Source organism: Equus asinus, chromosome 1 (assembly GCF_041296235.1).
Source record: "Equus asinus isolate D_3611 breed Donkey chromosome 1, EquAss-T2T_v2, whole genome shotgun sequence".
Lineage (NCBI taxonomy): Eukaryota > Metazoa > Chordata > Mammalia > Perissodactyla > Equidae > Equus > Equus asinus.
The window spans coordinates 185,032,717-186,125,000 of record NC_091790.1 but is presented as its reverse complement, the minus strand read 5'-3'; the positions used below and the strand labels follow the sequence as shown (position 1 = coordinate 186,125,000).

At 42.4% G+C, this 1,092,284-nt stretch overlaps 3 protein-coding genes, 5 long non-coding RNA genes and 1 pseudogene across 33 annotated transcripts; 6 read left to right on the top strand and 3 right to left on the bottom strand.

Moving 5' to 3' along the window:
• Positions 1-35,244: 35,244 nt before the first annotated feature.
• LOC123277131 (uncharacterized) lies at positions 35,245-55,665 on the top strand. Its single transcript, XR_006513838.2, has 4 exons — positions 35,245-35,348; positions 35,475-35,636; positions 46,492-46,589; positions 47,474-55,665. It is a non-coding gene; the product is annotated as an uncharacterized lncRNA (long non-coding RNA).
• A 2,377-nt stretch (positions 55,666-58,042) lies between these two features.
• On the top strand, positions 58,043-59,676 carry LOC106830891 (large ribosomal subunit protein P1 pseudogene; annotated as a pseudogene).
• A 125,501-nt stretch (positions 59,677-185,177) lies between these two features.
• Positions 185,178-265,890, bottom strand: LOC123287854 (uncharacterized). 3 transcript variants are annotated; one of them, XR_006531231.2, is made up of 6 exons: positions 264,667-264,941; positions 262,222-262,340; positions 221,082-221,165; positions 213,034-213,128; positions 205,729-209,430; positions 185,178-188,338 (listed from the first exon to the last, which is right to left on the bottom strand). It is a non-coding gene; the product is annotated as an uncharacterized lncRNA (long non-coding RNA). The 3 variants fall into 3 exon arrangements; XR_011504596.1 differs by lacking the exons at positions 185,178-188,338; positions 264,667-264,941 and adding exons at positions 194,690-202,770; positions 265,692-265,890; XR_011504594.1 differs by lacking the exon at positions 185,178-188,338 and adding an exon at positions 194,690-202,770.
• Positions 265,891-355,118: 89,228 nt separating this feature from the next.
• Positions 355,119-363,147, bottom strand: LOC139045689 (uncharacterized). Its single transcript, XR_011504592.1, has 3 exons — positions 362,854-363,147; positions 360,346-360,572; positions 355,119-359,650 (listed from the first exon to the last, which is right to left on the bottom strand). It is a non-coding gene; the product is annotated as an uncharacterized lncRNA (long non-coding RNA).
• A 9,866-nt stretch (positions 363,148-373,013) lies between these two features.
• PODXL (podocalyxin like) lies at positions 373,014-418,522 on the top strand. The gene is made up of 10 exons (XM_014840843.3): positions 373,014-373,123; positions 373,900-374,010; positions 374,385-374,785; positions 407,686-408,462; positions 409,627-409,853; positions 410,191-410,262; positions 412,163-412,310; positions 412,580-412,641; positions 412,912-413,079; positions 414,311-418,522. The coding sequence occupies exons 2-10, from the start codon at positions 373,994-373,996 to the stop codon at positions 414,506-414,508; spliced, it is 2,070 nt and encodes a 689-aa protein (XP_014696329.2). The 5' UTR covers positions 373,014-373,123; positions 373,900-373,993; the 3' UTR covers positions 414,509-418,522.
• A 12,187-nt stretch (positions 418,523-430,709) lies between these two features.
• Positions 430,710-742,430, bottom strand: MKLN1 (muskelin 1). 21 transcript variants are annotated; one of them, XM_070513561.1, is made up of 21 exons: positions 742,251-742,430; positions 719,568-719,692; positions 717,197-717,264; positions 637,138-637,273; positions 554,696-554,765; positions 538,476-538,618; positions 537,116-537,204; positions 528,079-528,188; positions 524,746-524,938; positions 509,935-510,012; positions 504,382-504,447; positions 492,349-492,461; positions 483,437-483,649; positions 476,889-477,110; positions 473,436-473,565; positions 453,169-453,316; positions 451,525-451,639; positions 449,932-450,071; positions 444,363-444,465; positions 436,825-436,879; positions 430,710-431,051 (listed from the first exon to the last, which is right to left on the bottom strand). In XM_070513561.1, the coding sequence occupies exons 4-21, from the start codon at positions 637,143-637,145 to the stop codon at positions 430,930-430,932; spliced, it is 2,118 nt and encodes a 705-aa protein (XP_070369662.1). In that variant the 5' UTR covers positions 637,146-637,273; positions 717,197-717,264; positions 719,568-719,692; positions 742,251-742,430; the 3' UTR covers positions 430,710-430,929. The 21 variants fall into 21 exon arrangements, with proteins under 21 accessions (XP_070369662.1, XP_070369652.1, XP_070369691.1 ...); XM_070513551.1 differs by lacking the exon at positions 637,138-637,273 and adding an exon at positions 726,378-726,641 and having other exon boundaries at positions 742,251-742,421; XM_070513590.1 differs by lacking the exon at positions 717,197-717,264 and adding an exon at positions 555,783-555,956 and having other exon boundaries at positions 742,251-742,421.
• Positions 635,286-655,427, top strand: LOC106830917 (uncharacterized). The gene is made up of 3 exons (XR_001398021.3): positions 635,286-635,422; positions 636,036-636,216; positions 654,716-655,427. It is a non-coding gene; the product is annotated as an uncharacterized lncRNA (long non-coding RNA).
• A 1,936-nt stretch (positions 742,431-744,366) lies between the features above and the next one.
• LOC106824278 (uncharacterized) lies at positions 744,367-946,460 on the top strand. 4 transcript variants are annotated; one of them, XR_011504587.1, is made up of 8 exons: positions 745,612-745,747; positions 745,864-745,946; positions 796,823-796,956; positions 855,069-855,125; positions 916,721-916,920; positions 930,572-930,693; positions 940,826-940,907; positions 946,105-946,460. It is a non-coding gene; the product is annotated as an uncharacterized lncRNA (long non-coding RNA). The 4 variants fall into 4 exon arrangements; XR_011504590.1 differs by lacking the exons at positions 745,612-745,747; positions 745,864-745,946; positions 930,572-930,693; positions 940,826-940,907; positions 946,105-946,460 and adding an exon at positions 744,367-744,801; XR_011504586.1 differs by lacking the exons at positions 745,612-745,747; positions 745,864-745,946; positions 916,721-916,920; ... (1 more) ...; positions 940,826-940,907; positions 946,105-946,460 and adding exons at positions 744,367-744,801; positions 884,743-884,876.
• A 115,843-nt stretch (positions 946,461-1,062,303) lies between these two features.
• On the top strand, positions 1,062,304-1,063,544 carry KLF14 (KLF transcription factor 14). The gene has a single exon (XM_014830479.3). It carries the CDS (start codon positions 1,062,425-1,062,427, stop codon positions 1,063,406-1,063,408), a length of 984 nt encoding a protein of 327 aa, XP_014685965.2. The 5' UTR covers positions 1,062,304-1,062,424; the 3' UTR covers positions 1,063,409-1,063,544.
• Positions 1,063,545-1,092,284: the final 28,740 nt, after the last annotated feature.

The following is a 1,092,284-nucleotide window of genomic DNA, read 5'->3' as shown; positions in this document are numbered from 1 at the left end:
CCCCACACTCTGGCTTTGAGTTCCTGCCTCATTACTGACCCTGGGAAGCTCTCTCTCTTTCTTTGGAGCCCTGTGTGCATTTGAATTTATTTTTGTTATATTATATGCAGATTTATATGTGGGTGGATGGAAGGAACACCTTTCTATAGTCCCTCAGTCTGCCATATTGACTGGAAGTCCTCAGTGAAATTATAACTAAGAGCAGGAACCATGTCTCATCCTTCTGTGTATTCCTCCACCATAGATCCTGCCCCAGAATCATACACAAAATAGGAGCTCAAAAGAACTTGTAATACTCTCAGGGTCTAATGATAGGGCTTTGTTAACTGGACCATGGTATAATGGTGCAGTGAAGTGTGGTACAGCCATTTTAAGATATATTATAAGAAATTTGTAAGTGATATGGGAAAATATTGTCAACATCATTTTTAAGTGTAAAAAACAAATTAGAAGATAGTATATACTGTCCTATTGTATGGAAAACAGACTGGAAGAAAACATACCAAAATGTTAACACCTTTCAATCCCTGGACAATGAGAATATGGGTCATTTTTTCCTTATTTTGATTTATATTGCCTATAGTTAACATTTGCTTCTTATATAATAAGTGTGACAAATATGAACTTAAATTAAAACCTGGTAAAACCCCAAATGTCAAATAAGTAGAAGATCTGAGATGTTCTCTTGAGTTCCTCTCTCCCTAGAACTTTTGCAGGCTTACACTGTCTCAAAGGAGCATCCATCTGACATCCACACCTGGATGGGGAGGTTGCTGCCTTCTGAGCAGTTCACAAGGGCCCCACTTCTCCCTGCCACTGGAGGATATTCTTGAACACTGGGCTTCCCCAGGCTGCCAGCTGCCCATTGGTCCTTTGTCATGATGCCTCCTCGGCCCATGTTCTCACAGTAGTCCTCGAGGGAGGATGATCCAAGGACACTCCATCCCTGGAGTCCCTATTTTCTTTCCATTCTCACTCTGGATACACACCCTACATGCTCCCTGGGGGCACAAGTGCTGTGCTAGGCTGCCAGGTCCAGCAGGGCTACTGACAACAGCCAGGTACTGGACACAAACATCCTCCTCCACCACCCTGGGCTCTTCCTCATTAACCTATGTTCTGTCTTTCTTCAGGTTTTATTGCACTCTCATTGTTCTTCCCTTCCACCAGGCCTTGATGGGAAGCTCTCTATTCTATCCTTAACAGGTCTCGCTAGCTTTAATTTCGGGGGTCTATCCTCCCTACCCAGAAGACCTTCTGTGCCCCTTTGGAAAACTACGTCAGCTTCTCCAGTGACTAACTTTTCTAATTCCAATACAGCCATCTTGCTTGGGTCACAGCAGGTGTTTTTTATATGTTGACTGCAGAAAGATGGCTTCCTACCATCCACAATTGCTCATTTTAGAAGGTAACTCAGGTAGCCCTATGCTAGATAAAGAAGGACAGCATTTCTCACATATATAATAAGTTAGTGAAATAATAAAGGATTGTAAATTGGCTAAGCAGCATAAGGAAGTATTTGTACAGCACCCCGCAGATGAGGGTGGAATAGCAGAATGCAAGACCCATTACCCAGAAAAAAAGCCTGGTGGTGCTGAGGTTCTGCCCTGAAATCTCCCCGCCCTCCCCGCCACCCCCAGCCTTCAGCATCACCTGCTTATTTAGTGGAGGCTAACAAGCTACGTGGAAATTGGTGGTTTAGATTCTCCCTGTGGCAATGTCCTTCTTTTCCTAGCTCCATTTTTGGCTGTTTTTGTTCCCTGAAGCATCCTCCAAGCAGAGATCAATTAAAAGAAGGGATGAGGACCACAGGAAGGATTAGGGGACGAGGTCCATGGGAGACCCTGGAGTCCCTTTGTCTGAGGAATCATTTTTTCCCCTACGTCTCTCCACTTCACTCTCCTCCCACACCAACTCTTGCCTCTGGAAGTCAGGGAGGGCCAGACACTGAGCAGGTGGCCCTGGCTGGTGCCTGGGCTGGTGGCAGGTTGGGAGGGAAGATGCTTATCAGCATATGGGCCAAGGGAACACATGGCCCTGAGTTCCTGGGGACAGGAGGGGAACAGGGAGGCGCAGATGAACTGCTAAGCAACAGGGTTGGTAATTTCAGCCAGGGAACTTTCCAGCGATAAGAAATCAGGGAAGACAGCCAGTGGGGGAGCATGGAAGGGAGGCTGAGGGACTCAATTGGTCGCCCATCTCTGCACAGTGATATCTCTGTTTATTTTCTTTCCAAAGTAAATGCCATTTTCTGTAGGAAGCTTTTGCTTTTCCCAACTTGCAGAGCTGAAAACAGTAGAAAACCATTAACACACGTCTTCACCCTCCCTAGAGGATAAAGTTCCTCACACTCATGTTTCAATTATTTCTGAGCTGCAGGAGGTACGATGGCTGAACGTAAACTTGGATCAACATACAGGGAATGGAGCTGTTTCAGGGTTTTCGAAATGGCACAGAAGGAAGTATATCGGAGTGTATAATCACACTGACAAATTTTTAAATGGAAAAATGAAGTATTGGGGTATAGCCCCAATTTTTTTAAAAAGAAGGAAATGTACACCACTCCTCATGTGCCATTTGTCCCGAGAGGGTGGATTTACTTTTTTGGTAAAGGAACAAGCTGCTGATCTTGACCAGGAGTTCATATATCATTGTTATTACAGAAGAATAATTAATTGTTACTACTACTCACATCTTTTAAAAAATCTATTAAACGTTATTAAACTTGATCAGGATGGGCCAATGAAGTTTTATGGGAACATTAAAAAAAAAAACCCTGTTAAGTGGTTGCCTCCAGGTGATGGGATTATAAGTGATAATTTTTTCCTCCTTCTTCATACTCCTCTATCCTTTTCATGTTTTTATGATGTTCATGGGGGGTTTTTAAACAATTTTTAAAAAGCTATTAAAAACATAGACAAAGGCAATGTAAACTAATAAAAGAGGAACACCTGTGGACTGATGTTTCCAGAGCCTACCAAGTGGCTGTATCAAGGGTCGATCTTTATGTCTGTTATTCCATTTGACCATCACAAGCATCCTGCAATGTTGATGGTACCCTCTGTACAGATGAGGAAACTGAGATTTGGGGAAGTTAATGAGCTAGTGCAAAGTGACACAAATGGTGACTGGCAAGGTGAGGTTTCGACCGAGCCCTGTCAGACGCCAGGCTGTGTACGGGAGTGGCGGATAGTGTCCCTGTAAGTCTTAATGCCGGGTGCCCCTTCACGTACAGCTAACTTCCCGTTAAAAAGGCCAGGGGAAAGAATGAAAGCACCAAGGCGCTGAGTGGGAACGTGCCTGGTATGTTTGAGGAAGACCCAGGAGACTAGGGCAGCTGGAGCAGAGGTGAATGACGGAGAGCAAAACCAGAGGCAGTGGGGCCCGATCCAGCAGAGCCTTGTGGGCATCAGAAAGGGTTTTGGCAAAACTTAGTCTATGCTCCCGCTGATGCGCCCATGGCTCAGCATGGTTGCTTCAACTCCTAGGTTTTCACCATCTTTCAACACAAATACCCACCAACCAGGAAGTTCTTCTACTTCTCTTAGTTCAAATCCCCAAGAGAGGGAGCCTACTTGGCCATGCCCAGCCTGGACAAGCTTCATTAATCAGGTCCTTGTCCCCTCAGCCAGGGGCTTGGAGTGGGCCAGTTGCCCCATCCTTGGCTGGGACTCTGCCAGGCAGTAACAGATATCCTGTGAAGAAAAACTTTGAATGGGACCTGGATTGCTAATGGGATCCAGACAGTCAATTCAGAGATAGAATCAAGTCAATGAGAGAAAGAATTTCCTTCTGTTCTCCATTCTGCTGTTGTTCCTCGAAATTATCAGGTAGGTGGGGCATTGGAAAGAGGCAGAAAGTCCTCTGTACATCATTTTGGGCTGTTTGATCCTAACAGAGGATGATAATAGGCAGGGAGATAATATCTGCATTTGTTGATCTACTTGAAATTACAATAAAGATGAAAACATACCTTGATTAATGTGAAAGATTCAGAATCTAGATTTGCTGAGTTTCTCCAACAACAAAACCAAAAATATGTTTTTCACCTTCTTACTCTCTGGTCTCTAGAAAACCTGGTCTGAATTTCCTCATGTAGCACATGATTATTTTCTAAGAATCAAGGAAAAGCTTTTGAGACCCCCTAGGACTGAGTTCTCACCCTAATTTTCTCACCTAGGAGATGGCACAGCATCTTCCTGCCTCTCTTGCCACACTAACTGACCCTCTGAAACCTCTACTGGCTGAAAATAAGAGACGATTTCCCAGCACAGAGAAAGGGGCATAGGAAGGTCGTGATCCAGGCTCAGTTTCCTGCCATCCCTGGGTCCAGGCCCTGATGGGGTGTCCCTATCCTGGGCCCCCACAGAGACACAGAGAGAGAGATGAGTGGGCCAGGCTGGCAACAGGGCAATTGCCTCATCTGTTCTACTCCCTTCCTGGAGCCCCCCACAGCCAGGCTGTCCTTGATTTCCCTCCAGCAGTCCATAAATCCATCACTTGCCACTCTGGTCTTTACTGGATCTCAACTTCCAAGTGTAAGGAAGTTTCACGTTATCTACGATCAAGTTCATGTCTCCTTTTGTGGAGGGAGAAGGGATCACACCTCAGAAGCAGCATTCCTCATTCCTCTCTTTTCTACAATGGCCAATGTCTGTTTCTGCTTTCTCCCTTTCCCAAGCACAGAGCCAAGATTAATAATCATGGAAATGAAGAGCAATATGCAATAACCCTGGCAAAGCCCTCCTATCTGGTTTGAGTACAAGCTGTGCTGCCCAGCTCATTTCCCCACCCACTCAGCCCATGAACCTAACCCACTGCTCTCTCCTCACTGACCTCTTAGAGTGAAACCCAGAAAGCAGACCCCCAGCTGCTGGACGAGGAGCACAGTTATAGAATAGGAGCTGGAGTATGAAGCTGCCCACAAGATGGGGCAGACCTTTTGGGGGCAGTGCCCTGGGTGGGATAGGCCCAACCCCAGCCAAATGGAAGGACATTTCCCTCCCAAGTCTCTAAACTTCCTCTCTTGCACTTTTTCTGGCCTCCTCCTCAGGACGACAAGGAATGTTCTGATGTCTTCTGTGACATGCAGCCCTCACTAACTCATCCTCATGTAGTACACAGCCCTCCTGGCTGTTTGCATTTTCAAGACATTATTAATTGAGTAGGGAAAGACCCGCTTTGTCTCGTGTTAAAGGAACTGCAAGAGAAATTAGGCAGAGGAACCACTTTCAAGGAAACAGCTTTCTCCACAGTGAGAGTACTGGGTGGTCCACAAGGGACCACACAGAGGACAGAGGAGGGTGTTGGGATAACGTGAAATTGAGCTGGAATAGTAGGACCCTGTCGCTGGGGAGGAGAAGGAAGGAGGGGGAGAGGGTGCCCAGTTCTCAGCAAGTAGGAGTCTGATTTCTTGTTTTAACAATCCTTCAGGGTTTTGATAATGAGGAGGTGGTTGTCAAAAATTGTGAAGGGTATGAGGTGTAACTCTACTTACAAGCTAGCAGGGTAGCCTGCCACCGCTTCATGGGTGCCCGCAGAAGACGCAAGACTCCTGAGCGAAGGACAAAGAACTTTATTACTCACAGCAATAGCAACAGTCAGAATGTCAGCACCAAGTCCTCAAGCCCGTTTCACGGACAACATGAAGAGGGCTATGTGACACCTGCACACTCACGGGGCCGAGCTACAGGAGAAGAACCCTGAAGCTTAGGGAACTCAGATCTAATGGGCAGTAAGCCTGCTGGCCCTTCGTCCTGGAGGGAGACGTAATCTTTGTTATACTGGACAGTAAAAATAAAACCTGCCCTCTGCTCTGGAAGGAAAAACTATCTCTATCTTCCAAAGAGGTTTGCTATACGCAGATCATGAAAAAGAGAGCCTAGAACAAAAGCATCGCTGCTTCTGCTCACAAGATGCATAGAAACACGAGACTCATTGAGAACTGTCTCTCAAATGGTTGCACAGTGCCCAGTTTCAGGGAAAATTGCTACCACTGATGTTAATAAATAGTGTTAGAGAACTGTCAGTCTGAACTGATAGAAGCTGAAATGTAACCTGGATATGTAAATATAAAGCATAATATTGACGTGTAGGTGCAGTGTTTACCAATTTTTTCTGATAACCAGGCAGTACAGTCACAATTACTACCATAAAAAGGATGGGTCAGATAAACCTCGCAAGGGCTGGATTTGATCACAGGGCATATACGCTGGCTCACTTGATAAGGTCCCACAGATCACTGAGGCTCTGTTCATTTTTTCTCTCTATTCTTCAGATTAGATGATTTCTATTGATTTATCTTCAAGTTCACTAACCCTTTCTTCTCCAACTCCAGTCTACTGGTAAGCCCATCCAGTGAATTCTCTGAATCAGAACTATACTTTTTAGTTCTTACATTTCCATTTGGTTCTTTTTCTTCTTTTCTTTTTCATTTCTCTTCAGAGATCCCCTATCTGTTCATTTTAACGATATTTTACTTTAAGTTCTTACACATTTTGATAACAGCTGTGTTCAAATCCTTGTGGCTAAGTCCAGCATCTGGGTCATCTTCAGCTATTTTTCTATGAACTGCTGTTTCTCTTCACCATGGGTCATATTTTCCTGTTTCTTCCATGTCTAATAGTTTTTATTCTACACTGGGCATTGTGGATGACGTGTTGTAGAGACTCTGGATTCTTCTTTCTTCCTCGGAGGAGTGTTGATTTTTACTCCAGCAGGCAGTTAATTTGACGAGACTCAGACTCCACATTTTGCCTCTCCCATGGTGGGCAGCCCCTGAAGTCTCTGCTTAGTCCTTTCAACCGTCCAGCTTTGCTTTCTGCTGGGCTCCTCAAGTCTCCCGACACGTGCCTGAGTAAGGGGTCCCCTGAGGATTTGGTCAAAGTTTACATGTAAATTTGGGAGCTCATCTCCAGGCTCCTCCTTTTGGAGATTTCCACGCTCACTTTCTAGGTGTTCTGGCTACCCCAAACTCTGCGTCATGACTCTGGCACCCACTAGTTCCCCAGCTTTCTGCTTGAGTTCTAGCTGTCCCAGATGGAGTGCTTGGGAGTGGCTCCAGGACAAAAGCATACGAATGTGAATCTTACCCAGGTGCAATTCCCTGCTTTCAAGGATCAGCTCCCCACTATAAACACCTGCCTTTGGGCCCTCCTCGGGGCCTTAAAATTCTTGTGTTTCATACTTTGCGTGGAATTTATGATAATAATCTGTGGGAAGCTTATTCTACTATAAGCTACTTTACCATTACAGGGAATTGGAACACCTACATAAATTGTTTTATAATCGGCTTATTCTACACTGTACTTTTAAAATGCTATACATTATTCCATCGTATTGACCCTCGCAGTAAACACAACTTACATAACACTTGACTGTTTGTGGACATTTAAGATGTTTCCACCTTCTGATATAATAAAACCAGTGTTCCCCAGGGTCAAGAGTTCCCACCACAGGAGTTGTACAAGATAATTCATTTCATTTGCAGGGAGAAATCTATATTAGTACTTCTTTTTGTTGACTCATCCTTTAATATATCTATTTCATATGTTTTCTAATGTATATACTATATTATTATGATACTACAAGTAAATAATTTATGAAAGGTGTACAGATATATTAGGGTATGTGCTCAATGTTACTTAGTTAATATATATATTATATATATTTTTTACACATATATATATTATATACATATATACATTTAGGCACAATACTGATTATTTGCTGAAGATGATTACCCGGAGGTGGACTTGCTGGGTCAGGTGGTATGCACGTATCTCTTTTTTTAAGTTTTTGTCAATATTATCCAATAGTCCACCAGAAGAATTGTACCATTTCACCCTCAAAGCAGCAGACTATGAGAGTGTACTTTCCCCCATAGCCCGCTAACACTGACTACAGTTAGTGGAGTTTTTTTCGCTTGTTTTTAAAAAGCTTTATTGATGAATAACAATATTTGTTTAATGAGAATGTCTTCTTTTACTTGTAGAGTTGAACATTTTTCATATATTTACTATATTAAATCTCTTTTTAAATTGCCTGCGCATTTATTTTGCTTTTTCTATTAACATGATTCTTTTATTTAAAAATTAATTTTGAGATCATTTCGTTGTAAATGTATTCATCCTTCGATATGCATGTTACGAAAATATTTTTCAGTTTATCATTTGCCTCTTTATTTTTTGATGATATTTTCACATACATGATACATTTATGCCATCAAATTTATTAGTCATTTTCGTCATGGTTTCTGCCTTTAGAATTATACCTAGAAAGTCATCGCACACCCTTACATTATATAACCACACCAATGTTTTCTCTTAGGACATTTACTTGACATTGAACTCTTTACTACATCTGGAATTTATGATGACAAATTATGCAAGACAGAAATCTTACCATACACTAAAGTCTTGTACACATATTTGGAACTGTTTCTGGGTTTACACTGAAATCCATTGATCTGTTGAACTACCAATCTGTTGGTATTACAATCCTCTGATTTTTACAGGTGAATAATACATTTTGACATGAGGCTTTGCATTTCAAGAATGACATTGACAAACCAGAAACACTTGAAAGTGGAGTTAGCAAACCACTTCTTATAATAAATATTTTAAAAACTAAGAATATTTAACTTTGAGAAGAGAGGATTCAATTCCTGTCAAAAGTAGGAATTCAATAAGTAACCCAAGGGGGTTACACCATAGTTATTTTTCAGATAGTTAAAGATCTGGTATATGGAGTGGAATAAATCTCGTTGACTCTAGAGGAAAAAAACAGGTCTACTGGGTGGAAGTTACTAGAGGAAAATTTTGGTTCAACAAGGGACTTTCCTAACACACACAGTTGTTCAGCATGAGAACAGGATGTTTCAAAGGAGGGTGAGGTCAGACGAGTCAGCTCTCCTTCACTGAAAAAGTTAAAAAATAGGTAAGTAATTTTTCTAGGATGCAATGAAAGGGACATTTAGAGTGACTGAGGAACTGGGCTACTTGAAGGACGTTCAAACTCTAAAATCCTGGTGCCTGCGATCTTATTATCCTAAAAAACCGAAGTCATAACTTTACTGACATCAAGCCTGAACCACCAAGGATCAGCATGGAGTGATCCCTAAGGCAATACAGCTGAGCCACTGGTTTCCAAAACCTTAGAAACTATGGTCGGCTTTTTCTTTGTCTACGAGGAGGTGGGTGCAGGTCTGGGGCTGGGTTACAGGCTATAAAGCAAAGAGAAGTTGAATAGGTCCCCACACAGCCCTCTTTTTTGTTTATACATCTAGGCATGACTCGGGGTTTCCTGGGGTTCAAAGGGGCATTTCCCCAGACAAGAAGAAAAATGTGGCCCCAGAATCCTGAGGTCTCGTGTTAATCCTGCTTCTGCAGACACCAAAGGCCTGAGCACAGGTATGTTCCATCCTCTCTTCACCTCCGTGGGCTGTGGAGAAGAGAACTTTCCTCTAATGCCTCAGTAAGATATTCTGAGATCCCGAGAGCTGTCCTATTCAAATGCAGTGATTTTATCTATTATTCATCCCGTGGTTTTGTGAGAGGAGGTGCAAAGAAGAGAGGCAGAGCTTTGAAGAAGCCCTCTTTGGGCTGGTTTCCCCTGTAAGTAAGCAGTAGCCAGAACAGGAGAGCAGGGGTGTCGTCCCTCTAGGGCTAGCATCCCTGTATAGGAGATCTGATAGCTGAGGACATTGGCTCAGTGTCACCTAAGCACTCTGGCTGTCATCTCCTGAAGACCCACAGTTCTGACTTCATTGAGGCAGGAGTAGATTGGGAAAGCACCATAGTCCACCACAGTCACCATAGTCCATCAGCTGTCTAGCCTTCTAGGGTAAAGATAAACACTTTGTTGGCACAAGACACGAGGCAGAAAGTGGGCAGTACAAGATGCTGCAAGTCATTAAGGTGGGCATAGTTAAGCATTAAAATATAAACAGAAAAGTATTGGGCCTTTTAAACATAATGTTGAGTGAAAAAACCCAAACACAAAAGAATTTTGTATTGATCCATTTATACAACATTTTTAAACAAGCAAACTAATTTATGAAGTCAAGATAATGGTTATCCTTTAGGGAGGGGTGATGGTAAGCACCTGGAAGGGCACCTGGGGGCTTCTGGGATGCTGGTAATGGTCTGTTTCTTAATCTAAGTGCCTGTTACTTGGGTGTGCTCAATTTGTGAAATTTCATTGAGGTGTATGTTTATGATTTGTGCATTCTTCTGCATGTGTTATACTTCGATAAAAAATTCAAAACAAGAGGAAAGTGCTAACTTGGCAATTCTTAGCCCTCTTCCAAGGGCTGCTGTAGGTTTACGCCATTTAATTCGGGTAACAACCGTGTGTGAAGTACGTGATGTCTTCGTCATCTTTTCAGTGCATTTGTCAGGGTACAGAATCGCCGAGAGACTATGTCATAGAGTCACATGGCTGGCGAGTCTGATCAAATCTCCGTCTTCTGGACCCAAATCCCAGGCTCAGTTTTCACTAAGTATTCACGAAATTATACCCCCAAAACCCAGGAAGGAAAGGAGGCTTAAGATTCAGATCCTCTTCCAGCTTAGAAACTGGAATCCACGACCCCAAGGAGACTTTGCAAGCTGGGAAGGAGGCCAGGTACTCCCAGGGCCCTAGTGGGTCCTGTGTTACTCAGGGACCAATGCCTTGCAGGCTTTTTGCAACACTGGAAATTCATTTTGGGGTCTTCTGTCATCAGACCATAGGGATCCCTCCTGCTAGAGCCACCGCTGAGTCACGATGCCTCACAGACTACTTCCAAGGCCGAGCAGGAGAAGGGAGTGGGGGGAGAAAGGCAGAAAACGCAGGTGGCCTGTCCCAATTCAGACACTTAATCAGATCAGTTAAGCAGAAACATGGCCTCAGACAGAATTAAATTATGGTTCCTTCATGCCCTAGTGGAAAGTTCACTGCCCCAGGCTTCAGGAAATGTTCCAGTTACTGGCTCTGCCATTAAGTATCTGTTCTAACCTCTCTGGGTTTCGTTTGCTTCATCTGTAAGATGACAAATTTGAAACAGATTTTCTCTCCAGCCCTTTCAGCCCAGACTTATGACCTAAAATACTGGGGATCAAATTTCTGCTGGGGAAAGGATTCTAACCCCATTGTGAGCACAGGACGTAGAGGCAGGAACCTGGGTTTGAGTCTTGACTCAAAATGTGGTACTTTGTAATTAGATCCTCAGTTCCTATTCTGTAATATGGGAAGAAGAGCGCCCTTAGAGGATTGTTACCAGGATTCAATGAGCTAATGAGTGGTCCTCAAACTTCACCTTGCTACTGAATCCCCGGGGGGGGGGGGGGGAAGCGGGGGCAGAGGGGAGGAGGCTTCTCAAAACACTGGTTTCTGGGCCCTACTCGCAGTCTTTTTGACTTATTAGGCCTGGAATAGAGGTCAAGAATTTGCATTTCTATCATGTTCCCAGGAGATAATGATGCTGCCAGTCCCAGGATCACACTTTGAGGATCCCTGAGTTAATGAATCTAAAAGCTCATCATAGAGTATGAATCTAAAATGTTTTAACTCAATCTAAATGGGAAATGGTTCTTCAGTGTGAAAACACAGCCATATAGATGATTCATGTCCTTATCTGACAAGCAGTGGAGGTGTAAAGCATGCATCCATGGATTCTGTTGGGGCAGTATCAACAGTGATGACCAAATTTACTGCCTCATAGGCCCCAGCCTGCAAATTCCGGGCCAGAGATTCAGGGGACTCTCTATATGTTTACACACGGGTCTCACGTTCTTCTACAAGCTTCTCTCCTTGTGGATGTGGTTCACCCCTACACCCCAACCACTTGTCACAGCTGTTGCTGCTGGTGTATTCCATATTCTGGGAAAAGTTGCTTTCTTGGCCAGCGGCCTGTCTCTCCATGGTCCCACAGCTTCAAAACCCTGAAGGTGCCAAACAGGTCTGCATTGCCTCCAGCCCTCACAGAGACATGCTTTCCTCACAGAAAGGCAAGAATGGCCCTCTCTTCAACCCTGCTACCCTTGTCACTCGAGCCTTCATGGAAATATTTCATTGCAGAGACCATGTTCAGTGCTCACCAAGTCCCCTTTCATGTCACATGAATTCATTTCCAAGCCTCTCTTCCAATTAAGTTGGGGCTATGTGACTAGTTCTGGCCATTGGTTTATAAGGGAAATTGGTGTATAAGGGAAAACTTCTGGGCCAAATCATCAAAGAAGGGCTGTGAGTTCTCCAACCCTTTCCAGGGATGGGGGTGCTATATGTTCCAGAGGCATAGCACGATGCAAGAGACATGGATTCCCAAGTTACCTTTTAGAGGGGAGCAACCTTGCAACAGGCAACCAACACTGACATAATGAGAAATAAACTTTTGTGTGTGAAACCACTGAGATGTCTCCTCACAGCATAATTTAGCCCAACCCAATCCAAAATTCCTTTAGCTTTGCTTATAGTCCACCCCCTGTAGGGTGCAGCCAAAATCCTGGAGAGAGGCCAGAGAGCAGATACCCTAAAGTCCTTCCCATCTCCACATCTTCCCCATTTTTCCCCTTAGTATGTTTCCCTCCCATTCCATATAAATATCACCTGCAGATAGTCCCAGGAGAACAGTGTCATAAGACTACTGCTCAGGAGACCAATCAGATTTTAAGTCTCATTTGGAGATGGTGGGTGGTGGTGGTGGTGGTGGTGGTGGTGATGGTGGTGGTGGTGGTGGTGGTGGTGGGTGGTGGTGGTGGTGATGGTGGTGGTGGTGGTGGTGATGGTGGTGGTGGTGGTGGTGGTAGTGTGTGTCTGTGTGACAGTGGGTATTTGTTATTGGGGCAAAGGGGGGTAATAGTACAGCACCGACTCACAAACCACTCCCCAGAATATGATGCTGCTGGGCAGACCTTGGAATGGTCTATGTAGCAGGAATTCACCCTTCCTGGAGGGTAACTGTATAGCTTTCTTCTGGGGACAATGTTGATTCCCCTCAATCTGCAGTAACAAGGCAAGAAGGGACAATGGGACTTCTCATGTGCCTAATTTCAACATCCTCCAACACAAATGTCCTTAGCATCTTGCTGAGATTCTGGGAAATGTACATGGATCTTATTCTGGTTTTCCTCCTAGTTGCTGGGCAAAAAATATATCCAGTTTGACATGTCTTTAGCCAGATGGTCATACCAGCCACGAACGGTTTTCAACGTAAAGAGAGAAAGAAGTGCCATCTTAACCAAAGAAGCCATAGCTAGCCTGGACAGCCATGACTTAACAGAAGTGGTGGGACCAGGCAGATGAGTTGGAAGGGAGTACAGGTTTCCAGAGTTTGGGCCTAACTATAGGTGGGCAAATTCAGAATTTCTGGAAGACAGTGATAGACAGACCCATCACAGTTGGGTCACATTTCTGCTCATTCTTTCCTCAGGTCAAGGAAGGCAGCAGATTCCATACGACAGAGAAACTAAAATTGCTGACAAGTTCCGCCTTGGGAGTAAAACTACTCATCACTTAGTAATGCTTTGCTTTCTAAAATAGCTTTCTTCCTTCCGTTCAAAAAATTTTTCCACATCCTTGTTATATCTTATCCTTACAACTATGCTATCTGGCAGATCTAGTAAAGATGAGGGGCAAAATGGGAACTAAAATTTACCTGGTCTCCAATATTGCCAGGTACTGTGCATAGGACAAACGATCTCATTTAATCTTCACTTTATTTTTTTAAATTAATTTGTTTGTTTATTTTTGAGGAAGATTAGCCCTGAGCTAGCATCTGCCACCAATCCTCCTCCTTTTGCTGAGGAAGACTGACCCTGAGCTAACATCTGTGTCCATCTTTATATGTGGAACGGCGTCTCAGGAAGGCTTGCCAAGTGGTGCATAGGTCTGCACCTGGGATCCGAACCAGCGAACCCAGACTGCCAAAGCAGAACATGCGAACTTAACTGCTATGCCACCGGGCTGGCTCCCTCACTTTATTTTTGTGAGAAATAATTATCTCCAGTTGTAAATTAAGAAACCGGGGCTCAGAGAAGATAATTTGCCCACTGTCAAGTAGGTAGTAATGGCAGACCCCAGATTCCAGCCCAAGGATGCGTGACCTCAAAGCTCAGCCTCTTTCCATGGACGTTATTATATTCGTTGACCAATGTCATAGAGCAAAGTAACAGTGGAATCAGGCCCAGGAGCAGTTTCCGCTAACCCCCCAACACCGAAGTCTCTGCTCTATTTGGCAAGCCAGAGTGCAAAACAGTCAGCATCTTACTGTAAACATAACAGCCCATCGACGCCACCCAGATAACACCCCCACGCCTGACAGCCCAGGAGAGGCCCCGCCCACCTCCCACGCTTTCCCACCCGCACCACACCCACTCCCAGCGCCTAACAAGCTCCAAGGTCCAGAGGGAAGACGTTTTAAGAGCAGTAACGTAAAACTGCATGCCAGGACCCAAATTTTAAGATTACACCAATGACTCCTTCCTATTATACTACTCAAGTTTAGAAATAATAGAATTAGAGAGTAAAGGTTTTTTTTTAACTTAAAGGTTTGTACCCTTTATTTCCCAAGTTCATTTGAGGTGGCTTGTGGAATGAAATAGTATATGAAATAGGACAATGAAAAAAAGGCACTCGAAAGGATCGGGTACTCAGAGGTCATCAAGCACTTGAGGTGAGGTAACTATCACCACTGACCCTGAAATTCAGCTGATCTCCCGGCAGGTAACGCAGAAAAAGGAAACACAGTTCTCATTATCTAAGGATAACTATTTTAAAATAATTTAATAGTTTTTAAAAACTGTGTGTGTGTATGTCACTGATTTGAAGGAAAAATGTTCCCTGTGATTATTTATATGTAAGAGACAATAAGAATCATGAGTACTATTTTTTCTTCTTTCTTATCATTTTTTCTTTCTTCTTTTTTTTTTTGGAGGAAGATGAGCCCTGAGCTAACATCTGCAGCCAATCTTCCTCTTTTTGCTGAGGACATCTGTGCCCATCTTCCTCTGCTTTCTATGTGGGACGCCTACCACAGCACGGCTTTTGTCAAGTGGTGCCATGTCTGCACCCGGGATCCGAACCAGTGAACCCTGGGCCGTCAAAGCAGAACATGCAAACCGAACTGCTGCGCCACTGGGCCGGGCTTTTCTTCCCTTTCTTCCTGCCTGCCTGCCTGCCTTCCTTTCCTCCCTACCTCCCTCCTTCCTTTTCTTTCTTTCTTTCTCTGTCTTTTTCTTTCTTTCTTTCTCTCTCTCTCTTTCTTTTCTTTCTTTCTTTCCTTTCTTTCTTCCTCTTTCCTTCTTTCCTTCTTTGCTTCTTTCCTTCTTTCTTCCTTTCTTTCTCTCTTTCTCTCTTTCTTCTTTCCTTCCTCCCTCCCTCCCTCTCTTTCTGTCTTTCTTTCTTTCTTCTTTCCTTCCTCCCTCCCTCCCTCTCTTTCTTTCTCTTTCTGTCTTTCTTTCTTTCTTCTTTTCTTTCTCCCTTTCTCCTTCCTCCTCTGCCACCCCCTCCTCTTCCTCCTCTTTCTTCATTGGGTTAAGAAACATAGAAAAGTACAAAGAATAATAAATACCATGCACTCAACACGCAGAAGTAATTTATGCTTTATTTTCTAAAATAAGATAAATGGAACAATTTTAGAAAAAAATGGAAGCTGCTTCTCTTATCACGTTCAGTTCCATTTCCCGTCCTCCCTCCCCAGGCGCAGCCACTCTCATTTAGGGTATATTTTTCCAATCTTGTTTTTACGTTTTATATATGAATAAAAATAAATGGGTATATAATATGTATATGCATATAATAGTATTGAGCTTTATGTAAATGGTATCACTGAACACGGTATTCTGCAACTTAACATTTTTCACTCAATATTATGCAATTGATACCTGTCCATGTTGATACACGCAGAGCTATGTTACTTGCTCACTTCATTTTACTTGCTGAATAAGATTCCATCATATGACTGTATCACAATTTATTTATCCCTTCATCTACTGGATATGTTGTTTGTTTCCAATTTGTCAGCATTACAGTCAAATTTACAATGGACACTCTTGTCTGTGACTGCTTAAACACATGTCGGAGGGTTTTTCCTTAGGATATATACCTGGACGTGAAATCATATGTTTATTTCAAATTTTCCTTGGTTGCAGACAACAGAATTACTATAGTTTGTTTAAACAAAAAGTGGCTTAATGGAATGATATTAGATGGCCTATAAAAATTCTAGCAAGGCCAGAGAAGTAGGCTGGAACAATTGCCAGGGATGTCCCTAATTGGAAAAATACTTCAATACACCAAAGGTTTGTTCTAGTAGAAACACCAAGTTGCTGCTTAGAGTGCATGACTCTGAGACCTGGATACCAGAAATGTGAGTTCGGTTGCCCTAGAAGAACCAGAGGCCTTTCTTCCCTACCATTTTGCCAAGTATCAAGGACCTATATATGCTTGCATCTGTGTTTGAAGTTTATTATCTTCTACTGATCTATTTGATCTATATTGATATTATTCCTATATCAGTACTACACTGATTTAATTACTATGTCTTTATATTTAGTAAGACAAATCCTCTCTTCTTTCTCAGAATTATTTTGACTGTTTTTGTACATTTATTTTGTATGAATTTTAGAATCAATTTGTCAAGTGTGAAGATAAATCATGTTGAAATTTTTGTTATACGTGCATTGAATTTATAGCCTACTTTTGGGAGAATCAATACCTTTATAACAAAGTCTTCTGATCCACAAACGTGGTCTATCTCTCAATTTACCCAATTCTTCTTATATTACTTGAATTCTAATAATATTTATTTTATTATAATTATTCACAAGTACTTCTTAGATTTTCTTGCTATTATAAATTGCATCTTTTAAAATTGAATTTTCTAATGTGGGTAATACTAACATATGGAAGGCTATAAGTCTGGATATGTTGATCTTCTATCCAGCAAACCTGAACTTAAAAAAATATTGATGAGTTTTACATGAGTCATTTGGGTGTTTTGCAGAAACAATGGAACAATGTGTAAACAATGATTACGTCTTCAATTTTCCATTTCTTAACCTCTCAGTTTATTTTGTGTTTAATTGCATTTGTTAGAAACTTAAGCACAATGTTGACACTAGTGGTGACTGATAGTGGACATTCTTGCCTTCCTCTTTCCTCTAATGGGAATGTTTTTGATTTTTTATAATTATTTATAATATTTGCTGTAAGTAGTACCTGCTATTATTGGGTTAAGAGACTACTCTTAATTTGCTAAGAGATCTTTTTTAAATCATGAATGATTGTTGAGTTTTATTAAATCCTTTTTCTGCATCTATTAAGATGATCAAATTTTTTTCTCATTTCATCTTTGAAGAAAATAAACTGATTGTTGTAGCCAGAACAGAATCATGCAGTGTGAGATTATTAGCACTGGAAGGATCCTGAGATATCATCCAGTGTTCTCAATGGGACTCCACTGGCATTTGGGGCTGGAGAAAATCGTTATTGTTCGGGATGGTCCCACATATTACAGGGGAGCCAGCAAGCCTGGCCTCAGCTTGTTAGAAGTCAGATGCACCCTCCAAGTCATCTGGAAATCAAAAACTGTCCCCACATATTTCCAAAGGTCACTGGAGGCGCCACCATGTAACTTTGACACCACAGGGACCCAGAGACACTCAGAGATCTGTAGGGCTAGTCCTAAACCCGAGAATTACCATATTCTTCCTTCAGATTCACTTCAGAGCTATTAGACTCTACCCTCCTGTGAACTCTCCACTCCCATCTCCCATACCCCCTACCCTTGCTAAAGAGTTGTTGAATTATTCTGATTCCTTCAGTCCCACCTGAGGAGAAGTCTTCTCAGAAACAGCAGATCTCAGCAGTGAGAGAGGAAAGAAGCTGACTTCACAAGTTTGAAGAGACCAAGTGCTGCTTACATTCTGTCGCCTCTCACTTAGCCGTGAGCCTTCCTGGAAGAGCAGAGCGTCCAAGAGCTCCGAGCTCTCTCTGTCTCGGGCACACATCTTGGGCTGTAAGACACAGGGTCAGCAGGTAAACAGGGCGGCTCTGCGCACTCTCCTTCAAGCCTGACCTCTTGTTGGTGTTGGGGGAGCAGCCTGCAGCCTCTTGGGAAGAACACGTCAAAGGAGAGTCCTTATCATATGTCCTTTCTTTCTTTTTCTTTTTTTTGAGGAAGATCAGCCCTGTGCTAACTACTGCCAATCCTCCTCTTTTTGCTGAGGAAGACTGGCCCTGAGCTAAAATCTGTGCCCATCTTCCTCTACTTTATATGTGGGATGCCTACCACAGCATGGCTTTGCCAAGCGGTGCCATGTCCACACCCGGGATCCGAACCAGTGAGCCCTGGGCCACCGAAGCGGAATGCGCGAACTTAACTGCTGCACCACCGGGCCGGCCCTGTCCTGACTTTCTAAACCACCTCAGCAGGGGAAGTGGAGGCTCTGGGCTGGGTGTGTGCATTGGGTCAGGGAGACGGTGGTGGCGGAAGGGGTGGGTGGACAATGTTCTATCCAGAGGATAGACTTTATTGCCTTCCCCTTGGAAAGGAAAGTCAAAGAAGCCAGTTCCATTCAGGACCTGGAAATTCACCAGGAGCTCTGTTAAGTCATTTTGTCCAGTCCTCCCGACCAAACCATCACATGTAAATCAGAAGCTTATTCTGGTCTTACTGTACTTACTCTCCTGCCAGTCATTCTGTTATTCATATACTCAAACATTTCTTGAGTGTCTACTTTGTATTCAAAGGTAGATAAATCAGTTGCCACACTCAAGTGCTTCCCAGCCAGCTGGGGAGAAAAACGTGAACATGGTTTCAGGAGAGGGTGCCCAGCGCCCCAGCAGAGGTATGTAGGAGAGGCTACAGGAGAAGGGAGTGACCCTCACCAAGGTCACTGAGCGGGGGCGCTGCTCTGTCCCTCTGTCTGAGGCTCGTTTTGGGGACTGGGCAGGCAGGGACACTCCATCCCAGCAGACATGTGGGTGGCCAGCAGCCATTCTACAGCTCCTCCATTCCCACCTTTTCCTGCCCCTCAGGAAGTGTTCTGCTCCAGCCACAGTGAGGCTCTCAACTCCATCCTTCAGTCAAGAAGCATCGGAGGAAGTTGGGGGAGGGAGCATCGTGATACAACCCCAGCCGCCTGCACTGGGGAAAGAGGGTATGTGCACAAACTTGGCTGGCTGGCTCAGCAACGGGGAGCTGAAGGGAGATGGATTCTGAGTCCAATACGGGCTTCTTTTGGTTCTCAAAGGATGTGCATTTCAATCACAGATGCAATCCACTGGAGGACATTCTAGAAATAATTATTCCAATACTTTCTCGATATAAAATCTGCCGTAACAATTTCCTAAGTTTCAACGGTCTAATTTTTTGATAGTCATGAAATAAATAAGGATTATCAATAAGGAAGAAAGAAAAAAATAGAATTTCTAAACCCCTTAATAATTTACCTTGACACACCTTGACACCACGACACAGAGGCATGTCACTTCTCCTATCACTTGCTAGTTGTATGACCCGGTACAAGTCAACCAACTTCCCTGAGCCCTCTACTCATTTGTAAAATGAGGACAAAGATATATGCCACGTATGGTTGTGCTGAGGACAAAAACAATGTGCATTTGGCAGGTGTTTGATAAATAATAGCCAGTATTATTATTCTTAGGAACTCAGGAGCATGAGGATAGCTCCCATGTCTACCATTTCTAAGAATAATTTCTAAGTCAGAGACGGAGTACAGACTAAGTTTAGCAAGGATTACATTCCAGAATGAATAAAAATGGGGCTGAAGTTAATGGAAGACTTGCCAGGTCAATAAGGCAGAGGGGATAGATACTCTCAGTTTTCTTGTTAAACACCTCACAGGGGAAACTCTAGGAAATGCAGTCCATTCATTCATCCTTCATTCATCCATCCATCCATTCCAGGAAGGGAGTGGGAACAAGAACACGTGAATGCCACGAGTTCCTGGATGTCAAAACCATGCCTTATCCCAAAAGACATGGACAGGAAAGTCAACAAAAAGAAATATGTGTGGCTTATCAACAAATTTAAAACGCTTATTTGGCCTTATTAGCAATTTAAAATTTGTAAATGAAAATCATACCATTTTTTCCACCTAACAATGTGGCACTGGTTTTTAAAATGAGAATTCTCAGTATATAGGGTGCTGGGAAATGCTACTCGCAAGATTGGCGCTAGAAATCCAAGTTGATTGGTCTTTCCAGTGGGCAGGAGGAGAGGAGCTGAGGAAGACGGGGAGCGACAGAGCAGGTACTGCCTCGCCCACGTGCCCGTGGATCAGCTCTGCCCGTGGGCGGTCTGTTCACGCCCCCAACCAATCCTCTAATCCATAAAATCTTTATCCTCTTTGACGTCGCTGCTTCATTTCTAGAAATTTATCCTTGAAAATAACAATGGCGTGTGCAAAACATATAGCTATAAAGATGTTCTTCACAGCTCTGTTAGTAATATTTAAAAGCTGGAAACAATCTAAATGCCCGCCATGGGAGCTGGGCTAAGGTGGAGTGCGGTGTGGGAGCTCGTGGACTCGGGAGACGGAAGCAGGGGAGTGAGGCTCAGACTCCAGCTCTCTGCTCACACCCGGTGCGACCTTGGGCAAAATACTGCCTCCAACCCTGTTTCCTTATTTATAAAAGGCGCATGGTAATAGTATTTACCTCCTAGATCTATGGTGAGGAATAAATTAGATGCTGCGTGTAAAGCATCGCCCATAGGAAGCATTTTGTAAGTGTTTGCTATTCTTAAATAAATTATGCTATAACCTTATGATGAAATTCATTGCAAACATAAAAAAGATGCTGGGAAAACTATCTAATGATGCTGGGAAAGGTTTATGGATATTGTTAAGTGCAAGAAGCAGGTTATATTACTGTATGATGTCTAATTTTACTAAAAATGTATTTTTCAGAGGGAAAAAGAGTGAAATAATTTACATCAGAATGCTAACCAGAGTTATTTCTGAATGATGGGATGACAGGAGATTTTTGTTTTCTTATTTGGGCTTTTCTATATTTATCAACTTTTCCTCAAAAGGGAAGTGGAAGGAGGGTGTCATTAGTAATGTGACTTTGCTTGCTGTTCATTTTTTTGTGATAAAGATGGAACAATAATTGTTCTTGTCTGTAAAGAGACTCTAGAGAATGAGGGTAGAGAGTGTGTTCTACAAAGTTCCCAGCACAGTGTCCCCACTGCATGCCCTTCATGGGAGGAGACAGCCTAAGAAACCCTGGCCCCAGAGGACAGCAGCTCCCGTCCCCAGGGGCCTCATCTGACCACCCCACCCCCAGTCCACTTACAGCATGACTTCAGGCAAAGAAAAGAGGGGAAAGGGGACTGGGAGCAGGTGGAGAGCGGGGGTGGGATGGGGGCAGAGAGGCCTGGGAATATGTTCCTTCAGTTCCTCCCACCCTCTTTCCTCGGGACGTTGGCACTTTCTTTGACTGCTGCTGGTTTTTATCCAATTTGCCAGGGTCCACCATTTTCCCACTGGGTAAAGTTTTCATGTGTTTTTCTTGACCATTGTATCTCCCAGGGCAAAACAAAGACCCCAGAATTCCGCCATAGCCAACTCGGCCCCAGTACACAGGTCAGATGCCCCTTCTGGGTTAGGCCAGCGCAAGGCAAGAGAGGGGAAAAGGGGGAAAAAGGCGAGAAGAGGAATGGTGGGCACATCCTTTCTGTTGGGCAAAGGAAGGAGAAGGTGGGTTTGGGGCCCCTCTGAAACGAAGTCAACTGGCCTCCGCCCCTCTTCCCAAATCCATCCCCAGCCTCCCCCAAGTAAACAATGTTTTTCCAAGAGCACAGAGAGACAGGGCCACCTGGATATGGATCGCATACAGAAGCAGCTTTAGGGTTTTGTTTTTTGAGGCTGGAAGCTATGGGTAGGCGGAGAGTCCTGCCCATTTCCATGGGCTCCGTCGTCATTACTTAGCATTTACATTGCGCGGCTACATGCACAGTGCGCCTTCCAACCACATTTAAAAAGTATTCGTGGAGCTGCAGCAGCTGTCCAGCTACCTGCAATTACTCTCCAGCTCTCTCCTGGGTATTTGCACACTTTGGGATGGGTTTCTGACGAGGTTTTTCTAGACGGTTAACCCTTAACTGGGTGTAGCTAACAACTGTGATGTGGGGTGATGCTAATAGGGTTAGAGAAAGCTTTTCTCCCCTGTCTAGAAAACGAAAATGATAGAGATGTTAACTGATTTGCCAAAACCACAGGACTATTGGTGATGAATGAATGGGATTGTCACAGAAAGACTTGAAAGTTCCCTGGAAAAGAGGTATTTTAACACATAGAGAGGTTTGAGGCCCAATTCTGTCTGACTGCAAAGCCCTGCTCTTAGCTACTACATTCTACCATCTTGGGAATAAATGTGATTTGCAGATTGAGCTGACTGACGCATCCCAGGGGACCCCATTAGAATGACCGCATTATAGCCGTGGCCTTGCCTTTTCAGCTTTGAATACCTTGAAAGGCCAAAGTGTCCCTTTCTGTACAATCCCCACTCAGACCTTTGCCTCTCACCTGCCTGATCCTTGTCATTTCTTGATTTCAGGGGAAAAGTGGCAAGGGATGCTGTTGGGGATAAAGATGGAAAAGGAGAAAGACGTCTGACCAGGGGCACGTGGGGGCTGGCAGCAGCCATTCCCTCCGTATGAAAGCCTCCATTGTTCTTCCCCGGCTGGCCCCTCCTCCCTTCCAGCATTGGCTGGAAAGCAAAGCAGACGCTATCACACTACTGAATCCCATCCTTGACTTATAAAAGACTCCTTCCTCTCTGTGAGAGCTGTGTCTTTTGTTCCTGGGAGCTTAAGGCATTTGGGATGCCAAATAGTAATGACAGGACTCTGAATGGCCCTACCTGGGGCACCTCAGGAGTGAGTCATAAGCTGGGTTTGCCTAATTGAGTTAGGACCTGTCAGTCACCAGCCGTGCTATAAATACACTGAAAGCTGGAAGAAACTCTTCTGAAATAGGAAAATAATGGGCTGTGCCAAGTGGGTCTGGGGTTTTGGGACAGAAGACGTAAAGAAAGAATGCACTTAGAGGGACAGGTACGTGTGTGACCTCCAGGGAGGCAGACACATCCACCCACCATCACAGGAGTCTCTCTCTCCTTGGCCGAGACTTTTTCAGAAATCAGAGTACAGCTCCCTTAAACACTGTGATGAGGTAACAGAGTGTGCATGGACTGATGCAGCCTGGGGGGAGGGCAGGATGGGTAGAGGGGCAAGGACCTGTTCTTGGGCATGTTTGATTCAAGATATTGGCAGATATGACTCTAGAGCAAGCTCCCCTCCCTCAGGTTTCCCCTAACAGATTTCCTGTTGCCAGGAGAGGAATTTCCCATCATCCTCCCTTCCTCATGTCAACTGCTGGCACTGTCTGAGCTAGAAGGCAGGCTGACAAGGTTAAGGGGAAAGAAGATCTGATATGCTATCATGCTTCTCAGGTCCATGACAGGCAGGCCTGTGTGGAGTGGGCCCATGGCTTCCCTTTGCTCCCCTCCCCCAATAACCCTCTAGTGTGCCAATCAGAGACGAAGATAAGAAGCTGACTCTGAGTCCTCCTCCCAGAACCTAAACCTTGAGGCAATTATTTATGGGAGCTCCTGTCAACCTCAAGCCTGGGGCCTCCTTTCCACGTGGTACTGCCATAGAGCCACGTGGAACCTGCCATGGCAGCGTGGACTGCATTCTGCAGGCGACAGGACGTGGCTCCTACACATACCCTTTGCACCATGCCGGTCACCATCACTTGACAGTGACAGCCATTGGAAGGGCCATGTCCATCACTGAAACTGCTGGCAGTGAGACAGACCTGCCACCTGTGGATGCGAGGCCCTCAAGCCCTTCAGGCTGGAGGCCTCCCACTTCCCCTCCAGGTCATGTAGACCAGGGCTACCCAAAGCGCATGTCACGATTGAGCTGCAAATTGTTTGTTACTGGTCCGCAGTGAGGTGAGTTCAGAAATTGAAAGTAAGCATTTGAAACTTTTATAGCAATCTGGCAGAGAAATTTAAAGAGTTTTCTCTCATAATAAAAAAAAGAGCTTGTATTTTTATATCTTTTTATTGCATTTTCTCAGAAATGTAGTCCAAAGAATACACTTTTTAGAAAAATATATATTTTATAAAAATACCATTCTGCAAGAAACTGTCAAAGACAAACCCTGTTCCTTCATCCCAAATAGTCTGAGAAGCACAGATCGAGTCACAGTCCACTGCTCCAAGTATGTGGCATCAAAGCCTGCAGGCTGCTGACTAGGTGTTCTTTCCATAGGAATTCTGAGAGAGCGCAAGAGTGAGAGCCTGAGAGAGAGAAAGAGAGCGAGAGATAGAGAGAGAGAGAGAGAGTGCACGAGAGGAAAAGAAGCAGCAGGATGGCAGACAGAGAGAAAGTGCATCCCTCCACTGCAGCCTGCTCCAGCTGAAATGGGACAACCTGCATTCCAACAAACTGACCCAGTAAATCCAGTCCTTTCTGGTGCTCTTTCCTGAGATTGTGGCTACAGAGCAAGTCAAAATGAAGGCAGTGCACCATAGACGTGGCCTTTCTGGGCGGCTTGCTCAGAAAGCCCAAAGCAAGGCAATGCACCAACACTGTCTCAGAATACACGGCCTCAGCAGCAGTCACTCTCCTTGCATGGCCTGGCTGCCCCAGTGCCCTCTCGACTCTACCCTTCCAGGCTGGAGGTTCTCGCCTCTTAAAGAACATGGAGAGACCGGAACTCATTCAGTTATCATTCAGTAGAGCAAGAGTTCCTGAGGGGATTTTTCAGCTCAGGCAGGATACCCAGTGATTAAGAACAAAAGCATTGTACTCAAACACACTTGAGCTTGAGTTGTGGCTCCTCTGCTCCCTACCTATATGACTGGGCACACCACTTATTCTATTGAGGCCCCAGTGCCAGCATCTACAAAATGGACATAACAAGACCAATATTTACTGAATATTTACTGCATGTTATACTAATTGCTAGATATTGGCTATTTGCTTTATCTGGACTATCTCAGAATAACCCTATGAGATAGATATGTTTATTCCCATTTTTCAGGTGAGGAAACTGAGGCTTACAGAGATTAAGAACTCACCAAGTCCACACAGTGAGTAAAAGTCAGGCCTCAGTCTTCTGCACTGCTCTCCCCAGAGTTATTGCACTTAATCATTATAGGACACCACCATAGCATCATTGCCTAACTCACAGGATTGCTGTGAAGATAAAATAAGATAATGCATTCATCCCGGTGGCTCTCTAAATATCAGTTATTATTGCTTTCAACATTGTTTTCCCAGAGCCGTCCTGGGGCCTCCAAAGGTCCCCTGGCTTCAAGGCTACCACCTAAGGCAGCAAAAGCTTGACGAGCTCCAGAAGGAACGAAGCCAGGGTTTCCTTGGCAAGTGGCCCAGCCTGCACATCCTTTAACAGTCCAGGGTCTCCTATAAATATGCCAACAGCAAATCGAAGGCTCTGGAGCAAATCTCAATAGTTACTCAATTTCAGGCTCTAAAGCATTTTCAGTCTTGCACCTTTCACATCAGCTAAAGTTCTTCCAAGTTCCCAGTTCCTGGATCCCTCCATCTCATCTTCTTAAATGCTGAGCCCCTCTCTGCAGAATACTGTCAACTATAAAAAGAAGAGAGCAGGGCCAGAGGGTAGGGAAGAAATTTGGTGAGGTTGCCTGATTCTCAATAAATATTTATGTCGACTCAATGAGTCAGTGTTGGAGCCAGGACTCTCCCCTGGGCTGCCCATGGGAGATTTTTAGTGCAGGATTAGGGGAAAGCTGAATGCTGACTTCTTTCCAGGCATGCCCTTGAAAACCTCAGACCCGTGCTAATGGGTACCTTCTGTTGAGAGTAGGCTCTGTGTCGAGCAAGGTGTCCTTGGTATCTCTAATCCGTACAACACACTGCAGCATAGGTATTAGTATTCACACTTTACAGAGAAAGAAACTGAGGCTGGAGAAGATGAATAGCTGGCCTAAGGTGATACCGTCAGTACGTGGAGGAGCTAGGATTCGACCCAGCTGTTTGGCACTAGCATCGGAGCTCTTCCCCTTCAGGAGGCCGTATGTGTTCTCCCTCTGGGATGGGACCCTGGACCTTCACTAGGTCTTAGTTGCTTCTCCTCCCCTCTTCCTTGAGATCCAGGAAGGGCTGCACTCCACTACCAGCATCCCCAGTGGTCCCTCATGAATTCTAACCTCCATACCCCTTTGCCCGGGGGTGGGTGTGTGTCCTCTTTACCTGTTCTTCTTTGGTTTCGTTTGTTTTACTTCCAAGGTGGTGATATGAAGAGGAAAAGATAATCTCATTTATTGGGCTGATGTGGGGTAATCGGAGCCCGTGCTTATCTGTGCTTAATCGCCTCCCATTTTATAAGAGGGACTCATGCAAAGGCCCCTATTGGAGGTACCCTCTGTGCAGTTTTGTTCAGGCTTATAGGTTTCCGTAAACACAAAGCAGAAACATGTCATATCCCTTGTCCTCTAAGGGGCAGTGATGGCATGTCAGAGACACAGTCAGTCTAAGCCTCTGGGTAACTGTGTCCCATGTCGATGCTGGCACAGCACCCATAGTGCCACCTGTCTCAGAATCCCATTGGTGCTTGCTTGTTAAAACACAGACTCTTGGGGGTCCATCCCAGTGGCCAAGTGGTTGGGTTCTCGCGCTCTGCTTCGGCGGCCCAGGGTTTCACCGGTTCCGATCCTGGGTGCAGACATGGCACCACTCGTCAGGCCATGCTGAGGCGGCGTCCCGCATGCCACAGCTAGAAGGACCCACACCTAGAAATACACAACTATGTACCAGGGGGCTTTGGGAGAAAAAGGAAAAATAAAATCTTTAAAAAAAAAAAACAAACACAGACTCTTGGGCCCCAGCCCACCCTCTAAATCACAACACAACCTGCAGTGGAGGCCAGGATATTCCCAGACCCCCAGGTGATTCTGATGGTTATAGAAATTGTGCACTCTGACTTAGAGCATGGGTTTTGGAAACAGAACCATCTGAATCCAAATCCTAACTTTGGGCAGGTTGCCTGACCTCCTTGAGCTTCAGTTCTCTTCTACTTTAAAATCAGAAGAATAGTAATACCTGCCTCCAAAGACACTGGGAAGAGACAGAGAGAAGGTACTTAGCTTGTGACAGTTAAAGAAGTCTTCCAAGTGTCCCTGCTTCAGGGTCTTTCCATCCGAAATTTGAATATAGTGCCTAGACGTGGTGAGTATTCAGAAAATGACTTGGATTTGCTCTTATAAACCAGGGAAAATTGAGAAAACTCACTGATGAGATGATTACAGGTGAAGGAGAGTGATGAGAGGGCCAAGCTCTTCCTAATTCTAAGCAACGAACAGATCTGTAGTGAGCATCTGCTGTGAGTCCAGCATCACAGAGCAGCCAAAGGTCTCACCTACAGCAATGCAAATTTTAGTGGAGGAGATGAGGCAAAACCATACAAGTTTAAGTAAAATAAAAATTAGTTAGAAGAACAAGACAATGTCAAAAGATGCTCCATGTTCATTTACTCATTCAGCCTAGATATCATTGATCCCCTATGGTGTGCCATGGACGGTACCAGAAACCAAAGATACAAGGTTGAATAATATGGTCTCTCCCTCAAGAGATTTAAAGTCTAAGGAAGGAGACAGACAAGCAAATCATTGTTCATGATTCATTCACTTTCTTCTGGCTCTGAGTATTGAAAAAGGCTAAGTTTCACGTGATGTGCAATAGTTCATTCAGGGCCTGGGAGATCAGCTCTAATACTGGGAGCAGGGGGTGTTCAAGATCTGGTTTCCTATCTCAAAGCGTTCAGAGCTTTAGACCCCAATATACTACATAGACTCCTATCAAAGCAGTCACAGCCAACAGTTTTGAAACTCTTGTCTAAAGGTAGCTGTGAAGCGTGAAAACATGAGTAAATCTGTTCTAAATGGTTAGCCACAATCAAAGGGAAGGGAAGATACGGAGAACTCCCCTCCCCCTTTAATAATCCCAATAGGGTGAGGAGGGGGAGGCAAAACTCGAGATGAGGCAATCTGGTCACATCCACGCTTTCTGCAAAGCTCACGGCTTCGTTCCTTGAGGGGAAGAATAGCATCTGTTGGTTCACCGCTGTATAGCCAGCACCTAGCAGAGTTCCTACACAGTCACTCATGTCCAATGAACAATCATTGAATGAATGAATGAACGATGCAATTGTCCAGTCCGAGAATGCAAACTGCCCAGTATGTAGCCAACAGTCAGACCAGTGGATTGGCAGCAGACAGCTTTTTTTAGAGAGACCGAACTTCTCTGAGTTCTAGAGCTGTGTATCCAGCTGGCTATTTGTCAGCTCCTTTGAGATGTCTCAAAGTCACCTCAGACTCAGAAGGGGTGAACTTGTGATCTTTCCTGTGCACGCTTTCCTACGGCTCCATATCTCAGTGAATGCCACGACTCTGTCTACCTACGTAAGCCAGAAATTAAGGACACATCATTTCACAGCCCTCTTCGCACTCCTTACAGCAACCCATCCCTCAGTGCTATCTCTTTACTTCCTAAAATTCCCTCAAATTCATGCCCTGACATTACTCTAATCCAAGCAAGCATCTTTCTCCTGGGCTAATACAGTTGCCTCCTCACTCATCTGTCCATGTCTTCCCTCCCTAGCATCTCTCCATCTTGCTCTTCCCTCTACCCGCATGCAACTTCTTTTCTTCCCATCAGCACATTGTTAACTCGTTCTCATCCAGAGATCTCAGAGGCACCTGCCTGGTCCTTCTGGACTAGGACAGAGCCCTTTGCTATGAGCTCTAACATACTACTCTCTTGCGACATTTGTCATAGTGACAATTTTACAGTCCATTGTCCAGAGGTCAGTGCCTGGCTTCCTAACCTAGAATGGCCAACTATACTCACGTACCTGGTAACAAGCAAGATGGTAGAAGGGAGACAGTTCCCATAGTAGGAACTCAGTTTAAGCAAAAGTCTTTTGCAAGGAGAGGGGCAGAGAAAACAGTCATTTTGTGCTGCAAAAGTCTTTGAAGTTAAGAAAGGAGTGAGCCCCTGGCCCCCGGCCAGCTTGGCTTATGGGAGGTGACTTAACTGAGACGTTGCAAGTTCAGATGCTCACAGCGCCCAGGTGGGTACCATCAGTGAGCACAGCAGGCTCGGGCCAGGCAAGAGGAGAGGAGGCTGGTGCGAGGTGGAAAGCACAGCCCTCCAGTCTCCAAGGCAGCTCCAGCTGATGGTTGCCCTGTGGGAGTACCAGCCCCTGAGCTCAGGTCTTGTTTTATTTTTTCAAGGGCAGTCCGAAATCAAAATTTTACTTAAAGTCTCCTGATTTTTAAATGCTGCCAACTAATTCAGAAATTATAAAAACACTGTGAGAGCCAAACCAAACGTATCTGTGTTGTGGTTTCTGCAGGCAGCCTCTAATTTGCCACCTCTGCGGTAGAGTATTTCTCTGTCTTCCCTGCCCCAGCCCTACACAGCCTCATCACTCATTCCTCTTCCACCCCTCCGAGGACTCCACAGAAACCAGACCTGCTCTGGCTGCTGGTTAGCGCTGTGTTCAGCTCCTTAACTCAGTCCTCAGCGGATTCTCCCCAGTGTGCCCCTCCCTCCCCGACCCCACCCTCAAACTTCATGCGGGCTTCCTTACCAGGATATGAAGAGCTCTTGGATCTCAGCTGCCCATTTATCCACAAATGAGTTTTCCTTCAAAACGACTTTTTAAAAGAGCCTTTACAGGATTGCTCAGAGGGGCAGGAGCCCACCCTGAGTCTCCACTTGGCCTCGCCCTCTCTCCTCCCCTGCCCACCCTCTCCAGCCTTAGTCCTCCACTTAGTAGTTCCTGAGGCCAGAAACCTAGGCTCTAAGGAACACAGTTTGAAAACCACTGTCTCGTTTATCCCCCAAGGATTAGCACTCAAAATGAGCTCTCAAAGACCAAGCCAGTAGAATGAAGACCTCTTATACCGTGAAATTGGATACCCTCAAACGCCACCACCCAGCCATCCTGGGAACCCACTAGTCAGGGTGCTACTGTTTGGAACAAGCATGGGTAGAGCCCCACATGGAAGCCTCAGGTGGGACCCAGATGGTGCCCACTTCAAGAGGTGGGAGTTAACAGCAAAACAGAAAGGGATGTGACTCCAAGCCGCCTGGTATCTGGATGTCTTATAGGCACAGCAACACTCCAGGTCTCGATCTGTCCCCTCTGTGCATCCTAAGCCCTCTTTGCCCTCCTCTCCTCCCCCTCTCCTAGGATGGCACCCCAAGTCTGACTCTTTTGACACACCACATTGAAATAGTCACCCAATCACCAAGTCTGAGGGTTCCATCCCTTGATATCTGAACCCTTGATATCTCCCAGCTCCCTCTCCTTTCCTCCATCCACACCTCCAGAGCCTCAGTTCAGGCCACAACCCCTTTACCTGGGTGACCGCCATCATCTTGCAGAAGATCTTGCTTCCTCCGGTCTTAACCCCAGCCCACCCCCGAGATGCTAAATGAGCAACCTTCCAAAACATAAATCCGATCATGTCATTCTCCTGCTGAAAACTCTCCAGGGACTCCCCATCATCTTTCAAAATATAATCCAACTGCTCAGCATAGCCTGGCCCCAGCCTGCCCCAGAGGTCTCGCCTCAGGCACCTCCCCAGACGCACACCATGCCACAGCCTTATAGGACTGCTGGCACTGCCCCAAAGCACACCCAGGCTCCCTCTTGCTTCCATGTCATCACACTCGCTATTCCCATGCCTCCAAAGTCCCTTCCTCCCCTCCTGGTCAGCACAATGATGCCTGTTGGTCCTTCCAGGCTCAGTTAAGGAAGATTCTGCTCTGACTCTGAGGAACATCTTTTCTAACTCCCAATCCCGATCCACCTTCCCCTACTTCCTTCATACAGGGTGCCATTGGGTATTGTCCTCAGATTACCCATCCTGTGATCCAGCAACACTCTCCTTGTGCATCTCCCACGTTAGACTGAGTGGCTCTAAGGCAGGGACCATGTCTCAGACACTCAGGAAGCCCAGTGCCTAGCAGAAAGTAAGACTTGCTGTAGATGTGTTGAACGAATGACTGAAAGAAACATTCAGACCTCCCCTGTCTCTCCTAATCAGGGCAGGCTGATTCCAGCCCCTTTCTCAGCACACACGGCTTATTTTTAGCATTAGTAGTTTATCTCCCAGGGAAATTTGGTGCCAGCTGTGGTCACCTGTTTGACTGCTCTCTGAGCTCTGCCTTTAACTAGAAATTAATTTGGATTACTTAAGCTTTCCTTGCCCAGCGGAGAAACTCCGGCTGGGTAAATCCAAAGCTTCTGGCGATTTTTCTTTTTCTGTTTAATCTCTTTCACTCATACGCCAACTCTAATTTTGTGCTTTCTGGCTTCCTCTGTCTTCAGTGCCCATTTTTAATCTGCCATCTCTGACCCTTCGTGGATGTTGACTCACCTTGGATCTTTACCTTCCCGCCTGCCCGTTTCAGGCCAGCCCTGCCAAGGGCCTCCGCCACATCACTTGGGAAGTCAGGAGCAGCTCTGAGAATGGAAACCAGACGTGAAAAAGTCCTAAACTCCACGCTGCTACCCTCTCAGCCTCAGACCAAACCTTGATGCTTAGAAAGGTCAGGGATTTTAACGGTCAACTCTTAGGCTACCAGTTCTGACCATCAGCAATGGGGCACAGAGCATGGTAAAGCAGGCGTGCATGGCACAGAGCCTGGCACTCACCAAGTCCTATTTTTGGTAAGACCATATCCGTCTCTCTTACCGCCCTCCAACCCCACCACCCTGGGCTCTCCTAATGGTCTGTGCCTGACAGGGAGTCCTTCTGCTTCCCAGCTGGCCCGAGGACCCCACTTTATACCCAACTGTCTTACCGTTAATGCCTCCTCGACCCCACCTCCCACCACCCTCAGCCTCCTGTCTTGTTCACTTAACAAGAGTCCATTCACACCTCACACAGGCTCCAAAAGCATGATTGGCATGTCTCTGCTGAGAAAGTTTGCAAAAACCTAAGGAAGGGCTAGAGTGGGGGTCACCTTCTGCTCCCACATGGGACGGAGTACCTGCCAGGAACTTAGGGAAAGCAAGGACAAAATGCATGGTGAGTTGTTCAGGGCCCTGGAAAGTTAGGGAGCTTGCCCAAAGGCACACAGGAACTAAGCAGAAGAGCCACCAACGGCAGGTTTTGTACGAACGGCAAATGGTTTTCTCCACAAAGTCCATGGCCTCTGCTACGTCATCCTGAAGAAAGTTCCTATAAAATGAATGTTCTTCTTTGGGGAGCAGGTTCTGCCATGTCAGATCAGGTGAGAACGCCCTGCCTTGAGCGCCTGCAGCTGTAAGACTTTCAGAGGAAATCACCTCTGGGCTTAGGGATTTGACAAAGGTCCCCTGCACCTGCCAGAGCACCATGCTCCAGCACATAGTAAGGCTGCTCTCGAGGAGCTCACAGTCTTGTGAGGAAGATGGCAGAGGCCCAAAGAGAGAGTGAACTTTGATATTAATGTAAAAGCTTGATCAGTTAAGACAAGTTTCTGAGTGTACGATTATATAATCCTTTGGAGGTCATAAAAAGGAACAATCAGACAAATCGGCCACCTTGTCACCTAGTACTAAAGTTCCTAGGCCAGTTTCAACTCTGAAAGTAGAGAAATTCTAGCTTCATGCTCTTCTGCAAGAGTGCAAGGCAGTGTGCAATTTACCTGTGGTAGAATGAGCAGCAACAGTCAAGATTTGCAAATTCTCCTTTCATTTATATTTGAAAGAGAGAAATCCAATTTACTCCGAATTCATTATCCACAAGTAGAGAGAATTTGCCCCTTGCTCCAATCTAGTCTTAAAGGTTATAGTAAATCATAGAGGAGATATGTAAACTGTACTGACCATGGGCTCGTATGTAGCAGGAAAAGGGAGAGAAAGGGGTCCCTTCTTGCTGATAGAAATTCACCATCATTGTGTACAAACCAACGATAAGGCAGGGTTCTCATCAGCCCCCACCCCCACCCCCAAAGCTCAGGAACACCAGATATGCCTCTCCAGCAAACTGTGCCAGGAGTAAACCTAAGTGATAAAAACGCTAACTTGAATTTGCCCCTGTCGTGTAGTCCCTTACAATGTCTTCTTAAAATGCTCTTCCTCCTGGGCCCCTGTGTTCCTGCTCCTCATCCCTTTTCATCTCTAGCATCTAACTCTTCCGAGAGAAAAAAGCATTTCTACCAATGTGACAGAGCAGTGGACCCAAAAGGGGGTGAGAGTTAGCGGCCTCAATTTAGCAACACCTGTTAAATGTTTAAAATGTTCACACCTGTTGACACCAAAATAATACTTTTAGCAATTTACCCAAAGGAAATAGTCAACAATGAGTATAAGTATGTATCTGCAAATATGGTTCAAAATAATTTAAAAAGTGAAGATAGCTTAAATCTTCATAAATTTTGGCTTTAAGTAAACTATGCTGCATCTCTTCATTGAATTGAAAATAATATAGGAGCTATACAAGAAAAGATTAATAGATATGAACATTTTATATGGCAAGAAATAACATTTACAATGTCAAAAGACAAAGGGATAAATTATTTGCAACATATATGAGAGGAAGCTAATTTACTTGATATGAAAAAGAACTCTTTAAAATCACTAAGAATAGAAGAGCAACCTAATTTTTAAAAAAAAGCTGATAATCCTGTGAAAAGATATTCAAGCTCACACAATTAAAGAAATGTAAACTGTATTAATAGTGAGGTTCCATTTTTCATCTATAATATAGGCAAAGTCCAAGAATCACCAGGATTTAGAAAAAATTTGTTCTCTCTCTTTTTTTTTTTTGGTGAGGAATATTGTCTCTGAGCTAATATCTGTGGCCAATCTTCCTCCTTTTGCTTGAGGAAGATTGCCACTGAGCCAACACCTGTGCCACCACAGCATATGGGATGCCACCACAGCATGGCATGATGAGCAGTGTGTAGGTCCACACCTGGGATCTGAACCCACGAACCCCAGGCCACCAAAGCAGAGTGCACCACCACGACACCACCTGAACCACTACACCACCAGGCTGGCCCCTGTTCTCATTCATTTTTGATGGAAGTGTAAATTTGAAGGACAATTTGATAATCTACCAAATTTTAAATTCTTAAGTATTTCCACCACAGGAATTTATCTTTCTATACATATTTGTACAGGCACATAAAAATATATACATAAGAGTATTTTTAGCAGTGTTGTTTGTAATATCAAAAACCTAGACCAAAATAAATAAATTATGGTACATCCATAATGTAGCACACAATGGAATGCCATGCTGTTGTTAGGCAGAATGAAATAACTATATATACTGACATGGGAAACAATACCCAAAACATACTGATGTACTGATTAATAATGAATACAGAAAGTTGAAGAATATTAAATATAAATGATCTCACTTGTGATATACACATATATTTTTTCACATAAGCATAGAGAATTTCTTGAAAGATATGAAAGAAATATAAATAGTGGCAACTTCCAAAGGATAGAACTTGAAGGGAAGGGAGATTTTCTGCTTTATTTCATCTCATTCAGAACTGTTTTATTTTTTCTTTCGGTGAGTTTATTCTTGTAATTTTAAAAAACTAGCTTGAACCATTAATTAAATTAAAAGAATTGTTAGTCACCTAGTCTGCTACAGGAATGGTTTAGACACTGGGGACACAGTGGTGAGTAGATGTGTCTAGTCAAGAGATAGTCAACTGATCAGATTATCTCTTCTCAAATAGTACATATAGCATGAAAGGAAAGGGACTGGCAGTAGGGAAGGGAGACGTGGTAGTAGGAAGAATGCTGTGACGTCAAGATCTGTAAGATCCTGAGATCTAGAAGTCAAGCAGAGAAGGGGTTTGCTTTCACAGGGAGGAGTAAACAAGAATGGGGTACGGGGGGAATGGGATGGAGGACACGATCAGACAGTTGATGATGGAGGGCCTGTTTTGCTTTGTGGTCAGCCTATTTTCAGGAGGGGCTGTGTCCACATTCCAGCGCTGGCTCAGGCTGATCATGGGTCAAAGTTGAGGGGGTGGGGTGGCAAAGGTAGCCTAACCAAAGTTTGATGTAGACAAGTCAGCGAGTACTTTTTCCAGATTTGTCAATAGGAATAAAGTGTTCAGTTAATCATTTATGAGGCAAAGAATGGGAATTTGGAGTGTCTGTGTCTGCCCTTGTCATGGGAAAACAAGGGGTTACACCTGAGCCTTAGCTAGGTCATCCTGGGTAGGGCAGATCTCTGCAGTCAGCCATTTCCTGGAACACAAAAGAGGGGGGCATTCCTTGACCGTTGCTGTTTTCCAGAATAGGGCTTGGGTAAGATTTAACCTTGTCAAGGACAATCACAGACCTCAAACAGCTTTAATGGTTGGGGATTTAAGAATTAAGCAATTAAATAAGTAAATAAATAAAAGTTACGTAACTGCCGTCATCTGCTTTCAGAGAGAAAGTGACTCCTGGTCCCTGAGGAGGCCATATCAAGTCTACAGCTAGCTCCTTAGCTCTGCAGTTTCAAAAATTCATCTGCATCTGCCCAGGACCAGCCTGAGAGATCCCTGTAACAGAACAGATGGCACTGAAATGGACTCGATTATGTACAAGGAGGTAAGATTCATTATAGCTCATTGAGGGAAAGAAAGGATTACCCAGTAAATGGCGTTGAGACAATTAACTAGCAACTTGGAGAAACAGTAATTTTAGAATCTTACTGTATGTTGTGCACTAAAATAAATCCCAATTGAGTGGAAGAGTCAGATGTGGGTTTTTTTCAACATACAAATCTCGGAAAAACAGAATTGAATATTTTCAAAACCTCTAGAGGAAAAATAACCTTAGAGGCTTAGAAGCAATATAAGAAATTTTAAAAAAGAGCAAGATCTATAACCTTGACTACAAAAAATATAAAGTATAAAAGCAAACGGCAAACAAAAAATATTACATCAAGTGTAACAAAGAGGCACTATATTTAGTATTTAAGACCTCATATGTATTGGTCAGAAAAAAATTAAGACTAAAAGATAGAAGGGCAAAAGATACAAAAAAGCAATGTAACTAGCAAACAAAGATTTGAGATGTTCAGGTCCCAGAGAATAAAAAAATGTAAATTAAAATACCAAGTTACCATTTTCCTCTGTTATATTAGCATAAATTTAAAAATAATACCTCTGGGGCTTCTGTTTCTGGTTAGGATGTAGAAAGCCACAAGTGACTCTTGAAACTGCCCTAGAAATAAGAACTAGCTGAGTAAGCCACAAAATCATGGTTTTTAAAACCCTTAGAGTGCTCAGGATGCAAAGAAATCTAAATAAGCTAAATTCCAGATGTGACAAGCTCTTCTTAGAATAGAAGAGATTCATAGCTGCTTTTATCCGTGAAGAAGAGGCAAGAAGCGGAGGAATCTGCCATAAAGTCAGGTAAAGAGATATCAGTCAAATTTGTAATTATATCTAATGCCTGTATGTGAGCTCATGTGACAGATCAGAATCCCAAAAAGCCCCAGCCACAGAGCAAGCCTACACCCACCCATAGGGGGATGCTTTCATCTAGGTCTTCAACTAGGACACAGGAATAATAGCCTGAAGCCTAAGGGCAGGGAAGGAGAACTGAGAGAATTCCCTTGAGGCATGCAGGATCCTCCCTAAGTGCAAGACTGGGAACAGGACAGAGAGCTGCAAGAAATCTCTTCAAGGGAGGCAAGGTCTCCATCAACTGCAGCATGGGCGCCCTCCTCAGACTTGGAGCAGGGCAGAGGGTGTAGAGAGGTCTCCCAAGTTGCAGAAACTTGGGGGCAGGACCCAAAACCCAACACTGGTAGCTGGCTGCAAAGCAGAAAAAGAGACACTGTCTATGGTTCAGAAAGCTGGCAACAGGGCTGTGAAGCATGATAAGACCCCTTGAGTCTCACTGATGCTCAGAGCCGAGCCCTGAAGAAGGGAGAATCCTGATAGCATCATCAGAACATTTGAAGCCCGCGGTGAACTGGATCAAACTGAAGCTGTAACAGAGCCCATACCCTCCCCAAATTTGGTTTTAATTGTCTCAGCCCCTCACATTAGCAGTCTAATAGAAGGGACACAACCTTTGCTGTGGATAAATATTATTTACTTCAATCTCTACTGAGTTTTACACACAATACCCAACATAAATAAAGAATTAAGAGACCGTAAGATGGCAAGAAAATGTGAGATTGGGTCAAAAGAGGAAGAGTAAATAGAAGAAGACCCAGAGATGTCCCAGATGTTAGAATTATCTAAACAGTGACTGTAAAATAAACAGAATAAGTGTGTATGAACAAATGGGGAATTTGGGCAGAGATGGAAACTATAAAGAAAGAACCAAAGGGGTACGTTATTAACTCTTAAAAGACCACTAATTTTGTTTAAAACAGGAATTATAACAATGAAGTTTAGAGTTTAGAGCATATGTAGCAGCGAAATATGTGTCAACAGGAGCAGAGAGGATGGGAGTGGGGTAAATGCAGGTACTGTTGCAGAGCTCTTACATTGTTCATGAAATAGTATATTGTTTTTTGAAAGTATTTATTGATAAATAAATGATTCATAGAGAAATTACTAAAAGTAACAAAATAGGTCTAGTTAAAAAGTCAACAGAGGAGATAAAATGATACGTTAAAAATATTTAATTCACCTAAAGAAATGCAGTAAAGGAGAAACAGAGGAAAAACAAATAGATGGGAGGTATGGAAAACAAATACCATGATGATGGACCAAAACCCAATCATATCAATAATTGTATTAAACATAAATGAAATAACTGCTCTAATTTATAAAGCAGAGATTGTCAGATTGTACAAGAAATCAAAACTTCACGATAGCCATTCATAAGAAAGATACTTTAAACAAAAAGACGTGAACTAGTTAAAAATAAAAAGAGTGGGAAACAATATACCAAGCAAATACTAAACATAATGCAGCTATATCAATAAGAGAGGAGGTAGTGTTCGAGACAAAGAGCATTACTGAAGCTAAAAGAAACATTTCACAACGATAAAAGGTAAATTCAACAAGATAACAAAACAATCATGAATATCCATACAACTTATAATGGAGCATCAATATACATGAAGCAAAAATGACAGAACTAAAGGGAGAAATAGAGAAATCCAGTCATACTTGGGGACTTTAACATCTCTGTCAGTAATTTGTAGAATAAGTACCCCAAAAAATCCGTAAGAACGCAGTATATTCAAAAAACAACTTGATATTTATAGAACACTGAACCCAGACATTTCGAAAGCTCTTTTGCAAATGCACATGAAACAAACACATAAATAGACCATATGCTCGGCCACAAAATAACTCTCAATACACTTCAATGGGTTGAAATCATACAAAGTATGTTACATGACTAAAATAATATTGTTTAAAATCAATCACACTAGGGTATTTAGAAAATCGCCAAATCTTTTGTAGTTAAACAACACAAATCTGAAAAACCCATGCACAGGTAAGAGATCACAATGGAAATTAGATATCTTTTTAACTGAATGGTAATGAAAACACAAAACATCAAAATTTGTGGAATGCAGTTAAAGCAACGTTTAGCTAGAAATGTATAGCTTTCAATACCTATATTAGAAAAGAAGAAAGATATAAAGTCAATAATCTAAGCTTCTACTTTGAGAATTTTGAGGAAGAAAAGCAAAATAAATACAAAGTAGAAAAAAAGTAAATGTTGAAAATAAGAGTGGAAATCAAGGAAGGAGAAAATGGCCATCAACAGAGAAAATTAACCATTTTAACTAGGCTCTTTGAAAAGATTAATAAAATCAATAAACCTCTAGCAAATCTGATCAAGGAAAAAAGATCACAAATGATCAGAAACGAAAGAAGTGTGACCACTACAGATCCTTTCAATTTTGAAAATAGGAATATTATAAACACTTTAATGTCAGTAAATTTGACAACTGGTAGGAAAGGGACAATCCTTTGAAAAAATACAATTTTTCAAAATTGACACAAGTCAAAAAGGAAATCTAAGTAGCTCTAAATCTGTTTTAAAAATTGAATGAGTAATTTAAAGAGCACATACACCAAAGAAAACTCCACTCTACATGGCTTCACTGGTAAATTACGTCAATCATTTAAGGAATCATAATGCCAATCTTACACACTTTGAGAAATGTTGAGGAAGAGGAAACATTCCCTTATTTGTTTTATAAGGAAAGCAGAACCCTGATACTGTATCCTGAAAAAGACAGTATAAGAAAAGAACATAGAACAAGATCCTTCATGAGCATAAACAAAAAAAATCCTTAACAAAATATCAGGAAATCCGATCCAGCAATGTATAAAAGAATAAGATATCATGACCAAGTGAGATTTGTCCCAGGAATGCAAGGTTTGTTTACTATTCAAAAAATAATCAATATAATTCCCCAAATTAACACCATATAAGAGAAAAATTATATGATCCTTTCAATAGATGAAGAAAAACTATTTGATGAAGTTCAATACCCTGGCATAATTAAAAAATACATAATCTTTAGGATTTTTTTAAAGCTAGGAATGTAAGGTCTTCCTCAGTCTGATAAAAAAAACATTTATAAAAGCTACAAATAATATCTTACTTACTGGTGAAATAAAGTTAGCAACAAGACAACAATGTCCACTTTCACCGCTATGAAATGCTGTATGGGGGTCCTAACCAATGCAATAAGGTAAGAAAAAGAAAGAAAATTTATATAAATTGGAAAGGAAGAAGTAAAACTATCTTTCACAGATTACATGATTTGTATGGAGAAAACCTTAAAAAATCTATAGAGACATTACCAAAAATGATTAGTAAATTTATTAAGGTTGCAAGATATAGGCTCAATATACAAAAATCAGTCTACACTCTCAGTGAATACTCTGGATGAATAATTGGAAAATAAAATTTTAAATATTATTTACAACAGTATCAAAATTATCAAAAGACTGGGAATAAGTCTAATGAAAGATAGGCCAGACTCTATGCTGAAACTACAAAATATTGCTAAAGGAAATCAAAGAAAATCTAACTAAATAGAGAGATATATCATGTTCATTGATTAAAGGACGCAATATTGTTAAAATGCTTATTCTCCCAAAATTTACTGATAATTCAAAGCAGTCCTAATCAAAACAACAGCAGGCTTTTTTTTTGTAGAAACTGATAAGGTGATTCTTATATTTATTTGGATGTGCAAAGAGTCTAGAATAACAGAACAATATTGACAAAGAAAAGCAAAGTAGGAGGAAATAAACTATCTTATTTCCAGCCTTAACTATAAAGCTAAAATAATTAAGACTGTGTAGTATTGTTATAAAAGTAGACAGATCAACTAAACAGAACAGAAAGTTCAAAAATAAACCCACATGAATATGGTGAACTAATTTTCAAGAGTTACCAAGTCAATTCAATGGGGAAAGAATTGCCTTTTTAAGAAATAGTGCTGTATCAACTGGATATTCATAAGGAAAACAATGATCTTAATGCCTCCCTCACTCTCTACACAAAAACTAATTTGAAATGTGTCAAATACCTAAATACAAAGCTAGAAACATAAAGTCTCTAGAAGAAAGCAAAGAAAAATATCTTCCCAACTTTACAGTAGCAAAGATTTCTTAAGACACAAAAAAGATTAATCTTAAAATTTAAACCTTGATAAATTGAACTTCATCAAAATTAAAACTTGCTGCTCATCATAGAAACTACTAATAAAATGAATAGAAAAGTCACAGGCTGGGAAATAATAGTAAATATAAATATATTTATATATACATACACATAAATATATACATATATGTGATAAATAAATTGTTCTGGAATATACACACTTTATAAATAAATAATTTATAATTTATATTTTATTTATATAAATTTTTACTTTATATATACATTTCATTTTATTTGTATCTTTTTATATAAATTTATAGTTTAATATATAAACTTTATGTGTTTACATATAAATATATATAAGTATATACAAACTATAAATTAATAATAAAAAGACATACAACTCAATGAAAAAGTACATTTCACAATAGAAAAAAAGGAATGGCCTGTAAGTACATGGAAAGTATGTTGAAAAGTTACTCAACATAGGTCAACAGGAAAATATATATTAGATAGCATTTCATTCCCACTAGAACGGCTAAAATAAAATAGATTGACAATTTCAAATTTTGGCAAGGATATAGAGCAACTGGAATTCTCACACATTTCTGATTGACACGTAAAATGCACAATTGCTCTAGAAATTCATATAAAATTAACATAGATCTACTCTCTGTCCAAGAAATTCCACTGCTAGGTACTTACCCAAGAGAAATGAAAATGTTATGTCCACAAAAAGATTTTTATGTTTGTTCATAACAACTTTCTTCTTGATAGCCCAAAATTTTAAAAAATCACTTTGTTTTGATTGACATGTAAACGTGGTACAAATTTAATGTACACAATTCAATAAGTTTGGAAATAAATATCCACCTGTAAAACCATCACCACAATCAATGCCATAAACATATCTATCACCTCCAAAAGTTTCCTCCTGTCCTCTTTATTATTTATTTATTTAGTCATAAGAACACAGCATAAGATCTACTCTCTTAGTAAATTTTTAAGTACACAATACAATGCTGTTAAATATAGGTACTATCCTGGTAGATCTCTAGGACTTCCTCATCTAGCATATATGAAACTTTGTACCCCTTGACCAACACTTCCCTATTTCCCCATCCCCCAGTCCCTGGCACTACCATTCTACTCTCTGCCTCTGTGAATTTGGTTTTAGATTTCTCATAGAAGTAGGATCACGCAGTATTTGTCCTTTTGTGCCTGGCTTGTTTCACTTAGCATAGATATCCTCCAGATTCACCTGTGTTGTTGCAAACAGCAGGATTTTCTTCTTTTTAAGGCTGAAAAATGTTCCGTTGTATGTTAATCCTGTATTTTCTTTATCCATTCATCTGTTGATGGTTGCTTCCACGTCTTGGCTCTTGTGAATAAGGGGGCAGTAAATGTAGGAATGCAGGTATCTTCAAGATCCTGATTTCAATTCCTTTGGATAAATACCTAAAAGTAGGATTGCTGGTCATATGGTTGTTCTATTTTTAATTTTTTCAGCCATCTCCATACTGTTTTCCATACTGACTGCACCAATTTACATTCCCACCAACAGTGGACAAGGGTTCCCTTTTCTCCCTTTTCTCTACATCCTCACCAACACTTGTTCTCTTTTGTTTTTTTGTGGGGTCTTTTTTTAAAGATTGGCACCTGAGCTAACAACTGTTGCCAATTGTTTTCTCCCCAAATGCCCCCAGTACATAGTTGTCTATTTTAGTTGTGGGTCCTTCTAGTTGTGCTATGTGGGACATGCCATGCCATGTCCGCACCCAGGATCTGAACCAGCCACCTGGGCCACCAAAGCAGAGCCACGTGAACTTAATCACCTAGCCACGGGCCTCACCCCCTTTTGTTTTTTTGATAACAGCCATTCTAAAAAGTGTGAGGTGATATCTCATGCTGGTTTGACTTGCATTTCCCTGATGATTCGTGACTGATTGATTGATTTGTAAGGAAGATTTGGCCCTTAGTTAAAATCTGTTGCCTTCTTCCTCTTTTTGCTTGAGGAAGATTGTCACTGAGCTAACATCTATGCCAGTCTTCCTCTATTTTATGTGGGCTGCCTCCACAGTATGACTTGACGAGCTGTGCTGTGTCCGTGCCTGGGATCCGAACCTGTGAAGCCTGGGCCACTGAAGCAGAGCATGTGAACTTAATGGTTATGCCACCAGGCCAGCCCAAGATACATGATTTTGAGCATTTTTTCACATACCTGTTAGCCATTTGTATGTCTTCTCTGGAGAAAAGTCTTTTCAGGTCTTTCGTGCATTTTTTCATTGAGTCGTGTCGAAAGTTTAGCTAAGCTACAAGTCTTTCACTTCCTAGTTTAAGCTTACCCCTAAGTATTTTATTCTTTTTGATGATAATGTAAATGAGCTTGTTTTTTTAATTTCCTTTTCAGATAGTTCATTGTTAGTGTATTAAAACGTAACTGATTTTTGTATTCTACAACTTTACTGAATTGATTTATTAGGTCTAATAAGATGTTTTGTGTGGAGTCATCAGGATTTTCTACAAATAAGATCATGTCACCTGCCAACAGAGATAATTTTTCTTCTTTATTTCCATTTTAGATGCTTTTATTTATTTTTCTAGCTTAATTGCTCTGGCTAGGATTTTGAGTACTGTGCTGAATAGAGGTGGCAAGAGTGGGCATCCTTGCCTTGTTCTGGATCTTAGAGGAAAAGCTTTCAGGTTTTCACCATTGAGTATAATGTTTGCTTTGGGCTTTTCATATGTGATCTTTATTGTGTTGAGGTAAATTCTGTCTGCATCTAATTTGTTGAAAGTTTTTATCATGAAAAGGTGATAAATATCATCCAAAACTTTTTCTGCATCTATTGAGATTATCGTGTGATTTTTATCCTTCATTCTGTTAATATGGTATATCACATTGCTTGATTTGCATATGTTGAACCATCCTTGAATCCCAGGAATTAATCCCATTTGTTCATGGTGTATGATCTTTCCAATGTACTGTTGAATTTGGTCTGCTGATATTTGGTTGAAGGTTTTGTATCCATTTTCATCAGAGATATTGGCCTGTAGTTTTTGTCTCTTGTAGTGTCTGTCTGGCTTTGGTATCAGGGTGATGCTGGCCTCATAAAATGAGTTGGTAAATATTCCTTCTTCTATTTTTTAGGAGAGTTTAAGAAGGATTGGCATTAATCCTTCTTTAAATATTTGTTAGAATTCACCTGTGAAGCCATCTGCTCTTGGGGATAGCAGCCTAAAACTTTAAACAACTCAACTGTTCATCAACTAGAGAATGGATAAACGATCTGCATACTCACTCAATAGGACACTACTCAGACGTAGCAAGGAGTGAACCACCAATACATACAAAAACATGGATGGATCTCAACAATGTTGTGTTGGAAAACAACAAAAGCTGGATGAAAAGAACATATTTGTTAATTCAACTTATATGAAGCCCAGGAATAGGCAAAAGAATTCTCTTGGGTGATGAAAATATTCTATTTCTTACTTTTGGTGGTAGTTTTAAAGGTGTATATAATTGTTAAAACTTATCAAATTACATTCTTAAATATGGGCATTTCATTTCCCACAGCTTACACCTCAATAAAAAAATTTAATAATAGTATATTTAGCTGGTGAAAGTGTAGTAAAACCAATACTCCTTCAAATTAGACAATCATTTTAGAAAGCAGTTTTGGCAATGTTAATCAAGAATTACAAAACGTCAAACATTTTAACTCACCAATTTTGTTTAGGAAAATCTACTCTTAGGAGATAATTCAAAATAACAAAAAGTGACATGCACAAAAATGTTAACCATAGAATTCTTGTAATAATGTAATCTGAAGCATTCAAAACCCAACATTGGGTAATAATTTAACAAAGTGCAATAAATATACTTTGTAGAATATATTTTAGCCATTAAAAGTTATATTTATCATGACAACTTAACAAGCTGAAGACATATTTATGCTGTAATTCTTTACATTCTTGTAAAAATATACATATGAAATACTCCAAAAGGAAATAAACCATAATGATAAATTGTTGTGTTGGGCTTGTGGGAGTTTTTTCCTTTTCAGCTTAGTTATCTGAATTTTGGTATTTTTCTTTCCTATAAAAATATCTTCAATTTTTTTTTGGTTTTTCTTTTTTCTTGATATTTTTACAATATTGTGTTTCTCTATCCAAGAACATGGTATTTTTCTCCAGTTATTCACATATCATTTATGTCCTTCCATCATTTTCTTCGTTTAACTGGTTTTTTATTACACAAGAAAACCATGGTAAGATTTTCATTATTTTTCATATATATATATATATAAAAAGATCTCAATTTTACCCAATAGTTTTTAATTTATAGGGAATAAATTTTTAAACTGGACTTTAATTTGTGAGTATAAGAAATCAGATAGACCTTTCAAATGACCCAAACACTCATGCCCACCAGATAGAATCGTGACATATGTGTTTATAATGATATAAACATTAAACATATTTACTTTGAAAGCATCTGGAAATATTAGCAGTGGTTAGTCTCTGAGGAGTGAGATAAAGTTAAACTGCTTTTTCCTTGTCTGCTTTTCCTAAAGTGAACATGTATTATTTTGTGATAAGAAGAAATAGTAAATTGAAATCCCCATTTCAGTCTCAAGCCCTCCCAAAGCCCTGGGCCCAATCCTGATCTGAGTCACGGTCAGGGAAATGCAGCACCCCCAGGCCAGAAGCTTCCCCTCTCGCATTTCATCTTGCTGTTAATGCTCCACTTCCGGTCACTTGACCTTGCACTTCCCTTCCTGTGCTACTCTTTTGACCGGGTAACCTGATGCTCTGGGGCTTCCTTCTCTGGCCTTCAGCCATGCTCCTACCAGTCCTGCTGTCCAGACACTCCCTCTGGGCTCAGTAAACCTGTTGAGTAAGTGCAGGAAGCAGGGACCCTCAGTCTGGTTTCTCCTTCTTGGTTCCTGGGCATCTGTGTGTCACACAGGCAGCTGGAGCAATAGCTACACCTACCTTCTCTCCCCAAATCCCCAGCACCAGAGCCTGCTCAGCCATCCTGGCTCCTGTTCCTGCCAGACCTTTATTAACCGTGACAAGGGTTTGGAACACCTGCGAAACATCATAATCTCCCCTTGTCCCTGTAGAAGCAAATACAGTAAAAGGAGGCTGTGGAGGGTGGAGCGGTGGCAGGCGCACTCCTGGAGATCCCAGCTCCAGCCTTCCTCGCCTGTCTGTGTCTCCCCCTCTCTGCTCAGATCTTCTCTCAGGAGTCTGGCCAAAACTGCTAAAGGAGAGCTAAAGAGGTGACTGCAAATTGAAATGAACATCCTGCTGAAAAGAATTCAGAGTGATGATAAATAGTTTTATGGGGCCCTAGCGTATTGCAAACGGCAGAGGACTCTCTCTCCCCATCCGCCCCTGGGTATAAATTAGGGAGAGAGATGAGTGCCTCGTCCCTCCTTCCTGCTAACCCCTCCAGTACTTAGAAAAAGGAAGAGTGGCCACGCCCAACAAGGAGGGCCAAGGAACAGCTCAAATGAGAGGGAGCCTCATTAAAATGTCTCCTCACTACTATTCAATCACTAATTGACTTTTCCTCCTCACTTTAATTTTGACACTGGTGTCTTGATTAATTAACTCTGTCACCAAAGCCCCAGGGTGCCACAGAAGGACTCACCAGGAGTTTATCTCTCTATGTTCCAGCCAGTTTGACAGGTAGATTCTCCCTGGCCAGTTCCATGGGTAATGGCTGGAGCTGTCTTAGTCCCTTGAGGAAGCGGAGACACGTTGTAATTCTCTAACAATTGGTGGCAGGGCCCAGCCAGCAGGAGGAGAAGCAGAAAGGCTAACGTGTTGCTCTCCTCTCTGGCAGCATCACAAATTCTTTCTCTCTCTCTGCACTTTTGTATGCCAAGTTCATCACAGAAACTGTGGCCAGTGGGAAAGATGGATCACAAGAGTTGTTTCTGGGTAAGCCTCGTGGGAAATGATTTGTTCACTCACTCGTTCATTTATACAAATATTTAATTTGTTTTTGACTGGCCTGTGCTAGTCTTGGGGAGGGGCCAAAAGAAGTATAAATTATAACATTTATAATTTTAGTTAAAGAGATATGACATTCTCTTACAAAAATAGAAGCCAAGATTTGGTGTTCAAAGAAAATCTCTGGGTGGGCCAAGTCAACTGTCCTGGGTATTTTCGTCATGTGTTCCCTCCTCACCTCTGGGACCATGTGGCTTATTTCAACATGTAGTGAAGAATCACAATGAAGCCACCACCAGGTGGAGCTTGGTCAAGACCTGTGGAAAAGTCAAAGTTCTTTCCCCCTGCCTGGCTTTCTCCATTCTCTCTCCTGGAATGGAGGGATAAGGTAGCAGTGGAAGTCATAGAAGAGAAGGGAAGTTTCCATTTCACCCCCTCCTTACCCCACCCCACGGAGGAGGAAGATGGGTAGTTTGCACTGGGCTACCTGTGAATGGAGCCACTTTGGCCTAAAGGTGGATGGGGGGATCTGCTCTCTGGTCTACACTACACTGGGAACTCCCAGACCTGTTGCTTTTTCTTCCTCTTTTCTCTTCATCTTAGTGGCAGAAGTGGCACATTGCCCCAGGGACCCACTCTCCTTGGGCGCTGCAGCCATCTTGTCCTCTTCTCTCTCTCCCCTCCGTGTAGGAAAGAAAAAAGACTCACGGCCAGGGATTGATTTTTTTATGTATGATAGTTGATGTGGGTAGGGGGAGAAAACAGAAGCCGTAGCCGCTGCTGCTTCTAGCCTGACTTACAAAAGCCCTCTGAGTTGGGATTTAGGGTCCACCCTCACTAGCAATGATGTGCTATTTATTTTCCTTTTACAGTTTTCATCATATACGTCTTTCTGTAGAAGACTCATAGAGACGAATGCTGTGATCTTGGGCAGAATACTGGTAATTCCAGGGTCCCTTGTCCAAACACCATCAAAGAGTGCCTGACAGCTGCTCTACGAATGGAAAGCCGAGGAGGCCAGGCTAGGCCGAGTCATTCCCCCAGTGCGCCTCCTGCAGAGGGTCTGTCCTGGTATTATTTTTAGGGCTCCAACCTAATGGAACCCCCTTACCATATGCTTAGTATCTGAGACATACTTTTCTAGATGACCCTACTTCTTGTATCTCCTAATTTCATTCTTGATCTATTTTTTAACTTACCTTGGCAACCAACATGAACACCCCTTTGTTTAAAAAAAAAAAATCATAACGGCTTCCTATAGCCCTTAGAATAAAACCTATCCTCAGCATAGCCTAGGCGATAGGTTGTATTGTTGATCTCAACAGCTGCTGCTCCTCCCTATGGGAGGAGTGGTCATCCCCACCCCCAAAGACATCACATTTGGCCATGCAATTTGCTTTGGCCAATTAAACTGGCACATCTACTTCTACGCAGAAGCTCTAAGCCATCACATGGTCCTCCACCTTCTCGTTTCCTTCCGCTAAGGAACCAGAAGTGTCCCAGTTAGGAGTTGTCCATCTGCCTGGGTCCTGGAGTGAAGAAGATGTGCAACCAATCCACCATGGACAGGGAGCACGAGTGATAAGTCAACCAACTTCTTTATCGTACACTACTGAGATGTGAGGGTCATTTATTACCATGCAGTTTGGCCTAATCTGACTGACACATTCTACAATGTGATCTGACTCCTGACCACTTCTCTGATCTCATATCCTACCTTCCATCCCCTTGCCCACCACACTCCAAACATCCTGGCTTTCTTTCTCTTCTTTGAACATGCCAAGCTTGTTCTGACCTCAAAGGCTTTGCTGTTCCCTCTGCCTGAATTGCTTTTCCCTGAGGTGTTCACATGGCTGGCTCCTCTTCATTATTCGGATCTAGGTTCGAATGCTACCTTCTTAAGAAATGCCTTCCCTGAGCCCCTGTCTAACATAGCCGCCAGTCCTCTCTATCACCTTATCCGGTTTTATTTTGCATAAGTTTATTATTTGTGTTCCCTCCTTGGAACGAACCTTGAAGATAGAGACCTCATCCATCGCAGTTACTTCTGTATCTCCAGACACTAGAAGATCACCTGACATGTAGGAGACACTTAGTGTTTGTGTCACAAATAAAGGAACGTCTCTCCTAAACTTTAAACCTGTTTTCAACAGACAACTGGAAACCTCTTTTGGGAAACCCTGAAACTCCCCACAGATCCAAAGCAGAATTTGTGATTCTGTCGTCTCTTCCTCTCCCCAACCTCCTCCTCCTCCTCCATTCCCTGATTACTGACACCTTCAATCACCTCCGTCCCCAGAAACCTGAAACCTCAGAGGACTCTTCCACCCTCCCTCTTGGTCACCTCCCCAACTCCCAATCAGTCACCAAGCTGATTCCCTTTTTAAATCTCTCTCTGATCCACTTGGTCCTCATGCCCACGCGCCTGCCCTCGCTCAGGCCCTCATCATCCTTTCCCTGGATTATCACAATCTTTGCAGAACAGGGTTCCCTGTTTCCAATTTTCTCCCCTCCCATCTGTGCTGCGCACTGCCACCAGAATTATCTTTCTCAAATCTGATAATGTCACTCCCCTGTTTAGAAGGATTTCGGAGGAGCTACAGGATAAAGCTTAACTCCTTAGAGGCCGTGCCATACCTTTGCGTCTGGCACCAGCCAGGTGTCCAGGGTGTCTCCTACAGCTCGCTGTTGGACCCCTGACCCCGTCTAGCCACAACGAATCAGGCAGTGGCTCCAACATGGGTCTGTACTCGCTGATCCCTCTTCCTGGAACGCGCTTCCCCCTGCAACCCCTTGCCCCCTGAACACACACACACTCCCACACTCACACACACTCCCATCAGCATGCCTCCACCTACTGGGAGCTTTCTCTGCTGCTCTTTCTCAGCCATCTCTGTTATCAGCACTCTTTCTGTGTAGCTTTCCCAACTCCTCCTTCCCCTCCTCCTGTAAAAATGAAAATAGCTCTAATTATGAGCTCCATCCTTTCTCATCCTTTAGCACTTTATGCAAACCTCTATTATAAGCCATCACATGGCATCGTGTGCTTTCTGGGGACAGGTTTGTCTCCCCCACAAATCTGTGTGTTCCTAAGAGCTCAACAGGAAACTTTTCTTGTTTGAGTCCCCAGTACTTCACACAGTGCCTGATAGACACAGTATGTGCCCAGTAAATCTTGTTCCAGTGAATAGATGGTGTTAAGTGTAAGGAGCGAGACTAATAGATGGACTAATTACGTTTCAGGCTAGAGCACTCATTTGCGTGATATGACCAGGGAAAAGAATGCAGATAATAGTGTATCCACTCTCAGTCTCAGTTTTGCCCTAATAAAGCCACCCTACAAAATGAAGACTCCTCTGGGATAGTAGGACAAGGACCAGGGATGTGCACTTGTTCCAGCTCCAGACCTCACTAGTCCTTGGACCTCAGTCGTAGCTCTTAAACTCTCATTTACTATTTACATAGCTTTCTCCTACAGGTAGACTGCAAGAAAGGGCTTTACTGACGCTGCTCCCATTTTACAGATTCTAAGGGTGGAATTAGCGATGTTCCCAAACCACACAATTAGTAACCAGCAAAGTTAGAACTCGAACTCAGGGTCTCTATCTGTAAACTCTGCGCCCTCCTCTCCCAGCGGGGCTGTCTTCCCCTCAAAGGAGAGCATTAGTAAGCGGATTATCTCCCGTTCCCATTGCCTCTAAAACGCTCAATTGCAAGACTCTCTTCCCCCCGGGCTGTCTTGAGTCACTCATTCCACCTAACCTCTCACAATCCTGGGCACCTAGCAGGGCCGAGCCTCCAGGCAGTCGGCCAAGACCCACAGCTCCCCACCCAGGCAGTGGAGGCTCCCCTCCAACGGGGAGCTCAGGGCCAGTCAGCAGCCCAGCTGTCAGGTTAAGAGATTCAGATTCCAACTGAACACTCTCTGAGGCTCAAAATAACCCCTCCAGTCTTCCCGCTTATTTCTTAAATGCAGTTCTTAGCAGTAATGATGGCACCTGTGGGGGAGGAAAAAGAAGAGAATTAGGCTGGGAGTTGGTTTCATGTCACCTAAAAGGATTACTTTATACCATCAGAAAGCTAATTCCCCTCCTACAGGGGGAGGATGGATCAGGTCTTCACTTCAGATGGTACTTTATGAAAAGATTATTTAAAGATTATAGGACAAAATGGATACATCTGACAACATCTGCTAGGGCTGGGGCTTTGGCTGCCTGAGAAATAATCATTATTTATGCAATTAGTAGATTGCTTGCATCGGTGCTAATCTCGAATCTGCACGCAACTGTCCACACACTCCCGTTGTCCAGTTGTTGAGCTTCCTTCCCCATCTCCTCCCATTTTTGACTAAGAGAGCCACAAAATGCCACCACCTCCATGAAGTCTTCCCTGGTCTCTCCACCCAGAAGTGGACTCCCTCTCCTCCTCCAAGGACTGTATTAGTACACCCTGCTTTGTGCAGGCGCTCTACCTGCCTGTGCCTTCTCTCCAGGGCCCTGAGCATCTTCCACACCGACTCCTCAGGCCCCACAAGGCTGTGCATAAAATAGGCAGTGAGAAAGTAAAAGCTTCTCTGTGCTCCAGGGGTCTCAGCTGTCGACCCAGGCAGGGTAGGGAAGGAGGGCTTCAGAGAGCACGGATGTTGCTTGGGGTGAGTCCTGCCCATGTGAATCTCGCCATATTATTACCCACTCAGGGGCTCTGGGGCTAGGGGCACATGGTGTGATCTGCCATCCTGAGAGGCCCCTAGGAACCATCGTTATCCAGAGCATCTTCGTCAGACACCCTGGACTCACGCTGCTCACTATTTTATGGTGGAGCAGTTTTGAGAAAAGTATGGAGGAATGATACTGGATTACTTTTCTGAAAAGTCCTTGGGCGTGGTACAACAGAAGCGAGTCTGGATTCACTCAGAGTTGAGGAAGGCTAGCTCGTGAATCCCCAGAAATCTGTGAATGGCACCTATATTCATCCATAGCATTGTGTCCCCAGTGACTATGGACTCTTCCAGCCTCTCCCCCATCACTGCCCTTGGGCCCACACTGAACTAACACCGGCCTTCATGCCTCATACTCTTCCCTGCATCCCAGAAGCACACAGTTTCTTCTGCCTGGACTGCCCTCCCCTCAGCCCTTCTCCATCCCATGAATTCCTCCCCTACTCCTTTAGACTCCGCTCACATGTTGCCTCCTCCCTGAAGCCTTCCCTGATGCCTCTGGTAGATTCAGGGCATCCTTATTTTCCTACTATTCATTATCTGAGATAGAGAGAGGCAAAAATCAGCACATCTGAAAACATCCACTAATAAATGGCCACTCATAATAAATAATCAACAACTGTGTATCGAACGCCCACCCCGTGCCAGGCACTAATCTCTCCACTTGGAATTTAGCAATGAGCAAAAGAGACGAATTGCCCCACCCCTGTGCAGGGGCAGGACAGCAATACACAGTAAACACGATAATAAGTAAATTACATAACATGTTAGAGGTTGACAGATGTGTGCAAAAGGGAAAAAGTAGAGAGAGTAAGGAGGATGGAGAACGTCGAAGGCGACAAGAGAGGGTGGGGCAGGGCTAGACGGGCGGTCTGCGCAGGCCTCCTGGAGCAGGTGGTGTTCATCGAAGACTAAAGAGAGAAAGGAATGGTCAAGCAGATTCCCGTCGGAAGAACATTCCTTGAAAACTGCGGCCCAGGGCCCAAATCCAACCTGCCACTTGTTTTTAGATGGCCCACCAGCTAAGAATGTTTCTTACATTTTTAAAGTGTTGGAAAAAATCAAAAGAAAAGTTGTATTTCATGACACATGAAAACTACATGAAATGCAGATTTCAGGGTCCAAAAATAAAGTTGTATTGGAACATGACCGCCCTCATTCGTTACGCACTGTCTACGGCTGCTTTCGCACTGCAGCGGCTGAGTTGAGTAGCTGTGATGGAGACGTTCAAAGAATAAAATATTTACTATCTGGCTCTTTGCAGAAAAAGTGTGTTGACTCCTGAGTTAAAGCAAAGACCCTGGGGCAGAGGCAGGAATAGGCAGGAGAAGAGCACGGCTGGAGTGAGCCAGCGGGGTGACGAACACGGAGGAGGGGGTGGTGGAACAGGCTGGGGAAGGAGTGCGGATCATGTAAGGTCTTTCGGGCCACGTGGTTTCAACTCAGGCAATAGGGAGCCATCGCAGGATTCTGACTAGAGGAGGCACGGAGTCTGACTGATGTTTCAGGATGTCTTCGGCGGCTCTGTTGAGAGTAGACTGTTATTGTAGGGGATTATGGATGTTATTTATATGAGAAAGGACAGTGGCCCAGACCAGGGTCGTGGCACTCAGTGTAGGTGACAAGAAGTGGTCTAATTCTGGGTGTGTTTCAGACATAGAGCCAACCAGATTTCCTGATAGATTGGACGTGGGATGTGAGAAAGAGAGAGAGAGCAAAGAGGACTCGAAGGTTTTGGTGTGAGCACTTGGAAGGTGAAACAAGTTTGTGGGGAAATGTTACGGATTCCCTGTAGCCGTGCTGGCTTTAAAACATCTGTTGGACAAGCCACTGGTGATTGGGAGTGTCGGTTGGATTGATGAGCCTGGAGTTCAGAAGAAAGCAGTGGATTGAGGTATACTTTTGGGAGTTGAAGGCATATAAGCGGTATTTTAAATCATGGGACTTCATCTAGACCTCATCTGGTCTCCAAGGAAGTGCCTATCGAAAGAGAAGAGGACTGAGGATCAATCCTCGGACGGGCTGGCATTAAGGATCAGAGAAGAAGGGAGGCAAGCAGCAGAGACTAAAAGGAGTGTCTGTGTCCAATGAAGCAGGTAGAGACGAGGCCAGAGCAGAGGCCAGGTGGGGAGGGTGTGTCAAGGAGGAGCAGAGATCATCCCAGTACAGAGCCGCCGCTGTGTAAGCAAGATAAGGGCTACAGGGCATCACCGACTCAGCAACGTGGAGGGCACAGGTGGGCTCTACAGGAACAGCTTTGGGGGAGAGACGGGTGAGAACTGACTGAGTGAATTTGAGAGAGAGTGGGGAAATAGAGAAATCAGAGAAAGTGAGTACAGACAGCAATTTTAAGGAGATTTGCTGCAAAGCGGAGCAAGGAAATGGGACATCGGCTGGAGAGGAAGGGCACGTTTATGAGAATAATTGAAGAGGGAGCAAAACTGATGCCATAGGAGAGGGGGAATTTTTGCTAGAGCAGGAGAGACTGGCCAGACCTAGTGCATGCATGGATTGACCACGGGAGGTCCTCACTGCCCACAGAGCTCTAGCACCCAACCGTACTCACCATGTTAGGGACTTTGTATTCTGCTCAAACTTAGTCGTTTATTTGTTCTTCACCAGATTTTCGCTGAATGCCCTCAACCTGCCTGGTTTGATTCCGGGCACTGGGGGTACACAGCATAGGCAAGTCTGATGACCTCTGCTCTCTTGCAGGTTCCATGCTGGTTGGGGAGCTTGTGGAGGGACTTAAAAGCCTGAGTTCAATTGACTCAAAGGGCAAGGACCTTTGATATCTCCTATAATGGAAGTCCATAAAAATGTTCACAGTCATGCCATCATTACAGCCTTAAGCAACACAGTCGTGCCCTTATTAGAGCCTGAATCAGAAGGCATCACCTTTGTTTACCTATCTACCCCCTACACTGACAGTGATTTTCTTCAAAGGGATAACATTTATAACCCTGGCACCTAATGCAGCTTCTGACACAGGGAAGGAACTTTTAAAATGTTTGCTGAGTGAATCCAAAAATCCTGAGAGTTGGGGAAAAATCCTTTTAAAATTTCTCCATAATATTCACCCTTGTGAGTTATCAAGCTACACTTTTCAAAGCAAAACATCCCTATGGCGTCTAACACCTTTATGCCAGCAGTTGTCCACACTGAAGTATGAATTAGTTTTCTCAGATACTTTTCTTTTAACAACCAGCTGAGGTCGACTGTCCCTTATCAACTGGATTTTTCCATGGAGTGAGATGAAATGGACATCTGGGAGGCGTAATTTGGAAACTGAGGCACTACCAGGAAACATAAGACTAGATGTTCTGACCCAGTGGTTGTCCTGGTGACAGCATGAGGACACGAAATACCATTGCAGGGGACGTGGTGGGAGAGACATGAGAAGGGGTACAGAGGGAGAAAGGAAGTGAAAGGGCTCATTCTACCTGAGGCATTGTCACTGGGACCCCCTTGGTGGATTGTCCTGACCTGCATCCCAAGCCACTAGGAGGGTTACTGACACAAGTCAGAGCCCGATTTCCAGGTTTCAGGAAACAAAGCTTCCAATTTTAAATGAGTCTTTCCAATTATTTTAATTAGTAGGTTGTCTATCTCTGATTAATTTTCTGCTCTTCTAAACTTTCCTTCAGTACGTATATTTGGGGATAAGAGACATCTTGTTTTCACTGGGCAATCCTAGCCACTCCCACAGTTTCAACTAATGAGGGGTGAACGCTGATGATCCCTCTTGCGGGTGTTTCCAGCTGTTGATGGGGGCTCTCACCTGAATGTTACCCACCTCCCTTAGTTGCTGTTCTGATGCTACAGAGTAGAGTTGGGTTTGAAAGATTTTGCCATTTTTTCCAGGCACCCCTGTGTGTGGATTTGACCTTGTGGTTTTAGATGTCTCAAACCACCATTATCGATCCAACTCTGGCCATATCATCTGAGAATTTTGAATTCTGACTTGTGAGGTCGGTCACAGGAACAGTAACGATTCAGACTTCACTGACTAGAGCTTATACTGCAGCTCAGAACTCTGTCAAATGCCCGCGGACAAGTGTTCCTAGAAATTCAGACACACAAGATTCATCCTGCCAGGTGCCCCATGCCCCAGAGCCCTCCTGGCACTTTGATTGAAGTAAAAGTGAGGACAGTGTCCCTCTCCTCCATTCTGGATACCTGGGGACCCAAGCAGGGCAGTGAGCACCCCGACCTCACAGAGCCCTTCAGGAGAACTGCCCCGTGGGCTTCCGTCCACACCTCCATTTCCCATGGACCCCAGTCTGTGGGTCAGGAGGGACACACACAGCTGTCTGTCTACAGCCCCATCTCCCTCCTTCTCTGGCTTCTCACCCCCATCCCTGTTCTGCTCTGCCCCCCTCCATTCTGCACTGACCAGTCAGGGGTACTTCAGTGCAATACAGGAACCAAAGTCACAGGATCTGGAGTCAAGACAACCTGGGCTTCAGTGACAACTGCAGTCATTACAAACAGTACAACTTTGGCCACAGGCTCTAACCTTTGTAAGCTTCCATTTCCCAAACGTGAACTGGGGAAAAGGATTCCTTATTATTATTATTTTTTTTTTTTTGAGGAAAATTAGCCCTGAACTAACTACTGCCAATCCTCCTCTTTTTGCTGAGGAAGACTGGCCCTGAGCTAACATCCATGCCCATCTTCCTCTACTTTATACGTGGGACGCCTACCACAGCATAGCTTTTGCCAAGCAGTGCCATGTCCGCACCTGGGATCCAAACCAGCAAACGCTGGGCCGCTGAGAAGCAGAATGTGCAAACCTAACTGCTGTGCCACTGGGCCGACCCCAAGGATTCCTTCTTTCCAGAGTCATTGTGAGAATTAAAGGAGATTATGCATGGAAAGTGTTTAGGATAGCAACAGGCATATGGCATGGCTCAATAAATGTTAACTAATTGTATTTTTATATGTTTTTTCTTACATTTGCTCCGTGCCTAAATTTGACCAATTTGCATCACTTTCACCATTAAATCTCTGTCTAAGTCCTCCCCCTCTCCCAATGGATTACTCTAACACCCTCCGTATGTTTGTTCCTGCCTCCCTGTGGTGAACCTGCACAGAGCAGATAGCATGTGCCTTTCCAAAGTTAAATCAGATCACGTGTATCCCCCACTTAAAACTCCCACCACATTAGAATAAAGCCTGCCTGCCGTCCATGGCCCTGCCTGTCCCACCCCGTCTCCCCCTCCGCATCTCCACCCTCTCAACATCTGCCCAGCCTCCACTGCCATCTTGTTTTTCCCAGGCACGCTATTACCTGTCCTCCCTCCCGGCCTTTACACTCAGTATTCCTGCTGCCTGCACAGATCTCCAGATCACTTCAGTCTCTGCTCAGATGTCACCCTTTTGTCCTTCCTTGCCCACCTTGCCTATAATAGACATCCCTCCTCCAGTGGCACTCTCTATCCCCCTGCCCTGCTTTAATTTCTTCATAGCACTTACTATCCTCTGAATGTTTGTGTCCCCCCCCCAAATTCATGTATTGAAATCCTGACCCCCAAGGTGACGGTATTAGGAGGCGGGGCCTTTGGGAGGTGATGAAGTCTTGAGGATGGAGCCCTCATGAATAGGATCGGTGTTCCTATAGAAGACCCCAGAGAGCTCCCTTGCCCCTTCCATCATGTGGGGACAGGTCCTCAGTCTACAACTCAGAAAAGAACCGTCACCAGCCCCCGACCGTGCTGGTGCCGTGATCTTGAACTTCCAGCCTCCAGAATCGTGAGAAATAAACTTCTGTTGTTTATAAGCCACACAGTCTGTGATATTTTGTTACAGTAGCCCAAACAGACTAAGAAAGTACTTATCACTATATAAAATTATACCACTTATACATTTATTTAATCCACACTATTTATTTTGTACAGCATTAATATAATATTTGTTTTATGCAATATTAATAATCTAATGCATAAAATAATACCCTCCCAACAGCTCCTATCTCTTTATTGTGCTTTATTTGTCTGGATAGCACTTATGACCACCTGACATGTTATTCATTTACAATTTTTTACTAACTCGCAGGCTGTCTGACTCCATTAGGAAGCAAGCTCCCCAAACGGCAGCAACCTTGTTGGTGCCTGAAACAGTGCTCGGTACGTAGCCGGCCTTCAATAGACATTTGTTGAATCGACGAATAAGTTCTGGCCCATTTACAGTTTTCTTCCTGAAACACAAATTGCCTCTCCACGTCCCTGTCCCCCACATCCTGGCTCTCCCACGTCCACCTCGGTGTTGGAAAGGTCCCTGTCACCTGTGGGCACCAGCAAGGAAGGTTTACTCCAAGTAGACACAGACCACTACGGGGCAGCTGGTGAGGAAATTCACTGCTTGTTCAGTGCTCAGAGTTCAGAGAGTGAAGTCATGGTCATCAGACATGGGCCAGCATGTGGACGTGCAGTGTCCCCCCCCCCAGAGGCCTCTGAGGAGAGAGCAGCCCCAGGCCAGTGTCCTTTCCTGGCATCAGGACAGCAGACTGTGGTGAGAAGGGCAGGAGCCACGATAAGGTGGCCTGTTACCTCCGTGGGCTGGAAACCAAAATGCCCAGTGTCCCTGTCTGTCCTGCTGCTTCTCGTGAAGTGGCTGCAGATTCTCCTCTTCAAGTTTCCCCAGGACAGTGGCCTTAACTTCAGGTCACTCAGGCCCCTCATTTTGAGCTATCAACACAACACACTGTCATCTAGCCTAAGTCATGCAGATTGGTACGTGTGTGTGTGTGTGTGTGTGTGTGTGTTAAAATATATATCATAAAATGTACCAGTTTAACCATTTTGAGTGTGCAGGTCAGTGGCATTAAGTGCATTCACATTGTTGTACAACCATCGTCACTACCCATCTCAAGACTTTTTCATCTTTCCCAACTAAGACTCTGTGCCCATTCAATAAGAACTGCCCCCAGCTCCTGGCAGCCTCCATTCTGCTTTCCGTCCCTGTGAGTTAGACTACTGTAGGTACTTCATATTAGTGGAATCATAGAATAGTTGTCCTTTTGTGTCTGGCCTATGTCACTTAGCATAATGTTTTCAAGGTTCACCTATGTTGTAACATGTATCAGAATTTCTTACTTTTAAGGGTAAATAATACTTACTTTTAAGGGTAAATAATACTTCATTGTATGTATATGCCACACTTTCTTTATCTATTCATCCATCGATGGATATTTGGGTTGTTTCCACCTTTTGGCTATTGTGAATGATGCTACTATAAACATTGGTGTACAGATATCTGTTCAAGTCCCTGCGTCCAATTCTTCGGGGTATACACTCAGAAGTGGAATTGCTGGATCACATTCTGTGATGCTGTATTTAATTTTTTGAGGAACCGACACACTGTTTTCCTTAGTGGCTGCACCATTTTACGTCCCCACCAGCAATGCACATTGTTCCAATTTCTCCACATCCTCACCAACACTTACTATATTCTATTTTTGGATAGTAGCCATCCTAATGGATGTGAGGTGGCATCTCATTGTGGTTTGACTTACATTCCCTAATGATTAGTGGTGGTGAACATCTTCTCGTGTGTTTATTGGCTATACGAATTGTTACTTCACTTTTATAATTGTGTATAACAAATAAAACAAACAAAAAAATAAAATAAAAATGGTGTATAACAAAACTGCTCACAATCTAAAAAATTACAGAAATATCAAAGACTTAACAGTCTAACTTAGCCCCATTTCAGACATCTGAATTGATTTTGTTCTCCCAACTTCACAAATTTCACTCTTTTTTAACCTAAAAGGGTTTTTATAATCGGTAATCCAGGAAACCTTGTTTCCTCATGCCATAGGCAGCCTCCCAGCACCTGGCTTGGTTTTCACTTCCTTCTTGGTTCCTGTAACATAGCCCCAGATCTCTTCAAATGTCTTCCTCTAGGCATCTTGTCAAGATCAACAGATTCACGTTCTTCCCTCAGCTTCTGCTGAGCTGCTCAGACCTTCTGACAAAGCTAAGGCCCCATCGGGGTGAGGCCTCGCTTCCAGCAGCTGCTTGCCCAGCGCTCGCCCACACCATCAGTCTCTGAGCTTCGCTGAATCTACTTGGCTCTCAGCCTGCAGGGTGATGAGCTGACACTGACAGAGGATAAGATCAATGCCCTTGTCAAAGTAGCTGGTATAGACGTGCAACCTTTCTAGCCTGGCTTGTTTGCAAAGGCCCTGGCCAAGGTCCACAATGGGAGCCTCACTGCAGTCGGAGCTGTGGCCCTGCCCCAGTGGGGGTGTGGAATGGGAGTCCTGCCTCCTCCAGCACTGCTGCCCCGGAGAAGAAAGTGGAGGCAAAGAAAGAAGAATCTGAGGGGTCCGATGATGACATGGGCTTTTAGTCTTTTTGACGAGACCTCTTTGTAACACGTTCAATAAAAGCTGAACTCCTAGAAACAAAAAAAAGGGAAAGTCCGTCCAACCTGCCTCTCTCTTCTAGATCCACTTGCTTCCTCCTCATTATCTTCAGCTGCTATGGCCATTCACCTCTTTCATCAATGCCTTTATCGCAGTGTCCACTTCCTTGCTTCCCATTTCCTCTCTTCAAACCAGATCAATCTGGTTGGCTTCCCTTCCCAGTCCCTCTGCTCTTGTCCAGTTTCTTTGACTGTGTGTCCAGATCCAATGTCTGCCTCTTTTCCCTTGGTCCTTCGGCCCCATCTGGCTCAGGTAACGTCTTCTTTATTGACACAAGTCTGCCTTTCCCTAGGCGTCCTCCCTCTACTGTGGCCACTTCTTAATCTTTGCAAGTATCTCTTCTTCGCCTGGTGTCCAATGTTCGCATTCCACAGGGCTTAGCCCATCCCTCTTCTCACACTCTCCTTGGGTGGTTCTGTACAGCCCCACTGCTTTAAGTACCATCTATAACTTTATGACCCCCAGAGTTAGATCTGCAATCGCCATCATTCCTCTGAGTTCCAGACTCACATATACAACCGTCTCCTTGAAATGCCCACTTGAGTATCGCATAGATATCTCATAGTTAATAAAGCCAATACTAAATCCTTGATTTTTCCCCCCTCAAGTCCTCAGTTTTCTTCACCTCTACAAATGGTACCATCCACACAATTGCTTAAATAAGAAAACTAGGCCACCTTCTTAATTCCAATCTCTGCCTCTGCCTCCAATTCAATCCATTATTAAGTGCTATTGTCTCTATCTCCAAAATATTTCTCGATTCCATCCACTTCTCTTCTATTCCCTTCAAATATTTTGATCCACACTGTCACCATCTTTCACCTGGATGGCTACAATGGCCTCCTCACTGGATGTCCTTGCTTCCGGTCTAGCACAAGTCCGGTCTATTATCTCTGCAGAAATCAGATAATGAGACACCCCTCTCTTAAACCCTATGATGGCTTCTCATTATCCCTCAGATAAAACACAAGTATCTTACCACGGTCAATGAATCCTCAATGCTCTGAGCCTTGTCTGTTGCTCCAAACTCATCTTGTGGCTGTCTCCTCCTCTCTATCCTCCAGCCACGGCCTCCTTTTTCCTTGACCTTCCAGAACTCTTTCCCACTTCACAGTCTTTGCTCGTACTCATCCCTTAGCCTAAGACACATTCACTCACCTTTCCCATGGCTGCCTCATTTTCATCCTTCAGAACTCAGTTAAATGTTACTTCTTTAGAGAGGCTGTCTTGACCACACTAATTAGCTATATTTTCTATCTGTGCACTCCAGTCGTTTCTTTCATAGCATGTACTACAGTTTGTGCTCAGTTGATCATTTAAAAATATTTTTTACACCTTCTTAGTGTCAGACATTATGCTGGCCCTAGGGGATACAATTGTGAACAAAATCTGATAGAGCCCATACTCTCACAGAGCTTTTGCTAGAATGGAGAAAATATATACTAATTTCTTTAAAAATTACAACCATGAGAGTATGTGTAACGTGACACGAATACTATGTGGCATGAATACTAAGTGACACAAGTACTATGAGGACATTTCTATTTCAAAATATAGCTAGGAAGTGAGCCCTGGGTGAGGCTTCCCAGAGAAGGGATGCTTCAGCCTGTGTCTGAGGATTAGTAGGGTTTTTAATCAGCCAAAGCGAGGAAAGCAGCTTTCCAGCAGAAGGAAGAACATATGCAAAGACGTTTGAGCAACATGGAGCAAAGTGCTGGCAAGGTCAGGGTGGCAGCTGTGCAGAGAATGAAATGGAGAGTGGTGCATGAGGTGAGTGGGAGCTAGTCAAGGAATGCCTTGCAAGGCCTTGGAGACCATGTTGAAGAACTTGGGTTGATCCCGGGAGGAGAAGGAAGCTGTCCAAGAGTTGTAAGTAAGAGGTGGGTTAGAGGTTGGGAGTCACGTCATCATGTCTGCTTTTGTAGGAGATCACCCTAACTACGGTGTGGAAAACAGTTGGGGGAGGCTGTAGAAGCGCTGATACCAGCAGGTCGGCTTCATGGTGGCCTCAGGAGAAATGATGCAGTGGATTGGGGAGGTGGCAGTAGTGACAGGGAGAAGCAGGCAGGTTGGGAAGGTATTTAGAAATCAAGTCAATAGGAGTTTGCAATGGATTAGATACAGATACTGAAGGAGAAGGACGTTTCAGGGAAAACTCCTAGATTTCTGACGTAAGAAACTGAATGGATTGTGGTGCCACTCACTGGAACTGGGAAAACTAAAAAAGAAAAACAGGTAATTAGATGTGAACCAGGCAAAGTCTTCCAGAGGAAGAAGGCTCATGAGTCTGGCCTTAGACTTATTGAGTCTGAGGGGCCTTTGAGAATGCAAGTGGAGATATAGTAGGATTCAGAGAAGCAGTGGTATAGCGCAGGTGGGTCAAGAACTTGGTAGAGAGGTATGAGCTGAAGACCTAGCTTAGGGGTTCGTTGATATATATGCAGAAGACTGGATGTTTGCACCCCCCAAACTCATATGTTGCAATCCTAACTCCCCTGTGATGGTATTAGGAGTTGAGGCCTTTAGGAGGTAATTAGTTCATAGGGTGAGTTAATCCCATGAATGGGATTAATGCCCTTATAATCAAGGTTAAATCCATGGTTTTGAGTCTGAGGAACAGAAAGGATAGGACGTATCTTTAGCTGAGATGGGAGAGTCTGTGGGAATGCTAAGTTTTTGGGTGAAGATCACTAGCTCAGTTCTAGCCAGTTAAGTTGGAGGTGGCTGTAAGAGCCATTAAGAAGCTATTGGCGGGGCCAGCCTGTGGCCGAGTGGTCAAGCTCGCACACTCCGCTTTGCTGGCCCAGGGTTTCGACGGTTTGGATCCTGGGCGCCGACATGGCACTGCTTATCAGGCCACGCTGAGGCGGTGTCCCACACAGCACAACTAGAGGCACTCACAACAAAAATACACAACTATGAACTGGGAGTGCTTTGGGGAGAAGAAGAAGAATTAAACAAAAGAAGATTGGCAATAGTTGTTAGCTCAGGCGCCACTCTTTAAAAAAAATAAAAAAGAGGCTGTTGGAGTGAGGAGCTCTGAGGAGTCAGGGCTGGAGATAGAAAATGTTGAGTCGCAGACAGTATTGAGAGCCAGTGGGATGGGATGAGATCACCATGAGAATGAGAAGTGTTAAAAAGAGAAGCGGTCTCAGCCCTAGGCCTGCACGCACCCCAAGCTTTAGCAGGAAGATGGGAGAAGCCAACACAGGACATTGGGAAGGAGAGACCAGTGAGGAAGAAGGAGAGCCAGAAGAAAGGGCTGTTCTAGAGGACGGGAGAAGAAACCACTTCAAGGAAGAAAGAGTGACCCACTGAGTTAAATACAGCCAGTGGGTCCAGTCAGATGAGAGCTAGGGAACAACCACAGGAATGGCAGGGTGGACATCATTGATGACCTTGAAAAGATTTGTTTCCACAGTCTGGAAAAGGCTCAGGAGAGAGCTCAGGAGAGAATGGGAGGAGAAATATTGGCACCAGTGAGGATAAACAACTTTACTAGGAGTTTTACTGTAAAGCGAAGAGAGAAATAGGATGGCAGCTGGAAGGGAGAGTGAGGCCAAAAATGGATTTGAGTTTTTTAAAATGGAAGAAATAGCAACATATTTGAATGCTGAAGGGAATGGTCAGCATAATACAGGAATAAAATAAATAGAACAAATAAAAATGAATAATTCAGAAGAGAACAGTGACAATTGCTGTAGCAATGCCCGGGAGTAGGAAAGAGGGGATGGGAGCAAATCCTCCACGGAAGGGTTGGTCTAAGACTGAAGCAGGGACCGCACGTCTGCGGTGGCAGGAAAGAAGACAGCCATGTGGGTAGGTGGATCCATATGCTGGTGGGAGCTTTTGAAGTTCTCTGCTGATGGTGTTAATTTTCACAGTAAAATAGGAAGAAATATCTTCGGTGGAAAGTGAAGAGAGGGATGGGGAGTTGGAGGGTTGAGAAGAGAAGAGGAAACACAAAATGGTTATCCGGAGAGGAGAGAGCAAGTAGACCAGGCAAGTATAGGATAGTTGCCGGGCAGTATTATCGCTCCACATAAGCCTAGTGATCAAATATTTAAAGTGACTTTGAAGACTAGGAGTTTAAAATTAGCGATCTTGAAGGTGGAGCAGGTTCAGATGATGCCAGTGTCCAGACTGTACTTGTAGGAGGGGGTGGTTGAGATGGAATGGAGGAGGTCATTCCATATTATGGCTTTGCTTACTGCTTAGTCTCCAGGGCAGAGAGTGCGTCCCTTATTTACCACTGGGTACAGTGCCTGCAGGGAGTACCTGTCCCAAAGTAGGTGTTCAAGAAATAAATGTTTAATAAAATGCAAACGTATTATAAATTGCAAAATATTTATTATTTTCTGCCCTCTCCTCCTCCCCATATCTCTCTGTTCTTAACCTTCTCCATTGACTCTTCAGAGTTACTCACAATTTCAACATCTCTTAAAATACAGCTGCATTTATGGCTAATAACGGAAGTTTCTCAGAGAAGAAGCCCAAAGACCTACATTATGTGTAAAGTTAGGAAAGAGGCTGTTTATTCATCCTGGTCACTTCTTTTATGATAGCACAGACCTTTTCTTACAGTGCCTTTATTGATTCAAGTGTGTTTACAACTATCACCTCCTCTCACCTTCAGAATAATCCTGAGAGGCAGTACAATGGCACCACCAGCCTCAGTCACTGGCGAGGGTATGGAGGCAGTGATTTTCCTGGTCACACGGTGGGTTAGAGGCAGAGCAGGGATCAACTTGGCCTTGTCCGGCTCCCACCCCGGCTGCACAAGCTGTCCACCTGGGGAGCTCATGAGATTTTGCTCCTTCGTATGACCCCATTGCCCTTAAATTTCTGACCTCCCTCTAGTACCTGCCCGCACAGTCTCTTTTTCTCCTCTTTCCAGCCTCCCCCTCAATGAACGATATGTCTCAGGCTTGGGAGTGGGGGTTGGAAAATGTCCATTTCTCACTCCATATCTCAGGAACAGGGTTGAAGACAAATTGGCTGACATGTCACCATGTGACAACATGGTCCAAACCCAGCCAATCACACTTCAAGGTTCTTTATGAGAAGCCAAGCTTCCAAGATTGCACCCTGGGTCGCCTGCCCCAACGCCCCTCCCCTCCACTGGTGTGGGTGGTCACCAACATCCGTTCCTTTCCTGGAATCACATTCTCAATATTTCCGACCATTTATTGTGTGGTCATGTGTGGGACATTGTGTTAGGCACCACATGTATTACAACTTCCATTCTTGTACAAGTGAAAACGCTGCAAAACTTTCTACCTCAATCTTACACATGAAGAAACTAGTACATGAGGAGCCTATAACTTGCCCAAGGTCACACAGCCAGTAACTGGCAGGGCTGAGACTGGAACCCAAATTCCTTGTTTCAACTGCTCTTATACCATCTCTCAATTTCTTGCTGAAGAGCAGAACTGGAGCAACTTCAGTTACAAAAACAAGCCTCATATTAATTATCATCTCCCCTCACTGAAGTAACTCAGAGCCAGTTTTCTCTAAGGTGACATCTCAATCCAGCCTTGACAGGAGAAAGACTTGCATATGAATAGCAGGTCCAGGATGGAGATAACCAGTTAAGCGCCAATGCCTGCAGCTGAAGGGGAAGTGGGAAGAGAGGTGAGGCAGAAGAGAGGTTAGGGACCATCGCTGCCATCCAGGTGCTTTGTCCAGGACCACGGTGAGGGTGGTGGAAAACAGGAACCAGAATCTCTGAGAGGAAAGGGCCACTCCCATCATCTCTTCCTCCAATGAGTTCCCATGACTTTATGTGTTTCCCCAAATGTCTGATGTTTGCTACCTATGGTAGTAATTTATCTACTGTTTGCAATGCCAGCTAAGATCATGGTCATTACCATTCTGACAAACCATTCCACTTCTTCCAGCTGGTCCTGTCATGGCATGACAGCCGCCCAGATCATTCTTCTCAGAATAGCCACAATTAAAATTGAACCCTGAGTGAGCAGGACCCTGGTGTACCAGGACAGAGGAGGGGAAAGCTTCATTGGCAGGACTGTGGACAATCCCTGTGGGATGCCACGAAGGCAGTTCCAGGCTGTCCCAGGAACCAAGGCAGGGAGGACAAGGAATATTGAAATCAGATTTTCTTACTTTCTCTCAATATACATTTCCATAAAAAAAAGAGATCACACCATCTTTTAAGTAAACACAAACTTTTGCTTCCTTTTCCTATTAAACTTAAGCCACAGGACCTCAAATTGTATTTTATTTTCCACAATTTTCTATATTTCTGGAAATTTCTGCAATAAGCATGTATGACCTTTATAATGGGTTGGGGGGAATTAAACCTTCATTTGTTTTTAAGGGACAAGCTGGAAATAAGATGCCTGAGAAGGTAATGAAATGGTTGGTGTGCAGTAAGAAAGACGTCAGCTCTGGCAGAAATGCCTCTCCGAGGTTGGAGTCCCTCTAGCCAGTGAGTCTGAAAGTTGTAAGAGTAGATGCTGCGGTAGCCGTTTAGATCATTAGTCGAATGTGCCGGCGGACTGCACTATGCTCAGAGCTTGCAGGAGATATATTGGGCTGGTCCTGGGCTGCCGGGAAGAGCAATTCCACTCATCTCAGAACACTTAGCCAGGAAAGAATTAACCCACACAGGGAGCCAGCACACGAATGAGTTAGTCCTTTTCTGGCTCTCAAGGCTCTCTGAGAATTAGCTTTTCCTTTCAACGGGAGCTTTCAAGGGAAAGCTCCAAGCATCACAAGAGAATTTTACTGTATTTAAAGAACATATATGTTCCCAAGAAGTTGTTTTTTGTAAATTAAATTTTCATATAACAAATCTTACTTTCCCATACTATTTTAATTATCAAATTAAGGAACTTTCTTGAGAGAATACAGTCCATTCACTCTTGGGAATATGACATAAGCAAAAGTCAGTGCACTTTTAATTGTTTTGTTTTGTTTTTGTTGAGGAAGATTAGCCCTGAGCTAATATCTGTTGCCAATCCCCCTCTATTTTTTTTTTTGCTTGAGGAAGCTTCACCCTTGAGCTAACATCTGTGCCAGTCTTCCTCTATTCTGTATGTGGGATGCTGCCACAGCATGGCTGATGAGTGGTGTAGGTCTGCGCCCAGGATCTGAACCTGTGAACCCGGGCCACTGAAGCAGGGCACACCGAGCTTAACCACTACACCACGGGGCCGGCCCCAGTGCACTTTCTTTACCATGCATTTTTTTTACAAAAACTGGTAAGACTCACAAAATAAGGTACAAGTGGCAAGTCTCTCAAAATAATTTACAAAATGTGAATGTAAGCAGACAGAAATATCTGTCTCCTTGACTAGCAGCTTCATGATCCAGAGGAAACCTCATAATGATAGCTGGGTTGAACAAAAGAGATGGAAAGCTCTCTAGAATAGTCTTCTAAAACAATCCAGCGTGTTTGGATATGAAGCTATTGTCTCTCAGCTGCAAACTTGCCCTTCTACTCTACTTTTTGTCACAGGAGGGCTGGGGCTGGGGAAACCACCTCTTGGCTTTGCCAGCTAGACCTCCACTGGGCTAGATGGTAGGGGGCGCTAGAGGGAGACAAGGTGGCTGGAGGAGCAAGTAGGGACTTGATCCTCCCCGTTTGCTTCTTGTTCCTGTCATGGTCACCCCAGCAATGCTTTTCCATTCTGGAAGTGGCAGCTCATTCCGATCTCCATTTTTTCCATGCTCCCAGGACTAGCTTCATTGTGCCCCCTCACTTGCGATGGTGTGTTGGAGCAAACCTGCTCAAGAGAATTTCAGGAATTTTGTGAGCTAATTTTAAGTGCAGTTACCATTACAAATTATATTATATAAATTACCGTATTAGTTTGCTAAGGCTGCAGTAACAAAGCACCCCAAACTGAGTGGCTTAGGCAACAGAAGTATATTGTCTCCCAGTTCTAGAGGCTAGCAGTCCCAGATCAAGGTGCAGAGCTGGTTCCTTCTGAGGGCAGTGAGAGAGCATCTGTCCAAGGAGGGTTGTCCTCGCCTAGCTCTGGTGGCTGCTGACAATCTGGTGTTCCTTGGCTTGTGACACATCACCCCAATCTCTGCCTTCATGTTCACATGCTGTCCTCCCTGTGGTCATGTCTATCTCCAAATCTCTGCTTTTATAAGGACACCAGCCATACTGGACTAGGGCCCCCACCCTAATGACCTCATTTTAACTTGATTATCTCTGTAGAGACCCTATCTCCAAATAAGGTCGCATTCCAAGATACTGGTGGTAAGGACTCCAGCATCTCTTTTCGGGGGGAACACTTTAATCCATAGCACTTACAATTAAACAAATTATATTTAAAAATTATAGACAGGGAGAACAGACAATGGTTGTGAAGGATTTCAAAAGGGGAAGGCAGGCCTGACTGTAAAGGCCAGCAGGAGGGTCCTTTGTGGTGGTGGGACAGTTTTGGTTCTAGATAGTGGTGGTGATGGTTATTCAGATCTATATGTGATAAAATGTCACAGAATTATACACAAAGACACAAAAAGTGAGTAAACACTAAAACTGGTAAGATCCGGGTCTGTAATCAAGTTGATTGTATTGTGCCCATCTATTTCCTGGTTTTGATGATGTACAGATGTCTCTATTGGAGGAACCTGCGTGATGGGTACAGGGGTACTGTTTTTGCAACTCCTCGTAAGTCTATAATTATTTCAAAATAAAAAAGTATTTTAAAAAAACCCCACAAAGGTAATTAATACCCCAAACTCATTACTTCCTAATTATTTGCATTTTACTCTCATCTATGCTCCTGAGGTCCCAGCTCTGCAGGTCCCTTCTTCCAAGCTTCCAACTTCTTCCGTTGCTCCCCCAGCCCTAGAGATGGCAGATGTCCCCTGCAGTTATTCTCTCTGTGCTGCCTCAATGTTCCCTTTTTGCTTTTGCGGTTCTCTAACACCTTGTACGAAATTCTCTCTCCTAATTTTGTCTCTGTTTTCCTGACTAATAGAACCAGTCAACGCAAGTGTTCTTCAAAGGATACAAATGGCTCACATGGTGGCAGAAGAGAAAGCATTTTCATTTCCCAAAACTACAAAAGGCCCAGAGCTACCCAGCTCTTCTGAATGTCCCAGGATTTTATTTTGGAAAATTGGCATTCCCAAAGGGTGCTGGGAAGCGGAGCTCGCACTGGCCCGGAAAGCAGCGCAGAGAGCTGACTAAGGAGCCTAGATATGCGACGACACAACAATCTCGGAGAATAGTGCTTTGTTTGAAAATATGAGTAATGATTTCTTTTCCGATTACAAAGGTAATCCATGCTTGCATAGTACATTACAAAGAGTTTAAACAAGTAGACACATAATCCCAACATCCGGAGAGACATCTCTTAATATTTTGATGTATTTTCTCCCGTAATTCTTGTGCTATGGAACATAAACAATTCGTATGTGTCTATATATGTATGCTTTTAAATATGTATAGTTAAACTGGGTTCATTTATAGATACTGCTACATTTTTGAAGATAATTATCAATCACTCTTCTTTCCTTTGATGAATAAACATAGGCTTTAGAAAAGGATTCTGGCAGAGGAAGCTCGGAGAACACGGCTGGGGCTTGTTGCCAAGCAGACTTTCTAATTCTCTTCCCTTTCCCACCGCACTCTTCAGAATGGGGTTCTCAAGGCAGACACTTCCCCAGTCAGCAGCAAGTGGGAGGGTTTGCTGCTGCACTCTCCCACCCCCGGAGCAGGGCCAGAGCAGACCTCAGGAGGCTGGCCTGGCACTGTCTTCTGTGCACACAGCAGAGCACTTCCCGCCTGCGGGGCCGACCTCTCCCCAGCTTACAGGTCTGTCCACTGGGGAGCAGCCACTGTGCACTTAAATTCCCCCAAGAGGAGGCATGAGGAGCAGTGGGAATCCAAGCTCATTATCTCACCAGCTAAGAAAATCATTCCTTCTCTTTTGCAGAGAAGCAAGTGAGAAAAAATGGAAAGAAAAGTTGAATGTGTTTTCTTGCTAAAATTCTTTCTTGGAAACATCACGTCCAAGGAACAGGGAAACCCTCACGCACTGAATCTTGCCTTTTTTTCAGATAATGCTGTACTGTGAGCATCTATCTGTCATCAAAAACATGATTTTCTATTTTTTAGTTTTTTCTATGTATATAACAATACAGAGTCATTATAGAAATCTGAGAAATAAAGCAAGCTACAAAAAGAAAATGAGAAGCACGGTAGTCCTCCAAAACAACCACTGCTAGCATTTTGGCAGAAACCCTTCTAATCTTTGTTCTACGCATATGTATAGATTATTTTTTAAAGTGAATTACACAGTATATATTGTTTTGTAACACGTTTTTCATTTAACGTATCTAAAACATCTTCATACATTTTCCCTCTTAGTTGATGTGTAGCAAACTACATCAAAACAGTGATTTAAAATGATAATTTTATTTTGCTCATGATTTTGTGGATCAGGGCCCAATCACATTCCAGGAGATGGAGAAACAGTCTCTAATCTCCAAGGGAAGCTGCAACGTCACACTGCAGAAGAACACGTAGGATGGAAGGCATTTTTATAGCCATCTTTGGAAGATACAATATGTTACATATGATAGTAAAGATTCTTCTTCATGACTGTAATGGTTGATAGTATCTATTTAAAAATGTGTCATCGTTGATTTAATGAACTTCGATTTTTGCAAATTTTAGAATCAGTATTATAAACACCTCCATGATGAACAATCCTGTACATAACACTTTATCTGCATCTCTGATAATTTTTCTTAGGATAAGCTATTAGAGGCGAAATTACTGGGTGATAGAATTAAGGCTGCTTGATATAAATGGCCAAATTCATTTCCAGAAAAACCCTAATTAAGATCCACTTCACTTTAAAATATTTTACCTTGAAAGAAAAATATTCCCATCAATACACTTCTTTAAAAATACAATTGACCCTTTTCATCTGTTATTTTTCCAGGTTTTTTTTCAGATGTGAAAGTAATTCCCACTGAAATTTTTATTGGAGCTTAATGAAACCCTAAATGAAGCTGGGATGAACTAGCCTCTCTTCAATATTCAGTCTTCTGGTCTGAAAGTCTTCCACTCTGGTCTTCCTTTATGTCTCATCAAGAGACATTTATACCGTTCCTTATTGAATGATTCCTAGCACATTACCCTTTGTAATTGTTTTAATTAGGATTGTTTTCCCCATTATATATTTAAACTGATTCTTGACGTTAAACTGGGAAAGTGCTTATCTTCTATATTTATTCATATTCCACCATTTTTCTAATTTTTTATTAGTTCTTATAGTTTGTCAATTGATGCTCTTAGGTTTTCTGGGTAGACAATCATATTAACTGCAAGCAGTGGTACTTTTGATTTTCATTTCCAGTAGCCTGTCATATTTCTGTTTCCTGTCTTTTTGAATCAGCTAGGATATCCAGGACAGTATTAATTAATATAGTGAGACCAGGCATTTTTATCTTCTTCCTGATTTTAACTAAAATATATCTGGTGTTTTCCCTTTAAATATGATAAATGATATAATTTAATATAAATATCTCTTATCATTTAAAAATTCTCTGTCTCTAATTTAATGAATTTTGTTTATTCAGAATTGGTACAGAACTTCTCTGAAATGCCTTCTAGACATCTACTGAGACCATGCGGATTTTCTCTTTAGACTTACTGATACAATATTATATTTCATAGCATTAAATAATTCTTATATTCCCAGAAAAGCCCAATAGAATCATCCTAGATTGTTTTTCTTATATACTGCTAAAATTGATTTTTCAGCACTTTATTTAGAAATTTTGCATCTATATATATGCAGTAAGAATGGTTTGTAATTTTGCATTTTATGTCATTTCTCTCAAAGTCTGTTTCAGGATTATGCTTGTTTTATAAAGTGAATTGGAAAGGTTTTAATATTTTCCCTACTCTGAAACAGTGTATGTGGCATAGGAATTATCTGCTGCTTCTAAAATTAAAAGAAAAATCATCTAAATATGAAGCATGTTTGTGTCAATTCTTTTTCTTCTTCCTTGTTAAGCTAATCTATCGTCTATCTAACTTTTCTTGAATAGGTTTTATTGGTTTCAGGTAACTTTTAAAATATATTAGCATAAAGTCATTTTTGTTTAATTATCATTTGAAACTATTGTTATCTGTTAATACATTTCCTTTCTCATGTGTATTTTTATCTCTGCTTTTTCTCCTGCCATGATAATATTAGCCATAAATTGTCATTTTATGGCTTATTTATAAAAACCCATTCTTAGATTTATTTGTCTATGCTACTATTTTTGTTTAAAAGTGAACTAGCTTTTAAATAATTTCCTAAATACTAGTTTCATTATTTTTGATTTACTATTATTTTTCTAGCCTCTTGAAATTATTACTTAATTCATTTATTTTACTTTTTCTTGTTTAATTAAAAAAAGCATTTTAAAGCTATTTGCCCTCAATTAACAGCTTTGGCTACATCCCACAAATTAAGACAGTGTTTTTATTTTTGAGGGTTTTTTTCATCTTTGGTAGGTGTTTTTGCTGAGGAAGAGTCACCCTAAGCTAACATCTGCTGCCACTCTTCTTCTTTTTCTGTGTGAGCTGCCACCACAGCATGGCCAACTGACAGGTGAATGGTGTAGGTCCATACCCGGGAACCAACCCAGTTAGCCAAAGCAGAGAGCACCAAACTTAACCACTAGGCCATCGGAGCTTATTTTTAAGTTTTATTTTTGAGTTTTTGAATACTGAAAATGTCCTCTTTTACTTAGTATTTTTAAATTTTCAAGTGCTTGAAGGGTTGTTATGATCTCTGAGCTTATTTCATTGTGGTAAAAGCATATGGCCTATATGATGTCTACTTTTATCAATTTATTAATGTTTATTCTATGATCTAATGTTATATACATTTTAAATGTCCTCAGCACACCTCCAGAGGTCAGGAGAAGGCTAAGAATGCTCCCTCCCATGAAAGCTATGAGGTGACTTAAGTCCATCCCCATCTGTCCACTCCTGTACCCTCTTCAGTGCCCATCTTAGAAAGGAAAGCAGAAGCACAGGAATAAATGTGAAAGAGAAAGCATCCTAAATATCTTGGGTTAAGTTATTAGGTAAGACTTACATTATTATTATTAAAACAATGCCATATACTCTTGTCACCCTTTTCTACTCCACTCTTCTGGATGGCCTCCACTCTCTGAGGAAATGATAAGGACAGAGAGAGCAACAGGCTCTCTAGGATCCATCTGAACACTGAACAGAGCACCAGGAAGTGAGCTTATGGCTCTTCCTTGTCCTGGGTTCCTGCGTGTCTGGGCTTGCCATCCAAGTGGAAATACAGTAGGGTTATACACTTGATCCATGTCAAGAACAATAACTTCTACCAAATACAGAAGAAAGACGGCAGCATTACTCAAAACACTATCTGGACTCTGTGGATTCTTATAACATTTTTATACCTGGCCCATATGTCTGCATGACCCAAACGTCTGCATGCCATTTTGTTGTTGTTGTTGCCTCACACAGACTCTTCACTAGACCATTCTCCAAGGTGGAGCTAAGTGGACCACACAGAATCTACTGCTGCTTAGTGTTTAATTCATTGACCTGTGTTTTTCTCATCGTAATGTCATTTGGTAAAGGCCAGGACAACCGTCCATGGACATACATAGTATAGTTTGAAGATGGTGCATGAACTTCTTTTGTAAGATAGTGCACACTCTTGACAAATAGAAATGGCAAGCAATAGGATATATTGGAGTATAGGAGGAAGCCATTTGGTGTAAACCTAATTCGGCACGACTTTGTTTTTCCAAAAGGCCTGACATGGCCACTGAGCATGCATTGTATATCTGCTTTAAACATTTGCTGTGTCCCAAAGACAAGAACAAATGTGCTTAAGATAAAGGTGCAACTTTCCCCAACTTTGGCATTTCCCGAAGGACAAGCATCTTTCCTTAGGCTAGGAACTGATTGCTGCACTCACCTGTGACCGGTCACCCAGCTTGAGACAACAGAACTGCTACCCTGTTGTGTCCACTGAGACAGCAGACCTACTACCTGCTGTGTCACTGTACTGACAGGGCAATCTTGTGACTGTTGTAAAAGGGACATTTCAATCATATATGAAACATCCTCTTTGAAGGTATATAACCACTCTGTACACCCCACTTCTTTGGTGCCCTTCCTTCCTTTGGGAAGGAAGGACTCTGCCCATGGTCCTCACATTTTGGCTCAGAATAAACTCACCCAAATTTTCATTTATAGATTGGTTATGGATTATTTTTGTTGACACTCTCTTCAGGATTTGCACCCAGTATCCCTTCTGGCCACCAGACCAATATCTAGAGACAAGCACAACATAGCGAATGCTGTCAGTAAAGTGTCTGTTGAACGAAGGGAAGAAAGGAGCTATGTCTCACAAGAGCTGCAGGATCTGATAAAAAGATGGCCTGTGTAATATTCCTCTGAGGCCCAGCTTGGAGATGTTACCACGCGAGGATGGAGCACCATCCTTCAGGATATAGTATGTACCTTAAATCAATGATTGCTGTATGGGGTATGAGTGAGGGCTATGGCCCTCAGTGGGTGCAATACATGACAGTTATTGCTAGCATTCTTATCACTTTTATGGAGAAGCAGATTTGTGGAAGTCAAAATTTTCTCCATCTCTTCCTCTGCATTGTTTGATGGAGATAATTTGAGGCTTCTGATGATGCTGTCTTCTGCAGAGAGAATTTACATTTGCTTCTGGTGGGAGACATGGGGCACTAGCAGTCCCAGACCCCATCAATCCAATGAGGGAGTGAGGTGACTCAAACCTGCCTTCACTTCCTTTCAGGGACTGACTATTCCTGGTTCACCTTATTCCCGCGATGTGACCATTCACGGTCTTGACCCAATCATGGGGTTTTATCAGAGCCGCCCATCCTTGACAGGCTCCCAGCTCCCTAAGTCTGTTGAAAGTTCTGCTCAGCTTCTTAGCTTGTCAGCTACATCTTCTGGAATTGTCAGACACTCCTAGGAGAAACTGGCCAGAAAATCCAGGCTCACCTCTCTGGGTTTCCCTCCTCTCACTGAACTTGGCCCAGTAATTCTTCACTGATTTGTGATTTCTCTGATCCTCTCAAACAGATTTTTGAAGATAAGTTTCGTCCAGCTTTTCAAGTCTTTCTCAGCAGGAGAATGAGTCTGAACTGCTAATTCAGCTACTACTGGAAACAGCGCTGTGTCAGGCATCACATCTGCAGGAAGCATGAAGCAAGAGAGGAGACAGAGCAGAGTGCACCTCCCAGCTGAGTCAGATGCTTTAGGTGAACCTTCTCGGATGGTCCACATAACAGCTCTGCTTCTGTCTCGTCAGCCTGAAGTTAGTCACACGGCCACACCAGGCTTCAAGGGAAGATGGAAACTATAGAGCATTAGCATGACATATTGCCACCCTAAATAAAATTGGAGCTTTATTACTATAAAAATGAGAAGAATGGATATTGGGTAGGTAACATGGTCTATGCCACATTCCTCATCTGCAAAACGGAAATAATATCAATACCTAACTTATGAAGGTGACGTGAGGATTAAAGGATACAATGAAGGTAAACCGTTCAGCACAGTGCCTGGTATATGGTGAACAGTCAATAAATGCTAGCAATAATTCTATTTATTATAGTATAGTAACTTGACTATGATAGATTATTATATGATAAACAGGGAAAGGAACCAATCCTTTGAACTTCCTTTCTCTAGCTTCCCATAGTCACCAAAAGCCTCTTATAAATTCGGTCAGATAAACTTAGGGAGAAAATTCCCACTACCCTTGCTTTGTTTCCAATAGTAGAGTTTTGCTTGATTTATAAATCATAAATCTAGCTCATACTAGGTATGAAAACACGTGTAAGTTTCCCTTATAATTACACTCTGGATTTTCTTGTACGGTCCACATTTTTATATGGTTCAATTCTTTTCAATTTACTAAATGTATAAATAAATATGATTACTTTTCACACCTTTGTAAGACCCATCATATTAAACAACAATACAACCCACACTTCAGAACAAATCCTCTTGTCAGATAAAGGTCCTGATTTTTAGCTGCACATATGTGGGTCCTCACTATGCTCATAATAGCTTCTGTATGATATTTGGGGATATTTTGACAATCCTCTGCTCTTATTTCTACTTCTTATGGCAACTACACCCAGACTGTTTTATACTTACGGTAATGGATAAATTATGGGGGGTCACAGAACTTTTCATTCCAACAGCCACAACAAAACAACAGAAACTACAGCATCCACCTTCTCCCAGGGATCTGACGTGAGTGAGTGTGTGTGTCTGTGTGTGCGTGTGTGTGTTGGAACCCCAGCATGGCAACAGTGTCACTGTTGGTGATTATGAGGAGAAAAATTACCGGAGTGACACAAATTACTAATTACTTTATTATGCAGTGAGAAGAATAAGAAGCTGGAAGTTGTTTCAGCAAATTCTATTTTTAAGCAAATAATTGTTGGGTTTGCAACGCTCCAAATTAAGCAATTCTCCTCAGGACCTTCCTTAAGTCTCTCTCTTTGAACTCCAGCGGCTGGCAGAGGATTGCAGCTGGCTCTGGGTTGGGCCTCAGATTTCCTTTGTAATTACTCTCTTTTCAAACACGCTGTACCCAACATGAGATCTCCTCAGAGGTGTTTTCTTCCCCCAGTGATTAGGAGCGGTTTACTGAGTCATGCACGGCTTTTCTTCCCATTCTATGGGAGGTGGTGTTGAGTAATCTAAAGATATTTTTTAAAAAAGAACTTGGAACCACGTTTAAGACCAGGCGTTGCCCCCTCCCCGACTTTGTGACCTCGGGCATGTCCCACAAACTTCCCCCGTGCTGAAGGAGTAGGTGAGACAGTGTAGGAGAAGTTTTTAAACTGAGAAGCACTGTACATACTCATTTATTATTATTAAAATGGACAGGCATAGCAATAGCAACTTGGCTGCTCAGTAAGAATTATGATACCAGCTCACCGTGTTTAGGAGGTTTTGAGGATTTATCATGTGCCTGGTCGAAGTGCTTTATATGCATTAACTCATTCAGCCCTCACAATGATCCTTTGAAGGAGGCGCTAGCCTGTCCTCATTTTACTCATCAGCTACAGAGAGGGTGGGTAACTTGCCCAAGATCACAAAGCTAGGGAACGGCAGAGCCTGGGTTCAAAACCAGACATCCCAGATCTGGGCTTCACATCGCCGCCTGCCTAGAGCTGAAGGTGACACCTGGCCCACAGGCCTGAACACATCGGCTCAAGTCTCTGGTCCTTTGCTTTTCAACCATAGTGTCAGGCACCCCTTCAGGGCATCACAAAGATGTTCTTATGTGGTGACAGTTACAAAATGCCACTTTTAACTAGAAGTAAACAAGGAGAGAGTGTTGAGGGAGTTGTGTGAATAAGCGTTGGGGTGCAGGATGGAACAGTTAGGCACTGGGCTGGCGACTGCCTATGCAGGAGCCCAGGGCTGCTCATTACCACCCCCAACCCAACCCCCCCCAGGACAGTCATTCAGGATAATTTGCTTCTAATTCTTAGATCTGAGATGATGGAGGAATCGGGTTAGTAAGATTTGGTTGGGGTGAGCAGGGACGGGAAGGTCTGAATGGAGGGACAGACACTCGGTGGCCCAGGCAGGTGTGCCTGTCAGTGGGCAGCTCTGTGGTCTAGAGAAGGACTGTATGAAACGAGATGAGTTCAGGGGACGGCCGTGGGCAGAGCAGGAAGAGTGAGACAGGCTGTGTCCCCTTTGGCATCTTGTCTCCAATAGATCCTAGAAACAGGATCTACGTGATTCGTTAACAAGCATTGGTAGACAGCACAGAGCCTGGTGGGGTGCGTCCAGGGAGCTAGGGGAAGGAAGCACAGAGGAGAGAGCCCGGGCCTGGGCAGAGGGCCTGGGTTAGACTTGTGGCTGGCCTTCGCAAGTTGGGTGTCTCATTGAACTGCAATTTCCCCCTCAACAAGCTAGAGATGATAATCCCCAACTGGTTCAACTCATTCAGTAGTCACCAGCAACAACTGAGACAACGTACTACGTCAGCAACATCCGGGAGCCCACTGAAGATGCTGATTGAAAGGGACGCTCTGTCCCCAGTGCCTAGGTCCTGGGGCATAGCATTTCTGCCTTGCTGGATCTTACCTTAGCTGGTGACTTTTAAGCTGGAAAGACAGACTAGAGGAGGATCCAAGTGAGCAAAGCCTGGCACACGTGGGAGATCGCCTCGCTTGGATCCCAAAGTCCAGGGAGCTGAACACACACCAGGGAGCCTCTGCAACCTCTGGAGATGGGGTCTCACTCAAGGATGGTGTTAAACAGAAGAAGTGTTCCTGGGCCTCTGGCAGCTCAAAACCTTGGCCAGATTGGCAAACATTTCAACAAGAGGTTAACAAAACTGATGCCAACTTAAATGAACCTCCTTTGTGGCTGCGCCGGGGTCCGTGTTTGCTCTGCAATACTTTCCATGCTATGGAGAGAAAAGAGGGGGTTCCAGCGCACCATCAGTGTAGGCATCCTGAGCTTGTGTTTCTGCAGTCAGTTAAGTAACCTCAGCAGAGCAGCAACACTGCTGGGAATACGAGCTGGGAGGTTCAAATCCCAGACCGCCACGATTTGTGGGACCCCGGCAAAGTCATCTCACCTCTCTGGGCCTCCATTGCCTCGTGTATGAAATTAATATCGTTAACCTAATCCTGACCCTAACCCAGATCCCAGCCTTCCTCTGGATGGAGAACAGACATCCAGACTATGTGATGACTGAGTGGAGTGATGCGTGTGCTACAGCCCAGGACATGGGACACAGGCGTTCCTGGTAGCTGTGCCTGCCCCTGCCCAGACCTTGAGCTCTGATAGAGGTGATTTCTGACCAGTCACTGACAGTCTCACTCTATCGAGGTAGCGACACTCTGGAGGGAGAGGGTGTGCTTCCACACTGGCTTCCTCGGCAAGCCTCAGCCTGAGGGGAGAGTCATTGGGTTGCAGCGTGCAGGGGACTGAGCCCAGGAAGTCCTGAGCATCTTTCTCTGGGCCCTCAACTCTTTTCCTTAGTCTCGGGAATGAGGCCTGAGGGAGAAGTGGAGGACAAGAAGGGTAAGGAGTCGGTGGGCCACCAGAGATTGGCATCAAGGGGCTTCTCTCAGAGACGCTGTCCTGAGCGCCCGCAGGGTGCACGCAGCCCCAGCTGGGGTCATGGAGGGGAGTCAGTGGGCAAGCGCCCGAAGGCCAGCGGAGGGAGACCAAGGGAAGGAGTACCACCTGTCAGCATTTCAAGGACTGCCCCCATGTCTCGTGGCACCTTCGCCTCACATGGCACAGCGAACCGTGTTTGTAAATTAGCCTGTTAGAGAAAACTGGCGAATCGTTGGGAGTAGGAAGAGAGAGGGTGAAGGTAGGGGCAAAGGACTAGAGCTCAGGTGCAGAACAACAGAGCCTCTCTCAGTGACAGAGCACAGGTGAAACAGCCATCAGGCTGCTGAGTGTGCTCATGCAGTGTCCTCAGTCCCAGAGATCTTCGGGGGCAGGGCTCTTCCCTTATTCCTCTCTGCAGTCCCAGCCGCCACCATAGGAACTGGAACATAGGAGGTATCAGTGGAAAATTTTCTGAAAGAATGAGCGAACAAATGAAAGAAGCTCCTATAGTCCATTTATGGGCCATATCCAAGCTAGGAAGCACTGGAAAGAGGTTAGAGGTGGAGAAAGGTCGAACGAAAGGCAGCCCCCCTTGCCTCCTGGCCACCCTCTCTGATTCTGGCCTCTCTCCTCCCCTTCTCCCAGGTCTCAGTCTTTTCTTGCCACCACTTCCCAGCACCCATATGCCCAAAAGACAACTTCGTCCTGTTTCTCCCTACTTGAGAACCTTCCACGGCTCCCAATTTCTCGCAACATCTAAATCCTCTCCTGGCTGTTAAGCCTTTGCATTCTCCCAGCCTGCACCCCTGTCCACTGTTCCACTGTCACTCATTCCAGCCAGCACCTCCGGCTCGCCACCATCGCTCCAGCCCCTCCCTCCTCACTTCCTAACCCAACCCATACAGTGTCCAAGACTCTACTCGTCTTATGGCTCCAGCTGCTGTGAACTGGCCTCGCCTCTGAGACCTGCAGGCATCAGTGGTCTGGGTGGCACGGTTTACCCTGGGAGATCGTCAGTCCTTATTCTCTGGGTTAATCCTACCTCACCCTGGAGACTAGATTCCCAGAGGAGAGGGAAGTACATCACACATCCTTCTATATTGCTCCCCCAAAACCCAGTTTGCAATTGACTAATAAATCAGGTTTGAGATTATAAAATCATTGATTAAATTCAATTTAACAAGCACCTACTGGGTTCCAGCCACTGGGGATTTGCAGATGTGGAAGACACAGGCTCCCTGGGAAAGCAGAAGGGCTACTAGTGGCCATTTCTAAAGCAGAGTGGTCAGTGCTGAGGTGGGGTGGGCACTGAGGAGAGACCCCCACGGAGCTTGAAGAGAATGCTCTCCCCAAGGAGGTGAACTGAGGGACCAAGCAGGAGTCAGCAAGTCAGGACATCTATAAGCAGGGGCACTGCTTTTATAAAGCTCAGGGTTGGGGCTGGAAACTGCAAATGGAGCATGTGGGCAGCTGATGCTGCAGTCAGAGCCACGCGTGTCCCACCTCAGAGTTTGAACTTTATCCTGAAGCTTTTGGGATATTAATAAGGGAAATGATCTCCTTGGCAGACATTTGATTTGCCCACAATTTTTTTGTGTGTATGTGAGGAAGATTGGCCCTGAGATGACATCTGTGCCAATCTTCCTCTACTTTATGTGGGATGCCACCACAGCATGGCTTGACCAACGGTGCTAGGTCTGCACCCAGGATTTGAACCTGCTAATCCCGGGCCACCAAAGCAGAGCATGCAAACTTAACCACTACTCCACCTGGCCGGCCCCTGCCCACAACTTTTAAAGGAACCCACCATCTCTTGGGGTTAACGGGATAAGTAACAGGTTTGTGGAAGAATATCCAGAGAAGTGTCTCTGAGGGGCCGGTCCCATGACCAAGTGGTTAAGTTTACGTGCTCCGCTGCAGCAGCCCAGGGTTTCGCCAGTTCGGATCCTGGGTGCAGACATGGCACCACTCATCAGGCCACGTCCCACACGCCACTACTAGAAGGACCTGCAACTAAGATATACAACTATGTACTGGGAGGATTTGGGGAGAAAAAGCAGAAAAAAAAAAAAGATTGGCAACAGTTGTTAGCTCAGGTGCCAATCTTAAAAAAAAAAAAAAAAAAAGTGTCTCTTAGCATCCTGTGCTCAAAGAAAGGATTTTTGCCCCTCTCTACCTGAGATTAATTTTTAATCTCATAGAACAAGCTTCATGAAAGGCAATCAGTTTTTATACCGAGACTGGCCCCCACCAGAACCGGGAAGTGGCCGCCTGCTCTTTCAGACCTTCTGGACCCCTCACACCCCTGCCCTCCAGCTCAGCCCCATCTCTGCCTCCCTCCCTGACCCAGCTCTTCCTCCCACTGGGTCACTCCCCTAGTGTTCCCAACTCTCATCTCCCCTGCCGGCTTTGGGCAAGCTGCTCATGTCTCCGGCCTCTACAACCTCATTTGTGAACCGATTATAACAAACCAAATCCTAATCCAAACCCTTCCCCCACTCTAGCCCTGACTTTGTGCTGGACGGATGATGAACCAGGACGAGAACGATGTGCTGATTAAGCCATAGGACACACACGCCACACTCGGGACATAGAAGTGTCCATCGCTTTTGATTTCCCTTTGAACTTCCCTGCTCAGAGGGCAGACCTGAAGTGTGGGGACCCAGGCTTGTTTGTCTCGGGTCTGTGCTCAGTGTTTGCGGAATAAGATGTCCTGAAAGCAATTTCTCAGTTAAGCAAATGTTCAAGTAAACTGAGGGAGGTCCGCTTATGGACTACAATGCCTTAGAATCCACTTAAAAATACATGTCCATAAAGGAGAGAAAATGTAAGGCACACCTGCAAAAGAGTCAAGGACTTTATGTAAAATTTTTGTCTAATCCTCCTAAGAATCATGAAGTGTTTATTACCCTCGTTTAACAGATGAGGAAACTGAGGTTTATAGAGGTCAAATGTGTCTCATTCAAGGTCACTACCTCTAGCCAGGCCCGCTTAGGAGTGACAGTGTGTGTAGGGTGTGTGTACGTGTGTATTCGTATCCTAGTGGCCTTCTAGTGACCCTCAGTTCACATACAGGAAGTCACCATCAATTCTGTCATTTCACCGGTTGGTTGTAAGGCTTTAGACAAATTATCTCCCCTCTCTGTGGACCTCGGGGTTGTTCATTTTTGTGTGTTTGTTTTTTAAACCCGTAAAATGATGGAGGTGGAGGTAGATGGGGTGGAGCTTGGTCATAGAGGGGCGCTATAGGATAACTAGTGTCCACATCAGCACCAACTTTACAGGATTCCCTAGAAGACCTCCCCTAATTTTAATGCAAATTGCATTTCTCATCCAGAAACCATTTCTCGAAAGCCATTATCCAAATCAAGCCCTGAGCAGTATCTCCTGGCTTTGCAGTCCTTGCCTTCATCTACAGCCTGTGCTGCCAACATTCATCTAGCAGTTTGCTGGTCAGGGCTCACTGCCTTCCCACCCTGAAGACAGTCATAAACGTTGGGAAAGGAAACACAAAAGAGAATCAGGGCACGTTCGAGTGGGAGGCACCTCAGGGACCATCTACAGCCTCCTCATTTTACAGGTGAGGAGTCTAGGCCCTGGAGGACCTGAGAGACTCGCCATGGCTCCACCAGCAAAGATGCCACCCTCACTCTTGCTTCTGGGCATTTACAGACTAACTGTGGATCGTGATTCCGAGGAAATTAGATGGATCAACAGGCAGTGGGAATTGAATATAGTAGGCTACAGGCATAGGGACTATAAGGAAAAGAGGTGCTCAGGGGATTGAAGAATGCTTCCTGAAATAAATGTGTTGTGAAGCCGGTGTTGCAGTGTGTGACGAACATGGAGAAGAATTTTGCTTGCAGACTTTGAAGCAGAAATACGTCTCAGAGGTTGTGGTGTGCGTTGTTTGTGGCTAATTGTTTCTGCCGATATCCAAGCTCCTCCTCTTCCTTAGAAATAGATTTCCTGATTTTTTGCTGGGTACATGAACGCCCAGAATAAAAACTACATTTCCCAGCCTCCCTTGCAGGCAGGTATGGCCAAGTGACTAGGTTTCGGCCAATGAGATATAAGATAGAAGTGTTGTGTACAACTTCCAGGAAGTATCTGTAAAGGAATGACCATGCCCTTCTCTCCTCCTTCCTCCTTCTGCAAACTCTAGTGCAGATACGATGGTTGGATCCTGAGCAAATGTCCTGGACCATGAGGTGCATACTGGTGCATATTAACAATGGCAAAGCAGCTAGTTTGGGACTGCCTAACCCCAACTTCTTCACGTAAGAACTTCTATCTTAAGTCAATTATATTTGTCCTTTTTTTCCCCAATCCAATCTAATTCTACCTAATACGGAGGTGGAAGAGGAATAAATTCAGAAGCCCCTACTAAAATCCAGAGACCTAGAAAGGGAAGCTGGCCTCGCGGAGAGTTAACGTGAATTGAGAGGAATTCTGACGCTGACATTCTGGTGGCCCTAATGGATGTTGTAGATAGACCAGCAGTTCTCAAAACTGACTGTGCGTCAGAATCACCTGGAGAGCTTCTTAAACCACAGCTTGCTGGACCCCACCCCCAGTTTCTGATTCAACTAGTCGGGAGGTAAGGCCGGGACATTTGCATGTCTAATGAGTTGTCAGGAAGCTGATGCTGCTGGTTCAGGGGACCAGACTTTGAGAACCATTGTTCTAGACTTTTTGAAGACACTTCCCCAAACTCGGTTTTCTGTGGTGGGTCTCAGCTTCGTGTCTCTAACTAGGAGATGGGATGATTTTCAGCTGCTTTCAAAGACCAGGGAATGTGGGGAGGCAGGAGAGGGTCTGAGCAACAGCTTGGGCGAGCTGAGCATCCAGCAAAGAGGAGATTTGTGATGCAAATGATTTACTGGTGTTCAGCAGGGAGCAGAAGGGATTTCAATATGGTGAGCCAAATCGAATTCATTACCTGACAATTAGCTCTAAATTAATGCAAGACTGCGCCGCCCGAATGTGCTCTAAGGAAGAAGGTCCCTGACAGCTTGAGACAGGCAGGATCTGAGGCATCAATTTTGGCTGGACGTAGACAGGGCTTTTTCCCAGTTTGCCAGTGTATTCTGAGCTCAGAGAAAGGCCAGCACCCCGCTCAGAGCCCTCTCCCATTTCACTTCCTCCAGATTTAGTCCTGATTGACCCAACTCAACTCCATCTGGAAGGGACTCGATCTCCTAAATCCCTTGCTCCTCCAGGTTTGTTCCTCAGGAAACTGCCTTGGGCACACAGGCTGGCTGCTGATTCTCCAGCAATGCTATGCTGCAGGATGAAGCTCATTATGTTCTAGAGGAGCAAACTGTTAGCATTGTGTGAGTATGTTTGACCTCCTCAGTGGAAGTTGCAAATCCCTAGAGGATAGGAATTATTTTTTTTTCTATTTCTTTAGTTAATTATCTCCCCATTCCTTCCCCACCTTCCCTCCCCTTCCCACTCTTCCTCTGCTGCTTCCTCACAGGGCCTCTGATACAGTGCACACGGGAATATGACCATAATAAACGCCGCCCAGTGGATTGAGCATCGTTGGACTTTGTTTATTCATTAAACATTATGTGCCAGGATACAGGTCATGACGGCCTATGAACACATAAAACTCACAGCCTAGTCTAAGAAATAGGCAAGCAAGGAGTTAAAAAACAGAAAGACATGGTCCTAAAGACCCGTATATAGAGGAGTGAGGCATGGGGCCCTTTGCAGACCACTGTTTGTCCGTTGAAAAATCCTGTAAGACTCCAGCTTACCACATGGACCCCCCCCTTCCTCCCAGCACAGTCCCCAGCCCTGCCCTGTTCCAAATCCTCAGGATCATTGGCTCTGAAACGTCAAAGGAAAGTGAAGCAAGTGGGGCAGGAGTGCCATGGAGCTAGTTCTGTCCGTCTCCCTTTAACTGCCCAGTCCGAATGCCCAACAGAAGCCCCTCCCGGTGGGCTCTTTCCTTCCCAATGTCGCCTCGTGATGAGTTCAGGAACCTCATATTTGCATCCCTGAGAGACCTCATTTAAAGTATTTAATTGGTTTTGACAAATGACCCCCAATTTTTTCTCTTCCTGTTTGAACCGCGCTGAGCTGTCATTCAGAGGAAGGAGAAGCAAGCCCACTGCCCCCACCGTCATTCTCTCCCCCGAAAACAAACATCTTAGATAATTTGTGGACTGAATCTCAGTTTAAAACAAATTAAGAGATACCATATTACATGTGTAGATAGTTTTACAAAATGCTTTAATTTCCATCACGATGATTTCCCTTTGTAAAATTTTTTAATTTTTTAACTTTATTGAGGAATAACTGACAAGTATAATTGTATGTATTTAAAGGGTACAACATGATGATTTGATATATATATATATATACATTGTGGAATGATTACCAAAAGATCAGGATAACTAACACATCCATCCCCTCACATAGATAACTGGTGTGTGTGTGTGTGCGCACATGTGAGTGGTAAGAATGCTTAAGATCTCTCAGCAACTTTCCAGTGCCCGATACTATATTACCTCCTACAGTCACCATGCTGCACATTCGCTCCCAGAACTTACTCTTCTTATAACTGAAAGCGTGTACCCTTTGACCTACATCACCCCATTTCCCCTTCCGCCCCCAGCCCCTGCTAACCACCACTCTATTCTCTGCGTCTATGAAATCAGCCTTTTTTTAAGATTCCACATGTAAGTGATGCCATACAGGATTTGTCTTGCTCTGTCCATGACTTATGTGATGACCCTAATCATTCTCGGGCTTCTCCTCATGTTACAGAAGGGCAGTGGTCATAGAACCAAGGCCTCAGTGCTGGCCTTTGACTCTCGATCCAGTGCTCTTCCCATAAGACCACACCCTTCTCACTATCAGCAGCAGGTGGTGTACACACGACCTGGGCTCATAAAACACGTGTGTGCATTTGTGTGTCAACCTCACCTTCCACCCACCTCCACCACCACTGTCAGCATGCCTGTGTGAACCCCTGGAGCAAGGAGTGTCAAGGAGAATAAAAAACATCAGGACAACATGACCTACTCAGGATAGCATCTGTATCAGGCCGTGGTCTCCAGAGAAACAGGACCAAAAGGCAATGCATGTGTGTAGACATGTATGTATTTTTTAAGGATTGGCTCATGCAATTGCAGGACAGATAAGTCTGAAATCTGTAGGGCAGGCTGGAAACCCAGGCAAGATTTGACGCTGCAGTCTTCAGGCAGAATTTCTTCTTTTCCAGGAAACCTTAGCTTTTACACTTAAGGCCTTCAAGTGTTTGGACAAGGCCCACCCACATTATTGAGGGCAATCTCTTTTCCCTAAAATCAACTGACTGTAGATCTTAACCACATTTAGAAAATGCCTCCACAGCAACACCCTGGTCGGTGTTTTATTAAGTAACTGGGTACGTTGGTCTCATCAAGATGAGACGTAAAACTATCGCAGCATCTCAATGCTGTTTCTCTCATCTAGGAGGTGTGAGCCAGAAGAGCTGAGGAGAGACCAAAGTGCCTCTTCTCACTTGAAACCCAAGCTGGATATAAAAGAGAAGAATCCCCATTTCCGTGACTCAAGGGGAGGGTGACCACTTCTGCCCCGTCCTGCCTCCCAGGCACTTGACAAGCGGGTTCCTGCCAGAGGGGGAGGCCTGGATGAAACTCCCTCCCACAGCCCTGGCACCCATGCTTCTTCCCTCGTGGCTGCATCTCTGGTGTGGGTTCCAGCCAGCTCTGCTAGCAAAGAGGTGGGGCCACGTGTCATAGGACCACCTCTCAAATGCCTTCAGGAGCCAGGGATGCGCTGTGCGAAGGGCTGTGAGGTGGGGGCTGAGGACACTGGGGGGCATGCTTGGTCCACAGACACCTAATCATATTTGAAGTCACAACAGCAACCATGCACTTGAGCACCTGAGTCAGGCTTGGGGCCCTGTCGGCCCCCTCGCTCAACGAAGGCCGCAGCCTGAGTGCCAGCCGTGCTGGGCGTCCTGAAGATCTAGACAAGACGGACAAACACCAGCTACCAAACAGGCTCAAAGACCCCAAGAGCAGCTCACGGTCTAGTCGCCTTCAAGTCCCGGAGCACCCCGGGGCTAAGTGCCCACACTTCCACCCACCCTCCGGTAAAGTAGTCACCCCAGGATTGATGCTCTCGATTAACTTATTTCCCACATCTGACAAATAACACCTGACCTATTCTAGCGCTTTCCTGTGACTCTGTTTATTAACAATGTTCGAGACTTTTCTTCTCCCGTGACGAGTACTAAAGGCACAAAATTCAAACCAATCATGCCACGGGGAGGTCTCCAGCCATCCGTGGCTTTGCGCCTGGCGCTGACGTGTTATTTGTCACTGGCTGACCGAGGAAGCACAGCCCTGATGGAAAGAGTTCTGGTTCTGGATTCAGACCAGGGGTCAGCCCGGCCTCAGAAGGGCGCTGAGCAAGTACACATCCTCCATGAGCCCCGGCAAGAAGACCATCTGAAAAGAGGGTTTTCCTACCTGTAAAACGAGAGTTGTGGAGAAGCCGATAGTACACAGAAGCGCCTTTAAAGTGCAGAGTGCTACACGACCCTAGGGGTTGAGCCACTTGCCCTCCTCGCTGTCCCAAATCCCTCTGAGCCTTGTCACTCACACAGCCTCAGGCAGCCCTGCTCTGGGCCCTGTTCTCATCGTTATTGCTGTGCACATACCACCACAAATGCATTGGCCTTAAAAGCAAGCATTGTAGGGCCAGCCCCAGTGGCCTAGTGGTTAAGCTCCGCTTCTGTGGCCCAGGTTCAGTTCCTGGGTGCAGACTTGCACCACTCATCTGTCAGTGGCCATGCTGTGGTGGCCCACATACAAAAAGAGGAAGATTGGCAACAGATGTTAGTTCAGGGAAAATCTTCCTCAGCAAAAACAAAACCAAAAAACAACCAACCACTGGATTATGCTTAAGGATCTGCAGGTCAGGAATGCAGAAAGGGCACAGCAAAATGGCTTTCTGTGTTCCACAATGTCTAAGGCATCAGCTGGAAAGAGTCAAAGACTGGAGGGACTCAACGACTGGGCACTGGAGCCATCTGAAGACCTGTCACTCACATATCTGCTACTGGCCGGGTGGGCCTCACCTAGCCAGTTGGCCAGAACCCCTCCATGGGGCCTCTCCACAGGGCTGCTTGGGCTTCCTCACAGCATGGTGGCTGGGTTCCAACAGCAAATGTCTCAAAGGAGCCAGGTGGAAGATGTGTGGCCTTTTATGACCCAGCCTCGGGAGTCACATGACAGCACCTCGACTATAGACACACGCCCCACTCAGATGGATGGGAAGGAATAGAGGCCGTCAGCTCTGGACAGAAAGCCCCACTGCAAGAACAGTGTGTGACATGAAAGATGTTGTTGCAGCCATTTTTGGAAAATTCAATCTGCCAGAGGGTCTGAGTCACTAGATGCATGAACAAGCCGGCAAGTTAGAATTCTGGACCAGGATGGAATTGGCAGACATCGTACCCCTCTACTCCTGCTCATTCCTGGTGCCAGGTGTCCACTGAGACCAGCACAAATTGTCCCCATGTCAGGAAGCCTGGCCAGCAAAGCTCAAACCAAGAAGTGTCTTGAGGAGAGGGCAGGCAGACTGCACAGCTGCCCTTTCCTCCCACTCTTGACCTCTCTGCCTACGCCGGGGCCTGAGCTAGGCTTGGGATTCACATCGCCCCATTTTCCAGAATGATCTCAGCCTCGTGTGCTGTGGGCAGTGCTCCCAGGGTTGACTCCTTTGAAGGATTTGTGGCACACACTCACTAGCATTGGCATTACCTGGGAACTCCAGAAATACGGAATCTCTGGCCCCACTCTAGACCTAGAGAACCAAAACCTACATTTTAACAAGATCCCCAAGGGATTCGAAAGCTTATTCAAGTGACAACAGCACCAGAGTAGGGAAAAGAGAACCTGATTTGAAAAACACATGCTACTCTGTTTTAATTCTGTCTTTGCCCATTTATTAGCTGGGTAAACTGGCAAGTTATTTAACCTCTCTGAGCCTGGCTTTTCCTAATATGTAAATTAGGTATCATAGCTCCCTCAGAGGCTTGTGGGGGAGGGGGCAGGGGGTGGGTAAGTGTGCCTATGTCTCCCAGGGCTGGCAGCCAATAAAGTTCAACTCTGAGGACCAAGCACAGCCAGCAGCTCCCCCTGTTTGGCTGAGGCCTCTCCTGAAGTCTGCCCTCTGGGGTGGGGTCTCTGAGGAGACAGCAGGCAGTGTCCAGGAGCGTGACCAGCACTGCAGCGAGGCAGCAAGGCAGACATCCCCCCGGGGGCCACCGAAGCACAAGGCTCAGGGAGCCCTCCGACGATGGGAGAAGCTGTCTCCTTGAGAGGTGGGAGGGGCTCCAGGAGCCTGCTCTCCTTTGGAGATGTTATTTATTTTTTCTAAAAGATGCTGTTTATCTCCCACTTACAGGTGTTCTGACTGAGGCTTTTGTCGCCCTTTAGACTCTGGAAATGAGGTCAACCCTCTCCAGAATTTACTTGCTCTGGGAACCCTGCCCCACCGAGGCATCAATGGGGCCTTGTCAGGGACGGGGACTCAGTGAGGATCTACAGAACGGTGGTCCCTGCACCCAGTGGCCGTCACCGAGGTCACTGAGCTTCCCCACTGGCGCCCAGGCCAGCCAGGCTCCAGGTTTGTGTGTTTGGGGGTGCAGGGGGTCCTCCCATAAAAAACCATACAGTAGTATGATCCCGGAAAGCAGAAGAAAGGCTGGTAAAAAACGTGAACAAAGTATTGAAATATTCAGTACCTCTAAGTCTTTATTTAAAATGTGCACCAAAATGACGCCATCCTTTCCCTACACTGCAAGATTTCAAGTGAAGTAAAAAAAAAAATCGTAAGTAGAGATGAGGAGAAAGCTCAATTCGCACTGTGTCGGTGGTGACAGCTGCAAGTCCTTCCTTCAATCTAACTGGATGTCTTGCTGCTTTAAGTATCGTGCAACTAGCTGCCCCGGCACCGTGGACACAGTAACTTCTCAGCAAGGACTCAGCGGACTGTCATTCTAGAAGACTGTGCCCCAAGAGGGCAGGAAAAACTCCCCCTCTCTGTCCTGCATTCCCAGGAGGTCTCCTTTCTTTAGGATCAGATGGTCCAGGTACGTTCAGGGTCTTGCTAAGCCCAGCCAAGCTCCTCCCCAGCCGAGCATCTAGACAGATCACCAGTGCTCAGGCTGACCTGCAACGGTGCCCACGATGCTCTGGGGACATTTGATTTTTTTTTTTCCCATAGGAAATTGGCATTGAGGTTACCTAGTGCAGTGGAAATAAAAACCAGGGAAATTCTGAAGCCCAGGGATGAGGGACTTTCTGGAAGGACCATGTTTTGGGGAGTGAGGCTGCTGCTGATCGGCAGGCTGGCCGAGCTGTACTCTCTCTTCTGGACGTTGGCCTTTGTGTCGACATCTAACGGGCCTGTCTGTTAGGGGCCCTCTGTAGTTTGGAAGGTCAAATCGACGCGATTCTGCAGCCACTGTCCTCCACAGTCGTTAATTAAAATATTTGAAAACATTTCGATTGAATGTGCAGGCACTACATAGATGTTAATAATAATAATTCTCTCACAGCACAGCCTCCAGAACTGAGCATCCTGGGAGGTCCCCCCGGAGGGTCCTTGGGGCAGGGACACAGAGGTCCAAGCTGGGCCTTCTCTGACTCACGATGAGGCTGCGGGCTGAGTCCCTTCCCCAGCACAGGCCGTGAGAGGAACCAACCCTCCCCGCCTCCCACCTGATGGAGACGCGCCAGAGACACTGATACAAGGAGCTTCGGGTGCTGGAAGCAGGGAGATGCTAACAGCCATCACACCTCGGCACGGCAGATGCCCCGCGCGGGAGCCAGGCCTCCTCCACTCCATCTGGCTGAGCCACAGCCGCCTAATCTGGTTAATACAGATGAGTTCTGAGAATTGAGTCCCCACGGAGCTGTGCAAGGGCCAGGCCTCCAGCCAGACTTGGGGAAGCCCTTCCCCACGGGAAAGGGTTTGCTCTCAGCCCTCACAGATCTGGGCCTGGATTGGAGGCAAAGGCAAAAGTGGAAGGGTCTCTGATGGGGCATGGGAGCCTTCAGGTCCCCTCGGACTTGCTAAACTTTCATCCCAGACCGTGGGCTGCTTCTGGGCCACAATGTGAATGGGACAAATTGACTGGCTGAGGGGGTCAGTATCTGTGACCGTGGCTGACCAGGTCCCCCTCCTGCTTCACCTAGACTGCCTCCACTTTCCAGAAAATTCTTCCCCACTCTCTGATCATAACTTCACTGCTCGGCATCTCAGTTCCTCTGGGGAGTGTTAACTTCCAACATGCCAGCAGTCATCAAATACATCTCTTCACATGAATATGCCAAGAAGAGAGCCTCTTCTCCCTCCTAGGAGCTTCTGTCAGAAGCAGAGCAGGATGGAGGAAAGGACGGGAAGGAAAGCTTGCACTTTTAGGGGCCCAGCGTCGGGGTGGTTGGGAGAAGAGAGGAGAGGGATTCATGACAGACCCAAGGAGGTGGTGCTTAGAACAGACGGGGCCTTGCAAGGTGACACCTGTTCCTCACAGATGCCAGAGAGTCCGATAGTTTGGGTATCTGCAAAAGGCCCCAGTTCCTGGGAGCCACCCTAAGAGGTGCTATAAATCCTTGTGTGTCATTTCACATGATCGAACATGAGGGTTGGCCAGTTGGGGCAATGTAAGAGGAAGAACGTTCACACCGCCCGCTACAAGAATTCTATCCAGGATGTGCCCATGGACGTTTCCAGAACCGCAACCTTCCCGCCTGGCCTGCCCCACTCTCCCCAGTGCTGAGCTCTCCCAACCTCCCAATCAAAATGGCAATATCTTGTCCAGCTCTAAGCTCTCCGGCTCGGTTTTCTCCGGTAGCCCTCCTGGGGGACGTCCTTCCGGCAGGCCCTGTTAGAGCAAGCTTACGTATACGACAAATGGAGTCACTCAGCAGCAGCTGGCAAATGTTTTCAATGAGTTGGAAAATCAGGTTGAATGTATCATGAAATATGGTGTTTACACCGCAGCCCAGACGTGTGGGCTAAGTGCTCTGCGATCAGGCCTGCATTTACCCACTGCCCCAGCCCCCTCCTCACCCTCCGTCTCGCCTTCTCCAGAGTTTTTAAAGTTAGAATCCGCCTAAGTGTTTTATTCATATCGCGTAAAAGATGTTTCTTCAAGCAAACGGTTCTTTGCCTTAGGGGTCAATGTGATCTTTTGTGTATAGCACGGTATGTTGACTTGTGCATGTGCATGAGTTTATGAGTGTGTCCCTGTGTGTGTATATGCCGAATAAGTATTTATTGATGATGCCTATCCATTCAAGTGCCGTGTGCCTGTATTTCTGCCCCATGTGTTATTTGTCCATTACACACACACACACACACACAGCCTGGCCTCCAGAGCTATATGTGCTCTATTGGCAGTTTCTGAATGTCTTGAGCGGCTATGTTCTGTCTAATGGGTGGACAGAGAGAACACTCAGATTGTTACCAAGATGTTTTTTCCTAACTGATCAGAACCGCCACCCCCACCCACAGCCTCAGGACTGGCAGTACAGAGAGGTCAAGTTCTCAGAGATCAGCTGCCCCACTTCGAAGCAGGTGCTAAGTAATCCAGCGCATCCTTCCTTCTTTCCTTCCGCTCCTTCCTCTTCTGCCCTCCTCCTCGACTGTGTCTCTTCCTCCCAGCCTCCTCCTCCTTCATTTTCCCTTTGCCAAAGAGCCACACGTTAGGCATGTTTGACAAGGATGCAAAGAGAGCAGACATCAATGGGAAGGGCCATAGAAACCCCCTCTATCCTTTCATTTCACGGATGAGCAAACTGAGGCCTGGAGATGCTGCAAGATTTCTCCCATGTGCCAAAGGAGGTCACAGGAGAGCCAACGCCAAACGCTAGCTGTTCCCAGCCTTTTCCACAACTCTGCCCTTGGTGGAGGAAAACCAGTTATTTCACTGGCTCTTCCCCCTGCTCAAGGCCCACCCACGTCACAGGGTCAGGATAAAGTGAGTGTGACCAACGAACATTACCAGTAGTGAACTGAGTCTGACATCTTGCCCCGGCTAACAGTCAATCTGCTGCTCTCTAGGGTGAAAGGACTTCATAGGGAGTCTTTTTCCAGCGAGCAGGCAGGAGGGGAGCTGGGACACAGGAGCAACAATCCTGCTGCTCTTGGACCTCTTGTGGATTTAACAGGGGCAATCTTGGTCCCTACTCACCCCCAGTTCGGGGATGGCCATCAGAGAGCTGGTGCCAACAGAAAGAAATAATGAGAAGATGCAGGCATGGAATCCCAGCCTTTGACCCTGGAAGAGGTTGAAGAGAGAATCCTCTAATTGAGTCCCTCGTGTTGCGCAGGAACTCAGCACACAGAGGCTCAGTGACTTGCCCCAGGTCACACAGACAGGTCCAATTCTTTGTCTTCCTAGGGCACCCTGTTTACAAACCCTTCCATCCTCTCTCCCACTTGGAGTTGGTCCTGATGACACTCCTACGAGAACAATGCTGGGTGAGGCAGGTGGGTTGACCTGCCCTCAGGTGAGGATGCTAATTCGAGATGACTCACCCATGTGGCTAGTAGTGTCCCCACATGCCCAGCTCAGCTGTCTCTCCTCTTTCTACCACACCCTGCTGGTCCTCTGCTTCACTGGAGATAGAGCGGATGACAGAGGCACATGGAGGGAGCAAGCAGGGACTGGGGACACACAGGTGCGCCGGGGTTCTTCAGTCTTCCTGGGACTCGCTGTCAAAAGCACTGCCCTTCCCTGCCTGCCGCCCTGCCCCCAAGAAGCCAGACGGACTCCGGCACGAAGGAAGAGGCTGCCCTGGCACGATTCCTTCTCCAAAGTCAGGAGCGCCCTCTGCTGTTAGAATGGTGAATTGCGGGGCCCCAGCCCGAGCTCCCAGATTGTCCCTTGAATCAGGCGGCCAGCCTGCGTGCGGCAAGAGGAAGGACCTAAAGAAAAGGATCAAAGAAGCCGTTCCTTTTCCGGGCGGTGGGGCTAGAGCTGAGTCTCTCCTCTGAGGACTCAGATCCGGCAGGGTGTGGGAATCCGGGAGGAGAAAGGAGAGGGGCTGTCTTAATTCTTTGGGAAGAGGGATCCTTTCATCTTGGATTTAGGGCGAAGGTCAAGTCCCCACACCCTTCCCACCTTTGTCCTCTCCATGCATTTCCAGAGGCTCCCCTCACTTGAAAGAGCACGCTGTGCTAATGGAGCGAATGGCCCAGTGAGGAGCCCACAGGAGCCACAACATCTGTAAAGATTGTACTCAGTCACCCGCCAGCCTGAAAGTGACTGGATGTTCCCTCGGGCCACTTTGAGCCTGGGTCAAAGTGGAGTGTAGCCGCAGGCAGAGCACACGACTAGGAAACCTGGGATCCAGTTCTATTCCAGCACTGATGACTTATGTTTGACTAAGCTATTTCTCTCTGTGCCTCAATTTCCTCAGCTTCAAAACAGGCCTTATAATACTTTGCCTTACAGCTCAGAGATGTGTCCTGGAAGATTCATTTAGAATCTCGGTTTTCTTTCTCACGAAATGGGCAGTCATAGTGGGAAAGTGGGGACAGAACCAAGGCCATCTTCCCTATGCTTCTTCCCTGCCTGGACTCCAACTTTGAAATGTCGCTGGACAGTTCCATCTTAGCTCTTGATGATGTCACCATCCTCCCGTCTGAAGGCAAGGCATTCCCAAGGTTGTATAAATAAACTTGCCATGGGGGCAACACAGTTGGCGAAAATCAGGCTGTCCCCTTAGCAGTCAGCCTCCTGGCAAGCAGAGCTGTGAGACAGGGACACCGCCCAAGCTGGCTCCAAAGGACCTAGAAGGACTGGGGGAGGGGAATGCTGCTCAAGGAAGGCAGGAAGGAGCAAGGTTGAGGTCCTAGGAACAGCATGAGGGCCCTAGGCAAGGGGCATGCAGGGAGATAGGGAAAAGTCAGCTTTCTCTGAGTCTAGAATTTTCCGGACCAGCCCTGAATTGACTTTACCTGGCGGAAAGGTCAAGAGCATGGGCTTTGCTGAGAACCAGCTATAAAGTGGAGCTTGCTCTGTCCCTTGTGCCTAGGACAGCTGCTGAACCGCGTTGACCTTATCCATCCACTGGAGCCATCACTCCTACCCCAATAAAGGTAAACTGCTTCACCGGCAAGCAGCATCTGGTAAATGCACAAAAGATATTAGTGTTATTATTATTGTTGTGATCATCAGTGTCATATCACTCCTGGCCCTCTCATTTTCAGCATGATCTTCTCTTTTCTGAATTTCACTTTCCTCATCAACAAAAATGAGAATGATCTTTGTCCTAAGGTTGTGGCAGGGAGAGAGATATCCCAGGTGCATCTGCAGAGGAAGGTTCCAGAGGGACCCAAAATGCTATTATTGAAGGCTAAATGTTCCGTGGCAAAGAGCTGCTGTAGCAATCTTTGCATGCACTTGATCTGAATGGGCACATTACTGTGATGTCCCAGCGCTGCAGTCAGCACGGGGAAGGGTGAGCTATTTGTAACCACGAGACGCATGAGCAGCATAAAGATCAAATGGTGGAGGGAAGCTCGCCTGGCTTACCTGAGAAAACAGGGCCATTTGCTTGAACACGACTGGAATTGATCCATGGCCACCTGCCTCAGACACCGCTGCCCCGGGCTTCCTGTGGGGGGGGCCAGAGACAGGAGTGGGCGGTCGGGGAGGGACTGAGGCAAGCAGAGCAGGCCTCCCGGTTGGGCTCCATGAGAGAGAGAGAGAATCCAGCCATAGTTCCAGCTCCAGTGCCATGATGGATGCTAAAGGTCCTGTCTTCTACCTGTTGCTCCAAGAACACTGTCAGCCCTCTGCAAAACTTCCTAGACCCCCTCAGATGCGGACGGAGCCCCTCATCCTTGGTTTCAAGTTGTGCCGGTGAACAGCTCCAGGCTATTTCTCTCCCTACTCTCTCATCCAGAGGAACAGAGGACCCCAAGGCAGCAGGTCTCCAAGGTTCAACTTGGAGTGGAGATGGGAGTGGGGAGTGATGCCCTGGACTGGACGTGAGAGGTGACAGGAGATGGGAACAAGATAGGCGGGCCAGAAACACAGCAAGGCTCTCGTAAATGTCCCCTTAAGGCCAGGGCTGCCTTTTAGCCACATTGAGCCTCTCCCACCACATAGTCCCTTTGCGGTCTAGTAGGTCCTCCCAACTTTCGCCACCAATGCCTCCTTTGATCCTCAGTTAGAACAGTTTCCAGTAGGGAGGGGGCTGGGGGGGGATGTCATGTGGCCTACATCCAATTCCCCACAAGATGACCAGACACTCATCCCCCTTTTTATTTTCCTTCCAGACCCTGGGAAAAATCTCTGGGCCTCGGTTTTGTCATCTGTAAAATAAGAATAGTTGATGCTCTCCGAGGACCCGACTCCCTCCTAACGTCCTAGCCTTCTCCACTACACGTTCTCTCCCAGCACCCCACGCAGCACGCGTCCGCACTCACACTAGCTCTCGGCTGCGTTTCTCAGCCGTCTCTCTAAACTGAGTAGCCCTTTGCCCTCCTGGCTAACAAGGCCTGTGCCCTTCAGCGTTGAGATTCTGACCGTAACCTCCTCTTCCCGCCCCTCTCCCCTCACACTGTGAATTTCCTCCCAACCCAGCCTCGCCATACTTGCTGCATCATCTCTCTCTTTCCTTTTATTGTGGCAAAATATACATAACATAATATTTATCATTTTAACTATTAGTAAGTATAGAATTCAGTGGCATTAAGTACATTCTTAATGTTTTATACTATCACTACTATCTATAGCCAAAAATTTGTCATCGTCCCCAACATAAACTCTATACCTATTAAACAATAACTCCCCACCACTGCAACCACTATTCTACTTTCTATCTCTATGTATTTATCTACTCTGGGTGCCTCATGTAAGTGGAATCATACAATATTTGTCCTTCTGTGTCAGGCTTGTTTCTTAGCATAATATTTGCAAGGTCCATCCACGTTGTAGCATATATCAAAATTTTATTCCTTTTTATGGCTAACTAATATTCCATTGTATGTATATACCACATTTTCTTTATTTATCACCTGTCGATGGAGATTAGGTTGTTTTTACCTCTTGGCTATTGTGAATAGTGCTACTACGAACATGGGTGTACAAATATCTGTTTTCAGTTCTCTTGGGTATATACCTAGGAGTGGAACTGCTGGGTCATATGGTAGTTCTTTATTTAACTGTTTGACAAACTGTGAAACTGTTTTCCCCAGGGGCTGAACATTTTACAATCCCACCAGCGATGCATGAGGGTTCTAATTCCTCCACGTCCTCACCAACACTTGTTATTTTCAGGGTTTTTTGTTATAACTATCCTAGTAGGTGTTAAGTGGTTTCATTTCACTCTTAACTCCCCTCTACACCCACTCGTAGTTTCGTCTGATAATGGTCCTAATCTTATAGCACATTAAGTATAAAAGTGTAGTTTAAGACTGAAAACTCCTAGAGGACAGACACTGTGTGTGGTTCCCTCAAGACCGCCATTTTCACTTCCATACAGCGCTAGGCAGTGAGCAAGGGTGGCATGTGGTGGGAATGGCTGTTTCGGTCATTCCGTCTGCCTTAGGTCCCAGAGCCCAGCTGTGTCAGTCCTTCCTGTTGACAGCAGTTGGCATGCCAGAGGAGTTCAGGACAGTTCTCAATGGACAAGGAGAAAAAGAAATAAAAGAGGATTAAACAAAAACAGGTTGGACGACCCTGAGACTAAAAGGGCAGGGCCCAAGAGTGAAAACAGGGAGAGGAGAAGAGAATTTGAAGGAGGGACTAGTCACAGAATCACATCTCCAGAGAGGCCGATTCTGGAGCTCCTTCCTGCACCTGATTCGTATGCCTCGCAGACCTGAGCTGGGAAATCTTAGAGATTCTGCTGCCGAACTCCCTGCCACCCCAAATCAGCTTCAGTAGACTGAGGGGCTACAGCTTCCCCCGGGGCTCCCGCTGGGGCCAGAGGCAGCCTCAGGTGCCCTCAAGAACTCCAATTGCAGCCCCAGCAAACTGGAGAATACAGCTGTCGTCAATACAGCTGTTGCTCTGGGCATTGCCGAGGGAGCGTGTCATTGCGGACCGTTTGAGGGCGGAGGGAGGGGCATGAGGAGGAGCTGCAGTGGAAGCTGTGGGGTCCAGTTAACTAGTCAGTGGCTACATCCCTGCTTCTTCTTGTCCAGATAGCCATGGGAAAGGCAGAAGAGATGCTCAGCAGCTCACTCCCCCAAAGGGCGGGATAAGGGAGATGTGTGGAAAGAGATGTGAAGAATGCCAGGAAGGACACAAGAGAGGACTGAGAGCAGGCACACGCTGGGGGCAGAGGGAGGAATGGAACACATTGATCAAATGTAAATCGCCTGTGTAGGTCTAAATTGCAACACTTTCCCCTCTCCGGCTCCCTCTCTCTTTCTCTCTCCCCCCACCCCCGTCTCTCTCTCCCAGTTACTATCAAAGCAAAATTTATGAAGGGCTCGAGGCATTGGATATTCCTTGTATTTCAATCTAACTTTTTGCAATCTCAAGTGAACAGCTTGGCTGCTTCTGCCTGTCAGGGAATTTAAATTGCAGATGGGATGGGGAGCCAGCCGCCCAGTGCAGGAGCAGCCCCTCTGGTGCGCACCATCATTGCCTAGCAACTAGGCGGGGATGAACTTTATGAAGCAGCAGAAAGTTCCACTCTGGAAAGTGCCCTTGACCCAGCGTGTCTCACGGGAGAGGAAAGGGAGTTTCCCAGGGAGGGGAGACAGCCAGGTAAGAGATCTACCTATGTCACCCCAGGGTCAAGGCATGCAGCCAGGGACGGCCATCAACATTCCCCCCCAACACTGTCATTAGTGTCCTTCTTCAACATACAGAATTCCCACCGGCTCCCACATGGTTTTGACATTCCATTGTTTTGGAGACTGTTTTCAACTAAAGATGCCTCCCTTCTTCTCTGTGTGCCCCTCACACCTCAAACACCAACAATGAGTGGAGAGAGATGAGAATGAATCATGCCAATACACTAATGCTCACACACACACACACACACACACACAATCACAGGCACAGACAGGTAGGCACATGTGCTGCTAAGAAACAGAACCCCAGCAAATACCCCCCACAGGTTAAAAGGAAGCACAAATCCATCCCACCTGCTCCTCTTTGGACCTTGATTCTCCAGGATGGAATGTGTATGATTATGGCCTTCAGCCTTGATCAGGGTTGGTATTATCTCAAGAAAGCATTTGCCACACTTAGCATTCTAGTCTGAAAGGGAAAAAACGCTCCAAATATTCTTAAAGCCATAATCAAGGCATAGGCTTTTACTCAAATAATTGACTTTGAGAATAAAAGTGTAAATAGTCGCCCAATGTGCCTGTTTGGCAAAGTCTGCACAAATTGGTGTTCCGTCAACTTTGGGGCATAACAGCCTTCCACACACACTCAAGGAAAGACACTCTACATCAGACACACCCATCTCTAGCCTGTGTCCAGGAGATAGCTAATGTAGTTTCTGGGTTCCTGTTATGGGTTGAATCGTGCCCAGTTCCCCCCCCGCCACCCCCAGATAAAAGATATGTTGAGGCCCTAACCCGCAATACCTCAGATTGTGACCTTATTTGGAAATAGGGTCATTGCAGATGTAATTAGTTAAGATGAGGTCATACTGGAGTAAGGTGTCCCACGTGACTGGTGTCCTTTTAAGAAGACAGGATAGCCACGAGAAGACAGAGACCCCAGGAAAAAGCCCTGTGGAGGTGAAGGCAGAGATTGGAGTGATGCAGCTGCAAGCCAGGGGACACCGAGGACTGCCGGCTGCTCAGCAGAAGCTAGAAGAGGCAAGAGGGGCTCTCCCCTATGGGTTTCTGAGGGAGCCTGGCCCTGCGGATTCCTCAATGTTGGACTTTCAGCCTCCAGAACTGGGAGACAATCCATTCCTGTTGTTTAAGCCACTCAATTCGCAGCCACAGGAAGTAATACACTTTGCCTCTTGTCGTTGTGTTGACGGGGACGAGGAAGCCCGTTTGCTGACAGTAACGGCTTGGTGTGAGATAGAGATGAGTCTGAGCAGGACAGCGTTGGGACCTTCTGGAGGCAGATGCTGGCATGGAGTTCAAGGCTGAAAATCTTTGTGACTTGGGGCAGACACGTGGATTTTGACTTTTTTGGCGAAACTCTTATTTTTATTAAAAGTTTGTTCGGAGAAGATCCGTGGCCCTTGAGTGTACTGTGAAGAGCAGAGCCTTTCAGGGGGCTGAGGCTGGTGGAAGGCCCGGCGCCCTTGTCCTCATCTTCCTCAGACCTGTCTGACCCACTACTGGGCACTTCTCAGATGCTGCCTGGTCCTCTGATTTAGCTTGTCCTGCTCCTGGGGAGGGAACATCTTCCAGGGCCAGCACCGTGGTGTATCTTTTACTGGGTCCGCCAGAGTGTTGTGCACTTAAAAGGTTCCATCCATGTGTGGTAAGTTGATGCCTGAGGCATAAACATAGAAAAATCATGATTTGCACAAAGACTCCTGGTGAGTTGCCAGCAGAATTTGCACTCCAGTCCATTTGTTTCTGAATTGTTATTACTGCTGTATTATCAGTACCCCATTCGACGTGGGAATAATCGTATTTTTTTTTCTAACTAATTCAGGGTATGTTCACATCAGGTACCTAACTTTATCTTCCTGGAAATTCTATGAGGTAGGTGTAATGGGTGATCACCCATTAGGTCAGAGACCGAGACAAAGATGAGATCTGAGCACTAGACCAGTGAGAACACTGGAAGTGGAGCGGGCCAAGAGTTGGAAGAAGATGGTTCTAGACCAGCTCACTGATAGAGCAAGTTACTTCACCTCCCCTGACTGTCAGTGTCACCAACCTGTTGCATGAAGGTATTTACACCTTAAACATTCTGCATATGACTCTTTGACCTCCAACTGGGGTAGACACAGAAGAGTGTCACCCAGGTCCCCCTTCTCTGGTCATCAGAGCCCCTTGAAGGAGATGGCTTCTTCAAGGTCAGCTTCAGCTGAGGGGACTGAGCCCACAACATGGGGGGACTGAGCGAGGCACGGGTATCAAAGGCCAGGTCACTTTGTCCAGATGAGCAATTCTCACTCCAGAGCCCACAAGGCCCCTTGGGCTCACGTCACAGATTCAGCTCAACTTCTCTCTCTTCCCAACCCTACTTCCTCCCCCTTCATCCAAAGGTATTGATCCCTAAACATCATCTTGCAGCCTAATCTCCACCCTAGCATCTGCGTCCAGGGGGCCTGACCTGCAGCACCAACTCACTTCTCTGCAGACTTTTTTTTTTTGAGGAAGATTGGCCCTGAGCCAACATCTGTGCCCATCCTCCTCTATTTTATATGTGGGATGCTGCCACAGCACGGCTTGATAAGTGGTGCTTAGGTCCACACCCAGGATCTGAATCGGCAAACCCCAGGCCACTGAAGTGGAGCACGTGAACTTCACCGCTACACCACCAGGCTGACCCTGCAGACTTTTTTTAAATTGTGGCAAAATACACATAAAATAAAATTTACCATTTTTAAGTGTACAGTTCAGTGGCATTAAGCACATTCACAGTGTTGTGCAAGCATCACCACCATCCATCTCCAGAACTTTTTCGTCTTCCCCAGCTGAAGTTCTGTACCCACTAAATAGTAATTCCCCATTTTCCCTCCCCCCGGAAACCACCATTCTACTTTGTGTCTCCCTGAATTTGACTACTCTGGATACCTCATATAAGTGGAATCACACAGTATTTGTCCTTTTGTGTCTGGCTTATGTCGCTTAGCATAATGTCCCCAAGCTTCATCCTTGTTGTAGCATGTGTCAGAATTTCATTCCTTTTTAAGGCTGAATAATATTCCATTGCATGTATATACCACATTTTGTTCATCCATTCATCCATTGATGGACACTTGGCTTGCTTCCACCTTTGGCTATTGTGCATAATGCTGTGCAGATATATTTTTAGATACATTTTTATCTCACACCAATTACCCCATATACAAGTGGGCCTTCGTAACCCCCTTCAGGATGATTAAGAGCTAAGAGAAATGGCAGACATATTCGGAATTTCCCAATCAAAGCGTCAAAAGGGGCAATTGCTCCAGCCTCCCACTGCCTCAAGGATGGCTACCTGGGCAGTGTCCTGGGCAGGGGCACAGATGTAGACAAACAGACAAGTCATGACTTATTTTCCAAGGTGCAAAAAGTGCACCAGGTGCAGAAGCGGGGAGTGACGGAAAAGCCCTGGGGAGCCCAGAAAGTGTTCGTGTCTTCCGTCCTCTCTGGGCCCTCGTCCCCTATAACACTGTCTGCGACATTCCTTGCAGAGGCGACAGGAAGTGAAGAAGGGCTCCCCACTCTGCAGTTTGCCTTGCCCAGCACCCCTACTCACAGGCAGGGAGAGCCCCAGGAAGACTGATATATTAAGACTAATAATCCCTAACCTAAAAAAAATGATTGAAAGCATTAATTCAACAACAACTTTTTGATGCCTCCTGTGTGCCAGGCACAGTGCTAGGCATGTGCCACTTAGCCATCGAGACCGCCCTTCCAAGAGCAGGGAACCCCCCTAATTGGGTCTCCAATTATAATAGGCACAGGATAGGCTAACCCAGCACAGGAAAATGCCCTAGTACGCTGTCCTCTCGGGGAGGCAGCCTCTGTCCCTGGTCTGGAGACTTAGCCTCCTCGACTTTCGAGGCAGTGCCCAATTCCTCTGCCCCAGCCATCATCCATCCAGTCACAGCATAATTTTCTTTTCATCCGCCAGGTCCCACGTTAGGGGAACGACTGCCCCAGTGGGTAATAGGAACCCTCCCCCATGCACACTGGGAGAAATACTGCTCAGTGATGAAGATATGCTCTCCTCTCAAAATGAAAATAGAGCCTCTGCCCCAACCCGCGCCCCCCCCCCCCCCACAACATGAGGTCAGCATCAGCAGATGTGGGAGTGCCATCTCTGGCTGCTCTCTCTGTCAGAGACCTCGGGCTGATCAGCATTATTCAGCCGCCAACAGAGTCGTGGGCCAGCCCCCTACCTTCAGAGAGCCCCTCTCCTGTGGCCCTAATACCCATCTCAGCACCAAGCAGCCCCTGATGATGCTTCGGGGACCACCCATCTTGGCTGCTAGTTGTCACCTCAGGAAGGAAGGAAAAACCCAAACTAAAGGCACGTGAGCTTCCCCTCTGTGCCAGAAATCCCGCTGCCTGTCACAAGCCAGACATGATGTACAGGAATAATAAGCCCCTTGAATTACCCATTAAGTGCTGTCAGCAAATCACATGATTTCTTTTTTAATATTGCACATATCTGGCCCCTGGAAAATGATGATGATGCTATCTCTGCTTGGCTGGATGATAAGCAGAGCTTCCTCCGGTGCCAGGGAGGCACAGCCCCTCCTCCAGAGCCCTCTCTGAGCAAAGGCAGGAAAGGGGGAGGGAGAGGCTCCAACAGGCTCCCATGTGTGTTCCTGCATCTTGGGCTTCCCGCCTGCGCCTGCGCTCTTCTGGCTGCAGCAGACAAGGGAGGGTCCAGAAACTGCCCTACCTTGTACCTCCCTCCAGCCAACTTTCATGCTTCCTTGAGAGCATAGCTCCTGCATAAATGTCTCTTCCTCAGAGTAGCCTTCCCTGATTTCCCCATCCAAACCAGGCACCCTCCGTGATCCCCCCTCCAAGCCCCTGCATTTTCATTCCTAGCATCCCACCTGTTTGCTTGGTTAATGCACCATTCACGAGACAACGTGCCCCGTGAGGGCAGGAACCATGCTGCCTTGTTCATAAGTCAACCCTCAGGGCCTAGCACATTGCCTGGCACCCAGGAGGACCTCAGGAACCATTCCTGAGTAACTTAGTAATAAATGCCCAGTAAACCCTGCTCAACTGAATCCAGCCACATTTCCCAGAGCAATCAGCACATCCTGAATGTGGGAATCACCTGGAGAGTTTGTTAAACCACAGACCGCTGGGCTCCACCCCAGCTTCTGCTTCAGTAGGCCTGGGGCAGGGGAGGCGGGGGACCTGTGGATTTGCATATCCAAACAGCTCCCAGGTGATGGCTAGGCTGCTGGTCCGGGGACCCCACTTTGAGAATCACATCTTGAGAGACTTGGTCATAAATGTAGACATCCACTTTCTGCCCTCTAGTCAAATTTATCAGAGCTGTCCACGTGAGGCCAAGCGACAAAGGCAGAAAATCAGGCTCTGCAGATCCAGTTATCCAAACTGAATAAATTATTCTTATCCCTAGTAATAGGAAGGTAAATTGAGGCCAAGAGATGCAAAGCGAGGTGAGTTGTTCAGCCAGTTTTGACAGAAACGGCTTAGAACCCTACGCACCAGATACACAGTTTCCCGTTCCGATCACTGAGCTGCACTCTTCTGACACCAACTGTATAAATGAGTTGGCTTCCAAGTGGCTTATTAGAGAACAAATTATTCCCTGTTTTGCTACTCTTTCCATTTGAGTTAATCTGCAAGTCTAAAGTCCAAGCAGGTGCCAGAGTTATTCCTGCAACTGGCACCAAATTGCATTCAGAAAGCACAATTAGCACTTCGTTAATGTGCCTCAGAATGGGATAATCTACATATTACCCAAAGGCTGCCTTGGTCCCCACTGCACTTTACCTTCACGTGCCAGCGTGCAGGTTGCCCTGCTCACCGGCCTTTGCAAATCCCAGCACTTGCCAGCCAGTGGTCCCGACCTCCTCACTGGAACAGAGCAGCAAGGACCCCCTGGTGATAGTGGTTAAGAATCCAAGATGCACTCTCTCTTGTTCCTTCTTATTCTTTCTCTTCCTGCACTGTTCAGTCCACAAATCATTTTGGGGGGCCAAGAAAAGTAGGCACCTGTGCCAGGCAGAGGGAGATGCAGTGGCCCAGAATGCAGTGTTGGAGCCCACGTGGGGAGAGGAGGGCTCCCACCGAGGGACGGTTCAGCTCTGGAGCCTGAGCACTGTGAGAGGTTTCTGCACGAGATAGGGGCTGCAAAGGGAGCCTGGCATGGAGTGTTGGAGCTCCATCGGAGTGAGGAGGAAGACCATGCAGGGGGCTAGGAGCGGGGGCCCCTGAGGGGATTGGGAGGGGCTTCCACACCAGGCTGGAGGGTACAGCCCAGCACAGCCTGAGAGACCAAGTTGGAAAAGAAGGACATCCCTGCCAGGAAGGGGTGGTGGTAGCAATGGAAGGTCGATTACATAAGAGGAGACTGATCGAACAAGAAAATACGTTAAAGATAACAGGAGCCAGATTTCCCACTGTCAGAGATGGAAGTCACAAATATAAAAAGGAAAAAAACTAAAGGGAATCTTGAGGTGTTATATTGGAATTTGGGTATCTATGTGAACTCATGGTTTTTAATATAGATAAACAAATAGAGAAATACAGATGCAGCTGTATGTGTACACATACCTGTATGTAAACACACATGCAGATATTTCTCTACTCTGCCCAATAGGGCCTGGGAACCACCTCAATACCAATGAGCACACCTCGCCCCCAGATCTTGGTCTCTAAATATCGTTCTGCGCTGAAAGGAACCAGGCTCCTTGGAAAATGGGCTGGTTCCAGACAGGGGCAAGGAAAGTACAAGATGGACCTGGGATCACTTCTACACCAGACAAAGGAAGTACCCAGAGAATGGTGGGGATGTGTGAAAAGGACACAGAAACCAGCTTGAAGGGACTCCCACTGGGGAACTCTGAGATAATTTGAGCATCAAAATAAATGACAATAATAATAAGTTACAATCCATTGACTAAAATATGAAGCCACAAGTTTATATTGGTATAGATAAACGAACAAATTGAAGTTTGATAAGGAATGAGATATTTACCCAATTTCAAAGTATCTCCACACACAGTTATTTACAAAGACGGGAAAGAGCAACTCTGTGGTAGAGAAGGCTAGCAGACACCACCTTAAACAAGCGATCAAAGTTATTATCACTAGGACTGGGACAAATCAGAATCACGTGCCACCTGATAAGATGCAATGAGAAAAACACAACGTCACTTCTCTGAAACTTCTGCCAAAGACGCATAGTTTGAAACTAATCATGAGGAAACCTCAGACAAGCCCAAATTGAGGGACATTAATCCAAATAGTTGGCCTGGAGACTTCAAAAGTGTCAAGTCTTGCAAGTTAAGAAAAGACTGGGGATCTGTTCCAGATTGAAGACTATGGAGAGATGACAACTAAATGCACTGTGATGCTAGATTGGATCCCTTGCTATAAAGGTTATCACGGGGGCAGCTGCCAAAACCAGACCAGAGTCTGAGGATTAGATGGATCAGTTCATTTCCTGCCTTTGATGATTGCTTATGGTCCTCTAAGAGCACGTCCTCGTTTGTAGGTTATATAAACTAAAGTATTTATGGGTGATGGGCATCATGTCAATAATGTACTCTGAAATAGTCCAGGAAAAAGAAAGGTTTTTGCACTGTACTTGCAGCTTTTCTGTATGATTGAGATTGTTTCCAATAAACCATTTAAAAAGCTGTAGCGATGATGACAGCAAAAGATTTGAGTCTCCTTCAGCCAACATTGTCTGGCCGTGCTCTCCATGAGCTCAGTCTGCCTGGGGACACTGAATGAGAATGAGTCAGCCTCACACGACTGTGGGGAAGTCGTCATAGTCCGTGCCTACCATTTTAAATACCCTCAGAGGAAGAGTGGGTTGAGGCGAGATCTGTGGGCTCTGTGCCCTCCTGGAGCCCTGCATCGATTGAGGAAGGATTCAGGCCACTTGGATTGGGAAGATGGAAGTCTCCGTCACTGACATGAGCACTGGGTCCTTGGGCACAGAGCAGTGTCCTGGTTTCCAGGCCCGTGTCTGGTCCTCCTGGGTGCCCTGCTCCCTAGGGTCTACTTCTCCTCCTGCTCCTGAGGGAGGCTGGCAGGGCAAGCATCTGTGCTGGAGCATATACTAGGAAGCCAACGTGCTCCTCTCAGGGGACTGGCCTCCTGCACGCCAAGGATGAGCCTCTTTCAGTGTAGACTTGAGGTCACACCTGCGTGCCACAGGGTAGACAGAGCAAAAACTAATTAACGATTCACAACAGCACAGGGTGACCAGGTAGCAAGGGGTCTGAAAACCATGTTGTGAGAAGAGAAGACACAAATGAGACCGTGGCATCTGCCTTTAAATACTTGAGAAGGTGGCCCATGGAAGGAACTAGATTTATCTTCCACAGCTCTGGATTAAGAACTAGAGCCAACTGTGGATAATGAAAGGAAGTGGAGTTCAGCTCCACATCAGGAAGGAACTTTCTAACACTGGGTCTATCCAAAACGGCTCAGGTCCCTTCTGTAGGCTGAGACCCGGGAAGTGTCAAGCAGACCCTGAAAGCCTGTCTGTGAAAGGGGCTGCAGCAATGCGCTCTTCAATTCATGACTCCAGGAAAGACCAGATTATCCCAGCATGACTCAGACTAGGAGAAGGAGCCCGTGATTCAGTGAGCAGAGTGAAGATGGACATTCCTGGGCTTTGCTTAGGCAAGCAGGACAGTCCCACCAAGCCACAGCACCTCTCTCCCCGGCAGCACATCCTCTGCCACTCGGCCCCAACATTTCCAGCAGCCAAGGTGAGCAGACATAACATAAATGCTGAGGTCAGGGTTTTTGAGAAAGGACCAGGACTTCACGGCACCTTGATGCGTTGTGTCTGGGACTCTGCGGCCTCCCAGATGTGTAACTTCCCCACCATCACCCTGACTTTGTCCCATAAGTCCAGCTTAGACCATAGTCCCACCTGTTCCCTAAGATCCATGGCCTCTCCAAAAGGCAAGACGGGTCGCCTGCCTGTTGAACCCTTGGCCACATCCTTCAGTTACCAGTTTCTCTAACTTTGACCCTTGACCCACAGTCCCTTCACATTACACAGGTGAACAAGTCTCAGGTTTCAGGTGATAACTCCTATGTGGAACAGAAGAGCTGTGCTCTTCCTCCCACCTCACCAAGAGAAGACAAAAGGTCATCTGAGCCCCTGAAAGACACAGTAGGGTGCTGTAAGTTTCCTCCTCATCATGGTTCACTTGGAAAGAAAGATTCAGCCAGGTGGAGAGTTTCCATGGGAAAAGCTGTCATCCATGGACAAGTCCAGCACACACGCGTATACGGTGTGGGTTCAAATTTGTATTCGTTACTCTGGTCGAATTTATTAAAAGAAGGAGACAGCAATTTTAAGAAGGCAGAGGAAGGGGCTTTTCAATAGCACTTGGAGACGATGTTAGAGCTCCTTGGGCTGTCACACTGGACACATTATTCCCCAGGGGCCTGAGTAAAGAATTGCAGCAGCAAGATCTTATTTGACATTTGATGTTTCAATTTCCCAAGAAACATTACACCTGTTGAGTTTTCAGCTCGGATGCAATACCAAGCCGGCCCAGTGGCCAGCCCCTCCCTTCTAACACCCCCACTACAAGTTTTGAGGGAGATCAGTTCAGATTTGTTAGACATTTTTATTATTCCACTTATACCCCACCCAGATCCATTGGCACAAATCACTTTTACATAACCCACATATTCACCACACATATAGTTAGCAACTTTGTTTATGTCTCAGAGTTTATCCAGCAGCAAAGCCCAAAGTTGAGAATAACTGACAGCCAGACATTTTTTAATTCTGGAAACTATGTTTAATCTATTTACGTGCTATTTCTGCAATACTGCATGCTGCATGGTCTTGCTAACTGATAGCCCCTCTCCGTGGTGTCATCTGCCCAAGGTGGAAATGCCAGTGAACGTGCCCTGGGCAAGAGTGGACGGTGGGCTGGACTGGCAGACCCGAGACCTGCTGGCCTCCACATTGGCTCACTGCTAACTCCCCACTAACTTCTGGAAAATTCCCTTGAACCTCCCTCTCTCTGTGATCACACCTGTTCTCTTTACTTCCCAGAGCAACAGGGAAGAGACAAGGAGATCATGGATATGAAAGTGCTCAAGTTAGGGGTTGTGTAGTTAGGATCAGGTTTAGAAAATGGGGTCTGAACACAGGGCTGTTAAGCACACAGAGGTCTGAGCCATGCTTTGGCCCCATTCCTCACTTTATAGGTAAGGAAGTGGGCACGTGGCTGTCACAGCTACTCACAGAACAGTGGTGGGGCCAGTCAGATTTAAATGAGACAATAAAGACCCACCCCATACTTGAATGCCCACCCAATGGCCATCTAGCCTCTGCTCGATTATCTGCCTTGATGGAGAGTTCACTTCTTCAAAAGCAGCTCCTTCTACCTTTGAAAGACTTAGGAGACTTTTCAGAAGTATGAGGAAGGGGAAGAAATTTCTGTGGGCTTTTCTCTCCCCACCATTGGTCTGAGTGATACTAAAGATGCCCCATAGACGGCACCTGCTCCCTTTTCCATACGAAGTTTGGTCAGTGAGGTTGTTCTCTGTGACACAACTTCCCCAGTCTATGCATCCCTAGTTTCTTTGTTCACCCTTCATATGTCTCTTTGTCATCCTGGTTACCCTGCAATCAATATGCTCTAATTGTCCAGAACTAGCTCCAAGCTCATCTCTTCAGCATGGCCACCTGTCCTTGGCAGCTGACAGCCTGGACATTCAAAACCTCTTCAGTCACCTTCAGTCTCAACAGCTACTGTCAGCAGCTCTTTAAATTTAACAGTAAGCTGGGGGTCGGGCCCGGACAAGTAGAACCTCACGTGCTCTTAGTCCACTGTTGATACCTGGAAAAAACACGTAAGGCCTTGAGACAACGCAGGGAGGCAGACACAGAGCCTGCGCTTGGCTGGGTGCTGGTCAGGGGCTGACACTCCGGCAAGGAAGCACCCTGCACTTGTAGAAGATGGAAAGAGAGACCCGTTGCCATGGTGACTGTCGGGCAGCCTAGACTGCCTGCAGCCTGTGAGGAAAAGGCACTGGGAAGTATCATAGTGAGATGCAGGAATTCACCCACGACCAGTACCCAACCCGCCATGGGCATTTACCAAGTCAGGCACCGCCTGGGCTGTTTCCATCAAGTCCAGGGAGGAAGAGGGGGCAGGGCTGACATTAGCCAGCCTACAGGAGGGTGGGAGGCCTTCAGGTGTCTATGTGTGATGTGTGTATGTGTGATGTGTATTGTCTGTGTATGATGTGTGATGAGTGTGTGTCTACATGAGTGATACACGTTGAACAACACAGCATCAATGCCTCCTTGGGCAAAGCCTCTTTCTTTGTAGGTACAACAGTGACATTAACTTAGAGCAGCTGGAGGATGATGACTTGAGGCTGAGCTACTCACTCCTCCTCCGTGCCCTGAGCACTTTGCAAGCACCTCTATTAGCACTAATTACATTGTGCTCTAATCATTTGTTTACACACCTGGCTCCCCTACTGGAGCAGCTTGAACCCTGGGGCTGCGTCTTGTTTTATGTCCCTGATTCCCAGCACTCCTGTGAGTCCCTGGCACATAGTAGGTGTCCAGTAAGTGTTGCCTGACTGAACGAATCCCTGCCAAGGACAAGATCAGAGAGTTTGGACTTAAAACAGCAGCGTGCAAGATCAAGGCTCAACTGGAGCAGCATCTGAGAGGCTCTTGTTATATTGGGGCACACTGCTGTAAAGCAGCCTTATCGTCACGGAGCTCACGTTGAGCGGGAGGACGGAGCAGACGGCAGTCCTCCTTCCCCTGTGGCAGGGACCCAGCAGCAGAGGCAGGCATGATGTGTGCCAGTCGGTGACAGCACCGTGAGAGGAGCCCAGAAGACCTCACCACGAGGCCGGCCACCTGGCAGGTTACCAAGGGAAGGACTGGTCTCATTTTCACATTTATTCAGTTATTTTTAATCTACATACAGTTCAACCACCCTTTTTGATACACAGGTTTATGCATTTTTGACAAATGCATAGAGTTGTGTAACTATAGCAAAAATACAGAACTGTTCCATAACCGTTTTGTTTGATTTTATTTTTCTAAATAACCACCCATATTTTATCTGGGCCCATTTTTGTATCATATCCACCTTCAGTGGAGACGTGTAACTGAAAACCGAGACAGTTCTTTCCAGCAGCCTAATCAGATTTGCCCCTCCTTTGAGTCCTATTTCACGTTTTGAAGCAGGAGAGGGCAACACAGGAAAGAGAAGTAAGGTGGGATATGCACCAGCTCACCCTCAGAAAGGTGTTTTCTTCTAGATTCTCCCTTTAACTGGAAGGATCTACTGGCCAGAGAAGGAATGCTGTGAGGATGGACCTTGCCATACAACCACAGGCGCACCCTGAAAAGTTATTCCTAATTCCAATTTTATAAAACCACCCATCAATCTTTGTTTCTGCTGGTCACCACTCCTCAGCCCCATTTCCTTTATCTTCCCCACCCACCCACGCACCCCCTTGGGCTTTCGGGGAAGCAGAAACTTGAAAAAATCATTTGCAAATAAACTTAAATGTAACAGAGAAATTGCTATTATTTAGGAGCCTTTAAAAATATTTTTATGGGAAAAAATATTTTCCTTGGAGAATGAGCACATGTGACCATTTTTAAAACCAGAAAAGGTTGGAATTTGAGCATTCACGTGATGCTGCTCTTCCAAACAGTTCTGTGGGATGTTGTTGACTCGGTGCTATTCCCTGAACTCTGTTGGAACTTCGCCTCGGAAATGGCCGTCAGAGCCAGTCTATGAGCCGTGTGAGAAAACCAGCCTCATTTTTCAAGTCACATATGTTTTTGTCAAATATATTTCTCCCTCCTCAATACTTGAGGTCTGGTTGGCATTGATTTTCATTAACCTAATGTCCAACCTCAAGGTCAGGAATAGAGCAGTCAAGCATCATTAATTTGGGACCCACTGTTTGGGAATAAGAAATAATTCAGACAAGTAAACTTCAGCCATATAACTTCTCTCTCTGGAGGGAGAATTAAGAAATTAATCAGACATGTAAATCAGAAGAATTTACTGATCTGCTTAAAAGAATAAACTTCTCAAGCATTCTCGAGTACACCTTAGATTAAAGCACCCTTTAGCCAACATATTTGTAGGTTCATTAGAAATTGCCTTTATTAACCAAGGACATCCTTCCACGGACTTGTAGGGGGCCTTCGTCTGTTGACCTATTTCCTGTTACCGTCAGCACTTGAATCTAATAAAGTTGCATCTCTTTAAAATGATGTCATAATTCAGACTTTTTTGCCACACTCCAGCAAACTCACACCATGCTTCCTCAAATTAGTCTAAATTAATGAGGTTTCATTGTACTAGATTGAACCATATGAAATCAGCAATATTCAACTACTTTTGACCTTTAAAAGTGGCGATTTTATGTGGTTCAATCGAATAGTTTTTTTCCTGATGCTCCTTTCCAAGGAGCCAAAAGAGTTCCAACTTTCCATGCTTTCTTCATATATTTTAAAGATACAAGTAGGAGAGTGGGGTTGAAGCCCCAGCCCCCAGCCCCTGCCCTCAGTTCACGAGTCCAGAAACTGAGAGATTTCACAGAAGAGAGTCATTCAAAACACACCTGCTGCAAACTGCGATGCAAAGAGTACTAGAACAGAAATAAATAGAGCTTAAAGAAATTATCACCGCTCTACCATCATGCCAACTCGTGCCCTCTCCCTTAGACAAGTCTCCCCTGAGCAGTTGGTTGGGCAATCTAGAAATCACTTTTAGGGACCAAATATATCTTGCCTGCCCCTAAGTTAATCCATCAGAACCCAAGAGACTCCAACTGTGTGAAAAAACTCCAACGTAAGACTTCTAAAAGCCTGGGGATGAGAGGGGAGCAAATTAAAATTTAATAGAATGGAACCTCAGGAAATGGACAAATGTAAATTAGGACAGAGAAACAGAAATTATTCTCATTTTTACAAGGCTCCTCATTAACTTATTTGATAGCATTCTGAGAATTTGTTTAAGAAATGCAGGCATGTGTGGACTCAAGAGTGCAAGAATGACTGGTCTCTGCTTCGGGGCAAGGAAATGGATTCGCACTGCAGCAAGAAGGGTTTCTGATGAGTATATAGAACTTCCTGGGTTGTGAAGGTTAGGAGAAACTGAGGAGGGGTTGGTGGCAGACTCTGAAGTGTCTTGTCTGGAGGTATCATGTAGAAGGAGCACTACTTTGAGAGATCGGGGTCGATTCTCCCCCTTCCACCAGAGATCCTGATGTCTGGATGACAGACCAGTCCCCTCAGCCACGGGGCACCTCTCAGAGTAGCTGTGACACCGAGAAGCAGGCAGACATGCATCACAGAGTGGTTTCCTCCAGAGGGCTGGGGAGCTCAGCCAGCCTCAGGGGAGCTCTTCCAAGACCACCCTTTCCTCAGAAGACCCTGTTTGCAGGAGCCATAGGTTCTGCTGCCATCAACTTCGCTCAACGCCATACTTCCTGAAGCAGAGAGGGAGAAGGAGCACCTGAGGCGGGGTCTCCTCTGCATTGTGAGGCAGAGGAGTAGGGGGAGCCATTTATGTTTACTTTATTTTCAACCAAGCGACACACAGACAGAGAGCATGGAAATGCAAGATAGGCTTGAAGCTACAATTTTTACCCAGGGGAGCTGCTACGAGAGATGCTCTCCATGGCCAGCTCGGTTTCTTACACCCCTGTTACAGAGAAGGAGCCCTTCCCACTCCTGTAAAGCCAAACAAACCTGCCCCTGGAGTCCCCATCTCCTGGTGACTTGGGCACACAGCAGTGGTTTATGGAAACAGAATTAAGGTGGCTCTAAAGGTAATTTGAAAATGCAGAGAGTAGCGAATTATCACATGAAAATGCAAATTGTTCCTTATCTGGGCTGTTCCACAGATGCTATGATTCATCATGGACTGTTCAGCTGTGTTTCCAAGTCAGATCTCACTGAGAAGGGGAGAAAGGCAGGGCCCAGCCACATTCTGCCTGGAAAGATTTGTAGCTACCTTTATACAGATGTAAAGCACACGGTGGTGGGAGGGAACATTAAACCTATAAAATCTTGATCTATCACATAGTCCTGAATTGAGGAGGGCCAAAGGACACACAAGCAAAGACTTGCATCCTCCAAAATTTCCTCTCTCCAGACATGTACACACCTTTCATGCAATTCCTCCTCACTTTACCTTCTTACCTGGATCAAAAGAAACTCTTATATCCATCCATTCATCCATCCTTCCATCCATCCATCTGTCCATCCATCCATCCATCCATCCATCCAGAGTTTCTATCATTTACTTACTTATTTTTAGTGGGTGTAGTGAGGAATCCATCCAGCCTTTATTACCAGCCACATACACGGCTTCTGACTAGGAAAAGGGGTCCAAGTGGGTTTCCATACTTTCTCTTTGGCTAGCCTCCATCCGTTGAGGGTGCTTGTTAAGGAGGGGACATCAAACTTGAGAACTGGACCAAGGCTCCATGTGTGAACAGAAAGCAATCATGTAAAAGCTAGAACTCAAGAGAAGCCATCCCTTAGATGGGTCAACACTTCTATAGCCGTCTCTATGTGCTGGCCAGTTCTGAGGGATTTGTGAATGTTAACTCCTTCACCGAGCCCAGGAGATGAGTGTCACTCTGAGTGAGAGTCACTGACCCATCACACTCTTCTTCTGGAAACTACCATGAAGAAAAATCACTTAAGATCAGGGTGCTCCCTGAGGAGGCCACCATGGGGGCCTCTGTGGAGCCTCTACACATGCTAGGATGGGACAAATAGGACACAGGTGATGGGCTGCCAAATGGGTGGTTTTCCCAGCCTCCCCACATTCCCAGATGCTCCGTGTGTCTCTTGAGAGCAATCTGAGAACCTGGCCAATAGACAACCATGCAACAGGTTATTCCACAAATAACTGCCTGGGCACCAGTGTTGTGGAGCACGAGTTCCTGCAGGGGAGGGGTGGGCAATAGTACTGGAAAGGGAGGCTGGGGCCAGAGCTGAGCTGTGTTGGTTCACAAGGGCTGCCATAACAAACTGGGTGACTTAGAACAACAAAAATACGTTGTTTCACAGTTCTGGAGGCCAGAAGTCTGAAATCAAGGTGTCGGCGGGGGCATGCCTGCCCTGAAAGCACCAGGGAAGGGTCTTTCCCGGGTCTCTCTCCCAGCTTCTGGTCATTCGTTGGCTTGTAGCAGCGTCACTCCAATCATCATAGAGCCTTCTCCCTGTGTGTGTCTGTGTCCACATTTCCCCTTTGTGTAAGGACACCAGTCATATTGGGTCAGAGGCTCACTCTACTCCAGTATGATCTCACCTTAACTACTTACATCTGCAACTACCCTATGTCCATGTAACGTCACATGCTGGGGGTTAGGACTTCAACACAAGAGATTTAGGGGCACACAGCTCAATCCATGACACAAGGTAAGGGGGTTGGGCTTTATAAGAGACTGTCTTGGGACTGCAGCCTCTAATTATGGGTCCCTGCATTTGAAATTTGGCCTTACAAAGTCTTCTGCCACTAGCTTTTCAGATGTCCAGAAACAGCAATGAGGGACGATGTTAGAGGCATCCTTCCCCAGCTATCTGTGAACATTTCAGCAGGAAAGATGGCCATGACTGACATTCCAGAGCTCAAGTGCAGCTGGCAGAGCTGCCTCATGCCTCCCAGATGCAGCTGGGACTTTTAGATCCTTACAGACTTTTTCTCCAGTTGTTCTCTAAAATTTGAGAAACGGTTATTGAAGCCTCCAACTGTAATTGTGGGGTTTTCTATTTCTTCTTTCAGTTCTCTCATCTTTGCTTCATATATTTTGAAGCTGTATTTTTAGGAGTAGATGCATTGAGGGTTTTTATGTTTTCTTGGTGAATTGCTCTTCTTTTTCCAGTTTCATTATGTAATTTTGGATCATTTTTATTCTTCAAGTTCACTAATCTTTACTTCTATAACATCTTACTCACTGTAATTCCATCCAGTATATCTTTCATTTCAGATATTGTGTTTTTCATCTCTAGATGAGTCATTCCATTTGCCAGCTTCTTCTTTCCCATCCACAATTTGCCGCCATATGTAAACACATGTTCCATATCCCTGCTAACTCCAACCCTGACAAATGCCATCTTCACTCCCCTCCCCAAACGCCATAGAGTGGAGGATCTTTCCTTCCCCACTCCATATGTTCCTACCTTGATAACCGCCCACTGGGTGCTGCAACAGTCGCTCAAAACAGCTCAGGGCCCAGCCCAGGGAGTAGAGGAATAGGGTGGGAGCCAGCACGAGGTTGTTAAGATTGCTATAAAATAATCATCCCAATAGCAAATGTTCCTGCGGTCTGGCAATCAAGCCCTGAGAACACATGCCATTCCCAGTGGAAATCTACCACAGGAACTCTTAGGAAGCAGACCATCATCTTTTGCTCTGGGAACTCCGTCCCTGGGTGACCCTGGGCAGGCCTGGGACCCTGGTTCCCTCCTACCTAGAAGGGTGCACCATTTCTGGACCCTCTATGAACTCAGGATTATTGATAGGACCGATAAGATCACAATCGAAAGGACAGAATTTGCTGAATGCAAGGTGGTGGCGACAGCGCTGAGATAATTAGCTTTTCTGTACCGATGAGCCGCAGATACACATACACAGGAACTTGCTTTTCAGGCTTTCAGGCTGTTAGAAGATACTGTGATTTCCCAGTTCACCCCTAGAGTTTCTTTGTGTTGTCCTGAAGAAAAAGGGAGGGGAAGGAGGTGGAGGGGGCAGACTTACTCCACAGTTGCTATTTTGGTATCCAGAGGAGCCAGGCTCGTTGATTGCAGAGAGATTGTTATCTCTCTTAGGGCTCGATGAAGGTCACCTTCAAATCTTTTGCTAAACCAGATGCTCCTTTTCCCCTACTGCTCAGTCCAGGAAGAACCTGGAACCGGAACATGGAGGGTACAGAGGGGGCCGGGGGGATGCAGAAGGCACCCCAAGAGCTAAGAGAAGAACCTAGTCCCAGTGGCGGAGGGAGAGAGGAGGAAAAGGAATTAGGGTGAGAGGGATTTTGATGTACTAGATGTCTGAGAGGAATCTAGCTGAGAAGTTGTTTTTAATACTGATACTCTGATGTGCATTGGCTCTCCCCAGGGAGACAGTGGACTAACTGGGAGGGAGAGCTTACAGATGGAAGTCATGAGTCCTCCATTGGACACAGCCACTGCCTCAGAGGCAGAGGCTAAGGAAAGGAGGAGAGCCATTGGAAGAATTCCCAGACATGCGTTGTTAGCTGCAGAACAGAGAAGAGAGAGGCAATTCAAACACTGACCCCGGCCCCTCACAGCTTCAGGAGGGAGGAGTGGAGGATGCAACGCATGAGGGAGTGAGGGGCCCACAGAGAAAAGGCTTCCTGGGACAGGAGTCACCATCACCCACTCTAGAATCCAGACCCGCGTGCCAAAACTTCTGTGAAGGAAGAGACCAAGGTCGTGTCATCCCTGAGGGGCCATCCAGGCCAGGCTGCTCCTTATTATCCAGCCTTGTCCCTGCCCTTCTCCCCCTCCGCACATGTCCCTCTGTTCTGCCGTCTCAAGGTTCCCTGGGTGCCCCCCCACCACACCCCTCAGCTAAGGCAAATCGCGGAGTGCCATGCTGTCCTGAGCAGGCCTCCATGCTCCCTAGGAAGCTGCGTCTCTGCATAGAGCCATCAGCGTGCAGGGAGTCCCTGGAGAGAGGCCTTTGAGACGGGATCATTTTTTTACCAAAAGCAATGAGGTGCTTTCTCAAGACTCTATTTCTTCCTTAGAGTCTGAGGAACTCCATCTCTGAAGCTCCCAGTGGGCCCAGGGATAAATCGGGTTGGGGTGGGGAGGGTAGTAGTAAGAGTCAAATGTAGTACGCTGGGCCTTCATTCACCTCCACTCCACCCAGTGTCTCTGGGCCTGGCCTCTGGGAGCTAAGGGAGAAGCTCAGATTTGTTTGTGGTGGTAGTGATGGTGTAGGGGTGTGTGTGTGTGATGGCAAGTATCCATGTGTGACCTCAAATTTATGTACTCACCTTGCCCCTTGGGGTATCACTGGCCTTCAAGGGAAGCCTTGGATGGCTGAGTCCTCTCCCAGACTCTCAATCAAACTTTACTCTTGGTGCAGTAATCTGTCTTTAACAACTCCCACTGCAAGTCAATAAAATGTCAATTTAGTTCTCCTTTTGTTAAATCTTACCTCTGTGCAATACCTTGCCTTTCCTTGGCTTGTTAAATCAAGCTTGTGTCGACCTTCCGCACCCCCCTCCTTTTGCCCACCTCCTTCGCAGGGCCAGCTGCCCTTGAGCAGAGGAACAGAGATGCTCAAGTGGAGGTTGACAGTAGGGCCCTTGGGGATTGGGAGACCAGAATGGTGGGATTGCTAGGCATCTTCAGTTTTCTTCTACTCTTGGAAACCCTAAGCAAACCAGCCTTCTTTTATACTACGAAATTCCTTGATTCTCCCAAGCTTGTGTTTCAGGTGAGCAGCAGCAAAGTGGGCAGCATCCCACAGGCACTAAGAACCAGACTCTGATTCAAATCCCAGCCCCACCACTCACCAGCCAGATGATTTCCCTTCTCTGCATCTCAGTTTGCTTATCTGTCCAATGGGCATGCTAATACCCTCATCGCCTATCTAGGAGGATTAAAGGAGTTAATACATGTAATGCACTTCGAACAGTGGCTAGCACGTTCTAAACGCTAGAAGCCTATTTGTCATGATTTGTATTTTCTGGCTTCCTACTATCTGCTTTCTCTTCAGCTCAGTTCCTGGACTGGAATTACCTCTTCTCCGTTGGGTACAGCCTGGGGGCTAGGTCATTAGAAGCTCCATCCTTTCCAGACAACGAAAGAGCATGTAATGCAAACTATGCTGTAGGATGCACCTCTCTGGAATTTGGATCTTGAGCATCGGAACAAAGAGACTGAAAACAATTGGCTGCAGTTGCATCTTGACCACATGGTGGCTGCTTCCGTGCCTCTGGGCACTGCCTTGATTCTCACCTATCCCCAAGCCCAGTTCTCCATCCTCCCTTCCATGCTGGGAGCTCCCTTTAGGGGAATTAACTAATTTGTTTCCTTTGCTTGCAGTCAAAGAATCTTGACCCGTAAGAGGGGAATTCAGGGTTCAGATGCCTCTTCAAGACAAGAGCTTCTATCCTCCCACCTCCCACAGCTGTTATCTTCACCTTCTGCCTCCATCTGCTACCTGTCCCTTTCTCTTTTGTTCTGCAGTGAAAAGAGAGGTTAGAGGAGAAGAGGAGAGCGACCCAAGGGGCCTGGAGACAAACACCAGGAATATCAAACAGTCTTTCTTTCCCAGAGACTTGGTGTGCCAGTCCAACTGGCTCAATTTCCCCGTCAGCAGCCACGCTCCTCTCAGTCAAGAACCTCTTCTTGGTGACGGCCACAGTCGTGGCCAAAGCAGAAAGAGGAAAAGATGGCTTGGATGTCAGCTGCAGACTGCAGGGCTCAACTTCCCACATCGAATGCTGAAAGCACACCTTCCCGCTGCTGAGCTGAGGACTCATTGAACTTGCATCCGGAGCAGCCCAGTCCACCTAGAGAATCCCTCTGGGAGGCTGGCTCACTTGCCAAAAGCAATTTCCCCAAGACCCAGTTGATGGGAAGCCAAATTGCCATTTGGCAAAACGAAAGTGATGAGTTGTCATTTCATGAATTGATTTTTGATGAATTTTCTCAGGGCCTCTGTGGCCAGAAGCATACTCAGAGAATCTCCACTCCAAAGAAAAAAATTCAAGGAGTCCCAAGAGTCTAGTCTAAGGGGAAGGCTGAGAAGGTGGATAGGAAGTCACCACACATTGAGAGATCACCTACCATGTTCCTGGAGCTTTAGGTACGCTATCTCATTTTATCCTTCACAACAACCCCATGGGCTAGGAATCATTAGTTTCATGTGTGGGAAAACTGAAGCTAGCGAGATAAATAACTTGTCCCCAGTTTCCAACTCCAGAGCCCCAGATCTCTCCTTTATGCCATGCAACCTCCTTGTCAGTCCACCTCTTCCCAGCTCAGGCCGGGGCCAGGGGAGAGAAATCTAGCTGGAGAGAACAGCTCTAGCAGGCCACAGGCATGCAGGAGCCACATTAGGTCTGTAATCCTGCAGACTCACTCATCTCCAGCCCAGGCCCCCATTTCTTCCTTTTGGCAATGAAACAGTAAATTAAAAAAGTGATGTTCTGTGAGGTCTCCTATGTGCCAGGTGTTGTCATAGATGTTCATTTACATAATCCCCCATCTATAAGGTCAAGACCACTAGCAGTCAGGGGACCCAGACTCCCCGCAGTTCATGACTCATTCAAGCTCACACAAGTCCCAAGTGGTGGTGCCAGGTTGCCTAGCCGTGATGTCACTTGCTTTCTTTGCCGCAGCATTTTTGCCCAGGCTTTAAGACTCATCTAGTTCTACACTTTCATGTTACAAGTATGAAAATAAGCCTCAGCGAGGAGGAGCAGGTGGTTGACTTGGTGTCCCAACAAGGCAAGCCTTTCTTTTCCCTGAGGGAGCATGTGATTTTCTAGCCCAAAATACTTCAAGCCTTCCCCTAACATATGGTCTTCTTCCCCCAAATCCTAAGGCTTGAGAACTTTCCTATTGCCAAATTACCTTCTAGGACCGTGGTTCCTCTAAACCCACTCAAGAATCCATCAGAAGCTCTCAATTAAAAGTCAGCCTGTGGAAAGATCCAAGATAATTGATGGATGGGCTGCTGTCAGAGGAGGCAGAACAGACATGTTGAGAGGCAGCTGTATCGTGCTTCCCTGAAATGCAAACCCCACCCCCAAGCCACACCAGCCTCCAGATTTCAGCAGCATCAGTACCCATCAAAGGCTGCCTGATTTCCCTTCAACATCTGAGGGCTGTCAGCAGGGAGGGCACCACCAATTAGTCCATCTGTGAGTGAGAAGCACATATAAGGTTGTAATTGCCCTGGGACCCATATAAAGGTGTCAACGTTCTGTAGGACAATGACAGGCTGAGGAGTTTAGAGCAAATCGAGATTCTGGCGCCAAGAGAAATGGCAGTTGCTGGTGGAGAATACATAGTTCTTTACCTCCCAGATGTTCTGCTGTTATGGAAACGAAGTCCTATCAACTGCTTCTCTTAAATACCTCTCCAATTCCTTGACTCTTTCCCTTTCCCAAGGCCACCCTGGAGGCTCTTGTCCTCTCTGACTGGAAGTATATCAACAGCCTCTTAAAAGCTCAAGAGAATAGCAGACGTCCACATGCCAACTGGGTGATCCATCTAAAATGACAGTTGGTTTAAAATTCCATTTGCTTAGGGCAGAGGCACGTATACACCCCAGGGAATACACAAGATGCATGGCGGTGTAGGAAGAAAAAAATTAAACTTCCATTTGTATTTATTTTTCTAAAAACAAATTTAAAAGAAATTAAGCTTTACTAATATACACTATTCTTCTTGACACTGGCACCCCTGCTTGGTTCAGGGGTGACGCAAGCAGGGGAGAATAGGGGCCCCACAACAAAGGGGTTGACAGTGGTGTCCTCACTCAATCCTTCATTTTCAGCCTTTTTTGTATAATTTGTCTAAACTGTACTGAATTAGATTAATCTTAATCCTTGATCCATATGACATTTCTTCACCAGTCATTCATTCATTTATGTCTTGATACATCTTTAACAATGCAATAAGCGCCCATAAATCCACCACCCAAAGGGAAAGCTAGGACTTTGACAATAACTTCCACCTAGCTATGCAACCATTCCCCTCCCATCCTCCTGTTGGCCCCACCTAAGGGAGCCACCATCCTGAATCACAGGTCCATTGTTCCTTACCTCCTTTTAATATTGTGTTAATTCATCTGTATGTATTCCCTAAAAGTACAGATTTTTATCTTAGTTGCTTTTACCCTTATGAAAAAGGATGCTGTGCTGTATCTAATTTTCTGAGCCTTTCTTCCCCCACTTAATATTACTTTACTAAGATTCATCCATATTGCTTCGTATCACAGAGGTGTGTTCATTTCGATTGCTGTGTAATATTCCTTTGTGTAAGCTATACCACAGTTTTTTCATCTATTCTCCTGTTCATGGGCTTTTGGTTTGTTTTTTCATTAATAAATATAATTAAATTTTATTTAAAAAATTAAACAAAATACAAAGATCCAAGAATAGCCAGGACAACCCTGACTATATTCTCCAAAAGGACTCATATACAAAATATATAAAGAACATCAAAATTGAATAAGATCATGACAAATTAGTTAAAAAAATGAACAAAAGATTCAAACATTCATGAAGAAAGATAACCAAGTGATCAACAAATATATGAAAAGATGCTCATCCTCATTAATCTTCAAAGAAATGCAAAATAAAACAATAGTGAGATACAACCTCACCTCCATCACGATGAGGAAAATTTGAATGATTGACGACACTAAGTGTTGGTGAGTTTAACTGGTGATTTGGTGGCAGTTGTGGATGTAAATTCTGACCCAATGGCATACATACTTTATACATCCTTCAGCATACCTACAACAGTTGTAAGAGAGACTGCAACTCGCTTCTCCCCAAAAGGATGTGTGACAAGCGTATTTCTGGGCACAGTGGGCTGTAGAAAGGCACCCCCACTCCCCTTAGAAAACAGTTATTGTCTTTCTGCAATATCAACTTGGGGATGCAACGCCAAATATCCACTCAATATCAGACTCTTCTTTAAGTGAAAAAAAAATTGTACTCTAGGTACAATTTTGGACTCTAGGTACTCAACTTGGACTAATCAGAATCCTTGCTTATGACCCAATGTCAACATTCTCCCATGCATGACCTGCTTGTTCAGTCGTGCATTCATTCACGCATTCATTCATTTTTGTTCACCATCCAACTGCAAGTCTAGAACATGAATAACATGTCTGTGTGTTCCTTCCCTGGCATGGCCCCCTCCTTCTCCTCTGCCAGAGGTAGCCAGTTTACTAACGCATGTGCTTATCATTTCTTTGCTTTATTTTCTAGTTGTATCACCTATATATGTATGCCTTATATAGTCTTTAGTTTTAATTTTGCAGTTTAGAAAACGGGCATTGTACTGTATATAGCCTTTGAGAACTTGCTTTTTTCCATTCATTATGTTACTAAGATTCACCTGTGCCGTTATGTGTAGTTCATTCATTTTCACTGCTGTAAAAAATTCCATTTGTGAAGATATCATAATTTATTTCTCCATTCTTCATTCTGTGGGCTTTTGGGTTGTTTCCAAACACTGCTGCAATGAACACTCTTATTCATGTCCCAACACCCGTCATTTCTCACGGCTATTGTTAAGGCTATGTTATGTTTCTGGACATGTATTTCTGGAAGGGTGATAATGATAGTAATAATAATAATGCGATGGTGCGAGCTGACATTTGTCTGACGTGTTACCTGTTACAGACCACTTTTATCAACATGATCTAATCCAACAGCTCAAGGCACAGGCCACCTCTCACAGGATTGGGAAGTGGCCAAATCCATGGCCTCTAGATCTTGTTTAGTGAGTTATTCTGATCCACTCTCAGGCCTCAGGACTTAATTACCATTTATGTCACTGTAAAGACTAGATTCGTTGCAATATGCCATTATAAAATGGATGGGACATTTTATGTCAGTGGGCATTTGAGCAAACTGCGGCATAGACAAAGGTCATCTGAGAGCGGCCTGGCCTGGTACCAGGCCCTTTTCTTTTCCCATTCTCCAGCTAAAGGTTCCAGGGCCTGTAAGAGGCCCCAGGGCTGCCTGCAAGGTAGGATTTCTCCTAGTACCCTCCACCAGGCACCCTTTCTCCCAGGATGAGATGGGTCACCCTTGACCCTTTCCCGGCTGTCTGCCTCTCCCAGTTCCCACGTCGCCTCCTCTCTTGGGAGGCCAGGCTTGGTGGCAGAATGCCAGCCCTTCCCTGCTCCCCACCCCATCACTGAATAATGAATACCAGCTAAGTGATGGGCTGGTGCCAGCGACCTCCTAGCAAATCTTCCCTCTGGAGCTGAGATCAATAACACTTAGCTGCTCCTTTTCAGCTTGGAAGGCATCAGAAGGAAACCTAGCCTCGGCCTTCCCCTCAGGGAGACGCTGCTCTGATAACCCCCAAGCCCACCCTCACAGGCCCTTGCTGAGCCCCAGCCCTCCATGGGGTGTGGGTTCAGGAGTGAAGCAGCATGTCCACAAAAGACTGATGACCCCTCCACCCATAGCTCAAAGCCCCCAGCTCCTGTCAGAATGTCGTTGTTCAGCTCCATCTCCAAGAAGGACTCTCGTCCTGAGCTCTGGCTCGGAGCTCTGCCCTGGGCAGCCCACAGTGCCAAGGGGAGCCTGTGTTCTGGATCCGTTTGGAGCCATCAGCCTCTCAAAAACTTGAGCTGCTTGGTTTGGGATTAGAGAGGAAGAGAGGGAAAGAGGACACGTTTACACATAAACAGTCAATTCAGCAACGTTGGTTGTGTACCATGTCCAGTCCAGGCCTGTCATGTCCAGCCTGCTTCTGAGAATCACATCCTTTTTCCCTTGAAACCAGAGGAGGTCATTTTGCAGAGTTGAAGGAACAATAACGGCCAACACTCACAAAGCACTTGGCTTATAACTCCTTGAATCCTCACAGCAACCCATGAGGTCCATACTGTCATCTCCACTTCAGAGCTGAGGAGACTGAAGCAGAGAGGCTAAGTGACTTTCCCAGGGTCACAAAGTAGTAAGCAGTGGAGCCAGGAATTGAACGCAGGCAGTCTGGTTCTGAAGCACGTTGTCTGGACCCCTGCACCAAGCTGCCTTCCATCACTCCACCCTCTGGGAACGGCAGGGGCTCTGGAGGCCAATGTTCCTGATTCTGAATCCAGCAGTTATTTACCACTGACGTGATGGGCAAGTTGCTCAATCTCTCCTTCTCTGAGTCTCCCTTTCCTTACGTGAAAAGTAGAGATAACACTTATCTCAAGGGGCTGTTGTAAAAATAAAATGAAGTAAAGTACAGAGGAGCTGTTCTCCAGTAGGTGTTGGTCTCCTGATTGAGGGGCCGGAGGCCTTTAATTCTCCCTGCAGAGGGAGGTGTCTGGTCTGGGGCAGGAAAGCCCCGGCCCACATATGGGGTCCTGGGATCACCTCCCTGGCCTGCTATCACGGCATCTCTTTCTTCTCTGGTCGCTGTTTCCAGGCTCCTCTTCCTGGCGCCTTCCCTTGTCCCAGTCCTCTTCAAGAGCAGGGGACTTTAGCCACTCCCCTCCTCTGGCCCCTGCTGGTCCCTGCCCCCTTGCCAACCTCTCTGGCCACCGCCCACACCTGTCTGTGTGGACTGCTGAGGCCACTCTCCTTAGCTTATGCCCTTCTCAGGGAAGGCTTGGCCACGTCATCTGGGACACACTCCCCTGCTGATGCACAGCTTAGATCTGTGGCCACATGAGGTCCCGAAAATGGCCTTCCCCCTGACCCCTGAGTTAACTGTCTCACTCAGTCACAGCCCATCTGTGCGTTGGTTAAATAATGCTACACAACAAATCACCCCAAACTTAACAGCTTCATGCAACAGTAATCACATATCATCTCATGGTTCTGGTGAGACACAAATTTAAATAGCAGAGGGCAGGAAGCCTGCTCTCTGCTCCATAGTGTCTGGAGCCTCAGCTGGAGATTTAAGGCTGGGAGGCTGGAATCATCTGAAGGCTTAACTGAGGCAGGAGGATCTGCTCTCAAGGTGGCTCACGTACATGACTCACAAGTTGGTGCCTCTCCACGTGGACCTCTCACAGGGCTGCTTGAGTGTTGCATTAGTTAGCTCAGGCTGCCAAAACAAAGTACCAAAGACTGGGGACTTAACCAAAAATTAATTTTCTCATAATTCTGGAAGCCAGAAGTCTGAGATCAATGTGTCCACAGGATTAGTTTCTTCTGAGGTGTCTCTCCTTGGCTGTAGATGGCATCTTCTCTCTGTGTCTTCACATGATCTTCCCTCTGTGCAGCTGTGTCCTTATCTCCTCTTTTCATAAGGACACCAGTCGAATTGGCTCAGGGCCCCCCTGATGACCTCATTTTACCTTAATTATCTTTTTAAAGACACTGTCTCCAAATCCAGTCACATTATGAGGTGCTGGGGGTTAGAATTTCAACATGTTAATTGGGAGGGGGATGCAACTGAGCCCCGTACTAGTGTCCTTGTGAAATGGCAGCTGTCGTCCCCCAGAATGAGTCATCCCAGAGACTAAGGCAGAAACTGCAATGTCTTCTGTGACCTGGGCTCAGAAGCCACACAACATCACTCCTGCCCTCTCCTATTGGTCACACATGTCAGCTTTGTTCCATATGGGAAGATGGTACCTAGAAGATGTGAATTCCAGGACGCAGGAGCTGTGGGGCCAGTCTGGAGGCTACGCCAGGCAACAAAGGCCTGAGCCCACATTTGGCCCCTAGCAGAGAAAGAATGCATGCCTAAGAACCCCTTTTAAGGGAGAAACCCAGGAGGCTCAGAGTCACTCTGCCCAAAGGCTCCTCACCCTCAGCAGTCAGGAAAGTGGTTCCAGAGAAGGAGCATGGGGAAAGGGCTGGAAGCATTCCTCTCAAACTATTATGTCTTGGGGAGTAAAAGTTTTATTCCCTATGGAAACCTGGGGCTAACATTCCATTTGTGAAGAGAGGTTCAAGTCTGGTCCCTGGTTCTCCCCACCTGCTGTGTTGTGAGTGTGCCGTGAGCAGCACCAGCCACGTTTCTGGGCAGAGGGGACACTGCAAGTGGACACAGATGGATAAGATGCACGCTGTTTGCAAGGAGCTTGTAACATAGCACATGGTGTAGGACAAGTGACAAAACAATAACTCACAAGGTAAACCGTGATCGTTCATTTCCACAGCATGTTAGACTCCATCATGGCTGGGTAGGGGGATGTTTCATTTCTTTGTCCTGGGTTGATGTGACTTAAAGGCAGAATCATGTTATTCTTTCCTCACTTATCTGGTTAATCTGCAGAAAAACAGAATTACTGACATCTAGCATCTGCTACTGTTGACCATAGGGTCCAAGATCTGTGTCTGGGACCCCAGATGATCTGTAATTCATTTACTGAGTCCTCACTGGTTGTGTGTCCATGGAGCAATGGAATAAGCTTGAGATGGAGTCCCAGCACAACCCTGACTTAGATGGAGCCGCTCAGCTCTGCTGACTGCCAGCCTTCTCCAAGTGGGTGTGGGCCTGTAACTGACCCGGTGCTGGAGTCATACAACGCAGTTCTCAGTCCCGCCTTGGATTCAGTCCTCCACAGGGCTGCCAGCCTTCCCCTCCTCCCTCACCGTGTATTCCCAGGGCTTCACACCACAGGAGCCAGTCCTCCCACACGGCCTCCCCTTCACCTTCCTTCTAAGCTAAAATCACTTAGCCCAAGTTCTCGGGGAGAAGGGCTCATCCTGTGATGCTGCCTACCCCTATTTGGAATCTTTGGGTCTGATTTAAAGTTCCCACAGCCCCCACCCATACTAGAGAAGGGGAGGATTCCTCCAGCCCCAGCTGGCCACATCTCTCATTCACCTCATCCATCATCTCGACAGGTGGGCCCAAGAGAGAAGCCACAAGCAGGACAGGAGTAATTAGGATCCATTAAGGAAATGAGGCTGAACCGCAGGGGGAACCATTCATTCCCCAGCCCCCTCTTCTAAATGGGGCCATCAGCCATGCTGAGTTTGCTCCCCCCACCCCTCGAGTTCCTGGGGAGGCCAAGGCAGCAGCAGAGTAAATGAGCCTCTTGAGGACAGAGAGGCCTGGACTTGAGGCAGGGACCACGGGCCATGTTCCAGCAGAGAAGGTAGAAAGCAGAGAAGAGGAAACAGGACCCCAACAGGATCCAGTGTAGGGGCTTGTTCCTGAGCCAAGGCCTCAGCTTATGAATCCAAACTCGCAATCAAGGCTGCTTTTGGTGGCCTCCCCACATGGCCCAGCCCAGGACCAGCTTTTGCAGCAGTAGAGAAGGCAGCCCCCGGGGACCTGGACAGCTCTGGTGGCACTGCCTCCAGAAGGCCCCTGTCAGAAAACAAATGTGTTCCCTGAGAGACAGTTACAAATTAACCTCCCAGGAGTCTCATCAAGCACCTTCTTCCTGATTAATTTGTCAGACCGGTGGCCTCCCTGAGAGAATGGGAATGCTCAAGAGCCAGACTTTGATTTTTTTTCTATTTTGATCAGATCAGAAAAATTAGGGAGCGGGGAACAATGGCAGATGGTGATGGGGTGGAGTGTAGACAAAGGGGTAAAGTGTGAGAAGTACCAACTGGAGTGGAACCAAGATTGATGCTTCCCTTTCTCCTAAAGTCAGGCATGACTCAGCTGGAGAAAGGGTAGGAGCAGTTGTCCCAGGATATTGGGCCAACCTGGAGAGGACCCATGGCCCGCACATGCTCACACACACCCTCTGTGCACAAGGTCATGACTGGAGGGTGGGGCTCCCAATCTTCAGACAGTGCCAATCTCCCGAAGCCCTCAGAACCCTCAGCAATAGACTGGCTGTCTTGTCATGGCAGCCCTTCCCTCTGGGGTAGTGAAGATGGACAGGAGAGCATCCATAGTCCAATGCAGGTGCATGGAGAAGATGAGACCAATGATTCCTAAACTGAGGTGTGGGGCTTTGCCATCCTTGACTAGCTCCCTCCTCGAGGAGGTGGTAGCAACATTTATCTCCATCTTCCAAGCAGGAGACAGGTTCAGAATGCTGAGTGGCACTCTCAAGGACACACAGCTAGTAAGTAGCAGAGCCTGGACCAAGTCAACCCCTATTTTCAGCAGAAAGCTCAGTTCTTTAATACATGAGACCTTTCATATCATCTAAACGCCAGCTAGTCATCTATGTCTGTAACTTGGTCCCTCCTTATGAGTCTGAACTCTTTACTCATTCACTCAGAAAATATTTCAGAGCTGAAAAGAAACCGACCCTGTGATCTTGACACCTACATGCCATGCCCTCGGTGGAAGCACTCACCCAGTGATGGGACAGCTCACTGCTGAGCACTGATTGAAGCCAGGCCATGGAGAGACACGAGCACAGAGTTGCTGAGGTGAAGTCTGGTTGGTCAGAGCCCCAGAGCAACACATTTTGTGGCTTGAATTCCCCAAGAAGAGGCCAGAAACAAAACTTTATCCCTTTGGTGGTTTAGTTGATCTACCCCTTTTGTAAAAAAGCAAGATGTATTTTGAATATAATTCACTGTTCTTGACATAGGCACACATGCTGTGTGGAATGTGGTTGTTGGGTCTTTAGTTCTTTGTTTGCTTGCTTGCTTGCTTGCTTGCTTGTTTGGGGCACTGCATTCCGTAATGTCCGACTAGGTCATGTCTGAAAGGAGGCAGTAGCATCATGGTTCAGGACCACGGACAGCAGCCCAGCCCTCCTCCACTCTGCCCTGAATCTCACCGCCCAGGATCCTCCGGAAGGCACTTCCTAGCCTCTTCTTTCCTGAGGACCTTAGAGAACAGAACTGGGTCAACCCTGAATCTTGGGTGCCTTTGTCAGCTGAGCCTCCTGAGGGGCTGAGCCCACTTTGCCTTCCTTTGCTGGTTTCAGTCCAGCAGCAGTTGAGCCCACATGAGACCAGGAGACGGGAAAGGCCAATTACTAATGTGCTGAGAAAAAAAACATAAATAATTATACTGAGGCTTGATATAAAGTATAAGAGGGACTAATAATTCAGACAGGCAGAAACTTCTGAACCCACCACAAGGCTCCCCAAGGCAGAATGGCAGTGGATGGCCGCATATTTGCATAATAGCTTTCTTGTTGTTCCCTTTGTTCTTTTGTTGCTTCAACTAATTGCTTTTAAGCACCCTGTTATTTCCCTCATTCCTCTGAAAGAATGAGCCCCGTGATCTGTAAAATGGTAACTTTCACCAGCACAATGCTGTTATACATTTATAAATTTGGGAATATGAAAGGAGATAAAGCTCTTGATCAAGAGAGCACCAAGAACCTCTCCTTCTGCTCTTTCAGGGAATGTGTTGTGGCAGCTTTTCTCCAGGCCTGGCTTCGCAGGGCTGCCAATTGTGCGGCTGTCCCACGCTTAGCTGGCCCATGGTTGGAAAGGCCCTATGCTTAGTTTAAAGCTTGCGGTCACTGTTTAGAATTTCCCAATAGTTTTTTAACAAGGGGCCCCACATTTTCATTTAGCACTTGGCCCTGCAAATCGTGTACGAGTCTCTCTCTGTGTCAGATTTGGTCGGGATATGGCTTAACTCCAATGGCAAGTCCTCTCATAGTCAATCCATCACACCATCTCTGCCTCCTCTGGCATTCACATAGCTCCCTAGCACCCTCAATGGCAGCAACTCATAGAAGAGGGATAAACTCTATCAGCCAGGACACACTCTGATGCCAAACTTCTTGAGTTCAGCTGACAACCCTAGCCTGGCTCATTCACGAAGAGATGGAACAAAAAGAAGCATAAAGATTTTTGTCTGGATGGGGCCCTTAATAGTTGAAGTCACTTCCTTTGTGCAGAGCCCTGAGTGAGCTGAGAGAGTTCCCTCATCCTAGGGACACTAATGGTCCCATTAAAGAAGCGTAGAACCGCCCTACCTATGCTGTTCATTCCTTCTCCCTCCTCACTTCTATATTCTTCCAGATAAACATCATTAATCTATTCTTACAACAAGCATTACAGATTACTCCAGGCTGTTCTAGGCATTGGGAATCCGGTGTAAACAGAGAGACTTGGTCTACATCTTCAGGAATCTTACATTCTCATCACAAGAAGACCCAAATGCCACTTCCATCCATACACACACGCATGTGGAAAGGCCTAATACCCACATTCCTGCCTCGGAGCCCATTGTTATCCTGCTCAGAATGTCTGCCCCTCTTTTCTTCAACCCATGCCTGGTTAACTTGATCTCCAGAATCCAGTTCAGAATATGTTTCTACCAGGAGTCCTTCCCTGGCTAAGTCCATGCTGATCACCACTCTGTGCTGCTCCACTCAGCTGCCTCCACAATGCATCCACCCGGGCACTCACGTGTACCTGTGACTCTCTGTGTTCTTCAGTTCTTACAGAATTGTAGGTTTCCTGCCTTGAAAGGAAATTCAAATAGAGACTTGTGGTCTGTGTTCCCCCGTACCCTCATTGCCTGATGTAGCAGGTACTATTTTTTCCACACAGATCCATCGCTCTCTTCTTCTTTGCCAGTGGATCTCAATTTTGTTTCCATGCTCACACTCTTCTCTGGGGCCATCTCCTTGGGAAAGGTGACCTTATCTCTGTCCTCCATCCCCAGGAGGGCGAGGCATGGATCTTGATTGGTCTATGTGATCCCATTCTTTGTCTAACATTGGGTTGACGATCATGAGGCCACATTTTGGCCAATGAGATGTGAGTGGAATAATGAGGTGGCTTCTATAAAATAAGATTTTCAACTGATCAAAGGAGACTCCTGGGAGGAAACTGTCCCTTTTCTTCAGTTGGATCATGTCATGTCTGCATGGTATGCCTGGAACCATGGCAGCTATCTTGTGACCATGGGGAACAAGACCAGCAGGTTGAGGATGACAGTGAACAATGATGGAGAGACCTTGAGTCCTTGATGACAAAGTCTAATAGATATTAACTAATCTGGAACCACCCATACTTCCAGGATTCTTGCCATTGAATTTAAAACATTTCTTTATCACTAATACACACTTGTTTAGTCTGAAAGCATCCTACATGATAAACAAGGTTTTGCCTATAATAGGTGTGCCTATAGGTTTTCTCTGACCAAATGTTGGGCACAGGGCAAGCAGGCGGGCAGATGCCCTTGGAATTGAGCTAACTGGACTGCTTGTAAGGAAGATGAGTGGCCCAACAGAAAAAGAATATAGGCATCCTGGTGTTTCTGAGGCCTAGTTCTCATTCTGTCCCTGACTGTGACTTTGACAGGATGGAATACAGGAAACTAAGGCATTCAGGAGGAAAGTCTTGACCTTGGTTGCATCACAAACTAAAGAAACTGAATCTAGACTATCTACTTGGAACCAATCCCAAATAAAACTGGGACATAAGAAAAGTTTGTCTTTGGTGAACCAAGATTCTTCTGTACAAATCTGTTCAACTCTTTGATGACAAGTTCGTCCCAGGTAATTGTTCTCTGCCCCATTTTCCATACCCTATTTTACGCTCAAGAAAAGGGCCTACCCATGAATAGAGATGGCTTCATTTTAATTCTTTTTAAAGGCAATTGTATAGGCAAAAGAGTGACTCATTTATGGTGGACTTTTAGACCTTATCATTTCTAGATGGTATACTTTTAGACAGAATGATGGTCCTAAAATGCCACTGTATCAGTAGCCACCAATTTCTCCTGCTTGAAGGCAGGCCTCACTCCTGCCTTACTCTGCTGTGACAGCTAAGCTTATCTCAGCTGTCATGACTCTTTGCCCACGCTTTGCCCTACGGAAGGCTTTGGCTGACCCCACTGTCCAGTGGATATTTTTGTTTGCCCCAATCAAAAAGGTCTGAGCTGGTGACGGGGAAAGAAAGGGGGCAAGGAAGCCTGCAGGTGTGGATCTGACAGTGACTCATCGACTCATCCTCTCTCTACCTCCTGGAAGCAGGAAGAAACAACCACCACAAAATATCACTTTAGCTAATGCAATGGAGTGGCCCAAACAGCCCGGGCTGCCACCAGCTGGGTAGATAAGCTCACAGATGCAGCAGCCTTCTTCAGCATTCCCCTCAGGAAAGAAGGAGGCCTCTGGCTGCAGGTCCTATTTCTTCTGCATTTCCATGTCTCACTTATGGCCCTGCTGAGAAAGCCCAGCCTTGAAAAGACCTGGGAGCCCTCTCCCTCACCAAAGGGGCATAACAGTTGCCAAGGAGACAAGAGAATGGTGAGGGGGAGACACAGGCTCCTCTAAGCACTGTTAAGGCTTCAGAAGGGAAGGAAGGCAGGGAGGCGGGGAGGGAGAGAGAGCTCAGGTAAGAGAGACAGGGCATCACCTTCTAAGCGAGAGTCCCTGCCAAGAGGCTTCTCCCATGCAAGTATCTGCCGTTCACCTCAGTGGCCTTTCCCCAAAGCAGCACTATGCTCTTCAGCCTGCATCTAGATGCAGTTCAGCTTCTGAAGTGCCTTTTTAAAAGATGGGGAAACTGTGGCCTCAGGTAGCAATTCTCCCAGAGCAGGTCAGACCTTCAGAGGGGAGTTGGGCTTCCCAGTACGCTGGCAGGGCCACCCTCATGCTGTGCGCCTTGCCCTGCCCGTCGGCGGTTTTTAGAGACCATGGAGCAGATGGGAAGGACTTGGCAAGCAGGTGCCCAATGCCAAGAGGCCAGCCACCATCAGTGGTCACCTTGTCAACATACAGATAAGAGGAAGACAGTGTCAAAACTGAGCCTGTTCCCAGTGTCCTACAGGGCCCTCTCTCCGGATCTGATGTCCCCGTGGAACAGGGGCAGGGAGGTGAGGTCAGGGCGTGGTCGAGGGCATGCCATGAGCAAATCCACCTGTGCACCCCCTTTCTCCCCACCCTCCGCCCACTGCTGCGGGACATCCTGCCTTGGAGCTACAGCCACTGGAATGCAGAGTCTCATTCCTATTTCAGCTCCACTGGACTGGGTGCCCTAGGCTCCATTCTCCATCCGCTGGTATCCATGAGGCCTCTGAGGACTGTGGTCTTGCTGTCCCTACTAACTTAAGTTGCCTAGCCATTCCCAGTCTCTAAGAAGCACCATTTTGAAGTGGAAAGATCGTAGGTCACGCACGTCTGGTCCTATAGCTTCCAAGCAACACCTGGACATGTTGGAAGAAAACTGCACTGCACAGTAGACCTTTCTGTGATGTGGAAACGTTCCACATCTGCGCTGTTCCATACACATTCACCAGCTACAGGCAGCTACAGGGGGCTGGTGCAACTGAAGAGCTGAATTTTTAGCTTTATATAATTTGAATGAATTAAAATTTAAATTCCCAGAGCCACATGTGGCCCATGGCTGCCGTATTGGACACAGCAGGAAGAGTTAAGGCCTCCACAGCCAGCACCAGTGGATACCAAGGAATGGGGGAATACTGTGCCACCCCCCCCCACCCAGGCCCTCCCCAAGAGGACAACGCTGAGGGAAGACAGCTAATAGGGAAACCAAAAGTCCCTCTCCACTAAGTGTCCTTTTCCTATGCAAAGTTCCAAGCACACAGTGGGCTACACAAACCCAGAAATATGTAGAGAAAGAAACGTCTACCCATACACGTCAGCTCCACATGCAGGAAGACGGGCACAGGGCTGGGGACACATACTCGCAGTTTGCAGAACAGAGAGCCTGGACCCCTGTCATTTTCCACTTAAGTGCTGCAGAGATTTGATGCTGTGAAAGGGACAAGGGGAACGATCAAACCCCAGGGTATACAGACTTAGGGGTGTGTGATGAATTGGAACCTTGCTTGCCTTCTTTTTGGGGGAGGGGTCCCTGCTATGGTGCCATCTCATAGGTTGTAACTTCATTGTAATGAGATCCTTCTGGTTTTTCAAAGTGCCTGGCTGGGATCCAAGACAGACTTCTTCTGTCGCACCCCGTCAAGGTAAAGCAAGGTCCCAGCATGCTGGTGTCAGGCAGTTCTGTGGTCATGTGAGAGTACATAGAGTTCTCAGCCGCTCATCTGCACTCAGCTCAGGTCATCGCTACGATTTCTGGACACGGTTCCAGGAGGAAAGGCTGGGTATCTGGCAGACGATGAGTGTGAGGCAGGCATTCTGGGCAGACAGAGCTGAGAGAAGGTACCATGATCACTGGGGGAGCCAGACAGCGTGGAGGACTCCCATTTCTCCACCCTAAACCTGTCCTCATCTTGTGTCCCCATCTCAAGAGGACAACCGAGCACCTACTCACACTCCCCAGAGAGAAATCTGGTGAGAATCATCTCAGATGCTCCCCTGGACACTTCCTTTTCCCTCACCCCACATCAAATCGGTCATCAAGCCCTGTTGGTTATACCCCAGAGATGTCTCCAAACGCCCCTCCTCCTGGCCTTCACTGCCTCCTTGGGGCCTCTGGCCAGAACTGGGCCTGTATCTGATCCCCATCTCGCTCTTTCAGTCGATCCTCCCTCACATGCCAGAGGCACCAGACTGAAAATCAAACCGCATGGTGTTATCATGCACTTGCTCAGCTGGGGTTCCGTTTTGCCTAAAGGACAAGGCCAAGACTCCTCTGGCAGGCACAACTTCTAAGGAGCTGGCCATGGTGTTTCTCTCCGGTCTCACCTCACACAGATCTGCCCGCATGACCCACACTCCAGTCCGTCATACTTCTCACCATCCACTCTATGTGCCTGTGTCTTTGCATGTGCCATCCCCTTTATGTAGATGCCTTTCTCTTCCTAATGAACTCCTATTCATCCTTCAACAACCAGCTCTACCATCCCCTCCTCTGTGAAGCATTTTTGGATGCTTCCCTCCTCTGTGCTCCCACAAACCTCTAGTGCAGATTGTGTTTATTTGTTCCAAGGTCTGTCTTCCCTTTAGAAAGTGAGCTCTGAGCTCCTCAATGCCTGGGATCATGGTTCTGAGTCATTTCTATTTCCCTCTTGCCCTGCACGTGCCTGGGATGTAATGAGTACTTGATAAATGAAAGAATGAAAAGTACGTTCATCAGACTAAAACCATAGGGCCTGCCTTGTGCTTCTCAAGCCTTAAAGTGCACATGAATCACCTGGGGGTCGTATTAAAATGCACATGCTGACTCGGTGGGTCTGAGTGAGGCCTGAGAGTCTGCATTTCTATCAAGCTCCCAGAGGACGTGGATGCACTGCCCAAGAATCCTGTTGACCACACTTTCAGTAGCAAAGACACAGAGCTCCCGTGGGTGGGGAAAAACAAACAAACCAAAAAACCTTGCCATCATTCAGCCATAGAACAGAACACATTTCACTTATTCAAAATGAGGCTTGTATTGACATGGAAATATGCTAAGAGAACAGATGTAGAAAAGGTGTAAAATGGAATCCAATATTGTTTAAATATAACTAAATATATAGAATGGTAGAATCTATCAGATAGATGAAAGGAAGGAAGGAAGGAAGAAAGGGAGAGAGAAGAGAGAGGAGAAAGAAAAAGGCATATATTTAAGTGCTGTTAGGTAATCTCTAAGAGATGAAACTACGAGCATTTAATTTTTTTTCTTTATAAGTATTTGAATTTTCCCAGTTTCTACAGTAATCATGCATTCTTTTATAATATTAAAGTTATTTTTATCTTTAAATGAACTCTCCGATTTTCCTAAGAATACACTTACTCATTTACTGCACTCCCTAAAAACAAGGTGACAGCTCAGTTGGGGGGTCCTGGGTCCCCCATAGGGGGTTGGTCCTTAGCCCTTTGAGAAGGGATGTTACAAGGTCAGGCAACAACTGTGAGAAGCCCCAGGCCAGGTGGCTGCTACTTCCCAAAAAAGATGCTCTGAGCATTCTGGACCACATGAGCCGTCCATCCTTGCCAGTGACTGTACAACTGCAGGGTACCAGTGACAAGACAAGAGGTGACCCTGGGCCCTGGGATGGGGCCAACACTGTCGCTAAAATGATCTTGTAGGTTTATGGAGGGAAAAGTCCCTGTTGGCATCCCTGAGTGACAGGCCCATTAGATTTGCATTCCTGTCATGTCCTCTGGCTTCTCCCCAGGGCTCCTTCTTTCTGCACCACATTGTCTCACTCTCTCTCCCTTTCAATAGTTTATTTTAAGTCCCTAAGATGCTGTCCTTAAAAAGTCCTTCCTTCTTATACCACAGGGACACAGATCACCCTGATTATTTTAGTTTTTCAAGTGGGAAAACAGGCAGAGCAGAGTAAAGACCAAGGGAGAGACAGCCACTAGTGTCATGTTCTAACCCTAAACTTGGGAGATCTGTTTTCTGGAAGAAAATCCTCTAACTTTACTTCTCTCTATGCCTTTCTCTTAATTCCTTGGGAACCAGAACACAGCACCTCCTGTAAGGGTCTTATAAACAGAGGTCTAAAGGAGAGGAATGTGCATTCAAGAGCAAATGGGCTTTCCTGCCCAATGTAGCACCGTGGACTCCATGAGCACACAGCCTTTCCCTGTGAGTTGGGGCCAGATGCTGATAAACAAGGCCCATGGTCACATGGCGAGTATTAGTTAAGGGAGGCCAAGTTGTAGTAACAGATAGACTTAAAACATTCAGTGTCTCGAAGAATAAGCAGGCTATTTCTCTCTCATCTAACCCGCCCAGGGTGGGTTTTCAGGTTGAAGGCGCAGCTCTGCTCCACATGGTCCCCTCAGGACCCAGGCCAGCAGCTGTTCTACTATCCTCAATGTCTGGCTTTCAAGGTCCTTGGGTATTTTCATTCCAGTCAGCCAGAAGGGAGAAAGGGCACGGAGGAGCAGTGGGAGGTTGTGAAAGGCCAGGTCTGGAAGGGGCACTCATTGTTTCTGTTCACATTCCATCACTAGATCTCAGCTCTGTGTCCAACTCTTACAGTATGGGAGGGAAATTATTCTAGCTATGTGCCAGGGAGAAGAGGAGGATGCATATTGATGGATAGATAGTAGTCTCCAGCACATTTTATCACCTGGAGTCAAACTCCAAACTTTGGGTTCGTAAACAATATTGATCACCTACTATGTGCCAGGCACCACACCAGGCACTAGAGACTCAAAGATGAATAAGACACAGGCCCCATCCTTGAGGGTCCCTACACAGGGGAGTTCTTCACTGTAGACAGTAACCCAAACCTCCAGCACAGGGTTCGGGAATGAGGAAACACAGCCAACCTAGGCCCTTGTATGCTCAGCAGTGGCAACCCAGATAATAAGAAAGGGGATTTGTGCTCCACAGTGTGCAAGAAGGGACTTACGAAAATCCCTTATGAAAATATTTGGGCACAGATCTGTGAGCAGAGTGCCCCAGACTAGTTGTGTGTTTGCTTGAAAGTGCGTGTGTGTGCATGTGTGCATGTGCTCACACAGATGTGCATGTCCTTGAGCGTATGGGCATGTGAGAGAGAAAGAGAGTAGACTGTTCAATATCCAGGATAACTTGACATCCTCAACTCACATGTGCATTCCTCTCTATTCTGAAGTCCAAAGGGCTCCATTATCTTGATCTGGAAGTCTAAGTAGTTGAAAATGAACTTTATTTCTCCCTTTAATATTCTTTCTTGTTCTTAGAATTCTACCTGGAATGACTCAGTTCCATGTTACAGAGTTTCATAAAATCCACTCCCATAATCCTCTAGCCTAATGTCTTAGCTTCTCATCATCCCTCAATTCTCCACACAACGGTGAGAAAATGGCAGCCATGACTGAGTGGGGCACAGTGACCATTGGCCCAGGTACAAGAAGAAACGTCCAGGCCCCACCAGGGAGCTGAAAGGAAAGCCCCAAGGCCTCCCTGGCAGAAGGCTGGCAGCCCGCAGCAGAACTGACGTGGCCTGAGCCATTTCCCACAGAGCAGGCAAGCGGACAGTGCTGGGTGATTTCTGTACAGAAACAGAAGTTGCTAAAGTGTAGGATAAATAGGAAAGAAAGCCCCAAGCAGATGGAGGATATTGCAGAGCTTAACAGAGTCAGGGAGAGTCAAGAATCCTCACAGGAGGCTGGAGACAACAGGCTTGGGCTGAAGGAGTAGCCAACAGGGGCAACAAAGGCATACTTGTAAGCTGTGGGGTCTGTGAGCTTGTAGGCAAAGAGCAAGGATCCAAGGCATTTGGTTCCAAGATGGGAGTGCAAGCTACTGCGAGACAAGATGAGCGCTTCCCAACTGCAGTCCCCTCAGAGAGATGCTAAGGTGACCAATAGGTGATCCCAATCTGTCCCCAGGAGAAGAGGATCATTGCGTGGGCTCCAGCTTGCAAAATCTAAAGTCTTACCACTTTTCCTTCTGCAGAGGAAAACCCCACTGGGCAGCTCTCACCAACACAGAGGCCAGCCTCCTCCTGCATCCAGGCTGAGGGTTGGAGAAGTGATAGGGGCCCAGCCACTCCTTGGGATCAGCCAGGTGGGGCCAACTTCACCTTGAGTCTAATCTGTTGGGGGAGGAGGGAAACCCATAGTCATATTAACTATAATAATAAAAGCAATCACAATGATTCTCTCCACCTGCCCAGAGCTGTTTAGAGAGCAAGACCCTTTCATTTCTATTGTCACCCACCATGTCCCTGGATAGCTGGCCAAGGAAGGGAGGAAGATCCCCATGCCCCATCTCCTACCTCCTCAGACTCAGGACCATGAGGGGCCATCCTCTCTGACAGAGGAAGACAGGCCACACAGGGTGGCCCTTATTTCCACCACTGGCACTTGCGGCCCTCACTTGGCTGCACCCTTCCTGTTTGCCTGTGTGCGGCGTGCTCCTGTGACAGCCCCTCCCTAGAAGGAGGCCCTGTCAAAGCTCCCCAGGGCTAGAGGGAACCTCAGAGGACTTTCAACAACTGCTCCTGCCTCTGGGAAGGACAGGCAGCTCCTGAGTCATTGCGGGCAGATGGGAGCCTGTCCTATTTTTTCAAAATATCCACAAGAAACGCCACCATCTGCTTAAGTAGTCAAATGTGTCTGATGATCTGACAAGGCCATATAGGAAAATGCGACAGCACCATTTACTGCTGGGCCCAGCAGCCTGATGGAATGCAAAGAACCCCTTTTATCAGAAGAGCACTTTCCAGTTTGCAAGGCACTTTCTAGAGAGCTTTACAGTTTTCAAGGGACTCTCCTGTGGAGCTTTTAAAAGAAGCACTACTCTGTAAATGTGGGCCCATCCTCAGACTCTGAATAAGTAGGTCTGGATGTGACCTGGGCTTCTGTAGTTTTGAAAAGGTCCACAGATGAGTTTGATGCACAGACAGAATTGAGAGCCCTGGTCTCCATCATCTCATTACTTCCTTGAAGAATGAAAGATTTCCCTAAAAGACAGAAGACACGTACTGTTATTCCCAATTTGTAGATGAGAAAACTAAGGCTCAAGACACCTGTATGGCTTATCCAGGCTAACACATTTACCCAAGCTTAGATCTAAGAGCAAAATCCAGGTCTTCAGTCCACTGGTCTGTGCTCCCCCATCACACCACACTGCCCATCAGAAGGATGATGGGGAGGACGCTGGACTCCCCTTATTCAAAAATGTACCTCCCAGGAGGGTGGGACCCATGAGTCACTCGCACCTTTATTAATTAACACGTTCTTACAGTGTTCAGTCATGTCAAACTTCTACATCACTGTGGGGAAGAAGGCAAACCAAAGAAATGGAAGTTATCTTTCCAAACCATGAGCAGTGTCAATGGAAGACCAGCCCCACCCGAGAGTGGTATGTGCATGTCAAAGCTGTTTAAGGCAGTTTCCAAACTTTCCTGATGATAAAAATCACCTGAGATGCTTATTCAAACTGCAAATTCTTAAAAAAAAAATAAATAAGAAAAAGGAAAATAATGGAGTCAGAATCTTCAGGAGAGGGGAGAGAGAAATGACAGCTTCAGCAAGTGCCTTGGTGATTCTTGACATCACAGAGGTCACAGAAGTTTGGGGGAACTTGCTCCAGGGCAGTGGTTCTCCTCAGGGCAGGGTGGTAATTCAAGAATGACAGGACTCCGCTCAGTACTTTCCCCTTTAAGTTGTGCTTGAGGCCTCTCCGGGAGCAAGAAGTTCCATCTAGGGCAGGGTTTCTCAATCTCGGCATCATTCACATTTTGGGACAGATCATCCTTTATTGTTGGGGCTGCCCTGTGCATTGTAGGATGTTTAGCAGCATCCCATCCCTGGCTTCTACCCACTAGATGCCAGGAGCACCCCCTTCCAGATGTGACAACCGAAAATGTCTCCAGACATTGCTGAGTGCCCTGGAGGACAAAGTCTGCCTGAGTTGAGAAGCACTGGTCTAGTGGAAAGGGTAGAGGCCTGGGTGTGGAGAGCCCTGCTGGTCACTGGCCAGCTCTGGTACTGACACACTGTGTGCACTGACGTCATACTTATAACTTCTTGAGGCCTCAGTTCCTCCATCCACGAAGTAGGGATGATGTCTGCCTTGGAGCAATATTGTGAAGAAGGATTCTGATCCAGATTATAAGGGTTCTGATTTACTTAGTTAAAGGCATCCAAAGGGGGAGGGAATTAGCTATGGGTCCCCCAAATCATCTAGGATTAATCCAACAACAACCTCGTAAAGTCCTCTTTATGGACTGAACTGTGTCCTCCCCGAAATTCATATGTTGAAGACCTAACCCCCAGTACCTCAGACCGTGACTATATTTGGAGAGAGAGCCTTTAAAGAGGTAATTAAGTTAAAACAAGGCCGTTGGGGTGGACCTGAATCCAATCTGATGGATGTCCTTATAAGACAAGGATGTGTGGACACGCAAAGGGAAACGAGGGATGTGTGCTCACAGAGGAAAGACCATGTGAAGACACAGTGAGAAAATGGCCATCTGCAAAGCAAGGAGAGAGGCCTCAGGAAACACCAACCCTGCTGACACCTTGATCGTGGACTTCCAGACTCCAGAACCATGAGATAATAAATTTCTGTTGTTGAAGCCACCCAGTGTGTGGCGTTTTGTTATGGCAGCCCCAGCAGACTAACGGGGCCTCTGCCTTGATTCTGCCACAGAGCAGACACTTGCCTGAGCAACGATTCCGGATCCTGCTCTTGGCATTGATCGTCTACACCACTTTGCAGGCCATCTCTGCTGGACCTCAATTCCCTCTTCTCTTCCCTGGGAAGGGGCAGGGGGGTCGGGAGGGAAACACACAGCCCCTCGCGAGCAAATCCCTGGGCGTGTAGGTAATCTTCCGTGACCAATACATTCCCTCGCTCTCCCCTCTGAAGCCCCTTCAGGGGAGCTTAAGAACAGGGCTAAGCCGCCAGCACAAACTCTTTGCTAAACATAGGTTTTCAGCTCAGGGTAATAATACCCTCCATGCCTGTACTACAGTGATAAAAAGCCATCTAGATGAAGGTGTGTTTTCCCAGTGTTTAATAATCAGCATTTCAGTAGAACCTGGTTAGAAATGTGATTTTCTGTAGAGGGCACCTGGGGACCAGGCTTTTCTTAATAGATTAAGAGCCATATACCACACCGGTGACCCTCAATTGACACAAGACATGTAAAGATACAGAGCGTGTCCTAATAATAGCTTTAACCTACACTGATCACGCTGTGGGTCCTACACGCTGTGGACCAGGCACAGTTATACATGCTGCACCCACATGCAACTCTATGAAATTGGTACTATTGTGATCTCCATTGCAGATGAGGAAACTGAGGCACAGAGCAGTTATGCAACTTGTCCAAGATCCACAGGTAATGAGTGATCAGACAAGGAGTCAAAGCCAAGGAGTGTGGACATCTTGGGGAGAGGAACTGAGCCCTCTTCATTTGAGCTGCAGCCCCTCCCTACCCTTGCAAGGCTGAGCACACGCACGTAGAGCTCACGCCACCCACGCGTTCCCCAGATGACAAGCACTATGGGGTCGTGGAAAGAGCAAGAGCTTTGAAGTCAGATGGACTTCAGTGGGAATCCCGGCTCCTCCCCCAACCAGCTGTGTGATCCTGGGTAAGAGACTTACTCCTCTAACCCTTAGTGTCTTTGACTGTGAAAATGTGGACACACCTCACACAACTATTTTAAGGGAAAAATGGGAGAGTATCTGTCATAAAACACCTAGCGTAGCACCAGGCAGCTGCAGTTCCTCAGTAAATGTTAGTTCTCTTCCCTCTTCCTCAGTTGAAGACCCTCATCCCTGACTCCTTAATAGAGAGAAATCTTCCTCTCATGTCAGAAGTCATCCCCCAGGCCAGCTGCTTAGGAAGAGACAACTGGTGTCCCCAGTGGCTCAGACTCAGGCTGACTGGTAAACATAATAAGGAGCTTATGATTCCCTGCATTGGATTTGGCCCCACGACCTTTCTTCAACCCATATGAGTGTCTGCCACGTGCCCGACTATCCTAAGCTGCCAGATCCACCAATGAACAAGACAAAGACGGGCTGCCACCCTTGCAGAGTGTACTTTCTAAACTTATAGCAAACTGTGTTTGTCTGGTCGCTTAACTCCTGATGACTGTCTACAGGGTCTTATTCCCATGGGTTCTCCCTTAAGGACTGTTCGGGTCACTAGAGGATTTGAGGGGACTTGATAATCACCCTCCAAATATTCTACCTTGAAGTCATTCTGTCTTGTATGGCCTTGAGGAAAGCTCTTATCAGTCATTAATACCAGGGAGTGAAAGAATTTATCCAAGTGCACAGCCCCACACCGTCTCCCCATCCCCCAGCCCGAGTCCTACAATGGGGCTCAGGAGCAATAGGGAGCCCACTATGCCATTTCTGTCACATGGGGGCAGGGGGAGAGGGAACAGGAGAGGAGACAGAAACCAGAGCTTTCTGAGTCTCTACTCTGAAGTGAGTCTGTGGCTGTCACTCTGGGTTCAGCCTCGCTCCCTTTTCCCAGCCCGTGGGAGAGTCTGGGAGCATGAGCCTTTTTATTGCCGTGAAGCAGACATTCAAGTTTTAGAAACCAGCCTCCTTTGGAAAATGCAGTGCCTCGCCCTGCTGTCTCTGGATGTCATGGATACAGAGAGGAGTCGTTCCTTGCCTTGGGGAGCGAGAGAAATTGAATCTAGAGACATCACATGGATCATCTTAGCAGCATCTCCTATATTAAAAAAGAAAGAAAGAAAGAAAAAAACACCCCATCAAAGAGGCAGGGGCCAAATTAATTGTTTTCCTGATTAACAAAACACAATTAAGCCCCAAATGCTGCCGCTCGGGGGAAGGTTATCCACGGTTTTTTCTGGGGACCATTCAGGCCATGGAGCGATGACAGCTTCATTCTGACCCCTGTGAGAGCAGCCGAGAGAGAAATAACGCCACGGACTCATTACAGCGACGCTGTCTAATTTCTCTCCAGGGGAGTCAGACCCAGCCTCAGCCAGAGGGACACAAAAGCAGAGGGGAGCACTGTCACTGGGCAGCAGAGAGAGCAGTCAAGGGGCAGCCAGCGAGTGGCATCCCCAGGAGGGGATGAGGTTGGTGATTCTTGGAGGACAGGAATCCTGAAAGTCAAATGGCCTAGAACTGCTTCCATGGAAACTAGCCTCTCAGTGAACACTTGCTCAATAGGGAAGGATAGGAGGAAGGGAGAGAGCAAGGGAGGAAGCGATGGGTGAGCCCTTGTGAAAATGCACAGTGGGGACGCTGAAGCATAATTTCCAGTTTTGAAGGTAGTAATCATCATCATCATAATACTTCTCATTTCTTGAGCACCTACTATGTGCCAGGCCCTCTGTTCGGCATCCATTGCCTCATTTCACCTTCCCAACAATCCTGCTCATTCTAAATGTAAGGAAACCTAAGTTCACAGAAGTTGAGACAACTTCTCCAAGGTAACATCTAGCAAGTAGATTTGCACCCAAATCTCTCAGACTCCAATTCCCATGTTGCTGGCCAGAGTGTTGGTGGCCATTTTCTCTGAGGCTCCCAGCCTGGGGCAGCACTACCACTCATAGGGGCAGGGCTGAGGGCAGCAGATGAGGACTGCACCAGTCTCACCAGTCCCTTTCTGCTGGCCCAGGGTGTCCGCGGAGCTAAAGCACAGTGGCTGTGGAACTCCTTAGGGGACATGTCCTAAAGACACTCTCCACCCTCGTGCTGGTTTCTAATGCTGAAGGTGCCTCTCTCCCTATCGAAGTGGAGCTGGTGGGATGAGAGGCAGGATGAAAGGGGGAGGTGACAGCCAAGGGCAGAGGAAAGCAAAGAAGCAATGTGAGCCAGACAGCAGACAGAGGGTGGGTTTTTTCATCGGCAGGCCCAGAACATGCCACCCAATCCTGCCACACCACATCCCCTCCAGCCTGGGCTCCAATCCCTTTGGTAGGAGGACCCAGTGGACAATATTGTCCCCGTGTGCTCCTCACCAATCCGGGGCTCACGTATCCAAAGTCCTCAGCCACACAGTGAACCTCTGAGAGCCAGATTTGGAGCAGGAAAAGCCTCAGGGAGGGAACTATGGAGGTTGAAATAGGCGATGACATGAAGCTAAGAGCTCCAGACTCCCAGCTGGAGCCGCATTTCAACAGTGAAGAAGCATCTTAAGCCACTTGACTTCATCTTAGTTCTTCAGATATTTTATGTATTAAATAACAGCTAGATCTTAATGAAAGCTAGTTACATAAATTTGGGGAAAACAGCAACAAAAGCACTTCTTATAACACAAGACATCGGCTCCTTTATTGTTTCATTGCTGTTGGCAGGAAAGCAAGTTACTGAGAGGAGGTACTTCAGAGGGATACATAAATTTGGTATTTTTCACCTCACTGTCAGGGGCCCTGACTACAAAGATCATTTACCACCAGCAAAGAACAATCTATTTCCGATAACCCTTTTCTCCCCAGTCTCCTTTTTCACTGATTCAACACCCATCAGCTGCCAGGACGCATTTCTCACCTCTGTCCACAGTTCTGGAAAACACACGCGCTACGAAAATTCCTTGGGCCAACAGACTCTAGACTCATGAAAGTACCACTTAGAAAGTCATACGAGGCTTTGTACAAATTCCATCATAATGAAGTCCAAAAAGATGCACTAACATGTGGGGGTGGGGGGAGCAGTACAGCGTTATGACTAAAATCCATGATCTGGAATTGGACTGCTGGGCCTCAAACCCTGGTTCTGTCACTTACTGGTTGAGTTTGAACAGTAAAAAGCTTCTTAAGCCACTTGACTTCATCCCAGCTCTTCAGATATTTTATGCATCAGGGAGCAGCCAGGTCTTAATGAGAGCTGTGAACCTGGGGCAAGCATCTTAACCCAAGCCTCAGTTTCCTCATCCACAAAGTGGGGAGAGTGACGGGATCTACCTGAAGGAAGTGCACGGACATTAAATGAACCAACCACGGTGAAGTACTAGGCACAGACACCACTTGATTAAAGCAAGTCATCATCACTAGATTTTGTTACAATAAAGACATTGAAAATAATTGGGATAATCAGTTAGGATTGCGCATGTTTCTTGTTACAATGAAATTTATGGCCGTGGTCAGTGTATAGGCATTGTCAAGAAGGTTGTAAAACTGACTTCTGCACCTAAGCCTCCCGTGACATCACCCAGAGTTGCCTCAATCACTCTCTCACTCCGGGCCCAGCTCTGTCCCTCCTCTGTGAGTGGATTAGACCACACGCTCTCGGAGGTCCCTTCCAGCTCTGACACTTCATCCACATGGGGGGAAGGATGACTCAGGGAGGATCTACGCCGTCTGCACTTTCTTGGGAGAGGGGAAAAGCTCTGCTCGTGCTTGGTCATCTTGCCCCTGCCTGGCCAGTTTTGCTCTGACTCACATTCTTCCCTCCTGCATGAGGCTGCTCAGCTCTCCTTGGTGGGATGTGAGGAGCTGGGATGATGGGGTGGGGACCCCATTGCCCCTTCACACACATGCACACACACATGTGCACAATGCACACACCTCCTCTTGTGCCCAATGCCTCCGTTGCCCAGGGCAGGATGATTTAAGTCTCCTCTGGGGGCAGGGTCTGCACCAGCTGGTGCATCCAGTGGAAGATGCTGTTAACTCTCCCGCAAATTGCCTGGAAATGGAGAACAGCTGGATTCCTGGCAGGACGAAGAAGAAGAAGGAGGAAAGAGAAAGCAGATCTACTCCACCCCACCCCCACCCCAGTGGACCAGTTCTCTTCTCAGCTTCCCCTCACCCAGGCACTCAGGCCAAATTCAGGCTGATGCTTGGGCCCAGCTGAATGGAGGCAGGTAGTGTGGGGCACAAGGGCCTCTGACCTCGGAAGCCCTATTCAGCCTTGTTGCCCTGAAGCAGAAGAAAATCCAAGAAGAGCTGCTCATTCAGGAAGGCAGGGAGAGTTGAGGGAATGTGCTTGGTGGCTGAGTCTTGACCTTGGGCTCACTATCATTTCAGCCAGCCTCTCTGAGCCTCGGTTTCCCTGGTTGGGCTTCACCCTGGCTGCTCAGGCCCTCCCACTGGGTGGTCAGGATTGAGATAACATCTGTGAAGTGTAAAGACGGTTTAGAGAACCAATCCCAAACCTCAAGATGAGATCGGGACCTGCCATTTCAGAACAGTAGCACTGGGGCTAATCCACCACATTCCGTTACAGGATTGGAAGGCAGATGCCTCCCCAGGGGACTCTGCTGGCCCTTCACTCCTCTGAGCTCCCTCAGATGGAACTTCAGAACTTCTCCACAAAGCCTGCCAAGCAGCTAATGAGCATCTCCTTCTATTACAGACCTCCCAGGCCTGCATTTGCTGAATCCCCGCCCTCCCACTCCCCAACTCCCCAGGCGCTCAGCGGAGACTCAGGGGAGGGGCCTCTCCTACACAAGGTGACAAATCGCCTGGTTCTCTTCCCTCGCCTGATAAACAAGTATGGTTGGTTTGTCTCTCCGTGTCTACCGCAGCCTCTGGGAGCCCAGGGCGCTCAGAATCTCCCCCAGTCTCCAGCAACAGTGGAAGTCCGGAGCCCAGGGTTCCTGACTCTCAGGCCGCCATGTGATCTGGGGCCGATCAATTAATTCCTCTCTGCTTCAGTTTCCGCATCTGTAAACATGGACAATAATCTCTGTCCTGCCTAATTTCAAGGGGTGTTTTGAGAAGCAAAATGAAGGCACTTTGGATGGAAAGTCTTATTTAAATGTTAGCTATTTATAAAGGTTTTATAATTCTTTTCTCTTGCATTACTTTGTGCGTGATTTTTTTGGAGTGAGGAGAAGACCCCTTTGGGAGGGTCCCACTATCCTATTGGTGGAAGTTAATGAGCCAGAGAAAAGAAGTAGTAAGACTGGGGAAAACACAAAGAAAACAACAAAAGCCCCCTGGAATCCAGGGACCCAGAGTCTTCCTGCCTCCTCTTCTCTCAAATGTTACCTTCATCATAGGAGAGATGAGAAGGTATGAAGGGGAACATGCTGCCCAAATAACCCCCATAGGATCTGGCCCCACCCTGTTGTGGGACTCTGCCCACAGGTCTAGAACTTGAATAAAAAGCCAAGAAAATAAGAATGTATAAAGTCAAGTCTATCTCCTCAGGTCGTAAGCATCCGACAAGAGCGCATGGTCCCAGTTGTTGTTACAATCCTACACTCTTCTGAGTTGTGAGTCTCTCAGTCTCAAAGGTCCTTTCAGGGAAGACATGATGGTGATGATGATGATGAGCCACTCTCACGACCATCACTTATTGAGCAGCTCATGTGTGCTGCAAACTTGACCTGTGTCAATGACAAGCTCTACAACATCCTCATAAGGCTGCTGGTGTTATTGGTTAGAGCAGCACTTCTCAGACTTAAGAATGAGCCAGAGGCACCCTGGGGGGCTTCTGAAACTCAGATTGCTGGGACCCACCTCCTGAGTTTATAATTCAGTCCATCTAGGGTAGGGCCCACGACTTTGTATTTCTAACAAATTACTAGATGGTGCTGATGTTGCTGCTCAGGAAACCACACTCAGAGAGCCACTGAGTTAATGTTCAGAAGAGATTCCATTCAAATGAAGTCATCTACCCAGGGTCATCTACCCACAGCCACACAATTTCAAAATGCGCGCGCTGAGATGCAAACCGAAGTCTGCTGATGCCAAATGTTGCATCAGTTCCTTAGAGTCCCATTGTCTCTTGGGGCTGAAGCCAGTGTGGGTGAAGTGTGCAGTGCTGGCCCTGAAGTTATCCAGTGTCTAAAGCTTTTTGAAGAAGGTCTGACGATAGAGCAAGGAAGGGAGGCAGGGCCAGAGGGGTGAAGATTGGAAGAGGCCTGGGGACCACTTGGGCCAAATTCTACAGGCAGGGAAGGTTTACAGAAGTCATCCTGGGTGCTTTATTTCCGTGCCCTGTACCACCGCTAGCTGGATGTGGTCCTCATGGACACCGTGTCTAAGATCCCAAGTTAAGCAGTCAACCAATAAATTTGCCATCAGGTCGACCTCTAAAACCCACGCCAATACTATGTGCCTGAATCCAAGCTTTAATGATGTCAGTCCAGCTGGTTGCTGTGACTCACTTTCCTTGTTTATTAAAAAAGAGAATGATTTCTGTCACCTCAAAGTCCCAGCACCAGTGGGTAAACAAGTGACACTTAAAAATAAATACCCAGCACCAACAGCTCTTTCACTATGGGTGTTGTATAAATACCGACCGATATCACCATGTTAGTGATGGGGCGCACTCTGTGAACTGGAAGGTCTGCAAAGCACTTTCCAAATGTGCTCCTCGTTGATATTGGCAAGCGCTTTAAAAGATTCTTGGAGGGAAGCATTTCCTGTAGATGTTAACTCAATCCTCTCTCCTAAAAATTTGATTAAAAGAAAATAAAACAACAATTTTGCTTAGTGGTTCTCCCATTTCAATTGCTCCATCTCCTGGCCCCAGCACCCCTGTGCTGGCCACCACCAAATGCCATGTCAAGCATTCATTAAAAGCAAATTGGGTTTTTAAAAATAGTGAGACATCTGCATATAAGGTTGTTACATTGTTACAATTAGGCAAACTGGCTTCTAAAGCAAATGAAAAATCATTTCAGGAGGATTTACATTCAGCGTCAGAGAAACAGGGCAAAGCAGGCCCTTGGACAGGTCCGCGCCCCCTGGCCCATCGTCCAGGAGGGCTATTGGAAAGGGAAGAGGGGGAGAACGTGACTCTGGGTGGGGTAATCCCTGGCTCTTAGAACCCAGCCTGCAGGAGATAAGATCCTTCCATCCGTATCCTTCCTGGGACCCTTCAAATCTCCCCCAACAGGGAGGCATCTATTTATCCACCTGTGGGAGGCACCAGCCCACTACCAAATCCGGGGAGGCAGGTGTCTCTCTTCATCCTGCCCCAGAGAAGCTTTCAAAACTCCAAAGGCAGTTTTCAGAGCCAATCACAGAGAAATAAGGGGAAAAGCCAGTATGCCCCTCAGTGATCCTGGTCTATAAGCACCTGATCAATGTCTCTCACACATATTGCTCCCTTAAACAGTTAATATGCCCTTACAAAGAGGCATCCTTCTTAAATCAGACAGTGGGATCTGTGTCATCCGTTCTATTCCCCTTTTTCACCATGGCTGCCAGTCATCTCAAAACTAAATCTAACATTCAATTGCAGTCACTTAAGTAGCCTAGATTTTCAGTACAATTATCTCTGCTTCTCCTTCTATGTGGTTTTGAGCTTTTATTTTCTGTCTTATTGAACACATGCCAGGCTCAGAGCTAACAGTAACCCCCCATTTAAGCAGGGGTGGAAAGGATCTTACGATGTTTTAGGGAGCTGGAAGTGGCCCGAGTTCATTAATGACTAAACCATAGACCAATATTCCTAATCAGGGTTCTTGTGTGTTAGAACTATCCTGAAAGGGGCATGAAAGAGAACTCTGATCCTGTTTACCGAGTGCCTTGTCTGTCCCAGCCACCTTAAGTATCTCATTTCATTTAACCCTCACGTGACCCTATGAAAGCGGCTCGCTCAGTCCCTATAACCCTCAGTTGCTCTTCTGTAATCTGAGAACAGATTTCTTAGGCAAGTTCCCATGGTTAATTAGGGGAGCTGAGATTAGACACGAAACGTCTCTGACTTCAGAGCATACAGCAGGCCACCACTAGCCTGCACAGTGCTTTTGTGTAAAACTGAGCAAGGCATACCCCCCGGGAGGAGACACCCCTATAGCGACAGGGACAGAGGCCTCATGTAACCCATGCATAAGCCATAGCAAGGGCACAGTTACAAGCCCATCTACTCCCTTCTCAGAAACAGCCCCAAGACAGGCAGAGGCTGCTAATTCTCACCCAGATCCTTCTCCTTCTCTGTCTGGGCCACAACTCAGGGCCAGACTCCCCAGTCCTCAGGCATCTAGTGGGGTCAAGTGACCGCTCCTGTTGAACGGAAGGAGGGCAGGCATTCCATACGTCACTTCCCGGCTTGGCCTATGAACTCCTAACTGGGCTCTCTCCCCACCCACTGGAGGAATGGAAATGGAACACTTGGAGGGCAAGCGAAGGATGGAATCATGAGCGGCACAGAGTCTTGAGGCCCTGAAAGACTTTGTGGAGCTGAGCCCATTGCATCTCCTTCAAACTGCCTTGGGCTGGGATATGAATATAAAATAGAATTTTATTGTGTTTAGCCCCCTAAAATTTGGGGTTATTTGTTATGGAACTTGATTTACCCTAACGCAAGCCCAAACTATCTTGTTTCCTTTTAACAGGCTTGCCTGGAAAGAGTCAAATGACCTATGGTTGAAAGCAATGAGGTTCAGACTCAAGAGGGTAGAGGCTGTGGGAAGATGACTCCATGTCCTCATTCCTCCAAGTACAATTCTCCATAAATCACCCCTCCTTAAAGCCCAATCTTCGAGGACATTTCAAGTTAATCTCACTTTCTGTTCAGAGCTTCAGTCCTCCTTATGAGTCATTGAACTGCAGGCTGTTCGAGCTGAAAGGTGCCTCTGAGATCATTATTACAAATTTTGGAGATGAGAAAACTAGGACCAAGATGTGCGGCTTGCCTGGGGTCTCGGAGCTCAGGTTAAAACCCAAGGCTGGTGGCTCCAGGGTTCTTTGCTCTCCCTGAGCGGATGGAAGCCATGCTCAAACCTCTGAACAGATGAAGGCAGCGCAGCCCTGCCCGCCTGTGAACACTCGCTAGGACAGCAGGGAGGGCCACTGTTCACGCGGGGGCTGCTCCGGGGATGGAGGCCACTGGCGCCCTCCACCGGCTGGACAGGCTATGTCCTCTGCTGCCAGCCACGTCCAAATTGCAGGACTCCAAATAAAGAGTGATGGCGCTATGGCAACACTCTCCAGGTGCCCATGGCCACAATCAGCGCCTGTGTTAACACCCCTTTGAGATTGTGAGTTATTCCCTGGCACGTCCCCATGCTTTCCAGTCAATGGATCCTGCTTCCCATACAAATGTAATGTCACTTTGGGCAGGGACACGAGTCTACTTCTCTTTCTTGCCAAGAGTGGGGAGCACAGCTTCCCGAATCACAGCACTCGCTCTTCCTTCTTCCGGTTCACTGATGCTATGAAAATAAGGAATGTCCTCCCTCTAAGGTCTCTATCTCCTCTTTCAAAAATTTAGTCTCCAGTTCTCCATGAAATTAGCATTTGTCCTCTCTAATTGTCTTTGCAGCAGCAGCAGAATAGGAAAGAAAGGAATCCAATAGAAAAAGAGATAATAAAAGCTTCCATCTAAATGACACCAGCGTGGAAAATGAGGAGCGGGACCGAGAGGCCAGTGGGCTTGTTCTGGCCTCCCTGCGTGCTGCTGGGAACAAAAGCTTGCTGGGAACGGAGTATGGTCTGGCGGTGGCCAGCACGCCGCACAGGGAACCAGACAGCAATTGTCATTCCATTCTCTATTCAAAAAGCAATTTTCTCCGAGACAGTGAGAAGCTTGTGCCTGACACTGAGCCTCAATTTCTCCAGCTCTATAAAGCAAATGACTAAATAATCACGGAAAGTCAGAAATGACATTTCATCTCACCAGTTCACTTTGCAGAGGAGCAAACCCAGGCCCAGAGAGGCACAGAACTGGCCTAAAATCACCCAGCTAAGAAGTGTCAGGGGTAGGCTGGAGACTGGATCTCTGACCCTCCTTTTCCTTGAATAAGACATGCATCTCTGCACCTGCCTATGTGTGGTCCTGCCCATCAACAGAGGAACAGAACAAGTGACAGTTTGGAGTACTTTAGCCACAAGGTTTTAGGAATCAGGAGTTTGCGTGTGCATTGGACACGGAGTACGAGGCTGATTCTAGATGTCTTGGCTGGGCCTGGGGCTGTGGGTCAGGGAACTTTGGATTCTAGACAACTCTACAATCAGTGCCCTTTGTGGATAATGAGCCTGGCCCACTGGCTTCATAAGATCATAATGAAGATTTGATGATATAATATCATCCAAATTTTTATTTTACTTTATTTCCGGAGAAAGAGACTCATAGAGTTAATCTCATTCAACTCCTTTATTTTGTTTCAGAACAATTTTGGAAGTCAGAACTCAGAGAAGGTAAATGAGACGAACTTCAGAACTTGCTCCCTAAGCCAGCGCCACCCCAAGTGTGGGGGTCACACAGGAAGAGAAACCCCACAGACTCCCCCCGACCTTGTCAGAGCAGAAAGGGGTCTCAGAGCCGAGCCAAAGGAGAGCTGGGGTAGGGGATGCTGCCGAGAGCCACAGTTCTCCCTGTCTGCCCTTCAGCCAGGTATCTTGCACTGATTCCAACTCTAAACGGCAGACATTTGGCTGAAGCCCTCGTGGTGGCCTCGCTAAGCCCTGCCACCAAGAATGGTTCCCAGACTTCCTGCTCCAGAAACACCTGGGGAGAGTTTTGCAGATTCCAAGGCTTTATACCTGACTCGCTGAATCAAATGTTCAGGAGGGAGGCCCAAGAAGTTACACATATTTATTTGTCCCAAACCAATAGCTTCCTATGCATTTAAAATAAAATCCAAATACCTTTGCACCACCTGCTGGGCCCCACGGGAGCTCCCCTCCCTCACTTCTCACCACCACCTCCGACTGCCATTGTGGACACACTGGACTGCTTTGTTTTCCTCGTGCCAAACTTGTTCCTGCCTCAGGGCCTTTGCACTTATTTTTCCCTCTGCTTGGAGTAATTCTCTTCCTGATCTTCTCATGGCTGCCTCCTCTTCATGATTTATAAAACAATTATTCATTTGAGTATGATCGTCCTCATTATCTAGGTCCCAGGCAGCTCCTTTCTGGATGCCTGCCTCGATCAGCCTATCTAGTTCTGCACCCTGCCCGCCTGGTCCTCTTCTATCTTCAGAATGTCCTGGAAGACAGGATCTTTGTTTGGTTCCCTTCTGTGTCGTCAGCAATGAGAACAATGTCTAACATGTCACAGGTCCTCAATCATATCTATTGAATGACTGATGGAAGGACTTTACCCTGTTTTGTTCGAAAATTCTCTTGTTCATCTGTTTACCTGTTTATTACCTATCTCCTCCACTAGAGTGAGAGCTCCTGAGAGCAGACCCCTATCTGTCTTTTTCCCACCATGCCCTCAGTGCCTGGAATAGTATCTGACCCGTAGTAGGTGCTCAGTGAAGAGTTGTTGCATGAATGGATGAGTGAGCTAAGTTTGAGAATCCTTGAGCTGGGATCCCCATTTGGGCTGGGACAAGGTGACTATTTCACTCCACAAACATATCTCCAGTCACGTGCAAGGAGCTGGGAAAATTTTTAAAAGGCATAAGACGTGTACCTTCCCTCCAAATTGTCCAGATTGATGGAGGAGATAGAGGCATGAGCACACTATTGCAAGTGCCTCGATCAGGTGTGAGCAAGCTGTTTTAGAGGTACAAAGCAAGAAGCCACCTCTCATTCGGGCAACCAGGAAGTCTTCAGAGAGAACGTGATGCTTGAATCTGTCCTTAAAGCAAAGATGAAGTAAAACCAGAGGGTGGAGAAGTGGAAAGAGATGTCCAAAGAAGGAATGGTTTGAAGGCAGATGGCACGTCCAGGAAAGAGCTCAATGTGGGAAGTGGGGAGGTGAGATGCTAGACTTGCTGGTTGAGGCAGGTCATGTTGAGAAGCGTAGTTCTGATCTATAGGCCAAGAGTTCTCAAACTGTTCAAGTGGGAACCATCTCTACTCCTTTCAAAGGCTCTTTATAAAGGAGCTGTATGAAGATCAAATATTCATTCACACAGAATAAATAAAACTTTAAAGTCCAAAACAGGGGCCAGCCCCAGTGGCCTAGTGGTTAAGTTTGGTGCTCTCTGCTTCAGCAGCCCGGGTTCAGTTCCCTTCCGGGGCATGGCCCTACACCACTCATCTGTTAGTGGCCATGCTGTGACAGTGGCTCACATACAAAACAAAAGGGGGAAGATTGGCAGCGGATGTTAGCTCAGGACAAATCTTCCTCAGCAAAAAATAAAATAAAATAAAAATGAAGTCCAAAAAAATATGAAGTCTACGTCTTCACTCCAGAAACATGTAACAAAGATCAGCAATCACAATTTAAGAAGCAAATAATTTTTCTATGTTTCACTGGCCATCATTTGGTAAGTATATTTTTTAAGTTACTTGATTAGAAAACATAAGAAACATGCAATTATACTACACACGCAAAGCTTTTAAACAAATTTATTTTGCGTTTTATTGATGGCAACAGCACTTGCCTGTGTTTAAAAATGACACACAAGTCAACCGGATGTACTGACAGTGCATGCAACACTTGTGGGCCACCAAGCCCAGTTCTCTGGGACGTCCTCTACAGAGTGGGAACCACTGCTAAAGGTACTGGGCAGCTACAGAAGAATGGTGAGCAGGAGCTTATTTTGGTGGAATTTGGGTGTTAAGAAGTTAGCCAGCAGTTAACCTGTAGAGTGGAGAAGATGGAGACTAGAGTAGAGGGATCAGCAAGGAGGCCAAGTCATGTACGGGTGCCCCATGGTCCAGGGACAGAGATGTCCTCAGCTGTGGGAGACATGATTTTATGAACAGAGGCACAGAGCTCAGCCCCGTTCTACCGCCACACCCTGCAGGTAACAGGTAATGCCCCCTAGGTGAGGGTGATGCCCCATAAATGAAGGTGAACCGAACTTCACTCTTTCATGCTGATTTTCAGCCATCAAGGCCTGACCATCAGAAAGGGAGAAATTCTTAAATGAATTACGTGCAGTCCTGCAGGCTGGACCCCACCCTCTTCCAAGCCCCTAACATTTCCTTCTAGACTTTTCCTTGGTTGTATTAGGATCACACTGCCGTGTATCTTTTTTTTACCCCTCTCTACGTTATTCATACCGTTGAGTGATAAAACATTTTTCTAAAAACACGATTTTTAGTTGTCATGTAATATTCCGCTCTGAGAATGTCCCATAATTTACCATTCTCCCTTTGTTGGGCACTTAGAGAGTTTCCAATATTTCACTATTATAAATAGCGCTGTGATGTACCTCCTTGCACATAAATCTCTGTGCACATCTCTGATTATTTCCTTGGGGCAGATTTCTAGAAGTGTGATTGCTGGAATGTTTGCCATTTTGATGGATTTCATGTCGCACTGTCCGCCTGCCTGGTGTCCTAGTGGCAAAAGATAAATACCCGTGAAGAGATGCGTGTGAAAAAAGCCGCTCTAAATGAGCACTAGCTGATGAATCCCGGTGAGAACACACGCCTCCCAGGGGCCAATGTGGGTGAGAGGCCAGGCTATTTATTTATTCATGACATTTACCTGGCCCCTTCTGTCCAAAGGAGGCTGACCCAGAACAAGAAGAACTAATACATCATATGAAAATGTCAGAGGGAGTCAGGAAGAGGGTGCTGCCAACAGTGCAAACACTTAGCCGCCCAGGACCCAAGGAGAATGAAAACAGGGAGAGCAAGGGGGCCTTCCCTTGTAAGTTCCCCGCCACCAGGATTGCCAGACCAAATACAAGATGCCCGGTCAAATTTGAATTTCTAATAAACAACAAATACTTATTTTAGTACAAGTGTGTGCCGTGAAATATCTGGGACATATTACACTAAAAAAATCATTGCTCTAAAATTCTCGCTTAACAGGCATGCTGGATTTTTATTTAGTAAGTTTGGTAACCTTACCCGCTGCACCATTATTGCAGAGCAGCTCTTAAGAAAAGGGCAGCAAGCACACAGTTTGAGGGGCAAGCGTGAGTTGAGAGGCCTAAACGCGGTGCCCAGGGACTTGAGAACACTGAGGAAAGGAGGCGCAGCTGCGGCTTCTTGCTAACAAGGGGATTTATTTAGATTCTCAAGGATTCCAACCCTGGAGAAAGCCACAGAGAGATCCAGAGATGCTGAGGCGGCTCTGATCACAGCCTCTTCATCACCAGACGAAGAGATGGACGGAGCACACAGGCCTGTGTGAGGGAGGGCTGTTCCCCCCGCTGCAGTTTTTCCAGGTGCAACGTGAGCGGGACACCTGAAAACAGCTGATGCTACAGACTCTGAAAAATGGTTCTCTCCCTGACCTCGCTTCTGCCAGCAGACTGCTTTATTTAAAGAAGGAGAAGGAAAAGAAGGTTCTCTTTACACACACACACACACACACACACACACACGCAGCATCTTGCTGTGGTCGTGCCTCAGCAGTCCCTCGCACAATATGCTCTAAATTAATAGCTTCGGGGAGATAATGGTTTATAAAGCAGGAGTTTGTATGCAACCAGGGAAAATGTTCTGCTTCTTATTATATAGCTATATATTTTTTTGCAGTCAGATTATGAGCAAACAAGGTTAAATGCACACCCAGACACACGCACGCTCAAGCAAATAGGCCTCAATTTTCTCCTCCATGACCCCCTGCCCCAAACTCCCTTCTCTGGCTTTGTTTTGACTGTTTCTCTTGCTTTTCTTTTGCTCCCTGTCCTATCTTCCTCCTCTCTTTCTCCTACTCATTATGCTTCACCCTTGTTTATTTTCTCTTCCCTTTTTTCTATTTCTGTGCTGTCTGGTTTTCCTATTATGCATTCTTTGTCTTTCTCTTTGAGGAAGGAGAATGGCCCAATCAAAGATAAATTTAAAATTGGGCCGGCCCAGTGGTGTAGTGGTTAAGTTCACATGCTCTGCTTCGGCAGCGCGGGGTTCATGGGTTCAGATCCCAGGTACAGACCTAGCGCGGCTCACCAAGCCACGCTGTGGTGACATCCCACATGCAAAATAAAGGGAGACTGGCACAGATGTTAGCTCAGGGACAATCTTCCTCGCTGAAAAATAAAATAAAACAAAATAAAATAAATTTAAAATCATAAAATGTTAGAACTGGAAGGTGCCTCAGAAATCATTTTGCAAATAAAGAGGCTGAGGCACATACAGATGAGAGAACCTGTCAAGATAACACAGTTTCCAGCACAGTTTCCAGCACCACTCCCAGTTGGGATTAGGGTCCAATTTCCTCTCTCCAAATTCAGTTCCCTTTCCACTGTTTCAAACTCCTTCTCATAAGATATGGCAGCATTTGACAGGCTGACTCACCTTCTGTTGTGGGGTGAATTGTGTCCCCCACAATGATTTGTCCATGTCCTAACTCTCCTCTGGTACCTATGAATGTGACCTTATTTGGAAATAGGGTTTTGGCAGATGTAATCAAGTTAAGAGGAGGTCATCTTGGAGTAGGGAGCGGCCTAAATCCAATGACTGGTGCCCTTATAGGAAGGCCATGTGAAGATACAGAGACACAAGAAGAAAGTGATGTGACAATGGAGGCAGAGACTGGAGCGAGGCAGCTGCAAGCCAAGCATTGCCAGCAGCCGCAGAAGCTGGGAGAGAGGCAGGGAACAGGTTCCCCTCAGAGCCTCCAGGAGGAGCCAACACTGCCCACACCTCAATGTCAGACTCCTAGATTCCAGGGCTAGCAAAGAATACATTCCTGTTGTTTTCAGTCCCCCCGTTTGTGGTACTTTGTCACAGCAGGTGCAGGAAACTAACAGCCCCCTTCTCACACTCACACGCTGGACCCGGCTGGAGCCTACAGTGCAGATCTGCAGATGGTCGGCTCCAGCTCGCTCCCCTCCCCCACGCAGCCTTGATCACCTAGAGACAAAGTACTGAATGGACATCCCACGTGGGTAAGAGCTTGGGCCTGAGATTTTCAAGATACAAAGCAGTAGAGAAACGGTCCCCAACTTCAAGGTGTTTCTGTAAGATTAAACTAAGGAAAGTCATGCTAAGAGATGGCTGCAGGGGTTCCAAAGAGGGGCGAGGCTGCCATTGCCCAAAATCAAAGGACTTCTCAAACTGAAGCTCCATCCAGAGGAAAAAAAGGGCAGCTCCAGAGTACAGACGCCCCTCTGACTCTGCCTCTGAAGCGAAGCCGACTCTGCAGGGGTCGGCAGAGCACATTCCCTGTAGCCCACCATTCGGACATTTCTCCCAGCCGGCAGCAGCCCGACACCTGAAAATGCTGGCTCAGGGCTGTGTGTCCAAAGGCCCGAGGCCTGCCTTACCACCCACCCTAGGTGCCCCTGAGGAACCTGAACGCTCCCCAGAGGTGGCCTTTGCTTGACCTTGAGCAAGTGAGGAGGGTGGGAAGGGGCTTCGGGAGCCTTGAGGAAGGAGTCTCCGGGCTGGCTGAGACCCCCTCCTTGAACGTCTCACACCCGAGCCCTGCATTTCGGCCCAGCCTCTGAGCCTTCTGGAGGTTGCTATCGGCCCCCAGAACTACCTCATGGGGGGTCTGCCTGACCTGAGCAGCGCCAAGTGGCTCCCCCAGGGCCCAGAGGGGAGCTCTCCTTCCTGGTGGGGGGAGGGGGCTCCTCCAACACTGACCATCGTGTCCCCAGAGCAGCAGAAAACAGGTGGCAGGGCCTGGAGTTCTGGAGTCCTGTTCAATTTTGACTCTGGATGATTTGCCTGTTCTTGGCTCCCAGAAAATTAAAATGTCCTTTATATTTATAACAGGGACAATAATCCGCCTTAGGTTTTGAAACCAAGGCAGAATAGCGTCAATTCTGCTCTCTCGCCAGATGCTAATCTGACTCACTGATAATGAAAAAAGGAGAAGGGAATCAGAGGGGAAAACCAGGTTGGTCTCGTAGTCAGAGGATTTGCAAGGGAAGGGGGGCTTTGAATTAAAATTAAATGTTAGGAGGTGGAGAAATCAAATGTGGAAAGACTGGCCTAAAACTGATACAGGAGTTAATGTAAAGAGAGACAGAGACAGAAGAAAATGACAGCTGGGCCGGCTTAGGCAGGAAAAGATTGGAAGGAACAGAATAATAATGGTGGGAGTACCTCTGAAATCAGATTATAGCTTCCCCTCCTGAGTTAACTCTGGGAAAAGTGCTAAGCGGGTGGAGGCTGGTGATAACAGTGGGTTTTCCACCACCATTTATTTTTTGTTTTAGTTTCTCCTAGTTTGGTTCATGAGTTTGGGGTCTTCTGGGGGATAAGGGTAGGGGGGACATTGACAGCCTTTAGAGTTAAAAGGGAAAAGCAAGAGAAAGAATGGAAAAAAGGAAAGTTCTGCGTGTGGCTCAAGAGAAAGTTCAGAATCAGATTAGGTTACTTTGGCCTCATTTCTTGAATTAAAAGCTTAAACAAAAAAATAGTGTCTTGTTTTTCTTTTCATCCAGAAAATAAAGAGTACAAGAAAATGGCTAATTCCTGAAGTTTGAGTTTATCATCGCACGCCTCTCCCAATCAGTCCCATGGGTGTCTCTCTGTTCCTCAGGTTGGGGACGGTGCAAGTTCTTTGAGATGCTCTGGAGATTCCCCCAAAGTGAGAACCGAGGATGTCACCTCATCTACTTTAGGCAGACCATCCCAAACATGTCCTCCAAATTCAGTGAAAACTCATCTAGCTGTTTTCACATGATGTGGGGGACAAAAGAAGCTATTTATATGTATATAAAACTTGTGCCATTGTCAAATGATTCTAAATGTAAGAAAGTGATTCCTTCTGTCCACTGAACCTCAGCCAGCAGCCCTGTAACTTCCACCTGTTGAGTGTCTACTCCACCTTCGGAACAATAGCTGCTCCCAACTGGAAGGCAGCTGTCTTGCCTTATATTTTTCTGCACATTAAATGAAAATGAGTTCATTGACTCTTTGTCACTGTCCTAGTCAGCTTGGGCTGCTATAACAAACTACCATAAACTGCGTGGCTTATAAATAACAGAGATTTATTTTTCTTAGTTCTGGAGGCTGGAAGCTCAAGATCAGGGCGTCAGTGTGGTCGAGTTTGGGTGAACGCCTTCTTCCAAGCTGCAAACTGACATCTTGCTGTGTCTTCACATGATGGAAAGGGGGCAAGAGAGATCTCTGGGGTCCCTTTTATAAGGGCACTAATCCCATTCCTGTGGGCTCATGAACTAATTATTTCCCAAAGGCTCCATCTACTAACACCCTCACATTGGGGGTTAGGATTTCAACATATGAATTGGGAGGGGACACAAACATTCAGTCCATTGCACTCATATAATGTGTTTCCCAGAGTTCTGGTCATCCTGGTCAGCTACAGTTTGTCCGGGTCCTCTTTAAAATATGGCCTCTATGACTTAATGAGAAATTAGTCTTCCTCCTTCCTTCTTCCCATCCTCCAATCCATCCTCCACTCTGCTACCAGATCAATCGTTACAAAATACACCCCATCAAGCTACTCCCCCACTGGTCAAAATCCTTCAAGGGCTCCCCACTGCCTACAAGACAAATACTGCTTAGCACACCCTAGCACCCCTACCATATCTCTGATTACTCCAGTAGCCTCCTAGCTGGGGTCCCTGGTTCCATTCTTGTCCCTCGTATTCCATGATCCATTCTCCACAACCAGGACAATAATTGTATAACCTCAATTAAGTGACACCCCCTGGTTATAACTCACTAGTGAATTCGCATTGTACCTGGAATAAAATCCAAATTCCCCCCTAGATCCTACAAGTCCTGCACAGTCCGGGCCGTGCTGCCTCTTCGTCTCCTGCATCCCTCCTCCCACCCTCAGCTCCTCTTTCAGGTCCTCACACAGGTTGACCTTTTCGTTGCGCAAACTCTTCTCACTTACTGTTCCTCTGCCTGGAAGATCATCCCTCACTCCTCACGTGGCCAGCTCCTTCTCCTTGTTCAAGCATCAGATTGGAGGCCATCTCCTCAGAGAGGACTTCCTTGACCACTAGATGGAAAGCAGTGCTCCACCCAACACACACCTACCCACATACATCCACACAGAGAGCCCTCTTTCAATCCACCGTCATTTTTCATTATAGTACGGTATCCAATTTGTAATTTGGGGGTTGGCTTCTTTCTTTGTCTATTTGTTGATTGTCTGACTCTCCCACTAGAATGTAACCTCCATGAGAATGGAAATCTTGATGGTTTGCTGATCACAGTATACCCAATGTCTACGTAATGTCTTATACATAGAATACACCTGATAAATATTTGTTGAATCAGTAAAGGTCTCAAATATTCTTAACTCCTGTCCTCCCCCTGCTCCTACTCATTCTCTAAGATCCACATCAAGAAGTCAATAAAGGTCATCCCTGACTTCGATGAACAAATGCTATCATCTCCCCATGCCTTCAGGAAACAGTGAGTGGACACACCCTGTGCCAAGCATGATGACAGGCACTGAGAACCCAAGGATAAATCTATATACATCCCTTGACCTCCAGGAGTCCAGAGCCTAGTGGAAGAGACGTGCACCTAAAGAGATCATTACAACAAAATGTTGAAGAGATGTGGATGACACGGAGATGTATGGGATATCCAACAGAGCAAGACAAGGTGAGCATGCACAAGGTTTAGATAAATGAGAGCAGAGGACCAGGCAGCGGGTGCTTCCTGTCCCTCCTGCACCTTGCCAACATCACCCAGTATTAGCATTATTCATCTGCCTCTTGGTGTTCCCAGCTAGAGAGTGAGCCTCTGAGGACAGAGATGCTGTCAGGTATAGCCTTGGGTCCCCAGGACCTTCCATCACGTCCACTCCAAAGGCAGGAGTACTGTGGGAACACTCCCAGAACCTGCACTCCGCCTTAGGCTGCTTTCTGCCCTGCTGCTCTCTGACGTTTGCATACCCCTCATTCAAAAAGAAAGTCCTCCCTGGAGATAGCCTGGCTGTTTATTGAGTGCCACCTGCCACATGGGTTAACCCAGCCCTAGATTTTTCCTTTACGGCCAATCCCATTTCAACCACAGCTGATGTCCTATCGGATTCTTCAGAATTGTAGAGAACCGAGGGGCAATAAATTGCTATCCCCTCGCTCAGCCCTGGCTCGCTGCCACCGCCACCGCCTCTGCCTCCACACCTCAGAAGACTTACAGGAGCCGCAGATGATGCCGAACTTCAATTAGGCCCTGCTGGCAAATTAGTCACGCAGGGTGACATTTTCCAATCACGGAACATTAGCATCCTCCCTAATTATGAAATTGTGGAACTAACACGTTTGGGAGCAAACAAGACCGGGGCCCTTAGCATCTTGAGTGTGTGTGTGCACACTCACACACACACGCACGCACGTGGGGCCACGGGACAGTGGGATTTACTTCTCCTCTAATGTTTAAAAGTTGACTTTGCATTTTGCTTAGAAGGAGAGAGGAAATCCCTAAATCTCGGGGAGCATTTCTAAGAATTTCACGGCTGAAGAGAATTGCAGAAAACAATGGCTGTAATGCCAAGAGGATTACACCAGTTTGAGACAGAACTGTCTGCTCTTTCGATTCAGGCCTGGTAGCCGAGGGCACTCACTTGGTGGTGAGACACAGTGGAGTCACTTTACCACTCACGTCCTCTGTGACTTTGTGGGACTCATTGACCTGAACTTCTCTCCCTCACCTATAATTCAGAAACACCTATTTCTCCTCGTGCCTTCATTCATTCAGCAAAGACGTGGTGAGTGTCTACTCCACGCCAGGCACGGCTTGAAGGCCTGAAGACCGTGGTGAACACGCAAGTGTAAATGCATCTGCCACTTTTGTCCATGGCTGACGCTCTCACAACTTTAACACAAGGATGCCCCTCATGGTGACAGGAACATTTGTTACCCAGTGACCAGCAGGTGGAGCTGCCAAAGGACCCAGGCTTGGGGTCTTCCCTGGTTGAAGAGGGAGCTCTCCCTAGGTCGAGAGTCTGTTCTTCGCAGCTCTCCCTGCTAGAACCTCCCAACAGTGGAATATTAGATACATTTTGTGTCACTAGAAAGGAATGAAGGTTTAGAGAGTGTAAAAAAATTTTTAAGTGTATAAATGAGTATATATAGGGGTTTCCATATAAAAAGGAAGGGAAATAGAGTATAAATTATTTGCATGTTGTCTTATGTTATATATATAAATGTGTGTATGTACATATATATATGTGTGTGTTTATATAAATATGCGTATGTGTGTTCATGTATTTCTATATCCACTTTCATATTCTGTTTGTCTCAGAGTCACTTTGAGGGATAAATCTGTATGTAAATTCCCTAGCAAAGGGTCTAGCAACACAGTGGACATCCAATAAGTATTATCTATCATTCCTCTGGCTGCCTTTCCTTTGTGACATTCTGAGTTGATGACAAGCCTGACTCTTCCATGCTGTATCACCAGTATTGCATCTTTGAAGAACACATGTGCACTTATAGTTCTACTAAAATAAAGCCCCACCCCCACCCCACTTCTTCATAACACCACCGCCTGCTTCAGCCTGGAGATGCTACCTGTCTCTTTCACAGCAGGACCCATCATATCCCATCCTGGGGGTGCCGTGGCCGGGTCTCCATCAACAGGGCAGAAACATCCACCATCTTGCCAGCAAGCCCGGCACTGCCTTGTACCAAGCACATAAAATGTAGGTACTCATTTGGATTTACTCTGTCATGTCCGCCTTCCTCCTGTCTGACGTCACCGCTCTACGCACACTGCATCAGGGCACAAACAATTATAGGAGCTCTGCATGCTATGGAGCTGGCTCAGGCTGGGGAGCTATGTGGCATTAATCTCCTGTCTGCCCGCTCTCCATTGCTCCAAGCATGCTGGCCCTGGTTAGCAGCCAGAGGCGGGACTTCTAGGTCAGTGTTTGTTTGACTTATCACTCTCTCCCCTTCTGAGCAGCATCAGAACAAAGTATCCCAGACAGGGCTGGGCTCCCTCCCCGGGATGTGCTGCCAGTCATGAAGACATCAGTGGAATGTCTTGTCTTTTTTTTTTTTTTAATGCCACTCCTTGTCGCCATAGATTGATTCGCCAGTTAAATATTTAGACATGCTCATCCGCCTTTGTCATAAAACACCGCTTGACTTTGAGCGATGAGCAAGGAGGCACCGAGGCTGTAGCTATTCCCTGCCTGGGACACGGGGAGAGATGGAGGCAGTGACAAGAGGAGAACGCCACCTCCTGGGTCTGCATATCTTTGCCAAAATCCAACCAACTCAGCTTTAGCAGGTTCAGCACACCCAACCTCCAGAGCTTGAGGAGAGCTGGACAGGAGGAGCCAGTTTCTATCCTTGGATCGCCAAGTTCATGGGCTCTGCTCAGTCAGACACACTGGCCTTTCCCAGCCAGTCTAGTCCTGCCCAGCCTTCCCAATTCTCAAATGGCTTTCACGTCAGTTAGCTCAAGTTATCTTCACGGTATTCCTCTAAAAGCTCAAAGCGCCAGCAACATGGCGTGACACACATTATCTCATTTAATTGTTGCAATAATCCCTCGTGAGATGGGGATTATTGTCCCAATTTCCTAGTGAGGAAGCTGAGACTCACAGAGGTTAAATGAACAGTTGACCCAAGGTCACTTAGGAGAGAAGGAGGGGTCTGTGACTAGAACTCAGCTATCTCTACTCCCAAGAATGTGCTCTTTTCACCAGATATCCACAGAAGGTCCCCACCAACACAGACCCTCTGAACTCATGTTTGAACATCTCAGCCAAAAAACCTCTTTATTCCTCTGCTACTTCTGCAGAGGCTCAAGATCTTTCCTGGGACATGTGGCTTGCTTCCTGATCACAGGAAGAAGTCAAAGGCCAAAGAGACTGAGCCACTCAACTCCCAGCTTGAAGGTTTAAGCTAGAAGATACTTTACAGAGCAGTGGCCATCAAAGCCCTGGGACCCTGCTCTATGTGGACTGCAGTAAAGTGAAGTTCAGAAGAGGGAGGGTCATTAGTAACGCTTCCAGGGCAGTCCGGAGGGGCCTCGGGCAAGGTGGTCCCTCGGTGGGCCACAGAGAACAGCATGGTATGCAGGCTACTGAACGCCCCCAAGCCCACAGTACCTCCAGGCCAGGATTTGCTCTGATGGCAAAAAAAGTTCGCAAAGAAACCCTTCCCTTCATTCCCCGGTTTCAGAAACAAGCAGGTGCTCTCTCATCTAAGCAGTTGGCAGGGAAGTGGCGGGCTGGGGAGGGAGGTTGGAACTATCGGAAAAGAAGGCTCAGGTGAGTACTGCCTGGGACCAAAGACTCCAAGAAGAGAAGCAGCCACTGCTGAGGGTGTTCACAGGCTCTGCCGTGGGTAGCCAGAGGGGAGGGAATGGTTACTGAATCATTCTCACTCTCACTGCTATCTCACTCTCCAGAAGGGGAAACTGAGGCTTCCAGAGACTTGTTAGTGCCTTACAGAGGGTCACACGCTTGTCAGTAGTAAGAACTCAGATTTTTTTTTTTAAAGATTGGCACCTAAGCTAACAGCTGTTGCCAATCTTTTTTTTTTCCTCTTCCTTCTTCTTCTCCCCAAAGCCCCCCAGTACATAGTTGTATATTCTAGTTGTAGGTCCTCCTGGCTGTGCTATGTGAGACGCCGCCTCGGCATGGCCTGATGAGCGGTGCCATGTCCATGCCCAGGATCTGAACTGCTGAAACCCTGAGCCACTGAAGCAGAGCGCGCGAACTTAACTACTCGGCCACGGGCCAGCCCAGAACTCAGATTTTCTAACTCTAATCCAGCTCACTTGCTCACTCACTCTCTCTCTCTCTGCCATCCTTTCATTTCTCAGCTCTGCCTCTCTTTGGGTTGACTTCTTTTTTCCTACTGCCTATGATCTTCTTCCACGGGCTGGCTAGGGGCCTCAGATGACTGCACAGTTAAATAACATCCACTGGTGACACTCAAGAAGGAGGAAGACATCCCTCTCCAGGCCGCAGATCAGCCTTGCTTGAGCCGCATCCACATTCATTGGCCCAATCACTGCATCCATGGTGGGGGAGGGATGCAGACACAGTAAGGAGCAGCCTCCACCAGAAAGGCAAGAAATGGAACAGAGGCAGTTTCCTAAAAGAAACGCAGTGCCACTTCCAGAAAGAAATAGAAGCAAATACAATAGATGCCCGCATATGAAGACAGCCTAGCCATCCTTATTTCATGAGACTGGTTTCAAAAAGTGAACTTAGAAGTTTCTACAGAATATTTTACATTCTAGATTCAAGGAATAGGGGATAGGAAGGCAGACCTGGGCCTCTTGTCCTAATTATTTTTCAATCATTTTTCCTAAATATTTTCTAAACGAGATTTTTCCAGAGAAGGCCCACCGTTGGAGTAATCAGGAGCTTGCCAAGCCAGTAATGAAGTGGAGCTTTCCAAGTTGACTACTGCTCGTTGTGAACAGCCTTCCTGAGTCAGGAAGCTTGGAGAAGAGCGATGGTGAAGAATAGGATTCAGAGACAACCTTCCATCCAAATCCCCGACATTCCCTCAACCCTGCATGCCTCGCCGCCTGACAACAGCCAGTCAGCTCACTCCCCCCTGAACCAGCGTTTGTAAAGTTCAAATGGAAGAGATCAAGGAGGAAACAGGGGAGAGAGAATAAAGCAGGATTGAGGCTGGCACAGCGGCGTAGTGGTTAAGTTTGTGCACTCTGCTTCGGCAGCCTGGGCTTCATGGGTTCAGATCCCAGGCGTGGACCTACGCATGGCTCATCAAGCCACGCTGTGGCAGCATCCCCTATACGAAATAGAGGAAGATTGGCACAGATGTTAGCTCAAGGCCAATCTTCCTCACCAAATAAATAAATAAATAAATGGAAAAATAATAAAGCAGGATGTGCAGTAAGAGAGGTTGGCACCTGCTGCCGCCTGGGAGGCAGATTTCAAAAGATGCTGATCAGAGCATTAGAGCTCTTCTCCACTGCACCTGCCTCCACGTTAGCTCTTTGGGAAGCTCCGTATGGGAGATTCTCATAGACCACGGCTGATGATGTTCATGATAAGGGACAGCAGTGTCAGACCAATTGAGGCAACTGTTCATTCCATGACTTACCAGCTGAGTGACCTTGGGCAGGTTACTTAAGACCTGTGATCCTCAGTTTCCTCATCAATAAAACAGAAATAGTGATCGTTACCTGTCTTACAGAGCTGTCTTGAGGAATGAATGAGATAATGTCTTTAAAATGCTTAGAACACAGTAGCCGAGATATGGCAAGCGCTCAAAAAGTGTTAGGTGTGTCATTGTCATTAGCAGCCAGGTATATGCTGAGTCTATAAACTGAAGGAAAAGTATGACTCAATCGTATATGCACTATTTTTCAAGTATGCTGTTTTAATGTGTTAACTACAAACTCGTTGAAAGCTGTTACTGAACACAGGGCACCTCATAGTAATTGTATATTTTCTCAGTCAGTGAGCACTCTGAGTACAGTCACTCCCATGTTGAGTTTCTTTCTTTTTTCAATTAAAAGAATTCGCATACTCAAAAGAGATTGAGAAGCACAAATACGTATCACAGTGTTGCTTTTACAGTGATTTAGATTCTGTAGCACTTATAACTCAAATCCAAAGTTTAGTCCTTGATCTCTAGCATTTTCGAAGAATGATGCTCTTTCTCTATTGTCCTTTGCCACTGTTACTTATAAAGAAATTAGGTAGAATTCACGGCATCAGCAAGCAGTAAATATCCCCATCTGTCCTGCTTACCGGAGGAGTTTTGCTCCCATGGATTTTTCTCTCCTGCCCCTGATGGATGGCCAGGAGCCACACTGTCAGATTGACTTCCAATCCATAAATAGCTCTGCCATTTAGATGCCATGGGGATAACATTAATACCAAACACAAAGACTAAATAAAAAGCCTTTAGAAACTGAATGGCCCTTAGATTTCAGAGTTATCGATCCAGTGGAGCCTGCTAAGTTATTATGGCTACAGTTCTGCTCAGAGAACTCTGTGATCCTGAGAAAAGTTAGCAGAAGTCACAGTCACCTTTAACTACAAAGTACAGCACAAGGGCTGTGGGGGCCAGGCAGCTGTCCCAACTATACTGCTGTATTCCAAGGGTGCATTCAGTCCTCCACATTCAGAGTTTGCCTGGGAATAGCTCTGTGGCTCAGTTTCTCAGACCGACAAGAGCTTGAAATTTACAGCGCATCTAACTTTTGTTTTTCATCTCACAAAAACTCTCTAGGATGGGGTAGATATTATTACACTTCTGTATAATAATGAAGACAGTAAGGTCGCGTGATCTGCCCAAGATTGGGCACTAAGTGACTGCTAGAGTTCAGGCATGAATGGCAGTCTCCCCCCAGCTGCAGAAGTCCCCAAAGTGGCTCTTGGAGCCTGCATCCCTTCCTTTGCATCATCTCCTAATCCTGCCCGGATTGAGGGCCCAGACTCCACTTGGCATCGAGAGTTGCTGTCACCTAGAATTATTTATGCCCCTTTCCCTTAATAATCCCCTCACACTCCAAGGTTTGGACCAACTTTATCATACATACTACCCTAGCAAAAGGGTAGAGCAAAAGGCTTGGGATGAGTACCTGCAAGCATTGATGGTGCCAGCTGGAGCTCATGGGCAGAAGGGGCTGAATTTGCACCCGTCCTCCATTCTCTATGCATCTTGCACAGAGGCATGCTGGGGTGAGGTTGCAGATTAATACAGGGAGGGATTGTGTATCAGCAGAGGGACCCCTACACCCTGGGGCTCTCCTTTTATGGGGCAAGCATGACAGTAGCCTTGAAAGTAAGGCAAAAGCCACCTGAGTTTGAGTGTCGAATGCTCGCATCTTGGGTACCAGCTATTTCCAGGAGTCTCTAGGAATGCTGGCTGTCCAGCACATGGAGAATATGGAGGCCAAGGAAGTTGAGTGCACACAGCTCCTCCTGCTGGATGAGGGTAGGGAGGCTTGGTACCAAGCTCCCTGAAGACACCTCGGGAACATTCAGTGGCCAATACTGCTTGCTCTCCACACTTGAGTTTTTGGACTGTTGGGCTCTCCCTCTGGTAGGGGGTAGTATATAGAGAAAAAAGACATGAAAAGCTTTCTAGGACTCCAGTGAGCTTCTCTAACTGTCTCTTCTTCCCAGGAAAAGGTCTCCATTAGGTTGTGTGTTCCAGGGCATGCAATTCACCATCTAGGAAATGTAGAGAAATCACAATGGGGCAACACGCAAGGGAATGGTGACTCGCTCACAATGATTCTCCCTTCCATGGGAGCAGTCCTGAAACACGACAACTTGACCCTGCACCCTGGCCACGGCTGATGGATTTTCTTCCATCAGTCAACTGGAGATATCTTGTGGGGTAGTCAGATCCCAAGTTGGGAAATGGAGAACTGAGTTGCACAGTGGCAGTGACCAGGAGTGGAGGTCCAGGTCCCCCCGCTGTGGGGTCTCCAGACAGTCCCCAGTTTTTCCCCCTCTCTCGATCTTGGTTGTTTAACACGTTTCTTTGAGCCCATGAAATTCCCCAGTATCCCTCCCAGAAATTCCCCTTTTGCTTAAACCAGCCAGAATTGGTTTCTGCTATTTGAAAACAAACAAACAAACAAATTTCTTAATTACTGTGCATAGAATAACTGTTTTCAAACTCTTCTGTATTATTCTTAGATGTAAACTATTCTGGAGAACTAAAAAATTGGTTCCTTTCATAAGTCTCCGGGACAAACATTTTTTTAAAAAATCAAAGATCATTTTTACAATTTTCAGAGAGCCATGATTTTCTGTAATTTCCATTCATGTCAAAGATATGTTGGTAAAGAAGGTGAAGAAGATGGGGCTCGAGTGATTAAGTCTGCACGCTCTGCTTTGGCGGCCCCGGGTTTGCCGGTTCAGATCCTGGGCACAGACCTACACACTGCTCATCAGGCCATGCTGTGGTGGCGTCCCACATAGAAGAACTAGAATGACCTACAACTAGGATATACAACCACGTGCTGGGGCTTCAGGGAGAAAAAGAAAAAAGAAGAAGATTGGCAACAGATGTTAGCTCAGGGCCAATCTTCCTCACCAAAAAGCATACCTTAAAAAAAAAAAAAGAGAAGAAGAGTTGCTCCAGAAAAGTTGTCATAAGCTCAACGACTCAGCTCAAAAACTCAGCCTTTGAGGGATTTTTCTCTCCGTTTGCAATAAGAGTGGAAGCAACCAAGTGAAGGTTAGAGTAGAGCTCAGGAACAGAGCCCGTGGTTGCAGGCTGGGAGAGCAGGACTCGAATGCAAGCATCTCCCACCTCGCTTGACCTACGGGAGGCTGTGTGGGGCATGGCTCGGTCGACACTTCTCAGCTATAAGGTTCTGGGTGTCCTCACTGGCTGGCTAGAACACATTCTGTATTTGTGCCTGCATGCCTGCACAGTGCCTGACATCGTCACCTGGTTAAGGACAGGTGCTGAGCCACACTGCCCACATGTGAATCCTGGCTCCGCGAGGACCTTGAGCCAGCTACTTAAACCGCCTTAGCCTCAGTACCCTCATCTTTAAAAAGGGAGTAACGGCAACATACCTTATGCGGGGTTCGTAATAATGAAATAAGATTAAGAATATAAAGTGCTTAGAAAAGTACCTGCCAATAAGTAAGTGCTCAAAAAAAATGTCGGCTGCTATTGTTACTACATTACATTCTAGCACCGCTCTCAGTTAGATAATTAGAGATAGGAGAGGCATTCTAGAAGCAAAACTTCTAGAATTTTTTTTGAAAAATGGTTTATTTTTGTGAAGGAGCTGTTATTATCCTCTAGAACTAATTAGAAAAGTGATGAAACACTTAACACTTTGTCTCCTCTGATAAATCCTAAGTAGGATTATTAGATGGATCAGCAGGAGAAGTTAGAAGTGATTTTCTGAAAAAACTGCATACCAGGCTAAGGGCATTTTTGACACTTGAACCACCAAAAGAAAGTTAAGTATTCTCCTTGGAGTTGAGTAGGGAGACCAAGATGAGGTTAAAGTGGTAATTAATGGTCTAAGAGGATGAGATGAAAAGGTACTTAATTTGTAGACAGACATTTTTATTTCTCTTAATACTGTCTTAGATTGTTCCCCCTTGTTTTATCTCTTAATTAAAAACTGGTAGTTATATTGACAAAGAGTTATCCTTTCGTAGGAAAAAGTTTAAGAACCTTGATCAAACCGTACATTTCTATTTCTATAATTCACATGTGCATGATGCCAACTCTTTGGGGCGAGCTGCGCCATTCGCCTAGTGAAGGCTGATAACTTGAGATATTTTATCATTTATTTCATTTCATGCCTTATTTCACTTCATTAGTTCATTTAATATAAACAACGCTATATGGCAGGTATTGCTGTCCTCATTTTACAAGAAGTGGAGCTGCAAGAACTTGTTTCAATTTATACCAGTAGAGCAGTACTGATAATAAAAGTTAACATTTTATCGAGAGCTTTCCATGTGCTAAGCACTGTAGAAAGCATTTTTTCAAATATAATCTCTTTTCATCTTTAAAACAACATATTATTCTTATTCTTATGTTTTTCACAGAAGAGCAAACTAAGGATTAGAGAGATTCTGTAATTTATCAACTTCACACAGAGACGCAGGGGCTGGATTGGAACGTGCCTCTTGCGTGACCTGATGCATCAGAGCGAGATCTGAGCCCAGGTCTTTAGAAAGGGACCCTGCTCCCCAGTTCCTCTGTGACTTTTAGGTCCCAACAGGAACAATCTGCCTGCATACTCTTGGTATTCAGAATGCTATTCTCCAAGTAATGGAAAACAAAGCTGTTTTCAAAACATAGAAGCTTTCAGAAAGTTTTTTAAGTAGCTCATTCTGTTGCTTAGAGGACCTTGCGGGGCCCGGAGCAGAGCCTGGACAGCGACTGCACAAGGTCAGGGTACCGAGCATGAAGCCCAGGGTTTCCATAGCCATTGACTCCATGTATACACCCCTTGGAGTTTGCACCCCATTTGCACCCCACTCACCTCGCCTGTCCAACAGCTGCAGATGGAGCCAATCAGAGAACTCGTGTAGATGTGGGCCTTAAGGAAAAGAGCTGAGACCTATCTTTTCAGTTAACAAAAGTCTTCAAAGGAGGAATGTTGAGGCATAAGATTTATCACACTTTGAAGCTAAGACCACAGCAATACTGATGCTGATAAGGCCAGTCTAAAAGCTCAGGCTCGAGCAGAGCATTGAGTAGGGTCTCCCACCAGAGACCCCCATCCCTTCATTCGTATTTTCTCTTAACCTTGCTCATTATTCTGTCCCCTTATTGACTCTATGCCTAAACTAGCTTTATGTGACCTTCAACAAAGGAAATACGTTTTATTATCTTAATAGCATACAAATGTAAATAGAGAATTTGGAAATTGGGAGGAGGAAGCGAGCATATATTACCATGACAGCTAATGTAGGTGCTATTGGTATGCACTGGTGTGGGCTCTGAGCCTCTGAGAGCTAGAGAAGAGCCAACCTGTCACTCTGGCTGCCTCAAGCTGGAAACAGACACCCCTGAGAACTGGCTGCATGGACGGGAAGGGAAGGACCCGAGCTCCGAGCTGGCTCCAAAGAGAGGCTCTCATGTTGGGGACCTCATTCCTGCAAGGTCCTGAATGCTGGGTCCATAGCAATAGTCGTACCTCCTGGGTGGGATGGAGAGGGAGTTTTTTAAAACTTCTCACCTATCTGGCAGAAAAGTCTTTTGGCCTAAAGACCAAGGGCCAATTGTCGACTGCAACTGAGGCTACCACCTACGTCCCAATAGAGCACTCAGAGCAAGAAAAACACGCCACCAAAGCTGAACAGAACTTTACGGCGCTTCCTCCATCCTTATGCAAAAAGGCATAGGCCAATTAGTGCATCTGAAAAGGGAACTGAGCAGGGGAAGCTTGATTTTCTGGACTGGGCACTGTGTAGGTTCAGAGGACACTGAGGTGCAGAGTCAGAATTTCTCCAAGATCCTGAAAAGCCACCACTTGCAAACACAGCCTGCCCCAAAGCAAAAGCAACACATCATAGATTAGAGGGGGTGCTGACAGGTTAATGGCAGAGCTCTCCCCAGCACTCGAAATATATACACCCACTCACTCTCGTCCCCTCCCCCCAGGGCCTCTTGCTAATGAGAACAGATTTATAAGGCTGCTCCTAGAAGAGAGCTGCTCAGCTGTCAACCTGGCTTTCCCCCAGGTTCTCAATGGGGCCTCCAGTTTCCAGGGCCAAGAAGCAGAGTTTGACTCACTTAACACACAAGAAGTGCTGACAATGGCCAGATGCTGTGCAAAATTCCCGGGACACAAAGAAGGATTAGATCCAGCCCCTGGGGAGCTCACAGCCAGTGAGGAGTCAGACCTGCACATGAATAATCTTCTTACAAGTCACAGTTGACTTGCCTGCCCCAGGCAGGTCAGACTTTCCCAGGAGGCAAAGGCTATAGGTCCAAGTTCCAGGAAGGAGTGCCTCAAGATGGTACCACGTAAGCTAGCTCCACTCAACCCTTCTCTTAGCCCCACTCAGATATGAACAATTTGTCCAGCAAGAAACTGGGAGCGCAATGTTTTATATCCGTCCCCAAAGCACGGCTTTTCAAGTTGACACTAAAGCAAAAATTATGTATCAAATAGAGACCTGGTGTAAATCATTTCAATCAATTTGAGCTAATTCAGATGGATGAGCCTCTGCTGGCCTGAAAAATGGGAGGCCTGTGTGAATGATGAAGTCAAAGCAGACTGGTTTCCATATGATTCTCCCCAGTTCTTAGACAGGAAACAAAGGATCAGTACTGGACCATCCCTGCTTATCCCTGCTCCCCTCTCACAAACTACATTCCCCAAAGGATCTGCCCTTAGCCAGCTTCTGCTTCAGCTCCAGACTCACACTTAGTGTTGAGAGCACAAAGATTGTTCTGAGGATGGAGCCTGTGGCTTTGAGGAGAATGGAAAGAAAGGGATGATTGATGGGCGGTGTCTACATTTCCGTGGGAGGTAGGGGGAAGGCACCCTGGAGCCCTCCCCGGGGCAGAGGTGGCAGGTAGAGCAGAGCGTTCAGGAAAGGCAAGCCATCGACAGAACTGACAGACAGGCCACCTGCCCGTTGGAAGGCAGATCCTCCTCCCCCGACTTCGAGCCCCACCTCGCCCAGGCCTCCCTCTACCTGTCGTGAAACCTCATCTATTCCCTGGAGACTTGTCATGCCACCCGGATCACTCACCTGCCACAGCCTTCTTCCAAATTAGGCCAATTAGTCTTCTACCCCATTATCAACTTCACAATGACTTTGCTTACACGAGCTTGTCAGGGAAGGACCACTTTCCTGAGGACATAGGTTATCTCATTTTATGGTTGCAGCCAACCTGGGAAATGGTGGGCCATGGGTAGGTTATTGTCCTCATCTGGCCGAAGGGGAAATTGAGGCACAAGGAGGTTTAAAAATAAAGCAAACAAAACAAAACAACAAAATAAAATAAAAACAACTTCATAGATGCAGGACTGGAACCTAGGTCTCCAGACTCCTAGCTTTTGTGCTGCCCGTGGCCAGCCATGCATGGCCCCTGCATGGAGATTATCTCCATTCCTTTGCCTCTGTCTTCCCCTTGCAGAACCCCAAAGACAGCTGGAGATGTGCTCCATACACCCCTGTGCCAGTGCCCAGCTGTGTACGAAGACCTCCCGCTTTGTTCAAGCTTTTCATGTGGACTTGCTGATGCACGGTGGGCTATTCTGTGGGGTGAACAGACCAGAACAGAAACTAGCAGTAGAAATAGGACTCTGGGGAGAAGCCCAGATCCCAGAGGGCAGGACAGGCAAGGTCCTGAAAATGGGGCTGGGAGGGGTGTTCAACGGCACATGTACGCCTCCAGACACACTTAGCCCTCCTGGCCAGAAGGACAGTGGACAGCGGCCTGGAGGAGAGCAGTTGAGGTGGTGCGAGAGGAAGTCAGTGGTCCAGGACAGGCCCTGCCTCTTGAGTGTGTTTGTCTGCGAGCTGGGAAGCCTTTTGCCCAGAAGGGTCTCTCTTCTCTCCTGGGCTGATTTCTAGAAATATTTAGTTTAAACCCTCCTCTTCGATTTTAGTACCCTATTCTCCAAAAATCCTTAAATGGCCAAGCTCCCCAAGTGGGTGGATGTCATCTGTGTTGGGGGCAGAGACAGTCACTATGCGGGAGAAAAGACAGGAGAGGGAGGAGGGAGATAGACCTCATGGTGGCAACTGGCTGAGAGACCATCCTGTTCCGGCTCAAGAAGATGCCCCAGCTGGGCAGGACCAGGGTGGGATAGTAGTTTTATCTGACACTCTGGGACCAGGGATTGGGGACAGGACTGCTGTTCCCAGGAAGAAGAAGCAGGAGTCCAGGCAGGACCCCTAGCCTGAAAAGCCAGGATATCCATCAGGAGAACAGGCAGAAACTCAGCCCAGAGGCCAATGGTGGCGCTGGAAACTAGGTACAGGGAATAAGGAAAGGGTCCACTCCTGCCAGCAGAACAGAAAGTCACGTCAGGTGGACATGCTTAAATCTCTAAATTTCTGGCCCAGGCTTCTTTGGTCTCCTGGTGAGCAGCCCTGCCAATGCCGTCTCTGCACACGTCCCTCTGACCTGCCTGGGGCTCCTGGAGCCAGCTCCTGGACAGCTGCGTCCCCCTACATCTCCCTGCTGGGATCATCCTCTGGCTGCACATGCTTCTGCAACTCCTGTTGAGGCAGAAGAAGGACCAAGATTTCACGCTTTCCGAGTGACCCTCATCTGGGGGATAAACACCCCCGCACCCTTGCCCTTGGGGACACAATTCCAAGGCAAGCTCCCACAGCCTCTTAGAGGGTTCCAGAGGGATAAAGCCCCAGTGGCCCACAGTGATTTTGTTGTTAGCGCTGTCGAGCTGATTGCGACTCCTAGTGACCTTGTGGACAGCAGAGCAGAACCCTGTCCAGTCTCTGTGCCATCCTCTCACCTTCCGGTGCTGTATAAGTGATATTCACCCTTCACTGTCCCCTCTCCTTCACCATTTTGGGGATCACCTCCCAAACAAACTAGTGGCACTGAGCTACTTGTCTCAGGGTGGATTTTGGACGGAATCCAAACTAAGACACCCGTTATGGATTGAATTGTGTCCCCAAAAGGGATCTGTTGAAGTCCCAACCCCCAGGAACTCAGAATGCGACATTATTTGAAAATATTGCAGATATTTTCATTGCATTGTCATTGCAGATGTAACTAGATAAGATGCGGTCATAATGGAGTAGAGCGGTCCTTCGTCCAATATGAGTGGCATCCTTATAAGAAGAGGAGAGACACATACAGAGAAACAGTCATGTGACGACGGAAGAGAGATTGGAGAGAGGCGTCTGCAAACCAAGGAACACTGACAAGCAGGGGATGCTAGAAGAGGCAAGGAATGGTTCTCCCCAACAGGTTTCAGAGTGAGTGTGGCCCTGCCGACACCTTGATTTTGGATGTCTGGCCTCCAGAACTGTGAGGCAAGAAATTTCTGTTGTGTGAGCCACCCAGTTTGTGGTCCTTTGTCACAGCAGACCTAGGTCATTCACACGGCACCTGATGACAGAGTTTAAGGGGAGGATCAACCTGAGTAAGGGGGTCTGTGGCTCTCACTGTGAAAGCTCAGAAGGGCATGTGAGTCCCTGAGATGGTCACCCAATCTCAGCAGCATGAGGCCAGAAGCTACATGGGCCAGCAACGAGCACCAAGAAGCAAACACAGCTGCTGCCATGGGCGGGGGGCTCTGCGGACTGTCTGCACCCCCTCCCCGCTCCCACTTTCATCCCCCTTAAACCTAATACCACAATCCCTTACTGATATTAAAAACTGACAAGGAATTTTGCCACTGGCACTAGCATTTTAATATTGAAAGGTTGTGAAATCTAATAAGAGCTACAAGGAGGTTGATGGGGGTGGCGTTATTTTTTCCCCCTTCCGAGCTTCAATAGAACTGGGATTCAATAAGCAAATGTGACAGAATGTGTAATTTCCCCTTGATCCGCCACGGCCGGGCATTTCCTGTTTAATAACCTTAAACCGGCTTTCCCCCCTTCCCGGAGCGACCCCCTCCCCTGAGCATCGCTGCTCTCCATCTTATCAGACTAATCCTTCATTTGAACGCAGCTCAGACTGGCACTTTGGTGGCACCTTATCACCGCTTGAAGACACAAAGGGAACACGCTGAAATATTATTTTTCCCCTTTGTGGAAAGGTGTTAATGAGATCTTCCTGCCGTCGCCCCTGCCTGAGACGGCAGGAGATCCCTGATCCCAGCCCTTTCTGGTCAAACCTCAGCTTTAAAACCTGTCCATGAAAGGGGGTGTTCCTGGCCCATACCCTGCCCAGACGAGGGGAGGCCGACACAGAAAACTTCCAGGGAGAAAGTGACAAGCAGTGGGAGGAGCCCACCCCTGACCTGGGAGGCTGGGTGCTGAGCGTCAGTGTCAGATACACACGTGACAGTGACAACAAGCGCTCCCGCCTGAGCAGGAGAGGGCAGCAGAGAACTCAGGGGAGGCGTCCGGGCCGGCCGACAAGCACAGAGCGACAGACCCCAGGGGGGTGTCCAGCCTGCTGTGGCCACCTGCCCCCAGCCTCTGAGCGGGGCTCCAGCTCAGGAGAGCTGAGACGGGTGCTTTCCAAGAAGCTGAGTTTGCAGGGACGAAATGAGATCCTTGATTCCTGTTCCCGTTTTCTCTGGAGTGAGCCAGAGAGAGCTTTGCTAGTCCTCAGAAAAGAGATTTGCAGTCTGCAGAGTGAAGAGTCACTAAGGGTCTGTTATGGGCTGAATTGTGTCCCCCTCAAAATTCACGTGTTGGAACCCTAACCCCCAATGTGACGGTCTTTGGAGACAGGGCCTCAAGAAGGTAACTAAGATTAGATGAGGTCATAAGGATGGGACCCTAATCCAATACGGCTGGTGTCTTTATATGAATAGGAAGGGACACCAGGATGCACACAGAGAAGAAAGGCCACGTGAGGACACAGTGAGAAGGCAGCCATCTGCAAGCCCAGAGAGAGGCTACAGAGAAAACGAAACCTGCCAATACCTTGACATTTGACTTCCAACCTCCGGAACTTCAAGAAAATAAAATCCTGTTGCTCAAGTCACCCAGTGTGTGATGTTTTGCTATGGCAGCCCTAGCAAACTAATACACCATCCTTCATTCTGACCCAAATCCCCTCACTAAAGCCCAGAGAGGGTACATTACTTGTCCAAAGTCACACAGCTTGCTCATGGTAGAACCAGAATTAAAATCCAGGGCGCTGTTCTCGGTTTCATGCTAATTCTGCTACACTAGCTTCTCCACAAAAGAACAAAGAACTTGCACCCAAAAGTCAGCACTACCCATCAAATATGAATACACACACTCAAAAGCACCTTAATTTTTAATGAAGGAGTAAAACTTCCCGGATCTCCACTGCCCTGAGTTCTTTTAGGCGGGAATGACAGAGCTTCTTCATTCCCTGCTGCTCGAGCCACCGTCGTGAGGACTTGGCATTTACTCAGATGCACGGTAATCTCCCCAGAATGGCAGCCAGCCTCTGAGGGTCACCTGACTGAGAACAGTTGCAGTTGCTGTGTTACTCCAGCTCCTAATTTGCCATCATTTGTTACTCGGAGTTTCCAGAATTCCCTCCAAAGCTAACGGAGGCTGACCGAGAACCACGCTGGCACTACTGGATTCCCAGCCAGTTAAGTGAGCGTCCGAACCAGGGTCCCCAGTGCTGATGGACAGCAAACTTCCCCTAGACTTTCCTTGCTGGGTCCCTTCTCCTTGGGTCACAGGGAAAAGGACGGTAACAGGGGTTGGCGAGCCACGGAGACTACCCAGGTACGTGGAACAAGGAGGGAGGCAGACCAGCAGGCGCTCATTAAGGGTCATTAATGTTTACCATCTGTGCCAGAAATCATAGACCACGTGGCGTCGCGGAAAAGAGCACTAGATTTGGAGCTGAAAGACCCGGGTTTGAATGTCCGGCTGTTTGCCTTGGGGAACTGTTGAGGCCTCTCAGAGCTCTGGTTTCCTCACCTATCAGGAGGATATGGAAGGCTGTAGGCCCAAGTGAGCTCTGAGCAGCACCTGGGGCCTGGTGGCGCAGTAGAAACACTTGGTCCCTCTTTGGTCCTCTCTGCAGGTGTGCCTTGGATGAGGGTTTGGCCTTCAGCTCGCAGAAGGCTGGGAGTGAAAAGCTAGGAAGACAGTAACAACAGGCGAAAGCAAGAGAGAGAACCACACTGGAGTCAAGTAAAGAGAAAACAGCAGGCCACATCCTGGGAACCCCAGGCCCTGGACACTCTGCTCCATTAAGTCATGGAAGACTCTTTTGGGGAAAAGAGTGCTCAGATAAGAGAGTAACTGCTGGCAGATACAATGACAAATCTAAGTGTGGGAGGTTGATAGAAAAGTGGCAAGGGACAAGCTGGGAGGGGCAGGGGCATGCTCAGTTCCCTTGGGCACTTTAACTCCATGCCAGGTGAAATCTCAGTAGTGGCTCCTCTGGCCATGTCTTCCTCATCCATCCTCTTCTGAAAACAGCCCCAAGAAGCGAGGGGGGGCTCTAAGAGCAAGGTTGGGGATTGGCAGGGAGAACCTTCTTGATCCTATCCCGCACCTCTATAGACCAAAACTTGTACCAATGATATAAACTGGCCCAAAAAGGCTCTGTGCAATTCTGATAAAGTTGATTACACAGAGCTTTCTGGTAGGAGTCTCTATATATCCACACTCTTCTACAGAGCCTGTGGAACTTCTGGTTGTGTACGTCTGTCACGATATTTGGGAGCAAGTTCAAGGAAAAGACTCTCCTCCAAGAAGAGTGTTACATTGTTTATGAGGTTATTTACTTTAAATACTTCAGTATAAATGAGATGGGATGTCTGTAAAATGATCTTTTACACACACTTTAGACATAATTAGCATTTGAGATGCCCTAAAATTAACACTCCAGGGTGGTCAACCAGCACAGAGAGGCCCTAATCAGAAACCCTCCCTTCAGAGGTGATCATCGGCATTTAAAACTTACAGTTTCTCAAAAATCCACTAGGTCATTTTGCCCCATGAAGATCGGCATAAATTGGATGAGCCTAACCATCAGCGTTAGAACAATGGCCTGGACACAGGGGAACAGCCAGGTCTGCTCAAGGCGACCAGAGCAAGCCTCAGGATGCGGATGTGGCTGAGGCTGACGAAGGCTTCAGTCTAATCAACAGCTTAGCAGAACAACTCCATGATGAAGCCATGCTCCCTCTTCGAGATTCTCCATGCAGGACCACATTTCTGTGGCCACATCCCTCCTTCAAGGCTTCTGCCAGCACTCCCCAGGGAAGAGGGGTTCTGACCACCCCCAGGTCTTCTGGTTCGTGTGGTGGGAAGACTTGGGTAGCTGGAGATGCCATAGAGCGTGGTTGTTAGGGGCAAACCTGGCAATCGGATTGGCTGCTTTAAATTCCACCCTCCTTGTTTACTAGCTGTGGGCCCTGGGCATGTTGCTTAACCTCTCTGTGCCTCAGTTAGTACAGGTAAATGGCTAGAATCCTGCTCAGCCAATAGTAAGTGCGTTATTAGTCAGCATTATTATCACGCCATAAAGGACAGTTGAGCACCAGGCCATCAGAGCTCCGAGACACCAGGTTTTATCATGATAATGAAAACTACCTTTTAATGAGAACTTCATCACCACAAGCACACTCTACAGCTCCTTTCCACGCATTAGCTGCCTGAATCCTCACAACTCTTTGGGCGTAGTTATTATTATCCGTATTTTGTGGATGACGAAGGTGAAGCTTGGAAAGGTGAAGTACCTTGCTCCCTGCCATGTAGCTTAAAGCAAGGGAACCAGGACATAAACTGAGGCCCGTGTGACCGCAGAGCCTGGGATCCTAACCACAGGCAAACCCACCTCTCCCTAGATTGCCACGCCACTTTCTGGGAGTGGTTGGCGCTCCATGCTGACTTTGCTACCAGAGAGAGACCTCACGGACATTGGAATGGCTCGACCCCTTGGCAATTCTACTTCTCACTTTGTATTAATAAACCAAAGTTTGGTTTATGTGTCAGTCTCTTATGACCTGGCTTGGGGCCTTGGCGGCCCATTAGATTCACCTTTAAAATTCCCAGCGCCAAGGCCACACTGGACCAATTAAATCCCAATCTGAAGGACTGTGACCCAAGCATCTGTATTTTTTACAGCTCCCCAAGCGATGACAAAGCTCCCCAAGGTTACGAACCACCCGATAAGGGTGAACCAGCAAGGCTGCACTGAACAGACCCCTGCAACGTTCACACCTGATTCTACAACCTCCAGGGCTCCGAGTCCCATCATCACAGCCAGGCACACTCCCAGTGACAACAGCATCACCCTCCCAATTCTCAGAGGGGCGAAACTGGGATGAAATGAACACTGGGCTCAAAACCAAGGCTTTGTCTCCCTCCCAGCAGAGAAAAGAAGGGTCAGTGGGAGCCTGGGCTCTCTCTTCATAGCCCTCACATCCTCCCCAGCGCCAGTGCAAGTGCTGCTCCTCCAGGCGGCTCATAATCAGCCTCCCCAGCTCGGCCTCAGACAACACATTTGAATCTGGACATTTGGTTATTATTCTCAACATGAAAGATCAGCCTTTGCCTGGGACATAATGAGTTGAATAAAATTTTACGCGTCTCTCTGGGAAGACTGGGTGGGGGGCTGGGGGCAGTAGGGGAGAGGACAGGGGAGGGCAGATGGGTAACTGCTCCCGGGTCTCTCTCTAGGGGCAGATAGGAAGGCTAAAGCAGCATCCTCAGAAGACGCAGGCAATCAGCGACATTAGCATACAAACTGCCTGCTCCAGACATCAGCTCCTGGCAGCCAAAGACCCATCAGGGGCAGCAGGCTCTTATCCTGCAATAAATACTCGTGAAAGCTTGCTGTGCCAAACCTCTTGGGAGGCCAGTGAGGAGGAGAGAGCTGCCCCGAGCTGGGGGCTCAAGCTTTGGAAATGGTCAGAGAAGGGGTGATGGGCTGAGGGTAGAGGGTAGATGGATGGTCATGGGGGAGCTCAGGCAGATACAGGAACCACTTTAGCACCAGAGAGAACCTGGGCAAGAAGTGAAGGCACCAGCTCCCCGACTGGCATGCAGTGGGACACGGAGCCTGGTGCTATCTATATCTCTCAGGGCAGCATCTGCTCTACAGAGTCGGGGGAGAAAAGCCACTTCCCAAAAGATGCTGTAGCCATGCTCAGTGGAGTCCTCACCTCCAATAGCACATGACCAAGACAGCCTTAACGTTCCTCAACATTCCCTCAGCTGGACTAAACTTCAGACAGGTTTTTTCCTGACCGTAGCCCCGAGCTCCCTTCTCTCTCTCTCCTTTTTTTTTTTTAGCTAACATCTGTTGCCAATCTTCCTATTTTTCTTTTTTTGCTTGAGGAAGATTAGCCCTAAGCTAACATCTGTGCCAATCTTCTTCCACTTTATATGTCAGTCGCCACCACAGCATGGCTGACAAGTGGAGTAGGTCCACACGTGGATCAGAACCCACAAACCCAGGCATACGGAAGCAGAGTGCACTGAACTTAACCACTGTGCCCCAGGATGAGCTCCCTTCTCTTAAAGCAGTTACACTAGAAAACTTGCCATTGTCAATTCCTTCTCTGCCTCTTTGAAATGTAAATCTCTCAGCCTCTTGCCAGTTTTACAACCAAGTATGTCTTTCTTGTGGGCCTGGGAGGCACCCCTTTGAAATGTAATCACTGAAGGAGAGAGCACCCCCTCTCCCCCTGTCTGTGGAAGCGGGGAACCCACCTTCCACAAGTGACAATTCGCAAACACAGAGGCCTAACCACATTGACCCATCTCCCCGCTAACGTCCTCCAGTTCTTCTCCACTAGTTCACTCCAGCGCTTAGAATCTCTCCTCCTGTCATCTCAGCAGAGTTGAGTTCCATCTCTCTCCTCTATTGCAATAGTCATGAATAAGGTCTTCCTTGCCTGTTTAACTCCGTCTGGTGCAGTTTTTCTTTGAGGTGAAGCAAGGACTACCAAAATAGACCAAGGCCTCCAAGGTCTGGCCAGTTAACCTCTACAGATGACCATTGGGGAAATGTGATAGGACTTGGATGTCCCTTCAGCAGGGGGATGAGTGCCAGAATATGAGCCCTGGAAGGCACCTCAGGCACCATCTGATTCAAACCCCACCTTGTTACAAAGGAGAAAGCTGGAGTTCAGAGACAGACCAGTGACGTGATTTGCAGGGCCCAGGGCAAAATGAAAATATGGGTCCCCTTGTTCAAAAAGCAGGAAAAAGAATCATTTTCCTTTGTTCTACAGTCTCTTTCTCAATCTATCTTGCTGTTTTTATGTGCTATTTAATGTCACACTCCCTTGGGCATGAGACACTCACTGGATGAGCATACACACCCCCAGTGTGTGGGGTGTACACACCCAATGACAACTCTTACTGCACCTGCCAGGAGGAGAGGGCAGCAGAGGTCACTGGGCTGGAGGGGGAGCAGCCACTGAGACCCCATCCAAGGGAGGAAGTGAGAAGGTGGCAAGAGGTGGGCCTATGCATGAGCAAAGGCTCCCAGCCACCAGTGCACACTCCATTGTCCACGGATTTCACTTAGAAAACACAAATTCAAAGAGAAAATTCTTAAGGATTTCAAGAGAGTGGCCACAGAGCATTAAACTCCAAACACAGAGCCCCCTTCTGAGCATAGGGCCCTATGCTGCTACACTTGTCACTCATCCATGCAGCCAGTCCTGCAGGGACCTTCAGTAGTCCACTCATGGTCACAAAGCTGCTTGTCAACAGAGCAAAGACTAGAACCAGGTCCCTGACTTCCAGTTCATCACTGCCAGATCCTTCCCACTGTAGCAGGCAGTGCCTCACATAGTCCTGGGCAAACAGGAGCCCTTTCCCAAGACCACATGCCCAGGGAACCCCCACTTTGAAGTGACTTCCTCAACATTTTCTAAGTACCTGCCTGGTGCCTAGGACTAGTCAAGCCACCAGTGCAGCTGGCCAGGACACCCCAAGCCCAAACCAGGACCCATGTGGGCTCCCTTCCCCACTGGAGCCCTGGGACTCATGCCTATGGGTTGTCCTCTGACCAGGCCCCGGTTCCAGGAACCTACCATGAGGAAGGGCTGGCAAGTGGACCACTCCTGCTGACAGGGTTGGCAATTCTTTCACATGATTGTGCGAGATTAGGAAGCCAGAATGGCACTGATTTTGAGTGGACTGTCCCTCATATCACCACACAATGAGTTCAGGACTCAGGGCTACCCAGAATCTACCACCAAGCTTTGGGCTTGAGCTGCGCGTGGGGTCTGTGCATCTCCAGTCTGCCCCAGTGGGATGGGGTGGCAGCATGCATCCTTTACCCTGTGCACCCCCCGACACTGGTGAAGTCGATGGGGGACCCAGTCTGGTCCCTCCCCCTCTGCAAGCTCCACATCATGCGTCAGGCAGTCCTCAGGCAATGGCTGTGCTTATCCCCTCCCAGGGTTTTCAAGAACCCTACTTTGCAATACCAACAGGCCCTTCCTAATGGAAGTACTGATATCATGCTCTGCCTGGTCAGCATTAAGCCACACCAAAGCAAGGATGGACATTCTTTGCACGAATGGGAATATGGCTAGAGGCAAACTAGGGATGGTCATGAGAAATAGGGGTTACCACGACACCAGAGCCTCAGCTTCAGCCACACAAATCCTACCACGTGGACTTAACTCTCTGCTCTTGTCAACTCTAATTTAATGAAATTGATTCTGGGTTCAGCTTACAGATTTGATCATATGACTTCATTAGCATAAATCTCTCAGGCGATTATCGTAGACTATCTTTGTCCTTGTTGAGCTTGGAGTTTTACATATCCAGGAGTTCAATATTTTATTTAAAAAATAAATACCTAGTTAGTTAAGATATTTAAAGAGAAGTTGAGAGACCAATAATGATTAAAATAACAAAGTTTATTTAGCCCTTTCTATGTTCCAGTCACTGTGCTAAACACCTTACATGGATTGTCTCATTTAGTGTTTTCAACAACCCTCTGAGGAAAGTACTAACAAAATGTCTCTATTATGGAAAAGAGGACCGAGAGAAGTTGAACAATTTGCCCAAGATCACACAATTCGGTGCTGAAGTCTAGACATGAACTCAGATAGCCTGAACACATAATCAGTATGCCCTCCCACCTCCTCACTACAATGCTTTAACGTTCCTTTCCCCTAGATTTTTGTTGGTGTTCTTTATTTTCCAGTTTTATTGAGAAATAATTGATATACATCACTGTATAATTTTAAGGCGTATAGCATGATGGTTTGATTTATATATATTGTGAAATGTGATAACCACAATAGGTTCAGCTATATCCATCTTCTCATGTAGATACAATAACAAGAAAAGAAATAAAAAAGGAAGAAGGTTTTGATGAGAACTCATAGGACTTACTCTCTTAACCTTCCTGTACATCATACAGCAGTGTGAGCTGTAGGCTTCACGTGGTACATTACTCTCCTAGTACTTATTTATCTTATAACTAGAAGTTTATATCTTTTGATCACCTTCCTCCAGTTCCTGCTCTCCCCACCCTCCACCTCTGGTTACCACAGTCTGATCTCTTTTTCTATGAGTTAGGTTCATTGTTGTCGTTTTCAGATTCCACGTATAAGTGAGATGACGCAGTATTTGTCTTTCTCTGTCTCACTTATTTCACTTAGCATCATGCTTTCAAGGTCCATCCATGTTGTTGTAAATGGTAGGATTTCCTCTTTTTTATAGCTGGATAACACTTCATTTTATATCTCACAACTTCTTCATCCATTCATCCATTGATGGGCACTTAGGTTGTTTCCATGTCTTAACTATTGTAAATACTACTGCTATCAACAGGAGGTGCGGACATCTTTTCAAGTTAGTGTTTTCGTTTCTTTTGGATATATTCCCAGAAGTGGAAATGCCGGATCATATGGTAGTTCCACATTTAATTTTTTGAGGATCCTCCATACTATTTTCCATTGTGACTGCACCAATTTACAATCCCACCAACAGTGCACAAGGGCTCCCTTTTCTCCAGGTCCATGCCAACATCTTTTATCTCTTGTCTTTTTGATGATGGCCATTTTAAAAGGCGTGATGTGACATCTCATCGTGGTTTTGATTTGCATTTCCCTAATGACTAGTGATGTTGCACATCTTTTCATGTGCCTGTTGGTCTTTCACATATCTTCTCTGGAGAAACGTCTGTTTAGGTCCTTTGCCCACTTTTTAATTGGGTTATTTGTTTTTTTGCTATTGAGTTGTATGAGTTCTTTATATATTTTGAATATTAACCCCTTATCAGATATACAGTTTGCAAATTTTTCCCATTCTGTAGGTTGTCTTTTCACTTTGTTGATGGTTTCTTTTGCTGTGAGAAACGTTTTAGTTTGATGTAGCCCCACTTGTTTATTTTTTATTGTGTTGCTTGTGTTTTAGGTGTCATATCCAAAAGATCATTACCAAGACCCACGTCAAGGAGATTTTTTCCTATGTTTTATTCTAGGAATTTCATGGTTTCAGGTCTTACAGTTAAGTCTTTAATCCATTTCGAGTTAATTTTTGTGAGTGGTGTACGATGGGGGTCCAGTTTCATTCTTTTACGTGTGAATATCCAGTTGTCCCAGCACCATTTAGTGAAGATGCTGTCTCTTCTCCATTGAGTGTTCTTGGCTCCCTTGTGAAATATTAGTTGACCATTTATGCTTGAATTTATTTCTGGGCTCTTGACGTTGTTCCATTGGTCTATTTGTCTGTTTTTATGCCAGTACCATACTGTTTTGATGACCATAGCTTTATAATACAGCTCAAAATCAGGAAGTGTGATGCCTCCTGCTTTTTTCTTCTTTCTCAGGATTTCTTTGGCAATTCAGGGTCTTTTGTGGTTCCATATAAATTTTAAGAATGTTTTTCCTACTTCTGTAAAAAATGCCATTGGAACCTTGATAGGGATTGCATTGAATCTATAGATGGCTTGTGACAGTGTTGACATTTTAACAATATTAATTCTTCCAATCCATGAACATGGGATACTTTTCCATTTATTTGTGCCTTGTTTGATTTCTTTCACTAACGTCTTGTAGTTTTCAGAGTAGAGATCTTTCACCTCCTTAGTCAAATATATTCCTAAGTGTTTTAGTGTTTTTGATGCTACTGCAAGTGAGATCAATTTCTCTATTTCTTTTTCAGGAAATTTGTTATTAGTGTCCCCTAGATTTAATTCATCTCTCCCATCAGAGTCAAAACATATCTTCTTGGGATGTTTCTGCTGAGAGAATCAGCAACATCAAAAAAATCCATTGTTTAACTGGACTCATCAAACAGCAGATCATTGGTCTGTTGCTGGCATTTTATTGATATATTATTACCACTCTAACCCAAAACATCTTTTTTTTTTTTTTAATTTTTATTTTTTCCTTTTTCTCCCCAAAGCCCCCCAGTACATAGTTGTGTATTCTTCGTTGTGGGTTCTTCTAGTTGTGGCATGTGGGACGCTGCCTCAGCGTGGTCTGATGAGCAGTGCCATGTCCGCGCCCAGGACTCGAACCAACGAAACACTGGGCCGCCTGCAGCGGAGCGCGCGAACTTAACCACTCGGCCACGGGGCCAGCCCCCCAAAACATCTTATATCAACTGTTTTACAGTACTATAGTGCCCACACGTCCTAATTTTCTGAAGTAATCTTGATTTCAATATTGTGATCTATTTTTTACATCCGTCACAATCTTTAGAGAAATTACAGTACTTTCACATCCAAAATAGATTCCCCACTTTGTTTCTTGCATCCAAAAGGATCCCAAATTCCTTTGTCAGATTTCCTTTGTCCAAATTCCTTGGGCTCTGAAAATGCAGTCATGGTATCATATTGATGAAGGACTTTAGCTCACTTCCCACTCAAGGCTGAGGCTAATTTACACTGTAGCAAAGCCATTGTGCCACATGGTGTAATCACCACAGCTGATTCAGAGCAGCTCCCAGTCACAGGCTCTGGTGTTTAATTAGCCTCCTTATACCTATTGACTGTAACCATCATCACTGAGCCAATACTTATTCACATGGACTTCTGGTAGTAGTGCTCCTATTTTCCGGTAGCCTGATTTTCTCCCCTAGAGAACAGACAGCAGATTGTCATAAAGCACTGAAGCAAGTCCATACTACTCCCCATGTCATGCTGCTGTGTCATGGCACCAAGCCCTGTACAAACCTAGCCAGGTCACACAGACTGGAGGCCTAATTGGTGCCAGGAACACATGTGGCCAGGCATTCTGTTGGTCCTGGAGTTTATAGACTGCACACAGCCTCACTCACCCACCCATGCCATACACATATGTTCACACAACCCTCCTCTGTGTCATGTCCCAGAAACATGGAAAATATCTTTGGCCAAGAGCTACAGAGACCAGTGGTTCCAAATGATTTATTCTCAATTGAAGGCAGGTGGGAAGGCAGATATTTGCATCTTCTAACTATCAATATCTGCCCTCCAGGTAACTTCTTGGCCATTGAGCCTGTAATTGATGTCACCAGCTTCCTGAAAGCTGTCTAACTCTGTTGGATGGAGCATGGTGTTCACGGCCCAAGGGTCATGGGATGTGTGCCCTTGGAGTACCAGGCTCTCTCACCACCTCTCCAATAACTCATATGTAATTTGAAATATATGAAATTACTTAGCTCTTTGCTTTTGAAGTAAAAGAAAGTTTATATTAAAATATATCAGCACATGTCAAGGTATCAAAATTCAAAGGCTGTCTGTGTTGGAGTTAGAGGAAAAGAAAAGACAAACAGGGTTCTTGCCCTCCAGAGCAAGAGCTTCAAACCTGGGGAGAGCAGGTGCAGAGCAGACAAACGGTCTGGGGAGACAACAGATTGAGGCAAACATGACTTTATTTGGCCACTGCTGATCCATCATACAATTTCAAGCAGGTCCATCTTCTACACATCAGTTGACCTGTATGGCCGTGTAGTGGAGCAAGACCACAACAAGCTGTCAGCAAAGAGCTGGGAGTAATGAAGGAAAGACCAGAAGGTGAGCAGTGTGGTCAGAAACTCAGAAAGCAATAGCAAGATGTCAAAGCCAAGTCTGTGTGGCAGAGTGGAGTTGGGGACATGACCATGGTTAGACACCCAGGGAGCAAAACAAGAGATGATAAACCCAGTAAGGGTATAAGAGTCAAAGCTAGCACTTCTAAGATCAGATTGTCAGGAGCCGGGAGGAAGGCAAGGTATTGAGAATGAATAAAAAGGCAGTCCAAGTAAACTCACTTAGAGTCACTATTTTGGGGGGTAGTCTCTCTCACTCCCCCATAAGCAACTACTCTAATGTGTTAACATGCCTCCTTTAATTTGCATATGTTCCTGAAAAATGCATATCGTGGTTCTGTGTGCATGCATTTTTCATTTACATAAGCATTATTGTGCTATAGATCTCATTCTCCTTTTCTTAACTCTCTTCAATCAGTACTCTGTTTTTAAGATCCTCCTGCATTACTGTGTGTATATCCAGTCCTCTCTTTCTAACCACTGCACCGTAGTCCACGGCAAGCACCCGCCATCCTGTGTTATGCACTTCCTTGGTGATGGTAACCCAGATTGCCTCCAACTCTCCCCCACCATGAAACGATGGAGTTACGAGCACCCTCACACATGCCACTATGGTCCTGTGAAAGAATTTCTTTGGAGTATGTGCCCAGGAGTGAAATTGCTGGGTCGTATGGAAAAAAATGCATTGCTTTTTTTAAAAATATTTTTTTTGAGAGGAAGATTCTCCCTGAGCTAACATCTGTGCCAATCTTCCTCTATTTTGTATGTGGGATGCCTCCACAGCACTCACAGCTGATGAGTGGAGTAAGTCCACACCTGGATCCAAACCTGTGAACCCGGTCCCTGCAGTGGAGCGCATGGAACTTTAACCACTCGGCCACGGGGGCCGGCCCCTGGAAAATGCATTCTTAATTCAATTAGATAGTGTGAGATGGCTCTCTAGAACGGTTGCATGCACCCACCAGGTTTATATACAGGGTGGGTATTTGCATATCTGGGCAAAGCAAGGCAAGGCGTTTCCACATCTGAGGGTTCTCTTTTGAAGGTCTGGGGTTCTGGCTCCCTCAACTCATCTCTTTCTGTACCAGGCACCTAGCATCAGGCAGACAGAAACCCCAGAAGAGAGTAGCTCTCAACTTCTTCCAAGAGACAAGGCACGTTTGCCCACCGCTGTGAGATTCTTCTAACTCCTACCTAAATATTTCCTTTTTATTATCAGGACTTCAAAGCACTAAGTAGCCAATGTATATTTTTAGGCAGTGTGTTTCTAACCTGTCCCAAGCCCCTTGACCTATTGGCTCCAATTGCCAATATTAATAGACACCCATAGTAAAGTGACTGATCAAAAATCTATACTGCATTATATAGAGTTCTTAGTCCAATAAGATTCTGTGCCAAACACTGTGCTTTATATTGGCGTTTCACTCAGCATATGTTGTTGTCTCTCTTACAGTGAATTATCTTCTCCTGTCTCTCCTATTCTGCCTCTGATACTTTCCTCTTATTATTTTACTCTTCTAACTAAACATATGTCTATATGTATATGAATAATTGCAATATACATAGATTTGGCTGCAGGCCTTAAGGTATAAAACTGTCTTGAATCTCTAGTCCTGGGGCTCCCAGCTCTTTTCCTGAGCTCTTTTTATTGTACCTCTCTCTGATTGCATTCCTTCCTGCCTAAAAGTGACCACCATCCTGCTAAAGATGGAGAACCAGTCAATGTTCCTTTTCATGTCTTTACTACAAATAAGCTTATTGCCGAAGCCTCTGGTTGTTCCCCAACAGCCATTCTTCCCACCCTCACAGTAATAGGACTGTTAGCGAGCACATCATAGCCCAGGTGAAGTGTCTATTTCCTAGCTTTCTTGAGGGTGGGCATAGCCCTGTGAAAAAATTCTTACCAGTGGGACGTGGATAACTTCTAGGTCACATGCTCAAAATGAAGATGCCTGTTACTGCCCTCACACTGCCTGGAAGGGGGATGTGACGATGAGAGATGGGCACCATCGTGGATCATGAGATGCACATGGCATACTGAGGGCGACAATAACCCACAGGGAAGGATCTTGGGTCTCTGATGATTGTTGAGCTAGCCTAAAAGCCCTGAAACGTTTACCTAGCCTTTCAAACAGGAAAAGTAAACTTTTCTCTTATGTAAGCCACTAATGTTACATATTAGGCTAACCAATACACATATGTGCCGGGCGCCAGCAAACTTTTTCTGTAGAGGGCCAGATAGTAAATATTTTAGACTTTGCAAGCCATCCTACCTCTGTTGCAACTGTTCACCTCTGCCTTTGTAGCACAAAAGCAGCCAGAGATAACAAATGCATGTGGCTGTGCTCCAATAAAATTTGACAAAAATAGGCATTCTTTACCCCAGATTTGGCCCACAGGCTACGGTTTGCCACCCCTGATATATAGTATCATTTACATGATTTTAGACTTTATGTAAATAGCATCACACTGTATCTACCTTTCTGCTACGTGCTCTCTTTGCTTAACATTATGTTTTTGAGATGTATCCGTTATACATGTAGATTTAGTTCAATCATTTCCATCGCCAGAAACTACAGCATTGAACGAATGTTTCATAATTTATTCATTCATTCTTCTGTTGATGGTCATTCAGGTTGTTTCTATTTATATCATCTCACTAAAAATGTTACAACCCATGCTCACGTAAATGCCTCCTAACGTATATGTGAGTTTCTCTAGAATTCACACCAGGGAATGAAATTACTGTGTCCACAAGGTATGTGCGTCTTCAGCTCTTCAGCTTTACTAGATGTTTCCAAACTTTCTCTCCATGACAGTGCCAGTGAAACCCTCCATCAGTGTATGATGGTTCCCCTTGCTCCACATTCTTACTGTTACTTGCTCCTATCAGACTTTCTAAATTTTGTCAATCTGGTCAGTCCAAAATGTATCTCACTGTGATTTTAATTTGCATTTGCCTGCTTACTAATGAGGTTGAGAATTTTTTCATATATTCACTGGTCATTTAGACTTCCTTTCTATAAAACTCCCTGGTCACACCCTTTGTCTCTTTTTCTGTTACATTGTTCGTATTTTTCATATTAGTTTGAAAGAAATTTTCTCATTCTGGTTACTAATTACTTATCTATTTTAAGCTTTACAAACATCTTCTCCACGTCTATAACTTGATTTTTAACTTGTATTTTGATACATGAATATTTTTAATTTTAATATAGTCAAATCTATCAAACTTCTCATTTTGCTTATGCTTTCGTCATCTTGTTTAAAAAACCCTTCTTACTTCCAAGGTCATGAAGATATGTCCTTACACCCAATATTTTGAAGTTTTCCCTTTCACATTTAGGTCTTTAAACATCCTGGAATCTATTTTAGTAGAGGTTTGAAATAGAGATAGAACTTTCTTCCGTTATGAATTACCAAGTATTCCAGTATCATTTTTAAAGTAGCCTGTGCATTGCTAACAGATTTGTAGTGTACCTTGTCACATATCAAATTCCCATATATTTTTTATTTTATCTCTGGGATTTCTTTTCTGTTCCTTTGATCTCTTTTTCTTTTTCCGTGCCAATATCAAACTGCCCTAATCATTATAGCTTTATAATAAGCCTTGATTTCTGGTAGGTCAATTCTCCCAATTCTTGTCCTTTTTCCTCAAAATTATCTCATCTGTTCCTGGTCTTTCCTTTACTCTCCCAAATAAATCTTAGAATCAGCTTACCAGGTTCTATGGAAAACGTTGTGGTGATTTTATCTTGAACTGCATTCAATTTGTGGATTCATCTGGAGATAATTGACATCTTTACAATACTGAGTCTTCCTAACCACTCTATCTCTTGCACTCCCACAGCATCAGATGGTAATAATTTGAGGCAGATTTATGGCCAATTGAACTGCTGTAACCAAAGATTGCTGATTAATGGTTCCGTGTCAATCCAGAGAAACATTTTCATTGCCTTTGCCTTGCTACAGGCTTCTGTCCTTGGCCCCGTCCTTTTGAAAATATGCCAGTCAGTTATTCAGACGACACTAACCTGGTGGGGAGAGTACATGCCACAGAAGACAGAATCAAAATTCAGAATGATCTCAATTCTAGAATGTATGGTGGAAGCCAAGAAGATAAAATTTAACAAGTATAAATGCACAGCCCAGCAGCAATCTCTGAAATTCACTCGCACAAATGCAGAACGGCTGCAGAGGGAGTAGTGATTTGACAGCAATTTATGTGAAAAGGATTTTGTGGCACAAGAGAGGCAGTTAGGCGGTCATTGATCACAAACCTAATATGAGGCAATAATATGATGTGGCCATTTAAGAGCTAATGCAAACTTATTAAGGTACAATTTCCAGTTCCCATGAATTACAGACTCCCTGTGCTCTGATGTAATCTGATCACATCCTCTGCACGTGCTTCACCCTCGGACGCCGCACAGCCCCATCTCAGAGCATCTAAAGAAGGATAAACAAAATGGTGAGAGGTTCTCCCTCCTCATCCAGGGTCTGGACAAAGAGGCATCCATGCTATTATCCCTCTAATGGCGAAGGAACAGCTAGCCAGCCTACATGGGAGAGAACTCTCTAGCTTCCCCTGAAGATGTCCCCGACAATGGAATAGGTGTGCAGGAAGTAGTGACTGTTCTGCTGCTAGAGTCATTCTGGCAGATGCCTTGTGGCTATCTCCTAGCCAAGGTGGAGACAGGAATCCTGCGCTGGGTCCCTTTTCGCTTCATGGTCACTGACCGTGGCTTCTAGATCACGCTCTCTCTGCCTGGCCCAAAACAAGCTTCTTCCATCACATATTTGAGGAAGAGACAACACACGTGTAAGCAAGTGCAGGAACAGAGAGTAACTACAAAATCCAGTTCTTCCTAGATTAAGAGGGATTTCATTATCTTTTTTATTTAAAATAATGCGTTTATGAAATATTTCAAACATACGAAAGGCACAGGAATAATAAAACAAATACCCATGTAGCCACCACAGAGAATGAACAAGTGTTAAACTTTTCCAAGTTGCTTAAGATTTTTTTAAGAGAAGTAAAACATGACAGGTCTGGTTAAAGTCCTCACTCCTGCCCTCCCCCGCTTCCTGAAAGAGACAATGCTCCTGCAGTCGGTGTTCATCCTTATCCTCTGCGGATTTGAGTCTTACCACACATGTTTCCATAAAACTATATAGTATTGTTTTACATGTTTTTTAAATTTATAGAAATTGTTTCATGCTATTTGTAACATTCTGCGACTATGAACCCGGCTGCAATAATCATCTTTGCAACATCTCCTTGCCTATACGTGGCTGTCTCTAGAATCTATATACCTAGAGTGGAATTGCTGCATCACAGAGTCTGCGAATCTTAAATTTTAGTGGATATTGCCGAATCGGCTGTACTCATGAGCGTTATAAGAGAGTTCCCACATTCTCGCTGCTACTTGATATTATCAAACTTGAAAATTTTGCTAACCTGATAGATAAAAAAAGGCATCTCATCTTGGAATTTTTCGTGTTTTCTGGATCCTAGTATGTCTGAACGTTTTTCATATATTTATTGGCTATTCAGGATTCCTCATCTGTGAATTGCTTCATCTTTATCCTTTGACCATTTTTAGGGGCTTGTTTATCTTTTCGTATTAATTTGTGGAATTCTTCATATGTTCTGGGTATCTATCCTTGATGGGTTATATACAGGCAAATATCTTCTCCCCCCTATGACTTTGTTTTTGTTCCAGCTCTGCTCTGATGCTATTCTAACTCCAAACTGAGCCACTCTTCCAAAGTCACCTGTAACATTTGCTGTCACTTATAAGGCATAGTTTTACCAAGCAAGTCTTCTGGTGGTTGCTTGTTTTTATCTTTTGCGTGAATCTTGCAATTCTGGTAACTTATAGGGGGTGGCTTTGCTTATGGTGTGGACATTCAACAATTAAATCATTGAGGGGTTTTTTTCCCCATGCCAACCAATTCTGACTCTTCGACACCAACTGGGTGTCCTACAATTCAGTTCACTTCTGGCATTAACTGCGTCGGACTCCACAGGTTTAGGGACTCAGTCCCACAAGACTGTCCCCGCTTCAGACACCAGTCGTAAGTATCGGGTCCCCAGGATACCCACACTTCTGTCTGACTTGGCTACAAATTCAAGGGTCCCACAAAACCCCTCTCAGATTCCGTAATTTGCTAGAACAACTCACAGAACTCAGGAAAGCACTTTACTTACTATTACCAGTTTATTATAAGGGACATAACTGAGGAAAAGCCAAATGGACATGATGCACAGGGCGCAGCATGGCAGGGGGAGAGGAGCAGGGAGCTTCCTCGCCCTCTCTGGGCACATCGTCCTCCCAGCATCTCAATGTGCTCATCAACCCAGAAGTTCCCCAAACGCTGTTATTTAGGGTTTTATGGAGGCTCCATTGTGTAGGCATGATTAATTAAATCATTGGCAATTGGTGATTGAAAATTTCCAGCTCCCCTCCCCTGGAAGCCAGGTCAGGCAACCGAATGGCATGGGGGACTTAGGAATGTGCTCCCTATTCCTCCCAGGACTGGGGAATGTTGGGCCGGGCCAGCCTCATCCACGTGGCTGGTTGGCTAAGCCCATAAGGCTCTGAGTTAAATGTTTTATAAGCATTACTTGAATCTGCACAATGGAAATAAGCCATTGTTTCTCAAAGGCCAGACTACAAAGGAAACTTTTCACCACCACGCTCTGTTCTCCAGCTCCTGACCCTCTCTTGAGCCAGGGCAACTGCTGCTCCCTTCTCTGTGTCCCCAACTCCTACTGTCTCTCACTCCTGGAGACCCACTCTTCGGGTCTCCAGGTGTTCACCACTCTTCGGTGCCATTTGTTTAGGAATTGCTGTCCAGGTTCTAGCGAATATAACTATTTAGCCTGACCCAGATGCTGTCTTTCAGGAATGCTTGGTCCTAAGATGCAGAGCCAGGCCCAGGGGGCGCAGGGGGCTCCTGGAATCATGAGGAATGGTCCCTTCTCTACTTCTCTATTGTTATGCATTGGATGCCTTGTGTGACAGGCAGCTTTGTAATTTTTCATGGCTCTGCATATGTGTTGTTTTTACATTATTCAGACATTTTAAAAAGGTCTATGTCCTTGGAATCTTATTCAGCCTTAAAAAGGAAGGGAATTCTGGTACCTGCTCCAACATGGATGAACCTTGAGGACATTATGCTAGCGAAATAAGTCAGACACAAACCGACAAATATGGTATGATTCACGTACATGAGGTGAGTCGTTGGATTTCCAAAGACAGAAAGTAGAAGGGTGGTGGCCAAGGGCTGGGGGAGGGAGCAGAGGGGAGTCATCTGATGGGTGCAGAGTTTCAGATTTGTAAGATAAAAAAGGTCTGGAGATTGGCTGCACAACAACATGGATATACTTAACATTACTGAATGGTACACTTAAAAATGGTTAAGACAGCAAATTTTATGTTGTTTGTGTTTTGCTACAATTTAAAAATAAAAGGTCCATGTCTTCTATTACTTTTGTAGATTCGCAGTAATGCCTGGCACCACGCACACAAATGGCACCCCAAGTCTTCCTCAAGACATTTTTATCGGTCATTATAGACATTTCCACAACCATTACCTTACTTAATGTCACTTAATCCTCACAGTAACCTTATGAGATAAGCATTTTAGCCCAATAAATAGATGAGGACAAGGAGGCTCACTGGCAGGAGGTGACTTGCCCACAGCTAGTTGGAAACAAAACCGGGGGAACCCAGGTCTCCAGCTCTAAGTAAGTGCTATTTTCACACTTGTACCTCAGTTTCTTTATTAACCTGGAGATCCAGAATTGGAGATCCAGAATTCCTTAGGCTCAGACTCCCAGGAGGTGTTCCAGAAGCTCCTCCAACAGCTGAGAATACATATTCATGTGTTTGGGAAGTGACTGCTTGTGTGTTCGTGGGTGTGTGTGTGCGTGTGTGTGAATATTGCCAGAAAAGAAAATGACCACTTCATGTGCAAGGAAGGAAAACCGACAAACCCTTAAACCCCAAAGAAAGTGCAAGAGTTCTCAAACACAGTCGTGACCAAGCCAGAGGATAGCCGGCCTCAGAGTCGGTTGCCATGGGCAACATAATGCAATTGTCTCCGTGTCCTTGGCGCAGATGCAGCTTGCTGTCCTCAGGCCTCCCAGCTGGAAGAATCTGAGCAAGGACCAGGGACTCAGGAAGGGAGGACAATCCCTCCTCAGGGAGCGCAGTCACCTCCTTCCTTTGAGCTCCAGGACGCAGCTGACTCTGAAGAGAAAGCTCTGGGCAGAGCCCTTCTCCAGGAAAGCAGAGGGGAGGGGTTGGGAGGTGAGAGGAAAACGGTGGACGTGGGCCATCAGAACGTGCCAGGCTGGAGCAGAGGTAGAAGGGATTCTTCTATGGCAGACAATCGGGATGGGAACCCTGAGCTACTGTTGCTGACACAGAGGGTCACACAGTCATGCTCTGGGGCTCAGGTAGGAAATCCCAAAATTCTTCATGAATGATCTCTATTTTAGCATCTTAGTTTTCTCTAAACAGACAATATGACTCACTGCCCTCCCCCTTTCTCCTGGGCTCTCCTCCTCACCTCCCCACTCTGACCTTCTCTCCTGTCTGCTTCCCTGACCTCCTGTTCCCTGAGAAGAAACCATGGGTGTGAGCTGCAGAGGGGAAAGGATATGGGCCCCATAGAATGACAGAAGAATGAGGTTCAACTTGTCCTGGAATCTTCTAGACCTTCTCCAGAGCCTTTTTTAGATGGGAAAAAGTCAAGCAAAATCTCAAGCTTTTCAGTTTCCAGTAAAACTCGCTAACTTTATAACCCAATGCGTGTCTTCTGCTCTCTCGTTCTATAGATAAACATATAAAATTAGGAAAATGTAAGAGAATAGCAAAGCTTGAATATTCAATCAATAAGCAAGTATCTTTGAAGCCCCTAGTCCAGCCATGAGGTACTTACACCAAACTTGGGTAGACAGGGCTGATGCACAGGAAATATACATTGTCTTGGTAAGCATATTATTAATGAGTTGTATCAGTCAGGATCCAACTGGTGACCTTAGGTAAGTCCCTTGACCTCTATAAGCCTCAGTTTCCCCATATATAAAATTGGAAGGGGTGTGGAAGAGGAAGAGAACACCTCTCCTCCCTCCCAGGGTCATACAAGATCACAGGCCTCTGCAAAAGCCATTGGAAAGGGCAAACGGAGACCTGTCACTTGTTTCTAAGCCCCGTTTCATCCCCATCCCACCCTCCAGGATCCCAGAACAGTGTGTGCGGGGTTAGTGTTAGATGGAGAGCAGAGGGAAGGGAGGCAGGGTGGAGGGAGCCAACTAAAATGATGACAGCAACCACAGAGCAGACACCAATGAGCTCTGCGGATGCTCGAGCATGTTCTGGGTTTGTGATGAGTGCAGGGGACGTGCCATGTGTGTGTGCACCTGCCTCCTTCGGATACCAGCTCCCACCCGGTGCCTTCTGCTGCCTGCATTACATGCCTGTTCCCCTCGGCTTCCTGTCCTGCACAGGACGTCCTGGGTGCCTGGCAGACAATAATAACATCATCTTTGAAGCTGATTGGGACAGACCTCAGAGGGCAGCTTTGGAGCCACGGGGCCAGCTTTGAAAAGGGCAAGCAGAAGCCTGGCTGGTGGTCCTTTGAGTTCCACAGGGGCAGTTTAGGAAGCCCCGTTTCACTGCAGACACACCTGGGGGCTATAATTTGTCCCTTCTGCTTCATCACGCTTTATTAAGGAGACTTCGACTGAACCCTCAAAAATGGCTCTAAGGCTATTATTCCATCCAGAGGCCTTGGGCTGTGTCATAAAGGGCCACCCCAAGCAATTGCAAGCCGCCTGCAATCCCATGGAGCTGTCTGGGGCTAATCTGCAGGGGGTCCTTGTAATTCAGGCCAACAGTGTGTCATTTCTGTTCATCTGTCGGATAAGACTCCTATGCAAGCCCACGTTACCATGTTAGGTACTCTTTTGTAGACGACAGGGACGTCGGAGTCCCTCCCTCCTAGGGAAGGAAGGGTGTTATTTAATCGCCCCTTCTCCCTGCACTTAGCTCCTTTATCATCAGAACGGCTTGGGAACTGTGGGCCTCGGCTGTCTACCTGGTGGTTTAGCAATGATCTAGAAGAAAAGCAGGTAATGCCCATTCCCCAAAAAAGATATCCACTTGTTACCTTACCTGGTGATAATGACACCGACAGCAACTAACCCTTACACAGGCCTTTACTCCGTAACCCGCTTTCCTCCAGCTGCCTTTCTTTTTGCATATTAACTACTTCATCCTCACCCTGGTCTTAATGAGGGTCATTTTAGAGGTGAGGAACAGCTCAGGCATATTGATATTTTAGATTTTCAGAGAGGATTCTGTGATCGAGAAGCCCATGAGAGCCAAAGGAGTAAGCAGCCAAGGGCAGGGTTCCAAGCTCCTTGCTAGGTGGCTGGGCTGACATGTTTGAGGAGGGGTGGATGCAGATGCTGGGGATGAGGTTATTCCTGGGCCCTGGCTGTATACTGTGTCGGTCCTGCCCATCCCAGGGCAACAGGACTGCAGTGCCTCCAGGAGCACGGGTTCAAGGACATTTGTGGGTCCTGTGGCAGAACCAGCCTAAATCACCCCAGACTAGTAGCTGCCTACCTATGAAGAACCCGCTTCCAGGCCTGCGCATGACCCAAGTGAATGTATTGCTTCCTCACGTTGACCTGGAACCCAGCTCTTTGGGTTGCCATTGTTCTGTGCCCATTCAGCTAAAACAGCTAGCTACCACCTGTCTCATACAGCATACTGTACATCCAGGAGGGTGTTGCCAGCTCTAACCTACTGGCCTGTGGGTTGGCTGGAGGTGGCTGGGTCAGTGAGGTGGTTGGGCAGACAGGACAGTCACCATGAATCCAAAGAGGGAAGGAGAGTTATATTTCTAGCCGCAGGGCCCAAGGTGTGTGGACAGGACAGTATCCTGGACTAGGAGATTAATACAGCTCTGCTCCCTGCAGCCTGTGGACATAGCAAGATGTGGTTCTTAGCTGGAGATGCGCTGACAGCAGCCTGAGGACCTCTGCTGCTGGTTTCTTTTTTTAAGCTACAACACCAAAGCCCTGCTGTCCTGACCCTGCCTGACACAGCTGGCTGGCTGGCCAGCCCTGAGGGTTGAAAGCAGCTTGCTGGGAGAAGACCAGGAGCCATCAGGACGAGGCCCCTCAGAGGATCAGGCCCTTTGGGAACACAGGTTCTCAAACTTCCTAGGACATTTAAACAATCCCCTTTGGTGTTTGCACTGCCCAATCCCATCCTCAGAGATTAGCATTCAGTAGGTCTGGAGAGGAGCCCAGGAATTTGCATGTTGATAAACATCCCAGGGGATTCTGAGGAAGGGAGCTGGGGACTCTGGAGGCAGCCTGGCAGTGGAGCGGAGCTCCCTCGCTCCTCAGATGTCACCGATGCACAGGAAGCATCTGCATCACCAATTCAAAAGCTCCAGCCCCACCCCAGACCTACAGAATCAGTGTCTACATTTTAGAAGGATCCCTGGGTGATTCGTAGGCACACTACAGTTTGAGAAGCTCTGCTCTGGAGTTCTCAAATGAGCATGAACCAGAATCACCTGCAGAGCCTGCTAACATACAGACTGCTTGGTCCCACCCCAGAGTTGCTGAGTCAGAAGAGTGGGGGGCAGGGGGAGGGAGAATTTGCATTTCTCATAAGTTCCCAGGGGATGCTGGTGCTGCTGGTTCAGGGACTACCCTCTGAGGACCACTGCTCTAGCCTAGAGAAGTTTCTCTCTGCCTTGCTACACATTGTCATCACCTGGGGAACTTTAAAAGCTACTGCTGCTTGGGTCCCACCCCCAGAGGCTCTGGTTTAATTGGGCTGGGACCCAGCCTGGGCATCTGGTCATTTAGAAGCTCCCCAGGTGACTTTCATGTGCAGATGATGTTGAGAACCAATGTCCTGGAGTCAGACAACCTGGATACAAATTCCAGCTCCACCACCTACCAGCTGGTGACCTGGGAAAGTTACGTAGCCTCTTCTGCTGCCCAATCGCCCCACTCACTGGTCTGCCTGGAGAAGAGCCTCAATACTCTGTCCTTGAACCTAGTGGATGGGGATGCCACGGAGATTTAATTCACCTGCTTCAACGGGTGTCAAACAAGATGTCAGCAGGTGAGCCCTTCTCCACATCCGTGGTTTATAAATATTTGCCACCCTGCCTTCTAAGTAGAATTACCCACTTCTGTTTCTCTCACCATATTTTAACTCTGCAGATCAAGATGAGAAAAATGGCCCTTAATTAAGTGCTCATCATGTGGCAAGTGCCTTAAGTACATCTCCATCATCTCATTTAATCTTCACAACAACTGTATAGGGTAGATATTATTATGCCCATTTTCCTGGTGAGGAAATCGAAGCTCAAAGAGGTCAAGTGACTTGCCCAAGCTAACACATCTAGAAAGTGGGGAGTCAGAACTGGAATTTCAGACAGACTCTAGAATTGTCTCTGCTAACCATTTACCACACTGCCTCCTTCTCCTGGTGGGTTTGTCCCTTCTCCACCTAGAAGCTTCTGCAAGGTGGTGTGCCTAGGGAGGTGGAGCTCACCCCAAGGGCACATCCTCCCCTCCCAGGTGAACTTGACGACGTTTTGAGCACTGCCAGTCTGCTTGAAACTTGAGTTGATTTATCATCATTACCAGCCCAGAGACACAGCTCCAGACGCAAATAAGCTTCCATTTCCCGACAGATACAAATGGATTTTTTTCAAAGACATCAGAACAAAGCTGCTCGGCTGGCCCTCTACGAAGGTGCAAATTGCTAATCTGATCTGAATGTGTCACTGTTTTGCTTGGGCTTCGTCAAAAGGTTTTGATGCAAGAGTCTAGAATAATAAATAAGTTTCCGATATGAGTTCTACTCATATTTGAGCCTGAAATGAATTGTTAGTTGTCTGTTGTGGGAGCCAATTTCTGTATTTTAAAATGGTGTTGGCAAGGAAGACAAGGACGAGACAGAAATGAACCAATAGAATCAAGAGCAGGGATTAATTAAGGTCCTGGAGTTTGCCGCAGAACAGGACAAAGGAAAGATGGGAATAGCACTTCCTCCAAGAAAGACAAGTTGAATTTTTTTATATATATATAAGTTTCTGGAGAAATAATTTAATTTTGACACCATCTCCACAAATTGACTGGGCTTATCTTTCTCCCACGGAGAGTGAAGATTGCCCTTTTTCTGGCCGGAGGGGAATCTCATTTCCCCTCTCCTTATCATTTATTAGAAATCAAAATATTGTTTCAAATAGATGAGTTCAATATTTCAGACTATATAATGTGTCCAGCACAAAAGGGCAACATCAGTAGGCAGATGACTAAGGGTAGACAGGAGATGAAAAGGGATCCCGAATCGCACGACCAAAGATTTCTCTCCAATCCACCCTCCTTGTTCTCCGAGGCCTGGCTTACTGGCCATCTCCTCATTCTTGAAGTTCCTCAATCCTGAAGATGGAGAATAATAGCATGAGGATCCCCTGCCTATCTTCAGCATCCCCCGTATAAAGCAAATTCCTTTTTCCAAGTGATTTTGTTCAGATAGAAACTAAGATATTTTCCACTGAAAACACCATTCCATAAAACAGGTTGAAAATTTTGACGACAAAAACTCAATGACCTTAGTCATGTCTATTAGCAATATGGTCCAAATTAGTGGCTTATTTTTCCTTTGTGGCCTTTTCTATATCTCAGAGGTCGCCTTTACCCTTGGCTGCCACCTTCTCTCCTGGCTAAAGCTCTGACGGCACGCCACCTAGGCCTCAGCTCCCCCGTCTGTTCCTTCTGGGCATTTAAAATGCCTGACGGAGCAAACCTGCAATATTGTGCTTCACAGGCAGCTATCTCCATCGCACACCTGATGAACCCCAGTCCCCAAATACCTTTCACTCTAGACCCTGAGATAAGTAAAATGTAATTCCTCCGTGTCAGCAATTTGGCGAGTTTAAAACTTGTGTGTCAAGTTTACCTATAATGAGGGACACCTCTACTAACACGTATGACGGGATCAACATGAGGAATAGTGACAATGCCGCTAACTCAATTACCAAGTGTTCTGAGCGTGTGAAGCGCTATGTGAATGCTAAGTAATAATGTTATGGTTTCGTCTGAAAGATGTGTGTGTCACCCAGGAGCGTCAGTAAGTCAGTAACATAATTTGCAATAAGTCATCATTAATTAACACTAAATTACTAGGCCCTTCCTGGGGAAGCAGCATATTAAACTGACATCAGTATGTGAAGAGTTCATTATGGTTAGTGTTATGAGAACACAAACTGAAGGACTTAATAGTGGATTAGAAGGTGTTTATGTCCAAACACCTCAACATGGGCTCCATGGCTGCCACACACCAGCAAAGATATTGGCTTGTTGCTAAGGAGGATGATGGGAGACTTGAAAACTTAAGAAGGGCTCTCCCAGCATGGGATAATGAGGTATTTGGAAGCACTAAAAAAAGAACAGGAGAGGGAGAGAGCTCACCCACCCCTCCTCCTCATTCTTCCTCTCTTTCACACGATTTCTACCAGAGCGTGAGAAAAAGGGATGGAAGCAATGAGCAAAGAGATGGAAGTGGCAGTTGTCACATAGGGGACAGGGAAGGATCAGATTCCCCTGGGGAACAAGGTAGGAATGGCTACAGGTGAAGGTGGGAGATGGGATATTTGGAAAGCTCCTCGGGTGAATCAGTTTTGCCCCTTACATTCTACCCTCTCCCCCGCCCCCACCTACTGTCATACAGTGTGCCTGCCATGTTTAGTTATTGCTACAAATTTAAATGCAAAATGATCCTAACTAACGTAAATTTGTGAGGCAGATGATCCTAAATCAACATTGCCTTATCTAATATAATCACTAGTCTATACATACATTATCAGAAAATAAAACAAGGGGCCAGCCTGGTGGCATAGTGGCTAAATGCATGTGCTCCGCTTCAGTGGCCTGGGGTTTGTGGGTTTGGATCCCAGGTGCGGACCTAGAACCACTCATCAAGCCATGCTGTGGCAGCATCCCACATAGAAAACAGAGGAAGATGGGCACAGATGTTAGTTCAGGGACAATTTTCCTTGGGCAAAAAGAGGAGGTTTGGCAACAGATGTTAGCTTAGGGAAATCTTCCTCTGCAGAAAAAAGAAAGAAAGAAAGAAAAGAAAATGAAAGGTTGTACACAGTGTAAATGCTGCTTCTCCACCACCTGCACTTCAGTAGCCATAAGACTGGTTGCAGGAGAAGAGCAAGACCTCCCGAAGCACACACGGGGAATACTGTAGACTGCAGCGGCAGCCCCATGTGCCCCCTTCAGTTCCTCGAAGTGGAAGGACCTAGTGACAAGTGCACTTTATTCCCAAGTCTCTTGACTCAGTCAAGATCAGTGCTTCTTAAAAAGCAGGATCGTTTCTTCTGTTGCTAACAGAATATTTGTGTAAAGACAAGACGTTGCAAAGGCTTTGTTTGATGAGATCTATTGTTCCTCATACATTCATTCACTCAGCAGATTTTCTGGGCACTATGCTAGCTTTCAAGATACAAAAACAAGGTAGACCAAAAGCCTTGCCCTCTCATGCCAGTTCACGGAGTCAAGGACACAAATAGGCAAATAGTGACAAGATAATGGAGGAGTAGGGGGATTAATAGGTTGTGCAGAGTGGGTTGGAGAGAAAAGGAAGGTGGCTGGGGATGGGCTCTCAGAGAAAGACACATGTGGGCTGAGGATCCTCTGGGGAATCAAGGCTAAGCCCATTCCAAATAAAGGGAGAAACCTCAGTGGAGACACAAAGGCACAAATCCTTCTACACCCTGGAGGAAGAAGCCCTTCCTGCTGCCAGGCCTGCCCCTCCACCAGAAATAACTGGACCAGAAGTGGACACCAGTCTAAGCAATAAGCTGAGCCAATTGGTTTCCTCTTATTGGATAACCAGACTAAATGAAGTGCCCACCCTGAGCCTGAAACTCAAGTGTCAAGGCTGCCATTTGGGGCCATAGATCAGAGAGGCAAGCAGAGAAAGGCGTTTCTAGAGAGAAGCAATAGAAGGAAATCAGTACACAGAAAGAGGCAGCCCCAGGAAACTGAATGATCCCAAAGCAAAAAGGAGAGAAAGAATGATGGCTTTCCAGCACCCAGTTCTAGACCTTCATAAGGCTCAGCTATTCCTATGAGTCTTGAATTGGGTAAATACTCTCAATTTCTTTGAATCAAGTATCCTGAATTTCAGACTGCTGGAGTGGGATTCTGGCCACAGTGTTCGTGAACAAGAGATACTGAAGAGTCCTTGGCAGAACTGGGCTATCCTGCTCTGGACCCACTCATGTCAATCATCATAATCAGAAGGAAGGCAGGGGACTGGAGACAAAGCGATTGGATTAGGGACAGAGGGGCTGAGATCACCAGAAGGTCTTCACACCTACTCACCTGCTTTTCATAAAGATAAAATCTCTGAAGCACTTGCAGCTTCTCTGGAGAAAGACGTGAGAGAAATACAAGGTATTACAAAAGGGTCTTTATTCTTTATTATAAAGCTATCGCTATAGGAAAGGAATTGCTTTCCCAGGCCACAAGGGAGCTGCAGTCCTATCTCAAGAGGTAACCTTGAAAATCAGACGCAATGGCTGTCCCTCTTCTTCCCTTGCCCACCATGCCTCCGAAAGCACCCTTCTCCATTACTCGCCTCTTTTCACACCTCCTCCTCTGCATACGGAGCATCACGCCTGCTGGCGAGGCTGGACCCTGCCCTGCTGTCAGCTCAGCCGCCATCACGGCTTGTCCCCAGACGCTGCTGAATTCTGGGTGGGAGCATGTGTCTCAGAGAAAGGGAGATTTCTTACCTTCTCTTCCAAAAGGACCAGCCCCCCAAGCTAAAGTTTACATACAACAGCTTAAGAAATTCCACTTTTGAAAGAACAAAGGAAGAGTCCCCTCCTGTGTTGTGTGATTTCTTCACAATTCTCTCTGTGGAGACAGGATGTTTGTGTCAATAAAACTATACTTAAATATTTCAAATGCATATTGTCATTGGAATGCAACCTGTAGACCTACAAAAGGACACGGATGAAGAATAGGGAAACTTCTGGTGTAAGGCAGATGAGGGTGCCCAAGAGGAAAGAGATACATTGGTTTCGTAGAAGCTGAGGCCAAGAAGACTAGGAGGCTGGGGGTGAGAACTGAAGAGCCCAGCTTGCATTTTCTTGGTATTCAAGGATGCTTAAGGAAAACCTGCCCTGGGGACAGAACCAGAAAGAAACTCTTTTCTCTGAACACATTCTCTGACCGTGAGCTTCCTCTCCAACAAAAGAACGTCCTAACAGGTCTATGGAATCTATTGGAGGATACAGGATTTTGAGTAGTCCTTTCCTGGAGACCTCCTGAAATGCCCTCTCTGTGAAATCATTTGTCAGAGTGGCGGACTGCTTGAGCACTCTCCATGATACCAGCTCAACACAAGGTTGACATAAGGGAAGCCATATTGTAGAAAAGAGACCATATTGTAACTTTGAATGACTTCTGATTAACTAACCCTGACCACCAGCCCCTTTGAATCCTTGCTTTAGTTTGCCTAAATAAGTAAGGGTCTGTCTCTGGGGGATTTGCAGGCTCTGTAGATGTTGTGGCCCCTCCCAGCTGTGACAAGATGATAACTTTGTTCTTTTGAATTTTTTAGGACTGTGATGACCCCGGGGCAGAGAGTCTATGCTGATAGCCATCATCAATGACAACTGAAGGATCAGGGTACAGGGCCTTCGTTCTGGTCTCTGATGCATATCCAGTAAAATTAAAAACTATCAGGAACTAAGACTAGATGTCTGGCCCCACCCAGAGACCAGCCCCCTATATACTGGCCTGTAATCTTTGTTCTGTAAGATGGTTCTTTTGGACATTAGTCAGCCGTCTTCCCCCTTGCTAACAAGCTGTCATAAAAAAACCTTTTTCTCCTACCACCTTGCCTCTTGACTATTGGCGTGTCTTGTGGTGGGCAGATAACCCCCCTTGGGCCCACTGAGCCCACTCATGCCTGCAGAGAGACTCTGAGATGTAAAAGTTTCCATGTCTGACCTTCCATCTCAGGGATGTTCCAGAAGACTGAGGCTTCTCATATGGTCCACACCAACCATATGGGCACTGGCCATAGGCGCTTGGCATCCACAGGCACATTATTCAGATTCATTGTCATTTGGAATTGAAAAAGACACTAGAATTCACCAAGCGCAACCCTTTACACATCTCAAATATTACAGCACAGGTTGAAACATTTGGCTGTCACCAGGTTCTCTAAAATGAAATCCTTCCAGTTTGCATTTTATACTTCTATGTTGTCACTGTTAGAACATAACTTCTCTCCAGCTGGTCACATGGGAGACATGGCACGGCTGTACTTGAACTTGCCCACCGTGCTGGAGGAGACTGGTACTTTGGTCTAAACAAGTTCTCCAGAAGAGCTCCTTCGGTCACATCACCTCTTACAATTTGTTCTGAGGTGAGCCTGGGTCCTGTGCTCCAAAAACAGCATTATTTAGGGGACCATGTGTTCGTTATCTATTGCTGTATAACAAATTACCCCAAAACTTTGCTGCTTAAAACAGTATTTCACAGTTTCTGTGGATCAGGAATCCAGGCGTGGCTTAGCTGGATGTGTCCCACAGTCCACAGTCAAGCTGTCGCCAGGACTGCAGCCATCACAAGGCACAGGTGAGGAGTGTCCCCAGCTTCCGGTGTGGCTGTGGTGGGACTCACTTCCTCCAGGCTGTTGGCCGAGGCCAGTTCCTTGACTCAAAGTCCTCACCACAGGACAGCTCACAACATGGCATTTTTTTCCATTAAAGCAAACAAGTGAGAGAGTAAGAGAGGGCCCAAAAGATGGAAACCACAGTCTCTTGGTAACCTAACTGGGGAGTGACATTTCAGTGAATCCTAAATCCAGCACACACTCACTGGGAGGGGATTACACATAGACATAAATTCCAGGAGATGGGATCATTGTGCAGCCATTGTAGAGGCTGCCTACCACCGACTACTTTACTTATTAGCTTCTTCATTTACATGTCTCTATCGTGGGGATTGGCAAAAACAACAACCTCCTCTGTCTAGATTCTGTCTGTCCTTGCAGTAGTCAACCACCTCCTTAAGTTTGTGCTAAAGGGGCCCAGGGGGCCATGTTTTTGTATTAGACCTCCCTTCACACCACGTCTGCTAGCAAATCTGACCAGAGCTGGGCCAATCAGATCCCTCTCCAGGGAATGAGTTGTTTAGACATACAAAGTGAAACTAAATGGTCATGCAAAAGCAAGGCCAGAGCTATCACGATGTACTGAGCAAAGTCATGCTCAAGCTGGAATGACGAGAGCAGAAACCACCTGTAAGCAGAAGGAACCAACCTTCAGAGAAGAGCCTGGGAGAGGTGTGAACAGAGAGATACAAGGACAAGCGATCCTAAGGCCTGAGACAGAGAGACAGAAACAGAAGCTGCCTCCAGCCTCGCCTCTTGTTATTTTTCCTGCTTATTCAGTCCTTTCAGTGCCCCTTCCCCCCTCTATCTGAGCTAGCCTTAGTGGGTTTTGTTCCTTTGCAGCTAATCTCTGAGTCAGCCAAGTCCTCCCCAATCTGTTTCTTCTTCAGGAAAATGGTTAATATCAGTTCAATTTCACCCAGAAAGTGACCTACAAGCTGCGAAATACTTTGCAGACTCCAAGCAAAGCACATTTCTGTTCAAAGCCCAGATGTGATGCAATTCATTTCCATAGGCCTATATGGAGATAGGGTTTTTCTTGCCTCCATGAGCCAAGGGGGAAATGTAATTAAAGGAATAAGAATTTGACTTATCCTAAATCAAACTGCAGGATGGTCATTAAACTAGAACTAGAGGGCCAGTACACTTAGTCCTGTACACCCACAGTAGCTTACAACATACAAATAGATATTACCTACTCATACAAATGTGCATTCACATACTCACATACATACGTGGCCCCAAACACACTTCACAAACTGGAAAAAGGAGGTTCCAAGCAAAGAGCAACCTCTCTTCATTTCTCTTGATGTATCACAAGACAACGTGTCCCCTTTGAGTCGACTTCCTTATGGAGTTGGTTTCCAGAGCACATTTTCTGAGCACTGATCAGTCTGTCAATAGAGAAACCAACACATAGAGCAGTTTACAAGATTCCTCCAGGCGGTTCACGTAAATATTGCAAACAGCAAGTGTATACTGCCAGCTCACTGCACAAACTCAGAAGAATCAAATTTTACAAGTTCTCTTCCCAAAGGAAATCAGACTGAAAACACAGAGCAGTAGTAGCTGGGATGGTGCTGCCCCCTCAATAGAAGCAGCCTGAAGAAATGTCTTTTTTTTCATACAAATAATGATTATTTTTAATTACACGGGTGATATGTGTTCACTGTGGAGAATTTTGAAATTCCAAAAAGTACAGAGGAGAAAATAAAGCCACTTATAAATGCTACCACCAAGAGAACACTGAGGTTTGTGTTTGACATAGTTCCTTCTAATCTTTTTTCCTTATATAGCTATGTTTGGAATAATACTTTTTGTTTTGCTTTTTTTAACCTAATATTATATTGCATGGGAGTCACGGAGAGAAACTGCTAATGGGCACAAGATTTCTTCTGGTGACATATAAATATTCTAAAGTTAGATTATGTTGATGGTTGCACAAGTCTCTAAGTATTCTAAAACTCATCGAACTACAGTCATGCGCCACAGAACAATGTTTCAGTTAATGACAGACCACATATATGACGGTGGTCCCATAGGATTAGAACCATATAGACTAGGTGTGCAGTAGGCTGTACCATCTAGGTTTGTGTAAGTGCGCTCTGTGATGTTCACACAATGGCGAAATTGCCTAACAATGCGTTTCTCAGAACGTATCCCTGTCATTGGACCATGCACGACTATACACACTTTAAACAGGTGAACTTTATGGTATGTAAATGTTACATCAATAAAGCTGTTTTTTAAAAAATGTAATGAGATACCGCTACATACCTATTAGAATAACTAAAATTGAAAACAAAAACAAAACAACCTGATTAAAAAGAATCTGACAATTCTAAATGCTAACAAAGCTGTGAAGTAACTGGAATTGTGATGGGAATATAAACTGGTGCAGCCATTTTGGAAAAGAGTTTGGCAATTTCTTACAAAGTTAAACATACACCTACCATACAACCCTACTCCCAGGTATTCACCCAGGAGAAGCAAAACCCAACGTCCATATAAAAACCCATTCAAAACAGCTTCGTTTGTGTTAACCCAACACCAATAACAGCACAAATCTCCATCAACAGGAGAATGGATGAACAAATTGGGGATATTTATTCAATGGAACACTATGTGGCAATATAAAAGAGCTACCAATCCAGGCAACAATATAGATGAATCTTAAAACCATTATGTTGAGTGAAAAAACCTGTACAGAAAAGACAAAATACTGTATTGTTCCATTTATATGACGTCCTAGAAAAGACAAATCTAATCTGTTGAAACAGTGGTTGCCTGGGGCAAAGAGTGGAGAAAAGCAATGGAGAACAATGGAGTACAATGGAGAAAGTGGGGAGAAAAAACAAGTGGGGAAAATAAAGTGGGGAAAAGCAATGGAGGACAATGGAGTACGATGGAGCAGGAGGGCATTTTGGGGAGCATAGAAATATTCTCCGTTGTGATTGTGGTGGTGGTTACGTGATTGTATACATTTTTCCAAACTCATCAAATTGTACACTTAAAATTGTTAAACTTTACTGTACTCTACAAATTATACCTCAATAACATGTATTTTAAAAAGTAAAGAGATAACTCATCAAACTGTACACTTAAAGTGGATGCATTTTTCTATGTAAATTGTACCTCAATAAAGTTGAGTTTTTAAAATGGAAAAAATATATATTGTGCTCATTTTCACGGGCCATTAAATACTTTTCAAAAGTACCTTAATTTGAATATTATGCAGTTCTACTATTCAATGTTATAGATGTGCCACAACTTAATTAGCCAGTCCATTATAGCAGAATACTTAGGTTATTTTCTTTTCTTTTTGCCACTGAAAATAACATTGCAATGAATATCTGTGCATATGAAACTTTGTCTACGTCTTAGATTCTAGAGAGGGAACAATTGGGTCAAAGTGTAGGAATATTTTCAAGGTTCTCAGTGTATGTGGAACAACCTCTTAAAGTTGACTCCTTTTAACTGTGGGGACAGGAAGTCGCAGTGATGGAAAGAGGATGGTTGCTTTTTCTACAGCACCCCTATAATGAAGGGAACTGTGTGGATTCTCCGTGCCCTTGTTAGAATTCATCATCAGAAGTGCTATATTCATAACTCTGTTATGTGTGTGTAATTCCTGACCTTGAGCAACAGGTATTTGCATCTGTGTATGTTTGTCTCCTCCAGTAGACTTGCTTCCTGTGACCAGAGACCAGATCCTGTTTCCTACTGTATCCCTCCTGCCTGCCACAGTCCCTGGCAGAGAGTCAGTGCTGAATAACTGGGTGTGGAATTAATTTTCTGAAATGCCATGGAAAAAAATGAAAATGGGAGAGGAGGAATGTGGGCAGAGGGGACACAGACACCGAGGGAATGAAAGAACAAAGAGCAGAGGGAGAAAATCGTTAGGAACTGGATCTCTCCTCCAGGACAATTTTATGATCAAAAGGGACAAATGCTTCCCAACTAATCTAGCTCCACCTGGCACTGGTACTACTGGGAGATGGAACAAGGTGCAGATGCCAGGGCTGAAACCCAGAGGATGGAAGCAAAGCAAGGGACACCTGTTTCCCTGAGCCTGGCTCAGAAGCACCAGCGCCCTGTGGCTAGAAGCACGACCTAGGCTGCTAGCTGTCCCGAGGGACTGGTTCACTCTCCTACGCTCAGGGCCACATCAACCAGCGCTTTTCAAAATTAGCAGAAGAAAGCAGAAAGACAAATCGTTCCATGGTGTTGCCACCCCTGGCAGAGAAATGATGGAGATAAAAGAAAGAAAAATGGGATGGTGAAGCCAATCTGAATCTCGATAAAATGCCCACGAGCTCTACGATTTCCAGGTGATGGAGAGTCAGCCAGCGTGGCACCAATCTCCCTGGGAAAGGGGGTTACAAAGTGAGAGTAAGGAGGGGAGGGAATCGCATAGCTTTTTATAGCCCCTAATATCTGTTCTGACAGCAGCTTGCACGGCTTCCACGTGCCAGGGTGCTGGGGAGATGAATAGATTTGCCTTTCTTCTAACTATCAGTACCCAGAACACTGGGGAGAATGAAGAATGGGTTGCAGACCCACATCCCAGCTTCCATCTCTTTTCTCCTAGTTAAGAAGAAAGCTAAATAACAACTCTCATATGTCCTAACCAACCCATCCCAACCATGGACAACATATATAACCTCAGGGGCAATAGGTAGCCCACTGAGCTATGGCGTTCACCTCCCAGCACCAATGCCCAGCACACAGCCAGTCCTGAGGAGCTGCGGTTCAAATCCAGCCCATCAGCACGGTCAGGTCCACACTAGGTCAATAACATACTTCCAGATCCATTAAGTCCCTTGCCTCTCATCTAAAGCCCGATAGCACTTTCCATTAAGAGGAATCACAGGCTCGCTCTTTGCCACAGGTGCAGATGATTCCGCTTGTTGCTGGGACTCGCAGGTGCTTGAGCGAGCTGAACCGTCCACACACATTGCAACAAAGGAAGAAGAAAATACAGTGAATGGTCCCACCTCCAGCAGAGTTTACGATCAGAGTCTTGAGGTCAGTGGTTCTCAGCCTTGACTACACAATCGGACCACCTCAAGAGCTTAAGAAATCCTGGTGCCTGAGAAAAAAAAACAGTTGGAAAATGAAATGATGCAAACAGATCATCCACAGCAGCACCTCCAAAGAAGAAAAAAACACTTAAGGATAAATTTAAAATAGGTGCAAGATCTGTACATTGAAAACTATAAACACTGCCGTGAGAAACGTAGAGATGTCTCACGTCAAGTAATGGAACTGATATGTGAACTTAGCAAGGCCATTAAATGCAAGGTTAATAGACAGAAACGAACGGTACTCTTTTACATCAGCAGCAACCAATTGGAAAATGAAATTTAAATTTCCATTGGAAATGAAAAATAATCCCATGTAAGTAGCACCAAAATCAAAATATTAGGAATAAATCTAGTAGAAGTTGTCTAATCACCCCCCTGCACTGAAAATTACAAAACATTGATGAAATAAATAAGACCTAAATAAATGGAGATGACCCATGTTCAGTTTGGAACGCTTAGTGTTGTTAAGATATCAATTCTCCCCAAACTAATCTGTAACATCAATACAATTTCAATCAAAATCCCGGCGGCCTTATTTTGTGGAAATTGACAAGCTGATTTTAAAGTCCACATGGAAATGCAAAGGATCTAAAATAGCCAAAACAATTGTGAAAAAGAAGAAGAAAGGCAGAGATTTTATGCTGACTGATTTCAAGATTTCCCAGAAGGCTCCAATAATCAAAGCAATGTTTATTAGTGTAAAGATAGATATGTGGATCGATGGACCAGAATAGCAAGTCCAGAAATAGATCCACAGCTATACAGTCAATATATTTTTTACAAAGGTAACAATATAATTCAATAGAGAAAGGGTACTCTTTTCATACGTGGTTTTGGGATAATTGGATATCCATATGAAAAAAAATAAACCTTGAACTGTCCTTCACACCATACACAAACATTGACCTGAAATTGATTATAGACCTAAACATAAAAGTTAAACTATAAAACATCTAGAAGAAAATTTAGGATAAAATCTTTGTGGTTTGGGATAGGCAAAAATTTCTTCAGTCACAAAAAAATATGAATTTCAAAAGAAAAAAAATTGATAAATTGAACATCATCAAGATGTTTAACTTCTGCTCTTTGTTTTTTTTTTTATTAATGTTATGATAGATTACAAGCTTGTGAAATTTCAGTTGTACATTTTTGTTAGTCATGTTGTGGGTACACCACTTCCCCCTCCGTACCCTCCCCCCACCCCCCCTTTTCCCTGGTAACCACCGATCAGATCTCCTTCTCAATATACTAATTTCCACCTATGAGTGGAGTCATATAGAGTTCGTCTTTCTCTGACTGACTTATTTCGCTTAACATAATGCCCTCGAGGTCCATCCACGTTGTTGTGATTGGGCCAATTTCGTCTTTTTTTATGGCTGAGTAGTATTCCATTGTGTATATATACCACATCTTCTTTATCCAATCATCAGTTTCTGGGCATGTAGGCTGGTTCCACGTCTTGGCTATTGTAAATAATGCTGAGATGAACATAGGGGTGCAACGGACTCTTGAGATATCTGATATCAGGTTCTTAGGATAGATACCCAGTAATGGGATGGCTGGGTCATAGGGTATTTCTATTTTTAACTTTTTGAGAAATCTCCATACTGTTTTCCATAGTGGCTGTACCAGTTTGCATTCCCACCAACAGTGTATGAGGGTTCCTCTTTCTCCACAACCTCTCCAACATTTGTCGTTCTTGGTTTTGGATGTTTTTGCCAATCTAACGGGGGTAAGGTGATATCTTAGTGTAGTTTTGATTTGCATTTCCCTGATGATTAGCGATGATGAACATCTTTTCATGTGTCTATTGGCCATATTCATATCTTCTTTTGAGAAATGTCTGTTCATGTCCTCTGCCCATTTTTTGATCGGGTTGTTTGTTTTTTTGTTGTGAAGCAGTGTGAGTTCTTTGTATATTATGGAGATTAACCCTTTGTCGGATAAGTGGCTTGTAAATATTTTTTCCCAATTAGTGAGCTGTTTTTTTGTTTCAATTCTGTTTTCCCTTGCCTTGAAGAAGCTCTTTAGTCTGATGAAGTCCCATTTGTTTATTCTTTCTATTGTTTCCCTCAACTGAGGAGTTACAGTGTCCGAAAAGATTCTTTTGAAACTGATGTCAAAGAGTGTACTGCCTATATTCTCTTCCAAAAGACTTATTGTCTCAGGCCTAATCTTTAGGTCTTTGATCCATTTTGAGTTTATTTTGGTGTGTGGTGAAAAAGAATGGTCAATTTTCAATCTTTTGCATGTGGCTGTCCAGTTTTCCCAGCACCATTTGTTGAAGAGACTTTCTTTTCTCCCTTGTAGGCCCTCTGCTCCTTTGTCGAAGATTAGCTGTCCATAGATGTGTGGTTTTATCTCTGGGCTTTCAATTCTGTTCCATTGATCTGTGGACCTGTTTTTGTACCAGTACCATGCTGTTTTGATCACTGTAGCTTTGTAGTATGTTTTGAAATCGGGGATTGTGATTCCGCCGGCTTTGTTTTTCTTGCTCAGGATTGCTTTAGCAATTCGCGGTCTTTTGTTCCCCCATATGAATTTTAGGATTGTTTGTTCAATTTCTGTGAAGAATGTTCTTGGGATTCTGATTGGGATAGCATTGAATCTGTATATTGCTTTAGGTAGTATGGACATTTTAACTATGTTTATTCTTCCAATCCATGTGCAAGGAATGTTTTTCCATCTCTTTATGTCATCGCCTATTTCTTTCAAGAAAGTCTTGTAGTTTTCATTGTATAGATCCTTCACTTCCTTGGTTAAGTTTATCCCAAGGTATTTTATTCTTTTCGTTGCGATTGTGAATGGGATAGAGTTCTTGAGTTCTTTTTCTGTTAGTTTATTGTTAGTGTATAGAAATGCTACTGATTTATGACTTTACCACATTCAGTACATTCATGTGATTTCTCTCCAGTATGCATTTTCTTATGCTCTATGAGGTTTTGCTTCAGGCTAAACATTTTTCCACATTCCTTACATTCAAAAGGTTTCTCTCTAGTATGAATTTGATCATGCTGAAGGAGATCTGATTCAGGCTGAAGGCTTTCCAACATTCTTATCATGCAGATATTTTCTCCCACACAAATTCCTTAGTATCTCTTGACATGTAACATGGATGAAAGCTTTTCCATATTACTAAATTCATATGGTTTCTCTCCAAAATTAATTCACTCCAAAATTAATGAAGCTGAATTTATGATGAAAGACTTTCACCTTGGTTATCCTGAGATTAGGTGATTACAAAATGGGGTGAAATATAGCATCCTCATTATATTCCTAATGGTTCTTTCTTAAACAGCTTCTACCATATTTAAGTATAAATTATGTTCCAAACTCTTTTAAACTCAGTCCCATACATAGAGGTGTAGTCTTAAAGAATTAATATCTGTGCTCAAAGGAAATACTTTTCTATTTCATAGGTTTTCTGAGTTTTTCCTTGGCTGTATTTTCACAGAGAAAGACAAGACTTAAATCATAAGTCTTTCATGTTGTGTCTTTATCTATTTATAAATTTCCCAGGTCTTTTCTGCCGTTTGGCCGTCCGTGGCTTCAGTTACCTGTGGTCAATCGCAGTCCGAACTGAAACCACAGATAAGGGGGGACTACTGGAACAGTACCATTCTCGGTTTCAAGTATACGCTGGGGGTCTTGAAAACTATTACCCGTGGATTGGGGTAGGGCCCTGTATTTTGCTCAATCCTATGCAAACAAATTTGAAAACCTGGCAAATATAACCTATGAAAAATGAGACTAGAAAACCTGGAGAACACCGCCTTTACAGTTCTTCCTCAACCATCCATTGCTCTTCTTGTTTGAACTGGTGACTTTAAACTTCTAAATAGCGACACAGACTTGGACTTTCCTGTCGACGGTCAAAGCAGCATTCCAGAACTCAGGCTAAAAGCTCAGAAGTTTTGAAGGATCAGGAAAGTGCAGCTCCTGGGCATGCACAAGGAAACCGGCCAGAAGACAAAGACGATGATGCTCTTAACTTCTGGTCTTTGAAAGACATTGTTCAGAAAATGAAAATACAGGCCACAGGAGAAAACACGTGGGGGGGGGGGGGGTGTAAGTGTAAATATAAACATGTACCAGACAAAGAATCACCAGGGATATGAAAAGAACTCTTAGAACTCAATAATAACAAAACAATTCAACTAAAAGAAAGACATGCCATAAAGGAAGATGTATAAATAGGCAATAAGCACATTAAAAGATGCTCAGTATCGTTAGTCATCAGACAAACGCAAATTAAAACCAAAATGAGATACCACTACACATCCACTAGAATGGCTAAAATTAAAAAGCCTGAAAATATCAACTGTTGACAAAAATGTGGAGTAACCGGTACTCTCAGACATGACCAGTGAGAATGTAAAATGGATTGGCCACTTTGGAAAATAATTAGGCAGTTTCTTACACAGTTAAACATACAATTTACTATATGACCTATCAATTCCATTCCAAAATATTTACCCAAGAAAATGAAAATCTATGTTTCCACAAAGTCTACAGAAATGTTTATAGGAGTATATTCATAATAGCTAAAAACTGGGGAAAGCCCCAAATGTCCAACAACGGGTAACTAGCAAACACATTGTAATATCCCATACAGTGAATACTACTCAGCAATAAAAAGCAATGAACACGGATGAATCTCAAAAACATTTTTCTGTGCAAAAGAAATCAAAGTAAGATTTAATTTGTGTGGAATTGTAGCAAAGGCAAAACCTATCTAAGTGACAGAAAGCAGATCAGTGGCTTCCTGGGAGACGAAGAAGAGGCTGCAAAGGGGCACAAAGGAATTTTCTGGGGTGATGGAAATCTTCTTCTTCTTCTTTTTTTTTTTTTTTTTTTTGCTGAGGAAGATTGGCCATGAGCTAACATCTGCGCCAATCTTCCTCTTTTTTTTTTCTCCCCAAAGCCCCAGTACACATCATAGTTGTAAGTCCTTGTAGTTCTTCTATGTGGGATGCTGCCTCAGCGTGGCTTGATGAGTGGTGCATAGGTCTGTGCCCAGGATCCAAACCGGTGAACCCCAGGCTGCCTAAGTAGAGCCTGCAAACTTAATCACTCAGCCATGGAGCTGGCCCCAGAAATGTTCTTTCTTGACTACAGCAGCAATGGTTTCACAGATGTATATATTTGTCAAGACTCATCAAATCATACACTTAAAAGGGTACATTATATTGTATATAAATTATACCTCAATGAATTACATATTTAAAAATACTGCTTTGTGAATGCCAGCCCCATAGATACTATTTAATGGGCCTGAGATGTGTCTTAGGCAACCAAGATTTCTGAAACTTTTCCCAAAGATTCTAACATATAACCAAAGTTGAGAACCACTACTCTCGGGGTTAAGGAGAAAAATGAATGACCCAGTGTCCTGGGACACCATAGAGGGCTACGGGCTCTCTTGGTGTGAACACAAGCCAATACTGGAAGTCACCTCTCTTTCTGTCTGTGTTTCTCTCTCTCTCTCTCTCTGTCTCTGCCATGTGAGAACACGGTGACAAGGTGGCCGTCTGCAAGCCGGAAGTGGAGAGCTCTCACTAGAAACTGAATCAGCCAGTACCTTAATCTTGTACTTCCCACGCTCCAGAAGTGTGAGAAATAAATGCCTGTGGTTAAAGTCACCCTGTCCGTGGTATTTCGTTCCGGAGGCCATGGCTGACTAAGACGGGCCCTAAGATGAAAGAAGGAAGAAGCTCCATCAATGGGAGGATGGCAGAAGATTGCATCAGAGGTTTGAAAATTTGACGTGATTTCACAAGTGACACACTGTTGAGTGGCAGGGCCAGGGCTCAAATCCTGGTGTGCCTGACTCATCTCTTCCTTCCAAACTGTGGGGCTGAGGTGTGGGTCAGGGGTCGGGTCAGAGCTGCAGCTGGCAGACGTAACACAAGCCCCGAGCTGGGCTCTGTCCACGGAGGTTTGAAGGTCATGAGGCCAGAGCAACCCCTTGAGAGCTGTGGGAGGCCTTGCTTACCTGGGACTCCCATGAGACCTTCAGAGCATCACACCTGGTAGCCAGGGACCCACATCCCTTGGGTAACATCCTCCAGCAGGACGGGTATCCCGAGGGAGGCCTGGACCTCAACCAGGGAGGCCCAAGCAGCAGCAGGTGGGCATCAGGCAGGCAGAGCAAGGCCCCTGGGGGGGGAGGGCATTCAGGAACAGACCTACTCAGATCAACACAGGCCACCAGACAGGCACCATCAGGGAGTTCTGTCACTGAGGGGCCAGTCCCCAGCCTCAGAGGTGGGTGGGTGACCAGGAGCCAGGCAGGACCTCAGTCTGGAGGGCTCAGAGTTCCTGGACCACTTAAGAACACTCAGACCCAAAGAATAAGCCAGAACAGGATACACAGCGGGAACTGGGTTCCAGGGCAAGGCCGAAGCCCACCTGTTAGAACTGCCCAGTGTTGACGACTCCTACCTGCAGACAGACCATGTCAAAGCTGGAGGGGAGGCTGGCCTCCTGCAGCCCTGGTGGAGGGAGAAGGGGCCTGTGAGGAAGCACCCGGCCAGACGTGCCACACGAGTCGCAATGCTGCTCTGACCCATGTTCTCTCAGGGCACTGCCAGCCACACTGGGGGCCAGTTAGAACCCAGAACATCAGACCGGCCTGCCCCAGACCTACTGAAGCAGAATCTGCATTGGAGCCAGACCCCTGAATGATTCCAGGAAAATCTGAGCAGCACTGCCCCCTTGGTTACTAATTAAGACCCTCCTATGGCTTGTTAGGACCAGCACCACAGGAAGTGCTCAGTTAAAAAATCACTGAATTGGGGCCAGCTGGGTGGTGTAGTGGTTAAGTTTGTGTGCTCCGCTTCTGCGGCCTGGGGTTTGCAGGTTTGGATCCCGGGTGTGGACGTAGCACCGCTCATCAAGCCATGCTGTGGCAGCATCCCTCATAAAATAGAGGAAGACTGGCACAGATGTTAGCTCAGTGACAATCTTCCTCAAGCAAAAAGAGGAAGACTGGCAACAGATGTTAGCTCAGAGCCAATCTTCCTCACATACACATACAAAAATCACTGAATAAATTGGGAGAAAAAAAGGAAAACTGTTTCCTTTCAGAGAAGTTATTACTCACCATCTTCAATGAACCAAAAACTCAAGTAGCATATCACCGTCTGAGTTTCAAGTATTTCCTCTCTGGGTGAATGGTGGTGGCTTATTCTCCCTGTCTTTTATCATCAGATAGAAACGTGTATACTGACTCGAAGTTGTTTTTCAAACCTTTCATTCCCAAAGATCATTATAACCAAGGAGACAGGAAATTTCCAGAAGACTCCATAAAAGGATGAATTGATGGGAAGAAACCGAACACGGCTGCCACACATGAAGACCTACAGCTCCCGCATTTCCCCAGCAAGGAGAGGCCGTAGGAGCCTGCAGCCCCTTCCCCCACTCTCCAGATCACAGAAGGTGTGGCCCGGACTGCTCCGCCCCTGCCCCTGGGATTGGTGCTCGCCCTGCCACCACCCTGGGAGAACTCCATCCCCTCCCCCATCTCCCGGAGGATTAGCTGATGCAAAGGCTTTGATAAGCATTTGTTGATTGCAGTCACTTTAATTAATTCCTCAACAAATGAAAGGACGAGAATAAGCCTGAGATCCAGGTCATGAAGAAAAGTGTTCTTTTACCCATGTAGGGAGGAAAGGACCAAGAAGAGGGGTCGCGGGACCACAGGCTCCCAGAGGGAGGCAGGAGGGACAGGGAGGAGCGAGCGGGGCTTCCAGCCCCCAGACCCCTAACACCAAAGAAAGAAAGACCAGGTGAGGGTTGCAGCAGGCAGTGCAGAGAGTGGGCAGAGCACAGGCCTGAGTGCAGCACAGGTCAGCACTGGGTGACAGCAAAACTGAGCTAGCCGCTTGCCCTATCCCATCTCTGTTCAAAGTCAGAATGGAACCGTGGTTAAGGGACAGCATCAGCAATCACATTACCTGGGCACAGATCCACCTTTGCCATCTGCAAGCTGTGTGATCTTAGGAATGTCACTTAACCTCTCTGTTGCCCAGTCGTCTCATCTGTGAAATGAGGATAAAATAATGTTACCTCATGGGATCATCATGAGGAATAAATAAGTCAATATACGCAAAGTACTTAGGTCAGTGCCCAGGGTAAAGAAGTGCTCATTAGTTCCTCTTATCTGTGACATGCAAATAAAATGTACCTAGCAGAGTCGTTTCAAAAATATTTTAATGCAAGTACTATGCTAAGATATCACCTTACACCCATTAGAATGGCAAAAATAACCAAAACAAAAAGTAGCAAATGTTGGCGAGGTTGTGGAGAAAAAGGAGCCCTCATACACTGCAGGTAGGAATGCAAACTGGTGCAGCCACTATGGAAAATAGTATGGAGATTTCTCAAAAAATTAAAAATAGAAATACCATATGATCCAGCTATCCCACTACTGGGTATCTATCCAAAGAACTTGAAATCAGCAATTCCAAAAGACCCAAGCACCCCTACGTTCGTTGCAGCATTATTTACAATAGCCAAGATGTGGAAGCAACCTAAGTGCCCATCAACTGATGATTGGATAAAGAAGATATGTGTTTTATATATATATATACACACACACGCACACATACACACACACACAAACACAAACACACACACACACAATGGAATACTACTCAGCCATAAAAAAGGATAAAATCGTCCCATTCACAACAACATGGATGGACCTCGAGGGTATTATGTTAAGTGAAATGAGCCAGATAGAGAAAGACAATCACTGTATGACTCCACTCATATGTGTAAGTTAAACATGCAAAAAATAGAACAGATTAGTGGTTACCAGGGGAAGGGGGGGTGGGCACGAAGGGTGAAGTGGTGCACCGACAACACTACTGACAATAATGTACAACAGAAATTTCAGAAGGTTATAAACTATCATAATCTCAATAAAAAGTTAAAAAAAATGTTTTCAAATAACAGTGATGCCATCATGTATTTTGTTAGCTGAAAATATTGTCATATTAATATCTCATTTGATCTTCCCAGTAAACATATGAGCTAGACATAGCAGGTCCCCCCAGGGAACACGGTGAAACTTTAGGCATAGGAATTGTAGGACATTTGGAATTGTAGGAAACTTGTCAAGTCACTTCTGAGGAAAACTGGTTGAGACCTGCCTGTGGCGGCCACTGAGGGAGGGAGCGTTATACCACCTGAGCCCACCCCCACCTCCCACGGATGACCCAGCGACAGCCAATCCATAGGCTGCACAGTGGTCTTCATAGCAGCCTGGAGAAAAAAAATCTATTCAATAGAGTCACACTAGGTTTATCATAACCTCAAGTCTTAGATATCTGAATTAAAAAATGAAGACTGAGGGGTGGCCCAGTGGCATAGTGATTAAGTTCACCCTCTCCCCCTCAGTGGCCCAGGATTCATGGGTTCGGATCCCAGGTGCGACCTTACACAACACTCATCAAGCCATACTATGGCAGCATCCCACATACAAAACAGAGGAAGACTGGCACAGATGTTAGCTCAGAGACAATATTCTTCAGCAAAAAAAAAAAAAATCAAAAACAAAATGAAGACTGACATCATAAACTGGTACAACCACAAGAGCAATTTGGCAACATCTAATCAAATTCTAAAATGTACATAATCTGTGACCCAACAATATTCTCCTTGATATGTACTCTAAAGAAACATAGATCACAAAAAGACTTATCCAAGGATGTTTATTGCTTACCATAACAAAAATTTGGAATCTGGAAATAACCTAAATATCCATTGGTAAATGGCCAAATGAAATGTGACATATCATTCAATAGAATGCTAAACAGCAGTTAAAAGGGTTAAATTAGAACTATATGCATCAAGATGGGTGTATTTTAAAACTTACTATGAATGAAAAGACAAGTTTCAGAATCATACATAAAGAATTTTAATATTTCTGTATAAAGAATATAATAGGGGACTTCCATTTCTGACAGTATGGCAATTTAGGTGTCCTGGCCAACTGTCCCACTAGAAACAACTGAAAATTCCTGACGAATATTTTTAAATGTCTTTTTAAGCACACCAGTGAGCTGACAGGGCTAGAAAGGAACCCTAGGTTGTAAGTAAAAGCAGAGTCCAGAGATGCTGGGGGAGCCCGGAACCTGGCTCAGGCTGGAGAACCTCTGCCTCATCAAGTGAACCTGAGCCTCAATCCCCATGGCTCCACAGGGCAGGAGAGAAGACAAAGCCAGGGACCATACTTTACTGAAAAATATTGGTCCTCTAGGTGACAAATTCTCTCTGGACTCTCTATTCAAGTCCATTGATACATATGTCTAGATTTCACCCATAAAGTTTTTTTAATGAGTCTCAAAATCAGGCACTATAATGCCTCCAACGTTTTTCTTTTTTTCAAAATGTTTTGGCTGTTATAAGTTCTTTGCATTTCCACATAAACTTGAGAGTCAGAAACAGGATCAAGTCAGACTGTCGATGACCCAGGAAGACGAGAGCTGGGAACACAAGGCTGAGTGGCAGCATGGAGGGAGGTGAGTGATGGGGCCACCATCTTAGTCAACCCCAGTCCGTGGCATGATGTGCTGGCTCCCCGGCTGTTATAGAGCAGAAAATGGAGCACGAGTTGGCCTAGAAAAGGAAACATAAGATATCTCTTGCGTGAGAGAAGGATGCACCCAGGAGCAGGTGCTCAGGGCCCTTTTCCCAGTAAGTTCCCATAGCCCTCCACCTGGATCTCCCTGGGAACAGTGATCCCCATTCCACATCCCAGAATTTCAGAGGGCGCACAGGCCTGAGAGATCATCCAGCCCAGTTCCTTCCTCTCGTAGATGAGAATCTTGAGGCACAGAGCTGATGGAAAGCAAAGCCTGTACTTAAACACATGGCTCCTAAATTCTGGTCCCTTACTGTTCCACCAGAACACATGGCTTCTTTTTTTTCCTTTTTAACATTTTTTTAATCATGGTAAAATATACACAGCATAAAATTTACCACCTTAACAGTTTTTTTTTTTTTTTGAGGCAGATTGGCCCAGAGCTAATGTCTGTTGCCGATCTTCCTCTTTTTTTTTCTCTCCCCCAAGCCCCAACACATACTTGTATACCCTAGTCATAAGTCATTCTAATTCTTCTATGTGGGATGCTGCCACAGCATGGCTTGATGAGCGATTTGTAGGTCCACGCCCAAAATCCAAACCAGCAAACCCCAGGCCGCCACAGTGGAGCACGTGAACTTAACCACTCAGCCATGGAGCCAGGCCCATATCTTAACCATTTTTAAGTGTACAGCTCAGCAGTATTACGTACGTTCATATTGTTGTGCAACCATCACCACCATCCATCTCCAGAACTCTTTTTGTTTCACAAAATCGAAACTCTGTACCCATTAAACAACAACTTCTCATTCCTCCCTACCTCTGGTCCCTGGAAACCATCATTCTACTCTCTGTTTCTATGATTTTGACTACTCTAGATACTTCATATAAATGCAATCGTACAGTATTTACCTTTTTGTGACTGGCTTATTTTGCTTACCATAATGTCCTCAAAGTTGAGGATATGTTGTAGCATGTGTCAGAATTGCCTTTCTTTTTAGGGCTGAATAATATTCCATTGTTTGTATGCACCACATTTTGTTTATCCACTCATCAATTAATGGACACTTGGGTTGCTTCCACCTTTGGCTATTGTAAATCATGCTGCTATGAATATGGGTACCAAAAATTAAAAATAGAATTACCGTATGATCCAGGAATTCCACTTCTGGGTACTTTTGAGCAACTTCATACTGTTTTCTACAGTGGCTGCAGCATTTTACATTCCCACCAACAGCATACAAGGGTTCCAATGTCTCCACATTCTCACCAACACTTGTTTTCTGTTGTTTTTTTTTTTAATAGTAGCCATCCTAATGTATGTGCGGTAGTATCTGATTGCAGTTTTGAGTTGCACTTTCCTAATGATTAGTGATGCTGAGCATCTTTTCATGTGTTTATTATCCATTTGTATATCTTCCCTGGAGAAATGTCTGTTCAAGTCCTTTGCCCATTCTTTAATCAAGCTGTTTTCATTGTTGTTGCTGTTATTGCTGTTGAGTTATAGGAGTTCTTTATATAGTCTAGATATTAACCCCCTATCAGATATATGCTTCACAAATATTTTCTCCGCTTTCATATATTGCCTTTGCACTCTGTTGATTGTGTCCCTTGATGCACAAAATAGAAAACGTGGCTTCTTTTGTGAGAAGATTTCATGGAATTTTGGGAGGTGGGGGAGTCAGTGGCTGTATAACAGAGGATTTTTACTATGCAGAGCTAAACGGCACACATGCATATCAAGTAGAATTCTGCTTTTGATACTGAGGTCACAGTGAGGGTGAAAGTATCAGGGAACTAGCACCATGGACAGCACCCAGAGACTTCTGTCCTGGTTTTTTGTGCTAAACCCTTTGATTGTTGAGCATTTGTTTACTGCGCACTCTGTACTGAAATCTGAGTTGTGCAGGCGGCATAACACAGAGTCTCTGTCCTCAGGGATCTTGTGGTCAAGTTGGAAATACAGGAAACAAAGGCCACAACACTGAGGGACTACACCTAAAGATGCCATGGAACTCTTAAAGCACATGATCAGATAGATGATCAGGTTGGTCCTAAAAAAATCTTAAACAGAATGCACTGAGGAGGAGAGGGGGTGACAGCAAGACTTGTAAAGGGGTGGTGGATGTGATGCTATTACAAGAGTCCAAGTAAGAAATTCCAGGCGCTTGATCTCTTCCAAGAGCAGTAGAGAAGATAGAAAAGAAGATTTGAGAGAAATCAACATGATTTCATAATTGAATAGGATAGAGTAATGGGACATAACTCCCATTTTTCTGGCTAAGTTTATTTACTAGTTGCCACAAACCAAGGCCATGAATGTAGGAAGTGGAGCTGATGTAAAAGGAAAGATGGTGAGTCTGATTTTAGATGTTTAGAGTCTGAGGTGCCTTTAAGACATTCAGAGGGAGATACGCAATAGGCGATTAGAAGTATGGGTCTGGAGCTAAGGAAGAAAAATAAATTAGAAAAATTAACACGATTGTAAAAGATATGGGAGCAGATAAGCTCACTCAAAGGGACTTGTTTGAATGAGAAGGAAGAAAAGCTAAGAGAAGAGCCTACATTTAAAAGGGGAAGGGGAGAGGAGGAAGAGGCCTCACTCAAGAAGGAAGATTTTCAATTTTTTTTTAAAAGATTAGCACCTGAGCTAACACTTGCTGCCAATCTTCTTTTTTCTTCTTCTTCTTCTTCTCCCCAAAGCCCCCCAGTACATTGTTGTATATTCTAGTTGTAGGTCCTTCTGGTTGTGCTACATGGGACACCACCTCAGCATAGCCTGTGGAGCAGTGCCACGTCCACGCCCGGGACCCAAACCAGTGAAACTCTGGGCCGCCGAATTGGAGCATGCAAACTCAACCACTCAGCCACAGGGCATGCCCCGAGACTGAATTTTTTATGGCTAGAGGTTTACCCAAAGTATGCCAGCATTTAGTTGAAATGATCAGACAGGGATTGACCTTGGGGTCCAAGCCTTTCAGGAGAACACTAAACTAGAATTTCCTTTACACTTTCTGTAAAGGTAGAAGATTCAGGAGTTTCAATTCTTCAGCTCCTGGGGATTTTGTGAACATGAAGCAAGTCTCATGAAGCTCTTTAGAGAAGGATCAATATGCAATAGAGATGGGTGATCCCAGGAGACGCGAGTCGAGAGGACCCCCACTGTCTACATTTGAATACAAGACCTAGGAGACTTCTTAAACACAGAAATATTCCCCCTCTGATTCAGGATCAATACTCACTTTTCTCCCATGGGCCAAATTTCTGTGTATTTTTATTAAAAGGGAAGAAAATTCAGCCCTGAGAGTCGTTGATTCACCTAAGCGTGAGCTTGGAAGCTTCAGAACCATGATGAGGAAGTTACCACCTCACACGTCTTCAGCTTTGATTATTGGGGCCTCACAGAGTCACTTTTACTGTGACAACTGAGGACCCCTGATGGCCTCTAAGGTGTTATATGAATCAAAGTGCACTCCACAGTCTGTTATTTTATCTCCTGAATTGAGGGGTAACACGGTTAAAGTTTCTAGGAAAGGGTAAGCAGGCCATTTTTCAAATGAATGACAGAGCTTCTCTTCTGAACAACTCAATTAAGGGGATCAGAAAAAGTGGATGGGAAGGACAATGAGCAACAACCCCTCACTGGTCCTGATCCAGGCCCTTGAAGGTATTGATAAATCCTGCCATGCACACATCACCAACGACCCATCTGTCAGAAACACCAGAAGCTGAAATGAGGCAGAACAGATGGGCTTCCAAATAAATAAATAAATAATAATAAACATCTCACACTTTATGGATCTGTAGTTATGCTTTCAAGGAACAATGTATGGAGGTGATTATTTCACTGAAAAAAATGCACATGGCAAATAGCTGGCCAGACCAGCATTGACATGGAAGTGAGGTAGGCTTACATATTTATTTGCAAAGCACAATGTAATAGAAATGGACATCATACTTTGCATTTATATAGCAACTATTTCTCCAAGGACCTCAAAGGATTCTGCAGCCATTACTGGATTCATCCTAGTTACAAGCTTATAAAATGAAGGAGAGGCAAGGATTACTCATCCCATTTTATTAAGGAGGAAGCAGACGCCCCAAGAGGATACGTGGATTGGCCAAGGGCGTATTGTGAGCCATTTATTTGCTCAAAATCATGTAGGGACTGAAATTAGTCCCAAATTGTCCTTATACTTGCTGATTTCTACCTACAGATTTCTGAAAAGGAAATGATTCTCTTTCTCAGCCATGTGTTTGTGATTCAGACCACCAGATGGACAGTGTCCAGGGTGGGGTACGAACTGGGAAAGGGAAGAGGTTAGCAAGCGTCTGCATTTCACTTTTCCTTCATTGGGCTGCTGCTGCCCATGTTCCTGTGGACAGACATGGCATTCTTGACAACAAAGATGGGAAAATCGTCCTGCCGCCATTGCACCAGAACCAAAAGACAGGGCTCTATGTTAACAACTGACGTTTAATGACTTCCCACAATGCATATTTTCAACGTACACATCAATACACTTCATCATTTCTCTTACAATTACTATATGAGCTAGGTATTATTTCTCTGTAAAGATAAGGAGAAGCAGGCTTGAAGAGACTGGATGACTTGCCCATGGTCATATAACTAACGAGTTTAGGCTCAGGATCTAAGTGCCTTTTTGCTGATTTGAATAGCTGTGCACATCTACCATGTTTTGCCAACATGACTTCACTCCCCCACATGACGGGGAACCCAAAGTCACAGCCTAGAGAACTTTAAGAAAGGTAGAGGGTGGTCCAGTCCATTGGCATAGTGGTTAGGTTCGCATGCTTCATTTCAGCAGCCCACAGTTCACCGGTTCAGATCCTGGGCACAGACCTACATACTACTCATCAAGCCAGGTTGTGGTGGTGTCCCACATACAAAGTAGAGGAAGATTGACACAGATGTTAGCTCAAGGCCAATCTTTTTAGTTTTTTATTTTTTTAAAGATTGGCACCTGGGCTAACATCTGTTGCCAACCTTCTTCTTCTTTCTCTTCCCCTTCTTTTTCTTCTTCTTCTTATTCTCCTTCTCCTTCTTCTTCTTTTTCTCCCCATATCGCCCCAGTATATGTTTGTATATTCTAGTTGTAGGTCCTTCTGTTTGTGCTATGTGGGATGCCACCTCAGCACAGCCTGAGGAGGAGTGCCATGTCCGAACCAGTGAAACCCTGGGCTGCCGAAGCAGAGTGCATGAACTTAACCACTCAGCCATGGGGCTGACCTCAAGGCCAATCTTCCTCACCAAGAAAAAAACACCCAACCTGGGCCTCCACCCCCTCACACAAATATTTCAAATGATGGCCCAGGGTGAGTGCTAATTCACTCCATTCTCCCTGAGCAGATCCATTGGATATGGCTCTACCTCAGGACACCCTGAGCCCCAGGATAGTTTGAGCCTTCTTGGTCCCGGATTCACACCGTGTGTGTGACCCAGGACAGAGCCCGTGGCAGAGCCAGTTGGGTTCCAGGAGCAGAGAAGGATGGGAAGATGATAACCCAGAAGCTGCCCCAGTGCACTCCACTCCCACACACTCTGAGCACCACTAGCTGGCATCTGAGTGCCAACTATCACTGGGCAGCATGGGCAGGGTCTGTCTTCCAGGGGCCTCACGTTCCTTATAGACAGAGAAACTGAGATGCAGGCTTGTCCCAAGGAAATCAGAGTACGAAAAAGCAGCAGGGACTATATTCCCTGGTGTTTTCTCTAGTTTAGATTTTGGTCACCAGGACGTGACGTTGCAAATGGTAGAGAAAGCCATCTTCCGAAAATGGGGTTTGGAAGGGAGAGGACCAGTGTCTTTAGGAGGACCTCACTCTGCTTTCAGTGCTGCATGTACAACATCCCATTTATCTCTACAACTCAGAGGTGTACGTATTATTAGTCCCATTCTCCAGATAAGGAAGTGAAGCTCAGGGTTTAAATAGCAGAGCTAATATGAAATAAAGCCAGGATTCAAACATAGATCTGTGGGGCTCATGCCCTTTCCATTAAGCCTCATTAACCTCCACTGAAGAGTTTGCCACTGTGCCCTCCTCCTGAAGACATCATCCCAGTGAGGGCAGGAAGGTTTCCAGCTCATCATCAGAGCAGAGATGTAGTCACAGGTGCAGACAAGGCAAGTGCAGGTGAGATGCCCTCTTTGCGAGGCCCTGTAGTCACCGGGGCTGTGACTGAGATGCAACCTCAACAGCACTGGGACTCCCAGGTTTTGCTTTCCATCAGCAACCAATGGGATGGCAGAGTGCTGTCCACAAATGCAAGTCACATAATAATGTTAAACGTAATGTGAGGCACAGAAGCAAGCCACATAGATCATCTTCAAATGTCTAGCAGTTACAGAAAATAAAAAGAAACAGGTAAAATTAATTATAATAATGCATTTTATTTTAACCAAAACATCCAATAGATTATCATTTCAACATGTAATCAATATAAAAAATATTAATGAGGTATCTTTTTTTGGTGCCGAGTCTTTGAAACCCAGAGAGTGTTTTATACTTACGATGCATCTCTATTCAGACAAGTTACCTTTCAAGTGCTCAATAGCCACATGTGGCTGGTAGCTACCATATTGGATGGTGTGGATCTAGAAGAAGAATACACGGATGGAGGTTTGGAAAGCTTGGATTGTGGGTCCTGACTCAGACCAGTTGACAAGGTGACTTAGCGTGGTGGTTGAGAAGCTGGACCCTGGAGCCAGCCTCGCCTGCCTTTGGATTCCAGTTCTACCATGTGCCCACTCGGGCAAGGTACTCAGCCTCTGCTGCCTCAATTCCTCATCTGTAAAACGGAGATAATAGCAATACCTGCTTTGTGGGGTTTTGTGAGGATGAAATGAGGCAGTGCTTCGAACAGTCGTGGGCACACAGTAGGCAACATAAAGGCATTTGCTATTATTATTATCATCATTCCCACTGGGACTCAGTTTCCTTATCTGTAAAATAAGGATGCTGAAAACAGATGATTATCGAGATCCCTTCTTGCTCTGCTGTTTAATGGAAAACTGGAATGGGAATCTAATTCTAGTGCTATGTCTTATCTCTGAGCATTAGTTCTGAAGGGCGCGCTGAGCAGGGCCACTGAGCCCTCCTGTTTCTATAGAGGAAGCTTGTGAGATGCTCCTGTGGCTGGCGTGGGTCGGAGTGAATCGAAGGACTCGCGGCCTCATTTGTCATCAGTGTTAGAAACTTGTTCCCTCCATCCTGGGCTCATGGTGCCTTGTTCCCTGGACAGCCTCCACACTCTCCTGGTTGTCCTCCACAGACACTCACAGAGGCCCTGGTTATGAGCCCTCAGCTATTTGAAACTCTGAGCTAGAAGAAACCCAAGCTGGGCTGGCAGTTTGGAGCAAAACCCATCCTTTTCCAAGTGCCTCCAGCAGCAGCTAATAGAAAAACATCCCCTCAGGGCTGATGACCCTGCAGCTTTGCCCCCCAGCTGTCCTGAGGGCTGAGAGATGAACGGGAAGCTGGGTGATCAAAAGCCCAACGCTTGAAAAGCTGTGAATGAAGATGCCAACATTGTAGCAATAGCTATCCCAGGGGCCGCAGCGCAGAGAATCCTAGCTGTCTGGCTTCCTTCCCCTAGAGACCAAACTGACGAGTTGTAGAAATTCAAGGTGGAAACAGCCCAGTGGGTCAGGCACCTCATCTCCAGGGAGGCTGGCGGGGAAAGCACATCTCTGCTCATCCCCGGGGATTGCTCCAGTCCCTCTTTGAACGACTCGAAAGCTGAAGCTTCTGCTACTTCTCGTGGAGGGCAGGAATCTGCAGTTGAATATGTCTCCGCACCAGAAATTCTTCCTCCCCAGGATACCAAACAGAAGGATGACGGGGCTGCCCATCTCAGAAAAGAGCGCAGCAGCCAAACCACGGCCCCTCCTGCAGCGCAGCAGTTTCCTCCCAGCTGTTCATGTAGATTTGCTGAGAGCTATGCTCTCCCGCATCAGCAAGCCCTGACCCAGAGCCCACCCCAGAAACAGAGAGGCCAAAGAACTGGGAGTCCCAGGCCCACGCATGAGAAAGGACTCAAGCCCAATTACTGGACAATGAAAGGAGAATGAGGCACCAGCCTCAGCCCTGGAGGAGGCAGAAATAACTCAGAGACCCTCACACTCCAGCATATTGGGAACACCAGGTCCTGAGTCCTCTTCTTTCTCTAGGCTGAACCAGAGGGATGTTTTTGCACCTGCCAGAAACTTTGACTGAACCTGAAATATTTCAATATTCTGGCTTGGTCGAGTGCCCTCAACGCCCATTGCTAAGGGGCTGCATTCTCCCTTTGTGACTCACTGAGTGCCCCTTGGCAGCTGAGCTGCACCCATCAAGAACTCCAGAATCCCATCTAAATCTAAGGGGCTGGTTCTGAGTGAATAGAGGGGCGTTGCCACCCCACCTGCACTGTTGGCACCACCACCTCACACCCATCTGCTTCACCCCACCCACAGCCCCCACAGCACCTCCCAGATGAGCCAGAGGCACAGGTCTTCCTAATTGCAGCAGCCAAACAATGTCCCCCCAACCCAGGCAAGCCCCAAAGGGAGTTTCCCGTTTGCCCCATGAAGGGAAATGAGGGTCCTACAAGACCTGGACCAAGGAGAACTGGAACGTGGAGAAAGAGGGCAGAACTTGTCCACACTGCAAACAGAGCAAGAGTTTCCCGCTCTGAGGCCCCTTGTGGTCCCCGTTTCAGTGCCTTTCCCGGCCTGTGCCTTCTGCTCATTAGGTAAATGTGCCAACGCAAGGAAAGAAATCAAGGTCTGCTTAGCTTCCCCACCGGCCCTGTCAATCGTTCCGAGGAAGACAGTGCCTGCCACACAGCTCAGGAAATGGACCCCAGAGGGCCACGGAACAGCTCCATCCCATAAATGTATTTACACAGCGCAGAGGTTGCTCTTCACGTTTTGCCAGCAGCCCACCTCTCCCAAGTGCCCCCGGGAAGTTTTATCACCTGGGAGGGCTCTCGACTGCTGCTCTCACCAAGTCCCTCCTTGATCATCAGAACAGACAGACTGTCTGGCTGTGAGGAGATGCGGCTCCCCCAGTGAGCCGGCTCAGTGGCTGACAGAAGGTTCTCCAGCCGGCTGGAGCAGGCTGGGGCAGGCGGCCCCTGCAGAACATCCTCTGAACACCCGCTGCGCTCCCCGGCTGGGGCCGCTTTCTCGGGCTGTCTAATGAGACGCTCTTCTCAAGATGGAGGAAGCAGACAAAGCTTAGATTCCAGCATCTCTGACAAAGGGACCATTTGGAAATGTAGGGAATGGAGAGAGGTACTAGGGACATCAAGGTCAAGCTCAGATGGCAAGACTGAACAAAAAGGACTAGATATATTCCAGGGAGTTCCTGGGCTGAAAAGGGAGTTCAAACACCCTCCAGTCCTACTACCCATTGTGCAGATGAGAAAACTGAGGTCCAAAGAAAATGAATAGGAGTATTACACAGTAGTTAAGGACCAGGCTTTGGACTTGCTTGTAACCCAGCTCTACAACTTGCTTGCTCTATAGTCTTTGACCTAATCTCCACGAATCTCTCTTTCCATCTTTAAAATGCATGTAATAAAACCTATCCCATCTCGTGGTTTGTGAGGCTCACATGGGATAATGAATTAAAGGCGGCACTCAGCATAGTAAGTAATTGCACAATTAATGCTAACTGTTATCACTATTATTAAGTAATTTGGCCAAAATCATCCAGAGAATTCACCTGAAACATAAGACTCAAATTCAGTTCCTTATATTTCTGCATCCATGTTCATCTTCAGGTGATCAAAAGGACTTCAAAGCTAAGTCACTTTCTCTGTCAGTTAGGACTTCCATTCCTCTACTAATAACAGTGGTTTAAAGAAATTAGGGGTGTATTCTCTCATATAAGTAAGACCAAGTGTGAGAAGCACGGTGCTGATAAGGGGGCCCCATGAACCCAGACCCCTATTTTTCTGCCATCTTGAGCTCTTGGCTTTCATCCTCAAGATCACAAGATAGCTGTAGGGGCTCCAGTCATCAGAGTAAATGAAGTGGGAACAAGGAGCAACAAGGCACTCCTTCCAGCAGAGTCAGCCCTCTTTCAAAAGATTTCCTGGAAGCCCCATTCTGTGACTTTTGCTTATAATCGGATATGCCCCTGGCTGCAAGGGAAGTTGGACAACACCTGAAAAAACCAAGGTTTTGTTTACAAAGAAGGGGAGAGTGGACATTGCAAGGGTGAGGAGCAGTCTCAGTCTTTCAGCTACACTCTTTGAGACAGCAAATTAAGTCACCCCTCACCCCTGCTTCCCATCCAGGAGCCCTGAGAGCATCTCCAGATGCTCCCCATCTATGGCTGCGCTGCCCCAGGGCCCAGCCCGGTCCAGCATGGGTATCTTCCCACCCCTCAGCGCTTGGCCCATGCCTTGCTGCTAAGAGCTGACAAAGACTTTGTGGAAGGAAAGAGAGGGTGAAGGAGGAGCTGCTCTGGGAGGGCCCCACATTGCCTGCAGCCTCCCTCAGTGCCTGTGGGTTTAGGTTGAATTCCTTTTCCTCTCTGATTAGAGCAGATCTGAGCAACACTGAGATGGGCACCTTTGTAAATCAATGCGTAAGTCAAATTGTGTCTCTTCTGCTCCAAACCCTCCAAAGATGCCCCATTTCTTTCATAGTAAAAGCCAAAGTCCTTCACATTGACCTGCTGGGCCCTACACAATCACCCTTTAGCTTGACTTCCCCTCGCCCTTTCCCCCTTGCTCAATTCTGCTCCTACCACAACAGCCTCCTTGCAGCTCCTCAAACAGGCCAGCTACATTTCAACCTCAGGGCCTTTGCACTTGCTGTTCTCTTGCCTGAAATGCTCTTTCCCAAATATCCAAATGGTTCCTCCCTCATCTCCTACAAGGCTTTGTTTAAATACCACCTTCTCAATGAGGCCTACTTTTACCACCCTATTTAAAATTGTATCCACCTTGGCACTCCCAACCTTGTCACCTCCTCTGACTTCCCACAGCACTTGTCACCTTCTTGCTTACCATGCACTCTATTTATTTATTATGTTTGTCAGTCGCCAGGCTATTTATTCATTTCTTGTGTTTATTTATTTACATGTCATGAGGGCAGGAATTCAAGTTTGTTTTTGTTCACAGCTGTACCCTCAGCACCTAGAACGGAGCCTGACACACACAGCAAATGCTTCATAAATATTTGTTGAATCAACTACATATTAATGTCGCTCTGTCTCATGGAAAATTAGAATTGCTAATTAGGAAAAGCAGTTGACAGAAAGGCATAGAGAAGAGTCTGAAGTAACCAGGAATAAAGACAGAAGCATCCATATAAAGTCAGAACTAGAAAACGGGCATTCTGAGAGAAGACACAGAAAATCACTGCTCTCAATTCATCCTAGACCTTTCCCAGCCAGAAGAGAAGCTCATTCTCGAGCTGTTCTACAGACAAGAGTTATCACACCCATCAGGGGGTGAGGGAACTAATTCCCAGCACTTGTGAGTCCACCACCTCATACGGTCCTAGTGAATGACCCCAGTCTTACCCCTGGCTCAAGGTCCCGTAGCCTGAAAGAACGCAGGCTCGTCTTCCAAACCAGCCGCCACTGGAGTAATTATTCATTTTCTTCATCTTACAACTTTCTGCTGACCATGACCCTCCCCATGAGCTGCTCTTTCATTGTGTGGATCTCAAAGCACCGCTCCATCTATGGGTGTGCACTTTTCAAAATAAGACCACTGTGCTGTTGAAAGCAAAAGAAAGGACTTAATCTGAAAGTGAACAGACAGTCGGGTCCAGGTGATGTTCCCTTCCATTTATATGCCTCAACATCACACTCAGGGGATGGCTGGGTGACAACAGAATCAATTCTCTGTCCCTAAATCACTGGAAATGTTTTTCCTCTCCTGCTGAATAATGTGGAAGTGATTTTGAAAATGCAATGCAAAAAGAGCAGTCTTTTTTCTTTCTTTCAGCCATGAAAATACACACTGCTTCCCAGAGGCTGATGAATGTTAAATATGACCTTTTGCAAAGTTTCTTGGCAGGTTAATTTATGGTACCTCCAGATTCTAATGTATCAGGCTGTGGCTGTTTATGTGTTTGATGAAGTATTCTTTGTCCAGAGTTGATATGTTTTACCAGAACTTCTCCAGCTCACTCCCCGTTTCTCTCTCTTGCTCTTTCAATCTCTCTTTTACTAGAACTTTGTGCTTGGGTATTTAATCAATCTTACTGGGAAGAAAACATGAATATATTTACAAACGCTCGGTCCCTAAGTTGTCATGCACGCTGCATTATCTTATTACTGTATCTCCAAGATAATTCTTCCCTCTCATCTGTCGACACCTGTGCTCTTGAGTCCAGGGAGATCTCAGCTCAACCAAAATTACTTTCAATGTTTGGTTTGCTACAAGAGCTGCTTTGAGGGTCTCTGTCTTGAGCAGGTGTATCTTCTCCTTGCATCCTTATTGCCTTTGCCTTTGTTCTTCCTTGTCTCAGAAAGAGAAATTTAGTGAACTAGACTTGAGCCCCAAGAGCTTGTTTCAGCCCAAGAATATAAGTAAGCTTAATGAGCATGTGGATACATTGATGCAAGAAAGGCCAACAAATACATATCAGGGATGTAGGGGACCCGGGAGGGACCCTAAGAAGGGATGTTGCAGAAGTCAACTATTACTTACATGGAAGTTCCAGGCTATCAATGACTTTAGCTTTCCTTCTACAGAGGCTAGAACAGTGTTTGACACACAGTAGGCGCTTGATTCCCATTGAAAGAAAGAAGGAAGATGAGATAGCAAGGAAAGGATGGAGGCAAGAAGACGATACTCTCGACACAATGACCCTCAAATCCTTTATCAGAGTCATAGGTACAGGAGTTTGAGTCCACAGGGTGAGTTTTAGGTTTTTATAATGCAGGCCTGGGGAGCTGCCAGCACCTCCTTGACTGTCACTACCTGTTAGAGAGAAGCTGTTACAAGGGCTGAGAAACCTTTCCCCAGACCTACAGCTCCCTCTGTGCTGTCCAACCAGGCATGTGCATTTGGGTGGGTATTGGGGAATGCATCACGGATGGCTCCACTACAACAGGGAGGATGGGAAGGAGCTGGTGACCACAGCAGAGCAAAAGGATTGCTGAGCTGCAGGGAGGGCCCACTGAGGCAAGAGAACACGAATTGTGTCAAGGCCAGTCAGGAGAACTATGGGGTTCCTCCAGAAATATTCTGCTGCCTGGAGAAAGAGCAAGAGAAAGGAGATGGTTGAGTTTGTCCAAGGTCAGGAGGCAGCCAAGTAAGTGCAGCACCAGCCCCAGAGGACAGAGAGTGGGTGGAGCTAGGACAAACAGGGGTGAACAGATGGGGGACGAACCAGGGGCTCATGAGCTCTGTTATTACTCAGTCCACGAGTTCTGCATCTGGGAATGTATAAATCATTGACACGATAGTTTATTTTCTAGCCATTTGGGCATCAGTTACATTTATCCCAACTTTCTTTGTCCTCTCACGGAGAAAAGAGAGTGGAGCTGAGCAGACAAAGAGAGAGATGTCACCTCTCTAGTGTGATTTGAAGGGCAAAGGGAAAGCCTCATAGCCTCCTTACCCCATGCCTTCTGTCAGCCTTCCCTAGTGCCTGAAATTTCCCTCTTATTCACTGCTTAGGGTTACTGTACAGAAGTACTAATAAACAGCAAATGCTGTCTGAAGGGGGGCAGGCAGCTGAGGTGGTACAAAACATTTGAAAGTCAGACCAAGCTGGTTCAGATCCCAACTCTTGCTCTGGAGCACTGTGATACCTGGCAAGTTACTTAGAACCCCAAAGACTCTGTATCCTTGTTTATACAACTGTGAATTCTATCAGCCTTGTAGGGTTATCATAAGGATAGACTGACTGATATGTAGAGAGTAACTAGCATGGAGATTGACACATAGTGTGGACTCAAGAAATTCTCATTATTCTTACCTATATTGTTACAAAGGTATGGTAGGAAAAGCACTGAACAAGAGTCAAGAGCTACAGGTTCCAGCCCTTGCCCTTCCATTAATGAACTATGTGACCTTTTTAAGGTAACTTTAAATCTCTGGGCTTCAGTTTCCAGAGGGACTTGAACTGGATTCATTCATTCAACAAAAGTTATTGATTTCCTGATATGTGCAAGGTGGTATTCCTCTGCTTGCATGATCAATAAGTTCATAAACACATATATGAAATGAGCAGATAAAGTGTATGTAGTCTTATGATGGAGAGGTACTGGGTGGCCACTTTAGATTGAGTACTCAGGGAAGACCTATATGAGGAGGTGACCTTTATACTGAGGCCTCCAACAAGAAGAAGAAGCCAGCCATAGAAAGATCAAGGGGAGATGCTGTACAAGCAGAAGAAACAGAAAAGTGCAAAGGCTCCCCCAAAGAAGCAAGTTTGGATGTCTTCTAAAGTTCTTTCTAGGTCCAACAGTTTTCACCTTATCTTCTCTATGACTTTTGTGTATGACCCTGGAATAAGTCAAATGACAGTTCCTCGATGGGCTGGTAACTGTCACTAAGAGGCAGAAAGTCATATAGTTAGACTAGTTCTGCTAGGGACCAATTGAGCAATGGGAAACTCAGAACCAAGACTGGAAAAAGAAAACTATAGCTAAAAAGGCAAAGAAATAATTGGGTAGTGGGCTAAAAGGGGGAATTTTGGAGACTGGGGCCAGCTTCCTTCCAAAGCAGCCAGCAGGTCCTTATCCTAAGACCTGGAGAAACAATGACATAAGCTGGTTTCTTGGACAGTTGCAAGCTTTTTTTTTTTTTGTAGCCCCTTCACGAAAGCTGAAGAAAGGTAGAACTGAGTCAGGAAGAAAATCCTTGGATGAACATAGAAGGAAGGGTCTAGGCTAGGAAAATTCCGGTCTCAGTTGACAGAATAAAGAGATTCCTTCATTCACCTGCTCATTCACTCACTCAACAAATATTTACTGTGGGCTCACTCTTCTGGGCCTTGTTCTAGTTGTGGGGCTATCTCCTTGAACAAAGCAAACAAAAATCCCTAGCTTACATTCCATAGGGGGAGATAGATGGGTACTGAGAGGCTAAGGTCTTTAACCTGGACAAATTTAGATGTTTTATCTGCTAAATATTGAGTGACCAACATGTGCCTAGTCCTGGGTTCATTGCTGGGCTCTTGACTTCCCATATCTGAACACACAAACACATAATAACATACGTTTATGGAGAGTTTTAGAGCTTTCAAAGCCCTGGTCTCCTTTCATCCTCATGCTACCCTACAAGCTCACAAAGGTAAAGAGACCTGCTCAGGCTCACCTCGCTGAGAGTCTGAACTCTATCCCTAGTCATCTTGTAGCCTAGTGGTCTTCCAGTTACATCCCTGTAACAAAGTGCAGCAGACGCTGTCATTTGGTTGAACTACCCTACATGAACCCTCTCAGACTTTATATTAGAAGCAAGACTGTGAAGAGGGAGGAGCTGAGAGAACCCATTCTGTCCATGTGTGGCAGCACCTACTTTCAGTTTCCCAAGGCAGCATCCAGTGCTGGCAGTTGGCTGGTGCAGAGCAACCTGCAGTGTTAGTGCCCCGTGGCAGCAACAGTGATGTCTTTGCTGCCTTAGTTTTGTTGCATGATTTGGAAGACTGTTGTCAGGTGGGTAGCCTACAATCCAGGTACTCCAGGTCTCCTGAAGTTATTTTGAACTACCCAATATTCCTTTTAATAAATTCCCTTTCTGCTTAAATTAACCAGATTTGATCTCTGTAGCTGAAAATTAAGAACCATAACTGCTACACTCACAAAATCCTTTGTCCCCATTTACCAATAGGATAGGCTAGTTTTTCCACAGTTATAAACATCGTTAGTGGCTTAAAGCAACAATGATTCTCTCTTGCTCATGCTTCATGTCCATGCCAGGATGGTTACCTTTTCCTCACTGGGGACAGCCTGGTTGATGGAACCTCCCCATCTTGAATATCACCTGGTACCATGCCAGAAATAATGTAGAAAACCATGCCGTAGTCCTTAAAGCTTTCTCCCAGAATGAGTGCATTACTTCTGCTCTCATTTCACTGTGAGCAAGTCATTCAGCCACACAAACCTTTAAGGAGGTAGGTAATGAACTCTTACCATGTGCCCAGAAAAGAAATCAGAATACCAGTCATTACTTCTAATGACTACCACTCCTTGCTTCCTAGTTCCTCCCCCCGGCCCAACATCATCACAAGGATACAGGGCAAGACGGTTGTGCACAGGGAACTTCAGGGCCAGTGTGTAAGGAAACACTGCTGCTCTGAGACAGAGGCTCTGTGAGTGGCATGGCTCTACCTCCAGCAAGCCCCATCTACTTAATTGCTTCCTCACTCTGAAATCCCTCCTGAAAAACTTAGCTCTTTTATGAAGATCTCCCTTGGCTTCATACCCTCAGTATCAATTTACAAGAGGGAAATAGTCCAAAGCGAGACAGAAGGAATGCTGAGAGAAGTGTGTATTTCAAAAAGCCTCTGTAGGTAAGGAGATCAAGGACCTCAGTAGCAGATTTCACTCCATTGAGTATTGCTCAGCAAGCTGCTTGACCTGTCTCTTCACCTGCCGCCACCAAAGCAGATGGCAGGCTACAAAAGGACACGTTCCTTGTAAAGAATTATAAAGTTTTATTCTGTTCAGGGTGGCCAAGAATGCCTTAAGCATCCTAAAGCTGAGTTAAGTGGAAGAAAAGGTATTCCTAAGGACCACTTCATGTGCGTGTGAGAAAATTTAACTCCAACCAGCTTAAACCAAAAAAAAAAAAAGAATGAGCTGATCTGTATAACCAGGAAGTCCAAAGGGCGGGGCACGTTTCAGAAATGTCTAGATTCAGGGATTGATTTGAACAATGTCATCAGATGTCTCTCTCTCTGTCTCTGTCTATTGACTTTGCTTTTCAATGTTGACTTAATTCTCAGGTAATTTTCCCTCACATGCTACAAAATTGACCACCTGCACCTGTAAACATAGTGAGTTCAACCCATCTCAGATAGTTAGTTCTTGCAGGAAAAGAGAGTGACAGAGACACAGAGAATACTTCTGCCACTGGTTCTAGCAAAAGTACAAAAGGATGCTGATTGATCCAGCCTAGGTTACATGGAAATCCTTGAACAAATCACCATGATCACTGTATTCTGATCTCACTGGATCGACATGAAATAAGCTTGTTGTTAGAAAAGGGATTTATGTTTCCATAGGAGAGAAGAAGGGGAAGAGACTAATGCTACACCTACCAGAGCCTACCGTGGTGGGGAGATAGGCTCAAGCAACACACAAACACATGCATGCACATGCCCATTCAGATAGCCCTTCCATCCTCAAACTGCCCATCTTGAAAATGGGTTACGGCTCCAAGATCATCTAAGGCTGAAGAAGATAGAATCGCTCCTCCAGTGTACAGCTCTTCTCCTATCCTCCAGGAAGGGGAGACTTGCTGAGGACATTCAGCCTCTCCTTGGTTGAACACCTTTGTAATATGCATACCCACCCCATTCTCCACCAAGAGTCCATGAGTATCTTGAGGAAAATGCTGGTCTGTGCTTTTTTTTTTTGCATTCCATCATGTGGCTCAGGAATAGTCATTCAACCATTGGTGAATGGATGCCTGGATCTAATGATCCATGGACAGACATAATAAGGAATCTTTAAGAAAGTAGAAGACACAGTCTCTGACTCCAGGATCTTTTTACTTTGTCAAGGACAATCAGAATGCCTTTTAAAACAACAGAACAGATTTACAAATAAAAGCAGCAATAAGTGTGAATTAACTCCATATGATTTGAATCCGATTGTGATCAGACGATGCCAAGTAACCAAGTAAACAAAGTCAGGTTTCCACAGTTATGGAGTTCACTTAGAGACAGCTTTTGCTTCTTGTCATTTGTGCTCAAATCTTAATCACCATCAGTAACGTGATCCTCAAATGAGAGGGACACATGGCAGAGGCGGAGAGCAGCTTGGATTGGAAGGGCCCATGGTGCTTTGTTTAGTACCGAGGAACAAGCCCTGGGGCTCTAATTCCTGTGCAGGTCTAGAAAAGTCTATGGCTGCCTCCCTTCCCTGGCCACCAGTGCCCCTCTCATCTCAACCGTCTTCCATCTGTGAATAGGGAATTTCTCCAACTGCAGAGAGGAAAAGTCCCTCCAATCCTTCCTCCTCTGACATATGCAGACTGCACATTAGCACTGTAATGTCTCGTGCCATTAGTGAGTAACGTGCTGAATAATTAGGCTATGAAAACCTAACGGCAGGGATTTTTGTTTTATTAGCAATTTTCCATCCTATTGTGTTAATGTCTTCTCATGTCAGCCGGCTTTCTAAGTAAACAATGATCACAGGCGGACATCATTTCCCAGCACATTGTGGTGCCGCGGGTGACTTAACAGACCAGAAAATGGCTTAAGTTGTCTTTTGTCTTGCAGTCTCTGCCTTCTGTTGATGTCACAATATCTGTAGTCCTTGGTTTCCTTTGGCCCTGGAATATTCATTTCCTTTTTGTCTGTGTATGTCTGCCTCTGCCTGTCTGTTCTCAGTCTATCTCCACGTCCATCCTTGTTTTTCTTCTTTCTCCACTCTTTCTGCCGTCCCCTCTCCCATACCTCTGTACGCCTACCTGTAACGATACTGCATGTGTCCAGAACCTTATTCTATTCAAAGAATTTTCACATCTATCTTGCATTCTCTCCCAACCCCCTTCATTTTTCATACACTTCTTTCATTTCTTTCACATTCCTCTCCAATTCATCTGCTTCTCTTCCCACTCGGCTATCTTCTCATCATTCCTTCCTCCTCCCTTGCCTTCTACGCCTCATTCTACCTAGCTCCTGAAGTGCTCTCTCTCAGCCTCTCACTCCACCCCCTACTCATCTCTCCTTCCTGCTCACTGAGATTCCTGGCTGACAGATGATTAATATTTGGCCCAGCCATGCTGGAAAGTTTAATGATTTTTCTGTGATATTCCCACAGTCATCAAACATCTGCAAGTTTCTCCCAGAGCTGAGAAAAACTTCTGTTACTTAGGACATCGATGCTGTCCAAGTTACAAAAGGAGCTGCCAAGTCCCTGAGAAAGATGGTGGAGGAAGAGATTAGCAGCATTTACCTGGGTCACCATGTGGGACAGCTGTGGTGGGGGAGGGGTCACGCTGATCAGTCACCTTTTTCCATTCTGCTCCTTTCTCTCTGGCTCCAAGAGAGTATAAATCTGGATTCTTCCAAGGCAGGATAGTGCTTGCAGGCTCTACTCAAATATCCAGGCCAAAGAACTACAAGAATGAGGTAGTATCCACTTTAAAAAAAGATATGGCCAAATGCCAATAACTCAAGTGATTGATCTATGCATCATAGAAGACCAATAACCTGGCAGGCTGCCATCTGGGGCAGCAGTTTGAAACAAGCCAAAGCAATCCATAGTTTTCGTAATTATCCCACAAAAGGCAGCATATTACTCTCCTTGCTAAGAAGCATAAATACTCTCTCTTTTATTTTACTCACCGTTGACTCTGCATCATTCAGCCACATTTCTCTACCCCTCCTCTACAATATATGGCTATCTGACTTCTTAAAAAATAAACTGGCTTAACAGATGAGATTTTAGCCCTACAAAGCCGGGCACGACTCTTGTGCAAAAGAGATCCAGGAAAGGTACAAGGAGATTTTGAAATGCACTGAGACCCAAAAGGGTCTGATATTTTTGTGAATCTATCATATATTCAGAACTGTGCAGTGGAAAGTACAAAAGGAGGAAAGAATAACTTCTGTGACCTCAAGAAAATATTGATTAGACGATAGAATAAGAATAGGTGACTGTTAGGTTGTGTGAAATAAGCTACATATACAATTGTTCTTCAAAAGAAAACTAGTTAATATGATTTCAAGAAGTCAATGGCAATTTATATCAGGTATGGAACATTTTTAGATAGAGAAACAAAACTGAAGCACACAGGTGGAAATGTACGTGGTCTGGGATCACAGAAAAGGCAGCCTTGCTTATACAAACAGTAATCACCACTGGGCAGTAGGAGGCTCGTGGGTGCTCCCAGCTGCCATCCTGGGGCAGCCACCTAGCAAGCATCACCCCAGGATTGGACCACTAAGACCATTATGTATAGTTCACCATGGACCAATCTTGGAATCAGAAATGGGCTAGCCAACCCTCACTTCTGCCACACATTCTTTCTTTCAGCTCTCATCACCTGTCCACATCAATATCCTGCATGAGGCACACAAACACCTCCCATGCTGACTGCTGCACTAGCTAAAATCACCAGCCACAGATGACTTCTCTCCGCATTCGGTGTATCAGCATTCAGCACCACGGCCAGCGCCCGAGGCTGCAGAAGGGAGAGAAACCCAGGAGGGGCAGACGGGAAAATATAATCATTCTCTCCATACTCAGCCGTGGGGCCCCTGGTTCTTTCTCTTGTCTCTAATGCTTCTTCCCTAAGGTCCACTGAGGACCACCGTGTCTGGGTGTCCATAAAGATTGACTGTATTATACTAACATATTCACTGATGAGCCAGTAGAGAAAGAGAAGGGAAAGCACCCCATCCCTCCACTACACGTCTACACAGCTCCCTGCCCTCTCTAAGAAGCTGATTGCATTTGGCAACAACTGCAAACTCTTCCCAGCCTCTGCCATTTGATGACTAAGAGAGCAGGCCCTGAAGTCAAGCAGTCTGTGCTAAGCTCCCCCACATAGTAGCCGTATAACCTTGGGCAAGTTATGTAACCTTCCTAAACTTCAGATCCCTCATCTGAAAAAAAAAAAGATGATAATAGTATCTACCTCATTGTATTAGTGAGGACTGAAAAATAGGACATCTACAAACCACTTAGCACAGCACTAGGAACATAGAAAGTAGCCCATAAATGGTTTGGTTGTTATTATTGTTGCTCTCATTACTATTATCTGACCACACTGGCATCTTTGCTTTGGTGAGCATACTCATGCCTCAGGGCTGCTTCATTTGCTATTTCCTAACCTTGGAAGCTTTCTCCCAGATAACCGCATGGCTGGCTTCCTCACTCTCTTCAGGTTACCAAGGAGGCCTTCCCTGACCACAATCTATGAAATAGCACCTCCCTCTCTGCTATGCCCTACCTCCATTCCTGCTTCATTTCTCTTCCTAAAATAGATCACGTTCTGATGCACTAAATATTATTTCTATGTTTTTATTTTCTCTTTCTCTTTTTAGAATATAAGCTCCGTGAGGACAAGATTTTGTTCACTTCTACATCCCTAGAGCCATTAAACAGTACCTGGCATGTCATCGGTGCTCACAACTACTTGTTGGATGCATTATTGTTATTATTATTATTATTATCATCAGGATAATTATTCAGGGATGGTTTTTTCCTATTTTATACAGGAGCAAACTGAGACATAAAAAAATGTGGCCCACCTATAAAATGCAAGTCAGTAGACATCCATAAAATAATGAATTGAGAGCCAACCCTTCAATCTGTTTCATTAGAACAACACGCAAGCTGATGGGTTCAGACACAGCCTGAGAGGGAGGTCCTCAGACCTCAGGGAGAATCCTTGGGTAACAGTCCTTCAACTTCTCCACTCCCACCCAGAGGCCAGCCCACAGCTCTGGGGAGATTGCTGAAGGCTGGCAAAGCTCTAAGGCTTCCTTGTCCAGTGGATATCCCAGAGGGCACACTTAAGAATCCTGCCTCCCGTGGACCTGCCTGGCTTCAGACCTGTGACATGAGGTCTTGGCTAATGCTAAACAAGGCTCAGCACTGAGAAGGCTGCCGCCAAGGTCCTGATACGTCAGGGTTCATCTCAGCTTTGTCTCCTATAGCAAACAGTGTCTCCACAAACCACCCTGCCCATGAATCTCGTGTTGCCCTTCTGCCCGCTGAGGGAGGGACAGTGGACATAAGACCCATGCTCTTCCCTCAGCCAGCAGGTCATCAATGTGAAGGGCATAGGGTATGGATCATTCTGAATCTCCTCCAAAGGAATTTGCTTCCCAAATGGCCAGTCTCCAATCTAACCTGTTTATGAATGCCCTTGTCTCAGAGCCAACATGAGGGAGGAGATGGGCCCGACCTCCTCACAAGGGGAAAGGGTGAGCTCTCATGAAAACCTCCTGTGCTGTGACTGTCCTAGTGGAGAAGGGGCTCACTAGGGACAGAAAACTCCAAACTTTGGCTGCTACAGCCAACCCGAGCAGTTATTCTTTCCAAATACTGAGCCTGGGGGGTGAGATACTTAGGACAGGACAGGTTAGGGAATAGATGAGTGACAGGAGGCCCTGGTTCCGCTACAGGAGAGCCTTTAAAATCAGGCTCAGTCCAGTACAATGGAGTCCCGGGAGAAGCGGGAAGACAGAGTCACAACCCAGGTCCCTACTCTCATGCCAGGCATGCAGGAGCACCTTCCACTAATGAATAAGTTAGAGGAGAATCTCCATGGTCCAAAAGTCATGGCTTCCATATCACACAAAAGAATGGCATGCTATGATTTGTATGGAACCAACTGGAAAGCTTGTTAAAAATGTGGAATCTCTGGGTCCCACTCCAGATGTGCTGGATCACAATCTCTGTGGATGGGGCCAGGAATGTGCATTTTAACACCCTGCCCAGATGATTCTCATGCCCACTAAATTTTGGAAGCATTGCCATAAATGATTTGCCCTGTTGAGGCAGAGCAATTCAAATCATTCTGGCAAACCTTTTGTGAGGTCTTCCATGCTCTGGACTCTGTGCTAGCAGCTGACCTCGTGGGCATATGCAGTTCTGGAGGGCAGAGGGATGACTCATGTGGCCTTCTATCTATATAATGGTGGAGAGCAGACCCAAGGGGAGGTTGGCTGCATCCGCTGAGAAGCTTCAGGGATTAGGGCGAAAGAAGAGAGGAACTGTTGCTTGGTCTGCAGAGCTGCCTCCAGAGTTGGAAACTGGTAAGGTATCTGGCCTTGGCCTTTGCATCAAACTGGAGCTGATCCTCAGTGCACTGTTGGGGGGGCAGGCAGGTGAGATGGAGAAGCCAGGTCACCCTGGGAAATTGGTACTGGCCCACTTCTACATCTCCCCACACACATCACTTTCATATTTATCTCTTTTTTCCTTTCTACTCAATTATTTACAGAAGCACAGACACTCATGTGTGGAAGGAACTTTAGAGGTTGTCCAGCTCAGGCCCCACCCAATACAGTCCTGTTGTTCATTTTTCTGTTGTCTTCTTCTCCCCAGCTAAATGTGAGGTCTGCCCAGGATCATCCAAAAAAGGCTGGCTCTTGTCTGCATTATTTAGGAGCAAAAGGTTGTTGATCCATATTCTAGAGCCACTAAAACCCACAGTAAGGATCTGGTATATCCAAAGTCTGACACCTAAATATCTAGTAGAGCTGCCTCCACTTCCCCAGGAAGGACTTAAAGACTATTTGGAAGTCAAGCCTCCCCCAGAGAATATTGGGGGCATGTTGTATTCCCTTATACTATTTTGATGTCCTTCAATCTTTCCTCCAAACTTTGCTTCCCAAAAGGCAGTAATACCAGAAGTGGAGTCACTTCTGATTTTAGCTCATCACTCTCAGGAACCACCATCTCCTAGAAAAGTCACTGCTCATATGCTTGTTGAGGGGAGGGGCATAGAAAGGGAGTGGTCAAAGAGCAAATCTCTTCAACCTTGGCCTTCATCACTGCAGATATGTCTGATGTCCAAGTCGTGTGTTCTTTTATTCAGAATACCCACTCATCAAGGGCAGGGCCATGACTGTTTAGATGTATCAACCATGTCTGTTTAGGCCATAGTTAGATCCTTTACAAATACTCGGTGAAAACAATATGCAAGAGCCTAAGAGGCAGGACTTGGCAGTCAAGCTTGGCAAACAGTGTAGAGGCCATAGCTTACACAAATTTCCCATCTGAGCCATGGAGGAAAGACTGTGGGCCACCAGAGTTGCCTCAACCACCCTCACAGAAAACATCAACTGCCACAGCCAGCAGTTTAGCCACCATGAATAACCATCTGTTGAGCATGCCAAGCAATCCTGGACACAGGGCCTCTTAAAGGAGGTTTAAATTCAAGATCCTATTGAGTTAAAGAATTTTAATGAAGGAGCAATGGCTAGGGACTGTAAACCTGATTTTTTTTTTCTTAAAAAATTTTTTTTTATTAAGATTGCTTTTTTAGAGCAGTTTTAGATTCACAGCAAAATTGAGGGGAAAGTACAGAGATTTCCCATATACCTTTCTGTCCCCACATGTGCATAGCCTCCCCATTATCAACATTCCCCCCCAGTGTGGTATATTTGTTACAATTGATTAACCTACATTGCCATATCATGATCACCCAAAGTCCATAGTTTATGTTATGGTTCACTCTTAGTGGTGTCAGAAACCTGATTTAGCCATTAACGTAACATTAGCTGTGATCTTCCTGGGCTCTGTATCTGAATCTGGAAAATAGGGGTGTGTAGCAGTGAGAATAAATGAAATCATGCCTTTGCTACTCTCAGAGCTCCCTGAAGAAAGTATGATATGCACACAAGGTTGTGTCACCAATGACATACTTGGATGCTTTCTAAAGTTTGGAACTCGTGTTAAAGGGTAGTGCTTAACTGTTTTATCTCCTCAAGACTACATCAAGCAGAATGTTCTGGCATTAAAGGAATGATCTGCTCTCATCTTTATCTGAATTTTCACTATTTGCCTTGGCTTCCTGATGGCAGGACATATTGCTAAGTTAGTTGGACCCAAGGATATAAATTGACTTCCCTGTTTGGTGATGCTCACTTGCTCTTCTCTGTCTCTCTCTCTGTCTGTCTGTCTGTCTGTCTGTCTCTCTCTGTCTCTCTCTCTCTCCGCCCTTCCTCTTTGTGGGGTTGATACAGGCAACACTTCAACAGCTGTTGCCCCAAGAGCCAGAGCAGCAACAGGCAGCAGCAGCAGCAGCAGAAGAGACAGCAGTGAGCACAGCATCAGAAGCTTTCCCTTCTCTTCATTTCAGGAAATGAGAGAAGCTACGCCAAGTGATGGGGAGGGGACTGGCTGCTCTAGAAGCTCAGCTCTCCTCCAGGAGCCTGGCTTTGGGAACAGACGTTGTCATGAGCACACGCACTAACAGGGCAGCTTCCAGCTGGCGCAGGGAGTGGCACCCTGAACACTGTTGGGAGGAGCTGGGAAGGAAGGGGCCAGAGCCACCTTCTGGCTAGAGCTGAGAAGCAGCCACAACAAGAGCAGGGGATCTCAAAGCCATAAGGTAGCACCATGGAGTTGGACACAGTCTCTAGTAAGGAAATCCATCTGTCCTCGAGACTCAGGGAGGGAGAATCCTTTCCTGAAGGTCACATCGTGATGGAAAGGAAAGGCCAAACTTTTCCAAGGGACTCGGGCTCTGCTTCAGAGAGCTAGAAAGGGAGACAGTCGGTGAACAAACACGGGACACAAGGGAAACAGACTCTCTCAGCCCTCTGGGCACTGCCAACCTGAGCCCTGCTTCTTCACGAAGCACCACACCAACGTTACGTGTCCTGGTAGGACGCGACATTAAGATAATGCATTAGATTTGGAAAAGCCTCCTAGAAAGTCTTTAAGTGTTGGTACCTTGGCCCAAGATTGCAGATCCAGCTCCCCACTAAAGCATCTCCTATTGGTGCAAGCCCTGGCATATCTTTGGATCAGGCTGCTCTTCCACACCTTTCCCCAACACCACATCCCCAGGGACTTTGGGCTCCAGGAGAGGGGTCCCAACCCCTCCCCTAACCCAGACCTGACCAAGACACCCCCTCCCCTCTCCTCTGCTAAAACATCTGAGAGGCAAGCACCCAGAGCAAGGTGCAGGAAGCAGAACAGTGAAAGTGTCTCTGAGGAATGAGCATGGAGACCAAGGCAGGCAGGGGTTAACAGTGAGCTCTGGGACCAGACAGCCTGGGTTCAAGAGCTGGCTCCATTGCTACCAGCTGTGCATTCTTGCATAGGCCATTTAACCTCTGTGCCTCAACTTCCCCATCCAGAAAACAAAGATGATGACAGCAGCCCTGATGCCCTGGGAATGCTGAGGGGCTCAAGTGAGAAAGGGCAGGGCAGTACTTAGTGGACACACAACCCCCACTGACTTGGGGCTCCCACTCTCTCACTGAAATGCCCCTTCTTCCTCTGGTCACCTCTTTAAAAGTCCCCGAATCCCAGGCCAGAGGGGCCCTCGGTGTTCCCATAACCCCTCGGCTCCTTGGTGAAATCAGACTCTAAGAAGAGCAGGCAGGAGAGGCAGGTGGGTCTCCCCTTTCCCTCACCCCTCCTTCTCCTGCCCTGTGACTCTAAGCAGAGCCAGGCGTCTTCCTCCCCCAGGTCCCCGACACCTGTTGGGGTGAGTGCCAAGTCTTCTCCCACGCCCGCCCCTCCCTCCATCCTGGGATTCCCCCTCCCGCGTCCCGCACCTGTATTTGTTAATCAAGCCGCAGAGGATTCAGTAATTGCCCAGCAGAAAACACGGGTGCAGATGTTAGGGAGCGCCGGGGCAAAAGCACTAAATGAGATTCTTGTTTTCCAAACAGAGCCCGAGATTTAATTACAGCCTTTCCAAGTGCTTATTAAAAACCCTTATTTTTTTCCTTATTGTTTTCCTGCATGGCGCATATTGAATCAGCCACTGCTGTTGTCTTGTTTGTGGAGCGTTCATAAAAAGAACCGATGTGGAAAATTGCAAACACAGATTGTACCCAAACAATATCTTTTCCCGTTGCTTTTCTTTCTGGTCCTTCTTGCTGCTGAATAACAACATCGGAGATTGTATTCAGTGCACATCCGGGCTGTTTCCCAACAGCCAAAGGGGGTCTTTTTGACACGCAGGGACCGCCCCTCCACCTGCCTGACAAAAGAGCGTGCAGGTGACTGAGCTTTGCTCTCAGGCCAGGAGGAGCAGCAACACACTCCCTGTGAGAAAGGGGAGGGGACAGGTGAGCAGGAGAGCTGGAACCACGGAGCCCAGGGGCCCTCAGCAGGCCTGGCCATTACCTCCCGTGACAGGTGAGGAAATCGCTGGCCCAAAGGGGTGAAGTGATGGAGCCAAGACAAGTCCCAACTGGACTGGAGAACTTTCCACTAAAATACACAGCACCCGCTTGATGCTGAGGGCACTTGTACCCAGAAAGACCCATGGGCTCTTCTTTGTAGCCCAGAAAGTTCCTCCTCATAAACGGAAGCTGGTCTCAGGTTGCCTTCTCGAGTGGAATATCTCGTGTTGATAACCGTCTGTGCTCCCTGCAAGTTGCATTCTTGTTCCAAGGGGACCAGGGCCAGGTCACCACCAGGTATGGCGCTCAAAATTTTAATTGTCCACTTCGCTTTGAATGGTGCTACCTTTTAAGAAACTAACCAGTTTCCCTGGTCTTTCTCAGGCAGTTTCCATGGAACAAAGTCCTAAGGAGGCATCGGAGGGAAGAGATTAGACCCCTCCGTGTGTCCCCAGGTCTCCACAGAGCCACCTCTGCCACCCTCTCCTGCTTTCCCCACTCACTGCCACCGCTGTGCCACTTGGATCTGGCGCCCAGCTTTTGAAGGAGAGGCATCTCTTCACTCCATGGCATCTTCCCTCCCCGTTGCTCTGCTGACAGGAATCGGGGGCGTGCAATTAGTGTCAGTTTAGAGGTGCGATGCAGGCACAGGGGAAGTTTCTCATCAAACAATGTGTAAAATTCTATTCCTTCTTTCTGTCCTCTGCTCCTGGTAGTCCACCGCCAGCAGCCAGCCTCCCACCCTCCATCCTGCTCATTATCCGAAGTTGGCTTGTCAAGAAAGCAGGGGAGAGGAGAGAAATGGAGATGGTTCCCTCTGTCTCTGTTTCACATCGGAACCCCACTGAGCTCAGACTCTGCCACACTCTGCCCAGCGCCCTCCTGTCTGAGGAGGGGGCCATCTGTGCTTAGATAAGGGGACCCAGGCCTTGGTCATGTGACTCCAGAGAATTCATGGTTTTCTCCTGAAGTTTCTCCCGAACTTCTCTATCCTCCACACTCTATTTTTCAACCTCACATGAGGACAGGAGTTGGGGTGAGAGGGACCATGGGAAGAGGAGGTGTGACAGCTACATCTTAAGTTAGCATGAGGGAAGCCATCTTAGGGAAAAGAAGCCATATTGTAACTCTGACCCTCACTCGCTAGTCTCTGTGAAGACGTTCCAGCCTGCACACAGCCTAGATGACTAAGCACTGCTCGCTTTTACAAAATACATGATCTGCTAGTTCTATGACTCTTGCTGACATATATCTCCCAGCTGTGACAAAACAACTTTGTCCTCTGAGTTCTCCAGGAACATGACGACCTCCAGAAAGAAAAATTCTGCATTGTACCCATCACGAATGACAGAAGAAAGAGGTAATGTGGCGCCTTGAAGTTTATCACACGGGATAGTCAACATCCCTAAACCCCCTCCTTCCCGGCCCATTTCCCCTATAAAACTGCCCCAAGGTTCTGTGGGATTTGAAGATGGTTCTTCAGGACGCTAGTGCACCATCTTCCGATTATGCTGGCTCATCGTGTAAACTTTCCTTTCTCAACCACCGACTCATTTGCAACTGATTAGCACCGGATTGCAGCAAGCAGAACCAGCCCCTTTTCGCTCAGTTACAAAGGCAATTGGCAGATTCCTTCATGACCCTCCCACCCCCACAGAGAGCAGAGGTTAGAAGTGGACTTGAGGGCCATCTACACCCACTGCACCAGCATGCGGGGCACCCCATCTCTTGGGGGATGTGGGCCACTCAGGAACCTGAGTGAAGTGTGCCGAGACCAACAACAACTTTGAAAATCTGGTGTTTCTGCGGAAACTTCCCAGCGCCGATCTCCCCAGCAGAATCATGGAACTTTGGAGCAAAAAGACTGTGCCAGATGCTCAGATTGATTCTCCATTTCCATTTCACCCTTATATCTCCAGCGCTTGCAAAGCTAAAAGTGACACTTCCCATGCCGTTTCGTAGCTCAGCTCATGTTCTGCCTACTAGATGCATTTCTGCCAGATTTAGAGAGTGGAGCCCCAGGGGACACCACGTCTCTGCACAGGTGTGATCAGACAAGCAGGGGGAGGTAGACACAAGTGTTGGTGGTGGCTGGACCCCAGGGTCCACAGTCACATCACCAGCTTCAAGGGTGTGGGGGCAGCTGTGATGGTGACAGTAGAGGCATCCCTGATCTAGCTGTTTCCTGACCCGGTGACCTTCAACATCATCCTTCTAGCTCATCCAATGATTTTGTTAGGTCCTAATTCTCTGTATAAAACCGCTATATGCTTCAAATACCTAGAGTGGTTTCTGCTCCCTGCCTCAAATGCTGACTGATACAGGGTCTCTGGAGGTCTTCATATCCCTTTTGCAGATGAAGCTCAGAGAAGTGAAGTAACTTCCCTGAGGTCCCACAGCAACTTAGAGGCAGTGCTGGGACCAGACTCAACCTTCCTCACTCTAACCCAGAGCTCATTTCAATGGCGGATGATGAGGAAAGTAGCTGCCCCTTTAATGCTCCCTTCCCTTTCTCCCTCAAGCCCTGCCCTCCTGGCCCTGCCCAGCGGGAGATGTGTGCCTATGAGTGAGTGTGTAAATACAAGGTCATAGCCATGTGTGTGCCCTGGCACACATCAACGCAGGACATGCCAACATCAAGGTGTTTTGTCCCTGGCGCCACCAAAAGTCCGAGTGGCTCAGCTGCAACCTTTGTGCTGTGGTTCTGTTCAAGTTCTCTTTCCAGGGAACAAGCTTTCATTTCATGGACAATTCAGAATCTCCGTTCAGAGGAAATTGATGTTTTGCTAGACATTTCCCACTTGAGGGATGGTCAGAACTCACAGTAAGAGCAGATAAAGACAATGTAAGTCAGCAGCTTCAAAGAACAAATAAAAAAGCTGAACCGATGAGAAAAGTGTCTGAAGGTGATGCACTTAAAACCTGTGTCTCCCCGGGGAAGCTGCTGACAGCCTGTCACCTGGGCCCAGGGGAGACCGTCAGCCAAGACAAACTCACAGACAGGGTTCACATCCAGCAGGTCCCCAGGGGCTCTGGACGTGGGTTCTCCTCTGGGCTCCTCTTGGACTTTAGGAAATTGTGGCCAAGCCTTGGCTTGGGCAGAGCTTCCTTCCAAGAATGGAAAACTCAGTCCACCTTAGGGAGGTGACAATGGCCATTGGAACACCAAACATGGGAAGGGGATGTGGAGGAGAAGGGGGAATGAAAGAGACCCCATGGGGCAGCGGTGTATTTGAACTTCAGAGGGTCCATTGTTATTTTCCCCTCCACCAGTTCTCCTCTTCTGGGTCTGAGATGTGTTGCACTACAAGAATCAGCCTGGTCTGCTTCCAGAAGATTCTCCAGCTCCATCCAGCAGACCCTGGGGCCGGGGCAGGCTGAAGGGTGCCTTCCTGTTTGAGCCCTCCCCAATCCTTCTCCACCCCACAGGTGAGCCCCAGGGTGACCTGTCCCTAAGGCCCATCCACAGAGCAGTCTCATCCACCGGAATGTTTTCATGAGGCTTTATCAAGATGAAAGAATAAAAATCAGGACAAGGCAGGATGTGTGTGTGTGTGTGTGTGTGTGTGCGCGCGTATGTAAGGTCACCAAGTGTCCTTTCTTGGGAAGAACTATCCTTTATTCTGAGATTATTCCCTTCCTGGGAATAGTCCCTTTTTCGTGTTAAAATACCCTTTCTGTTATGAATTGGTAATACTATTAAGTGGGGTTTTGCTGTTGTTGTTTTAAGGTGAGGAGCAGAATTATTTCTTTTCTTTTTCTTTTTAACGTTCTTAGTTGACAAAAGAATCAGCTCCCTCAGGTTAGGCCCAGTTGGTTAGTTGGTTTTTATTTTTTCCTGGTCTGTTCAGCATAGAGCCCAACAACTGGCCCTCCCCGCCCCCATCCCCGTCAGCTTTGCAAGACTGACGCAGAGCCCAGGGTGGGTTCCACTGGCAGGAACCTGAGACCCAGCACATTCAGGGAGAGCCCCACCTTCCTGCCCGTGTATGCCACCTCCTTCCAGACTAAACCAGCAGTTTTGACAGAGCCCCTTAAAAATACATCAGTCACGGCCCCAGGGAAGCTTCACATTATTGCAAAGGGCTATTGGTGAGTGTGTGGGAGTTGAGTTCCATCTCAAAACCAAACTTGTCCTCCCTTAGGAAGCCTCTGGGCTGTAAGTGAGTGGGCACCAGCCCGCAGACAAAACATACGTATGGCTGGCCTCACTGTTGCCTCCACCCAAGCTCCCCAGTGCCTGCAGGCTTGCCTCCGCTCCTCCCATCTGCCTCCAGCTTTATCCCTGCTTGTGATTCAAATGCAAAGTCAGCCAAGGAGAGGACCACTCTGAGAGCTGCTCTCCCTGAGGACCACCTCTGCCCCAGAAAAGCCCAGAGTCCTCACTGCTGCCCCGTCATGTACAAGCTGCGGCCCCAATCCCCGCAGCCCTCTCCTCCAAGACTGAGCTCCTCCATCACCCCAGAGCCCCAGCCCCAGGCAACTCAAGTTACAGAAATGGGCTCCCCGTGTATGAAAGCCCTGATAACTGAGGGAGTTTTTCCCACCCTCTCCCTGCAGCCAACCATACCAGTAAGCTGCAGGGCCAACCACCATATTCTTTTGTGCTTTCCCAGGGGGTGAATTGGACTACTAGGTCTTCTGACCCCAATTTTTTTATGTTGATTACATATTAACTCATTTAATGAATGCTATTATTATTCTCTCTGTTTCTCTCTCTCTCTTTTTTTTTTGCTGAGGAAGATTGGCCCTGAGGTAACATCCATTGCCAATCTTCCTCTTTTTGCTTGAGGAAGATTGTCACTGAGCTAACATCTGTGCTAATCTTCCTCTATTTTGTATGTCGGACGCCACCACAGCATGGCCTGATGAGCAGCGTGTAGGTCCGTGCCCGGGATCTGAACTGGCGAAGCCTGGGCTTCTGAAGTGGAGCACATGACCTTAACCACTATGCCACCAGGCTGGCCCCCATTCCCATTTTTTTAGCTAGGAAACTGGCACAGAGATATAGGTAGCTTGTCCAAGGTAGATAGAGAAGGCTGAATTTGAACCCAGGAGTTTGGCTCAAGAGTCCATGGTCTTAGCCTCACAGTGGCACCTCTGTCCTTGGCACACAAGGAGCCTTCAGGAACCCAGAGGCTTGGAGAAAGGGAGGACTGAGGAAAGACAGATCAAGGACCTATTTCATGCGAAGCTCTATGCAGCTTTTGCCAAGGGACCACTGAGATTCTCAGTATGTGGAAGTGACTCTGAAGCTCTATGAAAGCTGTTAACCTCCTCCAGGAAGCACGTGATGGAGCCCTGTTCATTTAACCCCTCTGTAGACAGTGAGCACTCCAGGGGACGCCAGGAAAACCTCCAAAGGCACTGCGAAGTTTCCAGCAGATCTCGGCAGGATCCACACCCCTCTCTACTGTCCAGGCCCCCTTTCCAGACCCACCCCAGCCTTTACTCACTATCTAGGGCATCCACATGTCTCTGACGCCCCCCGAGTTTAGGGGACCACTGACAGCCAGTGGCCCCTAGCAAGACTCTGCAAATTAGAAAACAGAGCCCCTGAGAGTGGATCAAGCCCTGTGGGGGCCCCCCAAGCAGAACGTAGGATGTGTTTCAGCCCCCACGTGCACCCCCAAGACAGGTTCCCTTGTGCAGTAAACAACTACACACTTATTCAGGGGAAGAACATTGCAGGTGGAGGGAACGCCAAGAGCAAAGGCCCTGAAGAGGGGAGATGCTGGACACATCCGAGCAGCAGCAGCCAGCGAGCTGGGGAGAGCAGGAAACGGTAAGGTCCAAGGGGTGCAGGGCCCAATCGCAATGACCTTGGAGGCCACCGTGGAGGTGTCAGCTTTTACCTGAGTGAGATGGGCCCCTGGGAGGTTCTGAACCGAGAAATAATGTGACCTGAGTTATGTGTAAAATGATCGCTCAGGCTCCTGTGTTGGAAATAGATGCTGGGAAGGTGGGAACGCTGGAGAGATCTACCTAATCAGATGTGGAGAATGAGAAAAGGAGTCAAGGAAGACAATGATTTCTGCCATTTCTTGTGATGAGGAAATTGCAGGAGGAGCTGATTTGGAATGGAAGATGCAGAATTTGAGTTTGTCACGTTAACTTTGGGATGCCTATTAGATATCTAAGTGGAGGTGTCAAAGAGTCCATTGGATAAAAGCATACACCCAGTGAAATATGGGAGCGGTCAGCGCAAAGATGGTACTTAAAATCATGAGACTAAACTAGGTCACCAAGTCAGTGAGCACAGGGAGAGAAGAGAACAAGAACTGAGCCTTCAATGGCTGGAGGTCAGAAAGATAAGGAGAAACCATCAAGAGAGTCTGAAGAGGAGCAGCCAGCAAGCTAGGAGGTGTCCAGAAGCCAAGCCAAGTGTTTCAAAGAGGAAGAGCGGTCAGCAGTACCAATGCTGCTGACCAGTCAGGATGCAGAGGAAGTCCTGGCCATCGGACCAGCCAGTGCTCTGCCACTGACTCACTGGCTGGTCTTGGATGAGTTCCCTTAACTCTCTAGGCGCCATTTGACCAACAAGGATAATGGAGTACCTACCTCATTGGGTGCTTGTGATGAGTTATTCTGTTGAAAATAGAAAAGAATTTAAAGTGCCCCTCATGGTGCCTAGCACATGGCATACACTATGAGTAGCCCTTCAATTCTTCAGATGTCCAAAGGAGGAACCAAGGAAGGAGGTAGGTTCCCTGTGGGTAGGAAGTGAGAAGAAGATGCGGAGGCCTTTTGAGGGTTCTAGCCACGTCTGCTTCTTTTTCTCAGGCTTTGACACGTTGCTTGGGATCCTTCCAACCAGGATGGCACCAAAGCCCTACAAAGAGCTGACCATCACGGGGACGAGGGGAGAATTCCAGCAATGCCCTGGAGCCTCAGGCATTGAGGCATTGAGCAGAGCGGAGTCGTGAGTAAGAATAAAGGGAGATATGGAGGGTGTGGAGGGATGAAGCTCCCCGGACTCTGTCCTGGAAGTTCACTACAGAAGCAGATGATGCAAAAAGACCTCACAGAGCCAAGGCCCAGTGTATTACAATGACAGTGTCAGTGGACAGTAGTGGGGTGCCCCTCACAAACTCCCCAGCCCCTCCTAGAAAACTCTCTCCTGGTCTGTCATCTGCCTGCTGCCCACCCCTCTGCACCTTCAGTACCTTCCTTGCCCATCAGACCTCAGATCACAGGCCTCTGTATAGATCCCACAGGGCTGGCAGGGCCCAGGCCCATTCTCCATGCTGTCACCACACTTCTGGTTTCCATAGTCACTGCAACCCCTTCCAATGGCTCCCATCAGGTGGGAACTCAGGCCTGCCTTCTCCTAGGGCTGCCTGTCGCCCTGCCCAGCCCAGGGGGATGCTGCTAGGCATCCAGGAACAACCACCTTTCCTCAGCCCAGGGGTTAGGGCAGACTGAGAGCCAAACTCCTTTGCTCCTCACAACATTTTTGCCTCTACCGCCTCCAATCTGCCAGGCCAAACCCGAACTTGCTCTGGGTTGTCATGGTAACTCATCTCGCAATCGCAAATGCCTTGACCTTAGAGCTAAGGGACTAGGGTCTGTGCTTTTAAATCTTTGGGGTGGCCATTGATGAGGCTGTGGATGTGCTGGACACTGAGGTGAGAGCACAGATGGAGGGGAGTTGCCCTGTCAGGGACTTCTTCACTATTTCTACAATGAAGAGTCAGCATAAGCAAAGAAGCAGCAAGACGTTTCTCAAATCTGCCTGCTTTTCTCTGGTCCCCTGTCTGGCACTAGCCTAGTCCAGGCCACCAACTTCTCTCCCCTGGACCAGGCTAGTGGCAGAGAGGACAAGAAAAATATGGGAGCAGGCTCATGCCTAGTCTCCCCGATCCAGGAGTGGCCCTGCCATCCATTCTCCACCACAGCCAAGGGCTGCTTTGTAACCAGACACAGGTTCTATCAACCCCTGCTGGACATTCTCCAGGAACTGCCTTTGGCCCTTAGGATAAAGTCACCTCCTGGGGCCAGGCCCTTCCTGATTAGGCTCCAGCCACCGCTCCGGTCTCAGCTATCCCTTCATCCCTGACCCCTTGAACCCTGCCCTGCTCTCTGTGATCCAGTCACCCTGGACTTGCTGTAATTCCCTAAATTCACCTTTCTTTGTGCTCTGGGCCTTTGCACATGCTGTTCCCTTTGTCTAGAATTCTCATCCCCTTTGTCTAGCTGATCTCTAGTCAGCCTTCAGGGCTCAGCTTAGTTACCACTTACTCCAGAAAGTCCTCCATGATACCCCCCACCAACTAGGCTGGGCACCCCTGCGTGCTCTCCCACGGCCCTTTATCCTTCCCCTCTTTGAGGATGTATCACATGTACGAGCTGGTCTACCTCCCCGCCTGACTGTAAGCTCCCTGGAGGCGGGGATGATGCCTTTATTCACATCTGTGTCCTCAACACTAAGCCCCTTGCAGGACACAACAGCCAAGGAATTCAATATGTGAATGAATGAATGAATGAATGAACAAATGAATGACAATACATGAAAATGGAAGAGGAATCACTGCATGTGTGACTGTCAGTATATACATCATTTCTATTACAGGAAGTTCATGTAAGAGTTTGATGAATGATCCTTCTCCCATTGCCTCAGCTTGCAGAATTGCAGCTAAGGCGTCAAACCTGAAAATAACAGGCATGAAGTGCCCCCTCCATTCTTACAGAAGCTTCCAGGAACTGATGAGAAGGCCCTATGTCCACTTCTATCACATCCCCATCCCTAAACCCAGTTTCTGTAAGCAGAAGACAAGAGAGAGGGCAACACCATTTTCAGAAATAGAGTTATAGGGCTGGGCGGGGAGAGAACACTGTCGATTTCCCCTCCCTTCCCCGTAGGCAGCCTTGAATCTGAGTCCAGTGAAGGGGGCTCCAGCAGAATCGATGCAGAGACTGGAAGTGCCTGCAAGAAGGAGCTGCTGGAGCTCATTCACCCCCAGCAGGAGGAGAGGAGTTGGGTCTGCCTCTGGTCTGTTTGGACATCTCCTACTGCTCTCCCCCTCCGCCCTAGGCACACACAGCCGAGAGCACGCCCACAGCACCACTAAGTAAAAAGTGTCCAGCAGGGGCTCATATACCCTGTGTCCCAGTTACAAAACAGCCTTTGGCTGTGGTGGAGAATGGATGACAGGGCCACCTGGATCAAGGAGACCAGTTAGGAGCCTAGTCCCATGTTTTTCTGGTCCTCTCTGCCACTAGCCTGGTCCAGGAGACAGAAGTTGGTGGTCTGTATGAGGCTAGTGCCAGATAGGACCAGAGAAAAGTAGGCAGACTTTGGAAATGTCTTGTTTCTCGTTTGCTTATGCTGATTCATGCCCAGCACCACTGCAGCAAGGCGCTCTGAGAGGAGGGCGTGCGGAGCGCTGACCTGGACGGGTCAAGGAGATGTGAGCTGTGCACCGGACTAGACCAGGCTGCCTTTTAATTCCTCAAGGGGGCTGGAAGCCAGGGCTCTGTCTGAGATGTCATTAGGGGATGGGAGAGGAGACTGGTCCTGGTTTCTGTGTATCCCTCTCAGTTCAGACTGTTCAATAAACCAGATCCAGCAGGAGAGAGGGTACTCTGTGCACGTTCAGGTCTGGAGAAGCAAGGGTGTTGGGAAGCATAACCAAGGAAAAGTTCTTCCTGAAGGCTGGAGATGAGCTTCTGGGCTCCTCCCCTCCTCTCTCTGCCCCATTGCGCACCCTCCCCATGTTATTTCAATTATATAATATTCAGTATCTGGATGAAGATTCAGCATTAAGGCCACTCATGCAAATACTGGATCTACACCAATGCCGCTTCCAGATAACCAAAGAAGAAGATAGAATGCATGCAACATCTGGCTGGGACGTTTTCCTCCATTATTCATTAAAATGTGGCTTTGGCATCCTGAAGGCACAGCATGCACTCGAATGCAAAACAAGTCTGACTTAGCCAGCACACCCAGCCCCCAGCTCTACTCTGCTTTGGACAAGAATGCAGCTCACAGCTTTGAATCTTGAAATCGTATTTCTGCCCAACTAGCCCCAATCCAAGACGAAAATTTCATTCCCCTTTGGTTCCTAAAATGATCTGTTTCTCTATCTCTCCCTTCTTTCCTCTTCCCAGCCTCCAGCCTTCATTCTAAATATTTATGACGTCATGACTCATTAACATTCCTCCCAGGACATCTTTAATAAATATGCTGAGGGAGGAAAGCCTCTGCTTGAATATTAAATATTAAATTTATAAGATGTATAATCCTCCTAATTAAGTCAAATTTCGTCTTGTGCATTAGATTAAGAGAAAGAGAAAGAGCGGAAGAGGGAGCAGTGGCCACCAAAAAGCCCAGGGACCCAGCAGCAGAGCTTGGCCATTTTAAAATTCCAGCAGTTCCGTCCTCTGCTCCTTGGGACATACAGCCCAACAGCATCTCTGGGGCCAAAGCCAGGTAACCAGTCAGGGCTCAGAAAGGATTCCCTCTTCCACGTTATCCAGGTTCCCTGCACACAGGCCAGACTCCCATGCTTGATGTCCAGCCAGGGAAATAGGACCTCCAACATTGAGAACGTTCTAGCGGGCCTGACCTTGCAACTTCCAGCCCAAAGGTGATGCTCCCAGCCCCTGGGCGAAGTCATGCTATCCCAGAGACCCCCTCCAGGACACTCATTCTCCATGCCTCCTTCCCACAGGGATACCCAGTGCCCTGGAGTTTTCATCATTCTGGGTTGCAGCATTTCATGAAGGAATTTGTCCAAAGCATTTTCACTGTTGTTAAGGCCTGCTCCTCCCTGGCCTGTTTATTATCCTCTAGAGGAATATCCTTCCCATGGTACCCTTCCCGCCCCTCACACACACCTCCTGGGACAGTCTGTGCCACCTACTCTTCCCCATAGAGTCTTGCCTTGTGTCATCAGTCTCTTATTTATTCATCCAGTGTTCACTAAGGCCTCACTACATGCCCAGTCATCTTTCCAATGCTCCGAGGAATGCCAGAATAAAATGGGCCCTGCCCTTTGAGAGCCGGTGTCCACAGGCTGCCTCTGGAGGTGAGAAAGGGGTGGCCAGTTACACCAGGACTATGCACTACTGTGCCCTTTGGGAACAATCACAGCGGGAGGAGGGCCAGAGAGAAGGCTGTTAAAGCTCAGGCCCAGAGCAGGGGCCCTGGCTGGCCGGCTCCCAGGGTGGTGCTGATGGGGACAGTATGTGTGGAAGGAGTTCTGAGCAAAGGGCCAGGAGGAGTTCGAAGAAGGCTTCCAGGTGGAGGGAGAATTGAGCGAGGCGTGCATGGGTGGGTAGGACCTGCAGAGACAGAGACATTCCAAACGGGCTCAGCTGGTACAAAGGGAGCAAGCTTAAGCAGGCCTGACACAATGGGCTCGCTCAGGGGTAAGGTCATGTCCCCTGTGAGCAAGGCTCGTGGGGCCAAGCAGTAGGGCCGTAAGGACAGGAGCAGGCTTCCATCTTGCATCTTCAAATGCTCCAGTCACTGCCGGAGAACAGACTCTGACTTTATAAAGAAAAACCCTTGCCTACCTGTACCCTGGTGTGACATTGCCGGTCTGGCGGCTGCCTTCGTGGTAATCGATGGGAAGCGGCTGCTTGCTTATGCTAGCTTTCACTGGTAATGGAGAGTAAACAGCCTCTGGCTCTTTCTGCAAAGGAGAAAAGCCGAAAAGTGCTCTGAATTCCAAATGGAAAAACAGATCAAAAAAAGGATGGGGCATCCGTGAGACAGAGAAGGGGTGGTCAGCTGCCTCAGCTCCCCGGGACCTGGGATCCAGGAGGTCCCTGTTGCTCAAAGGCAGGTCAGGGGGCAACGCTGCTGTGCTTGGAATAAAACCAAGGAACTGAGGAACTACTGCCCTCTCAGGGAGCAAGTGAGTGCGGGGAGAGCTCAGTTTCAGTGAGGGCTTGAAGCAGATGAAATCCAAAGAAAATATAGATTTCTCAGAGCTGCAGAGTAAGCAGGATCTGGTCTGGGATCAGACTGGCCTTGGATAGCTGGACCAATGCTCCGGGATCTGAGGCTCCTCCACAGAAGGCTTACAGAACGATGCCTCTTTTTCACGCACCTGCAATGCCCACCCAGAAGAAGACTGGCGAAAAGTGGAACCCACAGTGGGACCACAGCAATGCTTTATCAATATGCCTGAGAAAAACCGGAGGGAAACATACCTCAGTGTCTACCGTGGTTCTCTCTAGGTCATGGAATCGTGGGTGATTTTTATGTGTCTTCCCCATCAGCTCTCCCCCTTAATTACTTTATTGTTCTTAAGAGTCTGTGTGCTATAAATCCTTAAGCCTGCAGGCTCTTGTTGCATTTTAAATGACCAGTCTGAAAGCATGTTGTCAGTTACTTCCTACGAGACAGACACAGGCTGTGACCACAGGAAGCAGCTCCAGACAGACCCGCAGGAGACAGCAGGCTGGTTGTTGGACTCAGGGGCAGCTGGTCAATACCCTTGGAGCTGGGCCCAGCACTCTACACCTGGAAGACTGCGGGTGGAAGTCAAACCAAGACAGGAAGCTTTTGCTGAGAACAGGGAAGAGCCAAAAAGACCGAGAAAGCAAACCACCCATCTCAAGAGATTCCACAGAGGAGCTGATGCCCTGTCTAGGAAGGGAATCTGATATATATGGGGGAGGGAAGCAGGAGGGTTCAGAATTAAAGGGGCACATGCAGAAGAGTGGGATATGCCTGAGTCTAGTGGAGGACACAGCCATTAGCCCTTGGAAAGGAGATCAGAATATGGGGGTGGGAAGCCCTGAGGCAGAGCTGAGCCTTTCCCGGTTCATCCATCAGGGATGTGCTCATTTGAACCAGGCTCCACGGGGAGCTGGCGAAGACACCCAAGGCCTTCTGGCATTTCCTCTGACGTCTACATCCATTATGTTTGCCGATGTTCTCCGGGAATCGGATTTTAGACTCCTGGGCGGGAAAGGACAGGGATAACAGGATTACAGCATTTCCTGTGCCTTCAGACACACACATACAGAGAATCACAGCAGGAAGATGAGCTCCTGAAGGAGCCATCTCTGAGCAGCAGCAGGGTCCTCTTCCCCTACAGCCACTCCACGGGGGACATTGAGCAGCCACTCACACGTGGCCTCTGCAGTCATCCTACAGGGCTTCTGGCTCCTCTAAGCAGCCCCTCCCTCAACTTCCTACCCTCAAGAAGCAGCTTCAAGGGACAATGGAGAGCGGCAGGAATGGGGGGACGCCAGAGCTCTCCCCCACCACCTATGCCAACTTGTGACCCTAGAGGTGACTTGGCTTGAATCAGTGGCACCCAAGCAGACAAGCTTGCCAACATCCCCCCTTCACCATCGGAGATCACGTGGGTTGTATAAAGCTTTGCATTCATTCATCTTACAGGTTTTTATTGAGTAGCCAGAGCTGGGCCACAGACATAAAATGTCACTGCCCTCGCCGGGCTTACACTCTAGTAGGAGTCAGAAAAAACAAAATAAGTACAGAAATGAACAAAATCTTATCTCCCCGACCTCTCAAGGTTAGGATGTCCCAGGCTGCCCTTGGACTTCTTCTGTCCTCTCCTCTCCTGTCCTGTCCTCTTCTCCATCTATACCCACTGACAATTCTCATATGTTCATCTCTAGCCTCCGTATCTCCTCTGAACTCAGACTTACATCCCAATGTCTACTCAATATCTCCACTTGGATATATATATAAGTAATCTTAAGTTTAATATTTTCAAAACTGAACTCCTTATCTTCCCCTCCCCAAGCCCAAACTGGCTCCCCACATAAACTCCCCATCCCAGTTCATAACAACACAATCCTTCCGGTTGCCCAGGCCTAGAACCTTGAAGCCATCCTTGACTACTCTCTTTTTCTCACACCCTGTATACAGTTTGTCAAGAAATCTCGTCAGCTCTACCTACAGAATGTCGTCAGAATCCAGCCACTTCTCCCCACTCCCCCACTATGATTCTGAGATGAGCCACCACCTTGTCTCACCTGGATCATTGCAGTGGACTCCCAGATGGCTTCTCTGCTTCCAGCCCTGCCCCTAGAGTCAGCTCTCAACTCAGCAGCCAGAGGGATCCTAGATGGTCGGTGTCACATCTCAGGAATTGCCCAGGCACAGAGAGTCATTTGCAGATAGGCAGGCAAACTGGGAGGGCCCAGGATTTAAGACTAAATTCGTCTAATGGGGCAGAATAGGCCTTGGAGAAAGTGCTCCTGCTTTAGGCACCAGCAGAAAGAGCCCTGTCCAGAGGGCACGATCCATATCTCAGGGACACAACAGTCCCTGGCAGAAGTCCAAATACCAGTAAGCCTAGGAGAGTCTGAGGCAGAGGAAAGGGATGTTCTAGGGAAATGAAGGGCACAGCAGTGGGACACTCCCCCAGCTGACTCTCAGCAAGCAGGAAAGCAACACGGAGAGGAAAGGGGTCTTAGAGAAAATCGTTAGCCCACCTGAGGTTGGAGGTCCTAAGGAAATTCTCCGGGTCTCCTCAATATTGACTTACTCCAACCTGGAAGGGAACCAAGGCTCCCCTTCTGCCTCTGCCTCAAGGAGCCATAAGCTAGACTGAGCCCAAAGATACTATCAGGCCGAGGGGCTGGGGGAAGGATGTGAGGCGGGAGGAGGTAAAGACTGACACCTGAAATTCTGACACTCATTTCTAGAGAATGCGAGGGCCTGGGCCTCTTGGCCTTTCCTTGAAGATGGTTCTCTGCACCCTCTCATCTCCCAGCCCTAGTTTTCTCTGGGCCTGGTGGAGAAGGGGTCTACAGTCTCTTATTGTCTGACAGTCAAGGCCACGTCCATTTGCATTGGTTTAAACTCCCCTCTGAAGCACCAAATGCAAATATACAGACACTGGAAACCACAGCTCCCAGGAGTCTATCTCTGAGTGAGAAGTAGCTTCCCCATGTCCATTCCCAACCCTGTCCACACCAAGACACTATGTCACTCTGCTCTGACTCTCTGCTCTAAGGTTCCCCCCCACCTCCCAGCCCTCCCCTTCCCATCTCACCATCCTCCACATTGACATCATCTCATCCAGAAGCTGCCTTAAAATCTTCGTCTCTTGAGCATCCTGGAGAGGACATATGGGTAGGGGATTTGTCTGGCGGCTGCTCGCTCTGTTTTCTCCCAAATCTCCACTCTAGCTGCCTTGGAAATCTCTGATATACTCCCACATTGGTTGGTAATTAATCAGGGAGGCCTGGCAGAGCCTGAGTACTGGAAGCTCTGGGAAATAGCCTCCTCTGCTCGGCAGGGATGGGAACCCAATAGGAGGGGCTGCAAGAGGGCAGGAAATTACTCAAGTGCCCACTTCCCAAGGTCTGTGTACCCAGCAATGCCTTCCTTTTGAGCATGCAAATTTTTAAAAATAGCCATAATTATTTACCCAGAGGAGTAGTGCACTTCTAATATACCGTGTGTGTGTGTGCACGCGCGTGCGTGTGTGTGTGTTTCTGCATGTGGACATTCTATAGGGGTGTGGGGATGCAGAACTGTTATCAATATCATCTGATGTAATCATGCCGCATTGGAGGTATCCAATCTACAAACAATTGTGGGATAAAAATATCCACATTGCAGATTTAGCCCAGGACGTAAGTCACCAAAAAAGAGGAAAACAGCCTTGCTAGCCACCTGATTTTTATCATCTATGCCAACATTAGTTTGGATGTAGGGAAAGCCTTAATACTCACAAAGTCAGAAAAAAACTTTCTCTGGAGAAACAAAGCCACTCTAATCAGATGTCTGCTTGAGAACAATTTTCAGATTGGGTGAGACATTTTATTTATCGTTGTTTAGAAGTGAGTGCAGTCTTGAGAGAATAGCAAATGACATGCTCTAGAAAAACTTCCTATTTCCTCATTTTTTTAAACAATTATTGGTACTTTGTATCCAGGTATGAGAAATACAAAGATAAATATGGTAAGGTCCTTGCCTTCACCATTTTCAATCTTCAAACACATCAGTCAAAACTTTTTTAAAGGAGTATTTGAATCAGATATTGGACACCATTTGGATGCTCCCTAAAAAATAAATGAAATGACATCAATTTTCACCAAAGAAGCAGATGAGATAGCTAAAAAACCTTCTGTTAACCAAACATTTAGAGATGCTGGATAAAATAAAACAAACATCCTTTAAATGCTTGGCTGATCTCATAAGGAAGCAAGGAACCTCTCTGGAGATGCGAAGAAGAAGAGGGGGAGGGGGAGGAAGAGGAAGAGGAAGCTGAAAACCAGAGTCATAAGTGGTGCTGAGGCTGTGGCCGCACCTGGAGCATTTGCTGGTCTTGATCAAAAGAAAAATGAAGAAGCTTGGGTCTGAATAACCATCTAGGGAGAAGAGACAAAGCTCTCCTGGATGAAATGGTGAATCACATCTGAAAAATCATGAGCCTTGGAGGGCTATGGGTTCCATGCAGGGTGGACTAGAAAAAATATCTATGCACTGGCAAAGGGAGGTGGCACAGAAGCCCATCTATCAGGGTCTGGGTTCTAGGTAGCCAAAATGTGTCATCTTAAGATTCATAACCACAGGCCCACTCTGCACTGTCTGCATAGCCTCAGAACCTCCCTACTGAGAAAGTCACAGAGAAGTGGCCCCTTCTGGTAAGGCCCTGAGCACATGACCGAAACTAATATAAACTATCTCTAGGAGGCTACACTCTAACATGTTGCACAGAATCCCAATGATAAAGCTCTATTAAATAAAGCTGATCGGCCCAAATTGTAAAACACATGAGGAAACAAGACAGAGCAAGCAGGAATGATCAGAAACAACAAACAGCAGAATCTGACCCACAGGAGTTTTAGTTCATAGAATTATTTGATACAAACTATAAAATCAAAAATTAAAATTCATTTATAATATAAAAGAAAGTCCCAAACAAGAAAGGAACAAGATGAGAAAGATTGGTGTGGAATTTCTATGAATAACTAAATAACACAGTCATTAAATTTTAAAACTTAATGAAGTCTACTGCTTCCAGTACAAGAAATTGCAAGATAGTTGGATAGATTTTCCTTAAAAAAAGAAACAAATTAAATGCTAGATAAAATTTTTTTTAATTTTCTTTAAAAATCTTGAAGAGCTGACAACTCAGAAATTATCAGGTCAAAATCTACACGACGGAGGAAATCAGGAATCCTGAAGTTACATTTGCTCTGAGGGCATTTGCTGAAGTAAGAACTTGGGACCTTAAGTTGACTCAGCCTCATGGGGTTTGGGAGATAAAAGAGGAAGTCCAGGACTAGCCCAACATGAGGCATCCAGCAGTGGACCTCTTCCCATAAGGTTGGGAACCCAAAAAGCTATACCCTCAAGATAAATATTCAATGGACATGGCACAGCGCATCCTCACACACCCAGGGACCACATGCAAAGCTGCGTTGGCACAGAGGAGAACAGGAGGAAAAAACCAACTCTATCACTAAAAAATGGTAATGGGTCAGATTTGCAGCCCACTTGGATGGTCCAAATAACCTCAAATGATTAATTCAGCTTAAAGAGGTTATTACCAGGAGTGTCCCCAAGCATGTGGAAGAAGTAACAAAATTGTCTCTGGAAGAACAGACCTTTATCGTAGGCCTCAAAGAAATACCACAAATTATTACCCTAAAAAAATGGGCAGTTTATAGCCAAAAACAACCAGCCATGTATCATGAATAAAAATAAGCAGAAACAACAAGCAGCAGAAACAGCCCTGCAAAGGCACCATATGTCGAAATTATAGTGTTAAAGAATAATGTCTTAAATTATTTTTAATTATTATTTAATTAAATTCAATATATTTAATATAATTAGATTAATTACATTATATTATATAAATATATTATATAAATAAATATTTAATATAGTTTAATTAAATTATTTAAATAATTAAAGCATAATGTTAGATAAAAGAAATGTATATTCTTTAAATAAATAAAAGCCAGCTTGAAAAAAATCTGAAGGCTAACAAAAAGCTATTTTCCAATGACAGAGCAGTTTGAAAAAGAACCAAATTGGAATTCAAAAATTAAATATAAATTAGAACTGAAAACCCAGTGGATGGATTTAAACAGCAGTTTAGACAATCTGAAGAGAGAATGAGTAAAGTAGAAGATATATTAGAAGAAAGCAACTCCATGGAAAAATGGGATAGAGACACGAACGGTTTACAGAAAAAGAAATGGAAGGACTTCAGGCTTCTGCTTAGGATACAGGAAGGTGGAAAGCACATCATTCCCACACTTACAATAAAAAATCAGCAAGCAATCTGAAAACTGACTATTTTTGTTGAGTGCATCAAAGAGGTGAGGTCACAAGGCACTGGAGGCTGGGGGAAAGGGAGGGAGCCTGGGAAAAGGGTGCAGCTTTCAGTTATAAGATGAATCTTATATAAGTCTGAGGATCTAAGGCATACCATGGTGACTTTAATTGGTATCACTATATGGCATAATTGAAATTTGCTAAGAGAGTAGAACTGAGGTGTTCTCACCAAAAAAAAGTATGTGAGGTGATGGATGTGTTAATTGACCCAAATGTGGGGATCTTTTCACAATGTAGACATATATCAAATTGTTACACTGTACACTTTAAATATATTACAATTTTACTTGTCAATTATACGTCAATAAAGCTGAAAAAAAGAAAATGTTTTTAAATAAAATAATTTTAAATGAAAAAATTTTGACAACCAGAACACTATAAATGCCCAAGGAACATTTCTAGTCTTAAGTGCATGTATTGGGTAAGAAGAAAGGATGAAAACTTTGTAACCACAAAATTGAAAGCCTAAATAAAATGGACAATTTTCTAGCAAAAATTGACCCAAGTAATATAAAATATACAATCATGTACTACATAATAACGTTTCTGTCAACGATGGACCATATACATGATGGTGGTCTCATAAAATTAGTACCATAGAGCCTGGGTGTGTAGGCGGGTATATCACCTAGGGTTGTGTAAGTACAATTTACGATGTTCACACAACGACGAAATCACCTAATGACGCATTTCTCAGAACGTGTCCCCATCGTTAGGCAGCATATGGCTGTTTGCTAATCATTAAAATAATTGAATCACTGGTTGAAACTCATTTTGGGGGTGGGTGAATCCCTGGTCCAGGTTGTTTTATAAGCATATTCTACCAAACCCTCAAGAAATAAATAACTTCAGTCTTATTCAAATTGTTCAAAGAGGAGAAAAAGGAATAAAACTCATCAACTTATGAAGCTTCCAAAATTTTGATTCCAAAATCAAACAAGGGTAATATTAAGAAGGAAACATCTCAAGCCAAACTCATTCATGAAAAGAGATGAAAAAACATTAAATAAAATTTTAACAGGCTGAATCAAATAATGTTTAAAATCATAACACATCACAACCATGTAAGATTTTTATCTCATGAGGGCAAGGAAAGTTTAATACTAGAATATCTACCAACATAAAAAGTCACATTAAGAGAAGAAAGTAGAAAAACCACATAATCAGCTCAATAGACACAGAAAATCTTTTGATTAAAAAAGCATTAGGGACTTTACAAATCTGACCAAGCTAGAAATAGAAGGGATCTTCTTAATAGCTATCAAAAACTTTATCATATGTTGTACTTACGGTGAAATAGAAGTATTTTTTTCTAAAATCAGAAACAAGAACATCACTTTCATTGTCTCTATTGAGCATTTTACCAGAAGTATAAAATTGCAATGATTCACAAATAATATGATTTCCATATGAAGTCCCAAGACTAAATTAAAATAATTAAAATTGATAGAATTCAGCAAAGTTGTGGGATATAAAATTATTATACAAAAATCATTCATAATCCTATGCATCAACATCAAACAGAACATTTAATTCTAAAAATACAACCTATGATAGCAAATAAAACTATAAAGTATCTAAGAATAAATCTAATAGGTGCACAAGATGTTTATAGATAAATTATAAAACACCGCTTAAGTCCGTTAAAGATGACCTAAAAAATCTGAAAAATATTCAGTGTTAAAGGATAGGAAGACTAAATACTACAAAGATATCGATTTTCCCCAAGCAAAAGTATAATTTAGCGAAATTCCAATAGAAGTCCAAAAGGGTTTTTTTTTCATAGAAATTGATAACTTCTATAGAAAAGCAAACGGCCAACAATAGCCAAGACAATTTGACAAAGAGGAGTCAGGTGGGTGTACTTGCCCCCCGAATTCAAGACCCCCAGTAAGGGTATAGTAATCAAGACGCTGTGGTATTGTCATCAGGAGAAACATTAGCTTAATTAGGGAGAATCAACAGTCCAAAAGGAGACCCAGGCATATAAAAATAACTTATATGAGAGAGGCAGCATCGTAGATCAGTGGGGGGAAGGACGGAACAGTCAATAAATAGTGCTGGGACAATTATCTATATAGAAATATAATTGATTTGCTCCCTACCACACACCATGTACAAAAAATCAATTGCAAGTGAATTAAGATCTATATGTAAAAAGCAAAACTTCAAAACTTTTAGAAATATTTAAACTATAGGAAAACATCTTATAACTTTAGGCAAGAAAGAAATTTCTTAGCAAGACACAAAAAGCACAGACTAAAAGAAAGGACTGATAAATTCACCCAGATTAAAATTAAAACTTTTGGGGCATCAAAAGGCATGATAAATATGGTGAACATACAAGTTACAGTCTTAGAGAAATTACTTGCAATGCGTATAATCAATACAGAAATTATGTCTATAATATATAAGGAACTCCTACAGACAAGAAAAGACAAACCACTCAACAGACAAATGGACAAAGAATATGAATAGAGATTCATTAACGAATATACCAGAATGCTCAAAAAGCATATTTTTTAGAAGCTCAAGAACAGCAGAAGACAAGGAATCCAAATTCAAACCACGATATAATCCTATTTCATGCCCAATAGATTGGCAAAAATTATGACACTACTGGATGCTGGCAATGATGTTACAATATAAATTCTCTTATGGTGTTCGGAAGATCACTTTGAAGAGTAATTGGACAATACCTAGAAGTGCTGACGATGCATACAAACATGACCCAACAATTCCACTGCAAAATATACCCCCTAAAACTCTCCTGCATATGGTCAAGAAGATGTTTATAAAAGTGATTATTGCAGCATTGTTTATAATAAGGAAAAATTGGAAATACTCTAAATTTCCGTCAAAGAAATCGATAATTGCGGCAGGTTAATTCAGTGGGATACTAAACCATTGAAAATTGTTAAACAAAAGCTATGTGCATCAATTTGACAAATCTCAAAAGCATAATTTTGAGTGAAAAAAGATAAGTTACAGAAGGATAAGCACAATTTGATAGCATGATACCATTTATATAGTTTTAAAATATGCAGAACAATACTATACAATATTTAAGGAAACATACATTTATAGTGGAGGTGTAAATATGAGGATGATGAACACGAAAATTTAGGGTAGTGGTGACTTTCATGGAACGAGTGGAGGAAGGGCAAAGTGATCTAGGGGTGGAGGGTGTCCACAGGGAGCTTTGTAATATGTTTTTTTCTCTTATGGTGGGTAGTAGACACACAGTGTTTTCTGTATTATTCTCTATATCTTTTGGTATGGCTGAAATATTGTTTAGCTTTGCTTTTCTTTAACTTTCAATTTTTGCAATCCTCCCAGATTCACAGGAAGCTGCAAACATAGCACAGATTGGTCCCCATATTCTACACCCAGTTTCCCCCAATGGTTACATGTTACATAATTATAGTATAATATGAAAATAAGGATATTGACATTGGTACACGTGTGTTACAGTTCTATGTCAATCTAGCACTTGTAGATTCACGTAACCACCACCACAATCAAGATACAGAACTATTCCATAATCACAAAGATCTCCCTCGTGCTACCCCTTTAGAATCACACCTTCTCTCTCCCCTGGTCCCCACCATCCCTAACCCTGGAAACACTAATTTGTTCTCCAACTCTATATTTTGTCACTTTGAAACGTGATATAAACATAACATGTGACCTTTTGAGATTAGCTTTTTTCACTCAGAATAATGCCCTTGAGATCCACCCAAGTTGTTGCACGTATGAATTGTTCCTTTTCATTTCTGAGTACTATGCCATGGTATACGTGTACCACAATTAATTTAACCATTAGCTTATTGTAGCACATTTTGGTTGTTTTCAGTTTGGGGCTATTACAAACAAAGCTGATATGAGCAATCATGTAGAGGGTGTGTGTGGACAGAAGTTTTTCATTTCTCTGGGATAAATGCCTAGGAACGTAATTGCTGGGTTATATGGTAAGTGTATATTTATTTTTTTAAAACAATTGCCAAATTATAACCCAGAGTGGCTGTGCCATTTTCCTTTCCCATTAGCAATGTACGAGAGATCCAGTTTCTCCACATCCTCACCAGCATTTGGCATTGCCATTATTTGTTATTTTAGCTGTTCTGGTGGGTGTGTAGTGACATCTCATCATGGTTGTAATTGCTTTTCCCTGACAACTATTGATGGTGAACATTTTTTCATGTGCTTACTTGCCATCTATGCTCTTTGGTGAAATGTCACTCCATGTCTTTTGTCCATTTACTGATTAGATTGTTCTTTTTCTTAGTGTTGATTTTTGAGAGTTCTGTATAAAGAACTAGTCTAGATATGAGTTCTTTGTCAGATATGTGATTTGCAAATATTTTCTCCCAGTCTATAGCTTTCATCTCTTAACAGGGTCTTATAGAGAGCAAAAGATTTTAATTTTGATGAAGTTCCATTTATCAGTTTTTCTCTTTTTACTTTTGGTGCCATGTCTAAGAACTCTCCACCAACTCCTATATTTTCTTCTAAACATTTTATAGTTTTATATTTTACATTTAAACCTGTAGTCCATTTTTAGTCAATTTTTCTATAGGTGCAAAGTTAAGTTAATGTTCTCTTTTTTTTTTTTTTTTTGCCTATGGACATCCAGTTGCCCAGCACCATTTGTTGAAAAGACCATACTTGCTCCATTTAATGATTTTCCCACCTTTGTCAAAAGTCAGTTGGCCAGGAGCCGGCCCCGTGGCCGAGTGGTTAAGTCTGCTCACTCTGCTTTGGCAGCACAGGGTTCGGATCCTGGGTGCGGACATGGCACCGCTCATTAGGCCACATTGAGGCGGCATCCCACATGCCACAACTAGAAGAACCCACAACTAAAATATACAACTATGTACTTGGGGGCTTTGGGGAGAAAAAAGCAGGGGGGAAAAAAAGAACATTGGCAACAGTTCTTAGCTCAGGTGCCAATCTTTAAAAAGTCAGTTGGCCATATTTACGTAGGACTATTTCTTGGTTCTCTATTCTATTCCATTGATCTACATGTCTGTTCCTCTACCAAACCACACCACCTTGGTTACTGTAGCTGCACAGTAAGTCTCAATATTTGTAAGACTGGTTCAATACTTAAAAATCAATCTATGTGATCCACACACCACAAGCTAAAGAAGAAAAACCACACGATCATTTGATAAATTGATTCAGAAACAGCATTTGACAAATTCAACACTCGTTTATGATTAAAAACTTTCAGAAGGGGCCAGACCAGTGGCGTGGTTGTTAAGTTCATGCACTCCACTTTGGTGGCCCACTGTTCATAGGTTTGGATCCCAGGCGCAGACCTAGCACCACTCGTCAAGCCACGGTGGCGGCATCCCACATAAAGTGGAGGAAGATTGGCAAGGATGTTAACTCAGTGACAATCTCCTCAAGCAAAAAGAGGAAGATTGACAGCAAATATTAGCTCAGAGGCAGTCTTCCTCACCAAAAAAACAAAAATTTTCAGAAAATTAGGAATAGAGGAGAATTTCCTCAATTTAATAAGTGACATCTACAAAAAAGATACAACTAACATCATACTTAATAGTAAAAGATTAAATACTTTCGCCCTGAGATCAGGAGCAAAGCAAGGCTGTCCCCTCTCCCCACTGCTAGTCCACATAATACTGGAAGTTTTAGCCAGCACACAAAGGCAAGAAAAGAACGTAAAAGGCATTTAGATCAGAAAGAAAGAAATTAACCTGTCCCTGTTTGCAGATAACATGATCATCTGGGCAGAATCTACACAAAGAAAAAAAATCCTCCTAGAACGAATGGGTGAGTTCAACAAGGTCAGAGGATACAAGATCAACATACGAAAAATCAGTTGCATTTCTATACGCGAGCAGGGAACACATGGAAACCCAAGTTAAAGTTACAATGCCATTTACAATCACTCAAAAAGAAATGAAATACTTAGGTATAAATCTTTGTTAAAACATACAGAACTAGTATGCTGAAAACTACAGAACACTAGTAAAAGAAATTAAAGAAGATCTAATTAAGTGGAGAGACAGACTGTGTTCACCGACTGGAAGACTCAACATCGTCAAGACGTCAACTCTCTCCCAACTGACAGCAGGTTTAACACAACTCCTAGCAAAATCCCAGCAAGACTTTCATCAATGTTTTATAATTTTAAAAAATTTCTTAGATCAACCAGTTTTAACAGATTTCAACTGAAAGCATGAATGTCTGTGTGCATGTGTGTGTACATATGTGTATGTGTGTAGGATTGGTCCTTAATGCGATTCAGTGAAATGCAACCCATTGTCGTGCTTGGCTATTCGTAGAGGGGAAGGTTGAAAACCTCCACCTCTGCAATTAAGTTCAGTTTCTATGAAAGACAAAAGAGAAGCACAGGGGGAACAAAGTGTGTGGACCACCACGTGTTACATCTTGCTCCCAGAAACACTTCTACTTTGCCTTGTCTTGCTTCACCCTCATCTGAGGCCAACGTGAGAGATATTCCTCTCCCTCATGGCCGCCTCTCAGCGCAAAGCCGAGCATGATGAGGTCCTCAATAAATTCAAGAATTGACTCTTCATCTGGTCACTTTACCACATCACTTTCCTCTTGGCCTCTGCGGAGGTGAGAAAGATCCAATATCTACTTGAGTCATTTTAGATCCACGCAGACCGCTTCCCTGCATCTCACCCATCCAGGAATGCCATTTATTCTTTTATCTTCCTCAAACAGTTGTTCTCTGCCTCTGCTCTCCCACTGGCACACAGGTGTCCTGGTCTTATTATGGAACACTCATTAATATTCACCATGGGTACCCTTGTGGGTGTCCTCTCTACCCACAGATATGTCTAGACTTCCATGAACACCAGCACTGAGCAAAGCAGATTAAAAATCCGTGGTAAATCAACAGGGAGGGCACAGAGCTCTGAGGTGGGGCCCAGAGTGATGGGGCTCAGGGAGGCATCTGGTGTGGTTTGTCTGTGATGCCGCTCACAAATCAGTTTGACAGAAGATCCTATGGGAAAGTCAAACTCCATTCAACCACAGCTCTTGGTGGTGCACAGGAATTTGGTTGGTTGATAATCCAAATACAATTCAGTAGACTTTATTGCTCACACTTCAAGCCAGAGGTCTTGACGCTGTGTAAATATAGCCATGATTGGACCCCACTGAGTTCTATGACTCTGCTAAATTCAGGGCAACTTGAAATGCTCTACATTGTTCACACGGTAGTCATGGCCGAAACACTGGCTTCTGACTGCCAGTGGCAGATACCATGAACTGTAATTAACGAATCAATGAGTATGTACCACCTGAGCACCCTCTGAGTGCCAGGTGCCATACCAAGCACATTAGTAGGTAAAATATCAAACAAGTTATGGCCTCTGCTCTCCAAGATCTTACAATCTAATGACAAGGAAGAGGAGCCATCACATAAAAAACAGCTGAGAACTCTTCAATACTGTACTGATGTCTACATTTGCAGGTAAGTTAAAAGGGAAGTGATCAGGGGGCTGGCCCCATGGCCGAGTGGTTAGGTTTGCGCCCTCCGCTGCAGGCAGCCCAGTGTTTCGTTGGTTCGAATCCTGGGCACAGACATGGCACTGCTCACCAAGCCACGCTGAGGCAGCATCCCACATGCCACAACTAGAAGAACTCACAACAAAGAATATACAACTATGTGCTGGGGGGCTTTGGGGAGAAAAAGGAAAAAATAAAATCTTTGAAAAAATGAAAAAGGGAAGTGATTAGAATAAATGGAAATGTCAAGAAAGACATCATGGCCAGGGAAAGGTTTTTTCTGGATCTTGCAGGATGGCTAGTGATTCAGTAGGTGGAGAGAACAGAAGCTATTTGAAGAAGGAACTCACCAGCTGCACAGACTGAGGAAGCAGTCCAACTCCAACCAGCCGCTGTGCCCACATCCACAGCTACTTTGGGTTACTCTTCCACCGTGAGTGGGAAGCACATGGAAATGACAGCCACCCCAGCTGACCCAGATGGATCCCCACCTCACCAGTTCTGCCTGGAACTTAAGGAGACTAGCCTCTGACACTTGAGAAAAGCACAACTACCTAGTAAGAGAAACACAGACTTGGCACTAAGACCAACTCAAGTTCACTCCTTAGGTGATCTCAGTCAAGCTACGTTTACTCTCTAAGCCTCGGTTTCCTTGTATTCCAAATGGGACTAATAATGATACCAAACTCCGGATTGTTGTGAAGAATAAATAAAATAACGATGCGCATTGCCTGGAACATAATACAGACTTAATAAAAAGTAACGCTTGTTATTGTTTTATACAATCAATATTCGTGGAGGTTTATCCACATAGTCACCCTCACTCTTCATTTCGTCCTGCATCCTTGTGCTTCCATCTGTGATGCTTTTCCTTCTGTCTGAAGAATTAGATAGGTCTGCTGGTGAAGAATTCTGTTTTTATTTGCCCAAAAATGCTTTATTTCATCTTTACTTTTGAAGGATATCTTCACTGGGTCTAGAATTCTAGATTAGCAATATTTTCTTTTAGCTTTTTGAAGGTATCATTACATGTCTTCTGGCTACCATCATTTCTGCTGAGAAGCCAGCTGTTGATTTTATTGTTGTTGGTTTGAAAATAATATATTTTCCCCCATTTGGCTGCTTTTAAGACTTTTTCTCTTTGTCTTTTGTTTCTGGCCATTTGACTATGATGAGCCTAGATATACGATTTTCTTTATGTTTATCCTGCCTAAGGCTCATGGTGTTTCTTGAACACAAAGCTTGATGTCTTTCAACTCCTTTGTAAAATTCTTGGTTATTAGTTCCTCAGTTATTGTTTCTGCCCCACTGTCTCTCTCCTCTCTTTCTGGGAATCCCATTGCCTACACGTCAGACCTTTTCATCATGTCCTTTCTACCTCTTGTACTCTTGTCTGAATTTCGCATTTTTTTCTTTAGTCTGGATATTTTATCCTATCCTCCAGACCACTATTCTCTTCAGCTGTGTCAAACCTACCGTTAGGCCCATTTTGTGTTACATTTTTCAGTTCTAGAATTTTCTTCTTTTTTGTTTATAGATTCCAGTTCTCTGTTGAAATTCTCCATCTTCTCACAGAACTTCCTGAATATGCAAATTTTGTTTTAAAATCCATTTCTGCTCATTCTAAGATCTCTATCTTCTATGGGTTTATTTCTATGATCTGTTTTTTCTCCATATTTTTGGCCATATGGTCTTGTTTCTTGAGACAACTTACATACATGAAGCCCAATAACAATGCAATTATTTTCCAAACTAGATCCTTAACTCCACCCACCTCTCTGAATTTAGTTATCTTAAACTCTCTCATTCCCTACCAAGTGATGCTTTTCCAGAATTCTAACAAGTTTATATCCTGATCCGTTAAACATAGAAAAACATTGCTATATTTATTTCCTCATAGCATCCAAAATGGCAGTGGAGGACCTTATGAGTGGAATTCAACCTTTCCACCCTTCCCCTCACACATCCCACAATCCAGTGAAGCTGAACTAGTTACCATTGCTTATTACTCTCTTTTTCTACCCCACGCACATTTCAGAGTTACCTCCCACATGTGGGATGCCCCTTCTCTCATATCTACCTGTCTAAATCCTATTATCTCAGTCCCAGATTTCACTTGAATCCTCAGAATTTTTATTAATCCCACCCTTCTCTGAGCTCCCAGAGCTTTTTATTGGCATGTTATTTATGTCCAGGTCCTATTTCCACCGCCAGCTGGTTGAGGATGGTGGTGGACAGCCACTGTTCCACTGTTCCTGTCTTCCAAGGGTCCATTCTCCCTTCTAGTGGCATGGTCCCATGCTCATCCGACTCCTTTCAGGACCCACCTCTCCCATTCTCGACAAGGTGGTTCTAGGAGAACTGACTCCCGGCCCTGGCTCACAGAACTGAGAGCCTCAGTGTGGAACTTACGTGGAATTTGGGGGGTGGCTAAGCTTTGAAGGATGTCACATTATGTCATTTCTCTACCTAAAATCCTGAAAAGGCCCCCATTTCACTTAGAGGAGAAGCCTCTAAGGAGGCTCTAGATAGATCTTGCCCTCCCCCCTCTTCCTCTTTGATCTTTTCTCCTGTTATTCATCTCCTCGTGTCCACTTCAGCCACACTGGCTGCTGTGATATTCCTCAGACATGCCGGCACAATCCTGCCTTAATGGCTTTGCTCTGTCTGGTCCCTCTGCCGGACACCCTTCCCTGAGACATCCATCTGACTGACTCCCGATGGAGACCTGAGGAGTCTGTGCAAATCTCACCTTCTCAGCAAGGCTCTCCTCTGAGCGCCCATTTACTCCTGGCACCCAACACCACCCGCCACTTCTCATGCCCCTCACGTGGCTCAACTCACTCCTTTTTCCAAACCATTTCTTTCCTTCTAATAGACTCCATAATTTGCTTATTCATACTTTACTCAAGTTTACATCTAGCATACATATACACTGGAGTCTAAGCTCCCAAGGGCAAGAATCTGTCTGCTGGGCTCACTGACATCTCTCAAGCCCTAGGACAGTCCCTGGCTCAGGGCAGGCACAGCATCAATTCCCACTGACTGTTGCATCAACTGGGAACTAGCTCTTGTTTCTATAAGCAGCATCCCTGCATCGCACCCTTCTTTTGGGTACTTGAAAGATGCCGATGCTCAGGGAGGGTGAGGGTTCTGTGAAAGTTCCAACTTTAGGGCTGCCACGGCCCCAGCGCGTGTCTGCTGTCATGGGTGGGGACATCCCCTTGCCCTTAGTCACTCACGCCCGCTTCCTCACTTGAAGGGAAATTCTATTAATCAGGCGGAGAGATCAAGTCAGGGAAACACAGGCTTCAATAGGACCCTGGGAAATCGAGGTTGAGCTAGAGAAACTCTATGTAAAATAAATGTGTGCAAATGCAGTAAAATAAATCTGGGGCCATAGTAAATCAGAAGCTCAGTGTGGGTCAAATGGCCTCCTGATGTCAGACGCACCTGTGAACCAAAAATCTCATGTGTTTGCACTTCGAAGACCCTTTCATGTCTATTATTTCAGGTTATTTTCAAAACAACTCCAAGAAACAAATCATTCGCATCTTAGAAGATGAGAACTCGTGCTCCAGGAAAGAAAAGATGCACACAAAGCCCACAGCTACGTGGTGACGATGGACAGACAGATCTCATGACTCACAGAACAGAAATTGTCCCCCTTGGATGTCTGAAGCCCAGGGGTGTGCGGGGTGTGCCCAGGGGACCTGAGGCCACAGTGTAGACACGGCATGTCTCCCCAGAGCATCAACTTATCCCCAGCTTCATAGAAATAAAAGCTACATTCTTATATTAAAACAAATGTGGGTTCTGTGTAAAGCACAGTGCAAGAAATATTTGCGTAGATTATTAATATTTAAAAAATTAGGCTCAAACAAATTTGCATATTTACAGAAGTCAGTTTAGTGCTCTGTAGCAACCCTTCCCCCTACCCCCCACCCGCCGACCCTACTTGGTTCTTACGTTAACTAGCCTGTGACTTAGGACAAATTACTTAACTTCTCTGAGCCTGATTTTTCTCACCTGCAAAATGGATAATAATGCCTTCCTGATAGGCTTGTTGTTACGAAGATTAAATTAAGATACATAACAGAAGCCCCGAAAACAGAACCTGACACACAAAAAAGAAAGAAAACATTTATTTCTTATCATTACTATGTTGAAATATTAAAAAACACATGGGAACGACAAAGCAATCATCCCATTAACTCCCAGTGTGTCCAATTTAAAGTTTCACTTGAAAAGCAAGAACTGGAAAAGATTTAGAGGATAGAAATTTCAAAAATGATTAGGGATTAAAGAGCAAGTTGCTTGAGGAAAGGCCAAAGGAACGGGATTTTCTTTGAACTTGAGGAAGAAAGCTGAAAGAGAGACTTACGAAGAAGCTTCAGGGGCCAGTCTGGTGGCATAGTGGTTAAGTTTGCATGCTCTGCTTTGGCAGCCTGGGGTTTGTTTGCGGGTTCGGATTCTGGGCACAGACCTACACATCACTCATTAGCCATGCTGTGGCAGCATCCCACATACCAAAAAGAGGAAGACTGGCACAGAAGTTAGCTCAGGGACAATCTTCCTCACCAAAAAAATAAAAGAAAGAACCTTCACAAGATAAAGAAAAGGGCTTGGCTGTTGTCCACCTCCACCAGGGCTGGAAGGAGACACCACCCTGACCTCAGCTGGGGAGGGTGAGGGTCAACGGGGCGTAAGGGCATCTGTGTGACTATCAGGAATCTGAAAACCAATGAGAGGGGAGTGGAACCCATTCCTCTGGAGATTTCCTCCAAGATCCTAGAAAAAGGATACCAATGCATGAATGAGGAGGAGCTGGCCTTCTAAGCAGAAAGCTTGGCCAACTACAAGGTGGGGATTGACACACCATGAATCCAAATTTCCACATTCCCTTCTCCAATGGCCGTGCCTGGCTGCCCCACGGTCCTGTTTTACTTATTATGTAGTGTTAAGCTATTTGCGGTTCCAGAGGACAAACATCACCTGGAAGATGTTATCTGCTGAGTCATTAGGAGTCTTTAACACTGTAACTCATTCAACGAGCTCCTGTCAACCAGTGGAACACTCAGGAAATGGACACAGAACAGGCACGTCTTGAAACTTAGACAAGAAAAGGGCCAAGTGGGACACTGATCAGCTGAGGACCACCAGGGGAGGGGCTGGCGACATTGGAGGGGCCAGAAGACAAACCTCATTTCCTCCCCCATCCTCCACTCTTTCTGCATTTGGCGGCTCTGTCCACTCAAGGGGGAGCTCCCTGAAGGCAGGGACGTAGCCTTGTTGATGACTATACTCCCAGGACCTGAAAGAGCGCCAGGTCACCCGCCCCCAGACACCAATAAACCAATGAGTGAACCAACAAATGCCACTGAATGAATAATTTAATATCAGAGACACTGGAAGGCTTAAGAATGGGGAGAATGAGACACCCCGACATCCTCCTCACGGAATATTCTGCAGCATAGAGTACTTCCCGGGTATGAGTAAACACTGTGTGTGATTCTTGCTTTCCGGGAAGAAGGATCCTGTGAGAAAGATCCTGCCATAACCCGTGGGAAAGCAGAGTGATTGCCAAGGTTCAGTATGTGACTGGCTGTTGTTTCAATGGCGGAGAGAATGACAACACTGAGGGGCTCCACATGCCTTAAGGTGCCCCGCACCCCCAAAAACTTCCTCTGAGTAAAACACAACAGAAATGCAAGATCCTGTTAGTCCATCTTCCTCAGGGGGCTGTAAGTCCCTAGACACCCTGGGCCAGTGCCTGTGGTCCATAAGCTTCATCCTGCACCATCATCCTGCATCACGCCCAGAGGTCAGGCCAGGGGGGAGTAACCGTTGTGAAGGGAACCTGCTTCAGTCTCAATCCAATGGCACCCAGGAATCCAGAGAAGGGGACATGGCTAAGTGCTGGTAGCTGAGGCTTCCAGAAGCTGGGCCAGGAGGGGGCTTGGGTTCATGTCAGGAGTGGAGATTGAGGGCAGGGTTCTGTGCAAGAGTCAGGGGTCCAGGCTAGGGAACCTGCCTCAAGGCTGCTGGGGTGGGTGCATCCTTGCTGTTGTCACCACCTGGCCTCACCAGGGTACCCTGGAGGGCCTGGCCAGGTGAGATCCACCTGCCTGCCCTCCATCCCCATCTTCAGTGCTCATCTGAGCCGCTTCCATGGGTCTCTCCCTCTGGGTGGGAGGCTCTCGGGACACAAGCAGCCCCTGAGTGTGTCATCAGGGGCCTCACCATTAGTCAGCGTCATCTAGGACATCTCCCCCCTCAATCCCCACTCCCCAAAGAAAATCAGCACTTGTTGCCAGACCTGGCTCCCAAGGTGGCCCTGCCACATCAGGCCCTCGGCTAATCCATCCACGCAGCCCAGGTCATTAAGACATTCTCGACCTGCCTGGTGCATGCACACCTGCTCACTGAGGTGGCCTTCTGGTCATGGCAGGAAGCACAGGGGAAGGGTTGAGCTGTGGGGTGCTACTGCCCCCTGCTGGCATCTTCCAGAATATTCCAGGCTGATGTCAAAGAGAAGACAGAACAGGCTGGAAGGGCATCCTCCTTCCTTCACTCATCCTTACATGGGGGAACACACAGGGTCGGTGGCTCTCACTGGGGCCGCGGAACTGACCGTACCCAGGAGAGTGGGCCAGCTTGCAAAGAGGGCACAGGCAGCACAGAAAACGGGAGGGGGGAAAGGAGAGCAGAGAGAATGGAGCTCACCAAGCTCCCCATAGCATAACCATAACAACCACTTCCACTTACCCTGTCCTTCACAGGACACGGAGAGCACTTACATACAATGAACGTCACGTTGAATCCAGACAACCCCAAAAAGCATGAGTTCCTTCCATTTTGCAGGTGAGAAAGATGGAGACCCAAACGGTTTATATCCCTCACATGCAGTCACACAGCTGGGTAGGGAATGAAGCCCACAACACAGGGGCTGCCTCCCTTGTCCAGGGCTCTGACGTAGAATGCTGAACAAGTGTGTCTGTGCCCCTGTGACAGTCCCAGAACATCCACAGTCATGAGACCTTGTCCTGACAAAAGCATATGCCCCACCACCACCGTGAGACCCCACTTGTCATCTGGGACAGCCAGGTGTAGACTGGGAGAGGCTGGTCTGGCCACTGTCTGTTTTCTGTATTAGGCTAAAAAGTACATTAAACAGAGATGAGCAAAGGTCTGAAAAGACAGAAGCATCTTAGAGCATGGAGTCCACCTCCCAATGTAGCAGGTAGACAGCCCCTAGGGTGATCACATGCCAAGCTAAGCACCACAAGGCTGCAGTTCGAACGGTTTACTGCTTAACATCATGCTCTTGTTGCTTCTAACAAGTGACCAGCATGGTCCTCACTAAGGAGGAGCCCAGGTCCTTAGACAAAGGCCGCCAGCGGCTCTGGGTTCACCGAGTGCCCGCATCCTCTTCGGTTTGGGAGCCTTCTTCCTTTTCTCCCCTGCTCATCCTCGATCCTCTCTGTTTTTGTGTGGTCTCCTACGGCCCCTGCCTGAGCCACTGCCCAATGCTGCCCTCCTCCTTCTCCCGCCCTGCCCCCAGGCTGTGGCCAGGCCAGCGTCAAGGGCAGGCCTGGCCCTTCCAAACGGGATTAAACTGATCGGAAAGAAGCGAGCACATCCCTCACCCCTGCTTCTCCCAGTCGGCCACAAGCAACAGCAAAATGCATCCCTGCTCCGGACCAAGGAGCAGGTGACAAATGGGCAACTTGTTCTTCCTCCGGATTTTTTTAATGCTTAGAGAGGAGAGGAGGAATATTTATTAGTAAGGAAATGGGACTTGTCGGAGCCTATGAACGCCCCCACACACGTCTGCTCTCAAGGAAGAAGAAAGACAAGTTAAGGAATCCAAGACCCTTGTGAGCTATGGAGTAGTCTCGCTGGAAATAAAATGTGCACCCAAGCAGGGGCTCCAATCAAACGCCTTCACCAGCGCGAAAGGGGAGCTACCGGAGGAGAAAATGAAGCCCAGCTCCCACCACTGCCCTCAGCCCCGGCTGCACCAGACTCATTTCCAGCCCTAGTCTTTGCCCACCTGACCAAGTTCCGCCAGTCCTGACCCCTCCCTGCCGCCCTGGGCCAATTTGGCTATGTCGGCCTGCAAATGGGCCAGATCTGCCCCTGGGAAAGCTTCCTGCAGGAGGCACCACCTCTATGGGGATGCTGGGATCTTTATCCTTGCTCTGGGAACATCTATGGACTCAGGACAAGTCAGGCCTGCACAGCTTGGATGCTCATGACCTCATCCACGGGCTGCCCTGTCCTGCAAGGAGTCAGTGCTGACCCAGATGGCACTCCCTCAGGGACCACTCTCCATCCAAAACAGTGCTCAGCCCCCCGGGGGCAGAGGGAGGAGTAAGACCTCATCCTTGCCCTCACAGAACCTTCATGCCTGAAAGGGATCATCAATGACCAAAAGTCACATTTCTGTCTCACTCAACCATTCAGAAGAGCGTTTATGCACTGATCTCATTTTAGATTCCTGTCAGCCCTGGGTAAGAGCTGGTTTTCAAATCTCTGCATCACGGAAGAGGAAACTGAGGCTCAGAGATGAGTGGAGGTGCTAGCTGGAATCTGACCCAAGTCTTCCACTCAAATCTCTTCCACTCTACTCACAACTGGACAGCAAGGCAGGGCCGTTTCCAGGACGGGGGAGGGTTTTATTGATCCCCGAGACGGAGACATGACCGCAGGTTGGGGTCCCCAGATCTGAGGGTGTGGGGTGGAACCACGGGGTGTGGGACTCTGTCCCTACACAAGCTCCTCACAAACCTGATGTCCTCTCGGAAGAGAATCTCAGACCAGGGAGAAGGAACAGAGGAGCCCTGTTCCTAATGACGGGCTGGAAGAGAGCGGAGAAGTAAGGTGGCCAGAACAAGAAGTCCAGAACTGGGTCCTCCCTGGTGCTGCCCAGATCACCTTCTAAATGCCACCCTCTGCAAGGGCAACCCCGTGCCACGACTTCCACGGTGCTCTGTATAACCCAGTGGCAAGGAAATGTCTGTCTAGAGAGTCTTTCTAGGGGAAAATAAGAAGACTGGAGCCTAGCTTTTCCTCCCCGATCCTCTTGGCATCTTCCTGACCACCCAGCCCCCTCAGTCAAGGCCGGTGACCTTCCCGGAAGCGCTGCAGCTGGTGCTGAGCCTCATGTGTGGGTCTCTCCTGCCCTCTGGTGGACGACCACAGCAGTGCAACTGCATCCCTGCACAACCCAAACACAGAAATCTCCCTTCCTCCCACCACCTCTCCAATCTTTGCTCTTTGCCCCATAGGATGATGGATCTGGGCCCTTAGGCTAGAGCCAGACTGATGCAGGGGAGGAGGCTTGCTCTCTGCTCCCTCGCTCCCTCTCCTTTACTGCCTTCCGTGGATGAGGACCCCTCCTCTCTGACCCCAGCACTCAGGGACTGCCTGGCTTAGTTTCTAGTTCCTTCCTCATGGCTGGCACCCTGCCCCCATGCTAGCAGGCCTCCCCTGCACCATGACCCCTTATCCCAGGGTCTCCTTGCCCATATTTCATCTCTGCCATCTGCCTGACACTCAGGTCTCCTTGCCCACTAAAGTCTCCCATCTCAGTAAGGGCCAACCTGCCGCAGTCGCCCAGGGGTGACCACCAGCTTCAAGGCCCTGGGATGCTCGTCTCGGAGCCTCTGCTCCTCTGGGTCTGCTTGACTTGCTTCTTGGCCCCGGCTCAACCCACTTCAGTTTAGCCAACACTGACCTCTGCTTTCACAGGCTCTGCACTAGAAGCAGTGGGAACCACAGACGTGAGTCTACCAGGGAAGGTGGACGAGGGTAAAATTCATCTCAGTAGAGTGCCCTGGGCACTGAACCCAGACCTCACGAGGATGGCGACCTGGGAGTTCCTAGAGGGACGCATCATGGGGACAGCGAGCAGAGTCAGACACTGATGGGCGAGCAGTTTCACCCCAGGGGGACAGTGCAAAGAGCTGGCTGTAATGGCTGCCGTCCATCAAGCACCGTCTCCCCTACGTTATCTTCTACCCTCGCCCTAGCCCTGGGGTTAAATTATTTTCCAGATTTGACAGATGCTAGAGCCAGAACGTTAAAGCAGGCAGCTTGCCTCAGATGCCATAGCCAGAGAGCTATCTGAACCTGTCCTCGGGTTCCCTGAGCCACATTCTGTTGCTTCTCCAGCAGCAGAAGGCAGAGCATGAGCAAGCGGTGGAGGCAGGGCGGTGTCGGCACACTCGGGAACGGTGGGTGTCTCCAGACAGCCTGAGACGGAGCCGTGTGAGCATGGCTCTACAGTGAGGGGACGGGGATGGCAGGAGCCACACTTTGAGAGCTTTGTGGATGGTGGATGAAGAGGGTAAGAGTAAGAGTGGGTGACCAGACGTCCCTCAGTCACCCTTCTCTCCTTCTGTGCTAAAAGAACCCTTGGTTTTTATCTTAGTTCTTGGTCACTCTAAATAAAAACTGTACTCCCCAGCCCTCCTTGCTGACGGCTGCGACCATATGGCTGGGGGATGGGAGCAGAGCCGATGTAAACAACTTCTAGGGGATGCTTTTGAAGAAAGGAGCTTCCTCTTCCCACCGACTGGACTGCAGAGGCGCTGGCAGGATGTGCGGGATCATGGGAACGTAGGAGCTGCAGAGCGGCAGCACAGAAGACGCCTGTGTCCTGGCCACCACGGAGCTGGTGTGCCATCTCTAACACTGCTTATAGCCGAACTGCTGCTTGGGAAAGAGAAGTGCACTTCTCGCATGTTTAAGCCGTGTATTGGTGATCTCTCTATTGGTGGGGTCTTGGCCAGAGAGGATGAAGACTGAGACCACAGCAGTGAGGATGAAGGGGAGGTGTGGGGATGGGTTCCAAGGACATTGTGGAGGTAACTCCAACAGGACTTGGAATCTCACTGGACGTAGGGTGAGGATGTAGGACCAGGATGGCATTAAGCTGACAGAATGAAGGTATCAGAGACAGGCTGGCCTTTTCCATTTCTTTGTCATTTCACACATCTAACTTCCTCCTCGTTCATCTCCTCTTCAGGACCTCTCCTTTCTCTGAATCCAAAGTCACTTAGCCAAGCCCTCTCCTGCCTCTCTGCCTCACACACGCTTCTCCCCTTGCTGGAGCACCGCCCTCACCTGGCTAACTCACAGCACCTTTCATAGAGTCACTGCAAACAGCACCTGCCCTCGGGAGCTTCCCTGACTCCCCTGGGATGGATGAGGTCCCCATCCTCTGCACTTTTGCTGTGTCCAGTACTCCCTTCTGGCTCAGCATGGACCTCTCTGTGCTGCGAGCATCTGCTTCCTGGTCCATTTCTCTCTCTTAACCAGGAGCCCCTTGGGGACAGAGACCGAATTCATCTTTGGATCCCCACTGCTTGGTATAGCGTCTGGCACATGGTGGGTATCCAAGAAATATTGTGCAGGATTTTCCTTTATCCTTGCTCTTCAAAACCACCCTGTGGCTCGCCACTACTGTTGCCCTCACCAGGTTCCACTGTCTGAGTTGCATCACTTACATGAAACAAAAGCAGTGCCCGGCCACCGCCTGCAGCCGTCCTCGCCACGCTCTGACTCAGAACTGCCATTATCTAAAGGGAACAGGTTTCTATAGTCTTACTCCCCATTTGGGCAGAAAAACATGTGGCAAGCTTTCTCAAGGATGTTTAACTTGAAATGTTCCATGCCTTAAAATTTAGGTCTCCATTTCAGAAATGATTCAGCCTTTAGATGGAAAAAGACAAGTATCGCTATTTTATGGGGAGAAAGTTATGAAACAGCACGCACATCAAATCTCCATATACCTTTTCCTCCTAATGCAGCAAAATGATACCTTTATCGCCTTTCCATCAAAGGCTCACCAAGCCCGTGCAGGGAGATGGGCTGTCGCAGTAATCATCAGATGTTTCTGGCAACCCCTCGCACCAATCTATTGCACAGCATCACTGTTATAAACACATGGAAGGCTTCCTCAATTTCATTCCCCTTCATCGTCAGCCACAACAGATATTTATTGACTGCCTGTTATATGCAGGACAGTTCTTACGTGCAAGAAAGGAAAACCTGAAGAGAAATTTCCCAAGGATTTTTAAAAGAGGACCATCTGTACTTTAGGAGTAAGTTATCTGCCTCTGAAATGAGTCATATGTAAAAGGAGACAAATGCAGTGGCATTTATAAAGAAAAACGGTCTAGACCAAGGTCATTGTCAGACCGCTCTGTGCAATTTCTGCAGAATGCAGGAAAGTGATGCCATCATAATTATTCAACTGCATGGGAACTGAGTTGATACGGGAGGACCACACTTTCAGGAGCGAGCATCTGAGTCCCTGGGGCAGCACTTCTGCCCCCAGCACTGCCCATACGACGGACGGACGGGCAACATGTTCCCACATCCTGTTCTTCATTTGGTCATGAAAATGCAAAGACTGGATCTACATGTTTGCAAGACAAGAAGGTCTGCACTTTTGAAAAGAGCTCCCTATCCCCAAAATTAGTCACAAGGAGAATTAAAACAAACGCAGTGGTTTTAGGGAGAAAAAAAGAACTCTATGAGCACGAAATTTTTGCATGCTTTCTTTAAAGAGTTCAGGAAAATGATAGAAACATCATTGTCCCACAGATGCTCACTGAGTCACTCAGCGGTGTGGGGCCTTTTCAGTGCTTCCTGAGTGTTTCTTAAAATCTTTTTCCACGGTCAAATCACTGGGCATCGTTATTAGCAAAATATGAAAATTTACGGGATTTTACTCATTCGCGCAAGAAAACTCAAAGGAAAATTTCTCAATATTTTGAATCTTAGAGTTTTACATATTTGACATAGATTATTTCTATGTCAAGTGTCTGTCTGTGTCCCTGCTTTTGTGCAAAGTGGGGGAAGTGGGTCTCTATCCCTGTTTAGAACGTGGAGCTGGAAAGAGACGAAAAGCCAGTTTCTTCACTCAAAGAGATGAGAAGACTGAGACCCAGAAAGGGGCATGGCCTTCACAGTCACAAAATGTGAAGTAAGGCACAGGATTGTGTGAAAGTGACCCTAAGTGCTTGCTCAGTTTCCTGGACTGGCAGGGAAGAGCCCCCAGGCCCCCATGCCGCCAGATTTCTCCGAGTGCCCAACTTCTCATGGGACCGGTGGGTGTCCTCCTCTCCCTCCCCCGCCCCTCTGCAGAGAGCTGCAACTTCGCACGGGCCCCAGGTCTCCAGGAGCTGAGCAGCTGGTGAGCCCAGAAAACTCTCAGTAACAGCCGGTGCTGGACCCCAGACTGCCCTGTGCCAGACAGTGAGGGCCCCCTTCCCTGTTATCAGGTTGCTCTTACCCTTGCCCCCACAAAGAGGCAGACCCCACATGGTAAGTTCCTTCCATTTGAATGCAAAGCCACACTGTGCATCCCGCCCTGGTATGTCTGTTTGGAGGGATAATGGAGGAGGGAGTTCTGTGCATTTTCTTTCTGCTGACTCTGCCTTGTAAATTCCCTTAATCTATCACCACGCCCAAGAGAAGTCTATTTCTTAATCTGCACCATGTGACACTGTGGAATAGATCCTGAGACCCCCCCGAGATGGGACCTTCCTGTGTGACCGTGGTAACCCTTATAGGACCACTTTGTGCCATACAAAGCCAGTTGGTAGCAATAGTTGGGAAGAAAACCAAGGTCCCCCAACTCCCAAGCTGCTACATTGTTATAACTTCCTTCACAACACTTCCACATAGATGGTAATACCCAAATCACTGTATTAGTCAGGGGTCTCCAGAGAAACAGAACCAGCAGGAGATATATACATAGATGTAGCTATAGATATAGATATAAAGATGAAGAGATTTATTACAAGGAATTGGCCCACATGATTACGGAGTCTGACCAGTCCCGAGACCTGCAGTCAGCAAACCATAGACCCAGGAGAGCCAATGGTATAAGTTCCAGTCCAAAAGCTAGCAAGCTCAAGATCCCAGGAGAGCCAATTTTTCAGTTCCATTCAGAAGGCAGGAAAAGAGCAATGTCCCAGATCAATAGTCAGGCAGGGGAGTTCCCTCTTACTCAGCCTTGTTGTTCTATTCAGATCTTCAACTGATTGGATGAGGCCCACCCATCTTAGGGAGAGCAATCTGCTTTACCCTGTCTACCAATTCAAGTGTTCATCTCATCCAGAAAAACCCTCAGAGACATACCCAGAAATAATGTTTAACCAAATATGTGAGCCCTGTGGCCCAGCCAAGTTGACACATAAAATTACCACCACAATAACATATATCACAGTTAACCATGGATAGCCCAAGGGAGGTTATTTCACATCTGAAGTTCCCTCATGAGGAATACACTCTCCAGGGACTGGCAGTTAGCATCTGGAATACTCTCACGAAAACCCCACACTCAATAAGCAATGGCTTACAAGCATTCCAACCAACTTCATTTCTGAACAAGACTACCACTTTTGTTAATTAGTTTAATGGATGTTAGAACATATTTTCATTGCTGAAATGAATGCTGCTCAAGATGCACAGATTGGTCACACCTATCTCACAGGCATTCTCATCCATGTGTGCGTAGGGTCTATGAGTCCAATAAGCCCATGGACCGCGCCATTGGGAGCAGCGTCTGAGGCCTTAGGATGCCATCCAGTGCTTGTGGAGGATTGCCACCTGATCCCAACTGGAAAATTCGCTGAATCCTCTGCTCAAGCATTACTTCATCTACCCCCGTATGCAAAGTGCTTAGAAGAATGCCCAAGGGACAGGTAGCTGGGACTCAAGGAGTTTACCAGAGTGGGTTTCATGACACTTTTGTGCCTATTGGATAATAAAAACACATGCATGTGACAGAATTCAGTCTGAGACTGACTTTCACTGACACATACCACCAGGTACAAGGTTTAGTAGGAGGAAAAACAAAACCCTTATCCTTCACCTATCTCCAAATAATAGAAGTGACTGCTATCAACCAAAAACCTAACCTAATTGGCTTGGGTACGTTTGCAACACTGTTCATTTACTGCTCTTTCTCCTAAGCCCTCCTGTCCATCACACACTATCATGCATTGCGCTCTCCACCCTAAGGAACAGAATTGGGATTCAAAATCACTTTGACAAGCTACAGCATGGACTGGGGTCATGAAGATGAAATTTCAGAGGTAAATGTGAAGTCCCTTGATTAAGTTTAGAAACTGTCCCTTGCAAAATTATAGGATGGGATGGGAGGTCCGGTTTGTAGCAGAGTTGCGTCATACTCTGTGGATGGTGGCTCAGCAGAAGTTTACAGAGTCAACAGTGAGGATGCTCAGGGAAGACTATTAAGTGTTTAGATGACATCTAAAGATCGAGGGAAAGAGCAATTTCACAGCATTCTGCCCTGGTCAAACCACATCTGGAATATGGTGATAAAATCTGGGTACCATATTTTAAAAGTCATTTTGACAAATGAGAATATATCCAGAGGAGAGTGACCAGGAGGATAAGGAGTCTGAAAATTATAAATCCCATTTAAACAAAGAATTTATGAGATTTATCCTGGAGAAGAGACAACAAAGGGAAGAGGTATTTAAACATCAAATAGCTGAAGGCTTGTTATGAAGAGAGTGTTTTGTAGATGAGAGGATTGAAGACAGATTTTGCCTAAACAGAAGAGAGAGCTACAAGTGGCAAGCAATGGAAAGGACTGGCTCTGAGATAACTGCTCCCTTACGTAGTAGGTATTGTCGCCACCATCATTATTATCATTATTGTCATCCCCATTCCCATTTTACACATGAAGTTAGTAGGACTGAGACAAGCTAACTCACCCACAGCATGGTGCTCATTTTAAAAGGCCATTTCCAGCACTATCATTCTATTATTTTTAATTATCCAAGAAGCAATCTCTTTTCTCCTCTCTCCCTGACTGGAGTGAAGGGAAGGGGGGTTGGGGGCCTGCCCTGAGGCCTCTCTTTGCCACTTGTCCCTCACAGCAATTGTTATGATCATGGGCTTTGCTATTAGACAGACTCTTTTGGGTAAGTTCTATAACTCAGCGCTCATGCAACCTACACAAGGTCTTTAGCCCCTTGATTCTTAGCATCTCACCCATAAGATGGAGTTAATGAGAATAAACTCCTTGTGGAGCTCACTTGCAGATCCACTGAGCTAAGGCTCCTACACCACCAGTAAGGTGCCCATGCACAGCAAACACAAAAGATGTTAGCTGATTACTCTTCACCTTGAACTTGCTGAGCACTGCTCTCACCGCTCTGAGGACGCAGAGCAAAATGCAGTCCCAACCACAGGGCTGACCATCCAGCTGCAAATCCTTCTTCTTCCAGGAAGCCCACCTCAAGAAAGCGACTGAGAGTCCAGAAAACTTTCCAGGGGGTGCTCAGGACTGGCAGTCTCAAGGGGAATCCATTCACGGTTCCAGATGCTCAATTTCCACACATCCTCTGCCCTGAAACTGATCTACCTGGGGACGCCTGCAGCACGGGCTGTTCTGGCATGACTTCCCTTCTCCCACTCCGCAGTCGGGAGTTCCAGCTCGCACCACCGGAATCTCACTGTGCTGCTTTACTCCCTGGGTGAAAACCTCCAGGACACCAAACTAAAGAGCAGTTTTGAAACATTGGTTTGCATGGTGAGAAAATAAGTGACTCCACCCACTTTTTGCAAGTCATGTGATTTTTCAGTGGTTTGTTTTCTACAAAATCACAGGAGAGCCTCATCAAGTTAACAGATAGATGGCTCAAAATAATCTAATGATAGATGATAGTGCAATTTTTGGCTTAAAAAACCTGAAGACAGTTAAAGAATTAAATAATGGGTAGAGCAAAGCTCCTTCTTTTTCCCATCCTCTTATTATTGCTTACATCTACAAAAATAAAAAGTAAGAGCGAAAAATGTACAAACTTTGTCTCATTCAAGCAAAGCAGTATTTGCTCACCGACGCTTGACTTAATGTGTCCATGCCGTCCACTTCATGAATATTTCCATTTTTTAAGTATTTAATTGTTCATTTATCAAATTTTGTCATATACTTATGCCATTTTGATCAATAACATATTAATAATAATTGCAAAAATAACTTGATCCAGAAGAAATATGTTCAACAAATTTAGGGACTTAGGATCCCAGGAAATAAAATTTAATTTTATAAACACATTTGTGTTGCTGAGAAGTATGAGATAATGATCAATAAAATGCATTTAAAGGCAAAACATTCCAACAGGATAAAATTATTTAGGAGGACGTGGTATAGAAAAATGAATTCAAAGAGAAAAATGATATAAAGTTTCAAACATTTAAAAGAGAAGTTATGAGTGCTTTTGTAATGAACAATGGTAGGTATCAAATCACTAACAGTTTTAAAAGCAATGTAACAGTTTTATTTTTAAATGAAAACATTTCAAATAGGCTAGATATTATACCTTTTGCAATTATTTAAACATATTTTGAAAATGCTCATAAGTGAATTTTAAAATGTGCTACAAGACGTATCATTTTTCGAAATTCTTTTAAGTAAAAGAGGATGAAGGGGCCGGCCCAGTGGCACAGCGGTTAAGTATGCACGCTCCCCTTCGGCTGCCTAGGGTTCGCTGGTTCAGATCCCAGGTGCAGACATGGCACCACTTGTCAAGCCGTGCTTGGCAGGCGTCCCACGTATAAAGTAGAGGAAGATGGGCATGGATGTCAGCTCAGGGCCTATCTTCCTCAGCAAAAAGAGGGGAATTGGAAGCAGATGTTAGCTCAGGGCTAATCTTCCTCAAAGAAAAAAAAAAAAGAGGATGAAGACTGCTGAGGTGGATGATACCCACCTGTTCCCAAGGGGCTAGCTACAGGTTTACACAACTAATTCTGGCCCTCTCTTCCCTTCCCCCTCTTATGCAAGAAGCATGATTCCTATTGAGTAGAAAGGAGAACCTGGGAGATTCCAATTCCAGCAAGATGAGGAATAAAATTACCTAAAAATATAACCAAAAAATATTTTTAGTTTAGCTGATCGCATAAGAAAAAGTAAGAGAGAATTCCCCACCGCCAGAAACCCAGTGCGAACTGCAATCCGTGGCAGTAAAAGTTTGAGCTGATGCTACTGCTGCCCCCAGTCAGTTGGAGGCAGTTAATCTGCCCCAGTTAAGTCTGAACAGTTCATCTCAGGAAGCAGGAGCTTCCTTTATCCAAGAATAGGAAATGAGACCTCATATGGCACCAGGTGGGGAGTTGGAACTAAGATCCCTACATAAAGTTGGAATTCTCAAAGAGATGCAACCTCAATAAACTGGTGGATGAGACAAATTCATTCACTGGTACAGGGAGACTGCAAGGAAACTTATCTGTTCCTTCCTAGTTTATTAGAAGTCTCCCCTGAGAATTCTAGATCCCAGGGCTATGACTCACAAGGGTTTGAGATTTGAAATCACACTGCCCGTGGATCTAGGAACCCCCAACAGAGAAATTAACATGAAATTGCTTCCATGGCAAGAGATAACCCAGGAAGCCCTGCAGAAGCAATTGCAAGACTACCCTGAAGGGTCATGCCCTTAAGCCACAGATCAAGATCCCTGAAGAGGAGAGCTCACAACCCCAAATTACCATTCCAAATTAGAAAGAAATGCCCATGGTGAGCAAGAGCCAGCAGACAAAGCCAACAAGAGTACTAGAAACCCAAAAATTTCAGATAAAGGGAAAGTCGATAGAGATAACAAAATCAGAATATTTAAAATGATGAGACACAAAAGAAATAATTAAAAGTATAAAGGTAACACACACCATGAAAGAAGAATGAGGTATTTTGGAAAAGATTCCAAAGACAACTCAGGCTCCAGTGATAAGTGCCTTTATGCTGCCTTCTGCCTGGCGACTGGTAGGCCCCCCGTCGACAGGACCCCCACAGGGTCCAGACAGTGTCTATCCAGACCAGGGGAGAGCCCCATTGCTGCAGCCTGTTCTTGCAGTGCAGATACTGAGGGGCATTGAAGGCTGCCCCAGGAGTGCGCCCGTCCCCCTGCACCTTGGATCAAAGCCCAGTTCCATCAAATGAGCCGTGAGCAGTCCCTTCCCAGATTGCCTCTGTTGTTCGCAGAATTAATAAGAAAAGTAGTTGGTGGTTGTTTTGCCTTGTTTTTAAGATCAATTGTGGGGTACAGATGAGTCTTCAGCAGAGAGAGCCACAGCGCCGAGCCAGCAAGACACTGAGGCTCAGAGAACGGTTCTGCGGGGTAGAATCTGCAGAGGAAATTGCAGACTTGCCACCTGGTCAGGAAGGGGTCCGGGGGATCACCTTCTTCAACCTCTGTTTTCCATGAAAGGAAACAGAGGCCCAGAAAGAAGTAGCTTTCTCCATCCTCTGACCAAGTCTGTGAATGATGTGTGTCTCAGACTTGGGCTTTCTGGCTACGAGGCCAGAGTGGAGCTTGTGGAGACCAGGCCCGGGAGGACGGCCCAGCTTGCCCTTTCTGCTGTCTCCCCCTGGTGCAGCCCCTCCTTGACCTCTCTCAACTCAGAGTCCTGATGCTCCGTTCCTCCGTCAGGGCAGCTGTCTAAGACCATGAGGATGAGATGGGCAGGAGGCAAGAGGATTTGGCCTTATTAGTTGACATAATCACCCTACCTAGTAGTAGAATTATGTGAGAATTCTATTTGTGTCTGTTTTTCAAATATACTGTCTTCAGGGAAAAATCCGATAAATTTTGCTGATAAGACTTTACTTTGAGTTGCATTCTAGTGAAAGAATTACTCTCTAATGGTAAAACTTCCCAGGGACAGGAAGACAGGGAGAAATCTGAGTACCCCCCTCCATCCCTCAGTCCACATTTAGGCCAACAGATCTAGCCTCTCAGCAAGCCGGCTTTAGTGACAGACCTAAGAGGGAGGACTGGAAACAGGGGAAAGGGACAAAACAATGCCTAGGAGATGAGCCAGCCAGCAGCCTGCAGCCAGCCCACAGAGGATCTGGAAAAGAACAAGGCTAATTTCAGCTCCGAACGTGACTGGGAGCCACCAGGACCAGCTGTTATTCCTGCCCTGCCCCCTCCTCCTCTCCTGTCTTGCCTATCACTCACGCCCCCAGGGCCCTCAAAACACTTCTGCCTGCGCGACAGGACCTGCTGGCTCCCGAGTGAAGGAGCAGCTCCTCTTCCCTTGGTGACACTTCTGTGTGGGCTCACTGATCATGTATTTAAACACGCCGTGCAGTATTGGGAAAAAAGAGGGTAAGGCTTGTTCCTGGGGGACTTTGGTGACAACGAGGGTGGGTCTTCCCACCTAAGGGAGCAGGCGAACTGTGAACCGGACCAGAGGCAGGTCCCGCCCTAGGCCAGTGATCAAGGGACTCCAGAGGGGACGTCAAGGACAACGACATGGGAGTGAAGGATGGTTGTTCCACTAACAAGAACAGATGCAGTGCGGAGGTTCAGAGCCAGACAGTCAGAGAGGCTGTCTGCTCGCATGACCTCAGGTAAATTACTCACCTCTCCAAGCCCCAAGTTCCTCACTGTGGTGTATTCATAAAATGAAATATTTTTCCACAATTTAAATGAAAAATTTGAACTACAAGCGTCAGCCTGGATAAACCTCAAAAATAGCTATATTTGAGTGAAAGGGGCAATTTGCAGAATATAAGGTGATGCTATTTGTGCACATTTTTAAACATATTCAGCATTACTAGATACTGTTTACAGAAGTAGATGGAACTGCTGGGTTGAACAAGCAGGATTCATGGGTATAATCAGACGGGAACTCTATTGCTGTCTGTTAACGTTCCTTTAAATTTGTTTGGCTAAGCGTGTTCTTCCCCCACCCAGAATGAAATTTAGGCAGTTCTAGTCAATAAATAATGTCTATCTTAGGATAATCAGCACAATTTTCAACTTCGTTTGGTTACTCCTTTTATCAGTCAGTTATTGCCATTGTTCTCGTTATTAATGCCATATCATAAACCACCCCAAAGCCCAGACACATGGAAGCAAGCATCTTTTTCTAGCTTGCAGGTCTGGGGTGGCTCTGCTGATCTCACCTGGGCTTGGCTCCAGGCTATGAGCTCTGTTCCGGAGGGTTCTGTGTCTTTCATTCTTTAGGAACCATACTCTACCTGGGGCATGTTCTCCTGATGATGGCAGAAGGACAAGCATATCACGAGCTTTATTCATGTGACATCTGCTAACATCCCATTGGCAAGTCGCTCGGCCAAGCCCAACACCAATGGGATGGTGAAATACACTCTACCGCTGTGGGTCATGGTAGGAGGAGTGTTTACAGAACCAAGAGCCACTCTATCACCATGCAGCTCAGGCCAGCTGCAGTCGAACCAGACCCGGCAGTGGGGAATGAGGCAGCTTCTGCCCTCCTCCTCTCCCTGTGCTTTTGCCCCTCCCCCACACACACCTTGTCAACCTGATTCTTGACCTCTCCAGGCCTGAGAAGAAGGGGAGGAGAAGAAAGGGGCTGAAGAGTTGTTACTTGACTAGCGCTGGCATCGCAGTCTCTGGGCTAGGAGCTGTTTCAAGGTGACTTTTATGAACATTCTTATGGTTTCTGCAGTCTTTAGGGATCTTCAGAGTTCTGGGGCTCCTAATGACAGTCACTAACTCCTTCCTCAGCACTTGGGCATCTGGAGATGTCCCAAGCTTCTATCTGTGGAAGATGCTTTACCCACTACGTCCCCAAGCCACCATCCTGGCAGGCTCTAAGAGGATCCCATGCACTTGAGGCCCCAAGTGGTCATATATACTTTACTCCAAAAAACTCTGGGGGTGCAGGGAGCCCCAGTGAAGCCACCTCTCCTTTGCCCCACCCTCAAAGCAGCTGGTCAGCCAATCACCACCCTTCAGATTTCTCAAGTAAGAGTCTGACACCAGTGCGCTGAGTGCCTCAAAGTGCAGAGGACACCAGTGAAGGCTTGAGGAGAGAGCCGGGCACCTCCCACCCACCCCCGGCCTTTGGGGCGGGGGAATGGAGCAGGCAGCTCGGAGCTCTCTAACAACAGCTGACTCCGTAAATCCTCCTCGAATCTCGAATCCCTGACTCATTTGTACGCTCATGGCAGATGAGAGTCGAGGGTTCTGCAGCCCATTTTCCTTTGTAAATCCTTCAACTCGGCCTCACACCTCATCTGTTGTCTGGGTACCTCAACTGAATCTTCCACTTTACCTGCCATGTTGGTACACAAACCTATGTCGTAATAGTATAAAGACATGCGCAAGAAGGAAACACAATGACTTGAGGATGGTTGCTACACCCCTGGACAGGGGTGGCGGGGAGGAGACAGGGGGTGTAGAGAGAGACAGAGGGGGACTATGATGGTGAATTTTATGCGAACATAAATACCCAGATAGTGCATCAAATATTATTCTAGATGTTTCTGTGAGATATCTTTAGATGAGATTAACATTTAAATCAATATCCTTTGAGGAAAGCAGATTACCCTCCATAATGCGGGTGGGCCTCATCCGATCAGTTAACGACTTTAATGGAAAAAGCCTGACCTCCCCAAAGAAGAGGAAACTCTGCCAGCGAACTGCCTTTAGACTCAAACTGCAACCTCAGCTCTTCCACCGGCAGCAGATTTTTGCCAAACCTCCGCAATTGCATGAGCAAATTCCTTAAATTAAGTAGATAAACTCATACATGCGCATCCTGTTTTTTCCGTTTCTCTGGAGAACTCGGACTAACACAAGGAATTCTCTGCAGACGGGGCAAGATGAGCATCCTGGCTGGGCAAAGTTTCCGTTTTCTTTTCTTTTTCTTTTCAAACCTGCCCGGGCAGTTCCTGCCTTTTGCCACAATGAATTTTATCCTTGGGTCAGGTGATGTTGCTTTTGGCGGAAGACTGCTTTGAGATAAACGCATTCCTGGAAACTATGTTGTAAATGCAATTGTCATAAAGCAAATTGTGCTTTCCCATGGAAACAATGTGACATTGATAGTAACAGTAGGAATAACACCCTGTGCTGGTGTAGACCTTTGCAGTCCAAAAAGGACTTTCACAAACCCTGTGGCATTTACTCCTGGAAGGCAGGCAGCAAGTTCTCTTCATTGCACAGACGAAGAAACTGAGGCTCAGAGAAGCGTTTTGCTCAGGGACACAGCTAATAAGGACTGAGCCAGGATTCCATCCTAGTTAGCAGCCTATCTAACATCTCCTTAACCAAATAAGGTCTCAGCTTCATCTGAATCGTACACACAACGAAAAGTTCACCCAAATGCACATTCCAGAACTCTAAGCCTCCACAATTGTGTGAAATTTTCTAAGTCACATAAAACAGACAAAAAAGCACATTGATTACTCAAGAAACCCCTGAACCACAAAGCGGACATGTAACACGTAACAATCATCACTGCCACCACACAGCTACTTACCCAAAACCACTGCCCCTCCCCATCCGCATGAACACCCCGTGAGCAATCATTCACGCCACTGAACGGACTGCAAAACCGCACAGGGACCACCTGTATCTGCGTATTTTTCTGGTCCCTTTTTAATGCCCTTTTCATTACTTTGTTCTTCCTGAAAACAAAATTAAATGCATAAATGGTGTGGCTTATGTCTGTCCAGATTGGGGTAGAGGCCAGCAGAGGCCAGCTTGATGGACAAGGGCTGAGCTAGGGGCCCGTGAAGCAGAGGCAGAGAAGGGGTCAGGGGTGGCGCTGGGAGCGGGGGAAGGTCAGGCAGACAGGCGCCTCCCAGCTGGGGCTGCGGGTGCTCCCTGGAGGAGTTCCACCTCTCCTCCCTCCGGCTCCCGGTGCCTCCCCCTCCAGTACCGCTTTCAGCACTGCCAGGATCCATCACTGAGGCCTCACTCTGCTCTGCCCCTGTCTTGGCAGGGCTGCTTTGCTGACAATAGGACCTGCCTGGCTTCCTCCTCTGTCAGCTCTCCTTGGCCCCTCGCCATCTCTACAGATTCAGCCAGGCCCCAAGCTCTAGGGTGACCCTGTCCCTGGTGGCTGGAAATAAAGGAGACCCTCTGGGGGCACAGCATCCTTCAGCCTTGCCAGCTGTCTTATTTGGCCTTGTTCCACTTACCCCTCTCCCTCTGCAGGCTTCACTCCCAATTATAGTTCCTCCTCTTTCTCCACATGTAAGAAATGGCTGTGGTAATCAGCTGGACCCGCTGGTCCTCCTAGACTTGGGGTTTGGGGTTCTCATTACCTACCTGAGCCTGCAGTGGCCCTTAGCATGCCAGTTCCTGGACAGACCACCTGCCAACAGGACCAGGACTCCAACTCATGCACGTTCCTGCGCCCTGGGGCTGCGCAGGCTCTCTGCATCCCCAGCTCTGGACAGCCTTTCTGAAGCTACCTGCCCATGGGCAATAACCCAAAGGCACCGCCTTAGGCGGCTGGGCTCACCTTAATGGGCTTCCCTCCATCCCCAATTCCCTGGGACACCGAGAGACTGCCAGCATAGTCCCAGGGGACAGGCGGAGCCTTCTGCCCCACACATCATGCTCTGAGAGCACCTCAGATCCAAAACATCCGAGCAGTGACTCGGGAAGGAGTGAGAAGAGAGGAAGAAGGGACTCCACCGCTGGAGCCACAGAACTCTGGAAAGTGTGCACAGGAAAATCAGATTAAACCACTAGCCCCCAACCCAAGACCAATAGCCAAAGGAACACAACTGCCTGGTCTCTCAAACAGCCTCAGATTTTTATCCCTGAGGTCCACGTGAATTTCACACATGGTGAAATAGGGAAGGGCAAAGTCAGTCCCTGGTGAAGATCGCAGTGTGATTTCCTTTAGCCCCTGAGCTGTGAGGCGTCATTTCAGCAGATCTGATCTGTCCTGACCCTGGTCCTGGCAGGAGGCACGCTGATTAATAGTGTTGCAATGTAACCACGCCCCCCGGGAGTCTGGGGTGGTCTGTGCCCACTTGTCAGCACTGCGCTCTGGCAGCAATGAGACTGATGACTTGTGCCTGGTCTCAGAGAGCCCCCAGAGGCTCTGCTGTTGGGGGTGGCTGTGCAGTGAGATCACGCCTACTTGACAGCAGGTTTAAGAAACCTGGGCCGAGACTCCATCTGGGTCTCAGAGGTGTTCTCCACACACACATCCGTGGTTTCTTATTTGGGAGAGAGCGCGTCCTGGCACGGCCGCTAACAGAAGGAGGCACTAGTTGCTGAGGCCCGGCTTCTCCAGACCCGCCAGGGCAAGTGGCCTTTGGCTGTGATGGTGTCTCTACTTTGATGTTGTTGCTATATCGTAATAAACTGTAGGTTGTGAGCACCACCATTTTGGACCTCAGAGCCTTCTTTAGTAATTGAACTGGTTTAGCTGCTACTGTCAGTGCATCCCCATTGTTATAGGTTGAATTATGTGACCCCAAAGTTCATGGGCTAAAGTCCTAACTCCCAGGACCTCAGAATGTGCCCTAATTTGGAAATAAGGTTGTTGCAGATGTAATTAGTTAAAATAAGTCATTACTGGAGTAGACTGGGCCCTAACCCAATGTGTCTGATCTCCTTATAAAAATGGGAGATTTGAGGGGCTGGCCCAGTGGCACAGTGGTTAAGTTTGCACATTCTGCTTCTCGGCGGCCCGGGGTTCACCAGTTCGGATCCCGGGGTGGACATGGCACCGCTCAGCAAGCCATGCTGTGACAGGCGTCCCCCATATAAAGTAGAGGACGATGGGCATGGATGTTAGCTCAGGGCTAATCTTCCTCAAAAAAAAGAGGGCAGAGGGGAGACTTGAACACAGGGAGAGCTCCATGAGAAGACTGGAGTTACGCTCCACCAACCAAGGAATCCCCAGGAGCTGGGAGAGAGGCGTGGAACAGATCCCCCCCTAGCGCCTTCAGAGGGAGCACGGCCCCACCAACACTTTGATCTCAGACTTCTAGCCTCCGAATGAATTCCTGTTGGGAGGAACAGTCAGTTCTGTGATACGCTGGGCAGCAGCCTGAGCAAGCGAATGCACCCGCTGAAAGGCTTTGTTCTGTCCCTCGCTTGTCTGCAACAAATGATGGAGCCAACGAGGTTTCCCCCTCCACAGGGGACCCTGTGACTTCAGCTCACTTCTCCCCACTCAAATGTGCTCTCTTTTCAGTCAAAAGTGTGGCTGCCTACTCACAGGCCACGAGAAGTCTGTCAGCACGGGGGAGGGTTTGCACCAAGCCCTCCTTACTCCGCTCTTCCAGCAAGACACACCGGCCACAGTCAGAATCACGGAGGCTCAGGTGAAGCACGGGCCTTAGAAGTCAGGCCACCCAAGCCTTGCAATTCACAAATAAAGAAGATGAGGACAAGGAAAAGGGGACCATTTTCCAGGCTCGCACGCACAGCTCATTAATATAAGGGTTGTGATGACAGCCCAGGAATTCTGACACTCAATCCAGTGCTGTTCATCCATTCAATCCTAGATTTCTTCCCCAGGGATGACTTTTGTCACCAGCTGCCCTAAAGTGTATCTGTCTTGCTCATTAGAATTTAATAGTGTTTAGAAAGAGGGACCTTGATTGAGTCATCTTTGTAATTCTTTTGATGCGGGCTTGGCGAGCCAAGGAGTCAAAAGAAAGATTTCTTGGATTCTCAAGGTCTGGTAGTAGTGCTCCTTTATTCAGAGAATAGCATGGGGACAGGACCCATGGGCAGCGAAGAGCTGGAACATGAGGACGGACCCATGGGCAGAGAAGAGTTGCAAGCACAGGGACAGGACCCAGGGGCAGTGAAGAGCTGCAGCATGCGGACAAGACCCATGGGCAGTGAAGAGCTGCAGGCATGGGGAGAGGACCCATGGGCAGTGAAGAGCTACGATGGGTTGAGGGTAAGGCTAAATCTATAAGGCATAGGTATGTGAGTTATTTCTTTACAAGACAAAGGAAAGATCATGTAAAAAAGTCCTTAAAATGGGGGCTGGCCCCGTGGCCGAGTGGTTAAGTTTGCGCGCTCCGCTGCAGGCGACCCAGTGTTTCGTTGGTTCGAATCCTGGGCGCGGACATGACACTGCTCATCAAACCACGCTGAGGCAGCATCCCACATGCCACAACTAGAAGGACCCACAACAAAGAATATACAACTATGTACGGGGGGGCTTTGGGGAGAAAAAGGAAAAAAATAAAATCTTTAAAAAAAAAAGAAAGTCCTTAAAATGGTGTCAGTGCAGGTGGGGTCTGGCTATCAGGTGGTCCTATAACTTTGGTTACAAATCAGATCAGGACGCCCTATACTTCCCGGAGTATGATATAGGTGGGCATGTAGGCCAGGACGCCTTGGGCGTCTCTCCCTGGGGCAGCCTTGATCCACGTCACCTTCAATCCTTCAGTGTGTAGGTGCTCAATGAAGGTTTTGACTGAATTGAGCAGAACATCCCTTTCTGTTCAAAGCCAGCAGATCCACGACGGAATAAGACCGGAGGCCAGTGTTCCTCAAAGTGTGCCCCCGGGAACCCTTGCATGGGCATCACTGCTGATTTAGTTTGGCATGAAATGTCTCCAGTCTCGGCTGCAGAATCTCTGAGAGTGAGGCCCAGGTGATGCTGAATTCACGGTAAAGCCTCCGGTCTCAGCCATGGCTGCACGCAGGAACCACCCACCCAGAGAGCTTGAAACGATACAGCTTCCAGGGTCCCAGCCGAGAGTCTAATTTAATTGGTCTGAGTGCAGCCCAGGCCTGGGGAGTTTCATTACCTCCCCCAGGGGACGCTCTGCGCAGGCAGCGCTGCACCTGCTGCACCAAGCTTTGGGACACTTGAGCATCCTGTGTCAGGAACGGGGGAAGCGACTTCTCAGTTTGCCCAGGACTGCCCTGGTTTTAAACTCAAAGTTCCACGTCCAGTGTACCCCTCCAGTCCCCGGAATACCAGGACTGTGGGTCACCCTAGTGAAGACTTGCATCTCCGTGCAATTAAAGATCAAGGGGGCACAGATATGCTGTGTTAGGACAGAGCCTGATACTTTCCCAGTTAGGACCCCCTACCTGCCCCACCCCAACATGGCGTCCTCCAGTCCCTTCCCTGGGGAGGGCTCACAGGGAACCCCCGTTTTGCTGCACAGGGTGGCTGCCCCCACAGCTCTAGGCCTGATTTCCTGATAATTCAGAAAGCATTTCCATGTTGGCCTTAAGTTTCTGTTTCCTGTTCCCTGCCCGGCTATTTTTAGGAGCAGTGGACATTTCCTGCCTTGGCCTGTCCCGCCCGCCTCGGTGTCTACCCCAGCCCCAGCATCTATCTGGCAGGGTGGGCCTGCAAGATGAAGACTCTGATCCCCAGGGCAGATGCCTGCTGTCCAGGGGAGCCCGGTAGCACCCAGTACTGCAGCTCCCACCACCCCCATGGCCAGCTCTTAATTGGTATTATCCCCCAAGGCTAAATTACTTTTCTGTTTATCTTACAAGCTTTAAAATAGTATTCTCCCATTTGCATTTCCTTAGGGCTGGCGTCCCAACTTCCATGTATCTTTATGGTAGAAAAGCCCAACATGAGGGCATAGGGGCCAACTCTGCTGCACCCAGGGTGGACAGCAAAGTTTCAGGCCGAAAGATCTGTCCATGTTTCAAACCCCTCCTGTGTGTTAGGCACTGTGCTTACTTCATTAGAGCTTACAGCCATCACCTGAGGTGGTGAGGATCTCTATTTCCCAGGTGAAGAACCTGAAGCTCAGAGAGGCATATAACTTACCCCAAGGTCACACAGCAGTGGAGCAGTCACCAGTCTCAGGTTGACTGGCTGGAAGCTGTCTGCCAGCATTTCTCAACCTTTTTCCATTATTGCCCTTCTAAGGAGCCTTTTTAGCCATTTTTTTCCCTAATCACGCCCTCCCTCATGAAATTTTAATACCACGGATATACTGTATATCTATTTATGTACTATATGGATATCTGTGCATTATACATAAAAAAGAGTAAGATTTTTTTTCACTCTTCAAGAACCAATTTCCTCCCCTTGCAGATGATGTCGCTCCTGTCTAGAATGCCAGCTGGGTTTGCAGTCTGGGTGGTTTGTTCTCTTTGCATTGGCAGCAGGTGGAGGGGAAGAAGGGTAAAGCCATAAAGAAGTTTCTTCTAAACTAATGTTCCCCACAACTCCAGCGTGAGGACAATGGGTGGTTCACAAAGACAGCGCTATGGCCAAACACACCTGGGCAATGCTGAATGCAAGACCACCGGCTCTTTAATTATTTTTTTCACCAACGTATCTTCATTTAAGTTGACCATGAATCCGTGTCTCTTCTTTTGTCTTTATCTTTTTCTCCCTGCATTTGAAATTAATGTTTATGCATTAATATTCATAAATTGCTTTGAATTCATGTTTCTAGAACATTTGGAAATCCTTCCAGAGATACAGAGTTGCTTTCTTTCCTGAATTGAGTCTTTCTGGTGATGTTCGGCCAAGAAGGTGAATCAACAGCTTTTTCTGTGACTCGATCAAGCTAGGCCAGCTGGTCCACAGAGCTCTAAACGTCGGTCCAGAGACCACACAGCGCAGACCCAGACTCCATGCCACCGTATTCCAGCGGCGCACAGGTAGAAAGACATTATGATAAGGTCATTAACCCTCACGTATTTAACACAAATGTATGGCCCACTCACTTTGTGCCAGAGAATGGAGCTGCCACTGGCAGTGGCCCCACTGTCTGTGTAGTGGCTGCTGCCGTCTGGTGGCGCGGTGGTTGGCACATGGCGTGTGCAGACTGAGCCTCCCAGCCCTGGACCACGAGCAGAGGGACTCCGAGAGGCAGGTGCCGGCTCTGTGCATCACTGAACTACCAAATCTTGAATGTCAGCCCCCATGGGAACCCTTCAGGGACCACAGCTTTGGCAAGCGTAGAGACCTCTGCTGTAGCCTCATCGGAGGATTTATCCTGAAGAGGCCTCTCAGCTTGCTGGTCAAGACCCTTGAGCCCAGGGGTGTGTTTTATTCATCTTTTTATCCCCCGAGTCTCGCACAGCGCCAGGGGCATGCGGAGCAGTTAGTAACACTGGTTGCATCAGTCACAGGAGTGAATGAGTCATAACAGGAGCAGGGCAGAGACACCGACCCATCCGCCGGGTCTGAAGGACCGGGGCCAGCTCCTGAGGGAGCGGGGGGCAGCAGTTAAAACCAGAGCAACACCTGCCTTTAGTCACGGTGTTTACTTGAACTGTGCAGTAAATCAGCACAGTGCAATTTCATTAGTCCCAAATAATCCCTTTGTTTTTAAAACTCTGATTAGGAAAAATAAGGCAGTTGGGTATTGGATGGGATAGGAATACCTGAACTCAGTGACGCCCCTGTCACCCACTCACCACACCAAAGTCCTGGCAAGGATGGAAATTCTGCCGGGATCCTGGAGGGACTATTCCACAAATGGTCACCTGATTAGGAACGGGTTGCACACTGGTGTCACACTAATAATGTCATTCACGAGGGACCCTCCATCTACAAAGTCCCTTTACAGCCCACACGTATCATCCGTTTCATCCTCATGCCGCCCTGGGAGGCGGGCAGCCTCGGAGTTATCACCCCATTTGTGCTTGAGAAGTTTGGGGGAACCCAGGGAGAAACCCACCCTCCTTGAGTACAGAGGAGAGAAGAGGGAGGGAAGGAGGCGGAGAAAGGAGGCTGAGGACAAGAAGAAGAGGGGAGAACGACAGGCGCTGGAAGAGGATGAGCCCAAACCACAGCCTTGGTGAGATGCCCAGTCACCTGCCAGTCTTGGCCACCAGGTGGCGGGCCCAGGCCGGCTGACCTGACCACAGAGGCCAGGAGCGGCCTGAGGCAGAGACAGCGCTAAAAGGGTGGAAAAGGGGGCAGAGAGGACACACCACAAACACACACACACACACCCTACAAGCACACACACCACACACACTACACATCCCACATGCACACATACCCCACACATACACCCATACACACACCGTCTCTCACACCATTTTGGGAGATGCTAACATCTCCTCTTTCAGCTTCTCTGCCCTCTTCCCCCTCCCCTTTCTCCTCAGTATCTACAAATTCCAAACGTCTCTTCATCATCTTTTCCCAAATACTCCTGTCCCGTGCCTTTCTCTCCCACCATCCTCTCCCCAAATACCAGCATTTTTCTTCCCTCCACCAGCCATTCCTCAGAGGTGAAAATAACACCTCCCACCAGCGGGACATTTTCTGCTTTGTCAAGTGCTTTCTCACCCAACTGTCTCAACAATCCCAGGGGGCAGTACTGTCACTGCCATTTTATGAATGAGGAAACAGCCTCACGTCCCTGGCCCATTCACAGTGGACAGGACCAGAGGCCAGCTCTTCAGGCTCCCAGGGTGTGCGTTTGTCTCTGTGGTGCCCACATGCCCCAGCACCTGACCCTCCCCACAGCTGACTCCCCACATTCTCATTCTCTGCCCCCTCTCCTGACACGTGGAACACCTGCCCTCTGCCCTGGGTGTGATGTGAGGGGGAGGGGAGGAGATCGAGGGTCTCGGTCCCCCGCCCCAGGCACGCATGGGAGAGGGGGCTCTATTGAGAGGGGTAGATAGCTCATCTGCTTCTCCAGATGTCTCTGCCCCCAGAAAGGTGCTGTGGCCACAGCCACATGCTCTGTGCTGTCATGGATAGAAGTAGGGAAAACTGAGGAAGTCACCGGAAACTTAACGAATGGCATTCTGTTGAAATGGGTCATGTGTTACAACTCAGAACAGAGGCCCCGGAAAACAGAGGTTGGGGCGCACCCAGGCCACACAGTGGGGAGGCAGCTCGAAAGAGGGCTCTGTGGCCAAGAGACCTCCACCCGGAATTCCTGGCTGCTGGTTGTTTTAAATGCACCAGAGGGGCTCAGCCTCCTTTTGGAGCCATGAGGCATCTGCATAGGCCCTGTGTGGATGCGGGTTGCTTTGTCTGCATCCATAACGCCTTCAGGTGCCTCCTCGTGGGGACAACGGAGAAGCAGAAACCAGGACTGAACACCTGAGACAAGGGAGAAGCATGGGAGGGGGACCACAGGTAACTCAGACACTGTGCAGGTCCCAGGGTCCTGCTGTTCTCAGGCCAAATCCTGCTTTCCAGGAGCTCAGCCCCCAAGGGCCTCCCTGACTCCCCACCCCAAGCCCTTTAGACGCTGAGCCCACCTCTGGGTGGTTCTCAGACCCGAGGGCTGTGGCAGCTGCTCCTGGCCGTGGGGAGGCACCTTTCAGGCTCAGCTTCCAGCTGAGGGCTGGGACTGGGGTAGGGCAAGTAAGGCCCAGGGCACAAGATGTGGGGGCCGCCCTCTCCAGGCAGGCACTCACCCTAGGCACCTCTCTTATTTCGCCCTGATCCCTGAGCTCCATCCCCTCGGCCGCCCTTTCACCTTGCCAGCTCTTCTCCTGCCTTCATCCTCCTGCTTCCCCAGGATCATCATACTTCTATCTCCTCATCTGAAAAACGGGGGTTGCAAATTTCACACAATTGGTACAGTGACCAAATGAGATAAAGCTGAAGTTTCCAAACCTTTTTTAGCTACAAAATCCATTGTTTATTCTTTTTATTTTTTGAAATGCTTATCAAAGCAGTACAGATTCATAGCTGAATCCTCTGAGAGGCTGCTCTGGTGAGACAACAGGGTTCTTAGGGGGTCAGGAAGTAGGAGAGAACAAAGACCCTGCTTGTGTCCACCTACACGTTCCTGAAAGTGTGAGTACGTCTTAATAATGGGTATGTAAGATGCTAAAATAGTCCTCAGCATTCAGTGGGCACTCGATAATGGGCCGGGTAGCTCAGAATCAGAACCCAAGCTGAACACTCCATCAACAGATGAATGGATAAGCGAAATGTAGTATATCCATATGATGGAATATTATTCAGCCTTAAAAAAGAAGGGCATCTAGGCATACGCAGCAGCAAGGACCCAACTGAAGGACATTATTCTAAGTAAAAGAAGCCAGTCACAAAAAGACAAATACTGCATGATTTCACTTAATAAGAGGTACCTAAAGTAGTCAAATTCGTAGAGACAGAAAGCAGAATGCTGGGTGCCAACGGGCAGAGGGAACAGGGAGCTGCTGTTTAAGGGGTACAGTTTCAGTTCTGCAAGATGAAGAAGCTCTGGAGATTGGTTGCACAACAATGTGAATATACCTAACACTACTGAACTGGACTCTTAAAAATTGTTAAAATGGTAAATTTTAGGTTATGTGTTTTTTTTTTTAAAGATTGGCACCTGAGCTAACAACTGTTGCCAATCGTCTTTTTTTTTTTTCTTGCTTTATCTTCCCAAACCCCCCCGAACATAGTTGTATATCTTAGTTGCAGGTCCTTCTAGTTGTGGGATGTGGGACGCAGCCTCAACGTAGCCTGACGAGTGGTGCCATGTCAGCGCCCAGGATCCGAACCCTGGGCTGCCGCAGCACAGCGTGCAAACTTAACCACTCGGCCACGGAGCCTGCCCATAGGTTATGTGTTTTTGTCATAAATAAAAATAAAAGAATATGAGCCAAACGGTGGCCCAAGAGAGTGCCAGTTTCTGAGACAGTGCAGCCAGGAGCATCTCTCCCTCCCCGTCCCCACCGTCTCACCTAGCTGCGACCAGCTTTCTACACCCAGCTTCAAAGGGGAAAGGAAGTCACAGGGAGCACCATGGAGGAGGTGGAAGGGAGTTTGCTCAGTGGTCCTTGGGAGAATTGATGAGTTAACGGTCTGTCATGAGCTGAAGGCCATTTCAAGCATCAGCTGAGCAAGTCTCTCCTCCCCAGGCATCCCACACACAATCCAGCCCCCAAACTGGCACCAGCTCCGTGCTGGATATACCCCCGTCTAATGATTGTCTGCATCCCAGCACAAGCCTGGGGTGCACAGCCAGGGCTCCCCAATACACTTTCAGTTCTAGAGTCACCCCCCACCCCTACAGCAGCTCCCTAGGGAGCGCCAGACTGTTGGCAGCCAGAGGACACCCCCAGGTGACTGCACGGTTCCTGCCTATGCCCACCTGAAGCTACTCCACACGACTGAGAGCATCCTTACCCGGCCTTTGGGAGAGCAAGTGCCCTGGCAAGGTGGGAGCAGGGTGGACCTATGGGTAAGACAAGTGGCGAGAACATCTCTGATCCCTTGGGCAAAGAGCCTGAGCATGAACTTGGAGAGGCAAGCCCATGGTGGTAGTCACGGGTGGGAGATGGAGACCAAGCCCTGGTTCCACCACTTAAGAAGGAAATACTTCCAGAGCTTATGACATATGGCTGACACTGTACACAGTTTATCTTACTTAGTCCTCACAATACCTCTAAAAGTGGGTGCTAATGCTCCATCTCGTAGAACTGGAGACAAAGGCTCCAAGATGTTAACATACAGGCAAGGGGAGGTGGAGGAGGGATGGGAAGTCAAGTCTGTCTCGAGCCCCCAGCGCTGTCCTTCACTCCCTGCCTCCTCCTTGGGTAATCAGCCTCGGAGGTCCAGGGCCTCACATGTTGACCTCACCAATTTGACTTCCCGACCAGTTCAGGCTCAGCTTGTGAAGAACATCCTCCGACAGACCGCTGGGCCATTGAAAGTGTTCATGTGAGAGGGTCACGGCTGGGCTCCATAACACCTGCCCCCAACTCTGTGTTACCCAAAGGTGGGGCGGGTCCCAAACCTCCTCCTCCTGCCTTTCTAGCCTCTGATCCCCCTAGTCTTACGGGAAAACTGAGCCCACGCCTGTGGCCTTGCCTGTTGGCCTGTTTCTTCTGCTCCTGCCCCGAGTTTTCTCCATCTTCCCTCTTTTCTTCCTTTCCCTAGCCTCTCTTCACCAACCTCCAGGACTATTTTGTAATCCCGCTCAGAGTTTTCCTACTAGGAACGTATTCAGCTCTCATTTTCACAGGAGAAAAACACAAAACAAAACAGCACAAGCACCACAAACAGAGATAGGGGATCCCTGAGCTTGGGAGCAGCCCTCAGGGAGGTGGCGGGAGGAGACATTCCTGGGCTGGGAGCAGGGAGTCTAGGGTTATCTCAAGCTGATTGCACTTAAAAGTGGTTGCTTCACTTCAAAGGGGTTTTTAGGGCTAGCTGTGGGTTCTGGCAATCAGAGCCTGTCCCCTGAGTAGGCAGTAAACTCGTGAGAAGGAACAGAGCCAGAGGCCCCGCCCCCCCACTCTGGGGCCCCGCGCACAGTACCCAGGCTTCCAGGAGAGATTTAGAGCTATTTACAGTCTTTACTGTGAATCTTGCCCCTTCCCAGGGTGGTCTCTTTTGTGACAAAGGGAGAAACTGAGGCAGAGGACAGGTGGTGCCCAGCCCTCATGGAGCAACGGGGAGACCTCTGGGACAACCTGGGCCCATCTCTCTGCGCTGACCCCCAACCACCAGCACGGTTCTTGCCTCATTTAGAGGTCCTCACACCTCCCAGGCTGCCGGGTACAAAGCTGATAGAAGGGGGTTCCAGGGAGACCAGCATCCAACAGGGAGAACCAGTGTCACCCACAGTCCACATGTGCCTCCACAGGACCTGGGCTTTAGGCCAATTCCCTAGGATAAATTAGAAAAAACACTAATCGATGTCCTTTACTGAGGACTCACCCAAGGATTTTGCATGCAGTTTTCTCCCTTCAGCCTCCTAACGGCCCTGTGAGGTAGATGTGACACCCATTTTAAAAGGAGGAAAGTGTCTCAGCATCACGAGCTGTTAGGGAAATGCCACTCAAAACCACAAGGAGATACCACTTCACACCCATTAGGATGGCTACTATCAAGAAAATAAATAAAACAGAAAAGAACAAGTGTTGACAAAGATGTGGAGAAATGGGAACCCTGAGGACCTCTTGGTGGAATGTGAAATGGTGCAGCCACTATAGAAAACAGTATGGAGGTTCCTCAAAAAACTAAAAATAGAATATGATCCAGCAATCCCACTTCTGGGTATATTCCCAAAAGAATTAAAAGCAGGGCCTCACAGAAATGTTTGTATACCCGTGTTCATAGCAGCATGATTCACAATAGCTAAACGACAGAAGCAATCCCAATGTCCATGGACAGATGAATGGATAAACAAAATAAGGTCCATACAAACAATGGAATATTATTCAGCCATCAAAAGGAAGGAAATTCTGCCACCTGTTACAACATGGATCAACTTTGAAGACGTTATGCTAAGTGAAATAAGGCAGTCACAAAAAGATACATACTGTATGATTCCATTTCTATGAAGTACTTAGAGTAGTCGGATTCACAGAAACAGAAAGTAGAATGGCGTTGGTCAGAGGCTGGGGGAGGAGGGAATAGGCAGTTGCTGTTTAATGAGTATTGCGTTTCAGTTTTGCAAGATGAAAGGAATTCTGGAGATTGGTTGCACAACAATGTGAACGTACTTAACACCACTGAACCATACATAGAAACAATTAAGAGAGTAAATTCTATGTTAGTGTATTTTACCACAATTAAAAATTTAAAAATGATGTGGCCGGCCCCGTGGCCAAGTGGTTAAGTTCACGCACTCCGCTTCGGCAGCCCAGGGTTTTTTGAGTTCAGATCCTGGGCACGGACATGGCACCCCTCATCAGGCCATGTTGAGGTGGCGTCCCATATGAAGGACTTACAACTAAAAAAATATACAACTATGTACTGGGGGGATTTGGGGAGAAAAAGCATTTAAAAAAAAGAAGAAGATTGGCAACAGTTGTTAGCTCAGGTGCCAATCTTTAAAAAAAAAAAATTTAAAAATGAGGAAAGTTAAGTATCCAGAATTAAAAACTCTCCCCAGGGGCAGAACTGAGATTTAAGCTCACGTCCACCTGGGGCCAAAACTTGTGCTTTTAGCCACCCAACCTCCCAACAGCCAAAGGTCACTGTAGCATCAGCCACACCCCTTGCTTGTGCCCTTGGAAACCACAGCGCTCTTGTCCTACATGACTCTCTGGGCTCACAGCAGTCAGTGTGGGGCACGTCCACCCACTGTCCCGCACATCTTAGCTGAGCACCTGTGCTCCAGGCTCTGTGCTAGGCACCAGGGCTTAATGCTGAATAGGACAGTCCCTGTCCTCGTGGCACTTACATCCTAGTGAGATGAGCCAGATAATAGGTCCATACACAAATAAATACCCGAGAAAACGACAGAGACTGATAAGAACTATTAAAGAAATCAGCATGAATGCACAGGGAATGATTGCGGGGAGGAGCAAGGGCAGTCGGCTTTAGCTGGACTTGTCAGGGCAGGGCTCTCTGAGGTCCCACAGGTTGACCTGGGGGAGGGTATTCCAACCAGAGGATACAGTTCCTACAAAGACCAGAGCCGGGGTGGCCGGCACAGAGGGAAAGAGGGCCAGGAGAGGGGGGAGGAAGGTGGAGAGGGCAGGGCGGGCCACGGGGGCCTTGCAGGTTTCGCTGCACAGCCTGGACTTTCTAAGGCAAGGGAAAGCAATTGGAGGGTGGCAAGCAGGAGGTGACTTGGTTTGATTTTTGCTTTAGAAATAACTCACGAGGGGCCGGCCCCATGGCCGAGTGGTTAACTTCGCTCACTCCGCTTCGGCGGCCCAGGTTTCGCCCGGACGCCGACATGGTACCGCTCATCAGGCCATGCTGAGATGGCGTCCCACATACCACAACTAGAAGGACCCACAACTAGAATGGCAACAGTTGTTAGCTCAGGTGCCAATCTTTAAAAAAAAGAAAAGAAATACTCACGAGTGTGGGGTTTCCTGTGTGAAGTTCATTTTTCCTTTGGGTGTCATCAAACCTCTTCTCTGTCACTGGAGCTCAGGACTCAGACCAGGCCTCTCAGAGTGACCTGGCCCAAGGGGTCAAACAGACATTTCCTGAGGGCCACTCTTGGAAAGAAGCCGGGCTTGGAGCCAGCACTCCTCCTCCCCCCCCCACCCCCCGACCTGCCCCCAACTCCACCCCCTGGAGCATCTGAGAAACGCTCCAAGCCAGCACAGCAGGGCTGGGGTCCGGATTCTGTCTTCTCTGAGCCTCGGCTTCCTCCATCGGTAATATGGAGTCCATATGGATGAGCTCTCAGACGGCTCATCGCCAATAAATTGTGATGTACGGAGGGACACAAACATTGATTTCCCTAAGTTACCAGCCGTTCTTTCTCTGAAACGTAGTGTTTTTAGCACCATCAGCTTCAGCCTCCTAAGAAGCTCAAGAGAGTCAAGAGCTGTTTACACACGAGACAGTGAGGGGCAGAGATGAGCGTTCTGAGGATCCCAATCACTGAGAACCACAATGAGAACCCAGGCATCCCACTCCCCCGGGTGTCACCCCAGGGTCCCCTGTGCCTGCCTCATCGGTGAGCAGGAGGCTGTACTCCCGGGATCTGAACTCGTGGTTTATACAGCAGCTGTCATCTGAGGCCCATCTGGGACCTTCTGACTCTTTATCAGCTCCTAGCTCTGACACAACACCTCTGTCATCTGCCCCAAATGTCAGAACTCAATGGAGAGGAGTGATGTTTTCCTTGACCACCATGATGGTTTACATAAAAATGACCCAATTTCAGTCAGGGGACACTGAACAAGCTCCCTGTGTGTTCAAACTCTGGGCTGAAAATTCACTCTTCTCTGAGCTTCAGTGGCCCCCATCTGGGCTCTCCTTTCTGACCCCTAGCCCTCCTGCCACCCCCATTCTCTGGTTCCCACAACAATTATCCCTTAAAAGCTGGGGTACTGAAGGCTCCATCTTCAGCCCATTGGTCTTCTCGCTCTATATTCCCCCCGCTTGAAACACTCACTCCTCTGCTAACAGAACCCAGAACTACCCCTCTAGTCCTAACTAGCTCCAGGTCAGGGAATGTCCTAGAGACACCTCAAGCACAGCTTGACTGACATGAAAGTAATTATTTCCTTCCCCACACTGGCTCCTTCTCCTGGACTCCCCATCTCCCTTAAAAGCCACATCAGTTGGCAGCCAGCCATCCATCATCTTCGACTTCACCTATGCTCACTTCCCGTGATAGGTCACGAGATGTTATCAGTTCTTCTTTCAACATGCCTCTCACCTCTACCCTCTCCTCACGTCCCCATGACCCTGACTCTCCCTCGGGTTTTTGTCATCTGCCACCTGGATTGCTACAGTGTATCTCAACTGGCCCCTAAATTTCCAGGCTCCCCTCGCAACTACCACCAGAGGCATTTTTCCAAAACATGGATCTGGTCACGTTACTCTCTCAGTCCACAGTCTTCCGTGGTTCACCACAGCCCTCAGGCGCTTCTGAAGCCAACTTCAACCACCTTTCCGTGTCTCTCCTCGCCACTCTCCAAAAGCATCCTGCAGCAAGTCCATTCATCTTTCCCTAAACATGCCATGCGTTTTTTAGGCATTATTTTCATGCTGTACCTCTGCCTAGACTGCTGTTCCATCCTTCCTCCACTGGGCAAAATCCAGACTCCATTCAGACGCCATCTCCTCTGAGGTACTTTCTCTGACCCTCCCAGCCCCACTGTGAGGTAGTCACCCTCTCCTCTGGACTTTCATCACCTGTCCCTGCCTTTGAGGAGACCCGGTTGTGGTCCCTTTGTGGCGGCCTGCTCCACCTGCCTGGGAGCTCCTTCATAAGGCAGGTCCCACCTCTGTACCACCAGCCCCTCTCACAGTGTTGAACACATCGGACATTCAAACATGGACAGAATTAGATTCATTTATACATTTATTCAGTCAAAAATATTCATTCAGACTTAGCTCTATGCAAAGCATAGTTTTAGGCGCTGGGGGTGCAAGGATGTTTGACTCAGAATCTCCTAGGAAGCTAAGATGTGTACGCTGGACCTGTGCAAACTGATAACAGGTGAGGAGGACCATGTGAACGTTGCAAAGAACACCGGGGCTGCCTCGAGAGAAACGTCCCAGCACAGCTGCTGCCTTCACCCTCACAATCCGAGTGGCCCACTGGGACCCAGGCTGGGAAGGGGTTGGCAGCTCCTGCTGAACACCAAGCATCATCAAGCATTCCAGTTCAGTTGTGTCCAATTCTTTGAGCGCTGTGCTAGGAGCCTCCCAGAGTCATCTCAGTTCCCACCACCCTTCAAGGTCCCAGATCCCACGACCTTTGTGAAGTCCTCCCTGCCGACCCCAGGCCACTTGAACTTTCCATTGAACTTTCACTCCCCTAGACTCTTGTAGCACTCACTCCTCTGCTGTGTGTACAATCTGCTCCGTTGGTTATTTTCTCTCTCTTGGTCCAGCTGTTTGTATCAGTCAGCAAGCATCCAGGCAGGAAACAAATAGCACACTCTCCCTAGGATAATGGTAGGAGAGTTTTTAAAATAAAGAGTCTGTTTACAAAGGTGTGGGAAGGTTAGAGAGGAACCAGAAGAGGTGGGGCTATATCCCAGGCTGGGAACAGTACGGCTGTCACAGCCCTAGGACTGAAGGGGTGAGGGCAAGGACCATCACTGGATCCTAGAAGGAGAAGTTCAACCAGGATCCCAGCAGGCAGAGCCGGCTTTCTTAGCCAGGACCCAGGTTCTATTCCCACAATCTTCTCCTCATCTTCCATCCCCATAGCATCTGTCAGTCCAATGTCCTGCACCTCCAGGGCTGGAGAGGTGACCTGGAGCTGCAGCTGCTTCCTGCAAATGTCAATGCTGATACAGACCCTGACGGTGATGGAGAGGGGCCAGCCTACCCAATGCCAAAACCCTTGCCGGCCATGCAGATGTATTTGCCTTTATAGTCTTCATCCCTCTACTCACACTGGCATGCTGGGCTTTCCCCCTACAATGGCCCCAAAGCATGGTTGTAGGATACTGGGGCCATGTTGTCCCCATTCTAGGGGTGCCCATGTTTCTCTTTCCAAGAGAGCACATCACGTGGCTTATCTGGAGAGGGAGGCTGGGGGAAAGAGGCAGCTGGAATTCCAGGGCTCCCGACCAACACCATTTGACATCACTCCCCAAGTGGTACCAGGAACGGGGGGAGCCCATAAGTCTCCTTGAAGTTTCTCTAAACAGCAGAGTCCTGGAGACGAGGAAGCTCCAGCCGCAGCCCACGTGGGAGCTTGCAAGGGGCGTGGGTCTTGGCCCTTCATCGTGTCAGGCCGACCGGGAGCCCAACTCCATCAGCACCATAAACAGGGCCCTAGAAGGAGGGGGTGGAGGCGGAGGGGATGATGGACGGCTTTTTCTGCAGCACAGTCGATTAATAAGGAAGTTAAAAGGGCCATTGTGTTATTCCACTTATGAGAAGAATGTGACCTGGGGCCACGGTTCCAGGTACCCACTCTCAGCAGCTCTGCTGTTGCTCTGTGTGCTGTTGCTCTGGGCGATAAGGATGGCTCTGGAGGACTGAGGACCTGTCTGGCCTCCTGGGAATGCTTATGCGGAGCGGCCCACGAGGCCCACGGCAAGGAAACCGTGATCAGCATAGTCATCTGAGGCTCTCCCCAAACCCTCTGCCATTCCCACAAGCCCCTCCAGCAGGATTCCCAGGCCTCTGTGGCACGTCTCCTCCTGTCTGCTCCGTGTCTTGTTCCCTGTCCGCTAAGATGCAACAAAGCCAATCTGATTCCCAGCCTGTGTAGATGTGGCCATGTTAGTCATGAGATTTGAATGGATGATGGGCTACACTACATCTGCATCAGGGCCCATACCAGCATCAGTGCTGAAGCCCGGGACTGGGAAGATGCTTGAAGGCCCCAGAGAAAGAACATTCTCACATACTGGCAGATGCCCAAAATTCCACCCTTATACATTCATTCCTTTAACTTAAAACACTGAATCTTCAGGAATTCTCTGTTCTAGGAGAGAGAAGTGACCTGCCACTCCTTCCCTCTTGGTGGTTACATGTTCATTCCAATGGCAGCTTTCCAGAGCAATGGCATCAATGGCCTTGCCTTTGCCTGCAGTACCTGGATCCTGGCACAGAAGGGGTCATGGCCTGCTAGTGAGGAGATGCTGTGGTGGGCTAGCCCCATTGAGACCAAATGATTCAATTGAAAGAGCAGCAGCTGAAGGATCAGCAGCTGTGGATCCTAGGCTGTGTGAGCTTGAGAAAGTCACTTCCCCTCTCTGGGTCTCGGTTCTCCCAGCTCTAAAATGAGGAGGTAGATGAGTGGTCTCTAGGCTTCCTCCCAGCCCAGAAACACCCAGCTGCACGTGGGCCCCACCCTCCAGCACCAGGGAGAGGCCCGGCCTGGCAGGCCCGGCGGCAGGCTGTAGGCAGCTCCCCTGCACAGCTCAAGTCGGAAGTAGCCAACAGCTGCTCCGGGCCTCTCTCGCAACACTTTCCTAGGTCCTCAGGCCCCAGCCCCAGCCTTGGGTTCCATTCCCCCTGCTGGACCACGTTCACCTGGCCTTTACCCCAAGCGAAAGATCTTCCAGCCTTCTGAGTTCATACAGGAGCAAGGCCTTTTGCCACCAGGGTCTGTCCTTTGACTTGAAGGTGGACACAACCTCTCCAGGAGCTACTGCTAATGCCCGTGTAGAGCCGAGCCCTGAGCGGTACCCCAGAGCGGGGCTTCCAGGGTCACCGCTGCTCCTCCCCCAGCCTGCCTCTCTTGCCTTGTCTGCAGCAGCCGCTCCTGCGTGGATCCTGAGGCCTCCCCACAGCCCCTCCTCATGCTCTCATGTGCTGTACCACCAGCGCTCAGAACTCCATGCCCTGGGGTCGTCAGACCACTGCCTCCTCTGGGCGGGGTAGCCCCACTTCCCACATGCTCCTTGGTGATCACCATCCCCCCTTCCAATAGTTCAGGGTCACATCAGTCAGGACAGAGGCCAAGACCAAACTATGCCAAGTTTATTTCCTCGTTCTGGTCAACAGCTTTGACAGCACCGGATCCCCATCCCACACCCACGTCAGCTCCTGACTTACAGGAAAGATGCCAACCCAAAACCACCCTACCCTTTCTGTGTGACAAGGCTTTCTGTGTGAGAGTCCTCAGGCAGAAGAACATGCAAGTCCTCAAGGCACTCCACTCCAGAGGCAGCTGGCACCGACCTCAAACCCAGGACAGCCCAAGAAAACACTTAAAAGCCAACCTTCACCCTTTCTCAGGCACATCTCACCCTGGCCTGGGGCACCATAATCATCAGCAAAGGGGAGGTCAGAGGGTTCTTTTTCCATGAAGACTCCTTGGTCTTGCCATGTCCCGGTGGGTGTCCTGTCCCTTTACCACACGTCGGGGTGGTGGGAGGAGACGAGGATCATCCAAGGGAGAGAAGCATGAGCCAGGCTGACATCTGTGAGCCACGTTTGCAGCTGTGTCCCCGACAGAAACCACCATGTGTGCAGGTGTACCACCGAGAGAAAACAGCTGTGACTTTGTGCATTTGCTGGGGACTCATAACTCAGCATAAATTTAGCTTTTCTAAAGGACTTAACACCTAAAAAACATTACTTCTCCCACTCCACCTCAGCTAGAACACTCTCCCGGGATGAAGGGAAGCAGCTTGACCCCGAGTGTAAAGTATCCAAATTTAAAACACCGACGCAACATCTCTTAATCAAATATGTATATATATACATATATATGTATATTTATATTTTTTTTCTTTTCTTTCTTCCTTTCTTTCTTTCATTTAACCTGTTCAGACAAGAATAGCTATGGTCAACACTATGGCCAGCTGTTTCTCCAAATGCCAGGGCACCAGTAGAAAGCTTCAGAAGAGGTCAGAACAAGGAAAGAAAACACCACTTGAGTAATCAGTCCTCGGAAGAGACCGTTCAGGAGGCTCTGTAAGTGGGTATCAGAGGTTCAGGATGAAGTCCAGATCGTCCATCCACAGTGGGATACAGAGAACACAGCGGAGTCTGGAAGATAAGCCCTGATCTTCAGGGTGACGCCAGGGACAAGGGTCACCCACACGGTCCCTCAGCTCAGCAGGCCACAGATCGAAGCCAGAGGGGGCATTTCCGGTACCATCCTGGACACACAGACGCCCCACAGCCTGATGCAGCCAGAAGTCCCTCTTCCAGGCAACTTGACATCTGCCAAACGCCTTCCCCTGTGTCTGACGGTCAAAGCGCAGAGGGCGGTATTTTTTAATTTTGCTGCCTTTCTGTCTCTTTGTACTTCCTTGTGCCTCATTATCTTGAGATGTCTTTAATAACCAAGCAGGCCTGGAACTTTCCTCCTCCTCATCTCCCACATGGGCCGTTGCCATCCCCCTCAGTGGAGGAGGGCTGCTCGAGTTGCTAGCTGGCCTGCGTGACTCCTACCGGGGCAGCTGGCTTGCAGCCCTGGAGCAGGAACCAGGAAGGGAGGTTTCTGGAATCTCCACAGAATCAGCAGCCACAAAAAATGAGCTTTTAGCAGAAAAGAAGGAGGTCTGTCTGCCAACACCTCTGCCCTGCTGTGTGCATGCAAGTGCACACACGTGCACACACACACACAAACACACATCCCTGTACACCGTGAATGCGCCACCCAGCAATGCCTGAGTCATTGTGCCCCACTAGTTGGTTAGAGGGGTTTTGAGGGAGGTGTTTCAGGTTGGAACACGCCAAATCGGGTGTTTTCCTACAACTCAGGATGGTGCTAGGAACACACTCCCATGGACAGGATATTACTTATACGAACAGTGAATCCCCAGCTGGTCAACACTCAAGTGGCAACTACGGAACATTCTAGATCTCCCAAATGCTTCTCAAACCCTCAGATTTCCCCTCAGTCCAGGTGTAAGGAAGAGAGGTTGGTATAGTCAAGTCCACAGATGGAGCACTGCTCTGGGATGGAGGCACAGAGGGAAAGCCAGTCTCCCACCCCGAGGGGCCCCCAGGCTTTCAGAGGAGGCATGGCCACACACAGCAGGCCGTCAGCAGGGCCCTAAGAAACTGAATTCTGTGAGACCACCAACAACGTGCCAGGGAGGTATCCCAAAGGAGGTGGCACCGGAAATGAGCCTTCAGCTCTGGGTGGTGTCTGAGCCATCTTCTACGATGGCACCTGAGAGAGGGCCCAGGGTACCACAGGACTGTCTGGAGCAGGCCAGGGCAGCTACAGCACATGCCGCTTGAGAGCTGATAAGCCCAGAAAAAAAGCAGGGCCAGGTCACAGAGGACTTGAATGTTGTTTCTTTGCTCTAGGCAATGGGTTTCCAGGAAAGGCTTTCTCATAAAGCACAGAGTCCAGAGGCTGCCTGCCTGGGTTCACACCAGCTACATGGTCACTGACAGCTATGTGGCCTCGGGAAATATGGTTAACCTCTCTGCTCTTCAGTTTTCTCAACTGTTAAGTGGGATAATGTATTTCATCAATTGCAAAATGAACCTTTTTTTTCACACTTTAAAATGTTTAAAATCAACTTAGAATCATTGGCTACTTGGCAATGATTACATAGTCATCATCAGCTGGACACGCCTATCAAATATCGCAGAATTGAAGTCAGCCATTTGAAAGAAAATCCACACTTTTAAGAAATACTGTATCACTCTTGATGGCACAGAGAATATTATGTGGTAAAAATCATAGATCTTGATGACTCTGAGTTTAAAAACAACTCGGAAAGGTGGAAGTCCAAAGATGAGGAAGATGTAAGAATACGCAGAATAATTTATTTCATTTCTAGAGTTCTTCTTAAGTATGCACAAGATAGATCTATGATACTGAAAATCCTATGTCCAAACAAGTCTAAAAGAACTCTTTCATTAAATATACAATAAAAACTTGAAGTGATGAGAAAGCATTGTGTCCTAATTTTTCTTTTTTAGTGCTACAAAAATAAAGTGCACCTTACAATTGATGGCACCTTCAAGTCCAGGAGATGTGGTTATAATCATACATACTTCGTAAGATTGTTAGGAGGATTCAATGAATTAATATTTCTATTAACCACTTAGAATAGTGCCTGGCACCTAATGATTCCAATCTACACGCTATCAAATAAATACTGCGATTGTGTTTTAGAAATGTTCCTGGCAGGGCTGGGCATTGAAGGAGCAATGGGCAATGCGGGCAAGGGCAGGCAATCCCTGCAGTGGTCTGAGAGAGAGACGGTGAGAGCCCACGTTTGTCATGGCCATGTGGACAGACAGAAGTGAGGGGTGGACTGGAAAGAGTTGAGGAGGTGGGTCCTCACACATCTGTCACTGGATGTGTGTATACTGGGAAGAGGGACGAGGCAGGAACAACACCAGAGGTTTCTGGCTGGGGCCACAGAGCAGTGCTTTCCCCTGAGATGAGAAATCCAGAGAAGCAGGGATGAGGAGGAAACGAATGACATGTGTGGGACGTGTTAAGTGGGGACGTCTGTGGGACACTCAGGTGGAAATATGTGGCAAGAAGCTGGAAATTATGGTTCGGTGTTCAACATCCAAGACTAGAGGGAATGAAGGAAAGGAGAGAGAGAAGGAAGGAAGCAAAAAGGAAGGGGAGCTGAGCCAATTCCTGCCCAGCACACATTGCTCACACCACGCCTGGAGCACTCACCCCATTCTCTTCAATACTTGAGTTATTTGTGTATTTGTCAGTCTCCCTCATGAAACAGCGAGCTGAGGGCAGGAACCATGTCTCCCTCATATTTGTAACTCAATGCCTAGCCCAGAACCCAGCAAGTGCCAGCTGTTCCATGAAGATTTGTGGGTATCACCCCGTTCAAGGGTAGAAGCCTTGAAGCCTTCTCTCGATTCATATGCCCTTCACTCTGCTTCCTCAATCCATGCTTGGCAACTGCAAAACCAAGCTGATTGGGAACCAAAATGGATCAGGAGGAAAGATGCAGCCTCCTTGCCAGCATCACCACTCAACCCAACGAGGAGTGAGAAGAGAGACGACAAGAGAGGAGACCAGAAAAGATAACACAGACAAGATAGGAGAACACAGAAGACGAGAGGAGAGAGAAATGAGAACATTCCAAGGTTGGCCTTTAGCTCTGCCATGAGTCTCTGACTGCTGTCCCCTGCTGTGACCTCAGTGCTCCCGGACCAGGAAAGCTCACCTCTCGGCTTTCCCAGTTCAAGCTCTTCACACCCCCGGGCAGTGTCTGAAGGGAGGTAGAAGGAGCCCTGACCCCAGGAGCTGAGCTGCAGAGCCGTAGGCCTCTCTGCGGCTGGGCAATGGGGAGCCGAGCCCTCAGCTTGCTGAGCGGTCCTCAGTTTCCTTGTCAGTGCCATGAGAGGTGGTAGAGAGTGTGGATGCTGGCCCCTTGGTGTCTCAGAGCCTCTGATTCTCCCTCCCCTCCCCTGTATCTCCCTTCAGCATACAGGGAGAGCGGGCTGCACGAGGCGGATTTGCCTCCAGGGTACCTTACAAGCACTTTCCACTGGCCCCTGTTGTTCAGACTCACCATCCTCCCCTACCCACTGTGTCTCTATTTCTTCTGTAACCAGCGCCCTCATCCACACTCTGCTCTGCACCACACGGTGGGTCTCAGTCATCAGGGTCAACCCTCTGAGTGTCTTTCCTGATTGTCCCAGAGCCCCCCACACCCCATGACACAGAGGCCTGGCTGTCAGCCCCATGCATGCTCCTGTGATCACGTAATTGTGTGTCTGGGTGAGTCACTGTCCAGCTCAGAAGAAAGTCTGAAAGGGAAGCTTGGGCCCACCACCTGGTACACACCCTCCACCAGGATACGCTTTCTGAGGAGGCCCTACTCTTAGGGGACAGTCCTGTCCTAGCCCACCTGCCCCCAGGGCTCAGGTTGAGAAAGTGGACAGGGAAAAGGGCAGCCCACAGCTGTCCGGGGGAAGCTGAGCCCTGATAAACGGCGGCCCTACACCAGGGGAGGCAGAGGAAAACAGACGCTGCATGAGATCAGAGGATGCCGTCCCACCCTGCTCCACGCCACACTTTCCATGGATGCCCCGGAGTGAGTCCAGGCTCTATTTTTGGTCACTGTCCACCTGCCTCCCACCCCAGGCCCAGCACAGAAATGCTGGATCTGCCCCACCCTTGCCTGCCTGGCCTGGGGGTTATCACGGGTGCACCCCACCCACCCCTGGAACAGGAGTCTTTCCCAAACCTCATGGCAGGTGCCACTGCCCCACTTCGCTCTTTCCTTGCCCCAAGCAGCTTGAAGGGCAGAAAATCACCCTACTTCATCAGACCTGAAAAGGGGGCGTTGAGACACTGAACAGGGAGGAGATACCGGGAGGTCATTGGGGGCCCACGGAAGGCTGGGCCCTGAGAAGCATGGGGCCATGTCTGAAGATGGTGGCCATTGGTGGCTGTGACAGTCCCCAGAGACAAAAGGGCTTCACAAGTAGACCCTGGGGTAGAACTCACATGGGAAAGGCAGGGGGAGGGCCATACACAGGAGGGGGGAGGAGGCCCTGGGCGGTTCCACAGAGGGGTGCAGGAAGCCAAATTTGTGACACAAAGTTTTGTAGGGAGGTGCAGGGGAGCCGTATAAATGGGGGGGTCGGAGGAATGAAAACCCCAAAAGGCTCTGAGATATATGTAAGAAGGGGTCCTGGAGGGCAAAGGTTGGCAGGCCAGCCCAAGCACTAATTATTCAGAGATGAAAACCTTGGGGAAGACCCAGAAGAAATGAAAAAAAAAAACAGTACAGCCTTTGGAAATGGGTTTTCCTGGGTGACGAGGGGCAGAGCAGGTAGGCAACGTGTGGTTTTAGCTCAGGGAGGTAAATATTGGGCCAAGTAGATTTTTTGATGCACTTATGTCCTGGGGCTTGGTTTATCCAGTTGTCGAAACCCTTCCTTCACCCAGCACCTCAGACAATCAGCCGAGTGGTACGACAAGGTGTGTGCTTCTTGCCGGCAGAGAAAATCTTTTGTTCATCCTTGTTTCTAGCAGTGTGCTAACTTAAAATATGTAAAAACTCATCAGAACAGCTGTCAGCCAGCACACCATACCCACGACTACCAGCTGGGTTTGTATCCTACGCCGTGCTTAGCCCCAAGAAATGTTTGTGGCTTCGAAATTATTTGATTAAGTATCAATTTAATGAGGGGAATACCAGCTAATTTAGTCAAGCAATGGGTTTGACTTGGGGACGGAGGTAGCTTTCTCCTCCCCAAATTATGGTCCTGATGAGGGCTCCAGGCTGGCACACAGAGCTTGGAGCAGCATCACGTGGAGGCGATGCCCCTGGCCGCCTGCTGTCTCCCATGCACTGGTGAGCTGGTCGTAAATGGGGGCGGCCCAAGGGGAGCAGCTGGGCCCTGCTGTGTTTTCAGAACTCAAGATTGCCTCTGGCGTCAGCAAATAGCACCAGAAAGTTTCATCAGGAACCAGGGACAAAATAAATAAGTAAAAAGAAACCAGTGACAGCTGCCTGCCGTCTCCGTAATTAAAAAAAACACACAGTCCACCATGGTCAGCTTTCCGCTCCTCCCTGACGTCCCCTACACACACACACACACACACACACACACACACGCACGCATGCACGCACGCAGGCAACAGGCCACCTGTGGAGGGACGGAGGTCACAGCCTGGGGCCAGAGAGAGGCTCCTCAGCCCCCAGTGTGCTCCCAGCTCTGAGCTCCTTCACCCCCTCTCCCTTCACCCCCTCTGCACCCATCGTCACGCTCTTCTAGAACCTGCCTCGCTGGGTGTCTACCTCAGGGCTTCCAAACTTGCTGTCCTCAATGTCTGGAAACTCTCCCACCAAGTGTTCTGACCTCTCGCTCTTTTGCTGTATTCAAATGGTCCTCAAAGTTGACCTCCTTAGACAGGCCTTCCCCGCGTGCCCTATCTAAACCAGCACGGCTGCAGCTGCCGCCATCTAACTTTATTCTATGCTCATTTTCTTCAAAGCACCCCTCTGTAGGTAAAGTTATCCTATAGTCTTATGCTTTGCTGGTTGGTTATCTGTTCCCATCCCATCCTCATCCCCCAGGCCTGCGCATTCCTACACTCTAAGAACAGGGACCATCCTGTTCATTGTTGTCTCCCAAGCTGCTGGAACAGTGCCTGGTACATAGTAAGCTTTCAATAAATAGACACTTATTGAAGGAATGAAGTGTTACTCCTTCTGTGCCAAGATGATCCATCTCACCCACCAACAGAATCTGAGCTACTGTTTCCAGGAAAAGGTGAGGTGGAGAGAGTTCCTAGGCACTCTCGTCGCCAGGCCACCTGCCACACGGCAGCACAGGAATGACCATCATGCTAGCTTCCTTGTGCCAGGCCCTCTGCTGGGGTCTCTACACGCATTAGATCTTTTATTCCTTATGATAACTGTATGCATTCCGCATTTTTATCCCCACTTAACAGATGAGAAAACCAGGGCGCGGAGAAGGAACTTGAAGTTTCCTAAGCTCACGGAGCTAATCCGGCTTAGAGTCTGGACTTAAACTCAGATCTGTGACTCCAAGCTCAGTCACAAGGAAGCTTTTTTCCTAGGACAAAACTTGAGCAATCGAACCACCCTTACCAAAACCTCTCTCCCCCTGCGTCATGGCCATCAGCCTGCCAGGGCGGGGGGAGTCCTTCCTGCCCTCAGCACGGACACGGTGTGCCCAGCCTCACACCAAGCTTCCCAACAACTCATCAAAGCCCTTGGGGGCGCTGAGGGAAGGAGAAGAGGAGGGGAAAGGAAAGGAGGAAGCGGCAGGCTCGGGCGGTGAGGCTAGATGATCTCCTCTCTAAGTGTGGCCTGCCAGATATTGCAGGGCAGCAAGGGGCTTGCTCAGACCCTCCACCCTTTCCCTGAACCCGATAGCCATCTCCCCCAGTTATCTCAGCCAGAGAAGGAAACCATCAGCCCTGCGCAGCCAGGACTCTGGGCCTCCCAGGACAATGGGGCGGGGTTTCCGGCAGTCGACTGCGGTAAGATGGGAGGCAGGGTCCCAGGCTGGCCAGCGGAAGGGACAAACTCAGCATTAGCAGGGAGACCCGCCTGCCTGCTCCGGGACCCCTGAGTTGTTGAGTCATTGTTCTAGGAATAAGTCACTTCCCCTGGGGGCACCTTTGCCTCAAAGGGACAGAGCCATCCCACACCCACCCTCAAGGGCTCCAAGATGGGCAAGGGGAAAGGGAGAAGGAAGTCTGGCTCAGCTGAGGAGGCTTTAGGAAAAAGGGGGCTTCCTCAGCCTTATGAAGCTTCCTGTCCTCAGTGCTCTCCCGGCGCTTTGTAAATGTCATCTCAGCTTAACCTTCAGCACACCCTATGAAGTAGGTACTCTTAACTGGTCCCAATTTACAAGTGAGGAAACTAAATCTCAGAGGGGTTAAGTAATTCGCTCCGGTCACTTTCAAGCCACATTTCTCATTTTAAAGGAAAACGAATTCAGTTCTGCCATCTGACATCCCTTCCCTTTACTGTCAACACAAGCAGGGGCCTCGAGCCCTCCAGGAAACTTCCCCTGGGGAATGAGGACGGCTTGCTGTTGACAAGGACCAAGTCTGGCCTGCCTCGGCCACAGGGTGCATGGGCACACCAACAAACGTATGGAGATGGGGAGACACGTTGTCCTCTCCAACCCTGACTATCTGCTTCCTGCTTTATGCAATCTCCAGTTTCTGGAGTCTCTGGGCACCCCCATCTCATTGCCCACAGCTCACTCCCTGGCAGAGGACGGCTGGAGATCCAGAGACTCAAATTTCAGGCTCAGCTCTGCTGCTCACCAGCAACATGGCCCCTCTCTCCACTTAGGGGGTCCTTGAAAGTCCCAAGTACATCGGAAACCGCCTCCTGCCACTGTAAAGCAGCTGGTGCGGAGTTCTCAAAAGGGAAGTGAAAAAGAGAATGCTTCCCAGAGTGAGGAAGGATACATGTGATGTCAACACAGTTTAGCATCACCTTGCTGGGGATATTGAGGCAGAACACATCCCCCCAGGCTGCCCTGTCCCGCAGCATGAGCTTACACAGGACACAGACACCTGAGATAGGATCCAGAGTTGAAAGTGGGCAGAATAAATCACACCAGGATCCAGCCCATCCAAACATGAGTTATATCATTCAGTTCCTTTCCTCCTCGGGGTACAATCTCCCTGACCACACAGATAGTTTATCAGAATCTCATAAACTCTGAAATCTTGTACTAAGCACGGTTCCAGCTTCTTAGCCAAAGACACTCAGTAAACACACAGAAAGCTCTAGAACTGTTAACAGCAGAAGGAACAAAACTGCCTTCTTGTAAGACAACATCACCTTTAGAGCAGCATCTCTGAAGAACCTGTATGGACAGATTCCAGAGGTAATTGTTGATGCTAAAAGTTCAGCTTTGAAATGCTTTGAGCGTCTGACGGCATCCAGACCCAAGATCCAATAGATTTTTCTAGGTGTGACCCTGGTATCCCAGCAGACCCTTTGAGGTTCCTGTCAACTCTATTTTTGTCCCCATGTCTGGGAAAACTGACTAAATTTCCTTTTATTTGGAACCAAGCCCAACTCTGAAGTTGGGTGGATGTAGCCACATTTCCGGAGGTTTGAAAACAACGCTGGGTGTTGCAGGGAACAGCTGTGCTAACAAGCACGGTCCTTATCTGCCTGAACCTAGTCCTGTCGGGGTGTCCTGGAGAGCCGGGCAGGGACTGAAGAGTGGCCAGCCACACCCACTGGGGGCCAGAGTTACCAAAAGCCTGGATCATCAGATAAGGAGTCTCGGAGAAAACCCTTAGGATCAGAAGAGTCCGTTCCCCAGTGTGAGGGACTCTTTCCCCAAAACCACCTCCAGAACTTCTTCCAGAAAGACTGACCTGATTATTCCCCTGTCCCCTGAATTGCCTCCTTCCCCAGCACTTTCGACCCTCATGTCTGAATTGGCCCAGACTGGATTCAGTGGGGCTCACATAGAACGTTCCTGTCTCTCTGTGCAAAAGCTCTAGCCTCTCATCCACTTGCTCATCAACAACACGCCTCCAGAGGGCAGGAACCTATGTGTGCAGGCATCTATGCATCCTCCTCCATAGTGTCTAGTGCAGGGCAAGCAAATCCACGCTGGCCCTTTTGTCAGTGCTAGGGCCCTTCTGCATCTCCCGGCTGGCTGCCTCAGTGGTCCTCAACCCTGGTTGCCCATCAGAGGCATCCTGGAAGCCTTAGAAAATACCCATCCCGTGGGCTCCCCCAGAGGTTCTGATTTAACTGGTCTGGGATGCAACTCAGGCCTTGGCGTTTTAAATATGCAGCAGGGCTGAGGACGTCTCTGCTCTAGCGTGTTGACACCAACCTGGAGCCGGAGACTGTGAACTGTAAGGGCTGGGAGGTTGAAACAGGGAAGCCAAGAGGGAGGTGGCAGAGTGCCCTCCTGCAACCGTCTTAGAGAAGCAAAGAGACCAACACAGGACGTCATCAGACGGGGGCTGCTGGCTTGGGAAAGGGAACTGGCCCCAGATTAGAATCTTCCCTCCAAAGAAGAGATTATGCCTTCTGGTCAGGGGAGATATTAAAATATTTATCAGTGGGTGTGGCACAGGCACTGGTCAGTCAAAACAAGTCACCAACCATCACGATGGATGTCTGCTGAACGCAGCTCCTGGGGCTTCTGTGTTCATCCTTTAACACTTACCGCAACGGTCACCACTCCACAAAGTGCTCAGCAAACATTCGACTTGGTTACGTCTAATTTCCCTTTGAGAGTGAAAAAGCAACGCTTGCTCAGGGTAAGAAATGCAAGAAAGCCAAGTTTTCAGGATCCATCACCCAGAGTCGACCACCGTGAACACACACACCCTCCCGCTCAGAGAGCCCACTTTTGTCTTCCCCAGCTCGTCTCTGGCAGGTGCCTTCCTGGATGGGCAAAGTGTCCACCTGCAGTCAGAGGAAGAAAGTCCCAATGACCCTAAAGCCTCTCCAGGTCACTTTCCATCACTTTCTATTGCCCTAAAGGAGGAAGAAAGGGCAGGAAATCTTAGCCCTATTTGAAGAGAAAGGGAAAGTGAGTAATCAGAATGGGATGGGACCTCCCAAGGACAGACTGAGTCAATCAGCAAACATCCCGAGAGTGCAAAGAATTTGGAGGATACAGACATGGCACCCCAGTCTCCACCCTTAAGGACTCCACTATATAGTTTAAAAAGTCAGACAGACGCCTCCCACCCCCCGCCACCCAACTACTCAGGTTGAGTTAATAACTATAAAGTGCTTGGAATAGTACCTGGAACAGAGTAAGTGCTAAGTGTTTGGTGATAGTCTTATTTTTATTACTTATGACACTTGGCATGTATGTTCCAAGAGGGAGATAAACATCAAAAGGGCCTTTTTTTTTGAGGGAGGAAAGATTGTTGGAAGTTTGGGGGAGCGAGGATGGGTTCCTGGATCCTGGGTATGGACAAAGATCCTAGCCCTGAGCTTTGGAAATGCCCCACCATGGTGCATTGACAGAAACTTGGGCAGATCACCCACCCAGCAGGGCCCTGCGCCCTGCAATCGGACTGCACCCCCCACAATTAAACTCCTCTCTTCTTTAGGAGTGGGGGGATGAAGCAAGGGGATGCACCTGGGCAGACGTAAGAACCTGCATGTAGGGGCCGGCCCCATGGCCGAGTGGTTAAGTTCGCACGCTCTGCTTGGGCAGCCCAGGGTTTCAGATCCTGGGTGCAGACATGGCACCGCTCATCAGGCCATGCTGAGGCGGCATCCCACATACCACAACCAGAGGGACTCACAACTAGAATATACAACTATGTATTGCGGGGCTTTGGGGAAAAGAAGAAGGAAAAAAAAAAAAAAAAAGCTTGGCAACAGTTGTTAGCTCAAGTGCCAATCTTTTTGAAAAAAAGAACCTGCTGGCAGTCACAGCGCAGCTACTGACACAGCTCAGCCCGCTCTGGTTGGTGGCTGGTGAAGACTGCAGTCTGCAGGCTGAAGGGAAACCCCGAGGAGGCCTGAGGGGAGGATCTGGGAAAGGCCCCACTGCTTTGGAGAGCAGAGGGATTTTTAGAGTCTGAATAAGGAGCAGAAAGGAAAAAGGGGGCTGGACAGCTTGGTGCCGAGGAACAGGGCTGCAGAGAGGGCCAGGATGTCGACTGGGCAGGGAAGTCTGGGTAACTGCTCTCAGTGCCTTCTCTTCCTGACCTCCACTAAACCTCCAGGGAAGTCCACACTTCTCCCAGGGCATAGGGGCTGTTGACCCCAAGCCTGGCATGGGCAGGCACAGAGGCCCCCAGTGGGTCTTAAGGAGACTCACAGAAGCTGCTCTTGATGTTGATTTCAAGCCAACCTGGGCTCCAAGGGATAAACCAGCTCCAAGGGATAAGCCAGAGGGGGCAGAACCAGCCTTATGGGAGGACCTGGGGGCTGGGGGAGTAAGACCCAACACCAGAGGGGTTGGAGGCTGACCAGCTGAGGTACACGGGCTGGTTCACACACAAGACATTTGAGCAAAGCGCTTCCAAAGGAAATACAAAATCCTTTCCATCTATGTATATGTCGTCTGTCTTGTCACTCCAGCCACTCAGAGGTGGATCCTGGAAATAGTGGTGTATGTGGGGTGAGCCCACAAGCAGTTCCCTCTGATCCGTCCTTATCTACCCTTAGAAGGGCGTCAGGCCCAGGGCTCCCAGCTCAGCCCCCTCACCGAGCTGGGCAAGGTCTATAATTCATACACTCTGGCCTCCTGGCTTCAGAGGGGCTTTGCTGGTGAAACCACAGTCTTAGCTGGTACCAGCCGCACCCTCCCCCCAGACTACTGCATTCCTGCAGACCACCTCACCTCCAATCCCCGCCCTGTGGGGGCCTCTCAGGCTTCTGTGAGCCAGGCCCAGGGGCTCTAATGGCCCCCAAGGAAGGTCGTGCAGCACTTCAGCTGGAAAAATGAGGAAGTGAGATTGTTTCTCCCCAGGAACCTCGGGCCTTCCTCTGAGACAAGCCCTTTCCCATGGCATCCGCCTCACACTGCCCGTGAGTCAACCCCAGAGCCTGGAGCCAGGAAGCGCCCTCCTCAGCGCCAGGCAGACCTGCCTCTGCAGCTCCAGGAGAGAAAGAGCCAGCCAGCTGCAATAGGACAGGGCCACCACCCACTGCCCCGTCCCCAGCAAGCCTCAGGCTTCATTGCTCCCTGACAAGGCTGGGTCCTCCCCATGATAAGAGCATTTATTCTACCCTCCTGTTCAACCCCAAGCTCTTTGAGGGCAGAGCCTTTAGTCCCTATGTCCCAGGGCTTGGCACAGGTCACTGCAGGGAAGGGACATGGACATTTCCAGAAAGGTTCTCTCTGCTCAGGGCCTATCTCTTTCATTTATCCTTGGCAGAATGAAAGCCCATCCGGGATGAGAGTTTATCTGGGAATCAGAATTCCTGGGTCTAGCCTGTTCCCCTCTCTGCATCAGCTGCCCCATGTGTGAACGCCACGGTGGGAGTGGTGGAGGAAGACGGGCTGGCCCCTCAGCTGGCCAGCACACCCCACCCCTGCTGAGGATCCCTCCCCAACAGCCTTCAGAAGCCTTGGAGATGTGGGCAGCTCCACAGTCAAAGAGCTGTCTCCCTTGAAGTGCTTCCAGTTAACATTTCCTCTCTGAAGGAGATAACAGGGCTGGTGACATCAGTGTGGCCACCAGCCAGTGTGGCCACCTAGGGCTTAAAGCCAAGAGGACTGTTCAGGGGCTCCTCCGAATTTGGGTTTCGCTATCGGTAACATCAACTCTCGCCTCCGCAACAGCCTTGAGAGGTGTGGGGGCAGAGAGTTTATCCATGAGAAGACGGAGACTGAGAAAGTTTACGCGGCTTGCCCAAGATTGCATAGCCATTCCCTGAGAGCCAAACTAAGCCGCAAGCTCCTGGCTCTTTTCTGTGAAGGGCACACACTAGGGAAGGGTTGCCCAGCACAGTTCTCTTCTCTGCCTCTCTGAGACTCCAGAGGCAGGAGGGAGGGGATAGTTGCTAATGTGAACCTCAGGAATGGAGATGCACCCCGACATGCCACATCTCCCCACGTCAATCAGCCATTCATTCACTCATCAAATATTTGTTAAGTACCTACCTTCTACCGAGTACTGTGCTGGGAGCTGGCGATAGAGATGCATGCAGTTACTTTCGAGTGGGGAATGTGAAACGATTTCAATCTAAAATGGAACCAGAGCATGTGAAATGGAGAATCTCACACAAGTGCCCTCAGAAGAACAGAACTTACGAACCGAGAGACTGATTTCCCTAAAGCCTGATTTACAGAGAACTGAGTCTTATCTCCTGACCAATGAACGTCCGCCAAGAATCTCTCCCCATCCTCAAGCCAATGAACTTACTGCTTGGACTCTGGCTGGTCTTCCCCCTCTTTGAGCTCCTTGTCCATAAATACAGCCCAGCCCCAAACTCTGAACGGACTCACCTGTAGCTTGCAACAGCATGCATTTCTGAATTGCAATTCCTCTGCTATTTTCAAATAAACTCAATTTCTAGTAATTCGAGCTTGCCTCAGTCTAACTCTTTATTTAGGTTGACAGAAGAGATGTTCGTTGAACAGCTAATGACAGTAAAGCCTGAGCTATGGGAGGCTAGTCTAGGAGCCAGGGAAGGATTCTTGGGAGAAATCCATCTCGGGTGAGATCGGAAGGGTGAGTAAGAGTTACCCAGGCCCTGAGGAAAAGAGGATAGGCACCTCATCCTCCAGGTGGAGATCTCTAGCAGGCAATCGGGTATGAGAGGGGCCAAGACCACATATAGAGACTTGAAAATTGTTAGCCTAGGGATAGAGAACATTAGCCTTTCTGTGCCCAATATCTTACAGTCTCCCCAAAGAAACAGACCCTAAGAGCAGCGTGCAAACAGTTTCTAAACTAGTTCCCTACGTTCAGTGCCAATCAGCTAGCCCTACTAGCTATTAGAGTGTGGAAATTCTAGATCCACTGGCCCCTCTCTCCAAGGACAACATTCTGCCTGGAGCCTACCATGTCCCCCTTCTGCTCTTATCCCCACCCAGACTGGGTTTGTCTCTGCCTTCCTCTACTCTGCCCGCCTCCCTCACACCAATAGAAGATCCTCCCATGATGAGCAGCCTCTTCTCATCCCTGTGGCTCCCTTGAGCCGACATCCTGATTCTCTCCTTCCTGTTCTGAGCCGGGCATGTGCCTATTGCTCTCAGATCCATGCATGGCCCTTCCCTGCTCTCTGCTCTGTGTTGCAGGAGCACTGACTCCCGCAAGCTATGTTCCCCAAGGTCTCTTGAGAACTAGTTTCCAGACAGGGTTGTCCATTGAAATTGGAGGACAGGAGAAGAAAGAAACCAGGACATTTCTCCCCCCTGCTTTTATCAGTCATTCTTTCAAGAAAAAAAAAATGAGATTCCATACAGAAAGCAGCTCGTTCAACTTACAACTCAAAAAAAATCACACATGCTTTTTCTTTAAGACAACTATCATACTTCAGTATGCATTAGAAGCGCTTTATGCAAACTTCCTATTTCATCACATAGAAAAACATTTTTAAATCATGGGTTAAGATTTAATAAAGTTAGTACTTTTCACACCTTCATCGAAAACATTCTTAAGTGAAACTAGCTTTTCTTTCCCCAACAGTAAAGAATATAGTGATTCCTCCTACCGTTTGGAGCCACTGCCTTGATTGATGCTGAGGCACCAGCCGGATACGGCAGCTGACGTTTTGTAAACTTCTTTACAAAACTTTCTTCTCCACTAATGGGCTGGGTATTTCCCATCTACCCCTCCAATCCACTCTCCACCCTGAACCCCGGGAGGCTGACATGTAGGGACTGCGTGAATGCATTTACCTCTGTCTTCCAGATGGGTTCAGCTAGTGGGAAACACCAACGAGAGATGGGAAGGTGGGAAGAGAGTGAGACAAGCATATTTGTCCCTCTGCCTCCCCCCTCCTCCTCTCTCAGGTCACCTTCCTGTCAGGGAGGCCTCTCCCCGTTCCCTTGAGCCAAGGAGCAGCAATGGCTCCCAGCTGTTGCTAGCTGAGGGGTGCTGTGCCATCTCTTGTTGGTTTCTCTTAACCCTGCCCGCCTGTTGTAAATAATCCTTTTATGAAACTCTCTTTAACAATCCTCTTTGTGCGTGGCATCGTTTTCCTGCAGAGACCCTGACTTACCATCAATTCCCCAAACTCATGGCCCAGGCTGTCATCATGCCTCTCTGGCAATCCTTCCCTCTCTGTCAATGGCTTTCTTTCTCACCTACCTGCACGGCCACCGGCTTTATAAATGGTCCACTCCTCTCTTCTTCACTCCTTTCCTCAGACACTCCTCCTCCTTCACCATTTTATATGGGCCATATACACAGAATGAGAAAAGGGATAGATAGATAGATAGACAGATAGACAAATGATAACATATAAAACACCATCATGTCTTTTAAATTTTTATTGTGTATTATTTCTACAACAATAACACATAAAAATAACATAATGAAAACCGTATATAAATGACCCATACCAATAAAGACAGTGTTACCAATGCATTTGAATCAGCCCCTTTTGTGCCCTCTTAATCACGCCCTTCTCCATCCTCCACCTGAGGGAAAAATAGCCTTCTGGATTTTTTGTTTGTTTATTTTTAGTCTTGCTTTTCAGTATATTTTTAATACATACATATGCATTCCTAAATGACTGCTTTTAGGTTTAGTATGTTTTCGAAGTTGGTACCTTTTTTCTATTTGTTAGCTTTCTTGTCCAGATTATGTAGGTCATACCAAACCATTAGTACCAATCCCAGCCGATGAGCATCAGGCGGTCCTACCTGGCAGTTCTAGGCTACTTCCAACTTATGAGGCTGTCACCTTAAATGTATGATTGGAGGGGAAGGAGCGTGGACAACACCCCATCACTTCTGCCCACATGCCATTGGTCAGGACTCCTGTCATCCAAACCTAGCTGCAAAGGAGTCTGGGAAATGTAATCTTGCTATGTGCCTAGGAAGAGAAAAATGAAGCTGGATTTGGCAAACATATCACATTGTGTCTACCCCTCCAAGGCATCTATATTCCCAGTGAGGACTAGGTTATCTGCTCCTTAAAGATATGGATCCTGCATAGTATAATTCTGTGCCTCTCCTAGAAAGCTCTCAATGCATTTTAATCAACTATGATTCTGGTGGTCTAGTGGTTAAGTTTCAGTGCTCTCACTGTTGCTGCCCAGGTTTGTTTCCTAGTCAGGGAACCACACCAACCATCTGTGGGCTGTCATACTGTGGCGGCTCCATGTTGCTGTGATGATGAAAGCTATGCCACCTGATATTTCAAATACCAGGAGGGTCACCCACGGTGGACAGGTTTCACTGGAGCTTCCGGACTCAGACAGACTAGGAAGAAGAAACTAGCCAACCACTTCCAAAAAATTGGCCATGAAAACCCTATGAATAGCTTTGGAGCAATGTCTGATACAGCACCAGAAGACGAGAGGATGGCGCAAAAGACCAGGCAGGGTTCCGCTCTGCTGTCCACAGGGTTGCTAGGAGTCAGAATTGACTTGACAGCACTAACAACAACAGTAAATTCGATTCTGGACCCAGAGAGGAAAAGACCATTCTCCGTTACTTCATGCTTTAGTGTGACTAGAGATTGGGGATTATCTTTCTTTCTCTATTGCCTCTGTAATTTTGTAATATCTTTCCTAGACCCTAGGAAACGGTTGGGTCTTCTACTGACTTCAGACTTTATATGAAGATACAAACTTTGACCTTTAAATAGCAGATGCTCTTCAGATAAAGAATGAAGCTAAGGGGAAGTCTGAAAGACAGACTAGAAGAAGTCTGAAAGACTGAAAGAAGTCTGAAAGGGCAGAAAGAGTCCTGGACTGGGAGTCAAGACCAAAGTGTCATAATTTAGGAGGTTGAGATGTATCACAGAAACCATAAACACAGGGCATGAAGTCAGGTCATTAGCTGAGTGGTCTTCCTCTGAAAATGAGGACTTAATTTGTAGGTTTGCTGTAAGGATTACATGAAATAGTATAAACAGAGCACTTAGCACAACACTTGTATCACAAAAGACTGACAAGGCATAGTTATTTCAGTTGGTAATTCTGTTATACTGTTATATTGATGTTATTGTCCTATTGTTTTGTATAGTGATGTATCTCAAGTGACTTGGAAAGTGCTGGCACATTGTAGGGACTCAAACATATGTCCCATGAATGAAAAACTAAATGAATTTTCAGCTTTGCCAAGGACAGGTAACGTGATCTTGAGCCAAGGACCTCACCTGTCTGGGTCTAGGCTCTTCTGCTATAAGTAAGAGCATGGGCACAGGGGCTTCCCTGTCCCTCCCAGTACCTGTCACCATGTCAGCAAAGGAGTGCTGGCCACAAAACAGGCAGAGCTGGGGGAGAGCAGGAGAAATGAGCTCAGTGCTCTGGACCAAAGGAGGCCGGGCACTGGGGGAGTGGGACTCACATGAGAAAATGCCAAGAGCACAGCAAGAGGCTCTGCTTGCAGAAGGCAAGGCAAGCAATTAGAGCTGTCACGGCTCCTGTGCCCTGAAACCTCCTTCTGCCTTCTGAGGCTCCCCTGGGGTTCAAAGAAGTGACTGTAGAACTGCAGGGGGGTTTCCCCAGACCTCGCCCTCATCCCAGGAATCTTCCAAACACAGAGCCCGGCCACTGCCCGGGGCTAAGTCGCCGCAGCCTGGGGTATGAGGCTGACTATTTGGCCTCATTCATTCACTCATTAGTTATGATGTACCAGTTGCTGTTCTAAGTTGCGGCATAGTTAGGTGAAGAAACTAGTCTCTGCCTTCGTTCCATCCAAGTGGAGGAGGAAAGCACAAAACAAGTGATCAATTTCAGGGTGGTTAAGGAAGACTCGTTCATCCATGTCATCCTCCCCTGGGCTAAGATGCAGAGACTGCCAGCTAGGAAAGAAAGGGGTGAGGTACAGACAGGGGAGGGTTGGGAGAAAAGACAAGAAAGGGAAAAAGGAAGAGAGAAAGGGTTGAGGGAGTGGGGTGGGGTGGTGTGGGGGAAAGCCATGGGGTCCTGGCACAGGCAGCCTGGGCCTCCCCTGGTTAGGGACCAAAAGCTACTGGGGCAAGGACCCTGGCTTTCCTGGTGCTCACCTTGAGTTCATTCCTTCTGCCCCCAGGCTTTCTCCAGGAGGCCCCCTGGGCACTGGCCCTGCCCCAAGCTTGTGAGAGTCTGCAGGCTGCCTCAGAGGCCTGGGCTGCACCCTGGGAAGGCCTCTGAAGGAGAGAGATTGATGAACAGGAACCCACCAGTGTTCTGAGATGACCTGATTGGGATCACTGTTTTCTGATGGAACAGTGAAAACAGCAGCATTTTCCCTGAAAATCAAGTTGTCCTCCCCGAGGCAGCTGTCATTTTGAGAGGGCTGGACAGGCAAGGCCTCCAGGACAGCTCCCCAGCTCTCCTGGGCCTGCCTGTCAATACACTCAGGGGGAAAAAAAAGCCCCAGGGAGCGGTGAGTCACCAGTGTGTGACAGCGTGACACCGACACCCGCCCAGCCTGGGAGAACAGATACCAAAGCGGGCTGACTGACACAGGGCTGTTCCCGAGACAGAGGGGGCAGGGGTAGGGGGTGGCCGGTCAGAAGGGAACTCAGGCCTTGGCTCTACCTGGTGTCACACAGCTCCATCCCAGAAGGCCCCCGCTCCATCTCTACATTGCAATATCCCGTGAACCTTTTAGGCCCCCTGGTCCGTGAAGTCGTCCCTAATTCTCTCACCTGGACCGGAATAATGTGCTCATTCATTCATTTATCAGCAAACATTCGCTGACCCTTCCATGTAGCAGCAAATACAGAAAAATAAAAGAAAACAACCCTTCCTTTAAAGAGATCACAGTCTACTGGAGCAGATGAAAAAGAAATGAGCACGAAAAGTGCTGTGCATATACGTACGTGTGAGTATACGTATGTACGCATGCATGTATCTCTGCACATGAGTGCATGTGTGTGCACCTCTCACATGTGGCATTGGGAGCACGTGGGAGGCCACCTGACCCAGCCTGAGCTGTTTTGAAGGATGGGTGGGGCCTGCCAGGCGAAGTGCAAGAGCCCTTAAAAAGGAACAAAGAGACAGGATCCGCATGCACACAGGAATGAAAATGGAGACAGCACGGCCACCTCCTCAGTCTACTTGTACTAAATAAGCCAGAACCTGCTTCCCCACTGTATCTTCAATGAGGGCTTCAACGTCTGCACCATATCCACATCCAATACACCATTAACCTCCTCGCAAGGGGCACAACAGAGGCCTACCCTGTTTTGTTCTCACTGTCCATCTCATTATCAAATTTTTGGTGGGGGAGGCGTGGGAGATAAGCATAAGTAGTTTCAAATGCAGTAAAAAATATCAAAGATAGAAGCAAGGTGACCAACTATCCTAGTTTTAGCATCACAAGTTCTGCGTCCCTGGAACCCCTTTGGTCCCAAGCGAACCAGGAGAGTTGGTCGCCCTGGAAAAGAAGACAGTGTGAGAAGAGAGAGGAAGCCAGGAGTCTGGCTAATTGATGGATCAACCAACCAATCAGCTCGGAGAGGTGAGCGTGGGCTGTGGGTGGACAGGGAGCATGTGTCTACACACGAGGGAGGAATACTTCTTTCCTGTGAAAGCATTAAACCCACCACGCTCCACCCCTGTCCTGACTGCCCCTGGGCAGTTGTCATCCATCCCCGGCTTGCAGCCTCTGCACAGGCCCCAGCAGTTCTTCCTCAGCTCTCAATGACCCCTTAGGGGGTCCGGCTGGGATTTGATCCCCCTTCGCAGAAAGACTGCTTCTGGCAGCCTCCCTTTTCTTGTAGCATAGGCCCCAAAGAAGTGGTGTTTGGCAATGGCTCCAAGCAGCTGTCTTTAACCCATTCCTGTCCAGCACACCAGCTTACTCCCTGTGCACATCGACCCTTTCGCTCACATTCTGCCCCCCTGCTATGACCTTGAATACTGATGAGGGGTCAGGGTGGCTTAAGCTACGGACAATACGACTCTCTCCTCTCCGCCTCTCCGGATCTTCCTCTCTGAGAGGAGATGTTTAAGCTCCCTCCCCGGTCGAGGCAGGGTCAGAAGGAGCAGCAATGTTGTTCTACCGATGCCACGCGTCGGCCAGACCCCACGTCTACCCGCGAGCCACCAGTCGCACTCAATGCTGCCTCTGTTTCGAGATTGCTCCTGAAAAGCCCCTGTGTTGTGGCTCCCGGCTCCAGTAAGGTCTTTGATACAAGGTCTCCATTCATGCCAGACTGGCTGTCCTTGGCCACACAGGCAGCCCCCGCTCCCTGAGGAAGCTGCCTGGGGTGTGGGGTGATCTTCCCCTGGCTTTCCCCAAAGGCCGAGCGCACACTGCCTGGACCCCCTCCCTCCACCCAGCACTGCCTTTTGTCCGTCTTCTGGGAAACCCCACCACGGGCTCAGAGCAGCACGGCCCAGGAGCCCACACCAGCCAGAAGGGATTTGGGGAGCTTACACCTCTCTGCCAACAGCCGTCCAAGCTCCTGGCTGCCGTGAAATGTCAGTGAGAACAAACAAAGCACAGAGAAGAAACTTTCTTTTTCCCTCTGCCAATGAGCTGAGGGAAGAAAGAGCTATCTGAAAGTCACCTATCTCTAGGACGGAATGGAGAGTCAGTTCTGAGGGAGGGAGCTGCTGGCAGGGTCCTTATCAGTTAGAGAGCTAACTGACTGGTGTTTCTGAAGCTCAGGCAGCCTGGTGAGTCCCACACTATTCTGCACAGGGTTCAGGCTCCCAGCAATGGAATAGAGCAGGAGCTCTCAAACTTGAGTGTGCATCAGAACCAATCCATTACAACACAGATTGCTGGGCCCACCCCCAGAGTCAGTGCCTCATCAGGGCTGGGGTGGGGCCCAGGAATTTGCATTCCTACCAAGCTCCCAGGAGAAGCCGATGCCGTGGGGAGCGGACCTCACTTTGAGAACCATTAGAATAGGATCTCCCCTGACCTTAAGAAGACTAGCAAAGCATTTGAGGCCACCAATATACACTTGAGTTTGCAAAGATAGTTCCAAAGCAAAAACTACCTGTGAATGCAATGCAGACTGAATACATCAGAATCAAAGGGATTCAGGGAAAAAAAAAAAAAAAAGAGGAGGCGTTCCTTGAGTGTTTACTACGATGATCTTATCATCTCACGTGATTGTCATGAAGGCCTATGAGGTAGGTAATCATTTCCCCACTTCACAGATGAGGAAAAAAGAGGCTCAAAGGTTCATCAGTTCCCCAAGGGTAAGCAACTAACAGAGCAGCAGGCTACACTGCACTCTGAGGCCAGGCCTGCATGACACCAAGGAGGGGAGGTGGGGTTTGTCAGAGAAGCTTCCTAGAGGGAAAGCGACTCCAGCTAGGTGGTAAATGGGGTACGAGTGAAGAGGAGTAGGGGGTTGTGATAGGCCATATTGAAAGGGGGAGAAGGGAAGAAGGGAGGTGTCCTCCATGGTGGATGGGATAAGAGTCAAGGAGTGAGGACAGACTATCTGGGAGGCGGAATGGAATAAATGAGAAGCATGGCGAGGAAGGGCGGCCATGTTGAAGAGCAGTGACAGGAGAGTTGGCCACAGGGTGTTATGGCTGGTTCTAAAGTTGGCAATGGCGTGACAAGCCAGTGCTTGAGGAAAATTATTCTGGCAGCTGGTAGGAAGCAAAGAAAGCCAGAGGCAGGTCTACCAGATTGGTAGGTCAAGGCAGTCAATGAATGAGGTAAATCCCCTAATATTGTCATGGATGACTGGAGCAGCCCTACAGTTAACAGTTGGGTTGTGTAATCCAATTTTTATACTAGCGACCCCTCTTCCAAAGATTATCTACAGGTTATCATCTTTTCTGGTTTTTCTCATCCTCTGAGGCGTCATAGCCTCCCCCAAAGAACCCAGCATCCTGCAAGGGTAGGAGAGGAGGTTAGTATTAAACAAATGGGCACAGTGAGGGCTGGCAGACATTTACCCAGACTGCCAAGGGCGCCAGTACATCGAGTGTCACTCTGCCTCTCAAAGATGTCTTAAAGTGAGATTCCATGGGCTCTTTCTCAGTCTCTTTCTTTGCTCCTTATGATGTCCTGGAAGTTAATTCCCTTTTGTTCACCCTCCAAGAGGAGAAGAACAAAAGAATGCTGAGCCAAACGAGGGCCCTCTTAAAGGCCACCGTCAGAAAGTGAACCATTCCCACTGCCCTGGAGTGGTGGCTGCATCTGTCTCCTCAATCCGCCATCAGGGTGGCTGCATAGACGGGGGGCAAGTGAGGGAGAGTGTGGACTGCCCGGTGGGGGCCCGCTCACCAGCCGCACCCACTCATTCAGGTTCACAGAAGTATCTTCTTACACGAGCACAACAGCATGAGGCTGGGCAGCGAGAGTCCTAATTTCACTTGTACTCAGATACAAGCTTTTAGTGAGTGGGCAGCAGGCCAGGCCAGGCCCGGAGAAGAAAGCCCCCATTCCCATCCGAAGCTCCCGTGGAGCTGAGCCAGAGGATGGGGGAGATGCCGTTTGGAGGAGGCACTTTGGAAATTCCTCACATTTTTTGGCCTTTGTCTCTGGGCATTGAGATGGAGATCCACGTTTGACTCTGCGGAGAGCTCCCAGTCTCTCCTTTGCATTCAAAAGGAGGATCCTAGCAGAGAGCAGAAAGAATTTGTGGCCGTTTTTTCATCTCAATGACCAACTGAGTCATTTGAGGGTGGGGGGTACAGCCAAGGAGGTGGGTTTTCTTTTGCGTCTTCTTTACTGCATTTCCCTCTGCACCTCCTGGCCCTGGATCAGTGATGTAAATGTGACGCCCCTTTCTGAGAAGAGCTGCCCTCTTGCATTCTCTGGGTTCCAGGGGAACGTCAAAGACAGACACCTGTGTGCTGCAGATGTGACTGTGGGCCAAGATGCCTGGACCCTGATGGCTCTACAAGACCTCAAGCAAATCCCCACCAACTTGGATGGCTCATTCCTACCGCCTCCCAAAGTGGAGAAGAGTTTGGCGTTGTCCTCCCCCGTCCCATCCAGGGACGGGGGAGGACACCAAAGGTGACAGGGAATGTTCGATGTAAGAACAACATTAGGAAGGGACAGGGACACCATGGCGAGGCCCCTCAAGAGAATAGCCAGAAGCTCCCTTTGGCCAGCAATTTCAGACTTCCGCATACCTCTGTCCAGCAAGGCTTTCACCATTGTTGTGAACAAGGATCCTTCCGTTACCAATTTGAGATCCATATCCTTTTGTGGTCACTCCCCTTCCCCATTGCTCACCCTTCTCCCCCCAGACGGCACTTTGCACCCAAACGAACTGACTCACAAGCAGCTGGGGGAGGGGAGGGAGCAGGGAGCCCCCATGCTGTGACTAACGTCGCTGCTGGCCCCTCAACATCATCAGTTGACTTTCTCCACTCACTCCCTTCCTGATTCTGTCCAGATCACATTTGTTCTGAAGGACTTGAGTCACCTCACCACATCCCTTTTGTGACCACAGTGAAGTCTTCATAAAGGGACAGCTGGCCCAAAGGAGGGGAGATCCTACAGATAAAATGAAGAGGAAACTTCTTTGACGGTTCCACGGTAACTTTCTCAACCAACCCCTCTCAGAGACCCTTGTACCAAGTGTCAGGGTTTGTCCCCCCCACCCCTCCACCACAGACCTGATCTTCCAAGAGGTAAAAAGAAAACTGATCTAAGTTAAGGGGTACTAGCTGCTGATAAATGAGTTTGCCAGGCCACCATTAGGCCATTGCGTGACCTCAGGTAAATCACTTAACCTCTGAGAAAACCTCCAGTTTTCTCCTCTGAGAAATGAAAGGGTTGGGTGAGAAGACCTCCAAGGTCCCTTCCAGACATGACAGCCTAAGGCTTAATTGTAAGCTCTACATCTTACCGCAGGAACAACTCATCCATTTCCTTCTTCATCTCTTCAGGTGCTGGCCCTGCCCCATGGGACTGGCTGTGGCTGGAATGCAGTATCCAATTCCCACGTGGTCTCAACCCCCGTGTGGGTGGCTGTGTGGTGAGAACCACAGGCAGACGACAGCTGTCCTTCTGTGCAGAGTGGCTCCCCAACCAGACTCTGCGGGGTGTTACAGTGTTCCCTGAGGGAGGTCGCTTCTGAGTGCTGGGGCCACAGACTAAACAGACAATTAAAACTCATCTGAGTTTTGGCAGTTTCTCCAAAAGCATTTCTACTCCTGCTTTTTTGTTTTTTGGTTATGCTTTTCAACTTCAAGGAACACACTTTCCTCTGCAAAGGAATTATACTGAATCGCCTAGCCATTGCACGCAGGCCTCCCCTCTCCTGAAGATGAACTTGGCAACTGCTTCACCATGACATCCTGCACATCCAGAGAGATGGCCCTTTTCTTCTTCTTGTGCTACACAGGCTCGCTCTCCTGTATGAAGGGACGATGCAGTGTTCACTTCCACCAGACCAGCTCCACTCGAGCCACAGGCTCTCCTCACATTTCTGCTTGTTTGGGTGGGTATGAGTATGCCTCTGTGTGTGTTTGTGTCTCTGTCTCCCCAATACCTGTGTGTATCTCTCTGGGTGTGTGTCTCTTGGAGCTCTCTCTGTCTCTCACAGTGCCTGTCCAGGTGTGTGTGTGTGTGGGTATGTATGCGTGTCTCTCTCTCTCACCCTGATATCTCTGCACAGCTCTCTCTGGGTTGATAGACAGGTGATCCTGCTACTCCAGCAGAGTCATCGTATTTTCTTCTTCCATTTGCTGCCAAACTTCTTAAGTTTTTTCTGTAGGTAACTCATTGTGGATGGGCCCCCAGGGGCAGCTTCTATTCTGAACCTGTGTCCTCCTGGAGGCCAGAGTCAGCACAGCCAGCCTGCCTCCAAAAATACAAGTCCAAGGCCAAAAGTATTGGTGAGTGATACACATTTTACCAATGTCTCCACGATGATGAGGAGAGATTATATCACACACCAGATCATACCACGAAATTCAGACAAGCTTCCTCATTAGACATTTTGCTGTCTCCCCAGAATCCTTCTGAAAGCCTCACTTCATCAGGTTTGCACTGGACGGAGGAACCGGCCTTGGAAGACCTGCCATATCTGCAGCCCCATTTAAGGACCGGTGCTATTCCGGTGGAGCTGTGGCACATGGGCCAGAGCTGATTGGATCAAGTGACACCCGACCCGAGGGCTGCCCTTCTGTAGGTCAGCCAGCATCCTATGAGGTAGCCCGGCCCAGGAGCCAGTGCTGCCTGAACCAATCAAATTCTTCTGCTTAGGGAGTTTGGATGCAACATAGAGGGGCAGCCAAGTGTTTGTTAGTGAGAGAAGCAGAATGATAAAGAAAAGCAAGGACAGAGAGACGATCAGTCTGTGGCGGCAGAGGGAAGTAGGGTCAATGCACAGCTCCTGGAGAGAAGCTGCAGATCCAGGGCAATGTAAAACCCAGAGGCCCCATCACGGTGACCCCCACATCCCCAGTACCTACCTCACCACGCTGGGTTCCTGATAAAGCTAGTTAAATGGGCCCGGTGTGCATTCTCGAAACGCCTCCTTGCCCTGAACCACCTGCCATGTGTTTTCATACAGGTGAGTTAGGTGTGCCGCTCAGTGGGGGCTCTGGCACCCTTCCTAGAGTTACAATCTGTGAAACTGAGGCCCTGCGGGAAGGGTGGATTGATGCACATTTCCAGATTTGAGGCTGGGAGGAGCCACCACTGCGAGACTTTCCTCCCCAATCATGTCCTTCTCAGACCCTCAGTGAGGACAGTTGTCCCTGCAGTGCCCCGGCAAGAGAAATCCCAGACCTCTCTGTCTTTGAGTGGTAAGGACCACTCGCAAGCACCCACTATTTCGTTGGGTCCCATGAGCCCCCTCCCCTCAACGTCGTACTCTGCTCTGGCCGGGCCATACAGTTCGAGGGGAGTGAAACTGGAGAAGAATGTGTGGAAGTTTGTGGCTTTCATCTCTTAAACAAATAGCAAATTCCTCTGGGCTGCGGCTGCTGGAATTGAACAATGATGTGTTCCGGGAGGCGCTAAGGCGTTACCTTGGCAACACCCAGGCTGTTTTCAGGCAAGATCTAGTTAAATGGGAAAGAGAACAAAAATAATAAAGGGAAGAGTCTGGATGGGGTCCAGGAATGGGGGTCTTTGGGCTGAATGTGTGTGTTTTGTGTTCTGATGTGTTTGCAGCCTGCCTTTCAGCTGAGTTTCCTCCCGGCTCCCCCAAGCGCGTCCCACGTCTGTGAAATCGTCTACTAGAATACTAATTGGAGGCTAAGAACAGGCAGCGTGCTATGTGGGGGATGGGTTAGAAAGCGAAAGGCGTCACCACTGTGACCACCTAATCAGGAAGCGATGTGCATGAAGCCTGCCAGGTTGGCTTTTGAAATCGTGAAGGTCACGGGAGTTACTTCAAACATGACCCAGATGCTTGCACCTTAGGCAGTCGGCGGCGTGTACCGTGGCAGTCCATCAGACCCTTGCCCCTCACAGTGTGGTCCGGGGGCCAGCCACAGAGCATCACCTGGGAGCTTGAGGAGATGCAGACGATCAGGTTGCCCCAGGCCTACGGACCAGGTCTGCATTTTGACAAGACCCCCAGGTGACTCACAGCACCTACCTTTGTCACGTCAAGGTGGATTCCTAAAATAAGGTGGCAGTCCAGCACAAAAACAGGCATACCTGGTTTGCTGGCAACGCATTTTGGTGTGTTTGTTTTTTAACATCGATTCTTTGTGGTGATGATGACAATGATGGTGCTGATGATGAAGATGACATCAGGTACTGTTATGAGTGTCCCCGCAAAAGGATGTGTTCAAGCCCTACTAACCCTTGGTACCTGCGAATGTAACCTAATTTGGATATAAGGTCTTTGCAGATGCAAGTTAAGTTGAGGTCATCAGGGTGGACCCTAATCCAATGACTGGTGTCCTTATAAAGGAGAGGGAAATTTGGATACAGACACCCAGAGAGAATACCGTGTGATGACACAGGCAGAGATTGGAATGACCCTGTCACAAGCCAAGGAACGCCAAGGACTGTGCCAAGGACATCAGCCAGAAACTAGGAGAGAAGCCTGGATCAGATTCTCCCGCTGAGAACGTAAGAAGGAACCAACAAGTTGATACCTCCGTTTTGGACCTCCCGCCTCCAGAACTGTCAGAATATAAATTTCTGTGGTTTCAAGCCACACAGTTTGTGGTACTTTGTTACAGCAGCCCTAGGTCACTCATACAGAAACTTTCCTCTCTTAAAGCACTTTCATATACATTATCTTGTGAAAGCAGAGGCAGAATAGGCATGGTATTCAGTTTTACAAGTAAGAAAGTCTCTCCATTACTTCGAGAGGTCCCGAGAGTGAGGAAGCACTGGACCTGGGCCCGGCCTGGTGCTCCGTGCCGCCCGCTGGGCCTGCGGAAAGGGGCTCATGCACAGGGCATGTGGGCCTGCTGACCAGCCTGTGCACCTGCCCCTAATAGCCACCCTGGGCCTGCTGCCACTGCACCTGAGGACATCAAATAAGAGGGTAGACTGGGTCACAGGGCTCACCCCATCTCCATCTCTACCGTCTACACCATATGGGCTCAAAGGTGCCACCAGCAGTGTGTGTCTTAGCCCAAAACTAGAGAGAGCCAAGTATGCATCCTTTTTGTTATCCAGAAGTTTGTATTTGAGTTGTCAAATGTCACCTCCATAGTGACACTTTCCCCGAACCCCCCAGTTTTATTTTCTTGATAACACTTAATATCATCCATGATGCCCCCACTTGTTTATTTAATTAGTTATATATTTCCTGTCTCCCTTACTCCAATGTAAATTCTGGCCCCCAGAATAGAGCCTTGCCCATGACAGTTTCTCAGTAAATAACAGGAAGAGAATCTGTTCAAAATATTATGGTAGGTGCATGTACTAAAATGTTAAGCAGCCATTACAAAGAATGAGTTGGGTCCACATGCAGTCCATGGAAAGATGGCCATGGGGCCAGCCCAGTGGCGTAGTGGTTAAGTTCATGCACTCCTCTTCAGCGGCCCAGGATTTGCAGGTTCAGATCCCAGGTGCGGACCTAAACACCACTCATCAAGCCATGCTGTGGTGGTGTCCCACATACAAAATAGAGGAAGATTGGCATGAGTGTTAGCTCAGCAATAATCTTCCTCAAGCAAAAAGAGGAAGATTGGCAACAAATGTTAGCTAGGAGATAATCTTCCTCACCAAAAAAAAAAAAAGAGGTCGTGATGTTATTGAGGTGGAGGAGCAATCTGAACAGTGATACACATTGTATGATCCTGTTTTGAATATGTATCACAAATATACACAGCCAACTGTTGGCAATGGCTGCTTCTTGGAGGTGGGATTGGAGGAGAGCGTTGTGTGAGCCAGGAGCCAGGGACCAGGGCCAGGCTGAAAGAAGCAGGGCATAGGCCAGTTGTTTGCAGAGACAGAGAATTTGCTGAAGTCAGAGGAAGGACAAATCCGACTTCTATCACCAAGGGCCAAACGCCAACCAGGCCACAGGCCCAGGGACTCTCTTGTCCCTTCTTCCATTCCTGCTGCCATTGAATTGTGCAAGTCTGGGGAGGGTGGCAGCTGGTGGGAGTCTACAGAGGGAGCAACCCTTCTGTTCCTACCTGATGGAATGGAGGAGTCCCCAAGGACTGTTGGGTTCTTTGCTGAAAACCGGTAACACAAGTGACAAGTGGGTGGAGCCGCCCCCTCAGCTGCGGGCTGGGAGGGAGGGCCAGCGGCTGGGTTAGGATAGGAGGGAGAGCGTAACCAAGGGGATAGGCTGAGGCCAGCTGGGAGCCGCCAGCACCCAGGCTTATCTTTCCACCCTCCACGTCCGTGACGAAGGGCACCACACACCCATACACACAGCACACATGGGATGAGGAGCAAGTCTCTCTACTTCTCTCACACGAAGAAGAAGCCGGATTTCCTGCCCTCAAGCAGACGGCAATGTGACGAGGGCTTTTCAAAGTCCAACACAAGCTCCCCCACCCCTTGCTGACTAAGTCGTAGAAGGAGAAATCCCCTCTGCTGCCACCTCCCCGCCTCCAGCCCACCCCCAAGCAACAGCTCTCTTAGGAGTGCCTCTCACAAATTCCCTACACTTGGCCAAACTGCTCTTCCTTACACAAGCCCGGCTCTCCTGCCTCTGGGCCTTTGTTAAGCTTCTAGCTCTTTCCTCTGAGTACAGGGCTCCTCCCTCCCCATCCCCACTGGTCTCCCTGGTCCAGGCAGGAGAAGCTGGGGGCTGCCCCTTCAGCCAGCCCTGCAGGCGCTCTGGGTGCGTGTTTGGCACCAGCCTGGATTCCGACTTCAGTTCTGCTGCGTCAAGCCCCTCCACCTCTTAGCCTCGACGTCCCCATGTGTAAAGCAGTGAAAGCAGGGCTCTCACTAGGATGGAGGGCAACGGTTCATGTAGAGAACCCCTCTCGTGCCGGGAGCAGAAGTCAGTGAAAGGCGTGGTTGTTATATCAGAGCGTGCTCTGTGCCCAGCGCCACACCAGCCATCGTGGCGGCAATAAAGACCAGTGAGCCAACATTCGTACCCACCGACCAGAAGCCAGCTCTCTGCTTGGAGAAATGAGACAGGCTTGCAGGAAGAAAAATTTCTGGGCAATAGGAGGGAAGTGCCAAGTAGAAATAACTCCGGGCAGCAAAAAAAAAAAAAAGGGCCGGCCCAGTGGCACAGCAGTTAAGTTCGCACATTCCACTTCGGTGGCCCGGGGTTTGCCGGTTTGGATCCCGGGTGTGGACATGGCACCATTTGGCAAGCCATGCTGTGGTGGGTGTCCCACATATAAAGTAGAGGAAGATGGGCAAGGATGTTACCTCAGGGCCAGTCTTCCTCAGCAAAAAAGAGGAGGATTGGTCGCAGATGTTAGCTCAGGGCTAATCTTCCTAAAAAAAAAAGAAAGAAAGAAAAGAAATAACTCCGGGCAGCACCTTGGCCTCACAAGCTCTTGGCTGCCCCCAGCCTTGGCTGCAGCACCCAGCTTTACCCAGGTGTCATCTGACGGTACCTGTGAGGTGCACCTGTGACCAATCTTCCCCAGGGCTCCTCTGTGATTAGGACAGGCACTCTGGACACTCACGCATATGATGGAATAACCCTTGGCCAATGGGGCTGGGAACTGCTATACAAATGCTGTCCCATTCTTCCTGGGGACGATTCTGAGACCCATTCCACATACTCCTCCAAGGCTCCAAGCAGGATGGAGCTCTGGCTGCCAGAGCAGCAACAAGCCTCAAGATGCATTCTTGGATTGGTTTGCCCTCCTTCCCCATTCTCTCTCTCCAATCCCACACTCCTGTTCTTTGGTTCATTTCCCAAAATGAACCACCTGGATCCAGGTCCTGGGTCCAGGTCTCAGACTTGCCCAGAGGGAGCTGAGGTTACAACAAGAGCGCAGTGGCTCAGGGCACAGGCTGTGGGCACAGACTGCCTCTGCCACTTGCCTGGGCTATGAGCTGGGACAATGTGCTCCCCCCTCCCTAGGAGTAGTACCTGTTCCTCTACTCAAAGTATATTAGTCAGGGATCTCCAGAGACACAGAACCAATAGGATATATATAGATATACATGAGAGGAGATTCATTATAGGAATTGGCTGATGCCATGATGGAGGCCAAGCCCCACAATCTTCCATCCGCAAGCTGGAGAACCAGGAAAGCTGGTGGGATAGTTTAGTCTGAGGCTGAAGGCCAGAGAATGGGGTGGGGAGTAGAGATGGCAAAAGTCCTGGTCTGAGTTTGAAGGTCTGAGAATCAGGAGCACCAGTGTCTGGTGTCCAAGGGCAGGAGAAAATGGATGTTCCAGCTCAAGCAGAGACAGTAAATCCATCCTTCCTCTGCCTTTTTTCCTGTTCAGGCCCTCGAATGGATGGGATGATGTCCCCCCACACTGGGGAGGGCATTTTCTTCACTCCATCTACTGATTCAAATACCAATCTGTCAATTTCTTCCAGAGACACCCTCACGGACACACCCAGAAATAATGCTTTCCCAGCTCTCTGGGCATCCCTTAGTCCAGTCAAGTTGGCACATAAAATTAACCTTCACACTAGGGGTTGCTATAAAGGTCACCTGAGAGATGGTTTAACATAGAGCATGAGGACACAGTCTCTGGAGCCAGGCTCCCAGATTCTTCAACTTGTGACCCTGGAAAACTTACTTAACCTCTCTGTGCCTCAGTTTCCTCAACTGTAACATGGGGATGATGATAATAGTACCCACCTCCTAGGATTGTTTTGAGGATTAAACAAGTTAATATGTGTAAAATATCTAAAGCAGTCTCTGCCTATTAAGACAGTGTCTGCAAAACTCTTTGCAGAGTACCTGTCACTTTGTAAAATACTAGATAAAGATAAGTATAAGGTTAGTACAAGAAACTGTACCAACCTCGTAAGGTTAGTACAATAAAACCTAGGAAAATATTTTTTTTTTATTGCGTTAATGATAGGTTACAATCTTGTGTGATTTCAGTTGTACATTAATGTTTGTCATTCGTGTTGTAGGTGCACCATTTCACCCTTTGTACCCACCCCCCACCCCACCTTTCCCCTGGTAGCCACTAATCTGTTCTCTTTGTCCACATTTTTAAATTCCTCATATGAGTGGAGTCATACAGAGATTAACCTTCTCTAACTGGCTTATTTCACTTAACATAATTCCCTCAAGGTCCAACCATGTTGTTGCAAATGGGATGATTTTGTTCTGTTTTGCAGCTGAGTAGTATTCCATTGTATATATGTACCACATCTTCTTTATCCATTCGTCTGTTGATGGGCACTTAGGTTGCTTCCATGTCTTGGCTATTGTAAATAATGCTGCAATGAACATTGGGGTGCATAGGACTTTTGGAATAGCTGACTTCAAGCTCTTTGGATAGATACCCAGTAGTGGAATGGCTGGATCGTATGGTAGTTCTATTTTTAATTTTTTGAGGAATCGCCATACTCCTAGGAAAATTTTTTTGTGACTTAGAAACTGGAAAGGACATCTTGAAACTTCAAAAGCACACGCCAAAATTTAGACAATTGATTTCAATACATCAAAATGAAGGATTTATTGTCATTGAAGGCGAGTAGGAAGAAAATCAATAGATGGATGACAGAATGGCAGAAGCCATTACCAGGTCTAAAACCAACACAGGTTTTACTCTAATTCTAGGTATACTCTAATATCTAGAATATACAAAGGACTCCTAGAAATCATGGAAATTAGTAAAAGAAGCCTCAACTAAATTGGAGTCAGGAAGGCCTGTAAGGGGGAGCTCTCATGTCCTATCACACATCATCAATTACACCAAACAGGCAGAGACCTACACTTGCATCTTTGACAGGAAGTAACACTGCTTTCCTACTAAAGGCAGATTTCTCTCCCACCTGGTAACAGCCCAGCCAATGAGAAATGCTGCAGCCCAGCCAATGAGAAACACTGCAGCCCAGCCAATGACAAATGCTGCAGCCCAGCCAATGAGAAACACTGCAGCCCAGCCAATGACAAATGCTGCAGCCCAGCCAATGAGAAACACTGCAGCCCAGCCAATGACAAATGCTGCAGCCCAGCCAATGAGAAATGCTGCAGCCCAGCCAATGAGAAACACTGCAGCCCAGCCAATGAGAAACACTGCAGCCCAGCCAATGAGAAATGCTGCAGCCCAGCCAATGAGAAACGCTGCAGCCCAGCCAATGAGAAGCCTGTTGCCACCCTGAACTGTTACTTTCTCCCAATGGACTTTCCTTTAGAACAGCCCCTCCCTATGCCCCTTTTTTCTCTATAAAAAGCAGCTCCTCTCCTTTGTTTTCCAAATTTGCCTATGGTTCACCACAGCAGGCACCTCCCAAATTGCAATTCTTTTGGCTATTCCCGAATAAACTTGTTTCGAGGATCAAATAACAGGCGAATTTGCTTTTCAGTTGACAAAATCAAAGAGGAGAGCCACAATCTCAGCAGAAAACAGGCAAAAGATGTGACCAGCCGGTACAGAGAGAGGACCCCCTGGATTTCTAATGAGCACGTGAAGCGCTCGGTGGGTGGGCAGGCGAGTGGTCCTGTTCCGGAGAGCAGTGGGACAGTGCCCAGCAGGACTCCAGCTCGGGCTGCTGGGTATCCAGCCCAAAGAAGTGCTCGCCCAGGTCCGTGAATGGCCACACACTGGATGCTCGCTACAGCGTTCTCTCTGAGGGGTGACTGTGAAGGAGCTGGGGGGTCGCATTGATGCCATTTCTGACTGTGAGTCTAAAAAACGTTTCATCCACGTTTACTCGTACTATTGCAGTCTACTCATGGGGAAATAAAAACCGAGGTGGGGAGGGACAGGAAGAAGAGATGTTGTGACAAGGAAGAAGGAGCAGAACAAAGGAGGTCAGTGACTGGACTCAGGCTTGCGGGACAGGGCAGTGGGAGGAGGCCTCGTTTTGAAGCCGGGGTGCAGGTGGGATAGCAGTGCCCACGGGAAAGTTGAGAGCTAGGGTGGGGAACTGGGTGTGACCGTGAGGGTGTACGGTCCTGCAAAGACAGCTGTGGGACACTGTGCCTGCAGCAGCACAGACAGGCGGTGGGGCCCCTGCAGGATGGAGCAAAACCTTCTCAGTAAGCCCAGAGAGGACTTCTAGGGTGAGGGGTGCAAAGCCCGGGCCTGGGGCTCCCCGTGCTCGTCCTTGGGCGTCTCAGGGCAGTGGTGGCAGCACGCAGCCACACCTGCGCCCATCCTTGATAAGCCTGTGAGGGGTGTCCGCACACACGTGGGAGGCTCTGAAGTGTGAGCTGGCAGAGGCAGGGAGCAGAGGGTGGGGCGAGGCAAGCGCCAGTGAAGGTGTCCCAGCCTGAGTGTCCGGGAGCTGAGCCTTCAAGGACAAAGATGCCTTCTGAGGTGGAGAGGATGGGCAGGGCCTTCATGGAGAGGAAACTGCGTAAACGGGGCCCAGAGACAGGAAAACCACACTGCCTGCCAGAGGAGACAGAAGGCCCCTGGGAGGGCAAGGTGGGCAAGGTGGCTGAAAATGCTTGGAACCCAATCCCGAAGGCCTCCTGTCCTGGCTCGAGGCTTCTGGACCGTGTTCTGAAGTAAGGGAGAGCCACTGCCACCACAGGGCAGTGACGGCTCCCCTCTGTTTTCAAGAGGATCTGGGTGCAAGCTGGGCCGGGAGCCTGTCCTCCTGGTCATTCTGTTCCACTCCTACCAGGAGCACACACATGCACTACACACATGGATACATAGTGCACCCACACACCACACATACATACACAATACACACCACCCACATGCACACATGCTGCACTCACACTGCACACGTACCCTCACACACCACCCCCACACTGCACACTCACACCCACCACATATGTACACACACCGCACAGACACTACCCACATGGACATATACTGCACACACACACACACCAGACGCACACCACACACAATGCACCACCCCCATACACACATCCACAACCACACACACATACACTGTACCCACACACCAACCTCACACACCACATACAGCACACCCATGCACTACGCTCACATATCACACACATACACACTCAACCGCCACAACCGCGAGCCCCTCACACCCACTGCACCCGCACATGCACGCACCCCCCCACACACACACACCCACACACTGCACAACTCTGGGGCTGTGTCTCCAGTAAATGCAGGCAGGAAACTGACTCCTGAACAACCTGAAAGATCCAATGTAAAAAGCCCGCCATCTCTGGGGCTGCTGTTGAGCATTCAGACCCCAAATAAGTTTGGGAGCCCCCGGATTTGTCTCCATTTCCCATCAGAATCACAGGGACTCCTGCCGGCCACCCAGGGAGTGAGTGGACTGGGCGATGACTGCCCCCTCCCCAGCTGGAGCCACAGCCCCCTGGTCAGCTCCCACCCCGCCTACTCTCCCTCTGACGCACTTTGGCACCTTCCTGTCTCCCAGGACCCTGTCCCCCGAGGGCCCTCTCTTGCCTTTCCTCGGGATAAGCACAGGTTATCTGCCCATCTGCTGGCCGCTGGCCTGTTTATCTTCTTAGGGCTCTCTTCCTGAAATAGCTCAGGGTTATCTAAGCTGCCAGAGCAGGCAGGCCAGCCTACCGGACGGCCCTCCCTCCCAGAGAGAGTGGCCACTCATCACTGGCAGCTTTAAACTCCTTTAATCCAGGCCCGAATTCCACACATTATTAGGCCAAGCTGGAGACCTTCCTGGAAAGGACCAGCGCCTCCACCAACCTCGGGTCCCCCAACTGCAGCCATGCCCACAAGAGCACAGGGTGGCCTCTCCTGCTCTCCTCCCTTGGTCAGGTGGTCTAGGGTAGTGAGCTGGTCGTGTTGCTCCTCTGGCTTCTCATCCCAGCACCGTGCAGCCGGCCACTTCTACTTGTAAATCCACACATCTCCTCCAAGTTGGCTGACCCGAAGCCAATCTCAACCTCTGCCTTATTCCAAACCTCCTGCCCCTTCCTTGTTTCCACCGTTCAGGCATGTCAAAACTTTCCTAGACTCCTGGATTGAAGTCTCAGTCACACTCCTGCAGCCTTCTCAGCCTGGTGGTACCCTCACCAGCACCATGACCTTCCAGGTTGGAATCCTCTGACAGCTCCCCCTGGGCCCTGGATTCCAAGCCTCCAACACACAGCTGCCAGAGTAATAATCTCCAACTAGCAGTTCATCCTGGCACCTCCCTGTTCAAGAACCTTCCATGGCTCCCTGTTAGTGGGTGCATCAAATCTAAGCATATTTGCCTGGTTCTCAAGATGCACCTCCCCTTGTGTAACATCATATTCCACCAGTCCAACAAGAACCGCCTCTGCTCCAGTCAGCCTGGCCCCCTCGCAGCCCCCACACAAGCAGGCTCTTTGGGGCCTCCATGCTTCTGCTCAAGCTGGCCCAAGGACCAGCAACACCCTTCGCTATCTCCTCCCCCTCGCCAAGACCTCCTCTCCCTCCAAGTCCTAATTTTGTTAAGTCTTCAGGGCTTTCCAGTCATTCGTTTCATCAGCCAGTGTTAACTGAGCACTTACTATGGCCAGCCCGTCACTGACCAGCCTCCTCTCTGAGCTCCAATAGCACAACTACCTTCCGCCCCACTCTTTTGCATAGTCCCTTGAGGTCTTGCAATGTGTCACCATTACAGGTGTGAGGCCCTCTACCCATGTCATAAGGTCCTTGAGAGCCACAGCTGGGTCTCCTGCTTCTTCCGTGTGCCCCATGGCCATGGCTCCTTGACTTGCCTCAGGTAGTGGCTGTTTTGTTTTTGTTTAGAGAACTAACAGAGTTGTCAGCTTTTTGTTTTATCAAATAAAAACATTTTTCAGTTACCATGATGTCATAAACAAAAGCACATTTTTAACACTGAGAAAGAAACACCAGGAAAGTAGGAAGAACATAATCTTAAAATAAAGGACAAGCCTTGAAATTGAATAAGCTTAGCAGTCAGGAAAAATTCACCCCATTTTTCTTATTTCTTCATTTCAGAACATAATCTCAGAATACAAAGTTCTTTCAGCGGAATAAATTTAACAAGCTGGAACATTCATCACATCTCTTTTTCTTCTGTTCACAAGGGGACGAGGGACCACTTTATCATCGTCCATCCCAGTGTTTGGGAGCCACTGTCTGCATCCCTTGCCAGGTGAGCACAGCTCAAGTGAGCAGAGCAGTTGGTGACGTCTTCGATTGGCTGTTGGCTGGAGAAGCCAACCTGAGTCTCCTCTCTCTCAGAAGATCCCACCTGGGAGCCAGGGACACAGCTGGCCGGGCAGAGGTGACCTCACGCCCAGACTTCCATCCCTTTAGACTCTCAGAGACATGGCCTGACGTTTTGCTCCTCTGTAGGCGCACAGGTATTCTTGACAGTGACTGTGTCCCGCTCCTGGGCAGCAGAATCCTGCAGCCTTAGGGGAAGCAGGTGGGATGCGGGCATCTGGAATGCTGGGCAGGAGCAGAAAGCAAATGGGTCATAGTAGCAGACACCCCATCCCGTGGCCTCAGGGCTCCAAGCCAGTCCGGAGTAGAGCCTCAGTCCCTCACCTGTGGGATTCTGTCCTCTCCCTGCCCCGTCTGAGCTGGGCTTCTTCAGAAAAGAAATACACCCAAAACTTTCCACCGCTCAGCCCTGGACCCCCCACCCCCCGCACCCCCCAGCACTTCCATAAAAAGCCATTGCTGCCTGGACAGGAGGGGGAGAGAACTTTTCCAAAGGATGTATGTGTGTATTGTTGGGAGCAGCAAGCATTTCGGTGAACTCTGGGTCATGGCTCAGCCTGACAAATGGCAGGAAGTTTGGGACTTGGGCCTGACATTTTTTGCACAAAAGCCCCACAGCCCAGCCAGGTGAGCTGGGGCCTGGGGACAGACACGGGGCCACCGCCCGGCACTTCCTGGCCTTTGTTGGCCCATGTGACAGCCTTCCCGGCGCTCTAAATGGCCTTTCTTTTGTGCCTGACTCCTGTTCTTTATTTATGGAGGGGAGCTCCTCAATATAGAAACGGGTGGGCCTGGAGCCGGCAGCAGGATGTGAGATGCAGACTGGAAGGGTGCCCACCGCTGGGGGCAGGACTGCCAAATTAAAATAATGTGGCCGTGTATACCCAATAATAAGCCTGCGGGTATTTATATAGCTGATGAGATGTTCCACACGGCCCCCTGGCACGTTTCAGGAGATGACAAGCCTGCCTATGCATCAGTTCTCATGCCTTTGCCTGACTGTGACTCAGGTCTGCCTGGCCAGACCCTCCAAGTCACTGTGGCTCCTGCAAGGAAGGGCCCCTTTCTTTCTACCACAGGAAGGCCTTTGTGGTCAGCTTCCTTGGGGTAAGGCTCTGCGTGTAGGTAGCTGGTGTGTGTGTCTGTGGGCAACGGTGCACACAGGAGCTCTTTAAGTTCCAGATCTTTTCTTCATCATCTTTTACTGTGGAATTCTTTCTAAAGTGAATCACACACATTCCTGATGCCTCAGATAGAAGACGGAGAACAGAATTTCAGTTTTTCTTGGGAACATGGGGTCTCAGTCAGAAGCCTGTGGGAGCAGTAGAAAGGATCCTGGGTCAGGTAGACCAGGTGATGTGGGCACCATTCCTCACTCTGCCTGGCTAGCTGTGCAGCCTTGAGCAAGTTCCTTCACCTCTCTGGCTCTCGGTTGGCGTGATGACACGAAGCGTTCATCTTAATTCTCACGTTCTGTGGTTCCATGATTTGTTTTGGACCACGTGGTCACACAGTGATGTCAACACAAAAGTTATGGAGGTACCGAAGGCCGTTTGTCTCACACAATAAATCAGCTGATTTTGAGTTCTCATAACCATGAGAGAAGGTAGATTTCCTTCTCTCCTACCTGGTTTTTAGGCTAATTTTAGACCACAGTTTATGGACCCATCCATAGTACCAACTCTCTCTTTTTCAAGTTTGTGATTTCTTCTTCTTTTTTTTATTGTGAGGAAGATTGGCCCTGAGCTAACATCTGTTGCCAATCTTCCTCTATTTTATGTGGGATGCCACCTCAGCATGTCTTGATGAGTGGTGCTAGGTCTTTGCCCAGGATCCAAACCTGTGGACCCCGGGCCACTGAAGCAGAGAGCATGAACTTAAGAACTACACCACTGGGCTGGCCCCTAGTTTGTGATTTCTTAATCAGCTGGAACCATGTGCAAATGAAGAGTTAATAGGTCCAGAGTAAATATACAGAAGCATGTGCTTATATTTGTGCTTTATGGCATATTCCTGACTAATCAATACCTTTTTTTTCCCTTCCTGGTTCTTGAGTTTATTCCAGATGGATGAAGTTATCAGAAAGGTGAGATCTGGAACAGTGAGGCACTGCTGTACCTTTTCCACATATCCCCATGATGCGTTCAGGGAACATAGTAAAGATTTCATAAATTATTGTTGAACCAGATAACCTCCCTTCTACTCAAAATTCACCTAGAATAAGAGTCTGCCTCATCCAAGTGTCCTTCTGAGCTCAGGAGCTGGGTGCAAACTGGCCGGGCCTGCATCTGTGTCTGACAAAATCCTGCTCCCAATGAAACATAGTGTCCTCTGCCTTCCTCACGGGCTCTGTCCCCCTCTTACATGGAGCCCATCCCATCACTCTTCTGCAAGGAAAAGGACGAGGCATTACTTAGATTTCCCCCCTCCTCAGAGTGAGATTAGGAAGACCTGGACATTTCTAGAGGCCACACTGTGGCATTCCAGGGAGGCAGAGCTCAAAAGATGATAACGGACATTTGTGTAGACTTTGAAATTTACAGAGCGCTTCCACATCCCATATTTCCTGTCCGTATTCAACCTTCCAGTCCTGAGATGGTATTGCCCACACATGGCAGAGTAACCAAGACCAGGTACAGCTGGGTTCTTTTCCAGGATGAATTCAGAAGCCCAGGCCTTTCCCCAGCACATCCAACCATCTCAGCTGGATGGTGACGGTGGGCATTGGGGGTCACCTTCCTCCAAGGGGGTAAAGACAGTTATCTCTGAGTAAAGGGGAAAGCGAGGAGGAGAGAGGGAGCGCGCACAAGGTCTGAAGTAGGATATGAGCGTCCTCATTAGAATAAGGCTGTTTTTTGTGGCTCTGCGCCCCTCTTTGCCCTCAGGGTGCGCTGGGGAAGAACCTGGCATTTGCGATGGGAAGATCAGAAGACTGGCTGGCCCTTGAAGTCTCCTGACTTCAAGGAAAATTCATCTCTCTGAGCTCCCCACCGATTCTCTCATCTGCAAAAGAAGAATGATAATACAAACAACAGTAACAGTCATACAGCAGCAGAAGCAAGAATATCTGCTCTCGGCCCTCCTCACAAGGCCGGTGTGAGGAGCAGTGAGCCCGGAGCGGGGGGCATGTTGTGCTCTTACAACAGAAACCCTAACATCCTGGCGGCTTGCTGTTTTCATTCATTCCACAGATGTTCACTGAACACCTACTGTATCCCGGGTGCCGAGGGAGGCCCTGAGGATTCAAAGATGGAAAACACAGCGTGCTCATGATGCGTGTCCTCGTGGATTAGTCTACTGGATCCCTCCACGCTCCTCCACTTCGTCTCCCTAGGCTAGGGGGCCGCGCAGGCCACCTCTTTAGGCATCAGCGTCCTAATCTGTATAAGGTTTGTTGTACGAATTCAGTGACTTCATTTATATGAAACATGTACAGCTAACACAGTGCCTGTCACAGAAGGAACAAACACTGTAATCCTTGACCTTTTCTCCAAAAGCACCCTTCAATGTCACACCTTTCTCTGAACAAGATTTGGAATTTTGTGCCCTGAGCTTAGTCACTGGCTAAAAGGCTTCCCCAACCGCCCACCCCCCCCCGCCCCCCCGCCAAAACCCCATCAATGCAGATGAGCGTAGGCCTCTGAACTCGGTTGTGTATGCGTGTCTGTGCGTATGTGTGTGTGTTCTTCGTGCCTTACCTCTCCAAAGAGACCACAGGCTCCTGGAAGGTAGGGGCTCACCCAGTCAGCCCAGTTGTCCTCTGGGGTGGGCGCCGGAAGGGACAGTCAAGCTTGTCTGGTCTTTTCAAGTCATCGGCGAGCAATCCCTCGCAGCTCCAGGTCCATCGATTTCCTTTCTGGCTCACCACTGAAGTGTGAAGTGTTCTGACAGCACGGCAAGGAAGTGTCAGGAAGTGCCTGTGACACTTAAAGTAAAGGAAGGGTAATTTAATAATCTGAGGAACATTCGCTACTCTGTTTGCTCAGACAGAACCAGTCCGGGGCTAAACAAGGGCCACAAAGACTGTAAACTGGACAGTATTTTCCTGGCTCCCTGCTCCCCAGGCTCCGCCCTCCTCGAGTCCCAGCCTGTGACTAGGGAGGGTGCCATGTAAGGACACAGCTCTCCAGACTGTCCACCAACATCCTGCTGTGGCTCCGGTCCAGAGAGCCTCTTTGTGCTAATTAGGAAAGGGGACCCCATGTTCTGGGCAGGCCATGCCCACACCAGAGCTTACCCTCACCAGCTGCACCGTCACCCTCCAGGGTCCTGCAGGGATGGCTGCTCCTTGATGCTGTGGAGGCTGCCACCTGCAGTGCCACTCTGCCCATGATGGAACTTCTGGCCATGGCCGCCTGGGCCACTGATGCCCCGTGCCCCCTCGGTGCCCCGCAGACGTGTTACTCAGTGTCTCTTTTTGGTTTTGTTTTCCTTGCGGTTCAGCCCCCTCTGTATAGGAGCTGGACCACAGCACAGCCTTGGAAACAGACACTTGATGGCCTCAGAATTGAAGCTCCTCTCTGACTTTGGCCCATTGTTCTAGAACATAAGCGATATCCGTGATTCTCGCCTTTCTTCAGAGGAGTTCCCTGCCAGGAGCCTCCTGGACTCTCATGCAGGTAAGGAGATCAGACAGACCTGATCCTAGTGGAGACGCAGTCTGGCTTCATGGCAGGACCCCACTCTACCCAGAGCCACGCTCAGAGTCTCCAGGGTTTTAGTCTAATTGCCTTCCACGCCTGAAGGCCCACCTGTAGCACGTCTGGGGACCCTTCAGTGGGTGGGCCCTCTTGGGGCCACTCATTTTATTTTAAATTGCCTTCACTGCTGGAAAGTTCTGACTGTGTTCATTCAACAGATCTTTATGAAGCCATTTCTAAGTCCCAGACACAACCCTTAACTCTGAGGACAAGCCAGATCGAGGCTCTGCTCTTGTGGAGCTTAAGTTTAAGTGTGCATGTGGGGGTGGGGGTGGGAGGCAGAAACAAAGAGTATACAAATGATAGTGAGATGGTTTCAACTAAGAAAAAGCACCAGGAAGAGAACAGGGCAACGTGCTAATGAGGAAGCATCTGGGAGGCCAGACCTGAGGCCTGGAGGGATCAGGCAAGGGTATGGCGAGGACAGAGGCTCCAAGGGCAGGAGCCAGGACTAAGAAGGCTGGTGGGGCAGGAGCAGGCACTCGGAATGGACCTCAGGCTCAATGACACAAGGAGACAGGAGAGAGGGAAGAGAACAAATGGGGACTTAGTCATCACTTTACAAGGAATTCTTTATAGGGCAACATAAATTTCCTGTCATCACCCAGACTCCCTCATGTACAGCCACTCTTCACCTCCCACATGCTGATCCTTCTACCCAGCATGCCCTTCCACCCCCACCCTTCTGGTCCTGGCAAACTCCTACTTAACCATTGAGAGCCAGCTCAAAATTTCCCTCCTCTGAGAAGCCTTCCCAGACACCTGCCTGCAGGCAGAGGGGGTTGAACCTCCCCGTCCTCCACAGAGCCTTTGCCCCTGCGCCAGACACTCTTCTCACCCTTCAAGGTGGCATTTAAGAGAGTGGCCTCAAGAGGCCACTCCAGCATGGCTTCACCTTCCCAGCTGTGTGACTTGGGGTACTCGTGTCCTAGGGCTGCTCTGACAAAGTGCCACAGACTGGCTGGCTTCAAACAGCAGACATTTATCACACAGATCTGGAGGCTGGAGCTCTGAAATCGGGCTGTTGGCCATGTCAGTTCTTTCTCAGGGCTTTGGGGGAACCTGTTCCATGCCTCTCTCCTCGTTTCTGGTGATGGCAGATGTCCTTGGTTTTTCTTGGTTTCTGGACACCTCGCTCCGATCTCTGCCTCCATGTGCACACTGCCATCTTCTGCCTGTGCCTCTGCCTTCCCATGGCGGTCTCCTCTCTCCCTCCTCTTCTTACAAGGGCTCCAGTCACATGGGATGAAGTGCCTCCCTGACTCCAGTGTGACCTCATCTCAACATAACTAATCACATCTGCAGCAATCCTATTTCCAAATAATGTTGCATTCTCAGATACTGGGGTCAGGACTTCAACATTTTTGGGGGGGGGGGGCGGGACACAATTCAACCCATAACACCTGGGTCAGTTTAAACTATTTCCTCCTCTCTAAAATGCATACGAGAAAGGATCCTCGTCCCAACATTGATGATAAGATCTGCTCACGGGTATCCAATGCTTACCTTGGTACCTAATAAACCTTCAACGAGGCAGCTCCATCATTGCTGGCGGTAACAGCTGGCCAGCCCACTGTGGGTCCTCCAGGTAGGGACCACTTCTTATTCCTCTTTCTTTTTAATCCCCAGGGTCCACCACTAAGTTTGTGCTCAAAGATTTTTGCAGGCTGAAGGAGCAGCTGCCATTGTGATGTCAAGATCATCTCTGAACGTCTCTGTTTCCATCAAAAAGAATTTATTGGGAGAAGAATTAGGCAATGTTTCAAAGTTTCTTGGATAAGTTTCTAGTGAGCTCTGGATGCTTAAAAGGTATCTCAAAACTTATTAAATTAGTAAATCAAAAAGTGTCTCCAAATTATCTCAAAGTATCTTTAAATTATTTTTAAAAAGCCTTTCTAAATTCTATGGAGGGCAGGGAGAATTATTGCTCATTAATCTTCTAATTAATGCTTATCATAAGCAATATATCAGACCCAGGGAAAATTTATGAGGCAGCAATGCTGTATTTTTTATGTGCTACGTGTAGATTTTATGGTTCATTGGGACCCTTTGCATAATCATTATGATTGGTACATTTATGTACATTTGTAAAAAGCTTTGGGGCATGGTTTTATTATTTTAAGTGATTATGAAGGTTTATAGTTCTTTGCTCTGTGGCAGCTCCAGTCACATCTGTATTTTCTGATGCCAAGGCCTTACTTCAGAATGTGACCTCTGACTGCAGCATTATTTTTATGGAGAAAATATTATCTGCTTTACAATGACTCACTTTATGATTAGCTTCTAGGGACACAAAGCAGCGAAAGTGATTAATTCTCCTTTAAAACTTAATTCCACCCTACCTCCTCTCTCTTACCTTCGTAGTCCCCATCCCTGCTTCTGCCCATCACTGCAGGTGGAATTAACTGAAATAGGACCTGTCTCAACCCATCGACGTGGGAGCTCTTTTCAGACAGGGTTAAAATTTTCTCTTTTATTCTTCTTGGGGTCTACTTTCTAACAAAGCCTGCACACGTAGCAGGTTTATCAAATGTGGATTCTAATTGATGGCCTGTTACATTATTGAATATCCCAGCCAAAGTCAATCCATAGAAATGCATATATAGGGGGGCCACCCCCATGGCCGAGTGGTTAAGTTAATGCGCTCCGCTTTGGCGGCCCAGGGTTTCGCTGGTTCGGATCCTGGGCACAGACATGGCACTGCTCATCAGGCCACGCTGAGGCGGTGCCCCACATAGCTGAGCCAGACGACACACAACTAGAATATACAACTACGTACTGGGGGGGCTTTGGGGAGAAGAAGAAGAAAAGAAAAAAAAGAAGATTGGCAACAGATGTTAGCTCAGGTGCAATCTTTAAAAAAAGCATATATAATATATATTACATATGTGTTATAATAAATGTAGCTAATACTTTTGTATAACTAATATATATGTTATATATACACTTACGTAATATATATTTTAGCTCACACGCGTTATCTTTTCTGGCACAGGCATAAAGTGTCTCTGGAAGAACACAATCGAAAGGAACAGCACTGGTTGCCGGTGCAGAGGGGTGTGAGCATCTGGGGTATGGTGAGGACAGCAGCGTTATATTGCATTTAGACGTTTTGAATCATGTGAATTGCTACCTATTCCAAAAAATGTTTTAAGATGATCTATGCCCATAATCAATATCTAGATGTATTTTTTACGCTTGCTGGTATGTCGCTTCATAAAACTATAGGCTATGTTTTCAAGGGTACACATATAACTTCCTAGTTAGACCGTGAACTTCTAAAAGTCCTGGATTGTCCCTTTCACTCATTCTCTAACCTCCAGGATCCCAACCAAGCGGGATACTTACCCTGGTCTCCAGAATTGCTTGTGACAGAATCCACCACTTTAGTGTTCATCATTTTTTCAATCAGCAAACCTTGGTGGAGCTTATTCTAGGAGCTGGGGAGCAGTGGATAGAAGGTCACCTCCTCCCTCTAAAGTAAGGGCAGGGGTGGGAGCAGGGGTAGGGCAGACTCGGGTGTCACCATTTATCATAGTATGGCAACAGCTCCCCAGGTGACATGAATAAAGTACCACAAGGGAGAAAAACTCAGAACACGGGCTTCACAGATGGGGCGTTTTTGAGCTGAGACTGAAGAATAGAGGCTTCTCAGGTGGGAAAGGGCTTGCCCTTGAAGGGGAGGTTTCTTCCAAAGAGCTACGGCAGAATGGTTCAGGGCATGCACAGTTGACTGAGTGGGCTTTGCAGCCCAGCTCCGCCACTTACAGGCTGTCTGCCTCTGGCAAGTTATTTAGGCTGTTTTCTTATCCATAAAATAGGAAGACAATAGTTCCTTCCTTACAGGTTTGTTGTGGAAATGAAATAAGTTAATGCTTGCAAAGCACGTCAGACAGGGCCTGGAATGAAGCAGGTGCTCAGCAAAACGTAGCTGTGATTTCTCTGATGCCGGAAGAAGAAAACGTCAAGGACTGAGTCCCAGTTAGAAACCTGGGCTGCTCGAGGCTGCTGACTTTCCGCAGCCCAAGGAGCACCTGCCGTGTTCAGGGCACTACAGATGCCAAGGAAAACCTTGCTGCCTCAGGTGGATTTTTGGTTTCAAAAGTGGAAAGGAAAACACTGCTGAGTCACTGGAGGAAAATGAGCTTGGGGTGGTCCTCAGTGCTGAGACTAGGGGTCTGGGGATGTGGGTGCCCCAGGCAGGAGTGGCCCAGGAGCCCATGTCTGTGTGTACAGTAACGTCAGAAGGCAGCACGCCACAGCTACAGAGACAATGCGGTCCTTTGATCCTTAGAAGGTGGGTACTGTTCGAAAGGCCCCTTCACTCATCAAAAGGTGAAGGGAGGTGCCCTTTGTGAGGGATGGTCCCCAGGGAGGTGTTCTGACTAACCTCGGGCCCAGGTTTTCTTCTAAAGCGTCTGCACTATTTTACCCAATAAGCTCACGGTCTAGATAGAAGAATTTGATGCAAGAACTCCTTGGACGCAAGGACTGTTAGATCCTTCCTGAGAGGTGGAGAAAGCTGGGAAATTCACTCTCTGGTACTGCCTAGGAAAGGGAGGGACAAAGGCTGCCTCCTTCAGAATGAACCAGGTGCAGTCTCGCCTTAGGACAGAGGAACAAACCTCTGGGTCTTGACCCTCACGCCCTCCTACATCCGTCACTATCTCTGTGTCTAGGGGGTGGTTACAGGGCACTGCTCAAAATAGCACAGAGAAGACATCTGTAAATTGTCCCCCATTCAGGGGGTTAAAAAAGCAACAATCCCAAGGCCCTCCATGATATAACATGGGATGTTCATTCCTGGAGTTAAAATGATTTGCCATGGCCAGTATTAGATATCAACCCTGTGAAGTCCAAGACAGACTGAGATAATTAATAATAACAATAACAAGTAATAGCCACAAAGAGCATTGTATTTTTCAAACCTCTTCAACAGTTTTTGCCTCCAGAGTTTCGAATCATCTCTGGAAAGGAGTTAGGGTAGATATTTTCCCCCCTGTTTTGCAGATGAGGAAATTGACACTTCGAGAGTTTCCTGACATTATAAGCTAGCTTATGATAGAACAAAGATGAGAAATACAAAGTTTTGCTTTTTAAATGATCTCTGGAGATGCATTCCTTTATTCAACCAGTATTTATTGAGCACCTGCTACGGCCAGGCGTGGTGCTGGGCCCCGGGGATGTAAGCGTGAACACAGAGATGTGCCAGTGGTCACGTGGGGCTCTGTGTAGTGTGGGAGGCCAGAACTGCACACACAGAGAAAAAACTAGAATGCAGGAACCAGCCCTGCCATGAAGGAAGAGAAGGAGTCAGGAGAGAACTCCTTAAGCTCTAGGATTCTCTGAACCTGGGACTTTATTCAAGCCTCTGAGCTACACGATTGTCAGGATTCTTTCCAATCTGAGGAGTCAGGAATCGCCACGTGACTGTGGGAGGCGAGCAGGTTGGGTTTCGTCTGCCGCCCCTGCCGCAGGCTCGTCCTCCCTGAGCTGTGGGCTCTGCGCTGCCTCCCTGCTGTGCAGAGGCAGATCATACAACCCCAGCTGTGCACCGAGTGTGTAAATGTTATCAAAATGCCCTGGTGACGGGGAGGAACAATGCTTCAGAGGTTAATGAAGTCATGGGAACCTCTAGGGCTGCATCCCAGCGCCGGCCTGTGGCTGCCGTTCGTCCATATCTGGGCTAGCTTGTTTACTTTGCTGGTCTGCAGCCCTGTTCCCGTGGGTCCCGGCGGAGCTGCAGTAGTTTTACTCATTCTGGAGCGAGCAAGAAGGACACCTGGGCTAGATGCCCTCCCCACAGACCTAAGGCCCCAAAATGGAGTGTGTCCCCCAAGAGCAGAGGTAATAATGAGGTTAGATAAACCTGGGTTTTGTGAATCAAGCTACCAGGTAGAGTGAATAAAAACCCTTAAAAATACCAACAATTAAGGCAGTTTGGAAAATCCTCGGGAATGTGAAAGGGAGAGCTGGGGAGCAGTGAGGTGGCAGCACCGGGGGTGGTAGAGCGATTCTGATTTTTGCAGATGGAACAAGCAGCCCAGAGATGTGAAGGATCCGGTGATTAAATGAAAAGTCCTTGTGTGTGTTTGACTTACACGCAGGGCATCGTCTACAGCTCGTGTGTATAGGGTTGTGAAGTTTCAGTAACCGAAAACAGTAAGACTAAGTCCATGTCAATTCTTATCTGAGATGGGTGGGCTTCTTGGGGACACAGGGAAGTGTGGGTTTTGACAAGTGTTGGAGGGGGTGTGTCGGTGAACCAGTCATTTCTTGAATCGAGACAAACACTAGCAGACTGCTCCATCCGCCTTGTATGTTTTAGATTGCTCCTGGGGGCAGACATTTCATCTTAACCATGTTTATAAGATACAGCGGGCGAAATTACAGTACGGTGAATATTGCTATTCATTCATGCCTTTATTCACTCTCTGAAGAGTGTAGTGATTCTAAGAATCCGGCTGCCAGGTTTGAATCCCAACTCTACTACTTAATAGCTGTGGGATCTTATGCCAGTTACTTAATTTCCATAAACACCTCAGTTTCTTTATCAAGAAAATGGGATTAATAACTGCACCTCATGAAGTGGTGGAACAGACTGACATCTAGCTCAGGGCTAGCACACGCGGCAAGCTTGCATCAAAGAACTCCAGATATTATTCACATTGTTTTTATTATCAACTGCCAACTTTCAGCCATGCTAAGTATGGACTGGACACACAAACAGACAACGTGAGGTTCTTGCCTCAAAGAAAGAACTCTCGGTCTGTGTGTGTATATAACTAACAAAAAACATGCAAAGTCAGACAGTGAATTAAGGCATTAACCCGAGGCTGGGGGAGTCCAGAGGAGGAAGTGGTTATGGCCTGAGTGGTGGGGGCGGGGTCAGAATAGCCTGCACCATATTGAGCCTTTGAACGCCACGACAGGTGGAAAGTAGATTAATTCCAGGCACAAGGAGACGCAAAGGCAAAGACTTGTGGGCTAAAAGGAGTGTCATAGTTGATCTAAAGGGCCTTGTCCCTCTCAGTGGGAGAAGATGGAAAGGTTAGTTGGGGCCAGAATTTGGAGACCTTGAATGCCATGTTCAGGACTTTGGGCAACAGGGAAGCACACAAGAGACGGAGCAGGTGACAGGATCACATCTGATTCTGAGGACCACACTCTGGTGGCAGGCGGAGGGAAGGCAGGAGAGCAGGGAGGTGAGGATGCAGGAGGCAGAGCCAGGGGCTGCCCAGGGTGCAGAGGAGAACCAGACACAGCTCTTTCCTCGAGGAGCTCCGAGCTCGTGGGGAAATTAGACACACGCGCATCAACATCCAGGGAGAAGGGCCACATAAGGAAGCTATGTCCACCTTCAGGTAGATGTCAAGGAAATAAGACTTTCGTTTCCTCATCTGCAAAATGGATTAACCCTAACATATTTACCTCTCTGGGTTGTAGAAGGATTAAATCATTTGAGGACAGTAAAGTGTTTAACATAGGCCCAGAATACAGGCAAAGACCCAAGCAATACTCCTCAGGCATACATTCTGGCCCCGGTCAGCCTCCAGGGTGGAAGAAGCCGACTCCATGCTGCTCTATTGAACCGGGCAGAGGGATGGTGGGATAGTCAAGGGCTAAGTGAGAGATGAGACTGGAAAGCAGGTTGGGGAGTACAGATCATGAAGACTGAGCCAAAGCCGATGCCTTGGCCTTCTTTTATTTCAACTTGATTAGGAATTGACTCATATCTCCCTCCCCCAGTTCCATCTCCACAGCACATCGTCTACTGTTCCTGTCATGCGACCTGTGGCTTTTTGAGTTGGGACACCAGCAGCCTGGAACACAGAGGCATGAATGTGGATAAGCTTGATAGGGAGGGAGTTAACCAATACTGTTTACAAGCTGCGTGAGCAAGGACAAGTCAGCTCCACTCTCCAGGGCTCAGTTTTCCTCCCATGTGATGAGGGCACCTCATGAGAGCCAATGATCTCTAACATCCACTGAGCCCCAGGCTGTCTCTGAATCTAAGGTTTGGGGAATTTCAAGGATTGGGGTTATGTGCTGGGTCATGTTCTGAGGGCCCTCTACAAGCATTTCTATTGCATTGGATGCGGAGGGACCATCTGATTTTGCAAACCACAGCCCTCACCTGCAGTGGATGCAGCCATCATGGAAAAAACCTCTCCACCTGCTCCCCTGGGGCATAACCTGCTCCTCTGACCCAGAATACAGGGCTTCAAGAGAGAAAATGCCTGCTGAAGAGCAGCAACGACAAAGACCACAGAGTATCTTCTCTGTTGCCCATGGCTCCTCAGCGAAGTGAAAGCACTAGGAAAGATGTGGGCAGCAGTAACAAGAATGTTACCTTCCATTTATTGAACATCACCTAGGCCTCATGCACTCCTTTTCATTCTCACAGTGATTCTGCAAACGTGAAGTTATTATTTTGTAGAGGAAGAGACTGCAGCTCAGAGAAGTTAAGTAAGAGCCCAAAGTTGCAGGGCTACTAAATCGAAGAGCAAGGATTCAAATTCTGGCTGACTCACTCCAGGGCCATTTCTCATGTGCCATACATATAGTGCCTCAGTACTATACCTTTAGTGATGACGTTCCTTTTGCCTGAGATTAATCCTTCTATCTTGGCTTCACATCCCTCTCCTGTAACTTCTCCCTTTCAATTGGCCTCTTCCTCCTGGCCCATGATTGTGGATGCTTCTCCAATTTTAAAACAAACCAATACACACAAACCTTCCCCTCCTTGCTTTCAGCCAGACTCAGTGCCTCCATTTCCTCATCTCCCGGGTTATTGGACGTCACTACAGGTATGCTCTGGGGGAAGTCCCCAAAGACCTTTCATTGCCAGACTCAATCAGTAGATTTCGGCCCTGGCAGCAGGTGACACTCTTGACCACCTTCTTACTAAAACATCCCTCCCCATTTCCATGGCACCTTTCTCTCTAGGTTAGCTCCCATGTAGCTCCTCGTTCTCCATCTCCCCTTCCTCAGCCTGTTCCGTTAGTTCGAAGGGCTCTGCGTCCAGCCTCTTCTCCACCGTAGAGCATCCCGGGCTGCAGCCCCCGCCTGCACATGGATGGCACTCCAGTCTCTATGTCCAGTCCTGACCTCAGGTCTGAGCTTCAGTGTCACAGACATAACTTCTAGACATGGTCCCTGAGTGCCCCACGGATCTTCAGAGTCAATATGTTCTCAGGGACTCAGAGTCAACATGGACTTATCAGTTTCTTTGTTGAAACTTGCTCACTTCTTAAGTTCTCCAGCTCAGTTGATGACATTCAGTCCTGGCACTCAGAGAATCCACGCAGTCACCCACGTGGGAAACCTAGACTCCTAGACTCCTGCCATGCCTTCACACCCTCCACACACCACACGCACCACCCCACACACCACCCCCACATCCATTGGGTTACTAAGTCCTATCAATTCTGCTCCCCAAATTCTGCCTGCATCAGGCTCTTCCTCTTCATTCCATTGCCACTGAGCTCAGGCCCTTTGGGGACATGGCCATTAGCCTCCCAAAGTGCTGTGCTCACCTCCAGTCTTGAATCTGCCAACCATCCTTCAGTCCACTGCAGCTAGAATGATCTTGCTCACGTGGAAAGCTGGTCTTGTCTCTTCCAGCTTATGACCCTCAGGGATTCTGCTCTGCCTAAGGATTCTCCCCCCTCTACCTCTCCAGCCTCATCTTCCATCACCCCCTACAAACCCCGCACTCTGCTTAGGGCAAACACTGCAGTTCTCAGCTCCCCTCTTTCACTTTCACACATTGCTCCACCTGTCTGAAATGCCTCTCCTTTTGCTCTTCCCCCATGAAGTCCGCTTCCTCCAAGACCCTGTTCCCTCCTCAGGAGCCCTCCCTGGCCTCCCCAGGCTAAGCTGAGCCTGTCCTGCTCTCTGCTTCCCACATGCCTGCCCACAGCACGTTACAGCCCCTACTGCACTTTAGCTGTTTGTGTACAAGTGGTGCTTCTCCCAAGAGGGCAGGGGCTGTGCCATCCGCGTCTGCATTCTCAGCCCTGTGCTCAGACCTGGCATGCTAGGCCTGTTAGAGGAGATATTGTTGAATAATAATACGTAAGTGCATGACTTTGAGGAGAGGTGCTCAACCTGAACCCCAGCTGCTAGTCATCGAACTGTCCAACTTGGCAGTCAGAGGTAAAGCCCAACCTTATAGATGAAATCCAACCACTTCTTTATCTATTCCGCCTTTGTGTTTTGAGCACCTTCTTCACGTCAGGCACCACTGCACTGGGCACTGAGATTCCAAGATGAATGAAATATGGCTCAGCAGCCCCAAGGAACTTGGAGGTCAGGGGTTAGAAAACCTTGGCACCTTATGAACAGGTGCTGTGGCCTCAGGATGGATAAATGTGAGCTTTTGTCTTTTATTGGGGGGTGTGGTGGCTGGAGGCTCTGGTCCATCCCTCAATGCAGATGTTGTGACTGGAGATTAAAGTTATTTAGGATGAGGATCAAGGGGAATTTACCAAAACCTGCACTTAGGGATGTGGTCAGCAACATCACTGAATTGCACAGGGGGCAGGGAATCCTGACCCCACACTTTGACAGGGACCATGGGAAAAACTGTTTTAAAACTTGTGCCATAGGTTTTGTGTAATATCTCCCAGTTGGCATTCATCTTTGCATTCAACATCCATATCTATATATCTCTTTCTATACCTATGATGTGATGTTCTCTTCTGGGTGGTCTAAGGAAGTAGAAGATGAATAAGAAAGACCCCACATTAAGAAGTTTAAAGTCTTCTGTGGGAGCTAACTCACATATACTTATAATCAAAATGTAATAAAATCCTAGAAAGATTGTGCAAGAGCATCTATAAAGTGCTTTGAGTTTCGACTATAAGCTCAGGTGTTCTGGGCCAGCCAGTTTGCTCGTGGGAGCACAATGGTAAACAGGGCCAAGGATACAGGCCACTTACCTGTGGACAGATCTGTTCACTGACGAGGGGTGACCTCCCTAAGCCCAGCCAGCCTCAGGCTTCATTCCTCAAAGCCCCATTGTGCATAAGGTGCGGGGGGCCTGTTGGATGCTGGGGAGGGTCCAGAGCAATTCTAATTTTGCTGAGTCTTCAGCTACAAAGAGCAGCTGGTTTCCTAAGCCCGGATGTCTGCTCTCATTTTAATTTTGCATGATCTGGTAATGGGACCAATCCCAAATAGTGTGAATTTAAAATGCCTTAAGTTTTGCAATATACATTCTCCCTTTAAAAACTTAACACATTCATTTCTAGGTTTTTAGAGAAATTGATTCATGGAGTGCAAAAACACCGTGTAAATCAGAAAGCATAAAATTTTTTAAATTCCCAGCTGTTTAAGAGTATTGCTTGGTTTCAGACAGAGAAACAAGCCTTTTGTTGACAGGGATATTAAGGGAACAGTCCTCAAAAACATCCAGGATAGGCGCGCACACACACACACCTCACAGCACTGATATGGAACGCTCTCTGTCTTTCCCATATGCGGTGTGGAAAACGGGGCCAAAATGATCCTGCAGAAACTTCCTGATGAAAACAGTGCCGTCAGCCGTTCCCAAGCTTGAGGCCGGCGGCCGCGGAACCCCAGCCAGGGCTCCAGCGCTTGCTTCGCTGCTCCAAAGATGCTGTGCCGTGCGGGCGGCTCCTCCGTGCAGTTGACTTGAAGGGCTCAAGGACTCCACGGTCCCTAGCAGGAGGCTAGGTCCTGGGGACACCCCTCTTCCCTCCCAGACCCACCTGGCAGAAAGACTTCAGATTATCAACCCAGTTGTCACGTGAGCCAAATCCATGCCCTCCCCCCATGGTTAATCACGCTCCCCCTCTAGGTCCGCTTCCCCCTATTTCTCCTCAGTTCTCGCCTGCCCCAGTGTCACCCCAGCGGGGGGCTATGGGATCTGCATCCCCTCAAGCAACTTTTGCAAAAAAAAAAAAAAAAGGAGGGGTGCTTCTTTGTTCTTTTGCCAGGTTAACTCGGTTTATGGAATTCAACTCCCACCGCCATCCCAAGGCTGCAAATTTCTCGCCCCACCACATCGAGTGCTGGCCGCTTCATTCATTGTGATTTTCTATGTTCCTGCCCTGGACTAACAGCCCTTCCCGTATATCTTAGCTAAGTCTTATAACAACCCTCCGAGGTAGGTGTGGTCATCCCCATATTACAGATGCAAAGTAACTTGCCCGGTCTTACAGCTTATAGATGGGCACTGCTGGGTTTGGAGCCCAAGTCCATTTTGACCCCAGAGCCCTAAATCTTTATTGCTGTTCTTTACATAACAAGAATAAGAATAGCTAATACTTATTGACCAATTACTACCTGCCAGGCACTGGGCAAAGTATTTCTCCAAACTACTCTCACAGGCAGCTCTGCCACTTACCACTCAAGCAAGTTTCTTAACCTCTTTTTGACTCAATTCCCTGTCTGCAAAATGAGGCTAAAAATGCGGCTGTTGTGTAGAGTAAATGAATTAACATATATAAAACACTTAGAACACAGACTGGCACATATATAATCCCTCAAAATTTTCTCTTTTTTTTTTTTCACCATCACAAGTTTCTCACCCAGGCTTGGAGAGGGTAAGCAACTAAGGAGTCCGGACGGCCCAGGGCTCACCCTGCAGCACAGACCTGCTCAGGAGTCGTGCGGGATGCGGGCCTGCCGCAGGTGAGTCGCATCGGGCAGGTGGCAGACGTGCTTTTCGGGCTTTGCTGCAGAGCGCGCCGCAGCCCGGAGGCCTCGAAGGGTCCCTCGCGGACATGCAAGTCTGGGGGCCGCCTCGCTCCGCATTTGGGTGTGCAAGGGCCCCGGCGGTGTGGGGGGTGCCGCTGGAGCCCCTCAAAAGCACTGCGGGCGACACCAGTGCGCCGGGGCGGGCTGCCCTGCGGGCGGGGAGCCGTGGGGCGCGGGGGCACCCTGCCGCCCTGCGCTCTCCCCCTCGCACCCCCGCCCGGGGCCCGCTGCCCGCCGCTCCCCCGCTCCCCCGCCCGCGCGCTGCTCCAGGGCGGAGTTTCCTCCTCTGCTCATTGTTCGCGGCCCAGCGCCCGCCCACCCCGCCGCCGGCGCACTCTTGGAGGAGGAGGCCGGCGCGGACGGGACGGGAGTCGCGGGAGCCGACGGCCGGGCCGCAGCGCGCAGACACCGCCCGCGACACAGCCGCTCGCGGCTCCTCTGCGGCCTCGCTCCCCGCCTCGGCCCGCCTCTGCCGCAGCGGCCGCCAGGAGGGACCGCCGGAGCGCGACTCTTAGAGCCCCAGGTCACCGCCCGGCCGCCGCAGCCACCGCCAGGCCTCCCTCCGCGGCGCCCACGCGCCCGCCACCCGGACGCCCGGACCCTCCGCCAGCCCGCAGCCACCTGCTCGGGGCCCAAAGCCAGGGCACGATGCTCTCCGCGCTGGCGCTCTTGCTGCTGCTGCTGCCGCCGGCGTCGCTCTCTGTGCAGGGTGAGTGGTGCCCCGGCCTCGCTGGGCCCCCTCCCGTGCCCGTGCGCCCCCGACCGGGCCGGGCTGCAGTGGAGTCCGCCGGGCCTCGTGGCTGGACCCAGGGCAGTCCCTCCGCGCACCTCTGGCTGGGGCCACACGCGGAGTCCTGACCTTGCACCATCCACTCCCCTTCCAAACCCGAGAACGCCGCAGGTGCCGGGCCCGAGCGTGGATTGTCCCCGGCCTCCTTTGGGGTGGAGCGGGCGGTGGATTCTGCAGCGGCAAACGGCGCGCTGGCGCGGAATGGGTTTCGGGCAAAGAGAGCGCGGACTTGAGCACCGCGGGCTCCACGCTTCCGCGGGACCCCCAGGGTCTGATCACTCCTTTTCTCCGTGTTCGAGGGTATGAGGGACGGTATTGTGTAGTCCTTGATTCCAGGCAAAGCGGCAGGCTGGAAGCTCACGAGGAAGTCCCTGAAGCAGGTGACAAGCCTCCAGTAACGGCCTACGCGGGCGGTGCGTTACTCTTTCGCAGAGAGGTTTTTCCAAGCAGTGTGTGCATCTCAGCCCACTTGAGCCCGTGCTGGGGCAGGTGGAGGGGGAGTAAGTGGGCCTTCCACAGTCCCAGAGTCACTCGTCTGAATGGGGTCCCTGCCTTCATGTCACCAAAGGAACAGATCCCTTCTTAGTACATGGCCAGAACAGTGAGACCCCCTCCAACCCCTTTGTATAACCAGGAACTTTTTCTCACGCCGCTTGGTCTACACCTTAGAAACACCCTCCCATGTTCCTTCTAAAGGTGAAATGTTACCCTTTTAGGGGACAGATGGTGGCTGCAAATCCAATCAGAGCAGGTGGCCCAAAGCCCCTAGGAACAGCTGGAGTCTCAGCCCAGGAGAGAGGTGCCTTTATTTCTTGCCTACCTGAGCACGTGTCGGCAGAGAGAAAGAGTTATGTTCCCAGCCTAGGGTCAGGAGGACCGGGGTGAGAGCCCACACAGGGAGAGACCCTGCTGCTGGCAGGTGCTGGAGTTTGGGACTAAACTCTCAGGGGAGGGTGGGATGGAATGGCAGTACAGTCTCTGCTCTGCACCACAGGGAACCTTTGGGGGGAAGGGGCTGGTGTGCAGAGAGCAAGCAGGCTTGAGCATCCTTCGGTGGGATGCTCAAGACTCCACCAGCCTGGCTTGAAAGGGAAGGGCACTCTCAGTGGGTGAAGGGTGTGCACCCCTGGAGGAGGGGGTGCGGGTGAGGAATGGTCAGAACAGTTCTGGGATGGCGGTCACTGAAGATTTGCACAACCTGCAGGGCTGAGAAGATGCTGGAGTCAGGCCGCCATGCTCTCAGGGCAGCTGGACTTCAGTGTGGGCTCTGACAGGCACCCTTTCTGCCGGGAGCCTTGAAGCACCACCTAGAAGGGAGATGGGCTGTGTCAGGAAGCTGGGCTGGTTCTCAGTGCTTCTGAGCTTAAAGAGGTGGAGCTTTGAGGGGGCGAGGGGCTGTGGGATGAGGCCACCCGTGGGGCCACCCATGGGACCATGTGACTCACGGCTGGCTTCAGGGCTGGACTGTCTCCCCACCTGGGTGCTGCCCAGAAACCCTGTCTCTTCCAGGAAGCCCTCCTCAAGCCTAGCACAGGGCCGTGGCACATGGTAGGCGCTTGATACGCAGGAAACGAATGTGGCAAAGGACCATAACCCCGCCCCTGCCCCACCAGCAAGTCATCTGGCCTTTCAGGCCCCAGTGCTCAATCCTTAACTGTGCTGTTATTAGAGTATGCAATGATAAAGGGAAGTGCTTTGAAAAGTGTAAAGTGGCAAGGGGGTATTATTATTATTATTATTATTACTACTACTATTATTATTATTTGCATGCATTGAAGCCAGAAAAGGCTGAGCGGTGCCAGCCAGTGTTGAGTGGCTGCGGTGGATTTTGTGTCCTCCTGTGGGCACTCAGTGAGGATGGCGCCATCTCTCCCCTTCAGAAGGTGTGGCTGCCTGATAGCATAACCCCCAGCCTGCTGGGGTGCTGTGATTCAATTCTAAACAACCTAGGTTTACAGCGCGAGTCTCCTTAACAGAGGAATTATTCCAGCACAGGCTCCTTCGCGGCTTCCCTCGTACAGGCTGGCCACGCAGCTACGCAGCTACGGTGTAAACATAAACTCAGGGCCTGACCGACCGTTAGCCCCCTTTTCAGTGCTTTTGGGCTTGATATCCATCTGCTTCACCCACATGACAAGTCGCACCTGTGAACCTCAGTTTTGTTCTCTTTAAGATAGAATGAAGGAGCAGAAGGCACCTCTATTTTCACTGTTAGATTTCTGGGTTTCTGTGTTCCCTCAGCTGCCGAAAAGGACAAGCTGACTTGGACTGTCACTCTGATGAAGTCACTCGATGGATGAGTCCTAGGCAAGGGAACGGCAGCAGGGGCTGATGGAACACACTCAGATTCCGGGTCAGGCAGCCCCGCAAGACTGCGGACAAGATAGTGGCCTTGTTGAGCCTCGTGTCCTCATCTGTAAAATGGTAACAAATCTCTAACCTGCAGGTTGCTCTGAAGATGAGAGAGAACTTATGTAATGAGCTTGACCTTGTGCCCAACTCGTGGTCAGAGCTCTGTAAATCCTGGCTATCGTGGTTAATAAAGCGTGTGTGTTGAGCACTGGGTCGGTTTAAGGCGCCCTCAGCATCAGGATGCTGCTAATGTTTGTTGGTGTCAATTGATATGTAATAATGAAAACTGAAACCTAAGTGCCCCAAGATTTGGGAAGAGGTGATCTGGGCAAAGCTTTCTGATGGAGGTGGGGGTGTATACAGGGATTTTAAAATAAAAAAAGGTGATCGGAGGGTGGGAGACCATTTCCTAGGGGTGACCGAGGCTGAGTGAATTGCAGGGTGTAGGGGGAGACACAGATGAGAGGCTGGGGGTCGTGATGGGGCTTCTTGAGGTGGGGTCAGTGAGCTGCAGGAAGAGTTTGGTGAGAAGATGGGCTTTCAGAGCCCCGAGAGAGTGCCACGGGACATGGGGTGAGGGGATGCTGGGTGTTCCCAGCATGGCACTGCTTGTGCATGGCTCTGAGGCAAGAGAGAGAAGACGTGGTGGGGGGGGGCAGACTGATCTCAGCAGACCTGAGAAGAAGAGGGGGAGGAGACAGGCTGGGGAGGGATGAGAGAAGACTGAGGGACACAGAGGCACCAGGTGGCAGCTTGGCCAGAGCTGCGGGGTGTGGCCACCCAGGAAGGGGCAGAGGAAGGGAGCTTGGCATGCCCAGGAAGGTCCTCTGGGGGTCGCAATGGGGCTGGAGAAGGCAGGGCACAGAGGTTGGGGCAAGGTGGACAACATGGAGGCGCACGCATCTGCCTTTCCTCGGGAATCCATGTTGGAAGGGAGAGGAGGGGCTCCTGCTGAGCAGGGTTTTGATACCTCTGCCCTTTGGGAGCTGAGAGAGGAAGGGGACTCCACATTGTTGAACTCTCCTGGGTGGGGAGAGCTGGAGAGTTGTCTCCTGTCCATCCTCAGGTATCATCTCCCCTGAGAAGCCTTCGCTGGTTTCCTAGGTGGAACCAAGTTATGTTCTGTGGTCTGTTTGGGTGCCTCCCCCACCAGGCGGTGAGCCCCTCAGGGGCCAACAGCACATTCATCTCTGCCTCCAGGCCCCAGCACAGCATCGGGCACTGAGCAGCTGCTCGAAATGTTATCTGGACTGTTAACCTGAAGAGAACTGGTCCCAGCCCCTGGCTTCAGGCCCTCTGGAAGGGGCGCCCCGGGCCAGCTCACATGTTGGGCAGTGATGCTGGCCAGTGGGCTCTTTCCACCGCAGCTGGAGCTGGTGGGAGAAAGTGCTGAGGGTCGGGGCTTCTGGGCTTGGCATCCTTTAGTGCTTAGCTCCTAAGGGAAGTGGGAGCAACCTTCTGGACAGCTCACTTCACTTCTTAGGAGGAGGGTTGAGATTTAGATGGTCCCTACCCTGGGAAGGACCACTTTTTCACACCCTTCACACCCAAAGGCGTCCTGCAGGTCTGTCGAATGCAAGCTCTTGCTGAAGCCGGAATGGACACCCCTCCCATGTAACTGGAGAAGAGGAATCACCTTCCTCTGCCCACCAGCCTGAACCCCAGCATGCCTGGAAACTTCCTCAGACCTAGAGGCCTGGGTCTCTTTCCTCAGCTCTGGGCTCACTTCCTATTTGTGCCCACGGGGTATGATGCAGGGCAGGGAGCTCAGCTGGGGGGGTTTCCTGTCACGTCCTGTTCCCAAGAACATGGGTGAATTTGCACGGGTCTCTCCTTGTCGTTTGTCCGGTCCACTTTGTGGGGCTGTTAGAAGATCACGAGACGTGGCAGATCTGGGATTGTGACTCTTCGGGCCGCACAGTCCTAAAAGCTGTAGGTATCCTCTTTAAGGAAAGCCTTCAGGAAAATCTACACAAAAGGTGCATTGTAAGGAGGCTCTTCATATCCGCAGTAGCATTTACCACAAGATTCCTTCAAGTAAGCAGCCCGCTGGGTGTCCAAAATAGAATTTTATTGGCAAAGGGTAGTTTCCACACCACTTCGAAATAACACAGAAAATTGTAGCACACAGAATTCTAGAGCTGGGGAACCCCCTGGAAATCATCTTCCACACCCACTCATTTTTCCGATGAGGGAATGCAGGCCAGGCTGTGGGTTCACTTGCCCAGGTTCCTAGTGACCCCTGGTGACGGCTTCCGGGGAGATGTGTGTGCAGGTGTGTGCAGCCGCGGACGCTGGAACTGGACTCGGCCCCTTCTGTGTTAATTTCCTCCTGGGCATTGGAGAAACTCTTTTCAAATGGTTTCATGATGGTGACACCTCTGTGTCGCGCACACACTCTCCCCACTCCTCCACCATCAAGGGAAGCTGAGGCTTGAGACCACTTGGTTGCTCACCAGTTAGGCTCTCCAAGGGCTTCCTGAGTACCATGTCACAGTGCTGGCCACCATGTGTTGTGACTGTTTACGCCTGTCTCCCACTGCCTATGAGCCCCCTGGGTGTCCACAGCATCCAGCCAGAATCTGGAACAAATGGGTGGTTATAAATGTTTGTTAGATGCCTGGTGTACAGATGCTGCGATCAACTGCATATTTGGGAGCAGCGCCTCCCCACATCCCGCTGCCCCGAGTTCTTGTATTGGCTCTGAGCCTGGCCCCCCAGACCACCATAGCAGTGGCCGGCACTGACCCCCGGCTTAGCCTGGCCTCCCGGCCACCCATCCTCCCTCCATCCCCAGCCCTTTCCCCAACACACACCACCGCCACCCTCTCTTCCTTTCTAGCTATATCCCCCTCAGGTCAGCCACCTCGAACTTCCCTAGGGCCAGGGTGCAGGGTGGCACCCCGTCCGCCAATTGTCATGGCCGGAAGGCTGTGCCTCAGCCCAGGGGGAAGAGAATTCTGAGGAATGGCTGAGCGAGGTTTGCCATGTGGCTCTGGGTCAAGGTGCAGGGGGACCTCCCAGAGCCAGGCCCCTGGAGACGCTTAGGCTGACCAGGAGTCCACAGCCATCTGATCTCTAACCTTCCAGATCCCTGACCCAGGTCAGCGTAGACAGCACAGCATGGAAGGAAGTGAGGACTCTGTAATTCTTAAACTAAGTGTGAGCTAGAGGTGAGGCCGTAGCCATGCCCCCTTCTTACCAGAAATTCGTGGAGTTCTGTCCAGGGGCCACTCTGTCCCCATCCAGTCTGATTTCCCTGCTAACCTGCTCTGGACGCGCTGACTGGAGCCTCAGGGTCTCCAGCAGGGTGGCACGAGTTTGCCTTTGGACAGCCTCTATCTCTCAGACCATTCTAGAGAGGGGAAACTGAGGCCCGGGCACTAAGGACTCACAGTAGATCACACAATCAGCTCTTCTCCCAAGCATCCACACTCCCTCATTTCCATCAGCCCTCTGCTGGAATGTCCCCTTCTCAGAGAGGCCTTCCGGGCCATCTTGGGGAACACACACCCTCGTCTCCTTACTCTGTGTTTTCTCTCTGTCGTGCTCATCACTGGACGTGTACTCATTTCTTTGTCCCTCCCCTGAGTAGACTGCCAGTTCCATGAGGGCCGGGAATTCTGTTCAGTGCTGTAGCCACAGCACCTGGAACAGGACCTGGCACATGGTAGATGTTCAATAAATATTTGCTGAATGAATGAATGAGGGAGTGAATGAGTGAGGGGCAGAGCAGTTTAGAACCCAAAGGCTTGTCTGCCAGTTCCGAGGTCTCCAGCTGAGAGGCTCCTGACCTGATTCTAGAGGAAGAGAGGCAGGTGGCAAGCGGGCCTGAGAGGGAGCAGGGACTCCTGGCAGGAGAGGGGGTGGGAAGTGCTGCTGCCTGGCATCTCCTTCTGTGTCTCCCCGACCCAAAGGGTCCTCCAGGGGAAGATCAGCACTTCCGTCTGTTAGAACTTGATTTGGCTGCTCATAGCAACTAAAAAGAAATAGTGGATTAAACAAGACAGAAGTTACACCTCTCTCATCTAATAGGAGTTAAGAGGGCTGGTGTGGTGCTCCTGTCTCCATTAGCTGCTGCCTCATGGTCCAAGATGGCTGCTTGGGCTCCAGCTGTTGGGAAAAAGGAACAAGAAGGCTGCAGCTCATCTTTTGAGGGTTCCTGCCAGAAACCACACACAACACTTCCAGTTACATTTTGTTGGACAGAACTTAGTCCTGTGGCCACACCTAGCTGCAAGGGAAGCAGGGAAGAGTTTCCTTAGGGAAGAGTGATTTTTGTTTCAGATACCCATATGCCTCAAAAAATCAGTGGTTTGGTTATAAGGAAGAAGTGAAGAATGGATATTGGAGTAGGTCACTGGCAAATGCTACTGTAAACTCAGTCCTCGCAAACCTTGGGTTTCTCTGCAGTTGCCCTGTCTTCATGTTGCTGATCAGGTCAGCTTTGCATCTGCAGGAGTGAAAAGCAAGCAGTTGTCCTCCATGGCCTGGGGCTCTGCCACCCTCTGGCTGAGTCAGCTCCAGCTTAGCCCTCGTTTACTGTGGCTCCAGCCTTTTGGTACTGATGGAGCAGTTCCTTGTAATGCACAGGGACCCCTGGCTGCCTCCCATTCAGGTTCCCCAGCCTTGACCTGTACCTGTGGGCCGAGGTGCCCTGGGGACCACCCATGAGCAGGGCCTCCAACAGGGCAGGCACAGGGGGGACCTCTTTTCCCCCACTGGCCCCTGGATGGGAAAGAAGTATTTCTACACCCCATCCTCTCCTTCCTGCCTCATTGGGGCCAAGTGCAGGGTGGAGGAAGATAACTGTCTTAAGAGTTTGGTCCATGGACACTGGTGGGAAAAGCAGCTGGAGGCCAGTGGCTTTCAAACCTGGTGGAGGTATTGTGTGAAGCTGCCTTGGGGCCACGGAGAGCTGGGGCTGCACACCTGGAGGGGAAAACTACGAGCAGGCCAATTTGGGGGGACTTCATGTCCCACCCCTTCATACAGCTCTGCTTTCATCTGTTCTGTATGGTGGGTCTCCACGTAAGAATTCCTTTGAGAAAAACTTCTACTGTCAAAGAGATGAAAAATTGAAATCTCCTGCCATGAGGCCCCCAGCTTTGAAGTTAGACACTTGGATTTTAGTCTCAGCTTTGGCACCTACTAGCCTTGTGATTTCAGACTTGTCCCTTGGCCTCTGTTTCCCCAGCTGTAGAATGGGTACAATGCCTCCTTCACAGTGAGGGGTAAATAAAATCATGTAGGTGGTGTGTCTGACACATAGCGTCAGTACATTTGGGGTTTATTTCTTTTATTTTTATTTATTTATTTTTGAGGAAGATTAGCCCTGAGCTAACCACCGCCAATCCTCTTTTTTTTTTTTTTTTTTAAGGATTGGCACCTGGGCTAACAACTGTTGCCAATCTTTTTTTTTTTTTTTCCTGCTTTATTTCCCAACCCCCCCGGTACATAGTTGTATATCTTAGTTGCAGGTCCTTCTAGTTGTGGGATGTGGGATGCTGCCTCAACGTGGCCTGATGAGCAGTGCCATGTCCGCGCCCAGGATCCGAACCCTGGGCTGCCACAGCAGAGCATGCGAACTTAACCACTCGGCCATGGAGCCCAATCCTCCTCTTTTTGCTAGGAAAGACTGGCCCTGAGCTAACATCCATGCCCAACTTCCTCTACTTTTATACATGGGACGCCTACCACAGCATGGCTTTTGCTAAGCAGTGCCATGTCCGCATCCAGGATCCGATACCAGCAAACCCCGAGCCACCGAGAAGCAGAATGTGCGCACTTAACCACTGCGCCGTCTGGCCGGCCCTATTTCTTTTATTGGCTTCAGCTCTAGCCCCATGTGAGGTGTGATGAAACAGACCTGCAACTGCCCCCTCCCGAGCTGGAGCATCCACTGTGACCTCGGCCTTGCTGGGCCCAGCTTTCTCCTCTGTGGCCCTTCCCCAGGCACCTGGCCCTGTCCCATTTAGTCACTGCCCACAGCCAGGTTGCTCAGGATGGGGGCCCCAGTTCTGGGGGGTTTAGCTGTAGACCACAGTCACAGATGAGGTGGCCAGGGTGGGCTTTGCTCAGAAGGGGCTCTGATGGCCAGCCCCCCACCTTCCTGGTTCCCACCCAGGTGCCTGTCCCCCCAGCCCTAGGGGGCGCTTTGGTGCTTCAAGTCAAAACAGCCTTTCCTGAAGCCACCCAGGCCGTGATCCTGGCAGCCCTGCAGGGTCTGCCCATCACACTGTGAAATGGAGTCTCCCATCCCACAGCTCCTTCCTACCTGGATAAATGCTCCTCTGGCCGCCCCTGGTACCCCAGCCACCACTGCTACACTGCCTGGTCCAGCTGCGGATCCGAGTCTCCCCGTCTACAGGGCTTCCTTTCTCCTCATCCACCTTACCCTGACTTGCACCAAATTCCCAGTGACATCATCCACACCAGGCAGCGAAGCATGACGTTTGTCTTTCTACAGCCATCTCTACGCTTTCCTTCTCAGGGAGGGGAGGCACATGGCGTTAGAACCCAGCAGCTAATATAAACCAGGGAACCGAGCATTGCCTCACAAAGCGAGGCATGGGAGGAAGCTAGCAACTAATCACCCAGCTGCATTTAGCTTTCTGCATGATAAAGCCCAGTGGGGCGTTGCTCTGTGACTCAGTTTACCCAAATGGTAAATCAGGGCTAGCACCATATGGGTTTTTTTTTTCTTTTACAACTCCATAAAAAAAGCTGTGTCCCTGTGTCCGAAGAGAACACTAGTAGTCCTCAAGATATTCATAGTTAGGCTCTCAGTAAATGTTTGATAAATGAATAAAACACTTATGAATAAGAGAGAACCATGATCCCAAAAGTTTAGGAAATGCTGCCTGCTCTGTTCCCCTTCTTGGGAAGTCGGTACATCCCAGGGTCTTCAGTGCTCCAAGTCATTCTATAAGTGGGCTTACATACCAGCTTTGCTTATGTCAGCCTTCCCCAGTGTACTTCAACTGTGAACTTTTTCCTTCTCTCCTTCCTCTTTAGTTAACATCTTGTGGGGAAAGACTGATGCAAAGGTAGAGTGACCAACTGTTCCAGTTTGCCCGGGACTAAGAGGTATCCAGGGATGTGTGACCGTCAGTGCTCAGACCCAGAGAGCCCTGTGTCAAGACCTGGGCCAGACTGAGAGAGCATCGCATATAACAGCACTGTGTGCGTCTGGGGCATTGCTAAGCAAGACCTCTGCGGGCCCGCCTTCCTTAGGGGCTTTATGGGAAACCACGTGGAAGGTTGTGGCCAGAACGAAGCCTGCTTGTACCAGTCTTCCCAGGAACAAGGTACATTCAAGGCTGGTGGCCCGTCATGGGTGCTTAATAATGGTGGTGTTTGTCAGATAGGAGCTGGAGGCATTATTAAGAGAATTGTGGATGTGTGTGTTTTTGATGCTTCATCTTTCCGCTCAGATGGGGCCAAACACGGTTTGCTGGTTGCTTCCAGCTGCTTCTTTCCTGTTGTGCCTCTGCCCCGTGGCTTTGAGTCCCTGATCCTGAGAGCATCACATTTCTGTTTTAAATTCAGTCTGAGTCTGTCATCCTGTCATCCTGCCCCAGAGGCTTGGAGAAGGGGATTCCAGAGGATGTCCTGTCGGCCAGCACTGCCACAGCGACACACCACATGCAGAGCTTGGGGCTTTCTCCTCGGCACTGATTGAACAGGGCTTGCTGAGGTGTGTGGATCTCAGCCACCTTCAGGCTGTCATTTTTCTGGGATTCGGGGAGCCAAATGGCCGAAAGGGGGTGCATCTTGTTTGCTGAGTCACCAGCTGGTACCCTTCCCAGGTGCGTCCTACAGCACAAGGTCCCCTTGCTCAGGTGGATGTAGTCCTGCACCTCAGCCCTAGGGGGCGCTGCTGAGTAGCCTGTGGGCTGGGTCTCGGCCTGCCCGTGTGTGCAGCAGCCTGGCTGCTTCCTCCTCCAGGCCCGGTGCTGGCAGCCCACTCCCCAACACGCCCCCTCTCCCAGCCGGGCCACATGCATCTGGAGACCCCCGGAGCACCACGCAGCGTTGCTTCTTCCCCTGAAGTCATCCTGGTTTCAGCTCAGCAGCACCGTGGGCCAGGGCGCTACAGAGCTTGTGCTGTAGACAGCTGGCTCCCGGGGAGAGGAGGGCGGGAGCTTGTCAGTGGGCTCATTGTCCCCTCGGCATCCTGGGAGGTTGCACTTCCGGTGGAAAAACACTTTGGCTTTACTCTCGGGCCCAGGGAGAATCTGAAGTCTGGTCCTGACCACACGATATCGCATCTCTGAATTCCATGGGCAGTTTCGGGCAACTGTGTCAACACACCAGTTCTAACTGCCCCTGGGGCCTCCTGTTAATTAAGCTTTGGGTGTTTAGGTGTATGTGTGTATGGGGGTGGTGGCAAGCATGGAGCAGATACCCAGGAGGATCCATCTGAGTTGGGTGTTGAGGAAAGAGTAGGAAGAAAAAGAAAAGGGCTTTGCAAGAGGAAGATGCTCCACCCACTCAGGGCCAGCCGTCCTCCCTGTGGGCCTCAGTTTTCTCATCCGTGAATGAGGGGCTGGCCCAGGAGATCTCGAGGACCCTCCTATGTAGTATTTCCCAGTGGTCTGAAAGGCCTGACCTGCCTGATGATTTTGGCCCCAGAACTGCTGGCATAAAGGGACTGGGGTCAAGTGTGTGGATGTATCCAGGAGAGCTGGGGGGAGAGGGGAGCAAGGGGGGGAAGCTAGACGCATGGCACTGATGCTTTGAGTCATTGAGGATGGCGGGAGGCAGGGGGAAGCTGTTCTCATCACAGTTGGCTGCTGGGGACAGCCAGTCTTGAATTCCTGGATAATGTAAGGAAGGGCATGTGCCCATGTCCCATGGGGAGCTCTCGTGGTCTTGATGGCCTAGGCCGTCTCTCCTCTTCATCTTCGCCGCAGGTCAGATGTCTCCCTTGTCCTGTCCAATGGCCGTGAGGGGAAGCAGGAGGTGGAACAGAAGCATATGGGCATATATGCCCCAGAGGATAGAGAGCCTGCACTGGGAGTTGGGCCACAGGGTTCTAGAAGCCAAAGAAGATGTGACCTGGTGCCCAGTACTCTGACCGTCTGTTTGCCCACCTCTCCTTGTTGGGGTAGGATAAAGTGATGTCTAGGATCCCTCAAGTTCTGACGTTATGACCCAGGGATGCAGAGGCAAGTGATGTCTGCACGGCTTCTAGAGCGGGGACATGCCCAGCCACTGGTCATGGAGGGTGGTGTACTCAGCCACAACTTGGCCCTGGCTGCTCAGTAGCTCACTGCCTCTCTGGCCCCTGCTTCCCCGGCCCGAGGGGTGGGCGTTTAGGCCTGATGTCAACACTGTAAAAGGAAAGACCGGTCTGCAAGGGAAGGTGAGAAAGGCAGCGGCCCTGGGACCAGTGTCTCTGAAATCCTGTGGCGCCAGGTTGTGCCACACTCCGGAGCATGGTGCCCACTTTCCAGATGGGAAATCTGAGGCGGGAGGATGGTGGTAATTTACCCAGAGTCTTGAGGTTCCAAGTAGCCCCTTCCACGTGAGGGACAACACCTTACTGCTCCGGGCATGGGAGTGGCCAAATAAACTTGACCTAGACATCCGGGCTTCTGCACCCACCTTGCCGGGTAGCAAGCCTGGAAATGCAATGCAGAGAGTGGAAAGAGAAGGGCAGGATGAGCGTGTGGGCCGTGGGGCAGAGATGGTGCCTCCCCGCCCCCACCCCTTTTGGAGCCCGTCTGACTTCAGTATCAGTCAAACCTGACCCCCTTCCTGACCTGCATGATTTCAGAGGGAAACATTTCATCTTGCTCCCAGTTTCTTCTGAAAAGAAGGCTGTGAAGTCACCCTGTGTGTGTGTGTTCACACTTTCCGGTCCCCCTCTCTGGTGTCATTAAGCCTCTTCGACTACTTTTCGGGGGTGAATTTTCAGCTGTTTGGACACCTGGCTCCAGCTGGGGCTGGCGCTGGGCTTCTTGATTCACTTCCCTAGGCGGAGCCCAGAGGAAACCGAGCTTCCTTGACTAGCTCGAACGTCTCCAACACAGGGGACGACTTGGCTTTGTTTGAAAGGAACATGGCTTTTAACTTTCCCCTAGGGCCTTGGCAGGGCACAGGGGAGCCAGCCCTCAATTGTTTAGCCATAATCATTTAGGAGGTTTGTTTGTTCTTTTTAAGCAACACCGCCATGGGACCCCCACTCCCTACCGGCAAGCTAAGAGCCCTCCCATCTTCACACACCAAAGATCCAGATTTCGTGCTCCATGGCGGGTAGTCATGCTTTCCATCTGCCTCTGGGGGCCAAGCAGAGTCTGGACTGTATTGAACCCATTATGCAGAATAAGTGGGATCTCGAAGGAGGAGCCCGCTGAGTCTTAGTTCCACCCCCCCCCCAGCCCAGCACGCACACATTTACTCTGGGGAATGTGGACTAACGTGGATTATTCTACAGCGAGAAGGATGCAGGTGTTATTCCTGGAAGGGAAGAATTCTCTCCAGGACAGAAAAAAAAAAAAGCTTGGAAATTCGGAAAGCTACACCTGCTGCCTTAACCTCTGGCTTCCACTGGGCGGAAACTGCCCATTCCCTGGGAAACTCACAGGCCCTGTTTCACAGAACTTTCTCACTCAGCTCCCAGAGGCGACCATCCCACTGGCTATGCAGGACTTCCCTCTGGCTTCTGGCCCTTGTTTGTTTTCGGCTGGAGTGCAGACTGGTCCCTGGCAGAGGTTTCCAGCGGCAGCTGAGAAACCCGTGCACATCTGGTTATTTTCATGGCTGTGGGAGGCGGCAGGTGGCGTGGGAATGACAATGTGCTCCCTCGGAAAAATGTTTACCAAGGTTGTTTCTGAACTGATTGTAAGGGTGGAGTTGAATGCCAAACGTGCGCATGCTCTGGCTGTGGACAGATGCGTGTGCCCAAGGGTCAGAGTGCAGCAGGCGTGCCTGGGGGAAGAGATGGGCCAGGTGACAGTGGTGCAGGCTTGGGCAAACCCTGTGTGATGGCTCCTTGTGGGAGGGAGGGAGGGGGGGAGCACTCACCTCCACAGTCAGCCTGGACTAGAATCCCGCTCCCCGCCCATCGCCAGGCCTGCCTCCCCAGTCTGCCTCTGTCTCCTGTACAAGGAGCATAATGAGGGGCCTCCTGAGAGAGTGCGGGAACCGCAAAGGGGGTCACATGCAAAGCTCTCAGCTCAGCATCTGGCCCACATGATAAGGCCTCAGTAAGTGCCAGTTACAAGCTTAAGAGTAATGATGGTAAACTATTTTTAATGGGTGGGTTTGTAGAAAATTCCAGCATGTAAAGAGAGTAGGCACCTCAACACCTGTGCCCCACGGTCTGACACAAGCAGGACACATGGCCCCCTGCCCTCCTTTCCCAGAACTCTTGGCACAGACACTTATGTCTCCAGCACACAGGAGGGCGTTGGCAGAGTTGTCAGCCCATCTTCCTATCCAGCCTGACCTGCCTGTCTGTAGATTTGGAGTATTTTGACATTTTCCCTGAAAGTTTATACATTTTTTTAGTGTTCATTTTGTTCCAAGATAGATATTTCTCTCTCCCTTGACAGAAAAGGAGACCGAGGCCCCAGGAGGCCTGAGGCTCACACAGGACCCGGGTCTCCCATCCCCAGAGCTCGCTCTTCCTGTGGGAGTTTTATGGACATCACATGTGTGGTCCTTGAAATCGATCTTAAAGACGAACTGCAGGGCACGCTTTCTCCTCCCCAGGGTGCTGCCCTGTTGTCCTGACCTTTGTACGGAGCCCTTCCTGGCAGGCAAGGTGAGCACAGTGCTGGCCATCGCCCCCGCCCGCCCGCAGGCTGGTGGGTTGGCCGCTCCTGGGCACACTGCCCGGTCAAACAGATCAGGATTCACATGGTTTGCAGCAGGCGAAGGGATTAGGAGGCCCTGGGAGGGGTATTGTTTTAAGGAAGTTGGGCCATCTTTCCAGCTCAGTAAGCACTCCAGCCCCTTCCCTGGGCAGGCTGGTGATCCCCACACGAGGGTCCCAAACCTCCAGGGGTCAGCATGTGCACACCCCTCTTGTTAGGAACAGCCAGGACAGGCGGCGCAGAGGTTGCCCCAGGCCTGGGCCGGGGAACCTCCACATGGGTGGGAGAGGAGCCAGAGCAGGGGCAGCAGGGGCTCGGCCACAGGGAGGGCAGGTCTGCAATCTTGGGTGACACAGTTGATTGAATTCCAAACTCTCCTCCTACCACTCTGCCTTCAGCAACAGAATTATGATAATGAGCAATCCTAAGAATGTATTTAGAAACTTCCTGTTGAGGAGCCTAGTCCCTTACAGAGTGGGGGTAGGGTGCTGCCCTTTGACCCCTATCTGGGGAGCTTCTGATGGGGGAATGGGGGCATGCAGCCAACTCTGGCCTCTGATTGTCATTAGGAGGGATGGCAGAGGTCACTGAAGCCACCCCTCTGAATTGTGTGGAAACCAAGGCCCCCTGAGTGGCTTGCGAGGCAGGGAGTTGAGAGCAGAGCCTCTAGAGCGGGCCTCCTGGCTCCCTCGGCTGCACCTGCCACTCCACCTCTTCCGGGCCACCAGCACTGAAAGGTGCATCTGGGTGCCAACTGGCCGGTCAGGGAGTGGGTCTGGGATGCAGAGCTGAATGGAGTGGCCCATGCAGGGAGGGCCTGAGATTCTGTCTGGGTGTGGGATCTGGGCGATGAGGGAGGAGCTCAGGCGATGGGGCCTGGAGCTGTGTCCTCACCTTGCCACGGAGCCAGCCCTCCTGGTTCATCTACCTCCCTACGCCCTGCAGGACCAGCAACAACAGGCCCTGTCTACACAGCTCAGCCTTGACATGGGCCTGCTTGAAGTGTAGACACATGTTCTCCAAAGGCAGGGGCTGCAATATTCATGGCAGCCCCATGCATATGGCCCTGAGCTAGAAGCCACTGGATGCCCATTAGGAGCAGAAGGGATACACGCATGGTGGCATGTTGGCACATTAGGATACTCCACCACAATGAGAATGAACAGTCTGCAGCGGCATCCCACCAGGGGGATGAGTCGAACAAATAAAATGCCGAGGGAATGAAGCCAGACCCCAAAGAATCGATGCTGTGTGATGCTGTTGAAATAAAATTCAAAACCAGTGATAGTCTAAGTGAGAAGAGAGGTTACCGTTGGGGATGGAGAGCAAGCGGAAAGGAACACAGGGAGGGCTCCTGGGATAGTATGTCCCGTTCCGTGATCTGGGTGCTGGTTACGTGGGTGCGCTCATCGACATTTGTGTGTGCAGTTCTCTAAATGTATGTAATTCTTCAGTGAGACACTGTTAAAGTAAAAGGGAAGGGGCTGTCCTCTGAAGACCTCCTGACCCAACACAGCCGGAGCTCCCGTGAACCCACGGCAGCAGACATTCAGCTGCTAAAACCCAGGCTCCAGGCAGACGATTCAGGTGGGCGGCCCGGGGAGAGAGGCTCTGTGGCCCAGGGTAGTCAGTCCCCTAGGAGAAGAGGAAGGGAACCATGTTAGGGGCACTGACCTGCCATGTCTGCTGGCCAACTTGCACCCCAGCTGTCACTGGCCCTTCCCGTGAGGGTCAGAGGGAGTGCAGCACCAGGCGGCCCCATCCCTGGGAACATGCTTAGCAAGCGTCCACTGGGAATGGGTGCTGTGCAGGTTCCCAGGTCCAACGGGAATGGCCATGGTCCTTCCCACGACATCTAGCCATACAGAGAGAGGAGGGCACCTCTGTAAGGACCATCACCCACACTCACCCCTCTGGTGTCTGTTATTGGACTGTGGTGCTTTTAGATTTCTTTAACTTATTTTTCCTGTTTTTTGAATAGGTAACACTTGAGGTGTTTCCCTTCGTGACATGAGTTGCAAATACTTTTTCTCAGTTTGCCATCACATGGCTCAGTTTCTAGTAGGAGGCTAGTACAAGTGGTTCTTGTTGGGCTCTTCACGGACCTCACAGAATACGGCCCACAGCTGGATGAAAACCTAAGCTTCTAGGGGCTGACCTTATGGTGTCGTGGTTGAGTTCAGCACGCTCTGCTTTGGCAGCCCAGGTTTGTGGGTTTGGATCCCGGGCATAAACCTACACCACTCATCAGCCATGCAATGGAAGGGACCCAAATATAAAGTAGAGGAAGACTGGCACAGATGTTAGCTCAGGGCTAATCTTCCTCAGCAGAAAAAAACAAAACCAAAAAAAAAACCTAGGCTTCTGGCCCCAGACCCTGGAGGTCTCAGCTGCCTGCATTTGTAAATAAAAGTTTTATTGGAACGCAGCCATGCTCGTTTATTTACACGCTGCCTGTGGTTGCTTTCAGCGACAATGAAGTTGAGTAGTTGAGACAGAGACCACAGGGCCTGCAAGGTCTAAAATATTTACTCTCTGGCCCTTTACAGAAAAAGTTTGCCAGCCCCTGTTATACGTTATTGTGTCATGTCGTTATTCTACAAATGGGAGGCAAGGCCCAGGAAGCGTAAGTGGCTTGCCCTGGTAGTAGCCCCCAGGCTCCCAGCCTGCTGCTCTCCCTCAGCGCCAAGGGTGCCCTGGCGGGAAAGCCGCCCCTCAGTCAGATTGGCGCCCGCAGCCACCTGCCCACTCATCTGTGGTGTTGGACAGGTCAGTGACCTTTGTTCGCCTGAGTTTCTTAATAACGGCAACTTCCGGCGCTTTTCAGCATTGAGATCTCACATGAGAGCCCTGGCCGTCCGTTTTGGTCAGTACATTTTAATCCGTGTCGGTTCCCCTCCTCCTCCTTCCAGCGGGACATGCTTGTCGGCCTCTGTCGTCTCCACCCACGCCCCGCAGGGTGGGAAGGAAGGAAGCAGAAGTGAGGAGGCTTTGTTTCACTGAGGAGGAAGCCCGGGAACCCTCCTGAGACGGAGCCGCCCCACATCTCCCCCTACCCTCTGCCAGGTGGCCCCTGACACCCGGTGCTGGTCCCCGGCCCCACCGGCCTTCAGCAGTGTCATGGGAGTAGGCTTGGGCTGTCCAGCCTCTCCCTGTGAGACTGAGGTCCGAGATGGCTGTCGGGCCCTGCCCTGCTCTGCTCCCGGCCGGCCCTGACTTCCCTGACACCCTCAGCCTCTCGGGGTCCGTGGGGAAGCACTACCTGCAGCCGGGCCCCACCTAGGCTGCAGCTTCCTCCTTCTTCCCCAGGAAGATTCCAGCTTACCCTCTTGTCTGGGAATTCTCTTGACCACAGACCCCCTGGTGCTCTCATCTACCCCTCCGCACACCCCTCCATGGGCAAGCCTCACTGGGGGACCTGGGAAGAGCCCTGTGGGTCTGGGGCCGCCTGTGTCCCCCCTCCCCTGTGTCAGGACCGTGCAGGCGTTCGCAGCCCCGGAGGAGGAGGCGTGTTCCCACGTGGCTCTGTACCAAGGGAGGTGCCGCAGGGGCATGGCTCAGGCTGGCACGTGGAGGAGCCTTTCCTCTCTGCCTTGGGACAGCAAGGCAGGAATAGAATCATTGTTAGGGCCATCGAGTCAGTTCCAACTCCTAGTGACCCTGTGCACAGCAGAGTGGAGTCTTGCCTGGTCTTTTTGTGCCATCCTCCCACCTTCCTGCGCTGTATCAGAAAACACTCGGCTGCTATTCACGGGGTTTTCATGGCCAGTTTTTTCCTAAGTGAGTGGCCACGTGCTTCTTCCTAGTCTGTCTGAGTCCAGAAGCTCTGCTGAACCCTGTCCACCATGGGTGACCCTGCTGGTATCTGAAATCCCCGTGGCATAGCTTTCAGCATCACAGCAGCACGCAGCTGCCACAGTGTGACAATCGACAGATGGGTGGTGTGGGTCCCTGGCGGGGAAGGAAGCTGGGGCAGGGCTGGCAGCTAGGAATATAGTCATAGCTAACATGGACGGAGCACTTTCGATGTGCAGACACTGCTCTGAGTACTTAAAGGTGAGTTAGTTACTGTTATTACCCTCCTCTTCACTTCTCCCAAGTTGGGGAAACTGAGGAACCGAGCGTTAAACACTTGCCTCTAAACAGCCAGCGTGCAGTGGAATGGGGACTTGCACCCAGGTGGTCAGGCTCCTAAATGTGTGCTCTTCACCACCGCCTATCCTGCTGTCATGGAAGGGGAGGGGAAGAGTGAGAAGGGGTCCCCCACTGGGCTGGGCAGGGATGTGTGCAGATTGGAGCCAGGTACCCTCAGGCCCTGGGCCACACTCCCAGGTGTAGGGGACAGGAATGAAGGAAGGAGTGCTGACCTGGGGGAGAAGAGTGGTGTGCCCTCCCCTGCAGGGGGGAAAGTACCCAAGTGAAGCCTGCCTTTCTCCACTGCTGGGAGACATCCCCGCTGGACAGTGGCAGCCCTCCTTGCCCAGGGAAACAGCCAGAGCAGGCCCCGCCCTGGGAGCAAGTGTTGGGCAGGCCAGCTGAAACAAGCTGATAAGGGCAGAACAATTCCAGATTGAAGAATGCCCGGAATTATCTTCCCCGAGGGGGCAGCTCTGGGCTCCTCTGAGAGAGGCGATGCTGAGGAGCAGGCCTGATAACCCTCTGGGGTGCTGTCCAGAGGCACCAAGAGGGCAGACTCATAGTAGAACAAGCAGAGCTGCCAGGGTCCTGAGGAATGCACAGGGAGGGTGGAACGTGACCAGTGCCCACACCTGTCTGTCTGACCACTCAGCCTGACTGGGCGTGACAAGGGGGGTTGGGGCCCTGCCCTTCCCTAGACAGTTGGAGCAGTCTTTCCTGCTCTTTCTATTCTCGTTATTAACGTCCACCTAGTCCCTTGTTGCAGTCCGCCTGGGCTGCCACCACCAAATACCACAGCCCGGGTGGCCTGAACAACAGACGTTTATTCCTCATGGTCCTGGAGGCCGGGAGTTCCGAATGAGGGTGGCAGCGGGGTCAGGTGTTAGTGAGGTCCCTCTCCTTGGCTGGTAGACAGCTGCCTTCTTGGGTGTCCTCACATGGCTGAGGGACAAGAAACTCTGGTGGCTCCTCCTCTTCTTCTGAGGACACTCATCTCATCATGGGGGCTCCACTCATGACCCCATCCAAACCTAATCACCTCCCAAAGACCCCAGCTCCTAATACCATCACCCCCAGGGGTAGGGCTTCAACTTACAAATCTGAGGGGATGCAAATGTTCAGTCCAGAGCATCCCTTATGCCAGGGAAGTAGAGCAGGCCCATGTTTGGGGCCCTCAGCCCAAGAAGGGAGCCGTTTGGAGGGGTATAGAGAGCAGCCCCAGAAGTCATTACCCCCATTGTCCAGATGGAGACCTGTGGCTGGCCAGAAGATGTCCCCCTGCCCCCCACAAGAAAAAAGATGTGCCCGTCAAATTCCTGAAACCTCTAATTATCACCTTATTTGGACAAAGGGTCTTTGCAGATGCAATTAACCTCAGGATCTTGGGATGAGATCATCCTGGATTATCTGGGTGGGCCCTAAATCCAATGACAAATTTCCTTATAAAAGGCCCAGAGAGGAGGAGGCAGCAGTGTGACCACGGTGGCCAAGACCAAGTGACGCTGCTGCAAGCCAAGGAGTGCCAACAGCTGCAAGGAGCTCCAAGAGGCAGAGAGGATTTCCCCCCAGAGCCTCCGGAGTGAGCACAGGGCTGCCCACACCTTGATCTCGGGCTCCTGGCCCCTAGACCCACGAGAGAGGACGTTTCTGCTGTAAGCCATTCAGGCTGTGGGAGTTTGTTCTGGCAGCCAGAGGACACTGATACAGGACCGGGGCATAGAGAGGGTCCAGGCTTCACTCACCACGCCCGGTGCAGGCCTGGGAGAGACCACAGTTGGCAGAGGTGAGGCAGGTCAGCCCCTCTGTGCCCCTCTCCAGGCTCCCAGCCCTGAGATCTGTCCTCCTTTCCTAGGGGCAGCCCTCTGTCCACAAGCCCCTTGCTGATGCTGTTCACATGAGTCCAGGATCCCCCAGCCTCACAGCCCCTCACCATCACCTGGTTAGGACCTTTTGTGGGGAGGGGGCTGTCTTTCTTAAAGCCACAGGGGACAAGCATTTTTAAGGGTGGGAATGGAACTAATGAGATACCTGGAGCAGAACACCAGAGCAGACAGCCTCCAAGAAGAGGAGCCACATTAGGGCAGAGGGAGAACCCAGAAGGGCCTCTCGGTGGAAGGCAGTGAGTGCTCAGCTCAGCAAGAGGGAAGTAGTGGGGAAGGATGACCAGGGGACTTGTAAAGACCCACCTGGAATGAGGGGTGCTGACTTAATGAGTAAAACCAGAGAAGCACAGAGGTAGGGACATAACAAGCGGGGAGCATCAAGTCTTTCAAAATGAGGGAAGGGGAGGGGGAGCGGGGCTGAGTGCAGTGTAAAGAGAGGGCATCTGAGACACTAGCGCTGGGGGAAAGCCCTGGCCAGGCCAGCAGTGGGCCTGGGGCCCCTCTCAGCAACTAGGGCAGCCCAGGTCCCTTCCTGACCCAGGAGTTTGGGGCCTGCATCTTTCCAAAGCACCCCCATCCTGTCCCGCCCCATTGTAATTCCCGGCTATCACCCAGAAGCCTGGCAATAAATGGGCCAATTTGAGATGGGCAGCAGGGTTAGGGGTCAGCTCCTGGAAAGGGAGGCCCAGATCAAGGCCTCTGGAGTGGCTGGTTAAGATAGCTCTGTTGTCACTGCAAAAGCAGACTCACCTGCGTTCACAGCGTCATGCTTAGGAAAGTGCCTACGCACCCTCAGGGACCTTAGAAATCCTCTGGCCATTTCACAGATGTGTTTCAAGAGGGCCGAAGACTTGCCCGAGCCCTTGGGGGATCAAAGGCAGAATCAGGACTAGAAGGCTCAGATCCGTGGATCTTCAGTCTGTGGGCTTTCCTTTATCACCCCAATCCAGGAAGACAGCAGCTCATCCTGCCTGGTCTCTGCCCTTTCACTGTTCTCTCTGGGAGCTTTCTGGTTTTATTTCCCTGGAGATAACAGCGGTTGTGGGTGATGAGCTGGGGGTAACAAAGGAAGGAGAAGTGGATGCTGGTGTCCAGGCCTGGAGCCTCCGGCTCCTTGCCTTCCTGCCTCCCTTCCACACGCCCTCTTCCTGGGGCATTCTTTCGAGTTTCCTTTCCTGCTATTAATAGTGGCAAGTCAATCCCAGGTCTGTCACTGGCCAGGAACAGGAGGAAGCAGTCCTCACTGAAGGCTGAGAGCAGTGCTCTCCTCGCCCCAGGGCAGAAGACTGAAGGCAGCCCCACTCCCCCCAGAGACAAGCATGTGGGGGAACTGGCACCTCGTCAGTGCGGCCCCTGGCACCGTGCTCATTTCAACACAGCCATCCCGACCAGCTCCAGTGTCATCTCCCATTGCTGTTATCTTACTGACCTCTGGGTCACTGCCCGTCACTCACACAAGGCCTTCACTCCTTCCTCTCCATCTCATTTTATGTCGTCATTCGCAGTGACCTCAGTGCCCACTTGGATAAACAATTGAATACCCTGGCCTCCTATTTTCTTGATTTTGCTTTTATTGTTTGGTATTATTTTTTAGATTAATTCATATTAATTAGTGTTAATACATGTATTATAATACATAACATGTACATAATATATACAAAATATATAACCATATATAACATAGAACACACATTTACTGATTTTCAGTGCTGTGTGGTATTCCAGGATTTGAATATACTATAGCTTATTTATCCATACTGCTGTTGACAAACATTTGCTTTTACCTCTATGGGGCTAATATAAAAATCCTGTTAGGGGCATTCTTATGACTGACTGCATCTTGATGCATACGTGTTTGCATCTCCCTAGGGTAAATGCCTCGTGGTACCATAGAAAGTTGCAGATTGAAAGACAGGTGCATGTTTCCTTGTACATGGTCATGCCGTAGTATTTTCCGATGTGTTTGTACCAATTCACACCAATCCATGACCAGCATATATTCCTGCTGCCATTGTTATTGTCTGGCTGAGAAAATTTTGTCAATCTGGTGGCTATGAAATAATTCTTATTTGATTTTGCATTTCCCTAATTACTAACATGTTTTCAGATGTTCATGGGCTATTCGTGCTACTTTTTCTGTGAAACACCTGTTCTTCTATTTTTCTGTTGGGTTATTGTTTTCTTAAATATAGAAGTTTTTAAAAGATATATTTTAGATACTATTTTTTTATGATTATATATGTTGCAAGTGTCTTCTCCTGATTATTTTCCTTTCCCTTTTGTTTTTTTTTTAAAAAAAAACATTTTATTTTTAAATAGTTTTAGATTTAGGGAAAAGTTAAGAAGACATTGCAGAGTTCCGTATCCCTTTCCTTCAGCTTCCCCCGATATTAAGCCCGCTCATAACCATGGTACATTTGTCACACGGTGCAATACTATTAACTAAGCTGCAGACTTTGTTCCTATTTTCCCAGTATTTCCACTAATGGTCTCTTTTTTGTTCCAGAATATGACATTGCGTTTAATCATCATATCTGACTATTCTCTTCCCATCCGTGGCAGTTTCTCAGCCTTATTGTTCACAACCATGATGGTTTTTAAGAGTACTAGCCAGATAGTTCATAGAATGTCCTTCGATTTGGGTGTGTCTGATATTTTCTCATGATTAGACTGGGGTTATGTATTTTTAGAAAGAAAACAACAGAGGTGAAGTGCCCTTCTCATCACATCTTATCAGGGGACATGATGACTTATTGCTGGTCATGGGTTATCATTGGGGATGTGAACCTTGATCATTGGTTAAGATGATGTGTCTCCCAGGTTTCTCCACTATAACGTTCCTATTCTTTCCTTTCCATCCTCTGTTAGAAGAGAGTCACTAAACCCAGCCCACTCTCAGATGGGGGTTGGGGAGAATACCTTCCTCCCGGAGGTGGGAAGAGTATCTACAACATTTTTGAATTCTTCTCTAAGGATGATTTCCTCCTTCTCCCCCATTTATTTATATAGTATACATTCAATTGTTTACCGGCATTGACTCATGGATATTTATGTTATTCTTTGACTTCCAATCCAATATTTTTTATTTTGTCTTCAAGTTGTTCTACGTTTGGCCACTGGGAGCTCCTTCAGGTTGGTTCCTATGTATTTTGGACTTGACCACTTTTTGTTTTTTAAACTTCCTTACTTTCTAGCATTACAAGATGTTGCAGGCTCATCTTGCATTTTCTCTACGTCAGCACTAGAAGCAAGCCATTTCTCCAAGGATCCCTCATTCATTCTTTTGGAGAATGTCTGGGTATACTTGATGCTACTGTCTTGTCACTGCTTCTGGACCCTTTCAGTGGATGGAGCTAGGAAATATGTTTGTGTGCTAACCCATGTATGCACACAAATCTTTATCTGTATATGTGTGTGTGTGTGTATATATATATATTATAACATAAGTTCATATTGACATCTCTGTCCCTAATTGCATCACAGGGTTCATTTAACCTCCTCCCCACCAGCCTTGCTTGCTTGTCACTTCTTTCTTCAACAGTGAGAAACCTAGCTCATGTTATTTATCATTTATTTATTTTCTTACCAACCCTGGTATAGATGTAGATTTAAAATTGACAACCCATACTCCTGTAAGAAACAAATCTACCACTTAGAGTATACTGTTTATATATAGATCTTTTTGTCTTTAGCTTTACAGTATCCAGGCAAAAAACTATTTTCAGTTGCTTTGGTCACTTTTTTTTCCCCCATCCTTCAGTGAGGTTATGTTATATATACATTTGTAATATAGTTAAATTTATTTTCATAGTCTCGATTGCATCCTGGGATTTCCTAAACATCTCAGTTGATTTTTTCCCCTAAATTTGCACTAAGTAAAGTTAATTCTTTGGAGTGTACAATTCTGTGGGTTTCAGTAAATGCAGGAATGTTGTATCCTTCATCCCAGTGCTAGAGATAACAGTTCCATTGTCCTAAAAGTCAGCTCCTCCTCTTCCCCTCAACCCCTGGCAACCACTGGTCTGGATTTGCCTTTTCCGTAATATCATATAAATGGAATCAAACGCTATGTAGTCTTCCAGCTTCTTTCACTTAAAATGTCTTTCCGCTTCGTCCATCTTACATGAATCAACAGTTCATCCCTTTTTATTGCTGAGTAGTCATTGTATGGAGGACTTTGTTTATCCATCCACTTGTTGAGGGGCATCTTGGTTTTCAGTTTTTGGTGATTATGAATAAAGCTGCTATAAACATTCGCATATAGGTTTTTGTGTGACCACATGTTTTCAGTTCTTTTGGGTAAAAAAGGTAAGAATGGACTTGCTGGGTCAGATGGTAATTATATGCTTAATTTTCAAAGAAACTGCTAAACTCTTTCCCAGAGTGGCAGTGCTATTTGGCATTCCTACTAGCAATGTGTGCAAGTTCCTGTGTAACATTTGGTGTTGTCTGTTGTAGCCATTCTAATAGGTGTGTAATGGTATTGCATTTAGCTTTAATTTGCATTTGCCTAATGACTAACGATGTTGAACATCTTGTCATATGCTTATTTGCCATCTGTATATCTTCTGTGGCAATTTTTCCTTGTAGATTTGTTGCCCATTTAAAAACATTGGGTTATCTTTTTATTGTTGAGTCCCTCCCTTATTGAACTGGCTAGGACTTCTAGGACAATGTTCGATAGCAGTGATGAGAGAGGGCATCCTTGCTTTCTTCCCCAATTTAAGGGCAAAACATCCAGTCTGTCCCCATTAAGTATGATAGCTGTAGGTTTATTTGGAGATACCATTTATTAGGTTAGGAAAGTTCCCTTCTAGTCCTAGTTTGCTGAGTGTTGTTTTTTTTTTAAATCATGAATGAATGATGAATTTTGTCAAATGATTTTTCTGCATATATTTGAGATGATCGTATGGTTTTTCTTATTTCGTTGTTAATATGGTGAATTGCCCTGATTGATTTTCAAATAGTGAACTAGCCATGAGATGAACCTTGCTTGGTCATGATGTATAGTCCTTTTTATATATTGCTGGATTTGATTAATCATTAGGAAATTGCAAATTAAAACCACAATGAGATACCACTTCTTGTCCACTAAAATGGCTATAATGGAAAAAGACAGATGATCAGAATTGTTGGTGAGGACATGTAATATGATGCAGCCACTTTGGAAAACAGTTTGGCAATTCCTCAAAATGCTAAATAGAGTTACCAAATGACCCAGAAATTCCACTCCTAGGTATATACCCAAAAGAAATGAAAACATATGTCCACACAGAAACTTGTACACAAATTTCATAGCAGCATTATCCACAATAGCGAAAAAGTTGAAACAACCAAAATCTTTGTCAACGATGAATGGATTAGCAAAATGTGGTATATCCATACAGTGGAATATCATTCAGCAATAAAAAGAAATAAAGAACTGACACATGCTGCAACATGGATGAGCCTTAAAAGCACTATACTAAGTGACAGAAGCCAGTCATGAAAGACCACTCTTTGAATGATTCCGTTTATGTGAAAAGTCCAGAACAGGCAAATCCATAGAGACAGAGATCAGTGGTTGCCTACCACACACGTGGCTTTTCTTCTGCTGTGTCTTCAGTGTGAGGGTTTGTGTTAATCTGGTTAGGAGTTGGGCTGGGTTTAAAACTTGTTGCACCAAGGCTGCAGATTCCTCAGGAAATACCTCTGTTTGTCTCCCTGCTTGGCTGTAGGTCTTGCCTTTTCGCTGCTCCCTAGAGAGCCTGTCTTTCACAGCTGTATTCCACTTATTTTTACTCCACACTTCCTAGCAGTTGGAGTTAATGGCAGGGCAGAAGGACATTCTCTGGTGCTTTGATTAAACGTCCGTCTTGCCCAGGCCCTGGAACCTGGAGCTGGAGGGTGTGGCCTTCAGTAGTGTTCCTGCCTCTTCTCTAGAAATTATGCTGGATTTAGCCCATAGTCCTGCCCTTCCCCAGGGGCAAAGAGCTTTTTCATTTTTCCTGTTCCCTTTCCCAGCTGCAATGGGTTTCCACCACTGTCTTCAGGCTGTAATTTTTGCCTTTCTCCAGCAGTTGAATGCTTTTGTTTCCCAGCAGAAATGGGGAGATGAATCTGGGCAGTGTTTCATGGGTAGCTGTCATTTTCCTTCCCCAGCTGTGGTGGGTTTCCAGCAGCACCCTCAGGCTATAGATTGTGTTGACTTGCACTGAAAAGTAAGGCTTTTTTTCCATAGGGGATACGGGGCTATATGGAGTTTCAGAAGTGACCACTGTTTTCTTCCCCTAGCCAGCCCCATGGGGAACTCTCTCAAGGTTCTCCTCAGTCTTCCTCATGAGTCCCTGCTGGGGTTCCTGGGGGGAAAATCCTGCACAAGGGTGCGAACCTTTCAATATCTGTGGCTCCCAGGGCTTCACGTTCACACTAGCCCGTACTCAGCCTTTAGCGATCATTAAAAATGTTGGGGTTAATCTTCTTACTGAACGCTGTCCCGGGGAAACAAATGCTGGGGTCCACTTTCTCCCCGCGCTTCTCTGTCTCCATTTTCCAGGAAGGTTTTGCCCTGGCCTCAGTCTCCCATGGGTTCAAGCAAAGTCATTAATTTTTCGTTTCTCCAGTTTTCCTCTTGTTGTAAGGGTAGGAGCGATGTTCTTTCCAGTTCTCTATTCTCATTAGCTGAAATGGAAGCCGTGTGGTTTCTTTTGATGAACATAGATTCTTCATTTTGATGAAGCCAAATTATTAATCCTTTTCTTTGGTTTGTACTTTTCATGTCTTGCTGATTGACAATTGCATATGAACTAATTCTTTTTACAGACACACACATTAAGGCAGAACAGACTATGCTATAAGCAAAGTTCATGGAAGGCTAGAATTATTTGATCCTCAAATTTAGGCTTGGAGTTTGTTTATGAGAAAAGTATTAACTATCAATTCAGTTTCTTTATGAGCATAGGACAAATCATTGTTTCTGTTTTTTTCTGGAGTCCCTCTGGTAAGTTGTATTCTTAGGAACCTGTCCGTCTCATCTGCTTCAAACTTATCAGCATTTGCTCATCATGGCCTCTACTATAAATATCTGTTATTATTTTTATACCCCATATTTTGTATTTATGTCTTCTGGGTTATTTTCTCTTTGATCAACCTCACCAAAGTCTTTACTATTTTATTAGCCTTTGTAAAAAATCAATTTTTGAATTTGTTGACATTTGCTATTGTCTTTGGTTTCTGTTTCATTGATTTCTGCTTTTATCTTTATTATTTCATTCCTCCTATTTTTCTTTGGGTTTATTTTACAGCTTTCCATGATCAGATTGAAGAGTATATACAGGAGCAGACCTGAGCAAGTCCTCAAGAAACATGCGTGTAATTGCAGTGTGGCTCACACCCACAGTGTGCCTGTTCCTGCCACACTGTCACCTTCCCCTTAACTTGTACCTGAAGGTCTCAGAGGGAATTAGTTCCCTGTGGTTAGTTGTCTGAGGAGTGAAAAAGCCCAGTTTGTTTATGTATGATTTGGGGTAGTATGCTGGAGCCAACCAAGAGTGGACTGCTGTGGGATAATGGCCGAATTTAGGGGAGACCCTGAAGGATAGAGCGGAAAGAAAGTTCTTCAAATGGGTGGGGCTTTTTATTTATTTATTTATTTCGCTGAGGAAGATTTACCCTGAGCTAACATCCGTTGCCAGTCTTTTTCTACTTTGTATGTGGAGGATGCCTCCACAGCATGGCTGATGGGTGGAGCAGGTCTGCACCTGTGAATCCAAATCTGCGAACCCTGGGCCCCAAAGTGGAGCATGTGGAACTCCAATCACTTGGCCACGAGCAGCCCCTGGGTAGGACTTTTAATAGTACATTTCATGGTCTTTTATTTATTTATTTCTTTGCTGAGGAAGATTCACCCTGCGCTAACATCTGTTGCCAATCTTGCCCTTTTTCTTTTTGCTTGCAGAAGATTAGTCCTGGGCTAACATCTGTGCCAGTCTTCCTCCATTTTGTATGTGGGTTGCCACCACAGCATGGCTGACAAGCAGTGTAGGTCCACGCCCAGGATCCAAACAGGTGAACCCAGGTTGCCGAAACAGAGCACACCGAACTTAACCACTAGCCCATGTGGCCGGCCCCATCATTTATTTTTTTGAAGATGAGCTACACTGAAGTGAGGATCTGACCAGATTCATAAGTAGTAGCTAAGGACTTTAGGAACTTAGAACAGGAATGGAGAATCAGTGCAAGGAAGTTTATGGAAGAGGCAAGTGGATGGACTTCTTGGGGTAGGTCTGGAGTGCAAGGATCTTTGTCTCACTCTTGACAATCAGATGGACAAGGTGACCCATTGTGCCTATCCCTTTCTTTCTTTGTTCATCTAATGATTGCTCTATGAGCTAATGAACAAGTGGCCATGGTACAGGGAGGCAGTTAAAACAGGCACATGCTGGATCTGAATGTGTTTTCTCAGCTGCCGTATTCAGTCAGCAACACTATTCATGGACTTATAGAATGCCTTATTCACCATCATGATACTCCACAGAGCACAGGGCTTCACCAGGGAACTCAGTTGAAGGCAAAACAAGGAGAGCGTGAACCTCATAAGATGTACTCATCTTATTGCGAATCCTCCATGCTGCTACCGAATAAAGCAGGCAGGAACACGGATGGAAGCCAGGAGATTCCCTGTGCTGCCTCCTGGTGCTCTTACGTCCCGTCATAAAAGTAAATGGAAAGACCTGTTATTGACAGCATCCCTAAAGACTCAGCTCTCTCAGAAATGAAATCCTGTCTCCAGTGCTAATGGTGTCGGTGGTGCAAACTGAAGCAACCTGTGCTCAGTAGTGGTAGAAGTGATGTCTTCACCAGACAAGTTCAGGAGAAGAGTTCTGGGTACTGTTTCTGACTTAAGCCTGATTCTTTAGCCATTTCTAGTGATTTTATTAGCTAATGGATTATCTTTTTAATAAATTCACTATCTGCTTAAAGCACACAGAGTTGATTTCTAATATTTGAAACTAAGAACCCTGGTTTTTAAAGTAGAGTAAGCAGGGGTGGGGAGCAAATTAGAAGGTTGAATTGTATCGTCCCCAAAAGATGTGTTCAAGTCCTAATCCCCAGGACCTGGTGTCTGTGAATGTGACCTTATTTGGAAATGGGGTCTTTGCAGATGTAATCAAGTTAGATGAGGTCATACTGGATCAGGGTGGGCCTTAAATCCAATGACTAGTGGAGCCAGAGATTGGACTGATATGAGTGTAAACCAAGGAAAACTGAAGATTGCTAGGAAGAAGCAGGAAAAGGTTCTCCCCTCGTGCCTTCAGAGGGAGCATGGCCCCGCTGATTCAGATTTCCGGCCTCCAGGAGATGAGGGAACACGTTTATGTCATTTTAAGCCACCCAGTTGTGGTCATCTGTCACAGCAGCCTTGGGAACGTAATACACCCTCAACTCAAGGTACCCTGAGTCCGTGAAAGCTTCAGTTCTGGGAACTGGATGAGTGGCTGGCTGTGTTCTCTGTTGGAGTGACTGCACACAGGTCTCAGTTCGCTGGGCCTACAGGTAGGACGTCAGTGGGCTGCTCATTCATTTTGATCTTAAAGAACACGTGATTATTAGCTGCTGTCCCAAATCCCCTTCGTTAGACTATTCTGATTACCATGCTGGTCTTGCTGCCCATTATGGTATCATACCCACCTTTTCCCCTGGAAATGAAATTCTGCTCTTGCCTCTACCACCCAACGAACGTGGTGTCCGTCCGCACTGAATCAGCTGCATCTCCTACCAGCATACCTGGCTGATGAAGAGCAGCCGCAACAGTCCTTAGAATATGCTGTTACTCCCTCAATAATATTCCAAAGATAGTGAAATCCTAGACACCATCAATGATAAGATGCCCTATTATTTTATAAACCACTCGGGAAAAACACAGTCAAAGTGTGACCTACAGTAATTTATAATACATCCTCAATTCAGAGACATAAAAGATGTGCATATTAGAACTCATGAAATATAGTATTTCTCAAAGCCTTGGCAAAGAGTGTCATTTGAGGTCTCTTAAGGAACAAAGTTAGAGTGTGAATGAGCAGATCATATATGACAAGCCACTCGAACACTTGTAGCTCTCTAAGAATTTGGATTTCTTCTTATTCGTTATTCCAGGGAACTTCTGGTGACTTAACTTTTATTTCATGTGGACTGCCATTGGGTCCAGGTTTCCGTCAACCAACTAAGCAAATAACTAGAACTATTTCTAGCTGCTTCAGTCAGCATATTGAATCCAAAATCTCTGGTATGCATACCCATATAGATAAATTCAGCCTGCTGTCCAATTATGGGTATCCCTGCTTGGTCTAGCACCCTCCTAGAACCATACAGATTTGCTCGAGTTTTCGCCGATGTTCTCTAGTGTGTAAGCCTTCTCCTGGGTCAGACTCTGTATCGTCTTTCTGGAGCACACTGGAGTCTGTTGTTATAGGTTGGGGAAAATGAAGAGCGGTGGAGATGTTGAGGAGATATGGTTTGTGTGTCAGTGAGCTCAGGTGAGGTTATTAAGAGTTTTCAAGCAAGGTGGGAACTGCCCCAGAGAGGAGGACAGTGGTTGAGTGTACTGGCAAGTGAGTGCCATTGCAGATTGAGTCTTATGGGTACTCTGCTTCACCTGCCTCCCCTCATATGTCACCGTTCCAATTCTCAAGGTCCTCTTTTCACATAAGAGACCTGGTAAGGTTATGAATTCAATGAACGCTGCAACTTGGCAACTCATGGGATCAAACTTTTAAGTTTGTTTTTTGGTCTTCTCAGCTCTCCAGCTGTAAGCCGTGAGAGATTTCTTTACTGTAGCCTCAGAAGACCTCTGGTTTTCAGTCTGTGCTTTGATAGGAGGATTTAGGAATCCAAATTTGTTATTCTCTTTCTTTAAGCCAGTAGTTTTCACTGGTAGTGATTTTTGTCCTCCCCCCCCCCCCCCCCCCCTGCCCCGGGGACATTTGGCAATATCTGGAGAAATTTTTGGTTGTCACCTCCGGGGGGGGATTTGTCTGTGTGTTACTAGCATCTAGTGGATAGAGACCAGGGATGTTGTTCAACGTTCTACAACGCATAAGACAACTTCCCCTAAGGAAGAAGTTTCCAGCCCCAAAGTCAATAGTTCTGGGGTTGAGAAACCCTGTTTTAAGCTATTCGCCATTGTGGGAAGTAACCATCGCCCTCCACATCACTTCATTCCTCAAATATGCTGATATTCCCCTCAGCAATCTCATATCTTTTGCCAAAAAGATACTATGATACAATCAGTTAGTTACTGTCGCTTTACCTATAAGGCCCTGAGTTTTCTGAGCCCTGTTTCCTCCTGGCTCACTCACTAAACTCCGTTCACACTTGTCTTTTCTGAGCTGTCTTCTCTACTTTGGGGCCTTCCCAGATTCTATTCCTTCTGCCTGGTACACTTTTCCTCCCATTCTTCACACAGCTTTCTCCTTCCTATCCTTCAAGTCTTAGCTTAATAGTCACCTCTGAGATGCCTTTCTTGAGCTCTCTATCTAAACGGCCCCGGCCCGGTGGCATAGCCGTTAAGTTCGCATGCTCTGCTTTGGGAGCCCGGGGTTCGGTGGTTCAGATCCCGGGCATGGACCTGCGTACCGCCTGTCAAGCCATGCTGTGGCAGGCATCCCACATATAAAGTAGAGGAAAATGGGCATGGATGTTAGCTCAGGGCCAGTCTTCCTCAGCAAAAAGAGGAGGACTGGCAGCAGATGTTAGCTCAGGGCTAATCTTCCTCAAAAGAAAAAAAAAACTCGCTCCCCTCCCCCATTCTCTGTATCATTTCCTTGTTCATTTTCTCCATATAGTCACAAGAATTTGATGTTTCATTGTTCTGTCTACTTGTTTAATCTCTGTCTCACCCACTGGAATGTAAGCTCCCTGAGGGTGAGGATTATGTTTTATTCACCATTGTATCCTATGTCCTGACCTGTCACTTAAAGTTTCCCTCAGTGAATAATTTGTTAAACAAATGAATAAAAGGCCTTCCTCTCTGTCCCTCTGACAAGGTTAAACTACTGTGATAAACATAGTCAGAGCTCTCTGTGCTTTTCTGCCTTCGCCTGTCTCACGATTGTATTTAATAGTAATTTGTGTAATGCCACTTTGTTGTCAGTTTCTCCTTCTGGATTATACTTCCATGAGAACAGAGGCATGACTCTCTTGCCACCCTCAGAACAGGGCAATTCACTAAGCATGCATCTGTTGAGTCTTCTGTGGGATCCCGTGCGTGGGAGCTGGGGAGAAGGAGGCAGAGATGGTCTTGGCGGCCTGGTTCTATGGTGGCGTATGGAAAACGTGAAGGGCGTGTGCAGGGGCTGGATGGGGTGGGCTGGGTGCTCGCTGCAGGCTCCCCATGCAGCAGCATCAGCTGGTCCTTCTCTTCAGCACGATGTCCCTTGACTTCCTCTGCTTCATACTCAGTCTCCCTCTTAGAGAGGTTTCTTGAACCCTCAAGAAACCTGGGCACATCAAGGACGCAGAACTTCAGCCAAGGCAAATGGCAGGGAGGGGAGCAAGGCCCCTGGATCCTGGAGGAGAGTTGGTGGAGAGGAAAATGTCCAGCTAATAACCTAATTTGATTCTGTGTTGTCTTTGTAAACAGCAGGCCAGTCCGCTCCTAAAACAACTAACACAGCAACTACAGTCTCAGACAAGTCAAACCCAACTTCAACATCCAGCAGTAAAGGGGAGGTTTCAACCACAGTCAAACAAAGCACAGCTCCAGCATCCACTGTCATAATGGTGACTACAGCCACACGCAAACAAAGCACAACTACAGCATCCACTGCCATAACGGTGACTACAGCCACAGGCAAACAAAGCACAGCTGCAACATCCACTGATACAAAGGTGTCTGTAGCTGGGGTCAGTGGAAGCACATCGACAGCATCCAGCAGCCCCACGGTGACTCCCCCCCAAGCCCAGCAGAGCACAACTGCAGCAGCCAGTGGCAAAGAAAGGATACCAGCCACAGACAGCTCGACTACAACTACTCATGGCCAGAAGGATGACAAGACCACACTTGGACCAACCACTACCCCAGAAAAGCCGAAAACTACAAGCAGACAGGATGAAACTGAAGATAAAACTGGAGCTGGAACCCAAAGCAACCGCAGAAGTGCCACAGACAACCTGACCACCAAGGGAGGAAGTCAGACGATGACTCCATCTCCCAATCAGGTTACCACCTCACACACCACTCCTGCCCTTCCTGCCTCGACCGCCCCAACAAGCACTCACCAACCGACTACGGGCTCTGTTGCTTCAAAGCTCCCAGGGAACTCTTCCGAGGGACCAGACAAAACTACTGTAGCTTCAAATAGTGCAGGCACGATGGAAAGTCCCTCCTCCACATTTCAGGGGCTAACGACCACACAAAGTAAGTAATAAACTTTTAAATGTTTATATTCTATACAGTTGCCCAGCTGGAAGATGGAGAGTCACGAGGGTTAAATATTGTGAATACAGTCCGCCTTCATTCAGCCCCCATCTCCCATTTCACTGATGAGCAGAGGCCAACAGTGCTGTGCATTCTGATGAGCTCGGTGTTTGGCCTCCCAGTCGAGCACATAAACAAGCCAACAGTCTATCCACGGGTAAGACTTTGGTGGTTGCCATGGTATTAGAAGTACTCCAGAACAGTGTTTCTTAAACATGTTTGATGGCAGTCTACAATAAGGAATACATTTGAGTTTTAGACCACGATCCAGGACACATACATATAGTCTATATGCACACACATAAGTGATACAGAAGTTTCACTAACCTGGGCTTATCTTTATAATATGTGATACACCCTGATATTTTCTATTCCATTCTGTTTCCTTTTTTTTCTTTTTTAAGTGCTGGTCTTAACCCAGTAAATTAATTTCAGAACTCACTGGTGGATCATGAGCCTCAAGATCATGACCCATGTCAGATGTATTAAGTTGGGATTTCTGGGTGTGAACCTGGGAATCTGCATTTTCAGGAACTCCCCAGGTAGTGTGGATGCAGCCTGAAGTTAACAGACTGTGGCACCAGAAGAGAGTGATTGCATCCTGCCATAAGAGCAAAGGCTCTGAGTTGGATAAACCTGGATTCCAATCCCTGCTCTGTCACTTGTTAGCATGTGACCCTGGGCAAATCGTCAAGCCCCCGCTGAGCCTAATTTTCTTGTTTATAAAATAGGGATAATTAGGGTACCTTCCTCATAGGGTTGTTGTGAGAATTAAATAAGGAAGTGCCTCTGAAGCACTTATTACAGTCCCTCGCATGAAGTAAGTGCTCAATTAATGTTAGCTGTTGCTGCTGACATCATTGTCATTGTTCCTTTTTTTATCAGGTTCTTACACTGGCTCATCCAGTCTGACCCATCCTGTAATATGGTACAGGAATTGACTTCATCTGTTTGCCTCCTCCTCATAGCCTGCTTCCTCCAGCTGGTAGTCTAGGTGGAGGATAAGACCAAAGCAACTCAGGAAACTCTGGACAAGAAAGACTATCCTTTTTTCTTAGCAGTACCACTCGTCTTTTCTCATAACCTTTGTTTTCCCAATTACAGCACCATTATCAGATCAGCAGACCTCCAGCAAGATGCCAGCCACCACTGGGACCGAGTCTCCCCCCATCACTGGGACCTCTGCACCTGGGGCTCTGCAGCCTGCACACCCTTCACCGGGATCCGTGGCCACGTCTCCTGTCACGGGACGCACAAGCTCCAGCAGTCAGATGGATTCAACGGCCTCCCAAGGCTCCCCAAGCCATTCTTGGAACTCTTGGAATAACACGGTAATCCCAGCAGAGGTGGGCAGATAAGAGAGCCCAGACTCGGACAGAAGGGGCTCCAAGAAGAGCATTTCTACTCTTGCCTCCAGCCCAGGGCACCTGGCTGGGGCTGTGAGCAGCACTCATCCATTTGCACCACTCTCCCTGTCCTTCCAGATTCTAGCTTAGATAGCTGGACAGCCCATAACACCGCTGGCTCTGACACCCTGGCCAGTCACACCCCCAGCTTGCCTTGAGCTCCTTCCTTTGTGTCACCCACTCGGGGTGGGAGGAAGGGAGGAGTCAAAGATGAGATCCTGGCAGGCTCAGACTGAACTTTAATCCCAGTGGCTTCTTCCAGGTAACCTGTGAACCTCCCCAAAAGCTGAATAACACGATGCTCATCCTGAACTTGACGAAAACCAACTTGTGTGTGAGTACCTCCTCAGCCGAGCCCCACCCTCATCTACACCCCCAAAATGTCGTTTAGCAGTGGAGTTTAGGAAGGTAGAAGGGAATGAAATGTTCCATCTAAAAGGGACTGAGAGGTATTTCCTGCCCCTATTTTTTCCCCATTAGGAAGTGGCCCTTTCCCACCTTAGAAGGGACAGACCCCATCCGTGTTCCTGTTTGCCTCGAGCCCAGGGCACGACTTGGTTAAGTCCATCTCTGGGCTTCAGAGGCGTCGATTGAAAATGAGGCTTAATCTGCCTAAGTCTCCTCGTTCTGATAGTCTGTGGTTTTATATTTCCTGGTCCACATATTATCTGATGGCCTCCCTGTCACCTGAGGAGTCAGCTCCTGAGCATCAGGGAGCCATTGCCAACAGTTGTTCTTCTACTCAGGGTGGTGCATGTGTGTGTGTGTGTGTGTGTGTGTGTGTGTACTGGGGTGGGGGTGTCAGCACGTGTGTGAGAGTACATTTGCATGAAAGAGAGTGTAGCAGTGTGTGCCCCCCCCCCCCATGCCTTCAGATGGCCAGTCTCCCAAGGATTAAGGGCTGTTAGTCTGGGGATGTCAGCAGGGTGCTTACTCGGTAAGTAGCTGAGAGCAGGTCATGGGTGGCTCACTGCTGCCGTCTCCTGGTCAGTGCCTGTTTTCGCAAACACCCCTAGGAACTAGAACAGAATGTGGTTTCCAAAGGATGGAGAACTTGGGTTTACAACACTTTGATGCTGCTTGTATTTTCTGCACTTGTTTTCTTTTGGGTGTCTATTTTGCTGGAATTTTCCAAGGGAGCTTTATAAAAGCATACACTTGGACTGAAGTTTTAAAGGGGAGCGTGTCCCCTTGGGGTCAAGCTTCTTGGACAGGGCAAGAATCACGTCGGTGCTTGCCCAGCCTTTCCTCAGGCCTTCTTTTTGGCTAAAACTTAGCAGGTTGTGAGAAGCGTTTTTTTCCTTTGCTATGAAAGGAAAGCCCTGGATCCCTACCTGGTGTCAGGCTGGGGAATTAGGAAGCCTAAGGAAATCCCAGATAGAAAGCCCAGGGATGGTGTGTGGGAATCCAGAGGTAAGCCACACCACAAATCCTTTTCTTTGTCTCAGTCCCTTATTCCAAAATCAGGTTAGAGAAACACCAGCTCGGGGTGCCTCCAGATGACATGGCAGGAGTGGGTCAAAGCTGCCCATGCTTTGCTTGCTCACCCTCAGCCCTAAGGCCATGCTAGCCATGCTCTTTCTGCTTAGAAATGTAGAGGATTCCCCTCCAAGATGTGCCCACGTGCATCTTCAAGATACTCCCACGTTCCCCTGTTCAGTGATGGCCTTGCCTTTCTCCCTGTCAGCCTGTTTATGGGTTCATAGAGTCTCAGCCTAGGGGAGGGGCACACGTGTTTCAACTTCGAGCTGAGAGCTGGGGCTTCCCTTCCTGAGGTCCTTGAACTGGGCATCAAGGACTGGCGAATGGCAGGTTCAGAGAGAACTGGAGTCTTCCCCATTGGCAGTGGGGTGGGGTTGCTGAGCGGTGCTTCCTCTAGCCCCTTATAGGGAAAGAGGTGCTAAAGGGCATTAAGTTGTGGTCCTTTAAGAGCTTTGAGGGAGACGGGGACACTAGGGTGAAAGCTACTGTTCACCCTTAGACAAGATGAGCAGGGGAAGGGGACTAGGGGAAGGGGTAGACATGAGGCAGAGAGGGCAGGGACTGGCCAAGGAGAACAGCACATAACTCGTGACTCCTGGCAGGCCTGGGAATGGCACCGGTCAAGGCTGGAGAGGGGAATAGGTTCAAGCCAGGCAACAGCATTCTCCTGACCTTAGCTCCTGAGGACAGCTCCACAAGTCTAGGCTGCTGTTATGATCCCTGAGGAATCACCTGTGCTCTCCTCACAATAGGAGCAGAGCTCTCCGGATGACAAACTCATCACAATTCTGTGTCAAGCAGCAAAAGCCACCTACAACTCAGCTCGAGATCAGTGCCATGTACAGCTCATACCAATTCAAGAAATGCAGGCAGTGGCAATCAAGGAAATCACTATACAGAGTGAGTTGAGGGCAAGGGGGGCTGAGGCCTGTGTGGGGTGGGAATGGGGCAGGAGGTGACGGTTCAGGAGCCACAAGGATGGGTCAGGGCTGGTGCTCCCTCAGTTCCCTAAGAATTATTAAGCCACTCTCCATCCCAGGGCCACCCGAGAGAAACACACTCAGTAGACTGAGATATGGGATATCCTCCTCTTGGGGCCCAGTCTCCACCTCCTACCATAGCACTCTGAGCCAGCCCACTGAAGCAGCCTCTGTCCTCCTCTCCCACAGCAATCCTCCCTCCCAGCGACGTGTATGAACTTCTGAAGGGCAAATGGGATGACCTAAAAGAGGTAAGTGGGCTCCTCCCATGTGTTGGGACAGATTGGGGCAGGAGCCTGTCCCGCTGAAGTCCACAGTTACTTTGCTCCACAGTGTCTCTCTCATTAGGAACCTCTAGTTTGCAAGCATCTAGAAGATAGGAGGATAAGAGAGGGCACAGTAGGGTGGTGGAGCAGGCCCCATCAAACCCCAAGCAGAAGAGTTCCTAAATGAATGGGAGTTCAGAGAGAGGGTGACCCAGAACCTGTTTCCTGCCACAAAACTGTCTCCATCCTGGCCAGGCGGGAGTCAGTGGCATGAAGCTTGGGAATCAAGGACCACCAGAAGAGACTGAGGACCGGTTCAGCATGCCCCTGATCATCACTATTGTCTGCATGGCATCTTTCCTGCTCCTCGTCGCGGCCCTCTATGGTTGTTGCCACCAGCGTCTTGCCCAGAGGAAGGACCAGGTGAGGACCTCACTCCCCTGGCCAGGGAAGCAGTCTAATTCAGCAGGTGACTTCCACCCTATTATTCCCCGATTAGAAGAAAGTGAGTGGGCCATGGATCCTTTCTGACAGGAAATGGAAACTTCCATGGCAAATGAAAGAGGCAACATGGCGGAGAGGAAGGACATGGGCTTTGGAGTCAGAAAGACTTGGTTTAAGCCTTAGATGTGCCTTGTGTTATCGGTGACTTTGAGCAAGTCATCTCCTCCCTGAGCTTCAGGTTTCTCATCTGCATAGTGGGGAGGATATCCACCTTCAGAGCTGCTCTGAGGATTCATTGATACAAATGGGCCCAGGCATGCCTGTTAACCAGAAGTTCTTTCACCCACCTTCCTAGAATTCCCAACAGCTCTAAAAAAATCCCCATGCCTGGCTTCCTCACACACCAGCTGAAACAGAATCTCTGGATCAGTATGTCTGTGAAAAGCTTCCCAGGTGACACTACTGTGCAGGCTGTCTCAGATAAAGACGGAGAGGAAGCACTGTCTCCACATGGCTCCTGTCTGCAAGAGAGATGGCTACACGCAGTACAGAGATGCTGTGCCCATCTTGCTCAGGCTTAGAGAGGTCACCAGCCTGATGAAAGTAATTTTCGCACAGTCCTTCCCAGTTCATTACAGTGGGGTGAGGCAGGGCCCAGGGAGTAAGGTTTGGGAGGAAGGAATGGAGGAAAGAGATGGGAGGAATCTGGAAAACAAAGTCCATTGCCACTGACTTCACAGATTTGCCACTGGGGCGAAGGTGAGGTGAGCTGGGAATTTTAGCCTGCTGGGCCCTGAGGCAGCCCGGTAGCCAGGATAGTCTCCAGGAGCACTTATTACTCATGTTAGCCAAACTGGGGTCCCTGGATTGTAGGGATACCTGTGTTATATTAAGGCTATATTAAGGCTAATAGCCCTCAAAAATTACCCTTTTGGGGCCACCTGGTGGCATAGTGTTTAAGTTCGCGTGTTCTGCTTCACTGGGCCAGGGTTCGCAGGCTCGGATCCTGGGTGTGGACCTGGCGCTGCTCGTCAAGCCATGCTGTGGTGGCTTCCCACATAGAATGGAGGAAGACTGGCACAGATGTTGGCTCAGTGACAATCTTCCTCAAGCAAAAGGAGGAAGATTGGCAACAGATGTTAGCTCAGGGCCAATCTTCCTCAAAAAAAAAAAATTACCCTTTCTTCTTGGGTCATCTTCTCCACTCTAGCAACGACTAACAGAGGAGCTACAGACAGTGGAGAATGGTTACCATGACAATCCAACACTGGAAGTGATGGAGACCTCATCAGAGATGCAGGAGAAAAAGGTGGTCAACCTTAATGGGGAGCTGGGGGACAGCTGGATCGTCCCTCTGGACAACCTGACCAAGGATGACCTAGATGAGGAGGAAGACACACACCTCTAATCAGGTCTGCTGGCAGCCTCCAACAGTGCCACAGAGCTCTGGACTGAACCACCTCAAGTGCCATTTGGACAGGGGAGGAATATCCTTCCCAGCTGAGGGAAAGACTGGGGAGCGAGAGCAGACTCAGAAGGTTCCCTTCTCCCAATTCCCACCAGGCCTTAATTTTTCCCTTTTCAAGCTGAACCAATCACATTCTGTCTAGATTCCCCCCGAAAAATAACCCACTAGTGCCTGAGCTCAGTGCTGCTGGAAGATGAGAGGAAGGGACATCAAGAAAGAGCCATATAAGGGACTTACGTGATCATCTAGTAGAATCCCTTCATTTCACAGATGAGATGACCGAGGCCTAAAGAGCGTAAGGTCAAGGTCACACAGCCATTTGGTGACAGAGTCAGGATGAAAGCAGACTACTTCATTCAGGCCAGTGCTCATTTCCACCCTGCCACACTGCTGGGATCACCTGTGCCTCCCGCCAGGGCTGCCCTGGGCTGGGGGTGGAGTCAACGGATGGGATGGAAGGAAGAGCAGGGCCAGATCCTATCTCAGCGAGATCTGATCACTTGAAAGTACAGGTCCTAAGTTTTCTATCTCCTACCACAGCCTCGCCTGCCAGTGTTCCTGCCCCACTTTGTTTTTCCTCCTTTCCTTCACTCAATTTTTATTCCCGCCCTGTCCCAGGGCCCCTGGAACTAACACAGGTTATTCATGACCTTGAACCTCTTGTTCTGGATTCTGATTTCCTTGGATTTACTTCGTGAGACTGGGACTTTAACCCACACAAGACTCCTAGTGTGAAACAGGTCTGCTTAAGCGATCCATCTCCAAGTGAAGAGAGAAGGGGAGGCCTTTCCTTCCAGGACAGGTCCTGGCCCATCACCCAAGGTGCTCCTTGAAGAGGTTCCCCAAGAGCTCCTTTGGCCTCCTCTTCCCACCGGGGCCTAAAATCTGCAGCAGCTACTGAAGGCCAAGTGTTCCTATTTTGTCGTTCACTGCTGAGCCAATGGGGGTGAAGACTCTAGCTGGGGAATGGCCCCCGAGCTCCAGCATGAAAGAGCAGCTTTAGGACAGACCTCCCCCAGACCCCAGTCAGCAGAGAGGTATCTTAATAGACAATCAATTGAAACAGACAAGAAGGATAGGCTTTACTCTCAATTTCATAGGAAACTCAGGGACTTCTCAAGTTGCTGAGAGTTTTGTTATATTTGTTTTCTAATCCAGCCCTCTACGGCCAAAGGCCAAAGCTCAAATTGGTGGGAGACTTTCGGTTAGCTGATCGCATGGATTCTGATTCTCCTGGGCCAGAGTGTAAGAAAGGCTAGAACGTGCGATGCATTTTAAGGGGCATAAGGGGCAGCCCAGGGGACTGGCTGTTCCCAGTAACCTTCCACTGTTCTGGCCTGTCCTCTTTTCTGTATTCCTAGTGGGGCTGCCTGGTTCTCCTGCAGTTTCTGGTGGCATCTCAGGGAAACAATACTGTAGAGGGGTCTTGAGGGAGCTCAGCAGTTAGCTGCTAAGTAGAAGGCACCTGAGCACTGGGCCTCTGATTTTCTGGGAAGAGGGAGTCCTGTGTGGAATTCTGAACTTGGCCCACGGTCTCCATTGCTTCTGGGCATAAATTTCCTGGAACCAACTAGGAAGATGGGCAGAACTGCTTCGGAGAATGAACATTGTCATTTCAGGGCAAAAAGCCAGAACCCCAGAACCGAGAGGCCCAGGCTGTGATGATTCTGATGAAATAAGCTATCTGCTCTGGAATAGCTTGGTTTTAAAAGGGGAGGAGTTTAGGGGGAAGATCTATGTCCTTCCCTGGCTGCCTGATGCCTTCTTCATAGCCTTTGAACTTTGATATCCTAGGGTAAAAGGAAGGCCAGGGGTTCAAGTAGGGCCCCCAGTGAGTTTCCCGTTAGATGCTAGGCTAACAAGGATCCAAACGTATGTGCTCTGATTCTCTAGCATTTGGAGGTTGACAGTATAGAGAACAATGCCAGTTTGGGGGGGAAATAGAGGAAATCTTGTTACGGCGGGAGATGTTTGCCTCCTTCCTGCCCAGCATTTGTTTCTACCCAGTGAGTTTCTATCATGACCTCTGTGGGAGAGGCCAGACTGGATAACTCACTCCTTTGCGGATTCTGGGTCACATCTCGTTCACCAGCCGGGCCTTTAGACAGAGACTGCAAATATGCTTCTGCAAATGGATCAAAGGCTGCACCCCTAAGGCCTGTTGGGGAGAGAGATGATGACTGGCAAGGACTAGAGGGTAAAAATTCTGCTTGGTCAGAAGGAATGACTGTGGCTCTGTCCAAGGAGAACCTTGAGAAGCTTTGGGCCAGTTCAGAGGTTCGTTCTTCTGGTGCATCCAAACTGTGTTACTCTAGCCTTGTAGGGCAACTTCAGAATCACGTACCTTGCCTTGGCTTGTTCCTGACACTAGACATCTATGTCAAAGGCCATACAGCTATGCTTTGGGAAAGGTCATGTTCTTCCCACATCTTTACTGGGTTCTAAATGCTATCTGGTAATAAAGATTCTGGGGCTGCGAGGAGAGAAGAGGGACACCAGGAACTCAGCATGACTTTAAAAAAGTCGTGCCAAAGAGAGATTATAAACTCTTTAATTCAAGGGCACACTGGTTTCCCTAAGCTGCATACAAGGCCAGAAACCATGATTCTGATGACTGGACAAAATCCAGCGGGAAGCATGCGGTCATGTGAGTAGGGAGAGAAGCAGCAGTGCTTATGAAGGAGGTACAGAATATTCTCTGCATCGTAAGACAGGATACGGGGTTAATCTAGTCTAGACACAAGATTCTTTTTTCCCCTCTTGATAAGGAAAGCTAGCAGAAAGTTTATTTAAACCACTTCTTGAGCTTTATCCTTTTTGACAATATACTGGAGAAACTTTGAAAAACAAGTTCAAGCTGATACATATAGACATATTTTTTGATAATGTAAATATAATGGCCACATGTTAGTCCACCCTGCACTGATTTAAGTAAATATACTTTGAAAAAATGTTTGTTAGCTAAGGGAGATGGCTTTTTTTTTTTTCCCTGAACAGGAATGTAAATGTCTATTTTACTAGAAATGACAGGTTTTTGTTTGATTTTTCTTTAATGAAAAATGTAATATAAGACAGGCTGATGACAAAGTATTTTTCTTGCAGACCGGGCATTTTTATTTTTAAATATGGTCCTTGCCCCCTCCCCAGCAAAGCCCGAGCCTGTTACAGTAGGGTTGGAGTCAATATGTATTGGCTGAAAATGACACTCTACTCATAGGGAGAGGGTTTTAGAGACCGAGTCCAATCTTTTTTTATTTTTACAGAAAAAGAACATGAAACCCCAGAAAGATAAAATGACCAAAATCACATGGTTAGTGACAGAAACGTGATTAAAACCTGGGTTGGAAGACTGTCCAGTGCTGTGTGCCTTAGAAGGAATCAATAAAGTAAGGACTGCTAATTAAGGACAGGCACCAGAAAACACAAAGGACAGGATTCCCTTCTCAGATCTTATCCTGCAGCCAGGCTAGGGAAGGCATGAAGACAAAACCAGGAACCTTACTGCTCTAATACACTTGCTCTCATTTGTTTAGGTCTAAGACTTAAACAAACAGTTCTTTTCTGCCAAGAAAGTTTTGAATGAGCTTTTACATATGGCTCTTCTACTAGCAGGACTAAGGATCAAAGGGAACAAGATAGGGGAAGGCAGAGGGGGCAAGAGGAAAGCAGTGGCATCTTTCATCACTGTGCCTGCTGATTCACTCAGGTTTGGTGAGAGCCCAGCACTGAGTGAGGAGGAGCTTACTCTTTGATGTGGGTCTTTTTGTTATTAGTGAATGTTAAACAGTTTGCCCAGGAAACTGGGGGAGTATGTGTCTTAGTGGACAGGGGTCTGAAGTACACTGGAATTTACTGAGAAACTTGTTTGTAAAGACTATACTTAATTATTGCCATTTTCTTACAAAAATATATTTTGGAAAATTGTATACTGTCAATTAAAGTGCTTTTGTGTAAGCTGGTTCAAGTCTGAGTATTTTGCCCTGACTGGTGTATGTCCTTCCCTCGTGCTCAAGGCTCATCACCGAAGCACCTGAGGTTGTCAGACCTTCCAGTGAGTGCAGCCACCTCTGCTCTTAGCCTGCCTAACTGGGCAGGTCCAGAGAGTAGAAGAGGAGGGAAGCTCAAAGAAAGGAAAAAGGGGATCTTGGAGCTGATGATTCTCCACATCATCTCAGGCTGTTGTAGTGATCGCAACTGAAAGGACCTCATTTTCCCTCACATTGTTTTATCAGTGTTTTTCCCTGTTCCTTCCCTCAACTCTTGCCTCAGATGCAATTGTGAATCGCCCACCAACAAAGATCCAGGAGGGCTGCTGAACCCTATCAGGTAGGAAAACACTGGTGTGGAGACAAAACAAATAAAAATAGAAAAAATAAACAAAGAGGTGCTCTTCTGGCCCTGTTCCTGCCCATAAAAGGATTCATTTGCTTGTCACAAGAAGCCTCTCTGCCTGTCCCTTATCTAGAGATGTAGTGAAGACGGAGAAGGTCCAGGAAAGGAATCACTCGAAGATGATTCTGCTTCTCTTCATCTCCTATGGTGGTGTTATCCATGTACATGCTTCCTCATTGCAAGGGGGAATGTAATCACTCCCAACTCGGAGAAGGGAAACTGCCAGGTGAATGTGGTCCACAATCATAGTCGCTATACATCAATCTCTTGTATTTGCCTGGCATCTCATGGTTTACGAAACATTCCCACATCTTACTCAGGAATTGTCACCACTCTACCAATAGGGAAATTAGGTACAAAGATTAAAGATTCTCTGAGATTACACAGCTATTTATTTATTTTATTTTTCCTGCTTTATCTCCCCAATCCCCCCGGTACATAGTTGTATATCTTAGCTGCAGGTCCTTCTAGTTGTGGCATGTGGGACGCCGCCTCAACGTGGCCTGACGAGCGGTGCTACGTCCGTGCCCAGGATCCGAACCAGCGAAACCCTGGGCCGCCGCAGCGCAGCACGCGAACTTAACCACTCAGCCACAGGGCCGGCCCCAACACACAGCTACTTAAATGGTAGTACCGGGCCTTACATCTACATCTTTTCTCTCTTCAGTCTTACATTCTTTTCTCAACACCACATTAATGCTTGAGTTCTAACAACAATAAAGTACACGTCTAGAATGCAACTACTGTTAGAATATGATTTTTCTTTTATATGGGAGTTTTGAAAGGCAGTTAACACCCTGAAGGGTGGGCCAGGGGTATTTTGAGGTTAACTTCAAGAGTGTGCCAAGGATACAGAAAGGAGTACAAGTACCAGGAACCCAGCAGGCCCCCGGCCATGCTCAAGGCACACTGTTCTAAGAAGAGGATGACTCACAGTTTATCGCTGGCCACAAAGTAGACCTAAGACTCCATTCTCTTCCTGAATAGGTCATTCACCCTGCTCCCTGCCCTGCCAACCAAGAGGCTCTCTCAGTTGTCAGTTTTAATTTCTTATGCCTCTTTGTCACTCACAACCTCCCCCATCCTACAAGCTCCCTCCCAAGCCACATATTTCTTCTGTACCCCAAGGGAAAAAAGTAAATAAAGAATAGGACTGGCTACTATAATTAACACTGATAAATACTGAGCTCATATTTTTCAAAGACCTTGGCATTTTATGGATTAAAAATCAGTGGGATCCTAACAAATAGGATCTGCTGCCAATATCTACTTAAAAGATGGAGAAGGTGAGGCAGAGAAGTTGAGACTGTGCCCAATACTACACAGAAGTCACTGGTGGATCTGGAAATAAAAACTAGCATTCCTGCCTCCTGCCCTGGGCTACCCATCCTATGGTGCAAGCTCAGAGGGCAGCTGGACAGGATGTGCTACAACACTGCCAAGTGTCCTAATCTCCCCTCTCGGGATTTGCCAACCAGCAAAACTTAGTAGCACCTCAGTGGACAGGCCACTTCTACCTATAGCTTTCCTCTCTTCTCTGTAATAAGAAGGTTTCTGGAAAGAATGTAAGTGCCTTTGCTTTTCCCAGGTCAGAGAGCAGCAGGGGGAAAGTCCCTGCGGACGTTAGAGAAGATTCAGACTAAGAATAATAGGACTGTTCCAAGCATCATCCTCTGCTGCCTCACCTCCCCTGTGCCAGAAAGCCCCACAGCTCTACTCTCCTCTTCCTTTTCTCCTTCCAAGATGTGGAAAAGGCAAAGGGAGATTTGGCATAATATGTAGTGCTAAAGGAAAGAAGAAACACAATCAGCTAGTATCTAAGCTTACACCAGGCCTGCCGTAGGCTTAGGGAGAGCCATCCATTAAGCCTTTCCACTCAGACCTTCAGAATCTGAAGGGTTAGTGGTAAAGAATGTGGCCTTCATTTACGGGGAAATATTTTTTTTCAATTTCTATGAAATCTATGCTTGTCTTTTAATAAGTATGTGAGTATGGGCACACATGGCCATTTCCCTATTAGATGCTGGGCCATCTCCTTGGGCAAATAGAAGTTCCTAAGGTACCACTTCCAATCCCTGTAGGTCTCCACATTCACTTGATGTGGGGACAGCTGGCATCTCAACTGTGTTCAACACAAAGCCCTCTGCTTATTGCCATCTTCCCGCCAGAAGACAAATACATCAAGGGAGAGGAGGCGGTGTCCCACATTTCAAACCTTTTGAGTTAATTCTCTGGAGGATTAACCAAGGAAAGGCCAATTCTTTATTTTATCACCACACCTCATGCTTTCCTGTTTTGCAAACAAATGTTACTTATGAGCCACGCTCAAAGCACACTCTAGAAATGAAAGCTATGTAGTAAAATGGATTATTTGACTTGAAAATTAAGAGAACATCATAAAATCAGTTACAGCTAACTCACTGCAGAATGCAGGACAACACACAAAGCCCAGAGAATGTAAACCAGGTCAGGAGATGGAATGGGCAGAGGAGCTCCTGCTACTGAGGGTCTATCTGGAGAGCTCACGCAACCCAATCCTAACAATCCACTACCTTTATTTGGCATATTTCTGAGTTCTATTTTTTTCAAGGTTCAGCCCTTAAAATTTCTTTCCCCTTCATTAGGGACAGGGATCCAGAATTTTTCCAAATATTGCAACACCTCCAGGTTCTCTCTCTTTACATCTTTTCTACAATTTTCTATTTCAGTTCAGTTTTTTACTTCCAGTTCCCAACCTGTACAAGAATGTCCACTTTAAATAAGCCTGAGAAACACAAGTCCAAATTTACAAAACAGAAAATAGGGCTGGTCATTAACAGCAGATAAAAAAATATAATTTTTATGAAATAATTTACCAGTTTACTTTAAAAACGGAAACCTCCCCAGAAACTTTGTGAGATCTACCAGAACTTATTTCTGCACTGTCTCAAAGGAGAACACTCAAAGGCTCTTCTACAGTATGTATCATTTTCGGTCTTTGGAAGCCTGAATAAAACTCACCTTTTTGAGAGAAAAGTAGAACAAGTGCAAAGTATGGAAATATTTTAAAAGTTGACTTAAAAAGTAATTTTAGCCAACACAGGAGACATCTTGTAGTGTCCATATATAACTTTTTATTAAGAAAATGAACAAAATACATTCTTTCTCCATATATACATTACATACAACATAATTCTACAATTGCAATTGCTCAGCAGATCACTCATTTATTTATTCACAAAGCAGTGTTAACACATTCACCAAACCTGGGATCAGAAAATTACTTGTACTAAACAAAGAAACAAACCACCTAAAAAGCTCATACAGATTGGACAAAAGTAAGAAACCAGAGAGGGTCATGAGGGGAATAGGGAAGATTGCAGAACACACTCAACATAACCCAACAATGACATAGAACAGTAATGACATTAAGATTTGATGTCCAAAAAGCACTTCTGTTCAATAGCTCCAATGAGCTCGGTGGTTCCAGACTTCCCTCATGATTTCCATTTCTGATTTAGGTACTTTGGGATACAGTCCTAACCCCATGTTGCCACAGAAGAGGAGGGTAAAGGAAAGAGCAGAACCCTGAAAGGTTGCAGTTTTCTCCTTCACACACAAAAGGAGTCTCATATGAAATAAAAAACTTCTGAATCTTAGCTGGTGAGCAGAGAAATACATTTTTGGAGAGACACTTGCTTAAGCACAATAAGGAACTTTTGTTTCAAGGACTCCTCATTTACATTTATGTTCATTTGTTTTTCTTTTGCTTTGCTTTTTCTCTGCTTTTCCTTTGGCCTTTGAAAAGTACCTCATCCTTTTTGGGTGTGGGTTTAATTATGGTCATATTTAAAAGTCCATCTAAACAGAAAGCTCTTCATGGTATGAATATGCTCCAAGTGTCCACAAAGATGCATAAGGGGCTTAAAAATTCAAATGAATCTTAGAGATGAAATTGCTGACAACCTGAACAAGGAAGCTCCCTATAGCTTCTGGGTAATATCTTACTTCCATAGTTCAGACTTAAGAGTTATATATCCACAGCATTATTTTCAGACTGTCTGTCTAGAAAAGGGCAATGGTTAAAGGACTATAAGTACAGGTAGGGACAAATGCACCCCAGTCCTCTACACATGTGGTAAAAGACAATGAGAATGGCTGTGTCAATTTTTTTGTTTTCTTTTTCTGGCCTTTACTATGCTGGGTAACAGAAGGAAGTCAGGAAAAATGAAATGAGTAAGTTTCATCAGTTAGTTAATAGTGGTTTTCCTTCTTTACATTCAGTAATTTCTATGACAACTATATTTTTATAATCACAAAAATCAATAAATGTTATTATTCAGAGGTCCTATAAAAGATATTTAACACTTTCCAACTTTCAGATGAACTGGTTGCTGTAACACCATGTTTCCGGTAAAGCAGACGTTCTAATAAAGAGAAGGAGCTATCCACAGCATTAATAAGCAGATGTGCAAGGACAGATTCTACTGACTACGGATGGAGCTGTATCTTATCAATCTAATTTCCAGTCCAACTTTGCTTTTTGAGGATTTATCTCTATCTGAAGGGATCCTAAATTCTGGCCACTGAGTAATTTTAATTTATAAAAGAAGTAAAAGAGTTTATTTAAAAAAATTCCAACATCTTTCCCAAGCTGCATATCTATAAATATGCTACTTTGGAAAGTAGGAATAATGTTTGTTACCAAGACCAAGACAAGAAAAGGAAGTCCTCATCTTAGCTTTCCTGTCCTCTTCTTCTGAGGCTGCAGACTCAACTGTGCATAGCTTTTGAAGTGGTGACAAGGGAAGGAATCTCTTTAAAAAGAAAAACACATATATCCATAAAGGAATCTGCTCATTGAAAAATGTCACATTAATTCTGCAATTTCTAAATTGAGCCAAAGACTATACATAAGGGAAAAATTAATATTATACTTTCTGACATTCATTTCAAAAGACATTTTACACAAGCCAAAAAAGCAAGTTGGCTTAAAGAATAACACAATCACAGCATCTCTTGGCCAGGCTAAATGTAATGCTTAAGAGAAGAAGTTCACTTATTTCTCTAAATTGGTAGTTTACAATTGAGGGAGAAAATAGTTTACAACTAGTCAGTCACCAAAAACATTTTTCTGGGAAAGGAAAAAAATCTCAAGGAGACCAAATGTATAACTTTTTAAAACATATCTTTCTCACAGAAGACTACTCATATTTAAACTTGGACTTTAATATTCTACTATCAGATTTTGGGTTGGGTAGACAATTAACTTTAGTACGTTTTATAATTTTGTAGTCAGTGCTTTTATAAGTATAACTGATGTGTATATGTAAAATTAAGCTAAGTCTTTACAAGGGTGGAAGTACCCTAGGACTTCTTAAGGAAGCAATTAAAAAAACGTAATGCCATGCATCTGTCCTCAGTTTTCCCCCCTTTCATCTCAAGAAGGTAAACACGGCAACTACAAGGCAACATGCTAAAAAACTAACTTGCAAACATCTGATGGCATGGCCCTGATGGTAAAAGATCTCCTTTGTTGCAAAATTAATCTATAAAGCTCTGCCAGCTGCAGTGGAATTGGACTTATTCTAGATACCTTCTCTAATTTACTTAATTACTTTACAGATGTGGAGGAAACCTGAAAATAAACAAAAATTATTAAATACTTCTAATGCCAAGCCCAGAATTCATGTATTTCTTGGCAAAGCAGAATAAACAGAGACCCTCAGGATTATGTATAATTAACTTATTTTAAAACACAGAAACTAAATTGATGTCAGTTCAATTCTTTATGGGTTATAAGTTAAACATGAAATGACAATTTTCTTCTTATTTTAAAGGGCTAGAAAATGACCACCAACCAAATGACACTAGCTAAACTGTAACCAAGGCTTTCTTGAGATTTGTTACCAAGGGAGAGAAATAAAGCTCAAAATTGGCTAATTGAGCAACTCCTTAATCATGCACATAAGCCTGTTCACTATATCACACAGTGTTTTTCCTTTTTGCCAATTAATTTGGCATTCATTAAGCACTGAATGAAACTGAAGAATGATGATCTCCTCAGGCTGGTATTCGTGTGGCAGACAGCTCAGACATCCAAACTCACTGCTGTGAATGCTAGCATCCCACACAGTGCAGAGCTGTGTTGCTGCAAGAGCTTAAACTCGAAAAGAAAGCAAGTCCCATGGGAGGCCCAGAACTGTATGTTAAAAATTTATGGCTGGTTTTCCCTCTGGACCCTTATTAAGCAAATGGCTGAATATAAGAAGCCGCTCACCTATTTTAAGATCTAGAGCCCATTACACTGAGACTCTATAATAAATGGCATATTCTTGAAGCCGGCTTTTCTGTTTCAAGATCTCTAATGGCTATTTGAGAGCAGGTGAGAAAAGCAACAAACCAAGAAATGCTGCTTTCCAAAGACTATTCAGAATAACTGAGCTCTGATCCCTTTTGCAAGTCTTCATCGCAGCACTGCATTAATAAAATTAATTTAGGGTTAGAAACGAAGAGCTTTCTTTTTTATTTAGATTTGTGAACCTTCAAATCCACGAGCAAAAAAGCTCCTATTTTTCCTTTTCTAACATATCCTCATTCTCTTCTTTAGCTCTTTTCCTGAGGTTCAATACTTCCAAGTAGAAATGTCACAGACAGGCAAAATAGGACACTGCACACAAATGTTTAATAGTTCACTGAGACTGAACAGCAGATAAAGACGAAGACACAATTTCATAATTATAAGTGATATCTTACAACTGGTCTACTTCTCTACTAAACATCCCCCCCTTTTTTGTTGCTGACCCTATTGCTCCTGGATAACATCCACATAACATTCTGTTTTCAATCCAGCTAGGCAGTGCTTGAGGACATGATAGCATATTTGCAAATCTTATTTCCAAATAACGACTCTAATGTGAAAGGAAAACTAGAACTACCCTTTGACTTTTGTGTTTTTAAGTTTTGAACTGGGATTCGGTTCAAGATCAGTAACTTTCGAGTTCTACCTAACAGACAAAGACATATAGTGATATGGTTTCCCACAAGGGCCCCTCTGTCTGCACCCCTGGAAAATCTGATTTACTCTAACCTCTAACGACTCCTCAGGTTAAAGGCCACAGCATCTACTCTCAGTGGCTATGACTGGGAATAAGATTTAGCCATTTGGAACTTGAGCTAAATTCACATTCTCAGGGGAAGAGACATTTATAAGGCTGCATTATTTTTATTTAAGAAAAAAATGAATGAATACTAATCATTTCATAGCAATCAAAGCTATTCCTAATACTAAATTATACCACAAATTGAAAGGCAATTCTTAACACAAATTCCAACTTCAGCGGAAAATCAATGTTACTCAAAGGTGGGAGTAGGGGAAAAAAAGGCTAACACATATGAAGAAAAGAAAGTACAACAGGCAAAAGGAAATTCTGGCAATTTGCTGAATTCCATGAGCTCTGCTATGAAACTTGTACCTTATCAATAGTTTTATGACTAGACTTCCCAGTGCCAAGAAAAGCAGCCAACACTGGCTCCTTCCCTAAAGCTGCCATAGGCATATTACTGTCTCCCAAATGAGAATGACTCAAGTATGTCTACAGCAATATCTGAAAATTATTAATTCTTTAATAACGTACAATTTTTAATTTCACTATTCTGTTGTCATAAACAAAGATAAAAGAGCATGTTTGCCTCAGAATGATTTTGACCTTTTTTTCTCAAGCAGTACAACACCTGTAAGTAACGCCACAGAAAACCTAGGAAGTCCAGGCTAAAAAAGCCAAGAATAAAGTCAGATTAGCTAAGAAAAATAATGGAAACAATTCACAATATATGGTGGACAGGAGGAAACTAGGGTTAAAAAACTATGTATAAATAAAATCTCTAAGATAGCATTTTTTGAGAAAAATAAAAAGAGCACTTGGCAAAGAAATCAATAAACTGCAATAATGAGCCCCCCTCCCCAAGACGCACACTGGCAACATCATTCAGCTGATTTAGTTGGCTCCTAAGTAATAATTTCAGCAAACTTAGAAAGTTCCACCTTCAAGTGTAGGACCTCTAGACTAGTTTTGGACAGCCAAGTCACTTCAGCATTATTACTAATCAGAGGGGAGTACAGAGCACCATCAAAAATCACAAAAGAATAATGCTATTTGACTAAGAAGGAATACAAAAACCTTTGAGTGAAAGAGCCCAAAGATGTAATCTATAAACACTGTCATACGCAGACCCTCTATGTAACTCCTCCAAAAACTATCAACTTTTTCTGAGAGAGCCTGCGTATCCCAGATCAAGGACTATTTCAAGAATTTAAAAACTTAACAAAAATTCAAGCCAGAACTTCTGCAAAAGGATGAGATTGCAGATGAACAGGGATTTTTAAGAAAAGAGGGGTTACAAAGCGTCTATTTTTTATAGCTCGATGACTTCATTTAGAGTACCCATTGTAATGATCCCCTCCCACAGAAATCACTCAAACCATAATTCTCAACTGCTTTGCAACATTCAACCAGTTGAAGAGTTAACTCAACATTCACTCAGGAAATAAATGACCCACAGTTACCCAATGAATGTCATATAGTGTTAAGAATAATTATAGGGAAACTTCTTCATGTAATTACCATGAAACTGAGTATAATTCAGATAATAAAATCAGGAATATACTTCTTTCTAAGTGCTTTCTGATCCATTAAGCATCAATCTCAATCTCTCACTAAATGATTAAGTGCCTCAAACTAGTTTTGTTTGTAGGTTAGATTTTTAAAACTCTGTTTTATTATATGAAACTCTATTAATGTATCTCTAAATAGCACTTTTAAGGCAGATGTGAAGAGATCCACTGGAAGGATAAGCTGGCAACCATTTATATTCAACATAAATATTTCACCCAAGGACGTAGCTTTACAATCGTAAACTAATCACTGAGGTCTAAACCCAACAAGCGTTTCTATGATAAACCAGTGAATTAACTTTCTAATGTTTTCTATCAATTTTTACTTATTAGACATGGACAGGTCAGTTTTAGAATAAACGGAAACCAGGGATAAAAGGATGATCTTGCTAAAGGTTAAAACTGTCTGTCAGCTTTAGCACACAGTTAGGCACCCAAGTCTGAATTCCTTTGCTTGGATAAGAGATTGATATATTTGAATTAATCAAGCTGGCCACATGAGGTCTCTGTTATTTCACAAAATGCAAATATATTTTAGAAGTGTCTTGAAATAGATAATTTCTCATGAAGTACAAGCACTGAAAATAATGTTAGAGATCTAATTTACTTCTAGTTAAAATTATCTATTATATCTATTTCTAGTTTTTTATTCTGGAATAATATATTCCACTGGGAAATGAGAAATGGGAACGAAGATCAAGGTAGGGATAATGAAACTGAGCAAGTTGTACCTCACTAACTAATGCATCTAAGCATCAGCCAGCTGTTTCAATCTGGAACTCACTAAACTAGAATGAAAAGATTTTTAAGTCGTAAAGCATAGACAGTTGGCTACCTAAACAATGTACCTAAATACCAAGTTAGATTATTTAAATTATAATATACTGCTAGAATTCTTGGAAATATATGTACCTCCTCCTCACTAAATGTATAAACAAGTTTTAAATCAGCGTTCTGATGTGAAATGAGAGCAATGTGCCAATCGTGGTCATATATAATGAAGCCCTAACATTCTCCTGCAATCATTCAACAGTGCCCCAATAAAGCCCATGGTACAAATTCTGACTTAGCTAGTGAATAACCTGCCCAGTACAGTCTATCTCACTTAAGCAACACAAAATGGTTCACTATGATTCAACCCCATTTAAACATGTTATTGAAAAAAAACCCCAGAAATGAAGGGGAAAGGTTTTACCTAAATAAAGTGAGGAAAGACGAAATTAAAACAAGCATATGTTAAAAAAACAACTAGTACAGAGTCAGTTAGGGAAAAACAAAATCACTGAGGTTGGAAACTGAGTTTCCTCCATATAGGGAGTCTAAGGAACTAATGAAAAAAATGATAAAGAAAGTATTATAAAAATAAATGGTAGAGGGCAGCAGAATTTCATTTGGTTAATGTTTTTAAAGTGCCAGAATTCAGAGTCAGCAAAACTAGAGCTTTTAAATTTAGAAACTCTTGTCAAGTTCAAGTTCCTCCCTATCAACTCTGATTTGTACCTGTTTCCACAAATTGAGATTCAATAGGCTACAATATTAGTGATAGTAATATTTTATGTTCTTGACTGTTTATGCTCTTGAGCAAATTCTATCTGCTCACTTGTAAAGTCAACTGGTTATTCTGTAGCTACACAATTTGGTACTTAGTGAATTATATACTAGTCCTTTCACAAGGTAAGGAGATCTAACTGTTTAATAAATCACTACTGATTGCTTTTGGGATGCTCGGAGAGCCAAGGAGCCTAAGATTCAAGCCTAGAACTAGGAAAAATATATTTCTGTCCATCCCTAAAAGAAGTGAAACCATGCAATAAAGACAGAGGGAAGAGGGATCTCAAGGTCTCATTCCTATACATTAGACTTTCTGAAAGTGCAGGTCAATCTTTTCTCTCTTTCTTTGGTGAGGCCTGATCTTGCTACTCAGGGATATACTCAATTCTGTGCAGTCATTCACTTTTAACAGCCACTGGACTGATGGACATTTATTATACTGAGTCTGCTTTAAGCATGGTGGCTATCAGTTGCATGCAGCACACTTGAGCACTGGCTAGGCACAAGTTTCCTACATTGCATTCCGCAGTACCTCACGGGAAGATACATACCTCCACCTCACTCCCACCCCAAAAGAACCAGAACAGTGGAAAAGCCCATCTGCCATACCTTTCTTTTAGTTCAATGAAAAAATATTTGCACCATTATTTTTTTCTCCATTAAAAAAAAGCCTAGTGTGTGTGCTTAATGAAATGCCTTTTAGCTGTTATTCCCTTAGACAACTACAAACCATTATTATTAAAACATATCAGTACACAGAGGCAGATGCAGGGAGCCAATGTGTATGGAAATAAAAGCATAGCTCTGGAAACTCACCCTCCCAAAGGAAAATACCACAGAGATAGCACAAGGAGAAATGGAAGCCCTAGTTCTGCACAGCTCTACCAGAGGAAAGAGACATTTTCTTCCAAAACTGCTATGAAGATGTAAGTGAACATATTAATTACTATTAGAATCCTCTTGCTGGTAATTTTTAGAATGGCTCTTAAAGGTTCTGAACTATACTCTCCTCAGTTTAAGGTTTCTGTGACTCAAAGCTACTGTAATTTCCACTATAAAATATATCATCATAGAAATACTACATACCAATCTCAGATAAGTGCCTAGATCAACCTTGGGGTTCAGTTTTTAGTTCTACAATAAGGAGTGCAAATTTGAGCCCTCTGTTCCTCCTATTGTTCAATGTTTAAAGTACTAAGACTCTAGTCAACAGAGACACATACATCACCTTAACATACATCAGCTGTCCTATAGAACTATATACTGTTAAGAACGAAGTGAAGAGGTAAACAAGTAACACCACTTACAAGCAGTCATGTGAAGCAAGATAAAGTGAAATGGGAAGGGAGGAGAAAGAAGAAAGGCCAAGCAACCCAACAACAACAAAATCCCAGTTCTTGTAGCGCTGAGTCTAATAGTGCTTACTCGTCCCAATTTTTAAAAAATGAAATAAAAATCAGAAAAGGGTAACCTGCCTGATTTTTTTATACTCATTAATTCTTAAAAGTTAAAGTAAGAAAAAATATATATATATTTAAATGGAAAGTATATCAATTTCACTTTATTAGCCTAATTTAGGAATGGGATGAGGAGAATGGGGTTGAGGTCAGGTATGAAGGAAGAGGGTTAAAACTTGTGACAAAGATCCCTTCAGAACTCTGGTGCAGTCCTCAATCACTGCAGCCTAACGGTCGGTCAACAGAGTTGAAATCCACAATACTGAAAGCAGACTCCCGGTCTCCAGTACCGTCCAGGGCCTCTTCAGTTACAGTGTGATGAGGTCTACCAGGTTGCCTTTAGGAGGAGTCATGCTGTCAGGAAAGAAGTTCACTAAGGTGTCAAAGAGCTGAGTTCTTTGAGCATAGGTGTGATCCACATCTGAAAAGCCTGGTAAGGAGAGATACAAAGAAACTCATCCATTGTGTTTAAAATTCAACATGTAACAGAAAAGGTAGTTGAGAAAAGCAGCAATGTATAATGGAAAAATTAAAACCAAATCAGGCTTTAAAACCAGATAGACAAGGGTCTGGATCCAAGTTCTACTAGCTGTGAACTTAGGTGAGTTAATCAGCCTTTCTGCAACTGTTTTCCCAGCTGTAAATCTGTGATAACCCTGTTTACTTCAGAGTTATTGTGCAGATTCAATGCAATTATGTGAAAAGCACCTAGCCAAAAGACTGGCACTTTAGTAACTGATAATGATTTCTCTCTTTTCCTTACAAGCATTTTCTTTTCTAGTCCACTGAGGAAATTTCACTCTTCTTTTCTGACTTTATAAACACTTCTGAACCACTAAAACTTTTTTGATAATAAAAATATAATAAAATCAAAATGAAAGGGGTCTTTAGAAAGTCGTCTAAAATCATTCAAACCTTCGGAGCTGGAAGTAGTCTCAGAGAACTGAGGTGAAAATATAGACGGCTGAGGGAAAGAAATGCATGTCCCATATGTAGAATGGCACTGGCACACAGCAAATACCATATTTTTATCGTATTATGTACCAGGCTCTATGCTAGGCACACATTACGTAGAAAACAGAGCAATGAACTACTTTTATCCAGATGAATATTAGAAAGTGGATGACATTCTTAAAAGGTGGGGGTCATTGAACTAAAGGATTTTTTCCCTTTAACCTCTAGTAAATGTTTAATTTTCAAGTTTGCTCCAGCCAAAGGAATATGCAGTGAGATTACCTCTTTCCTTTAGTCAGCCAGTGTATTGCTCCTAGCTGCTTCAATTTTTTAATGCACATATGAAGTATGTAAATAACAAACAAACTAGTCCTTTGACATTGACAAATTAGTCGTTAGCCATTCCTGACACGGCTAACTGACACATGAGAACCCTACTGAGTGCCACTGGAAACAAAAATAAAGCCAGAGTTATACATGCCATGATACTTAGTGAAAACTATTTCAAATCGGACCAATTTTCTTCAACTTAGAATACAGTTTTAGGTGCAATCTGTTTTTTAATCTCATAAAGAACATGAATAGAATGTAATATTGCCAAGGATACCAGTTTCCTGGAAGGAAAATAAACAATGCCTCCAGAAAGGTACATTCCTTTTTATTTAAAAAAATTTTATTATTATTTTAAGTTTGAGGGCAAATGTTTATTCCTTTGAGCCAAGTTTAAGCTTTAACAAAGCCTACTATCTATCATATCATAGAAATGAATGGAAGGAAATACTCTAAAAAGTTAACAAAGGTTATATCTGAATGGTGAGATATTCTTTTTTTCTATTTTATGCTTTTCTGTTTTCTAAATTTTTTTCAACTTATTTTGAAAAATTTCAAACTCATAGATAAGTTTCAAGAATAGTACAACACACACTCATATACCCTTCACCTAGATTCATCAATTAACATTTTCCCTCTTACGTTCTCAATCTCTCTCTACGTGTGTGTGTGTGTACCCCATTCAAACTTCTTTTTGTGAAATAATTTGGAAGAAAACTGTAGACATCTTCACCCCTAAATACTTGAGTTCATTTCACCTAACAAGAACATTCACTTAAATAACCACTAAATTTAAAAAACCAATAAATTTATATTAAATTTAGAAAATTTAACATTTATATCTCAATAATCTTCTTTAGTCATTTTCCCCACTAATCTAAAACTCAATGCAAGATCAAACATTGTATTTAGATTTAGTTTGCAAGTCTCTTTAGTCTGGAATAGTCCTCAGCCTCTGTTTTTTATGACATCAATAGTTATGAAGTACACAGACCAGTTATGTAGCAGAATGTGTTAAATTTGAGTTGTCTGATTGCTTCCTCATGATCAGATTCAGTTTATGCTGTTTTTGCAAGAAGACTACATAAGTGATACTGTGTCCTTCTCAGTGCATCACCTCAGGAAGCACAGGTTATCAGTTTTTCCCAATACTGATGATGTTAACTTTGATCACCTGGTTAAGCTTGTGCATGCCAGATTTCTCCAATGTAAAGGTGTTCTTTTCTACCTTTGCAATTAATAAGATATTGATGAGAATATAGTGTTAGACTGTGCAAATATCCTGTTCCCCAACAAATGCACCCAATGACTTTAGCATTCACTGATGATTCTTGCTACAACAATTATTTATATGATGGTGATTTTCTAACTACAATTCCTTTAGATTTATTGATTGACATTAATTGTAAAGAAGAGCTTTTCCTCCCTCCATTTCATTTCTTTGCATTAGTATATACTCATGGATCCTTTTCTTGTTCAGTATGTTATGTCCATTACTATCATTATTCATTTTAATACTCATATTGTCCCAGATTTAGCCAGTAAGAGTTCTTTTGAGCTGGCTTCTATGTCTTTTTGAAATTTCTCCATTAATTTTTGAGTACTTCCTTACTTTCTGGTGCAGCAAGATATGCAAGCTCACTTTACACAGCTCTGGAGTCAGACATTTATCCAAGGAGCCCTAATTCCTTTTAGTGGTGAATGATATTTAGAAACCAAAATCAGCTGTGCTAATTGCCAAAGCTGCTGTTGTCGTAGGCCTATTCATATATGTCCACACATATTATATATACACTTTTTTAAATAAAATCATTAGTACATGCTTTTATTGCTAATTCCAATTTTTTAAGAACCACATAGGATTCTTCCTCTCCCTTAGCCTATTCCATATTTACATCTCCTTTCTTCCACTAAGAAAACCTCCCCCCAGCAACATCATATTTACTCATTTGCTCAACCTAAAATACACACAAGTTCTAGAATTACTTTACCCATACCACTACCAGCAAAAACTCAAGATTTCTTTGCTTTTTTGGTCTTTAGAATCTATTTCCTGAAAGTATATAGTCTAAGCACTATACTTTGGTTTAATTTTCTTTTTTTCCCTTCTGTGTGGTAATGTTACCAATTTGATAAATAAGTTTGTTTGGTTTTGTTCATATTCAAGTGTCTTTTACACAGTCTATTTAGTGCCATGTTCTTCACATTTCTGTACTTTTTGTTGGTGACTTCACTGCTTAAAATGGCCCCCAAGTATACTGCTGAAGGGCTATCTAGTATTCCTCAAGGGCGAGAAGGTTGTGATATGCCTTATGGAGAAAATACATGTGTTAGATAAGCTTTGTTCAGGAATGAGATATAGTGCTGTTGGCTGTGAGTTCAATGTTAATGAATCAACAATATAAATTAGGAAAATAGACCTCTGAGTTCAAGCTTAAAAGTACCCACAGCCACCAAAAACTCTATGCTAAAGACCCCCAGAGGTCATTTTTCTCTAAAGTTAGTCATTTCCCAAAACTAAGATAATGCCAGCTGTTTGTAAATCACTTTCCAGCTTTAATTCTTTAAATTACATATAACATTAGTAAATACTTTTAATTCTCACCAAGAAGTTAAGATAAACTGGATTAATTCTGAAGGCAGATAGGAAATTTGGCTGAGGCAAAATTTTGGGGGGAGAATTCAGAAAATGAAATATTCATTTTATCTATAGATGTAAGATGTATACATCTACACATAAAATAACCCATTTGATTTCAATTCTAAGTAGAGTAAAGGTAAAAAAATCTGATAGAAAATGAATGAGAACAAGAACCAGGAACTCTAAATAGCCATGAAAAGATCTTTTTGTTTATAAATAATATATCAAATTTTTCCTTGTTAAAATTAGCATACAACCTGAATTTGCATCTCATCCAAATTTACCAATGTTACAAAGAAGATTATATTTTTGAGGGAGGTGATAATAACAATACCCTGAATGGAGCACTTACTAAGTGTTTTATTGTGCTGTTTTCCATAATTATTGCATTTAATTCTCTCAACAACTTGAGGTAGTACTCTCACTACTTTAATGATCAAAAAGGTGACTTGCTCAAAGTCACTTTTAAAATTTGCAAGTGGCAGAGCTGGTATCTGAACCTAGATTCTGAGTCTTAACCACTACACCACACTCTGATCTCTTAACTGCTAAACATACTGCCTCCCTTCAAGGTAGGAAATAAGACCCAATAGGAATTTTCCCTTTTTGTATTTTTTTCTATTGTTTTCTAGAATCCAAGTAAAACAAATCACTTCCAACAAAATATGTTAGCTTACAGTGAATAGGGCAGAGACAGAAGAAAGGAGTTAAGCTAAAGGTAGAATATTTGCTCACATTAGCCTAACATATTTAAATAACTGCCATGAAATTCTTGCTCTAAAGGTTAAATATAAGTCAGCCAGAGACATTTTAGTGCTGCCTACCAAAGAAATAAAAATAATGGCTCTGGGCTGTGGTGTCCATACACAACAAGGCACACATTCATTCACACTGAACATCTATGTGCCAGGCTCCCAATTCATGTATCACTGGATCTTTGTTTCAAATGATAAAATTCAAAAGGGTATAAACTTTCTAAAATAATGCTTACATCTAAATTCTACATCACCAGGTTGAGATTTTTAACAGCCTAAAAATATTCTTTAAAAGCCCTTGAGTGCACGGAATAGTGGTAAACAATTCTCTAAATTTTTAGGAGAACCTATTGGAGTTATGTTTTATAGTAGTCCATTCTGTCTTGCCCTGTGGAATCCCACATATTCTGGAATTAGAACTCAGGATTGGAGCTGCTTTGATCAGTAGAGAAATCTCAATTACTTGTTATGGAAAAAGAAAGGGCAAGACCCCAAAGAACATTGCTATTTTTTCCCATCCCAGTGAAAACCACCAGAATTATATATCTCTTTTTTCCTTTGAGGTATGGTTCAAAGACAAAGACCTTTAAAAAGACAAAAGGACAAAGAAGAAGAAATTAAACTGACATCCCAAAGTGTTATTTTATTCCAAAGATAAAAAGTAGGATTTATATTACATACACTGGAAAATTTCATTACTATTGCTCAATTCTAAGGCAAATAACAGCACTAACATCAATGGGATAAATATGTATCCACCGTGTGACATTTTATAATGATAAGAGGAAATTCTCATACTTTAAAAGGCAACTATCTTGTTGAAATACTGAAGCTATAATAATGATTTATGCTAACAAAAAGATCCTTGAAAATTCACCTGACTAAAGCTCTGGGTTCTGGAACTTCTACAGACTCCTCACTTTACCATAGCCTAGTTTAACCACTTTAACAACTCATTAATACTCAATGAGAGTATTCCTAAACAAAGACTGATGGCCATATCTGGGGTGTTTGAGAAACACTTAAAACAATGAAGATACCAACATAGAAAAAATTACCATTTTCAGGAAGGAGCTAATTTATCTTCTCTGCTCCTAAACATTTATTTCATTACTATCCCATCACCATTCTGTTGACACCTCACAATTCCACAAAGAACACACTGAGAGGAAAAACCATTCAACCAACAAATGCTATCTCATAGTAAGTATATCAGTAATACAGCCTGAACTCCAAAACAATGCTATATAAATTAATTAATTTTGATCATGCTTCTATTGCCACCTGTTTGCAGAGTAGCTCAGTAACTGGTGTAACAGAAACTGCAAACTGATCCATGAACTGGTGACTGATGGTTGGAAAATAACCTTGTAACAGGTTATTAGAAATTTTGCATGCTATCTTGAAACCTGCTTCATTTGTTTGGATGAACATCTCACCTAATGTTTCATTTAAAATAAATCAAAATCCAACCTCCCAATTGCCAGGGCATCTGGCTGGATAAACTATATTGGAATACTTACCCAGAGCTGTAAAATCTGAACCAGATTTGAACAGAGCTGAAGCTAGGAGCTGAAACTGTCAAAGAAAAATAGAAGCAAATTAGCTGGCTAAGCACGTTGGAGAAAAATAACATGTAATTTTGACCATTTATTAGCCACTGGAAGTCTCAGTTCATGTTGCTGCATAAGTCCAAATAGTGGCAATAAGAACACCACATTTAGATTAAAGAATACGCTGACTTTTCTACTGGCCTGCTATTATCATTTTCCAAAATACTGGACCAAGTCCTTCAATTATTTAATTTTTAAAATCTATTAAAGTATGTATTTATTAAGGAACAACAGGTCAACTGAAATAAAAAAGAAAATTACTCATTTGGGAATCTATCAAATATAGATAGATTGGTGTCCTGCACACAGTTATTGAATTTTACTTTTTTTGAGGAAGATAAGTCCTGAGGTAACATCTGCTGCCAATCCTCTTTTTGCTGAGGAAGAGTGGCCCTGAGCTAACATCCGTGCCCATCTTCCTCTACTTTATTTGTGGGACACCTGCCACAGCATGGCCTGACGAGCAGTGTGTAGGTCCACTCCTGGGATCCAAACCAGCGAATCCCAGGCCATGGGAGCGGAATGTGAGAACTTAACTGCTGTGCCACCAGGCCAGCCCTCTTGAATTTTTAGTATATATGCGTTCTCACTTAAAAAATAAATACATGCTGGGGCCTGCCCGGTGGCGCAGTGGTTAAGTTCACATGTTCCACTTTGGCAGCCCAGGGTTCACCAATTCAGATGCTGGGTGTGGACCTACACACAGCTTGGCAAGCCATGCTGTGGTTGGCATCTCACATATAAAGTAGAGGAAGATGGGCACAGATGTTAGCTCACAGCCAGTCTTCCTCAGCAAAAAGAGGAGGATTGGCGGCAGATGTTAGCTTAGGACTAATCTTCCTCAAAAAAAAAGTAAATAAATAAAATTAAATAAATACATGCTACTGTAAAATACCTGATCTCTCTGCTGTGTAAATTAAATTCTGAGGAAAAAGCATGGTTATTATGTATAGGCCATTCCTAAATTACAACTTAGATTGGGATTCCACAGTCATGTATAATTATACTGTTATATAATTATAAAGATTCATAGGCCTTTATACACTGAAGTAATGTTACAAACGTTGATTAGATTCCTAGGCTAGCCAATTACTTTAAAACAGACCATGTAACTCAACAACAATGAAACAAAATAAGAAAACTATTTCAACACAGGTAATTTAACAAATTGGTAAAAAGTAAAACTGTAGAACTATTTATATTTATCTTGATGAGGATGCTGGCAAATAGGCAAGTTAAAGGAAGGAATAAGAGTAGACAAATGAGGAGACTCTCAGTGGAGTTACTTGGCACTTGGCAAGGCCTGAGCAGCTGATACCACCGATTCCTCAGCTGTATTTCACACCTATGCTTGCAGACTTTAAAACTTCAGGTATCAATCACACTAATATTTGTGAGCCCTGATTAGAAGTCTTTTGAAGGTCAGAAATTTGACAAATATTCCAGAAGTAGCTATCTAAGAAAGAGTTAGGGAAAAAGGGGGTGAAAGGAAGAGTTTAAAATATAGAAAGTTCTTTACATATCCTGTGTATCAGTCCTCTGTCAGATAAATCTACAGCAAATATTATTTAGTCTGTGGCTTGCCTATTTTTTTAATATGTCTTGTAATGAGTAGAAATTTTAATTTTTTTATAGTCCAATTTATAAAGTTTTTTCTTTTATGATTAGTGCCATTTGTCAAGTCTAAGAAATCTTTTCCTATCCCAAGGTTGTGAAGATAATCTGTTTTCTTCTTGAAGTTTTATTGTTCTGGGTTTTATATTTAGATCCATAATCCATCTTAATTTTGTGTTAAGAGTGAGATATAGGTTGGGATATCCAGTTATTTAGCACCATCTGTTAAGAACACTTTCTTTTTCCCAGTGGACTTGGCACCCTGCTCAAAAAGTCAACTGACCACATATATGTGGGTCAACTTCTGAATTCTATTCTGTTCTATTATCTATTTGTCTATCCTTAAGCCACAGTGCCTTGATTACTGTGGCTTTATATAGAATCCTATAATTAGGTAGTATGAGACTTCCAACTTTGCTTTTCTTTTTTCAAGATTGTTTCTGCTAGTCCAGAAACAACAAAAAAGAAACCTAAACTTGCCTGAATATTGATAGAAACTGTATTAAAATAAAAACCAATTTGAGGAGAATGGGCATCTTAACAATTTTTAGTCTTTCAATCCATAAATGTGATTTATCCCTCTATTTATTTAGGTATTCTTTAATTTCTTTCAATAGACATTATGTATTTGATTATTTTTTGTTATTAATACAAACAGGTTTTAAAATTTCATCTTTTAACTGTCCACTGCTAGCACAAAAATAATTGGGTTTTTTCCTATTGACCTTTTATTCTGTAACCTTGCTAAATTCACTTATCTTAGCATACTGTGTTGTAGATTGCATGAGGTTTTCCATGTACACAATAATGGCATCTACAAATGCAAACACTTTTTCCTCCTCCTTTCCAACTTATATGCTGTTTATTTCTTTTTCTTACCTTCTTGCACTAGCTAGGACTTGGTACAATGCTGAATAGAGGCGCTGACAGCAGATGTTCTTTCCTCATCATAATCTTAGGGAAAAGGGTGTAATGTTTTACAATTAAGTATAGTGCTACCTGTATTTTTTTCATAGATGCCCTTTATGAGATTTAGGATATATCTTTTTTTTATTCCTAGTTTGCTAAGAATTTTTATCACGAATGGGTTTTGAATTCTGTCAATTGCTTTTCTTCACTTATTGAGATGATCTATGGTTTTTCTTCTCCGTTCTGTCAATGTGGTAAATTACACTGATAGATTCTCAAATGTTAAACCAACCTGGTATTCCTAGGATAAACCCCAACTCAGTCACTGTGCATTAACCTTTTTATATATTGCTGGATTCAATCAGCTAACATTTTCTTAGGAATTTTGCATCTACAGTCACAAGAATTGGTCTGTATTTTCTTTGCTTGTAAAATGTCTTTTTTGGGTTTTTACATCAGCATTAAGCTGCTTCATAAAAGGATTTAGAAAGTATTTTGTCTTCCTCTGATTTCTGACAGTTTATATAGAATTGGCATTTTTTCTTTCCTAAATGGTTGAGAATTTACTGATATAGCCATTCAGGCCTAGCATTTAATCTGTTGAAAAGTTTTTAATTACAAATTCAATCTCTGTCTGTAACTGATATGGAGTTCCTTAAGATTTTCTAATTCTTCTTGTGTCAGTTTTGGTAAGTTTTGTCTTTCAAAGAATTTGTCCATTTCATCAAGTCACTGAATTTGCTGACAAAGTTGTTCATAATATCTCCTTATTATCCTTTTAATATCTGTAGGGTCTGTAATGATTTCTCCTTTTCATTTGTAATGTTGATAATTCATGTTTTCACTATTTTGTTTCTTGATAAATCTTGCTAGGGGTTTACCAATTTTATTCACCTTTTCAAAGAACCAACTTTTCACTTTTATTTTTTCTACTGTTAGTTTCCTATTTCACTAATTTCCTATCTTCTACTTACTTGGGGGTTAATTCATTTCTCTTTTCTAACTTCTAAGGTGAAAGATAAACTTTATTGACTCTACATACAGAAGGATGGGGAGAAAACTGTTATTTTGGCAATCTGATTAAATAAGTGGAACTGATATGTACTGGTCTAGAATTTTACTAGGTACCAAGTAATAGTACATAATCTGAATAAAGCCAGACCTCTCCCCCAAACTCCAGACTTCAATATCCAACTATCGCCTCAACATCTCAAGTTGGCTGTTTCATAGGCATCTCAAACTGAACAAATCCAAAATTAAAATTTTGATTCCAGTCATGAGTCCCCAACAACCGCCAGATACCAGCTCCACCCAGAGCTTTCTCATTTCAGTTAACAGTAACTCCATCCTTCTAGTTTCCCAGGCCCAAAAACTTTGAAGTCATTTCTTTCTAAAACCTACATCCAATCCATCATAAAATTCTGTTGGTTTTACCTTTAAAATATATTGAGAATCTGATCTATTTTACTTCTCACCATTTCTACTCCTACTACTTTAGTCTGAACTACAATTCCTTGCTTCGATTTCTACAACCTCCCTCATAGGTCTCTCTGCTTCCATCCTTGTTCCCCTTTAGTCTATTCTCAATACAGTAGTCAGAGTGATCTAATTAAAACATAAAGGAGACCATATCATTTCTCTGCACACACAATACTCTGAACTGGCTCCTTATTCCTTTCGACTAAAAGTCAAAGTCCCAACAACGACTTACAAAGTTATTCACAATCTATTCTCCCAATCCCTGCTCTTACCTCTTTGACCTCATCTCTGACTATTCTCACCCTCCTTACCTCTACTCCAGCCACACAGGCCTCCTTGCTGTTCTCAAAAACAAAGCCAGAATTCCCCCATCCTAGGTTCTTTTGTTCTACCCCTCCCTTTGCCAGAAATTATCTTCCCCAAATTATCTAGTTAGATCACTCCCTCACATCCTTCAAGTCTTTGTGCAAATCTCATTTCTAAATGAGGCCTATTATGATCATCCTATTTAATACTGCACTTGCCTAATTCTCACCTCTTATACTTCTGATCTCCCTTTACTCTTTTTATCCCTTTTTAATTTTTCCATAATACTTATCAAATTCTAATGTACTCTATAATTTGCTAATTTAATATGTTATTGTTTCCCTCCACTGGTATGTCTAAGTACTTCCTGGGCAGGGATGTTGTTTGGTTCACTGATGTATCTCCTGTGCCTACATGCCTGGCATATTGTAGGGACTCAATACACATCTATTAAATGAATGACACCAGTACCTTGGAAGCTCAGCAGAAGTATAATTAATATAAAATGAGCAACATTGGCTGAAAACTTGTTTTACCTATTCCTTCTCTATTATAGAATCCTCTCTGAAAATGGTAGAATTAATTTAGGCCTTCTTTTCTTTGCCTTTTTCTGGAAAAAAAATATCATTTTCATAACGTTTATTAGAAGCTCATCACCAATTTAGAACTCATGCTCTGGAGACTGGAGGAAAGCAAAGAACCACTATTTGGTATATAGTTGGTGGTCCACCATCATTTCCCCAAAAACAGGCACAGTGATGATGATCATCATGGTAACTGCTCCCTAAAAAAAAGAGAAAAATCTAAAAACTACTTTTAGTTCCTGATATAATCATTTAATGTAGTGAAAATTTTGTAAAACATACATACAGAACAAAAACAAGCTAGTAAAGAAAATGAATAGCAGTGAGGCCTTTTTAGAGACATGGAATGATTTCTTATCAGTCAAGATCTATATGCTTAACAAATTTTCTTTTTTTTTCTTTTGAGGAAGATTAGCCCTGAGCTAACTGCTGCCAATCCTCCTCTTTTTGCTGAGGAAGACTGGCCCTGAGCTAACATCCATGCCCATCTTCCTATATTTTATATGTGGGATGCCTGCCACAGCATGGCATGCCACGCGGTGCCATGTCTGCACCCGAGATCCGAACTGGCAAACCCTGGGCCATAGAAGCGGAGCGTGTGAACTTAACCACTGCACCACCGGGCTGGCCCCTAAATTTTCTAAGTATATATACTGGAACTGTCACCAAGGGATTTTTCTTTTCCCTCAAAACAAAAGCTATTAACACAATTTAAAACAAAATAACCTTATAGGCCAGTAATTCTCAATGTCAGGTGTGTGTTCAGTTTCCTGTTACATAAGAGCAGACAGAAGAGAATCTTAGAGCGAAGGTATTGTTTTGAAAAACTTTCTGAAGTGATTCTGATGCTGACACACACCTGCACAACACCATTTTTACTAACTTCTCTACTGGGGCTAAACAACTCTTGATAGATGAATCTTTTAAGAAATGGAATGGAAGTCTGTGGCATCCAAATCATAATTTGATATTACTCAGAAAAGAGGAAAAAGAGAAACCTAGTACCAAAATTTTTTAAATGGTTCTGTTTGAACTTGAGATACCTCCCTGTCCTGGTTTTTCCTATTAGCTTAGTTTTAAGAACAAACTGTCTGTTTTCTTTGGCTTACTTGCAGCTCACACAGCTGAAATTATTTACTTTGCAATATTTTGGTTTGGTTTGGTTTTAAAAAATCAGAGAAAAATAACGTTCCCAGACTATAGCCATTTTAGATAGAGTATGGCAAAAACACAAGGAAATCTATAACTCTCAAATGCGTGGTCTAACAAAATGAACATTAAGGGTCTTTTCACAACTTATTCAGTTATAAGCCATAACAGATTAAACCAAATACATTCTGTTACATGGCAAAACTATGATAATTTCCACTATTTTAAATAGTATTATGAATTGACTGAAGATTCAAGGAAAGACAACTAACTGTCCTCCTTCAGGGGGGTTCTATAGTGCATTCTGTTGAGCCTCCATTTGGTGAAGGGCTGTAACCAATACTGAGTAAGAGAAATAAGACTTATTTTCACAGTGGGCGACTATGAAAGAGTATCTCTTTGTTTTGGTGCCAAGGACATGCAGGCTCTACTACTTGAAAGTACAATGAACCTGGTGCCTGAAAGTGATTCAACATTAAGTCTGAAACCTGTGTCAATGCTGAGCAGAGAAAAGCACTGCTTGATGTTGCTATTAAAAAGCCAAAACAAAGCAAGAGCTAAAAGGGGAAAAGATGTAAGGGACAGAACTACATATAATTAGCACCAATTCTGTGAGTTAGAGGTAAAATGAATTGCAATTCAGATGATACTAGATGAACTATGGACAAGGATGGCTGGCAAAAGGAAAAAGTGACAAAAGTAATCTCAGAAGTTAGTGGGATGAGAGGCTATAAGACCATGAAACTCTCCGTAAGTATATTCACACACTGTGAATAAGCAAATATGCCCTAAGAATATTAAATATTCAGAAACAATTGCTTCCATCCCATGTTATGTAACAAAAAAACTGAAAAGTAACGATCTGTTACTAATTTCTCAAGCTTAGGGACTACAGATGAATGAAGTTAGTAGCCTATAGTCAAATTACACTGCTATGACATTCATAAAACTAACTATCAAGGTAGCAAGGATTCTACTTCCATTAACCTCTTCACTTTTTCCCTACAAAAAAGGAGAGCTTTTCTTCACTTAGGGGATTATGGAGTATCAACAGAAAAGTTTATATTGAAGCATTATGTAATCCTTAAATAAAGGCGGCATGGGACTAAAGAAGTAGTAAAAATTTCTATTTCCTTCCCAATACACAAAACTAATGTCTAAGTTAAAACTTTATACCCGAGAATCCTTTTCTGAATGGATCAAGAATTTTTTGTGCGACTTGAATCTTATATTAACACATGAAAATATGCCTATTCAATTTTTATTTCATCTGCTCTGTACCATTTTTAAGATTATCAGTGTCATCATACTTTCCTTAAAACATCCGAGAGCAAAATCAGCAAATGTAAGTCAGGAAGACATTTTATTTTAAAATGTTCAATTTCTGAAGTTTATTACGCCCTTTACCTCTTTTGTTTCTTCTGGGTCTGAATGATCCACAGTTATATAAAGATCATTTTGTAAATATTTCAGAGCACTAAGGGGATCCATTTGGGCCTTTTCTTCAAACCTAGAAATGTAAACAAGAACAATAATTGTCTGGAGTTATGAGAAAAAATCAGAAATGTCTTTCAGACCTGGAGTGGACTACTCTGTGTATGAGGAAACACTGCGGACACCTACAAAACCTGTGTTTGGGAATCCGAATGCTGCCATGTAGACAGTGTGGATGTGGAGTCTCTGTGGATGCAACGGCAATACGAGGCAGTCACAGGCAATGGTGCTGGAGACTGGGTAACAGCACTTCCTACCCTCCTCTTAAAACTACAAGCTAAGATTAAATCAACTACAAAACATAGCGAGTAAGTAAAATATTTTCCATAACAGAACTACAAAAGAGCCAAACGTGTTTCATAAAAGACAAGCAGAGATAAAATAAAAATACTTGGTTAGCTTTGTGCAGTATACTTTCCACTGGAAGTGGACTTAACAGATACTTTAGAAACAGAAATGAGTATAGTTTCTTTTAATGAGTATCATTAACACTGATTAGGTATTTTTAATGAGACTATTTCCATGTCTTAGTAATAATAACAAAAAAAATTGGAGCAACTACTTATCAAGCATTTGTTATGTGCTGGACTCTTATCAAATATTTTACATATATCACTTCATTTATCCTCATAATAACTCTATGACAACAGTAAGTTTTATCATTTTTTTAAAAAACAGATGAGAAACTGAGGCCCAGAGAATGAATTTGGCCAAGATAAGAGATATAAGTGGCAGAAGTAGAACCAAACACAGGTCTATGTGACTCCAAAGCTGAAAAGGAAACAATGATTTCTCCTAAATTAAAAAAGTCTGTTTGGGACTATTTATTTAAATAAGATAAGGTCCTTTTGTTACAGCATAACTATATAGGGATTCATTTCTGATAAATTGGCATGCTTTTCAAAATATTATATAGAGAGAAAGTTAAGAAGACATTTAATTTGGGAAAGGAAAATAGTGAAGAGCCTTTCACAATGGTGTTTATTCTTATGGCATCAATAATTTCCCGTCTTTTAGGGTACCTGTTTTCAGGCAGGGGCAAAGACTAGCAAAATATTACAGTTCTCTTATACCAGACAGTATCCTGATTGTCAGCCAACCCTACAACCCTCAGATGAGAGTCCCTCAGGCAGAGGTCATGTTACTCTATCATCTTGCCCACAATGGATTAGATCAGAGTTTTGGCACCTGAGACAAAAGCAATCATCTCAAGCTTGATTAGCAGTTTATAAAATGGCCTGGTAGAATTAGGTGTCTAATTTAATATGAAATTTGAATTAAAAAGGTAATTTTTCTGTTCTACTCAATTCACAGAAACAACCTTCTATCTCTGCAATGTAGCAATGTCCCTCAAACTCTTGAATTCATCTAAGAGTTGGCAGGAAAAAGGTCCACATTTTTCAAATGCCCATTTTAGGACCTTTTATTGTCAGCCGGAATTAGTAGCAGACCAGATTCTCAAGATGATCTAGCAGTCATCCTTGACTGCTCTCTTTTCTCATACCCCTATCAAATCCATCAAGAACTTCTGTTAGTGCAACCTTCAAAGTTTATCCAGAATCTTACTGTGCTTTCTTGATCTCTTTCATGGAGTGTCTCTTCCTCTGCATTCCCTCAAATGGTGGTGGTCCTCAGATAACACTCATCATCCCTCTACTCTTCTTACTCTCCCTGAGCAAGCTCCTTGTCCTTGTTGGTGACTCACAAACGTAGTATCAGCTGAACCCTTTCCTCAGAGCGCTCACAGATGATCTCTAAAACCTAAAGTGCACCCCAAACTGAACTCATCTTGCCCAACGTGTAAACCTGCTGTTTCTGAAGAACTCCCCATGTGAGTGAAAACGGCACGACCTTTTGCCCAGTCCTTCTGGAAGAAAATCCAGCATGGGTTTTATTAAAAGATAAATCTGAATGTGTCATTCTTCTACTTAAAATCTTTCAATGCTCCCTTTTCACTCAGAGTAAAAGCCAAAGGCCCTTCATAATCTGTCCCCTTCTAATCTCTCTGACCTCATCTCCTACCACAATCACTTTGCTCATTCCAGTTCAACCACACTGAACTCCTCAATTTATTCCGCAAATAATCCAGGCACATTTTTAACCTCAGAGCCTTGTCTATTACCTATCTGGAATACCTTTCCCCTTAAGTATCTACGTGATTCATTCCCACATATTCTTTAGGTCTCTACTCAAATGTCATCTCTGCAGTGAGGTCTACCCTAATACCCTTATTTAAAATCATATTCCCAGCTAACCTGCACAAAAATAGTTCTTAACCGGTTTTAGTTTTTTTCATAATACTTACTGTAACATATAAATTCCTTATTATGTTTATTGTTAGTCTCCCTTCATAAGAATGGGAACTTAGGGCAGGAATTTTTGTTTGTTTTCTTTGTTGACATATCCACAAAGCCCACGACAGTATCTAGCACACTGCAGATGCTCAACAAATATTTCTTAAATAAATGAATATAGTTTTATTGATGTTTATAAAGATCCTTAGGTGGTTGCTTTGGCCATTTTACACATGAGCAAACTGATGTCCAGAAAGATTAAGTTAGAAGGCTGAATATCAGTCCAAGATCCAGGTCTAATACTTTTCCCAATATAATAAGACATTAGCTATCAGAACTAAAGGCAAAAAGTATCACAATCAGAAAAGTATTATGTTGCATATTTTTATGCTATTATTACTCTAATTGAAAATAATTTACACAAATGAATAGGGTCTTTAAACATTCTTAAATTGTCCTTCAAGGGCTTTTCTGGTTTAAGTTCTAGATGAACTAAGCATACTTCTCTACCCACATTAGCAAATTTCAAAGGTTGACTATTTGCCCAATCACATAAACTTGGTGCTTTTCAACTTCAGTCACTTTATTTTATGAATCATTCTCATAACTCACAAGATTTGCTAGAGTCTTTCATCATATACTTAAAAATTTAAACGATTGTTACTGATTATTCTTTTATTCTTTATCCACTTTCATTCCTCACTTTATGCCTTTTACTGGCACAAGTCACTAACAATGTTTGTACTTGAAACCTAAAACACACCATAATATAGAATATTTCAAATTCCCCCAAATTGTTATTTCACCTGCAAACTGATATATTTTTAAAGAAGAAAAACAACTGCCAAATATCAAAAAGAACAATACTTCTCAGGATAGCTTGGCTGTGGATAAATGAATTAATTCTACTTATTTTTAGAAGGAATGAAAATTAACTTTCTGTAGGGCAATTTATAATTCACCAATTCTACCACTACCCTACAGAATTTTTGGATAGGGATGCATATAGAAGCATATAATAATATTAACATATTGTTTATAATAGAAAATAAGCTGGAAATACTCTAAATATTCTACAAAAGGAGACTAGTTAAGTAAATTACACATAAAGTAGAACACTATGCAGTCATTATAATTGTGATTTGTACTTGTATCTATTAACATGCTAATAAGATGTCTATAAGACATCATTCATTGGAAAAAATCAGATTCAAAGCAATATGATCTTTATTTTTCAGTTAAACTAACAAAAATCTACGTGTGCACATAAAGCTTGAAGGATATACACTGAAATATTAAGTTATTTTTTCTGAATGGGGGGATGATGAGTGATTCAATTCTTTTGGTGGATAGAGAGAACTTATGGTTTTTCTTCTTTTTCTTTTTTTTTAAAGATTGGCCCTGAGCTAACCTCTGCTGCCAAGCTTTTTTTTTTTTTTCTTTCTTCTCCCCAAAGCCCTCCAGTACATAGTTGTACATTCTAGTTGTAGGTCCTTCTGGCTGTGCTGTGTGGGACACTGCCTCAGCATGGCCTGACGAGCAGTGCTAGGTCCGCACCCAGGATCTGAACCAGTGAAACCCTGGGCCACACAAGCAGAGTGTGCGAACTTAACCACTCGGCCACAGGGCTGGCCCCTGTTTTTTCTTTATTAACCATGCATTACTTTTTCAATTAAAAGCCAGAGGAAAATGTTTAAAAGTGAGTTCCAATTCTTCACATATTGCACTAGATGATCTCCTTTAATCTCTAATGAGCTTTCAGTGAGGAAATTTTTAAAAAGAGCTCAACTTAACATTCCAACCGCCAGTTGTTAGATCTGAAGTAGAAAAAGAACACTATAACTTCCCCAAATTTGTCTTATCCTTTTAAAACCAAAGTTTAACATTAAGTAAAGTATTAAGGAATGAAATTTTAGCAATGTAAATGGTTGAAGATACCTCAAGCTTAAATCTTGTTAATAAAACAGAATTTATCTCTTGCCACCCAGCCAACATGAAGATTCAGACCCTTTCTCCTGTAGATTCTATAGGAAATACACTGATTAGTCACAATAATGCCAAAGCAACATAAGTAACTAGGTTCAGCTATTAACTTATGTCTCAAGCACAACTTGTAAAAGCAGAGAAAGGAACAATAAGTAAACATGATATAAAAAACCACAAATCTAACTTATACCTACAAGAGATTTTTATGTACTTATATTCTATAATACATAAACATATAAACACACATATAAACACACATATGTATGCATGTATGTATATACACATATACATGTGTGCTTGTATGTATGTGGGGGTGGGTGGGGGTGTGAGTGTGGGTTAAGCGGTGAACTCTGGAGTCAGAATACTCAGGATCAAATCCTGGCTCTGTCACTTATGGTTGAGTGACCTTAGATGAGTTATATAACCTATTTAAAAATGCCTCCATTTCTTCTTTTATAAAATAGTGATAATGACAGTACTTATTCCATTGGCTTACTGTGATTATTAATATGCAGGATCTAGCACACAAAAATTGCTCAATAATGGCTAACCTTCTCCTTCCAAACTATAAATTTTTATTACCATCTAACACTATCAGTAACCAAAAGGACAGATATACTTTTCTACATTTTTTTGTAGCTTATTACCTGCTAAGGCTAAAAGGCAAACATGACTCAGGAGATATAGGTAAAAATGTTTGATTACATGATTTTGCAATTAAATGGCAAAGGTAATGATGTAAAACTATAATCATATCTGAAGGTGTAATCTGAAACATCAAATTGGAAAGGTATTTAGTAAACTATACCATCATGTACACTGTTAAGAGAGTCGTCAATAGGTCAGGCACATGCCAATAATCCAGAACTGATGCAATTTGTAGTGTTTAGGCCTTGAGTTACCTGAAGGTAGGTTCATCACCTTCATAGAAATTGTTTCCATTATTTTAACAGTTGCAAAATTTCCTTGTTCTATATTTAGAAATTTTTAGCATCAATATCTATCTTCACTTTGTATCTTCCTTTGAAAGAAGAAAGCAAAATAAGGAGAATAACAGGGCACTCACAAAAGTCATGATCTTCACAGTATTTACACTGTCACGTCACTAAATTTTCAAAGACAGTCACATTTCCAAAGCTTAGGTAATACCAACAAGAGCTGATAATGTTAAATAAAAGTTTTCAGTGAATTATTTTTTATACCTGTGTTTTCTTATGAGGTACTTGCAATGCCTCAGTAAGTAATCTTTTGAAGGCCTACACAACTTTAGTGACCAGAAGTCATCTAATCTCATCTTTGGGGAACAAGATTTTCCTGGATTCCCACCAAATAAATAATGAACCTGTAATAAACAAAACAAATCAGATTTTTAAAAACGCATGCATACTCAAAAAACTACAGAAGTCACAGTAAAATGTCTTCATTTTAGTAGTAGTGTATAACAGGTAACTTCCTTAGCCTTACTATTAAAAAAAAATTAAAACATTGCATTTCTACCAAACGTTTCTCTTGATTCTTCTCAAGTTTCCTTTTTATTTTAAAGTACTATGCCTACTTCTTTAAATTACATTTTACATTAAAGTGAATTGTATTACCAGAATTATATCGACAATGGAAGACATGAAACAAAAGCAATGATAGAAGCTAATCCAAAATACTGAGTTTGCTTAGAGCAAAGAATAATGGAGAATATCAAGTTAATCAAGTGTTGATCATAATAGCAAACAATATCTTTAAAAAAACTCTGACACACACGTTGAATCCCTGAAGGTTAACAGTAACTAGAAACGTTTTAAGTTTTAAATTTAATTTAAGGATCTTAATCTTGCTTTAGCCTTAATGGCACACACGATTTGTGAAGTAACTTTTAAAATATTACTCCATTATTCAATTAAGACCAAAAAAGAAATGTAAAAGGAATGCAATATGATTTTACTATTATATTAATTACAGTTTTAGTGATATTCTTTACTTACACAAAGTGTTAAAGCATTTCCTGAAATTTTTAAAACATTTATATTCAACAGTGTTATACAGTAGCAATATTATTTGTATCCTACAGATGGAAATTCACTTACTCTTTAATTTTGGAAACTCTAAGAGAAAAGGCTTTTATTCACTCCCATGGTAACTTTTACCTAAAGGTCTCAAATGACATAAAATTTAAATAATCATCTATGGCCTGAACAGAAAGAATACAGGTTCTGTCAGTAACTTACTGTATAACTGAGGCCAATCACCAAACCATATGTAAAGTTTCAGGGAGAAATAGTTAAGGAAACCATTTTGAACACTGAGTGACACTAAAACTTCAGAATGCAGGACTGCTTTCACAAGGCTGATGAAAAAGATATGTCACACAAACATAGGAAAAATAAAGATAAAAAGACTTCTTACACAATGGAAAAATCTAAAATCAGGAAGTTATACACACCTTTTCATGATATAGGACAAGGTACTCTAATGCTGAAAACTATACATTTTTACTTGGATATTCATATTGCAGAAACAATAGGCCATGCTATGTATCTGATCTATGCAGCTAAGCAGCATCCACTGACCATTGTCAAAAGAGGAAAAGTACTGGGAATTATGGACTATGCAAAAACATTTACTCTCTTATGGAATTTTAGGGAGAAATGAGATTGAATGTCTGCTAACATATTCTGTTGAATGCCTGCTATGTATTGTAACTTTTTATTCAAATCCACTTAAAAAAATAAGAAACAGATATATTTTGGCATTTTTTCAGATTGTAGGTCTGGAAAGTTTATAGGTCAATGTAGTTAGGATACCTTGTGTAACTCATCATATACAAGCTGATGGGCGAACCTTGGACATGGTTCCTCCTCCTGAAGACTTTTACTTGGATTATCCTTTGCAGCTTGATCATTCTTATAGACGCAAGACCTGCAAGATATTGCTTTTAAGGCATTCTCTCCTAGAAAATTAGCAGCACTAATGTAACTGTTAATGCAACTATAGGAAGCAAATTAATTGCATGTCTAATTACCAAAAAAAAAATTATAAATTTGTTCACAAAAAATCTTAAAGTTCTGGTCACTCTCATAAAATAATCTGAATTTGTTAGAACTGAGTTCTGAAGTTCTTTTAATGCTCATCAAAAACCTCATGTAAGAACAACGTACCTTGTGTTATAAAACAGAAACAGTATATATGAAAGCTTGAAACTGGGGGCCAAGTTGCTTTAACTATACTCAGTTAGTTGTCTGTTTGCAATCGTAGTTAGACAATGCAGTACTAAAGCCCACCCTACGGATAAAACCTCTGATGAACGGGTCACGGTAACAGGTAACAGGTGCTTAAGTTTTTCAGGAACTGAGAGTTGCTCCTTGTCCAGTTCAGACCACCAACTCATCAACTGGGCCTATATGGATGACGGATAGGTGACTCTTTGATGTCAGGGGGCTGAAAACTCCACCTTCAGATCATGCTAATGCCACCATGTTGTGGATATGTGTCCTATGAAAAGCCATGAAGCTTGACCATGCTAATGCAGACCATACATTACCTCACTTGTCCTTACCTCTAACCATCTATCCCCACATTTCAAACCACCCTGCCCCTCTATCCCATAAACATCCCTCCTCATTTTCAGGGAGACAGATCTGAGCCTTGTTCTCCTGTCTCCTTGCTTGGGTGCCTTGTGAATAAACCCTTTCTCTGCTTCAAAGTCATTGTCTTGGTGACTGGCATATTGTGTGGCAGGCAAAACGAACCTGGCTCAATAAGAGGCTCAAACTAGAAGTTGAAAGATGATATACTATCTATTCACAATAAAAAAAAACACAATAGACTGCTTTCATTTTTACTGTAAATAAATGTTCTATTTAGAAAATAATAAATTCCTTGGTTGCTGAAAACCACCCTCCATTACTGAGTGGAGGAAGTTCTCCAAAGCACTTCTGTTCTGTAGAATATTCACTTATGCAGTAACCACAGAATGTTAGAGCTGGATCCTCAAGGCTGGTGTTTTCCAAAGCAAAAGGTGCACCAGTTCTGTGAGATGCTCTGTGACAAAGGGGTCATGGTCTGAAAATCTAAATAATAATGCCTCCCGACCCTGATCTAGTGAAACCACTTCATTTTTATAAAAATTATGACCTGGGAACACTAAAAAAAGACACTGTTCTCAAGTTTACACATCTACTTGGTAATAAAACCTAGACTAAAATACAATTCTCTTGACTCCCAGACCAGGGACCATCTACTACTAACTGAACAATTCAGAGACAAAAATCCATTCACTAAATATCACTGTACACATAGGCACTGATAATGACTTTTTCCCTCAATACTTAAACTTACATGTATGACATCACAAATTAACATAAGCCTTCTATTTCTCTCTTTGGAATAAACCAACAACCTCAAATAAATGTGACCTTGGGATTGCAGTACAGACAAGAGCTCCTTACCAACTATTCCTCACGATGTCATAAATCCAGAATGAATTTCTAACATTCTCTTCCCTCTTTTCCTTGTCTTTGCTGAGTCCAGATAAGACATGTATTTCATTCAGTTCTGGATCAATGGTTGCTCTCTGTGTGAATCCTGTCATTGGAACTATAAATTGAAAATGAAAATAAGATGACAATATCCACATTAGATAACAGATTAGCACTACTCTATAAAAGATTAATACATCCTTACCCTTCCCTGTCTGTGTCCACAGCACTTGTCTTCTAACATACTACATAACTTTTATATTAAACAATAAACAATCATTTATTATCTCTCTTCTCCCCACTCTAGAATATAAGTTCTACAAGGGCAGAGATCATTTGCTTCAAGATTTTGTTTCCAATGCCTAAAATAGTGCCTCACATATAATAGTTATCCAATTATTTGTTGAAAGAATAATGAATGCTAATTACCAGAATGGAGCTAGAAAGAGGAAAGAGGTAGAAAGAGTTATGGAATGAAATCATTTTTATTGAGGGAAAGGGCAATGTTTTAATTAACTGATGTATTATTTGGGTCAGCTCTAATTTAATAGGAGAGATAAAATATTCAAATCTTGACCTGGAAAAACAAAAATTTGACAAAAAGTAAAATACACATTTGTTTAATAAAGTCAGAGTTGTTTAAAATACTTGTTCATGACATACAATGAAATGACATCATTTTCAAGGAAAAAATAAAACACTTTGGCGTTTAATATACTATTTTGTTTTCCTGAGTAGCTCAAATTCCCCAGAGTTAATAATGTTTTATTTTCCTAAGAAATGCATTAAATGAGTGATGGTCATTCTGCACTGTCCAGTAATTTGTAAAACATGATATGGCAAATGCAAATTTTTCTCCTTATCATTGTTATTTGGAAATATTAGTTGAAATATAATTTTATGATTTACAACATAATTGCCATGGATCTAAAACAATGTCATTGTTTCAACACCACATTTCTTTTAATACATGAACAACTATCATATGTTCAAAAAGCTAAACAAACATTAAACTGAAAAAAAATATTTCAATCAACCCAGAATACAACGGGAGGAAATGTTAGCCACACTGATCTTCATTTACTTTTGTCTACTTCAGCAGGGCCAAATAATCCAGTATTTATTTTTTCCTAGTTTACCTTAAATTCATGTGTCTTTTTACATTTCTATTCAATAATTTTGTTTGTGATATTTTAGAGACTATCCAAATGCATCCCACAGAAGTATGTTAAAAAGTTACACAAACACACATCTCACAATAAATTTGTACATATGCATACACAAATATATTTATATTTATACATACACATACATCGACCTAATCTTAATAATAACCTCAATCCTCGTGTCATAGTCGTTAGTGGTTATTTAAAGTCTGGTATTTTCTTAATAAGGCGTGGGAAACTTTCAAAAGTGCCAAGGTTCTGACCTCTGTTCCTCAGAAAACCTTGGAAGAAAGATAGAACTGTAAAGAAATGAAATCACTTTCATTAGTGGTGAAAGTGGAAGACATAAATGCCTAAATTTATCGCACTTAAATTTCTTCATCTCATTTTGTCTTAATACTGAGCCGTTAAATTAAGAATTCTATAACATGGTTGGGGCCGGCCCAGTGGCATAGTGGTTTAATTTCCCTTGCTCCGCTTCAGAGGCCCAGGGTTCACAGGTTCGGATCCCAGGTGCAGACCCCAGGTGCGGACATAGTGCCACTTGTCAGGTCACTCTATGGCAGTGTTCCACATAAAATAGAGGAAGATTGGCACAGATGTTAGCTCAAGGTCAATCTTCCTCTCACACATACACAAAAGGAATTCTATAACATAAGTTGGCAAACTATGGCTTGATCTGGCCTACCTAGGGTCCAATCAGGCCTTGTCCACTCATTTACATTTTGTCTGTGGCTGTTTTCACCCTACAACAGCAAGCTTGAATAGTTGCAGCAGCAAATTTATGGCCTGAAAAACCGAAAATATTTACACTTGGCTCTTCAAACATTTGCTGACTCCTGTTCTATAATCTTTTAAAATGCAAATATCAGAGATGGATGACTTATTATAAACTAATCTAACAAACCTCTTACATTAAATAAGGACCCACTGAAGAAATGGAAATTTTGGGGTGGAATGAATATCAGCAAAGAGGGAAAGAAATTTTGAATTCTATGAAATGGGAGTGGAGTCATCAAAGAGAGGGTTAAAAGAGTATTGGGCTGGGGGAGGCATGTGAGAATGTGGAAGAATGTAAAAGCAAATTTTAAATGCTTTTTTCCCCATACTGTCACATTTTCCCTAGAAGCAGCTTAGTAGCAGAAAAGAAAAATGGCAACAGTTGCTTCTCACAAACAGAAGCAGTGAGCAGGTTTACAATACTCAGGGAGGTAAGACTACCAAATTTATAAAATCTGAACATATAATCTGAAATTATAATTTTATATTTATATATAAAATTTATATATATATAAAATTTATATATATATAAAATATATATATTTATATATAATTATATATTCATATTTATACATAAAATTATAATTTTATAATCTGAAATTATAAAATCTAAAAAATTACTTTGATTACGAAGCATACTAGAAACTATATACTTCCCATTTCTTTGATCTTTCATATCCAATATGCCTTTTAGTCTGCATAATACTGATTTTGCCTCCCAGTTATACATTCAAAATCTATTATTGCTTTTTTCAACAGCTTTACAGAAATATAATTCACATACCATAAAATTCACCCATTTAAAGTGTGCAGTTTAGTGTTTTTTAGTATATTCACTGTAAAACCACCATCACAACCTAATTTTAGAACGTTTTCATTACTCCAAAAAGAAACCCTGTACCCATTAGCAGTCATTCCTAATCCCTCCCTCCACATCTCCCCATGGGGTGACTGCATCATTTGACACTGTCCACCAACAAGTTAAGAAGATTCTAATTTCTCCACGTCCTCATCAACACTTGCTATTGTCCATCTTTTTTATTATAGTCATCTTAGTGAGTGTGAAGTGGTATCTTATCGTGGTTTTGATTTGCATTTCCAGAATGACTAATGACATTAAACATCTTTTCATGTACTTATTAGCCATTTTTATATCTTCTCTGGAGAAATATCTATTCAAATCCTTTGCCCATTTTAAAATTGGGTTGTTTCTTTATTATTGAGTTTTAAGAGTTCTTTATATACTCTGGATACAAGTCCCTTATCAGATATATGATTTGCAAAATTCTCTCCCATTCTGTGGGCTGTCTTTACACTTTCTTTCATCTTTATTTTTTGGTAAGAAAGATTAGCCCTGAGCTAACATCTGTTGCCAATCTTTATCTTTTGCTTGAGGAAGACTGTCCATGAGAATCTTCCTCTATTTTGTATGTGGGACACCACCACAGCATGGCTTGATGAGCAGTGTATAGGTCTGCACCTGGGATCCGAACCAGTGAACCCCGGGGCTGCCAAGGCAGAGCACACGAACTTAACTACTGCATTACTGGGCCAGCCCCTACACTTTTGATGGTATCCTTTGAAGCACAAAACTTTCTCATTTTGATAGAGTCCAATTTATCTATTTTTTTCTTTTGTTTTTTGTTCTAGGAGTGATTTTGTGCTAGCTAAAGTCAGACCAACATAGTAACTCATCATAAGGCACAGCCAATTAATACACTAAGTGCCTAAACAAAGACATTGTTCTTCAAAGCAAATAAAGAAAAAGTGCAGCCAAATGAAGATATTAAACCACTGGGTTCATATTGGTTTCACATTCTCAAGAGATATCTTTACAAATGTTAATAAAATTCTGTAGGGTGTAAAAGAAATTGTTAATTATCTTGAAAGAATGTTCTTTCTTTTTTTTAAACAGTGTTAGCATCAAAGCTCTTAAAATATTTTTGTAACATTATCCTTATTTATAAGATATAAGTAATTTCCAACTTACAAACATCCGTTTGGAGTTACCTTGCTTATAATACAGAAATTAAGTTCCCAGCCTAGGAACTTAAATACTAGTAAGTAGTGGAAACAAAAGGTAATGAAAGTAGAAAATTTTGTTTTAGTCTAGACTTTCCCAATTAACTATGTGATTTCATGCAAGAAACTTTTTTAGATCTCAGTTTTCTCATCTAAAAATTGAAAGTAGAGCTAGATAATGAATTGAAATTTCTGTTAAGATAAGGCTCAGGAGGCTGACAGCAGTAACAGGATTAAAACCTTCAGTAATATTAAACTGGTATTAGTGTGCAGCATGGACAGGCAGAGTGAGAGACTCTTGAGATGCAGAGATCAATTAGAGGCTGTTATGACTAATGGAGTGAACTGGAAGAAGGCAATAAGGAAATATCAATAAAGCAGCAGTGTGTCCACAAAATGGATATCATCAGCACGAGAAGGGTAGATGTTGTCATATATACAAGAAATCTCTAGACTGACATAACAGAGATCAAGCTTGGAACAGAAACTTGTGAAAAATAAGAGTAAAAATGTTTCACTGAATTATTTTGGAAGTATCCAAATATTTCACTCTAAGAATACTCAAAGGCAAATCTCTAAAGGACAAAATTCCTATTAATCCCAAAGTTTACAGACCCTTACAAACATAATTCTTATGGCATACTAAAGACAGGAAAAATGTTTATATATAAAATGTATGTCTGTATGTGAATAAATATGAAAGAATGTACATCAAACTATAAATAATAGTTATGAAGGCAAGGTAGGACACTTTCACTTCCTTTGATAGAATATGGATTTTTTCAATATAGACTGCTTTTACAGCAGTAAGAAAAGGAAAAAAGAAAAATCCCAACCAAAATACAGAAAAAATATACCTAGGTATAAATACTGTAGACTTTTAGTAATAAGTGAAAAATTCTCACACATCCTCCCAAATTCCTCATGAACAAACTTTTACATTAATATTTGGAATGCTGTTATTTAGATGGAAAGGCAATTCAAGTTTCAAAAGACAGTTATGCTGACACTAAAAAAGATGTTTTAAAATTATCTTGCTAGCATGATAGGTGCAAAACTAAAACTAGGTATTACTTTATAAGAATTAAAGTATTTTGCTGGCTGGATAGTTACAGAACTAAAACTAGTTAATACTTTATAAGAATTAAAGTATTTTAGATTTTTCTCTAAGAAATGAAAACTTAGATCTGAGGAGTTCCTAAAGATCAGGGGGTTAATTCAACTTACACTGAATGTATCTATGTTAATGGCCTTTTGCGTAAGTTTTACAAATTGTGCTTAGGCTTAATTCCTACTTCTATTCCATTCCACACAAAGTAACAATTCAAAAAACATTTCAATAAAAACCCAACAAAAACAAAGTTTTCCATATCTACCTTCAAAAGCAGTTTAAATTTCTCTAAGAAACTATTAAAAATGTCCATTTCTGTAATATTCTAATTTGTTACTTCCTTTGTAAGCAGAAGGAAAAAAACCCTATTTTTCATTTTAAATGGAGAGTTTATGCATTCTTATTAAAGAAAATTAAAACTTAAAATTATATATGTGTTTTGTGTGTATATATATATGTCTGCGTGTATATATATATATATACACACACATATATATAAAAGATTAAGATCTAGCACCAGTAAGTATTTTAGACTCTTGATTTTTTACTACTAACAGAAGCTACTTATGAAATATAAAGGTTGGGCCTTTTGGTTTCAGAGAGCAAACTAAACACTAACTACATTATCCCTCTTTCCCACTATCCCACTGAATTGGTAGAAAATATATTCCAGCAAAAAGGAAAAAAAAAAACACTAGAAAAGAAGCAACTACATCATCAAGAGGTAAGAAATTTTGAGAAATCTTGAAAGACAGCAGTTGGGTTTATACTGACAGAGAAATCATAGGCAAGAAAAAGAGAGCGCAACTCACCATCAAGAAAAGATGGAAAACTTCCAAATAAGTCATCAAATACAAAAAGCACGAGTAGACTGTAAGGGGCATTACTGTGGAGAGCTTCTAAGGACATAGGGGTCTGAATAAGGAGAGCAGAGCTTAAAGTATCTCCAAATCCTAACAACAGACCTTAGGAGAAGATGGGGGAGGGGACAAGGGAATTTACTTTAATGATCTCTATGTCTCAACCTGCCTGCCTGTTCTCAGTTTATGTATCCCATAAGGAAACCTAGGGGACACTATGTGCCATGCACTTACATGAAACCCCTGGTCAGTGTCTTAATTAAGGGAGAAGGCTACTGGGAAAACAGACCAATACAATGCACAGGAAACCACTGTCAATTGCCTTTCTTAAGTGACATAGTCCTTTATTCATAAATTTTCATGTTCAGACAGGAATCACAAGACATATGAGAAAAAACTCAACAGTGTAAAGAGAGGGACCTAGATGAACAAATAGAACAACGGGAAAATGTAAATCACAGAAAGGAAAAGAACTTCGAAAAAACCCAAAAACTCATTATCCTTGTAGAGTGTAAAGAGAATATTACCTGTGTAAAACAAGAATAAGCTTCCATAAAAAGCAGAAAACATGAAAAGATATTAAAAAGTAAAACTATGATCAAAAAAATTAAACAATATAATGAAAACAAAATGGGCATAGTTAAAAACGGCAGTGGTCTCAAGATAAAATTGATAAATTACCAGAATATATAGCAAAAAGATATAGAAATTATGATAGAAAAGTTAAGAGTCACAGAGGATAAAGCCATTGAAGTAAAAAATCTGTCTGAAAAGAACACTAGAAAGAGAGGTGAAATAACGCAGAAGGAAAACATAATTAAAGAAAATTCCCCTGAACAGAAGAAAGAAGCGGGTGTCCTGTTTGAAAGAGTCCTAGATGCTAAGCATGTTTTACTAAAAAAAGATGATATCATATCTCTCCTGGTGAAACTTCAAAACTCTGGGAATCAAAAGAAAAATTCTAAAAGATTGTAGATAGGGAAAAAGCAGGTTATTACATACAGAGGAATAAGTATCAAACTAACATGAGACCTTTTACCAGTAACAATGAATGCTAGAATACAATGGAGTAATAACTTCAAAATTCTGAGGGATATAAAAGATATGGAACTAAAATTCTATTTCCAGTTAAACTAGCAACCCCAACAATGAGGGCAAAATAAAGGAATTTTTGGATCAGCAGAAATATGAAAGTTCATATTGATGACTGCTTATGAAAAAATTATTTGAGGAGCTATTCCAACAAAACAAAAAAGGAATCCAAGGAAAACAATGAGATGGGATAAAGAAATAGTAGCAGTGATATATGACAGAGGAAAAGAAAACGAAGCTTGAAAGAAAGTAAAGATCATCAGATCTTGAGCCTTATATAAGACATTTTGGAATGAAAAACTTTTCATAACACAGAATATTTTCTTCTCTGTAAGTCCAATCACAATGTCTGATTTTATATGGTGCCCCATCTCCTCTCCTCTATCATCTTTTTATTGCTTAGAATTTTGGTCCTAGTGTTTTTCTTCAGGCAATGATAAATTTTCTCTAGATAATTTGATCACCACTTATCAGATACATCTAACGTCACCTAGATTTATTTTTCATTGAGTCTTATTTCCAAAAGGGTTTCCAATATGAGTCTTTGTATGGCAAACTTTCTGAGACAAATACAACTGAGAATATTTTATTTCACCCTCACATACGATAGTTAGAAGGATATAAATTTCTTGGTTCAAAGTCATTTTCCTTGAGTACTTTTTAATTTTACTGTTTTCCTCTATTCACTATTGCTGTTGAGCTGTCTGATATCTATCTTCCTGTTCTCTTATAAGTCATCTGCTCTTTCTCTCTGAAATCTTCCAGAATTTTCCCTATGTCTTTGATATTCTTATTTTTACTTTAAATATGTCTAGGTATATGTTTTCCCTTATTTTTCCTGTTAGGTACACTATAAGCCCTTTCACCAATCTGAGGCCTTTCATCTTTTCTGAATTCTAGGAAATTTATCTCCATTTCTTCAATTATTTCACCTTCTTAAATTTTTATTTTTCTCTCCTTTTGTAACTGCCATTAAGATGTTGGTGCCTGTACAACTTTTCTCTATAACCTTTGATTTTTCTTTTATATTTTATCTCTTTTTTCTTTCCTGTTTCTTCCTAGAAGAGTGTTCATTCTAATCTTTCAACTAATTAATCCATTCATAACCATTCTAATATTTGTTGCATTCATTTGAAATATATTTTTCACATCTAATATTTCCACTTAGTTTTGTTTTTATGATTTTTAGATTTTATTCATATTACTAATACATTCCCTTATATCTTTAACTGTATTGATCATGCTTGTTTTAAGTTCTTGGTTCACCTAGTGTAGTAATTCTGCTTTAGCTCATCTATGTTGTCAGTTTACTGATTTATTTTGACACAGTAGTGGTTCTTAACTGTCTAGATATATTGGTTCAAAAGGTAACATTTTTCAGAGTACCAGCTATTCTTTCTGTTGAGATATGTCAGGGGGAACCAAAGGCCATGCCTTTACTAGCATCAGCACCAGTGAGTTCAGAGAAAATGGAGGGGAACAGCTATAGGGTCGTGAAGCCTAGGCATGAAGAACCAGTTTATCACTTCCGTTTACTATCACCCCCCTAAGCAAGAGTTTCATATCTTTAAACCCTTTGGGGAAAGTAGAAGGCAGTCTCCCTGGACTTGAAGGATAAGTGGAGGAAGAAATGAATTACTGAGAGTGGGATGGTCAGTCTACATCTATTTTCATCGTCTTAACTCCAGTAGGGTTTCTGCAATCATAATGTTGTTCTTTGGATTCTGGCACTTAGTGGTATTAGCTACTGCTGCTAGTTTCAATAGCGAAGGCACAAGAATGAACTCAAGATACATTAGCTCTCTAGACAGCTTTCTGTTTCATTTAAAGAGCTCCTGGAAACCAGCTGCCTCTCATTTTATTTTTCCAGAGTTGACTTTGGGGAAGGGAATCAGCAGCCTGTTAATTTGCTACTTTGGCAGAAACACTTTTCATTTTATATTGTTTGAATTCTACTTTATTAATTATGCACATTGCATTACTTCTATAATAATTTTATAAAAATAAAAATTGGTTGAACAAAAATGGAGTTATCAAAAACTAAAAAGACCTAAAGGTCAAAACCAAGAAAGCACCTTGCATTCTAACATGTCATAACTATTAATACAATCTGCATTAATTTTCTTCCCAAGAAGAAAACAAGGCTATCTTTTCAATTTAATAGTTTCTAATGGGTAGTAAAGGAGGTGGGGGAAAGGATAGGAGATTTGCAACATACAATATTCTTAAAGCTTTTAGATTCAACTGCCAAAAACCTTGACTGAATGCCAGGAATCTTAACCAGTCTTTATAAACTGACTCACAAAGAAAAATTAATCAAACAGATCAGTAAATAAGATCATATGTTAATCATGAACACATTTTGAAAGGACATTTGTCTGAGAAAATAGAGAATAAGAATTATACAACAAACAACTATTACGGCCAACCGATTTTTTTGATAATCCTTCAACTCTCCTATTTTTTCTTTAGCATCTTTAAAACTTGAAATAGGATAGCTAAGGAGGAAATCAAATAAAATATTTTATCTGACAGTATGAATCACATTTTTTCTTTTCTGTTTCTTTGGTTTACCCAATAAGGGGAGATTACTAGAATTTGTAACATAAGGAAATCCTATAGGGAGGATAAAAAGGAATATTTTTGAAGTCATTTTAGTTCTTGAGGAAGATATATTATTGTATTAATTCATGAACTAATCTCAACTCTATTTTTGTTTCATGATCCAATGCACATATTATTAATTACTTTAGTTAAGACATAGGGAAAAACAATTTTCAGAACTGTCACAGAAATATAAAATTTACTAACAGCATTCCAAAAATTCTGTTAGGATATTTTCAGCTTCAAGTAAGAGAAAACCTGAGTAACAGTGGACTAAGTAGCTCATATAACAAAATTTTGCAAGTAGACAGTTCCAGGATTGTTTCAGCAATTCAGCCAAATCGTAGTGCTAGGTTAATACCCCTATAATTCCATTGGCCTTCCTCTTGTGTTTGAAAGTTGCCAGTACCAGCTCTAAGTATCACATCTTTTTATAGAGTATCCAAAGCAGGGAGAAAAAGGACACTTCCAGCATACATTTTCTTAGGGAGGATATTTTCCTGAAATGTCCTCCAGAAGACCCTCCTATGTCTCATTGGCCAGAACCGTGTCACATGGGAGGCAGGGCAAGTGAAATAATTTGGCAAAGGATAACAATGAGACAAAGGATAGGTGCTTTAGACTAATCATGATTCATTCCCTGGGGCTGAGCAACCTGCCATCAAACAAAATCATCGTCTAGTTAAGAGAAAAAGGCCAATGGCTATAGGGTAGGCAACCAACAGTCTCTGCCACATTCTTATCTTCTAAATTTGGGACATCTTAAATGCTAGATGAGACTCTATTAAGCTCTAGCAATAACTTCAGTTTAGAACTTCTTCTATTTTACCTGAACCTGGATTTCTACCACTCATTATTTACTTTTTGTAAAATTCCTAGTAGCTTTCAACACTCAACAATATAGTATTTATTGATCTATCTCAGTTGTATTAAGCTACAATTACTCATCTCATTGAATAGATCAGTCATTATTTGGTTACCTACTGGTAGACAATTAAAGTTGTTTCCAGATTTTTAATTCTTGCAAACAATACTGCAATAAACATCTCTATACAACTTATTTTTATGCATCTGTACAAGTATGTGACTAGGATAAATTCTTGGGGAAAAAATGCTTAGAGTATTTGTATTTTATATTTTAGTAGATACCAACATTCAGTGAGTGATCTTTTAGTTTACATTTAAAAAGTTATGCATGAAGCTGAGCATCTTTATAAGTAAACGTATCGGCTATTTGAATTATTTTTTTCTTTGAACTATCTATTCGTGTAAGAGTCTTTTGTTTATAGCAGGATATTAACCTTTGTCTTAGTTGCTAATCTGTTATTATTTGATATTTAAGTATTTTTCCATACATAATTTTTTAACTTGCAAAAAATCAAACAATCTCTTCCTTTATAACTTCTGGGTTTTGCGTCATGTTTAGAGCGGTTTTTTCCCAATCCTAAATTATTTTAAAAAATTAGACTTATAATTTTATTTCTTAAGTATAAAACTTGAGTTTACTTAGCATTTTTTTTGTGAGATTATGGACATCAGTGAAAGACCCAGATTTTACTTTATTTTTTTTGCCAACTCTTACGTGACATCTCAACGTCATGCATTGCACATACTATTTTCCTTCTTTGATTGGAAATGCCACTTTAGCATTACTAAATTCTCGTATGTATTTGGGAATATTTTATACTATCTGTTATATTCCATTAATCGTACAAAACTGTAGCTTTATAAATATCTGGTAGTGTTCATACGACTTCATTACCTTTCATTTTCAAAACTGTCTTTAGTGTTATCCTGCATGTTTGTTTTTATAGGTAAACTTTAATTCACATTCACTATCAAATGACCTAAGTTTTATTTTAAAAATATGAAATACTTTTATAAGCTTATAAGTAGCAAAAACATCCCTGGGAGAGTGGAAAGGGGTAACTATGGAAAGTCATTTATTATTATTAATAATGTTGAGAGGAAAAAAAGTACATAATTCAGTTTTATCAGAATAATGGCACACCAAAAATAAAAGATACTAAATGGAAAGCAATATAGCCTAGTTACATTGAAAATAAACACTACCATTTCCTAGCTCAGTAACTAATCTATGTTAATGACAACAAATCATTTGCTTCAGAATCTTCTCTGTACTGTTGAATTGGCCTTAGTTAGTTAACTGGTAAAAGTCTAAAAGGGTCAAAAACATTACAACTTATCAAACACACACACACACACTTGATTTTTTTTAAAAAAATAAGACAACGTCAATAAGCACATTCCCAGGGCCAATCAGAATTTTCTTTTAAGGTTTTCATGAAAATATTGTTTATAGATAAACTGGATCTTACAGACATAACTAACACAGCCCTCACATGTTAGTTTCATAGCCTGATAACAACAGAAGGGAGGGAAAGAAATTTAAGTGTCAAAATTTTGGAGCTAGATGAGGTCTTAAAATCAACTGGTCCAATCCCTTCATTTGTAGATGAATAATCAGGTCCAGAGAAGTCATATAATTTGCCAAAGTTGCAGAGGGATGAGTGGCAGATCCAGATGAAGAGAGATCAAGTCTTTTGATTCTCAACTCACTATTCTTTCAATTATACCAATCTGCCACTATGGTTAAAACAGAATGGAACAAAGAGTGGCAGATGTGGGAAAACAGTCAACAGAATTTAAGGAACAAAACAAGTAAACACGTAACTAACAAGAACAGGTATTAGGTTGTAAGAGCTCTGTAGCACCAATGCTTGACTCAGCATTTGGCAAATGGTGACTACTCAATATATGTTTGTTACCTTGAATAATACAGATAGGAGAAAGTAATCTTATTATAATAGACTGAATTTCTACAGCAAACCATAAAGCTCTGGTGGTGTGACAGTCTATCTTCTAAACATAATTTTCAATTAGTGTTAAATACAGAGCTTACATATGGGGAGTCTGCTAAACCCCTTGTGTTCACAGACTTATTGCCAAAAGTTATTCAGAAATAAACCCAAATTTTAGATGTGCTGAATTTTGATGTAATTATGTATGCGTTAGACACAATACTAATAAATCCTTTCTTTCTAAGTAGCTGCCAATCCACTGATTTTCATTATAATTTCATTCTGAGGGGAGCATAAAATTGTTATACTCTAGTTAAAAAACAAGAGTTGAGGTTCCTTCAGATCTTCAGACGTTAAATCTAAGATAATTCATTTAAATTATAAAGAGCAATGATTTAAGATTTTATAGTGTCTGACAAAATAAAAAATTATAACAAAAAGCAGCAATTTTACAATTAGATATACCATCTCTAATTGGTGATCTCAATAGTTCAAAAAATTTCTTCTATGATTTCAAACAATCCAATTTGAAACTCACATCATAAATGCAGTTTTAATCAAATAACTCACATTACTGAGTCACAGATAAACACAGTAATTATATGTTAAGTCCATTCCTAATTATAGTAATTAACTGTAGTAAAAAAGCTTTAGAAGAACAGTTAATAAATAGAATGTTTAAATAGGCTACAGAGCATCCATGTAATGGAATAGAATTGGTGTTTTCTAAGAATATTAAATAATGTGGAAATTTAAATAGTACCCTACCTTGTCCTTAAAAGGATTCTTCTTGGCTTACAAAATAAGTAATAATCTACTAAGATAAAATAAAATTTAAGTGGACTTTTTAAAATCAGGAAAAAGTAATTCTATGGGAGGACAATGCAATATATCATAGTTGTGATGTGAGGTTTTCCAATTGGTCTAACTTAATTAAGTGCAAGATTTTTTAGGAGATCTAGAGTACTGAAAAGACTGAATGCTCTTTAAGAAATCCTGAATGAAGTCTATGTATTTCAGCTGAGCTTTTCACAGGTTTTGAAAAGTAGAGTCAAGATTATACTGCCAGATGAATACTTAGAATTGTGTTAATAATTAAGGTTAGAACCATATGCTTTAATTCCTACCCTGAGCTCGAGGAGTTAGAGAATTTCAGGAGACAATGATCTATAAACTAAGATCTGAAAGACGAGCACAAGGAGCACAAGTTAGCTACATTTTGGAGGTAGCTAACTTGGGAGGGACGGGTGATTCAGGTAGAAAAAACAGCACGGACAAAAACCCAAAGGCAAGGAGAAGTATTCTATCCATAAAGAACTGATATTCAGTGGTCATGAAACAAAGAATTGGTGGCAAGGTGAGGGTGGATACCAAGAATGGGGCGGGAGAACTAACTAAGCGGGGGCATATCATAAAAGCTTCTGGAAGTCAGGCTGAGTTTAGACTTAATCCTGAGGGCAAAGAGAAACAAAAGATTTTAAGGAAGGAAGAAAAACCATCCGGTTTATATTTTTTGAAGACATTTTCTTATCTTACTAGCACTAACCAAAAGGTAAGGTTGTCAATCTACTCCTTTTTCCTCCCTCTGTGCAACTATAAGCTCCACGAAAGACAGAGCCCTTACTCACAGTTGTATCCCTAGTGCTCACCTTATTATCTGGCACCTAGTAGGTGACTAAAAAGGACCTGTTGAATAAATGTTAGAGCTTCTACACTTAATTGGTAACCCAGAACAGCTATATTCTGCTTGTAGCATGGAGAATGGGCTGGGGGGAAGGGTGGAGTACACAGGAAGAGGAAGACTAGAAACAGAGGCCAAATAGGTGATGACAGCCTAAACTAGTGAAGTGGCAATGGGAATAGAAGATGGAGGTAAAACTGACATGACTTGCTTACTAAATAGATCAGTGAACCTGTAGGTAGTATGGACATAGTCTTGTGAAAATATGAGGTACCCAACAATAACACCAGCCCAAACTAGAGGATCAATCCATATCTGCTCTTATAGTAGCCATGAGCAGGACACTATTTTCCTTAAAATATAATTTTGGTCACTTACAGACATGCAAGCTAAGGCTGAGACATCAGGTAACTTGCCCAAAGTTACGTAGACTAAGGACTGAGATAGGCTTTAGAGAGCTAGAACAGTGGTTTGCAATCCTGGCCACATACCAGAAACCCTTTGTGGGGGATGGAGAGAGACAAAGAGAGAGAGAAAGCGGGACATGGGAAGAGGAGTAGAAAAGAGAAGAATGGGAAGGAAGAGAGGGAAAGGAGGAGAGGGAGAGACAGGCAGGAGAGGAGCGAGGAAGATGGAAAAAAATAAGAAAGAAAAATGAAAAGAAATAATGTGTTTCCCTCTAATATGCCAACAGAGCCACTGAAGTTCCACAATTCCAAGCATAACTGCAACAGTTTTAGGAGGGAAAATTTCCCAAGTAGTTCTAACCAGATGCTCAACTTTGCCATAAAAATCCTCAGTTAAAGCACCCATTGTACATACAGCCTTTGGACAATGCAACTTACAGGCATATCATCAAAATTAACCACTTGGAAAATGTGTATCTAGACAAAAGAGTGGTATTTTAAAAACTTAGATCAAGACCTGGCATTAAACCTTTCAATAACCTCTTATTTAAAAGAAAAAAAAAATTCAAACTTCTTACATTTGCACAAGGCACTGAATAATAACTCAACTATTTCTCTAACCTCATTTCCTACCAACTTTCCCCACCCTCGATTTGCACTAGTCCCATCTGTTTCTGGAACACACTGAGTTCTTTCCTGCTTTAGGACATTTGTACTTGCTTTTCTCTCAATTTTTAACATGGGTCTTCCTAATTTTCTGCTTCTTGTCTTAAATCTTAAAGATTACCTCCTCAGAGATGGTTTGCCAACCTATTCTATCTAAAGGGGACCTCCTACGTTACTCATTATTATAGCATCCGAATTTCTTTTTCTTTACAGTACTTAGAAGGCAACTGCAGGTCTCTTTCCACTAGAATAAGAGTCCTTTCAGAGAAGAGATCTTATCCCCCAGATCCATAGCTATATCCCAAGTGCCTAAAACACACTTAGCATACAGAAGGCATTGAAATACATTGGGAGGAAGGGAGAGGGTCAAACTTAGATGCTGGTAGGTGATCAACAAATATTACTAATGAATGAACTTATTTGCAGTGTGGGATAATTCAGCATAAATCAATGAAAAATTAAAGAACACATAGCAAAATTGATTCCGATTTTACAAAAGTTGATCAGCAGTAATTAGGGAATGAATCCACTTGTCTTTTCTACTAATACCTCTAGTCCATGGCAATAAAACCATAATGATAAAAAAAAATTACCACAATTTAATGAAAATTTTTAAATAGCAGAATACAAAATTGTGCTAAATTTTATACAATGAATAAGTGTAAAAAGACTAGAAGGAAATACATCAAAATGTTAACAGATATGTCTGGGTGTTTTGATACATTTCCTTTTTTGCATCTTTCTATATTTTCCAAATTCTCTACAATGTGCATATTATTATTTGTATAATCAAAACTGAACCAAAAGAACAATTATCCTACTTTGCTGGCTCTAAAGCTAGCCATAACCATGAATGAAACATTATACTAATCAATTTTGCAAATTACTACATAATAATAACTTATTTTCTAAAATCTTCAAATGATAGTCATTAAAGCCTACTTATAGTGAATTTTTTACTAAGTTTTTTGCCACTATCACTTTTTACCATTTATTTTTTAATCTTGGGAAGTGGTTTAGTATGGTGGAAAAAATACCTTTTTTGCATTAAAACTTCTAAATCCAAGCTTTATTATTATCTAGTTGTGTAATGCTGAATATATTACTTCACTGAGTTCAATTTTTCTCATCTGGTAAATGAGAATAATACCACCAATTAGAGATATTTATAAAGCTCTGCTTAGTGACTGACATACGGTAGGGTCTAAATAAAAGAGTAGCTACTATAAGCCATCAGAATATCATCTACTAGCTAGATTATCAGTTATCAGCACTCTGAGAGACCATGATCATCCTGTTCTACCATATCACTAGTCTAGCACTGAGCCTGCAGGTAGCAATTTTCAACATGTTATTTGTCAAATCAATTACCATCTTCACTACCTTTTTCAGGTAGAGCTACATTAGGATTGTAGGGAAGCATTATCTCTCTCCTTCTAGTTATTTTAATGGAAAGTTAGAATAACTCAAAAGCTAGAGGAAGTCAAAGATTAAATCATATACCTCCACACTATGCTATGGAAGCAGAAAATAAATGAGTAAACAAGACAGACAATTTTAAATAGGATAAATGTTATTAGTCATTTCCTATTATATTTCTTTTTATTTTTTATTTTATTTTATTTTGTTGAGGAAGATTAGCCCTGAGCTAACATCCATGCCCATCTTCCTCTACTTTATATGTGGGATGCCTACCACAGCATGGCTTGCCAAGCGGTGCCATGTCCGCACCCGGGATCCGAACCGGCAAACCCCGGGCTGCTAGAGTGGAGCATGCGCACTTAACCGCTGCGCCACCGGGCCGGCCCCCAAATTTCTAAATAAAATGCTTAAGCTTCTATTTTGGACATCATCTACCGAGTTCCTGTCACAACAGATGAAGATTTTTACTACAATGACACCATCCCTCTACTCCTCTTACCTTATTCTTCCACTAAATGTTATCCCAATTTCTGGTTAAATTGATTGTAGATTTTGCATTACTATGATTCAGGAAATACTGCTTACTGTAGAGCCAAGAAATATACTGTGATGATGTCTCCTTTCTTATACAAATTTTTTCTTTTCTTATTACGTTCCTAGCCTTAATCTTTTACAAGAGATGTTACTTACCTATTAATAGCTTTTTATTACAAATGCTCAAACATATCTATTGAGTCTATTTTTATCTGGAAACCTCACTTTTGGTGAGGAAGAGAGGTCTACTCTCCTGTGTCCTGCTCTGATTCGAACTGGATGCTCACAGGTTTGCTGTGCAGGTTACCATCTTGGGATGTCCCCTCATTGCTCTCCTATGTTAGATCCTCTTTTTCCCAGCTCCTATATTTTCTTTCTAACTTTTACTCCCTTTTGTTAGTGTATATGATGTAGTAATAAGAAAGAGTGCATAAAAGATCTTTCATTTTTTAAATTTTGTATGGCAGACACTGTTGCCTAAATGATCCAACAGCCATTTCCAAACCCCTTCCCCCGTGTACTATACAAAGGCTGGAAAAGCTAAATACTTGCTTTCCCAAAGTCTAGAAGTTAAGTTTCACAGTTCTAGCCAATGAAATCTAAGTAAGGCGCTTTCTGGGCAAGTTGTGCTTTCCTTTCTTTTTTCCTGTCTGGAATGAAGGCATGATGTTTGAGGTGCTTCAGCCAGCCTGCCACCATAAGCCTACAGCCGTTGTTAAAGACGGAAAAACAGAAAGATTAAAAAAACACCTAGGACAACCAGAGGCACTCACAACTAGAACATACAACTATGTACTGGGGGGGGCGGGGGGGGGGGGGCGGGCTTTGGGTAGAAGAAGAAGAAGGAAAAGAAGACTGGCAGCAGATATTAGCTCAGGTGCCAATCTTTAAAAAAAAAACCCAAACCTAAGGACCTTCATGACATTGCTCAAGTCACTACATCAGTCCCAGATTATCTACCTCTGGATTTCTTATTCTGTGAGAGAAAAGAGTCCCCATTTGTCTAAGCCATTGTTCTCTGGGTTTTCTATTACTTGCAGGCAAACACATTCCACTGATAAACCTTGTATATCTGAAAACAGTATTTCTTCCCTCTTGTTTCATTGGTGTTTTGGCTAGGAATAGAATTCTAGGTTGATGACAATTTTCCCTCAGCATTTTTAAGATCTTGTTCCGCCTTATCTTACAGCTTCCAACATTGCTGACAATTTCTGTATCATTCTAAGTCCTGTCCCTTTGAATGTGACCTCATTTTACACTAGAAGCTTTTAAGATATTCTCTTTATAACTGATATGGGAAATTCCACAATGCACAATGATGTGTCTTCAGAGTGAGAAAGCTTTTGTTTTTTTTTTCTAAATTCAAAGTATTGACTTCTGTAGGGGGACATTTATAATCTGGAGATCAATGCTTTTCAGTTCAGTTTGGGGAAATTTTCTGGATTTATTTTATAATCTAGTCTCCTTCATTTTCCTTGTTCTCTATAGTTGGAGAAACTCTTATTAGTTCAATACTGGACACCTCCTGGGTTGATTTTCTAAGATTTTTATTTTCTCCAATTTCCATTTCTGTCTCCCATCTATTTTTCAGGAGATTTTTTACAACTCTTGTACTTTTTTATTCTAACAAAATTTATTTTCCAAGCAGCTCTTTCCTAGTCTCTGATCTTTCATTGCATCCTACTATCATTTTATGGATGTGGTATCCTTTCCTCTAAGAAAACTGATCTGGATTATTATTATTTTAACTTACTTGTGTTCAGTGCATTACTCCAAATTTCTATTTTCAGGTTTGCTTTGTTTTTATCTCTCTCTTTCATGGTGAAGGCCCTAACACAGAAGATATTCAACTGACAGTGCATCACGGGTGAAGAAAGAAAAAGTTAATTGGAAACAGTATGTATACAGTGGGCAACACTGTAGGAGGACTGAGCTGTGAAACTGGTCACTGATTTGGGGACCAGACAGCAAGATTAGCCATTTTATTATGGGGTGGAGAATGCCCACATGATAGTATCTGGAAATCTTTTCTCCGAGGCCATACATTTCCTCCAGAGAAGGTGATTCTAATCCTATGCTAGGAGACATAGGCCTGGCATCATGGAACAGGGAAGTGGTTAGAAGTTCCAGCATTCAGTTTAGAGGTTTAATTCTCCTATTTTCTACCCTCTCTCTCTGTCCACAGAGCCTCTATCATTTCATTTCCCCCAGAAAATAAAGCTCTAGCCTCTGCCTAGTAGGCAGTACAGGAGAAGGGTCCTGAGGGTCAAACTACTTTTTTACTATTGTGCCATCTTTTGTAAAAAGAAAAAAAAAGTTTTCCTCCCAAATATGAATAACTATTTTAACAAAAAGATTTATTTCTACAAATAACAGCTAAACGGAAAAGAAAGCTGACATAATTTCTCACCCTTTTGCTCAAATTAGGTATCTTAAACCATTGAGTCTTAAACACCATTCTTCTGTGTATACTAATCACAGGCAAAGCGACTACTATGGAGGGTAACTATGTAAATTGTTATCCAGAATAAGATACTTTTGAGAGTGAATGGTGCACTATTAGTAATTATGCCAGGGCAATATGCATAAAACTGAGAGTATCTCAGGCAAACCAGTCACCCTATTACTACTAGAAGAATAACTTTCTTGAATGCCAAGCTTGTAACCTTAAAAGGCTTTACCAACTATGTGAAATTCTCCCTCAGAACAAAGACATACTCTACTGTGCTAGTGCCTAATATATGTCACATAGTGAAAACAGAAGGCAATATAGAATAATACAGCTTTTAAGATATTACAAAGTCTCCCTTCCAACAAGCACACAAATAAAACACTACTTTAGAAATTCACATATTGTCTTTTTGCTTAAAGGAAATAATAAGAATTCATATGTTTCAAATAGACAGAATTGGATAATTTAGCTGGTAGAGTTTTCTTCTTCTTACTTGGAATTACTTCAATTAAAGAAATGAGGAAAGGGTGAAGAATGATTAGAAAGAAAAGAAAACGGGCTATAGTTTTCTACCTAAAGTAGTTAAGACATGAGAGAAGAATCACTAAACGCCTTTACCCATTCCAGAGTCTTTCTTGGTGCCATCTGATATTATGTCTACATGATCAGAGTCCACATCATAACTAAAGAAATCATTCAAATAGGTCTTCGACCGCTGGCCACCAAATACATATAAGCAACGATTTTTCTGAAAAATAAGAAAAAAAGGGCACAGAAGAGAGAAAGCAGTCACTTTCATAGGAATTCATCATGATCCTTTTAAAATGTAAACACCTATAACAGTAATTTTATGACAGATCCCATGCATTGGAATACTATGCAGATATAAAGAGGAATGAGGAAGCTCTCTATATACTGCTAAGAGGTGATCTCTAGGATATTCTATTAAAGTAAAAAAGCAAGGTGCAGAATAATGTATACAGGATGCTGCCTTTGTGTAAGAAAAGAGAAAAAGGAATGCATGAGTGTTTGGTTTTTTCCTTCAGAAAGAAAGGAAGGAAGGAAATTAATAAAAGACAGTTACCTATAGGGGAAGGGACAGAGCAGGAAGACAGGGATAAACACCAGATCTCCCTGAAAGTGCCTTCACTTATGTTTTTGCCTTTAGAACCATGAATATGTTTTTATTTAATTAGAAAATAAAATTAACTCAGTCGAAAAATATCTCCGAAATTTGAAAAAGAAATGAAAGAAACCTATCTGTATATAAAGACATACAGAGGCATGATCACACAGAGAAGTAGCATTTCTAGAGATTTTAATTGATGTTTTTTTTACTACCCATCCCTAGTAGGCTATATCCTAAAACAGAAAAATAATCAGAAAACAATCTTATACAGTATTCAGTGATTTTGCTGTTAGTTTCATTATTCTGTAAACTAGTATAGAAAGACAGAGCACATAATATAATATCGTCATTAGGAAGTAGGATTTTACCCTTAGAAGATACACAAATACAAAATCAAAGATATTAAATTTAAAAAACTATAGTCTTTCACTTGAATTGGACGTAGCAGTATGAATTCATGATTTAATTTTTCTCTTAAAAAGATAGATACACATTCATATATATATAAACATATATGTGTGTACAACTGTGTATCACTTAGCGACGGGGATACATTCTGAGAAATGTGTCATTAGTCGATTTCGTCATTGCGCAAACATCACAGAGTGTACTTACACAAACCTAGACAGTATAGCCTACTACACACCTAGGCTATATGGTACTAATCTTATGGGACCATCGTATATTTGGTCTGTCATTGACTAAAACATTGTTATGCAGCTGCATGACTCTGTGTGTATATACACACAAATGGAAATGCATGGGTATGCTGGGAGGGGGGCACTCCTACTGGACAAAGAGAGAAAAACTGGGGCATCAAAAGAATAATGACAGCATTGGATTAAACAAAATAAATATTTAAAAATCCACGAGTTCCTAACAATACTTAAAAAAAATTCATTGGTTAACTCTGGAGCACAACTCATTAATATGAAAAAGTGATAAAAGAAAAGAATCAAACATTTATATTACCTCTTCTGTGTGGTTTACATATCAGGGTAGCCAAGTAGTTAATGAGGGTAAGTTGTGTTTGTTTGTTTGTTTTTGGTGAGGAATATCAGCCCTAAGCTAATATCTGTTGCCAATCCTCCTCTTTTTGCTTGAAGAAGACTGTCCCTGAGCTAACGTTCGTGCCAATCTTTCTCTATTTTGTATGTGGGACACTGTCACAGCATGGCTTGATGAGTGGTGTGTAGGTCTGCACCCAGGATCCAAACCTGTGAACCCTGGACTGCCAAAGCAAAGTGCACAAACTTAACCACTACACCACCAGGTCAGCCCCAACGAAAGTTAAGTTTTTTCTAGTACAATCACAGTTAATAAATGCAGAAGAAATGACATAATTAGAAAAATCACCATTTTACAAAACCTAATGAAATCTAGGCAATGACTATCAATGGCTGCTAAAACCATTAGGTAAAAAGTTGACAGGATACTTTATAAATGACACCTGAATCCAGTGAACAATTTTAACATCACCAAAAGCATGACAATTACACATTAAATGCCTCTTGATATTTTGCAATCAGACCATCTATGAAGTATTCTTGCACCTCCCCTTTTGGCTTCCACCCCTCCCACCCAAAAAAGAAGAGTGAATCGAAAATCAAGCCTCTGACTCTAACTACCAGCTTACAGGAAATACAGGGGATAGGGGTCATGTTAAATGACACAATGAGGATAAAATCAGCCAAATCGAAAATACAGGAAATTCTAAAACACACATGATTCAGTTTCTTTAATAAATACATAAGTGGTAGGTGGGCGGAAGAAACAGGAGGGGGGAGTAGTGTTCTGGATAAAAAGAAATTTAAGAGCCATAACAACCAAATGCAATGCAGAGACCTTTTTTGGATCCTAACTTGAATAAACCAACTATGAAAAGGTATTTTTCAGTATTTCAGGGGAAAAAAAATTAATGCAGGCTATCTGTTAAATGATAGTAAGAAAGTACTTTTATTTTGGTTGGGTTTTATAATGGTACTGCAATTATGTTTTTTAAAAGTCCCTATCTGGACTTAATCTGGACCTAAATACACTATAGTATTCACAGGTATAATGACACAATGCCTGGGATTTGCTTTAAAATACTCCAGCACAATAAAATTTAAGAATAAACATAAAAATCAAAGAACTATTAAAAAAGAAGAAATGTAAATGAGGTAGATATATGAAAAATGAACAGTGGAATATTGGTAACTATTGAAACTGATAAATGAATACACAGAAATTTATTATATTCTTCTCTCTACTTTGGTTATGTTTAAAATATTCCACAATAAGAACCAGAAGAACCCAAAACTAGGCTATACAACTATATACTGGGGGGCTTTGGGGAGAAAAAAAAAAAGAAGATTGGCAACAGATGTGAGCTCAGGGCCAATCTTCCAAAAAAAGAAAAATTTAAAATATTCCACAAGGTATTTTTAAAGTTATGTTCACAGAAGGAAGCCTAAGTTTTCACCATAACATTTGAAAAGGTTTAAGAAATGTCTGTATGTTGGTTTTGCTGATAAGTTTTAATTCTAATTCTATAAAGTCAATTCTTAATTATTTGCACTTAACGGAGAACAGCAGAGGGGGAAAAAAGAACATAAGAAAATTGATCTTCTAGTTACTAAGAGAAATCAATAAGTAGAAAGGTACAAGAAAGAGAAATAGCTACAATTTCTACATAAGCAGTGAAGTTAGTCATAAAAGTGCCTAAACTTGCATTTGGGCAATAACTATTTAGGAATTACTAGGTTGATGGGAAGAGTCTCATAATTAGCAAACAGTTCATTGTTAAAGGAAGTTTTATTTTTGTCTATCATTGCTGACACTAATCATTTTTTTCTAGTGACAAGTTTTGATCTTTACTCAAGAATCAGATTTTACCACTTCCTTTCCTACGGAGATATACATGACAGTATGACAAAATACACTGTACAGAGTATTCTTACTGAATGGAATAGCATGCAGTGTCCTATCCGAGACTGGATATCCTCAGGCCCAGCATTACAGGAGTCCTCTCGAAGAAGTTTCCAGGTTTGACATTGACAGTTGAAAGCAAATAATCCACTGAATTGTGGTTCACTGGCTCTGCTGTCATCCACGCTGCCATTACATGTCAAAATTCTACCACCAAAGGTGTAGATCATATGTTTTTCTGAGTCCATACACATCTACCAAAACAAAGCAACAGATAGAATCATTTTAGATTATTCCTGTCACATGTGCTAAAAGGAAACCAATGTGTGCAGTTTTAGATTCTTAAAAAAGCTGAACTTTGTCTTAATAACACTAAATACCATCCATCCCTGATTATCATACGCACTTTTTGCCATTCTGCTCACCACCTGGCAGAGATTCAGGATGGACTTCTAAATACTTAGAAGTTTTCCATTCTTCCCAGTGAGAGTAAAATATGTTCAGTTAAAGAGTTTTATGCTTTCTTGAAACTGCATAATTTTTTACCAAGTCAACCAACATTACATGAGGCACTGATTTATACTTTAGAGTGAACACTGATCATACTCTATGGGTAGAGTGATCACATCCTCTTTATAAAAATTCCTTTTTTTCAATTCTAGGCAAGCATCCAATTAATCTTGCTACCATTTAGTAAGAGAGTAGATATGTGAATAAGAGTGATGTAGCTAAATTCTTCTCTCTGCATTTATTTTATGAAAGTCTTCAAATCATGTTGTTATAAAACAGTAAAACAAACAAAAGACACATGCAGCAATCAGTCTTCAGACTGTCTTCTATGGTGTGTTGAATCTTGCCTCCTTTTACACAATACTATAAATTTAATTTTCTTTGAGGTATGTTATGTAATTCATGTTCAAAAGCCAACCTTGATTCTCTCATTCTTTCACCTCAAGGAGATTGTGGCTTTTCATAAAATATGTCTGAGAAAATAGCCATTTGTCACAAGACAGTAAGTATCAAATTCTATTTCAAAGAATATCCAAGCCCAAGTTGGGAATTAGATGTTGAACACAAGTGGCATCTACATTTAAACAATAATTGTGTACACAAAACATCTAATTTTTGCTAAAGCACAATTACTAACCATTTTATATTCAATTCTCTTCTCCTATCAAATTATTTTTCTATTATCTATTTTTGTAGTTTTTAATAAAAAGCTATTTTCATAACTGTAAAGATTGTTTTTTTAAATTAGTATCGAAAAGATTCTAGCATCTCCTCATCTTTATCTACCACTAAAAAGATCCACTCCCTTGCCATTTCCCAGGTTTCTGGCAGATTCCATAAATTATGATGAAAATCTACTCTTCCTCAAGGGTGAAATCTTGATGAATATGGTTTAAAAATTGAGATGTCAAAGTTTTCATGTCTCTGGCACTCCAAAGAAAGTGTTCCCATTCTTTAATCTTAAGTGATCATAACATTAAAAACAATCCATACATTGTTGAGGACAACTCAGTACGGTCCCATTCAACTGCTATCTCACTGTCTAGGGCTTTGCTGGCTAGATCACATTACCCTGTCCTAAGCACTTAAGGTGCACATCTCTCCAAACGTCCGGGGATCACGCTGAAAATCCTGAGGGACCCACATTACAAGTGCCTATTTATACTTTCATAAACTCACAGATTCATACTAATTCTGGGCAATCTCTGTTATCAGGACCCTATAGTTCTACTTCATATGGCTACAAAGGGAGTTTCTCTTTCCTTTGGGGGATATTTAAGTTTCATTTTGATTCTCATTTGTTATCAGGGGTTAAGCATAAACATCTTTATCTTGGTAGCTCTTTCCAGCATACCTGATCAAACCAACTCAAAAAAGGAGAAAGATATTATAGCAGTTTGATGATTCTTTCCCACATCTTAGAACAAACTGGACAAACAGTTTACAAACAGTAACCAGTTGTCTCTCTGTGGCTTTCAGGATTTTCTCTTAATCCTTGGTTTTGAAATTTCATGAAGGAAGTATCTAGGATATTCTTTTTTCATTCATCTTGAACTGCACCCACTGTTCCTCTCATTCTGAAAACTGTCTTTCTTCAGCTCTGGGAGTTTTCTTCATTTTTACCTTGAGTCTTTTTTTTGCCTCCATTCTCTTTTTCTAGGACTCCTATTAGGTAGATCCTGGAACCTTAGGACCTTTTCTCTGTTTCTTAACTTTTCTCTCATAATTTCAGCTCACTAATCTAGTAACCACATAGAGGTGAGTGTGCCCATTCTGCTTTTAAATCAATTTATTGAGATTTTTGTTTTGTTATTAACTCTTTATAAGTTTTCTAGATATTTCTTTTTCATGGATGTAATAGCCTCCTGAATTGCTCTGAAAATATCACCTAAACTTATCTTAAAGGCTTCTTCAGTTTACACTACTAGCTGTTTTTCTTTGTTCATTCTTAACTTGTTGAGTTCAGTACCCCTGTCTCATGGTATTGATTATCCTCAAATATTTAGATTTTTTTGGTCATTGTTCTAGTCCTCTTTGTATCTGAGAATCCCTATTCATCTGCCTGTTGCATATACAGCAGCCTGCCTCAAGGGACTGGATGGAGAGAAATAGGACATGATGCTGTGAGGAGTTCCTCAGTGCTTCTTGGGAGTATTGCTCTATCTTTCCAGCTCCAATGCCCACATTCAACACTTGACTTGTCAACAACTTTTACATTTAAGTGCTACTCAGTCAAACTGGAGAATGCCCTGCTGTTCAGTCTCCAACTGATCATCTAACATTCGCCCCAGCTATACAGACTTTGAGACTCAAGTTGCTGTAATCTTATAGGTTCTGGTTTCTTCTGGTTGGATCCGATCCTATCTGCATTCTACATTACAGGAATTCTCCCAAAGTTTTTGAAGTTCCTCAAGGGCATTCTTTCTTGTTTTTCAATACTAAGGTATTCTCTTCTCATATCATAGGATGTGGGGCAGAAGGACAGTATAGGTTCAGTCTGTCAATAATCCACACTAACCCAGGGAGAATGTCAATGAGCTGAGATCTCCAATCCTTTGACTGAAGTTTCTCCTGCCATTTTTTGGCTAGCTCATATTCCATTTTCTAGTAATTTCCTCAAACAGTGTTTATACTTGAAGGACAGTTTGGCTAGATATAAAATCCTTGGCTCATACTGTCTTTTCTTGAATACCTCCGAGAATGTCGCTGTTTTATTTCTTGGTATCGAATGCAGCTGTAGAGAAATCTGTTACAGTCTCATCTTGTTTCTTTCATAGGTGACTTGATCATTTGGCTAGTTCCCCCAAAATGGCCTCTTTATCTTTGAAATTCAATGTTACTAATATATGTCTTAGAGTTAAATGCCTAGGTCAATCTTCCCTGAATATAGCATGCCCTATGAGATGTGGAATAGTCTTCTTTCTTCAGGAAAGTCTTCTTGAATTTTATTTATAAATATTTGTTCTGTTCCACAGTTTCAGTTTTCTTCTTTAATGTCTCCAATTATGTGTGTGTTGACACTCTTTTGCCTGTCTTCGCTATCTACAATTTTCTGGCTAATCCTTTTTATATCTTTATTTCCGTTTTATCTGCTCTTATTTCTATGCTATATGATCCTCACCTATTCTTCTTTATGCTCCTTGCAGATTAGTCTTCATTTCTGAAAGTGTTACTACATTTTTCTTCAATTTCTTTCCTGAGTTTTACCACGTCCAGTTTCACCTGATCCTAATATTTGACCCTCTCATCTGCATTCTTGAATTTATGCTTTGTAGTTTTCTTCATGGTTTCAAGCTTCATTAAGATCATTTAATTGATGTTAGAATACTGGAATATAATTTTCATCTGCTGTTGTTTGAAGGAAAGTTTTGCTGTTTTCTTTTTATTGTTTTTCTTTAGAGTATCTCTCTAAAGATTCGGTGTGTATTGCTTTTTAGTTTTTCATATTTAAATGAGTTGAAGTTTCCTGGACCAGATAACAGAAGGTTCCTATGGCGGGGTGATGTTCTTGCTCATGGATTCCCTCCTCTGTTGCTACTGAATTGAATATTCTTCAAAATATGATGCTTCTGTGAAGCCACATCTTCTCTAACTCTATGAACCTCATCTAATCAGGGGGGTTCTATCTCAAGCCTTGGGCTCTCCCAGTTCCTTCAATGGTCATTGCAAAAGGAGCCACTGTCCTCACTTTTCATGGTGTTTCCGTTACTTTTAGAAGATGGTGTTTTCTGTCATCTTCCACCTCTGGGCCTTTCTGGGCACTTTCCATATGTTACTTCACTGACTACCCCAGTGGCTGCCCTGGGTTAAATTTTTGCCCTGTTCATGATACTTCCCACGGTGATGTACCTCTGCTATGCTCCCTCTGCATTCCCAGTTCTCCCTTATTAGACTGTTGCGCACTTCCATACAGGTTCTGGGTATTTCAGTGGTTTTTGGCTAAACTTAAAGGAACTAGGAGTTGTAGGTTTTCTTTGGCTCCTGATTTTGCTGAATATATGACTTTTTTTTAATCTTTTTATTTGGTTCCCCTTGTTCCTGAAGATCACACAAAGCAACAACATGGAAACTTCAGAACTAAGCTGTCATTATGTTCCTAAGAAATCCAAAGTCTTTGAATTTTATTTCTTTTAATATGTTAAATTCAAAATGGCAGAGTAACTTTTAAACATGTCTTCATGCCTCTAGCTCTCATGTTCTTCTCAAATTTGAATATTAAGTGTTAAAGTGTCATGAACAAGCCCAAGTAATTTTTGGAGTACGTTCCAACTGACAGCTTTATTCACATGAAATAGAATAGAAAATGGAGGCTTATACAGATTGTGTAATTAATTGTGCAAGGTCACAGAGATAGCTGTTAGCTGAATTAGTACTGAAATCCTGGTTTCTTCATTCCTAGTCTTCTGCTGTAACATTTAATCAGTTGAAAACCAAACATTATTTAACAGAACTTAGCTTCCAAGGAATATTCTATTTAACCAAAGTCAAGAGAAACAAAGGCCACACACAAGGACAATATATGTGCTGGAGTCAGACTATCCCTAAGCTATTCTTTTTTTCCCTGTAAAAATACAGACATAAGCATCTTTTGTCAAAGAAATCTGTAACCAGTTGGAAGCAAGAAAATAAACTGTTTCCCTAACAATGTTATCTGCTGATGTTCTATTTTAAAAGATCAGAACGAGCCTAACTTTTTTTGAGGTTGTTATTTTCAAGATGAACAACACTGAGTATGTTAGCAGGGAAGTGCAACACTTTGCAAAGCTCAGTTATGTAGAGCCAGCAGAAGTTCCAAATTCAATCTGAGGAGTACTTTGAAGACTAATGTTTTTGATTTTCCTCCCACCACTTACTTGATAGGCATATAACCCACTCATCTTTTCCTCACCATTCTCCTATAACAACTACTTGTTAATATAAATATGGCAGTAGGATAGCTTTAAAGCAAAGAATTAACAAAAATCTCTAAAGAAAAAAGAAATAAAGACTTGGGTTTTAACTCCTAGATATTGGGTCTAAGCTAGATTCTGTCATAATTCTAGCACTACCTCCCTCTTCTCAAGTACTAGATGATGCTATGTTCATCAAAACAGTGCTCTCCCCTACACTCCAAAAAAGCTTTGGACATGAGTTGAGCCAAGTAAAACCGCCTATAAAATTCAAAGTGGTTACTGTTTTGTTTGAAGTACTGACCTACAGTGAACTGATATGGAATAAGTATTCAAAGACAGATTGTGATAATGACACTGCCGGGGATAATGAGAGTTAAATGCACACTAATATTAAAGTGGCTTACATTACCGCTACACATACTCTTCTTGTCTACAACATCACTCTATGACTCCTATTGGTGCTGAGTCTAAACTTCATCTAGGAAATATCAAAATCCTTTCTGTTTTATAACAAATTTGTGATTATATACAAAAGAAAATATATTTCACTCAAATTGGAAGAAAAGCTGTAGATGTCAAATTCTTAGTCTCATTAAAAAGCAATTTCAAAGTTCTGCCAGGAATGTAGAATAAAAAGTTTAAAAAGGAAAAGTTGCTATTATTATGATTTATGGATATTTATCATAAACGAAATTTGTTTTTCCTAATATGTATTGCTCCATCTACTCTCTAAAGTTTTATAAATTAACAATTGTGTTCTGAGATCTTAATTTTTTGCTGTTTGTTTGTTTGTTGTCGAGGAAGATTCGCCCTGAGCTAACATCTGTCACCAATCTTCCTCTATTTTGTATGTGGGCTGATGCCACATGGCCACTGATGCGTGCTGTAGGTCCGCACCCGGAATGGAACCCAGGCTACCAAAGCAGAGCACACTGAACTTAACCATTAGACCACAGGAGCTAGCCCTGAGATTTTAGTATTTTATCCTGCACCAGACAAGAGAAAAATATTTTAAGAGAATAACTTTATACCTACTAAAACAATAGTTATTTTTATTATTTGTCACAGGTAGTGGAAATCACAAATAGACAACTCAGCATAACATGTTAAATAAACTCTAAGAGCTAGAGTTGTTAAGCACTAATTAATTCCACCATATATTTATCTGTGCACCAAACCTGATGATCAAACACCAATTTCGGCCCTCCATCAGCAGCAGTATCCTCACTGAGTAACATCCATGTGTTTGTGTCAATGTCATAACGATAGAAGTCACTTTTCAGAGATTTGCTGTTCCTCACAGAGGAATCCAAATAACGCCCCAATGTGTAGATTTGCCTTCGCTGAATGTCAATGCACATTTTATGACATGATCTGGCACTAGGACCACTCTGTGGAGAGCAAAATAAAAGAAAAAAAATTCAAAGAATAAATAACAGAAAATAAAATTGAATGCCGTTTTTTGTTGACTCTTTCATTAAAAGGTTTGCTCAGAAGCTCACAGCAAGTCAAGTAATATAAGTCTAACACCAGGCTTAAATCTCTAAAGGAAAGCAAAGAAGTGGTAGGAGACACAAATCTTACCTCAGAAATGCTTAAAATCTACCAGCAAAGACGAGATGAACTATTCTGAACCCCACAGCACTCTGTTTATAACACTTATATGGCTTCTATTATATACTCCACTGCATTTTAGTTATTTGTGCATAGAGCTTAATGCTCTAGTACATATCAATCTACTTAAACATACTTTTGGTCTTTTTAAAAATATTTCTCATCAGAATCTAGCACAAAACATGTACTCCAAGAATAGTTAGAATTACTGAATTTCATAACTGAAAGGAACCTTAATAAAATCTATAACAATTATTTCCTTTTAAAGATGAGGAAATAGAAGTCCAAGGAGGAAGAGTATCCTCCTGAAAGCTAGTAAGCTAGTGACAGAAGCAGAATGAGAATCCAAGTCTTTAACTTCTTCATCCAGCCTTTACAGTATATAAAACTGACTCTCTTGACTGAATAAATAACACAATTAGGGAATAATATGAAGAACGGTATATTATTGACAAAAAAATTATTTAGTTGAGATTACTTGTATCACAGGACTGAATAAAAGGTAAAAAGAAAATTGTACCATAAACAAAAAATAGAGTTCAAAAAAAGAAAGAACTTCAACTGGGCAGGATTGGATTAGAAGAGGGAAAAGAAAAGAGAACTAATATTTGTTAAATATCTTCTAAATTCTGCCTATATTATTATTACATGTGTGTGTGTGTATATTTCATATAATCCATATAACAACTCTATAAGGAAATATTATCAGCATTTCAGAGAGTCACAAAACTAGGAAGTAAGATAGAGAAGTGTTACCAGGGCCAAAACTTGTGTTCTTTCCACTATTCCAGAAGAGAAGAGAAATAAAAGCAAAAATACACTCAATACAATGTGTGTGGTTATCACTGAGCCGAAGAATCCCTGCTGCAGAAATAACAGGGCTGAAGTATAAGGTAGAAACAGGAAGCCTGGGGAATGACCGGCAGAAGAGACTGAATGTAATACTGTAAGCAGTAAAGAACGACTATAAGTTTCTAGAGCAGGATATAACATAAAAAGATCAGTATTACAGGAAAAGTAATCTAGCACTATCATTAGATTAAATGAAGGAATAAAGATAGTAGGTAGGAAGAACAGTTTGGCAATAGCGTTATTAATGCAGATAAGTTGATTTGAATCTGCACTTCAGTATTCATACTAATTACTATTTTAAAATTTATTTTTAAAAGATTTTGTCAAGGAAAATCTTCAGCAGGTAAAATGAAAATGTTATTTGAGAAAGAATTTCCTTCATAATTAAATAATTTCAAAAACAAAGATAAGATACTATATAATAATCAATGCTATATTTCCTAGAGTGTGAAATTTGAAATTTTAATAGGAAAATAACAGAACTTCTTGCTTCAGCTTAATTACCACTAGTGGTATTAAAATGACACCCTAGCAAATTACACCCTAGGTAAGAAGAAAAACAAAAATAAAGATAAGAATAGAAATCAATAGATTAGAAAACAGACAAAAAGTAGAAAAAAATCAACAAAGTTCGTTCTTGGAAAGATTGATAGAATTATAAGCCACGAGCAAGATTAATCTTTTAAAAAGGAAGAGAAAATACAAATTGCCAATATCAGAAATGAAGGCAGAAAAATCACTACAGCCTTGCTGGAAGTGAAAAGAAAAGAAGGGACTATTACAAAAACATAGGTAAAATCTGACAATACAGGTAAAAAGGTCATATTCTTTGAAAAAATTTAACTTACCAAAATTGACATGAGATGAAAGAGAAAATCTAAAGTCATTATATCTATTGAAAAATTAAATTCATAATTTAAAATCTTCCCACAAAAAGAACGCCAGTCCTAAACACTTAAGGAAGAAATAATATTAATTTTACGCAAAATTTTTCAGAAAACAGAAGACAAAAAAACCTTCCATTTTTAATCTGTATACTATTTCATTCCTAACTTATTCTATGAGGGAAACATAGTACTAAAACCAGTAACAACTATCACAAAGGAGGAGGAGGAGAAATAATGTAGAGGCAGTTAGTACACCTCATGAACAGAGATGAAACTAATCTTTATCACAGCATTATCAAATAGAATACGGTGACATATAAAAAGGGTATTTCATAACTAAAGGGGGTATTATCTCAGGAATGCAAAGTTGATTTTACATTTGAAAATCAATCAAGACAATTTGCCACACTAACAGAATTAAAGGGAAAAAATATGATCTTTTCAATATATATGTAGAAAAAGTATCTGATAAAATTCAATACATATTCATGAGGAAAAACTCACAGCAAACTAGGAACGGAAAGGCACTTCCTCAATCTGATCAAGAATGTATGAAAATCCTAAATCTAATTTTTCACTTAATGGTGACATATTCAATGCTTTCCTGCTAGGATCTGAAACAAGATAAGGACGTATATTCTCACCTCCTTTATTTAACACTGTACTGGAGTCTAAGTTACCGAGATAAGACATTAAAAAAAAAGTTTTAACAGAAAAAAAGAATGGAAAGAAAGAAGTAAAATTGACTCTATTCATGAATGACACGACTATTTGTTGAAAGCACCCTAACAAACCAACAAAGAAACTATCAGAAATAATAACTGGATTTAGAAAAGTGACATGATACAAAGGCAATATTAAAAAAAAAACTTTACTTCTCTGTATTACCAGTAAACAAATGGAAAATAAAAACTTTAAATTCCATTTACAATAGCATTAAAAAACAAAATATCCTGGGATCCATTTAATAAAAACATCTAAGACCTCTAACCTGAAAATTCCAAAAGTGCTGAGAAATAATGAAAAAGACTGAAATAAATGGAGATTTAACTACGTTCATGGATTAGAAGACTCAATATTATTAACACATCGATTCTCTCCAAATTAATTTATAGATTCATTACATTTCCAATCATAATCACAACAGTTTTAGAAATTGACAATATTATTCTAAAATTTATATGAAAATGTAAAGGACCTAGAAGAGTCAAAATAATTTTTAAAAAGAATAAAGAGGTCTTACATTACCTGACCTCAAGGCATGTCATATTAGTATAGGAACAGATCGAAAGATAATGGAGCAGAATAGAGTATCCAAAAATAAACATATAATTACACAATCAATTGATTACTGACAAAGGTGCCAAAGCAATTCAACAGATAAAGAAGACAGGGAACAACCAGCAACCAGAACTCTCATACATTTCTGGCAGGAATATAAAATGATACAATCTCTTTGGAAAAAGCTTTTATCAATGGATGCCAAAAGGGTGAAAGTTTGATGAGTAACAGGATATTTTCATAATCTCAAAATGTCTCCCCACAAATTACTTATTAATTATAGAGTGGAAAAAACCTGGTGGGTACCCTCCTTAACCAAGTGATTAAGGCTAACATTAGACAAACTGATATAATGTACCTTTTGATATGATATACTAAGGAGGACCCAATGTCAGCCACATGGTATTCCTGCTAAAAATGCTTAACCTAAATCAATTCTAAGGAAACATCAGACAAACCCAACTGAGAAATATTCTACAAAATAACTGCTCTGGATTCTTCAAAAATGTCAACATCAAAAACGACAAGAAGGGGCCAGTCCCATGGCTGAGTGGTTAAAGTTCCACACACTCCACTTCAGCAGCCCAGGTTCACAGGTTCAGATCCCAGGCACAGACCTACTCCACTCATCAGCCACACTGTGGAGGCATCCCACATACAAAAAAAAATACAGGAAGATTGGCACAGATGTTAGCTCAGGGCACATCTGTTTCATGGAAAAAAAAAAAAAAAAACAAAGACAAGAAAAGACTGAGGAACTACTCCAGACTAAAGGAGACTAAACAAACATGACATTGAAATGCAATGCATGATCATAAACGGAGTCTTGGGTCAGGGATGCAGATTGGGGGTGACAGTGGATCTTTGAAAGGACATTACTAAGGCATTATTGGGTATTGTCTCTATCTGAATAGGAACTGTATATTAAAATTAAAACAGCAGTTCTCAGTGCAGTCGAGGATTTCCAAGACATTTCAGGGAGTCCATAAAGTCAAAGTTATTTTCATAATATTAACTAAGATAAAAATTTGTCTTTTCACTTATTCTAAGCATACGTCGAATTTTCCAGAGGCTACCCGACTTTTGATATAGCAACAGAATGAAGGCAGAAGCAGACATGAGACCAGCTGCCTTCTATCACACCAAACATTAGCTTTAGAAAGCTATAAAACAATGCTACTTGATGTATGATGGCTATCTCGAGGAAAAGTACCTATTTAATTGTTTGAGTTGCAAGCTGGCCTCACTGCTTTTTCCATGGAACACTACATTACTTGAAAGAAAACTAACAATCCAAGTATAGTATGGTTATTCAGACATTACGGTTATGGCACACATTTTCTGAAAAATGAATGAAGTAAGGATGTCATTTTGAAGGAAAATAACTGACAAAATTTGTTGCCAATGATAAAATGCACGTTTTTAAGCAATAATTAGAATTTTAGAAAACTTCTGCCTGCCACTGTGATCTTGACACCTTTCCAATACTTAAAAGACTTTTCCAATGAAATTGACAGTGATATTAACAAATGTGAAGTTTTTTGGATATTGAATAATAAAACATGTCAACATTTGGAAGATGTGTATAACTCAGGGAACCAACATTTTTCAAGTGACCAACACATGGATAAAAAAACCATGCATAGGTAAAAGAATCTGTTCAAAGAGCAAGATAAACCAATGGCTTTTTTTTTAAATATGCTTTTTTTTGAAGAAGATGGGGCCTGAGCAAGCATCTGTTGCTAATCTTCCTTTTTTTTCCTCCCTAAAGCTCCAGCACATGGCTGTATATCCTACTTGTAGGTCCTTCTAGTTCCTCTATGTGGGATGCTGCCACAGCATGGCTTGACGAGCAGTGCTAGGTCCGTGTCCAGGATCCACAACAGTGAAGCCCAGGCTGCCAAAGCGGAGCACACGAACTCAACCACTCGGCCACAGGGCTGGCCCCACAATGGATTTTAACGTAACAGAATACAAAATATTAGATGATATGGTTTCAGAGTCTATAATGCAATTACTTTTAAGAAACAACCACTTGTCAATTTGGAATATGAGATCGAAAAAGAACGTGCAATTATCTGAAAAGACTATTAAAATACTACTCTCCCTTCCAAAAACATATCTATGTGAGGTCCAATTTTGTTCATATATTTCACATAAAACAACATGTCACAAGAGATTAAATGCAGAAGCAGATATGAGAATCTAGCTGTCTTCCACTAAGCTACACACTAAAGAGATTTATAAAAATGCAAAACTAAAGAAAAATACATTTGTTCTGAACCTAAAAAAACTTGCATATCTAAATAATTATTCTCTTTAAGAGCTGAGCTATTCTATTATCTTTCAATCTCCTAAATGTGTTATTAGACACATATTTAAGTGAATTAAATTAAATTTGCTTTTTTAATTGAATATCATACTTTTAAAACACATGCCCTGGGGTGTCATCAAACAGTAATTCGTACTCACTGGTATAGAAAATAAAATTAGATATATGAAATCCTAACTGTTCAATTTTGGAAGGAATGAGCATTTATGCTAGAGCTATATATACATTACCATTATATATACTAGCCAATATATATTACCATTCAATTCATAGATAGACCAACAAAAGGTTTTTAGGTAGCTATATGAAGAAAGTATTAATAAACTACAATAAATCTGAACTCCAGTATTCAGGCACCACTTTACTTATCTCTATTGACTTCAAAATAACAGAAACAAAGTGCTCTCATCAAAATAATCTCTATATTTTTCCAGCATTAGTTTTAAGTAATAACTAACTGCATTCAAAATATTACTTATAACTCTATGTAAATGACATAAAAAATAATACCCATACTCAGCTTCAAAAGTAGAACATTAATATTATCTTTGAGGCCCCCTGTAAACCACCACCCCCTGCCCCTGCTCCCTTGAAAGCAGTCACTCTCTTGAATTTGGTATTTATCATTCCCTTGCTTTTTCCAGTACCCTTAACCTATCTCATCTATTTACTCACTGAAGAGTAAGCATGTGATTCATACCTTAAGGAATTCAGAGTCTAGGTAGGGAAATAGGAATGCAAATCATTCATTACAGTAACCAATTCAGGGAATATAAGGGGTTAAATGAGTACACCAAAGGAAGCTTCTAATTCTGTGTGGGGAAGTCAAAAAAGGCTTCACAGAGGAAGTGAAGTTTGAACTGAGTTTTAAAGAATAAGTAGGTGTTTACTAGGTAAAAGCTGGGTGCATAGGAGGAAGACCCTCTTTTAATTCCAAACGGGGAAAACACTATTGCCAAAGGATGTAGTGAGAAAGTTGAATAATTCCAGCAACTACGGGTATGGCTGGCATACAAAGTTGGGAAATGGCTAGAAAGGTAAATAGGGACCAAATCATCACGAAAAATTTAAAGTTTTTACTCTAAGCAAAAGGAACTAAGGTAGATAAACTGCTTTATCATTATGATTATTGTTGTTACTGTTATTCACACTTCCCTGTATCTATGCCCTTTGACAGTGCCCCTCACCATACAGTGACTTCGGACTTGGTCACATGACTTCCTTTGGCCAATAGGATAGTAACAAACTTGGTGGAGTGCTCATATCCACTTTATCCCCCTTGCAACCCTGCCTCTGACATGAGAACCAGACCCAGATAGCCATGAGGAAGTTGAGCAACTACAAAGAACAGAGCCAAGTAGTCTCAGCTGAAGCTACCCTAGACTAGCTGACAGCCAGCTGACTTGCGACACAAGTGAGCCCAGCCAAAACCAAAAGAATGACCCAGCCAATCTGTAGACTTGTAAGCAAAATAAATGCTTACTAGTATATGCCACTGAAGTTTTGTGGGTGCTTGTAATGTAACAGATAGAGTATAATAAATAACTGAAAAGGGACTGAAGCTAAGCATAGGGTTTAAGCAGGTATCACACGGCCAAATAGGCTTTTTAAAGACTGTGCTAATGAATGGAAAATAGATCTGGGGATCAACAATGGAGGCAAAAAAGTTTATGAAAGCCATAAAGGTGGAAGCAGTGCCAAAAGGAATAGATAGGACAAGACATGTGAAATAACATTGGGTGCTAGAATTGTTGAAACTTAGGCACTAATTAGACACACTGTATAAAGAAGAGGGAGAATTTCAGGATGAATCCTAAACTTACTGCAAGAATAATCACAGATGCAATCAACCTAGATTTAAAATAGTTGAAGAGAAATAAGTTAGGGGTTTTTTTTTAGATCTGTCTTTATTTTTGTTGAGGACAGAAATAATCATTTCAGGAAATGGTACTTTAATACTGAAAGGCAAAGGCCATTTTTACATACTTTTACATGGCTAATAAATAGAAATTAGAACTTTAAGATATCTTTGAAAAGATAAAAACTACCCAAATGATTAATCACTAGAAGACACTGAGTAATCAAGAATCTAGTTTCCTAGGATTAAAGATATAGGACCAGATCTTTTTGAAATGGCATGCCCAGATTAAAATCAGTGGGGGTTGGGGGGCGACCCAGTGGCATAGTGGTTAAGTTTACACATGCCGCTTTGGTGGGCCGGGGTTCACGGGTTTGGATCCTCACTGTGGACCTACACATCATTCATCAAGCCATGCTGAGGCAGCGTCCCACATACAAAACAGAGCACAGATGTTAGCTCAGCAACCATCTTCATCAAGTAAAAAGGGGAGCACTGGCAACAGATGTTAGCTCAGGTACAATCTTCCTCACCAAAAAAAGAAAAATCAGTGAGGTTTAGAATCTTTTTCTCCCACTTTTCATTTGCAGCTCCTACTGTTTGGTTATAGTTTATTTTTCACCTACTAATCTGAAACAGCTTAGATGAAAGGTATGATAAAAAATTCTATAAAGATTTTGGGGAAAAAATTAATGAACTAATATTTGCTTTATACCAGTATATAATTATGCACTTATTTAATTGAAAGCCAAAAATGCAAGCTGTCTTACTCACTATGGAAATGCTTTATATATACATGTATCAACAGATAGGCACACATATGATTACATACATACAATTTTAGTTAAAAACAATATGTGTATTACTTGTGAAAACTGATATATAGTCAAACAGTAAGGGATCAAAATAGTGAGATAGTGAGGACATCAAAAGCACATTGTTCCAGAGGAAATCAAAATAAGATGAATGGTCAAAATAAGAGTAGAGGTGACAGGGACATGAGAACAAAGAGAGTCACACAGTTACTTATCCAGGCTAAAGCAGTTAAAAACTAAGTATTTAAAATAGATTTGTTCATGTACCAGTAGTTGAAGAACCAGGTACAGAAGCTGGAATGCAATAGTACTTAAACCAAATTTGTTCACTACAAATTCTTCTGCTACCACTGCTGACAGACATTAGAAAAGAATATAAATCATCCAGCAAAAAAAGTGCACACCCATAGCCTCATCAAAATACAGATGGATGAAAAGTCTGAGAACTTGCCTCTTTCTCAGTGTCTCTAGAGATACACGTCCACTGGTTCTCCTTCACGCTGTATGCCCAGAAGTCAGCCAGATCTTGTGTTCCATCCCAGCCACCAAACAAATAAACAGTCTCTAGGAAAATCAGAAAAAATACGTGTAAAACAATAAACTTAAGGACAAAATGTAAGTATAGGCATCCATACACAGCCAGTTGTTTCTAAGATCATTTAACAAGGTACATCCAAAATAAACTTAAAAATGAAATTTTTAAACTGCTAACATCCCAAAATATATACTAGACTAGTATTTCCTAAACATTAGTATACGGAAAGGCTGCTGCAGAACCACTGTTTTGAGAGATTTATAAAAATACAGAAAACTAGGAGGCATTCCCTGAGATTCCTAATTCCATAGGTCTTCCGTGGGTAAAAAGAGTTTGTATTTTTAAAGTATCCAAGGTGAATCTGATGTGCAGCCAGTTCAGGAGTTCCTGTGTTAGGCTACGAAAAGTTTATATTTACCACCTTCTTAACAATGCAGCTTGAGATTGTAAAAAACAGAAATCCCAGAGAAATACACAGTGCAAATATAACATAAAGACATCTAGCTATTTCTGAAAAAACTTCACATTAAAATTGTTTTCTCTCTATTGCAATACCAAAAACAATGGTTAAAACTAACTGTGAGTTCAAAGTAGACAGCTTAAGAATAAAGTGACAGATAGCCTTGGTATTCCTATGGAAACCAGGGGAAATTCTTCAAAATATACTATCGTGTGTTTAACTCCTCTGAAATCAACCTTTAAGCCATTCTAGGCATCTTGAGGATTTGATTTCTGCTAACTGTGAAATGTCTATTGTATCTATGGACTTTATCACTGTGACAAAACTGACTTGTTGCTCAGTGAATAGTGAAAATCTTTATACATAACACCGTGTACCATCCATCCTTCTTTATACTATAATAATAATGCCTTTCCTTTCCTCAAACATTTTCCCCCTTTGTAAATGTCTTATGTCAACCGGATTAAACAAAACCACCAACTATTGTTTTAAAAGTGAAATAAGACATTACAGGAAAACTGTAAAGCCTTCTACCCTCTAACTGACACACCTTAGTCTTATATATGTGGAGACTGTCATCTAAGTTGTATTCCACCACGAAGGGTTACAATTCAAACTGCACATGGAAATACACTAACACTATTTAACAAATCGATGCCATTCACAGAGTTGGGCTGTCTTCTAAGAGATTTTTGTCATATTTTCATATACTTCAAACTCTAAGTGAAATGTCCCATTCTATGCCCCAAGAACCTAGGGAACTCAAAACAATGCTTCCGGATAAGAACTAAGTTCTAGTGTTAAGTGGGTAAGCAAGTACAGGTCACAACCTCCCTGGGTCTTAGTTTTTTCATTTACAAAATTCTCAGTGTTGTGATGAAGTTCTTCAGATATAAGTTAGATGAAAACATTCTGGGGGCTGGCCCCATGGCCCAGTGGTCAAGTCCAGTATGCTCCACTTCAGCGGCCTGGGTTCGCAGGTTCGGATCCCAGGCACAGACCCACACCATTTGTCAGCCATACTGCAGCAGTGACCCAAATATAAAGTAGAGGAAGATCAGCACAGATGTTAGCTCAGGGCTGATCTTCTTCAAGCAAAAAACGAGGAAAACTGGCAATAGATGTTGGCTCAGGGCCAATCTTCCTCAGGAAAAAAGAAAATTCTGAAGGCTGTCAAGCATGAACAGCATTTCTACCTTTCAAACATCCATAAAATAAAAAATTCTTTGTAGTTACTAAGTACCACAGATGCAATAAAAACAATATTACTGTATATGATTCCATGTCTAACACCATACCTAAAAAACCTTTTGCTCTGTACAAATGTGAAATAATGGTAATTATTTTAAACCATTAAAAAACTGTCATATCTCAGAACTATCAAACAATCCATTATCATTAGTTAACATTTTGTTTCCCAAATGGCACACAGTAATGCCCAGATACTTAGAATTTTACAGGAACAAAACAAACTAAAGAATTTTCATCTGGCTTGAAAATTACTTGCCAAGGCTTCACTGTAAAGGCAATTAAACCTATTAAATTCTGAAGCCTGGAGAGGGAGGAGGTATATAACTAAAATAGCAATAGCGATTGACCTTTTGTTTTATAGTGTTTCTGGGTACCCTCTGGATAAGGTTACCCTAGTTCATTAACTTTAATAACCCTTCCTCTTGGGCTCTGGGTTCTCAATGTTCTTTCTGAAAAGCAGGTCTCTTTGTACGCATAAATTCTCACAGCAAAGAAAACCCACATTTCCACAACAGCCTCATTGATAGCTGAGCAAAATAAAATCTGGCAAAGAGCAAGCATCCCAGTGGAATTAACCCAAGATGTCATTCTTGTTTGTGAATGCTTTGTGGTCCTAGTTGAAGTTTAACAGTAAAAGTGAATGAATTGGATAGAAACAAGACCTTTTGACACACCTGAATGAAATGCATAACAAAATTTTAATTAAATCATATAATCATTTAAGTTAAATCTTTCAGAGATGAAATATTATCTATAAACAAACACCAGCAAAAGTATTATTTAATGCCTAATGTATATAAAAAACTTTTAAACATTATAAAAATAATTGGAGAGAACTGTAGTGAGAAGTAAGAAAGTAGAAAAAAGAAAACATTATTTGCAACAGGGTGGTGGCTTGGTTTACTCAATGTCCATTCTCATGCTTATAGGTTATATAACTATTCCTGTACATCCGTGGGGCAGTACAATCCTCCCTAAACAGCAGCCCTTTCTCTACATTTTTCTTCTTAAAGGAGCATAGGCTAGAGAGGCTATCCATTTCTCCTAGCACTCAGAAGAATGTTCAGTCAATATTTTTTGAGTACTAATCGTAATTGGCAAGGCACTTTAAAGAATAAAAAGACATAATCCCTATCCTCAAGCAGCTTACAATCTAGTCAAGAATATAAAACAAGTACATAAATCACCATGATGCAGGATAGACTAAGTGCCATAAGAAGGATAAAAAAGCACCATGAGAATTCAAAAGAGGGCAGAGGGTATATTTGGTTGAGGGGACTCAGGAAAGGTTTCACTGTGACAGTGATATCAGAAGGGTGGCTTTGTTGGCAGAATGGGGGACAAAGAGGACATTTCAAGCAGAGTAAAAACTATAACAAACGTATAGGGACAGAAAAACACAACAAAAGTGTTTTAAAAGGCATGGCCTGTAAAGTCAGGCGGATCTTGGATACAATTTCTGCTCTGCTACCACGGCTGTGTGACCACCCCACAACCAAGTTCCTTAACCATTGCTTTCCTCATGTCTACAATGGCACACAGTACTTATCACACAAAGCTACTGTGAGAAATAATGCATGCAAAGTGGTGCAAACTGTATGATGAATAAATGCACTGTTCAATTTAAAAGGACACAAAAGGCAGCAGGTAAAGGTGAGGTTAAAAAGACAAATAGCGGCCAGAACATGGAAGGGGTTAAATGACACTATAAAGGTTTTGAACTCAACTGCACAGACAGTGGAGTAGATACAGAAATCTTAAGCAGAAACGTGACATGGTCAGATCTGAACTCGGCAGCATATAGGACCGACTGAAAAGGAGGAGCCAGGGAAAGAGAGGGAATGGAAGTAAAGTGACCAATAACAGCCTATGTTCAAAATGTCAAACCAATTTCATTCCATGAGACTAAATGAATCAATAATCAACTAATCAATCAGTCATTATTCAGGCCACAAAAACTAAAACTCAACCATATTCTTTGGTACAGGTCTTTTTAGTATCAGTATTAAATAAACCCTACAGCTACTTACTACCAGTAGTACTAATCAACACATCTCATATATGCTAAAAATAAGGTAGAAATTTTAACACATCAGTGTCTTCATACCATTTTGCACAAAGAAGCAGGCTTTTTATTTTATAAGCCCAACTGCAATATCTATCCTTCTACTCAGATTCTTACGGGTAAATCACACTGTGCTTATTGCATAATCTTCCACAAGATGGCACACTATTTTCATAATTAAATCCATTTTTCCACTTTGAAACAGTATAGAACGCATATAATATACACTGACAGCATGGGCCCAATCTTGGGTAAAATTCTTGTGTCAAAAGGAAGAGGTAAGAGAAGGGTTAACAGGCTAGGGAAAGAAGTTAATTATTACACCACCAAGAGAAAAACAAATGAAACGGAAAAAAAAGTTTTAAGAAACACAAATTTATACTCAAAATAAAAACAAAACTCTGTCAAGACACTTAGTTTAAGAGTTTAATCCTTCTGAAAGTGCAGCTAGTAAGATCTTAAATTGACATGAGAATTTTTGAAGAGAGGAACAAATTAGAAGGGGAAAGATATTTTATATGTTCTTTAGCCTTACCTTCTTTAGCCACTTCCTTGAATTTTCATGACCCAGCAGATTATCAATTGGACTCATGTGCCTCCCTTTTTAAATAGAGCTATATTCTTACATAAAGCTACGATTACAAAACTATCTAGAGACTGATCTTTTGGGTGAATTCAATATATAGATACTTTCCCTGATAAAAGGTTGTACTTTCTGCCTATGACAATATGCTTTGTATTCTTAATTAGGGCTGTATTTCAGAATTCCTTTCTGGATAACTGTATGAAAGAAAAAGATCTATGTCATATACAGCTACAGAAATATAGCCATATGAATACATTCATGTGTAAAAAAGAAAGAGTATTTTCATCTAATTGGTATGGAATAGTCAAAGGTTCATACTTCCATAGAAGGGCTCTTCCAAGTGACAAGCAACACCCCCTCAATTTCTTTTGTAGATAACAAATACTGGGGTTTTGCCTGAGTCTTACTACCTATTTTGATTGAGAGAGGGGGAAAAGTCTGGTACTGTAGGTTCTCAAAATTCAACAAAGAGTTACACAGAAAAAACTGCCTGGTACAGTGGATATGTAAATTTTCATCTGAATAGACTTCCACATCAAAACAAAACAGACATGCATTTTCTTTCTATTTGCCTTATTTTACCCAGAGATGAAACCTAATTCAGAGTTGAAGAATCCACGTGAAGAGGCACCAGGTACAGGAATTATAATCAATAAAACTGATATACATGTTCAGTAGGACAACATACTACATTCCTTCACCACCATGAACGACAGCATTCACTTAGGATGTAAGAAAGCTTTGAAAACGAAATAGTAAAATTTATGCCCTCATGTACTTTTTTTTTAATGGTTACTCTATCCTTAGAGCTGTAGCGAAATGAAAAAAACTATAGACTGAACAAAGAAAATAAAATTTAGGTATTACTAAATTTTTATCACTTGAGAACAAGACACATGAAAAACAGGGAAGCAATAATTGCTTTGAAATATAAGCCACTTTAAAGACACTGAAATGAACTTCTAAATTTTACTCTAGTGAAGGTGTTCTTAACTTTTTGGGTTGAGTCCCTTTGATGATCTGAACTCATTGATTCCCTTCCCAGAAAGATGTAAATACAGACAAAATTTTGTATATAACTTCAACAGATGAAGAGCCTTTGCTCTCAAAATGCAAATAATGCAAATAATGACTGGGCTTCTCGACACTGTATTTCACTACTTAGGTACCAGCTTTATGAAGATGAAACTTCTAGGTTCATCTTCAAATTCTACTAAACCTACCTAATCTTTATCAATAAAATTCTTAAATGGGTTTTAAATTTTTTCTCTAAAAATCTTAAAAGTATATTTATGGTTTCTCTTCCTTTCTAAAACATCAATTAGGACAATATATGTAAATATACTGAAATAATATCGGTTAGTTAGAATGTGTGATTATGAATGAGTTATTTTTTCCCTCAACAGTGCTTTTCAAGTTGTTTTAAATTATTTTTCAAAAATTTTTAAACTGTTTTAAAATATTTCCACTGTGAGATTCTGTAAAAAACACACGCAAAAAAAGAAAGGTCTTTAGACATAAATAAAATTCTCTCAGCAGATCAGTATATACTGTATATTAATGTTGCATATAAAAATATTATATACATACATTTATATATAAAATTATTTCACTTAACTCTCACAATAACTTCTTATTCTCATTTTTATCATCATTATAACTCATTCAAGATCAAACAAAAAGTGAGTGGTAAAGTTAGGATTCAAACTCAGGTATGTCTAATACACACATGTTTAACATTCCCGCTTCCCACAAACACAAGCCCCAACCACGATATTTGGTTGTTATATCAGTAAGACTGGACTAGAAAAGTTCTTTCAAAGACTTATGATAAACACAAGCTTTTTGAAGATGATTAAGATCAACCTGATGGGAGCAGTTATAAGAGGGCTCTGGTACATAAATGATGAAATAAATACCTGAAGTGTATGAAAGCACCTTGGTAAGTCATGCTATTAATAGTTTTATAATAGAAATAGGATTTCTAGAGAAAAAATTCCAAGGATATCCCAGATTCTGCCCTTGTACCCAAATTAAATTCAAAAAGCACCAAATGTTACCTTAACGAATGCAAAGCTCAATTTAACATTTAATTTTTCTACCTAGATCCCAAGGTAATGATAACTATAGCTTTAAGGAAGCATAGTCGATACACTAGGAAAGAGAAAGTAGAATCATCAGAAGATTTACATTTATTAGAATATAACCAACAATTACCAGTTATATTCACCTCAGAAAAATATCAGCATATTACAATAAATGACATCACGACATAATCGATTCATCAAGGTTTACAGCAATATCAGATGCAGTTTCCAAGTAAATATTTTTCTTTCCACTTGAAGAAAAATGGATTTTAAAATTTTGATTCAATTCAATAAATCTTTAGTGCACACCTACTCCCTACCGGGCTCTGTGGCTATCAGAATAAGTAAGACAAGATCCTTATCCTTCCCCCCTCAGTAAGACACCTGGGCTAGGGGGCAGAGAGGGGAAAGCTGAGAGTGAGGAATGGGATACATAACACCTATACAAGGAACTCTAAAACAATATGGAAATCACTGTAGTAAAAATAGTATGAACAAAGTGCTATGTAAATATAGAGAGGGAAATGATTATCCTGCCTGGACCTGGCTCCTGAACTCCAAACTAATGTATCCAAGTGCTTACTTCACATACCTGCTTGGACATCTAACTGGTATCTCAAACTTAATCTATCTCAAAATCAAGTTGCTAAACAACCTACCACATTTGATCCTCTTGTTTTATCCATTTTAGGGAATGGCTACACTATTTTTCCAATTGCTCAGGTCAAAATCTTGAGTCATCCTTCACTTCTTTCTCTCTCGCCTCACATCTGAGCCATGAGCAAATCTGGTCAACTCTATAGGACATCTTCAAAAAACATCCAAAATCTGACTAACTCCCAGGACTGTCTACTACCACTCTAGAATATCATCACTGCTCAGGGTGCTTCCTGAAAGGTTTCTCTGCTTCTGTCCTTCACCCAATTTGTTTTGTTAAAATGCAAAGTCAGTTCACAGGACTTCTGAAAATCCAAAAATGTCTTCCTATCTCACGCTGAATAAAGGCTAAAGTTCTTACAAAGGCCTAAAAGACTTACAATCTGGCCCCCCACTACCTCTCTGACTTTATCGCCTACTGCTATCCTTCCTCACACACCTCAGATTTAGCAACAAATAATCTGGAAAAAAGCCAAGAGTAGGAGAAAGGTGGGCAACAGCTTACTTTTTAACACTATTTCAATAATGAATACCTCCTATGCAGAATAAAGAGTTTTATTTGAAATTTTATTTGAATACTTAGCTCAGCAGTATTTACCATGGAATGTCAAAAATTAACAGAGATATTTAACCCTTTAAAAAATATATAGTAACGAATCTTCCCAGGAAACACTACAAAGGCAGACAAATAAAAATACTGCACACCATCTTCAAGAGTATCGCGGGCCCTCTTAAAGCCCAATCATGAAGCCTCATCTAAGACAATACGAAAATACTAAAAGGATAGAGAATGGTGACAAAGGGAATATAGACAGTAATGGCTAGCAGAAACAAAAGATTTGGAATGTCAAGGTGTAAAATTTACGAGACTTTTGAATAACGTTTTTTTAATTTCTTTCGTTTTTCTCTTGATCATAGTAGATTCTTGGATTACCCACCCTCACAACCAGACACCTGTTTAAGCTTAACCTAAACCAAAATTCCAGAGTCTTGTGAAAGTTCAAAGCTTTTTCTATGACTTGTCCTATGGCATCTTTCCTTACATTTCTCTCTGCTTCCAGACACTTGAATCCTCAGAAGCTGCACTCCTTCACCAGTTCATACTGGTGATATGTATATCGACTCCCAACTCAATTTTACTAGAGAAAACTTCTAAGATTTGGTGAGGAAAGAGAGAGTCATGTCACAAAGTGTGGCATTCTGCCATTCGCTGGCTCCACTACCACATCTCTTTATGTTTCTTGTTCCCTTTCTCTGGTCCTGACAAGTAAGTTCTTCTCCTTAGTATTGCAAAGAATAGTTCCTTCTAAAATCAGGTCTCCTTAGCATTTTACTGTGTACCCTAAAGCATCTTCCAAAATAAATACACTTCCCTTCCTAAAAGGAATGCTGGTGAATAAAATCTTCTCCAACTTATAATACATATTAACCACAAAAAATTTTAATATTACATTTTAGAGAAGAAAATTTAAAACCATTGGTAGTTGTACCACCCAGACATAACCAAAGTCAATATTTTGGTATGTGTCCTTCTAGTTTTCCCCTCTACGGTCAACAATAAATTTTAAAAGAATCATCAATTCTGTCCCAATTCCCATTTCAAGATATGAAAATGGAGATGAGAGGTCTCAAGTAACATCTTCTTTGAAACATAGTTTAATGTTTTTTAAAAAGCAAAAGGAAAACTTCCACACCAGTATGTTTTACATACCATCCCTATTACTCACATAAAGGATCACTAGTATCTGTTAAACCCTTTCAACCTCAACGTTCATGTATAGTTAGCACTGTTTCTATACTATAAGCAGTAATGGTAACATACTGACCATCAAGCCCATTTGAGTTATGGGCAACTTTATATTAATTGTCCATCCATGATTATTTAGTTATACTAGACTTTAACATTTTGGTTCCTTTTAAAGACAGAAAATCTAGTTTCACCATCATCCACAGGCCTAAATAAAGCTTGATCCAGCATTCAGAAAGTTTAAAAAAAAAAAAGACACTGAAACAGACACAAAATGGCTCTAAATGAAAATCCTACTGATAGAATAAGTCCCTACATTTTATATGGTAGAAATATTTGCTTAAAAATCTATTTCCAGGGGGGCTGGCCCCGTGGCCGAGTGGTTGAGTTTGCGCGCTCCACTGCAGGCGGCCCAGTGTTTCGTTGGTTCGAATCCTGGGCGCGGACACGGCACTGCTCGTCAAACCACGCTGAGGCGGCATCCCACATGCCACAACTAGAAGGACCCACAACGAAGAATATACAACTATGTACTGGGGGGCTTTGGGGAGAAAAAGGAAAAAAATAAAATCTTTAAAAAAAAAAAAAAATCTATTTCCAGGGGCCGGCCCCATGGCCTAGTAGTTAAGTTCACACACTCCACTTCAGCAGCCTGGGTTCAGTTCCCAGGTGCAAATCTATACCACTTGTTGGCAGCTGTGCTTGGCGGTAACCCACATACAAAACAGAGGAAGACTGGCACAGATGTTAGCTCAGGGCGAATCTTCCTCAGCAAAAAAATATATACATATATTTCCAAAGTACTTCTACTACTTTTTACAAACTTGTACCAACAGTAGAAGTATGGATACAGGTCAATTTTTCTTTGTAGACCTTTGTTAAGCTATATAAATCCTCAAAAGGTAGCAAAAAGAGATTCTCCTTTAAAGATCCCATCTAGAGTAAAATCTCATAACTATAATGGTCATTTTTAGTATGTTTTCTTATAATTACTGTTTCTAAAGCAAATCAAGTAAATACTCAATTCTTCCCCTCTTTGAAATATTTTTTTAAAGAGAGTGGGGATAAGGACCTTAACCATCTACAGTCTGCTGAAATCCTACCCTTAGTGCACAAAACAAAGATATTATAGAGAAATATTTGGACCTTTATCACTCTACTGTAATTATTTTACTTCAAGGATCTCCTGACCTGGAAAACTAGCTTTTAATCCTCAATGACTCTGCTCATACTAAGTTCTGTCAGGACATTTGCCTATCATTCGAAGCTTTTTATTTTCCATTTTCAAATCTCATGGATTATTAAAAAAGGGGGGGGGACTATTTTCTATTTTCTTACACATGTACTTTACCTATTGTATATGGGCTAGCTCCCATAATAATCAATACAGTAAGCATTATGAAAATTCCTTCTGCTCCCTGATAAGGTTGAACGTTAAAGGTTAAAGTAAAACATATTACTTTCACATTTAAGCAGCATTTTGTTTCAAAAATGCAAGAAGGTTTTCAAGTAAACACACTTCTTTAGTATATTACTAGGAAATTTTTTAAAAAGAGTTTAAAAATATTTTCATTATGACTGAGGAAAAAAAAGAAAGGCATCATAAATTCCATTGTATGTTCAAAATGAGGGAAAAAGGTACTGGAGACAATCTAAACACAAATTTTCATCTCTATTTTCATAAAGTATTAAACTTTTCTGGATTAAAAAAACCCATTTGTATATAAATCTGGTTCTTTAATAAATAAGCCTATGTATATTTATTGGACTCCCAGGTGAAAAAAGAAGCCTAAGACTCTACAGCTGAGTCAAACCTATTTCTGTGGGAGGAAAAGGGTTTGGGGGGAGGGATCAAGAATAGGAAACCAAATTCCTATGCCTTAAAATAAACCTTTTCCATGGGGCCGGCCCTGTGGCTGAGTGGTTAAGTTCTCGAGCTCCACTTCGGCGGCCCAGGGTTTCACCGGTTCAGATCCTGGGCGTAGACGTGACACCGCTCATTTGGCTATGCTGAGGCGGCATCCCACATACCACAACTAGAAGGACCCATAACTAAAATATACAACTATGTACTGGGGGGATTTGGGGAGAAAAAGCGGGAAAAAAAAAAAGAAAGACTGGCAACAGTTGTTAGCTCAGGTGCCAATCTTTAAAATAAAAAAAGAGACTTTAATAATACTCTTACACCATCTCACAGGTTACTATAAAAATTTAGCAGTTAAACATTTGTGAAAATACATTAATCCCAAGAAGATTATCTACATTGTAAATTTTTTATTCTTAATTATTTTAGAATGTGAGTCAATAAAAACTATTCCTGACGCACTATCAATCAGTATAACACAATAATAAAACAATATTTATTACATTTGGAAAAAGTAAAATAATTCTTGGATGGATACTAGCACTCTATGCAGTAAAGTTTTGTCAAATCAAATCATAAAGTAAAATTATGCTAAATTTTGGTATTATTTGCTTTTCAGGACGGTAATTTGAAATCTATTTAATTTTAGCATTAACCTCTAAATCTAACAGTATTTAAGCTGTCTAAGGCTGTAGAAACCTAAGGAAAATTTTTGGTATCAAGTTACAGAATAAAATTTAAAAGGTAGCAAAGAAGAATAACTAAAGCAAATTATTTATAGGCTTGTTAACAGTGTTTAGCAATTAATGGATCTACCAACACTTAAGCTACCTAATTTGATATTCTCTCCTTTGAAAAATATATCTTAATTCTCTTTTACTGCAAAAATTCCCATACGATGGCATTAAAATATAAATGCATTGAAAATCACAGTTTACTATGAAAATCAAATACATAATAAAACTACACACACACACAGCTATAAAGGCCTGCACATTACATTTCTTTTTAGGTTATCTTACTTCATTTGTGCAGCAGCCTTCCCTCCCTCACGTCCCATTGCCTAGTTTGGGTTATATCTGTGGCTAATGCCTACTTTCATTGCCACTTGATTATGGCCAATAACATTTAACCTTTGCAATAAATGGAAAGAAATATATTCATGTTTCCCTGTTATTTTTAAAATATATAATTTTTAAAAGAATTTGCTTTCCACTCAAAGTAATCCTCACCTGTTTGAACATCAATAACCATCTGATGGCCCCCTCTCATTCCTGGTCGGTTATCTTCTCCATCACCTAAAGTAGAAACAATATTTTCTTTTAAAGGACTAACAGAACAACTGCAAATCCAGAGTAACTTCATTCATAAGTCTGTAATGAGTAGCAAAAATAACACACACTTATTCTTTCAATATTAAAAATAAGGACTCAAAAGAAATAATATGACTTATAACCATGTTTATGATAATCTTATTCTTTTTTCCAATTGTTTTCAGGCTCTTAGTACAATTGGAAGCTATCTTCAATGTATTTATGACCAATGCCATAAATCAGTAGACACAGGATATCCACAAAAACCTAAGTCAAAAATCTCCAAACTACTGGAGTGACAAAGTGAAGATGGAAAACAATTACAGAATTAGATCTCAGGTCTGTATTCCAGGCACAGTTTATCTGTATAATGAACAGTTTTAACATAAAACTAGATACTAAAAACTAAGATGTTATCGTTTCCTATTAATGATAATTTCCTTACTGTATTAATTTTGTGCCAGTATTTCAGAAATCAGTTCCCACACAATTTACCAACTATTTTATTTGAGTACTAACTGAGAAAATGTAAGATTTGCTTCCATTTGATTCTTATTTCCATCACAGACCTTAACAGGTAGGTTTAAATATAATCAGTGAAACTTTTAAACTTCTGTAGAAGAAAGTATTGTTCAACTTATACCCAATCCACTTTATACCAAATCTTATATAAATGAAGATATAACTTCATTTCAATGGTTCAATAGGTTACAGGATTCTAATGTCTTACTTGATATAAACCAGAAAATCTAAGGTGTTCTTTATAACTCTCCCATCATTTGAAACACAGTCATCCACCATATAATGATGTTTTGGTCAACAATGGACCACATGTATGACAGCAGTCCCATAAGATTAGCACCATACAGCCTAGGAGTGTAGTAGGTTATACCATGTAGGTGCATTCTACGATGTTCGCACAACGATGAAATTGCCTAACAACACATTTCTCAGAACATATCCCCGTCATTAAGTGAGGCAAGACTGTATATTACCTTGGCTAATAACTTTCCCTGTCTCAGCTTTCTCCTATATAAAATAGAGAATATCCAATTTTTTTACTAATTTCACAGGGGTACTATGAAAAAGACCGAAATGTCAGTTCTTTTATACAGAAAATAAGATGTAAAACTGAAGCTTTTCATTACTACTGTATTCAAGGGCTAACCATTCAGAAGTTCTCTGCAAATTCTTTTTCTAATAGTTAGGTTTATATTTTGCAGCTCATTATCACTGAAGTTTTGCCCTTGTCTTCCTTCTTCCCCTCAGTCAGTATTGCCACTTTCAAGAACTCATATGGGACACAGCAAAAGCTGTATTAAGAGGAAAATTCATCGCAATACAGGCACATCTTAACAAACAAGAAAAATTCCAAATAAGCAATCTTAAACTACACCGAACTGAATTAGAGAAAGAAGAACAAATAAAGCCCAAAGTCAGCAGAAGGAGAGAAATAATAAAAATCAGAGCAGAAATAAGTGCTATTGAAACGAAAAAGGCAGTAGAAAGGATCAATGAAACAAAGAGCTGGTTCTTTGAGAAGATAAATAAAATTGACAAACCCCTAGCCAGACTTACAAAGAAAAAAAGGGAGAAAGCTCAAATAAACAAAATCAGAAATGAAAGAGGAGAAATAACAACAGACTCTGCAGAAATACAACGGATTATAAGAGAATACTACAAAAAACTATATGCCAACAAAATGGATAACCTAGAGGAAATGGATAAGTTCTTGGACTCCTACAATCTCCCAAAGCTCACTTAAGAAGAAGCAGACAATTTGAACAGACCAACCACAAGGAAAGAGATTGAAACAGCAATCAAAAACATCCGTAAGAATAAAACCCCAGGACCAGATAGCTTTCCTGGGGAATTCTACCAAACTTTCAGAGAGGATTTAATACCTATCCTTTTCAAGCTATTCCAAAAAATTAGGGAGGATGGAACACTTCCTAACACATTCTATGAGGCCAACATCACGCTGATACCAAAGCCTGACAAGGACACCACGAAAAAAGAGAACTACAGGCCAGTATCACTGATGAACATAGATGCGAAAATTCTAAACAAAATTTTGGCAACCAGAATTCAGCAATTCATCAAAAGGATCATATATCATGATCAGGTGGGATTCATACCAGGGGCATAGGGATGGTTCAACATCCGCAAATCAATCAACGTGATACACCACATCAACAAACTGAGGAATAAAAACCACATGATCATCTCAATAGATGCAGAGAAGGCATTTGACAAGATCCAACAGCCATTTATGATAAAAACTCTGAACAAAATGGGGATAGAAGGGAACTACCTCAACATAATAAAGGCCATATATGACAAACCCACAGCCAACATCACACTCAATGGGCAAAAACTGAGTGCCATCCCCCTGAAAACAGGAAAGAGACAAGGATGCCCTCTATCACCACTCTTATTTAACATAGTACTGGAGGTCCTGGCCAGAGCAATCAGGCAAGAAAAAGGAATAAAAGGAATCCAAATAGGGAAGGAAGAAGTGAAACTCTCGCTGTTTGCAGACGACATGATCTTATATATAGAAAACCCCAAAGAATCCATCGGAAAACTCTTAGAAGTAATCAACAACTACAGCAAAGTTGCAGGGTATAAAATCAATTTGCGTAGATCAGTAGCATTTCTATATTCTAATAACGAGCTAACAGAAAAAGAACTCAAGAACACGATACCATTCACAATCGCAAGAAAAAGAATAAAATAACTCGGGGTAAATTTAACTAAGGAAGTGAAGGACCTATATAATGAAAATTACAAGGCCCTTCTGAGAGAATTGGATGACGACATAAGGAGATGGAAAGACATTCCATGTACATGGATTGGAAGAATAAACATAGTTAAAATGTCCGTTCTACCTAAAGCAATCTACAGATTCAACGCTATCCCAATCAGAATCCCAATGACATTCTTTACAGAATTAGAACAAAGAATCCTAAAATTCATATGGGGCAACAAAAGACTCCAAATTGCTAAAGCAATCCAGAGAAAAAAAGAATAAAACGGGAGGCATCACAATCCCTGACTTCAAAACATACTACAAAGCTACAGTAATCAAAACAGCATGGGACTGGTACAAAAACAGGTGCACAGATCAAAAAGCCCAGAAATAAAACCACACATCTATGGACAGCTTATCTTTGACAAAGGAGCTGAGGGCATACAACGGAGAAAAGAAAGTCTTTTCAACAAATGGTGCTGGGAAAACTGGAAAGCCACAGGTAAAAGAATGAAAAGTGACCATTCTTTTTCACCATTCACCAAAATAAACTCAAAATGGATCAAAGACCTAAAGCCGAGACCTGAAACCATAAGCCTTCTAGAAGAAAATGTAGGCAGTACACTCTTTAACATCAGTATTAAAAGGATCTTTTCGGACACCATGTCTTCTCAGAGAAGGGAAACAACAGAAAGAATAAACAAATGGGACTTCATCAGACTAAAGAGCTTCTTCAAGGCAAATGAAAACTGGATTGAAACAAAAAAACAACCCACTAACTGGGAAAAAATATTTGCAAGTCATATATCTGACAAAGGCTTAATATCCGTAATACATAAAAAACTCTCACAACTCAACAACAAAAAATCAAACAACTTGATCAAAAAATGGGCTGGCGACATGAACAGACATTTCTCCAAAGAAGATATACGGATGGCCAACAGGCACACGAAAAGATGTTCATCATCGCTGAGCATCAGGGAAAGGCAAATCAAAACTACATTAAGATATCACCTCACACCCATTAGAATGACAAAAATAACTAAAACTAATAGTAACAAATGTTGGAGAGGTTGTGGAGAAAAAGGAACCCTCATACACTGCTGGTGGGAATGCAAACTTGTGCAGCCACTATGGAAAACAGTATGGAGATTCCTCAAAAAATTAAAAATACAACTACCATACGACCCAGCTATTCCACTACTGGGTATCTATCCAAAGAGCTTGAAGTCAGCAATCCCAAAAGTCCTATGCACCCCAATGTTCACTGCAGCATTATTTACAACAGCCAAGACATGGAAGCAACCTAAGTGCCCATCAACAGATGAATGGATAAAGAAGGTGTGGTATATATATACAATGGAATACTACTCAGCTGTAAAACAGAACAAAATCATTCCATTTGCAATAACATGGATGGACCTTGAGGGAATTATCTTAAGTGAAATAAGCCAGTTAGAGAAGGATAATCTCCGTATGACTCCACTCATATGAGGAATTTAAAAATGTGGATAAAGAGAACAGATTAGTGGCTACCAGGGGAAAGGGGGGGGTGGGGAGTAGGCACAAAGGGTGAAGTAGTGTACCTACAACATGACTGACAAATATTAATGTACAACTGAAATTTCACAAGATTGTAACCTATCATTAACTCAATAAAAAAAATAAAAATAAAAACAAAAAAATACTAAAATCAATTACTGTCAGTATGTTTGCATTCTATATATTTAATCCATTAGTTTTCAAATACACAGTTACAGCCTTTTAGCTACAACACGTTTTCTTTTTAAGAAAATCACCTCATATATGACTGATAAAATAGGAGAATGATGATCATATAATGCAGAAATTAGGGAGGTTTATAGCAATTTTCTCCAGTATATTACTGTTTAACACCATCAGGGGATAGCTTTCTCACAATTAAAGAGAAGACCTTAGCAACACATGAAGACCATGGGAAAAAAGCTGAACATCCAGAGAACTGCCCTCCTTTAACACAAGTAGTTGCATTAAAAAACTGCTACACTTTCCACTATGTTAACCATCTGGCAAAGCAGTGAGTACAGACGAAGAAGTGACAAAAACCTCCCCCATATGAAAAAAATGGATTAATGAAGAAGACTACATCCTGGATCAGATTTTAAGCTTTGATAAAAATAGTCTTTATTAGAGACATATGCCCTCTGGGGTTTATAGCTCAAAGAAGGAAGTATGAGCCCCAGGGTTTAAGGTTCCAATCTCAGTGTGATGCTCAATATAAATGCCTGTAAAGATTTAACTATACTAGTATTTATTTTTATTAGGATTACTAGACTAGTTTTTATTAGTATCTGGTTATAAAATTCCATAGATTTAGAATGGTATACCCCATTTCTACTTTTCTCATAAACCCTGTGAGTTTTAGTGAGCAATTTTGCAGAACTTAAGGTTTTTTAGGAACACATGTTTGGCATTACAACACAATAGGCTAAAATTTTACAGTGTCTCTATAAAAGCACTTTATGATGGTATTCTTTGTATGATGGTATTCTGTTACAGCAGTAAAACAAAAGGTTAAAGGGAAAACATGACTACCTCTGCCATCTAGTTAAGGAACCTATGTCTTGTTTTAAACACCTGCTTTTCATTAACAAGAGTACTGTGAAACTTGACCTACCTTGGGAAAAATGAAACTGAGACATGAAAGCAAAAGTACCCACCACCTAGAAGGCAGAGCTTACCTTTGGTGCTTTTGGGAATGATTTGACTCCATCGTGGCTTATATTCTTGTTGACTGATATACTGATTGAACAAGCCATCTGCAAATAAAGAATGAGAGAGAATTACATCTTAACCAGCTTACATTTTTTGTCATAGTAAAAAAGACAAAAATGTAGAAGCCTACATTAAGGGAAATTACCAATAATGTCATTGACACAATAGCACATTTTCATAAACTATGTGTCACTTCAGTTTTCAAGCTACCTCTGATATAAATAGTAAAGTATTAATTGACACAACAACCACGTAAACAAATTGTTTCAGTGGCAGCTCATATTAAACTTACTATGTTTTCCCCATTTTTCACTATTATACAAGAAAACTAGAGAAAGAAATGGGAGCTCCAACAACTTCGGTCTAGACTCTTATACCTTCAGGAAAAAACAAAATTAATCCTTTAAAGTAAAAACTCCAGTTTTACATAGTTTCTTTGAGTACAAAACTACATAGAGATAAAAGTACCAGTAATAGTAATAGAAATAGTAATATAGTTATTGAATACTTACCAAATGTTAGAATCTGTGCTGTCTTACTTATCTGATTTAACTCTGAAAACAACCTTATGAACCAGGCATTGTCATTTCCATATTTTGGATGGGGAAATGCGTATTTAGAGAAATTAAGGAACTTAACCAAAATCCCACAGTTCTTCTTCAGTGGTGGGCCTGGGACTCATGTTTCACTATGCTTTACTTACTTCTCAATCTGTTTCATTAACAAATTCTTAATCTATTTAAGAGGTGGTGTTACACTAGTTACTATAATGGTCATGGAGATTGAACTCCCCACACACATCCATTCTACCCCAAATACTTATCAAGCCCTAATCCCATGGCTCTCAACAAAGATGTGTTTAAGAATGGTATGGAACCCAATTCTGGCTAATGAAACATGAGGATCTTCTGGGGGGACTTCCAGGAAATGTTTCCTTACTTCTAAACAGACATACAGAGAAGGAAAATCTACTTTTATTCCTCTGGAAATTTTCATATCTGTCTGCAATGTACACAACTGTTACAGCCAATTTGTAGAGGTATGAGAATGAAGTCAATTCTATAATGATGAGAGAACAAAGAGCGATAAAGTACATTACTGAATCGACCAACCATGAAATCTACCTTACCTCTGGATTTCTTGTTATGTGATATATTTCCTTACTTTTTAAACTAGGGTTTTCTTTTACATGAGCCCCAATAGATTATAATTTATAAAGTTGCCTTTACTGTAAATTCTGTCATTTGACTCTGAGTTCAATCTGAATAAAGGTTTTCCCTTTTGCTTCCTTTAGTCACTAAACGCAAATACTTCTCCAAAAAATTTATAAGTAAAACTGTCTGTTCTCCATGACTTGTATGCTCACCAGAGACTGTAATTTACAGAAATCTCCCTAATGTCCTTCTTTTCTGGGTAATTACAAAGCTCAACTGTAACCACACCCTTCAGCTTTCAGGTCTTTTGAGATGGTTTTAAGTGGAAATTCCCATCCCATACAGTCATCTAGTTTCTTTTTGTCTTCGAAACTTCAAAATTCCTGCAAAAAAAAGTTCTAATATTCATTTCTCCTTTTTAAAGTAGCACTCATAAATGAGCGTTTATATTTTAATTGTTAAAGTAAGGGGAACTAGTAGATTCACAGCTTATCTTAGAGAGAGTGTTTCTATCACATAATCTACTCCCCAATGGGCTTTACTGACAATTCTTGCCCCATCCAGCCTATTCTGATCAATACTCTTCTCCCATTACAAGAGTTGGAAATGCATTTTTTCAGATAGACTGTTGCAGGGCTCCTATTAATAGTAATGATAAGATGATAGTAAAAATACTAATTGTAAATTTAGAATTACACAGAAATGATATAGTAATTAAAGTTTATTCAGTTTTGAGAAAGACACAAAAGTTAAATAATCCTCTTTAAAAAATCTTAAATAGAGAAGATAAAACTATTCAATAAAGACAAGATTTTAAAATATATATTAATTCTACATAATGGCTAACTGAAGAGGAGAGAGAAAGAAAAAGTAAAGATGGGAATATGTAGAGATGAGTAGAAAACTGAGAGAGAAGGAAACTGCAGACATGACAGATACACAGCAAAAACAGAGAAAATTAGGAAAGTAACATATTTCACATTTTTTTATAGTAACCAACTGCCACATTACCTAAGTCTCCCATACTAATTAGCTACACGACTTTTGATAAGTAAGTTCCTTATCTGTAAAACATGTTTAAGAGTTGGGCAGAGCCTAAGGTTCCTTTCAAATTCTGGCATACTAGGATTCCACCACTGTTAGAACCAAAATGTTTACTGGAACTATGTGTGTCTGGCTAATTCCACTTTATGTTCATCCTAGAAAAGTCTCCAACTTCTTTTTCCTCTTAAGTTGTCTGTGACTATTCTCAAAGAGAAACCACAACCCACTGTGGAGAAATTTTTCAAAGACCTCCTAAGGCAGTGATCATAGCCACAGTTCTAATCAGATGAAAGACTCCTTCCCTGATCTTTAAAGTCACTCTAAACGTTGCAGGTAAAATTAAAGTCTCTAATTGCTTCTTCAACCAATCCTTCTATCCCCACTATTAGTAACCTGAAAAGCTTATAAATACTCTACTGATCAAGATCTTCATACTATTTCTCTTCTATCAAACACAAGTGGCTTAAGAAAATATTGTCAGTAATTTTCAAAGTTAAAAAAGCAAACTCTCAAATGTGATGCAATTCTTGTAAAATAATTTTGTAAATACACACACAGATGGAAAAAATATAAGTGACATACATCAAAAAGTAAAAAGTGATTTTCTTCGGTTGGCAGGATTGGGATGATTTTGGTTTTTGATTTGGGTTTTTTTTCCTTTGTACTTTTCTGTTTTCCCAATTATCTGCATTGAGCATTACCAGAAGAAAAGCTATAAAACAACCAAATATGTGGAACTATTTTCTAAACTTGGGAAGAACTTTGTAACATATTGTTACCACCAATATAAGCCACTTTCACACACTTTGCTACCCTTTGCAGCTCACTAGACACAGCCACTTTTCTATAAGCAGTACTTTGTACACTGACATCAGCTTGTTTTAACAAGGACAGGGAGCCAAACGTGCCCAAAGGGTTTATAATCATGCTTGCAGAGGATATTACTTCCAAAATTTAAAATATTAAGTACTCCAGGGGCCAGCCCCGTGGCCAAGTGGTTAAGTTTGGGCACTCTGCTTTGGCAGCCCAGGGTTTCACTGGTTCAGATCCTGGGTGTGGACATGGCACCATTCATCAAGCCATGATGAGGCGGCAGCCCACATGCCACAACTAGAAGGACCCGCAACTAAAACTACACAACAATGTACCAGGGGCTTTGGGAAGCAAAAGGAAAAGAAAATAAAATCTTTAAAAAAATATTAAGTACTCCAAACTTAAAATATTAAGAAATTATGATGATCTTACATTAGATAGAAAAAACTAATCTTCTCCTGAGTAATGACAGTTAAGAGCATAACATCAGATATTCAGTATATAATAAATGCACAGAATAGAAAAAAAGCATGGGGTGGGGGACTCTCCTAGTCACATGGTTGGCATTTCTTTTGAGTCATCTTAATGTGACTAAGTTCTTTCCATTAAAACAAACTGCTCATAAAACTCCTAGTTCCAATAAAGCAGATTCCTAGTACCTAATGGTACCCTGACAAGTTACACTATCTTGCAGAGTAGTGAAATAAACATTTAAAAAAAAATTGGTCTGGAAACTTTTTAATTTGCCTCTTTCTCTCTCTAATAAACTCCTTTTCTCTTCACTAGTCTAAAGGTCACACAATTCTCTTTGGTATCTCTTACTCTTCGGTGGAGATCATTAGAAAACCTGAAGAAAATTATTTAGATACAGCATTATCAAATCTGGAAGTAACGTTTTAAAAAGATCTTACCAAAGAAAAAAGAATTGACTTTTATTGTGTACTTACTGTGTGCAGGACACCACAAAGGGTAACTCATTTACTCCTTAAAATAAACCTATGCAATGGTCATTATTAATTAGGAAATCAAGGTTCAGAGAAGTTAAATAACATGCCTAAAGACTCTAAACAAAAGGTATAAAAGCCCAATTCCAAAGTTCAACATCCTTTCAATTCTTCATAGACTGCATGTAAATACAGATACACACATAAAAAAGAATAATACACTTATAATAGACTAGTTTTTAAATTAAAATCTAAGATAAAATACTATAATAACAGACATGGCAAAATTTACCTATTCAATAACACTTGAGAAAAAGCAAGACTTTGCGAAACAAAACTCACCATACCAGCTCATTCTACTATAATATTAAACAAATCTAATATAATAAAAGAGGAATAAAACTAAAGAGTTGAAATATATCATTTATAATTTAAATGAAAAAATGTAATCCTTCTCTTAAATAAAGACCTACTGGCTACCGTGGCTAAAATTTAGTTAAGTTTTATTTCTTCTCTGGAACATTGGTTTGCCACTACTCCAGATCACTTACTTACCACAGGCATTCCTAGCAGCTGGAAGTTGTATCATATAAGCAATGGCTAGTTTGAGAAGCTAGCTGCTCTACCAAAAAACAAAACCAAAACAAAACATCTGTTCTTTTGGAGAAATCATAGCTTAATAGAAGACACAAAAGCTAGAAATATAAATTCCAGCCCTCTCACAACCCTGTAACACGTTAACTATCCAATTCTATTATTAACTTCTTGACTTCTTTCATTTTATAATATTAAACATCTAACCACTCCAAACAAAAAATATTATAACTTAAAAACTAGGTTGTGCTTTGCAGAGAAACATGATAAATTAAAGACTACCCTCATTTAATCTATTCTAATACATATCATCACCTCTTGCCAGAGAAACTGGGTTATCAATAAATAGTCCAGATCAGACTAGAGGTTACACTTAGTAGCTTTTCAACGAAATAACATGCTTTAGAATCTTCTTTTATGCCTTGCAAAAGAATAGTAGGGGCCAGCCCAGCGTTCACCAGTGGAGATCCCAGGTGCAGACCTACACAGTGCTCACCAAGTCATGCTGTGGAGGCGTCCCACATACAAAAGAGAGGAAGACTGGCAACAGATGTTAGCTCAGGGCCAACCTTCCTCACCAAAAAAAGAAAAGAAAGAAAGAAAGAAAGAAGGAAAGAAAGAAAAGTAGTAATAAAAATGTTTATTAGGGGCTTCGTAAACAGTAAGTTCTGTTTCAAGTCTGTTAACAGACACATTAAGGAAGTTTACTTTTTAAGAGAACAAGTTTAAGTTCTAGGAATCAGTCATAAGTCTGAAATCTTTGAAGCAATCAATAAAAACGACGCAAATATTAAAGCAGGGTAAAGATATTTCCAAAATACATTGCTTTCAGTACCTTGTTTTAATGTTAAAGAACTCTCTTTCAAGACCTAAAAGCAAATGAAAAGTTGACACCCCTATCCCACATAATCTCACCATGTTCCCTACAGTTCTAATTCTTGACAGGTCTTGCTAATAAGCCTTTTATTTTTGGTATACTTACTTACTTATAGATGTTCTTATGATTCAGCAAAAACATTTAGGCTCTCTATTGAAACAATGACATTCTCATCTACAAAAGTATGAACACCCAATAGACTGTTTTGAAAGTGTCAAAAATAAATTAAAAAGTGACTCATTTACGGAGCCGGCCCGGTGGTGCAGCGGTAAAGTGCGCCCGTTCCGCTCCGGTGGCCTGGGGTTTGCTGATTCAGATCCTGGGTGCGGACATGGCACCACTTGGCAAGCCATGCTGTGGCAGGTATCCCACATATAAAGTAGAGGAAGATGGGCACAGATGTTAGCTCAGAGCCAGTCTTCCTCAGCAAAAACAGGAGGACTGGCAGCAGATGTTAGCTCAGGGCTAATCTTCCTCAAAAAGAAAAAGTGACTCCTTCAAACATGCCTGTGAACTTTCTATGTTAAAAAACTACTGGGGCCAGCCCCATAGCCAAGTGGTTAAGTTCACACGCTCCGCTACAACAGCCCAAGGTTTCACTGGTTCAGATCCTGGGCACGGACCTAACACCACTGATCAAGCCATGCTGAGGCGGTGTCCCACATAGCAGAACCAGAAGGACCTACAACTAGAATATAGAACTAGGTACTGGGGGGCTTTGGGGAGAAGAAGAAGAAGAAAAGCATTAAGACTGGCAACAGATATTAGCCTGAGTGTTAAATCTTTAAAAAAAAAAAAAAAAAAAAACCTACTTCTGTGTTTTAAGAGAAAGTCAGGCAGCTGCGAATATTTCTGTCTTTTGTATGCGTGTGTGTGTGAGGAAGACTGGCCCTGAGCTAACATCTGCTGCCAATCTTCCTCTTTTGGCTTGAGGAAGATTGTCACTGAGCTAATATCTGCGCCCATCTTCTTCTACTTTATGTGGGATGCTGCCACAGCGTGGCTTGATGAGCAGTGGTAGGTCTGCGCCCAGGATCCGAACCTGTAAACCCCAGGCTGCAGAGGCAGAGTGCGCGAACTCAACCACTATGCCAATGGACCGGTCCCATTCTATGTCTATTTTTGACAAAAATCTAAAGCAGGAAATCAGAAGGGTCTAATAAAAGTAAAATTTTCCAAAAGAAATGAAAATATCACTTAGGAGAATGCACACTAAGAGCTAGCAGCTAACAATTTTCAAACTATTTAAAGTCTCTAGGTCCATTATCACCTTATTTTTCTCCTAAAATTATGACTATAATAAGTAAATACATTTCATACAGTCCTAACTAGGCACAAGCTGTCCTTGTCTCCAACAGTGAATACTCTCTTAAAAAGTACATGATTTAAAAAATGAAACTTAGGAAGGAAGCTTTTACCAAAAGAAAAAAATAATGTTCGAACCTCATCCAAGATCACACACACACGAAAAAAGGCACAGATAACAGCACTGCTGCCTATACCCACACTTCTATCAAACTGATTTCTCACTAAAACAGAGACTACATTCAAAAGAAAGGATTAAAAATTCACTTATAGAGCATAAAAGTCTTTTTGATAATTCAAGAATAATGGCTAGGTAACACAAATTTTTTATAAATTACACATTTCAGCAGTTTGTTCAAATTCTGAAAAGAGAAATACAAGAATTATAGCAGTTTATACTCAATAACAAATATTGGGGAAACTGAACTAGTACATATTTACTAGGATAGTGAAGCATAACTGGTAAAGAGTAGGACTCAAATCTTAGCTCTGACACTTACTAGCTACACTATCTTAGGCAAATTACTTAATCATTCTCATTTATTAAATGGAGATAACAATACCTACTCTAAAGGGAGATATGAGATTTAATAAAATAATTTATGTGGAGGGCTTAGAAGAGTAGATGGCACATTGTAAAGCCCTCAAATACATGTTAGTTATGACAATGACATAATATTTGGAACTATACTTGGCAGAAAACTAACACTCTTCTATGCACAAAATGAGAAATATGACACAACGGCTAAAAGGAGTTAAGAGAAGGGGGAGCAAGTGAGGTGCAGGAATAATAAAAGAAGCTATCTTGAAAGAGCTGGCCTTGAAGAATGAGATGGAAATGAATAGTGATGAAAAGGAAAAGTAATCAGGGAAGAGAATACAGCATAATCAAAGGCACAAAGGCATGAATGAGCATGAATTATGGGAAGAAGCCATGTTTCAGGAAGATGTCTGGCAATCAGGTGGGAAAAAATGAGAAAGAATTTACAGTATGAGCACTGCTGAAAAGAAACAGTATCCTAAGGGAAAAGCAATATCATAAGGAAAAATCTTGCTATCCTGGAACACAGGCCAAGAACTCTCTTAAAATAGTCAGGAAAAACTCATCTCATTCAAAAATGAATACTACTGAAAAAGAATAAACTCAGGATTTATACAAAGATTAAAAGAAAGGAAAAGGAAAAAAAGAAATTTTAAAAAGTGGCAAAAGGGGGCCAGCCAAGAACTCCACTTCAGTGGCCTGGGGTTCAAGAGTTCAGATTCTCGGTGCAGACCTACACACTGCTCATCGAGCCATGCTGTGGAGGCATCCCACATACAAAATGGAGGAAGTCTGGCACAGATGTTAGCTCAGGGCCAATCTTCCTCACCAAAAAAAATGTAGTCATGTAATAGATGAAAATGGCCAAATGCTTTTCCATGAATATAAAAAATTTAGGTAAGCAATTCTCTTTACAAAACATGAGTGCAAATTAACAATATAAACAGTTGGAAAGTAGAGCTATAAATAGTTGAAAAAGATATGGCAAGACAACAGAAGGAAATAAAACATGAATTGTCAGTTAAAGGAAAAGAAGGAGGAAAAAAATGAAAACATTACAGAAAAGACAACCAAAACGTAAGCAGAGAACATACTATCAATATAGTAATGGAAATGAGATAAAGGATTTAGAAAAGCTTGAAAAATTAAACATAAATGTGTAGTTAAAAAAGATAAATCAGGGGCCAGCCCAGTGGTGCAGCAGTTACGTTCACATGTTCCACTTCAGCGGCCCGGGGTTTGCCGGTTCAGATCCCGGGTGCGGACACGGCACCACATGGCAAGCCACGCTGTGGTAGGCGTCCCACATATAAAGTAGAGGAAGATGGGCACAGATGTTAGCTCAGAGCCAGTCTTCCTCAGCAAAATGAGGAGGATTGCCAGCAGATGTTAGCTCAGGGCTAATCTTCCTCAGAAAAAAGAGATTGAAAGAAAACCAAAATACATAATAGTTAGCATGTCCCACAGCTGCCACATTGGAGATGCCCTGTAATATAACTATATAATAATCTAAAACAAAGATAAAATATTTAAACAGCTTCCGGAAAAAGAGAGATTACATTCAAAGAAGCAACAGTTGAATGATATCCAAAATGTATTTGAAGAAAATAATTGTCAACCTAGAATTCTATATCCAGCAAAAATATCCAAGAAAAGAGAGAAAATTTTCAAGCAAACAAAAACTGAGTTAATCTGCATTAAAATAAATTCTAAAGGATGTGCTTGAGGCAGAAGGAACATGACCCTAGATAAAAGATCAAAGATGCAAACAGTAATGAAGAGTAAAAAATATTAGTGAATATTTAGATAAAATTAATGGGCACTGCACAAAACAAGAATAGGAATATTTTATAGGGCCCTTGAATATGGTATCAAAATAAAAGACAACAATAGCATATGTGGAAGGTGAGCAGATGGGAGTTCAAAGTCCACTAAGTCCTTATATGGGAAGAGGAAAAACGCACCGATAAATTTTGTTAAGTATGTATACTTGTTGTAATTTCTAGACTAATCGTAAATAAAATAGTAGCAGAGTGAGTTACTTCCAAAAAAAGAGGAAAAAAACAAAAATATTATGAGGAAAAAAGAAAGACAAGAGACAACAACCAAAAAGAAATAAAGAAGAGAGACAACAAAGTATATAAAGTAAAATGGTAGGTTTAAACTCATGTATTTACCAGTAATTCAATCATATAAGTGAAATAAACGTTCAAATCAAAAGAAGGCAGATTTTTTAAAATATCCAACAAAATTTAAAGGAGATACTTCTTTGAAAAAAGGATACAGAAAGTTTGAAAATAAAAGATGGAAAAAGATATGCTATGCAAATACTTACCAAATGAAAGCAAACGTCTTACTGTAAGACAATTTATACCTTAAGGAAAAACATTACTAGAGATAAAAACATACTGCATAATGATAAAACTTTCACTCAAAATGAAAGAATTTAAAATTTGTATGCATCTAGAAACATAGCTTCAAAATACACAAAGCAAAAATTGACTGAACTATAAGAAGAGTGAGACAATTCCATAATCATAGTTGGACGTGTTAACATATTTTTCTTAGTTAAGTGAGAGAATCAGCCAGAAAACCATTACTGGTAAAGCAGATTTATGCGACATGATTAGCCAAGTGGACCAACTAGACATATACAGAACATTGCCCCAACATTAAAGAACTCACACTCTGTCCAAGAATATATTTATAAAAACTGAACAAAGTGGGCCAAATAGTAAGTCTCATCAAATTTCAAAGGATTGGAATCAGTACAGAGTATGTAATCTGACCACTATGCATTTATGCTAGAAATCTGTAACAAAGAAAATAATCAGAAAACCTTTATGTATTTGGAAATTTAAAACTACATTCCTATATAACTATGGCTCACACATATCATTTCATAATGAAATTACTGAACTGGACAAAAATGAAAATACTCACAGTACAACTAAAAAATAAGTACAGGGAAATTTATATCCTTAAAGGAATATATAGGAGAATAACAAACTCTGAAAATTAATAAGCTAAGCATCCATCTCAATAAGTATAAAAAGACAGCAAATTAGGGGCTGGCCTATGTAGTACAGTGGGTAAGTTCGTGCTCTCTGCTTCGGTGGCCCAGGGTTCACGGGTTCAGATCCCGGACACAGAGCTACACACCGCTCATCAAGTCATGCAGCAGCAGCGTCCCACATACAAAATAGAGAAAGACTGGCAACAGATGTTAGCTCAGGGCCAATCTTAGTCTAACGATGATACTAAACATGAAGAGAAACGTAGGAGAAAAAAAAATTACAAGGACAATCTAACTAATGAAAATAGTTGGAGGAACTCTAACAAAACATTAGTCAATCTAAACCCAAAATAGACCAGAAAATATATGACAAAGTTAAGTATATCTGAAGTTTAACATTAGAAAATCAATCACTATGATTTTACATATTAATATGGTAGAAAAAGCATATCACAAAAGGTAGAGAAAAAGTATAAAATTTAATATCCATTTATAACATAAAATCTTATCAATCTAGGAATCTGATACAGGATCTCCAAAAACTCCACATCAAAATCACATTTAACAATGATATGCTGAAATCATTTCCTTTGACATGAACTACACAAGGAAATCCACTACCATTATGCCACAGCAACCTTGCACCAAATATCCTGGCCAAAAGACAAAATGTAAGTGCGAAAAAAGGCCTAAGGGTTGGAAAGAAAAATGTGTCATTATGCATAAGCATTCTAAACTGAATGAAAATGAAAACACAACATAGCAAAACTTGTGAGATACAACTAAAGTAGTCCTTAGTAGGAAATTCTTAACACGAAATGCCTAGATTAGAAAAGAGAGATCTCTAATGGTCTCAGCTTTCATGTTAAGGAATTAGAAAAAAGAAGAACAAATTAAAACAAAAGAATGTAGAAGAAAGGAAATAATAAAGGCAGACATCAATGAAACATAAAAAGAGAGAGAGAAAAGACGAGAAAATACAAAGAAACCAATAGCTGGTTTTCTTAAAATAAAATTGATAGGTCTCCAGCCAGACTGCTGAGGAAAAAAGACAAAAATTACCAATATCAAGAATAAGATATGATATAAAGGTATCATTAGGATAATAACGGAATATTATGAACAACTTTACACCAATAAATTCACCAAGTTAAATGAAATGGGCATATTCCTCAAAAGACACAAACCGACAATGCTCACTCAAGAAGAAATACAGAACATAGGTAGCCCAATATCAACTAACAATACTAAATTTGGAGTTAAAAATCTTGCCACAAAGGTAACTCCAACAAGAATTGAGATCTCATTTTTAAAAATTCTAAGGAGAGGGAAACAGACCTACCACATCATTAACAACTACTGCATAAACCAAGGGGTGAGAAGGGAGAGAGAAACTTTAGGACCACTGTATTAAACTTTACCCCTCCCTTATCTCACAAAAGCAAACGTTTATTATAACAGTAAACTAGACAAATACTGCAAAGGCAGGTTTTCTTTGAGTATTTCCTGTTCCTAGGTGATTACTTTTGCCTTCCATCAGTGGATTTTACCTTTTTTCCCTGGCATTGTCAGAGAGGAAGTAGCAATTATTGGTTCAGAAATCACCTCAAATGAAATTAAACGTAAATGTAGGGATATTTGCAGGCAAATAGGAAGCCTGAAATAAATACAGCCCAACACTTCCTTAAAATACAGACCATACTTCAAAAGTGTATGGCAAGTATACTTGAAAAGTATACTAATATACTAATATACTAAAACTAGTTTTTGTTTCCTCTGTCATAGGAAACTTGATAAAAGATGCTTTTGATTCCTTAGACTTTAGCATGCCCTTCTCTACTGTTTTCAGCGGAGCAGAAGCCAAAAAGGTCTGCGGTGTTTACTTCCTTATTTGTCCAACAAATCATCATCAGTGAAGTCAGCAGCAAGCTGAACAACCCTGGAAGGAATGTTTATTAAGTAAACACTGTTCCAACCCAGTTGAGGAGTAGAAAACATATGACTTGGCTCTAAGTCTCAAGAATAGAGTTACTACCAATTTTCCCTAAACTTGGTTCCTTCCTAGAGCCAGAAGGATAAATTAAGTGTCTTATAGCAGCAGAGCTGCATAATTTTAACAGCTTCTCTTAAATGAGTATATTGCTAAAGAGACAGTTTTAAAACCTATTTTTAGCCTAAAAATTACATAAAGTTGCCAGTGGTTTTTGTTGTTGCTGTTTACTTTACCTTAACAAAATATTAAATGCCTTAAAAATAAAGATTTGAAACAAAATTAAAAACCCATAAAATTACTTGTGCCTTCCTCATCCTATAAAGTTAAAAATATACAGAATTCATTCTTAGAAATGCCATACAAACAGACAAATATACTTTCACCAGTGGCATTTTAAGGGTTTGGTAAGAGATTAATAATCACATATATTCTATGTGTTTATACTCCAAAGTATACTCTATTTAAAACCCAGTAATCATTTATTTGCATGTAACATCATCAACTAAACAAGTAGTAACAATGTACAAGTCTAACAATTTAACTTAACTTTAAATTTATAAACTCAAAGAAGGCAGTACTGGTTCTGCTTTCTTCCGTTGTAAAATATTTCACCAATATCTGATAAATGAGCACCTGTAATAATGGATGATAACAGCAATAAGATTAAAATATATGAAAGCAGAGCAGTGAGAAGGTCTATTATTCTTTATTTCTTTCTACAAAAAGATGTGCCAGATTTCATTCTACAAGTTTTATATTAAGTACTAAGCTGTTTTTACTCACAATGCTTCTGACACCAAATATATGAGTTTTTTTCTTACACCAACCATTTCTCCAATTATCTGACACCAACTAGGTGTGCAACAATTCAATTTAATTCTGACACTATCTACCCAGATTCCACAAGTTAAAAGGGCTCAGTCCCACAAGATAACCCCCACTTGAGATGCCAATCACAAGTCCCAGCCCACCGGTACTTCTGATCTACTGGCTATAAATCAGAGGTTCCCACAATCCCCCTCAAGTTCAATAATTCACTAGAGTGACCAGAGAATTCAGGAAAGCACTTTACTTACTGTTACTGATTTATTATAAAGGATACAACTCAAGAACCACCAAATGAAAAAAGGCAAACGGCAAGAGCACGCCACCCTCCCAGCACCTCAATGTGTTCACCAAACTGCAAGCTCTCTGAATCACGTCGTATAGGGCTTTTTATTGAAGGCTCCACTACATAGGCATGATTAATTAAACATTGGCCATTGGGGACTGAATTCAATCTTTGACCCCCCCCCTCCTCCCCAGAGGTCAGGGGTGGGACTGAAAGTTCCAGCCCTCTAATCACATGGTTTGGTCTTTCTAAAGATCTGAAGCTATCTAGAGACCCCAGCCACCAGTCATCTCAGCAGACAAGACACTTAGCAGTCCACAGATTCCAAGGGTTTTAGGAGCTGTGTGCCAGGAACAGCGAAAGACCAAATATGTATTTTTTTTATTATACCACAAGTACCTATTCTGTTCTTTGTCACCATGAAAGTCACTGTGGGAGATTTTTTAAAAGAATGCCATTCTACAAAGAAACAACAATGTCCTTTTTTTCAAATAATAAAACATGCCAGACCTTAAATATTCAATTGGTGTCATCCTCCAAAACAATTACCTTGGGAGATTATATTACATTCTAACATTCACGTTTCTTTCAAAACCAGATTATAAGCCACCCAAGAAAATCAGCAATTATGTAGCATCCACACCTCACAGAAGATGTTTCCAATACAAACCTCCTCATTCACTATAACTGTGTACTAATAACATTTTTTGGCTTATCCACCCACCCACCAAATTACACCATTAAAAAAACGACAATTTGCTACCAACAAAAATACATAAAGGAATAGGGCACTAATACTGAAGGTAACATTAAAGCCTTTTTCTAGGGCTGGCCTGGTGGCGCAGCAGTTAAGTTCGCATGTTCTGCTTCTCAGAGGCCCGGGGTTCACCGGTTTGGATCCCGGGTGCGGACATGGCACTGCTTGGCACACCATGCTGTGGTAGGCGTCCCATGTATAAAGTAGAGGAAGATGGGCACGATGTTAGCTCAGGGCCAGGCTTCCTCAGCAAAAAAGAGGAGGACTGGTAGTAGTTAGCTCAGGGCTAATCCTCCAAAAAAAAAAAGCCTTTTGCTAACATGGTTTAGTGTTAGTCAATGCTTGCATGTGTAAGCGCATGGTTTCCCAAGATGACAACCTAGATTTAGGTATGTGATTTCAAGTATGTTTCTTTTTTGATTTTCAAGTCTCACTACACTATGGACCTATCTTAAGTAAAAGAAGTCCCTAATGCAAGGAGCTAACAATCTTTACAGAGTATAAAGGAACAAAACCAAAAAACAAACATTAACAACTGGCTATAAGCCTATATTTTTAAAAAACTATTTCTTGTATATACTTGAAATCACCCTAATAACCAATCTAACTTATGATGTTTATAACATACCATTTACAGCTTTTTCAATCAATTCCTCACAAGCATCAAAATCACCCTTCAACACCAATTTATCATGCAGGTCTGTTAACATGGGATGTTCCAGGGCAATCTTGGTTTTCTTTTGCAGAGATTCGAAGGCCTCTGTATAGTTGTGTTGTCTGAAGTGTTTGAGGCAAAGGCGAATGGCTTCCTGTTCACGGTACTACTGGAACACAAGAGAGAGTATGAAAAGAAGAGATTTGCTTAGTTATTACTATAGGAAATAGTAAATGACAATTAACTAACCTAAAGCGAGCAATTACTATGTGCTAAACATTGTACAACTCTATTCATTACTATCATTATTATTTCCACTTCTAAATGGCTAAACTGAAGCTAGCCAATTGTAATAACTTGCCAAAGGTCACAAAGTATGTAACAGAAAGATATGAAAGAGATGAAGATATACAGATATATACACAGGTATATATTTCATGAAGATGAAAGATATAAAAAGATGAAACCAGATCTAATTCTAGTGCCTGTTGAACTTTCATGAAAAGAAGCAGAAAGACTATTTCTCAAAGCCCATTTAAGATTGTAAAAATCATAACTTCCATGGCTTTTACTAACCAGATTACAATGTTGGTACTGAAAGCAAAGAAACCATTGAATAATACACATAAATTATATGTTTTTTGTTTTTGGCTCTTAGTAACAAGTTATTACCTGAATGACAAACATTATAAAATGTTCGTGCATTTCAAATTCACAAAGAGGTTTTATGACTCAAAATCACAGAAAGAGACTTTAAATTTTATAATTTTTTTTCTAAACCTGGGCTACCTCATCTACTGAACATCTATTAAGCCTCAATTAACTAGAATCCAAAAAGAGGAATGCTCAGTTTACTCAACCTCTCCCCTAATAGGATGAATGCCAAGAAAACAAGCTTATATAAATAATCTTTATAAAAAACAGTAACTTCAAGAATGTTATGAGATTTCTACAAATTTCCAAGTAAGAATTAATAAAATAAACTGATGACATAGAAGCAATGTATGATAACCAAACAAAAACATGATTTACTAAATAAGCATTATCTTTTAATAAGGCAAAAAAATAAAATACTATCTGCAGAAGATTTACAAGACTTGAAACACAAATCAGTTTATAGTTGATTTATTAATAAAAGGTTATCAAAACACTTTTCCTTAAGCACTATAGCTAACCAAGATTTTCCCTCATCAAATAACAAAAGAATGATTCTATATCCAAGAATCCAAGGAAGCTCTTGCCTCCTCTCCACTCTAATAGCAGCAGCTCCAAGACCCCGAGCAATTCCTTTAACTCCTTTGGGCCTCAGGGTCCTTATGTATAAATGTAAGGGCCTGAATTAAGTGGACTATGAGGCCCTAGTCTAACTCTAATTGCATCTATGAGAAGATGCTAAAAGTCATATCCCTCCCTAATTCACGCGTGCCATAACGAAAGGCCCATGTCTGTTTTACTTACCATCATATCCCCAGCACCTCCAGGATGCCTGGCCCATAGAAAATGCTAGCGAATGAATGAATGGGTGAATGAATGAATGAAATCTTTACAACAAGGAAGGTGGCCCATATTCGCCTGGAATTGGCCTCTAAATAGGGATTTATCATAACTATCTAGAACCATATTAAACAGTAATACCTTTTTATCACGTTGACTTTAGGAGCCTGAATCATATCCACATTTTAAATTTTTCATCAAGCTAATTACAAATACATAGTAGGAGAGGATTTATGAGAAGACAGAATTTTACTGCTTCAAAAAGAATTGAAACTCAAAGAGAGTGAAGACCTTATCTAATTTCTAGAGGTTCACAATAAATATCGAAAACTTGAAAAGTGAATGAGGCTGCACAATTTCAAGTTCTCAAATATAACATTTCCACAATGTTGGGGAAAGAGGTGAAATTTGCAATTTCCTACAAGAGACTTCTGTGAGTATATTAAGGAAAACACAAGCACACATCATAGGCTAAAGAGAAAATTTTATTCAAGTTTCAGAAAATTATTATTTTTATAATATAATACTATAAATTATACTATATTATATATTATAATTATATACCATAATAATTATATGATATATATGATAATTATATATCATATATTTATAATATATAATATAGTATTATTATATAATACATATTTTATATATATAATATAAAATATATTTTTTTAAAAGAATCAATAGAATTTCAAAGATTTAAGTAAATACAAAGCATCTATTATAACACTGAAAAGGTGATTTTTAATTTTTAAAAATATTGTCTCTACCTTGAAAGAACTTAACAATATTACAGGAAATCCAAGAATATACAGACAATACTAAGTCAGCATCTATTTTAAACTGATTAACCAAATGCCAAAAATTAGTCAAACAAAAAGTTCCTCAATAAAGCTGAACAGAAAAGAGCTGAAATTCCATACAAAAAAAAAAACCTCAAAAACAAACTGTATTGCTTCCCAGTCTTCTTGGAGTAGATCAGTTCACCCAAACTTGCACATAAAGACATCAGAAGTGGTGATTAGACTAAAGCCTTATTATCTCCTTGACAAGGAAGAGTCCCCCACCCTCCAACCCCCTAAAATATAGCCAAAAGGGTCAAATAAATATACATTGGAAACAAAGATGAAGCATAAAAGGTGTTCAAAAACCCCTATTTCTCAATAATTTAAATTCACATTTTTCAGGCTACATCTATTATATAAAATGACCTATGAATAAAATTGTTAAATATCATTTTATACTTCCTATAAGCACAAGATCATAATATTTATAGAAACTATTTCAAACTCTAGATCTTTAAAAGGAAAAGTAAATATTGCTCTTTTATTCAACACAAACACAATGGAGGAATGTACTATAAAAGCAATTCAGGACCAAAACTACCCCACTAAAAATTATGTTTAAATATTTCTATCAATATAGGTTAAAAACAAAATTCAGAGTCAGATAGGTATAATAATATAATGGCAGACTCTGGAGCCAGACTATCTGAGTTCATATACTGCCTTCAGCACTCTACAACCATGTGGCCTTAAGCAAAATATTTAACCTCTCTGTACTCCACTTCATCATCTGTAAAATATGGATAATAAGTGTACCTATCTCGTAGAATGTTAATGAGTAAGTTATAAAGATTGCTTAGAAGCTCAGAAATATAAATGCTTAATGAATGTTCATTGATTAATCATTATAATTATTACTATTCTCAATATTTTAAATTACTCTCAATGAAGACAAGAGACTGACACAATTCTCCCTTTATAGGCATTAGAAACATAAAATCAGGATTTTAAAATACAGTCCTACCTTGCTATACCAGTTGAGACATGGTTGTACTACATCAGGATCATCAATGCCACTAAGTTCAACATACCAGATGCTAAAGTTAAAGCTGGGTCCCCAAGATAAGAGTGGAACTTTGAGGAGAAAAAAGAAAAACACAAAATTAATATAGTTCAAATAAAACTCTGGCAGAGTAAAATCACTATTCAAGCCTATTAGGGTCCATTCCACAAATTTTCTGAATACCTTCTATATGTCTAGCACTGTACTATTAGGAGCTGGGGCTACCGCAGCAAAAAGAAACTTATAATCCAGGCCATCATGGGATTTCTTTAATTACAAAAGCACTGTTAACACCCCTGAAAATGACCAACTTGTGTCAGTTATAGAACACAAGGCCTGGTGCTGTCAATGGGGAAGAGAAATGTAAATTACAGCACACTGAACTCCAGTGAATTAGCTGTTAAGTGGGACAATGGGCTAAAAGATGTTGTTTAGAGCACCTCATTAATAAAATTCAAAATTGTTTTCTGCCAAAAAAAAAAAAAGTACTGTAAGATAAAATCAAAGTGGTCATTTATCTACCCTCCAAAACACAAGACCAGGACTAGACGATTTAGCAGGCAAATTTTACCAAATCCACATGAAGCAAATAACTGCTGTATAATTTAAATGATATCAGAACAGAAAAAGAGATGGAAAGTTCGATCACTTATCAAAGTGGCACAACCCTGAAAACAAAACTGGAATAAAAAGGATTTAAGACCAATCTCAGCTATAAATATATATTCAAAGTTTTTTTTAAAAGTTGCAAAAAGATTCTAACCAAAAGAGCTAATTCCAAGAATGGAAGGATAATTCAATAATAGGAGCTATGTTAATATAATTCACCACATTCAAAAAGGAAAAGAGAAATATATTTGATTACTTCAATATGCTAAAAGTAAGCTAATAAAATTTACTTTCTACTCATTAAAAAAAAACCTTTTATAAGTTTGCACACTCCGCTCTGGTGGCCTAGAGTCCAAAGGTTTGGATCCCAGGTGCAGACCTACATGCCACTCATCAAGCCATGCTGTGGTAGAGACCCACATACAAAATAGAGGAAGAACGGCATGGATGCTAGCTCAGGGCAAATCTTCCTCAAACAAAAAGAGGAAGATTGGCAACAGATGTTAACTCAGGGCCAATCCTCCTCAACAAAAAAACCACCCAACTTTTTAATACATAAGAAATAGGAGCCTAGCAAAAGAAAACTTCCTTTCCTAGATTTTTTTTTAAGTATCAAAAATTAAACCAAATAGAGAAATATTAAGTATTCCCACTCAAGTCAGGAACATGACAAAGAGGTCCAATATCTCTACTATTCAACACTATATGGGAGATCTTAGCCAACGCAATAAGGAAAAAATCCACAAATTAAGAAAAAATATCATTTGAAGACATAGCTTATCTACCTAAAAAATTCATGAGAATTAACCAAAAAACTTTTTTAAAGTTTGTATGCAAGGTAAATATACGAAAATCAACTTTCTCTATGCCTATAACAATCAGAAAACATAATGGAAAAAGTCCCCTTTATAATAGTAAAAAAATTTTTAATATCTCAGAATAAACTTTAAAATATGCAAGATCTCTTTAAGAAAATAGAAAATTTTACTTCAGAAGTGAATAAATGAAAGGACATACTGAGTTCCTAGAAGGGAAAACTCAATGTTGCAAACACGTCGATTCCCCTCAAATTAATTTTAAATTTAATGTAATCTCAAAATCCCAAATGGGATATATGCATTTTTTCTTGACATAACTGAACAAGCTGATCTGAAAAAAATTAGTTACACAAGAACATCCAAAATAAAAATAAGAAAATAAACATACCAAAAAGATATAGTAATTATAAGTTTGATATTAGTGAAGACAAAGGAAGGTAAATCATTGGAGAAGAGTGTATCCAAAAATCTCTCCAGGATTCAGAGGAATTAACATAGTATGAAGACAACATTTCATATCAGTAATGATAAGACAGAGTAGAGGTTTTTAATGTGTGATCCATGGGCTCCTGGGGAGCCCCACAACCCTCTCAGGAGATCCCGTGAGGTCAAAACTATTTTTCATAATAAGACTAAGACTTTAACAGCCTTTTTGTAAAAAACTGTACTGGCGTTTGCACTCATGGTACAAAGGCAATGGTGAATAAAACTGCTGGCACCTTGGGAGGGCCATAAAAAGTGGTAGCATAAAAGTGTACTAGTACTCCTTAATATAGTACAAATTGCACTGTATTCTTCATCATCACACATGTGCAGTTAGAAAAAAAGAGACAATTCATTTCAGAATGTCCCTAATTATGCAGTAAAAATTAATTTTAATAAGTACACATTATTATTAAGTACACATCTTTTTAATATTCTATGTGACACAGTAGGAAGAACACATAAAAGACTCTTGCTGCATACCAAATCTCAAGGAAAAGGACCTGGACAGTTGTTTGAGTTGCAAGCTAAAACAGCCATTCATTTCCCCTACTCCCCCTAACAGGATACCACTTCTTAAAAGAAAAGCTGACAGACATCTATGATTATTTAGATTTGGGTATTTGCCAGACATTTACCTGTCATTTCAAGGAAAACAACTGACAGTATTTGTTGCCAAGGATAAAATCAAGCTTTCAAGGGAAAATTAGGATTTTAGAAAATTGGTATCCACCACTATGAGCTGAACTACTTTCCAATATTTAAGACTTTTCTGATGAGATTGGTAGCGATATTAATGAGCGTGATTTTTTTAATATTATATAATGAAATGTTTCGGCATTTGGAAGATCTGCATAACTCAGTGAACCATATTTTCTAAATGACCAACGAATGATGTTACAAAACTATGCATGGATAAAGATTAATTCAAAGTGCAGGACAGCCCAATGGATTTTAATGTAACACTGATACAGTTCAGAGTGAATAATATAACTACCTTGAAGAAACTAACACTTGTCAAGTTTTGAATAAGTATCAAAACAGACTATCAACAATATCTGACACCAGGTCTAATGCTTTCTAAGTCCACTGCTCTTTTTTAGCATACCAGACTCAATGAGGAGCTAAGATGTACTAGGTCAGATGCTTTCCTGTACTGTCATCTAAAGGTGGTTGTGTGAGTGAAGAATAGACACAGGCAGTGTGAATCAGTATTTGGATATATGAAGGACTGTTGGGATGTTTAACATGGCTTTCAGTTTGTATGTGCAAACAAGAAAAATTTCAAAAAGTCTTATACCAACAAATACTAAATTATCATCATCTGGTGTTCATTTCTTTATGTAGCAGTACCATTTAAAAAGTTTATCTACCATATCACAGCAATAATCATCAAGCAGTATAAGTCAGAATAAAATAGGATTCTAAACCCAAGGCCCCAAGAACATAGTCTATAAGTATAACAAGACAAGTAATATTAGAGATCTGAAATTCATTCTCAATTTCCAGGCCCAAGTTCAATAAAATTAGGAGGAAAAAACACTTATTATATCTATTCAAGTCCCATTAAAATGTTCATTTATTAAAACCCTTTTTTTTTCTTTTTTTGGTGAGGAAGATTGGCCCTGAGCTAAGATCTGCTGCCAATCCTCCTCTTTCTGCTTGAGGGAGATTGTCAGTGAGCTAACATCTATGCTAATCTTCTTCTATTTTGTATGTGGGATGCCACCACAGCATGGTTTGATGAGCAATGTGTAGGTCCGTACCCAGGATCTGAACCCATGAACCCCAGGCTGCCAAAGCGGAGCACGTGAACTTAACCACTACGCCACTGGGCTGTCCCCTATTAAAACCTTTTAAGCAACTCTGTTTTAGTGAGATTTCTTCTATAAACCTGACAACCCAAGAGAAATATTTCTACAATAAAATTAGTTCTAATTCTTAACACCCTTCAAAGAACACTGCTGGGAGAAAGGTTAATTAGGAAGTCATCTCACAAGAACATAATCTATATTGCAGATGAAAGAAGAGTATAGTTTTTAACAAACTGAAAGGATATATACAGAATGAGCAGAATGATATACATGCATTTCAAATTTTACCAATGATTTTTGCATTAACAACACTAGTAATGCATATTAGACATACTACGTATTATATGTCAAAAATCTAAATGTGAATTAGAACTCCAAGCACACATTCTTCATTGCCTAACGAAAGATGCCTTTGCTCCCACCTCAAAAAAAAAGATTAGCAACTCCTAATACACATCCCAAGGCTGAGAGTTTGTATCCTAGGATTCAACCGCCAGTTTTCCCCATGGGATAATCAGATACAGATATGATCGGATCAGTGTTTTTCACCCTTTTTCATAAAACGGCAGGCATAGAAAATGACAATATTTTTGTGGCACACAAAGGTACTAGGCTGCAGGCTCCTGCCATTCTAGGATTGACAGAGTCAACATCTCAACACAAAGAAACACATCTGTGGCACATTCAATATGCTTTGGCAGTATCACTTGAGAAGCTCTTTTCTAGATAGCTCAACAGCTAGCTCTTAGAAGATGCTAGTAATTTTAAGGTCAGTTTCTGGGAGAGCCTAAAAATTCAAGATTAACCACTCAGAAAGGGTGCATCTATTCTACTACAGAATTAATGAGCTAAGTACACAAAGCACTTAGCACAGTAACTGGCACATAGTAAGTGCTCAATAAATGTTAGCTATTCTTATTAGCCATTATTACATTATTAATTTTCCTCTTACTAGTGTAGTTTTAAATGTCACCTTTCCATATGCTCTCATGAAGGTCCACCATCGGGGCACTCCCCCAGCCTTGGTACTCAGCTTAGACTTTTAAATACTTCTGAGGATCCAGAATGCAAGCTGAAGCCAGTCAGAGCTAAAGCTTCTCCCTGAAGCTCCCACAATCACCCAGGCTGCAAAAATCCAAAAAGTCCATAGAAGTCCAAGTCATCCCATCTACTAAAAACCAGGACTCCCCCACACTTCTTCCAGGACTCACCTGCCGCCACCTCACCTTGCTAGTTTCCTCATATATCTGTTATCTTGGCTATGAATCAAGATGTAAACTCTTCTAGTCATCTGTAACCAACACCCACATCCCATTCCACTTTATGTTTTCTCTCATCTGATGGAATTTCCCACTAAGGAGTTTTTCCCTTCCAAACCTTTACCTTGCTCTCTCGAATCTGATCTTCCAATTAACTCTCCTTTCTTACTAAATTTCCCTTTTACTTATAGGTGTTACCTGAAACCAGATTTCTTCCTAAGGCCAACTCACAACTTCCACACCAATTCCTGTCAAAGACATCACTCCAACATAGGCTCTTTGCCTTTTTTGCGCCATGAACCCCCTTTGGCTGTTCAGTGAACCCTGTGATCCAATCCCCCTCAGATTTAAATGCATAAAGGAAAATACATAGGATTACAATTGTATTGAAATATAGTGAGAAAAATAATGAAAAAATAATTATGACATAGAAATATATATGCTTTTTTTAGACAAATTAGATAACAAGATCTCGTGGCAGGTCTAATAATTATGATAATTTCAAAGTTATGGTAATATTTTTCACATTGTAATGTGATGGGAAAAATTTATAACTTCTATCTGTGATAAGTAACAAGTACTGCTAATACTACTATGAGTTATTGCCTATATTCATAATTGAAGGAAATGCTAAATACATTTGTTAGAGGTTGAAGAACTCCATCAAGTTCATGATGCCACTTATTAATTCCTATAAATTCCTGTACAACAAACTCAAAAAGTACATATACAAGATCTCTAATGAGGCAAGCAGTTTCCTTGGTGCTTTTGAAATCTGAGGAAACAGAAGACGGTCGCCATCCCCAAGGATTTCACAATCTACCTGAGGAAACAAAACTTACACATTTCACATATTAACAGAGCTCAACATTTGCATGTAGACAGACAAGTTTGTATCCCACCTCTACATTTTACTACCTGTATGGTCTTGGCCCGGTCATTTAACCTCTGGACTTCAGTTTCCTCACGTGTAAAGTGAGTATAATAACATCTACCTTACAGAGTGTTAGGCAGATGCTTCATAAATGATACCTACTGTTATTACTGCTTTAAAGCAAGACAAGCACATACCCAAAAGCATATACCGAACGCTGTATCTTTGACCCATCACTTACTTAGCTATGTAGCCTGGGATACATCACTTGACTTCTACCCTCAGTTTCCTCAACTAAAAAAAGAAAGATTTTATCTGCCAGTATAATCTTCAAATGAGATACCACATGTGAAAGCAGTTACAAACTATCAAAAACAATAAGAACATAAGAAGCTGTAAATAATGATTGTTGAAATAACATGATGATTAAAAATATATTTGTGCATACTCTTTTTCTACAGTACCTAAAATACTACATGTAATAAGACATATAAATGCACAGAGACATTCAAAATAAAATAATTTCCTTCATAAATATGATCTTAAACTAAAATTCAAAAGACTACCACAGATCCACAAACTAGAACAGAACTCGAGAAAATCTCCAATATAGCCACCTACCCTACCATTAGACAGAGAAGGTATTATCATACTCATTTTACACAAAAAGTAACTTAAGAAAGGAAAGTAAGATTTACCTCACGGTCAGTTCAACTATGCTGACACTCTGGATTATCCACAACAGATTTTAAAACCTAACCCTTGCCATACAGTAAAAATGAAAGCTTATTTTCCTTGTTAACAATTTGTGTACAAACTTACTCAAATTTGGTTTAGGCCAAATTTAATGAACAAGCTATATTCATTATAGTGGAAATTATATTTAGATGTCAGTGCATGATTTGGAGATTACCTGCCATTGAGTTAGTCTTGCTTCTGTTTCCCTCCATTACTGTGATAATTGAAGACTGACTATAGAAATTGTTAAGGATAAACTTGTTTTTTAAACAAAGCAAGATCTTTCAAACATATCATTGTAGAACATAAGTGTGAAGTATTCAAACACATTTTTTCTTTTAAGAAAATGCTATCAATTTATCCCACCCAGGTAAACAAATACCTGTGCTAACTCGCCACCAAGAGAGCTACACATCACTCAAGTGCTTTATCAGAATGACTTTTAAAGAAAATATGGTGACAAACTAAAAATACCAACCCAACATACAGACTTTTAGTTTCACATTTTCCTTATATTATTTTCAAAAAAAAACCTTATCAAGAAAATATTGGGAAACAGATGGAAAGCAACCACTGCAGACCACTATTAACATCTTTTTAACAGAAAACTAAGACATATGAAGTTATCTAAATATGAAAAGCCCAAATATCAAGTAAGTTAGTGACAGTTATGTAGAAAGCTCTAGTTAACATTTTGCCTGAATACTGTAAAACTAACCCACCAGGGTCAAGTAAAAGACACTATTTTGCCCTATAATTAAAAGGCCGATAGAAAGGGCTGGAAAGAGGTCCAGTTTCTTGTCTTCAGAGAGCTGAATGTCTAACCGATCCATAAGAGATCTTTGTTCTCTTCTTACAAATTTTTAAGAGAAGGAACTAGGCAACTTCTCTAAACAGACTTTCACTCATACTTCTTCTAAAGAATAATACTAGACGATAGAGAACTATAGAAGCAGTAGTAGATACTTTCCTTCAAAGGAAACTAATGACTGTAGGAAATGAACAAAAAAGCACAAATTAAAGAAATTTTAAAAGAAGAGAGAGAATATTTCATTTTGCATGAATAAGCAAAACAGAAGTTGAATAAGTACTTTAAAACTGTAAGACCTAAATTTATTATATGAAAATATAAGATTTTTCACTGCTTGTACATTTGAAATATAAGACCAGTGAATTTTTAAAGCTAAGCAAGGGTCTGTAAGAACTGGGTGGTCTGCATACTGAGGAAAGAATTATTCATTACTGCAAAAGAAGAAACAACCAAGAGTTAAATTCATTCAAAAAATGTGCTTCATAAATTCTCACAGGAAAACAGGACACAGGTTTTTATTTACAATTATTTATTATAAGAACAGAAACTATAGTTACAAAAGAAAGTAACAGACTGGACAGCCAACTATTCTATAAATAGTTTTCCCTCTATAAGTAGTCTTTATTAAGACTTCAGATACTCTTTTTGCCCAATAGAACTATCTGACTCAATGAAATGAACAGGCCAATTCTTGATATATCAGCAAACAATGACTGTGAAGTACACTGCTTGTTCTAAAAGAGGAGCATTTCTCCCAAGTCAAAACATGGCTTCTGGCTTTTATTATTATTTTTTAAGGGATCTGATTCACTTTCACCTCAATTTTAACATAATATTTTCAAAGGTATGCAACACAGACGGAAGTTAAAGGATTCAAGTCCTCAATTTTCTTACCTTCTAAATAACAAATCTTAAAGGAAAACAAAATAACTGTAAAAATACTAATTTTGAGGAGGCATTACAAATACTTTAAGCTAAAATACTGGGTTAATAAATACAGGCCTTAGGTAGTATTTTTCAAACATTATTTTGCAACTTATTAGAGGGTCATGAAATTAGTTTTATGTGTTTGACCAACATTTCACTAAAAAAAAAAAAGGAATACAAAAGAATAGAATAGAAAATAACCATACTACACTGTATTAAGGAATTCATCAGTATTTGGTTTTAGAATGTTATAATTTTACAACAACTGATAAACCTTTCATAAAACAATCAAGGCAATCAAATCACTTCATCTCATAAAACTCAAGAAATTTTCAAAATGAGAAAATACTTAGGAAAGGTTTCACTTGAAATAACTGTCACTTAGCTACAAATTTATAAAGCAGGGGTTGGCAAACTTTTCTGTAAAGATCCAAACAGTAAATATTCCAGACTTTCTTGGCTATATGGTCTCTTGCAACTGCTCAACTTTGCCTTTGTAGCACAAAAGTAGACACAGACATTTTGTGACCAACCACCATGGCAATGTTCTCATAAAATTTTATTTAAAAAAAACAAGTGGCCTGCACAATTCGGCTCACAAGCTGTAGTTTGCTGACTAATGATATAAAGAATTTATTTCTATCCCAGAATGCTAAAAACCTTACCTATTTTAATGAATCGACAAGGAAACATCTGTTCATCAATTTTATGCTTCAAGGTGAATGTTTCTTTGTTATAATCATTCTTTAGGCCACTGTGAAAAAAAAAAGGTTATCAAATCTGATTTTGTAATTTAGCAAACACACTAAAACACAGATTAATATCATACTCAGATTTTAAGTTTAAACCAATGCTCAAAATACATGACCAATCCAATGTAAAGAAGTAGTTGAACATGAGAATATAGGTCAAAACTTGTACATTCACATCAACTCCATTATAACTGTATTCTCTTAATTATATGAGGGCTAAGGAAAAATGTTCAGTGTTAATTAAAGAACGTGGCTACAGTACATGGAAATGTGTGATAGGACCCAGTGTCCTTAATGTACAACTGAGTATTTCACATAAAATATTCACGCAGTAAGAAAATTAAAACACAATTCACACACATATCTTACAACTTAGAGCCAAGTATTAGAATTTGTCAAAGAATTAAGTTATTTAATTCTCATTGAGAAGCCAATGTTTCTTTTAAAGATCATCAAATTTTCAAAGACAATCTTACTCTGTTAGTTTAATAGCATCCACCTTATCCTAAATAAAAATAAATCCTATCACCTCTCTACTTAAACAACTGAAAGTGACACACACACTTATGGAAAAGCCACTTACCCTCAAGTTGCCTTATGTCCTGAAATACTTTCATGACTTAAATCAAATGCAAATAATATTTATATATTTAAGTATTGTTCTAATGGGACACACCATGTCATAAATAGATTCTAAAATTCCATAGCTTTATTTGTCCATTCCTTTGGCTATCTGATTTTTCACTATGTAGGGGACAAACTAACACCTTCATTCCTGGTGGTCTATGTTGTTAAAACTCAAATTTACTGAGCTGCTTCCAAGTGGTAAGCACTGAGCTAGGTGCAATCATTTACTTTTTCTTTTTTTAGTCTACAATTTATAAACTCCCAGAATATTACTTCTGGATTAGGGCAATCAATCTTAATGTTTTAGATAGAGTCTATATTTTTATAGCAAAGATTCTGATTAAGGCTTTTAATTAAACTATTTCTAAAGTCATTAACAGTTCAAAAACAAGACTGAAAAATAAGAAGTAAGAAAAAAACAAAACATTTTATCCTTTCTTCTTTGGTAACAATATTTAACTAGTATCTGGTGGTTAAAAAAAAAAGCTGACTCAAGCCACAATATTAAAATAAGGCACTAGAAATAGAATAGTAGAAATATTCTTTTCTCCCCTGAAAAACTAAATCATGTACATTTAGCTACAAAAAGACTAAGACTGCAGCTTGTTTAGAAAACAACTCTTTCCTCCTCATAATCATAACTCACCTGGACAATAGTTCTGTCATATTTTCTTCATTCATTCCACCAAAGACTTTAAATTTCTTCAAATTGCAGACATGAGTTTTTTCATATTTTCCAAATGTGATATTCTGGACTATAGCAGGCCTTTCAAGCTTCAGAATCAAGTACTACAAAAAGGAACAACCAAATTATATCCCCCTCCATTTAAAACAGATAGTCTGACAACTTTAAAAGTTAAAATTTTGGACAGTTACACATAAGGTCCATCCTGTCCATCCTGCACTGAGAAGTTTCTCTTTTTTCCTAATGCTAAAGAATAGTACACAACAGCCTTATATAGGCTACCACAACACCAGCACTTTTTCCCAGGAAACTACATCACCCTGAACACTGTAGACGAGGAGGGAAAAAAAGGCTAGAAAGATAACGTCTAATCCAGGAACAGCATTCAATAAAAGACATAACAGACGATGAATAAACTGCTGAATAACAGAAGATTCAAATGCAAAAGAAACAATTACATATTCCGACTGACTACACTTCAATAGCAAATTCAATGGTCAAAATCAGTGGAAAATTTTAAACCTAGAAACAGAGATTTACTAATCACTCCTGCCAATTTTACAAATTAAAAAACCCAGACCTACTATAGATATGTCTAATGGAGCTCAAGTTTTTCTATTATACACAGGATAAAATGGGATCAGCTAATTAGGGAACACATTTTACATTTTGCAGAATGTTTTCAATTATAAAAATTAAGAAGGAAACTACCACTGGTTGAATTCATGGGGAAAAAGGTATTTAGAAAAACAATTCAGAAGTTTTGTTTGAGTGACTTCATGCTTCATAATAATGGGTAATACAGGTGATAACAGTGATTAGAATGAAGTTCGTGGCCCTAACTTCATATTATACATAAAATTAACTCAAAATGGATCAAAACTCATCCAAAATCAATCCCTTAAGATCAAAGACAAACATAAGAGCTAAAACTATAAAATTCTTAGACAAAAATAGGAATAAATCTTCATGACTTTGGATCTGGTAATGGAATCTCAGATATGCTTGCACCAAAAGTACAAGCAATAAAATACAAAATAATTCAAACTCAATCGAAATTAAAGTTTTGTGCATCAAAGGACAGTATCAAGAAAGTAAAAAGACAACCTACAGAATGGGAAAAAATATTTGCAAATAATATATCTGATAAGGGTTTAGTATCCAGAATAAATAAAGAATTCTTACAACTTAACAAAAAAAAGACAAACAACCTGATTTTAAAATGAGTGAAGGATCTTAATAGCTCTTTCTCCAAAAGAGATAAACAAATGGCCAACAGGCACATGAAAAGATGTTCAACATCATTAGTCATTAGGGAAATGCAAACTAAAACCAAATGAAATAGAACTTCATATCCACTAGGATGGCTACAATCAAAAAAACAGAAAATAGCAAGTGTTGACAAGGATGCAAAGAAACTGGAACTCTCATACATTGCTGGTGGGAACGTAAAATGGTGCAGACAATGCAAATCATAGTTTGGCAACTCCTCAAAAAGTTAAACACTGAATTACTATATGATCCAGACATTCTATTCCTAGGTATATAATAAAAAGAAGCGAAAAAAGGTATTTAAACAAATACTTTAGCATGAATGTTCAGAGCAGCACTATTCACAATGGCCAAAAGGTGGAAACAACCCAAATGCCCATCAACTGATCAATGAACAAAGAAAAAGGGAATATTTCTATAGAAATGGAATATTATTCAGCCATAAAAAGGAATGGAGCACTGATACATGCTACAACATGGATGAATCTCAAAAACAAGCTAAATGAAAGAAGTCAGACACAAAAGGTGATATATTGCATAATTCTATTTACACAAAATATTCAGAAGGGGTAAATCCATGCAGGCAGAAAGCAGATTAGTGGTTGCCAGGAGCTTGGTTAAGGGGAGCAAGTAGAGACTTCTTAATTGGTACCAAGTTTCCTTATGGGGTGATGAAAATATTCTGGAGCTAGACAGAAGTGGTAGTTGCACAACAGTGTGAATGTACTAAATGCCACTGAACTGTGCACTTTAAAATGGTTAGCTATATGTTATGTTACGTGAATTTTACCTCAATAAAATGAAAGAATGAAGCCGGTGGTGACATGGAAGATGATGATGATATAACTACAGCTAATATTTTGTGAGCACCAATTCCCTTGTCTGGCACATTGCTCAGATTTCTACATGCACTGTCTCATTTTAGTAGGAGTAGGAGGAATAGGAGTAGTATTTTAATAACAATAATCATCTTCTTCATCCTCACTTTAGAGATAAAGAAATTCTGGCTTAGAAAGGCTAAATAACTTGACTATAACACAGCTAATAAATGGCAGAGCTGAGATTAAAAATCAGTCACTCAGACTCTGGTTGACACTGTTGACTGGTTGACCCAAACTCCATTCCCAGCCCAGTTCTTCCTAGCCACCTTCCAGCCAAGGGTAGATATGACAAAATTCTGGTCAATGAGACGCAAGCAGAGGTTTGCTGTGGGCTAACTTTTGCTTTCTGAAACAAATGCTACCTCTTTGCTATTTTTAACAGTTACAGCTCCACAACCACTGTGCAACAACGAAAAAAAAAGATCAAGAGAATCTCAGAGATAGCCATCTGTGAGCCACTCAACTTCCACCAGCAGCTGCCTAACTTGTTTTCATGGGGGTCGGGGGATGATGCTATTTGTTTAACCCACTGTAATAGGACTTTCTGTTATTTGGAGCTAAAAGCATTCTTACTGACTCACTAATCCCAAAGCCAAAGCTTTAACCACTACATGATAAAAACTGTTTAGGTTTATATACTGTTTACACTCTTACGCAGCTATCAAAACATCTTTATTATAGAAATTGCCACAAGAAAATTGAGATTGCTATTCTTAAACCATTAATGCTTTTTATCCATATCAAATTAATAGCTGTGGTAATATGATTTTTGGTAATTCAAAATTTCTTAAGAATACAACTGTATATTAGAGAACAAACTATACAGCTAGGCAAGGGAGTATTCACATCTTTATCTTTCTCATTAACTCACACTCCCTCCCAACCCCTTCTCCTCCTTTCTTTCTTTAGTAATCCTTTAAGGTCTCAGTTTAGATGTCAACTTTCCCTGACAAGTGGTTATTTAGGTACAGTGTTATAACTAGTAAAAACAGGTCTTCATATAATCTGTTGTACACCATCCATCACCCCATACACACCTCTAAATCCAACAGAAAGTATCTGTGTATATACACATTAATTTTATCAGTAACCAAATAGGATTTTTATTATTAAAAAGTTACATAAGTAAAATGTAAAATCTCTAATCTAACGGTCTGATAGAAATACATCTTAGGCAAAAATTTTAATGTTTAAAATGTTTAATGTTTATGACTTTATTGATAAGTTTTATAATTTCCATTTTTCCAACTCTTGAGCATTGATGCTGAGCAGTGTTACTATTAAACACTGTTTTCCCATAGTTAAATAGGTTTCCCTTTATTTTTAATTTGGAGAAATAACTGCTATAGATTTAGTAATAGAAACTATAAAGAAATAAATAAAACATTAAGAATGAACATTTTAGAAAAACTATTTTGGAAACTACATATCAACCTTTAAACTCTGGATATGTGGGTATTAATATATTAATTTTAAAATAAAACATAATGAACCACAATCTCTTTACCAAGGGAAGGCACGAATAGAAGATCAAAGAACTATTCCAATGGTTCTTAATTTAGCCACAGAATTAGAGGAATGAAAAAAAAAAAAACAATGTTCAAAACGTCTTCACAATTTTAGCCTAGAGAGATTTTTTCAACGTGAGAATATAATTTTAAATATCATTTTTAATCATTTAAATAATTACAATTTATAGGAATAAGGAAGATATAAAGAAGGAAAACATGATGGGGGAGCTAGTAGTAGTAGGACTTCCTTTAGAGCTTTAGATGCATCTCCGAGTAAAAGTGTCTCCAAGGAGCTGAGTCTTAAAAGATGAGACAGAGTACATTAGCTTCCTCAGGCTGCCATAACATATTCCCAAAAACTTGATGGCTTACAACAAGACAAATTTATTCTCTTACAGTTCCAGAGGCCAGAAGTCCAAAATCAAGCTGTCAGCAGGACTATGTTCCCTCCAAGGGCTCTAGGAGAGGATTCTTCTTTGTCTCTGCCAGCATCTGCCAGTGTTCATTGGCTTGTGGCAGCATAATTCTACTCTTTACCTCCATCTTCATATGACCTTCTTCCGTGTGTCTCTCTGTGTCCTCTGTCTTTCTGTGTCTAACAAAGACACTTTCATTGGATTTAGGGCCCAGGCTAATCAAGGATGATCTCACCTTAAGATTCTTAACTTAATTACATCTGCTAAGACCTTTATTTCAAATAAGGTCACATTCTGAGTGTCTACTTATCTTTTTCAGGGGGGACACTTTTCAACCTACTACACAGAACTAGTCGGGCAAAAAAGCTTAGGAGAAAACGAGTTCTAGGAACTGTTAAAAGGCCAGCATGGTTGAAGCCTAGTAACGGGGAGAACGGTATATGTTGAGACTTAAGAGACAGGCAGTCACCAGATCATGCAGGGTATTCTATGCCATTATGGAGTGTGAATTATAAATGTGATGGGATCTATTAAGCACAATGAAAACCAAAATCTGCTTAACACACACACACATACAGTCTGCTTTGTAGAGAATGGATTAGAGAAACTGGCAGACTAGTTAGAATGCTGTTAGAATAATTCAGGCAAGAGATGAGATGAAGGAGACTTAGATTAGGATGGTATGGAGATGGAGAGAATTAGACAGTTTTGACATAAAATTTGGGGAAAGAATGGATGGGATTTAGTGATAGGTGGATGTAGGGAGGGGAGAGAAAGGTATCAAGGATGATGACCTAGTTTCTAACTCAAATAACAGGGTAATTGGGAACATCACTTACTCTGATGGGAAGGACTGGTAAAGAAATAGGCAGCATGAAAATGAGACTAGAAAAGTCCAGATGGTAAAGAAATAGGCAGCATGAAAATGAGACTAGAAGAGTCCAGATCATATATCTCTGTATGTCTCAGACTGTGTAATAAATCATCCCAGTGTCTTAAAACAACAGTGATTTATGACTTCTCAAGATTCTGTGGGTTCAATGGACAATTCTTTCAATGGTATCTCCTGGACTCACTGTAGCTGTTTCAGCTGGTAGGTTGGCTGGGGGGCTATACTTATTTGGGGTGGTGGGTGGGGAAGCTAGACTTAGTTGAAATCATTGGGCCTCTCCATTTAGGCTTTTATTCTCAAGGAGGCTAGATGGGCTTTCTGCAGAGCACAGTGGTCTCAGAGTTCCAAGATAGAGGGAGCAGAGGCTACAAGGCCTCTTGAGGCCTTGATTAGAAGTTGCAATAATACTTCCATAGAATCTTCTACTGGTTAACTCAAGTCATAAGGCCAGCTAAGATTCAAAGGGTAGAAGAATAGACTGTACCTCTTGCTGGAAGGAGTTGCAATGTATGACCATATTAAGAAATTTGGACTCTATTATAGGAGGAGCAGAGAAACATAAAAGGGTTTTAAGGTGTGGAGCAATAACAACAAAAAAATTCAATACTCTTCGGGACTAGAAACTCTCAGAAAACTACAACTAGAAGGAAATGCTCTCAAACTGATACAGGAGAGCTATGAAATATCCATAGCCAACATCATACTTAATGAAGACTCCTCCTAATATTAGGACAGAAGGAAAGATGGGGCTAGGGGGAGTCACAGAAGGGGAGAAAATACTTGCAAATCATACATCTGATTAAAAAAACTTATAAACATATAAAGACTCACAAAATTCAATAATGAGAAAACAAATTTTTAAATGGACAAACCTTTTGAATAGACACTCCACCAAAGAACATTTAGAGAGGTAAACAAGCATATGAAAAGCGAGTCAACATCACTAATCATTTTTAAAATGCAAATTAAAACCATAAAGACTTGCACATTAATTTTCAATGTCTCTTTAATTGTAATTGCCAAAAACTGGAAAACAATCCAATGTCCCTCAACAGGTAAGTGGATAAACAAACGGTTATGTCCATACAAGAGAATTCAGCTAGGCAACAAAAATGGATGAAGTTTTGATGCAAACTACAACATGGATGAACGTCAAAATAATCACTTTGGAATTCTTAGACTCTTATAACCTCCCAAAGCTGAATCAAGAAGAAATAGAGAATCTGAACAGACCAATCACAAGGAAAGAGATTGAAACAGTAATCAAAAGCATCCCAAAGAATAAAAGCCCAGGACCAGATGGCTCCCCTGGGGAATTCTACCAAACTTTCAGAAAGGATTTAATACCTATCCTTCTCAAGCTATTCCAAAAGATTAGGGAAGACGGAACGCTTCCTAACACATTCTATGAGGCCAACATCACTCTGATACTAAAGCCTGACAAGGACAACACAAAACAGTAAAACTACAGGCCAATATCGCTAATGAACATAGATGCAAAAATCCTCAACAAAATATTGGCAACCGGAATACAGCAATACATCAAAAAGATCATACATCACGATCAAGCAGGATTCATACCAGGGACATAGGGATGGTTCAACATCCACAAATCGATCAATGTGATACACTATATTAACAAAATGAGGAATAAAAACCACGTGATCATCTCAATAGACACAGAGAAAGCATCAGACAAGATCCAACATCCATTTACGATAAAAACTCTTAACAAAATGGGTATAGAAGGAAATTACCTCAACATAATAAAGGCCATATACAACAAACCCACAGCTAACATCACACTCAATGGGGAAAAACTGAATGCCATCCCTCTGAGAACAGAAACAAGACAAGGATGCCCACTATCACCACTCTTGTTCAAGATAATAGTGGAGGTTTTGGCCAGAGCAATTAGGCAAGAGAAAGGAATAAAAGGAATCCAAATAGGGAGTGAAGAAGTGAAACTCTCACTGTTTGCAGATAACATGATCTTATATATAGAAAACCCTACAGAACCCATCAGAAAACTATGAGAAATAATTAACAACTACAGTAAAGTTGCAGGGTACAAAGTCAACTTACAAAAATCAGTTGGATTTCTGTACTCTAATAATGAACTTACAGAAAGAGAACTCAAGAATACAATTCCATTTACAATCGTAACAAAAAGAATAAAGTACCTAGGAATAAATTTAACTAAGGAGGCGAAGGACTTAAACAATGAAAACCATAAGACATTATTGAAAGAAATAGATGATGACATAAAGAGATGGAAAGACATTCCATGCACGTGGATTGGAAGAATAAATATAGTTAGAATGTCCATACTACCCAAAGCAATCTACAGATTCAGTGCAATCCCAATCAGAATCCCAATGACATTCTTCACGGAAATAGAACAAAGAATCCTAAAATTCATATGGGGCAACCAAAGACACCGAATTGCTAAAGCAATCCTGAGAAAAAAGAACAAAGCTGGAAGCATCACAATCTCTAACTTCAAAATGTACTACAAAGTCATAGTGATCAAAGCAGCATGGTACTTGTACAAAAACAGACATATAGATCAATGGAACAGAACTGAAAGCCCAGAAATAACACTGCACATCTACAGACAGCTAATCTTCAACAAAGGTGCCAAGAACATACGATGGAGAAAAGATAGTCTCTTCAATAAATGGTGTTGGGAAAACTGGACAGCCACATACAAAAGAATGAAAGTAGACCATTATCTCACACCACACACAAAAATAAACTCAAATTGGATCAATGACTTGAAGATAAGTCCTGCAACCATAAAACTCCTGGAAGATAATATAGGTAGTACACTCTTTAACATCGAACATATAAAGGATCTTTTCGAATATCATGTCTTCTCAGACAAGGGAAACAAAAGAAAAAATAAACAAGAGGGAGTTCATCAGACTAAAGAGCTTCTGCAAGGCAAAAGAAACTAGGATCAAAACAACAAGCCAACCCACCAACTAGGAAAAAATATTTGTAAATCATATGTCTGACAAGGGGTTAATCTCCATAATATATAAGGAACTCACAGAACAATAAAAAAAAAAAACAGCCAGATAAAAGAATGGGCAGAGGATATGAACAGACATTTTTCAAAGAAGGATATACAGGTGGCCAATAAACACATGAAAAGCTGTTCAACATTACTAATCACCAGGGAAATGCAAATTAAAACTAGACTAAGGGGCCGGCCCCATAGTCGAGTGATTAAGTTCCCATGCTCCGGTAGCCCAGGGTTTCGCCAGTTTGGATCCTGGGCGTGGACATGGCACCGCTCACTAGGCCATGCTGAGATGGCATCCCACATAGCACAACCAGAGGCACTCACAACCAGAATATACAACCATGTACCAGGGGATTGGGGGAGAAGGAAAAAAGAAAACTAGACTAAGATACCACCCTACGCTTGTTAAAATGGCTATAACCACTAAGACTAAAAATAACAAATATTGGAGAGGGTGTAGAGAAAAGGGAATCTCATACACTGCTGGCGGGAATGCAAACTGGTGCAGCCACTATGGAAAACAGTACGGAGAGTCCTCAAAAAACTAAAAACAGAAATACCATATGACCCAGCTATCCCACTACTTGGTATCTACCCAAACAACTTGAAATCAAAAATCCAAAGTAACAAATGTACCCCTGTTGTGTTCATTGCAGCACTATTCACAATAGCCAGGACATGGAAACAATCCAAGTGCCCATCAACTGATGACTGGATAAAGAAGATGTGGTATATATATATACAATGGAATACTACTCAGCCATAAAAAAAGACAAAATCATCCCATTTACACCAACATGAATGGACCGGGAGGGAATTATGCTAAGCGAAATAAGCTGGAGTGAGAAAGAGAAACACCAGATGATTTCACTCATACGTGGAATATGAACAAACACATGGACAAAGGAAACAGTTCAGTGGTTACCAGAGGAAGAGGGGTGGAAGGTGGGCACAGGGGCTGAAGGGGAGCACTTATGTAGCAACAGACAAGAAATAATGTACAACTGAAATTTCACAACGATGTAAACTATTATGAACTCAAATAAGAAAAAATAAAATAATCACTTTGGGTGAAATAAGTCAGGCAAAAAAATGCATATTATATTTCTTCATTTATATAAATTCCTAGAAAATGCAAATGAATCTATAGTGAAAGAACAGTGGTTGCCTAGAGATGAAGGATGGAGGCAGGTGGGAGGGATTAAAAGGAGACATAGGAAACTTTTGGGATAACAGATGTTTAGTTTTTTTTTTTAAAGATTTTATTTTTTTCCTTTTTCTCCCCAAAGCCCCCCAGTACATAGTTGTATATTCTTCGTTGTGGGTCCTTCTAGTTGTGGCATGTGGGACGCAGCCTCAGCGTGGTTTGATGAGCAGTGCCATGTCCGCACCCAGGATTCGAACCAACGAAACACTGGGCCGCCTGCAGCGGAGTGCGCAAACTTAACCACTCGGCCACAGGGCCAGCCCCCAGATGTTTAGTATTTTAAGTGCGGTGGTATTTTCAAGGGTGAACACATATGTCAAAACTTATCAGAGGATGGCCCCACGGCCAAGAGGTTAAGTTCGTGTGCTCCACTTCAGCGACCCGGGGGTTCACAAGTTCAGATCCGTGGCGCGGACCTACACACCGCTCATCAGGCCATGCTGTGGTGGCATTCCACACAGAAGAACTAGAATGACCTACAACTAGGATATACAACTATGTACTGGGGCTTTGAGAGGAAAAAAAAAAGAGGATGACTGACAACTCTCACCAAAAAAGCATACTTTAAAAAAAAAGTATCAAATTGCACACTAAAAATGTTAAGTTTATTGTATGTCAATTACATCTTAATAGCTGTTTAAAAAATAACAGAAGTTAGTGTTAAGAAAATGAATAAACAAGTCACAGACTGCGAGTAAATATTTTCTATACATAACTAACAAAGAATCCAGAATATATATAAACAACTACAACTTAGTAATAAAAAAGCAAACAACCCTATTTTTTTTATTGAGTCAAAGAATTCACAAAAAAGATAAATGAACAGCCAATAAGCAAATGGAAAAAAGTACTTAATATCATCAGTCATCAGGGAATTATAAATTTAAACCACTTCACACCAACAATAATCACTAAAATTAAAATGGGTGTCAATACCAAATGTTGGTGAGGCTGTGAAGCAACTAGCAGTCTGATAATTTCAAATAAAGTAATATATTTCTACCTTCTAATGCAGCAATTCTACTTCTAGATAGTTACCCAAAATAATCGAAAATATGTATTATTTTAAAAATCTTATAAAAGAATGTTTATATAAGCTTTACTCATAATCAGCAAAAACTGAAACAATGCCAATGTCCATAAACAGGAGAATGGATAAACAAAGTGTGGTATATCCACAGAACAGAATGGTATTCTGTAATGAAAAGAAATGAAATATTGATGCATGCAACAACATGGATAAACAGCAAAAACACTCTGAGCATAACAAGCCATATACAAAACAGTATATATATACACACACACACTATATGACTCCATTTATATTAAATTTTAGAATTGACAAAACTAATCTATGGCAAAAGAAATCTAAAGCCTCTGGATGGAGGGTGAGAGTTAAGGATTCACTAGTGAGGGAGAGAAAGGATCTTTCTGAGGTGATGGAAACATTTTATAATCTTGATGGGGTGTGAATTATATTGGTGTATGCATTTTTCAAAATGGATACTGTACACTTAAGGTCCATGCATTTCACTATATGTAAATTATATTAATTAAAAATGTATTATACAATGCTCTTTTCACAAACTTGGACAAAATACAATAAGGAAACTTCATAAGTTTACTGGTATCCTGGTTTCACAGATAGAAATTACATTGAAATCCATATATTTTCTCTCTCTCTTTTTTTTGCTGAGGAAGATTTGCCCTGAGCTAACACTGCTGCCAATCTTCCTCTTTTTGTATGTGAGCCACCACCACAGCATGGTCACTGACAGATGAGTGGCGTAGGACAGTGCCCAGGAACTGAACGTGGGCCATCAAAGCAGAGTGCATCAAACTTAACCACTAGGCCACCAGGGCTGGCCCAAACTGCATATATTTTCTATTTCCTTCCCCACTTGGCAAGTAACTCTTATTCCTATGATATTCTTGCCATGGTTCATCAGAGAGAGAACAACTTGAGTGTATTACAAAAGCTAAAACACACCCCCATGCATACACACCAATTATATTAAATAATCACTAAAGTTTCTTTGACCTGCTTAGATTATACAAAAGCAGAATGCTTGCTGTTTGTTAAAAAACTTTGCCCTCTCTGGACCCAGAAAGCAAAGAATATTACCTAATGCCATACTTCTACTTAAATTATCTCGGAAGGAGCTTATAATTGTAGAAAAGTTATGATCTAATCTTTCTTAAAGCAATAATCAAGACATTTGTCACGCCTGTACATTTTAACAAACCCTAGCGTATTTGCCAGTCACCTTGAAAGACGTGGATAATTGTCCATGGCAGTTATTAATAACTCCTATAAAACATATTTGAGGAAGAATAACAGTGAAATTCTTATCTTAGAGTATTTATGGGGTTTTCATTCATGCTACTTTTACTCCCTACCAGTACAGATGATCCAGAATTAACAGCAATGTTTTCTCATTAGGTATCAAAATATCTGCTCCCTACCACAATGAAAATGGCTTTAAGTTTTTTCTGTTTATACATATTATAAATACTAATTGAAAATGAAAATCAAAAAAGAGATTAAAAATGTAGAACTTAAAAATCACCTGAATTTCATCATCCTGATATAACCACCACCACCATTTTGATGATAATTCAGTTTAACTCTCTATGCACACACTCACATAGACACATATTTTATGTGAGCAGAATATCATACATGTTGTTTTCTAATGGGAATAACTTTTAAAAATAATTGTTTTCTCTTTTTCCTCCTGCATCTCTTCTCTTAAATAACCAATGCCAACAACCAGATGTATATCCTTTCGAACCTTTATCTGGGCTCACTGCGTCAAATACAAATATACATATGCACATACATACATATTGGTGAGGGAGGGAGAGTCATTATTCAGGTAACAATAGTAGGATCTTATTGTAGATGCTACTCTGCATCTTTTCTCATTTTACAGTGGAAATCCCTCCAAGTCAACTGGTATGAAACAAGTTCATTTTATTTAAATGGCTGACAATATTCTATGAAAAATATATTCTAGCATTCCCCTGTAGATAGATATTCCTTTTATTTCCTGAGCCAGAACCACCCAGCTGAGGCACTCTCAGATTCTTAACCCTCAGTAACAGTGTGAAATAATAAATGCTTGTTGTTTTTACCCTCTAAGTTTTGGGGTAATTTGTTACATAGCAATAGATGACTAATACAGTATTCAAGGCCAAAAGAAATATTAACAGTACCATTTATTAAGTAGTTAGGTCCAAGTATGTCCTGACAATTTAGTAGTCATTTGAAAAAATAACAGACATATATTAAAAGAAAAATATTTGTATTTCTACCTACCCTACTCATAACCCAACATGAGCTTTAAAGAGAAGTGTTTAGGGTTCATTCACTCTGGGGTGCCAGTCTCAAAACATGCTATATACATCCTAGCACCCGTGCATACACTTATAGTCCTTCCTCATTCTGGGAAAGGCAAGCAGTAGCTGTGAGGCTTCAAGTTTGATTTCCACTCCTCTCTAGATAAACTGTACCATTACCTTCCTTATCTGCTTAAACTGCATATACTAAACATAATTAAAATTTCTTACTGACAGAGGGCAAGCACTGTGAGCATCAAACAGTATCCTAACAACAGTGACACCTTAGATCTGCGGAGTCTAATACATAGCCACTAGCCACCTGGGGCTATTTAATCTAACTTAATTAAAATTAAATAAAATTAACAATTGCATTCCTCATTTACACTAGCTTCATTTCAAGTGTTCAATAGTCAGCTGTGGCTAGCAGTCACCGTATCATACAGTGCAGATTACAGAATATTTTCATCACTAAAGAAAGTTTATTAGACGACACTATCCTAGAGGGTATTGAAATACTAAAAACCCCCTAAATGTCATACTTTTGTTTTTCTATTTGTTACTTAGATTTTTCTGTCTTCTCCCTCATGACACTTTGTCAGTTGTCAGCTTGCTGTTACTGTGCCTATCTTTTACAGCTATGCCCTGCCATGCACAAAGCTGCTTCCAGTTGCTAAAACCTGAAGAAATAATTAGAAGAAATAATTAACCAAATAGAATAACATTATATCCAAAGTAGATTCTAGGAAAGGCGCTTGGGATCTAAAATTTCATCACAATGATTTTGATTTTTCAGAGTCTTCTTGTCCTTTCTTTCTGATTCTCAGACCTGTGCAAGACATGGTAAACGAATTGTTAGTTATGGTACAGTCACTCCTCATTATTCATGGATTCCGTATTTGCAAATTCACCTATTTACTAAAACTTACTTGTGACACCAAAATCAATACTTGCAGTCATTCCCAGACACGTACAGAGCAGCAAAAAGTTTGAGTTGCCTGATGCACACTCTCTCAGCTGAGGTCAAACAAGGGACACCATGCCTTCTTGTTTTACTTCTTATATTATAAATAAGTTATCCTTTTCATGGTCTATGTGGTGCCACATTTTTTATATTTCTGCGCTTTCTGCTGGTGATTTTGCTGTCTAAAATGGTCCCCAAGTATAGTGCTGAAGTGCTGTTTAGTGTTTCTAAATGCAAGAAGGCCATGTGCCTTATGGAGAAAATAGAGGTGTTAGCTAATCTTTGCTCAGGCATAACTTATAGTGCTATTGGCTACGAGTTCAATGCTAATGAATAAACAATACATATAAAATAAGTTGTCTTTAAACAGAAACACACACAAAACAAGGTTATTTACTGATTGGTTAACAAAAATGTTGTGACCAGACCCTCACTGGAACCTAACTAACTCTGTGAGTTACAGTGAAAGATCCACCAGACTGGCAAAATCTAAAAATCAACCAGAGAGGTGATGAGGAGAATAAAATGCACAGCAACTTTCATATACTGCCAGTGAGACAATAAAGTCTACAGTCATTTTGTAAAACAGTTTGCAATACCAGATATAAGTTGAACATACATATAGCTTATGATCCAGTAATTCTATTCCAAGGTATATACCCTGAAGAAACTCTTATACATGTGTATCAGGATACAAGATACAAGAATGTTCATAGCACCCTGTTCATAATTAGCAAAAAAATACAAAAGCCTATCAACTGTAAAATGGATAAATCCATTTTGGCATACTCATACAGTGAAATACTAAACAGCAGTGAAAATTAAACTACAATTATACTGAGCCACATTAACAAATACCATGTTAAGCAAAAAAAAAAAAGAAAGTCATAGAAGATTTATAATGAGTGATTCAATCAGTATTATATTTATATAAAGTCAAAGCCAGACAAAACTTAAATCACAGGATATTTATAAATATATACATACATAATACTGTGAGAAAATGCTTAACAAAATATGAAATAATAGTTACTGGGGTGAAGATAGAGGATCAGACGTAAGATGGGGACCACAGGAGGCTTCAAAAGGTTGAGATTGTTTTCCATTTCTAAAGATGATTGATGAGGAAACAGGTATTTGTTTTATTATTTTTTATATTGTACAGTAGTACCCCCTTATCCACAAGGGGATAAGTTCCAAGACCCCCCCCAGTGGATGCCTGAAACCACAGAGAGTACCAAACCCTAAATATACTGTGTTTTTTTCCTACACATACATATTCAAGGTGCAAGAGCAAACTAAGCACAAATTTCTTTTTCCTTCTTCACAATTTCACAGATAGAAGATTTGTTCTTACCACAGATCTTAGTCACCACAGCTATGATTTTTTTCTTTCCTTATTACGTCTAAAACTTTCACCTTTTCATTTACAGGAAGCACTTTACAGCTTCTCTTTGGCATATCCGAATTGCCAGCATCACCATTCTTGCACTTTAGGGCCGTTATTAAGTGAAATGAGGGTTACTTGAACACAAGCACTGTGATACTGTGACAGTCAATCAATGTGAAAACCAAGAGGGCTACTAAATAACTAAGGGGCAGTAGGATACACAATGTAGATATGCTGGACAAAGGGATAATTCATGTCCTTGGCAGGATGGTGTGAGATTTCATCATGCTACTCAAAATGGTGTACAATTTAAAACTTACGGGTTATTTACTTCTAGAATTTTTCCATATAATATTTCTGGACTGCAGTTGACCATGGGTAACTGAAACCATGGAAAGCAAAACCGTGGATTAGGGGCAACTACTGTATACGTAAGTGGTGAATATATATTCTTTGGATGTATATTTTGCAATGAAACATTTACACACCAAGTGATCCAAAAAGGTATGCAAACAGTAAAAAACCAATATAAAAGTCAAAATAAGTACAGAGACTAGGTTTCCAAGAATCACACTAGAATAAAAACTAAAACTTTCTTTACCCACCTGCTTTACCTATCAGAGCATTCATTTTATGAAGGATAAGCGTTAATGCTGAAAGTGTATAACTGAAAAAATGATTTTTTAATTCAGATGACCTGAGACACAACTTGTCAAGAAAAGATTTTAGCTACTGGTCCTGACATCATCTAAATATATTACTTTAGTAAAATAACAAAATATATTAAGTTTATTTTCCCTAAAAGGCAGTCATTGAGTCACTGAGTCAAAGTTCAATTTACAAACATTTCCTTAAACATTTACAGAATGACTTGAAGTGCAGAAGTCACAAACTCTGCTCAGATCAGTACTCAGATAAGTTACTGCTTAGAACAGTAACAGCACCGTAACCAGTTCTTTTTAGTTAACATTTTCCTCAAAAGGTGTCAAAACATTTACTTTTGCATCATTAGTAATCCAGAGAAAATATAAAGTAGATTTTAAATGTTCTGGTAGACAAGTAAAAAGTCTACGTTTCATCAAATTCGACACTGCATTTGCCTATGAAATAAAAAATCTTCCAAAATTTGAACCAAAAAAGAACAAGAAATGAAAATTTACCTCACAATTTCAAAGACTGAATAAACTATTAACGGATTCCAGATAAGCAGTATCAATTAAGTGCCTATTTAAATTTTGACTTCTAAATGGTATCAGGCGCTATACACAATCTCACCTGGGGAGGATAGTTGCTCTCTGAAGACCACCTTGAAGATTGGTCATTTGGTTTATCCACTAAAATGTTCCTGAAATAAAGAAGAGGAAATTATAACAATTAATTTAAAGAATATATGAACATGAATAAACAAAAAGAGGAATAATCTAGCAGATGATGAAACTATAAAGTTATATAATATCTGGAACTTGAACAAGAGAAAATGAAACAGAATAAGAAACACAGGAAATATCTAGTACATATAAGATTTTAAAATATGATAAAGGTAGCATTTCAAACAATTGAGAAAAGCAAGAAAAATATAGTTCTACTTCACACCAAGTGACAAAATGAATTATAAATGTATTTAGGAATTTAAGGTAAAAACAAAGCTATAAAATACCTAATAATAAAATAAAATAACATATGTATATAATACATCCAATTATATTATATTGTTATATATCACATATATATGTATTTTATATAACATTACATATATACATTCATATATAATTATATTATTATTAATAATAATAATTTATATATATATATATATATATATATAAAAAATCAAGCTTTGGATCAAGAAAGTTTTTTAAATTCAGCACCAAAAGCAGAACTGTGGGTGAAAAAAGGAACAGATATAAGTAACTTTGGAAGATGATGCTTTCACTGGAAACTCTAAAGGTAAAGACAAACGAAACCATACATAAACCCTGTACTTTATTTGATAAAGCTGTTTTTCATAGGGATATGGGTTAATTCTGAAACAATTTACATGTACACTGGGGTTGAACCATAAGTAAATGGATGGTAAATGGTGGAAGCCAAGCTTCTCAATTTGGAGTGGAAACTTACAGAAAATCAAGGGGAAGGAGGTTAGAATGAACCCAGTGGTACTGGACTAGAGTCAGAGCCATCAGTGTGAACTGATATTTAACTTAATATAGACATAGATAAATGGATTCAGAAGTAATTATAGAGATGTGTGTGTGCATTCACACACACACATAGTATTCCTAGCTGTGTTCACTAACGGACTAAAAGCAGTGACACTCCAGTAGCAATGAGCACACCCAGAACCCAGATCTTGGTTTCTACATACCACAGTCCAACAAAAGGAAACAGGGATTCTTGGGGAAGTAGCTGATTCTAGGGTTGGGGCAGGGAATTCAGAAGATAAGACTGGAGCATCTTGTAGTACTCAAAAAAACCACAGAAGAATAGCAGCATGTCAAAGGGACAGAGGAGCCAACATGAAAGAACTGAATGGCCAAAGCTGAAATAATTTAAACAAAATAAATAATGTAATATTAGATTATAACCCAAAGTATAAAATAAATATCCATGAGTCCATACTATAAAAGCCCCAGTCTAACTGTAATAAATATCAGACAAACTCAAATTGAGGAACATTCAACAAAAAAATATGACCAGTACTCCTCAAAACTCTCAAAATAAAGAAAAACGAGACTGAAAGACTTGTCACAGACCAGTGAGACATGACAACTACATGTGATGGTATCTTGGATGGGATCCTGGATCAGAAAGAGGACATTAATGGGAAAACTACTGAAATCCAAATAAAATGTGGAGTTTATGTAACAGTAATGTATCAGTGTTGGTATTTTAGTTGTGACAAATGTACCATGGTAATGCAATAGAAGAAATTAGGTGAGGGGCATATGGGAACTCTGTACTATCTCTGTAACTTTTCTGTAAGTCTAAAATCATTCTAAAATAAAAAGATATTTTTAAACAGTTAGATCTATACCTGGCACAGAGAAGGTACTTAATAAATGTCAAATAGATGTGTGAATGAATTATTTTTTAAAAAGCAGAACTATAAGGAAAAGAATTGCCTTTACATACACGTCTCACAAAGGTAAAACATCCATATATAAAATGACCTCAAACAAAATTAAAAGGCAAACAGCCAACTAGAAAAATAAAGGCAATGTAAAACATAAAAGGTTAATTGAAATTTGAATATTTAAAGAGCACTTAAACACAAATATTCCATATGAAATGGACAAAACCCAAATGTTCAAAATTAATAATAACCAAAAACTGGATATTAAAACAAAGATATATGTTATCCCTATAAAAGTGGGCCCACACCCTCAAAAACATGTTTTAATCATAACCTCAGTTGTTGGCCAGAGCTGGTAAAAGGGCACTCTCATATTTTGCTGGAGGAATGCACATTGATACAACTTTTCAAGAGAGAATTTTAATATAATACCTATCAAAAACATTTCAAATGTGCATATTAAGCAAAAATGATGATGATGACAACCAGGACAAGAGCAATGACAATGCTAGCATCTAACATTTCTGAGCTTTTATGACATTCCAGACACTGTTCTAAGTGCTTTCCATATATAAACTATTACCTTCAATGTACAGATTAAGAAACTGAGAGAGATAAGTTAATTTGCCTGAAAGTACACAACTAAAAAGTAAGGATATAAACCTTAGGCAATCTGACTCCAAAACCAACACTCTTCATCACCACATGAAAAAGCCTCAGAATTCTCCTACTTCTTGAAACTTAACCTAAAAAATGCTTACAATTCATATGACTAATAAAGAATTCATATCTAAAACATGTAAAATATTGTTTCTAATTGAGAATAAGATGAACAGTAAAATGGAGAATGAGGAGAATGCATCTCACTGAAGATCCTTAAAACAGGCAGTAAACAAGAACAACAAAAATTTCTCTAAATCCAGCGCTGGCCCCATGGCTGAGTGGTTAAGTTCGTGTGCTCCCCTTTGGCGCACCAGGTTTCAGGGGTTCGGATCCTGGGCGCTGACATGGCACCACTCCTCAGGCCATGCTGAGGTGGCGTCCCACATAGCACAACCAGAGGCACACACACCTAGAATATACAGCTATGTATTGGAGGGCTTTAGGGAGAAGAAGGAAAAAAAAAAAAGGAAGATTGGCAACAGTTGTTAGCTCAGGCGCCAATCTTAAAAAAAAAACAAAAAAAGTTGCAAAATAAATACCTTAAAAAAAAATTTCTCTAAATCCCTGTGTATTGTTTGTGTCAGGGAAAACAAATTAACATAAGAAGATATCCTTTTTCAAATTTTAAATATATAGATTCTTCCCCCGAGCACTCTCAGAATCTATCTCATAAAAATAAAATCATCAGTACATAAGGATATATGAGCCTATTTAATCCAGCATTTTTTGTAGTAGCAGGGAAATGATTAGCCAAATTACAGAACATATATATCATGGAACATCATACTGCCATTATAAAGAATACTTCAGATCTAAACCAGCTAACTTGAACAAATTTCTGCAATGTGAGATATAAAGAAGCATATATGATTCTATTGTAAAAAAAAAAACCAAACTATTATTGATATATATATTTGTATACAATTAAATTAACAAGCATATATGGTATGATCTAATTTGTACCAAATTATAGAGAACAAGCACAAATAATCCTAAAATGAAGCATAAGTACCATTAACGGCTTTTACTTATTTTCTTATATTTGTCACATTGTTCAGATTTTTATAATAAACATTATTTATGTAAACAGTAAATTACTGTAAAAAATACTATGGTTGAGATGACAAACTTTCCATGTTTATGGTAAACTGACTACATTATCATCGGATGATCAAATCAGGCTCAACTTTTCCTTCTTTTTAAAGACATGGGAGGAGACAAAGAAGCAAGTAATACAGGCTGACTGCCTCTTAAAATTTTTGAGTGACACATCATCTCCCAAAACTTAAAGTCAACAGACTTACTTATTTTGTGTGTGTGAGGAGGACTGGTCCTGAGCTAACATCTGCTGCCAATCTTCCTCTTTTTGCTTGAGGAAGATTGTCACTGGGCTAACACCTGTGCCAATCTTCCTCTATTTTATATGTGGGACATCACCACAGCATGGCTTGATGAGCAGTGTGCAGAGATGGAGCACACGAACTTAATCACTACGCCACCAGGCCGACCCCAACAGTAGATTATTTTTAATTCTCCCTCCTACATGTTCCTTCCATCAATCCATCTCCACTCTCTCCTGCAAGGCAAATGAAGAACTAGTTTCTAGCAGTGATATAAACACCAGCCCTTCATCAATGGGAACAGAGCCACTAAGGTAGCATTCCATAAAACATGTTCTTTTTATTATCCTTCCTCATATACTTCCCAAAGACCTATAAAACCTACCATCACTACTGGTATAGCTTTTCCTTCTTCTAACTCTCAGGACTAAACAACAGACATTAACCTCTCATACCAAATATGTCAGTCACGACATCAGTTCACTATCTCCTGCTTCTAAAAGAAGAAATATCTCATTCACAGCCTCCACTGAAGGGGCAATCACAGGCAGTAGTGTTTTGTACCAGTCAGTTTCCCTTACAATTACCTCAATGACAGCCGATCTAGGCTGGCTAGTGACCTATGGCAGGAGATGGGATGGGCCAGTATGAAAATAAAATTATAAAGACAAAAAACGTATAAGGAAACAGAACCAATGAAACACAAATGATTCACAGAGTAAGAATAACAGATTGAACAGAAAGAATATCCAGTCAGTAGTAAGATAAGAATGTAGCAGACATAAAATAGAAAAGACTCCAGGGAACAACAGAGAATAGAAACTGATGGCTTTTTAATTCCAGTTGCCTGAAGGCTCTGTTTCTGGTAACCAAAAGAATATCACCACAACACCCTTCTAGGTGTTCCATGACTAATTTTAACATTTTTACTATTGTCTGGAAAAACAAATAAATAGCAAGCAAAGAAGAAAGTTATAGAAGTGTATTCTATACACAATTCAGTATAGAAACTGTATGATTTAAATAATAAAGAAGATCAATCTACTAAGGTTAAGTTAAATATCTGCCATTCTAAAATATATTTAAAATGCAAATAATAACTAACAGAGAACTGGTCAAGAAGACTGATAAGGGAGATGAGTTGAGGAGTAAAATGGCTTCCTATTTTCATCAGGGTTAATTTAATTTCAAAACGTACATTTTCATTCCTACCAATGTGGGATGAAAACTGAAGGTACTAAAAATGAGCTACATGAAGTCTGTTAGACACAGACTATAAAGGCAAAGCTATGAATAACTAAATTCTTCTATTAGGACTATAAAAATTTATAGTGAAACACATGGGTAACTGAAATATGGAATACAGTGTTAACATTTTCCAAGTTATATGCCTCTTATTTTGCTTATTTTTAAAGGTACTATATCTATACATACAATCAATTAAGTGTCAGGAACAAACTTAAAAATTCATCATGAGAATATAATTTATTAGACATGTTGGATTCAATTCATCAAGTTAAAAATCTTTTTCTGATTAAACATGCTCAAACCCTAAGCTTGCTTGGCAATATATTTCAAATTGTTGCTCTTAAGAATACTTAAAATAAATATAAAAAGCAGCATTTGGGGGGAAAAAAATGGAGCATTTAACATTTTTTTCTGCTAATGGATGCTCAGGATACTTATCAGTAAATCCAGTTGATTTTAAATTGAGAGTTTTGGATACTCAAAAGCTCTCTCGAATTTTGATGTGAAGAAGTCAGTTGAGCAGAATATTTAAAAGAATGTAGAAAGATTCAACTCTGAAAGATTTTCCTTTTCACAGTTTAAAAACACCCTACAACGGACCGGTCAGTGATCAAGTGGTTAAGTTCTCGAGCTCCACTTCAGTGGCCCAGGGTTTCGCTGGTTCGGATCCTGGGCGTGGACATAGCACCGCTCCTCAGGCCATGCTGAGGTGGCATCCCACACAGCAAAACCAGAAGGACCTACAACTAGAATATACAACTATGTACTGGGGGGGCTTTGGGGAGAAGAATTAAAAAAAAAAACACCCTACTAAAACCTGTTCCCTTTTGTTAAATGATGTGAAAAAATAGATCTAGAAGAAATCAACTTCAACTAGGAATCCTAAGACCACGGAGTGTGGCCACTAATTGGATAGATAACCTCAAGCACATCACATTCTCAGGGGTTTAATACCTTTATCTACATTGTAAAGGGAAAGGTTGAAATCCTTGGTCTCAAGTTTCTTCCAGCTCTAATCAGGGCAGTTGCATTGCACAATTCTAGGAAATGCCATTCATGAGGCCATGTTAACACTCTACAATTCTATGAAAAGGCTTCACATCCCTCATTTAAGGTATCATATATAATCCTCCTCCTACAACACAGTCAATAAGAACATACAACTCAATGATTATAACAGAGCTTCCATTATGTGTGAACACTCTGCTGCGGTAACACTGTAACGGTACAAGAATGGGTACCTGTGGCCAAGGGGATTATAATCTATTTTTTAATAAATAATAAATGTATACAGCATACAACGTAGGAGACATAAAAAAGTACGCAATAAAAAACTGTAATTCAAAATGCAAAAGAGATATCAACTCAAATCAATTTTGAATATCCACAGCTCTAGAGACTTAAAGAGTACACTATAAAAATTATAGCTTTTCTAAAAATCACTTATACATACTGTAGAGGTTTAGACTCACTTCCAAATACTTCCCAATTTTCACACCAAATACTCCCCAGTTATCACACAGGAGCATGGTGAGGAGGGGGCCTATACCATAAGCTAAAGGTAATATTTAGCAAATATTTCCTGAGTCCTATATGCCCGACATTGTGCTAGGCTGTAGGAATACAGTGGTATAGAAGATAGGATCCCCACTTGTAATGCTAATGTTCAATTGAGACGTAGTAGAAAACAGTACAGTTGTAAACAAGATAATTATAGACTGATAAATGCTATAAAAGAAATAAACAGGGAGCTGAGATAGGACAGGGGAGTTCTTTTATTTGGGATAGTCAAAAAAAATCTCTGAAAAAATGCAAATTATGCTAATCAGAAGGAGACACTCACGGAAAAATGAAGAAAAAGTCAATTCTTCACAAAAGAACCAAGAAGCTCAAAATCCTAGCAATAGGAAATAATTTGACCAAGGAAATCTGAGAAGTGGGTGAAGTCAGATAATGTTCTCACAGGCTCCAAGATGAGGCAAACGCAAAGGCAAGAAATCTCTAAGGGTGCCTGAGACCATTCCAAAAAATGGTGATTTCAGACTCTAAAAGGATTTCAGAACTATGCTACAAATATTCTCTTACTTTTAGAAAGTGAGAGACCCACCCTGAAGAGAAACTGCAGGAAAAAGAAAATAAATTAAGCAAAACATAAAGAATGACAACCCCCAAAGGGGGTGGGGGAAGGGCAAAAGGGATAAAGGGGCACAGATGTATGGTGACGGATAAAAATTAGACAATTGGTGGTGAGCACGATGCAGTCTATACAGAAACTGATAAATAATAATGTATACCTCAAATTGCACCATGTTATAAACCATTATGACCTCAATAAAACAATTGGGAAAAAAACAAAAAAGAATGACAACCCCCAGGAGAGATAAGATTCAAATTCTGGATAGGGAGAGGTTTAAGTAACAGCCCTCAAAACGTACAGCAAAAGCTAAATACATTTAAAGGTGTCTCTTCGAAAAGCAAAATACCTGGAAAACAAAAACATACAAAGGCAAAAAGCTTTATTACATCTCAAAAGTCCAAATTTTTTAAATACTTCACAAAGGACAGAGGCCTTGAGCCACAAAGCTGAAAAACTACACTTGCTCATCTCTTCTGCCTACAGAAATTCTTCCTTCTAAAACTACTGGAAAACTGAACTTCAACACTAGAATGTAAAATGAAAGCCCATGCTAAGATATTGCAGGAAAAATATTAAATGTGAAACAAATAACATTGTAACAGATAATAAAAGCACATGAGAAAAATAGGGCCACAAAAAAGATGAACATTATTAATCATTATTTCAAAATGACCTAAAATAAAGAAAATAGTTAAAGCTTTATTAAGCAGCACTAAATCAAAATTACAACAGCTCAGAAATATTATCACTAGACAACAGGAAGAGCCATTAAGACAGAAATGAGAGAGACTATTCTTCAGAAACAAAGACTAAATTAGAAAGATCTAATTAGACTGTTAACTAGACTTGTGGTGATTACTTTGCAATATATACAAATATTGAATCATTATGTTGTACATCTGAAATAACATAATGTTGTATGTTAATTATACCTCAATAAAAACAAAGAAAGAACACAAAAAGAATAGACTCCTCCCCAAAAAGCCCAATTAAAAAGAAGATTAGAAAGTGAGTGAAAACAATGAAACCGATACAAAAGAGAGCAACAATAAGTATGTGATCCAATAAATGTATAACTGGAATCAGATAGGTATTTCAAACTGTGCTGCAAGCAAATCTTCCTAAATAAGACCTGAATCTACTCACAGAAAGGATACATGGTATGTAGGGAAATTCAACCCAGAATATTCCTACTACAAACTATTAGACTTTAAAGACTTTTTTTTTAAGTTATTTAAGCATTCAGGTAAAATGACCAAGTCACTTATAAGAAAAAGAAAATTACAGTGTCAAGAAACTTCACAACAGCTATGTTTTATACCCAAATACAATGAAATGAAAATATTAAGATATTCAAACACAAAAAAAGTAAGCCTAGGAGTCAAACTGTCCTTCAAGTTTAGAGGCATAGATAGTTAACAACATGTAAAAGTTTCTTGAGCCCTTCCTGAGAAACCTACTAAAAAGTAAACCATACATATCTAAAAAATGACTTAAAAAGCTTCAAGATAAAACCTGGTCATATCAACTAAAGACACAACTACAGAACTAAAACTAACCATGAAGATAAGGATGATATAATAGTATGTAAATACATTCTGAAACAATGTAGAAAGGATCGACCAACAAAAAAAGGGAGAATAATGAAGAGAACCATGCAGAAGTCAGAACAGACTTATTAACAGCCTCACAAATACTAACTCCTAGAAGGAAAAGATCACTTAAAATTAGATGCTGAGAGAGAGGGTGGAAAGAAGAACAGATTCCTAGCTTACTTCCTCAGGAAGACTTAAGAGTATTACATTAAAGAGACTGGATTGAAGGGAACTAGGAAAAAAAGAAACAAAGAAACTAAAATACAAGTCATCCCAAATGCCAAAAGAAACATTTTAATAAGAAAAAGACCAAAGAAAAAACATGACATAGTCAGTTTGTGTGTGCGTGTAAAATATGCCACAAAACGTTAGAGTAGAACTGAGATCAAACTTATCAATAAACCTAAATGGCCTTAACACAACTTTTTTTAAAAAAATTGTAGATCACTTAACAGTCCAGAGTGTTCTTCACAACGAAAGCCAAGCTTCTAAAGGCAACTAAACTTTACCAGAGCCTTATCCCACCTGGGGAAGGGCAATTAGCCAGCTCCAGCTCCCTCTAGCCCTCCTTTCTCACATGAGGGGAGGGAAAAAAAAGCTAAGAAACACTTTGGAAAGAGTCCAGAGACTCGAACCCAGCAAATACTGGGAGTTAATCCTAAGATTAGGGAATGCCTTCCCTCCCTCACACCTAACCACTATAAAGGGGTGATGTATAATAACAGCAGATCACAACTGAGAGAGCTACAAGACACAAACTCTAATCAAGAAGAAATTCTGAGGGAAACTCTCCCCCCGCCCCCCAAAAACACAGGGGGAGAAAAAAATGATGATGCTAAAGGAAAATGAAGCCTCTAGCATCTAGGGCTACATCAAACATTAAACAGCCCAGCCCAACTTCTGGGGCCAGCCATGGCATAACAGTTGAGTCCAGCGTGCTCTGCTTCAGTGGCCCAGGTTTGCAGGTTCGGATCCTGGGCAGAGACCTACACCACTCATCAAGCCATGCTGTGGCAGCCACCCACATACAAAATAGAGGAAGACTGGCACAGATGTAAGCTCAGAGCTAGTTGTCCTCAAACAAAAAAAAGAGGAAGATTGGCAACAGATCTTAGCTCAATGCAAGTCTTCCTCACCAAAAAAAAAAAAAAACAAAAACAAAAAAGAAACCAGCCAAACTTCTAACCTGATAAACATAAAACCTCAAACTAAAAGGCCTAATTACCTCAGTTCCTATTACCCAATACATCCTAGCTGGCTTCCAACAAAAACTTGAAAAGTATCCTGAAAGGCAAGAAAAAGCATAATCTGAAGAGACAAATCAAGCATCAGAACCAAACTCAAATATGACTCAGATTTTGGAGTTATCAGATAAGAAACTTAAAATAACTATGATTAATACCTTAAGGGCATTTATGGAAAAAGCAGACAACATGTAAGACAGATGGGAAATGTACTGAAGATAGAATCAATGAGTTTGCAGATATGTCCACAGAAAGTTCCCAAACTGAAAGAGAAAAAAAAATTTTAAAGAAAGAATATCAAAGAACTGTGAAAAATTACAACTGTAGTTTACAACTGCAACATATGCATAATTGCAATAACAGAAGAAGAAGGAAAGTAAGGAACAGAAGTATTTGCAGTAATAACAACTGGAAATTTCTCCAAAATTAACAGGAGACACCAAACCACTGATCAGGAAGCTAAGAGAAAACCAAGCAGGATAAATACCAAAAAACCTACACAAAGGTATTATCATATTCAAATTGCAGAAAAATAAAGAAAACGAGAAAATCTTGAAGAAAGCCATTGGGGAAAACTCCTTACCTATACAAGAACAAGAATAAGAATTACTTCAGATTTTCTCACCAGAAATCATACAATCGAGAAGAGCAGAATGAGGGATAAGCCTGGTGGCATAGTGGTTAAGTTCACACACTCCATTTTGGCAGCCTGGGGTTTGCCAGTTTGAATCCCAGGCACAGACCTACACACCACCTGTCAAGCCATGTGGCACGTGTCCCACATATAAAGTGGAGGAAGATGCGCACAGATGTGGGCTCAGGGCTAATCTTCCTCAAAAAAAAAAAAAAGAAGAAGAGTAGAATGAAATACTTAAAAGTGTTGAAAGAAGAAAACCACCAACCTAAAATTCTGTACGTAGTGAAATTATCCTTCAAAAGTGAAGGAAAAATGAATACTTCCTAAAACAAAAACTGAGGAAATCTGTCACCAGTAGACCTGCCTTGCTTAATGTTAAAAGAAGTTATTTGAAGGAGGGTGATATAGGTCAGAAATTTGGATCTACAGAAAGAGGGCAGAGAAGGATTAAGTGAAGATAAAACTTGTATTTTCTTATTCTTAACTGAGCTAAGAGATAACTTATCAAAGTTATTATCAAAGTGATAACAGCAACAGTATATTAGGTGATTATAACATATGGAAAATTGAAATGAACAGAGCAATGTTATAAGGGATGGGAGGGAGGAATTCAAAATACTCTGGTATAAAGTACCTGAACCCATGAAGCAGTCAACTGTCATTTAAAGCTAGAGTAGATTAACTGTAAACGTATATTGAAAACTCTGAGACAACCACTAAAAACATGTTTAAAAGAAGTATCATTGATATGTTAAGAGAAGAGAGAAAATGAAATCATATTGAATGTTCATTTCAAGGAAGTTCATCAGAGAGGTCAGAAAAAGAGGAGAAAATAAGAAAAGAACCAGACAAGTGCAATGAATAGAAAATAGTTACAAATATGGTAGATATCAATCCAACTGTATGGAAAAGCAATTTAAATGTGAATGGTCTAAATAAACTAATTGGAAGACAGAGACTGCCAGAGTAGATAAAAAAGCAAGACCCAAATATGTTATCCACAAGAAACCCACCATAAATATAAAGACATAGATAGATGAAAATTAAAGAAATAGAGAAAGATATACCATGCTTTCAAAAGAAAGCAGGAGTAGTTACATTACTATCAGGCAAAAGACCTAAGAACAAGGAAAATCATCAGAGATAAGGAAGGGCATTACATAATGGAAAAAGTGTCAGTTCTCCAAGAAGACTTAACAATCTTTAATGTGTCCACACCCCCAAAAAAGAGTGTCAAAATACTTGAGGGAAAAATTGACAGAACTGTAAGAAGAAACAGACAAATTCACTATTACAATTGAAGACATCAACATCCTCATATCAGTAACTGACAGATCCAGCAGGCAGAAACTCAGTAAGGATACAGTTGAACTCAACAGCTACCATCAATCAACTGGATCTAATTAACATTTATAGGATATTTTATCCAACACAGCAGAATACACATTGTTCTCAAGCTAACACAGAAACGTTCATCAGAACAGACCATAAAACACATGTTAATAAATGTAAAAGAATAGAAAATCATAAAGTATGCTCTCAGACCACAATGGAATTAAACTAGAAATCAGTAACAGAAAAGATAGGTGGAAAATCCCAAAATATTTGGAATAAACAATACACTTCTAAATAATACAAGGTCAAGCCTCAATGCAAATTTTAAAATATACCAAACTAAATGAAAATGGAAACAAAACATCAAAATTTGTATGATGTAGCCAAAGCAAAGATTACAAGGAAATTTATAGCAGTGAATGCATGTATCAGAAAAGAAGAAAGATCTAAAATCAATCACCTAAGCTTCTATTAGGAAAATAGAGAAAGAAGAACAATTTAAGCATAAAGCAAGTAGACAAAATAAATAAGAAGTAAAAATCAATGAAACTGAAAACAGGAAATGAAAAGAGAAAATCAATGAAACCAAAAGCTGGCTGTTCGAAAAGACCAATAAAACTGACAAACTTCTGGCTATGCACTAAAAAAACAAAAACAAAAAACAGAAAAGACACAGATTACTAATAGCAGAAATGAAAGATGAAAGAGAGGTCATCACTACTTATCACTTGGATATTGAAAGGTTAACAAAATAAATACTATAAACAACTCTATTTCCACAAAATTGTAAGAGATGAAATGGACCAATTCCTTGAAAGACACAAACTACCAACACTCAAGGAGAAACAGATCTTCTGAATAGGCCAATAACTATTAACGAAATTAAATGAACAATTAATAATCTTCCAAAAAAGAAAGCACCAGGCCCAGATGGTTTCACTGGTGAATACTACCAAACATTTAAGGAAAATAGTGATACCAATTTTCTACAATTTCTTCCAGAAACTAAAAGCAGAGGAAAAACTTCCTAATTCTTTCTATGAGGCCAGCATTACTCAAATACCAAAACCAGATAAAGACATTAGAAGAAAGAAAAACTCCAGCCCACTATCTCTTATGAATATAGATGCAAAAATTCAATAGAATATTAGCAAATCAAATCTAACAATGTATAAAAATAATTACCACAATCAAATGGGAGTTATCCCACTTATGCGAGGCTAGTTCAATGTTCAAAAATCTATTAATGAAATCCATCACATCAACAGGCTAAAGAAGAAAAGTCATATGATATCAATAGATGCAGAGAAAGCATTTTGCAAAATCCAACACATATTCATGATTAAAAATCTCAGGAATTCTGGGGCCAGTCCAGGGGCATAGTAGTTAAGTTCATGTGCTCCACTTCAGCAGTCCATGGTTCATGGGTTCAGATCCTGGGCACAGACCCAAACACCACTTATTAAACCATGCTGTGGTGGCACCCCACATACAAAAAGTAGAGGAAGACTGGCACAGATGTTAGCTCAGGGCCAATCTTCCTCACACACACACACACACAAAAATCTCAGCAAACTAGAAGGAGAAAGGAGCTTCCTCAAATTGATAAAGAACAGATACAAGACACCTACAGCTAACATAATAGTGAGAAATTAGATGCTTTCCCCCTTATATCAGGAACAAAGCATTCCTATTTAACATCATATTGGAGGTCCTAGCTAATACAATCAGACTAAGAAAAGAAATAGAAGGTATACAGATTGAAAAGAAAGAAATAAAACTGGCATTTTTCACAGAAGACAATGATTGTCTATATAGAAAATCCCAAAGAATCAACCAAAAAACTCCTGGGATGAATAAGAAATTATAGCAAGATTGCAGGACACAAGGTTAATATACAAAAGTCAACTGCTTTCCTATATACCAGCAATGAATAATTGAAATTTGAAAGTAAAAACACAGTACAATCTATATTAGCATCTAAAAAAATGACATCTAACAAAATATCTACAAGAAGTATATAAGGGAAATTACAACTTCTAATGAAAGAAATCAAAGAAAATCTAAATAAATAATGGAGAAATATTCCATGCTCATGAATATAGGGCTCAATATTAAGATACTTGATGTATACATCCAACCCAATCCCAAACAAATCACAGCAAGCTATTTTGTGGATATCAACAAACTGATTCTAAAGCTTATATGAAAAGACAAAAGACCCAGAATAAGCAACACAATACTGAAGAAGCACAAAGTTGGAGCACTGACATTACCTGTCTTCAAGACTTACTAACAGCTATAGTGACCAAGACAGTGTGGCAATGGCAAAAGAAGACACATAGATCAATGGAACAGAATATAGAGTTCAGAAACAGACCCAAACAGTCAACTGATCTTGACAAATGAACAAGGGCAATTCAATGGAGAAAAGACAATCCTTTCAACAAAGGTGCTGTAACCACAGGGCATCCACATGGTAAAAACAAATAAAGTTATAATTTTATACTTTTTACAAAAATTAACTCAAAATGGCTCTTAGACCTAAATGTAAAACACAAAACTGTAAAACTCCTAGAAGATAACATAGGACAAAATCTAGGTGACTTGAGTTTGACAAAATCACTTTTTAAATATAACACCAAAAGTGCAATCCATGAAAGAAAAAACTGATAAGGTGGACTTTATTAAAATTAAAAACTTCTGCTCTGCAAAAGACACTGTTAAGAGAAAGAAACGACAAGCCACAGATGGTGAGAAAATATGTGCAAAACACTATAGGATAAAGGCCCGTATCCAAAATATACAAAGAATTCTTAAAACAACAATAAGAAAACAAACAACCCAATTTAAAAACAGACAACAGATATGAACAGATACCCAACCTAAGAAGATATATACATGGAAAATAAACACATGAGAAGATGCCCAACATCATATGTCATTAGGGAACTGCAAATTAAAACAGCAATGAGATACCACTACATACCAATTTGAATGGCTAAAATCCAAAACTCTGACAGCACCAACAGAATTGAAGATGCAAAACCACAGGAACTCTCTCATTGCTGGTGGGAATGCCAAATAGCATAGTGACTTTGGAAGACAATTTGGCAGTTTCTCACAAAGCTAAACATAATCTTACCATACAATCCAGCAATTACACTCCTGGGTATTTACCCAATTGAGCTGAAAAGTTATGTACAACCCAAACCTTCACATGAATGTTTATAACAGCTTTTACTCATAACTGCCAGAAACTGAAAGCAATTAACATATCCTTCAATAGGGGAATAGATAAACAAACAGTGGTATATCCATACAATGGAATATTATTCAGAGGTAAAATGAAAAGAGCCATCAAGCCATGAAAAGAACGACAAAAGAAACCATCAGCAAAACGAAAAGACAATCTATCAACTGGGAGAAGATATTTGCAAATCCTATATCTAATAAGGGGTTAATAACCAAAACATAAAAAGAACTCATACAACTCAACAACAAAAAAACAAATAATCCAATTAAAAAGTGGGCAGAGGATCTGAACAGACATTTTTCCAAAGAAGATATACAGATGGCCAATAGGGACATGAAAAGATGTTCAACATCACTAATTATTAGGGAAATGTAAATCAAAATCACAATGAGATATCACCTCATAACTATCAGAATGGCTATTATTAAAAAAACAAGATATAAGTGTTGGGGAGGATGTGGAGAAAAGGAATCCTCGTACACTGCTGGGAATGTAAACTGGTATAGCCACTATGAAAAACAGTACAGAGATTCCCAACAAATTAAAAATAGAACTACCACACAATCCAGGTATTCTACTTCCAAGTATTTATCCAAAGAAAATGAAAACATCAATTTGAAAAGATACATGCACCTGTATGTTCATTCCAGCATTACTCACAATAGCCAAGACTTGGAAACAACCTAAATGCCCACCAATGGAAGAACAGATAAAGAAAATGTGATACATACATACTCACATACAAACACACACACAACGGAATACTACTCAGCCAAAAGAAAAGAGGAAATCTTGCCATATGTGACAATACGGATGGACCTTGAGTGTATTACACTAAGCGAAACAAGTCAGACAGAGAAAGCCAAATACCATTATGATTTCACTCACATGTAGAAGATAAAACAACAAAAAACAAACACATAGATACAGAGAATAGACTGGTAATTAGCAGAGGGGAAGAGGGTGGAAAGCGGGCAAAAGCGGTAAAGGGGCACATTTGCACAGTGATGGATGGGAACTAGACTTTTGGTGGTGAACATGACGTAGTCTATATAGAAGTTGAAATAAAACAATGTACACCTGAAATTTATATGTTATAAACCAAGGTTTCCTCAATAAAAAAAAGAAAAAAGAAAAGACACAGAGGACTCTTAAATGTTGTTCAATGAAAAAATTATATGACAATCTAGAAAAGACAAAACTACAGACAGTAAAAAGATCAATGTTTGCCAAGAATTCAGGGGGAAGGGAGGGGATGAATGGGTGAAGCACAGAGACTTTTTACGGTAGTGAAACTATTCTGTATGGTTCTGTAACGGTGGATATATAACATAACACATCTGTCAAAACCTATGGAATTTATATTTAGAACACAGAGTAAATATTAATGCATGCAAATTTAAAAAAAAAAACATTTAGAAAGTAAGAGGATTCCGGGAAAGAATGCAAACTGTGACAAGAAAATCTAACTGTATTACAAATGTATGAAACAATCCCACTGATCCTACCAAAGGCAACAGGCAGTGGGGGACCTAAGTAACTCTGTAAATGAATGGAGTATGTAAGACTGAAGGCAAAAGGAGCTGTACATGAATACTGTATGCTAGTCGATAATGTTGAGTCCTACAAGGTACAGATTAACAATTCTAATGCTCCTATACATGTATACTAGAATTGAACAATTAAGTAAATTGAACAAACTGAACAATGTGACACTTGCCAAAGACTTAAAGCCAGGTTTCTCACTACTGGAGTAGAAATTTACAGATTAGCAAGGGGAGGAGCCTAGAATTATCCAGGTGGTAATAGATCAGAGTATGAGACATTGGTAGGAACTCACCTTAAACTTAATATAGATACAGATGGTTATATAAAGAAATATTTACAGATATGTGTCTATACACAAGTTGCTATACACATACATATATTTCTTTACTTTGTCAACTGAGAGATACTGAAAGAAACAATACCCCAGAAGCAAGAAGCATGCCTAACATAGGAGATCTTGGTTTCTGATGCCAAAAAGAGGAACCAGAGCTCCATGCAGATATGGGACAGGAAATATACAAGATAAATCTGGAGCATCTTGTAGTACCAGAAAGTAAAGAAGTGTTTAAAAAAAAAAAATCCATTGAAGGGGTTATGTCAAAGGGGCATAGGAGCCAAATGAAAGAGCTTCCAATAGCCAAAGCTGAAACAATTTGAGCTACTAAATAAACTAGTATTGAATTATAACCCAAAGAATAAAATGTGTCCATGAGTCCAAACTGATATAAATTATTGAATGAATTAATGAACAGAGGAAGAGACAAAACTCCCATGTAGAAGAACTCTGCATAAATTATGTAGATATTCCACCCTAAAGGAGGAGAGGATAATTCCCCCGCTCTGTGTGTGAGCTCTATGTATGGGCTGGACATAGTAACTTCCTTCCAAAGAGTACCACATTGAAAGAAGGAAAAGGAACGACTTTACTGTGGAGAAACCTGACACACACCACCTCAGCCAGGCGGACAAGGTCAAAATCAACAGTGAAAAATCATGCTAATACTATGTATCCTTGACATAATGTGACGAAATGGCACTTTACCTATCTGATCTTCCTCTCAACCCCTGTCTCAATCATAAGGGAAAAAAAAAAAAAAACTCACAAATTCCAAGAGAGCAGCACTCTGCAATATACCTGACCAGTAACTCCTCAAACTACCAAAATCATCAAAAACAAAGTCTGAGAAATTGTCACAGCCAACAGCAGCCTAGGAGACACGACAATTAAATGTAATATGGTATCCCAAATGAGATTCTGAGACAGAAAAAGGATATTAGGTAAAAACTAAGGAAATCTGAATAAACCATGACCTATAGTTAATAATAATGTATCAATGTTGGTTCATTAATTGCAACAAATGTATCATACCAATATGTTAATAATAGGATAAACTATTGGGGAGTATATGGAACTCTCTGTACTATCTGCTCAATATTTCTATAAACCTAAAACTTTTACAAAATATCCTATAATTTTAAAAAAGGGAGAGAGAAAACAACTACAGTATACACATTAACAAGGAAAATGAAAAATTATCTGTTTGCGGATAATAAGATTACATACCTAGAAATCACCAAAGTATCAATGGAAAAAAATACTACAAAGAGGAGAATTTAGTTTGAAAAACATTTATCAGGTTACAATACAGAAATGAGAGCCTTTAAACATAAAAACAAAAGCAGAAGATATAATAGTAGAAAAGAACCCATTTACTACAGCAACAAAATAAAATATATATATTATATTTAAAATATATTTAATAATATATATTTTATATATTATTATAATATATATATATTAGGTAAAAAATTTAAAAAGAAACATGCAAAACCTATGAGGAGAGCTTTAAAACAATCCTGAAAGGCACATAAGTAAGCCTGAAAAAAATGTAAAGGCACTCTATGTCCCTACATAGAAAGACTCACCATCATAAAGACGTCAATTCTCTCCACATTAACTTATAAATTTAATTACACTCAAAAATAAGAACAAGTTTTTTCCTGAAACTAGACAATAAAGTTGACATCATTCACATAGATAATATATATGTTAAAAAAAATAAATAAACCCAGTCTAAAAACCCTGAAAAAGAGCAAAAGAGCAATAAGGGAGGACTAGATCCTATCACACATTAAAGTATATTATAAAGTCTCTATGGTTAAAATAGTGGGAGATTTATACATAAATAGACATTTGGGAACAAAACAGAAAGTGTCAAAATTCATAAAATTAATAAATGATCAAGGATCACAAATCACTGAAGGGTAACATGAAATTTATAATAAACGATGTTGAAACAACGGGATAGCCATTTAGAAACAACATGATTAGATTTGTACCTCACACTGTATATGAGGTTAAACTCCAAATGGATCAGAAAACTAAATATAAAACATGAAAACATACAAGTACTAAAAGAAAACATGTAAATCCTTTACAACTTGACACTGAGAACACATCCATTAAATATAATTCAAAATCCAGAAAAAAAACAGAAGTAAAACCTGACATATTCAACTAAATAAAAATACAACTTTCAAAAAGGAAAAAACGAAACTGTCCCTATTTGCAGATGGCATGATCTGTCTACACGGAAAATCCCAAGGAATTTACCAAAAAAAACTAAAAAAACCTCCTAGAACCAGGAAATGAGTTCAGCAATGTCACAGGATAGAAGATCAACACATTAACAGACACTTTCATTTCTATATGCTAACAATGAACAAGTGGAACTCAAAATTAAAAACAGAAAACCATTCACAATTGCTTCAAAGGAAATGAAATAAATATAAATATAACAAAACATGTACAGGAGGATCTCTATCCTAAAAATTAGAAAACCTGACAAAAGAAATCAAAGATGATCTAAATAAAAGGAAAGACATATTGTGTTCATGGATTAAAAGATTCAGCATAATAAAGATGGTATAAGAAACAATATTATAAACCAATGTTATCTCAATAAAAAAAATTAATAGAATTGTAAAATCATAGAAGTTACAATCCCATAAATCAAATGTGAACTGGAAATAGCAGTATGAACTCAAGACTTTTTTTCTCTTAAAAAAAATTTATTTCCTAGCTATGCCCCCTAAAAGGGCCTAAAAGAAATGACAACCCAGTAGCAATAAGCATTCCTAGTTTCCAAGTGTGAACTCTAAAAATCATTCCTCATCAGGGCATGATAAATAAAGGACATCTTTCTGTGCCAAAAAGCAAGAAAACAAAGACTAATGAGGTCATGTCAAAGGAACACAGGAGCAAGCGTGAAGGGGCTCCCATTTGCAAAAATGGAACAATCTGACATCAAAAAGAATGACAACTGAAATTTTTAAAAACACAACAAATACATAAAAAGCCTAAAGTTCATAAATGCTTTTCTGTTCAAAAAGAAAAAGGTATATATCAACTCATTACTCTAAAAATTGGTCATTAAAAGAAAAGAATTAAGAATTTATCTTGCTTTTCCAGTAAAACTGTATTTCAGAGTAACCAGAAAGCTCTAATGGATGGGGAGAATTTTACACAGAAAAATTCCAGCTAATAAATTTGAAAGGAATGATAGAATTAGAAAAATCCAATTTTGATACCTTCAATGAAATAGCTTATTTTAACGATGGTTATCTTTGGATATTCTCATTAACAAAAGGTAGATGGGAAACAATAAAGGGATCAAGTTTGTCACTCCCAGACTTTGTGTCTTGTTAAGTGATACAATACAAAGTACATGGCACCACCTGGCAGAAGTCTTTTAAAACAATTTGATACAAAATCTAAATAAGTCTTTCCATCTAATTCCCAATCTATACAAAGTATGTCAGAGGAACTAGTCAAATGCTACTGCAAAGAAGCAACCAGACATATCCAGAATGTAGGAGCCTCTTCAGAGACAAATGATCTGGTTTCTTCAGCAAATCAGTGGATGAAAGAAAAACAGCAGGAGGATAGCAAGACTGGTCTTGATGAAAAGAATTTTAAAGGGACATAAGTACAATGAGTGTTTGGATCCTGATTCAAACAAACTATAAAAAGACATTTTTTAACAGAGAAAACTGAATATGGACTAGGTATTAGATATTATTAAGGAATTAGTGTTCGATCCGTTAAGTAAAATAATGGCATTATGCTTGTAAGAGAAAATGTCTCTGGTAGGGAAATTCGAAGATGGCCCTAAATGGTCACTACCTCACGGTATTCATGCCCTTGTGTGGTCTCCAGTAATTTGCTTCTAACCAACAGAATATGGTAAAGGCAACAGGATGTCATTTCTGGGACCAGGCTGCATAAAACTGTGACTTTCATCTGCTACCATACTCTCTCCCTGCTCTCTCTGTTGCTGGCTTTGATGAAGCAAACATTATGTTGGAGAGGCCCAAACGACAAGGAACTGAGGGCAGCCTCCGGCCAACAGCTTTCAAGAAACTGAATCATGCCAATAACCACATGAGCTTGGAAGCAGATTCTTCCCTACTCAAGACTACAAATTAAAACCCAACTCTGGCCAACACCTTGACTGTAGCCTTAGAAGAGACCTGAAGCAGAGGTTCTGTCTAAGCTATGCCCAAAATTATGACCTTCATAAACTGTGAAATAATAAATGCGTACTGTTTGAAGCTGCTAGGTTTGTGGTAATTTGCTATGGAGCAATCGATAACTAACACAATGTCGTCTTCTTAATGCATACTGAAATATTTAAAAATGACATGACATAACCTATATTTATCTTAAAATACACCAGAAGAAAGAAAAAGAGGTAGGTACAAATAGATTTTTTTTTTTTTAATGTTAGGCAAAATGTTGACAGTTGTTGAACATGGGAACATTAGTATTCATTCTTCTCTATTGCTAGGTACACTTGGAAAATGTTCATTAAAAGGTTTTTTTAAAGAATAAATGAGTGAAACAGTGGTGACAGCAAATAAACAGAATTCTTGGGAGCACAGCTGTGTAGGGAAGCAGATAAATGGGCCATGTGAGGTTAAGGCAAAGTTTTTTTAAAGACTAGTGAAAGTTGAACTGATGGGCACTGAATGGGGGGCAAGGGTAGGAATCGAGTGGTTGATAAGGTAGGAAAAAAGAGATAAATAAATGAACAACATCAGAGTAGGATCCAAAGTAAGAGTAAAAGAACTAATCTAAAACGATCGCTCTCATCTTAACAGACAAAAAGATGGAGAAAATGAACGGTAAATTTCATAATGCTTAAGTGTAACCTGGACATACAACAATTATCACTTTCACTGACAAAAAAAATTATATTAAGTCTAAATGAAATATAAAATTGTTTCACATTGTCAATATACTCTAGCCATGTAGAGAATAAGACTGGATTTATAAAGATGTGAATTCTAAATTCAGCTCTACTATTTACTTCATAAATGACCATTATTAAGCTGTTATACTCTTATTGGCATCAGTTTCCGCATTTGTAAATTAATACCTACACTACACTTCAAAGAGTCGTTTTTGAGAATTACAGGATGTCAATGGCCTAGCAAAGAGCAGGCCATCTGCTTACCATCACCCAGAGGAAAACTCAAATCAGCTTATTATTACCAAGCACTTGAAAATGTTTGACCCTATAGCAATTATCTCTAAGGACTCAAAGCACTTTGGGAACACATATCTATGTACACACTGCACACAAATAATGCAGCAACAACTGGGAAAAGAGAATGGCAACAAAATAAACAAACATTCCCATAAAGAAGAATGGTAAGACAGGAAACTCTCACTAGCAAAAAATCAAACTGGAAAGCTAGCTAATGCAGTTTGGTACCTCCAAAAAACAGAAAAACCTGCCAAGACATTCATATAAAAACAGTCCTCATTTGCTGAATATCTCAGAAGGCTTAAATCATCAATCTTTTCTGAAATTAAACAACTGATCCTTCAGAATATATTTCAAAACTAAGAACTGCCCCTTTCTACCTAACGCAAAGACCATTAAAGTTGCATGTGATCTAGGAAAGGTTTGCTGCTGCTTAACACACACGTTCGTCAAATCTCAGACAAAATAACAACACATCCACAGAGGAATTAAAAGATCTGAGATACCAAACTGTTTCCGAGCACCCTCGGAATTATATGTAAATAATTTTATGGAGAGAATCACTATCATCTTCTGATTAAGTCAAGTTTTAAAAACATCTTTGCTGGGCAACAATTTAGTTTAATTTGAGTTACCATATGTGTGACGGTGGGCAAAGGGACATATTTATTTTAAAAACTATTCTGTAATATCAACTCACTGTTACCCTGTGCCAAAAAGACCTGAAGCATCTAATCCTCTCATTTTGCATGAAAATAAATAAAAAGCTAGAGAAACTAAATGACTGATCCAAAATTACCAATTAATTGGCAGCAGAACCAGGATCAGAGCTCAAGTCACCTGTCTTTGTTCAGTGTTCTCTCTATACTACATTGTTTCAATTTCTTCATGTTTTCCTTTGTACTGGATCTAACTCCCTCCCCCCTCCCCCCCAGCTTCATGAAGTAATTCAAATTGTACTAATGGTGAGAGGTCAAACCAACATTAATTAATCAAACCCGGTTCATTTTGTGAGAATTCTCCCCTTATCCTTATAACAGGTATCTTTGACCAAGGCCTTAAGTCCTATGGCACAGCAGTTTTCAAACTCTGTTCCCAAGAGACACTCCAGAAGATCTACAAGCACTTAAAAAATACCTTTAACTATTCTTAAAACTATTAAAAAAAATTCAAGGGGCCAGCCCGATGGCCTAGTGATTAAGTTCGGCATGCTCCACTTCAGCAGCCCGGGTTTGGTTCCTGGGTGCAGACCTACACCACTTGTCAGTTGCATGCTGTGGTGACAATCCACACACAAAAGAGAGGAAGACTGGCATAGATGTTAGTTCAGGGCAAATCTTCCTCAAGCAAAAAGAGGAAGACCAGTAACAGATGTTAGCTCAAGGTGGATTCTTCCTCAGTGAAAAAAAAAAAAAAAAAGTACTACAGATCAAATATTACCACAACGGATACCACCCTCCATAAAAACTTGTCTACCTTGTTTTTGTGCTAGCTTTGGAGTAAAATTTCTCCTGACACTTCTGTATCTATGTGAGCTTTTCAAAGTATGTCACTGATTAATATGGCTGGAATTGTATACTGGTCTTTAAAAATTCACGTCTACATGTCTGTTCATATAAAATTCACAAATATAACAAAATCAATAGTTGGACAAGGCTCAGGACTGTGGTTTTAATGTTCTCCTCAAAGATTAATAAGACATCACACAGGCAAGTCACATTATAGAACACTGTAGCACAGAATACAAACGTGAAATGCTTTTCTGACTTTTTAAATTATCATATGGAATGTGAGCAGTTTAATGATATCACTTTGAAAACAAGTCTAGTACAGGTGATAATCAGCTTTCTTCATTCAACTTTCAGACAACTCACACTTATGTATCTTACACACTTAGAGCTCTCAGTCCTTCCTTATCAAATTCAGAATGTTCATCAGTTGATAAACCAAGTTCAAGCTACTGTGACAGCCAACACGCCCCACATGTCAGCCAACATTTGTTTCCAAAGCACTGCCATCTTTATAGTTCAGGGTTTGTTTGTTTTGGTTTTGGGTTGTTGTGTTGTTTTTTATACAATTTTTACCATTTTTTAAATATATTATTGCATTTCTCCTATTATTTCATAAGAATGAATGGAAAGTGAAAATTCAAATGCCTACTAGCAATATTAATTCAACTGAAACAGTAATGGGCACCAACAGGTGATGCAGAAGAAGAAAACTTTAAATGCTAAATAAACTTAACCAGCTTAAATATAAATGAAATGCCGAGCAAACAGTTAAAAGATCACATCAAAAGCTAAAGTAGAGGTGTGTCAATTATGGATTTATTCAGTCTCACCTCTAAATTCACCCTTTTTGCCTACTCTTTGAAAATGAATTTGGGCCCTTTAAGTATTTTCCCTTTGCCAGCTGGCACAAAATTAATCTTTGTCAGTAGAGGGAGCAGGAGAGTCACCTCAGGAAGTAAGGCGTTTTTGCTTTCTCTTTCAAGTATGCTTGCCCAGAAGATTCCCAAAGCATATGCACCTTCTCCAGCTCTTAGCTCCTACAATACAGACTCTTCAGCATTCCGCTCCTGCAGCATATGTGGCTTCCCCAAAGACCAGCCCAAGTTTTCATACCTGCTTCTCTAGCACCAAGCTCCTACATCAGAATGTACACCATTTGTGGGTATTTTTTCAGTCTCTTGACATTTAGCAGGACTTTTCCAACTAATGACCTGAATCTTTCTTCAGCTCAGAGAAAATTTTCCTCTATGCTTTTTTATTTCTTCCTTCTCTACCTTTTCTGATATCTTTCTAGACCTACTATTAGATAGAAGGTACAGGGCTACTATATACTGTTGCACAAGTTGTACCTTGCACAAGACGACCCTACTGAGGAGTAAAAGCTGAAATCCAGCCTGTGTCCCACTTACCAAGTCCTGCACCCTGGTCAAAATCACCATCTGCTCATTAAGCCATATGTCATGAAAATAAGAAAGTGGACCTTCTGGATAAAAGCTAGCTTCCTTCCTTATCTTTTTCTTTTTGTTCTAGATTTCACATCTTTTTCTAGGTGTACGTATGTAACTACAGGAAAAATAGATGTGTATGTACATAACTAGAGAAAAATTATCATTTAGGTAGAAGCTTCATCCTAAGTCTAGTATTTTGGGCCTAGGCCCAAAAGCACAGATTATTTTATGACCTGAGGGCATCAAGATTTTTAAAAGCTCCCTAAGTAATCTGAATGTTCAAATGAGATTGAGACCTACTGCCATCAGTTACTGGTGCTCAAGCTCTTTTGCTCAAACACTCCCTAAAATAATTCTGAAAATCTGTGCATATCCTCACCATTTTAAAATTGGCAAGCAAAATTTTCAGTAGGTTATAATAACTACACAAGTTTAATTTCCAGTTTAGTCTAAATATTGTCATTTTTAATAAAGCTGTTGTATTTGTTCTTTCAAAACTATCAAGAGAATAAAAATAACCATCATCTACTGATAAAAACATAAGCTCTTCCTACATAGTCAAAAATTTATATTATTCTCGTTTTTCCTTAAACTTCCCCCACAGAATGTTAACTAACGTAATATTTTCTATGCTAGAAGATCTTTTATCTTTCACCCCATATGACTTCTCTGAAAAAAAAAAGAGTGTAAAATAAAATTAAACTTTTCTGATCTTAATGAGATTCTAAGTAATCAAAAAGATTTCTTCTGGGGGCCAGCCCAGTGGCATAGTGGTTAAGTTTGCACACTCTGCTTCGGTGGCCCAGGGTTTGCAGGTTGGGATCCCTAGTGGTTAAGTTAGGTGTGCGTCACTTCAGTGGCCCAAGTTAGGTTCCCGGGTGTAACCTACACCACTCGTTTGTCAGTGGCCATGTTGTGGTGGCAGCTCACACACAAAAACAGGAAGACTGGCAACAGACATTAGCTCAGGGAGAATCTTCCTCAGCAAAAAAAAAATAAATTAATTAAAAAATTAAATTTCTTTAGGATATTATTATCAATATTATAAGTACACTATTGACCAAAATAATATAAATACATTACAAACTTTGACAGATAATGATTAAATATAGAGTAAGATGGTATTAGAAGTGATTCCCAAAGATATGGGAAGGACTTTTTTCACAATTATTTCACATATATATGTATGAATATTGCTGCTAGAATAAAATGGGATTCAGCATCAAGTCCACCTATTTCATTTTTATAGGTGTATGCACTGAAAACCTTGGTCACATAAATACATGGGAAGAGAAGGAATTCCTGTTAGTACTGTTACATAATTTTTTGACCCACCTTCTGAATTATAAGTCAAAAACACATAATGAGCTATCACTAAAAATTATTTTTTACGATCTATCAACAGATATGTTGATCAGGTCCTCCTTTTAATTTCTTTAAAGAAAGAACTAAGAGCCACCTATTTTGCAAGAGCATTTTTCTCTTTTTTAGTCATTCATTTTCTTACCTTCAATGCCAACTTGTAGAACTGTCCCTTTGTTTGGCACCCTGGAGGTTTTTATACTCCCTAGGAATAGATGAGAGGCACATCTCTTTTGCAATCGTGACACACAAGGTAGGATGGTTAGAAGCCTTCAAAGTGCAGGTAAATCTTCTGGGTTCGTGTTAAAAACGCAGATTATGACTCAATAGATCTGGAATGGGGTCTGAGTTGCTGCATTTCTAACAAGCACCTAGTCCATACTGACAATGCTGCTGGTAAGCGGATCACACTTCTGAGCAGCAAGGGCCTAAACCAAAGGCAAGTCCTCAGGCAGATCAATTTTTAAGAGAGAATACACAAGAATAAGACTCAGGAAACTGAACCCTTTGTAACTATTTTTGCCTATGTATTTCTTGGAAAGTCTACATGTACTCCCAAGAATAAGCATGCCCCAATTTGAAGACTGCTGCTCAAAACTAGTAACCAAAAATCAAAACTGTTGGATCTCAAGAGTTTATTTTATTTATTTTTTTTGAGGAAGATTAGCCCTGAGCTAACATCTGCCATCAATCCTCCTCTTTTTGCTGAAGATTGGCCCTGAGCTAACATCTGTGCCCATCTTCCTCTATTTTACATGTGGGACACCTGCCACAGCATGGCTTCATAAGCTGTGCCTAGGTCCACACCCGAGATCAAAATCGGCAAACCCCAGGCCACCAAGGCGGAGCACACAAATTTAACCACTACACCACTGGGGTGGCCCCATCAAGTATTTAAAATTTTAAGTTCTAAACTATAGACTTTATTCACATCACTTTTCTACTTTAAATTCTTTGATGGCTCCTCACTTCCAAAAAAATAAAATTCAAATGCACTAACATGAGATGTAAGATCATTTATAATCTGTGTTTAATCAAACAAGGAAATCAGATACACACACACAACCTCTATTTTTTCTTGTTTAAAAGTAGTATTTATTTGTTAAAATGAAATAAAATTTAAAACTCTGGGCAATGCCCAAAGAAAGGGGATTAAAAAAAAAAAATTAATCCAATTACTGCACCTCAGAGATAATTGCTGTTAAGACTTTGGTTAATTTCCTTGCAGTCTTTTCCATATGCATAAGCATACAAATAGATGTGTGTGTGTGTGTGTGTGTGTGTATTTTTAAATATGAACTGGATCAAACCATTTTAATCAGGGGTTTTTTTTGTCCTGTGTTTTTTTAATCTGTCATTTTATCTGAAGCATTTTCTCTACAGCATTTAAAAACACTCTAAAATGTACATTTTTAATTTTTTTCTAAAACTTACATTTTAATGGTAGCCTAACAGCCCATCATAATTCAAAGATATCTCAAAAAACAGTTCCAGTAAATCTCAGGGCAATACATCTCTATCAATAACATTAGGGGCTGGCCCAGAGGCACAGTAGTTAAGTTCAGCGCGCTCGACTTCGGCAGCCCAGGTTTGCAGGTTAGAATCCCAGGCGCAGACCTACACGACTAGTCAGCCATGCTGTCGCAGCAACCCACATACAAAACAGAGGAAGACTGGCACAGATGTTAGCTCAGGGCTAATCTTCCTCAAGCAAAAAAAACAGGAAGACTGGCAACAGATGTTAGCTCAGGGTGAATCTTCCTCAGCAAAAATAAATAAATTAATTAATAATAATAACAGATTTTTGTCGGGATTAATTTGCAATCCATGCATTATATTTTAGATAAATATAAAAATAAGCACTGCCCTAAATGCCCTGGAAAAGTAGGTTAGAGTATACCATTAAAAATTCAAAATATCTTACTTACCGTCCCTAAAAGAATGAAATAAAATTCAAAGTTTTGTTTTCATTATACTTAAATTTTTTGCATAGAGAGTGGCAAGTCTCCTAAATGCATTTGTGATAAGTAAATGCTTATTTCTTCTAAAATGCAGAACCACAAAGGAAATATAAATAAACAGAAGTTCACTGAAAAATATGCGTAGAATAAATGCTAATTGGGTAGAAGGGGAAATGGTAAGTGACTTTGGAACACTATCAGCCAAGCTGCCTTCAGTAAATAGCATCTTTTGTAACACTGTAACTATGAAATTAATCTAAACAAAACTTTAAGACTTACTTAAAGCATTCAAAAGTGGTGAATTTGGAGAGAAATATGGGTAGGGACACCAGGCCACATATGTAATGTCTAAGGAAGAAGTACCTGACCAAAGACACAGGTGTATCAAGTGCCCTGTTTAACTGTCTGGAAAAAGTCTACTTCCAAGCATTTCCCCGGTTCTAATACGCTACACTAACCGAACAAGTTCCAAATGTTAACCTAATTTCCTAAACAGGAATTGCTGAACATGCACAAGGGTAAGGATAAATTCTTGCATTCAAGAAATTTGAAGAATGGTAAAAAATAAATAAAAATCATCTGTACACAAAAGAAGGCATATAGTTCTTTTACCTCTTCCAAGAAGTCTCCCCTCACGCCCTGGCCACCAGTAAAAGCTTCATCCTCTGAATCTCACTCCTAATTTCTGTCGCATTTACTACTTTTATCACTTATCTGAACTTAGCCTTTGCTACCTACTGTTGCACTTTGTATGTATCAACAGTTCATCACCAGAGATTGTCTCTCATACCCTCAAACAGGCCTGGCTATTAGTCAGGAATTAGTTACTAGGCATCGAATAATTTGTTTATGGTAAAGATAGCCCAAAATGTGAAAAGACATTAATTGCAACTTCAATACCACAATGTAGCAGTAAAAATATAAGTAAAAAACAAAGTTTTTCTTTAACCTGTCACCTATAGTATAGGTTGTAGAAAGTAGAGATAGTGATAGATGTCAAAGACTTAAACTTTCAGATGTAGATTTATGAATTTTCCAATCATCTGAAGCTCTGAAAGAAACTGTTCTGTCAGAAAAGAAGTTATTGGGGCCGGCCTGGTGGTATAGCAGTTAAGTGCGCACGTTCCGCTTCAGCGGCTCGGGATTCGCCGGTTCAGATACCAGGTGCGGACATGGCACCGCTTGGCATGCCATGCTGTGGTAGGCGTCCCACATAGAAAGTAGAGGAAGGTGGGCACGGATGTTAGCTCAGGGCCAGGCTTCGTCAGCAAAAAGAGGAGGACTGGCAGTAGTTAGCTCAGGGCTAATCTTCCTCAAAAAAAAAAAAAAAAAAAAGAAAGAAAGAAAAGAAAAAGAAGTTATTTTCAGCTCTTTCAAAATCTATGCCCCAGTCTGTTTAAGGAAAGAATTCATAAACAACTTAAGTTTCATAAATATCTCTCTCATTCAATATTTCACAAACCATATAAATTTTAGAAAACAAATATCAACTTTCAACTACCATCCCCACTAGAACTGCTTAGCAATGTATGTATGAACATATGTATGTATGCCTCCATGTAAGCATATACACTGATAGGTAGGTAGACATCTTAAAAGATGAAGACATGGAGCCAATCCATATACATTTCTTTTCTTTTCTTTCTTTTTTTTTTTTTTGAGGAAGATTAGCCCTGAGCTAACATCTGCCACCAATCCTCCTCTTTTTGCCGTGAAAGACTGGCCTTGAGCTAATATCTGTGCCCATCTTCCTCTACTTTATATGGGGGACGCCTACCACAGCATGGCTTGACAAGCGGTGCCATGTCCGCACCCGGGATCCGAACCGGCGACCCCCAGGCTGCTAAAGCAGAATGTACAAACTTAACCGCTGCACCACCGAGCTGGCCTGAGACATTTATTTTTAACAAAAATAAAGGAAGATAAAAGACTAGCTAAACTGTCACAGAAAGTTCTCCGAGCAGTAGACTTGAAGTCAAGCAATCTGCCATCTAATTCCAGATGCTCATTTTCTTTACAGGGCTTCAATTCATATGCATTAATCATTTTCTTGACACTACATCAATAAGAGAAAAAAATTAATTAACAACAGCCTGGCAGTTCCTCAAACAGTTAAACATAGAGTCACTTTATGACCTAGAAATTCCACTCCTAGGCATTTACCCAAGCAAAATGAAAACCACACAAAAACTTGTACACAAATGTTTATAGTAGTATTATTCATAACAGACAAAAAGTGAATATAACCTAAATGTCCATCTACTAACGAATGGATAAACAAAACGTGGTATATACATACAATGGAATATTATCAGCCATAAAAAGGATGTAGTACATAAAAAGGACTGTAGTACCATGCTACAACATGGATGAGCCTTGAAAACAGTAGACTAAGTGAAAGAAGCCAATCACAAAAGACTACGTATTGTATGATTTCATTTATATGACACGCCTGGAATAGGCAAATATATAGAGACAGAAAGTATATTAGTGGTTGCTTAGCGATGGGAGAGTAAGCAGGTAATACCTAAAGGATACAGTTTTCTTTCTGAGATTACGAAAATGTTTTAAAATTTACTAAAGTGACGGTCACATATATCTGTGAACCATTAAAAACCATTGAATTGTACACTTTAAATAGTCTAATTGTATGGTATGTGAATTACCAAACCAAAAATGTTGTTATGTAAAAAAATCAACTAACAAATACTTAAGTTCAAGGATTGGAGGCAGTGATCCCTATTCTAAAATTAATCAAAATATTGGTAATATACTCTAAAACTTTCAAAAGCTGTTAGGCAAATCAGATTCTGTAATGGTAATATACTCTAAAACTATCAAAAGTTATTAGACAAATCAGATTCTATAATAAATTGACCTTTAAAGTTCTCAGTCTCATTAGAAATACTGCCTATAAGAATTATGAATAAGTTTGTAATAAAAACTTTCTAAAATTCCAAGATAGATAAAAAGGTTTCTATTGTTCCAAGTACTTCCAAATACAACACTTCACCCTGGGATAACCAATTTCACTTAAAATATTCTCAGAAAATACTGAAAACTATGAAATCATGAAAGTTTACAGCATGGATTTTAAACTAATTATCTGATATTTTGAACATGGCCAGTATGTGACTCCCTCTAGCCTCAAACCAAAATTGCATTAAAAAGAGAAAAGTAGTCAAAAAGCCGAGTTAATTCACTCATTTATTCATTTAATAAACAGTAAGCTAGACTACAATGATGGGGGTAGGGGGACTCCATAGTCCCTATGGAGCTTGTGGTCTACTTGGGGGGATAGTTATTACTCAAGTAATCATACAAATAAATGCATAATTACAAACCATATAAAGTGGTATATGAGGAAAGGTATACATTTGTATGAAAGCATTTAACTGCTGGGGCAGGGGAAGGAGTGCCAGACTCATTGTGGGGACAGGGTAAGATAAGGCTTCCTGAGAAAGTGACATTTTACCTGACAGCTGAAGAATAAGTAGGAGTTAGGTTTTATGGTTCTTCTGATCAAATTACTTAAATCAAAAGGGTAAAGGGAAGAAAGGGGACAATGAGAGGAAGGGGAAAGGAGACATAGCCAAGGATGCTTAAAATAATTTAACATTTCTATTTATACAAAACTACAAGCCTTCACAACAAATACATATAGTGATGACTATAATAAGAATCAGTCATATTAGGGAACACAAGGATATTTAAAAAGTATTAAATACCAACAATATTTACAAATCAAAAGTTTACATTAGACCCGTATCTTCCTTCTAAACAATATCTTCACATAAAGATAATATTCCCATGAAAGTTCTAATAAAAAGGTAGATAATATAAAAATCACATTACAGGAAGGGAAAATAACTATATAGTTATGGCAAAGATTAAATTCTCAATTTCTGGACCTCATAAACAAGTCAGTCTCAAGAGAGACTGACAACTCATCAACCAAACCAATAATAAAATTTCATTTTAACTCTTAGTCATAAGTATTTAAAACAAGTGCTAAGAAATGTTATTTGTAATCCATAATTTTTCCCATCAGATATAGGAATAAGCTAGTTAAGGTGTCAAAAAGCAAAATGAAGAACACTGAGCAAAAAAATCTGGGGCTCAAATGTTACATTACTACATTAAAATAACCAAGAGAAATTCATAAGCCTACAAGATATAACAGTCTATTCCATGAGAACTAAACACAGAAAGATTTCTGCTTCTGGATACGACAAAATAGCCTGTAGCAGACCAACATTCGCCCTTAGAATCGGGAAAGCTGTATAAAATAGGAAGGGGAAGTTCTTAAGGTATCAGAGACTTTCTGAGGCAGCTAGGACTTGAGATGTCGAAAACCTTATTAAAGGAAGCTCCACATTCTGCACAGCTTTCCCTCTCAAGACATTTCACCTATTTCTTTAATGCACAGGGAAAGGGGCTGAAAAGCCAGGAAACAAAAGCCACTAAGGGGCAGAAAAGTCAGCAGAGTTTTTGGCAATTTCATGGGGCTAGGAAGACAAAATTTGGTAGTTGGGTCTTGCCATGACACCCAGGACTTGAGGGGTCAAGATCCCATAGTGAAGGGAGGCACAGAAGAACAAATCTGACACTGTGTACTGATTTCATCTTGAGGCATTTATCGATTCTTAAACTGAAAGAGCAAGAGGCTATCTAGAGAAATATATCATTAGGTACGTAACTGTATTTGTCATTGTATCTACAATTCTGCATATCATGTCTGGCATTCAATCAAAAGTTACCAAAAATAAATAAATAATGGTAATAATAATTACCAGACACACCAAAATACTTAACCAACAGGAAAAAGACAATGGAAACAGACCTACAGATGATCCAGACAGTGGCGTTTTCAGACAGATTTTAAAGTAACTTGATTGATATGTTCAAAAAAATAGATGACAATATCGAGATTTTCACCAGAGAATTAGAATCTATTTTTAAAAAGAGAGAGAGAATCAAAATTCTAGCACTAAAAAATACTACAGGTGAAATCAAGAAAAAAATAGATGGGGTTAAAAGCAGACTGGAGGGGGCCAGCCCAGTGGCGCAGTGGTTAAGTTCGCCTGTTCCGCTTCTCAGCGGCCAGGGGTTCGCCAGTTTGGATCCCAGGTGCAGACATGGCACCGCTTGGCAAAAGCCATGCTGTGGTAGGTGTCCCACATATAAAGTAGAGGAAGATGGGCACAGATGATAGCTCAGGGCCAGTCTTCCTCAGCAAAAAGAGGAACACTGGCAGTAGTTAGCTCAGGGCTAATCTTCCTCAAAAAAAAAAAAAGCAGACTGGACACAGCTGAACAGAGCATTTGTGAACTGGAACACAGGCAAATAAAACCTATCCAGAATGGAATAAGGGGAGGAAAAAAATGATTTTAAAAAAAAACAGAGAAAAGCAATAAAGGACATATGGGACATGACAAAGGTAAAGTATATTTAACTGGAGTCACAGAAGGAAGAACAAAAAGAATGGGGCAGAAACAATATTTGAAGGATACCAAAATTTTTTCAGAACTGATAAAAGAGTCATGCTACACATTCAAGAGGTACCAGAAACCCCAAAAAGAGTAAATACAAAGAAAACTATTCTTAGGTGCTAATAGGTACATCTCTGTAATTAAAATCTAGAAAATCTCCCATTTCAAAGATGATTTTTGAATGACTGAAATACAGCAAAATCAGATTGCCACAAACAGCTGAAATGTAGCTTATCTATACGTAAAACATCACAAATTTCCTGCATCAAGCCCAAAAGTCATTTATTAAAAATTTAGTACATTTACCTAAAAGTTAAAGCAAATAAAGAGATCTGCCTATCCGAAAAAAAAAAAATTAACATAATATAAAAGCTCCCAGCATTTGATCAAGACAAAAGTACCTCTACATAAAAGGAAACTGATGATGCCCAGAGAGGAATCACAACTTGCTAAAAGTCACAAAGATCCAATTCTAGAAGCCAGCGCTGCAGATTCAATCTCTAGTCCTCCATCCACCTCATGAGACTTTTCTCCTATCCTGGGTATCTTTATTTTTCTAAAGTTCTAAGATTACTAGACTGAAAATATCAGAACTTTCAGCGTCCAGTAAAGTTCCCAAGCCAAGCCAGTGTCTAATCTCAGTTTAGGGAAAGGGAAAGAGTGAGAGGGAAAGGAAGAGCATGATAGTACTGTCCCCAGGGGACTGAATATGTCCAAACTAGCGATTCACAGCTTGTGGGTTGCAGGAGCCTATGGGATTGTAATTGAATCCTCAAATTCATATGCACGACAGTCATTGTCTATAGACCAAATAAATAAATCATCTCACAAATGTGTTCCATTTTTCAAATGTATGTAATTAATAAAATCAAAATTCATTTAGAAGCCAAAATAAAGGGAGAGGGGAGGAAGGAAAAGAAATTAATTGGAGCAATGTCACTTTTGAATTATACAGGCATTCTCTAGACATCTCTAAGGACCTGTCTGACCAAAACCACATTCTTGCCAATCTTCTTTGTTTCTGCTTTTTCTCCCCAAATCCCCCCAGTACACAGCTGTATATTTTAGCTGCGGGTCCTTCTAGTTGTGGCACGTGGGGCACCGCCTCAACATGGCCTAAGGAGCGGTGCCATGTCCGTGCCCAGGATCCAAACTGGGAAACCCTGGGCCGCAGAAGGGAAGCACGCGAACTTAACTACTCAGCCATGGGGCCGGCCCCCAAAACCACATTCTTAATGCCAAATTACTAAGAATAATGCCAAAATAAACCCAGGATACACAGAAACAGAAAGTTTCCTACACAGACAGTAGGAAAATAAACTGATACTTTTAATCTAACAATTCAACATCTAAGAACTCATCCTAAATGAGTTCAACATTTGTTTCTGTAAGGAAAACTGTTTCATTACTCCTAATGGCCAAAGGAAAATGACAAAAACAAACAAACAAAACCAAAACAAACCCACAAAGCCTAACTATCCAATGATGGGGGACTAATTAAATCAAATGCCATATAATCATTACACAGATTATAATGTATCCATAACAAATGACAATATAAAGAACATTTAATAACACGAGGAAATATTTATTATATACTAAGGAAGAAAAAGAATACAGGACAGCAAACCGAAAACAAAATCAAATGGGAAAATACATATAGACACAACAAAACATCTGGAATGATATATGTCAAAGGGTGATCGGTTATCTTTGGGTGGTGGTATTAAAGGTAATTTATATATTGTTTCTGTGGGTCTATATTTATAAATATCCCAGAATAAACTTAAGGGGATTTTTCAATCAGAAAAAATATATATCCATTTTTAAGTGAAATTTTGAAATAGGTGAAACAGCTTCACCTCCTATCCAAAGGGTCAAATCATATCACTTTTACTCTGAACCACAAATCACATGTTAACACAAGGTACAATTTTAATTAATGTTTGATTTTTACATAATAAAAAAGACTAACAGAAAAAAAGGTAAACACACTTAAAAATGCATCAAATTTTATTACCTAAACTATTTAAGTCTTTCAATAATATGTAAACAAGATAAGAATCATTCCACATCCACAAAATCACCTAATGTGTAAAAAAACACTTTCAAACGTCCGCCCAGTTTTCGTATTATACATTAAAATCTTAAATTTAAACATAAAATATATCTAAATATCACTCCCTCTCTCTGTCCTAACATTATAGCACTTCTTATTTATATTCCCAATTAGGCACATTATAGTCACATGAAATACCGAAGTAGCTTTGGTAACAGAAGTCAGAAGGCCCAAGATCAGAATCCTATCTCCTACCCTTTCAACTCTTGGACCTGGACAAGTTAACTTACCTCTCTAAACCTCAGTTTCTCTAGGTGTAAAATAGAATGATAATATTTAACATAGAGTTTTTGTGAAGACTAACAAAAAACACAGGCTAAATACTAGTGGTGGTTGTTACTAGAGGCACATCCACTAGTTCTGAACTCGGAGAACTTGCCAAGACTCTTGAAAACTATATGACCTTGGAAAACTTACTTAACCTGTAAGGACTGGCTTCAGTGTCCTCATCTGTAAAACAAATCTAATACCTATCTTGCAGGTTTGTGTTCAGGATTAGGCAAAACCATATAACAAAAATCATCTCGCAGACAAATTGCAGTTAGTATCACTATTAGCTACAGCAATAAACATTTGAATACACAAACTAGCAGTTTATAAAATATTTTGACATATAAGAGTACATGTAATTCTAAGAATTAATCATCATTTAAATAAATGTATTTCTCTTAACTCCCAACTTAGTTGTAAATTTCAGAAAAAGTAAAATACAGGGAAACTATTTTAAGCACACTGAAAAATAAAAGGCCACTATGTTAGTTTCAAAGTAAAATACGTTATCTATAACCAGATCTGCTTTAACATTTTTAAAGTCCAAATAAATCTAAAAGGGTTAGAAGGAAAAAAAATTCTAAGTCCTTGGAAAGAAAATAGAGACTTCACATCTTTACAAAACTAAAATCTAAGTGCCTTTAATACAAGAACGCTTTCCAATCTCTGAATTCGTCTCTCTACCTTTGTGCAGAAGCAGAACGGCACTACAGAAGACCACGGAAAGTGGAGCCAGACTGCCTAGGTTTGAATCCCAGCTCCATCTAACAGTGTGACCTTAGGTAAGTTTTAATTTCTCAATGCTTGTTTCCACCACCAAAAAATGGAGATTCCTGGCCCTGGCCTGGTGGCGTAGTGGTTAAGTTCGCAGGCTCCAATTCGGCAGCCCAGGGTCTGCCTTAGGTAAGTTTTAATTTCTCAATGCTTGTTTCCACCACCAAAAAATGGAGATTCCTGGCCCTGGCCTGGTGGCGTAGTGGTTAAGTTCGCAGGCTCCAATTCGGCAGCCCAGGGTCTGTAGGTTAGGATCCCAGGTGCAGACCCACACACCACTCATCAAGTCATGCTGTGGTGGTGTCCCACATACAAAACAGAGGAAGACTGGCACAGATGTTAGCTCAGGGACAATCTTCCTCCCCAAAAGACAAAAAAGGGGATTCCTCATACAATTGTTGTGGGGATTAAATGAGTTAATACACTTAAAGTGTTCATAAGAGCACCTAGCATATGGAAGGCACACTATTACAAGTGTTTCCTACTCTTGTTATCCCCTCAAAATGCCTACCTCTGTGACTTGTAATCAGTAAACTTCTAATCAATAACTACTTGCTTCTCTGTAAACAATTTCAACAAATGGCTTTACTTAAAATTAGACCTGCTTAGGAAGTACCTTAACATGACTGTCACTGCCAGTTAAAGATACAGCAATTGTTATTAGAGAGGATTTTAGGGCACAGGTAAATAAAGTCAATCCCTTTCTCACACTTCCTATCATACAAACATATAACATCCTTACTTGCTAATGGAAGTTCAGTACCAAAACGGTTTTACAATTGAGGCATGGCACACACCAACCTGGCAGACAGAAAACTCTCAAACTCAAGCTCCATAATACTCAACTACACTCCTTCAAAGAAAAAAGTTCAGACTACCCTTCTATTATAATAGTTTAGTCCTTTAAAATAAAAACTATACTGCATAAATCAACAGAATATCATAAGGATTAAATAAGACTGCAAATGGAAGAGTCTGAAAGTTAAATATGCATTAAATACAAGTTTATGAACACATTTAAGAAAATTATAACAAATTTCTCCAATTAAACAGCTGCCTTCTAACTCCAAAACTAGTGCTCTGTCCACTTCAAATCAGGGGCCGGGATAGTAAGACAAACGTCAGAGTAAAGTTGCCATCGCACTAAATCATTCCCTGCTTGAAATGTACCATTCCTTTTTTATTCATAACTCAGACAGAACTAGTGATACCCGAGTCTCATCCCTACACTAGAAGTTTAAGCAGTGAAATCCTAGAAACAGCCTAACTCAAGAGGAGGAAAATGTCTCCAGTCATTAGATCAAAAATGCCACCCCAATTCCTGTCTGTCTGTGATCCTAACCTGGCTAGAGAAAAACGCTGATTATCCTCAGATTCAAGAATTTGTTAGCCCTGAAAACCCAAAGGCAAGTACCTACGACCACATTTCAACTCCAGCTGAGGGCTAGAATGTTTACCTGGCTCACTCCCAAATTAAAAGTTGGATTCCGGCATCAATCAGGGACACAGCCATCCAGCAGCCATCAACAGGCCACACCGCCCAGATCAGACCACACAGCACTTGGCACCCTTGACTAGACCGGATCCTACTGAAGGCCTGATTGCCAACCCTTGATCTAGCCAATAGGACAAGGGGCTGGCAGTGAAGACAGAGTCTTCTAGTCACAGCTTCATTTTGAGATTGACTGATATGACTGGAGAAATCAAATTTGAGAATTTCTGAAATATGGTTGGAAAACTTCCTTGAACATGCTTCACAGATTTAGTCACTTTATTTTTTCAGTAACATAAAAATACACTATTTGTAACTTGTTTGGTTCATAAAGTCATTCCTGGGCTTGTGAGATGATGGTCCAGGGGGAAAACCAGCTCTTGTCTTCAGGGTCTGCACAGATCTTAAAACTTTACTAAGCCAGTTTCTCTATCTGTATGCAAAACTCGAGTTAGATCTCCTCCTTCTCTCAAGATAAGCGAAAGGTAAGTAAATACTGTATGAAAGTACTTTCAGCATTTCTGAAGGAATCTGCTACAGAAAACATACGGCAGTAATGCAATGGAACTCTTTTTCACACCTAAATCGGGAATCCAGACCAAGCCGGCGCTGGAAGTCAAATTTATTCAAGACAAACTTTTCTGTCTATACTTGAGTTTCTGGGTTGGGAAACGGGTCTGTATCTATACAAATCCACTTCACAGCCATCATATAATGGAACTCTTCTGTAGCGTCCCTCCTTCCCGCTATCTCTTCCAAGAACTGCCAGCCGGAAAAGACACCCTGTGTAAATCCTACGACGTCTCCCGCCTTGCAAGGATTCAGATGGATTCCACAACTTTCCAGCCTTCCGTGACTTTGACCCCTCCTCCAGAGCGAATCACTTTTAACGACCCTACCACCACCACCACCACCTTCTCGGGAACAGTCGCTCCTTTTCTCAGCGTTACACTTTGTCCCGGCAGCAATCGACTGAACGGTCCCCGGTCTCCGGCCGCCTGGGATGACCTCAGACATCTTCACCAGCCGGCCCGCCGCCGGGACCCCGAAAGCTCCGACTCCTGCCCCACCTCCCCGAGCCGCCCGCCCCCCGAGCCCTCCTCAACCCCCAAGTCCCCGGCGCAGCATCACCCGGTTCCCCGCCGTCCTACGCGCTCCGGACCAGCCACCCACCTCGCCTCTTGCCCCCGACCTCGCTCTCCGGACCCTCAGCCCTTCCTGAGGCGGCGGCGGGAAACGCTCTCGGCCGCTGGACCGAGACTCCGGAGGCCGCGCGTCCCCCTCACCAGGCCCCGCCTGGGCCTCTCGGCTCGGCCGCCCTCCACCGCCCCCTGGCCCAGCCGTGCTGACGCCGAAGAGTAGGCAGCACGAGCCCGGAGCCCAGCACTTACTCGGGAAGGTAGGTGGAGGAGAAGGAGCTCCACTTGTGTAGCGCGTAGGGGAGAAGCCGGCACTCGGGCGCCGCAGCGACAGCCCCGCCAGCCGCCATCTTGTCAGCACCGTAGCGGCCGCCACCGACCGCCGGCCGCGCCGGGAGGAGGGAGGGGCGGGGCCTGCTCTTAAAGGGGCAGCGGCCCGCCGGGGCCGTCCGCTCGCCGGGACTCGCCTCCTTACCCCCGCGGGGAGGGGTGAGGCGGCCGAGCGTCCGCGATTTTCTCCTGGGGTCTCCGACGCCCGACCCTCCTTAATGACTTGCCCAAACTAGCACTGGAGTGTGGGCACCTGAGGGGCTCTCCGGCGGCGCTCGGCAGGGAGTGGCTAAAGGACTTTTCTCCCAAGCTGAAGTAAGGAAAAAGGCAAGAAGAATGTTATGAAAAGAAAGAAATTGTAGTGTGGGGCCAGGAAGGGGAAACTAGAAGACGAACTTGGACAGAGGACGCCTTTGCGAGTTTGGAAGCCGCTGCCCTCTCCAGTTTATAAATCCTTTAGGGAACCAGCCTCGAGGGGAATTGGAGTGGAACAGCCAATGTCCTTTCCCTCTGGAGTTGTCCTGGTTTTAAATGTCTTGTCCCGTGTTTCAGAGTCACATGGAGACTGGAAAAGGAAATGCTCGGCGTCCTCTCACCCTGTTCTGTTTTGGGTCCGCGATGCCCTTCTCACTGTAAACATTGGTTGTGAGCCATCTGGTCCTAATCCTGTGGAATTGGTCTGCTCAGTAATGACATTCCCCCACAGACCAGAAAAATCCTCACGGAGCTGGGAAGCTGTGTGTCGTCATGTTTCCAGGTGGTAAAGCTGCCCGCTTTTAACTCTGTCAGAAATTTGGCCCAAAATTTCAGAAAGAGCCAGAGAGAGGGAGAGTTTCTCGAAAAAGACCACGGGGAGAATAACAGGCTTCTGCTCTGAATGCCCTATGAGCGTTAAGCCAGCTTCTCATTGAAAAAGGTCACTTGATCTCAGTATCTGGCAACTTTAGAAAGCGCTCCCATCAAGTACCTGTTTGTCAAGGTTGGCATGTTTACTCCTTGGCTTGGCCACTGCAATTGCCAAAGTCCTCACAACTCACTGTCTAAGAGATTCTACCCCTGAAAGCCCGGACACTGTCTTCATCTGCACCTGAGGATGGAAGAAATGTAAAGGGTTCCTCAGTGATGACCAAGTAAGTCGAAAGGCCTGAGTAATTGTATTCTTTTGCCGTTCTAATCATTCTCCTGCCCAGGTTTCCTCAAATCCTTTCCTGACTTCCCGTTTCCACAGGGGAAAACATATTAGTGTTCTGCACTGGCATATCAGGTCAAGAATGCCAAATAGAAAAGCCACGATATGTTAGCCTTTAAAATCACATGTGCTTTGGTGTGTTACAGCATGTCGGAAAAGGATTTGCTGCTGGAGGGAATGCTATAACCCCAGTGACTCGAGCCAGGAGTCCAGAGACAGTGGGAGAGGCCAGAGAAGGTTAGTCCCAAAGATGAGTACTGGTTATCTTCGGGGGAAAGAGATACTTTTAAGGGGTGAAGATTAAGATGGTGACTCAGTTCAATTAGTTTGGGGCCCTGAATTTGCTAATTCTTACCCTAATGTAAGTAGAGTCCTTGTTCTTTTCCAGAAATAGAGGTATGGTTCCTGTGTGATCTTTTTAAAAAACACATTTAAGCTAGTTTTTCCTAAGAAGACTTTCTGTGCCTTTCAATGACTTTCCATGCCTTTGGGTAACATCAAAAGTCCTCAGCAGAGGCCTTTCCTATCCTGCCTTGATTACCTCTCCAGCCTTCTCTCTCTCTCCTTTTTCCTTTACATTCTTGACTCTAGCCACACTAAACTAACACACTGAATTGTCTCCTTTAACTTCTGTGCTCTCTCTGGCCTCCAGGGCTTAGTCTAAGCCAAGCCAGGAATACTCTCCCCCATTCTTCACCTGGCTAACTCCTGCTCGTTTTTCAGATTATTTCTTCCTGGAAAAATCATTCCTCATCACCTATTTTGGGGGTATGTGCTATTTTCTATATTTCCCTGGACACCCTGAGTTTCCCTCCTTATCTTAGCAAAAATCACAATATATTTTAATTTCCTCTTTATTTCTCATTCTCCCTCCCTAAAGTATAACTCCCGTGAAGGTAGGAGTCATGTATATCTTGTTCACAGTTGTATCCTCAGTCCTGATAGAGTGTCTAGCACATAGTAGATGTTCAATAAATATTTACTGAAGAATAAATGAATTGTGCTGAAAGAGAACTTGGGTTGCAAAGAAAAAGAATGCCAGAGCTCCTCAGACTGCAAACATCTATCCCTGAGGTATGATTGCCACAGAGTATGTAAAGACCCAGGACAGCATGGCTTTCCTACAGCACAGATTTTACAAATGGTAAAATAATTTAAAACATTCATATGTTAACATAAACACAGATAAATATATTATGATACTGAACCCAAATTTATGTAAATGTTAAAATAAAATAGAGGACTAAGGGGCCAGGCGTGAAGGCTCAGTGGTTAAAGTTTGGCACGCTCTGCTTCAGCAGCACGTGGTCAGCTCCTGGTGTGGAACCCCACCACTCATCTGTCAGTAGCCATGCTGTGACAGCAGCTCACACAGAATAACTAGAAGGGCTTACAACTATGTACTGGGGCTTTTGGGAAGGGAAAAGAAGAAAAAAGGAGAAAAATTGGCAACAGGTATTAGCTCAGGGTGAACATTTCCTAGCAAAAAAAAAAAATAGAAGACTAAAGAAATGTTAAAATCTGCAGGAGTCTGCTCAGAGCTCAGATCTCCTAGGGATATACCTTTACCTCCTCTCCCTTTGGCGCATTGCCTTAGGTGGTGGGGTTTATTGTAAGGATACTTGGGGAAGGCCTGGAAACTATCACGGCCATTTAGTCCCTCTAGTTCCCCCACACTTCAAAAATTGGGACACATTGATGGCCTCCTCGAGAACTGGACAATGGATCATCATTTTTCAGGGACCAACAGATCTAGTGACCCAGTCACCTTGTCATCCCCTAAAAGCAATCATCTTTTACTCTCTGATGACTTCTCGGTAGGCTTCTCATAGTAAATACTTCCCAGAGAGACAACATTGTATTTGGTTTGTCAACATTCACTATAATTTTCCTGCAAAAAAAAAAAGGCTTTATTGAAAGGCTGTGATATGCCAGGCCCTGTCCTAGATACAAGGGAGACAGGGATAAACAGAGAAGTCAGACAAGGGCCCCATTTTCCTGGAGCTTACATTCTAGTAGGGCCACATATAATAAATATAATAAATACGTCAACTAGATAATTTTAGTCTGTGTGTTTTAAGTCCTAAGAAAAAACTACATCAGAGTAATATTTAGATTGGATGGTAAAGGAAAGCTTCTCTAAGAAGGTAATATTTGAGCTAATACCTATACAATGAGAAAGTACCAGCCATGCAAAGGCTAGATAAAAAACATTCTAGGCAGAGAGAATAAACAAGTACAATGGGCCCGAGTCAGGAAAGGGGTTGGTGTGTTCAAAGAATAGAAAGTGTGGCTGGAGCATAGTGACAGGGGGAGAGAGGAATCAGAACAAGGAGGGCCCTGACAGTCATGGTAAGGAGTCATGACATGGAATTGTGAAGAGGAGACCTGCACAGGGATTCAAGACAAGGAGTAGCATGATCCACTTTACATTTTATAAAGATCGCTCAGCACAACATAAAATGGGTTGAAAAGAGGCAAGAGTTGAAGTGAGGAGACTTGACAGGAGGTTATAATAGGAGCCAGGCAAGAAATGATGGTGGCTTGGACTAGCAGAGGAGATGGAGAGGAGTGGTTGAATTGGGACATATCTTAGAAGTAAAGCCAACTAGACTTGCTAATGAGGGAAGGAAGGCAGGAGGCAAAGGAAAGAATCAAGAATAACTCCTGGGGGCCGGCCCCATGGCCAAGTGGTTAAATTCACGCGCTCCACTTGCACAGCCCAGGGTTTCACCGATTCAGATCTTGGGCGTGCACATGGCACTGCTCATCAAGCCATGCTGAGGTGGCATCCCACGTGTCACAACTAGAAGGCCCCACAACTAAAAATACACAACTATGTACCAAGGGGCTTTGGGGAGAAAAAGGAAAAATAAAAAAATCTTTTTAAAAAAAAAAGAAGAACTCCTGAGTTTTGGGTTTGCATCACTGGGTAGACAGTGAGAGGGGAGAATTTGGCGTTGGAACAGTTTCAAGTAGAAGGAATCAAGAATTCTGACCTCAATGTACCGTATAGGGGATGCCTAATAGGTATCCAAGAGGAATTGCCAAGTATCTAACATGGGGACCTAAATTGGTCAGTCTTATATCAAGCCACCTCATAGGCATTTGGACTTCTTCATATCTAATGAATCAGTGGTTGCTTTTTTTGGCTTAGGCACTGATCCCTGGGTCAGTTTTTCTCTAAGTAGCAGAGTCACCATAGCTCCAGGTATATAGCAGCTCTAGATACAAGAAACCGTCTGTGGAAGCCTTCTGCAGAAGGGGATAGAGGGCCACAAGAATAGTCTAGGGAAAGAAACTAAAAGTATACATTCAAAATCTTAGTTTCAGTCCCAGTTCTGCTACTTTTCTAGCTATGAGACCTTAGGAAGGTCACTTAACTTCTCTGAGTCTCATTTTCCACCACTATAACGTGAATTTAATAAAATCTATTCTGGGGCCAGTCCCAGTGGCCTAGTGGTTAAATTCGGCACACTCCACTTTGGCAGCCCGGGTTCAGTTCGTGGGTGCAGACCTCCACCACTCATCTGTCAGCGGCCATGCTGTGGTGGCGGCTCACATACAAAAAGAGGAAGATTGACAGCAGATGTTAGCTCAGGGTGAATCTTCCTCAGCAAAAAAAATCCATCCTATTTTCTTCACAAGAGGGTTCTGAAGATCAAGTGAAGAAAGAGTGCCTAACTTGTCTGCTGTGATATAACCTAAGTTCTCATTTAATTCTTACAGAAACTCTGAGAGATAAATACTATTATTCCCCTTTTCACAAATGAGAAAAATGAGACTCAGAAAAGTTAAAATAATTGTTTGTTATCTTGCCCCTCCAGATGTGCGGGAGAGAAGAGAATGAGGTTGGGGTATTCCCTCCCCTGACTCCCTCTCTGTAAGGTCACTCTCGGTCAACCAAAGGTCACAAGTCCTCCTCCCAAGTGGCCTCTCCATATAGCTGTCTTTCATTCTGGATTCCAGTAACCACTCCCTCCCCTTGCTCCCTGTGGTTTCCCGGTATGTTCTTAGATTTTTGTAAATAGTCTGTTTATTAAACCTCTCAAATTGCCCAATTTGAGAATGTCATCTGTTTCCAGCTGGGACGCTAACTGATACAGTAATGTATCCAAGGAAATATAGCTAGTCAGTGATAGAGCCAGAATCTCTTTGGTTCAAAGGCCCCTCCTGTTTGAATCCCATTCTTCTAAAGTGGGAAGAGACTTGGTAAACTGTAAAGTACTACTTGAATATAAGATATCGTCAAATAATAAAGAACACCAGAGTTGAAAAGCAAAAGTGATACAGCTAGTTTTATTATTTCAAGGCACAGGAACACACCAATTGGCTGAGGGGGAAAAGAAGATGTTTTTAATTGTTAGGCAGGGGTTTCATGGTTGTTACATTAATTAAAGATTGAAACAAATACTCTAAATAGGCTGGAATAAATCTGCAGTTCTGTACATGATTGGTTAAAACAAGTGCCATACTTCCTTGGTCAGGAAAAAAGATCTTCAGCTAGGTCCTGTAAGGGTCTTACTTTTTAGCTTACCAGGGTCATTCAAAGTTCACTGTTTATTTAACGGCTTTAGCTGGTCAGGAGAGTTGAAGCACAACACACTATTCAATGTGTTATCTCCTAGGCAAGCTCTGCTGTAAATGGAAGAATTTCCCTTTACAATATTGTCACGCAACAGATGAAGAAACTAATACCCAAATATGTTAGATGTCATGTCTAAGGTCATTTACACAACTGGGCTGTTTGCAGATCTGAATGTAGAACCCAAGTACCTAATTCTCAATTACTTTTTCCTGATATAATTAATGGGAACTTTTTAGATCTACACCTGCATTATTCTTCTTCAAATCCTCTATAACTATCACACAGTGGATATTCAAGAAATATTTCCTGAATTGAATCTCTTGGTTCCTGCTGAATTTCTTCTTACTAATTATCTTAGTTTAGGCTGTTATAACAAAAATATCATAGATTGGGTGGCTTAAACAACAAATAATTATTTCTCACAGTTCTGGAGGCTGGGAAGCCCAAGATCAAGACACCAATAGATTCAGTATCTGGTGAGGGCTCTCTTCCTAGTTTGCAGACAGACACCTTCTTGCTTCCACCTCCAGACCCCCGAAATGCATATCCTCACATACAAAATACATTCATTCCATCCCAACAACTCCAAAAGTCTTAGCTCACTCCAGCATCAACTCCAAAGTCCAAAGTCTCATCTAAATACCATCTAAATCAGATATGGGTGAGACTTATCCTGATTCAAAATTCCTCTCCAGCTGTGAACCTCTAAAACCAAACAGACATCAGATAGACATTCCCATTCCAAAAGGGAGAAAGAGGAAAGAAGGAAGGGATGATGAGTCCCAAGCAAGTCTAAAGGCTAGCAAGGCAAACTCCGTAAGATCTTAAGGCTAGAGAATAATCCCCTTTAGCACCATGCTCCGCCTTCTGGACTCCCCTGGGGTGGTAGTCCTGCCCTGGCAGCTCTGCCAGGCCAGGGCTCTCCCAGGTGGTGGCCACACCTCCAAGGCTCCAGGCTTCTCTGCCCCCACAGCTCCTGGCAGCTTCACCCCCAGGGCTTTGGGTGGGAGCCATCTGGCCCGTTGAAACTGAGGCAATGCCCTGCCTCCTCATCTTTTGAAACAGTGGAGGCAGCCCTGATCTCTGAATTGCCTTCATGATCATTCTTCCCTTGTCTTGAAGAATAACTTATGTCCCAACCTACATAGCTCTATGGTCTCAGTCTTGTAAAATCCAAGAAGTCCAACAGCCTTCCTTTATTCCATCTCATCTCTGTCTCCTTCAGTTCAAACCTGCTGTGTTCCCGCTGGGGTGGCTGATTAGGTCTGTGGTGCACATCCACACTGATCTCCTTATCAAATGATCAGTCAGCCACACTCTTATTCTTCTCTTCCAAACATGCTTTCTCATTTTTTGTAATATGGACAGGCTGAGAATTTTCCAAATCTTTAAGTTCTGGTTCCTTTTTGCTCAACAGTTCCACTGTCAACTCATTTCCCTCTTCTTGCATTTTGCTATAGGCAGTCAGGAGGAACCAAATGGCTCCTTCAACACTTGGCTTAGAAATCTCCTCACCTAGATATCCAGTTTCATCACTTGCCAGTCCAACCTTCTACAAAACACTAGAACACAAATACAATTCAACCAAGTTCTTTGCCACTTTATAACAAGGATCACCTTGCCTCTAGTTTCCAATAACATGTTACTCATTTCTGTTTGAGCCAGAATGGCCTTTACTATCCATATTTCTACCAACATTCTGTTTGTGATTATTTATATATTCTCTAAGAAGATGGAAACATTCTCTCCAGCTTTCCTCTTCTCTTTCTGAGCTCTCACCGGAATCGCCTTCAGGTCCCTTAATGGCAGTATTGACTTTTTCTGGCACGCACCTCAAAAATCTTCCAGCCTCTGCCACTTACCCAGTTCCAAAGCTGCTTCTACATTTTTAGGTATTTGTTACAGCAGCACCCTCATTTCTGTGTACTAGTTTCTATCTTAGTCAGCTTAGGCTGCTATAACAAAAATGTCATAGACAGGAAGGCTCAAACAACAAACATTTATTTCTCACACCTGGAGGCTGGGAAGTCCAAGGTCAAGGCACCAGTAGATTTGGTGTCTGGTGAAAGCCCTATTCCTAGATGGCTGCCTTCTTGCTGTATCCTCACATGGCAGAGAGAGAAGAGCTCCGGTCTCTTCATCCCCTTATAAGGGCACTAATCCCATCAGAGGGGCTCTACCCTCATGACCTCATCTAACCCTAATTACCTCCCAAAGGCCCCATCTCCAAATACCATCACATTGGGGATTAAGGCTTCAACATATGAATGGGGGAGGGGGCACAAGCAGTCCATGGCACTAATTTATGATTATATTTTTTTAAAAAATAAAAGGAATTAGCTGAGGGATCATCTATAGATCAGAAGACTGGAAAGAATTAAATGCTTGGGGGCTGCCAATCCGTCTTTGGTCAGTAAATGAAGAAAATCACCATGGGGATTAGAGGAGTGAACTTGCCCCAATATAATTCCCATTAAACGTTTCTTGCACACCAGGAACTTACATCCATTATCTCAATTAATCCTCACAACAGCCCTACAAGTAAACTCAGATTCTTGGAGGTTAAGATTTGCCAAACTCATGTGTGCCCTCTCTATTATACAATTCTCAAATATATGCATTCCTATCACTCTGGGATTCAGGATTCAGAATTCAGCAGGCCAAGAGAAAAAAATCCGATGTATTCCTAAGGCTCTGCCTCAATCTTCTGTTCTCTCATAGTTTTCATTTTAACTCATTTCAACTTTGTTATTGTTGTTGGAAATCATTTATTTGAGCACAACACTGCCGAAAGGAGCAGATGAAAAGCAAATAGCAATGTTTTGTTTGTTAAGTAAGGGGATATCCCTTTTATTTTCTATGACAAAGGAACTTCCCCCAGCCCAGTCAGTGGGGTTTTTGCCCAAGTCACAGGTGAACATTAAAACTAGTTTCAGGTATGAAGCTCGGGTCTGTCTTCTCCCAGGAGGTGGCAGCAGCAGCAGCAGCCACAGCCTCAGCCTGCTGGAGAATTAGACAATTCATCCTTTTGCCTGTTGGCATCCAAACCTAGAAATTCCTGCTTCCAGAGACCACTTTATCCCTTCCTTGGTTTGCTGAGCTTGGTTGGAGCCGGGGCAGAGGGAGTGCAGGAACTGGCAATGATTCCTCTCATTAAGTGCCTAGTTTTTTGTAAACACTTTGGTCTGAGCTGTGACCTTGAAGCATGTGTGAAGGAGGATCAGGAAGTCTCTGGCCAGGAAAAAGAGCTTCAAAAAGAAACACCTAGTAGCTTAAACACTTACCTCCACACAGGCATAAATCCAGAGAACCCCAGCTTATGGTTTGGTGCCATACAAAGAATATAGATTCTAGACCTGGCCTCCCAGCTACCAGCCAGCTGACCTGTCATTGAATCTGTCAGAGCTGCAATTTCCTCTTCCACCCAGTGTGGACGAGATGATCTTTAAGCACCTGCTAAATCTTAAATTATGAGTTACTGCACTTTTATTTTCTGGATTAGGTAGGGTTTGGCCTTCACCCTTTCAGAATTTTAAAAATCCCAGACACAACAAAGCACTCCTGGTTCCAAGTTAATCCCAGGTGAGCACGTATCCTGGCGAACACTGCTAGCTGCCTAGGAGGTGGGCAGGAATCCCAGGAAATGTCTGAACACCACACAGCTATGGATGAACTGTCAACTGCTGGGGGTTGCTTTGCAAATTACTACATCTACACGAAGCTGACAAAATAATATTCCAAAAAGCAATTAACACTGATTTCTAGTGTATTTGGAACAAAAAGCCCTTTTGGGAAAAGTGAAAGTATTTTAGAAAAAAGTATCGCAGACCTCTGGGTATGTTTAAGGTTAAGGGGATCCTTAAATCGGGATCTGTCAGTGCTTTTGTCCCATTACCATAGTCGGGGCTCAACCTGGTCTTTGTGATGGAAAAAACAGAACTAGCTCTTCTCATTTCCCCCCTACTTCGTCCTGCTTGCTCTTACCTTCACTGCCTGGACTGCTTAAACTTTCATCCATTCATTCAGTAAACATTTATTGGGCAACTACTATGTGCCAGGTGCTTGGCATACACCTAGCAATTTAGGAGTTCACAATCAAATAGATATTAAACAGTTTAATACACAAAGCATTCAGAAAGGGTTAGCATATAAAATATAAGGTAATAATAGTGGTGGTTAGCAGTAGCAATAGCAGGCCAAAGGCCAAATATCATATTTCCTAATTAAATCTATCCCAAGAACATAGTAGAATCATCTAGAGATAACCCCATAGTCCTATCGGTGTTGGCCCCTGTGGGTCTGTCAAGGCAACCCTTTCTTCCTTTTTCACATGAAAGTCATCATATTAGAATCCCTTCTGGATTAGGAAGCTTTGTATCCAGGCCACTATAAATGGGAATATATATATGTTATGTGCCATGAAAGGATCAGGCTGACTGGGGATAGCTTCTTCGTCTACCTTTTCCCCTTCAGGATATTAGTACAGGTAATGGGCAGGTTAAACAAGTTTCAGTGTTGCTGAAACAGAGGGAACTAGATAGAGGGAACTGGGGAATGACAGAAATAGAAGAGCATGATGATAGCAAATTCTAGATGGCTCCACACTAGAAAAGAGAACTAGATTCAGCTTGGAGAGCAGGTCAGAGAATAAGGGAACACAGGGATGTCCAGTGGGACAAAGGACTGACCTGAGCTATACAGTACAATAAACAAGCAGGAAAGAAGCAAACCGTCTCTCCTGGTTCCCCATCTCCCATCAGTCTGAGGAGGTCAACTGAAGTTTGTCTTCAAAGAGTCACCAGATGCCCTCAGAATGTTGGAATCAGGTCAAATCATTTCTCAAACGCAAATTTTTATAGAGACCTTTCTTATCATGCTGATATTTTTTATTTATTTCTTCCCATATATTTCCAAGTAAGCTCAAAATGATCTTCTCCCCTCACCTCTATAACCAATTTTCAGCAATGCCAGCTACTAAATATATAACGCAAAAGTTGAGAACCTCTGGCCTTGGGCCTGATTTTATGCAATTTAATGTTTGGGTCACTGCTCTCACTGCCCAAAAACATAACCAGCATTATAATAGGATGCTCTGATGAGCACATTGAGAGGGAAGCCTCTAAGCAGTGATCCTCACTCTTGGCTGCATATTGCAATTACATGGGGAACTTTTAAAAATCCCCACACCACATCCCAAACCAATTACATATTAGGGGTGAGACCTAGGCATCAATGTATTTTTTAAGTTCCTCAAAAGATTTCTGTGTGCTGCCAAGGTTGAGAACTTTTTTCCCTTAAGTCTCAGAATAGTGGCAGGCAGGAAGCTGCCAGCAATTGACAGCTGTGCTCTCCTCCTCCCTTTGGAATTTCTCCTGAGAAGTCAGCATCCAGAAACCAGATACTGCAAAGGCAGCTAGCTTGGACACCCACTTTGTAAGGTTTCCATTTTGACTTTCCCATCTTATCCACCAGATCTACAATTAAAATCATTTGAATACTTGGAGTTGTGAACAGGGGTTAATCAGTATTTCAAAAAGAATTGGTAACAGGTGATGGTGGTGTAAATGCCACACTCGAGAGATCCCACATTCATCTTAAAAACAAACGTAAATGCTTTTGTTTAAATCTCCCACACTATCCCCTCTTTCCTCTCCTTCTTTATCCATTTTTCTCCTCTGCCTCTCGCTTCCTACCTAGCTGTCTCCTTCACCTGTTCTCCCACCCTATCACTCTTCCTTATTCCTCTTACCCCTTGTTTATCTATTTCCCTCTTCACCTCCCTATTCCTTGTGCATCTGACTCCATTTCGTTTACTCTCTATTCTCTCCATCGTCCCCACACACACACATTTCTCTCCTCTTTTATCATCTTTCCCATTTGCAGTTCCTTAATTGATAATGCTATAGAGCAAAACGATTGTCAGATATTTATAATTATTAAAGAAGATATTTTATTGTTAATTTTAAAAGCAGATAAGTTCTGAAAATGCTATATTTCTCTCTCCAAGGAGGAAAAAAAAACCTTGCTCATAGTTAGCTCTCCTTAAATACTAAATATAATCATTTTCTTATAACTTCCTGTATTGGTCCCAGATTACTTTTTTTCACGTAGTTTGATCCTCAATAGAAGAATGGTTCTCTATTCTTCCATAATCCTGACAACAGCAGCTGATGTCGATGTAAAAAAGAGAAACAAGCTAAAAACAGTAGTTGAGTGTATGCACCCCGAATTGCATATTCAGTTGCAAAATCCTCCTCATCATTATTATTGCAATTGCAGAGGGGAGGTATTCAAATAATTGTTCAAAGTGTCTTCTTGAGGAAATAACTAAATCAGGGCCAGCTGTCACAAACCAACCTATAATAATAATCCCGTATGTGCATCTTGAGTATTCATAGCAACTCTACAATAACAAATTTGCGCATTCATCTAATGTCCTTAAACACCCTAAAAAATAACAAACAAACCTTGATCAGAGCCAGTATCTCACTTGGTAGTTGACCTGTGTTTTTAAGCAGTTCTGGAACAACCTCAGAATCATAAACCAGCAAACAGAAATCGCATCATCGATTCAATGACAAATCGGAGTGGGTGGTCCAGCATCTACCGCCTATGTTATGGCAACAAATCTAGGTACATGAGTAGACTGGAAACCAAGTAGGTAGATCAGCAGACAACTGAAAAATTTAGGAGAAATATCCACAAAGATGGGCATGTTTTATTGACTTGAAATTTGTAAACAAATGAGCACTGTGAGAAAAGAAGGAAAGTCTTGTTTTTAGTTTACTTGTGAGACCAGCCAAAAGTATTTGAGATTTTTCTCTTCGCAAGATACAGCTGTGAAATGACTAACAGGAATTAAGTAAGCCTGCACCAGGAACTGAATGTGCCACTCCACTGGGAACAGAAAATGTTCCCCTGATAGAGGCTGTCCTCTCAGATTAGTACCTTGGATGTTTTAAAGAGGATCAGCCAGACACAAATATAGTGCATTTATTAAGAACAAGAACCATCCAAAGGCCTTTGCAAAATTTCCCCATATCTCAGCACTTTTGAATCATGTTTCTGTCTCTTTTTTTTTTTTTTTTGCAATTAGGATAGATTTTTTATTACGAGCTTCTAGAAACCAGCATTTTTCTTTTTTCTTTTTTTTTGAGGAAGATTAGCCCTGAGCTAACTACTACCAGTCCTCCTCTTTTTTGCTGAGGAAGACTGGCCCTGAGCTAACATCCGTGCCCATCTTCCTCTACTTTATATGTGGGACGCCTACCACAGCATGGCTTGCCAAGGGGCGCCATGTCCGCACGCGGGATCCGAACCAGTGAACCCCCCCCCCCCCCCCCCCCCCCCCCCCCCCCCCCCGGCCGCCGTGAAGCGGAGCATGCGCACTTAACCGCTGCGCCCCCGGGCTGGCCCGTCATGTTTCTATCTTAACCTCCATGTTCCTGAAGAAATGCAAGAAAGAGGGAAAGGGAGAAAGAAAATTTCCTACCTCACTGGTTTTTCCTTGCTGGGCTACTGTGGCTTTCCAATAGGAGTCTCGCCAAAGGCTTGGCCTGAGCAATTTAAGAAGAGTGAATGACCCCGGACTGCTTAAGAAGGTTGGTGCCTGCTCTGATTCAGCCCTCTTAGGTTCTAAAAATCATACACCTAGTTGCAGTGGCTCAATATTATTTGCATATTTGCATCCCCAGATAAAATCAATTTGCCCACACATAGCCTCATCCTGTTTCAGTAATTACACTATTTTCTACAAAAGGATCAGAAGCGGCACCGATTGACATTTTGAAAGTTGTTTCAAGGCACAGTCTATGCACTTTTTTTAATTTGTAAAAGGAAGATACCAACATAAAAATAAATTCAAACTTCAAAAAAGTTTAAAACGGAAAGAAAAATCGCGTTCCCACTCTTATCCCATGGTAAGCACTGTTAACTATTTCTTGTGTATTCTTTCCACATAAGCATGTATAATGTATGCACCATCTTTACACAAAGCAGATCATATAATATACAGCGTCCTATTGTGAGATCATAGAAAAAATATATTTTCGTTTATGCCCTCAATTCCAGGAACAGAACTTCCAAAACTCTTGTAAATTCCTAAGTAATAAGAGCACTAGGATCATCTTTTGTTCTAATATTTGGTCTTTGACCCCACTTCTTGGCACAGAGTTCCTAAATCCCTTTGAATTTCCTGGGTGATAGGAGTGTCTTTTGTTCTCTTGAGGTGGGCTCCTGGATGGGGCCTGGTCCCCAGAAAGACCAAGCCGTGATTAGAAGCTTGGAATTCTCAGCACCGCCCCCCCTCAATTCTCCAGAGAGGGGAGAAGGGCTGGAAATGGAGTTAATAATTGATCGTGCCTAAGTGATGAAGCCTCCATAAAAATCCCAATAGTATGGGATTCGAAGAGCTTCCAGATTGGTGAACACAAACACACCGGGGGAGTGAAGCAGCCCAACTCCACAGGAAGAGAAGTTCCTGGCTCAGGACCCTCCAGACCTCACCCTAGTTCTTCATTTGTTCATCTGTATCCTTTACATTATCCTTTATTATATAATAAACTGGTAAAAGTAAGTAAGTGTTTCCCTGAGTTCTGTGAGCAGTTCCAGCAAATAATCAAATCCAAGGGGTGGGAGGTCATGGGAACCTCTGCTTGGTAGCCAAGTCAGATGGATGTTGTGGGTAACCGACAGATCTGCTACTTGAGATTGGCACCTGAAGTTGGGTGTGATCTCATGGGACTGAGCCCCTAGCCTGTGGGATCTAACTCTATCTCCAGGTACATTGTGCCAAAATTGAATTAAATTGTAGGACACCCAGCTAGTGTCACAGAGAATTGCTTGGTGTGAGAAAAACTCCCTCACATCTTGTGTCAGAAGTGTTGTGAGTGTGGTAGTAGTGTGAGAGTAAAGGAGAGACACACAGGAGGAAGATTGAGCTTTTCCTAAACACCTATACTTTACTTTATTCACTTAATAACATACAGATATTTCCATGTTGGCACATATAGATCTTCCAAGATCTTTGAATTGTTGGATGTACTATTTATTCAGTTGTTGCCCCATTGAAGAACATTTAAATTATTTCCACTTATTCTTATTATAAACAATGTTTCCATGAATATTCTTATACATTTGTCATTGGGAACTTGTATGACTCTGCAGTATAAATTCCTTTAAATGTAATTGCTAGGTCAAAATATATGTACATTAAAATTGGGTTAGCTGTTCCCAGATCATAATCCCAAAATAGTTCCAATCTCCATTTCCATCCACAGTTTAAGTTCACTTATACCCTTTCTAAAACTGAGTTTTATCAAACTTTTAACTTTTTGTCAATCTGGCAGGTAAAAATGGTATCCCATTGTTGTAATTTGCACTTTTCTAAGCACTGATGAAATTAAATGCTTTTTCTAAGTAGTTTTCACCATTCTTTTCTTTATGAAATATTTGTTCATATTCTTTGCCTATTTTTCTGTTCATTTTTTTTCTCATAAAACTGTAAGATCTCTTTATATAATAAAGAAATAAGCACTTTTTCTCTTGGGTTGCAAATAATTTTTTCTATTGTGCCATTTGTCTTTTGTCTCTACAGTGTTTTCTTGTTGTTGTTGTCATATTTGCTTTTACCATATAAAAGTTTTAAATATTTTACACCAAAGCATTTATCAGCATTTTCCTTTTTGGTTTCTGAGTTTTGTCTATGTTTTAAATATCAGCTCTCTTGCAAGATGGGTCTCTTTACAGCTGCCACTTTAATTCACCAGGGCTTGATTTGAATTCCACTACATCATATGGGACAGATTAAAAAATTAGGTTTTACTGTGGGAAGAGGAAACCTGCAAAGTCAAGGTCATTAAGAGAAGGGAGGGCACAGAGACCCCATCCTCTTATTGTCCCTGGCTGACATGCTGGCCTCAGAATGGTTTGTGTTCCCGGGAAGGGAACTCTGTCGCTGTTTTGATCTCCTTTTTGTACAGAGCAAGTGTGAGAGTAGCCTTATCAGTGAAAGGAATAATCAGACTATCTTGGCACCAAGCAGCCTGGATTCTGGTGCCAGCTGTTTACCAGAGTTGTCTAGGAAACACACACACGCTGCCCAGCACCTAGACTTTTGGTGCCTTGGGATGTTACACAAGAGAAAGGAAGCCAGAGGTCCCATGGGAAGCTGAGCTTGTGTACAATTCCTCAGGCTGGGAAATGCCCCCTTCCTCAGCCCCAACCCCCCATACCTGGTTTGAGCTAGCTCATTGTCCAGGCAACACAGAATTAGCACCCAGATTCGTTTAGAACAAGCCTGCTCTTTGCATCACATTAAATTGGTAAGAAGTCAGGTGGTAGAGATGAGATTAATTCTTTTTTACTCCTAACTTTTTATTTTGAAAATTTTCAAACCCACAAAGGTCAAAAGAATGATATGATGAATGCCCCTATACTCTTCATCTAGATTCACCAATTGTTAAAATTTTGTCAACTTTGCTTTATCTCTTTCTATAAATATACATTTTTATCCACTGAAGCATTTGAAAGTAAGTTGAATACTTTATGACAGTTCACTCAAAATAATTCAGCATACATTTCCTAAAAATACAGGCATTCTCCTACATAACGCAGTACGATTTCAGACCTAGGGAAGTTAATGATTCAATGTCTTTAATTCCATATTCTAATTTTTCTAATGGCATTTGACTCTCTCTCTCTAGGCTAGTGCCTCAAGGTGGACATTTAGCAATGCTGGAGATACTTTTGATTATCACAACGAGGGGTGCTTCTGGCATCTAGTGGATAGAGACCAAGGATGCCTGCCAAATATCCTACAATACACAGGCCAACCCCCAACAACCAAGAATTATCTGGTCCAAAATGTCAGTTAGTGCTGAGATGGAAAAACCTTGTTCCAGTCCATCTAGAATAGTCTCCTCACTTTTTTGTTGTTGCTGTTTCTCATGAGACTGACTCGCAGTCTCCAGACCATTTGTAATGTAGAATATCCCACACTCTGGATTTTTCTCATTGTTTCCTCATAATTAGTTTCCACTTAAACGTATTTGGCAAGCATATTACCTAGAGTATTCTAACAGCTATTACTGCATAACAACCCACCCCAAAACTCAGTGGCAAACTATTAACAACGTTTGGCTAGGTAGTTCTGTTGATCTGAGCTGGGCTCAGCTGATTTTGGCTAGGCTCATTCATAGATCTACAATCATTTGGCAGATTGACTGGGGGCTGGCTGGTCTAGGATGACCTCAGCTAGGATGACTGGGCTCAGCTCCTTTGTCTATCACACTTAGCAGGCTAGCCCTGGCCCATTCTCATGTAGGAGGCAGGAGACTGAAATAGAGTGGAAGCATGCAAGGTCTGTTGAAGCCTAGGCTTAGAATTGGCGCTCTATCACTTCAATTGCATTGTGTTGGCCAAAGAAGGTAACAAAGCCAGCCTAGATTCAAGTAGTAGAGAAATGAACTCTTACCTCTTGATGGGCATTGCTACAAAGTCACATTGCAAGAGGTGTGGTTAAGGGAGAATCTGGGCTTATTGCAGTCTATCAAAGTGATATTGTAACCTCTTATTGTATGATATCAGGAGGTATATAATGTCAGGTTATCCCCTATTCATGATGTTAAGTTTGATACTTGATTAAGTGGTAACTGACAGAGCTCTCCTTTGGAAAACTCTATCTTTCATATCTGCAGAATGACACTTTGAGGTACTGTGTCTATCCTGTTTTCCATTGTATTAGTTTCCTAGGGCTGCTATAACAAAGTACCCATAAATTGGATTGCTTAAAACAACAAATGTATTATCTCACAGTGCTGGAGGCTAGAAGTATGAAAGCATTGAGTTGGCAGTTCCTCTGAAACCTTAGAGGAAAATTCCTTGCCTCTTCCAGTTTCTAGTAGCCCCAGACATTCCTTGGCTTACAGCTGGAGCGCTTCACTTCAGCCTCCATCTTCACATGGCATTCTCCCTGTGTCTTCACATGACCATCTTCTTATAAGGACACTCGTCATATTGGATTAGGGTCCCATCCTACTCCAGTATGACATCATCTTAACTAATTACATCTGCAGTGACCATACTTCCAAAGAAGATCACATTCTGGGGTTGTGGGGGTTAGGACTTCAACATATCCTTTTTGGGAAACATAATTCAACAGTTAACACTCATCAACCCTTCACTCAAAGATTTTGTCATCCACTGATAGTCCTTGATTGAATCAGTTATTACGTTGGGAATTGCATAAGTGTTTTTCTTAAGCCTCATCATTTCTTCGACATTTATTAGCTGGCATTCTTCTGAGAGGAAGAAGATTTTGTTTTCATATTCCTTCCCCATCTCTTCTTTCCTCCCTCCTCCCACTTTTTAATCACTTTCAATGTGTGGCTGTTTTCTTTTTATACAACTATCATTTTTATACAACTATACAAACAAAATTTTGGTGATCAAATTGTCTCAAATTTGGCTAGTGAGAGCCCATAAAGTCAACTCTTGATGAAGAAAAGTACAATAAGTATTTAAACTTCTATTAAATTTAAAATTCTTCTTTTTAAAATGTGGCTACTCCCACTAATCTATCCCATAGGACCTACTTTTACTATCCAGTTAAGTCAGGGCTCATATTTTTTCTCCCTGGGGCAGCTCTGTGACTGTTCCCCACGGGAGAGGTGTCACCATCATTCCTAAAGTATAGCCATAAAAAAGCTGTCATTTATTGAGTATTCTGCTTACGTATGTTATTTTAATTATCACAATAACTATGCCTAAGTAATTTTACTATATATCACAAATGAGAAATCTGAGGCTTAAAGCGAGATTCTGGAAAGAATATAGATTTTCCCAACTGATGGTTTGAATCCTGGCTCTATCACCTATTTGTATGTGATTTGGGGCCTCTGTAGGCCTTGGTTTGTTCATCTGTACTACGGCAAGGATGGTATTTGCCTCAGAGGTTTGAGCTCAGCAGCTCACCTAACCTAGAGTAGGTGTTTATTGGTTCCCTTCTTTCCATATTCTGATGACAGGCCATGACTTCTAGGTCATGTTGGATGAATGACAGTGCCACAGAGTCCACTAGCAATTAATCAGGAGTTGACCCATCTCATTAATTCAGAGTACGCTCATTAGGAATTAAAGATAGCTTGACCTAAGTTTCAGCTAAAGTTTAGCTTTAAATATCTTTGGGGGGCAGAGTGGAAAAGAGTTTGCTAATCAATGTCTTAAAATACACAATATTTGTGGAAAGAGATCCTATCTATTGAACTCCAGAGAACAACTTTTGGGGAGATCTTTTGCATTTTACATGCACATTAGAAAGCTCATTTACAAATCAGTCTTCAAAATAGACTCAACTCTGATCACCTGAAAATAGTGCATCCATTCATTCCACAAAAAGTATTGAGCACCTACTGAGTCCCATGAAATGTTTTAGGCACTTGGGATACATCAGAGAATGAAACAGTTATTCCTGCCTTTGTTTGCCTTCTAGTTGAGAGAAATAGGTGAAAAACAAATAAATTTGCAAATTGTATAGAGTATTAGAAGTAGTTAAGTGCTTATGAGAAAAATTAATGAAGCAGGGGTGTACAGGAGGGGATTACAGTTTTAAATAGAGTTGTCATCTTTTAAAAGGTGATATTTGAGCACAGACTTGAAGGAGGTGAGGAAATTGGCCATCTGGGAGAACAATAAATACAAAGGCCCTTGGGCAGGAGTGCGCTTGGCCTGCTGGAGGCACAGCAAGGAGGTCAGTGTGGCTGGAGTGCAATGAATGAGGGGAAGTATTTTATTTATCTAACAAACTCTTAAATAGCCCTTACTAGTAGCATGATTTTAAGCACTTAAAGAATATTAACTAATCCCCCCAACAAGTATGTGAAGTGGATACTGTTTTTCTCTTTTCCAGATGGGGAAACTGAGGCACAGGAAGGTTAAATAACTGCCCCTAGATCACATAACTATCAAGTGATAGAGCTAGGACTGGAGTTCAGGTAGGCTGTCTCTAGAGACTTTTGGTGCTTTCAAGCACCAAAATACGCTGTACTGCCTGCTTGTAATAGGAGATGAGGTCCCATAACTGGGTATTAGATCCCATAGGTCATTAAAGGCCATTGGTAAGGATTTGGGTTTTTATTCTGAGTGATATGGATGTTGAAGAGAAGAGGGATATGTATTTGTTTTTGTTGTTCCAGAAATTTCCAAAGCATTTACATACTTTTGGTATGTATTACTCTTGGCATTTAATATGCTTATGTATATTCAAAAGGATTTCAATTTATGGGAACAAAGAAAATTTGATATGTATGATTTAGAGATGACATCCCATCAAATACCATTTGTGTAAGAATAATCTCTTCTTTTTTTAAAGTCTGACAAGAACCTCTTTACTGTGTAGATCTAGCAACACTTAGGTACTTGGCTGTGTTTTCTTGGGGCACCAAGGCAAAGGTTTGACAAAAAAACTTTGTTTTCCTATTTTGAAGGGGAAAAAAAATTTATAGGACCAAATAGGCTATTTAAGATGCGCCCTATTGGGGCCAGCCCCGTGGTGCAGCGGTTAAGTGTGCACGTTCCACTTTGGCAGCCCGAGGTTTGCCAGTTTGGATCCCGGATGCGGACATGTCACCACTTGGCAAGCCACGCTGTGGTAGTCATCCCATGTATAAAAAGTAGAGGAAGATGGGCACGGATGTTAGCTCAAGGCCAGTCTTCCCCAGCAAAAAAGAGGAGGATTGGCAGCAGATGTTAGCTCAGGGCTAATCTTCCTCAAAAAAAAAAAGATACATCCTATCTACAGACCAAAGATGATGGATTGGTGGTGCTGCCTTCTTGGGGCTTAATGTGTCAGTACCCTGTAGTGGGCTACCCACCTTCACTGGGGCTCCATGACCTCGGACGCAGAATGATCCAGAGGCAACTGCCCTTAAGAGTAATTTAAGACTCAGGCTCACGCCACCCACCCTGCTCATGGAACATTTAGGAGCAGCACAGGCAGAGTCAGTCTGGAGAAAAGAAAGCATTGGGAAGATTACACAGTCATCCAAGAGCAACATTAATTATCATAATAATTGCCACAATTATTTAGCATTTATTGTATGCCCAGCATCATGCCAAATGCTTTACAAGCATGAGCTATATAGTGTCATTATCCCCATGTTATGGGTAAAGAAACAGGCTTAAAGAGATTAAGTAAATTGCCCAAGATCACATACACCTGTGACTTAAGCATGCTCTGCCTGTCTCCAAAACCCGTGTTCCTATTCATTTATTCTATGCTATCTAGGAATATAATTCTCTATGGTTATTCCTTCTGTAACCCTCAAAACACTGTCTTTCTGGAGGTTGTTCCAGTTCTGAATTTCCAAGAACCTGTTGGACACAACCACAAGTTTCAGCCTTTGTGTTTCTTCTACTGTTCAGTATGTCAGACACATCTTATGTGCCTCATCAGATTCTCTTGTCATCATCTCTCAAATCCTAGAGTTGCTTATTCTGTCTCAGCCACTACTGCAGGTGACTTGCTTTGTTTGGGCCCGCATAGTCCTGCTACCTACCCAGATAAGCTGAAGCTTATCTGCCACTTTCCCAACCTGGCCCTCCCCGTTGACTGCCACTGAGCAACCAGGCTGACCAGCTACAGGCCGTGAATTTCTGGTTTCTCTCTCTGCTCCGCAAGGAGGATTAAAGGACATACCGTAGAGCATTGGCTTAGTCAACAATGGGAACATATGACATAACCTAGAAGTATGAGGAAAGTAACTCCTGGTGTGGTAAATTTTGACCAGTGTGATGTAAGAGATTGGAGAGAACCACGAAGATGGATTCCTTTTCCTTTCTCCCTCCCAAGAACTCACCTGAGCATGTTTTCGCCATATAGCATGTCTGGAGATATTCTGCATGGACATGCAGGCATACCTACTGTCTCTGAAGACTATCAAGCATTATCTTGCATTGCTTCCCATCTTTCTCTGTCTCTTTTCCCTTTTCTCTCTTACTGCCCTGGGATTACATCTCCTAAATAAAACATTAGCATTAATTCTTGGTTTGAGTTCTATTTTTCTAGAAAACATAGGCAAAGATATTCAGACTCAATTTCTCTCAATAGAACCATGACTTCTGAAATTCTCTTGGCTCAAAGCCAACCTTCCAAGAGTGTATTCCAAAAGATAATAATAGCTGATGATAATATTCTCAATATTATCAGTATACCTGATGGAATTCATATATTCCTCCAAAAAGGTGCCGTTTATTTGGAAGAAAATAAAAATAATTAAAAAGATCCTTGGTTGGGGGCCAGCCTTACGGCTGAGTGGTTAAGTTCCTGCACTCCACTTTGGCAGCCCAGGGTTTCACTGGTTCGGATCCTGGGTGCAGACATGGCACCGCTCATCAGGCCATGCTGAGGTGGCATCCCACATACCACAACTAGAAGGACCCAGAACTAAAATATATGCAACTATGTACTGGGGGGATTGGGGGAGAAAAGCAGAAAAAGAGAAAAAAAAAGATTGGCAACAGTTGTTAGCTCAGGTGCCAATCTTTAAGGAAAAAAAAGATCCTTGGTGGTAAAAATCTTCTGAACCAGTAGCTCAAAACTAGCATCAATCCTAAGTCTACTCATGCCCCAAGTATCTCACAACTAACTTTTCGCTTCCTTTCCAGTCCTTCTGTGGTTTGGGTCTCCATTATTCTCACTTAGACTATTTTAACACCTTCCTAACTTGTCTTTCTTTTTCCACATTCTCCTACTTCTGATTCATTCTGAATACCATTACCATCATCTGAATACCATTACCATAGAATAATGCCTGAAGTTCCTTCTAAAACTAATCTTCACAAACTGTTGTGACTACGTTTCCAACTTTAATACCAACTATGGTGTTTCTCAATTTGAACTCCACCACCAGCTATTCTGGGCTGCTTGCTTTTCCCAAACATATGTTGTGCTTTTCTGAGACCACCATGCGTCTACTGTTGAACTGGGTAACAGAATTACTTGTGGGTTTTGATAACCCTGCTGGGAAGTTTCAGAATGCCTGGCATACCCATAACCACCTCCCAGGGATTTATACTAGGCAGGATACCAAATCATGTAACAATTTATTTGCCATTCCAAACAAAAACATTTAGTTCAGGAGCAGGTGCCTAACCTAGGGCAATAAACCTATGCTGATGTGATGGCTTGTCAAGGAAGCTCTACCTAACAGCCTGTACTTAATGGTGAGTAGCCAAACCAGTCAGGTCCATTGGGTGAGCTGAATATGAAATTACTACAGAGAAAGAGTCAGCAGTTAGCAGTGGGGAGAAGCTAAAAGATGCACAGAGGGAAGAAAGAAAGCTGAAGTCATGTGGTAACAGAAACTGTGAAGCAACAGAAGCTGTGAGATAGAGAAAAGAATAGAAAGTACTTAGTAGCAAGGGCAGCAGAAGCAGAGAGTCACATTAATAGCAGATAATTAGAGTACAAAGCAAAAGATATTTACTGCTGAAGAGCCCACAAGATAACTCAGCTGCTGTGGCTGTATTGTGTGCTGAATCACCTTCTAGTTCCCACTAGTCATTACTTAAACTTAGATTGAGGCAACCTGAGTCTATCTCTATTCTGGAAATTAAATTTTGCCTCTCGGTGTCTGTATCAGTCAAGATCACGGCAGGAAACTGAAGGCACACTCAGCTGGGGTTTTGAAAATAATTTGATGAAGACACTATTTACAAGAATGTAGGCAGGCTTGTGGGAACTTAGGAATATTAAGGCACCCAAGGACCAGCAAGAGTGGAAGCCTAGGGCTGAGGAGACAAGGGAAAGAAATAGTGTTATGGGAGAGTCCAGAAAGAGATAGAGCTGTGATGGGGCATAGCTGCTGCGAGAACCATGGTGCCAAAGCAGAGAGGAAAGAAGAAGAAATACTTCAACCTCTTTTTCCTCCTACCCTCTGGTACTTGCTGACCCTCCCATTGACCAAACCCAGAGGGCCATGGAGCTGATATCATCTGTGGTGAACAGCCTCATGGGGCAGCAAGGCAGAGAAGGGTAGGAGGTTGTCGTGGGCTAACCAGTGGCCCCTCCAAAAACTATGTCCATGCCCTAATACCTAGAACCTGAGAATATTACAATATATGGAAAAAGATATGATTAAGTTCAGGATCCTGTGCAGAGGAGTTTTTCCTAGTTTACTCGGGTGGGCCCTAAATGCAATCCATGCATCCTAATGAAAGAGAAGCAGGGGTGGTTTCGAAAAAGAGGAGGAGGAGGCAGTGTGACAACAGAATCAGAAATTGGAGTGAAGTGGCCACAAACCAAGGGAAGCCTGGAGCCATCAGAAACCAGAATCGATGGGGATCAGACTCTCCCCTAGAGCCTTTGGAGGGAGTGTGGCAATGCCAAATTCTTGATTTTGGACTTCTGGCCTCCAGAAGTGTGAGAAAATAAAATACTGTTTTAAGCCACCCAGTCTGTGGTAATTTGTTATGGCAGTCACAGGAAACTAATACGAGGGCCAGATGGAGAATAGCACAAAATCTATTCATCTCAAACACCACGATGACCACGATGATATCCCTCATCACCTTGTCTAGAAACTCTTTTGCCTACTTTCTGTATTCCCTTTGGTACTTCTTTTTGGACCACTTGTGATTCAAATTATATGCTCCCAAATTATAGTTACTTCGGCATACAAATATCTTTTCATCCTAACCAGATTATAACATTCTTCTTTAGAATGAGAACTTCATCTTGTACATCCTTGTAGTCCATGAAAATCCTAGCACAGTACTTTGAACAGAGTGGACATTCTGTAATTGGTAAATGAGAAAGAAAGCTTCCATTCGTCCATCTGTAAATGGAAAATAACAATTTCTACTGACTTGCCTTTCAGAGATAATAATGGCAGTGTTTCCTGGAAACAATTTCTGTACCTGTAACAGAATGATATATCTGAAACACCCATTGCTGCGGGGGCAATTCCTCAGAAAAAAATTACATTTAGTTTGAGCATGTCTTCCATTCCATGTGAAGCTGAAACTGCTTGCGGTTTACCCCAAGGAGGAAAAGGCAGGGGATAATTAAGAAAATCTAAGAGCCGAGTATTGGCGTTTTCTCAGGAACTTTGATTCATCCAATAAATATTTATCAAAGGACTATTATGTTAAAGTACAGTCCCTAAATGGTGGGAAAACACACACATGCAGAATAAGGCGTGATCTCAAATAAGTAATTGTCGCACAATATGATGACTGCTTTTTATAAGAACAAAATGCTATGGGACCAGAAAGAAGGGAATGATTAACTCTATTGATGGGAGTTTCACCAAAAAAAGTCACATTCAAGCTGATTTTTTAGGACTTCGTCAGGCAAAGGGAAAGTAAAGAGCATGGGGACCAAGAGAAATAACTTTGCCTGAGCTGTTGCCAAGCAAACCACACCCTAAGCTCAGCCCTATTGTATCCACAAAGACCTATTTTTATTCGTTATCCTCATAGCTACTTTTTAAGAGAGGAAAAAATTGCTGACTACTTCCCTACTTTGCGTCTAGGTATTTTGTATGCCAAAGAAGGGAGATTATCAGGAGGAAAAGCAGAGATTGACTTCTGACAAGCCCAATACTGAGGAGTCCAAATAGCCATCCAAGAGTTAATGAACACTCTTACCTTTCCTGAGCGTCTGCCTCCTCTCTGAAAGCTGAGGCAGGCTATCCTGTGAGAGTGTGTAGTCCTAGGGCACGAATAAGTCAGAGGAAAGCAGATGAGGAAGGAAAGCACCCCCTGGTGTCACTGCCCCAAACCAGGAGGCACTTTGTGGCAAAGCCCCCTTGAATAGGAATGATTGCTGAAGCCCCTTTTCCTCTCCTAGGCTGACCTTCAGATCACTCCTTGGGGAACAGCTCTGTCTGGGGCACCGCCCAGCTTCCCTCCCCGGCCAGCCCTTTTAGGCCTCTGAGACCAGAGCTGCGCTGCTTATGAGCAGGAGGAGAAAACTCTTGGGAAAGCAGCCAGGAGAGAGGGAAAGACCGGCCTGAACCCACCAAGTGCAGAGGGTTCCCCATCCTCTCCCTGTAGCTTCCACTGGAAAATGGGGAAGTCGGAAAACAAGATTCCAGTCTCAAAGTACTTATGCTTGTTTTCTCAAGAAGCCTCTACCTTCTAGACCTTGCCAGGAAGCCGGCGGCATTTTCTAGAAGCAGTAATAACAAGGACAGAGCGTTCTAGCCTGCTGGAGCCTGCTGGCTGGTCACTCTTTCCACTGCCTTTTGTTTTCATGCATCATTCCCTCACTTGCTTCTCAGATTCCTCAGGGCTTTGAAAAAGCCACAAATGCTCCACACAGTGACACCACCCAGCGGGCTGGCAGACATCGCTGACACGCACACTGCTCTAAGCAATGGCAAGACCTAACAACTGACACCCAGTCATATACCTAGTAAGAGGCAAGACAGCTTACAGAACGCGACCCCCACCCACACCCCCACCCATCAGCCTCACTGACAAAGGTGGGACTTTAGATTAAGTATCACCCTGGACTGATAAATCACATACCCCTGTTTGATTCAAAATGCACCTGCAAGGTAAGTTGGACAGTGGTACTTCTCTACTCTTTCCTCAAGTGCTAGAGCACGTTCACTGTGCCAGTTCACATCAATATATTAGATTGTGTATACATACATACACGGAGCATAGCCTCTCAACTCTATTTGTGTTGCAGTATCGCCCATGGTCTGTTTCAAACCACACTCCAGGGCTAGCCTACCAGAATCTGAAAATAGGACCCAGATACGTGTATTTTTAAAAACTTGACAGTGTTGGTTAGAATGTGGGACAAGAGAAACTCTCATATATCATTGATGACAATAAAAATTAGTTCAGCTACTTTGGAAAATAATCTAGAGAGCAATCTAGTAAGTTTGAGAATGTGTATCTTCTATTCCCTAGCAATTTCCATTCCAGATATATTCCCTAAAAGAACTCTCACACATGAGCCCAACGAGGTGTATACCAGGACATTAATTACATCATGAATTGAAATAGCAAAAAACTAGATATAACAAATATCAATCCACAGAACAGATTCTAGAATATTTATAAAATGCAATTATATTGCAGTACTACATACATAATATGACCAAATTATAAAGAATGGACTAGCTCTCTAAGTATCACATGGATAAATCTCAAAAACATGATGTTGAAAAAAATAAGTTTCAGAAAAATATGTATACTAATTATATACATGTTTAAACACCCAAAACATATATATTGTGTAGTAAAAATATAAAAATATGTGGGAAGGATTCCCACCATCTTCAAGAGATTGGTTACCTCTGGGAAGAGATGGGATGGAAGAGCCTTCTTTTGTAACTAAAATGTTTTATTTATTTTTTTAAAAATCTTAAGCAAATATGGCAAGCTGTTGTAATTTATTAAATCTGGATAGTGGTTATATATCCCACTGATGACTCTGAGGGTCATCCATAGCAGAAGGATCTTTTGAGATTTTTAGGATTCTCAAATACTGAAAATAAAAGTTTGTTTATGGGGATCAGCCATCCCCATAAACACAGATGACACTACTGAGCCCTCTTAGTAATGTATGCACTTTGAGATGTTTTCCATTAATGGAGAAGTATTTGCACAGATTCGCACACAGTCTCTTACTCAGTGTGCTTGTGACCTCCTAGATTCGTGAGCTTCCTTGATAGAGTCAGGGTGCAATGAAATGAAGCTAGGGATTGGTCCACATGTAGATATATTTTATATATTATAATTATATATCATTATAATTATTATAATCATGCCCAGAGAGTCCCAAACCTGGCTGAAAATCAGAATCACTTGATAAAATTTTTAATGCACTTGTCCATGCCCCAGCTTCTGAGAATATGACACAACAGTTCTGAGGTGAGACCCTGGAATCTATATTTTTAAGAGTCTTGTGAAGAGATTCTGATGACCAAACAGATTTGAGAAATGATGATAACTAACCATGTTCTACTAATGTTTTTAAAGAACTTGGGTAAGGCGAGAGATGGCAGAAAAAGAAGCAAGAAAATTAAAGGAAGGGCTGGCCTGATGGCATAGTGGTTAAGTTCGCACACTCTGCTTTGGCGGCCTGTTCGCCTGTTCAGATCCCAAGTGCTGATCTATGCACCGCTTATGAAGCTATGCTGTGGCAGGCATCCCACGTGTAAAATAGAGGAGGATAGGCACGGATGTTAGCTCAGGGCCAATCTTCCTCAACAAAAAAAAAGAGAGAGAAGAAAAGAAAAGAAAATTAAAGGAGGAAAGGGAGGAAGACAGAAGAGGGACAGAGTAAGCCTTCAAATCCTTCTTGCTCTATTCTTTCCAGATGTCTCCAACCTTGAATTGTTTCCCCATGCCCTGAACTTTGCCATTGTTCTAATTATCTGTAATGTTCATTTGGCAATTCTGTACTTCCTTGTACATTGCTGTAATGGGCTATTATTTACTCAATAGATGTATGTCTTATTTCTTGAATTACACTGTAAGTTTCTTCAGGATAGGGACCATATCTTCTTCATCTTTGTATTTTCTATCATATCTAACACAATGCCTTGCAGAGAGTAAGCAGTAGAGCATCACAATTAAGAATTAAAGATAAAACGAGTTCAGAAATGTGGCCGGATACAAGATCAAGACACAAAAATCAGTTGTATTTCTATATACCAGCAATGAAAAATCTGAATGTGAAATTCAATGCAATCTCTATCCAAATCCAACTTTTTTAATGCAGAAATTGACAAGCTGATCCTACAATTCATATGAAAATGCAACCCAGAATCACCAAAACACTTCTGAAGAGGAAGAATAAAGTTGGACGATGAACATTTCCCAATTTCAAAACCTACGACAACAAAACTACAAAACTCAAGACATAAGACATAAGGATACACAGGTAGATCAATGCAATAGAATTGAGTGTCCAGAAATAAACCCTCACATTTCTGGTCAATTGATTTTTTGACAAGGGTGCCAAGACAACTCAATAGGGAAAGAATAGTTTTTTCAATAAATAGTGCTGAGACAACTGGATATTCCAGGAAAAGAATGAAGTTAGACCTATACCTGACACCATACAAATAAATTAATTCAAAATGGATCATAGACCTAAATGTAAAACTATAAAACTCCTAGAAGAAAACTTAGGAATAAATCTTTATGACCTTGAATTTGGCAATGGTTTCTTAGATATGTCACCAAAAGCAGAAGTGACAAAAGAAAAAAATAGACAAATTGGACTTCAAAATTAAAAACTTTTGTGCTTTACAGGACACCATCAAGAAAGTTAGGAGCCGGCCCTGTGGCCAAGTGCTTAAGTTCGCGTGCTCCATTTTGGCGGCTCAGGGTTTCGCCAGTTCAGATCCTGGGCACTTACCTAGCACCACTCATCAAGCCATGCTGAGGTGGCGTCCCACAGAGCAGAACTAGAGTGACTTACAACGGGAATATACAACTATGTACTGAGGGGCTTTGTGAAGAAGAAGAAGAAAAAAAGAAAGTTAAATAGCAACCCACAGAATGGGAGAAAAACATTTGCAAATCATATATTTGACAAGGAGCTTATATCCAGAGTATATAAAAAGCTATTACAACTCAATAATAAAAAGATAAATAACCCAGTTAAAACATGGGCAGGAAATTTGAATAGAGGTCAGTCCAATGGCGTAGTAAGTAAGTATGCATGCTCCGTTCCAGCAGCCCGGGGTTCGCTGGTTCAGATCCTGTGTGCCAACCTATGTGCTGCTTATCAAGCCATGCTGTGGCAGGCATCCCACATATAAAATAGAGGAAGAGGGGCTCAAATGTTAGCTCAGGGCTAATCTTCCTCAAAAAAAAAAAAGAAAGAAATTTGAATAAACATTCCTCCAAAGAATATATACAAATTGCCAATATGCACAAAAAGAGATACTCAACATCATTAGTCATTAGAGAAATGCAAGTCAAAACCACAATGAGATACCTCTTCACACACACAAGGATGGCTATAATAAAAACAGAGAATAACAAGTGTTGGTGAGGATATAGAGAAATTGGAACCCTCATATATTGCTGGTGGGCATGTAAAATGATGCAGGCACTTTGGAAAACAGTTTGGCAGTTCCTCAAAATGCTATACATGCAGTTACCAAATTACTCAGCAATTCCACTCCTAGGCATATACTCAAAAAAAATGAAAACATATCTCCACACAAAAACTTATACATGAATATTCATAGCAGCATTATTTATAATGGCTAAAAAGTAGAGACAACCTATGTCCATAAACTGATGAATTAATAAACAAAATGGGATATATCCATGCAATGGAATATTTTCAGCCATAACAAAGAATGAAGTACTGATACATGCTACAACATGGATGAACCTTGAAAACATTATGCTACGTGACAGGAGTCATTCACAAAAGACCACACGTTGTAGGTAAGGTCTTTAAATAGATAATTAAATTAAAGTGAAGATGGGCCCTAATCTAGTATGGCTGGTGGCCTGATAAGAGGGGAAAATTTGGATGCACAGAGATACACCAGGCCTGCCTGTGTACAGAGAAAAGACCGTGTGAAGACATAGCAAGAAGGTGGCCATGTGCAAGCCAAGGAGAGAGGCCTCAAACTTGCCAACACCTTGATCTTGGACTTCTAGCCTCCAGCACTGTGAGAAAATAAATTTCTGTTATTGAAGTCACCCAATCTGTGGTATTTTGTTATGGCAGCCGTAGCAAACTAATACCGTGGTTCTCTTGAGTATGTAACAATAATGTGGTGCATAAGAAAGGCCTATGCTTTGAATTATTGCATTTTGCAGGGGGGCATCTTCTGATCACTCATATCATCAATTGTTAGAAATGTGAGAACTCTCCAGAAGATCAAGTACTGTGCAGTAGTTACCAGGAACAGGACTTTAGAGCCCTGGCCTTTAAGAATGCCCTGTTCACCAACCCGAAAGAAGGTAAAATACTTAAAAAAAGATCTCTCCAGACTCTCAGGATTTTCATAAATTGTTAGAGACTGATCCAGATGTACTTAAAACCTGGGAAAATGTCATTTAAAATGATGTTTAATTACTGAGAACTTTTAATAACATGAGGAAATGATTATATTATAATACTAAGTAAAAAATTCAGAATGCAAATTTAATATGTATAGATAGAATCACCTTATCTGTGTAATGATATGCATAGAAGAAAGACTGAATAGAAACATAGTCAAAGTTAACATTAGTTTTTCTTTGTGGTGAGATTACGGTTAATTTTTGCTTTTTTCTTTGTACCTCTCTGTATTTCTGAATTTTCCATAGTGAGCATATATTAGTTTTATAATCACCAAATATGCTTATATTTTAAAGATTAAAAATTGGGGCAAAGGGTATATAGCCCAATCCTGGGACTGAGTCATCTCCAGGAGACACAGTACCAGGACTCATAGATGAGATGTGAGTGCTGGTGGAACCATGATGCCCACCTGTCCTCTGGGATTTGGCCATAGGGTGTCTCCTCACGCCTGGAAATTCAAACTATGCTCCTGAAGTGCTCTCCTGTCTACAACAGGTCTCTGAACACATCCTCCCTTCAGACCTCTAAGCCCTGACTCGGAACTTAGGCTCTTCTTTCTGGATTCAGGTGCCCACCCCTCTTTCTCCACCAAGGACTCAACCCAACCTCTCCCTTCCTCCCTCACACCTTTCTCCCAACATTTTGTACTCTGAAGCTACCCACAGTGACACACTGACACCTGTGTCCTTCATGTGCAGAGAGGCTGAAGTGTAGCAGGCACAAGATGAGAGGAGGGGGACAGGAGAAGAGAAATACTGAGGAAAATGTTTCTGAGATTTCCGTCCCTGTGGAGGTTTGACACTCCTGGTCTCTGTCTTCTCCTTCTCTTGTTCCTCCTCCTTAGATGAGGGGCTTAATCTGATTAGTGAACTGTAAAGTACACAGGGCGTGCTCAGCTCAGTTTCTCCTTTCCTCCTCTTAGGTATCCGTCTGCCCACAGTGAGGATATCAACTTGCTCTGCTCCTCTGGGGGCAGAGTCCCCTTCCTACCCTGACACCCAGTGTGAGGAGGCCTGTCCTGGTCACAAGTTACTTGTGACTGGGTGAATGAATCTACCTAATTCTAAAACTCACTCAGTATTTAGTATCCCATTATCTCTCACAATAAACAGCCTTTATCAGCAATCGAGGTCTCCATCTGCTCACTCTTTCCTCTCATTTCTCATCTTGACCAGAACCCAGGGTGGGGACTGGGGAAAAGAAAGCTATCAGTGGGAACTTCTGAGAGACCTGAGAAGGAAATAACACATGCCGGGTCAACTATGTGCCCAGCATAAAGAGAGGAGCTTTACATATGTTCGTTTATTTAATCCCTACAACCACCCACAGTAGTTTACATTATTTTCTCATTTCACATAAAAGGAAACTGGGGCTCAGAGAGGTTAAGAAACTTGCCTAAGGTTTCACAGCTAGTGAGTGGCAGACGTCTCTCTGACTTCAAAGTCCAAGCACTTTCCACTGCATAAGACATTGACTTTGGGTGCCACCAAGACACTCCTCAGGGACTGAGGCAGCAGTCTTGTCTTTGTTAATACTTCATCCTAACAAACTGAGCTATCAATTAAGCAACATGCAAGGGAGGCAGAGTTGATACAACCAAAAGACAAGGAACAAGGTGGTTATAAAACTGTAGACTGAAAAACATCAAGAAATTAATTTTTCCCCAGATTTCTTGGAGACTTTTGGACAAATGACCTCTCCCAACCCCCAACTTGTGCTCTGGCTTCCTCAGTTGTAAAGTAATTCAATAATACTGAGTGCTCCTCAAGTTAGACTGCATGTCATGCTTCCCTGAGACTGGCCTCAGCACAGTTGTCCCTTTGTCCCCACTTGCCATTAAAAAACAAATATATGTCATATTGCCATGGGTAGCACATGGAGTAAAAATAATTATAATGAATAATGAGTCAGCTTAACAATATATGAAAACCAGAAGTAGTGAACCGATGAGCAGAATATGATATTAAAGTGCCAGCTATAGGGACTGACCCTTTAAACAGACAAACTGAAAAAGATGTTTTGATCTGACCCCTGAAGGACAGTCAGCTGGCAGGCTGAAGCAGAGTCACTGAGAGGGCCAACAACTCCCCAGATGCCAGGGGACCAGGCAGCATTTCCAAGAGCTCAAACCACTGCTACTTTCTTCTCATCTTCCCAAGAAAAGCTCAGAAAGTGCAAGGGCACCCCACAGGCCACTAAGCACATTCCCAGTCGGCCTCCAGGGAAATCTGATGCTGAAAAATAGACCTTTTCCAAAATAGTGGTTCAAGCCAGATGAGGAATTGCAGAGAAGACAGCCTTCCATGGAAAATACCCTGCCTCCAAATCCCCAACGTCTTCATTAGGGAACTGAAAACACAGGCACACCAGCTGGTCTCAACTGCTTTGAAGCACTGTGGTACAGTAGAAGGAGCAATGCTGTAGGGCTGGCAACAGGAGACTAGCCTTCTAGTCCCCAGCTCTGCCAAGTTTTAGCTGGGTGACCTTGGCAAAGGTACTTAACTTCTCTGGGCCTTGCTTTCCTCATTTGTTAAATGAGGTTTTACTAGACAATGGTGTCTTCCGGTTCTGAAATCCTATCTTTTATCTTTAGGTTAGCACCTTACATTTAAAAAAAATTAAAGCAAGCTCTTGGGTGTTGTGTTTCTCAGAGGTCCTGTTATTCCAGTGATCATGCCTCTCACCTTTTCAGTATTCTTCATTGGCTTCCCTTCCTCTACAAGATTAAACCTAAATTCTTCAGCATGGCATCCAAAGTTCTTTGTGATCAACCCATGCCTATCTATCCAGCCATCCTCCCCTTACTGCCACCTATCACGTATTTTGTACTTTGGTGATACTGGACTGTTTGGACCGTCCCCCCCCACCCCCACCCCGCCCCAATACTCTTACTGCAATATCAAACATTTATTGAGCATGTACTCTGTGTTAGACACTCATGCCAGTAAGCCTTTATACATACTCTTCTCTTTGCTTGGACTGCCTTGTATTAATTAAGGTAGAACCCACTGCTGTAACATATAAGCTGTAAAATATCAGTAGATTAACACAATAGAAGACTACTTCTTAGTCATGTAACAGTTCAGTGTGGCAAGCAGCCTTCTACCCGGGTCCTTCTATTTTGCAGCTCTGCCATCCTCTAAGCTTTGGAGTCCTTTACTTCCAGAGCTAACAGCTGGAAAAGAAAAGGAAGAAAAGGCACACCTACTTCTTAACCTAAGCCCAGATATGATGCACATCATTTCTGCTCACATCCCATTAATGAAAACAGGTCACCTGGCCCCTCCTAGATGTATAAGGGATTGGAAATTGGTTAGGCCTCTTCCCTGAAAAATTTCACACTGAAGAAGGAGAGCACAAGTCTTTGATTGTCAACCAGTCTCATGCCCTTCCTTTGACTTGTCTACTTAGCAAAGGCTTATTCACCTTTCAAACCTCAATCCAAATGCTACCTCCTTTGTGAAGTCTTCCCTGACCTACATAGGCAAATTTAGGTCCTCCTTTTCCTATGCCTCACTGCACTTTTCACATTTCTCCATTATGACAATTATCGCAATGTACCGTATGGTTTGCATGCCAGTCTACTCAACTGGACTATGACCCTTGAGGGCAGGAATCTTGTCTTTAAATTTTTGTATTTGGAAAGCTTAGCATAGTGCCTGGTAAATAGTAGTTTTACAATGATATTTAATGAATATTATCAGTGAGTGAAAGAATGAATGAATGATTACCCTAAGGAAAAGAAGCTGTTTTTTACAGAGGAACAAAGACATCAGTTAAAAACAAAACAAAACTATTGGTGATTCAGGATTCTTCAAAATGCTAAAAAGAAAATAAGCTTCCCATACAAATGTTACAATTATAATTAATATTTTGCATTGATTTTTATTTAGAATTTGTCTCTCCCATAAGCTCCATCAGGGTAGGGATCTTATATGTATTCTTCTTTGCTCTGACCCTAGCATCTAGCATACTGTCTGACACATTGTACATATTCAATAAAAATTTCAGAATGAATGAATAGATTAAGAAATAAATGAAGACTGCACCCTTAATCCCATGAGTCATATAATAAATGCATGGCTTGGATTATAAGAGGAAAGTGTGGATGGGGCAGTAAAAACTTACTACCACAACTTAAAAAAACATAACAGAGTTCACATCAGGACCTTACCATCATTATCTTGTACAGTCCATGTCATCATCCTCTTTATATAAGAAGAACAAACATTGGAGGAAGCTAAAACTCAATGGGAATAGTAGCCTGTGAGTAAATGAGGACAAATGGATGTCTCTAAAATGGTTGCACAATGAAATAGCCTTTGTAAATTGGTTAATGAGAGAAGCAGGAAGCAAGAGTGCAGACAATTACAGAGCTGTGACAACTGTGAAAAATACATTGATTGAGAAAAGACAAAAACATGTTTTTCATAGTTTTTAAAGAGATATAGAGACAGTTCTTTAAATGTTTATAATACATTTATTCTCCTCATAGGTCTCATGTGACAAAGTTTGGTTAAGATATTACATATAGCTTCTGGTGCATCACTTGCCAGGCTTTGTCATGGGAACCATCTGACGAGAAGGGCGATGTGCAAGTGCATCAGCAACTTCCAATCAGAACCTCTGCATGAGCTTGGTCCAGGTATCTTGGAACTCTGGGAAGTCCTAAATATAAACAAGTGAGTTCACAGTGTGGACTGATTTGTGGTGGTAACTAGATTGATGCTGATGTTGGCAGATAGACTTTTTTCCAAAAACTGACCAAGACGTTAATGGTAGGTCTAGGCATTAAGTGACCTGAAAATAGGACAGTACATTTATTTTGCATACCTTTGATGATACACAAGAACAAAACAATTGGCCTACCCTGAGGAACTATCTGTCTCCCTTTACGCATAGCAGAAACTGCTATGAGCTGTGCACACAGCTAGACTATAATTCCTAGCCTCTCTTGAAGCTGAGCAGAGCCTTGTGACTCAGTTTCGGTCAATAGAATGTGGATGGAAGTGATGGGTACCAGTTCCAGGTCTGGCCCATAAAAACCTTGTGCAGTGTTAATCAGGCTCTTTTCCCACCCACTGGCTAGAGAGGATTCTGAGAACCCAGAAGAAGATAGAGCCACAAGTTGGAAGAAGCCTATGTCATTGAGTTACTGCGTAGGATTGATCACCACGTTCCACACCTCTCCACCGCTACCAATCCACACTGGACTATGACAAGAACAATACATTTTTACTGGATCAAACCATTGAGATTTTGAAGTCACCATTGATAACAATTAGCCTGTCTTGAGTAATACAACCCTGTTTCCCAACTTTCCTCCTGGTCACGAGTAGGAAGAGAGACTAGGTTAAATTTCTGGAGCCTCAATGCACAGCTTTAGAGGATCAAGATAAAAGAAGGTATCAGAGACCAAACTCAACAGCAGGGAATATTGCATTGAGTAGGATTCTGGAGTTAATTTTAAAGACTTTCCCACAGAGCTGAAGCCATGCATACTAGCCTCTGCTTATCTAACCAGTCCCTGCTGGACATTTTCATACTCTTGGGAGAACAGTGAATAACCACCTCCAAACTAGTTCATATGAACCTCCAGTGCAGCCTGTTTGGTTTAATATGCTTAGAGTCTAGTCAGATAATACCACATTTAAAACCTGTCTTGTGTTGCTTTTTTTTTTTTTTTTGCTATGCATGGTGATTAAGAAGAAGAAGAAAAAAGAAATTAGTAAGTAATTTTATGTTTGGAGATACATTTTTTAAATGATTATATAAGGTTAGGTTGAGCACAGTACTAATGGATCATTATGGGGGAGCCAAGCACTGTGGCAAAAATGAGGTCTTTGGGTGCTTGCCTGAAGATGTTATTGGGAAACTTCTGTTTACTTACAAGACTTTGAAAATTAAATCCTCCTTCAAGTAGCCTCCGGGTGTTAAGGACAATAAATAAAGACCTGCTGATTGAAAACGCTTTAAAAACAACTTGTTATAGCCTTTAAAATAACAAGGGATAAATTCAGCTTAAAATAGAATATTCCAAATTCAGTTAGCTTGCCCAACAGAAACACCAAGATTAAACCAGATTCTACATGTCTCTAAAGATGCTCCACCAAAGGAGGTTTAGCAGTGGCTTGAGACAAGGGCTCTAGAAAATGCTAGATAGCTTCCGGCTGTTAGTTGTAAACCTGAGCCCATTAATGGAAAGGGGGCAATTGATCTCCCTATCTTGGGAGTGCCTAGAGAAACGGATGAACTGGAAGATAGTCACAGACCAGGGGGAAGAGGAGGTGAGAGGTTTAGGAGAAAGTCTCTTTTCTTAGAAGAGTCCCTCTGGAGCTGAAATGGAAGAAGCCGACTTGGGACAGTACTTTTCTCTTCAGAGAAATAAATCCTATTGCCCCATTTTTAAGGGGTGCATGCTAAGCTATGATGATCCTCTAAATTTCCTAATTTCTTCCACAAACTTTATCTTCCATCTCTTTTACCAAGACTCTCCATTCCTTTTTCTTCCCTAAAATCCAAGTCTCCATAAACAGCCAGGTAGCCAGGAAGAGACTTGGTACTTCTTGAGGCTCATCACCAGAGCTGTGTCAGAATCACATGGATCAGAGGAACAGGTGGGCTCAAGGAAATGGTGCTCAGGTAGGGTTAGGAAGCCGAACATCCCCCTCAAGATAGGATCCGTTCATCAACACAAAGGATGCGTGACTTCCTTGTACATCTGCTCAGGGGATGAGCCCTCAGGACTTGACAGGAGTTCTTAAGGGGGCCTGGTGTGGCCATGCAGCACCACGTTATGTGAGTGCTTCCCAATCTCTGCTCTCAATGATCAAATTCATTTTTTCTCCAAGAGCTAAATGCTTTGAAGGATTTTTATCTACTAAATAAATTACATTTGTAAAGAAAAGTTATTATTTATTAGGTATCAGGTATTATATTAATGAGTGCTTTACACACATTATCTAAAATCTTCACAGTAGTCTGAAAAATAGAAATTATTGGCCCCTTTTTACAGATGAGTAAACTGAGGTTCAGAGATGTTAAGTAAATTGCCCAAGTCTTATTGATAGAAACTAAATTCTGGTTAACTTCACCTCCACACCTGCATACTTTCCCATATACTCTCTCTATCCTATAGACAACACACACAACCAACCAGAACTTTTCTTAGTTTGAAGAAACAATCTTCACAATGAGTTGCTGTGGCATAATCTCCCCCACCTTCCAGCCCTCACACCCTCCAAAAAGGAAAGAAGCTTTCCATTATCCTGGCCTGATTCCCTGACTCCTCCTACTTCTACTACCCTCCAAAAAGAAAGAATCTTTCCATTATTTTAGTCAACGTGTTCAGGCTTTATTGTGGGTAAATAGACAATATCTTGTAGGGTTTTTGAAGTACTGGACATGGTTCAAATAATTCCATTATTATCCTTATAGAACTTTGAGAGCCCAGAGAGCCCAGACTGGACACTGGAGCTGGCAGTTCAAATCAAAGGGAAGTCAGGCAGAGGAGAGTTCAGAGAACAGACCCAGGCACAGACCTCCTCCTCTGAGATTCTCCCACTCTTGATTGAGTATTCAGTATTGACTGAGTATTGAGTATTCAGTGACGTACCATGGGTTGATGTGAGGCAGGGAATCCTGTGGGAACACAAGATTTGGTAGTGGGAGTAGGAGGAGTCAGGGAATCAGGCCAGGATAATGAGTGAAAAGAAAGTAAGGAAAAAGAAGAATGAGTGGGAAGGGAGAGGGATGAGGAGAGAGACAGAAGAAGAGGGAAGGAAGAGAAAAGAAGATAAGAACAGGTATATATAAAAAGGAACAAGAAAAGAAGAGAAAAGGAAAAGGATGGATGACCCTTTACGTTGTTTGGTCTTGTAAACTACTGTTGGGGTCTTCATCACCAAACGTAGTAACCCCCAATGGAGGGGATAAGCATGTGTTTCTGGGTCTGCTGAGCAGAGCTTTTGTTGAAGAACTATTTCCTCGAAGGGACTTTCACCACTTCCCCTCCCCAACTGGAAACTATGAAGCCAGAATCTTTAAAATTTACAGAATAAATGGAGAAAAAGGATATTACTAATTCCAGTTGTAAAATGGAAATTGTTACTTCTGTACCCTAAGGTTAAGTACTGTCCTGCTATGCAGAAAATTCACAACTCCCCTATCTTTGTGCTAGCTGAAAAACAAAATGACAAAGCAAACACAAAAAAACAAACAAGCAATAATAACCAAAAACTCCCTCTGGGTCTCCAGAAATAACAGGGCAACCTTGAGCAGAGTTTAACTGACTTGGGTATTTAATCGCTGTAAAATAAAAGGGTTTGTTTGGAAATTAAAAATAACTTATTTTCCTTAGAACCCCAAATTCTTAGTTTTAATAATGAAATCCTTTAACCTAGTTGCTTATATTTCAATGGATCTGTTAGTTTATAGTAGCTAAAAGACAAGAGGTAAATATCAAACAAAGAGAACAGACATATAGTTTTTCCTTACTCTAAAATTTAAACAATACTCAAAAAACATGTAAAGATCTATCTATTCTGCATCCAAAGAAAGTGCTCTTCCTTAATTTTTTATTCTAGAGTCTAAAGTGGTTTGGGGTAGGGGAGAAGAGTGGAGGGCGGAGGGGAAGTTATTTTTAAATACCATAAAAGATTCTTCAGTATCTGAATTCCCAAAGTGTTCTGACTGTTTTTAATAAGTGTTAGCAAAAAGATCTATTTATCCATGGTTAAATTTTGGCTAATGACCAATTTCAGAGTACCTTCTTCTGGGCCCAGAGAAAAAGTAGTCTCTGCTAGACTTCATATTCTAGAAATTTCTGCCCTAATTGACAACCCTCAGATATAAATTTGAACTCCTGTGTCTACTCCACAAAGAGGTTAAAGCCTCAGTCTTAATCCTCTTATCCTTTATACAAGATAAAGACTGTATCCGAGGTGCCAAGCTACTCCTCAGAGCCCCTTTTTCTAAACATTCAAAGTGGGGATAATCATTTTAAAATTGTGCAAGTCAAGTCCCCATTTTTAATTTTTTTTTAATTTTTTTCTTTCTTTTTTTTTTGAGGAAGATTAGCCCCCTGAGCTAACATTTGCCACCAATCCTCCTGTTTTTGCTGAGGAAGACTGGCCCTGAGCTAACATCTGTGCCCATCTTGCTCTATTTCATATGTGGGACACCAGCCACAGCATGGCTTGATAAGCAGTTCGTAGGTTTGCACCCGGGATTTGAACCAGTGAACCCCAGGCAGCTGAGGTGGAATATGCGAACTTAACTGCTGTGCCACCGGGCTGGCCCCCAAGTCCCCATTTTTAAAAAACATTTTTTAACAGGCTGTCCTCATCTTAACCCAGTGATCAATAGTAGCCTTATCAATAGTGAGACAACCAGACATTATGTACAGCCTAATACAATGCAGTAGGAAGTACACAGCATTATCTGTGAAGAATTCTTACCAAAATGTTTAACCTGATCTTATCAAGCCTTTATATCTAACTTTCAGCTTACAAGAAATACAGAGGACAGAAGAACAAGTTTAACAACACCATGAGAAAACAATAGACAAATCCAGAAGGTGGGACATTCTACAGAACAATTAGCCCAGAATCAAGAAGTCAATGTCATGAAACTAAAATGCATGTGAGTGTGAAGAGAGGAAACAGTTCTAGATTAGGAGCCTTAAGAAACATATCAACAGAATGAAATATGTGGATCTCATTTGAATTAACTGTCTTTCAAACAAGTTTAGGGGGAGGACAAAATGGGGAGTTATTCTGGAACAGTATAGAGTTTGTTTGGGATAATAAAGTTCTGGAAATAGTGGTAGCGGTTGCACAACATTGTGGATGCACTTAATGACACCAAATTGTACACTTAAAAATAGTAAAAATGGTAAATTTTACATTATGTATATTTTCCACACAATTTTAAAAAAGACATTTTGGGGACAAATGGGGAAAATTTGAATGTGGATGGGTATTACATGCTATTGGAAAATCATGTGAATCTTAAGTGTGATCATGGAATTGTGCCTACCTAAGAAAGATGTGTTTATTATTTATAGATGAATGCTGAAGTATTTAGGGGTGAAATACACATATTTCTATAACTTGCCTTAAATTACTTCAGCAAAAAAAAAAAGACAAAAAAGAAAGATGAAAAATATACGGCAAAATTTTAGCAATTGTTTGATCTGGGTGATAGATATCGGATGTTCATTATACTGTTCTAACTTCTTTTCTGTATGTACCAGAATTTTGCAAAGGAGAGGGTAACCATGGACAAATCACCTCTCTGTACAACAACACAAGCTACAAATGGAGTTCTGAGCTGGAAGCATGAGTCACCCTGAGGTGCGATGATCTCTGGAAAGCCAAACTTCCCAGAGAGAAGAAGCTGGGGAGCACAGGATGCGTATTGGTGGTCACAATCATGTAAGTCTAACAGAGGTGTTACATATAAAAAAGCAGTCAAAAAGAAAGTTCCAAAGGGTGAAGAAAAAGTTTCAACCCAAAACCGGAATGCAGGAAGTCTGCACAGAGAATCATTGCTCTCGGCTATAACTGGCTTCCCAGCTACCCCACATCCTCCCTCTGGATTTGGGCTGCTTAATCACACTGAAAGGTCAGACCGTTTCAGTTCTGGGAGCTAAACAGAGAGGAAAAGGACTGTTGTCCCCAAAGGCATCCTGTAGATCAATTCCCTTTTACAAATCAATGCACCAGAAAGCACGTCACTAGGTTGTCTCTCTTCTAGATCGTTAAGAAGTTCATCTCCATCTTATTCTTCTTGGAGAGGAGAACTTCAGCGTACCCTGACTAGAAGTGCACTCCAGCAGAGAAGGGACGACGACTTTGAAAAAAATAATCACATAAGGCACTAATAAAAGCTCTGGGAATGTGGGGCTCGCCCTGTGGCCGAGTGGTTAAGTTCGCGCACTCCGCTGCAGGTGGCCCAGTGTTTTGTTGGTTCGAGTCCTGGGCGCGGACATGGCACTGCTCATCAACCCACGCTGAGGCAGCATCCCACATGCCACAACTAGCAGGACCTACAGCACAGAATATACAACTATGTACTGGGGGGCTTTGGGGAGAAAAAGGAAAAAATTAAAAAAAAATCTTAAAAAAAAAAAAGCTCTGGGAGTGTAAAGGGATGGCTCTCCCTGCCCAAAATATCTGATAACATCTGCAAAGCACCTCATTTATTCAACAGTTGTAACCTTGCTATGAAACACAAATCACTTTAATAATTCTGCAATTTCCTTCCGGGTAAAATCTTACTCGGAAATCTTGAAATGAGCAGCTTCCTCTAATGGGTCTTTGATTTGCAGGGAAAAGTAAAGCATTCTTACTTACCAAGGCATTCTGCTCAGGTTTGGTTTGACCCTATCATCTCTACCTGCATCTCTGTATCTCTGTCAGGAATCTTCCTCCAACTGAAGAGCATCTAGGAGAGGGCCATCAACCTTCTCTCTCTCTTCTCCTTCCTATTCTGCAAGAAGAGACAGAACTATCTGATTGTAGGCATAGGGCTACATTTACAGTGGGTAGGGTCCCTGGGCCTCCCCTGCCCTTCCCTCCCCTCTTCCCTTCCCTCTCTTTTCTTCTGTTTCCTCCATCTAGGTGGCCTCAGTGTTAGGAGGGCATTTCTCTCTCATGCGATGAAGTTCAGCCATTTGGTTCTCCTCTATTCTCCCAAATGCTCTTAATTGTTCTTATCATCACACCCAGTGGAGGGTAATAAAATTGCAAGATTCAGATTTGGGCTTAGGACAAGAAAAAATGCCCTCTAAATTGTCTATCTTGGCTCTGAGATCTAGGCCAGTTTACCAGAGAGCTCTGTATTAGCATTTTAGGAGCAACCTGATTAACGAAATGTTACGTTACTATTGGCTCTGTACTGTCAGGGGTAAGGGTACAAACATAACCACAATCAATTTTGGAATACTTTATCACTCCCAAAAGAAACCTTGTACCCATTAGCAGTCACTCCCCATTTCCTCCTAACCTCCTCCATCAGACCTCAGCAATTAGAGAATTGCTACTCCATTTTCTGTCTCTATAGATGTGCTTTTCCAAACATTTCATATAAATGTAATCAGTCTTTTGTGACTGGCTTCTTTCGTGTAGCATGATGTTTTTAAGGTTTACCCATGTTGTAGTACTTCATTCCTTTTTATTGCCAAATAATATCCATTGTATGGATATATCATATTTTATTCAACCATGCATTAACTGGTAGACCTTTGGGTTGCTTCTAATTTTAGGCTATTATGAATACTGCTGCTATGACCATTCATGTACAGTTTTTGTGTGGACATGTTTTCATTTCTATTGGTTGTGTATCTAAGAGTAGAATTGCTGGATTATATTGTGGCTCTATGTTTAATCTTTTGAGGAACAGCCGGACAGATTTCCAAAGTGGTATACAGTTTTACATTCCCACCAGCAATGTATGAAGATTGCAGTTTCTCCTCATCCCCACCAACTATCTGTCTTTTTGATTGTAGCCATCCTAGGGTGTATGAAGAGGTATCTCATTTGGATTTGACTTGCATTTCTCTGATGGCTAATGATGTTGAGCATCTTTTCATGTGCTTATTGGCCTTTCATGTATCTTCCTTAAAGGAATGTCTGTTCAAATTCTCTGTCCATTTTAAAATTGAGTTATTTGTCTTTTTATTATTGAGTTGTAAGAGTTCTTCATATATTCTAGATTCAAGTTTCTTATCAGATATAGGATTTGCAAATATTTTCTCCCATTCTGTAGATTGTCTTTCACTTTCTTAGTAGTATCCTTTGAAGCATAAAAGTTTAAATTTTGGTGAATTTTAATAGTTATACCTCATATTTAGGTCAATGGTCCATCTTGAGTTAATTTTTGTGTATGGTATGGGGAGGGAGTCTATTTTTATTGTTTTGCATGTGAATATCTAATTGACTCAGCAAGACTAGAAAGACTATTCTTTCCCCCATTGAATTGTCTTGGCACCTTTGTCAAAAATCAATTGACCATAAATGTGAGGATTTATTTCTGGACTCTCTATTCCATTCTACTGCTTTATATATATATATCCTTATGCCAGTATCTCACGATCTTGATTATTGTCCTCCAATTTTGTTTTTTCAAGATTTTTCATGCTATTTTGGCTTCCATTTCCATTTGAATTTTAGGATGAGCTTGTCAATTTCTGCAAAAAAATATAAAACAATCCAGCTGGAATTTTGATAGGAATTATGTTGGATCTGTAAATCAATTTTGGCAGTATTGCCATCTTAACAATATTAAGTCTTCTGATCCATGAATGTGGGATGTCTTTCCTATTTCTTGAGGTCTTCTATAATTACTTTCAAAAGTGATTTGTAGTTTTCAGAGTAAAAGTTTTGCACTCCTTTAATTAAATGTATTCCTAAGTATTTTATTTTTTTTTAAAGATTTTATTTTTTTCCTTTTTCTCCCCAAAGCCCCCCGGTACATAGATGTATATTCTTAGTTGTGGGTCCTTCTAGTTGTGGCATGTGGGATGCTGCCTCAGCACAGCTTGATGAGCGGTGCCATGTCCGTGCCGAGGATTCAAACCTATGAAACACTGGGCCACCACAGTGGAGCGCACGAACTTAACCACTTGATCATGGGGCTGGCCCCCAGTATTTTATTTTTTATGATGCTATTTCAATGGACTTGTTTTCTTAGTATTGGGAGGAGATTGTTCATAGCTAGTGAATAGAGATACGATTGATTTTTATATATTGGTCTTGTACCCTGAAACCTTGCTGAACTTTTTTATTAGTCCTCATAGTTTTTTAGTGGATTCTTTAGGATTTTTTATATACAAGATCATGTCATCTACAAATAGATACTTTTTCTTCTTTTCCAATCTGGATGCCTTTTATTTCAATTTCTTGCCTAATTACTCTGGATAGAATCTCCAGTACAATGTTGAATGGAAGTGGCAAGAGCAGACGTCCCTGTCTTGCTCCTGATTTAGGGGGAAAGCGTTTGATCTTTCACTGTTAAGTGTGACATTAGCTGTGAGTTTTTATAGATGCCCTTTATCAGGTTAAGGAAGTTCTGTTTTATTCCCAGTTTGTTGAGTGTTTTAATCATGAACAGATGTTGATTTTTTTTTCAGATTTTTTTTTCCTGCAACTACTGAGATGATCATGTGGTTTTTGTCCTTTATTCTATTGATATGGTGTATTATATTAATTGGTTTTGGAATGTAAAACCAACTTTGCATTCCTGGGATAATTCTCATATGGTCATTGTATATAGTCATTTTTTTTCAATTTTTAAAAATTGTAGTAAAATACACATAACATAAAATTTATTATCTTAAACATTTTTAAGTCTATAGTTCAGTGGTACTAAATATATTCATAATATTGTACAAACATCACCACTATCTATCTCCATAACTCTTTTCACCTTGTAAAATTGATACTTTATATCCATTGAGCAATAAATTCCCATCCCACCCCCTGCCCTAGCAACCCACCATTCTACTTTCTGTCTCTATGATCTTTACTTCTCTGGAGTCTTCCCTCATATAAGTGGAATCATACAGTATTTGCTTTTTTGTTACCGGTTTATTTCACTTAGCATAATATGCTGAAGGTTCATCCATATTGCAGCATATTGCAGAATTTCCTTCTTTTTTAAGGCTGAGTGATATTCCATTGTATGTATATACCTCATTTTGCTTATCCATTCATTTCTTGATGGACACTTGGGTTGCTTCCATGTTTTAGCTATTGTGAAAAATGCTGCTATGAACATGATGTACAAATACCTCTTCAATACCTTGCTTTCAATTCTTTTGGGTATATTTGCTGGATCATATGGTAATTCTATATTATTTTTTTTTCTGCTTTATCTCCCCAAATCCCCCCTGGTACATAGTTGTATATCTTAGTTGCAGGTCCTTCTAGTTGTGGCATATGGGACGCTGCCTCAACATGGCCTCAGGAGCGGTGCCATGTCCGTGCCCAGGATCCAAACCCTGGGCCGCCGCAGCAGAGCGTGCGAACTTAACCACTCAGCCACGGGGCCGGCCCCCATATATATTTAATTTTTTGAGGAACCTCCATACTGTTTTCCACAGTGGCTGTAGCATTTCACATTCCCACCAACAGAGTACAAGGGTTTCAATTTTGCCATATCCTTGCCACACTTGTTTTCTATTTTTTTGATGATAGCCATTCTAATGGGTATGAAGTAGTATCTCATTGCAGTTTTGATTTGCATTTCCCTAATGATTAGGGATGTTGAGCATCTTTTCATGTGCTTATTGGCCATTGGTAGTTTTTGCCTTTCAAAGAATTGGTCTATTTTATCTAAATTATCTACATAATTTATTGGCATACAGTTTTTCATAGTATTCCCTTTTTTAGTATAATCCTTTCTTTATTCTTTTTTCTTTTTTTAAAGATTTTATTTTTCCTTTTTCTCCCAAAGCCCCCCAGTACATAATCATATATTTCTAGTTTTGGGTCCTTCTAGTTGTGGCTTGTGGGACGCCGCCTCAGCATGGCTTGATGAGCAGTGCCATGTCTGCACCCAGGATCTGACCAGCAAAATTAACCACTGGAGCAGAGCGCAGGAACTTAACCACTCGGCCATGGAGCCGGCCCCATAGTATAATGCTTTTCTTTCTTTCTTTCTTTTTTTTTTTTGTTGAGGAAGTTTGCCCCATAATCCTTTTCATTTTTTTCAGATCAGTAGTAATGTCTCCTCTTTTGTTTTTGATTTTAGGAATTTGAGTCTTCTCTCTTTTGTTTCTTGATCAATCTAGCTAAAGTTTTGTCAATTTTGTTGATCTTTTAAAGAAGCAACTTTTCATTTTGTTCATTTTCTCTATTGTTTTTCTGATCCTTTGTTTAATTAATTTCCACTCTAATCTACTATTTCCTTCCATCTGCTTGATTTGAGTTTAGTTTGCCTTCCTTTTTCTAGTTTCTTAAACTGGAAGGATAGGTTATTGATGTGAGATCTTTCTTTCTTTTTGTTTCAATATAGGCATCTAACAATAAATTTCCCTCTAAGCACTGCTTTGATACATTCCATAAATTTTGGTATGTTTTGCTTCTATTTTCATTCATCTTAAAGTATTTTCTAATTTCCCTTGTAATTTCTTCTTTTACCTATTGGTTATTTAGGAGTGAATTGTTTAATATCCACATATTTGTGAATTTATCAAATTTCCTTGTCTTATTGATTCTAATTTCTTTCCATTGTGGTCAGAAGTCACGTTTTGTATAATTTCAAATCTTTTAAATTTATTGGGACTTGTTTTATGACCTAGAATATAGTCTGTCCTGGAGAATAGTCCATATTCCTGAGAAGAATATGTATTCTGCTGGTGGTGGTTGGAGCATTTTATAGATGTTTGTTAGGCCTAGTTTGTTTATGGTTTTATTACAAAATGAATAACACGTTGTTATAATTATTACTTAATATGATTTTATGTCTTTTTAGAAAGTTGAGAAAAGAAAGGAAAGCAAGTTATATTTAGAGTTTATGTCACCCTCCTTACTTACCATTTCTGGTTCTCTTCATTGGTTTCTGTGGATTTGAGTTACCATCTTATAACTCATTTCTTACTCTAATACAGCTTTGTTCCCACCAACCTCCTTTGTGCTGTCATTGTCAAATATATTCTTTTATATAATTGCTTTTTATATCATTTAAGAGAATAAAAGAAAAGAAATATGAATTGATACATGGTCTTTTATAATTACGTAATTAGATTTAGTGAGTGCTCTTTGTTTTTTTGTGTGGATTTGAATTACTGACTGGGGCCACTTGTGTTCAGCCTGAGGAATTTTCTTGTTTTTTGTAACTCTAGCCAGCTAGCAATGAATTCTTTCAGATTTTGTTTATCCGGGAACATCTTTATTTCACTTTCATTTTTGAGAGAGAGTTTTACTGAACAAAAGATTCTTAGTTGACATGGTTTTTCCTCCCCAGCACTTTGAATATGCCGTCTCATTGCCTTCTGGCCCCCATTGTTTCTGGTGAAAAGTCAGTTGTTAATCTTATTTGGATTCCCTTGTATGTGATAAGTTGGTTTTTTTCCTGCTGTTTTCAAGATTTTCTCTTTAACTTTCTCTTTCAACATTTTTACTATGATATGTCTAGATGTGGATGTCTTTGTGTTTATTCTACTTGGAGTTAGATGAGCTTCTTGGATGTATAGATTAATATTTTTCATTACATTTCAGAAGTTTTCAGCCATTATTTCTTCAAATGTTTTTTCTGCTCCTCACTCTCTCTCCTCTTCTTCTGGTAATCCCATTATGCATATGTTGATGTACTTGATGGTATCCCATATTTCCCTGATTTTCTGTTTATATTTCTTTATTCTTCTTTCTCTCTGTTCTTGAGATCAAATAATATCTATCTATTTATTTTCAAGTTTGCTGATTCTTTCTCTTTCTTATACTATTGAGCCCCTCTAGTGAATTTTTTTCTGTTATTGTATTTTTCAATTTCAGAAAATCCATCAGGTTCTTTTTAAAAAATAATTTCTATCTGTTTGTTGATTATCTTATGAGACATTGTCATCATACCTTCTTTTGCTTCTTTAAGCATGGCTTCCTTTAGTTATTTGAACATGTGATAATAGCTGCTTTGAAGTCTTTGCTAAATTGGATATCTGGGCCCTCTCACAAGGAGTTTCCATTGACTGCTTTCTTCCTCCTTTCTATGGGTCACATCACACTTCCTGTTTCTTTGCATGTCTCATAATTTTTTTGTTTAAAACTAGACATTTTAGATAATATACTGTAGCAACTCTGGATACTGATCCCCTCAACCTTATCATTTATTTTTAAGTTTATGAGGTCATTGTTGTAGTTTGCTTTTTTATTTCCTTAGTGACTTAGCTAGATTATTTTAGTAAAGTCTCTTTCCTTGAAGTGTGAAACTTCTGATGATGCTCCTCAGAAGGTGCATGCTTGGTCATATGCACAGTCATTCTGGGATGAGAGTGATTTTAACACAGGTCTCTTTGACTGTCTCTATTCCTGATCTCTCTGTTAAGTTGTCTGTCCCTGCTGGTCTCATGCCTAGTTATTAGGCTCCATTAGTTGATAGCCAATCACTCTATTGTTTTCAACAATGCCCTGTAGCATAAATTGCTCCACAGTCTGATCCAATTAAATGTAAGCCCCTCTGCAGAGATAGATTTCAAGGCCACTCCTTGAGATTTTTTCTGACCCCTAGAGGGCTCTTCTAAGCTGTCTTTTTTCCTGGTTCTCTCTGGTAAACTAGCTGGCCTACAGTCTAGCTTGTTGCTCTCATGGAGCTACCAGCTTCCTCTTAATTGCTTATCACCAAAATCTCTATTGTTTTCCACAACTCCTTTCAGCTTGAATTTCCCCATACTCTGTTCCAAATAAAGTCAGTTCCCTTGTGGAGATCTTCAGAGTTCTCTGTTCTTATCATCTGTCTCTTCCCCTGGGCAAAATCTCTAAGGTTCTGCTCTTGAAGTGGGGGCAGGGACAGTGACCCACTTCTCTTGGAGTGATACCCCTTCTTAACAAGCATGCCACTGACTGGGGGTAGTAGCCTTGATCTTCTTGGTTTTCATCTCCCTTTGTGGAACAATAACTTTAAATGGTTGTTTTAAAAATAATTTCACCAAGTATGATTGTTTTGTTGAGGAGTGGGTCTGTGGAACTCCTCAAACCACCATTCTGGAAATCGTCCCCTAACAAGATCTTAATAGCAGTAAACCTTTTCTTGACTGCTAACAATATGAACTTCTTCTGAACTTCTGCTAGAATTTGGGTTCTGATGGAAAATAATTGCAACACAAAGACTAAATTGCAGGTGAATTTGGAGATAAAGGTACTGATTGATCCCCCTTGAGCAAAATGAAAACTTTATAGAAAGACTCTGACAACCCACCACACTTGTGCATTCCAAGCATGGAATACCAGTAGATACTGATAAAAATAAACCACTAAACCAGGTATCAGGAGACAAAGGTACTAATTCTTAGCTCTCTCCCTGGTTTTCTAGGTGAACTTGAGTAAGCCAGTCAACTTCCTCTGGGCTCTGGTTCCAGTATTTGTGTTAAAGTATTTGTCTCACTACTGATCCCCCAAACAGAGCATGTGGTTTAAATTGTGTTTATGATGCAGTAATTTCCACTAAATCTTCCCCATTCCTTTGTCATCCTGCCATCTCTTGTGACTGACATCATTCATCTGGGAAGTATCTGTCTGGGCTTTGAGAGTTATTCCTGCTTTTGATCTGTGAACTCCAGACTGAGCCTTGGCCTATAAGCACCATGTTCTAAACACCCTGAACTTGTTGGATGGGGAAACAAAGTCACAAAGGCTTATCCCTACTCTCACTAATGTTTTAATTTGTGAAAGAAAAGGAAGTAAGAAGCTTAGAATTTCCAGCTCTGATCTTTTGGTCATAGTCTACTGTTCTAAGTGAGAATTATTTCTTATCCTCCCCAACCACTATCGTTTTTGGTTACTTAAAATGTAGTTGGTTCCTAAACAATTCATCTCCGAACTATCTTTGGAACAAAGTTTGCCTCCAGTTGGATCTTTATGAGGGCCTGTGGCCCTGACTTAATTTTTACTGACTTCTTAATAAGCACTGCCACAAGCCATTTGAATACCCTGGAGATCAAGGTTAATAAGTCCCATCAGTCATTAAGGCTGTTAAAATCAGTCTTCCTCCCGAGATTAGGTCTAACAAGCTCACCCACAGGACCAGGATTCTTGGCCAAAAAAGTCCAGGTCTGAACTGAGAGCAACTGACCAAAGCAGGAGTAACCCAGTTGTTTTACTGGTAGCAACCAAACCATTGTGCTGCCTTGTAGCCAGTTTTCACAGCACAGTAAAGTTGTTTAAAAATTTGGAGCCCAATGGGGAGTTACTGCTTGATAGTTCTAGAGTTTTTGTTTTGGATGATGGTAAAGTTTTAGAAATAGATAGCGGTGATGGTTACATAAGATTATGAATATACCTAATGCCACTGAATTGTACATTTACAATGTAAATTTAAAAATGGCCAAAATGGTAAACTTCATGTTATGTATATTTTACTGCACACACACACACACACAAAACCCAAAACCCACTTGGGGCCCCACTGCTGCTGGCTCTCTGTGCAGAATGTTCCTCAGATTGTTTAATAATGCCATCTAATCTGGGGCTTTGACAGCACCTGAGTTTCCCAAAGAGTCCCAAAGGTTTCCTGAGTATTACTGCCATCAGCATGGCAAATGAAAAAAAAAAATTTAACTTCCCGTGTCTTCCTGTTTCTCCAGGAACTTGGAAATAATATGCAGCTACTTAGAGTCCAGGGATGCAGGAGGGCTTAAGATGGGTGTATGTACATTTACAGTTAGCCTGAGTTGGCATCCACTTTCTTGTGCCCTCATTAAGTGGTACCTGAAATAACTAGGAGGATCATTAAGTGGCTTACCATAATCCTTCTAAATTGTTAGACTTAATCTAGAATTATGACGGTACAACCCCAATTAACTGCCAATAGTTTTGAACATCCTTTTCTGATTGACTATGTCTTTTCCCTGTTTATCTGTTAGCCTGCCACAGCCTTGTGACCCAAGGCTCTGCGATGGATCAGCCTTCCTACTCACTCCCTCCTTCGCACACCATGTCTCCATGGAAACAGCTTGTCAGGCCCTGCTTGGCTGCAGGTTCTGAAGACCTCTCATCTGCAGCCTCAGTCCTGCACAGATTCAGACTTAATAAGCCAGGCTTCTTAGTAGGAGCTTGTGTTAGGAGCCCCATGCTCTCTAGCCAGTGGGGTCTGGAATTATCCTTAAGCTTCTTTTGGGGTACACCTGGGGAGTCCCTAGCACCACTGAGTTGCCCTGACCTTCCACCACTGATATTCAGGCCAGCGGCAGGGTTTCTGCCCTGGGTTCCTGCTTCAACCTGAACTCATCATCTGCTTCCAGCAAGCCGTTTCCTCCCATCATCTCCCCCCACCCACAAAGGTGAGAGCCATTCTGAGCTCTTCAGACCCCACCTGTGGTTGATCACCAGGGACAGTTGGTGCAACCGCCTTTGTATCTCTCAAACTCATCTTTCTCTGCATCCCTATTACCTCTGCTATGGTTCAGGACACATCATTTCCTTTTTCAATTACCGCAAGATCCTCCAACCTGGTCCTCCTACTTCCAGGCTTGCTTTCCGTGCAGCCACTCTCCACATGACAACTAGTGAGAAAACTTTCTAAAACAGCAGACCCGACATGTCCTTCTCCCACAGAAAGTCAGTTAGCATTTCCCGTTGTTCTCAGGATTGATTTCAGCCTGCTCACATGACACATAAGATTACACCTTCATAATCTGATCCCTGCTCACCTCTCCAGGATTATCTCTTGCCACTTTTCCTGCATGTTCTGACCTCAGCCACACCAAACCACTTTACTGCTCCAATGAGCCGCCTGTTCTCTCTCGCTACTGGGACTTTGCATTGCTGCCTCCTCCACCTGCAGTGTCCTTCTTCCCCTCCTTCTGTATAAGCCTTTCACACGTTCCTGGGAAAGCTTTCCCAACTCCCGAATCTTAAGCTCCTCCTCTGAATTCTAGAGCTCCTGTGTTTACTCCCTTTCTGCCTTTCTGCTGAACTGTCAACTCCCCAAGGGCAGAGTGGGCCAACTCTAGCTCAGTGCCTAGCACATTCACTCAAATGTCTGTTGTATAAGTGAAAGAATGAAGAATAAGCCTCTGGAATAAAAATGTCACCATATGCTGATTATAAGTATATCCTTTTCCAGAGTCTTCTCTTGTCAGGCACCATTTATCCACCAGATTGGACCAGCTATGAGTTTGCTACACCGCCAGGACACTGCAACTTGGACTGCTGGCCATTGTCCTTAGGGGCACTTCTACAAATGGGTCAGTTGCCCCAGCTCAGCTCTGGCTAGTTCTGGTTGCCTCCTTTTTGTTAGTCTCTGGGGAGGTCCCTGCTGGCCTGTGGCTGAACCCGTGTGGCCTCTGTCAGCAGCTGGAGAGCCATTCCTAAGAGCTGAGATAGTGAGTCAGCCCTCCTCTCATTGCCCAGGAAAGATTCCTTCCTCACTGATTATACAGTGTCACCCAGGCTATGTTTTTCTTAGTGGAACCCAAGATTTGGAATCGTTGTAAGAGGAGAAAATGGCAGATAATCTCAGGAATACACAAGATCTGTCATGTTTCTCCAGGAGAAGTATTTTGGTGGGGGGTGGGGGGAGTGACGGAAGTGGTAAGAGATCTGTGTTCATAGACAAAGAAATAAATCAAAGGAGGAGTTGAGTGTATATGGACCTTTTTCCCCAGAGATTTCAATGGATTATCTGGGAAAGAAGCCAGAAAAAGAGACCTCTCACCAGAGGTGGGTGTCCACCCACGTGGGTACGTAGTGTTAAAGAGCACCCAGCCTTCAATGCTGTCCCATTCACTTTTTCCTAAATTAACACACCTCTCACCTTCCCAAAATGAGAAACCAACCAACTTTTTGCTGGGGACCTGGATAAGACAAAAAAACCATGGCTTTTGCCTCAAACTGAGTTCCCTTGCTACCAGTGTTAGGCTTTCAAAGACAGGGAGGAGTAAGGACTCTAGAAGAGGCGGTAACAAAGCACAGGCACAATCTCACTTTCTTCCTTGCAGTAAGAAAGCAAAAGATCCATTAAATGAGAAAGTGTATGTGAAAGCACTTAGCACAGTGCTTGGCAAATGGATGGAATTCAATAATATTGACTTTTTTTTGTTTTATCTACACTCAGTGTAGGGACCCATAAGGCAGTTTTATGTGTTGGAAGAATAACAGGGCAACTGGTGAGAGTGGCGGAGTATTCTCTACCTGGATGATAGCTAAAATTTTGCCATTAGAGGTTCTTTCCTTTGACTATTAAAAAACAAATACCAATTAGAGGCAAAACACATTGTCTTCAGACATTTCAAGTTTACTATTAATGGTTGGTTATATTCTTTTCTTTTTACAGGCAGTAGTGGAAAGAACTTAAAGGCATTAAACATCATCATAGATGAGGGGAAAGTACAAATTTTTTATTTCTCAAAGCTAAACCAAAACCTATCTGTCTAAATTGGAATACTATTACTCCTATAACTTCTACTATATAAATAAATAGTTTTAACAAGTATAAGGTTCTAGTAGAAACGAGACAGCAAATGTAGAGACCAAGCAACAACTGGGTCATCTCCCTCGGTACTGAGACAGTGTCTTAGTTGGACAGCTTAGGACTGGCAGATCTTGTCTGTTGACAACTTAGAAAGTGGTAGTCGGGAGGCACAAGGAGAACAGAAATCACAAGCACTTGTACACACAGAAAGTTCTTAATAGGCAGCTTCTAACTCTACTTTATGTTTTAATACTGCCAAAACCTGGGACAGCACTCACAGTGCTTGAGGTACTCAACCAATCTTTGTTTAACCAAAACCAAACTCAAAACAAAACACAACTGGTACTTGTTAACACCAGTGAGCTATGTCCCACACTGAGTTCCATAATACTGTCAGCTTAACGTAAGCTCTGTAAACAAGCACCCACGTCTATATTTGCACAGCACTGCCCCCCATGTACTTTCTCTTTTACACACTCAGCCATTTCCTGAGATACGTTGTCTTTACTGCCCCCATTTATAGGTGAAGGAACCATGGCATGACAGGTCGTGAGGCTTGCTCAGATTAGCAGAAAATCAATGTTAGCCTAGAGTATAAGATTCCTAACTCCAAAATTAAAAGACTGAAAAATAGACTTTATTGGGGGGAAAGAGATTCCCCTTAATATTTCAATAAAGAGCTATTACAACTCAATAATTAAAAGACAGACACCTCAATGGAAAAGTTGGAAAAGGATACAAACTAACAAGTCATAAAAGGAGATCTCTGTAGCCATCAAAGAAAGGCTCTGCCTAAAATGTGAGTTCAGAGTTCTCTGATAAGATGGTCTAGGCTAAGCCTCCTAGCTGAGGATGAAGAAAAATGGGCTTTCTTCCTTGCCCTAATCCCAAACCTGAATCTTGCAATTTTAACACCCTCCACTGTGAATGAAGATGTGAGAAAGCCAAGAGCACTGGGAAGAACAGAGTCGCATGGCATTGTCTGGGCCTCTGGAAACAGCAGCAACTGAGGAGGAGGAATGCAAAGGGTAGCATCACAGGGCCTGTGGGCCCTCTGATGTTCCTCAAGAATGGAGTCAAGCCTTGTCTGGCCCCGTGCAGAGCCCCTATAGTCTTGTTACTCAAAGTGTTGTCTGCAGTCGGCAGCATTACAGAAATGCAGAACCTCGAGCCCCACTCCAGGCCTCTTGAACCAGAATCGGCATTTAGCAAGCTTTCCAGGAGACATATAGGCACAGTGGAGCTTGAGAAACGCTGCCCTAGGGGGCCTGGCTCAGGGTTTGCTCATTGTAGGAGCTTGGTCAATGTCTGCTGACTGAATGAAAGCCTGGACAGGATGAGCTCTGGGGTCCCTTTCAAAAGTAAATCATTGGACTTACTGAAAACTAGTCACTATTCACCTGAGTAAAATATCAACCATTTTATAAAGGGCTTTAAGTAAGATTAATGAATTAATAATGCCGTTTGATATTGACACTTTCTACAGTGAATTTAGAGTTTCTTATAAATATTATTTCACTAGGCTTCTTTATATACCCAGGAGGCACCTGCAAGGCGTAAATCCTTCTCTTTGTCCTTTCTGGTCTACCTTTCACAAAAGGGAAAATACTGGGAATGTAAAAGCAAATGAGTGAAAATGAGAATAACAAATCTGAAAAGGCTGAAGAAGAAAGTGCCCACCAACGTATGGACATTGCTCTATCACCTGCCTTTCTAGACAGCAGAGTCCGTAAGCTTTCAGCTTGTACCATATGGGCATGTGTTTGAAGGGGGTGATGGTGAAGAGGGAAAGAAGAAACAAGGAAGAGAAAGAAGGGACCGAGAATTAAGGACCCTGTGCTGTCCTATGAACTGACACAGGCAGAGGCTCCAAATCGGGCCATTAAATTAATTCTGAAGCAACAATATGCACCATCATCATCAATGTCATTATCATTTTAATTCTACTTGCTGTCTGCCAGCCTCTTTACTGAGCAGACCATCTTAGTAGCAACCCAGCCCCTAGCTTCAATTGGCCACAGACCTTAGGCTGCCAGGAAACCAGTTACAAGAAGGGAGACAAAAGGGATCCAGAGGATGGAGAAGCATTCTGAGTTCCGCTAATGAGTGAGGTGACTCATGGCTGACTCAGACAGACGAAGTACAAGCCTGGGAGAGAGGAGGCAGTTGGGGGCAGACCTCAAAGGAGCCCTGCTGCAAACGTTCAAATGGAGCTAGGCGGCCGGGGATGCAGTGTTATTTAGAGAAATGCCTGCAGCTCTGGCGTTGGAGGGAGGAGCGTATCCTGAAAACAGAGGGAGAAAATTGTGTTTGAGGCCAGAAACTGAGTTGTGAATCCATAGCCTTCTATGCTTAGACAAATGTGTAACATTCTCTAGTGACATTGACTTGCTATTTGGCAAATCTCAGAATACTAACTCAATAGGAATTAATTGTCATCGTGTCCCTGGGAGTAGAGGTAAATCAGGTGCCACCCTCTATTTTTCTAATGATTTCAATTAGAAAAATGAGCCTCTTTTGACTTTCCTTAGTATTTTACATTTGGAGACCATTGTGATCCAACCTGTGCTTATAGATAGATTTTTTAAAAATTTGAACATATGGCTAAGGTGTCTTCTGTCATATTAATGGCTAGTTGAGGTTTTTAGTTTGAAGATTCCAGGGTCACACATTGTTCTGAGGGTTGGTAACTGCATTGTCCTACATGGACTGTACTGAAATGAGATGACTGTCCCAACAAATACTCTATCTGGGCCCCTGAAGAGTGTGCATTTATGAGATGGCTGGATATAGGTATAGACTACCTGAGTGACACAGTTTTTCTCCGTGTGTTAAATAACCCACAGAGAGGTCACACCCGTGACCTCAGCCACATTAAGACAACCCAAACCAACTGAGCTATCTAAAAATAGTTTTGGTTGACTACATATTTATATGTGATTTGAAGACTATTGTCACAAATGTACTTCACCAAAATAGCACCATGGTGGTTGAAAAGGCAAGGATTCTTCGGCAGTTTGGCCACCTGTGAACTTTCATTGAGATGAAAAATAATTTGCTCCAAAAGCAAAAGTGTTTCAGCTTTGCCTGCCCCCAACAGACAGCAACAGCAGTTGGATGTGGTTGTTTTAGCCTTCGCCAACTAGTTTTCTGTCACCAGCAGGTTTGCTGTATTTAATTGGGGGTGTTTTGCAACATTATTAATCCCAGTATGTCTGATAATTGCAAAAGCAATGAGAATGTTGAATGTGCTATTGAGAAGACGCTTATGATTATGATGAAAATAAAGGAGATTAACAAATTGAATGTGGTAAGAAAAATCACCAGTGTTGTACGTGGGTAAGAGATGGAGCATTAGTCAATAGGGGTGATTCTGAAAGACAAAGAGAGATTCAAAACGTGTGAAAAATGCTGGCTGGGTCTAAGCAATGAACAGCAAGAAATGAGGAAAAGTAATCCAAGAAATGGAAATAATTTGGAGTGTGTGATTAGAGAACTGGCATCAACTTTGAATGACTACAACGCAAATATTCATTCAGGTAAGGGCTAAAAATGTGTTCAAGCATGTAAAAGCCAGGTGTGGTAAAAGTTCCCATTCTGAAACCTTTGCTGAACACTAGTGATAGTTCCATAGATTCGCGATCTGCTAGGTCTACGCACATCAAATTCCTTATGGAAGCTCCTAAGGAGTTCTTTACGACACTTGGCAAAGCCCACTAAAGGCCACCTTGACCAATTTTCAATTTACATGAACTGGTCTACTTTGGATAAAGAAGTCCAGTAAGAATGGGTATCAGCAAGGAGATGAGAATGCTACCTACTTTTAAAGCTTTGAAGAACCATCAAACCCCTTTTTGGTGGAAATGTGTCTTTCTAAGCTTAAATTACTCTTAGCTAGCTTTGTCTTACTAACAGTCTTTCAGAATTCACCTGTTTGTAAGATGTATGAGTGTGTATATTTCTCTGTATTTTTTTTTTGAATCATGCTTTTTAATTTTATATTGGGTAGTGGGATTTTCTTTCTGCTTTCAGCTAATTCTTTAACTTGGTTTTTTAATGGCAGCTTATTCCATTTCCTTATATGTCATTTGAGCCACCTTTTGCTGAACTCATAAAAATGCTGATATTAATATCATTTGGCATAAATTGTTATGTTTCTCTGAATATTAAATATAAATATAAATTATTAGAATGAAGTTACTAGGTCATAGTATTATGAACATATTTAAAGTTTTAATATATTTCCAAATTTTCCTTCAGAAAGGTTTTTCCAACTGACATCCCTTCCAGAAAAATATCAATGTTTCTATTTCCATGTATCTTTGTCAGTACTAGATATTATTTTTCTTTTATCTCTATTCATTTTGAGGAGAAAAAATATTTTAAAATCTTTATTTGATTGTTATTGAGATCTTTTTATTTTTTTAATGCATGTCTTTTGCCAATTTTTCTATTGAAATGTTTACCTTTTAATTATTGGTTTGTAATAGCTCTTTGTATATTAAGGAGAGTCTCCCACCTCCCCATTTTTCATTAGCCTTTTAACTTTATCTATAGTGGCCACTCCTGTTTTTCATCTCTAAAGATAATATCCATCCCAATTAATTCACATGGCTGATGGGAATACTAAATAAGAAAATATTTGTGAAAATGCTATAAAACATAAAAGATTTTTATCACATACTTCCAATGTTGATGCTACCCAGAAATCAAGAGGGTTGGCCTACAAATCTAACATGAATTTGTAGACAATTAAATTCTTATTCTTGGCTCTGACAGTATCTTACAAAACAAGAAATTAATTTAAACCTTTTGTATCATAGTTATTAGGAATGTTATGAAAATAAACAAAGATGTCAGATATAAAAGCACTCTGAGACTTTTAGATGATTCCTTATAAAACCAAACTGTTGCACTATTTTTCCTTTACTTTTTTTGAAAAATCTAATTAACCCAGTACAGGCTCATTACAACAGAAGAGGCACCATATTCATCACTATTGTTACCTCAGGCTCATAAGCTATACCTGCTCACCTTCCCAAATACTCCTTTTCTCAAGCTTTTCTTTACTTGAAAACAAAAAGAAATCAGTCAGTGAAAAACTCTTCTCCAACAGAAAGAAATGCTTTTAAAAATTGTATAGTTTTATAATTACTTAATTAACCAATATCTAAAGGCGTACATGGAGAAGTCTTGCATCCAATGATGTCTCCATCTTTCTTGTGTATCCTTCCAGTGTTTCTTCATATATATGCAAGTGAATACAAATAAATATTATCATTATCATTTGTCTCTTTTTTTCTTTTTTGAGGAAGATTAGCCATGAGCTAACTACTGCCAGTCCTCCTCTTTTTGCTGAGGAAGACTGGCCCTGAGCTAACATCCGTGCCCATCTTCCTCTACTTTATATGTGGGACACCTGCCACAGCATGGCTTTTGCCAAGCGGTGCCATGTCCGCACCTGGGATCCAAACTGGCGAACTACTGGCCGCTGAGAAGCGGAACGTAGGAACTTAACCACTGAACCACCAGGCTGGCCCTATCATTTCTCTTTATATTCACAAAAGTGGCGTATTCTATACATTGTTTTCTACCTTACTTTTTTAACTTAACAATATATCTTGAATAGGAGACCTTCAATAGGAAGCCATTTAACGTAAACATGAGGCATGATGACATGGGCATTAAACAAGAAAAGTTTTAAATTCCTGTCTCAGTTCTGTCACCATAATTCTAGAAGCTCATAGTTGGATAGTGTGTTAAAAGATTTACTAGTCAGTCATGAAACCTATTTCCTCTTTTTCCTAGGCACAGGACTGCATTTGAAGCCTCCCTTGCAGTTAGATGTGGCCATGTGACTGAATTCTACTGGACGGAAAGAATGTGAGCAAGGCTTATGTGCACCACTTCTAAGTCCAGCCCATAAAAATCTCCCCACACAATCCTCCATGTTTTTTCCCTATCTGTCAGCAGGATATCATAAGCCACTTGTTGAAGATGGCAGAATTGCAAGATGGAAGGGCCTGGTTCCTTGAATTACCATTTGGAAGAGAGCCACTTACCATCAGGAAAACGCCCCTTTTTTTATTTAAAAGATTTTATTTTTCCTTTTTCTCCCCAAAGCCCCCAGGTACATAGTTGTGCATTTTTAGTTGTGGGTCTTTCTAGTTGTGGCATGTGGGACGCCCCCTCAGCACGGCCTGATGGGCTGCGCCATGTCTGCGCCCAGGATCCGACCCGCAGAACTCTGGGCTGCCGAAGCGGAGCGTGCGAACTTAACCACTCAGCCATGGGGCCGGCCCCGAAAACATCTTTTTTGATGTTATATGAGCGAGAAATAAATTTCTTATCATGTCTGAGCCATGAGACAGTTTTAGGTTTGATATACAGATTTAATATGGCAGCTAATATTGCCTTAATTAACGCAGACAACAAACTGGAAGTCCCTCCAGCCCAATGATTGGCATATGGCAGGTGCTTGATAAATGTGTTTGGATGAATGAATAAATACTTGAACATCTCTGGAGATAAAGAATTAATTCACTACCCCATTGGTCAATTTAGTACATTTCAATCGGCTTGAATTACTGGTAAATTACTTATATGTAGCTAAACTTGTACCAATTTGTGACTGCCTTTTGCAGTCACACAAAATAATTCTGAGCCCTCTTCAAGACAGCCTTTTAATTATTTAACAGACCCTCCCCCACCCCCTCCATGACAATCCTCTGGTCTGCAAGCTAAATAGTATAATGCTTTTAATTGTTCTTCTTCAGTTATAGTTACTAAAACTCTTAGCGCCATCTTTACCCTCCTCTGGGCACATTTGGGTTTGTCATTGTTCTCCATAGAGTGGGTACTAAGGACAGAATGTCTTATTCTTGGCAACACTGACCAGCCCGGAGGTTACCAAGTGCCCCTCTTAGTCAGGACTCCATACGTCAATTAACACAGCTTAATATTTTAACAGTCTTTGAGGTGCCATATCTCTTGTTGACTCATTTTGAACTTGTGGTCAAGCTTCCTACCTCTTTTTTCTCCTCTCCCTCGTCCCCAACATACACACTAATCTTCTATATGACCTTAGACAAATCACTTCTTTGGGACTCATTTCTCATGTGAAAAATGAGGTGGTTGGACCAGATGATTTCTGAGTTGTTTTGTTTTTTGATGTTCTAATATTCTTTGAGTCTAAAACAGGAAGTTCTGGGAGAACTCACATTGTACCTTTACATAGAATCTTTCACCATAGTGCTATGAGAGTATAAATCTGCCTGGAAACATTAAGCTCAGCAAACAACATGAAACTGTGCAGCTAATTTTTCTCAGCTGTATTAAGCTTATATTCACAGACATGTGGATAGTGTGTGGTAAATTGTATATATACATTAAGGCCAATGGACTATGCTGAACTATAGTAGTCGAGGGGGGAGAAAATAAGGCACAGGCAGAAAAAAACAGTAAAAGCATGAGGGGAATCTGGGTGTGGTTTTTTCTGAAAGAATTCTCTCTCCATCACTTTTTTTTTTTTTTTTTTTGGTGAGGAAGATTGGCCCTGAGCTAACATCTGTGCCAATCTTCCTCTATTTTGTATGTGGGATGCTGCCACAGCATGGCTTGATGAGTGGTGTGTAGGTCCACGCCCGGGATCCAGGCCTGTGAACCCCGGGCCACTGAAGCAGGACATGCGAACTTAACCACTATACCACTGGGCCAGCCCCTCCATGGCTTTTTTAACCCAGGGGTGAGTGACCATGAACAAGGGGCTATACATTTCACTCAGCAGAAAGCCTGGTTTGATGTCTTGTCAATTTCCTCATCTCACTTCACACACTGTCCAAACAAACAAAAAATATATACCCTCAGCCAATGGGCAAATAAATGCGTTTGCAGTCTGGGGGAATCAAACTGTATCTCCATACCCCTTGCCTTTGGTCAATTTCCTGTAAAGCAGATATCTTACATGATTTGGGCTGATTACTTTCTCCTGGTATTTCTGCTTGACAGTCCTCCATCCGTGCCTAAAGAGGCTGGATCCACTTCTCACCCTAGACAGAGATTCTACGCATTATTATTTGACCTCTTTTGGAAAACTCATTGCCAGCTTTATAACCCGATCTGGGCACGGTCCCCATTGGGGCCTGCATTTCCTCTGGATGATGCATTGGTTTCCTAGGTGACGGCGGGAAGGAATAGACCTGTTAGCTTGTGGCTTCTGACTCACTCACTGCAATGGACGTCACAGAATCGTGGCTGAACAAGTGAATGCTGATAAAAGCATGTGCTTGAGGGAGCAGTGGGGCACTGATGGTTAAAACCATGCCATTGTACCAGCTCTCCCTCCTGCTAAGCTAGCCAAGAGACCGACATAAATACCATATCTGAAGAAAGGAGCAACAGATTTGAACTCCCAGTCGTAGAGAAGTGCAGAGTGGAGTCCTGTTTACAACCCCAATATTTTATTCCCTTCCCTGTTTATTTCTTTCCCTGTTTAGAATTTCCTTTTTTTTTTTTTCTGAAACGTGGAAGTACCAAGATTCTCCAATGAAATGTTAGATGGAAGCTGAAGAGGAGGAGGTGGAGACAAGCCAAAAACTCACCAAAAGCCTGTTTACTAGGTGACAGCTCCTTTTGATCTTTTGCATTTGTTCCCTGAGAGGGAAAAGTAAACTCACAGTGGACTAACCAATTATCAGAGCCTACAATGAAAAATACATTCTGTTGAGCAATTAATCTTCAGAAAAGCTGGATTTTGTGAAGCCTAGAGACAAAGAGACTGTCACACACACGCACACAGAGAGAAAGAGCGATTAACTTTCTAGCTACCTCTTTTGCTATCGACAGATCCCAGCAACGTACAAGTCAAAGAAGACTGCCTGGAATAAAAAAGCTCGAAGAGTTCCTTTGTCCTTCACATCTGGACTGCTGAAGACTGAATGGATTCTTTAGATTCTGGAATTCCTTAAATGACTAACAAACCTGAAGCTTCCCGACTGGAGATAATGCATCTTTTCCAGGAGCCTTGAGGATGCTTTAAATAGCATCAGCAAGCATCCGAATGAATTAGACAGCAAATGTAGGTTAGCTTTATTTAGACAGATAAAGACAAGCAGAGAAAGTTGTCTGGTTCAAGGGCAGTGCAGCCTGACACACAGCCTTTCTCAGAGGAGGGGAAATTGCTTCGGGAGAGAGAGGCATTTTGGACAAAGAGCAAAGCTCCTCAGATCACCAGGGGGGACGTGATGCTAAGTTCTTCAGTACAGAAGAGCAGGAATTAAGAATGGCCTGCCACTCGTTGAAGGAAAAATCTATAGATTTAAAACTTAGAACTTAGCATCCCTAAGGTCACACACGCCTCCTCTTCTCTCTTTCTCGTTCCTTGGGAACACCGTCAGAAAGGACAGGCTTCCCAGAACACAAGCTGGGGAAGGGAGTTTATGAGACATCTCCGGAGTGGGACTCAAGATCCTTAGTAAGTTCTGTATCAGGAAATATGTCCAGATGGAGAGCCCCCAGAGATGGGGAAGCCCAGAAAGCAGGGAAACGGGCAAATTTGGGGGCAGTCACTCATTAAACAAAAATGTAGATGCTTGGAAAAAAGTTGCAGGCAATGAGTTTGGCTTATTTTTTTCTCTCTTTCCCTCCAACCGTTTGATTCTTTTCTGAAAACAAACGACTTATGGAAGGCAGTGAGTCTAGAAAAAAATAGAACTTTCTGGTTTTGTTTGTTTTTACTCTGATGTTTATGGTTTCTTCTCTTTCTTTTTGCTGATTTCTTAATTGGCAAAAGCCAAGTGATAATTGATGCCAGCTTGTAGCCCCATTAGTAATTATTTCTCAAAAGAAAAAACAATTTCAATTAGTAAATTTATATTATTTGAATAAATTACGTTTAAAATATGTAATGGTTTTGTGAGTAAATCAGTTTATACCTAACACATTTCTACGTTCCTAAAGTTCCTAAACACTGAATTTGGACTTAAAAAAAAATCTTTAAAAAAGTCTAAATACTTAGATTTGCATAGATTTCCATTTTCCCCCAAAACTAATTTTTTAGATGTTTTCTTCTTTAAGGGTCTCACAACTTCTGAAAATTTTACATCTTTATGTATTGCCAAGGCACACATCACAGGGGAAATATAATAACTCTGTCATGACGCAGAATTTAATCTTCATTTTGAATTACGCGTTTATGCCACTTTCTTTGTACTTATATTCATTCATTCATTCCTTCAACAACTATTCACTGAGTATCCGCTGTATGCAAACAGTGTGAGCCTCAGACTTATTTGCTCCCCTGCTTCATTACTGGGTGCTTTTCTCTCCCTAGTCAGTTCCTCTTCACTCTGTCCCCCCCAAGCCCATTCAGTAGTTACCTGGTAAACTGGCACTGGACTAACAATTTATTCAGTTGAGAAGTACTGTTCTGCACTTTAACTAAAACACACAAAACTTCCCTAGTTCACTGCCCAAAATTCAATATACTTTTAACTATTTGTGAGACTGGCAAGTCAGTTAATCATCTGAAGCCATTATAATTCCAGGAAGGTGATGGAAAGTCAATTCCTATGACTATATTTATAAAGTAATAGATTCAAAAGACTCATACGAGACCCGACTCCAGGCTTATTCCAGTGTTTTATTAACCTTTTATAAAACCCCCTCACCTAAAGCCAGTCCTATAAATTTTTCATTTGTGTAGTTACGAGAATCTAATCAAAAGGAAAACACCTCTTTTACTTCTTTTGGTAAAGGGACTAACATTTCTACATGAACTGAAGTGAAAAAACGGAATAACATTCCTGGGATCTGTATTTCTTGCTCTGACGTCTTCAGTCACTTCACTATTATTAGAATATCTTTATTAAAATTTCTTGATTTGTACTAATAATGAGACCTTTTAAATGTTCTTCAGTAAGTCAATCTCAGAACTTGTTTTTAATATTTTTTAAGTGCTGGATAAAAAAACTTGTATATGGAGGTAGAAGGCAATGTTATAATCAACCATGGTTCCAAATAAATAAGATATGATGGATGTAACTTTTAAAAATTATATCAGGGCTGGCCCGGTGGCCGAGTGGTTAAGTTCTCACGCTCCACTGCAGGCGGCCCAGCGTTTCGTCGGTTCAAATCCTGGGCGCGGACATGGCACTGCTCATCAAACCATGCTGAGGTGGGTCCCACATGCCACAACTAGAAGGACCCACAACTAAGGATATACAACTGTGTGCCAGGGGGCTTTGGGGAGAAAAAGGAAAAAATTTTTAAAAAATCTTTAAAAAAAATAATAAATAAATAAATAGAATTATATCAACTTTTGTTCTTGTTCTTCTGTGTTCTCCATGTTTCCTGCACTAAATATTATTGTTTCAGTAATTTTAATAATACTGTAAAGAAAAAAATATTGTAATAGTATTTGTCTTGGTAAAATTAGAGTCGCACATTTTATTTTTATTTTGTGACATTTGTGGCTCTTCAGCATGACATTGGCAGTCTTTCTCTTCTGATGCAACTTCCTTTTCTATTTCGTTTTGTTTTTGTCGGGGTTGTTTCAGCCTCCCCCTTCTCTGAGCAGTCTTTAAGCTTGTCTGTGAGATGTCGAGCTATCACTTTGTTTTCTCAATATCCACTTCTGTTTTCTGTGGCAGCACCTAGAGATAAACATCTAGGCAGCTACCCAAATGGACACATCCCCACATACTCTCAAACTCATACACACAGACACACAGGTATGCTTGCACGCACATGCTCAACTCCTCCATCCCTCCCCCCCAGGGAGCTCAAACCACTCCAGCTGTTTTCTGGTTTTGGCAACAAAAGAACAGCAGAGCTTCCAATGTCAGATCTCTGATCAGAACCAGCATTAACAGCCCTGCTGCTGCCAACTAGAATTTAAGTTGCCTGGACCAAGGAGAAGATGGCTGGACAGGTAAAGATGGTAGAGTCAGAAGCTTCAGGTTGTGTGTAGTGATCACAGGGGAAGGAACAGGAGTTGGGGTTCCTCTGCCTGAAATGCTTTGCCCCCATTGTCTGTTGACAGACACATTTCAGGACTCAGCTCAAGTATCACCTCTTTCTGAAGCTTTTCCTGACACGCTGACTGTCCCCTCCTCTGTACCCATACCATCCTTGTTTAGTTAGATGCTTATCTTCGCCCCAAACCCATTAGATTGATTAAAGGCACAGACCTTGGCTGATTCATCTTTTATCTCAGTAGCTGGTACACAGCAGGCAGTCAATAAATGTTGGATGGACGAGTGGAATCCACTGCTCCCCTCCCATGGGTGAAAGTAGCAATTGACTTTTAGTGGAGGGGGAAGGAGAATGGTGTCCTAATGGGTATCTCTTCTCCTCTTTAAAGTTAACGGTCGAGGTGAAGAGGCCGGTGTGATGGTGTGAGGACTGCTCTCCACATATGGAAATAACGCAGCACCAAACAGAGCAGCTGCCTCATCATCATCTCCATCACTGGGATTTCTTCAGGTGACATATAGATAAGTCCAATCCTACTTACAAGATAAGCCTTTGAAAAACTCGCAAGTGCAAATGAGAAGAAATTATTGCAGGAAGGAAGGCTGCATTAGCAATGGGAAAATGTCGCATGAATCTATTAAATTAATATGATTCATGTCCCAGAGTAAAATGTTTCAACATTTAAAATGCTTTAACATCAAGGGAGGGTAAGGATAAGACAGAACTGTGCTAGGTTCTTTACTTGCGTGGTCTCATTTTTTTTTTCCTGTTGGCTTACTCATTTAGTTATTTATTACCTTTTAAATTATTTTGTTGAAATCACATTGATTTATAATATTGTGTAAATTTCAGATGTACATTATTAAATTTCAGCTTCTGTATAGACCACATTGTGTTCACCACCAAAAGTCTAGTTTTCATCCGTCACCATACACCTGTGCCTCTTTATACCTTTCACCCTCCCCCACCCTCTTCCCCTCTGGTAACCACCTATCTGTTCTCCTTATCTAAGTGGTTGTTTGTTTATCCTCCACGTATGAGTGAAATCATACAGTATTTGTCTCTGTCTAACTTACTATGCTTAGCATAGTACCCTCAAGCTTCATCCATATTGTCGAAAATGGCATGATTTTTTTTATGGTTGAGTAGTATTCCATTGTGTGTGTGTGTGTATACCACAGCTTTTTTTTGGAGGAAGATTAGCCCTGAGCTAACATCTGCCACCAATTCTCCTCTTTTTGCTGAGGAAGGTTGGCCCTGAGCTAACATCCATACCCATCTTCCTCTGTTTTATGTGGGACATCTGCCACAGCATGGCTTGATAAGCATGTGTAGGTCTGCACCCAGGATCTGAATCAGTGAACTCTGGGCTTCCAAAGTGGAACGTGTGAACTTAATCACTGCACCACCAGGCCGGCCCCACATCTTCTTTATCCATTCATCCATTGAAGGGCACTTGTGTTGCTTCCAAGTCTTGGCTATTGTGAATAATGCTGTGATGAACATAGGAGTGCACATATCTTTTCAAATTAGTGTTTTCATGGTCTTTGGATAAATACCCAGAAGTGGAATAGCTGGATCATATGGTATTTTTATTTTTAGTTTTTTGAGAAATCTCCGTAATATTTTCCATAGTGGCTGCACCAGTTTGCATTCCCACCAGCAGTGCATGATCTCATTTTATCTCTCACAAAAACCCATGAAAGAGATTTTGTCTTCATTTTACAAATGAAGCCAGTGAGGCATGGAAAGGATAAGAATTAGGAAGTCATCCTAGTACTCAGCAGAGCTTAGATTTGAACCCAAATCTGTCTGTCTCCAAAATCCTTTCTTCACTCCTCTTGGTTCCTCTCAAGAGCTATTTTAAAAATATTGACATGAACTTTTCAGAGAGGTTGAAAAATAAAAATCGAATATTTATTGAGCAGTGATGATGAGCCACTCATGAGGCAAGACACACGGGAGGATATAATAAACCATCCTCTACTCAGAGAGCTAGCTACTCCCGTAGCTAGTGCGGGAAGTAGACACATAAACATATGTTGAACAATAGACAATGAAATGAGGGCAACCGAAGGGGATCGACACAGGCTGCTTGAGGACTGAGGGAAGGAGTGGTTGGTTCTGGTTGAACAGGGAGAGCAAGAAATGTTTCACAGAACACAGGAAGATGGCATTCTGAGGAGGCCAGGGGAGAGGTCAGCAGGCGTTGGGGCACTGAAGCATAGGGGAACACGTTACAGGAGCTGGGTGGAAAGTTCAGTGAGGTTGGAGTATGGTTGCAATAGTGGACGGTGAAGGTAGGTCGGAGTCAGACCATGGAAGGCTTTGAATAGGCCTGAACTTGAAATGGGGAATTATTAAAGGTTTTTGAGCAGGAAGGCAAGGATCCAATCAAATCCTTGACTAAAACATCCGAAATTATTGCTGAATCCATCCTGACACCAGATCACAAGTACACAAAGCAGAAAAATATAGAAAATCAATATTCTTAGTCAAGACTCCAAAAAGGATGTCCTACTTACTTTTGAGGAAACACAGCAAAGGAAGGGATATATGCCTCAATCACCAGCTCAAACCCACCCTGCCCTCTTCCTTCTGCATTGGCCAAGAATGGTCCCGCTCTCATGACCGGTAAAACAAGCTCATCAACCAAAAAACCTGGGGCAATAAATACAATCTCCTCCTCCCCTCAAAGGAAAAATTCCAGCAGGGAAATGACAATCCGTTTCACTTCCTTCCTTCCTTTCTTCAGAAGCCAGCCTGTGAAGATTGCTTAACTGTTCTCTCACCTCAATCCATCAGACAAACATCCTAGAATAGGAACTGGATTCTGATGGCTTAATTGAGTTAAAAGGAAAACTGTAGATTATCTAAAAGCCTCTCAATGGTTTTGGAGTGGCTCTCGGGTCTCTGAAAGTGCGGTGGTGTTTCTCGGTTCCTTGGTTAGGGAGGAGCTGAATGAATTTCCTAGCAGAGAATTCAGAAGCACTGGAAGTCAGCAATTCTGAAAGACTGCAGAAAAGGCTTGTTTACATTTTTCTCTTGGGCTGAAACCCATCTATTTAAACTTTAACCAGAGGCAATTATAAAACCATGGTGAGCCAGAGATGGCAGCCTGCACAAGACAGGGGGACAGATGCCAACAGTCTGGCATTAAAGGAGGAAAGAGAGGATATTTTGAGAAAAGGGTCAAAGAAGAACTACAAAGAAAGTTTTGGAAGCAAAAGGTGTCACCTAGGCAGCTGGTCTTCATGAGAATAGGGAGGGAAGTGCTGAGGGCAGGGAGGGAAGGCAGGTGGGGTAGGCAGGGAAGACGGTGGCCTCTGATGGAGTAGGTGGGTCTGGGGCTGTCACCATCCCACCAGTTCAAAAGTCCCACCCAGTAAGAGCAGACTACTGTAGCTCTGCTGTTTACGCCTTTTTTTCCTCTTGGGTCAAAAGTGCATTAACTCAGGGAGTCAGTGGCTCGGAGAACCTGCTTGGAGCAGACACACCCGGCCTGCCAGGACACAAGCCCTTTTCCCCGAAGGCCAAGCCTCCTCTTCAATTCAGGTTTTCCTGGCAAAGACCCACCTTGGAACTGATGAGCAGTCCAGTGACGTCAGAGGAAATACCCCACTTGACAAAGGACCTTGCTCCAGTTGCCAATAAACCAAACTCATTAGCATGCCCTGACCTGGGTCCTAGGATTTGATAAGTTCTAAGAACAAACTCAGAGAGAGTTGCTCCAAAGTGAATAATTTTTTTCTGGATTTGAGGACATCTGTGGACCTGATACCGACATTAGGCCAGTTTTAAATGTATATATAAATGTGGGAGATCTACAGAACATCAGGCTCCCAAATCTCTCTCAGGTAAAGGAGACCTGCTGTCTACTTCTAGATATTCATTCCTTTGAATTTTTAAACTTTTTGGTTTTGAATGTCCCTGTTAAGATGCAAAAACATATACAGAAGAGAGCCCATGCCTCAGATGTTATCAGCTAATTTCTTAGCAGGAATTCACTTTCTACCAGTTCCAGCCATCTTAGAACTGTGGGAGGATGACCCAAGACAAGCATTTTGGAGGTGGAGAATGGGCAGAGGCTACGGGAATCATGAGTGGGAAACCAGCAGGAGTCATGGAAGAGGCCAGACACGTCCCTCTCTGCACAACAACAAGGCCCAGTCCCTCAACACAAGCCAGAGTTCGTGTGGGCAACGGGAAGCCGAGCTCATGCTAACTTCCTGTGAGGCTACTCTGCTAACCCAGCTCCTACCAGGGAAAGCCATCTGGGGCACAGCCAGAGGGAGAGAGGGAACGTCAGAGGATCTGCAGACATTCAGGGTCATGGCCAGACTTCCAGGGCAAACAGGCCAAGGTCGTGGGCTTTTCTCCAGACCAGTTTGCTGCTCTCACCAGAAGATCTGTCCTACAGCTCTGAACTGCACTCCCAGTCCAGCCAACCATCTAAAAAATTCATAATGCTGTTCCTATGGGCCTGCGTGGGGAACGTAGGGACCGCTCCCTGCAAACTCACCCTGATTGGGAACCGATTCTGGAGTAACATCTTCGCTTATGTGGGAGTGGGGCACTTCATATGCAGAAGATAACACAGTGTGACATTTTATTTTTATTAAACATACGCTGAAATTTTATTTCTTAAAGTTTGTATGAATAGAAATTACTTTCTTGTGCCCTGATCCCCAGAGAGAGAGAAAGTCTGATTCTGATGTCTTCTACAGGATGGAGCCTGTGAATACACAACTGCTAGCAGATATCTCCAGAGCTGCACAGAAATTTCAGAGGGACACACACATTGGCCAGCACCTAACAGAGGGTGTTAGACCTTGGAGAAGATATTTTGTAAAATCAGACTTGAAAGCTCCAAAGGAAATCCTGGGGGGCTGTACATAAACCAGAGGCAACATCGCCTAGTGGTTAAAAAAGCCTGAATTCAGGAGACAAGCTGTCTGGGTTCAGATCCTGGAGCTACCACTTGTTAGCTGTGTGACCTTGAGCAAGTCACCTAACCTCTTTGGGCCTCAGTTTCCTCATCCATAAAATTCAGACAATATTCAGACAATAGAGTTCCAAGTTCATAGAGCTGTTGTAAGGATTAAATGTGCTAATATTTTAAGGATTAAATGAGTTAATATTTTAAAACACTTAGCACAGAGTCTATCGCAGCAAGAACTATTTAAGTTTAACATTTAAAAAGTAACATAAGCAAATCCCCAGGCCTGAAAACCTGGATAGGTTCTATGATTGACCCTGTCTCCAAGAAGGCCTTCGGTTGGCTCTGGTCTGCACTTAACCCTCCCACTGTAACAGCTTGAGGAGACAGAAGAAAGACACTCTGATACCTTCTGATACCTTTCTCCTCCCTTCGAGCACTTCTGTTCCACTCTGAAGCCTAGCAACGTGCACGCTCAGAGCCAAGACCAAGCCAGAACCAACAACAGGGAACACCGTCTGGTGCCTGGACCAGGAATGGGAATTACTCAACACAAACCCGGCAGGGCTTTGGGGGGCTCCATGCTTGTGCCGTCACTAGACGCTGCACTTTCCTGTCCTTCATGGACACCAGGTACCAACCCAGGGTTGCAGAACACAAGGAAAAGCCCCAGTTGAGAAAGGTGGGAAAAGCAGAAAGACCAGCAGGTAGCAGGAGGAAGAATCATGGCAAGAGGAAACCAAACACCCAAGGAAAAAAGTAGAAAAGCTGAAATAAGTTCAAGGAAAGTTTTTTGGTCTCTCTATTTTTGACAAAGTGAAAAACACAAACTCAAGACAATAAACGGAGCATCTAGAATCAGATTGGGCCAGTGAAGGGAGGGACCAGGCCCCAGAACTGCAAATACATGCCCATTACCTCACCCTTCCCCCTGTGCCCTGCAAGCGCGGCCCCGGAGCCATTTGTCCCGTGGCCTAATAATGATTTCATTTCACAGACTTCCTTCCACTTTTTTTTTTCTTGACAAAGTCCATCACAACTCTGTTTGGGGAAGTAGAAACAGTATCTATCTTTAGGAAATTTAAATGCCAAAAAAGCTCAGATAAGCATAATTGAGAAGCAAAGAACAGTTGGTGTGACCAAGACAAATATCAAATCACAAATATTTGAAATTCTTCCCCTTCCGGGCCCTAAGTAGAGAAGGGCCTTTGTTAGCTGAATTGGCTCACAGAGGACTCGGCCTTTTTCATGTTGCGTAGGATGTCGGATGGGGAGGAAAAGCCAGAGGAAGGTCAAGTATTTGTCAATGGCCTACTATGTATCAGGCATTCTGCTGGATACTAGAAATTCAAGAGAACAAAACGGATAGGCCCTACCCTCATGAAGCTAACACTTTTTTTTTTTTTACTTAAAAAAAATTGTGGCAAATTATACATAACATAAAATTTACCATCTAATCATTTTTAAGTGTATAGTTCAATAGTGTTAAGTATGTTTACACTGTTGTGCATCCAACTTCTAGAACTTTTCCATCTTGCAGAACTGAAACTTTATGCCCATTAAGGAACCCTCATTTTCCCCCTCGCCCCGGGCCCAGGCAACCACTGTTCTACTTTCCATTTCTATGAATTTGATTACTCTAGATTCCTTGTATAAGTGGAATCATACAGTATTTGTCTTTTTGTGATGGCTTATTTCACTTAGTATATCCTCAAGGTTCATCCAGGTCGTAGCATGTGTCAGAACTTTCTTCCTTTTTAAAGCTGAATAATATTCCATCATATATATGCACTGTATTCATTTATTCATTCATTTATTCATTCATTTATTTATTCGTTTATCCATTCATCGGCTGATGGACACTTGGGTTGCTTCTACCTCTCGGCTTTTGTGAATAATGCTGCTATGAACATGCATGTACAAATATCTCTTTGAACTAACACTCTATTAAGGAGCTTATCCCGTCACACTTGGATCATTTATTTGCCCCTCAGTTGGCTCAACTAGATGGTTAGATGCACATGGACCTGTGTTATTTATCTGTGTACCCCAACTTCCTGTACAGTGCTAGCACATAGTAGGAACTCAATAAATATTTGTTGAACAAAATAATTTATTTTTACACTTCTTAGTCACTACTGCTGCAGCTGGCTGTTTTACATATTTTAATAAATAAGTTTTGCAATTTTAATGAATGCCATTTTGATTATATTTACATACTAAGCTAGTTTATATAAGGGGATTAGTATAAAAAAATCTAAATCTCAATCAAAATTCACTTTCTAGATAAAATGCCATTGACAATTCCTTCCCACTCACCTTGCTCAAAATCGGCTCTTGCTACTCTTGTTCCTCCCCTTCCTTTCCTTTCTTTTTCTCAGGTCATAGCACGGGATAGATCTTGAGGACCTCACCAGGAGTCTCCTCAGTTCATGGAACATCCTGCTGAATAAAGCTAAGCATGGGCCTAGAGTTTGGCTTGCTCAGATCAAAAACTTTCATTGAGGGTCATTTTGTGCAATGCATAGGATGAATAAGGCACAGCCCTACCTCTGGAGAACTCACAGTCTTGTAGTTCTGTCTGGTTATTCTTGGCTATGATTAGGCAAGAGGCCTCGGTTTTCTTGGGTGTAGAAAATAGTATTTACTTCCATTCCTTATTACTCAGATGACAAACACAGACTCTATAGCATTTACAAAGCACGAGGAGCTGAAAGACATTGTGAGGATTCTGAGCAGCACTGTATTTGATGATAACTACTACATATAGTATCAGCAGTCGTAGAAGCTAGTTCTGTAATCCTTTACAAAATAGACGGTGAAATTATGATTTCTGGTCAAGGAAGAATTGTTGTACATAAATCTTTGAAGCACTTGCTCAGCTCCAAACATAAAGCAATGGTTTTTAATATAAAGGAGAAAAATTAAAAGACAAAACTGGCCCAAAATATACACTTTTCTATGGACCAGGAACGCAAAGCAATGAATTGGACTGAAGACGTGGACCTGATGGGCTCCAAGTCTGAAAGGAAGCCAAGGTTGCCGGAATGGGGCTTCTGCAGGGTGAGGGAGACTAACGGTGGTCTGCATGGGGGAAGGGAAGTCAGTGGGAACCAGGATCAGGTTCACCGATTGAAACTATGTGCTATACTGAGAACGCCCAACCTCATTCCCACAAACTGGCTTATTAAAGAGGTTTAAAAAAAGTTCTCCACTGCCTGATGATGGGCCTTACATGAGGGAATGATGAGGCAGGAAGAAAAGGGCACATGACAGGCCTCCATGACTGACTCTATGGCATCTCCATTATCACAGTAAAGGAAAAGAAAAGATAAACTCTCTTCAGTCAGATCCCATGATTGTCTATAAAGAAAATCAAACAGATTATACTGAAAAAAATATTACAACTAAAAAGACAACTCAGCAAGGTTGTTGAGTATAAGATCACCAAACGAAATTCAATTGTAATCCTCTCAATATTTATCACATAAAATATTGAATAACAAAACTAAAGACAACATAGATAATCAAGTGCCTAGGAATAAACATAATATAAAATGTGGATTTTTATGTATAAGTAAAATGTGGATTTTATGTATAAAATATTTTTATGGAAAAGGTTAACTAAGACTTGAATAAATGAAGACATATACCATATTCATGAATTAGAGTATTTGTTATAAAGAAGATGTCACTTCTCCTAAAGTTAAGGTTTAATTTCAATGCAAACCCAATTTTTAAAATCCCAACCTAATTATATAACATGGAACAACAATCACAGAATTCATGTAGAAGAGGAAAGGGTCAAAACTAATTCTAGTAGCTGGGGATGCCTTTGGCTGTAAGTGAAAGAATATACAACTTAAAGTGGCTTAAACATTAACAGATTATTTCACATCACAGGATATCCAGTGGTGGGTGGTTTCAATATTGGTTAATTCAGCAGCACAATGATGTCATGGGAACTTGGGACCTTTTCATCTGTCTGCTTAGCCATTCTCAGTGTCCCCTCAGGATGGCAAGATGGCTCCCAGTTTTAGGGATCACATTTTCCTCCAACTCTGTACAAAAATAGGAAGGGCAAATCTTTTTCTTGTGTAGCTTTTTTTGTTTTTTGGGGAAGATTAGCCCTGAGCTAATATCTGCCACAAATCCTCCTCTTTTTTCTGAGGAAGACTGGCCCCGAGCTAACATCCGTGCCAATCTTCCTCTACTTTATATGTGGGATGCCTGCCACAGCATGGCTTGATAAGTGGTATGATATGAATAGGCAATTCACAGAGGAGAAAGCCTAATGGCCAATAGACATACAAGAAGATGCTATATCTCCCTAGAATTTAAGGGAAAACAAAATAAAATAATAAAAAGTTACCACTTCATAACCATAAATAGGTAAACATTTTAAAATCTGAAAATACCAAAAGTTAGCAAGAGATGGTGAAACAGGACTCAGAAAGCAAAATGAGGATACATATGAATACAAATCCTAAGACACAGCGATTCCCCTCTTAGGTCAGCTTAGATCAGCTGTTCCCGACCAGGAGTGATTTTGCCCCCCAGGAAACACTTGGCAATGTTTGAAGACATTTCTGGTTGTCACACCTGAGTGTGGGCATTGCTACTGGTATCTAGTGCATAGAGGAGAGGGATGCTGCTAAACATCCTACCCACAACAAAGAGTTATCCACTCCAAATGTCAGTAACACCACAGTTGAGAAACTCTGGCCTAGAAAAACCTCACATGGTGTAGTCCAGGAGCCTGAGATCTAAATGCTAATTGAAGTATTGTTTGTTGTAGCAAACAACAACAACAAACTAAAAACAACCTAAATGTCCATAATGCAGGAGAATGGATAAGTAACCTGTGTATATTCATGCAACAGAATAATATACAACAGGTATAATTAATGAGTTAGTTCTTCAGATTGCAACATGAATAAATCTAAAAAATAATGACTAAAAAAGCATTGCAGAATGTTATGTACAGTGTAATAGAGTATTCCTTTATACTTTACAAATACAAAGCAATACTATATTTGTTTATGAATATATATAATATAAAAATAAAAAAATGCATGGGAATGATTTATAGGAACTTTAAGACAGTGATTAATTTTGGGAAAAGAGGAAAGGAAAGGAGAAAAGTAGAGAAATGAATCAGATCAGGGGTAGACAATGGGTTTCAACTGTACTTCAACTGTAAAAAGCAAGTCAGTCAAATATTAAGATTTGTTGAATGTTTTATACATAAATGTTTGTTATACTATTTTCTGTATTTTTCTGCTTGTTTGAAATATTTTGTAATAAAAATATTTTTAAATATTTTAAGAGCTGCATTTGCAAGAATGAGTATTCTTTGTGTGTTTCAGGAGCATAGAGTTGATGGAAGGAGTCAGTATTTCCGGAAGAAACTGTGAAATTAGAGAATTAGAGAAAGAGAAAGTAGAGAAGGGGAAGTGACCCCTGAATAAAGAAGAGTATATTCACTTAAAGACCCTCTCCCAGGGATTCTTGGCAGGCAGAGTTGGCTTTCCTGCTGTGCCAGTGATTGGCAGGCTATACCTCTGTCCATGGTCCTATTCCTCTGCCTCAAACAACCTCAGAAGAATACGGAGGGAGGTTCAAATTTGCCTTGTAGGAAAGCATTGAAGTGTTCTAGATAGGGCTGAGAAGCTGAGAGAAGAGAAAGTATTGTGGGCATAGCAGGTCTTGAGTATTTGGAAAGAAGTTCTGACTGTTTGCAGTAGATGCCACCAGCAGAAGGGGATCCTGCTGGACAGCCATTCTTTGTAATAATGATGAACAGCATCTGTGGGTGAAGTGAGCTCCACTCACGCTGAGGCCTGCTTGATAAGAATGATATTATCAACTCTCTAACACTTTGTATTTTTAACAGAAGTCTTCTCATTTCTAATGCTTCTGGTTGTTTTCTTTCCAACACTCCTGTAAGACCAGTCAATATTCACCTCCGCTTTTATGGAGATGAGGAGAGGCTAACAAAGCTTCTCCAAAGACTTAGGTTCTTCTATTATCCAATATTTTTACCTAAGCTACTGGGGATAAATAGTGAGAGTAACTAAAATGAGAAAGATATTTTATGGGCATCCCAGAGTAATCACCTATCTTTTAAAAAGAAACAACATTTCTTGAGATCCCAGGAGGTGTCTGGCACTACACAAAGTGATATGAGCATGAGAGAGCAGAACATAATGTTTGGGAACGTAGTGTTCCTCCAGGGACCTAAAAATTAATGCAGATCCAAAACTGTTAAAAAAATACAAGGGTTGGTTGTAATAAATTATGGGAAAACAAAGTGAAAGATGTAGGGGTGAAAATCCCAAGCATAGTGATAAACTAGGAAACATGAAAGCAGAATATGATGAGCCAATTAACCTCCAGAGAACACAGACTCTCAGTAGGAGCAGAGTATGAGATACTGACCCTGTGAAGTCAATTTTGCAGACTCAGTTACTCATCTACACACACACACACAATCAATAGTTGTTTCTGATGGGCCACAGGGAAAAAAAATATTTACTGTTGTTTTCCATAGATGGAGTTCAAACCATTAGTATACGATAAAGTATTTAGGGGAAAAAATATGTGGATTGGCAAACTTTTAATCTATAAAACTGGAAATCTAGTTCTGGGTGATAGCGCTAATGGAAACAGGTGCAGTTGGGTTTGTAGATGCTGATTTTTATCTACAACCAGAAATTGTGCTAAAAGCTCAATTTGGCCTACTTTAGGTTCCTTGGGTAAGGTAGTGGGGGAATTTTCATTAGGCTATTTGTTATACGTCAGAAGAGGAAATAAAGCAATAAATGAACACTGTGATATAGAGGAAAGGAGATATCTTAACAGAAATATGTACTCTAGTCTAGGACAACGTTTCCCCGCCAAGGTTATGGAAAGTACTTGGAAACGTTGTGTTCACTGCTGTATTCCTAGCACCTAGATCAAAGCACGTGGTAGGTTCTCATCAAATATTTCTGAGTGAGTGGATAAATGAAGGAAAAGATTTTTAAGTGGAAACTTTAGCAATAAAAATAACATTTGTAACATCATCAGTATCCTTAGAGTTGTCCTTTACAGAGCAAAATCACTTTGTTAAAGAATAAAAAATCTGTCATGTTTTAAAAGATATTACAATTAAAAAGCAAGATTAGGGGCTGGCCCTGGCCTGAGTGGTTAAGTTCATGCGCTCCAGGGTTTTGCCAGTTCGGATCCTGGGCGCCAACATGGCACCGCTCATCAGGCCATGTTGAGGCAGCGCCCCACACACCACAACTAGAGTGACCCACAACTAAAATATACAACTATGTACTGGGGGGATTTGGGGAAGAAAAAGCAGGAAAAAAAAGCAACATTAATTTCTTACCCCCAGCCTCTTTCTCCTGTGTTGTCCTTTCCAAAGTTAAACAGGCCGAATGGACTCTTAATCCTACTGCTTTACTGAGGCAGTTGTTGAAGGCCTTCACTGACTTCTTTCTGTTTGCCTAATAATATGATCACCTCTTCTCACCATTTTCTGAAGATTGGGGACAATTTAAACGAAACATTTGGGGAACGTCCTCCTCTTCTCCATTTTTGGCCAGGATTTCAAGAAGGGGAAAACCCAAATGTTCTTGGAAGAAGAGAGAAATACTCAGTATCTGAAATTTCCTGCTTTTTTCTGAGGTTTTCACATTTCTGTATATGTTCTTTCTAAAGGCTAAAACCATTTCCACTCCCTTCATCAGGAAACCGGATTTTTCATCAGGATGTCCTCCAGATAAAATGCTAAAATCAGAGAAAACAATATGCAATCTCCCTTCATCACCCTTTCTGTGACCCGCTCAGCCCTTTCCCCACCTCCTCAATCCCTAGGTGACCCTTTGTAGGCCCCGGCTTCTGGATTAGCAGCCAGCTGGGCCCGAGGGCTCAGCCAGCATCCTAGACCTCCCGTGCACCTGACAGGCCATGACACACTGAAATTTTGTAACAAAAACTTTGGGAAGTTTATATCCACGCTAGGAATATGGCATCCTGGTGATGCTGATCAAGCATATTCCAAAATGCCACTATGTTTAGAAACATCCCCAAATACTGCTCATAAATTATACACAAAGAACCTCTGGATTTTTGAACTTCTGGACTTGCCAACAGAAAATAACAAAGCATTCTCATCTTCAAAGGTCTTCAGTGAGTGTATTAAAAACAGAAATAAACTGTTTGTACTCACCACAATCTCAGCCCCTCCCCCTTCCTCACCTGCCGTCACCATCCTCCCCACATACACCCACGTCTAGCTCCACGCGCCCACATCCCTCTTGGATATTCTCAGACCCTTGAAACACAACATGTCCCAAAACAGCTTTGGCAACATGACCTTTTCGATCATGCGTCAGTAAAAAATGTAGGGATGTGCACCCCCAAAATAAGTATATTAAAAAATAAACCATATTTTACATATATTTTTTAATAAACAAAGGAATAAAATAAAAAATTAAATTATTTGATTCAATACTGTGGTGAAGCTATTTCGAAATCATAGCTCAGGTTAACCGGGTACCTCAATTTCCTTATGGTAGACAGAATTCTAAAGATAGCTTCCCAAGATTTTCATCTTTTGGTTATTATTCAGTCAAACACTAATCTAGGTACTACTTCAGTCACTAATCTAGATACTGCTGTAAAGGGATTTTGCAGATGTCATCAAAATCCCGAGTCAGGTTACTTTAAGATACAGAGATTATCCAGATGGGCCTGGCCCAATCAGGTGAGCCCATTAAGAGAATAGTTTTCTTCAGTTGGTAGCAGAAGAGGATGTCAAAGAGATTCCAAATGGGAGAAAGATTCAAAGGTGATTCCTGGCTCTGAAGATAGAGAAGACCAGTGAGAAGGAATGTGTTTGGCCTCCAGGAGCAGAGAATGGTTCTCGGCTAACAGCTGGGAAGAAAACAGGGAGTCAGTGCTCCAGTCACGAGGGACTGGGTTCTGCCAGCAATCTGAATGAGTCTGGAAGCCAGTTCTTCCCCAGAGCTTCCAGATAAGAGACCAGACTCACTAATACCTTGATTTCCGCCTTATGGGACCGTAAACAGAGATCCCAGCCAAATCCACCCAGACTTCTCACCTCCAGAACCGTGAGCTGATAATGAGATGTTGTTCCAACCCCCTAAGTTTGTGGTAATTTGCTACACAGCAGTAAAAAACTAATCCATCCCTTCAGTTTTCACATCTCTAAATAAAGGTAGTAATGTCTGGCTATGTCCAAGAAGCACTCAGAAAACAAATATTAGTAAGATTTAATTAATATGTTCTAAGTTCAACAGCAAAGAAATAAATTATTTCCAAGATGCTGTGATTTTTGAATTAATTATAATACCCAGTGAGTTTCAATCCAGGGCAGTTAGGCTCTTTAGTCCTAGTTAGGTCTGTTTGCTCATATCCGCTGCAGTTGCAGGACAGGGCTGACTTCAGAAGCCACGTCGTATGGCTCTGGAGCATGGAGCTGCTGCTTCCGAGGGACATGATCGAACCTGCAATTGTTTCATTTCACAAAACAACGTGCTACATTTTATAGATGCTCTACCGGATACCACATCTACGTGTCAAATATAGGGATTTTTTTTCTTAGCTATATTTCCCTTTCTAAATACTTGACTTTTACCTTAGCAAATACGTTGAAATTCAGCAAGGTATGTTCTGATCTTGAGAAAATTATGAGAGAAGAGGCAAAAGATGACCATACCTGTTTTAATAAAATGGATCACCGAGGGGCCGGCCCCATGACCTAGTGGTTAAGTTCGGTGCAGTCTGCTTCAGTGGCCCAGGTTTGGTTCCCGGGTGCAGACCAATACCATTCGTTGGTGGCCATGCTGTGGTGGCGAGCCACACACAACACAGAGGCAGACTGGCAACAGATGTTAGCTTAGGGCGAAACTTCCTCAGGAAAAAGAAATTCATCACTGAGATAAAAGAAAATCAAATCGTGGAGCAAGAATGTTCTAACCACTTAATCATTCCTTAAGTAAACAGAGACATGAATGGTGCTGAGCCTGCCGGCCCAGATTTCTCCTATTGAGAATGATAGGGAACTGTGGAGTTCTCTGATGCACATGACCCCAGACCAGATCTAGTTTAAACAAAGCGATCTAGGGAAGAGGAAGAGGAAGGGAGTAGTTAAGTAAGTGAGAGGTTGTATACAGGGTGAAAACATTCCAATTCAGGGAGTAAACTTTGTATACAGGATGAGGAGACCGAAAAAGTATCGTTTGGTAGTTAAAAACTGTATGACTCTAGACTACTTATTTAAATTGCCTGAGCCTCAGTTTCTTCTTGTCTAAGTCAGGATAGCTTTTCAATGTTCTTAGCACAGGGCCTAAGACAAAGAGTTCTCAATAAATGATGGCCGCATTAAGATGATGCAAGCTCATCCTTCTGCCCTTGTCCAAGAATCCTCTATTCTAATGGAGGCTAATAGCTCTGCTGGCTAGTCCGAAGTATCATGTTCAAAGCAAAAGACTACAGGCCATTGTCCAGGCCAGAAGTCTAACGCAAACACTCCCTTAGGGTAGGGAGGAACAGAGAGAGTGGGTCTGGCTATGGAAAACTGACTCCCCAGGCAAGGGCAGGGTACTTATTAGATCCACAGAAGGAAGGACATGTAGGCAAATATCCACAAATAAAAGTCTCTTTCTAAAACAATCCAATTTTCTGGACCAATCAGTTGACAATGAGTTGGCCATTGAAGATCATATTTTTCCAACATGGTTCATTTTCTTGGTTTTCCTAAGTCATTAATTATGACCATGTTTTCCCAAATGTGGAAATTCCCCTTGCGCAGATGCCACTGCTGGCCAACCCTCCTTTCCTGAGAAGTCTCCACAGCACAAAAATATTTTTGTTTTCCCCAATTGCCCACAGGGAAAATTTCCTCACTCTTTTTTTCCCCCCTCCCTTAAAGCTGTCTGGCAATTTCCAGGAATCTAAGTAAACCAGAATCTCTTAGATCACTGGAGAACCTTTTGGATGTCCTACTTTTAACATGGCAAAAAAGAATCCTGAACTTTAAATTTAACATTATTAAACTAATCTTAAGAGTTCCTTTTAATAACCGAAGGCAATGGCACTGAAATCGAAATACTTCCCGCGCCTGCCCGAGAATGTGGCTCTGCGACTCGGGAGCTTAAATTATAAACAGAGGTGGCCAAAGTGATTATCCTTGTATCAGAATCAAATGCCATAATGTGAAATGTGCTTCCTACACATTAAAGCCCTATACAAGTGTAGGCATTTGGCAGCAAAGTGGGTATATGATACGAACAGGGAGTGATTATTCAAATCATAAAAAATTGTTAGGCAATTTACCCCAGTTACCTTATTCAGCTTCTGGGTTACCAAAGCACGTTGCTGAGGGCTGCTGACAGTATAGGTACTCTGGAGATATTTTGTTAGTTTCAGAACATTCATCAAGAAGCATTTCTGTGCCAGAAACTAAATCTAGCTGGTGGGGAGAGGGCGGTAGAGCGATGAATCAGACTGAGTCTCTGCCCTCGAGGTCGTTATAATCTAGTAAAGAAGGTATGATGTACATGCTAGCTCAGTGGTTCTTAACCAGGGACAATTTTGCCTCCCGACTCTCCGCCCCTCTCCCGGGACATTCAGCAATGTCTGGAGACATTTTTGATTATCAGAACTAGAAGTGGGGGTGCTACTGGCATCTAATGGAAAGAGGCAAAGGATGCTGCTAAACATCTTACAATACACAGAACAGCTCCCCACAAGGTTTATCCAGTCCAAAATGTCAAGAGCACCAGGGTTGAGAAACCCTGAACTAGTTAGATTACCTAGAAAAAAAGGACTTGTGGATTGATTGATTAATTGATTGATTGGTGTTGATCCATATGGTAAATGACTTTCACCCTAAGACCCCAGTCACTTTGAATTTGTGCCTATCCCTACCCTACTATAGCTGTTAAATGTCTTTTGAATAAAAGAGTGAATTTAGACAGGTGCTGAATAAACATGAGTGTTACTAGGGAAAACGAACGAAAATTTCTAGTGAATTGTCAGCTCAAGAGGACAAAATTTTTCTAGCATCATGCCAAACATATAGGAACTGCTCAGTGAAAGTGAAGTGAGCATGTTCAGATAATTTAGCAACATTCATTTGCTTAACACTTAAAGCGCACAATGTTGAAGCGTCTTAACGGTTAAAGCAGTCCGAGAGTAGCTGTTCTTCCCGGAAATACTTCACTGTAGACTGTTTGAGTGGCATACTGTACCATAAAGCGATAAAACGATGTATTTTTATAATACAGCATTCAAAATTTCCACTAATTCAAATTGGTCCTTTCTCTAATGTACCTAAGTAGTGAATGTTAACGAAGTAGGAAATTTCAAACACTGAAACATTGAGGTGGCCACTTACTGAACTTAGGGAAGGAGGAAGAAGTGTGGCCTTAACTCCTGTGCATAGAATGTGGCTCCTGTTCTTCACCTACAATAAAAGTAAAAACAAGCCAAGCCACAGAGGCACGGACGTGGTGCCTATGGCTTGATATGCAAAAGTATCGATAGTAAGAGAATGGTTAAGTGCTGCTCTCAATTAAAATGAAATTATACTTTTAAATTAGAACATGTCAGTAAAGAAATATGATTTCATTTACTAAAATTATTTACACTTTTTTTTCCAGAAAAATGATCAGGTGGTCTAATGTTCTAGTGTTTATGAGACAAACAGAGACATTACTGCATGGAAAATCTGTACTTTTGATTAAGCATTTACCTTTAATTGTGATATGCAGGTTACCAAGGAAATATTGGCTTTCTTCTTCCACCTATTCGACCTGCATTTTCTCAATGTAAGTTGATGAGTAAGTCAGGAAATGGCATCTGATTTTGTGTTACCATTAGCCAAATGTAAGTAGGAGGGGAGAGCTACTGTGAAAATTGTAAATAGAAATAACTAGGATAATCTGCCATGTGGATAATCAGTATCAATGTTCCCTGAATTTAAACACAGATAATGGAGATCACAATGTCCCCAATTTTTGTAATATAAAGGAGAAAAATTTCCTCTGAGTTTGAAAATTTCCAGTGAAGTCTTTGCCCAAACGTGAATGTAACGAGGTGTGTATAGGAGCAGGGGAGAGGGCATTTTACTCTTTCCTTTTCAGAAAGAAACAATCAAATAAATAAAAATTACTTCATTTCTGCAAGAGAGGAATCTTGTGGGATAAGTTCACTAATAAATGAATGGGGTTAAGAGTGACACATTTTTTAAAAAACATCAAAGATTAGAAATTTAGCAGAATAAACCTTGGCTCAGGGAAATATTTAGTATGCTCAGAAGAGGCATAACCAGTAAAAACAAATGTATAATAATTGGTATAGTGCTAACACTGACCAATCAAAACAGATGTCCCACTAAGCCGAATGGACACTTGGCCGTAAATAACTGGAATGGTCAGACTAATATGTGCCATCTAAATATCAACCCTGATTATTTTACATGGTCAGGAGAGTCAGCATAAAGTTGATTCATAAACTGAAAAGCATTATGGGAGCACATCTTATTGTGATATGTTTTAGGCGCAGTTAAACTGAGGGTCACAGCATGGACATGTAGATGAAAATAAAAATATCTGCTAATTTCTATGAACTCACGTTCTTATAATTGCTTATGAACTGAGAATTCTTCCTCTCTTCACTTTTCAGACGAAATAGACATTTCAAAAAGTCAAGTTTTGGGTCTCTTTAGACCATCATCAACAAGACCATGCTTAGTTGCCTGAGTGCAAGTCGCTTTTTAAAATTCTAAAATATCTCTTATTTCCATGTCTGGAATGATATTGCCTTAAAATCTACAATGGTTATTTTTAGGTGGTGGAAGGTGGGGTTTTAAAAAATTTTCTGCCTTATTTTCTTTCGTATTTGAATTTTTCCATAGTTTTTTAAATAACTCATTAAAAAAATAATCATTAAGAAAAACCTCTCCCTTCTATTTACTTAGTCACAACTGTAGTTCACAGTCTTTTATCCACTCTATTGGCTGATTGATCTTTTTGAATTTGCTTCCCCAAAACTCAACACCACTTTCATTTTAAAGTCATCGTAAAAGAATCTCTCAGCGAGCGATGTGAAAAGGCAGAATGCCTAACCGTTTCCAGAGGGCGCACTGTCTTTGAAGGGTTTTCTTTTGTTACTTTTGTTCTTCGTGTTGTCACATCTAGTTGTTTCAGAAAGCTGCTGAACTCTCCAATTTCCTTTGAAAGAAATACCATCACATGGACAATTTAGGTAACCTGGGAACACACTGCTCAGCTTAGATAGTATTTGTAAATGTTGGAAAGAACTCCGGATAAGATAATCTCAGAAATGTTCTCTTGCTGTCTGGTGTCAGAGTGACAAAAGGGATGAGTTAGGAAGAGACTTGGGAAATACTGTGGTACTGAGGCTTACAAATTCTTTACACAATTTTCCTTTTCAGGGTCTGACTCTCATGGTGTGATGAGCACCACGGGCCAATAAAATCTCCCAAGTGTCTTTTAAGCCAAATGGTTCAGTCTCTTGATATTCCTCATGGGCCCTAAAAGGTTATATTTACTTGAGACTGGGAGATCCTGGATCAGTCACAGAAATTAAAAAATAGTTGGTTTTTTTAAGGGTGGCAGGATTAGGAATAATTCATTTTTTTTCTTTTTGCCATTATAGTTGTAATGCTATTTGTGCTCTATCTACACTTCTATCAGCATCTAAGTGAAAAACAGTAGGAGAGTGTTCGTCACTGGAAAATTTCAAGGTCAGCCTGGATGACTATCAGGTATGCTCTAGAAGAGACACATACATTTAAAGAAAACTTGACTGAGGTGACCTCTCAAGTTCCTTTCACATTTAAATTCTGCGCTGTACAGTTTACTCTCTAATCTCATGGTGGTAATGCTTCATACCGGAAGGACAGGAGTTTCTTCTGGCCACCTTCCTCCCTTTGTCTTGAATCTGTAGCTTCTGAGAGGGTGGCAGCTCTGAGAATTAAACAAGAGTTGGAGTGGGTGGGAAAGTATTCCTAGGAGACTCAGAGCAGTCCAGCAGTGGAAGGAACTGCCTGCACTCTATACGAGTCACAAGTAATGAGACTCATGGCACTTGGAGCAAGGACTCAGCTAGGCCACTCTTGACTAGGAAAGGGGCATGTATGCACATGTGTACTCAGAAGTATTTGCTTATCTAACCCCATCTCAAGGAGATCTTTCCTGCTTTATATATTGCTTTTCCTTTTAAATGTGGTCAATTGTCTTTTCAATTGTGTAGGAAAAAAGAGAAAGTAATAGTGCACAGGGTGAGACAGAAGAAGAGTTGAAGAGGAAGGAAGGCAAAAACAGGACTATTACACCACACAAGCAGCTTGTTAATTTCAAGCTATTTAGGCGAACACACACACACACACACACACATTCTCTATGTAAAGATGCCCTCAGGTAGATGGGTTCAAGTCTACAGCAGCTTCATTATTTATATTTTTCTTTTCTTTTTTTGGTGAGGGTGATTTGCCCTGAGCGAACATCTGTTGCCAATCTTCCTCTTGTTTTGCTTGAGGAAGATTAACCCTGAGCTAACATCTGTGCCAATCTTCCTTTATTTTGTCTGTGGGTCATTTCCTCAGCATGGCTGACAAGTGGTGTAGGTCCGAGCCCAGGAACCAAACCCGTGAACCCAGGCTGCCAAAGCAGAGCACGCTGAACTTAGCCCCTATGCCATGGGGCCAGCCCCATTATTTTACATTTTTCACTCAGTGATACAGTCATTGTACCATACCATTTGAAAAAATGAATGTGTCAAGCATTAGCTTACAAGGCTTCCCAAAGCGTATAACCAAAAAAATTTAAAATAAAGTTAATTTGGTTTTAAAAGGTTGCTCAGCCTTTTTCCCTTTGCAAATGGCAGATGCATTCACTTTGATAAAGGCCCACTTGATTGAGGTGCTGAAGAATAATATAAAAATCTTTAAGCATGTTTATAATTTTTTTATAAGTGGCTGGATACCTAGCCTTCTTTTTCTTGTATTTTCTTCTGAAAGGAGGAGTTGATGTTTCCACAGACATCCTAGATTTGAGAAGAAGGAAGGACTTTGGGGAAACGTCTCAGCCAGCTCCGGTGTGCTAGGCAATTAAGTAGTAACCCAATTTGATAGTTAAAACAACTGAAGGCGGAGAGGCTAATTACTCCATAATAATTTTTAAATTTACAGAGTAATACATATTCATTGTAGGAAATTTGAGAAATACAAAAATACACAAAAAAGAAAACCAAAATCATCCTGGAGTAACTACTGTTAACATTCTGATGTATGGCCACCTAAATACGTATGTACAATCACATACAGATGTCATGCTCAATATTTCTTCGAGAAAAAAAAAAAAGAAAAGGCAAAGTGAAAGAGCTGCTGGATGCAAACCAGGAATCATTGTCCACGTATTTTAACCATCTTCTTTAATGTGTCTTCTCTACCCTTGGGCCCAAGCTGACAATAGATTGTAAATAAGGTGTCAGATTTCCTATTTAGAAAATAACATTAGGGTTGTAGGCAATTCCTTACCTTTCCTTTCCTGAATAGAGACCCAAGAAATTGTAAAGGAAATATGATACTGCAAAACGGCTTTATTTTTGTGAGGTAACGTTGGAAGTCCCCATGTTGACAGCTGCAAAGGCAGTCACGTGCTTAACAGAGCAAGGAGCCCTACAAAGGAAGAAGTTAACTTTAGCTTTGAAAATCCTTTTATCCTCCATGATTTTGATGGCTTTAAATTTGTCACCTGAATGCGATATTAACATAATCGTCTGCATTTCAGCTAATGAATGCACCTGCTTCTAAGACTTTATTTTAGCAGTTTTAATGAGCTCTTCAAAAGAGTTTGCCTGGACTTGGTGCTCTGCTAGAGAAATAGCAGCTGTAAGCAACTGACAACACATTCAGTATTTGAATCAAGCTCTGTGAGGTTGTTGAACTTGAGAAGGAGCGTCTATCCATCTGTCTGTGATAAGGGAGGTGAAGCTGAGATGGAGCTGAGGCATTTGCAAAAAGCACTCTAGTAAGTGAGGCTGGTCAAAAAAGGTTATTCCCTGCTTTGCCATAATGTATGGATTCCAAGCAATTCATTTAGGCTCTCTAAATCCCAGTTTCTCATCTATGTAATAATGGCACCCATCTTGTAAGCTTGCTGTAAAGATTAAATGCCTCACCTGTTCTAAGCACTCCAAAATGTTACATTTTATTATAATTATTATGTTTATTATTAAGAAATGTGACTTCAGATAGATCAAGCAAATTCTATTTGATTGGCTGTAGGTTGTAGGGTTCTTCAGTGAACAATTGCTATTGAGACCTACAGTAAGAAAAAACACAGGCCGATCTCTTTTACTTAAGTGATCAGGTAGTCTATTTCAATGCCGAATCATACCTTGACCCCACAGTGAAGATTTTTGAAAGGGAAGACGCTAACCAATCTCCAGAAGTCCAAATCCCTAACAATCCTATAAACCATTTAGAATTTAGAAACATTATGCAGGAGTTAAGATACTAGCATAATATTTACTTTTAATATATATTTTGATACTTTTTATTATCTTATCAAATTCACGTCATGCTTGTTTCACTCTGATTTCAACAGCGCATTTTCATGATGATAATCTCCCTCCTCCTTTTTTTCCATGTGCTCCTGGGTACTTTAATTTGAAAAGTAAGTAGTAATAACCCATCCAAAACTCAGCTGAATGGAAAATGAAAAATAGGACAAATGTTTCCTTAAAGATACGCACAGCAGATTCTTACAGATCAACTGGAGGTAACACCCTGGAATAAGGTGCCACAGATTTTGATCTCTCTCTCTCAATCTCAGTAATATAGGTAGCACAAAGGCGAGACAACTGTTAAGAAAATGGAATATTCTCCTATTCTCCTTTTATTTCAATAAAAGACAATTATTCTGGCTGAGATTGAAGTAATTTATTTTCCAGATTCCTTTTCCCCTTCCAAATTCTGGCCAACAGTCTTCCCTCAATAACTGGAGCTGGTTCATTGGTGTTTCACCCTACATGCACAATGCTGGAGAGTCACTCAGGAGACAGGACCAGTTTACGAATCTTCACCAACTTGTTATAGGGGTTTCTCTGGAAGGGCATTGCATTCTAGAAACCACCAACTTGAATCTGCTGGAGCAGGCAGGCTTCTGGTAACTGCTTGCATCTCCACATTTCAAAAGATCCACTTTATCCAGACTTGCATGAAACATCTTTCCAGAAGACATTCAGTTCTACCCTTAGACTTTAGCTTTGTAGTCTGAGAAAACGACCCCAAGGGAGCTTACCTCCAGCCGCCCTTTGACTGTGTTTTGCTACTGAAGGCGAACTGACCTCATACTGATGAGGACCTGTTGTCTACAGCCTGGCTACTCACAGTGTGGTCCTCAGAAGGGCAGCATCAGCATCAATTGCGAGCCAGTTAGAAACAGAGAGTCTCAGGCCCTTTCCAAGACCTACTGAATTAGCATCTACAGCTTCACGAGATTCCCAGTTGATCCATATGCACATTTAGGTTTAAGAAGCAGCAGTCTAACGGATCTGCCTGAGATTGTTTTTTTCCAGCAACAGAACTCACCATCTCCTGTTCCAAAGTTGTATCCATTCACTTTCCATTTCCAGTCTCTACACAGATTTCTCTGCAGTGCTGCAGGGCAAACTATCTCTATTTTGGATGAGTTCCCAAGCAGTGGGTCTTGTAGTGATTTGCATTTCTACGGTTCAGGTGGTCAAATGTGTATATACACAGCCTCCCACTAGCCAAACCATACCCAATCCCCTCCAAGTCATCTTGCCCTCCCTATTCCCGCAGCTGTAGTGTTACCATGTTCATAAATTATTGTTAAAGAAGGAAATTGCCAAAAGAAAAAAAAATAGTCTTTATAAACCTGCATAGTTTAGAGCTAAAGAATATGTTAAAATTTTCCATCGTGGAAATTTCCCAGCTACTGGGCTCTTTAGATTTTTTTTTTTTCAGAGCTGCAAGCAAAGAATGGAAATTTCCAATTGCAGCATCAAGGGCTGCTGTTCTGCTGACTGTCTTGCTCAGCCGGGGTCATCTGCTTCTCTAAGACATCAAGGAATGCCAAGGTAGGTCTGAGAGAACACTCACTTCCTCTACAGGAAGGAAGGAAGGAATGTCTTTATGCTGCCTCCAAGCTGTGATGAGGAGAGGGACAGGAGAGGGGACGTGCCCTACTCTATCCACCTGAAGTGTGCATTTTGTTGATTGTTACCACCTATCAACAGCTTATCCTATCTGACATCTTTCCAATGGTTGCTGGCTGGCAGGTATTTCATTTTTAAGAAATCTCTAAAGTGAGGGGGAGAGGCAGAGACAGGAAAGGAACCAATATTTGTTGAGGTCTACTCTTCTAAGTACTCCACCAGGTATTTTATATGTGTTATATCATTTAACATTTATGTGACCTGCCGAGGTTAACTTCTGATTTTCTGTACCCAAGCTTCATTTGGAAGCTTCATTTGTCCTCCCTGAGACAGCCCTACCTCCCCTCGACCATCCCAGAAACTGGTCATCTTCAAGCATCCCGAGGGTTTCATCCCCACCTCTTCAATGTCAACAGCTCAGTTCCTTTTCACTGTATCTAAGTTGAAATATATTTCCCTTCACAGCTGGTCCTAATGCCTGAGTCAACAGGCGTCTAATAGTTCCCTAAATCCTGTCATGTTCCCCCCATGCACTACTGCTGATACTACAGAAGTCTGATGGTGGCAGCTCCATGGAAAGCCAAGTGTAAAGACGTCAGCTTATTGCAAACAAGGCCACACACCCTGACTGGCTCTAGGCCAGAAACAATGTTCTCAGACCTAGGTTGTGTGACTTTGTCTGGGCAGTTTGGGAGTTTTGGGTTTTTTTAGTGTTTTGCTTTGTTTTTTTAGATTTTGGGGGGATTCTGAATGACTCTAGGGAGCAAAAGCTACTCTCTTCTTACTGACAGGTCATGTTTCCAGGAAAAGAACAGTTAAGGAGGATTTCTGACATCACTGCTGCTATTTATACTTAACATTATTTATTGAGGTATGTTTGGTAATAATGAAGATATTCCAGCAATAAATTTTTAAAAAATCATTACGTGGCTAGTGAGTTTTAAAAAGAATGTTTATTCCCTATCTGCCTTTTCAATCACATCTATATCCATAGATATCAGTGTTGTCTTTGAATACAGTGACCAGTTTTAATGCCACCCATAATGAAGTGGAGGGCAGTGGGAGTGGTCAGTAAGAATATCGTACGTCCATTTAGGCTTTAGTCTCAAAGGTTAATATTCAATTTAGTCATTGGTTCCTTCTGTAATAACGATTTTCCTTATCACCTTAACTCATTAAAACTGAGTCTGATTTCCTAGTGAAATTCATCAAGATAGCATTTTAATATGGGTCTGGGTCTCATATGACATGTACCACACTTGTGACAGGTTTCTTTCTACTCCCCCTCTGCATCTGTCATTAGCTAGAGGATATTGGTCCCCTTAGTTGAAGACAATGATGATTCATCTCTGTGGGTGGGGCTGAATAGACTGATATGCAACGAATATTCCTTTCCACTTTAGACCACAGAGATGACTTTTTAAAAAATTTATAGCTGGAAAACATGCTGATTTAGATGCTGATTGGTTAATTTGAACCATGGCCCCAATTTTCTCCCTCCTGCCCCTGCCCCTTGCAATGTCACTTTGCAGCCCCTTCCGTCAAGAGTTAGAATCTATTTCCCCACCTAGGCCACTGAATCCAGGCTGGCCTTTTGACTTGCTTTAGCCACTAGAATGCAACAGAGGTAACAGTGTGCCAGGTCCAAGCCTAAGCCTCAGGTGTGTGCTTCCACTTTCTTTCTTGGAACCTGCCACTGCTATGTGAACAAGGCGAGGCAAGCCTGCCGGAGGATGAGGGACCATGTGGAGTAGAGATGAGCCATCCTAGCTGAGGCCATCCCAGACCAGCCAGCCCACAGCTAATACGCCAGCTGACCACAAATGCACGAGCAAGCTCACCAGGATCAACTGGATCCCGCCTAGATCAGCAGAACCACTCAGCCAACACCGTCTCAAGAGGAGTAGTAAAGGCATTAAGTTTTAAGGTGGTTTGTTATGAAGCAACAGGTCACTAATACAGACGATCGATTCCCTTCTTTTCTTTTTTCTGACTGCCAGGAAGTTCAGCATCAAACTTGAAGGCCAATCACAGTATCTATGTTCATTCATTTATTCACGTTTATTGCACGCTTCATGGTGAACATATTTGCAATCTTCTCTCCTTGGTAGTGAACTCAAAAAACTTAATAACCTATTGTTTGCATGTTGGTTCTAAACCAACTCAATCCTCTGTTTTAAATATTTAGGTGGTTTTTACTTATCATCTGGTTGGAAGAGATGACTCTAGAGCAGGATTGGCAAACATTTTCTGGAAAGAGCCAGCTTGTAAATATTTGAGGCTTTGCAGGCCATACAGTCTCTGTCACAACTACTCAAGTCTGCGGTGGTAGTGTGAAAGGAGCCCTAGACTACATGTAAACAAATGAGTGTGGCTGTGTTCCAAGAAAACTTAATTACAAAAACAGGCAGTGGGCAGGATTCGGCCCTCAGGCCATAGTTTGCTAACCCCTGATGTAGACAAACCTACTTTACTGTGCAAAAACATCTTCGTCTGTACTATGATCCCATCGCCTTTATTGTAATTCATCTCAATTACCTTGAGAAAACAGGTAAATCAGGTGAATTTCCTTCCTCTATCCAAAGACCAAAAGGGGCTGATTATAGAGCAATGCTGTATAGAGACTAACAGCATTTGTCCCAGGGCGAGTAATTAAACTGAACGACTTAAGATTCCCTAGCCACTTAGTCCATGACTGGTTATTTAGTTAATGCTAAAGGCCAGGGCAACACAAGCGATGTCTCATTTGTTTTGTTTCATTTCACAGCCTCTAATCTCAAATACTCATTTAACAAATGCACGCTGTATGTCACAATGAGGATGGGGCTCCGGTCTACTCGGAGCTCCCTGAATGTATTGTGCTATTTCACGCCTCTCTAGCTCTGCACACAATGTTCCTTCTGCCTGGAACACACTTAGCCCTCTTCTCTTACTGGCTAACACCCACTCGCTGATCAAAACTAAGCTCAGTGATACTGTCTCTTGGAAGACTTCCCTGAGTGCACCTACCTCCTCACCCTCAACCTCCAGTCCACACACTCAGTCTCAGCATTTATTCTACTAAGTTAATAATTAAAATAGCTAATTGTGTTTATATGGTCCCAGGCTCTTACTATATGCCAGGCATTGTTAACTATAGTTGTTTAACTGAAATTATCAGTATACTTGCCCATTTCCCCAGTCCAATCATATATTCAAAAACATTTATTGAGTACCTCCCAACTGTTGTGCTAGATAAAGACAAAGAAAACACAAGCCTATAATAGAGTGTAAACCCACTGAGGGCACCTACTGTGTCTTTTTGCTTTTACTTCTCGACACCTAGCAGTGTCCAGAGCAGAGATTTTAGATTAATATTAGAGGAATGAATGAATGAAAATAGCTAACACTTACACAGTACATAATATGTGCCAGGCAATGTTCTAAGCTCTTCACATGTCTGAACTCATTTACTCCTCGTAACAGCTTTATGGAATAGCTGGTATAATTATCACCATTTCATATATGAGAAATCAAAGGCATGGAGAATCTCTAAGTAACCGTCCCAAGGTCACCCAGATAGTACGTGACAGAGCTGATTCCAGAGTCCATGTTCGCAACCACTGGATGAAATAAAAGCTTGAGTGACTCAGCATAAATCCATTGCCACTCTGGGAAAGGTAATTGAAAGGATGCATCCTTGAAGACATGGCTGATCCAGTGGTAGTGGTTATCTGCTTGGGTTTCGGAGTCAGAACTGTGATCATATTTGCACTTGAGTGCTCAGTGTAAGTGAGCACTGTTGTTGGTGCTGTTGACAGTGCCTCCAAAGTGCACCCTCACATTTACTCACAGACCTTCATGGTTGCATTCTGAACTCCCACCCGATTTCTCCCACCGCCCTCTCCTCTTCTCAAGTAGGCATGCACTGATGCTCAAGGAGCGACTCCAGCATGACTGCCAGCCTGTGACTGCTGTCTTGACTCTTCTCTGGTGGCAAGCAAGATTAAACCATAGATTCACACATGCTGGCCTATTCCAATGGGCACTTGAGCAAATTAGTATTTTGAAGAAGACTACACAGGAATGTCCATAATTCTGGTGAACCTGGCCGGCCATGTGCATTTGTTTTAAGAGATTGCTGCCAGTCACTCATTGATGGTTTTGGAAGTCCCCATGGGTCTTCCCAGGCAATATGCCACTCAGCGGGGAAGACACAGAGAAGAAGAAATAGTGACTGGTCTGCAACTGTCTCTGAGGACAGGCTTGCTCTGATGAAAAAGAAAGAACAGGTATTTTAAACAGAATTTTGCTTCTGAAACAAATATGGGTTTGGAAAGTTTTAGGTTTGAGCATTAGGACATCAGAGAATAAAAGTGATCACAGAGTCCCTGCAGACCCTTGAAGTCCACAGTCCCTCTGAGTGTAGAACAAATGTGTCCATTCTCCTGTCCTCAGGAAGTTTTCTTTAAAAAATTGGACTCCTCCCCTTTTTTCCCTTTGCAATTAGGTAAATAGAAGGAGGCAAGAAGGTGATTGGGTTGGTGGCCTCCGTCGATGGCCTAGAGGACCTAATAAAGATGTGCAGGGCCAGGACTAGCTCCCACAAGCTTCCACTTCTCAGTCTGAGGCACAGCAGAGATCAATAAGAATTCAACAGTTCAAGAATTGGCTCTTGCAAGCAACCATGTGTCACTGCAGAGCTGTGCAAGATTGTACCTGCGAGTACATGATAAGGTATAAGATGATGTTGTCTTTCCCTTTCTCCTTGACAAGCTTTCCTCCGTCAATAATTAATCATGGGACTTCTCCAGGAAAACACTGCCTGGCCGAAAGACTTGAGAAAAATATTCAGTTGACCAATATTCTTGTGCACCTGCAAACATTTTTCAGGGCTTGGGTAGAATTTACAGCACCTTATTTTCCAATTAAAATAATCCAGGTTTTATTGTATTTGTAGCCCCTTTCATATAGTTTACCACTGAATAATTCTCTGCTTGTTTCATTACGTAAAACTTGCGTTTTCTCGTCTAGATCACAGACCCACTGAGGGCAGATGTCATGTCCATACTCCTTTTGAATCCTCCCCAGCACTAACACAGAATGGAGGAGCACAATACTGAGTGGTCAGCAGGGAATGGCCACAAGATGGTGTCTGGAGACCTGGTAGTTTCTGTGCCCCCTGCCCCATTCAGCTGGGGATTAGACCTTTAGAAAGCACTTAAGTCTCTGAGATGCAATTTCCTCATTTTAGGATTGCCCCATTGACCTCACTGGCTTGTTGGAAGGATCAAATAAGATAATGTATGTGAAAGCACTTTGTAAACCAAGATTTGCTAGCTACTGAAATGTAAAAAATCAGCAGAAGAGGCATTTAGTAAATATCTGGTTGATTTTGAATGATAAGGTATTATCTTCCCTTCTCCCCTATATTCAATTCCTTTAGGAGTTTTATTTCTCAGGATTTAATTTCAACTGAGTAGCAAACCACCCCACAACTTCCTGATACTGTGTGAAATGTCCCTTAGTGCCTTTTACCCCATAGTTACCTTAAAAATTGAATGAAATCTAAACAAACCAATAAAAAACGTCGCAAAGCATGCCATGGTCACATCTACTACTCAGGGCTCCCGGAGGCCAATGCCTTTGTAACCCACAGAGTTCGGAGCCTTTCTTGTGCTACATCAGCGCACTCAAATTGTACCCTGGACAAGGATTATGCATATTTCTGCATTCTAGCACATACTTGATACATGAGAGTGGCAGATCATTGCTCTAAGCCCAGGCCAGCTGAGAAGAAAGTGGAAAACATGGCACCTTATATGAGAAATTTTACAAAGAGATGACACTATGAACCAGACTTTTAGTATGATTCATTTATTCGTCTTTATTTTCTACTTGTTCTTAGCGAAGAAGACAATCTCTGTGTAGTAACAAAATTCTATATGATACATTAGAAAAATCTTCTTTCCAACATGGTTATCCCTCAAATGTTCTGGAAGATATAAAGTTTGGTCACAGGGTTTTTTCTCACTTAGCTGGAGGAAAAAAATGGAGACACTAAGACATAAAGTAAGTTGTATTACTCTAGGAATTAGCTTTTAGAGATTTCTGATTTCCTGTTTAATACTCTGGGTCTGAATAACATGAAAGTAAAAATAACTAGAGAACTGATGACTTGTTTCTGGTAAGTATTGTCATGTCTTACTGAAAATTTTAAATTTCGGTATTTTCAATTAATTCATGAAAGCTATGCAAGCCTATTTTTTTCCAAATTCAATCATAGAGTGTCAACTGCAGGAGTTATATACAGGGTATATATTGAAGTGTTTTGTTGACAGAACGAATCCAGACCAGTTTTGAACTCCATTGATGAACAAATTTATGACACTCTTTTCAAGGGGCATAAAAAGAGGAATCTCTTTGTCAGAATTCCAATCCAGAACAGTTTTCTTTCAAAAACTGTTTTAAATTCATTTTCTTTTTAAAACTTTTTGTTATGGGAGGTTTAAATATACCAAAAGGTAGAAAGAATAATAAAAATGTACCCAACTTCCACCTTTATGAACTGTCATCCAGCTTCAACATATGGCCAATCTTGTAAAGCCTCATTTTTAATCGATATTAGTAGCCAGTAAAATTAAACTCACATTATACGCCAAAAAACTTCAATGTTCAAATCTAGCATGTTTCTTTACATATTTTTTCCTAAAATAATTTTATTTTCATCAGACACTTTTCTTTCTCACTCTTAAATCTCTCCCACTTCTCCTCTGAGGCCAGCCCCTTTCATGGTCAATGCTGGAGGAAAAGTACTTAAGAAGAAGAGGAAGAGGCAGATTTTAAATTTATTAATTTATTAATTTTTCTCTTCCTATGACACCATGCCTCCCGCCCTTTGCCTAAAATGCGGCAGGAAAATAGTGGTATTGAGAAGCAAGGCGTTTCCAACAACAGAACTGAATCTTTGTCCATTTGCCCCAACAATACAGCAAGTGGCAGAATGAGAGAATGACCCACTCTATTCTTGATAAGAAAGGGAGAGAGAGCCCCAGTGACAAATATTACAACCCAAATGTTTCAAGGTGGGGAGTTTCTTGTATGTAATTGGTTATTTATTCAATTTATTTTCTATATATACAAATTAAAAATTTTTCAGAGTACAAATAGTTTGCTGTATAGAATGATTACTTTAAGGTTTATCAATACCAGTTTGTAGCCAAATCATACCCATAGGTGACCTAAAATAATAATAATTTTTTAAAAAGTAATAAATTAGATTGGTGTGGTTGAGTAGAAGTTATATGGCTTTAACAAAACTTTGGTTTTTTCTTTCTTATTGTTCTCCATGGTAAAAACAGCAAAATTCCTACCTAGATGGTAACACTTGTACCATTCGCTTAATTTCAGGATCCTTGATTGCTCTTGGGAACAAGTATACTGCTGTGGCATGAAGTGGAAGGTATAATTTGGAGCCAGATGAGAGAAAAAAGGCTCCTTTCAGAAGTAATATATTCATATAAATTCTAAAGTATCAAAAAAAGCTTAATAATTTCACCAAGTAATCTAAAGCTAAATTTCATATGCAAGTTCCTCACAGAACTATAACAAACTTTGTGGAACTCAAGCCCACCATGGAAAAAGGTTTCAAAACTTCTTTTAAAACAAGTGCGTTAGGGATAGCAAGCCACAAAGGGTAACAGAGTGTTACTCCTTGTCGTATTTGCTTTATCACCCGTGATAACTTGTTTTGCATTCAGAAAAGACTTAGAGAAATGTAAGGACGAATACTTATCATGATTCATTCCCATGTGGACTTTTAGAGTCCAAGATGATAGCCTTCCTTTTTCCTTCAACAGCCAGACTCTGAAAGGAATCTAGAGAGCGCAGCACACAGGAGTGGCCCTCAGTCAAAACGGGGCTCATTTCCAGCTCCGCATAAGTGCGTCTACACGTGATGTTGAAGGGAGTGAGCAAAATAAATCTCCTTAAATATTATGTGGTGCCAATGACCCTACCTCACTATTGAAGAAATAAACTGCATTTCTTCCTCAGCGTATTCACAAGGAATCTCTGAGATACAGGGATATGGTTATTCAGTCAGAAAAAGCATTTGTTTATTTAAGAGAAGTGAGCGCTTCATAGGAAAACTTTCAACTTAACAGAGGGGGAAAATAACTTTTAAAAAGAATCAAGCCAGTCAACCTAAGGAAAAGGGGGGAAGGAAACAACAATGAAGCATAATAGGTAATAAAATAAAAAGGAAAGAATAAAAATAAATATATCAGCTACTGCTAAAAAGTTGAATGAGTCCAATTTCCCTTTCAAAGGACAAACTTTCAGATGGGGCTTAAAAAAACAAAATTAAGCTATGTATAAGAAACTCACTTCAAATAAAGTGACAAAGAAAGGTTGAAAATAAGTGGTTGGGCAGATATATGTCAGGCAAATCCAAAAGCAGGAGTGGCAATACTAATATCGAATTCAAGGCCAGAAGCATAAAATAGGAAGAGGGTGCAATGATTAAAGGCACTGTGGCAGAGACTGCTGATACCTATGTAATGTCTATTCCTCCTCACCCTTGCTAACAAAACCTCAATTTAATTTGGCACAGCAATGTGTCCAGATAAAAACAATTTTCCCTTCCTCTTTTACAATTGGAGGTAGAGTATAAGTTGTAAGCAGAGGTTAGTGGGTGGGGCTTGTTGAAGTCTAATTCATCTGGAAGCTACTCCTTTCTGGACGTGTTTTTCCTCCTTCTTGACTGGAATATGTATGTGGTGGCTGGAGCTGCAGGAGCCATCTTGCAACCACGACTTGTAGAATGGGCAACACATACTAAATTTGGCAGAGCAGAAAGACAAACGGACCTTGCATTCCAGATGACCATGGAGCCACTATATCAGCCCTGAACTTCTCACCATCAGGTATCTTTTATGTTTGAGAAAAATACATTTTTATTTAAGCCATTATTATTTGGGTATCATTTTATATGCAGCCAGCTCAATTTCCTGTGGTATAGATACAAACACAAAAAAATATAATAGTCAGCTAGTATGCACTAAAAAACATAGCACAAAATTTTAAAAAACCAAAACCACTAGAAAGACAAGCAGAATTTGATGAAATGATAACCACAGTAGTAGATTTTAATATACCTCTTTCAGAATTTGATAAAATATGAAATTAAAAATGAGCAAGAATATAAAAGACTATAATGATACCCATAAGCTTATTATACGCGCATGCATATATGAGTATATGTGTGTAATTAGTATATAGCATAAAAAACATAAATTTATACCTTACGTAAAAAGAATATACAATCTTTTTATACGTGTATGGAATATTTACAAAATCAATGGTGTACTTGGCCATAAAAGATAAAAGCATATTGTGGTGTATGGTATAGACGAAAAGTGCTAGAACCAGACAGCCTGTTCTACAGCTTGCTGGCAGCGTGACCTTGGGCAAGTTACTTAACCTTCCTGAGCTTTGTTTATCTACAGAGTAGGGATCATAACAGCTGGAAATTTTATCTGTTATTATAATTATTATCCCTCCCAGCCTAGCATTCTCCAGCTTGATGTCCATTCACCTACACAAAGCTGCGAGCGCCACATGGAACTAACTTTAGGTAGAGGTGCCAAGCCATTGGTTGGCCATCACTGTTTCACATTGGGAGGGTCAGGCCAGGATAGAAGGTTAACATTTCTCTGATTGGCCTCAACTGAACAGTGAACACAACACTGTCTAGCACAGAATTCAAGAACGCCAAAAGAATGTTAAATGGATGAATTGTTACTTGCAGGAAAAGAAACCGGCACCATGTTTCCAGTTATTCTTCATTTCACACAACAACTAGCTGTTTCCGTTGGCTGGCACAGTGGATGGGGAACACTATTGAGTAAACTCTGCTGAAGAAGGATGAAAGTGGGCCAGCGAATTTTTTTGACACAGTCCAAGCTTTATTTTTGCTTATTTCTGGCGAGCTAATATGAGGGATGTTAGGAAACAATTGACAAAAACTTTTAATAAGGCTTAAAGGACAAGAAATCTCTATAGCCCCTCAAAATATAAACTTTTTGTACAAACAAGGATCATCTGTGACCTAAGACAGAACCTCTAAATTTAGTTGTTGGTTAGAAAAAGAAAAAAACACATAAATCTTTTTTTTTTTCCTGAAGAAAATTCAGCCTGGGGTAACATCTGTGCCAGTCTTCCTCTATTTTGTATGTGGGTTGCCACCTCAGCATGGCCACCAATGAGTGGTGTAGGTCCGCCCACAGGAAGCAAACCAGGCCTGCCAAAGAGGGGTGTGCCAAACTTAACCACAATGCCATGGGGCTGGCCTCCTATGTAAAGCTTTTTTTAAAAAAATTCATAAAATAAAACATTTTTAATAACACAAAAGCAAAATATTAAAGTATTTTAAAACAGTTAATGAAAAGATAGTATTTTCATGAGCAAGTACTTTAATAAATGAAAATGTATGACTATTTAAGAAAACTATTAATTATATATTTTAATAATTATCTCATATAAGTAGATTATAAATATATAGGCTGTAAGTATCCACAATATTTATATAGTTTAATAAAATTAAATTTAATAAAAATATTAGATATATAAAAACTTAAATGTTTATTCTCGAACTTGGGCGAAAAACAGAAGTGAATTAAAGACAGTAAGTTCTCCAAGTCATTTTAGGTCACAAACCATAGAGAAACTGATGTCAACTTGGAATGAATGGGGTATTTGTTCCTTTGCTTTCGGGAATCTGTAATAGCATCAGCAGAGTGATATTTATGTTTTTGCATAGTTTTGTAAGATTCATCTCAAAAACACTGATGAACAAATAGATAAACTAAGGGTGGTTATTATTATTATTATGTTCCAAAATATTTCCTCTCTAGCTATTCCTAATTTCTCTCAGAATTATCTTAGTGTATCAATTCTTCACCAATTTCTATTCCTTCCTCTCTTTAAAAAGTTTTGTGTCATTGCAAAATCAGCTCCCAACTTTCTGCTGAGAATGATCCTCTCGCTCTCCTCTGCAGTCATAAATATCCTTTCTCAGCCTTTGCTTAAGCTGTTGTCATTCATAGAAGCTCCCCCTTCTTTCCATGTGTAGGAGAACATCAAGCTCAGGAAGAAGTGTTTCCCAGCTTTGAGATTTCAGACTTCCTCAGATGAAATTAAAACAATGTACTGTTTCCCAGATGAAGATTCATATAGGGTACCCACTTATCAGGGAGAAAGGCAGACTGGGAACAAGAGACAAAGAGAGACTGAAACAGAGAGGAGAGAGGCAGAGACCACATTTCCCCTGTCTGAATTGTACCAGAAGCCGAGATTCTGTACTTCTTCTGTAACTGTTGATTAGCAATGCTATCAGGACTATGTGAATTATTTTAATTTAATTTGGCAGATAGTAGTACATATTTACTAGATTGAGTTGATAGAATCAGTGTTAAGAACTACATTAAACTGATTAGAAGATTTTTTTTTTCTGATCTAGAAGATTATTTTTTTAAGGATCATTTTTTTATTCCAAAGACTGCCTTCCTAAAATTTGTATGAGTCTATCTAACCACGTAAGGCACAGGATCATCTTGCATTCTGCTTTCTCCCAACACGTGGAGGTCAGTTGCCTCATGCTGCCCTCATCCTTGTGATGGGAAGAGGTGCCACAAAGTAAATTGTAAAGAATAAAGAAGGATTAAGAACAGAGCAGGGGTTCTGAGGAAAACGCAACACATGAAATCAGGAATCTTTCTTTCCACGGAATTTGTACAGCTTTTTTGAATCTTTCTTGTCCCCTGCTATTTGTTTTCCCCTCACCAGGCAGGGAAATTCAGTTTTGCCTCTTAAGAATTCCATCTGCCTCTCTGAAAAAGGACAGACAGAGTGGAGGGGGCTGGTGGGGGGAAAGATGGAGATTAAAAGTCTCCAAAGTCTGAGGAAGAAGGAAAGTGAAAACTGAAAACTAAATGCCATTGTCGGTTTCTTCCGCAGACATCACTTCTCGTTATAAGATAATTTGCAGTAGATGAAGACCATGTTTGTCAGAATCTAACTCACATCGTCATTCTGGGATTCTGATGTGACCCTTTTCCACTTTTTGGTCAATAAAGAAATTCATCTCACCCAGAATCCAATCATTTAAAATGAGTCACAATGCATGACTCAAGATTCAACCAGCTACAGTATTTTTCCTCATATTAGATTTAATGTTTCCTGCAAGATTGCTTGTAGGAGTGTTACTTCTCCAGTCCCAGGTAGTTATAGATTTTTGTTACACTGTGTCTGTTGTGTGAATGTGTGTGTATATGAATAAAATATGATGTGTACACATATAGTCTTTGAATAATGCTATAATTATAAACGTAAGTTTAAAGAAAATATTGATTTCTCCAATTCAACCAAGGAAAGGACAAATTAAAACAAATACCATATTAAGAATATATCTGATTTTCACTTTTAAAATCAAGTAATTTTTACCCAAATTTTGCAAACTTGACTCAGTCATTTCTGATATGCTGGGGATCGAAATCTCCCTCCTACATTTGAATTATTCATCATAGATGTCAAACGTTACACAAAGATTTACGGGGAGTGTGATACTGTGGATCAAGTATGTGTGGCTGCTCCCCAACTGCGTTTGACAGCAGTTCTGTCTTTCAGTGGTTCCTGAAAAGTCTAACCACATGTTTGCATAAGTCAGAGGCTTTCTTGCTGGAGTTCCTATAGGAGACATTTCCATGGGCTTTCATGGTATGCAAGATAGGTCAATTTGAAATCATATCATCCAACTTTGCTGGGTCTTCAAGTATGCTCACTAATAAATTAATCCTTGTGCAGCTAGATTAACCAACCCTGAACCAAATCCTTCAAAGGCTCTTCATTGCTTCTGCTCAAAGAAGAAAGGCTCACACTCCGAGGTCTTGCATTCACAGCCTTTCTCCACCAACCCCAATCTACACTCCTACTATATCCTTTCTGTGCTGGTCCACTCATCCACTCCCTGTTCCCCAAACACACCCTGTACCTTTGGCCTTCGGGTATTGCCTCAAGCTGTTCTCACCTAGAATGTCTTCTTTTTGCCCGACAAACCCAAGCCTACTCATTCTTTTTGTAAATTTTGTATTTTTTAATTATACAAAATAATGCATGACTACATTCTCTTTGGAAAAATATTCAAACAATATAGAAGATATTCAGTAAAAACTGAAAGTCCCTATGAATTCTAGCCCTTCGCTCCCCTCTTCCACCACCTGTTGACTGCATTCACCTTCTCCCAGTTTACTAGGTACCTTCCAGCTCTTTCTTTCTGCATTTAATATACACATACAGTTTTTGTTTATTTCGTTTTTAGGTTAAACTATACACTTTGTTCCATGGCTAGTTTCCTCCTCTTCAAGGCCTATGTGAAATTTCCTCTCTCCCCTGAATCCCCCCTCACTACTTTAGCATCCTTCCTCCTCCTGCATTACCCTGTCTTAGACTTCTAACTCTTGACGTCCATGGCACTCTATTGGCTTCTCGTCCATCTCTTTATGACCCTGGGTTCTTGGACTCTTAGGACTGGAATGTAAAGTCTTTGAGGGAAGGAACTTATCTTTATCTTTTTGTGCTGTTTAGAACTGTATTATGCACAAAGTAGATATTCAAAACTATTTTACCAAGTAAGTGAACTCCAGGTTCCCCATTTCCTGATCTAAAGTGGGAAAGCTCCTCTTAAATGGTGAGAAAAATTTAAATGTACTCTAATGAAGTATTTAGAGTTTTCATAGCCTCTCCTAAGAATTCTCCCAATCTCTTCTACATAACAGGCTGGCAGATTTCTACAAATCAAGGGAGAAGTGCAGCAACTTTGTGAGAAATCAGAGACCCCAGGCGAAGCTGTTCTTCTCTGACCTCTCAGACCAAGGACAGCTCCACCAGTTAAATACTCTCAGGGCTGAAAATATTCTTACAGTGAAGGGACGATTACAGCACAGGCTGATGGGGAAAAGGGTTGTGAGGGAAGCACAGACTATTCCAAGAAAAACATACTCTCTCAGACTTTCTAGATCTAAAATTTCAACTCTCACTGAACGACTTTGCCAGTGGAATTGATCACTGGCATAACAGCCACAGCAATTCAAAAACCTTTCACTTTTCCTTTTAACATAAAAATTATAAAGTCGAACTTGACATTCCCTTTAAAAAAGTTATTTTCTCAGATCACAGAGAAGGCAAAACAACCAATGTTACATATCTTGTGTTTAATTTTAAATGCTGTCTCTTGAATAATTTACTTACTACTTCTTTGCCTCAGTTTATCTATCTATAAAATGAGTGTAACAATAGTGCCTATTTTTTTGGATTCTGAACATTAAATTGAAATAATCAAGTGCGGTATGTAGCAAAGTCTGACTCACAGCAAGTTTCCAAAAATGTTAGCTATGATGAGGACGATCATGTTATGGCTTCTCATGTCTATGTCAGGAGCTGAAAGAGTTTTCTTTCTTTTTTTTTTTTTTACAAACATATCTTTTTTTTAAAGATTGGCACCTGAGCTAACAACTGTTGCCAATCTTCATTTTTTTTCATTCTTCTCCCCAAAGCCCCCAGTACATAGTTGTATATTCTAGTTGTGAGTGCCTCTGGTTGTGCTATGTGGGAAGCCGCCTCAGTGTGGCCTGACAAGTGGTACCATGTCCACGCCCAGGATCCGAACTGGGGAAACTCTGGGACGCAGAAGCAGAGCATGCGAACTTAACCACTCGGCTACAGGGCTGGCCCCTGAAAGGGTTTTCTACAAAGGACTTTAGCCAAAGAAGGCAGACAAGAAAGAACACTGTTGAGCTGTTATAGTGGTGAACACTATGAGCAACATTTCTTGGAAAATTCTATTCAATTCCTTCAATCTCATTACAACGAATTTGCTTAGAATCTTTATTAAGCTATTGCTTGAAATAAATGGGCTATTAAATGGAAAAATCTCTTTTTGTTAGAAATTTCCTCCAAATTAGTATTAGTCATAACTGGATTTTATATTCCTTTTGACATCTTACATGTCTTCTATTAATAGTCTCAATTATTAAGTGCAAATAACCGATGGAAAGGACCTAACTTAATATTTAATAAGTAAGGGTTTTGTTTTATAAAAAAAGTTGCTGTTGGACCTAAGGGGGAGCTTTTAAATTCTTCAATTAGACCATTAATCAAAACAGATAAAATTAGGGGCTGGCCCTGTGGCTGAGTGGTTAAGTTCTCACGCTCCACTTTGGTGGCCTGGGGTTCGCCAGTTTGGATCCTGGGCGTGGAGCTATGCACCGCTCATCAAGCTGTGCTGTGGCGGTGTCCCACATAGAGGAACCAGAATGACCTACAACTAGGATACACAACTATGTACTGGGGCTTTGGGGAGAAAAAAAAGAGGAAGATTGGCAACAGATGTCAGCTCAGGGCCAATCTTCCTCACACACACACAACATTATTTTAGTTAATAACTACATACTTAGCTACTGCAGATAATCAAAATGGTTAAAATACTTCGAATTGCTAATTTTAGGGTCTCAAATAGTTATTGAAACACTCTAGACATACACAGGAAAAATCCAAAGCAATGAGCTAGTAAATTCTGATGCAAAGACAAGTGGTATCAATTGAGAATTTCAGGTCAAATTATTTGGTATTCAACTATTTACTTCACTTGAGCAACATCTATATAATAAATCAGCTTAGGTTATCTTAATAGTTACTGTGTGTTCGTGAATGTACAGGCTCAGGGCATAGGATCTGAGGTCAGAAAGATAAGGGTTTAAATTCCAACTTGGTAACCTCCCTGGTAAGTGAACTTGGGCAAATTGTTTAACCTCCCCAAGCCTCAGTTTCCTCATCCCTAAAATGTGGGTAACACCTATTTTGCTGGCTTGTACGGATAAAATGAGGTACTATATAGAACGAGCTTAACTGACACTTAGTAGATAGACATTGGATTCTTTCTTTTTTTTTTAACCACTTCAGTTTCTAAGCTGTGATAATAAACAAGTAAATACATAATATATCAGATGGTGATAAGCACAGTGGAAAACAGCAAAGTGGGAACCCTAAGGGTCTACCAATGGGGGAAGAGGTAGCTAAAATAAGAGAAAATGAAAAAATAGGGGGACACATGGACAAGGTGGCTTAGCCTCAGTCCATGCTTGTAAATATTTTAAGACCCATGGGGCAAGCTGTGCTCTTTCCGCCTTCCTCGTTTCATGATTGTGACCATCATAATCAGGACACAGCCTGAATTTATGCAGGCAAGTAGAGAAGAGGAAGGAGTCAGGAACGAGGAGGTGGGGGAGCTGAGGCTTGGGGGACTAATGGAGGACTAAAGTGCTGTAGGACCAGCCACGGCTATCGGGTGGCCCTCTGTCCTGAAGGGGGGGTTCCACTGGCCTGGCTACTTCCACTTCCCATTGGTACCCACAATGCAGTCTAGAGGGTAAGTGGAGTTGTAGAAGCAGTTTCTTTTGATTATTAAAAATATATATTATTTTAAACATAAAATAACCACATTACAGAAAGCAGATAACCTAAATACAGAAAATTTGAAGGATTTAGAAAAAATAAGCCACCTATAATCCCATTAGCCTAATGCATTTAACATCAGCATTTGGGTTAATTTCCTCCTAGTCTTTTCTCCTATGCATATTTAAAGATAACTGAAATCATACTGTCCACACAATTGTGGATCCTGTGCTTTTAAATACGACATGGTCTCAAAAGCATTTCCCTTGTTGCTAACCAGTTTTTCATAATTAACCTTTCAACATGTGAACAGTATATCATTGTGTAAATGAACAATAATTTACTTAACTATCTCCTTATATTGTTAGATGTTTAGAATCTTTCCAAATTTTTATTATAAATATCACATCAATATACCTTTTCCTGCATATTTTAGATTATCTTCTTAGAATTGATTTTCACAATTTTCAAAATATAAAATGTTCCAGTTCATCAACATTTTATGACTCTTCGTGTTTACTGCCAAATTGCTTTTCAAAGGGATTATATCAATGTACAGTCCCAAGAATGGTGTGTGAGAGTGACAAACCTCACTGCACCCTTGAAAACACTGGATCATTACATTATTACTTTTTTTTTACAGCTTCAATTTCCAGGCTGTGATAATAAACAAGTAAATACATAGTATGTCAGATGATGAAAAGATGTTCACAATGGCGGACAGTAAAGTGGGGAGAGGGGAAAGTGACACGGGGGGTTGGTGGTTGCTGTTTTTACGTAGGATGACCAGGAAAGGCCCTTCTTAAAAGGTGGCACTTCAGTAAGAGCTGAAGAAAGTGAGGCAGTAAGGTGTGAGCATTGTCTGAGGAAAGAGGGTTTCAGGCAGAAAAAACACCAAGATAGACCCTGAGGCAGATTCAAGATGGGCAGTCTTTGAGAAACAGCGAGGGGGCCAGGTTGCTCCCATCCATTGGGAAGATGGGGGCATGGAAGGAGATAAGATCAAAGGGAAAGCAGGCAGCCAGGACATGGAAGGCTTTATCGGTCATTGTAAGGATTTTTCTTTTATTTTGAGTAGGACGGGAAGGCATTAAAGGGTTTTGGAAAGAGAAGAGTCAAGAACTGATTGTGTTTCATGTGATTAGCTGATGTGTTCAGAACAGACTAAATATGCTCAAAACCAAACTCAGTGTCTTTCCTGGCAAACCTCCTACCTTCTCAGCATCTCCATTCTCTGAATCATCAGTATTCAAAATCTCAGTCATCTTTTGCATCTCAGAACTAATCATCACCAAACCCTGTCAATTCTCCCTCCAAAATGTCTCTTGTATCTGCCTTGTCTATCCATTCCCATTGCCCAAACCTTACCATAACGATTTTCTAAATGATCTCCCAGCCTTCTATCTTTCTGCTCTCCACTCATACCACTCAGTGCTGTCAGCAGTCATCCAAGCAAAGTGGATTATTCATGGGTCTGCTCTTTATCTTTGCTGCCTCCACCCCAACAATAAGGTCAAAATTCTTTGGAATGAAATTCAAGCTCTACCACAATCTGATTCTAATCTAGGGGTCAAAACTTATCTCCCATTATTACTTAGAATTAACTGTGCCTTCCTGTCTAACAAGTTTCCTGAACCAGCTCTGCACTTTCTTACCGTATACCTTTGCTCACATTGTCTCCCCTTCCTTGAACCTTCTGTTGAAAACACTCTTCAGCCCCACCCAGAAATCCTGCCCATACTTCTCGGACCACCCCAAACATCACTTTCTTCACGAAGTCATCCTCAAGCTCCCTGGCTGGAGTTAAGCTCATTTCCTTTTGTGCACCCATAAATTCTACTCCATTACCCACACATTCTGTACCATATTACACCATGGTTTTGTGAATATGTTCTTTTGTTACTAAGCGATAAGTTCCTTAAGGATCCATATCTTATTTGTCTTTGTATCTCCGACATCACTTACTATAATGCCTTGAACATAGTAGGTGTCTAATAAATGTTTGTGGAACTTAAATTCCCCAAGGCTTTGTTGCTAATTTATTGTTGAAACACAACTAGAATTCGGGTCATCTGATTCCCAGCTCCATATACCTTTCCCAATACCATCCTATCTTTCTGACTTCTTCTTTCTATGGTTCATTGTCTTCTCATCTGAAGAACATTTGAAACCACTAAGGAAGGATGACTAAACAAAAAACAAATGCTGGAATTTATTTTCCATGTAGCTATTTAAACCAAAGTGAACCTAATTTAAGGGCACTAAAATTTTGACTCTGAATTAAAAAATAAGAATAAAAAAACATCGTGCATACACACCTAGAGACTTTTTAGCTTCTTATATTTTGATTTTTGAGCAGCACTTAAACTTTTAGGAGTCAGGTTGCCATGTTTCTTGGTATGCTGTAAATTTGTAGTGGGGGGGAAAGAAAAAAGTGTGTGTGATTTTGCTTAACAACTGTCAGCAGCATTTCTAGCCCCTAAGAATATGAGAGGGTTTAAAATTTGGGATGAGAGCCTGAGGCAAACAATAATTCCCAATTATCTCAATCCTTCCTATCTTGGAAAAACAGCTCAAGGAACTAGTGTCCTAACCTGGGCGTCCCCTTTGGTCGTTGAAATTAAATCGGTCAATTATACACATGACACATGTTATACATAAGTACATGTAAAATGAGAATAAAATTAAGTTATAGTATTTAAAATATAGTAATAGCTAGGATTAATATGCACATATGAGAATTCTTTTAGAGTGATGAACACTGATGTCTCAGGAAAAGAAAGACATGACTGAGTCAAAACATGTATTTTAGAGAATGGTTTAAGAAAGTAAGGAGAAAAAAAGAAGTGGAATGACTCTTTTTCTCCTAAACAGTTCTGCCTTCTTCTCCCTGTTGCAACTTAAAAGAGGGCAGCATTGCTATGAAGAATGTCCCATTGAGGTTTTCACAAACTCAAATGAAATGGGATGAAATTAAAGCCTTACATTTTACAGGAAAAAAGGACAAAACCGAAGCACTAATTCCTCTCACTCTCCTCGCTCCCCCTCTGAGTGTTACAGCAGCGACTGACCTGTGAATCTGAAGTGAATCGTAGGACAGGATCACAGGCGTGAAAGTGACTTCTGAAGTAGTTTTGTCTACTTTCTATCCCTGGCGAGTGAGCTCCAAACCGTTACAAACAATGAGTTAGTATTTAAGAAACTCCCCCATAGGCAATTTTCCCCAACTACAACCTAAATTCTACCTTACAGAATGACATGGACAATTTTTCCTATACTCTACAATGAAGACGTGAAAGCAGCTTTTTGCCATAGCTAATGATCGTAACCATTTCTGCATCACGTGGGTTATATTTCCGGACTATGGGAAGACAGTATGGAATAAGGGGTAAGAATTTGGGCTTGGAGACAGATCTGTGCTTAAGCCACAGCTGTAGGATCATAGGCAATTTACTTAAGTTCTCTAAGCCTCAATTTCCTCACCCATAATGTGGGGATGATAATACCATCCAGCTGATCAAATTACTCGAAGAATAGTCTAGAACAAGTGCTGTCCAATGGAAATATAATGCAAGCTGCAAATGTGAGTCAAATATATAATTTAAAATTTTCTAGTAATCACATTAAGAAAAGCATAAAGAAACAGGTGAAATGAATTTTAGTAATATGTTTTACTTATATTGAAAATATCATTTCAACATATAAAAAATATTAATGAGATATTTTACATTCTCTTTTTTTGTACTAAGCCTTTGAAATCCCATGTGTGTTTTATACATATGGCTTATCTCGACTCAAAGTAACCACATTTCAAGCATGGGTGGCTGGTGGCTAGCAGATTGAAGAGTACAGGTCTAGAAAAAAGGCTGTAAAGCATTTAGCATTTTGCTAGGCATGTAATGAATGCTAAAAAGTTGGGGTTTCCATTATCAGTAATATTATTCTTAGAGAACTGTGTAATCTTCTCAAAGCCTTCGATTCCCCAGACTGGCTCTGTCTGTGGTACTCTTAGGGGTACCTGGAGAGACTGGGTTGCTCAAGCCAAAGCCCTCCAGTTACTTCAAGGTCAACTTCCTCATGGTCACTCTCCATCTAACTGATAGAGGGGGTCACAAAAAGTAGGATCTGCACAGATGATATATCCATTTAGTGCCAATGACCTTCAGGTACTGACACATTAAACCCAAAGAAGTAGGCACCATCACTAATCTGCCACATTCTCAAATAAATAGGACAGCACAGGGCATTTGCTAAAACAACCGCTTGTTCCTATATTTTTCCCCTTAGAAGTAGCAAGGTGCTATGCAATACACTGTGCTCAAAAGATGATTTGATAAGTTAAACATAGTCACCGTAAGACCCAGCAATTCCACTAGGTGTGCACAAGAGAATTATAAAACATGTGTTCACGCAAAAACCTGTACACAAATGTACACAGCAGCATTATTCATAATAGCCAAGAAGGTGAAACAGCCTAAATGTTCATCAACTGATGAATGGATAAACAAAATATTCATACAATGGAATATTATTCAGCCATAAACAGGAATAAAAGCCTAATACATGCTACAACCACAGGTGAACCTTGAAAACATTATGCTAGGCAAAAGAAGCTAGTCATAAAAGGCCACATATTGTATAAACTCCACTTATATGAAATGTCCGCAATGGGCAAGTCCATAGATAGAGAAAATAGATTAATGGCTTCCAGAGGGTGGGGGGAGGGGAAGAATTGAGAGTGACTGCTAACAGGTGTGGAATTTCTTTCTGGGGTGATGGGAATGTTCTGGAATTAGACAATGGTTGTAAAATGTTGTGAATATACTAAAAACCACTGGATTGTAAAAAAAAACAACACACAAAACTCGATTTGTTGTCCTAGGGCAGCACGATCAGAAACAAGTACTGCCAGAGTCCCAGAATGGAGAAGTATATGTAAGCTTTTAAAAATAGAAGAGATCACCCATGCCCAAAATATTATTTGATAGGCTATCATTAACTAAAGCATACATAATATCAAATCTTTGTCTCCTTCCCATAAATTACAACTGATTTACATTTTAACATTAAGCATATTATCTACTAAGAGGGCACGAACCTGAAGGACACACACACATACACATATACATAAACATAAATGCATGCAAATGAGTTTGAAGTTTCTGAAAGAAACCCATCGTTGCTCTGTTCAAGGCCCTCCAGGCTCCCATCCCTCTCTTGGGATGGCCCCACATCTCAAGTGCCTCCTGCCTACTGTGTGGCAGCAGAGTGCAGCAGGTAAGGCGTGCGCTCTGGAGCCAGACAGCCTGTGTTAAAGCCCAGGTCTCACTACTCACTAACTTTGCTCTTTGGGCAACTTTCCTAACTCTTCTGTGCCTCAGTTTCCCTTTACAACGGGGACAATAAGAGTGCCTGGGCTTGTTGCAAGGATTAACAGAATTAGTGTATATAAGGTGCTCAGAGGAATGCCTGGCCTGTGGTGGATACTTTATAAGCGTTTTATAAATAAATATTTAAAACCCTGTCCCCACAGCAGGCCAACCTTGCTTGCACATGCTTTCCCTCTGTCTGGGACGCTCTTTCCCCACAGTGTCTCCTCCCTCTCTTCCTCCGGCACTTTGTTCAAATATCATCTCAGCGATCCTGATCACTCTACCTCCCTCCCTTGCTTGTTTCTGTTCCTAGCATTTATCACTTTCTAATATGCTAGGGGATAATTTGCTTATGGATCTTGTTTGTGGCCCACAACTCCTGTTAGAAGGCGGGGATCTTATCTGTCTCTTTGCCATTACCCCTAAGCTCCCAGGACAGTGGCTGCCGCAGAAAACACACTCCACCATGTTTTCTGAAGGAATGAAGAGACAGTGGTTACTTCTGGGCAGTGGCACTGGGGATTGGGACAAGAGTTTACCTTTCACTGAATAACATTTTGTACCATTTTATATTTGACCATGTGCTTATGTGCTTTTCATAACAACGAAAAGTGAGAAATAAGACACTGGAAACACAGGAGTACGTGGACCTGAAGGAGAAGCTGGTAGCATAAAACAATAAGACTTCGGGCATGCATGACCAGTGGAGAATTCTAGAGGAAAGTGGGAGGATGCTCCTGCAGGCCACCTTTAGACTTTACCCCTGAGAAAAGGTGGAATGATACCTCAGAAATGGCACACAGCCCAAGCCTTGAAGCACACCATGTACACAAGTTAGCAAAAAGTCTTAATAGGATCCTTCAGATTGTGCAATAGGTGTCCTGTACCTATGAGTACAACGAGAAATTTTTCCATGGCAAAAGGCCTGTTTCCAGGCACAGTAAACAGAAGCATTTGCTGAGGGCCATTTGCCCACTTCCGCCACTGCAGCATGGCCAGGCAGGTGGCCATGGCGCACGGGATGCCTTAGGCAGGGACAGACGGTCTGTGTCCACGGCCTGCGAATAGGGGCCTTCCTCATTCCCTAACAGGCCCTCTGGAAACCTCATAAAGACTACACAATCCCACGTGAGAGCACTGGACTTCAAACGACTTGTTCTGTAAGCTTATCCCATCTAGTCTGGGGGTAAAACTCTGCTATAAGTTGTCTTTGGGGTCCCCCCACCTCTCTTTTCCACGTCACCCTGTCCTCCCCCATGCTTTGCTGCCCCTGCTCTCTCCTGTCAGGAGCAAAGCAGCTGATGAGTCGCCAGCCCCTTGGATAATGTATTACCCCCTTCCACGAGCTTTTGCATTTAAAAAGAGGTCAACAGGAAAGACAGAATGATGACGTTGTTGATAACAAAATAAATAATATTGAAGATGATGACAAGGATAGCTGATGATAGCATTTATTTACTGAACATTTACTGGGTGCCAGGTTTCTAAAAATGGATACAATTTATCTTATTTAATCCTCCAACAATCCAATGAAGTAGATATCATTATATCCACGTCACAGATGAGGAATGAAAAGTCACATAATTAGTAAGGGGCAGATGAGGGTTTAGAAGAACCATTTCTACAAATTTTTGCTCTAAGGAATTCCGTCATGTTCAAATGAATGGATTTCTAAGGTGGAATCTTTGACCCTGGAGGGAGAGAGCTGGGGAGAGTCAGACCACCAGCAACCCTCAAGAGCAATGGAATAGACCATCAAGACTTGAAACTTCAAACAATCCACTGTGTCTCTAACTGCCTAGTTTCAAACCCTGACTCCGACACTCATGATATTACCTGGGGGAAGTCACATAACTTGTCTGTGCTTGAAACTATTAGAATTCAGTGAGATAATGCCAACAAAGTGCTTGCAATAAGATGCGTGTATGGGGGCCGGCTCTGTGGCTGAGTGGTTAAGTTCACGCGCTCCCCTGCGGCTGCCCAGGGTTCGGATCCTGGGCGTGGACACGGCACCACTCATCAGGCCACGTTGAGGCTGCGTCCCATATCCCACAACTAGAAGGACCTGCAACTAAGATATACAACTGTGTATGGGGGGGTTTGGGGAGATAAAGCAGAAAAAATAAATAAATAAAAAATAAAAAAATAAAAAAAAGATGCGTGTATGTAAGCGTGTACGTATGTGTGTGTATGTATACATATACAGCATATTATAATTGCTATCAATCCCTACTAATCATCAGAACAATTTATTTCTAGATTCCAAATAACAGAGGTACTCTTTTACCTGATTTTATAATGTAGTTGCTGATCCATTTTCTATGGATTTTTTTAATTGAGAAGGTAGCATAACAATAGAATTTTGAAGAAAGACACCCCAAATCCTATTTCCCTAACACAACAATTATTTTTGCTGTTGCAAATTGCCTCCAAGTTTTGCTAAGTCTGAGAAGCCACCTGGAGAGGACACTATATTGAATCAGAGTTGGAGTTTTCTCTCACTCTGTCACTAACTAGCTGTGGGATCTCAAAGAAGTGACACATCTACCCTTTGCCTTAGTTTCGGTGAATATAAAGTGAGGGGGTTAGACCAGATGATCTTTAAGAACCTCTAGCTCTAACAGTCTCTGATTTTGATCTATAATCTACTTTTTTTAAACTTTCTTGCATATTCATATGGAACGGTATATATAAAGTACATGTAAGCATTGTTTGCAAAGTTAGCTAGCTTTCTAGACTATGCCTGGAAATAAAATTTCACATATAATGAGTTCTGCAAAGGTAGAAATCCCAGGAATTTCAGAAGTAGCTACCAAATTACCAAAAAGCTACAAAAATTAATATCTTAATACATTCACAATATATATGTTTGCAACTAAAGTGTTAGCAATTCCAAGCACTAATTATAAGTAATACATTTAGTTTGATAAGGTCATTCTAATCTTTGTTGATATATAGTTATTCACTCATGATGTAAATATGAAAATGTTACATCAATGTAGTTTTTTCATGTGGTATTCCTAATTTTTAATGTTTCTCTACAAGAAAATCAAAGAGAAAAAAAAAGGAACGACTCTACCCGACTTCGATAAAATTGGCAGAAACATGTCAATGTAAATGTCTAAAATATCTATAAAAATTAGATGAAGCGGTCACTCTCCTTTGTAAGCTGGTGTAACCTTTCTGGAGTCTATTTGACAATACTAATCAAGATCTTAACTACATTCCTACCCTCTGGCTGGGTAATTCCACTTACAGGAATTTGTACTAAAGAAATAATAAGGGGGCTGGCCCTGCGGCTGAGTGGTTACGTTCACGCACTCTGCTTTGGCGGCCCAGCGTTTCACTGGTTTGATTCCTGAGCACAGACATTGCACCACTCATCAGGCCACGCTCAGGCGGTGTCCCACACAGCAGAGCCAGAAGGACATACAACTAGAATGTACAACTATGTACTGGGGGCTTTGGAGAGGAGAAGAAGGGAAAAAAAAAAAAAAAGAAAAGGAAATTGGCAACAGATATTAGCTCAGGTGCCAATCTCTAAAAAAATAAAATAATAAGAAAAAGTACACAAATGCTTAGTTGCAGTATTATATATAACTGTAAAGAATTAGAAACAATTTAAATGTCCAGAAATAGAAGAATGGCTAAATAACTGATATTACACATGTATCAAATATATGTATGTGTGTGGACATTCTTTCTGCCTCAGCCAGATCATACTATAAATACCAAGGGTGCTTGTTGCTACTGGCTTAATCACTGTTTCTGGGTCTTTTCAGAGAACAAGGAGCTAGGAAATATGTCTATACATATGCATCATACGTTTCTATCACTAACTTCCAATTCAAATTCAGAATTACAGGGTTTTTACCTAACTTCTTCTCTTTTATATCAATGTTAGTTTCCTCTCATGCTGAGAATCCTGATTCTCAAGGACACGGATCACAATAGAATTAGAGTATCCCATAATTAATATTTGCTTGGCCCCTGTGACCCAGAAGAGCACTACCCACACCACCACCACCAGGACAGTTACCAAGAACTGTTAAAAAAGGTTTTTGCAGTTCTTTTTGTCCTTAGGGTATGTCCCACCAGGGATATGTAGTCAAATGACTGTGTGTTAAAGTTATTTAAAATAGTTCTCCGTATCCCACGAATTGGAAATACGGTTAGGCTTTAAAAAAAATTAGAAATTGCATTTTTTAAAATTAATATTTTTATAATTCTGTAAAATATTTACATGAGTCCAAAGTCAAATCTACAAAATGAAATAAGTTCAAAGAAGTCTAGTTTCTAGCACCATCCCTCCTACTTCATTCCTTTCCTCCTTTTACAGGTAGCTATTATTTTGTGATATTTACCCTTCCATTGTTTGTGCTTTAATATACGCAAACATTTATAAATATATACAGACATGTGTATGTGTGTACGCATGTATACATGTGTGTCTATATATGTAAATGCACATTTATATCCGTTATACGTACATGTTGGCATCCTAGACTCAGTTTTCTCCCTCTTGCTTTTTTAGTTATAAGTATATCCTATTGATCAATGCATACAAGTATATCTAGAGAGTCCTAACTCCATCTCATAACTGCACAGAACTCCATTGTGTGGATGTACCATAGTTTGTCCAACCAGTCCTCTATTAATGGACATTTGGGTTGTTTCTAGTCTTTTGCTATTATAAATACTTTCTGTCCTATGGTTTTATATTATATTTATGTGTATTCAAGTCTTAAATGTAAATAGATTTTTTACCATGTGGAAATATACAAGATGAGACTAGACCATCTTATCATACCAAATAATAGGGACTACTAAGGTCGTGTCAGAAGTAGAGCCAACTTGGAGACGCTACCACAGGCCAAATAGGGATAACTTCAGCATTAATCAGAATAATAAATAAGACGTATTGAAACACACTGAATATGTTTCAATTAACGAGTCCAAATGATAGTTAAAAAACAAAAATAGAATACAGAAGCAAAATAACAAAACACCTATTTGGTCACCATTGGCACATGCTAGAAAATCAGCTCAAGGAATAACAGGATTAAAATATCACTATTTTGTGATGTTTATTAAACCCATGAGGCTAGGTAACACAAAAAGAGATTGCACAGGGGCTGGTCCTGTGGTGTAGTAAAGTCCAGCATGCTCTGTTTCAGCGGCCTGGGTTCACAGGTTTGGATCCCAGGTGCACACTTACACCACTTGTCAAGCCATGCTGCGGTGGCGACCCATGTATAAAATAGTGGAAGACTGGCGCAAATGTTAGCTCAGGGCTAATCTTCCACAGCAAAAAAAGAAGATTGGCAACGGGTGTTAGCTCAGAGCAAATCTTCCTCACCAAAAGAAAAAGAGAGAGAGAGATTATTACACATTATGGACCTGCGGATGGCAAAACACACCACTACCTATGAAGCAGTCTTGCAAAGAAAAATATCTGAATGTGGTAAAGCCTGTAGACAGCTGTAAGAAATACAGAAGACAGAGGAACATGTGAAAGTATACCATGGAGATGCAATGAGAAAAACCCCAGCTGTGACAAGTTTCTACAGGACAAACAACTTGGTTTCTTCAATACATAAATTGCAAGGAAAAAAATATTAGGGTGGGAACCCATATATATTTGAAAAGATTTAACAGACAATCAACCAACTTCAGTATGTGAACTTTATTTGGATCCTGCTTCAAACAAACCATAAAAATAAATTATAATATTTATGAGACAATTGGAAATTTGAACACTGAGTATTTCATATTATTAAAGTATTATTGTTAATTAGCTTAGATGTGATAATGGTTATGTTAAAAATGTCCTTATCTTTCAAAGATCCATATTGAAATACTTAGGGATGAAAGGATACAATTTTTGCAATTTGCTTTATTTTACTTTTTGTTTTTTGAGGAAGATTAGCCCTGAGCTAACATCTGCCACCAATCCTCCTCTTTTTGCTGAGGAAGCCTGGCCCTGAGCTAACATCCTTGCCCATCTTCCTCTGCTTTATATGTGGGATGCCTACCACAGCATGGCGAGCCAAGCGATGCCATGTCTGCACCCAGCGTCTGAACCAGCAAACCCTGGGCTGCTGAAGCAGAACATGTGAACTTACCCACTGTGCCACTGGGGCCAGCCCATGGAATTTGCTTTAAAATAAAATGAGTGGGAAAGAGGAAGAGGACTTATGGGTTGGCCATCATGGGTTGTTGGGTACATGGGGTTCATTATACTCTCTGTCTACTTTTGTTTACATTTTACATTTTCTGTAATAAAACATTAATATGCAATTATATATAATGGGTTCTTTGGTGTGTGTGTTATGTGTGTATAACCATCCATTATAAGGAAATAGAACAAAATGTTAATAGTGATTATCTCTAGATGACAGAATTATGAGTGATTTGGTGATTTTTATTTTCTTGTTTTTACTGCATATTCTATGGTTTTCATACTGCACTAATTAGGAAAATGTTATTCAAAAAGAAAAATCTTTAATTATTTAACAATACCATTTCCACAATTCAGCTAGAATTCACTTCTGACGCAGTGAATAAAATAACTTTGTATGTTTGAAATATAATTGGCAAGGCGAATTATTTAATATTTAATTATATTCAGTTTTGAGAGGGTACATATAATAGTCCATGAAAATATACCTCTAAAGCAAAGTTTGAGGTTTGGAAATTCCGTCATTTGGTGTAATAAGATAATCTTAAATTTAAAGCTTAGGCATAAACAGTTAATTTTTTTTTCTCCTTCTTACGTAACACGAAAACAACTGATCCAGTTTGGCACCAATTTCCTCCACCAAAGTCACCTTTGTGCTGAAGTTCAGCACCTCAGGTTTCAGTCAAATAACTTGCAGATAAGAAAAGGTTTCTTAAAATTTTCTCATAATTTTCCTACAGTGTTAGTTCCTGGCAAAGGGGGAAAGTCCTGTCTCCGTAGTTAAGTCAGCTGGGGGACTGCTTCTCGCTCCTGCTTTCTCACATGCAGAGAGAGCGAGCTGTGTACATCACTCCTTTTGTATTGCTGGAATAAACGTAAGGCCACGACAGTAGATAGAATTAAAGAAAAAGACAGTTGATGGGCATTTTTAGTATATTCATAGATAATATGAGATAATGCAGGGTTTGTCATTCAATTATTAGAAAATTAGTCCTTTAAGATCAGAAACAAATTTTAAACCAGCTTAGAAAAAACAAGTATGTTTTGTAACTATACTATCATCTGAATGTTCTATAATCAGGTAACTGTCCTGTCTTCATTTATTTTGAAATACTTTTCATTTATCTAACTTTCCTTCTTCCTTCGGTTCTCCAAACGAGACATAGTCAGCTCCTGTTAGGAAATACTTAACAGATTATCCCTGAAGTAACATTTTGTTCTGAACGTAGACTTTAAAGCGAAGTCTTTGATAGATGTAGTTATTCATTTGGAAATGAAATTTTCTGAGTTAACAGCTGGAGGCAGATAATGTTGATTTGGGTCCATTTCTTCATTTGAGGTTCCAGGGATTATTATATGCTTCACGTGTCTACACTTGCAACTATGTGCCAGGCTTTGTGCTAAGTATTTTCATATATGATCTCAATTATTTATTACAGTAGCCCTGTGAAATAGTTATTTTGGAGAGAGGTTAATTTGCTAGCTCAAGGTCATACCGGAATCTAGCTGATTGCAAATCTTGTGTTACCACTTTTAAGTTCTGAACGATGGTGATTGAGAGCACTGGGAGCAGTTCTTGGTGTCTAGTACGGAGGCTGGTACTAGAAAATTATGTCAGGTCAGTTCAAAGACTGATATTCATCTGCCTCCTTGTAAAAAGAGGGTTCTCTGCCTCCTTCACAACTGGAAGACGTGCAGGAGTCGCAACATGCTTCGTATCGCAGCGAAGCGGGGGGCAGCTGAGATGGAGCGTCTCTTATGAAGAAACCAACTAAGACGCGCCGAGGAGAAGGGAGAGGGCCATCTGCCTTCACAGCAGAAGGCAGTGCAGCTTTCTGCCTCGATGTTTGAACAGATTGAAGACGGGCAGACATTTTTAAGCCTGGGAATAAACATTGTTTTGACTTAGTGGCCAACAAACTAAAGGTCAACCTGAGAAAGTTGATTCTTGACATATTTCCAACAAGGGTCACTTGTTTCAACAGAATGGACTCAAAGTTAAGAATTAAAAACCTCAATTTTGGTAAATTATATGTTTGAAATACTGAGGGTTCTAATTACATGTACATCCCAAATGCCAGTAGAGCCCCCTCTATTCATTTACTCATAACTTCATGTAAAACTGTTTGGGAAACGGTTTTTTAAAGCAATTTACCTTCAGGCTTAGTTAAAGAATGGAATATGTGAAAGAAGGACTTTCCAGCTTCTGTTGACTCAGTGATGCAAAAGGAAAAATATGTTTATAAGAATTTGACTGCTTGGTAACTCAAAAATAATTGATTTAAGAAACTTGAAATTCCACTTGTTAAATGCTGAATCCGATTAGGAATATCAAACGTAATTTTCCAAAGCTTCTGCTTGTGCCAGCTACTAATACTACAGAATCATTCTGATGGGCATCAAATTATTAACTATTCCCATAAGGTTGCACTAGAAGTCCCTACTAGGAATATTTTATTTGTGGAGACATAAATACAGGTTACACAACACCTTGTAAGTGGACTTGAACTAAAGGATCTTAAAAATAAATAGGAACAACAAAAATAAAACATGACTAACTCTCCTGCCACCATCAAAACAAATGTTTCCAAGGACGTGAAGCCAAGAAAACAGAAATCCATAAACACAAAGGCCAAGAGAATCACTTCAATCTACTAAGCCGCTCTAAATGACAAAACAAAACGAAAACCCAACAAAAGCAAAAAACCCCACCTGCTTTGAAGGAAAGAATGCTGAAGAACATTGACCTTTCCTGCCCCTTGGCCTACCACGGAAATCCAGCCTGCAGCTGATATTAAAGTGACTGAATCTCCCAAAATTATGGGAGATGGGTGTCTTAAAAATGCAGCAGGTTTGATCACATAGGTCACATCCACATTAGCCGAAGCAGTAATTAACAAGGAAGGGTAATCTACTTCATTCATTTTAATAACCAATTCTTTTGCCACGGAGCCAATCCAACTTGATTATTAAGACACAATGATATTGGAATGAACTATTTTTCAATCCAAGAATTTTTATTATGGAGAGAGCACTTGGACAATTTAAGCAATTATGTGCTTCATTTCTCCTTTTCTGTATCTCCATTCTTGCTTCTACATAAAGTATTGAATTTAACTCGTTTCCTTCTTAGTGTTTTAGTCTTCTTTTAGAAAATTTAAACTAGCTTTTAAAAGGCTGCAGGGTAAGTGTTGATGGTTAGCCTCTATGAGAAATGATCTTAGTCCCTAGAGCCCAGACTGCTAGCCTGGAGGGCAACAGGCCAAATTCTGGCCGCTCTGAAAAACCCAGCATACCTAGAACATAGAAAATCTAAGGTTTGTACCAAGATGCTTGTCAGTAGTTGTGTTAATACGCATTCTAGATTTTACCATACTTCTCCCAAAACACTTCCACGGATGCCTGACCCACACAATCTCTCCTTACATCCACACACACATTCTTTCTTTTCATTTGGATACAATGTTGCTAAAGAGCAAGGTCACTTGAAAGAAAGCTGAACTTGGAGTCAGAATCCAAGGGTGAGTTCCAGTTCTTCAGGAGACCAGTTAAAGGCAATTGAGTGCAGTAGGTAAATGTGTGCTGCGAAAGCCAGAATGTGTGGGTGCAAATCCTGTTTTTTCCGCTTTCCAGCTATGTGACTCCAGGCAAGTTATTTAAATCTTGTGCCTCAGTTTTCTCATTTGTAAAATGGTGATGATATCAATAACGACCTCACAGAGCTAAACATCCTAATTAGAATTAAACGTCCTAATTAGGCTTAGAACAGAGCCTCAGGTAATCTAAGCATTCAGTAAATGTCAGGAATCATTATTACCAGTTGCATGACCTTGTGGACCTCACCTAACTTCTCTGAAACTCTTTCATCTTCTGTCCAACCTCACATGGTCCTTCCGAAGACCAAATAAATTCATGCAACGTAAGCAGCAGTCACTTTAAAAACATAATCCAGTATTAAACAACTCCTTCTACCAACTAGAATTAGGTCCTTTCTGCTCTGTGCTTTTGTAATACTTAAAACACACGCATACATACATAACACACACATGCACAGACACCCCTGTTATAGGACTTGTCACATTGGATCATAAGAATTTGCTTACCTGTCCATCTCCCCCACTAACAGAGCATCCTCTGATTCACCTCTGCACCCTCAGCACGTTGGACATACCTGGCACAAACAGGTACTCAATAAATATTTGTTTAAATGAATATTGTCCAAACAACTGAGCAGGAATTCTCAAGGCCTTTGCCAGGAATGATGGATTGTCACTTTTTGCCAAGTGTCCTCAGTAGACCACCCAGAAATGTGCTTGTTTCTCCTCAGGCACAATATATTGAGATTCTGTCATTTTGAACACAGTCGATCTTGTGTAGGTGCATTCACTCATTCTTTCAACTTAATAAATAATTATTGAGCACCTGTTGTGTGCAGGGTCCTATGCTGGCCTCCATATAGTGCACCACAAGTGGCAAATGCCCCAGTTAATTCAGTCCCCACCCCGCATACTGAAAGAACCTATTTACTATAGGATCGTTTACGACTGGAGATAATAAGCTGCTTGGTTTGATTACTTCATTCAAGTTATAGAATCTCAAGGTGGGAAAGAATGATTTTCTAGAAGTGGAAATCCTTCTAGAATAATAGCTAAGGTCAGGGATCTAACTGCCTAAGTTCAGATCCTTGCTCTGCTTTGTACACAGTGTAAGACCTCGTGCAAGTTACTTAACCCCTCTAAGGCTCCTTTTTCTCACCTGTAAGATGGAGCTAGTAGGATCGATGTGAGTATTAAAAATAACAACTCACATTAATCCTTTATTATGGTACCTGCCATATAGGAAGCACTCGATGTGTGTTTGCTGTTGTGATTAACCAAATGCCTCACCCCTGTGTCTGAACTTCCCTCACAAATATATTCAGCAAATGGGGCATGAATGCCCAGCTTCTGCTTGCACACCACCGGGATCACGGAACCGACAACCTCCAGCAGTTGTCCCCTTGATTGCTAGGCAAATCTAACTGTTGATAAATTCTAGTGGGTTGTAATATACAAGCTTACATCTGCTCACGAGTCGTCGATCTGCCATTTGGGATTACCCAGAAGAAATCAAATCTCTCCTCTGCAGGACAGCCCTCCTAACTTTGGAAGGCGGCCACGTATGCTAGTATCACCCTCCTTCTCACGCATCCACGTACAATCTCAGAGCCTGTCATCATTTCTGATATGACACTGATGACCATATCCCTTCTTATCCTTGTTACTCTTCTTGAATAATCTTTTGTTTATCAATGTCTCTTTTAAAGGCTAGAGATCAGAATTCATACAACAGAACAAAGGTGGTCTGATAGCCAGTGAGTACAAGAGAACTACTTCCCCACTCGAACACTATATTTCTATTAATACAACAAAAGATTGATGTTTTTTGGACGTTACATCACACTGTGTTGACTCATCATCTATTCACAATCAACAGGACACTCTCAATCTTCCTACGTGAGCAATTGTAAGCCATCTCGCCCCCAACCTGTACTTGTATAATTGAATTTTGGGATCTTTGAGTACTTTATATTTGTCCCCATTAAAGTTTATATTGTTAGATATGATTCATTATTACATTTTGTCAAGATTGGGGGGGGATACTGATTGTACCATTCAACTTGTTATTCTTTCTAGTGGTGTGTCATCTGTAAATTTGTTCAGCATGCTGTCAAATGTTATCATCTTAGTCATCAATGAAAGTGTTAAGGGGACAAGGCTACAAACCAGACTTGCATTAGATCCCCAGAGCCCTGGATGTGTATCAACCTCTTAAAAACTTTTCTTAAAGACATCATTCATTCAACCAACAAACATTTACTGAATGCCCACCATGTACCAGTTACTATTCCAAGCACGGAACCCGTAGTGGAAACAAAACAAAACCCCTGCCCTCACATCCTAGTAGAGGAGAGAGAGAATAAACAAAGAAGAAGGTAAGTAAATAATACTAAGTTTTTTAATGAAAAACTAAAGCAAGTAAGGGGTTAGAGAAGGTTGGCAGTGGGGATGGAGTGGGGGCTTGTTCATAGGCAGTATGGCTAAGCAGAGTCATCATTGAAGTTTGATTGCACTGCTCATGTCCTGGCCCAAAAGGAGTCCCAGAGAGGGCAAGTCTTTCTGATTTCTCAAAACTTGCTTTTCTCTATGTGGAGTCATATTAGGAAAAAATCGATACAACAACGATGAAAAGTTTAAATAGTCATGAAACAAAAAAGAAAATTTGAAAAGACATATTTCCTCAAGAGACTTCACAACATTTCTTCATTGTCATAGGATATGCAAACATTGTGAGACCACCTGGACCAGCGGGGAAGCCAGTCACACTTCGCCATGAAGACTCCAGAGAGGGGAATTTAAAAATGATTGCTCTAAAAGTATGGTATCTGGTTGAAAACTAAATAATAGAGGAAAAGGCAGAAAAGCTCACACTTACCTTACTCCAATCCCCATGTTCTCAGGTCTGGTGCAGGTTATGAATCCAAGAGTTCATGGGAAATCAGGAAGATGGAACGCTTGGGTGAGCCTACACCACGGCTCAGAGAGTCTGGATATTGAACGCTGGAAAAGAAGTCCGTGAGGGACAGGTTTGAAATCTACCTCTATTAACTGCTCTCTGCTCATGATTCCAACGTTGACAAATTCTTCTAAATAGTTTTAAATACTCTTTAAATCCCCTTGATGTTAGAGGGGCTTGATAAATCTTTGTTTACTAAAATTCTAATTGCATCCTCTGATTGGAAATTTATTGTATATTTTCACAATGATACTTTCAACATTTATATTCATTTATTCATTTACTGAGCATCTATTTTGGAACAAATACTTTGTTGGTGCTGGGAATACAAAGGCGAGTAGGATAAATATGATCCCTGATTACAGGGACTTTACAGTAGACCTCACAGCAGAGGGCAAGATCGAAACAAGAAAGGCAGCTCTGATAAAGCAGTGCGTTATGAAGAAGAAGGTACCAAGAGCCCTAGCAGGTCACCTAACCCTCACTTTGGGAGAAGTGGAAGTTAGCGACTTCCACAGGGAGACTTACAAGGTATGAAAGAATTAGTCAAATGAGGAGGTGGGGCAAGTCTGCTTCAGGTGGAGGGCAGAGCGGATGCAAGATTTGGAGGTAACACAAATGACTGGGCATGCTGAGCAGTTGAGCAAGGAAAATAGTTCAGCATAGCTGAGGCAGAGTGGTCAGAGATGAGACTGGAAAGATAAGTAGGACCGAATTGTTCAGAACCTTCTAGGCTATGTCATAGAGGAGGTACAGTCTACTGGAATGTGTGATCACTTGAATGTTGGAGGTTTGAAGGGGGAGGAGTCAAGACTGTTGCTCAGATTTTTGGCTTGAACAACTGGGTAGACAGTGATATCATTCACGAAGACAGCAAAAATACAAATGCAGCATAAAGGAGACTGCGGAGAAGAGGGCGAGTCCAGCCTTGGTCGTGTTCTGTGTGTGATGCCTGGGGAGCATCCAGGGCAGCAGGAGGCAGTTTGATCCAGAAGTCTGAGGATACAGTTCAGTCATCAGAACACAACAGACAGCAATCGAATCCACAGGGATGAGAGAGATATCCTGGGAGAGTGTTGGGGAAGAGAAAAGGGCCCAGGAGAGAACCCAGAGGAACAGCTTCAAGGATGGGCAGAGAAAGGATGTCTGAAAAAGAGAGTGAGAAGGTGCAGGAGGAATAGGAGGGGAAACAAGGAGTGTGAGGCATCGTGGAGGACGAGGGAAAAGCACGTGTCCACACATAGGTTGAAATGCTGTCAAGAGGTCAAGTAAGAAGAGGACTGTGAGAAGCTCCCATGGGGTGGGCACCAAGGGCATGCTGCAGCAGGTGGCATGAGCAGCAGCGGGGTCAGCGGGGGCAGAAGCCAGGTGACTGTGAGTTGAGGAATAAAGGGAACATGAAGACAACTGTTTCAAAAAGTTTGCCTTAAAAGTGGAAGCTACAATCCCTACGTTTTCTTCCCAAAGGTAGGAAAATGGGGCCACGAGGAAGGCTCCCCCGGTGTCTTTATATTAGCTCAGCAGACTGCACGGCAATGCTTGTGGTAGGCACGGCCTGCGAGTTGGACAGCAGTCCCACCACCAGTGCTGGTTGTGGCTGAAACAGTAGAGTAAACCAAGTCTGCCTTTTGTGTTCTCCTCCTAACTCTTCTTCTGCGCGAGGCCTCTGGTGAAGGGGCTTCCTGGACCCAAGGCCCCCTGTGGTGCATGAATGCACACCTGAGCAGCCCACCTCTCTGAGGAGCCTAACAGCAAAATGACCTTCACAGGTAAAAATCTGGTCGGAGAGAATTGTCACACTGTCATTACTGCTCACCTATTGCCATAACTCATGTATTGGGACCAGTCAGTGGGAGGAGAGAGGAGTTTGGTCACCTTGGAGTCTGGAGCAGGCAGCTGGCCCCACAGCTGGCCAGGCAGTTATCCATGCAGGGATCCTCTCTGAGAGCAAAATCCAGAAGCCAGAATAAATGGGTCAGGTGGAAAACAGATGACCACAACCACAAGCAATGCTGAAGGTGGGTCCTAGGGAGTGAAGGTGAGCCAGGACACAATGGGTGAAGACTGTAAGGGGTTTGGATGAGAGGGGAGGCGCTCAGAACTAGAAATGGACTGAAGCTGTTATGCACACAAGGGCCAGGCACCATTATGCCAGACAGGTGGTGTATCAGCTCTGTGATCTGAATCCTTCCTCTGTGCCATTTCACTTCTCCTCCCTTCATGACACCAAGTGAAGTTTCCGACATTCACAACAATTCCCAAAACCTTATTTCCACAACCCCTCTCCTGCCATTGTCACTCTGTATTCCAGGAAGAAGATAGGAAAGCTCCGGCCTGCATCGTGCTAATGGGGGGCCCTGGAGCGATCGGCAGTCACTAACCTGAAGAGGTTGTGCTGGTAACTATGTTCAGCCTGAGACCCGGGAGATGAAGTAAAGGCCTGACACGTTCATTTCGGCCCTAAATCAATAGCAAAACTAGCTGCACGGCTTGATTACTTGAAACATTATTTCTAAATTGTAATCATTCCAGGGTATTTATGTTCTCTAAAATGCACACTATGACTGAACTCAAAGGCTTAACTGTCTTCAGTTTGTGATTGCAGCACAGAGAGGAGATGAAGAACAGTGGGAAACATCACAGAGAAATACAATATTTTTGCCTTGTGCACAGACTAGCTAAGTTTTCAGCTGAAGATTTTTTTTTTCATTTCACTCAAGTCAATAATCATTTACCCACTGGATATTGCTTAAAGCAGAGTTTTCATCTAATTCTCATATAACAAGATTGAAAAGGAAAAACTAAATAATAATACCTCATTTGTGTATAGGACTTGTCTTTCAAAGAAGACATCATAACCCACTTTATACTATCTAATTTACAGTGGCAACACTTTTATAATGTAAATACTAGTAAGGGCTATTATCATGTTACAAATTATGCACAAAGGAAACTGAGGTAGTATGTGGGAAAGAAATGACTGGTTCAATGTAACTCCCATTTGAGAGGTGTAATACCTAGCTTGTTCTTTTTTTTTTTTTACCATGAAGCTATGCTTTAGATAAACATGTTTATTAAGGTGTACCTTGCCCTTAAATTTTAAAATGAAAAATACTTTGCTTAAAAGAAATTACAAAGACCAAAATGTTGATGTATTCTGCAGATCAAATCTCTCTTCCAAATCTAGATCAAAACCAATCAGCTTCCTACTTCCCAACTCTGATTTTAATCAGCACAGTTCTCACTATCCTGTGCCGCACATTTTAGGAGGCGAAAGTGGGTATCATTCTCCTCTTCCTGTGCATTCTGCTGCAATCATCTCGTCATCTCCACTGGATTTGGAAAGTACCATTGCATGCACAAATTCTGCATATATGTGAAGCCACTGCCACTTTCATGCTTATACTAGCTTCCATTTAGGGGGTAACATTTTTCTGATCTTTTCGTGTAATTCATTCATTCATCCATTCACACTCTCAAGCATTCATGCATCCACTCAACAAACATTAATGGCGTGCCCAAAATAAACAAAAATTATTCTGGATGCAAAAGATAAAAACAGGAAGAAGACAAAATCACTGACTTCAGGAAACTCACAGCCCAGTGAGGGAGCCAGAAGAGTTGACAACTGGAGTTCAGTGTGTTGGTGTGGAGAGGGAGTGACATGGGAAAATGGTTTGAGCAGCACAGAGAGGGGTCCGTCCCTGCCTGAGATAGTGAGAAAGGCCTCCTAGAGAAGGCGCGCCTAGATCTGAGCATGCCAGGAAGAAGGGGATTTGGGTATCCAGGCAGAGGGCACGGCCCAGGCAAAGGCACAGCCAGATGAGTAAGGGCACCCAATGCATTTGGGGAACCACAGGAAATATCTTGTGACAGGAGATTCTTCAGTATTCGATGGCTGGCTCTATTTTATAATCCAGACCCTGGATGTCACCATAGTTAATTCTATAAATGGAAATGTGTGGTTTCTGGGTTATCTTCCTCAGTCATGTAAGTGAAAACACATTCTACATGGGATCTGTACCAAAGTGCTTGTTGACAGTCTGACTATTTGAGGAATGTCACAGAGGGAATGGCATGAAATCAAAGCCTGGGGCTGGTCTACCTAAGGTCTCTATTCTCCATATTTCGTGACTGTTACACTCCCGGGGGGTGACAGGTAAGAACAGCCTATCTATTTATCAAATACAGGTGATCGCTTAGCCCATCCCCTTTGTTATTTCAGCATAGTTTTTTTTTTTAACAGAAATACTTTCAAATGCAGCATTTTCAAATGCACTGCGTTAGATGGGTCGGGGTTTTCCTGTTCACCTCTTCCCAACCATTCAGACTAGGTGCTGCCCAGCCTCCAAAATGATGAGAGCCAGACTTGCAGGCTTCTTGTCAGCACTGCACACACTAGCAAGAGGTGTTTGGAAACGGTCTCTGAAAATCCTACACCCAAGTCCCTGCAGGGACATCTCTTCCCAGAAGCCTCTGAGAAGTCCTGCATGAAAGCCTTTATGAACTGAGTCAGCAGTAGATAAAATGCAACCACTACCGAACTCATACCGAACCTTCCCTAGACTAAGCCTACTGCCTCAGTGATCCCATCTGAATTCTCTTGTCACTCAAGAAAACCTTTGCACCACCAAATCACATCCCTGTTTCTACTTGGAAATTTTTCAGAGGCTCTAAGAGTTCAAAATAACTCATCTATTTTGGTGCCTGATCAATTATCGAATCCTCTCTAAGACATCATTTCTTCATTCATCCAATACTTCACCCATTCAACGAACGTCAGCTACCTCATTTGTGACTATCTCATGAAGTGAATCCAATCAGCCTTTTGTCCCCCATTATTCTACTGAAAACACACACAGTGAAGGTTGCAATGACCTCTGTGTTGTCCAATCCAGTGGCCAGTTGTCCGTCTTCAACTTCCTGCCCTCTGAGCATCTTCTTGGCACCCAGGATCACTCCCTTCCTGTTGAAACATTTCCCTCACTTGGGTTCCATCACACCACACTGACTTTCCTCCTACCTCATTGTTTGTTCCTTCTCAGTTTCATTTTCTGGGTCCTTCCTGATTTCTGAGTGCTGAGACTCCTCCCCCCCTGACCCCCCCCCCCCCCGACCCTTGGGCTTGATCCTCCGTAATTGCCCATCCAGTTTATTGCTTTAAATACTATATCTCTTGCCTTGACGTCTGACTTGGAAGCTGAAGAGGGTTTCTTTTCCTAGAGGTGCTGAAGTTTAGGTTGGGCACTAAGGGAGGAGATGATTTGGCCCAGGGGAGAAGATCCTTAGGGGAGCAGGATGAGAAGAGGCACAAAGGCATGAAAAGGCAAATTGTGTTCAGAGAAAAGAGGGAAGTCTGGTGCGGGGTGAAAAGGATTGGTAAGGTAGATTGTAGCCATATTGAGAAGAACCTTGATTTACAGCTAAGGAATTTGGATTTCATACTGAAGACAGCAAGTAATTATCAGATCTTAAAATAGAGAAGAGATGTGATCATTCATATTAAAAAAATAAATAAAACTTCAGTGGCCGGATGAAGGCTGAGCTAGAGTAAGGGGAGACTGGAGCCAGGAAAGCCAATTAGAAGGTCACTGTAATAGTCTAAGGGATTAAGGTCTGAGTCACCATAGCAGCAGTGGGATGAAAAGTAGTGACAAATCCCAGGGAGATTTAGAAGTAGCAATAAGGACATAATTATTGATTAGATAGAGGTTTGGGAGTAGGGGAGAGAGGCCAAGGTTGAAGTGTGATGATATTAACCAAGCTAAACAGGGGCCGGAGAGCAAGTGTGCAGGGGATGATGAGCAGCTTGCTAAGTTTGCAGTGATGGTAGGCTATCCAGTGACGAATGAAAGATGAGGCCACCGATCAGGAGAGAAGCTTGGACTAGATATATAGGTTCAGAAGTCAGTGCCCAGTGACTTTTAAGTCCTCAGAATGGATGGGATATCCTGAAGAGGGCAAACAGTGAGAAGAGTGTCAAGAACAGGATCTCAAAAAAAAAAAAAAAGCATGCAGGCAACTCTCAGAGGAGGAGACGACAGGGGAGAGGCAGCATGAGAACGGGACAGAGTGAGGTCTGCAAGGTAAGGAAGAAGAGACCTTCAAAGAGGGAATGATCAAGAGTTCTCCCTGGGGTAGGATGAGCGATACGAGTGGCTTCGGTAACTAGATCTGATGACCACAGTTTCTAGAGAGTTAAAAGTCAGCCTGGAATGGGTTGAGTGAAGACTCCTCTTAAAGTTTGGCTATGAGGGAAGCAGGTAATGGCTGGGAAGACGGCAGCATTGGGCAAGGGGTAGGAATTTTTTTTATGGGATGGAAGTCTTTATTTACAACAGGTGGCCAGCTAGCTTCTGCTCAAACATCTCTCATGAGCTTCCTACCCCACAAGACAACCGGATTGTGTCTTTGAACAAGAATTGAACATCTAATTCACTTTGACATGTGTTTGTTGAACGTCTGCTACATCTAAAGCATTGGGCTTGGCATTTCAGTGCCTAAAAAGATATGCAAGATGTGGTCATGTTTTGGTTTTTCATTTATTGGCCAAAATATGCCTCCTTCCAACTACAGCTCTCTTTTCTCTGGAGCCACATGCAATATGAGAAGAATTTCTTCCATTCAGCAGTGCTTCAGCTAACCGAGGATGGTTTTCAGCTCCCTCCCAGGTTTCCTCACTTGTTTAACTTTTTTGACATAATCCACTCTTCATGTTGGTGTACATACATGTATGCCTGTATGCGTGTAGATATTTTGTTAGCAGCTGGCTGCTGTCCTCCGGACATCCAGAGCCTAGTCTGCCTCTTTTAAAATGTGGCACTCAGAATGAATCACAGCTCTCTTCATCTGGTAGAAGCAGTGCACAAACCAGTTGGAGCCTTCTGTCCATTTTCCAGACACGGTTCTTCTGTTAATGCCATGTGCGACTGACTGTCACTCTGCTGACTCGGGGTACTTCACAAGCAATCCAAATCCTGAGATCTTTTGCACCTGAAATGTTGATAAATTAGGTCTCCTAAATCTTATATTTATACACTTTTTAAAGCCAATTGCAGGGTTTTACATTTTTTTCCCACTAAATACTTTTACATTTGGTTTTTTATTAGCCAGTAGTGAAAAAAGAAGCTAGGGCTTGCAAGTCAGACAGATCCAGATTTGAATTCCGGTGTGGTTATGTAGCCCAGTGACCTTGGTTGTGTCTGATCTCTCTCAGTCTCAAGCTTATCAGCGAAAATAGGGGTAATCATATCTACATTGCAAAGCAGTTCTGAGGGCAGTACCATACCTAATATATTATAAGAGCTCAATAAATGTTAGTTTTCTTGCCTTCTTTTTCTTTTGTTTTCTCAGCTTTGTACTCTTAGCAGAAGTATGCCTTTTAAATTGTAACTCAAGATTAATACATCTTCTTTTTAATTAAAAAAAAAAGTTGAGCAGAACAGGAGCCAAGGACCAAAAGAACACATTTCAGTATGACAGTTAAGCCTACGGGCTCTGAAAGCAGACTTTCTGTGACTGATCCCAGCTCCTCTACTTAGTAGCTGCCAGTTCAGAAGCGAGTTCTTTAACCATGCTGAACCCAGGTTTCCTCATCTGCAAAATAGGAATGACAACAGTTCCTGTCTCTCTGGCTGTTGAGGAAGATTAACTGACATGATAGATGGAAAGTCTTTTTGCACAGAAACTTGCACATAATAAGTGGTAAGTATTATTATTACCACCTAGAAATCTCCAGCTAAATAATGTCCTATTAATCCACACTTTTGGGTATAATCATTTCATCTACTAAGAATATTGTATAATATTCTGTCCCATGTTCCATTATATTGTACACCAGGATCCCATGAAAACCTCTTCAATGCCAGGAAGAACAAGTATGTCTCTAATATTCCAGATTAGTAACCTTATTTACAAAAAAACCTAACTGGCTACAGGATCTTGGGCAATCACTTGACATCTCTGACCTCAGGCTTGAATTCTGTGTAATGGGAAAAATAATAATACCTCCTTCTGAGATCATGATGCACAGTGCATGGGGGACCAGGAAAACAAGAGTGGTCTGGAAGGACCTAAGTGAACCTGTGCTGGCTCCTGTAAATGGCAATTTTCTTCTTCTAGGCAAACTCGACTTACCGGTCTGTAGATTCTGGAACCCACGTTTCCCTTTCTAAAAGTTGGGATATTTGCCTATCTCCAGCCATATGGTACTTTTCCCATCTTCAGTGGTTCGTGATAGCATGTCTGTAATCATATCTGGAAGTTCTTTTTGTATCCTGGGATGTGGTTTATATGGATCAGAAGGTTTGAATCTCATTTAAAGATCTGAGGTTCTCTTTTACTCTCTCACCATTCAGTCATTCTCATCATTCATGGGCTCCTACTTCATCTTAAATTTCTTTTTTATCCTAACTAAAAGAGCATACATGTTTATTGAGGTGGATTTAGAATGTACAGAAATCACAAAAAAGAAAATCAGTTGGAATTCCACTACCAAGATATCACCACTATTAATATTTTCCTGTGTAACTGTCTACGCTTTTCTTCTGAGGAAACATATTTAAAACTAAATGACCAACATTTTCTGATGTTATGACATCTTCCATAATCTGCTTTTTACTGGATGCATAGATTTTATCATGGGGATACATTACAATTTATGCAATATATCTTTTTGGACACTTAGATTATCTCCAAGTGTTCAGTATAAAGAATGCTGTACTAAATATTCTTCCACATTAAATTTTGTGAGTGTCTCTGGTTATTTTCTTAGGATAAAGTCTTAAAAACAAAATTACTACGTGAAATGGTTTGCCTATGTTAAGTTTTTTATACACAATGCCAAATTGCTTTCTAAAATGCTTAAACCAATTTATATTCCCGATATTGTACAAGGCTGCTTATTTCTCTGCATCTTTATCCATGCAAGATATCATTTTAAAGTTCCTGACAATTTACTAAGCACAAGACATCTGGTTTTCCTTTAATTTGCATTTCTTGAATTACTAGTAAGACTGGACCTTTTTCACTTTAATTGAGCAGTTAAATTTCTTTTTTTCTTTTTGCCTTTTCATGTTCTTTACCCGTTTTCTCTTGAGATGTCTTTTTAAAATAAATTTGTAAGAGTTCTTTATACATTAAGGACACTAACCTTTGTCCTGTGTGTGTGTGTATACATATATATGCAAAAGTTCTAGAATCTCTCATTTATCCTTTGCTTGTGGTACTGTTTTATCTCCATAAATCAAAAACTTTTAAGTAGTCAGATCTATAAATGTTTTTCTTTCCTAAACCATAAACCCTTACTTTTTGCTCATAAAGGTCCCTTACTGCCCTAAGATCAAGAAATGCTTATCCCACTCTCATCTTTTCAACAATATCACTTCTCTTGTATGGGCTATTTTTCACATAGAACTCTAATTTATCTGAAATGCATTCCATTCCTTCTTAACCATGTTTGTTCTATCCTTTTGAATCAGAAAGGAAGCTTTGGTTTCAAGAAAATCTAATTCAGGGGCCGGCTCCATGGCCGAATGGTTAAGTTCGCGTGCTCCGCTGCAGCGGCCCAGGGTTTGGATCCTGGGCGCGGACATGGCACCGATCGTCAGGCCACATTGAGGCAGCGTCCCACATCCCACAACTAGAAGGACATGCAACTAAGATATATAACCGTGTACAAGCCAGGGTTTGGGGAGATAAAGCAGAAAAAAAAAAAAAAAAAGATTGGCAACAGTTGTTAGCCCGGGTGCCAATCTTTAAAAAAAAAAAAAGAAAGAAAAAAGAAAATCTAATTCAAATGGCTAAAACAAAAAATAGAATTTATTGGCTCCTGTAAGTGAAAAGTTCAAAAGCTTCAGGGCCAGGTTTGGTCACGCAGTTCATACAATGTGTACAGGACCTGATGGCTCTCTCTTCATTTCTTTGCTTTATTCTTTGGTGACAGCTCCATTCTCAATAGACTCAGCCCTTGTGGTCCCAAGATGATGGCCAAGAACTCCCAAGGTTACATGTTTCTGCATTCACTTCCGGAAGGAAAGTTTCTTGTCCTGGCATTCCCAGAAAAAGTCCTGACGTTCTCTTTGATTGGAATGATTTAGGTCACATGCCCATACCTGAATCAGTCACTGGGGACAGGGGATGAAATTCACTGATTGGTGTAGTCTGAACCCCATGCCCTACCTCCTGGAGATAAAGGTGGAGTCAGCTTTCCCAGAACTACATGGGTGGCCCACAGGAAGGAGCAGCTGGGAAGAGGGACACATGCGAGAAGACAGCAAAGGTAGGGCCTATATCTTTAACTATAAAGATCATTGTTTTTAACAGAAAATGACAAATTCTCTGCCGCTTGCAAACTCACTTGTTTGATCACTATTAATGTGGTAGAAGCTAGAGGTAAATCATGAAAGGCCATGGTCCCTTCCCTCGGTGCTAAACTCTTTCCATTCAAGCTGCGTAGAGACCACCTGGGTGCATCACAGTTTCTAAAGGTCTGACCATATGTGGTTCAAACAATTTCCTCCACGGTCAATTGATCTATAGGTTCTCTGATTTTCTTCTTTAATATGGATTCCATAGAGCCAGTAGAAACAGGCCACAGCTCCAGCTTCCTTGAATTTATTATGGTAAAGTCTTTGTCTCTTAGCTACTTCGTTCTCTGGTTACTTATATGGACCATTCTTTGTGGTTTTTTTTGTTGTTGTTGACTCAGGGTCTTACTTATACCACTCTCTAATGTCTTTTCCTGGTTTGTGACCCCAGACCTATATCTTGATCTAAACATTGCCTCAGAGGAGCCCTCCAAGGGGACAACTGGAGCTAAGTTGGACCCCGGGGCACTGGGCTTTAAGTGGATCATAGCAGTGATTCAGAAGAGACAGGACACAGCAGAACCCACATACCATGCACCAGACATAGTTCAAAATGTCCTGTCCTGGGCAAGCCATTATCCATCTGACCCCATCTTAGACATTGTTCCTGAGTAGCTTCATAGCCATTCTTTTCTTTTCTTTTCTTTTCTTTTAGCCTTCCTGCATTTTGACCATGCTTTGTCTTTTCAACACACATCCCCTCTCTCCATCTGCTATAGACTGAATGTTTGTGCTTCACTCCACTCCCCTCACCCCACCCCGGTTCATATGTTGAAGCCTTAATCCCCAATGTGATGATATTTGGAGGTGAGGCCTTTGGGAGGTAATTAGGTCATGAGGTGGAGTCACCATGAATGGGATTAGTGTCCTTATAAGAAGAGATGAAAGAGAGATGACCTCTCTCTCCATGGGGGATACGGCAAGAAGGTGGTTGTCTGAAAACTAGGAAGTGGTCTCTCACCAGACACCGAATCTGCTGGCACCTGATCTTGGACTTCTTAGCCTCTAAAACTGTGAGAAATAAATGGTTTTTGTTTAAGTTAGTCTATGGTATTTGTTATGGCAGCTCAAACCAACTAAGACACCATCCCTCCCCGCTCTGTGACATAGCTGCACAATGACTTGACTTCTGAGGGTCTCTTTTTACTCCTTCTTAGAGATTTCGACCTGTTTTCCTTTCCTGTCTCTAGTATTCGCTATTCTTCTGTTCTTCAATAGTGCTCATCCACCTTCCTCTGCTCCCTCCATGGGGCAACACACTTCTGAATGTGGCCTCCAAGCGGCTCTCTGACTCTTTCCTACTTTGGTGGCCACTGGCAGCACTGCCACTTTTGGGACACAAAGTGGACCCCTCGTCTGCTGAGTGTGATTGACACCGACAGAGCTAAGTGAATAAAATTCTGTATTTCCCCTATTCTAAGACCAATTTATTGTATGATGCACCACCACTTCATTACTGCTTTTAGAGTCCTCCCCAAAAAGCACTGCCACGTTAAACATGTCTATTGCAGACACATTCTGACTTTAGAAATATTAAAAATGTGAGGGAAAAAAGCTTGTACCTTAGAATCTAGGAAATGCTATAGCTGAATGATTCTGTTTTTCAGGTAACTACTAACATTAGACAGTCTGCTCCATTCAACAGCCCTACTCTTCTTCATTATTATTCTTACTATAAACATAAGCAAAAACCAAACAAAAAACCATTAATTGTCTTCAGTACTTTCCCCAGACCCTAGTTGTCTCTGGATATTAGCTCTCTGGCATTATTTTCACAGGTCTGAGCCCTTCTTTCGAATGAGATCTTGTTATATACCCCTACTCTGACCTTTTGTACATGTTCTTTAAAAATATGAGCTTATCAGAACACTTTTTGAGCAGCCACACTGATCTTTATTAGTTGCTCCCTTTTCTTCAATGAAATCACTGGTTTTATAAGAATTTAAATTTCAAGTCATTTTACTCCTCTGGAGCTTTCTTTCCTACTTCCTGGCCAGAGAGAGCCTCGCGTCCATATATCCTCTTAACATGCTCAAGTCTTCCATGTGTCAGGTTAGCAAGTGCAGAATTACCTTCTCTGGCTATTACAAATTCAAGGATGCCGTGGTCACTTATTTTAAGTTGTGTGTCACTTCCACTTCACCAACACATTCTTCTTAGCTGGTTAGAATTAAGCATAGAATAGTACCTCTTCAATAAGCAATTAGTTTAAATTTAAGTCATGCCAACTTTATCTGATGCTCACTTTTCAGCAGAATGAGCTTGTCAGTAGATGTTGAAGTTCTCCATTGCCCCTATATCATGCCCCTGTGCAATAATTGTGTCATTTGTATTGGGAAAGCATTATTGATGTTGCCATAACAGAATCACAAAGCATACTAGGAGCAGTTGACAACACATGGCCAGCGGAGAGAGAGCGTGAGGCAAGACTGGAGCGGGCAGTACTCCTCAGGGCATGGACTGTGAATGCAGAAGCTGGCTTGGATTAGGGCCGCTGGGCTGTGCATGACCTGGTGTCTCCTACCAAGGTGAAGTTCAGGAAGCTATTAATACTAAGCAGGTCAGCATGAAGGGTAAGGCACATGTAGTTGAAGGGGATCACAGAAGGGTGAGGGCAGCAGAGGACAGCCTTCTGAGGAAGAGGACTGGTCAGAGATAAACGGTACAAAATTACAGAGTCATGGTAAAGTAGGCCAGGGTTCAGGACAGGACCTCAAATCTACAGGGAGACCGGGATACAAGGCAGAATGACCAGAGACTGAAGGTGTGGAGGTCAAGGAGGAAGCACAGAATAGAACTAACATAGGAGTGGGAGGCATAACAGGAGGGACCTACAGGTGTCTGAGGCTCACAGGTGGCCTGACTGGAAGGAGCAAGAAGCTGGGGCTGATACTGATGATCCACTTTCTCCCCAGACAGAACTGGCATTGAAGTACTGGGAGATTGGAGAGCAGGACCTACAGGTGGAGCCCCTTAGACAATCCAGCAGCTGGTTACTAGGGAAGGCAAGGGCAATGTCACTTCTGCTTTTATTTTCACCCAAATGTTCGCTACCAGGCATCAACCCTCAGTTTGTAGATTTCCATTTGCGTACAGAAGTTCTTGACTTACAGAGTCACTCCGCTTTGCCTTTGACTGTGTGCTTCTTCTGAACAACTTACAGCCCTTCATATCGGCATAAGACAACAGCCACCGTTTACTGATTACTTACCACATACAGGCACCAGGCTAGCTGACTTACATACATTGTCTTATTTAACTCTCTTGACAGGTAGGTATTATTATCCCATTTTAAAAAGAGGAAACTGAAGCTTGTATGGTTTATGTGATCAGCCCAAGGTCACAGAACTGGGACACAAAACAGCCCAGATTTAAACTTAGTTTTTTCTAACCACCTCTCTGTTCCTTTAAACAACTACAGTTATACTGTGATAAGTCCAAACAATTCTCACTGCCCCTGTCAGCCACGAGATTTTTCATCTACCTACGTATCTATCTATCGTCTATCCTCTTTTATCTCTAACTCCATAACACTCAGTACCACACTATGTAAGAAGTAGATTACTAAGTACTTACTGAATGAATTAACGTAGTTTTAAAATGTGATTAGAATTACTGTGTCCTCTCTTGGTTTGGGTATTTATCAAGTCGGCAGTCAGAATTCTTCAATTTGCTCTATAAAAATACTACATTCCTGCACATTCATTCATTACAAGGAAGAGAGGGGCAAAGTGTTAAATGAATACAGAATTGAGGAGACATACTTTATTCCCAAATAAGTCAGATGTAGGCAAATGTGTTTATAGGTTCAAATAAATTTGAGACGTTAAAATAAAGGGGCATATATGAAACAGATTATTTTCTTTAGAAGTCCGAATCTGAAAATCTTTCTCATGACGTGATCTTCATGTTTGTCTAAATCAGAGGTTGCCAAACTACTGTGCATGGGCCAAATCTGGCCCGGTCCCTGTTTCTGTATGGCCTAGAAAGTAGCTGAAAAAGATCGAGAAAAGAATAATGTTTCATGACATGTAAAAATTATACGAAATCCAAATCTCAGTATTCACACATAAAGTTTAATTGGAACACAGCTGCAGTCATTCAATTACTTATTGCCTATGACTGCTTGTGCACTGCAATGGCAGAGCTGAGTAGCTGGGACAGAGACCGTATGACCCACAAAGCTTAAAATATTTCCTATACGGCCCTTTACAAAAAATTTGCTGATTCCTGGTCTGACTAAATAGAACAGGATGTCATAACACTTTAAGTGTCGTTTAAACTACATCTATTATTTTAGTTTCTAATTCAAGGACACCGGACCAACAGGTCATGACAACTCTTTTGCTATGTAGAAGGTTTCCATGTTCTCAAAACAAAATCAAAACCTTTTCTGCTTTGCTGTTCTCTACATTCTCTCCTGACAGCATTACCACCTTTCTGCAGAAACAATAACAGACTGAGAAGCTGGTGGTTTCTCTAACAGGTGACAAGTCTCCTCCTGCCAACTCATCTTTCTCTTTGATGGGACACTGGGGCTGGGCATCCTTATGAGTGGTCACAGTGTATTACAGAACCGTAGTGGCACCAGAATGGATTCTCCAGACTCCATCAACAGATTCAAGGTGGTGTGATGGAGTCAGATAGACGAGGAAAAGCAAACTGCTCTTTTTGTCATCACCCAGGACCTAAATGACAAGACAGAAATGACTCAGAATGACCAGACACAGGTAAATAGTACTTATCAAAATGTTTTGGGGAGGCACTTAACATCTCAACAGTGTGGCACTGTGAGCGCTCAAGCAACGTGTTAGCTCGAGAGTAAAACAAAGGGAGCAGGACCTCCTTATTTTTCCTAAGGTCGAGTTTGGGTTGCAGTAAAGTTCAAGGGAATATGTCTTATTTACTTATTTTTTGAGACCCAAAGATACATTCTATTGGCTTTCTGTATCTCTGTCTCTGTCTCTCTCTCCAATTTAACAAGTTTACTGATCATTTATTAAGTATGAGGCACAGGGCAAGCCCTGAAGATACAAAATAAATAGAATAATCCTAACTCTCAAGGAGTTCACAGCTTATGAGAGAAGCAAGTTTTAATGATCTACCTGGACCTTTGGACAGCATTTCATGTGAGTTGATCCTCCTCAACATATTCTCCTCCTGGCTTCTTTGGCCCCATAATCTCCCGGTTTCATTTTTCTGGTTTCTGATTCTCGGTCTTCATTGCCAGCTCCTTCTTTTCTATCCAATCTTTAAACGATTAGCCTTTAGTCCTGGACCTGCTTTTCTTTGATTCTAACTACCGTCTTTTTTTTTTTTTTTGAGGAAGATTAGCCCTGAGCTAACATCTGCCGCCAATCCTCCTCTTTTTGTTGAGGAAGATTGGCCCTGAGCTAACATCTGTGCCCATCCTCCTCTGTTTTGTATATGAGATGCCTGTCACAGCATGGCTTCATGAGCAGTATGTAGGTCCACGCCGGATCTGAACCAGGGAACCGTGGGCCACTGAAGTGGAGTGCGTGAACTTGACCACCATGCCACTGGGCCGGCCCTTCCATCTACCCTCTTTAGGCAATCTTCTCCCAAATTTATAAATCCAGTTCCAGCAACTCTTCTGAGCTTCAGACCCGTATCACAAGTCTGCAGTAGACATCTCCACTTAGACAAAACTTTTGATCTTCCCCTGCAATTCTGTTACTGCCCCAGGATTCTCCATCTTGGTAATTGACACTTTTGCTCATGCAGCATGACTCTCAAGTCAACTATGACACTACTTCCCTCTGCTTAACCCACAATTTCCATTCAATCGTCAAGTGCTTTAAAATAACTCTTGACACTGATCATTTCTCTTACTGTGCAAGCCACCATCCTGGTCAGGGAAACCATCATCCCTCACATAAATCTGAAATGCCGTCCCATCTGGTCTCTCCAGTCCTGCTCTTGCCCTGCTCTACTTCACCTTCTCACAGATAAAGTTTTCCAGAGGGGGGGAAAAAAAAGGTGAGTAGTCTTTAAAAAGAAAACACAATACTAGCAAAATACACACGTTGTTCTTCATCTTAATTTTTTTTTTTTTACTGAGTAACGTATCATGAAGATCTTTTCATATCAGTCTACCTAGAACTGTTCGCAATTTTTAACAGCTGCCTACCATTCACTTGTATAACTGTATCATAATTTATTTAACCACTTCTCTGTTGATGGACACGTAGGCTGTTTTCGGTCTTTATTATAAAATAGTGCTTGGTTGAAAATCCTAGAAGAGTCATTCTTCAATACATGTCTGAGTATATCTACTGGATAAATATATAAAAGGAAAATTGCTAGGTTAAAGGCTTTGTACATTTAAAAATTTGATAAATACTACCGTGTTGCCATCCACAGAGGTTGTACCAACTTTTACTCCTACTGACAATGTAAAAATGTGCCTGCTTCTCAGCCTGGCCAACCAAGCACACTATTAAATTTTTAGTTTTTGTCAACCTGATATGTCAAAACTACACCTGATTGCAGTTGTAATTTGCACGTCTCCTGTTATGGGAAAGGGTGACTATTTTTACGGATTTTTGTATTTCCTTGATTGTAATCTGTCATACTCTTTGCCCAATTTTCTGGAGTTTTCAATGTTTTTCTTATTGATTTATAGGAGTGCTTTTATTTCTTCTTAAATAATCTAATTTCCAGGTTCTTTCAGGTATCCTAGTATTTTTTAAAAGTCACAATTTAGCTAGTTTTTCCCCCTAATAATAAGTAATCATCAAATGTTAACTTCATTATAGGGGAGCCTACGTGAGATTGCCTGAAGTACTGACTTCCTGACAGTAGCTTGACAAGACTGCCTCATACCTATCCCTATACTATTTCATTTCATTTTCCTAGGAGCCCTGTGAGGCATGTGTTATTATTAACCACAAAGTGAAACTCAGAGAAGGTGAATGTCCAGAGTCACAGCTGGTAACTCTTCCACTTCTGGAATCTTAAAAGCTTAGTAATCCGTAATCACTGGCCATTTTTTCAACCACACCAGGCTCTGATGTTTGATGCCTCTAATTTCTAATAATCTATTGCTCCTCTCTTTTTCCTTCTATAAACATCCAACGAACATTTTTAGGTGCCTACTATGTGCCAGGAATCCTCATGGGGTTTACATTTTAGAGGCGTTCTCACCTACAAGCAATATAAATAAATAGTAATAAAGTTTTATTACTATGAAAAAAATACATAGGATGGTTGGGAAAGTGGACAGAGAAGAATACTTTAGGCAAAATGGTCAGGAAGGACCCCTTTGAGGAGCTGACATTTAAACTGAGATCAGAATAACCAAAAGAGTATTCCAGGAAAAGCAAATATCTAGGATAAGTCCTTTAAAACAAGAGCAAATCCAATGTGTTTGAAGGATTGAAAGAAGGCCAGTGTGATTGGAGAGTGATGGGAGAGGAGACTGACGAGGTGGTCTGGGATGCTGCAGAGGCTTTGCAGGCCAGCAAAGGAGTCTGGACTTTAGTCCAAGTGCAATCCCAAGGCGTGGAAAGACTCTAAGATGAGAAGCACCATGATCTGATTTCTGTTTCATGATTTATGTCACTCTAGCTGTGCTGTGGAGAATGGGGGCGAGAGAGGAAGCAGGAAAACAATTAGAAAGCTATTACAGGAGCCCAGAAGATGCTGTTTGTATTAGGGTGGTAGCAGTGGGAACAGAAAGAGACAGATCTTGGAAGTGTTTTGGAGGTACAGTTGACCTGAATTCCTCACTGATTGGATGTGAGAACTGAGGAAAAGTGCAGATTGTCTTGAAATATCTATGTGCTTTTTGACTCGAGAATTGGGAGATGGTGATGCCATTTAATCTGAAGGAGAAGACTGAAAGAATCAAGACTTTTGTATTACTGTATTATTTTCTTCTTTCCCTACGCAGCCTTAAGCTCACAGACATTGATTTTACTCTCTTCCCAATACCTTCCTGTTCCTTGCCTACTTGCCCTTTAGTCCTTCTTATCCAAAAGAACTTCCTCTGTCTACCTCCTCTGCCCCCATCCACTCCTCAATCCACTGCAATCTGGTTACTGTCCCCATTATCCCAATAAACTCTTTCTTGGCCAAACACAATGACCCTCTTGTTGCTAAATCCAAGGACTTTCAGTCCTCACTTTTCATGACCTTTCTCTAGTATTTAACACTGCTGACAGTTGCTCTCTGTTTCTCGGACACTGCTTGCTCCTGGTCTGCCCACCTTCTGCATGTTCCTCCCCTGTATCTGCGTCTCGTCGTCTTTCAAATGTTGGCATTCTCATGAGGTTCCAGAGTAGGTCCTCTTCTCTTCTTACTCTATGCTTTTTCTCTTGGGGATTTTATCTACTTCTATGAACTATCACTTAACCTGATGATTCCAGCATAGACCTCTCTCTTGAGTTCTAGATTCTCTTGTTCAATCATGTAGTAGACAGCTGCACTTTGATAGCCCACGAACACTTCAAATTCAACATGTTTCAGTTGAGTTTGAAACTAATCACCTTTCCTCCTACTTAGGTTTCCTCCTGAAGTTCTCATCTTGGTGAATGGTACCACCATCCTCCCATTTATCTGAACCATAAATCTCCTCCTATTCCTCAATCCTGAAAATATAATCAATAATAAAATTCAGTTGGTTCTATGTCCTTAATATCTCTTGAATCCTTCTCCTCTCTTCATCTCCATTCTTGCTGCCTTAGTTTAGACATGCGTCACTTCTTTCCTATAATGCTAAAACAACCTCCCAGCTAGTCTCCCTGCTCACAGCATTACTCACACCAATAAATTCTCCAAGCTGCAGTGATCTTTCTAAAATGGACATTTGATCACCTCACTATGCTCTTTAAAATTTATCACTGATTCTCTACTGGCCTTAGGATAAGTTGAAACTTCTTAGGAAAACATACAAGACCTTGAGACTGGCCCCGTGGCCAAGTGGTTAAGTTCACGCACTCTGCTTCGGTTGCCCAGGGTTTCACTGGTTTGGATCCTGGGCACGGACATGGCACTGCTCATCAGGCCATGCTGAGGTGGCATCCCACATGCCACAACTAGAAGGACCCACACTAGAATATACAACTATGTACTGGGGGGCTTTGGGGAGAAGAAGAAAAAAAAAAGATTGGCAACAGATGTTAACTCAGGGCTAATCTTAAAAAAAAAAAAAAGACATACAAGACCTTTCACATACAGGACTTTGCTGATCTTTCCAGGTGCATCCTTCAGAACTTCTGCCATGCCATTCATACAATGTATTTACTAAGAATCTACCACTTGCTGGGTACTGTCCTTCACCTTCAACTCTCTAGGCACCCCTTTCTACCTCCAGGACTTTACACATAGTATTTTCTTTGCCTGGAATACATTTCTCTTTAACCTGCCCACTTGTCTGGATTACTTCTACTCGTCCTTCAGAACTCCTCTCCAAATTCATCTTATGTGGTTAGGGACCCGTCCAAAGACCTGCCTGTTGATATTATCTCACTGTCTCATGATCAACTGTGCACACATCTGTCGTCAACTGTGTACTCATCTGTCTCCTCAATGTACTATAAGGTCCTTCGGAGCAGACTGTTTTATTTATCTTTGTATTCCCAGTGCCTAGCACAGTACCTGACACATAGCAGGCACTCAATAATGAATAAAGTGGTAGAGTTGGCTTTCAAAGTCAAGTCCTTTCTCTCTGGCACAAATCTCACATTTCTCCATGCTACTTCTTTACATTTTGAATTTGAAAATTTCAAAAATCTGTACCAGGCATATTTTTGCCTATCAGTAAATAAAATACAGGCAAACAGATTATTGGTTGAATGAAGATTCAGTTGATTATTTCTTGTACAGCCCTTCCTCATCATTCCACTGTTTTGCTCATCAAAGTACTTTGGGCTAACTAAATCTAAAATTACTGAAAGACCTTTCTATACACTTTTATATCCTTTCTACCTCTTCTCCTGCTGCTTCCACAATACCACCAAGCAAGCAGAGAGTAAGTACATTGGGAATAAGGTCGATTTTATTTGATTGTCTGGCAACTGACACTAAAAAATGATATATCAACAGCAAATCATTTCCTCCAAGATCTCTATGGATAGATGTTAATGTTTCAGCATCAAAATTTAACATGGCAAAATCCAGCTAAAATTGAAATTTTTATGTAGTGAGTTCATATAATCACAGAATTTTGTAACTGAAAGGAAACTTAGAGATCCTTTAGTTCAGCACTTTTGTTAAGCTTCCATGAGGAAACCTGCGATGGCTCATGCAAGGTCATTCAGTCTATAGGAGAAGTGGGAGCAAACTCCCTAAGTATCATCAGCTAGCATTCCTCAATGCCATATATACCCTATTACTTTCCATCTAAACAACTTATCTAAATCAGAACCCACCTAAGTATTTACATAGTGTTTATCTTTATGATATTGCCTTTGTGATATCCTCTTTTAAAAGAGGAAGGAACTGAAAAAAAGAAAAGCATGGCTGTTTTGTCCAGGGATATAGGGGAACTGGTAAAAGAGACAATTAGTGCACAAAATGGTGGGCTCCCATTTGCAGCATAGCCTTGTAATCACACTCTGTTCTCTGAGCGCCCCAGTGCTAACCCAAGCTTATTTGTGCTCCTGGGGCCTGGATGCCATTCAATTCTACGCCTTATTTAGTCTAAATTATTTCCCCAGCTTCAGTGTGCATTTCTCGAGCTTCATTTTAGAAATATCATACTTAAGTCTACTCTCTCCCTGAGTTTGTTTCCGTTCGAATGCTGAGGAATGAAGATTCTGGGTAAAAGAAATAAAGATGCTGGGTTTTTCTCGGTTTTACCTTTCAAGAATGGTTTTCTCAAATGGCAACTGGCAGTCTACTTTCTTCCCCAAATGACAATGTTTTCCATGGGAATTAGAATTTAATTGGAATAATTTGTTTTCATGGAAAGCACAGATTTCTTTGCAAGAGGATCAGTTTGATAATGTTTTACCAGCCAGCGCTACGAGACCAAATATAAACCAGTTCTGAGAAACAGGAAGTGAACCTGACTGGTCTAGCCTGCATGTCCCAGGCAGTGACGCAAATACAGAAATCAAATTAGGAAAACAAGATACGTGGGTGTGAGGCGATCGATAACAATCCAGTATGCTGCAACAGAAGCAAGAACGCCTGTGACCAAATGCCATTCATTTTAATAACACCCGGAGAAGTTTGATTTCCACCTAAGACGCCAGTGATCAGAAAGAGCAGGATGAGCTGGAGTTCCCTAGCAACCGCATGGGCTTCTGAGACAGTCATCAGCTTTTCAGTTAATCTTGCCAACCCCTCACTTCTAAATGTATGACTGACATAAAAAAAAAAAAAAGATGTTTCAGAAATTGCTTTGAAATTCCCAGGAACGAAATGGAAAGGACTAACAATAATAAAAGAAAACTTGTCCTGAGAAGTGCACGCAGGTAAAAGAAGTAACGTTTGCATGTGCCCAGCCTGTCCCCACATTCACTGCTCTCACTTCTGTTTCTGAACCCCTGGGGGTAAAGGGCAGCGGAGGTGAAGTTGTTCAGAGTGGAAGGCAGTCCCCTTATCCAACAGGAATCACAGCCTGAAAGTGGGGTGGGCCGTTCATGTAAGGCAGGAGGCTGCCGAGGGTGTAGGGCGGGAGGGAATATAAGGCATAGTTGTCTTTCTCCTTTAAGAATCAATTACCCTGATTGAAGGAGCTTGGGGAAGGAGGGTGGTGAAGGGAATGAAGCTATTTTTCCTATTGATTCTTTAATTGCGCCAGAGGCTGTTTGTCCGAGGCCACTGGCCAAGAGCATTATTTTCGTGGCCAAAGTGAGGTTGGGCAGGTTTCCATCCCCTTCCCTAGTTTTAAACAAGACGACCCATAAGGCGCCGCCAGGCTATAGGATTATGGTGTATGTTGACAGCTACTAGCTGTATACCTTAAAGCGCCAGAGCTGACAGGGTGATGGTTCCCAAAAGCTGAATCTTTGCCTCTGGCTCTGTCCTGGGTTCGGGATGCACAACTCCTCTGTGTAGTCTGGGTCAACGGCGGGGCGTTATTCGCATTGTAATTATTGCTGCGTTTGGCCGGTCATCCTTATTATGGCCTGGGTCGCTCCCTTTCAGCTGGACACTGGGCTCCTTCAGTTTGGCTGGGGTGACTCCCAGTTTTTCCCGCCTCCCCATCTAACCCCCCTGCGCGCTCCCTTCCCAAGGCGACCACCTGCGCCGCCCCACTTACCATCTGCCCCGCGGGGAGGGCCCCCCGGGGTAGCGGAGCCCTCCCTGCTCCCGGGCGGTTCTGGGGGAGCTCGGTGTTTGCCTCCAGCCCTTCGCTACCGGAGAGATCAGGTTCCTCCCCTCCTCCCCCTCCAGCTCCGGCCGCCGCCGCCGCCTCCTTCTTGCATGACACAGCAGAACCGCAGCTGCTGCAGCAGGTCCCAACCATGCGCCCAGGAAGCGCCGCAACCCTGGCTCGGGAGGGGCGGAGGGGGGCGAGGCAGGGGTCACCGCCGAGGGGCATTCTTGCCCCCACTTTGCACCACACACTCCTTTCCCAGCCCAGGGGCACGGGAACAAAATCAGGCTAAAGCCGACCAGGCCAAGCCGTTGAGGAATGCTGGGGTTTGGCGTCAGAAGGGATGGGACCAGAGAGAAGGGTGTGAAGGAGACCCCAGTAGGGGCAGGACATTGCAGGTAAAGAAGGGGAAGAAGAGGCCGAGAAGTCAAGGGCCAGACTGTGAAGGAGACTAAAGGAGGTCAAAGAGAGGTAAGGAGGTAGAGTTGCTGAGAAGGGAGACCGAGCTGGGGGGGGGGGGGGGGGTGGGCAGCTGCAGGGGAAGGAGGACTGGGAGGAAGGAGGACTGGGAGGGAGTACTTGGGGAGGCCTGGGCTAAGTACCCAGGCAGCACGGGAGCTGAATTGGGAGGCAAAGACAGAAAAGGGGAAAGGGATGGAAGAATTAGGTATTAGATAGGAGGGTAAATATTGGGGGACATATTATGGGATCAGAAGGGATGTATGGAGATCATTCATCATGGCTGATGAGGTAAACTGATGAGATGGAAAGAGATGCAGTCAAGGCAAAGCCAGAAGAAAGGATGATCTTCCATCCCATTTTTCAGTTTCCTGCGAAGTTTTTCATAATTCCGCCAATCCAAACAGGGAGTTTTCCTCCTAGATGGAAAAGCATGAAGTAAAACACAGAAATAACTATTTAGCTTAGATTTACAGGATAAAATCTCCACGGTCCACACAAACTTTAAGGCAGATATTTGGAGTTTAAGGCATAACCCCATGAAAGGGTTGTGATTCAGTAATACGGAAGGCACTCAAAACTGATGGTATGGTTTCTACACATCACTAGACTTGAATGTCTTTCAAAGTGTTTAACTGTTTCAGTAAAATGCTAGAAATGATGACAAAATTATTGGTTCAAAATATCATAAAAATGCACATGCTTTTCTCTCTCTCTCTCCACACACATATACGTATGTATACATTTACATATATAATTTCTAGTGTCTAGCATGTACAGTAGGATTAAGGGGAAAATGTATTTTTCTCATTATTTTTTCACCCACCAAACACATTCTACGCATTTTACAGCAGATCAGCTGCTTCTCACCATTTGAAAGAATGTGGTCAGAAAAGTAATGCAAAAACTGCCACTTTGGTTTTGTCTGTACCTTCCAGGTCATATCTTCGTACCTCACTTCCTGACACAAACAAGTTTTCACTGTTGTCAGCAACAAAGCCCTAATATAGCTGCGGAAGAGAAAAACTGCATTGCCTCTTGCCTCCTGCAAGCATCATCCACAGAGTTACCGGAGGAATGCAATTCCAGAAAGCTTTAAAGCTGGTGGTGATGGTAATTATGTATCAAATGCCTGATTCTATTTCTGTTATTATTGTTTTGTCATTTCTGTTCTACCCAAGAAGCTGACTGAACTCGCAGAGGGATAAATCCGGTTTTTCTTTTTGACTTGGTAGAATTGAATCAGACCCGATAGAAAACTCATTGCTCTTAGGAAAAAAAAAAGTAGGAGCCACGAAATGTCATTTTAACAGAGCGTGGGTTTTGTAACTGTAGGAAAGGATTTAAGGACGCTCCTTCTGTTCGGTTTTCTATGTAATAAGCAAAGGCTACACGCACGCACAGACGCCACAGCTCCCGGATGCTGTGGCTCCCTTATCTGGGCTTCTGCAGCGCCAGGAGCCCCTCCGGGATTCTGCGAGGGGCTCTCGGTGGGTGGTGGTACGAACGCTGCGGCCGCCGCCGCCAGTCCTGCTGCTGCTGTTGTTGCTGCTGCAGTCACGTGGGAGCCCCTTTAAGTTTCCATAGAGAGGCCTCTCCGGTGTCACATGATGGACATGATATAATGAAACAACATTGTGGAGAGGAAAGCATTAGGGGAGCCCACGGCTACAAAAACAAGTGAGTGAGAAGAGGTGGGAGGAAGAGAAACTACGCCACCTCCCCTGCAGCCGAGCCGCACGCAGCAGCAGCCCGTGAGGAGAAGTGGGCGACGCCGGGGGGCAGGGAGACGGGGTCCTCAGCCCCAGCCGGGGGGACCCCGCCGCCCACCGCGGAGAGAACAACTTTTAGCCGGCAGCCTCGGCCAGCACTGCACCTGTCTCCGGAGCCTCCATCGCTCCTCGCGATGATCAAAGGGAAATTCTAGAAGAATTTGCTCTACAAATATACATGCGCATCATTTTCCCCCTTGCGTCTCGCTCTGGAGGAAAGAAAGAGAAAGGGATTTAAGCAGCAGCGCGTGTTCAGCCCCAAGGTAAGTTCTGGAGGGTGGGGAAAGCCGGTTCAGTTGGACTTTGGGGTGGGAATTCTCTTCTCCGTTTAGACCTCTCGAGGTGAACGAGGCGTCCCCTCGCTGCTGGCGAGGCGGATGGGTTCGCTGGTCCAGCAGAAACGTTTCCACTGTGGACTCTGTTATTTCCTCTTTCGCACGCCCCGCGGTCCCACCCTGGGACTCCCCGGGGCCCCTCGCCTCCCCCCGGAAGGGGGCCGCAGGTCACAGCCGGGATGTTCGGGAGCCGGGCGAGGGAAGGTAGGGCTCGTGCCGCTACCCGGGAATGCCGAGGCGATTTCGCCATGTTTGTGTTGCGAAGAGCACTTTTTTCCCCTTTGAGGTGGCTTGATGCCACATGGCTCCTCCGGAGCTGCTGCCGGGCTGAGAGTGTGTGCTTTTTTTTTTTTCAATGTCCGCATTCCAGCTAATGTTGCGCAGATAAAATTCAAACTTGAGGTAAACAGAAGAGGAGGAGGAGGAGGAGGAGGGGAGGGAGGGAGGGGGGAGACTGTTTCCATTTCGAGATCCCACCTCTTCACTCCGCGGAGACCAACATCCCGAACCTGGCGAGCACTCGCTCGTTTCTCCCACCTACCCCACCTTTGCTGTCCACAAGAAATAAGGCGGCGGGGAGTGGGGGTGCTTAGAGAGGACGCCTGGGTTCTAAAAGGGGAAAACCGCCCTCGGCACTCAGGCCTTTGGCCACCTCCCTCGTTCCTTCGGGAGGGACCAAGGATGCCTTGGATTGCTCTGGAGCTGGGGGACGGGAGGACAGCGCTCCCGGGCGGGGCGAGGGGCTGCCTGTTCCCTCTCACTCCCTCTTACTTTAGGGTACCGGATGGTATCGCTCCCACCCCAACCCAGGCGCAGGTTCCAGAAGGCGGGCTGGGTGGGTCTCCAGGTTTCCAGAGGGCAGGTTGCGTAGCAGGTGTGTGGTGGGCATTTCTATTTTCTAAGTCTTGCATTTGGTGGGACGACGTGGGTAGTCTTAAAGTGATTGGATGTTCAGAGCTGCGTCTTAATTTGCTTTTTTTTGCGAATTAGGGAGAAAAATCAAGACCTTACCTCCCCCCCTTCCCCCCGTTCCGCTGTAAAATATCTGATTCAGCTCGAAGCTAAGCAGAAGGGTGAGTGGGGATATGTAAGGGTGAGGGTGAGCTTCGTCATGTGGAAAACAAAGCTTCTGACAGCTTGTGGCCATCCCCTGGTCCCCCCACCCCGGCGGAATAGGTGGGTCGGGTGGCCGGAGAGGGGTGACATGCCATGGGGTGGGAGCGGCTCGGGAACCCTAAGTGCGCGAGGGTCCGCAGCCCTTGTCAGTGCAGCGAGGAGGCGGCCACGTGAGGGTGGTCTGCGGAAGCGCTGGAGCCAAAGGATGGGGGTGAAGTGCGTAGCAGAGTCGTGACGGGCGCTGACACGAAGCCGCCGTGGGCGCTGGGCCGAGGAGGAGCGGACACTGGCGGCCGGACCCCAGAACCGTGGCGACGTTTTCTTCCGATCGGCAGCCGGAGCCGGGCGCCTCCCACGCAGGGCCGGCGTCCCGGCCGCGGGTGGGTGCGCACTCCCGGGCCCTCTCCCGGGAGACCGTTTCCGGGCGGGGTCCCCGGCCGGGAGCAAGGGCTGTAAACAGGGTGGCGCCCTCTGCCCTCCCGCCCCCGACCGGCCGGGGCGCGCGGCCGCGGCGCTGGGCAGTGGCGGCGGGGGCGCGCCCGCTCCCGCCACCCCCGCGCGCCCCGCCGCCGCCGCCGCCCGGCAGGCCGGCCTGCTCTGTTTTTGTTTTGATTGAGCCCGCGTGCAGCTGGCGCGTGTCGAGTCACGTGCCGTGGGCGGGAGGGGGCTGGGGCGCGGGAGCGGGGGCGCTGTGACGCACGCGTCCGGAGGGCCCGGCGCCCGCGGGGGCCGGGGAAGAGGGGCGAGGGGGCGTGTGCCCCAGACGATCCCGGGCGCGCCCGTGTCAAGGCGCGTCCGGCGGGGTCCAAGGGAGGTGATGCCGGTGAGCAGGGCTCGGACGTGGGTGTAAATCCCCGCGCTTGGAGTCCGTGGTCACAGCGTCTGGGCGAGCCTCCTGCGCCCGGGCCGGCCTGCGCTGATTCGGTCGGAGGTCTCTCAGACCTCACCGGCGCGGCGCTCTCTTTGGCTGGCAGAGAACTACGCGTGGTTCTTAATCCTGTTTATACATACAAGCAACTGAATAGCTTCAGAAAGAACTCCGATGCCCGGCCCCGTTCCAGACCAGTGGAACCCCAATCTACCCCGGGCCTGGACATGGTGCATTAGAAAAAAGACCCTCCCTAAGTATTTCTGATGCACAGGGAGGGGGTCAGAACTTATCGAAGTAACCAGCTTGATGGAATAGATAGTTGTGAAACCACCCATCTTTAGAGACGAAATAGTAAAAATAGCTAACACGTATTGATTGTCATTTTACAATTGGGGAAATTGAGGCTTAGGAGGTAAGTAAGAATTGGTCAGTGACGATCTCTGACTAGTACTCGGGGAGGCTGACTCCAGAACCCATACTTTCAGCCATGCTGTCTTGGAAATAGGTCTTTACGTAAGGGCCACATGTTTGCGTGAATAGCAATAGTTATATGTTTGCCTGCAGGCTAGCGAGTCTGTATACAGTATTTACCTATGTATTTATGTATTTTCATCTGGAAAGTTGTGCTTGTACTAAAGCGGGGAGAATCACTTGGTGAATTTGTTAAGGTATGTAGGCTACTAACGTTTTCAGGAAGTTTATAGTGAAGAGAAGAGAGGGGACCCCAGTAATTTGAAAAGAACACATTCCATGGGAGTTTTTTGTTTTGTTTTTAGACGTAAACATGTGCAAAGTGAAGGGAAGAGTCGAGAAGATTCAGGTATTTTCCAAGGATTTGCATACGCAGCCGCAGAAGTCCTTTCGGTTGCTGGCACGATACAATCTTGTGGTCATAGGCTGGGTGTAGCCCAAAGTGGGGGGCAGTCTACAGAGGAGCAGAAGCTCTGCCGTGAACATTTGGGAGCAAAATAACTATTACTCTGGTGTAGAGTACAGAAGTTCTGCTTCTACATTCCTCTTCTCCCTTTGCTTTATTTCATTTGTCTCCTGGTCAGATGAACTCTTACAGGGACTATTTAGATGTGAGGGTAACCCATCTGTTCTGAACATGTGTTTATTGATATATTCTCTAAAGATATTCCAAATAAAACTCACAGGAAACAGGTCTTTCCCTGAAAACAAAGGGCTCCTATTACCGTGTTTTTGCAACCAATACGTATTATTAGATGATACTGTGTCACAAAGAAATGTCTTTGTATTCCTACTAATGGTTGCTGTCTAATAGTGTTAGTTGTGTGGCAGACATAGGCATGTTACTTGGGAAATTTAAGGATTGGTTTTACGGTGCTTGCAGTTTGGGTGAGCAAAGTTTGTAGACCCACCAGGGCAAGCCTGACGTAAGCATGAGTGTTGGCAGTCTGGCATGGAAACAGCTCTCCAACCCCGTCTCCTTCCCTCCCTTGTCATCCGCGTCCCTCTTGACCACCAAAGCCACATTTCTCCGGCATTGCCAAACCACCCGTATTTCCTTTGCACAGCTCTGCCTAGGTTGCTCGTGGGCACCTCCTTCAGGAAATTTTCCCTGATTTCTCCTCAGAAAACATTGAAAAATCCCTTCCCTGTGTCACCTCTGTGTCCTGTGCATGTTTGTCTCACTGCATTTATCACGACCTGTCATATTGTTTTTGTTGACACGTTGGATACCCCTACTAACTGAGCTCATCAAAATTGGAAATGGGGATTATTTATCTGTGTGTGTCTGACACACAGTAGGTTCTTAAGTTCATTGCGTCGGTCTGAACTGAATTTGAGTTGCATTATTTGTGTTGATATTTGCCTGTGTCACCCGTCTTCGTTAACCGTCTTCACCTCCTCTGCTACTAGCTACTAGGCTGAAAACCCACATCCTTGCACAGAGAACGCAGAATACCACCAACACATTCTTGTAAAAGGAGTAGGAGGGAGAGGGCAAAATGGAATCAGTTTTTCACTTGTGTCCCAATTTTGTTCTTGACTGACCACTTGGGTGGCATGAATTTTCTTGGTTACTCATGCACACTGGAAGAGATACTTAATATTGTCACGTTCAACTTATTTAGGAAGGAAGAAATGGCGCTGCGTTACCGATGGACAGACGTCTGTGTGCAGTGGCAGAATACAGACTCTTCGTCACATTTCATTACCCCATAATATTCAGGTTTGGTGTTACAGAGCTATTTGTACTGTCCCATTAGAGCTTTCTGAGATGATAGAAATGATTTATAATGAGGTGTTTGTAATGACTTAGAAGTGATAGCCACTAGTCACTTGAGGCTGTTGAGTACTTTAAATGTAACTAGTGTGACATAGGAACTGAATTTCTAATTGATTTAAATGGAAATAGCCACAAATGGCTAGTGGATACTGTACTGGACAGCACAATTAGAGAGGACTGATTATGTTTCAGTTTAGTATTTGACAGGTAAATGTTTAGGCCAAGGTCTTCTGCCTTTAAAAGAAAATCTTGGTTCATTTTCTGGGGCTTAACACTGTGTGTCTGGTTCATAGATTATAAGGTGTTTACTGGGTGCTATTTTGACCTGTGTGAGGCCTTCATATTACAGAGCGTTTGTCTGTGTGTTCTGTGAGCTTTTCATGTAGTTCATGTGGTCTCCCTTTTTTAGGAGCAGAGTGGAGTGATGACGAGTAATTATGATTATGAATAATTATTTACAAATCAAATGGAGTTGAGCCCTTGGCGTGTAAACTGAATGGAAGTCCCGTAAGTTCAGTCAACGCTTCTCTAAGATGTCTTGTGAGGAGCATGAGCTGTGTTTGTCTTGCTGGCTGTTGTCTCCCTCGTGCCTCATAGACTGCCTGATGCCTGGCGAGTGCTCAGAAATGTTTGTTGAATGAAAGAATGTTGAAATAATTTTAACCCCTCTAATTTAACTTCAGAGGGTATATTGTGGAGCTGAAGAGGAGGCTGAGGACCAGGAACTTCACTGAATTTACAGTCCTTCCAAGGAAGGCCATCTCTCCAGGGCATTATTGTTAATTCAGTGACTCTCATTTCTTTCCTGTAAAGTATGTAGCAGGGATTATTACCCTTCTTTGACGACGAATTGAAAAATAAAGGTACAAAATTTGGTCATAGAGGTCATCCACAGAGAGTTGGAAGTGTAAGTCAGAATGAAGTAGTTGTTTCTGTGGCCTTGTGTGCTCATCCCTGGTTCTTCCGAGAAATAAAATCACACGCTGAACTGTATTAGTTAGAAAATTTGGTTTGTAAAGTCAAAGGTGACTAAATATGTTAGTGGGGTTGGAAAACAGGGTTGAAAACATCCCTAGTCTGGCATGACATTGAGAAAACAGCTTCAGTATGAGAAACAGGAATGGAAACGTTTATTTCTGAAACCTCTAAATCTCAATCTGTGGTAATCCTGACACCCAAGTTATAAACTTCTCAAAGAGGATATTTAAAGTGTAAATAGAAACAGATGTGTAGTCGGGGAGATAACCACTACTAGACTTTGAAATATTTATATAAAAAGGTACGAGATACATCAAACATCTGTTTAGAACGAGAGCCCTAGGGCCGAAAATTGTAGATGTCGTTTCATGTGGTCGATGTTGCATTGGTGGGTTGATGACGCAGCCGAGTATGTGGTCTTGTCCTTGTAGGAGATGATGCATAGTGTACCCTCCATGCTGTGCGTCAGAGGCACCTACTTCGTGGTGTTGTGTGTGGCTTGATTCTAGGCCTGTCCTCGTTCCTGGGACACAGTCTAGCTTCCTATCATTCTGCCACTATGTGTTCCACAAATGAAAACTAATTTTATACAAGAGAAAATAAAAATCTGTTGACTTAAAAAAAAGTCATAGGATACATTCCAAGATAAAATCTGAAGGTTTTTTTTGGGGGGGGGAGGGTTACTTTGTTTAATCAATTTTTGGCCTATTAGTCCTTTATGATTGCTTTTCAAAGCCTTTAATGTGAACTCTTTGGTGGAGGGGGGAAAAGCCCCCAAAACCGAAAGCAGACTGTCAGCTATGTCCCGTAAATTCTTGCTGTTGCCCGCAAAACCAAACCGAAACAGCCATAACAAGACAAAACCCACTACTGCTATCAGCAACAGAAGTTAACCCAACCAGCCAAACAAACAGAGAAGCCTGTGAGCCCTGACTTGTTGCTTTTGTGGGGAGGTCAATAATGTGAAGTCTTTTTTAGGTACTACATGTAAATTACTCACAACAAGAAAATTTGTATCTGCCTGTCTGTCTAACTGTGATTTAAGAAGTAATACTGCAGTAGAACAAGATGTTTCCAGCCTGGGAAATCCTGAGGGCCTGCTTGGATTCAGGTGTACTGTTTAAGAATTATTTTGAAGGTTTATTGAGAACTATCTCTGGTGACCTTGGTCACTAACTTGATCTAAGAGTTGCAGTTTCTGGCTTCATTTCTTTCTCATCAATGAGTGGCTGGATTGATCGGTGGTTCTCAGACTTTAGTGTGTATGCGAATCACCCAGGGCTTGTTAAAACCCAGATTGCTGGACCCCCCCTGCAGTTTCTGACTCAGTAGGTCTGGGGCAAGTCTCATCATCTGCATTTCTTACAAGTTTCCAGGTGATGCTGATGCAGCTGGTCAGGGGACCACATTTTGAGAACCGCTGGATTAGATAATCTCTTCTAAAGGGGTATGATTCTGTGCCTGTTTTTCCTTCTTTTCCAGTTGCAGCACCTGTTGTTTGATTTCTGCACTGTTCCATCGTTTAAGGATTGCTGTATGGCAAACTGAGTTTTAAAAGTATCAGATGGATACAGAGTTTCTTGAGAATTCCATATATTTTGCAAAAACCTCTGGTCTGTTAAAACTCAGGTTGGGTCTTCTTACTTAAGTAGAGTAGATGTCTCCAGTTAAAATATATTGACGTATTTCTGTTGTTATTAAATGACAGACTATTTGCCGCTCCTTAAACCTAAGTGTTGTATCAAAACGAACCAAGGACCTTTTAAGAGACAGCTCCAGAGTATGATGCGGTACCTTACATAATTGTGGGCTCACTAAATAAATGGTTTTTATGAGACATAGTTTTTTTCCTAGTTAAAACTCACTGGATTTGGATGCATAATAGACTCCGATAGCGTTAACCTAGACAGTCTCGGAAGCTAACTGCCTCACAGAAGATTCGTGGTTGCAGGAAAGAGATGTCAGTCGAGAGATGAAGAGTAAGTCAGGGCATAACCATTCCCTGTTTTGGGGACTTTGGGGAACACTGGAAGCTCTGCATTTTCTAAATAAAGGGGCTCTGGGGCTGGAGTCTGGAAGGAAAGCGATGAGAGACCAGGAGACGTCTTCAAGCAGCCCTTGGAGAGCCAGCACACTGTTCTTACCCAGAGGGCGTGTTTATTTGGGGGAAAGGGTTCGGCTTTGGGAGGGGTTCATGGAGAGTCCGAGGCGTTCTAACAGGTGGTGCTCTGGAGGCATTCCAGATCACACCAGACTCCCAGGTGCCAAGAGTCCGATGGACTCAAGGTTTGAGGTGAGTTGAAGTGAGGTTTGACAATACATTCTCAAGTGAGTTAATTTTTTGAAGAGGAAAGAATAGTAAGATTTTGGAGGGAAAAAAAAATCTCATCTAAGAAGAAGGAAATAAAAAAGAAGAGTAGGGAATGGGAGGGTAAAAATGAAAAATTTTACATTTTGAGGTGTTCTAAAACTCTGTGTATGTCAAGACTAGTCACTAGCATAGGCTTCTTTGTTAGAAAATAAGTTAAGGAGTTTTCCTATTCATTTCCGGTGAATACTTCAGGATATCACCAGATACTATTATTTGACTTACATCAAATGGCTTTTCAAAGTTAGGCCCAGAGTTCATGCAGTGCTTACTTTTTTAGGTGGCTTTATGATGGCTAACCAGTTTAGATCAAATTCCTGGCAGGCACGTGCCGTACTTATGGCCCGGCGGGTTTATGGATTAGGGAGCAAGTCATTTGTGTAGCGTAGGCCACAGAGCTGGGCTGAGACCATGGGGTCTCATTGCTTTTCACATTTGCCCATGGTAGTTTTGTCTTGAAAGTCTCTGTTTTCTAACTGCTCTTATAAAATGTTTGAACTTTAAATCTTGGAGTTGATTTAGCATCTGTATAATTGATTGTAGATTATATTTCGTGGATATGGCCCTGAGATTTTGACCTGTTTATTTCTTTGAAAAGAACTACATGTGATTTGCTACTCAGATGTGCAGGCATTTCTTGACTCAAATATCTGTGACATAATCTTCGTAACTAAATCTGTGAAGCTGTTTTGAATTCTTTGGACTTGACAGTTTGAGGCTGGGGTTGGCAGTCTGTATGACAAGAGTGCTGGGGGTGGCCCACAGGCCAGTTATCCTGGAACAGCCAGGGGGAGGGAGGTGTTGCTGTCTGATCCCCTCCCCCAACTTTCTTAGAGTTTGCCACCCCACCCCCCCCAATCCTTCCTCCCCTCCTCCTCAGGACGTTTAAAAAGCTTCCTGTGCTTTAAAGAATTAAGACACTTAGTGTTTTTCTTGTGTAATCACACTAGCACTTGGCGACATCAGTCTTTGCTCTCCCACGTCTCTCCGGGTTCCTTTCTTCCAACTTCGGTTATTTCTCTTTCTCTCACAGCTGCGCATCTAGCTTCTCCTGCTGACTCCTGATTGACCATAGCCCCCATGTGGATTTCCTTTATCGTCCTTCCTCCACATTTTCCTCTTCTTCCTTTGCTGGTTAGAGGTTCTGTTTCTGTGCTGTGGCAGATCTTACTTAGTTTGATAGGAAGAGTATTGAGGTAGGATAGTTTTAATAACTGTGATAATGATGAGTGGGTGCCTATCTCTTTGGATACTGAGCTTGGTGCTTATATTCTTTCCACTGAATTCTAGTTCCCACTAGCTATAGAACCTTAGGAGAGTGTCCAAGTCTGTGCCATAGGCTGCTCATCTGTAAAATGAGGGGTTGGGGGAGCAAGGTGTTTCTCGCCCTAAAATGCCATGGTTGAGTTTATTCACATTGTGGTCTGGTTGTAAACTCTCATGAGAATACTTGTGGAGCTTTTTGAAAGACACCTGTTAAACAAGACTGGTCTCAGTGCATCAGGACATCCAGGACTCCCTAAATTAGGTCATCTGCAGTATGGCTGGCCATCTTTTTCCTTTAGGAGTTAGGGATGGCTCTCAAGGGCACCCTTCTCCATACTTGTGCTGTCTGCATCAGAAGACCCAAAATTGAACCAGAACTGGAAAGGCTGTTGACCGTGATTTGGAAGACCCTGCTGCTCTCATCTCCACGCTGGAGGCCCTGGGCTTCTAGAGACGTCCTTTCATTGATGGTATTCAGACCACTAGGGGAGTTTCTGGGAACCTGCTTAATACTTGTATTAATTCTTGTACAACTCAGGAAAACAGTCCTACCTCAGATCTTTCTCTTGCAAAATTGTGTGTGGTCTGTGACCTTGAGTGCTTGTTTCCTGTTTCTAGGGGAATTTTTGTTAGTATTGAGTCTTTTTGTAATGTTCACAACTACCTCCAGCTACTTATCTGTACCTTGTCAAGGCCACTGACGATTGTTTTGCTTTCTGCTTTTATATTGATGTATCATGCATTCATTACACCTATTGTCCGTTTTCTAAAAAATCTACAATTATCTTCTTTTGTTTTTTTATGTTCCCAGCAAGGTTAATCGTTGCTATGCTAAGAACACTCACTTCATCAGCTTTGTCCTTAGTGTCACTCGTATTCCTTCAGCTTTTCCTATTGTTTAGCTTTTCAAAATCGTGTAATACCTACTTTTTATAGGCCCTGTCTATTGTGATGGCTCTTCAGTCTTCAGTGATTATTGCCTGAAAGTGCAGGTACGTGATAGCAATAAGTGAAAAGTATTTTTAAATAAATTGACATTCATATCCTTTCTTTGGCTTTTATCTTTGACATCTGTGTCTATGTTATGCCGTTTAGTTAGTTGGTGAAAAGATACTATGCTTGCAGGCTTCTCCTATATTCGTGGGAAAAGATATCAAAATCTTTCTCTGCGCCCTCTCTTAAAGTGTCGAAGCTAAGTCGTCTTCTACTAATTTAATTCTTCTGAAAGGAGCATAGGAGTTTGCTCTTTGCCATCTATCTTTGTTACTGCCTAACTAGCAGTTTGGAGCAAAGACTTTATAAGCTTAATGAATCAGTACCCTACTTAGTCATTTCACATCGTCTGCAGAATATTTTCAATATTTTTCAATAATAGAAGATCATTTGAGAGTCTAAAAAAACAGAAATATTCTGGCAGCAGATTTGCTTTAAAAAGATTTTTTTAAGTGCTTATCCATATAAGAAATCAAGCCTCGTAATGGCTGAAGAGCATTTGCTCCTGTATGGTGGACGTGATGGTGCCATGATATCCTGCGCTCATTCTGTGTCCGATGGTCCCAGCCCCTTGACGGAGGAAGGGGCCCATGTTGTTGAGGGACAGCTGCAGTGGCATCTCGAGGGTCTCACTGGAAATGCCCTCCTTCTGACTGTATTTTGTAGTTTTTGAAGAGTACCAGTTTTTGAAAGCATTGAATTGCATTTGTATAAATATGCATATTATTTGCTAAAACATCTTTTTTGGATCATTATGCTCTTTTGGAGTTATGAGATCCAAACTGTGGAAAGATGACTCCTCGGGAACATGTGAGGGCCTGGACGTCCCAGGTCAACAGTCCAGTGTATTTTGGATTGTAGCTGTTTCTGTGTTACTTTTCATGCCTTGGCATCTTCCTAATCCTCGACGTGAAGTCTAGGACCAGGCACAAGTAAACATGTCCTCTCTGGGCAAACTTTCTGTCCGAAAACAAACAAACAAAAATGCTTAAAGGTGTCTGGACTCTGAGGGAGGTTGGTGGGATGCTGGCACACCATGGCCCTGGGATGCTGGCACACCACGGCCCTGGGATGCTGACAAGCCATTGTTGGCAATTCCTCTCCTCCTTGTATATTCTCTTTTCTTTCCATTTGCTTTACTCTCTCAATTTCCTTCCTTTTTTTCTTTTTGGGTCCTGTTTCTTCTATTCCTCTTCCTTTCCCTGTTGCTTTTTTCTCGTTCCTGGATCAGATAGCCTAGTAACATCCTACAGCTGGCACAGGCATTTTTTTTTTAGCTTGACTAATGGCAGACCAGATCTAAAGACAAGTTTTATTCTGATAGTTAACGTTACTGTAGTCAGTAAAATTCCATGCTGCTGCACACTGTTTCTGAAGAGTTTTATATGTTTCTATAGCATATTTCATGTTGAAAGGAAAATGAAGTGAAATGTAGAACTTCCCAGATCCTTTGAGATAGTTAAATAGATGTTCAAGTAGGTTTCAGACTGAAGTTTAAATTTTGTGCTAAGACACATTCTGCCAAAATGTAAGTAATAATAATCATGTAGATGATGAATTTCAGGATTCTTTCTGTTTATGAAGTTTTTGGTAAAGTTGTTGTTTGGGTTAAAATAATGTTTTTAAACTGTTTAAGCTGTAACAAAGTTTGGTATGAGAAATGTGACAGAGTCAGATTTATAAGTACACACCTGTTGCTTATGCCAGTGTCAAGGATGAGAGCACATTCTAGCTCTAAGGGACTTCAGAGTTCATTATAATTCAATTCTCTTATTTTACAGATGACACAATTTACTTAATTTTACACGCCTGGTTATTGGCATCGTTGACCACAATTAGGACTTCTGCTTCCCGAGGCACTCTGCTTTTTATGGGCCGAGAGTTAAATCTATCAAATTTAGAGGTAAAGGGGGCAGAGAAGCCTGAGAAGAGCATATGAATTCTAAACCTAGCTTGATTTGCTTAGTTACGAGAGATTGGATGAGGTGTTGAACCTCTTTGGATCTCAGTTTTTGGAGGGTTGAACTGTAATTGCACGTTTGTGCAGTTTCCATTTGTGTCTTATTTCATGTAGATCTTATTCCTATTTTTCAGTAGATATCGTTTGTCTTTTTCCTTGTTAGTGAATCAGCTTTTCCACAGTGTATTGTTGTTAGACACAGGTTGTTGTCTTCATCAACATGACAGTGTCTCCGTGTTCAAGTGTCGTTAGTGTAATTCTGATTGACCGAAGCACACCTTCAGAGGCGGGTCTCCCCTAGTTTCAAACTGGTGAAAGGGTACCGTGCAGGAATGCTCCGCAGACAGGTATTGAGAGGTGCTTTTTTCAAATTGTTACAGTTTATTACAGTGTTAGAGAGTAATGTTATGTAAATAAAATTTAAGAGAATTTGGCCATTCTAACTTCTCGAGTTGCTTTATTTGGGATTATGGAACAGGTTTTTCCCTTTTCAGTGGGATAATCTGTCATTGTTTGTGTCAGAGAGAAGATGGTTGTGACAGTCTGGAGGGGTAGGCAGGATGAGATGAGTTGCAAGTGTTGGAGGAGAAGCTGAGGAGACTGGAGTTGCTTCTCGAGCAGACTGCGGCGGTGGGCTTTGAGACCTCTCTCCCACTGCTTAGCAGTGGTTCCCATGCCCTTCTTTGTTTAAAGAACCCTTTTCTTTCAGTAAACACTGAATACCTGTCATGTGCATCACATTGACCTGAGTGCTGTGGGAATTACGAAATGACTCATCGAGAGCTGCTTCCTCTGGGTATTTAGTCTCTAGCTGGGTTTCCAGTATATATGCCACAAAACAGTGAGATCCAGTAAATGTCTGAATTCCCCAGAGAATGGTCTAGACAAGGAGGGAGAAGGGAGGACTGAAGCAGTAGGGGAAGACCCCAGGGGCCGTGATGTTTGAGCAGTTTGAAGGACCAATAGTTGAAAATAACTGAAGAAGTCATTTTAACTTTCTTTCGGGAGAGGGTGTGAGGGATGAGGTTGGACTAGGTTAGGACATAGGCATGGGAGCTGGGAAATGACCATTGTATGTTTTAAGGTAGCAAAGGAAGGGACCCTATGGAAGTACCAGAACCCTTTTGCCCCATCTTTTTATTTTGAAAACTTCAAATCTTTAGAAAAATAGCACTTTGAACATTTATATACCCTTCTAGATTAATCACTTGTTAATATTTTGCCGTACTGCCTGCTTGCTCTGTCTGTATGGGTTTGGAATCAAATGTGGTGTGTATCTTTTGCTTAACCACTTGAATATAGGTTGCAAATGCTCATCACACTTCATCTCTAAATTCCTGCCAAAGAGGACTTTCTTCCATGTAACCACAATACAATTATAACACCCAACAAGTTTGGCATTGACATAATAACATGGTCTAATATATAGGAAATATTCAGGTTTGGAGCTAGAATGTGTTTTTCTTTTTCTTTTTTAAAAGCAGGCAGACATGTCCGGCACAATGTATATTGAAAGGATGGATGGAACAAGAGACTAGAGCCATGGAAACTGGTTTATGTATATTTAAAGTCACATATAGCCTTGAAAATAGAAAGAGGAAGCTCGTTGTATTCTGTGATGCTATATTCTTGGAGATACAATCTTAGGTTAAGAGCAAGGCATAGAAGAGTGTAAAAAGAATTTATAAGCATCTGTGCGTGTGTAGATGTAGATGTATAGATAATATCTCTGGAAGGACGGAAGATGGGCTGTAACATTTCACGCCTCTAAGAGAAGGAAGCAGGTGGCTGGAGGACACGGAGACGTTTCCCTGAATACCCTTTTTTACTTTTTGAATTTTTAACTACTTGAAAATATTTCTTACTCAAAAATAAATAGTAAATAAGCAAGCACAGACTTATGTGGAGACACGATGATTAGCTTTGCAGCATGGAGGATAACACTTTATGTTCTAAAGAAATTTGGAGAATGAGAGCTGAAACAAAGAAGGTGGAGGACAATTTTTGTCTTTTAAATTTTGAAGGGAAATGTGCTGTTTGTGCCACTTATTAGGAAAGGATGTCCAGGAGGTAAGTAGGTCTGTTTTTTGGGAGCTGCTAGTGTGGGGAGGAGGGACCTGATGGGGGTCTGATATCCAAGATTTCACAAAGGAAAACACAAGGAAAGATGCGGTAGGAGTTTGTATATTCCTCTTGGAGTAAAGGAGAATTTTTTCATCCTCGAAGAGTGGGAAACAAGAAGAGAAGTTTGTGGTTTGTTTCAGTAGAAAAGTATAGAAGACGGCAAATGGGACTTAGAATTTACAGTGAGTATGTTCACATTACCTTCGATGAGAAAAGATAGTAAGTAAGTTAAAAAAGCTGCTAAGAGAAAATGAACATTTAGGAATAACGTCTGGCTATTTTCTTGATTTTAGTGAAGACAGATTCTTGGGTTTTACTGAAGATTACGAAGGTTAAAAGAAGACCTTATTGAGTAAAATGTAGAAATCTGTTATTAGTAAATTATTTCTACTTGATAGCAATTTGATTATTTTGTGTGATAGCTTTTGTATAATTATATGGTGAACTTGCTTGGTATTTATCCTTAAAAACTGCTATTTTGTGGGCCGTCCCAGTGGTGTAGTGGTTAAGTTCATGTGCTCTGCTTCGGCGGGCTGGGGTTCACAGGATCGGATCCCAGGCACAGATCTACACACAGCTCATCAAGCCATGCTGTGGCAGCATCCCACATACAAAATAGAGGAAGATTGGGATGATGTTAGCTGAGGGACACTTTTCCTCAAGCAAAAAGAGGAAGATTGGCAAAAGATGTTAGCTCAGGGCCAATCTTGCACACCAAAAAAATAAATAAATAAGTAAGTAAATTGCTATTTCACAGTGTTTTGAAATATGTCATCTGAAAGGTTAATTTCAGAATTAACTCACCCACACTTTATGTTCTGTTTTTGTATGATTAACACAGAGTTATTGATTGGTACTTAGTGCCTTTTCTTCAAGGCCAGTGTTTATTAATCAGCAAATGTTGAATTGCTCCCAGTGTCCATTAGGCATCCTGTGGTTAATGGAGACAGATGATCTGCCCTTGATAGATGCTTCTGGGAAGTTGACATTTCACCATTGGTAGTTAAATTCCTGTCGAGGAGGGAAGCCGCTGATTGCTTAGGCAGGTCTTCAAGAGGAGCAGAACTCTGCACTGTTTGATCAGGCGTCTAGGGTGTGACTTTGGAGGTGAAGAAATTTGATTTTATCAGTTCATTCAGAGTCGATGGGGATTGTGAGATTGAATGAAGCTAACTAAACTAAGCAAGGTTGCAGAAGATGGAATGTTAATTTGCAGTGGGAGAGGTTCTGTGGCCAGCTGTGGGTTTGTGGAAAGGATAAAATTTGGATCATAACTTTACTTGGTGATCATAGAAATAAGATGGGGAAGAATTGGGTATTTTCAATTGCTGTTTCCAACAATTCATGGGAATTTGATAGAGAACTTGTTTTTTTTTACTCCAGGGGCTATTCTGTCTAAAAAACTGGGGCCTAAAATCAGAGCATCTTTACTAGAGTGTGGTGCTGATAAACGTGAGGAATTCTTCTCGAGTTTCCTTTGTAATGAGCTACCAAAGGCCTCGTTATCCTATGTCAGACATGTTCCAATACAATGGAGAAATAATAGTAATAACAATAATAATGGATGCTTACTCTGTGTTGGGCACTTTGCTAAGATGTTGTTCTTCTCTTGTTTCATTAATCCCACAACAGCGCTAGGAGATGGTACTGTTATCATTCCCACTTTATAAAGTTATAGGGTTTAGCGCAGCTTAGGGCTTGGAACCCAAATTCAGAGCCAGGTAGCCTACTCTCCAGGCTCTTGTGGTCATATCCACATGTGATAGAATTTCTTGTGCACATTTCAGCTTCTTTCCAGTTGTGTTTCCCTTTGGCTATTGCTTGGTCGTTTTGAGACACTTTCTCTCTCAAATGAACACTTAGAAAATGCAGTTATTGTTAAAATATTTAAACACTAACTCTTAAGGTAGTTTCTTTTTGAAGATTGCTGATCTGAATCTATTTTATGATAATTCAGAATCATTTCATTTAGAGGATGGACCATTAAAAAGGTTGCAAAAAACCCAAGGATAATGCAAAGAACATCTATTTTTACTTAGATTCACCTGTTGTTAACATTTTCCCCCATTTACTTTATCATTTGTGCATATTTTCCTATTCTGTATTTTGTATGTATATGTGTGTATACGTATTCCTTTTTCTGAATCATTTGAGGATGTTACATATCTCATGGCCCTTTACCTCTAGTTATTTCAGTGTGTATTTCCTAAGAATAGGGGTTTTCTCTATTTGGATAATATTTGGGCTTACAGTAATAGTTACTGTTTCATAAATTTATATTGTTAAAATGTTTTAATCTAATCTGCTATTCATATGATGATTTTGTCAGTTGACTTAATCAAGTTTTTTATAACATTTTTTTCCCTGTGGTATGAGATCCAGTCTAGGGTCATAGATCACATTTAGTTGACATATCTGTTTAATATTCTTTAATCTGAAAAACAAAGTTTTTCTTTGTCTTTTATCAGAGTGACATTTTTGAAGAATATAGTACCTGTCCTTTTTTTTTTTGGAATAATAGAAAGTTCCTCATTTTATGTTTATCTGCTGTTTTCTCATTGTTAAATCCAGGCTGTGCATTCTTGGCCAGAACCTACTTTTTCCCTTCCTTACTAAATAAGTTTATTCTTTTTCAAAGTCAGGAAATTAACTGATACAATACTATCTAAGTACAGACCTTAGTCAGATTCCGCCAATTATTCCCAAAATGTCTTTATGGTAAGAAAACCCTGGGTCATACGTTGCGTATGGTCTCGTTTTATCTGGAACAGTTTCTCAGTCTTTCTCTGTGTGACACTTGTGAAGAGTACTAGCCAGTTACTACTAGCAAGTCCTTCCACTGTGGTTTGTTTGAAGTTTCCACGCAGGTGGAGTCAGGTTTTGCACTTGCGGCAGAAATGCTGTGCAAGGGGCATTGCGTTCTTCTCAGTGCATCATACTCAGGGGCACATGGTGTCTGTCTGTCCCACTGCTGGTGAGTTTAACTTTGACCATTCAGTTAAGCCCTGGTCTGCCAGGGTTGTCAGGTGTAAAGTTACTCTTTCTCCTTTTTCAAACGATAACTGTCGTCTGGAGTTACGTTTTTAGTTAATACCCTGTTATTCCTCAAACATTTCCTCATAGGCTTTAGAATCCATGGATGATTCTTGCCTGAAGCAGTTATTCTTAGGATGGTGATTTAAATTTCCATCATTCCCTCCTCGTTTATTTGTTGACTTTCTTCCACAAAGAGCATTCTGTTCTGTCTCATTTATTTATTTACCTCAGTGTAGACTCGTGGGTTCTTATTTTATTCTTATTTCATTATCCTTACTTATTTTGACGCTCAGATTGTCCTAGATTCGGCCAGTGGGAGCCCCTTTGAGCTGACTCCTGTTACCTTTTGACACATTCCCATTATTCTTTGACACATCCTTACCTTCTGGCATAGAATGGCCCTCCCCTCGTGTCCTTTCTCTGCCTCAGCCCTGGAAGTGGCGATTTCTCCAAGGAGCTCTGTGTGAGAATGCCTTTTCTCCACAGCCTGGCCAAGAGTGCCTTTTTATACAGTTTAATTTTTGCCAATCTGATAGGTGAGAAACAGCATTTCAGTGTAGTTTTAGTTTGCATTTCTCTTATGAGTGAAATTGAACATTTTTTCTTTAAGGGGTGTATGCATGTATATATGTATATGTGTGTGTATGTGTGTGTCCTTTGGCCATTTTTCTGTCAAGTTACTAGTCTTTACTTACTCAATTTTAAGAGTTTTTTATGTATTATGGATATAAGCCCTTTATCTGTGGTACGATGCAGATATTTCCTCCCGTTTTATCTATTGTCTTTGGTTAATGATGGTGGTTTTTTCTTTTGCCTTGCAAAAAAATTTTGTTCACAAATTTTATGTAATCGAATGATCATCTTTTCTTTTATTTTTCCTGATTCTGAGTCATGGTTAGCACGCGTTTCCTTATATCCAGGTTAGAGAAGAATTTCCCGTTTTTTCCCGTCTAACACTTGTATGGCTTCAGGGTTTTACATTTAGATCCCTGATTCATTTGGAGTCTCTTCTTGTCTACGGTATGAAGTACGGATCTAATTTTATTGTCTTCCAAATGACTAATCAATTGCTTTAGCCATTTATTAAAAAGTCACTTTTTGCCCCAGTGATTTTTTTTGGGTGCCCCCTTTGTTACCTATAGTCCTGAAGTTCCGTCTGTACTTGGGTCTGTTTTTGGACTTTCTGTATTACTCCACTGGTTCGTCTGTCTGTTCATGGACAGTAGCACACTTTTCATTATATGGCTTTCTCGTGTAATTTAATGTCTCGGAGGACTAGTCCTCCTCTCCAGCGTTTCAGTGTTTTCCTGGCTGTTCTTGCGTGTATATTTTTAGTATGAAGTTCTGTATCAGTTGTCTAGCTTCTTTAAAAAGAATTGTTGGTATATTTATGGGGATTGCATTAAATTTATAAATTAATTTATGTCAAACTGACATTTTTATGATGTTGACTTGTTCTATCCCAAAATAAGAAATGTCCTTCTATTTGTTAAAGTCTTCATTTGTGCCTTTTTAGGAATGTTTTATGTTTTCCTCAGATGGGTTTTTCACATTTGTTATATTTATTCTTAAATATTTTATTTTCTTCATAAAACTGTCTTTTTTCCGCTTATATCATGGAGGTCTGAACATGTCAGTACATGTAGGCTTACTCGATTTTTAAAATGGATCCATGGTAGTCTGTTACACCCTAATTTAATTTAATTTTTCCTCTTTGATGTATTTTATGTTGCTTGTGGCTTTTCCCTGTTATAAACAATGCTGTGGAGAATGTCCTTGTACCTGTGTTTTGCTGACTTGTGTTATTATACCTGTAAAGTAGACTCCTGGAAATGGAATTGCTTATTCATAGGTCCTGTAGATTATTTTGGTAATATATTCTACCAAATTATACTCTTAAACTATCTGACACCTTTTAAAGCCAAGTACCCTTTATTGTATATGTCCATCGTTAAAAGACATTCAAAACTTTTTTTGAAAGAAGCCTCATAAAACATAATTCTAAACAAAAAGTTATATCTGTGTGTCCGTTAATATGGGGAATATAAAGATAGCAAAGCCATGATGTCTACCTTAAATAACTTAAATACAGTTTTGGAAATGAGATAGATGTTTATTTGTATGCATTAGAAAAATTTCTTTGACAAGGAGACTTTGCATTGAGCCTTAACAAAGTGTTGAATTTAGTCGAGTAGAGAGAATCAAGGAGGACCTTTCGTGTGAAAATAGCCGAGGCTAAAGTCGAGCTGGAATTTTTTCCGCAGCAGTCAGTACGGTGGCTGGCCATAGACTGAAGCAGTGTGTTGCTGTTCAGAGACACAGGAAGGGCAGTCAGTGGAAGACCCTGAGTGGCCAGAATTTGCATTTGATCCATTCGGCAGCAGAGAGCCCTTCTGAAGGAGTGATCTGTTGCCCTCTAACAGATTACCCCCAAATGTAGTGGCTCAGAACACCCGTCAGCACTGATTATCTCTGACCGTTTCTGCAGGTCGGGGATTCGGGAGCAGGGAGCTCTCTTGCCACTTTTCTTCCTTAGAAGCAGAAGCAAGCCAGTAAGTTCAGCTCGCGTTCAAGGGGAACGGATTAGAGCGCAGCTTGTAAGCAGGGGAGTGTCAGAGAATCTGGGAACGTATTTTAAAGCCAGCCCACTATTTGTGTTCTGAAGAAGAGGGGTGATGATGTGACTGTGAAGGGGGAAGATACCACAGTGTCTAGCGAGGGGTTAATCTGATATTAAAGGAGAAGTGAAGGGAGGGAGAAATAGGAGGTAGACCCTGGTAAAGCCCTCCAGCAGTCAAGTTCACTAATGATGGATTTAGTCAGGGGAGATGAGAGAGGAGAGGTAGGACCCAGGTGAGGGATGCCCCAGAGTGAGGAGAGAGAGGAAGAGGAGAGTGAAAAAATGGTCTTGAGGTTTTCAGGTCTGCAGAACGATCAGGCATGTAATAACTGGAAAAAGAAACCAGTTTTGAGGGGATATGGCTGCTTGCTTGGTTTTAGACATTCAAGGGGAAATTCCTAAGCAGCTGAAACTATAGACCCAGGGCTCATGTTGAAATGTCTAGCCAAGGAGGGAAGTTTCAGATTTGTCGTCCCGGCAGTGATGGTTCGATTCTTCAAGGGGTGAGCACGCGGAGAGGCCTGAGCACTGAGGACCAAGGCCTTGAGGGAAGCTGTGGTTTGGAGTCTGATCGGGAGGAGGCGTTAGATCTGTAGCATTAGGGAGAAGGAAGGGCCAGCAGTGTTCTGGCAGGGACGAACAAAGTGGCGTGATCCAGGGCTTCAGATGTTGCAGAATCCGAAGAGAACGATGTTCGAAATGAATGCATCTGCCTGTAAGATTATTAGAGGTGACAGCAGTTTAAGTGAGGGAGAACAATTTTGGAAATTGGATTATAACGTTTAATTCGATGATTAACTTTTTAAAAAGTGCTCGAGGTGGGAGGATGAGTGGCTGGCATGCCTTTCATCACTTAGGTTTTGAGATCCTACATCCTTCTTGCCTCCTTTTAGCACCACCAAGCCTCCCTGGAATGGTACTTCTACTCAGTTCTTGGACTGAGGGATGAAATGGGATTTTACCTCACTTGTTTTCAGGAAATCTTTTCACTGTAAGTGAAATCAACTTACTGTATAATTTTTTTACTTCGAATATTGCTTTTAACTATACTTATCTGTGCTCTTCCCCTCCTCCCTTCCTTTCCTTGACCTTCCCTTCCCCCTGGTTAGTGTGGCTTCAAGATCAGATCCCAGACTAGGGATCACCTCTTTTTTGTCTCCCCTACCTCCCAGCGTCAAGCACGGTTCTGTTATTCATGTGGTTTTTTAATTGAACTTGCCAGGATGCAATTAATTCATAGTAAATATGATGAAAGTAGTAACTGACAAATGTAAATACTAAGTTGAAAGATGACTTTCTATACTTTTATGTTATGTGTCTGTACATATATTTAATCAGTTTTCAAATCAGTAAAATAATTGTCAATAATAGGGAGCAAAAACATGAAAATATTTAAAAAATTACTCTATGTGACATGGCATATTTAAAGATTTCTATAAGGATTTGAGATTAAATGGACCAAGGATTTGTGTAGTAAAACACTGATGAAGCCAGAAATTAAATCTGAATTTTCTCTGCTACGTGGTGTGATGATTATTATTTTAATTTTTTTTCTTATAAGGTTATTTTTCTTTTAAGAAAAAGCCAGGTCTACTAAAGATTTAGAGAAACTAAACCAGAATAGCAGTAATAACTGTGGTTCTAAATGAAAGGGTAGACTTTATACTGTGAAAAAAGAACTATTGTTAATAAGTTCTTCTTAGCACAGAAGGATATGATTGTCCTCAGTAATATCATCTTGAATAAATAGGGCAGCGTAGCCTAGTTCTGCTGTGTGCATAGATGGTGAGCACGGCAGGAGATGGCGGGTCAGGGCCCTGAGAAGGAGTAGCAGGAGGGAGAGAACGAGGTCAGAGAGACGTTGGGGGGATAGCACAGATAGTAAGTGACCACTGCCGGAGGCTTCAAAGAGAAGCACGGGCTCTAAACGTGTCAGGACTGCCATGAAGGATGCGACGTGTGTTTTTCATTACACGTATAAAGATTTTCCTGTTGGTGGGTGTGAGAGAGAGGGAGAGAAAAAAGGGAGTGAGAAGGGGTGTCTCCAGAGATGGCAGATTGTGTTATTTGTTTTTAAATTAGAGATGTAGATATATTTGCAAAGATTATATCATGACTTTGACTTCTTGTACTTGAGCAGCTGACAAAAAGTTAATGTGGTTAACTGAGATATGTCCCTTGTCCTGTCTCCCGCCTGTCCTGTCTCCTCCTCTTTCCCTTATGTTCTCTGAGACTCACTTGGGGCGCCATCGGTCCTAGAAGGTCCCTCCAGTGTCCTCTTCTTTTCCCAGCGCCCCACACTTGCTGGGTTAATTGTCGTCATCCAAGCCCCTCTGTCTCCAGAATGTCCTGGGAATCACTCTGTCACGGGGCTTCTAGCACATGCTATATAAACGTCTGTTTATGTGTTTGTTTTCCCTACTAGACTGTGAACTCCTTAGTGGGCAGGGTCAAGTCTTACTCGCCTGTGTATCCCCACATCTAATAAATGTTAGTTGAATGAACAAATGAATGATTTTCTCACGCCCTGTAGTAGACACACTCGCCACAGTCTGTCAGTGTGGCGGTGAAGTCACTGAGCTTTGATGGTTGGGAAATCCATGACTAGAGGGAGAGACCACGTGAGCCTTACAGAATCTGGGGTGGACTGAGAAGTGAGTAAGGCAGAATTCCTGATCTTGAGGTGCTCCACCGAGTAGGTTTCAGTGATGGCTTGGGAGCAAGAAACAAGTAAGTGCTTGCTGTGTGATAAGGTTGCAGCAGAGGGCTCACGTACAAACTGCTCCGAAAGCATGTGATTAATTCGGCCTGGGGAGGCCTGGGAAGACTGGCCCTTGAGTCTTTGAGAGTGTGTAGTTGCGTGCCACGTGGAGAGGAACAAGGAGCACGCACCAAGCTGGAGAGGTTTGAGGATCAGTTTTTGAGAAGTCAAGAAGGAGCTTGAGGGTCATGGGAGTTGGGGAATGGGAAAGTGGCGAGAAATGAGGTCGGAAGGAGCTGTGTGTGTAATGCCAATAGCTGGCCTCTGCCCTGTTGGCTGCAGAGAGCCACTGGAGGTTTTAAAATCAGAGGAGTTGTGTCGACTGACATTTAGAAAAATGCCTGGCAGCAGTGTGAAAATTGGACTGAAGGGGAAAAACTAAAGAGAATAGACTAGTTAGGAGACTCATGCAGCCGTCCTCGTGAGTGAGAGGAGGGCCTGTGTGAAGGTGTTGGCCGTGGAGACGGTGGAGGAGAAGACAGTATGGAGGATGATTTGGGAGGTAGAATATGTGAGACTTACTGACTGGAGTTACATATAGCAGTTGTGAGAGAGATGGAAGAATGGAAAATGGTCGTAGATTTTTTAATCCTCTAACGATCAGATGGGAGTGTAGAAAGGAAGCATTGGTTTTGGTTTTGCACATTTGAGAATGGGGCGTCTAAATGGTGATAACTAGCAGACAGTTGGAAGTGTGACTCTGAACTTTAGGAGAGAAAGATACAGAGTGTGGAGTCACACGTGTGTGGATGGGTGAGAATCCCAAAGAAGAGCTAGCTGAGCAGAATGAGGGAGGGCCAAGCAAAGGACTCCAGTATGCTCCAGCATCTCAAGGGCATACTCAGGAAAAGACCATCGAAGAACAATTCAGAAAGGGAAGTAATCAATATCAGATGCCGCTAAGAGGTCCAGTTGGGATGAGAAGTAAAATGAGGCCATTGGAGTTGACCAAGTCAGAGGCCCTCAGTGAGGAAAATTATAATACCGGTGTCAGAAACTTCATTTTAATGACTAAGTGCAGTGGGCGTTAATGAGTAGGGACAATGAGTATAGACTACCTTTTTTTAAAAAAGCAATCTAAAATAGGAGGTAGATGACAGATAAAGGGTAGAAGGGAGGTCTTTATTTTAGTATAAGGTAAGTATAAGTATCCTGTGATGGTCTGAAGGTGTCTGTGCGTGCTTGGAACGGCGCATTGTCGGAAGTGAGAAAGGGAGCTGCCTGGGGACGAGTCATGCAGCATTGCCCAGCAGCAAGGACCTGGCTGAAGGGAAAGCAAGTTATTCTACCAAATCGTGGAGTTACCTGGTTTTTCTCCCATCGTGCTCTCTTTAGCCTGGAAGCTGGAACAAGTAAACTACAACATAATTATTTATTTTACTAAATAATTCTCTTTTCAAAACAGTTTATTACAAGGTTCGTTTAAATAACAAGTACTTTTCGGTATTCTTTTGGTGTGTGATAAAATATACGTAACAAAAACTTAAGCATTTTAACCATTGTTAAGTATACAGTTCTCTGGCGTTAAGTATATTCACATTGTTGTGCAGCGGTCACCCCATCCGTCTCCAGAACCTTTTCATCTTCCCCAAATGTATCCCCGTTAAACACCAACTCCCCATTTCCTCGCCCCCCAGTCCCTGGCAACCACCGTTCTACTTTCTCTCTCTGAATTTGACTACTCTAGGGACCTGATATAAAAGGAATCACACAATATTTGTCCTTTTGTGACTGGCTTATTTCACTTAACATCGTGTCTTCAAGCTTCATCCATGTTGTAGCATGTGTCAAAATTTCCTTCAGTGTTCTTAAAATATGATCTGAACACACTGTTTTCTTCAAGAACATAACTATTCCATGACCATGATAAATTCTCAAAACCTGCCACATGAGTTTTATATAGGGAAGGGAGGTAGAAGAAAGGAATTCACATTTATTACACACGTTTACCATGTATCAGGTGTTGCCTTGGTTGCAAATGCTTCATTGACTCATTCCGTCTTCACAACAACTCTGTGAGGTGGATATTACTGTTATTCTCATTCTACAGTGGAAGAAACTGAATTTCAGAGAGCCTGCGTAGCTTCTGCAAGGTAACTGAGCCAGGATTCAAATCCTGGTCATCCCAATACCAGATTCTATCTTCTTTTTACAACCATTCAGTTCTCTATGTAGTCACAGCTCTAATTGTATTGTTCTAAAGGAGTCAAATCTCTTTGCTTTGAACTTAATGAAGATGTGCTTTTTCTTTTTCTTTTTTTTTTGGTGAGGAAGATTGGCCCTGAGCTAACATCTATTGCCAATCCTCCTCTTTTTGTTTGAGAAAGTTTGGCCCTGCGGTAACATCTCTGCTGGTCTTCCTGTATGTTGTATGTGGGATGCTCCCACAGCATGGCTTGATGAGTGGTGTAGGTCCATGTCTAGGATCCAAACCCATGGACCTGGGCCACCAAAGCAGAGCACGTGGAACTTAACTATTACGCCACCAGGCTGACCCCACGATGTGCTTTTTGAGGTTTTCCTGGTGTTCAGCAAATGTCCTAGGCTCTTCATGACATTAAACTGTTTCCATTTTGTATTTAAGCTTTTAAGAACAGAATCAAACACTTGCCAAAAGTGGAGAATTACTTGTGTAATTAATTGAATTCTCATAGTTATTTAATGTTGTCTAGTATGTTTGCCCAACTTAGAATTTGTCTGAGGTAGTTAACAGAACTAACTTGATAGATTTATAGTGTAGATTTCTGAAGGAAAATACTGCCTTTGACTGAATTTATAGTTTCAATCCTAATTGCAAATAGGAAAGGAGAAAATTTTTTTAAATGAAAAATATATAGCCTTTTTTTGTGTGTGTGAGGAGGATTTAGCCCTGAGCTAACAACTGTTGCCAATCTTCCTCTTTTTGCTTGAGGAAAATTGTTGCTGAGTCAACATCTGTGCCAGTCTTCCTCTATTTTCGTGGGATGCTACCACAGTGTGGCCTGACGAGTGGTGCTAGGTCCGTGCCCGGGATCTGAACCAGCAAACCCTGGACTGTCGAAGCAGAGTGCAAGAACTTAACCTCTATACCACTGGGCCAGCCTCAATATATAACCATTTTTAAGGATCTCACAAAACAAAATATTATTTGAATAATCTGATGACAGTATTTGAAGCCAAAAGCCACAGTCTGATATCTGCCTTGCTGAAGATTTCTTTTTTTAACCTATATATGTTTCTCTGAATTCTTGAATCTTCTATCTTGTGCCAGTGAAAGACATTTTTCTTTAAAGATCTGAGCAATGACAGTGACATATCAAGGTTGTTTGAGGTGAATGATCCTGATAAAGTAAAAAAGGTCATTTACAGAACGGTTATTTCTAGAATTCGGGACCTTCGTGGAAGTAAGCCAGTGGGCTTTGTTGTTGTTCGAAGGCTGTGCTTTATCTCTGCATCTTTGTTCACTGTATTGCTTTGGAAGCTTTGAGAGCACAACTGAGTTTTTGTTTCATCTGCATTCTGTGACCAGTCATTAGAGAGACCCAAAGTCTGAGGTTTGTGTTGACTATAGAAAGTCATTCTCTGAAGCCCGTGTTTGGAATGAGTTTAAAGAAAGAAGAGTTCCAAAAGCCAGGTTCAGTCTTAGAGTGAAGGCTTGGAAAAGGATAAGTGGTTCTCTGGGACCATTAGAGTGGATCAGATTACCTTCTAAAGTAGTGATGAAAACAAAGAATAAATCAGAGGGACTGTAAAACGTCCTAAATTCTACCTTCAGGCAAATAATACCAAGTCATCGAGGATGGATAATTGTTTGCTCTCCATTTTATTTTTTCTTGAAGATTCACAGAATTAGAAATTTTACAACCCCCATTAGTGGTACATTTAAGTGTTTTAGTATCCAGGTGATGAGGAAGCAAGGAATCTCTTCTGCTTTATTTCAAGGCTCTTCTCTTGTTCTGACGACATCAATTTAAAAGCAACTAATTAACGTCTGTGGTGGAAAATGCCTCATCGTAAAAGTCATGGACAACGGAGCCATTTACCCACTGAGAGTCAGGGACTTAAACTGTAATCAAATGTTTATGCCTTGTTGCTTCACGCAGATATAAAGGAAGGAACAATGCTCAAGATACAGCAAAGGTATTTTTAAAGTATGAATTTGTGTGGCTCTTGCTGAGTCAGGTGAAGGAGTGATGCTGGGGAGAGTTGTAGACAAAGCTGACTTCTAGCAAGGAATGGAAACCCATGGTAAACAGAACAGGAGTGGGGCTGAGAATATGCTCAAGGAGAAAGAAGTCTCTGGAAGGGACACATCCAAGTGGTTAGGTGGTGGGTCCAGTGGCTGAAGAGGAAGCTTTTGACCTGAAAGGGCTAGATCTGGGGCCCAGAGAGAAAATCTGGGGCTAGATCTGGGGCGCTCTTTACCTCAGGATTTCAGAGAAGGGCTCAGCCTGCCTCTGGGAGTGGAGGTAGAGTGGCCTACCAGAAAGGACTGACTCCAAGAAATTGCCAGCCCCGAGGGAAAGTAAAATCACAGAAGGCCTAGGAGAGTCCCTTTATTGTTCTAGACCTACCATTGAAATTGCATACTGTGAGACTATTGTGCTGAAAACTTAGTCCAAATGGATAGCATTTGTATTCCCAAGGTGCATGGTGGTCAATGTTTTGGTGTATTTGAACAAACTCTCGGTCTGTTATTCACTAAGGAGTACCAAGTAGAGGATTCTTGTTAGATGAGAGAGAGGATACGATATCTTCGCAGAACAAAATCCTAATGCATTTAATTCAGGTAGGGTGACAAAACACAAATGTTAAATCTCTGGGGGGGCTGGCAGAAAAGTACCTTTTTTTATGGCATTTGATCGTTAAAGTTATTCTGTAGTTGTCATCTCTGAGAACTTGGCTGGATTTGGCCCTCTTAACTGCAATAGGTCCGGGAGGGGCAGAAACTTGCAGTTTATTCATTCCTTTGGGAAGGAAGCCCAGTAGAGTCAATAGGATGTAGTATGTGAGATATGATAATATTACATGAATCCTCAAGACTGGGATATGTTTGAGGTATAGAGGTCACATGACTCTAGTTTAATTATCCTCTAGTTTTTGTCTTCATCGTTTGCACTGTTAAGTTTTATGAAACTTAGTAGGGTGTTCTCTAGTTTAAACTGGAGCAGGAATTACTCTTTGATATCAGGCAATACCTCAGCTAACTTTCTCACTGAGAATATACTTAGTCAACAGGTAACTGTTGACACACAGCAAATACGAATGCATTGCGTGCTTTGGGCGGATGCTAAGATGAGTCAGAGGCAGACATTATTCTCAAGTTGCCTCATCTAATGGGAGAGGAGGGTGGACTGTCGAATGAGGGTGGGGAACTTGGGTTCTGCGTCAGACCCGGCCCGGGTTCAGATCCTGGTGTCAACATGTACCGGATATATGATCTTGGAAAAAGCTGCTCAATCCCTCTCTGCCTGCCAAGGTTATACATCTAGTGCATGTCAACACCGAATCTGTATAATAGTGCTTATCTCATAGGAGTGCTGGAGGCCTAAACAGGGAATGTGTCTAATAATAAGGGATTTAGAATATAGGAAGTCCTCTGTAAACATTGGCAACACACAGATGAATAGAATGCTGCCCTCTGGGCCCAGGGCCTTATGACTTTGCTGGAAATTCAGTGTTAGACATACAGCTTGGGAAGTTATCTGTAGGGAGGCAGTCACCCAAACTTATGGTGCTGCTAGAGGCAAACACAAGAAATAACAGGGCAGAACACAATCTTATTTTTTTATCTACAGAAATGGACTAGCAATTATATTTCTTATTTTCTTTGGTGTTTTGTTTGTATGGCTTTGTGGTAACTCAGATGTCAACTGAGATAGTTGAACTGGACTGATACCAATATGAAGGTAAGCCGTCAATTCTTTTAATACAGAATTATTGAGCCTGTTATGTACACTTGTCATAAATTCCAGCACTGGATCTAGTTTATCAGTAAATACTGAAAATAAAACAGACTAAGGAGCCATCTTGCTGGTTGGCTCTCAGACTCAGGAGTTTGGCTGTTAAAGATAGTAGCTATAAATGTTTGAGAGTTTTTAGGCAAAGTGAATGAAACTGCTAAATAATTAGGTAAATAAAGAAGTGGTGAGTTTGGATTGCTTAACTTATTTTTGCTCATTGTGGTCTCAACTTATTTAAATATCTCTAAATATTTAATATCACTGCCCTCTGATGTGCTTTATTCTTAAAAAAAGTTATGTGACATTTGATACATGGAAAACGTTATATAATTCTATAAATTAATAGAACATTATCAATGTATTGAAGCTACTGTGTGAAGAGGAGCTTAAATCATTTGCTGCATTAGTGTAGCTTACTAAATGCATTTAGTCATTTGATTCGTTAAATATTTCTTGAATCCCACCTCTATGTCTCCTGCCAAGCCTCTGGTGATGGGCTTGGGGCTGTTTTTGGTCAGTAGGTCCAATATTTGGGAAAAAGAGACCAGAGCAGTATGAGGAAGTGTGGAACCTGCCAGCATCCGCTTCTGTCTAACCAAGAAAAGGGTAATGACTTCAGAGAGCAATGACTGCTTCTGTGGTTCCTCCTTCCAGATCTCAAGTAAATTCCTCTTTTGGCCAACTCTGACCTAGAACCATTGACGGAAGGGGATTCTGGGAAATGTAGTTCCACCTTAACCAAGTTACTACGGTACCACCCACCACACATTCCTGTACTTAGTTGTATGGTAAACAAGAGAGACATTCAGAATTATTTCTGCTTAAAAGATATCAGAAAAGTTATTTAAGGTATCAGAATAGTCATTTAAGATATCAAAATAGTTTAAAAATAAAATGTAACGTGGTTATATCGTTTTCTTTTCCATTAAATCGTATCTTTATTTTTAAAGCCACTTAAAATAGAAGTAATATAGTCTTATCTTCTTCTGTTGAAAGAACGTATTCTTTTAATTTGGTAAGTTGGATCTCATGCTAAAAAAATTTTATTTATTGAAAAAATTATCCAGTACAGTGCCGTGTAGTGATAGATAATTTACTTTCTGGTTATTGAAAATAGTTCACTACTACATTTTACTTCTTACTAAATCAAGAACTTCACTTTTAATGCCACCTAATTCGTAAGACATATTATGGGGGACTATTTCTAAATAAATCAAATATTTGTAAATAATTAAAAATAAGTGGAAAACAAACAAGAGCTAGAAGAGTTTACTGTTAGATTTTATTCTCTGTCTCCATCTGCGTCCATAATGAGTCACAAGTTTTCCATTTACTGGAAACCATTTGGATCTAGGAGGAAAATAAATTTTTTGTTATGGAAGGAATAGGGTTGTTTAAGAAATGTGATGTGGAGGAATGAGCATGGACATTTAAAATCGGGCAGGCAAGGGTTTGTCCTTTTGGCCTTATTTTTCTTATGATCTGGCAGGCAGTGTTCCAAGAACCTTACGTGTACTGAATCATTAAATATTCACAAAAACCCGATGAGGCATTTTACAAATGAGGAACCAAGGCTCCCAGAAGAGTGAAGTGTTAGGCTGCTTACCTCCCTGCTTTTTCAGTTCTTCGTGTGTTCGTCTGTTTCTCCAATGTGCAGGGACCCTTTGCGGGAAATGTCTTACTCTCTGTGTTTACCCAACCCCCAGTACAGGTTCATACTTCTCCAGTTCAGCTGGTGAATATTTGATTTTTTTTTCCTTCCGTGAAATGAAAACACAACAGCAACAATAAGAACAATAGAAAATTAAATTGTTGAGATAAAATATCACTGTTTTCTCTGTATTTTCTTTGAGTAAAAAAAATATATATATAATTTTACAAAGTATTATAGAGCCAGAAACCCTAGGTTCTAGTCTCTACTTGCCCACTTTTTAAGTTAATTTTAATTTCACTTATACGTGTACATAGTTCAAAGAGTCCAGGAATAGTTCAAGGCTTGTTACAAAACCCAGCAGTCTTCTGGTTCTCAGCCCCACCTCAGCCCCTGCTCTCAGGAGTTCAACTCTGGGACCTGACTGTTCTGTTGTTTATCTCCAAATCTCTAAATAGCATGTTGCTCTTCCCAATTTTTCAGTCTTAGGCATTACCTTTGACTTCTCACGATAGAAGAAGAGGATTTGTCCTTCTCATGCACCCCCACCATACGTACAGAGCCCTCCTCCCTTCTCATAATGATAATTAAATTTTGAGTAATAATTAGTGTTTACATTATCATGACGATGATGTTATTGACAGCTGAGGCATGTACTCCATGGTTACTTTTTCTTTCCAACACAATTTTGTTTTCCCTTGTGTTAATAATTGTCTTTTTTTGGAGAGGAGGGTGTAGTTTTTTTTGCTTAGATTTTATGTATTTATCACTTATTCATCCTTAAACTCTTCCCCAGATGTCCAAATATAGTTAGGATATGTGACCTTGAGCTGGTTGTTTAGCTCTTCTGATAAAGTATTTCATCATTTATAGAGTGAAGGGTCCAGATGACATGAAGACTTACACTACCTGTATCTCTAAAATTTTATGGTTCCGTGAAACAGACATCTGGATGTTTTGTACTGATCACATCATCAGGGGACAGCATTGCCAGCCAGCACACAGCCTTCCTCCGTGACCTGGTAGTCTTTTCTCCTGTTGGCTGGAGCATCTCTGCTGCCTCCCAGAGGGCCCATGGGACTCAGGGTCTGGCTGGAAGAAGAGCCCCGTTTGTGTGTGACCAAGACTGCTTGTCAGCAAGACAAGCTTGTCAGGTGTGCCTAATAAGCTTAGAAATACCCTCATTCCAAGAAGATCAGAGGTCTTGTGATTAGGGAGACTTACTTGAGTCTTTTGACAGGTACAAGCACTGGTTATCTTTTGTGGCAAGAGTCATGGAGAAGCAGAGTGGATACATAAAGTGGATACATAAAGTTACCAGGGATGAAATAAAGACTAAATGGGATATAAGATATGAGCAGACAATAATTAAAAATCTTGTTTGAAGCAAACAAAAGTAAAACAGAACCCTTGGCAGCAGCTTCTCGCAGGTTGTTATATAACGTTGGCGGCATAAGCACAAATGTGGTGATTCTTAGCTTCGTTGGTATTTTGTTTAGCTCAGTCATAGACTTGGTATGGTTGTGAATAGTGTTGAGATGTTATTTTGGGGGATGTCATTATTACTTTATACGTTATGTGGAAGGAAAACTAGCGGATGGAATGAGTTTATACTGATTTAATAGAGAATTTGCCACAGAAGCTGTCATTCTAGACAGCCAGCACTAGGAGGCCACAGAGACCAGGATTCTGATGGACTCAGATTTAGTCAAGCATCTTTCCTGTCGGAGTTGAGAAAGAAACCTAGGGTAAAAAGCCCAGTTGAAACGCTGTAAAAACTTCTTAAAATTCGGATCAGATAAACTAGGGTAAACAGGAGTTATCCTATTTTTCGTACTGTAGTAATAAATGTATCTCAAATATGCAACACTACTTCTTTATATTCTTGTAACGTTGCTTGTAAATAGAACAAGCAAAGTATGTATACTTATGTATGACCACCACTTTTTAAAATTGTATTTCCTTTTTTTAGTCCTTGAACCTTGGATCCAGGCCCTGATCACCTCACGCCCGGATGAGTTCAATAGCTTCCTAATTGATCACACTTTTGTCTTGTTTTCTTTCATTTTATTCTAGTTATTGAAAACAAGAGTTTTCATCAGAAATCGTTTTGATCACGTGTCCTCTGATTAGAAACCTTTGGTAGTTTCCGGTCAAATAGTATTTCAAATCCAAGCCTATTTATTCACTCACTCATTTCTTCCTGCAGCAAATGTGAGTGAGCGCCTGTAGACAACAAGACAGACAGATGCTGGGGCATTCTGTCCTCTCGGGCTTCTTATTTGCCCCTGCGTTTTCTCAGGATTCGCCCCTGAGTCTCTTACAGCTAAACACACACTCTCCTCCCCCGCTAAATATTTACCTTTGTGCTTTTAAATGTCAGTCAACCTCTCTGTCATTTCGTAATTCTCTTCTTTCAGAATTGCCTCTGGTTTGTTCACAACCCGCTCTCTGTCCATTATTCTGTGATCTCCCAGCCCGGAAATACTTAGTTCCTACTACCTTAGTTTCATTTAATTTTAGTTTTTCTCTATTAAAATTTACAAATTTAAATATGTGTATGAAGTTGCGTAAGAACAAGGTGGTCTCTTATTTCTTTGTTTTTCCTGTTGGTCCAACATAGTATCTTACAAAAGGGAAATATTACCTTAATGACCGTGGCACACCCTCCCGGCTGCTTTCCCTGTGACCTTTCACCATTCCTTCTTTTCTAATAGAACTTCAATTTTGTTCAAAAATCCAGTCTTCTTTGCATGTTCATGTGTTTTGGGGGAAAGCAGGCTTGGGCCTCAGCCTCTGACTGTCTTGAAGGTTCCGTTCTTCATGACATTGCACTAGTTTGAGCAAGAGCATGAGACCCAGTTCTGGCCCGTGGGACATAAACAGGAGTCTGCTGGGGGGGCTTGGAGAAAGGTTTTTCTCCTTGAGGAAAAAGAGTTACATGGGTAGTTCCGGCCACTGTGAGCCAAGCTCCAGCCGTCGTGCAGGCAGGCATGAAGGGAGGTTGTCCAAGCGCCAGTCGCCACGCTTGAAAGAGTAGAAAGACAGATGGGACTTGTGCCCTGGCTGGCATAATTGAGCCGTCTTCCTTGGGATTTCTTGTTAAGTGAAGATAACGAAGCTTGGTTGGTTTGGGATTTTCTCTTACTTGCAGACAAAGGCATCTGGCTAGCTCCTCATCCTTCCAGTCTCGGTTTAGATTCTCCGATCTCTCACGGGTCCCTGTGCATCTTCTGTCGTGGACTTGCCTTAGCGTGTTGTAATAGGTTATTACTTGTCAGCACCACGATTGACTACAAGAGCTTTCTCTTGTTCACAGTTGTGTCCTTAGACACTAACATAGTACCTGATGACCGATTAGTTTTTAATATCTGTATTTAGTCATACTATCCTGAAAGTACACCCAGGTTTCTGGGGCAGGGCGATTGTTACTTACAGCAATAACCTAAGACGAGAGACTCTGAGTTTATAACCCTTGGAATATCTCCACGGCCCCGGTTTCATCACACTTCGGAAACATAAACACATACCTCTGGGGAGATAAATCTCTTACTATCTATTCACTTATCTTTTAAGTTTTAAGGCTTGCCCTCTAACCCAGGTCCCAGTAAAATTTGCCCAAAAGCTCCAACTGTGCAGAAGACTAAAAATATTCACTTGCTGATAGTGACATAGTAGGTACTCAGTAAGCTATTTGTTAAATGTTTAACAAACTAAAAAAAAGAATAACTCTAACTCACTGATCTCAGCTGGGGCAGGGATCGGGGGCTTTGGCTGTGGGGTGGGGGAAAGTGTAGCAGAATCATCGGGGGGAATTTGTTTTATCAACGATGTCCTTCCCACCCCAAGATTCTCACACGCTCCTGTTGTTACTGTCATATTCCTTAGGGGAATCTTTCTGTGTGTGTATGTGGCCAAAAAAGATGAGAACCCCAACATAGCCCGTCCAGTGATGGAATCCCCTCTGTAGCTTTTCCCATTTAAGTAAATAATGGGACCGGTTCTCTTGACACCTGATCCCAGGGCTGCTGTATCCGTGTTTATGCTTATTTCAGCTGATTCTTCTATTTTGTGTTTACTTACATGGATTTGGGATTTGTTTGTTAAAAGATGTTTCTTTCTTTTGCTGATAGTTTGCCTTTTTTCAGAGAGGGTTTGAGGCAACTCTACAGCAAAAATATGTAAAACAAAATGGCACAGAAACAGGAAATCAGAACTGAGAAAAAGATTAAAATGTGTCGATAGATTTTAATTCAGATTTGGTTCTGGTTTTTTATTGTCACCTAAGGCAAAATGGCAAATATCATCAGTTATGTTCACGGTTCTTAACATTTTCATGTAAGTCACAAACCCCTCTGATGAAATCTATGGATCTTCTTCTGGAAGAGTGGACACACACACAAAGTCAATTTTGCTAGAATTTGGGGCCCGTCCTTCCCCCACTGAGGATTGATGGAAACTTTTGTTATCAGAGAAGATGAAACACACCCCTTTGTTAGGAAGGGAAAAAATAGTGTTAGTATTAGGTTCTGAAAAATTTATTTCTGTAATAAAATACGTCGGACATAAAGAAAAATAGACTAAACTATCAAAAACTCACCATCAGTTTTATATTATTTCCTTTCATTTTTTTTTTAAGTAATAAAATGTCGTAGACAAAAGAGAAGCTTCCTGTTTAGCGTTTTTGGATCTCTTTCGCCCCTCTTGGTCCTTAGTAGAAACCACTATCCTGAATTTAGTGTTTACAATTCCACACACATTTTATACTTTTACTGCCTTTGTATACACCTGTCGCATTGTGTATATAACATTATTTTATGATCTCAAACTTTATATAAATATGTTCCTGTCTGTAGTCTTCTTCAACTTTTTTCACCTGTTTTTTTCTTTATTGTGGTAAAAAACACATAACATGATATCTTCCTCCTTAACAAATTTCTACATGTACAGTACATTATTGATAACTATATGCACAGTTTTGCACAGCAGATCTCTAGTACTTTTTATTTTCTTTGAACAGGGTTTTTTTAAAGTTTTATTTCATGCATTATTCACAACTCTGCAGTGGTTTCAGAAAGCTGATGTATATCCTGGACGCAAAGAAATGAAAAACCACAAAAACAAAGACATGGTTTTCGTATTGTTGATTGGGAGTTTAATACTATTGTGCATGGATTTCATCTTTTTTTTTTAAATTGAGGTAACATTGGTTTATAACTATATAAATTTCAGGTGCACATCATTATATTTCGATTTCTATGTAGATTACGTCACGTTCACCACCGAGAGACTGATCGTCTCATCACCGTACACATGTGCCCTGTTGCCTCTTTCGCCCTCCTCCCTCCCACCTTCCCCTCTGGCAACCACCAATCCATTCTCTGTCTCTGTGTGATTGTTTGTTGTTTTTACCTTCTATTTATGAGTGACATCATATAGTAGTTAATTCTGACAATTTCGCTTAGCATAATACCCTCAGGGTCCATCCATGTTGTCACAAATGGCCAGATTTCATTGTTTTTTATGAATGAGTAGTAGTCCATTGTGTATATAACCACAGCTTCTTTATCCATTCATCCCTTGATGGACACCTAGGTTGCTTCCAAGTCTTGGCTATTGTGAATAATGCTGCGATGAACATAGGGGTGCATGTATCTTTATGCGTTCATGTTCTCATGTTCTTTGGATAAATGCCCAGCAGTGGAATAGCTGGATCATATGGTAGTTGTATTCTTAACATTTTGAGGAATCTCCATACTGTTTTCCTGTCATAGTGGCTACCCCAGTTTGTACTCCCACCAGCAGTGTATAAGAGTTCCCTTCTCTCCACATCCTCTCCAACACTTATTTCCTCTCTTGTTAGGTACAGCCATTCTGACGGGAGTGAGGTGATATCTCGTTGTAGAGTTTCGATTTGCATTTCCCTGATAGTTAGTGATGTTGAACATCCTTTCATATGCCTCTTGACCATCTGTATATCTTCTTTGGAGAAATGTCTGTTCAGATCTTTTGCCTGTTTTTTAATTGGGTGATTAGTTTTTTTGTTGTTGAGATGTATGACTTCTTTATATATTTTGGGTATTAACCCCTTATCAGATATATAGTTTGCAAATATTTTCTCCAAATTGTTAGGTTGTCTTTTTGTTTTATTGATGTTTCCTTTGCTGTGCAGAAGCTTTTTAGTTTGATGTAGTCCCATTTGTTTATTTTTTCTATTGTTTCCCTTGCCCAGTCAGACATGGTACTTGAAAATATGCTGCTAAGACCGGTATCTAAGAGTGTACTGCCTATGTTTTCTTCTAGAATTTTTATGGTTTCGGGTCTTACACTCAAGTCTTTAATCCATTTTGAGTTAATTTTTGTGTATGGTGAAAGATAACTGTCTACTTTCATTCTTGTGCATGTGGCTGTCCAGTTTTCCCAACACCATTTATTGAAGAGACTTTCCTTTCTCCATTGTATATTCTTGGCTCCTTTGTCAAAAATTAGCTGTCCACAGATGTGTGGGTTTATTTGTGGCCTCTCAGTTCTGTTCCATTGATCTGTGTATCTGTTTTTGTGCCAGTACCATGCTGTTTTGGTTACTGTTGCTTTGTTGTATATTTTGAAATCAGGGAGTGTAATACCTCCAGCTTTGTTCTTTTTTCTCAAGATTCCTTTGGTTGTTTGGGGTCTTTTGTTGTTCTATATAAATTTTAGGATTCTTTGTTCTATTTCTGTGGAAAACGTTGGAGCTTTCATAGGGATTGCATTGAATCTGTAGATTGCTTTAGGGAGTATGGACTCTTTATGTTAATTCTTACAATCCAAGAGCATGGGATATCTTTCCATTTCTTTGCATCTTCCTCAATTTATTTCAACAATGTTTTATAGTTTTCAGTGTATGGATCTTTCACCTCTTTGGTTAAGTTTATTCCTAGATATTTTTTCTTTTTGTTCTAATTGTAAATGGGATTGCATTCTTAATTTCTCTTTCTACTACTTTGTTGTTAGTGTATAGAAATGTAACCGATTTTTGTATGTTGATTTTGTATTCTGCAACTGTATTGTATTCATTATTATTTCTTAAATTTTTTTGGTGGATTCTTTTGGGGTTTTCTACATGTAAAATCATGTCATCTTCAAATAGTGACAGTTTCACTTCTTCCTTTCCAGTTTGGATCCCTTTTATTCCTTTTTCTTGCCTGATTGCTTTGGGTGAAGGCTTCCAATATGTGTTAAATAAGAGTGGTGAAAGTGGGCATCCTCGTCTGGTTCTTGTTTTTAGAAGGATAGCTTTCAGTTTTTCTCTGTTGATATTAGCTGTGGGTTTGTCATATATGGCCTTTATTATGTTGAGGTACTTTCCTTCTATACCCATTTTAGTCAGAATTATCATCATAAATGGATACTATATCTTGTCAGATGCTTTCTCTGCATCTATTGAGATGATCATGTCATTTTTATTCTTCATTATGTTAATGTAGTATATCACATTGATTGATTTGCGGATATTGAACCATCCCTGCATCCCTGAAATAAATCCCACTTGATCATGGTGTATGATCTCTTTAATGTATTGTATTCAATTTGCTAGTATTCTATTGAGGATTTTTGCATCAATGTTTATCAGTGATATTGGCCTGTAGTTTTCTCTTTTTGTATTGTTGTCTGGTTTTGGTATCAGGGTAATGTTGGCTTCATAGAATGAGTTAGGAAGCTTCCTCTCCTCTTCACTTTTTTGGAAGAGTTTGAGAAGGACAGGTTTTAAGTCTTCTTTGAATGTTTTGTAGAATACACCAGGGAAGCCACCTGGTCCTGGACTTTTATTTTTTTGGGAAGTTTTTGATTACTGTTTCAATCTCCTTACTGGTGAGTGGTCTATTCAAATTCTGTTATTTCTTCTTGATTCAGTTTTAGAAGTTGTATGATTCTAAGAATTTATCCATTTCTTCTAGATTATCTAGTTTGTTGGCGTATAGCTTTTCATAGTATTCTCTTATAATCTTTTGTATTTCTGAGGTGTCCAGTGTAATTTCTCCTCTTTGATATGTGATTTTATTTATTTGAGTCTTCTCTCTTTTTTTCTTGGTGACAAACTAAGGGTTTGTCAATTTTGTTTATCTTTTCAAAGAACCAGCTCTCTGTTTCATTGATTTTTTTTCCTATTGTTTTTATAGTCTCTATTCCACTTATTTCTGCTCTGGTTTTTATTATTTCCTTCCTTCTACTGATTTGGGGCTTTGTTCTTCTTTTCTCAGTTCCTTTAGGTACACTGTTAGATTGTTTATTTGAGATTTTTCTTGTTTGTTGAGGTAGGCCTGTATTGCTATAAACTTACCTCTTAGAACCACTTTTGCTACATCCCATAAATTTTGGCATGTCTTATTTTCATTTTCATTTATCTCCAGGTATTTTTTGACTTCTCCTTTGATTTCTTCATTGACTCAGTCGTTGTTCAGTAGCATTTTGTTTAATCTCCACATGTTTGTGGCTTTTCTGATTTCCTTTCTGTAGTTGATTTCTAGTTGCATACCATCGTGGTCAGAAAAGATGCCTGGTATTATTTCAGTCTTCTTAAATTTCTTGAGACTTGTTTGGTAGCCTAATATGTGATCTCTCCTGGAGAGTGCTCCATGTGCATTTGAAATGAATGTGCATTCTGTGGTTTTTGAGTGGAATGTTCTATAATATATCTATTAGGCCCATCTGGTCTAATGTGTCGTTTAAGGCTGCTGTTTCCTTATTAATCTTCTGTCTGGATGATCTGTCCATGGGTGTAAGTGGAGTGTTAAAGTCCCCTACTATTATTGTGTCACTGTCTATTTCTCCTTTTATGTCTGTTAATAATTGCTTTATATGTTTAGGTGCTTCTGTGTTGGGTGCATAGATATTTACAAGTGTAATAGCCTCTTGTTGGATTTTTCCCTTTCTCATTATGTGGTGCCCTTCTTTGTCTATTGTTACAGTTTTTGTTTTAAAGTCTATTTTGTCTGATATAAGTATTACTCCCACAGCTTTCTTTTCATTGCCGTTTACACGGAGTATCTTTTTCCATCCCTTCACTTTCAGTTTGCGAGTGTCTTTAGGTCTGAAATGTGTCTCTTGTATGCAGTGTATATATAGATCTTGGTTTTTTATCCAATTTGCCACTCTGTCCCTTTTGATTGGAACATTTAGTCCATTGACATTTAAAGTAGCTATTGGTAAGTATGTATTTATTGCCATTTTGTTGCTTTTTTTCTGGGTGTTTTAGTAGTTCTTCTCTGTTCCTTTATTCTCTTGCTCTCTTCCCTTGTGACTTATAGCTTTCTTTAGTATTATATTTGGATTCCTTTCTCTTAATTTTTTATGTGTTTATTATAGGTTTATGGTTTGTGATCACCATGAGCTTCATATATAATACCTACACATATAGCAGTCTCTGTTAAGTTGATGGTCTCTTTAGTTTGATTTCTTGTTAAAAGCTCTACTCTTTTACTCCCCTCCTCACACATTTTATGTTTTTGAGATCATATCCAACCTCCTTTTTTGTTTGTGTGTATCTGTTACCCTCTTATCCTGGAAATAGATAATTTTAGTACTTTTGTCTTTTATCTTCATAAGTAGTTGATCTGCTACTTTTCCTGTATATATGTCTTTACCAGTGATTTTATTGTGCTTTTTTCTTTTTTGATAAGTATCTTATTCCTATCTGTGGTCTTCTCTTTTGCACTTAAATAAGTCCCTTTAGCATTTCATGTAAGGCTGATTTCTTGGTGATAAACTCCTTTAGTTTTTGCTTGTCTGGGAAACTCTTTATCTCTCCTTCTATTCTGAATGATAACGTTGCCAAGTAGAGTATTCTTGGCTGTAGGTTTTTTCCTTTCAGCACTTTAAATATAACATGCTTATAAGGTTTCTGATGAGAAGTCAGCTGATAGCCTTATGGGGTTTCCTTTGTATGTCACTTGTTGCCTTTGTCTTGCGGCTTTTAGGGTTCTCTCTTTTATCTTTAATTCTAGACACTTTAATTATAATGTGTCTTGGTGTGGGCCTCTTTGGGTTTATCTTGTTTGGTGATCTCTGTACTTCCTCTACTTGGATGTCTGTTTCCTTCCTTAGGTTAGGAAAGTTTTCAGCTATTATTTCGTCAAATAGAGTCCCTGCCCCTTTGTCTGTCTTCTTCTGGGACTCCTATAATACCGATGTTAGTGTGTTTGATGTCCCAGAGGTCGCTTAGAATGTCCTTTTTCTTTTTCTTTTCTTTTACCTTTCTTTTGTGTGTGAGGAAGATTGGCCCTGAGCTAACATCTGTTGCCAGTCTTCCTCTTTTTGCTCCAGGAAGATTGTTGCTGAGCTAACATCTTTTCCAGTTTTCCTCTATTTTATGTGGGATGTCACCAAAGCATGGCTTGATGAGTGGTGCTAGGTCCATGCCCGGATCCAAACCTGTGAACCCCAGGCCACGGAAGTGGAGTGCACGAACTAAACCACTACACCACAAGGCTGGCCCCTGTCCTCATTCTTTTTAATTTTTTTTCTTTTATCTGATCAGCTTGGGTGATTTCCTCTAGTCTTTCTTCCAGCGTGCTCATCTTTTCCTCTGTATCATCTACTCTGCTATTGAGTTTCTCTAGTGAATTTTTCATTTCCAGTACTAGAGTTTTCATTTCTGGTTGGTTCTTTTTTATATTTTCCAGTCATTGGTTGAAGTCCTCACTGAGTTCATCCCTTGTTCTCCCAAGATCAGTGAGCATCATTATTACTTTTTGTTTGAACTCTTTGTCAGTAGATTGTTTATTTCTGTTTTGCTTAGTTCTTTTTCTGGGATTTTGTCCTGTTCTGTTACTTGGAATGTATTCCTGTCTCCTCATTTTGCCTCTTTCTCTGTGCTTATATCTGTGTATTAGGTAGGACAGCTACATATCCAGATCTTGGAGAGGTGGCCTTATGTAAGAGATGCCTTATGAAGCCCAGCAGTGTGCTTCCCTCTTGTCACCAGTTCCTAATGTTCCAGAAGTGACCCCTGTGTGGCTACATGTGTCCTTCTGTTGTGGCAGGGTTGCTCTTGCTGCAGGTGCCCAGGGAGGCTAGGCTGTCCCCCTGGCTGGCCGGTTGTAATGCTGAGCTGCACATGGCTGCTATGGACCCTTCAGTCACTTTATGGGGCGTGGGGAGCCCCAGCACAGTTGACTGCAAGATCTAATAGCACATTACTGTTGTAGCTTTTCTGTTAAGTGAGTAGGCCTCCAGCATGGCTGGTTGCTAGGCTCAGGGGCTTACAATTGCTGTAGGTCTCTAGCCTGCAAGGCTGTTGTCAGCTCTCTCAGGATTGCAGCTGAGTGGGGCCAGCCCCAGGCATGGGAGCACCCTGTAGTTTCAGGCATTGGAAGGTGGGGCTGATCCCCTATGTGGCTGTTTGAGAAGCATAAGTCTGCTGCAGCTGACAAACCCCACTGTCCACAGGGCCACACATCCTGTCAACACAGTCCTGCCCCGTGTACACACCCTGACCCACTGAAGTGGACCTAGTTGCCCCACTGCAGAGGCCCCATGGACTCCACCAATACCCCACACACTCCACATGCTTCTTGCACATGCCCTGCCCCACAGAGGGGGACCCACTCACCTGGCTGCAGAAGTTCCAGGTACCCTGCCTGTACGGACCAACAAGTTGCCTGAGGGCTTGCTGTTGAGTGAGGCCAATCCCTAGGGCAGGCTGCCTGCCCTGGCTGGGTTGGATTAACTCAGTGGATGGGGCAGACCCTGGGCTAACAGGCCAGGGGAAGAAGTACAGTGTCATCTGCCGGTGTCTGGGTCAGCATACCTGTACTGGGTCACAGTAATGGCTGCCGCCAAGGTGTCAGTCCCTAGAGAGGTCTCACCTCTCACTGAGGTGCACCCAGAGCCTATCAGGTGAGTCTCTTTTCACCAAAGGACACTGCACCTTTCTTTCTGGTGATTTTAGGTTGCTTTCTGAAACAAGTGAATTTGCATGGGCTCTTTAAGAATAGGCTTTTTCCCCTTGCATCCGATAGCTTTTTTGAGGGTATTCCCTGTTGTAGTTAATAGCCAGCAAAGCCAGATATTATGACACTCGTCTTGGTTGTGCTGAGTCCGAAAGCTGCTTACAGTGGTAACTCTCCAACACTCAGATCCCCCACTCCTCCAGGGAAGGCTTCATACGTTGGGATTGCTCCCTGCTGGTCGTGAAGCACCACAGCTTGCAAGGGTGGCTTTTTTTCCTCTCCAGAGAGGAATTTCTGCCTCTTCTACCTCGGTGAGCACTGTCCCTTGTTGTGGGGGTTCTTTTTATCGAGTTTTCAGTTCTCTCTCAGGGGTAATTGTTCCAAGAAGTTTGTAAATTTGTTGTGTCTGCGGGAGGAGGTGAGTTCAGAGTCCACCTATGCTGCCATCTTGACTGAACCCCTGTACTTTTTCATCTTACATGACTGAAACTTCTATACCCATTGAACAGCAACTCCCCGTTTCCCCTCCTCCCAGCCTCTGGCCATTGCCATTCTGCTCTCTGCTTCTGTGAGTTTGACTTCTCTAGCTACTTCTCATAAATGGAGCCATGCAGTATTTGTACTTCTGTGATTGGCTTATTTTATTTAGTGTAATGTTCTCAAGGGTTCATCCTTGTTATCGCATGTGACAGGGTTTCCTTCTTTTTGTGGCTGAATAATATTCCACTGTATGTATGTACCACATTTTCTTTATCCATTCATCTGTACATGGACATTTAGGTTGTTTCCACCTCTTGGCTATTGTGAATAATGCTGCAATGAACATGGGAGTGCAGATGTCTCTACGAGATCTTGATTTCAATTCTTTTAAATAAATAGCCAGAGGTGAAATTCCTGGGTCATTCAGTAGTTCTATTTTTAATCTTTTGAGGAGCTGCTGTACTGTTCTCCACAACAGCTATACCATTTTACATTCCCACCAACAGTGCACGAGGATTCCAGTTTTTCCACATACTTGCCAACACTTTCCTTTTTTTTTTTCTTAAAATAATGGCCATCTCAACAGGTATGAGGTAATACTTCATTGTGGTTTTGATTTACATTTGCCTCATGGTTAGTGATGTTCAGCATCTTTTCATATACTTGTTGGCCATTTATATGTCTTCTTTGGGCAAAAGTCTATTCAGATCCTTTGCCCATTTTTTAATTGAGGGTTACTTGATTTTTGCTATTGAGTTGTAGAATTTCCTTATATATTTTGGCTATTAACCTCTGATCAGATATATATATATTTGCAAATATTTCCTCCCATTCTGTGGGTTGCCTTTTTCACTCTGTTGATTATTTCTTTGATGCTGTGCAGAAGTTAACATTGTGGGTGATGGTTTTTTTTTTTTTTAACATTTATCCATCTTTGATATTTGTAGTTGCCCCTGATTCTTTTAAATATAATAGTATAGTATTTCATTATAAGACTATAGTATCACCATATGTTTATCCATTCTCCTGTTGCTTCATGTTTGAGTTGTTGCCACTTTTTTGCTATTTAAGCAGTGCTAACAAACATTCTTATATATGCCTCCTTATGTACGTGTGCCAGTTTCTCTAGTGTACATATTTGGGAGTGAAACTGCTTGGCTGTAGATATGAGCATCTTCACCTTTATTAGATATTGTCAAATTACTCTCCATAGTGGTTGTATCAGTTCAACTCTCTTTCATTACTGTATCGTATTTTACCAGTCTGATGTGAAATGGTACCTCATTGTGGTGTTAAATTGCAGTTGTATTGAGTTTGAAAATCTTATGTTTATTTTCCACTGAGATTTCCTTTTCTACTAATTGGCTGCCCACAATTTTTTTCTTTCTTTCAATTCACTTGTTTCTGTTTACTTATTGATTTTTAGGAGTTCTTCATGTATTCTGTAAATTAGCACTTTGTTGGTTATTAATACCTTCTCCCAGTCCATGGATTGGCTTTTCATTTTGTTTAAAGAATCTTCTGTTATTTATAATTTATAAAAATTTTAACATAATATTTACCAGTCTTTTACTTTATAATTTCTACTTTTTACATCTTATTTTTAAAATCCTTCACTACCCCAAGGATGTTTTTCCCCTAAAAGTTTTATTTTCACAATTAAGTCTTACTATTAGCCTAAAAATGTTTCTCATGGTGTGAAACATGGATTTAACCTTATTTTCTTACAGCTAACCTATGTCTCAGAACTGTTGATCAATTTTCCATCCTTTCCCCACTGATTTGTAGTATTCCTGCTAGTTTATATCACAATTTCCAAACATACATGAGTCTTTTTTTTTCTGGGTGCTCTGTTGCTTTTCATTCATCTGTACCATTTTATTTACTATGATTTAAAAGAAGTCTTCACATTTTGGAGGGCAAGTTGCCTAACTGTTTTGTTACTCAAATTTGTCAAAGCTATTCTTGGCTCTTTTTTCTTATGAATTATAGGATCAACTTACCATGGTCCATAAAAGACCCTATAAGGGAGTTTTATTAGAATCATGTTGAATTCCATTTCAATTTAGGCATATTTGTTAGGTCGTCCTTCCACAAACATGGTATATTTTTCCATTTACTCAGCTCTGTAATTTTTTCCATAAAGCTCTTGAAGATTTTTTGTTGGATTTATTGCTTGAAAGCTTATAGCTTTCAGTTGACATTTTGAATGGTAGGTTTTCCTATTAAAATTACGAAGTCGTGTTTTTTGGCTTATAGGAATTATACTAACTTTTGTATATTGATCTTATATTTATCGACATTGATGTACTTATTAGCATGATAGCTTTCCTTCATAATTCTCTATATAAATAATTATCACTTGGAGATAAGGACAGTTTTGTCACTTCATTTAAATTTTTATCTTATTTCTATATTTGTATTACATTGACTAGGACTTCTATGTTATTGAGTGGAAGTGATGATCCTAGTCATCTTGGTCTCATTTCCTGGCTTTTAAATGAAATACTTCCATTATTTAATCATTAAATATGATTTTGTTATAGGTTTTTTGATGAAGTTAAGGAAGTTCTTTTCTATACTTGATATGCTAGGATTGTTATTTTTTTAATCATGAAGGTGGGTAAAGAATTCACAAAACCATTTCGTATTCTCTAAGGACAAATATGACCTTGGATGAACTTTCTACTCAATTCCTCTGATTCCTGATAAAAGTGGAAAGTCAGCCATGTTACGAGGCAATATTGCCTTTGGTAAAAGTGCTCTTTATTTGGTAAACGTATTTGGACTGGGAAGAACGACAGATGAACTCTAAATTCTTGGTTAGAAGCAGTAGCTCTGAACTTGGCTGGGAGCACTTTTCAGAGAGGAGTATGAGCTTCATGGGGTCCTGGAAGCCGTGGCTGGGACCATCATATGAGATCTTGGTTTCTATTTGGGACATAAGGCTTCTTCTGAACGAGAATGACTCTGCACCCACCCTGTGATTCTCATTTCCCTGCACCTGAGCTGTCATCTGAGTGCCAAGGAGAATAGCTCCTGGATGGCCATGGGGACTCCTGGGAATGCTCTTCCCACGAAGAGAAACACCTGAAACTGCTCTGCCGGCATGCTGTGTTTTCTTCTGCTGCTTTCTGAGTAGATGGCTGCTGTGTGTGGCCTTTGGTAATTAGGTAGCTCAGAACATGTAGTTGGAAGTCTCACGTGGGCATTGCACAGTGCATCCAAACAAAATACAGAAATAAAGGGTTTCCTGGGACCAATCTAAGTTTATAACTTTCATTTATAACCTTCAATTTCTAATTTTTACCTATTGGAAAACTCATATTCTCATTGACTATAATATTACAAGTTTGAACTTATAAAATAAATATATGCAATACACTTTTTATTTTTTTATGTGTTAGATTCCATATATGTTTGCCAACCCAAAAATGGTTCTGCTACTAAAAAAAAAGTTTTATAACTAATGTTTTAGACCTTTGTGGTCCGATGGGTAGATACTTGCTCTGTTCATGTGGCTATCAAAGTTATATATGTCTTGTACGTTTTACATTTTACAGCTTTTCTTGCTTCTGAAAACACTTAATCTTAGACATTTCAGGCCAAAAGGTAAAATAACTTTATAAAAAATAAAACCAACTTCACCTAAAAGAGGTTGAAGGATTGAGTACTCCCCATGTGTCGGTGTGGAGCAGATTCGGGTGATATATTTGATTTTATGTTTTCTACTTGCTCAAGTGAGAAAAAGAAACAGAATTGTATCGTTTTCATGTACTGACAACCGGAAGCATATAAACATCTGCAGAAACCAAACATTTCCTGGAACTAAAGTCGAGCAGAAATTTATCACGTGAATCTTTGTTTAAAGAACCTAGCGAAAAATATCTTTAACCACAGTTATGTAAAGGGTCCGGGAGCGCAGCGCGTGCGGATCAGGGTCTGCAGGGGGCGGCGTCTCCGGAGGCTGCGGGACCGCGCTGGGAGGTGCGTGCGCCGGCGCGGGGGCTGGGATGTGGGGCCGAGGGCGCGGGGGCCGGGATGCCGGGGCGGGGGCGCGGGGACCGGGATGCCGGGGCGGGGGCGCGGGGCGCCCCGCGCTTCTGTTCTGAAGTCGTGACAGAGACGCTATGCTTAGAAACTCACGGTCGTCAGGAGGACCATTAGATGGTTGTTTTCTCTAAAATATTAGGCGTCGCCAGTCTGGTTTTTGCTTAGGTGCGGATTTTATTCTGTTCGTCTTCAAGTCCTCTTAGCCTGCCCTAGAGATATTTTATTTTGTAGGTTAATGCGAATCTTTTAAACGTTGAAGGAAGCAAACAACATTTTCCATGGAATTTTAAGAGCCGGCCTTGTATTTTTGCCCATTTGGAAATCTAGTTCACTTCAGAGTGAAGGACAACAATGGAATCTTTTTTTTCCCCAAGGAACTTGTGCTCATTAATATGTTTTCATAACATAGTTATTTAAGACTTCACGACTTACCTGATGTGGAGGAAACAGCCTTTGCCTGAAATATTTGAGGGTCAAATATAATGAATTATCCATCTTTTCCGTGCAAAACTTCAGTATGATCATCATAATGTAATTTCTTTTAAGAATGAGTGTGTCCCTTGGGCCTACTAAGGTGAGTTAACTGAAAAATTTAAAAACACTTTAGCCTGTCCTGTAGATTTCAGATTGATCTTTACATATTTCCCAGATACAAAAGTTTTAATATAGCTGTTAATTATTAGCTGCTCATTTTGGTAAAAACTGACCCAGAATTTCTTCCTCTTAAGGCTCTGTCACACCTAGCTAGCTTGCAAGAGGATGTGGTACTGGGATTTTGGAGGTATCTTGGGGGTTTTGAAGTCTGGTGCTGTATAGCTACCCTACAAGGCTGTTACAGGGATTACATATGATTGTGTGGATAAAATGCCTGGCACGTAGTAGGTATTTTCTAAATGTTAGTTCCTCATCCTCCCATGTTATTGATGAAGGCCATATGTACAGTCCTTGTGGAATTTTTATACTAGGTTATATATATATGTTTTAGGCATGTTGGGATCTATCCTGATTTGAGCAGTGTTGTTTTATATTGAAACTTAAGAAAAGCACTAATAATGTATGCTGAAAGTGTATAGTTTCTCATTAAATTATAGGTTGATGATAATTCAGGAAATAATGCAAACGGTTTTGAATTTCTTGGTGAAATGAGACAAGGTTTAACAGTGTCCAAGAGTAGAATAATGGTATCAGAATTCAACTTCCTCCAGTTTTGTCTGTGAAATTTAGTTCAGCACACAAAGATATTGCGTTGATAAAATGTTTTCATGTTGAGTCCACTAAGAGCTCCACAAGTGAAGGCTTGGAGTCCGGGGGTGAGAGATGGAAGTGTTGCAGGCCGGTGCCGCCCGGGAGAGCTGGGAAGTCTTGGAAGACAGGCTGACTTGTGAAAAGGATCTTGAAAGCATTTGGCTGTAGGCTGAGAAATGCCTTTGGGAGAGTTAAAGCAATTCATAGATAAATGCCAGAGAAGTTGGAGAAGAACCGTGTAACCTTATAAAAGAAAGCAGCCTCAACTAGACTGGCAGTCACTCTTCTTAATCCTGTTTCAGCACCTGCGTGCCTGCAAGGTCTTCCTACAGATAGCGCAGCAGATAACGCACTAGTGAGAGATGCAGGCTGCCTCTGTCATGACTGTGCTCACAGGCAAAGCATTCGTAAATAAACACATACCTCCCCAAGGGATGACGCAGTTGGGGAGTTGCGGTATTAATTGAGGGAGTTTGGTATTGATAATTGAGACCCATTGTCATATTTCAAAATGTTCTACTTAACTCTTAAAGTTAGTAACGTTCATATAATATAGGAAAACTAAAATTTCAGTGGAAGACATGATCATCAACGATGTAATTCTATTAAGATGGTGTGTGCAAGTTCCTGGGCGAAATCTAACTGTAGCTGCATGGCCCGTGCTCTCCAAGCGCTTTGTGTTAAGAATAGTAGGGTCTGGAGATTTAGTAAATTGCCTACCCGTGATATTATTTTCAACCTTTTATTTATTCAGTAAATATATATTGGGGACCAGGCGTTTTTCTTGCCACCAAAGGGATACAGTATTGAACAACACAAAAATTTCTTCCCTTAAGGAACTTAAATTCTACAGGAGGAAGAGAATAAAGCGGGAGGGAGGTACCTGGTGAGGGTAATATGAATGAATATAAACAAATAAAAGTAAATCAGGGTCAGTGGAGTAGAAAGGGGAATGGTGGTGATGAGGTGTGGTATGAAATAGAGTGGCCAGGGAGGCCTCCCTGATGGGGACACTTGAGTAAAGGTCTGAAGTAGACGAGGGAGCGTGCCATGAAAATGTCCGTGAAGAAGCACATTCTGTGCAGAGGGAACAGCAAGTGTGAAGACCCGGGCATGAGTGTGTCCACATCCTCAGGGAGCAGCAAAGAGGGACAGTGGGACGAGAGTGCGGTGAGCAAGGGAGAGACAGGGAGCAGATGAAGCAAGAGAGGTTACCTGGGGCTGCTATGGATCTTGTAGTTCATTGTGGTGGCTTTTACTCTGAATGAGAAAGGAGACAATTAGTAGGTTTTGAGCAGAGAAGTGGCATGATCTGATTTTTTTTGTTTTAATCACTATGACTCTGGCCTTTTGTTTTGAAAGCTGTGTGGCGAGACAAGGGAAGAAGCAGCTGGGAGGCTGTTGCAGGAATGCAGATGGAGGGGCTGGAGGCTCAGATGGCAGTAGTGGTGGTGGCAGTAGTGAGAAGTACAGTCGGCCATCTGCATCTGTGGGTCCCACCAGCCGCGGACCATGTGGTTGGTGGAATCTGCGGATGCGCCTAAGGGGCTTGAGCCATCCACAGATTTGGGTATCCATGGGGGTCCTGGAACGAATACCCCGTGGATATTGAGGGACGACTCTAGGCAGAATTGAGATATGTCTTTAAGATAGAGCCAGCAGGATTTGCTGATGGATTGCATATGAGGTGTGAGGGAAAGAGAAAAGTCAGGGACGGCTTGGAGGACTGACCTATCATTCACTGAGCTGGAGAATTCTGTAGTAGCATCACTCATGGGGGCGGGAAGCCAAGAGCTTGGCATGGGGTGACGTTATGTGTGAAATGTCTGTTAAACATCTAAGGGGGAGACGTCAAGTAGGCAGCTGAAAATATGATCCTTGAGTTCAGGGAAGAGGTTCAGGCTCTGATCAGGTTCAGGGTCTTATCAGTGGTGTTTAAAGTAATGAGACGCATTGAGATGACCCAGGGGAGGGAGATAGAGAACCAGATTGAGAACTGAGAGCCCTGGGTGGTTGGGATAACGAGGAGAGCCCTAGGAAGGAATGTCCAGTGAAGTAGGGGGAGAGTTAGGGGAATGTGGTGTCCTGGAAACCAAGCAAAGACAGTGTTTAAAGGAGGAGGGAAGTGATCAGCTCTGTGAAATACCACTGAGAGGTCCTTAAGTCAGATGAGGTACAGCAAGGTGGAAATTGACTGTTAGAAATGGTCTCTGCTGCTCTTTTACTCAAGTGCCCTTGAATGAATTCAGCTAACCCTTCTCTGGGGATGACAGTAGTACCTGCCTCATAGGGTGGGTGTGATGAGCTGTTTAAATGAATGAGACAGTTCGTTTAAAGTACCTACCTCGGTACCTGGCTATTGGATAGTTCAACATGGAAGTCGTCGGTGGCTTTAACAAGCTCAGTTGCAGTGGAGCAGTGAGGACAAAAGTCTGATTAGAATGGGGTCAGGTGAGAGTGGGAGGAAAGAACTGGAGAGAGCCGACAGAGACAGCTCTTTTGAGTATTCTTATAAAATTGGATTAGAGAAATGGGGAGTTTATTTACAGAATGTGGAGGTCAAGAGAAAGGTCCTTCTTTTTCTCTCATTCTCCCCCTTTTTTTCTTCTCTTTTTCTTTTTCTTTCTCTCTCTTTCCTTCTCTCTTCCAGGTTGGGAGAAGGTACAGATTGTTTATAGGCTGATGAGAACCATCCTGTATAGAAGGGAAAATGGCCGATGTAGTTGGATTTTGGATTGTGAGATGTTGGGTCACAGAGAACAAGTTGATTGAAATGACTAGATTGTCCTTTGACTCATCCTCTCCTTCTCAGGCCTTCATTCATTCATTTATTTGCCAAATATTTATTGAAGGTTCACAAGGTGCCAAGGACCGAGCTAGGTGCTGGGTAAAGAATGATGAGGGAGGGGAGAATCCAGCAAGAATGATCCTACATGCGCACGAAGGGTTTACTGTCTGGAGAAGATAGTCTTTCTTAGGAGACGCGAATAAGTAAATATAGATTTGGATGAATGCTTCACTGGAAAAGTGCAGAGTACTTTGAGAGAGAGAAGACCATGCTGTACTTTAGATTGGGGGCGTTAGAAAACCTCTCAGAAACCAAAGGTGCCCATGACTGAGAGGAAGAGTGTCTGAGCATAGGAAACCCAGCGTGCAGAGGCCAGAACCGGGGAAAACCTCATACCTTTGAGGATTTGAGATGTGACCAGTGTAGCCTGAGAGGGAGGAAGGGGCCTGTGGTGCATAGCTTTGGAGCCATGCTAAGATTTGGGGTTATATCCTAGGAGCAGTGGGAAGCCACGGGAAAGTTTTAGGAAGTGACATGATGGGGTTTGCATCAGGGAAAAAAACTACGTGTGCTGCAGTGTGTCGTGGTGAGTGGATGGGAGGGGGCATGAGTGGGAAAAAAGAACACCAATTCAGGCAAAAAGATAGTATCTGTGAAAATATTTAGACCGAAATATTTACATTTTTGGTAGGAGAAAAATAGAATTGAGAATATCCTCTATTTAGCAGAATTTGCTTGAGCATACCAGGCTTCTCAGCAGCTGTTGAAAAGAGCATTTTCTTGTTAAAAATAATATTGATACAGAAGAGTCACATGAAGATGTCAGTGACTTCAGATTATTTAACATAAAAGGAAACTTTGAAAGTGATTGTGGCAACTTTGTGAAAAATTAAAAATAAGACCATATCAACCTTTTTTTTCCAGAAAAAATACCAGTGACACCATATTAGAAACAGAATCTCTTTTAAAAACAAATGAAAGTACACGAACAAGAATAATCAATCTGCTTATGACATTTTAAGTGTTTATAGGCCATTAGTAAACCTTCAAATTTTTTCTTGAATGTAGTGGATGTACATTAATTTTATTTCTTTAGAACAGAAACTAATATAATGAAAGCAGTTTATTGGTTAATATATATTTTGAAAGTTCCCCTTATCACTTTCAGAAGTGTCTTAGTTCATAGGATAAATGATAAGGTTAGAGATGGAGGATTTCTATCTGTTGAAGGGTCAGTCTGGTAAAAAGGGATCAAATTTAGCACAAGATGTGTATTTTATTGTGCTATATAAGCTTCTTCCCAAAGAGATTTCTTAAAACAGAAGGGCAATTTTAATACCAAGTATTGTCATCTCAGGTCACCCACAACTCCAGGGCCATGAATTAACTTGTTCTGAGCCCTCACTTAAACAAAAAAAGAAAGAAAAGAAGAAACTAAAGTTATTCCCTATCTGGACAGTCCACTGGTGGGAGTCCTGTCTTGGTTGTAACGCCAGTTTTCTTTCTCACACAGGCACCTTATTCACGCTGTTCAGGGTTAGAAGAGATGGCGTACTTTACCATCTGGAGTTTCTCTGCCTCGTTGATGATGGAAGCGCAAACCTGCCGGTTTATAGGAGATGATAGATAACACCTTGTAACGTCTGAGTAAGTAGATGCTGCTGTGAGCTTTGTTTTACTGCTTTAAAAAAAGAGTAACATGTTATATAACTTGAAAGTTTTAAAATATTATGCATTTTAACTGGGTTCTTTAAATTTTTTTGTTGAATAATGATGACAGTTACCATCATTCCAGTAAGTGAATATTTATAATAATGGCATTCTGGAAGAAATTAATACCTTGATTAAAAAAAACTTAATGAAAACATTTTCCATGCATAATACTTTAGCTTTTAAGAAACATAGTGAAGACTTAAATTTATGTATTAAAAATTTAAAAGCATTTTCCTTGTTGCTTTATTTCACTTTTATAATATGAAATGAAAATTATTGGTAAGGCAATTGTTATGAATTTTTTAAATGCGACCATATCTATACAAAAAAATTGTCTTTTAACACAGAATGTGTTTTGGTTAACTTGAAATAAATACTGGTTTGTTTAGTGGAAACAGAATTTTAATAGTTCTTTCTATTTGTAAGTGATGATTTTTTCCTGCTAATACAGATAAGAACACAGACTCTGCGTGGATTTAACTTTGTTTCTTAATTGAAGAGACTGGGAAAGAAGGGCATTCCTTCTTTCTAATCAAAACATCTCAGTGAAATTTAAAGAGTTCAGCCAGTTATCTTGATGTAAATTGTTTCTCAGAATGAAAGCTATTATTCTTGTTACATCCATTGAAACTGTTTTGACAAAACTCAGAAGCCACGAGATTGTACAAGGGCCTTGTTTTAGAATGCTAAGTTAAAAACAAGTAATGAATATACGAGAAGTTTCCCAGTACATTGGGGTTATTTAATTTTGGACTGTGTCTGTGCTGTCCAGTATGATAGCCGCTGGCCATATATGACTGATGACAATTGAAATGTGGCTCGTCTCAGTTGAGATGAGCTGTGCATAAAATACACACCACCTCTCAGCGACTTAGTGTGAAAAAAAGACTGTAAAATATTTTATTAACTTTTGTATGAGTCACATGAAATAATATTTTAGATGTATTGGGTTAAATTAAATTAAAATTAATTTCACTTGTTTTCTTTTACATTTTTATGTGACTAATAGACAATTTTAAATTACTTTTGGCTTGTATTTCTAATGGATAGAACTGGGCCATATTATCATATATGATCAGTATTCTTAGTCATCCATTACTCAGCGTTCTGTAGGCCTTGAACCTTCTGGTCTGTGTATGGATGAATTAATATAATTCTGTATTGTTTTAAGAGTATGGTTTTTGGATTCATCAAATATTTATTGAGTGCCTACCGTGTTCTAGGCGATGGTGATACAGTAGTGTGCAGAATAAAACTTCCTGCTGTCGGGGAGTTGACATTCTATTGGAGAGACAGACTAAAAACAAATAAATAAGTAAAATATACAATCTATTAGAGGACAGTAAGCACTTTGGAGAAAATGCAAGAGAGGGGTTCAGCTGTAAATAGAACGTTCAGAGAAGGCCTCACTGAAAATGTGGTATTTGAGCAAAGATTTGAAGAAGGTGAGAGAAAGAGCCCCATAGATATTGGGGGGAAGAGTGTTCTAAGCAGAGGGAATAGCAAATGCAGAGGCCGTGAGGCAGGAGCATCCTTGACTGGTTTGACTGGTAGAAGGAGGTAGGTGATTGGGTGGAGTGGAGTGAGTGATGGGGAGAGAAGGAGAAAGGTAATGGATGGTCACATCGTGTGAGCGTCGATTATTGTAAGGATTTAGCTTTGAGTGAGATGAAAAGGAATTGGTGGGCTTTGAGAAGAGAAGTGACATGATCTTTCTCTTGAAACTGCTGAGATTAGAATGCTCTGGGGTGAGGGTGGGATCTTTGCAAGGGTGGAAGCAGAGAGACCCAATTTAAGGCTACTGCAGAGGCTCGGGTGGGGGATGATGGTGCCTGAGCTCATAAACAAGGGAAGTGATGAGCAGTGATGGAATTCTATTATATGTTGTTGTGAAATTGGATATGGAGTCAGAGAGCAAGAGACATGTCAAGGATGGCTCAGCTTTCTGCCTGAATAACTGGAGAATGGATATGCCTTTTGCTGAGATGGACAGGATGTGGGAGGGATAGATTTGGGGCAGCACAAGGAGCCCAGTTTTGGACACATTAAGTTTGAGACGCCTCTTCAGACATCTAAATGGAAAGGTCAAGTAGGCAGAGTCTGGAGTTCCGTGCTCCGTTCTGAAGAGGCAAATTTGAAGTCATTAGCATTTAGTTGTTATTTAAAGCCCTAAGAAGAGTAGATAGAAAAGACGAGAGGGCTAGGACCTGAGCCATGGGCCACTGCAACATTTGGAGGTTGGGAGATGAGATGGATTTAGCAAGAGGGACTGAGGAATGGACTGTGAGGTGGAAAGTGGAGTATTCTAGTCACCAAGGGAAGAAACTGTTTGAGAGAAGCAGGAGTAAGGAGCCTTGTCACATGCTGCTGATGGGTTAGGTAAGATGTGAGCTGAAAATCCATCCCTGGATTTAGCAACCAGGAGGTTCCATTGGTGCCCTTGACAAGAGTGTTTCAGTGAAGCGCTGGAGACAAAAGCCTGAGTGGAACAGATCCAAGGGCGGATTGAAGGAAATGAACTGAAAAGAATGAGTGTAGACCTTCTTTTGAGGAACTGTGGAATCAAGAGGGCTCAAGGAAGTTTTTGGTTTTAGGTTTCTAGATGACAGAGATTACAACATTATTTCTCCCAATGCATGTGGTGAAGAGATTTCGAGTTATTCTTCTGAAATGACCCAACAGATTTGTGACATGTGGCAAGACCACCCCCTTGTGCGTGTGTATGTAGGGAGGGTTCGTGTTTCCCTCCTAGGAGGATTTCATAGAATGGTGTTCTGTAAAGTGTGTGTTTGTGTGTGCGCACACGAGCGCGGGCACATGTGCACCCCGAGAGCTTGGCATCGATTATGTTAAAGGTTGCTTTTGCGATTGTTATGAAATGGAGCTTCATTTCTTCTTGTTGAGGCTCTGCATTCACTTTCCAATAACTAAAATTTTTAAGGAAACAAATGTTAGACAAGTTCTCCTCAACTGAAAGTGTTGAGAAAGCTAGTATTTGAGGGTAATTTCTTTTCCTTACCTTTAAGGAGGTTACCAAAGCACTGGAAGAAATTGAGGCAGAGACATGCCCAAGGTCACAAGATGAAACATTGCCAGGATAACTGGATCCGAGATCTGATCTAGTAACTACGTGAAACACTTAATCCCTCTGTATATCCGTTCCAACAGGTATAAAAAGAGGATAATATTTGCTCTACTTGCTATGTGAGATTTTTGTGAAGATCAAATGAGACAGTAGGTGAAAGAGTTTTCAGCAACTATAAAGCATTCTATCAATATTAAGCAATAATGTTCAAAGCAAGTTAGGCTTGAGGATTTTGTGACAGTATTTGGAATAAGTGGAGAAAAAAATGGAATGTGACAAACTCTTGAGTTGCGAATAATACATAGTAGTATTAATAGAATCTTCAAGAATTTGCTTTTTTGCTTATGTCGAGCTTTGTTAATAACAGCACGGAATCTATCCTATTTGGGCCATCAGAGGGTTTTGTGGTCAAGAGCCATGGCTGAGAGCCAATCAGTCAATCAGTTTATCCCCTAGGAACCTCAACATTCCTGAACATTTGACTATTTTGGTACTTTAATATTATGTTAGTTTGCTGATGCTCTGTGGAGCAGGCACTCTCTTAATGGAAAATATTCAAGTTATGACGGTAAATTTTATATCAGACTTGAGAGCATTTGTATAGTTGATACTTGGAGTGGAATCATAGTCATACTTTATTTTTGTAAGAGATTATGTTATGGGAAATCGAGAAATTAAAAATGGGTAGCCAAGATCACTCCCGTTCATGATGAGGTAAAATGGATGAGTGATTCTCCTTCTCAGTAAAACAAGTGTAAAACTAGACAAGATTGACAAAAACAATAATTTCGAGCACTGGAAATTGGCCAAGAAGGCAGATGATAAAGATGGTGGAGCTGTGGGTAGGAAGAGTGGGAGTTGGCGGCCTTCTTGCCTGGGGCCTCCATTCTGTCCTCCCACTCCCTATCTTGGTTGGTGAGAGCTGCAGTGTTACCAGCTTATGGTTTTTTCTAGAACTGATGGACTCATTTTGGTGTGGAGGTCAGGGTTAGGGGTAAAAAACCCACAGCTTTGCTGGCTAAAAGTGGCATACTCAGTTCATACAGGGCAAGGAAAACCTACATCTTTGCTACCCAGTGTGCAGCCCTGGTTTGGGGCCATCAGCCAGAAATTTAACGGGGAGATCCTGGAAAGGAGAGAGGCGTAGAAGGGCCAAGGCAGCTCTCCACATGTCTGTGGCTGACTGCTGATCTCTGCAACCCAGGGGCCAGATACTCAAGAGAGCCCAGCCAAAAGTAAAAGCCAAGGCAGACTCCTCGAGAGCTGGGTGCGACTTGGAATGTCCTTAAGCCCACATGCAGCTGCATCAGGGGAGGGTGGAAGGCTTACAGGTGCAAGGTGTTAGGGTACCACCTCTGCCCAAGTCACTGGCTGACTATGAAGACACAGAAGTAACCACTAGGGACCGGGACAGAAAACAGAAATAAGAATTTTTAAAAGAAAGCAAAGACATCAGGGGCTGCACTTCATGGGAGAAACAGAGTCTACAAATTAAATTCAAGCAAATTACTAAAAGAACGATCATCTCTTAGAAAACTGAGGTCTTTCAACTGATGAGTGGATGCGAAATGTGATATGTCCGTATAATGGAATATGATTTGGCAATAAAAAGGAATGAAGTACCGATGGAGGCTACAAAATGGATGAACCTTGAAAACATTATGCTAAGTGAAAGAAGATAATTACAAAAGACCACATAGTATATGATTCCATCTATGTGAAATGTCGAGAATAGACAAATCCATTCATAGTAGCGTCAAAAAGACCAAAATACTTAGGAATAAGTTTAACAAGAGAAGTGTAAGTCCTGTACACTGAAAACTACAAAATTTTGCTGAGAGAAATTAAAATATACCTAATAAGTGGGAATATTTACCATGTTTACAGATTGGAAGATGTAATATTGTTAATGTGTCGGTTTTCCCCAAACTGATCTATAGATTCAACAGAGTCATTGTCAAAATCTCAGAAGTACCATTCTGTCTGATTCCGTTCAGGTGAAATTCCAGAAAATGCAAATTAATCTATGGTGACAGAGAGAGCAGATCATTAGTTGCCTGAGCATGGCTGGGAGGATGGATGGGAGGGAGAAAAGAATTCCAAAGAGAGGGGCACATTGAAACACTGGGGGTGATATATACATTCATTATCTTGATTATACATGATAGTTTCATGGGTGTATACATATGTCAAAATTCATCAAATTGTACACTTTATATGCATGCAATTTATTGTATATCAATTACACCTCAGTGAGGTTATTTGTAAAATTTGTGCTCATTCAAAACCCAAACAAATGGTCTTAGCAGCATTATTCACGATTGATAAAAAACTAGAAATAATCCAAATTCAAGTGGTGAATGAATAAACAAAATGGAATATTATTCAGCCATGAAAAAGAAAGAAGTACTAATTTGTGGTACTGATACATACAACAACATGGGTGAACCTCAAGAACATTATGCCAAAGGAAAGAAGCCAGAAACCAAGGACTATATATTGTATGATACTGTTTACATGAAATTTTTAGAAAAGGCAAAACCATAGATCAGATCAGTAGTTGCCTGGGGCCAGAGGTGGGAGCAGAGATTGGCTGTAAACAGGTAACAAGGGAACTGTCCAGGTGATGGAAGTGGTCTTGGTAATAGTTGTGCAATTGTATAAATTTACTAAAACGCACCTAAATGTACACTTAAAATGGATGACTTCCATGGCATGTAAATTATACTTCAATAAAGCTGTTGAAAAATAGATAGCCGCTCAAAACTTTAAATTCTCCATAAGATGACCGTTCAAGAAATTGGACTATATTGCTGATTTCACTGTAGTATATTGCTTTGGAATACTTTGGGGAGACCTACTGAATTACTGTTTTATGTCAAATGCTCTTTTATGAATTGTCTTTCCCAGAATTTAGTGACTAGTAACAGCTGTTTTTCCCTGGCATGTGAACATTGGTTTAGAATATTGGTTTTACATTTAATAACTATTAACACTCCCCCGCCCCCCCCCCCGCCAAAGAAATGGTAGTTTCCTAGATGAGTATTCTACTTGTGTAAAGTAGTTCAAGCATGCGGTGGTAAGTTTTCTTCCACCTCAGTTCTTCAGGAAGGAAACTGACGATGGCTTTTAACATCTTTGCGTTTTTTAGATATAGAAAAGCACACCTTTCTAGGGCTTGGGCCTCTACCCACCTGTCCCCAGCCCTGTATGCGTGGAGACATTAGGTAGTCTGGCTGTGAGATCCTTTGGGGCCGAAATAGAGTGCAACCAGGAGAAGCTCTTCTGGAGCACTTTCCAGCTGGGTCTGGCCATGTCCTGCCTCAGGCTAGGCGTCAGGACCTCTGGGGTTAGTGACTTCCCGCCTTTGCTCCTGCATGTCCTCCTGTGTAAAACAGGAGATTGAATTTTACTTCCTTAGATAAAAGTGGGTGTCTTTCAGGTAGAAAATTACCTAATTTTAATGACAAATCAACAACCCTAGAATATTTTGCCCATGATTCTTCCTAAGTGTATGCAAATAGAAAAAAATTATTTTGGAAACAGCCAGTTCTTGGAGTGAAATTCTTTGTCATTTTTCCAAATAAAGTGCCAGCTATTTAACCAGATTCCGCTTTTTCTCCTTTTCCCTTCCCCCAAAGCAGTTCCTTTATTCAGCTAAGATCTGTGGGACCACTCCTATTTGTCAGGCACTCTGAAACTGACATACCTACAAGAATAAAAGAAATGTTGTGTTGGCGGGGGGATGTAGGGGTGTGGGGTGGGGGGTGGGCTGTACCTAAGCTGCCTCAGTAGGGACGGGGGCCTGTAAGAGGGGATGGAAGGAGAGAATGGAAGAGAGCTGAGTTTTGAAGGTTGAATAGGACTTGGCTGTTATCCAGGTTGGGGGGAAGTTGATGAAGACTTTAAAGCTGTGGCTTTGGGTTTAAAGAACAGAGAATAGAGTCAAGAGATGCAGTGAGTGGGAGTGACGTGACTGGCAGAATATGAAGAATATGGGAGAAAAAGAGTCAAGGAACTAGTTCACCTTTCACCATGGGCACCTCAGCAAGTGGTGGTATCATGCATGGAGGTGGGACTGCCAGACACTCAGGGGTTTTATTTATTTTGCTTGTTGATTTGGAAAACAGAGAATTCATTTTGGAGGTTTTATCAGGGGAGTACAGCTATTCGCATACACTTGACTGAGTTTTAAAGATGATCCTCTTTGACCTATTGTCCGGCTTTGGGAGGACACACATGGAGCATTAGGGAGCAGAGTGACAGCTGGCGCGGTCTTGGCATTCTGTGCTTGTGCGCCATCATGGGCTACAGTCTTTCTCACATTTACAGGTACAGAGGCTGTTGGAAACTTCAGGGCAGTTCCAGAGTGGAAAAATTCTTGCACATGAAACCCTATCACATTTAAGAATTTCATAGTCCCTTTTGATTATTTTTTCCTACTTGACCTCTTTTTCTCCGTATTTTTATCATTTATAGAGTATGTTCTTTGTACTTAGATACAAAGAAGGTAAAGCGAGTACATTTTAGAAAAGACTGCTCAATCTTTTATAGTGTATTAGCTCATTTAACTTTTAAAACAACCCTGTAAAGGAAGTACGGTTAGCCATATTAATTCTCGATAAAGACTCATAATCAAGGTGTTTGGAAATCAACAGGTTTTCAAATTTATTGACATGCCACTAACACAAAACATAAATTCTTATTCATTTCCATTGACATAAGCATCTTAATGAGGATGACGATTTATTATTTTGGAAATTCCAGTTATTTCTGCCTTGCCCTTCTTTCGAAAGAAGTACTTTGATAACCAGTAGATCCATGATACAAAACATAATATCCTATTTTTATCCTATTTTTGAGAATATTGAAAATAATTTGGAAAATAATCCTCTTTCTTATGAGAACTTTTCCCTGTTACTCACTTTCCTGTTTTGTTAATGATCATGAATATATTATATTAAACGTAAAACACTAAACAGTTGCTTTGAAACTACATCAAACAGAAGTTAAAGTTAGGTTCTAATTTTTTAGATTTATCTTTTAGCAATATGTGGTCCGATCCTGCTTTAAATGTATTCTTGGTTGGGATACGTTGAGGAAGTCGGTAAGTTGCTTGACCTCAGTTGGGCTGTTTCCTTGTCTGTGAAGTGAAGACAACCCGGCGCCCGCTCTAGTGCTGTCATCCCAGAAATCACTTTCTCGGGCGTGAATGCTGGTGTCAGCAGGCAGTTCCCTGATGGACCACAAGAGGGAGTGACTGTGTTGTTGCTAACCTGAGCTGAGGTCTGAATTCCTTTCTAGGATGTGGCTGAAAAGTTCCGAACGAGCGGATTGCTGGGAAAATGTGAAAGAAACAGATTTTTTGATAGTGTCGAGAGAAAGAGTTACTTGAAACAAGGGGTGATGAAAAGGAAGGGGTTGTGAATAAAATTCTTTAAGATAAAAGCTTTTGCTGACATAGATTGGTACCAATTTCATTCCCAGTCAATAGCCCTTTTTTGGGTCTATATCTTAGAATTTTGATTTGTTTTGTTTTCCTCCCTCTTTGCAACTGTGTCTATAAACCCTTTATATCAAACAAATATGGAACCCGAAGTTTAGTTTCACAAGAGTGGTCCTGAATAATTAATATTGATTAAAGATAAATTGGGTTGTTTGCTTAGATATGGACAAAATCTGTTTGTCCCAGATTAGTATGTTAGGAAAATGGGATTTTTTTTCATCCTACCTCCTTCCATACACTTTTCTTCCCTTGGTTTGAGTTTCTCCATTCTTTTATGTGGTATTTTGTTGTCATACATAGCTCAGAAGGTTGAGTAGGGACAAGGACAAACATTGTTCTGTGGACCAACTCTAGGACGTGGAATTCATTTCAGTATACAGTGAATTTTAAAAATTTGAAACTAAAATCAGAGCTAAGCAAATAAAGTGAAGTAGGCAGTGGTGGCATTATTCCAATAAATTTAGGGAAGTATTCAGTTTTATCTCAGCTGTGTGAATATTTCATGTTGAATGTATTCTTTGACTGAAATTATCCAGGTAATCCTTTGATTTTGCTAGTATGTGTATTATAAATAGAAAAATCACGAGCATGTTGTTTTTTGCATAATTATGATACATTCACACTCTTTGTTGGAAAATGTTGAAAGAACAATCCTAGGCATCTCCTTTTACTCTGAATCCTGCTTTTAGAAGTTTTCTCTGAGGTTTGTTCCTGGTAATAAACACTGTCCAAGTTCAGCGTCAGACTGCCCTGGTTCAAATTATGGCCCCACTATGTTTGAAACTTGACAAAAGCCAAGTTATCCCTATAATTTCACTTTCCCACACTTGAAATCTGATGATTTCTTGTGCAGCAGAAAGAAAAGTGGAATTACTAAAGAAATGAGGCATGATTTTATCTGTGTAGCAGCCAATTTAAAATAATCATTGCTGGTATACATCATAAGGAGTTACAAACTTGTAAATACTTTTGAGATTGCAACATCAAAAAAAGAAAGAATATGAAAGAAAAGAGAACTCTGTGACTCTTTCTTTACTTCCACCATGAAATTTGTTCTTGTTTCAAATGTGGGACACCCATCATAATCTGTGGTCCTCATAAATGTCATCCATCTTGTTTATTTTGGTAAAAAGAAGGTAGAGAATTGTTGATACTGGGGCAAACTGGTCCTTTTCTTTCAAGTTACTTTTAAAAATTATAGAATGTTTCAGATATACAAAGAAAGCATAGGAATGTTACAGAATTAAAGTGTTATGTAGCTATTAAAATGTTATGTGTATTCTTCCATAAGCCTGTCCCCTTTCTGCCTTACGGAGGTAACTATGCTGAATTTGATGTTTGTCATTCTCATGCATGTTTTTGTACTTTTACTAAATACAGATGTGTTCCTAAACATAAATAGAATTGTGGTACATGGGTTTTTTTTAACTCTCCTAACAAATTTCTAAGTGTACACTACATTATTGATAACAGTAAGCACCGTGTCGTACAGCAGATCTCTAGAACGTTTTCCTCTTGCACAACTGAAACTTCACACACGGTGAACAGCAACTAACTCTTCCTTTCCCCTGACAACCCTCATTCTACTTGGAGCTTCTATGAGTTTGACTACTTTAGATACCTCATATAAATAGAAATCATGCAGTTTTTGTCCTTCTGTGATTGGCTTATTTCACTTAACATAATGTCCTCAAAGTCCATCCATGTTGTCACATTTGACAGGATTTCTTTCTTTTTAGAGCTGATTAATATTCTTTTGTATGTATATACCACATTTTCTTTATCCATTCATCTGTCAATGGACATTTAGGCTGTTTCTACCTTTTAGCTATTGTGAATAATGCTGCAAGGAACGTGATAGTGCAAATATCTCTTTGAGATCCTAATTTCAGTTGTTTTGGGTAAATACCCAGAAGTGAAATTGCTGGATGATATGGTAGTTCTATTTTTAATATTTTAAGGAACCTCCATACTGTTTTCCGTAGCAGCTGCACCATTATACATTCCCACCAACAGTGCACAAGGGTTCTAATTTCTTCATATCTTTGCCAACCCTTGTTTTTTGTTTTTTTGATAATAGCCATTTCAACAGGTGTGAGATGATATCTCTTTGTGGTTTTGATTTGCATTTCTCTGATGATTAGTGATGTTGAACATCTTTTCATATACCTGTCGACCATTTGTATGTCGTCTTTGGAGAAATGTCTATTCAAGTCCTTTGCCCATTTTATAATCGTGTTGTTTATTTATTTATTTTTGCTATTGCATGTTAGGGGTCTTTATATTTTATGGATATTAGCCCCTTAAGAGGTTCACAAATATTTTCTCCAGTTCTGTAAGTTTCCTTTTCACTCTGTTGATTGTTTCCTTTGCTGTGGAAAAGCTTTTTGGGTTGATGTAGTCCCACTTTCTTATTTTTGCTTTTGTTGCAAGACGAATGTCATGATGCTTTTCCCCTGTATTTTCTTCTAGGAGTTTTATAGTTTCAGGTCTTAACGCTTAAGTCTTTAATCCATTTTGAGTTGACTTTTGTGTATGAGGTAAGATAGGGTCCAGTTTCATTCTTTCGCATGTGGATATTCAGTTTTCCCAGCATCATTTATTAAAGAGATTGTTCTTTCCCTTTTGTGTGTTCTTGGTGCCCTTATTGAAGACCGTGTATGTGTTGATTTATTTCTCGGCTTTCTCTTTGGTTCCATTGGTCTACACGTCTGTCTTTATGCCAGTACCAGTTTGAGAGGAATTAGCTTTAATACTTCTTGAAATATTTGATGGAATTCACCAGTGAAGCCATTGGTCCTGCACTTTTCTTTGTTGAAAGTTCTTGGTTACTGATGCAACCTCCTTCCTAGTTACACATCTGTTCAAATTTTCTATTTCTTCATGATTCAGTCTTGGTAGCTTGTATGTTTCTAGGAATTTTTCTGTTTCTTCTAGGCTATCCAATTTGTTGGTATATAATTGTTTATAGTAGTCTCTTATGATCCTTTTTGTTTCTGTGGCATCACTTCTTATTTCTCCTCTTTCATTTCTGATTTTATTTGTCTTTTTTTCTTAGTCTAGCTAAAAGTTTGTTAATTTTATCTTTTCAAAATCAACTCTTAGTTCTGTTGATTTTGTTTGTTTTTCTACTCTTTGTTTACTCTATTTTATTTCTGCTCTAACCTTATTATTCCTTACTTCTGCTAACTTTGGGCTTAGTTTGTTCTTTTTCTAGTTCCTTGAGATGTAAAGTTAGCTTGCTTGTTTGGGGTCTGTCTTCTATTTTAATGTAGGGGTTTACCTCTGTAAACTTACCTTTGAGTATTGCTTTTGTTGCATCCCATAAGTTTTGGAATGTTACGTTTTTGTTTGTCTCAAGATATTTTCTAATTTCCCTTTTGATTTCTTCTATGACCTACTGGTTGTTCAAGAGTATATTGTTTAATTTCCACATGCTTGTGAATTTTTCAGTTTTCCTTCTGCTGTTAATTACCAGTTTTGTTCCACTGTGGTCAGAAAAGATACTTGGCTTGATTGCAGTTTTCTTAAATTTGTATGGTATATGTGTATGGTATTTTTGAGATTTAAAACAATATATAACTTGTATCAGTTGAAAGTGCAGTTCCAAGGAAAGCAGCCTCTGAGAAGGAGATTAACACGCAGGAAGTTTATTAAGGAGATAATAGGATTAACACCTGTGAGAGAGGGAAGTGGAATTGGGCAGAGAGAGAAATTGGGCTGCAGTGCAGTCACAAGAAAGGCCTCAGCTGATCCCAAAGGGAGCAGTGAAGATGGGATGGCCCTTCAGAGTTGTCCCGAGTTGGGGTGATGGACCAAGCATTTGTAGCCTCCCACTGACCAGCTATTGGATGCAGGCTGTCCCTGGGGAAGGGGCGTGACTTTGACAAGACAACTCTTTTCAGCAGAGGGCTGTCAGCCTGCAGCACTCCAGTAGCTGGGGAATAAGCCTTTCAGTATTAAAGAAGGACTTAAGCCGTACGTCTCGGCCTTTACTATAGTGCATCTTGTATGCGTCATCAGAGCTCGCCTTTTTTGGCCCAATATTATGTTTTGGAGATTTATTCATCTTAATATTTGTAGCTGTAGTCACTCATTTTAATTATTTTATAGTATTATTCAGTTTTACAAGTGTCGCAATTTTTAAAAATATTTTCCTACCAACGGACATTTGTTTTGCAATTTTTCAATATTGAAGAAAATGTGGCTATAAGCACTTTTTTTTTTTTTTTTTTTTTAAAGATTTTATTTTTTCCTTTTTCTCCCCAAAGCCCCCCGGTACATAGTTGTGTATTCTTCGTTGTGGGTTCTTCTAGTTGTGGCATGTGGGACGCTGCCTCAACGTGGTCTGATGAGCAGTGCCATGTCCGCGCCCAGGATTCGAACTAACGAAACACTGGGCTGCCTGCAGCGGAGCGCGCGAACTTAACCACTCGGCCACGGGGCCAGCCCCTGGCTATAAGCACTTTTAATAAATCTCCTTAGTGCATGTACTTAGTTCATCTGGGGTACATGACCAGAAAATTTGTGGGTCTTAGGATATGCACACCTTCATATTTAATAACTGTGGTGAAATTTCTTCCTTAAGTGGTTGTACTTTGCTCCGTATCCTCACAAAGCCTTGTCATTGGCAGACTTGAATTTTGACAATTTGATGGATATGAGATGATATATCATTGTAGTTTTAATTCGAATTTTGTTGATTACTAGTGAGATCAAGAATTTGTGTCTATTAACTCCCTGAGTTTCTTCTGTGATGTGTGTATTCCAGTCGTGTGCCCATTTTCCTATTGGTTTCTTTTTCCTATTAATTTGTACGCAATCTTTATATATTTTTCTTGCCCATTCTTTGTCGTCTGCATGTGTACAGTGATCTTCTCCGGGTTTGGGGCTCGACTGTGTGCTTTTTAAGTAGTGTCTTTTGTTGAGTGGCGTTTCTTTCATGTGTCTTTATTTCCTCCTGGTGTCTTGTTGTCTGTCTGGTGGGGTGAGTCTCCCGTTCCCCTTGTTGTTCTTTAAAATGGTCCCTACATTTTGCCTTGCGCTTTTCCATATGCATTTTAGAATTACAGTCCATGAAAAACTGTCCTTTGATTGAGTTCATGCATTAACTTTATAGATTAATTCGAGGAGAATTGATACTGTTGCAGAATAGATGTTTCCTGTATATATTTTCTTTAATATCTATATTTAGGTCTTTTTACTGTACACATAGGTTTTATAACTTACCTTCTTACTAAATACTGACATCTTGCTTGTTAATAAATAAATTTCCTCATCAACAATTGAATAACTACGTAACCGTCCATTACTTGGCTAGACAGTGATTTATTTAACCGTGCCCCTACTGACGTTTAGATTAACAATGATTTTCCTTGAACCCACATCTTTGCCATCACAAAACTATATATAAACATCCCATATGTTTTATTCTAGGTCTGCCAGGATATTTTATATAATTAAACATATATCTAGAATGTATCCAGGTGTAACATGTGAGAAAAATATCTGACTTGTTTTCTTCCCATATAGTTAGCCTGTTTTTGTCTACTTTGTCCTTTTGGTTTGACTTAATTTGCCTTTTTTTGTTTCACCATCAAGTAACCATCAACAGTGCCCATACATAGCAGGCACTCAATAAATACTTGAAAAAATGAATCAATTTTTAATATTTGTTTTATTTTCAATTGTGTTATTCTTTTCCATTGATAGATCTGTCTATTCTAGATTTCCAAAACCACGCTGTTTAATTATTAGAGCTGGTAGAAAAAGACCCCGTTCATCATCGTCATTACTATTATTGTTTTTTCAGATTTTTCTGGGCTATTTCTGCATCATTTTTCTTTCAGATGAACTTTAAATAATTGGTGACTTTTCCGCTACAACCGTTATAATTTTGATTGGCAGTGTGTTAGTTTTCTGAAAAAATTTAAAGGCATTTATATTTTCATTTTCTGGCCTAATGAGCACTGCATATTCATCTTGTTTATAAATTCTGGAACTTTTTGGTTAGGGAAGATAAATCCCCAGATTTCTTTTTCGATTAAAATTCAGGGCAATTAAAGAAACGCATTGCAGCAAACAGAGCTGCGCCACGTGCTTATTCTGTAAAGACAAAATGTTTTTCTCTCTGGAGCAGTGCTTCAAAGGCGTTGCCTCCTTCTTACAAATCCTGGTTCTCATAGTACCACGTGTTCCCTGACTGGACGGACTCTTGAAGATAGATAATGAATTTGTGTGCTCTTCCGTCAGAGAAGTGTTTTTTTATATGGTCCTTCTCCCACAGATCCTTAAAGGAATTCTGTGGCCTTTCTTCATCTCTGATTTACCTTTTGATGCTAAGGAAATAGGATACAATCCTGTGGGGTATCTGGGGAAGTCTGCGTCCCTCTTGTTCACACCTGCTTGGATCCTGGCGGTGGTCTTTGTAAGTGAAGTCTGAAGGCTGGATTGTCATGCGTTTTCACAGAGCGCTGATGGCTCCAGGCCAACCTGTTTAGCCTTTGTCTTTTTCTTGCATAAAATTGCCTATTTTTCACTTCAAATGGGGGTGTTAGGCGCTTCAGAGATGTTTGTTCTTGTCACATGCACGCCATCTGTGGTCTCCTGGCATCTTAGATAGGTTCCCAAATTGGCCGAAGTGTCTCTTGGTCAGCGTACAGAACGGTCAGGATCCTAGCCTGTGTTTGCCGGTGTCGCCAATGCTGCAGCAACACCTGAGGTCCCATCCGTCGGTGCTGTGGACTCAGTTTTTAAAAGTTTAAATAAACTCTTCATTTAGAATGATTTGAGATTTGAAGGAAACTTGTCAGTATAGTAGAGAGAGTTCCCATATGTCCCTCATCCAGTTACCCCACATGCTCTTACATTATTATGTTACATTTGTCACAACTAACGAACAAACATTGGTATATCACTGTTAACTAAAATCCACACTTGATTCCGATTTCACTAGTTTTTCTCTAGCGTCCTTTTTTTGTTCCAAGATCCACCCAGGATATCGCATTACATTTTGTTATCATGTCTCCTTAATTTCCTTGTTTTTGATGACGTTGTCAGTTTTGAGGAATACTGGCCAGATATTTTGCAGAATGTCCCTCTGTTTGGATTCTTCTCATGCTTTTCTGGTTCTTAAGCTGGGGTGAGGGGGTTTTGAGAGGAAGACCACAGAAGTGAGTGACACTGTCAGCACTTGGTACGAAGGGAACATGCTCTCATCATGGCTGTTCCCTGAAAATGCTGACCTCGCTCACCTGGCCAGGACAGGGGCTCCCTTTCTCCACTGTCCATTTATTTCTCCCCCTTCCCACACTCAGCTCTTTGGAAGCAAGTTGCTAAGCACAGGGTCAGCTCAATTTAAGAGTTTTGTTAATTGTCTTATCTATCTGTACCCTGTTATATTTAGACCACGCCTGTGTTTTCTTTTTTTTTTTGTATTCCGAATGTGTATATTTTGTATTTAAAGCCTTAAGAATAAACAGAAATTGCCTAGGCCTGAGAAGGATTTGCAGTAGTTAGTAGCTGTGTTGAATCTTTCTTGCAGTCCTCACGTGTTCGGTTTACTGGTTTTGTGTTAACATCTTCCTACCTTGTCCACTGCATCCCTGTACCACGTGGGCGCCCTGTTCTGCTCATATGGTGTACAGCTTGCACTTCATTCTTCGAGCATAAGGAAGCCTCACTTCTCTCTTACTGTTGGGGGAGAATTTTAGCATAAGAATATTTTATCCGTCCTGAAGCTTATCTAGTAAACACCAAAATATATTTATTCTAATTAAGTTAATGATAATCTTTCTGTGTGTAAAATTGTCTTAAAGATTCATGAGTTTTACTTCTGACACCTATTCTGACATCATAACAGGTTAACCTACCACACACCTCTGTTATGTGTAAAGCTGCTGAACTTCAGGAGTCCAGATCACAGATGGCTTGTTGTTGTGTTGTTTGTGGGGCGAAATTCTCAATGAATTTGATTTTTTTTTTGTCTGAATACTCTTTTGCACTCAACTCAAATGACTCCACATTTTCACTCCAAGTCCATTTCCAAATAAGAATGAAAGAGGAATAATAGACTGTTGTTTTAGCATATAATAGGAACGTTCTTGAACTGATATATGTTATGTTTTTGTTCATTGAAGCATCATTGTCTGTGTTCTGGGGAACTTAACTGTTTCAAAAAACCTTGTGATAAACTCTGTGATGCTGAAAATGACCAAATTTCCAAGATTTCATTTCATCCATAGGTGCAGAATGTTTCGTCAAGGCGGACTGATTAACGTATATTCTCAGAACATTAGAGCTTCATGTTCCTTCTTCTTGTAAACTTACTTAAGAAATTGTTTTGAGTGTGTTAGAGTATTTTTTGCCTTTAAAGTCAGTCTTAGAATCCAGTACTAGGGGAAAAAGTTCAAAAAATATATTTTAAGAAAAGGACTTCTGCTCACTTTCCTGGTCACTTGGTATGACAACTCAGAAACAGAAGAATGTTTTTAATCAACCACAGGGGAAATCCTTTCCCTGGCCCCTCGATTCTACTTTCAGTCAGTCGAAAGATTGTTAAATTCGTGTGGGGGATTCCCACGTGTTCTATAATAAGTCTCTGTCAGAGTTTTCACATGTGCGTAGAATGTAGGGTACTGCTGCACAGGTTTTGTGTCTCGGTTGTGCGAGGGCTGCTCCGTGTACCGTTACTTTGTTGTGTTATTAGTCATTCTCTCTTCTAAGTATGGATGTGCAAGAATGAGAAAGGCTGAGCATTATAAAACGAAATACAAGGAACTCATCAACTTGTTCTCAGGTAGGTTAAATATAAGATCTTTGGAAAGATGCTGGCTCTTTTTTCTGCAGTGAGTGAAGAAAATTCTACAGAGCTCTGGGTGCGGGAGTCCCCATTCGTTCCATCTCCCGCACTGACTGTGCCCTTTCTCAGAGCCCAGGCTCCCCGGGCTGCTGTTCTCAGGGTCAGGCCGATTTTTACTGCTCACATCTGGCACATATGCTTCCTGCAATCACTGTTCAGGTCAGATCCTAAGGTCTTGAAGTCATCTTCAAAAAGATGATAAATGTTGAGCCAGTTTTGGGAGAACATAGCGGGATGCAGAGTCGTGACATCTTGTGTGTAATCGGTAGACTATGAGAAAGTCAGTCAAAAAATGTCTGTGTGGACCACCTGTGCTGGGCCCTGTACTTTCCTGAGCTTGCGGGAGAGAACACCATGGCTTCTGTAGGGACGGGGTTGTATTTACGTTCCTGTCCCCTCAGGAACGTTTGGAAAACCCCCACGGTGGACAGGAGCCTGCCATCACCTCTGCCACTCTGCAAGACACTTGAGAAGTTTAGTACCGAATGGAAGTTTGCTTAAATGAGAGGAAAACTTGGAGCTGGTGCACAGAAGGCAGAGTCCCCCCTGGGTGTCCTCTGCCTTGTCCTCCAGCATCGCTCTAGAGATGGGAAAGATCAGAGTAAAAGGGGGCCACTGAGGCTCTTCCTCTGAGGCGTTTAGAAGTCTTCCCACCTCCATTCACGAGCCAACAAACAATAAAAAAGAGTTTCCCCTGAATTTTCCTGGTTCATCCTCAAGCCTTTCCATCCCCAAAACTTACCGAACGTATTTTCATGAAAATGTTTTTATTCTTGTGCCAGGAAGATTTGGATCTGTAAGGCTGCTTTCAAATTGTTATCCGTCTTTTATTTCTCCCTTTTAAATTTTGCTTCTCCTCTAAAATCCCCTGTATTTTTCTTCTGGCTGTAAAATTGCAGGAAATTTTACGTTAACCTCCTACCCCCACCGCCTATCTGCTTTTCAGTGGACTTGAGTCGGTCACGTGAGGACCTGCTCTTTGCCGGTCTGCAGGGGGCGCTGCATGGGCTCCGGGTCCCCCTCATGACCAGACCTCATCTCAGGGATGGGTTCTAAGCCGCACAGTGATTACCTCTTTCAGTACATTTTTTTTTTCCGGCTTTGTCTCTCTCCTTAACACTCAGATGCAGGAACACCAATCTTATCATCAAGTTATCTCAGCTGATATTTGACTTGATCCAAACTTACAGCATCTACAAATGGGTTGCACAAGGGGATGCATGCTTTTGCCTGGAAGGTTGACTCCTGCCCTAGGCTGTTAACATTCTTTCATTCAACAGACATTTATTACGTGCTCATTGTGAGCCAGGCTCTTGATAAGGTGAGGGTGCAGAAATAAAAAGGCCCAGTGCTGTCTTCAGTAAGCTTCCAGTGTAGTGAGAGAAACCAGTGCGGTGCTGAAACAGCCCTGATTATGGAAGCACCTGGCAGGGCCTGCAGTCCAGACACTCAAGGCAAATCACTCTGGAGGAAAGAACCTAAGACCTAGGTTTGGGAGGATGGATACACGTAAACTGAGAGAGGATGGAGGTTGGGATAAGCGGAGTTTGGGGGGAGACAGAGAGCCAGGGGAAATGTCAGGCTCTCGGGGTGCACCTGGGGGAGTTTGCTGTGTATTCAAAGGCCTAAAGAGGCTCGAGACCAAGGAGCGTGCTAGAAACTGCAAGGCGTTCGGACCTGCATGAGGTTAGGGTTTGTTAAAAAAAACTTCTCGGTTTAGTTATGAGCACGTGCCTATGTTTTATTAGTTTTGCAGCACAAGAGAAGAGGCCCCTGGTGGGTGCATTCAAAGGTTCGCTCTTGTAGGTGCATGTTACAGGAAGAAAGAATGATTAAATCATCATTGAAAAGAACGTCCAGCTAAAATCTTCAGCCTCTGATACTTGACAGTAATGGGGTGAAGGGTGAAGGCAATGATTTCTCCGGAACAAGCTTTAATCTTCTTAAAGTTCGTTAGAAAATTGCATCAGAAAAATGCATTTTATCTGGAAGGCTGTTGATTTCTTCCCACTAGGATGTTGTGAATTATAGAATCAGCAACATGGTTCTGTTCCAGACCAGATTTGGGGCAGGTTTTCTTTTATAGGTTCCAGGTCACGATGGCGCGCAGTCGAATTTTCAGCAATCTGTGGTGAAGAGCTTTGTAAGCCAAGCTAGGAGTTTGGATTTTTATCCTGAGGGCAGAAGGGAGCCACTGAGGGAATTTTAAACCCCAGCCATCAGTGCGGGGAGTGGACTAGCTCCTGTGTGAGGCTGGAACAGCAGGGAGAGAAGTTCGCAGAATATTTTAATTATCCAGGGAAAAAATAATGAGGGCCTTGAGTTCAGGTCTGTCTCTTCCTTCGCCCCCCTCCTCCCCAGACCCCTCCACCTGGAGCGCCTCTGGTGGATGCTGCTTTTCCCCCAGAAGAGTCAGTTTTGACTTTTCAAATTTAAGGGGTGATTGTTGTTACCACAATAAAAGAAATGGTGATGATGTTAAGATGATGATGAAAAGGTGTTAGCAGAAGCCGCTGGTCTGAAATAAGGGCTCAGAGAAAAGGTCAAGGCCCTTCGGTGGGCTTCCTGGGCCTCTAGCCCCAGCCCAGGCGCCACTGCCCCTCCTCCCCAGGCCTGGTCCCATCTCTCTCCTGAGGCACCAGAAGCATTTTCAGAACCGTGTATCTTCTGGCCTCAGCCTTGGCCTTGAGGCTGTTCTCAGTATTCCTCCTCTGATTTGCTGTAATTACATAAGATTCTGCTCTTCCTCAGAAGTCTGTGGGCTGAACCCACTTCAGCCTCCGTCAGAGCATCTGCTGTGGTGAAAATAGAACCTTCAGAGATGCCTTTGCCCCAAGTTGCATACCTGTTGGCATGTGGTGATCTGTGCCGTGTTTTCTTATCACTGTTGAACGATGTCGTGGTGTCATTCTGGACAGAGGTGTAGCCAGGTTGCAGGAAACGTCAGGGAATCTGACTTCAGGGTACGTCTCTACTGGTTTGGGGTGGGGGGGGGCAGGTCACACCTCTCTGACTGTATTCTCCTTTGGAGTATCCATGGTCTAACTGTTCCAATGTCTTCTCTCTTCTCTTTTATTACAGTGTTTAATCATTGTCATGTCAACATATTGCCGTGAAAATAACACTCCCCAATTACCTGATATAGATAGGGCATATTTGAGAATTTGCATTTCTCTTCTAAACTTGATGCAAACAGGGGCTGTCCTTCAGTTATTCTTGTTAGAAACCTATATTCAAAATAAATAATTATTCTCCTTTTGCTTTTTTAAATATCATTCAGGTTGCAAAAATATCTGCCTCTAAGAACTCAGGAGGACCTACTTTGTGGGAGCAAAGATAGTGAGTCAAAGCCGCAGGCTTGGAGAGGAGCGTTCGTTTGAGCCTCTTCACTCAGTTGGGAGATTTCCTAGGCAACCATTTATGTGGTCGTTAAAGGATGGGGAACTCAGAGGTATGCACTTGGAAATTTTAATCCTCAGATGCAATCCCTATCAGATCGAGACCTCAGTTTTCATTTTTTCGTTTAAAATAAGTAAATTAAAAAGCTTAACACTTATATGGGAAAAATCACTATTATTAAGACGTGTGTGCATTGCGCTTTATCCTTCTCTCTTTAACACGCTCTGATGGGAATGTTTATATGTATTTGTGCTGGCTTATTTGGGAAAGCGGAAGAGAGTTACTGCTTGAGGTGGTTTTGTTTAGCTGTGAAGTTATTGGAAAAGCAGGTAATCTTTGCACGTGCCTGTATCTGAGTTGGTTATCATTGGTAGAATTTCCAGCATGTGGGAAAGAGAAGTTTATTAATCGTTCGTTTCTTCTTTGAGTGTTTATGCTTGAGTTTGTCTTTGTCCCAGTGCTTTGATGGTGTCAGTCTGCCTTAGGTTGCACTGAAACGGACTGCTCTGGGGCTTGAGGGGAAGTGTGGAACAGCAGTCAGTGAATCGGAATCGATCTTGATCTGCTGAAGACTTTCCGCTGACCCTTCCCTCTCATCCATTTGCTCTAGGTCTCTTGGATGGCTGGAAGGATACGGGAAATGTTTCTCTTCCTCTGTGACCCACTAACACTCCCAGACGTTCTGTAGCACGGACTTTGATTACATTCTATTTCAATGAATAAGGTGGCTTTTTTCATGCACCAGTGAAAGAGGAAAGTCCTACAGGTTATGTGACAGATTCATTTTCGCTAGTGTTAGCAATAATCTGAAAAGAACCAAAATATTAAAATATTGGCAGTGCTGATTTTAAATAGGGTTATGTTATGATCCTGGCTCAGGTGTTGTGTGGAACTGTTAAACGTAAGATGAAATATAGAAAATGGCCTTTTTCTCCCAGAGACTGAGAGGGCCCACCCCTGACCCTGAGCACCTGTGGGCGTTATACGAACGTTTGGAGCTTCTGGCCTCAATAAAGCAGATTTTTTCTTTGGATGCTCCTGTTGATTCCCTTCTACCACCAACGACTGTGAGACTCTCCTGCTTTAGAGATGTGGTGGCTTAAGTTAGGTGAACTTTGTTGTTACGGTTTTTCCCTCTTCCCTAGGTTCCTAGATCTGTGCAAGAAATTGTGGTGGCAAATCCTGGTCCAGAGCCAGGACTTGGCACTCTCTTTTTTCCCCTATAGCAAAGGTGAAAATTTTCTGATTCTTGGAGTGAAAATGCATGAAAGTGTATTTAATTCTTAAGAAGTCCATTTTGACAGTGACTCTTTAGTGGTATTGACGATGCGCTTCTACCCTTAATTTGAATTTGTTTCATTTAATTACATATTTGAAATACCGGACTGTAGTTTATGAACTACCTTAAGTTATTTTTAAACAAGGTGGGTTATAAATAAGGTAATGCTTAGATTTGTTCTTTATAATATCTCCATTTTCACTTTTTTGTGTGAGATAAAAACTGACTTGTTGATCGATTCATGCATTCATTCACTGAATGTCTCCTGTTTGCAATCACTGTACTAGGCACTATGCTTTGGGGATAGAGATTAAGACCTAGTCTCTATTTTAAAGGTGCTGACAAGTCCAAAAGGAGAGACATGCAAATAAGTACTGTTAAAGCGCCTCAGAACAGTCCCTTGGAGGAGAAGAGCCATGAAATAGTTCTTTAGTAACGTCAAAGGCTGCGTCATAAATGAGTTCATCTTTGAACCTGTGACAAAATGTCGGAAGATGGAAAGATTGTAAACATATACCAGATGCCCACATCTTCAATATAAGTGACGTGGAAATGGATTTCCAATTTGGCGGCAAACCTTTGTTTCTAATTGGTATAAGACCTGATAAAACTTGACATTTAAAAAAGTCTAATAGAAATATTAATTTGCTTATACTCTGTCAGGATGTGGGTAAATGTGTGACCCCTTTGAACGTTCTAATACGGATTTCCCAATCGCTGAAGGTTTTATCCTAGGTAGCCTGTAGTAACCTTTAAAAATAGTTTACTAGGGGCCGGCCCCGTGGCCAAGTGGCTAAGTTTGTGTGTGCCGCTTCACTGGCCCAGGGTTTCGCCTGCTTGGGTCCTGGGCGCAGACATGTCACCACTCATCAGGCCATGCTGAGGTGGTATCCCACATGCCACAACTACAAGGACCCACAACTGGAATATACAACTATGTACTGGGGGGGCTTTGGGGAGAAGGAAAAAAAAGGAAATAGTTTACTAGTATTTATTTTTGCAACGGAAAGATTGATTTCTTTAGAATTAAATATTGGCAGGAACTACCTGATTCGGTAGATTAGTTTTATCATTACAAAGATAGAAAATTATTCCGAAGGTGGGGCTGGTGGTGCCCATGCTGGGCACGGCTGCACTAGATCTTTCTTCTCCACCTTCCTGTAACAAACAACCCGTGCTCTTTTGGGCATCAGCCATGTGCATAGCCATCCTTCTACCCACTTTGTGACCATTATCTGCTGGCTTTCTCATTACCCTCACTCACCATTGATGACTGCCTCATTGTTCTCCACCAGCCCCACCTTCATTGGATGACCCATGTATTTCCCTGACTACATGGATTTTGGGGCTCGTATCACCAGCAGTCTTCTCCCCAACTTGCTACAGCTCCCCCCCCGATCTGCTCCTGGCTCAGGTCAGTAAATCAGAAATTCCCTGTCTGACCACACTGTCCTGTCCATCCACCTTGTCCCACAGAGTCCCACCTCTCCTTTGATCTCACTGCGACCTCTAGTCTACTGACTCCTTTGCTCTGTACCTTTCTGTTTTTATTCCCCTCCTGATCCAACGTAGCATCCGTGGTCCAGGTTTTAAATCACTCTCTTTCCCTACACTTCTTGATGGTTTTGTCCTTTGGCTTGCACCTGGGCTACTGCGCAATGCTGGAGAAAGTCATCCAGCTGGGCAGATGGGTGCCTGTTGGCATAAATTCAGGTGCACCCAGCACTGCACAGCACTTGCGCCATGTTATTCTGGTTCGCTGTCATCCTGATTCTTCATGGTGACCCTTGCTACACTAGCCCACTCTCGGAACTTAGGCTGCTTCTCCTTCCCCCTTCCTCTTGTCAGATGATACTCTCCTGCCAGTAGTGTCCTCTATCCCACCTACCACTGAGCTTTCTCTGTCCCTTGGCATCCATGACCTGATGACCTCCTGGTCTTTTTTCTACCTTTTGGACTGTGTTAGTCATCTTTGTTGGTTTCATCTCCGTCAAACTGACTTCTGTCAAAGGGCAAGTACAGATGTCTGTTTTCTCTTTTAAGTACAGCAGAACATTTTTGTGCTTCTGTCCTTTGCCTTCTGCTGGAGGAATATTGGAATGTATTGTAGAGTGCAGGCCCCTGACTCTCCTGCTGTGTGTATGAGTCCTTGCGGGGGCCATGGGACTTCACTCTGTGCTCTTTATGCCAAGCCATATGCAGTAACCGTCTCCCTGGGCTGCTGGATAGTTCTACACTCTGCTGAAAGAGTCCCTGAGGGTTTACTCTGCGTCTGTGCGGGGGAAAGTTTGATTGGCATCTTTCAGATTCGAAATGGGCAGGAATTTCCCGGGTAGATCGGTTTTATTATTACAGTGTTCTAAAAGTGTTGTCTTCAGCGGGGCTTGCCAGTGCCTTTGCAGATTATTGAGGTGCAGTGAGGTGAGAGTCTGGGCCCCCTCTTCGTCCAAGTAAACCTCAGATCTGTGCAGTTCTACAGCTCCGTGTGCGGATTCTCTGACCCGCTGTTGGGGGCTTGCTGCCCGCTTTCCTGTTGCGCTGGTGAATGCTGCCACCCCGCCTGCTGCCTCTGCGCAGCACCTTACTCCTCGCATCTTTTTTCCCATCTTCTTTTGTCTCATCTCTTTGGTTGGCTTCCACATGGAAATATGAACATTTAGTAGACAGTATCCATTGATTTGTTAGTTATTTAGTTCCAGAGCTGGGCATTTGGGGATGCAAAGATTATGAGAATGACACAGCACTGCCCTCCTGGTGATCAGAAGGGAGGAACATCTAAATGTGTAACTCCAGTATATTATAATAAAGTTTTTGCTGAGCATTTTACTTACATAATTTCATATAATCTTAAAAAATAAACCCTGTAAGATTGCTGCTACTATCCTTATTGTACGGAGGAGGAAACCGAGGCTCCAAGGAAGTAAAATCATTTGCTCAGGGTCGCTTAAAGAGCAAGTTCACACAGTGGGAATACTGTCTGAGTTTGGGCTGCAAAGCTCCTGCTCTTAGCTACTGTGAATACAGTTTTTCTCCTCCCCTGCATTGCCTCTTTGAAAGGGTCGGCCATAAGCAGTAGAATTCAAGATATAATAATGCAGCATTTACATATTGACTATTACCTTTAAGTTTATCGTGAGAGTTGGAGAACTAACCAGCTAACAGGCCTGTGTGCTGGTATTTTATTCCTGCACTGGTTTCAGTATGACTGATGGATGGCAGGATCCTCACTCTGCTTGAACATTGTACTGCCTTTATTCAGTTAAGAGGGCATTTGTTATCACTATGATTCTCATATGCAACGTATTCCCACCAAAATATTTTATTTGCCCCTCTGTTACCTTCTTAAGAGCCAGCTTCAAACTTATGCCTTAAAATACTTCACGGCTTTGAAATTAAGTGCCTTACGTCAGAAAGGGAAAAAAAGATAAGGTTATCTATCATAGAGGGTATAGGAACGACTTCATAGATCCCTGAAGATAATAATTTAATTGTAATAGTCCGGTTCAACCGTTACACTTGGCTGGAAACTAGCACCTCTTCCTTCGGAGGAACCTGAGCTGCCTGTGTCCTGGCTGGGCCTGGAATGCTGCTGTGGACCAGGCTCCACTTCTCTTTGGATTTCCTGTGTTCTGATCCCAATAGTTCCTGCCCTCTCTCCCACTTCGACTCCTTTTGTTTTTATTGTTCACTCTAGACAAGCAGTTCGCAGATTATCCTGAGAGACTGTTCTGTGAGAACTATTTGTTAATTTATTCAGTAAATAGTCATTGACCTTGACTGTGAGCCGGCACCATGCTGAGGGCTGGGGATCAAATAGGGCACAAAACAGCCCCTCTGCCCACTGTGAGCCTTGCTCTGGGGTGGGAGGCGCCCAATATACCAAGAAACACGAGATACGGTGCCCGGTGATGGTAAATGATGTGAGGAAAGGTCAGAATGAGTAAGGGGACAGGGAGAGCTCAGCGTGGAAGGGCCTGCTGCTGGTTTAGCTGAGTCATCAGATCTTTTGAGGAGGTGACATTTAACCCAAGACCTGAGTGTCTTGGTCAGTTTGGGCTGCCGTAACAAAAATACTGTAGACTGGGCGGCTTAACAACAGACATTTCTTTCTCACCGTTCCGGAGGCTGGAAGTCTGACATCAGGATGCCAGCCTGGGCCGGCTCTTGGCGAGGGCTCTCTTCCTCCCTTCAGATGGCTGCCTTCTTGCTGTGTCCTCACATGGCAGAGAGAGAGATCGTTTCTCTTGTGTTTCTTCTTATAAGGGCACTGATCTCAATCAGGAGGGCTCCACCCTCGTGACCTAATCACGTCCCAAAGGCCCCACCTCCAAATACCAACACCTTGGGGGTTACGGCTTCAAAATCTAATTTCTGGGGGACACAAACATTCCGTCCATAGCCGAGTGAAGTGAGGAAGAGCATTCCAGGCACAGGGCATTGCCAGTTGAGACTGTGCTTGGCAAGTCAGAGCAACAGCTCTGTCAGCCCCGGCGTCGTGGCTGGAGGAGAATGGGCCACAAAGGGAAGAGCGTTGGGAAATGAAGTTGGAGAGGTACAGGGGGCCAGTCCGTGTAAGGCCAGGGAGGCTGTGATGGGCAGTTTAGGTTTGATTCCCAGGGGCATGGGGAGCCTTCCTGAACAGGGAAAGGTGTGTTAGGACTTTCAATTTTAAAACATCACTTTGGATGCTGTGGGGCTGGGATGTGGGGGCCAAGAGTGGAAGCAGGATGTGGTCTAGAAGAGGTGATGGTGGCCTTTGGGAGGTAATTAGGTTTGGATGAGGTCATGAGAGAGGGGTCCTCATGATGGGATTAGTGTCCTTGTGAGAAGAGGAAGAGAGGCTAGACCTCCCCCACCCCCAGCCCCAGCCATGTGAGGACACAAGCCGGGAAGAGAAGGAAGAGAGCTCTCACCAGAATCTGACCATGCTGGCACCCTCATCTTGGACTTAAAGCCTCTGGAACTGTAAGAAATAAATTTCTGTGTTTTAAGCCACTCAGTCTGTGGTAATTTGTTATAGCAGCCCAGGCAAAGATATCTTCCTTTCCTATTTATTTGTTTAATAAGTTGTACATGCCAGTTGGTACATGTACAAAGCTAAATAAATCCAACACTACAGTGGGATGTGTAAAGTTGAAGTAAAAGTTTATCTTCCTCCTTCCCAATTGCAATCCCTTTGAGAGAGCCATTTACCAGTTTGAGGGTTATTCTTCCAGACCTGTGCCATCTAATGAGGTAGCCATCGTCACCTGTGGCTATTTAAATTTAAATTAAGTCAAATTAAATTAAGTAAAGTTAAATTAATTAAAATTAAACATTCACTTCCTCAGTCATACTGGCCATATTTCAAGTGCTCAGTAGCCGTGGATAACTAGTTAACACCATGTGGGACAGTATAGATAGAGAACATTTCCATCATCACAGAATGTGCGATTGAACACTGTTTTAGATGAATTCTATTCATATACAAACATGTATATATATGCATATATAGGCACAGTTGGCATAATATTGTACATAAGCTTCTGCAATTTGTTTTTTCCACTTAACAGAGAAACTGTTAATTTAGTGTGATCCACACGTAACGTCATGCCAGGAAAATTTTAAAACAGTGCATAATCAAACATAGAGTTTTAGTAAATTTAAACCTTTTTTAATTTCAGATTTTAGAGGTCATTGCAACATATCCTTAATGCTTGTTCCAGCTTTAACTAAACAAATTATTTTTGGAAATAGTCCACTCAGCCTTGGGTGTGTAAGGAAAGAAGATTCAAGAGATCTGACTTGAGCTTGATGTACTGTGGTTACCGTACGTATTCACACACACATATATTTCCTCTTGTTCCTGTTTTTTAACAGGAATTGTAATCTTTCTGTTTACTCACTGTCTGGTCGACCAGCATTGTCCAAAATGGTGGCCACTAGGCACATGTGGTTGTTTAAGTTAACATTAAATTAAATTAAAAATTCAGTTCCTCAGTCATACTAGCCAAATTTCAAGTGTTCGAGTATGGCTGGTGGATGTGGAGAGTTGCCATTTTGCACAAGGTTCTATTGAACAACACTGCACTAGAAGCTTTCTTCAAAAACATTTCTCATTAAATACAGTGATTTTTCCACAAGTGAGGGATGGGAGGCTCTGCCCAGGAGGACATGCCGGAGTTTCTGGGAGCAGGTGGAGAACCTGCACTTTTCTGCCCTTCCCACTCAAGATTTTGATCCGTCCCTCTGAAGATGCAGGTCCTCCAACTCTGTTGAGGATTGGTGTTCCATAGTAAGTTAATTGTGGGAAAGAAAGTTGGTACCAGTAGCTTTTCAAGGTTAGAATGTTACTTTAAGTGACGATCGGTGGTGTACACACACTATTAACTAGCACCTGTATATACAGTAAATGTCACTGCTCAATTTAGAGGAGAAAGTGTTTAGTAACTTTAGTTACCGTGAGTGCTGAGAAAAAGTTACGTTTAAGCTTTTTAAAATGAAGAAAGAATAGAATATTGGAAATGTGTCCTTTTGTGCAAAACAGGATATATTTATGTTAGAAAATATGTAATCTGGACGAATTAACTGGTAACAGTAAGAATAGTTCCCTCTGGGAAGGGAAATAGTACAAGAAGGACACAGAGGTAGAACGGAGCATGACTTTTTCACTATATGCCTTTTTCTTTATGCATCTTGTAACTATGTGCTTGTGTTAGTAAAAAAAACCCAATCAGTAGACTAGTGAAGGAAAAAATAAAACAGATCCTTCAAATGTGCAGGATGCAGAATAGATTGTTTAGTAGGTAAGGGTCACTTAGGACAGAAAGAATTATTCAGTTGAGTAAAAGCAGAGGACTGGCCAGAGGTTGCATGTGACCATCAGATGAACTTCACAAGGCCTCCTGGCACACCAAGACCTAGGGCTGGCACAACATTTCTTACAAGCTGGTTATTTTGCAGCAATTAAAGCCATTTAAAACTGTTTTTATGAACATAATTTGATACGTTTTAGAAGAAAAAATATTCCTAATACTGAATTATTTTTTTCATGCAATTTCTATTGACACTTGTGGAACACAGCTTAGGAAATGTTGATTTCAACTCTTGTAAATAATTAGCCCAGAAAGATGAGGTTGAAAAGAAATTGTCTTAGGTCTGGAACACCCTGCTTCCGCTCTAGTCTTTCAAGAAGATGAATACTGGTGTTAATTGAGTTTAATTTGAATAGTGAGGCACCCTAGCTTATTCAGCACATACTGCCTACACAGGAGTCACATATGCACTGAGTACTTAATAGTCCACACTGCCCTGCCCGTTCTCCTGCCCCATCCTTTGCTTCCAACTACTATTGGTGACCAAGAGATGGGAACGTCCAGCAATGTGGGGGCATGGGCGGTGGGGACAGAGCTGCTGTCTTCCATCCTCAAGTCTCTGTATTTCAGCTTCCAGAAGATGACAATATGAAAAATGGAGTGCCTGTAAAGTAAAAATGAAGTGTTAATTTTTGAAAACTGAACCCTGTAATTCAGCAAAGTTGACTTTTTTCTATTAAAGCAAGTTGCTAGGATCTGTACTTTTTCAAGAAAGAAAACTAAGGGAAAACTAATGAGTTTGGTAAGTTATGTCCTAGCTGCGTGCATTACAAAGGAAATCTGGTTTGTTAGGAAAGTTTAAGGCAGGACTTCCCAAAGCAAGGGTAATTTTTCAGAATATTTAACAACCTGTACAGCATAGGAATCCAGACATTTAGAGTCGATGCCAGCCTTCAGTAACTGGTGTGGCTGTACCAGTGTATACAGACTGAATGTTACTCCTGCCAAAAGGTAAAGCCATTTGAGATGGGAGATGAGCCGTTACTGGCTTTGTGGCAGAGCCTGCTGGTTGTCCCCCAGTGTCCGTAAATGCCTGTCTTTATAGAGTCCCTGGAGCTCTACTTCATAGCAGCTTTATGGCCATGTGACTAAATTCTGGTTAATGGCAGGTACCTTATGATGTGGTCCTTTCCAGAACCTTCCTTAAAGGACAATATGTGTCCCCCCTTGCCCTTTATCTTTGTGTTTCCTAGTCTGCTGCCTGGAACGTGGATGCCACCATCTTGGACCATGAAGTGGAGGTCAACATGTGTTGGAGCAGCAGAACAAATGGGATATCACACTTGCCTTCCCCGACTTTTTCCTGAGAAGGACAGACGCTTCTCTTGGTTAAGCCGCTGATACTTTGGGCTTCCTTTCACTCTCAGCCAAACCTGATTCTAACTAATGTAGGTCCCTAATCTGCTAGGCAGATTCAGTTCTGTCTTGTTTAGAACTCCCAACCGTCCTGTGAGCTAGGTAGGTATTCCGGTTCTCATTTAATGGATTGGGCGACTGAGGTTAAATAAAAGTTAAGTACCTTGCCCACACACAGCCAGCCGGAGCCAGCATTTGAATCCATATTTGATCTTTCTGACTTCAGATCGCCAAAAGCTTAATCCTCGCTTTAGTAATTAATACGAAATGTAAAGGAGGGCATGTGCCACATGGTTTTGTAACATTCAGGCTTTGGCAGAGCCCCAAATTTGTGGATTTTTAAAAAAGACTTTGGGTTTTTCAGAGAAACTCATTTGTGGCTTTTTGAAAGTGACAAACATGTTAACTGTTTTTCAGTCAATAATACTTATCAGAAAAACTTTTTTTTTTAATTTCAGGGAAACCTGTGTTGTTCCTCTGATTTCCAGTATTTGCTTAATTGTCGTTTGCTAATTAGGACATTTCTATGAAAAGAGAGTAGTTTGAGGAGAGATTTTATGGTTCATTTTCTTTAGCTACTAGTCTCCGCTGAAGAAAGTTTCAAGAAAATTTGGGATTTTTTAGAATTCTGCTTACCACTCTCACATTCCCCATGTGCATTATGTGATAATGTAGAAATTAGGATGAAGGTTATAAGTTATTTGGATTGTCACATGGAGGCAACCCCTGCAGCCAGCATTTCCGCAAAATTTAGACATAGAACAGAGACTTGAGATGGCTGTGTGCCTCACTGCTCAGGGCTTGGGAGGAGTGGGCAGGCTGGCAGCTGATGCCTGGAGGGCAGGTGGGGCCCAGCGGATCTGGGGCGGCTGGTAAACTGGGTCCAGTGCAAACAGCTACTTGGCAGCACAACCTGCAGAAAAGACAGGGATCTTGACTTGCTGCCAAGGTTCCTGGTGGTGCCCCGGGTAATGGTTCAAGTCCATTCATTTTTGTCATCTCAGAGTGGACATTTAATTGGGTAGAACAGCAATCTCTGCGTGTATTCCTGGGAACACTGGACTGCAGGATTTGCTGTATAAAAAAGGATTCTGTGGCAAATAAGTTTGGAAAACTGCTGTGTTGTAAAATCTCTCTTGAAAATTCACAGTGCACGCTTAGCATTTTAAAAGCCTAAGATGTTAAGAAATCTATTTAAATTTGTTTAACTCAGTTTCTAAAACTTATTTGAAAATGGAAATTGTCTTTTTTTATTTAATGTCCTCTGGACCGACTTCATGATTCTTTTATTAAGCAGTTAATAATGGTCTTGGAAATTGCTGTCGAGGAGGCTGACTTCCTGAGAAGATGCAAGATTTGAATCTGACAACATGGGGCTTTTCTTGGTGTCCCGTAGCTCGCATTTGCTGGGCCATATTCTCTAAAGTTCAGGGCATGCCTGCTTCTGTATATTTCGTAGAAGCAAAACTTGAATGTTCAAAAGGCCCTTGGACATCATCTAATTCTGTTGCCTCATTAGTTGGTTGATGCAACTAGGACTTGGACTTAAGTCTCTTGCCAAAGGCCAAACAGCTAAGAAGTGAGGACGCTGGGGCCAAGGTCTCTTAAAGTGCCTCTAGTAGGTTCTTAGTGGAAATTACTTACTTTCAAGACATTTTAGTGATCTCTCCAGATTGGAATGGGATAAGAGCAAAAGAGTTGATGTTTGACTTCCTGCCAAGGTTTGGGATAGGTAAAATGAGCGAAAGAGGGAGTACCCGAGGAGGCATAGATGGTGCTCAATAAAAGGGGAGCTGCGGAGGAAAGCAGGAACCCAGAACAGGATTGTTCTGAAAATTCATTTTGTTTTTGTGGCTAAGAATGAGTTATAGTAAGCTGTCTTGGCAAGAGAATGCAGAAACTGGGTTACCTCTGCATGGCACCTATGCAGTGAACAGATTAACACCTCAACAGACAATATGGCAGTTTTTGCCATATTTTGTAGGCTGGAAGCTGCCTTGAACGCATCAGGAAGTGCTCATTAGCTGCCACAGGTAACGCTTGGCTGTTTTTTATGGAGTTACGAGTTTGGAAAGAATGATTTTTGGAATTTTTTTTTTACAAAGCCCCAGAGTATTGACATCATTAGGGTCCAAATTATTTTGCTTTAATTTAGATTTTCTTTGTTTCGTGGTGAAGTTAGCAGACCTTTGCTCATTGATTGCTAAATGCAATTGGATCCTTTTATTGTTGTGAGTTCTTTTTCTGTTTTATTTATTAAGTGTCAGAATGTCACCTATCATAAATTTTTGTGGAGTTAATCTTGAGTGTTTCTCTTACGTTTTTATGAAATACTGTCTACAGTCTTAGAATGAAACAGTGCTGTTCATCTCTTCCATGCGGAGCTTTCTGTCTCCGCGTCTGCTTTTGAAGGTGTTACTTTCAGAATGAAAGCTGTGCATCTGACCTCGGAATGTAAGGATATTAAGTTTGCTTCCTGACAGCCAAGAAGATAAAAACCATGAGGCTGCAGCATCACTGTGTTTCTATTAAATAAGTCAAGAAAATTCCTATAATGCCAAACTCTGGGACCCGATTTCCAAAGGCTCTAGTCCTATTGCAGCCTCTCATCTCCTGTAAAGAGTTAAAAAGAGAAGATTTGCCTCGGTAAACAGGCAGTAGCATCACTGTCCGTTGGAACTCTGAGAATAAGCTTAAATTAAACCGAAAATGCCAAAGATGACAGAGTAAGTCTAATTTCTAAAAGTAGGGAGGTTTTTTTCCCATGGCTTACCTGAGGGCTTTTAACAAGTAATAAGGAACATTTATGATAAACATATATATATATAAATTTACTTTTTAGAGCAGTGTTAGGTTCACAGTAAAATTGAGAGGAAGATAAAGAGATTTCCCATATACCTCCCATATCAACATCCCCCCTAAAGTGGTACATTTGTTAGAATTAATGAACTGCATTGGCACAGCATAATTATCCAAAGTCTTGGTGTTATACATTCTGTGGGTTTGGACAAATGTATAATGACATGTATCTATTGTTATAGTATCATAAGGAGTATTTTAACTGCCCTAAAAATCTCCTGTGCTCCCCATATTCATCCCCCTGCACCCCCCCAGCCTTGGCAACCACTGATCTTTTAACTGTATCCATAGTTTTGCCTTTTCCAGAATGTCATAAAGTTGGAGTCATATGGTATGTAGCCAGTAACTATATTTTGAGTCAGATGATTTTCCTCTTATTTATGTCTCAAGGGTAATACATGAGCGCCTAGTATTTTACAGGCTTTATCTGATGCAAGAAATTTCTCTAATTTTTTTCAAGTAATTGTGAGGATTTTACAATTTGGAGAAAAAGATGGTTTGGGTTTTTTTTGCATATGACTGTTAATTTTTTTTCTATTGAACTGGAGCCAGGGGTGGATGCACACACAGCTGCTTTCTCACAGGCTGGTCCCTCTACCTGTATGCTCTCTCTCACTCCTGGAATGACTAATCAGCTCTCCTGGGCCTTGTTCAGACAACACCTGCTTGTGACATCTTATTTGACCCTTCTCCTCTAGCGTCTTTGTCCACAGTTTAATCATCGTACTTCTTGTCCTCTGATGTAATTATTGACTTATGTGTCTGTCTCCTTTCTAGACAGTGACTTCCTTAGAGACAGGGCCTGAGTTGTCTTCATCTTGTATTCCAGGTGGGGCAGAGCCCAATATCTGGAACATAGTAGGTCTTCAGGAATTGTTTGTGGGACTGAACTACCCCATGTAGTAAAATTGTGCTTTAGAATTTTTGTCATTATATCAAAGTGATTTTTGTCTTTTTGACTTAGAAATAACTCACTCCCTATCAGAATTGAAAAAAATTCCTGCAAGTGCTCTTCTTAATTACTTTTATGAGTCTAGTGGGCTCTTTAATCTTTACAAAAATAGCGCTGACGTTTTATCTCAATATTTTATTGTATAAATATCTGTATATGGTATGCTGTTAATCCTGTGATAAAACTGAGAATCTGAAGTTTATTTATCAGTAGAAGATTTAAGAAGAAACTGAGACAAGAATCTTTGGTGCTTTGTAATACATGTATATATCTTTAGGTTGTCAGAATATGAGGTGTTTTCCTGGATTGAATTCCCCTGAGAGAAACATGGATGCTAGTGCACATAGTTTATTTAGAAGGTGAAAGAAACACCCTGAGGCAAGTGAGAAGTGAGCAGGGAAGCACCAGTAGTGTGCCATCGAGCAGGTCGCCACTGTGGGCACTTGGAGCCCACCATTGCTGGAGGCTCTGGGAGCCGGTGTAAAGAACATCCCTCAGCGTGTCCCGTCAGAGGGATGTAGAAACTGTGTTGTTTACCCAGCACCTCTGGTCAGCCCCTATGGAGGGCTGCAGGAGGGTACTGGCATTAATTTCTGATACTCTCCCTGCCGTGTGAGCCCCGTGGCCGCGTGCATGGCACAGCCCCCCAGCAGAGAGATGCAGCGCCAGGCCGACAGTGGAAAGTCTGCAGCCAGCCCAGAAATGAGGTGGGGGCGGAGCTCTGCTGCAGGCATCGCTGTGTGATGGCTTGTTTGACAGTTCAGCCTTAGTCCTTTGAATCAGGAGACATCTGGAGAGATTTTTGAACAGATTTAAAATTTAGAGAAATAAGTAAGTGCAGTATTTTCTCCTATTTGAACTAGGGTAATTCTTCCTATAGAAGACAGAAGGTTTGTGAAAGAGCATTGACTGAGTGGCCTTACAACCCCCTGCTTGAACTTGGATAACTGACTGCTCCTTCTGTCTTTGAGTTGCTCTAATTATTATAACACTTTTCCTTATGTTGAGGGACATCTGCCTTATGGTGACTTTGACCTGTGTTTCTTCCTGGTTTTGTCCTCTTAAGCCCTCTGCAAGGAGCCCTATCCAAGACCCCAGTGCATATGAACATTTTGCACATTCTCATTTAATCTTCATAAAAACCTGGCAGGTAGGTATCGCTTCCTTCCCATTTACAGATAAAGTAACTAAGAGTCAGAGACTGAAGATTCTAGATGGTTTTAGAAACTAAACGATTTGCCAGGGTCATGATGTAACAAGTAGCGGCCGACTGTGTGTGTCTATAGTGGCCCTGCAGCATGAGAAGGGTGACACTTAATAGAACCAGATCCAGCATCCTCACTGCTCTGTGGGAAATCTCTTCATCTCCCTAAATCCAAAATATGCCTTGAAACAGGGTGGGAGGTGGGGACAGGAAGGCTGCCTACTCGTCATATGCGTGCCTGCTCCCTTTCTCCTCTCATCTGGAAATGTCACCTAACTTCAGATGGGGGTTTCTCATGGCAGCTGGCTAATTGCAGTCTGGAAATTGAGGCCTCTTGGTGGGTAGCACTCATTGAGACTAAATAGGGAAATCAAATGATACTCAGACTCTGCAAAAAATATGTTAGGTCTGTGCATTGCACAGAGTAAAGACTCCACAAATGTTTGTTGACTTTTGAAGCATCGAGGGGCGACCTTTGAAATTTGGAGATGTGGGTATCTGTGGGTGTGCCATCCACACACTGTGCACAGCCTGCATCTGGCTAAAGTGGTCCCAAGGCTGGGTTTGATTGAGACGGCATAGCTAGAGTAGAACCTAATGATCCCTAGTCAAAACGAGAGGCAGAGTCATATGGTAAAAGCTGAGTTGAGTGTTAACTATGAAGAACAAAACTACAAGTGGATCAGAAACCAACAGGAATTGGAATTAAGAGTAGATTCCAACACAAGAAGCTGTTCTGGGCAAGAGATGTGGGATTGAGGCTCTGTAGTAGGGTTTAATATGATCAAACCCTACATCTAGCCTTTCAGCTTCCAGGCATATGTCTCCTGAGAGACTTGAAACATGTGCATAAAGAGACAAGAGCATGAAGACACCACCATTTAACTCCTATGGATGCAGGAATACATAGCAAAAATATGAAGACATCCATGGAATTGATAAAGAAAATTCAGCATAGTGGTTTGAACTGAGCCTATTTTTTCTCATTAATGCATGATTCAATAGTCGTAAGTCACATTGACGCTGTCTAGAATCCTATTCTCAATTAATAGATATGGGTTTTCTGTGTGTTTGTTTTATTGGCTCCTACGACTGATAGAAATACAGGGCCGGAAGGACTTAGAGAGAACATCAGACCTCTCCCTTTGTAGAGGAGGAAGCCGGGATGCTGGGATGAAAATTCCAGGTTAGTAGTGTTAGGACTGGGAATAAGAATCAGGTTTTTCTGACTTCTAATCCAGTCCTCTTAGCAGCACACCGTGTGTCCTCTCCTAATGAAGGATCTTTTCTGTAAATTTATGTCACCAGTACCTTGCCCTTAACCTTTTTGTGGCCCTCCATTTGAGCACTTCAGAGGACCCCGGTGCTTGAATGTTATAATTTCTAAAGCGTGGCAATTGCATAGATCACCAAGCCCTGAGTGCATTTTTCTTCTGTGAAAATATAGTAGGGTCTATCCACATTTCTTTTTTTCCCTCCAAAATGTTTTATAAGTGAGCCCCCATTTTATATGGATTATTTGTTCTGAAAATCCTTTGTGTAGGACAAATTTTTTAAAGTTGTCCATAATTAAATAATTTCAATGGGAAAAAACTGAGTGATCCTGAGCCCTCAAGCTGACATCTATTTATACTAACACAATGCTCAGTTCAATTAGGAATTGTCATAATTGCTTCAAGGAGTGCCTGAGTCACCACAGCGTGATCTGAGAAGGCATTCTGTTTTCTGTCCCACGGCTCCTCATTCGCTTTCCTTGAGCTGTTTTGTAGCTGTGGCACAGGGAGAGTTTAAGACCACAGTCAAAAACAAAGCGTCATAATTGGGTAACAGAGTATCAGCCTTTCTTTAATGCTGTTAAATGCAAAACAATAGAAAGCAACATAGACCTAATAAATCACTGAAAACAATGTATTTTTGGAGGTTAAATGCCTGAAAATATCAGTGTTGTGAACTAACAAACCTCAGATACTGTGAAAGGAGAACATACAACAGGCTAAAACCACAGTGATGGGTAGCTGCTCTTCAGGTGCTGCATGTACAAATAGTTCTTCTTAAGTTAAATGCTAAGAAATGCCACATACTGAAAATAGGGATATTGAAAGACACTGCCTGGAAAGCTGAGATCTTTTAACTCAAGTGGGACTTTGGGTGTATTTGAAATGGAAACGTGTGTGTGTGTGTGTGTGTGTGTGTGTGTGTGAGAGAGAGAGAGAGAGAGACAGAGAGATGGGGTTGGGGTGGGGGTGGGAGAGACCAAGTTAATGGGAAAAAGAGAAAAGAAAACCAATGTGTTACAATTTCTTAAAGATGTATATGCAAATAAATCCCTCTGTCCCTTTCTCCTGCCTTTCTTTTCAGCTCTAGACTTAGTTTGATTTCATTCACAGCCACTGAGCTTTTACTTCTTATAAGCTTATATGCCTTTTTGTAACATAGAATGAGTAATTGATATATTGCTTGGATAGCTTGTAATCCGTGGTGGCTAATGTCCAGAATTCTATTTGTAGATAATAAAAAATCTTACTAATCAAGGGCACAGTGTTTTGGAGAAGATCAAAAAAAGCAACAAAATTTTGATTATGAAAGATCATCCTTTAGTAATTCTATAGTCTTCCTCTGTCCCAAGTTTGCTTAAAACTTAGATAACTGCTTGCAGCCATAGAAATCATCCCTTAGCTGGCTCTGCCTGGATAAGCTGACCTATGTTACTGGGATATTTCTGTTACATTCAGTGTTATACTACTATGATGCACAAAATAGTTTTGAGTGTAATTCTGTCAGCATTTGGGGAATGGTAGTCTTTATAATTTGATTTAGTAGTAATAGTAATTTTCAGAATGTGAAATAGACAAAAGTAAAAAAAATCGTATTCCACATATTTTCATAGTAAGATGTTCTATTTCATGAGGATGAAGGAAAAGCTGATTTGTTGTGTTTCCTCAAACACTGGTCTGAAGGTGGTGCTCTCAGATTTCTCTTTTTTCTCCCTTTTGTCGGCAGATGGCGTCTGACTGTTTCCTCTCTCTTCTCTGCTTTCTTTGCCTTTTTATTCCTTTCCTCCCCCCCCCCCCCAACACCCTTGGCAAACATTTGTCACAAGAATGGATGCTGTTATTAAAAAAAGTCTCACTGTGACATGTTGTCTTTTCAAAAGGACAAGAAGGAAAGGAGGAAACAGGTTTTCATTGCTTTAGGCATAATGCAGCTGGCTAATTTTCTCTGCGAACACATTTATTAGAGGAACGTTCATTTTCCTTCAGAAACGGATCTGACATTTTATTCTAACAGTTACATTTGCCTTTCTATTTCTATTTCTGTTTGCGTGTAGATGTCTCCTCTTTTCTCTTTTAAGTAGTTGCGTACCTTTTGTTAATTTTGCCTTTTTTTTTTTTTTTTAACACGGCTGTTTCCCGAAGGAAAATCCTTTGATGGACAGATAAATAGATTAAAATGCATTTATACTTAGTTCTGGGAGTAAAACCGGTATGATTGTGATTTGGGCTAGTCGTTGTGAATACGAAGTAGACATAAAGACTTGTGATTGGGTGGAGAACACACACAACTTAAGGAAAGATTGTTAATGACTGGAAGAGGATTTAATTAACATGTATTGTAAAACCAGACTGCATGTGGAACAGTGTGTTTGAGCTAATTAAATATGCTAAGGAATACTATAAACCTCATACCCCTTTTCCTCCTTTCCTATCCTTTCTCTGTCAGTAAATATTTATTGAATATTTCCAAAATGAATGTTGTTGCGTGAAAAACAGGTCTGTTAAGTTGTCTTTACTATCAAGGATACAGTCTTATTGAATGTAATTTGTCAGTCCACTTTCCTGCCTTAGGAAGAATTCTAGGGTGAGCCCAGTTTCATCTCTAGCATATTATTACCTCTCATCTCTGCTTGTCCAAACGCAGGCAGCGGCTCAGCTCCATCTTTTTCATGATGGTCTTAATTCTGTTCCCACCCCTCTCTGGTCGCTCATGCCATCTCCAAAAAAAGTGATGTGACACTCCTCTGAACATCCTTAGCATTGATGTGAACTCTTCTCTTGGCCTTCTCTCTGTCTACTTTGTAGGATAGTTACTCACAGTTGCTGAACTTAAAGCATCTTAATTCCCAGTAGTTCTCAGCACTGTGCCGTTCGTACAGATGCCACTCACAAAATGATTTATTGAGTACTTAGTGGATGTTAACTTTGTAAGTGCGCTGGCTCTTAGAATCAGTCAGACCTGGGTTTGAAACTCAGCTCTGCCATTTACGAGCTCTGATTTTGGCAAAGCCCTAACCTCTCTGAATTTCCAGTTTTTCTTTCTTTTTTTTTTTCATAAGATAAACCTTGTATTTATTTATTTTTCAGGAAGATTAGCCCTGAGCTAACATCTGCTGCCAATCCTCCTCTTTTTGCTGAGGAAGACTGGCCCTGAGCTAACATCCATGCCCATCTTCCTCTGCTTTATATGTAGGATGCCTACCACAGCATGGCATGCCAAGCAGTGCTTAGGTCTGCACCTGGGATCCGAACCGGCGAACTCCGGGCTGCCAAAGTGGAACATGCAAACTTAACTGCTGTGCCACCAGGCCGGCCCCATGACTTTTCAGTTTTTCTAAAATCTGCAAAATGGGAGTGATAATGACTATTTCCTAGAGATGTTTGAAAGATAAAAAGCAACAGTGTAGGTAAAACCCAGTGCCTGGGTCATGAGAGGTGCTCAGTAAATCTTGGTGTGTATCCACATGCCCTCCCAGGACACACACACATATGTATACACACACAGTGTAGGTGCAAGATGCTAGGCACTAGAGGAAGAGAAAACCCACAGGTCGTATGCTCATGTTGCTTCAAAAAGAAGTAAAACCATACAAGGTAGAAAACAAGATACGAGGGGGCCATAGAGACCGAATGCCAGTGGGCGTTCACTTCTTTCTCCCAGAGGTTACTCCTAGGGAGGGTAAGGTTTCTGGGAAGTTCTAATGCCAAAAGTGGCAATTGTGCAGAAAGTAGAAGGACGGATAGGGCTTGAACGGGTGGAGTTGGAGGCTAGAGAGGCAGATAAATATTTTGAAAGATTTATCTTTTCAAAAACTATTTTATTGTTGTACAGTAGAGCATTCTGCTCCAGGACTGAGATTGGAGATCCATATCCCTGCTGACGGTCCAGGAGTTTTCTTGGGAACTTGTCACGTGTGTTCTCAGTCGGCTCGCTCTTTTTGGTCCAAGTGTGTGAGTTTAGGGACACTGGAAATGGTAAAAATCTTGGCGGCAACTTCACCAGTCTGCTAACTTAGGTCGTTCATAGCGCTGTGTTGGGTGTGTTTCCCATGGCTATGGGAAAGGAGAAAGTTAACTTGGTAATTGTCCCTAAAGATATGTCGGCAAGAAGCTTTTTAGTTTAATGGCAAAATAATCAAATAGAATACAGAATGGCTCCCTAGTCCTTTCTGTGTACAGATTTTCCTAAATGCTTTGAAGTAGATCAGACATCAGAGAGGCAAGTAATACTAAACCGTCCAAAAAAAAATGAAATTTTTATGCTTGTTGGGCATTGTATTATCCAAATTCAAGTGTGGGCCTTCATCTCCAGTCTGCGATCTATAAAAGTTAACGTTAGTGATCCCATTTCGCACAAAGATCTACTGCTCGGGCTAGTGAATCAGTAAGTGATGGAATAAGGCTTATAGTCTCCACTCATATCTTGAAAATCTTCACGATGAAGAAAGCCACTAATACCCACAAACAGTGATAGATGAGAGTTCTTAAGTAAGGGCCTCTGTGACTGCAGAGTCTGCTCAGAGGAAGTCTGAGAGTGGTTTGAGCACAGCTGTGTCCTTCATCCCGCCTTTCCTCAACCACAGCTTAGCTCTGCTGCTCCAAGGAGAACCTGGGGGGCTGCAGAGGGCTGCTGAACTGCCAGTGGGGGTACCAGGGAGGATGCTAACCCGTCTACTCTAGAGCTATCCATTAAAATAGGTGATGATGTTCTATGTAGAAATGTGTCCGGCAGAAACTGCATTCGAGGACAGGCATTTCTTTGGAATTGGGGGGTGTCTGGTAGATTTTATAGTCGTGAGGTTCCACTGACCTCATTACTGGTGCTGTAGCCAGGAAGGGGCTGGTCTCTCCTGGCCATTCACCTTTATTTCCCCCACCCTTAGATGCCTCTCCACTTCTTGGACTGTTTAAATAGGAAATTGGAAAGAATTTATTTCTCCTCAGGCTCAGCAGTCCTGTTTTGGTTATAAACCAAAGTCAGAAACAAAGGACTTTAGGGGTATCACCTTGGAGGCGATATTGCTGGTCCTATAGATCACTAGCTGGATGATCTTAGGTAACTCATTTTCTGAATACTCATCAGTGAAATGAGGCTAATAATACCTATTTCACTAGAGAATGTAGATTCGTAACCTGGAATCCATAGATGCTCTTCCTTAAAATTATGTCTGTAGTTATATGTGTCTGGGGCCCTTACCTTTTTCTAATAGCTGCAAAATGGTTTAATAATGCAAAAAGCAGCGTTGCTTCGAGTGGATTAGTCATTCCTTTCGTATACTTTGTCTACTTTTTGGAATGCCCTGGTAACCATACCTCTCTGTTTTTGTAACACCTCCCTTCCTCCCTCCATCTTCCCATCTCCTCCTTCTTTCCAGCTGCCGAAGATCCAGAATAGAAACCTGAGCACGTTTCCTAGGCTTAAATAGGTATCAAACCTTCAGTTCCATTCCAGGTTTGAGTTCCCTGATTGTGGTATGTTTCTAACTTCTACTAATGCTTTGGCATTTAAAACTGACTTTAGGTCTTTGATTTCCACAGTATTCCTCTGATTGCTTTTATCTGAGTGATATTTCAGCCCCACTTCTATATTTATAGAGAAAAGATTAATTTTCTTTTATCACTAAGACTCATTATTTTTCCAGTCCTTCGAAAGAGACACTGTCAACTATTTACCCCCTATTCGAACTTACTAAATGTTCTTTTAAGTATGAGCTTATCTTTTGTAGGTCAGAAACAAAGTAGAAAAAAAGTCACCCTAGATTTCTTTTTTTTTTTTTTTAACATTTTATTTTTCCTTTTTCTCCCCAAAACCCCCTGGTACATAGTTGTGTATTTTTAGTTGTGGGTCCTTCTAGTTGTGGCATGTGGGAGGCCACCTCAGCATGGCCTGACGAGCGGTGCCATGTCCATGGCCAGGATTCGAACTGGCAAAACCCTGGGCCGCCAAAGCAGAGCTCGTGAACTTAACTACTTGGCCACGGGGCTGGCCCCTCACCCTGGATTTCTTTCATAAGCCTCTTGCATCCTAAACCGGATACAGTTCCTAGTTCTTTGAGGTGTCTATTACTCTAAACCATCCCCAAACTTAGTGGATTAGTACAACTACCATTTTATTTGCTCATGAGTCTCTGGGTTGGCTGGGGCTCAGCTGGGTGGTTCTTCTGCTGGTCTCTCTGATTATCTAGAGTGGTTGCAGCAAGATGGTGGCTGGGGCTGGAATAGCCAAGATAGCTTCACTCACATATTCAGCACCTTGATGCGGTTGTATGGAAGGTTTTGATCTCTCTTTCTACCTGGCTTGTTTGGTCTTCTATATATGGCTGCTGAATATCAGTAGATATTCTCACAGGACACGCCCCAATATGCAAGTACTTATCAAGCTTCTGCTCGCATCGTGCTTGCTCACACCCCATCAGTCCAGCCCAGAATTGGTGTGAGAGGGCATGACACAGGATGTGAATACCAGAAGGCATGGTTCTTTGGGGACCACTTCAACAACACACTGTACTCATATAGGAATAACTCATTTAATATTTTTGTCGAATGAATGATTTAAGTTGTCAGTGCAGGATAGTTTACAACTTTTCTCTTTTTTAAGATTAATTTGCATTCAAATGATCCCCTTACTGTTTTTGTAATCTATTTATTTACTTTTTATGAATTTATTTACGTTGATAATTCATTTCTTTTCTGGTCTCCCCAACTCATACACACCCAATCATAACTTAAAATTTGTTGGAAACTCGGAAGTACAGAATTTTCCTGTAATTCAGTCTTTTTAAGCTTTTATTTGGATAAGGTATGCTGATTATTTTTTGCCAATATGTTTATGTCATAAGTCTTGCCTAAATGGTAAACCATAAGTATTCTTCTCCTTTACTTGTAGCCACTCTGGGTGTGCGACATTAGAGGAAATAAAGTTTGTCCTTTGCTCTGTGAAAGTTCAGGCTTAGAAATCTAAATTAAACAACAGATGAATTGAAAGAAACTTGAGGCAGTTGCGTGTAGGATGTGATTTTGTTATAAAAGTATGTTTCTCTTTTGCAAATTGTATTCATCTATAACCCCCCTGTTAATATATTTAAGAATTCATTAATATACCATTAATGACTTGATACAGAATGAGAAAGAGTGCTAGAGGTGAAAAGGAGTTTTAATTTTTCTTTTTTTTTTTAGTTAGATTTTTTTTAAGGTTCTAGGAGTTGCTGTCGTTTAAGGACAGTCAGAAACAAAAGGTAAAAACAAAGCACCTGTGGTGTTAAAATATATCAAGGAAAACTTTCGATGTGACACAGCTCATCTGGAGTCAGTCTTTTAGAGATTGATGACTATCAGGTCATTTTCCCAGGGAGAGTAACAGCCTTTCTCCTCCTCTGAAATATCTAAAGAACATTTTAATTTGTAAGAAAGATCTGACAGACGATTCCAGTTACAGAACAGAACACTGTACTTAAGTGTAGTAGCACTTCTCAAACCTTGATGTGCGTGCAGATCTTGGGGATCTTATTAAAATGCAGATTCGGATTTATCAGAGCTGGGATGGAGCTCTTCATTTCTGATGAGCTCCCAGGTACTGTGGTGCTGGTCTGCCAACAAGGCTTTAGTATACGCAGCCCTTCTGAAATCTCTCTCCTAGCCAAGCCTTTGAGATAAACTTGCTTAATTCCCACATGGGTAGGTGGCCTTTTGCTTTTGTCATAGACCTCCAGCAGGACAAACAGAAATCCTTTTAGCATCTTTTCGCACGTGCTCAAGCCGTATATTTCACAGCTAGGAAATCCGTATTCATTTAATTGTTTCCTTTGGTATATGGCATTAAGTCATTTGTATAAATCTGGCCTTTGTTAATGGCTGTAGCTTGGAAACAAAGCCCTTCTTTGGTTTAAGTGGAATTGATTAGTCCCTTAGGGATTTCTTACCGAAACCTTGTATCTGGCTATCAACATCAACAAGACTTCTGCTTGTATCAGATTGTGCCTCAAAGCCAAGGTATATAGAGGGCCAAACACTCTGGTCGGCCAACTCTGGCCAAGTGCCAGCTGATGGAGATGGGCTCATCTGTGTTCACCAACATAACTGAATGGCTACCTGAGTCACCCCCAGGACTCCATCTGGACCCGGGAACCTGGAGGTGTGGCCACCCTTCTTCACCCTGATGCAGTCATTTCTCCAGGACTCTGTTTCTTGTGTTGGGTTTACACGTATCTCTGGAGGTGCTGAAGTCCAGCCCGCATTTTTCTATGGAAAGTTGTCACAGTATATATTCTTTCTGCCAACCTTCCTCTCTACACAGGGAAGCACAGTAAATGCAGCCTCATGGATCCAGCCCATCCAAATAGTCTTATAATCTCCACCTAAGGAGACACTGCCAGTGGAACTCATGCTGTGAGCAAAGGCAGTGTGGTTAATAGGAGTGAGGGCTTTAGAATCAGACAGACTTAAATTTGAATCCTAGCTCAGCTGTTACTAGCTGTGTGACCTTAGGCTGAACCTGATCTAAGTCATTTTTCTAAATCAAATTATGTCTGGTGAGGATTCCCACTTTTCAGAGTGTGTGGGAAATCCACTCTCAGTCATTATTGGGACCACTCACTTCCCAGAAGGGAAGAGGGACTTCTGGTCCTCATCCGTGCGTGGTTGTTGCTGTTCATGCAGCTGGCCCAGTGCCCTGGGGTCAACTCACAAGGGAGGCTCTGATAGTAAGTCGGCTTCCCGCATGGCCAGATCACCAAAAGGGTTATGCAGAAACCCCAAACCATGTGTTCACTACGATCTTCACAAGAACTCTGCCAGCCATCTTCCTTGGAAATCCTGCCTCCAGCGGGTATGTGAACGGCTCAGGGCTTTGCCATTCTTGGGACCCTAACCCTTGCCCCTCCCTTTTGGGGAAATCAGCCCCAGGGTAACATCCTTTTTCACAACCTTCGTACCCATAGCTCATTAACTATCTTCATTTTAATTTAGATAAAACCCTGTGAAAATGGTATTATTCCCATTTTTAGATATAAGGAAATTGTGGCTTATGGGGTTTGACCAAGAGCCTGCAGCTAGTGAGTGGAAGACTCTGAATGTGAACTTAGCTCTCTTTCATTACTAAACCCTGGAAACGTGGTTGCTGAGTTCTCACTTTGCCAATGACTATTTCGTCTTGAGTATGTTTCTTAAAAGTATTTTCCCTTATCTGAAAAAATCAGTGTAGAGTAGTTGCATTCTGAAACATCGTTCCATCTAAAAAATCTGTGATTCTACTCAACTGTTGTCTTACTTCCAATCTTTTTTAGCAAGAAAGATGATATTTAAACTGTACAGAGTACAGAATCCGTCCCCTGGTAAGTGTAGCTCAGTGTAGGGGAGATATCCGATGATTACTGTTACAAATTAATGGTTCTCGAACTCCCTACTCTGCTGAAGGGGCTTGCAAATATCTCAAAAGACCCTAATGTTGACTACCTTTGAAAAATCATGCGGAATTTAAAAAGGGTCAAATACAAGAGAAGGATAACCTTTGCCCAAATTTTAAATAAAGCAAGAGATTCTGGGAGCCAAACGGACGCCCTGGCTGGCTGTTGATCACCAGTGAAACATACAGTTAAATAGATGCTTTGTGGAACTTTTAGAAAAGTATGTGGTATTAGTATGTCCAAAATGAGTTGGGTAAAGGACAAATAATATAAAACTAACTTTATTGCCTTTTGTGAAAGAAGTCACATATTAAGGATATGTTACTGACGTATTTTATCTTGATTTTACTAATGCAATTGACCAAGAATTCTATGAAGATGGTGATGTGTTGACTAGATCAGTGGTTTCCCTCCCTCTCTCCCCTCAAGACAACATTCTCACCTCTACTCCATACCTTTTGGAAGGGGATTACTGAGAACAGGACCGGGAATCTACACATTAAAAAAGCTCATCCAAGGGGCTGGCCCCGTGGCCGAGTGGTTAAGTCCCTGCGCTCCACTGCAGGCGGCCCAGTCTTTTGTTGGTTCGAATCCTGGGCACGGACATGGCACTGCTCATCAAACCACGCTGAGGCAGCATCCCACATGCCACAACTAGAAGGACCCACAACGAAGAATATACAACTATGTACCGGGGGGCTTTGGAAAGAAAAAGGAAAAAATAAAATCTTTAAAAAAAAAAAAAAAAGCTCATCCATGGCTGGCCCCCTGGCCCGAGTGGTTAAGTTCGACCGCTCTGCTTCAGCAGCCCAGGGTTTCACCGGTTCGGCTCCTGGGCACGGACATGGCACCGCTCGTCAGGCCACGCTGAGGCGGCGTCCCACGTGCCACAACTAGAAGGACCCACAACTAAAATATGGAACTCAGTGCTCGGGGGATTTGGGGAGAGAGAGCAGAAAACAAAAAAGATTGGCAACAGTTGTTAGCTTAGGTGCCAAGCTTTAAAAAAAAAAAAAGAAATACTTCATCCTGGTCTCTACTGTAGCCCCTCTGAGGACTGGTATTTGAGAAACATTAACAGAAGTTTTCAGACTTTTGTGGGGGGCAAGGAATCCTTTATTCAAATGAAATCTTATATGAAACTCTACTGTAACAAACAAGTAAAGTGACATTTTGCTAGTCTACATTGTTTGAAGTTTACATTTATAATCTTTACTGAAGAGTCAGTAAGAACAATGAGGCTGGTAGGAAAGAATTTTAAATCAGGTGTTGATAATAACTGTGTAATAGCTGTATTCAAATATCAGCTTCTGTGTTTAATAAAATTGTATACTTTGCTTTAAATGCAGAATATTTACAAAATCTATTCTTACAGGTAATTACTTGCGAATTATAACAGGGGTTTTTTGTTTCTGTTTTGTTTTTAAATAACTTGCCTTGGAATCCCGGGATGTTTTTCAATTCAACCAATCTAAGGTAGGGAATATTTGTTGCAACACTGTAACCCTGTAACTAAACCTCGGGAAACAATTGCTCACATTCCTTATCATAAATCTAAAGTCATACAGGAAACATCTAATTCTCAGAATAAATATTTACCTGCTCTCAAGTAGGATATTATCACAAAGAACTTTTTACTGTGATGAAAGCAAGGCCATACAGATGCCCCTGAGCCTCGCCTGGCATTAATGGGTGTGGTTGTGTAATCGTGTGCTTACTTGAACAACTTCATGTGAGCAGTCTGTGCTCACTGGCATTTTTCGTGAGACTGAGGCAGGGCTACAGCTTCCCCTACTAGAGTCACATTTACAAGGAGTCCACGAGTGCACATGGAGGTGGCGGAGGAGCTTGCTGTGGGGCTGTCTAGATCTCCCAGACAGGGTCGTTGGCACACGAACTGTGTATCTGCAGTGGCTACACAGGTGGTGCCTGTAGTGGGTGAAAGGTTTGTATAGAAACCAGTTTGGTGTCATTTAAAAAATATATAGTTTTTTAAAATACCTAAAATATATTTAGACATTAGAAACAAGTGGTGGTGGTATCCTTGGAGCACTTCCATAGGAGTCTTTTTAAAAACATTAGACTAATATTAACTGGATGCCTGATTTATGTTAGGAAAAATGTTTGGTTTTCTGTGGAATACAGAGATAAAGTTGGGGACAACTAGGTCATAGAGTTGAGAAAAATACTACAGTTCAGAAGGTGAGTTTGTATACACAAAGAAAGAACAAAGTACCTTTGAGTACAAATCGGGGAGTGACCACTTCTCGCCAGAAAATCAAGGAAGGCTTCCTGGAAGAGAACGCATTTTGGGAGCCCTTTGAGGACGTACAAGACTTGCATATGAGACTATTAGGGAGAAGAAATTATGTTCTAGGGCGCTTTACCTTTTGGGAGAGTACAATCTTAGGGGAAAGTAATGTAGATAAACTACATTAACCATTACTTTCTTCATTAATAAATTAGTTCTGGATGCATTTTAAAATAGAATCCATTCTTAATAAGCTCAAAAAAAAAAGAGATCATTTTCCTATATTTAAATAAGCCTGAGATTTCTTTCAAAGTTATTGCCGTCAGTGATTTACTTGTTCCCATTTAGACCTTCCCAGTGATGCCTTGCCAAACTTGACTGCCCCTTTAATACCTGCGTCATAAATTTGCCGTAAACCTGGCCTCTGTAGGAATTGCAGCCATTCATTCATCTGTCTGTTCCCCGTGCTGGTGGACTGAGCACCTGTTTATGTGCCAGGTCCTGGAGAGTTCTAGGCACTCAGCAGTGAACAAGTCAGAACCGGACAGGTGGATTGGATGCCTGGAAACCACCTCAAGTTCTTATCATTAAACCGTATTTAAAAAGGTAACAAGGCAACTTTCCCTGCAAACTGATAACAGCATAAAGCGTACACCTCCCAGGGCTTTGACGTTTTAACAGGGATCAAAGCTTTGCCTGGAACTACTTCTAATCAGGCAGTGTGGGAGGAGAATTGTGGTTTGAGCCTTGGGACTTTTCCAGCTTATATGGCTTTTCAAGCGTCAAGGTTGGACAATCCTATCTCTACTCTAAGGTGGGGACTGTGTTCTGAGAATATTCCTCCCAGGAAAGTAGCTTAAAGAAAACTCTACTGCATGGGGAAAGCAATGACACGTACTGTAATGGAGAAGAGCTCTTGTTACGATTGTGCCTTGTTGAGGGGCAGGAGAGCAGAGCACAGAGAGGGCGTAGAGCAGCGGGCAGGTGCCTAGACCACTGGGTGCTGTTTATTGTTGGGCAAGTCACTTAACCTCTCTACGCGTCTACAAATAGAGATGATGATGATGATGGTACCCACCTCAAAGAATTGTTGAGAGTCCAATAAGTTAACATATACGGAGCATTTAGAATTGTGCCTGCCATACAGCTAAGCATTATATTAAAATTTGCTATTATTTCTTTTAGCTACGCAATCATTTTCTAGTTTGTCGATTTTCTGAGAATATATGCTGGGTGTAAAGTAAGAAGCTAAATCAAATGAGGATGGTTAATTCCTTTTCTTTCCCCTCTTCGCACTTCCCACTCTCCTACCCCACGGAGTTATTTGTTTCGTAAGGCTGTAACATCGTATTTGAATGTATGACCTTGAAAAATTCTGATTAAGTAGTTCTGGGCAAAGCTCTAATGGCTGGAAAATAAATCAGGCCTCCCACACATACCTGCTCAGCCAAGAATTTGTTTGCCCCAGGAATCGTGGGTGGGCGGGAATGGAAGCAAGGACACACCCAGGCTTATGCGAACTCCCTGTTCTTGCTTGAGACTGTGGTGTCGCCCTTCTCCCTCCGCCAGTGCTTTCTGCTCATTTCTTTGCATTCTCCATTCGAGAGAAACAATTTCATTTTTTACAAAATGCTTTTCTTCTCTCCTTTCCTGGACTCCAGTTTTCTAAAGTTTGGCTCTTTATCTGTCCCATGGTATTGCACCTGTGCGACTTTCTCCCAAGCCCAGGAAGGCAGCATACAGTGTACGGCGATGAGCTCTAAGAGGGCTCCCTGCCTGGATCCCCAGTTTCCAGGTCTGCGTGAGGCAAGGCTCTCTGGAAATGTTCTAGAATTTTCCATTGATTCTTGTAGCCAGGGATAGAGAGCCCCTGCGTTTGCCCTGGGGTGTATCACAGGTGCTCTTGCAGGCCAGGATTGACTGCAGAGCGTCTCCTGTCCGCCCTCGGCCTGGGGATATGGGTGAGGGTGGTTCCGTACAGCACTGCAGAGAGGGGCTTGTTTTCCTGTGAAACATGCCACGTCAGGACATGTGGTCTGTGTGACCTTCAGTTATTGGTTCCTGGCTTGTTTCACGTTTTATTTTTTTAGCCTGTTGACCATTTAATCCCACTGTCCTACGTCAGTCCTCTCATCAGAGCAGGCCTGTTCTTTTTCTGAGTGCGAGAACTCCCTCTCCTGTGGGAGGCAGTCTGGGATAAGCTGGAAAGAGGGCTTCCCAGGCCCCGGGAGAGGGCCTCCGTCAGACCTAGGCTCAGAAAGTTATTGAAGCTCTCGGAGCCCACGTCATCACCACCCACCCCCCATCAGTTTAAATGTCCCCCATGGGCTGCCTACGTGGCGGATGTGAAACTGTGTGTGGCGTAGTGGGCTCTCAGTAACGACTCCTTTTCCTCTGTTTCTTCCTCAGCTTATGGAACCCAGGCTTACTGTAGGAAGAGTAGGTTTTGGGTAAATTCTTTTAATAAGCTGACCAGGCTTCAAGATGGTGGACTACTGTTTGGGGGAGCTTTGCCCTATGGTCAGCATCCAGATGAGTCTTTCCAAGAAGATGCGTCCTTCTCCCTCGTGGCCGGCTGAGGGATTTTGGAGGCAGCAAAAACCGACTTTGGATTTTGCCACTTTGTTTCCCTTCTCATGTACTCAAATATAAGGAAGAACTGGGAAAATTAAAAATGAAAAAGATTTTGTTTTGAAAATTATACCGTATCTATAAACAGCCTCAAATCAAGAGTAACCACCAGACATCCTGTTCCTCAGCACGTTGCTGGCTGCTCTGGAGGCAGCCGCCCCACTCGGGTGTTGCTTTGCACTGGCATTTGTCACCTTGAAGCCGATCCGTGTTCTCTGTCGCTCAGCTCAGGCCATCTCCTGCTGCCACAGTAAAACCCGTAGGACGAAAAGAAATCGACATGATAAAACCTGCATCTGGCCAGTTGGCTGTACCATCCTGCCCCTTTCCATTTTACACATTTAGCATTTTTTTGTAAAAAGATATGCTAAAGTAAGTTTATCCAATTGTGTGACTTGGTGTTAGGCCAGAAAACTTCTGCTAATGCCTCAGAAATATAGATGTTAAAGCTATTTTTTAAGGCTCATAAAGTGAAATAAAGCCTCTCATTAACTGCTAGACTCAAAGGAAGAAAGTCCACTGTGCTGTTCTCTATGATAAGGAAACGGGGTGGCAGTTCATATGCAAATGGCCGCGCCACTCACGGCAAGAAACCCATGGCCTCTTTGTCAGACCTTGCCCCAAGTGGCCTGGGTTGGCTGGGGTGCCACCCGCACAGCCCAGAAACCATTCTGTTGCCACCCAAGGCAAACGTTTGAAAACACAGTTCACTTTCTGGTATGCAGACTTTTAACATAAAGGCTTACAAAGTATTCTGGGGTGTTTTGCCAGTAATGGTGCCTATACTTGTTTTAATGATATACTTCAAACTTTAGGGAAATGCTGTGGGCACATTTTCTGCAGGCTTCCCAGTAACTATGAATGATTGGTTTTTATGTGCAAACTTATAGGGAAAATTATTTGTATTATTAAATGACATATATATGTGTATTTATATGCATGAGTAAAAGCAGTATGTTGGGACTATTTCTGAACATCAGTTTGATGTTAATAATGATTACATTAAAACATACGTAAAATGTTAAACCTTAACAGAAGCTACAGTAACTCGTGTCTTTGATGTGGAAGTTCATTCAAACTAACTTCCCTCCCAGTCTCAGAATTCCTTCTGGAGTGTCCATAACAGATGATAATTTGGGCATCGTCTTCTCTCTCTGCACGTCCCTGCTGTCCTCTCCCCTCCTTCACTTTTCACCTAGTGCGTGCTGTGACACTGCAGATACACAGATAAGTACCCCATGATCCTGCCCTTGAGGCCTCACAGTCTAAGAGGATGTACAGCAGAGTGAGGTTGGCGGGGAAGAGGTTTGTGAAGTTACCTGGACGAGGAGCAGACTTTCAGCCTGCTCAGAGGAAGAGAGAGACAGCAGAGGATTCACGGAGGAGGTTATGTGGAAGCAGAGATTTTAAGGCTGAAGCGGTGGCCTGGAAATGCAAGAGCATTCTAGGCGCAGATGCATGGCGTCCTGAAACCGCGTTTGGAGAATGGTGCACAGCCGAGCATCGTTGCAGTGGAGGATGCTGGCGAGGCGCAGGGTGGCAGGACGAGGCCGTCCAGTAGTAATGAGAAATCGCTACTTCGCAAAAAAAAACAAAAAATAGTTCTGTGGCTGAGAAGTGTATTTTTTTAGAAAGCATTTCCCTTTTTTTGTGCCGAGTCCCTCTCCTTTCCTATTTCACCTTTGGGTTCAAGCCGCAGGAGCAGCAGGGAGTGAGTCTGTCTGCTCTTTGCCTGCACGCCTTTAAATGTAGGTGGTGTTTTGCCTCTTTAAATCTTGCCCCAAGCTGTGTATACCTTTGTTTATCCATCATAATAGGTTTTGGTTAATAGTTTATTTCCGTAGTGTAACCCAATGATAATTCCAGTGGGTCCTTTCAGAGTCTACAAACAATTGATTGTGATCTCCTAGATTGATCTCACTGATCTCCCAGGCAGTCACTACCTGTACCTCTTGTCTGCTGGCTTCCTTTCTGCCAGGTTCCTCCCTCTGTGGTTTTAAGGATCCCAGAGGGCAGGAAGCAATCAGCGGTGTTGGTCCAGCCCCTCCTTTGCCTTCTTACAATCACACTATCTCCTTTTGGTCATCTTAGGGCTTTAGGGAAACAAAAAGTAGCCCTTTCTCACACATGTGCTGGGAATCCTTGTCCTAGAGAAACAGTATGGTTTTTACAATCTCACCACGATTATCTTATACTTTGGAAGCAAACTAAGAAAGAAATACATACCTGTGAAATGTTAATAAAAGGGAATTAGGATGAACTAAAATAATTTAGAAGACGAAGGTTGAGAGAGGCATGTCATAGCTCATGCTGGTTTTCACTTGAGTTATCTGTGATTAGAAAACATTGGTTATATTCTGAAGGAGAGATCTGGCTGTGTGTGTAATAGGAGACCCCTCTGCCTGAAAGTGGAGGCACTGGGTGCTGGAGAAAGCGGCTCAAAGGCTAATTGTTGATGGAAGCCGTGAGTGCCGGTGCTTAAAAGCAGTCATTAGTCACCCACTGTTCCCCCTTGATGGAAATTCTGTCCTTTCCCAGCCCGTGCTATGGTTGTGTATGGATGAGATAGAAGATGTTTGGTAATTTTGGTTCTCACCTCATGCTGTAGCCGGGAGCTTACCTACAGCAATGGTCCTTTGCAGGGGCCAGTCAGAGGGGCTGAGTGATAGAAAGGGAGAAGAAAAAGAGAACCTTATGTGACTGCTAAAGCAGAAATTTCAGATCTGATCTGTTAGTTAAGGATGCCCCCGAAAAGACTGTTTGCTTATTGCTAGGATTTAATTAACCACGGAGGGCAAATTCTTATTTTCAATATAAGAGTAAAACAGTTAGTCTTTAAATGCAGTTATTTCAGTCTCTATCAGTGGCACTTAGAAAGGGAACAGAGGGGAGAGGGGACGAAGGGAGGATAAATACTCTACCACTGTGTACTCAAATTGTGGTCCGCAGACCACAGCATCAGTATCTCCACAGAGCCTCCTGGTGAGGCAGACCCTCAGGCTCCAGCCCAGAGCCACGGAATGAGAGTCTGCATTTCAGCAGACCCCCAGGCAATTCCTGCACACGCCGAAGTTTGACAAGCGCTGCCGTAGTGGGTGATGACAGCCGAGTCTCCATGAGCGGTTTACTCGTCCGAGCGCACTTTGAGGAAGGCAAGTGAGGCATGTCAGCTGCAAGTATTAAATGTTGAGAATCAGAGTTTAATTTCGGTTGCGGCGAGAGACCAGGCCAACTGACCATGTTTGACTAAACAGCAACGTTTTGTTTAGGAGAGGCCGGGTTTGTTTACTGCGCAGATGACTTGCTCCGTGGCTTGCTGAGAGCAAGTCAAGAGCTGCAGCCCTGTCCTGGCGAGGAATGGTTTCCATGATGACAGTTATGCGCTGTGATCTCCTCTTACCTCTCTTTTCTCCCTACGAACCAACGGAGAAGAGAATAAAAAGAGTACTTTAATTTTTTTTTTAAGAATTCTTCATACCCATTTTTTACTTTATATCATGTTATCATCGTGGATTTCTCAGGGAAAAAGTCTGTGCAGAAAAGTGTGACTTCCTTAGTGATGTGCCAGGCCTTCCTTCTGGGCTCAACTCAAACTGACACAGCGGACAGGTGTCAGGGTTACATCATATTGACCTCAGCCTGGTTTGAAGAAGAGTCCCTCTGTTTGGTGTTTATCCTGTTTTACATCAATAGATCTTCAAGTGGAAAACCTTGGTGTTAAATAGAGTCATCAGCTATCATGGTAACGTGTAGAATGACCTTTCTCCTTAGAGAAGCCTTTTATTTTCAGAGGAAATGAAAAATGCTCATAGATAGTGGTGACTACTGTATGGCAAGTTCTTGTAGGTTCAATTCTTTTATAATGTGATGCAAAGATGTTTTTGTCTGTTTAATCCTTCCCATTATCTGTGATGGTCATATATGACTTCTACATAGGTAAAAATCCACTAACCTGACTTTTGTAAAAATAATAAAACAAAAAGCCTGCTATAAAATGGCCATTTTCGCTATAAAAGGATTACGACTACGAAAATCAGCTGTTAAGGGAGTTAGAGTTAATCCCACGGCGTTTCCTTCAAGTGCCACAAAAAATCTGTCAACTTTTTAGAGGCACTGCCTCTGTTACACTCCAGTCCAAGCCACTGGAATCTCTTTCCTGGATTGTTTCAGTAGCTGGATAACTAGTCTTGCTGTTTCTTCCCTTGCTCTCTCTTCAGTCTGTTCTCAACACAGCAACCAGATCATGTTTGTCTCTGCCCAAAATATTTCAGTTGCATTCCAGGGCTTTCAGAATAAAAGCCAAAGGCCTTCTCATGCCCTCAGAAGACCATTACTTACCTCTCTGACCCCACATCCTGCTACGTCTCCCTTGCACATCCCAGGTCAGACAGGCCACACTTCTGCCTCAGGGCCTTTGCACTTGCTGATGCCTCTGTCTGGAACTATCTTTCCCAAGGTATCTGCATGACTCTTCCCCAAACTTACTTCAGGTCTTTGCTCATATGTCAATTTCTCAGTGAAGCTTTCCTTGACCACCTTATTTAAAATTTAACTCCTCCCTCCACACACCTGACGTTTTATATTTTAGTTAATATACGGTCATTGTTTGTCTCCTCCTAGAATGTTACCTCCTTGAGAAGAAGGGGTTTTGTCTTGTTCATTGTGGGTCCAAGTGCCTAGAATAATGCTTGGCTTATTCAAGGTGCGTACTGTTTGTCGAACAGCTGAGTGAAGTTGGCCTTCTCCAACCCCATGACTCGATATGAATTTAGAGCCTTGGGCATTGTGGGACTTCTTCCTCCCAGTTTTGTTTTCATTCTTATCACATAAGAGGACTGAAATGTTAGGAGAACATCTTTAAAATATTAACCACAGCTGTGAGCCATTTAAAAACATTCTACGCAGTGAGTTAGGAAGTGCCAATTAATTGTTGACTTGTAAGGCAAATGGGAGAGTAACACAGTCGGTACACATCAGGTCTCCCGTGAGCCAAGCGTGCAGAGTCAGGCCCCGGGGAGATGAGGAGGAGCAGGATGTGGGCCTCCTTCAGGGATCTTCACACTTTCTTGCTCTCAGCCCCTTAGTTGTGGCAGCACCCACAGTGAACTCAAAGTCTTTGATGCCCCCTCCTCTGCGGACTGCTGCTGTGGGTGTGTGCGCATGCATGTGTATTTGTCTGCCAGTGTTGTCTCATCAAGGGCTTCCTTTGGCCGCAGTTTATGTTTTCCTTTTGTTTATAGTGTTTCTTAGTAACACACTGCCACAAGTCCTCTCCTCAGAGTTGCTACCCAAATGTATCTTGAACTTTGCGCTGTTTGTCTTTTAGTATCTTAAGACTTATTTTGGCCACTAGGAAACAATGAAGTTACAAAAGTCCATGGAGTCAGTGCCCAGCCAGTTATTGGCACCCCTGGGATGGGACGACACTGGGGAGGATGGAGCCCAGTCAGAGAAGCCTTATGATCTACCTGGCAGAGTTAGCCCTGTTGCTGATGGAGGCAACAGGTTCTAACAGGCCAGAGGTACCATTCAGTCAATAAGATAGCTCTTGAATGTCCACTGTTGTGGAACATGCTAGTAAAATGAGCACAGTATCCACCCTTATGGAGCTTAGTCTGGCGAGAGAAATAAACGTAAATTAAATAATCACATAAATGCGTAACTATGAACTGTGAGAGGTGCTGCAAAGGAGAAGATCAAGGTGCTCTGGGAGCTTAAAGTAGGGGATTTGTCTTGGGGTCTTGTGACAGTTGAGCTAGGATCTGCCGCTCACTAGGCATGTGTGTGCTTTGGGGGGAAGGGGCAGAGTTTGTGCATTAATTTCTAGGCAGAGGAGACGAGGTGTGCAAAATCTCTGAGGCGTTAAGGGATCTCGTGCATTCAGTGGAGGAGAAGGAGCCCAGTGTTACTGAGGCGTGAGGACAACAGGGGAGTGGTGCATGGGGCAGACCAGGGAGGTGAGCCCGGCCGAGCAAGGCCTGAGAGTCAACTTTCAGATGTTTATCCTAAGACGGATGAAGAGCGTTAAAGGGGTTTGAGTACAGCTGAGCCATGTTCTCTTTTCTATTTTAAAGTGTTTACTCTGGACACATTGTGGATAATGGACTGGAAGGGAGAAAGAGTGGGAGCTGGGAAAATAGCTAGAAGAGTTTTTTATTTGTCCGGGAGAAGGATGATAGCAGCTTGGATGAGGATGGTGGTCCTAGAGGAGACAGGAGAGCTCTGTCTGGAGAGAGAATATGGGAGGCTGTTGGCGTTTGCACTGTGATTGCACTGAGCGATCTTCTGGTAGTTTGGCTTGATCTTTAACCTGCCTATAAAGGTGCCTATACCTGGGATTTCATATTGCTTGACTAAAGAAATGTGAATACATTGGTCAAGTGGAATGGAACAAGAGTCCAGGCTGTTGGATAATTACAGTATTTTCATTGTGAGTGAATCCACAGGCATCCTGGCTTCGTATGTCTCTTATGAGCTTTGTTAGCACGAATCAGTATTGATAAACATGATTGTTTCTGGAACCTTAGACAGACTTTTGGAGCCGGTAGAGTTGGGGGACAGAACCTCGAGAATGATGAATTCCCAAGGTAAATGTCACCTGGTGGGGACTCTGGACAGCTGCCTTTCCTGGGAAAATCCTCTTTTTCGATGAATGCTTTTCCATTATCATTTTTAAAAATAGTTTAGGTAAATCTATAATAGCTATATCCACCAATTGTTCCTGTCTTTAGAACAGCAATGATTTCAGCCAGTGAGGAGAGGTGCTGCCCAGCTATAAAAGCTCTTCAGAGGGAATGTAGTCTGAAAAGGCGTATTCTACGTAGAAGCGTTCAGAGTCCAGGAGAATCTTATTCTGAATTCTTTCCCTGTGCACCAAACTTTTTCCTACGGCCTGTTGATTTTGTTTGAAACCATAAGGTGTTTGTTTTTCAAATCTCCTATCATCTATACATCTGATGATCTTGTCTTAAGGGTTCAATTTAGGAACTCAGTAAAGTTAGGCAGCTGAAGTAATTTACTAAAGTTTAATGCAGCCCTTTTGATACTCTGAAGTTCAGAGGATATCAAACAATGATATAAAATATGTGTGTGTATTTGTGACTACTCACTAACAATATTTTCCTCATTTTTTCAGGAGAAAAATGGAAGAAACAGAAGAACTTTTAATGAAACAGAATAAAGCACTGAACAGGTAACTAACCTTAGCGGGGGTTGTGTATACATTAATTAAGTGAGTTCATATTTGTGAAGTCCTTAGAAGAGTACCAGGCACATAGTAAATGTATAAGTTTTTGGTATCATTCTTTTACATATACCTGAATCCAAAACAAACCAGTCATACAACCAAAAACTACCCAACAAAAACAAACCCTTTGCTCCTAAAGCAAGTGTGAACATCATTGGTAAGTTCTGATGTTGTCTCTGTGTGACCTGATATAGTGGCCTGAGAAACCTAATTTCTTAATCTTTGAGCACCCTGACTATTTGAACACACATTCATTTTTGTTTTTGAGCACTCATTCATGATGACCTTATAAGTGTCAGATCAGTTTCAATTTTGAAACAAAACAAGTCTCTTTAAAACTCTTGGCGAGATGGTTCTTCATTGCTTGGGGAAGTGGAACATAGCTTAGTTTACGGGTAGCCACTGAAATGGCTAATGGAGGGTTAGTAAAGACAGAGAGAAGGGCATTGAGAACAGCACTCCTGTTTTCTGATGATGGCAGGTGATGACTTGAAATAAGAGGTTTCAAACTGTTGACCCTGCTTAGTGTCAAGACCTACTGACACATTCCACAGACATTGGTAAGGGGCATGTTAGGTGCCTCATGCTCTGCTGGGGGTTGGGATTGCAGAGTTGAACACATCGCCTTTCTCCTCTCCCACCCCATCTCTCTGGATCTACTCCGGTTCCTGTCTTTTTCACCTTGCTGTGGGGAGACCAGGGTCACTTGGCCACAGCGATGCTCTAGATGCCACCTTCCCTCTCATCTTCATCTCTTCTGTCTCCCCTGCTCCTCCCTCTCAACATACCACATGATTTATTCAGGATGGGGAGAAAAACACCGGTTTATTTATTTATTTATTGAGGTGTAGGGCTCACACTCCAATTTGATAGATGGAGACCTTTCTCCAGATGTCACTCATATTGTACCTTCCTTCGCCCTGACTTCTCTTTCACAATTTATGTAGTTTATCTTAAATGCTCTGTCGTGTTGTATTTTGCCATCTTTCCCTTCTGGGATATTATCTTTGGAAGTTACTTTTCTGTTTGGAGGTGTTACAGATGACGCTATTAACTTGAGCGAGGCCGGCACTGCTAGTGCATGCAACGTGTTACTGGCTTTCAAACCTTGTTATTGGAACCCACAGAAAGAAATATGTGTTACGTTAGGACCCAGTGCCTGCATCTGTACATGTAGCTGTATGGTTTCCTGAAAACTTTACTATATGTGAGTTGTGATAGAATTTTCTAGTCTATTGTATTCTGTCGCTTATTTTTTTTCTTTTTTTCTCTCTTCTTTTTAATGCTCCTCATAACCTTCAGAATGGGTTTCATAATCTACTAGTCAGTTGTACTTTGACAAACTTGCAATAGCTTTATGCTATGGTAGCGTCACATGCTTTCTTGCCTTTTTCTCCCTTTTCTGTGGTAATGTGCACAAGTCTCTTTTATCCCTAAAAACCCCCTCAAACTTGCCTTAATTCTTTATGTGCAAAACTCTCTCCTTCGTTTTGTAGCTAAGCTTCTGTTTCTGTTTTCTCACATACCATTCACTCCTCAACTTTATTTCTGTTTGAACTTTGACATTCCTTTCCTGACCAATAGCAAAGAATCATTTTATTTACCATTTTGAATGAAATAGATTCCTCTGTATTGTTAGCTCTTGTGTATTAAATATAATTTTCAAAAAAGTAGCACCTTTATTTTTCATTAATTCCTATACTTGTTTAGATCCCCATATTTAATTTCTCAGAAACATAACTATTCTGATGGTCTAATCTCACAATCTTTGTCCTTACATGGTCCGGGAATCATAGAATTATAGCAATGATGAGGGTTTTTAAAACCTTGTTATCATTTTGGTTGCTGTCATGGGCTGCAGAGAGACACCTGCTGGCCCAAATGTAGTAGTGCATTGATTTTCTGTCCTGAAGTCCATCATATTGTCACTTTTAGGACCTTAAACTTTCGTGGTATGCACGTAAGCTTGTATATTGGAATGCGTTGACATCCACTCTCAAGTGTTTTTAGGGTTTCCAGCTTAGTATCTAATGAACTGAAACATTCGTACCATATCACCCCGTCAAGGAGCTGATCTTTAATGGGGAAGAAGGATTTCATGGTAAAACTTGATTCCTTACCTTTGTGTGTTCTTAATGGGACTAGAAACGGATGGTTTAGTAAACCACCCAGAGCCAGCATCCATTTAAGACTTTGGGAAATGATCATTCACTCTTCCAAGATAGTTAAGAACTGGAGTTTTAAATGGTGTGGGTTTGCAGCTTGACTTGTTATATGAGGCATACATTTGGTCTTAGTTATAGGTCTAGTGCTGGAAAAACAAGAATCTAAAAGCTACTGCCTATTTTGAGCCCCTAACTAGAAGATCCCAGTGACTTTTGTGTACTGCTTATTTTAGCAAAATTCTCATTGATTTCAGAAGTTTATTTATGAAGAATCATAATTATGCACATCTCTAAGATTATACAGCGCATTCAACAAATGTTAAAGATTATAATGTACAAAGTGATTCTTTTTAAAAAAACTGAGCCAGTATTCACTGGTCTTTAAGGACTATTTCCAAGGTTTATAGGCAATAAATGAGGCAGCATACCCCAGTTTTCTGTGTTGAAAAGATCTCATTTGAGAAGTCATAGAAGTTTCTAAATATTTTTTTATTGAAGCCAAGGCAAAGTTTAGGGTTTGGTTTAGGGTTATAGTTTGGTTCTTTGAGTACGTTCTAATTTCAGTCATAATTAATGAAGCCTTTCCATGTCATTATGAATGTAGCAGGTTTGCTGAAAACTTATTTTACAATTATTTTAAGTGCCATATAGCACAATTTGGGTTACTTCTTTTGTAGTATCTAGAGTATGAAAATACTCTGAGAATTAAGCAGCAGACTTTAATAGCTAAATGTTAAGGTGTATTTATCAAAATCTTTTGAAAAAATCATCTAGGATTCTGTTTTGATTTTCCCTTTTTTTACTTTCTAACACAAATTTTAATGAATCATAAAGTGTTTCTTCTATTAAATAAGTAGAACACATACAATATTAAAAATTTCTGATGTTTTCTTCTTAACCTCGAGTTAAGGGGCACTAAGTTCTTCCTGGACATCCACTCCTCTGATATATTCTTCCTTCTTTTGCCCAGTAATCATGTTGAAGATTAATTAAATCAGTCCAGTATTCTATGGCCTTGTGCATTTCTCTCTCTTGAGTTAGGACACAGTTAGGACCATCTCTGCATGGAAGAGGGCCTGGACAGGTCCAGGGGATGCAGTGGCACTTTCCTGGCAGTTGTATCATTTCAAGATAGTTGAGGCCAGTCCTAGGAAAAGGCCAAAAGGGCTAGACTGATAGGTGGTCCTGAGCTCTCTCTAACCTGAGAAGAAACAAAAGGGAATAACACCGAGCTAATGGAAAATCCAGTCTCGGAAAAACTGAATAAGCAGCTCCTGTAGAAAAGCCATGAAGACACATCCTTGCTGCCTTTCCCAAGATAGCAATGGACTGCAGCGCCCACATCACCGTCATTGCTGCAACTGCTCGAACGCTCATCTCGTGTTTACTGTTACAGGGAATTCTTTTCATTCTCTTTCCTCTTAGCTTTGAGACACCCTACTACTTGTTCTCATTCCTCTCTGATTATTTCTTCCAAGTAGCTTTATAAGCCACCATAAAACCTTGGTGTTATCGCTCCGTCTTCCCTTTGTCCGTTCCATTCCTGGTTGGTGAACTCACAGGATTAGCACGGCATAGCAGAGTCAGGTGCGTAGAAAGTAATGTGAGAGAGGCTGCAAATAAATACTTCCAGAGCCCTACATTTGAATCCCAACTTTTCAAAAAAACGAAGAAATCATAAAAAGAGCCTTTAACTAGAAATTTTGTTGTCGTTATTTGGAAGGAATTCTAAGAGTGAATTCCAGCCTGTTTCCTAACCTGTCCTTGTTTATTCAGAGTACCCGCAACATGCCTGGAAGCCAATAGAAAAACAGCAGACTGTTTATGTTATTCCCTTTAACCAACAGCTTTGAGAGTATACAGAAGAGGGAGCTAAATGCTTGCCCCCCGCCGTGCCTCCAGTTCATAAGCGCTTGTCTCTTCTCCCCTCCTTTTCGAAGTTGAACTAAGCACCATAGGCCAAGACGATACTGGCTTCAGAGAGGAGCCGAACTGAAAAGGATATTATTGATAGTTCCAGGGGACAAATTATGGCAGAAATGTGAACAGTATTTGGGGACAAAAATACTGTGTTTGAGTTTAATAACCCCAAACAAGAAGAACAACATGTCTTTAAAAAGTATTTCTTAATTCAGGCAGTTTTTCTGGCTGTTTTCCTCTGTTCATTTTCTGAGAGGGAAACTGAAGTGAAAATAGAGGCTGTTCCTCCTTTCTCAGGGAGCCTAGATTGATCATGGAAAGTGTGAGCTGCCACGTTAGGTAGCCAAGCACTTCTTTTAAAAGTGTGAATGAAAGAAAAAGAAGATGGTAAACAACAAGATACGAAACAGTACGTGTGTTATGGGTTACTAGTTTTGAACTTCAGTGCTTAACAATGGTAAAGTCTAGGTATTCATGTTGTTGTCATGAAATAAGGTAAGTGAAATGCTTGATTCATTGTAAGTGCTCAAAACATAGCAGCCACTATTGTTACCATGGACAAAGGTACTCAGTGACACTCTCAGTAAATTCTTTTGGTTGTGTTTCTTATCGTTAGGGATTAATTTGTTTTGGTTTGTCCTATATTTCTTTGTGATTATTGTTTTCTTTGCCATACAAATTATGTTGATAACATTTATTATTTCCTATGCGCTAAGCATTGGGTGAAGAGCATGAGGGTGGATACTGCTGTCATCCCAGTTTTCTAGAACGGTCATGGTATCAGAAGGCTTACTGAGGTTGGTGCGTGAAAGAATAGTCACCTAACCCCTGATGGGAATCAGCGATAACCATAGTCTCATGAGAACCATATGCTAGTTGGCTCCAAATAATGTTGCAGCAATATTTAAAGCTTTTGGTTTTAACACTGTTGATTAGCTGTGATAGCCACACAAGGAAAGTATACTCCTTGTTAAAACAGAGGAGGTTTTAACAGAATAAAAAATAACTCAGATTTTCCTAAGTTTGGAGCATTACTTTAATAATCTTGAGGTTAAAGATTTTTAAGTAAATATTTGCAAATTTATAGTCTACTCTGTAGTCCTCAGGGATAGGATAGCGTAATATTAAAAAAAAATTGAAAGGAGCATTCCCTTTTAAAATGTATGTAATCAACATGATTCGTATATTTCCTGAAATTTGGTATTTTCAGTTGTACCGTACATCTTGCTATTTCAGTAGGAAGTGGACCCTTCGGGCAGACAAATTCCAAAAGATTTCAGTATTTTGGCTATGTCTAAGTGAATAATTGGAAGAAAATATATCCAGTACCTCTGATTGAAGGGGCAAATATATCTAGAATCAGAGTTCAGCTTACCACTTTAATGGAAGGGAACGTTAACGTGGGTGATCAAAAGTTTTCGGGGCCGGCCCGGTGGCGCAGCGGTTAAGTGCGCACGTTCCACTTCGGTGGCCCAGGGTTCACTGGTTCGGATCCTGGATGCGGATATGGTACCACGTGGCAAGCCATGCTGTGGTAGGAAGATGGGCATGGATGTTAGCTCAGGGCCAGTCTTCCTCAGAAAAAAGAGGAGGATTGATAGATGTTAGCTCAGGGCTAATCTTCCTCAGAAAAAAAACTATCAGTGTCAGAGCAAAGCAGGTGGTTAACACTTGAGTCTGTCTTGATAAGGCTCCTGTCTCTCCTCCCCCTCCATTCCCATCTTTTTTTCTTTTTTTAAGGTAAAATTATGGTAGGATTAAGATTAAAGACATTTGAAGGAGAAAATAAGTCACAAAATACTTTGAATTGAAGCATCTGAATTTGGAATTGGAGGAAAGGTTAGAGGACATTCGCCTTAACCTTTTCAGTTTACAGAGAAGGAAACTGGATTTCTGAGAGCTGATGGGACTTGCCATAGAGCTGTTACAGGCAGGACTGCTGCTGACAGGGGAATAGCACTTCTTTAATCGCAAGTTTTAATGATTCTTTTTCAGCCTTATTGAGGTATAATTGACAAATAATCGTGTAAGATATTTAAAATGTACAACGTGACGATTTGATAAGCCCATGCATTCTGAAAGGGTTCCCGTCACCTTCATAATTTTCAAATAGGAATATGAAACCTCAGTCTCGTTTTTCTTCTGTTTTTTTAACACACTACTTGGAAAGTGTGTGTCTTAGCAAAATGTAGTGGAAAGCAGAGCCTACTCATAGCCAGGTCACTGTGTTTTCCACTCCGCTAGTTGGGAGGCAGCCTGACATGTGCACAGATAGCAAAGGAAGAGAGAAGCACCATCTTTGCCTCAATGACAGTCAAAGTTTTATGGGATAATTTTTAAACCTGGAACCACTTGCTTTTCTGACAACAGTTGCTCCCTGAGAAGTTCCATGTCTTTCTCAGCTGTGTGTACCCCTATTCAACCCAGAAAACAATACTCCCAATTCGTATATTCTAGAGAGGCCTCTGGCAGATCCCCTCAATAAACAAAATGCTCCTGTTGAGAAGGTTCTTATCCATATTATTTTCTCCTGGAAGAGAAGCGGCTTTAGCGTTGGCCATTGGCTTATTATTACTGCAGTGTGCTTGCTGAGGCTGCGGTTTGACATTGACTCTCCTCCCCTGCCCCGTAAATCATTCAGCTTCTCAATTAAAAAAAGTCAAATTCCCACAACCAGCTACTGCTCTCGCCTGGATGGCTGCCTCGAAAATGAATGCTCTTGGTTCCAAGTACAGTTCATGAAACAGGGTACATGGGGCAGGAAAATGAACATCATCACCAAAAAAAGTCCCAATATGTAATACCACTAGTAAAAAGTGTCATATTCGTAAAGTGCAGACATTACTACTCTTTTATCCAAAAGCTGTATCTTTCTTAGAAGCTGATTGACTAGATTGGTACATACTTGAATCATCCTTTTTTTAAAAAAAAAACAAAAAACTACAGGAAATGTACCCTAACCCATGTGAAAAGTATTGGTTTTAGACATAATGAGTACCTGGTAGAAGTAAACGGTTTAATCTGACCTGGAAAAGATGTAACCTAAATATACCTAAAAATAACCTCAAAATTATTATAGTGATAAATAGCCAAATCATATTTTTGGCTTCTGGTATGACATTGACACTGGTATGTAGACAGTTATTATTCAATTAGAAATTTTATTTTGACAGCATTCTGCCTTACATATATTTTTAAAAAGGAGTGTTAAACCATTGCCTTCCTTGTAACAGACCGCCGAGAATGTATATATAGCAGTGTGATTAAAGCATTGCCACAACATACTTAAACCTCAGACTTTGTCTGTTATCTGAGTATTTCATTGTATTCTGAAAGAATCCTGAATTATTCTAATAATTTAATCCTCCATATCACAATGTACATTATGCATAATACATCAGTATACCTTATTTTTTTTAACAATTTTTTAAAAGTTTTTTAATAATTTTTTTTTAAGTTTGGAAGATATTATGTTTGGCCACAAGGCGCTTTCATTGAGAAAAGTTTCAAATTATGTGGCCAAGTGAATAGTGGTCAAAGACCTAAATATTATTTCTCTTTTGTTCCAGGATCTGTTTGCACTGGCCATTCTAATTCAGATGATAGAAGAGGAGGAACAGAGCCTCCTTCTTTGAATTTGTGGGAGCACATAGTATTTGCCCTGCTTTAAACACACGGACCTGGTAGCTAGGAGAAGTAACCATGCTACCCAGAACAATGTTGATTTTTACTTATTTTAGTGTCTGTATAGGCCCTATCCACAGGGGTATATAACTGGAAGACAAAGGTGGGTAGATTGGAGGAAAGAGAAGTCTTTGGTACCTAATTCTTTCGTATTTTTCTGAAACCTGGTGGTGCACTCGTCACAGTGTATATTATCACTGCGATTTCTTTGGATCCTATTTGAAACTAATGAGGAGGGTAACATAAGTGGGTGCAAAGAAAGAAATGCCCCTCCGAGCTCTGAATCAGCTAGACTGGCAGTAACCCCCATGGCTACAGGATTCACTGGCTGAGGAGATGAGACATGGAAGATGTGTCAGACGTGATGGGCTAATATAAAAGTTGATGTACCAGCACCTAAGAATGAATTCTCTGTAACTTTTAAGTAAGTAAGAGTTAGATTCATTAGGGAAAAGTGGGTCCCCACTCAGCCACAGTCTCACATGCTTTCTAGGGAGGGAAGAAGGAGATGAAGTCTGAGCTAATTTGCTGGGAAGCATGTTCAGGATGCACCAGGGCATCAAAGTGAAACAGAAGCTCCTCATCTCTCCGGGGTTCCAGCTTCCCTCTGTGTTTGTTCCCTCCTTTCTCCCACCGTCGCAGCCTCACTCCCAGTTATGGCTGGTTAAGGATACGAGACATTACGAGTGAGGGCTCTGGATCCAGCCTTTCCGGGTTCAGATACTGGCTCCGCCATTTAGGCAACTGCCTTAATTTCTTAGATTCCTCCTCTGTAAAACATGGAAGATATCAATGTTGATAAATGTGGGGTTATTGTAAAGTGCTCAGAACTCCATCAGGCACACTCAGCACTCAGTATGTGTCAGCTTTTATTAAAATATATGACCTATTTAATTTTTTAAAATTTCATCATCTCTTCCTAACTCCCATGTAGGGAGAATAGACAGTAAACTTAGGGTGAATGAGAGAAAAGTGACTTGCTCGGTATCTTTAGAATTGTTGATTATTAATGTAAATGCATCCTTTTTTTGGTGGGTTAGTTTCCAAGATAAGGCCATGTAGGCATAGCACCGATTAAATTAAATCCACACATGACCCTCCCACATCATTTCAAACGTGATCTTTAATCTTCTTTCCTGAGAAACCATTTTCTTTCCTGGGATTCACAGAAAGATTATGTTTTACATCATGAATGAGTACATGCAACATACACACATAATGAAACAACCTTTTTATGAAACAGTAGTTACCCTAAGTGTGATGAAATCTTAATTTCTATTTTTTTCTATTCTGTTGCATTTTTGTAAAAATGCTGCTTGCAATACATTAAATTTATTTTACAACTCACTAATGGGTCATCCTGAAGTTTGAAAAACACTGCGTTAGACCAGTTTGACTCTTACCCAGAGCCAAGGCTGAGGGCTGGGGGGAAACACCATTGGTTATAACCTATATTCCCTTCCTTTTCATGTTCTTTCCTAACTTCCCTGATACTGGAACTGGAATTCACCAGCTTTAAACACACGTAACAGTTAAATGCCACCAATCTATTTAGTAAGGCCACAGTTATGTTGTCATTTAAAAGGCCTTTAAATATTGCTATACATTAGATTCACTTATAGCACATTTGGAACATTAAAAAATGCATAAAACTGATATCACTATAAGATAGGGTCCAGTTTAAGATTAGGTATGATAATAACACCCAGTTTTTTCAATTGTGATACCTAACTTCTGCTGTGTCCGCACCTCTCCCATTAAATAAAGGATTAAGAGTGTCATGCAGAAATGATTCTACTCGGGGCCGGCCCGGCGGCGCAGCGGTTAAGTGGGCACATTCCACTTCGGCAGCCCAGGGTTCGCTGGTTCAGATCCTGGGTGCAGACATGGCGCCGCTTGGCAAGCCATGCTGTGGCAGGCGTCCCACATATAAAGTAGAGGAAGATGGGCACGGATGTTAGCTCAGGGCCAGTCTTCCTCAGCAAAAAGAGGAGGATTGGCAGCAGATGTCAGCTCAGGGCTAATCTTCCTTAAAAAAAAAATAAAAGAAAGAAAGAAATGATTCTACTGTTAGCACAGAGCTCTGGAGAGCTGGTGCTTTGTCCTGAGCTGTCCACAGACTTTGATTGTTCCTTCTTTGGCCAGCACCATTGGTGTGGGAGCTTACTGCTTAGAGCTGTTCGTGCTTTGTGACCATGAAGCTGAACACACACCACTACCCCATACTGAGCCCTGATTCCCTATTCTCTTCAACTGAGTCACCTGCGAGACCAAATAACTGCTTCTTTGAAAGACTGACAAGAAAATTTTTACCAACTTCACCACACAAGGCCTTCCCAGATTATAGACATTTGCTGTGCACGTGTTCTGGTCACGCGCATGACCAGTGGCACGTTGCCTTTGGTCAGCGTCTCGTCCCCTTGTGCTCCACACAGCACCATGCTCTCCTGGCTCAGGGAGTATGATGTCTAACCCAACACTTTTCCCATCAAACTTGGCGGAACTCGGATTGTTACATTCTCTTCCTTGCCCGCCCCTTTTCAGGTCATAGTCTTTGCTAATTCCACACATCTTCCTTTATCCCATTTCTTCTATATTTCAAGTAAATCTCTCTCTTTCTACACTTTTTTTCTTTCTTATCTATTTGTTCAATTTTGGAGAGTTCCCCAATGGTGCTCGTCATAGCTGATAAGCTTGTATAGGGGTTTAATTGTTATCAAAGGAAAAGAAGGCAGTATATTTGTTTGTTTATTTATGTTTCTTTTGAGGAAGATTAGCCCTGAGCTAATATCTGCCGCCAATCCTCCTCTTTTTGCTGAGGAAGATTGGCCCTGAGCTAATGTTCATGCCCATCTTCCTCTACTTTATATGTGGGATGCCTGCCACAGTGTGGCTTGATAAGCAGTGCGTAGGTCCACGCCTGGGATCCGAACCTGCAAACCCTGGGTGGCAGAAGCAGAGTGTGTGAACTTAACCGCCGCGTCCCTGGGCCAGCCTCAAGAATGCAGTATAACTGGAGGTAAAGTAAGGCATGATAACTAGCATCGTCAACTTTCAGCTCTCTTAAGTGTCTCAATCTGGTTCATCCTCTTCTGATTAAACCTGCTTATACATTTGCATACAAAAAAATAAAAATCATTCTTAGTTCTATTATTTTATTTTATTCTTTTTGAAGATTGGCACCTGAAATAACATCTGTTGCCAATCTTTTTTCCTTCTTTTTCTCCCCAAAGCCCCGCAGTACATAGTTGTCTGTTCCTAGTTGTGAGTGCCTCTGGTTGTGGTATGTGGGACGCTGCCTCAGCATGGCCTGATGAGCGGTGCCATGTCCGCACCCGGGATCCAAATCAATGAAACCCTGGGCCACCCAAGCGCAGCTTGCAAACTTAACCACTCAGCCACTGGGCCGGCCCCATTAGTTCTATTATTTTATTCCTAATATGATTACACATTTACAGTATACATTTCATTTCAGAAATACAGTATTACAGATACGTTATAAGTGAAATAAATTTTTGTGGAATGACCTGGGTTCTAACTATTATTAACAGGATCATTCCTAAGGGAAAAGTAGTTCCAGTCCTAAACCACCAACATAGACGCATTTTGGGAGCATACCAGGTGTTTGAGGACTGCTTAATGTCATTATTTCTCTTAACCGTGCTTCTGTTCCTGGAAAGAGATTGACTATTTAAGTACTACTTGAGTGCTTCCATAATTATTTTCAATAATAGATTAAAATGGAAATCATAGGAGAATTCAGAGTCTTCTGAAAAGAAGAATGTGGTGAAGCATGGATTTTGAAATGACAAGTAAATCACTTTAACCCTTTTATGTATGTGAGTGTTTGTGACACTGTCTTGGACATAAAGTTTGCTACTTTACTGTGAGAGAGAGTTGATTACAGAACACTGGGGCCTTTCCCTGATTCAGGTTGGTGGTCATAGGTGACTCAGGACAGCCCCTTCACTCTGGTCGTTCTCTCACATGTCCGCTCGAAATGTGATGGCTTTGCCTGATAAGACATACTACCTTTTTTTGAGACTGGGAAACAGCAGTCAGAAAATGTTTAAAAAGAAAAGCTATTACATTTTCCAGAATTTACATATTACGTATTACATATCTGCTATTACATATTAGCAGAATTCTAGAAGTATTAGCTCTTCATGAAGGCATTTCAATCTTTGTTCTCTGTGCTAAGCTGGTATTAATACATTTGTTGATAAGGATTACCTAGCAGCGCTTTAAATTCATTCCTCATTTTAAATCTCAGGGTAATATCTTTTTTCTTTTGTCTTGAGTTCTGGTTATATAGTCTGAAACTTATTGTACCATATGTAGCAAGCTAATGGCCACTGATGAAAATGAAGTCATGGCAAGGAGTCTCATATATTGCGAAGATGTTCTCATTCATTTAAAATGCATTATCCTAACAAAATTTTGTGTTTATAAACTCAGCTTGAACTTGCAAATATACTAAGGGTATTGTTGCCAAAGAGATACAAATAGAGATGATAATTTTTACGTTAGGGTCCACACAAACATATTAAGAGTCCTTTAGGGCCGACCCCGTGGCCTTGTAATTAAGTTCAGCACATTCTGCTTGGTGGCCTCGACCTATGTTCACGGTTTGGATTTTGGGTGCAGACCTACGCCACTTGCTAATCTGTGCTGTGGTGGCAGCCCACATACAAAATAGAGGAAGACTGGCACAGATCTTCCTCAGGGCAAATCTTCCTCAAGCAAAAGAAGAGAGGGAGATTGGCACCAGATGTTAGCTCAGGGTGAATCTTCTTCAGCAAAAAAAAAGAAGAATCCCTAAGCTTAATGTAGTAAGCAGCATTTGAAATATGACTTGACATGGCTTTTTAAAAATTATCTGTATGCCCAGCTTTGAAACACAAAGGCATACAGAGAATAAAATGTACAAATTTTTAAAAATCATCAAGATCTGAAACAAGATAAAATAGATCCTTTGGGGTTTGGCAGTGTTGCATCAGTAGCCACCCTAGGGGGTGAGATGAGTAAGCAGACCCAAAGAAGGAAGGACTCTGCATCCTCTAGCCCACCACATCAACCGAGGATGCGCTGCTTTCATCTAGTGTGCATGTTGGGCTTTCATCTAAGATTTCATTTGGGGGATAAAAAGGGGTCCCAGTGGGGGCTGGCCCCATGGCCGAGTGGTTAAGTTCGCGCGCTCCACTACAGGCGGCCCAGAGTGTCGTTGGTTCGAATCCTGGGCGCAGACATGGCACTGCTCATCAAACCACACTGAGGCAGCGTCCCACATGCCACAACTAGAAGGACCCACATGAGGAATATACAACTATGTATGGGGGCGGGGGGCTTTGGGGAGAAAAAGGGAAAAAATAAAAATCTTAAAAAAAAAAAAGGGGTCCCAGTGCTCACATGCAGTTTGAGAACCACTGCCCTGACAGACCCAGAGTTTACCTATTAGGCAAAATACTTGGAACACCAAATACACTAGATCAGCACGTAGTAAAAAGTTAAAGGTATAAGGTCAGCTTCCTTATTGTCCTGTCTGTCAGGATGTCAGAGTGCACAGTCATCCTCAAACACGGAGGGGAGCGCTTGGAAGAGCTTGTTCCCGAATACACTGTGTTCTCAGTTGGGCTCCCCTCCTCCAGAAAGTTTCCCAAGGAACTTTATGCATATTGGAGGAAAAGTTAAAACCCTTTTTATTAAAGCAAAACATAATTTTCATAGTTGTTGGTGATGTTCAAATAACATTTTTCTATTCATATTAGAATAATGGGGCTCTGCCCCAGCACTTCGGAGTGAAGTAAATTGACTGGTTAAATGGAGAAGAGACGGTGGACTCTGAATTTTCTGAAAGTTCACACAGTCTTAGGTTGGATAAAGAAGGAACCAAGAACAGGAAATATGGAAGGATGATATCATTGTAAATACATTTCTGACAGTGTTACTCAATTTCCTTTTTCCAAATCATTTATGTTCAGAGGGTGATGGGGGTGGAGGTGGCACGTCGAGTCAACTCAGAGTCTTAGAGAATGCATGCTGGTGTGTCCCGTGTGTCAGATGTTGACTCCTGAGTCTGTGTGTTCATACACTTCTGAAGAAGTTATTTTTTGGTGAGACTTGTATGGCACAGGAAACTCTATATAAAGTTCTTGATGTGGTGCCTGGAATATACTAAGCAGTCAGTAAACATCAGGGTCCTTTCTCCCTCATCTTCCTCCTCTTGTTTTGAGCAGCATATTTTTTTGTTTTCCAGTGGTAGCATCTTTTCATGTAATGTTCATACTCAACCTCACGTACTGCATTTCTCAGGATCTGCACCTTGAGCTTTTCTCTGTCAGTGGAGTAGTAGAGGTGAATGGGGAGGGGAGGTCAGACAAACCCAGACTGGCCCTCTTTTTCCTGGAGTTAAAGCCACAGATTGTCCTGAGGAGGTGTTCGTGTTCTTACTGCTTTTAATTTCAGCGGTAATCAAAAACAAAATAAATGAATAAACAAGGAAGGTGGGAGCAGCTATAATCAGCTGTTCACTTCCATTGACAGGAAGAGTAGTCCTCAAACTTTAAAGAATATAAGAATAACCTAGAATGCTGATTACCGTGCACATTCCTGGGCTCCATCCCAGAGATTCTGAGTCCCAGTCTTAGATCATTCTAATGCACTTGGTCCAAAGACTGCATGTTGAAAGCCTCTAATTCTAGAAAGATCAGTTACACCATTGCTCCATTATTCCTGGTTTTAATTTCTAAGTCAATCATCAGTGTAGCACAAAGATTAAATTTCTCTTGACAGTTTTTACCATTCCAAAACCACAGCTCAGGATTCTTCTCTTAAAAATACGTGTACCATGCCTATACCTATGTATTATTCTTGGGCAGTCATATAGCACAAAAAAACTTTGGCAACGGTGTGAAATTTATTTGTAAGTTGCCAGTGTCGGCGTAGTAATTCTTTTTTCATTGGCATTGCCTGTGAAGGAGTCAGACCTCACTGTGGTTTGTTCTCCCTGTGGTTTCCTTAGCGTTAGGGAGAATGCTACAGAAAAACGAACCCTTTCTAGTTTTGACTCACTCAGGAGTGGTGTGTCTTTCGTCTTTCTGAGATGGGATGTAATAGGCATGCCCCGAAGGTGGCAAATCAGACTTCCACACGCGTTGCCTTCACTTAGCCAATAGCTTGCTCAGAACGCATATATTACGAAGTGCAGTTTCATTCATCAAGGGGATTTCGGGCTCCACCGGCAATCAGCGCTGAGTCTTGGGTGACCGCTGGGCTTTGGGTTTTGCACTGACTCCTCCGTAGAAACAAGGAGGTGCATCTGGCTGATGGAAGAGTTAATGGTAATCCAGGTAAGGATAAATTGGAGAAACCGTTCCTTTTTTTTCTTTTGGGTGGATTTGAGATTTTAGAAAAATTAGTCCTCTCTTTGAAAAGAGCTCAGAACTGTTCAAGTTTTTCAGTCTGAGTTGCTTTATAGTGTTACCCAGTATATCATCCTTTTGATGTGAAATCCACCCTCTTCAAAATGTAGTTTCATTTTCGGGTGTTAAAGTAGAGGATCCCATTTTTCTTTTTATGTGTGAAATTTTTTAAATGAAATAACTATAGTTGCTAAGATACTAATTACGCTTAGGTTCCTGGTTTAGAACTGGTCTTATATTTTTAGGAAGTATGCTTTAAAAGTCGGGCAGAGGGGAAATCGATGTTTGCCTTTGATTTATAAAACAACCATGTTACATCTGTGTCAGACTTTCCCCTGAATTAGAGGCCACATTTTGGGATGTAATGCTTAATCTGTTCTGACATGACCTCCCCCCTCTCCCCCCGACTCCTCTCTCTCTCTGTTTTCTAGTGGTGGGATCAGCTCCGCTTGTCTTTAGGCATGTGGTTTAGTCTGTGTATATTCTGTGCAGTGGCATTTTTCTTGAAGAAGTGACTAAGGCTTCTTGGATGAATTCTCTCTTTGAAAGAGGAGGTAGAATTGCATCAGAAAGACATTTACAGTAAATGGCTCCCCCTCCTTCCTGTAATGACCACATGTAAAAGAATGCATTAATTCTTGTTTTGAGGAAATGAGAGTTGTAGAGTTCTATGAAAAACTCCCTTTTTATCATTAATTAACCAGATTTGAATGTTAAAAATTCTAAAATCAGAAGCACTTTGTGCCGTTTAAATACATGTCACAAGATACAGCTTTTCACTCCATATTCTGTATGGAGTAGTAACCAATTATCTTGAATTGAGAGAGAAGGAATAATGTTGAATACGGCTATAGTCAATGGTGTAAGCTTAAACTAAATCAACTTCTTCATAGTCATTTTCCATGGTGAGTTAATCTATTTCTTAGATATGTTGCTGATCTGTCCTTCAGGATTTGATTGTCAGTGTGATAGCATATGAAGGCTAGAAGGAAACTCCCGTTAGGTAATCTAGCCAGGGGTTCTTATGGGAACAGTACCGCCCCCTAGGGGACACAGTAGAAATTAGGGAGCGTGTTTGGTTCTATAATGAATGGCGTTTAATGGGTGGGAGTCAGAGATTTTAGATCTCCTACAGGAGAAAAGACAGAAAGAATTCCCCTGTATCCTGCATAACTTTCAACTGTCCTACTGGATATTCGTGCAGTGAAAATCAGTTTATAATTATCCGAGCCTAGACCCAGCTCCATTTTACATAAAAACACAAGATAACTTTTGCATACTTTTAATACACACAGAATATATACTCATTTTCATTCTCTTGTCCACCTATACCGCTCCTCTTTTATTTTCCTTTACTTTTAATATGAAAGGCTTCTAATTTGACTTCACGCATTCCAAGCGTATACTTTATAAGTCAGTTATAAGCATCTATTTCATTACATAGTTACTTGGACCTGAAAATCATTTATATATTGGAATATGTCGTATTTTTATTGTAAATGATTTTTCTTTTAGTTTCTCTTTCACATTAAATTTAGGGTATTGAAGTTTAAAAAATTGTATGTATACTACTTAATAGTTATCAATGAATTTTGTTTCAGAATAATAGGGCATTGCAGAATTTTTGGTTCTCTGAAAAGAGGGCTTTGGGAGGAGTAGGGTTTTGAACCAATGATCCAGTCCCTCTCTCTGCTGTCTGGAGGGGCAGTATGGAAATCACCCAGATGGGAGGGATGGTTTGCCTTTCTTGTGAAGTTCTCCAGGTTTTAGTATCTTGAAGTCTTCACATTAAGCTAGTTCTTCCTTATTAATACTTTCCGGGCGTCTTCATTATGTCACCCTAAAAACATGGGCTTTCGTTACTCTCTTCCTGTCGGAAGGGACAGATATTGGGAGAAACTTGTAGGTCATCCTGCAGGCTCGCAGAGCAGTTAAAATCAGACTGAGGTTTTCATGAACGGGGGATCGTGTCCCTGTCTCCTTGCCATGAACACATTCTGCGTGTGCCGTTTTGAACCGCTGACTGTGCTGTAGGTAGAGCGCATCTTAGCTAAGGTGTTGTCTGTGTTGTGGAATTAAGTCATGAGCATCACAGCTGTGAGGCTGAGGAACGCAGGCACATGGAGGTGGTAGTCACTAATACTTGTTGTTTGGGGCTCGCATTTTTAATGCCGTAGACCTTTTTCTTGGATTGTTATTTCTTGTGGGTTTGTTGTTGTAGCTGTTGTTCTTGTCACGTGAATGTGATTATTGCTTCTCAGATAGTCCTGGGGACACTAATAAAACTTGTTTTTTGGATTCTTTATAGAATATCTTCCCTTCCTTGAATTTTCCGTTTCTTCCAAGGTCTTTGTATTGTTTATCTTGGTTTTCCACTTTCATGTGGCAGGCTTTTTTTAAATGTATATTTATCCTTGACTGTTATGCATATAAAGATGAGGTGGCGTTAAGGCTGGCGGGGGCTCTGTGTGGGTGCATCTTGCCATTGGCAGGCTTCCCTCTGGTGGCGCGGAGCCAGCCCTCCTGTTGGGGAGCCAGTAAGTGTCAGAGTAAAGGGGGCTTGACTTTGGGGTTCTCAGAACCACACTCACTGTTTAGTCTTCACCAGATATTTTGTTTAATTTCTTTAGAGAATCATCTCCCTTTTTTAATTTCTAGTTTTTGCCTGGGGGCCTGTAAAGTGTGTTGTTTCTTATAAAGACAGGAATTAGGCATGGAAGGAACAATTGTTGATACTTAAACTTTTCAGTTAATCTTCTCCGTTCTACCATTCTTGTCATTTCTGTCTTGTGTTATACTTGCTTTTTCTGAGCGTAGAGCCTCTTCGGGGTTTCTCTGGGTAAGTCAGTAACCTCCCTCTTCAGAGGCAGCAACTCTCTCCGAGAACCTCTTGGGCTGTAAGCTCCCTCTGCTCAGCTTCATCAGTCAGAACTTCTTTATTTTCTGGCTTCCAGACATTTGTTTCGATCTCTCAGGCCGCTAATAGTCTTTTGATTGTGCTGGATGTATATACTTTTTTACAACTTTACTGAGATCTTTCGTGTACCCCGACCACCATTTTGAAATGGCGTCTTAGTCAGTTCAGGCTGCTGTAACAAAGTACCATCAGCTGGGTGGCCTATAAACAACAGAAATGTATTCCGCACAGTTCTGGAGGCTGCTTCATAGATGGCTGTCTTCTTGCTGTGTCCTCACATGGCTGAAGGGACAAGGGGGTCCTCTGGGGTCGGTCTCCCTTTTTTTTTTTTTTTTTTTGAGGAAGATTAGCCCTGAGCTAACATCTGCAGCCAATCCTCCTTTTTTTGCTGAAGAAGACTGGCCCTGAGCTAACATCCATGCCCATCTTCCTCTACTTTATATGTTGGATGCCTACCACAGCATGGCTTGCCAAGTAGTGCCATGTCCGCACCCAGGATCCGTACGGATGAACCCCAGGCTGCCGAGAAGTGGAACGTTCACACTTAACTGCTGCGCCACCAGGCCGGCCCCTCCGAGGTCTCTTTTATGAGGGCACTAATCTCATTCATGAGGACTCTTCCCTCATGACCTAATCACCTCCCAAAGGCCCCACCTTCTAATACCATCATATTGGGAGTTAGGATTTCAACATATGAATTTTGGGAGGACACAAACATTCAGTCCATAATAAACAGGAAGTCCTTTCATTTGTTGATTTGGCACAAGTATATCTGAAGAATTATATCAGAAATGCCTTTAGCCAGGCATTTAGCCAGAGAAAAGACTAGATGGGGGCACAATAGCTGCAGTGGGTATTGGGGTTGGGGCAAACTAACTCTCAAAATAACTTGGCTAGGAAGAAACAACGAGCTGTCGTTACTATACAATGGTACGCTTTCCAGCCATGGAGGCTGTAGTTGTTGATCGTTGAGTCCTTCAGAGCCTCCTCTAGCTTTGTCGCTAGAAGAAAAGATGTATCTTGTAAAACATCCAACTTAGTCATTAAAAAAAATCTATAAAAGTAGTGGTCGTTGTTCCTGATCTTAACACAAATATAAATGTGGATATGCTTACTTTTTAATTTCTTCACTGCCTCTTGGCATAAGAGTTTGGGAGAGGGGGCTGGCCCCATGGCCGAGTGGTTAAGTTCATGCGCTCTGCTGCAGGCGGCCCAGTGTTTCGTCGGTTCAAATCCTGGGTGCGGACATGGCACTGCTCACCAAACCACGCTGAGGCAGCATCCCACATGCCACAACTAGAAGGACCCACAACTAAGAATATACAACTATGTACCAGGGTCTTTGGGGAGAAAAAGGAAAAAAAAAAATCTTTAAAAAAAAAAAAAGAGTTTGGGAGAATCTCCTGTTCCTTCATTTCTGTAACTTTTATTCCGTAGGGAATAGACCCTGATACTTCTTCACCCCTTTCTTGTAAGAAGCATTTCATCTTCTCCCTTCCCATTTCCTTTGTGGAAAAAACTCCAAATTCTTATTGAGCATCCCTTTCTCGTATTTGTTGCGTAGTTCCTGAAAATGTGTGGTAAGTACTTCAAAGATGGGAAAAATTAGTTGTTAACTAATTACTCCTTTAACTTCCCTGACACAAGTGGTATCCATTTGTGCCTCAGAAGAAGCTCTGAATTAGTGTTTCCTATCTTTTCGTTCCTTTATTTACTTGGGAAAAAAATAGCTGTTTCTCTGGGAAAAATCCCTGGAGATCTTCCCCAGAGATCCGCCACAGTTAGAGCCAGTTGCCCCAACACGTTTGAACCTAAAACAGAATCTTCTCAGGTATAGTCTCAGCTCTAGGATAATACTAGGAGCCCCAAACCGATCTCTAGAATTTGTAAAGTAGTACTGGCGGATATGAATTCTTCCTTGTGTGGTGGCTTAGAGGCGATTAAAGATAGTGAATGTATGCTGTAAATTGTTTTCCAGCTTAGAGACTTCTAGACAGTTCTGGATCCAGGAGCAGGCCCTCTGAGTCCATGTCCTGGAAGCAAATGTGGAGGGCACTAAAGTGTCCTGGGCTTCAAGGAGGCGAGCTGCCAGGCATACAGCACATGCTTGTAATTTTCTTTCTGGTGTTGGCCAGAACGAATGTCATCAGCCTGTTCCAGGTACCTTTCTTCCCAAACCCGCTTTCTCCCGTCTCTCCCCGTAACGTGCTGGAGGTGAGGAATGTGTTGAGTGCAGGTGGTCAGCTGTCTATTGAAAAATGGTGAGCCTAAAAAGGACACTCTGTGGCTGTGAGAATTTAGAAAGCCCCTATGCTGTTTCTGGGACCTGGCATATTGTTTTGCTATTCCTGTTGGATGACAGGAAAACCAGCAAACTGTGTCTTTTCCTCTGGAGGGAAATACCTTGTATGGATGTTCCCAAAGAAATGAGACAGCCATGGTAGTTGTCAAACTGAAAGTAATTCAGATACGGTCCTCATTTGGTGAGGTCGAAGAGTGCCAATCAAATTACGTTCTTCAGGAGCACCTGGGGATATCAAGACAATTAGGGAGCCCTGCCAGCCCTGCTTTTTACTTTTTAATTGATGGAAAATTTTCATGTGGTGAAATGCACTGATGTCAAGTATATTCATGTAACCAAACCCAGTTAAGATGGAGAACATTTTTATCATCCAGACTTTCTCATGCCCCATCCGATTAATCTCTGCCCCCACTAGCAGACACTTTCTGATTTCTGTCACTGTAGAGTATCTTTTTTCTGTTCTTGAACTTCATATAAATTGAATCATAGAGTATATATATACTCTTTCCGTCTCCGGCTTCTTTCTCCCCATGGTTTTATGTTGCTGTGTGTATGGGTCCTTCATTCTTCCTTTTTTGCTGGGAAGTATTCTGTCACGTGAATACACCCAATTTCCTGTTGACAGGCATTTGGAGTGTTTTCACCTCTTTGCCTGTTATGGATGTTAGGCTGCTGTGAATGAGTTCTCTCTCACTCTCATTCCTTTTAGGCTTAAAAGCTGGGCCATACAGTAGGTGTATGTTTATCTTTATAGGAAACTTCCAAGCAGTTTTCGAAAGCAGCTTTACCCTTTACACTCAAGCCAGCATCGATGAGCATTCTAGGTGCTCCACCTCCTTCTCAACATTTGTATATTGTTGGTTTTTCTAATTTTAGCCATTCTACTGGATATGAAGTGATTTTTAATTTGCATTTCCTTGATGACTAACATGTTCTTATTGGCTGTTTGTCTCTCTTCCTTTTTGAAGTCTCTGTTCAATTTACCCTTTTTATTTTTTCTCTTGGCCATTTTTAAATTGGATTGTTTGTCTTATTATTATTATTGATGGGTAGGAGTTACATATATATATATATATGAGGTTGCCTGCAGGCAACTCAGCTCCTGGCCCCTGTTCTTGCTTTCTCCAGCAATTTCCTGGCCAGACCAGAAACAGGAGCTGAGTTTGGGAATATATATATATATATATATAATTTTTTTTTCTGGATAAAATTCTTTTCTCAGAAATTTGTAATGCAGATGTATTCTCCTAGTTTGTGGCTTGCTATTCATTTTCTTAAAAATGTCTTTTGCTAAGCAGAGGTTGTAATTCTGAAGTAATTTAATCAAAATTTCCCCCTATATCATCAGTACTTTTTGTTTCCTAAGTAATCTGCCTCCCCAAGGTCTCCCGAGCTTCTCCTTCTGTGTCCTTCTGTGTTCTCTTTTAGAAGCCTTATAGTTTTGGCTTTTGTGCTTTGGTCTGTGATCCATCTCGAATTAATTTTTGTGTATCAGGTAAGGTGGAGGTCAAGGTTCATTTTTTTGCATGTTTTCCCAGTTGTTCCAGCATGATTTGTTGGAAAGACTTTCCTTTCCTCATTGAATTGCTTTGGTGCCTTTGTTGAAAGTCAGTTGTCCGTATCTGTGTGGGTCTATTTCAGAGGAACCTAAAGAACGTTTGTATAGACCACATGTGGCATGTACTTAATCTAGGAAATAACAGTTCACATTGGTCAACCTTCATAAGTCTCGAGAGACTGGCCGTCTTGAACTTGTATATCAGGGAACATTTGCGTCACAGGTCACTGATAGAAGCTGGATGAGGCCATTTTTTGCTTATTTTATAAAGCTAACCCACAGGAGGCCTACAGAAGTTTCAGCTTTCCCACGTTAAGTGAAATGTTCTTATCTACACAGAAATACACCATCAAATCTGTGAGATCCAGCCTGAGCCTGCGGGCAACTTCAAGAGAACTAAATATTTGAACTTCAGTTTTCTTATTTGAAAACTTGAACAGCATGGAATTCAAAATGACTGATTTGGAACTCATTGTAATTAAATGTGGGTCAGACCAAAAAAATATTACTCTTAAGGAAGTTTTTCTTGATGCGAAGAAGCTTGTGAAGAAAGAATTGTTTTAATAACTTGTGCCTGTTGTATACAAAATATTGTATACAAAAATAGATCACTGACTTTAAACAAGTCTTACCTGTGAGTAGAATCTCTACATGGCAAGGTTCTTGTAAAGTTTTACTTAGCGTTTTTACTTAAATATAATGAAAAACCATTTTCTTGTAAAAGATTTCTTGATTTGAAAACCGAAGGATGAATTTGAGTAGGAAACACGCCAAAATTATTCTCTTAGGGGAGTAGAATAAATGGTGATGATCTCCTTTTGACACCCTAAATTTTAGAATTTGTGTTTTCACCGTGTGGCAGTGCCATGAAGTGGCTGGGCACGCTGCTCTGTCTGATGCTGGACTGCCCGGGTTCGGACACCGACTCTGCTGGTCCCCACAGGGACAGAAGTGAGCCCCTCTGTGCGTCCCCCTACACCCGGGAGAATCAGAGTGCCTGCCTCAAGTTTAAAGGAGGCGAAAGGCATAGACCATGCCTGGGTGATCATGGTGAGCACTGTGCAACTGTTGGCCCATCGGAATATTATATTGCTTTTACAGTAAGAACACACACAAAAAAGAAATTTTTTTTAAAACAAGAAATTAAAAAGCAAACGTATGTTACAATATCCTATGAGACAAATCCCTTCACTGTTCATAGTAGACTCCCCAGTTGGTTGAATTGGTCAAGTTTGACTGTTGATTCCCATTCTCTCCCAAAAGGATGAAGAATTAAAGCCTTTTCTTTTGCGCTCCTCTCAGGAGATGCATGCCCTGAGGATACAAGATGTGCTTCATATTCACTACTAGAATTACTTCTGTCTCTAGAAAAGATTTTACAAGGAAAGGTATTCCCAAAGCTCACATCCTCCTCTCCTCCCACTTTGCTCACTTAGCTCAAGTGGAACACAACAGCCTCTCACTGGAAATACCACCTTCCCTCGCCTGTGTTTGGACTTGCACGGTTGCGCTCAGCTCCTGGCCCCTGTTTTTGCTTTCTCCAGCAGTTTCCTGGCCAGAGCAGGAACAGGAGCCGAGTTTGGGAGATGTGACTGTGACAGGCCTTTTTCCCCCACCCGTGCTTCCCCGCATGGCTTCGGAAGGAGGGGAGTGTCTGACCCTCTGTGGTCCTGCGTGCCCGGTGAGCAGGCTTGACTATACCAGAAAGCAAAATCCAGCTCAGACCTAACATGAAGGTTGTTAATGCACTATGAATGAGGTAATTCCAGTTGAAATACAGTGTTTTGGTTACACATGCAACGTGGGTTTGACTACAGAATAAAGAGTGAGCTTTCTACACATTCTCACCAGCTGGCTATCGTAGTCTCTGTGAAGCGTTTTTCTTTGTTGTACGTACGTGGTTAAGGCCTAAGGAAAATTGATAGTGTTACAGCTGGCTTACCTGATCTTGCTGTATTGAAGATGAGGCTGCTCGTGAGGTCTGCTGAGTGCTGTGGAGTTTTTGTTAATGTTCTCAGTGTTGTGTGGTTAAAGCCACAGATGCACGGAGTGCTGGCATGTGGCTCTGATGCTTTGGCGAATGGGAGAAACACATTTCACAGGGTAACTTTCTACTGTGGGGTGGTTGCTCCCTGCCATCCCTCACTTCTCATTTTCTGTAGCTGGCCACCCCTCCTGTGTCACAGAGAAAACAGAAGCCAAAATGTGAACTCACTTAGGTTCTTGCCCCAAATCAACACACTTCATCTGCACCTGTCTTGTTTTCCTTGCCTCCTGTTTCAGTGGAAGAGGAGTCCTTCCTTGTGTTCACAGCTCTGGATCCTGTTCCCATCCTCTCTCACCTTCTCAGAGACTTTCTCTCTCTGACCTTATATCCATCTTTTGCTACTGACTCTTTCCTAGGAGCATTTAAACCTACTCAAGTCATAACAATTAAAAAAAAAACAAACCCACAGGCCTTCAGTATTACCTTGCCTTTCTGTTACTTCTCCATTCAATTCTCCTGCCAGGGCCAAAGTTCTTGGGAAAATTGTCTCTATTTGCTGCCTCCGTTTCCTCACTCCTGCCTCCTTCTTGGGCTACACCAGTCTGGCTGTTGCACATGTGACCAAACGGATGCTGTTCTGGCCAAACAGAGCTGGTGTTGCCTTCTTGTCCTTCTGTTACCACATTTGTCAGATGTATTTGGATTCTTATCTTCCATGACCTCTCAGCAGTGACAGTGTTTGATGTACTGTCCTCTCTGGCCTCCAAGACCGCGTCCCGCCCCTCTGGGTTTTCTCCTTGTTGCTCTTTGCAGGTTCTGTCCGTCCATCTCTAAGCTCCACGCTTTGTATTCAGATGCCAGCTGGACATTTCCACTTTGATGTCTTGCTGGCATCCCAGATCCAGCTGATTCCAAACTGATCCAAGTTACCTAAGCTTGAAACCTGTCACTTACTGGCCCTTATCTCTCCTCATCTTCTGCATCCGGAAGAAACCAAATCTGGTCAAAACTCTACACATCAGGACCCACAACGAAGAATATACAACTATGTACTGGGGGGCTTTGGGGAGAAAAAGGAAAAAAATAAAATCTTTAAAACTCTCCACATCAACAGTTCTCAAATCCATTGACTTTGTCTGTCTCCAGTGTGTTCTTTTTGGTTACCCTCACTTTTCACCTAGACTGTTGCTTCGCAGCCCTCTCTCTGCTATTGATATTCTTCCCCAGTCCATTCTCCTGCCTGCGTTCACAGTGATGCTTCTAGAAAGCATCCTGATCCTGTCACTCCTCTGCTTAAACTCTTATCCGTTTCTGCTCCTGTACCCACATTGACAGGGGCCTCTGCAGAGTATGTGTTCTCACCCTGGCCATAAACAAGTCATCAAAGCACTAGAATTCACGGAGAGACGGGGAAGAGAATTGTTTTCCCACTCCACACAGCAGAGCTTAATGAAGATCCTGACTGGACATCGGTCCCTTCCAAAAGTTCCTGATCATGGTCTTCCCGTCCCTGCCATCCTTCCATTCTCCCCCACTCACCTGTTGCTGCTTCCCTGCCCCTCCCACCTGTACTACTCCTGCTCTCTCTGCCCTCCTTTTCTTATTCAGAGCAGCTCAGCTCTTTCCTGAGTGTTCTGATCCTTAAACTTCATCCCTGTCTTGTCTCACTGTGGGTTCCCCTCGAGGCAGATTCTGAACAAGGATGCCATCTGGTCTGACTCTCCTATGTGAGAGCCATACAATCTCTCTGTGCCTCAGTTTTCTCATCTTTAAAATCCTACTTTATAAGATTGTAGAGAAAATTAAATTAATTTGTGCATGGAGAGTGCTTAAAACTCTGTCTGACCCAAAGTAGTAGTCAATCAAGGTGGCTACAATGATAATAATAACTACTATTATTATTAAGAAGGTGACTTCTTACAGGTTTCCAACCTCAACCTATCTGGACCAGATTTGAGCCCCCTCTTATGGGTACCAGTAGCTCCTTGTGCTTCCTTTAAATTGTAGTTGCTAGTTTGATGACAGAAGGATGATGACCTCCCGTTCACTATTCAGTGCCTCGCCCAGTGCCTGGTATGTAGTATATAGTATGTACTATATACTCAATAAATATATATTTTTTATTTTTATTTATTTATTTTTTTTGCTGAGGAAGATTCATCCTGAGCTAACATCCATTACCAATCTTCCTCTTTTTTTGCTTGAGGAAGGTTAACTCTGAGCTAAGATCTGTACCAATCTTCCTTTATTTTGGATGTGAGATGCCACCACAGCATGGTTGATGAGTGGTATATGTCAGTGTCTGTGATCCGAACCCACGAACCTGAGCCGCCAAAGCGGAGCACACAGACCTTAACCACAGGGCTGGCCTCGCAATATATTTTTTTAATGGAATTAATCAAATGACTTGTAGAAAGAACATTCTAATTATGCTGTGCTTCTTACCTTTAATAAGCTTCCCGTTTAAAAAAATAAAACATAATAAATAAAACATTAGTATGGTCCAGGATTTGTCTTTAAATCCAGCAGGACTGGAGGGAGCCAGACACACTTCTGTGTCCCCAGAGCAGCTCTACCTGAGAGCCTTTGTCCAGCTCCAAAATTCTTCAGTTCTAGGATAATAGTGTGCAATAGGATAGAGTCCGTTTTTAGGACACCCAGGGTTCCCCTTGTAGCTATGTTTTTCCTGTTTGCTGATGAGAAAAATGTTCTCATGTTGCTTGGACTTGCAGGTTCTTTCCTACTTGTGGGGAATTTTCCAAGCTGGCTATAATAAGAGGGTCTCAGAAAACCACAGAGAGGTCTGGTATGTTCTCTTCAAGTTAACATAACGTCCCTTCTTATTTTCCCTTTTGGTCTTCTGTGTTTCTAAGCTGACTTCTATAATTTTACTGGAGAATCTTAGTATCAGAAATAAAGTCTATTTTATTTTTATGCCTGCATCCTTGACATCCTTTAAACTTTCTTTTGTGCCAAATGGTAAGCCTTCTTTAGGACTTCTAATTCTAATGACTTATTTCCTCCCTTCCTTCCTCCCTCCCTCCCTTCTTCCCTCCCTCCCTTCTTCCTCCCTCCCTTCTTTCCTCCCTCCCTCTCTCCTTCCCTCCCTCTCTCCCTCCCTTCTTTCCTCCCTCCCTCTCTCCTTCCCTCCCTCTCTCCTTCCCTCCCTCTCTCCCTCCCTTCTTTCCTCCCTCCCTCTCTCCTTCCCTCCCTCTCTCCCTCCCTTCTTTCCTCCCTCCCTCTCTCCTTCCCTCCTTCCCTTCCTTCCTCCCTCCCTCCTTTCCTTCCTTTCTTTGTTTCTTTCAGTGTATATGTAATTTTTAGTTGTGGTAAAATACATACAATATAAAGTTTACAATCTTAGCCATTTGTAGTGTACAGTTCGTGGCCTTAGTACGTTGACATTCTTGAGCAGCCACCACCATCATCTAGATCTCCAGAACTCTTTCATCTTGCAAAACTGAAACTCCATTCCTCTTAAACACTAACTCCTCTTTCCCCCTTCTCTCCAGCCCCTGGCAACCACCATTATACTTTCTGTCTCTCTGAATTTGACTACTCCAGGAACCGCATGTAAGTGGGCTTGTACCATATTTGTCTTTTTGTGACTGGCTTATTTCACTTAGCACAGTGTCTTCAAGATGCAACCATGTTGTAGCATGTGTCAGAATTTCCTTCCTTTTTAAGGCTGAATAACATTCCATTGTATTTTTATACCATGTTTTGTTTATCCATTCACCTGTTGGTGGACACTTGGGTTGCTTCTGCCTTTTAGCTATTATGAATAATGCTGCTATGAATATAGGTATACAAATATCTCTTTAAGACCCTTCTTGCAAATATTTCGGATCTCATGATTTCTTGAACCTTCTCTCTTGATGCTTCTGTTGTTTTCATGGACTCCTGTCTTCCTCTTTTGGCCATTCACTACCTCTCCCCCATTGACCTTCTTTGCCATTTTCCTAATAATGTCCTGCGGTCAAGATCCTCATGCTTCAGTATGATCCTCACAGACCTGCCACATGGAGAAAACAGTTTGACAACTAAGAAATAGGATTTGTTCTCACCTCCTACACACCCATTAACTTCTACTGTTTTCTGAAGGCATACCAGTGGTTCCTAAATTAAAAAAAAAAAAATCTCTTAGTAATAGGGCATATTTTTGTGGCTATTGACCTTCTGTATTTTGAAATTTAACTGTTAATAGTACCATCTTCTTAATGTAGCAGTCCTATAATTACGATATTGATATTTATGCATTTATTCTCATGAAAACAATATATGACAATCATTGAAAACTTGTAAGATATAGAAAAAAATATGACACACAATAGCACTACCTAAAGGCAACCACTGTTAACATCTTGATGTATAGTCTTCTGGTCTTTTTTTCGTAATTTATTTTATTTTATATTTTTAGAGATTGGCACCTGAACTAACATCTGTTGCCAATCTTCTTTTTTTTTTTCTTTTTCTTCTTCTTCTGTCCAAAGCCCCCAGTACATAGCTGTATATTCTAGTTGTAGGTCCCTCTGGTTGCGCTATGTGGGGTGTCACCTCAGCATGGCCTGATGAGTGATGCCATGTCCACGCCCAGGATCCAAACTGGTGAAACCCGGGGCCACTGAAACAGAGCGCGTGAACTTAACCACTTGGCCACAGGGCCAGCCCCTCTTCTGGACTTTTTCATGTGAATTTTTTACATGTTTAAGATCATATTGTTTTGCACTTCTTTTTTGTACTTAATAGTAAAGTATAAGCATTCTCTTGTTTAAAAAGTCTTTGTAAATGTTTTAATTAGTTTATATGACTGAGAAATATTTATAGAGTGTTCATTAGCTTAAATAACATTTTTTCCAATTATCAAAATAATGTTTCTTATAGAAAATGTCAAAATATCTCAATATTGGAGAGAAGTACCGAAAAATCTAAATTCTCTGTCTGCCCCTTAAGCTTTATAAATGTATTCTTTTCCAGTCTCTTTCTGAGATTGGCTTCTGTACCCCTACCATTTGTCAGTCCCTCCTTCCCTCTCTCCTTGCTAACTTCCTTTCTCACCTAGCAACATTGATATCATATTTATATGCAATTTTATATCCAGCGTTTCTACCTAACATTATATTTTGTGATTTCCAATATCATTAAGTATTCTCCAAAACCATTATCGAAGCATGTGAATTAACTATAGTTTATGTAGTCACATGCTCCCCTTCACTTTTGGATATTTAAGTTGTTCCCAATTTTATTATTGTAAGTGTTATCCTCATACAGTTATCTTCCTGAGTATCTGTGATTGTTTCTTGAGGAGGTATTTATAGACATGATATGAGTCAGAACAGTTTTAAGGCTTATAAAAAGCTACTGCTGATTTCCTGAAATGATTGTCTCACCTCACTTCACTGGCTTTACTCTCTTTGTTGTCCATCCTTGTGAATTTTATTGGTGAAAAAAATCTTGATGTTTGCTAGTGAAATTCAAGACTTTCTTGTTAATTGACCTTTTATATTTTGAGGTGAATAGTCTGTTAATATTTTTTTTCTTTTACATTTATAGATAATATAAACTGTATTATCCTGTTGCAAGCATTTTGTCTTTTGTTTATCTTTCAGCTTTGTCTGTTGCTTTGGGACACACAGGGGTCTTGTGTTTTAATGTAGTCAGATGGATATGGAGCACCTTGCCTTTTGTTACTTTTTTCATTGCTTTTATAAAGGTAAGAGTTGTTTTCTTATCTCAAATTCAGAAATATTTTCTTCTAATTGTTTTCTTTTTTCCCTTTTCCATTTAACTCTTTAAGCTCCATAGACTTAGTTTTGGTGATGATTGTAAGGTAGGAGCTGATTTTATTTTTTCTAGAATATTATCTTGTTCCCATGTTTGTCCAAAATCCCAGTAAAGCTGTGATGCAAGCCAAAACACATGATTTTTCTTATTTTAGTGCCTCGATTTTCCAACTGGAAAAATTGAGGAGACTGTGATATATCTGTGGAAGGGAGGAGCCGAGAAGGCGGACTGGTACCAGCTCAGAAGCTTCACCCCTCAGCCTCCAACTTGCCCCCTCTCTTCCCAGCTCAGAAAGTGTGATGCTCAGCACAGGCTGCTGGGGCACAGAGACAGCAGCCATGAGGGTCAGAGGGCCTCTGAGTTAGGGACTAGATGGTCCAGAGTGAGCCTCTCCGAGTCTTGACCTTATTTACTTGTCCACAGCTAAGATAAGCAACCAAGGATTGGCTGAGTGGAGACTTACTTGCACTCAGGTTATAGATGTATGCCTGCCCCAGCCTGGGAAAGTCAGCAATGTTGAGTCCGGTTTCAGCTGTCAGTCAGCTAATCTGTGTAACACGGCAAAGTCTCAACTTCTGTAATTTCCTAATTTATAGAATTAGGGAGTTGAGATGGATACTCTTTTGAGATTTATTCTCAGTAAATTATGGTCTAGGCCAGCGGCAGAACTCGGTTGTGCTGTGAATCTGTTGGCAGATATTTCTTGGTAACTAGTTCATCCTTCTTTAATTCAGTCAACCAGTATGATCCCAAGTTTAGTAAGATGATCACAGTGTCCTTTAATACTCGACCTTGGAGAATTTCTGCTTCTTGCCTTTCCTAACTGTTCTTAGTCTACCTCAAGCTTCCCTTCAGAAAGACTTCTGTTTTTCCCCATAGTTTCTCCTTCTGCCCAGCTACCTCTCATGTTTAAGAATTAAAGAAAGATGTTAGTAATCAAGAAATACCCCAAACTTATTCCTGTCCTGTCAAAAGGCTGAAATAAAAATATGAAAATCATTTTGAAAAACGTGAAGCATCAAAGGGATAAAAGTATTACCCGTGAGATACAAATACCTGCTCTCAGTCATATTAATTGTTTATTATTAGTATTAATAAATTATTATTTATTGACATATCAATACAGAAATTGCATTTAGAAATAAAACACCCACAGGCCAAACCTTTTGAATTTCAAATGTTTTATTAACATACTCTATTTTAGAAAAGTAGCACAGAGAATGTTTTTTAAGTAGTTTTTATATAATGAAGACATCTTATCAGTCAATCCATTATACTTATTAAAGTCTTTTTAACATTCATCTCCGACTTTTTTTTTTTCTAAAAATTGGCCCTGAGTTAATATCTGCCACCAAGCTTCCTCTTTTTTCCTTCCCGCCAAAGCCCCCCAGAACACAGTTGTATATTCTAGTTCTGAGTGCCTCTGGCTCTGCTATGTGGGACCCCACCTCAGCATGGCCTGATGAGCAGTGCTAGGTCCACGCCCAGGATCCAAACCCACGAAACCCTGGGCTGTTGAAGCAGAGCGCGCAAACTTAACCACTCAGCCACAGGGCCAGCCCCTCATCTCCTACTTTTTGATTTCCAGAGTGAGTGAACATGGTCTGATATCTGTGGCACGACTAATATAACACGCAAGGATAATTCAGATACTATTTAATGAGGACCCTATTATAAGCTTAGATACCTCAGATGAAAATTCCTATGATATTGACATTTTCCTCTTGAGAATCTATTTGCTGTAGTAAAATACAATGACCACTTGAAATCTGTAGAACTTATGTAGAGTCTGGGTAAATCTAAACAGTGTTCTTCTTGATGCTCCAGGAACAGACAGCACTATATATTAAAGTATAAGTATTTATACATAGCTGCAACCGATGTTTTATTGATTACAATTATGTATTGCCTGATCTTCAAATAGCTTTGAAAAATAGCCTTTAAACCTTGAATGGATATGATCTCGGAGAAACAGTTCCTTTATTAATTAAACTTTCATTTCTTGCTGTGCATCGCTTTGATCTCATAATATTTTTTAAAACGTCCTGAGGGCTTATTTTCAAGGCTTCCAAACGAATTTTTATTTCTCAAAAGCCATAACATATTCATGGCTCGGTGAATCACAAAGACAGTATCTTTAAACCCCTGTTAAGTTTATTTTTCTTAGTTGGCTAGCCTACTGCATAATTTTCTTTCCTTTGGGTCACATGACTCCTCCCGTCCATAGCACACGCACTTAAAATTTTCACTTCCTGATTGAGCCATCAAGATTACGTAAAATGTAAATCAGTCTAAATACCTAAGAGCAGGAATTTTAAAGGAAAAATGCTGTCTTCTTTTTCTGTTTCATTATTGATGCCTGAAAAATAAGAGTGAGTGTGTGCTTGCCTGTTTGTGTTTGCAAACGAGAGACCGTTAGGGATTTTTTTTGTCCCTTCCCTTTCAAATTGAATCAGACTTTGCTTTCATTATAAAAATAATGTACCAACTAGATAGGCCGTGGGAGTGGTAGAGTTGCAGGACCGAAATCAAAATGGTTCCGATGGCTGAGAGAGCTGTTCATTTACTTATGATTCTTTTCATGAGGTGAATGAAGAATACAGCATCTCTCCAAAGGTAACGATTTGAAACTTCAGAATTGTAAATGGCCGTTTAGGCTTTCTGCTGCCTGGTATAAATGAAAGTAATTTCTAGCAGGCTGGATGACACTTGCTTTCTCATGGATCTTAAACTCCCTCACTTTTCCTCAAAGCAATTTTGAAGTTGTCATAGTAACAGCATGATATTTGAAGGGTCTTTTTAGCAGTTCTTTAGCTAGAGTTAATTAATTTTATTAATTCTGGATGTTTTTCTTTTTACTCCTCTCTGACAAACAGGGGCCATAATTGCTCAAATGTGTATTTCATGTTCTTTATTTCTTGGCGGCTGTAGTTCAAGGACTTGTTCCGTCAGTTGTTTCAGGAAAGGAACAAGAAGATTATAAATTGATTTCATGTAGGTTAAACTGGGTTTTTAATTACTTGTCTGTAAAATTGCCCTACCATTGTAGAACCAGAATTTAGTTTTATTTAAAGAGGGGGGGGTTATGGGAGATGTTCCCCGAAATTTAATTGTGACTTGCGTCCGGAAGTTACGGCTATCCTTTGCTTCGACTCTGCTCTATCCAGAAAAAGAATTGAGGAACACAGAAGGGAAATGTGTCAGACTTACAAGAAAATATTATTTCTTTAAAAATGCGACACTCAGCTGCAACACCAAAAGCAGGTTCCACAAAAGAAAAAAATGGATAAACCTGACTTTATCAAAATTTAAAAATGCAGTACTCTTTGAAACTCTAATATGTACTAATATAAATTATCTTCTAGGAAAGATCGTGGGAAGTTTTTATTAGGAGAAAGTAGGTCGGAATCTTCTATTAGTAAAGCTCTGTGGCAGGAATTCTTGCCAATATGGCGATGGGTGAGAAAGGAGGCCCTTCTCTTGGGCAGGGACAGGGTCAGAAGAAAGAACGGTCTGTACTAGGTCTGGAGGCTGGGAATTAAAAAAGTATCAGATGTTTGATGCTTTTGTTTTCTTGTAAAAGTGATCAGAGCGGTGTGGCACTTAGAAAAGGCATCACGTGAGTTCTGTGGGTTTAATGCTCGCACTGATATCCTTACTGTTCTGTGGAGGATTTGTTCAGCCGGGGCGACTGAAGACCGTCCGGGTAGCGGCGTGTGCAGCCAACAGCAGTAAAGGTGCTAATACACATCCAGTGATGTCAGGAGTTACAAGGCAGCGGTTTCAAAACACTGCAGTAAACAAGGTCAAAGTGTCCCATTTTGCTGGAAGAAGGTTTGTTTTTATGAGCTGGACAGTACATGGATGAAGTAATTTTTGAAAACAAGCATCAAATTTGTATTTTTTTTAAAAAAATTTATTAAGTTTTAAAAAATTAACCGGATGAGATTTTTGTCAGGGTTACATTTTTTTTGCAGAATTGTACATTTTCCATGTTATTTTTTTATTGATTTTCTGTAGTTTTCACAGAGTAAATGAAAATACTTCTGATATAGGATTCTTAAATGCTGTTTGAGAGCACAAAGTATGACCCAGTACACGGCAAATGCCAATCACAGTCACCAGTAAACTGTTCCTTCTAATCTGGTACCTTTCGCTCTCATTTAGACAGGCATTTTAAGTACGAGCAAGTTAATGGCGCAGAATACTGCTGACTGAGTGGTTCTCGTCTAAATGCGTTTTCCAACCTTGAACCTGAGAATGCCAGAGGCTCGAGTCTCTGGACGCTCATCTGAGCAGTTATCTGCTGGTGGCCTGGTTCCTGAGGTAACAAGTGGGTGTCCCGGGTGCGTGTGTGTGTGTGGTAACAACAGCAGTGGTGCCACGTGGCGCCCAGAGGTCGCCTCAGTCTGTCCTGGGAATTCCTGGTCCCCGGTGCTTGCGAGATGAGCTGTGAACTTGGGGCGTCCGGAGAAGTGCAGGCATTTTGGAGTTCCACAGCAAACCTGGATGTAAGCATAAACACAGCTTTTAAAGTGAAAGCAGGGGCCCTGAGGAAGGAATTACCCTCATCTCATTCCCGACCTGCTTACTGTGCCGGAAAACAAAGTAAGTTTTGTTTGTTTCTTTGTTAGTCAGTCTCTCCTACATGTTTTTTCTTGCTAACATTATTAGACACTCAATATCTGGCAAATGCCAAGTTTTTTTCCCCTTCATTGGAAAGGAGGATATGAAGTTTGTTAAATAGCTAATTGCTTCTTTTATCTTTTCTATCTCTCTTCCTACATCTGGCGTGCTGGCTTGCTTGTTAGAGATAGAGATTGAAATTTACTATCAATGAGAAAACAGAAAGTTCTTTTTTTTTTTTTAAATGGACCACGAACTTTGCCATTAATTAAACAACAATGACACCGACAAGGCTTTTTATGTGGTGTGGCCAGGAGTGCCTATAGCCAGACAGCCCCAGTGCAGTGCCCTTATTCCCATTGGGGAGCAGGAGGGTGCATGTACAAGACAAGTATGGGGACAGTGTCCCCATGTGGGACCTGCAGAAACTAGATGGGAATGGCTCCTGGATAAGAGGCTGTAATTTAAAAATCTTGTCGGGAAATTGAAAGGAGCTGAAGAATACAAATTATTTAATGATGTTGAAAAAAACAGATTTAATATAAAAATGGGGTGAAATGCATAAAGACCTAATCTTGTCAACAGAAACTGAACTTTTCCTTCATATTAGAAAGTTTCCTGTCTCTATAGCTTTATAGAAAATGTGCGTAATAGCTTTTATAAAATAATTAAGAGGCTTTATCACCTCTGCAGAACATTGTGACACCAGCCTAATGTTGACACTTGGCCCCTGTCTTCCGTTTCTGTTTGTTTTTTATGCTGATCTTGTCTCCAGAGATGTTGCATGCCTTGATAAAACCTTTAATACAGAGCTGTGTGGTTTTGAAAATGCAAAACAAATAGAAATGCGGAGTGGTTTGTGATTTGCTATTAATTAAATTATCCTTCCTCATAAAATGAATTGTTTTTACCGTGAAATCTTCTTGACTTTTCTCAACTTAAACAGTAACACTGCGAAGGTAGAAGGAGTCACTGTGACTGTCGTGTGGCATTGAAAAGATCAGGGATCTTATTTTTAAATCTAGTATAGACTACTGTATGAATTTAAGTTAGGGCTTCTGTGCCATGGGAATTCATGTTTTATCTCAAAAGTGGTGATAATAGGACTATGGAGTGTCTGTATTTTATTTGAAACATACCAGGCTCCCTATGTGAATGTATGTGAATTATTAATTCAGCAAACATCAGGAAGGACTTTTTTATGTATAGTGTTGTGCTCAGAGCTATAGATTTTCACAATTAAATTTACAGAGATTCAGTTTGTAAATTAAAGATTGAGAATAGTTTGAAACAAGTGTGAATGAACAGAGCATTACCATCGAAACGGTTTGTTAAAGGTGCCAAGTGAGCAGGGCTGTCCCCTTCTGAGCTGCCCCTCCTAATTAAAGGGGAAGGTGCTGCCGTCTGTCTTCTTTCATTCAAGGCAGTAGGGGGCCTGGGGTGGAAGGAAGCAACCCCCCCTTTATTTTTCTCCCAGTCTTTTTTATAGTCTGCTTTCTCCCTAGCCAGTGACCCAGAAGGTCATTGATGATCTGTCTATCTCAGAATGAATAGTAACATAAGCATGCAAGGCGCTTGCAAAAAAAAAGTTTATAACACGCATTTATCCATTTAGAATTCTGCTTGAATTATGTCCGAGAGTATTGTAATCTCTGTGTTGTTGTCTTTGCCCTTTTTGTTACTGAGGGCACTACTGGCAGGAAAAGTGGGGAGTTTCACTTTTATTGATTTTGCTTTTTCATGAAAACCTGTTTACGCTCCACTGGGCATAATCAGAAGATGGCAGCATGTAGCTATCCAGTGGGGATGTACAGGAATATTATTCTTCTCAAATCAAGGACACCTGTTAATTATGATATATACACATCATCTCAAGGGAAGTCATGGCAAGGATATTAACAGATGTCCAAGTTAGTCGGCGGCCTACTGCAGCTTCTTGGACCACTCATTGAAATAATTCACATTGTTTATCCTTCAGTTAAGCAATAAGTCTTTTTGCCCCTTTCTCATGAGAGTAGGTTATGGGAGAATTTAGTGAGTTTGGGGTCATGGCTTAATTGCTTTTGAAATGGAGAGTACTTAACAAAATGATTCAGCTTTGTGTCCTCAGTTTCCACCTCTTTAAATGCAAGAAATATGTGCTACTTTTAGAAGTATTAAAGAGAATTTGAAATAATATTTTGTCTTTGATAAAACCCTTATTATAACTGAAAAATTCTAAAATCTTTGGTTATTTTGTTTTCAGTTTTCATGTACTTAAGCAAAGTGTCAATAGTCATCTAAAAAAATCGGGTCCTTTAACGCTCTGTTTAGTCCACCAGGCAGTAGGTATGGACTTCCCAGAAGATGCCGGTTTTTAGAACTCTTTGTGACATGGAAATGTGGTGTTTCTTAAAGCCATAACAATATGTTTGGAAAGCCCAAATATGAGAGTCCTGTCTGTAGTTTTATTTAGAGTTTTTCTCAGATTTGTCTTCCACTTTGTAAAGAGCTTTCTTGGCAACATAGCTGTGCCTATGCTGTAGGATCTGGGACGAGCGAGCCATGTGTAGGTTCTGGAGACGCTGATGTCGGTCTGTCTGATTGGATGATACCTGAAAAGTGGATCACTTCCTAATCACTGATGGTACCCAGTGCCAAACAGGCAGGTCTTTTTGGTTTTTTCTGTAACAAATTTAGGTATTCCGTAAGATGCTCGGCTAACTATCCTTTTTACAGTGTGATTTATACTAACTCAGTTTTACCCATCAGTGTTTGTTTCAGGGGGACTAAATAAATGAGTGAAATGAGGCACATCTACAGAGTGTGACTCTGAAGTAATGTGATGAATATTTTAACTCACATAGCAGAAGACACACAGACATGTAAGTGAATGTTGCCACCTTCAAGTACCGTGTTAGCTAGGAGGAATTTAAACTTCTACGACAGTGACGCCATCTTTGCCAGGGACACATTTAGAACTGCTTGCCATTGGCTTAAGAGCCTTCCATCTTTTTTTATTATCCCTAGAGGTGGAAACTCTCTGACCTTTGAGGGTGGGAAGGAGGCAGGAGTTAGGTGTGGTGAATCAGTTTGTGGTCAAATAACTGGTTTGAGTCATTGATTCATGCGAACATTTGCTGAGCCACCTGCTGCATTCCAGGAGTAAGTACTGCAGGTTCGAAAGGGAGCACCTCATGCACCTGGCCCTCCAGGAAGACGCAGTTTAGTGGGATAAATGACATAGAAAGAGATAACATTATAGCCTGAGAAGTACTGTAACAAGGTACACATGGTGTTGCTAGAGCCCAAGGGGGGCTAAAATAAAATTTGGTGGAAAAATGAGAATTGTTGTATGTATGATTTGTAAAGTGGCTTACGTAATAGAATTTTGGAAAGGAAAGCCCTGAAAAATCTCTTCTATTTTAAGGATGAGGAGACGGGAATTTATTTCTGAAATTCTTTAATTCTCAGCCAGTTGAAAGCCTTAGGAGAAAAGGTGTTCATTCTATAATAGATATCTTTCTTCTTCTTCCTTTTTTACGGAAAGAAGTTGTGGCTATCTAAAAGGTGAGTCTTTAAAAGGTTGTGGACATTGTTGGAATAACTCTGTATTCTCCAAATGAGGCTATTTGAAGAATGATTCTTATTTACATGTTAAAATTGAGCAGTTTGACATAATGTACTAAAGCATTACATGCCATATTTATTGCTGAGAATAGCTGTAGAGTCTGTGGGAGGTAATGAACTTGGAGCTTGCCTGCATCTCCAAGTATATAATGGGAGAGAAAAGGCTTCTTCACATCTCTTTCGTGTTTTATTCCACGGGGTCAGACTTTCTAGCCTATAGCCAATAGCTGATGGCCCTCGTGGAGAAGTTCATTGAACAGTGATGTGTGGAGTGTTGCTCTGCGCCAGGCACTGTTCTCGGAGCTGATCAGAAGCTAACCTGCTTGATTGCAGACCCTGAAGGCTGACTTCCTCTGTAGCTCTCTACAGTCAGCTTCCGTTTCCTGCGTGCTTTTTTTTGAGCATGACAGTGTGGGCCGGGATATGATGCTGCCCTCAGAGAGCTTGGAGCTAAGTTCTGTGTGCAGATAAAATTAGGGTAAACAGAAGAGAGAGAAGTGTATAAAAGTAGAGAGATATGTAAATTAAACACACCACATGTTTGTAGAAAAGAGAGATTATCTATGGCTGGGGTGATCGAGAAGTGCATCAAAGACTAAGGAGCATTTGAGCTGGACATTGACCCAAAGTCAGTGTTGGACTTGAGGACTTGGAGGGAGAGTGTTGGAGTTAAGGAAGCAGGAACAAAGGCGTAGAGAGGGATGGGAAATACCGGTGTACGGAGCGGGCAGTAACTGATTTGTCGTTGCTGGGCAACAGTGTGTGTAAAAGTGACTAATGAGAAGATAAGGCAGCAAAGGTCTGTTGAGGCCAGGTCCAGGAGGGCTCTGAATGTCGTATGACTAAATGATTTAAACTTTATACTGAGTCATTAGGGAGCAGCTGAAGAGTTTTGGTCGGGAGAGTGACGATAGGGTGTGTCCTGTAAGATGCCTAGTCTGGTATCAGTGGGTGGGGTGGTTTGGGCAGTGAGAAAACCAGAGCTGGCGAAGCCGTTAGAGCTACTCTGATAGTCCAGGAAGGAGGTGAAGAGGGCCCACATGAGGGGGGCAATGGGAATGGAGAACACTAGATAGAGTCAAGAGAGGGGACGCAGGAACTGCCTGCATGATGGGGGTTGGCTGCTGAGGAGCAAAAATAACTCCAGACTTTTGAACTCAGGGGCCATTTATTACTTCTGTGCCATTTGCCAGGCATTTCACATAGAGTACCTCATTCAATTTTATCCTAATCCTGTCAGGTTGGTACTTTTGTCCTTATTTCAGAGATGAGAACACTAAGGCTCAGGGAAAGATTTGTCTACAGCTGTATAGCTGATAGGGTATGTACCAGGGCATTGCAGCCATCTGCTCCCACACCTCTGTTCTTTCTACTCTACTAGGTTTGGAAGAGAGTCGATGCGAGAAAGAAGATGATCTCTGTCCATTTTGTACATACTCAGTTTAGGTGCTGATAAGATGTCCATCAGGTGACTGGAGTTGTGGAACTGAATCTTGAGGACAAAGTTAGGAGGATCCGAGATGGGAGTTTAAGAATCAACTGCATGTTCATTTATTCAACAGATACTCATTGACTGTCACTGTGGACCAGCACTGCATGGCCATGAGAACATAGTGATGAACAAGCGAGCTGTAGTCTTGCTTCACAGAACTACAGGCTAGTGAGGGGAGAGTCCATACTGGGTTGAGTGTAATGCAGGGGGAAGTACAGATTGGCTCTGGAAACACCTACCAGGGGGACATTACCAAGTCTGGGAACAGGGAAAATCTCTCAAGGAAGTTGTAGTACTTAACCTGACACTCAAATAACAAGTGCCAAGTCAAAAAGTGAGGAAAGGGCATATTCTAGGCAGGGAAACTACAGTGGACTAAGACCCAGAGGCAAGAGAGAAACACGGTAGATCTGAAGAACTGGAAATGATGTGTGGCTGGAATGAAGAGAACAGTTGCAAGGAGGTAAGGCTGGAGAGGTAGGCAGCAGCTAGATCAAGAAATGCCTCGGAAGCTGTGCTAGGGAATCTGGTCTTTTCTTGAGGACATAGAAGTATTAGTGAATTTTAAGCACTGGGGTGACGTGATCAGACTCGTGGCCTAGAAAGACCATTCTGTCAGCTGGAGAACAGATTTTAAGGCAGCAAGAACTAGAAGCAGGAAAACTGACTAGGAGACCATTGGAGAGAGGAGTAGGAATCCTGGGTAAGATCTGATGATGATTTGGATAGAGAAGAGAGTCTGGTTGATATCTGAAGATGGTAGACATGTTGAAATTTGGGGATTTGTTGGATAAGGAAGATGAGGGAGAGAGAAGAATAAAAGTTAACACCTAAGTTTCTGCCTGGGACAGCTGGCTTACTGCTGGTACTTTCCTAGGGGACACAGTGGGAGGGTGAGATTTGGGGTTTAGGATTATTAGGTTTGGTTATCCTAAGTAACTAACTTGTATCTTAAGTAATTGGTAAAGGGAGCTGAAGGATGGGAGGTTCTGATCAGAGAGAAGGACATCAGGATCTATTGTTTCAGAAGGGAATCAGTTCAAATGATGATAAAAGAACAAGGTCATGAGAGTAGGTGAGTAAAGTGGAGGGAAGAGGCTGGCTGTGGGAGATGAAGAGGTTAAAGAACTAAGTGACCTGGTGCTGGATGGGTTTTTCATGTGGAGGTTGAAGTCACAGAGGTTATTGGCAGGGCTTGGAGCAGAGGGTCAGCGTGTAGGTTGGTTTCTACCTGTTAAGTTAGGTATAGAGGTTGGGCACTGAGGTGGGCATTGAAAATCTGATTTCCACAGACTGTGTGCACCGGGTTCGAGAGAGAAGAGAAACAAGAGAACAAGGGAGAGAATGACTGATCCTCTAAGAGGTGGTAATGGTGGGAGGAGACCAGGGAGGTGTTTCCAAAGAGGAAAACAGGAAAGTTCAGCGTCCTAGAGGGCCAGAGGAGGTCAGTGCAGAAGGAGGTGTTCATCAGCGCCCTGCCGAAGCGAGGCCAAGGAGCATAGGAGCCCTGAGAGGGCCTTCGGGTTGGTGAGCCCAGAGGCATAGTGCCTTTAAGAGGGCAGTTCCTTGGCGTGATAGAGGTACAAGGGCAGGCAAGAAATTTAGGAGTGAGTGGAAGTCAGTAAGCACAGGCAGCAAGTATAACCTACACTTGCAACAAATTTTGGGTTGAAAGAAAAGACAAAGAGGCTTGTGTAGCTTGAAGAATGTGAATCTATTTGTAGCATCTAATTGTGAGTCTTACTGTTTTATATTTTTTGACAGTCTTCTAGTATTCTCCGCTGTGTGTTCTTGGTCAAATTATTTACCCTTTCTGTGCTTCATTTGTCCAATGAGAACCTGCCTCATAGGGTTGTTGTGAGGATTAAATGAGTCATAAAGCAGCACCTTGCACATAGTAAGTGCTATTATAAATGATTATTAATGAAAGCCGAGAAGGAAACGTATCAACTGTCACAATTTAGGCACTTTTCCCTGAGTATACACAATAATTCTGGAGTGTAAGTGATGACCACCTCATTCTACAAATGAAACAGAGGCCTGGAGAGTTTTAAGTAACTTATTCTGGGTCATGCTTCCAATAAATGATAGAATTGGGAGGTGGGGCCCCTTCTGCCTGACTTGAGGTCGATGGTCCTCCCACTGAACCATGCGCATCCTTGGGCTGTTGCAGAAAGAACACTGGACTCGGAGCCTTCCACGGCAAGAAGCTGAGGAGCAGCTCTTTAAGATGGGGTGGACACTGCGCACTCTGTGTGGCCCCCACCCTGTTTGTGTCACTCATTTGTCTTAGATAGGGCCTTTATAGGATTGAGTTTGCAACCCTTGTTCTAAAGTCTTGTCCTTTCTGTGGACTGCAGTGCATTCTCCCGACTCATCCTACTGTTCAGATGCCCGCTTCTTCTGTATCTGCTGTAGTGGTTTTCTTTAGACTTAGAACTCACCTCTAAAGAAATGCATGCATCATCTGAGTTTCTTGCTCTTAATCTGATCTCAGAAACTGAAGTTGCTGTGTAGTCCAGAGGCTTTTCTTGCAACAAAAAACCTCTGAGCACCGTCTCTTTTGAAAAGATAGTGTGATGGTTAAATTTTTTTTTTAATTTTTTTTTAAAGATTTTATTTTTTCCTTTTTCTCCCCAAAGCCCCCTGGTACCTAGTTGTGTATTCTTCGTTGTGGGTTCTTCTAGTTGTGTCATGTGGGATGCTGCCTCAGCGTGGTCTGATGAGCAGTGCCATGTCCGCGCCCAGGATTCGAACTAACGAAACGCTGGTCCACCTGCAGCGGAGCACGCGAACTTAACCACTCGGCCACGGGGCCAGCCCCCAGTGTGATGGTTAATTTTATGTGTCAACTTGGCTTGGTCACAGTACCCAGATATTTGGTGAAACACCAGTCTAGATGTCGCTATGAAGGTGTTTTTAGATGAGGTTAACATTTACATCGGTAGACATTGAGTAAAGCAAATTATCCTCCATAATGTATGTGGGCCTCATCCAATCAGTTGACGGCCTTAAGAGAAAAGATTGATGTCCCCCAAGGAAGAAGGAATTCCGCCTCCAGATTGCCTTCTAGCTCGAGACTACAGCATCAGCTCTTCCCTGCGTCACAGCCTGCCCTGCAGATTTTGGATTTGCCAACTCTCATAGGCGCCTGAGCCAATTCCTTAAAATGAATCTCGTCCTCATTCTCCTCCCCTCTCCCCACACATCCTCTTGGTTCTGTTTCTTGAAGAACCCTGACTAATACAGATAAGAAGATACAGAAACTTAAGTTGTTCATCTGCTGTTGGTATTAGCAAAAATCTGCATCAGGCCTCTCTAGGTGTCCTTGGTGTCCGTGTATATTGCTTGTTGTACAGATGAGGAAAGTGAAGTACAGAAGGGATGCGGTGTACCTGCTGGGATGCACAAATTTGATGGGAGAGCCAAAGAGAGAACTCAGTTTCCTCTCGTTGGTTCAGTCGCTTTCTTGCTATTTGGCTCTCATGTTTTTACTAGCAAGATAATAAAGTTACTGCGTTTGCCACGCATAATTGTTGCTAACATTTGTGGAATATTTTCTCTATGTCATGTCCTATTCTAACTGCTTTACACATGTTGTGATTTTACTCCTTACAACTACCCAATGAGATAGGGACTAACATTAACCCTTTTTACAGATTTTAAGCACTGAGTCCCAGTGAGCAACATGGTCATTGCTGCGCAGCTAGTGAGTGAGAGGGCCGGACTTGAGGCCTGGGCAGCCAGACTCCGGAGGTTGTGCTCTTTAACCTTTCCACTCTACTCCTGCTCAGCTTAAGATGTCCTGAACATAGCTCTTCATCTCTCCCTCTGGAGCCGTCATCCAGAACATTCATTATGGTAGAGGCGCTTTTGGTAGAGCTTGTTGTAATAGAGAAGACGCTTATAAGTTATTTTTCAAGAGGTCATCCAGTAACACTTGCTTGCTACCTCCTTGTGAGGGAGAAAACATTCCCTTGCAGCAACAATATGGGCCTCTTGCCGGGGTATATTTTTAGCGACTTGACTTTCCTGTCTAGCCTAGTGGCACTCGTGGCCATCTGATTTGCCAAAAATCCTACAGAAATGTGATAACGTGGTGATGTGGGTTAGTTCCTTGTCCAGCAGTTAGAGTGTGTTCTGGGGAAGAAGATAGCAAACTTCTGTGTGTGTGTCCCTTGGTTCTCTGAGTTACGACACTGTCATAACTGCCGTTTACTGGGCTATCTGTATGCCAAGGACTGTTTTAAGTGCTATTCACACACAGTCTCATCAAGTCTTCTCGACGGCCTCATTCCATTTTTCTATAAAGAAAGCAATGATTAGAGAGTTAAACAATATTTCCAAGGTAGATAGCAGACCAGGATTTACCCTTCATCTTAATGCCGCCAGCCAGGGCTCTCAGTCACTCTGCTGGGCCTATGCTGGGTGCCTCCTTGGTGCCCACCACTCTTCTCTGCTAGACTCTAAGATTCATGAGGGCAGGAGCTTTTTTTCATTGGGCTCATCACCATATTTCAGCGTCTGCCAAGTGCGGTACCTGACACATGGTAGGTGCTTAATGCATGTATCTTGAATGACTAACAGACTCACTCTGTTCTCTGATCACTACCAAATAGAGTGGGGCCAGGAAGAGAGCACCGACCTGTGAGGGTGTTATGGACTCATGTGGATTTAGGCCCTGGACACCTATTTGAAGATACATTCTCTCTCTGTGCTTCAAGATGAGCATATCAGCCTGGGCTTCAGTCAGCTACTACATGGCCCTATCATGGCTCTCTCTTTCCCAAAAGAAACTAGATATTGTGTACATCCCCATCGTTAGTGTTCAGGACTGGTCTTTTATAGCTTGTTCTCCACATTGGTCTAGGACAACATCTAGGTAATGCTGGTACTTTTAAGAAATCATATAATTACGGATTTTTAAAACATTGCTAAACTTCTGTTTCCTCCATTATTCCAGATTCCTGTCTGTCTCTCTTTTTCTCTGTCTTTCTCTCATTTTCTTTCTCTGTGCATACACACTCACACACACCTTAGTTTGTTACCTCTCTCATAAACATATCTCCTTTCTTTTTAAATAAACTGCATGGTAATACCTGGAAAACCATTTTGTAAACCAGAACTGTATTATTTATATTTACATTTTTTCTCAGTTTATTTCCTTTACTTCTTATAACTGGAAACTAGATACTATATTCAGCACCATTATGTCAGCTTATTTTTCCTCTTGGAAATAATAAATTATGATGAGTTTGACCAAAAAAATATAAATCAGAATTAGGTGGCATTCAATACTTAGCCTTATATTCTGCCTTTAACTGTGCAAGTATATGATGATTTCTGCAGACTCATAGTAAATGATGTGAATTTTCTTTTTTTTCCTCTGGAAAACAGATGGTATAGTCTAAAAGAGTGAGCTCTGAGCTTGTATGTTTCATGAAATACACAGGTCTGTGTACATAGTTACTCTGTGAGCCAAGGTTTATGCCTTTTGTACTTTTTTTCACCTAAAAGAAACCTGGACAGCTAGAAACTCCATTAGTGTTAGTGTGAGCAGCCTTAGAACTTATATCCAAATCCAGGCCAGGCAAGAATGCAGATTCACTCAGTAAAAATTCATTAACAGCTCGCCTTGTACCAGAGTGCCCCTCCTCTTGGCTTTGGAAAGCTTCAAAGTAGGGCAGTGTGTGTTTGGGAATAACCAGTCAAAATAACAAGACTGATATAGGTAAGAATGTAATTTTTAAAAATGTAAATGGGGGGGTGGTGGAGCATACATCAAAACAGAACACAGTCTTGTCCTATTGGAGCTATAAAATTAACAAACACATTTGCAAAATGTACCTTCAACCTTCTCAAACTCAGAATTTTTGCTGGCACTCCTCTTTTTGAATCTCTATGCTGAATTGTTTATTCTTCTTTTAGTAAGGAGAAGAAAACATTCTCCTTCAGAATTCATTGGAAATTAAAATTAATCTCAGCATTTCATATTCTTTAGAGTATGGTAAAGGCTGATGCAAGGGCAGTGCTTAATTTGATCAGCCATGGAAAAGGAGGACAGGCAGTCGTCCTGGCCCGCACATCTTCGCCATGTTGCAGAAATGGCGTTGTTTTAATTGTAATTCTTTCATTCCATTCCTTGCCAAGCCCAGTGGCTTCTGTTATAACATGTGGCGACTTCTCCCTTGGAGACAACTCCGTCCAAGTTACCATAATATTAGGACTGGCTGCAAAGACATTTCTTCCCCTAAACCCATGCCAAATCTAAATCAAACTATCTTCTCCTCCCTGGCCATTCAAATAGATCCAGCTCTTATTTGAAAAAGACAAGAAATGCACAGGCATCTTTCTTTTATGCCTGTTGGAACAGATAAATAAACAAGGCACATCACGCCTACTGTTGCTTTGAGCTTGGTCACTTCCTTCTAAAATAGACTCTGATACTGTGCTCATTTTAAGAATTGCAACTTAGATGTTCTAGAAAGAAGAAAGCGTATTTTAAGTCTAGCTACAACAAACTGTCTGCTCTCAGTGCTGATGGAGGAAAGAAAGGTAAACTAAAATCACATGCCTCCAGCAGGTGCGGCTCCACTGCTCCTGGACGAGCTTCAGCCTTGAGAGGCCCAGGACCGGGCAGGGCAGGGCAAAGTTCTCCTCCTTAGTGGCTTTGGACCATCCACCAGCTAAACAGTTAATACTAAACAGCAACATCAATACGTTCTGGTTTTTGTTTTTTTGTTTTTTGTTTTTGCTAAGGAGGATTCACCCTGAGCTAACATCTGTTGCCAATCTTCCTCTTTTATTTGCTTGAGGAAAGCTAGCCCTGAGGTAACATCTGTGCCAATCTTCCTTTTATTTTTTATGTGGGTCACCACCACAGTATGGCTGACGAGTGGTATCGGTCTGCGCTTGGGATCTGAACCCATGAACCCCAGTCACCAAAGCAGAGCGTGGCAAACTTAACCACTACCGCATGGGGCTGGCCCCGCCTTCTGTTTTAAGAAGGAAAGCCTAACACAATAGAAGAAAGAGTCCTGATAAATAAATTTGTTCTGACCTGTAAACCTGGTCTTTTTTCCTTTGGCATGTGACCCATGTTTTTACATGCATGTTTTATTCATCCTTGTTAAAGTAATTATATTCCATAAGCAAATTTATTAGTATACATCAGTTTCTTCATATTTTTGGCAAGATTTAATTTCCTTCACTGCTTAGTTTATTGTTTTGAAGTGTGAGTAACTTTTAACACAGCTTATTTTCATGGGTCATATTTCTGTCTTTTTAATTTGTTGATTATTTGGTATATACAAAAGATTATATGTAACATACAAGGAAGCTCTAAATTAAAAACTGCACTCCAGTGAACCACCACCCAATTTGCGAATTAGAACATTACAGATACTTTTGGCTCTCTCTGTGTACTTCATTCCTATTGTTCTCCGGCTTCCTCACAATTCTGAAATTTGTGTTTTTAATTCTCTTGATTGTTTAACAAATATATATATTTTATCACACATGTGCATTGCTGAAGGCATTTTGAGCCACGTAAAAAATGGTGACACACTGAGTGTGGTTTTTTGCAGCTTATGTTTTCCCCCCCATATTGTTGGTAAAACTGATTCATGTTGTTGTGGGGGAATAGCTCCAATTCCTTCATGTATGTGTTATAATATTCCAGTGTGTGCAAATATGTCACAGTTTACCCATTATCTTGTTTATGGGAGAGCAGAGAAAAACGAGGAATCGCGTTTTAGACGTGTCGACTTCGAGATGTCAGTTCCAGTGGAGATGTCGAGTAGACAGGTGGATATTCAACTCTGTCATTTAGGAGAGACATCTGAGACGGGGAGTTCAGTGTGGAGATGGCATGGAAAGTGTTACCTCTCCAGCAGTTTCTAGAATGCTGTTTGACCTATCAATTGAGATTTTTATTTTAAAAATTATTATTGTTTATTTCTTAAAGTTCTGTCTTTTTGTTTTTCCAATGCCAGGTCACTTGGCTGAGTTGTGACTTGCAAAAGAACAAATGAGGAGAGTATGAGCTTCAAAGAAAATAGGAGGAAATGTTTTACAGGCTGTATAAAGGTTAGGAATTATTATTACCGCTCTCATGGACTTTCATGAGGTCCAAATGAAACTATATATATAAATTTGCTTTGTAAACTGGAAGAATAGACACTTAATTCTTATATTTGATTTTAGTACCTTGTTAACTTTTAGCTAATGTTCACCTGGTGCTTACTTTACATGTATGAGCTCATCTGATCTTCACAACAACCTGTTACAAGTAGATTCTATTTATTCATATTTTACAGATGAGAAAACTAAGCTTAAATAGTAGACCCAGGATTTGAATCTGTGGAGTTGGCTCCTAAAAGCTGTGGTCTTAGCTACTATGTGGGACTGCCCTGCCCCTCTTTTAAATGACAGATTTCACCCAGTTCCTTCAGCTTCAAGATATCAAAAATTTTAGGATAACGTTTCAGCGTGGCCACCTTGAGCCCGGCTACAAGACAGCACTGCAGGCAACGGGCTCCTAACAAAGGCCTTTGTCTGTACTGACTTAGTTTCCCCACAGAACCCGGCCTCACACTTCACAAGAGCACTGCCTGCTTACCCAGTGCCCACCCTGTGCCCATTAAAAGTCATGTCTGCTTATTTGCCCCAAGCCTCCCAGTGAGTCAGTATGGGCCAGGGACTAGAACCCGGATCTCCTGCCTTTCAAGCATCACATTTGTTCGGTGTTAATAAACCATATTTCTCCAGGGGATCTGGCAGAAATTTGAAAGTGCTTAATTTTACTGCAGTAAATACTAAGAATCCTTTTTAAAGCAAGGAAGCCAAGTCCCAGCCAGGGAAAACACAATTTGCTCTGAGGGCCTTTGACAAACTCACATGGGCACTAGGATTAGATCATAGTTCATTGGCCCTGATTCCATCTCTCCCCGGGGCTTGCTGAAGGAGGTGAGACCTCAGCTGGACCTGAGAATGCTCTTGCAGATCATGCTAGAGAGCACAATGTCCCACGCACAGAGTCCGCGGGTCACAGCTTATTGCCAACAGGAGGGTGTGATGGAGAAGGTTGCTTTCCCGAGACACTGGTGATAGAGGTCGGGACCCAGATGAATTAGCCCCACTGTCAGAATTGACGCTTCTCTGCTTTTCTTGCTGTGTGATGGGTGCCGTGCTGTTAGCTTCCTATGTTTGTGAATGCGCTCTATTTTCCAAATCCACATCAGTCAAGAAAAGGATGTAGGCATTTAGGAGAAGGAAGAAGGAAATCTGAATTATAAACTACTCGAGTGCAGAGACCAAAGGGAGTAAGTTATTACTTTTGTCATCAGAAGAATGCTAGATATATTGTAGACCCTCAGTGAATCACACATTTTGATAAACTGATTAAGAAACAACTGAGAGAAAGGTTTCAGCAAGATGAGAGCTGAATTTCCAAGGTTGGTGTGATTGTGTTCAGATCGGAACTGAGTTTGAATGTATTTTTCGGATGGAAAGTTATCACAGGGGACCCACCATATTAAGGTGTACAAGGACTTGCTTTCTTCCTTTTGATTCTCAGGATTCCCAGGGCAGCCGCAGGTGACAGAAGCTTATGTCCATCTCTGCCTTGACAGAGGGCGTTAGGCAGTTGTGGCAGAAACAGACCAGATTCGGGCTGCGCTCAGCTCAGCAAGTTGTTTCCGTCAGTGACTGTTTGTGGACAAGATGTTTCGAAGCTATAATGGTCTGTTGGACTTTTCTTTCCCTTAGACAAAGTCTGTGTTCACAACTTTCTCTGCCGGGCACGTGACTGCGTTGCCACTTCCTGCAGCCCGTGTCGCTGTGGAGACTGAGCACGAGGCTCTGAGCCCCGGGCCTGGCTCCCGGGCGGGGTCGGCCCTTCTCTGTCCTGTGTCGATGATAATGCCCATCAGAGGACACGTATGAGGAAGAACACCTGGATGTTCCCCCAGAGCCGGGTGATGGGAGGGTGCACCAGAATCCTCTTAGTGACACAACCTGCCTTCCTAGCTGTCAGGTCTGAGGTTGTCCTCAGTCCCCAGCGACCCTGCTTATTATCAGTAAATGATTTCCTCATCAGTCCTTTTCCCAGAAGCTACATTTTTATGTGGGTGGTAAAAAGGAGAATTGCTTGAGAGCTAGTTCTTCCTTTACAGAAATACATCCAAAGTTAAAATTGGGGCTTTGTGTTTCCAAGACACATTGAATGAATAGAAGGGGAAGAGATACTGGAGCTTTATCACGATTCTTAAGCTATCCACCTAGATAGCGAGACACAGCTGTGTATTGACACACAGATAACTTGGAAGGTCAGTAAGGAGAACTGCCTGCTTTAGTGGCTGTTATACAGATAAAACATGAAAGATCTAGGTGCCAATTATGCCTCATTTCTATGCCTCTGTGTCATAAGTAATAATGTTAAAAGATCACTTGGAGTTATGTGATTTGGTGAGATGATAGTTACAAAGAATTTTAGGTAGGTTCTTTGAATGAAAAATCTGATGAAACTGGGAATGTCCTCCTTCTGTTTAGTAAAACCAGCGTAGCTAGCGTTGCACTGTTTCTTTCCTTCCTTCCTCCTTCTCTTACTACTTCTCTCTTCTTCCCGTCCTTCCCCTCCCCTCCCCCTTTCCTTCTCTTCCCTCCTTCCACCCACAGTGTTTATACAAGGATAGCACAGGCGTTAATCCCGCCTTCATGGAATTTACAGACTGTGGAAGAAGGAGGCAGCATACAAGCAGACAAAGGCTGTTACAGGTCCTGATGTGCTGTGAAGGGAGAGAACATGTAAGGAGATAAACCCCGGTGTGTGTCACTTCTCTGCGTACATATTCAGAAACTAAGGATGATGACAGAGCTGCTGTGTTGTTACCTGTTAGAGGGTAGATTTATAAGCATGAAGACTTTGGTTTTATAAAGCTTTCTAATACAGAATCACTCTTGAAAGTTAGTGTTATGAGTTTGTTTTCACGTTAGTAAAGGATGGATGGATGGAGGGATAGATAGATAGGTAGGTAGGTAGGTAGATAGATAGATAGACAGGAAGAACTGTCTTTTTATCTAACTATTTATCTTTCTAACAAGCGGAAATGACAATCTGTGAAAACTGATTTCTCACCTGTGCTTTATAAGATTGGATGATGACTGTTGGTTGAGTTGTGATAAACCAGAGGAGAAAACTTTTTTCAGTTGTATTTTTTGACAAATAAGGTTAGACCTAGGCTATACATATTCTCTACCATTTTCAGCAGAGGAATTGGAAAAGGGAGAGCTCATTTCTGTGGTGTTTGCACTAGCGTCTGTTCCTAAAGAAAATTCATGAAAAGCCCCATAATGTCCTCAGATTGAAAACAAGGATCAGAACTGCTGTCCAGGCAAGACTCAGGGGGCAGGAGAGAGTGGGTGTAAGGAAAGCTGCCCTCCCTGCAAAGGGTGGCCGCCCTGGCTGGCGAGTCAGCTCGCGCCAGCTCAACCTCTGAACATGGATACCTCTGCGTGTGCTGGGAGCTGCTTGGCACAGCCCATTTCCTATTTCCCGTCACTTGAAAAGAGGGCCCTGGAACTCTGGTTCTTGCCAGTCCTCACCACTAAAGCAAGCAAAAACAATGCCTTCCGTGCGGGTACCATGTCCAGTGTGTAGATTCTCAGGGTCTGTTCTTGAGTCCCTTGGGGACAAATCTTGTCTTGTGTTCTTTGGCGCTTCTGACTAAAAGCAGCCTGGGTTTCTAAACACTGATTTTTTTAAAGATTTCCAAACAGAGACAAAAATTAGAGCAGAAACCTATGAAAGCTGAAAATTCTCTTTAAAATTACCTTTTCTCATTAGGAGTAGAACACTAACTAGACCATTGAAAGTTTGTTCATGTTTGTGATTGATTCTTTATTTAAATAATTTTGAAGTAAATACCTCATCTTAATGTTAACAGTTCGCTGTCCGTCTCACCACCATCGTTTCCATGAGGTTCTAGGTCTTTTGTGAAGGAATCAGATGCGGTGCTTTCTTTATGAGATGAACTAACTCTAGGTCCCAGCGATAGTTGGCACCTTCTAAATACCCAGATGGGCACAGCATTTGCCTTGAAGGGAAGACGTGCGGAGGGTTTTAATCACATCATGTTTTATTTTTTCTCTTTTAAATATTGCCTTTTCAATAGTTGTTTTTCAATGAATGCCTGATTGTTTACTGTCTTTTATAACTAGTAATTTGAACATTAAAAAATTGTAGTCAAGGTGCAGATGGAAAAAATATTTTACCTCTCATTCTCTCCTCCCTTGCATTAGAATAAAAATAAATTGTCTTCCTTTTGGAAACTTAATAGTTTGAGAAGTGCCATCATTCTCTTCTTGAAAACTTGAGTTTAATAAATCAGTTCAGAGGGAATTTAATTATAGTTCTTAAACTATAAAAAGCTCTTCTAAAATAAAAACAAGGGTAGGGCTAGAATAAATTTCACCTCTTGACTATAACTGCCATTTGAAAGAAAATTCACTTAAAAAATAATTTTTGCTGTATCCTCTCCATTGTTTAATCACTGAACATGCTTGAATTTTTTTAACAGCAGGAACAAGGCACAGAGTTTCTTTTCTACCCAGGTGAGGTCATTTGAGTCCAAAGACCAGATTCCAGAACAGGCCCCAGATACCTGTAGGACAACCCGAAGGCAGAAAGAGTGTATTCTGTTGTAGAAGTCTTAAATGAGAGTTTTGGGTCAGAATTTTACCCTTTTATCTTTGAAAGTGAGTAAATCTTCGTAGCAGATAATTCTCGTGAAACAAGATTGACCCAGTGACCACAGGGAAGGCATGCTTTGGAAGTGCTTATTTAGTCAAGAGAAGAAAGAGCTGGTAAAAGGGACGGAGTACCTTGGAAGCGTTGTTCTTTCTGCTGAACTTCTTTTCCAAATACGAGCACAGAAAGTCCTAGGAGCAGGTGTTCCCACTGGCCGCACACCCCCGACACACATGCACACACACACGCCTCAGCCCCTGGTTTTCCAGCATCAGCCGTCCCAAAGGACCCAAGCGATGTTGGGTTCGGGCTAGGGTTTGGCGTTCGTGAAAGTTGTCAGTGCTCCCAAGGCGGAGGACTGAACTTCAGGCAACCATGTGGCAAAAGAAGGCAGTGGGATGAGGCTTTCTGATCCTGTCTGCAGGTGGCCCAGTATGTCTGCACTTAGCATTGCATTTCTAATGGAAATAAATGATCTGGCACTCACGCAGCTAAATATAATTTATAATTTTGCTATAAGGTGGAAACATGGAAGATCATGCTTTTCAAACTGCTCTGATGCCTTCTATAGACAACTCATTTTAGATGATGGTGCGTTAAGCCCGCTAGCATCTGACCATTTTTCACCCATTTATTCAGACACCTGCAGTTGGGTGCTAATGCGCATGTTTAATTGCTTGAACTTAAATTATAAAATCCCTCAAAGGATGATTTTATCCTAGAAAATAAGACACATCTCTTGCAAAGACTGTCTGCCCGCTCTCATGAGCTTCTTGTATTTCCCCGGACTTCTGTGCCAGCCCCTCTTAGAAGAGGTCTGCTTTGAAATACAAAAAGTTTAGCTCTTCAGGGCAAGTGCAGACGTCTGAGCCATCAGCAGAATCATTGCAAGCGTTCCCTGGGAAGTCTGTTGTGCCCGAAATAAGTTTAATTCAGGAGCCGAAGTTTATCCAGGTTTCCTGAAGGCAATCATTAGCACTGGTCAAAGGTCTGTTTTATAACCTCACAGACTGCCTTTATTTTTAAGCTCTAGTCATCCTCCTCTGCTCATGCTGATTCCCTGCAGCCACAGAAGATACCAGAACGAGATGAAAACAGCTCTGCAACAGAGCAGGGCGCTCTTGGCTTGCCCCTTATTTGTCCCTTCAGTGGTTCCTAGCTGTTGTGACGTCAAGGCTGCCATTCAAAGCAGAGAAAAAGAAACCGTGGCCTCTCTTCGCATCAGTAGCCTGGACAAGCTGTTGTTTCTCAGGCATCCAAAACGCTCTCTGTCTGGCAGAGCTGTGCATTCCATGCCTGGGTGACCTGGTTAAATGGAGGAAACCAAATGCTCTCCGCTGAACGCTCTCCAAAACAAGCATTCCACCCCGAGCTTCTGAAGCACAGGCTTCACTGCTTCTGAGGGCTGTAAACGGAACTGCCGCCTGCCTCTACCTCATCTGCTTGCATATTCAGCTTGTGTGTCGAGTCTTACGAGAGAGCATGTCATTATCAGTGGCCTTCATTAATATACACTGCGACGACATCATTATGCTGCCTTTGGGCTCGGTGCTGCAAAAGCCTTTCTGGAAAACCAGCGCTGTGTTAAAAATCTTTTGGAATCCTAGTCAGGAGTTCGTAACCACTAAACTGCCCCCTCTTCCTTCCTGTCCACTTCTGCTCAACCCATTCCCCAGTTTCAGATTTCTGAATTCTAGAAAGGCTCTTGTATATATTTACATATTAATTTTGCACTGTGCATTATTGAGCTTATATATCCTTTCTGTATATATGAAAAAGAATCTCTAGTATAATGTGTAGGTTATAGGCTCAGGATTTTTCTTAATGAAGAGTAACTCCTTTTGCTTTTCAGAGAGAAGGAGCTATTTCAGAGTATCACAGAACTGCTATCTCTTTAGGAACATGCCAATCTCCACAAGGCAAACAACAATCTTGCAAGGCCAAAAGCTCATGAATAATGTTCTGATTGCTTACAGTGAATGCCCCAGAATTTGCCAATTTAAGACTCAATCCTCTGAGGGTGTGCCTTCTTGGGTTTCTTTCTGGCATTGGAGACAACATTATTTTATTAGATTCTTGGAGGTGGACATTGTCGTCACCAGAAAAAGCACAACAAACACACTTTGTATTCCAGAGTTGTCTTGCTTAAGTCAACATGCATCTGAGGTTTTATGTTACAAATCCCATTAAATCTTTCTCAAAATAGCCCTTCTCTGAACCTTTGATTGAAGGATATTTGCAGAAACCAAAGCCATTTAATTTTATTCACAAGTGTATATACATACTTTATGTTAGAAAGGATCTTGATACAGTGGGGCGTTTTTAAAGTGAATTATTATAAGGCAAAATTCTTCCAGATTATAAACTCTTGTCTTACGGAAAAGATGTAGAGATCTTCAGGTAGCTGGATGAAGATGGAGTGGATGGAGTGAATCTTATAAAGTTAGGATTTACACTGAGAGTTTGCTAGACTGCAGCCTGGTTTTGCCTAGATACTCAGACTTGCCCAAGGCCTAGCCTGATGCCGTGTAAGTGCCGTATCTGTGCCACCATAGATGGAGTGGCAGGACTGGGGCATGGGGCTGATGAGCTTGGTTTCTTCTTGGGAGCCTTTGAACTAGGTGAGACTGAGAATCTTGAAATTCAAGGAAAACTAGGATATTACTTTCCATTTGTAGGTCGAGAACTAGTCCTTTTTTATTGACTACTATTTGCATATCAGTAATCCTTTTATTCTTCCATTTTCTATTACTGCTATTTCAAGAGATCCTTACATCTGAAGATAACTGGTACCAGAAAACCACTACTTTAAGAGAATCGACTTAAAACTGAATCAGACATTTAAAACAAACAGTAAAACTTTTTAAAAAGATTTTATTGGGACTAAGTCTTAAAAAGTTAAAAAGGAAAGTTGAATCTAAGTTTGTATTACGTTATGTAACAGAAATTTGGGATATGATGCAGCACTATGTTGTCTCTTAGAACAAAGATTGAAGGTTGGCTTCTGTGGCAGAATCATAAAGTGGGTGATCTTTGTACAAGCGTCAAATTCTCCCAAGGGCCTCTCTTAATCTTCTGATACACAAACCATTCTCTTGAAGAGTCTGCCTCTCATGTAATCATCTCTGTTGACTTTTTCTTCCTTAGTTGTCACCCATTCAGCTCTTTGATCCATATTTGTCAGTGACTGCGTGTGACTGAAGCAGTTCTCCAGTGTCGTTTTTATCAACTTTATGTAAAACCTGCAGGTTCACGTTACAAGTGAACCACATTGTATTTGCATTCTTACTCTGTGATACTAACCAACCAAGAAAGTAAGCAGGAACAGATGCTGATGTTCATGAGGACTAAACGCTAAGTGATCGCTTTGTCAGTGTTTTTATATTATGACGACCTGTTGTTCCTTATGCCTCCTGGTAGCTACAGGGACTCAAAGATCGATTGCTAAAGTAGTTAGGGACACCCCCGCCCCCCATATTATGTTACCTTCAGAGCACTCAGTAGGGCTTAGTGGGCTTTGCAATCAACCACATGTAGACTTGTATGTCATTCCTGGCACTTAACTAGGTTATATAACCTCGGGTGAGTTATTCACAGAACTTCAGATTCTTAATTTGTGATGGGGAGTAATGAAAGCAACCTTGCCGAGTGGTCATGGGGATTAGAGCCCATGTATGTAAAACTCCTGAGGAGTACATAGTGCATGCAGATCAAGAAATGATCCCTATTAGGGTTGCTGTTCTGTTTATGTGGTGCCTTACGTTTTATATGAGTCTTTCAGATTTAATTCAGGTGGAAGAACTTAAATTTTGGCCAAGTCACTGAAGATTTTTAAGGTGTGCAGTGACTTGAGCTAAATTTCAGAAGATTCTATTTGGTGACTGGTATGTCCTGGATTAGACCGTATAATTTGATAGCCATTTTCTTCAGGCCATGGATGAGAACACTGAGGCCCAAGGAAATCACGTAACTTTATGAGGATCACGTGGTTTATATCTGGCAGAGCCAAAGCCAGAACCCAATCTTCCTTCTCTTTACTGTATTTTCCCACCACATAGTCGCTCATTGGCAAGTGAAACAATTAAAAAGGCCATCATAACTTGTTCAGGAACAAAGTGATAAAGATCTGACATGCTGAATGAAAGTGGGAACGGGAGGGAGTGGACAAAGGCAGCAGTCACTGAAAACAAGGGCAGATTAGATTTGGCCACTGATTGGCTCAGCTCTGCTCCTCACGAAGGGAAGCAAGGGTCTAAACTTTAAAGCCTGGTCAGATGACCATACAGTTAATTAAACTAAAATAAGTAAAGTTTGTTGGTTTTGTTGTTTCCTGATGAATTTAAAGGGACCGCCTTGTCCACAAGGAAATATGTAGGATTAAAGGTAGAAGACGATGCCAGTGCAAAAGAAAGAAATTTGAGACTCTAATGCCAAAGGAGGAGCATTGAAACCACTGTACGGTCTATAAGTCTGTGCACCTCTGTGTGTGTGTGTGTGTGTGTGTTAAACTGGACTCTGTGGCATATTCCCAATTCAAGACTGAGCCACATTGTGATATTATATAACTTACTGCCCAGTTATAATCACAAACTGTCACACCTTCTTCAGAAAGAAGAGCGGTTCCCATAGATTCTTCTGTGTTTGTGTGTTTGTTTTGTTGGATGGATCCTGCTGTGGCACTGAGAGACAGACTTTGCTGGGCCCTGCTTTGTAAACAAATCTGCTCGTGCACACTTTCTTCTATCATTGTATGTGTACACTGGCTCTGCTTTTCCCACCAGACACAAGGAAGCCTAGGAATTTAGAAGCTTGTTTTCTTTTAGAAGTATGCAGGCATCAACGAAAAATGTGCACATGCATTTAAAATGTGCACATCCTACCCTAGGTAAGGTTGTGAATTTTCACAGTTTTAACTCCAGGCCATGAACTCTGCAAATACATTGCAGCCCAATACACACACATTTCCCTTGGGAGGCATCCTGAGAGCCACCACGAAATATTGATTGAGCTCAGTGAATAAGGAAAGCTCTTTTTACCCTTAAAGTTCATTCTATGGCCCATAAGTGGGACTAGTCACCCAAAATGATATAGCATAAAACTGCTTTTTCCAAGAAGGGAAGATTCGTCCCTTTCTTAGATTAGAATGTGAACTTATAATAATATATATCCATATAACCACTTCCTACCTATAATTTTTCGAGTGTTTAATATTCCAACCAAGTTCACGTTTTTATGACAGGAAGTATGTGAATGATTATGACGGGAGTAAATAACATTTGATTTTATGATTACAGTACGGGAAGTAACTTTTCACGCCAAATAAATCTTGGGGGGGAAAAAAGTGCCGGCTTATAAATTTAACGTACATAAATTTCCCAGAATCTTTGCTGTCTTAAGTGGAAATAAAACCAGAATGTGGCCTTGTTTCTTTCTCTTAACTTTTCTTGTCAACAAATGTCTTTGTTTTAGGAAGAGGCATTTTCAGGTATTTTGGCGTGACCCAACATGATATGGAACCATCAAAAAAATTTTGAGTGAAAATAATAAGGCCAAACTTTGTAAATAGCATGAAAAGCTTGAAGACCCTAAGTAGGAAGTTACCTTTTCCTCGAAAAGTAAATGGCCAAGTCATCATCCACCGTCGAGCCAAAGAGTTCCCCCCATTTCCAGTTACGCTTGTAGCCAAGTTCAGTCAGTATGTGGGAGAGACAGTTTGTTAGACGTCAAAGAGTCTGCCTATGAGCAAGTTTAAAGAGAAAAGAAAGAATTGGGTGGAACTTCAGTTACGTTCATCATAGGCAGAACTTTAATAGAGGCTTCATTTTTCCCTGACTTTAAAAAATAAGGTGAAGAAAGGATTTCTTTCCTCATCTTTCTCTTTTCTTCTTAAAGCATGAGGAGCTTGTAGTGAGAAGAGAATTTATAACTGACGCTCATTTCGGAGGAAATATTACATGTCCATGCATCACGTGAATGAATGGACGCCTGACGTTCAGGTTGACATACCCGGGAAGGGTGTCACAGTTCAGGTGCACTTATAGACCCCGTGGGGCTGTGACGCAGTGGGTGGCACAGTGTTGCTCTGGGGCATACAGGATGGAGGTTCAAACTTTAACTCTGAGACTGTGAGCCTCACGTAACCACACGGATTGAAAACACGATCATCTCTAAACCCTTTCTCCCTCTGAAACTCAGCATCGCAGATTACGCAAAGAAGTAGTCTGCAAATTATACAAAGCTGTTCTCAGAGAACAAACTAATGTGTTAGAATTACTGATACTTAGTTGTCATTAATTTTTTGAAATTCTGCAGAGAATACATTTGCATGTGGCATGATTAAAATTCTGCCTTGTGTTGTAGTTTTCAAGGAAGTTTCATAAGTGCTGTTTTAGACTGGAGGATGTGCCGGTGGAAAGCTCTGGAACAGAGTGGTCAAGATCAAGCTCCCCGGCTTTGGGTCCTGACTCCACCACCTACTGATGGTGTGATCCTGGTCAAGTCCTTCAACTCCCTGGGCCTCAGTTTACTTATCTGTAGGATGGGGATAATAACAGGACTTAGTTTGTAGGGTTATCATGAGGATTAAATGTGTAGATAGGTATGTGTTGGGCTATTGATAGCACCCAGACCAACCGTGTACATGAGTATGCTGTTATCACTGGTGATTAAACTGGCTTAAGGAGGTTGCGTGATCTGAACCAGAGCAAAGTAGAGCCAAAGGAAGAGCTGGAACTCGAACACAAGGCCTTCTGACTTCCCGTGCTCTGGTGTCCCTTCCCGTCTGAGGCCACTCCCTCTCTTTTCTGTAAAAGTGCCACTAAAGAGTGCACTTTTTTTCATTGTTTAAAAAGAAACTTTGCGTAAACGTTAAACATGAAGAATATTTGTCGCAGGGTTTTATTTTGTTGGGGGCAGAGAACAGTGGGCCCAGAGATCTGGAGAGCAAATACTGATTCTGTAAATTTTCCATATATTCTTCATGTTTGTCTTGAGTGTTCAAAAATGAGAAATAGAGCAGTTGGGGTGTACATCGCAAAGTGTCACCAGGTTAGAAACTAAGGGCTTCGCGGTGCGGGGTAACAAATACGTGGATGCATTTGGTTTATTTGTTTTTATTCTTCAGTTCTCATTAAGTGGAAGCCAGGAGTGTGCTCCTCCCACCTTCGTGAGCTCCCTCTCCCCACCCTTCCCGCCCAAGATAGAAGCACATGAACAGCCTGAAAATAAAGCACAGGCTTTTTTTAAGCTCCTCTCTAAGCAAAATATCTACTAGTCCCTTCAGAAAATGAGTTCCATCCCCACTGGTACTCCTTAAGGTGGGATAAAAGCAATTTTTCTTGCTCCATTTGTTCAGTTGTCATGAAATTCTACTCTTCTCTGGTATAAATGATCAGATTTGGCTAAAGCCAAGAGAAATACAAAAGGTCATATTTCAGCCCCTCGTGGCCAGTTTTCAAAGGGCGCTTTGGTGTGAAAGCCACGTGGCCACTGTGTTAATGTGACGGCGTCTTATAAATAAATGTTTTTCTGGCCCTGTCTCAGACAAATCTGAAAAAGTTCTTTCTTTTCCAAACCCCAGGGATGGCACTCAGAGGCTGTGTCTTCAGTGTCTCAGTGCCCCGTAGAGAAGATGATTTCCATATTTGAAATTTGGGGACAAATGAAAATAACTCCCATTCTTTCTTGGAAGGGTTAATGCTCTAACCAGCCTCAGATTGGTTCACTTGTATCTTAAAATTACTTTTCTGGTCACGCACACTGAAGGTCCAAGCATTTGTGAAATGTCTTTTTTTCCTTTCTCCTGATGCTGTTCCCTGTTGGCTCTCTTAATTACACAGGGGTTGAGAAACCAAATTAAAATTAGGCGTGGCTGGTAAACAGTGATCACGTTGCATGCTTTTCGCTTTGCTTGTTGGATTTCCTTCTCCTCCCTGTGCTGTTTGCCTCCCCACTTTTCCTTTCAAAGGAAATATCATAAGCTCTTTTAGAAATACTCACAGGAAGTGAGTATCCGTATGCTGGTTGCTCGCCAGCAACCAAGCATTGACAGGTGGAGAATGCGGCTGCAGCCTTCGCAGATTTATTTGAACATTTCCACCCGAGCAGAGGATTAAATTCAGGGTGTACAGACCAAAGGGTTTTTGTATACTGAGGGAGTTCTAAGGGGAAATTGGTCATCGAGTGTCATCTTGAGGGACAGTGATTCAGGGAACCGTAATAGGGGTCAGCAAGGCACGTGGCTGCCGTCCCTGAGGTTTCTGCTCACTTCTCAGAGGGCAGGCTCCCTTCTAAAAATTAATGCTCCCTCCACCGCCAACAACGATTCTTTTGCAGTGAATCACTTCCAGAAATGAATAGCCACAGTTTTTTGGAATGAACGTTGTGAAACCCCTCGTTTATAATGGCAGGTTTTCAGTTGGTGGTTTTATCAGAGACAATTTCTCAAGATCAAAACGAAACCTCCTCTTTAAAAAGAAAGAAAGTACTCTCGATACAGAAAGCAAAAGTATTTCCAGTCTCCTACTGAAGAACTGTCCCGGAAGGTCTCGGTACCTATATTTAGAGACGCATGTCCATCTATTTGCCGGAATGTGTGAGTTCTTGGAATTGTGGATTCATTGCCGGTGGCTGGTGATTTCCTATGCCGAAGGTCGCTGAGTCGAAGCAGTGTTGTATGTGGTGAGTAGGTGGTAGATTCCGAAGATTAATGCTAAACCAGTGTTTATCGTCTTTGAGTCGTGGATTCACAGACTGCTAGCACGCTCTTAAATACTTCTGCTTTATATGATTTAATGCGTGGAACTGCAGGACTCAGAGAAGCCTGTAAAGGGTCTTTCAGAACATGGATTAATTGAGTAATCCTCGAATCTTTTGAATATCCTAGTTCTTTTCGGGAGGAAAGGATGTTTTACAGAAGGAAGCCGTTCGTAGGGGGCTTTTAGATGTTCAGTTACTGCTCTTCTATATATTTTTTAAGGATCACTTTATCCTCTTGTGTGAAAGAAAGAAATTACTACATGGTCTCCACGGAGAAAAAGTTCTAACTCTTTAAGTGAAGAAACTTCATCCACACGTTACTCCTAACTGGATTTTTTTTTTCCTCTTAAACATTCACAAGGGGAAACTAGCCTGTGAAGAAGACTAACCTTCTGGCGGGACCTACGATGGGTCTCGTTCGGACCCTCTGGGCTCTCCGTAGGTTGTCGGCAGCACGTTTATCAGAGGGCAGAGAGGGGGAATACGGTTACTGGAAACAGTGAGTGCAGTTTAAGGAATTGTTGTCTTTCGAGAGTGGATAAGTCGTTTGACCTACTGACTCATTTCACAGGAATTGGGAAAACAACGTAGTGTGGTTTTCATTGTTAGTCCTGGAGGATTCCAAAATCTGTGTCTGCAAATAAGATGAGCTGGAGCGACGTGCTGTGCCACTTGCTGTTTCTACTTGCCTGTTCTCCTAATCGAAGTGAACCCCTTGCTTCCAGGACAAGCCCAGCCCGTGCTCGGGGACCCTCGTGTGACTGTTCCGTGGTGAGTGTGCATGATGGCGATTTCTGATTTTCACAAGTTCTTATTTCTAAATGGCATTTCATCAAAGGAAAAGCTTTAAAGAGCATTTTTTCCTGGCCACGTTTATACTGTCTTTCATATTTACCTGTAGAAAACACTCTGGGTGTGGTGATAATTATAAACAATAACATAACCTGTAGACAACAATGAAAATTAAGAGTTAAGATATATTTTGATAGATTTTTGCAGCATATTGACATGAAGGCAGTTTTGATTTTGACATATTTATGTTAAGTGATTTTTTTGTAATGTTATTTAAAACACAGATATGGAAGATAACAGTATATTCTAGCAAAAAAATATAATTACTCATAGTTAATGAAAGGGATATGTTTGGGGCTGGTAAAATACTATTTATGTGCAGAGAAACTTTGGATTCATGATGTTTTGGTTTTAAACCAATAAGCTAAAGGTATCAAGAGAAGATAAAGCAAGTATATTGAACTTGGATAAAAGTAGAAACAGAGATGTTTGAAGAGACTGATATTTAAAGTGTTAGATTATTGCCTCGTATAATTTCATGTATGCTGGATCCCCCAAATCACACCCTCACATTATATTCTTCATTAAGGTAAAAGATGCTTGCTGTATAATTATTATGGAATTTCTCATCCTCTCTGGAGATGGCTGAGTAGAAATTGAGTCAGTCATGTTGGTGCTGTTTATTCAGTTTACTGCTTCATGTCTGAATGCCTTACAATTGGAGTTCTTAACCTTTTCAGGGTGTCAGGCCCCTTTGAGATTCTGATGAAAGCCATGAATCCTTTTACCAGGCTCATGCACAAGCATCTGCCTGCATTTTTGGGGCATTGCCCCAGGGAAGCCCATCCTCGGCCACCAGGTTCAGGGCGCCGGCCTAGAGCAAGACCCTACCGCGATTCTGCCATTCTCTAACCTCCCAGTAAACGCTGTGATTTAAAAAAGGAGACATCCCAAGTCAAAAAGAAGTCACTCTCTGTGGTTGCTAGGTGGGGGTGCAAGGCCTGAGAGGAGGAGGAAGGGTGGAGAAAATACTTGACTACTATTAAATAAATAAAGGGAATGGTTAATATGACCAGAACCTCCAAACAGATAGCCCAGCATCCCTAAACATTTAGCCACATGTATGTGTAAAGTACATTGCGAATTCCAGTAGACACTTAAAGATTCAATGTTAAACACTTGGGGAGAGTTTTCCTCATATATAATGAAATCTTGTTTCTTTTCCATTGTGTATGTTACCAAATTAGGTAGGACTGCAAATCCTCTGAACTCCAGAAATATAACAAACTGGAAAAATGATTCTCCATGAGCAGAAGAAATTTGGTGGCAATAGATATAAGGTAGTTTAGTTGAGTACAAAGGCATCCCATTTGCCCATCAACTAAATTTGTCAGTACTGTAAGGCTGTTGTGGAAAAAATAGACATGATTCTTGGCTGTACTGAAAGGAGTATGACATAAAAGGGTAAGAAAATCAGACTCATTATTGTGTCCAATTTGAGTCACATTTGAAAAAAGATTTTGGGTAATTGTGAAGAGCTGATACACAAGCAACAGAAGTTATACACCGTTCTAGCAAAGATAAAGTACCTGAGGATCTTAGTCCGAAAAAGGCTAAAGGATTTCTTGCTAATGGTCTGTGAGTAGTAAGGATCTGATTTAGCCTTATATCCTTGGGGCCTAACACACTGCCTGTTTTTAGTAAGGTGTAGAGCTTTAAATGACTGTCCTGTGTAGGGACGTTAGTAACACTTCTCTGGTGTACTTGGCAGGAACAATAGATTCAAATAAAACAAGGAGGTATGTCAGAACGTAAGGTATGAAATAAATAAATTTGTTGGCTGATGAATAAGTAAGACCATTTCGATTGCCAAGATAATAACACAGGTTAGTGGCTAGCTGATGGAAGTGACAAAATCTTTGGTTGAGATCTCTTTCAAGATGAGAATAGGTAACTCCGTTTTAGATAGTGGAAACGTTTATTAATTCATTCAACAAACACCGAGGGCCTATTTTGCTAGGTGCTCACCATCTGGTAGAGGAGGCAGAGATACAAAAACAAATGCACAAGGCATGCTTAGTGCTACAGTCACATAAAAACAGCATGCTGTGGGACCTTGTAACACTTAACCGCCATCCGTGAGGCTTCCTTACAGAGGCAATGTCTGAACTGACTCTTAAAGGACAGCCTTCAAGGAATTAGCTAGACGAGGGGGCAGACATCATAGTGAGGGCTTCAGGCAGAAGGAACAGCCTATGCAGAGGCTCAGAGCTATGAGATGTGACAGGGGGTGGGGAAAGGAGTGATGAGAGAAGATGAAGCTGGAGGAGTCATTGATGAGAGAGGTAACTCACGCTCTAGGCCGTGCTTGCCTGAAGGTTTCCATCTGGAAGAGGAACGTGGCCGGATGTTCTCTTTAGAAAGATCACACAGGCTGCAGAGAAGAGAATGAGTTAGGGGGAGAGGGAGAAGAGTGGACAGGTCAGGCAAGACAGGGGGATCCGGTGGAAAGCAAGCTGCACTCAACATCCATGGGAGAAATGATGAGGGCACCAGTGGCGGTGGATTCAAGGGAGCTTAGTGGGATTGAAACAAGGGAAAAGGTGAAGTGAGGATGGAGGCTTTGGTTATGACGCCGTCTCATTCACCGCAGAATGAAATCCGAGAGGAAAAACAGGTCTGAGGGGAAGATGAGTTGGCGTGTGGACGTGTGGGAGTGCACCCTGAGCAGGCGGGACTGCAAGACGGAGTGGGTGGGGGCGGCGAGTGTGGATGTGGGCCTTGAAATTTGATGAGCGACAGCAATTCAAAGTCATTACCTGATTGGTAGTCTTGACCTCTGTGAAGAGGGGTTTCTAATGCAATGGATCACTCTTCCAGATTTTTAACAGCGTATTTTTAATACTTTTCTAACTAATCTGTAATACAACTTCTTTTAAAACGTAGAATAGTGTAAAGAATAAAAATTTTCTCTGATCCCATCACCCAATGCTCTGTTAATACTTGCTAATATATTTCCTTCTAGTATTTTCACACACACACACACACACACACACACACACACACACACACGAGTTTGCAGCATCAGGATTGTTCTGTGTTGGCACTTTTGTATCCCACTTTTTAAATGAGCATTTTTCTCCATGTGCTTACAAGTGATTTAAAAATCACTGTTAAGGGTGCATTATATTCTTGAATTTCAGACTGTTTACTTCAATTTTTTAAAAGCTACTTTTACATTACAATAATTATCCTTTTAAATATAAACCTTGGACATATTTTTAATGATTTCCCAAGGATAGATTTCTTGCAGTGAATTTAAGACAAAGGAGCGAAACTTTTTAAACATCATTGATACGTACTCTTTGCCAAATTGTTTTCTCGAAAACTTGTGCCAAGTTAATACACGTTGCAGCAATGTATGAAATGCCTGTCTCACCATTTCTTCATTAGTACTCAGTATTGCCTTTTAAAAAAATCTTTAGACAAAAACATTACATTATTTTTGGTTCATTTATTCAACAGCTATTTAATGAATACCCACACTGTGCCAGGCAGGTGGCATTTTTTAATTGCTACCAGTAAAGTTTAACATTTTCCTGTGTTTATTAGTCCATTATTTCCTTTTATAAATGTTCTGTTCTTGTCCACCATCAACTTTTCTATTGAGAGGTGACTGTGACTATAATTTATTTGAGGTCTCTGTGTGTCTTTGTGATATTTGGGCAAATACTTTTCTCATCTTTGATTTTTAATTTTGCTTATGATTTTTTTGAGATACAGAAACTTTATATTTTTTCTTAGTTGGCTAAATGATTTTTGTCTATTTTTTTCCTTTATGACTTCTTTTATTACCTTGGGCTTAGGAATTCCTTCCCACCCAGAAACTAGAAAATATTCTTCTAATTTTTTTTAATTTCATTTTTTACATTAGACTCACCAAATTAGAAGGATTTACACAGTAAATCCCTCAACATTGTGTATGGAGTCATTTCTCTTTCCCCAGTTAATTTTTGGTGCTTTCTTTATTTTATATTTCAAGACCTTTCACTCTTACATCCAGCTATAGGAGTCCATGAATTCTGGGAATATTAGCACTTGAGTTGGAGGTAATGATAATACGTTCTTCCAACATTTTATTATGAAAAATCTCAAGCATACAGCAAAGTTAAAAGAATTTTACAGCAAACCTCCCACATATGCTACACCAGCTAAATTCTACAGTTAGGTCTTACCACGTTTTCCTTAATTACCTATCTATTCACGTGATAATTTTTAAACCTCTTGAATCATTATTTGAATTCAAAAGTGGAATACCAGACATTTTCTCTCGTTCTCAAACCTAATTTGTAGGTTTGATTTCTAGGATACCTTTAGCAATTTATCTTAGTACAGTAGAATAGTGAACATCATAATACATACCAAGAGAAACTGCTTTCCAAAATATGTTTTCGTCATTAAATTTTATGAATATGGTTTGATGTTTAAGGGTTATGATTGTTATTCACATACAGTGAATTTGTTTTTCCAACATAAGTCCCTCTTAAGGGGTCTGTCCTCCCATACAGGACCCTTGCTTTTTGCCCTTTTGGCTGGAACTGAAGAGTACATTTAAGAAAGGAATGGCAAGTCCCCACAGGAGGCACCGAGATGCTGTAGAATTCTGTGGTGGGTGGTCCCTGTCAGGGCTAGCGAGTGGGCTGCCTGGGTCACACTGGGCTTTGAAAGAAGACTTTTGCCAGAGTCAGGCCGATTTCCCGAGTGGCCACCGTCACTTTCTGCCACGGGAGCCCTTAGCGTAAAGGCTGCTTTGACCAGGGTGGCCTGTCACCCCAGACCAGCCCTGCTGACGTTCAGCACTGAGTGTCCCTGGTTCACAGTGCGTGATAGGTCAAATAAACCTTAGCTCAAGGAGCTTAATCACCTCTTCCCAGCCTAAATGATGAGCTCCCTAAATTCCTGTGAGTTTTTGAGGCCTGTTAGCATCCCAGCTTAGAGATGGGTTTGCAACTGTGTCTTAACATAACCTGACCTCCTGCGTCTGCCTGTTAGCATGGCCCACAGTGAGCCGAATCTGAAAATGCAAAACCTGCCATAAGAGATCCACCTCTGGTCACCACTAGAAATGACCCATAATTTCATTTTTGTGCTGTTTTTTTCCCATCCAAGCTTCCATTTCCTGTCTGTAAAATAAGTTGATTTCATTAGATTACATAGAAGATTTTTTTCTTGATACCAGATCTATGATTTTAATCTAGAACATTGAATGTAGGTCAATATCCGCCCCTTTCTCAAATCTGGGAAGACAATTTATTTTTCAGCTTCTCTGAATAATACTTTCCAGGGTGTTGTGACCAGTGATAAAGTTCCTCAGACTCTGGAGCTAGGGCTAGAATTTTAAAACCGTTAGCTTCTGTGAAAGGAATGAGAGGGCATTCCTGAGATCATTCAGGGGGAAAAGCCTTACTCACAGGAAGCGTATTAGCTGACTAGCTACTTAGTGAGCAAGTTCCCACCTCGACCTCCGGGAGGCTCAGTCTGTGGTCCAGTGTCACCTTTGTTCTAAATTCTGTGCTCTTGGTGAAGAATGCTGTCATATTTTAGAAGTCTAGCCAGCAAATGCTTTGAAATTCAAGGATAGTGATACTGAAAAAAATTTACCATAACCTAAATTGATATTCTGGGGACATCAGTATTCAGAAGAGGCATCCATCCTATTAGAGTGAATGATTTTCAGGAAAAAAAAAAAAGAGCCAGAGTTTTTCTCCTGCCACTGTCCCCTCTCACTTTTAAGCTCCTGCAGGAGTCAGCTTGTTGCTTTCCAAACCTGCTGTGCTGTTTCCTGTTCCCCTGCCTTTGAGAACGCAGTCTGCCACCCATCTCCACCGTCCCCCCATCTTACTCCACTGTCCACCTCTGCAACAGCATCACGCCCCTGGGAAGCTGACTGAGAGGTGCTCCATCATGTTAACCTCTCCCAGCCCTGGTGCTGCCCTCCGCTCTACCGAAACGCGGATGTTGCAGTGTTGAGTTCACATGGCTTTCATTAATTAGCCAGGAGCGAGGGAGGGTGGTCATAAAGCGCAACTGTAACCTGTTATTTTCCTTCCTGTTCACATGTCGAGAAGACTCATGTAAGAATCCACTCCTGCCACCAGTCATCTCCATGGTGTGCGGAGGGTTTATGAATCATCTTCTAAATCCACAGCTAGTTTTAAAATTTAGCTTCCAGGCCAGCTCTGCAGGAGATAAGATTGCGAGATCATAAACGCTGTGGAGTAAGTATGAAGTTATTTACCAGATCCCATAACGTTAGCAGTGGGAATCCTGAGGAGGGTGACATTAAGAAAGCTGCTTTATCAGCTGAGTCATACCTGGATAGACCCTGGTGTCTCCAAAGGTGTTAACATGCCAAGAATATAAAGAGCTTTAAAGTGAGTTTAAATTAAAGCATAAAATAAAGTTTGGATGTATTCCTAGTCAGGGGGGGTAAATAACAAGTTAGCAAGGAAAAGAAGAGAGATTTGAGGTACATCCGTAACTTTTAAGATACATGTCTTGAAGAGAAAGCTTTGATGAAATATACCATGGTGTTACCCTCAAGGATTAAAAAGAGGGCACAGAAACCGCCTTTCTGAGGGATCAGGGCTGGTTTCCAGTGTGGCATTTTTAATGTGCCAGTTTACCTGAGAGTCCTCTCATATGAAACTGGAGTATCACCACCGTGAAGATAAAGTGTCAGTTAGCTGTGACCTCGTGTGTACCAATAGTGACTAACCCAGGACTCCAGGTCACCGTGGTTGTTGTTTCCCGTGGCCTCAGAGTCCTGGGGTCAGGGTTAACAGAGGTCGTTCATTTCTGTGTTCAAGTCTCTAATTTTTCATTCGTGTAAACGAAGGTGAGGGCAGACCTGATCTAACACAGGTGCAAGCGATTAGTAACAATGACAACAGCAGCAGGAGCTCACACTGTTAGCTGAGCGCCGTGTGCCAGGCGCTGTGCCAACGACTTTAATTGGTCATCTGTTGTAGTAAACAATACTAAGCGGCAGCTACTGTTATAATACCCATTTTACAGATAGAAAACTAAGGTTCAGAGAAGGTAAACCATTTCCCCCAAGATGACAGAACTAGAAAGTGGAGGAGCCAGGATTCAAATCAAATTTGGCTCCTAAGCGCAAGCTTTTCATTTGTATCCTATTCAGTTTTCATAAGTGACTCATATTTTGGAGGTATTTTTATCCTTTGGGGCCCCTCAATTTCATCCAGTCAGTTCTCTCTTGCAGTGGTTTTAATGTTTAGAGAAAGATGGATGCATCCCCCACAGCTGGGCATTTTCATGCCATACCTTGTTCTGGTCACCTGGTGACAGCATGTTATTAATGGTGCATGTTACCACAACCCGCCCCCGTGACTCCAGCAGCCGTGCTGGTGGTTCTAAGAAGTGTATGTCCAAAAAAGGTCATTAGCAAAGCAACTATCCCAACTACTAAAAAAACAGCTTGGTGTGGCCCATGTTGGAATCCCCTTTCTTTTGTTACTGGAAATGAGTAGAAGTTCATTAACGCCGTGTCTTGCGGTAAGTTCAGGCCCATAATTTAAGTGTGCTGTCAGGACCCAGAAATCTGGTGTTTTGTGATGTGTTGCTTGGCTGACTCCATCTGCCTCAGTCGGGGATGCTGGTTTTCCATTGATAGGGCAAAAAGGCTCCTCGGCCAGTGTCATCTCTTGGCAGTCTTACCCCTATTCGATAGTCTCTGGTCCAGCCAGATGAAGCTGGTTGTGCTTGCCCTCTGCATGGAAGCTCTTTCCTTCCCTCTCTTTCTAGCCAACCACTACTGTTCCCTTCAGATGAAACCTGCCCCAGACAGTCTTCCGTGATTGCTCAGGACCAGGTCAGGTGCCCTTGTGTGCTTCCACAGCACACTCTCCTTACCCCTTTGTGCACACATCATACAAGGTTCTAATTTCTTATTTCTTGTCTATCTTCCCTGATGCACATTGGCCCCATAATAGCCAGGATTGGCAGTGTTTACATTTGGATAAACACTCTGACGCACAAGACAGTGCCTGACACGTGGCAGACACTCAACAAATGTTTGAATGAGTGAGGGTAGAAATGACATACTTGGTGACAATGGAAACCAGTATGTAAAATGTCTAGCATTACATTTTATAAGGTGCTTTCATATACATCATGTCACAGCAATTCTGGGAAATCGAGGTCTTGATCCCATTGTACCGGCCTGGAAACATCAGCTCGCCCCAGTGCGTATACATGGTTAGTCAGTGGGAAAGCCAGCATTTGAGCTTGTCTCCTGACCCCAGATCTGTGCTCTAACATGCCATGTGACCATTCCAAGGCCGGTCTGTAAAAACAGGTATTAGAGGATGGAGCAAAAGCAGTGCGTCATTCTTGTCCTAACCAACTAGATCCACAGGGAGAATCGGCCGATTTTCATTTCTCTTCCTTTCCTCCTTAGCATCCTCCTCCACCCCCCACGGATTTTCAGTGAAAGCTTTACACTGACGTGTGATGAATCCTATCCAAGTTTCAAGGTGCTGACAGTGAATCTTCTGTATTCAGAGCAGGCTGCCTGCCGTCCTTCTTTTCCTGGGGGTAGAGCTTTTGGAACAGTGGAGAACTGGGGGGTTCAGGTAAAGTCCTTGAGCAAATCGAATAAGTAGGATCATAGTATGTGAGGGAGTGAGAAATGAGCCGAGCGGGAGGTGTGTGTGTGCAGGCACTGAGAAAGTGAGCAGAGGACGTGTGCGGAGGGCTGGTCTGGCTGGCAAGGAAGAGGTTGGAGAGAGGTGGCTGGCTGGGATGGGCTGTGCAGTTACATAGCTGAGCAGATCTTAATAACAGATGGGGGTGTGGTCCACAGACCTGCAGGGGAGCAGGCTGGAGGCAAGGGGACTGGCAGCGTCTTTGGACACACAGAGCTAGAATGAATGACCCACCTGGAGTGCAGAGCCTGGGCTGTTTCCACGAACAGGTAGCCCAGGGAATCCAGCATAATCAGAGGAGGGGGAGAGAGATTTGGGGTAGCATTTCCTAAACTTTAAAAATTACAGAATTTAATACTCAGCCCTGCTCTGCTTTAGGTACTCCTGGCAGTGTTGTAGAGAAATTAATTTTGCCACCACAGTAGAACATTAGACCAAGTTCATAAATCCGCTCAGCGATGGCTTGGAGTTACAAACGTCTCCTTTTATCCCTGGTTATTTGCAGTAAGAAGATAAACTAGCCTTTATTATCGTTCTATTAGGTGGGGGGCAAGGTCAGAAAGAGATGGAGATGCGGTGAGAGGTACCTTCTACAGGACATTTGGAGGTCAGAGCGGCTCAGGGAGGTCAGGGTTGGCTAATATCGTTGTTCCTTGATTCGTTCAACAAAAATTTCTTGAGCACCTACTGTGTGCTAAGCACTGATTAGCACTGAGATGATGATGATGGTAGTGATGGAAAAAACAGGCATGATCTCTGTCATCATGGAACCTGAGTAAATGCACAGAAAAGCAGTCCAGTAAAACTCAGGTTACATGCATGAGGGGAAAGTGCTCAAAGAGGAACAGGGCCTCCTTTCAGTGGTTCTCTGAGAGGTGATGTCTAAGCTTGAGAGGAAAGGTGTCGGCGGAGGAGCTGGGGTGAGGGTTCCACATGGAGAGAACAGCTCGTGTAAAGGCTCTGCAGGGGGAATGAGGTTGGCCTTTGAGGGTCCAGAAGAAGGCAGGGGTGGCCCGGGGTGAGGGTGGGAGGGGTGTGGCCCCTTCAGTGTGGTCTGTCTCTGCTCTGGATGGCTTCCGTTTCCGGAGTCTCACGGAAGTTCCTGATAACCCATGAGGTATCTCAGCCCAGGGCACGCCAGGCTCTTAGGTGACTCATCCCTCAGAGGCTGCCTGCCTCTTCCCTCTTCCTGTTATCGTCACTTGTTGAGGGAAATAAACAAGGATATACAATGAAAGCAGATTTTAGTGGACTTGAAACCAGAAGTCATCTCAGGTGCCGAAAAGCATGAAAATCTGCCCCAGGGACTCTACGATGACTTTAAATGGAACTGGTTTTACAGCAGATGATCTGGCTTGTCCTGCTGTGGGTCTCACAGGCAAGGCTTGCGAGCTGAAGAGCTGGAGGTGAATGCAGCAAGGTGGTAGCATTCAAAACGGAAAGCCTGGTTAATTCTGGAAAGTGAAACCCACGTCACTGGCTGCCGGAAGTTCTGGGGAAGTTTGTCCACTGGATTAAATGGAACTGTGTCCCCGGGGGCTGTCATCGGGCTCTCTTTCTCATGTGGAACCTCAGGTTTGGGAATGCTGAGCGAATGGCAAGGTGGCCTCAGGCCAGTGCTGTCGTCCGAGCCCCGAGCCCCCTCTCCTGCTGCAGTGCCCGCATGCCCAGGTCTCTGTTCTGCCTGCGACATTCAGGCGGCCTGGTGGCAAGCAGGTCTGCCTGTCTGTGTGCTCTTTTAACTACCTCTCCCTTCATTTTAGAAGAAATGAACTTTGAACTTGGGTTGGGTGGGGGCTAGAAGGAAGAGCGTGCTAAAAAGTGTTGTGTAAACACTGCGGCTCTGATCCTTCTAATCTCTTACTACCTGTATGGACAGGTGGACGCGGAGAAGCTGCTGGCCGGAAAGGCGGAATTTTTCCAGGCCGTGTGTTATGCAATAGAGGAGCATATCTTTGAAGCTGCAGGAGGAGGTCAGGGCAGCTTGTCCACTCGGCATATTATGCAGAAGTTTCCCTTTAGAAGCTCTTATTTGCTTGAGGATCATTAGAAATTTCTGCGCCAATGTTTAGCTGGATCTCCGGGGTGAGTTATCACCAGTCTGTAGTTAAAGCGAGCAATTTTTTTTTAGAGGACTCTCCTCTTAAAGTTTTCCTGAGATGTTAGTCTGAAACAGTTACCTTCAACAGTTGTTTTTGAATAGAATGTTGTTCTATCCCAGTCTGTAACCTTGTACTCAGGTCTGCGAGGGAGAAGAAAATGAGAATGTTGTCTCTTCATCCAGTTACAACGTGGAGGTAGACAGCGATTTCACAGGTCTGTGGACCAGGCCGTGCTGAGCTTGCGTCTGGGACAGTGACCAGACAGATAAAAGGAGAAGTGAGAGATATTTTTAGCCTGTCAGAGCTGCTTGGAAGCATTGGTTTCTCCCCCACCCAGCAATTCCAGCAAGGAGGGTCAGGAGTCAGAGCCTTTGCCCTGACTCGGTGTGTAGAACATTGGCTTCTATGTGGCACTTTAGAACATTTGTCACGACTGGTGAGTTACCCACCAGATTTGATGGTGTAGCTTTGAAACCCACACAGTTCAGCCCAAATATTTGACGTCACTGTGGAGGGCCTCCGAGGGGGCTCAAGGGGGCTCGTGTGTCCCACCGTGGTCCAGGGACCAGGCCCTCCCTTGGTGCAGTTTTCCTGGGCAGTTGGGGCTTGAGGACATAGACTCTTTTTCTCTTCTCCTATGTTGAGGGGATTCAAGCGTGCGTTGAAGTTCGGACCTCGAGGACCACGTGACCCTACAGTTAGGTTCTTATAATTTTGGGAGCTCCAATTTAAACCACTAGCAATGTTAAATCAACCGAAAACTTCAGTGAGGTTGTCAATGGAGTGCAAATTCAGAGACGTGATGAAAGGAAGGGATCCTGTCAGGGACAGACTGGCTGTTAGAACCACTTGTGCAGACTATAGGGCTTTTGTATATGATAAGAAATATGTCAGTCAGTTTCCATACAAGGGTGTTTACCCCTCTGTGCTGAACTTCTGCTTGGCTGGTCATTGCTTCAACCGAGGGCCGACCTCTCCTCCTGGCCATCTGAGCAGGCGGTGCCAAGAAGAGCACAGGAGAAAGCAGTCGGTGTTGGGAAGAAGCATTGGGGTGGGATCAGGAAGCCGGCTGGGTTCTTGTCTCTTTCCTCCAACGCCCCCTCCCCGCCACATCCATCCCATGTCCCCATGCCTCAGTTTCCTCATCCGTAAAATGAGAATGGTGAAGTACCCAGCTCAGAGGGCTGATGTGAGGCCTGAATGGGTTAATGTGTGTGAAGTGCCTGCAAGATGGTTTGCCTTTCCTACAATGAATCACAGGCACTACCTTCCAGGTGAGAGGCTGGGCTCTTTCTCCCCCTCTCCAGGCTGCTTTGCCTCCAAGTGGCAAATGGTAAATGGCCGACGTGTTCACGAGAGAGCCAGTCAGAGGGAATAGACGGATCGAGGAAGCCACCACGGCAGGGTGGGCTCTCAAGGCCCTTCCGACCAGAGTGGGGTCAGGTTGCCACCTCCTTCTCCTGATGCTTACACAGTGGTCCTTACCTCACCAGAAAAAGCCACCACCCTTGGCCCCACCTGGAACCCGTGCTCCAGCATCTCCCCCAGATGACCCGTGCAGTGGAGACAAGGGGCCTCCGGTAGGCAATGTAGCTGACCCGGAGACAGTGCCCCCACAGGCTTGCCGCAGTGCCCGGCAGCATTCACCAGTTTTCCTCCACTTTGGAGGGTCATCGTCAGACTCAGTCGTCGGGGCTGAGCTCTTTACTAGCTGGTTCTCCTTGATGGAAACTCTCTCACTGAAACTTTCCATTCTCAGCCTACGTCGTTTCAAACCCTCGGTGCACTTCTCTGAGGGCTCAGCTGGCTACCCCTAAAATAGCCTGGTGAAGCTAGGCGCTCTGGTTTTCATGCTGCTCCCCCGAAACAGCTGACACGTCAGGGCTTCTGCAGAGGTTTTCAGTGGGAGAAAGATATGTTTTGGGGCCAGCTCAGAGAGCTCGTGGCTCCTTTTCAGAATTTACTTCGTGGTTTGGCCCCACGTGGTGGAGAACCTTGTCCTCTTAGGTTTGGGTGGTTCCATCCAGTCTTCCACTGAGAATTACATCTTTAAAGGCCGCCTCTGGGCATCAGAGTGGCACCTCCCTGCTAGAGACCTGGGGACTCATGAGGGGCATCTGCAAAGCTGACGGGGGCCAGCAGGTGAGCACTCCAGGAACAGAAAGCCAGGGTGAGGGCCGGGGAAGTTCTGCTGATTATCTAGCAAGTCACAGACCTGAAACTCTGTCAGATCCCTGGGTAGAGAGAGAACCACCCGGAATAGATAATGAAGTCTGAAATCAACTTCGCAGTGAACCAGACTGTGAGAATGGCCACTGTTCTTTATCACTCAAAATTGTTAGTCCAAAAAGCTAGGAAAGGCCAGCCACTTCTGGTGGTCAAAACGAAGCCTTCCTAGTTTTCTGCAAACAAACCTGGCAATGCTCTCCCCTCCCCACCAGGGGCTGGCCGCTAGAACGGCTGTCTGAGGCTGCCCCCTTGCGGCCAGCACCTGACAGTGCATGTGTGACCTGTTGCTGGATCCTCTTTGTGAAATATGTTGATTTTAAAGATCTTCTACCATGAGTTTTCTCAGTCCCACTCTCACTGCACGTATCATTCCATCTCCAGGGCTTAAGGGCTTAACCACTCTGCTCTGGCATCCGTCTAATCTGCTCTTTGCTCCATTTCGACTCCAGAGTCACTACGTTCCAGTAAGCTTTTCTTCTGAGCCTCCAGGCTGATCTTTCTAAAACGTGGATCTGATCGTCTTTCCCTGACTTACAGCCCTTCAATGTGTCCTCCTTTTCCCTGTTCCAGCCCATCTCTCAGAAGACTCCAAGCTCAGCTCCTCTGCCTGGGATGGCATCTCTGCACATGCCCTTCTCTCTCCCTCGTCTGTCTACCTGCCAACACCTGCTCCTCCCTAAGATTCATCTCAGGTATGGCCTCCTCCGGGAAACCCTCTGCATTATATTAGATAATGCAGTATAACAGGGGAGGGAAGGAGGGAGGAAATAGGAGGGAACTTGACACGCCGCATTATAACCAGACATTTTCCATCCTCTCCGACAAGACAGAAGCTACTGGAGAGTGGAGGCCTGTATCTCTGCATCACAGCGTCTGGCATAGAACTGTTGCTCACTAATTTTTCAGAGGAATAAAGGGACGGAGAATAAAAGCAGCAAAGACCCACATCACCAAGTGTTCCTCCTAGGGGTGATGGAGCTCAGGCAAGAGCCCGGTTAAGCTCCAGGGCCCTTGAGTAAAGATGCTGCATGTCAGTACAGACACTGGGCAACTCTATCACCCCAATAACAACACTTACTCCCCTCGCCTTTGTGCTGTTCCCTGTCTCCAGTCAGCCCATCCTACTGCCGAATTAATCTTTTTCAAGCATGTGTCGATCACTTCCTTACTCAAAACTCTTCAGTAGAAGGGCCCCCCACCTTCTTTAGCCTGGCCGTCCAGGACTTCCACAGCTTGACCCCAACCCGCCTCTATTTCACACCACTTACAGGTGCCGTGAGTACCATCCGTGTTCTAGGACTCCAAAAGTATTTGCTGGTGGATTTCATTACTTATTTGACAGGCAGTGTGGAAAAGCGCATCCTAACATTTCAGCTAAGACGTGTGTTACTGAACATCTGTGGGTATAAGGTGCTGTGCTGGTCACTGAACCATCAGAGAGGCAGGTGGCGGCCTGTGCCGGCCGGGAGCTGACAGTCAGCTGAGGAGCAGACGAGAAAATGCACGCGGCGTGAATGGCAGAAACGAACGTGTCACAAGGCGGCATGTGATTGATTCCAAATAAATGGCTCAGGACTGTGGTGTTGGTTAAACAAGATAACGTGTGTGAAAGAACCTCTACCCTATAAAACCCTATAAGGCCTGTGAAAGTCCCCTTGCAGGCTGCCTTGCAGTCTGCCTCTCTCTCATGCACAGAACTCTTGTTACACTTCACAAGTCGTAGGTACTCACCAGTCTTGCAAAGCCCTGGTCCACCTCCCCAGCCTCCTATGCCCCTACCCTCGAACCCCAAGCTGCAGAGATGCTGAAGAGAAGGCCCCGTGTTTTTTATTTGGTACAATGTCCCCAGAAACATTCTTTCCTGCCCATCTCCCTTCTTTGTCTAACCTAGTCTTCCTTTCAAACTCTGCTCTTCCTTTAGAATTCAGCCTAGAGTCCTCCAGAAAGCCGTGTCTGACATTTCAGAGCCGCCACTCCCTCCTCACTCCTCACAGGTGCCGCCGCCTCTGGGGGACGTGCGCCTCTGCCACAGGGACCGTGTCTTTCTGCTCTTCACTGCCAGCACCTGACACAGTATGTGACATGGAGTACCTGTCCCTTAAGTGTCGTTGATTGAAAGAACTGAACGTATTACAGGGACTCAGTACACATCCATTGATTTGTTGAGACGTAGATGCTGTGAGTGCAGAGGAGGGTGACGTGCCGGAGCAGTCCAGGGAGGCTCCGCGGAGCAGGTGGGAAATACTAAGCTGAACATTCAAGGTTTCGCACGTTGAAAACGGGCAAAGAACAAAAATACCCGAGGTGGAGGAGCTCAGTGTGTGCGACTGCTGGCAACTCCACCGCTCTGTCCACACGGCCCGGAGGCAGGGAGCCCTGGAGCCGGGGTGGAGGTGGCCTGCTAGTTGGAGCAGAGGGTTTATTGAAAGGAGGTAGAGAGAAGGCCCTGAGGGTGGGTTGGATTTAAGTGGTGGGAAGGCCTCAAAGGCACGTGGGTTCTTGCAGGCGGTGAGTGTCATTATTTTTGAAAGCTAGTGACTTGCTCAAAGTGGTGTTGAAAGTGGGAGCTGCCTTGTGGCCCTGCCTTCATCTTCCATCCCGGCTTTGAGGCTCCTCTGGTGACCCCAGATGTGAAGCCCCCTCCTATCAAATGCCTCACCTTTAAGGGCTGGATCTTTTGTAAATAAAGGCTTTCCTTCTGGCGCTGCCCTTGACCTGGCTCTGAGCTGTTGGTCCTTTGGGCCCATTCAGCTCTGTCCCATCCCTCTCCCCTCGTGACTGGTAATGACCCGGAAGGTGGCAGCACCCACGCAGCAGGTGGCCTCAGAGCTGAGTCACCGCCCTGGGAACTGTGCCCTGGTGAGGCCGGCTCAGGCAAACTGGGGAACTCTCCACCTCACCCCGGCTCTGTGAGGCCTCTCAGTGCAACAGCCAGAGCAAAGGAAAATGGATTCTTTTATGCATCGAGCTGATGAGAAAGTGAAATAAAGCTAATTGAAGAACCTAAAGGAAGTTATCCTAATGGCAGTCTCTAGCTGGTGTCTTTGGCAAGCACAGAGTTTTTCCTCACAATTATAGTTATGGCCATGATTGTTTTATCTAAACACATGAAAATCATCCCTTTACACTTATCTTTAAAAAATGGGACGAAGAAGATTTTAAAATGATGGTTTACGATTCTGTATGACCTTATGAATTCAGAGAGCCTAAGAAATAAAATGATGTGGAGAGATATCTAAGCTGTCAATGTTCTAGGAAATGTGCAAATGAGGTTTAGGGTTTTTTTTTTAAGTGTTTTATTATTCATAAATACTCTGAGGGAGGTTGTTTTTAAAAATTATGATGCTTTTATTTCATTCCCAGAGAAGATAAAAATGTAGTGTTGCTTCTGAAAGAGGGTTTTAGAAAAAAAGGTCTGGCTTGTTTACTACACCAATGAATAGAGATGACCTCAGTCCGAAAAAACAAGTTAACCATAATATCGCTCCTTTGCCTGGCAAAATAAGCCTTTATCACATAGCAAAAGAAGTGCAAGTCTGACCACCTAGTCATCATTTCAGCTGATCAGGATTTTCCAAAAGACAAAACAAAAAGCTCTCTCCATTTTCACAACTGAACAATAGCTCTTAGGAAATACTACCAGCTTGCTCAGTTCCTATAAGGCTGTAAAAAAAGTCTGGTGACAATTACTCACTCAGTCGCCTGAATGCAATGCTGTACGTGGTTAACTCTGCTGTCGCCACTGTGAGCTTTCGAAGTTGGAAAAAAGGGGTCATGTCTGTTGCTTTTTGAGTATGGAGTTTTTTGACTTAAAAAGAAATTTAATCTTTTTTGCTTTATACATCCTGTGCCCAGTAAGCTCTGTACAGCTGAAGGGTCCCTACAGATGGAAGCCTGTTCTCTTGAGCAGATTTTCCTGAGCTCTGGGTACGTGCACGTGCTCTCTGACCACCGTGGGGCCCAGATGAGACGCGTTGAGCCAGTCCATGGAACTCCACTGCTTAGCTGGCAGATATGCTGTGACCCGGAAGTTGAGTTTTCTCCTTTATTTTCCTGTTTACTTTGCATATGCGTAAAAAAATGAGCCACACAAAAATATAGACGGTCAAAAGGCTTCCTAATTTTTCTAAGGCAGAGGAGTTGAGGCAGATTCTGCTAGAAAGCAGCACCCATATCCTAATTCCTACAGCCTCTGTGATTTCAGATCAGCAAAGGCGGAATCGAAACACACTGGGAAGTTAGAGGTCAGTTGATTCTAGGATCCATTCCAGTCAAAAGAATCTGTAGACTCACTGGATTTGGGAATGGGGTTTGGGGAAAGAGGGTTTTTTTAAAAAGAGGGAAGCTTTGTTCCTTATTTCTTGACCTGTGTTGGGTGGGAGAACGAACCTGCTTTGAATAGAAGTTGCAAAAAAGCCAATCCTGGTGACCATACAAGAAGATTAATGAGGACTCGGCACCAAATTAAATATGCCCAGCCTTTAAGAAAACTGCGTTAATAGTGCCACTGTGACGGCGTTAACGATGGGAGCCATGGGAAGATGCTTGGGGAGGCTCAGGCGCTGATGAGTTAAAAAGGCAGAGACATCCAGTAAGTGAGATCCCGCCCGGGCACGGGTTTGTTTATCCTGCCCTTCTGAAGTCAGAGCCAACATTCTTAATGGTTTTGAATGATTCAGAATGTTTCTCTTTTGGCAGGGCCACTTTCCACACATGGGCTTATGACTAAAACCCCTTAGGTGAGGTCCAAAGCAGAAACTGACCTTACACTTAATGTCGAATTTTAGAATCGTCTTATTTTAGAGCAACAGGAAAACTGTCAATACAGCGTGCTTGTTTCAGAGATGAAGAGCTGGACCAGGGGGTTTGGTCCGCCAGAGGTCACCCAACGGGAGGGCGAGGCCAGTCTGGGCCGGGCCGCCTTCCTCCAACCACACGGGCCCTGGTCCCAGCCTCGGGAGGAGGCTCCCGCCTGTCCTTGGCCTCCCAGCTGGGAGAGGCCAATGCCCTTTGAGGAATGTTCAGAAAATTGCTTAGGTCGGAAAGGAGAACTTCATTTTTACAAAATGAAACAAATCGGTTGTTTATTTGTCACGGGCAGCTTTTTCAAAATCTTCTTTGTCAGTATTTTGAATTTATTAGCTCCCAGGCAGAAGGAAGCATAATAACATTTCTATCCATACGCCAAAGTAAGAGACTTGATATACCCTTCGCTCGCTCACTCTTCTTTTTCTTTTTTTTGGATGAAAATTAACTGTGCCACGCTAGTTCTTAATAAAACAAACTTTGAATTCTTCCCACAGGAGACAGAATTGAGCAATGTTCTAAGAACATGTTGTACTCTTTTGGGCACTGAGTAAATGTAATACTGAGAAGATGCTCTAGAAGCTTGAAAGTGCCTCTTGGTAATAGAGTCACCGGGAGAAGTGGCAGAAAGAACAGGGTAGAGAAGCTGGTCCTCGTGGAGGAGGGCTCAGCAGGAGCTGCTGGCTCAGCCTCTTCCTGCCTGGCTGAGGACCTGAGGGCATCACGGAGCCCACAGGAAAGGACTCATTTCCCCGTAAGCCAGGGCGTGAACCACTGACCCCTGCTGGGCGCACCCGACGCGGTCAGAACCCGGTCCTCCTCTGGACTCGGCGCTGAACTGCACGTCCACCAGCGCCAGAGACAGCATCTCCAGGAAAGGACACGCACCACAGGTCGCTGCACCCACTGCGCTGGCCCTCTCCCAGCGGCTCCCAAACCCCGGGGACGACCGTGTGGCCTTCATTTGTTTAAGGACGACAACCTGAATTAAGAGATGAAGCGATTTATCCCAGGAGGAAAAGCCATTCGAAGAAAGGGGATTTGCACCAGATTCCTGCCGAGACCCGCCCCCCAAGCCCTCCCCCCCCCCCCCGTAGCAAATTGTGCCCTCTTCCTTCCGGGTGGCACTTAAGCAACTGTCACTTATCGCGTCCTTATATTAATTACACAATTATTACAAACGTGTTCCCCCGAAAGAATGTAAACTAAATATGTCATGAGTATCAAGTTAAGCATCTCCAACAGGATCTTTTCATAGGAAGAACGGTTCCTTAGTCCTAGTAACAACAAGTGCTATTTTTTTCCCTCTTCCCAGCCCGTGGAAACAATGCCGAGGAAAAATTATCTTGTGTTTAGCTTCCAGCGTGATATTGGAGATAAGTAACAGTGTCTTTTTTTCCCCCCATCACCCATGCTGTCTTCATTTTTAAGGTAGACAGTTTATTTTAGGAAGAGCAGGAAGGAGAAGCTTTTGGCTGTCTCCAGGTGCCACGTGGCCCTGATGGCCTTTCCTGGGGTCATCTTCCAGGCAAGTGGAGCCGTCCTCACCTGCTACACGGAAGCCAGCGCAGCGTTGGCTCTGCCTGAGCGAACCAGGGAAGTGTTGGGGGGAGGAGAGCGGGGGTGTGGATTTGAATCTCCCTTGGATTATTTTAAATTCTTGTGTCGTTATATTTGTGTGTACTTGAAAAATTATAATCTAGCAAATGTTTCAGATTTAAGCCGTGGGTAAAATTTTCCTAACAGAAAATGACACAGTCAGCTGGAAAAATGGAATAGAAAGCAGCACATGCTGTTTCCTTCTTAGGGTTTTTCTATTCGTGTTGGAGCAGAAAGCCCCTCGCCCGCCCTCACTGCCCCTTTCTTGGAGTGGGTGCCATCTTGATAGCCTTCCTGTGTGAGGTGAGGGGACTGGGGGAGCGGGTTTGAGAACCCCCGCCTCCCCTGCTGTCCGCTGTCAGTCATGCTAACTTCCCTGAGCGCTGGCAGTCATATGAGAATGTCTTAGCTGCGTGTGTGAAAGTCACGCCTGTGTTTCACCTCCAGTGTGAGTGCAATTCAGTGTCCCGGGACATGGTCATCCCCTTTGGTCCTCTAAAGGAGTTGGGGTCTGCGAATAGGACTCGTGCTGAGCTGGAGGGCATTTTATGGGCATCATTTCATCTGTTCTCTCCGTCTCCAGCCAGAACTGCATTCCAGACACATGGGTACATGTATACCCTATTCGAATATTCAGGCGTCCTGAGAAGGGGCTCCCAGCCTGTCTGGGAAACCCAGAAGGAGCTGACCACCCCCATTTCTTCCTGCCCATACCTCTGGAGATGGAGACTAGGAGGCCCTTGGGAAAGCTTATCCTGAGCCCAAAGCTTGGTGCCTCACCTATGGGACCATGGCCCCTGAAGTTTCCCCATCCTAATACCTATCCCATTGTCGTAATAACTGCCATTTATTTGTCTGCACCCCCTGCCGGCTTGCAGACTCCATGAGGACTGGTGCCCGTGTGGGTCCACGTTGCGTCTCCAGCACAGTGCTTCCCACATGCTAGATATTCAACATCTGTTTCTTCTGCGCTTCATAAATTTTGTTTTTTGTCGTCTCCTGCCATCCCTGATCTCAGTTAACCTTCCCATTGTGTGTGTGTGTGTGTGTGCACGTGTGCAGGAAGAAATGCCTTCATGAGCTCACTCGCTCGCTCTTACCTTCTGCATCCTGTGTTATCGCACAGCCATCGCAGTCTCACTTCCCAAAGGTCTTGTTTGCCGAATGCGGTGGCTTTCCCCATTCCCATTGAGCTTCACCTCCTGCTACAGTTCACATGATGTTACCTCCCCTCCCTGACACCCTCCCCTTTTTCCACCTGCCCAGACCACCCCTGTGGAGCCCGGCTCAGGCCCCTTTCCTCTGCAGACACCCCCCCCCCCGCCCCCTAGTCAGCCTGCCCCAAGCTCATCGAATCCTGAATGACTGTTGTCCCTCTCTGTCAGCATGGCACACTTAAGCCTTACTCGTCCCTATATACTCAACTTCATTCCACATTAGGTTCCAAGGTCACGTGCAAGTGTATCCATGTCATCTGTTTAGGCACTTTTCCAGTTCAGCGCGGGGCTCTTAGGAGGCAATCAGTGAACGCCTAGCGATGGATTCTAACAGATCTGTCTTTACCCGTCGTGTTGAGAAGTGACTTGTGGTTCTGCAGCATTGTTGTTGGTTAATCCCTCCCTGACAGACGTGACCGTCCCTATGTGCACCCCCCCATGTGCCTACACTGGACTCTTCTAGGAGCCTCATCTGCCTCATGTCCTCTGAGCCTCATACGGCACCTGGGACATGGTAAACTCAGTGAATCAGTGGTTCTGAGACCAGATAGATGGAAATGCTGGAACATCCTCATCCCTGTTGCGGATCGTATCTGTCCTTTCACAGACTCGCGACTCCTTGTTTTGACGTCCCATGACCTACCCTTTTTCCGTCAGAGAGCCTCAGACCCAGTCTCTGTGTACTGATGCTCGATGGTATTTTAGTCTTTCACACCAATTTTAACATATTGATTGTATATACCTTCTGGAAAATTTATCCAAAATGTTAAATGTGCTGTCCCCTCACAGGGGAATGTGGTGATGGTTCTTTTTCAGGGGGGAGGTTAATATTTATTGAAAAATCTCTGGACCATGGATTTTACTTGAGTTAGTTATATTTTCACAAGTCTGAGAATTAACATTATCATTTCCACTTTACAGTTGAAAAAAATAAAGCTCAAAAAGGGTTAAATAGCTTGTCCCAGGCTAACAAGTGACAGAGGGAAAATTTGAAACCAGGTCTTTCTGATCCCAAAGCTTATGCTGCTTGTCTCTCTGTTCCCCGCTTAAATGTGCCATTAAATGGGAGTTCCCTTAATGGCGCTCAACGTTGAATAGGCAGTGTCTAAGCACGTTAACTCAGATAAGCTGGTGCTCATGTGGAAAGGCACAGACAAGGACAAGATGTGTATTGGTACTTTTGGTTCTAAGCAGAGATTCAGAGATCAGCTTCTAAGAGCCTCAAGCTTCAAGAGGATGACGGTTGAGCACCTAGGAAGATCCTTTGGGGGGCCCACTGTGACACAGGGCTGCCCTGTTGAAGGTGTAAGTTGACCCTTGACTCCTCCTGAGAAAACACAGGAATCCCGTTAGGGAAGCATCCTCGTGGGCTGGGCTGCTCCACGCTCTCCCCTCTGGTGATGGGTTTGGTACAAGCCTCAGCCCTGTGTTTAGATTAGAGCCACCAAGAGCTACCGTGGGAGGCACAGATGCCAGTGCTCAAAAGGGGAGGCACGGATGTTAGTGGGAAGCTGAAAATGCAGCTGTCAAACTCATATCCTCATAGTTAAGAAACCTTATCACTAACTCATATACGGTGTTCTTGACCGAACCTTTCTGTGCTCTGGTTTCCCCATCTACCAAGAATGCACATGCACCTAGATCTTAGGAGGCTGCAGGTGCAGTGGTCACAAGGTGCTCCTGAGTTCTTTAGAGGAGTGACAGAGAGGATGGAAGAGGCACGCTACAGAATTAGGCTTTATCATACGCTTTTACAGGAAAAAGTTAATTGTAGGAAGACTTTGCAGCAGCTTAAATGAACTCTTGCAAATACTGCAGAACTCCCGGAACACAGCCGACGGGCGTTCCTTGCAGCTGACACCCATCTCAGTCACCGTTGACAAGGGGAAGAGCTCCTCACTGACTCTGGGTCCTGTCGTCATTTTTATGATCAGACAATTTCGGAAACATGCTATTATTTTAAATTAGTATTTAAATATTCCAAAGCCGTGTGATTTAATAGCTCCATGTCAGTTTCAATTTTATGTTTACCCTGATAGATCCTCCTTCCTTTTCCTCTCAGCTTGAATATTTTAGATTTATCTTTCTGTCATAAGACAGTGTTGAATATAACAATGGCTTTTCTCAGCCATTTCTCTTCCTGGTCAAGATCTTCTTGAATTTTAATCCCAACTTTCAAGAATCTTCCGAACATATTACGTCCGTGTTTTGATAGCGTCTTGAAGTGTGTGAGCATAGTCGCTAAAGAACATGTCCTCCAACGCTCAGCTTAAAGATCACACCTGTGAACCACAGTGCGTTGTCTTCCCCAGTCTGTCTGATGCACGTGTCTAGACCATATCACCCCATCCACTGGCCTCGGCCGTGTTTCTGTTCCTCCATGGGGTTGTAATTGTTCACTTGGAAATTGCAATAGATAGTAATCTGACAGGACAGACTTTTCTTCCTCACACTGCTGAGTCACGCCGCCCCTTGCTGGGTGAAATGTGAGCTTTTGGGACTTGAGCCCCTTCTAAGGAAGCCTCCTTGGGGCTGTTATGAAGGCACTCCCAGTGGCTGTGGCAGGTCACGTGCACGGAAGACTGAAGTACTCCTTGAACGATGAGTTTTCAAAAACGAAGACCTCTACAACACGGGCCTCCTTTCCTATAATGTGGCAAAAGGTGCGCTCCAGCTTTAAACTTAGACCACGCAGGAGAGAACATCATGGGGTTTCTGTTCTGTATTTCCTCCGCTTGACCGCAGAGCAGTGAGAGAAGGTTGCACTTTCAGACAGTTGCTGCCCTCTGCTGGCCTCTGCAGTCTGTGCTGCTGCAGCCTGAGGTTGCGAAACCAATTTTGAAAATAGAAACCTCTCCCTGTCTTCTGTGCGGGCTGCTTTCATGTCTTTCTTCCGTGACTGGAGCTATAGGTCTATACCATGTTTTATTTCATAAGACCTCTTGCTGAGCAAACCTTGATGATCTGCGAAACGCACAGCCTCGTGTCGGTGGACGCACCAGTGAGGAGCGTGTCCACCGCTCACTGTGCAGGAACTTTCCCAACCTATGCAGCAGGAAGGAGAAGGTGCTCCTTATTTCTTGTTTTTAAAAATTCATCTCTTTATGACATTGGCGGAGGAACAAGAGAAAACAACTGACTTTTACTTCCTCTGTTGCTCTGGGAGATTTCCTAAGGGCTCATACTGTCGTTTAAATTCCAGGTGCTGATCTTCTGAGCAGTTGCCTCCTGAGGATTTCTGTGCCTGGAAAATATCTGTCAACAGATTGCTCTCACACTCCTGTGTAAGTAGAGGCTTGTGCTCGTAAAATCAACCTCAAGCGAGTTTCGTTTTATTTTGTTCCTGGATGATTCCCCATAAATTTTTTTAAATGGTCATCAGGGTTCGATCTCTATTCCTTTTCTCTTAAACCCTCAACTCCTAACTTAGCATTGGGAAAAGTCTATAACGTGAACTCCTGCTTAAAAGGAAGGGTACAGATCCCGTATTCAGGTCTTAGAATGGGAAGAGGAGAAGAAGGTAAAAAATATTAAAGATACTCATTTCAGTTAATTCAGTTGGAGATGCCATTTGTAGATCTGAGGGCGTCTTCCGATTTTAGTATTTGTCGGATTCCTCTGCAGTCAGCTGGGCTGACATGTATCCATGTACGATGAAATGGACGGAAGCAGGATCTGTGAGCTTTTTCCATTTACAAGCTGTGGCAGATCTCTTAGCCACCTCTCTGCTTATAATGTGCTAAGGGAAAAATGATTTATTATTTCTGTCATCGTGGCTATCATTTATTGAGTATTTACATTGTGTCATTGCTAGTTCGAATTGCTGTACCTGATTTATTTAATTGTCACAGCAACCTTAGGTGTGGTGGGTACTATCATCATCCTTATTTTAAACAGCTGAGGAGACTGAGACACTGAGAGTTAACGTAAGTTACCCAGGGTTGTGCAGGGAGCGAATTGCAGAGCTTGACATTCTGCCTCCAGAAGTCTACATGTGACCATGTCGCCATACTGCCTCTTAGAAACGGGGAACTTAGGAGGATAAACTGCTGGGCTGTATTTTAGAGACATTATTTTAGCACTGTCATAATCATGTGAATGAGTGTTGGGCTAGTCACTATGCTCTTTTGACTTGAGCCTCCTTTAGATTAGCGGGAAGCCAGGCTTTAGAGATGTGGCTTGCTTAAGGGCACACTGCAAATCACGTGTGTGGCTGAGCATCCAGGTCTCCAACCGTTCAGTGCTAGCCAAATCCTACTAATTTCCAAGTTGTCGCCGTCCTCTTGGTGGGTTGTTGGGTGCTGCTTCTGCTGATCAGAACCAAAGCTGGTTTTAATGGTTTGCTCATGTGCTTATTGGTGAAACCCTGAAATCGGAGCCAGTTTACATTCAAAGTTCCATCCGGCCACGTGGAGAATAGCCATTACAGTCTCTATAATGCGCTGAGCCAGCAGAGACTCACGGCTAAAAGCCTGGGCCTGGATTCGGGCAAATCCCGCTTTGCACCCTCGTCTTGCCCTCCACAAGCTTTGTGACCAAGGGCAAGTCATGTCCCCGTTCTAAATCTCTGTTCCCTCACCTGGGAAATGGAGATGACACCACCAACCTTGTCAGGTGATTTTGAACGTTGAGAAAATGCATATTAAAGCATGCAGCAGTATCTGGCGCAGAGTGTTCCAAAAATGGAAGCTGTCCCTATTTTTCAGAGTACCTTCCCGTCCACTTCTCAGTTCATTTTGTACTTCACCCTGAAAAGGCGCTCCGGGGTGCTGATCCATCTAATAAAATAAATGTTTGTGTAGTGCTTTAAAAATTATAGAATGTTTCCATATACTGAATTACGTATAACCCTAACAACCACTGCAGTCTAGGAATTTATGTCTCCATTCTCTAGATCAGGATAATCAACCTCAGAAAAATTAAATGATTGCCCAGGATCACATAGCTAGTAAATAGCATAGCCAGGACTTCAACTCAGAAGCGCGGCTCCGGGTCTTGCGCTCCTTGTTCATCTGCTTCCTGCAGGAAAGCTTTCACTAAAGGCATGTAAGTCGAGAGAGGACTTACAGCTAGGTGATCCAGCTCCACAGCAGTAACAGTTGCATCTCTATTCTGGTCTACTTTCTCCAGTCAGGACTGTTGGAGCCTGATGTCCGTAACATTTTGAAACTACGTTCTTAAAGAAGTCTTGTAGTCAGATACAGTCTCCTTGTGAAATCCTGAAGCCCCAAGGGAAGTTATCTTAATCCAGTTTGCTCATGCAAGAACAGACTGGCATTTCACTTCAATGAAAACAATGTATTTCCACTGTTCCGCTTTTGCCACACGAGAGTTACTGGTGTAGTTTATGGATTCACATTTCAGGCTCCAACTTTCCTATCAGATTTGGAAGAAAAAAATCCAAAGAAGGGCAACCTGCTCAAAAAGCATCATATAAAGTACGACAGTGAAGACTGGATTTTGAAATGGAAACATTCTCATGGCTTGTGGGCTGAGAGACAATTAGGAAGGATGTTCCTGAAAGGTGATGATTTTAATGCTGGGGATGGAGAGTTTTGCAATTTTAAGTGTGTTCTCTGTGTGAGAAAGAGTTGTTAAAAAATAACATTCCTTTCAAATGATGCAATACCTAAAAATTGTTGATGATTAAAATAGAAATACCCTGAGTTACAGAAATTCAGCCCTACAGTATCCTGGCCTAAAAAATGCAGAACAGTCAGGTTGATTGTTGGAGCTGGAGGATAAGGAGGCATGGAAACATGGTAATGTTCACTGAGTAAAATCTTTCCTCGCGGTTGAATGTCACGGAAAGACTCAGCAGAGCCAGCAGATAGCAGCTGCTGCCATCCTGTTTCCTTGTGCATGTCCTGGAAGGAGAATGAATGAGCCCCTATTAATTTACCAACTGGTTTTTTTTTTCGTTTCCCTGCTAGCGAACAATGAGATTTTTTTCCCCTATGTTAATTTGGTAGCCAGTCTCTGCATGCAGATCTATTTTCAGGAAACTGGCCTCTTGCTTTAGAAGATTACGTGAAAACAGAAGCCCAAGCTCAACTAAGTAACTCACTTTCCCCCCAAGGGGCTTAAAATCCGAAGGGAAGTTTTGACTGATCTCTGTGTTTATTATGTTTTATCTGCTGAAAATGGCCTGTCAAACTGGGCTCACCTGAAGAGACATAGATGCAAAAGAATATATCCATCTTTGTTCTTCTGCTGAATTCTGTAGAAAGCGTACTCAAACGATAATACAGAAAACTTACCATATCTATTTGTTTCTGCTAAGGGAGCAAAACAGTGTGGTTGTGTCTATAGTATGGATACATGTGTGTGTGGATGTACCTATAGGGGTGTGACATATATTTGATGTATGAGATATGTATGCTCTTATCAGACATAAGTAAAAGGAAGAAATCTGTTTTTTAGGAAAATTTTCCCCATAACCGAAGTGTCAAAATCATTTGGAAAAAACTTCTAAGTGGCAGTAGGCAAAAGGTATGACTAGTCATTAGTAAAAAATAAACGGACCTTTTTGTTCTGGATTTGGGATTTTTTAACTGATGAGAATAATCTGGCTGCATCTGACAAGTTCAGTTACTGATATTACGAATTAGAATAGCATATACAGAAGGATGCCGTGGACCCTAAATCAATCACAAAGTTAGTGAAATCGCTATTTGAGACTTCCAGTGATTCTTCTATCTTGGCAGTCTTTCAAGTTAAAATGCTTGAATTGACTATCCAGTTGAAATATTTAATTGCCAGTTGCTTCACAAAGTATGTGCCTTTCTTTGCAGTCTATGAGCTGTTGCATCTTGGATGAAGTGCTTGTGACACATCTCTCTAGACCATAGTGTTCTGTTCCCTTTTTTCAGAGATGAAAAAACTAGTCTGGTAGTAGTAGGCGTGTGCAGTGGATGCTTCTCCATTATGAATGATGAGTTTGTGTTGGGATCTCCTATGAAGAGATAAGCGGTCAAGGCTATAAGGAGTAAGAACGTTCAAGTGAAACACCCTGCCCCTCCTGGCTTGTTAGCATCCTGCTGAGCCCATTTGAAATCATCAGCCACAGGCACTTTGTAATTAGAGGTTCTTCCCGTAAGCATTGTAAATGAGGAAAGTCAAAAGAGAAACTAAAGTTCAGTTAATTGATTTCAGCCAAGAGAACAGACTAAGTGAATGGTACAGCCAGGATTAGAACCTACTTTTCACCAGGTGACGCTATCATGATAAAACCCAAAAAAGATGGGAGAGTGTTTTAAGTTAAAAAAGACTAAAGAATCTTAGTGAGTGAACCTGGATGGAATCTGGGTTTGAAAACAAACAAAAATTATAAAAGACTTTCTTGGAGAAAGTAGGAAAAGTTAAATACGGACTGGATATTAGATGATACTAAGGGAATTGCTCATTTTCTTAGGAATGATAAAGATATTATAACTGTATGAAGAATGGCCTCATTTTTTGGGGGGTCACCTCAATTTTTTAGACATGCTCAAGAAGTTAGGAGCAGAGTGTTGGAATGGTTGTCAATTTACTTTCAAATGATTCAGCAAAAAATACATATATCTTACATAGAGATAACATAGCTAAAGCAAAAAATGGCAAAATGAATAATTGTTGAATGTAGGCGGTATGAATTTAGGAATTCATTTTTTTGTCATTCAAATTTAATGTAAGTCTGAAAGTTTTCATAACAGTTATAAAAAAGAACGCACATCTCTTTAGTTAAGTAGCCCTGGTTACATCAAGTATTTTCTTGGATCCCTGGGACACTAAAGGGAATGACAGTAGACTTCCTAAGAAAATGATATCGAGAACCATAGTGGGAGGAGAAAAGACCGTGGCCAAAAATGATTTGTTAAGGAGAGCTGAGAGTACAAAGCCTTACTTTTGGAGGTGGGAGAGGAGAATCTTAAGTAAAGCTAACAAAAATCCTTAACTCATAGATGCATCTAAGGAATTCCATTCTGGAAAAAAAAAATTAGAATCTCATTAGCGTCAATGTATTACTTACCTCTGAACTATTTCCAATGAGCTGTCCTCCTTGGGCCCTGAAGTCATAGTACTCTTTAGAATCAAACAAAATTATCTCCCAAGTGAAAGGACTAGGTGTGGGAAAGGGTTTCCCTCAGCTTCTCCCAGAGCACCTGCTTACTTTGTACCATTTGTATGTATGTTGTGAGGTTCACACCACCTTCTAGTTAGCGTACGCCTGGGTCCTTTGACCCCAGGATGAGCTCTGCCTCTTCACCTGAGTCAGGGTTTCCCGTGACTTCCCACTGGGAGTAAATGGGTTCACATGTGCCCTTCCCTCTAAATGATAAAACTGAACCTTTGTCTGGGAAGCTCAGGAATTGAGTCCAGGCTTGTCCCCCAACACCAGATTTGGTGACATCAGTACATATATGTATGCGATTTGCTAAAGCTCTATTTAGACCACAAAGTAAATAGCTCATAACCAGGTTTCAACTTTTTCCTTTCTAGGTTGTCTTGAGTTGACGCTAAGAGAGCATCCTCAAAGAGAAAAAACAAACAGATCATAAAGCTTCTTCAGGAAGCTGGTTTCATATGGTGGTTTAGATTTAAATAGTGATTGTCTAGCACCATTTGAAATCAGTGTTCTTGGGGGAGACCAGCTGCGCTACCAGTGGCAAAAGGAGCGAATGGGACAGCCCTGAAGAATTTGAAAGCAGAGACCAGACGGTTGTGAGAAGTTGCCTGATGTTGTAGCTGAGCCATTCCAACAGCCTATTATAAATAACAAGTTAATTGTGCGGGACGTCTCATTATTAGTACTTTATACTCGTTTGTGTAATAAACTTTCTGGGGTACTTTTTCTGGAATTCAGACTTCATCGTGCTTGGGTGAAAGGGCCGAATATGTGGGGGATTTCTTCATCTTCGGGCCCTCCCAACCCACAAGTCCTCCTGTGACCCCTTAGAGGATGACTGATTTCTTTTGGTGTTCAGAGTCAATATAATTTTCTAGCACCATCTGAAATCGGTTATAATGATGGGGGAAGAGCACCGTGCAGCCGATGAACAGGAGAAGATATATCGGTGACCTTTGGGGCTGTGAATAAGAGACGAGAAAACAGAAATACAAAGTGGAAATACCAAGGTGGTTTTTCTTCTTTCAGTTTTAAGTTTTTCATTGCCTTGAATTACATATGTTATGCTAATAAATGGTTAACTATTAACATATTACTAATGGTTATATTTTAGAGAAGTTCCACAGAATTTGTGGGGATTTTTGTTTTGATGCAAGATACCTAGAAAAAAAATGGGTGAAACCCACGACTGCCTTGGACCACGTGAAAGGAGCAGAGAGGGAGTCGCTTGTGTTGGCAGTGAGATGCTGCGTGACCGCATCCGTGGACACTCCCACCTGGTCATTTTCTTAAAAGGCAGCGCCAGGCTCAAGCCGGCTAGAAGTTCAACCTAATAAGGCACATGAGGAAAAATGGTACAGATGATGAGGTTTCTGTGTCTGGGACAAAACTTAGTGAATATGTTTCAGTTCAGTTTAGAAAGCAAGGTGAAGAAAGCCACAGGTTGTACTGGAACTGTTTTCCTAAATTATACTTTCTTACTATGGGAGGGAAGTTGTTAGACTGAGAACAACAGAGTTTTCTAGGTCCAAGCAAAGGGGAGAAAAGGCTTAAGAGTGAGCTGTCTCAGCCACTGCACCTCCCAGGGGCATTATGCTCTTCTGCCCCCAGGTACCAATTCAGCAAAGGTCAGCCTGCTGCCAACACCGGCTGTCTCCCTGCGGCATCCTGGAGAACAGGAGGGGCACCTGGGGGAGTGTCAGGCCTTGTGCTTCTGTTTTCTCTTGGATCTAGAGAAGCTAGATGGCCTCACAGTCAACTGATACCTACCCTGCTGACCGCAGCTCAGCTCCACCTTTCCCGCCCTCCCACACCCACCTCCCTCCCACACCCACCTCTGCCTTTGATGCTCCTACCTCTGATTTGTCTGGGATGCCCTTTCCCCTCAGGGCTAAGACTCAGAATTTGTAGCTAAAACATTGTGTCCACCACACAAATCAGATGAGATCATTTCCTTCGTCGTTTTCTGTCCTCTGGTTATTTCCCCAAAACTCCGTCTTTTGCATTCTCGCCTGCTCTGTTTTCCCTGACTAATCTTACTTACATCCCCCGGTTCCAAATACACCCACCATGTGCTGATTCCCCAGAACTAGAGTTCTAGCCACAGATATTTTTCCAGAACTCAGTATTTCCAGATTTTCAGTGGCTCCTGGATAGTTGAACCTGCCATTTTAGACCTGTCTCAATTTAATAAGCCAAAGCCATGGTTGTTGTCTTTTCAGGAAACCAGTTCTCCCTGCTCTGCCCTATGGTTAAAGCTGACCCCCCCTGCAATCAGATGACGTTTCCTGCCGCCCCACCCCACCTCCCCCGCCACCCCCGCCACATCCACACTCACCAGGTCTGGTTGCTGCTTTTTCTCAACTCGCTAAAATCCACCCCTTTCTCTGTACTCTCATTAGCCTCCTAAGTGACTTTCTTGCCCCACTGCTCCCCTTCCGTCCACCGTTTATGTTGCCACCAGTTATCTTTCTAAAACACACATGTGACTTTCTTCCTTCTCCATCCTTCAGGATCCTCTCCCCTGTCTATACCACCACCCCCGTCCCCAGCCACCCCTTCTCAGGGCCTCCTGCTGCTGCTGACCCTCCAGGTCCCTTCACATTTCCAAACCTACATGTTTACTGCTTCCTCTGTCCAGGTCTTCCCGCTCCTCCTCCTCTTCCTCCTTCTCAGCCTGGGAGCTCCAGCTAATTCTTCAACCCCTGACTCAATTGTGTGCTTATCTTCAACGTTAAGACCTTGAGCACGGATCGTAGCTTTCTTCTCTGTCCTCCTTAAGAACCTTATAACGCTTTCTTATTGCCCTGTGATTACTTGCTTACTCACCAGTCTTCTCTGCGGGGCTGTAAGATCCATGATTTAGGAGGGGCAGGAGATAACAGCAGCACATGCTGTGACAGTCATGTGTCGCTTAACCACGGGGATACATTCTGAGAAATATGTTACTAGGCGATTTGGTCGTTGTGTGAACATCATAGCGTGTACTTAGCCAAACCTAGCCTACTGCACACCTAGACTGTATGGTGCCAATCTTATGGGACCCCCTTGGTCTATGTGGTCTGTCGTTGACTGAAACGTCGTTATGCGGCACATGACTGTACGTACATTCAATTCTTACTCACACATAACAACACACATATACAATATCCTCTGTGTAGATGTCTGTGGCAAACTTTCCTTCTGCGCTACTGCTTCCATTTTTTAGCCAATTCATAGTTTCTCTACATTTTCATTTGCCACATGCATGGGGGATGAAAACTACTTACAACAGTGACCTAAGTTAAATAGAAGAACATAAATTTGCTTCAAAGAGCATATATCCCTCTCTAAAACTTTAAATATGATTTTGATGTATCTTCCATTATGGATTATTCATGTGTTTCTTTAGTCTATATGCATAAATAATTAGAAATTGGATATGTTTAATGAGTTAGGGAGTCATGTGTCTTTTCAGCTGAAGACACAAAAACAGACGTGCCCCAATTTAAAAAGGTAATAAATGTATGCTAAGCAGACTGAAGCCATTAAAAATAATAATTTACAGCTACTGAGTGCCAACCACACAATTACCGCCCGGCCCTGCAGACAGCCCTGTGAGGTGGGTAGTATATCTCCCATGTTATGGATGGGAAATAGAAGCACAGAAAAGTTAAGGAACTTGCCTGTGATTTCACAGCCTGTCAGTATTAGATTTGAATTCTAAATCAGATAATAAGTGGATGATGATGATGATAGCAGCTAATGCTGAGCCTTGTTTTGTGCTAGCTACTTGCTAAGCACTTTACATGAATTATTTCATGTCAAAATAGTCGTATGAAGTATTATTATCATCATCATTCCCATTTTGTAGATGAGAAAACAAACTGAGAAGAATTAAATAATTTGTCCGAGGTCATGTAACTATCAAGTGTTTATGCAAGAGCGCAAACCCAGATCTCTCTGATTCTGGTGCCTACGTTCTTCATCAGTCGTGTTCTCTTCATAGTGGTAGATGTAATAATGTTGGGCGTGCTCATTTGGTAGGCAGTCTCTGAAATGGCCCGCATTGATCCCCACCTACTGCATTCATGCCCTGTGTGATTTCCTCCCCTTGAGTGTGGGCTGGACCCAGTGACTTGCCTCTTAGGGACAGAACACGGCAAAAGTGATGGGATGTCACTTCCGAGATGAGATTACAATAGACTGTGATTAAGTCGTGCTTGTGTTTGCTCGCTCGCTCGCTTTCTCTCTCTCTCTCTAAGGAAAACTACCTGCCATATTAGGAACTGGCCAGTGGAGAGGCCCACATGTCAAGGAACTGAGGTCTTAAGGCAACAGCTCACTGGGACTGGGACCTGAGGCCTGCCAAGAGCCACATGAGCTCGAAGATGAATCCTCCTGCAACGAGTCTGGAGATGCCTGCAGTTCCAGCCAACACCTTGATTGCAGCCTGTGAGAGACCCCGAGCCAGAAGACCCAGTTACAATGTGCCCAGACTCCTGGCCCACAGAAGTTGTGACATAATAAATGTTTGTTGTTTTAAGCCACAAAATTTTGGGGTTCTTTCTTATGCAGCAATAGATAATTAATACAGCTCATAGTACCCGTATCTAGACTCAAACTTTCTGCTTATGGTACCTTATTTTTTTAGATAAACTTTCTTTGGAATAACTTTAGATTTACAGAAAAGTTGCCAAGATAGATAGTACAGAAAGTTCTCTCCCTCACCCAGTTTCTTCCATTGTTAATATCATATAACCATGGTGCATTTGTCAATGCTAAGAAACCAGCATTGGTACGTCACTCTTGAGTAAATTTCAGACTTGACTTACATCTCACTAGTTTTCCACTAATGTCCTTTTTCTATTCCAGGATTGGTGTCATATTTTTAATAGCCTAATGATATCAAGCTCCATAACTCTGTGTGTGTGTGTGTGTGTGTGTGTGTGTGTGTATAGAAAGAGAGAAGAAATATATATATATGTTTGCTAAAATTTTGGAGATTTATCCATAGATAATAAAGGGATATTAACAAAGTCTTTTAATGAGGAGTCTTGTTTATAATTATTTGGAAAAATAAGCATTATGTTAGCAACTGAAAATGTCCATTATGTGAAATTACTGATGGGGAGGTGGGAGTGGTGACAAATAAAGAATGATAAGACCCTAACAAGTCAAAAATACTTTTAAAAAGTCAAGTATACCTTACTAAAAAGGAATAATGTTTTAATAAACTAAAACTTTTTTGATTTTCATTTCTTAATAACTGTATCAAATATTACCAGATTCAAAAATGGTTATTTTGTATTACAAGTTGATACAAATTGATTTTTATTTATATAATATGGAAGTACTTAATTTTCTTGTAACTATTTATATCCAAACTATTCAACTAAAAGTAATAATTCCCTTTTTTCTTAATTCCTATGCCGTGTGATCCTGGCCATTCACTTAGTCTTTCTGGATTTTTCTTTAGTATCGATTTATATTGCTAGAATTTTCCAGTGACTTCATAATGTACTACAACCACTTGATAGTTAGGAACATTTTGCAAACAAAACTGTGAAAAAGGATAATAAACTTCCTATTCCCAATTGCTTAAACATTTAGCTGCATTATTTTGCAACATTTCCAGGTGACTCTTAAAGAACAATCTACATAAAAGTAAAATCTTTCAGGAAAGAGAGTGATGTTGCTTAAAGGAGAAAGGGCTTCCTACTTCTGCATATACCCTCTTGGTTGAATTTTTAAAATATGGTGTATAAATGATAAAATCAGTTGACAGGAGAAAATAATAAGCAGCTAAGATTTGAATAAATCCTAAAAAGTCATAAACAAGACAAGATTTTAAAAATCTTCTTGGCGACCTACTAAAAAACCCAAATAAGCCATAAAAAATGAAAATAATGACAGAAACAAACTTAAACTGAAAATAATGCGCACGTGAGCCCTCGAATCTTAGCAACTGAGGTTTGCTGCTTAGCTTGACCCTGAGGGGTTCAGCTCTTCTTTGTAGCTAGAATGACTCTCCTGATTTTCAGAAATTGACTACTGAAAACAAACAGACAGTGAAAGATGTTGCAGAAGGAGGGGATGCCAAAGGAGGTAGAAATGAAGTGTAATTGGAGAAAAAGGAGCAAAACACAGTGTAACCTCACTCACAACACATTGCTTCCCAGAACTCTGAATTCATTCTTTTCTGCATGTCTCAACTTTGAAATGAAAGTGTCACATGACAAGAAAGCAAGCTGTTAAGTTTACTGAAGAATTAATACTGTAATATTTGAAATATTCATTTAGCCAAAAAATAGGGATTGAATACTGTATAGACAGAATCCATTATATTGTGTTCTTTACAGTTTTTTGTTGAGGTAAAATTCACATAACATAAAATTCACCATTTTAAGCATTTTAAAGTGTGCACTTCAGTGGCTTTTAGTACATTCCTGACATTGTGCAGCAATCTCCACTAATTCCAGAACATTTTCATCACCCTGCAGCCATTACGTAGGCCCTCCTCGTTCCCCATCTCCCTGGAACCACTCATCTGCTCTCTGTGGATTTGCCTGTTCTGGACATTCATACAAACAGGATCACACAATGTGTGGCCTTTTGTGACCGGCTTCTTTCACTTGGCACGTGTGTTTAAGGTCTACCCATGTCGTAGCACATATCTGTACTTCATTCCCTTTTGTGGCTGAGTCAAATTCCCTTGTTTGAGTAGACCACGTTTTGTTTATCCATTCATTGGTTTGATGGGCATTTGGCTGGTTGTTCTTTACATTCACGTTATTTCTCTCAGTGTCATACATGTCCAAAGACTAACAAGTCGGACATCACTGAGTCCTACAATGACAAAGGGCTGTCCTCTGCCCTCCCACAAGGAGCCACTGTCAGCCCATTTATCTGTTCTGACATTTCCCTCCATTTAAAATGCTCCTATTGCTAGTTTTTCATTTTGACTTTACTTTTTTACTTGGTGTATTATGGGAAATGAGGGTTTAGCTCTGACACCAACACTCATATATGTACTACTCCATTGACCCTCACAGCTTGATGAGAGCACGATTTTTGGTTCAATCAAGAATTAGTGTTGATAATTATATAAATACTGTTGATAGCATAGCCACGTAGTTTTACATTTCCTTTTAAAACTTTCTAAATTCTGAAATCAATAATTTCATAATTTTTTATTTGCTTAATTTTCCATATACTTATTTAATTCCCGGTCTTTACTACAGAACTTTAACACCCATCTCAGCGTTCTCAGGCCCCGCCCACAATCATTCAGGTGCATTTTTTTCTCGGAGCCGTGCATCCTCCTGTGGCGAGCTGGACTGGCTGCTCTCTGGGCCCATTTCCCAGCCATCCTCCGGGGCTTAACCTCATTACCATCCTGGAAATAGCCTTTATTCTTTCCTGGGTTGGATTCCCCACCCTGGATCCCAGGATCTTTCTGGCTTTACTTTTAATTCTCATCCTCTCCTCTTACCGCTTTTTGTGCACACCCTTCAGTAGTGTCCTAAGAAAGGATTGCCGGGAGGTAATTTTTTGAGGCTTTTCATTTTATTCTTGTATTTTATTGATAATTTGACTAGTTACGGAATTCCTGACTGCAAAAACATTTTGTCTCCATTACTTGTTGTCTAGTTCTCAGTGTTGTTGAGAGGCCTGAGGCTGAGACAATGCTGACTTCTGGCCCTTGTTCTCTGGAAGTTTTAGAGATTCTGTTTATCCCCTGTGTTGTTTGAATTTCATAATTTTGCGCCATGACAGAGGTCTTTTTCATTTATTGGCCAGGCATTTAGTGTCCATTTCAACCTGAAGGTTTATGTCTCAACCCTAGGAAACATTCCTTTGTTATTTCTTAGAGAATTTCCTCTGCTTATTTGCACTGTTCTTTTTCTCTAGAACTATTATTCTTCATGTGTTGGATCTCCTGGACTACCTCTGTGGTTTTTCTTATTTTTTCCTTTCCCGTTTTCCATCTTTTTGATCTTGTCCTACTTTCTGGGAAAATTCCCACCTGTGTTTCCAAAACTTAACACTGAATCCTGATTTCTGCTGATGTATTTTTGCTATCTGAAAGTTTTGGTTTTGTTTTTGTTTGTTTTAGCATTTGTTCCTGTTTTGAGGGTTCACATATGTTTCTGAGGATGTTAAATAGGTATTTTGTTTCTTTTTAAAGTTTTCTGCTCCCTACATTGTCTCTGTTTCTTCCAGGTTCTTCGTGTTTCCGGTTTTGGTGGTGTCTTTCGTGTTAGAGGTTTGCTCCGATGTCTGATGATCCTTGACTATCCATTCGTATTTAAGGATGGGGCCTTAAAACTGTTGGAAGCTCTCTATACCTTATCAGGACTTATCAACTGGTCGGCCTCATTTTAGGGTGTGTGGTAGGCAGAATAATGACCCCCCCAAAGATGTCTACATCCTAATCCCCAGAATCTGTGAAAATGTTCCCTTATGTGGCAGAAGGGACTTTGCACAGGTGATTCAGGTTAAGGCCCATGAGATGGGAGGGTAGCCTGCATTAGCCAGGGGGGATCCATCTAATCACAGGAGTGCTTAAAAGCGGAGAACCTTTGCCAGCTGTGGTCAGAGGGAGTCGTGACTGTGGAAGAAAGGCACAGAGAGACTCAACGCTGCTGGCTTTGAAGATGGAGGAAGAGGGCCCTGAGCCAAGAAATGCAGTGGGCCTGTAGAAGCTGGAAAAGGTAAGAAAACAGAATCTCCCCGAGAGCTCTGAGAAGGGAGCACAGCCCTGCCAACACGTGGATTTACCCCATAAGACCTGTGTCAGACTTCCGGCCTCCAGAATGGGAAGACAATAAATCTGTGTTGTTGCGAGCTGCTCAGCTTGTAGGAATTCGTCACAGCAGCAATAGAAAACTAGGAGAGGGTGCTCGGATGGAGATTCAGCTGTTTCCTTGAGGACTCCCAATATCATCATTTATAGGTTTGTTTGCTTTCTCTCTCTCGGTCTGGTCAGTTTCCTCAGAGATGAATCCCTGAGTCTCCTGCTGGGGGTTTGATCAGTGAGGCTCAGTCAAACAGAATCGCTACTGATTTTACCAGAAGAAAGTGTTTAATACAGGTATCATGGCCTCCACATTGTGGGAGTTGCTGAGGGAGGGAAGGTCTTTAAAGGTGCACCTAGGGAATTAGTGAAATTCTGGATACACTGGAGACTTGAGCCACAGCGCTGGAGCAGGAGAAGCTGGAGGTCTCAGTAAAATCTGAGAAGACACAGCACCTACCCACCAAAGGGGGCTGCAAAGTGGGAGCTCTGTGGGGAGATCCATGAACCCAGCGCATCTGACCACTGGAATGATGGAGTTCACTTATGCGTCCCAAATCTGAGGCACAATCCTCTCACTGGCAACTGGAACCCGGAACCATACAGGGAAAGGGGTTCTGGGAAACATGGTTCCCAGCCTTAGACGGGCATGGTGATTGGCCATGAGTTGACTGAGTTGTCCAGCACAGAGGTACAAGCCTGGCTGCCAGATTCTGGAAGCTGAACTGAGGAAAGAGTCTGGGAGTCTCACTGTTCAGAATATGGACTTAAATTTAACCCCTCTTTTTACTAAGGCACCTAATTCTTCCTTGGCTGTGCCTAATATCCCTAAGTCCAGAGCTGCTCCAGTACAAGCTCTCCAGAGTGTGGAACTTGTGTTGGGGAGGACGGGAGAGAAGACCAAAATTTAACAGAGGCCTTCTACAGACTCCCAGTCAGTCCTCTGTTTTCAGTCCCATCCCCTGAGCCTTTCCGCCATTCTGTACAGCTACCAGATGGCTGCTGGGAGCTTTCTTCTCTGGGGTCTTAGGTTCTGCCTTTTTCTGCTATGCTAAGGTCATTTCCACTTATTTGTCCATTCTCTAAGATTTCGTTGACAGCTCTCACCTGCTGCTGTCTACTCTTGCATTCTCTTTGTCCTTACTGGGTCATACTTATTTCATTCCTTTATCATCATATTAGTGGCATTTCAGAAAGAAATCAACAAAGCCATGTGTTCACCATGTTTAACTGAAGTCTAATAAGATTTTTCAGATAAATAGTATGTAGTGCAAAGAGCTCAAAGTCAGGTGACCCAGCCTGTTCCAGCCATCTTACCCTTTTACGTTTAAGGAGCCCAGTTTTCTCATCTCTAAAACAAGTTGGTCCCTTGGAGTCCTTTTTAAAGACTCTAATGAAAGCTGTGGCCCCCTCCCTTAAAAAAATAGTATAAGTACACATACACACAAAATTGAGTATGTTTTAAAAGATTCACAGGTCCCCGAAGGCCTTCCATGAACCCTTCAAAGGTATTCACCCCCAAGTTCAGAGCGCCTGGCTTAGATCATCTCTGATGTTGCTTTTAGATCTGACATTCTGATTCTCAATGCTCTAAGATTTAAATGCAATAGATTTCAATGATGACATTTCAAGCTGGCCTTTTTAAAAGTTAATGAAAGAGTTTTCAAAGTACTATTTATCAGGAAACCAAGCAAGCTTGAGTCCAAAAGTTACTCTGACTTCAGTTCAGAGAGGTCAAGGGGCTTAGAAGTTCAAGTGGCTTGTGGACTTCTAGATGGCTGATCAGCATGGCTAGTGGAAGGAGTGCCCAGAGATCAAAGAAACCCTCTGTTGTTTGCTCACCATGACCAATGCCATGGAATCGTTGCAAGAAATCTAGGCAGAGGCTTGACCAGCAGCATCTAGTGGCATCCAGGTGACATTAGCAGTGGCCTCCCTGACAGTGCACTTTCATGCTGTGTAATTTTGAATAATGGTGTCTAGAAAACAAGCTAAACTGAGCTATGGAGTAGGGAATAGCATCCCTATGTACCCAAGAGACCTTACATTATTTTTGGTCTTTATTTCCAGCTCTTCAGAACCTGAAAGGCAGCATAGCTCCTGGGACTGTGTGTGTGTTATACACCGGCTAAGGAGGAAGATGATTTGTTTCGGGCTGTGCGTAAGTAGCTGACAAACGGAACTGTTTTCTATATTGCTGAAAAAGATGAGAGGAATGAGGAGGACTCAATTTTGGCCCAGACCAGGAAGAACTCTTAAGGGAGTGGTCTCTACTAGCCAATCTCCAAGAAATTGGAGCAATAGTGCAGTTACAGTTCTCCACCTCTAGCCTCGAAGCGAGCTGAGTTCAGTCTGTGATGCTCATTGTCTTCCTTAGATCTCTGGTTGACGCTACTTGGAACCCAGGTGTACTGCTACAGTGGGATTATTGAGTGGATGGATGCCACACACCTGTAACCTTTGTGCCGTCTTCCTTTGCCTTAGTAATTTTGTCCATCCTCTTCTTTCTTTTTCATGCTATAAATTTCTTTAGAGAGTTGAGTCTGCTGGCTAAAAGTTATGTTTGATTATTTCATATATAGTTAAAGCAGCAGCTCCACCAGCCAATCATTCCTTTAAAAAAAAAAAAAGATTTGAAATGGGCTTTAACAGTAGTTACCACATTCTACATCTGGAAAAGAGATATCAGAAGGAAGAACCGTGTCTCAGTACCCATATGGTGGGTCAATAAAAGTTGAGGAGAGGCTCTAGCATCTTCTATTTTATCCCATCTAGGCATAATGGCCACCCATCACTGTGGGTTTTGATTTTTCTGAGAATGGAGCTTAGAACTCTATAGAAATGGTGTTTTGTTACTAATTGACTGAAAGATTTTTTGGCATTGATTTTTAATTGCCATGATCTTCTTCTAGAGAAGTTCTGGGCTCCACACCCCTGATTTACTCTCTCTAAGGGCCAGCAAACAAACTTTAGCCAAGTGCTTTGGAGCCACCCTGCTTTGAAGAGGCTTGTTCCACCCAGGTGGCCTTAGTGCCCAATGGCCAACCCTGCCCACTGTGTGGAAACAATAGATCACTGCCTTAGCTGGCACTGTGCTGGTATGTGGGTGCGGTCAGGAAGCTCTGGGCCAAACTGTGCAGACATGTTGTCTCAGGATTAACATTTTCTAAAGCCAGAGAAGAGGTGAGGGTTCAGTAGGCACATAACTCTTCTTCTGGGAGGTGAAAGGGGTCTGTATGTGGACAGGGAGCTTGTTCATCAGAAGTCACATGAGAAAGTCAAAGAGAAGGAGGGAAGAAGGATGGCAATGCTTCTATTGCTCCTACAAATCCTGCCTCCATGGAAGAAAAAGTTGTCCACACAGTTATGGCCCCGTCCCAATCTGTATCAACCCTGAACATGTTGGACACCACCCACGATGGGTTGGGCAGAGATGGTGCAGGCCTGGCAGAGATTGAGTAGCCAGTACTGTGCCAAAGCCTTGATGTGGCAGGAGGTGACAGGACAAAGGTATTGGACTGTGCCAGTTGGGCCCCAGCCTTCTTAGCTGTCAGAACTGGTCTCAGAAAAAAAGCACAGCCCTTGGGTATAGTTCTGTAGGAGGCATTTTTACTCTATGAAAACAGTTGCCTCTCCCTTCAGGCTTCCTTCCTGTGACTGAACAGGCCAGAAGGGAAGGTCAAGGGCAGGCATGAGAACAAGGACAAAGGAATGAGGTGTGGATGGTACATAGAGCCATGTTCTAATCCTAGCTCCCTTACTGACTTTCTGCATATGCAAAACAAACCAAAAAAAAAATAGAGTTGGGTAGAAAAATGGCTGGGAGAAATGTAAATGAATAGAGCTTTAACAACAAAACAACGAATAGATATGAGATTCCTGGGGGGACCTTACCCATGAATGACTTTGTGAATGACTTTTTTCACTGACTGTCCGTGAAAAAACAGTAGACCAGGAGTGACATCAGCATCACGGTGGAGTGAGTTCCCGTTGCTGCTCCCCTCTAAGTTACAACCAACTGGACACCCATTGGCCAATAGAGGATTCCCTACACAGCACAACAGGACACCTAAGAGATCCATGCACCTGTACATCTGAAGATGGGTGGACTAGACCCTGGGAAGCAGTGGAACTAGAGGAGCAGCCCCCCAACCCCCAGCATTAGCAATCTAGGGCTCAGATCTTCACACTGGCCCACATGCCTGTGAGTTATCACGGGGGCAGAAAACAAAAAAGAAAAAGAAAAAACAGGCACAGCTTTCTCCCTGCACATCTCCCAGCCAATCTACCTGCCTTCCACCCCCCATGTCTGCAAGCGGTTGTGGCAGGAATGGAGAAGGCAGACATGGCTTGCTCCCTGACTGTCTCCCAGCAGATCTAACGCAAATGCCCCTCCCCCTCCTCTAGCAATGGCCGGGTCTTTCTCACGGTAGGGAAAGTATACAAAACTCAAATTTTGGGGCCCACCCAGTGGTGTAGTGGTTAAGTTCATGTGCTCCACTTCAGCAGCCCAGGGTTCACTGGTTCAGATCTTGGGCACTGACCTATATGCCACTCATCAAGCTATGCTCTGGCAGCATCCCACATAGAAGAACTAGAAGAACTTACAACTAGGATATACAACTGTGTACTGGGGCTTTGGGGAGAAAAAATAGAAAAGAGGAGGGTCGGCAATAGGTGTTAGCTTAGGGCCAATCTTCCTCACCAAAAAAAATGCATACCTTTAAAAAAAAAAAAAAAAAAAGCTTGAATTTTCCCAGCTGGAGCAGGGTGCCCTGACCTGAGTTCTCAAAACATGCCAGCTAGCGACAGAGACCGGAGGCTACACAGTGAGCTTGAACAAAAACCTCTCCCTACTTAGCCCCTGCTCCCCCCTAGTGGTGGCAGGTGGAAAATACAATCAGAACTTCAGGAACCACAGCAGAACTGATGACCCAGCCCCCAGTGGTGGCATCCCCGACACCAGCTCCACCAGCAGCAGGGGCTGCATATGAGTCCCCAGGTCCCTCAGACCCCGACAGCAACACCTGTGAACCCAGCACCCCTAGTAATAGTGCAGCCAGCATCCCCAGACAACCCAGGAGCAGCAGCACAGGTGGTGCATGGGACAGCAGCATCCAAGCCCTGGAGAGTCAGTGGAAGAACATGAAACCTAGGTGACCCAGGAAGCAGCAGAAGTGCTCACAGCCTGGTGACGGCAGTGGTGTCACCTGAGACTGCAGCAATATCATAAGCAGCAAGGCATGAACAACTTCAGAAGCACAAACAGCACAAGGAGGGCATTGATGATGCCTCTGGCAGAGGCGGTGAAGGGCGGAAAGTGCAGGTTCTCAAATATAACCAGAAGCAGCTCAGAATCAAAGTAAACAAAGCTTTCCCCAAATAAGAAAGGTGGTTACTACCACAAATGCACCAGCAGAGGATCAATTCATCAAACATCTTGAAGAACTACAGTAACATGGCAGAACAGAAGGAGAATGACAGCTCTCCAGAAACCAAACTTGAAGTCACAGAAGATTACAATCTAAGTAACAGAGAATTCAAAATAAGTGTCATAAGGAAACTCAATGAGTTATGAGAAAACCCTGAAAGATAGTTCAATGAGCTCAGAAGTAAAATTAATGAACAGAAGGAGTACTTCACCAAAGAGATTGAAACTAAAAAAAAAACCCAGAAATTTTGGAGATGAAGAACACAATTAATGAGATGAAAATTAATTCAGAAAACATTAAAAGTAGAGCAGACCACATGGAGGAGAGAATTAGTAACCTTGAAGATAGAAAGCTAGGAATGATTCCGGTGGAGGAGGAGAGAGAATTAACTTTTTTTTTAAATGAAGAATTTCTTTGAGAAATATCTGACTCAATTAGGAAAAGTAACATAAGGACTATAGGTATCCAAGATGGAGAAGAAAGGGAGAAAGGAGAAGAGAGCTTATTGAAAGAAGTAATAGCTGAGAACTTCCCAAACCTGGGTAAGGAACTGGACATGCAAATACAAGAAGCTAACAGAACTCCTAATTACTTCAATGCAAAAAGACCTTCTCCAAGGCATATAATATTAAAACTGTCAAAAGTCAATGACAAAGAAAAAATATTAAGGGCAGCAGGACAGAAGAAAATCTAAAAAGGAACTCCCATCAGGCTTTCAGTAGATTTCTCAGCAGAAATCCTACAGGCTAGGGGAGAGTGGAGTGATATATTAAAAATACTGAAAGACAAAAAACTTTCAGCCACGAATACCCTATCCAGTGAAATTATCTTTCATATATTTTGGAGAAATAAAAGCTTTCCCAGACAAACAAATGCTGAGGGAGTTCATTGCCACTAGATGTGCCTTGCAAGAAATGTTGAAAGGAGCCCTCCTGCCTGAAACAAAAAAGCAAAGGTTTACAAAGATTTGAGCAAGGAGATAAGTAGACAGAATCAGAAAATTGCAGCTCTATATCAGAATAGGTTAGTAAACACTCAATTATAACATAAAGGATAAAGAGAAAGAAAGGATCAAAAATAACCACTTCAATTTGGTCACAAACTCACAACACAAAAAGGAATAATCTGTGACAACAGAAACATAGAAGGGAAAGAGGAAAGGGACAGAACCCACATAGGTTAATGGAGATAAGAGGCTATCAGATAAAGGACTATCTCATCTAAAATCTTTTCTACAAACCTCATGGTAACCACAAAACAAAAAAATCAGAGTAGAGTCGCTAATCATAAATAAAGAGAAAATTGAGAAAAACGTAACAGAAAACCACAAAACTGAAATGGCAGAAAGAAATACAAGGAAAAATAAACAATGGAAATATAGAACAATTGGAAAACAAAAGATAAAATGGCAATATTAAGCTCTCATATATCAATAATCACTTTAAATGGATTGAATTCACCAATCAAAAGACATAGAGTGGCTTGATGAGTTAAAAGACAGGACCCAGCAATATGCTGCCTCTGGGAAACACATCTCAGCTCTAAAGACAAACATAGACTCAGAGTGAAGAGCTAGAAGATAACACTCCAAGGAAATAGCAAGCAAAAGAAAGTGGGTATAGCCATACTTATATCAGACAAAACAGACTTCAAGATAACAAGAGACTAAGATGGGGATTATATAATGATAAAAGGGACACTCTACCAAGAAAATATAAGACATTAATATATATACACTTAACACAAGAGCAACAAAGTATATAAAGCAACAAAAGTCAATAAGGAAACAGTGGCCATAAATGAAACATTAGACCAGATGGACTTAATAGATATATATAGAACATTCCATCCAAATAGCAGAATACACATTCTTCTCAAGTGTGCATGAAACATTCTTGAAGATAGATCATCTGTTGGGAAACAAAGCAAGCCTCAATAAATTTAAGAAGATTGAAGTTATGCCGAGCATCTTGTCTAACAATGCCATGAAACTATAAATCAACTGTAAGAAAAAAGCTGAGAAGGTCAGAAATATGTGCAGCCTAAAGAACATGTTTCTGAACAACTATTGGATCAATGAAGAAATCAAAGGAGAAATAAAAAAATACGTGGAGACAAATGAAAATGAAAATACAACATACCAAAACTTATGGGATGCAGCACAAGCAATCCTAAGAGGGAAATTTATAGCAATACAAACCTACCTCAAGAAACAAGAAAAATCTCAATCTTACACTATCCCTAAGAAAACTAGGAAAAAAGGAGGACAAACAAACTTCAAAGTCAGTATAAGGAAGGAAATAATAAAAATCAGAGCAGAAATAAACAAAGTAGAGACTGAAAAAACAATAGAAAGCATCAATGAAACTAAGAGCTGGTTCTTTGAGAAGATAAACAAAATTGACAAACCCTTAGCCAGACTCACTAAGAAAAGAAGAGAGAAGGCTCAAATAAATAAAATCAGAAATGAAAGAGGAGAAATTACAGTGGACCCTACAGAAATACAACGTATTATAAGAAAATACTATGAAAAGCAATACACCAACCAATTGGATAACCTAGAAGAAATGGATCAGTTCTTAGAATCATACAACCTCTCAAAACTGAATCAAGAAGAGAGAGAACCTGAATAGACCAATCACAAGTAAGAGATTGAAACAGTAATCAAAACTCTCCCCCAAAACAAAAGTTCAGGACCAGACAGCTTCTCTGGTGAATTCTACCAAATGTTCAAAGATTTAATTCCTATCCTTCTCAAACTATTTTGAAAAATTGAAGAGGATGGAAAACTTCCTAACTCCTTTTATGAGGCCAACATTACCCTGATACCAAAACTAGACAAGAACAACAACAAAAAAAAGGGAAAATTACAGGCCAATGTTGCTGATGAACATAGATGCAAAAATCCTCAACAAAATTTTAGCAAATTGAATACAACAATACATGCAAAGGATCATACACCACGATCAAGTGGGATTTATTCCAGGGATGCAGGGATGGTTCAATACCCACAAATCAATCAATGTGATACACCACATTAACAAAATGAGGAATGAAAACCACGTGACCATCCCAAAAAATTCAGAGACAGTATTTGATAAGAGCCAACATACATTTATGATAAAAACTCTCAATGAAATGGGTATAAAAGGAAATTTCCTCAACATAATAAAGGCCATATATGACAGCATCATACTTAATGGTGAAAGACTGAAAGCTGTTCCTCTGAGAACAGGAACAAGACAAGGAGACCCACTCTTTCCACTGTTATCAACATAGTGCCAAAGGTTTTAGCCAGAGCAATTAGACAAGAAAAAAACTTATCCAAATTGGAAAAGGAAAAGTAGGAGTGTTACTATTTGTGGACGATGTGATTCCATGTGTAGAAAACCCTGAAGAATTCACCCAAAAACTATTAGAAAATAATCAATGAATACAGTAAAGTTGCAGGGTATAAAATCAACATACAAAAATCAGTTGCATTTCTATACACTAACAATGAACTAGCAGAAAGAGAGATCAAGAATACAATCCCATTTACAATAGCAACAAAAAGAAGAAAATACCTGGGAGTAAATTTAACCAAGGAGGTGAGAGACCTATACACTGAAAACCCTAAGACATTATTGAAAGAAATTGAAGAAGACATAAAGAAATGAAAAGATATTCCATGCTAATGGATTGGAAGAGTAAACATAGTTAAAATGTTCATATTACCTAATGCAATCTACAGATTCAATGCCATCCCTATCAGAATCCCAATGACATTCTTCACAGAAATAGAATAAAGAATCCTAAAATCTATATGGAACAAAAAAAGACCCCGAATAGCCAAAACAATCCCAAGAAAAAAGAACAAAGTTGGAAGTATCATGCTCCCTGAATTCAAAATATACTACAAAGCTTTAGCAATCAAGACAGCATGGTATTGGCAGAAAAACAGACACACAGATCAATGGGACAGAATTGAGAGCCCAGAAATAAGACCACACATCTATGGACATCTGATCTTTGACAAAGGAGCCAAGAACATACAATGGAGACAGGAAAGTCTCTTCAATAAATGGTGTTGGGAAAACTGGACAGCCACATGCAAAAGAATGAAAGTAGACCACCACTATCTCACACCCTACACAAAAATTAACTCAAAATGGATTAAAGACTTGACTGTAAGACCTGAAACCATAAAACTCTTAGAAGAAAATATAGACAGTACACTCTTTGACATTGGTCTTAGTAGCATCTTTTCGAATACCATGTCTACTCAGGCAAGGGCAACAGAAGAAAAAATAAACAAATGGGGCTACATCAGACTAAAAAGCTTCTGCAAGTCAGAGGAAACCATGAAAATAATGAAAAGACAACCCATCAACTTAGAGAAAGTATTTTCAAATCATATATCTGACAAGGGTTAATTTCCAAAATATATGAACAACTCGATTAAAAAATGGGCAAAGGATATGAACAGACATTTTTCCAAAGAAGATATACAGATGGCCAACAGACACATGAAAAGATGTTCAACATCACTAATTTTTAGGGAAATGCAAATCAAAACTACAACAAGATATCACCTCACACCCATCAGAATGGCTGTAATTAACAAGACAAGAAATAACAAGTGTTGGAGAGGATGTAGAGAAAAGGCAACTCTCAAACACTGTTGCTGGGAATGAAAACTGTTGCAGCCACTATGGAAAACAGTATGGAGGTTTCTCAAAAAGTTAAAAATACCATATGATCCAGCTATTCCACTACTGGGTATTTATCCAAAGAACATGAAATCAATAATTCAAAAAGACATATGCACCCCTATGTTCATTGCAGCATTATTCACAATAGCCAAGATGTGGAAGCAACCCAACTGCCCATCAACAAATGAATGGATAAAGAAGATGTAGTATATACATATATATATATATATATACACACACAGTGGAATAGTACTCAGCCATAAAAAAGGCAAAATCAAACCTTTTGTGACAACATGGATGGACCCTGAGGGTGTTATGCTAAGTAAAATAAGTCAGACAGAGAAAGAAAAACACTATATGATTTCACTCATATATGGAAGATAAACACATGGATAAGGAGAACAGATCAGTGGTTCCTAGAGGGGAAAAGGGTGGGAGGGGGAAGGTGAAAGGGGTAAAAGGGCACATATGTATGGTGACAGATAGAAACTGGACTGTTGGTGGTGAATATGATGCAATCTATACAGAAACTGATATATAATGATGTACACCTGAAATTTACACAATTTTATAAGCCGATATGACCTCAATAAAATAATGGGTTTTTTTAAAGTCATCACCAACCCCCACCCCTACAAAAAACCCCAATAGCCTCGTTTTTCCTGTCTAGAAGATAAGGTCAATAGCGATACCTCATTGAAATTTCTTGAAAGTGAAAGTGGCAATGTCCATAAAGAGAAAAAGAGGGATTGTGACATGTATTTTGGCCTTTTTTAACTGAAGATGATATAGCCAGCAGAGGTGGGCTAGATTCTGGGTCCCCGAGTGAGCTTTTCCTGAGCTCATGCCTCTCCTCCCAGCAGTAAGAGTTCCTCAATGCTATGGAATGTGAGGATTGTGGTCTGCTGAGTTTTAGGAGTGTCCCAAAGGACCAGAATGTGTGATTTGTTCCTCTTTGCCTTCTGGAGTACAGCACTCACCCTGGGAAGCAGCTGTCTCCCAATTCCTTTACTATCTTAGCAATAATTCATTTGAACAAAGATTTATTGAGCTCCTGCAATGTTGCAGGCATGAGCCAGGCACTTAGAGGGGGATTCCCCTGTAACATGCCCAGCACTGTGCTCCTCAGGCCATTTCCACCTCCAGATCTTGGGAAACTGATTGCCGGTGCCATCTTTTCATGCTATTAAAAATCCAGGTGGTTCTCTTGGACAATGTTGATGCCACAACTTTCTCTCTGAAGTACATTAAATTCTGAGAAAGGGATTCTAGAAGGGGAAGGGGGGAAATCTGTTGTTTAATTAGATGAGAGATACTCTGATCCTTTTGCTGACCAGTGTCCTCCCAAGTCAGCCGAGGAAAGGCTGATTGTATGGTTTGTCCTTCCTAAACAAATTCCTGTGTGTCCATTTGTTTACACCACCTCCACATGAGAATCTCTGCTTTGTTTGTTTGCAGAGAGTGAGTGAAGATGGAGCTGCAGTTAGTGTCCATGGAACAGATGCAACACTATCTGCCTCACCCTAACTGTGACTATCCTCTCACTGGTTGGCAGGGCTTGAAGGAAGAAACGTAATCCACCCAAGCTCCCAGCAAGCAGCAAGCAGGAGTCCCAAGAGTCAGGACCAGGATCTCATAGCAAAGTGGAATTCATCTCTAAAAAGAGGTTTATGGCTGACCAGACTTCATCAGTTCAGATATGTCTGCCCCCATAGGGAAGGTGAGTGTATGGTCAAGACCAGAGCTCAGTATTTCAGAGAACTCTCTGGTTAGATTCCACATCAGAGTGAATTACTGTCCTGTCACAATTCTTGTAACACATGGTATCTCTGTTAAAGCACATAATACATTCTACCTTGGATTAGAGTCACTCGTGTTCATGTTTTTCTCACTTAATGGACTGTAAGCTTCTTGGTCAGGGTCCACATTCCCAGCACATGCCTAGCATAATGCAGGCATTCTGTGTTCAATTGAATTGGCATGAAGAGTGCTATATCCTCTTTAGAGGATTAACCTAGGATAAAGCTTTATATAAACACAAGTTTCCTGAATGTCAGCAGTGAAGCAGCACCACACTGAAGTCAGGAACCTCCACTCAGAGAAGCAGAAGGCTCTTTGTGGTCATCGTCTTGGGAACTATGGCCTCCTTATTGTTATTTCCTAGAAATTGAGGGAAAAAATATTGTGCTTAATATGCATTCAATTTACTTTGGTGCCAGTTGGTTTTCTATTTAGAAATTTTCTACTGATATTCACATGGAACTCAGAAACTGGGAGCATCTTAATCCATAAATTTCAGCCAGAAATTCTCCCAAACCTTATTCCTCAAAAAGATCTCAAGGGAACAGATAAACTCTATAGCTTAAATACGTGGTTAGTAGAGTTACTGAATGTAAGATGGGCAAGCACTCTTCCCCATATCACCTTTAACACGTCCCATAACTGAGAGAGGTTGAATTTACTGCCTTTGTAGGAGGTAAATTTTCAAGATCAGGGGATTCAGCACCATGGTCAGAGCCACGGAGATTAAATCGGGGCCTGAAGGAATTCCTCTGTGTAGGAGGAAAACAAAGCGGATCTTTAGCTGAAGAATTCTACTTCCAAACAACGAGATACCACTGCATACCTACTAGCATGGCCAAAATTCAGAACACTGACAACATCAAATGCTGGCAAGGATGTGGAGCAAGACAAATTCTCATTTATTGCTGGTGGGAATGCAAAATGGTACATGCAGCCACTTAGGAAGACAGTTTGGCAGTTTTTTACAAAACTAAACATATTCTTACCACCATGATCCAGCAGTCATGTTCCTTGATATTTACCCAAAGGAGCTGAAAACTTACGTCCACACAAAGACTTGCACATGGATGTGTATAGCAACTTTATTCATAATTGCCAAAACTTGGAGGCAACCAGGATGTCCTTCAGTAGATGAATGGGTAAATAAGCTGTGGTACATCCAGACAATGGAATATTATTTAATGCTAAAAAATGAGCTATCAAGTCATGAAAAGACATGGAGAAAACTTAGATGCATATTAGTAAATGGAAGAAACCCATCTGAAAAGGATACGTGCTATATAATTCCAACTGTATGACATTCTGGAAAAGGCAAAACTATGGAGTCAGTAAAAAGATCAGGGGTTGCTAAGGGGAGGGAGAGATGAATAGGCAGAGCACAGAAGATTTTTAGGGCAGTGAAAATATTCTGCATGATACTATAATGGTAAATACATGTCATTATACACTTGTCCGAACTGATAGAATGTATAACACCAAAAGTGAACCCTAATGTAAACTCTGGATTCTGTGTGATAATGATGTGTCAGTGTAGGTTCATCAGTTGTAACAAATATACCACTCTGGTGGGGGATATGGAAAGGCTAGGCGTGTGTGAGGGCAAGGGACTTATGGGACGTCTCTGAGCCTTCCTCAATTTTGCTGTAAATCTAAAACTGCTCTTAAAAAAATCTTAAAAAATTCTCCTTCTTACCCCACTCTAGTGGTCTTCAAGCCAATGGTTAGGTCACCCAGAGAAAAGACCCTAGAACCCCCAGCTCCATGCTATGATAGGCACCTCTCTTCTGTCTTCAGGTGTTGCCTGGACCAGGACCCGGATCCACAACCATAGGTCTCAATCTGAACTTAGCCCATTAAGGATCTTTCTGACTTTGGAAGTAAATGCTTTACCCACATTGATTTTTGGTGTCTGCTAATCTGTGAAATGAAAAGAGCTATCATATCTCTGAGTGTGTTAATCCAAATGTCTGAGAGCTCCTCCAAGACAAAGAAGATGGGAGGCTGGCTTCAACGGCCCTGGAGGAAGATCTCTTGGTCCCAGAATCATATCTTTGCCCCTCTTCATGGCTCTTCTAAGGGAAAAGTTAAACTGATGCAAGTCCAGATGGCACTGCAGAGGAAAGAGATAACATCTGTTGAGCATCCCCTGTGTACCAGGTGTGACATGGAGATTGCCTTGTTGCGACCTCACAGCAGCCTGATGCAAGTTAGAATCCCTCTCCAGCTCCCTTTCACAGGAGCATGCGCACAAATGTGGATGCAGTGCACGGCCGGGTGGAGGAAACCATTCTTGTTAATATCTGTGTGCCTCACATAATACATACCTTTCTAAAGAGATACAGGAGTTAAGCTTCACATATACATTCTATTGTCTTAGATCAGAGAGCACATCATTCAAGTGTTTTTTTTCTTATTTCAAAAAGTTTAGAATCCAGCAAAGTTAGAGGTGGAACCCTTCCTCTGGGAATATAAAATGTTAAATGAAACACTTGGTAGTAGATGACCAACTGCTTCTCTGATATATACTGGGATGTATAAAATTGGAGAAGACAGAATGTATAAAATTGAAACTGCAGTATGAATATTGCAAAGTGACACAGGACACACACTTTGTGTCCTCACAGTGCTTGACTGCAGCTGCAGACGCAGTGACGGGGTTGCTGGGCGGCAGATCAAGGATTACATTCCGCAGCTCAGGCTTTCTTCACAGGTTTTATGAGTTAATGACTGACTATTAGTTGAGTGCCTAGAGTGCTTCAAGATCTCCCCAAATTCTCCCTTTTTATTCTTCTTGCAAGTTCTAAAACCAGATGCTTCTTTTATGGAAAAGTCTAATTGCTGTGGAATCTAATGTATGTCCTACTTTCATATCCAAATATCCTCCTTCCTGTTTAATTTACAACATTCCCATGACTCACCTTTCAGTTATGGTCCACAAGGCACCACACCTTTTTGGGTCCCGCCTGCACATATTGCTAAGTGTCTTCAACTTTGGAACGAAGCATCCATGAGTCATGTTAATAATATGAGATGCTAAAAGAGACTTGTCTTACAAACACAACAATAAATGACAAATTAGATTTTTTAAAGCCCCATCTGCTTCTCTCCCATGCCCCACAGCCTATACTTATAAAACTTTCTGTAATTTCATGGCATGAGGCGTGCCTGGAAAACTCATCATAAGATAACATGTGCCTAGTTAAATATTTGTTGGTTCTAACATCTTAAATTATTTTTTAATTAGTAAAAAGGGACAAACAGAATTGAAGCCTAGATACTTAATGGGTAATATAAAATGAACAAAGCAGTGATGAATAAAGCAACGAAAAGTGAAAGCTGTGTGTTCTGTGTTTTTCTGGATAATTTCCCAGTGTTCACTCAATTTGATGCTAGTATAAAAAAATACTGTACATAAAATCCACATTTCAAATAACTCTTGTGGCAGATATCTCCCTTCTTCTCTTTTCCCATCCTAAAAGAATACCAGTTTTGTCCAGAGGATGAGAGAAAATGTATCCCCCACTAAAAATACTTGCCTAACACATGAGGTGGCCTTGTGACAGGTCTGGTCAGTGATGCTAACAAGTCTTCTAGGTATTTGTGTGAAAGCTCTTGTGTTCCTGATCTGGGTACTGTGTGCTTTTCCTGCCTTGAGTGCTAATGTGAAGACTGGCCCTGCAGCAGCCCTCTTGCAACCATGAGGTGATGAGCATGAGAATAACAGCTGAAGGATGGCAGAGAAATAGGATGGGAACCTGTGTCCAGGATGGCGCTAGTGATGTCTTTACCAGCCTTGGACTTCTTATTGCCTGAAATAAACACCCACCAGACTTGGTTAAGCCACTGTTAATGTGGTTCTTTGGTGCTTGCTACCAAATGCAACAGTAACCAATACAACCTTGCACATATCTTAGTTTCTGTTTCTAAATCCCCAAATTAAAGTTATACATTTCTCTCAAATTCAGAGAGAAACTAAGTAGCCATGTTACCTAATTTTGGATCTGGACTTTGAAGCTCTACAATAACCTGCTGAATTCATTACAATCAACTAGAGATAATAAATACCAGAGTGAAATATAAAAAAAAGAACTGATAAGTGTATAAGTAATTACATATGAAGAGTTGCTGGATCTCAGGATGAAGGACAACGACTTATAAAAGCAATGGACTTATACTCTTTAGATTGGCAAAAATCATCACCTGACAACTCCAGCATTGGCAAGGGTCTGGGGAAGTGGGATCTTGCGTACTCACTGGTGAGTCGGTGAACTGGTGCAACTACTTTGGAGAGCAATTTTCCACATTTAGTAAAGTTGAGGAACCTGCCCAATGCCCCAGAAAGTCTTACACATGTGCACGAGAGATGTAGAAGAATGTTTGCTGTAGCACTGTTTTATAACAATGAAAACCTGGAGATAATCTAGGTGTCCATCAATAAGTGTATGGATAAAAGCATTGTGATACAATCATAAGACAGTAAAATGAAAAACAAAGGCAAAGCCCAGATCTACACACTGATGTGCAGAGATTTATTGGTAAGCTGCAGCCAGCTCACCAGAACCAGTTGTTAAAATTTCAGGAATTTTGTGAGCTGGTTGATATTATATCAGTAGCTTGAGATCACCCATGTTAGGAGTGTTTACAACATGGAAATTAGAAAAAGCTACAAATTACCTCCTTGCCCCCCGCAAGAACTGGTAAGTATTTGCCAGCACGTCACTGGATAGATGTCAAAAGACATTATTCTAGAAGGCAAGTTGCAGAATGATAGCAGTATAGTAGCACATATTTAGAGCTGAAAAACATAAAGAAGTGTTATATATTTGTAATATCAGTAGAAATAAAGTATAGTCTAGAAGGATAAATGCCAAATTGGTGCTAAATAGTTGTTTCTGGAGAAGGAGGGTCGTGTAATAGGTGTGGTGAAGGGGGAAAGGGGGCTTGAACTTCTTATCTGTTATGTTTCTTTCTTTTATTTTTAAATACCTAAAGCCAAAAAAGAAAAATGTTAATTATGAATGGTAAGTATAAAAATGTTTATTATTCTCTGTGCTTATCTTCATTATTTAAATTTTAAGATAAAGGCAAAAAAATGAAATAGGAATAAAAAAATATGCATATCATATTTCATTGACTTCAAGACATCATTGAGGGGCCGGCCCCGTGGCTGAGTGGTTAAGTTCACGTACTCGGCTTGGGCGTCCCAGGGTTTCGCCAGTTTGGATCCTCGGTGCAGACATGGCACCGCTCATCAAGCCATGCTGAGGCGGCATCCCACACAGCACAACTAGAAGGACCCACAACTAAAATATACAACTATGTACTGGGGGGATTTGGGGAGAAGAAGAAGGGGGGAAAAAAAGAAGATTGGCAACAGATGTTAGCTCAGGTGCCAATCTTAAAAAAAAAAAAGCCATCATTGACTGTAAGATGCACTATTATTTTATATACCACTAAGAAAGAACTTTGAAATTTTCCATTTAAAATCTGTTGATGAGGGTGTGCAGAATCATACATTGCTGGTATGAATGTAAAATGGTGCAACCACTATAAAAAGCAGCTTGACAGTTCTTCAAAAATTTACACATAGAATTACATAAGACCCAGAAATTCTGCTCCTAGGTAAGTGTCCAAGAGAATTGAGAATATGTGTTCAAGCAAACACTTGTACACAAATGTTCATTGTAGTATTACTCATAATAGTAAAAAGATGGAAACAGCCCCAATATCCATCAACTGGGGAATGAATAAATAAAATGTGGTTCACACCCCCTAGGATGGCTAGAATCACAAGACATAATAAGTATTGATGAGGATGTGAAGAAATTGGAACCCTGGTACATTGCTGGTGGGAATGTAAAATGGTACATCTGCTTTGGAAAATAATTTAGCAGTCCCTCAAAAAGTTAAACATAAAGTGACCATATGACCAAGAAATTCCACTCACCAGTATATATTCAAGAGAAATGAGAACACATCCTCAAAATAAATTGTGCATGAATATTCATATAGCCCCGAAGTGGAAACAACCCAAACATGCATCAGTTGGTGAATGGATAAACAAAATGTTGTATAGCCATATAATGCAATATCATTCATCATAAAAAGAAGTGAAGAACCAATACATACTACAGCATGGATGAACCTTGACAACATTGTGCTAAGCAAAATAAGCCAGACACAAAAGGCCACATGTTGTATAATTTCATTTATATGAAATGTCCGGAACAGCAAATCTACAGAGACAGAACGCAAGTGAGTGGTTGCCAAAGGCTGGGAGGAGGAGGATGGGACGTGACTACTTCAGCAGGGACAAGGTTTCCTGGTCTGGAATTAGATAGTGGTGGTAGTCGTGCAACATTGTGAATGTACTAAAAACCACTGTATCATATACGTTAAAATGGTGAATTTTATGGTACGTGAATTTTTCCTCAAAAAAGTCATTTAAAGTATGTCATATCGATTTTAAGATGATACTGATTTCAGAGACACTGCAGTGTAGATAAAATGTGTCTTAGAGTTGATGAAATGTGATATATTTTATTACAGAGAAATTTGAAGCTTCCGTACAAATAGCATTTTATCAATTAGGAAATGAGTTTGCTGCATATAGCAGAAAAACCTGTAATAACAATGGCTTAAACAAGTTAGAAGTTTATTTATTTATTTATTTATTTATTTATTTATTTTAAAGATTGGCACCTGAGCTAACAACTATTGCCAATCTTCTTTTTTTTCCTGCTTTTTCTCCCCAAATTCCCCCAGTACATGGTTGTATATTTCAGTTGTGGGTCCTTCTAGTTGTGGCATGGGGGATGCTGCCTCAGTGTGGCCTGATGAGCAGTGCCATGTCCATGCCCAGGATCTGAACCAGCAAAATCCTGTGCCGCGAAGTGGAGCACACGAACTTAACTACTCGGCCATGGGACCAGCCCCAGAAGTTTATTTTTGTTTCACATAGAAGAAGTTCTGATGTAGACAGTCAAGAGCCTGTGAACTATCTCCATGGTTTGTTCAGGGACCCAGTTCTGATATGTCTTATAGTCAATATTAGGCTTCCATCCTCAAAGTTACTTTATGCTCCAATAAGGCTGCTGGAGTGCCAGGCATCACTTCACATTCCAAGTGTGCAGCAGGTAGAGGAAAAGGACAAAATGCCTTCCTCCCAGCTAAGTCAGCTGTCTTTGAGTAGACTAAAGGTATTGTTAAATAAATGTTCATATATCCATAAAACAGGAAAAGTTCTATGAAGGCAAGACCCGTGTCTGTTTTGTTTATCAGTGCATCCTCAAGAGCTAGTACAAGGCAGAGTACTTTCAAGGCACTAAAGAAGTATGAAATGAATGGATACATGCATGGAAATGGATAGATGCCTCATACAACCACTTAGATATTTTCAAAAATAAGAAACAGGGAAATGTTCATTACAATATAATGTGTGAAAGCAGATTAAACTGTATTTAGTGTAATCCTAATTGTATTGAAAACATATTTGTGTGCCTAGAAAAAAGGATTAGAAAGAAATATACTAATCTAGTAAGTGATTTTCTAAATATGTAGTGAAATAGCTCTGATTTTTAAATATTTCCTCATACTTTTATACATTTTCCAAATTTCTGAAATGAGCCAGAGTATTATTTTTCTAATTGGAAAACAAATAAATAAGCTTAAAAATCAACTAGAGGACGATTACTTCCATCTTAGTATTAAAACTAAGTAGTGAGCTTATCAACCAAAGAGAGTAACCAACAGCCACATATGCTGTGTGCAGGCCAATAACCCTGCTTTAGAGCCTCCTAAATCCAACGCGTTGTTTTACAAAGGGGGCAAGGGGATGTAGACAGCTGCAGGTGATGCCCACATGGAATCAGGCCTATCCCTATATTTTGGGGTAACAAATTGATTCCATACCCCATATCTTAGTTTTTTGAACCTAATAGTTGGGCCTATAAACACTCATTCTTTAAATGTGAAGGCAGTTTTAAAGCTTATCTCAGTGAGAGTCGTCCATCTATTAAAGTGGACTGATTATCTGCTTCCAGATCTGCCCTGTATCGCTTGGAAATGATTAAATTGAACTCAGCACTTCTCAGCTCAGTGCAATCACCACCACCCCAGAATTGTCTCGTGTTTTCCCACTGTTATGGGCTAAATCGTGTTGCACCTGGCCCCGTAAATTCACATGCTGAAGCCCTAGATGCCAATACCCCAGAAGGTGCCCATTTGTAGATAGGGTCTTTCAGGAGGTCATTAAGTTAAGATGAGGTCATAGGGTGGGCCCTCATCCAATAAGACAGGTGCCCTTATAAGACAGCTTATAAGGAGATTAGGACACAGACAGACACAGAGGGAAGACCATGGTGAGACACAGAAGGTGGCCATCGACAGGTGAAGGAGAGAAGCCTCGGAAGAAGTCAGCCCTACTGGCACCTGATCTCGGACTTTCCAGCCTCCAGAACGGTGAGAAGTAAATTTCTGTTGTTTAAGCTACTAAATCTGTGGTACTTAGTTATGGCAGCCGTAGCAAATACGCCCACTCCTCGTGTTAATTAGATGTTTGGGGACTGTGATGGTTAATTTTTTTGTGGCGACTTGGCAAGGCTATGGAGCCTAGTTGTTCGATCCAACCTCAGTCTAGATGTTGCTTTGAAGGTATTTCCTAGATGTGATTAACATTGAAATCAGTAGACTTTGAGTAGAGCAGATTACCCTCGTCGTGGGTGGGCTTCATCCCATCGGTTGAAGGCCTTAAATAAAGACTGAAGTCCCCTGAAGAGGAAGGAATTCGGACTCCAGACTGCCTTGCCTCAAGACTGAGACAGCAACTCTCGCTGGAATTCCCAGCCTGCCTGCCCTCAGGTGTCAGACTTGATGGTCCCCATAATCACATGAGCCAACTCCTTCAAATGAATCTTCTCCCCCCAACCCTGCCCCACACATACACATAGACAGCTCCTATTTGGAGTCTCAGAACCCTGACTAATAGAGTGACTAAGGACTGATATTCCATGTTCCTAACTCTGTGCCCTTGTACTTGTTTTATGTAAAGTATCTATTTACTTATTTCCCCATTTGTGAGTCAAAGAACTGGTCAAATACTTGCATCCAAGCAAATTAATTCATCAGTGTGCTGTTTGTTCTTATGTTTTAATGATGACATTGAGCTTTGCTAGCGGATGTCATCAGAGAGCCTGGAGGAATGAAGAGAGATCATTCATCCAGACGCCTTACAATTTACACCCACAGTGTGCTGACAGCCAGTAAATTCCAACAGAATGAACAATTATGGTTATAATTTTAAAACTGGCTTTGTTATGAGCATCCTGCTCTTGCCTTTTGATCGTGCCTAATCTTGTTCTACCCTGTACATTTACTGCCTCACTTCTTTCTTCAGAAATGGCAAGTTTTCTTTCTGCTCTGTTAAGTACATAACTGAGCTGCTAATCTGGAGAGAAGTCAGCTACAGATGCAGAGGGTTTGGCCAGGAGCAGAAGCAGAGATGTGAGACCTGAGAGTCAGGCAGATGTGGGGAATGCAAGGAGCATGGCATGCTTAGAGGGCAGGGCATGGGAGCAGGGGGCTGAGGAAGGCCCCCATGCTCACCTGTAACCAGGAGCATTTATTTGTGAGACCAGGTGACAGAAGATAGCTGGGTGACCTGATGAAGGGTCAACAGCTAAATTAAGCCAACAGAACTACATGGATTGCACTTATGACATGGCTTTCTTGTCACTTTGCTCTAAAGGTCACTATCCAAAAGCTTTCCTTCCCTAATACACCTGCAAATTTATTTCTAAATTTGAAAAGGCTTTCTTTGGGGGAAGGTGTTGACAAACAAGAGACACCTCGGTCCTGATGAAGAGTGACACATGTGGGGTAGAGCAACGAGGGGCTGGGCTCTGAAATAGAGAGGTGAGGCAGCCCCCAAGGCAGACACCAAATCTATTTGAGAAGTCTTTTTTTTTTTTTAAAGATTTTATTTTTTCCTTTTTCTCCCCAAAGCCCCTCGGTACATAGTTGTATATTTTTAGCTGTGGGTCCTTCTAGTTGTGGCATGTGGGATGCCGCCTCAGCATGGCTTGATGAGTGGTGCCATGTCTGCACCAAGGATCTGAACCGGCGAAACCCTGGACTGCCAAAGCAGAGCAAGTGAACTTAACCACTTGGCCACAGGGCCGGCCCCTATTTGAGAAGTCTTGCTCACTAGAGCACTAAGAAACAACACCATCCAATAGGGATATTTTACATCTGCACTATCCAATATGGTGGCCTCTAGCCACAGGTGGCTACTGAGCACTTGAAATGTTGCTGGTGAGACTGAGTGACTGAGTTTTAAATTTTAAATAAGTAAAACGTAAGTGGCCACATGTGCTAGTGGCTACCATATTGGACAACAAGCCATGCATTCTTCATAACACACTGATTGATGTGTCTCACAACATACAGTTTGTGGAGGGCATGCTGCAAACGAATGAACTCATGGATCCTCTTGCTACTGAGTGACCTATATTTTAATTATTAGCAATCTGTAGAGTTGGGTGGGGCCAATGAGAATGATGGCGCCTCCTGAAGACCCTAAAACACTGGGGGGTGAGCTTACCCACCTAGCAAGATCTAATCTGGGAAGTAGCGAATTGAAGCATCTTTTGCAGGAAACTCTATTATTTACGTTCGTCAAATGTGCATAATATAAACCCTTGTCTGGTAGGCATTCACAAGTCAAGAAACAGAGTTAAAACTTCTTCCCCATGGTCTCTTTCCAAAGGTGGGATTTTTTTTCGCTATTTACTTCAATTTTTGGTAGATTCAGAAGAAAATTCCTCTAGCTGTTGGGGAGCTTTCTAAATAGGAGAAAATAATATTTGTCATGCTTGTTTTGGGAGAATTTTTGTTCAAGTGATTAGAAGTGAGATGAACTTGGAATGTAGAAATATCTTGTATTTGAAATGATGGCAGAAGAATATTGAACAAGAAAATAAGTTAGTATCTGGTCCCCAGAGTGACTGTGTACACACAACCTGGTTAGTTCGTAGAGGAAGGAAATGTGCTTCGCTGGGAAATGTGCTGGGCTAAGCCAGAGATTCAGAAGTTCTGGGGCAACAACTCTGCTTCCCCTCTTTAAGGAAGGGGAGCCACTCAGTTAGCATCAATGGGCTGCCTGGGTTTCACCTATACAGCTGGGAAAAAAGCCTTCTCAGAGTTTCTTTGAGGAAAAAAACTAGAATCATTATAAACATTATAAAGCACTTGAACAAATGCAAAGTACCCCTCAACATAAATTATAACAAAGGTGTTAGTTTTTTTTATTTCCCTTTTTGGAGGGGAAATGGAGCATTATTTGAGTAGAACATAGAAGTGGTTCAATAGCGCCATTACAACTGAGTCCCTAAAATATTAGGGGACTTCACAACATGATCCCAAGGTAGGAAAAGTACTGCTTGGTTCCACATGCCAGTTTCTAAAGGAATTATTGTAGATTGAGAAGGAAGTGAATGGTTTCAGTATACACTGTGACCGGCTTTCAAATCATGATTGTGACCTGAGTTATTTCTGAGCAATTGCTAAACACATTCTTTCACTTTGAGTGCTGGGGTATGTTGATTAAGTTCATCTGCTTGTACCCGCTAGAAGGCACCATCTCACATTGTTCTGGAACTGGTCACTGAGTCAGACTGAGTAATCGTAGTTCATACATTTGGTTTCCATCTCGTTTATTTTTCACTCCATCCTCTGTATCACCCCAATTTCTTCTTCTTCCCTCAGAGCCACTTGAGCATCATCCTTAAACCTAAAGAGCAAGAAAGAAATTTCCATGTTAGTAGAGGAACTCCCCCAAGAATAGGGGGCTACGTAATTTATTGTCCAAACCGAGGCACGTAGGGAATAAAAAGGAAGCCTTTTTAATAATTGTCCTGGGGCAGCAAGTATGAACTGATCACCCTAACTAAAGAAACAAAAAACATCTGTAAAGACGGTCACCCTCATCAGTTATCAAAAAAAATAAAGTGAGTCCACCATATACCTACCAGATAAGCAAAATCGAAAAAGTACAATACTAAATGTTAGCAAAGACACAGAACAGCTGGAACTCATACTGTTGGGAGTACATTTTATAATCACTTTTGAAAACAATTTGACATTATCTAGTAAAGATGAACATTATATGCTATAATTCCGCAATTTCAGTCTCACAAGATGTGTACTAGAATAGTCAGAGAAACATTGTTTTTTGTTTTTGTTTTTGTTTTTCTTGAGGAAGATTAGCCCTGAGCTAACATCTGTGCCAGTCTTCCTCCACTTTATATGTGGGTCAACGCCACAGAATGGCTGATGAGTGGTGTAGGTCTGCACCCGAGATCTGAACCCATAAAACTGGGCTGCCAAAGCAGAGCGTGCTGAACTTAACTACTCTGCCACAGGGCCAGCCCTGAGAAACGGTGTTTATAAAACAAGCTGGAAATAACACAGAAATACCTAAAGATTAAAATGGATACATTTAAATAATAGCTACATTCATCAATATAGATAAACCTTTAAAAAGTTGCATTTATTAAAAGAAGCAAATCCAAATATACATGGCCAAGGATATATAAGTCCAAAATAGCCAAAACTAAACAAAGATGTATGCTTAGGTGGTAAAACTATAAATAAAAGCATGCATATTATTAACTCAAAATTAGGACAGCAGTTAGCTCCTTAGGGAGGGTAGTACACGTTGAAGAGGAGTGTCCATGGTCTGGGAATTATTTAATTTTTTAACCAAGGTGATGGACACTCAGATTTATTTATTATCCCTTACACTTTGCATATATGTAATGTTGATTCTTTTTTAATTGAAATATAATAGACATATAACATGTAAGTTTAAGGTGTACAACATGTTGACTTGATACATTTGTATATTGCAATATGATAACCACTGTAGAGTTAGCCAACACCTCTATCATGCTACATAATTGTCGTTTCTCTTTTGTGGTGGGAATAATTGAGATCCAGTCTCTTCGCAATTCTTTGAAGTTTAAAATACAATATTGTCGACTATAATCACTATGCTGTGCATTAGCTCTCCAGGACCTATTTGTTTACTAGTTCCCAGTTTGTACCCTTGAATAACATCTCCCCAGTTCCTCCATCCCCTAGCCTCTGGTAACCACCATGCTACTCTCTGTTTTTCATGAGTTCAGTTTTTTTAGAGTCCACATTTAAGTGATATCATAGAGTATCTGTCTTTCTCTGTCTGACTTAGCTCATGTAGGATAATGCCCTCAATGTCCATCCATGTTGTCACATATGGCAGGATTTCCTTCTTTCTCATGGCTGAATAATATTCATATATATAACACACACACACACATATATATATATATATATATACCATATATATATGGATATATATACCAGCTATATATATATATAACAACTTCTTTATCTATTCATCCATTAATGGACACTAAGGTTGTTTTCATATCTTGGTTTTTGTGAATAACGCTGCAATAAACATGGGAGTACAGATATCTCTTTGAACTCCTATTTTCATTTCCTTTGGATATGCGCTCAGCAGTGGAATTGCTGGATCATACAGTAGATCTGTTTTTAATTTTTTGAGGAAACTCCATGCTGTTTTCCATAGTGACTGAACCAATTCCATTTCCACCAACAGTGTTTAAGGGTTTCCTTGTCTCCACATCCTCGCCAACAGTTGTATTATCTCTTGTGTTCTTGATGATGGCCATTCTAACAGGTGTGTGGTGATATGTCATTGTAGGTTTGATTTGCATTCCCTGATGATTCATGGTGTTGAGCATCTTTTCATGTACCTGTTGGCCGTTTGGATGTCTTCTTTGGAAAAGTGTCTATTTAATTCCTCTGCCCATTTTTCTGTTGGATTGTTTGGGGTGTTTGTTGTTGTTATTGAGTTCTACTAGTTCTTTATATATTTTAGATATTAACCCCTTATATATGATATATGGCTTACAAATATTTTATCCCATTCTGTAGGTTGCTTTTCATTTTGTTGATTGTTTCTTTGGCTGTACAGAGCTTTTTAGTTTGGTGTAGTCCCACTTGTTGTTTGTGCTTCTGGTGTCATATCCAAAAAAATCATTGCCCAGTCCAACGTCAAGGAGCTTTTTCTCTATGTTTTCTTCTAGGAGCTTTATGGTATCAGGTCTTATGTTTAAGTCTTCAATCCCTTTTGAGTTAATTTTTGTGGGTGGTGTAATATTGGGATCCAGTTTCATTTTTTCTACATGTGGTTATCCCAACACCATTTGCTGAAGAGACTATCCTTTCCCCATTGAGTGTTCTTGGCTTCCTTGTCAAATATGCAGGGGTTTATATCTGGGATCTCTATTCTATTCCATTGGTCTGTGTCTTTTTTTTAAGCCAGTACTGTACTGTTTTAATTACTATAGCTTTGTAGTATAGTTTGAAATCAGGAAATGTGATGCTTTCAGCTTTGTTCTTCTTTCTCATGATTGCTTTGGCTACTCAGGATGTTTTGTGGTTCCATACAAGTTTTAGGATTGTTTTTTCTATTCTCTGTGAAAAATGTCATTGGAATTTTGATAGGAATTGTGTTGAATCTATAGATGGTGTTGGGTAGGATGGGCATTTTAACAATATTAATTTTTCTGATCCATGAACACAAGATATCTTTCCATTTGTTTGTGTCTTCAATTTTTTTCATCAAGTCCTTCTAGTTTTCATTGTACAGATCTTTCACTTCTTTGGTTAAATTTATTCCTAAGTATTTTATTGTTTTTTGATGCTATTGTGAATGAGATCGTTTTCTTTACTTCTTTTTCACTTAGTTCTTTTTCTGGGGTTTTGTACTGTTCCCTTGCTTGGAAAGTATTCCTTTGCCTCCTCATTATGCCTCTTTCTCTGTGCTATTTTCTTTGTACTAGGTGAGTCAGCTATGTCTCCTGATCTTGGAGAAGTGGCCTTATGTATGAGCTGCCTTATGAGGCCCAGCAGTGTGCTTCCCTCTCATCACCAGTCCATAAGAACCAGGAGTGACCCCTTTGTGGGCTACTTGTGTTCTTCTGCTGTGGCAGGGTTGCTCCCACTGCAGGTACCCAGGGAGTCTGATCTTTCCTTCCCTGGCCAGCTGTTTGTAAATCCGGTTTAGGGGGCCCTCAGCACTGTTGGCTACAAAGTGTATAAGCACACTCTTATTGCAATTGTCCTCTTAATTGGGTTGATACCCAGTGTAGCTGGTTGTTAGGCTCAGGGGGGTACAGTTGTGATAGGCCTGAGGCCAACAAGGCTGTTGTCAGTTCTCTTAGGAGTGCATCTGAGTGGGGCTAGCCCTTGGCATGGGGGCACTCAATTGTTTCAGGCTTTGGAAGGTGGGGCTGATCCTTTTTATGGCTATTTGTGAAGCACAAGTCTTCTGCTGCTGATAAGCCTCACCCGCCACCGGACCACATACACTGTCAACACAGTCCTGGTCCGTGCACACTTCTCAACCCCCTGGAGCGTACCCCAACGCCACACTGCAGAGGCCCCCACCTCTGCCCCAATGCCCCCCACAGTTCACCTGGTCCTCACACAAGCCTTGCCCCACAGAGGCAGACACCCTTGCCTGCCTGTAGAGGATCAAGGCACTCAGTCAATGCAGGCTGAAAAGTAGCCTGAGGGCTTGCTGTTAGGTGGGGCCAGTCCCTAGGGCGGGTTGCCTGCCCTGGCTGAACTGGATTAAATCTGTGCTCTAGTGGGTGTGGCAGACCCCTGGGCTAACAGCCCAAGGGATGCACCTCAATGACCCCCACCGGTGTCTGTATCAGCATGCCTGGACCAGCTCAGAACAATGGCCCCCACCAATGTCTCAGTCTCCGGAGAGGACCCTTCTCTCACCAAGATGCCCTCAGAGCCCACCAGGTGAGCCTCGTTTCACCAAAGGACAGTCAGCCTTCTCTCTGGTGATTTTAGGTTGCTGCAATGAGTGAGTTTGTGCGTGGGCCCTTTAAGACCCGGATCTTTTCGGCTTTTGTCGGATAGGTTTTCTGGGGGTGGCCTCGCTGCAGTTAATAGCCAGCAAAGCCAGACAGTAAGACCCCGGTCTCAGCTGGGCTGAGTACGAAGGATGGTTATAGCAGTACTGCCCCCACTCTGGACATCACTCCTCCAGGGAGGGCTCGTACCTTAGGGTGGCTTCTGCCTGGCCAGCTGAGAAGCTCCGCTGCTCCCAAAGGTGGCTTTTTTCTTCTCCAGCTGGAGTTACTGCCTCTTCTGCTTTCGTCAGAACTGTCCCTTGTCGTGGGGGTTCTTTTTATCCAGTTTTCAGTTTTCAATCCAGGGTGATTCTTCCCAAAATTGTTCTAACCTGGTTGTGTTCGTGGGAGGAGGTGAGTTCAGCATCTGCTCACAGCGCCATCTTGACGAGATCCCCTCTTTACTTCTTTTTCAGATGTTTCGTTGTTAGTGTATAGAAACACAGCTGATTTCTGTATGTTGATTTTATATCCTGCAATTTTACTGAATTTGTTGATTAGTTCCAAAGTTTTTTGGTTGAGTCTTTAGGATTTCCTATATAAAAGATCCTATCATCTGCAAATAATGACAATTTTACTTCTTCCTTTCTGATTTGGATGTCTTTTATTTCTTTATCTTGTCTAATTGCTCTAGCTGGAACTTCCAGTACTTCACTGAATAAGAGTGGTGAGAGTGGGTACCCTTTTCTTGTTCCTGATCTTAAAGGAAAAGCTTTTAATTTTTCACTGTTGAGTTAATATTCACTGTGGGTTTGTCACATATTGCCTTTACTATGTTGAGGTATATTCCTTCTATAGCCAGTTTGTTGAGGGTTTTAATCTTGAAAGGATGTTGTATTTTGTCAAGTGCTTTTTCTGCATCTATTGATAGTGTCATATGATTTTTATCTTTCATTCTGTTGATATGGTGTATCACATTTGCTTATGTTGAACCATCCTTGAATCCCAAGGATAAATCCCACTTGGTCATGATGTATAATCTTTTTAATGTGTTGTTGAATTTGGTTTGCTAATATTTTGTTGAGAATTTTTGCATCCACATTCATCAGGGATATTGGTCTACGGTTTTCTTTTCTTGTAGAGTCCTTAGCTGACTTTGGTATCAGGGTAATGCTGGCCTCATAAAATGAGTTTGGAAGTGTTCCCTCCTCTTCAATTTTTTGGAAGAGTTTGAGAAGGATTGGCATTAATTCTTTGAATGTCTGGTAGAATTCACCAGTGAAGCCATCTGGTCCTGGGCTTTTTTGTGTTAGGAGGTTTTTGATTACTGATTCAATCTCCTTACTCGTTACTGATCTTTTCAGATTTTCTATTTCTTCCTTATTTATTCTTGGTAGGTTGTATATTTCTAGGAATTTATCCATTTTTTCTAGGTTATCTAATTTGTTGGTGTATAATTGTTCGTAGTAGTCTCTTATGATCCTGTGTATTTCTGTAGTATCAGTCATGTCTCCTCTTTCATTTCTGATTTTATTTATTTGAGTCTTTTCTCTTTTTTTCTTAGTCTAGCTAAAAGTTGTTCAATTTTGTTGATCTTTTTGAAAACTCAGATCTTAGTTTTGTTGATTTTTTTCTATTTTTCTGCTTCCTATTTCATTTATTTCCACTCTGATCTTTGTTATTTCCTTCCTTTTGCTAACTTTAGGCTTAGTTTGTTATTCTTTTTCTAGTTCCTTGAGGTGTAAAGTTAGGTAGTGGTGGTTGTTGTTTTTGAGATCTTTCTAGTTTCTTAATATATAGATTTATTGCTATAAAGTTCTCTCTTGAAACTACTTTTGCAGCATCCCATAGGTTTTGCTATGTTGTGTTTCCATTTTCATTTGTTTTAAAAATTTGTTTTTATTTTGCTTTCAGTTTCTTCTTTGACTCATTGGTTGGTCAGGTGTGTGTTGTTTAATTTACACATATTTGTAGATCTTCTTCCTTTCCTCTTGTTGTGATTTCTAGTTTCCTGCCATTGTGGTCAGAAAAGATACTTGGCATGATTTCAATCTTCTTAAATTTGCTACTTGTTTTGTGTCCTATCATATGGTCTATCCTGGAGAATGTTTCATGTGCACTTGAGAAGAATGTGTATTTTGCTTCTGTTCAATGGAATGTTGTATAAATGTCTATTAGATCCATTTGGTCTAATTTATCATTCAAGTTCATTGTTTCCTTGTTGATTTTTCTGTCTGGATGATCTATCCATTGCTGAAAATGGGGTATTGAAGTCCTCTACTATTATTGTATTGTTTTCTAGTTCTCTCTTCAGATCTGTTGGTATTTGCTTAATATGTTTAGGTACTCCAATGTTGGGTGTGTATATATGTACAACTGTTATATCTTCTTGATGAATTGACCCCTTTTTCATAATACAGTGACCTCCTTTGTCCTTGTTATGTTTTTGGCTTAAAGTCTATTTTGTCTGATACAAGTACAGTTACCACCATTTCTTTTGTTTTCCATTTGCATGGAATATCTTTTTCCATCCCTTCACTTTGAGCCTATGTGTGTCTTTAAAGCTGAAGTGAGTCTCTTGTAGGCAGCATATAGCTGAGTCTTGGTTTTTCATCCATCCAGCCACTCTTTGCCTTTTGATTGGTGAATTCAATCCATTTACATTTAGAGTTATTATTGATATGTGAGGACTTACTAATGCCATCTTTTTAATTGCTTTCTGGTTGTTTTGTATTTCCACTGTTTCTTGTTCCCACTGTTTCTTCCTACCTTTGTAAGTTGGTGATTTTCCATGGTGGCATGCTCTGTTTCCCTTACCTTGATCTTTAGTACATCTGCTCTAGGTTTTTGCTTTATGGTTACCATGAGGCTTACATAAGACATCTCATAGATAAAACAGTCTATTTTAAGCAGATAGCAACTTACCGAGTCATTTACAAAAACTTCACTCTTTTACTTCTCCCTTTTTATATTTCTGATATCACAATTTACCTCTTTTTATACCGTGTATTCATTAACACAGAAGAGTAGCTATAATTATTTTAAATACTCTTTTCCTTTTACATTCATATTATAGTTAAGTGGTTAACATACCATCCTATTACAGATTTAGAGTTTTCTAGGTCTGATTGTATATTTACTTTTACCAGTGTGTTGTATACTTTTGTGTGTTATAATGTCACTGATTAGCTTCTTTTCATTTCAGCTTGAAGAACTCCTTTCAGCATTTCTTGAAAGGCAGGTTTAGTGGTGATGAACTCTCTTGGCTTTCATTTGTCTAGGAAAGTTTTTATCTCTCCTTCACATCAGGAGGTTAACTTTGCTGGGTAGACTGTCCTTGTGTGTGTGTGTGTGTGTGTGTGTGTGTGTGTGTGTGTGTGTTTGAGGAAGATTGGCCTGAGCTAGCATCTGTTGCCAATCTTCCTCTTTTTGCTTGAGGAAGATTGTCACTGAGCTAACATCTGTACTGAGCTTCCTCTATTTTATGTGGGATGCCACCACAGCATGGCCTGATGAGTGGGGCTAGCTCTGCACCCAGGATCTGAACATGAAAACCCTGGGCTGCCAAAGCAGAGCACACAAACTTAACCACCACACTACTGGGTTGGCCCCCTGGATAGACTATTCTTGGCTGGCAACTTTCTCTTTCAACATTTTGACTATGTCATTCCACTCTCTCTTGGCCTGTAAGGTTTTTGTTGAGAAATTTGCTGATAGCCTAATGGGGGTTCCTTTGTAGGTTACAATGCTTTTCCCTGTCTGCTTTTAGAATTCTTTCTTTACCTTTGTTTTTGACAGTTTCATTATAAGGCATCTCAGAGAAAGACCTTTTGCATTGAGATAATAGGATGATCTATTAGCTTCTTGTATTTGAATGTCCAGTTCTCTCCCCAGGTTTGGGAAGTTCCTCAGCTATTATTCTTTAACTTTTCTGCTCCCTTCTCCTTCTGGAATCCTGTTTATTCTAATATTTGGCCTTTTGGTAGAACCCCATAGATCACATAAACTTTCTTTGCTTGTTTTCATTCTTTTTCTTTGTTTGCCTCTAACTGGGTTATTTCAAAATTCCTATCCACTAACTCACTTATTCTGTCTTCCATTTGCTCTACTTTTCTGTAGCTTCTTTCTATTGCATTTTTCATTTCATTCATTGAGCTCTTCAGCTCCAGAATCTCTGTTTGATTCTTTTTTATGACTTCCATCTCTTTGAAAAACAATTTATCTTAATCATGTGTTTTTTTTCAAGATTTCCTTGAATTGTCTTTCTGAGTTTTCTTATAGCTTGTTGAGTTTCTTCAAAACAGCTATTTTGAATTCTTCATCAGCTAGTTCATACAATTCCCTGACTTTCAGGTTGACTATTAGAGAATTGTGGTTTTCTTTCCGTGATGGCACATTTCCTTGATTTTTCACGTTCCATGTGGTTTTGCAGTGCTGCTTTCACATTTTTGCAGACGCCCCCTGAAACCCTTGCTGGTTGCTTTCCGATAGGGTATTCTGTTTGACGCTTGTTATTATCTGGGGTTTTATCTGTCTTTGCGTTGGTACACCTGCTCCACTCTTCTTACTCTCTTTTGTGGCAGGATCCTTAACCTTTTATGTCTTCTCTGGTTCTTACAAGTCACTAGACTGCTACTGGAAACCTCTCTTTTGTTTTCCAGAAGGTGGCACTATAGCTCAAGTTTGTGATTTCTCCCTTGCCCACAAACTGCTGACCTGTTTTCTGAGCATGCTCCCTGTCTATAGGAGCTAGCTTTCACAGCTACACTCAGGAGCGTGCACAAGGAGCCACTGCAGAGTGAGGGGAGGTGTGGGCTTAGCACTTGAGGCATTGGGAGTGCCTGAGGATCCAGTAGGGAGAACCCCAGATGTGGTACAATCAGCAGGAAACATGTCCCTTATCTGCCTCTTTTCTGATCTCCTCTCTTCCCTCAGTCATGAAAGTCCCGCCTCAGTATACTAGGTGCTGTTGGAGAGAAATGGGTTTCTCCAGCTGTGTCCTACACATCTGGGGCAGACAGACACTTTCTCACTGCTGTCCTTTTCCCCTGTGGGAGAGTTTGCCACCACTGGATAGATCAGCCCAGTGCAGTGTTTCCTTGGGGAGAGGGCTTGGAAAGTTTCTTTTACCACCCCCACTGCTTGACCAAACTTGGGTTTTTTTGGTTTTTGTTTTCTCTAGAATGGTATGCTACAATCTCTCCTCAGAAAGGCTGGACTTCTGCAAATTCTCTCTGATGCCTGGGTATCTGCCCAGGTTAGCACTCTCCAGTTTTTTTCCAAACCATGGCAAGAGGGGATTCTGGGCAGGTTCACTGGTTCCCGTGGTTGCAGAGCCCCTACTAGGGTCTGTCTGCATATTTTGGGATGCACAGGTAGGTGAGACTCCTCCTGGGTCCCCTGGCATATGGCCCTGGATCCCACAACTCCCACAAAGGCACCATTGTTCATAGAGGGATGCCTATTTTGTTGTTTAAAAAGGGGATAAAAAGGAGGAATGTCTTACATGCTGCCATGATGCTGACATCACTCTCCCAATGCAATGTTCATTCTTTATGATATATTTACAAGTGGTAAAACACTGTGTAAACCAAATAATATGATAAAGACTGTGATAGCTATCAGAGCTGCTCACCTTTTGGTCACGTAGTAGGATTGTTCTTTCTGGCTCATTGTGGTTGGGAAGGGGCCAGAGCATGTACAAATTGTGGGCTATGGTGTAGAACTTGGAGTTTATTTGGAAGCAGCCACTGGTGGATTTAGGAGGCTGACGTGATATGGGTCACATTTTCAAGGGATAATTCTTGCTGCTGTGTGGAGGATGTATTGTTGAGAGCAAGCATGGAAGCACAGAGCCCATTTAGAAAGCTAGTAATCATGGAACTTGAAGTTCAGTGGCAGCAGGCAAAATAGAAGTAGAATTTTTTTAAATTTTTTTACAGGTGCGTCCAACAGGTCTTGCAAAAGGGTGGAAAACGGGTTGAAGGAAAAACAGGAATTGCCGATGATCTTTACATTTTTGGTTGAACAAATGAATATATGGTGGGGCCATTTACTAAAATGGGGACAAATGAAAGATTAACAGGTTTGAAGAAAGGGAATGGAGCTAATTTTTTCTGTATTAGCTTAGCTATCTATCAGAAACTCATGCACACATGTTAAATAAGCTGCTAGATAGACAACCCCATCTCTCAGGGGAATACCCAGAGCTAAAGATGTCTATATTTGGGAGTCACTAGCATATAAATGATATTTAAGTCAAATGACTAGATTAGATCATCTAGAGAGAATATAGACAGAAAAAAGATGTGAAGATAGGACAAAAGCCAGTGTAGTATGTGGTCACAGAAGCCAAAGAAGGAAGTGTGCTTTGAATGCTGTCGAGAGACTGAGTGAGATGGAGAAGCAATGATAGTCTTTGACAAACGGAGGCCATAAGTAGCTTTGACAAGGGAAGTTCTGGTGGTGGTCTGGGGGAAAAAAGGCCGATTGAGAGATTTGAGGAGAGATTGGAAGAAAATGAAGAAAGGGAATTTTCATGATATTTCACTTGGAAGAGGAACAAAAATGGGATAGAGCTTGGAGGAGACGTGATAAAGGCAGATTTTGCTTCCTTTAGGTTGGGCGATACTAGAGTGTGCTTGTTTGCTGATGGCGATCCAGTAGTGAGGAAGAAACTAATGACGCAGGAGATTAAGAGCTTAATTCACCAGGGAAGAGAGGGGTCTGATACAGGGCACAATGGAGGGGTTGTCCTTTTCGCAAGAAGAGAGAACCTCCATCCAGGATGGCAAAGGCAAGTAGATGCTGATTTTAATGATACAACTATGAGGGAGTGCTCTTTGTGGCTATTTTCATTGACTTATGAACAAAGTAGTGGAATAATATTTGATGGAACCGTATAAAGACCCAAACCTGCATATCAAAAGGATACCCATGAAATGACAAATTAATGAAAATCAAACAACCCCTGTACATTTCTTGGTTAATATTAAGATTTGAGGGTAGAGAATGAATCCTACAAACACCTAAGTAGAAAATAAAGTTTATAAACAAGGGGAAAAGGCAGACTGCACTTCCTGTCCAGCCATGATGGAATAGCTAATATCAGAGAAATTCTCCTACTGAAAACAACATAAAAGATGTACAGTGTACATGTAAAATCTGTTTAAAATATTTGAAGAGTGTGTATCTCAGGAAGGATTTGAGGGGTTGTGATGCATGAGACCGGGGAAACACAGTGAGCTGGACTTAACATTTACCCCAGCTTCTGCTGAGGGCATTTGCTATTTCACAGTAAAGTTGGGGAATAGAGCCCTAGTAGAGAGCAGCAGGTAGAAATTACAAAATTTTCTTAATTCAGAGATGACATAATTAGGTATGTAGAAAATTCAAAAGCATCAACAGATAAATGCATTAGCAAGGTCACTAGATACAAGATCAATATTAAAAAGTCAGTTGTATTTTTATTCAATAGCATCAAAAAATTAGACAATGGAATTTAAAAAACCAGGCTGCTTCACATTCTGCCGCAGTATGTGATGTCAGAAAATAAGAGAACATTGTTTAATGAGTTTTGAGGGGAAATATTTGTGATCTGGCAAATTTTCTTCTTTGAAGCAACAGAAAGACATTCCTAGATATTCAAGATTGTGCTAGTTTTAGTGGTGAAACTGGGAAGGAGTGCTCCTTGATTGTGACTATTTTCCACTAAAAATTATTTGGTGTCGTACTTCAGAGTGATGCCTGTAAGATAAATCAAGGTAAAGAACTCACGAATGATAAAGACATAATTTGAAAAGCCTGGCAGTGAGCATCAAATGATTTGAAAACAAGTAACTGTAACATACTATTAAGTGTATTTACAAATATTCCTTTAAAGCTTATCTACAAAGTATAATTTTTAGAGTAACAAATGAACAAAAATAGTAGATAGGTCATAACAAGAGTGGAAGATGGAAGATAATTTTCTCAAACACAATACTGTTTCATTATCGACATTAGTTGTTGGAGAATTATAGGCTTAAGTATATTTTTAGCTTTTTATTAAAGTATAATATGCATATATGAATATGCACTTATAAGCGTACAGCTTGTTGAATTTTCTCTAAGTGAACACACTCTTAGAACCATCACACGATCAAGAAATAAAACATTATTAGCATCCAGAGAAGTTAAGCATATTTTTAAAAATTAAAAGTAATAACTAGTAGAACAAAGTCAAAAGACACCAACCTACCCCAAATAATTATTAAAGAAATTACAATTTTCTAAATCAACAGAAGAGGGTGCTCTTGAACTGCAAAAGATAGAAAACTCTCAAATCCTTATCCGCTTATTGCTGATCCAAGGAAAGATGGGGCATTTCCAAATGAATGGGAAATGGCAGGTAACATCCAAACAAAGCCAATATGTAAAGGGAACATAAAACAAAAATCATAACATTTCAGCTGATAAAAATTCCCTCCCAAAAAAGAAGCAGAAGGAAATGGATGCATAGTAACCAAACTGAATTAAACATTCTTAAACATTTGCAAATACGAAAAATACCGAAAGTCACAAATTCAAAGACTCAGAACAAGAACAGACCAAAAATAACACAAAACAAAACAGGAAGCTATAAAAGGAGAGTCTTGCAGTAACGGTGGAAGAGATTCTTTAGCCAACCCTCCTGTAAATAACCACCATAAATTCCGGTCAAAATAGAAAAACAACCACTTGAAGGTGCTGGAGAACAACCAGAAGGATGCAGAAACGGGAGGATTGACACTTGGAAGAAGAGCAGGGTACTGAGTATATTTTCCATTTTGATGGCTTTTAACCTGAGGGCAACCCACAATCTAACATCAAAGAAAATTTTAAAAGAGCACAGAAAACATACTATGCAGAGAAAGGAACATATGAAATGAAACAAATTACACAGTAAATATACCATTAACATAGATATTAAACCAAACCTGTCACTCATTTCAATACACGTAAATGGAGACTCACCTATTAAAATAAAAAAGTTTTCAGGTTGATCCTCAAAGCAAACCCCTGCTCTGTGCTGTGTTCAGGAGATACACCTGAATCAAAGGGATTCAGGACAGCTAGAACTAGAGAGGCGTAGCAGGCAAGTAAAATAACGAGAAAGCAGGGATTGTGATCATGATATCAAAAAAACATTGAATTTGGGCAAAAAGCATTAAATGAGACAGGAGAATACTTGATAATGCCAACAGCCACAATTCACAATGATCACATATCAGTTGTGAATCTATATGACACAAATAACACAGAAACCACCTTTATAAATCAGAAACCTAAGAATATACAAGAGAATACACAAAACTACGTTAAAACTAGGAGACATCACTCAGGTCAAATGGACAAAATCTAAGAAAGATTATAGAAAATCTAGCCAGCATATCAATACATAGAATATATATTCATGCTAAGAGAGTCCTGCCTCAACGGCATGCCAGGTATTTCGGCTTTTCTGCCTCAGGGCCTTCTGAAAGCTACTGAAGTCTGCTGTTAGGGATTGAATGCTTTGGCCCCTGAAAATTCATAGTTAAGTCTTAACCCTCAGTGTGATGGTATAAGGAAGTAGGGCCCTCACAATGGGATTAGTGCCCTTACAGGAAGAGAGACCAGAGAGCTTACTCTTTCTCTACATCATCTGAGGACACAGTGAGAAGATGGCCATCTACAAGCCAGGAAGAAAGTCTTCACCGGACCTAATCGTGTTGGCACTATGTTCTCATTCTTCCAGCCTCTAGAACTGTGAGGAAATACATTGGTGTTTAAAACCACCTAGTCTATGGTATTTTGTTATTGAGCTGGATTTGTACACCTGCTCAACCCATGAGCTAGCCAAGAAGAGCAGAGAGGAGTATCGATGCCCCCAGGGCCTCCCATCAGTCATGGTGGATGGGAGCTGGTGGATAAGAGTGGGAGTTACAGAGTTGCAGAGGTTAAACTCCTGGTGAGAATGGCTGAGAGGCCTGGGATCCCTTCTTCTACCCAGCCCAAACTCATAGCATAGGGGCTCTGCCACAGCACAGCTGGTAAAGAATACTGGGGCCCTAATTGCCCTTACTCTGGCTTGCTCACAGGGCAGAAGTTCCATTCCAAGAGAGGCAAGCCACCCACCCAGCACCCTGCTTCTATAGCAGGGTGTCTCCCCAAGAGAAGCCAGCTTCAGAGATTTTTGCCAAGAGGGAGAGGCAGTCCATAGAATTAGAGAGCATCCCAGCTCTCCCCCAAAGAACTGACTTTTATTTGAAATAAAGTGTGAGGAAATTCGAGACTGAGGACACTGTCAAAAACAATAGAGATTTTTGTGGTAAGCAACTAAGAGGAGGCTGATAGCTCCGTTCGAGCAACAAGCTAAACCATAGGCCAGCTGACTTAGCCAGAAAAACCAGGAAAAGAGACAACTACAAAGAACACTTCTGAGGTCAGAACAAGCCTCAAAAACCTGCCTCAAAAACAACCCCTGCAAAGGGGTCAGGCTGTGGAGCAATGTATACCTCAGGGCATTGAAAACAATAGATCAATCAGCTGGCAGTTAGTGAGTGTAACAGCTGTGTGATTAGAGAAAGAAATAGTCCAAGGGAGTTATGCAAAAGCCACAGTCATACCAGGATGACCCGTGCACATGCCCAAGGCTGCACCCTCTGAGAGATGACATCAGAGACTTCACACTGTGAGGGAATTTACTTTACTAAAATATTGCAAGTGCTTACTAAAAAATGAGCAAATAAAAACAACCAGGGTGGGAGGAAATGGAAATCAGTATCCTGAGTTGCTACAATGTTTTATCTAAAATGTACAGTTTTCAACACATAATTATGAGACATGCAGAAAGAAAGGAGGGACTGGCCTGGTGGCACAGCAGTTAAGTGTGCACATTCCACTTTGGCAGCCTGGGGTCTGCTGGTTCAGATCCTGGGTGTGGACATAGCACCGCTCATCAAGCCATGCTGTGGTAGGTGTCCCACACACAAAGTAGAGGAAGATGGGCACGGATGTTAGCTCAGGGCCAGTCTTCCTCAGCAAAAAGAGGAGGATTGGCAGATGTTAGCTCAGGACTGATCTTCCTCAAAAAAAAAAAAAGGATAAAATAGAATAAAATTAAAAAAAGAAAGAAAGGAAAGTATGACCCACACACAGGAAAAAGGCAGGCAACAGGCCCAGTTGTTGAATTTGACAGACAAATACTTCAAAGCAGTCATTATAAAATGTTGAAAGAGCTAACAGAAACCATTCTTAAAGAAGTAAAGTATGATGACAATGTCTTATAAAATAGAAAGTAATACAATAAAGAAATAGAAATTATTAAAAAATGGAAATTCTGAAGTGGAAAAGTACAATAACAGAAATGAAAAATTCACTAAAGAGGTTCAACATTACAGTTGAGCAGGCAAAGAAAGTCAACAAAATTTTGAAGATAAATTTATAGAGATTATGTAATCTGAAGAACACAGAGAATAAAGAATGAAGAAAAATGAACAGAGTCTCAGGGAAATGTGTGTCACTGTTAAGCACACCAACATGCACATAATGGGGAGGAGAGGAGAAAGAGAAAGGAGAAGAAATAATGGCTGAAAACTCCCCAAATTTGGTGAAAAACAATAATCTATCCATTCAAGAAGGTCAACAAGCCCTTAGTAAATAAACGTAAATACTAAAAGCCAAAGATTAAGAGAAAAATGTGAAAATAACAAGAAGAAAGTGACTGATGACTTACAAGAAAATCCCAATAAGGTTAACACTTGACTTCTCACAAACAATGGAGACAGTGGGGTGACATTAAAAATTACAGAAATAAAAAAAAACAGAATTGAAGGGAGAAATATACAATTCAACAATAATATTTGGAGACTTCAATACCCCGTTTGCAATAACAGATAGAATAACTAGGCAGAAGGAAAAAAATAGAAGACGTGCAAGCACTATATACTGTCAGGACCTAACAGATCTACAGAACACTACCTAACAACAGCAGAATAGAATGTAGAAACTGTTGCTTCCAGAATAACAGGAAAAAACAGATGCAATTTTAAAAAGCATATTTATCATCAAAGTTATCAAGGAGAAGTGGATACTAATAGTCTTAATAAACTAAACAGCAGAGTATGATGGGCCCTTCACAGATGAGTAAAGAGCTGTGGATATTTTTATACCCAGCAGTCAGTGTCTACTCTGGCATAGGGGTGTAGAGAATGGCCTACATATAGATAGAATTTGAAGAGAAAAGAAAAATCCACTGAGTTCTTAAAAATAGTGTGGGCTAGAAAGATTGACTGGAATTTGGAGGAGCCTCATTTATTCAGCTCAATAATTCCCCCTTCATTGTCTAAGGAATTTGCTGAAGAAAGTGGCAAAAAGGATGCCTGAAGCATCAGTGGAGATGGGGCTGGAAACTAGAGAGTTTGTGCAGTCTTACAGTGAATCTACTGGAGTTGAAGCCACAGGTCAACCCAAACCAACTCAAGTGGCAACTAATGTCCTCCCAGCTTAAATTCTGACAGTATCAAAGGGTTGAGTCCTTCAGTATCACCAGTGCAGGAATTTGGGGTTAGGCTTAAAAGCAAAGTAAGATTTCCTTGATTCCAGTTGAAAGCAGAGGTGAACTCAACCTAGTTAAAGCTGTAATCCAACCCCCCTTTCAAATCTTAGTGGACCCTGGATGAACAATCCATTACCCTGGGTACCTGATGGAAGAAAGGACTTCAAAGTTCTGGAAAAGAAAGCAAAAAGTATAATACATCAGTCTCTATTGTTCTTATATACACAATTTCTGGCATATAATAACAAATTATGAGATGTGAAAAAGCAAGAAAATGTGATTCATAATCAAGAGAAAAAACAGTCAGTAAGAGACCCACAGGTGACCTAGACAGAGGAATTACCAGACTATGACCATAAAACAATTACTATAAATATGGTTAGGAATTAATAGGGAAAGATGGAAAGAATGGATGAAGACATGAGAAATATAATAGATGAAGTGTAAAATTCATTGAATAGTCTTCAAAGCACATTGGGCACCACAACAGAAAAGACCAGTGAAATTTGAACACAGACCAGTAAAAGTTTTGCCAACTAAAGCACAGAGAGAAAAAATATTGAAATAAAAATGAATAGAGGAGCAGTAACCTGTGGGACTACTTGAAATGATCTAACATATATGTAATTGAAGTCTCTGAAGAACAGGAGAGAGAGAACAGAAAAGAAAAAATATTTGAAAAAATAATGACCAATATTTTCCAAATTTGATAGTAAACATATACAGAGCACCAAGAACCTCAGTAAACCTTAAGGAAAATGGGGAAAGAAAGAAAACTTTGTTTAGGCACCTAATAGTCAAACTGCTGAAAGAGAAAGATAAAAAGAAAATCTCCAAAGCAGCTGAGGGAGAGGCTCAGGGTGTGAGAGACACGTTACATAGAACAATCAGAACTATGACTGCAACATTATTAGAAACAATGGAAGTCAAAAAACAATGGGACATCTTTAAAATGCTGAAGGAAAAAAAATCAGCTAGAATTCTAGCAAACATAGCCCTTCAAAAAGAAAATCAAACTAAGGATATTTACAGATAATTGAAATCTGTTAGAATTTGTTGCCAGAAGACCTGCACTACAAGAAATGTAAAAGGAAGATCTTCAGGATAAAAGGAATGATACCAGTTGGAAACAGGGAGAAATGAAGAGTACCAGAAATGGTAATATGAGTATAAATATTTTTTGTTTATTTATTTCATTAATATATCATTTATTTCTTTAAAGGAAAATTGACTAAAGTAGAAATAACAATGTATTGTGTGGTTTACAATGTATGTAGAATTTTATGGCTAAATAAGTTGTAAATAACAATAGCAAAAGTCCAAGATGGAGGTTATTGAAAATATTATGTTTTAATGTTCTTGAATTTTATATGTGAATAGGTATTATATTAATTCAAAGGAGACTGTGATAAAGTAAATATCCACACTGTAACCCTAGAGTAAGCACTTACTAGAAGTGTAGCTTAAAAAATCAATAAAGGAGATAAAATGGAATACTAAAAAAAAGTATTAATCTTAAAAATAAAGCAGTAAAAAAGAACAAAGGGAGAAAGAATAGTTGAGACAGACAAAAAAGAGATAATAAGATGATATTTGCAAACTCAACAATGTCAATAATTACATTAAATGTAAGTGGACTAAACCTTCCAATTAAAAGCAGAGATTTTCAGACTAGATAGAAAAAAGACCCAACTACATTCTATTCACAAAAGATGAACTTTAATATGAATACATTGAAAGTAAAGGGGTAGAAAAATAGTAGGCAAATACCAATCATAAAAAACCCGGAGTGAATATTTAATAGCAGACAAAGTAGACTCAAGATAAGGAGAATTACCAGGGATAAAGAGGCACATTTCATAATGAAAAATAGTCATTTAATCAGGAAGATATAACAGTGCTAAATATGTATGTACCTAGTAACAGAGCTTCAAATATATGCAGCAAAAACCAATAGAATTGAAAGGGAAAAGTAGACAATTCCACTATCTTAGTTGATTTCAACACTCTGAAAGAACAAATGGACAAAATTTCACAAGGATATAAAATATTTGAGCAATGCTATTAACCAATTTGACCTAATTTATATTTATTAAGTATTACACCCAACATCTGCAGAAAATAAATTCTTTTCATGCATGCCTGGAAACAAGATAAATTATATGCTGGGTCGAAAAGCAAGTCATAAAAATGTCAAAAGATTGAAATTTTACAGAGTATGTTCTCTGACCACAATAGAATTACATTAGCAATCAATAATATCAAGATAGCCAGAAAACTTCCAAATTTGTGGAAAAATTAAGATATTAATTTGAGAGGAAGCCAAGTAAAGGGTTTATAGGAACTCTCTCTAGTATTTTTGCAACTCTTTTGTAATTCTAAAATTATTCCAAAATAAAAAGTAAAAAAAGAGAAAAACAGACCACAGACTGGCAGAAAATCTTATATATATATATCAAAAGACTTACATCCAGAGTTTATAAAGAACTCTTACAACTCAATAATAAAAGACAAACAATCCAAATAAAAATGGAAAAATTACTTGGAAAGACACTCCACAAAGGAAGATATAGAAATGGTTAGTAAACACGTGAAAAGGCACTCAATATCATTATTAATCAAGAAATGTAAATCAGAGGCTGGCCAGGTGGCTCAGCAGTTAAGTTTGCATATTCTATTTCAGTGGCCTGTGGTTCACCAGTTCGGATCCCAGGTGTGGACCTATGTACCGCTTGTCAAGCCATGCTGTGGCAGGTGTCCCACGTATAAAGTAGAGGAAGATGGGCACAGATATTAGCTCAGGGCCAGTCTTCCTCAGCAAAAGAAGGAAGATTGGCAGCAGATGTTAGCTCAGGGATAATCTTCCTCAAAAAAAAAAAAAAAAAGAAATGTAAATTAAAACCACAACAAGACACCATTTGACACCCATTAGAATATTTGTGAGCATATTAAGCAACTGGTATTCTCTTTAATCACCGATGGGAATGTAAAACGGTTCAACCTTTTTGGAAAAAGTTTTGGCATTTCCTGATAAAGTTAAATATCCACCTACCATAGGACCCAGCCATCTCATTTCTAAGTACGTTCCCAAGAGAAATGAAAATCTATCTTCACAAAACAACCTATACGCCAATATTTATAGTAGCTTTATTCATTATCCTCCAAGCCTGAAAATAACCCAAATGTTTAACAGGAGAATGGATAAATTGTGATACAGCTGCACGATGGAATACTAGTCAGCATAAAAAGAAAGAGATCGCTGTCCTACGCAGCACGTGGGTGAGTCTCAGAAACATATACTGAGGGAAGAAGCCATACACAAAGGAGTGTATACTTCATTATTCCACTTACATGAAGTGCAAAAACGGCAAACTCATCTCTGGTGATAAAAATCAGAATATCGGTTGCTTTTGGTGGGGGCGGGATTTACTGGAAAGTGCATAAGCGAATTTTTTGAGACGATGAAAATGTTTTGTATCTTCATTTGGGTGTTAGTTTCATGGGTTCATACTGAGTTAGAAAAACCTGTAGTCCTCCTGTGTAGGGAAAAACCCAGTCTTTCCCTCCGGACTTTCTCCTGTGCATCTCACACTGCTACCACCTTCACATAAAACACTCTGACACTTGTGGTCAACACACATGTGGGAGTTTTTCCCACACTAAGCAGTTCTCTGCAACACCACATGGGTGTCCTGCAATTTAACTCAATTGTAACACTATCAGATACTACAGTTTAAGGGCTCAGTCCCGCAAGACTGCTCCTGCCCCACTTCAGATGCCAATCACAAGGAGTAGGTAGGGCCCCACAAGTTCCGTCCGACTTGGCTACAAATCAGGGGTTCCCACGATCCCCTCCTCAGGTTCAATTAATTTACTAGAGTGCCTCAAGGAAGCTCTTACTTACGTTTATCAGTTGATTAGATTCTATGATAAAGGATAGAGAAGAACAGCCAGATGAAGAGGTACCTAGGGCGAGGGCTGGGAGGGTCCTGGGCACAGGAGCTTCTGTCCTTGTGGAGTTGGGGGGTGTCACTCTACTGATTCAGGGACGTGTTTGCCAACCTCACAGCACTCCAAACGCCATGCTATTGGGGTTTTACAGAGGCGTCCTCACGTAGGCATCATCGATTCTTAACTCCATTTCCAGCCCTTCTCCCCTCTCTGGAGGATGAAGGGTGAGGCTGAAAATTCTAAGCTTCTAATCATGGCTTGGTCTTTTTAGGGACCAGCCCCCATCGAGGGGCCCACTCAGAGTCACCTCATTAGAACAAAAGATGCTCCCGGTGCTCTTATCACTTAGGAATTCATAGGGTTTAGGAGATCTGTGCCAGGAACCAAGGACAGAGACCAATATATATATTTCCTATTATGTTATATATGCATTTGTCAAAAGTCATTGAAATGTATAATTAAGATCCCTGCATATTACTGTATATAAACTATACCTCAATAAAACTGAATAAAAAAGACATTCATAGAATTAAAACAAATTCAGAAATAAAATCTTGGATTATTAAATAAGCCAAAGTTTTAAATATATTTTATTTCTGCCATCCTTCTGCTCTAGTTATCAGAGAGAGCATCTCTAATCAGGGGCCGATCCAGGTCTTGTGGGGCCTGAGAGATATGTAATTTGGAAGGTCTATTGTGAGCAAGAGAATACAAATTTACAAATATAAATTAGATGGGGATGAAAATATTTATCTAAAATGATAAAATATTCATAGCAAATTAAAAAATTGTAAAAAGCTGATCAATACTACAAACATCACAAATCTAATCCAATATTTTTATTAATTTATTGCCTGACAAACCTCTATGATATTTTTCCATTCGTATCTTGGCTGCATACTCTTTCATCACCTGTTTATGTGACAGTGATTTTGTAATATCAATTTTCTTTTTTTTTTTTAAAGATTTTATTTTTTCCTTTTTCTCCCCAAAGCCCCCCGGTACATAGTTGTATATTCTTCGTTGTGGGTCCTTCTAGTTGTGGCATGTGAGACGCTGCCTCAGCGTGGTCTGATGAGCAGTGCCATGTCCGCGCCCAGGATTCGAACCAACGAAACACTGGGCCGCCTGCAGCGGAGCGCACGAACTTAACCACTCGGCCACGGGGCCGGCCCCTCGATTTTCTATAGAGAGAAGAGAAAGATATTTCACTCTTCTAGCATAGTTTTATATATTTTATACTATGTGTATTACATATATTTATTATGTATAAGTATATATTTTATGATTGCTTGTAGGGCTGCATAAAAGGTGCAGCTTCATCCACGGAAGTTACTGTTTGAGGTTTTAGGTTCGTACTCTGAAAATACTCTTTTGTGTGATCCTCCTAGAAATATATAACATATTTATAATTGGATATGTTGTATTGTCAAATATATTCCTGATAAAAGAGTGCTTCTATTTTGACCAGGCATCTATGAGAACCACATCTTGCGCTTGGAATCTTACACGCCTGACAATTGCAAGAATTCCCTGTGGACTGGCTTCTGCTGCCCTACATCCCAAACCTTGTTCTTTCACCACTACTGACATAGTTTTGGCTCTGGGCACACACTGCTATTGCAATAGGACCACCGGCCCACCCTTCTATGTCACAATGTTAGGTGAGTTGGCTCTGTGGGTGAGAGCAGTATTTTGAAAGCCATTCCAGCACCAGGATGCCTAGCAATAACTTAACTCACAGAAGCGACTGCAAATCCCATAAAGATATTCTATCAATCCCAAAATAAATGTCTCCCCAGCTCCACTTTGCCTTAGCCAGATCCACGTCATGCTAGGGCCACCCAGTAGGACTGGAATCCAAAGAGGCATATGACCAAGGGAAAGTTGAAGAAGGAATAGCAACCTTAACTGACTGTGGTTAAAATAAATAACGCATTTTGCAAATTTTACAGACACATATGACCATTTGAACATAGTGCTGGACCTCTTCCTGGGACCTTGGAAGAGGCTGTGCTAGTGGGTGGTCCTGAAGCTTAGTTTTCTTTGACTTTGTTTACGTAAATCCTTTTCTGTCTCTCGTTCTTTGCTAGCGTGACACTTATACTTCTTGAGAGCTTTCTCTTCACATTCTAATTATGCAGAAACCTCAGCTGTTCCTTTTCCTCCAAGAAAATCAGGTTTTTGTGTTTGATTTGTGTTTCACGAGGAAGTTGTCCAGTTCCTGCAAAAGACAATCCTAAATCTATACTGCAATTCATCATTCAGAGGACACAAAAGGAGAAAGCCCTAGTGGGAACTCTGTAGCAAATGCACTAACTCGAACCACAGCGCCCCCTTCAGGACCTGGAAAACTTTCTTGAGACAAGGTGGTTTGTGAGGAAACCATTTTGGTGGAGTTAGGTCTCAAAGGTTTTGTTCACTATCTCCCATTACGGTGAGAGTTAAAAGGGGAAATAACTAGACAGAAACTTCAAAAGGTGTATAGAGAAGGATGTAGGGACAGAATCTAGAAAAATTCACTCACACTTTCTGTGAAAGATCTGCATGGAAAACTGGAGTCAGTTATTTTCTCCAAGAGAAAGATAAGTTAGTTATATCCTCAAGGGAAGAGAATTTAGACCCTCTGGCCACTTCAAATTTTTTCTGGTGCGAGATATGATGGATATGTACATATATTAATGAATGATACATAAACACAAATCTGAAACTCTCCCTCAGTTCTGCTCAGCTCTAATCTGCTCTGAGAGGCAGTGTGCTATAATTAAAAATGCACCAAGTCAAACAAACCTGGGTTCTAGTCTCTGCTCTGTCACTCACCACCTTTGTAACTTTAGGTAAGGTAATTAATCTCTCTGAGCCTCAGTTTCCCATTTGTAAAATATTGATAATAGTATCTACCTCATCAGGTTGTAATGATTAAATGAGATAATCCATGGAAAGCATATGGAATAATGCCTGACACAGTAAATATTCAATATGTGTTAACTGTTGTGGTGGTGGTTGTTCCATGGCTTAGAATCCTTGTTCTGCCACTTCCTAGCTGTGAAACCTTGGGCAAATTATGTAACTTTTCCAAGTCTCAGTTTCATCATCAATAATATGCAACTGTACTTTATACTATTTTTTTTAGGATTGGAGATAATGTATTGGCTTAATATAGTTGAGATTCTTAAAAGTGGAAACTGTTATGCTTGATAGCAGACAGCTCAGTAAGAAATAACGGTGCGTTAGAAAATGGTTTCCGAATCACATCACCCTTGTTCAAACGGGACGTCATTTAGGATAGCAAAGGAGCTGAGAAATGCGGCCTGGCCTGGCCGGTGAAAGGAGATGAGTGCACAGATGTTAGTGTTGGTGAGTTAGCATGGAAGAAGACATAGAGTGTCATAGGTCACACGTTTTTGAAGATGTAGGTGGTAGCCAGCCTCCAAGAGTCCCCAAATGCTCCCTGCCTCCTGATCTTCATTGCCTTGTCTCCCTTCGCACATTGTATTAGGGCTGGTCTTCGTGACCAATAGAATATAGCAGAAGTATGTCACTTTTTATATGAAGATATAATTCACATATATGAAAGCCATCCTTTTAAAGTATATGATTCAGTGATTTTTAGTATATTCAGAAAATTGTGCAACCATCACCACTATCTAATTCCAAAACATCCCCAAAAGAAGACCCATATCCATTAATAGTCTCTTCCCATTCGCTGGTCTCCCCCAGTCACTGGCACCACTGATTTACTTTCTCTCTGTTGTGTGGATATACCAAATTCTGTTTATCCATTCATCAGTTGATAGACATGTGGGTTAGTTTTACATTTTGGCTAACATGAATAGTGCTGCTGTGAACTTTATTTTTATTCTTTGTTGTTCATCTATGTTAGTATTTATGGCTGTGAATTTTCTAGATTTGATATTCATTTCTAGCTTTATTTACTATGACTGAAAGCTGTGATATTGCTATTTTTACTTTGGATCGATGTTTTCTTTGTGGCTTGGTACATGGTCAACTTTGGGAAATTTTCATGGGCACTTGAAAACAAGATGTATGCTTGGTTTTCAGGTGTGGAGTTTTGTATGTCTCCATTAGATTGTTGTCATTAGTGCCATCCAGTCAATTTTGACTCCTAGTGATCCTGTGTACTGTAGAGTGGAGCCCTGCCCAGTCTCTTTGCGGCATCCTCTCACCTTCTGGTGCTATGTCAGCCAATGCTCTGCTGCTATTTATGGGGTTTTCGTAGCCAGTTTTTCAGAAGTGGGTGGCCAGGTCCTTCTTCCTAGTCTATCTTAATCTAGAAGCTCCGCTGAACCTTGTCCACCATGGGAGACCCTGCCGGTGTTTGAAACATGGTGGCATAGCTTTCAGCATCACAGCAACACGGTCACCACAACATGACAACTGACATCCCAGTGATGTGATTCCCTGACTGGGAAAAGAAACCAGGCCAAGGCATGAGAGCACCGAATCTTAACCACTAGACCACCAGGGCTGGCTATCTCAATTAGATATACCTAATTAATTATCTTATTTATCTTATTAAGTATCTGAGCCATATTTGAAAGTCAGAAGTAGGGTGAGCCTCAAGTTGACTTACCCAGAGGCTCACCACCAGATCGTTTCCCTGTGATTCTCTTGGGTCAAACTCTCTCGCTGGTCAGTGTTCGCCCCGTATTTTGTAAGATGCCTGAGTAGTTCCAGAGCTCACATTCCCACCCAACAACATTCTGAAGACGGATGACCATGTCTCTTCTTTGTTTAGAATAAGGAAACTTTGCCCAGAGGCCCCAGCAAATTTTCCATCTCTTTGGCCTAGATTGCATTGTTTGCCCCCATCCATTCTTAAGTGATCACAGGCAAAGGGCATACTGTGCAGTGATTGCACAGGCCTGGTTTTCTGAAACAATCACTGGTAGGCCTGACAAAATGGTCCTGACAAGGTTAACACAGTGAGGGACTAATTCTGAATCCTAGACGGGCTTGATTCTGTCCATCACTACTACTCTCCCTCCAAGTGAACCTTGTGCTATTCAATGGAGGAGGGGAAAAGAACTATTGAGGAGATGTCCACAATGCCCACTACACTCCCTTTTTAAATCTACTTATCTATCATGAGTAGCAAAAAATGTGAATTAAGGTCTTCTCTTACTATTTCTCTTTGTGGTTCTTCCAGATTTTCTTTGTTTTTATATTTTATTTGATGTGTAAATGTGCATGGCTGTTAAGTCATGAATGTGGAATGGCATGTGTATCTCATTTTATGCTCTTTCATTTGTCTTTCATTTGTCATTGTCTGATATTAAAATCTCTGCTTTCTCTTTAATTTACCTTGCATGACTCTTCCTAGCCCCTTATTTTTGAACTTTTCAAGTCACTTTGTTTTAGTTGTGTCCTTTATAAATGGTTCTGCTTTTTGATCCAATGTGAGCATTGTTTTCTTATAATAGCAAAATTAATCCCGCATGTTTTGGATATTGATACAATACACTAAGTCTTCTTTTACCTTACCATTAGATTTGTATTGGATTCCCACTTTGAAAAATGAGGAATAAGTATAATTCTACATCTCATTGCGCCATCCTCCCCTTCACACCCAAATTTGGCCACCCAATATTATTGTTATAACTTTAAGTGATATATTAATATTTCTCATGTTAATTTACCAACTTTGAATAGTATGTACTAACTCTTCATTATGGAAGATGAGCAAATTGGCATATTTAAACTATCTCCCACTTTTTCTCCTTTTCCATCTTCTGCCTTCAAATGAATCATTTTTCTACCTTGAGATTAAAACTTATCTGTGATTTTCTAACTATTCCCTCAGTTGGTTAGCCTTAGTTTCTCATGCAATGGATTCAATGCCACCAGTTGCCTTTTGAACCAAAACTTTCCCATTTAGAGTTGATTCTCAGAAGTTCAACTTCTAATAGTCTGTTCAAGAAATACACCAGGGAACCATATTTGAAAATACCTGCCTTAAACTTGGCTAAAAATTTGGTAAAAATATTCATCACTTTTTTCACTGTCTAAAAATACTGAGTGTTGCCAGGTAAAAATGTGAAGCCAAACTGATTCTTCTTTAAAACCATCTTATTTTTTTTGCCCAACACCCATCAGATTCATTCTTCATTCTTCATTCCCTTTGTTATAACTTAACCAGATTATGTCTTAGTGTGCACTAGCATATGTAATATTTCCTTAGGATATAATGTGAACTACTCCCAATCTGTAGATTCAAGTCTGTTTCATGACGTAGTCCTTGCAATTTATCTTTGAATGCTTTTTTCTTGTTCTTATGTTCGATCCTTTTTTCTAGGGTTACTAAATTTGCTCTCTATTTTTCATATGCATCATAGTCTATCCAATCCATTTGAACTCTTTGTTCATTTCCACTTACTATTGTTCCTTTTTCTGAAGCCTTACCCCGTGACCCCAGGTGTAGAGTCAGCAGAATCTGTTCTCTTTGCCACTGCAATAGTGATCTTCCTTTTCATGATCATTTTATTTTTCTCCTCTCTTCATTTTCCAGATCTCTACTAATGTAATTTTATTTTCTTCCACTGTCCTATAATTTCTTTCTTGAGACACTATATTTCTTATTTGAACTTATTTTTCATGGAGATCATTACCTTGTTAAATTGTTTAATTTCATGAAGAATTCTTTGACTGCAATTCTTACCAGATCATGAGGTAATCTTTCCAGTGTGTGTATTTTTTCTGTCTTTTATTTATCATGTCTCTTTTCTTCTTTTTTTCTTGCATTTTTACATAGGTCCCTTTATGGGGTTTTTTGTTTTGTTTTGTTCTTCAGGCTTTTTCTTTTTTTTTTTTTATAGTTGTTACTCGTCTTCGAGTGAAGAAAATTATTGCTGGTCCACCATTTTGGAGGATAGTATATGGGCTGGTTCAGGGGCAAGAATTGGTATCCCATAAGTTTTGATATATTATGTCTTCATTTTATTAAGTTCAAAATATTTTAAAATTCCCATTGTGTGTTCTCCTTTGACACATGGGTTATTTAGATGTGTGCTGCTTAATTTCCAAAGATTTGGGGACTTCCCAAATTTCTTTCTGTTGATTTCTAATTTAGTTACATTGTAGTCAGGTACACTTTGAAAGATTTTAATGTTTTTAATTTATTGAGACTTGTTTTAGGACTAGCATATGGTCTGCACAAGAGAATATTCCATGTGTGCTTGAAAGAGTGTGTTTTCTGGGGCTGGCCCCGTGGCTGAGTGGTTAAGTTCGTGTACTCTGCTGCAGTGGCCCAGGGGGTTTTGCAGGTTCAGATCCTGGGCACGAACATAGTACTGCTGGTCAAGCCATGCTGAGGCGGCGTCCCACATGCCACAACTAGAAGGACCCACAACTAAGAATATACAACTATGTACCAGCGGGCTTTGGGGAGAAAAAGGGAAAAAAGAAATCTCTAAAAAAAAGAATGTGTTTTCTGCTACCGTTGCGTGGAATGTTATATAAAATGTTAGGTGACGTTGGTTAATAGTATTGTTTAAGTCTTCTGTACCCTTGCTGATTTTCTGTCTAGTCATTCTGTCAATTAATGAAGTTCTGTCTATAATTGGTGAACCATCCATCTCGCCTTTCAATTCTGTCAATCTTTGCCTCAGTATTTTGGGGCTCCCTCTTATATAGATACTTTTATAATTGTTCTATCTTCCTGATGTATTGGCCCTTTTTCATTCTTATGAAATGTCTCTTTTGATTCTTGCAATATTTTGAATCTTAACATCCATTTTATGTGATATTAATGTAGCTAAAATTCCAGCTTTCTTATGATTACTATTTGCATAGTATATCTTTTTCCATTATTTTACTTTCAACCTATTTGTGTCTTTGAATCATAAATGTGGTTTCATAGTCAGAATGCAGTTGGATCTTGTTTTTTTATCTATTCTGACAATATCTACCTTTTGATTGAAGTGTTTAGTTCATTCACATTTAATGTAACTATCACTTTGATTGAATTCATACCTGGTATTTTCCTATTTGTTTTCTGTATGTCTAAATGTTTTTCGTTACTCTTTTCCTCCTTATTGCCTTCTTTTATGTTAAACAAAATTTTAAGTGCACCATTGAAATTCCTCTGAATTTTTTAACTATATATTTGAATTATCTTCTTAGTGGTTTCTACAGGGATTACAATATGCATTTTAATTAATCACAACATACTTCAGAATAATATTCATGTAATTCTGGTAAAACACAGAAACTTTACTACACTATAGCTCCATTTCCTTCCCCCTCTTTACATCTGTACACCTATAGATGCTATCTATCTATTTAAATTTAATGTGTTTATATTTATATGGTTTATAATATATATAGATACAGCATATAAATGTGCTATTACATCTATATGTTATAAATCCAACAATACAGTGTTAATTATTGCTTTAAATAATCATCTCTTTTAAATAAAGAGAAAAAAAGAAAATTTATACAATTATTTGTATTTATCTACAAATTAATCAAATGACTCCTTTGGATTTGAATTCTGTCTGCAGCTTAAAGAACTTCTTCTAGCAGTGTGAGGCAGGTCTGAGATAAGTTCTCTCAGGCTCCGTTTATCAGGGAATCACTTTATTTCATTTTCATTTTTGAAGAACAGTGTAATGGTTAATTTTATGTGTCAACTTGGCTGCACCATAGGGTGCCCGGATTAAACATCGTTTCTGGATCTGTCTGCAAGGATGTCTCCAGATGAAGTTAACTCTTAAATTAGTGGACTCAGTAAAGTCGATTGCCCTCCCTCACGTGGATGAGCATCTTCCAGTCCATTGAGAGCCTGAATAGAACAAAAAGCAGAGGAAGGAGGGACTCGCTCCTTTCTCCTCCTGCCTGCCTGCTGAGCTGGGACACTGGTCTTCTCTTCCTGTGGACTGAGACTTATACCATCAACTCCGCGGGCTCTCAGGCCTTCATCAGACTGGAATTATAACAGTGGCTTTCCTGGGCTTCCAGCTTGCAGAGGGCAGACCGTAGAACTTCTCAGCCTCCATAACTGAGCAAGCCAATTCCTCATTATAAATAATCTCTGTCTCTCTCTATCTAAATATGCCACATAATGACGTTTTCATCCATGATGGATCACATATACGATGGTGATCCCATAAGATTAGTAGGTAGTAGGCTATACCATCTAGGTTTGTGTAAGTATACTCTATGATGTTCACACAATGATGAAATTGCCTAACAAGGAGTTTCTCAGAGTGTATCCTCATCATTCAGTGATGCATGACTATACACACACACACATTTACATATATGCCACTTATATGGCACTTATACCATACCACTTCAATGAGTTGCTTTCACATCCAGTACTCAAATGAAACAAGCATGCTTGCTAGAAACTACCAGAACTACCAGAATCTACCAACACTACTTAAAACTTAAAACTAGTGCATGACTTAAAAAAATAAAAGGAGGGGCCAGCCCAGTGGTGTAGTGGTTAAGTTCGGCACATTCCACTTTGGCGGCCCGGGTTTGTGGGTTTAGATCCCAAGTGCAGACCTACACCACTCATCAAGCCACGCTGCGGTGGCATCCCATGTACAAAAAATAGAGGAAGATGGGCACGGGCATTAGCTCAGGGCCACTCTTCCTCAAGTAAAAAGAGGAAGATTAGCAAAAGGTGTTAGCTCAGGGCCAACCTTCCTCACCAAAAAATAAACTGAAAAAAATAAAAGGATCTTGTAGTTCAAATGGATATCATGGCAGGTAATTTCTTCCACCAGATAGACCCACGTAGACCCTTTCAAAAAGTCTTCTCTTTATCTCGATATTGCCAGCAAAATCTGTGTGGGAGAGACCTTCTTGACCACAGAACTGAAGAATTTTAGGCAGCTGAAGTGTTGGCCTGGCACTGATTGTAACAGAAACTGGACTTCTCTCAGATTGACAGATTATTATTCAGAATTTACTTAGAAGTTCTGAGGAATACCTTCCTTTAGGGAAAAGATTCCAAAGACCTGTTTCATGCATAATCCTATTTTTTCTGAATATTGACATCAGCCATGTAATACTAGTGTACTCTAACGTTCAAAACTTCATGTAAACGTTTCCAGATATCAGAGCTAGGTGATACAGGTTTGACTTTTAGACCCCAGCAAAGTGCCTGCGTTCAGATCATACCAATTCAAACCCAACTTGGAATCTGGCTCTATGTATTTCATAAATTTGCCTTGCCTGAATAGAAACAGAATACCAGGCAGTGGTGAAGTTTCCACAATATTCTTCTTTTTGTTCTATTTACAGCGAGAGGCATTTTTTGGTGTTTTTGTTTGTTTGTTTTTTTCCTGCAGGCACATATTTACAAGTGCTCTGCTCAGCAGGGGAAGCTCACACAACCAAAGTGAGTTTATTTCAAACATGCAGGCAGATGTTTTTGTATGTATAGACAGGGAACTAGCTAATCATCACCTCAAGGGGGAGAATTTGGGTAGATAGGTGCCGACGGAGTGAGCATAGTGGCCGCATTGAACGTGTGAAGACCAGGTAAGGGGGAGATCTCATGATCGCAAGTCAAGTTGTGGGGAAGGAATTTGGAAGAGTATCGTTTCCAGTCAGAAGTGCCTTAGTTACCTGCTCTGGAGTATCAAAGGTCCATGAGTGCTGAGGTTGCATCCCATACCCGGCTCACCTGTGAGCCACTGTTGTGCTTACAATTCGAGGCTTCAGCTTTAGGACTGCCTTTCCACCTGCCAGTGGCTACCATGAGTCATTTAGGAAGGATGACAGTTTAAAGCAATATTTTTAAAGTATCTCAAATAAACCTAGCTCTAGGCAGTCTGACTGGAACACCACTGAGAAACATGTGCTAATCCATGGAGGCTGGGCCATGGGCCCAGATATGGCCGTTTGACCCACTTTCCAAGATGGCAGGATCTGGGTCAGGCTGACAACCGGGTTACCTTCCTCATTTCCTCTGGCTGTGAGCTGACTCCAAATGTGAAAATGCCTGGAGGGTTTATGAATTAGTTAAAATTTATGAGTTATTTCTTTGCCTCAGTTTTCTAAGTTTCCTAGTATGTTCAACAATAACTATAATGTGGGGTTAAACCCAATTATATTAGACTGGTAGATTCTTTTCCCAATAAAAAGAAGCCCCTAGATTTATGGATATCTCACTTCGATACAAGTCCACCTAGTGTGTAGCAGTATAATCACTGTTTTCTTTGAAATATTATGTCTTTTCTTAGTTCCTCCAGCACTGTGATGGTGGTAAGGAAGTATAAAAATTGTTAAACACTAAAATTTATTTATTTGATTTACTGCCTGATCCATTCTTTCTAACAATGGAAACAGGCCATCTCCAATAAGGAAGTAAATCCTTCAAATATGTCTTTATAGCTGCAAATGGATTTGCTCTTTCATCAGAATTTGCCTCTAAATATCCAGAAAATATAGACAGTCACTACTTTGGGGAACTGAATAAAACCCGTTAAGAAATTTAGGAAAGGACCCAAGACACTTCCACAACTGTCCTCACAGGAGTGTTTCCATTGTGAACACAAAATAAGCCATGAGAGATAAAAGTCTTGAGAAAGGTGCTTAATATTTAAGGTAAACAAATTGTTTTTCAGTTGATTTATAATCTCTCCTTCTCTCATAAGCAGCTAAGAGCACCAATACAACGTGTAAAATGGAGGAGAATAATCTGAAGGGCCACCAGAAAACCATTTGTTACGTGAGCCAAGTTACTACAGTGGTTCTCAAAGTGTCGTGCCCCTGGGCCAGCAGCAGCATCACCTGGGAACCTGTTAGAAATGCAAATTCTCAGGCCCCACCTCCGACCTATTTCTGGTGTGTTTTCCAGCACCACCAAACAATTTTCCAATCTCAGTGGACACTGACTGTGTCCTATAAATTCAACTCAAATCTGACACTGTCTACCTAGAGATAGTGTCAGATCCCACAGCTTCAGGGCTCCATCCCACAAGACTGGCCCCACGTCAGACACTAATCACAAGTCCAGGTGTTACCTGTGCTTTTGACCAACTGGCTATAAATTGGGGCTCCCGTAACCCGCTCCTTGGGCTTGAGAGTTTGTTAGAATGGCTCACAAAGCTCAGGGAAACATTTACTTACATTTACCAGATTATTATAAAGGATATGATAAAAGATACAGATGAAGAGCCAGATGAAGAGGTATGTAGGGTGAGGTCCAGAAGGGTCCCATGCTCAGGAGTTGGGGTGCACCACCCTCCCAGCACGTGAATGTGTTCACCAACCTGGAAGCTCCTGAAATCTTGCTGTTCAAGAGTTCTCATAAAGCCTCCTGTCCAGCTCCCCCTTTCCCAGAGGCCGGTGGGTGGGCCTGAAGTTTCGACCTTCTCATCACTTCCTCTTTCTGGTGACCAGCGCCATCCTGAGGCTATGTAGGGTCCCACCCTGTCACCTCATTAGGATAAACTCTCGTGTACTCAAAAGAGGCTTCTTATGAATAACAAAAGACACTCCTACCACCAAGGGTTTCAGGAGCTCTGTGCCGGGAACTGGGAACAAAGACGAAATATGTTTCTTATTATACCACACACTGAATCAGAAACCCTGGGGATGGGACCCAGCAGGGCCTGTCCTAGCAAATTCTCTAGATGACCTCAAGCACACTAAAGTTTGGGTGCTCTGCTCTATGGTACTTTTTTTTCTGATTCTGGGGCCTAGTTTTGTAAATTTGCCACATCTCAAAAAGAACACCAGGAAAATCAGTTTCAATAAAAAAAAAAACCCATTTCAAATAGAGGAAATAACAGAAGAAATAAAGAATTGAAGGCTATTGCCTTGGCTGCAGAATCAGCAAATGCATTTTACTTTTAGATGTCATCATTTATTTTTTCTTTCCTTTGGATCCCAATATCTTAGAATTAGGTTTCACTGTACAAAAAAGGGCTAATATTCACCCAGAATGCACTAGAACAGCACATAAGTCAGCATCTGGTCTGACTGGCTGGTGCCCATGCTGTACAAGAATTTAAGTAAATCTCCCAACGGGTCATGGTAGAGAATACAAACACACAGAGTAACTGCTGTCGACGAAAATAATCCATAACCAATCTATAAATGAAAATTTGGGGGAGTTTATTCTGAGCTTAAATTTTAGGATTATAACCCGGGAGAGTCTTTCCACAAAGGAACAGAGCACTCGAAAGAAGTGGGGGTACATAGGGCGGTTATATACCCTCAAAGAGGGTGTTTCACATATGATTGAAATGTCCCTCCCACAATAGTCACAAGATTGCCCTGTCTGCACAGCGCTTGATGGACACAGCAGGTAGTGGGTCTGCTATCTTCGTGGGCGTAGCAGGAGGCAAGTCTATTGTCTCAGGCTGGGCGGTCACAGGTGAGCGCAGCAATCAGTTTCTAGCCTAAGGAAAGATGCTTAATCCTTAAGGAGATGCCAATGTTGCGAGGGGGAGGGAAGTTGCACCTTTATCTCAAGGGCCTTTTGCTCTTGCCATAGGGAATCTCTAAAGCAGATATACAATGCATGCCTAACGGCCTCGGTCAGGCCCTTTTGGAAAGACAAGGTCAGGCCGAATTAGGTTTACACCAAAATGGCTTCCTCATATATTCCAATATATCCTATTACTTGCCATTTTTATTTGACACTGCTATCTTAGAATTTCACTCTCAATTAACAGATAATACAAATGAAAGATACAATATGCCCACAACTAAAATACACAACTGTGTACTGTGGGGATTTGGGGAGAAAAAGCAGAAAAAAAAAAAGATTGGCAACAGTTGTTAGCTCAGGTGCCAATCTTTAAAGAAAAAAAAAGATACGATATGAATGTATCAGGGCAGGATTCCATCAGAGGGAAAATGTCACTGCAGATGGTTCAAATGAAAAGACCGTAGTACGGGGAAGATTTTAAATGTGTGGACAGGGTTAAGGGAACAAATGAAGTGGGGCCAGGGACCCAGGTACTACAACTGTGCAGAGCCACTAGAATCCCTTGGATGGAAGAGATCAAGGAAGAAAATAGTGTCACTGGGGAAGACGTTTGCCCAGTGGGAATTGTTTTCATGGAAGGATCCAGTTACTGCCCCAGATATGACTCCAAAGTAAGGAAAGAAGGGGGAAGAAATATCCTAGCTTGTCTCTCCTGGCCTCCAATCTCTTGCCTCCCATTTGCCAAACTCAACCAGAAGCCAATGGGAAGGGAGTGTGGTGATGCAGTCCACAGGGGTCTAACTCTCAGGTCGAGGGGGAACAAGCAAGGAGGGTGAGAATAAAAGGGTGGGGTGAGGTAACAGAGAATAATGAGAAAAACAGACAAATTAGGACTTTGAGGCTTCGACACCCATTTAACTATTTTTATGGGAATTGCTGCATTATTTCTCTTTTATGATAGTTAACTTTAATGTTGAACTTCAATTTTTATAAGTTCTTTAAATAAATATTTATTGTCTCAATGTTGAATTAATTCTAAAGATATCAGCAACTATGACCAAATTAATAACCAGAATTAGCAGAGAGTTTTAGAACTTTCAATCCAGCGATGTCATTGGATTAATTTATGTAGGTAAATAGCTTTAAAACGTTGTTTATATTCCACAAGAACAACTCAGAAGACATTAGCACATTTTAATTAACATATTTTGGTAGCAAAATTATATTTTGTTCTCCTCCTATTAGCTTTTCAAGTAATTTTCAGACACATTTGAAACCCTGCCCAGAGAGTTTCATATGATATAAAACAACCAAAGAATTTAGCGACATTTATAGAAAGTTTTGTGTAAACACCCAAATTTCTAAAACACGTCAAGCTCCAGTTTTGGATCCTATGGTGAAATGTGTAGTCAGTGAAGGAGGAGAGACACAGAGTCACCTTGTGTTGTCTTGGCTTTATGAATAAGGACCAGTCAGATTCCTAAATGTAGGGCAGACCCAGCGGTGTGCTGTGGCTGGCTTATACTGACCCACAAGAGCCAATTCTGTTTATCTCTTCTCAACTCCATGTGCAGTTGATGAGGATTTTTAGGCTGCTTAATTTTAAAACAGTTTATGATGAGGATTTTTAGGCTGGTTACTTTTAAAACTACAGATAAGAAGCAGGCTCCGAGGAGTGGAATTTGTTTGCCCTTTGATCAGAGACAATTGCATTTGTGAAGGAAATCTCCATGCCTCCCTCTCTGCGCCAGGAGGAAGGGGGGATGGCTTTATCTCTGGAAACTCTTAATGGGGAAGGCAAGAACTTAAGTTGTTTACTGTCTGGCAACCTCATGTAACTGACACCCCCCCACCCCAAAATCCTCCTTTGTCTTTAGCTGAAGATAATATTTGAGCGGTGACTTCTGCCATTTACTCAATCCGGTTTGATTCTTATCTAAAAGTTGTGAGACCGCCCAATGGCCGAACCCTACCGGCACTGGTACCATTTTAACTTTTTTTCCTTTGTTTTGTAAAGAGATGACTCACATACCTATGCCTTAAATTTAGCCCTAACCCTCAACTCGGGGCAGCAGCAGGAGCTCTGACTGCCCGTGGGTCCTGTCCCCACGCACCAGCTCTGCCTGCCCATGGGTCCTGTCCCCATGCCAGCGGGGGCAGCAGCAGCAGCTCTGCCTGCCCATGGGCTCTGTCCCCATGCCAGCGGGGGCAGCAGAAGCGGCGGCAGCAGATGCTCTGACTGCCCATGGGTCCTGTCCCCATGCTATTCCACACTATTCTCTAAATAAAAGAGCACTACTGCCAGATCTTGAGAGTCTAAGAAATCTTTCTTTCGACTCCTCGGCTCACCGACCCCGCATCACAGTGACTTCACATTGATAGTTGGAAACCTGCCATGATGGGAGTATTTACACCATAGAAACCTATAAAAGGTACAAATAAGGGCTGGCATCTGGCAAGAGATTTTCACATATTGAGGTATATGGGGTAACTATTCAGGTTCAAAACTGATTTGGCTTGAACTAAAGAATAAAGAAGCCTGACTTATGGCCTGTCAAACATACATTGCACACCTGCTTTAAGCATTAAAGTAAAGAATGCACTCTCTTAAGACAAGAATGTGTACTTTCCCTCCTACGCCCTATTGGTAATGCCCACATTCGTCCCTTTCCTGATGTCAGGGTCCTGTTGACCTGCTAATTTGAACTTTGATGACTGTGTATCCCCAGCACGTTTAATCTATGTTCTTTGTTCTAAAAAGGTGTAAGACTGTACTGAAAACCATGCTTCTCTGGACACTTCCTTCCTTTCTGGAAAAGGCCTCTCCAGGTTGTAATCTTCGGTTTGGCTCAAGCAAAACTCCCCTTATCTCTCTTATCTATAGAATGGTTATTGGCTATTTTGCATCAACCTTCCCTTCTGTAACAATGGGCCCATTTAGAGCCAGTTCAAACAGACCCCCTCTCTTATCAACAGAATAATTAAGAAATTGTCTTTCAGAGCCCACCCTGATGGCCTCCTGGTTAAAAGTTCAGTGTGCTCCGCTTCAGTGGCTGGGGTTTGGTTCCTAGGCGTGGAACTACATCATTCGTCTGTCAGTAGCTATGCTGTGGTGGTGGCTCACACAGAAGAACCAGAAGAATTTGCAACTATACACAACAATGTACTGGGGCTTGGCGGCAGGGGGGAAGGAAGCAAAAAGGAGGAAGATTGGCAACAGATGTTAGCTTAGGGCAAATCTTCCCCTGCAAAAAATAAAAATTGTCTTTCAGAAAATTTGCAAAGTCATGTAGCCAGAGCATCTGCAGAAGAATAAATCTTGACCTGAAGTGACTGTGGAACCAAAGATCCTCCTCCCCTTGGAACCAAAGTGTTACTGAAATCAAAGTGGGATCACCTCCTGGCAAGTTAAATCAGACTCTCCACCAGAAGTAGCTGTCACACAAAACAGGGTATATTTGCAACAAATAGGAGGCCATGCAGAATCACTTCCAAAGTCATGGCATCCCTGAACAAAGGGAAGCAGGGGCCTTTTATTTTGGATGAGGAATGAACATTCAAAAAGGGAGAGGTGGATATTGGAGGTGGATATTCGCTTGCGCAGGCTCAGCTGGAAAACATGCTCCCACATACACTGCAGTTTATGGTAATGAGGCCTAAGTGCCTCCTGGAGAGAGCTTAGCATTAAAAATAAGGCAAAGGTCATAGGCATGGCTCTTGTGGTGGGGCTTGGTCTGGTTCAGGGTGGCTGGTGATTACATCTCTCAAACAGTTAGACACTTCTGAACCCACCCTTCAGTTCCTTGGGGCAATTAGTCAGTGACAAAAGGACTGACCAGGACATGACCAGAACTTAAAAGTCAGACTCATATCAGAAGTGAGGGGTCCATCCTTCAGGAAGGTCTGGTGTTAAATGCCTTCCCCACCTCACCGTAAATGTTTAGAACCTTCCCGTAAATGCTTGAGCCCACCAATCAAAACGTGTCCCACCAGCATTTCCACACGCCAGCCTGTTCTCCCTAATCTCTTAAATTTTGTCCCAAATCCTGAATCAGGGAGACAGATCTGTGAGCACATGGCCTCTGTCTTCCTGCAGCTCAGACTCACAGAAGAAAGCTGATTTCTTTTCCCAAAAGCTGATGCCATCATTAATTGGCTTGTTTATGCACAGTGGGGAGGAGAAGCCCATTTTTGTTCAGTAACCCTTCGTCCTTCCTCCCTTCCTTCCTCCCTTCTTCCCTTCTTTCCTTCTTTCTTTCCTTTCTACCCCTCCTTCCCTCCTTCCTTCTCTTCCTACCTTCTATTCCTTCCTTTCTCTATTTATTTGAGAAAACACAGTGGCTCACCAGGCATCCAGCTTCTCGCTTAGACCTGGTTGAGGCCCGTAATTTATTTTTGCCATCTGAATTAGCTGGGAATGGCCCCTGCACATATGATTCCCAGGATTTAACTATTTCAAATAACTCTTTGTTTGGTGCTGATAATACTGGAAGTTTTCATCTCATATAACTAGTTAGTACCTGCATTGCTGTGAGGGAGACACCACCCTCTGGGGCATTCCATGCTACTCTACCCTCGGCCTAGTTTCACTGTCTATCTCACGGAGAGGAGGCCTGTCTGAGGACACTGCCTCCCCTCCAGTCTGCCCAGGAGTGGAGCTGAGCCAACTCCTGGCCACTTCCCCGTGAGCATCCCCAGCATCCTCCTCTGCTCTCAGGCACAGTTTCCGTCTCACCAACCTTCTCCTGTTTCATCTGCCTCTCTCAGTGTCCCTGCAGCTTGCCTGGACCGCTCCAGCATCCTGGTGCCTGAAGTCCTGATTTTGACTCATTTTAATAACATAGACTTTTTCTTTGATTAATATTATTCCTTTACCTTTTCCTCACACACTCCTTTTACTAAAGGAAGGAGGTGGAGCAGAATCCAGCTCACCCCTCCCCACTTTCTAAGTTCAGAAGCTATATAAGCCCAAGCAACCAGCCAAGAACCCAAATTGACCTAAACCATAATTTTTCTCCTAATACTTGAAACCTGGGCAAGTTCTGGGCATAATGCCAGATGCTTTCTATCCCAGGCTATGAAGGCCATCATTACCAAAATAAAATTGTGCCTGAAATAGAAAAGTCAGCTCTTGAACACTTTAGTGACATTTTATTTATGCCATTATAATGTACTATCCTTGGGGGCTATGGAGCACCCCGATAATGATGGTGTTTCTATTCAATACTTTCTTATTCACATTTAACCCAAACATTATACTGTTTTACCAGACTCAGATAAGAGGCAAATAGAAGTTTAGAGAATAAATTACTTTCTGTACACTTGACTAATAGAAGGTCTATGTCTGTGTAAATATGAGCAACTGCCCACCTTCTCTGCAGGTTAGCTTCCCCATTTGCGAAATGGAAACCACAGTGGTTCCCACCTGCTGGGCTCAGATAAGACCCAATATACAGCTTGCACAGAGCAAAGTGTCCAAACATATTAATCACCATCTTCGTGATTATTGCTAGTAGGGAAGTCCATATGTTGCCTTTTATCTAAATTTTAACTTACTTTGAGTACATAGGATCTTTGTGAGTTCAAAACAGAGCTCAATTATTAACCTCCTTTAAAAAAATTTTTACCTAGAATAGTTTGAGGGTTTTTCTGTTGTTTGTTTTACTTTTGTGAAGAGAGAGAATACAAAGTGATGACACAATTTACTAAAAGTAAATTTCTTTTCTTATTACTGTTTGATGAAGGCCTAGCATGAATATTAAAAGTTGTTTTTGGGCACAATCCACTCTGCTTTTCTAGATAGAATTCTGAACATACTGAAGAAACTGTCATCTGAGAGAACAAGGAGAAGTCTAATGGGCTTAAGGTGGAACAGAGAGAAACAGCCACAGAAAGGATTTCATAATGAGACAAAATTTATCGCTGACTCCGGACTTGCCCTCCCTCTGTTGAATTCCCTCCTTATAGCAAAATAATGTAAAAGGTTTGGTGTAATCAGAGAGAGTTTTCAAAGCAGAATATGCAGACGGGAGCAGGGAGGGATGTTTCTCTAACCAAAGAATGCACTTTCTCAGTAGTACTTTATCTAATACCCACTTTATTATCTTGCAAAATATAGTGTATAACGTTGAAAACATTTAAAATTCCTCTAAGTATTTATTCACTTAACAATAAACAAAAAACAAGGGAATACAAATAATGAGTTCCCAGACATTTAAATGTTGATTGCAACTTAAACTTTTCATGTCTAATATATCAGATTCTTGTAAATGCTTTAAAGCCCTTTAAGAGTAGATATAGAACAACACAATAATTTCAAAACAGATGCATCCATGTACACTATCACTGGTCAGGAAAGTGTCCATACTGCGATTTAGCATTTTCCTTATATTTTTACTCCAACAGAGAGATTTGTATCATAAAAGCCTGGAGGGTTTCTCACCTAAACTGCCATCTTCTCAGATGTTTTAGATGCATCCAATTTCACTTGCCAGATTAGGATTCTTAATCATTTTAGACCTTTTCCTGTTTTAAAACTGAAACAAAGATTACAAGTTCATCTATATTTTTATTGTTAAGTAATGCATTCAGTTACATAGTAATCGAAGATTTGTGCTCCCTAAGCCTTTCTGGTATAAACAGCTTTGCCTGAAGGTAATAATCCAGGTAAGGAGAATTATAATTTAGAATTATCCTGGATAAATAAATACCAATTAGCCAAGTGTAAATTGCTGTTGTAAGTGTGCTGGTGTCTCATATTTAGGGCTCTATTCACCCCCCTTTTTTCTTAATCTTTCTTCCCCCCAAATAAATCTCTACTGAGAATATAATTCTTGACCTTGAGGGAGAATTAGAATATAAAGGTGTAGGACGTGCTATGGAACATCTTCCTCACTTCACCCTAAAGGCAGGACTGCAACCTCACCACATTACAATTCTTGTTCTCCGGGCAGCACTGTCTCTCTTTGGAGATTTGGACTTACACGGACCTATCTTCAGCCTATGAAGATCATCTTGCCAAACTCCTAATGAAATGGCCCATTTGAAGCAGAGGGGACTATTCTCCAGGATGTAAATGAACTAGGTGTGCTTTTCAGGAACTGCTAGAACAAAAACTACCAGAAACTAAAAACGACCAGGATCGCAGGGGCTGCATGGATGCTGGTGCAGGGCGACTCCCTCCAGCAGGTGGACCCAAACAGAGCTTTGAACTGCTGACCGAGTGTGAGATGAGCCACTACTCACCCCACACTGCCAGCTGTCGCAGAATACAGACTGCACTGGGACGTGCAGGTGTATCATCTGGGGTTATTTACAAGAGCTAAAAAAGGCCCTCCTGAGTGAGAGGATTCCAAAGAATTATTAAATACATTGCTATCAGTATAAACTACTGTAAATACATCGCCAACGAAAGAACAGTATACTTGGAGGGTGAAGAACTCATACAAATGTTTTTGGCTATCAGTGCAGATGTTAAGAGTTTTTACTTTTAGACAGAGAGAGACTACTGCTGTGGAAACTCAGGATAAAAATGGAGAATCAAACAAGGATCACCCTCTTTGAGGAAAATATACAACATGGAAGAGAAAGACCAGCATTAACAAGAAAAAGGTCCCTAGAGGACCCAAATAAAGTGAACAGTCTAGAACTGGAAAGAAGCACATAGCATCTTCAGGGATATTTAGGGGATATTCAGTCCATAAAATGAAAAGGGGATCCCCCCAAAAAGGGACATCAGAGAACCATAAAGAGCATTCAGTAAATAAAAATGTGATTGTTAAAATGGAAAAAAGGAATCAGTATAAAACCTGGAAAATGCAGTCAAGGAATTCTAAACAAAATAAAGCCAAAAGCCAATGACTTGGAACATGTGAAAAGAAAACCAGTAGAAAGCATCAAAATGAGTTAGGGAGGTTCAAATTTGACCATATTCTAAAGAGGCAACAGAGAAAATAGCAGGAAGGAAATCCTTAAAAAACACTAAACAAAAAAAAAAAAAAAAAAAGGAAACAATTTCGAAGGACAGAAAGATGCCAGGCTTCCTACTGGAAGGGCCCACCAAGTGCCCATATGCTTAATCAAAAAGGACCCAGACTTATACTTATCTTGGGTCATTAATCCAAACTGGTACCCTTCTATGTCCTCCCTCCCAAGACTTCACGGCCTCTCTGGGTTTTCAAAATAGTATCTCAGCACACACAGAAAATCTAACAATACGAGAATATTTTAAAACTGTACCCAAACTCTAATGCTGCCCAATTGAAGGGTGCCCTTGAGACACTGATATCTAGCAAGCTAGTTAGCTGTCTGTCTGTCTGTCTGTCTATCTATCTATCTATCTATCTATCTATCTATCTATCTATCTATCTATCCATCTATCCATCTATCTAAAGTGCCATGAAAAGATGTGCAGAGGACAGTGGGAAGAGAACTGAGGGCATGCATGGCTGAAATTCAGATACATCTTTCTCGAATTAGCCACAAAATGGGAAGAACCATGGAAACCCAATCTCTTACAAAAACACTAATTACTGGAACAGAGGCTTGAGAACTAGAAATTTCTAAAAGAAAGCCTGTGGCTACTTTTAAGCTTTTATACTAGAAAATATACTCTTATAACAGCTCCAAGATGTTCTCAGAAGTTACTTTAACTGACACTCATCTCCCTTGTTTATTACCGCAGAGTGATTATTACTCTCGGACGTTTCCGTGTTCGTTGCTTGTTTCTTTGTGTGCTGGGGGCTCCACAGCAGATAGCTGGGTCTTTGAGTGTCTTGTCCAACTCTCTGTCCCCATTGCCTAACTCTGTGCCTGGCACGTTGCAGGTGCACTGTTCATGTGGAACGAATGAGTGGATGAACAAAACTTCCTGCAATGCAGTTCTCTTTGTGCCTCTCATGACTCTTCAGTCCAGCCTGGCATTGTTGGTGTTGATAATCAAGCTTCTCCATGAAGCTGATCCTAGGCCTAGCTTCAAGGACTTCCAAAGAGAGCTGGTTTCAAAAGATGTCATCCCTGTCATTGTCAGCCCCATTAGCACAGGTGTAAAAAGTAAACAGGGCAACTGGCAAAATTGGCTGTGACAAAATACAAATGGCACTCAATGGGGAATGGGGAAATGTTGGGATTTGAGGGGGGCAAAAAAATGATACTGCTCTCTTTGCCTCTCGAGATGGGAACTTTTTCCTTTTTTTCTTTTTAGGAAAAGTCATACTTTAAAGTCCACATTGAGCTTCACAGAGAATGTGACTGAAACGTGAGGCCACAGGTGGGTCTTCTTCCCTCCCCTCTCTGAGTGGCCCATCCAGGATGTCAGTCTCCTGCCTGCAGGAGCAGAGGCCCCTGGTATGTTTACTGCTGGAGGCCAGCTGAATGCCAGTGTCCCCAGGGCCAGCCACTCTGACCAAAACCGAGAGAAGGTGGGACCACTTATGGCCGATTTCTTCTCCTGGTCTCATCAGCCAGATAAACCCACTCCTATCTAGGAGAGGGAATCATTCATATTGTTACACCCTAGGAGTGGAAATTCCCTCATGAGACCGGAGAGAGAGAAATAAGATTTCGCACCAGATAAATCATTCGTGGAACACCCAATGTTACGGTATGCATCCATCTACAAGAATAAAGTCAGATCTACATACAAGGACACCAGAAATGCTCCAAAGGACATTAAAAGTAAAGGAAACGTTTACAATGCTATGTATGATCTTATTTTTGAAAAAATAAATGAATAATTCTAATATATGTTAGCACATGAGTAAATAGGAAAACTAAGACTTCAAACTTCACGATGGTTATCTTTGAAGGGGGAACTACAGGAGATGTTTATTATTATAGCTGTGGTGATATCTGAGTTTTGAATGATGGAAATGCATTTCTTCGATAATCAGAATAAAATAACAGTAAAGAGTAGACAAAAAGGAATTAAATTAGAAACTAGAAGACTTTTTTTTTTTCTCCCTAAAATTTCCCTGGAGAGTAGGAGTAAGAGACAAACCACATGGGTGTCTGTAGAATGCCTGGCTTTGCAGACGGCCTCGCCCATGGGTACCAGCACAGGTGGAGGGGAATCTCGGCCACCCTGTGCCCTCATGGCCTCTCCATACTCTTCCCTTGATGGGCCTCCTGCTGCCCAGTCCCCACTCCCTCCTGCTACATTAGGACAGGAAACCATAGTCTGGGGCCCAGACCTAATGGCCTCTGAGGACACAGAGGAACAAGCCTGGGCTTTGGCAGTGAATGGGCCAAGGTCCAAATCTCAGTGCTGCCATGGCCTTGGTATTTAAATTTGGGCAAATTGCTTAACCACTGAGCTTGGTCAAAACTCATCAAATTGCACAGTTACAATGAGTGCCTTTTATTATAGGTAAATTCTGTCTCTATAAAGTTGATTTTATTAAGAAAAAATAAAAAAGAAATCAAATCACATCACTCCTCTGCTCAAGACCTTGCCACGATCTCCCTTTCACTCAGAGTAAAAGCCTGACCCTGGCCTCCAAGGCCCTTCACAATCTGCAGCCATCTGATCTCATCTCCCACCACCATCATCACCACTCACTCCACTCCAACCACTGTGGTGTCCCCAGTGTTCCTCAAACAAGCCAGCAAACTCACATTGCCACCTTGGAGCCTTTGCGCTGGCTGTTCCATCTGCCTGGAATGCTCTCCCCAAGATGGCCACATATATCCTCTTCTCCTTAGCTCTGTGCTCAAATTCCATCTTCTCAGTAAGATCCATCCTGAAAATCCTATTTAAAATTGCACCCTCTTTCTCCATTCTGGACATCTTGTATTCATCCTCAACAATGTGCTTATCCTTCCCTAACTGCTGGTGGGACTGTAAGTTGGTGTAGCTACTTGGAGGGACAATTTGGCGTTGTATATTGAAATAGTCGATGGGCTTGTCCAACAACTCAGTAATCACACTCCCCTGTTTCTGTCCTAGAAAAACATCTGCACATGTGTCTGAGGAGGCATGTATTAGGATGTCCATGGCAATGGAGTCTAAAATAGTGAAAAAATGGAGATAATTTAAAAGTCCATCAGTAGAGGGGTGGTGAAATATATCAAGGTATATTTATACTATGAAGTATTCTTCAGCACTTAAGCAGAATTAAGTATATGTACTAACGTGGGTGGATTTCCAAGACATACTGTTGAGTGGAAGAAATTAAAATTTTTATTTATTTATTTTTATAATTTTTTAATTTTTATTGAGATCGTAATAGTTTATAATTGTGAAATTTCAGTTGTACCTTGTTATTTGACCAGTACCATACATATGTGCCCCTTCACCCTTTATGCCCACCCCTCAATCCTGTTTCCCTCTGGTAACCACTAGTCTGATCTCTTTGTCCATGTATTTGTTTATCTTCCACATATGAGGTCTTTTTACGTTGACATACTTAGGAGTTCTATTGACTTCACTTACATGTAATTTCAGCTCCTTCTCCAGGTCTGGGAAGTTCTCAGCTATTATTTCTTTGCACAAGCTCTCTGCTCCTTTCTCCCTTTCTTCTCCCTCTGGAATACCTATAATCCTTAGGTTGCATTTCCTAATTGAGTTGGATATTCTGAGAGAATCTCATTTCTTTTTAGTCTTAGTTCTCTTGCCTCCCCCATCTGAAGCATTTCTATGTTCCTATCCTCTAGATTGCTAATTTTATCCTCCATAATATCAGCTCTGTTATTTAAGGACTCCAGATTTTTCTTTATCTTGTCCATTATGTTTTTCATCTCCAACATTTCTGATTGGTTTTTCTTTATAGTTTCCATCTCTTTTGTGAAGAATTCTCTGTTCATTAATTTTGTTCCTAATTTCATTGAACTGTCTGAGTTCTCTTGTAACTTGTTGAGTTTTTTAATGATAGCTATTTTGAATTCTCTGTTATTTAGATTATAGATAATTGTGCCTTCAGGATTGACTTCTGGGTGTTTGTCTTTTTCATTCTGGTCTGGAGTATTAATATATTTCTTCATACTACTTGATGGAGTGGATTTGTGACAGTGCATAGTGATAGTATCTGGTCGCAGGTTCCACCTGCCACCACTTAGGGGGAGAGGGGACAGGAGCCGTGTATTCTGAGCCCACTGCAATCCCTGTCAGCTGTGTCTGTCTGAGCCTGGGACACTTCTTGGGACCGCAGCAGCCCTGTGGGCTCTCCCACTGAATGGGGAAGCAATCATGTGGGGCTCAGGGCTGCCATTGTCTGCTCCTACAGTCCCACCAAGATGTGCTGCCCCCTTCACGGCTGCAGTAGTACTATGGGCATTTGTAGTAGCCAGAAGCTTGTTCTCCCAGGTGTGCAGATCCACCACTGTCTGCTCCTAGGTTGCACCAGCTGTTGAGCTTGGTGGGCAGGGCCTTTCCACTGGGTCCATGCCTGAGCCACTCCCTGTGGACCACACAGCACTGTGGGCTCCCCCATTGGGTGGAGAAGTGATCACATGGGGGCTCAGGACTGTTTCCACAGTCACACCAAGTCATGCTCCCACCCTTGGGGCCACAGCAGTGCTATGAGCACTCTTGCCAGGAGAGCAGTGGCACATGTGTACTGGGCTGCCTGGGAGCCAGAGAGTGCTCACCTATCTGCACCACCTCCCCAGGGGGTAGTCCATCCACCTTCAGATGTATAGCCATACTGGTCTCCCAGGCGTCCTCATGTGCTGTGTAGGTATCCTCTGCTGATCAATGAATCTCCATTTAGTTGTAGTTCAAAGGGGGAGAGACAAAGGGAACAGCTCACTCTGCCATGTTGCTGACATCACCCCCTGGAAATTAAAATTTTTATCAAAAAATCAAAGAAGAATGGGTGTGACTATAAAGAGTAGCACCAAGGATCTTTGTGGTGCTGGGACAGTGCTTTATCTTGATTGTAGTGGTGATTAGAAAATCTACACATGTGATACAATTACATAGAACTATACACGCACAACTAAATGCATGTAAACTGGTAAAATCTGAATAAGTTCTGTGGATTGTACCAATGTCAGTGTCCTGGTTTTGATAGTGTACTATAGTTATATAAGATGTTACCTTTGGGGGAGGCTGGGTGAAGGGTGTCCAGGTCACCTGTATTATTTTTGCAAGTTCTTGTGAATCTAAAGTTATTTCAAAATAAAAAGTTAAAAATGAAGAAATAAAAAATAAATGTTGATGTTTTGGGAGATTCAATTTGATAATATCAGTTCTCCCTAAATTGGCTAGAGTTAATGCAATTTCAAAACTTTTTTAAAAATTAACTTGACAACGTGGTTCCAAAATTTATATGGAAATGCAAAGAACCAAGAATCACAAAAACATTCTTGAAGAAGAACAAAGGAAGAGATCTTGTTCTACCACACGTGAAGATTGATTATAAAGTAAGGAATAATAATTAACAAGGAATTATGGTGTTGCCACAAGAATAAGCAAATTGATCATTGGAACAGCAGAGCACCTGGGATGGGGAACCAAATGTAAGAACCCCTGATTAACGACTGAACTGGCACTGTAAAATATAGGGAAAAGATGGACTTTTCAATAAAAGGTACCAGGAAATCTGGGTATTTGTATATGAAAAAAATTAGATCCCTACTTCATACCTAACACAAAAAACAACTGAGCCATCATAAAAATGCTTCAGTGAGCAATTATGAACACAGAATAAAAAACTATATAAAGGAAAATTAAATGGATATTTTATGACAAAGATACAACAACTTAAATTTTAAAACTCAGTGCATGGGCTTAATAGCAGAATGGAGAGGACAGAGGAAAGAATCAGTGAACTTGTAATAGAATTCTACCAAATGTTTAAAGAAGAATTAACACTAATTCTACACAATCTCTCCCAGAAAATATAGAAGAGGAAATACTTCTCAACTCAAATTACAAGGCTAATATTACCCTGATATCAAAACCTGACAAAGACAATGTACACACAAAAAAGAAAAGAAAACTACAAACTAATATCCCTCATGAATATAGACACAAAATTTTAAACAAAATACTAACAAATAGAATTCAATAATACACAAAAATAATTATACACCATGACCAAGTGAGGTTTATTCCAAGGATGCAAGGGTGGTTCAATAATTGAAAATCAATGTAATCTACCATATTAACATACTAAAGAAGAAAATTTGTATAATCGTATCAATTGATGCAGAAAAAACATTTGACAAAATTCAACACCTACCCATGGAAAAAAACTCTCAGAAAGTTAGAAATAGAAGGAAACTTCCTTGATTTGATAAAGGTCCTATACAAAAAACTCTACAGATAGCATACTATGACAAGAGATTTTCACATACTGAGGTATATGGGGTAACTATTTGGGTTCAAAACTGATTTGGCTTGAACTAAAGAAACCTAACTTATGGCCTATCAAATACACGTTATACATCTGCTTTAACCTTTAATGAAAAGAATGCACTCTCAAAAAAAGAATATGTACTTCCGCCCTACACCTTATTGGTCACACCCTACAGATGAGGCCCAGTATTCCTCCCTTTCCTAGCATCAGGGTCCTGTTGACTTGCTAATTTGCAACTGAATACGTCTTTGAAACTTTGACGAATACGTATCCTGGGTGTGTTTAATGTATGTTTTTTGTTCTAAAGGATATACGTCTGTACTGAAAACCATACTTCCCTGGGATTTTGGTAGAAACTGCTTCAGACCTGTACATCAATTTGGGGAGAATTGACATCTTCATTATGTTGAGTTTTTCACTCAATGAACATGGTATGTGTCTCCATGTATTTAGCTCTACTCTGATGTCTTTCATTAGCATTTTGTAGTTTTAAGCATACAAGTTAATGTGTTATATAAAAATGTTACATTTTGTTAGATTTCTATGTTTTGGTTTTTTTTTTTGTCCTTCAGGGATCTTTTATTTAATTACTTTGGAGTTATGAGGTACAATTGGGGCTCAGATTTTTTTATTTTCTGCCAAAATTGGATGAGATATAAAAGAAATCAACTTAAATTTTCTAATGTCACTTCTCATTGATTTTTCTTTTTTTAAAATTAACTTTTATTGAATTTATGATAGTTTACAATCTTGTGAAATTTCAGCTGTACATTATTGTTTGTCAGTCATGTTGTAGGTGCACCCCTTCACCCTTTGTGCCCACCCCACATCCCCCCTTTCCCCTGGTAGCCACTAATCTGTTCTCTTTGTCTACATGTTTAAATTCCTCATATGAGTGGAGTCATACAGAGATTGTCCTTCTCTATCTGGCTTATTTCACTTAACATAATTCCCTCAAGGTCCATCCATGTTGTTGTGAATGGGACGATTTTATTCTTTTTTATGGCTGAGTAGTATTCCATTGTATATATATATATATATATATATATATATATATACCACATCTTCTTTATCCACTCTTCAGTTGATGGGCACTTAGGTTGCTTCCACGTCTTGGCTATTGTAAATAATGCTGCAATGAACACTGGGGTGCATGGGACTTTTGGAATTGCTGACTTCAAGCTCTTTGGATAGATACCCTGTAGTAGGATGGCTGGGTCATATGGTAGCTCTATTTTTAATTTTTTGAGAAATCTCCATACTGTTTTCCATAGTGGCTGCACCAATTTGCATTCCCACAGTGTATGAGGGTTCCTTTTTCTCCACAGCCTCTCCAACATTTGTCACTCTTGGTTTTGGATATTTTTGCCATTCTAACAGGTGTAAGGTGATAGCTTAGTGTAGTTTTGATTTGCATTTCCCTGATGATCAGTGATGATGAACATCTTTTCATGTGCCTATTGGCCATCCGTATATCTTCTTTGGAGAAATGTCTGTTCATGTCTCCTGCCCATTTTTTGATCAAGTTGTTTGATTTTTTGTTGTTGAGTTGTGTGAGTTCTTTATATGTTATGGAGATTCCATCTATTTTTCTGAGGGATTTTAAATGGTATTGTATTTTAAATTTTGGTTTCTATGTGGTCATTGCTAGAATGTAAAAATACAATTGATTTTTGTATGTTGATCTTGTATCCTACAACCTTGCTTAACTCACTTATTAGTTTTAGGAGGGTTTTTTAATAGATTCCTTGGGATTTTCTATGTAGAACATTATGTCATCTGCAAATAGGAACAGTTTTATTTCTTCCTTTTTTTGGCTTTGTGAGGAAGATTGGCCCTGATCTAACATCTGTTGCCAATCTTCCTCGTTTTCTTTTTTTTTTTTGCTTGAGGAAGATTGTTGCTGAGCTAACATCTGTGTCAATCTTCCTCTGTTTTATGGGAGATGCTGCCACAGCATGGCCTGACAAGTGGTGCTAGGTCCACACCCAGGATCTGAACCTGCGAACCCCAGGCCACCAAAGTGGAGTGCGTGAACTCAACCACTATGCCACCAGGCTGGCCCTTTATTTCTTCCTTTCCAACCCATATCCCTTTTACTTCCTTTTCCGGCTCCGTTGCACTGGCAAGGACTTCCAGGACTCTGTTGAGTGGTAGTGGTGGGAGTGGACTTCCTTACCTTATTCCTGACTTAGTGGGAAAGCATTCAGTCTTTCACTATTAAGTATGTGTCGATGCAAAATAACCAATAACCATTCTATAGATAAGAGAAATGGGTCAGTTTTACTTGAGCCAAGGTGAGGATTATAACCCGGGGAGACCTTTCTAGAAAGGAAGAAAGCATTCCAGGGAAGTATGGTTTTCAGTACAGTCTTATACCTTCTTAGAACAAAGAACATAGATTAAACATGCCCGGGATACACAGTCATCAAAGTTTCAAATTAGCAGGTCAACAGGAGCCTGACAGCAGAAAAGGGACGAATGCGGGCGTTACCAATAGGGCGTAGGAGGGGGAGTACGAATTCTTGTCTTAAGAGAGTGCATTCTTTAATGGCTAAAGCAGACGTGCAATGTATGTTTGATAGGCCATAAGTCAGGCTTCTTTAGTTCAAGCCAAATCAGTTTTGAACCCGAATACTTATCCCATATACCTCAGTATGTGAAAATCTCTTGTCAGAAGCCAGCCCTTATTTGTACCTTTTGTAGATTTCATTGAGTGAAAAACTCAACATAATGAAGATGTCAATTCTCCCCAAATTGATGTACAGGTCTAATGCAGTTTCTACCAAAATCCCAGAAATATTTTTTATAAGATAGACAAAATTATTCGAAAATCTACATGGAAAGTCAAAGGAAGTAGAATAGCTAAAACAATTTTGAAAAAGAATAAAATAAGAGGAATTAATCTACTCCATTTTAAGACACTGTGGGGAAAGGCAGTCTCTCGCATGCAGTCTTTCTGCCCTGACAGGCCTCATAAGAATCTGCCATGGGCTTAGAACACTTTCTTACCAAGACATAAAGATCTCACAGCCTGTGCTGGGCTGACCACCATGAGTGGGAATATGTTTTTCTGTCTCAGGCTCAGTGAACACTCTTTTGTCTTTGCTTGAAGCGTGTGCATCACATGGCACCTGGCCAACCCCACTGTTACATCTGTCCTCCATGGGAGGAGACAGGGTCCCTCCACTGCAGCACAAGAGAGGGGCATGTAGGCAAATTGCCCTGCATCGGCCACTGGGAGAGACCTACTAGCCATGAGGGACCAATGCCCACTACTGAAGCTGATCTTGCTTGGTCTCTTTCTCTGCAAATAAAGCATTATTCCATCTGGTGCTTGACTGTATCGTGTTCTTCTTGGCAACACCAATACCAAGATGCAGTGGGCAGAAGTGCCTGGACTTCTATCCATGGTGGCTGGCATTGTGATGATCTTTGCTATCCTCTATGTAGTTGGAGTCCTCCCCTTGGATTGGTAACTGGTGCAAGGTAATCTGTTCAACACCCATGACATAGCTACAGTAATCCAGACTATTTATTACTGGCAGAGAGATATAGATAAATGAATGGAATGGAATAAAGAACCAGAGAAGTACAGACAACAGATTTTTGACAAAGGTGCAAAATCAATTCAGTGGAGAAAGGATAGTCTTTTCAACAAATAATGCAAGAGCAATTGGACTTCCACAGACAAAAAAAACCCCAAAACCTTGAACTAAATCTCACAATTTAAAGAAAAATGAGCTCAAAATGGATCACAGATTTAACTATAAAACGTAAAACTATACACCTTTTAGAAAGAAACCTGGAAAGTAACAAAAAAAATAGACAAGTTGGACTTCATGAAAATTTAAAAAATTTGTGCATCAAAAGATACTATCAACAGAGTAAAAATGCAACCCACAGAGTGGGAGAAAATGTTTGCGCATCATATATCTGATAAGGGATTAATATCCAGAATATATAGAGAACTAAAACTCGACAATAAAAAGCCAAACAACCCAATTCAAAACTGGGCAAAGGACTTGAATAGACATTTCTCCAAAGAAGACATACAAATGGCCAATAAGCACTTGAAAAGATGCTCAACACCACTAACCATCAGGGAAATGCAAATCAAAACCACATTGAGATATCACCTCACACCCATTAGGATGGCTTCTATCAAAAAAAAAAAACAACAACAACAACCAAAAAGTTCCCCAGAAAACAAGTGTCTGCAAGGATGTGGAGAAATTGGAACACTTGTGCACTATTGGTGGTAATGTAAAATGGTACAACTGCTGTAGAAAACAATACGGTGGTTCCACAAAAAATTAAAATTAGAATTACCATATGATCCAGCAATTCCACTTCTGGGTAAATAACCAAAAGAACTGAAAGCAGAGTCTTGAGGAAGTATTTGTACACCCATTTTTATAGCAGCGTTATTCACAATAGCTAAAATGTGATATAGCTATTGTGGTATGTGGTATGTTCAGCGACTGATGAACAGATAAACAAAATGTGCTTATATACATACAATAGAACATTGCTCAGCCTTAAAAAGGAAGGAAATTCTGCAATATGCTACAATGTGGATGAACCTTGAGGACATTATGCTAAGTGAAATAAGCCAGTCACAAAAGACAAATACTGTACGATTCCACTTATAAGAAGTACCTAGAGTAGTCAAATTCATAGAAACAGAAAGTAGAATAGTGGTTGCCAGGAGCTGGGGGAAAGGAGGAATGGGGAATTATTGTTTAATGGGTACAGAGTGTCAGTTTTATAAGATGAATGAAGCGTTATGGAGATGAATGGTAGCGACGGTTGCAAAACATTACGAACGTATTTAATACCATTGAACTGAACACTTAAAATTGGTTAAGACGGTAAGTTTTTTTAATGCATGCTATTTATATATATAACATCTGTCTATATATATTATTTTATGATTGCTTCTATTTGTTTTTAATTTGAGTTCATAATAGTTTACATCATTGTGAATTTCAGTTGTACATTATTTCTTGTCTGTCACCACATAAGTACTCCCCTGCACCCCTTGGGCCCAACCCCTACTCCCCTTCCCCTGGTACCCACTGAACTGGTTTTTTTTCCATGTGTTTGTTTATATTCCACATATGAGTGAAATCATCTGGTGTTTGTCTTTCTCGGTCTGGCTTATTTCCCTTAGCATAATTCCCTCCAGGTCCATCCATGTTGTTGCAAATGGGATGATTTTGTCTTCTTTATAGCTGAGTAGTATTCCATTGTATATATATACACCACATCTTCTTTATCCAATCATCAGTCGATGGCCACCTGGATTGTTTCCATGTCTTAGCTATTGTGAATAGTGCTGCAATGAACATAGAGGTGCATATGTTACTTTGGATTGTTGATTTCAAGTTGTTTGGGTAGATACCCAGTAGCAGGATGGCTGGGTCATATGGTATTTCTATTTTTAGTTTTTTGAGGAATCTCCATACTGTTTTCCATAGTGGCTGCACAAGTTTGCATTCCCACCAGCAGTGTATGAGGGTTCCCTTTTCTCCACACCCTCTCCAACATTTGTTCTTTTTAGTCTTAGTGATTATAGCCATTTAACAGGCATAAGGTGGTATCTTAGTGTAGTTTTGATTTGCATTTCCCTGATAATTAGTGATATTGAACATTTTTCATGTCTATATTGGCCATCTGTATATCTTCTTTAGAAAAATGTCTGTTCGTATCTTCTGCCCATTTTTTGATTGGGCTGTTTGTTTTCTTATTGTTCAGTTGTGTGAGTTCCTTACATATTACGGAGATTAACCCCTTATAGGATATATGATTTGCAAATATTTTCTCCCAGTTGGTGGGTTGTCTTTTTGTTTTGATCCTACTTTCTTTTGCCTTGCAGAAGCTTTTAGTCTGACGAAGTCCCACTTGTTTGTTTTTCTTTTGTTTCCCTTGTCTGAGAAGACATGGTATTTGAAAAGATCCTTTTAAGTTCGATGCCAAAGAGTGTACTACCTATATTATCTTTCAGGACTTTTTATGCTTTCAGGACTTATCTTCAAGTCTTTGATCCATTTTGAGTTTATTTTTGTGTGTGGTGTGAGAGAATGGTCTACTTTCATCCTTTTGCATGTGGCTGTCCAGTTTTCCCAACACCATTTATTGAAGAGACTATCTTTTCTCCATCGTATGTTCTTGGAACCTTTGTTGAAGATTAGCTGTCTGTAGATGTGCAGTGTTATTTCTGGGCTTTCAGTTCTGTTCCATTGATCTGTGTGCCTGTTTTTGTACCAGTACCATGCTGTTTTGATCACTATGACTTTGTAGTACATTTTGAAGTCAGGAATTGTGATGCTTCCAGCTTTGTTCTTTTTCCTCAGTATTGCTTTAGCAATTCAGGGTCTTTAGTTGCCCCACATGAATTTTAGGATTCTTTGTTCTATTTCTATGAAGAATGTCACTGGGATTCTGATTGGGATTGCACTGAATCTGTAGATTGCTTTGGGTGGTATGGACATTTTAACTATATTTATTCTTCCAATCCATGTGCATGGAATCTCTTTCCATCTCTTTATGTCATCATCTATTTATTTCAATAAAGTCTTATAGATTTAATTGTATAAGTCCTTCACTGGCTTAGGTAAATTTATTCCTAGATACTTTCTTCTTTTTGTTGCAATAGTAAATGTAATTGTATTCTTGAGTTCTCTTTCTATAAGTTCATTATCATAGTACAGAAATGCAACTGATTTTTGTAAGCTGATACTGTAGTTGTTAATTATTTCTAATAGTTTTCCAATGGATTCTTTAGGGTTTTCTATATGTAAGATCATGTCATCTGCAAACAGTGAGAGTTTCACTTCTTCACTCCCTATTTGGATTCCTTTTCTTCCTTTCTCTTGCCTAATTGCTTTGGCCAAAACCTCCAGTACTGTGTTGAATAAGAGTGGTGATAGTGGGCATCCTTGTCTTGTTCCTGTTCTCAGAGGGATAGCATTCAGTTTTTCTCCATTGAGTATGACGTTAGCTGTGAGTTTGTCATATATGGCCTTTATTATGTTGAAGTAATTTCCTTATATTCCCATTTTATTAAGAGTTTTTATCATAAATGGATGTTGGATCTTGTCAAATGCTTTCTCTGCATCTGTTGAGATGATCATGTGGTTTTTATTCCTCATTTTGTTAATGTGTTGTATCCCATTGATTGATTTGTGGATGTTGAACCATCCCTGTGTCCCTGGTTTAAATCCCACTTGATTGTGATGTATGATATTTTTGATGTATTGCTGTATTTGGGTTGCAAATATTTTGTTGAGGATTTTTGCACCTATGTTCATCAGTGATATAGGCCTGTAGTTTTCCTTTTTTGTGTTGTCCTTGTCAGGCTTTGGTATCAGAGTGATGTTGGCCTCATAGAATGTGTTAGGAAGCATTCCATCTTCCCTAATTTTTTGGAATAGCTTGAGAAGGATAGGTATTAAATCCTCTCTGAAAGTTTGGTAGAATTCCCCAGGGAAGCTGTCTGGTCCTGGGCTTTTATTCTTTGGGATGCTTTTGATTACTGTTTCAATCTCTTTACTTGTGATTGGTCTATTCAGATTATCTGTTTCCTCTTAATTCAGCTTTGGGAGGTTGTAAGAGTCTAAAAATTTATCCATTTCCTCTAGATTGTCCATTTTGTTGGCATATAGTTTTTCATAGTATTCTCTTATAATCCATTGTATTTCTGTGGTATCCATTGTTATTTCTCCTCTTTCATTTCTAAATTTACTTATCTGAGCTTTCTCTCTTTTTTTCTTTGTAAGTCTGGCTAGGAGTTTGTCAGTTTGGTTTATCTTCTCAAAGAACCAGCTCTTTGTTTCATTGATCCTTTCTACTGCCTTTTTTGTTTCAATAGCATTTATTTTGGCTCTGATTTTTATTATTTGTCTCCTGTTGACTTTGGGCTTTGTTTGTTTTTCTTTTTCTAATTCAATTAGGTATAGTTTGAGATTGCTTATTTGGAATTTTTCTTGTCTGTTAAGATGTGCCTGTATTGCGATAAATTTCCCTCTTAATACAGCTTTTCTGCATCCCATATGAGTTGGTATGGTATGTTTTCAATTTCATTTGTCTCCAGATTTTTTTTTCATTTCTCCTTTAATTTCTTCAATGATCCATTGCTTGTTCAGTAGCATGTTGTTTAGTCTCCACATCTTTGTCCCTTTCTCAGCTTTTTTCTTGTAATTAATTTCTAGCTTTATCCATTGTGATCTGAAAAGATGCTTGTTATTATTTCAATCTTCTTAAACTTATTGAGGCTTGCCTTGTTCCCCAACATATGGTCTATCTTTGAGAAAGTTCCATACGCACTTGAGAAGAATGTGTATTCTGCTGTTTTTGGATGGAGAGTTCTATATATGTCTATTAAGTCCACTGGTCTAGCTTTTCATTTAATTCCACTGTTTCCTTGTTGATTTTCTGTCTGGATGATCTATCCATTGATGTGAGTGGAGTGTTGAGGTCCCCTACTATTATTGTGTTGTTATTAATATCTTCTTTTAGGTTTGTTAATAGTTGCTTTATATACTTTGGTGCTCCTGTGTTGGGTGCATAGATACTTATAAGTGTTATTTCTTCTTGATGGGGTGTCCCTTTGATCATTATATACTGCCCCTCTTTGTCTCTATTTACCTGTCTAATCTTGAAGTCTACTTTGTCTGATATAAGTATCGTGACACCTGCTTTCTTTTGTTTGCCATTAGCTTGGAGTATCATCTTCCATCCCTTCACTCTGAGCCTGTGTTTGTCATTGGAGCTGAGATGTGTTTCTTGGAGGTGGCATATTGTTGGGTCTTCTTCTTTCATCCATCTTGCCACTCTGTGTCTTTTTATTGCAGAATTCAATCCATTTACCTTTAGGGTGATTATCGATATATGAGGGCTTAATGCTGCCATTTTATCATTCATTTTCCAGTTCTCTTGCATTTCCTTTGTTTATCATCCTGTGTATTTTGGTCTACGAATTGAATTATGTACTTTTTTATGTTGCATTTCTTTGTTTTCTCCTTATTTATTATTTGTCTCTCTGTTCTGCTTTTTTATTTAGTGGTTACCATGAGGTTTGTATTCAAAATCTCGTGAATAACATAGTCCATTTTCTGATGGCCTCTTATTCTCTTAGACTAAACCGATTCAGTCTCTTTCCTCTTCCCCTCCTAAGTTGTCTCACATCTTATTCCATCTTGTGCTGTGAGTTTGTGGTTAAAATGACAAGATTATCTTTGTTTTTGGTGTTTTCCTTCCCTTTGTCTTTAATGCTATACTTGAGTATTTGCTATCCTGCTCTGATTCTGTCTACCTACTTATCTCCTTACTCCATACTTTGTAACCCCTTTCTACCTTTTTTTTTTCAGGTCTGAGAGCCTTCTTGAGGATTTCTTGTAGGGGGCTGGTCTCACAGCTACGAACTCCCTTAGCTTATGTTTGTCTGGGAAAGTTTTTATTTCTCCATCATATCTGAAGGATATTTTCACTGGATAGAGTATTCTTGGCTGAAAGTTTTTGTCCTTCAAAGATTTGAATATGTCATTCCAGTCTCCCCTAGCCTGTAAGTTTTCTGCAGAGAAATCTGCTGAAAGCCTGATAGGGGTTCCTTTGTAGGTTATTTTTTTCTGCCTTACTGCCCTTAGTATTCTGCCTTTGTCATTCACTTTTGCTAGTTTCACTACTATATGCCTTGCAGTAGGTCTTTTTACACTGATATATTTAGGAGATCTGATAGTGTCTTCCACATAGATTTCCATCTCCTTCCCTAGGTTTGGGAAGTTCTCCGCTATTATTTCTTTGAACAAGCTTTCTGCTCCATTCTCCTTTTCTTCTCTTTCTGGAATACCTATAATTCTTATTTTGCATTTCCTAATTGAGTCAGATATTTCTCGGAGACTTTCTGGAGACTTCTCTTTCTGGAATACCTATAATTCTTATTTTGCATTTCCTAATTGTCAGATATTTCTCGGAGACTTTCATCATTTATTTTTAGTCTCAGTTCTCTTTCCTCCTCTATCTGGAGCATTTCAACATGTCTATCTTCAAGTATGCTGATATGCTCCTATATGATGTCTGCTTGAGCATTCAGGGAACCCATATTTTGTTTTATCTCATCGATTGTGTCTTTCATCTCCAATATTCTGAGATTCTTCTTTATAGTTTCAATCTCTTTTGTAAAGTACCTCCTGAACTTGTTGAATTGTTTCTCTACATTCTCTTTTAACTCGTTGAATTTTTTGATGATAGCTGTTTTGATTTCTTTGTCATTTAGATTACATATTTCTGTGTCCTCAGGACTGATTTCTGGGTACTTGTCATTTTCTCTCTGTTCTGGAGATCTAATATAATGTTTGATGTTGCTAGAGGGAGTGGCTCTGGTTTTTTGTATCCTGGTGTTATTTGGTCACAATTACCACCTATCACCACTGGGTGGGCATCAAGAGCTGAGTATTCTGAGTCCTCTGACTTCAGTCAAGATCCCAGGCACTGGAGCCGGTTCTGGGTGGGTGGGGGGAGGTGCACTTTCTCCTCCATGCTCTCAGGGTTTTCTCCCTCTGCTCTCACTACCTTCTCTCCTGGGGTGTTGGCTTGATAAGGTCACCCCTGTGAAAGCTTTCACTTTGGTAGAGGGCTTCCCTCTATGCTGCAATGGCCCTCAGTGATCCTTGACATTCCCATGAATGAATGTCCCCTCCCCTATTCCTTCCCTCTCAGAGGCTGCCCATTTTCCTGGGTCACAGTCTTTAGGGGAGGGAGTGAAGTTTTCTCCTACCCTGTTCCACTTCCTCCAAGGGGGGCTCCAGCCTCTCCCCACTCCATCATATGGCTGCGTGGATCTCTCTGACGTTTTCTGTGTTGTGTTTGGATGTCCTCTGTTGGAGTACGAATGTCTTTTTTGTTGTATGTTGGAGGGGAGAGATTACTGGGACAGCTCACTCTGCCATGATGCTGATGTCACTCTCTAAGGTAAATTTTATGTTATTTGCATTTCACCACAATAAAAAAAATTGAAAACAAAAACCAAAGAACCAAATCATTCAACTAGCAAAAGGCCCACAAGCTGGTCTAAGGAGGATCCAGGAAATGAAGTGCGCCATCAGATACTTTGAAACAAAACAGAAGAAAACAGACAATGCTACATTTAAGGATGAAACGGGTAAATAACGGAAGAAGATTAGTTATTGGGAAGGTGGTGGTAAAACGGTCATTACTTTAGGTGTGATTTTCCATATGGAAACTCAAAGGAATCAGCTGAAAAAACAGATTAAAATTCAGACATCCGTAAGGTTGCAAAATATTTAAAAATCAGTTTCATTCCTATGCTTATGCCCATAATTATTAGCTAGAAAAATAATGAGTTGAGAAAAATCCAAATGCCAATGCAATTAAAATAGAAAATACCTGGAAATGAACATTTATATTAAAGTGCTGGATCTTAATGATGAAAATTATAACATTTTATAACATAAAAGAAGATCCAAACAAATGGAGAGACCTACAATATTTCTAGATGGAAAGACGATTTAATATTACAAAGATATAAACACTCCCCAAATCTCTATATTTCCCACAATCTAAATACCAGTGAGATTTTTCAAAACTGAACAAAATTATTCTAAAGTTTACCTGAAAAAAAATGAAAGTGGGAAAATAACCAATACTATTTTGAAAAAGAGTAATAATATTGCATTAGTATATTTAGTAAGACAAATTTCAAAATATATTAACTTGTTTAATGGCAGATTGCAAATGGCAATTACATTTTCAATGTGGCAGATTACAAAATGTTACGAGTATAATCTCTGTTAGAAAATAGATTATGCACAAAAAGGTGCTTGGAGTAGATATAGCAAAATATTATAAGTGGTTGTCTCTGACTGATGGAATAGGGGTAAACACTTTCAGCTCACTTGCATTTCCTAAATTTTCTACAATGAACATATATTGATATTATAAAGAGGTAAATACAATGTTCATTGTATAGAAGCTCAGATCACATCTTTACTCCTCATGAAGTCTTCTCTGATTTAATCCCATCCTTCCTGATCTGGGCTAGGAGCCTTCACTTTATTTTTATTATTGCAGATATAGTATATTGTAATTCTTTGGCTTTCTCTCTTCTAGCCTTGTGAGCTTTTTATAAATGAAATTGTGTCTTTTATCTCTGAATCCCTAATATGGAGTCTAATATACAGCAGGTCCTCACTAAGTCTTTGTTGACTGAATCAATAAACAAGAAAAAAAAAAAGAAAAATACAGCATACAAAAAAGAAAATTTGCAACTCCTTATATATCCACTAGAGGGAACCATATTCCCACTAAGATGATTCTTGGCGCGTATAGTTTTTTTTTTTTTTTTTTAAACAAGGCTGTTCAAATCTGAGAAACCTTCCAGAAGGCATTATCGATCGCACCTGTGGGCACTGAATGTAAGCCATTCGTAACAGTGAGATATCTTTCTATGATTAGATAATCCCAAGATATCCCACCTTATCCAAACTCATTGTACTTAATACCTGCTCTGTTGGGTCTGGCACCGACCAAAAGCAGTTTTATTGCTTTATCAGATTGTATCCTGTGTGTCTTGCCTCCACAACAAGAGAGTAAGCTCATGTTTAAGCTCATTTCTCTCTCACTAGCAAGCTCAGTTCTAACCAGTAAAGGTGTGCAAAAATATTCATTTATTGAATTAAAAGGTTAACATTCTCCCTTGAATCAGGTGCCACTCTAAGAAAATTTAATATGCAAAATTGCAAACGTACAAAACATAAAAATTACGTGATGTTTCTAAGAACATTCTGAGATTTGTGGAAGGTGTCAAGGCAAAATTACAAAAGAAAGCCTTTCCTGGTACACTTAAGCTATGACCTTGTCTTTAGAATTCAAGCAGGCACCACTTTTACAGGGGACAATTATGATTTAAACAGTGACAGACTGTGGCTGATGAGACTTGAGGCGCAGACAAGCCCATTCAAGGTGGGCAGAGGTGCTTCCAGAGGAAGGCGTGACTGGAATGTGTTTGATGTTAAAAAAAAAACAAAAAAACCCAAACAGGTGGAGATCCGTTAAGTTGCAGAGCTGCTGTCTTATCGGGGCTGTGATAGGCACACAGTAGAAAGAGAGACAGGAGCGGGCAGCAGTTTCTCAGTCGGTTTCCAGCCGTGTCCCTAAGAGGTATGGTGGCCGCTAGAGGCCAAATCCCAGCTCCACCACTTGCTGATTTGTGTGACCTTGAATGAGTGACCAGCCTCTCAATGCTTCTGTTACTCCAAATGCAAAATGGAGATGACAATTAGAACCCACTGCATAGGATTCTTAGGGTTAAATGAGATAATATATATGAAAAGTGCTTGGAATAGCACTTGGTACACAGTAAATGTGCAAAACAGTTACTATTAAGCATAAACTCATTCAAAAAATTACACAGAAAAATTTCAATAAATTATGCCTGGCACAGAGTAGGCATTATACAGACAGTCCCCAACTTATGATGGCTCGACTTACCATTTTTTGACCTTACAATGCTGTGAAAGCGACACACATTCAGTAGAAGCTGTACTTCAAATTTTGAGTGTTGATCTTTTCCCCGGGCTAGCAATATGTGTGTAACACTGTCTCGGGACGCTGGGCAGCCGCAGGGACACACAGCTCCCAGTCAGCCACTAGATCTCGAGGGTAAACAAGCAATACACTTACAACCATTCTGTACCCAGACAACCATGCTGTTTTTCACTTTCAGTATAGTATTCAATAAATTACATGAGATATTCTTTAGTATAAAACAGGCTTTGTGTTAGAGGATTTTTCCAAGTGTAGGCTAATGTAAGTGTTCTGAGCATGTTTAAGGTAGGCTAGGCTAAGCTATCATGTTCCGTAGGTTAGATGTATTAAATGCATTTTCTACCCGTGATATTTTCAGCTTATGATGGGTTTATCAGGAGGCAACCCTATCGTATGTTGAGGAAGATCTGTATAAAGATAGGCTATTATTATTATGGAAGAGAAGAGTTCTGGCTGGTCCACATGTTTTTGATCCCCATGCAAGGTGTGTTCCCATCACACGTGTGTGGTCATGGGACTGCCCTATAGCTGGATAGCACCAGCCCTGATGATTGCTCTGGTTCCTCTATTCTGATTCCTTTCAATACGTAAGTAACCTTCTGATGGTAAGTTAGCATTCTACATAAACATTTTGCTAAGGAGAAAAGGTACTGGCAAACTGGTATTAATATGACTAATATGCCACACTTTATTAGTTTAAGATACAAATGTTTATTAGTTTTACTTAAGTTTATTATTATTAGTTTAAGATACAAAATAAGGTCACATTTCCTTTAATGTTCAATTTGGAGAGACTTTAAGCCCCTTCCTGACAAAATTAATAGGAATTAAGACTTTCCAGGGGTCTCTCCTCATAAATATTCCTAAAGAAAAAGGGTTCATTCTACTCAGTCAACAACTATTTATTAAGTACCTGCTGTGTGCCAGGCACTGTTCAAGGCATTGTAGTTAAAGTGGTGAACAAAACAGCCCCTCCAAATCCCTGCTTTCATGGGGCTTACATTCTAGTGGGGAAGACAAATGATAATTTAAGGGTGAGTTAAATAATATCATAGCTGGATAGTGATAAGTACTAAGGAGAAAAATAACGCAAGCGAGAGGGATTTATGAGGAGGGAAGGAGGGGGGTGATGTACTTTTAGATAGAGAAGCCAGGGAAGTCAGATCTAAAGGAGATGAGGGTGGCATCAATTGGTCCAAGGGCCAGTTAACCTTGTGACTCATCCGCTGTGACTTTCAGGGATTCAAATGTTCCCAAATCTGGTTTAATCTCCACAAATGCTCACCCCAGGCCACTTCTGCTGAACTCACAGGCATCAGGGACACCCCACCACTGCCAGGACCACCTGTCCCACAGGCAGAGGCATTCTCTTAATCCTGGAAGTCCACAAACCCTGCATCCCCAGCTACTGTTGCCCCTGAGAAAGATGATGGAGGCCAGTGGACCCGTCTTCCACATCCTCATCACCGGAGGAGCTGCTCATCCCCCAGCCCACACCTCTCTGGCCTCCCCATACCTCTGGGTTGGGCCCAGTGATCACAGAATGTCTCTCCCTATCTTGTTTTCAGCCACAGAATTAGCCACCTCCTAAGATGACAGGCAGAAAGGTCTTCATGGCCCAAAAAGATAATCCCCAAATACAAGAGGCCAACACTGATCTAATTCCTAAGGTCTGGGGTATTCCATCTCAGCCACATGCACCTTCTTACGAGAGGATTCTGATCCACAGGTCAGCCAACTTTTTCTATAAAGGGCCAGTTAGTAAATATTTTACGTTTGTAAGCCACATGGGTTTCTGTCCCACATTCTTTTGTTTTGTTTTGTTTTGTTTTACAACCCATTAAAAATCTTTTTAAAATGTTCCTTGCTCGTGAGCTGTACAAAAAAAAGCCACAGGTTATACTTTGGCAATCCCTGGTCCAATCCATTTGTCAGTTGCCACATTAAAATTAAAAAAATGGTTCTCATGGTGTATAAATCAGTCATTTGTTGGTTTTTGTTGGTTCATTTAGCATGAATAGGATACAATTATCTGCTGCAACAGATAATGTATCATTTGTAAGACCTGATACATAGTAGGCATTCAATTTGCTACAGGTGAAAAAAAGATGTGTTCTTTGAACAGCAGACACAGTGGTTCCTCTTCAGGAGGGAACGGTCTTCCTTGAGCAGATCTTGATGGATGGCCCTGGATGTGGAAGGTGGGAGGGAGACGGTGATGCAGAGAGAGAATCGCACCGCTCTGCAGGAGACGTTATTGAGCAGATGAACACTGGGGAAAAGAGTAGATGGGAGGAAGAGTGGAGGGGGAAATGGAGGCAGGACAACATGTGAGGTGACTGAAGCCCTAGGGAAATGTGGACAGAGACGCAGTCCTGTGGCCGAGTGGCCCAAAGACTGTTTTTTTAATCAACAAGGCTGTCTAATATTCCATTTTAAGTGTCTGTATTGCTGTACTATAAACCCCTTCAGCTCCCAAACCTCCAGTTTGTGGCATTTTTCTTTTTCCTTTACAAGCAAGAATGTGGCTAAATCCCAAACAGCAGGATTTATTGGAAGATATGGAGCAGAGCCCAGAATTCAAGGAAATGTTGAAGATCTAGGCTTGGAAAGCAGTGCTGGTGATCTAGCTAGCCTGCCATTCCTGAGGTCAGCAGGCAGCTGCTCCGCTCCAGAAGTGAAGTCCAGGAAGCCAACTTCTGACTGGCCTGGCATGGCCACATGTCCACGCTGCGGCCTAGGTGTGGTAGGATGTCTAAACAACTCCACTGCATCTGTGTCTGTGAGGGGAGGGGGACCTCCACAAAGCAGATCGGGGTACTATGACCAGGAAAATGGGGACTTTGGACAGGTGAAACAACAGACATCCACTGTGTCAGCTGCACACCAGTATCTCCTGTGAGGGCTCTTTGGGGCATGAGGAAACGGGGCAGAGACCCACGTTTTGGTCATTTGCAGTAGAAAGAAGGGAACAGGCACAGAAAGTGAGAGCTCATTGGAGACAAGAGCTCAGAATTAAAGGTGACGCTGAGAAATGAGCCCTGAGAAATGCATGTGAATCCTAGGGAGGTTACCGGAATTTCCCAAGGATGCTGGAGGGGGCTTGAGCCAACTTTATGAAAAGTCTAGATTGTATATTATTTCCCTCACTCCATCTCTTAACCTGTGACTGTACTGAGGCTGTGAGATTAAGGATCAGACCTGATACGTAGGATAGGGACAGGGACAGAACCTCTGAGGTGGCTGCCTGAGCAACCAGCTAGCTTCTCCAACTTAAATATACAAAGGGCTCCATTATCTAACACCTTTACTTCAGGAAGTCCTCCAATACACAGATCCTAGGGTTTTGGAATCAAGAAAGGGTCTTCTGAGAGCCTCTGTTCACTTACTTTACCTGCCCGTTGGGGTTCTAAGCCACAGGGTCTCAAATTGTGGTCCCCAGACCGTAGCATCAGCATCAACCTGGGAACTTATTAAAAATGCTAATTTTAAGCCCCTGCCCCCAACCCATGGAATCAGAAATTTGGTGGTGGGGGAGCAAGCAATCAGTATTTTAACAGGGTCTCCATGAGCTACTGGTGCAAGCTCAACTTTTCCCATTCTTTGGGATTTGCCCAAAATCACAGATGGTTAGTGCAAGAGCCAAGAGAAGATTTTCAGTCTATGTATCTTGTATGTCTCATTCAAATCTCTCTGCTGAAGTTTGGTCATTTATGCACTAAGTAGTAATATTTTATTCTAATAAACCCCGCATCTGTGCCCCAGAGTAGTAGATTCCTACACTCTGCCCCTAGAACTATGCTACTGTTGCAAAGATGTATTTTTCCTTGTTTCTACAAAGTCAGCCCTGACTGCAGTTTTGGCACTAGCCTCTTCCAATTATTTCGTCTGGGGTTATGCAGGGGGCATCAATCAGTCAGTGTCCAATTTCTTCCTCAACCACTGTTTTGCCAGTAACTTCGATTCTTGTCCCTACTGGTACCAGTTCGAGGACATCTCTTAAATTCCGGTGCTTCAGGGTCATTCAGAGAAAGGCCTGGGGACATTATCTGCCCTCATGATGCTGCCCAGCATTATGGAAGAGCCACTGTACCACTTCAACCTTAGTCCACAGGAGTTGACCTTGGCTTATATAAATTGAGTCGCTTCCTCCATTGCAACATTTTCTCAGTTTTCTCCTAGTTTATTCCCTTCCCAGCACCATAACAACCCAATCCCCATGAGAAGCTCTGAAGATGTTATAGGAAAGATAGGAATAGTGAGCCTTCCAATGGGACCTCCAAGACCAATGCAGGTATTTGTCCTCAAAGGAATCCACAGTCATCTTTTTCTTCTTGTTGGATTTGACCACCTTGCGACATATAGCACTTTCCCATGATTGCCTAAATGCTTCTAGGTCACTCTGGACCCTCCTAATACCTTGGCACCCCTCATAGGATATCCCACAGCATCAACAATGGAGCCAAACACCAAAATCACATGAGTCACAGAGGGAAAGTGATGGCTCACTATGGCAGGTACTAGTCTCAGGAAAAGTGATTACGAGCTATCACCAGGCAGCCCTGTGAAGGGAATCAAGAAATCTAGACCTCTAGAAGGATGAAAAATGAGGGGAAGAGAAACACCATCCAAAGCTGGTTTAAAGGCAGAATTGTCCAACCCCCAGGCTGAACGTCCAACATTACGTCCGCGCATGTGGTTGAGTGTCCTGTTTTAGGACTGGTCAGCAAGTGTGTCCTTCCTCCACGCCACACCCACAGGGGACATCCCTGACACTGTGATCCTTCTGGTCCTTTTTCTCTTCTTCATAAAATTTTAAAACAAAATTCAGATTGTATAGTATTTACAGTATATATGTTTTTCCTTTTATAATTTGTCTATATTTTCATGTCATTGTATATTTTTCTACATTAGCAATTTGTTGCCCATGTAGAGTTTCACTGTAAATAAATAGGTGCCATACCTAACCAACCAGTTCCCTATTCGGAGGCATTTATGTTCTTGACTGTATGGCCTTCGTAGTGCATTCTATCATTTATTGATACACAAATAATTATATCGGTTCCATTTAATATTCTGGTCTTGAATCCTATTTTGTATGATTTTAACGTTAGGCCATATGGACAGTTCCCTGTGGTTGCACTTGCCTCTGATTTTTTGCCCATCCCTTTACTTTTCAGTCTTCTCTGTGTTCCATTTTGTGTTATATATATATGTATATATATATGTATATATGTATATATAACACATATACAGATTCTTTTGTCTTTTGATAGAGATTTTAAAGCCATTCACTTCTATTGTGACAAAGGTTATACCTGGCCTTTGTTCTGTCAATTTATTTTATGGTTTCTATTTTTAATGCTTTCTGGTTCTTTCTTTCTTTTTTTTCTTACTATAGTAATCAAGTTTACTCTTCCATTCATGATTTGGAAATTACATACTTTGTGTTTTCTACTTCGGCTTACTTAATTTAAAATGTATAGATATATTTGAATTATACCTCCTTATTTCATTAATTCTAAAAAACTGTACAAGTAAAATATAAATACATTTGCATTTTAAAAGTTCAAATAAGGGGGCCGGCCCCGTGGTCGAGTGGTTGAGTTCGCGCGCTCTGCTTCGGTGGCCCAGGGTTTCACTGGTTGGGATCCTGGGCGCGGAAATGGCACCGCTCATTAGGCCACACTGAGGAGCGTCCCACATGCCACAACTAGAAGGACCCACAACTAAAAATACACAACTATGTACCAGGAGGCTTTGGGAGAAAAAGGAAAAATTAAAAAAAATCTTTAAAAGTTCAAATAAGACCAAAGTATGTAAAGTGAGAAGTGAGTTTTCCCAATCTCGTTGCCCTCTCCACAGAGAACCACTGCCCTAACTTGGATGTGTTTTCATCCAGACCTTTTTCTGTGTGTGAGCACATGCGTACGTGTGTGTGTGTGTGAGAGAGAACAGATTTGTAGATTTTTTAAAAACACAAACAGGATCAATATGCATTAATTACTACTTGCTTTTTCATTTAGCAATGCATTTCTTTGTAAATAGATACAGTATTACATCAGTACTTACGGCTGTGTGTACGTGCCATTTGTCACAGCAGTCCATGATAGGGACTTACCTAATTTATCTAACCAGTCCTCTGCTTACAGATGTGTAAATTGGTTTCTGTTTTTCACTACTACCAAAAATGCTCTAATGAAAAATTCCTTTATATACATCTTTGTAAACCTGTGCAGGTATTTCTATGGTATTAACCTAGAAGTGAAATTACTAAGTCAAAAAGACACACGTTTAAGTTTTTGATAGCTATGACCAAATTATCCTTCAAAAAGTTGTACCAGTTATACACTCCTAAAAACTCAATGGGAGTACCTGTAGCTTCACATTCTTATTCACGTTGGGTTTTAACAAGCTTTAAAAGTTTGGCCTATCTGATGACTGAAAACGATATTATAGTATTGCTTTAATTCATAGCTCACTGAGTGACAGTGAGAACATGATCTTTTCACGTCCGTTTGGCCATTTTGTTCTTTCTGTGAATTTCCTGTGCTTTACCTTGTACGTCATGTACTTTGCTCATTTGTCTGTTATTTATCTTTTTCATATTCATTTGTAGGATGGGTCTTAATCCTTGGTCTGTTACATATGCTGAAAACATATTTTCACTGAGTCTGTGGCCTGATTTTTAAAAATGCATTTAGAGTGACTTTTGTCCTACAAAAAGTTTGCTACTTTGTGGTAATCATATCTGTGAGTCTTTCCTTCACAGCTTCTGGGTTTTATGTCTTTCTTCCCTATTGCACAATTATAAAAATAGTGTATTTTTTTCACAGTTATTTTTTAATTTGCATTTTGAAATTTGCATAAAGCAAAATTCTCTTTGTAGTGTACCACCCTATGAATTTTAACAAATTCATACAGCCACGTAACCACCACCACAAATAAGATACAGTTCTATACCCCCAAATTTATTCATGCCCTTCTTCCCACACCCAACTTGTGACAACCACTGATCTGTTTTCAAGGATTTCTCATATAAATGCAATCACAAAATATGTAGCCTTTTATCTGACTTCTTTCACATAGCACAATGCATATGGGATTCATCCATATTGTGTGTGCATTAGCAGTTTATCCTTTTTATTGCTGAATAGTATTCCATTTATGGAAGTACCATAGTTTGTTGATCCATTCACTAACCAAAGGGCATGTGGTTGTTTCTGGGTTTTGGCTGTGAATAAAACCATTATGAACATTCACATAAAGGTTTTTGGGTGAATATAAATTTTCCTCTCTCTTGGTTAAATACCTAGATGAGGGATTGCTGGATCTTATGACAAGTGTGTGTTTAACTTTATAAGCTATCAGACTGTCTTCCAAAGTGACGGTGCTATTTTGCATTCCCACCTGCAATGTACGTGAGTTCCAGTTGCTCTGCACTTCGTATTGTCAGGTGTTTAAAAAACATTCTAGGGGCTGGCCTGGTGGTGCAGTGGTTAAGTTCGCATGTTCTGCTTCTCGGCGGCCAGGGGTTCGCCGGTTCGGATCCCGGGTGCGGACATGGCACTGCTTGGCACGCCATGCTGTGGTAGGCGTCCCACGCATAAAGTAGAGGAAGATGGGCACTGATGTTAGCTCAGGGCCAGGCTTCCTCAGCAAAAAGAGGAGGACTGGCAGTAGTTAGCTCAGGGCTAATCTTCCTCAAAAAAAACCCCCAAAACCAAAACATTCTAATAAGTGTATAGTGGTAACTTGTCGTTTTAGTTTGCATTTCTCTAGCAACTAATGATGCTGATCTTTTGGTGTACTTATTTGCCATTCATATGTCTTTGCTGAAGTGTCTGTTTAAATCTTTTGTCCATTTTAAAAATCAGGTTATTTTTCATTATTGAATTTTAAAAGCACTTTACATTTTTTCAATACAAGTCCTTTGTCAGATATGTAATGCAAATATTTGTCACAGTCTGTGGCTTGTTTGCTCATTTTTTAAACAGTATCTTTTGTAGAGAAAATTTTAATTTTGACGAAGTCCAATTTAAAATTTTTTTTCTGTCATGGATCGTGCCTTTGATATCATATCTAAGAAATCTTTGCCTAACCCAAGTTCGCAAAGATTTTTTTTAATAAATTTTATAATTTTGGATTTTACATTTAGGCCTATGATCAAGTTTGAGTTAATTCTGTGTAAGGTGAAAGGTTTGAATGGAGGTTCAGTTTTTGCATATGACCATCCAAGTCTTGAGCACCATCCATTGAAAATATTATCCTTTCTCCATTGAATTGTGCTTGGCCTTTGTCAAAAAGCAATTGGTCAATTTGTTCTACCTCTTGAGGCTCTCTCCTATTCCACTAATCCTACATCCATCTTTCCCCCCGCATTGCACTGTGCTCATCACTGCTGTTTGATAACAACTCTTGAAATCAGATAGTACGAGTCCTCCAACTTCGCTTTTCTTTTCCAAAATTGTTTGGTTATTTTGGCTGCTTTTGTCTTTGTATATCAACTTTAGATATAATATCTAAAAAAATAATCCTACTGGGATTTTGATTAGGAATGCATTGAGTCTATACATGAGTTTGGGGAGAATGAACATCTTCACAATATTGAGTTTTCAAGTCCATGGAGACATTCTCTCTCTCCATTTATTTAGATATTTGCTGTTTTTCATGAGAGTTTTATAGTTTTAAGTACACAAAAAATGCATATTTTGTTAAATGTATATGAAATATTTCATGTTTTGGAGGTATTAAAGTGGTACTATTTTGGTGGTAAATAATACTGTTTTTAAATTTTTATTTTTTGCTCATTGTTAGTATATAGAAATACTATTGGTTTTGCATATTGACTTTGTATTCTGCAAGCTTACTAAAATTACTCATTAGTTTAGTAACTGTTTGGTAGATTCCTTGGGATTTTCTAAGTAGACAATCACGTCTGAGAATAGACAGTTCTATTTCTTCCTTTCCAAGCTTTGTGCTTTTTCTTACCTTATTGCCCCAGCTAAAACCTCATGTAAAGGCTGACTAGCAGAGGGAGAGTGAGCATCTTTGACTTGTTTCCAGTCTCAGGAAAATCACTTGGTCTTTCATCATTAAGTACAATGTAAGTTTTTTTGTAGATGCCCATTATCAAATTAAGGACATTCCTTTCTATTGCTAATTTTCTAAGAGGTTTTAATCATGAATGGATCTTAAATTTTGTCAAATACTTATTCTCCATCTATTGAGATTAGCCCAGTACTTTCAATTTTATTTGTATGCTTAGATCCACCTAGAATTTATTTTTTATATGATATGTGGAAGTGACTGAACTTTATTTTCCCCCAAATGATTAACTAATTGTTGAAACCCTTTAATAAATTGTCTATCATTTCCTTACTCATTTGCAATGTCACTTGTACCACATATTGAACTCTCAGAAATAAGTGGTTCTGTCTCTGGACCATCTCTTCTGTTCCATCAATTTATTGGTCTAATCCTTTGCCAATCTACCATGAATCAATTACTAAAGCTTGACGATATGTTTTAGTATCTGCTAGAAAAATGTTTTTCCTGCCATTTTTCTCTTCCAGATGAATTTAAATCTGCTTGCTAAATTCCTTACAGAAACCTGTTGATATATTATTTGGGATAGCGTTAAATTTATAAATTTCGAGGAATAATTGTTATTTTACAGCACTGAGCTTTTCTGTTAGGAAATAGTATGTATTTCTACATGTAATCAGGTCTTTATTTGTGAACTTCAATTCCTTTGTATACTTTCCTTCATGAAAATCTTTATATTGTCACCTTACCAATATCTTCCTAGTTCTAAAGTTTCTCACTTTTCTTGAATTTTTCCAGATAGATAGAAGTACCACCTGCCCAAAGTGAAAGTTTTGTATTTTTCTTTCCAATATTTATATATCTCATTTCTCACCTTTTTTCTTTCTTTCTTTCTTTTTTTTTCATTATTGCATTGAAAAGGACATCCAGTTCAATACTAAATGGTAGTGGTAGGGGCTGTAAATATTATTCCTCATTTTAATGGGAATGCTTCAAGTATTTCATGATTAAGCATTATGTTTGTTGTAGATTTTTGGTCAAGACACCTTTTCAAATGTAGGACACTTTCTTCTATGACCTATTTTCTAAGATTTCCTTTTTAAACTAGGAATGTGTGTTGCATTTTATCAACTACTTCTTTTGGGTACCTATTGAGATAATCATCTTTTTTCTCTTCAGAGAATACAATGAATTCTATTAATATATTTTCTACTTTCCAACTTCTCTTCCTTTCCTGGGACAAGCTCAATTTGGCGTGGTGCAGTATTCTTTTAATCCCCTGTTAGATTTGATATACTAATAATTTATTTAGAAATTTTGTATTTATGATCATAAGTGAGATTAACCTTTTTCTTAGTCCTATGTTCATCTGATTTCAGAACTAGGGTAATACCTACCACTTAGATGAACTGAAAAGCTTCCAATCTATTTTATGGGCTAGAACCATATAACCATATAACAGGGGAAATATCTGTTCCTTTGTTTAGTTTATCCAGATTGCGAAACTACTTGGGTCTGGTGCCTTTTTTTTTTTTTTTAGTAGATTTTAAATTATTTTTCCTTTTGTCTAAAGGTGATAGTCCATAAGTTTTCTCCTTCTCATTGAACCAGTTTTGGTTATTTGTACTTTTATGGATCAAACATTTTATCTTAAATTTTAATTGCATTCATTTGAAGTTGTATGTAGCAATCACTAAGTTTTTTCCACATTTCTTGTTCCTTACACCATTTATTTCTTCTTTTTTTCTTAATCTGATTCACCAAGAATTCATCTATTTTATTGGTCTTGACAAAGAAGTAGTAATTGGTTTTAGTAAAGTAGCTCACTTTTTAAAATTTCATTAATTTCTATTTTTATTCTTATTCTCTTTCCTTTTATTTCTTTGGGTTTATTTTTCCTATTCACTTCCTAGCTCTTGAATCAAATGCTTAGTTTGTTTATTTTCACAATTTCTGTTTTCTACAAGTACTTAAAGCTGAAAATCTTCCCATTTGTACCACTCCAGCAGCACTCACAGATCTTGAAATGTAGTGTGCTCATTTGTTCATTTCTAAGTAGTTTGTAATTTCAATTTTAATTCCTCTTTAATCCAAGTTAATTAGAAGTGTGCTTTCTCATTTTCAAGAGGATAGAGCTGTCTGTTTGTCATTTTTACTATTTTTTGTTGTTAAATAATTTTACGCATGTGGTCACTGAATATAAGTTATGTAATTTCTACCTTACAGAATCTATTGAAATTTTCTTTGCAAATATTCCATGTAAGTTATATATTATATATATAATGGATATATATATCCATTATTTCTTGAGTATAAAAGTTCTTAACAATGTTAATAGAATCTTCCATATCATTTTTTTCTACTTGAAATGTTAATTTGGTTTTTTTTTTGTTGCATCTGTTTCTATTATTTAATTTTAAATTCCTGGGTCATTTCGTTTTAGGTGCTTTAGGCAGACAGCACAGGATTTGGGATCTTTCTTCTCCAATCTGAGGGGCTCTGTATTTTTCACAGGGTTAATACATCCATTCAGATTGTGATTACCGACACAAATTCTTGCATCTCATTTTGTGTATTCTGTTTACCTTACTTTGTTATCGTTTCCCCTTTCCCCTTTTGTTGAGGTAATGACGTTTTTCTATTTAACTGTTTTTCTTTTAATGGTTAGGAAGTTATCTATCCTATTTCAGTGTATCCAGTGGTTACTCTATTTTCTAAGCACACACTTGAACTTGTCGTATTAAATCAATGTCTTCAATTAATGACTATAACTAGCGTCTCTCTGAACAAGTCAAGAACCTTTTCAGGCTCTCACGTTTCTCCTTTGCCCTGCTACCTCTCAAGTACAGCTCATTAGGGACATTAATTCCAGGATTGTTCCCTCTCTCTCTCCTTCTCCACTCTCTTCAACTAATACTGATTTTAAATTTCACCACAAGTTTTGCTGTGTTTTGTCACCAGATTTTGTGTCCCTCATGCCTCTTCCTTTGATTCATTTTTCATTTTCCCGAAATACATTTAGTTATTCTTCCAGAGAGGGTGCTCGAGTGGTATATTTTCTGAAGCCTTACATTTCTGAAAGTGTTTTTATTTTGCTCTCACACTTGAATAATGGGTTCACCTGGGTATAGAATTCTAAGTTCAAAATAATTTTTCCTCAGAACCTTGAAAGCCTTGCTGCATTGTCTCCTTGAACCCACTGTTGCTGAAGAGAAGCTTTCCCTCCTAATGGCCACATACCCCACTGCTCTCCTCCTCAGGGACCCGAAAGCAGAATAAAAGGGAAGTGGACCCGGACGTTCCTGGAGCTGCTTCCCCAATCCGTGCTCCCCTTAATCACTCATGCATTTAGCAAATATTTTTTGTACGTGGGATGTTCCAGGCTCTGTGCTCAGATTTTTAAAAATTAAAATATTTCACCCACACAGAAAAGTATAGAGAATAATATAGCAAACAGGAGTGTACCCACCACCTATATTGACAATGTTATCATTTTGCCTTATTTGCTCCAGGTTTTTAAAATATAAATGAAACACAAAAACATCTGTTGACATCCCTTTCCCTTTCTTCCCACACCAGAGATAACTACCACCCAAAATTTGGTGTTTATCATACCCATTAATGGACTATATTTTAAATATATGGCTATATTATGGATATATATGGATGGATCATGTATGGATAAACAATATATAATAACTAATATAGTGCTTACTACATGCCTACATGTGGTCTAATCACATTACATATATTAACTAGTTAGTTCTCACTACAACCAAAGGAAGTAGGCACTATTATTATCCCCTTTTTATAAATGAGAAGAAGTAATATAATCAAGGTCCCATAGCTGGTGAGCAGTGAAGTGATAGCACCAGAAACTGGCAGCTTGGCTACAGAGTTTGTGCTATGAACATCTATAACATGCTAATTTAGTAATAATTCCCATGTATCTAAATTTTGTGTCAATGTTATCATACTAGACACATTCTTCTAAAATCTTGGGGGGTTTTCTTCTCTATTTATGGAATAGAAAACATTGCCTATTACCTAGCAAGTCTTGGTTCATCCTTTATTTTTACTACTGTATAGTATTGCTTTGCATTTTTATGAATATTTAGATTGCTTCAAAAATATGCAGCAAATGTTGCACTGAACATATTTGTTGCTGTCTCCTAGGGCCAAGGACAAGAGTTTCTCTAAGGTATCTACCAAGCCGTGAAATTTCTAAGTCACAGGGCATGCACATTGTCATCTTTAAAAGGTATTGCCAAATTGTGGCACCAACTTCCATTCCCTCCACGTGAAAGGAGAGAGCCCGCTGCCTTGTGCTGGGATTTGAATCCAGCTTGCTGGACTCCACACAAACTGCTGAACGATCGGGCCGTTATACTGCACAGCCTTCTATCACCCACTTTTTTTTTTCTGTCTCAATATAGATACCTCAGCTGCACCTGTGCTCTCACTGTCTCATTACGTAAAAATATTTACTGATTATTTATTAGGTACTAACTCTTCCTGTTGACGGTTATTTTTCAAAGCCACGACACAATAGGCACTGAAAAGTATTTGAAATTAGTCAAAGGAAGGCTCGCCTGTTTTTTGTAAGGTCATGTACGCCTAACGCAGACTTGTAAATGAACATGAGATTCAATGTAATATGAAAGAAGTTCAGCTGGATCTAAAAGAAACCTGACAGCTAAGAACGTAGGGGTTTTATCAAAAATTGAAATCGAATCAAAAACTTGAGATTTAAATCATTAGATTATGTAAAACAGAAAATGTTCAATCTTTATAGTTTTATATCAACTATTCATTTTAAAAATACCTAGACAATGTCTTATTATCATTATACTAAAAGATTATTAAGAAAACAATTATATATGGCATTTTGAGAAACTACCAAGAGTTAGAATTCCTGTCCTCCAGGAACATACATATAAAAATATATAGCTGCTTTTTTTTTTAATCCTTTTATCCTGCGGCTCAGCCAGGGATGCAGGCCAAACTTTACACTGCAAGAGCTTTAGACTCATAGATCCAACTGCCTATTCAGCATCTCCACTTCGATGTCTAAAAGACACCTCCAAGTCTCCAAAACCAAACTCCCACTTTCCACCTCCCTTAGCCTTCTTCTTCTAAAGTCTTCCTCATCTCAAAATAAAAAGTCTATTCTTCCAGCTGCTGGGCTAAAATTCTTGGAGTCATCCGTTAGTCCTCACCTTCTCTTCTGCCCTCTGTCCAACACATCAGCAAGCAGATATCCCTCACTCTCACTGCAAAAGACAACCAGACTCGGACCCGTCTCACCACTTTCACTTCTACCATGCTGGTCTAATGCACTGTCACCTTTTGTTGGATTTCTGCAGTGGCTAATTAACTGGTCTCCTGTTTCCACTCTTGCCAGAGCACTAGTCTATTCATTATACAGCGAGCGGGGGGAACCTCTAAAAAAGAAATTCAGATCATGTCACTGCTTAAATCCTCCGTTACACTTCCTATCTCACTCTACCTTGGTTTACAAGGCCCTACATGACCTGCCTCCCACCCGCCCAGATACTTGAACTCATTCATCTCTTACCATCTCTTTCCCTTCGCTTAATCTGCTTCTGCATAGTGTTGACAGAATAATGGCTCCCCAAAGATGTCCACATCCTAATACCCAGAAGCCATGAAGATGCTACATTACTACAGTAGTTTGACCAAAGATGATGGTGGTTTGGACTGAGGTATTAGCAAGGAAAATGAGAATAGTGAATGATCACTTGAGGTGAATGAGATATATTGTGAAGGTAGAATTAGCCAAACATGAAGATGAATTAAATGTGCGGGCTGATGGAGAGAGAGGTGTCAGAAATGACCCCCAGTTTCCTGGCTTGAAGAAGAGGACATATTAAAGGGCTATTTACTGAGACAGGGAAGAATGTAGGAAGAGTAGATTTGGAGGGAACAATCACCAATTCAGCTTTTGAATATATTAAGTTTGAGGTATCTATGAAACATCTCAGGAGGGATGGGGAATTGTCAAGTAGTCAGAGGGATATAAGACTACCTGACATCACTGGGAAATAGATCTGGTGTAAAGATTATAATTTTGTAAGTTGTTGGTATACAAGGGTACCTAAGTCATGGAAAATGTTAAAAATTACCGAGAGAGAGAGTAGCTAAAATTGAGAGAAGAGGACACTGTACAGAATTCTGTAGAACTTTACATTTTAAAGATTAGGGAAAGTAGAAGAACTGAGCAACTAAGACTGAGAAGGAACAGTTAGAAAGACAGAAGAAAGCCCAAAAGAATGTAACATCATGGAAGCCACAAAAAGAGAATGTTTCAAGGATTCCTCAACTGCTCTGTGAGTTCTAGTAATTTAAGGATTAGATTTAGCAACATGGTGGTCAATGTTGATCTTTTTATTTCCTTTTTGAGAAAAGAGATTTTTTTATTGTGGTAAAATATACATCACAAAATTTACCATTTTAACCATTTTTAGATGTACAGTTCAGTGGCATTAAGTACATTCACATTGTTGTGCATTAGTGTTGTCTTAACAAGAAGAATTTTGTAGCAAAGTCAGGGCTAAATATTGGAGCAATTTTAATAATACATGAGAGTAAGAAAGTAGTGACAGAGAATATAGCCAGCTCTTGAGGAATTTGGCTTTGAAGGGGAATATGGCTACGTGGCAGTAGCTACAGTAGAATGGAGAGTTGAGAGAGAGAGCACAATTTTTTTTTAATTGGAGGTATTAGTCCATTATTGAATGTTGATTCAGAATATTCTCTAGAGAAGGAGACAGAACGTGTTGGAGAGAGAGGAGACATATTACGGATTGTGGACTCTAAGAAAACAAGAAGTAATGGGGCTAGAGCTCATGAGAACAGACTAGTCTTTGCCAAAAGGGGGGAAGAAGCCTGGCACAGATGCAAACAGGTGTGCAGTATTTCTGGGAATGTTGAATGTCTATTTGAGGTTGGTAATCATGAATGAACAGTGCTACTAATCTGTCAGTTTATATATTCCTATTCATTTATTCTCTCTATATATTTATAGAATGCCTACTATGTGCCTCCTTTGAAACACTAGTAACCAAAGGGATGGACAGGTCAGCCTCTTAAGGCATTCAGAAACATCTCATTGATGTTACTCCTGGAAGCTTTTGCATGGGGCGTGGGAGAGATGTTATTTTTGTAACATTTACTTCAAGGCCACAATATACACCATGTTGAGAAATTACACTTATTCTATTTTCTATTTCAAATGATGCCCCATTATACTTCCAGACCCAATTCCTGAGAGTTTACACAATGTGCACTGGTCCCAGAATAGCTCAAGTGATAGAATACGAGCTGTATAGAGATCCCAAAGTTTTCTCATCAACTTGAACAACTGACACGCTGTCCATTATCCAGTGAATCCCTTGATCCCTAGAAACAACAAGAAAATTCCTCTCCCCTTCCAGAGAAACTATCCGTGTACAAGGCATCTCCTCTCTGCAATTTCCTCCAATTCTGCTGCTTCTCAGCCAGAAAAATCTCTCAGACCCTTCTCAGCAGTTAGAGACTGGGTGTCTCCCACTGGAACTGGAACAGCTCCTTCAGCAACCTCCAAACCAGTATTAGCGTTCCAACCCCAAGACCCTCATTTGCATTGCTTCTCCAAAATTCAAGAGGATCATCCAGATAATTTGCGATATCAGCACCACATCCACAAGTCAAGAAAAACATAAGCAGATACATACACTGCAATGTAAACTCCACAAGGGCAGGAAGTTTTGATTTTTTTGTTCACTAATGCAACTTCTGGAGCCTAGAAGAATGCTTGGCATTTAGAAGGCCACCAATGTGAACCAGCTGAAGGAATGAAATATCTAGAGCCATATGCCAACACTATGGCAGAACACACACTAGCAAAATAATATTTCCAGATCCTAGCAACGTTGCTTGTGTTTCTGGTGCCACCTACCCTAAACACAGTGGCACCCCCTTTTTTCCAGAAAGAGCTTCCCTTAGGTGACCTACACAAAAGTCAATAATATTACCTTTTCTGCACTGTTGGTAGGAAGGATCCTGTCATCAGGGGAAACCACCCTTCTGAAAATTTAGTATTTAAGAAATCACAGTGGAATTGTGAAGTATTTAGAACTGAATGATAATGAAAGCACTATTTTGAAAACTTGTGGGATACATTTAAAGCATGGGAAATTTCTCTGCAAGGGGAATTTATAGCCCTGAATTATATTTTAGAAAATAAGAAAGATTGGAAATTAATGTATTGAGTATTTAACTTTAACAGCTTTTTTTTTTAAAAAAGAATAATGTTAAACTCAACAAAAGTGAAAGTGAGAGATTAATAAAAATAAATACAGAAATTAAATAAATATATATATTTAAAAAGAAACAAATAATGATCAACAAAAGCTGGCTATTTGAAAAGACCATAGACAAACCTCTATAGGATTGTCTAATACTATAGACCAATCTCTGTTAGGACAAAAAAGAAAAAATAGAGAATTCACAACTATATAGTATCAGGAATGAAAAGTAGGATATAACTACAAATACTGCAGAAAAATTTTAAGTAACAAAGAATGCTATGAACCATATACCAAAATTTTGAAGGCTTAAGCCTAACATCTAAATTTCTAAAGAAAAATGTGTATTACCAAAATTGACTCAAGAAGAAATAGAAAACTCAAATAAATTAATAACCATTAAAGCAACTGAACTGAATTTTCAAAATACGATGGCTTCACATGAAATTTACCAAACATTCAAGGAACAAATAATACCTATCTCATACAAACTGTTACAGAAAATAGAAACAGGGACATTTTCAAAAGCATTTTATGAGGGTAGTATACCCATGATACCAAACATGGACAAAGGCAGTATGAGAAAAGAAAATTATAAGCCAATATCACTTATGAACATAGATGCTAAAATAAAAAAACATTCACAAATTGCATGAAGCAGTGTATTAAAAAACAATGGTAAATTATGGCAAAATGACGCTTATCTCAAAGAATGAAAGGATAAGTCCACATTAGAAAAATGTGTCAAAGTGATCCATTACATTAACATACCAAAAACAAAACCTATAATCATCTAAGTAAAAAGTACTTAAATCTAATATTCATTTCATGGTTTTAAAATATTCCCACTTTAAACTCAACTGGGATAGAAGGGAACTCAACCTGATAAAGCATTTCTACCAAAAACTTACAACAAATGTCTTAAATAATGATGATACATTAGAAACATTCCCAATGAGACAGAAATAGGAGAACAACGCTTGCTGTCACCCGACTAGTAGATGTTATATGGGAGGTCCCAGCCCATTCAATGAGATAAGAATGGGGAAACGTTTCAAGAGTGTTATTTACAGATAATACGATAATCTGCATGAAAATACAAGAGAATTTACAAATCAACTATTTAACTAATAAGAAAGTTCAGCATGTTTGCTAAAATAAGACTATTCCAAAATCAATAACATTTCCAAACAACAGCAATAACCAATTAAAAGATTTAAAAAGGATCCCTCTTATCACAGCAACAAAAGCTGTAAGGTACCTAGGAATAAATCTAACAAAGAGGTACAGGAGTTTTATAAACAAATTATAAAATGTGATTGAAGGATATGAACAAATCAGAAAAATATTAATGTATTGGATGGCTCAGTTTTATAAAGATGTCCTATCTCCCCAAATTCAACTTATACATTTAACTCAACAAAATACCAAAAAGGTTCTTCAATGGAAATTGACAGACTGATGCTAAAGTTAGGATGGAAGAGTAGAAGTCCAAAATAGCCAGTACAATTTCTAAAATGAACAAAGGTGGGAAATACCCTTCTAGACATGAAGACTCATTATAAAGCCATAATAATTAAAACAGTGTGGTACTGGCTCAGAATTGGTTTGATGAGTGGAAATGGACAAAGTAGGAACAGACTCATGAATATATGGAAATGTAATTTACAGTTATTGTGGCATTACCCATTAATGGGGGAATGAAAGACTGTCCAATAAATCAGATCAGCACAACACGTGTTCCATATGGGGGAATGGGAGGGGGGTGAGTAAATTAAATTCCTACTTTACACCATTCAAAAGAATAAGTCCCAAATGGATCAATTTGACAACAGTAGAAAGCAAAACTTTAAAACATTAAAGAAAAAAAAGTAGGAGGCTATCTTCAAGGCATCAGATATGGAGAGATTTCTTTAACAAGAGACGACACAAACTCTAAAGAAACAGATCAATGGATATAACTACATTTAACATTTTCTATAATACAAAAGACATCAAAAGCAGTTAAAAGAAGAGCCACAGACTGAGGCAATATAATGTGTATACACATGAATTCCTAGAAATCAAGAGGAAAAAACGTGAAAACATACAAGCCCATTGCAGAAAAGGATGAGGACTAGGAAAAACAAATCACACTTGGAAACCTTAATAGCGAATAAATGTATGAAGAAATGCTCAACCTCACCAGCAGTGAGGGAACTTCAAATAAAACAATGAGACACTGGGTTTCTAAAAAATAAATTGTCAGAAATAAGAAAAGTCTGAATCTATAAAGTGTTGAAGTTCATGCGAGGGAAACAAGAACTCTCATACACTGCTGATGGGTGTGTAAATTGGAGAACCATTTGGCAGTCTCTAATAAAACTGAAAATGTGTATGTAGCCTAGCAATTCCCTATCTAGGTAGATACTCAGAGAATTATGTGTATCTTTCTCACATATGTGCGAGGGACACACGTACACACATGTTCTTATTAGCGTTGTCAGTAATACCAAAATATTGGCAGTGGCTTAAATATCCATCGATAGAGAAATGATTAAACACGGCACATTCATATGCATGGATCTATAATATAGCAATTAAAATAGAATGAACTGGATTTATATTTATCAACATGGAGAGAAAACAAAAACATACCATGAAAGAAAACAAGACACAGAATAAATGCAGTCTAACACCACACATAGACATTTAAAAAATCAAAGCAGTATTCTGTAGTTTTATGGGTTCATATGTAATAAAAGTATAAAACCTAGATTGGAAAGTTACATACCAAATTCATGATAGTGTTTGCCTTTGGAGAAAAAGGTGGAGAATGGTGTCGGGGAGGAGTACAAATGGACTTCAATTTTATCAGAAATGTTGAATAGTTCAATTAAAAAAAATAGACCTGAAGCTGATATAGCGAAATGTTAACATTTACCAATTATATGAAATAGGTACCAACTATATGAGATGGGTGCTTGTGCTATTCTCTCTGCATTTAAAAATATCTTCACATTTTTTCTAAATAATAAAATTAAAAGAAAAACAGCTAGTAAAGAATTCTCTCCCTGACAGAATTTTAATGTGTAGATTGAGAGTTAACTATCTAAAATTTTGAGGCAAGGAACTTTATAATAATTATCTGTTTTAGAATGAAATCTCCATAAAAATAATAAAGCTGAAAATATCATAAAACTACTGAAATGAATAAAGTATATTCTATAGGTATCCACATGGATAGTTCTCAAAATCATATGGAGGGGAAAAAGCAAGTTGCAAGATGATATGTACACTACTGTACCATTTATAAAGAAAATTTAAAATACATAAACACAGACATATATATTTACATGTAAATATACAGGTAATTAGGTAATAAAGGCATAATAACAAATGCTGGAAGAATACACACTTTATAATGCTGATTACCTAGGGAGGTAAGGAGGGAGAAAGGTGAATGAGACTGGGGAGGGAAATAAAGCGACATTCAACTCTATCTGTAATCTTTAAAAACCTGAAGAAAAAATGACAGATGCTTCACATTTCATTATTCTAGGAAATAAATACATGAATGTATTTATTCTTGATGTATATTTTTAATTTTCAAAAAAAACAAAAGTACTGAAGAATTACAAATAAAATGCATATAACTCAATAATATATAAGTAAAGCTTATGTACATCAAAAACCGTGCTGTGACTATTTTTAGAAATTATCCTGTTTGCTTTTCTATGTCTTTTTAATTTCTTAAAAATCAAAAGAGGAAAAAAAATGAAAGCAATGAAGAAATGTAGAAAAACACACACATATATCTGATTATACAAAAAGAAAAACCTCCACAACCACGAAACACCATATGAGCAATGCTATACCATTTGTTGCATTTTCTTCTTTCTAATTTTTGTCAAAAGAAAAATAAAAGACGTTGCCTAATTGCAAACGTGATTTTCTATTATTAAAATTGTGGGAGTCCATTTTAATGTGTTTATCTCGCTGCTAGTCTATAATTTCTATTTCAGCGTGGAAATTTGTTTGTATGCCTGTGACAGGTTAATGCAGTTTAAACATGCGTTTTTCTTGCCTTGGTTGAATAGTTAAATCGTTACTCAAAGGATTTTAAGTTTCAATTTCAACCATGAGAGGATTCTTTGCTTTTGCAAGGTTAGAAACGTTTCTGGTTCAAAATGCTATTAATTAACGGCTACGCAGTGGCTCCGTTTAGGGAATTGCTACCGACGCGGGATTAACAGTGGCACTGTTAAATGAGAAAACTTTTTTTTTTTTGATGCAGACTCGGGGATATTGCAAATTTGGTCGGAGAGCGGCGGGCAGAAGTGAAATGTAATTCCAGCCCGCTCAACTAACAATCGTAATTATGAATCGAAAGACAGGTCAGGTATTCGCATTTTTTTCCCCCCCAGAAAAAAAAAAAGTTTCTCGGACTCCGCCGGACACCCAGCTGGCGCAGGACCAGCGGGCGAGGGGGGAGCGCAGCCGGCAGGCTGCCCAGAAGTTACGATCGGGGAGTTTCTCTTTATGAAAATTACCTGGCTCGCCAGCAGAGGCAAGAACGCGAAGACAAGATAATTTCGGAGGCTGTTAAAAATGACCTAGCCCGGCGGGCCGCGCGTTCCGAGGGGCTCCTGCGGCCCGGGGCGGGTCCCGCCGCCCCCGCGGCTCCGGTGCGTCAGGGGCGCGTCAGGCGGGGCGGGCTCCGCGCGGGCGGCGGCGGCGGCGGCGGCGGCAGCGGCGGCGGCGGCAGCGGCAGCGGGCGGCGGGCGGCGGGCGGCGCGCACCGGGCCTCCCGCTTCTCGCTCGGAGGCTGCGGGACGGACGCTCCCGAGAACTCTCCCGCCCGCGGCCGGCCGCGCTCGGACGGCGCTCGCCGGCGGCCCGGCGGGGCCAGCATGTCGGCCGCGGTGGCGTGCCTGGACTACTTCGCCGCCGAGTGCCTGGTGTCCATGTCCGCGGGCGCCGTGGTTCACCGCCGCCCGCCGGACCCCGAGGGCGCGGGCGGAGCCGCAGGCTCGGAGGTGGGTGCGGCGCCGCCGGAGTCCGCTCTGCCGGGTCCGGGGCCACAGGGGCCCGCGTCGGTCCCCCCGCTCCCCCAGGTCGCCGCCCCCAGCCCCGGCGCGGGCGGCGCCGCGCCCCACCTGCTGGCTGCAAGCGTCTTGGCTGACTTGCGCGGCGGCTCCGGGGAGGGCTTCGGGGAGACCTCGGGGGAAGCTCTGCGCGCCTCGGCCGGACCCTCCGACCCGACCCGGTGCTCTGGCCCGACCCTGGGCTCAGAGCCGGGCCCGGCCTCCAGCGCGGCCGAGGTCTCCGGGCCCGCGCACTCCTCCGGCGCGCCCGCGGTCCCCCGCGCGCCTGCCGGCCCCGGAGCGCCTGCCGACCCTGGTGCGGGCTCTGGCGGGGCCCCTGGCGTGGCCCCCGCCCCCGCCACGGGTCCGGTCCCCCGTCGGAGGCCTGTCACGCCTGCTGCCAAGCGCCACCGCTGCCCCTTTCCCGGCTGCAACAAAGCCTATTACAAGTCGTCGCATCTGAAGTCCCACCAGCGCACCCACACGGGTGAGCGCCCGTTCTCCTGCGACTGGCTCGACTGCGACAAGAAGTTTACGCGCTCCGACGAGCTGGCCCGCCACTACAGGACGCACACGGGCGAGAAGCGCTTCTCCTGCCCCCTCTGCCCCAAGCAGTTCTCCAGGAGCGACCACCTGACCAAGCATGCTCGCCGCCACCCAGCCTATCATCCCGACATGATCGAGTACCGGGGGCGCCGTCGCACTCCCCGCGTCGACTCGCAACCTGCCAGCCTGGTGGACAGCTCCGGCTCCGTCCCCGGCCAGGCACCCAGCGGCACCACCAGCGTGTCTGAGAGTCATTGCTGTTAGTCGTCCCCTCAAGGACGATCCCCCAGGCGGTTTTCCCTGCCTTCCCTCTGCCCAACCCTCTTTCCCAGAGTCATTAGACCAAGGCACAGACTGGTTTCTCCGCTCTGAGGGTGGGTCCAGGCAGGCGTGTTGGACCCTGGGGAGGGACTGGGAGCCAGAAAATAGCAAGAATTCTTAGGACATGTATATCATCCTAAAAGGGGGGGCTGCCTCAAGACAGCCCCCAGGAACTGGTGAGAAGGGATGAACCCTGGTACTCTCCAGAGTCCTGAAGATTCTCCCTTCCCTGGAACCAGAAATGTGAAACTGGAATTCTCAGGTGCCTGAGGAGCTCCCAGTCTCAAAAGACTCTGGTGTCTTACCCACCCATCAGGGCGGACCTTGGAGATGGTGTCAGGGGTGGCAGTCTTGGAAATGTCCAGGACTGGGATGGTGAGAGGCCTTTGGAAACAGAAATGCTTTCTATTTCTGTAAACAGGAATGTTTACTAATTTATTTTAGTATCTTTTACAGAGGGATCCCAGGTTGATGGGAGGTTGATGTCCTCCACTCCCCAGTTGCCCCAGCTACCTCTGCTAGGAGAGGCCATGTAAGAGTCCATGTGGTTGTATGGCTGGGAGATGCTTCTCGGTGGCTGGGGAGTGGTGTGAGTCTGTTTGGAGGTCCTGTTGCATGGTTTGGAACCCTGCACTTGCGTCTGTAGCCTTTCTTTCCATTTGGATTTCTACTTTGGGAAGGTAACTTCCTGGCTCACTCTCACAATGAGATTGGTTTAAAAATTTGGAAGCAATCATAAAAGCACCAAGAATAGAAGAGTGGTCCAGGCTAGTTCCCTCTTCACCCGGAGGATAAACTCAAGTGACTTTGGATGAGATAGGTCCAAAACAAGACCTTTCAGAACCGTTGTTAACATTCAGGGAAATAGGGACATGTGGTCCCGGCTGCCCACTACAAGTAGTCTCAGGAGCGGTAGACTCTGTTCATTTCTTAGTGGCTATCCAGGGGTTTATTTCCCCTGGGGTATGTGCGTTTTTGTCTCTGTGACAGGTGAGTTGGTAGTTGTAGGAGGGGAAAGTGAGAGTGGCTTATTCTAAAGAGCTGGCTGCGCTGGATTTGGGGAAGGAACAGCAAGATGAAAGTTATTGTCAAATAGGAGAACCCTTCTCCCCTGACCTTGGAGTCCCTCAAGCTTACACCCTCAGAATCCCTTTCACCCCATACAGAAGTCAAGCATCAACAGTAGTTTTTTTTTCTATAAGTGTCTCTGCAGCTATGGATGAAATAGTCTCTCACTCCGCTTATGTATGTGTGAATGTATGTACATGTGACCATTTCATTAGAGATGGTGCTGAAAGACATTTCCTGGTTTGGTAAGGTCCCCGTTGGCCCTCTCCTGAATATCTTGTAATAGTCTATCACATTTGTGGAGGATGCCATAATCTTATACAACCATAAAAGTTGTCTAGTTAAACAAACTGCTTTCCCCTATTTTACAGATGAAAACATGGAAACCTAGATAAGCTCAAAGTCACAGCCTGAGTTACTGGCAAAAACGATGACTGCAACTTAAGTATCTGGCCTTCTAAGTGACTCTTTCCCTCACACTTGGTTACCCCACCTCTTCTCTCTCTGGGCCCTTAGTCAAAGGACACTACTCTCCCTTCCTGCCGCCAGGATCCCCTCCCTTCCTATTCCCTGTCACTTCTGTGTTCCTTCAGTTTTCCGGTCCTAGCTGAACCCTTTGCCTGTTGTGTTTAACCTGGAAGCCCTTTTCTTAGCAGGTTGAGTCCATTCCCTCCTGCCACATTATGTGGTCTTGAAGTGGGAATGACTCTTTGGCATCTTGGAAGAGACTTTATCTTTTGACCTGCTAGATTAATTTTCAGTGCTAATTCTACTCTCCTTCTGGTCCTGGGCGTTCCAGCTTCCCCTAGAGAGTGAGGAATAGGAACCTGGCATCTGGATTCTACTAAGTACTCCTATGCTAAGTGAGAGAAAGATTCTTAGGAAGGACCCAAAGAGTGTGGCCTGTGATCCTGAAGAGGTTCAGTGTTTCCTAATGTGGACTAAGCAGGGCAGGTGGGGCTCTACTTGAGTTACATGTGTGAAAAGGAGGTCCCCAGTTGTGGAAGTAGGTTTTGGTGGTGGGAAGAGTCCGCCCTTTGCCCTATTTGTCTTCTCAGCTGGGACTGGATAGGAAGGGCACTATGGACCTTGTTGAGGACTAGATTTCCCCTTTGTTCCCTTCAGTAGAAAATCTGCCATTGGGTAGATGACCCAATGAAGCTAACAGGAAAGAGACTCCCACTGACCATTCTGGAATTGGGCTTAAGGGAGCTTGGCTTTTCCAATCACCCTTTGATAAATAACTTTTGATTCTCAACCTCCCAAGTAGTATCCTTATCTGGGTTCTTCTACCTAGGGGACTTTTGTCTGAGCATGGCCTCTGACAGTCTAACTGCAGCATGTCTTTCAATGACTCCTCCTAGGTCTTGGGGTGGTGGGGAGGGAGACACCCAGAACAGCAGAGTAGCCAGATAATGGAAGCAAGATTTTTAGGCTGGTCTTTCCGTCTGAGTATTGTTACCCTTTTCACTCCAGCAGCCAGACAACTCTTGAGGAGTTAGTATTGAAATGCTTTGGAAGGGGCTTCCTGGTTTTATTGGTGTTTCTTTTGCTTCTTTTTGTTAATCAAGTGGAGCTCAGTGAGTGAATGTGTCTGGGGATTGGTTGGGGTCAAGCTGAACCTCTGGACCCTTTCCCCACCTCTGCCCTCCTGAGTTCTGATGTAGAAATGACCCAGTAACAGAATCTATTAATAGAATTATTCCTGAAATCTAGGTTGGAAACTGGGAATGAATTCCAGACCTTGGGAATGAGGGATTTGGATCCTCTGCCCCTCTTGGTGGGGGGTGGGGGGGAGGTGAGGGTGGTGAAGGGTACAGGCCTTGCCCCCCACCAGTGGGGACAAGAATCTGTCATTTGTCCCTATTTCCCTGTTCTTCTCCAAGTAGGGAACCATATTAGAATGTTAGTCTTGGCCCCTGTCTCTACCTCTTACTCACTTCTCCCCAAAGAAAGACGGTGTTCTCTGATGGAAACATAGAGTAAAGGATCATTGTACACACACATACACACATACTCACACACGTGCATGCTCTAAGCTCTCTTCTCTCTTTTGCACCTCTTTGCCTGCAAAGTGTATGCACTCCCCTCAGATGCTGCTTTTATATGGTAAGCACACCTGTTTAGGCCCAGACCTCGTGATTAAGGTCTGAAGAGCACTTCCCTCTGTCTCCACTTTTGGGGTAGCCACGCCCCTTGCAGCTCTCCAGGTAAGTGGCTTTTTTGTATATTCTGCTTTGGGTGGGTAATCCCAGTACCAGGAATTGGGAGGAGCGGGAGAGGCAGTGGAAGGATGGTATTAGAAAGCCCAATTTTGGCCATAGGTACAGCTTCATCAACAAAATACTGATATTTTGATCCTCATTAGTCTGATTCTTGTATCTATTACTCAGTTGGCTGAGAATTTAGAGGGAAAAAGTTTATGATTAATTTTCTCTCTGAAGCCCCAACATATGTAAATATGCATTGGCTGTTAAATCTTGAGAAATAGGCAGTATGACTGGAATTAGGGCACCAAAGTAAGGTGTGTGGAGATGGGATGTTTGGTGTGCCAGGGCACAGGGCTTTAGTGCTTTCGTGATCTTGGGCCTTTCAGTTCTTTGGCTTTTTCAAGTCGTAGCAGCTTATGGTAGCTAGTGTCCACAGACAAGTCACTACTTTTTTAGAGGTCCTGGACATAGGGCTTTGCAAAAGTAGGCTGCATAGGCCACTGTGGATCATCTTGATTCACACAGATATAGTTCAGACAGGCTTGCTGCAGAAGGGAAAGGCGCTATGGAATGGAATGATTTGTGCTGCCTTTATTCTCAGCCAGAATTGCTGATGAGGACTTTAAGGTGCAATGGTGTAAGTTCCACATGTACTTCAAAACACAAATTTAGGAGATTCTAGCCCCTAATTGTGTTAGAGATTGGCAGGTGACATTAGATCAGTTTCACCCTGTTTTGTTCTCTTTTATCTTGATTTGAATTGCACCCATTTATAGGGCCAAGGAGAGACTTATGGGAGGGGCCAAGTTCTTTAATATGGGCTATCCAGAGTCATCTTCTATTTATGTTCCAAGTTGTTGCCAGATGTGTTGACTATATAAACCCTGACAGTGGAATTTCAGGGACTCAAGATGTGTGTTCAATCATAGAAGAATGGTGGATTTTAATCATAAATAAAAAAAAAGAGAAATGCAAATGTTTGTTATATAGGGGTTTGAGGTAGAGAAAAACAATGCTATTATAATCCCAAAGGTGAGGAAGAGTATTAAAAAGAGTTGTGCCTGGATTCTTCTCTCCTTAGGAATCAGGTCTATTCAGGAAATCAATTAGGAGCCATATTCAAATATAAATTTAGATCTTGAAGTCAAATTGGAAGGAATGGGAGAGTGAAAAATGAATAAAGACAGGCTGATTGAGCTGGAGGAAGAGAAGGATTTCTTTAGAAGAAAGGTTGTGTTCTTAAAGGATAGAATTGACAATACAAATGGGAAAATAAGAAAGACCAGGAGCCAACTGATCTTAAAGATGGGATTATAAAAGAGGGTGGTGGTTTAGTCATTACTAGGTTAGAGGAGGTGATCGAAACCCAAAGAGATATAACAGAAGGATGGAAGCAAGCTCTCAGAAAACAGAAATGCCCACAACCGCCAGGGATCTCAGGCCCAAGGTAATATTGAGAGGCACCTACCTGAATCTGCAGAGAAAGCAATGAGAAATCATCCCTTCGCCTCTGAGATAAGTGTATAGAAGGTTGTAGAAAATACAGACAGTACTTCCAACATTTTTTGCTTAGTCTCAGTGATATTACCACTGTAAATGGGAAGACAAAAATGGCTTGGAGAATGTACAGAGTTAGATCTCTAAGGGAATGCATAAGGTAGATGAGACATGAAATATGTCAAAGTAATTAATCAAATTAATAGAAATTAGGGGGAAAAAAGCATGATCATCCCAATTGGTTCCAAAATAAGCGTTTGTTAAAACTCAACACCAATTCATGGTTTAATTTTAAAACACCTCAGCAAACTGGTAAAAAAAAAAAAGGTAATTTCTTAAACCGATGAAGAGCATCCACCAAAAGCCTACAGTAAACATCAAAGTTAATATTGAAAGATTGCAGGCATTTCTGTTCACCATATGCTAAAACAGAAAAAAAGTCTCAACAAACTCCAGGCAGGTAATCACATAAAAATACGACAAAAGTATGACAAAACCCCATGCACTGAAAGATATAAAAGCAAACCATTACCTACCTCGGAAAAGAGGCAATTATAAAAATTTAGAACTGAATGAAAACCTCAAACACTATATAGCAAAACTTCTTTGATGCAAGCAAACGGTACTGGGGAAGGAATGTAGTTTATAGCCTTAAACTTTTATTTAAAAAGGAGACTGAAAGTGAATGAACTAAGCTGTCAACCCCAAGAGAAAAAGAAAACAAATCCAAAGAGATAGAAAGAGACATTACCATGGAACATGCATTCTCAAAAGGGAAGATATTGCCCCCAAGGGAGCAAAAATTGGTTCTTGAGGGGTGAAAAAATTGTTAGCTATTACTATGGTTGTGCCCCTCCAAAAGCCCATACTACATAAACATATACACTATAGGGGTAGTTTAGGGTTTTGAGGAGAAAGGGGTCATGATTAAGAAAAATGTCTATAAAGGCTCCTAGAGGGGTGATATGAAAAAAAGTTGAAAAACACTGTCATAGATAAAAGCAGAAATTAATGAAACAAAAGAAAAAAAAATAAGTAGAGTTGAACAAAACTCTTTTTAAAAGCCTAATAAAAATAGATTTCTTTGCCAAATATGATTTAAAAAAAGACAAGGCACAAAAACAGGTATCAGGAATTTAAAAAGGCATGAAATTATAATAACCCATGAGCAGATTTTTTACATTGTAAGAGAATAATACAACCAACTTTATATCAGTAGAGTTGAAAAATAATATGGATAATTTTATAGGAAAATATAAAATTTCAAAATGGTCTAAGATGGTATAGAAAATCTGAAACTGAAATGTTAGTCAAAGGCTAGCAAAAAATAACTAGGTCCCCAAAAAGGCTCTAGGTCTAGGTGGTTGTATAGGCAAATTCTCCAAACTTTCAAGAAACAGATAGCTTCCATCCTTTATAAATTGTTCCAAATCATAGGAAAATATATAAAATTATCCAATTTACTCTATATTATGTAGTTAAGCTAACCCTAATACCAAAACAAGTAAAAGGAGGGGTGGGGGAGAATCTGCTTTTATCTATGAAGTTGTGCGCAATAATCCTAAGTAAAATATTAGGAATTCTAATTCAGCAGCAAATGGAAAGAATACTGCATTATGATCATGTGAAGTTTATCTCAGGAATACCAGATTAATTCCATAATAGAGATCTATCAATGTAATTCACTATGTTAATCAAAGAAAGGAGAAAAATCAATGACTTTCTTATATGCCAGCAATCATCAATCAGAAAATGTAATAGACTAAGTGATTCCATATAGAGTAGCAAAGAATAACATAAAGAACCTTTATAGACAAAACTATGAAACTTTTACTGAGTGACATAAAAGAAAATATGACTAAGTGGAGGGAAATAATGTGTCTGTGGAAGGTAAAACTCAATGCTATAAAGATGTCAGTCCTTTTCTCAAATTTACGTATTTAATGCAATTCCAATCAAAAACCCCCAAAAGATTTTTTTTTTCTTGCAGAGGAAGACTTGCCTTGAGCTAACATCTGTTGCCAATCTTCCTCTTTTTGCTTGAGGAAGATTTGCTTTGAACTAGCTAAGATCTGTGCCAATCTACTTTGTATGTGGGTCACTGCCTCAGCATGGCTGCTGACAAGTAGTGTAGGTCTGAGCCCAGGAACTGAACCTGGGCCGCCGAAGCAGAAGGCACAGAAATTAACCATTAGGCCATGGGGCCAGCCCCCAAAAAAGGTTTTTCATGAAACTTTTTCAAGGAGATATTACAGAAGATCATGGGGGACAGGGAGAGAGGGAGAGAGAAGTGCTTTACCAGACATCAAAATATTACAAAATTATGGTCATTAAAACAGTGTGGTATAGTACAGGAATAGGCAAATAGGTAAGTGGAATTGAATAAAGAACTCTGAAACAGGCCTGAGAATATAGAAAAATTTGGCATGTAAGAGAGATGGCAGTTCACATCAGTGAGGAAAAGACAAACTAGTCAATAGATGCTATTGGGCTCTTGGGGTCCAGCCCCCTGAAATAGTGGTTAAGTTTGCACTCTCCACTCCGGCGTCCCAGGGTTCGTGGGTTTGGATCCCAGGCACGAACCTACACCATTCATCAGCCATGCTGTGGCAGCAACCCACATACAAAACAGAGGAAGATTGGCACAGGTGTTAGCTTATGGCAAATCTTCCTCACCAGTGCCCCCCCAAAATAAAAAATTGAAAACAAACATGCTCTTGGGCTCTTCATGAGACAAAAAAAAATTAAACTTAATGTTACTTTCTATCTCAAATCTTTCAGAAAAAAAAAATTCCAGGTGGTAAAGACCTAAACATTTTTAAGCTATAAAAGGTACTAATCAAAAATACTGGAAAATATATCATCATTGGGTGAGGAAGGCCTTCTTGTTTAGGATGCAAGAAATTTTAAAATAAAAATTTAAAGAGGGAAAAGACAGATTTGACTGCATTAAAATTCTAAAATGTTTTATGTCTGAAAACCTAAACAAAACTAAATATCAAGCTACACTCTGAAGAGTATATTTAATGGGTACAGGAGTAATATCCAGAATATATAAAGAAGCAAAAATTCATGAGACAAGGACCCAAAAAAGGTGGTGAAAGCATAGTAACCGGCAATTTAAAGAAAGAATCAGAATTGACAGACAATCAGTGTATCTTTAGCCTTATACATATAATGCATTTGCTCTTTTAAAAGGAGAATATCTTTACGTATTGCTTGCATAAGTTAAAACATTTTTTAAAAATGTTTTGAAAGGAAAATACTATTGGTTAAAAAACAAAAGCAGATAATGGAGTAGGAAATGATATACCAGGCAAATATTAATAAAAGCTAGCAGGGTGATAAGATTAATATCAGAGTCAAAATAAAATTCAAAGTACCAAACATTAGTGGAGCAAAGAGAGATTATTTTATATGGAGAAAAAGTACAGTACACTAAGAATCTAAAGCAACCAAGAACCATTTTGCCAATATATTAGGGGTGTCAACTCAGGAGCTCTCGTGCCTACTCCAGGACTTAGAGAGGGGTTTCTTCCCCCATTCCTCACTGGGAATTCAGAGACCCATTCCCATTTTCTAAGCTCATTGCAGGAGTGAGAGGGTGCCAAAAAAGGTTAAATCACACAGGAATTAAGCCCAATCTAAATTCCCTCAGGAAAATCCTACACCCACTTTTTTTTTCTCTGGAATATTCTTTATCCCTCTCATTTTCCACAATAGCTTTTGATGACCCAAAGTTTGACCCCGAATGCTAGTTCCCCTTTCAAAATATTCTGGTTTAGTAAAGGGGAAGAAAAGAAAAGTAGTCAAAAACATACAAACGTTTACAAGATGGTAGGATCCTGTATTATCTATAGCTAATCACAACTTATTAACAAGTTCCCACTCCTGTTAATGACAGAGGAAAAATTTTAATTTGTCAAACTCTCTCTCAGGGCTGCCTCCTTCCAAGGGTCTCCCTGCTCCTTCCCACCATGGTTTCTGAATCCAGGAGTTTATGTATCCTCGTTATGGCAGAAAGGGAAGCAGTCTCAGGGCTGTGTACTGTGCTGTTCTGTGAGTCCTCACTCATTTTCCATGCTGTGTTGCTTTTCTGTGGGTCTCTGGACACATAGTGCTTGTGCCCGATGAGTTGCAACAGGTCCTGGCTGGTTCTTTTAGCTGCTTTTCTGACGCTTGCTGCTGGAGCCTGTGGTCCTGCTGTAGCCTCTCATGAGGTTTCTTTGCTGGATGCAACTTTCTCATTCCAAACACAGACCTCTTCTGGACTTTGGGTTTTCTCAGCATTTCTGCACCCTCTCATCAAGGCATGAAAGATATTCTGGTTCCCCTCCATACCACACCAAGGCCACAGGGAACTGGGGTGCAAACACAGGTCCATCTGCCTAGACACCTTTCAGCCATTTCAGAATTACTTCTTGAATGGCACCATATTGCCCAAGCACCACGCTGAACATGGAGTGGAAGTGAGGGACCATCCCAGAAGTTCCAGATTCTACCTCAACTTATCTGGGGTTCCTGATGTCGTGTCCATCTTCCCTATTCTGGAACAAGACTCAAGGAACGACGGGGCTAATGGGTTCCTTCTCAGGGACCCTAACTCCAGGTAAGTCTACTCTCAACCCCTCTGACCTTCCCACCTCCTTGGCTCTTCCAATTGGAAGAACACTTCACTTCCTCCCTCAGGAGATGACAACTTCCCACCATCATACTCTGAGTTGGCTCTGCCTATTGATTGTAGGCATGCCTATTGCTTGTAGGTAGCATGTCTAGGCTACATGCTTCACTGTTAATATTTGGGTGTTTGGAATTTGGAGCTTCATTTACTTTGCCAACAAAGCTTTCAAGACTATTGTTGAGTTATAGTTATAGTTCAAAAGCTGAACTGGAGTCATTATTTACCTTTACATTCCTCAGAGAATGAACAATCACGATGTTCTCTGAGACAGATGGATGCCTCTGGTTAAAAACGGAATGGTCACATGGAAAAAAATAAGAAAAAAAATCGCATTAATATTTTTCAAAATATATCTCCCTCATACCAATTTTTAATCTAGTTAAAGATGAAATTATTAGTTCTGAAGGTGGAACTAAGAGCAGGGTTTTCCCCCCTCTGACTAATTGGGTCCTTACAAAAGGACACATTTATCAAATACGAATAAAACCAAAGGAAGCTTTAGTCTGTTGTCTGCAGACCCCTAGAATCAGAAAAAGCCCCGGGGAAAGGCAAGAGCACAGTTATTGCTGCTCCAGGAGGATGTGTATGGTACAAGTAGATGGCAGAGAGGGTACCAGCAGCATCCTATCATCCTGCTGTCCCCAAGGAGTTCTAGGTCCACTCATCTAGTTGAGGGAGGGCCAGCTACTTGGTCAGTGGGTTCCAGCAGGGGTCAGCAATGGATCGGACTGGAGTGCATCTAGCAGCCCCAGAGGCAGTGCTAGAGCCTTTCCTTCTGGGGCTGTGTGTACTCATGGCTTTTACCTAAAAAAACCAGGCTTTCATGGGCCAGGACATACATTTCAACAAATATTTATTGAGTGTTCACATTGTGTCAGGCACTGTCATAGGCACGTAGAATACACAGGTGAATAAAACAAAGATCCATGCCCTCGTGATCTTATATTCTAGCAGAAGGGATATAAAAATAAACAATAAGTAAATTATATAGTACGTAAGGTAATAAAAGGTATGAATTTAATAAAAAGTAGAGCAGGTTAAGTGGGATCAGGAGTGCTGGGTGGGAGTAGGGGTTAGATTGAAGTAATAAATAGAGTGATCTGGATAGGCTTCATTGCACAAATAAGATATGAACAAAGACTTGAAGGGCAGGAGATATCTGGGGGAAAACTCTCCAGGCAGAGGGAACAGCTAAAGAAACAACCCTAGGGGATGAGATCAAGAAACAGAAAGGAGACCAGGATGGCTGCAGCAGAATTATGATAAGAAGGAAGGGAGAATGCCAGATCATATGGACCTTATAGGCCATTGTAATGACTTTGGCTTTTCCTCTGGGTAGAGTGGAGAGTCATTGAGATTTTGAGCAGAAGCATGATATGATCTACCTTATCTTTAAAAGGATAATTCTGACTGCTATGTTTGAGGAGTTTAAACAAGGAGACATGTTAGGAGGCTATTTCATTAATCTAGGTAAGAGATGATGGTGGCTTGGACCAGAGTGATGATAGGGGAGGTTGAGAGAAGTGGTCAGACTCTGATATATTTTAAAGGAAATGCCAATAGACTTTCCTAAAGGATTGGCTATGGGGAGTGAGAGAATGAGAAAAGTCAGAATGACTCAAAGTTCTTTGACCTGAGCAGCTGGGAGGATGGAATTGCCATCAACTGAGATGGAGAAGGCTAGAAGAGGGGGCAGGTTTGTAGGGGAAGAGCAAGTGTTCCATTTTGGAGATATGGAGTTTGAAATGTATGTTAGACATCCCAGTGGAAAATTTGAATAGGCAATGAAATGTCGTGTCTGGAGTTTGGAAGAAAGGTCTGGGCTAGAGATAAAAGTTTGGAGTTAACAGCAATTTAAAGCTCTAAGTCTGAATTAGATCAACAAGAGAGTGAGTGTAGGGGGAGAAGAGAAGAAAGGCTAAGACTGATGCCTGGGTCATTCCAACATGAAGAACTGAGGGAGGTGAGGAGGGACCAGCAAAGGAGACTCAGAAGATGTGACCAGTGAGATAGGAAGAAAGCCAAGAATGTGATGTCCTAGAAGCCTAGTAAAGAAAGTGTATCCAAAAAGAGAGTGGCCCACTTTGTCAGAGGCTCATGCTAAGACAAGTAGGATGAAGGATGGAGAGCTGGCCATTGACTCTAGCCCTCAGTGGTCATTGGCAACCTTTGATAAAAGCAGCTGTCGTGGAGTGGTGGGAGTCAATGCCAGATTGCAATGGATTTAGAAAAGAACAGGAAGAAAGTGGAGACCATGGTTATAGGGCACTATTTTGAGACATTTTTCTGCAAATGGGAGCAAGAAATTGAGTGGAAATTGGTTGGAGACAATGGGGTCAAGAGAAGTGATTCTTTTTTTTTTAAGATAGGGAAGTAGAAGGGGTTGGGGAGAAACAGCCTGTTTATATGCTAATGCTAATGAAAATGATCCAAGAGGAAACAAAAAGTTACTAATGAAAGAGAGAAAGGGAGCAAAATTGCAGGACTGATATCTGTGAGGAGGCAAAGGCAATGATATCTAGTGCACAAGTGGAGGGATTGATCTTAGCTGGGAGCATGGATGTTTCATCTGTGAAGCAGTCGGAGATTCAGATCTCTTCTCCATTAAGGCCTGCTCCATGTTATAGTGGTCCCTCAGTTACTCAATTACTAATACAAAATCTATGATGAGGCATTTACTTCCCTGATGAATTTCCGGGTTGCACAGTAAAGGGAAAACATCTAAGAATTCTGAGGTGTTAAATTGTGAGTTTTAAATCATAGATATATTTTTCCTTGGGTTGCTAATCTCTCTTAATTTCTCTTCCCAGCACCATTTTTAAAGCTGAGTTGGGAATTTTTATCTCCTTTGTAACCAGAATGACTGAGGCAGATGGGGTCTTCTGATACATTTGATGACTTGTTGGCCATTAGCTACAGTAATGTCCTTGCAACAGGCAACCTTACCTTGTTACGCAGGAGCCCTTGAACATGTATTCAGTCCTAGTTAGAGGACCACTGTGACTGCATTCAGAGTCTGGCCCATCCTGATGTAGTTCCTGTTATACAGAGGTAGCTTTTATTCTGGTGTCCTGGAAAGTAGACCTACCTTCCCATCTTCCCAAGTATTTGTATAGCTAATGCAAAACACTTTTCTCAGACAACCATCAGCTTAACAAGTTCTGGTTCATAGACAATGTCACAGCCCCTCATCGTGGGTGTTTTAGGTCTAGGATTAAAGGGTCTTAGCATCCACTCTTTATACTTTGGTGGAGACAGAAGGCACTTTGTTGACTAGGAAGTGGTAGGTCAACCTTCCTGATATTTCCCAGAATGCCAAATTCAGTTCAACAAGAGCTGAAAGTTGCTTTTCTCCAGGGCTGTAATTAGGAGCTGGTGGTGGCAATATGCATATCCAGAGGTTCAGAGACCACTTTTTTTTTTGTTAACACTCAATGTTCTGCCAGAGCTCTAGGAGACACATTATCTAACAAGGAGACTTCAAGGGGCAGGGGCGAGACCTCAAAGAAGAATGATAGAACTCTTGTGTACTGACTTGAGTCCCTCCTGCTTCTTAGGCTTCCCACTCAAGGGAGCCCCAAGGTAGAAGACTGATAGGTGACTAAGTAGATAAACTGGAATAAGATGCTGGTAACTAGACAAGTTGGCAAGGCACTGAGTCTCCTTCTTGGAAAAAATCACCTTCAGGGGAAAATCCTTGTGACAGCAGACACTTAATGCTCAGAAGTCAGAAAAGGCGTTGAGACTTTGAAGCTTGGTATGTGCAAAATACCCCTGAATGGGCTCTAGATAAGGACATCATTGATACAATCCTACAAGAAAATTCTGAAGGAGAACAGGACACCAAGAAAAAGGTCTTGCCACACCACAAAGTGGTACAAGTCAGGAGAATTCGAACTACCATAGTGAAGTATGCTGAGAGTGTGCTGCTGAGCATCACAAGTGAAGGGGATGCTGCTAGTTGGAGTGGACAGAGATCTAAAGGCAAGCATTGACTGTATCAATGGCAGCAAATAATTGTAGTAGATGTTATATCTGAGCCAAGTTAAAGACCCACACAACAAGTTTTATGAGTCATCTGTGGCCAATCTTTTTAAGGGACCCTATGGGAGAATTAAAGAGTTAAGTGGTAGGAAAATGACCTCTACTGAAGGCTATTAGGCATAGTTGTTGAATTTTCCATAAAGGCCTTAAAAGCCAGAAGGCACCAGACTGTCCCATGTCATTTAGAGTCCCAGCAAAAAATATATAGCACATTCAAATTGGGTCAATAGAAGAGTTTAATAAAAGCGCTATCCTCAATGGCATGAGTAGAGGTTAAGCAAGGGATAGTTCGGTATCCTGCAGCTATTAACTTAGGGTGCCATTACCATTCCTAGACTTGAAGGAGCAAGGAGAGGGGCTTAGCAACAGGTTACCAGAACCTAAAGAGAGAGAGCTGTGTGGAAAGGTTCACCTGACAGGTGCAATGTTCTTCAGTTAAGGGACGAAGCCAGCTTGCAACAAGTCTTCCAGGAAGAGACCTAGAAAAAATTACCAAGATCTCACTCTCCTCCCTCCCATGGGTCTGTTTTCACTTGTTCACCATTGGCCAAACCCAACTGGAAGCCAGAGAACAAGAGAGTATCTTGACTGGGTCAGATTTCTGAGGATGAGAAATGTAGAGAGTAGATATGGAGGGATATCAAAAGATATTCAGTAAAATATCAGTAATTTTGGAGGACTAGAGGAATACCAGTGGTCTTTTTTTTTTTTTTTTTTTTTAGTTTAACTTGTTTAGATGACAGAACAAAATATCTGTTCACTCAGAAAAGGAGATCTAGACCACACATTATGGAACTCCACCTCTAAGCTGCATTCCCCAAGAAGAGCAATAACCACCATACAGTTAGCATGGCCAATAAGATCAATTTTGAAAAACATTACCGTTTACCAATTTATAATTTTAATGTTCTTTTATCCCTATTACAGAGCAAGGGCAATATATTTCCATTGTAGAACATTTAGAAAGATAGAAACCAAAAGGAGAAAATAAAACTGTCTTGTAATCCCACATTCCGGCAATAATTACTGCTGATATTATGGGATATATATTTTAAGTTTCTTAATCATACCTTACATATGTATTTGTATATTTTTAACTTCTTATTTTGACATAATTTTAGGCAAAGTTGCAATAGTATACACAAAATTGCCATATTTCCTTCACAATAATCGTTCAAATGTTAAACCTTTCACCACATTTGCTTTATTCATATTTTTTCTCACTCTGTGTGTATACACACGCTCATATATACATACACAAATATAATTTATACACATCCCACACATATATTTTTTCCTGAATCATTTGATAGTAATCAATTTTAAAATTTTAAGAGGCAAGGTATGCCAATAACCTCTAAACCATCAATATCCCCAAGTGTAATAAGAAATCCTCAGAATTAAGAATGAGAGAATAATAATGATAACAGAGCCGGTATCAAGGAATTTCCATCAGATCAGAGCAGACTTATCAAGAAATTGAACACCCTTAGACCTTTGTAAATACCCTGGGGTCTTATTGCAATCCTGAGAGAGGCTGTGGAGGGTCCTGGGTGACATGTGCCCAGCCATGCTCCTATTTATGGGAATGAGACTTTTAAACTGGGCTAGCCTGAGAGATATCAGGTAGCCATTAGAGGGCTCAGAGAGGGACCTAAGAGAGCCACCTGTGAGTGGATGTCTGAAGGCATTGAGCAGCCAGACAAGTGATGCTCCACTCCAAAGATATTGCTGCTTGGCATCCCATCTCATTTAGAGTGTAGTATATCATTGTGGAAAAGTCAATTCCAGGTGTCCAACTGTAAATGCTTGGTATAGAAGATAAAGAAATCTGTCATTCCTACCAGGATATAATCTCCCCCCCAGTGGAATCAGTATGGAAAGCAGAGAAAGTAAGGCCTTCTGTTATCTGTCAGGTGCTGATTTAAGCAGAACAATGTGTTGGGACTGGGTTAAATAATTTTTTTTCCAACATAGCACATCACCTTGAGAATTGGCATAAAATAGAGCCAGATGCTAAAATGCCTTCCTATATTGTTTTCCAAGTCTAGACCAGTTCCTCTGAGATGTATAGTTAAGGATATCAGATTATCCATGCTTCTAAAAGCCAAATGGCAAGAGGCTTACCCACAGGGTCAAAGCACTGCAGCTGGACATCAGTAGACAGAAGCCAAGAGTGTCCAACTCAGGGTTATCGAGGAGCGGTTGATGCTTATCTGATCCCAGACTTGGCCCTATTTTAAAAGAGAAATTGCATTATTTTCCTTATAAACTGACACACGTTTTAATTAATTTAGGAGACTGTCGGTTGACCAAAACGAGAAAGACTCATTTTAGCATAGTAATTCCTCACAGAGTGATTTTCCTGAGGATACCTACCAATGTCCTGTCCGGGAAGCTGGCAGTTGGTACTCCAGGTGAATGACTTATTAGCCAAGCGATTGACCCTGTGCTTTAAGATCAAGAGGAAAAAATGGAGAAGAGATGGTATGGGATGGCTAACAAGGAAGAGAGGAAGCCAGGACTACTCCCTCACCAAGTTCCCACTTCCTGGAAAGAACTGCATGGGACCCTCCAAATGCCTGTTTGCCCAGGAGTTAGCTGCAGAGGGTGGATGGGTTTAGGGGTTACAGTCTTGTTGGGACTGCCACAGCAAGGCAAAGATGTACACACATGAAAAGAATGTGATGTGAGGACCCCAGTCGGAAGGTAGCCAGGGGGAGAGCTCGAGAGTTAGTCTGCTCTCAGTGGAGCCTGTTGAAACTACCACCTTGCCTACACCGTGCCCATAGATGAACCAAAGAGAGACATAGACAATTTCTTCATGGGCAACCCCAAAGAAGGTTTCTATCTTTGCTATCTGTCCTCCCCACTCTCTTATCAGAGGGTCATGTGACAGCGAGAGAGGGGTGAGAGCCAGACTGCCTCCCTCCAATCTAAGCCACCAGGAACTAGGGTGAATAAGGAGGTTAGGGGAGAGCTTAAAGTCATACATATAAGATTTAAGTTGTAGAATGAACAGCAAGGAGTCATAAGAACTGAAAACGACCGTTCTAATAGATGAATCATTAGGAACCAATAGGAAAGTAAGTTTCAAAAGAGCAAATAATAGCAGTCACTAGGGAAAAAATTTCATTTGATACACAATAGTTGAGACTCTTCCCTGACAGTTACCGTTAGACATCCAGACATTTATGTCCTCCCCCTCTTAAGACCTCGAGATTCCATCCATACTCCTCTCTCCACTTTTGCCCTCTTAGTACAGCAGCAACCTTACAAGGATCAAATGCACACCAACCAACATCATAACCTCCTTTTTAATCTATTTTCCCAGTGGCACCAGGAGCCCCAAATGGTCAAGAGGTGGTCTCGGCTTCTAATTCAATGAGACCATTGTGGATCTCCCGGTGGAAACATTCCTTTCTTGGTATTAAGAGCTTTAAACAAGCAAAATCCAAAGCAGTGGAGAAGGAGAAAAACTACTTTGCAAGTGACAGGAGAATCCCATTCCAACATTTACCCTGACGCATGTATTCTGGCTTTGGGAGAAACAGCCCCCTATATAGTCCTGGGTCAGACACATGCCCCATCAAGCATCCTGATCCTGCAAGTGTTGTATCTCAGATGACAACAAAACTGAATCCTCAAAAGCCTTTCTACCCAGTGACATCTGGATGACACGGTACATGGTAAAACCAGTGAGTCCCATCGGATATAATTAACATTTTGCTCTGCTTCTTTTATGAAAGAGTGAATTTCTTGGTCCAAAACAGTTACACAAAATATTGTGTTAGTAAATCAACTCTAAGACCAAAAATGACGCTAATGGGAGAAGAAGAGTAGACAAAGAAAAAAATTCATATCCAGAATAAGTGTTTTTTCCACTGTAAGGAAAAAGCAGTCCCATTCATGAATGAGGAGATTTAGTGTAACTCATCTGCCACCATTCACCTGACTGTGAGGGCTCAGAGGTCATTGCTGATCACAGGTTGATAACCTGAAGAGGAAAAATAAAATCTGTGTTATAATCCATGTTAGATATGGAGTATAAACTCCTGTCTGCCACTATTTCACTTTGTTCATGACACCATGAAACAAGTTCTCAGTGCTGGGAAAGAGACCAATTGACATCTACAGGACAGGTCATTTTATCTACCTGATAATTTAGCCTTCTCTGTAGTAGGAGCCTTTTGGTGAGCAGCCACAGGATACACAGATATCCTTACACTCTGGGTTCACTCTGAGCATGTAACACAAAGGAAAGTATAGTACATAATGTTGTTGCCACGCTTAGACCCAAAAAGCAGAGGGAAAAAAGAAGACCCAGAAATATAAAGTCATGCAGAGAGGGCCACCTAGAAGAAAGCTGTGACACTCATTTGAGATAACCCAGCAGGCAAAGAGTCAGGGGAATATATAATTTAACTTCAATCTCCTTCTTCCCTCTCATCTCCTGTTGGGGAGCCTATTTACCAAACCGTTCCAGAAACCAGAGGACAAATGATGCAGAACAAACAGGTCCGCCTTCTAGAGCAGACAGCAGGAAATGGGCAGAGAGGTAGAAACAAGTGACAAGTAGATCTAGAGAGGCACACAGGAGATACCCAGCAGACATTTCTTCAAAAATTATTTATCAAATTCACCTACTATGTGCCAAACACTATTCCAGATGTTGGGGACAGAACAGTAAAAAAAAACAAAAGCAAAAACAAAATAAAACAGACAAAAATGCTTAACCTCATGGAGCTCATAAAATAAATAAAGTACATGCATAAAATATAGTGTATTAGATATTCACAAGTCATAATGAGAAAATAAAGCAGGGAAGGGATATGAGAAAATGTTGGCTGAGGAAGACTATCATAATCTTAAATAAGATGACAGAGAGGGCTGCATGGAAAACCTGAAGGAGGTCAGGAAGCGAGCCTGTAGATATCGGGGAAGATTAAACCAAACATAGGACATAGCAAGTGGAAAGGCTCTGAGATGTGAGTACACCTGGTGTATTTGAGGACCATGAGAATGTTAGTGAGTGAGGTGGACTGAGCAAGAGAGACAGTATTAAGAGAGAATATCATAGAGGTGAAGGAGTTGGGGAGGCAGGGTGGAGGATATAACTTGTAAAACTCTACAGGACATTGACAGAAATTTGGCCTTTCCTCTGAGTGAGATGGGAAACCTTTGGAGGCTTTTGAACAGAGGAGCAGTATGATCTGACATGTGCATGCGTCATCATTCTGGCAGCTGTGTTGAGATAGACTGACATGGAAAGGAGGATCAAGGTTAAGAGAAGGAGATCAGTTAGGAGGATATTGCAAGAACCCAGTCAAGAGACAGTGTTGGCTTAGACCATGGTGGTAGCAGGGATATTGGATGGTAAAGTTGACAGGATTTACTGAAGGATTGAATGTGGATGTGAGAGAAAGGGCAAAGGTTGACTCCAAGGTTTATTGGCTACTGGGAAAAAGTAATTGCTATTTACTGAGACAGGAAGGATTGCAAGAAGTCAGTTTGGTGTTTATTGCACTGAGTGGATATTAGGAGCTCAGTTTTGGACATGTTTGACATCCACGTGGAGACGTGAAGGTGATGGATGGATATTTGAGTCTAGATCTTAGGAGAGAGGAGGAGATTTAAATACGCATTTGACAGGGTGGTGCCCTGGAAACCAAGGAGAGGTGATCTTCTATGACAAGTGCTGCTGATAGTTTAAATAAGATTTGACCTAAAATCACCATTGGAAGAAGCAATGCAGGTGACATTGAGGAGAGCAGTTTTAGTAAAGGGGAGGGATGTGAGGTGGTTTGAAGCGAGATCAAGAAAAATGGAAGGAGACACATTGGAGATAGTAAGTACAGACAAACCTTGCAAGGAACTTTGCTATAAAGGGAAGGAGAGGGAAGTGGGGTCAACATAAGGTTTTTAAAGACAGAAGAAATTAAAAACCTTTTCTCTCAAACCTCATTGTCACCAGTCCTCCAATCTTGATCAATTAAAATTTATCTCAGAAATTGAGGTATGAGTCTATTTAAGAAAATCTATCAACAAAATTCACAACATCAACAGACTAAAGGGAAAAATGCAGAAAAAAACCCCTGACACTATAAGGCAGCAAAAACATTTGATTTTTGATAAACACGTATTTATGATGGAAAAAATACCTTTCAGAAAACTAGGAATAGAAGGAAATCCTTCACCTTGATAAAGTTTGTATGTCAAAATCTATCAGCAAACATAATTAATGGAGAAACTTTAGATCAGGAGCAAGATTAAGATGCCCTCTCTCTCCTATTGTTTATACTCAAGGTCTTGGCCAATTTTATAAGAAAGAAAAAGACAAGTGGCTGAAAGGATTGGAAGGAAAGAGACGAAACTGCCATTACTTGCAAATGATATGATCATTGATCCAGATAAACCAACAGAATCAACAAACCATTGTAAAAAATTTCTCTAAACCAATAATAACCAACTAGAAAATGTAATAAAAATAAAACACTATTCACAGTAGTAACAAGAAAACTATGAAATAACTAGGATTAAATTTAATCCAATATGCATAAGATATCTATGAAGAAAACTTTAAAACTCTAGTAAAGGATACTAAGAAAATCTAAATAAAAGGAAATTTATCCTCTTAAATGGGACAACTTGATAGTGTAACAACTTATTTTTTGAAAAAAACTACTAAAGGATATAAAGAGGATTTAAATAGAAAATTTCATGCTTTTGTATGGTACAACTTTATATTGTAACAATGTTTCCCTAAATTCATCTATAATTTTAAATAATCTAAGTCAAAATTCCAGTTGGATATTTTGAGGAAGATGATAACCTTAGCCTTAAATATGAATAAAATTCAACTTTAAAAGCATTAAGCCTTAAAGAAATAAGATTATAGAGGTGGAATTTGCCCTACTTGATATTAACAGAATATTGGCTCTTAACACCTGAGATGAACAAGTTTTGGCTCAAGAGCAAACAAATAGATCAATGGAATAGAATAGAGAATTTAGAGACAACCCTTTAAGTATCAGAATTTAACTTATACTAAAGAAGGTACCAAAAATCCATTGAGAAATGAAGATTAATTGATTGATAGTAGATGATGTTGAGGAAACTGGCTCACTGTGTGGAACAATATAAGCTGAATTATTATCTAACATCATCACTATATTGAGAAATATAAACTGGATCCTTATCTAACATCAAATACAAAGGAGGATTCTAGATGCGTTTAAAGACTTAAATGTGGGGAAAAAAGTCATAGGGGAAAATTCAGAAAATATCTTTATGTCCTAGAAGCAGGGACGGACTTTTAAATAAAAGTTGGAAAACACAAACCATAAGGCAAAATGTTGCTGAACTTGGTTACATTAAAATTAAAGCTTTCTAAACCACAGTGAAGTACCACATCACACCCACTAGAATGGCTACAATTTAAAACGATGGAAAATAGTAAGTATTGGCAAGGATATGGAGAAACTGGAACCCTTGTACATTGCTGGTGGGAATGTAAAATGGTTCAGCCATTGTAGAAAATAGTATGGTGGTTCTTCAAAAGTTAACCATAGAATTACCTTATGATCCCACAATTCTACTCTTAGGTATATACCCCCTAAGAATTATAAACAGGGGCTCAGACAAGTGCATGTACACACATGTTCATAGCAGCACTATTCACAATAGCCAAAATGTGGAAACAGCACAAATCGATCAAAGGAAGAATGGATAAACAAACTGTGGTATACTCGTGCAATGGAATATTATTCAGCCAAAAAAAGAATAATGACATGTACTATAACATGGATGAACCTCCAAAACATTATGCTAAATGGAAGAAGCCAGACATAATAGGTCACATGTTGTATGATTCCATTTATATGAAATATCCAGAATAGAAAAATCTATAGAGATAGAACAGATTGGTGGTTGCCACAGGCTGGAGGATAGGGAGGATGGGGAGAAATTGCTCAACGCCCAGGGTGTTTTACTTTGGAGTGATGGAAATGTTTTGGAACTAGATAAAGGTGGTGGTTGCATGACATTGTAAATTAACTACATGTCTCTGAATTCTTCACTTTAGAGTGGTTAACAAAAAAGTCTTGGTGAAGGTACTAAAAAAAGACGCTTTCTATCCAGGGAAAAAACTAATAGGCAGATAACAGAATTAAAGAAGGGCTGACCCCATGGCCGAATGGTTAAGTTTGTGCACTCTGCTTCGGTGGCCCAGGGTTTCGCCAGTTCAGATCCTGGGCATGGACATGGCACCACTCGTCAGGCCATGCTGAGGCAGCACCCCACACAGCACAACCAGAGGCACTCACAACTAGAATATACAACTATGTGTTGGGGGGCTTTGGGGAGAAGAAGAAGAAGAAAAAAAAAGAATTAAAGAAGATATTCTTTAAATATTCTTTAAATATTCTTTAAAACTGACAACGAATTAATATCTAGAATATACAAAAGAAATCTTGCAAAAGATATAAATCAGCATTTGCAGAAGTTGATAAAGATACGAAGAAATGCTCACATTCATAATCAGAGAAATGCAAATTAAAACAACAGCGATATATTAATTTACATCTATTAGATAGGAGAAAATTGGAAAGTTGAATGATGCCAATTGTGGATGGGGGGATGTATCTTAGATCATGTTCCCCAGAAGCAGATCTTGAGATGTAGCTTCATTTGCAAGTGATTTAATAAGGAAGTCATCTCAGGATAAACGTAAGGGAGTAGGGGATGCAGGACAGAAAAGCAGAAGAAACCAAACAAGGAGTATTTCAGACAGAGTCCTAGCCTCAACCTGATCCTGTGCAGAAGTTCTAGAGAGGAAATCACACCTCAGTCAAAGCCATTTGAGGCAAAAGAGCTGAGCTTTAATACCTAATCCTGAAGTCACCCATTGCCTACAGGATGCCCTGGGATGACCCCCAGGCACATCATATTCTCTGGGCTAAGTGGCTCCAACAGCCCAAGGGCAATCCTCTAAAGAAGTTTTTAGGACAGGCTAGAAGCAAATCACACAGAAACTGGGAGATGAGCCCACAGAGGCGAAAAAAAAAAAAAAAAAGGGATCAATGAGTTTCTGGGCATAGCAAGAATAGTATCTGCAAGACGTGAGAATACAGGAAGCCCCAGGACTACTGGTGGGAAAATGGACTGAGGAAGCCATTGTTGAGAGCAATCTAGCATTTCTTAGGTAAATTATATTAGACAGACATATGCATATCATATGACTGAGCATTTTTATTTTGGGGTGTTGTCCCAAAGAAATTATAACATGGGTTCATAAGAAGAATAATTACTTGGACATGTCCGCAAGGACATGGCTTTTTTCCCCAAAACCCTAGGAGTCACTGATATGATCCTATTATCAAGGCTTCACACAGACTCCTTTCATCATCCTGACCTTTTAGCATCATTGGATCTACTGAATTGTAAGAGCCAAATGACATAACAGCTTGTTTGCAGACTGAACCAGCTGAAGAAACTTTTCTTGCTTTGGGCTCCACTCAAATTTGATAGTTTTTCAAGAATCACCTATTGAATTTGTCAATGCAACATACCCAAAAGTGTCATTTGTTGCCTCCAAGTATTGTGCCTTTTTCTTAGTGTAAGGCAGGTCAGTCCTTTACCTGGGAGGAGATATCCTCATATACTCCAAAACTGGACCCCTTAGAAGATACATTGATGTAAAAGCCCTCATATTTTTCCCTTCCTGGCATACATGTGTTCTACTAAGGCTTTTAGGATACTTCTTGGACAAGTATAATTTCCTTTGGGATGGTGACAGGATCAAGGTCCTTGTATCAGTGAGGGTCCAGTCAGAAAAGTGGAAACCAGACTGAGGTCTAATTTCAAATGAAGAGTATTTAATAAAGGGAATTGGTTACACAGTTGTTGGAACACTGAACAAGCAAAAAGAGAGGTTGAGTTAACTCAGAGAGTAATATCTTTAGAAAGAAGCTACCATTCCTAGAGCTGAGGGAACAAAATGGAAGACATGATATTAGCAGAACCTAGAGAAAAGGACACTTTACTGCTAGTGTGTAAACTGCTGAGGTAGTGTAGCCCAGATCTCTTAAGGGGACATGGCCAAATGGGTAAGAGTATAGTGGGCGTGGTTACTACTTATATCCTGAGGGAGCATGGTGAGGTTATTGCTAAGAATTCTTGAAGAAGCTGGAGGCTAGAGTCTGGAGCTGGAGGGTATGCAGACTCAGACGGGAAACTGAAAGAGACTTCTTCCTTCCTAAACTTTCCAGTTTCTGAAAGTTCCTCCAATTGAAAGAACCTAACCAGAAGCTGGCTAGCAAGGGAATCTGAAAAATGAAGTTTGTAGAGGCCAGTTCCAGCATCATAGGTAAATGTCTGACACACTTAGTGGTGAAGTTGTCTTGCTGGCTCTGCCAGATGCAAGTAAACAACTTCTAGTATTTTTTATCCTAGCCAAGAAAATCCTGTACCTGCCTAGATTCACCTGGACATCACTAAGCTGCTGTTAGTGGCTGTATTTTGTTGGGGAGACTCTTGGACCTCACCTATAACATAGAAATGTGATGGCATAGGAGGCAAAGTAGAGAGATGAGGAAGAGATTTAAAAACAGGAAAAAGAGAGTGAGCAGAACGCTCTCTCTATGAACTCCATTCCTCTGTTTTCAGTCATTCTGTCTTATTATATTTTAGATGTGCCTAGATAAACAGTATATGGCTGGCTTTTTAAAATCCAACCTGAGAATGTCTATCTTATGGGTGACCTTATTCCATTTATGTTTATTGTGAATATTGGTTTATTTGAACTTAATTTCTACTATCTTATTTTGTGCTTTCAATTTACCATGTTTTCTTCCTTTTCCTTTCTTGACTTATATTGTGTCAATTTTTCTTCATTCCCTTCTATTTATTTGAAAATTATAAATTTATTTTCAGGCATCTCCTACTTAAGTCAATAATCCTTTCCTGAAAACCAAATGTTGTGTATAAAAATGCTAAGCAGGAGTGTATTTCCTATAATTTTAAATGGAAATATTGTAATGCGTTATATATCAACAAAATTCTCCCAGTAAAGTTCTTAAAACATAAATAAAACACCTGTCTATCACTAACAAATCATCATTTTAGGAAGAAAAATGCTTTAAAATTTCTTTCTGATCAGAAGAAATTAATATAATTGTTAAACAGTTGATTTGATGCAATAATTGGTCTCTCAGCACGAGCAACATCTGAAATGTGTATTCATTTGTCAATACTTGTGCTTTGTAAAATGACTACGTATGATTTTGACATTCTGCTAATTGTATTTGGAATGTAAATCAAATTACTACTTGCAAATTTTTAAAATGCATATTTCTAAAGTTGTATTGAGTTTTATGGACATGAATACAAAGTTTTCTTAGATAAACAATGGATAGAAAACATTTGTATTGAGAGAGGTACTTCTATAAAATTGGTATTTAAAAGCAAGGACACATTCACAGGACTAACAAGTAAGATGTTTTGTGACTATATCTGTATATTCTTTTAGCAACTACCCTTAACATTTCAACATGCAATTTTTACAAAGTTAAGAAATGTATCATCCTCCTGAACAGATGGAGTTAAAAAGGAAGATTTTACCTGGGAACTCTCCCCTTCCACCTTCCCTAAGGTTGACCGCAATTTTGGTTTCATCTTGTTTTCTTGGTAACTATTCATTTTAAAAGCATTTAAAATTTAGAGAAAAGTTGCAAGAATAGTAGCTACCCTTAATGTAGACTGAAGAATTGTGTACATTTTGCCCCATTTGCTTTATCATTGGTTTTCAGAAATTTGAGCATAATACATCTCAGTGCAGTTTTCTTTTTGTTTATTGTGCTTTGGGTTTGTCGAGCCTCTTGAATCTGTCAATTGATATTTTTCTTCAAATTTGGAAAGCTTTGGCTGTTATCTCTTCAAATATCCCCCCCTTATAAGGACCTCTAATTACACATGGGTTAGACCATTTGATATTGTCCTACATGTCACTGAGGCTTTATTCATTCTCTCTATATGCTTCAGTTTGGATAGTTTCTTTTATTATGTATCAGATTTAGTGATATTTTCTTCTTCAATGTCTAATCTGCTATTAAGCCCTTCAGTGAAATTAGATATTTTATGTTTTTCTATGGAATATGTTAGACTCACTAAATTAGGTCATAAAAAGGCATACAAAGTTTTCCAAACATTAAAAAAGTAGTGTCATGGAATGTTTTAATTGTGTGAAATAAAGTATCTGACCAAACAGTTTTTGAATAGGATGATGTATTTCTCTTCCATGTGTGGATATTTTCCCCTATATTAGTAGAGGTTTTGATTAGGTTAAGATTTTAATCTGATATAGTGCATATCTATATATTTTTTCTTTTTATAAATTGGGTTATGAAGCTTCCCAGGAGAATTTCCAAAAATGCTCACGGACCAACATAGAACCTCATAGATCCCCTGAGGGGTATCTGTGGGCCGACTCTAGCAACTTGTCCAATGGACTCTTTCCCCAGAGGACAAAGTCTCAGGTAAAGGTTAAAGTCTGTGCATCTTGAGGAGCTGCCTAAGGCTATACGGTAAGAAAGAAGAAAGAGGACTACGCCCTACCCCAACCTCCAGCATATTCTTAACCACTCAAAGATGTCGGGACATAAGAGGGAAAGAGGACAGGTGTTGGGGAAATAGATTGGACTCCTCGCAGCTCTAATTATGTAAAGCTCAAATCTTGTTTTAGTCACTATTTACAGGCTATTTTTCACATCCCAAATTATGAATCTGAACACCCAGAATGCATGTATAATATAATAACTATTAATTTGATCAGCTTTCCAAGACCTATTTAGCTATATTGATCCCCTCAAAGCCCAATCAATATCTTTTTTTCCTTGGCTCATATTTAAACTGGCCCTAAAACTTAAAATTCCTCTGTATCTGCTTATGGATTTCTGAATCATCCTTTTCCCAAGCTTTTCCTCCCAGGAATCATCAAAGGGAAGTCCCGCAATTGTTCTTACTAAGGACTTCCCAGCTGTTACCATCAGAGGGCGACTTTCAATAATTTCCTGGTTCCAGGCTCCCTCTGGGGGTATAATTTCAAATTGCTCTCTATCATCATTCCTTTCTTCTTCCATTAAATCTCTCTGGAGATTTAATGGCACCCAGTCATTTTCCCTGACCTACTATCATCAAAAATATCTCCCCAACCCTTTTCTAGCCTAGTCCCAAGTGTAAAAGCAGTTTGGTCCAGATATAAAATCAGTGGAACATCCTTCTATTCTTTTATAGAAGACTAGTTTGACGTTTCAGATCTCATGCCTTCCCTAAATATCAATCTCTCTTCTCTCATCTGCTGACATGTCCCTAGTTTGCCTTCTGTCTGTCATTTCTAAAGCTAACCTTCTCAGGTCATAGTTCTCTCTTCATTTGAAACACCCAGTAGGTTGGCGCTACCTGCTCATCAGGGCCTGCTCAGTTTCTGGGCCAGCCTGACTCCATGAATGAAGACTAACCAGATGCAGGCTCCTTATAGTGAATTTTCAGCCTCTGAAATGGTATTGTTACATTCTTCTTATAAGCAGAAGCCTCTTGCTCTTCATCTAGTCATTGCTATACTGCTATGGTATTCACAAACATGATTGGACCATAACTAATGGACATATCAGGGCCAAACTGAGAGCACAGAGCAGAGGGTGGGTAGGTAGGGAACTGCCTCAGAGAGGCTGTGGATAAGCCATACAAATCCCTTGATATTTGTTCCACTCTGATTTTTCCTGGCACCTAGTATTTCATCTTTAAGAACAAGATAAAAAGGAAGAAAGTATAGGATGGCTATCTAATACCACCAACAATGCCTAGCACTAATAAATCAAACCCAAAAATCTCTCATAGTCTACGTGAAACTTTTCGGTTGAGTTTTCAGTTAGTCATTCAATCAACAAATATTTGCTCAGTGTCTACCGTGTGCCACGTACTGCTGTTCCAGGTACTGAGGATATAATAGTGAACCAAGCATGCAAAATCCTTGTCACATTGGGGCATAGATTCTCATGAAGGAGATGGATAAATGAATATATACAAATATAATATAATATAATGTACATTATATTTATATATAAATAAATATAAATTTATATATTTACAAATTTGTAACTTTAGGTAAATCTAAGGGTTTTGAAGAATAATAATGCATGTTAAAGGGATAGAATGTTACTGGGAGAGAGTACCTACTTGGGATGGCTAAGGAAGGCCTCTCTTATAAGGTGACACTTGCCCAGAAAAATGAATGAAGTGAGGGAGTAAGCCATAGGAAGTTCTTGGTGAAGAGTGTTCCAGAGGATGGAATTAACAAAAATCCTGAAAGGGAATGATCTTAGCATATTCAAGGAAGAGCAAGAAGTCCAAGATGGCAAGAGTTGCTGACATGATGGAGAGACTAGCAGGAGATGAAGTAGGGAGGGGGCGAGGAGGATCATAGGGTCTCGGAAATATGGTAAAGAGTTTGCATTTTATTTAACTGTGATAAGAAGTTATTGACAGGTTTTAAGCAAGAAAATTCTGTGATCTTTTTTCACATTAAAAAAGATCTATTTACAAAAATACGTTTGCTTCTTTCTTTCTCCTTCTGCTGTATGTCTTTTTCACTCTCTTGGCTTAACTAGGTGTTCATGAGGACATAGGGAAGCAGGCCCAGCTTGCAAACTCAAGGAGATAACATATTTAGGCCGTTTCACAGACTTTTCCTAAGGGCCTGAGAAAGATCATTTAGAATTCTTTCTTAGAAATTGTCTATGATTTCTTAAGGGAAATAGAGCTGATAAGAAATGCCAAAATGCAGTCTAATCTCTACCTGACAGATTGTTCACTTGCTAATATTACTTCCCTGTTTTCCCCCTCTCCTACCAAGGAGAGTCATCTCAAAAAAAGCTACAATTGTGTTTAGGCAGCCCAGAGTGAAAGGGAGATTTGACTTGGACCAGGGTGGTTGAAGAGCAGTCAGATTTGGAATATATCTGGAAAATGGAATCCATAGGACTTGAAAATGGATAGATTGGATGTATAGTTTAGGGAACGAGAGGGATCAAGGATAACTCCAAAGTTTTTTGCCTAAACCACAGAATGAATGGCAATACCCCTTCCTGAGATGAGAAAGATGGAGGGAGGAACGGGTTTGAAGGGGAGGGAGAATCAAGAATTATTTGGACCTGTCAAGTCTGAGATGCCAGTTAGACATCCAAGAGCTGATATAAACCACAACTGCATACAGTCCCCAACCAGAATGTAAGCTCCAAGAAGACGGGGGCTTTCGTCTGTTTTG

Excerpts from the sequence above, each read along its gene's own strand:
- PODXL (XM_014840843.3), top strand. Across the intron at positions 408,463-409,626 it reads GGGGCTAACGACCACACAAA|CACCATTATCAGATCAGCAG; the intron begins GTAAGTAATAAA and ends TCCCAATTACAG. Across the intron at positions 412,311-412,579 it reads CAAGGAAATCACTATACAGA|CAATCCTCCCTCCCAGCGAC; the intron begins GTGAGTTGAGGG and ends CCTCTCCCACAG.
- MKLN1 (XM_044748355.2), bottom strand. The coding sequence starts at position 594,963 with ATGGCGGCTGGCGGGGCTGTCGCTGCGGCGCCCGAGTGCCGGCTTCTC. Across the intron at positions 528,189-537,115 it reads TTGTCGATTCATTAAAATAG|TTCCACTCTTATCTTGGGGA; the intron begins GTAAGGTTTTTA and ends TTCTCCTCAAAG. Across the intron at positions 477,111-483,436 it reads AATTGGTGTTTGATCATCAG|ATGTGTATGGACTCAGAAAA; the intron begins GTTTGGTGCACA and ends TTGTTTTGGTAG.
- KLF14 (XM_014830479.3), top strand. The coding sequence starts at position 1,062,425 with ATGTCGGCCGCGGTGGCGTGCCTGGACTACTTCGCCGCCGAGTGCCTG.